At 42.1% G+C, this 1,153,433-nt stretch overlaps 6 protein-coding genes, 4 long non-coding RNA genes, 5 other non-coding genes and 2 pseudogenes across 24 annotated transcripts; 9 read left to right on the forward strand and 8 right to left on the reverse strand.

Annotated features, from left to right (window-relative positions):
- The first annotated feature begins 228 nt into the window (after positions 1 to 228).
- Positions 229 to 8,537, forward strand: SPC25 (SPC25 component of NDC80 kinetochore complex). Its single transcript, XM_072981787.2, has 7 exons — positions 229 to 769; positions 1,055 to 1,212; positions 1,973 to 2,038; positions 3,488 to 3,634; positions 5,430 to 5,525; positions 7,088 to 7,186; positions 8,341 to 8,537. Exons 2-7 carry the CDS (start codon positions 1,059 to 1,061, stop codon positions 8,463 to 8,465), a joined length of 687 nt encoding a protein of 228 aa, XP_072837888.1. The 5' UTR covers positions 229 to 769; positions 1,055 to 1,058; the 3' UTR covers positions 8,466 to 8,537.
- On the reverse strand, positions 4,831 to 4,984 carry LOC140703334 (U1 spliceosomal RNA; annotated as a pseudogene).
- Positions 8,538 to 9,923: 1,386 nt separating the features above from the next.
- NOSTRIN (nitric oxide synthase trafficking) lies at positions 9,924 to 58,926 on the reverse strand. The gene is made up of 15 exons (XM_072981778.2): positions 48,150 to 58,926; positions 39,061 to 39,144; positions 37,759 to 37,821; positions 37,473 to 37,554; positions 35,041 to 35,103; positions 33,680 to 33,778; positions 32,851 to 32,976; positions 23,078 to 23,176; positions 22,863 to 22,988; positions 15,604 to 15,712; positions 14,694 to 14,782; positions 13,626 to 13,751; positions 12,296 to 12,410; positions 11,320 to 11,445; positions 9,924 to 10,265 (listed from the first exon to the last, which is right to left on the reverse strand). Exons 3-15 carry the CDS (start codon positions 37,782 to 37,784, stop codon positions 10,117 to 10,119), a joined length of 1,335 nt encoding a protein of 444 aa, XP_072837879.2. The 5' UTR covers positions 37,785 to 37,821; positions 39,061 to 39,144; positions 48,150 to 58,926; the 3' UTR covers positions 9,924 to 10,116.
- Positions 58,927 to 60,410: 1,484 nt separating this feature from the next.
- CERS6 (ceramide synthase 6) lies at positions 60,411 to 194,214 on the reverse strand. 2 transcript variants are annotated; one of them, XM_020789435.3, is made up of 11 exons: positions 193,684 to 194,214; positions 146,443 to 146,548; positions 138,295 to 138,425; positions 116,188 to 116,245; positions 88,171 to 88,221; positions 84,191 to 84,283; positions 78,267 to 78,395; positions 74,993 to 75,099; positions 69,608 to 69,764; positions 68,768 to 68,791; positions 60,411 to 67,318 (listed from the first exon to the last, which is right to left on the reverse strand). In XM_020789435.3, exons 1-11 carry the CDS (start codon positions 193,851 to 193,853, stop codon positions 67,160 to 67,162), a joined length of 1,185 nt encoding a protein of 394 aa, XP_020645094.3. In that variant the 5' UTR covers positions 193,854 to 194,214; the 3' UTR covers positions 60,411 to 67,159. The 2 variants fall into 2 exon arrangements, with proteins under 2 accessions (XP_020645094.3, XP_020645095.3); XM_020789436.3 differs by lacking the exon at positions 68,768 to 68,791 and having other exon boundaries at positions 193,684 to 194,210.
- On the forward strand, positions 160,039 to 160,202 carry LOC140703320 (U1 spliceosomal RNA). Its single transcript, XR_012082759.2, has one exon. It is a non-coding gene; the product is annotated as a U1 spliceosomal RNA (small nuclear RNA).
- Positions 173,167 to 173,330, reverse strand: LOC140703372 (U1 spliceosomal RNA). The gene has a single exon (XR_012082793.1). It is a non-coding gene; the product is annotated as a U1 spliceosomal RNA (small nuclear RNA).
- LOC140703330 (U1 spliceosomal RNA) lies at positions 173,769 to 173,932 on the forward strand. The gene has a single exon (XR_012082769.2). It is a non-coding gene; the product is annotated as a U1 spliceosomal RNA (small nuclear RNA).
- Positions 194,215 to 208,970: 14,756 nt separating the features above from the next.
- Positions 208,971 to 493,416, forward strand: LOC144589585 (uncharacterized). The gene is made up of 2 exons (XR_013545777.1): positions 208,971 to 213,537; positions 488,296 to 493,416. It is a non-coding gene; the product is annotated as an uncharacterized LOC144589585 (long non-coding RNA).
- Positions 246,003 to 265,276, forward strand: LOC140702398 (uncharacterized). The gene is made up of 3 exons (XR_013545776.1): positions 246,003 to 246,254; positions 261,345 to 263,727; positions 264,692 to 265,276. It is a non-coding gene; the product is annotated as an uncharacterized LOC140702398 (long non-coding RNA).
- STK39 (serine/threonine kinase 39) lies at positions 270,591 to 403,292 on the forward strand. Of its 4 annotated transcripts, none has more exons than XR_012081552.2 (18): positions 270,592 to 270,934; positions 318,469 to 318,581; positions 322,614 to 322,722; positions 323,063 to 323,204; positions 324,140 to 324,195; positions 332,068 to 332,177; positions 332,272 to 332,373; positions 334,234 to 334,367; positions 338,261 to 338,309; positions 338,420 to 338,485; positions 360,456 to 360,578; positions 360,681 to 360,713; positions 361,559 to 361,621; positions 362,368 to 362,435; positions 371,735 to 371,846; positions 382,175 to 382,227; positions 390,118 to 390,186; positions 394,797 to 394,832. XR_012081552.2 is itself a non-coding variant. In XM_072981813.2 (18 exons), exons 1-18 carry the CDS (start codon positions 270,739 to 270,741, stop codon positions 401,803 to 401,805), a joined length of 1,626 nt encoding a protein of 541 aa, XP_072837914.1. In that variant the 5' UTR covers positions 270,597 to 270,738; the 3' UTR covers positions 401,806 to 403,292. The 4 variants fall into 4 exon arrangements, 2 of the variants coding, with proteins under 2 accessions (XP_072837923.1, XP_072837914.1); XM_072981813.2 differs by lacking the exon at positions 371,735 to 371,846 and adding an exon at positions 401,731 to 403,292 and having other exon boundaries at positions 270,597 to 270,934; positions 394,797 to 394,861; XR_012081553.2 differs by lacking the exons at positions 382,175 to 382,227; positions 390,118 to 390,186; positions 394,797 to 394,832 and adding an exon at positions 372,389 to 372,448 and having other exon boundaries at positions 270,700 to 270,934.
- On the forward strand, positions 331,164 to 331,311 carry LOC140703589 (U2 spliceosomal RNA; annotated as a pseudogene).
- LOC144589586 (uncharacterized) lies at positions 366,031 to 390,118 on the reverse strand. Its single transcript, XR_013545779.1, has 2 exons — positions 374,377 to 390,118; positions 366,031 to 373,196 (listed from the first exon to the last, which is right to left on the reverse strand). It is a non-coding gene; the product is annotated as an uncharacterized LOC144589586 (long non-coding RNA).
- B3GALT1 (beta-1,3-galactosyltransferase 1) lies at positions 442,858 to 883,410 on the reverse strand. Of its 6 annotated transcripts, none has more exons than XR_013545770.1 (6): positions 883,142 to 883,409; positions 679,801 to 679,965; positions 613,822 to 613,908; positions 557,535 to 557,661; positions 449,747 to 464,011; positions 442,858 to 447,832 (listed from the first exon to the last, which is right to left on the reverse strand). XR_013545770.1 is itself a non-coding variant. In XM_072981839.2 (5 exons), the coding sequence occupies exon 5, from the start codon at positions 463,808 to 463,810 to the stop codon at positions 462,806 to 462,808; it is 1,005 nt and encodes a 334-aa protein (XP_072837940.2). In that variant the 5' UTR covers positions 463,811 to 464,011; positions 557,535 to 557,661; positions 613,822 to 613,908; positions 679,801 to 679,965; positions 883,142 to 883,410; the 3' UTR covers positions 453,584 to 462,805. The 6 variants fall into 6 exon arrangements, 2 of the variants coding, with proteins under 2 accessions (XP_072837940.2, XP_078250652.1); XR_013545771.1 differs by lacking the exon at positions 442,858 to 447,832 and adding an exon at positions 517,455 to 517,609 and having other exon boundaries at positions 453,584 to 464,011; positions 883,142 to 883,410; XR_013545773.1 differs by lacking the exon at positions 442,858 to 447,832 and adding an exon at positions 523,920 to 523,978 and having other exon boundaries at positions 453,584 to 464,011; positions 883,142 to 883,410.
- Positions 523,178 to 559,323, forward strand: LOC144589587 (uncharacterized). Its single transcript, XR_013545781.1, has 2 exons — positions 523,178 to 531,464; positions 537,350 to 559,323. It is a non-coding gene; the product is annotated as an uncharacterized LOC144589587 (long non-coding RNA).
- Positions 617,582 to 617,752, reverse strand: LOC140703571 (U1 spliceosomal RNA). Its single transcript, XR_012082895.2, has one exon. It is a non-coding gene; the product is annotated as a U1 spliceosomal RNA (small nuclear RNA).
- LOC140703535 (U1 spliceosomal RNA) lies at positions 729,248 to 729,416 on the forward strand. The gene has a single exon (XR_012082879.2). It is a non-coding gene; the product is annotated as a U1 spliceosomal RNA (small nuclear RNA).
- Positions 883,411 to 928,119: 44,709 nt separating the features above from the next.
- Positions 928,120 to 1,035,236, reverse strand: XIRP2 (xin actin binding repeat containing 2). The gene is made up of 9 exons (XM_078394556.1): positions 1,035,129 to 1,035,236; positions 991,617 to 991,777; positions 976,063 to 976,188; positions 952,839 to 952,946; positions 947,923 to 947,995; positions 945,857 to 945,990; positions 939,088 to 944,795; positions 933,050 to 933,183; positions 928,120 to 931,362 (listed from the first exon to the last, which is right to left on the reverse strand). Exons 1-8 carry the CDS (start codon positions 1,035,163 to 1,035,165, stop codon positions 933,051 to 933,053), a joined length of 6,480 nt encoding a protein of 2,159 aa, XP_078250682.1. The 5' UTR covers positions 1,035,166 to 1,035,236; the 3' UTR covers positions 928,120 to 931,362; position 933,050.
- Between the last annotated feature and the right edge of the window lie 118,197 nt (positions 1,035,237 to 1,153,433).

The following is a 1,153,433-nucleotide window of genomic DNA, read 5'->3' on the forward strand; positions in this document are numbered from 1 at the left end:
GGAAGCCCTGTTTGGCCCTTCGCCCCGCCTCTCCGTTTCTCTAGCCGCGGAAAGTCGAGAGAGAGAGAAAGAGAGAGAGGATGAGACTCAAACTACAATTCCCGTCGTGCTCATCGTCCACTCCGCCGCCTTCGCCCAATAGCAAACAAAGAAGAACCCCCCCTTCGCCTTCCCCTACCCGGTCTGCGCCTCACCGACCAATCACCAGCTGCCTTTTCCACACGCCTGCGCACAGGCCCGTGGAGGAATGAAGCCGTTGATCGCGGACGTCAAAGCGCGGGCAGGTTTGAAGCGGGCAAGGCGGAGAGTTTGGTGGCCGCGACGTCACCCTTCTGCTTTATAAATAGTAATCTCCCACTTTCTTTCTTTCTTTTTTTTTGTGGGTGAAAACGGGCACTTTTCTCGACCGATCTCCCCACAACCTCCTCGGGACCGGGGCTTCTAGAAACCCGGCTGGCTAATTTCAATATGACTTTAAATATAACTTTTTGAATTTCACATTTATTATATTCAAAGAAGTGGGCGGCGGCGACTCCGACTCCCAGAAGGGAACCGTTTTCGTCTCTTTGCAGCCCAGAAAGTGAGAGAGACGGGATTCCTCGGAAGACCAACCAGTCGGGCCCCTTCCTTAGTGAAAAGCAGGAAGGAAATCAAATAAGTACCTGTACGTCGAACAGTTTATTTGGCGGATCCTTGGCGACTTACTCGGGCTTGATTCCCTGCATCTGAAGGAAGAGGCCATCACGGATAAAAGTTTGTGCCATTTAAGGTGTGTTTGGAATTCATTGCTGCCTCATTCATTTTGAAAAGCTGGTTGTTGTTTTTTTAAATCATGGGCATTCAGTGTTTTTAAAAACTCCTTTGCATTTGAAAACATGGCTGTAGGCTGGGAGGAGCCTCTGTAATAGATACCTTTTTTTTGCACTGTAAATGAGTTGGCTATGTAAGGTTTGTGAATAACTGGTAATGTTTTAGTAACCCAGCAGATATTCCTTAGCCAAGCTGCCTAATCAAGCTGGAGAGACTAAGGTGTGGCTACATTTTTTTTCCTTAGGAAAATGGCTCAGCCAAAAAACGACGATGAACTGGCGATACTCAAAAAAGAGATAAAGGAATTTTGGAGTAAGTTTAAAACCACTTGTTGCAACGAGTCTCTGGACCAGACATTGGGACTGAGAGATCTGTGGCAGGAGTCCATAAACAAGCTTTCAGGTAAAGTTGTGTATCATTGAACTATTTATTGTTGTTGTGTTGCCAGTGGGCACTTTCTGTCACGTGGTGTGATGAAACAGAAAGGGACATTTATCCAATATAACAACAGCAAGAATAATTATGTGCTGTCAAGTCAACTCCGACTTATGGCAATCCTTTTCTACACAACCTGCCTTCAGCTAAAGACAGTGTCGTTTTCAGGAAGGAATTCGGGGCAGCGGCTGGGGGAAAGCTGTGAATTTTTAAAAAACCCATTTGTTGTGGTTGTAATACTGGTGTAATCTGCACCCCCCCCCCTTCCATGCCTGCAGAAGCAGCTGGGAGGAAAGGAGGCACTCAAAAGAAGAGCCAGAATTGTTCCATTTGAACCTTGTGTGACTCCCACCTCCTCGTCTCTAAACAGTGTTTATTTTATTTTTATTTATGTATTCAATTTGTTTATTTAGTCAACCAGCCAGTGAAAAAAACTCTGCCCTGGGCGATTTAAAACAAAGTATCCCAACCACCATCCCAATCAGCAAACAATAAAATTAAACTGAAATAGAAACAACAAAAATAATAAAATACAGCCATAGGGCAACAACTGAGGTAGATCACCACTGAGGGTCAACAGAAAGACTATCTTAGCTATGTGTGAAGGAAACTCTGTGAGGTTTATGGAAGCTTCAGTAATTCTGGAAAAAAAATCAGTCTTTATATGTATATATACATCAGTGTATATTAGAATTGTGGTGGCAGATAATACTTTTTTAAATTACAGATAAATGGACCAAGAGATTGAAAGAAGGAGATGACATCATTAACAAATTCCATGAGTATACAAATGGTATAGTATGGATACCTTCTTGTTTTGTTCCTGAAACATCTTGCATTGCACTTTTACATGATGGCAGTGCATGAACGATGGAAAATATTTGAATAGTGTTGTCAAGTATGAGATGTACTAAGTATGGAATGTCTGAAGAAGCTTTTTCTCCAGCTTTCTACAGAAGTCTAAGTAACAAGTTAGATGCAGGGCATACAAACCTATCCTAAGTGGGTCTTTTTATTTTTTACTTTTTAAACAGTTCAACCGAAGATTTAATTGGACAGAAATTTGAGAGGGGGTTAATTATACACTGAGATCATTATCCTGTTTGTAATCAAAACAGTCTGGATGTACTTCTTTTTCCAAATATTTTTATTTACAAGCGCAACATTGCTTTCTCTGCCATACTTCTCCAGAGACAAATGTCGCAATAATGGGAAATATCTTAGAGAGTCCTGAAACCTGATGAAGCTTGCATGTTTCTCTACTGGGTGTACCTAATGCCTGCTTCAGTGTTTTCACTGAACGTAAAGTGAAAACTGAAATTTGAAACTCAAAACAGTATGGTACAGGTGATTTTGACACACTTTAAAGCAGGGCCTGTGGTCTTCAAGATCTTGTGAAACTATACCTTCTAGTATGCCTAACCATCATCTACACTGGGGAGAACCTCTAGGAGCCAAAGTACAGCAACATTTGGTGGGGTCATAGGTTCCCCAGCCTTGCTTTAAACAAATGCATCAGAGTGCAGTAAATGCATATCAAAGCCATGATGAACAGATGTTTTGAGCCACATCTCCCTGTCTTCCTGACCATTGCTCATATGTTATTTTCATCCAAAGACATCAACAGTTATGTTAAGTTGTAAACATATTGTCTGTTCTTTGTTTTGCACATGTACTATGTGTTGCTTGCATTTATTTTCATATCTGCATTTTCCATGGCAGAGGTTCTATATAATATCTATTTATTTACTGAAAATATTTTTACCCCACCTTTCTCCATAAAAGGACCCAAGGCGGCTTACATCATTAAGAGGCAGCTAAAAACAACGCTTATTAAAATATATTTTTAAAATGAAATATATATTATATTAAAATGTTAAATAAAAATATTATTTAAATAGATTAAAACAACAACAATACTGATTCTTCTGATTTTAAAACCCCACTTAGACGGTCAGTAAGGGGAAGCCTGCCTGAAGAGAAAGGTCTTCAGCTAAGCCTTGACAGTGTATTAAGGTGCTGAAAGCAGTTTGTGTAAGACAGAAGCAAACACAAGAAAGTAGTTCATATGAGAGACAGAAATGTTTCTGTTCATGGACTTGAAATAGTATCCATCCTATTGCTTATTGTATATTTAACCGTTTTGGCTATCTTTTGAGTGTGTCACCAGAAATAGTTTATGAATAAAATCAGTTTTGTAATAAAGTCGTGGTAAAGAACTAGTTTGCCCTGTTTAATACAGAGTGCTGTCAGAAGAGGAAATCTATTGAAGTAAAACAGGAGAAATTATCCGAAGTGCTTGCAAACATTGCAGATGGGAAGAAACAAGAGACAGACTTGATGGATAGTATTCAAGAGCTCAAGGAGGAACTTACCAGAAGAATGAAAAGTAAGTAGCAACAAAAATCTTGGTTGTAAATAATTTTAGAAACATTGCAACCCAGGGTCATTTCACTTTCAGTTTGCTACATGGCGATTGTCTCTCTGTGGCAAAATGTGTTGTGGATGGTGCCATTGAAGAAGAGGAGGGCAGCTCCAAGGCCGCCTCTTGAGCAAAGAATGAGAAAGTGGTAGCGTGGCTTGTAAATTTGACTGTTGGTTAACAGATCAGCAGAAGGAAAGTCAGAGAGTGAGGGAAGTGATCAGGCAGAAGCAGTATCTCCATCTTACCTAGATTAAATCTGTGTTTATTGTTCTCATCCTGTCTAGTATTCTTTCCAAGCACTTAATTCAGCTGTTTTGCCCATTTTACTTGGACAGAAGACTTAAGAACTGGGTATGATGTGCATATTGGTGATAACTTGGTCTACGTCCCAGGATGATCTGTTCCAGCAATTCCCCGTAGATGGAAAAAAAGGACCGGAGATTGATTTCTATGCAACCCTGTGGTATAATTGCCATGAGCCAGATCTGTTGCCTCAAATTGCACAGTAAAACAGGAGTTTCGGCAACTGCAGTGCAGTGTCCCGCAGCCCATTTAGATGGACACTATTTTTATGACATTAGAATTTACTGAGATTTCAGAGAGAACCAACATCATGTGCTGTCTGTCCCCTCTCTTGGATGAAGTCATCCCATGGAGTGAAAGACATTAAAAAGGTAGTCAGTATGAGGTAAATGAAGAAGCCAAAAAATGAATGTTTCACGGCAGGGTTATTTTAAAAATACAATGGTGCCTTGCAAGATGATTGCGTCATGGGACGATTAATTCACAAGACAATGTTTTCTATGGAGGATTTTCACAAGACGGTTTGGGTTTTTTTTAGGCCGATGCTTTGCAAGATGGTTCCCCCACCCCCCATTGGAACACATTAATTACATAAGACCTATTTTTTTATCCCAAAAAAGTGAGGGAGAAAGTGTATGCTGTTGGTTTTCCAGGAACTGCCTCCTGGAAAGCCAACAGCATACACTTTCTCCACCACTTTTTTGGGATAAAAAAGCAGGTCTTATGTAATTAATGTGTTCCAGTGGGGGAAAAAAACGTCTTGCAAAGCATCTCCAATGGGGCTATGGCTGCAAATTTAAATGATAGAGGATAGTGAAGATAGCCAGGAACCAAAGGATAAAGAGATTCTAAAAACACCAGGGAAATCACAAATGCAATCCCCTATTAGCACAAATTATGAGTTCCTCACATTTGGGGAAATCATAGGGATTAGCACACCCAAAGTGCAATGGATGAGCCTTACCTTGGAAAAACTAATTTCATGACCATGGTATTGCCCCTGCAAGGTATGAGTTGGAGTGGCCCTTGCACCTCCTACCCCCTTCTGTGCCCTGCCCCCGCCCCCAAGGCATGGTGACCCCCTGGCTGCACAGTTCCAGTCCTGCCAGAGGCCACGAGAGCTCCTACCTTATGCTAATACCTGTGCACTAGAGGATTGTGGGAGGAACACCTAGCCCCTGATGGGGGTCCCACGGGGCACCCCAAAACACTGAGGAGCTCTCGTGGCCTCTGGCAGGACTGGGGCTGTGCATCTTGCGAGGCACCACTGTAACAGTAATTCACTCTTTGCTTTGATTGTAGCATCCATGTATCCAGTAGGAAAATTTGTAATGATTTGACATACTTTCTAACTCCTTGAAAGATAAGAAAAATGGAAGAACAAACCAAAAAACGATTAACCTGCAGTTGAGGGCATGGTAGGAAATGTCACTATTTTGTCTCATTCAAACCTTAGTTAAAAGCAGAGCCACAGAGGAAATGGAGCAAAGACTGCTTAAGGCTGAAGTACTTTTTAAAGAGCGGCTTGGGCTAGAAATACGCAAAACAAGCGGTAAGACTGATGTATACATTTTTGTTGTTTCGCCGAGTGGCTAGTGCTAGGCTTCCATAGTAGCATTAATCCATTTGCTTTTTTAAAAAAGAAACTATGCCACTAGTTCCAGGTCAGATATTTGCTGAACATTGTCCTAGTCCAAAAAAGTGTGAGTTTGGATAGAAACAATTTTCTGTGCAAATCCTACTCTCGCCTCAGTACAAAAAACCATTGTCCTGTAGAACAGTGTTCCCCAACCTTTTTGACACCGCAGATTGGTTGGGGGAGGACCGGGTCTGTGTGCGGGGAGGGCAAGGCTCGCACACATGCGAGGGGCAGAGATGCTCGTGTGCACACTTTCGCGAAGGGGCGGGAGCGCTTAGGCGTGCATGTGCGCAAACTCATGCACCTGTGCAAAGGAGCTCTGCGGGGTGGTGGGAGATCTGTCTCAGCGGCCCAGGCCATGGACCGGCATCAGACCGGGGGTTGGGGACCCTTACTGTAGAAGACCCTTGCATTTAGCATCTGCTCATGCTCCGTATGTATGTTGTAGAACAGATCAATGTTAATATTCTGCGGTCCACTTGATATAAAAAAATGCTAACTTTCTCTGGTCTGAGGACCCTCCAAAGGGGCTACATACAGCATCCAAAATGCAAGAAAGGGTGACCTGTAAGCCATTTAAAGGGTGGATTTCAGCTTTTTCTGTTGGCAAAAGATAGGGCTGAAGAAGTACTGGGTGCCATTAAAGCAGCCTCTGGAGAGTGCATGCAGTCCTAGGGATGCATTTTGCCCATCCCTGTCTCGGTAGGTGGGTGCAAAACATCTCCCACCCCAGCTGATCACTGTATAGGAGTCAAGTCAAAGTTCACAGGAGCAGATTTTGCTATCACTGGCAGCATTTCCACCACTTAAACTGCACCAAAAATCATGGCTTTTCTTTGCACACTAGGTTTCAAAGATACCAACTTAAAACACCATAGGTTGACATTGCAGCGCATATCAGTTTTCTAATGTGGGAAAAACTATTATTTATTTATTTATTTATTTATTTTAAGGTTTAGCACCATCTTGGGTGGTTGGGTCCTTGCTGAAGGATGGGTGAACAGTTTCTTTCATGTACAGCCCTTAAATACATTCTGGGTTTTTAATTTTTTAATAAAAGTTTATCAAATGCAGTTTTTAGGTCTGAGATTTCATTTTTAGTTGAACAAAACGTTATTCAGGAAGAATGTAGAAGACTGACTAGCTAAGTTTTATATGGTGGGATGATAGTTTTTGATGATGTGTGTCACTGGTTATATGCAACTCTTTCCCAAGCAGCTCCCCAGACCTGTGGTTTGGGGGAGGGGGATGATGAGAATGCCAGAGAAAGAATGAGCAAAGACTGGCACCATCTCTTGGGTCTGGAGCTCCAGATACAACACTGGAAGCCTAGATGGGATGATGATTGGAGTTCTAGTGATTCCTTTGACTTGAATGAAATAGTGCTACAGCTCTGGAGTGAATTAAAGCAACCTTGAGATGGACTTTTTCTGACAAACTCGCACGTCTCAATAAATTCCCATGTTTGTATCTAGCAAAACATCTGCAGTTTATATTCAGCTGTATCGACCACAAAGATTTTGACAAGCCATTCATCCTTACCCTTTCCATAAATGAAGAGGGAGCGTATGAAGGTATGTAATGAGCTTCCGTGCCGTGTCTCATTTTAACATCGTGGTCTTTCAAGGTTTTTGGGGTGGGGGATCTGCAGTTCCTTTGTGTTTTGACTCCAGTTCCCATCATTCGTGGGAGCATGACCAGTAAAGCAGGGATGGCATAAGCAGTAAGCCAAAAACATGTGGAAGGCAGCAGATTCATTACCCCTGTTTTATAGTTGTAACTGGATTTACAGAAAATAATCACTTAAATGTATTCTCTCTCTCCACAACATAAAAAGATTTTACCTAGTAGATTGGTTGATTACAAGAAGTAAATTGCTTTCCTTTCCCCGTATCACTAGTAATTTCTGTGGCTTTTCCCCCCCACTGCCTTTTCCATTTGGTTGATTCTCTTGTATATATTTCAGTAATAACAAAACCGCAACATTCATAGCTGAGCTTTAATATTTTGACCAGGATTCTGCCTGCCAATATACAGTAGTGCCTCACATAGCGATCGCTCCATATAGCGATGAAATTGCTTTACGATGGACTTTTTGCCATCGCAAAAGCGATCGCTTTGCGATGGCCCTTGTGGGGGAAATTCGCTTTGCGATGATCACAGGGAAGCGATCATCGCAACCCCCCCCCATTTTCGGCCAGCTGATCGGCGGTTTCAAAATGGCCGCCGGGTAAACAAAATGGCTGCCCGCTGTTTTCAGGCACAGATACCTCGCTTTAGAGGCACCGAAAATGGCAGTGCTATGGAGGATCTTCGCTTAAAGGTGAGTTTTTAGCCCATAGGAACACATTAATCGCGTTTTAATGCGTTTCTAAGGGCTTTTTATTTTCACTTAGCAATGTTATCGCTTAGCAGCGATTTTTTCTGCACGGATTAACATCGCTAAGCGAGGCACCACTTTACTGAGATTTGATAATTGGTGCTAATAGAAGTAATGATTAGAGGTGTCCAGATTTGTGTTGCTGGCCCCAAGTTGTAGCTGTGTAAAGCATGTGGGAGTGTGAAGTCAAAAAATACAAATCTGGGAATGATATAAAGTAGCAGCAGTTTTACTGTTCAGGGGTGACTGCAAGAGGCTAAGAAGGAACCATACCACCTGACCAATACAAGACATTAAGATGCCCGATGTTCAAACTGGGAACTAATTTTGATCCTTCTTTCCTTCTAGTGATCTCTTGCTCTCCTCCGCTGGATTGTATAGAAGAGTTGCAGCTAAAAATGAGAGAAACTAACAATTTTTCTGCATTTATTGCAAATGTTAGGAAGGCTTTCGTTGCCTTGACTTACAAATGATGTGTTGCTGTATTTATGAACCTGTCTGTGTATATTCACTGTGTTTAGAAATAATAAATGTTAGAACTATGACTGACTTGCTCTTCCAGATAGTGGGGGAAGGGGTGTGTGGATCTTGGCCATACAATTGGTGGCTGTCATCCTAGCCTTCCGGCGAACCAGAGGAGACTCTAAAATTCTCATGTCTGACCAGGAGCTGCAGTTGCAGATCAGATGCCCCAAACCCTCTGGCAGGGCCAGTCTGAACTAGTGAAGTGCCCTTGAGTCGTCAGTTCTTTCAAAAAGCGCCCTACTCTTCTAAGAGCAACACACACAGGACTTGGTTGTGCCAAACTTTGTGAATGGGCTGTCGTAAGTGTCTGCTTCTTTTTAACAAGAAATGTACAGAATCCATTTCCAGTACATATGAAGGCCTGAACGGTCACTATAGGACTATTTAACCCAGCGCAGTAACAGCAGTTTGAAGGTCACTGAGTCATAAGAGTCATTGTAAGTCAGAAATTATCTAGCACCAGATAACAGAAATAAGGGCAATAACAGTATTGATGCCCTGATCCTTATGAACCACTGACCTTCAAACTCCTCTCTCATTAACAGCTCTGCTCAGGGCTTGCGAACTAAAGAGTAGTCCACCACGACTAGATAGGCGGGATATAAATTAAATTAATAATAATAATAATAAAGGCTGTGGCTTTTTTAATTGAGTCACTCATTTTAGCTGTTCCTCTTGTCCTACTGCCTTGAACGTCTAGCACTTATCATTTACATTTGTATTTCCTTTTTTCCAGTGAGTTCAAGGCAGTGTGTTTGTTTTCTTCCTGTCCACCTGATTCTGTGAAGCAAGATCGGCGGAATCATTAACTGATGCAAGACTACCCACTGCATCTCATGGTACAGTGGGGATTTTATTCCGGAGCGTTGAAGTCCTGGCCTGGCATGGACTACTCCACCAGCTGCCCAACACAGGATCCCCTTAAGCCAGTGATGGTGAACCTATGGCATGCGTGCCACAGCTGGCACGGAGAACCCTCTCTGTGGGCACGCAAGCCATAAGTTGCTGGATCGCTACCTCCAGCAGCCAAACCTGAGGAGGCAGCTGCAGCCGCAGTGCTAGCGCCCCGACAGGTGGTGGGCCAAGATATGGACCAGCTGGCATTGGCGGTAGCCCAGCTGAGCTATAGGTAGTGGTGGGGTTGGGCACAACTGGAGGCGGATCCGGATTGGGGTCTGGAGGCACCTCCATGCCCGGGATTCCAGCTTCCGCTGCCACTTCCGCTGCTGTTGCCCACTGCCTGCTGGGTTGGTTCCCACCCCCCAGGTTTGGGCACTTGGGCTCGCCGTTACTACCTCAAGCAAACCAAATTTAGTTCAGTAGGATCTATTGTAAGGTGGTTATGGAATAGCACCTTAAACGCCAATGCTTTTTTTTAATGACAAAGGAATTGGGTGTGATAGAGATTTTTAATTTTTATGATATAGCTTCAGATTCAGAGCTTCCTATGCATATAGGAAGTTAGTCAGATTTGGTTGGTTTGATTTTAAGACGTCATTCAGCGCAGTAGGCATTTAAAGAAATCTGAGCCTTGTCCAGGTGAGTAAAGTTCAATGGGGAAGTGGCCTTGTGATCTGTGGTTATCTTGCCCTTTTCAGTTTAAAGAGTGGTATTGTTCACAGTGAGGCTCTGGTCAGCAGCTGGAGCAATTTCTTCCACATATGTTGCTGGAAAAATGCCTTTTTTCCCCTTGAGAGATCCATACCACCATCCGTCCTCTTCCTTGTGATGGATTGCAATCGTGTCACCTAGGTGGGTAATGTGCACGAGATTACATTTACCTCCTTGATCGAGTCATCCCATCTTAATGGGGCTTTATTTTACACACACAGCTGAGTGTAAGCTGTTCAGTTCGGGGAGTGATCCTCCACAAAGGTGATTTTTCCCGTCTTTGGATTCCTGTGGCACAACTTTCTCCTTGCTTGCGTTTTTCAAATACATTTCAAATTGCACATGAGCCTTGGGATACACTTCCAGGTGCACTTGAGATGCAGCCACCTCAGAGACCTCTCCCATATCCATTGTTAATACTGTATTGCAGATAGGGAGAAAAGATGGTCTGCTACCGCAAGGGGGTCACCCAGTAGGAAATTCTGGACACAGACATTTGCCTGGTGTAAATAGCTCTTAAGGTTTACACTTGTTAGGCAGTTGGTTCGGCAAAAACTGGATTGTCTCACATAGTTCAAAGGTGCATTCTATTATTTTAAGGGAGCCAGATTCCCTAGAAAATGTTCTTGACAGTGCAGATTAAATGGCATAAATATACAGTCATGCCCCGCTGGACAATTACCACACTCTACGACAAATCTGCTTAACGTTGAAGTTTTTGCGATCACAAAACGATGGTTTAAATGGTTTTTTTTTTTCGTTTCACGATGATTGGTTCACTGCTTCGGGAACCGATTTTCACTTTACGATGATCAGCAATCAGCTGATCGTTGGGTTTCAAAATGGCCACCAGCTGAAGAAAATGGGCCCCCGCTGTGCTTTAGGACAGATTTTTCGCTTAACAGGCACCAGAAAATGGCCGCCGTATGGAGGGTCTTCGCTGGACGAGCAGGTATTCATCCCATTGGAATGCACTGAACGGTTTTCAATGCATTTCAATGAGTTGTTTATTTCGTTTGATGACGTTTTCACTATAGCGATTTCACTGGAATGAATTAACGTCATCAAGCGAGGCACCACTGTATTCTGAATTGTGGCAATAATCAGATCCCAAGTGGATTTATATTCTTTTGGTTTGTGGCCATTCTCTTTCAGGCCATGCCTGTTCAGATTTAGGCAGAGGAATGTTACCTTTATGCAAGCAGAGCTCATCCTCCCTTGATGTGCTGTAATCATACAAGGCCACGCAGGTCCCATGTACCGATTCATCACCCTCTTGGTGCAAAGATGTTGCTGCCTTTGAGCTGCTCACAGGGGCTGTCAAAGAGAACAATAGAGGGTGCTTATAGAAAGTTAGTAGCAACAGTGGCTCCGTTTCTACTACAGTATTTTTCCTTGCCATTTACCCAATGGTAGCTCTTGAATTAAATTTTTAAGAGGGACAGATTTGAAAACAGCTTGGACCTGAAGAGCCGGGTGTATTTTGCTCCAATTAGAAACCCTTTATCTTTAATTATTTAAACAATGAATGTTTGTTGGTTGTTCCAGTTTTGGTTTGGCAATCCTACTCTCTTTTTCCAATGCATGTAATATTCTTGCCTTTGTATAAGAAAAAAGCATCTGTGCCATGTAGAGTCATTTCTTTAAAAATCCAACAGACCTAACTCCACCATTGCTGATACTGTACATTTAAATGGAGATATGGAAGATAGAAATTGAGGAGGGTATTCATGTGCAAGAAAGGAAAAGGCATGGTCTTGTGCCTCTCGGTTCTTTTCCACTCCACTGGAAGAAGTGGAAAGGTTTCCAAGATGGAAAGGACAAAAGCATCCACCCCAGTGGATCAGTTGGAGCTGTTTTTGCTTAGTCTTGCATAGAATGACCAGTCTAGCAATGGTGCCGGGCACACAGAATAAGGGGCTCCCAAATTTACAGCAGAGGGAAATATTTGTGTGAGAGGATAGTTGTCAAATATACAGTAGGGTCTGGTGTATCAACATCTACCCAATCTAAACTGTGGCGTTTATTACCAACTTCACCATTGTCATTGGGTAACTTTATTGTGTTATTACCAGAACAGTAGCCGTTTTGTCACTAATGCAATTACGAGCAAGAAGAAAGCAATAACCTAAACATTTGTCCAATAATGAATGAATTACATTGTTACCTGGGAAGTTGCTTGAGTTAGCTTCTACTTCACTGGTGTTCCTTGTGCTCAAATTTTGCTTTAAATGCTTCATTTTAACAGGGCGTGTAATCACCACAGAATTGTGCACACAGTCCTATAGGTTGGGGGGGGGGGGAGAGAGGGATAAAATATTTTCATTATTTAACCTATTGGTTGCAAAGGAAATGTATTGATGTTTAGCAAGTGTGATATAAACAACAACACATTCAGTATATTTAAAATTAACTTATAAAAATAATTGTTTGCCGTTCAGTGGATTCATAAGTGCTGCCTCACAATGATGTTTTCACTCAAACATTGGTGTTCCGCTCAAAAACATTGAGCGTAAGAGCTCTGTGCTCACAAAACTCCGTAGCTGTCCCAGTGACCTCCGGCTTCTAGTTATACAAGCCAGAGATGGTCCACGGTGTTAAAAGAGGTACTGTGCAGTCTGTGGAATGGAATCAGTATTTACCCAATGTCTGCTGAGATCTGTAATGATAGGATACACATAACGAATTCTAGAGAGGAAGCAACTCAGAATTGTTTCCGATCAAGGACTATTAGGGAAAAAAGTGTTCCTCTTTGCCCAGTGTGTGCCCTTATGACTGCTCTGGTAAGCTGCAGAGAATCGGAAAATTTGGCACAGACATCTCCGATGCATGTCTTCACAATGTATTTCAAGAAATTTGCCTTTTTCTCCACATGCTATGATGCTTGATGTAGAAGGAAACCCTGCAGAAACAGAAACCTATTTTTGCCACACACTGAGCTGCATTCAGTAGGATATTAGTCTACCGTAGGTTGGCATCTACACAAACAAGAATAGTACAGTATGAAGTACCCGTCATGACTTCTAACTTTTATTTGCTGTTTTGTTGACCCATGTGCTTATCTCAAACACAACTTACAGATTTTTATACATTAAAATGAGAACAATGTCATTTGAAAAACTGCTAAACATGAGCAGGTTCACGATGAGAGTACAGTCCTGTGTTAGTCCTCCCAAAGAGTTCCTTAGTCTGCGCATAGATAGCTCTGCTGCCAAGCTAGCCTCTTAAAAGTGCCTGGTTTGGGGTAACTGAACAACTCAGAATTACTTGTGAAGGTTAAAGAAAACCTTTTCTATTTTAAACCTACTCTTCCCTAAGGGCAGCCTGTTTGTCACGAGAACATCCTGTGGATGGGTAGAAGGGTTAGGGACACACTGATTCTAGCACACTATGAGACTGAACCAAAGAGGTGTATGTGATCTCCCATATGGATTCTTAGATGTGTTGTGGGTTTTTGTGTGTGTTTTTTTATGGATGCTTATGGCTCTTACTCTTACCTTTTCTTTCCATTTTGAAATGCAGTTATTCCAAGGTTGTGCTGGTTTAGGCTTCTGTTCCATTCCTGCTAGCACACTAGCTAACTTGAAGTGGTTTGCTTGCAGAAGGGTAGCTTTCAGCGTTGCCTTGAGTAATCCAGTTTTAAAATGATCAGCAAAAACGGTATTTCACAGCACCTTGATCTCAACTGAGGCTGTACATCTGGTTGTAACAACAAAAGATTCTACGGACGCCTGGCTTGTCGCAGGCCAGCCTAGTGAGCAATTAGATGCTAACCAATAAAACCAACCATGGGCTTTCCATCAGTGGCATGTTTAAAATGAAATCTGAACCTGGCAGGGGCTGGCACTCCGGCTTGTCTTTCTCCCAACAAGTCAAAAGAATGACCCCATGAGAAACCATTATTTCTCTGCCTTGCAGGAGAGAGAAGCCAGAATGCCAATTCCTCCTCAGATGTCATGCCAAGCAAACCATGGACAGGTGTCCTGTAGTTTATTTAGCTGTTCCTGGTGCAAGTGGGAGCAGTTAGACAGCATTCGCCAGCATGAGGCTTATTATAGATAAGTCTGGGTTCTAAGATGACGTCTTATGATGATAACCAAGTCCAGATCACAGCTTTGGGCATATTCAGCCTCCCATTTTGTTAACTTTAAAAGCCTCCAGGGTGAGTGGGAGCAGTTTTGCCTCTTTCCCTCCCACCTGCTTCCCTATTTTAGCACACACACCCCAAACCTTGGAGGATGCTGGGAGCCCTCAGTTTGCCCACTCCTGCTTCGATGGGGTTTTAAATTGTCCATTCTGGTTCCCGCATTTTATACATCTGTTGCATTTTATGGTCACTTGGTCTTAAACATAAACTAGAACTGACACAAAAACTTGGCAAATTATTTTATTCTAAACCTGTCCAGTATATCTATTAGCAATTATTGGACTCCCAGACATTTCAGTTTATATGGATGTTTGCTGAAGCTAGATTTTAGGGGGAAAGAAAAGGTTAAGTCCAGGAAGATGATTTAAAAAAAAGCATAAAAAATAATGTTTAGTTAACATTAAACATTGAACTGTACCTCATCAAGCTGTGTAGTAATATCATTCTGATTCTTTGCATCAGAGAACTGTGGCGTTTCCGTGTAAGCTTTAAGCATCCGTTCCAAGCCTTTTTAAAAAATCAAAAATTATTGCTGCAGATGCATAAAAATAAATACAGTATTACAGGCTTTTGGCACACCAGAATATTTACTAATTCTTTATGCCGTTTGAAATGTCTCTGGAGATGAAATATAGTCAGTTGTGTTGCCTTTAGGAAATTGCAGGATATTTATATATATTAAAATTTAAGTGCTTCTTTTTAACTTAGTAGTCCCCTAAAACAGTGTATAATCATATTGAAATAAAATAGTTTGTATTTAAAATAACAACAGAAGTAACCAAACACAAAAGGAATTGATGAAACCAGCTACTTGAAGGGAACAAATTAGCCTGTCTTAAATGCATTAGAAGTTGCCCTTTCTTAACTTCTAAAAGGTTAAAAAGGGAAAGGGGAGACATGGCCTTTAATTCATTCCCTTTTCCTGGTTATCAAATACACAGAGGATAGAATATGATTATATTTTCAAAAATGGAATAAATCTCATTGGGTCTTATGTCTGAGCAGACATGCAGAGACTGGTGCACTGTAAGGCATAAACCCAAGAATAGGTAACATACTGGCTTCATTGTCCAGCCAGCAATTCTGCCTCTTTTCTCTAGCTCCTGTGTCAGGAGGACCACGGGAAAATTAATCATTTGGGAATCTATAACATTGGCATTTTCTGCCTGGGTGTGGGTAACGGGGATCCCGGTTTTTGCTACGGTTGCCACGATGGATGGGTCTTGGTGGTTTTCAGCATTCTCAACTGGTGTGGGGGGGGGGGCAGAACTTTTAAGAAACCTTGGCATGCAAATGTGTCAAAGCACATAGTGGGTGTGTGAGATAACCTGTTTTGTCTTGTACGGCCTTCTCCAAGTCCTTTTGCAGGCGCAATACTTTCGCATTGATGGAAGCGTGTCTCCTCTCTTTTTCAATAAGACTTGTCGCATCTTCCTCCTTTTACAACAAAAAAGCATCCAGACATGCAGTTTAGAGGAGCAAAACAAAACAAAAAAGACATTAAAGCAGAAATAAGAGCACTCACTCATGGAACAAAATGTGTATCTGGTAATATTCCCAAGTATGCTGTCAATACTGACAGCGCTGGCGCCCTCTCACAAAGCAACAATGTGTTTTTCATGTGCAATGGCTTCACGCAGTACAAAATATTTAACTTCTTAGTCTGGAAGAGATAAGTGCTGAGGGCGTGAGAAGAATGTTACCTCCAAGATACAAATATTGACTTTCTAATAGATTAAAAACAGCAAGAATCCTTCAGCTGGTGTGGAAGGGACTCCTGACATTAAAGAAGAAGGCAGTGAGAAGCAAGCATGCAGTTCATCTGTGCGTTGATTCGAAGATCCTTAGCAATGAAAAAAACTTCAAAGAAGGCCATTTTGGGGGGAAAGAGGGGTCAAAAGGGAGCCCATCTGTCTGCCAGATCTGGTGAAACAGGCATCAGTAGTTTTGCATACAATTATTGTGCCTTTGAGTTGGCATCACGAGAACAAGCTAGCCAGCGTTTCTCAGTTCCTGAGTTATAGTACTCATCAAGCTTGTTGGAGAATGATTTCTATCAACTCCAGATGGGTTGTAGCCAAAGACATCTGCTGGGGTTGACTTCTTGGAACTAACAGGTCCCCCCCCCAGGGCATATAGTTGGTAATCCCTACTATAGAGTGCCTAGAAACCAAGGAGTACAATTAACATAAAGCATGAATATTGTTATATACATGTACCTAATTTTGCACTGCACAAAACTGCCATTATTAATATGAAAGAATCTAATGCTGAGTTTTTCTCCCTTAGCAATAGAAAAACTCAGAGGCTCAGGAATTCTGTTAGCAGAAAACTATTATGCAAATACAGTAGTGTTTTCTGAAAAAGTTAACTTTTAATGAAAATACCCACAGCGATAGAGGTCAATTGGCTGGAGGTGGTCATTATTAGGAAGGTATGTTTCTTCAAATTCAGTAAGCTATTGAAGCCACATTCATTCACAAAGACAATTCTATCTAGCATAAAAGATGTAGGTGTTTAAGACTGATATTCACCCCCCACACACACACACACGCTAGTTGTGTCAAATGGGATGAAGAGCCTTTCCTGGCTCAGAGTCAAGAAGGCTCCTCAGGACATACCAGCAGTCAGCATGGCCTAAGTGCAAAGTAAGCATGATCAGAACTTTGAAAAATTGACTACACTAACTGGGGATTCTCAGAGCTTTAGTCTAAACAAGGTAAATTCCAAGTTGTGGGCGCAGCTGCTTAATTTTTTTCATGCACCATCCACACTGTTGGCTCACAGTATGCACAACTGCACACTCGTATACTCCGCCCACCCACCCCAAACTGTGAAGATGACCTGCAAATGCAGGGGCACCTTCTGTAGTCAGCAATGGAGTACTAAGCAGGGAAACACTGCTCTTTTGATTAGAAATAAGGGGCTGTTGCTTTCCAAGAGATGTTGGGTGGTGAATGAGCCAATGAAGGCTAGCATCTCGTGTTTTTTTTTTAAAGCAGTGACACTTCTGAATTTTTACTATGAAGACAGGAGCCATCTTGTGGGGAAATTGTATGCCTTTAAAATGTATATATCTATGGCAGTAGCAAATGAATATTATAAATGTATATAAATGTATATATCTGTATGCTAGTAGCAGACATCATGCCCTAGCTGCAAGACACGTACATAACTGCTAACTTCCAGTAACGGATAAATCATTGACCTGCTGTCTATTGTCTCTGGGTAATGTAGTTAAAATGTCTACCTGAGGAATGTTTACATTGGCTGTGTATTTGAAGTTAGCTGTGTCTGGTTACTATTAACTGTCTGGTTACCAGCCTGTCTGTTTACCAACCACTCTGTTTACTGATGTCTGTGTATTCAAGGAAATTAGCTGTCTCTAACTCTGGTTATTCTGGTTGTGTATTCAAGAAATTAGTTACCTCTGTATTGATTAACTTGATCAAAGGTAGGGGATACAATAAACTGAGGGGAGGCCGGATCGAAAAGGAGAACTCCCACTGAACAGGTGGCTCACGGCAGGCTGTTCTGTATTCATCCGGATCCCATCCTGAAAACTACACTCTGAGTGTCAAAGTCCTACTCAGCCGGACATGGCAATTATATAGATCACCAAAGAATGCCTCCCACCTGGACAGTAGAGAGACTAATGCTGCATATTGGGGTGGGAGGAGGCGAACCAGAAAGTTTTCCCCCATCACCTTCCAATTTGGAGAAAGCATTGTTTACACTCAAGCCACTTGTAAGGATCCAAATGATGTCCTGCACACTCTAGGTTCCATGTTCTTAGAACTACAAATCCTACTACACCTTGCATTGCTGTGAGCACATGGGACTTCATACAAGCCTGCATTCCTGTCTCTGCCTTCCAGGAGTAACAGTGTCACATCCCTGAGAAAATGTTTGTTGCAAATGCTGTAAATTGTCAAAAATGTTTGTTTTTCTTTCTGCAGGGTAAGAGTGCATGACATTTGTTTCCTCTGTTAGCCAGATCTTAGAGTATTGAATTTTAGAGAAGCAATTCTTAGTTTTATACTCAGAATTAAATGCAGTTTTAGCCTTTGAGTTTTCCCTAATATGAATCTAATTTTGTTGTAGACACTGCATGTTTATTCTTTTACATGTCACAGTTTTCCTTGAAAATTATTTTCTAATGTAATATGAAAACTTTGTCTGTTTATCCCTGAGACAGAGAAGCATATTATTCCCTACAAGTAGGCCCCACAGTAGGCAATTTTGTTCATAGTGATGCTAATACATCTGACATGCTTGCCTGTAGAAACATATTTTCAGTCCAGGGGAAATTTAAGGGCACTAGCAGACAACGTTTTTTAATTCAGTCAGTTGTACAGTTTAAGAACTTTGCCCCAGAGCAAGGCAAATGCATACACGCACCATTCTTTACTACTCATCCCTCAAGATAAGTTGCTGTTCTTTTGCTAAGCTCTATATGTATCTCTCCAATCAAGTGTCATACAAGAAATTCATGGTGTGTGTGTCTTCAGTGGGGAAGTTGTCTGTGTCACATATTTCTATGCAAAAGTTCTGTATACCTTAAAGTTTTTTGCTTTTTTCTATTAGCAGTATGTTGTGCTTATATATCTGAATAATATGTTTTCAAAATGTTCTCTTTTCCTGAAAAGTATTAGGTACTCTTGTTATGCATATCTTATTGTAATTGTAATTTTAGTTATTCAATATTGTGTTTTCTTTAATCTACACTGTAAATTTAATTCTCTTGCCAAGATTCCAGGTTTATTCCATCAAAACAATGTTTTAAAGTTGTAAAGAATGAGTTTTGCCTCTCAGTGCAACAAGGAAGCAGGTTTGGCTATTTGAATGCTTTCCTTATTCCCAGTGGCCTGGAACATGCTATTCAGCCCTCTGCTGAAGATGAGCCTGACTTCATATCATACCTGGATTCGGAATTTTCAGGAGTTTACAACAGCCATTGTCTTCAACAAAATAAATAAAAAACGGTTGGGATGTGGGGAAATTGTATGCCTTTAAAATGTATATATCTATGGCAGTAGCAAATGAATATTATAAATGTATATAAATGTATATATCTGTATGCTAGTAGCAGACATCATGCCCTAGCTGCAAGACACGTACATAACTGCTAACTTCCAGTAACGGATAAATCATTGACCTGCTGTCTATTGTCGCTGGGTAATGTAGTTAAAATGTCTACCTGAGGAATGTTTACATTGGCTGTGTATTTGAAGTTAGCTGTGTCTGTTTACTATTAACTGTCTGGTTACCAGCCTGTCTGTTTACCAACCACTCTGTTTACTGATGTCTGTGTATTCAAGGAAATTAGCTGTCTCTAACTCTGGTTATTCTGGTTGTGTATTCAAGAAATTAGTTACCTCTGTATTGATTAACTTGTTCAAAGGTAGGGGATACAATAAACTGAGGGGAGGCCGGATCGAAAAGGAGAACTCCCACTGAACAGGTGCCTCACAGCAGGCTGTTCTGTATTCATCCGGATCCCATCCTGAAAACTACACTCTGAGTGTCTCGTGTCTCCTTGCTGGTTGAGGAGAAAGATCCCTTCCCTGAGGCTTCATCTGCAAGATCCCTACTTCCTCTCATCTTGCAGATCCCGACACCATCTAAGGCAGTGGTTCTCAAATTTGGGTAATCCAGGTGTTCCTGGAGTACAACTCCCAGAAGCCTTCATCACTGATTCTGTTGGCCAGGGTGTCTGGGAGTTACAGTCCAATAACACCTAAGTAACTCAAGGTTAAGAACCACTGATCTTCTTAGACAGGGGTTTCCAACACCCATGGCCTTTGCAGGACTGGGCTGTGGAGACAGATCTCATCCCCCCCGCACACACTCCCCCCCACATGCCTGCACGGACACACGTCCCACCCACCTGCGAACGCGTCCCGCCCACACACGAGCACGGGGTGTGTGCCCTGCCCCTCCAACCGGTCCACGGTTCAGAAAAGGTTGGGGACCACTGTTCTAAGACACTGATCGTTATTCCCCAAATAGGTTCAGCACCATGGACAACTAACTCCTTTAAAGTTTGAACTGTAAACAGCAGAGTAGATTCATTGTGATATCAGCCTATACTAGAGAGGGAGAAACTGACTGAGCAGGGATTCAACTCCTAGTGGGCTTGCTTATTTATTTATTTATTTATTTATACCCCGCCTATCTGGTCAGTTGTGACCACTCTAGGCAGCTAAGAGTTCTCATTTGTGCTATAAAAATACCTCACATGCCCAAAGCAAATGCTGACAACCTCACACAATGGGAAAAAGAATCATTAATAAAAATAGCAGGTAGGATGGATAAATTATCAGCTTCCATTATTTGGCCACACAAGATATGAATGACAGCAAGACATGCAAAACGGCTGTGCCAGTTACAGATTGAGCAGAATGAATTATTACAGGGCTGAAAAGCAGTTTCTGTTCCATTGTATCTTCATAATCAGGACTTTTGACAGCAACATCTAGGAAGGTACAGAAGACACCGTCAGAAAAGCCTCTTTGCTTACACTTTGCGTTCCTGTGTGCATTCCTGACTTATGGCTTTGTTTGTTCTGTGTGGTTAAACCGGCACCACACATTGATTTGTGATCTGTCATTTGTTAAGGCAATCCAGCGGTATCGTGAAATAGTGCAAGATCTAGTATATATGTATGTGATGGATGTGCCTCCTTTCTGTTGTTTTTTGTTGTTGCTGTTATTAATACTCAAGAACCTGCATACAGTTTCATCCTAAACACAGCTGCTATGGTTTTTATTACAAGGTAGAACAAAATGAAAAGTATTCAGGCACTGTAATCATAAAAATATTAGCAATGTGCAGCTGCAGAGCTTGGAAACCTTATTTTTAGGGGAATATCACTCTCCAGATCTGTCAGCCAGCATGTTTTGTGGCAGTCTGAAAAAGTTTTCCAGAAACTAATTGTTGCCCTACTTCTCTAGCACATCTTCCAATGGCTCTGGCCTGATTTGTACAGAACGTGGGCAGTTTCCTCACCGTTTAAATACACACTGGCCCAGGGACACAGAGCGTTAGCAGGCTATCCATCTCCCCACCTTAGCCAATATTTGCGATTCCTAAATGGGCTAGCACAATAGTATATGCATGTAAATATGCATATGCAAAATATGAAGGATTTTTATCCATGGGTAATGTTCTCTTTCAATCACATCTTGAAATAAAAAGGGGGCAGAGGTGCAGAGACAGGAACAAACTTGGTCACTAGGGTCACCCAGCACAGAAAGTGGCTCAAATTCTACTAGTAGTTCCAAGTAAACAGATTCATTGAATCAGCTGAACTTTATAAAGTCTTAGTTCATCATTCAGCTCTCCATTGGATGTGTTTACTAGATTTGGCAATATTTACAGGATTCAGGCTGATATATTCCCAAGTGAACAGATACACATACAATCATGTAGGTATATCTGTGATTTTATATGCTGCCTTTCTCCCCATAGGGGACTCAAGGCAGCTGAAATGGTTAAAACAACATGATCCACAATCATGTGGTGGTGGAAATCCTGATCTGGACGTTATGCTGCATCAAGCTGAGAGGGTTTTGTTCTGATTTGTTTTTAGAAAAAAAAACACATATTTCTAATTTTCCTCCTGAGGAAGCTATTGGGGCCATGGGATGGGAGGGGTGTCTAATTACCAAAAATCACCACTGCCAGGAAGACCCCTCCCCTCCAACCACCCCCAAGTGGCTTCCCAGTAAAGACAGGGATTCCACGGGAGCCTAAAGATCTTTGAGGAAGAAATCAGAAATGTTTTATTTCTGAAAATTTGAGACAGCTGATGACACCATTAGCATTATGCAGTATAATTTCGGATTTCAGCCAGTATGATACAGTATTGAAAAAAATCCACTAAATAGTCATAGTAAAGCATTTAAAACACATTCAGAATTTCCTGCAATATAAACCATATTCAGGCATTAGTTACGGGGTTCTGTTCAACATGTGAAGTGGGGGGCACTTAGCGCTACCTCCATTACTGTTTTCTTCATGCGGAAAGTGACACATCTGAAGTTGAGAGGGTCTGGTTCATGTGGAGGGCCTCCACAGGAGCCAGAACCCTAGTTTTCTAAATGTTTCTGCTTGCCAAGAGAGCCACCACATGAAGAGTGACCTCCTCTTCAAGCATGTTGCATTTCATGGAGTTAAGCACTTTTCTTAGAACAAACCTATCCATTTTGAAGGAAATCAACCCTGAGTGCTCACTGGAAGGACAGATCCTGAAGCTGAGGCTCCAGTACTTTGGCCATCTCATGAGAAGAGAAGACTCCCTGGAAAAGACCCTGATGTTGGGAAAGTGTGAGGACAAGAGGAGAAGGGCATGACAGAGGACAAGATGGCTGGACAGTGTCATAGAAGCGACCAACATGAATTTGACCAAACTCTGGGAGGCAGTGGAAGACAGGAGGGCTTGGCGCGCTCTGGTCCATGGGGTCATGAAGAATCGGACACGACTAAACGACTAAACAACAACAACAAGAACTGGGTAGGTAATGCCTGAAAACACCATGGAGGTCTTTCTCCCACCTGCAATTTCAGAGGCATTGGCACTTACATAATAGTCAGTTAACAGGAACTCCAGTTTTGTTTCTGCAGCAAGTTCAGACATGCCTTCCATTAACATCTGTGTGTCTTTGTCAGCATCCACCTCATGCACAGCACTGCAAATCTTTGTGTGGCACTGGAATAGGGACAAATGTAATTAGACGCCCAAATAAATTCCAGTCATGTGCAATTAGAATTGGGAAAGCATAATCTCAGAATACGTACAGCCATTAGGTTTTCTCCAAAACGGGAAAGATGCAGGCTGTAACAATTTAACATACTGCACAGAAGATTGAGTCTCTCCTTTTCGAGGTCTAGAACACTCTGTTAAAAAGAGGAAAGTCGTTGGTAGATACAGAGAGAACAAGATGGAAGCATTAGATCGATCTGTTGGTTCAGCGACAGACATGGCCATGAGAGGCCATTGTGTCCGCTCCCCGAGTTATTCCAGTGAAGTCAGAATGGATCCTTCGTGTGGGCTGCTTGCTGATTATGCCACAAGCCAAAAATGCTTGAACATGTTTTGGAGGTAGAATGTGACCATTAGCACATATATTTCTGATTATTATGAGCTATGAAATAATAAAAATGGGAAAAGTCACTGCTCCCTCACATCCAAAGTCACTGCTCCCTCACATCCAATCTTACTTCTTATATAACAGAGCAGGCCTTCTATCTGGCTGCCACACCCACTGAAGTCTTGTACATTGTCACAGACTCAGCAAAGTACAGAGAAAAGAAAATGTGGACTTCCAACCGTGCCTTGCAATGGGACATTTTAATTTTACAGATGCATTTCTGTCCCTGGATGTCCACAGGAGATGGTGCTGTCCCCTTGAAGCCTGGATTTACTATAATTTTAATATATGGAGACAGATACATTATGTTGTAGTAGAGCACCCCATGCTTGCAAAGCATGCTAGTGTATATCACGCAACTTCCCCTCCAGGAAAAATACCTATGGACTTGCTTCTGTCTTGCAGAAGGTACACAGAAATAGAACCACTTCTAAGACTTTGCCTCCCACACCCCAGGAGTAAAACAATGCCCATAAATTTTAGATATTTGCAATTAATACTTTTCTTTCTATAAACGAAAAAAGAAAGGTTACTTACCTGTAACGATGGTTCTTCAAGTGGTCATTCTGTGAATTCACACAAAGGGTTAATACCAGCGCCAGCGTTGGGCCTCTCGGAACGTTTTCTAGCTGCAAGAGAAAAGTAACAATGTTTAGGACTACCCCTACTGCGCACGCCCAGCCTAACCGTCCCTCAGTTCCATTTGTCCGCCATAGGCCCTCGAGTCAGAGAGACGCCAGTGACAGACAGACAGAGGGGAGGCCGGGCGGGATTGTGTGAATTCACAGAATGACCACTTGAAGAACCATCGTTACAGGTAAGTAACCTTTCTTTCTTCATCGTGGTCTTCTGTGAATGCACACAAAGGGTGATTAGCACGCTTACTAACCGGATGGTGGGCTGTCACTGAAGAGCCGATGCTAGCACTGCCCTCCCGAATTTGGTCTCCTCTTTTGCCCTCACGTCCAATCTGTAGTGGGTTATGAAGGTAGAGGCATTAGACCACGTAGCGGACCGGCAGATGTCGGGCAGGTCGACGCCACGAAGTAAGGCAGTGGATGAGGCAACAGCCCGGGTGGAATGGGCTTTAAGTCCCTGTGGAGGATCTCTGTGGTTGAGCTCGTAGGCAAGGGCGATGGTAGACACGAGCCACCGAGAGAGCGTGGACGGCGAGGCCGGGCAACCCCTCTTTGGGCCAAAGTGGCAAAGGAAGAGTCTGTTGGCCAGGCGAAAGTCCTTGGTCCTGGACACGTAAAAAGCTAAGGACCGTCGAACATCGAGCATGTGGAGCATGCGTTCAACATCAGTCGTCGGGGACGGAAACAAAGTTGGCAGAATAAGTGGCTGATTGACGTGGAAGTCGGAGACCACCTTAGGAAGAAAAGAGACGTCCAGGTAAAGCATAACCTTGTCCTTAAAGAACTGAAGAAAAGGTTGGTCATGGCGGAGAGCTGCCAACTCGCTAGCTCGACGAGCAGAGGTGATAGCCACTAGGAATAGCGTTTTTAAAGAGAGCATTTTGAGGTCACAGGTAGCCATAGGTTCAAATGGGGGTCTGGATAGGGCATGCAGAACCAAATGGAGGGACCACTGAGGGAGTGGAGGACGAACGGGAGGTCGGAGGTTAGAGAGACCCCTCAAAAACATCCTGACGGTAGGATGGGAGAAAAAGCGGGATGAGGGAGAAGCTCTGGGCTGAAAGAAGACAACCGCAGCCAGGTACACCTTGATAGTAGAGATAGACAGGTGGAAATCAAACAGGTAACGGAGATACTGCAGAAGTGTGGAAAGAGACACAGGTGCGGAGGCGAGATCCCTCTGCTGGGTAAATTTCAGAAAGCTGTTCCATTTGTAGGCATACAAGCGAGACGTGGAGGGTTTGATGGCATTGGTCAAGACCTCCTGAATTTCTGGACGATCCTCCACGCCGTCAGATGGAGCGTGTCGAGGTCGGGGTGAAGGACTTCGCCTGCTTCCTGGGTCAGTAGGTCCGGCCACATCGGAAGGGTTACTGAGTCCACAGCCATGCTGACTAGGGTGGGAAACCACACTTGGCGAGGCCAAAAGGGTGCGATGAAGATGGCCGGAGTCATCGAGCGTCGGAGTTTGATCAGGGATCTCTGTATCAACGGGATCGGTGGAAATATGTACAAGAGACCCTGGTTCCATGGAATCATGAATGCGTCGCCGAGCGAGTGGTGACCGAGACCTGCCCGGGAGGCATAGCGGGAGCATTTTGCGTTGTGAGGGGATGCGAACACATCCAGCACTGGGGTCCCCCACTGGTTGCAAAGGTCCTGGAAGACCAGAGGGTTCAACTCCCATTCGTGAGTCTGATAGTGAAGCCTGCTCAGAGTGTCCGCAAGTGTGTTGTCCTCCGTGGCTACATGGATGGCCACCGGGTAGATATGATGACGGTAACACCATTCCCAAAGGAGGATGGAGAGATACAGGAGTGAATGAGAGCGGGTTCCTCCCTGCTTGTTGACATAGTGCATTGTGGTAGTGTTGTCCGTCACTAGCTGAACTCCGCGGCCGCGGAGGAGAGGAAGGAAGGACTTGAAGGCCTTGATAACCGCCAGCAGTTCCAGGTAATTGATGTGGAACATGGCTTCTTGAGGCGTCCAGAGGGCGTGAATGGTGCGACGCCCGCAGTGCGCCCCCCAGCCGGACGGACTGGCGTCCGTTGTAACTTGAACGGTGAGACGGAGTGGACGAAAGGGCCGGCCAATCGTGAGATGGGGTGTGTACATCCACCACTGGAGTTGTCTGGTGAGCTCCGGGGTGACACGAAGGCGTTTCCTTTGACTGTCGATCATGGGGTCGAAAAGGGTGAGAAACCAAGATTGGAGCGACCGGAGTTTGAGGCGAGCGTGCGCTAGCGCCGGCGTCGTAGAAGACATCAGGCCGAGGAGGTGCTGGGCATGGTGGGCTGTCACCCGAGCACCGGGGAGAAATTTCCCGATGGCTCGTCGAATCTTGTGTATTCTTTCCGGGGGAAGAAAGACTCGACCCTTTACAGCGTCCAAGCAGACCCCTATGTATTGAACTGTCTTGGAGGGAATGAGCCGGGACTTCTGTTTGTTGACAGTGAGACCGAGATTGGAAAGAAGATACAGAATGAATCTTGTGTCTTTCAGGGATTGCCTTCTCGAGGTGGAGACTACGAGCCAATCGTCCAGGTAAGGGTAAACGTGAAAGCCCCTGAGACGAAGGTAAGCCGCCACCGGAGCCATGACCTTGGTGAAGGTCCGGGGAGCTGTGGACAGACCGAATGGCAGGGCCTGGAATTCGTAGACCGTGTCCTGAAAGATGAACCGAAGGAACCTGCGGTGGTCGGGGTGAATAGTGACGTGAAAGTATGCGTCCTTTAGATCTATAAGGACGAACCAGTTGCTCTTTTCCAGCAAGTGCATGATGGACTCTAAGGTAAGCATCCGAAACCGTCTGGGTCGCAGGTAAGTATTGAGGAGTCTTAGATCGAGGATGGGTCTTATGCCTCCTCCGCTTTTTGAGACGGCGAAGTAGCGGGAGTAAAACCCGCATTGTACGTCGTGAGGTGGTACTGTAGAGATGGCCTCTTTTTCTAAGAGAGATGATATTTCTTCCTCTAGCGAGGAGTCGAAGGGAGAATGAGTAATGAAACCCAGCGGAGGAGATCTTATAAACTCCAGCTGGTAACCGTGCTGAATAATTTTTAGAGCCCAAGTGTCGTTTGTGATGACAGACCAGTTGTGAAGAAACGGTTGAAGGCGGGTGGTAGGTGGTGAATGGGTGAAAACGGGGGGCCGAAAGTCAAAGATACTGTTTTTGTTTTCTGCCAGGTGGCTTAAAAGGTTGGCGGCGATGGGGCGGACGAGGGCGGTATCCCTGATAGCCCTGGACAGAAGAAGAGGACTGGCCAGAGCGCTGCTGAGGAAGGTGTTTGTAAGGACGGTATTGTTGGGAAGATTGATACTGTCCATAAGATTTACGCCATTGAGGGCGTCGCTGTCTAGATTGAGTCTGAACAGAATAGGACTTAGCAGTTCTCTTAGCCTTGTGAAGGTCCTCCAAATGGGAGTCGGTCTTTTCGTTGAACAGCCCGGTAGCGTCGAAGGCGAGGCTTTCAACTTTTGACTTGACGTCCTCCATTATGTCCGCAGAACGGAGCCAAGCATGGCGCCGGATAGAGATGGCAGACATGAGGACTCTGGCAGAGATTTCTGCTGCATGTCTGATGGAAAGACGTTCATACTTGGATACCGTCTGAGCTTCCTCATATGAGTTAAGAAAAGCTTGCCTGGTGTCTTCAGGTATCATTTTCAACCCAGGCAAAAGTTTGAGCCACAATTGTTTGTGATAAGCTCCCAAAACAGTTTGATAATTTATGACTCGAAGTAGCAAGGTGACAAGGGAGTAGATTTTCCTGCCGATGAGTTCCAGCTTTTTACCCTCCTTGTCGACTGGGGTAACATGAGCTTTGGCCGAAGGCCTTGAACAGCTTGTTTCAACAATGAGTGAGTTTGGAATGGGATGCTTGAGCAGAAAATGAGTATCGGCCCCATGAATCTTGTAGAAGTGTTCTGTGCGACGAGGGACATTAGGTGTAGTCGCAGGCTGAGCCCAGAACTCCTTGATGGCCTCCATAACTACAGGCACAAAGGCTATACTGGGGGGAGCGGTACTGTCCCTTTTTATGTCTCCAAAGAACAAGTCCTCTCCCGGAGGGGAAGGGAGATTCAAGTCCAATTTAAGCGTCTTGGCAAGCCTGGACATCATCTGAGAGTAAGAAGAAAAATCCTCAGATGGAGAAGGAGCGTGAGTATCGCCAGTATCGGAAAGCACCAGATCACCCGGAGGTAAATCATGCGGTGGTAAGGGTGGGGGTTGCTCCTGATCGGAGTCAGAAGACCGCTCCGTGGACACCTCATCTGGATCAGAGGAGAAGACGTCCCTCTTCTTCTTTGGAGGGGGCTTCTCGACGTCGACCTGCGTTGTCGGGGGTCGAACGGGGACCACGGTCGGTGCCGAGGTGGGAGGGGCCGGTTGCGGTGGAGGGGCAACCGGTACCGGAAGAGGGTGGTCTTTGGCTCGAATGGCCCGGCGTCGGCGTCGAGGTCGGGTCGACTCCGAAGAAGAAGAGACATATATGTACCGGATCTTTTTGCGGTACCGGTCTCGAGAGGCGGATGTCGACGACGAAGGAGGAGACCGCGAACGGCCGCGTCGACGTCGATGGTGCTTACGACGCTTAGGGCGGTCGGAATCCGCCGAACGGGAAGAAGAGGACCGACGTCGGTGCTTGCTACGACGTCGATGAGAATGGTGCTTCTTCTTAGAGCGTTTACGCTTAGAGGATTTCGAGTCCGAGCGATCACTAGAGTCGGACTGAGTGGAAGCTCGATGCCTCTTCTTCGATCGTTTCCGTCGAGGAGACTTCGACCTCGAGCGGCCGGAGGATGGGGACCGACTCGGGGAGCCATGCTTCTCCGTGCGAGAACGTTTGCCTCGAGGAGATTTAGACCTCGAGCGCACAGGTGATCGAGGTATCTTCTCTCGAGGAGATCTCGAGTCCGAGTGTACGGACGAGATCGACACGGGAGGCGACCCCTGGCCCGCAGGAAAAGGGCTATGTGGGGCAGAAGCGAGGCCAGTAGTGACAGCGACTAACTGGCTCGGCGTCGGGGAAGACCTTCCCGAAGGCGGTATCACTTCAGTACGTCGAGCAGGAGGAGGCGCGGGTGCCTCGGCCGAGGCCCCGAAGCGCCTCGACAACTCCTCAAGAATCGGCGATGGGATGGAACCCGAGCTCGGAGAAAGTGGAATAGATGTCATTTTAAGCTGGGCGGCCGCCTTAGCTTTGGACGATTTCGACGGCTTAGCTTTCGGAGCCGGAGGCTCGGGTGAAGCAGGAGCGGCCGATTTCGACGACGCGGATTTCTTCGACATTTTGGAAACTTTGGAGACGACTGAGTGAACAGGAGCTGCTCGAGAAGTGGAAGCCATTTCCCCCTCCGAGGGCGCCGTGGAAGACAACGTTGACTCCCACAGATGAAGTTTAAGGCGCTGTTGGCGAGCCTTGAGAGCGGCCTTAGTGAAGGCTTTGCAGTGTGGGCAAGCTTTGGGATTGTGCGACTCGCCCAAACAATACAGGCAAGTATCGTGGCCGTCTTGATGGGGGATTTTGCGGTCGCACACCACACACCTGCTGAACGGCCCTGAAGGGGACATAGGGTAGTAAGGAAACCGAAACGACAAGTCCAAGGATAAGGCAGAGCAGTCCAAACACAGTCCGAGTAAGCCAGAAAATACACCGGGTCGTCAAGTTGAAGGGAAAAAGCGCTAGGGTAGTCCGTGAGCGAAGCAAGGGTCAAAGCCAAAAATCAGATAGATCGCAATAACGCAGCAATAAACGCAGCTAAGACGAGAGGCTCCAAACCGCTAGGCGGAAAAATGGAACTGAGGGACGGTTAGGCTGGGCGTGCGCAGTAGGGGTAGTCCTAAACATTGTTACTTTTCTCTTGCAGCTAGAAAACGTTCCGAGAGGCCCAACGCTGGCGCTGGTATTAACCCTTTGTGTGCATTCACAGAAGACCACGATGAAGAAACACCGGTGCTCAAAAGTGTTACACTAAGATTAACTGAATCATAAAATCAACATAGCAGACTGGGACAAAGAATGTCATCTTCTACTACTACTACTACTACTACTACTACTACTACTACTACTACTACTACTACTACTACTACTACTACTACTACTACTGAGCAAGGCATTATGCAGAGAAGCCAGAGTAACATACTCCAGTTACCCCTGGCCTCTCTGGGTGGATACTCAGATTCTTCTACTTTTATTTTATTTTTTGTTTCCTGGCTCTTGGTATGTGGGTGGAACAACAGAAGCATTTCTTCAGACATGGGCATTTTAATGCCCTGCAATACTTTGGCCTTGGAATCTGCATTTGGAATTGGTATAACTACGATAACGACAATTGAGATTGTTTATTAATGGGTAGCTTATTGGATTTATTTTCCCCACCAGCTTCCGAGCTGATTCCTCTGTTACGTTGGGTTTCTTTGAGTGCTTTTTTGTTTGAGGATTTTTTTTTCACTGAGGATACTTTGCACAAACATTATTTAGATGGTGTTTGTTGCTCAGAAAATTCCACCTTGCAGCAGTTTCTGTGCTCCACTTGGAAGCACCAAAGGCTGCAGAAGTGTCTAGCAGCTGAGATCTACATGGTAGCAATCCATTCATGACAAAGGAGTCAACAATTCCCACAGACTGAAAAAGTGAACCCAAATAGTTACAGGCAGATAGATGAAGTTACGATTCACCTTCCCCTGTTAACATCAACTGGGTCTAACTCTTTGCTGGATTCTGTCCTTCATTTCTTTTACGTAGGTGTGTTCTTTTAAACTGCAGAATGCTTGAAGGATTAGAACAAATCGTAAGCATGCAATTAAAAATACAGTAGCTCTCAGTGGAGGTGGTGATGCTGAACAGCATTTAATTAAACTTCTGCTTCAAGAAAAAAATGATTGAGTGGGAAATTTATGCCCCATTTGTTGATGCTGGTAAGAGTATTTTTTAAAAAAAAGCTCTTTTAACAAACTTTTTTTATTACTTTTTAAACCATATTTTAATGTAAATTGTGAGCAGTAATTCCAGCTGTCACTCACTGCTTGACATGGATCTGACTTTAGCTGTTGCTCCATTAAAAGGACTACAAGCTAAGTAAAATGAAGGTCTGGGAGAAAAGCCCATGTACCAGAGTTGTTTGCTGTTATTGCCTTAGTGTTTTTTTTTAACTGCAAGAAAGCTTCTTCTTCACATCCTGATCAACCTCTTTTAGTCTGATTATCGGGGAGTAGCCGTATGTGTGAATTTCTGTTGCACAAAGCCCTTGCCTTTAAAAAGCCGAAATGTGTATACCATGGTAAACATTTGTCCGAGCAAAGCTTTTGTATCTCCTTGCATATCATTCACAGAACAAGGATGGGGAAAGGAGGAGTGGATCTTAAGGACAGGATGAGCTGTTAAATCTAAAGAAGTCTTGAGAGCATCGGTGTTGTGGCAAGCCTCTGTGCAGCAGCTGTCATGCCAAATCGGTTCCCTGCACAGAAGTCACCGGAAATGTAAAAAAAATGGCATGTAAAGATAATATAATCATTTCTACTTCTGAACTCTTATAGATCAATATGAAGGAAATACTGCACATATTTCCTTTACATTTCCTTTACTCCAGTAGATTGTAGCACATGAAGCGGCAGGTTCTTGCCCATGTTTCTATGGTTAAGTAAGCTGCTTTTGAAACACTCGGAGGGGCGTCTCTTGGGGTGATGGGGAAAAAATGATAAAACTTGTGAATGTGGGGATGATTCTGGGGCAGCAAGACAATCACCTTAATTCCCCCCTCCCAAAAAAAAATCTGATGGCATATGGGGCATGGCCATATCCTTGATGTGAGGGGCACCACCAATGTGGTTAGCTGGTGCCTTTCTGTCCTAGTGCTTTAGCCTGAGAATTAGCTCTGCTTTCCACATGCCTTATCTGTGCGTGGAAGGTGGAAGGGGGGAGGGGGAGGAAAGCCAGAAGCACTCTGTCAGGCTGAATCCCCCAACATGGAAAAATCAGACGGCTTCAAAATGTCCGCTGACTGAACCTGGTTCCTCCTCTAGCCTTTCTCACAAGAGGAAGGTGAGCAAGGAATTAGACCGCCATGGAGGTCTCTGGCTCTTGTGTACCTGGCGAATGAATACCAAGGTGGAAAGAGGGGGGGGGGAAGAACAGTGTAAAAGAAAGGATTTGGGGGTGGGAGAAATGAGAGTGAAACTGGTCGTTTTTAACCTAGGTGAGTGGATGTGAGCACTGGGGTGAGTACTAATGTTGGGAATGGGTGGTGGGGGAGAGAAATCGGTGTGGAAAAGAAATGTGGATTGGGGAATAATGGAGGCAGGGAAATGGGGTGGGGTGAGACTCATGAGTTTTTAATTTGGGTTAAACTATGTACATTTGGACACATGGTGACAACTCAGCTGCCGATTCAAATGAAGTGTAGGTGCATTTAGCCCTGGGACTGCCTGCTCCAGTAGGTAGTGGCTCTAGCTTTAGATCTTTTCAGCTGAAAATGTTGGGAGCCTGTGCCTATCAATGTGCTGAGAATGTCCTCTAATACTGTGCTAGGCCTACTCTCTGTGATGTTGATACCTTAACACATTTAAGGGGTGTGCATTTTTTTCCTGGAGCAATTGTTTATGTCTTAAAACACACAGCTGCAAACCAGGGGCGGTACATTTTGAACACACCTCTGTAAATCACTGTCCTTCTTGAATTGCAAATCCAAATAAAACATGGATGAGGGAGCAGAATGTGTCTTGTTTATATTCTGGAGAAAGTATATGCCAGCAGAAGGAAAGGACCTTGAAATGACTTGCCTGGTGGCAATTTTCTAAAGTGGCTTCCCATTTCAACCTAGTTTCACAGGCGGCTACATTCTTTTTATAATACTCTTCGTCATCCTTTGCCAGTTTGGTTGCAGATTTTTCCAGGTTTCGGAGTAACTAAAATGAAAACATAAATGCAAGATCGTTTTTAAAAAAGAGAGAGAGAGAGAGAGAGAAATAATTTCATTCAGTAGAGGTACTGTCCTCGTAAGCTCTATTAGCTGGTTCGAATTACTTTTTAGTTATGCCTACATAAAATCAGGAGAGATAAGGTTGATAGTACTTTTATGGCCCAGAACCATATAACGTGCACATAAAAATAAGCAGAAAATGAAAATGGAGAAAAATCATTGTCGTAGGCTATGGAGCACTGAAACATTCTCTTCCCATAAGATACTTCACAGATTGATGCCTGTCATTCTATAAAATGAGTGTAAGGAGAGTTGGTCTGGAACAAAGCAGATTTTGTTTTAGGCTCCAAGATCCTGTGGGGCTACTCACCATTGGCATTCACCCCCCATCACATTATTCCTGGCAACCCTCAGTAGGAAAAGTCGCCACCCCACTGTGTGGTTGCTTGCCAACCCATCTCCTAAGGCTACTGACCTGGGGACATGGTTGTGGGGACATTCTTCCTCTACATGCTCCCTCTATGGTTGCAAGCAGGTCAACTGGCTGTTTAAAGCAATCCTTACTCAGAGTTGAGAAAAAGTTACTTTTTCAAACTACAGCTCCCCAAACTGTTTTTTTTAATTACCTTTCCACAGCTGTGTCCTTAGATGGTTCAGAAGCATACGTACATACATACGTCAAGATTTACCTTTCTTTTCGTCTTTGGTGATGCCAATGCTTGGGAGCTTTCTGTTTCACGGAAAAGTGCTTCGTGCTCTTTGGTGAATTCCTTTAACTTCTTTTTAGCCTACCACAAAATACAATGGCATCAACGAGGGCAGTGGGCTGGGGAGGTGCAGCGCGGCCCAAGTATTTCCAGGCTGAGCTTCTGCAATGATCGCTCACGCTGCTTATTACTCCATATCCTCATTACTGTTCGCTCCCCAAACTTATTGTGTTTTAATAAAGGATGCCAAGTGAGCTGTTCCCTGCGCTGGAAGCAGGGAATATCTCACTATCTTCGATTGCACAGTACAAGAAAATATAATTGTACAGCCCTGTTTATTGCTCTTGAATACACAAATTAACCCTTGGAGTTACAAATCCCATTAAGAGAAACAGTGGCTCTCCTAAGAGCTGCTTCAGCTAGAATTCAGCTATGTTGGAAAGTCTCTACCAGAAATACTTAAAAACAACAGCTGTTTATATTTGCTATCATGAAAGGGCTTCAGTGACTTGGTTTAGTACAACAAGGTTTGGCCAGAACAAACCCATGTGCGAAAGAGCAGTTCTGCAAGGATTTTTGTTGTTGTTTCATGACGAAGCATCATCCACAATGGATCACAGCCTTTACTATTATAACATTCATACAAAAGCTATCCTAATCCTTGAGGTAGTTAGCTCATTATAGCCCTGACTCTGCACATAGCATCTACTTGTTTTTCACTTCCCATTGTCCTCGGATCAGCTCTCCCTCATGGCCAGCTGGAGAAAGAAAGATCCAGGAGAAACAAGGGAAGCACTTCGTGGTAAACCTCACAAACAAACCAGACACCTTTGAGGCATCCAGACCTTGGTAGCGTCATCACTGACATCACACTCTGTTCTTTTGGTGTTAATCCTTTCCAACCTTTTTTGCTTGCAACCCTATGACCTTCATTAACAAAGACCTTTCTCTTTAGGCAGGCTGTCCCTGAGTGGGGTTTTAAATGGATCATTGTACCTTATTGCTTTGACTGGGTTTTGGGGTTACTTATGGGTTATTGTTTTTTTTTTGTATACTTGCCATTGCTGAAGTGAGTTGCCTTGGGTCCTTTTTAAAGGAGAAAGGCGGGGTAAAAATATTTTACATCAATCAATCAATCAATATGTGGGTTTGGGGTAAACTGGGGTGGACAGCATGGCCCTCCCGATATAAATTGGGGTTGCAGCTCCCATTATTCTGCACCACTGGTCATGCCGCCGTGAACTGAGAGGAGCTTTAGGACAAAATCAGCTGGAAGGCCACAACTCTTACCCCAGGTAGATGATGCCAACACACTTTTGCAATTAGAAAAGGTAGGGACTTGCCTTTATTTGTTGACGCCAATTGCTGAGAACCGCTTCAGCTGCCTTCTCAACTGTATTGTCTAGCTTATGGAAGAGAAACATCATGACATTTGAAAAGCACAGTTAGGTTTTTTCTTCTTCTAGCATTTGAAGTGCCTGATTAACACTACAGGGATCAAATCGCTTCCGGGCATCCAGCTTAAGTACATTTAGCCACAGTAGATCTTACTTATGTATTCGTTTACTTTTCTTTAAAACCAAGGGCAAGGGGAAAATAAAATCACATCAAAGTTAGAGGAACCCACATCATCATAAATCCCATTGCTGTAAGTTTCTATTGCAGTCCTGTTCCTGTTGACTCAAAAGAACTTCTCTTCTGGCATCCTGCAGCATCGGAGGAGTTTATGTCTGTGCTTAGAGGAGAGGTCCCTACCCCTCTGGTTGGTCACCTTGCTCGCACAAGCAACCCCAAGTCTGAACAAAGTCCTGCTGTCACATAAGCTCTAAACACAAGCAAGGACCCATATTCCTTCAAGATTCTTGCTCACTTGTAGAGCTTACAGACACGCAGCAATTTCTTCAGGGTCACCATTAGGTGCGTGAACAAAGCAATGACAGAGGGCAGGAGAGGTACAAGATTCCCTCTTGGCACACGGGTGCATCTGGAGACTATAATGCCCAAATAGGCCTGGTAACAATAACATGAATTTAATGGCACAGAACTGCAGTCTTACTTCCGAAAGGCATGCTTATATAATGCTGGAATCCACCCAAGCTGTCCCCGTGCAGAAAGCCTGCTGTTTTAATTTGCACGTGTTCTTTAGTTCACAATATATAGCTTTTAAACATCCAAGGCCTTAAACTTTTTCACGCTATTTACCCTATAACATGTTAAATTAGGTCCTTGATACTCAAATTTTCTGTACTCAAGCCCCAGAGATGCACACATCCAAATTTTTTGGGTATGCAACAGATTGAAGGGGAAACAACCGCAGTATAAAGACATTCCAAGCCAGTCACCTAACACCATGACCCCCATTTTTATGTTAGTCATAGACAGGTGCCCTACAGAAGCAGGCTACCTGGTGAAACATCATTGCATTCAGACATCTTGCAGGCACACCTGCCTTCTCAAATCTCTGCAATAAGTCCAAATATGAAACCAAAGATTGCCATCTAGCTGTCTCAAGGTAAGCACGACCCTACTATAGGAATATATACATCTCTCTAGCAGTCGAAGTATTCAATAAGCTTGGCATGTTTTTGGAATGGGTGCTTCCTTAAATGCCAAAAGCTGTCTGTGATAGTACATCATTTTTCTCACTTCTATTTAATGTATATTCTTGTCTGATTGGTCACTGAAGGCAAATAGAGGCTTAAACTGCAGCTCTGATTGCCATGGCCCATGTCTCTAAGGAAATACATTGCAGGAAGTAAACATATTAATTAGAAAAAAATCCTCTAGTTGCTGGAATCCTATTGCTTGCATATGCCAGCATACTGGTGTAAATTCAATTCTTGAAAAATCCTCCAGTTCATGAATGTGGGATACTGTGCTTCGTTATCCTCTAGGAAATGGCCTGATATTGCTGCACAATGTTGTGCCTGCTTTGAGAGCAGGAAAAGGGATACCAAGCTCTACATAGCAAAGGCTTGCCTGAATGTTAACAACACCAATGACAGCAGTCTAGATGGTCTACAGCAGGGGTCGTGGGCTTGCCGGAGCTGGACCGCAGATACGGATCTCTGCCCCCCCACACACACACATGTGGAGGGCGCTGTCGCACTCGCTGGGGGGGTGTCACTCTCGTGGGGGGGTTGTGCTCACGGGGGGGTCGTGTTGCGCTCACGGTCTACAGGATACCCTCTTCTGCTCACTAGTTTGTGAATACAAAGTACACTAAGTAAAGAAAAATCCCAGAAGCAGTCTCCTTTTTTCATCAGTTAACCACTTCTCACCCAAACATGAAGCAATTGTCATGACTGTTTTTAAAGAAGAGTGAATGGCTTATCATGCTCCTACTGCATGGCGTGCAAAGAGGAATGCAAGCAGCGACTCCTTAACTAGCAGTTGTTTCCCAGTGTAATGTATGGTGTTGCACTTATATTGCTGTATGCAAGCAATGAAATTCTGTCTATTCCCTTTAAAGTCTTAGTGTCCTTCATTCCGTGGACCATCTATGTTTGTTTAGAGTTCTAATGATGTTCTACTATATTGTGTTGGCCATGCAAAATCCCCTTTGCTTATTCTGCTCGGGTTTTTTTCAACATGTTCAGAGGTGGAAATCAGACAAGGTCAAAAGGAAGGATGTTCTTGTCAATCAGAGAAGCTTGGCTCCCAAGACAGGCATTTGTTGTATGACCTTGAGTTCTAACTAACATCATTTCATGCGCAACCACTGAGATCCAAACATTGCTTGTGGTGTGAGACAATCAACTTTGTTTGAACTCACTGTTTTTTTCCTCTTCTCATGTTCCACCAGAATGTGATTTGTTGGGTTTATTGCTTCTGTCTGAAGGTCTTTGCCAAGTTTCCTGGGTGTACAACATAAAACACACCTGCTGCATGAAACTTGGCCTTTCCAGAAATAACATGCCAGACAACCACAGAGGAAATGGCTGTAAATAGAATTCAGGCAATCCCAGAGAAAAGCACTTTGAATGAAATGTTTATTACATGGGTTTTAAACGCCTCCCAGCCCTCAGCAAATTTTGAATAATAAACTAAACTGTCCTTACTTGTGCAAATCGGATGCAGCTTTCATCTCATCTGAAACACAAATCCAGGCACTGCAAATATAACTAAAGAGAAACAAACAAACAAAAAGACATGCCTTTACATCAGCTTCTGATGTCAGTGTTAGCATGCGAAGAAACTGGCTAGTAAAACAGTTTACCAGTTCTGTGGTTAAACGTGCATGTGATGTGGGACTGCATAACTAACTGAGCACCAGAGAAGTTCTACAGTCATTGCTTTGCAAGAAAAACTGCAGGTGTTCATTGCTTGAGAGGACTGACCACGTACATTTTAGGAGCTGGGAAGCAGCCTTATATCTGATAATAATTTTGGGGAGGTGGAGGGAGCAGGAACACGGAGTGAGGCAAAGCTCAGTGCAAAGCACAGCCTGAGTTCCACACAAGCAGAAGTTGCTTATCCTGGAAGTTAATGGTGGAGAGGTGCCATTCCCATTCCATTGTCCATATATACTTGGTTATTGTACAGGAGACAACAGGGATCGCTATTGGGCACAGGACTTTCCAGTCACAATGAATGAAGAAAAGTGCAGAACAGGTGATCCCATTTGATTTCATCACCTTCTATCACTTTCTGGGAGAGAGCCTCAGAATTGCTAATAATACTATTTTGATGAATATGAGACACATCCGTTCTTATTCATTTCTCTCTCATTTGTCACCTTCATTCGCCCCATGTCCATAAGATCACCTCACACCAATATTCCAATTGTCTGCCTGCTCTGTTATTTCCCCTCCCTTTCCTTGTCTAGCCACTGCTGCTGCCGTGGACCTGACCGCCTTGCCCAGCCAACCTCCCTGCTCTTCTTCTCCCTCCTTCCTGATGCCGTCACTGTCCGCCTCATCTTGTTGCCCAACCAGCCCGTCAGCCAGCCCTGTTGCTCTTTCCCCTCCTTCTTCCCATCACCTTTATGCATGCATGTCTTTGCCCAGCCAGCCCTGTGGGATGGGGAAAACTGAATTGAAAGAACCTGGAAGAGTTCCTCTCTTTTGAGATGAACAACAAGAGTTGTGCAATAGAAGAGGATCTCCTCAATGAACCAAACTAAAAACAAAACAACATTTTCCACCTTGCATATCCCCAGTTACTATGCATGAGAACCACTTCAATCTATGCGGCTAGGTCAGAATCCGTGACAAACCCTTGGCCCAGCAAGCGAACAGAGGAAACTAGCACGTGTGCTTCTAGAGCTGCATCTATCCTATCTAGCAGCCAGGCCCTCATATATCTACACAACCCTACAGAAGCACAGGGGGACCCTGTGCATGCCATGCGATGCCACTTACTTGACCTTTGATTTGTTCAACACTTTGGCGAGCTTGTTGGCCAGTTTCTCCAGTCCTTTGCCGTATGTAATCTCCAAATTTGCCCTGTCAACAGAATAACCTGAAGTCACTAGGCATTCGTCCCCTGGTTTGGGGAAGAAAATCAAATCCTCAGGTGAAACATACCAACATATTGTTCCCCAAAAAAGAAACTAAGAGGCCCACAAAGGTGAGATTCAATATACAACAACTATGATGACACAGCATGTGTCTCACGCTACATATAGCTACCGGGGGGGGGGAGGGGGGAGGCAATCGACTGGAACTACTTCAGGAGACAAGACAAGAAAGCCTCTGAACCAGGATGTTCTCAGTTTCAGTCTCAGTGCGACCAGTAGCTGGGGAGGTGGCCATTATTCCCTGTCTCACTGGGGACAACCATCCCAGTTTAGAGCCTCCCTGGTTATTTTATGGATTACATCAGGGTGGGCAATTAATTTCTATAGGGGGGGCCACATTAAAAATCTGAACTGTGCTCGGGGGCCGAACGAACTTTACTGAAAAGTAAAATGCAACAGTGATGTTATGGCTGTTTTTATTTTAAACTTGTTAATCTTCATAAATACTAAAGAGGTTTTTTTTTGTAGTGCGTTAAAGATAAGCAACTGATCAACTTTAGACAAAAAGCTATAAATGGTTTTGATGTTCAAAACTGTCCGTGGGCTGGACAGGAGCAGCTCGTGGGCCATATGTGGCCCTTGGGCCACACTTCGCCCAGGTCTGGATTACAATGCTTGCTTCACAGTCCAGATGGATCTATAAACACCAACTACTGCTGTTATTCAGCAGGGAAAGGCAACCCAAGTTGGGAACCTGTGTCAAGGTTTGAAACCTTGTGTGTTCAAGGGAGTTACCAAAATTAAAGGGGGTGCAGGACAGTTTGTCCTAAAGAGATGGTACTTTTAAAATTTGCAGCTTGACAATGTAGTCTACATAAGTCATTGTGAAACAATTAGCCCACTTTGGCAGTGCAAGGCCAATGAATTATAAACAATCTTGGCAACTGAATGAATGTTTTGGTTATTATTTCTACACAGAGAGAGGAAACTATTGTAAATAATAGGTGAATGAATTTAAAAGGAGTATTTCATAACCTTATAGTGCCATCTTTCAGAAAATGTACCCAGCTGTTCAGTAGCTTGCAGATTGTTATCAAGTAATCAATACACTTGAAATATTCTAATGCAGATAGTAAAGATTTATACCCATTCCTGATGTAGATCCCTTAACTGTTAATTAATAGAACTACATCAAGAATTGTAGATGGACATTATAAGAGCACTCGAATCTTCTCTTTCATTTTTATTGTTGTTTTATTTTTAATATTAAACGAAATATAACACAACTATACAAGAAACCTTAAAACCTGCACATGGGACCATCTGATGATACACAACTAATTTTCCTTCTTTGCAGCCCCCCATTCCCTTTCCAAAACTGCATGGATTCTTGTGAAGGCATGCAACCCTTCCCTTTTTTAAAAACACAAACTGAATAAAAATCGCCCCATATATCAACAAAAATCTTGTTATGTAACAATCCCTTCTTAATTTTCATATTGCATGGTCATTCATCATTAATAGGTATAGGCCAATCTTCTTTATACCAGTCCTCCAACTGAAAATCACAGTTGACTTTCCAATCCCTTTCCTACCATCCATCTTGCACTCTTAATACATTTGAAATTAGTTCTTTTGTTGCCCAGCTCTATTAATCATTATTAAATATTGATAAAAGAGCTATCTGAGGGCATGTCTCTATATTCAGCTTTAATATTTCATTTATTTCCTTGAAGACAAATCTTCTGTTTTAAAGAGTGATGTTTATTTATTTTTGTGCAGATTTTGAAAGACCTTTCCCCACCCCACAAAAGCAAAGCAGATCTTTCCTTCTTGCTCCAAAGCAACATATTTTTTTCAGAATTCTTCTCCCGTTACACATACAGTATCTGCAAGGAGTTCCCTATACCTCGACAGCAATTACCTTGTTATTTCTGGAGTGGTAATCCTCCCCTCAACCCATGCTGCTTCATAATTCATGCCACTGAGCACCACTGTCTTAAAACAGGCATCGCCTCTCCCAAGCGTTCTCCTAATGCACCCTCATGAATCAGTCGTGGCTTTTTTTGCCCTCAACATTCATGTAATTTACATGAGAAAACGGGCTTGCACCTCTCGGCCACTCCTGCTAGCTTTTACAAGAAGGTAGTTTGTCAAGCAGATGATCTTCAAATGATGGGGATACAGAAAACAAAACAACAAGCAACAAGTGCTGGCTGCACAATCCAAAACAATGAGCACAAACTGCAAATAATTGGACAAAGTCTTTCCCTAGCAATACTATCTTCTAGGGAAAGGCTCAGGCATGCCAACAGATCTCTTGGCAGTAGCATTGACATCTGTAATGAGACGAGTAGTCAAAGTGTTCTCTTGGGCTTGACTTAAATTGCGCACCACGTTAGCAGGCAAACACTTTGGATGACAGGACTTTCTTCCCTCTTTCCTCCTGCTGCTGCTCTCCAGACCGCCCCTAAACAAGGCGGAACAACCTTTTGGGACTCTGGCTTTTCATTAGAAAAGCAAAGTGTGCTGCTTATATACCACCCCATAGGTCTGAAAGCACTTGCTGGGTGGTTTACAATTTAATTATACAGGCTACACGTTGCCCAAGCTAGGTAATCATTAAGCACCATCTGATGATTTGCACTTGACTATCAGCACTGCCTCCCCTGAAGTCCATTCTCTGAAATAACTTGAATACTTCATCTGTAGTGGTGACTCATTTGTGGGGGCTCTGGTAAGTTATTCAGGGGAGCAGCCACAACCCAATGAGAGAAGACAGGCTGGGCCTGCAGAAGGCCACAGGTCTAGACCTCGGCAAGTAAAGTTTTGAAGGATCAGAAAGTAGGAGATAGGTAAATTGGTGGAGACTTTTTGCCAAACAATATACCATATTTTTCTGTGTATAAGACGCCCCCATGTATAAGATGCCCCCACTTTTCTAATCCAAAATTAAGAAATCTAAGTGGGGCTTAGCAAGTGTAGGGGGAAAGGGATCAAAGCACTGCAGGATCACTTTGATCCCTGCTTTCCCCTTCACTTGTTTTTGTTCTCTCCTCAGCTTACTTCCATGTATAAGACGACCCTCAATTTTTAGTCTATACTTTTGTCAAAAATCTTTAGACCAAAAATTGAGGGTCATCTTATACACGTTTTATACACGGAAAATTATGGTAGGCAGTACTGGGATAGACAGACCAATGGTCTGACTCAGTATTAGGAAGCAATATGTTCTTGCATTAAATTAACTACCTCTTGAAAGAACCAATTCATGAAAAGTGTTGTTAGTGTCATTACTCAAGTCTTATGAAAGTAATGACAATATTCTACTTCAGGATGGCCAATAGGTGGCCTTCCTGATGTTAACTGCATCTGCCTTAGTCACCATGGCTAACGTTGACCAACAATAATAGCAGGAAAAGACAGCTGCTCGCTTGCCACATCCTCCTGCTGACAATAGGGGTCTAGAATCCTATTCATTTAAATGGGGGCATTTTAAATGATGTCTAATTTAAAGCAACAGAATAGGACTTCAATTGACTTTGTCCTGGTCATACCAATGGGCCACTGTATTCTACATTTTCTAGAATGTGGAAGCTCCTTTTGCAACTTCTGTTAGCAGGATGGAAGTGGCTGCAGGAGGGCAGCTGTTCAGGTGGCTCAATTCCTTTGGAATCCCCAAAGCATGCAGGATGAACTTAAGCTCTAAATCTCTCTCAGATCCACCATTGCCTCCCCTAGGGAAAAGCAGCAGGATAGATTCACTCCCGTGTGACCTTGAACTCACAGGGCAAATTCCTGTGGTGTAGTAGTTGTTATGGGTTTTTCAGGCTCTTTGACCATGTTCTGAAGGTTGTTCTTCCTGACATATCGCCAGTCTCTGTGGCCGGCATCTTCAGAGGACAGCACTGAAGATGCCGGCCACAGAGACTGGCAAAACGTTAGGAAGAACAACCTTCAAAACACGGCCAAAGAGCCCAAAAAACCCACAACAACCATCAGATCCCGGCCGTGAAAGCCTTCGAGAATATCTGTGGTGTAACTTTGTGTCCAGTGCAACTCGGATTGGGCACTGGAAACACTTAATATAGCTTCTTAGATTCCCTCAGGATAACTTTTGCCCTGGGGAAGCCCTTGCGGCAAGAGGCGAGCCTTTAGAAGTACAAAATTGCTCCCAGATCAGCAGCAGTGGCCCCAATTCTGAGGACAGTAGTCTGGTAATGATTTTTTTTTATTTTACTTTTCAAGTTTCCCTCCCATCCAAAGGCTCCCGAAGGCTTTCCCAGGGCAAAAGGAACCTAACATGGGGGGAAAGAAAGCTTTATTTGGTCTAAATCAGGGGTCTCAAACTCAATTTACCCGGGGGCTGCTGGAGGCAGAGGCTGGGTGAGGCTGGGCCGCACCAGATTTTCCGCCAAGCGAAGCAAGAGCCTGAGGAAGCGGCCCAGGAGTTTCCTTAGCCTAGCTGGTGTTCCAAGGAGGAGGGGCGCATGAACCCTCCTCGCTGGCCATGACCCCCTCCAGCTCCTTCTTCACTACCACCACCAGCAGCAGCAGCAAGACGAAGAAGCAGAGAAGGGAGGGAGCGCCAGCGACTGCCTAGCCGGGGGGGAGGAGGGCCCGACATAATTTTTTTTAAAAAACCCTCACAGAATCGCCTTGCCAAAGGAGAAAATCCCCCATGGGTACCCACAAAATTAAACAGAACAGGGCGCCCTCCACAGGTGCTTGCGGGCGAATGTGCACAGACAAAAACACCCACACCCACACGGATGTCCAGCAACCTTCCTCTGAGGGCCCCCCTCAAAGAAAGGCACACTCGGTGGCAGCAGCTACCCCTACCATGACAGAGGAGCAAACTTTGCGAGGCGAGCCCAGGCAGCCTCCAGATCCGAGGTGGCTGAAGCAGGATGAAGAGGAGGAGGAGGAGGAGGAGGAGGAGGAAGCACCACTAGGTGCTGAGGCGGCCAGTGGCTGGGCTGGTGCTGGAGGTGCCGAGAAAGAGAGCCAGAGAGTCGCTTCCTTAGAAGAGGCAGTGGTGGCAGCAGCTGCTATTGGTGGCTTGGAGGCGCTCTTCGAGGACGGCCCGGGAGCGAGCTCTGCTGTCAGGCATCGCTCGGCGGTAGCTCAGGCGCTTGGGGAAAAGGGCCAGCGGCGCGCCTCGCTCACCGGCTCTCCCGCAAGACAGCGCCTCTTGCACCCTCTGTCTGGAACTGCAGCTTGCCAGCTGGCAGACAGGCGGGCGGGCTGGCAGGCTGCAGTTCCGGATGGAGGGTGCAAGAGGCACTGTCTTGGGGGAGAGCTGGTGAGCGAGGCTAGGCTTTTTTTTTTTTACTCTTGACAGCAGAGGACGCGTGGGCGCTTCGGGGCGCAGGCAAGGCGGGGGCCACAAACTATCATCCGGTGGGCCACAAATGGCCCCTGGGCCACATGTTTGAGACCCCTGGTCTAAATGAAATGTTTCTGGTGCCTAATCCAACTTGAGCTGGGTGCAAACTTATGCAACAGGATTTTGTCCAGAGTGTCACTGTGACACAGGAAGGATGCATGCAGCAAGTCCACCACCACCCCACCAAGGAAGTAGATGTAGATAACCTTTGGCTATTAATATTTTATTAATTTAAAATATTCATTACCTGCCTTTCTTCTCAAGAGGGCCCAAGTGGGCTTACAATATTAAAACAAATAATATCAAAAACTATAACAAAAGCTAGTTATTCGTAGGGTTGCCAGATGTCAGGCAAAAGGAGGACATGTCCTCCTTTTTAGCCTAATGTCCTCCATCTGGCAGGCAAAGATAAAAAACTTTAAAATGTCAGGCTTTTGTATATTTTATGTAATAATTCTGAATGGGAGGGGGAGAGGTGGAAGGACCCCCTCCCCCTGTCTTTCCCCACCCCACCCACCTGCCCACCCACCGTTACCTGCCACCAGTGCTGAAGCACAGCACTCACCCTGTCCCACTGCTGCTGCGGCTGCTTGGCAATCTGCCATGCCCGCCCAGCCCATGTGGAGCCCAGAAAGGCAGCGCAAGCAGAGCGCCACCCGCCGAGCCAGGCAGGAACAAGCAGCGCCCGAGCACATCGGTGGGAAGGTGAGCACCTGGACTCTGTGTGTTCAAAGTCCCTTTCAGGGACTCCAACTTCCACACTCCCCAGCCTTGAACTTAAGACCCTTGGGGGAGGGGTTAGCTGCCTCATTCGGTTTTGCCCAGTGCCGCTTTCCCCCTGCCTGTGCCGGAGCCTTGTTTGGGCGTCCAGATTAGCAAGGTTGCCTCTGAGCCTGTGCAGAGTGAGAACAGACGTGGGATCCCACAGCCAGGCCAGGGTGGGTTTGGGTACAATTGGCTGTTTAAATAATGTTTTCTGGTATTTTGAAAAAAAGCCTCCATTGAATTTATTTTTATTTTTTAACATGACTGTTTCTTGGTTGGTTCACTAAGAGACATTTATTAATAAAATTGTATTGATTGTGGGTTTAATCCAGAGCGATTCAAATGAAACATTAAATACGTCCTCCTCTGTCCTCTTTTTTTTTTTTTCTATGTCATCCTTTTGGTACTTATGTATCTGGCAACCCTAGTTATTCAGGAAAAACCTGCCTGAAGAGAAAGGTCTTTGCCTGTGTAAGACCAGAGGTGAGAGTAAGGCTCCTCTCACGGGAGTGCCGTCCCTCCCACCTACTGACGATAAAGAGAGTCAACCCCCGCCAATTCCCCCACCCAGAAAGACAAGACCACCTGGACCTGACCCAGGGAGGATAGAGGAGGAACTGAAAGAATTAACGGCCAAAGAGACCATGACTGTTTTGGCGGGAACAGGAAGAAAAGCGCGGGTAGTAGTGGAGGCGGGACCGGCAGGCATAAAAGGGGGTGGAGGAGGGCTTCCACCAGGCTGGGAGTGGATATGGGTGGAAGGTCCCTGGACTGGAAAGGTGGAGAAGCGAAGAGTCCCAAAGGAGGAGGCTGATGCCAGGAGGAGGAGGGAGAACACCCGTAAGCCATCATACTGGGGAGAAAGGGAGACGAAGGAGTGGAGGAGAAAATTGAGGGAGGAGAAAGAGAAGGTTGAGAGGGAAAGAAGGGAGAGATTGGAATGGAGGCTCTGGGAGATGCAGCAGACAGAACGACGGGAGGACCCTGGCAGATGATCGATCCCGTCCAAGAGCTTGCCTGGGTTGACAACAGAGACGAGGACACAATCCCTTTCTGGGAAGGGGAGAATTGACCATTATTGAACCCAGGTGCATCTCAGGACTGGCCGGGACCCTGGAACGTTCAAGAGGGAAACCCGTTTAAAGTTGATGGGTGGAAACCCCTGTCAGACCCGTTGTTTGACAGGGAGAAAGGTTGGAACACATTTGCTGATAGTGGATTTTTGTTATATAATGCAAGAAATGTTACTCCAGTTTCACAACCACACATGTCTAGTGATTTATTCAGGGCAACCCAGGAGCCAAACCCTCACAGCCTGCCAGCAGAAAGATAGCAAAGATGAGGCCAGCCTGACAGGAGAGAGTTCCAGAATCTGGGAGCAGCGACAGGGAAGGCCCCGTCTTGTAAGGTAAAGGTAAAGGTTCCCCTTGACAATTTTTTTGTCCAGTAGTGTTCGACTATAGGGGGCGGTGCTCATCCCCGTTTCCAAGCCATAGAGCCAGCGTTTTGTCCGAAGACAATCTTCCGTGGTCACATGGCCAGTGCGACTTAGACACGGAACACTGTTACCTTCCCACCGAGGTGGTCCCTATTTATCTACTTGCATTTGCATGCTTTCGAACCGCTAGGTTGGCGGGAGCTGGGACAAGCGACGGGCGCTCACTCCGTCGCGTGGATTCGATCTTATGACTGCTGGTCTTCTGACCCTGCAGCACAGGCTTCTGCGGTTTATCCCACAGCGCCACCACGTCTCCAGGCCCCGTCTTGTATCCTTACCCAACTGAGGGTGGCGTGACCAAGAGAAAGACCTCCCCTGATCATATCAAAGCTTGGACAGGACCAAAGAGGGAGACGCAGTCTCTCAGGCAGCTTAGACCCAAGTTGTTTAGTGTTTATCCATCAAAACCAGCACTTTGAATGATGTCCACAAACAGACCGGCAGCCAGTAGAGCTGTTGTAACGAGACAGCTATGTGATCCCTGGAATCAGCTCCAGTTAACAAACTGAAAGCCAAATTCTGGACCTGCTGACTTTTCTGAACATTTTCCAACAGCAGCCCCATGTCAAGCACGTTACATTAATCCAAACGGGATGCAACTGAGGCATGTATCACTGTGGTCAGATCAGACTTTTCCAAGAATGGGTTCACTGGTTTTAACTATGCAAATGTACTCCCGGCCACTGCCAAGATCTGAGCATCCAGGGTCAGACAGCACACCAAGCTGCAAACCTGTGTTTTCAGGGGGAACAATACCTCATCCATCTTGAATCCTTATTCCTTGATCTATCTTTCAACTGTTATTTCAGGTTCTTTCTCTTAACCGTCTCTTCTGATTTTATCCTTATTGCAGTAACAAGGAGACCTCCAACTCTCTAGATCAGTGCTTCTCATCCTTGGGTCCCCAGATGTTCCTGGACTAAAACTCCCAGAAGCCTTCCCCACCAGCTGTGCTGGCCAGGTTTTCTGGAAATTGTAGTCCAATAACATCTGGGGACCCAAGGTTGGGAACCGCTGCTCTAAATGTCGTTAGACCACAACTCCCATCACTTCTGACCATTGGCTGTCCTAGCTGGAGCAGATGGGAAACTGGAATCCAGCATCATCTGAAGGGCCACATCCTTGTCACCTGTTAAATAAAGGGAACACCAGAAGTTCCCAAAACTTGAAAGCATTTCCAGGCTGGCCCCTTCTTTGCTGTTCTTTCCACTGGAAGGAAACCACCTTTCTCTTTAAGCAAGATAGCTGCTCTCTCCCTGTTCCTTTTCTAGGAATCCATCTCAATAGCAGAGCAGAGAACTGGGTTTACCGGTAATTCTTTGAGGCTGAGCATACATACCTCTGGTGAAGAACAGACAGAAGTTGCTTGCAGAAATCGTCTCCATTTTTGGAAAATCCTTTCAGATCCCGATATGCCCTGTCATACTGAAACACAACATACAGATGGAGACATGTTTCCAGCTTTTTAATATTTGGCAGTACTTCAAGAATGCACTAATTCTGCCTGCTATACAGTTCTGGGAAAAAACATCCTGGAACAGGAAGAGAGGGTGAGCACAGAGGGTGAGCGGCTGGAGAACGATTCTTCACAACAAGAGATGAGCACACTTTCGGCACAGAGATCCAGTCTTACTAAATGAAACTTGCAAAAGGGTGGTACACTTTTTAACAGACCAAGTGGTGAGACTGTGCTATATTTCTAAATATCTGTTTTTTTAAAAGGAAAAGAAAGACAGGGATTGATAGATGAGTGAATTATAATTTTTCCCTGGAATGAGACCAGAATCTCCACCCAAAGGAAACGATACCAGGGAGGCATTTACAAAATCAACGCTCCTTCTGCAGCACCCACACGGACACCCACACCCTTCTCTTTCATCAGTCCATGGGATTATGTTTGGAATCTAAACTTCAGATGATACAGCCCAGTGTTCCTTATTTCAGGATCCGTGGCGGTCTATCACCTTGGGAGACTGTGGAGCAAAACTACTTGTCAAACCTACCCGAAAGTATTTCCCGAGCATGCATGCATGCACAGACACACGTGCATGCACACTAAGCATACATGTGGGGCTAGGAAGGGGCTGGGAAGGTCTGAGGGAAATGATGTAGATTGTTGGCTGCTTGCCTCTTTTCAAACTAAAGGTTCTTTTCCTGCCCATCTTGTATGCTAGATTTATCTGCAATAAGAAGCCGTAAGACAGGAGGTGGAGTGGGAGGCAAACAAGAATAGTGTATTGAAGATGGAATATACATCAGTCCCTCCCCACAGTGGGGGTACACCGCAGGACGTTTGCCTCTGCCCACTCACAAGAGTCATTCCCAGGATGGCTGACTTGAACATCCAGATTTTCAGGAAGAGTGACATTCTAACACACAAGCAGACAACGCAACATGTTAAAGGAGTCTGTTCACAGCATGTTTCTGTGATCTCCTGACAACCCAGAGAGAAGAAGGATCATGTTTTGAATACTATTATGAATGGGTTCCTTTGTCACAGCAGCCAAAAAAAGAAGGCCATGATGATCTACCATATAGGAGGATCGGCCTAGCTCCACTCCTACTGTCTCTACTGCGTGTGTTTTGCAAAAGGGGTGAGGAACTGGCAACAAAAGGATTTTGTTTTCCAGTCTGTCCAGGGGAGGGGAGATCATGTTCTCTGAAGGGAAAAAGTCTTATGCATCTCTTCAGCGTAGCTTTTGGCTGAAAAAAAAAACCAAAGGTGGTGACCATTCAGCCCATTATTTTTATTTATTTTTAGTTATTTTTGCTTATACCTGTATACTGTACCGTCCCATTAATGAACAGGACTATTCTGGGTGGTTTACATAAAACACTGATGCTAAAACCACAGCCACCATCACCATGACTATTTGCAGGCTGGATTTTTGAAAATTATTATGTAGCTTTAAAAAAGCTACCTACCCTTCATAACTATTTTCATCCCACCTTTCCATGAAAACTAATTCAGGTGGCTAACTGCAAATATTAAACAACAACCATAATAGCAGCAGAAATAATACAATACAACCATCCATCGCTACATTGCTAACTACAGTGGTGCCTCGCAAGACGATTGCCTCGCGGGACGATTAATCCAGAAGACAATTACCGGTAGTTTTGGGATCGCTGTTGCGCTTTGCAAGACAATGGTTTCCTATGGACAATTTTCGCAAGACGACGATTTTCCCCATTGGAACGCATTAAATAGATTTCAATGCATTCCAATGGGGAACCGCGTTTCGCAAGATGATGTTTTCGCAAGACAGCGATTTTCACAGAACAAATTAACATCGTCTTGTGAGGCACCACTGTAGAGGTTAAGGTACAGTATAGCAGATTACTGGACAGGGTGTGAAAATTGCTCTTTTTTCAGAAAATATGGCATCAAACTGAAAGAAGCAAACTTTGGTTTGCTATCATTTCTTCCCAATTCGCTGGTGTGTGTCAAGAAAGTGTGAAATCTTCTTTTGCTAAAAACAACCCACTATATTAATACTTCATGATGGATGTTCAGATTCATGAGAGATTCCTCATATTGACAAAGCTCAACAGTACAGAAGGGCAGGTTGTTGATCTGTAACTAGTTCTTTGAGCTGTCATCAGTGAATTCGCACATACAGGCTCCTTTCACGCCTGTGCAAATGTCCCCAGAACTTTCTAGAGCCTCAGGAAAGTGTCAGGATATGCCCTCTCCACCTCTACATGCTCCCCAGCTTGAATCTAGCCCTCAGTCCCCCAAGCCTACTGCTGATTAAAAACAAACAAACCAGGAGTTACATGGGAGACTGAAGGAAGGATGGGTGGGTTGTGTGAATCTACCGATGACCACTCAAACAACCACAGTTACAGGTAAGCAACCTTCCCAATTTCTTCGCCGTCTCTGTGAATTTCACATACGGGTGACCAGCAAACTCACTTACTGGCTGGTGGGATGTCATGCCAAAACATAGGGGAGATCATGGGTGTGCTGAATGCAGCCTCCATCTTAGCCCTGATGTCCAGTGACCAAGTTGCTGCCTTGCATATGTATCCCATTTAAACTCCTCTGAGAAGCACGGTAGAGGCAGTGACTGCTCTGGTAAAACGGCTAGTAAAGTGGCAGAAAAGGCTAATCCAGACCAGGGAAAGTGTGGTATCTTGTTTCCTCCATTGGCTGTTGATGATGCTCACCATCTTTCTTTACCTCCGGTGGACCCTTTCTCCTTAAGGCTTGAGCCTAAGTCAAAGGAAAATGTGCAAGATCACTCGTGACAAAGTAGTGACTCTTCTATTTTGCACCTCTTGGACTGTGGTGACAAGTTGCCCGGTTTGCTGGGCAAAGTGTTTCAATTCAGGGGAACAGCCTGATCCTGGGACATCTCTCCTTCTGATGTGCCAAGCCCAGGCAAAGAAGATCACTGTGCTTCCTTGTCCTGCTAGTTTAGGGCCTTGGTCTGAAGCGAATGATGGTGAGGTGACAATGGAAATGCCAAGAGTTTGGGTGCAGGTGTTTTACTCTTTGGTTTCTCAGTCTTTACATTTTGAGTCTCGGAGTGAGAATCAGGCCTTTCCCCCCCCCTTCCTTTTCTGCATCCAAGGTGGTAGTTTCAACGACTTTGAAGTTGAGGGCCTATCCTCAGTATCAAGGGCTGGATTTTGTTGGCTAGGGGTGCTTTGAGTAGCTGAGTCCTTGATGGTTTTAGTGGAAGTTGTGTCAGTCTGGAGAGCCTCTATGAGAACTTTTCTTGATGGTGTTTTACAGATAAGAGGTGGCAGGAACTGAGGCCTCCTTGGCAATGGTGTCGACAGCCTGTAGAGACTATTCCCAAAGACAGAACATCAAAAGAGATAGGTGGTTCGTGGTTGCTACCATTGCGAATTTATGACAGAACTAACAATCTTGTGTCTGGTTGTGTCTATTGCCCTCACCAAAGCAATAGAGGTGCTTTCAGGGTCTGTCAATGGGGATGGTGGTATTGTTGCAGCTGACACCCCTTTTAAGAGGCCTGATGGGTCATAAAAAGGCAGTTATGGCCATTTATCAACAGACAATGATGAACGAACAACGGATAACTAACAATATAGATAAGGGATAACAATATACAGACTGCACTGTATATTATCAAAGGCTCTGAGATGTTCCTGATACATTCTCTCAGAGTGGGGAACATGCATGGCAGGGAGGGTGTGTCCTAACATCTTCCTTAGGCTCTAGAAGATTTCAAGGACATTTGTACAGGGGCAAAAGAACCTGCATCTGTGTGATTCACAGAGAACAAGAAAAAGGACAACAGTTCTCAATGCGATTTGCTCTTGCAATATACTGTATAACGGATGCCAAGGAAAGAGGAAAGGTCAACTCTGGCAAAGAACACAAGCAGTCAAAACTCTTTCTCTTGAATTCTTCCACAGATACTTCAGATGGCACTTTCTAGGCACCTCCAAACTACATATAGGGCTCAGCTATGTGGACGTTTCCCCCAAGGTGGTTTGTATCCATGTTCTTGTTCTTTCTCAGAGTGGTTCTAGAAAAGGAAACTGGAGTGTGAACCTTGAGGAAATGAGAAGACCGCACTTTCCCTTCAGGCTGCCTTTCTTATCAAAACCATCCTTTTTGAGTGGGTCAGATTACACCTAAAGGTCTATATGTATTTCCTGGTTTTACAGTATGATACCTCTAGAATGCAAATATTTCAAGGTGATGGTGCCTCAAACAAGAGACATGCAAACTAAGGCTTGTTCTCTCCCAGTTGGCCAATTATGAAACAAAGCAAGCTGATTTGCCAGATGCTGATTGAGGCAAATTCACATTAAAATAAGGCAGCAAAATCAGTGTCTCACCCATTGAGGCCTTGAGCTGTTTTCCCCTCCCCAATCACAATCCTTTGCATGTTTACTAAATAAATCCCATTGTGTTCAGTGGGACACAGTCCCAAGAAGGTTGGTTTAGAGATGGAAGCAGTGTGCCACAAGTCAAGATATGAAGCCCAAAATGCAGACATTTGAAAGTTGTCAGAGCACTATATAGTCCATAGCATTCTTTGGTAGTTTTAGATTATCTCCAGGAGTTACATTTACATGCCACATCTAAAATATGTTGGATGGGTGATTTTTGTGGGATTTGGACCTTGTTGGGGCAATTTTTTAGCTTTTAAAAAGGATGAGGGGGGTTGTCTGTGAAAAAAGCAAGCAAGCAGGCAAAAAGCGACAAAGTTTTAAAGGTAAGAGGTAACAGTAGATCAATATTTTAAAAAAGATAATGTTTGCAACTTTTCTTAGGATTGTGGCCTTTGTCCTATTGATATGCATGTTATCCATGTGCCTGTAGCTCCCTTACAAGGCAAAAAGCAGGGGATTATTTTTAAAATTTATTTATTTAACTCCATGTTTCATAAAACTAATTCTCAAGGTATAATGAAATAATTTAAATGGCTTTTTAAAAAAAGTAATAGAGATAATACCTCATCCATAGCTGAAACAAACCACCAAACTACCAGCTGAACCCTATCCTTGGGAGGAAATAAATAAATCTAAAAAGACTTAACGTGTTTTTAACCTATAAGCAAATAAAGATGTCTAGCAGAAGGACAAAAGCTTCCTTAAGTCTCAAAGCCAAAGGGATCAGCACTAAAAAACCCTCTCCCACACAGCCATTTTCCACAACTTGGATTGAGAGGGCACTTAAACAACCTTAGGGCACAAGGAGGTACATAAGGGAAGACATAAGGGAAGAGGTAGTCCATCAGAAATGGAGATCCTCAGCCATATAGACCTTTACAGGTCAAAACCGACATTTTCAGTTAGGTCCCTGCACAACCTGGAAGCCACTGAAGGTGAGAAGGGCCTACAACTCCCATCCTCCCCAGCCAACCTGGAATTCATCTGGAGAGCACTGGGGTGTGAACATCTGCTGCATGGCGTACGGAAGGGAGACAAGCTTCCTGAAATATACTGCTGCTGCCCTCTGTTAAAAAACCCCACGAAGTGTGCCTGGCAAAAGCAGCAGGCCAGCCTCGGTCAAGCACTGAGGCTCAGACGGAGAAGAGCACAAGTCACTACTTCTGGACAGGCACAAAGGAAATCAAAGAAAACAAGTCAGAAAACAGTCAAAAACCTGGCCAATCAGATGACATAACAACTCAAAACCCAGGGCTGGGGGGGGGGAAGAGTATTTTCCCCCCAGCAACTACCACCATTCTCATGCTGCCTTCCTTACAGCATACATAATTGGAGGAGAAGGGTTTTGTTCAGCAGGCCTTCAGACCACTAGATTTTTTCCCCTGGCCCTACTTAGAAAAGTTAAGCTTCTGGACTACAGCTCCCATAATTCACAGGCAACATAGTTGGGGGTCTCTGGGAATTGCAGTCCAAAGCTCCGAGCTATTTCTTGACCTCAAGGGGAGGTGTGAGAGGAGGAAGAGGAACCTGGAAGTGGCCCATGCACACTTCGAGAGGATACTCACGGCGCAGCTGGCTAAGGGGTTCTTCATTCTGAGCTCTCTCCGGCTCCTCTCTCCTCAGCATTTCCACTTTGGGGATAAAGCTGGGAGTGGCCAGGAGGCAGCAAGTTCCATAGCAATTAATTAGATGATGTCAGCAAAGCAAAACAAGAGATAATTAAGGGACTCACCCTACAACTGGTTTTATCCTACCCGTTTCCTGATACACAAATGAGATCAGTGGCACAGCAGACACCAGGAAACATTGTAGGGAAAGGACATGGTGTACAGATGTGTGCCTTTGGATTCCAGTTCCCAGAGTTGTCCAGACAACATAGTTACCTGGGGAATTCTGGAAGTTGTAGTCCAGAAGCACAAATCTGCACACGAATATCAATTTTGGGGTTTGAGTCCAGATATAACAATACTGCAATTAATTTATTGTTGTTGTTCAGTCGTTTAGTCGTGTCCAACTCTTCGTGACCCCATGGACCAGAGCACGCCAGGCCCTCCTATCTTCCACTGCCTCCCGGAGTTGGGTTAAATTCATGTTGTCACTTCGATGACACTGTCCAACCATCTTGTCCTCTGTCGTCCCTTTCTCCTCTTGCCTTCACTCTTAACAGCGTCATCTTTTAAGATTTTAAATAGTTCCACTGGGATGCCATCACCTCCACTGGCCTTGTTGTTAGACAAGCTTTCTAAGGCCCACTTGACTTCACTCTCCAGGATGTCTGGCTCAAGGTCAGCAACTACATTGTCTGGGTTGTCCGGGATATTCAAATCTTTCTGATATAATTCCTCTGTGTATTCTCGCCACCTCTTCTTGATGTCTTCTGCTTCTGTGAGGTCCCTTCCATTTTTGTCCTTTATCATGTTCATCTTTGCCCAAAATGTTCCTTTAATATCTCCTATTTTCCTAAACAGATCTCTGGTTTTTCTTTTTCTATTATTTTCCTCTATTTCTTTGCATTGTTCATTTAAGAAGGTCCTCTTGTCTCTCCTTGCTATTCTTTGGAAGTCTGCATTCATTTTTCTGTAACTTTCCCTATCTCCTTTGCATTTTGTTTCCCTTCTCTTCTCTGCTATTTGTAAGGCCTCGTTAGACAACCACTTTGCTTTCTTGCATTTCCTTTTCTTTGTTGCTGCCTCCTGTACAATGTTACAAGCCTCTATCCAAAGTTCTTCAGGCACTCTGTCCACCAAATCGAGTTCCTTAAATCTGTTCTTCACTTTCACTGTGTATTCATAAGGGATTTGGTTTAGATTATACCTCACTCGCCCAGTGGTCCTACTCTCTTCAGTTTAAGCTTGAACTTTGCTATGAGAAGCTGATGATCAGAGTCACAATCAGCTCCAGGTCTTGTTTTTGCTGACTGTATAGAGCTTCTCCATCTTTGGCTGCAGAGAGTATAGTCAATCTGATTACGGTATTGCCCATCTGGTGATTTCCATGTATAGAGTCGCCTCTTGTGTTGTTGGAAAAGAGTGTTTGTGATGACCAGCTTGTTCTCTTGACAAAACTCTATTAGCCTTTGCCCTGCTTCGTTCTGAACTCCAAGGCCAAACTTTCATGTTGTTCCCAGAGTTCCCCAGACAACATAGTTACCTGGGGAATTATGGGAGTTGTGGTCCAGAAGCACAAATCTGCACACGAATATCAATTTTTGGGTTTGAGTCCAGATATAACAATATTGCAATTACTTTATAAGCATACCAATAAACAGCCTTATGGAGCGAGTTTTATGTGGTGGTTTGAATGCTGGATCATGATGGAGCAGAAAGAAACATGTTCGTGTGGGCTGTGAGGAAAATAAAAAATTAAACATTCACTGACTTGGATTTTGGTTTAGGATGGGCAAAACTGGGATTTAATTCCAAGCCACACAATTTCCGACATGGTCCTGGGCTAGTCACGCATGTCTTTTCAGCTTGCTTACAGGGTTGTGAGGATAAAAGAGGACAGACGAAGCAACACTGTGATCAACATTTACAAAGATAGAGCGTTAAGTGTAATAAATATTTTGCTTTCTCTTTTATTTCCTGAGTAGTGCTAGGCCAGCATCTCTCTCTTCTACCTGATGATATGTAATGTCAGCATTTACTTTGCTCACGCATTCTGAGCAAAGTAACAGAACTTTGGGAGAAGGGCACAGTGTGAAGAAACAGGCCACACCTGCAAGAGTGATCCATGAGCAAATGACATGAGACGGTTCTTTTGCTTTTATCCATCTCTTACATCTAACTTGTTTTCTCCAGTTTTCACAACACCAGTGACCTCCAGATGCTTTGGAATCCAACTACTCTCACCACTAACCAAGCATCCCATGACATCCCTTCATGCTGAGTAGAGTTGATGTCCATCATCATCATCTGAAAAGTACTAGGTGAGCCCACCTACAGTGACGGATGGCAGCTTTCTGGGTCTCAACCGGAGCCTTTCCCCATCACCTGCTACCTGGGGAACATCTGGGAACACCTCCGTACAACATACTTCCACTGAGCTGATACTCTTTCTTTCCTCATACATTTATTGCGGCTCCACAATTTCTCCTTGTATTTTGCTGTCAAAATCCTGAGAGGCCTGCCAGAAAAAGAAGGAAAGGTATAATCTTTGCAATGTTTTTAAAAAGTGTTTTCCCTGTTTGTTGGATATTGAGCTACTTTTATTTTTATGATGTGAAGACCGTACCAGGGTGAGCAACATGTGGCCCTCCAGATGTTTTTGGACTACAGTTCCCCTTATCCAGCATCCAGCTATGCTGCCTAGAGATGGAGTTGCAGTCAAATAACACCAGGAATGTTGTTCATTCCTAAGCAATATATGTTGCTGTTATGTGCCGTCAGGTTGCCTCTGACTTATGGTGACCTTAGTAGAACTGCTGGATAGTTAACTGGTTTAGCCAGATGTTGGGAGTTCAATTCCCCACTGTACCTCCTAGACAGGGCCCCCACTGTTCCTAGACAGGGGCAGTTCAGCAGTTTTAGGATTAGGATTTAGTAGAGTTTTTGGGATAAATGAGATACGTTCAAGGAGTGGTTTACTGTTCCATCCCCCCACTCCACCAGTGAGTTTCCATGGCCAAGCGGGGATTTGAACTCAGGTCTCCTGAGTGCTAGAATGACACTTTATTCACTGCGCCACACTGCTTCTCCAAAACTATATACATGCAACTGAAATTCAAAGAAGATGCTAGATAAGCTTCCAGTGGATGCTAGGCAGCTGTAGAACTGCATTAGCCTGCCACAACTCCATCCTCACTCCTGTTTTGATCAGCCTTGAATGGAGGCAGCTTAAGCAACTCAAGGTGTGTCCTGCTTTTCCTCTTAGCTAGGGCTGCTGAAGAAGAGGATAAACATGGACGGGACACACCCAGGATTGCTCAAGCTGCTTTCATTTAAGGTGTATCAGAATGAAACTAGGATTGGGGGGACACTAACGGCAACTGCTGATTTTTTAAAATTTCTTTATTCAACAGCTCTTGAAAGAGGATACTGTGTAGAGTGATGCCTGGGACTCTGATTTTCCTGAATGAAACTAATCTTAGTAGCATCATAAAAAAAAGACAGTGTGCATATAAAAAATAAGCCAATTTGCACACCACCTACCTCTGAGAAAAAGAATTGCTGCCTCTCATCGTGAAATGACGGAGCAAGTGATTACAGGTGAAAAGAGCAGAGCCACTGAGCAACGAAGTGGAAGTCCTTGTGTTCCAGTAAACCCGGAAGATGTGTACAAGTGGACCAAAAAATAAATTCAGGAGGACATCTCCCCCACAAAGTCCACAGGGGCCTGAGAATAATCAAAAGCCATGGACTATTGAGGGCATGTTGGCAAAATTAAAAGCAGTTGGAGAAAGAAAACAAGGACAAACAATTGTGGCCCTGTAAAGACTGTGGGTACAATCAGACGGGAGCGATCTCCTTAAAGCCACTTTTCCGTGGGTACAGGAATTGCTCCAGCCCCAGCTCCAAAGGAAAGAATCCCTGCTGCTGGACCAAAAAAGGTCTGGATTGGGCATGGGGCAGGGAGTTTCACGATCTCCCGTTCTTTGTCTGATTGCCAGAAATTAGCTTGCATAGGACCATGCCACAAATGGCCCAAGACTATAAGCTACTGCTCCGTCTGATTGCACCCTAGCAAATCAAAATGTCTGAAGAAATGAATAATCCATGAAAGCTCACGCTGAAACAAGTTTGTCAGTCTTTCAAGTGACACAACATTTTGCCCTTTAACTGTGCCAGCATGTTGAGAGAGTCTCAAAACATCCACTCCTTTGGCATATAGGTTGGTTGCTCAAGCCAATGCTAGGAAATAGGGGAGGTGAGGGTGGTGTGGTGTGCCCAGCTCAAGCTCTTTACAGCTAATAATGATGGGGGGGGGGGGGGGAGCCGGAACTTTGTGAGCCCTTTAAGGAGCAAGGAGGCCAGCTTGGGAGAAACAAAGCTTTATTACAGGAAAGTCTATTTAGGATCAAATAGTTTAAGGTAGCATGCTAGTTAGCTAATCCTAAGCATTGGAAGTTGGAGAAGTGAAGTCCTCCTTATGATGGTGGGGACAAGACAGATCAACAAGGGGTAACATCCCAGGTGACCTAAACCAGCTGGCTGCACCACTTCTACAACCCGTAGGCGTTCTCGCTTCTTTTTGCCACTTGTTGTAGGTTGTTTCATTCCAAAGGAGGGCAACATGGGGACCTGCCTAGAACTCAGAAACAAACCTGTAACTACTTGTTTCCATTCTGCATTCGGCTGAGATCTGTGGATAGGAGTGTAGGTAGTACTACTAAGTAGATACATTTATGGAGAAATTGTGCAGATTAATTTTGAGTGGGGCTGGCAGACAGATTGGTCTGTTGCAAGAAAAACAACAAAGCATTTTGTAACACCTTAAGGATTAATATATTGTTTTGCATAAGCTTTTAAGAACCACAGTCCACTTCCATCAGAACGTACAGAGAACAGGGAGAGCCAAAATGTCATTTGGACAGATTTTTTGTTTTGTTCCATATTCATCTACCATCCATTTGCTCCAGGTTTTATGAATTTGTTTCTTAGGTGGAAATAATTCTTACCATCCAATAATATACAGTATACCTTAAGTCCTTAAAAAACCACTGCATGAATCAAATGCAGGCATTGCAGCCACAGTCAATGAAATGATAAGCACTTATAAACCAGTGGCTGGAATTTTTATTTTAACTTATCTAATTTATCTTTCAGAAGACACTTGTTTAAAAAGGAGTCTTGAGGAATACCCCAAGCCAAGGTAGTGTAGGTCTAATCTCAGTTGGAGAGCATTCCATAGGATAGGAGGTGGTAAAGGCCTTACTCCTAGTGGACTTCCAAGTGGCTCTCAGAACCACCAAGAGTAACTCTTCAGAAGACCTCAGCTGCAGAGCTGGTGGATAAAAATGAAAGGATGTTCTCACTTATCCTTGTCTCTGGTTATCTGGTTATGAGGAACTGAAAGTTGATTTTAATGATTTGTATTAAGAACTTCTGATGCTGTCCCTTGTCGCTTAAACAGCCCAGCTATGGAGGATGCTGTCTGAAGTATTGCAGGGGTAGTCAACTTCAGCTATTCCTTTTTTTTTGTTTGACCCTTAGGTACTACAGGCTCTGCATGGCCCACCAAAATGTGGAAAAATGTGGGGAAAAAAAACTCTAGAAGTGGCTGGAAGTCTGGGTTGATTGACTGATTTTGAACACTGGGGGAGATGGGACTGCCCCTGTTTAAAAAGTAAATTGCTACTTCTGGAGGCTTCAACAATGATCAATTAACTCTTTTTCCCCCCACAAGGAACCACTGCTTTTCATGGGATCAGAGAATGCAGTGGGGCCAGGGCCCACAAAACTACAGGAGCTCCATTCAGTGCCAGCATGGTGCTTTACCTGCTCTTTTAAGTATTGGAACCTAGATGGCCTATGGTTTCTAGGGCTACAGTTCTGCAGGCTTAAGAAAGCTTAGGCTCTAGGAATAACCAACCAGAAGGTAAAAGGAGCATACCAAAGCCTTTGTGGCCAAGTCAGTGAATGCTGTTGGCTTACAGGTAACAGCCTGGATCTGTGCTACAGATGGTGGTATCTTGTGGATAGAAGAACCACATGCTGACAATGAGTGGGAAGAAATCTTGGAATTCTCTCTGCTGTCATTAAACAACAAAGAAGGCAAGGAAGACACTGCTCCTAATAGTGTTTATTATGAAAAGTGTTTTCAAATCAAATTTCACAAGATCGATAGGTTCCAAATATATTAGGAAGAATTGTAATTTCTATAACAAAGGGAAGTGGGTGGGAGGGGAGAAAAGTGAAAATAGAAAGAAGCAAAATTCAAAGCTAAACACATAGCTGTATTCTGACAGTAGTTTATACCAGTATTGTTATGATAGTTTCAAGAGTTGCTCATGGCTAGATTGTCTTGAAAAACAAAGGTGAAAAATTGCACCATTTTGTCCTGACCTGCTGAAGATAACTACCATACAGAGCTAGGATGATAGTTACTAGTTTAGGCATTTAGAACTTTGCGCAGAGATGCACCAGCCCACCCAACGTCTGGTATACCAGACTGGTGTGTACCACACTTCTCATACTTTGAGATTATCATCATTACCAATGGTTCCAAGTTAAATACCCTATTAGTAAAGCACAACACTAAAATGAAGGTTGAAATAAATAATACCATCAAAATACATATATCATTTTTCCCATTAAAATATGTAGAGGCCATTTCCTAAATATACAATGTATACAAGCAGAGTCAGGCACTCCAGTTTCGTATTTTTCATTACACTCAGAACTTCTTGCAGGTTAAAATACACTGAGCAACTTTCCCAAAACCTCAAGAAAACTATTTTAAAAAGAGAAGCTAAAATAGGCAATTTTAGCCACATCCCAGCAGAATCTAAAGCAAATCTCAAAGTGCACTCAATAGCATGTCCGATTAACATACCTCTGGCTTAATATGATAAGCCTTTTTGAAGTACTGAATTTACACATTGTAAATTTAAAGCAACTCTGCTTTAAGCATTGTGGATTTAGAGTGTTGGTCTCACAGTATCATCCAGAACTGCTGTAATTTATTATTTAGTAAATAATACAAGAGAAATAATTAAATAAAAATAAATACAACATATTATCAATGTGGAAATAAAGAAATCTAATCTTATTCTTATTCACGGGAATTCCAGAAGGTCCAAACTAATTGCATACATGTATTTGAGATGAGAAATTTGAATATTAGCCCTATATTCAGAACCTTCTGCCATAAGCATATCAAAGCAAATGACAGATGGGATGATCAACCTGAACCACCAGAATACTGTGTAACCTGTGCCTTTCCATGTACAATGGAAGGCATTCATAAAATGTTGGCATATGGATACACAACAATCTGCCCATTGTTTATTGCAAAACACAGCATGCGGGCACACATGCATGGACACAAGGGTTCCCTGCTTATTGCAACATGCTCAGCTCCAACTGTAGAGTGACTTCAAAGAAAGAATGCATTTGTAGGACATTTCTTGGATGAAGAACTCCATGATAATTCTCTGGCTATACTGTCATGTTCTGCTGACATGTGAGGGCAGATAATCTTCTGTCCTCATAAACAATTCCAGGTTTCATGGCTTCTATATTTATTTATTACTTCCTTACAAATTACAGCAGATACTTCCGTGCATGGGTAAGGAAGAAACAAACTTCAACATGTGACAGCAGGAGTAATGGAAAAATATAGTATAACTACTCTTTAAAGGAGCTAAGTTGTTTTGCATACATACCTTGATCTCATTAGCAATCAGTCCTCAGTATTTCTCCCACAGACAGAACAAACACTTGGCTACTTCATAAAGGTGGTTGTGTAGCTTACAAGTGGGGCAGGGGCAGCATGCTAGCTATTGGACTTCTGCTCCCATCATCCCATTGACCATGTAGGATGAGGCTGATGGGATTTGCAGCCCAACAACATCTGGAGAGCCATCCATTGTCCATCCCTGCTATAGATTGCAAGTGTTAGGGAAGGGATGAACATGGAACTCCAGCTTCATTCCCTCCATTGTACAGAAAACCTTTAAAATGAACCAGGGTTCTACACATTATATGAGCAACAGTCATGGAATTTTTAAAATCTTCAAATCACATAATTCTTCATTTTGAGAGTTCCACCTGACAGACAGACACATAAATGTGGCTCACCTGGGAGACAGGCCCCAGGGGAAAGGCTTTGTGGCCCAACTAGGCTTAGTTCTGCCTAGATTCCCATTAAAAAAAGAAAGCTCCCCATGGCAATTTCCTTTCTGAACAGGGAGCTAAGCCTAACTGGGCCACAAAGTGTTCCAGTTTAGACCTTTCTCCCATATGATCCACATTTAAGTGTATGTATATTTCTGTATGTCAGGTGGAACTCCCAAAATGGAGAATTACGGGATTTATAGCCCCCCAAACAAAAACAAAAAAATCCCATTTGGTCAGTAAGCCTTGTTCAGTTTTTTTTTTGTTTTTTGTTTTTTTGGAAGGAGGTGATGATCATGTACAGATAGCACACACTGAGACTTATGTAAACCGGACTGTTGAAATCAATGTATACAAAAGGAATCCTTGAGATAACTGCACAACAAATGCAAGCAATGAAAGCAATCAGTTGAGCTAACTCAAAAATGCTACATCTATATTGTATTTATTTTGGCTTATTTAATCTGGCACTACAGTCTGGATTGCAAGACAGTCACACATTTCCATCCTTAACTGAATATATGTCAAAGAGACCTAATCTCCAGACACTTGTCCAGTGTACCTATTTAGTTACTTGTTTTTACAAACACACACACACACTTTCTTTTTTCTTTTCCTTTTTTTTAAGTGGGCTTCATGTCAATACCTAACAGAGTAAATGCATACAACTATGGATCTTACTTCACTATCCAGGACTGAGTAATAACATATTCAGTCTAGCTACTACCTTCCACACACTGTTATTTATTAATTTTGCTTCCTACTCTACTTATTCCAACCTGCATATCTTACTCTACATCTTACTTATATTTTATACTCTAGTGCTAAAAGGGACCAAAGCGCTTCTACTAGGAGCTAAGAGCTTATTGGCACACGAAAAAGGTTGAAAATACTAATAAGAAAAGTGGAATGTCAATTGTTTCTAGAAGGGTTTTTCATAAGTACTTACACTTTTGTGAGTATCCTGTAGCTGTTTGCAATGCACAAGAATGGGATGTGAAGTCTGAACTTCCATACACAAACAAAGGTTTGTCTTCAAACCAATCCACTGAAGCTGTATGTCTCTTTCTGTAATCCAACTAACTTAATAGTATGCTTTGAAACAGCTTCTGGTTATCAGAGGCCATGCACAGAAACCTTCATCCTGCTTAGCCACATTATTGTGCACTATATAGCATCAGCATGAACTTAACTAACACATATTTAATGTTGCAAACTGTCCGTCCCACCTTCCCTTAGAAATAATACTTTTAAACTCTGAGAAAATGACTTATCTGTTTGGAATGCCTTTCTACACAATGCTAAGAAATCTGAAAGTCCTAGCCTCCCTATTAGTATCTGCAGTCAACAGGAAACTGAATGTCAGCGATATTCATGTCCATACTTATCTCTTTTTGCTTGAACTCCACACTCTGCAGATGACTCCAGGCTGTGTACAGAGTACCAAGGAAGGAAATGCTCTATGCCCATGTTACAAAACTGGATGTAAAGCAGAGGTGGCAACAGTGGCCTTCCAGATGTTTGGAGGCTACAGATTCCCATCAACATACTTGACAGTGAGGGATTATGGGATCTATAGTTCATGAACATCATGAGAGCTACAGCTGCCCATCTCTGCTGCAGATGGCTGTTCTCTTCACTATGATTTCTGCTGGTTGATGAGGAAGATCTGATGGTGTAACCGTGTTTGGCTATCACGTTTACTACTATTCATAATACAAGATAATGCAGTGATCCTGATTGAATTAAGGACTGCCGCCATATTCACTTGAATGAGATGACAGCCCTATCTCAGATCTTCCCCACCAACACTAGATTAGGGTGATGCACAAGGCATTTTTACCACCTGCCCTCCCTAGATACACTTTTGTAGTACACATGCAGGGCTAGAGATAGCAGCCAAAGAATTATGGCTGCTGAATGACAGATGGAAACAGAAAGAGAAACTCCAGTGCCAATTAAGCTCTAGCTGATATCCACAAGGGTATTAGAACTACAGTGTACTCCTCCCCTCCAAAACTTGGTACCTCCTAAATGTCATATTTTAAGAGTTGGTACATTGATGGAAGGATTAATACTTTTACTACACTTACTGTGTAAGTGCCTTTCATGTGGATTTCCCTTAATTGCATTTCTGTAGAGGCAGGTGACACAACAGTTTTGTTATTGTTATTTAACCTTTGGCAAAGTAATAGATTTATCTAGTTGAATTTACATGGTACTGTTAGAATGTCAATACATCATGACTTAACACATCTCAGGTGCAAAAATGTTGGCACATTAAAAAAAACATAGTAAATTGAAATCTAGAGCTGTGTTGACACACTGATAAAAGTAAAATGGCCAAATCCATTGAGATTGGGGCAAAAGGTTGACTTTGATTGCTTTCAAAATTGATTGTAAAAATTATTCCTCAATAGATGAGACCTCCAGGGCATAGAAATATTTCCTTTCCTTTCCAAAATCTCTTATATCTGTAATAAACTGAGGTAAAATATTGCATGGCTGCAAGAAAGATTTGTGACTCCTAATTATTTCTAGTGAAAACATAGCTCTTAGGATTCAGAGCAAGTAGTTCCCTACTCTGTGCATACCACCAACTTTCCCTCTGTGTTCTTTGGCATATAGATTAATTATGCGCCTAAGCATCGACAAAGAGAATGCTAGTGCAAGAATCTTGGGGAGAAGTTATCTCCTCTGCTATTACTTGTTCTGCTAAGCACAAAAATATCTTCTGTGATAAGAATGTCTCTTTTTTTATGGATCCTCTGGGAAATAAGAACATTCTTACATGAAGAGATTAAAAGGAAAATGAAAAGAAAATAATAAATTCTTCTCTTGTAAGGTGTTATTCCTGCTACTCTAAGCGCTCACACAGGAACATCTACAGAGAAACTATAGTAGGTACAACTACAGCTAGCCTTATTTCTCGAGTCCTTCAAAGGTCAGGATGCTTGTTATTAATTCATAACGGGGCATAACCACCCAAAGGTTTTTCATGTTTCTGGGCTGGGTTCATTGGCACTAAATGTGGCAATTGTTGTGGGATAGGGAAAGGCTCCCCCAGATGTAAACAGTGAGAAGAGATGGTGGTGAGACTTGCAACACAACCATTTGTCCTGCGAGAGCTAGCTGTCCATTGTGTGAAGGAGTTCAGGACTAGTAGCCAGAAACACATTTCTCAGAGTTAAGTTGAAGGAACTGGGGCAAGCAAAACAGCACCTTCCACTACTACCCCAAGGCCAGAGAAACCCAGATGGGCTCTACACACAGAGAGACTACCCAAATCCAGGATCTTCTCTTATAAAAAGGGGTTGCTTAGGAGCTGCACTTGGTGGCTGTGTTCTCAGTGAAACAGGAGCCTGTCTGTAAGGAAGCCAGCCTCAGGGAACACAGCCAGGCCTAATTCTCACACACTGCACAAGAGATACAAACCTGAGTCAGCGCTCTACGATATGGAGGATGGGGAGAGCATACACAATACGAAACACTGCACACTTAAATAGTGGCACATATAAGAAGGGTTCTAGGCAGGATGTGTTAGTTTCTGTGTTCACGAATTTTTTTTTCCATGGCACCTTATTAAATCAACTGAACCCCAGCTGCAATCTGAACTGGCACAGCTTTGAAGACACAGGTATGCTCTATTTGAGATCATGAGGCCTCAGGCATTCCAGTCTCTCCCCAATGCTGTTTTTGGTCTATGTCATTTCTAGTGACTCTTTCCCCTGTCCACAACATTTACTCTTCTTCACCTCAGTTTGACTTCTCTAAATAACAGCTTTTCTCTGTGTGTGATATCAGTGCCAAGTAAACACGTGTCTTCTGAATTTTTTGTTAAAAGGGGGGGGGTATCAGCATGAAATCTACACAAAATGTTTAAATCAAAATTGAGATTAAATCTTCAAGGACCCATTGGCAAGATGAATTCAGCATACTTGGTATAAATGCAGCTTGACCATTTTATAAATGCTGAAATCTAATCTAACTTGCCACCAGTTTTGGAGTTTAAAATGATGCTGAGATCTTGTCTTACAGTAATGGTACTTTAATTGTAATGGTCAAACTGACCCACTAGGGACGAATCAATGAACCATTTAAAGGCTCAATATTTGCAGGGGGGCAGGAGCACATTGTGATTGTACTGGCAATTTCAAAAGTCAACATTCTTCAGGGGAAGAAAGCAGCAAAAGAAGATTTAGAATGAGAGATGAACTTTTATAGTTTTGCTGTGAATCTAAGCAGGCACCCACAATACTGCATACTGGTCAGAGAAGCCAAGCACAGAAAAGAGACATACCTTTAACCTGGCAGTCTCTGGCCCTGGCTGAGTCCAACAGGAAGTTCTTTTTCATCCGCAAGTCACCCCCATACAAGATATAAAATAAATAATATTCAAAGACCACAGAAGAAAATACTGCTCCCATCTGCTCATGTATATATACATACAGCATGCCTACATACATCAAATGGTGTGGCGCTGTCATTCACAAACAGGAAAGACGGCAGTGCGCTATCAGAAGCTTTAAATACTCCAAGTGTTAGTTGTTTTTGTTTTTTTCCCTCAGATGTTGAGAAAAAAAGGAATATGAAAAGGAAGAAGGGGGAAATAATCAAAACCCAGCATTCACAACTTGTTTACTTTCGGTAGCAAACAGTTCGTTTTTGTTTGTGTCAGTGTCTAATCCAGGAATTAGTGTTCCTCTGCAGTACTGCCTCCGGTGAGGTACCCGTTTGTTCCACTGGATCCACTTGTCCCATTGGTGGTGGCTGATCTATGGGAGTTCTTTGAAAGAGGAGCGGAGGGTTCTTCGTCTGAACTAGACTCAACATCACTTCGGTTATCCCTCGCCTGCAAAACGTAGAAGAAAAAGAAGGAAACACACACTGAAAGCAGTGGTATGACAGAAATGAGGGGAATTTGCTAATTCTGTAGTTTCTGTATCCCTGTACTTCCCCCCACAATACATGCAGCCTCCCATTTCTGCACTTCTCTCTCTCTCTCTCAAAATTAGGACAAGAGAAGCCCACAAAGGAAGAGCGCATGGCATCTTCAGGTGGCAAGAGGCTATAGCTCAGTGGGTAGAGCATATGTTTTCCACGCAGAGAGACCTAAATTCAATGCCCAGCATCTCTAAAATGGGCTAGGAAAGAATCCTGACTGAAGCACTGAAGAGCTGCTGGTAGTCAGAGTTGATAATATAGGGCAAGGTGGGCCAATAGTCAGACCCAGGGCAAGGCTGCTTCGTATGTCTCTACCCCACCATTTCAATTTCCTGTGTCACTGGATTTTGCAAACAAGAGTTTAGCTTCAGTACAGGAGTTGACCATTCCTAAACGTAAGCTCTTAAAGCAGCGATTCCATTATGATGACCATGTTCTGTGCTGTGCTTAGCATCCTGTCCCTATGCAGTAGTGCTGGATGGCAAAAAAGTAAAAGGCAGAAACAATTTAGGAGTGCTCCTCTGAGGAAGGGCAGAAATGCTCCTTCGAGGGAACTATCTGTACGGTGCAGGATGGAGTTCAATTCTAGCTAAGATAGAAGGAAATAGTTTTGTGTTGGGGAAGAGGCAAAAGAGAAACAGCTTTTTAAAAGAAAGGCCAAGGGACAATTTAATAAGGAAGCAAAAGATGTCCAGGGCTTTGGGGGCTGAACTCAAGTTTGAAAAAATTACCGGTGCCCATACTGTCTTGACAATTCCAGAAGATGTAGTCTAGCTATGGAGAAATTATTTTTCTGGAAAATCTGTAACTGAATGTACAGCCCAGAACTAACTGGTGCCCGTTTTATAATTTAAGCCAAGCATACATAATTAAAACATAGTGCGCATGTCACTTAAAAAGCTTTAAAAAACAAACAAACAAACAACAGCATTCTCTGCTATCATGTAAGGGAATGTTCATGTAACCACTTGACCAAAAGGGTAAAATAAATCCAATAAGACTGAATTCCAAGAATATTCTCCAGCAACATGGAAACAAACTGAAATACTTTCTTCAATTCTCTTGGGAACATATGAGCAACTCTGGAAAGTGCAAATTTACCATAGCACTTTTCCCAGTTTACATGTTTTACACAAGAGCCAAACTGGCACCAAAGTTGATGTCAACAAAATTTAAACTTGCTATATATTCCTTATGTCTGAATAACATTGGGTTCCCTGTACCTCAAAGAACTTGTATTTTTAAGGGGGAAAACCCCAGAAACTGAGATAACAAGGAAAGAAAATGAGTGAATGTGAAAAACAAAAGGTAGATAGTTTACAGAGGAGTGCAAGTGTGTTTTACCAGGGAAACTTACATGCAAAGGGTTCCACTTCCCAGCCTTCAAAGGCAGCAAAAGAAAATAATTAAGAATGTTAAGAAAGAAGATACATTTTTAAAAAGGTGAAATAAGCAGCTTCCTACCAGAACAGGAGAACATAACAGCAAACCTGAGACAGCGCTGGTCCTTCCTGATGTTCTGAGCTGGAAGATGCTGAAGGCCATGGATACCTTTTTATTCTTGGCAAGTTATGTAAATATTCAAGGCTATTTTGTACATTAAAAGTTTAAGGATATGTCAAATTGTTAATCTCAACTAAACTAGATATATTGAATTAATGGGACTTTTAGAGTTAATTTAACAAGGTCTGTTCATTTGGTGCATCTATTCCATTTGGGATTAACCACTGGAATTAGTCTTTAAGAAAGACGTATTAAATGTTTTATATATAACTTTTTTATTGCAACATGTGAAAGCAAACATATATATTTGCCATACGTAGAACTGGACTTGGCAGCAGATGAACGTCTTGACAAACACACACTCCATGGCAGATACAGATTTGCTGCAACACATGTTTCTGCTCTCCTGAGAAGCAAACTCTTCAGCTTCACTCGGATTCTAGGGGTGGCCCAAATGAAGCCCACACTGAATACCTGTACTGCAACCGTGTATGTTCAAACAAGTGTGATTGATCAAATGTAAAAATTAAATATGTGAGCTTCAAGCCAGAAAGACTTTGACATGGATTGCTGAAGTCATAGGTCTTGAAAGCACTAGGCTTTACATTACAAAAAAGATCATACAGCATGAAAGAATACACAGTGGAAAGCAAGAAGATAGAAAATGTGAAGCCAGCATCCTAGCTTTTCTTACCTTGCCTTTAGAAATGGCTCTGTAGGTGGCCTTTACTATTAGGTAAGACCACAAACAATGGAGAACTTGAAGTACCAGAAGTAAAGTGATAAAAATTGACAAAGCAGGGAAGCCACCAAGAATTTCAGGCAATTCAAACATGACTGTATTCAGTACCCTAAGGGAAAGAGAAAGGGGAGGTAGTTAATGTGGAACCAGTGAGACAGGGTTCATTTATCAACTCTGTTTCTTACCCCATGCATTCCATCCACTGTTTAGCTGTGGAAGGACTAGATGTCAGCTGGTAAATGCATGGCATCTCATCTACATTAATTCATATGATTTTTGAGATGACTCAGATAAAGTGTACTTCTACATGAGTATAAAATATATACATCTGCTTCATGGGGGGCAAATCTACACATTGTATTTCACTCATTCTCCCCCTCCCCTACATTTTTATAAAATTTTATTTGACATACGTTTTTATGGACAGTTGCCCACTACTTTTGATGCATCTGAACAAGTGGACTACTACTGACAAACACTTATGCCAAAGAAAACTTGATAGTTCCTAATGTGCCACAAGACTGTTGCAGAATTTGGCAGAAGTAACCCTCAATCATCAAAGATGAGTCTGTTATTAGAGGTAGACTCAGGCCACCCATGTCTCTATTGTTGTGATGGTAGCAGAATATGGGATTCGCTGGATTTCACAAACATGAACAACTTTCATTTGTCCTTGCCTTCTTTATCTACGGTTATTGCTGCAGCTCATTCTGGAATATCTCCTTCCCCCTCCCTCTCTTCAGAGTGAGCTTTCTTCCTCATCTCTCTTTCATTGGTTTCTCTGAGTTTCTTATCGTGCCTCATATGCTGGCATGACTCCCAAGTCCTTCCCCTTCTCCTGTTCTCAGAGAAAGAGGAGGGGGGTATCCCAGTGTGAGAATGACATGTAGAGCAACAAATTCAGGAAAACAAGGAAGAAACCAGAAGGACTTAAGGAAAAGAAAAGAAATCCAGAAACAGCATAAGGAAGAAGAGAGAGGAGGATGACTCAGAGGAAGGGGAGATTGTTAAAGGATTTGGAATGAAGGACCTGAGAAGCCCAACCAATGTTACATAAATCTCCTTTCTCTTTTTCAGACTTATAAAATGCCATTGCTCTTGATATGAGGGCAAGATAAGGGATTGTTTTATTAATTATCATTCCCAATGTGGTCTAGCGGTTAGAGTGATGGACCACGGGTCTGGAGAGCAGGGTTCAAATCCCTATGCAGCCATGGAAACTCACCGGGGGAGTGGAACTGGTAAAACCGCTCCTTCAATATCTCACTTACGCTAAAAGCCCTATTAAAGAGTAGGTAAGTCAGTTCCGACTTGATAGCACAGAACACGCAAACAGATACATTATCTCTGGCGTTATCTCAGAAGGCAGTTAGCATCCGGAAGCATTTGGCTATTTATGAAGTCCAAAAACAATGGTGGGGGCAATGGGGGGTTGTAGGTGAACACATTTACAGAGGCCTCAGTTGAGGAGGACTGGTCTACCTGTATCCCCTGAGAGATTTATGAACCTGTTTTCACGGTAAGGTTCTACTGGGAACAGAACCTCCCCATTTTACCGATGGGAACATTCAGAACGCACAAAATTTATTTTACTCAGATGATCTCTGCTGCAATGCACAAGGAACAGTTGGTCTTTGCCATAAGCAAGCTGATGTCTGAAGATGTGCCAAGCTTTCCTTGGATCATTTAACAGCCACATCAGAGTACCTCCCTTAGGCTAGCCTTCCTCTCAACTTAATTTGACAGAAGATATCCTCTCAACTGGACCCATCTTCTTTGACAGCCTCCATAAGGCCTCTCAGCTGAGTAAGTGAACATGCGTTCAATTTATTTGTCTCAACCCTTTTCAGTCACAGTGGAAAGTCATGTTTATTTAAGTCACTGTAGTCTTCAAGTCATATTTGTTTAAGTCGCCAGAGTGAATGGCTTCATTTATTTTTCTTAGAATTGCACAAGAAAAATGAAAACTCAACCATGCTTGCACCTGTTGGGGGGTGGGGAGGATTATATATATTACGGAGCTCGATGAAGAGTTCTGTATAACTTGAAAATTCATACACTTTCAATGACTTTTAACTGGTATTAATAAAGTATCATCTGCCTGCTGATTTTGGTTTTTATTTTGCTTTCATGAACCAACATGGCCACCTTTGTTCTTAACATTAACAAATGCAACCAATTGTATAAAACAAATATTTCACTGAATTCCAGATGTATTTATCAAATGCATTTGACACAGTCAAATTAAACCAAAATCAAATAACAGGTATTGATAGTCCCTGCTTCAGTACAGTTGCTGCTACAGAACTGGTTAGTCAGCTGAATGAGCTTCAGACAAGACTATCTCCAGATTATCTGCTCCCATGGACCGGATTAATCTTGCAAAAATAGTCATCTGACAAAAAGATTGTCATAGCGCATCAACACATGTTGTCCTGTAAGACACAAGAAGAGAAAATCTAGTCCTACAGCTGTTTTAGCCTGCAGGTTCCAACTTTCCCTGACCAATGGCCAATCTGGTTGAGGCTTCTGGCTACCAAGTCCAAAACATCCAGAGAATCAAAGCATCATCACCCCTGCTTGGGCAGAGATTATGTCTTCATCCTTCCACAAGAATTAATATTCACAAATCACTGTCATTTGGCCTCAACAAAACCTGTTTCATATGTGGCATTTTTCCCCTACATATGGGGTAGGAAAAAAGCTATACCCAATCAAATGTGAAGCTCATGTAACAGGACTCTGCAGCTGGAGGCTAATTAATTTCCATATTTCCATGAAATCAGCGATAAGGGTATATGATTAATCCTCACATACTGTCAATTTATATATACCCCTCACTCGTTTGTGTAGAAAAAGTGACATGGAGAAATTGACACCACTACCGAGAAGCAGCAATATGCAACAAGGCTTTCCTGCATTACATTTTGTACCTCACCACTGGCTTGAGACATGCCACTGCACTTCAGGTGATGAAGGAATATGCTCTCACTCACAATTAAAAAGTGCATACATAATCTTGTACTGAATGAGAACAAGTTGAAAGAAAGAAAGAAAAAGAGGGAGGGAGGGAGAAACACTTCTTTAAAGAATGATGAAAAATTCATGAGACAGCTGGCATTGCCTACCAGTTTGGCTGCTGAATTTTTTTAGGAGGCATTCCAAGGGTGGCTTAGATGCAGACAGACGATTAGGCATGGGCCTCAGAATCATGTTCACCCACAAGTGCTTGAGGAAAGTGAGATAACATGATTTGGGACCATACGCTCCTTAGTGTATACAATATCCTTTCTATTTCTGTATTTCTACCACTGAAGAGGGTTGACGTGGTGGCGTTGTGGGCTAAACCGCAGAAGCCTGTGCTGCAGGGTCAGAAGACCAAGCAGTCGTAAGATCGAATCCACGTGACGGAGTGAGCGCCCGTCACTTGTCCCAGCTCCCGCCAACCTAGCAGTTCGAAAGCACGCAAATGCGAATAGATTAATAGGGACCACCTCGGTGAGAAGGTAACAGCGTTCTGTGTCTAAGTTGCACTGGCCATGTGACCACGGAAGATTGTCTTCGGACAAAACACTGGCTCTATGGCTTAGAAACAGGGATGAGCACCGCCCCCTAGAGTCGAACACAACTGGACAAAATTGTCAAGGGGAACCTTCACTTTTACCTTTACCTTACCACTGAAGAGAGACTGAAGGAAAGTGGAATTCTTGCGTACAGCACTTCCATCCTTTCATGCTAGTGCACAAGAAGCCATTTCCCCCTCAAACATCCCTTTTACCATAAAATACCACTGAGCAACAGGAAATGAGACAAAAACTAAACTAAACTAAACTAAAATAAAGAAGACAGAAACTTTGTGGCACCTTAAAGAGTAACTGTTGTATTTTAATGGAGCTTTCGTGGACAAGTACAGTGGTGCCCCGCATAGCGACATTAATCCGTTCCGGATTAATCATCGCTATGTGGAAACATTGCTAAACGGAAAGGAAAATCCCATAGGAATGCATTAAACTTCATTTAATGTGTTCCTATGGGGGATAAACTCACCGTTCAGCGATGTTCCTCCATAGGGGCGGCCATTTTGGAACCGCCGATCAGCTGTGTGAAAATGGGGCCTTTGGGAGGACCAAAGCCCCCATTTTCACACAGCCGAAGAGCTTGCGGCGAAAACACCGTGAAAAAAAAAACACACACAAACACAAACCACAAACATAACCCCCCCAGTCCAAACCCACACAAAATTTTTTTTTAAAAAAGGACTTTTTTAAAAAAGCCTCCGGGCACTCTGCTGGCTCCTCGCGGCTGGGGGCGAGCGGCCAGGAGCCCGGCCTGCTCTAGCCTCCTGCCCCTCCGCTGGTTCTGCACGGCCGGGGGCGAGCAGCCAGGGCCCCGGCCTGCTCTAGCCGCCCAGAGCTCCGCTTCCTTTGGAGCTTTCAAAGGGCTTCCTCCAATGTTGGGGAAAGACCTTTGAAACCTTTGAAGGCACCATTCGCGGCGGCGAGGACCCCCAGGGAGGTCTCCCATGGTGGCGTGCAAGCCCTGGGAGACCTCCCTGGGGGTCCCCACCACCACGATGGGCGGCTTCGGAGCTCTCTGAAGCCAAAAAGGCAGTGAGAAAACGCGGGAAGTTTGAACTTCCCGCACTTTCTCCCTGCCTTTTTGGCTTCGGAAGCAAGCTGGCGGCCAGAGAGGAATCGTCTCCCTCCTTGCAAGCAACGCTAGGTCCTCCTCCCGCTGGGCTGAGCTCAGCCCAGCGGGAGGAGGACCCAGCGTTGCTTGCAAAGAAGGGAAACGATTCCTCCCCGCCTGGCTGAAGCAAGCCGGCGGCCAGAGAGGAATCGTCTCCCTCCTTGCAAGCAATGCTTGCAACCAAAGGCGCTTCAGCCGGTGCTTCAGAGCAGCCGCGGGAGAGACCTCGCCCGCGGCTGCTGCCCGCCCCGAGAATTTTTCCCCATAGGAAACATCGCAATGCGATTGCTTTTGCGATCGCAAAAAACGAATCGCTATGCGGATTCGTCGTTAAACGGGGCACTCGTTATGCGAGGCACCACTGTACATGTCTTCTAATGGAATGTAAGACAATACTAGTTCCAAACCTAGGTGTTGTGCGGTAGTTCAGTGGTATTTCTGGTCCACAATTATGCTTCTGACCCCTTTCTTCTCAGACCATCTTAAGCAGCACATCCAAGATTTTGCCAAGAGAACTGTAGCTATGTAACCGACTGGCCAAATGGTTATGAGAAAGGGCAATTTTAACACTTGTCATTTATAGGCCACAGAAGACTCTCTACCACACTCTGGCACATGTAGTTCCACAAAAAGGGCAATTTCACTCACCACAAAGGGTACAGTCCAAGCCTTGAAACGATGAAAAAAGCAGCAAACACAAAGAAGAGGAAATCAGAGAGTCTTTGAAACTTGCAGTAGTTTGCCATTTTGGCTGCCTGTAACAAGGAAGAAACCAATGTTACTGCCTCCATAAAACATGCTGAGCTTTTCCTTTGTCTTTGTGCAAACTGTTATCAGGCAATTAAGGCCTAAATACAGCCATATGCCAATAGGAATCTTTCATTGTCCTCGTCTCTACCATTATCAGTATTCAAAAATTCTACCAAGAATAAAAAGTAACATCCATCTGAATTTGTCAACTTATGGATTGTGACTATTGCAAAACACAATTTTATGGTTTGAATTATAATTATTTAAAATGTAGCTTTTTCACATTACCCCAATCATGTCAAAACCCAGAGATGCTTATCCGAAAATTACATTTAATACTTCCTGACATGTAAATACTGATTGCAGCTTGAGGCACTCAGGTATGGTGTAACTGTTTCCTTCTGCCAATTTTGGCTTACATCTGAAGTTTTTTCTTATAATTCCCAAAGAAGCCAAAACGCATAGGAAAAAAAAACATTTGCTCTTGTCACACATTTTCGTGGAAACTTCCCCCCCAACACTTATTCCTTTTATTCTATCACACCGTTGTTAACACTGTATTATATATTGTATTCTTATGTGTTCTTCACTTTCCCCTTCGTGCCTTCTTCGTACCATTCCTTCTTATGTAAAACCACAAAACTCTGAAATCCTTTGTGATTGTGTGCTTAGACTTTCAAGTTGTTGTGTACTTAAACTTTCAAAAAGCAAACAGAATTTCATTAGAAAGTAGAATGACTAAATTGAAGCTATTGCATATTGGATGTATCATAAGAAGACAAGAGTCACTGGAAGAGACAACCATGCTAGGAAAAATGAAAGGTAATAGAAAAAGTGGAAGACCAAGCAAGAGATAGATTGATTCAGTTTTTAAAAAAGCCATGCTGATTAGTTTTTAAAGCCAGAGCAGGGAAGCCAATGGCAGGATCTTTGGTGCTGTTAATGGATAGGTTTGCTGAAAGTAAGAACCAATTTAATGATACATAACAATAGCAAATATAGAAGACACTGGATAAAAGAACAGGTCCTCTTATGGAACAATGACAAGCTGAAGGAAAGGTAACAGAAAATAGGAGTAAGTTGATGGGTCTCACAATGGAGGAATGTAAGGCATGGAATCCTCCAGGGATTTTTATTCAAACAGGGGCTTCAATTGGTTCATAAACTGTACAGGATTAGAGCTAAGCAGGGAGGTGGCCATTTTTTGTGATGACACCCAGTTATTAAAGGTATTAAAATCAGAAAAGACACTGCAAAGAAGTTCACACAGATCTCTATAAAGTGGAGAATGGGTCACGAAAATGGCACATGGAGCACAGCATAAGTGGGGCAAAATCTTAACTTCACATATAGACAGACTGGGTTGAACCTAGCAGTGAACAGAGATGCTGGGGTCATGATGGGTAATGAAAAGGTTGACCCAGTATGCAGCAGCTGTGAAAAAATAAATGCCACATTTGGATTTATTAGGGAAGAGTTCAAAAATAAAACTAGCAACGTTGTACTGTTTTTGTAAAAATCTATGAGGTGATCAGTTCTGGTCACCCTATCTCAAAAAAGATATTTTAAGATCTAGAAATGACTGTTCCGTAAAACAGCAGAATACAGTGAAAATAATAGCTAAGATCCTGTTTCATAGTATACTAATTTGTACTAGGGTTGTAAGTCACACTAGAGTAGGCCCACTAAATTAGTAGGGATCTGGTGAGTCAACTCCTCTGTAAGTTCCACTGATTCAAATGGGCCTGCTCTATGCAAAAGTTACAACTAGAATAGGCTTGTTTGAATCAATAAAACCTATTGAGGAGTTCACTCACCAACTTCTCACTGATTCAATGTGCTTACTTTGGTGCAGCTTATAACAGGATTTCAGATAGTGTATTGAACAGTCACATGTTAAAAATTACCTGGAATTTTTAAAAATTAAAAATGATCAAACACCTGAAAATAGAAAAGATATGGTAAATTTTCATGGTGATGGTTTGCCATGGTTTTGACTCTGGCACTGAAAAAGCTATGGGCTGTGTGCCCACTTGTCTGATTTTTCCATAATGCTGGGAAGAAGCTGAAATGGGAATAGGCAGCTCTTAAGAACATATTGATTCAAACTTACTTCTTCAAAGGGAAAAATCATGATTTTGAACTGAGCTCAGAAATAGAGAGCGACTGATGAAGATGACACAAAACTGGATCAATATGCTCCAGTCTAGAGGTTCTGAAGAGTAGCTGGGTTGCCACCACATTCTGAACAAACGAGATCACTCTAAAGACAGTTTCACACATAGCACTGCAGTAGCCCAGCTCAAAAGTAATAAGCAAGGCCAGATTTGTCTTCTCCAAAAGAGGCTGCATCTGGTACAAAGTTGGGAAAATGCCTTCCTAATTGGTGCTTCAATATCAAATACAGTGGTGCCTCGCACAGCGAGGTTAATCCGTTCCAGATTAACCCTCGCTGTGTGAAAACATCGCTGAGCGGGGCAGAAAAGCCCATTCGGCTGCTGTACTCACCGTTCAGCGATGTTTCTCCGATGGCCGGCAGCCATTTTCGTGCCCTCCCCTCGCTTAACGAGGGCACGAAAACGCTGCGCGCGGCCATTTTGCGGCTTCCGGCGGCCATTTTGTAGCCGCGGAACAGCTGATCGGCGGGTCGCAAAGCGAAGGTCGGTAAGCGAACTGCTTACCGACCTTCGCTCTGCGATTTTTTCCCTATTGAGGCATCGGTATGCAATCACATTTGCGATCGCAAAACCGGCCTCGTAGAGCGAATTCATCGCTCTACGGTGCACTCGTTGTGCGAGGCACCACTGTAAAGTGTTGGATCAATCCAGGCTGTGTACCTAATTCTAAAAAGCCCAGCCCAGTTACTTCAACGAGGAACATGATACTAGATATGGATACTTTTGGCAGGATTCAAATAGTTACTGGTGTGAATAGGCACAGTCTTTTAGAACTGGATTAAACACAGAACTTTTATGACTTCCAGTACTCAAGATGGCTTATGATAAAGGCTTCTGGTGAATCATTTCAGTTTAGAATTCACTGGATGGTCATGCTCCACAGATAACCTGAGACCTGCAGCCCAATCCAAAGTGTTTTCCTTAAAAGCAGGTCCTTCTATGTTTATGGAAGACTCTTTTCAGCTAGGGAAAGAATTATTATATGTAAATCTCACCTCGAGCACAACATCAGCTCCATCATGAAGACATATGGTCAGGGTCCCCACTCGTATGAAATTGATTGTGTAGGAGAGAGCGATTAAAATGACTGTTGTGATGTGATGTGTAAACATGATGCCGAAATCCTGGGGAGAAAGGAGAAAGAAAAATGTTAGAACATTTCTATACAAATTGATTTGGGTTTTTCAACCTTTGAATTCAGAAGGAAAAAAAAAGATGACAATCAATACAAGGAAAGGTAAAATATGTAGCAAAATGTGTAGATTAGATTGTAATCATTCTCTTAAGAGGGACAAATAAAAGTAAAAAGGAGTCAAGGACAAGAACCAATGGGTGGAAACTCATCAGAGGGAGATCCAACCTGGAAATAAGGAGGAATTTCCTGACGGTGAGAACCATTAAGCAGTGGAACAGCTTGCCTCCCAATGTTGTGGGTGCCCCATCGCTGGAGGTTTTCAAGAAAAGATGGGACAGCCATCTGTCCAGGATAGTATGAGGTCTCCTGCCTTGGGCAGGGGGTTGGACTACAACAGAGGTCCCCAACCACCGGTCCGCGCCCTGGTGCCGGTTTATGGCCTGAGCCAGACCGGGTTGTAGAGAGAGACCTCACCCCCCACGCACTTCCCTCTGCACAGCCCATTTGCGCCTGCATGTGAACGTGCCTGCATGAGCGCTGCCTCGCCCTTTGTGCATGCACACGAGCGAGAGAGAGAGTGCTGCTTCGCACATGCGCACGAGTGCAGGGGGTGCCCCGCCTTCCCCAGCCGGTCTGTGGGGCTAAAACGGTTGGGGACCGCTGGACTAGAAGACCTCCAAGGTCCCTTCCAACTCTACGATGATTCTATGATGCTATGAAATAAGATTAACTTACACTATATTTAAGTTATTACTTCATGCATAAGTAATTCTGAAACTTAAGACTTTGAAGCATATGTGTGTCATTTCATTTTCTACAAAGATCATGGGAAGGGTAATTTCAAATGATCTTTTAATCTAGCGCAGTGGTCCCAACTTTTGGATACCTAGATGTCTGTGTCTTACGGTGCAATCTCATGTTTTTCAGATGCCATGGAGACAGTTAATTGATAGTACTCAGCAAACTGAGCATGACCTTTGCAGCAATAATAGAGCTTACAGCCAAAATGGTACTGCCTAGGTTTTGTACTTCTGAAATAATCATTCAAAAATTCTTTGGTAGGGCACGCCACTGGATATCAGGAAAATGGCTGGCTTAGGAGTTACAATGGAAAAAAAGTGCATGAGAGTCTAAGACACAAGGGAGGGTTTTCCTTCTCTGTCGCTGCTCCAAGACTCTGGAACTCCCTCCCACAGGAAGCCAGACTGGTGCCATCTTTGTTGTCTTCCCACAAGCAGGTGAAGACCTTTCTTTCAGGCAAGCTTTCCCTCAGTGAACTGGCTGCCTGAGTGTGACCTTTTTAGATGGATTATTATGCATCACTGCTTTGACTGTTTTTAGTATTGCTTGATTTTCCCATTTCTAAGAGTGGTATTTGTTTGTTCTTTTTTGATATTTCTATACTTAGTGTTTTTAGCTTTAAATATTGCCTTTTAATGACGTATGCCACTTTTGTATACTCATTTTTTGTTCTTAAATATTATCTTAAATGTGGGTCCTTTTCTAAGGAGAAAGGCAGGATAAAAATATTTTAAATTAAAGAATTAAACAAACAAACAAAATGTGCTCCCTTGTGCCCTCAATAGGAAAAAAGGAGAGTGCATTTTCCTTTGTCATATGCCACAGAGCATGGAGGGTTCAGAAACAGAAACAGGGAAAGTTACTTTTTTACATTAAACCTCCCAGGGTATTTTTGAAGCTGAAATTTATAAATAGCTCTTCCCCATCTGTTTTTGTCAACAATTGACTTAAAATGATTCTAACACTGAGGGTGAGCAGAATTAGCATAGCCTAAACAGTTTCCCCCCAGAAGACCAACTAAATGACTCCGATAATTCTATCTGCCATTGTGGTATGGTTCTCACAGCCAGTCAGGCCCCTCAGCAGGTTGTTTTTTCAGACACCTGAAAATGACACACATACACAAGCAATTGCAATAAATGCAAACAGTCTAGAAACTGCCATGACTTTTGCTGAAAACACACAAGTGTGTGAAGCATGACCATAACTTCTTCCAGCGCTCTTAATTTAAATAGGCCAGTAAATCATTTCAATGAATTACCCATTTTCTAAGACCTTCTTATCCTCAAAGTAACATCATCCTCTAAAGACACCAGCTGTCATCCTACCAAAAACTCAGTGCAAATACATAAATTTGACTGATGTTAAAAGTAATGATATTTCAGGATGACCATAAGCTTCTTAGTAGCCCAGTTCTCTTTCCTCTGTGCACTGCAATGCCATTTGGGGATATTTAAAAACAAACAAAGCAAACAATGTACACACCAATTTTGACTACGTATATGCCATAATACAAAAGGAGAGTAAACTAGCCCTCATGCCATTGTATGAGCTTTTTTTAAAAAAATCATTTACTCAGTCAAGTTATTTTCAGAGAACACTGAGCTGATAAACATGGTCTGGACTGCAGATACTGGTCATTAGTCTTCAGTCAGGCAGAGATAATCTAGGGGAATGTATACCCAACCAATAGCTGAAAGAGGCTTTTGAAAATCAGCACTCAAATTCCATTGGAAGTGTCAGGAATTTTTCTTGTCAGGAATTTGCTTTTCGGGTAAACAGCAGGGTGAGCACAATGTGGTGGACTTTCATTTTTACATGGGGAATCATTCCTATTCCAGGATGACATTATTGTTGGGCAGGAATGCACCACCTCTCAGCAAATGTACAATGCAGAGTCACACATGGAACCATCTTCATTGTCTCCTATAGACATTTTTTGTGACCCTCTGTCCGTAGCTCTTCCAGTTGTTCTCCCTACTAATGGAGACCCTAATTCTATTCAGGAGTTACGCCTGAAAGCTTGAAGAGTGATAAATGGATTGGGGGTCCAGGCACAGATCTAAGTCCAGCTTCCAACACACACACACACACACACACACACACACACACACACAGAGAGAGAGAGAGAGAGAGAGAGAGAGAGACCTGGCAGTCAGGTAGACTTTTGCATGATTAGCGCAAGGGTCTGAAGAGGAGCTTACAACTGCATTTGTTTGCATGAGCTTACAGATCCTGTGATCCTTGATAAGACAATCACTGGAACTCTGTAAGTATTTCCAATGGATCACATTTGAAGGATCCTTTAGAGACACTTGTACTCATTGTGTAAATGTCTGACTAAGTTCCTGAGATGAGGATGTAGGAAAAGGGTTTGCATGCAAATCCCATCTCTACTACCCATTTAGCTTCTTTTGTGCTTAATGTCTTAGTAGAGATACACTGGTGGGCTGATCTGGCTCTGCAACAAATAGACAATGCTTTGGAGCCACATTCTTTCATCTTATCCTTTCACGTTTTCTTACTCTGAGACAGAGTAAGAGGGAAACAAACACAAACATTCCCTCTCTACGAAGAAGAGTCGTCTTCTCTAACCAGATGGATAAAATGCAATTTATTAAGGATCTGGGCTTGTTGTTGTTCTGTGCCTTGAGTTGGAACCAACTTATGGCAACCTTAACATGTTTTCAAAGGAAGTGAGGTATTTAAGGAGTGGTTTTATCAGTTCCACTCCCCCAGTGAGTTTCCACGGCCAAGGGGGGATACAGACCCTGTTCTCCAGAGTCCTAGTCCGTCAATCTATCCACTACACCACACTAGTTATCCAGTCTGGGCCCAGTGCAATTCAAAAGCCATGGAGGCATCTTTAACACACTGTGGCCTTCTTTTGGACTTTGTTTCATGATGAAGCATCCAACAGGAACTCTTAAGCTTCTTTTGGCTTGCAGGGCTCAAGAAGGCCCATTTGTACATGAGATTTCAGGGTCTCCAATACAATAAACCACTTTACTTGCTTTGAGGTGAAACTGATACGTAGTCAGGCACAGTCTTAGCAGTGGGAGAAATTCCTCTCCCAGTGAGTTTCCTCAGGTACTGTGGCAACCAGGGCCAACCCAAATAGATGTTTGCCTCAGGTGCAGTGTAGGGGAAGCTGGTTCCCTACACCCTCACTGCCACCAGGCCTTAGCAGCAAGCAGCTCTTCAGAATCATTTGTCTGTGCCTTCACTCCAAAAAGTACTCAGCATGAACACGTAATCAGAAGGGTGGCCAGAAAAGCAGCACTGATAATTTCCCTAACCACTCTTCTCTGTATCTTCATGCTGAAGGCCCTCAGAACAAAGCATCCCCACAGACAGATAGTTAAAGGCTGGCAAGCAGCTGCTTCCTTCCTTCCTTCTTTCTTTGAGCAGTGGACGCATTGCCATCATTACTGCCGGAGCCTTCTCCTGCAGCTCCTGATCTCTGCATTCAACAGGGAGGGGAAGAACACAAGTGTAGCCAGCAGTGCTGCCACACCTTCTGGTGCAGTAGAGGGACAGCTGGATATGCGCATGCTCACAGATGTATTTAGGGGCCAGTGCCCTCTGGGGACAGTGCAGAGCCTCCTACCCCAAGCAGTGGGAGAGCCTCTGGCAAGCTCCATCCTTCCCTCTAAATCTCTGACATTCATTTTGAATTGTTCTTAAAAGAACAGATTGTTCTTAAAATCACTTGGCCTATAACTATGGTATTATGACTTCAGAAGCCTTATCTGTTTTTATAATCTATTTATTCCCTAAGTTATCCAAAGTGTATTGTTAATTCAAATTATAAGGATTGGCTTTTTGCATAGCAAGTAAACGTGAATATTTAAAACACTAATTAGAAAATGATGAAGGGAGGAGACATTGGGCTAATTACAGAAATAATTGTTTAGCAGCAGACTAATTCTTCCCAGAAGCTTCACAGACTAGTGTGGCAGAACACGCAGAAGACCCTCTTCTTCACAGAAAAGGAAACTGACTCTGTGCTGCTAATCTTGATTTCCAGGGTACCGTATCTGTCACCTGTCCTAAAATACCAGTCCGCAGGGCATAGACGTACATTTGCTTCAACTTTTTCTGTTTGCCCTCATATTTAATTGGACATATTTCTAAACAGGATTTTGGAAGAAATATATCCAGTTACAATATGAGGGCAAACAGAAAAGGTGGAACCTGATTTACTAGTTGGAAGGGAATGGAGTCGATAGTGGAACTCCAGGAAAGGCAGGTTGACTCCAGACTTACTGTACTTCCAGCAGGCAGCTGAACTTATTTTGTCCTCCTTCTGGCTTCAGAACAGCTTGTCTGTCTGTCTTTAAACATTTCTTCTGCTTCTCTTTCACCTTGTGATTTCACTGCACTTCATTTGTTCTAACAATAACTACTGTCTGCAGAATTTGGTGTCTGGTTCCCAAAAGGAGAACTGCATACACGTGAAGTGTATTTCTTTAGGAGAAATACCCTGAACCCTTCTGCCATCGCCATTAGCTAACACCCCACTGCAATAAGAAAAGGCAACGTGCCACTTACATTAGCATGCTTGGAACTCCATGGAGTAGTTCATTTTGGCAAAAATAATAATAATCCCACTGTCTGCTAGTATTTGTAGCTGGCATAGTGTTTAGGTTGCTGATCTAATACATTAATCTTTGCCACATCACAGATGAATGCTTCCTAGAAGGCATTATTCTACTATAGATGAGAATGCCAATGTAGTTATTAACTAGTGACCAACACTGTCACATGCTAGGTAGATGTTAAAGCCATTTCAGGCTAGTCCAGAAACATGATAACATCTAGTCTGCTGAGAAACAGAATAGCTATTCACAACTGTTGTGATATCACTAAGCATCTGCAGCTAGAAACACAGGGTTGCAACTGAAAGCTGAAGTGTTAACCTAGTGTGCTAACGCAGCCCTATTAAAGCAGTGCTGTTTTTAAAAAATACACATCTCTTACCTTTCTTTTGATGTCAATGAACTGAGAAAACATTACAGACCAATAGTATGACAGCTCAACAATGTAGTAGTAATGAATCTCAGGAGTCAGCGGCTGAAAGACGATAAGAGCAAAACAGATTAAAAATGAAGAAGTTAAATGCTTTCAGCAACCGCTCACATCCTTAATAGATCAGCAAAATTGTGAGCCATCTATGAAATATTTGCTACCTGACAGATTTCTAGTAAGTTCCTCTCCTTAAATTTGTAGAAACGGCAAAGGAAGAGAGCATCATTATTAATATCTGCTTCTTTCCTTTGCTGCTACTGGTAAATGCAACTTGTAGTTAACAACCCTTTCTTGCCCTGCCGTGAACCAGATAAGGTTAGCTGTTTTGTTGTTGTTGTTTAGTCGTTTAGTCGTGTCCGACTCTTCGTGACCCCATGGACCAGAGCACGCCAGGCCCTCCTGTCTTCCACTGCCTCCCGGAGTTGGGTCAAATTCATGTTGGTAGCTTCGATGACACTGTCCAACCATCTCATCCTCTGTCATCCCCTTCTCCTCCTGCCTTCGCACTTTCCTAACATCAGCGTCTTTTCCAAGGAATGTTTTCTTCTCATGAGACGGCCAAAGTATTGGAGCCTCAGCTTCAGGATCTGTCCTTCCAGTGAGCTCTTAGGCCTGACTTCCTTTAGAATGGATAGGTTTGCTTTCCTTGCAGTCCAGGGGACTCTCAAGAGTCTCCTCCAGCATCACTGTTTTAGATACCTGGAAAACAGTGTTTCTGCTTCATTGTGAAACTCAGGATCTCTCTTACATGTTGTAAGCAGGTTCGGAATTTACCTTGGGCTGTTCATCTTCTGGCAATACAAAGGACAACTCGGAATTATTATTAAATAAAGAACCTTTATTAACGTAACTAGTAGGTTCATCTTTATTCAACTCTATAGAACTATGTAGCGATAACTGTGGGGGTGAATATTCCCAGAACCACATGAGGGACTTTTCATTATGGGTGTCTTTTAATAGTAGGTTTTTGCTGCCTTCTCCTGATTGGTTGGTAACCTCAGGCACCCGCTGCGAACCGCACACAGAGTCCCACAACAAGGGTGGCAAGCCCATTTTCCCTCTATTGGCTTCTCTTTCTCCATGGTGTACCATCCGTTCCAGACCCCTGCCCTTGGGATAAACCAGGACTGTCCATTCTTCAGGGCTCAAACCTGGTATTATTGGTCTCGTTTCTCCTTGACTAACTTCTCGTTGTCTTCTTCATCAATCTTGGTTGTGGCTCTTTTCCTTGGTACAGAAAATACTTGGATACCTTTATCAAGTCTCTCTTGCGCGTTTTTGTTAAACACTGTTACTTTCTTGGTTTCTTTAGTTTCACCCTTTTCTTCAGTGGTTAGAAATACGTCGATCCTCTCCCAAACAGTTCCTAACTGCCCTCTCTCAGCCATCTCTAACTGAACTAACTGTCCTTCTTCCTCGCGGCTTCCACTGTTATGCGCCAACCCTATCTCTTCCGCGCAAACCTCTTTCTTCTCTCCAGCACGCGACTCTGCCTCTTGTTCTGCCTCTTGCTGTATCCCTTGTCCTATTTCCCATTCTGCCTCCAGTGTTTCCCTTGCTTTCTCTACTTTAGATGTTTGAGGGGACGGCTCACTCTCTGACTCTTCCTCACACATGTATAGAAATTACTCAGATTCTTTAGCTAAAGCCCACTTTATCATTATGTTTATTCTTAAACATGTAAAACTTTTTTAAAACATGAGTTTACTCACAGAAGACAGAGCCAAATATAAAAAGGTGATGACTCAATAGAAATCAGAAGGGGACCAAATATCATGCATTTTAATTTTAGATGATAGACCATTCTGTTCTAACTTGCATCTTAGGTTTTGTTATGGAGAAAGATTCCTTCCTTCCCTCCCTCCCATCATTGATACTTTTAAACTGAGCATTGCACAGTTTAAAAGTATGGGCATATATAATACTAAAACAAACAGCTATTACATATGCCCAGATGTGCATTTTGCTTATGCAGCAGGTTATATCCAAGCATCCCCTTCTTCTAATTTTCATGCTTCTTAAAAGATTTAATGCAAGAAACTGAAACTGAAACCATGTATGTCAGAAAAAGACACTTAATAGAGAATAGTTTTTGCTCTTTTCCTATCAAATGTATACCAGCTGTAATGTGTAAAACAGCGCAAGGGTGAGAGAGTCCCATAGAGAATAAAACCTGCCTCAGTTAAGGTTTCCTGCAAGTTCAATGTGAATAAAATTTTCATATTCATTCAAATAATCTGAAAGACATATGTTGCTTTCTTTCTTAGCTACTGAAATGGACATATAACATATTTCTATGTTTATTGTGAAGCACAGTGACTCTCCTCCTCCCACCCCATAGGAGAATGAAGCAAACGTGTTATGTTCAGGATATCTGAGAAATTATTTATTACTTTATCTAAGAGATGAAGTGCATTTCCCTAGTCCAGCAAGTCCTCCTCAAAAAAATTGTAATGTTTACATCTTTTACAGTATCTTTAAAATTTTATTTGTTGTGCCTTGGCCCTACAACTTCTATTAAAATATTCTGGAAGACTGGAGACTTCTTTCTCCCATCAAGCATACTCTGGGGAATTTCTGTATATTAACAGTTTATTTTCAGCCCAATACTATTAAATTTGCTTTAGCTCTCAGTAGTATGATAAGGCAAGTTGAGCTGTAACAAGTGATGTACTATATTTTCACATCGCAACAAGAAGATGATCCTGTTCGGGTTTCCAGCCATGCCCTCCTCCAAGAGGGTCCATTCCCCTCTGCCCTTTCTAGCTTATGGACATCCTCTGGCTGCAAAGCATGCTCAGTAGTCAATGAACTGTTTTAAGGGAGTGGTGGATAGTTGCCCCCTTAGGTATCTTTAAATGCTTTTGTACTTCTGCTAACCTCAGGGTTCCTCTGGACATACTAATAAAGTCTCTCTTGATTTGCAAGCACCTCCCCCAGCACATTTTGGATAAAGCCCTGTCAGCACTCATCACCTGAGTTCATGATTAGAAGGTACTGCAGATTTTCTCAAGTGGTGCCATCTTTCAGGCCATGAATGGCACTAGCTCCTGATGCTATCCCTTTTCAGAGAGACAGCCATGTTAATTTGTTTCAGTATGATTTAAAAAAAAAAAGAGGGGGAAGGAAGAACAAGAGTCTTACAGCATCTTTAAACCCAACAAATTTATTTTATCATGAACCACCATGTTTTATAATCCTCTTTTCAATGAAAATGTATGTTAAAATTAATCTGTTGGTCTTAAAGAGACCAAAAGTCTCCCCATCTCACCTCCACTTTCTTCTTTTTTGTTATGGTGTTACCAGTTCACCATTTTAGCACCAGAACAGAAAAAAACATGCAATTGTTCATTCCAAGATTGGCAAAGCAAGACTCCAGAATTCTATATAACTATAATTCTTTATAATTATAAATAATTATAAAGGTTTTCACATTTTCTTTTAGAAAAATTAATTTTTAGGTACACTTTTGATGAATTTACGGAAACACTAAGTATCAATGTGGGAAATTTGCCCTTTCTGGAAAGCCTATTCATTTGGCAGCAATGCAGGTGACATTCTCTTGAGCCAGGCTTAAAGCACAGAAGTTTGGAACTCCTGTTCCAAAAGAAGCCGTGATTTTTACAAGCCATGAAGAAGTTCTTTTAGTAGGAGACGAAACTCTAGCTCCTTTTGTCAGTTTCTGTCTGCCCCCATCAAGATCTCTTCACACCCCCTCCCCCATCTCCAGCTGTATGGAAGCAGCAGTCAGTGTCAAAGCAAAAAGTGGGCCTTTTCATCCCCCACCCCTTTCCTCCTCCTTCTCCATTACCAAGTCCCAACAGTGGGGTGGCTTGTGATGAATCTGCAGTCCTATCAAAGACTCTGGTGATCACAATCCTAGTATTTTACAGTTATTTTCATCTCAAAGAATATACATAAAACATTTTTACCTGATATGGATATCCAACCCAGCAATGGGTTGTGTTCCACAGCCAAGGACTCTTAAAAAGAAAAGAGGGAAAAGAGAGTTAAAATACGAGAATTGAATCACATTCTGTTCATCCTAAATAAAGTGAAACATGAGAAGGCCAAATAAAACTATAAAGAATCTATATGATTTTTTTACATCAATAAGATGCTCAGTATTTCAGTATAGGTCACAGATAAGGAACCTACAGCTACCAAATGAGAACAATGAGTCTGCTTATAGAAAGGAAGTACAAAGGTTGATACTTTGGTGTAAAGAAAATCATCTCACACTTAACATCAAAAAAACTAAAGAACTCATAATTGATTTTAGGAGGAAGAGAAATGTACATTTACCACTGTACATAAACGGTGAGGAAGTGGAGACAGTTGGTAGTTTTAAATTTCTGGCTACTTACATCTCAGAGGACCTCTCATGGACTATAAATGCCAACATGCTAATGAAGAAGGCACAGAAGAGGCTGTATTTCCTGAGAATGCTCGGCAAGTTAAATTTATCTCAGCATTTACTTCTGTCATACTATCGTAGCACCATTGAGAGTGTCCTAACCTATGGCATTCTGGCATGGTTTGGGAGTAGCTCTGTAGCGGACAAAAAAGCTCTACAGAGAACCATTAAAATTGTCCAGAATATCATCGGGCTCCAGCTACCAACCCTGGATGACATCTTCACATCCCGCTGTCTAAGGAAATCCCATCCTGCTTATAACTTTTTTGAACTGTTACCATCTGGCAGAAGATATAGAACAATTAAGACTCGGACCACACGTTTTCTCAATAGTTTTTATCCCAGAGCTATAATTGCAATTAATAATGAGCTTAAAGACCACCAGCAGTGAATAATTAGTTGGACTGTGTTACTTGGCCTGCGGTGTAGATGTTTGTATTTTTAGTGGGGGACTTTTAGTGGGTGGGGAGTGTTTGGGGAATTTTATGTGTGTGCATGTGTCTGGTCTCTGGGTGTCTGTGAATTTCGTTGTATGTGTATATACTTACAATGACAATAAATTATTATTATTATTATTTAAAAAATGTTTTAGACTATATCTCAAATGATCTCTTACTAGTGGTCTGGATGGGTGGATGGGCCTGAAAGAAGTTGTAAACTAAAACATCTGGAAGGACCAAGGTCCCCCATCCTTTATTAGGTCCAAATGAGAAGCTAAATACTTCCACATGAAAGAGACCACAATCCATCTAACTTGTTTCCAGCAAGGTCTCAGGAATTTAGAAACAGGATATGAAGTCAATGGTTCTTCCAGGACTTCTTGTCCTCTAGCACCTGGAAGCCTGAGCTATCCTGACACTGAACAGAGAAGTTCCATTTTTCTTTGATAACCTGTCAGCTGTTCTTTATTTTTCAAAGTCATCTAGAAGTTTCAGAAAGGTTTTGCATTCCTCACAATATTTTTTCATTTTGTTCAATAGTGAGAAGTCTTTTTTCTCTTTCTTTCTTCGTATCAGAGCACTGTAAAATTTAAAATTACAGACATATACAAAATATTGGTAAAATTAAAAACAAAATTAAAATGTTAAGATAGACTACTTTTGACTAGAAGTGGGTTTCTTCAATAGTGTTATCTTGTCTATTTGCTAAACCTTCTTTTGTACAATAAGTGTTGCACTGATTGAATTTCTCCAGTCACAGAAAACTGTGTAGGCTCCATATGGTCAGGAACTGTTTATCAGCTGCAGACATAGGTAGCAAAGATACAATAGTGTTCACACAGCTTCCTGTCATTTCTTATCCATATGATTTTTTTCCTATAATGCAGGATGAATTTTACTTTTGGGGGGTGATGAAACTGAAGGAAAACATCAAGAGATGAATAGTCATATGTATGCAGCCTTCCCAGTGGCAACATTACACCAAGTGGCAACATTACACCAAGTGGCAACATTACACCAAGAGAGGAACAATCATTAAAATGATCCTCACAAGTGTCTTGAATATTTGTACAAGACTTTTGATTATATATTTCTAAGATCTCAACACATAAGAAAAAATGAATTTCCTTACATCTGTCAGAAGATTTATCAACACAAAGACTGATATTTTCCTTTGGTTCTAATATATACATGTACCACAGATAGTGCTAACATGCCTGGCTGATATTAAAAGCAAGAAATCATAGTGTAAAATGATACTGCCTCTGCTAGGACTCAGTGGTAGCACATTTTAGGTATTTGCTGAAAAGGTTTCTTTTTATCTTTGCTCTAGCCACTACCTGTTTAGTACCCTCTCATATGATGAATGACAGGGTTACTGTTGGGTTATTTTATTACTCTGTGGTGCTCTTGTAACTCATTTTGGGAATTGTGCAAATGAGAAGTGATGCAGATGTACTTCTCAATAAATAACATATAATATTTGTGACTACAGTTGAGCACAAACCAAACTATGAACCAACCCCCCCACCAATCAAGTTTGTTTGTGCAAGCCATTCTGTCAAAACAAAATGAAGTTTTTTCTGCTTTGCTCTGCGCTTCGTTTTGCTTCTGCAAAATGGATGCCCACCTGACCCCTTCCCGCTGCCCCTATCGCCTCTCTACCTGGTCCTGCCACCGTTGCCTCTTCCTCCTCCTCCACCACCATCTTCAGAGACAGTGGTGATAGGTGCGCGTGTGCACAAAGATAGCAGACTTGGCTCCTTGTGGAAGCCATGCCTGCTATCTTTGTGCATGTGTGCACCTATCAGCTGGCAGGTTGGTGCATGTGCAGAAACAGCGGCTCCGGCTCCTGGAAGGGAAGCTCGGCCTCTGCCTCTGAAAATGGTGGCAGAAGAGGAGGCAGAAGCAGGACCAGGAAGGGAGGCAATGGGAGCAGTGGGAAGGAGGTGGAAGGGCAGCAGAGGGGGTGGAGGCATTACCTTCCCCTCCTCCCTGACCACAAACCAGAAAAACAAACCTCAAACTGGTTCACTTTTCTGGGGTTCATGGATGGTTTGTGGGCAGCCACAAACTACCCCAATTTGTTGTTTTTCCAGTTCATGCATATGACCTGGTTCAGACAGTGTGGAAAGTCAAAATTCTGCAGACATCATATTCCAGCCCGGGCAAAGAAATGGAAAAAAACCATATGGAGAGTAAAAGCCAGGTCATTCTTTGTGGCTCCCCCACAACTTCTATGGAATGGAACAAACACTTGCAATTTAGGACAGGTGAAAAGGTGATAATACCTGGCCCCATTAGCAAATGTCATTTTAAAGGAGAGTTCTGGAGGGAAGCTTTAGTTTCTACAGAGATCCTAACCATAAATAAAAATTCCATTCAACCCACTAGTAAAAATGTTAAGATAATTAGTCTATTTTTGACCAGACGCAGGCTATTAGAGATTTTATTACTAAGCCTCAGAATGTAAAGATCAAAGACTGCTTGCACATTGCATGAAGACAATATCAGTTCAAAGAGAAGGAAGAACTTGTTTTCTCTGAGTTATATATGTATACTTTGCATACGTCTTGAAAGCTATTGCAAACCTGAAGCAACTGTGAGCTATCACTGTAATAACTGGATTATCTAGCATTTCACAATTTATCTTGGAAGACATCTAAATAATTCAGCTCAATGGGGACCTACTGATCAGAGCTGCAGGCAACTATGCAATACAATTAATAAAGGCAACTAAGCTATTATGTAATGTAATTAATAAAGATGAAGTGGAAACATTCAACAAAGATAATTATTTGATTTTTCCCTCCACCCACCTTTATTACTGAAAACTGAGCTATCCTCCCAAATCTTTGGTCTCTTATCCATTCATATACTCACAAGTTGAAATACAGTACAAAACAATAGGTTTCTAGGGAAAGATTGGGCTCTATGCACATATTTTCAGTAAAATTGGTGCTATCAAGAAAAAACACGCAATTGAGTCATTGGGCTGGATCCAACTTAAATATTGTTTAGCTGAATGGTTGTTGTCACTGACACTGGGAGGAGTTGATTCTACTTCATCCTGCAGCCATCCTCTCAAAATTTGCTCAGAGAGATGGGAAAACCTTTGGAACAGATTTTTCCCTGGTACAATAAAAAACATTTACTGTAGTTTCTTTTTAAGAGTAACTAAGAACAGCTATTCTAGTTATTTTTTTTTTTGAAAACAGGAAAAGTTACTTTTAGATAATTATAACATTAATCAACTATTCCTCCCTTTGAAACTGTAACTCTACCCAATAATGTTCCCTCTAATTTTCAGCCCCGCTGGGCATGGCTCCACCCCTTGTGGCCGGGACTCGCCTCCCCCAATCAGTTGGGACCAGAACCAAAGGGGCTGGAAATGATTGCTGTGGGCGTGTGGAGGAGGAGGAACACTGCGTGGAAGGGGGTGGAGTTGCGTGTGCTTGCAGAGCTGTGCACCTTAGAGGAAACCTAGCCAATCATTATTTTTTTTCAAAAATATTCCAAAGTTTCTGCCTCTCAGCCTGGTTTCCATATATCACAATGTCCAATAACTCATTTCCTCTAAATCTGGTCTCTTCTTTTAAAGCCATTTAAGCCAGTGGTCTTTGCTGTATTTCCTAGCAGTGCAACTGATAACATTAATGCTGCATTGAATCTGACAGGTTTTCTTCTGTATGACATACTGTCAGTCAGTTTCACTGACAGGAGAAAGTACCTAGTTTCTCAGTGTCCTAGTTTCTTTAACATCACACAGATGTTTTATAATGGTACCTTACGAGTCACAAGACAGATCAGCATTTTATGAAATATATAACAGGAAGGTTTGGTTTTTTTAAAAGAAAGGATGCTAGGTGTGAGGAACGTTTATATTTTTTTAAAAGACGTTCCTACCTCACACGTCAAATTACATATTTTTCTACTTTTCTCTAGGACAACTTTGCTTAAAAACAAGGATCCCTCTAAGGTGCGCGGGTGTGTGCATGTGACTCCTCTTACTGTCGTGCAGCTTTCCTCCTCCTCTGTGCAGCCCCCTTTGGTTCTGGTCATGATGGAACCCTGCACATGTGCGAGGGGGGGGGAGAGAGTTACATGGACATGCAAGGGAGAAGTTGCATGTAAGAGATGGAGCCCTGCCTAGTGGAGCTGAAAATTAGACAGTATGTTGCTTGAAACTCATTGTACTTGGTAGGATTCAAGAGTTCTATTGAATGCATCTGATGTTATGACATTCACCGTGTGGCCCTTGCTTGTTTCACCAAACAAAGAGCTCACACTGTGTCATCCCACCAGCAGATATCAATTGTGACGTTCCCTCTTTTCCTCACTGCCACCAGTGGATTTCCTTTATCCACAATATATAAAGAACTTTAGTCAGACACTTGTCTGGTTCTGCCAACAGAACTTATTTATTGAAAGGTGTTAAATTTAATCAGAATCACAGATGTTCTTTATTCAATGTATACAATCAAATCATTAAAATATCATATATCTTGCCACATAATTAATCACCACCTGCTCTATCTATTTATCTTGACCAGCTTATCTCTATTAGTATCTGTTCTCACTCTCTCCCTGACTCTCTCTCTCTCTGCAACTTCTATATCTCTCTCTTTTTTCATCTCTTCTGCCAAACCTTCTTATAACCGCTGACTCCATCCCTCCACTCCTCTCATAGGCTCATGCAAATGAGATCCTGAATATGAGCGACAGGAGTGACGTGGGGCAATCGTCACAGATGTGTTTGAGGTACGACTATCATATTTTTTCAGTGTATAAGACACTACTTTTTCCTAAAATCATTACACTAAAAATTGAGGGGCGTTTTATACACTGAAACTGAAGTAAACCGAGGAGAGAACAAAATGGCCCATAATTTGCCTCTGTAAACAAGCTTCAATCATGAGGCTTATGGAACTGATTGCAATTGGAACACACCTCATTGGAGGTGGAGCCTGTAGGCTTAGATGCAACAGGGATTCGTAATGTCCAAGCATTCTGAGACCAGAGGCTGAATATTCAAAGCTAAGTTAAGATTTCTTAATTCTGGGGTTAGAAAAGTGTAGGGCATGTCTTATAAACAGGGGCATCTTATAAATGAAAAAAATACAGTAAGTCAAGATCAAAAACACACACACTTAAATGGAAAGAGATTCAATGTCACGTTGGTGCTACACCCAATCACTGCAGCATCCATGACCAATAACAAATAGTAAATCTTCTCTCACAATTTTCCTTAAGTCTTATCTAGACTAAAGTGGAAAAAACAAAGAAGCACAAGCTTTCCTAAATATACTCCTAGAACTGAGAAAACAATGGAGAAAAAAAGGACTGCAGAAATAATGGAAAAGATATCTACATCAGCCAGGTGCTGGTGCATTTTCATCTTTTGCTTTGCATTAATTATTTTCAGGAAGGTTAATTGAGCTTAAGCTTCTAAAAGACAACAATGAGATATGCATATGTGACTCAAACTACTGTTCTACCTAATATGCAACAGAAAGGTCAGCTTTAACAGGGGAGTAGCTGTATTTTGTAACCTCCCCCCTTCCTTTTGAAGAAAGGAAACTAAGCAATGAACATGAATTAATATAATGTATATTCTTTTTTTGGCGGTGCTATTTTTCCATAAGGTACTTGCATGAATGATAAGACAAAATATGTATGAGATATACATAAAAATCATGCATCCAAGACCCCGTCTTTGTACATTTCAAAAGAAAACAATTTGCTCAGAGACTGAAGCACCTAGGATTAAGTTTGCTTACCAACATGATTTTGTTTCCAGTTTTGTGGTGGGCATATACTACAGTGGCCAGAATCCCATCCCATTGCACAGTTGTATGAGGACAATTTCATTAGCTTTCTCAGCACCTTCCAGCAGGTTCTCTCCCAGAAGCATTCAATCTTGCACTGGCTGTGAAACCCATCATGCAACCAACTGTGAAAAGAGGTATCCACAAGAAAGAACCACACACCCCTGCACATCTATCCTTCTGTGTACAGTTTTACTCCAATAGGATTTTGGTTAATTTTGGTTCCCTAGAGGTAGAGGACCTCCTTTGAGGCTTCCTCGTTCACTTTAAAGCCAAGAGCAGCCCTGGAGCAGCATTCAGTGATATCATCTTCACCAGTACTATTTTAGTTTACGTACAATCTATAGTAATTACAATGTGGTCCACACTATAGAACTTAACACTGCAAGTTGAGGTATGATCAAACAGCTTCAAAAATGCACACTTGATTGCACTGAAAAGGGTCGCTTTAACAGGAGCAATCTCCCTTAATGTGACCCTTCCATCTACCGGGGAATCACTCCAACCCAGCCCAAAAAAGTAGAAGCCCTACAGGTGGACCAAAAAGGTTCAGCTTGGGCATGGATTGGAGTTGGGATGGAACACATTTTCCTGTGCATTCTGTGATGGCCAGGGAATAGACTGCACTAGGGAATAGACTCCACAAGCAGTTCAAATTGTGATCTATTTCTACATGATCACATACTTAATATGTTTAAATATTTCCCAGTGTCTGTTTTTGAACTTTATTTATTTATTTATTTATTTATTTCATTTCTATCCCGCCTATCTGGACAGATTCGACCACTCTAGGCGGCTTACAATCAGCAGTAGTAAATATTAAAAACATTACAACTTTATAAATTAATGCATGTAGAACACTGGTGGCAAGGAGTAAGATGAGCAACAACAAATCTCTCTTATATATTAGACTTCTACATGCAGAACTGTTTATTGTTGTTTCATCATTACCACAACACAGGCAGTCACTGATACCAGGGTGGGCAATTTCCACCAGGGTATGGCAGTCCAGCCATAGCACATATCTATCCATTGACTATGGAGGTACCCACCCATTCTCATAATGCCCACCTTCACAAAAACTTCTAAGAGTGTTTATAATTACTCTTCCTCCCACTCAGGAAAAGCCTCTTTTCTCTCTCTTATAAGGAGACAGCTATTATTTTATCCTTTAAAATGCATTTTGAAGAGCTTTCATTTTCTTTTTAAAAATAATTAATATAATTATTTTTATATGATTTTTATATTTGGTAGTTGTTTTAATATTTCTGTTCTTTAATTTGTAAGTCACCTTGAGTTCTTTTACACAGAGAAAGGTGGGGTAGAAATTTTAAAAAATGTATTTTTAAATGGCCATATTTAAAAATAAAAAGAGTGGTGTAATGCACTGGTTCTTAACCTTGGGTTACTCAGGAGTTTTGGACTGCAACTCCCAGAAGCCTTCACCACCAACTGTGCTGGCTGGGGTTTCTGGGAGTTGCAGTTCAAAAACATCCGAGTAACAAAGGTTAAGAACCTAGGGTGTAATGCACCCTAAGGCCATGAAAGCACAGGGAAATTGTACTCTGTGCCCCCCAGAGGACACAAAGACCTTAGGATACTTTTTTTTAATGGGGTCTTTTTTTGGGGGGGAGGGACAGAGGACATCTGGGTCCCAGAAGCATGTCTTGTGTCACTCTGCATTCTCTGCCAAGCTTTCCCCGGCCCCCAGCACTGCCATGTAGCCTACCCTTATTAACAAACACAATTCTTGCTGATTCAAATGAAAATTGGAAAGGAAAAACAGAGGGCTAATTTGCAGCTATCCTTACAGTAGCTAGTTTTATTTTTCCAACTTCTGGAGGAAATTATAAGACCAATATATGCAGATATAGTGGCTACATCATAAACAATATGCAAGACTGTAAAAAATGTTAATAATGTATATGGTACAGAAGTCAAGCCAGGAGTTTAACATACAGGGGCTTATGCACTTCTGTATGCAAATGAATCTGAATGAGTAAATTCTTTTTCTATACAAATGGTTTTTGAAAATTAGAATTTCTATTATAAACTGTTACACAGAGTGTTTCTTCTTTTATTCAGTACTTTTGGTCAGAAAGCCTAAATAGGCTGGCAATTCTTGCATTACTCTAATTATAAATTTAAACATGGCTTTCCAGAGTGAGATGGGGTAACTATGTTAGAGCGTTGCCAACTTTCCTCAAAGAGTCTTGTGGTACTTTAAAGACCAGTGTGGCGTCCACCCTCGTGCCCCTTTTGCTTGACCTTCAAGCTCAGAGCACACAAAGGGAAACACTCTCTTCTTTTACACTTGCTGCCACCAGGCGATCTCTAAATCACCATTTACTTCAAAAAGATTCAGGTCTACACTTCAAGTTCTTTAAAATAAAACTTTGGTTTATTGATTACAGAGATTGTTTCATAAATATCTTCAGTCTAATCACACCTCAGAATTTCCCAAACTCCACACTCTATTACTCTCTCTGATTCTTACACTTCTGCTTTCTGACTGACTGACTCAGGCTCCGCCTCTTATAGCATCTCTCTCGGCTCCACCTCTCAGCAACATGAATATTCATAAACCATTACATAATACAACAAGAACCATAGATCTAATAAATGGAGAACGCTACAACCAGCATCTACTTATGCTAAAGCATGATGAACCTTCTGTTCAAATAAACATAAAGTCATAATGACTTGAGAGGTGTCTTTGCTGTACATAAGAACTTTTGTGACTAACTGCTTTTATGTGGCATCAACTTTCATGGATTGTAGCCTACTTCAGTGCATGCACTCTGCCCTAGAATGTAAGGATGTACTTCATTCTGATAGAAAAAAACTTCAAGCCATTTTCTTCTCACACTCCTCCTCATTGCCTTAACACTTATATCAAGACATCATAGTAGCGCACACACTATCTTTCTGGAATGCATGGCTGGCATACATTTACCCTTAGTAGCTACCTTATTTTTCCATGTATAAGATGCTACTTTTTCCTAAAATCATTACACTAAAAATTGAGGGGCGTCTTATACACAGAAGTAAGCTGAGGAGAGAACAAAACTGCTCGTACCTTGCCTCTGTAAACAGGCTTCCTCCAATCATGAGGCTTAGCTTCCTACAGTCAGGAGACTTAGCTTCCTCCAATCAGGAGCCTTACGTAACTGATGTCAGCTGATGCTGTACAAACTAATTGGAACACACCTCGTTGGAGGTACAGCCGGTAGGCAATGCAGATTCATGTCAGAGCGTTCCGAGCCCAGAGGCTGAATACTCAAAGCTAAGTTTAGATTTCTAAATTATGGGTTAGAAAAGTGGGGGGAGGCGTCTTATAAATGGGAGTGTCTTATACACAGAAAAAATACGGTATCTTGATTTAGGAATATGCAAGCCATATATATTTTGGATTAAGACTGTATTTATTTATTAAGTATGCTTATATGTCACCTTATGTAACACCACGAGAAAGCAAATTTTAAAATATAAATAAATTATTCAACTACAGAAACTAACATGTCTCAAATACTTAATTATTCTGTGTCAAATAATCCTGAGTATGGGTACCGTTATTTGTGAAAATATCAGACATCTATTACTGTATAGCTCAACAATGTGCCCAGAACAAGGAACTGCCTTTTTAAATGGCAGTTATTTTCATCACAGAGCCACTGTGTAAGCTTACTGTTGAGTGATAGTAATGACTGGGCATGGAGAAATAATCACACACACACACACTGCACACCAGCTTCCCTTAGAGTAGTTGCACTTGAAAAATTAAATTGCAGAATATCAATGATAAAACAAATCTAAATTTTATTTTTATATTTTCATATATGAACCACAAATATTATCTTCATAACAGAAGTCATAAGGAAAACACAGTGCTTGGGCATAAGAGCACACTCTTCAAATATAGATACCTACTGTGAGAGAAACCAAACTCTTTTCCCTTTAGAGTTTTCGTGGCAGGGCAATTGCAGTGCAAACAGCAAGCTGCCATTTCTGGTTAAATACATTTTTCCATTGGTAATTACTGTCAATGCAATTATGAGTACAATATGAACAGATGATATTATGGATATCAATTGGTCATTACCTCCTTTTTATTCCCATGCCCATACAGTTTCAAAAAGTTTTCTTCCTTTTATTTGCATCTACAAATTTCTTCCTTTTATTTGCATCCACAGGATCACTCATCTAGTGTTTAGTGTTTAAAAAATATGTAGAACATCTGAACATCAGGAAGCTGTGTTGTGTATGGTTCCTGTTGCCCACCTCCTGACAGCAATGCTGATGATGGTGCTGGATGGAAAGTATGAGGCAGATGTGTGCTAGATATGTCTGCATCCCCTTCTGCATACATTCCAACTTAAACCATATATTAGGATCAAGAAACCATTTTGAAAACTAAACCTATATCCTGCTGCAAAGAAAAATGCCATCTTGACTTACTTTGCTTAGAAGTGCTGGAAATTTTATTTTTTAAAGGTCCAAAGATCACAGTTAATAATTAAATCTCTCTCTCTCACACACACACACACTCACTCACTCACTCACTCACTCTCTCTCTCACACACACACACTTTTAAACCCCAGCTGAATCAACAGCTGCCTTGTCACAAATGTAAATCTGACAAATTTTAGCAAGAGATAATGTGTATTCCACTTGCTCAGGAGAAACTGTTGCCATTTCCTACAGCATACAACCACAGGATGATTTTAGACATCCATATTGACAATCTTCCCATTTACAGGGTTCATATTATTTACTGTGCCATTTTCAATTACCACCCATGGCCCCAATAGTATTACACACAGGCAAATGAATCACATTTTGGATGGAGCCAATGGATATGATCTCTCAGAAAGCATGTACTGTAAATTCAAGCACAACTTACAACTGCCCAAGAGTTGCACAATGCCACTGCCTAGAAGATTAATGAAATAAGTTTATAATGGGCTCATCCTACCAACTATGATCTTTAATATAAGCAAATTCAAGACAGTTTAAGTATGAAGTACTTTCAAAATTTCTGAATGCCTTATTACAACATGTATTTAAAGATTTGAGTTGCATCACATAAAATATTTAAAAAAGGTTAATATAAAGAATGAATAGAAAAGAAGTTTCATCCAAATCTATTCATATGGCTCATGAACATAAGAGGGTTACTAAGGAACTAACTGGACTCTGATTTAGATAATTTTATCCTGTAAAAGAATAAATATTTGTTTCCGAACATTTAAATATGCCAAACATCATACTCCTCTACCATTTCTAAAACACGTTTGTAGCATTATCCTAAAATATGCTTTCTAGAGCAAACTCCTGATGCGAGTAGAATTTCTTAACTAGACTGATCAAAGCTGAAGCTTTATACAGCACAATACTAAGTATACTTATTCAGAATTAAGTCCTACTAATTCAGTGTATTTCTGTTGTATTTTTAAATACTGTACAATGGATCGAGCAGAGATGTCCAGCGCTCCGCCTTGCCCGGTAATGCTCGACTTCTTTCAGCCTGTGACGCCAGATTTGGTGGACAAAGCGCTTGATCGCTGTCGGGCCACCACCTCCTCCCTTGACCCTTGCCTGGCCTGGCTGATCAAAGCAGCCAGGCCAGTAACAACAGAATGGGCCACTGCAATAATTAATGGGTCTCTCCAGAAGGGCAAGGTTCCCCTTGCCCTCCAGGAGACACTCATTAGGCCCATTAGGAAGAAACCAAATTTGGCGGTGTATGACATTGGAAATTACAGGCCCGTCGCCAGTGTTTCCTTCCTAAGCAAAGTGGTGGAGAGGGTGGTGGCAGACCAGCTACAGGCACTTTTGGACAAAACCAATGCCCTGGACCCATTTCAGTCGGGCTTCAGGCCGTGCTATGGTATGGAAACAGCACTGGTCGCACTGTTGGATGACCTGTTGAGGGAGGCTGATAGGGGCAATAAGCCCTTGTTGGTCCTCCTTGACATCTCAGCCACCTTCAATACCGTTGACCATGGTATCCTCCTGGGGAGGCTCTCTGATCTGGGAATCGGCGGCCTGGCGCTTGCCTGGCTCCGATCCTTCTTGGAGGACTGTCCTCAGAGAGTACCGCTTGGCAAGAATGTTTTGGCCCCATGGAGCCTCAATTGTGGGGTTCCACAGGGGTTGATCATCTCTCCAATGCTGTTTAACATCTACATGAGGCCGCTGGGTGGGGACATCAGGGGGTGTGGGGCATTGTGTCATCAGTATGCTGATGACACACAGCTCTACATCTCCTTTTCACCTACTTCAGTGGATGCCGTTCCATCCCTCCAGCGCTGCCTGGAGACTGTATTGGAATGGATGCAAATGGGTTGAGGCTGAACCCGGACAAGACAGAGGTCTTGAGGGTGGGTGGTCCTTCCATCAGCGGTTTGGGTGACTCCTTTTCTTTTGGGGGGTTGACCCTCACCGCAAAGAGCGAGGTTGGCAGCTTGGGGATACATCTGGAACTGGCGCTTACCATGGAAACCCAGGTAGCGGCCATGGTCCGTTCCGCCTATTTTCACCTATGGCGGATTGCCCAGCTGCGACCATATCTTGATGGGGGGGGCCTCACTACTCTTGTCCATGCGCTTGTAATCTCGAGATTAGACCATTGTAATGCACTCTACGTGGGGCTGCCTTTGGGATTGATGGGGAAACTTCAAATGGTGCAAAATGCAGCAGCCAGGCTCCTTAGTGGGGTGTGGAAATATCAGCATATCTCCCCCACCCTGGCTACTTTGCACTGGTTGCCCATTCGTTTCTGCATCAATTTCAAAGTTTTAATGATGATGTATAAAGCCCTAAACTGTTTGGGACCTCGATACCTGGCAGATCGCCTTCTCCCACCCAGGTCTACCCGAATCACTCGACAAAGCCAGCAGGGACGGCTGAGGGGCCTTACGCTGAGAGAGGCCCTGACGGAAAGAACAAGAAACCGGGCCTTCTTGGCAGTGGCCCCTCGATTGTGGAACACTCTCCCAATGGAAATCCGCCTGGCTCCCTCGCTGGGCGTTTTTAAAAGCCATTTAAAAACTTGGCTCTTTAGACAGGCCTTCCCTCCAGTCAATTAATTGATCTTTGTTCCTCAGTTATCTCACAGTGATAATCTATATATGCATCTGTTAATAGGTTTTATTATTAGTACGTTATTTTATATTTTATTTTTTCACTCATGTAAGCCGCCCCGAGTAGACTTTGTCTAGAGGGGCGGGGTATGTCCAAATAAATTAAAGTAAAGTAAAAAAAGTGTGACTTTTCCCCAAAGGAAAGCAGAATATTGCTATCCTTCTTAATATAATGCTATCTCCATATATTTTAACAACCAATATTCCCATTTTACAGATTGGGAATGAAGACTCTTGACATGTGATTGAAGGCTATATAACCAACCTGCATAGGGATGCTTGTTTGGAGTTCGATGTCACCAGTATGCCAATGATACCCAACTCTACCTGTCCTTGCCACTTAAATCCAAGGAAGTTCTTTTGGTTCTAGATCAGTGTCTGGTGTCAGAAGTGACCGGATGAGGGTGAACAAACTGAAACTTAATCCAGACAAAACAGATGTCCCTGGTCAGTCAAAAAGCAGATCAAGGAATAAAGATGTAACCTAGGCTGGATGGGGTTACACTCCCTCTGAAAATAGGGTGCTCCTGGATTCAACTGTCCATCTGGATGCCCAAGTTTCAGCCAAGAATGCATTTGCAGCATGAAAACAAGTATGTCAGCGGCATACATTCCTAGAGAGGTCTGATCTGGACATTGTGACACATGCCTTAGAGTAGTTACATCCCAGTTGGATTACTGTTACACACTGTATGTGGGGCTGCCTACGGAAAATGTAAGAAAACTTCAGTAGGTCCAAAACGTGGCAGCCAGAATGCTGACTAGGGCTGGTTACAGGGATCATACCCACCCACCTCATAATAGCAGCCACTGGCTGCCAGTCTATTTCCAGACATAATTCAAAATGCTGGTTCCAACCTATAAAGCTCTAAACGGCTTTGGTCCAAGCGGTCTCAAGGACCATGTCTTCATTTATGAGCCTGCAAGCAGTCAAAGGCCTTTCTCTTCAGGCAAGCTTTGGCTCACTGACTGACTGTCTGAATGGGATTTTTAAATGGATTGTTTTGCCTTACTGCTTTGAATGTGTTTTAGGTGTTCCTTGGTTTACTATCTTTCAGTGTGGTGTTTGTTTGATTCTTTTTAATATTTGTATACTCATTTTTTTAATGTTTAAATATTGTCTTTTAATGATGTAAGTCTCCTTCGGTCCTTTTTTAAGGAGAAAGAGTTTATTAAAAATATTTTAGATAAATAAAAATTAATTTTTGGGTCTGTATCTCTTAGTTCCCTTGATTACTCCTGGAAGGAAAATGTATCCAACCAATAGCTATTAAGACAGACACAACAAAGATGTGGGACAGATTGATAAATCTACACTATACAGAAATATTAGGGAGGGTTGATGGAAAACAAACAGAGGAAATGATGTTCTTACCATGAACTCTGATAAAACTCAACATTTATACTGTATTAGTTTGTCTCTCAATGTTTGCAAGAAATTGAAATATTCATAATTTTTCAATGCTCAAGTCTCAGCAGCCTAGATGTTATGCTGAAACTCAAAACTAGGACAATCTATCAGCATTAATGTTCAGAAATAGGTGGTCCCAGCAACATAGCCAAATACAGCAAAATATGAAATCATAATCTGATTTGGTGAGCTGAAAAGAAATCGGTTATAGCATACATCCAACTTTCTGTTTTGCAGACAAACTCTAGTCCTTATGTAAAATCCTACCAAAGAAAGCCCAGATTATATGATGAGGTATTCTCAATGATATAAACGGAAAATTGCATAAACATTATTCAAGCTAGGAATAAATATACAAGTTTTTAAAATAATTGCTTGTTTACATAATCTACTGTATATCCTGTCCCTGGATATACCACAAGACATATATTTCTATATTTCCTTTTCACCAACTGCAGGTGATGCCGTTCTGTCCCTCCAGCACTGCCTGGGGGCCGTACAGCAGTGGATGCAGGAGAACGGACTGAGGTTGAACCCGGACAAGACGGAAGTTCTGAGGGTGGGTGGCCCTGTGGATGGTGGCTTGGGAAACTCCCTCATGTTTGGGGGGGTGGCCCTGGCCGCGAAGAGTGGGGTCCGCAGCCTGGGGGTACACCTGGACCCGATGCTCACCATGGAAACGCAGGTGGCATCAGTAGTCCGCACTGCCTTTTTCCACCTTTGGCGGATTGCCCGGCTGCGACCTTATCTAGACACGGAGGCACTCACTACCTTAGTACTTGTGCTCGTAATTTCTAGATTAGACTACTGTAACACGCTCTACGTGGGGCTTCCTTTGAAGCTGATGCGGAAACTTCAAGTGCTGCAGAGTGCGGCGGCCAGACTCCTTACTGGAGTGAGAAAATACCAGCATATCTCTCCTACTCTGGCCATGCTGCACTGGCTGCCCATCCGTTTCCGCATTGACTTCAAAGTGTTAATGCTTACATATGAAGCCCTAAACGGTTTAGGACCTCGATACTTGGCAGAACGCTTACTCCCAACTAGTTCTACCCGTGTCACCCGCGCGAGCCAAGAGGTGAGGCTGAGGAGCCTGACGCCAAGGGAGGCCCCGAAAGAAAGAACTAGAAACCGGGCCTTCTCAGCGGTGGCTCCTCGTCTCTGGAATAACCTACCTACGGAGATTCACGCTGCACCCTCGCTGGGTACTTTTAAGAACCAACTAAAAACATGGATGTATAGGCAGGCCTTCCCTTCCAGTTAATTCCTATCCTCTTTCCTTTTTCTCTCTCTTTATTTGATTTATTTTTATTTTTCCCATCTTATAGAATCATCTAATTAATTAATTGTTATAAATTTTTTAAACTTGTTATCAATTGTTGTAAGCCGCCTAGAGTGGTCGAAATGACTAGATAGGCGGGGTATAAATACAATAAATAAATAAATAAAAATAAATAAAAAGACATCACAGAATGATGTCAGGGGAATTACGCTACACCATATATCAGTATGAAATAATAAAACATAAATATATACAAATAAGTTAGTATCAAAACCCCACAAACATCACTTTTAAAGAATCCTACTGCCATCTCTTGGGCCAATTATGGCGTCAAAGATTTCTTGGAAAGCGTTTTTGTTTGGTGTCAAGAATGGGCAACAGCTGGACCACATCTAATCTCCATGGAGATTATCTGATAAATAGATTCTGGACAATTGTCAATAAAGGAGGTTCCAAAGAAAGAAAGATGGAAACCACTAAAAGGCAATAATTGCTAGATGGAAATATGCGGAGCATATATTCTGACTGCTCTGAAACAGTAACAATACAATGTGAAATTCCAGATTTTCAATGAAGTAGAACAATGAAAAATTTCCCATGATAGCTGCAGGTAGGGATGAGGGAGATATTTCTTGCCGGTCAGGTCGTTAATTTCTTTGTATCTGAAACAGGGAAAGCTTTAAATGAAAACTATGAGTGTGAGAGAGGAACTGTATGAAACAGATGTATGAAGGATCAGAGAACCAATGTGAACTAGAAACAGCCTGATTCATACCTCCCAGGGGCAATGGAACTTGCTGGTCAGGTTGTTAATTTCTTTGTATTTGGAACAGGGAAAACTTTAAATGAAAACTATGAGTGTGGGAGAGACCAAAACTGCATGATTCACCAAACTGAATGTTTAATTCTTAAAATCTGGGTTTGAATCTTTATGTATTCAACAAAGTTAGCACTGAAATTGAGTTGCCATTTCTCTCTTTTAAGTTTCTGAACTTTTATAGTTTTTATATCGGCCAGATACTGTATTAATTCTCTCCACACCGTAAATAGCATTCTCTGGAATTTGCCCAGAGCAGATGAGTAAAGAATTATTTTGACTGATTCTTAATCATTTACCAAAATATACAAACAATATATTTGAAATGGGAAGACTCTGGTGTTTAAAAATATACAAGAAAGCAAACTGGAAAGATTTCTCATGTCCCTAGCTTCATGTAATATGAAAGCCTAGCATTTCTGAGATGTATAATTCATAGAATCAAAGAATAATAGAGTTGATAGTGACCTCTAAGGCCATCAAGTCCAACCCTCCCCCGCCCCCCCAAGCTCAATGCAGGAATCCAAATCAAAGGCTATCTACCAGGTGTCTGTCTAAATTCTCTGGAATGCTTCCATCATTAGAGCACTTACCACTTCTGGAAGTAATTGGTCCCATTTGTTGTACTTTAACAGTTAGGGAGTTTTCCTTATAAGCAACTGAAATCTGGCTTCCTGTGGCTTGAGCCCATTGTTGTGTGTCCTGCATTCTGGGATGATCAAGAACACATCCTGCCCCTCCTCTGTACAGCAATCTTTCAAGTACAGTGGTGCCTCGCATAAACGGAAATTAAAAAGCCATAGAAACGCATTGAACTTTGTTCAATGAGTTCCTATGGCTTTAAAACTCACCGTTAAGCGATCTTCCTCCATAGCGCCGCCATTTTTGCGCCCTCGGTAAGCGAGGGCAGGGCGCGAAAATGCGGCGCGGACCTTCCGGCGGCCATTTTGGAACCGCCGATCAGCTGTTCTCCCCTGCTTCGTTATGCGATATTCGCTAAGCGAATCGCTTAGCGAATATCGCAAAGCGAAAAAACGCCATAGGGGCCATCGCTGAGCGAATGCTCCAGCGATGGCCCAGAGCCCCTCGTTAAGCGATTTAATCGCTCAACGGGGCACTCGTTAAGCGAGGCACCACTGTAATTGAAAAGTGCTATCCTACCTCATCTCAGTCTTCTTTTCTCAAGTCTAAACTTGCCCAGTTCTTTCAGTGTTTCATCATAGGGCTTGGTTTCCTATTGTTTATACTGTACAGTACTTCCTTTTCTTTCTTTGCATCTTTATTGTTTTTCAAAACACTATCAATATCATAGGACATAGCACATTTAGATAACTCTCCTGAACAATTCTTCAGACAACTCTCATGAATTCAGAAAGATTCCCACTGCTAGGCAAGTTTGTATTTTTCTGGAGTCAATTGTTAAGTCATGCATCCATTTAAAGCTTCAGAGAGATGTATAGGGCGTGTCAGAAATACATCAGCATCAGAAGATTCTTTTGAAGATAATTACAATAAATTAATGTTTTCCATACATGTTTCCATAAGCTAAACACAGGATTGACAAAATTTAAGAAACAAACCCCCTTTTCTAAAAGGGATTATCTTTTCAGGCCACTTATGTATTCATCTGCAAAGTTATTAAGAGCATGCTGCCAGTGGAAGCTAACTAGGTGGGAAATCGAAGGCTTTCACGGCCAGGATCTGATGGTTGTTGTAGGTTTTTCGGGCCAAACAGCCCGAAAAATCTACAACAACCATAGGTGGGACCTCTTGCTGTTGTTTTTTTCTGCACACTCATATTCTGTTCTATTTGCCACATTCTTGAATATTTATGGGCTGCTCCTTCACTTAGTATGTTTAAATATCTTTTTAAAACCCATTTCTTTTCTGAGGCTTTTGATTCCCCTTTGATTTTATTATGATATGTAATGCTTTTGCTTTTATTTCAGTTTCACAACTTTAATTATCACTTTTATTTGTAGCATTTAATATTATAAGTTTGGTACTACAGATGGGCAAAAATTGCTTGGGAATTGGATCCTCACTCTGAGCAGCAACTGAAGAAAACATGGCCATCGTATCCTTTTAAATCAATGTCTGTTAAATTCAAAGAAATAGCACACAGATGGCTTCTAACCTCACTAAAAATATCAGCAATGTATCAGCAATGTGCTGGAGAAGCTACAGGTACAGAGAAACACTTCACCACAAGTAATTAGAATGCCTCAAGCTGAAAAAAGAATACTAGGAAGATATACTTTATTTGATACAACATATTATAGGTCAAAAATGAATGGCAGACTGTGTTGGGCTGCCCCGTTGTCATCAGTGGTTTTAGATGCTAAATTTAATAATAAGCAACTTAAATAAATGTTGATGAATTTTTGAATAGAATAGTTGATTTGGATGATGAACAAATAAAATTTGTCCCATTTATGACATTTTGTTTGCATTGCAATGCATTTAATTCAAGAGATAAGTGCTATTTAATTAACTGAAAATATTACTTGTAAGTAATTCTGAATTGCCAGTAGTGGCTGAATTGACAGTAGTGGATATGTATGGCTTAGTTCTCAACAAACTTAATTCAATATTAAAGACAAAATGGATACTATTACCTAAGTATATTCATATTTAGACAACTGCAGAAAAAGAAGAATAAAACATTAGTATGTCTGAAAAAAGGTCGCACAGAAGAGCCATTTGAAACATGAGTTTGTATAACCTTTTTGAACACTGCGATTGGAGGAAACTACCAGATAACCTGTAAGAGGATGTTTCATAAAGTAGGAGCTGTTACCAAGAGATGACCACCACAAACTCTACACAAACAATTGGACTCATCCTGGATTTAGTGGCTGCTTCCATTTACTTTCTATTTGACTATGCATCATTTATCCCAGTGGGAGAAGTCCTCAGCAGTTTGAGATCATACTGGGGAAAATGAAAAAATGTAAGAAAAGAGTCCTGGGAATAGCACGGAAATAGGAGGGTGCGAGTATGGACTTTATAACAATCATTTTATAAGTCTCAACATTGTATTTAGATCCCTTTGTGGAAAGCCTCCAACTGATCAGCTGAATAAACCCTGCAGGATACAAGATGCCACTGGAAGGGCCAGGATAAAGAGCATCCATTAGCTACACAATGGTAACAAACACTCTTGCTAATTTCTCAAAATGTCCTCTTCGGGAACCATGGAAACATGCCTGAAAATTAATTGTGAAGGGAGGGGACAGATTTCCAAGAAAACTAGATTTAAAATGTATTGTTTATGAGCTGTGCCTCAAAGTACGAACACTGAAACCATTTTTGGACACTAACTGCTATAATACTTTACAGCAGTACAGAAAAAAGTACTTCACACCAGTACACAAAAAAGCTGGAGACAGTTCTACAATGAAATGCAGATGAAAGTGATGTTGTTTTCAGAGATTGTTTCCTGGCCACAGCAGTATGAGACACTGCAGGGGAGGGGGGAACTACTACACAAACCTGAAGAGGTTGCCTTTTTTAGCTCACAAGTTCTAGAAATCTATCCTATGGGCCTGAGTTAGGATATTAGTTCTCTCATGAGAGTCTTCTTAAGTCTAGGCAGTTCTTACACTGAATGCAGCATTTCCATCATTTGCCAAATTAAAGGCAAACTTTACATGTTCTCTCCTGCTTGCTTCTGGAAAGGCCTTGGCTTCCGCCTGCCCCCCCAACCCTGAAGTTGCAAGGCTGCGACCCCAAAGCATGCTTCCCCAAGAGCAGACCTCCATAAAACTTCTAAATCTTCTAAACCTAAGCAGTAAGAACCATTTAATTCAGTTGGATGGACAGCAAACACAGTTTTTGCTCTTCGAATCTGAAGTCAGAACTATTCAGATCAAGTTCATTTACTCCCGAGTTGTGTGCCGTGGATTGCAGCCTTTTATTCTCTCCCCTGATATATTTCTAGAACATCTAACTTTGACAATGACATGGTACAAGGTCATACTACTACAGCTGGTAATTCATTAAAAGAAAAGTAAATGGCTATTTCATTTAAAGATTGTTGGGTCAGACAGAAAAAAAACCCCAACCCAATGCCTTATTCATCTTGGGTACAGTCTGTCCTTTGTCACTTGATCTCAGAACATGGGAGGCTTCTTGTGTAGAGAAGGCACTAGATAGAATTCAAGGATTCCCTCCATCCATATGACACCCTGTTATTAAAGACCAGCAGAGGAGACCCTGCAGGCTCTCCCATCTTTAAGATAAGTTTTCTGATTCCTGTGGAGCTGGCATTATTCAAATGAGAACACAATACAACAGTCTCAGAAAGCACCAGGGTTTTAGCAAGCCAATTTTAAAACTCTCCCAAAGCCTAGTGGTTGAAGACCCAGATACTTATAAGAGCGTACTTGACGGTAGGAAGAAGGCCCTATTGTCCAAGATGTAGGGGACCAAGAGCAGGAAAAGACCAAAATTTGGGTTTTATTAGGGTTAATGGATAGATCGTTAAGATCACAGAAGTCCTGAAATTTAAGTAAAGTGCGACGAAGACCTGATTTAGTACGAGACATCAGCACTGTATCATCAGCATACAGGAGTACAGATAAGGGAACACCATTAAGGGCCGGAGCCGAATCGGCTAAAAATAAATTAAATAATAAAGGGGCCAAAATGCAGCCTTGGCGAACACCTTTGAAAATTGGAATTTTTTCAGTAAGAGTGTTGGAATCAGGTAAACGAACCTGACAGGAATTATGGGAATGCAGTTGGCGGAGCAAAAATAGCAGCTGTGGATCAATGCTCCAGTTGGAAAGTTTTTTCCATAGTAGATCTCTGTTGACAGAGTCAAAAGCCCCTCGGAGGTCCACAAAGGCAACAAAAAGTTTGGTTTTGTTGTGGATTGCGTATTTTTCAGCAAGAAAAGTTAGTAGAAAAATATGATCCAGAGTGGACGCTCCAGCACGAAAGCCTATCTGTTCCTTTCCAGGAAGGTCCTTGTCAGCAGCCCATGTAGAGAGTTTTTTCAAGAGATATTTGGAATATAATTTTCCGATATTGGATAATAAGCTTATTGGGCAATAATTTGAGGGTTGAGAGGGATCGTCTTTTTTATGAATAGGTATAAGTATGGATGATAACCAGGAGTTTGGAAAACAGCCAGAGTGATTTATCAAGGTAAAAAGAGTAGCTAAGGGCTCCGCCCATCAGTGAGGGTTTATGGTCAAGATCTCATTAAAATGAGATCGGGGCCAGGAGCTTTGCCTGGCTTAAGTGAAATAATTAGTTCGAGGATCTCTTCAGGGGTGACTGGGGACCACTCAGGAAGGTCTTGCGATATGTTTACTGAAGAAGAACATGAGGAGGTGATGGAGAAAAGTTTTGTAAAATAATCAATCCAGGTAACAGAGGGAATAGAATTGGATGGTTTAAAAGATGGAGAATTAGCCCGAGACACCAGAGACCAAAAAGCCTTTTGATCATGTGATAGGATTGCTTGATGAAGTTGGGACCATTTTTGCTGGGCAAACCAATGTCTTTTCTCATCGAACAAGGCACGGCTTGCCCTATACAAATGAAAATACAATTTTAAAAGTGATGGAGAGGGTTGTTGACGAATTCGTTGGAATAATGTCCTGATTTGTTTTTTTAGGGACCAGCAATCTGAGTCAAACCAAGAGTTATGGTTGTCCCTACGTGTTTGAGAAGGACAGGAAATGCTCAGAAATTGAACCAATGAATCAATTACAGAATTATATGCAGAGATAGCTGTGAGGGTAGAAGAAGTTGAATTTAAATTATCAGTAAGAGACTTGGTTTCTACTTGGTGACTCCAAAGGGAAAAAACTTGGTCTGTTAGTAAAGAGCATTTGAAAGGGTAGAGAGATCTACATGGGACTGGTAAGGGATGAGCCTGTGGGAAGGGGAGGGAAAGAGATAGGAGAATAGGAAGGTGATCGCTCTCAGTGCGGGTATCTACAAAAAAGTTCGTTATCTGGGGTAAGAGGTCTGGTAATCAATGACACTCGAACCTCTCACTGAAAAATGAGTAAATTCACCGGGAATATCACTGCCCGAGGAGCCATTGAGGATAAATACATTCAAAGTGGCACACAGGTCAGTGAAAAATGGAGTGTAGCTATTAAAGGAATGGTCCTTGGACGTCCTTGAGGTAAGAAAACAAGGAGGAGTCAGATCTTCTATGTTCCAATTCATATGGAGAGCTAAGGCAGAATTGGATGGGCCTATTCTAGAATTTAAATCTCCTAAGATCAGTACGGAAGATAGGGGTATGGTATTGGAATATTTCAACACCAAATCCTCGAGGGCCTCCCACAGAGTCTGGGGCGAAGAATCCGCGGGTGGAATATAAACATTAAACAGCAAGATTTTGAGGTCATTAGCTTGAAGCAAAAAAGCTTGGGTATACAGGGAATGAGAAGAAAGCGAAGACATAGAGAAATGGACAGAATCTTTAGCAAAACAGCAAAGTCCTGCACATGGACGACCTGCTTGGTTGAGCTTGAAAGCAGGTAAATGATAAGAAGGATAACCAGGGAGTCTCCGAGAGGTTTGGGACCAGGTTTCTTGGAGGAGTATAATGTCAAAAGCATTCAGATATTGTATAAGCTCTTTATCAAGGGCTTTCTTCGACCAACCTGAGATGTTCCAAGAGAGCGTATTTAAGGGCGGGACAGAAATTGAAGAAGAGGAACAGGGGTTAGTTAGTCAGCAAGGGGGGGGTAGATGAGATAGAACAGCTAGGTAAAGAAGAATGGGCATTGATATCAGAAGACAGAGTAGTAGAAGGGGGATTAGAGGCCGGCAGAGGTGCAGAGGAACCACAAGAAAGGGGATTGGAAGGGGAAGAGGCAGGGGGACAGGGGTCCTGGGAACAAGTCCCCCTGTTTGGAGAGACATGGGAACCTGTGAAGTCATACCTGCCCTCAAAGAAAGACCCATTTATTATTGCAGTGGCCCATTGAGTTGTTATCAGCCTGGCTGCTTTGATTAGCCAGGCCGGGCAAGGGTCAAGGGAGGAGGTGGTGGCTCGACAGCGGTCAAGCACCTTGGCCACAGAATCAGGCGTGACAGGCTGAAAGGTGTCGAAGGTTACCGGGCAAGACGGAGCGCTGGACATCTCTGCTCGACTCACCGTGTTCAAAAAAGGAGAAAGGGCCCAGCCGATGGCCTCCACTTTAGATTTAAAAAAGGCTGCAAACTGGTTAGGTGAGAAACTAGGGGGAGGCCTATCACCAGGGCCAGTTCCGGATAGGTTGCGCACTATATGGAATAACTCCGCCTGCTGGTTGGACGCTTCGCTTATCCGGTTAGCAACAAGTTCGACAAGCAGCCTTTACCTTAGACAGGTAAAGGTTAGTTGCGACCCTGACAGCTATCCAATTATAATCCGTCGGGTTCTTCCTCCACCTATGCTCTAGCCTTCTCCTATGTCACTTCAGAACTCGGAGCTCCTGGTTAAACCAGGGCGCCGGTGGGTTCTGCAACGGAGAGGGCATTTAGGCGTGATCGTGTCTATGGCCCTGGTGGCAGCCGTGGACCAGCTGTCAACCAGAGCATCGACAGGAGCACTAGCCAGGTCAGCCGTAACACCTTTCATGGCATCCTGGAATCCAACTGGATCCAGTAGCCTTCGAGGGCAGACCATATATCTCTCAAGACCAAGAAATTTTATCATTTAATCCGCAGATTACTTCCCCCCTTTCATTTTTGCTTCTCAACTCCAGTATCGTACTTCAAAATTGGTTTCTTACTCCCCTCTTGCCCGTTTTAAAATGTCATCTATGAAATTTCTGTAAGGCATTTTCTATGCAATTTACTAATTTCCTCTCAGTATAATCTGTATCTTGATTTCGGAGCAACACAGATCTATTTGACCTCTGATCATAGATTTCTGCCTCCAAATTTACCCATGTCTTCCCTTTAGCATCATTTTCCATCAGGATAAAATCCATGTGCTTTCCCACCTTGTCCCCACCACTTCTCTCCTCATTTTTAAATATTTCATTCTGCTTTTTTAAAAAAGAAGTCTCCCTCTGGCTCTCCGGAGGTCGTTGTTCAATTAGTTCAAAGTAGTCAATCATTTCATCATCCGTCTCCTCCTCAGGAACATTGCTCTCTCCCTCTCTCTCTGGCGATGATAGTTGTTCAGCTGATTCAAGAGATGCTATGTTAGTCTCCTGTCTGTATCATAGTGTCCAAGCCAAGAAGTATTGCTTTGATATCTGTCTCCAGTTCTGAAATTTGAGCCTTGAGATGGTTGATGAGATTTGATTGAAATTCCTGAAGACAGTCTATCATATAACTCTCCATTTTAAAATCCCAAAATCTCGCCCTTAAATTTTCATCCAAAAACCATAAGAGTCAGACAGTCAACGTTGCTCAGCTTTCCTCCTCACTCCTTGGCCAGAACTGATTCAGAGTCTTACGGAGAACACTCTGGTCATAAAAGTGATTATTTGATTTATAATCCTCCTTTATGGCTCAGAGTAAGGTTCCATAGATTTAAGCTGTTTGTAGTCCTTCAAAATTCTCAAACTTCTACTTTATACAAAGCCAGATGTTAGGAGAGAGGGTTAGCGTGGAAAAGACAAGTTTTACTTTCTCAATTCTCAATTCTAACCAATTATGGTGTAGTAAGAAAACCCTCCAAAGTTTGCTAAGATCCTCTGCTGCTTAAGAGATCACCTCCACAATCAAACTTTCCAAAGAGAAACAAAACATCTGGTCTGTTACTTGCCATAAAAATAGCCGTTCGACTTCTGTTCATGCAGTCAAATCATAAATATTCCTTTCTCCCCTCTCCGGACAGCTACGCACCAATTCATCATGGCGACTTCGCGAGTCAGTTGCAATTGACGAAGGGAAACTCCTCCATAAAAATAGATTGCAGTCTGGTTTCTCCGGCGTCTACAGCTCCCCTGCTGCCAGCCCCACTTTCCTGTGGAAACTTGCCCCCCCTTTCTTGGGGGGTCCGCTGACTCGGAATAAAACCCAGGGGTTCTAAGAGCCCTGAGAATTCCTCTGTTCTTGCTGCCGGTTGTTCCACCCCCTCCTCGGAGGAAGCCTTTTGAAAGCTCCAAAGGCAGGGAGGAAGGGCAGGAAATTCGAACTTCCTGCCCTTTCTCCCTGTCTTTTTGGCTTTGGAGGTTTCAAAGGGGTTCCTCCGATGTCGGAGGAAGCCTTTTGAAAGCTCCAAAGGCAGGGAGGAAGGTCAGGAAATTCAAATTTCCTGCCCTTTCTCCCTGCTTTTTGGGTTCGTAACTTGATCTGCGTTTGCAAGTAGCATCTGCTACTTGCGATGAGATCGGGTTTGTAACCCGAAACGTTTGCAACTAGGGCCGTTCGTAAGTCGAGGGCCCACTGTACATTATAGACAACCAGCATGAGAAAATTTAAGCCAAATATCTTCAGTCTACCACCTGTATCAAATTCTTGTTGCTTGTTTATCTCCCACTGTTCTGCACAGGTTCCATGGGCAACTAACAACCTAAGGGAGTAGCATTTTTAATATAAAACAGGTTTTACGTAGGCTGTCCTTACGTGGCTGCTGGAAATCTATGCGCAATACCCTGTTTCCCAAAAATAAGAGTTAACCTGAAAATAAGACCTAGTATGATTTTCAGGATGCTCGTAATATAAGCCCTACCCCAAAAATAAGCCCCAGTTAAGTGAAACCCCGTACTCCACCATTGTGCAGCAACCAGATGATGACATGAGTATATCTGAATAACTGTAGATTGTTGTACATGAAAAAAATAAAACATCCCCAGAAAATAAGCCCTAATGCATTTTTGGAGCAAAAATTAATATAAGACCCTGTCTTATTTTCGGGGAAACACGGTAGCTTTCATTTGTAAATTACATTTAGCAGGTAAGTAGGAATGCTGAATGTAGAACTGCTTATGTTCTGGCATGTTCTCAGCATAAAGACAACATCTCCTCTTTAAAATTAGATGCCATACTTTCTCATGCTGTTTATCCTACATACATGAAAAAAGTAAAGCGCTCCTGAAACATTTTATACACAATTAATACCTACCAACAGGACAAGTAATGGTGATAAGAACAAGACAGCTAGTTAGGGCTTTCCTTTGTGTCAGTGTCTAACATGCAGGAAACCATAGCTGCATGTAAAAGGACTTATTTAACGTAAGAGTGACTCATGAAAGTCCACAAAAAGCACATTGGGCTGAACAAAATGTTCCAATATCTTGCATACATAAAATAAAGAGAAAATGGAAATGCTCCCCTTTTTGGACTAAAACTCCTCAAATCCCACAGATTGCACAGACAATGCCCAGCTGGTTTTGAGGATTTACAAACTAGTGGTCCAAAAGAGCAGCATTTTGAAGCTCTCTAAAATCAAATGCAGCACATGTCTAGAAACAAATCAACTCACCAAAAATGGCAGCACCTATTTTCTGAAGCTTATAAATTTGGGGCTTCCTTTTATGTTTTTTGAAAGTTACAGCTTATTTACCACACTCACCTCTAATGCAAGAGGTATTTTATTCAGGAGGACTATCTTGTTTGAAAGGTGCAGCAGCCATGAAGATCACAGTATAACCAAAACCAAGAACAATTCAGATTCAAGAAAACTGATCTCACCTTTTTCATGAGCCGCAATCCATAAGTAAATACGTAAAGATAAAAGGTGAATCTCCATCTGCAAATAAAGTAAAACAGATCATCTGATTAAACTTGCTGAAAGCCAGTCTGAGAACTTGAGAGCCTTGGTACATGTGCCTAGGCAAGTGTGTCTGTGTGTATTTTATTTTATTTCCTGCCTTTTAACCAAAAAATCACACTCAAGAGGAAATGGAGTAACACAGAGGTGAAACAGAACAACAGTTAAAAACATAAACTACACATTATTGGAAACACAGTGTCAACAAGCTAATTACAATAAACAAACTTTAAAAACCCAGATCAAGTGAATAGCTTAAATGCCAACGGTTTTTATAAAACAACAACACTAGTTTGACCTTACACTGGCAGACAAAGAGGAAGGCTGCTGACCTTGCCTCCTTTGATGGACAGACCCAAAGTTTAGGGGCAACCACTGAGAAGGCCCTCTCCTACATCACAACCAAACATGCCTGTATGTACACTTGAATCAAGAGAAAAGACGGCCGGGATCTAATGAGTGTTGTGGGTTTTTCGAGCTCTTTGGCCGTGTTCTGAAGGTTGTTCTTCCTGACGTTTCGCCAGTCACTGTGGCTGGCATCTTCAGAGGACTGGAGTAGGAACTCTGTCCATGCTCTGTTGGTGTTTGTTGGATAGTATTTATAGCTGTGGGAACGGCTTTTTGTCTTTTTTCAGGAGATAGGGTGATTAGCATGTTTTTGTTGTGATGAGGGAGGGGGGAGAGGGAGAAGGAGAGATTATCTGTCGGTGTGGTTGATGGGTGTCTTTTTAGCTGTTTTTTTTTTTAAGCTGGTCTTTTTTGTGAAATGGTCTCTGGCCCTTGTGGCTGAGTAAGAGTTTGTTGACCTTTTGCAGGTTGTATTTTTCAGAATGGGCTGCCAGGTCAGGTTTAGTTTCAGGCATTCTTCTTTCCTGTTGAAGTTTTGTTTATGTTTATGGATTTCAGTGGCTTCCCTGTGCAGTCTAACATACAGATTGCTGGTGCCTGACAGGCAATTTTAATAGTGGCCAGCATCCTCCTGGAGATTTCTTCCACTTTAAGCATAATGTGGCAGCAAACTTGGTAATTAACAAGCTGCTGTTTGCATCCTTGCTTTCATGCCAAGCCGCACAACTGGGACATGACCAGGAATAAAACAACTTATTAATTAGCAACAATTCTCTCTTGCAGTTTATACAATTACACTCAAGCTGACATATGCAGTACTTTTGATCTATGAGTTTTTAGTTACTCATGGTTTGCATTGATGACCTGGGAGGAGCACCAAATACTCAAATTTACTCTAAATGTTCCTAAACATTTAAAAAAATCATCCATGTTACTATCTCAGTAGAGTGCAAGTCTTACAAGTGAAAATGAAGCTGAGAGTTCCCAGCGCTCTCAATTCTCTTATAACATTTAAGCCATCCTGCAAAAATATCTTCTTTTAACGGTGCTGTTTTAAATTATTAAATTTGATGCATTCAGGATCAGCTTCTTGAGGAACTGATGGGCTTCTTCTAAAAGCAGAAGTGGTTCCTAGCTGTAGGTCTCCAGATGTTCTTCAGGCAAAACTCCCAGAAGCCTTCATCACTAGCTGTGCTGGCCAGGATTTCTGGGAGTTGTAGTCCAAGAACACCTAGGGATCCACAGTTGGGAACCACTGAAACACAGTATTTCCGTGGGCAGAATAAAGTGGGATCCAACTTTTGCATTCCCCATTGCCCCGAAAAATCTACTTGGGGAAGTTGTGGGACTCCTCTGGAATAATAAGATGATGCGCCACTGGAGGCTGCAGGAGAAGAGGGTAAACTGGTGAAGAACTGCTTCGTTGCACGGGTTTTTGAAGAAGTAGATGTTAGTCTGTGCAAGCAAATCAGAGACAGTGAGAGAGAGACAGACAGACATTATGGTACTATAAAGATGAACTGCTATACTTTAATGTGAACTTTTGTGGATCAAGTCCACTTCCTCAGATACAGGAGTAACTTCTTTTGTCTCTGAAGTGCCACAATGTTTTTGTCTCTCTTTTTTGCTTGTGTTTTGTTTTGGTTTTTGTCTGATATACTTGCAAGAGGCATTACTGATACCGATTTGTTTAAGTACTATGCTCACTTTAAATAAATCCTTCTAGATTTAGACATTTAACATCTCCTGTTCATAACTTGCAGGTATGTTTAAAGCTCAGCAGAAAAGTTATGGGAATTTCTTTGTGAATGCAGTAATTTTTATTCTATGGGTTTGATGGTGTGACTTTCTGCTTACACACTTTTAAATGCTTTCAGCAAAAAAACTTTTAAGTGTTTTCTGCAAAAAATTGAGCTGTAATTTTGCTCAAAGTCTATGTTGCTGTTACTTGCTGTCACCTCCTACTTATGGTAACCATATGAATGACATATGTCCAAAATGTCCTTGTGACAAACCCAGACCTACTGGGATATGTCACACAGTTACACTAAGCTGCCACCAACCATTCCCTTTAAGAAGTCACACAGACCAGGGATGGATTTTTCAAACAATAAAAAGAATAAGGTTTATTTTAAATACACACAGGGAAAAATAAACAATCAGGTAAATAAGATAAAGTAACGTGGCTTATTCTCACTCATACAAGCATACAGTTTGGTTCACACAGAACCCTTAACTTAAAGCACAGACCCTGAACCTATCAGTTCTGGCTAACCAACAGACACCTGAACCTATCAGGTTGGTACTCTGACACACAGAAGTACCCTGTCTGACACACAGACTCCCACAACAGCTTCTTCTTCCCAGCTGCTGCTTCGTCACATCCCAGTGTCTCCCAGTGTCTCCCAGCTTCACCACACAGGCATCACATATTTATACAGTACAGCCCCTCCTCCTGATGTCCCGCCTTCCACTCCCCATAGGATGGAACTTTCCCTCCAAACCCATGACAGACAGGTAACATCAGTGCTGTATGTAACACCTCCCCTCTTTATAAGTTGTTTTGTAGGGGGAAAGCTAACGTGCTTTTCACCAAAAAAACAACCTGTATAAAATACACAACAACAGTTATACATACCATATAATACTTACTTATCCTTACACTCTAAGTTAACCATAGCAATTATGCATTTAAACATTTACCATTAACATTACATCAATTTACCTTTATTCATACAAACCAAATTCAAAAAACAGGTACATTTAACCTTTTGTCATCATTATATACACATAGTCCATGTTTCTTTCGCCGTCTTCATTCTTCAGGTCTTCTTGATAAGGCGTCAGCAACACAGTTCACTGACCCTCTGACCACCTTCACTTCAAAGTCATAGTCCTGTAGGTTTAAAGCCCACCTCATAAGTTTGCTATTGTGGGTTTTCATTGTCTTTAACCATTGCAATGGTGAATGGTCAGTACACAGAACAAAATGTCTTCCCCAGATGTAAGGCTTGGCCTTCTGGATCGCGTAGACTATGGCCAAACACTCCTTCTCCACGGTTGCCAAATGTCTCTCACCTTTTTGAAGTTTCCTACTCAGGTAGGACACTGGATGCTGGTCACCATTCTCATCCTCCTGGCACAGAACTGCTCCTACCCCGCTGTTAGACGCGTCGGTGTAGATGATGAACTCCCGGTCGAAGTCTGGAGCACGCAGGACAGGATAGTTGATTAACGCCTCCTTCAACCTCTGGAACGCCGCCTCACAGTCGCTGGTCCACGGGATGCGGTCATCAGCCTTCTTCCTCGTCAGATCGGTCAGCGGAGCCGCAATCTCGCTAAACCTCGGGATGAACTTTCTGTAGTAGCCCACCAACCCAAGAAATGATTTGACCTTTTTCTTGGTGTTGGGTCTAGGCCAATCACGAACAGCTTCTATTTTGGCCTCCAGGGGTTTTATCATTCCTCCCCCTACCATGTGACCCAAGTATTTTATTTCTGGGCTACCCAGCTGACACTTGCTGGCCTTTACTGTTAGCCCTGCTGCACTTAACCTCTGCAGCACTAACTCCAGGTGTATCAGGTGATCTTCCCAGGTATTACTGAAGATCCCTATGTCGTCAATGTAGGCCACTGTAAAGTCACTGAGCCCTGCCAAGGTCTGGTCCATCAGCCTTTGGAATGTGGCTGGTGCATTTCTGAGACCAAAGCTCAGGACTCGAAACTCATAGAGACCAAAAGGGCTGCAAAAGGCAGTCTTTTCTTGATCCCTGGGATCAATTCTTAATTGCCAATATCCCTTTACCAGGTCCAATGATGAGTTGAACCGACAACCCCCTATGGTTTCAATCAGGTTGTCTAGCCTGGGCATTGGGTAGGCATCAGGAGTGGTTACACGGTTTAATTTCCTGTAATCGACACAAAACCTAATGCTCCCATCAGGCTTGTCCACAAGGACTATCGGAGAGGACCAAGGACTAGAAGAGGGGACGATTATGTTCTCCCTCAGCATCTCGTCCAGCTCCTTCCGCACCTTGTCCCTATAGGGTCCCGTTACTCGGTATGGGGATACTGCCTGCGGGGGTGCATCCCCTGTGTGGATCCGATGCATCACTCCCTTCACTATCCCCGGCTTGTTGGAAAACACCTGTTGATATTTACTAAGCAGCATTTTTAGTTCTTGCTGCTGGTCTTGGGTGAGTGCAGGACTGATCTTTACCTCCTCTGGGTTGTATTTTACTTCCCCTCTACCCTCCCAGAAGGGTAATTCCGCTTCCTCACTCTCAGCTGCTTTTATCGCAAATAAAACCCTCTGTTCCCCTCTGTAGTAGGGTTTTAGGGCATTCACATGAACCACCCTCCTTGCTTGGTTCTCCTCCTGCTCTATTAGGTAGTTCAGGTCTGACATCTTGGAAATGACCCTATATGGTCCTGCCCATTTGAGCTGCAGTTTATTCTCTCTGCAGGGCCTAAGCCAAAGCACTTCCTCCCCTGGGTCAAAGTGCCTCTCTCTAGCTTTGTGGTCATACCATGTTTTCTGTCTGACCTTCTGAGCTTGCAGGTTTTCTGCTGCCAGCTCTAGATTTCTCCTTAGGTCATTCATCAAGGTGTCTATGTATGTCACAACGTCTTGTGGGTCATCCTGGGTGATCTGCTCCCAATTTTGTTTGATCAAATCAAGGGGCCCTTTCACCCTTCTCCCAAATAAAAGTTCAAATGGACTGAACCCGGTACTGGCTTGTGGCACTGATCGATACGCAAACAAAAGGGATTGCAGCTTCTGGTCCCAATTGTTTGGATTCTCTGCCAAGTAAGCCCTAATCATGCGCATTAGAGTCCCATTGAACTTCTCAGTTAACCCATTACTTTCAGGATGATAAGCAGTGGTTTCCTTGTGCCTAATTCCACAGATCTGCCATAAGCGTTTCATGAGCTTTGATGTGAACGATGCGCCCAAATCTGTGATTATCTCTGAGGCAAATCCCATCCTGGACATATACCCTACCAAAGCATCGGCCACTGTGTTAGTTTCAATGTTAGTCAAGGGTATAGCTTCAGGATACCTTGTGGCATGGTCCACAATTGTTAGAATGAACCTGTTCCCCCTCTTTGTGGCCTTGGGCAAAGGTCCCACAATATCCACCCCTATGCATTTGAACGGAGTGTCAATCACAGGCAAAGGGCACAACTTTGCTTTGGTCCTGTCACGGCTATTCCCCTGCCTTTGACACACATCACATTGTTTACAGAACTCCCTGATCTGCTTCCCTATGTCAGGCCAGTAGAAATTCTGTGTGATTCTCTGCTGTGTTTTGTTCACTCCTAAGTGCGCAGCAAACATGTCAGAGTGCCCCCTTTGTAAGATCATGGGGCGATACTTTTCAGGTACCACCAGCTGACTTCTGATCCCATCTCCCCCTTTTGAGATATTCCTCAGGGTTTCTCTATATAAAATCCCCTTTTTCTCCAGAAATCTCACTGGGGTTTCAGGTGTTAGCTGGGCGTCAGTCACCTGTTCAAAACACTTTTGGAGAGTGGCGTCTGCCTTTTGCTCCTGTCCAAATCTGCTGTCTGTGGTTAAGGTTTCCACCACAGCTTCTGAACTCCCCTCTGCTTCCGTCTCTGGCTCATCATTATCCCCCTGAACTGTCCCTGTGGTGGCTTGTGAGCGTGTAATCACTAGCACCCTTTTCACATGTTCAGCCAGGTCATTTCCCACGAGCACGGCTGCTGGCAGAGTCGATGAAATCGCTAGCCGCCAATCTCCCCTCCAGCCTTGAAAGTTGACAGGTACCTCTGCTACTGGCAGAGAGATTACCTGCCCCTCAATCCCTGCCACCTTCATGCTTTCATTTGGGATTATAAACTCCCTAGGAATAATATCGGGATGGCACAGGGTCACCTGGGAACAAGTGTCCCGCAGCCCCCTATACTGACGGTCAAGTATTCCTACGTCCACCCCTGCTGTCTCAAACAACTGAGAATCTGTTTTTACCAGCAAGCAGCGCTTTACCTCTATAAGAGGACCATTTTCCTCAGCCTGATCAGCAGAGGTAGCTGTTCCAGACTGAGTAGCCATGGCAACAGGCTCCCTCTGTGACACTGAGCCTTGCTCTTTCTGGACACAGAACACAGCTTTTGGCTTGGTCCCACTAGCATTCTGAGGCACCATTCCTTTTAGCTGCTTTAATTTCTCACAATCTGAGATTAGATGACCCTTTCCCTGACAGAAATAACATTTTCTGGTGTATTTTGATTCTCTCTCATCTTGTTTTGGTTTTCCCTCCAAAATCTGAGGTCTTAGTTTCATGTCTGAGGGCTTCCCTTCACCATGGGCCCCTCCCCCTTGCTGGCTTTTCCCTGGTCCCTGAGAGTACTTGCTGTAGGTTTCTTTGGGTTTACCTACAGATTTCCCCTCACCCAAGGGCTTTCTTATTTGGGAAATAAAATCTGCGATTTCTGCGGCTGCTGCCACAGATTTCGGTTTCCTTTCCCTCACCTGGAATTTCAATTCCCCATTCAGGACTGAATAGAACTGTTCCAGTGCTATCAAGTCTTTAAGCTGCTCATAGGTCTCTGTCCCTTCCTGCGATAGCCATTTCTCAAGCAGCCTCACCAATTGGGCCCCCACTTGGGTAAAAGTTTGTTCTGGTTTCTTGGTGAGGGACCTGAATCTTTGTCTCAGCTGCTCTGCATTTATCCCATGTCTGGCAAACACCAGTTTTTTAAACTCTGCAAAATCTTTCATCAGTTCCTCAGGCATCTCGGCATAAACCTCAGCCAGGCTACCACTGATTAAAGATCGCATGATGGTCATCTTCTCAGTTTCCCTCACTGAGAAGTCCACAAACGCTCTTTCCACTAAGGAAAAGAACACCTCAGGACAATCTCCCTTGTGGTACACAGGGAATTTCTTCAGGTCAGCTTTAGACAGTTGGCCTCCCTCAGAATCCCTATTATTATTACTGTTCTGGTTCATCAGTTTCAGTTTTCTTAATTCAAACGCCATTCTCTCTCTCTCCAATCTTTCCTCCCTCTCCATTCTCTCTCTCTCTCTCTCTAATTCAAATTGCCGCTGTTTCTCTCTTTCCCTTTCCTCCATTTCCCTCACCCTCAGTTCATGCTGTTGGGCTAGGAGTATTTTTCTGAGCTCTGGGTTCTGCTCTCCTGTGCTGTCACCCTGCACTGAGCCAAATTCATCCTCAGAACCTTGGTCAATCTGGGGGTCTTTCACTTCACTCATTTCGGCCATCTGGCTTCGAGTCAAGGGCATAATCCCCCCTCAGAACAGGCTGCTTTAAAAGTCAAGCCTCAAAATAAAACGACCACTTTTTTCCTTCTTGCCTCAGAACCAGTTCTCCCCAGAGATTGCTGCTGTTCTTCAGCACTAAACTTGCAACAGTATCGAGTCAGAGCCTGCCCCCCTCTGCTGGGCCTCTCAGCTGGCAGGCTAGATCACTGTTACTACGCAGTTTTGCCTCAGCTTTTTCCCGCCAAAACTAGGCTGCCTCAGAGCACCTTAATCTAAGTCTCCCCAGTTGGCACGTTCTTCTACTAGCGCACCTCCCCGTGAGGTACACCTAGAAGATTACCTACGCGCCTCAGACTGTCCCTGACTAGACCCCCCTTGCTCTGGGCACACTTGCCAAGGCTTTGCTGGACCACTGGACAACTGGACCAGTCGTATCCCACACGCTGGACACCAATCAATGTGACAAACCCAGACCTACTGGGATATGTCACACAGTTACACTAAGCTGCCACCAACCATTCCCTTTAAGAAGTCACACAGACCAGGGATGGATTTTTCAAACAATAAAAAGAATAAGGTTTATTTTAAATACACACAGGGAAAAATAAACAATCAGGTAAATAAGATAAAGTAACGTGGCTTATTCTCACTCATACAAGCATACAGTTTGGTTCACACAGAACCCTTAACTTAAAGCACAGACCCTGAACCTATCAGTTCTGGCTAACCAACAGACACCTGAACCTATCAGGTTGGTACTCTGACACACAGAAGTACCCTGTCTGACACACAGACTCCCACAACAGCTTCTTCTTCCCAGCTGCTGCTTCGTCACATCCCAGTGTCTCCCAGTGTCTCCCAGCTTCACCACACAGGCATCACATATTTATACAGTACAGCCCCTCCTCCTGATGTCCCGCCTTCCACTCCCCATAGGATGGAACTTTCCCTCCAAACCCATGACAGACAGGTAACATCAGTGCTGTATGTAACAGTCCTGTCCTCAACAGCCCTGTTCAACTCTTGCAAACCCAAAACTCTGGCTTCCTTTAGGGCAGTGGTTCCCAATCTTGGGTCTCCAGATGTTCTTGTACTACAATGTGCAGAAATCCTGGCCAGCACAGCTAGTGATGAAAGCTGGAAGTTTTAATGCATCTTGGTCTTCCTCTTTTCCTATTGCCTTCAAACCTTCCCAGCATTCTTGTCTTTTCCTGAGAATCTTGGCTTCTCATGATGTGCCCAAAGAAGGATATAGGTAGAGGTAAAGGTTCCCCTTGACATTTAGTCCAGTTGTGGCTGACTCTAGGGCGCAGCACTCATCCCTGTCTCCAAGCTGTAGAGCCAACGTTTGTCCATAGACAGTTTCCGTGGTCACGTGGCCAGCGCGACTAGACACGGAACGCTGTTATCTTCCCACCGAGGTGGTATCTGTTTATCTACTTGCATTTTTACGTGCTTTCAAACTGCTAGGTTGGCAGGACCTGGGACAAGCGACGGGAGCTCACTCCGTTGCGTGGAATCGATCTTATGACTGCTGGTCTTCTGACCTTGCAGCACAGAGGCTTCTGTGGTTCAACCCACTGCATCACCATGTTCCTTCAAAGGATATAGCCCCACTTTAATCATTTTTTCTTCCAGAGATAGTTCAGGCTTGAGTTACTCTAGTACTCACTTGGTTCATCTTTCTTGCAGTCCAGGGTATCCGCAAAGTTCTCCTCTAGCACTGTATTTCAAACAAATCAATTTTTTCCTTGTCAGCTTTCTTTATCGATGATCCTGCTTTTGATCTCCAGTAACACATTTTTACATGGTGATCTTTTCCAAATCTATCACTGCTGCCCTTCCCGAGTCCCAGGCTACTTCTCATTTCTTGGCTCCATTCTCCTTTTGGATTGATGATTGGAACCAAGGTATACAAAATCTTTCTTTAGCCATGATTTGGGTCCTCTTAATGTTCAACTACAGTCTTACTTTGGCACTTTCTTTGTTTATTTTCACTAAAAATCATTTCAAGTCACTGTTGCTTCCTGCCAGTAAGATGGTGTTATCTGCGTATCTTAAATTATTGATGTTTCTCCCATTAGTTTTCACTCCTCTTTCATCTGAATCTAGTCTGGCTTTTAGTACGATATGTTCTGCTCACAGACTGAACAGGTAAGGGGATAAAATGCACCCTTGACTGCTCTCTTTGCCATTATTCTGTTCTAATGGGAGCTTCTTGTCCTCAGGATAATCAAGTGCTAAGGCACACCCATTTCATAACAACCCATAGTTTCTCATTATCTACATAGTCAAAAATTTTGCTGTAGTCTATAAGGCATAGACTGATCTTCTTCTGAAATTCTTTGATGTGCTCCAGAAGCCAGTGGATATTTGTAATATGATCTTGAGTGTCTCTATCTTTTCAGAATTCAGTTTGAACATTAGGCCTTTTTCACTCCATGTAAAGTAAAAGGCTTGGTTGCAACACCTTCAGCACTCCTTGGCATCAACTTTCTTGGGGACTCAAATGCATATTGAATGTTTCTAGTCTGTGGAGCATTGTTTTATTTTCTATATTTGTTGGCATGTTTTTTGCTAGGATTTAAACAGATGTAGTGTCAGTGGCTTTGAATGGTTCTGTATTGAAGAAATAAATGAGTAATTTCTCTTTGTTGGATTGCAAGACAAAGGTCTCCTACCTACAGTAAATCTCAATACCTAGTTATCAAATCTCACACATTAGTCAGGAGGAACATTATAGATGTTGATTTGTTGCAGATTTTTAAAAAGTTGAAAAATCTCACGTTTGATTTGTCTTCATTTTTGTTGATGTGTCCACCAACACTGTTTCTATAAAATAATTAGGCACTGCAATACCAAAAGATCAGCCTCAGATGGGTGGCTGTTATTCAAGAAAACTTAAATGTATACAAGTCAATCTCTCTTTTTAAATTAATAAATTGTACATACAAAACAAAACTAAAAAACATACATACACTCAATGTGCTCCCCCCAACTGGGACCAATGGAAATATACTACTGTAGTTCCTTTTATGGAGCCCCAATTCCCCTTTTAGAAATACATTGACTCTTGTGAAGGTACACAACTAGAGATGGGGATATTCATATATAAATACCCCTGTACAACTTGAGTTAACGAGGGTCCGTCCCCTGGGGCCAGACTATCCACTCATGCATCTGCTGGCACCCTCACTCATCCTTCCAATCATTCACGGAGCCCCACTCTCTTCCTGCTCAGCTAGCCACTTGGCAACCGTGCAGTGAGACTTGCCGTCCCTCCCCTTGCCCTCCCCAAGCAGGAAGAGAGCGGGGCTCCGGGAGTGACTGGAAGGATGAGCGAGGCTGCCAGCGGATGCATGAGTGGACAGTGTGGCCCCAGGGGGCAGACCTTTGTTAACTCCAGCTGTGCAGGGATATTCGTATATGAATATCCCATCTCTATACACAACCCTTCCCCTTTGTTAGTACAAAAACAATGAATTCTCCCCACATAACTTTAAATATATTCTTATTTGAGAATCCTTTTCTTACTTTAATATTACATATCAATTTGTCATTAATAGCTATATTCTACACTTCTTTATACCAGTCATTTAACTGGAGAGCACACTTAAATGTCCAATTCTTTGCTATTATTAATTTAGATGCTTTTACTAAATCTGTAATCAATTCTTTTGTTGTACAATTTCACTGTTCACTCTCAAAAACGGATAGAAGTATTACTTTAGGACACATTCCTAAATTTAGTTTAAGTGTTTCACTTATCTCTTTAAAAACCAACTTCCAAAACTTCATTATATATCCACATTCCCACCACATAGTGAAGTAGGCTCCTATTTCAAGTAAATCTCAAAGGTTTCACATTGGCTTGTTCAGACACCCTAGCTGAAATATTGCCATTTGATTGCCTGACTATAAAATATCTACTAAGACTGTGATTTATTCTTATCCAGTAACAGAGATTTCCCAAAATATGGACCACCAAGATGCATGACAGTAGATACAACAATGAGGAATGGAATCAATACAGCACTGTGAGAAATGTGATTTTCCGGGCTCTACTGGAATATTATCTCTGCTTAAGTGAGACTGGGGTAAAGAAAAGCAGTCTAACAAACTGCTGAATCTTCATCCTTCCTCAAGCATTGTGACATACAAGTACACATGAACTTACAGCTGAGCACAGATACAGAGGACCACACAAAAACTTTACAGACCAAGATTTACTCTTAAGCAACCTAGAGATGAGTAACAGCTGCAGATAGCATGATAAAGAATAGTTACCTAAGGGGAGCATATAATTACTAACACCCTATTGTCGTCATGAATGCTCATTGTTTGCATTTTTTTTAAAGCAAGCCTGGAAAATCTGTAAGCAAAGACAGAAGCCTGACAGAGTATACCTTGAGCAACCATATCTTTATTACAACATCTTAACTCTCTTGGGAAAAGAAACAAAAACTCTGTTATCTCTCTGGAGATAGTTTCAACTGTCAGCACCTGACCTACCTGTAGAACAGCTCTGAAACAACCTGCTTTAAAACACCAACCTTAAGATAACTAAGAAATTAACAGGAAACGAAAAACAACAGGCATGAGCAGCAAACAAAGCCAAATATTTGTGTTTAGAACTATAGGTCTGAGTTGTATTTTAAAGCAACAATGGCTGGGTGGGAAGACTTCACACTTAATCCCAATATAGCTTCTATTTGCTCCTTCCCTAGAGAGCAACACATGGAAAAGATCTCCACAGTTTCCTTTCATTCCCCTTTGCTTTACATAAGACCCATGCGTTCCAGCACCGTTGATGATGGATCCAAGGGTGTCTATATCTTCGAGAAAATCAGGGAAAGCACCATTCTCTTCTTCCTCCCAATATTAAGGCAACACTAGTAGAACCTGAAATCTATTTGCATCTAATTACAGCCTGATCTAATTACCACATTTTCTGTGTATAAGACGATACTTTTGTCTAAAATATTTAGATTAAAAATTGAGGGTCATCTTATACACAGAGGTAAGAAGGGGGGAGGGATCAAAGCCCTTTGATTCCTGCTTTCCCCCTCCACTTTTTCCAAAGAAATTGGAGGGGGAAAGCACTTTCCTTACAAGAAAGTGGAGGGGGGAAGCAGGAATCATCAAAGCGCTTTGAGACTGAAGTCTGACTGTGAAGAGTACTCTCTAATAAAAGAACAAAATTTGTACAAAATGTGTTAAAACAATTTTTAAGGCCCTTGTCTGCTGACCACCTTAAAAAGAAAGACTGGCAATACTTACTGGAAGTTCAACACCTCAGAACAACCTATTGTGACTCAAGTTCAGCAGGGACATTTCTGTAGAAACTTTCTCTTGGCTGAGCCAAGGCATGCTGAGAATGTTGAAGGGGGATGGATTTTCTCCATCTCCCCACCAGTAATTTTTCTCAGGAACACTATAGAGAGAAGATATAACAATAGAAACATACAGGTGCTCTATGCCTACATCTTTTCAGTGCTCATGCCTGTATTTTGGTAGCAGAAGCCCTGCAGCAGATGACAGCACCACCTTATTTTCTTCTGGGGTTCAAAAGAGTCCTCCATCTTGCTAGAAATTAACAGCTTAACTTGTGTCATCATTCTGGAACCAAAACTGACTGGCAGAATGACACTACTATTACTACTAGGAAGAACCGTATGTCCAGAATAAAACAAAATAAAAAAGGTCAGTGATGGGTGAAAACTTCAATGAGCCAGCGTGGAGATAACCTTTTGGAGAACTTCCACTGTCTCACTCTGGAAAATTCTCATGCTGGCTCTTGTACCGATGTCTATGCTTTGATATAAGCCTACACAGAGAAATCTAACAAAATTTAAATTCAGCACATCCAACATTTCAACTCTTCATCTCTTTAAAAATCAAGTTATTTCTTAAGTTGGGGGGGGGGGTGCTAGTATAATCCATGGGCCACCTGCCACCCCAAGGTCCCGGTGAGCTCCTCAGACATTCTGACTTAACCTACTGCAAAGAAAAATACCAAGTTAGAAAAAAATGACATTGTCTGCCCCTGGAATCCTCCAAGAGCAGTGGTTTTGCTAATAAAATGAGGTGCAGCCCTCCTTGCAAAAATCTGTCAATATTCTAGAAACCAGGTGTGGCCATTTTACACATTTTCAGATGTCCCTTATTCAGCCTGGAAGCAGAGTACTGATCCATGGAACATCCACTTTCCCACCTCTGTTCAATTAAAACATTATTTCTACAGGGCTCAGAAGGACAACTGAACAAAATGTTTCATTTTTTTCTGAAACTTCTGAGAGTTTCTTACCCACCCCCCGTAATGCTAAGTTGTACATTTTCCTCATTAAACATTCTCTGTCAGTGTGTAAGTGATGAGGGGGGCTACTTCCTGCCCCCATAGTGTCCTATAAGGACCAAGACATTATACAATGTGCAAAAAGGTGGTCAAACTGCCAACAGACCAGTTCCTGCTACTGTCCCTTGGAGCAGCAGCAAAATATTAACAAGTCGTGTGGCAGGGGAGGAGAAAGAAGCTATGCTAGTAGGAAGCTCCACACTTCAGAAGCCACTGGAGAATTTCTCCTTCTTCTCCACCCGAAGTCTTTTGCAAACAGCATACTTAGCAGAAGAAGTCTTATATCCACTTAACAAAACCTGTGGATTGCCTCCTTTCTTGTTACCTATCTAGCTCAGGTCCTACCTACCTCTGGAAGCATGCAAGGAGGACAAACAGCATAGTATTCAGATAATTTGCTTTACCAGAATAGATAGTAGGCAAAAACCAGTCATGTCATTTCTCTCATACAGATGAGTGCAGAGACCTGGCAGGAACAAGACCGAGTGAACATTCAATCTATGAAAGAAGGTGCTAGCTATGAAGGAAAGGAATCATAATCTAGTGACTGCTTCATCTTTCTTTCCTTCTTTTTAAAAAAGGAGGGGAAATATAAACCCTACTTTAATTTTTTAAGAATGCACTAATCAAGCGAAAGCCAAGTCAATGGCAAATGTCTCTCACTAATGTGGAACAGCTATATCAGACTGCTTCTATATGGGAAGGAGTGCATGAAGTAAACAGGGCAGAGGAGCTTCTAGAAGACACAGTAAATATCCCTCATATTGCAAGATAAGATGCCCATTTCCTGAAACACACTGCTAGCTGTCTGGATTCCCAACCTTTTAATCTCTTGCACCTGAAAATAGCTGACCAAGAAATTACACCAGTCAGCTCAAGTGAAAGGACTTTACCTTACTACCTGGAGCATGTACTCCCATCTCCCCCCACCCACGAAAGGAATTAAATGACAAGAGGGGACTCCAGTCTTTAGCCTGACTTCATGAAGATTCATTGAGTTACTAACAAATATAATCTCCCTTGCATCAGTCTCCTTTCAAAGGATTATGCTTAAAGTGGAAACAGGTTTCTATGGGACCAAAAGAGTTTCATGAAAGTTCAATGAATTCTCAAAACAAGGCCACTGGAAGCAGAAGTCCATTACTGAAAAAGAGGCCAAGGATCCATTGTACAGGAAGAAAAGGTTCACACTTTCTCATCTGCTTAAACATGGGTCTATTTACCATTGAACTGCAGAGACGTGGAAAAGCAGACTTTGCCCATGTCTTAGATTACTTGGGTTAACCAAGGTGTGAGGCCCCCAAAGTGGAGGCCTTAGTGGGAGTGCCGTCGCTCTCAAAGAGAACCCTCCACACACAGACATCCCCACCTCCGTCCCCAACGCGTCGGGAAGAGAAAGGCGTGGAGACCCCAGATTGGGAGCAAGTGGTTGCCGAACCCCTTACCTTGAATAAGGGGGTGAATACACGAGACCTGGAGGCGACTATGAAAGGGTTAACCCTTTCCCCGGGACCCGGGGAATCTTTGGCGGGAAGAAGGAGGGAGGAGATTGAGGCAGCGGCGGGAGATATAAGAGGGAAGCCGGCAGAGATACCGGGGGGATGGGAGTGGATCTGGATGGAGGATCCCTGGACCCACAAATGGGAGCAGGTCCGAGTCCCCCATGAGGAGGCCGAGAAACGCCGCCAACTTGGGCTAAAGCCTCGCCCATCGTACTGGGGTGAGACCGAGGCCAAAGAGTGGAGGAGGAAACTCCGGGAGGAAAGGCAAGCTGTGGCACGAGAACTGGAACGTAAGAAACAATGGCATATAGCCGAGTTGAGGAAGCTGGGGGGTTACCCGGCCCCTGGGGAGTCGATGGAGGAGACGGGTCGTCCTGGGGTGAGTGGAGTGGGGACGAAGAGACTATTCCGTTAATCTCGCTGGAAGAAGAATTGGACCCTGGGCAGGGGACTGTGCCGTTATTAACAGGACCTTGGAACCCAGAGACAACCAACCCTTTTGTAAATAGTTTATGGACCCCGTTGAAACCGAGTAACATGTTGCAAGAATCTCTGAACCCCTTTTTAGGCGTGAACCCTGTTGGAGTTGATGTTGCAATAAATATTGAACCCTTTGATTTACCTCAACCGACTCATCCTTTATTTGGAGAACAAACAGCCCCGAAATCTGAACCCTCACACAAGGTTGGGAACCACAGTTCTAGACAGTTTCGATGAGGGAGAAGACAAAGACAAGAAAACCTGTACAAATAATCTAATCTATAATTTGGTAACTAGAGGAGACCAACCAATGAGGAGCCTGGGGTCACATAAAAAGTGTGTATGACCACTTTGACTTTCTTTAGAGAAGTGGCAGACACTAAAGATCTCTGGCTATCACACCAAATAAGGTTTTTTTTTAAGTGCTCAAGTTATTTAATTATCCAGCCTTTACTTTCTAGATTCCAAGGAAGCTGTGCCCAGGATCAAATAGAGTTTTGCTTTAGCAAAGGTTTCCTAAGGGACAGACAGTGTCTGTGCAGGTGTCTGTGATGGAAATGAGATAGGAAAGCAAAGAAGGAGGTATATTTCCTGACGCCCTTTTCTTACTGGGTTTGTTGCCTATCAGATTCAGTGTTAAGAAAAGCATGACTGTGTTCACAGACTGGCCACAGCAGCACCATCAAGACCTGGACAGACACCTTGGTGGTTTGTGGATGTGATTTTGAGGAATGGGTATTTGATCACAGTTCAGGGAAAGAAAATCTTATTTTTCGAAAACAAGGGTGGGCAATACCTTTATTATTTTTTAATTACAGAATTTTGTACACCACATATAGTTAGGCCCTTTTGTGTTTATAAAAGCTAAAGTAGTTCACAGTCAAGCAGCTCAAAGCTTCCACAAACATGTCAAATTTAAATGATTATTTGACCCTGTTTCCTACTTTTTACTGCTTAAAAAATAAAATGTCATCATTTTTTCAGAAGTCATACAATATGCTTTCGTCTGTCATCCCACAGGTCACAAAGCAAGAAGCAACAACAGAGGCCATGAATATTACAACAGCCCTGAATTAGAAGCAGTCATCAGTTGAAGAGGCAGCCTCTCCTGACAAGGCCAAAATTAGAGCAACTTAAAAGCACCTCCAATAAACTTCAGAAAACACCAGCACTTCAGTCCTCAGCTAAAGTGGCAAATATGGATGTGATGTTCTTACATGTTTTATGAAGACAATTTTTTTGCCACTGTATAACTGAAAATTCCCTGAAGTACTTCAGCACCTTTGACACTTTTCTTGGAATAAAGTTTCTAGACCTGCCCATGTACTTTAGTGACTAAGAGACAGAGCTATGGATCACAACGGCCCCTAATCTAAGTTTTTACTTCTGTGATTTTTGCAGGCAGCTGCTGGGGTTTGGCACTGAAGACACCAGCTTCTTCTGTACTTAATTCTGTGTTCTAGTACCCTTTGCATCTGGTGCCCTCCTGATCCAGGGGTGGCTCACCTGCCAGGCTCACCACATCCTCTGGAGCGAGTGAATACTCCCTGGCAGGTCTGAGATCAGCCACACTCAGCTGTACCTTGGAGAGAGCTCTGCCAGCTAGGCCCCTGATTTTCTCCTGTAGGGATAAGGCATCCTGGAGGTTGTATTTTGAGGAGGAATAGATGGGATTTCATACCTCTGCCAGACTCTTATTTAGTTTAGTTAGAATAATTCCACCTTTTATCACAAGATTTTAGGATGAGCTAATATAAAAATGGCAAAAATGTAAATAATTTAGAATACATTAAAGTGTTCAATAATTTAAAACATAAGATTTAAACAATTTAAAATCATTACAATCATAGATGTTGCAAGGAACTGCACAATCAATTGAAGCCACAATCCTTAAACCCAAAGACTCTGGTGAACAACCATATTTTAGCTCGGTACCAAAATATTATGAAGAAAATACACGAAATGGCCTTAATAAAAACTGTGTAGACATGTTGAGGCAATGTGAAGTTCAAAATTTCATTCCATCCAAAAAACATATAAGCAAGTAACTATTCTGAATATCAGTGGCTTTAATTGTTATGACTAGTATGTTACAGAATAAAAACTTACAAATGATTTTATATTCAGTTTTAGAGCTCTTACAGTAAACTTAAAAGTAACCCTTAGAAATCATGAACAATGTTGTTCTCAGATATCCAGGGAGACCTGATGAATTTTACATCAAGCTACTTCTTTACAATCAACACTCCCTTATTATATGCTCTGCAGCAAAATTTTGTGCAGCAGCAATGGCACAGTGCTCCCTTATTTCCTGAGGTCACAGGCTGACTGGTTTTAGCATGAGGGTGGTTTATTGTTGAGCATAGAGAAATGTTGTGATCCCAACCAAAGGGAGGAAATGTTTTACAAATCTTCACAAATATGTATGAAGGACTCCCTATAACCCAAAGACCCTGTCCAAACCAGTTTGCCCTAGATGATCCAATGGTTCAAAGGATAGTTATAAAAATGCTGTATTTGATTCTCCCCATATTTTACAAGCAGTACACAATTAATTATCTGTTGTACACTTTTTAAATTGCATTTTGCATATTTTAACCACATAATATGTTTTATGAACTGGTTGTACATTTTGAAACTGCATTTCGTATATTTTAGCCATAAATATGTTTTATGAGCTGATCACTCGACCGTAATAAATAAATTATTATGAACAATGTTGTCTTCCAAATGCAACACAATGATATCCTGGAACAAGGCTGGGTGATACTTTTATTAGAGCAATGCAATCTCACAAGCAGGCAAGATATTAATGCCAGGCATTAAGGCAAGGCTATCTTCTTGTTGTTTTAATATCAACCTAGATATAGCTATCCAGAAATAAGCTCTAGTGAGTTGAATGGGACAGCTTGCCTTTACCAAGATGCAAGATAAGTCGTGTATATAGGATTGCAAGCTCAATATACCACATTAACCCATGAAGAAGGAAGAGAGGAAAAAAAGAAGTGTTGAGTTAACAACCTCATTCTGTCCCTAATCTACTGTACTTGATAGAAATATTTGTTTTTCTCACAGCCTGATTAAAATCTGCCCAGCACAGATTTCATTAATCATGCAATGAGAGAATTTTACTCAGAAGAGTTACACCTTAGTGCTCGGAATAGGGATTGGCACCTTTTAGGAAGAACTATAATTTTCCAGTTGGATGGGTACCTCAAGTACTTAACTGAAGATACCTGAAGTATCTAGCTGTGGAATCAGCAATAGGAAATTCCCACTGTTCCTGCCAGGAGAAAATCTAGCTTGCGCAGCCTTAAGGCAAGCTGCTTGGTCCTAGAGCTCTGCCAGAAGAAGGGACCAGCAAACTGCCCAGAGTAGTGTGTGCACTAATGGGCTGGTATATCAATCAATCAATCAATCAATCAATCAATCAATCAATCAATCAATCAATCAAATAAACAAACAAATAAAATATTTTGTACCTAGGAAATCCTGGCAACGGTAATCATACACTGGAATCGACTTAAGGACATCCTTAGGAACACATCATGAAGCCTGGCCCAACCATTCTATTTGCATTTGTTTTCCACTTTCAGCAATGCTTAAACCTTCCCTAAGATTTTATGCATGATGGCTATGAGCAGTGCCAAAGGAAGAGTAAATGCTTCCGGCAGACAGACATATTTCCCCTTCACTATTACTGAGCCCTTGTACATACTTAAATAAGATATGTTTTTCACATTTAAGTAATGTAATGATGTAATGATCATTCATTGGCTAAAATCCTGTTGCATCAACAGCCATGGACATTTTCTAGATTTTCTTCTGGGAATTAAAAATCTTCAACTCCCTCACCAAAGGACCCCCTTTTCTGTCATGCAGAGGCTGTGGGATTGGGGGGCAGGGCAGAGATTTTAATTTTGGAAATCTTCACTACAGATAGAATCATACCACTGTAGTACATTTTGGAAATTAAATACGGCCCTCATCTAATCCTGCAGCTTTCTCATGCCAAAAAGGATCCCAAGGGAGCCTCAGGACCTGAGAGAAGGGTGGATTAGAATTTTTTAAATTTACAAAATATTGCTGATGCTGCCATCAGCTTTATGCAACCTAACTCCTGACAACAGGGTTTCAGCCACAGTATGTTTAAATGATTCTGCTTTCCAAAATATGCCTAATTAAAGCTAATGCCTTAGAAATAAAAACGACCTAGTTTAGAATTTCCCCCCACAAATCTTTCCAAAAATTTTAGAGACAAATCTTTTCCTTTAGAAGCATTTGTCCTGTTTGTGCTACTGCTTTTATGTGTGTGATGTCACCACTGATGAAACCCAAAGCAGTCCAAAGCCAAAAATATCCAGGTTCACCAGTGACAGAGGCTGATAGGCAAGCTTTCTATTAAGACTTTACCTCCAATGATATGTTCTCTAAATACCCAGCAGTTAATTTAGTTATTTAATATGCTGAGTAGGTTTTAATATTCTAAGCAGGTTTTCTTTTTAAGCACTCCTTCCATCTAGCACTAATACAAAAATTCTGTTAGCATGGACCTAATTCATCTCTTAAAAAACAAGAGGCTACAGATAACAAGGCTGAGTGCAAAAAAAAAAAATCAGGTTTTGAGATTTTTCAGTACTGTAATGTGAAAGATATCCTCTCCAATATACATTAGTAGGCCTAAATCCAATTGGTAGACCTAACTGAAGTATATCCATTGAATTAATACAACTTACATAAGTGCTGTCTTACAAAATGCCTACTGATTCAATGGGTTTACTGTAGTATAGTTTAGACCACAGAAGTGAACTGCAACATGATAGGGAGAGGGGGGCAGTAGGTAACAGCTATTTCCTAACCACGTTCCCACTCTTGCAAGGAGGGTCACTCACACCAACAGGTTCCTGTTAGCTGCTGGGGCAATGTAACTAAGCAGGCATCCAACTGGCAGTCATCCATGAGCTAATTCTGGCCATCAAGCTTCCAAAATCTATCACGTTATATAGTGATCTTCCTTGGCATACCAGGTTGTCCTCAACCTACAAAGTCCATCCTTCCAAGCACTAATCAAGGTCACCTTGTCAGCTTTGGAGCCATGCTTGTATAATGACTGCTGCCAGCTTTTGAATATAAGGAACGGGTTATGCAATAAGTATGCAATATGTACAGCCATGTTCTTTCAAGAAGGTACAGTGGACCCTTGACTTACAGACGGCTTGACTTACAGACTTTTTGAGTTACAGACTTCTCTGGCCGCAAAATTTAGGTTTGACTTGCAGACTGAGATTTGACTTACAGACCAGAAAAAAACCAAAATGGAACAAAAACGGCCTGTTACGGGATTAATTGGTTTTCAATGTACTGTAGGTCAATGGAGACTTGACCTACAGACTTTTTGACTTGAGAACCGCCTTCCAATACGGATTAAGTTCTCAAGTCAAGACCCCACCTGATGCTATTTTTCCAGCAGCATTCAAACTGACTTTTCAATCCACATTCTCTCCATTTATTTAGCAATGCTGTGTTGAGCTCCATTTGAGGAGTAAGATGGAAATATCTACCCTTGACTTTTTGACAAACAAATACAGTGGTGCCTCGCTTAACGAGCGCCCCGTTTAATGACGAATCCGTATAGCGACTTGTTTTTGCGATCGCAAAAGCGATCGCATTGCGATCTTTTTAATGGCAAAAAATCGCTTTGCAATGATCGGTAAGCTGTTTCGCTTACCGATTTTCGCATAGCGATGTTTTAAAAACAGCTGATTGGCGGTTCCAAAATGGCCGCCGGAAAAAATGGCCGCCTGCTGTGTTTTCAGACCCATTCCTCGCTTACCGGGCAGGGAAAATGGCAGCCGTATGGAGGATATTCGCTTAAAGGTGAGTTTTTGCCCATAGGAACGCATTAAATGGGTTTTAATGCATTCCTATGGCCTTTTTTATTTCGCATAGCGACGAATCTGGATAGCGACTATTTTTCCGGAACGGATTATCGTCGCTATGCGGGGCACCACTGTACTAGAAGTATCCTAAGATTCCAGGAAGAACAGAGTTAAGGGCAGAAAAAAGGAAAAGAGGAGAGAAAGTTCCTTACGAGCTTTCACAGAACTTTCTAAGAGTGCTTGGCTTTTCCTGATTACGCCTTTGTCGAAACCAACGCTGAATACTGCGTACATCCCAGTCCAGCTGCTTGGACAGCCCTTCAAGCCTCTTCTCATCTGGATGCTACAAAAAAAGTGAGTGAGAGAGAGAGAGAGAGAGAGAAAGAGAGAGATCACTAAAATTCCTTCTGTTTCCAAAGACAGGTTTAGGCAGATTAATATTACTAGCATCTACTTCCAAACAACAACAACAACAACAACAAAGTAGCACATTTTAACAACACCCAACTGAATATATTACTATATATTACTTGAATATAAATACAGCTGAAATCTATACTCAGAATCTAGATATAAAAAACTGCACCAGATGTGAACCACACGTTCAGAGTATCACCTGTTACAGCTGTACTGCTTTAGTGTTTGGGGTGATGTGAGGAATCACTATTTCAGGTGTGCATGCACAAACCCAGATTACCTTGACAATATAGATTACAAGCTTATATATGCTACTCATGAGCAAGCACCCCAAGAGTCATACATGAGGGTAGAAATAAAGCAATCAAATGTTTAATATCATTCCCGCTTCTCCAGCCCATATGTCTCATATTACCTTTGTATTCTACTGTCTATTTTTCTAAAGTTTCATTCAAATGGCATCAGTGCAGTAATTCCAGATGGCCACTGAAAAAGTTTAATTGAATGCTCAGTGAGCCAAAACAGGAGACTGTGGTGGGCTGCAATTAAATATTAAATTAGACTGTGGCCATTTGCATGGGGAATATGGCTTGCTGAACGAAAGGCTAACAGGCATACAAAAAGCTGTAGGTACACCACAGACCAATATGTGATGATAACACAGATCAATTAAGAACAGGCAGTATCATTTTCTCCTTTGTAAAAGAAACAAAATAGTTTGAGTGAATACACTCATGCGCAGACTATGCACCCTGCTAAGCTTTTTATCAGAAGCTAAACATAGCACCAAGCGGGCCTGCAATTGCTGTCTGAGTAGGAGATTCAGATAAGGGGAGCAGGAACATCTGCATTTTATACAGGAAGAAATAGGGGAAATTCCAGCATAAACCAATCACCACCATCAATAAATGTCTATAAAATTTGTATAAAAGGTGAAATACATTATTTAACTGCAATTTAATAACTCAGTGACCAAAATTCTACTATGAATTTATGCTGGCATTAAGTGTAGAAGTGTATGGGATTAAAGGAATTGTTAATTAAAATGTCAAGAGGGTCAACAGTTTCCCCATTTCTGCTCAGGACATTAGGAAGTGTCCCTCCCTCCCCTGCCATTTCTTCCTATATTCAGAAGGTAAGCATTCTCAGATGAGACCTGAGATGCTGTACAGTTGCCATCCAATGTGTAATAGGAAATAGGAGCGGCAATGGAGATGGATGAACCAGTGTGCTCATCCTCACTGTACCAGCCACCCCCAGTACCTAGAGCAGACATCTGCTTGCTGCACCTGCATAAAGCTAAAGGCAAACATCTCTTACTACTTTATACAAACTTGTAATGTTGTTCCTTTGGAAGTAAGACTTACACCAGCAAACATCAGCAGAAAAGGCCACCAAAAGCAATGCCTCCTGGAAGTTCTAATGCAAGCCTCATTGTAAGAACCCGAAACAAAATGTCAAACATGTGAAGCTGGGATACAGCCCACAATACCATAGTTTCAGATGCATAAAAGGTTCCATGCTGTTGTCACCATTATCCAGCTAGCAGTTTCTTTGTTCTTGAGAATAATTGGTACATATTGACATTTTCTAATGAGTTTTACCACTTCAAAGCGTGGAATTTAATATTTGTAGTATTTAGATTAAACTCCACTGGAGCTACATTTCTGTTTGATACTTTCCAAAACAAGTTGAGAGAATAAATTCTGGGGTTTTTTTTCCTCCAAGCACATTAATGCATTTTATTCACTTACATTTCAACAAAGAGTAGTGTTGATGAATAATATCAAGCACTTTATGGTGCTCAGAGCAGGATGGAGAAAAGGTGCGGAAAGACATTCCCCACAAATTACGTATTCCACATGAGACAGCAATGGTTACTAGAACTGTCTTATTCCCCTTTTTAAAAAACCAAATCAAAATGAGAGGAAGGTGCTAGGCATTTGTGATTTTTATTTTGATTCATATGTCCAGAGTCAAAAATCTGGCCCCTGGAACCACCAAATATGCCCACCTTTGGTCTAACGCTTAATTTGATCTAAACTGTAATTTTGTAATATTAAACTATGGTAAATGATGGTCAAAGGAAACCATGGTTTAGTGTTAACTGTGACTATGAAATTTTTTTTGGAGAAGAAGCTCAAATAACACCAGAAAGGTAATTATTAGCTCCCCCACCAAAGTACCAGGCTAATTCTATCTTGGTATCAGTAGGACAATATAGGTTGAAAGTTGTAAGTTGATAATGAGTCATCGACCTTTGGGGAAGAGATGAGCCAGAACCTGAGGTCAGAGTTTCATTTCAAAGCTATCCCATAAATTGCTCCAGCTACACATTGAAGAGGGACGTGGTGGCGCTGTGGGCTAAACCTCAGAAGCCTGTGCTGCAGGGTCAGAAGATCCGGCAGTCGTAAGATCGAATCCACGCAACGGAATGAGCACCCGTCGCTTGTCCCAGCTCCCGCCAACCTAGCGGTTCGAAAGCATGCAAATGAGAGTAGATAAATAGGGACCACCTCGGTGGGAAGGTAAACAGCGTTCCGTGTCTAAATCACACTGGCCATGTGACCACGGAAAGATTGTCTTCGGACAAACGCTGGCTCTATGGCTTGAAGAGCGGGATGAGCGCCGCCCCCTAGAGTCGGACACGACTGGACAAAAATTGTCAAGGGGAACCTTTACCTTTACCTTTACACATTGAAGAGGCATGTGCAGAGAAAAGCAGGTTTTCTCAAAGGTTTGGAGACAAACAATCTGATTGGCTAAAAGTATAAAGCAGGGTATAAAGTTTGTTTCTTTAGTGGTCCCCAACCTTTCTGACACAAGGGACCAGTATAGTAGAAGACCATTCTCCTAATGACCGCGGGGGGGGGGGGGGAATTGTTATGCAATAGGTTGTTGGATAGCTTTGAATCAAGATCATTACATGTATTGTGTCGGGACAGATGAATGAGCAGGAGGTGAGCTGCAATTGAAGCTCTGCCTCCTGTTAGATCAGCAGTGGCATCAGAACCTAAAGTGGTGCCTCCACTTACGACCATAATCCATTCCAGAAGACAGACGTCACTTGAAATGGTTGTAAGTCAAAGCACCATTTCCCATAGGAATGCAATGAAACGCAATTAATCTGTTCCGGCCGAAGGAAAAAAAAATCACACACACACCCAAAAAATCACTGCAAGACTTATTGGAAATGCAATTAATCCCTTCCGGCTGAAGGCGGGGGGGGGGGGGGGGGAGAAAAGCAATCAAGCATGCAAGACCCATTGGAAATGCACAGGAAACAAATGGAGCAGATTGGAAATACACAGAGAACAAAGGTGGCAGGTCAGAAATGCAAAGAAGACTAAGGAAAAACAAAGGAAGCATGCAAGGCCCAATGGAAATGGGAAAAAAACCAAAAAAGCAACCAAATCCCCCAGGACCCATCAGAAATGGGGGGAGGAGAAAGCCAAAAAATAAACTCCTCAAGACCCATTAGAAAGGGGGGAACCCCCACAAAAGCAACCAACCCCCCAAAACCCATTAGAAATGGGGGAAAACACTGCAAAAAGCAACAAACTCCCCCAAGACCCATCGGAAATGGGGGGGACAAAAAACAACCCCCCAAGACCCATCACACTACAGAAAAATAACTCCCCCAGCTCAAAACCAAACTGCAAGAACACCCAGAACAGTTTTTAAAAAGCAGAAAACAGCACCTTACCTTACAAGGCAGCCTGAAGCCTCCCTGCGCGCACGCACACGCACACGCACACACACACACACACACACTCAGAAGCAGAAGGAGGCAGGCCCAAGCTGACGATGACGCATACTCTCTAACTGCTGGGGCAAAAGAGCTACAAAGAAGCAGCCTTGTTGCCACCTACAGTTAGCAATTTGAATTTCCTGCCTTTTTCTGTTCATAAGTGGAAGCTCCAGTCGCAAGTACAGTGGTGCCTTGACTTACAAACATCTTGACCTACAAACTTTTTGAGTTATGAACAGTTCCGTTCACATACCGTAATTTTGCTTTGACTTGCGAACACAAAAAGACAGGGGGAAAGGGTGGGAAATTCAAATAGCTAATTGTAGGTGGCGACGAGGCTGCTTCTTTGTAGCTCTTTCGCCCCGGCAGTTAGTGTGTGTGATCCGAGGAGGCTGCCTACTAAGGTAAGGTGCTGCTTTATACTTTTAAAAAACTGTTCTGGGTACTATTGCAGCGTGGTTTTCGGCTGCGAGGGTATGTTTCTGTCCTGTGATGGGTTTTGGGAAGGTTTGTTTGTTTTTTGGTTCCCCCCCCCCATTTCTGATGGGGGGTTTGGTTGCTTTTTGGAGTGTTTGTTCCCATTTCTGATGGATGTTGAGGGTTTGTTTGCTTTTTGGGGTTCCCCCCATTTTTGATGTGTCTTGCATGCTTCCCTTGCTTTCTTGCTTCGTTCTCTTTGCATTTCTGATCTGCTCCGTTTGTTTTTGTGCTTTTGCAATTGTTCCTGCATGCTTCCCTTGCAAATCAGAAAAGTTTTTGCAAGGGTCTGTGCTGGCTTGGTTTAAAATGTGCTGTTATAAAATGTGTGGGTTTAGCATGTGTTTACTCCAAACTCTCTCCCTAACGTTTTGACTTACGAACACCATTCTGGAACGGATTAAGTTCGTAAGTCAAGTCACCACTGTAGAAGCAAAATTTTGCAGCCAGAGCTGGTCATAACTCAAAATGGTCATGAGTAGGAACGTTCGTAAGTCAAGGTACCACTGTAATAGGAGGGCAGGTTCCTACTAGATTCTAACGCCACAGGGACAGCTGATCTAGCAGCAGCAGGAGGGGAGCGGGGAGTGAAGCTCCACCTCCTGTCAGATCAGCAGTGGCATTAGAACCTAACAGGAGTGAGCATTCAAGCATTAGCTCTCTGCTCACCTCCTGCTCGACACTCATCTGTCCCAGTGGCCGAGCCCTACCAAGGCCACGGACCAGGGGTTGGGACCGCTGGTTAGAGGACCTTTTATATGGAGATGCAGCACATTATGCTGTTGCTAAGAATCAGCACACTACATGGGCTCAGATGTCTCACCCTTCAGTATTTAGTTTAGGATGAGAAAGCTTTCTTATTTCCTTGCAGATGATTCTTGTACCTATCATTCTTTTAGCTGAATTGGCTTTGTTCAAAAGTGTCTTCTCTTTTTCAATTTGGCTTATCCTTTTCTTATTCTTTAAATAAAGTTTAAAAACTCCACTTGGTGTATTTCTTGGTTGGTGAAGACAGATTCTAAATCTAGTTCCTGAGGCTGAAATTGGCTACACCAATACTCATTACCATTTTTGCAACCTGGTTTTGACCTCTCTTGCAGTGTTGATGTTTACCCAGATGGGAGAATTTGAATTTGAATGCTGAACTTGTTAATTAATCCTTGAGTGATAGGACACAAGTGCTAGTTAATTTGGGCTTCTGGGACTCAGGGGAGTTCCGCTGGGTTTACACAGGGCATTTCAAAAGGGTTTAGAGTGGCTGGATTTTGTTCACATCAAGACTTCCTAAAGGCAGCTCTATTGGTTGGTTTTCTCTAAGCACAAGAGCTAGAGAGAAAGTCCTTGAGAGTGACCTAGGCAATAATCTAGATTTTTAAACAAATGATTTCCAAAATTATTTAAATTCAAGCAACGTTTAAAAACAGTCATACAAGGGCCCACACGTTTGGCTTCCATCTGAGTGTGTGAAGAATTTGTGCTTTTGTATCTGCAGCATTTCTCCTGGGTATGCAGTAGTTCAAATTCACAGATCAAAACTTCATTTTCCTCCATCTGTTCTGTCAATATGGGAAGTATTTGAAATTTCTCTCTTACTCCTTCATGTTACAGGCAGTAAAATAGTGCTGATCAAGGTCAACTCACAATGGAATAGAAACTCAAATACCCAAACCCATTCCAACTTCCTCCAGTTTTCCACGACATTTTTTCAAGCATTTTGACTCTCCTGAGGGCTTCAGCTAGTTCAATTTTGTTTCAATGTTTTATTTTCCATTTCTCTTCTGTAGGTCTCATCTTAGACATGTTGTTGTCTATGGCAAAAGAATCAATAGCATCCATCTGTACCAGTCAAGGTGCACAGTACCAAGGCTACTCAAGTTATTTTGGCACCTGAGGCAGAAAAATCTTAACATATAGCAATAGTTTAACTATATGCACATCTCTATGCCATCTTTTAGAAAAATACAATGCCAGCTAAACAATGTAGGATTTACATGCATAACCAATGACTCTGGGCTGCTCCCTGTGCATCTCCTGAATTTGGAGGAATCTCTTCTGCCATCACACAAATGATCAGGTGAGTAACTAGGGTGAAAAAACAATCTGCTCTTCTCTTCCCTGTTGTGAGACGGAAGAGGTTTTCCCCCTCACTATGCCGAAGTGACTCCTACATTTTGGTGGACAGATAAGGTAGACTGAACAATCCCAACTGCGGTAAGTTAAGATGAGGGGAGAGAGAAAAGGTATGTATGCACATGCACCTATTGCTCTACACACACACTTCTTGCTGCCACCAAACAATGAAGATGGCCCTCAGGGCCAAAAATGGCTGTGCACCTTCAGGGCAGGTGGGAAAGGAGAATGAGATATGAATTATGTTACATTGTCAAAATAAAAACAAAATTGCTAAAAGTTCAACACAGTCATTGATTAAAACATGCCTTTGAATAAAGACATATTTATTTATTTTATTTCTTTAAACTTATACCCCACCCATTTAGGGGGCACACCACTACTCTGGGTGGCTCCCAACAAAATAAGAATATACAAACAGTATTTTTAAAACGAACATATAAAAACAAAAACCCTCATAAGGAAGAATCCCAGACTTAGAATGGTGAACTATGGGTGGGCATAAATTTAGAAAATATTTTTACGAAGGGGTGTGGCCTGTAAAGCCCTGGGTAAAAAGCCAGGTTTTAACTTTCTTTTGAAAACTCAGGAAAATGGGGGCCAATTGCACTTCCACAGAAAGAAAGTGGACTGAACACTACCAAGAAGGCCCGGTTTCTTGTGGGTGACTTCCTGGCTTCTTCTGGAAGGGCCACCCTGAACATCACAGAGTGGGCGGAGCACGTGGGACAGGAGGATGATCTAAGGGAGAGGCACTCTGAATGGTAGCAAAGTCCTAAACCATAAAGCACTTTATAAATTAAGATCAGATGTTCTCTGTGTTAATTTCCTTGGCATAATTCCATCATGCACAGGAAACAGATCATACTAATATTTGAAAGTCAAAGAAAAGTTGGCGCAGCTTCCCATTCCACGTACAAAATATGTTGAACTAACAGCTTGAATGCTCTGAACATGAGCTTCACTGATCAGCAGTACATTTGTGCACACCCTCTCTTTCTGATCTGAAAGCAAGAAGGTGCAGATGAGGAGGTTGCCATTCATTTTGCCTCCTCTGATGTTCATCCTCTCCTGTCCAGCTTAGGTGAGTATAGAGCACTAGTGTGGTGCTGGCATTTGATTGATGCACAGCCCAGCTGGGTTCCAGTGGGAACTGGAGTCCATCAGCACACTCTGTTCTGACTGTGCCACACAGGCAGGCCTGGAAGGTACTCAGCTTTTCTTTCTTTCTTTCTTTCTTTCTTTCTTTCTTTCTTTCTTTCTTTCTTTCTTTCTTTCTTTCTTTCTTTCTTTCTTTCTTTCTTTCTTTCTTTCTTTTTTGTCTATGTGTACTGGTAATAACAGCGATGATCTTTAGAAGAAGGCAGCACCCAAAGCCATCTATTTACAGGAAAGCAAGAAGTGAGTGGATCACTGAAAGCCTGGCAGTTTCTTAAAGTGCTATTGCTAAGCGGGGGATCACCCAGAGGAGACTTTGCTGAGGACTCTGTCAAAGATGATAATTATACTCCCTATTTGATTGAGAACATTTCACTTTCAATCTTCCAAAGTAATTAAATTAAAAGGATTGAGGTATATACAATACCTTTGTAATTGCAGTGAAGACCTTTTCAAGAATTGCATTAGGCTGAGCTTTTTGTGGTCCATTGGCCTGAACTTTTAGGCCTAAGGCACACGGCTTGGCAATAAACCTACAGCATTAGAAAGAGAGAAAGAAAAAAATTTAGATGCACATGATCACGTATTCAAAAGAAATTACCACAATTCATTAGTATTGCAAGGAGCAGCCTTTCATGTTACATCTGAACCAAGACCTTTTCATCCAACTTATTGAGAGAGAAAAAGATGAGAAGTTGTTAAAATGAATGATGGACTATAATTATAAAATGTTGAATAGGCTGAGGGCCCACTCCTAAGGTTTCATATTATATGGATCTTTGAATTTGTGGATTGTTAGAACTGGAAATATTAGCCTTTGCACCTGGATACATGTAACAGAAACAGAAAAACTCACTATTAGGGACAAACTGCTCAGCTTCTCTAATGAATGGAAAGGGAGCCAGACAAACAATTAAAAAAAGAAAAAGAAAAAGATCACAACCAACCAGAATTTAAACTACTTTCACAGAGAACTTCATCACAGACAGCACTTAGAAAAGACAATAAAACAAAGGTATGTAGGTCTATGGAGTGGGAAAGAGAAACCAAGAGAGTATTTTTCTCCCTAGCTTGCTGAATATAAAAACAGAAAAGAATTTCAGCCTTAGCAGAGAATGACCGTATCCACATACACAAGCAGAGATAAATAGACATGTAAACCAGATTGCATCAGGGCATTCCTGGCCTGTCGCATCGTTATCTCTGCCATCAGCAATCACTTGGCTGACTGGACAGTCTGTACATGAGAGCTCGTTCACTCTGTCTGTTTAATGTTGTGCCCTCTCAGTGGAGAGACGCAAAACAGAGATGAATTCAAACTGGACAGCAGTGACCCAATAAAATATGGTCAGTTCACATACTGAAATAGCGACATAAGGGAAAGTGACCTTCAACTTTCGCTTCATGTCTTCAGGCACAAAATTTCTCACTGAGTTGCTCCGGCAAGTTTCTGTGCTGCCTTGATGAGCTCAAGCAGATAAGAAGTTATTTTCACATCTCATAACAAAATCAAGGATTTGAGAATAGTCACTAAAGCGAGCGAGCTCTGCTAGGAAGGGGGGTGGGAACCTAACTTTTTCATGGATCAGAGTGAGGAACATGTGCTCTTGAAATGTTGCTGGACTACAAATCCCATCATTTCTCATTTAAACACAAAACCATATGTCTCCCATCCTAATGTATTTATTATTTATTCATTTGTTTATTTAAAATATTTTTATCCCACTGTTCTCTTAAAGGACTCAATGTGGCTTACATATAAAATAGTAAAAGTTAAAGACAGAAAATTATATTTTAAAAGAATTAAATAAACATTATATTTAAAATGTTAGGTAAAAGCATTACTGAAACAGATTTTAAAATAACAAAATTACAAACCATTCCATTAAAAAAAACCTCTCTCAGACAGACAGTCACTAAGGAAAAGCCTGCCTGAAGAGAAAAGTCTTGCCTGTTTGCAGAAGGACAGCAAAGATGGGGCCAATCTGGCCTCCTGAGGAAGGGAGTTCCAAAGTCTGGGAGAAGTGTTGGGATTGAGAGAAAGGCCTCCACTGATGAAAACATTTCGGCAGGCCCAAAAGAAGATGAAATCTTTTATATACTTGGACCCAAGCTTTTTAGGGTTTTATAGATTAAAGCTAGCACTTTGAATTGTTCCCTGGAAATGGATCTGTTGTAACAGATGTGATCCCTGTAACCAGCCCCAGTCAATAAACTGGCTGCTGCAGTTTGGACCCGCTAAAGTTTCCTGATACTTTCCAGAGGTAGTCCCACATAGAGTGGTTTACAGTAATCCAGCCAGGATGTAACTAAGGCATGCATTACTGTAGCCAGATCAGACCTCTCCAGGAACAGGCACAGCCGGTACACTAGTTTCAACTGTGCAAAGGCACTCCCGGCCACTGACAAAACCTGGGCATCCAGGCTCAGAGATGAATCCAGGAGCACATCAAAGCTGTGCACCTGTTGTTTACAGAGGGAGTGTAACCCCATGTAGCACAGGCAGCATCTCTATTCTTTGATCTGCATTTTCCAGAGTAACATATTACTATGAAATCAATGAGTCAAAGCTAACAAGTCAAACTGAAAATTAAAGGGGAGTCAGGCGAGGAGCTGGACCATAAAGAAGGCTGACCTCTGAAGAATTGATCCTTTTGAACTGTGGTGCTGGAGGAGGCACTTGAGAGTCCGCTGGACTGCAAGGAGAACAAACCTATCCGTTCTGAAGGAAATAAACCCTGAGTGCTCACTGGAAGGACAGATCCTGAAGCTGAGGCTCCAATACTTTAGCCATCTCATGAGAAGAGAAGACTCCTTGGAAAAGACCCTGATGTTGGGAAAGTGAGAAGGCAAGGGGGACGACAGAGGATGAGATGGTTGGACAGTGGCATTGAAGCGACCAACATGAATTTGACCAAATTGCAGGAGGCAGTGGAAGACAGGCGGGCCTGGCGTGGTCTGGTCCATGGGGTCACGAAGAGTCGGACACGACTTTACAACTAAGCAACAACAACAGGCAAGGAATCTACTGTAAACATGCATATGTAACTAAAACTTGAAGATGGGTGGGGAAAAAGAGGCCACTGTGGGTGGCTTCAAGATGATGACACACTGCATATCTAAAAGCTGGATGAGAGTCTAATTGTGTTCAAAATGTACAATACGTGGGTGACAGGAAAAAGGACAAGGTGAAAAAAATTCAACCTTACACAAAAACCAGAATTTCCAGTTAACCAGCAGACACAAACTCTTCCATGGTGCATCCACGCTTCTATTAAAACCAAGATGCAGAACATAAGACTCAGCTCCCATCAGCTCAAGGCCATATAGTTAAGGGAGAAATATGATAGGAGCTGAGGTCAACAATAACTAGCTCACATGTGCCTTAAACCTCATGTACCCTGTAACCAGTTATGTAAGTCCCCAGTGTGTTCCCCACAGGAATGCTTAAGAATAAATAGAGTATCAGGCCCAAAGTATCTCTGCAGCCCTGATTCCTGGCACAATTGCATATGGGTTTTTCCCCAAACCCAGAGGTTTGGGGAAGGAATGCTAATGCAACCTAAGAGTTACAACTGCTGCCATCCTCCTCCATGCTACAATATGCAGACACCACTCATTCCCTGCTTCAGTATGCAAATTCCACAGTGGGAACATCCAGTCATCAACTACAATTGAAGGCTACGTCTGTCAAATGACAGTCTTGACAACATCCATGTGTCAAACTCAATCAGTGAAATTATGCAACTCACTCAGGACCTATACATGATGCATACACACACTCACACTGCCTCCTTTTCCAAATTAAGGTAGAATCCAAATATTGTTGGCTCTGCTTGAAAACCCCTGAAAATAGCAGATGGAATCTATTATAATGGATTAGCAGAAACCCAAAATTGTGTAACTGGTGTTTGCAATTCTTCTGGTTGACTGGCACATGGCTGCACACACACTTATTTACATGCTCAGGCTTATGACAGAATTTTTTTTTTAAAAAAAAAAGACCACTTGTAGAACATATTTTACACATGTGATTTTTTTTCACTAGGATTTCAGTCACCAGGTAATTACCAGTACAAGGAAACCCTTTTCAGTTAGCACCGTCTGGTAGCATTAAATGTATCCTACATATAAAAATTTATATTGGATGTGCTCAATAAAGATACCTTAAATCTACCAATTTTACACATGTTAACTATAAAAAGGCCTGTGAACTATATTACAACTTCACAATCTAGTTGTTCTCAGAAGCCACAACCCATAGCTTTTGTTCTTACTCTGTCCTTGTCAGCAAATCTCTCACATACTTTAGTTCCAGAGACAACTAGGAGGAGCATTACATCCGCGTCACTATTTTTTACAAACTTCACGTCATTCAAGCTGCAGTTTGCAAGCCTGCAGCACAACACAACTTGGAGTGAATCAGGGTGGGCAAAAAGGCCAGTGTAGAGATAAAGAAAAATAAGGTTCAAGTCAAAAAGACAGGAAGTGGGAAAAGATAGCCAGGCCACTTCCATGCTCTTCTACACAAACTTATCAAACTGCTTTATATAACCACCAGTTCAAGACAATGATCATACTGCCAATATTCCTGCTTTTTGCTCTCACACTTCTCTCTAGAATCAATTCAAATAATGCCAAAACATTATTGCCCACCAATTATTAATATTCTAAGGACTACTAAAATATTAACCTTGATGGTTCTCATAAATATTTATTATGGAAGCCACACACACAAAACCTTCCTTTTATTCTACTATCAGGACATTGAAGCTGAAAAGAGTAGCTTACACTCAAGGGAATCTTTTCTCAGCTACACAGATCATTCCCATCAACACAAGACTCTTGAGCTAAAATGTAGAACCCAATGCTCAGCCCTATTGAAAATGAAATCTTTACAGAATCTTGACTATGAATTAAGTAATTTTGTGTTTTGACAAGAAGCTTGTGAGAGGAACAGGGCTCCTCACTGGCTTGTATGCCCATGCAGACATACAACTGCGTAACTGTGTTGTTGAAGGATAGTGAAGATAAGACATCTGGTAGAAGAAAGAACTTCCACCATCTGAATTCTGCTCCTCACACTTCTTTTCCATTCTCACAGCTTTTGTTCTAATAAAAGCTGAGCCATCCATGTTGTCGTCATCATCTGGGAAAAACAATGAGTTCCAATTTCATTTTTCTTTTCAGCATTTACAAGAACATGACAGTCCTCACTCAAAATTACTTACCAAGCAGAAAGCAAACACTATTCCATTTCAAGTAACAATTTGAACCACAGGCTGTGATATGCTATCTGCATTTCATGCGTGGAGGGTAGTGGTCCCCAACCTTTTTAATGCCAGGGACCAGTTTTGTTGAAGACCATTCTTCCAAGGACTGGGGGGGGGGGCTGCTGCCGCTGGCGTCCATGAACAGGGGTGTGATAACCTTTTATATCCACTGTATTTGTTTGACCTTTTTCAGTATTTATATGCTCACTTGGGTTAGCCTTTATTTTGTCCTTTAAAGTTGTACGCTGCCTTACATGCAAAAAATGCCATAACTACATGAGCGAAACAAGTTAGAAACAAGGCAACCCTACTCCCAGCTGAAATTTTAAACACCCTTCCTCACAGATATGAAAATAGCTCTGTCTACATACTTTATAGCTGGACAGGGGTCTGTTCTTTATGGTGGGGGTCTCAAGTCATCCCCACCATAAAGAACAAGGTGGGCTCTGAAATGTAGTGATGCAAAAACCTTCTGCTCATTCTTGTTTCCCTTACCAAAAGCAAAGTGCCCCTCTTTGTGAGATGCTGGGCTACAGATTTAACCCTGTCAAATTGAAGATATCTAAGCCAGTTTGCCCAGCGAAGATTTTTCTTATGCTAATGGACATAAGGGGCTGTAAAAGAGCAAAACCTTCTGTGAAGCACAGCAAAGGAATGCTACTTTTATGAATAAATTGGAGTAGAAAAGTGTCTGAATCGCAGTGCCCCAGCTTCTAATAACAGAAGCACAAGTAGGGATTCAAATCAGAGATCTAAGAGACCAGAATAAAACCCTTGCCAGACAGAATGAGAAAAAGTTCCTGAAATCAAGAAACTAAAAGTGACTATCTAAAAGTGAGTAGTACAGTGGGCAATGAACTGGGTGGCTGGAAAAAAAAGGAGGCTGGAACTGCATCAACACAATATTCTGCCAACATCTGGGGTGTGCTCCTGGATTCATCTGAGCTTGGATGCCCAAATTTTAAACTGCCTTGATTTCTTTCTTTAGGAGAAAGGCAGGGTAAAAATATTTTAAATAAATAACCCTCAAAAATATTTTAAATACTGTAAATTATCCTTACCTATATTAAATAAATAAGCCAGTATAATTAACATTCATGTTATTCTATCATTGATATTTTATTACAGAGGTTCTCACATTACTTGCAGCACAAGCTTCAATGAGAAACTTGCACATCAAAGGTGTTGTCACCACAACCCTAAACGCCCAGTGACTTTCCTACCAACTAACCACAATCTCTGTATTTTGGTCTCTCTTATTTTAATGCCATGTATAAATATTTGTCGTGCTATATCATTTTCCCTTATGTCTGAGGAAGTGGGCTTGTCTGGATGGCTCAGTGTATCCACCTGTGGATCCAGAGGTTGGGAGTTCGATTCCCCCACTGGGCCTCCTTGGCAGGGCTGGACTTGATGATCCCTAGGGCCCCTTCCGGCTCTGCTGTTCCAAGATTATTATGATTATTCTTGTCCACAAAAGCTCACATTAAAGAAATATAAGGTACCACCACGTTTTTGTCTTCTTTACTAGTCTTTTATTTTTCCCTGTAAGCATTGCATACGTAAACAAAGCACATGTTTACTGTCGATGAGAGGAAAGGCCACTGCAGGGGTACTTCAAAGAAGTGCTTTCCATGCCATGAACCCCCTCCCCCCCCCCCCACATTAAAGCTCAGTTTCTCCAGTTTGGGAGAAAGAAAGAAAGAAAGAAAGAAAGAAAGAAAGAAAGAAAGAAAGAAAGAAAGAAAGAAAGAAAGAAAGAAAGAAAGAAAGAAAGAAAGAAAGAAAGAAAGAAAGAAAGAAAGAAAGAAAGAAAGAAAGAAAGAAAGAAAGAAAGAAAAAGAAAAGAAAAGAAAAACAGGTAAAGGGCCTGAAAGACAGGCCCCCGGGCTCGCCTCTTCCGTAGGGGCACGAGAGCTGCCCGCATGCCAGCCCTAGAGGACGCAGTTTCCTGTTTATTTCTGTTTCAAGTTGCATTTTTGGAATCTTTCCATTTGATAGCAAACACAGACATAGGAAAAAAAGATGTGCATTACAGAGAGAACCCCAGCGTTTAAGAGGCATAGGACTGCGTGCAGGTGCTCCGTGCCTCTGAGCGCGTGCAGAATACAATGGGTCTAGTCCACCACAAAACTTCACTTTTCGCCTCTACACCTCGCCTCCCCCAAATGAGAGGCCATTACAGGGAACAAAGCCCTGCCCAAAAGGCCACCGCCCCCCCACACGAGGACAACCGCGCTAGGGACGAGGTCAGGGGATCCCGCCCACAGTGCTGGACTTCTGCAGGGCGATGCCCGGGGACGGGCGCCCATGTAAGTGAACAGGGCTGGTGCACGTGTGCAAGGCCGTCACACATCTTTTCTCCCCCCCGAAACCCAGCCATGCATGTGAGAGTGGGCCAGGGTGCCCGGGTCGGTGCCCCTCGGTTGCCAAAATTAACATTTGGCTGCGCTCCCCGCCTGCCTCTTCCTCCTCCTGCTACTCCCGGGCACAGCCCTGCAAGGGCCCGGGTGGTGGAGGAGCCATCCAGGGGTTGAGGACGGGCTGCAGCTCACCCATGGCAGATCCGAAGCCCAGCCCTGCCACCACCGCCAGCAGCACCAGCAGCGGTGAGTGGGAGTCATACAGGAGCTGCATCCACTGGGCCTCCATCACGTCGCTGCGCTGGGGCGGTGCTGGGGCGGCTGGAGGCTTGCTTGGCCTTGCTGGGGAAAGGGCTCAGCACCAGCCTTGCTTCCTTGCTTGGCTGTTGCTTGCTTGCTTTGCCTGCCTGGCTTGGGCTCAGTAAACACGCCGTGGGGGCAGGAGCAGCTCCGCCTCTGCCACCCACCTGCCTCCTCTGGCTCCTCCTACATTCAACGCTGAGGCACCCCGGAGCCTCCCTCTCACCCACCTCACTGCCCCACCTGGGGGAGTGCAGGAAGAAACAGAGATGCGGAGTGGACAAAACACCGGTGGAGCGTGACGCCATCAGCAGCAAGACAGGAAGGGAGTGCACATGCACTCACGGCCCGCGAAGTCCCAGCGTGGTTCAGTGTTCAAAGGCTGGGATCACGCTGGGAGGCCCTTAATGTCTAGGTCCAATGGCTATTCATCGTGCGGGGGGTGGGGCGGGAGGTCTGTCCCCGTGGCCCGGTCCAGCTCAGGCCATGGACCGGCATCGGTTGGGGACCTCTCCATGACTCTAAATCAGAGTTGGGAACTTTTGGCTTTTGTAGTTCTTCTACTCCAACTCCTATGAGGCTCGGCCAGCATGGGCACTATTTGTGGGTAATGGGAGCTGTAGTCTAACATCATGCAGGACATTTCCCATCCTAGTTAAAAATGGAAACGCAGTGGGAAATAGCTATAGTGGTCAGTAGTATTGACCACTATGTGACTTTTATAAACCCTATTTGAACACTATCACATTATTTGATTAAAATGATACAGAAAAAGAGGGTATAATGGAGAAAGATTCTTTCCCAGTGGCATTTCTACTGGTATTTTGAAATACATCCTGTTCTTTTTCAACAGTTTCATGGCAGATTTTCTCAGATCGCCTACATTATGCTCTCTAAAGGGCAGGCTTCTGTTACAAATTTGTAACTAGTGATATTCTGAACTAATCTGAATTTTTAAAAATATGACAGGCTATCCAGAATGAATTTAGATAAACTTCTGCAGATCACTGTAGGAGCTGAAGGATTCCCCACTCATAACAAAGGAAAAATTTAGTATAAAAACAAAACAAAACAAAAAACACCTCTCAAAACATGCAAATTGTAGAATAATCTTTGTTGTTCCATGAAATCCTTGGTAAAGCAAGGCATTTCAGATATAATCTCAAGAAGCTTTCCCATCAGGTCAGTCCAAGTAACAAATGCTCTTAACAGGAGTAAATTCTAGAGCAGTTCAAATTCTTGTGCCAGGATTCAGGGCTACTCTTCACCAAACCAAAACAGTGCCCAGAATTCTATTAAGTTTTTACATCTGCATAATGCAATAGGCATAGGTCTTGGCAAACTGATGCAAGTTAATAAGTCAGCATAGGCTTTTGCTGTCATACACCAAACTATGCAACTTGGCATCGAACAGCAAAAGCCTACATCAATTTCTTAACTTGCAGCTATTTGTTGCTGTAATTTATGCCAATACTGTTATGAAGGTGGACAAAACCAGTAGGATTTTGACTATCTTTCTAAAATGTTCTAAAGAGTACTGTAAATGCCTCAAAAATAATACACTTTATACTAAGCACTGAGCATAATATATTAGTAACGGGTATACACACATTTCTAAATTGTCTTAGCAAATTACTAACCAATTTACTGATTATAGCATGTACTGTCCTCCCAATTCCCCGAAGTTTACTCTGTAGCTGCGCCTGACATTCCTTGTCACTCATATTCTCACTTTCCTAAATACTAACTACTCTTTTACCACTTCTGTATCTTTGGTATCTGTTATCCTTCTTTGGACATTATACAAGCCCAATACTTTTAATTTTTCTCAATCCATAAGCCCATAAAGGGAAAAAAATCATTTCTTAGGGAATACCTTCTCTTTTCTTTCCTCACACAGAGACTATTGCTGTGCCTCATGTGGATGTCTCTCTATGGTATGCAGAGAATAGTGGGCAATCCCTGTGGTTAGAGATTCAAGTTATTTAGGATGTTATAGGTACAGGGAGTGTAGCCAAACCAACTTATTAAAGAACATCAATCCTAAATTCTGAGTACACAGCTTTAGGAGGTTACAGCTACCGTACTGCATTTGCACTTCTAGCAACTGGGCTCACCAAAAAGCAGGCTGCTTCATTCCAGACTTGCTGGAGTCTCTAGGCAGTCATCCAAGAAAGGGCTTTTTGAGGGAATGCAGTATTGACTGCTGCTGCACTGTGGAAATGGATCACAGAACCACAAAGAAAAAGCTGTAAGTACATGGTCCAATGTTGAAAACAGCCGTTGGCCAGGTGGACCTGTCTCTCCCTTCCAAATGACATCCGATCCTATCTATAGAAGAGGGAACCTGTTACACTCCTCTCCTTTTCTACTTGTCCTCCTAGTACCTTATTCTTCCACCCCAGCATCAAAAGCCAAGCACGCCCCATTATCCACAAATTTATTCCTACTGTACAAATAGCACTGATGTCTACAAGTCAGGTTCAGACACAGATATTCAAACTGGCTAGTCTAATCACCCTCCTAGACCTTCCAGTGACAAAGATTCAGGAACCCTAGAATGGCAATGGGGAAACAACTCCTTAAGCATCTTATGTACCTTGAAATCTCTAGTAGTTGCCTTTAGTTAGAATCAACTTGATGGCACATAACAATTACCATCTGACATAAAAGCACCCTGTATTGGTATGTTGACACTGTTTAGCCACTAGCCCCAGCATCTAATTTCGCCTCTCAATATTCATGTATTTTACAATTAAAAGAAAACAACACTTCTTAAAGTAACTGTTCATATATGCTATGACAGCAGAATTTAGAGCAGTACTGTAAATGTAGATGCAGTGCAAACTCAAAAATAAATATTTCATACCCAGCTGGTTACCATATGATGCAGTACCTAAGAATAAATAGCTCTTGACATCTAAGTTTTCCAAAACAATGGGAGCAGAGTGAAAACGTTAAATATGAAGTATGCCAGCAAACCCAGTACAATTACAAACATTTTATAGATCAGTATTTATTAGTTTGTATCTTGAATATTTTCTCTCTTTGCTCCTTTTCAGTGAAAAATACATCACTTTTCACAATGGTGATCTACAAGGGTAGGAACACTACCAAAACATGTGCCACTGAGGCAATTTATCATCCCTCTCCAGTCACATGGCATAATAGGGATTACTTAAATCGCTATACGTCCATAATATGATGATCTAAATATATTCAGCAAGTCTTTCCAAATGTTTTAGAAGAGAAAGGAAAATCCATCATAGTGTAACATAGTTTGAGGCAGCATTACTGTCGTCGTTTAGTCGTGTCCGACTCTTTGTGACCCCATGGACCAGAGCAAGCCAGCCCCTTCTATCTTCCACTGCCTCCTGTACTTGTGTCAAATTCATCTTGGTTGCTTCAATGACGGTGTCCAACCATCTCATCCTCAGTCGTCCCCTTCTCCTCTTGCCATCACACTTTCCTAACATCAAGGTTTTTTCCAAGGAGTCTTCTCTTCTCATGAGATGGCCAAAGTACTGGCCATTACTGTAAGTACTGCATTACTGTAGCATATACAGTGGTGCCTCGCTTAACGAGTACACCGTATAGCGATGTTTCCGTATAGCGATCCCTTTTTTGGGATCGCTATACGGAAACATACCCGATCGTCGCAATGGGGAAAACCCGCATTGCGAAGATCGGGTATTGCGGCGGCCATTTTGGAGCCGCCGAACAGCTGATCGGCGGTTCCAAAATGGCCGCCGGAAGCCCGGAAATGGCTGCCGGCAGCCGTTTTCACGCCCTGCCCTCGCTTAGCGAAGGCGCGAAAATGGCTGCCGGCACCTGGAATCCTCGCTGAACGGGTAAGTAACAAAGGTATTGGAACGCATTAAACGAAGTTTAATGCGTTCCAATACATTTCCCCTACCCGTTTAGCGACGATTTCACATAGCGAGGGTTAATCCAGAATGGATTAACCTCGCTATGCGGGGCACCACTGTACTATATCTATGGCTCAGTACAGTAAAGTTGCCTGATCAGCAACATCTCATTCCCTGAGAGTGATGATCAAAACTTGAGACCATGGCCAAACAGTAGTGGTGCCACAGAGGTGGGGCATACATCAGCGGGGAGAAAGGCCAGAATTACTTCTGAACCAGCTGACTGTGGAAACACATACCCTGTTTCCCATAAAATAAGACCTAACCTGAAAATAAGCCCTAGTATGATTTTTCAGGATGCTTGTAATATAAGTCCTACTCCAAAAATAAGCCCTAGTTAAGTGAAACCCCGCCCTCCACCATTGTGCCACAACCAGAAGATGACATGACAGTATTTGAAAAAAATGTAGATGTTTGAACAAGACAAAAATAAAACATCCCCTGAAAATAAGCCCTAATGCATTTTTGGAGCAAAAATTAATATAAGACCCTGTCTTATTTTTGGGAAAACAGAGTATAAGGGGAGTCTTGATGAATGGATTAGAATCTGGTTGAGATTTATCTGATAAAACAGTATGGCATTCCAGGGAAGGGAGAAAATTGTTTAAGCAGTTGGGCAGCCAACAATGAGTCCTGGAGCTGCTGCCATTTGTTCTAGGGCTTACATCCCCAGTGGCTTTATATAAATCACACATGGCATATGAAGAAAATGTTAAGCCCTACACTGCTTTTCCGGTTTATGGAAGGCTCACTGCCAGCCAAAAGACATCTTACCCCCCAAGCCCATAATGCTCCTGCCATTGCTTAGCATTGCTTCAACCACAGCATGACTGGTTCACTGTCTCTTCTCACTCAGCATCTTTTGCTGCTCCTGGCATTTTAGTGTGCCAATGCTGCACAATTTCAACATGCTGACACGTTCACATTGAGCCAGTGAGCCCTGGCGCCAGCTGGAAATGGGTGAAGATGTGTCTAAATTTTAAAATCATCCAAAATAAAACTTCCTCTTCTCCAGTGCTGCTTGCCCTAATATTCAGCTCCTGACCTGAAAAACAGAAGTTGCCTGAGACTTCAGCTGGTGCTCTGAGATCAATTAATGCCATAGCCCAGGTGTGCATCTGGCTAAATCATGATTACTAGTACAGTGGTGCCTCGACTTATGAAATAAATCCGTATTGGAACGGTGGCCGTAACTCGAAATTTTTGTCAGGTGAAGCACCATTTCCCATAGGAATGCATTGAAAACCAATTAATCCGTTCCGGCCGAAGAAAAAAATACCAAAAGAAAGAAAGAAAGAAAGAAAGAAAGAAAGAAAGAAAGAAAGAAAGAAAGAAAGAAAGAAAGAAAGAAAGAAAGAAAGAAAGAAAGAAAGAAAGAAAGAAAATAAACACAGCAAGTCATGACAGCCACCGCCGGAGGCCTCCCCGGTTTCCACGCCGCAGTGACAATCACCGTGGGAGGCCTCCCGGGGTTCCCTGCCACTCTGACCACCGCCGCCGAAGTTGCCCAGGCTTCCCCAGCGGCAGCGGCCACAGCGGTGGGGAACCTCAGGAGGCTTCCCAGGGCTTCCCCAGCAGCGGTGGTCAGAGTGGCGGGGAACCCTGGGAGGCCTCTGGTGGCGCCAGGTCCCCGGCGGCAGCAGTCACGGCAGCGGAGAACCCTGGGAGGCTGAACCCAGCCAGAATGGTCTCATGGCTCGCTTCCTGGCAGCGGTGGCAGCCCGGGAGGCTGAGCCTCCCTTTTCCTAACTGTTGGGGCAAACAAGTAGCCTCTTTGCCACCAACAGTTTGAATTTCCCACCCTTTCCCCTTGCCTTTTTTCCTCCATAATTTGAAGCTCCGGCCACAAGTCAAAGCAAAATTTTGCGGCCGGAGCTTTTTGTAAGTCGAAATTTTTATAAGTAGGGACGTCCGTAAGTCGAGGCCCCACTGTAGTATAACAGGTATATTAATACCTGTGCACTAGAGGATTGTGGGAGGAACACCTAGCCCCTGATGGTGGTCCTGTGGGGTGCCCCAAAACACTGAGGAGCTCTCGTGGCCTCTGGCAGGACTGGGGCTGTGCAGCCCTGTACTGAGTGGGAGGTGCAGCCAGGGGGTCACCATGCCTTGGGGGGACAGGGCACAGAAGGGGGTAGAAAGTGCAAGAGCCACTCCAACTCATACCTTGCAGGGGAAATACCATGGTCATGAAAGTGGTTTTTCCAGGGTAAGGCTCATCCATTGCACTTTGGGTGTGCTGATCCCTATGATTTTCCCAAGTGTGATGAACTCAACTGCATAATTTGTGTTAATGGGGGATTGCATTTGTGATTTCCCTGGTGTTTTTAGAATCTCTTTATTCTTTGGTTCCTGGCTATTTTCACCACCCTGTATCATTTAAATTTGCAGCCATAAAACCATTGGTGATGCTTTGCAAGATGGTTTTCCGCCCCATTGGGACACATTAATTACATAAGACCTATTTTTTTATCCCAAAAAAGTGGGGGAGAAAGTGTATGCTGTTGGCTTTTCAGGATCTGCCTCCTGGGAAGCCAACAGCATACACTCCCCCCCACACACACTTTTTTGGGATAAAAAAGTAGGTCTTATGTAATTAATGTGTTCCAATGGGGGGAAAAACCATCTTGCCGAAGCATCGGTCTTAAAAAAAAAGAAACCCGTCTTGCAAACCATAGACCAAAACATTGTCTTGTAAAAATCCTCCATAGAAAACATTGTCTTGCGAAGTGCCACAGCAATCGCAAAAAAACATCGTCTTGCAGATTAATCGTCCTGTGAGGCACCACTGTATCTGCAATGCTACCTTCCTTGATTTAATGCTTTAAGAAATCGTTCTAATCCTTCTGATTTTGAGCTGACAGAAAGGTAACAATTTTAACGGTATTTTTACTGAACCAACCAAAACCTCTGTGTTTTTGATTTTCTCCAGAGTCTTCGAAGTCCCAACAATTATTCTCCCTGTTAAACCACTGGTACAATATGGTAAAAACGCTGGCCAATTCATGGATGTATGCTGATACCTATCTTCACAATTTTTGTTCCTTTCTTGTTTGTTGTTAGTGAAGAAATTGTAGCCTGCATGTTTTGATATGTAACTGGAGGATTTCACGGTGACACGGTACTACAGACATTCAGACAAAGTCTTTCCTTCCATTTGCTTCTTATACTATCATGCTTGATGAAGAGATCCAGAGATTTTAAAGATCTGGACACATTTTTGTATATTATTAAAATATGAATTTGTCTCATGACTAAGAAGACCACTTCAGCTTTTTGTATGATTTACCCTCTGGCAAGAAGTCAAAAAAAGTAGAATTTGTACAACAGACAGTATACGTTGATTAGCTGCCTGGACCGCTTGCTAGGTTAAGACGTCTGGCTGTGGAGCTTGAGACTGAGAGTTCAGTTTCCCTACTATGCCTGCCTGTGTGGCCTTGGGAAGGCTGCACAGTCCCAGGGCGCACACACACACCCGGAAGAAAGGAATGATAAAACATTTCTGAGTATTCTCTACCTGCTAAGTCAGAACTGACACGAGAGCACATAAATATAATGATATATTTGTTGATTATAGATCAAAAAGTGGTAAGAGGAGTTTAGCTCATGGTAACTTGTAAACTAATGACCAAAGCCATTGTGATGACAGTAGAAGGGACAGCTCTGATTGAGATGGAAAGAAACTAGAACCTCTGCATTTGAGAAGCTGGGTACAATAAATCCAGCAGTTTGAGAAGACCATGTACAAGAGACACTTTGCTCACTTTTCTTTTTAAATCGCAGACACCTTCTTGACATTTTTAAAAATTTAATAACTTGTAAAATCTGGTTAAAATTTTGCATGGATGCAGCAAAGCAGATGTTAGATACAAAGGGGAAGGCATCAAAATAATGTATTAGTATATTTGTAAGTCATTACAAAAAATTGCTTTGCTAATTCTTGTTGCTGACAATGTAATGAACAAAAGGCAAGCTTTTCATTAGGCAGTGATGTAAGTATGCAATAATCTTCAAAAGACTACTGGAAAGATTGTAAACAGAAGCTACACACTAAAACTTTTTTTATTGCTCGAAAATCTACAAAATGTTACATCTGTCTTTCAAACAAACTGTTAATTACACATTCTATTTTAATTTATATTCTGTTTCAATAATAATAATTTATTGTCATTGTAAGTATATACACATACAACGAAATTCACAGACACCCAGAGACCAGACACATGCACACACATAAAATTCCCCAAACACTCCCCACCCACTAAAAGTCCCCCACTAAAAATACAAACATCTACACCGCAGGCCAAGTAACACAGTCCAACTAATTATTCACTACTGGTGGTCTTTAAGCTCATTATTAATTGCAATTATAGCTCTGGGATAAAAACTATTGAGAAAACGTGTGGTCTGAGTCTTAATTGTTGGGATTCAACTGCCTGGCAAATGTTGGTGATGATGATGGTTTTTTAAAATGCTATATTTCTTTTTAATTTAATTAGATTAATATGTTCATTTGATTTTCTGCATTGTTCTTTTTGCAGTTATTATTTAATGAGTTATTTGTTGTTCTACTATGAACCATCCATAGTGGTCTTGGTAAGCAGATAAGCAGTATACAAGCAAACAAACCAATAAATACCATCAAGTCAATTCTGACTTATGGCGACTCTTTCTGAGGTTTTCCAGGTAGACAATACATTTCGTTTAGTCGTTTAGTCGTGTCCGACTCTTCGTGACCCCATGGACCAGAGCACGCCAGGCCCTCCTATATTCTACTGCCTCCCGGAGTTGTGTCAAATTCATGTTGGTTGCATCACAGACACTGTCCAGCCATCTCATCCTCGGTCGTCCCCTTCTCCTCTTGCCATCACACTTTCCCATTATCAGGGTCTTTTCCAGGGAGTCTTCTCTTCTCATGAGATGGCCAAAGTACTGGAGCCTCAGCTTCAGGATCTGTCCTTCCAGTGAGCACTCAGGGTTGATTTCCTTTAGAATTGATAGGTTTGTTCTCCTTGCAGTCCAGGGGATTCTCAAGAGTCTCCTCCAGCACCACAATTCAAAGGCATCAATTCTTCGGCGGTCAGTTTTCTTTATGGTCCAGCTCTCACTTCCATACATCACCACAGGAAAAACCATAGCTTTGACTATTCGGACTTTTGTTGGCAAGGTGATGTCTCTGTTTTTTAAGATGCTGTCAAGATTTGTCATCGCTTTCCTCCCAAGAAGAAGGCGTCTTTTAATTTCGTGGCTGCTGTCTCCATCTGCAGTGATCATGGAGCCCAGGAAAATAAAATCTGTAACTGCCTCCATATCTTCCCCTTCTATTTGCCAGGAGGTGATGGGACCAGTGGCCATGATCTTAGTTTTTTTGATGTTGAGTTTCAGACCGTTTTTTGCACTCTCCTCTTTCACCCTCATTACAAGGTTCTTTAATTCCTCCTCACTTTCTGCCATCAGAGTGGTGTCATCTGCATATCGGAGGTTGTTGATATTTCTTCCGGCAATCTTAATTCCGGCTTGGGATTCCTCCAGTCCAGCCTTCCGCATGATGTATTCTGCATATAAGTTGAATAAGCTGGGGGACAATATACAGCCTTGTCGTACTCCTTTCCCAATTTTGAACCAATCAGTTGTTCCATGTCCAGTAGAAATAGTTTATCGTTCCTTCTGGGGGCATCCTGGAAATGTGCAGCTTGCCCCTGACTATACAGGCTCACTCTTCTCCCAAGAAGCACAGTGGGGCATTAAACCCCTAACTTCTAGCTTCATAGCCAGATACCTAAACTACTAACTCGCAATAGGACTAAGGAAACATACAGTCCAACAGAAAAGTGTTTTTTGTTGCATGAATTCAGAATCCAAACTGCTGGATAGCTCAGTGATTTAGGTCTCTGGCTACAGAGCCAGAAGTTGGGAATTTTACTCCTCCCTGTGCCTCCTTGACAGTGGCTGGACTCAATGATCCACAGTGTCCCTCCAAGCTCTGCTGTTCTAAAACCACCCACATCAGTCCACAAGAAACAGGAGACATTAACTAACAAATTTTCACAGTGATATATAATTGTGATATATAATTCACTAAATAACACCAAAAACTGTTTCTGAAACGTATCAACTAAGGTGATTTAAAAAATCATGAACAGGAGATTACCGAAGCCCAAAGACAATTTGTAATTGTAATTAAGGCAACACATCTTATAACTATAATTAAACTGTAAATGTAAAGTAGATAATTGTTTTAGAAACTGAACCATGTGTTTACCCCTCCACCAATAAAGATGTGCTTTTGCAACAAGAACTGTCTTGTTTTGCAGGGCAGGAAGAAAATTTAACAACCATAACAGAACAATTTGTAAGCCATGCATGCATACATCCCTGCAACTTCCAACACTGATTTTTACATTTACCCTGACCCATCGGTGCACATCCTACCAAAAAGTGGCGGTGATTTTTTCCAATTGGAAAAAAAAGGATTCATTTCCCACATCTGAATGTTAAAACCTCACAGATGCATAGTACCCAGCTCAGTCCACTGCACAGAACAGATTGGCAGAACTAGGTCAAACCTCTAGCCCATCTCAGTCTATTTGCGCCATCCCAGTCTTCAGTATCTTTGGGTTTTTTAAATATTAATTCCAGACATCATGCTTCTCATATTCAGGTTGCAGCATACCACTGTTACATGCAGAGGTAAACTGGAGGATAAAAGAAATACCTTCGTTACCAGCTGGCTCTTTTTGTGTTCATGAGTCCTGGAGTATGTTATCTTCGCACCTGACACTTTTGTTAACAGATCACTGATAACATCACTCAATGGAAAGGAGAACGGGGGTGGCACAAGACAAAAGAGGAATTGCTTGTTTAACTGAAGTAACAGTTTAAAAAAAAAGATAGCAGATGCCAATTAGCTAAGTATGACTTGAAAAAGAGGAAAAAACATTGGGAGCCAAATCTATAAGAGAGCCTTTTATAACACTGCATAAATGAATGCTTTTTCAGATTAGTGTTTGAGAGCTAGCTCAGAGTAAAGGATCCCATGCATACTATATGCCAGAAGTCAGAATCAATGTACTGTATAATGACCCATATAGGGATTTCAAGGTAATTGAGATATTTGAGGAATGCTTTTATCAAAACTACCACCCCCAGCGAGTTTCCATGACCCAAAGGGGATTCAAACTCAGGTCTCCTGAGTCACTCTGTCCACACCACTACCCTGGGTACTGTATATCACTGAATATTCTGTTTGTAGAAAGGGAGTGGGGAATTCCATGGGAGCCGGGCAATCAACAGCTACTCAATCATAGTTAACTATATCTCATTTTACTATCAATATGCCCCTATATATCAGTGGTTAAAGAATCTAAAACAGAGAGTGAAATTTCATTCATGTTATTCTGGTGGTTTTCTCATGGACACTGACTGGCTAGGGTGGATAAAAATCAATGACAAAAAAGAGATTTAAATCACATTATAAACCAAAATTTAAATTTAATTTTGTTAAAATTAAATCATAAAAATCCTTTTTAAAAATTTAAATCAAATCCTACCTGTGACTGGCCACTGTATAACAGCATAGAATCATAGAATAATGGAAATGGAACGGGGCCTATAAGGCCACTGAGCCCAACCTCCTGCTCAATGCAGGAATCGAAGTCAAAGAATATCTGGCAGTTGGCTGTCTAACTTGGAAATACTTAAGAATAACAAAAGCACAGTAGACAAATGTTAATGCAAAAGAAGAGATTATAGTGGTGCCTCGCTTAGCGACTGCTCCATTGAGTGATGAAATCGCTTAGCGATGGACTTTTTGCGAACGCAAAAGCAATCTCTTTGTGATTGTCCCTATGGGGAAATTCTGCTTTGCGATGATTGCAGGGAAGTGATCATCGCAAAGCCCCCATTTTCGGCCAGCTGATCGGCGGTTTCAAAATGGCCACCAGGAAAACAAAATGACCGCCCGCTGTTTTGCCTCGCTTTAGAGGCACCGAAAATGACCGCCCCTATGGAGGATTTTCGCTTAAGGTGAGTTTTTAAGCCCATAGGAATGCATTAAACGCATTTTAATGCGTTTCTATGGGCTTTTTGAAATCACTTAGCAACGTTTTTTCCGGAACAGATTAATGTCGCTAAGTGAGGCACCACTGTACAATGAATTCTGCAACTTTTGTTAAGTTTGTTGAGTGTTACCTTATCAGATTTCTTGCCATAAGAATTCTGTTAATCCATAATACAAACATTATGGATTAATCAACTGACAAAGCTATTATCATGTTTTATGTTACCCACTCCCTGTAGAATTTAATTAGCTGTTCTCTGTCGTTCGTCATTACCTTGATGTTAAAATGCACCATTAATAAAGTATATTTTTAAATCCCAAAATTCCTAAGAAAACTCAACCATCATTTTTACTCTTGAAAAGCAACTAAGAAAAGGGTGGTTTGGAATGGAAATCAATGAGATGTTTTGTGTTTAACATCTACACCACCCATGTCTGTGGAACTGCAATACAGCAATGCTAAACATCATCACCTGTTTTGCCATCTAGTTGCCCTTGCAACCAGATTGTGGGAATTTTACAAAAGAAATGAGATACTAGTTACGAAACATGTTTACAGTTTGATGTTTGCTTGCACATATTAGCAAATGTCTGTGACATTTCTCACATCTGGCACCAAAAAGCGAACAGTGTCAAGAACACCTCTGCCCTTGCGAAACTTCAAAATTTCACAAGGCAACCAATGCCAGGAACCTGCAATCATGAACATGTTCTATGAGAAATGAATTTTATCATTGCTTGTATCAACAAAATTGTTCTCCCACAGCTCTGAAATATTTTAAGCAATTCCTGTCTCCATTCACAGTGTGCCTGAAAGGACAAAACAATAACTACCTGGCTTCAAAGAAACTAGAGAAAGGGGAGTTGGTAAGAGTCAGCAGCTACTTTCCAGACGCCAACAAATTATAGTCACATGTTACTTTGGAGTCTCATATGAATTATAGACTTAACACCATCAACATTTTGCCCAACTTAGATGGCAATTACATTGATAATTCATGAAATGCCCCAGGATTGGGATGCTCTGATTTACATTATTTTCCACTGACTACATGAGGTACCAGTCCATGCAAATCAGCCTGGAGCCTCCCACTCAACATCTGCAGCTTTATTTCTTTATTTCCTCCACCACTGTGGCCTCTACTTTGTTGGAATGTAATATATTCACATCAGTTCAAGTGGTGCTATTGCTTAAGTCAATGTGGAGGGGTTTGTAGCTATTGTATCTGAAGTCATTCCATCTTCCTGTAGCATCAGTGAGAGAGGCAGGGCAGTAGGATGTCAACTGAATCCACAAACCTGGTACCTCTTCCCTTTCCATTCTATTCCTTTATTTATTTTAAAGGCTTGTTAATCTAGCACTAGGCAGCTAGGTGATCAAAAGAACAAAAAAAGAGAGCGGCGTCAGCAGACAGAGAGGAAGACATTATCAATCAATCTGCCTTATTTCCAGCTTGTTAAGGTAAGTCTGTTCTAATTGTTCCTCCTGCAAATCTGGACAGCCAGAGCGGAGAAGCACAGAGCAGAGCTATCTTAATGAGCTGCAGACTTTTGAGTGTCATGTTCCTTCCCTCTCTCTGCTGACTCCTGTTTGGTCAGCTGAAGTGAATTCACCTGGTGAGACCCAGCTTCCCATTTGTGACTTCACAGTCAAGTCATTCACATTTTTCCTATGTGTAGCTGCACCCTCAAAAGACCTGCAGGATACACTGTAATGACACAAGCAGGCAAAAAACTCGAGCAAGATGCAAACTCAGCACTGAATTATGCTAGAGAACACAAGCCACTTTCTCATTAATCAATGGGGCCAAATGTGAAGTAACATGGATTCCTGACAAGACGCAAGTCCGAGAGCTTGAAAGCAACACATTCAAAGTAGTGATAGTGCTTATAACATTCAGAGGAGAGAGGCTAGGATTGAGAGACCTGGATATCTTTAGCCCAGAGAAGATAAGATTGAGAGGCAATATGACAGCCATCCTCAAATATTTTAGAGCTGCCATGTGGAATATAGAACAAGGGTTTTTTTTGTTGTTGTTTTTTAGGGGGGGGTTGTAGCTCCGGAGGATAATGGATTCAAGTCATAACAAAAAAGATTTTGTCTAAACATTAGGAAGAACTTTTTGACAGTAAGAGACACTGAGCAGTGAAATGGACTGCATTTGAGTGTAGAAGGCTCTCCTTTACTGTTTCTTTTTTAAATAGAGTTTGATGGGATCAAAGAACTTTAGCAATGGGTTTCCTGCTTTAGCAGGAGACTGGACTCAATGACCCTTTGGGTTCCTTCCATCTACATAATTCTATGGTTTTATGAGACTGGCCAACTAGGACTCAGGAGATCTGGGTTCAAATGTCTGCTTAGCCATGAAAACTTATTGAGAGTGTTGGCAATGGTAAGCCACTCCTTCAACATCTCATACGTATGTCTGAAAAAGCCTATTATGATCACCATAAGTAGGATCCCCTTCATGGATTGCTGCCCTGTTGTGGCGAGGGGGCTTGAGTAATTCAGAGAAGCTATGGGCTATGCCATGCAGGGACACCCAAGACGGACAGGTCATAGTGGAGAGTTCTGACTAAAAGCGATCCACCTGGAGCAGGAACTGGCAAGCCACTCCAGTATCTTTGCCAAGAAAACTCCAAGGACAGAAACAAAAGGCTAAAAGATATGATGCTGGAAGATGAGCCTCTCAGATCGGAAGGCATCCAACATGCCACTGAGAAAGAGCGGAAGATAAGTACAAGTAGCTCCAGAGCTAATGAAATGGTTGGGCCAAAGCCGAAAGGACACTCAGCTGCAGACGCACCTGGAAGTGAAAGGAAAGTCCGATACTGCAGAGAAAAATACTGCATAGTAACCTGGAATGAACCTTGGTAAGCTGGAAGTGGTGAAACAGGAGATGGCAAGAATAAACATGGACATCCTGGGCGTCAGTGAACTAAAATGGACGGGAATGGGCTAAGTCAATTCAGACGATTATCGTATCTACTATTGTGGACAGGAATCCCGTAGAAGAAATGGAGTAGCTCTGGTAGTCAACAAAAGAATGGGAAAAGCTGTACTGGGATATAATCTCAAAAATTATAGAATGATTTCAAAAAGGGAGATAGGGAACGATACAGAAAATTGAATGCTGACTTCTAAAGAATAGCAAGGGTAGACAAGAGGGCCTTCTTGAATGAACAGTGCAAAGATATAGAGGAAAAGAATAGAAAGGGAAAAACCAGAGATCTGTTCAAGAAAATTGGAGATATTAAAGGAACATTTTGTGCAAAGATGGACGTGATAAAGGACAAAAATGGTAGGGACTTTACAGAAGCAGAAGACATCAAGAAGAGGTGGCAAGAAAACAGAGAGGAATTATACCAGAAAGATCTGGATGTCCTGGACAACCCAGATAGTGTGGTTGCTGACCTTGAGCCAGACATCCTGGAGAGTGAAGTCAAGTGGGCCTTAGAATAATAATAATTTATTGTCATTGTAAGTATATACACATACAACGAAATTCACAGACACCCAGAGACCAGACACATGCACACACATAAAATTCCCCAAACACTCCCCACCCACTAAAAGTCCCCCACTAAAAATACAAACATCTACACTGCCGGCCAAGTAACACAGTCCAACTAATTATTCACTACTGGTGGTCTTTAAGCTCATTATTAATTGCAATTATAGCTCTGGGATAAAAACTATTGAGAAAACGTGTGGTCTGAGTCTTAATTGTTCTATATCTTCTGCCAGATGGTAACAGTTCAAAAGCAGAGACATCACCTTGCTGACAAAGGTCCACATAGTCAAAGCTATGATTTTTCCAGTAGCAATGTATGGAAGTGAGAGCTGGACCATAAAGAAGGCTGATTGCCGAAGAATTGATCCTTTTGAATTGTGGTGCTGGAAGAGACTCTTGAGAGTCCCCTGGACTGCAAAGAGAACAAACCTATCCGTTCTGAAGGAAATCAACCCTGAGTGCTCACTGGAAGGACAGATCCTGAAGCCGAGGCTCCAATACTTTGGCCATCTCATGATAAGAGATGACTCTTTGGAAAAGACCCTGATGTTGGGAAAGTGTGAGGGCAAGAGGAGAAGGGGACGACAGAGGACAAAATGGCTGGACAGTGTCACCAAAGCTACCAACATGAATTTGACCAAACTCTAGGAGGCAGTGGAAGACAGGAGGGCCTGGCGTGCTCTGGCCCATGGAGTCATGAAGTTACGAATCACGACTTACAAATCACGGCTTAACGACTAAACAAAAAGAAGTAGGAAGCAACTAGACAGCACTAAGCAAGGGGTAAAACCATTACTTGTTTAATACTAGTTTAGTGATAAGGACATAAAGACTGGGGGACACTTATTATTGTGTTATTATTGTTTTCGAAGGGTTTAAGGAAGCAGCAGTAGTGCCTCCTTCACTCAATCTCCATAGCTTAGGCTCAGATGGAGAAAACAGTTCTGTTACAAAAACCAGTTTCTGCCACTACTTCCCCTCTTGCATGTCTCTTTTCAAGAAAAACTGCAAAGACAACTACACTGGGTTATGAAGGTGATTGCCTGTTGACCTCTGCCTGTATCCCAAGGGCTAGAGTTTTGCTTTAAACAGGCAATGCACCTGCCCTGATTTCTACTACCTTTTCCACCATCACAATAGTTCCCCTCACTCTTGACCTAATTTTTTCATATGGCTCACTCCCTCTTTCCTCTGTGCTTTCCTCCTTCACTTCATGCCCTTTCAAATGCAATCTGTAGTAAGGATAACAGAATCATAGCATAATTGAGTTGGAAGGGGCCTATAAGGCCAACCTCTTGTTTAATGCAGGAATCCAAATCAAAGCAAGGATGACATTTAAGTGTCATCAATGAAGTGTTTCTTTCTCTCTCTCCTCTCCCTCTGTCACTTACTCTTTCACACACCTAATTCTAAACAGTTGTTGTGGAACAAACAGCAAGGTAGAGTTAATATCCTCATGTCCTTTTCTTGGGCCCCCCACCAATATCTGGTTAGCAAGCTGCAAGTACAGAATGCTGGACTAGATGGACCATTTGCAGATGGGAGCTTGGATGAAATTAGGAATTATGCCCCATCAGAATAGAGTGAATCAAAATATCACAATCATACCTATAGTATGATAAAATGCACAATCCTCAGCTTCTTGCCATATAACTCATTTTCTACGCATTTTTCCAATTCTCATGGCCTATAAAAACACAGATTTCCTCTTCCCACTTTTCCTTTAGCAGTATTAAAGATTTAGCTGCTTTACTGAATATCAATCCCTCCTTGATAACTCTCCTCTAAATTTCTACCACTGCATTTTTGTTACACAAGGTTAAAAGGTTCTAGTGAGACTACATTTCCTTTAATAGAAGGAATTTCTATTAAAAGCTGATGGACAGATTTTAAAGCTCAAAGATTAATATTAGGGGGCGAAGCAAAAACAAAACAGCACCTATTCTTCCTTCTTTTTCAAGCCTTGCTAAAAACATGCATGTTACCGTATTTTTCGCTCCATAAGACGCACCTTTCCATAAGACGCACCAATTTTTTAGGAGAAGAAATCAGGAAAATATAATCTGTTTTCTTCGCTCCATAAGACGCACAGACTTTCCACTCCCCTGTTTTGTGGGGGGAAAGTGCGTCTTGTCGTGCGAAAAATACGGTATATTTCAGAAGCTCATTTTTTTAGGTTCTAGAAAACCTAACATAGCACACATTTCTAGTTTTACTCAGAAGACACATCTACTGATGTTAGTTCTTTTTAAATAATCAACCACACAATCCCTGATCTTTGGATTGCCACTAGTTTTCAAAAAGTGGGGAACCTGAAGAATTCCCTCCAGCTCTGATAACACAAAATTTATTTCTTAAATTTATGTCCTGCTTTTCCTCCAGAGGAACCCAAGATAGCATGGGCTGGATGGCTCTCGATATTCCGCCCTGACAACAACCTGTAGGACATGGGAATTAAATAAACTGGCTCCACGTGATCTAGTGAGCCTCATCCCTCAGACCTGTGGTTTTCAAAGTTTTGCTCTGATCTCCCAGGCATCCCATTCAGCTATGCATGTGACAAGAATTATGAGGTTCAAAATACAGTGGACCCTCGACTTACAGACGGCTCGACTTACAGACTTTTCGAGTTACAGACTTCACTGGCTGCAAAATTTAGATTTGACTTGCAGCTGGAGAATCGACTTACAGACCAGAAAAAACCCAAAATGGAACAAAAATAGAATAAAAACCACTGGTTATGGGATTAATCGGGTTTCAACGCATTGTAGGTCAATGGAGATTCGACCTATAGACTTTTCGACTTGCAGCCACCATTCCAATACGGATTAATTCCTTAAGTAGAGGGTCCACTGTATCACGAAAACTGTAGATTGAGAAACACTTTAATAACAATACCAATTGCCTTTCAATTTCATATTAACACCAAATACTTAGAACTCCTCCCCCTGTTCTTAAATAAGCAGAAGTGCTAAGACAATCAAGATTTCTAGCATTTTCTTCTTAATGCATGAAATCAAGCATGTGGAAAAAGATAGAGCAGTTTGCTCCCCTACAATTTACCATATTTTTCCATTTATAAGACACCCCTCCCCCCACTTTTCTAACTTTAAATTGAGAAAACTTAGCTTTGAGTATACTGCCTCTGGGCTCAGAACATCAGACATTTTGAGTCCCTGTTGAATCTGAGCCTACAGGCTTCACCTCCAACAAAGTGTGTTCCAATTACAATGGTGCCTCGCAAAGCGATTTTAATTTGTTCCGCAGAAATCGCTGTCTTGCAAAAACATCTTGCAAAACGCAATTCCCCATTGGAATGCATTGAAATCTATTTAATGTGTTCCAATGGGGGGGGGGAAATCACCGTCTTGCAAAAATTGTACATAGAAAACATCATCTTGCAAAACACAGTTTCACATAAAAATGCATTGAAACCTACCATATTAGGGGAAAGCAATCCCCTCACCTGCACTGCCTTTGGAAATGCAGTGGGTGTCAGATGGCCTTCCCCCTCTTTCTCTTGCCAGCAGCAAAGAAGGTGAAAGGAGTAAAAGCAGCCCCCTGGTTCCTGATTATGATGACACATTTTGCCCTGATCATTTACCACTGGGGAGAAAAAGAGGGAAAATGCAATATAAGACACTGCCAGGACTTGCTGCCTTTCCAAAAGATCCTGATGAGAAAAAAAGAGATGAAAAGGATACTAGAAAAACCAGGGAAATCACAAATGCAATCCCCCATTAACACAAATTATGCAGTCCACTTTCTCACATTTGGGGAAATTATAGGGATCAACACACTCAAAATACAATGGATGAGCTTCACCCTGGGAAAACCACTTTCATAACCATGGTAATTCCCCTGCAAGGTATGAGTTGGAGTGGCCCTTGCACCGCCTATCCCCTTCTGTGACCTGTCCCCCCAAGGCATGGTGACCCCCTGGCTGCACCTCCTGTTCGGTACAGGGCTGCACAGCCCCAGTCCCGCCACAGGCCAAATGAGCTCCTCAGTGTTTTGGGGTGCCCTGTGGGACCCCCATCAGGGGCTAGGTGTACCTCCCACAATCCTCTAGTGCACAGATATTAGCATATGCTAATACCTTATGCTAATACATGTGCTTTAGAGGATTGTGGGAGGAACACCTAGCCCCTGATGGGGGTCCTGCAGGGCACCTCAAAACACTGAGGAGCTCTCTTGGCCTCTGGCACGACTGGGGCTGTGCAGCCCTATACTGAGTGGGAGGTGCAGCCAGGGTCACCATGCCCTGGGGGGACAGGGCACAGAAGGGGGTAGGAGGTGCAAGGGCAACTCCCAACTCATACCTTGCAGGGGAAATACCATGGTCATGAAAGTGGTTTTTCCAGGGTAAGGCTCATCCATTGCACTTTGGGTGTGGTGATCCCTATGATTTTCCCAAATGTGATGAACTCAACTGCATAATTTGTGTTAATGTGGGATTGCATTTGTGATTTCCCTGGTGTTTTTAGAATCTCTTTATTCTTTGGTTCCTGGCTATTTTCACCACCTTGTATCATTTAAATTTGCAGCCATGGCCCCATTGGTGATGCTTTGCAAGATGGTTTCCCCCCCTTGAAACATATTAATTACATAAGACTTACTTTTTTTATCCCAAAAAAAGTAGGGGAGAAAATGTATGCTGTTGGCTTTCCAGGAGGCAGATTCTAGAAAGCCAACAGCATATACTTTCTCCCCCACTTTTTTGGGATAAAAAAGTAGGACTTATGTAGTTAATGTGTTCCAATGGGGAGAAAAAACCACCTTGCGAAGCATTGGTCTAAAAAAAAAAAATACACCTGTCTTGCAAAGCATAGACTAAAACATCGTCTTGTGAAAATTCTCCAGAGAAAACATCGTGTTGCGAAGTGCCACAGCAATCGCAAAAAACCATCATCTTGTGAATTAATCGTCCCACGAGGCAATCGTCTTGCGAGGCACCACTGTAGTTTGTTTCACTTTATATTTTTCTCCAACAATGGTGTCTCAGAATAAGAGCTGACGTCAGTTCCATAAGGCTCATGACTGGAGGAAGCGAAGTCTCCAGACTGTAGGAAGCTAAGCCTTGTGACTGAAGGAAGCCTATTTACAGAGGCAAGGCCATTTTGTTCTCTCAGTTGTCTCAGTTTACTTCCATGTAAAAGATGCCCCTCAATTTTTAGTGTAATGATTTTAGAACACGCAGGAAATAGATGTTTGTATTTAAATTAAGAGCATTATATTTACTTGGCATTTCCAGAATTGAGAATAGAGATGAGTTTTGGATAAAAAGGCCTTAATGTTAAAGTTCTTTACATACTCTATGCTGTAGTGAATGACAGTTGATTAGTGAAATTGTGATAGGTCAGCGTAATTTGCAGAGATGCTTTACAACTAGGATTTCAGGCATTAAAAAGAGTGAAAAGGTGCCTGAATGGTACCTGAGACAGCCTGAGGAATGTGTACTAGTGTAAAAATTAGTAAAAAGGTCAGTGTCTCTTTGGAGTCGAACATCGCAGTTACCACATGGAGTAAATTTCTTAATATCTAATAATAATGAAGCATCTCAAATCATGAGAAATTACCATCAATTGAAGAATTCTGCATTGCATTCCTGCATGCCAGAACAGGAGGAGATAAGGGATAATATAATATCAGGCAAATGGCTCTCAGCTTACTAAACTAAGGCATGTTCATTCATACCAAGCAATCTGTTCCACTGAAAATGTCTTACTAATCATCAACACAGCAGACTCAAGGCACATATACAAAGCAAGACCTCAATTTTCAAAACTATTCCTATTTAAATATTCTTCAGCTGGTGCATAATTGGGCATGTATCACTTGACACATCAATGTATTTCTCACAGCTGAACATAATCTGACTGTAAACCACATTCCTGTGCCATAAAAAGGGGGTTAAATGTTTAAAATAAACAAGCTCCCCTGAGACACCATTGTTTGAGAGAAATATAAAGTTAAATTATAGAAGGTCCAGAATCACCTTCTCAAATAAAAGTAACAAGCGGTAATCAACCTCTGACACAGAAGCCCCATCAAGGTGCAAGTCAGGTACTGTATTATGGCCCCCAGGCATGCAGAAAAGATAAAATAATCAATTTGTACATGCTAAAGCAGGGGTAGATAGCCTCAACAAGCGTGGTGCAAGTTCTTTGCCCCAGACCCCAATGCAGACTGCAGCAAGCCCAAAAATGGCCTTTCTCTGCCATGCTTTTTAAAACTTAAAACAGATAAGCGTCCAGGTGAGGCATTTTTTGTTTTTGTTTTGTAACACTTTTTTTGAAAACATTCCCCCACTCCCAGCCTTAACCCTAAACTTGCTTCTACAGTAGGTCCCTCTAAGCCAAGGTCTCCAGGAGTAGAAATGAGGAGGAAGTGGGTAGGAAAAAATAAATTAAAACTATATATGCAGCAGTTCTACAGTGGCTTTGGGAGTTGCCCAAATCCCCCTGCAGGCCCCATGCAATCCATGGGGCTCCTATTGCCCACACCTGTGCTGAAGCCAAATTATTATGATCAATGGTTAACTTTATGCTCTTCTGAAGTTCATCTGATTTGATTTTTTTTAGCTTGCAGTTTTGATGTGTGAACTACATACTAAAGAAGTCATATGTGGAGATGAGATAAATAATGTTTTTAATAAAAAAGCATCAGCATTGCCACCTTCATAACTCATCTTGGAGAAAGAGATCCGTTTTCTCAAAATATTACATTTTAACAGGAGTGTAGAGGATAACATGATCTCTAATGAGTATCTCTTAGACTGAACAAGTCATAAAAATGCATACACTGGATTACTAGAGGAAAGGTTAAGAAACTGCAATGTTTGAGAAACTTGGTTGAATAAATTCTTAGGGGGGGTGATCATTATTTGATGCAGGTTCACAAAACTGTTATTATTCAGCTATTCAGTGATTTCATGTTTTACAAGTCCTGAAATCAGACCCTATATTGTTTGAAATGCCACAATCTATTCTATTACCTCATCAGTCTATGCATTCTGCTCCAAATGTAGAAACACAAGCTTCTAGTTAGGTTGTGATCTCACTGATTAAAGTCCAATGGTGTAACACATGTCAGACACAGATGAGAGTGTACATGGCCAAACATTCCTTCTCAAACGAAAATACAAAAAAACAACCCACAACCATACAGTCCACAAAGAAAGCTATGAAGCATCAAAGCATGCAGACCTTGGTGATAACTAGGCCAAAGAGTGTATTTACAACAGTGCAGCAGTGTCGCAAGATTTGTGGGAATTGGTCCTATCCATACAAAAGGCTGCTGATAAATGTTTGGAAACTTCAGTTAGAATCACAGAACTATAGAGCTGGGAGGGACCCCAAGTGGCACTGACTTTGGCTATCTCCCAAAGCTTATTCCAGATATTTCCTCTGCATGAAAGACAATGGTGTTATTCTGCTGTATCAAAAACAATGTTGTTTAAGGTGGCATGAGACTCTTGTTTTTGTTCCAGAAAGTGGTAACTTGCTTGTTAACTGTCCTCATTGTAGTACGTATATTTCACGATCACACAGAAAATCTGCACTGGCTCCTACATGGTTTTAAGCCAGTAGTCCCCAACTTTGGGCCTCCAGATGTTCTTGGACTTCAACACCCAGAAATCCTGGCCAGCAGAGGTGGTGGTGGTGAAGGCTTCTGGGAGTTGTAGTCCAAGAACATCTGGAGCCCCAGGGTTGGGGACCACTGGTTTAAGCGACAAAGCTCTAAACAGCATCTAGGGCACCACACTCTCTCATATGAAACTCAGTAAATTTTAAAGAAAATATATGTAAGATGTTTTATAGATGGCATGTGACACCACTTTCTAAAAATATATGAAAATGTTTCCAACAAGTGCTGGAAATGTAAAATGCAGGAGGGTCCTTTTTATCATATCTGGCGGACATGTAGGGAAACAAGAAATTACTGGAGATCAGTACAAGGAATGTTACAAAACACTGTATCTTGTGTGATACCATTTAAACCAGAATTGTTTTAATTGAATATTATGCCTGAAGTGATATTTAATAGTACACTGCCACTAGGATACTATATGGGAAATACTGGAAGAAAGAATAAATACTGTCCCTAGAGGAATTGACAGAGAAGATACTGGAAGTGGCGGACATGGATGTACTAATAGAAGCATTGAATGAAAGTTCATCTCAAAAAAGTCTCAAAAACTGGGAACAATTTTATAATTGGACTGGAAATATGGATTGGAAAGTACTGTATAGATAATTTTTAAAAAGAGTATGAAAGTCTAAATAGGGAATCGAGAGATTATTAACTATAGAAATTCTGGTTAAATTTGTTAAACTGTTTTTGTGATTTTCCTTTTAGTATAAGAGGATATAAAAAATATTCTCTCGCTCTCTGGAATTTTACCTTTCCCCTACCCATATCCATACCCCCATAACCCCTATATCCTGACCCCAATCCTATTTCCATTGAAAATGAATAAAAATTGTTTTTTTTAAAAAAAAAAAGAAACTCACTGGCAAGTTCATGCAACACCCTTCCATGATGCCTCATCTTTTCCGTGAAGAAACTCTAACTGGAGAACTCCCTCCTTTCATACAGTCAACCTATACTTTTTAATACCTAATTTTAACAAAATTAAGTGCTTTATGCTTCCTGCTTTTGTATCTTTTTAATGTCTATGTTTTTAATTTGTTTTTAGATGTGTGTTTTAATATTGCCATGTTTAATAGCTTTTTAATGGTTTCTATATTCTGTTTTACTTCTCATTTGTGTTAACACTGATGCCCTTCACAAGGAGAAAGATGGCATAAAAATGCAATAAAAGTAAATAAATACATAAATTCTGCTTGTGCAGAGCATAGCAATCATCACTACTGACAGTCAGATCCTCCTGCACGTACTTCATTCTTCCCCAGGCCACATCAGATGCTACATGTTTCTCAAAACATGTATTTTTGAGGGTAAATATGCAACGGAAGCCCTTAGGTGTGCACAGGATACAGAGGTGACCAAAGGTTTAGAATAAAGAAAATCCAGGAAGCAAAATTTTAGAGCAACTTGTCGCCCTCCAAGCTTTACAGGACTGCAGCTCCCAACAACCACTGCCAACAGGGATAAAGGCTAACAACAGAAGCTGCCAGTCCAACCACCTTTGGAAGGCGACATGCTATCCATCCCCAAGTTAAATAGGGCTTTTCTCCCATTGTTTCTCTACTTAATAATCCTATCTCCCAAAAGGTGGGTGTCATGATCCCCACGTGGACCCTGCTTGTTTCAACAAACTAGGAGATCACACTACGTGTCTTTATTTATTTAAATTCAACAGACAGAAAACAAAAACAGAGGGGAGAAAAAGAATCAGAAAACTAAACTACTAAACTAAACCACCCCCCTTTGGAGTCTTTCAGCTGCCACCAGTTGATTACATCAACATTACCTATTATTAATGATCGAGGTCCAGGCCATATGTCATTTTAAAAGAACCAGTTAGAAATTGTTTATTGTTACAGATGTTGACAGGACAAGCAATGTTGTTAACTTTTAAACAAACATTCTCCTTTATCCACTCTCAGCCACCACTCTCCCGCCCAAACTCCCAAAACTCTTCAAACTCTCAATCTCCCAATCTTCAACTCCCTATCTCCCTAACTAAAACTCTCCCTCCTGCTGCTGAGTTTCTTCTTTCTCGTGACACCGTCCCTCCAGCACTCCCATTGGTTTATGCAGATAAGATGAATATTCATGACCTGGACGGACACCACATTCCTCCCCTCTTAGTAAGTTTGTTTTTTTGGCGGAGCAACAAGCAGCGAGGACAGGGAAAATTCCAGGGCTCTGGATTCCCCTGGCTTTACTCCGAGCCAGAGGACCCCCCCCCCCCGAGAAGGGGAGGCAAGTGTCCACAGGAGAGTGGGACTTGTTAGCAAGTGGTGGCTTTGGAACCGCCAAATCTCAGACGGCAGTCTGTTTTTTGGAAGAGTTCCCTTCCTACACGCAATCTGTCTCGTGAAGTCACCATGATGGTGAGTTAGCTGCTCGGAGAGGGGAGGTATGAGATTTATTATCTGACTGCAGAACAGAGATTAACGATCTTCTGCTAAGCTACAGCATGTAAAAGATCAAATCTGCTATTTGAAAGCTGATGAGAAGGAAGATCTCAAGCAGCATAACTTTGTTGATGCCTGTAATATTGGAGTTTTCTTTACTACGCCATAGCTCGGAAAATGAAACCAACTGTGCACTTTTTCTCTCTTAACCCTTCCTCCCAGAGAAACTGGCTTCTCATAAATCTATAAAGTCAGGACTTAAGAACTCTAAATAACTCTGCATAATTTAACCTAAGTGACTCTGTATCTGGCTATAAGGTGGTCTGTAAATCAAATAACATCCATGGGGTCCCCCCCCCGTAAGACTTTAAGTGTGGACTAGTTAATAAATCATGTGGAAAATCTGAGTAATTAACCTTCTGACTGCTACGGCCATGGAAGGAGGGGGAAAATCATCATCGCAAATCACAATGGATTATATCAAGGGACTTCTTCAAGAATGTCAATTTAACATCATTAATCATTTGAGGCGCAACTTGAGGGGATCAGAATAGACTTGAAAATGACTTTTTCTGCTCTGCATGAAAAGATCGAAAGCAAAGACAAACAACTTAACCAAATCTTTAATGAACAGCCTTTAATGTCGGAGAGGGAGACTGCCTCAAAGCAGCACAGACAAATCATCGAACAGTCACCGTCATCAGAGAGAGAGAAGAAAAAGACTTCTTTTTTTTTCAAGAGAGGCCTAAAAAAGACGAAAGGGGTGGGTGGGGAAGGGAGAATGTATATCAAGACTGTTCCGAAAAGAAAGAATGTAAAGGGGGAGAAACGGGCAAAGCTGAGGGCAGAAATTTACTACCATCAGAGATCACACACTACAGTATGGTGCTCCAAAACCAAATTACTCACTACATGGGAATGAAATTAGTCAACCGTATAGAAAATGTCTTAAACAAATATTATAGATGGCATTTCAAAACTGGGAAAAAAGGAATGAATAAAGGAGGCAAGAGGCTAATTTTGGTTTGATAACACTGCTGAATATACAAAGTAATATGACTAATATACTATAAGCAAATTCGGCCAGAGATGAAATTTAACATTAGACAAGCACATGTAACTCATGAATTTTAGAAATGATGATGAATAATAGTGGATACTTGTTTGTGAGGCACGCAAATTGAGACATTAAATATGTGTGGTTATAATAGTGACAATGTTGACAAGATTAGAGAGGCCAATCCCGGTTTGATGACACTGGAGTTGATAAATAAAAATTAGAAAGGAGGAAGTTACTTGCTGAATAAATAATAGAAATCAATTGGTTTAAGATATATAAACTAACATATAAAGCAACATGACTAATATACTACAAGCAAATTTGGCCAGACATGAAATTTAAGGTTAGACAAGCGTATGTGGCTTATGATTTCAGAAATGATGATGAATAATAATATTGGATGTCTTGTTTCTGAGGCATGTATATGGAAATATCAAATATGTGTGAACTATAAGAGTTAACATAAGATAATGTTAACAAGATTAGACATATAGTTTTCTGTTTATAAGAATGGAGATCATCGAGGAATGAACAGGCATGTGTGGATATTATGGTGGATAAGTAATTTTAAAGAGGAAATGAGGAATGTTTATGAGGAGAGTCAGATGGATGGAAATGCAGATGAGAGAATTTACAAAATTTATTATAAATTTAGGATGTTAGATACTTAATTAGATATACGAAATAGGGATGTTGAATATAACATGTATAGATGCACACAGATATATTATTTCTGTAGTCAGGATTTATATAATAGATAAGCTGGTATGGGAAATACCTCCCCGCCCATATGTTTTGTTAGTCTTGTATGTTTTGTTAGTTTTATGTGTTATTGTTTTGTAGGTATTTCTGTTGTGTTTTTTGTAGGTATGTACGTTATAAAAAATAATGAAATGTTTTTAAAAAAAGTTTGGTTTAAGAGGGGAAACTTAATGGTTTGCCCTCATAAACAAAGATATATGGAAGAATATAAACACTAACCTCTTACATTACTTTGCATGCTTTGCTTTAATGATATATTACATTACTCCTACATCAATAAAGACATATTAACTTCTTGCATTACTTACATCAATAAGGGCACATTATTTACATTAATACAAATTACATTAATTACTTTAGCATTAATAAGGATACTCACCATTATTTTAACATCACTATACACAACTCAGTTCATCAACATCCAAGCAAACTCTGCACTTTAAGCATATTCCAAAATTATTGCACAAACAGAACAGTCAGTAAAATATTACAAACTTTTATCCACCTATTAGTCATTTGGCCTTCGAGACAAGGCGTCAGCAACCACATTCTGGGTCCCTTTTATGCTGCAGATTTCAAGTCAAAGTCTTGCAGAATCAGCGCCCATCTTGCAAGTTTGCTGCTATTGGATTTCATAGTTCGTAGCCACACTAAAGGGGAATGGCCAGTGCAGAGGATGAATTTCCTTCCCCAAATGTAGGACTTGAGCTTTTGCAGCATCCATATATCTAGGCATGCCCTCTCAAATGTCTCTCACCAGGTTGAAGTCTCCTGCTGATAAAAGTCACTGGGTGTAGACTCCTGCTGCCATTTGCTTGACACAGCACAGCTCCCAGTCTCACCTTCAACGCATCTGTGCAGATGATGAACTCATGGTCGAATTCCAGTGCAACAAGTACAGGTCCTGAAGTCCATGCCCTCTTCAGACAATCAAATGCTACCTGGCACTCTGACGTCCACTGGATGTCCTCAGCTCGCCTCTTTCGGATGAAGCCCATTTTCCTTTTTTATTAGTGACTTCATTTTCTCAACTGTGGGAAGGGTATGCAGTTTCTTCCACTCCTCCAGAACAGCTATGGCTGTGTTCTTCTTTGAACTTTTTTTGAATTTGCCTTTACCCTCACCCCTAAACCCGTCCACAGGTAATTTTGTTCCAAAGCTCTTCATATGAGGTGGACCACTCTACCGGGTCAACTCCAGATTCACAGGCAAGTTTCTTTTAAGTGCCATCTCAAACACTTGGCTTATTTCAGATTTATTGAGATTTTCTGGTTCTATCCCTTTAATCTCTGGTTTCTCAGGTAGGGGCTTGTTTTGCAGGATTCTCAGTGCTTTTGCAGCTGCATGAGGCCCAGAAAGAAGAATAAATTACAGTTAGCATGGTCAGGACCTGTAGATTTGTTACTACAACACTGGAAAGTTGACGGAACTACAGTGGGGTCTCTACTTAAGAACTTAATCCGTATTGGAAGGTGGTTCTCAAGTGGAAAAGTTCTTATGTAGAATCTGCATTTCCCATAGGAATGCATTGAAAACCATTTAATCCGTATCTGCTCTTTTCCGTCCATAGAAACTAATGGGAAGCTGCTATTCTGCCTTCTACCACTAGAGGGGGATTTTTTCTTTTTTTCCCCTTAGGTCAGGGAACAGTGTTAAAAGCACTTCTGACGAAGCTAATTTTGAAACAATGTACTGAAAACCAATTAATCCGTTCTGGCTGTTTTTTTATGTAGAGATGCGTTTGTACATTGAAGCAGTAGTTCCCATAGGAACTAATGCAAAGCTGGTTAATACGTACTCTACCACTAGGGGGAGAACTTTTTTTTAACCTAAGATGACCTAAGGTTAAAAAAAAAGAGCAGGAAAGTTTTTTTTTCCTGTTCTTATCTGGATTTTTGTTCTCAAGTAGAAGCAAAATTTAGCAAATGAAGCTGTTCTTAAGTGGAATTGTTCTTAAGTAGGGACATTCTTAAGTAGAGACCCCACTGTAATATTGTTGTCACAAATCTACAGGTCCTGACCATGCTAACTGCAAGTTATTCCTCTTTATGGGCCTCAGCATCAGTACCTCGTCCTTGGGACAGAATGTTCTTTTCCGGGCCTTTTTATTATACAGTCATGCCCCACTTGATGATTACCCCGTTTAACGATGAATCCGCTTCACAATGATGTTTTTGCAATCGCAAAACGATGTTTGAATAGGGTTTTTTCGCTTAGCGATGATCGGTCCCCTGCTTTGGGAACCGATTTTTCACTAACAATGTTTTTTCAACAGCCGATCGCCGGGTTTCAAAATCCCCCCCCCCCACTGTTTTTAGGAGGCATTTTTCGCAAGACAGGCACCGGAAAATGGCTGTCCTATGGAGGCTCTTCGCTTTACAATGAGGTATTTCGCCCATTAGAAAGCATTAGCCGGTTTTTAATGCATTCTAATGGGCTTTTTAATTTTGCTTGACAAGGATTTCGCTTAACAGTGATTTCAACGGCACGGATTATCCTCGTCAAGCGAGGCACCACTGTACCAGCTTTTCTTCCTTTCTTGAACACCCTTTAAGCTTTGTCCTGCTATTTCTAAGGACTTTTGCAGACCCACGCACTGGAAAGGGGTCAAGATCACTAGCAATGGGCATAGCTTAGCCCTCCTCTTGTCATTTCCAGTACTTCATTTTTGGCTGGTATCACAGCTTTGACAATATTGTTTAACTTGCTTCCCCATCCCTAGCCAATAAAATTTCTATGCCACTCTTTGCTTGGTCTGAGAGGTGCCCATGTGTGCCCCAAATACATCCCTGTGTGCTTTTTCTATAATCTTTTCACTGTATTTAACAGGGACAATTTGCTGTTTGTGGGGTCCTTTCCCCCCATGAGGAGTCATTAAAACCTATCTATATAATAAATCTTTTTCCACACAATACCTCTCTGGGTGTTCAGGGGTCAGTGGAATGGGATTCTCATTAACTTTTCCAAAGCAGTCATTTAAGGTAATTTCTTGCTTCTGCTCTTTAATAAAGGAGGAACTATTACGATTTTTCATTAGCACTAAATCAGATGTCTCTCTGATTTCAGGATGTTAATCTAAAGTGGGTCGTTCAACAAGAGTTTCAGCACATCCCTCAGAGGCTTCAATTTGCCTCCCCTGAGAGCGGGTTACTATTAAAACACTCTGCACATGCTTGACTAGAGCTAAATCAATCAGACAAGGAGCTGGGATTTGGTCTGACACTGCTTCTTTCCATGTACCAGACCACCCATTAGCGTTCACAGACATTTTGATTGGAGATAGGACCACCAAATCAGAACCGATCCCTTTAACGAAGACCTTCTCATGTTCTATCATGTTTTCCTCATGTTTATATCAGGATGGCAAATAGTTATCTGAGAGCACAAATCTTTAAGGCTAAGATATTTTACGCCATTGATAAAAATCTGGTCTCTTGAGCCCCCTAGCAAAATAGGATCGCACTTGATTAGAAAACATTGTACCACTCTGGCTTCAGGAATTTCTGGGCTCTCTGCCAAGTACATTTCCTGAGCAACAGTGCTGCTGCCAGCTTCAGCTGATGAAGACTGAAGAAGAAATACTTTTTTAGGCTGACTAAAATCCCTATTCTTTTGAGTTTCACATTGAGCCCAAAAAGGTCCCACTTCCCCATAGCAAAAATATTTCTTATTGACTCTAGATTCAGAATAAAGGGTTTTATTAACTTTTCCTTCAGGATTATTTGATTTCAGGGGATTGTGCTCTGGGGATGAGGGTTTGGCTCTAAAATGGCTTCCATTAGCTTGCACCTCACTGAGGTAACTTTTGTTTTTACTGGACTTACTGTCATCCCACACTTTCCTACCAAATTTTACCTCAGAAAATTGAGGATCTCTGATCCCACTAACAGAATCAGCATATTCAGACACCTGCAGCACATTTTTAGGATCCTTATCTTTGACAAGGTAACATAACTCCCCTGGTAAAATTGAAAAAAATTGTTCTAGTCCAAACACATTTTTCATTTGGTCTAAGGTAGAGACATGTTCCTGTTGCAACCATTAATTGAGATACTGCATCAAGGGTGCCCCAAGTTGAGCAAAATACTCCTCAGGTTTCTTTGAAATTGATCTAAATTTCTCTCTGAAGTGCTCTGAACTAATCCCAAATCGGGAATACACCATCTTTCTATAAGCCTCAAAATCTCTAGCTTGTTCCCATTTGTGATCTTAAAATTTTCATCCTCTCATCATCTTTAACCTCAACATCCCAACAAGCTCTCTCAAATGAAATCAGGAAAGATTCAGGATAATCCCAATTCCAATATTGGGGAAATGTCTTTAAGTTGATTTCTGAGAGATTTCCCACACTGGAATTATTATTATTATTATTTTGAGCAGATAATTCCAATTTCTTCATTACTATTTGAAACTGCATTTATGCCTGGTTTCTTTCTCAAATTCCCTTTCCCTTTCAAGTTCTCTGATTTTTTCCCCTCTTTCCAATTCTAATTGGTTTTTCATAGCTTGCTCCTCTAATTGGGTTTACAAAGCTAGCTTCTTCTCCTTCAGTTTAAATTCTTGTTCTAGTTTCCACTTTTCAAAATCTTGGGAGCTTTGAATATTTTCTCCCTCTGAGGCAATCAATACAGGTCCCTCAGTTTCTTCATCCTTTTGAATTTGAGGGTTCCCATTTTCCTCAGCACTATGGGGCTCATTTTGTGCCTCTGTAACTGACTTTTTACTTCTTTTGGGTGGCATAAACAATACAATTTCTTATTAATCTGTCCTGGTTCGTTTCCCTCACAAAAGCCAAAAGTACAAGCCTTTTCTCTCTCTCAGTGGCTTTCCTTGTAACTAGGTTGCGTTTTTCCAAGCAGCTTCCCTCAGCCACTCTCAAGCTCACAACCCTTGCCACAATATTTTCCTGTCTTGGCGATTCTTGTCTCCAGACACAAGAATAACTTCTGCTTAGCTTTTATTATCACCTCAGATCTATTCTGACCTAGGCTTCCACTCTATTCGCCACTGCTCGGAGCTCCAGATTTTGAACTAGCCACTAGGTATTGTAGATCCTGATGTAAAATGGCTTCTCTTGAGTAGGTATTTTCCTTATACAGTGTTAGGATTCCCCAAATCTGGATTCAGAAGCCCCAAAACTAAGTCTTCACCAAGACCCTTAACGGGTAACCACTTCTTACCACAGATTCTAACCCCTCCTAGCTAGGAATACCTTCCAACTCAAGCCCATTCAATTTTTCACTGGATTGCTTCGTATCCCACTGCTGTGCTACCAATTTGCCACGATACCCACGTGGCCCCTGCTTGTTTCACCAAACTAAGAGCTCACACTATGTGTCTTGCAGCTGCCACCAGTTGATTACATCAACATTACCTATTATTAATGATCGAGGTCCAGGCCATATGTCATTTTAAAAGAACCAGTTAGAAATTGTTTATTTTTACTGATGTTGATAGGACAAGCAATGTTGTTAACTCTTAAACATTCTCCTTTATCCACTCTCAGCCACCACTCTCTCGCCCAAACTCCCAAAACTCTTCAGATTCTCAATCTTCAACTCCCTATCTCCCTAACTAAAACGCCCCCTCCTGCTGCTGAGTCTCTTATATCTCGTGACTCCACCCCTCCTGCACTCCCATTGGTCTATGCAGATAGCATATGATTATCCATGACTTGGGTGAACGCCACAGTGGGGAAAGAAAGACACCAAAGGTCCATTACTTTAACATATATTTGCTAATTACTTATAGTACCAAAACGAAACACCAATGTGAAAAGATCCAGAGATCATTATTGTGGGTTGTTTGTGAATTTTTTAAATTAGTAATAAATAAACTTTTGCTCTGATCCACTGCTGCTATCTAATTTACACATAAAACCCCTAAGCCTGTATTGTCTACATACTTAAAACACAACATCCAGAAAACTCATAACAGATTTCTTACCTTCACTCACTTGTTATTCAGATGCAAGACAACACAACAATGTATCAGTAACTATGCTCAGAATGGGGTAAATTTAGACTGCATGTTAACTCTTACTTGACATGCTTCTCTCAAGATACTCAAGGAATTGCAATATTGTTGGGGATTTTGGGGAATTTCTGAGCGACTGTTTAAAATGTGGCTTTTCCGGCAAGCCTTCCCAGATCTTACAACATCTTAATTACACCTAATTACAGTGAGTGGTCTCAACATTTATACTATCAATCCTGCTGTCTTGCTCTATATCAGTGGTTCTTAACCTTTGTTACTCAGGTGTTTTTGAACTGCAACTCCCAGAAACCTCAGCCCGCAAAGCTGATGGTGAAGGCTTCTGTGAGTTGCAGTTCAAAAACACCTGAGTAACAAAGGTTAAGAACCACTGCTCTATATTATATTAACTATTTTATTTAAATTGTTGGTTGTTTTATCTTTATTTTGATTTTGTATTATTATGTTAATTTTGGTATAGTATACTGTATGTTTTATTTGTATAATATGTAAACCACGCAGAGTGGCCTAGTAGCCAAATAGGCAGTATACAAACCAAACAAACAAACATTGTTTGATTCTGAAGGATTTAAGAGATACAGTACATATGTTCCTTACAGAATTTCACTTCTTCAAGATTTTGTACATTATGAGCCATGACACCAGCCTACTATAAAACAAAAGACTTCCTTATATGACATTATTTATTTAACTTATAGCACTTCTCTCTTCTTCCCGATACTGAGCATTATAAACTGGCTCTAGTGCCCTCTGCTCGACTCACCTCCAACAAAATCTCATTCTCTTCTGGAGTGGACCATTTTCAGTGGTGCAGGAGCTGCATGTGTCCATTCCTGGACCATTGTACCCATTCGCACAACTCCCATAACAAATATTGATGTGATGTAAGCCCTTTTGGGTCCTTTTGGGGAGAAAGGCAGCATAGAAATATTTTAAATAAATAAATATATTGCTATTGCTTTTTCTACTGGGAAAAAAATCACATGCTCTAACGGCAAAAAAATGCATGGGGTCAGAACACTGCCTCCCAAAGATGGCAAAACAGTACCCCGCACCATCTATGGGCAACTTTCTGAGCACAAAATTGTAGGGGAGAGAGCTGGGGGGGGCAAAAGTGCTAGGGCCAATGGGGTTGGAGACTGCATACAGAACGATGGCCATACTTTGCTACTGTTATTCAATATCACTCTGACTTCCCTTTCTTCTGCACCTAACAGCAGCACCATCCCCTCTGGAAAGCTGTCACAAGACACCAACCAGACCAGGAACACCTCTTCTCAACTGGTAAAAAATAAACTATGATACAAAACAAAGATACATGGGAGTGCACCAAAACCCCTCCAAGCCTATCTGGACAGTACAGTTCAGGATGAGTCTAAAATAAATGGACCAGATTATCTTGCCTGGTGATCTCTGTGACTGTATGTAGACCAACAGGTAATAAAGCTGCTCAGCAGCACCCTAAGGCTCTTAAGTATGGCAGTTCAATGAAGCATTTGCTCTTTATCAGTGAAGAACAAAAGAGAGCTTATAACAAGTTCAAATTAGCAAGGGAAGAGTTAGATGCCTTGCTTCATTTTATCTGGAGAATAGCAGTAAGCAATAAAAAACAAACCATTCTTTAAACAGAATAGAAAACATGGTATGTTATCTGTTGCCTTATACTCATGTGAACTTATTTTTTAATTGGCATAATAGTATTAATGATGATAATTGTGTGCCGTCAAATCAGTTCTAATTTATGGAGACCCTTTTCAGGATTTTCTAATTAAAAAATACACAGAAGTGGTTTACCACTCCCTTCTTCTAGAGGTGCCCCGGGACTATGCAGCTTGCCCAGGGCCACACAGGCTGCGTCTTCTTCCCGGAGGCACAATGGAGAATTGAACTCCTTACCTCAAGCTTCACTGGATATCTAAGTCACTAAGTTACCTACCCAACCCAGTAGTATCAGCCCTATCCTACAATAGCTGCATATTAAGTCATTCCCACATATTAAACATTGGGATTTCTGTTTGTTTTTATCCCAAATCACTGGAGGATCTATAAGGATAGAAGCTTTCCTGTGAATCCTGTTGAGAAGATATATATTACGATGATGGATTACAAGGAACATTGCAAAAGAGCAGGGCAACAGCTACAGTCCCTTAAAAGGCAACCTATGGGGCAAAGTGGAGAGGGAAACCTGAAAATTAAGGCTAATGCCAATCAAAGCTTGTCAGTGTTTAGGGCGTGCCAAAATTTCTTGCTATTTTAGATAGAAATGAGTGACAGTTGCAATCCACTGTTGCATTGAAATAAAGCACAGCTACAGGGCCACTTGTCAAAGAATCTGAAACACCGTGAGGGAGAAAAGTCTGCTCACAAGCATTTAGTGCCTTGTCTGCTCACAAGCATTTAATGCCTTGGAATGAGTTGCCACATCGTCAAGTTATGTTTTGTTTTTTAAGCCAGGCTGTATCTTTCTTTCTGTGTCTCTTTCTCAGAAAGAGCAGTCCCACAGGGCAGAAGGACATTTGATACAAGGCAGAGAATCCACCCTTTCCAAAGCCCTGTAGGCTTGCACTGAGAAGGCAGAAAGTAAGTGCTCATGGCTTTTTCTATTCCCATCTTCTGTCTGCTTTAGACTTCTCTTCTACATATGCATAGTTGGCATATCTTTTGGAGCAAATCAAGGACACAGAAAGGTAGGGGACCCTATGGATCTACAATGTCTGCTAGTATTGCCCCAATACTAGATCAGCACCAGCCATAGATTTATCGGCAACCTTACAAAAGCTTGTGAGATTAAGTCGCCTCTGCCTGTATACAGTAAGATATGGAAATTCCTATGGCACAGGAACCAGAGGAATACCCACTTACCCTTTCCAACAACTGCTAGGGCTGCAATGGGTGGGTCTTTTCCATCCTCAAAAGGTACATGTACAGTGGATATAAAAACACACTACTGTTAAAATGTCAAGTGTCTGTGATGTAAAAGAATGAGACAAAGTTAAATCATTTCAGAACTTTTTCCACCTTTAATGAGACCTATGAACTGTCCACCTCAGTTGAACAGCAAACTAAAATCTTTTAGGTCCGAGATCTCCAACCTTTTTCATCTCACGGACCAGCTGGGGAAGGCGGGGCACCTTGCGTGCGTGAATGGCAGCGCAGCGCTTGTGCAGGCACGCATGTACAAATGGCAGCATGGCACTCATGTCCGCTCATGCGCATCTGCAAACAGTGATGCGGTGCTCACACAGGGGCGCTGGAGTGCGTGCATGCACAAATCAGCTGGGCAGGAGTAAGTGCATGCGCAGGAGGTCTGTCTCTGCGGCCCAGTTCAGCTCAGGCCACGGACTGGCACCGGGCTGCGGACCTGTTTTAGGTGGAGGAAAGTAAAAATAAAAAACTGAATTAATATGGTTGCATCTGTGTGCACACCCTCTTATAACCGGGGATGTTCAGCAGTAAACAATCACATTCAAACTTATGTTAACTAGGAGTCAGTACACCCCTGCCATCAGTGCTTCTGAGAAATCCCAAATAAAGATCAGCTGTGCTAGTACAGTCAGAGGGACCTTAGTCAAGGTAGAAGGAATTATGAACAGTTCCAAATGCCAGTCAATATTGGCACAAAACCTTCAGGCTTCCACTAGAAAGCTAAAAATGAGGAGGAACTTCTTCTTTCAGCATGACAATGATCCAATGCATATATCCAAATCAACAAAGGAATGGCTTCACCAGAAGAAGATTAATGTTTCGGAATGGCCCAGCCAGAGCCCAGACCTGAATCCGATTGAATAGCTGTCAGCTGATCTGAAGAGGGCTGTGCACAGGAGACGCCCTTCCAATCTGACAGATTTGGAGCGTTTTTGCAAAGAAGAGTGGGCAAATATTGCCAAGTCAAAATGTGCCATACTGATAGACTCATACCCCAAAAGGCTGAGTGCTGTAATAAAATCAAAAGGTGCTTTGACAAAGTATTAATTTAAGGGTGTGCACACAGATGCAACCATATTATTTCAGTTTTTTTATTTTTACTTCCCTCCACCTAAAAGATTTCAGTTTGTTGTTCAGCTGAGGAGTTGTACAGTTCATAGGTCTCATTAAAGGTGGAAAAAGTTCTGAAATTATTTATCTTTGTCTCATTTTTTTACATCACAGACACTTGACATTTTAACAGGATGTGTAAACTTTTTATATCCACTGTAAATGCAAACGCATTAATAAGGCCTCTCCCATGCTCAGCCTGACAAAGGATTAGTAGATAGCAAGGAGCAGCTAAATAAGGGGTAGGGCTCCAGACCATCACCTATGCTTCTCTGTACCAGGTGAGACATTGGCATTATGGTACATCTGGCAGGTATAGGGTGCTATTTTGATGGAAACCAAAAATCAATTACAGATTCCACCTTAATAACAAAAATAATAAAGGACAAGAATGCAAGATACAGCCACCCACATTCTCAGAATAAACAAGTGATTAAGCCATGGAAAAAAACCAACACAGATATTTATGTTTTATTGTATATTTAATGTACATTTTTTGTTAACTCATAAGATATAATGTCAATATGCTGTTTGAAACTTATTCTGTGCTAGCTGCTTCTGCATGTGACTTTCAGCAATGGGATCTATAGAAGGACTTTATACCATCAAAGACAGAACCTCACCAAGCCAAGTACATCAAGCTACATAATTTGACTTCAGTGACTTAAAAAAAAAAACCTAAACCAACACTTAAAATTAAGCTCACTACAGACAACTTAAAGACTGCCTGGGAACTCTGTTTTCCATCATCCAAAGAACCTGTGTGCTCAAACTGGACTGATATAACACTGAGTATACTGATGGAGACTTACATTGTTTAAAACAGAGAACCTAAAGTTTCTAACTTTTCAGCCCTCAGAGTCTTTATAGCTACCCTGGGTGAAACCTAACAGTTCTGCATCACCTTATGAGACCCATTCCTTTGTCTAACATATTATCTGTCCATCACAGAAACAAGAAAGACTTAAGGTTAGCCTCCTGTTTTTCCTCTTCCCCATACTGTTTCATTTAATGTCTCACCTTATGATGCAAAAATGTTCCTGAAAGCTTTTGTGTTTTCAAGCATCTCTGCTCACCTTCTACACATTTTGATGATCTTATAATGGTGCCACTTCACTCTGGTCCTCAGAATTTTATGCCAATCCAACTATCACTACATTTGCTAATGGAAAAGTAACCAAAGTGACTACCCAGGAATCTCCCAACAAATATGGTTTTGTTGATTTTTATTAAGTATGACAAGTTTGAGTTAACTTAAGATACTATGTAGATCTAACATGAACATCAAACACGTTTCCAGTTAATTGTCACTTCTTGAGCCTCGTCTATATGAATTCCTGGCTCAAAACCTAACATGTGAAGCAGGAAAAAAAGACTGCCAACTCAACCAGCAGGCTTTTTCCTATAGCACCTATCTTAGTCTTTCTGCTGTTTCTTCCGCGTATCATCAATCAGACCTAGAATACGAGACCATGGATAGATGTATCTCTGGACATGTGCAGAGTGCCTAAACTGCACTACTGAACCTCTACAGCCTAACCTCTGTCAACTGTGCTATTAGACAGCAGAGCTTTTTCAGGTCTTTGGCCCTAGCCTCAGGACATTCTGGATTGAGTCCTATTATGTCCATCCCAGAAATTAAGCGATGAGGCTTTCTGAAGGAAGTTGGCAACAGAGCTGTACGTTTTTCTAAACCCGCCATCCTTTGCTGGATGGAGCCCATATGTTCCTCCCCATCCATCTGTTAGTGGCAAGCGTGACAGTCACAGTGGGTGAAATTCTGCCCAGGAATGCCATCCTGCAGGGATGTGAATGCCATTCCAAAACCGCTTGCTTGGCGAGCATCAGCTGGGGGAACAGAATGGGAAAGGTTCAAAAGCTGATGGCTTCGTGATCTAGCCAAAAAGCCTCCTCATCTGGGCACTCCTTTTAAATTCTACCTAAGCCAGCAAGGCGCACCTGAGCCAAATCCCTCCTCGCTGGTCTCTCCTTCCAGAAGTTTTCATCTGTGCAACCCAAAATCTGTGAGACTTGTGGGGGGTTGTGATGATAAAGCAGCAAGCCCTCTCCTCCCCCCACTCAGGAGCAACAGAAATGAGAGGGAGGGAGAGAGAAAGCCACCAAATCCATACCCACCGAACGAGTTGTCCAGGAAAGAGCAGCCCTTTCCACTTTTTTTTTTGGTGGTGGTGGGGGAGCAGAAAGGGGGCGGGTTGGGATGTGGGGCGAGGGGGGGAATGAGAGAGAAAGGACACTGAACCCCCCACCCAACCACCCCTGCCCCCTCCCTCCCTCCCTCCCTCCCTCCCAGCCCTCCTCGCAGGCTCACCTTTCGAAGACCATGCGGATCATGAAGATGCCGAAGGCCAAGGGGAAGGCGAGGTAGAGGTCCTCCACCTGAGGGAAAGTGGCTTCCTCCGTGTTCTTCAGATCCGCCCAGGTGACATTAGGGGGCAACCAGAACCTCTCGTTCCAGAACCAGGCGAGGATCCCTGCCATCTTGCCTTTGTCTGCCTCGGACTCCCCAACACTACTACTGCCACGGCCACCACAGCCTTCGTCTTTTTTTGGGGGGAGGGGGAAGAAAGAAAGAGAGCGAGCCCCTCCCTGCCTCAAGGCTCGCTTGCTCACTCACACACACACACACACACACTCCCTCGGACCTCCCTTCTTCCTTGCCCGCGGCGGAGAAAGATGCTCAACCGTAAGGTGGGAGGGAAGAGGGTGCGCGTGCCGCGCATGCGCGCTCGGGGCCTCCGTGGGGGCTGCCGCTCGCCGAATGTGCCTCAGCTCCTCGCGCTACGGACGACAAGGCAAGCCAGCGGGAAGACTTGAGGCCGCCCTGAAGCCCCGCCCTGAAAGGACCCGCCCGCTTGCTTGCTTTGAGCCTGGGCGGGAAAAGGCCGCCCCGTCTGTCACGCGGACGCGCCTCCCGATTGGCTGCGAGGGCTGTCAGCTGAGTGCATGGCACGTCACTCCTAACGTTCCAGCCTCGGCTTCTGGAGGCAGATTCCCCTCACAGACACGCTCTCACACCCACTCTCAGACGCCGGTTGCGAAAGCGGGGTGGTTTCGGTCTTCTGTGCTTTGCTTTCTTGGCTGCTCAGAATGTGCCTCCTTAATTATTTCAATTAGTCATACTCCCGTACAGTGTTGCACATACACACGCGCGCACACGCTGTTCCTAGGTTCAGGGCCTTCTGACGTGCCCGCAAACGTACTGTACCTGTAGAGAAATGGGGACTTTTTATGATATTTCGACTGGAATGTGTGTCCCTAGCAGTGATCAGGGTTCCCCAGTGTAGTGCGGTGGATAGAACAACCTAGATAGAGTGACGGGCTAGGACTTATGGGGCCTGGGTTCAAATTAGCACTCAGCTGTGGAAGCTCACTGGGGGTGAGGAACTGGCAAAAGTACTTAAATACAGTATTTAGGTATCTGGCTATGGGCCCAGACGTCAGATGTTCAGTTCCCCATTGCATCCCAGAAAAAGCCTGTGTGACCTTTGGCAAGCTGTGCATTCCCAGGGTGCTCACCAAAGAAGGAAATGGTATCAATATCCACGGTTTCAATTATCCACTGAAAACTATTAAAAGAAAAAAAATCTATTTTCACAAGTATTACCAGAACAGGCCGCTGGATGGAGCCAAAGACTGTGCTATGAATAATTGTTTAATATCCGACTCTTCGTGACCCCATGGACCAGAGCACGCGAGGCCCTCCTGCCTTCCACTGCCTTCCGGAGTTGGGTCAAATTCATGTTGGTAGCTTTGATGACACTGCCCATCCATCTCATCCTCTGTCGTCCCCTTCTCATCCTGCCTTCACACTTTCCCAACATCAGCATCTTTTCCAGGGAGTCTTCTCTTCTCATGAGATGGCCAAAGTAGTGGAGCCTCAGCTTCAAGATCTGTCCTTCCAGTGAACACTCAGGGTTGAGTATAATTGTTAGTTAGGACTAAATAGCAGGGTATCTGGCTCTATCTAGTGGCCAGTTCTGGAAATGAATGTGAAAATATTTTTAATGATTTTTCCATACACTGTATCTATATATCCATAGATATAGATATAGCATTCACTATTATCCACAGTTTTCAGTATCCACGGAGGGCTTGGAACCAATCCCCAGCTGATATGGGGGTCCAACTCTATTTTCTACTTAGAGAACCCTGAAAAGGGTTGCCAAGTGAGAATTAACTAGATTGCATGCACTTATTATTATGAGGAGTGATTACACCAGTTTTGTGCTGCCTCTAGAGTAGGTAAAGAAAACGTTCCAGTTTGGTCATGGTTCTTTTTTTTTCAAAAAATATTTTTCATGAAATTTACCAACATCTTAATTTTTAGTTTTAGTTCTTTATGTATGAAGTAAAAGGTGTGGGATCTAGCCACTTAAGAGCATTAATAAAGGTAAAGGTTCCCCTTGACAATTTGTCCAGTCATGTCTGACTCTAGGGGGTGGTGCTCATCTCTGTTTCCAATCCATAGAGCTAACGTTTGTCCAAAGACAATCTTCCAGGATCACGTGGCCAGCGCGACTAGACATGGAATACCGTTACCTTCCCACTGTGGTGGTCCCTATTTATCTACTCGCATTTTGCATTTTGCATGCTTTTGAACTGTTAAGTTGGTGGGAGCTGGGACAAGTGAAGGGGGCTGACTCCATCGCGTGGATTCGATCTTACAACTGCAGGTCTTCTGACCTTGCAGCACACAGAGGGTACTGTGGTTTAACCCGCAGTGCCACCATGTCCCCTTAAGAGCATTGGGAAATGTTAAAAAGAACACAGGCTCTGCCCTCATGTATATCCATTTCTCTTTTAAAAGCAACTCAAAATTTAAAATAGGCGAAAGTTAAGGAGAGAAAGAAAAGGGCAGGAAGGATTTCCCCTCCTTAAGACACACTCCCTCTTGTCTGAAGAACTGGATTTTGATGCACAAAAACTTGCACAAAAATTAATCTATTACTCTGTAAAGTGCTACAATAGTTTGCCCCCCCCCTTTTTTTTTGTTTTCACTTTTACTTACGTGTTGAGACAGACTCAATTCTGTGGAAACTGCCCTGAAAGCAATGGGAGAGGAGGAAAAAATAAACATACCCCTGGAAAATTCTTTTATCTAAAGCTGTGTATCAGGACACTGTTGGGGTGTGTGTGCTTCTGAATAAGAATTTGGAAATGCTGAGAGTACAGAATCCACCAGTCCAACACAGTAACATTGTCCAAGTTTGCTGCAGAACATTATCCCACTATCTGAAATTTATTGAAATACTTAAAATGATGGCAGGCTTCAAGTCTCATCTGGAACATCTCTGAAAATCTGTTTCAGGCACATGAGGAACCAAAACCAGCAACTTGAAACAGCCCTAACCTCAGGACCTAGGCCAGCAAGGACATGCGAAATAAAAATGAATACTTACTCCTTCTTTTTAAAGGTTATAATTAGGGCATGATTGGCAAGTATGTACTTTGATTACAGATGCTCATTTTATTATTGTTACTTTTAGCTTGCTTGTTTTGCTTGAGCATCTTTTCCCTGGTTTTTTCCCCAGCAAAAGGGTGTTCCCAGAACACTTTACAGAGATTAATGGGACAGTCCCTGCCCTCAGCTTTATTTATTAGTTATTATTAGTTACATTGTTATCCTGCTTGTCCTACTCTGATCTCAGGGTGATGCACATGGCGTCCCCCACCCCTTTTCTTTTTAAATCTTACAATGTAAAGACATGCTTTTCCTTCTCCAGCCAATTTGTTGTGATGTACTTTCTGTCAGGCAGGGATTCAGCCATCTGGTGGCCCCTATGGGAAGAGCAGTTATATTAGTTGTGTGTACATCACTGTTGAAATAATATATGTGGGTTGATAAAGGGGGCTCCCATAAAATCAATTGATTCAGGATTAAAAATACCATTACAGCCTGTTGCTATTCCTAGTGCCCTGTTGTAGTAGGGGAAAGAGGGTGCTGGGTCATACAGAGCTTTGTTTAATTCAGAGATGAAAATTGTGTAGCCCTCTAGATAGTTTTAGAAGAGGCAGCCCTGTTACTCTGTGCAAGCATATCATACAAAACCCAAAACGGAAAAATATACTACTAATAAAAAAAGAAAAAGAAAAAACTCATAGCACCTTAAAGACTGTTATATTTTAAGATAAGCTTTCGTACACAAGTCCACTTCTTCAGACACCTCATATTTCTGAAGAAATGGACATCTACGAAAGCTCACCTTAAAATCTAACAGTTAGTCTTTAAAGGTGCCACAGGGTTTTGTCTTTTTAAAAATGTTTTATTTTTATTTTCCCTTTAGATAATTTTAGAGTGCAATTCCATTCATCTACCACCACTGGGCTTTGCACGTAAGTGCTGATGGTGGCTAGAGTCCAAAAAAACCGACAGAGGGCCCCATATCCCCCACCTTTGGCTTATATCCAGGGAGATCTGTGGCTGCTGTGTGAAATGTGTATTTTTAGACTTCCTATAGTAATGGCCAAAACAGGAATGGTGGGATCTTTATCAGACGTGTGGTGCACAGACCAGAATATTGCACTGTTAGCAGTTGCTGTCTGTAAAGTGGTGAATAAAGAACCACAGGAATAAACAGGTTTTCTTTCATAATCTTCACTTATTATCTCTCTTCCGCTTTTGCTGCCACCAGACTCTTGTTGCCCCTCTATGTGTGCATTTTCACCTTCACTTGGGTCCTTATTAACACCTTCCACATAGCCAACCATAAGGCTACGTCATTCCTAGGCTTTGAATTCATTCAGCACAATTCCATTGAATATCTGGAATTTGGTTTATTCCCTATTGGTCAGAAGAGTATAATAACTACACAACAGGTACAATTTGAGAAAAGAATCGTTACAAGTCTCCCAGAATCCACCGATTCACTAACTAGCACTTCAAACTGAACAAAAATTCTAGAAGCATCTTAAATAGAAAAAGACATATTTACTTACCTTTTATGATGTTCAGTTACAAACAGAAGAACAAAAGATAAAAAGGAGGATTGGATCTCTCAACCATCTCGAAAGATCCATGTGACCACATGGTCCAAAAGAAGGAAGCAGAAGGAGGTCAAACAAGAGAACCAGGGAAAATCAGAGAGAGAATGTGGGGCTTGCCTCAAGCCTGGAGAGAGAAAAAAGACTTTGCTAATTGGTGAGTGGCAAGGCACAATTAAGTTAGGCTATGAAGCTTCCCCTTCCACCCACTAAAACCCAGTGCTAGTGCATGCAGGATTGTTACCATGCCAACAAATTCTTCACTTTCTCTAGCACCTATCTCCCCTTTTAAACACCCATATTTTTTAAAATTAAAAATTACCTGCTTCCCAATCTCTCTAGCACCAGATTGCTCCAAAAACCTAACTAAACCTCAACTCTCCTAGTTTCTCTTCGTCAATCAGAATCACTCTTAGCAGCATCCCATGATCCTCATTCACCTCTACCCATCACATACTTACCAAACCAATGCATTTAAAAATAATACACTTACCATTACTATATTCATACTATATTTAAACATAACCAGGCATCATAGAAGCAACCACTGAATTTCAAATTCACACTTGTATTTTTAACAGACTTTAACACAGTTATGTTATTCTTAAAACATACATACCCCCAAATTATTTTGTACAAAGAATATCTAATATGTCACCAATATTGCAGGGCTTCAGCCAGATCTCTGAGTTCCTCAGTGGTTAGATCTGTAGCACAGCGCACCCCAAATCGGATCAGGGCGTAGAAAAGTTTCTGATTAACCTTCCTCCCACCCTCAAAATGATAAGTCTATCAACAGCTTTACCATACAGCAGAAAACCGATAAATGGTTCCCATCAAGAACTCAACAGAAGATGTGGGGAAACAGAGTAAGTAACTGATGTGGGGGAAAGGTAATGCACAATGTCAAAGATTCAAACCATTACTAACCACTCATCTATGCCTATGTGATTGTGACATGTCTAAAAGATTTTAGCTGGTTTTTTTGAGGAAAGAGGATGGAGGATCACAAAAATATCCCCCCAAGAGCAAAGTGTGCTGCTTATACAGTATGCTGTCCCATTGTGCTTAGAGCGTTCTCTGGCTGGTTTACAATATAATTGTGCAGGCTGTACATTGCCCTACCCCCAGCAAAAAGAGAGAGAAGGCAAGAGTTAAGACAATTGTCATTGTATGCTTGGGGGCAAACAAAGTATCAATGCTGAAGAAGGTTATTGCTGAAGAACACTACAGTAGTTGCCAAAAAATGCACATGACTGCACAACTCATTCACTCTTCATGATGCAGATGTTTATGAAGAGCAAAAGCACATCCTGTGTTAAATGCATAGTATATAACTGATTTTCGTTTTTTTCCCAAGAAAGTATGCAGTTCCTGATTCAGACTGGAGCAATGGTGCACAGAAATTGTGCCAGGTTGCCTCTATATTCTCCCGTTAAGCGAGCTTAAAAAGAGATGAGATGTAGGGCTTGTCTACATGAGCTCTTTTGGAATGGAATGGTACAAGCTAGGGTTACTTGGGGTCAAGTAGAGTGCAATATGCCATTTGGTTTAATCCTCACATCCAAATAGCATATTGTTGCTCAAGTGACTTATTTGGTCTGTCTCTTTCCAGTGGGAACTTCCAATATTGTGAAGGGGTTTGATGCGAGAGCCACTTCAGGACATTGGCAAATTAAACTCTTCCTCTGCTCCACAGAAGAGCAGAAGCAGTAGAAAAAAAATTACTATATTAGGGCAGTCATGTATTTAGCTGTGAGCAGTTCCTTGACCAGCCCTTTTAAGACAAGGCAAAGAAGAATTTTTATATTTTTTAAAATAATTATGCAGTGCATTTTCACTGCCCTAATCAAGTCTAAACATGTTTTCCCACTTCCTCTGCTACTCTATTGAGGAACAGAGGAAGTGTTTAATTTACCAACATCCTGAAGAGGCTCTTTGATTAAGCAACTTTAGGATATTAGAAATTCCCACTGGAAGGAGACTTGACAAACAGAAGATTTGCTTTTGGTTCATTCCTAGTGATCACACACAATGGAAATGAACCAAACCCAAGACATCTTACTCACTCCGAAAAAAAAAAAAAGCAGAAGCCCTTGACAAGGGCTTGGAAAGGCACAAGTGGGAACACTCGGGGGGTCTTGTTCCACCAAATATGTTATATGATCACCATCTTTAGCAGTGAACCAGCCCATCCCTGCAGTGGACCAAAACAACAGGCTAAACACCCAAGTAGTCATCTTTGTACTTGACATCAATGGAGTTCTTATTTTCTGATTTCGCTCCGATGTGCACTTGGGGGACAGTTAAAGAGGTACTACTGTTTGATGCTCCCAATCTGAGCAGTGCTGCTGCTAGGTTATTTGGAATTTAAGAATGTGAGGCTCAGCTGTCCACTGAGCATGTTGTTTATTCAAACTACAACCAATTTTGCAAGGCCTGCGTGCAAGATCAGTTCATCATAAATTTATCTGCTTGCAATTATGTTATTACATCTGCTTGTTTGGACAAGCTAAACAAATTGCTAATACAAGCAACACCATCATACACAGATTTTTGCACACCAACTCACTGCACCTTTTGTGGATCAACTTGAATTGCTAGCAGCGGCCCATGCCTTCGTTACACCCTGTCTTAACTGCTGCAATGGAATCTACAGGGTTTTTCCCTTGAATTAATGTCTAGAATGCTCAGTTAGCATAATCTGTGGCAGCTGGCTTACTAACTAGTGCACAACTTCAAGCTTATAAAACCCTAATAATAGTGAAACATCTGTACAGGTTGTTTCCTGACTTACTTCAGGGCATTGGTTTTAACCTCTAAAGCCATAAATAAAGTGCAACCTGGACTACCTCTCCCATTATAAGCCTATTTTGACATTAAGATCCTCAAGAATTGCCATGTTGAGAACACCAGCAGCTGCGCAGGCTTGCTTGACAGGTACATAGAAGAAGGCTTTCTTGTAATTTGCACCCACACAGTGGAATGCACACCAAGCCAAGCTGCAATCAACTCCCAACCTCACTTCTTTTGGGAAGGGTATGAAAACACATCTTTTAAAAATGATTTCAGAAGCTATTTAATAATAACTGTTTGATGATTAAGCTAGTTTTATGGTGGTGTCAATTTTTATCTGTTCCATATATATATGTTCCATATATATCTGTTCCATAACATGCCTCTTTACTCATTGTTCCTAGCTTTAAATATCTTTTAATTATGTTAACCACCATTGTAAACTAAATGTTTCCAACTTCAAATATTGTGTGTGTATAAAATATTGTGTGTGTGTGTGTGTGTGTGTGTGTGTATATAAAATCCCACCCTTCTCCTGGAAAAGGACCCAAGGCAGCTTACAACACTGAAAGACAATATTTGAATTTGGAAACATTTAGTATACAATGGTGGTTAACATAATTAAAAGATAATATTTAAAGCTAGGAACAATGGGTAAAGAGGCATGTTACATCGTTAAAAGACAATATTAGAGCAAAGAACAATAAGTATACAAATATTTTTAATGCCACTGTGAGAAGTGGAAAATACAAAAATGGAAAACACAAGTACTGTAGTACTAAAAATCCAGTGAAAGCAATAATGCATAACAATCCATCTAAACAAACAAAATAAATCACACACAGATAGCTAGTTACTGAGGGAAGACTTGCCTGAAGAGAAGGGTCTTTGCCTGCTTGCAGAAGGACAGCAAAGATGGGGCCAGCCTGGCCTCCAGTGGGAGGGAGTTCCACAGTCTGAGAGCAGCAACAGAGAAGGCTTTTTCTTCTATTCCCACCAAGTGCACCTGTGAGGGTAGTGGGACTAGAGAAAGGCCTCCCCTGATGATCCCAATACCAAGGCAGGCTCATAAAGGGAGATGTGATTCATGAGATAGCTTGGACACAAGCTGTTTAGGGCTTTCTGGGCTAAAACCAGCACTTTGAATTGAGCCCGGAAACTGATCAGCAGCCAGTGGAGCTGCTTTAACAGAGGGGTTATGTGATCTCTCTAACCGGCTGCAGCCAGCAACCTGGTTGCTGCATTTTGAACCATAGTGAAAACAACAGGGTGGAAATATAATGAATAAGGATGATGATTAAAGTGTATCAGATGAAGCAGTTAAAATAAGGCCACTGTGAATGAAATAGCAAAATAATAAATGAAGTGTTACAAAATTAATTGAAACACATTAATATATTTCTACTTAGAATTAAGCCCCTTGTTATGTTCAGTGGGCCTTCCATGTGTTTCTTAGGATTTTTTAAATGATGCTCAGCTCCAACCATCTGAACACTTTTGTGTCAGATAATTTTTAATTGACTGAGCATTCCCGAGAGGCCTCTTCTACACAAGAGTCTCAGTCCAATTTTCCCTTATCATTTGTAGGGCAGGGCCTTAGCTAGCTTGCCTAGTCTTAGGGAGGCTTACTCTGGTCTCCTCTGCTCCAGGTTCCATGAATTTAGGTTAGAATGGTCAGGATCTGGCCCGCACCGCCCTGGCAGCTGCAGAATCGGGGCCAGCCTGACCCAGGAATGGCCTGGTGTTTGCAGGCTCAGGGCCCTGGCCTGTGTAGCAGCTGCTGGGCCACTCATGAGGCTCACCTGGAAACCTGGAGGGTAGGCCTGTTTAAGGAGCAGTTCTCCCTCCCAGAACTGCCCTCAGCAACAAAGGTTTTTGGTAATGTTGTGCTTATTGTTCCTGGTGCCTTGCTGCTCCTGAGCCCCTGTGTGCCAGTATCTACTCATGTCTCCTGCATCTCTGTGTCTGGATTCCAGTGTTCCTGCCCCTGCCTTGGTCCCTGCTTGTGTCTGATGGTCTCCTGCATCTCGGTGCCTTGTTCTGGCTCCCTGCTCCCAGTCCTGTGGCTTGGCTCCTGCATCTGCTTAGCCACAGCCCCCTGTGTAGTGAATGTCTTTGGACTCCATACCCTGCATGGCAGACTGGGTCCTTTGCCCTTATCCATGATGAGAGGCTGCCTCCGATATCTTGGACTGTGTCAAGAATGTGTGTAACACAGGTTACTTGAGTTTGTGAGTGGAGGCCGTTTGCACAGTGAGTGATTTGTGTTCATGTGGCTTCATGGATGTGTGAAGTTAGTGAACTGTGTGTGTCCAGGGAAGGACACCAAACTGCATGCTTGCCTGGAGTTAAGTTCAGCCCTGGGACTAAGAGGCTTCTCACCCCATCTTCTGCTTAGTCCTTCAGAGCGGAGCTATTAGATAGCAAAGTATTTCAGGTGTGAAGGGTTGGACTTCAAGGAGACTTGCTCAAACTTTCTTTCTTTAAAATATTTTTACCCCACCTTTCTCCTTAAAAAGACCTATGGTGGTTTACAACGATTAAAAGACAATATTTAAAAGCAACAAAACAGTAAATATACAAATATTTTACAAGGAATTAAACAAATATTATATTAAAAAGAGTAAATGATATCAATATTAGCAGCACATTTAAAAACAACAAAGCACTATGATCAATTTTTAAAAACACTCTCACGTCACCCAGTCACAAAGGAAAAGCCCGCTTGTAGACAAAGGTCTTTGCCTACTTGTGGAAAGATGGCAAAGAGGGGCCCAGCCTGGTCTCCTGTGGGAGGGAGTTCCAGAGTCAGGGAGCAGCAACAGAGAAGGCCCTCTCCTATGTCCCCACCAAGCAACCCTGTGAGGGTGGTAGAAATGAAAGGCTTCCCCTGCAGACTCCCAGGGGCATTAGGCCTTGATACTTTTGTTTACATAAGAAAGGGAGCAACAATGTTACAGTATTTAAAAGAAATTAGCAGAACTAGGCACTTCACACTGAATGCCATAGAAATGACTATATTCCGTTCCTGCATATTAGGGCTTTAATAATAGAAGAGAGCAGTTGCCTCTTTATGCTGTACTTGTGGCTTTATCGGAGGCATCTGGTTGGCTACGGATGAAAATAAGAAGCTATGCTTGGATGTAACACAACTGATTTTACAAAAAGAAAATGATGCAGGGGGCTCCAGTAATGGACTACCATTGTAAAGTTTCAGTATATTGGGGGGAAACTGGTGCATACACACAGAGAACATCGAGCATCAGAACTGAAAAGTCTTCAAGCAGCTGCAGGTGTTTCAAAGCCAAAGATAGATGAAGTATGCCAAAAATAGCATTTCGCCCTGCAAACATTTGTAAGCCCTGTATTCTTTTCCAAATTATCTCCTGCACAGGAGCCAAATTTCCAGACTTGTAGCACTAGGTATCAATACACCCAAACTAGTTTTAGTTATTATCAGTCAGTGCCCATAGTGTTAGAATGCAGCCAGCTATTTATGTGCATGGATTTCCAGGAATAAAGATGAGATTGTGATAAAAATGATTAAGTATCCAGTCTCAGACAGGACAAGATTTAAGGCAAGGTCCAGACAGGCCAGACCATCAGCCCATGTGGTCCAAGAAGAAAGAGCAATCATGCAGTCAAGGGCAAGCCAAGAAAAAGGTCAAAGAGAAGTCCATGCTCAAGTGTGAAAGATGGGGCTTAGACCACAAGTAAGTCAGGGAAGAGCTATACAAAACTAGAGTCAGACATAGTCCCAGTTCAAGCATGTAGGGAGTCTTGAAAACACTAGGGTAACCAGGTAGGGGAAAGAGGGTTCCCTTCACCTACAGAGCTTCCCATAATCTATAATGAACTGAATTGATAATAGCAGTTGACTAGTTAGTTGCTAATAACCAGAGACGGAGTCATACAGCTATAATTATAGTACTGTATTTATTTGGTAGATGTTTATGAGTGTCTTAATGATGTAATGGATCAAAATTTATATATTGAGCATGTTTTCTGCAACTAAACAATTAGTGGCAGTTCTTCACATGTACTGCCTGTAGCTAATTAAGATGCTTGGAAGTTTACATTATTCTAGCTGATAACTGCATTTCACAAGAAAAATTCATCTTGCACCTGCTTGGTATTTGCAACCGAAGGTGTGCACCACCTTCCAGGAAATGCTCTGTGATTGAGCAAGATAGAAAAGAGATGATGAAAGCTGCGAAACCAATAATACCTTTCCTGCCCTCTTTACCTCGGTACCCTTCCCTTTGTGATATTCCTGTCTTGTTTTGGTGTGTTTGTATGTTTGAGTCAGGCTGCGATGTTCTGGTTAAATATTGTATGAAAATAGATGAATTTGCTTGCTTGCTTTTTTTACTCATCACACAAAGCAAAAGTCAATCTGAATCAGTCCAACCCTTTTTGCTCCCCTTTTGGCTCTGCCGCTGGGGGGCTTCTACATTTTCAGGCTGGGACAGTCCAAACAGGCTTGTCCCTGTGTGAGTAGTTGTTTTGTTCTCCAAAAGGACAAGGGGGAGGACTGTAGGTGGGTATTCTGCTCATGTACTAAGCTGGGCATGATGTTTTGGACAGTGGGAACAAGCACCCCCATGATCTTTCTCCCTACTCACCTCAAAGTACTTATTTACTTTTTTTTAACAAATGACTGACTTCAGTGCTAGATCACCTTATCATGCCATGGATATACTCGTTTAGTGCTAAATCAACGCAGCGTGAACTGAAAAGGGAGAGATAAAAATCAATATAAAATAAAAATAACTCCTATGAACTACAGCAGATGACTGTGTTTTAGTGACGTGTGTTGGACATTATGAAGGACTTTGAAAAGTGACCTTCTCTGTTAATCTCGTGCAACATTGTAAACAAACAGCTCACCAGCTTTACAATAAAGTGTGAAAAGATAGCTGGAGGTTGGCATAGAGCAGAATCAAACAGGAGGGGCCTGTTAGCTCTGACATGGATCAAAGCACAGCAAATTAAGAGGCCAGTATGGACAGTGGCATCAAAACAACTCACAGTCTCCATGCCATCACCTAATCTGAACAGAAGCATAAAACAAGCTGCAAATTAAGGCGCAGCAAAGCTGAATTGCTCCGATTCGGTTTGCTAGCATAGTTGCAGCCTTAGTTATATAGTCTAGAAGTTAGCATAGTTGTAACTTTATGTACTGGACTGTCAAGAAGGTTGGGGCAGGGAAATGCTATTGTATTTATTTCTTTTTTAAAAATTAAAATAAAAGAGCCACATCTAGTCACAAATAATGTTTATTGTATAGGCTATGCTAAAGTGAATGACAACTGACTCAAACTACTATAACTGTTATTTTAACAAGAGAAGAATATATATGTGAGCAAGTGATGATGATGATGATGATGATGATGATGATGATGATGATGATGATTGCTTAAAGCACACCATTCACCTGGGAGGGACTGTAAATGGGTGAGACTTACATGAGGTCAAAGTCCTTATATTGCAGAGACAACGGCTCACTTTTGATTGCATTGACTTGTCCATTCAAAGGGCCTGATCCTCTGGGATCCAGAAAGTCGCTCTCAGGAAAATGACAAGGTGATTCGGTTTTGAAAGGGACAACAGATGTGTGTGAGTCACCATGCCAATGAATAGGTTTTGTTGAAGGAACGGGCCTTGTGAAAATAAAATACAATAGCCCTAATTTGTACTTCTCCTCACTTCAGAGATCATCATGACCGATTTTTTAACAGTTTGGCAGGCAGTTCCCCCACTTCACAGGCTCCTCTGGATGCCTACGCTGAACTGCATGCTCTAAATTGCCCCCATGCAGGAACCTTTGTTGTTCTGCTGCTTTGGCTGCTTTTTAGCCTTTTTCTTCCATTCTGACTTTTGTTGCATTTCCAAGAAATATGTATTTCTGTATTTGTGAATAGCAGCTTTTGGCGTAAAGAAGCCAAGGGGCACCATGTGTACTTTCCTTGCTCTCTCTCCGCCCTTGGCCTCCCCTGGCCCCTCATTGCCTGCATTTTGAATTTTAATCCCATAGTGTTTAAATTTTCAGAACATATGTACATGATGACTTCTCAATGGTGGGTCGGGTGGTGGCAGAGAATATATGATCATGCATTTGGGGAGGGCAGTGGCAGTGGGGAGGAGATGCAGAGAGCCATCGGAATGCCACCTCGGACTGGAATTTACCATTGCCACCGACCCCCTTCTTCCTTGTTTAGCTCGGAGCTGTAAACATGCCTGCGCACACATCGTACGGTCCCAGATCATCATAAAAGGGGCAATCCTGAAAGCGATTTTAATGAGAGCACAACAATCAGGAGATCGGTAGAGAAACAAGAACAAATTACAATACTAGGTCCACAGGGTAAACCTGGAAATATGGTTGTTGTGGGTTTTTCGGGCTTTTTGGCCATGTTCTGAAGGTTGTTCTTCCTAATGTTTCGCCAGTCTCTGTGGCCAGCATCTTCAGAAGACTGGAGTAGGAACTCTGTCCATGCTCTGTTAGTGTTTGTTGGATAGTATTTATAGCTGTGGGAACAGCTTTTGTCTTTTTTTCCGGAGATAGGGTGATCAACATGTTTTTGTTTTGATGAGGGGGGAAGAGGGAGAGATTATCTGTCACTGCGATTGATGGGTGTCATTAGCTGATCTTTTTTGTGCAATGATCTCTGGCCCTTGTGGCTGGGTAAGAGTTTGTTGACCTTTTGCAGGTTGTATTTTCCAGAATGGTGCACCAGGCTAGGTTTAGTTTCAGGCCTTCTTCTTTCCTGTTGAAGTTTTGTTTATGTTTATGGATTTTAATGGCTTCCCTGTGCAGTCTAACTTACAGATTGCTGGTGTTGTCCAGTACTTCAGTATTTTGAAATAGAATTTCATGCCCAGCTTGTTTAAGGGCATGTTCAGCTACTGCCGATTTTTCCATTTGTTTTAATCTGCAGTGTCTCTCATGTTCTTTGATTCTGGTGTGAATGCTGCATTTTGTGGTCTCAATATATACCTGGCCACAACTGCAAGGTATCCGGTATACTCCTGCAGTGGTGAGGGGGGTCCCTTTTGTCCTTTGCTGACCATAACATTTGTTGTATTTTTGTGGAATAGAAATAGCTGCTGCCTTTATCTCAAAATAAATGCATCACTGCACAGAACTAAGGGGAAAAAAAGCAGAAGACTCTATTTCATCTTGGAAGAGACTCCTGTAGAAAGGAGCATCCAGCATCTTCTCTGTCATAAATCTATGTATAGATGTGCAATGGTTTAATTTCAGTAGTTTCACAGTAAAACACTGATCCCCAGAGGAAGAAGGGTTTTGCTTGAAATGTCTGCCCACTGCTGGAATAAGTGAGAAATGCTATCCAGGCTGAGGAATCACTATGTATCTACGTAGCTTTGAATTACAGGAACCTTTTTTATTTTGATGTCCATCCCCTATGCAAGAGCCACATACTGGACCTTGGCCAGAATCCTGCTGAGGATTTATGCCAGCATGTCCCAAAAACGGGGAGGTGGGGTGGATAGCCTCTGCTCCAGGATATTCTTGATGCATGTCCAGCAATTTGCATGGCAGCAAATTGCTGCTAGTGAGTGAGCTGCTGCTCACATTCTTGGTGGTGTGCCAGTCATGCAACCTGATGCATGATGAGGAAGGTGAGCGGGAATCCATTAATTAGTGGCAATACATGGCTGCAATTTGCACAATTCCAGTTACTCTGTACTGGTGCAAATTCACGACTGGATTCTGGCCGCTGTTCATTCAATCATGTTTTCTGCCCACACCAAAAATGGTAAGAGGAGTTGAATTAAATGAGTTAGATGGGATGCTTATGACTGTTAGGAAATAAAAAACAAGGATTTGAAACAAGGGGCAGCTTTGCACTTGTAGGACGGTAGTGCCCATTTTTTTAAATTGATCTCCTCCTTGTCTGTGGTCCAAGGTAGCATGCCCAAAGGTGTGGTCCCCTGATCCCTCAAATAAAGACTTCACACAGGCAGTGTATAGGGAAATGGAGATTAGTAAATGGCTGCGGCTTTATTGGTTATAGCAGACAATAGCATCAGGACAGCGTAAGATACATCTGAGCTTGGGACATCCTGCCTGCCACCTGGTGCCTTCCCAGCCTGCCTGCTGGATCCCCACAGTATGGCAGTGAAGAGAGAATCTCCCAGGTGTTAAGAAGCACCCATTGATGCCTATGGGGGAAGCCCAGAGCATACCCCCTGCCAGTGTTAGGGGCATTCGTGCTAGATTTCACACCCAGAACCCTTTACGCTTCTCTGACTTGAGATGAGGCCCACCAGTCTGCATCCCCCCAAACTGAACTTGGCCTTACCTGCCCAAAGCTGTAGGTAAAGTTCTGACTATTAAGGCCACGTATGCTCCAGATCCCCTTAAGACTCTCTCTGGAGGCCACTCCACTGTGGAAATCCTGGCCTGTCCACTGCATTCAGCAATGGGGGGGGGAGGTCACTGCTAATGTGGCCACAGAGGGTGCTGGGAGCTGACCAAACACATGGAGAAGAGGGCAGGTCGGAGGGCCATGTCCTGCGCTGCCATGTTGCCAACTGCACCCCTAGAAAGTTAGAAGGGGACTTGGGCATCGCTCTGTGCTATATCCCAAACTGTTCCAGTTTATCCTCCTCCACCACCCCCCAGAAGCAACATTTAAGGAAACGGGTAGAAGCACAAACAGGTGCGTTTGGCAGGAACTGGGTGTTCAGCCTTTTTTCCCCCTGTAGAAAGGAGTGGCCTAGAAAGGGGTGAAAGCAATAGCCAAGCCATAGCATGAAAATGTGGCCACAGCAGATGGAACGCTGGGTGCAGCACTACTCCGAGCTATATTCCAGAAAGAATGTAGTAACCGAAGAAGCATTAAATAACATTGAGTGCCTGCCTGTCTTGGAAGAGCTGGACAGCGAACCAACCCTAGCAGAAATAAATGCGGCCTTGGATTCCCTCACCTCCGGCAAGGCACCTGGAAGGGACAACATCCCTGTTGAAGTGCTGAAATGCGGTAAGGAGATCATCATCACCGAAATGTATGAAATCTTTTGTCTCTGCTGGAGGGAAGGTGGAGTACCAAAGGACATGAAGGATGCAAACATTGTCACATTGTACAAGAACAAAGGTGACAGGGGTGACTGCAATAACTACCGTGGTATCTCTCTTCTTAGCGTTGTAGGGAAGCTGCTTGCCCGTGTTGTGCTGAAGAGGCTCCAGGTGCTTGCAGACAGAGTCTATCCGGAATCACAGTGCGGATTTCAAGCTAATAGATCCACCACTGACATGGTATTCTCCCTCCGACAGTTGCAGGAGAAATGCAGGGAACAACAACAGCCACTCTTAGTGGCCTTCATAGACCTTACAAAAGCATTTGACTTGGTTAGCAGGGATGGCCTTTTCAAAATACTTCCCAAGATTGGATGTCCACCTCGTCTCCTTAACATCATCAGGTCCTTCCACGATGGAATGAAAGGCACTGTAGTTTTTGACGGCTCAACATCAGATCCCTTTGACATCTGAAGCAGAGTGAAACAGGGCTGTGTCCTCGCACCAACACTTTTTGGGATCTTTTTTGCTGTCATGCTGAAGCATGCCTTTGGAACTGCAACAGAAGGTGCCTATCTCCAGACTAGATCAGATGGAAAGCTCTTTAATCTCTCTAGATTGAGAGCGAAGACCAAAGTCCAACTGAAATGCATGCGGGACTTCCTCTTTGCAGACGATGCAGCCATTGTTGCCCACTCTGCTGAAGACCTTCAACAACTCATGAATCGTTTCAGCAAGGCCTGCCAAGACTTTGGACTAACAATCAGCCTGAAGAAAACACAAGTCATGGGCCAGGGTGTGGACTCACCTCCCTCTATTACCATCTCCACACAAGAATTGGAGGTTGTTCATGACTTTGTGTACCTTGGCTCAACCATCTCTGACACCCTCTCTCTAGATGTCGAGCTGGATAAACACATTGGGAAAGCAGCTACCATGTTCTCTAGACTCACAAAGAGAGTATGGCTCAATAAGAAACTGACAACACACACCAAGATCCAGGTCTATAGAGCCTGTGTCCTGAGCACACTCCTGTACTGCAGTGAGTCCTGGACACTTTGTGCAGGAGAGGAAGCTGAACACCTTCCATATGCGTTGCCTCCGACGGATTTTTGGTATCACCTGGCAGGACAGAGTTCCAAATAGAGTAGTCCTAGACCGAGCTGGAATTTTCAGCATGCATACATTACTGAAACAGCGACGTCTACGCTGGCTTGGGCACGTTGTGAGAATGGCTGATGGTCGGATTCCAAAGGATCTCCTATATGGAGAATTAGTGCAGGGAAATCGCCCCAGAGGGAGACCACAGCTGCCATACAAGGATATCTGCAAGCAGGATCTGAAGGCCTTAGGAATAGACCTCAACAGATGGGAAACTCTGACATCTGATCGTTCAGCCTGGAGGCAGGCGGTACATCACGGCCTCTCCCAATTTGAAGAGACCCTTGTCCAGCAGGCCGAGGCAAAGAGGAAGTCACAAAGGAAGCAAAACCAGGGAGCTGGACAGGGGACAGATTGGATTTGTCTTCAGTGTGGAAGAGATTGTAACTCTCGAATTGGCCTCCTCAGCCACACTAGACGCTGTTCCAAGTCCTCCATAGAGAGCACGCTACCATAGTCTTTCGAGACTGAAGGATGCCTACACATAGCATGAAAATGTTAGGGTTTGGGTCTCTAACTCCTAGAATCCTTCAGCTAGCATGGCCAATGGCCATGGGGGTGGCTAAGAGATTCTGGGGGCTATAGTCCTACCCAGCACTGGGCTCAGTCTCATCCCCTGCCTGAGCCCTTTCCACTGCCAGCAGGTAACTCTAAAAGATCACCCCTGAGAAAAGACTATCAGGTTGACCAAAATGAATTTAAAAAGAGCACCAGAAGGATTGTTTGTTTCTTTTGTTTGGTTAAATTCCTCTAGCTGCTCAGAAGTGCAGGGGTTCACAGGGCAGAATAGCTTCCATTTCCCTAGAGCAATCCACCCCTTTTTCTCATTAACTGGCACTTACAGTCTCAATAATTCACTGAGAGACATTAGCAAGGGAAAGAAGAAGGGAATGGGAAACCACTGATGAGGACTCTGTCCTTGGAAAACCCTGGAAAGGGTTGCCCTAAGGCAGAATTGACTTGACTTATTCCCTACTGCCTGGGAGTAGGGCCAGTGGATGTTTAATCCTTGTGTTTAGTTAGTGCACCGTCAAAATACACTGGCAAACCTTTGGCAGTAGCATTTTCTGGAAGAAACTGTGTATTTGAAACAAGATCCCCAACTTTGGTTACACAAGCACAGGCACGTCAATTAAATGAGAGTGCCCTCATCCGTTCGGCTTTATCGCTGCAGTCCTACTCAGAGGTGTGAGGGAGTGAATCCGATGGGCTTTAACAACAGAGTTACTGTGACTTCTCTCCCTTGGCAAAGCATGAGCAAGGGCTGCGCCGGACAAGATTTCCATGTTTGCAATTAGCCAAGGAAAGACGGAGACAAGGAAGCCAGTGGGAGGTGGGCTTGAGGGACCTGGCAGGCATCACTGGCTCCACCCATGTGTCAGCCCGTAAAAAAAAAAAAGGTGTAGTGAAACTGGGCTGGCAATGAGGAGGGAGTGGGTGGACAGATTAAAGTGATACAAAAGGGTGTGGGGAGAGGGACTGTGCGAAGTGAAGGAAACATCAGTGTCGAGAGCTGCCAGTTACAGTGGAGGAGGGACACAGAAGTAGATTTCGAATACTGCAAGTCTCGGTCCAAGGTGTTCATATGAAACTCCAAGGTGGCAAATGGGCTAGAAAGTGTTAGAGTTTCATTTACAACCTCACATGCTGTCTGTAGAATTGTACAGTGGGGTCTTGACTTAAGAACGGCTTGAGTTAAGAACATTTTGACTTAAGAACCACTCTCATAGAAAAATATTGACTTGACTTAAGTACTTAGATTTGAGTTAAGAACTAAAAAAAAAACCATGTGGGAGGCAGGGAAAGTGCAAAATGTGAACTTTCAGTTAACTGTTGGCCAGTGAAAAGGGTGCCTGTCTGCTTCCTCACTCCTCCCAGCGTTTAGAGAGTGGATTGGGAGACAGTCTTCGGACTGCCTGGTACTGTACTGCCTGGACTGTATTTTCCCTGCCTTCCCTGAACCTTTCTTGACCTAAGAAGAAAAGAAACAAAATATCCCCCTCTAGTGGTCGAAGGCGGAATAGCAGCTTCCCATTAGTTTCTATGGACGGAAAAGAGCAGATACGGATCAAATGGTTTTCAATGCATTTCTATGGGAAATGCTGATTTGACCTGAGAACTTTTTGACTTGAGAACCGCCTTCCAATACGGATTAAGTTCTCAAGTCAAGACCCCACTGTAGTAGGCTTCTGGCCTATTCATTCCCACAACAAACCTCCAGGCTCACACGGCCACCTGGAAGACTGGCTCGCCTAGACGCAGCTGTTACATACAGCACTGATGGTACCTGTCTGTCATGGGTTTGGAGGGAAAGTTCCATCCTATGGGGAGTGGAAGGCGGGACATCAGGGGGGAGGTGCTGTACTGTATATATATTTGGAGCTTGTGTGAAGCGTGAGGAGTGGGAGTCTGTGTGTCAGACTGAGTACAACTGTGTGTCAGTTAGTACATACCTGATAGGTTCAGGGTTCTATCTGGGTAGCCAGAACTGATAGGTTCAGGGTCTGTGCTTTACTTTAAAGTGTTCTGTGTGAACCAAACTGTTGTATGTATGATTGAGACTAAGCCACGTTACAGTATCTTATTTACCTGATCTTTTTATTTACCCTGTTTGTTATTTAAATAAACCTTGTTCTTTTGTTTAGTAAAATCCATTCCTGGTCTGTGTGACTTCTTATAGGGAATGGTTGGTGGCAGCATATTTATAGTGTGGCATACTCCAGTAGGTCTGGGGTTGTCACATTGATTGGTGTCCAGCGTGTGGGATACGACTGGTCCAGTTGTCCAGTGGTCCAGCAAAGCCTTGGCAAGTGTGCCCAGAGCAAGGGGGGTCTAGTCAGGGACAATCTGAGAGCGCGTAGGTAATCTTCTAGGCTTACCTCACGGGGAGGTACGCTAGTGGAAGAACGTGCCAACTCAGATTGGGGACTAGATTAGGGAGCTCTGAGGCAACCCGTTTTGGCGGGAAAGGGCTGAGGCAAAGCTGTGTGAAGTAACAGTGATCTAGCCTGTCTGCTGAGAGGCCTAGCAGAGGGGGTGGGTTCTGCCTGGCAACAGTAGCAAGTTAGGGCTGAAGGAACAGCAGCAATCTATAGAAGGCTGTTCCTGAGGCAAAAGGAAAAAAGTCGTCGCTTTATTTTGAGGCTTGACTTTTGAAGACAGCCTGTTCTGGGGGGGGGATTATGCCCTTGACTCGAAGCCAAATGGCAGAAATGGGGGAAGTAAGAGACCCACAGGTAGACCAAGGTTCTGAGGAGGAATTTGGCTCAGTGCAGGATGAGAGCACGGGAGAACAGAACCCAGAACTCAGAAAATTGCTCCTAGCCCAACAGCATGAACTGAGGGTGAGGGAGATGGAGCAAAGGGAAAGAGAGAAACAGAGACAATTTGAAATGGAAAAGGAAGAGAAACAGGAAAGGGAAAGGGAGAGGCAAAGACAATTTGAGTTAGAGAAAATGGCGTTTGAGCTGAAGAAGCTGGAGATAATGAGTAGAAATAGTAATAACAATAATAATGAGGGGAACCCAGGGAATGGGGAAGGCGGCCTGTCTAAAACTGACCTGAAGAAATTCCCTGTGTACCACAAGGGAGATTGCCCTGAGGTGTTCTTTTCCCTCGTGGAAAGAGTGTTTGTGGACTTCTCAGTAAGGGAAACTGAGAAGATGACTATTATGCGATCTTTGATCAGTGGCAGCCTGGCAGAAGTCTATGCAGAGATGCCAGTGGAGCTGTTGAAGGATTTCGCTGAGTTTAAAAAACTGGTGTTTGCCAGACATGGGATAAATGCTGAACAGCTGAGGCAAAGATTCAGGTCACTCACAAAGAAACCAGAGCAGACCTTTACCCAAGTGGGGGCCCAACTGGTGAGGTTGCTAGAGAAATGGCTGTCTCAGGAGGGGACAGAGACCTTCCAGCAGCTCAAAGACCTGATAGCGCTGGAACAGTTTTATTCAGTCCTGCATGGGGAACTAAAGTTCCAGGTGAGGGAGAGGAAACCGAAATCAGTGGCAGAAGCGGCAGAGATCGCAGATTTTATTTACCAAATAAGAAAGCCCTTAGGTGCTGAGGGGAAATCTGTAGGTAAACCCAAAGAAACCTACAGCAAGTACTCTCAGGGACCAGGGAAAAACCAGCAAGGGGGAGGGGCCCATGTTGAAGGGAAGCCCTCAGACATGAAACCACAAAGACCTCAGATTTTGGAGGGAAAACCAAAACCAGATGAGAAAGACTCCAAGTACAGCAGAAAATGTTATTTCTGTCAAGGAAAGGGCCATCTAATCTCAGAGTGTGAGAAATTAAAGCAGCTAAAAGGAAATTTGCCTCATGATTTGAGTGGAACCAAGCCAAAAGCTGTGTTCTGTGTCCAGACAGAGCAAAGCTCCTTGCCATTGAGGGAGCCTGTTACCATGGCTACTCAATCTGGAACAGTTACATCTGCTGATCAGGCTGGGGAAAATGGTCCTCTTGTGGAGGTCAAGCGCTGCTTACTTGTGAGGACAGATTCGCAGTTGTTTGAGACCGCAGGAGTGGACGTAGGAATACTTGACCATCAGTATAGGGGGCTAAGGGATACTTGTTCCCAGGTGACCCTGTGCCATCCAGACATTATTCCTAGGGAGTATATAATCCCAAATGAGAGCCTGAAGGTGGCAGGGATTGAGGGGCAGGTGATCTCACTGCCAGTACCTGAGGTACCTGTGAGCTTTCAAGGCTGGAGGGGAGTTTGGCGGCTAGCGATTTCATCGACTCTGCCAGCAGCCGTGCTCGTGGGAAATGACCTGGCTGAACATGTGAAACGGGTGCTAGTGATTACACGCTCACAAGCTACCATGGGGACAGTTCAGGGGGGTACTGAAGAGCCCGAGGTTGAAGCAGATGAGGGTAGTTCCGAAGCTGTGGTGGAAACCTTAACCACAGACAGCAAATTTGGCCAAGAGCAAAAGGCGGACGCCACTCTCCAAAAGTGTTTTGAACAGGTGACAGACACCCAGCTAACACCTGAAACCACAGCGAGATTTCGTGAGAAAAAGGGAATTTTATATAGAGAGACCCTGATGAATATCTCAAAAGGGGGAGATGGGATCAGAAGTCAGCTGGTGGTACCTGAAAAGTATCGCCCCATGATCTTACAAAGGGGGCACTCTGACATGTTTGCTGCGCACTTAGGGGTGAACAAAACACAGCAGAGAATCACACACAATTTTTACTGGCCTGAAATAGGGAAGCAGATCAAGGAGTTCTGTAAACAATGTGATGTGTGTCAGAGGCAGGGGAATAACCGTGACAGGACCAAAGCGAAGTTGTACCCTTTGCCTGTGATTGACACCCCGTTCAAATGTATAGGAGTGGATATTGTGGGACCTTTGCCCAAGGCCACAAAGAGGGGGAACCGGTTCATTCTCACCATTGTGGACCATGCCACGAGGTACCCCGAAGCCATACCCTTGACTAACATCGAAACTAACACAGTGGCAGATGCCTTGGTGGGGTATATGTCCAGGATGGGATTTGCCTCAGAAATAATCACAGATTTGGGCACATCGGTTACATCAAAGCTCATGAAACGGTTATGGCAAATCTGTGGAATTAAACACAAGGAAACCACTGCCTATCACCACGAAAGTAATGGGTTAACGGAGAAGTTCAATGGGACTCTGATGCGCATGATTAGGGCTTACTTGGCAGAGAATCCAAACAATTGGAACCAGAAGCTGCAATCCCTTTTGTTTGCTTATCGATCAGTGCCACAAGCCAGTACCGGGTTCAGTCCGTTTGAACTTTTGTTTGGGAGAAGGGTGAAAGGTCCACTTGATTTAATCAAACAAAATTGGGAACAGATCACCCAGGATGACCCACAAGATGTTGTGACATATATAGACTCTTTAATGAATGACCTAAAGAGAAACCTAGAGCTAGCAGCAGAGAACCTGCAAGCTCAGAAGGTCAGACAGAGGGCCTGGTGTGGCCAGAAAGCCAGGGAGAGGCGCTTCGACCCAGGGGAGGAAGTGCTTTGGCCTAGGCCCTGCAAAGAGAACAAACTGCAGCTGGGTAGCCCAGAAATAAAATACTTGGGTCACATAGTAGGGGGAGGAGTGATTAAACCCCTAGAGGCCAAGATAGAAGCCATGCGTGATTGGCCCAGACCCAACACCAAGAAAAAAGTCAAATCATTTCTTGGGTTGGTGGGCTACTACAGAAAATTCATCCCGAGGTTTAGCGAGATGGCGACTCCGCTGACCGATCTGACGCGGAAGAAGACTGATGACCGCATCCCGTGGAACAGCGACTGTGAGGAGGCGTTCCGGAGGTTGAAGGAGGCGCTCATCAATTATCCAGTGCTGCGTGCTCCAGACTTCGACCGGGAGTTCATCATCTACACCGATGCGTCTAACAGCGGGGTAGGAGCAGTTCTTTGCCAGGAGGATGAAAATGGTGACCAGCATCCAGTGTCCTACCTGAGTAGGAAACTCCAGAAAGGTGAGAGACATTTGGCAACAGTGGAAAAGGAGTGCCTGGCCATAGTATACGCGATCCAGAAGGCCAAGCCTTACATCTGGGGAAGACATTTTGTTCTGTGCACTGACCACTCACCACTGCAGTGGTTAAAGACAATGAAAACCCATAATAGTAAACTTATGAGGTGGGCTTTAAACCTGCAAGATTATGACTTTGAAGTGAAGGTGGTCAGAGGGTCAATGAACTGTGTTGCTGACGCATTGTCAAGAAGACCCGAAGAGTGAAGACGGCGAAGAAACATGGACTATGTATATTTGGTGACCAAAAGTTAATTGTACCTGTTTATTGATCAGTCTTGGTTTGTATTAATAAAGGTAACTTAATGTATTGTAAATATGAATGTTTAAATGCATAAGTAATATGTTTAACCTAGAGTGTAAGTATGGGATTGTATGTTATTGTATAACTGTTTTTGTATGTTTTGATCCTGGTTGTTTTTTGGAGAAAAGCACTTTAGCTTTTCCCCTGCAAAACAACTTATAAAGAGGGGAGGTGTTACATACAGCACTGATGGTACCTGTCTGTCATGGGTTTGGAGGGAAAGTTCCATCCTATGGGGAGTGGAAGGCAGGACATCAGGGGGGAGGTGCTGTACTGTATATATATTTGGAGCTTGTGTGAAGAGTGAGGAGTGGGAGTCTGTGTGTCAGACTGAGTACAACTGTGTGTCAGTTAGTACATACCTGATAGGTTCAGGGTTCTATCTGGGTAGCCAGAACTGATAGGTTCAGGGTCTGTGCTTTACTTTAAAGTGTTCTGTGTGAACCAAACTGTTGTATGTATGATTGAGACTAAGCCACGTTACAGTATCTTATTTACCTGATCTTTTTATTTACCCTGTTTGTTATTTAAATAAACCTTGTTCTTTTGTTTAGTAAAATCCATTCCTGGTCTGTGTGACTTCTTATAGGGAATGGTTGGTGGCAGCATATTTATAGTGTGGCATACTCCAGTAGGTCTGGGGTTGTCACAGCAGCTTCCTTGGGAAAGGACCCACTAAATTCTTCTGGGAGGAAAAGAAAGGAGGGAAAGCTGCCAGTGACTGGGGAGGAGAGGAGTAGAGCACCGGTGGGGTAGGAAGGGCAAAACGCGTATTGGCCGTGAGGGAAGAATAAGGCAAGCTCCACTGGGGAGGAGCAGCATTTGGGGGGGGCCAAGGGCTGTAGACCCCAGTTCCTCCAACTCTAGTAGCAGGTATGGAGTAGAGCAACTCAGTGGACTCGAACATAGCACAGAGCTCTGTTTTAAACCCATTTTAATTGGAAGGCCCTCCCTCAAAGAGAATCCCAAGGACATCTGCATGGAAAATTCTATGTGTCAAACATTCGGGAGGTGGTAGGTGTCACATGTAAATGTGGGATGGAGGTCCCTGTCCTTCATGGCTGTTGAGTGTTGCTAAAGGTGTTCACCAGCGGAGCTTGGGGGGAGGGAGATGTTTCCCTGGCTGAGGGTTTACCTGGGATAACTTGGTCAGAGCCTGCTCAAGCACGGTGAAGCCATTTCTTCAAAGAAACCAGAGAGTTCCTTTTGATGGTTCAGTCAGGTTAATAAACCAGCAGGTGTAAATGCCTCAGCTGCTTTGAAATGCTGTGCTGGAGGAGAGCTTTGTGGATACCCTGGACTGCCAGAAAGATGAACAAGTGGGTCCTAGATTAAATCAAGTGTCTCTGGAGGCAAAAATCTTGAAACTGAGGTTGTCCTACTTTGGGCATATCAGGAGAAGGCTGGCTTAGGTTTTGTTGGGCAGGCCGCTTAATGTACAGCCATTTCCTTCAAGATCTTCTGCCCCCGTCCCATCATCTGCCACCTGAGGCAACTGTTCCAATCTGTCTGATGGTGGGACATTTCCTGGACTAAAATGTAGCAACATCAGCCCCTTATTATCATCCAATTTGATACTAGTTATTAATGAAGGTGCTCTGGGACTGTGCAGCTTGCCCAAGACTACACAGGCTATATTCCCCCGACCCCCAGGAGGCACAGTGGGGAATGGAGGTCCTGACGTCTGGCTCCACAGCCAGATACTTCGGCCATGGAGCTAGCCATACATGTCAAGATTCCATTTCAACCAATCCCATTCAGCCATGAGGCTCTGTTCTGATTAGGCCTCTGAATCTCAGCTTCCCTCGTCTCATGTTGTGTCTTGTGTCTGAGGACAATATTTTCCGCAGCCTCTTTGTCTTTTGCATGGAAATGAGCCAGCATCCCTTAGACTGAGCTGACCTTTTGTGCTGGCAAAGTGTATCTAGAATCATCATAGCGAGCAGAAGCTGAGAACACTTATTTAGTAAGCAGGTCCAACCTCCTCCAAAGCCACACTACAGTTCTGCAGTCCTGGCAAGTATGCAGAGAAGACCCACCTTGTCAGGAAATTGGAAAACTGCTGCAAAGGCCCAGCTGGGCTAGGGAGAGTAGCTGTATCATGGCATCTGAGGGGCAGAGTTGACAAGATGAAACCAGTGCGGCTGAGAATCATAACGGTGGTTCAAAAACAAAACACTGCACTGCAGAAATGTGCACAGACCGTGGTGTTTGTTTGGTGTCTTGTGAGAAGCATGTTGGTTAGAAGAGGAAGAAAGAAAGTGCAGTAAACCTCAGTCCAGCTGGTAGTCCGAAGGAGAGTCAACGGACCCATTGAATCCACAGGACCTACGTTAGTTTTGATGCACCACATTTCCATTTATTCAATGGCTTTACCATAGGTAGGACCAACAGCTGGGTTTGGGGCAATGTCTTTGCCATGTATTTTCTTTCTCTCTCTGCTGTGATCTATAGATGGTCTATGGGTGTGGCTACGCAGCAAGGAAAACAGACATTGATCATCAGGGCCAGAGGTAGAGAAAGCTGTCCTTCGCGAATATGCTGTCTAACATCTTTTGCAAGGAGCTCCAACAGCAGAAGCTGCCTTTGATCTGACAAGGACCATCCCTTCCCTTTTCCACTTCCCCCACTCTCGACAACATGACATAGTGCCCTTAGGAATCTGTACCAACTTAAATTTAAAACAACGGTTTTTAAAATAATAATTTAAAAAAACTTGGTTGAGGTGAACTGACACCCCCTTGGGCACCTCTCTGTGTCAGATCAGGCGATCACAAAGGGCAGAAAGTAGAGAAAAGCAATACCGGCTGAATCAGAAAAAAATAAGCCACCTCTGTAGTAGAACAAGAAGCTATGGAGGCAGTGACAGATTTCACTTTCTTGGGCTCCATGATCACTGCAGATGGTGACAGCAGCCACTAAATTAAAAGACACCTGCTTCTTGGGAGGAAAGCGATGACAAACCTCAACAGCATCTTAAAAAGCAGAGACATCACCTTGCCAACAAAAGTCCGAATAGTCGAAGCTATGGTTTTTCCTGTAGTGATGTACCGAAGTGAGAGCTAGACCGTAAAGAAGGCTGACCGCCAAATAACTGATGCTTTTGAATTGTGGTGCTGGAGGAGGCTCTTGAGAGTCCCCTGGACTGCAAGGAGAACAAACTTAGCCATTCTAAAGGAAATCAACCCTCAGTGCTCACTGGAAGGACAGATCCTGAAGCTGAGGCTCCAATACTTTGGCCATCTCATGAGAAGAGAAGACTCCTTGGAAAAGACTTTGATGTTGGGAAAGTGTGAAGGCAAGAGGAGAAGGGGACGACAGAGGATGAGATGGCTGGACAGTGTCATCGAAGCGACCAACGTGAATTTGACCCAACTCCAGGAGCAGTGGAAGACAGGAGGGCTGGGTGTGCTCTGGTCCATGGGGTCATGAAAAGTCAGACACGACTAAACAACAAGTGGTAGAACAAAAAGAGGTGATTCCCCACTAGGTCTCCCTGCATTTAGCTTTCCATTGTATAGTCACCATTTTGAGATTCCATTTCATCCACATCTAATCCAACACAAAATGTGGGGCTGGCCTGAGATGAATGAAGGAGGAGGGGCCAGGTGACCAGCGGCGAGCGGGGGGGGGGAGCGGGCGCAATTAGCTGCCTCCCTTCCCGCACCACACGGAGGTGGGGTGTGGGTGAGAGAGATTAAGCGCTGAAAGAGCAGAGGCATCACTGGGGTAAGGGGGGGAGGGTGATTGACAAGGCATGAGTGGGGGAGGGGGAGCCTGCAAGGGCTCTGAGGGAAACCATCATCACCACCAGTGCCGCCACCAACACCAACACGCCTCAAAGTGACTGGCGAGGAGAAGCAGTGGGCGCGGGGTGGAAGGGAAAGATGGAGGAGGAGGAGACCTCAGAGGAGTCAGTAACTGAAGGACGATTGAGGTAGTGGGGTTGAGGTGGAGAGGCAACAGATTGAAAAAAGACCATACCTTCCAAGCCAGAAGGCGGGGGGGGAGAATAACTCCGCAACAGGTGCGCAAAGGCGGCCTCCAGGTAACAACAAACAGGGCTATCAGTCATTTCAGGAGAAGGAAAGGGGAGGGAAGCAATTTTTACAGGTGAGCTGCAGGGCGAAATAGGAGGTAAATGGAAGGAGAGATGTGTCAGTTCTCTGTCAAACTTGGTCATAAGCACCCACTGTGATGTGTGTGTTTGTTTGTGCGTGAGTTTTTGGCACATGCCCACGGTGAGGGTAACAGCAGCGGTATGCCCAAACAGATACACTTATCCAGATGTCTTAATCATGTGAGAAGTAGTTGTGATGATAGGCAGTAGGGAGACCACTGTGGAAGAAACCCTCATCGGATCCCACTGCATGCATTCATGCATTCATGCATTCATGCATTCATTCATTCATTCATTCATTCATTCATTCATTCATTCATTCATTCATTCATTCATTCATTGTATGGTCATTAGGACATAGAACCTGTTGTTAATTTATTTGAATCCCACCACTCATTACAGGTATAGAAACTGACCACAGTCTGGTAGATGAAGTGTATTTTGACACAGTAGTAACGGGTCAGCATCTCCCACTATAGACAGGGACAGCAGGCTAACTTAGGATGAGCAGGGCAACCCCCACCCACCCCCAAATGTGGAGTTCTGCCCTCACTTTTCACTCTTCAGCATCCGTCACAGGAGGCAGCTGCTTCGCTCTGTGGGTGACTCTAACAGGACAGATCTGAGGGGATATCTCTTTCTCCCGCCACCTTCTTTGCTGGTGACTCGAAGCTGATTATGAAGCAGAGTTTGGGAAAGTGACTTTGTTGTAGTTCCCAAAATCCCCATCCAGCATTGGCCAGTGGCCTGCTAGCTGAGGGATGATGGGAACTGTAGTCCATAAAAACATCTTCCCCCAAGGTTAATTAGCTGCCTGTCTTGAGTAGCAAGAGAAGATTTTGGAAAATATTTGAGCTTCTGGCCGTTTAACTTTCCTCCTGAAGCCAGATGTGGGGAAGGTTCTGAGCAGAACACCAAACGGCTTCCTTTATGCCTTCTTTGCTAAAAGAATAGGGTTGGTGGCAGATCAGCGGGTGGGAATTCTCTAATGGTGCCTGGTCTCACTGAAGCTGTAAGAGCATCCTGTTTAATTAGCAACTGAAAGTAGAACAGCAAAATATTATTTAAAATTAAAAGGTCAGAGGAACCAAATCAACAAATGAGTCATTTCTTTCCCTTACCTATAACAATCCTAAAGGCTGGTGTTGTCTGTGATAGTGCAGGGGAATTTGGGACAATGTTTCTGGAACCAGACTTTTGGCTTGCCTGAATTATGGGTTTAGGAAAAGGAAGTTCTACAATATTTCTTCACCTGTTTATATGGTCTGGTTATTCAATCCACCTTCTCAACCATTCATAGCAACAAATAAGATTCAGATTAATTGAAATACCTTTTTTTTTTGGGGGGGGGGGAGATTGATTTCAACCAAAACCAGATGGAGAACTATTTTACTACAAGAATTAAAGGTTCAACATTCACACCAAGAAAGGATAGAGCACTTACACGATTAAATAAGTGAATGGTTCTCAATCTCAAAAAGTTACCTGAAGCTGAAGGTGATGCACTGCAGCTTCCTGGCATCTTTTACTTCTGTGACTAAAATAGTCCTCCAGAGTTAAATACTTAAGTGCATCTACCTCTTGGATGCACATCTTAATTTAATGAGAGGGTCGGTAGGTGAGATGGAAGTTGAGAGGAAATGTGGCCAAGGAGGCTAGAGCCTTGTTTGCCCAAATTCCTGTCAGGGTCTTCCCTGAAAAAAAGCTAGACAACACAAAATTCTACAGCAAATGGTTGATGCATGGAATGTATACAAGTGAGGGAGTCCATCATTTTTTAAATTGACTGGACGGTAATACATTTTTTTTTAGGTCAAAAAGTTACAAAGTTGTCTGGAAGCTCTGTCAAATTCTTCTTGAGGCTTGAATGGTCCATGACACAAAAATAGCAAAGAATATATGTGTATCTTTGGGGTTGCTGTAGAAAATGTACAGTATAGGAATCTGGTATTGAGCCATACTGAGCTCGTGGGGGGCGGGGGGAGAGGATACTGCTGAAGGAAAAGAGAAAATCACTCTGGAATGTGCTGGCCATACTTATTCACTTGGGCTGTCCTGCTACTATGAATGAACAAGGGCAATACAGAAGAAGGTTGAAGTTAACAGAGACTTGGAAGCAAAACATAGAACATTGCAGGCCAGGAAACCCCCAGCTGGCCAGTCACTCCTTCCTTCCTTACTACTGTATAGGCAGAGGGGTCAGGGTCACACCCTTTGGTTCTCCTACTTCTGAACTCTCAGCCTCACACAATGTTGTGAATAAATCAAGTATCCTAATTTAAAATCATGCACAGAAGCAACAGTAAAGAGGAACATTTCTCATGGGGATGGAGGTGGTATTTTTCTCCTTCGTCAGCTGAGCCGTGAAAAAAAGAAGCATGAATGAGGCAGTGTCTGAGTGAACATGCATGCGTGTGTAATACCCAATTTTGTCCCAGTTCTGCCTTATTACGCCTGTCTTTGCCCACCTCCCTTCAAGCCACAAGTTCCCACTGTGTTCTGAGATGACCCCGAACTCCTAGCTGTAGCCCTTCAACTTAGTTAATATATTTAAAAAACAAGATGGAAAGCTTTCCACCTATTTATCCATGGAATAAGCCATTAAATTCACTTTAACGGTACCTGTAGTCTATAAAGAATGTCATCTGCATGTTTGTATGTACCTAGGAGCACCGACGTGATCACCTCAGAACCTGGTGCCCACTAAATATGCCATGAAAGCAACAACATAAAAAAACCCCTCCTTATCCTAAAAGTTTAAAATAAGGGTGGAAACCAGCTTCCATGGGTGTATATCGCATCCTGTCTCCCCCAAACTGAAATTAAATGATGTGAGATAATAGAAGGAGATAGGAGGAAAATATGTAATATTTTAATAAAAACAAGGTGCTTTGCAATGTGTAAGATAAACTTGACAATTACAATATCCTGCCTGCACTTGTTCTCTAAATAAACAGACGGAAGGGGAAGTCGCCAACAGCCATGAGCTTCTGACAGTTATTAAAAACAGACCATTTTGCAGAGGCCTTCATGAATCGTGAGTGTGGATTCTCAAGTCCTGCATTTTGATACATTTCGTTCTTCACACTGTTTGTGTTTAGTAGTTGGGCATGGTTTTAATGTGTTTTAATGCTGTAAGCCACTCTGAGATTTTAAAGAATAACAAGATAAATATTGTTTAAAATAAATGTACAGGAAAAGAAAGACTGCTTCCGGTCTGTACTAATATAGAGATTAATCAAAATAAGATCAAAAGACTGAGAGGTGATGCAACCTTGGGTCCCTAGATGTTCTTGGACTATAACTCCCAGAAGCCTTCACCACTAGCTGTGTTAATAAAGAGTGTGATTAGCTCTGGCCCTGAAAACCATCCTTTTATTATTGGTGGCAGCTTCAGACTCATCCAGTAGTGTTTATATCACCTCACGTTGGCACTTCTGAAGCAGAAGAATCAGCTGACAGGTGTGCCTGAAGGCGTTCCGTGAAGTTCCTTCATTGAAGCTCTTCCTGGGTCCTCTTTCTTAAATTGATTGAAGGAAAGACAGGGTACACATTGAGCCAACAAATACATGAGAAATTCAGTCTTCTACTGAAGATATACAGTGGCTGAAGGATGTAGGATTTGGTGAAAGCCCCACTGCAGAGGTGGAATAGAAGGCGTGCCACTGACAAGAACGCTGGATTGGTAGAATATGCATGATATGTTGGTAGCATTGTGAGACAGGAGTGTCCTCAGTTGTCCTGTAATTAATCAATCCATAGCTACACCCACAGCAGTGGTGGGATTCAAATAAATTAACAACAGGTTCTATGTCCTAATGATTGATAGATAAATAAATAAATAAATAAATAAATAAATAAATAAATAAATGCCCATGACATTTTAAAAAAAAGGTACCACATAAGCAACAGTCTTATGTGGTACCTTTACCTTGAAAAAAATCATAGTAAAATGAGGACGGTTGGGTGTTTGACTGAAGCGGTCTCACCCCAAAACTTTTTCCCTCTGTGTCCTGCCCTCATGCCTTGTCAATCCCCCCCCCTCTCTGCCTCAAGGCCATGGGCTTTCCTCCAGTGACGTCAAGGACTCATCCTCCCCCCCGTTTCCCCCATTGATGCCTCTGCTCTTTCCAGGGCTTTATCTCTCTCACCCACACCCCACCTCAGACGGCTCAGTGTGGCGCAGGAAGGGAGGCAGTTAATTGCACCCGCCTCCCCCCTGCTCATTGCTGGTCACCTGGCCCCTCCTCCTTCATTCATCTCAGGCCAGCAAACGGTTCTAAGAACCAATAGTACATTTAGGAATCGGTTCTATAGAATAGGTGCGAACCTGCTGAATCCCACCTCTGACCCACAGTGTAACTTTATAATAAGCACACATCTGGTCTAAAGAGTTTTGGTATAATTGATTTCAGTAGGAAGGGAAATTAACTTAAAAATATGTGCCTGTGTCAATGGCTGCCCCTCCACTATTGCAACCGCGGAGCACTGGATGGTGTAACTCAACCTCCCAGCACAGCACACTGGCAGTATATAAACTCCACACGGATTCATGGATCCCACAGTTGATCAACCTGAGAGGAAACCACAAATCAGAAGATAGGGCGTGGAGTATGGGGCTGTTTTGCCCTCTGTCAGACCTCTGGTTGTCTACACTTAATATCACAAGGCAGAACACTGGTTGTATTCTGAATGTATGAAACATGTGGGAGACTGAGCATAATGCCAAGCCTGCTTTGGACTTTTAACATTTACCTGATCTTTTGAGAGTCAAAATGCAAACATTCAATAGCAAATCCTATTCCACCAGGTGGGGGATCTTCCCCTTCCTATTGTGTGTATTGTGCCCATGAAACAATAGTTTTGGAGACCCAAAAGAAACGGCCTGTCTGGGGACTGTTCGGGTGTGGGGTGACTGGTGGCGATGCCACTAGGGCTAATGGGGCAGGCGGAGTGAGGTTTGCTTTGTACATGTGTGTTAGAAGCATAATCCCTATTGATATGAGTACCTTCACAGCATCTCTCCAGCACAACCTGCTTGGTGGGCTGTGGCCATATTTCCAAAAACACTGTGAGTTTGTCTGTTGTAATTATGCTTTTTTTTTGTACTGAGTGTTCCCCTCCCCTTCCATGCCAAATATGTGTTGGACAAGGCAGCTACTTAGTCAGTGTAGCATCGAGCTATTCCTCGCACCTGCCTCCGAGGTGGGAGGACAGAATGGCTCTGGAACGGCCTTCCTTCCTGAAAGTTAGCATTGTTTATTAGATTGCATAAACGGACTCTACCTGAAAGAGGGACCTTCTAGAATCTGGAGTTTTAAAGAACACCAACCTCCTTGGAAGGCTTGAAGAAATGAAATATCTCCTCAGAGATGGAAATGAGTATCAGTAAATAAACTGACGTTCTATGCCCTCTGCCCCTTAGACGTTTTGCTTCATAGTCACAAAGTTTCTGAGATTCCATGGGGAATGAATAAGATATTTTCCAGAAACTTCTCTATAGCCTAACAAGATATGGTATAATAATAACAACAACAACAACAACAACAACAACAACAATAACAATAATAATAAAGTTTTATAAGAGAAACAAGAACATAATTACAAAGCATGAAAAGGAAAACCTATTTCAAATTATGAGCAGTTTGGCAGATCTTTATATATAGTAGAATATACACCCTTCTATGGACCAGAAAGTAGTTATTTCATAAAACACATAACTTAATATTATCCAGAAATGTCCTCATACGTAACCAAGATCTTCTATAATGTGTATTCAAAAATGTTTTTTTCTGAACAAAAAGACCTCTGCAACATTAATTAAAAGATTTATCTCAAGTTGTGTCCCCTTTTAATTGCTTTCTGTTGCATATGGCTGGGGTCAACAATAAATTAACCCTCTAACTATTGGTTTCCTTTCCTTTCCAGCAAAATAGTGCTAGGAGTAATATTAAAACGAAGCCAGCTATGATTAAAGCAACCCCACAAGACACAGAGGCAAAGGAACTAAAGTTAACTAGGGGACAATTGATCATGACAGAAAGCAGAAATTAGATTGAGAACACTTTTAAGTAAAGGCACCCTAATCATAAAAACCTCCACGTTGCCTGTCAACTCCTGGCAGGACCCTATTGTGACAACATTTTACTTTATCCCCTTCTCTCTGCAGTCAGTTCTGGGGCGGGGTGGGGGAGATGACCGGACAGCAGAACAAAAAAGGCTGGAACATCCCTGTCTAACACTGATGTTTCTATATTCTCTGTAAAAAGTGAGTGGGGGGAAAAATTCTCAGAGGAAAGGGCTTCTGTGGAAACAACCTGTGTTCTTACTTTACAAAATGCATACTACAAGTACCTTATCAGGAAGGAGACATTACAAATGAAGAAGTTCAACTAAGCAGCACTATCTGTAAAAAAAAAAACTGTTTTGAGAGCATTAAAGAATGGGTTTCTCTGACCTTATGACCAAGAAGCCACATTGCAATTGGGAGAGGCCCTTTCTTCCGGCAGCTGCCCCATGGCAATATTTTAAATTGCAGATGATGGCTTCTCTGTGAAATGCCTTCAGTTTCCACCCACCCAACCTGGTCACTGAATCCTCCTGAGCAAGAAATATGGAGGTCTTCTGGGTGAAGCTCAGCACTGCTGATGCAATGTGATCTCCCTAATCTCTAATGTGCTTCTGCACCCTTGTTAGTTTGCAAATCCTGTCTCAAAAAGAAATTGAGAGGTTGTGGAATCATCGAATTTTACAAGTGGAATGGATCCCAATGGTCATAAAATCCAATCCCATGCTAAAGCACCCCTGACATGTGGACATCCAACCTCTGGTTAAAACCCATTAATGGGGGAGATCATCAGTTTCTGGGGTAGTTCATTCTGCTGTCTAACTGGTCTTACTGTCAGGAAGTTCTTCCTAATTTTTAGCTGGAATCTCCTTTCTTGTAGTTTAAATCCAAACGTATATTTTGGAGCCGCAGAAAACACGTGTGCTCAGTCTTCCATGTGGCAACTAGAGATGGGCACAAATTGAGTCGTGCCGCTTTGTACAAATTGTGCCACGCGTTCCCTCCTCCCACCCCACCCTGGCTGGCTTAGCCCACTTGCCTTCTGGCACACACCACCTGGCTGCTCTTCCCCTCCTCCTCCAGCAGCCGACCACTCAGAGGAGGAGGTGAGATGGGGATTCTCCCTGCACAGCTGTTGAGTGGTTGGCCACCAGAGGAGGTGGGGAAAAGCAGCCCAAGCTCCTGCCCGGACTGGAGTGCTGCTGGAGAAAGAGGGCCCAGGCATCATGTGACAGCTGCTGTGGGTGGTGGGAGGGAACGTGCATGACTTGTGGCGCCATGCAGGGCAACTGGTACGAAGCAGCACAGCTCAATTTGCTGCCATCTCTTGTGGCAATCCTTCAGTCATCTTAAGATGGCAATCACCTTCTCCAAACTAAATATTCCCAACTCCCCCAAACGTTCCTCATAGTTGTTTTGTTTCTAGATTCTTTACCATCTTAAGACTCTGAAAACTTTCAGCTTGTCAACGTCCTTCTAAAACTGTGGTGCTCAGAACTGGATACAGGACTAGTTTGGGATTTTTCTTATGGCCATTAGAGCTCCTTTTGCTCCTTCCACATCCCTGCTTTTAAATAGAAATTGTCTGAAGGCTGCTATGAAGAGAGAGCTCCCAAGGTACAAAGATGGGTAATGGTTAAAAAGATTTTAGATGGGTGTCTTAAGCATTCAGAAAACCAGAAGCTCATGTGTGTTTAGTTCACTGATTTTCCCATGCTCTTCAAAATCCAGACATGGTGGTCCAGTACCCTTTCAGCCAGCTTCTGTATGCATTTGGAAAAGAAGAGAGGTAATTTGAACACGTAGACACTTCTTACAATGGATGCTTTCTGAAAATGGATCCATGTCAAGTGTGAAATACATCATGTGAAACATCCATTCCATCAAGGGAGTGAGAAGCAGAGCAATGCTCATACAAATATGCCATGGCCTCAAAAGGTTGGTTGATAATTTTGAAGTGGTTACACAAATGGTTGCAAGACTGACAGAGTACTAAGATGTTCAGAAGAGTTGATTGATCAAGTGGCTCTACCTCCAGGCACAATGTTCAAAGCCATAAACAATGTTAAGTCTCAGATAATGAAGAAATGCTGTAATAGTGGTTTCTCGTTAGAAAGAGCGGCTGTGTTTATGTTGCAGGTGAATGCAGCTGTTCAAGTTGTCACCATTTTGAATGCTGCAGGGCCAGCAGTTTCAACTGGCAGATGGAGCAGGGTTTCATTAAGTCATGACAACACAGCAGAGAAACACCTCTAGCCTTCTAAAAGAATTGGTTGGTTTATCAGGGGAATATGTGTGAAACCTGAGAAAGCAAATCATTCTCACATTGTAATCAATAATGTCTGGCAAAAAAGGATAGGTTGGAACTAATTACTAATGCACATCACAAAATGAGGAGACTGACTGAATTCAAAAGATTTGCCAAAAACAATATTATACAGGTTGGGGAAAGATATATCTCAAACTTCGGGATTCCCTTAGACAGCTTCAAGCAAATCCCTTCACATTCTCCTGTGCTTCTTAGTCCAGTTGACTATTCAAGGAAGTAAAGCCTTCATGATTGAGATTGTATTTACTCAGTTATAACAGTCTGGTTCCATTTTAACTGCCATGACTCCTACCTGCCAAATGCTGGGGCTTATAGTTTTTGGTGAGAGAATTCTCTGTTCAGGTGAAGGCCTAAGTAGCTTTCTAGTGGAAAATACTGTCTTTCTCCAAACTGCAAATTCAAGGATTAAGGAGACTGAAACCATGGCAGTTAAAGTGGAATCAAACTGCTTTAACTGTGTAGTGTAGATGCACCCTGGGTTGGGTTTCTTTCTCTGCCCATTTAGCTCTATCTTCATTCATTAAATCTGGGTAAATTTCTGTGAGGTGAGTGATAGAGATAGGTGCCATATTTGTCAACACGTGCACCAGTGGAACACGATGTGTATGTGAATGAAGTGCCTCTTTGTTTATGAATGAATGGCTGCAGCCACTCCTCCTACTTTGACCTCACTCACAGTTGGCACGTGGCCCCCAGTAGATCAGATCAGATCAAGTTTAATATGGTCACAGACCAATATCAAAATGTACAAGTAAATGTACAAAAGAAATAAAATGCATATATAAAAACATGTATTCATTTTATTATTTTATGTCTTTCGTTGTATGTTTTATTGTATGTACCTCTTTGGAAGCCGCCCAGAGTGGCCGACCAGACCAGATGGGCGGGATACAAATCAAATCAATCAATCAATCAATCAATCAATCAATCAATCAATCAATCAATCAATCAATCAATCAATCAATCAATCAATCAATCAATCAATCAATCAATCAAATATACTAAGTTAAAAGTATCCTAACAAAGTAATACATTATACTCCCTTTGTCTCCCTATACTTAATAACTAAAATTAAGTAATTTTTAAAACCTTCCTTTCACAGATTTTAACAGCAGCTGCAAGAAATTTCACCACATTGTACGACCAGATATCCATATTGCATCCAGACAGCAATAAAAGTATATAAAAAGCCTCAGAGCGCCCAGGGAGTGATTTTAGATGAAGTTCAATAAAATTCCTCCAAATATCAAAATACAGTAATAAGGACAGGACATGAGAACATGCATAACTGTTTCTATTGCAACCAAATTACAAGAACATTTACGTTGAGAGTATGGAATTTTCTCGTGCTTCCCTTCTTGTACTGCCAATGGTAATGCATTCAGTCGGGCAAGGGTAAAGGCTCTACGATGTTTGGGTATTAACAGTGAGTAAAGGTAGTTAGCTGTTTTAAGAGGCAGTAGCACTTTATCCAAATAAATACTATTTAATATTGCTCCCAAATCATGTTGCCTCTCCATCTCCATGATGCGTTGTTTAAGAACTTGGTTTGCATCATCATATCCCAAATACAGTATATTATATTGCCCTCCGAAAATCCATAAGATCTAAGCTTGGCTAGTTGCGCTTCCTTCCAATTTGACTGATAATTCTCCTGTAGTATTAGAGAGGTCAAACCTCTTGGGAAAAAAAAATTAATTTCAGCCAGAAGCTAAAGATGGTTAGCCAAATCTTTGTTTCAACTTTCAGGAATCCTACCTCCAGCTGTAGGGCTACATTAGGAACCCCAAGTGGTGCCTGCAGAAATGCTCTTAGAAATCTTATCTGGACCCTTTCCAATGGTGTAAAGACAAAGCAGGGTCCTAATTGCGCACCATAGAGTAATTGGTTAATTGATTTAGCCTCAAAATTTTTTAAAGCTGCTGGAATGTATCGCCCCCCCATTATAAAAAAATTCAGTGTTGCCGATGCAACACTGCTGATGCTCTGTGCTGCTTGGGCCACATATTCTGCATGTGCTCTGTGAGTGCCGTTTGCTTGGAAGACAACTCCAAGGTATCTAAAGACCTTTATTTGTTCAACCTTGTAGCCATTTATAGTTCATTTATAAAGTTTTTTTTTAGCAAACACCATGATCTTAGTTTTTTTTCATAGTTTATTTGACAAAAGCCTATCTCACAGCCATAAACACTGCACTCCCAAGCCAACTACACCAGAGCACAGGTTGCTGTCCTCTGAAGATGCCGACCACAGAGACTGGTGAAACGTCAGGAAGAACAACTTTCAGAACACGGCCAAAGAGCCCCAAAAACCCAGAACAACCATTTATTTGAAGGCTTTCTTCTTGGCTATATTGTGCTAAGGCACACAGTGCCCTCTTCAGGCCAATTGGTGTCTGCGATAATATCACCGCATCATCAGCATACAGCAGCACCGAGAGGTCTCTGCCCCCTAGCTTAGGCAGATTGAAATCTAACTGGCTAAGGGCACCACCATTGAGTTAATATAGAAGTTAAACAATAACGGGGCCAATATGCATCCCTGTTTGACTCCATTATATGTGGGTACTTTGCTAGATTGCATCTTATTTTCAGATTTGTGCTTCCATGGAGTTTTTTAAATGAGCAGTAATAAATCATGATCTATTGTAGGGGATCCTAATTTGCACCACAGTTTATCTCTAGAGATGGTGTAAAGGCAGATTTAAGGTTGCGAATAAAGGCTGCGAATAGGGCTCCTTTGGGTTTTTAAATGTATTTTCCAACCAGGAGTTGTAAGATCATCACCTGATCCAGAGTTGATTTCCCTGATCTGAACCTTGCTTGTTCATCACCCAAAATGTTTTCAGCTTCTATCCAGCTTTGTAATTTCCAGTACAGATGTCTCATGTAGAGCTTGCTGATTGCGGATAGCAAATTCACTGGGCGATAGTTTGCTGGGTTGTCCTTCTTGCCCTTCTTATAGATTGGGATGATAATGGCTGTACTCCAATCAGATGGCATATGGGCACTTTGGTCTATACTGTATATGTAAAAATATCTGCCAAAATTGGAGCCCACCAATTTATTTTTCTCTTCATTAACTCCTGGAGCTTTCCATGGTTTAAGTTGGGTGGCCAGGTCAATAACTTCAGTATTACCGGGGGCCATTCTGGCAAGTTTTTAAAAAAATATATTCCAGTTGGAAAGTAGGTATCTCCTTATTTGCATATAGTTCATGAAAGTGGGTTTCCCATCCTTTAGCTGGAATATGGCAATCAGCCTGTGTTGAGTGGTTGTTTGTTACTGATGATGTGCGTTGAGCATTGTTCTTTTTATCCTTGATTAGTTTTTTATATTGTTTTTTAAGTTGTGGTAGATTCTTCGCTCCCATTCCCCCTGAGTTATCTTTATGTAGCTTAAAGTTGGCAATAAGCATTTTATTAGCATCCCAGCATTCTTGATCAAACCATTCCTTTGATTTAAATTTACTAATATGTTCTTTATCTCTTGTGCTTTGAATGATTCAGCTAGTTCCTCTATTAGTTGTTCATAATGCTCATGATTCCACTATTTGGGCCAATTGTTAAAATATTAGTATGGATCATAGAGTAGTGGTCAGTGTTCAACAGTTCTTTAAAAAGGCCTCAATTTTTTCCAACCCTTTAATTCTAGTGATAGAAATTGTTATCTCAGGATTTAATTACAAAATGTCCTTTATACGAGTGCATTGAATCATAGCCCTCAAGCACAAATTTAAAGGAAGATGATCACTATCCAGCTTGCAATCTATCTCCATTTTATTATAGAGCTCAATAAATTGTTGCTTATTACCAAATAATCAATGGTGCTCATCCTATCTCCTGCCCAATATGTGAACTCCTGGGATATCTCCCGGGGTGTTTCCATTTAATATATGCAGGTTTAGTTGATGACCCATCTGAGCTAACTGGAGGTCTACATAATTACTAATATTATCTTCTGCACAATGCACTTTTTGTGTATGTATCAAGAGGAGATCTTTCAGAGAGACACAGATGATAAGCTGTATAGAGAGCAGTGTCATTAGCTCCCATCCTGGCATTGAAGTCACCCCCAATGACTATATAAGAGCTGGGTGAAGTTGTTCAGCACTCATCGATATAGGTTTCTAGTCCTTGCCATATCAAGTCAGTCTGGGCCTGTTGTCTTTGAGGATGTATATATACAGTGGTGCCTCAACTTATGACCATAATCCATTCCAGAAGATGGTCGTAAATCAAAATGGTTGTAAGTTGAAGCACCATTTCCCGTAGGAATGCATGGGAATGCGATTAATCCGTTCCAGGAAAAAAAACATCACGGGGGCTGCAAAAAACCCCCAAAGAACAAACAACAACAAAACACAGAAACATAACTCCCCAGCCCAAATCCACCCTTCAAAACCCACCCAGAACAGTTTTTAAAAAACAGAAAGCAGCACTTTACCTTGAAAAGCACTCGGGGGCTCCCGCAGGTCTCTGGCACCCAGGGCTATCCATGCGTGGGGGGAGAAAATGAAGAGGCATCGGCCAGAGAATCTGGGAACCAGGTGGCAGGAGAGAAAAGGAGCCTCAAAAGCTGGCTGAAGTGAACAGGGCCAGGACCGGAGACCCAGCTGGGGCGGATCCGGGCGGGTGGATGCCTACTCTGGAGCTGCCCTCCCTTCAGGGTGGTGGACTCCCGGTTACCCCTCGGCCCTTCTGGGTGATATTCCACCTTCAGGATTTCGGTTGGTGAAAGATGATCTACCATATTTTTCCGTGTATATATCTATACTTTTGTCTAAAATCTTTAGATTAAAAATTGAGAGTCATTTTATACACGGAAGTAAGCTGAGGAGAGAACAAAAACAAGTGGAGGGGAAGGCAGGGTTCAAAGCAATCCTGCAGCGGTTTGATCCCTTTCCCCCCACACTTGCTAAGCCCCACTTAGATTTCTTAATTTTGGATTAGAAAAGTGGGGGGTGTCTTATACATGGGGGTGTCTTATACATGGAAAAATATGGTATGTTTGAACTTTGTAGAATTTTGATTAAATTCCATTTACGTTCATTCTCAGACAGCATACCTTTCCGTTTTGGATATTCACAGAATATTAAGATATCGCCCATTAGTTTTAGCTTCCAGGGAGCTTTGGTCTTTGGTTGTGGTAGTTGTATTGTTCTTTGGTTGTCACGCTCAGTGCTAATATTTAAGACATCTTCCCATGAATCATTTCCTATTTTTGTATTCTCTTTACCAGAGGGGGCATTCTTCAAGTGTGTAGCTGTAGGGATCTTATGGCTTTTCCTCCTTTTATTCTTTTTATGAGGTCTGGATGCCTTTTCCTTCTTTCTAGGTTTAACCGCTACCAATTTAAATAAATTATTATAGTTCGTCTTATGACCCAATTGTTTCTATTTATTTATATTTATATTTTACTCTTTTTCATTTTTATTTCTCTATTTTTCATTCCCTTCAGGTTTAGTCTCTTCCTTTCTGTACATTGTTTAGTCATCCTGTTTTGGCCTATGTTCTTTGACTTCTTCTTTGCCTTCTTTCTAAGGACTTTTCCTTTGCTCTGAGATGCAGTTTGTGGAGTTTCAGTGCCTAAGTTAGTTTGTTCATTGTTAATTTTAGGCTGCTTGCCTAACTCAATTTGTGCTGTTAACAATTCATGGGATTCATAGAGAAATAATTTTATTACCTTCATCTCATCTTAAATGTCCCTTACCTATTGAAAAGGTGTGCTATTGTCTATCTCATCTGGCTGAATATGCCCTTGTTTCAATTCCTGTATCTAGATCATCATGAAGTCATCCAAATCCTTTCTATCCCCGCTTGCTAATATCTTGTCCCAGGCCAAATTATTCTCTGCAGCAGCCAGCTCCATTGGCAAATCACTTTCCCAGTCTCCCTGCTGTATTCCATACGTCCCACCTTTGTAATCAGTTGACCAGTCTAAATTGGGGGTGTGGGAAGATCTAAATATATCATCATTGCTATCATCATTATTATTGTCATTGTTATTAGTAATACCTCCCTCTCTAAGGGGGGAAAAGTTAGTAATTTTCTCTTGCTTCCTATTTCTTTGTCCCAATGCATTACTCTGTATTGGAGAAATTTCCAGTTTCTTATATCACTACCTAGTGAATACCATTATTCAAAAATGAATTACGGTAAATCCAAATTGAAAGCAGATGCATCATCAATAGACCCAATAAACCCTTAATCCAAATTAATGAGGATTTAAAAGTACCAAAACTTATGCTAGCAGAAAACAACCAAAAGCAATCAGAGGTAAAAGTAAGGATTGTTCTTGTTTAGTCGTTAAGTTGTGTCTGACTCTTTGTGACCCCATGAACCAGAGCACGCCAGGCCCTCCTGTCTTCCACTACCTCCTGGAGTTGTGTCAAATTCATGTTGGTACCTTTGATGACACTGTCCAACCATCACATCCTCTGTTGTGCCCTTCTCCTCTTGCCTTCACACTTTCCCAACATCAGGGTGTTTTCCAGGGAGTCTTCTCTTCTCATGCGTAAGAGAAAACGCATGTAGTGGACCCTCAGCTGCAGGATATGTCCTTCCAGTGAGCACTCAGGGATGATTTCCTTCAGAATGGATAGGTTTGTTCTCCTTGCAGTCCAGGGGACTCTCAAGAGTCTCCTCCAGCACCACAATTCAAAAGCATCAATTCTTCGGTGGTCAGCATTCTTTATGGTCCAGCTCTCACTTCCATACATCGCTACTGGAAAAACCATAGCTTTGCCTATGCGGACCTTTGTCGGCAAGGTGATGTCTCTGCTTTTTAAGATGCTGCCTAGGTTTGTCAGCGCTTCCCCCCCAAGAAGCAGGCGTCTTTTAATTTCATGGCTGCTGTCACCATCTGCAGTGATCAGGGAACCCATGAAGGTAAAATCTGTCACTGCCTCCATATCTTCCCCTTCTATTTGCCAGGAGGTGATGGGGGTCAGTGGCCATGATCTTAGTTTTTTTTTATGGTGAGCTTCAGACCATTTTTGTGCTCTCCTCTTTCACCCTCCTTAAGAGGTTCTTTAATTCCTCCTCACTTTCTGCCATCAGAATGGTATCTTCTGCCTATCTGAGGTTGTTGATATTTCTTCCAGCAATCTTACTTCCGGATTCAGATTCATCCAGTCCTGCCTTTTGCATGATATATTCTGCATATAAGTTAAATAAGCAGGGAGACAATATACAGCCTTGTCGTACTCCTTTCCCAATTTTGAACCAATCAGTGGTTTCATATCCAGTTCTAACTGTTGCTTCCTGTCCCACATATAGATTTCTCAGGAGGTAGATAAGGTGGTCAGGCATCCCCATTTCTTTAAGATCTTACCATAGTTTGCTGTGGTCCACACAGTCAAAGCCTTTTGTATAGTCAGTGAAGCAGAAGTAGATGCTTTTCTAGAACTCTCGGTCCACATACTGCTAAAGCCTACCTTGTAGGATTTTGAACATAACCTTGCTAGCATGTGACATGATTGCAATTGTACGGTAGTAGGAGCATTCTTTGGCACTGCCCTTCTTTGGGATTGGAATGTAGACTGATCTTTTCTAATCCTCTTGCCACTGCTGAGTTTTCCAAACTTGCTGGCATATTGAGTGTAGCACCTTAACAGCGTCATCTTTTAAGATTTTAAATACAGTAGTTCAGTAGTTTAGCCGCCCCGAGTAAACGTTGTCTAGAGGGGCGGGGTAAAAATCAAATAAATGAATGAATGAATGAATGAATGAATGAATGAATGAATGAATCAATCAATCAATCAATCAATCAATCAATCAATCAACTGGAATGTCATCACCTCCACTAGCCTTGTTGTTAGCCATGCTTTCTAAGGCCCACTTGACTTCATTCTCCAGGATGTCTGGCTCAAGGTCAGCAACCACACTATCTGGGTTGTCCAGGATGTCCAGATATTTCTGGTAAAATTCCTCTGCGTATTCTTGCTACCTCTGCTTGATTTCTGCTTCTGTAAGTTCTCTACCATTTTTGTCCTTTAGCATGTCCATCTTTGCACAAAATGTTCATTTAATAGCTCCAATTTTCTTGAACAGATCTCTGGTTTTTCCTTTTCTATTATTTTTCTCTATTTCTTTGCATTGTTCACTTAAGAAGGCCCTCTTGTCTCTCCTTGCTATTCTTTGGAAGTCTGCATTCAATTTTTTGTATCTTTCCCTATCTCCCTTTTTGAAATCATTCTATCATTTTTGAGATATTTCTTTGCACTGTTCATTTAAGAAGGACTTTTGTCTCTTTTTGCTATTCTTTGGAAGTCTGCATTCAATTTTCTGTAACTTTCCATATCTCCCTTGCATTTTGTTTCCCTTCTCTTCTGTGCTATTTGTAAGGCCTCGTTGGACAGCCACTTTGCTTTCTTGCATTTCGTTTTCTTTGGGATGGTTTTTGTTGCTGCCTCCTGTACAATGTTACAAGCCTCCATCCATAGTTCTTCAGGCACTCTGTCCACCAAATCTAGCTCCTTAAATCTGTTCTTCACTTCCACTGTCTATTCATAAGGGATTTGGTTTAGATTACACCTCACTCGCCCAGTGGTCTTTCCTACTCTCTTCAGTTTAAGCTTGAACTTTGCTATGAGAAGCTGATGATCAGAGCCACAGTCAGCTCCAGGTCTTGTTTTTGCTGACTGTATAGAGCTTCTCCACCTTTGGCTGCAGAGAATATAATCAATCTGATTTCAGTATTGCCCATCTGGTGATGTCCATGTGTAGAGTCGCCTCTTGTGTTGTTGGAAAAGAGTGTTTGTGATGACCAGCTTGTTTTCTTGACAAAACTCTATTAGCCTTTGCCCTGCTTCATTTTGAGCTCCAAAGCCAAACTTACCTGTTGTTCCTTTTATCTCTTGACTCCCTACTTTAGCATTCCAGTCCCCTATAATGAGAAGAACAAAACAGCTACCATGTTCTCTAGACTCACAAAGAGAGTATGACTTAATAAGAAGCTGATGGCATATACCAAGATCCTGGTCTATAGAGCCTGTGTCCTGAGCACACTCCTGTACTGCAGTGAGTCCTGGACCCTTTGTGCACGGCAGGCGAGGAAGGTAAACACGTTCCATATGCGTTTTCTCTTACGCATTTTTGGTATCGTCTGGCAGGACAAATTTCCTTTTTATTTTTTTTATTTTTAAGGCAAAAAAACCCACAAATACAACAAAATACAAATAATACAAATAATAGTGCAATATTAATAACAAATAATAGACTAAATTCTAACGTGCACCCCATATCCACGGGACCCCATTTAACAATATTTTTATTACGGACTGCCTTTCCAAAATTGTATAGAGTATTCTTCAGAGGTTTTCCCCCCATCTTTCACTAACACAAATTTCACGAATTTACCCCAAGTATCATAAAAATTGTTAGAAATTATGTCCCCTCTTCTTATATTGAGTTCAATAGTTAATTTGTTGTTTAATGCAATGTCCCGTACTTCACTATACCAATCTTCTACTTTATTATCATTTTTGTCTTTCCAAAACCTAGCTATTAATATTCTAGCACTTGTCATAAAATTGGTGATCAATTCTTTTGAGTATTAATCCAAATCTATGTTATAAAAAATTGACAATAGAGCAATTTTAGCATTAAAATCAATATCTTTACCAAATAATATAATATAATAATATAATAATATAATATAATATAATTTATTGTCATTGTAAGTATATACACAGTATATCATACAACGAAATTCACAGACACCCAGAGACCAGACACATGCACACACATAACATTCCCCAAACACTCCCCACCCACTAGAAATCCCCCACTAAAAATACAAACATCTACACCTCAGGCCAAGTAACACAGTCCAACTAATTATTCACTACTGGTGGTCTTTAAGCTCATTATTAATTGCAATTATAGCTCTAGGATAAAAACTATTTAGAAAACGTGTGGTCCGAGTCTTAATTGTTCTATATCTTCTGCCAGACGGTAACAGTTCAAAAAAGTTATAAGCAGGATGGGAAGAGTCTCTCAGGATGCTGTGTGACTTCCTCAGACAGCGGGATGTGAAGATGTCATCCAGGGTTGGTAGCTGGAGCCCGATGATATTCTGGGCAATTTTAATGGTTCTCTGTAGAGCTTTTTTGTCCGCTACAGAGCTACTCCCAAACCATGCCAGAATGCCATAAGTTAGGACACTCTCAATGGTGCTACGGTAGTAGGACAGAAGCAAATGCTGTGATAAATTTAACTTCCCGAGCATTCTCAGGAAATACAGCCTCTTCTGTGCCTTCTTTATTAGCATGTTGGCATTTATAGTCCATGAGAGGTCCTCTGAGATGTAAGTGCCCAGAAATTTAAAACTACCAACTCTCTCCACTTCCTCACCGTTTATGTACAGTGGTAAATGTACATTTCTCTTCCTCCTAAAATCAATTATGAGTTCTTTAGTTTTTTTGATGTTAAGTGTGAGATGATTTTCTTTACACCATAGTATCAATCTTTGTACTTCCTTTCTATAAGCAGACTCATTGTTCTTATTTATGAGTCCCACCACTGTTGTATCATCCGCAAATTTAATAATTGCATTGGTGTTATATAGTGGGGTGCAATCATGTGTGTACAGGGAATAGAGGAAGGGACTTAGCACGCAGCCCTGGGGAGCTCCTGTACTTAGTACCAGGGTAGAAGAATGGTGGGATCCCATCCTTACTGACTGTGGCCTATCTGTCAGAAAATCCTTTATCCACATGCAGATCTCCTGAGGTAATCCCAGGTTGATCATTTTTAAAAACAACCTATTTGGTAGAATGGTGTTAAAAGCAGAGCTATAATCCACAAACAACAGCCTCGCATAAGTTCCCTGTTGTTCTAAGTGGCTCAATGCAGTATGGAGTACGATGGACACAGCATCATCAGTAGATCTATTTCTCCTGTATGCAAATTGCCATGGATCCAAAGAAGGTGGAAGACTAGCCTTAATGTAATCCAGCACCAATCTCTCAAAACATTTCATAATAACAGATGTTAAAGCTACTGGTCTATAATCATTGGGAGATACCACAGCTGACTGCTTCGGGACTGGCACTATAATAGATGTCTTCAGGCAAGTGGGGACAGAACACTGCAACAAGGATAGATTGAAAATATCCGTAAAAACTCCAGCTAATTCTGCAGCACAGCCCCTAACAACTCGTCCCATGATTCCATCTGGTCCAGCTGCCTTTCGAATATTAATATTCTGGAAAGCGCGTCTCACATCTGAAATCTGCAGTACTAGTGGTTGTCTGTCGATGGTAGATTCTAGTGATGTATTATGGACAGTAGGTGCTGGAATAATGGTTGTTCCTGTTTCCACCTCAAAACGGCTGAAAAATTGATTTAACTGCTCAGCCAAAAAATCACTGCTGCTACACAGACTGTTTTATGTTTTATCACACATTTCCTTAAAAATCAATTTCCAAAATTTCTTAACCAGCTGGCATTCCCATCACATATGAAAATGCGTACCAATTTCCTCATCACATTTCCAACATGCTTTGGGGTATGCTGGATTTATTATATTTGGTTTTACAGGAGTCAAATACCATCTTAAACAGATTTTGAATTTTTTCCTTTATTCTTGTTGACATTAATCTTAAATCTTTCATCCTCCACATTTTTATCCAATCCTCTATTTTAATTTCTATCTTTAAATCATTTTCCCAAATAAATTTCAAGTCTTCTGTTCCCCATTCTTTTTCCTCTTGTTCCAAAATTATATTATATATTTTACTTACTATTCCCTTCAACATTGTATCTTCATGTGATGACAGAAATTGTTTATACTTGGTGAGTTCTCTACATTTGCCATTAGTTTTCAACCAATCATTTGTTCAGGTGTCCAATTGAATAAAATTATACCATGATAGTTTATTAGTTTGAAGTTTAGACATAATCAGCTCCTTCAATCTCATTTTGCTTATCCAGTCCTTCAATCTTATAACCATTTTATTCTTAAATAGTTCTACTAAAACCTTTAAATTAGTAGGAAAACTTTCTATTTCAGTCACTAATTTTAATAGTGAAGTTGAGGGACAAAACTTCTCTTTATGTTTATTCCATATACCTGTATTTAACATATTTCTTAAAAAGGGGGGTTTCATCTGATTTATTAAACAGGACAAATTTCCAAATAGAATAGTCCTAGAACAAGCTGGAATTTTTAGCATGTATACATTACTGAAACAGTGATGTCTATGTTGACTTGGGCATGTCACGAGAACAGCTGCTGGCCGGATTCCAAAAGATCTCCTGTATGAAGAATTAGTGCAGGGAAATCGCCCCAGAGGGAGACCACAGCTGCGATACAAGGATATTTGCAAGCGGGATCCGAAGGCCTTAGGAATGAACCTCAGCATATGGGAAACGTTGACATCTAAGCATTCGGCCTGGAGGCAGGCGGTGCATCATGCTCTCTCCCAATTTGAAGAGACCCTTGTCTAGCAGGCCGAGGTGAAGAAACCAGCAAAATCAGGGAGCTGGACAGGGGACAGATTGTATTTGTCTTCAGTGTGGAAGGGATTGTCACTCTTGAATTGGCCTTCTCAGCCACACTAGACGCTGTTCCAAGTCCTCCATACAGAGCATGTTACCATAATCTCTCGAGACTGAAGGATGCCTACACAATAAAGTAAAAAGCTTTTGCTGCAACTGTTGCTGTTCTCCTTGGCATTTCTCTTCTTGGGAATTGGGATATATAGTGTGTGTTACCCATCTGTGGGCCATTGTTTTGTTTTCCATATACAGTATTTTAGCATATTTTTGTCAGGATTTTGATGGATTCAGGTTCTAGGGCTTGAAATAGTTCTACAGTATTGGTATTCTATCTAATCTGGTGACTTATTTCTTCCCAGTTCTTTCAGAGGAACTTTCACTTCACTTTTTAGAACTGCAAGTTCTTTGTCATAGGATTCCTCTTCAAAGGAGTCTGTGATCTTCTTATCTCTTCTGTTTAATTCTCCAATATACTATTTCCACCTTCTCTTGATTTTTTTTTCTGGTCACATACTATGCTTCCCTGTTGTTCATTCAGCATCCCTAATCTAAATTTCGCTTTAATTTCTTGGACCTTTTGGAAGAGATCTCTTGTTTTTCCCCTTTCATTGTTCTCTAATTTTTTGCACTGATTATTGTAATCGTTCTCTTTCTCTATGTGACAATCACTGAAAAACTGCATTTAGGGCTCTGACATGATTTTGCTTTTGCTTCTCATCTGTCCTTTACAATTTTAAGCATTTCTTCCATCATCCATCTAGGTTTTTCTTTTCTTTTTACCACAGGACAAGGTAAACAGTACTACATTTTCAAAATCTAGCTAAAATAAAATCTTTTTTCAACTAACTTGGTGGGTTAGTAGAGCCTGAGGTTCACAGGGCCATAGAACAAATGCTTTCAGATTAGCAGAGGTGGTGACGTCCTATTCAGTCCCTCTAAGTCAGAGCTAAGTTAGCTATAATAGTCACTGTAGCTAGAGGGAACGTGTATTGTGTAGAGAAGAATATATGCTGTGAGATATTCAGATTGTCATGCAAAGTATTTGAGGGTGCCTTGGTCATAATTTGGCAGTTCAGATTTGTTAACTTTACAAAAAAAATCCTACTGCTGGGAGACACAGAAATTGCTAAAACTGATTTATATATATATACACACACACAACTTTACACAACTCTCTTCATGATGGAGTTCTGTGGCTCCAGGAACTGTCAGAACACCATCATGAAGACATGAGTTACCATTGTACCATTTACCCTTCTTTTTCCTCTGCTGCTAGAAGTGGAACGTCATTATGTCTGAAAGGATATCTATGATGAAATTTCCGTTCTCTGTATTTTCTGCAGTGAGAGGAGCTGAGTCCTTCGCGATTGTTATGATGAATGACTGCAGGAGCCTGACGTTTGGTGGCAACTGTCCATGGTCATGCATAAAGTAAACTGACTGGGCTGGATAAGGAAAAGAATTGAGGGGATAAAATAAAGGGCTTTAGTTTTCAGGGCAGCTAATCTGACGTCTTCCATGAATAATAACCTTGACTTGGCATGACCAGATCCTCCATCCCTATGACAAGAGAGTTGTTTGAAAGAAACCAATTGTTTCTGCCCACGAAGTCTACCCACACAAAGAACTTCAATGTGTAATTTGTTGACAGAGGAAATGGCACCTCAAACTGCCTGAGAAATGCCAGCCACACTTTAAATCAACACAGCTGCATTCCTTGATTTATGTTGTATATGTCAAACTTCTGGTGCAAGATCTGAATATAACTCATTTAATTACTCTACATTTAATTTATCTACAAGACCCATCTGGAGACAAACAAACAGCAAACGGACAGCCATGTAACAGCCTTGAAGGAACAGTTTCTGCAATTTCACACCTTTGGTATCTCCTTATAAAAACATCTAGTTGGATTTTAGGCATCTTGATTCTCCAGTCTGTCTCTCTATGTGGGGCTTCCCTTGAGGCTGATCCAGAGACTGCCACGGGTCAAGAATGTGGTGGCCAGGCTGGTAGCAGGCGTGGGCAGATTTGATTACATCTCCCCAGTCCTGGCTCACTTGCACTGGCTTCCCATTGTGTTCCAGGTCAGGTTCAAGGTATTGATGGTAATTTCTAATTAAACTGTTTTATTTTCAAAAACAAACCTATACGTACTTCCCTGGGAATCAATCCCACTTAAGTTATATGTGGCTAGACATCATCCTAGGACAGTGGCGGTGAACCTTTTTGGGCCCAAGTGCCCAAACTGGGGGAGAAAAAAAACCCAGCAGGCCACCAGCCGCGGTGGAACCGGAAGTGGCAGTGGAAGGGGGAATCCCGGGCATGGAGGTGCCTTGAGACCCCTCTACAGATTCGCCGCCTGCGCCAGCAGCTCCGGATCCTGGCCCGCCACCTGTCAAAGCGCCAGCATTGCAGCTGCAGCCACCTCTTGAGGTTTGGCTGCCGGGGGAGGGGGGAAGGAGCGATCCGGTGACTTATGGTTCATGTGCCCACAGAAAGGGCTCTGCATGCCAGCTGTGGCACACATGCCATAGGTTCGCCATCGCTGTCCTAGGATTATGCTATTAAATCAACAGATGAGTAATTTACAGCTTAATCTGTTTCACCAACACCCCATTAGTATTGAAGGCCTGGCCATCATTAAAAATGATTGTGGTCTTGCTGTCATTGTAGAAGAAGCATGAAGATACTGTGTATAAAACCTAAGATATGACTTAATGCTATTTCCAGTATGGTTTTCCCCCTACATAGATGGTACTTGTATCTATTGGGGAGGAGTCAAATTACCTGCAGATTTCAACATATGCCTGTTGTTGCATGTTTCCTTTTATTGTATTTCACTGCACATACAACTTGCAAGGCATTAAAATACAATGGAAAATGATATTTCTACATGTTTGAAACTGGCCACTAGAGGGCTCCAATTAATTTGCTGGGTCAGAATAAGCAATTAAGATGTCTGCCTAATCAAATGTTGATGCTTTTGTCTTCTTCGATGCTTTTCAGTCCAGACAAAGCAGCCCATCTCCTGACTGTATGTATTTCCTGATCTAATGTATAGTACTCTATAATATCTACTGTATATTGTTCACTGCTCAGATTTTTCTTATAAACGGGGTGAGGCATATATTATACGTATGAGTAATCTTGTTCCTCTCCCTCTCCTGAAGTGAATGTGTGTGTAGCAGCTCCAAACAGGGATGACATGTTGCATCAGAAACTGTCTCCAACATTCTTCAGCCCATACGTTTTTCTCCTTCCACCACTTTTGCTTTTGATGCATATTATGTCCTTCTTCTCACAGAAGTTGTTCTGGGCCATGTCTAATATGATTTTCAATACAGTACATAACTTCAATCCCATATTTCTTTATCCGCATTCCAAGGTGACTTAAATGTATGAAAATGATCTATACTTTCATTTCGGATCTTAACTGCATTATTTATGTATCAAATTTGTTTTTTTTTTTTTTTTATCATGCCCATTTCAGAAACACTACTTTCTAACGTTATAAGTGGAGCATTTTCTCTTGTAAAAATAAGTTTATTTTGGTATAAAAACAAATATTGCATATACAGTATTTAATTTTCCCCTCAAAATTTCCACTTCTTCCAGAGAAACCCAGTTTTAAAATTTCTGGAAAATCTACATATCTGTCTGAATAATTTCATCGATTTTATAATACAGTATTTGAGATTTGTTGATTTTGTAATATTCGAGAGTAAGAAATTAGCAGTCTTGTCCATCTGAGCAACAATGTATACTTTGTAAAAGTTTGGATTTGGATCTCCATGTATTTATAGAATCACAGAATTGGAAAGATTTCAAGAGATCCCCAAGGATCATCCAGACCACCCCTGCCAATGCAGGAGGTCAGCAGCTGAGGTATTCCTGACAGGGGGCCATCCAGTTTCTTTAAAAATCTCCAGCAATGAAAGCCCATCACCATCCAGATTAATCTATTCCACCTTCTGACAGCTCTTCCTATCAAGTAGGATTTTGAAATATTTAGTCAGAATCCCCTTTCCTTTAATGTAAATCCAGTGATTCAGTTCCTACTTTCTGGGGCAGAAGAAACAAACCAACACATCTTCTCCATCTTTCATAGGACAACCTTTCCATTATCTTAAGCTAGGACGTTCTCTTAAGATCACGTTGCTTTTTACTCTCCTCTACAGTTGTCATATCCAAGCCCACGGCCCTTATGTCAGGAAAACAAGATACGGTAACTGTTTGGGGTATCTCACTAGGGAAATTGCCATGACACTAACTCACTCAGATCTCCTGTTTTGCTGACATAAAAACTGTTCCAGGTTTTTTGGCTCTAAGCTTACAAAGAAGCCTGTGATCCTGACAGGCAAGAGGTAAAATATTGGGGGGTGGGGGGGGTGGGGAGATGTTCAAGGGAGTCTCATGTGGAATAGGCAAAACTCTATGTGACCTTGCTGACGGACAGAATACTGCCATTCTGCCTAGCCCAGCATTTGGGCTACTTGCCTTAACCCCATATTTTACAACCTCTTGCCCTGATGAAGATTTGGGGAGAATTTCTTGTGACTTTTTAGTGATCCAATAAAAGTATGACCTGAACCAGAGCTTCTAGGACTTTTCGCAGGGTGGATCACTTGGCTATATTTTTTCTTCCAGTTTCAGTTTGGTTTGGAAATGCATGCACCAGAATTCTTATTGTAAAATATGTGAGTTTTCATAAATGTGAATTACAAGGAGCAAAAAAAAAATGGACAGATCCTTAGCTCCCAGGGTGGCTAAGTCAGCTGCCACCGCTGCCCATTTTGTTGGCTTTCAGAGCCATAACTTGAAACCGGGGGTGTGTCCTTCTGCCACCACAGGGGAGGAGCCTGGAAGTGCCACAGTCAAGATACCTCAGCCAAGGACTGGGAAGGTGGGGGGTGGGGTTGCTGACTATCGGCCTCTGATCAGCTGATCGGCAGCCAGTAGGCAGAATGGTGGTGGTGGTTTGTGTTTTTTAAAATGTTGCTGAAGACAAACTCAATGCCTCATGCATGCCTCTCAGTGCCAAAGATCTGTCATTCTGCTGGGGCCAAAAATAACTCCCTCAATACCATGGGCTTCTGTACCGTGTGGTAAACTCTCTTGTGGGGACCCAATTTGAGGGTGAATAACTCAGATGTCCAATATCCAATTTTCACCAAAGTTGGTAGGTGAGGTGGGGAAAGAGATAGGAAGCTCTGTTGTAATTCTGGATTCTCTAAGTATCTGGGGGGAGCTTTCCTGGGGGTGTCCTCTTTGTGACTATGAATCTCAGGGGTCCATTATCCAATGTTCGTCAAACTTTCAGGAGCTGTAGAAAAGTGTCTAAGGAAGCTTCCCTGCAAATATGGTGTCTCTCAGTGCTTAGGGGCCAGTTTTATAGGCATTTAAAGCAAAGATGAATCGACAAATTGCTCAATCGATTTGTCAAAGAATATTCGTATTTGTTGAGTCGTTAACCTTGACGAATCACAAATCAAAGCCAATTGCCATTTTTTTATTTGTCCCCATCTCTATTCATGACTGCCAGGATCACCCTTAGGATAAAGGACATCTTAGGTGAGGAGTGGCTTCTGCATCTGTCCCCTTATATGAGTTTTGCCAGGCCACCCAGTCATTATATGGGGCCTGGGACAGGTGAGGAAATGGAGGGGTGTCTTCCTGCTACCCCTTCAAGAATCCATACAGTCATGTCAAAAGCCGGGGGTCGCATGCAAGAATTGCTGTATGCATGGAGTACATATAAGGATTCTCACCTGCTACTCCTCCTTGCCCCGGGATCAAGCAGACCACCAGGTGTGCTTCTCCTCCTCTCTTTCTTTTCATAGGGAGATAAGGAAATGGATTTGAATTGTCCTTTCCCCATGTACTGCCTCTACATTCTTAAACAGATGGCGGAATTTTTTTCTGCTTCTTGTGACACATGAGAAAATACCGTATTTTTCCGTCTATAAGACACTACTTTTACCTAAAATCATTACCCTAAAAATTGAGGAGTGTCTTTTATACAGAAGTAAGCTGAGATAGCTGAAGAGAGAACAAAACGGCACATACCTTGCCTGTGTAAACAGGCTTCCTTCAGCCACGAGGCTTAGTTTCCTACAGTCAGAGACTTCGCTTCCTCCAGTCACAAGACTTGTGGAACTGACGTCAGCTGATCCTGAACAAACCAATTGGAACACACCTCTTTGGAGGTGGAGCCTGTAGGCTCAAGATTCAACAGAGACAAAATATCCAATATTCTGAGCTAAGAGGCTGAATCCTCAAAGCTAAGTTTTCTTAATTTAGGGGTTAGAAAATTGTGTGTGTGTGTTATAAATGGAAAAATATGGTAGATCACATTTTCGACTGTTTGTGGAGTGGTCCAGTGCAATCTGTTTCCTGTCAGTCACATGATGTATGAGGAATTGTGCTGCAGTTTGACCCCAGTCAGTGCCCAAGCTGACCCTTTTTGGTTGTTGTGGGTTTTTCAGGCTCTTTGGCCGTGTTCTGAAGGTTGTTCTTCCTAACGTTTTGCCAGTCTCTGTGGCCGGCATCTTCAGAGGACAGCAGTGCTGTCCTCTGAAGATGGCGACCACAGAGACTGGCGAAACGTTAGGAAGAACAACCTTCAGAACACGGCCAAAGAGCCCGAAAAACCCACAGCAACCATTAGATCCCGGCCGTGAAAGCCTTCACGAATACATTGACCCTTTTTGCTTTAGCTGCATGGCTACTACTTTAGGGGGCTGGGTCTGAGTAATCCCCCAGCAGAAGGAAGGGTCACTTTAATGGAGATTGCGTCCTGCAAAGCAACCCTTGCTGGTGCAATCAGACATGTGCCTTTCCTGCTCTCTGATTGCGCCCTTGGTCTCACAGATCCTGTGGTTGTATCCTGATGCTTTTCTTCTCCACTGCTCACTCAAGAAGCATTCCTCCCTTAAGGTCTGGCTTCACGACACCCCTCCATCTTTTGTTGTGGACTAATCGTCACCAGAAATTTCACTCTTCAATCGCACTTGCACAAAACTAAAGTAATACTCACTTTATCTTTTTCCCTAGGGTGCTGGGGATCATTTTCTGTGACAAAAAAAAAACCTTTCCTTCTTAACCTTCCTGTTTCTTTTCTCCATTCAACAATCTCTGTAAGTGGAGCTACTTGGCCTGGGCTAATCCCAAAACTACCTGACCAATGGCATTTCTGTTCCCACCCTAGAAAACAGATTGTGACGTTCACCCTTTGTGCCCTCACAAAGGTTCCAGTCGTGTGTTCCTTTCACTGCCACCAGTGGATTACCTCAATGCACAAAATAATTGATGTTTGATCAGACACTTAATAATCACAGAGGTTCTTCAGTTGTACATACTATTCTCTTGCCATATAATTTCCACCTTCTCTATCTATTTACCTTAAACAGTCTTTAGCTCAATCTCTATCTCTTCTGACTCTGCCTCTGACTAACTCACTGACTCTCTCCTGACTGACTAACTCCTCTCAGGCTCCACCTTTTAACCTCTCTCTCAGCTCCGCCTCTCAACCACATTTGCATAGAACATGAATAATACATGACATACCTGACAAAGGGTGAGTGCTACAGACCTCTCTTCTTAAATATGTTCGTTTGGGAGGGGAAACACGTTTTTCATCCTAAACAAACATGTATAATTTCATAAAAACTACTTACCCTCTGGCACAATTTTGCAAACAATACAACATCATATATATCTATGACACAATATCTTCTCACTTTACACATTCCAATACAATTCAGTAATATACTTTACCTTTTGATGGACACTTATGACATTTAATTTTACAAATCTACAGAAATATGACATTTTCATGAAAATTTTACATAATTAAACAGTGAATCAATAGTCCATTCCAACTTATTTTAAAAGTCCTTGCATCCTTCTCCACGTCTCAGTCCATCAATATTCAATTTTTCATCACGATTCACAACCAGAACATTTATTATACATTACAAATTTTGTTTATGGCCCCCATCAGTCACCTGTTTTTCGAGGCAAAGTACCATCATCCATGCTCTGTGTCCCTCTGACTCTGTGGATTACAAAGTCCAAGTCTTGCACAATTCCAGTGTCATTGGCTTGGCACCGCCCCTCTCCAAGTCCAATGGTCGATGCATCAGTGAAAATGATGAACTCCCAGCTGTAGTCAGGTGCTCTGAGGACTGGTCTGGTTGTTAAGGCTTCCTTTAGCTGGTCAAATGACTGCTGTCACTCAGGAGTCCATCTGATGATCTCTGTCTCCTTCTTCCGTGTTCTCTTCAGTCGACTAGCAGTCATCGGGCCCTCTGATGTCCACTGGAAGTCCTCTGCTTGCCATTTCTTAGTGAAGCCTGCTTTCTTTCTGGCTCGGGGCTTCACCTTCTCAGCTGGGAAAAGGCAGTTCCCTCTCCTTGTCCCAAACATCTCTGGATGCATTCTTCCTTGAAATGTCAGGGCTTACGCCTTCGTCCTTACTCACAAATTCACCCACAGGTACTTTTTTTGCAAAGTTTTCCCTGTGTGGGGGGGGGCACTATCACAGGTCACTTTAAGTTCTCAGGCGAGTTTCCTTTAAGTGCAATCTCAAACGATTGGTTTGTTTTAGATGCACCGAGCATGTTATCTAATTCTATTTCTTCATTCATTGATAAGCTAGGTAGGGGTTTGCCTTGCAAGATTTTAAGGCAGCCTTTTCTAGCTGCAGAGCTAATAAACTCACTAGAGCTCCAGTGCTGCTGCAACAAATGCATAGGTTCCGACCCTGCCACAAGCAATTTACTCCCCTCTATAGATCTCATTTCCACTACTTGGTCCTCAGGACAGAATGATCTTTCCTGGGTCTCATTCAAGCCTTTCTCCTTTCCAGGAGTACCTCCCGAGCTTGGCTTCTAAGGACTCCTCTCCATTATTTCCAGGGACAAATATCTGTTTGTGGGGTCCTCTATGAGGTGCCTTTAAACCCTCTCTATAGGTCAGGACTGTATCAGTTAGAGACCTCTCTGGGTGTTCAGGGGTAAGTGGAATGGGAATCTCATCAGATGTTGTAATAAAATCAATTGAAGTACTATTTTCCCTCTGGTCATCAATACTGTATAGAAAGTATTATTAGGATTTTCCGATTTGACCACCACAGCCATCTCTGCTATCTCAGGGCCTTTCAAAAGAATAAGATCAGCTTCAGCATGACTATTAAGCTGGCTATCCAAGGAACTTTCTCTCTCCAGGCGTCCTTTGACTACAGTATCCATTTCTATTGTAGTGGGTTATTCTTGGCCTCCTGGTGAGTGTGTTAGTGCAAAAGCACTCTTAACATGCTCTATTAAGTCCCATCCAATGAAAAAATCAGCTGGTATTTCATCTGAAATGACCATCTGCCACTTTCCAAACCAATTCCCATAAGTTATTTGAACCTCTGCCACTTCCAACACCAGTTTCCTTCCCAATTCCTTTTAGGGTCATAGTTCTGCCTGGAATTACGTCCTGAGCTATCAGATCTGAATGTGTGATAGAAATTTGAGAACCTGTGTCTCTCAGAGCAATGTACTTCTTTCCCCCCACTACTATCTCTTCACCAGCGTTTTTAAGAAAAGTATTGTCATTTTTGATGTAAAAACAATAGACTATTGGGGCTTCAGGTATTTCCTCAAGACCAGTAGCCTTGGTTGCCATGGAGACAGAACTACCATTGTTACAGCCTCCCTCAGTGGCTTCAACTGGTTTTAAACAGTATTTTCTTGGTCTGATTATCATCCTTTCCATTTTTATTCTTATTTTTCATACAGTTTTGCTCATTTTGAGGAGATCTGTTAAACTTTTCCTCAGGGTTCATTTGGTTCTGAGAACTAGGCTGTGTTAATTTAGGTGAAGTACTACCCTGGCCTTCCTGCAATTCCCCAGTCAAAATAGAATAAAATTGTTCCAACTCAATCAATTTTTCATCTACTTTAGAGAAATGACATTATCATGTTCCATCCATTTGTCCAAATATTGAAGATGTTTAGCCCCTATCTGGGAATAAGATTCGTCAGGCTTTTTGGTCAGGGAATGAAATTTTTGCCTCAGGTGTTCTGCATTGATACCAAATCGAGAAAATACCATTTTTCTATATGCTTCAAAATCTCTAGCCTTCTCCAGAGGCATCTGAGAATACAGCTCGGCTAAATCTCTGCTTATTTGGGATCTCAAAACCATCATCCTTTTATCATCCTTAACATTAAAGTCCAAGCATGCCCTTTCAAATGATATGAGGAAAGATTCAGGGCAGTCTCCTTTTCTATATTGGTGAAATTTCTTTAAGTCGATTTTTGAGAGATATCCCTCACTAGAGTAGTTACTGTTATTCCAATTATTGTTTTGAACATCCAGTTCTAATCTTTTCATTTCCATTTGAAATTCCATTTGTTTTAACTCCATTTGTCTGTTTTCTTGCTCGCCTTTTTCTCTCTAGTAGTCTTTTTTCCTGCTCAAATGCCATTTCTCTCTTAATTCTAATTGATTTTTCATAGCTAGCTCCTCAGCTCTGGCTTTTTCTTTCTCCAATTCTAATTGATTTCTCATAGCTAGCTCCTTCAAATTAAATTCCTGTTCCAACTTCCATTTCTCAAAAATTGGGGAGCTTAGAACACCTTATCTCCCTGAGGCACCCTCATGAGTCTCCCCCTTTTCCACAGCTAGACGGTCTCCATTTCCCTCCACTTACTGAGGTAAACTTTGTGCCCCTTGAGGATCAATTACCCCCATTCTTAGCTTTCTAATTCTTTTGTTTGGCATAAGTATGTGTTTCTATTGCAGTGTTAGTCAGGCCTCTTTTTAAAACACTTTTTAATTGTTGTTTTCTTTTCCCAGTATTTTTCTGGGGTACTATGTAGCTCTCACTTGGCAGCTAAAGATGGCTACACTTTTTCTGGTACCATGCCAGCCACGACATTTCTTGGTCTGAGACAACCTTCTTGCTTCCAGACACAAAAAAATTTCTGTTTTCAAGCCTCTGCTTTTTATGTTCCTTTCACCTCAGATCTGTTCTGACCCTGGCTTCTGCTTTTTATCCACAAGCATTCCCTTAACTCTCAGAGTCTTGGATTTTAAGCTAGCCCACAGGGCCTGTTCAAATCCTAACCTCAAAAGGAATTCCCCTAGAGAGTCGTTCCCTATCTTTAGTCCCCCCTCAGATCTGGGATCAGAAGCCCTGCCACTAAGCTTTACCACTAAGGCTCTAGCAGGTAACCCACTTCTTTACCACAGACCTCTGACTAAAAGGTACCCTTGACTCAAAGAAAATTCACTTTTAACTCTGGCTTGACTGGATTCTTTCGGATCCCGCCACTGGACACCAATTGTGACATTCACCCTTTGTGGCACCTACGTTTTGTGCCCCCACAAAGGTTCCAGTCGTGTGTTCCTTTCACTGCCACCAGTGGATTACCTCAATCCACACACTAATTGACATTTGATCAGACACTTGTATGGTGAATGCAAACAAAACTTATTTATTAAAGTGAAGCCAATTTAATAATCACAGAGGTTCTTCAGTTGTACATACTCTTCTCTTGCCATATAATTTCCACCTTCTCTATCTATTTACCTTAACCAGTCTTTAGCTCAATCTCTATCTCTTCTGCCTCTGCCTCTGCCTGAATCTCTCCTGACTGACTAACTCCTCCTCTCAGGCTCCGCCTTTTAACCTCTTTCTCAGCTCCACCTCTCAACCATATTTGCATAGAACATGAATAATACATGACATACCTAACAAAGGATGAACGCTACATAGATGTTGCCTTGACCACAAAGCTTTCACAGCCCCTGGTGGCTGAGCTACAGACTGAGCAGGTAAGCAGGTCCTTCTCTCCCTCCAGACCTCCTTTGGACACATTCGACAGCCCCCAGTTGTGTCCACTGACCATGCAGAGCTAGGCTGGCTCCTCCTCATTGTCCTTCCGCTGTTTCTTTTCAAGAAGGCTTTTGGATACTTGAAAGGGTGTGTAAGAAAAGCATTTAGTGGCATTTAGTGTGTTTAGCTGGTTTTAAATGGTTTCTCAATGAGCAGCTTTCAAATATCTGTAAATATTTAATTGTATTTTAACATTGTAATTTATTGTGAATGTACTAGTATTGTGCTTAGTCATTTGTGACCCTCCTTGGGTGTTCCTCTACTGGGACAAAGGCAGAAAAAAGCAAAAATGAAGTGAAATAAGTAAGAAGCTTAAGTTTAACCAAAGCCCTAAAAAAATTCATTTAACCTATTCTTTACCAGACTAAAAACATACCAGTTCTTTAAATAGTCTCGCATGAAGCCTCATATTAACATCTATTCAACTTGACACACCACGAAAGAAAGTATTTCCTTCATCATAGCCACGGAGAAGTCCCACTATGCCATAGTCACATGATATCTTACTCTCTACACTGTCATCTTACTTTTTAATATACATTAGGCAGAATATGAAGAATCCTGGTGAACAAGGTGGCAGTCAGGGCAGAAGGCACAGGTACACTGAGGAACAGAGATGGGGGGGCACTTGCTTTGCCGGGACCTCCAGCAAATTTGCAGCATTGTCATGCTGTATGGCTTGTGCAGGATTCCAGATCATAGCCATCTAACTGGCTATTTTGTGCCATTTCTTGTGCTTTGGCAGCTCATTTCAGATAGTAACCTTAAAAACCTGAGCTACAGAGCTTGGCTTTGTACCCCTCTCTGTTCAGCTTGGTCCTCCTCTTTCCACCTCAGCTTGGTTCCCTTCCGCAAGTCAGCTTGGCATCCTGCCTTATCTTGGCATCCTGGCCAATTATACAGGTCACACACCCACAAGGTCAGTGTTCCTGCCGGCCCACAGGGAGTGGCGCTAACTGGGGATGTGTGGAGATGTCTGCCTCAACACACAAACCATCTATGTTTTTCCCTCCGCCTGCAGTGCTTGCCCTAAGAGTTCTCCCCACGTCTGGAGGCCTGGAGAAAGGGATCCACATTGCCTTTACCCCCCTTTCACACTCCTCAGCTGCCTTCTGCTTCTGGGGATATAAATCAGGAGACCTCTAAATTCTCCTGAGTGGGAGATGCCATGTCACTATTATGTTGTATTCCATTTATTCCTCAAAGCTTTTGCATGCTTGAGGCAACTAGAAACAAATTTTTTAAAAAATTTATGGATTTAACGACCCATATAAAAATAAAATACAAATATATAAAAACAGCCACTGGCTAAAAGATTATTAAAACAAAATGCTAGTCAGAACACAGAACTCCGTGTACGATGCAAGGGCGAAAGCAGATGTTCCAAAGATCTTTGACTGGATCTCATGATGATCACATGAACAAATAAACACAGCATCCTCCAGAATGAGTGCATGGTCCCGATGCCTCAGGGGAACTTTTGTTGCTGTTCTTAGCTGCTTCCTTTTGCCATCTTTTTTTCTCGATCTAAACATTCCCTTTCCCTAAACAGTTTCCCTCTCTGGGGAACATACGGGCACTAGGATGTGTTATCCAGCTTCCGGAAAGCAGTATAGAATGGGAAAAACAGCATGTAGGTTAAGGGGTTAAAGCCTCCACCTTCTTATTCCAAAATTGTAACTTCAACCCTATTCTGCTGAGAGCTATTCGAACACGAAAGGAAAGTTAATCATGGCTCTCCCATGGCTTGTCGGCTCTGCTCTTGCAATAGATTGTAGAAAGCTGAATCATCTCTTGCCATGGTTCCTTTGAGATACTGTATTTTGATTCAATAAAAACCATAAAAGGTTTGAGAATAGTGCCCATCATAATATGTTGCTGTATGCTGAAGAAAAGCCAGTGGCACTTCCAGGGCCGACACACTTGCTGTGTCTGGAAATTAGGTAAGCGGGAGCTTTATGCTTGCTCATTTCTATCCAGTATCAGAAGCGTGAGATAAAAAGATAAGATGTTGAGTATCATACACAGTGGTAAATTTGGAAGTTCAGCTACTCAATATGACTGGCCTCACTCCCAGGCCCTCACTGCAGGGAGGTCTTGAAATGCAGGAAACTGGCTTGGTCCACATCAACAAATGAGTTTTGGCTGTTTTTGTCTCCACCAGGAAGACCCTTGGGTAAGGGGAAACTGAAAGATCAAAAATATACCTGTATTAGGAAAGCAGAAATGTCATGTCATATATACGTATGGCATATATGAACTAGTTAACAAATCCATGATAAGAAACATAAAGACAGAGTCACAGATATATTGCTGTTAGTTAGTTAGGCTCTGTATGGGGGACTTGGAGCAGCGTCTAGTGTGGCTGAGGAGGCCGATTCGAGAGTGACAGTCTCTTCCACACTGAAGACAAATCCAATCTGTCCCCTGCCCAGCTCCCTGGTTTTGCTGCTTTTGTGACTTCCTCTTTGCCTCAGCCTGCTGGGCAAGGGTCTCTTCAAATTGGGAGAGGCCGTGATGCAATGCCTGCCTCCAGGCTGAACGCTCAGATGTCAGGGTTTCCCATCTGTTGAGGTCCATTCCTAAGGCCTTCAGATCTCGCTTGCAGATATCCTTGTATCGCAGCTGTGGTCTCCCTCTGGGGCGGTTTCCCTGCACTAATTCTCCATACAGGAGATCCTTTGGAATCCGACCATCAGCCATTCTCACGACGTGCCCAAGCCAACGTAGACGTCGCTGTTTCAGTAATGTGTTCATGCTGAAAATTCCAGCTCGTTCTAGGACTACTCTGTTTGGAACTTTGTCCTGCCAGGTGATGCCAAAAATCCGTCGGAGACAACGCATATGGAAGGTGTTTAGCTTCCTCTCCTGCCATGTACAAATGGTCCAGGACTCACTACAGTACAGGAGTGTGCTTAGGACACAGGCTTTATAGACCTGGATCTTCGTATGTGTCGTCAGCTTCTTATTGAGCCATACTCTCTTTGTGAGTCTAGAGAACATGGTAGCTGCTTTGCCAATGCGTTTGTCCAGCTCAACATCCAGAGATAGGGTGTCAGAGATGGTTGAGCCAAGGTACACAAAGTCATGAACAACCTCCAATTCTTGTGTGGAGATGGTAATAGAAGGAGGTGAGTCCACACCCTGGCCCATGACTTGTGTTTTCTTCAGGCTGATTGTTAGTCCAAAGTCTTGGCAGGCCTTGCTGAATCGATTTATGAGTTGTTGGAGGTCTTCAGCAGAGTGGGCAACAATGGCTGCATCATCTGCAAAGAGGAAGTCCCGCATGCATTTCAGTTGGACTTTGGTCTTCGCTCTCAATCTAGAGAGATTAAAGAGCTTTCCGTCTGATCTAGTCCGGAGATAGACACCCTCGGTTGCAGTTCCAAAGGCATGCTTCAGCATGACAGCAAAAAAGATCCCAAAAAGTGTTGGTGCAAGGACACAGCCCTGTTTCACTCTGCTTCGGATGTCAAAGGGGTCTGATGCTGAGCCATCAAAAGCTACAGTGCCTTTCATTCCCTCATGGAAGGATCTGATGATGTTAAGGAGACGGGGTGGACATCCAATCTTGGGAAGTATTTTAAAAAGGCCATCCCTGCTAACCAAGTCAAATGCTTTTGTAAGGTCTATGAAGGCCACTAAGAGTGGCTGTTGTTGTTCTCTGCATTTCTCCTGCAGCTGTCGGAGGGAGAATACCATGTCAGTGGTGGATCTATTAGCTCGGAATCCACACTGTGATTCTGGATAGACTCTGTCTGCAAGAACCTGGAGCCTCTTCAGCACAACACGGGCGAGCAGCTTCCCTACAACGCTAAGAAGAGAGATGCCACGGTAGTTATTGCAGTCACCCCTGTCGCCTTTGTTCTTGTACAATGTGACGATGTTTGCGTCCTTCATGTCCTGTGGGACTCCACCTTCCCTCCAGCAGAGACAAAAGACTTCATACAGTTCAGTGGTGATGATCTCCTTACAGCACTTCAGCACTTCAGCAGGGATGTTATCCTTTCCAGGTGCCTTGCCGGAGGCGAGGGAATCCAAGGCCGCTTTTATTTCTGCTAAGGTTGGTTCACTGTCCAGCTCTTCCAAGACAGGCAGGCACTCAATGTTATTTAATGCTTCTTCGGTTACTACATTCTCTCTGGAATATAGCTCGGAGTAGTGCTGTACCCAGCGTTCCATCTGCTGTGCTCGGTCCTGGATGGGCACACCTGTAGCAGACTTCAAGGGAGCAGATTTCTTCAGCATTGGACCTAAGGCTTGCTTGATACCGTCATACATTCCTTTGATGTACCTGTGTCCGCTGCTATCTGTATCTGGGAGCAGAGCTGGAGCCAATAATCATTGGAGCATCTCCTGGCAGCCTGTTGGACTTGGCTACGAGCAGCTCGAAGAGCTTGCAAGTTGTACTCGCTAGGACAGGTTTTGTATGCTGCTAGAGCTCTTCTCTTATCCTCGATGGCTGGCATGAGCTCCTCTGAATGGGCTTCGAACCAGTCAGCCATCTTTTTGGTCTTCTTGCCAAAGGTGGACAAGGCGGTGTTATAGACAGCGTTCTTGAAGTGTTCCCATCGTTTAGGTGCATTTACATTAGCCGGACCTGGGAGGGCTTCCTCGAGTGCTTGGGCGAATTCCTTCACTTTTCTTTGATCACGAGTCTTGCTGATGTCAATACGTGGTCTTCCTTCCTTTTTCGTGTGATATACTCTCTTTGTTCGTAGTTTTACCGTACTACACACCAGGGAGTGATCAGTATCACAATCAGCACTCTGGTAACTGCGTGTGATCGTAATACTAGGGAGGCTAGAACGTCTAGTGAGGATCAGATCAAGCTGATGCCAATGCTTGGATCTTGGATGTCTCCAGGAAACTCTGTGTTGCAGCTTCGTATTAAAGAATGTGTTGCTGACACAGAGACCATAATAACAGCAAAACTCCAGCAAGCGTTGACCATTTTCATTCATCTTTCCAATGCCAAAACGGCCTAGACAAGTGGGCCAAGAATTATGATCAGCACCAACTCTAGCGTTAAAGTCTCCAAGAATGAAAAGTGCCTCTCTTTCAGGGACTTTTTGGATAGTACCTGCCAGATCGTCATAGAATTTGTCTTTCACTTCTGGAGTGGATGACAGTGTTGGTGCATATGCACTAATGAGGGTTACTGGTCCTGCTGATGAGTGGAGCTGCAGTGACAGGATTCTTTCACTCCCCACAGTAGGTGGAACAATGCATCTCAGGAGAGTATTTCTGACTGCAAAGCCAACACCATATTGCTGTCACACCTTTTAATAACTCTAAGCTTGGCTTAGTTACAGCAAGGCCAGGAAGAGCAAAAAAGGACTGCTAGTAGGTTTTGTTGTTTAGTTGTTAAGTTGTGTCCGACTCTTCGTGACCCCATGGACCAGAGCACGCTACGCCCTCCTGTCTTCCACTGCCTCCTGGAGTTGCGTCAAATTCATGTTGGTTGCTTCAATGACACTGTCCAACCATCTCATCCTCTGTCGTCCCCTTCTCCTCTTGCCGTCACACTTTCCTAACATCAAGGTCTTTTCCAAGGAGTCTTCTCTTCTCGTGAGATGGCCAAAGTACTGGAGCCTCAGCTTCAGGATCTGTCCTTCCAGTGAGCATTCAGGGTTGATTTCCTTCAGAATGGATAGGTTTGTTCTATTAGCAGTCCAGGGGAGTCTCCTCCAGCACCACAATTCAAAAGCATCAATTCTTCGGGGATCACCCTTCTTGATGGTCCAGCTCTCACTTCCATACATCACTGCAGGGAAAACCGTAGCTTTGACTATGTGGACCTTTGTCAGCAAGGTGATGTCTCTGCTTTTTAAGATGCTATCTAGGTTTGTCATCGCTTTCCTCCCAAGAAGCGGTCATCTTTTAATTTCGTGGCTGCTGTCACCATCTGCAGTGATCAGGGAACCCAAGAAAGTAAAATCTGTCAATGCCTCCATATCTTCCCTTTCTATTCGGCAGGAGCTGATGGGACCAGTGGCCATGATCTTAGTTTTTTTTTAAAATGTTGAGCCTTTAACTGTGTGGATTGTGAGAAACTATGGGTTGTTCTGAAAGACATGGGTGTGCCTCAGCACTTGCTTGTCCTGAGGTGTCACTTTTATTGTGGACAAGAAGCCACTAGGACAGAATAAGGAGAGACAGAATGATTTCCCTTTGGCAAAGGGTTCAGACAAGGGTGAATTTTAACCTCATTCATGTTCTATCTCTATGCAGGACATATACAGAAACCAAGACTAGATCCAAATGAAGGAGAAGTGAAAACTGGCAGAAGACACATCAATAATTTAAGATAGATAGATGCCACCATCTTACTGCCAGAAAGCAGCAAAGATTCGAAATAACTTTTCATAAAAGTGAAAGAAGAAAGTGCCAAAGTAGGACTGCAGTTGAACATCAAAAAAGACCAAAATTGTGACTACAGAGGAAATACACAACTTTGATAATAATGGGGAAGATCAAATATGAGATGGACTGACTCCCTAAAGGAGGCCACAGGATTGAGTTTGCAAGAGCTGAGCAGGGCTGCTGACGAGAGGCCATTTTGGAGATGGCTCATTCAAAGAGTGGCCATAAGTCAGAAGCCACTCGACAGTACAGTATATAAGAACAACAACAATGCTGCAATTGACTACAATAAGCAATAGGATTTTGATCAATGATTATAACTTTGACAGGTATATAGTATCAGCAGTAACCCATCTCAGATTCTCACAGCTGTGCCTGCAAAGGTATATGTGACTTACTATGCTCTGTGGGACCTAAGTCCCAATCAGTTATCAAAATCAATGTAATTGACATATCATGATGCCTGACACCAACATTAGAAAACACACGATGCAACAACCTATATCTGTCTTCTCAGAAGTAAAGCCAGTTGATTTTGGGACATTTTCCACCCAAGTATGTGCAAAAAGGATTGTGGCATTATTTCTAATATGGCAAAAAGATTATTTATTGTTAACACCAGCTTAGGCAAAACATCACCAGCTCAGAGGCTAATGGGCTCTAATTTCCAATACAGTATTCCTTACCACTGGCTATGCACCCGAGGACTGATGGCAGCCGTGGTCCTGCACGTGGAAAGCCACACGATGCCCACTCCTGATGCGTTCATTAATAGCGCAATATCTGTTCAGAAGTAAATCCTACTACAGTGAGACAGCGCTTGGGAGCATGGGGTCCAATCCTATACACGTCACCAACTCTAGGCCCTTACTTGGTATAAGCCTCACTAATCTCATGCTGACTTGTTTCTGAGCAGACATGTAAAGGCGTGTACTATTATTATTCTACTCCTGAACGTTTTTTTTTTCAATTGAAATTTTGTTGTCTCTCTTAGCCCAGCATTGTATTGCCCCCCCTTTTTTTTTAAAAAAAGGCCCTTTTTGGGAGGAACATTTCCATTATAAATTTGGTCTTAAAATTTGACAGATGCAGCAAGACTGAAAGAGAATAATAACCAAAAGTAAAGTGGCATCTTCAACACTAACAGATTTATTATAGCATAAGTTTGACGCACGGCCCACTTCCTCGGATGCATCCATTGCCATTCTGGAACCAGACAGACACACAAACAAACAGTACATATAGTTAGGATGGGATACAGACAGCACATATGGTTGGGGCAGGTGTAATACAAACACTGAGTGTCTGTGTCCCACAGCCTGGTGCCTATACCCCACCCCCAACCATATGTACTACGATGTATATATAGTTAAAAGTTCCAAAATTGTACTCCATGCATCTGAGAATGTGGGCTTGGCGTCCATGAAACCTCACGCTAAAAATAACCCAGTTTGTTTTAAAGCTGAATCCGTATTATTTTTCTGTAATACATTGGTATGTAAGTTACCCCGGTGGAAGCTGTAAGACACAGGGCGGAGAGGGCCTTTGTCAGGAGGAGTGGAGCCGCCCACGCGCCCACCCTGAGTCCATGAGCTACCTCCGGGTAAGGATTTGAGCTGATGCATCCAGAAGAGCGGATGAGACAGAGCTGGGCCTGACAATGAAGAGGTGGAGCCCTTAACAGAGAAACTTTATCATAATTGTATGTGTATGATATATTTCTATGATGGCCTTTTCAATACTTCTGGGATTATTATTTTCTTTTAGCTGAGCTTTCAGATTTAACTCAAGACTGCAACTGAACTTCTCCCGTGACTGTAACTTGCCTGGGGGTGGGGGGGTGGCTTTCAAGAAATGTGTTTATTTGTGAACAACTAAAACGTTTGAGGCCTGAAAACATACTGAAGAAGAGCAGACTGTCATGATTTGCTGCCTTTCCTCCTCATAGGAATTCTGTGATTCTGATAGCTGCCTGCCATGTAAACATTCCTAGGAAGTAGCAGCTGAGGCGGCCACCTGGCAGCTACTTTCATGGCCCTATATATCTGATTTGTTTAGTGTCCCCCCCTTAAAACCATGTGCAGACAGCAGGGGCTTCAGAACAGCCTTTCCCCCTTTCTACTCCCATCCTTTGCTCCTGTTGATTTTTAATATTGTGCTTGATCACAGAATAGTGAAGTTGGGGCCTCTAGGACCATCAAGTTCAACCCCCTGCTCCAGGCAGGAATACAAATCAAAGGATATCTTCCTGGTGAGTGTCTTAAGATTTTTCTTGAATGCCTCCAGTACTGGAGCACTCACTATCTTTTGAGGTAATTGGTTCCATTGTTGAACTGCTCTAACAGTTTGGAAGTTTTTCCTAATATTCAACCGAAATCTGCCTTCCTGTAACTTGAGCCCATCACTGCGTATCCTGCACTCTGGGATGATGGAGAACAGATCCTGCCCCTCCTCTGTACGACAGCCTTTCAAGGATTTGAAAAGTGCTATCATATCTCCCCTCAGTTTTCTTTTCTCAAGGCTAAACATGCCCCATTCTTTCAGAGACAATACTCTTGAAAACCTGCACTTTTGTGTGGTTGCACACTTTTTGGTTGGCCCCTATATAACCATATCACCCCTATGTGGAGTTTGATTATACTTTTAGTGGCCGGTTCCTTACGCTCATTTAACAGTACCTTGCCTCATAATTTAAGCTTTTCACCTGCTAATGGTTGAAAAAGTCACAAATTTTTAGTTTCCTGTCAAGAAACAATGGCAATTGCACTTGATTAATTTTTAATGTGCGGTAAATGTATGTAAAATTTTAAACTCTACTATGTATTTTAAATGTGCTTTTCTGTATTGAATGCTGAGTTTAGGATTTTATGGTGCAGTTTGTATTTAATCTGTCATCATCTAATTACCCATTTTGTGAGAGTTTCAGCCTGAAACGAGAGCTATAAATCTATGACACATGAAGAACCATGGCATCAAAGAGGGAGCTATAGAAAATTTGAGTCCGTGGCATGCAATTCAAACTACGCTTGTCTTATGTCAATACATAAACGAAGCACTGAGATAGAAAATATCTTTTAAAAATATCTTCAGTCAAAGTGACTCTCTTGTTTAAGACAGTAAAGGATTGCTGTTCCAAAGAACGCCCCTTTCAATGCTGTGACACTGTTATGCCGCGTTCCCCTCACCCACTTTTCCTCTTCTGTTTATCTTCAAAGATTATACAGAGAAACTGTTTTAACATGGATTTCCTGATGCTCAGTACCTGTTATTAGAAACCAAGATTTTATCATTCGTTCCCATCTGTGACTCTCTGTACCTGCTGAGTCTCATGATTGCAAGATGATCGCCAGCATTATTTTGACATAACCTTCAAGTATGTTTCAGTAGTAAGCAAAATTAAAGCATAAAGTCTTTCAGAACTTGATTTATATTTCAATATGTGTGCCAAACTTCAGTCCCACTAAAGAAGCAGTAGGAGTTTTAAGGGGGGAAATAGTATTAAACCTTACAAAACATGCACATACTGGTTTTCAAAGATCTTCATAAAATGATGATGCTAAGAAGACTATAAGATTTCCTGGTGATGATGCACTAAGTGAGCAATTTCCTTCCACTTCTTTCTAGTATGGAAATTTAGGGCTTAGCTAGATGGCTCATTTAGAGTGGGCTGGTGTGGGCTAAATAGAGTTACTTACGATTGGATAGTGGTCTTGCATTCAAATGGCATATAACTTCTGTTTAGCCCACCTCCCTGAAGAGCAGAACAGAATACTCTCTTGTCTCCTCATGCTTCCAGGAAACTTTAAAAAATATATCTAAATCTGTGCTGCCCTAACTGGCTTCAAAAAACCCCTTTGTTACCTCCCTCTACCCCTCCATGAAGGAGCACAGGAAGGATATTTTAAATTTCCCAATATCATTAAGTGGCTAAGCTATTTAAGCCACTAATGATATGGAGAAATTGAATCCACCTGTGAAATTAAAGCAGGAAACCTTGCTTTGCTTTTATCCCAGTGACTGCACATGCTAGAAACAAGCCAAAATGAAGTCAGTGCACCTAAAACAGAGAAGCTCCTGACAGGAACCCAAAAAGGTGTGGGTAGGAACATTGGGAAATGGGCTGGTTTGCACTAGTAATTGCATTGCTCTAGGTATTATATTGTCTGAACACCAGCAAAAGGAATGAACCAGCCTGTCGCCACAGTGGACCAAATACCCATGTAGTCACTCCATTACTCTGTTTCGACTGATGGCCCTAGAATTCTCCAGCCAGTGTGGCTACTATTCTTACTGTTTGTTTGTTTGTTTATTTAATTTATACCCCGCCTATCTGGTCTACTCGACCACTCTAGGCGGCTTCCAGTATGGGATAAAACAATAAAACACAAGAACATTACATAATCATTTGATATAGTTATAATAAAATAGAGTGAGAATAAAATAAGAAGGAATAGAGAAGAAATCAGGTATTGACTGGAGGGAAGGCCTAGATGTACAACGTTTTTAATTGGGTTTTAAAGATTCCCAGCGTAGGGGCCACATGAATCTCTGAAGGGAGGTTGTTCCAGAGGTGAGGAGCCACCACCGAGAAGGCCTGGTTTCGTGTCTTTTCCTTCCGGGCCTCTCTCAGCGTCAGGCTCCTCAGCCTCTCCTCCTGACTCACACGGGTGATCCGGGTAGACCTTGGTGGGAGGAGGCGTTCCGCCAAATATCGAGGTCCTAAACTGTTTAGGGCCTTGTAAGTAAGCATTAAGACTTTGAAGTTGACACGGAAATGAATGGGCAGCCAATGCAATGCAGCCAGAGTTGGAGAAATATGTTGGTATTTTCTCACTCCAGTGAGGAGTCTCGCTGCCGCATTCTGCACCACCTGAAGTTTCCGCATCACCCTCAAAGGCAGCCCCACGTAAAGCGTGTTACAGTGGTCTAATCTTGAGATTACGAGTTTAGCTACAGGCCATGCTTGCTGGGAGATTTTGAGAGTGGAATGACAAAGAATAGTGTATCCAGTCTCTGTTTCTTTTACCCTACAGTCTCTCTGTTAGACTACATTTTGGGGGGAATGCCTGGGGCCACAGGGGAGTGTTATCCATCAATGGTGTCTGTTCCTAAGGCAAAAGTCAGGGTAGCTAGGAGAGGAGGTTAAAAAAGTCATTTGCACCTTAAACCTACACACAGACATTTGTTTTACATAACACTGATCTGCTGGGCTGATATGAAAAAGCAAATACACATGCTGATGTAAAATGAAAATATGACATTGACATCACAGGAAATTGACTGTCAAAATCCTACACATTTGGCCCCTTTATTCACAGATTATTACAGCCACAACAGTAGCTAAGCAGTTGCATTGCTATTCAGTGTCATTTCCTTCTACAAATCTTTTTTTTGTTATTGATAAAGCCCCTATCAAAATTAATAGTGCTGTATCCCATCTTTCCTAGTGTCTTAAATTTGGGGGGGGGGGGTTGTTTTATTTTTATTTTTATACAATGATTGTATTGAAATCCACAAAAGCAAACACTAAACTGCCACCATTTCTGGCAGTTGGCTAAGTTACCTGGAATCGGTAGGTATTCAGGTAACAAAAGGCTGTAACTCAGTGAACAGAGGTCAGGAACTTGATTAAATCCTTAAAAACAGTTAATACAGTGGGGTCTTGACTTGAGAACTTAATCCGTATTGGAAGGCGGTTCTCAAGTCAAAAAGTCTGTAGGTCAAGTCTCCATTGACCTACAGTGCATTGAAAACCGATTAATCCCGTAACAGGCCGTTTTTGTTCCATTTTGGTTTTTTTCTGGTCTGTAAGTCAATTCTCAGGCTGCAAGTCAAACCTAAATTTTGCGGCCAGAGAAGTCTGTAACTCAAAAAGTCTGTAAGTCAAGCCGTCTGTAAGTCAAGGGTCCACTGTACTCTGTGCTGGAGAATCAGTGCTCACTGCCAAGACCCTGAAGGAAAGCCTTGGCTCTCAGCACCCAAAGAAGGTAGAGCTTTTCTTTATGGTGCTGTATTGGAAAACTCGGGATTTGTGGGAGGCCACAGGGTTGAGGAATGTCTTGAGAAGGTGCGGTTCCGGGTACTCTGTTGTGATGGTAGCTGATAAGGATGCCGGAAACTGTGTTCACCTAATTAAGTTAAATTCTCAGGGAAGGAGGTGCCTATACTTTATGAGATTTAGAAACGGCTTTCAAGACTGGGTCTTGAAATTGCTGGCTCACTGCTTAAATGTTACTAATAAACAGACTTTCAATCTGATGCAGTGCTTGGTCTAGCCAGTGCCTTTCAGTTGTTGGGTAAAGGAGGGAAGTGCCCATGGACTTTGGAGAGGTTTGTGTGTGGTCTCTTGGTGAAGAGGAAGGCAAGGGTTATAGAGCCCTAACAGGATTCTTGGCCTGTTAGGAGAAGGGAAAGAAAGAGTGGTGGAGACCACAATATCATTTCTTTTTGAGGGTTTCCCATCCTTGATCAGACAGAGAATCGGGAACACAGCATTCACAGATGTTGCACTGCAAAATTTCTGAAGCACGGTATCAGGTTGGGGATGGTTGCCTCCGACAAACACGAACAAAAATTGCAACTATTTGCTTCTGAACAGCACCTAAAGAAACTGAGGTTCAAGTGTTCATGAAGCCCTGGCTCTCACCTGACCCCTAAGTACAGGCCAACCTGTGGTCATCTTCCAGCAGTATGAAAATTGTAGACATTTATACATGGGTTGGGGGTACTGCCATGAGTCCATTGCAGCAAAAACAGTGGCACCTTAAAAACTCTTAAAAAAATGAAGCTGGCACAAGCTGTAGCCCAAGAAAGCCCATATCGAATAAAACTCAATAAAAGATCCACAAGATTTATTTGCTGTTCTCCTTTATGAGCATCTCACATTCCCAGGGCTGGGTGCTCTTGTAAGCACTAATATGCTTCTAGTGGGTTGACCCTCCTGCTTGCCACACAGTCTGCTTCATCACAGGCCAACTTGCCATTTTGCCCGCCCCCCAGGGTAGAAGCTGCTGAGTCATATATGCAGTTATACCCACCATCTCTTGAGCACATTTAACATATCTGAGTCATCGTGATGGGTCCACTACCAGTGATAAGTGGCATTTTAAGTTCCCTCTGATCTCATTGTCTGTAAGACCTCCGTCCATAATGTCTTTGTTGTAGAGGACTGTAATAATAGTAAGAACTGCATGCTTTCACATAGATAATAGCAATCCTCCCAGGAATTTCTAAGTATATAATACTCAGAAATTGTTTACCAGTCTTTTCTGGTGGCACTCTGAGATTATGCCACTTGCCCAAGGTATCAGAGCACTTAACCCCTCCAATATACACACAGTAGATGATCTTACCTGGCACTTGTGCTAGAAGGCACAGTGGGGATTTGAACTCCCAACCTCTTCTCCAGCATACTGAGCTACACCCGCTTTATGTCTCCTGTAACTTGCTATATGCATCACTTCTTGAAGTAATGGCAGCCTAATAGGTGCCTTCAAGGTGCGTGAGAGCTACCATTGCCAGCCCCCAGTGAATTTCTATGTGTTTGGGGGGATTTGAACCCAGGCCACGAGGCCTCATCTGACACCCTGTCCACTAACCCGGCATTGATTCTTATGTGTCCTCGGTACATGTAGTATTTGTGTAGAACACTTAATGCAGCTGTTGAACAGCAATGGCTCCACACAAACGCTCATCTAACCGATGAGTCTTTCAGGGGCCAGGGGTCTCCTTGTCTTTTCTTCAGCTCTGCAAAGCACCACTTTCGCAAAGGGCACACTTGCACTGGGCCAAGAGTATGGATGTGAAAAGGAAGCAGGCAGGGGCTGGGGCTCCCTCTCTTCCCCCTGGGTTTGACAACGGCATATAGGGCAGGCGAGGGTCTTCCTCCTCCTGGGCCTTGAGGAAGGAAAGAGCTCCGCCTTGATGCTTTATTTACAGACACTTGGTCTTAAAATGACCCACAAACATGATGATGATGATCATCATCATTTTTATACCGCCCATCTGGCCAAAGGCCACTCTGGGCAGTTTGCAACATGAAAAACCAACAGGATTACAATACAACTTAATAAGAGACGGAAACAATAAAATGCAAATAAACAATATCATCAAAATATATAAATCTATTTACATAAAACATTCTTAACATTTAACATTGAAAATGTTTAAAGCGGCAGGCTGGGATCAAGTTGGCTCCCTAAGCTCAGCTGAGTCTGCAAGTATAAGGTGTTGGAATGCCTGCCTAAATAGACTGGCTTTTTGTGATTTTTTTTTTAAATTGCCATCTGAAAGGGGCCAAACGCTTTGCAGGGCGGAGTTCATTCCACAGCTGAGGAGCCAGCGTAGAGAAGGCCTGGTTTCTCATCATCTCCCTCTGGGGGCCTCTTTTGGGGTTAGCATCCTCAGCCGGCCTGTTTGGGATGTTCAAGTAGGATGGGTAGATCCAGTCAGATGTAGGCGTTCTGTCAGGTACTGAGGCCCCAAACCTTTTAGGGCTTTATAGGTCAGAACCATCATCACCTTGAAAGGGCCAAGCAACCCAGTGGAAGGCGGCCAGAACTGGGGTGATGGGTTGATAGTTACCCACCCCACGCGACCATCTGGCCCCCTGGTGTTCTGGACCTGCTGTGGTTTCCGTGACAGCCTTGGTGGGGAAAGAGAAGCGAGCAGCGGGAAGGGAAGCCTTCCCCCCCATTCCCCCTCACCGCCCTCCAGCAGGTGGCAAGAGGGCCCCAGAAGGCAGGCAGGCAGGCGCCAGTGGAGGGGGAACAGAGGAGCCCCCCTCTCTCCTGGGGGGGTCGGGAAAGGCAAGGCAAACGGGCGTCGCCGGGCCGGGCCCTTTTGGGGACCCCCTCCCGCAGGGCAGCCCCGTTCCCGCGCCTTCCTCGCCTCCCGCTCCTCTGCCGCTGGATCCCAGGCCCTCGCCCGGGAGCCCGACGGGGTCCCCAAGGGAGGAGAAGGGTCTCATCATCTCCCTCCGGGCTTTCCGAGGAGGGCCGCGGAGGCGCTCGCCGGCCGAGGGGGCCGATCCGAGACGGCAGCGGTGCTCGGCGACTTGTGCGCCAAGCGGGCGTTGCAGTTGCAGCAGCAGCAGCAGCTCCGCCTCCGCCCGCTCCCTCCCCCGCCGTGTGGCTGGCTGGCTGGCTAGCAGGCTGGCTGGGAGGGAGGGGGCGAGCCGCCGATGAGGGTGAAAGGTGCTGCCGGCAGGGAAGTTTGAAGGAGGCGGCCGCCTGCGCGCCCCGGCAGCAGCAGCAGCAACGTGATGGCGGAGCCCGGCGACTCGCCCGTTCATGTCCAGCAGCCGCAGCCGCAGCCACCCCAACCAGCACCGCCGGCTCCGGCCCCGGCTCCGGCTCCTCCGGCGGCCGCCCCGCCGACGGCGGCGGCTCCCTCGCCGGCCCCGCAAGCCATCGGCTGGCCCATCTGCCGGGACGCCTACGAGCTGCAGGAGGTGATCGGTCAGTGGCGGGCGCAGGGGCCGAGAGGGGAGGAGCGGGCGGGCGGGTTGGCGGGGCTGGCGAAGGGGGGAACACGAAGGCTTCGCGGCCGCCTCGCCCGCCGGCTCCGGGGCCTACCGGCGTTTGGCGCGGCCGGCGCCCCGGAGGCTCTCCTTGCGGCGGCTGCGCCCGGCCGCTGCAGGCAAGGGGGGCCCGCGGGGCTGGGCTCGCGCTCGTGGCCGCCTCGGCTCCCTCCTCCAGCAAGCGGCGGCGGCGGCCGCGGAGCGCCTTTCTCTTCCGATGTTGCAACGTTCCACGGGCCCGCTTCGCGCGCTCTCGCGGCGGCGGCGGCGGCGGGGGGGAGGGAAGGACACCTTGTTCTAGAACGCTCAGCATCCGCTCCCTCGCTGGCCTGCGGCGCCGGGTGCGGCGGCAGCCCCCGAAGGGGAGGGGCGGCCTCCTCCCCTCCCCCCTTTTCCTCTTGAGTTTTCTCCCGAACACAGTAGTCAAGGGACGCCTCCAAGTTCCTCTGCCACTTCTTCTCGGAGCATCCCGCCCCCCCCCTTGATAGGATCACGCCTTTCTTCGTTTTTTCCCCCCGTTGTAACGTTTCGCTTACATCTTGGAACTTATCTGCCAGAGTTCCATTACTTGGGACAATTTCCCTCACATCTCCCCTAACGAGGAGGCTGAAGGGATGACTTCCGTTTCTCCCTCACACCCCATCTTTTAATTCCCCCCCCCCGCTTCATTTTCCTCCTGCTTTATTGCTAAGCGGGCCTTTTACTCTGAGTAACGGTGCTGTTGGCCTTCATGTTTCCGGGGGGGGGGGCATCTCTCTCCCTTCCCCCTCTGCTGAGGGCTTAAGCTGGGGATGCAGGCGGAGGCTGTCAAGCAAAATCCAGAGAGGCAGAACGAAACAACACCACAGAAAAGGACCAAAAAAAAAACCCCACATCTTTTTGTCTGGTTTTGTTTTGTCTCTTTGGATTTCGCCTGATACGTTTCCACAGCCGAACGCTTGCAACTATGAATGTCACCCCCCCACCCCACCCGTAGGCTGCTTTTATGTCAAAGTGACCTGGGGTCAAAAGATGCTGGATCTTGTGCACTCTTCTTTTTTTAAAAAAAAATATCTTCTGGGGAGGTTATGTATAATGAGCTTGATTGAGGGGAGGGGGAAGGGGCGACTTGGTATTAGCGGGCTGGTAGCTGGTTGAGAGAGAACTCAGCTAAAATCCTGCCAATACAGCAGAAACTCTCAGCTAAACCCCGGGAGCCCCTGTTGCTTTTGTGCGCTGAGCGAGGCCCACGTTAGCAGCAGCCGTCACTGCTGGTGAGGGAGCACCGCCTCGGGTTCATCTTACAGCTGTTTTAATATTGATGGCTGCCAACTGCCGAGACCCTGAAGAGGATATGAAGGACGTCTTTGTAACAAAATCCTAAGCCTTTTCCTGGGCTCCGTTGGCCCAGGCATCTCCCGGGACGTAATATACATTCCATGTGGCTGTGTTTTGTAGGGGTGTGTGTGTGGGGGGGGAGGGGTACAGCTGTTCTCATTCTGAAACTAACAACTGTTAAGATTAGAAGAACCTACATCACTTGCTTGGTTTTTTTTTTTTTTTTTTTTTTTTTTTTTTTCCCTTGTGCTTCTTAGGATTTTAGTTTGCTGGTATGAGAGATTTCTGCTTCATCAGGCGTCTCACACTAAAATAGCGGAAGGAGGCATCTAAGCTGTCCTGTCTCTTATTCCAGCAGGGACTGGAGTGAATGCCTTTACTCAGTGTAGCCCGAGTTATTCAGCTGGAAAACTGATGTGGCATTAAAGGCCTTCTGTTTGGTGCTTTCTTCGTGCATATGGGTTTACCAAGCAAGAGCACTTAGGGCAATACAAGAATCTCATACATGCATACTAAGAAGTAAGCTGAGTCCCATGCGGCACCCTACCAGATACGTTAGCATAGGATGACACTTACATTACAGCCTTAACATGCTTTACTTACTAAGGAGTCAGCTCATTTGAACGTATACGTAGGATTGTGTGGAACAAGTCTAATTCTTGTCACAGGTTGAATTGGGTAGGGAAGTCAAATGACCTTCCTCTGTTTGTTAAAATATTCACAATTTTTACAATAATACACTATTTGATCACGTGATCACAAACATTTCATCACTGATTATTTTTTTGCTACTGGTTTTGTTCTGTTACAGAAAAAAACTTCAGCTGTTTGATAGAGGGTCATGGATTCACCTTTGGAGAGTAGGCACTAACATGTTGGTCTTTGAATTAAACTTAAATTCTACCTACCTACCTACCTACCTACCTACCTACCTACCTACCTACCTACCTACCTACCTACCTACCTACCTAAACTAGTGGCACTACTCCAGGCGACATACAAATGACATAATATAAACATGCTAAAGTAATAATAAAATAATAATAAAAAATGAAATGAAAAAGTAGGATCACTAATACAGTACTAAAAGCAATACAATTTTTTAAGTGCAGAATTTAATGATAATAGGCAGCAGACAACAGCAAATTCACAGGCACAAGAGAGAGAGAAAAACACCCAGTTATTGAAGACAGGATTAGTCCAGGGCAGGGCCATTAAATACCATTTAATTATATATTAAGGGCATTTTATATAACTGAACTTTTAAAATTTCTTTTTGCATTAAGAGCCTCTTTCAGTCCAGTCCTCTGTGTGTTAATGGTTTGCCTTACAAACTAAGATGGGAGCCTAGATGAGTCATCTTAAAAGTTAACCTTTCTGACATAAGATTGAAAGCTAAATACCTTCAATTTTTGAAGAATGATGAAAGAAAATTATGCAGTCTTGAACTGATGAAAATAAATCAACCATTGATCTTAGTTTGCTCAGATGTTTCTCATGAATTATATTTCCATTGACTGGTCTTATGGCACACTGGAGCTAAGAGACTTAACTTATTTAATTCATTAGTTCATAAATTTGGGATCAAACATTTGGAATTCTCAATCTGGGCTAAATTTTGAACAGTGTTTTATGAAGGGATGTTTGGGATTAATGGCATTCTTATAAAAGATCAAATATATCTCTTTATGGCTTCTACGTACTTGGATTAAGATGGATCTTAATTAAATCTGGAGGAATCTTGCTTGAATCAGCTTTAAAGATAAGTAGAAAAGCACTGACTGGAGCACAAAACATTTTATGAGGACAGATACAAGATAGCTGAGCAGTGCGTCTGGCAAATCACAGGTCCTGCTCTGAGTGGCTAACAGTGAGACGGCGTCGACCTTATGATTTGATGCTAGGTTAACAATTGTGACTTGTGACAGAAGCATATTTGACAGGTACAGATGCCAGAGCGATGGGATTTAATTTTCACGGGTCTCATCCAGATGACATTTAGTGTGCCAGTGAGGTTATTTTGTTTGGTTATTCTTGTGTAATACCATGTAATGACTTGGCATCGCCTTCGCTGCCAGTGAGGGTGGGTGGGGCAAGGGCCTCGGGCAGAGACACACAGCATTTGGACTGGCTTTTAAGCAAATACCTTGTACTTAAAACAAGAATGTGCTGTGTGCATTCACTGCACTGGTGAAGCATATTCTGGACTGTCTCTTAAAGGGTGACAGAGGGCAGCTCTCTGTGTGACAATGGCATACAAATCTTTCGCGGATTTCTCCGGGCATCTCAGTGCCTGTTGCTGCTGCATATCTAACAGGAGAAAGAAGGGAAACGAGAAAAGGAAGGGGCAGGCCGTTGGACCCACGGTCTCATCTCTCTCTCTCTCTCTGAGTACTTTTGGAAGCTGCTGAGCACAGCTAAAGAGGCTGTAGTCTTATTGCCACTCTTCAGATCAGGACCCTAGAAGTGTCTGTGAAAATGTGTCTGTGTGAGACACATTTTTGTATGCCAAGGGCTTGTCGATCTAGTTTAAGTTAGCCAGATGCAGGCAGAAAACTACCAGCATCTAGGATTCTCATGAACCTATTTTTAAGATTCTCATTTACTTCTGGAAACCACAGGGAAGGAGTAGAGCAGAAATCATGCAAGTCTTTCCTGGCTGTCCATTTCATGGATTTCTTAAACCATACTCTGGGATATTAACTGCACCGTGCAGTTTTACTTGAGAGCAGATGTTTCGCCTAGGGAGGGTCCTAAGCAGTTTTTCTTATCAGCTGGAGTAAGAATTGTAATTTGTTTAAGTTGCCTTTTTGGGATATGCAGAGTTTTCCATTCCGTGGTAACTTCCTGGCTGTAGTTCGCTCTAGTTACTTGGAAGAATTAGCGGTTTCTCTAGTGGATTCAAGGGCAGTTGTCCAGGGAGTTGTTAATACTGTATAGTCAGCAGACTGGTAGGTTGCCTATAACTTAAATGGAGGCAACGACACTTCTTTTCTAGGCTTTGGTGAAATACTCAGGAGAGACAAGGGTGACTGTTTGGTCTTTGACATGTGAACTTAATCTAAAATTGTGTTAGTTCTTGAGCAAAATGTTATCGTTAAAAAATATAACCCAAGCTACATACTCGACATCTGCCATTAATGTTCTAGTTTTGCAGGCACCATCTTTTCGGCTTTACTCAGATGTTGCTCTGGTTCATTTGAGTTCTACTCATGTGGGTAAAAGTAAGCAAATACCTAAGTTTATGCCTTGTTTATGTGGGCACTCTTTAAGTGAATGTCTAGTGAACGCTGAGCTTCTTTGCAAAATAAAACATATTATTTGTTGCCCGTATATTTTCACAGACACTTCCCTTCTGTGAAATCTTCAGCTTCATATAAGGTAGTTTGCATAAGAGTAAAGGAAAACAGTACTCCCGTAAGAGTTAAGAGGATTTTGTTCATCCACTACTGTTTATGTTGTTTGCCGGTGGGGGTGAGAGGACAAAAATATGTTTTCTGGTTCTCATCAAAGGAGAAAGAAACACGATGAAACCATAAAAGTGATCCTGATGATGAAAATATAGAAAGAAATACAAGAGCTCTCTTCTGTTTTCCACAGAGTGTTTTGCTTTGCTTTGAAATTTATAGAAATACTTCAGGAAGGGGTAGCACAGGATCTTTTTGGTAACAATAAAGCAGTTGGAAGAACTTGGGTTTCTTCTTCAAGTAAGAATGAGTAGAGAACCTTTTCTAATGAAGTTGTAGATACAAATGAAGTGGGTTATCACTGACGTGTTCTTCTGTTGCAAGATGTGGTTATCAACGCAATAATGAAATTACATAAAATAACATTGAACAAAAGCCTAGACTTTGGTTCTGTTAAACTTTTTGTCATTGTACGTTTGGAGTTAGACGGTGGTTGCTTTGCAAAGATTGATGCTGAATGTTGTAACCAGTTTCTCTTTCCTGACAGCTGCATCTTTATCCAGCTGCAGCATCCTTACTGATTGTATTGTCTGAGGAAACTGCAGACAGATGGAACTGGCCTTAAAAAGGCAACTGAGTGGACATTCATTCATAGGTTAAAGGAGAAGGGCCACTAAGTAGGGCCTGCCGTGGTTTCAAATACAGTGGTGCCTCGCAAGACGAGCGCTTCGTTTAACGATGAAATCGCATAATGAAGAAGTTTTTCCGATCGCAAAAGCGATTGCAAAACGATGTTTCCTATGGGGTTTTTTCACTTTGCGATGATCGGTTACCTGCATCGCTAACCGATTATCGCAAAACAGAGATTTTTGCACAGCTGATTGGCGGTTTCAAAATGGCCACCGGGTTAAAAAAAAAAGCTGCCCACTGTTTTCTGGGATGGATTCCTTGCTGCACGGGCAGCGAAAATGGCTGCGCTATGGAGGATCTTCGCTGGACGGTGAGTTTCAAGCCCATAGGAACGCATTAATCGGGTTTTAATGCATTTCTATGGGCTTTTAAAAATCACTTTACAATGTTTTCATTCTACAGCGATTCCGCTGGAACGAATTAACATCGTAATGCGAGGCACCACTGTATGTGCATGTAGTGACGTCCAACTGCTGAGACTAGGCAAAAAAGGGGTTGGACCAATTAATGGAAGACAATTAGAGGCTGCAGAGCATGAAGCAGCAACAGACCTGTAGACGGCCTCCTGACAGATCTGTTTTGATTTATATTCCTGCATCGAGCAGAGGGTTGGACTTCATGGCCTTAGAGACCCCTTCCAACTTCACTATTCTATGTTCCTATGATGCTAAGCCTACAGTCAGTCTCATATTTCTCAATATTTCCTTTACCACTTTCTGGAGGATACAAGTAGGAGTGTGTTCCTGTACTGAAGTTCTCTTTTTTGGGTTTACTACAGCCAGCTGATTGGCCCCAGTGGGAACTGAATCGTGTACTATAGAGGCCTTTGGAATGAAATGAATCTTAGGTTTTTAATTCTGTTATTGAAGAATAAGCAATACCCAGTATTTGTATAGCACTTTGGAGTGTGTTCAAAAAACGTGGTAGATAATTCCAGGTAAAGAGTTTGAGGAGACAGAGTTCCTACTCCAGTCCTCTGAAGATGCCGGCCACAGAGACTGGCGAAACGTCAGGAAGACCAACTTTCAGAACATGGCCAAAGAGCCCAAAAAACCCACAACAATCAGTTTGAGGAGGCTTTACCCAAAGATGAGAGCTACAATGAACCTTCTGTTGAAAAAAAAGTGTGACTCCATCATTGGAGCTAAGATTAAACAGAATATTGGGAAGTTTCTGTTGCCACAAGGAGCTCCATATCATGCTCTGGGATACAAAATGGGGCCAGCTATATGCTCTGGGATACAAAATGGGGCCAGCTATAAGGAATGTGGTGATTTTCACACCTCTTGTCCCTCAAATCTCCCTTTGTCCTGTCACTTGCCTATTGAGGTAGTGGTCTCTTTAAGTCAGCAGAGGAACAAATGTGTTTTCTTTAACAATCTTCACTCATTTCCTCTCTTGGTTTTTTGTTGCCACCAACCTTTAGCTGCTTCTATGTTTTGTACTGTATGTGGAATAATTCACTCAGACCCTTCTCACACCTTCCAGCTAGCTAGCCTTTAAGTATTGAACTCAGCACTACTCCGTTTACATAGAACAAATATATTGAATTTATTTTTATTTATTTTAATAAATGTTGTTTTATTATATTTAGTATTTTACATTATATACATTTATTATATAAATTTATCTTATAATGGTGAGAACTTAAATACATAAATACAAGAAATCGGGCCTTCTCGGCGGTGGCCCCTCGGCTGTGGAACACCCTCCCCACTGAAATTCGGCTGGCACCCTCGCTGGGCGTTTTCAAAAGCCAGCTGAAAACTTGGCTATTCAAGCAGGCCTTCCCTTCAGTCAATTAAGTCATTCTTATTTTTCTTCTTTTCTTCTTACCATCTTGGGACTCTTTGTTTTAAATTAACTGTTAAAATTGTAAATTTATGATATTATATTTTATATCGTTTTGTTTTTTAATGTAAAACTGTATATTTTAAATTGTTTTTATCTTCTAAGTTGTGAGCCGCCCAGAGTAGACTATGTCTAGATGGGCGGCATATAAATAAATAAATAAAGTCTCAGAAGTCTTTCACTAAGGTCTTCATGTTATATAATTTGAATACCATGTCGTAGACATATTATTGTAAATGAACATATTCCACACACTGTAGCCAGTATCCCTGAAAATAAGCCATAGTATGATTTTCAGGATGCTCGTAATATAAGCCCTACCCCAAAAATAAGCCCCATTTAAGTTGAACTCCGCCCTCCACCATTGTGCAGCAACCAGAAGAAGATGACATGACCGTATTTGAAGAAATGTAGATTGTTGCACATGAAAAAAAAAAAAGCATCCCTTGAAAGTAAGCCCTAATGCATGTTTTGGAGCAAACACTGTATAAGACCCTGTCTTATTTTCGGAAAAACACAGTATTTTCCCCCTCAATCTTTTCAGGGAAAAAAACAGCTTTGGAAAAAAACAGGAAAAAAACCTATCCCCCCCCCCAGTTTTTTTGTTTTTGTTTTTTCCAGGCCTTCCCATCTCTCTAATTTATTGTACATCAGTTTATTTATTATATTTATATACATTTTATTTATTTTATTTTTAAAACAGTGTCATTCACCAGTTATGTATCGGCAAAAGCACTGGTACCAGCAGTGGTCACAAGAAAAATGTCCCAAGTAATATGGGGAAGATACTGGAGATTCATGAGAACAAGCCTGCATTTTGAATAGTTGTTGGAAAACTAAGTCACAACTAGGGTAGGCCCACTGAACCGGTGGGGATTTAGTGAATCAGCTTGCCAAAGTTTGATTGATTTCATGGGCCTCACTCTAGTTAGGCAGCAATGGACAGGTTATTGACGGTCTCCTATTTTCCTCCTGCATAAGTCGAGTTCCATGTTGGTCTTTGCCAGCAGCCATCTTGCTGTGCTTTATAACCTCAATATAAACGTCTTAAAGCTTAGAGTACTTAGGGAGGGAAAAGCATTACTCCCCTCTCTCGCCATTTCTTCGTTTCTTAAATAGAAGTGTCTTTTTCATAAGATTCCAACGTATTCCGGAAAGATTTCCAAGTGAAGGTTTGAGGAGTAATTGACTTATTGATTAGGCTGTAACTTATTTGTTACAGCATTTGTGAGGTTAATAATTCCACATGATTCCCTGGGTAGTTTACCTGATTTAGCTAGATGGAGTACCGTGTGTGATGAATTAATATTGGCTTTATTCCTGTCCTGTGATTAATACCAAGTTGTAATTAGTCTAATAAGCTTATTCACATCTCAATACTCTGTGGACAGATGTGCTTCGTTAACCTTCTGATAAGATTTTAAACCCAGAGGTTTTAGGAGAAGTACATTTAATGATTATAAGGAAGCTTACCAGTCATGCGTTTGCAAGAGACGATAATATGGACTCTTGCGTGTGCTTGCTGGGTGCAGATATTGGACAGCTACTTTTTAAAAAAGAATTTGTTATGAGACTTGTTACAATGTCAGAAAAGTAACTTGTTACAGTTTGAGTTATAAAGGCAAATCAGTTTGTCTTGGAGTGATATTGCCACTCTCCAGTGTGTTTCCGTAGCGAAACAGGGATTTGAATCCAGGTCTCCTGAATCCTAGCTGAAACTAACCAGCACACCACACTGGCTTTTGGGTAGTTACAGAGCTCATTATTTTTCTGCTACTTTAAAAACAACAACAACACAGGATTTCGGGGCTTTAGAACGCCCCGAAAATGTTTTTGAAAGGTTATTAGGAAATGTTAGCTCTCTCCTCTCCCCCCTCCCTCGTTATTTTTGACAGTTGTTATGATTCCAGGCATACTTGTTGGCCATTTGTTACTTCTGAGTGTAATGCCCCATCTTTCTAGCTAAGAAGGCATGCATCTTGTGTTAGTGCTAGTTGGTGTACATGCATGCATGTGTACAGTTAGTTATGTGCTGCCTTTGTTTGGAAAGTGCTATTAAGGGTAATGGGAGAGGGAAGCGCAGTCATTCATGAACTCCTGTATCTCTCTCACTGAAATGGAGTCAGACTGCTCAAGGGTCCAGCCATTCCGCTTCTTGCATTCAGTTCACGAGCTTTCTCCCAGGGTTGTGCCCCATATTAATTAGCCAGAGGGACGTGCTTCAGATCCTCCCTGTGCTGGAACTTGCTTTGCTTCAGATGGATAGTTTGCAATTCCTGCCTCAACCTCCAACATAGATTGTAGGCCTTCCAAGCTTCTTGCCAGCGCTGGTTGGAGAAGCCTTTGCAACCAACCTTCAAAACTGCGGAACTATGGAAACCGAAGCTAGCCATCATCTGTCGGAAGAGGAGTACAGTATTAAGCAGAAAGTGTTAAAGAGAAATGCTCCTCTCAGAGTACAGGGTCTATACACACTGCCAGGTCCTCAAGCCTGCCTGGGAATTTTGTCCAAGAGTGCCTTCTGCTTCTGTCTAAGCGTATCCAAGGTAGGTTTTGCTGGTCCGTGGGAACAGAAGTGAGTTCTGTGGCTCAATGTTGCTTATTATTTTGCCTTCTGGGACTCTGCCCTGCTCCTGAAAACAAATCTTTGCCCTATGCCAGCAACAGGATAGAGTAAGGTCAGGGTGTCCTTATTTGGGGTCCATTCCTGCTCTGCTAGATAGTCTGGTTTGCTTTCCAGAACTGCTTGTGGATCTCTGCTTTGGGAACTTAACTCCCTGCGCTGTATATTTGCTGTGAGCAGTTTTAGCCTCCGGGAGGAAGAATTGTTTTCTGGGTTTAAATTATTTATTAGCCGGTTTTAAGCGGCGATGCTCCGTCTGCTCCTCCGCCTCCAGTTCCCTTTTTGTTGGCTCTGGTGTGTTACAGCAGCAGTGAGCCTCCCCCCGCAGTGAATTCTGATGCAGAAACTTGGGAGGGGGGAATACCTACACCTTTGGCTCCCCCCCCCATCCTCTTTGTGCACCCCTTTCTTTCTGCTGGAGATTGAGATCAACTCTGTAGTTAGACCAGAAGCCTTTCTGATTCTCCGGTGAGGTAAACAAAAAGGGAAAGGTAAAACGTCTCCTTTCTAGCCCGCAAGTCCCTTGCTGCTTTAATACATTTTAGAGCTGATAAGGGATGTCAGTGAAAGGAGACACAAGTTTTCTACTGGCAGTCAGCCTGGAAGGCTAATTAACAAGAGGAAGGGTTAGTTAGTATTTTTCCAGTACCTCTCAGGGGAATAGGAAAGCTACATTTAGTGCAGGTTTTTTTTTTTTGGAAATGGACCATTATTTATTTTATTTATTTATTTATTTATTTGATTTATATCCCGCTCATCTGGTAAATCTATACCACTCTGAGCGGCTAACAGAAACATATATACAATTATAATAAAATAAAATAAATATAAATAAAATAAATTAAAAATCAATTAACAGAAAATGACAAAAATCATAAATAATTGCAAATAATAAATAGATAAAGAAGAGAAAAATAAATTAAGTTAGATTAGGTGCTGGCAGGAGGGAAGGCCTTGACATAGAGCCATGTTTTTAGTTGAGTTTTGAATGTACCCAGCGTAGGGGCCGCGCGAATCTCAGGAGGGAGATTGTTCCAAAGGCGAGGAGCCACCGCCGAGAAGGCCCGGTTTCATGTCTTCTCCCTCCGGGCCTCCCTCGGCGTCAGGCTCCTCAGCCTCACCTCCTGGGTCGCGCGGGTGGTCCGGGTAGAACTTGGTGGGTGAAGGCGTTCCGCCAAGTATCGAGGTCCCAAACCGTTTAGGGCCTTATAAGTGAGCATTAATTTCCAGATTGTTGTCCCCATGAAGCTTGTCCTTCTCTTTTCTTTTAGCAAATCAACTTTACTGGATATATAAGAGAGGTATGGAAGTTGACTCTCCTAAAAAAGACGACGTAGTAAACATGAAAACGATCCCATCTCTTTTTTTTCTGATTTAGGCCTTTTAAGCCTATATGGCTAAAAAGGAAAAAAAATACTCACTTTGGATTCTGTGCACTGGCCATTAATATCTGTCCAATTTGTACCTATCATTGGAGCATTTTATCCAAATGTACCTACTGTATTTACTTGCTTATCACATCTTTTTTTATTTTCATCACTGGGACAAGACTTAACAGTTTCATCAGGATGCCTGATAACAGTGAGATAATGGCATCGAGGGGTGAAACTGTAGGATGGCACTAAATGTGTATATATAATTTCCCTTAGGGGTTCCTGCGTTAGAGCTGGCTGAATAGCTCCATCAGTTACATACCTTAGCTTGGGAATTTGATTTCCCCACTGCGTCTCCTGCGAGTACAGCCGGCCTGCGTGGCCTTGGGCGAGCTGCACAGTCCCAGGGTAACCTCAGAAGAAGGGAAGGGTCAATCACTTCTGAGTCCTCTTTAGAAAATCCTGAGAAGAATTACCATAAGTTGGTATCACCATGATGCCATATAATTATTCATTATTCCTGTGTTAGTCTTTTACAGCAGAAACAAAAAAGAACTTGGAAAAAACACAACACATTTATTATGACATAAGACAGTTTACAGAATAGGAGCCCGCTTTGTCAGATGCATGGGATTTAAATGCCCTCTGCTCTACTGTGTGTAGACTACACAAGCCTGGTTCTTGTTACGTGCTGCCAAGTCAGAACCAACTTATGTTGACCCTAATAGGGCTTACAAGGTGAGATAGCTAAGGAGTGGTTTTACCAGTTCCACGCCCCCAGTGAATTTCCATGGCTGAGCGGGGATTCGAACCCTGTTCTCCGGAGTCCTAGCCCAGCACTGTCCACTACACCACACTGGGTATCTCTTAGAATTGCAGTGCCGGAAGGGACGCTACGGACCATCCAGTTCAGTCCCTGCCAAGGAGGCACAGGAAGCCTAGCCAGCAGAGCAAGGGGTGAAAGCCTCTGGGAACGACAGTCCAAAAATCCCTGCGTCACCCAAGGTTGGGAACCAGTGTTGTAATGGATTGAATAACCTAGTGTTTGTTTTTTTCATATTTAAGGTGTATTAGAATACCTGCTTCCTGTGTCTAAACATACATAGCTAGAGTGTAGGATAACTTGCATCCTTTGAGGAAGAAAATATATCAAAGATTGTCCTTAATAGCCATTGTAAGTTCTGTAAAAGTTGTAAAATGGCGCCCACGTTTTCCCCTCAACCTAATTTTTAGGCCAGAATCTGTTTATGGGTTGAATAAGTATGATTGAGCCAAGGTTGGGAAAAAAAATAGTTTATTTAGTGCAGTGTTGCAAATGTGTGACTGTATTTGTGGAATCCAGATCAAACGTGCTCAGGCTGCCAAGCCATGGTAAAACTCTTAAAAATTTGTTACAATGTATTGGTCCATAACATCGGAATGAAATAAATAAAAATATTTGGCAGCATCAGCTGAACAACATCTGCAGAATAAAGTAGCTTGAATCTAATAAGGAAGCAGCGAAGAACGCAAATCAAAGGGGGAAAAACGCTTTAAAAGGTCAGTTAAAAATAATTTGAAACACAGCGTTAAATCCATTTGACAATCCTAACCACCGTAAACCCGCTGATTGAATGGGACTTGTTACAGCCACCCTTATGGAAGTCCCTTTGATTCAGTGGGTCCACCGTAGTGGTGATTAACAACTTGACTTAATATATAGAATTTCAAAGAAATCATTTGGACAGCATCTGCCACTGAGAAGGCCCTGGTTTCAGGGTTTACCACTCTAATGCCTCTTGCTGAAAGGTCTGTCGGTAAGTCTTTGAAGGCTGATTTTAAAATCTCGACAAGTTCAGGTAGATGCAGGCAGTCCTCCAAATAACTTGGTTCTAAGTTAGCAAACATGATTCAAGCGGCTTGTCCGTGGTGTCAGACTTTCTGCTTAAGGAGTAGAATGTCTAAGGAAGGGGACACTTTCAGAAACATGAGCAGCAGATGGATACTACGTACAGCAGGGGCGCACAATATTCAGAGGCCACACACCTATCTGAACCCTGGATGACCACTCCTGTTCTTACTCTCCCAAATGTTTTCTTGCAAAAACAGAGGATGGGGTACCGAAAAAAAGGCCATTTGTCCCTTCTAGTGGATTTATGTTTTTAAAAAATGAATTGAAGGTGATGGTAGAATGGGAGCCCCGGGGTGCTGGAGGCTGCACAAAATGTTTGAGAATTGCTCCACATCTCCTCTACAACAACAAAATCTAAGCCGGTTTCCTCCAAATTTAAAAATTTTGGGATGTTCTGGGGGAACCAGAGATGCTGGGGCTGTATTTGGAGCCTGGAGGACCATATTTTGTCTACCCTCTTGTTAAGACTCCTAAAAGTTGAATGCACATATTTACTGTAAAAAAGATGAAAGGATGTATGGCTCTGACCTTATCTACATGAGGACAAGTTGACAATGTGCTTCTCTGTATTATCATGGATGAAGTTTGCATCTGGAGTGGGTGGCACACCGTTTCAACTGTCCTCAAATACATGCGTCACCGTAAGATGGTTAGGGGCATCTACATATGGAAGGAGAACATGCCTGAAAAGAAGATGAACACATTTGCTTAGAATCTAATATATTGCCATTCATCAAAACCTGTCTTGGAGAATTTAAAATATGGGATGTATCTTTGTTTTTTAAAAACAGTGCGATAGCAGAATAGGATGGTTGGCATTTTTCTAATACTTTCCAATACGAGTTTTTTTGAGCAATAGCAGTGGGTGGATTTTTAGAATGTGGAAAGGTGGCTGAGTAGAAGGACAGAGCCTCGTGGCGCAGTGGTTAAAACGCTGTACTGCAGCTAAAACTGTGCTCATGACCTGGGGTTCGATCCCAGGTAGCGGCTCAAGGTTGACTCAGCCTTCCATCCTTCTGAGGTCGGTAAAATGAGTACCCAGCCCCCTGGGGGGGCAATGTGTAGCCTGTATAAGTAAATTGTAAACCGCCCCAAGAGTGCTTGTAGCGCTATGGGGCGGTATATAAGTCCAATAAATAAAATAAAATAATAAAAATAACGAAAATGCCATAAGTTTCACTCATGTAGCTGAGCTTGAGGAGGTCACCCCAGATTTGCTGGACAACCCTTGCCTAGGCAGATGAAGAACTCGGTGGCATTACTGCTGTGCATTGCGAGTCATTTTCAGGTCACGATACTGCTTTGTGGAACAGTTGGGTTACTGTTTGGAATCCTGCAGTGATTAACACAGTTGTTTAGTCTCTTGTTCTGGAGTAAATTAAAGAAATGAGAATCCTGGGTCTTGTGTGGATCAGCGGTTATCTTTCTTAATGCCCTTATTATCTGGTTTCATCCTTTGAGTATGCTTGCATTGAGAGGTTGAGATGAGTCCACGCATGGCTACCTTGGTTTAATAAACACATCCATGTGGGAAAAAGGAGTGAAATGATAGAAGAGAGTGATATGACTTGTTTCTCCCCACAGGAGCAGAAACAGATGTTAGCGCCTGGAAGAGGGGAGTTCTTAGTGCAAGATTAGTTTGATGCTTGATTTTGCAAACATGGAAGGACAGGCTCTGTCACCTCTTTGCAATGTTAACGTGTTTCCAGCTCTAATTACAGTCTGTCACCAATGCCTGTTTCTGGCCAGAATGTTTAAATGTTTTCAGCTAGCGTACTTCACTTGACACATTCTGGCAGTAATGCTTTGGAAAACGGCTGACAGGGGGACAAAAAGGGCCTACTCACATCTACTGATGTGACCATCTTATTTTATACCTTTCCTTTCTTTTCTCCATCATGGAGCTGAAAGTCTTACGCCCGGAGTCTTCTGGGTGGTTTCCTCTCCAGGGGTTGTCCAGATACAGAACTGGGGAGTACAGGAAGAGGGCTCCACCATATGCCCTCAGACCATGGGATGCTCTGTTTTAATTTACTCCCAGTTTCATCTCGTATTTAGAGCCATTCAGGCCGATGAAGATAAATGAAGGCTATAAGGAATGCTTATTGCCTGTTAAGGAACCGACCTGAGCTACAAGTGAGTGTTCTGGGGAGTCCGCTATAAGGAAATGAATGGAATGACACCTCATCCTTGTGGTCCCCGGCAAGCCACCTTGGGAACTTTACTCCTCCTTCTCCCAAAGTAGATTTTAATCCTTAAAATAGCCATTATGTGACAAGCATTTTTAAATTGTTATAACAGTGCTCTGAGAGGAGATATGTTTTATTTAAAGCAAGAAGCCGATAGCATAGCAAATAGAACAGAAGTCGATAGTAAAACGGCAAAAAATGAGAGAGAAGCTTATTAAACAGACTCCCGAATAAGAGATCTAGCTTGACGTTGCTCACCGTACCAGGAACCGGAGGCTTTGAGCAATCCACTCTTAGTCATTAATAGCACTCTCCCACCATCCACTTGGAGCATGAGAAGTTCCCTCTTCCCGCAACTGTGCACACTTCCTCTCACTTTGCGTTTGTGAAGTGAATCATTTTCCTATTACATGAAAGGCTTATGTAATCAATTGCTAGATAGTGAATCTGGAACTGGAGGTCAGGAGAAAGAGAACACACAAGAGGTTCAGGAGCCAGCTGATGAAAAGTGGAATATTTCCATTTCCTCTGTGTAAAACAGAAGGGGACTTCAGAAGAACAATCTGAAAAGTACTGTTTTGTGTAGTTTGTTAAATGCAGATGTTCAAGGTTATGGTTTACCTTGACAAGCATCTTCCATTTTCCACAGAGAACGCATGGTTTTCACTGATAAGAGCATTTTTTCCGTGCCAAGGAGTAATGATTTCTTTGACCTCCCGTGAAATGGTTATGACTTTATCAGTGTTGCCATCCTGCTCACCTAAGGCAGAGGAAGAGGGGTGACTCAGCAGACAAGTAACAACGCGGTGGGCTGACTTTAAAAAGGAACGCTCTGCTTCTAGCGAATGCTTCAGAGACAGAAATGTGTACTGTAGATTGTTCTTTTCATTCTTGTTTTTCTTTTAGCTGAAGTGTGAGACGGGAAGCACGGAGTCAGTTTCAATTGCACATTGTGTAGAAGTTGACCTCAGCCCCAGGGTGGTTTGGTTGGGTCAGCCTTTAATGACTTCAAAGCAGTCCCATTGCTTAAAGAAGCAAATACAGTGGTGCCTCGCTAGACAGTTACCCTGCATGACAGTTTTTTCGCTAGACATTGACTTTTTGCGATAGCTATAGCGATTCGCAAAACAGTGATTCCTATGGGGGAATTTCACTGGACAATGTTTGGTCCCTGCTTCACAAACCGATTTTCACTAGATGACGATTTTGACAGCTTTCTCTGCGCTCGCAAAACAGGTGTTTTCGGGACCTAAGCTTCGGAAAACAGCGATTTAAACAGCTGATCGGTGGTTCGCAAAGTGGCTTTCCTATGGCCGATCTTCGCTAGACAATGACGATTCTTCCCCATTGGAACACATTAAACAGGTTTCAATGCATTCCAATGGGGAAATGCTTTTTCCTAGACAATGATTTCGCTAAACAGCGATTTCAGTGGAACAGATTATCATCGTCTAGCGAGGCACCACTGTACAGAGATATACATTTCAGGTATATCTTTTTAAGACACATGCTTCCATTTACAGAACCCTTCCATTTACCAAACTGTCTTTCATTCTATAATTTAAACATTGAATATGAGGGAGCATCTATACCGTTCTCTCTCAGTCATATAACCTCAGACCATCCACTCCGTTTTTTAGCTGATGGTGAAAGCCAGCTGATTCCCAGTTTCATGAAAGCTACCATCCTTTCATATTTCCTGGGATTTGTATATATCTTCTGTGCAGTTCTTATGGACCCACCTGTAATTTTGTACATTTTTAAAGCTGTCATCATTTCCTTCATCTACATTACTATTCCTTCAATTTCTTCACGGGGCTTAAAGTATCAGTTTATAATATATTGTAAACATTGCTTTACCTCTGTTAAGGATTTCTTGCTTGGTCAAGTGGACTGATGGGGCAGGTGTTGTTGTGGGGTTTTTTTTTGGGGGGGGGGGTTACTGGCTTCTTTACACTTATTGCAAGGTTGATACCTTGCATTTACAGTTCAGGTTCCCTCCCCCCTAGCTGTACCTTTTTATCTTGTTGATGTGAATGCCAGATTTATTTCTAGTGCATGTGCTTCTTAATGAGATTATCAGACCCATTCATTCTGAGGATACAGGAGCTGCCAGAAATATATTTATCATGATGTGATTAGCCTACTTACCCGCTAACACATTCTGTCAGAGGTATCAGAAGCAGGGTGAACAGTGGTGGCTTACGAAGACCTCATGTCTTCCACTGCTCTACCATGATTCCACATCTGTCAGCTTTCAATATATGGTTTAAAAGTGGTTCCATTGTTTGCTGCTTATTCTAAGACCGCATGGGGAAAATGTGTCATGTGGTTTATAGGAAGCAGAGAGCTGGAACAAGACACTGAGATGCAAGAGCAGGGGCCAAAGCAGGAACAGACACAGGGGCTCAGGAGCAGCAAGATAATAAACAAACCACAGCAGGACCAAAAACCTTTGTTGCTGAGGCCAGTTTTGGGAGGGAGAACTGCTCCTTAAACAGGCCTACCCTCCAGGTTTCCAGGTGAGCCTCATGAGTGGCCCAGCAGCTGCTACACAGGCCAGGGCCTGGGGCTGCAAACACCGAGTAACAGCCTGACTTGGGATCAGGCAAGAGAACTGTTGAAGGAGATTGGTGCAGTCTTATTCCTCACATTAAAGTTTCTTGGCCCCCCTCCTGCATAATCCACCATATAATTCAGATTCCTGTGAACCCACCTTCTTGTTAGAGCAGCAATTTATCTGCCCAAATGGCCCTCCTGTTCGTTGCCTGGGTATTTGTGTTTCACAATTGGGTTAAGATTTTTGAAACCCGGCCTCTTGGTATATATTCTGTCTTGTTCAATTAAAATGTATTTTGCAAACAGTACCTCTTGTCACCAGAGTGAACGTAAGGCCGAGGAACCTGTTCCCGTGGAAAGGCCTAGAGAAGACAATCAAGTGATGGCAAAAGTGGGGAAGAGATTAAAAACCCCAAGTATAGATAATAAGAGCCATGCTGAGAAAATGAATACAGTATAGGAGTGATACTGACAGAAGTGGGGCAGAGGTCGAAAGTGAAAAATGCTAGCAGGAATATTTAGAAATGCATTGCGTTACGAGAAAGTTGAAATGACAATACTAGGTGAGGAATATGTGTTGGAAGCCTGATCCAGCAATGAGCAAAGTATAGTCAATGGGCCAATTCTAGCCTCACAAGGGCTCACTTGTGCCATCCAGCATCCCTGGTTAATTTTTTAAAAACTTCTTTTGTTTGCTCAGAATATTGCCTGAGGGCATGGGAAACAAACCTCACATGTTTGGGACTGTCGGGCACTCTTCCCCAATCCCAAATATATTTTATAAATGTTTTCTGGTAGCTGGAAGCTGGAAGGAGGGGGCTTTTTGGTAAAAGGAAGTGTTCCCTTAAAAAAGGAAAAACAAAATTTCAGGGACATGTGAAGCACAGCAGAAGAAGTGGCACCCCCACCCACCTCACAATTCTTTCAACATTGGATTGGCTAAATTGTCTGGGAATCAATTTCCGGATCAGAACATGTAATTGTTTTAGTGGTGATGAATTGGAGAATACTTGTAAGTGTTCCATGTATTAGATATTGGGGCAGGAAACTTGGCTTCATATCTTACATCCAATAACTTGCAGTTGGCCTGTATAGCTGCCGCTTAGACGGTGGTCATCAAGAGCTAGGAAATGCTGAACATTGCACAAGCAGTGGAAACTCTACGGTTTGGCTTCACAGGAAACTCAAAGCTTACAGTTAAAGAACTGAAATGCTGCTTTCCTCATTCTCAAAAACAGCCTTGTTGTATTTGTTTAAAAATGTACGTGCCACCAACTGATACGTGATTTCGAGGTGGTTTACAAAAACTAAAACTGTAAATATGAGAAAACCGGTCTGTAGATAAAAGCAGGATTGAACGGCAGAGTTCTGTACTTAAAATAATGAACAAGTTTTTAAACTGCTGAGTATTTTTTGTTTTTTAAATAGAAGGCCTTGCTTGTTGTCTAAATGTTAATACCAAGCATCCCTCCCCGGAGAGGGAGGGGCACAGCTGGGGGGGGGCTTCTGCTGATAATACCCTCAGTCTTGTTATAAGCTTCCCATGTGATGAAGGGGGTGTATGGAGAAGGGGGAATGGCTTGCTGACCTTAGGAAGCATGGAAGTAGGCTTGTAGGCATTGCCTGCCCTGTATCTTTCTTCTAACTGCTTTGCATCGGGGCCTCTCATTGCCATATGAGCAAGCTGCACTGTCCCCGTTGCACATCCTACTGGTTTTGGCTCCCTCACTGTTAGCAATATTGATTATGTGCCATCAAAAGAATTCTGACTTATAGTGACCCATTCTAGGGTTTTCTGGGTATACAGTATTCAGAAGTGGTTTACCATTCCCTCCTTCTGGGTGTGCTGTGGGACTGTACAGCTTGCCTAAGGCTAGGCAGGCTGGCTCTTCTCCCAACAAGCAGAGTGAAGAACCAAACTCCCAATCTCTGGCTCTACAACCAGGTACCCAACTCACAGAACTATCCAGCTGGAGCTTTTACTGCTGCCAGTGGAAAGCTGACAGAATGAGTCTGAATCCACTGGTGCAGGTAGACTAAGAGTGTTTAAATAGCCGAAAGTTACAATGGGAAAACATGGTTTGTTTTTGGCTTGTAAATTCTAGGTCCTTTAAGCCATGGCTTTAACAGTTCCCATTATCCTCATTTTTGGAGTAGAATCTTGGGGATCAGTCGTCTTGGGGGCCATAAGAAAGCTTGTACGCAACCCAGGACCACTTAGTGTACTTTAATATGCAGTCTTGTGCCAGTGAAGCATGGCCCTGACCCTGTAGACTAGATCTGGTAAGCAAAAAACATTATCCAGGCTCAGGCTGGAATCTGGATTTTCCTTTAATATCTCCTGTTTAATTGAGCAGGAATTCTGGGTTGTACAATGGGACATGAGGAGAGAACTACAATAGTACAGTAAACAGGCAGGCTATGATGAGTTTGCATCAAGCTGTAGCTGTGCTTGTTTTGTTTTGTTTTTTTAAACCCCCAAATTGATAAAACAGCCCATTTAGGATTTATTTATTATTTTGCAAGAGCAGTAACCCTTAAACAAATGGGCTTTGTGTGCTTTGGAACTGAAAGAACAGAATGTGATGGAATTTGAGCACCGAGCTCTCGTTGCCTTTTCAAACTTCAAAGCTTCCTGTCCTGGTGTGTTTGTCTGGTAGGCAGTGCCAGGGAGGACCTCTCAGCGGAGTGAAAGGTACCTTTCTCCTGAGTTGCTTGGACACATTAACGTAAGCAAATGGTGTTGGGAGATATTAAAGGATGATGACACGTCTTATTTCTGCACTATCGACATATGTTCTAAGTACAGAAGGACATAATGTGTGCTTTACACACATAACTCCTTTTGGAGGCTCGTTTTCCAGGGATCCTGTCGTCAGGGACAGGGTGGAGGATCTCCTAAACGATTTGTGCTTGTTACAATTCATAGGGGACTTCTCAAAATGGAAAAAAAGCAATTTTTTTTTTTTTTGGACAAGTGGAAGAATTGGGGAACTCTTGTTAAAAAATTATGTTTTTCCTCCCTATCGGTTATTTATTTTAAAAACTGGTTCCCCCCCCCCTAGCATCACAGGAATTAGCAGGGTGGATTTAATTTAATATGATTTAAATCACAATTTAAATTACAATTTAAATTTTAAAAATTGACCTTTTGATGATTTAAACAAATTGTTTTTTAAAAAATTTAAATCATTTTGATTTTTTTTTAAAAAATCATGGATTTTTATTCACTCTGGGAATTAGTATGGTACTTTTAACAGAAATTCTTCTGAGAATGTAAGAAATTGTCTTATGCTAATACAGGCTGGTGGTCCAACTGGCCAAGGGATATGCAACATGTCCCTCCCAGCAATATGGGGCAGCAGTTCCTGTCAGTCCTAGGCAGCATGGCCAGCACTGAGCGGTCATGGAACTTGTAGTTCAGTGGTATCTGGAGGGCTGAAAGCTCTGTTCAAGCCCAGTGTTATCTACAGCACTGGTTCTTAACCTTGGGTAACCCAGGTGTTCTTGGACTGCAGTTCTCAAAAGCCTTCACCACCAGCTATGCTGGTTGGGGCTTCTGGGATTTGAAGTCCCAGAATACCTGGATTACCCAAGGTTAAGAACCACTGATCTACAGTACCTCCAATTGGCAGATGCTGTTCAGGATTTAAACACTGGCCAGTGATACTCAGAAATTCACAATAAGATGTGATTTATGTGTACAGAGTCTACATTAAAAAGATGCATGGCTGTTTCCCTGCAACATCTGAGCAGAAGAATGGCAGCAGAGAAGGTGCACAAGGAAGGGATATTTGGTTATTTACTTGCAAGGTAAGGTTAGTATAAATGTGTGGCAAGCCGTAGCAGGAGCTGAACACCATTGATCTCTTAGATTGGTTGACCTAGAGCTCCCATCAGCCCTATCTATCTTAGCCTGTGGAAAGGGACTGTGGGAACTGTAGTCACAAATCCTCACTCTTGGCTTCTATCTACAGTGGGGTCTTGACTTAAGAACGGCTTGAGTTAAGAACATTTTGACTTAAGAACCACTCTCATAGGAAAATATTGACTTGACTTAAGTACTTAGATTAGAGTTAAGAACTGAAAAAAAAAACAGAGTGCAGAATGGTGTGATTTTTGGGGGGAGTTGGGGGAGCAACCTCCAGTATGAGACAAAGAATGGGGGTTTTTTTTAGTCAGTCTTTTTTGCAGTTTATGCCAAATACCTGCAAAGTACTACAGTGGACCCTTGACTTACAGACGGCTTGACTTACAGACTTTTTGAGTTACAGACTTCTCTGACCGCAAAATTTAGGTTTGACTTGCAGACTGAGATTTGACTTACAGACCAGAAAAAAACCAAAATGGAACAAAAACGGCCTGTTACGGGATTCATCGGTTTTCAATGCACTGTAGGTCAATGGAGACTTGACCTACAGACTTTTTGACTTGAGAACCGCCTTCCAATACGGATTAAGTTCTCAAGTCAAGACCCCACTGTAGTGAGGCAGTCTAAATAAACTAGCAATGTGCATGCATTCACATGCACACAAGGGAAACAGAAGGACTAGGCAGGTCTTTTTGAGATGCAAATAACTTGAGGCGCTTCAGAGTTTTACAAGTCCATCAAAAAAGAGCAGCGGCTACAATTTTCAACAACTTTTCTAAGTTTGCCAAAATCATGTTGCTCAATTGGTTGGCATAAAAGGAGACACATCACCTAAGGTGGTAGATTACGCTCCATTAAGAGAGTCCCTGTTTCAATTTCGGGTTGCACATGACTCACAGGTAATGGGATGATGTTGCATGTAACCTGCAATTAAAGCAGGAACTCTTTAATTAGTGGCAATCTGCTTCTGATAGTGATGTTACTCCTAGTGCACTGGCAGAACTGCATAATAAGATTTTGTCATTGTCTTTAAGAGTGAAAAAAAGTATTGCGTCCTCTCATAGGGTGAGGGAGAAAAAAGTATTTTTCCATCTCTTTGTGCAAGGATAAGGCGAGGAAGAATTAGCATCACTAGCATAGCAGTGGCAATCTTTTTCCTCCCCATACTTTGCACATTGCACAGTAATATCTGTCAGTTAAATGCCAACAGTGACGGTATAAATCATCTGTGAGAAGCAGCTGGCAAGAAAAAGCATTTGTTCTCTTGACATTGGAAGTGGTATGCTTTTTGTGGGTGAGGTGAGACCATCCATCTTCCTTCCCATTCCATTCTCCTGTGTTCTAGAAGGAGAAGAAAAGGGGGGGAAAAAAACACCCTGTGTGCTCCTTAATTTTATAGGCAAACAGTGGAAAGCAAACACTATGCAGGATGTTTGCTTAAGCAGAAACAAGGAACTGTGTACTAGAGTCTTAGGGATGGATCACTGGAAGACAAACTGTTTTAGTATGGTTATCTGTTGCTTTTATTTTAATCTGCTGAGGACATGGGGATGGGAAGGGTTGTCATCAACCATCGCTAGACCGAGGGAATAGGTGGCAGAGTAGGTGGCATTGTTGAAAGGCAATGGCTGACTGGGGCTGCAATCAATACAAATAAAAAGGAGCAATGTGCCTTATTAACATGTTATGTTGTGGTATGTGCTGTCAAGTCAGAACTGAACAGGGCTTTCAGGGTGAGATATTTAAGGAGAGGCTTTGCCAGTTTCACACCTCCAGTGAGTTTCCATGGCTGAGCAGGGATTCAAACATAGGCCTCCTGAGTCCTGCACCATCACCCTATCCCCTACATCAGAGCTCGTCAACCCTCGGTCCACAACCTGGTGCCAGTCCGTGGCCTGAGCCAGACCAGGCCATGAAGACAGACCTCCTGCCCCTCCACTCTCCACAGCTGCGTTGCACACATGTGCATGTGCCAGCGCCGTGTGAGCACTCCCCCACCCTTTCATGCATGTGCCCGAGCAAAGGGGTGGGTGTCTGGGTGGGCGTGCAGGTGCCCAGAGCATGTGCGAAGGGATGAGGGAGCACTCACACCATGCTGGCAGGTGCTCCCCCACCACTTCGCGTATGCACACAAGTGTCCACTGAAGGGGTGGGGGAGCGCTCACACCGGCGCGGGCGGGCGCTCCCCCACCGCTTTGCGCATACCCCCGAGAGCCCGGGTGCACCCATGTGCACCTGCAGGGGGACACCCCGCCTTCCACAGAGGCTCAGCTGGTCCACGGTCCCAAAAAGGTTGGGGACCTCTGCACTACATGACCCTAGGTATCCCCCTTTTTTCCATACTCTTCACAGAAAAAAATAGATAAATAATCAGCCAAATAGATAAGACAGGGTCTTTCTTGGTTCTTAAGCCGTTTAGTTGAAACTCTCCAGTGATTATGGTGGGAAAGGAGTTGAAATCTTTCCACTTAAATTTATAGGATTTTTTTGGGATGACTTGTTGTGTAAATGAAAAAGCTGCATTTACTGACAGTTTTGTAATAATCAAAAGTCATAATCAATAATTTAATAAAGGGGAAAAATCAATAAAACTCAGTGTAAAATTAAATTAAATTTAGTGGAATTTACTACCAAGCAAGCATGGTTGAGTCTGTAGCCTTAAAGTGAATTTTCACATTCATCATCATCATAGATCTTTACTCAGAAGTAAGTCCCAATATTAATTCCATAAGTGGATACAGGATTTCAGTCTTTGGATAGTTCAGCGGATTATATTAGACATATTCAATGTTTTACATATAATTTATTTTCATTGGAGTGCTTGCAATTTTAAAAAGGATATTACGACAGTAGCCTACATTGATGACATTTTAAGCAAAATAAAAATAAATTTGTTAACATATTACTTTTAGGATTCATTGTTTTCTTGTGAACATTAGTTAAAGGGTGTGTATATGGATGGCCCTTCGATAAAACTTTCAGGTCAGTTTAGAAAAAGCAAGATAGATAGTTTGCTGTCCTCTGAAGATGCTGGCCACAGAGACTGGCGAAACGTTAGGAAGAACCACTTTCAGAACACGGCCAAGAAGTCCGAAAAACCCACAACAACCACAAGATAGAATACATAAAATATGTTAACAGAAGATTTTTTTAAATACTCAGACCTTTGTGTATCTACTAATGGATCACACAATTACTGTTGTTGTTCGCTTTTTTGTTTGCTGAACAGGTAGAGACAGTGCCACAAAGTATGCATGCTCAAATTTTTGTTTCTGCTTTATGGGTTGCAGTTTGTTCTGGGGTATCTGTAGAAATATGTGATGTATACTTGTCATAATAACAGTGCAGTTAATTTAAGGAGTGCTATCAAATGTACTTTTATGCTTATTCTTGTCTTGCTGTGGGTGGTTTTTCCCCCAGTTGTGTGCAACATAGTCCATTGGCCAAGGTGGGACAGGTGACATGTTCATTTATGTTGAGTATCCAGATACAGTAGTCTTCATTGTGAACAAGACAGAAGCACTCTTTTCTTCTCTAACAAACATCTTGAAAACAATAGGGTTGGTGTAATTGTAACCCGCAGTGTAGTGCTGTCTTTGGAATTCTGTGTTAAGTTTGCTACACTCCACTGAATACGGAAATATTAGAACATCAGCTCCCTATCACAAGTAGAGATACAAAGTACTGAAATGCATTCTGATGCAATCATAAGCCGTGGCTTAGTGTTTAGTGAACAGTCTTGGCTCAGGAAGTTTCTCCTCACTTTCTCCCTCTTCAGAATTAAGAAACCAAAAATTCATGGCAAATGTCTGTGAGGTGCCTGGTTGTATGAGGTGAATCTCGACTCAGGTTGCAAAGTCAGCTGGGAGGCTTGGTCTCAAGGTACAGTGGTGCTTCGCTTGATGATGATAATCCGTTCCAGCAAAATTGCTGTAGAACGAAATCATCGTCAAGCGAAAGTAAAAAACCCATTAGAATGCATTAAAAATGGGTTAATGTGTTCTAATGAGTAAAATACCTCATCTTCCAGCGAAGATCCTCCATAGGGCCATTTTCCAGTGTCTGTTAAGCAAGGAATCTGTCCTAAACACAGCAGGGAGCCATTTTGCACAGCGTGCGTCCATTTTGAAACTCGACGATCAGCTGTTTTTAGATCGTCGTAATGCGAAGAATCGGTTCCCGAAGCAGGAAACTGATCGTCGTGAACCAAATATCGCCCTTTGAAACATCATTTTGTGATCGCAAAAGTGATCGTAAAAACCCCATCGTAAAGCAGATTCGTCATGGAGGGGGGTAATCATCAAGCAGGGCACCACTGTACTGTGATCAAGTACAGAGGAAGGAGGCGGGGGGACTTGTGGGTTGACATTTCCTCATGGTTTATTATAATTTAAGGGACATGGTGGTGCTGCGGGTTAAACTGCAGAAGCCTCTGTGCTGCAAGGTCAGAAGACCAGCAGTCGTAAGAGTGAATCCATGTGATGGAGTGAGCTCCTGTTGCTTGTCCCAGCTCCTGCCAACCTAGCAGTTCGAAAGCATGTAAATGCGAGTAGATAAATAGGCACCACCTCGGTGGGAAGGTAACAACATTCCGTGTCTAGTCACGCTGGCCATGTGACCACGGAAACTGTCTATGGACAAACGCTGGCTCTACGGCTTGGAGACGGGGATGAGCACCGCGCTGTAGAGTCTGACACGACTGGACTAAATGTCAAGGAGAACCTTTACCTTTACCTATTATAATTTAAATACAGTAATGTCTTACCATGAATAGTTCCCTACCATAATACAGTACTGTATTTAAAGAAAGGTCTGCCTTTGATACTGTGTTTTTATTGGCCTAAGCAGGCAAGAAGCCCGATACTGTACATGCTACTTGTCAAATAAATTTCACTTGCCCCCACAGTAATAAAGATATGCCATAAGGAAAATGTGGACAAGTAGGTAACGGGGAAACTGAGGAGCTGAAGGTTGAAACTGCCTGATCTGTGGAGATAGTGCACCTCGCATGTAGAGTAACACTTTCTCTGATCCCTGAGTGTCCTATATACTGTATTATAGTAAGTAGATAGTTGGCAAAGATTTAGAACTTCACATCCATATTCAGATGTATATTTTACTGGATGACCATCTTCGCCTCAGAATTGAGTTTGGGGGTGGAGGAACAAACAGCAAGGAGAAACTTGTATGTTGTCCTGAGCTCTTTGACAGGAAGATGAGATGAAACTGAAAGAAATCCATTACATGTCGTAGATCAGTAGGGTTACAACAAGAGATAGGCATGAACTGGAAAACCAGTGAACCACTGTAAAACCTGCAGAAAAACGAACTGGATTGTGGTTTGTTTTTCGGGTTCATCACTTGGGGGGGGCTATCTGCTCCTGCCGCTATGGGCGCATGCTCAAAGGCAACACTGGACTGTCAGGGAAGCCGGGCCCACTGCCTCTGAGGATGCACCTGTGATGGCAGGGGCAGTGAGAAGCGGCAAGTAAGCACGCCATCTTGCCAAAGGGGGAGAAAAAAATGGCCAAAGGGGAGAAAGTTTGGCATTTTGTTTTGCATGGGCAAAATAAAGAGCCACCAGCTAGGTTGTGAAACGAACTGCAGATCAGTTCGGTTTGTTGGTTCGTGATTCATTTCGTGCCCATCTCTAGTCACGACCTGACAGCTCTCGAATCTGAGGCTGAGGCAGGGGCTTCCAGGGAGGCCGACTAGTGGCTTCGTGTCCGAGAATCCCAGGCTCTCACCTTTAGTGGCTGCGCCACAGCAGTTCTTTGCCAGTTGCTTAAGCCGCTACTGCATAACATTGTTTGCCTCCAGTCTTTGAAGATTACAATTGTTATTCAAAGAAGGTCCCTCCTGGCCCTTTAATTTGGCAGTAGATTTTGAGTTGCAGCCGCTCTTGTCTGTGTTTGGCCGGTAACTTCTCAATATATATATATTTTTTCCACCCTCTTCATCTCTTTGGGTTGTGAGCATGTCATTCAGCATGACTTGTTCGTGCCTGGCAGTTGTTTGTGTTGCTTTGAAACATTTAGCAAAATAGTGAATTCCTAGGTCTGTGTGCGCTTGGGAGAGATGAATACTCGGTCTCCAGGCCTCATCCACAGATGTTTATAGACCTTGACAGCCCCAGAATTCATCCTGGCAGACTGGTGAAGTAGCCGTCTCTCGTAATGTTAAGGGATTTAACTTCCACTGAAGTGTCTGAGAAGCAGAATGTAAACAGTATCTTTGTGAAAACCGTGTTTTCTTCCATGGCAGGAAAATAAAATATCTGCTTGTTTGAGAATGGTTTTGGTCACAAACTAGTTATTTGCTTTGCTAACTATTCCTTCTAGTGAGGCTTGCAGACTTTTCCAGATTAAAAACAAATACATATATATATATATATGTGTGTGTATATATGGGAGTTAAAGTATTAATTTCAGTTAATTTGCTGTCCCAGACCCAGATTTTCAAGGAATGGAGTGAGGATGAGTCCAGCATACCTTAAGGTAAACACCCAGGATACCTTAAGGTAAACATGGCGTGAGAAAACCATTTTTTATTCCAGAACATTAATTTGGAGAGAGATTTTTGGACATTTTGTCCCCTTTTGCTTTTAAATAAAGATATTTGTTTTTCCCCTGAAAGCTTTCCCACCCCTGTCTAGGTTTTGTTTTGAAGTTTTAAGACCATTTTTCTTTCCCTCTTCAACGCCCATCCCCTTTAACCCATGGCAATAGATTTGATGGTGAGGGTGAGGATTTTTGAAGGGACAATGTACACTTTTTTTTCTTTTTGCAACACCTTTGAGAAACAATCATGACCTCACAAGTACCATGAACAAAATTCTTTAAAATCCTTCAAACAACACTTTTATAAAGTTACCACACTGAGATGCAGCAAAGTTTGCTTTTCAGCCTTGAATATCAGATAGTACAATCACACCATCTGCTTCTAAACATGAAGAAACACAGTATTTATTACAAAAATCCACTGAGATGAGAAAAGTGATAGGAATCTTGGTTTTAACTATTGAAAGTGGAGATGCAGGGAACTGTGGCACTCACCCCCCCCACACACACACACTTTTCAGGAGCAAAGACATGTCTTCTTTCAAAGAGGGGTTAAGAGTGAATGTGGAAAGGAAGGGAAGTTATACCAGCAATCGGAAGATTACCGTCTGGGCTCAAGAAGGTCAACAAAGATCGCAGCAGATAAAGGACACCCTAGGAAACCTCATCCTTTTATCATACACTGAGTTCCCAGTCTGCTCCAAAGTGTAATGTGTGTTGTGGGGCAGGGCTCACAATTAGCGAGCAACAAGCAACGAGAACATAATAGCATTTGAACAATTGGAACTAATGCATTGATTAACATTCCAAACCCTGGTTGGCTGGTGACAGTGTTAGTAGACCGACAGACATAATATATTTAACATGCTCAGAGGCTAACACAATGTGCACTTAGTTTATAAAGGCGCACTACAAATATACCTAAATGTATTCCTGCATATCATGTATACCCCAGAATCCTCTGTATTGCCTTTTACTAATATGTATGTAATGCCAACTTTTTGATGCATGTGCCTTGTAAGCAATGTAATACTTTACTTCTGATCATTGCAACAGAAATGTAATATTTTATTCTTGAAATGCATATCCTGAGGATTGGCCAGAGAAGGAGAAGGGGATAGTTTACACTTCAAAAGCTACAACATGCTTCACTTGTGAGATAAGCCAGACTACAAGAGGAAACAATATAAGAGTAATATGAGGCCATATCCTCAGCTATCTTCCTCCCCAAAAGAACAACAAAGGGGGCCATCTGACTCAGAGGCAGAGTCATCAAGGACATTTATGAAGACAAATACCCTAGATAGTTGACCCTAATGTACGAGGAGAAGAAAACAAAACACCACTAAATCTAGCAACTTGGGTTATTTTACATATACAAAGAAAGTAACATCAACATGGGGAAGGGAGATAAAAGTAATTCAGATGCATTCAGATGCATTCCTTGCAGACATCTTGACTCCTCAAGAGAACATCTCAATCCTAGGTCAACTGAACACGTGGGCATAACATGGACATTGTAGTCCAACCAATTAGAATAACCTCTGGAACCTCTTTGGCCAATAATCAGGAAGATCCTATGTCAAAGACCCAAAGAACCAATCAGGTCAAAACCCCTATATCCCCAACGCTGTATCCCAAAACCTATATAATGTTTATGCTTCTATTGTTCCGGGTCCATCTCTGCCTTTAAGAGGTTGGGCCCTGGCTGTGTATTTTAATAAATTGGCATAATAGACAGCCGGTCTTTGCATCTTGGTCTGTGTTCTTCGCCGGAGATAAAGAACCCATTTTCAGGGGTAACATTTCTGGTGCGTTGGCCGGGAAGGCCTTCCGGTGAAGCTGAGGCTTCCTCAAAGGAAGACGCAGACTACCTAGCCCCGGCCTTTGGCCTGCCACCCGCTCTCCACGGTGAGTACCGGGAGTAGGTGCTCTTCGTGAACTATAGGATAAGGGAGATTCCTGAAAGACGGTAATCCCAAGAGGTCTGGGGAAGTGCTTGAAGGAGACCCTTCACTACAAAGACGCCCCACTTCATTGCTGAGGCTGTGCCTGTGACGCTTTGAGGTGAACGCAAGTGTGTAGTGAACAGGACCTGAGTGTGATACGATTGGTGGGTTGTGAGTGTGCTCATCTGGGCCAAACTCATCAGGGTTTGGGAGTGCTTGTGTCCTAGACGCTCTTTAGAAGTAAGACCCGGCCGGGCGGAGTAAAACTTGCTGGGCAAGGACCAGTTATGGGCCGTTGCGCCAGTAAGGCACCAAGCGATAAGGGGACGCTCTTGGCTTGCGTGTTAAATAATTGGAGAGGGCTTGTAGTCAAAAGATCGGGGCTTAAAAAGAGATGCATTATTAAATTATGCACCAAAGTTTGGCCTTCCGTGCTTCCAGTCAACCCCCCTTGGCTGGAGGCGGGAAGTTTTTCGCCAGATGCCCTTAAGGCGTTGGCACAATGGGCTGAAGAGGAGCTCAAGAAGGGGGAGCAATCCAATGTCCGCTATGCTTCATGCTTCCTAAGCATTGCCAAAGACCCTACATTATATGATGGGGCTGCAAGAGGCGCAAGATCAAATTATGCACTCAAATTTTACCTATTGCAGCTTCTGGCAGAGGATGCAACAAAGGGGGGAAGGAAAATCATCTGAGATAGTAGGCTGTTTTGCTTCAGTATCAGCCTAGCCCGAAAAGATACAAGGGAAACTTAAAGTTAGTCCCTCTGAGACCAACAACATCCTGTATGGTTCTATGGATTATGTAGCCTCCCCCCCCCCCACCGACCTGCAAGTATAAAGTTTTAGTGGCAGGTCCTAACAAAGATAAGGAAGCAGAGAAAGACGAAGCAAGTGAGACAGAAAAACAACTTGCCAGACTCAGTAACAGGAGAGACATGGGAACTTCCCCTCCCTCCTCCTCAGCAGCCTCAGAAGGGGGGAGGGGAGCCACACCAACAGTACAGGCCGGGGGATGCAGGTTCCTTGACTTCACCTCCAGCAAAAAAAAAAAAAAAAAAAAAAAAAGACACTAGGGGAATTGCTGACTATGGAATCCCACAGAAAACATGCAGGACAATGGAAGGTGCAGTATGTGGATTGTTGGCAGAGTACGTGTTTGAGAAAGGAAGGCTTCAGAGTTGGGAAGCGCAAGTTGAAACCACAGAGGTGAGTTATCTGGAATTTTTTTCCCTTCTATTTCCCAAGTCCCCCTCCCAGATACTAAATGGGGCTGGTGTACATTCCTAGGCATAGTGGGATTCTGAAATAAATATATATTTGGATTTCAAATTTTCCTGTTTGGGCATCCTCTCTCTATGAGGCACTTAAAGGGCTAAGAGGAGACTCCATGCATGATGAAGGCTTTCCAGCTCCTGAAGCAGAGGCTACTCTCTGCCCCAGAACGGGCTGCCTGACACAGAACAGCCACTTATTTGTTCATGAGTGAGACAGCATGGCACTGGGAGTCCCCATGCAGATGATTGGCAACTGGCGAAGGCCTGTAGCTTATCTCTCAAAAGTTGGACCTAGTGACCAAGGGCTGGCGCTCATGTTTACAAGCTGTGGCAGCTGCTGTCCTTCTCATAAAGGAGGCATGCTGGTTTTCTATGGGAGTGCAGGTAACAGTCCGGTGCTGGAGCAAGAAGGGGGGCCCTCTGACTTTACTTCTGGTTAACCTGAAGCCACGACTCATTCTGAGTATGTGTTTGAACTCTGCCACCCTTCTGCCACCATTTGCCTAAAAGTAGACTCATATGGTTGAGGCACAAGCCCTTCCACCTGAGACTTTACCCGCGCCCTCACACTGGCCCAGGGCCGGGAAAATAAATTTTTACAGACTCCCACTGTGCTTTTAGGATGTTGCCTATTTTGGGGGAACTTTGGAGAAATAAGGACTTCAGGACAGTAGAAGGAGAAGAAAGAGAGCTATATTGGCGGTGATGCATGTATAGAAAAATGGAAAGAAAGGGAATTTGAAGATAGGAGAAAGTAATAGGTTAGTAGACAAGAGATAGCAAGAAGGATTGCCAGGAACGTTCAGACCCCCCTCCCTGCTTCTCCAGATGCACAAAGTGGAAGCTGGAGAGACAAGGGGGGTTGATTTCATACCAGGAACGGCCTGCTTGTTTTACCAGGATTGTTACATAGGCACTTTCTGTGGGAATTCCTTAGACACACATGTGAAAATTACTGCATTACTTGATAATCTGTGTTCTTGGACATCTGGACAATTGAAACTGTACCATCTGCATGAAAATTTGTTGAAAATACTTACTCACACACTGAAATGTTTCTGAAAAGGAACTACAGTACTTTCAAGATTGACAAAGGAGATTTCCAAGGGGGGTTGGGGAAGATTAGCTTAACTATTTGCTTGGAGTTTCTCATTTGCAGAAAAAAAAGGTTGAAGGGATCGCTGCCCCCCCCCCCCCCCAGTGGATGGAAAACAGACAGAGGTTGGAAGATCTTCGCCGTTACACCATAGAGCAAAGAAATTTAGTGCTGTAATAAAAATGATAGGATTTCTTTTCCTTGCATATGTATCATCCTGATGGGAATTGTGCTTTTGTTTTAAAGTTTAACTGCTTGTATTATTTCTAAGTTTACTCTCTGTGAAACATATGGTTTTGCAACTGCTTTTTACCAGTCCTGGCTTCCTGACTTTTCCAATTTCATCCTTTCAAAATCTGTTGTCTTTACTTGTTGCTTCTGCAATTTGTGGTTTAGAGTTTAAATTCCGCCATCTTATTGCTGTCAGAATTTAAAAAGGGGGGAGTGTTAGTAGACCGACAGACATAATATATTTAACATGCTCAGAGGCTAACACAATGTGCACTTAGTTTATAAAGGCGCACTACAAATATACCTAAATGTATTCCTGCATATCATGTATACCCCAGAATCCTCTGTATTGCCTTTTACTAATATGTATGTAATGCCAACTTTTTGATGCATGTGCCTTGTAAGCAATGTAATACTTTACTTCTGATCATTGCAACAGAAATGTAATATTTTATTCTTGAAATGCATATCCTGAGGATTGGCCAGAGAAGGAGAAGGGGATAGTTTACACTTCAAAAGCTACAACATGCTTCACTTGTGAGATAAGCCAGACTACAAGAGGAAACAATATAAGAGTAATATGAGGCCATATCCTCAGCTATCTTCCTCCCCAAAAGAACAACAAAGGGGGCCATCTGACTCAGAGGCAGAGTCATCAAGGACATTTATGAAGACAAATACCCTAGATAGTTGACCCTAATGTACGAGGAGAAGAAAACAAAACACCACTAAATCTAGCAACTTGGGTTATTTTACATATACAAAGAAAGTAACATCAACATGGGGAAGGGAGATAAAAGTAATTCAGATGCATTCAGATGCATTCCTTGCAGACATCTTGACTCCTCAAGAGAACATCTCAATCCTAGGTCAACTGAACACGTGGGCATAACATGGACATTGTAGTCCAACCAATTAGAATAACCTCTGGAACCTCTTTGGCCAATAATCAGGAAGATCCTATGTCAAAGACCCAAAGAACCAATCAGGTCAAAACCCCTATATCCCCAACGCTGTATCCCAAAACCTATATAATGTTTATGCTTCTATTGTTCCGGGTCCATCTCTGCCTTTAAGAGGTTGGGCCCTGGCTGTGTATTTTAATAAATTGGCATAATAGACAGCCGGTCTTTGCATCTTGGTCTGTGTTCTTCGCCGGAGATAAAGAACCCATTTTCAGGGGTAACAACTGGTATTGCAAACTTCCCATGCAATGACCTTGCGACTATTGTGTGTGAGAGTGACTATGTTGTTGTTGTTTCATTCTTTTTTAAAAAAAATCATGTCCAAATTTTTAAATCTGTGTCTCTGCTAGCGTTTCTAGAAAGGAAAGCTAACTGCGAGGCAGAAGATTCACGTAGCTGGCTGCTAATTCATTTCAAGCTGGCAATCCCTGATTCACTTTTTGATCTGGCTGATTCTGAATTCTAACTCCAGCCTATTAATATTAAAACAGCTTCTGGTGGGGAGAAGGTAGTCGGTCAATTCAGGTAAATGAGAAGGCAGCTTGTGTGCCTCTTTCACAGCACAGTTGTATCCTTTTACATCTCAAAGATCTGTTCTATAAATGCCCCTGGGACTGAACAGGAAGAACACTATTATCTCTGCCAATGGATCATATGTTGTCCTGTCAATACTACCTTCAGTGAGCAGGAAACGAATACAGAGAGCTTCTGCAAAAAGTTGGCTGGCATCTGCCGAAGAACAACACTGGTGAGTGGCTGGATTAAAAAATCTGTGCCATACTTCCTTGTCAAAGCATGACAGCCCCAAACATTTTTCTCACCAGTAGTTAAAGAGAATGTTTTATATCCTGTTGGTGCCACTGGAAGGTGACAGAGGTGGGCCTCAAAGTGACCTCTGACTTTCTTCGTTAGCTTTTTTTCCCTGAATGCAGTCGTTCCCATGGAATCAGGTTGAGGTGTGTGCTTTACACTCTTGTCCTTCTTTATCGTTTCAGGGAATGGGGACTTGCAAGCATGAATAAGCCACTGCAGATGTGCTGGTGTTTATATTATTTGCCATGGCTAATTGTTGAGATGCTCTCTTGCATTTTGATTGCACGGTTGGATGTGTGACCAGGCACACAACCGAGATGCACCAGGTGTGCATTTCCTATGGGAATGTATATTAGGAGGAAAAAATGTGAATTGTAAGGTCTTCTCGGCTGTTCTTTCAGGACTGGACCTTTTTTTGTATGGATTCCTTTATGGCAGTGGTTCCCAACCTTTTTTTTAAGCCATGCCCCCCTTTTATATTAGCCAAGTAACCTGTGACTCTTCCTGCCACATTTGCATAAAAAGACATTTTAATAGGGTGAACAAGCACATTAAAATAGATTTTTTTTCAGAATTTAGTTCTAACCTAATACTGTATATTAGTATTAATGTAAACAATACACAAGGGGGGGGCTCTACCAGATAAAATCTCCGAAGGAAAAAAAAGTCAATACACATTGAGTTTAATTTACTTTTTCAGGGATGGAAATTACCCTCTCTTCATGTCTTCTTCCCCCCCCCAAAAGCCCCCTCAATGAAGAGCTCCTCCACTTTGAGTCCAAATAAACACTTCTGCATGGGCCCCATCCTGTGCCGCACCCCCTCCCCTGGTTCTTCTCTCACACCTTTTTGCCCTCTGGCCTTCCTCCTCCAGGACTCAGGTGGGGCCCGGAGGCATCTCCCTGCCCAGGTCCCCGCTCCCCTCATTGTGTCGCCGTCACCGCACCCAGAAGAGCTACAGGTTCTGGGCGCTGCTGCCGCCAACTTTTCAATCCTGCTGCCATTTTTAGGCATCAACAATCCTGGCGTGCACTGCAAACTTGCCACTACAGTCAGGCCTCTTTGAGCTAGGCTAATGCTAAGGTCCAAAGAGCTGATGTCAGTACCCCCAACAGTAGATGCGGAGAAGCAGAAAGATGCAAGCGAAAGTGTGTCTTTCTTAGGGGGTAGGAGTGGTGGTTGTGAACCTCAGTTATGATTAAGGCAGATAGCTGAGTATGCTACAGTCAAGAAACATCTGCTTCCAGCTGACATTGCCGCCTTCTCCATGTATCCTTTTCTAGTTCAAACCAGATATTTATAGTAGTTAGACAAGGTGCTAGTGCTGCGGCAATGAAAGTATAAACTACATATGCCCAAACTTATGGCGGGGCTTCACTTGTCAAGGGCTTCTCTTTGTAGTTGTAATTAAATTTTGGCGTGGCTAGGAGAACAAACCTATCCATTTTGAAGGAAATCAACCCTGAGTGCTCACTGGAAGGACAGATCCTGAAGCTGAGGCTCCAGTACTTTGGCCATCTCATGAGAAGAAAAGAGTCCTTGGAAAAGACACTGATGTTGGGAAAGTGTGAAGGCAAGAAGAAAAGGGGGACGACAGAGGACGAGATGGTTGGACAGTGTCATCGAAGCTCCCAACATGAATTTGACCCAACTCTGAGAATGCAGTGGAAGACAGGAGGGCCTGGCGTGCTCTGGTCCATGGGATCACAAAGAGTTGGACATGACTTAATGACTAAACAACAACAAAAATTCATAGAAAAAAGAGATAAGGAGCCATGTTTTAGACTTCAGTTTGGTCCTAAGAAGACTATGGACTATTTAAAAAAAGAATTTTCCCATCTGTTTTCAAAGGAGACTCTCCTGGCAAGCAGATAAACCTTTGTGTTCTCGAAGGCTTTCATGGCCTGGATCTGATGGTTGTTGTAGGTTTTTCGGGCTAATGAATAGATACTGAATGTGCTTGGAGCAAGTTAGGTTTGGCTGGAATATAATCTCTAGATATTTAATCTCTTTGATCTGTTGTAATTTATATGCACCAGTTTTCCATCTTTTGTTTGATCATCATTGCTGACTTTGTAAATACCATAATTTGAATTTTTCCTTACTTATCTCCAGTAGCACTTCATTACAATAGGCAATAAATGCTTTAGTGGCACATTTTGGACCAATCCAAGTTCTCAAGAGCAGAAAGCTGCTTTTGATTCTGTGTCGCATGTGCACTTGTGGGATAGACTGAATACTATGCAGCTGCCCACAAGACTGTTAAAATTAATAATGAACCTTTATGCCGGCAAGTCCTTATGTGTTAAATTAAACAATGAGGATTCTATATCAAATTTCATACTTCTACAAAGAGGTGTCTGGCAGGGCTGCATTCTTGCACCTCATTTATTCAACCATAGGTTCCCAAACCTTTTTGCCCCGTAGACCATTTGCCAACTTACTTGTTTTCCGTAGATCCCCCTGCCCCCTGCAAAGCTTTGATACAAGTCTACACTTGCACCCCCAATTTTTTTGTCTCTGATATGGATCCCCTGCAAGTCAAAATCGACCCCTGGGGCTCCATATAGACCGCTTTGGGAACCTATCTACCTAAATGACTTTGTCTGAGGCCTACAGAACATCTCCACCCATGCTCCATGTCTGAGAAATCGCCCAGTGCCTGCCCTGCTGTATCCTGATAACCTTGTTTTAAGAGGGCAAATTCTAAAATACTACCTCTCCCTTTATGAGACTGCCAGGGCATTAAGATCATCAGGGGAGGCCTTTCTGTCAGTCCCACCACCCTCACAGGTGCGCTTGGTGGGGACACGCAAGAGGACCTTCTCTGTCGCTGCTCCCAGACCGACACTCTCTCCCACAGGAAGCTAGGTTGGCCCTGTCTTTGCTGTCCTTCCATAGGCAGGCAAAGGCATTTCTCTTCAGGCAGGCGTTTCCTTAATGATTGGTGGTCTGAGAGAGTTTTTAAATGGACTGTTGTTTTAAATGTGTTTTAATATTGATCTTAGTTACCATTTTATCATAGTACTTGTTTAATTCTTTTTTAACATTTATGTACTGACTGTTTCAACTGTTAAATACTATTTGAGTGATATAAGCGGCCTTGGGTCCTTTTGGGGAGAAAGGCAGCATAGAAATAAACACACAATCAAAAAGCAAACAAACAAACTCCAGCCATCTTGATTCAGAGAGAAACTGAAAATGGATTGCTACACCCAGAAATAATAGGTTCTATTTTAAAATTATTCGGCAGCCTTTCGTGCCAATTTTTTGTATTTCCTTCTCTCTCTAATTCAACTCCATCTTTAAAGCTGAATTCAGTGAGTGAGGGGTTGATTATAGTCCTAACCAGTCATTTAGTATCCAAGTGGGCTAAATGCAGGAAGAGGGAGAGCAAGCCGGTGAGTTTGTCATTTTGCTTACATGAAGTGAAATGTATGAAGAAGCACTTATCAATCCGTGAAAACTTATAATGTGAGACAAAATCTTGATTTCCCAGCATTCTCACTGCATTCCGGGAGCCTTCATGGATTCATGAGTGTCCTTCTTTGAACCTGTGGCTTTGCATGCGCAAAGCAATGATGGAGGGAACAGGGATAGCTTGCTGTCTTTCCTCTCATGCTTAACCCTCCCTGATACTGAATAGGACTTATAAATCCCAGCATTCTGGGTCATGATGGAAGCTTCTGGACAGGTTTGGAGGTCTCCATTTTGTTTTCAAACCTTACATACTCCCCAACATTTTATTAGTTTTCTCCTCTGTTGTCCTCTCTCCCCCTCCCCCTGGTGTCTTCAGAAAAAGAGAAATATTGAGGCACAGAAGAGAAACTGAATGGAAAGTTCAGTCTATGGGGAGATCAGTTCTATTCGTGTCTGCTTTGCGTTTCTTAACTATGGTGAGTTTGTTTCTGACAGATCCCTCGCCTACCCCATTGAGAATTTCTTCACCATCTTTCTGAGAATGTTGCTGTTATTCCCAGGAATGATAGAGCATGCTTGCTACATTTACTGTACCCTTCTGCCACCTATCAGATTTGCAAGGGAGCAGTGGGGTATTGCTGGAATCCAATATAGAGCCATTATCATCCCCCTTCTTTCAGTCTGCTTTTGCGAAAGCGCACTCGGCTGACTGCAGTAGACAGAAGGGGTCAAAATTTGCAAAGTAATTTTGACTCAGATTACCCAGATAGGTCTGACTTGCTGAATGTAAACTTCTTAAATGTTTAGGTTGGCTTTTGGCATGCAATTCGGCCTTGCACTCAGTGCCCGGTAATGTGAGTTGCTTACAGATACAGATATTTGAGATTGAATTCAGTGGAATAAAGGTTTCACTGTTCAAGTCGTGTTCACACTGGTCATCTGGAGTGACCCGCTCTCTGCAGCAAGGATACAGAACCTTTTTCAGACTGAGAGCAAAATTAAATTTCAGAGAGAAGGGACATCCTAGTAATGGTTGGTGCCAAAGGCAAAAGGAAATGACCACAGTGCTGATCCTGTACATTTTAGCTTTTTGAGCAGGAAGAAGCCTATACAAAAACTAAAACCCCCATCAAACAGTGGTGTCCTGCGGGAAAAGGGTGCACTCCAGAGGGCTGCATTGGGGCACCAGGAAGCCAAATTTGGCTCCAAGGCATGAGATTTCCAATTGTAAAGTAATCTGATAAGATGTCCCATTTATAAACTAAGTATGGGCTTGCTAATTTAGTTGACTCATAAGCAGAAATGGTATTGAAATGTTTTTTCTTTGGAACTTCCTTGTTGAGTTAGACTTCTTGACAGAGGCTTATAAATCTGTATAAATAATAGTCTGTTGTTCTCTACTGTTTTATATAATCATAGAATCATAAAACGGTCTTGTGACTTGCTGTTTCTGATGGTGTGACAGGGTGATGCTTTTGTACCTTGCAAAGTGGAATACATCCCATAGCACCTATAGTTTGGGTTCCCCCAGAGCTTTAAAAGTGGGCTTTAAAAATTAATTCATTACAATTAAACATTAGACATTTGGAAGTTAACTCACTGGTGTCAACATTAAAATTGAAAATATTCAACTTCTTAATTTTCATTATTGCTATGTTGATTAATTTCTCTATTAAAACTTGTTTTATTTGTTTCAGAGCATTGCACAATTTAAAATTATGGGCATACATGAAATATAAATCAAATTAAAAACAAATTAAAATGTTAAGATAATTAGACAATTTTTGACCACAAGTAGGCTACTTCAATAATGTCATCTCAGCCATTTGCTAGATTTTGTTTCGTACGTGTGGTAGGGTATAAATTAGATGCACGAAAGTGCTGGGTTGATTTAATTTCTCTACAGTCACAGGAAAACTGTCCTGCATTCATTTAGTCCCATTTTACTTGATTACTCTTAGATCTTCCTACTTTGCTTCGAGTGAGAGACGCTTTTCAGCATTCATCCATTTGGCAAGTTGTTTCCCGTAGGTTTAGCCTGGCCTCTTTTGGTTTACTATTTAGAGTTTGGGATGTGTGCAGAAAGTTGTAAGCTGCCTTGAGCACTACTTTCTAGTGGAAGGGCAGAGTTAGGCATCCTTCAGTCTCGAAAGACTATGGTAACGTGCTCTGTATGGAGGACTTGGAATAGCATCTAGTGTGGCTGAGAAGGCCAATTCAAGAGTGGCAATCCCTTTCTGTGTTGTTTCGACGCTATATGCGAAGCTGGAGTGTCCTCTCCAGAGCATGAAGCTTGGGTAAAATAATATGGAGGATAGGCTGTTATTCAAGCAGCAAATCCCCCCTCTCCATGTTGCTGAAGTAGTCCCATGGAAAGGCAAGAGCCAATACAACTGGTTCCAGTGACGTCGCAGTAGTTGCCAGAACAACAATGAACTGCCTCTGGGACTCCGGCTGCGGATTTTGCCTCGAGGTTAACTCCTGAAGCCTTTTCCATCAGTGGATATAGCCACAAGGCAGTAATAAATAATACCACACCAATAAATACTAGTAATTTCATAGACTCTTTATAGAGAGTCTGTGTCAGTCGTAGTCCTCCATCCCAAAAGTAAAAAAGACAACAGCAGTCTAAAAACTATGTTGTTAATAGATAGTCTAATCTTGAGAGTATGAATGGAATTTGTCTGTAATACTCGGAAACCTTAGTTAAAACAGTTGAAAATGCCCTCCCTGAACCACACTTTACTGGATAATTACTGGCCATTGTCAAATGTTTCATTTCTCAGCAAGGTTCTAGACGAGCATGTGGTGGCTTCTCAGCTCCAGTTCATGGACAAGGCAGTTGAATCCATTTCTGCCTCTCTTCAAACTTGGCTGTAGGATGGAGAGCACCAATGGATGGGACCATAATCCATCCTTTTCTGTGGCCGCTCTGGGATTGAATTTGGAAGTTAGAGCTGGGCAGTTCCTGCTCAATGGGCTGGCATTTGGCCTGTGGGGTCCCTTGGGTTTCTCTTCCATTCCCCCATCCTGTTGCACATATACACTACACTGCTGGGGGAGATAATCCTAGAGTTTAGAGGTTTGGTGTCAGCAATATGCAGAGAATACTCAACCCTATTGCACCTTTCCATTCACTTTTGGTTTCAGTTCGAAATCATTGCCTGCTGTCAGTAGTGGACTGCTTGAGGGTGAACAAACTGGAGCTTAGTTCTGACGAGATTGGTGCTGCTGATCAGCTGAAATTGTAGAAGGGATAGCCTTGTTAGTCTGTGATTATAGGTGAAAATAAAATTATTAAAAAGTTTTTTTGAAAAGACACAAATGTTTGGGTTCCTTAAAGACTAAGTTATGTCTGATGAAGTGGACTTCTCCACAAAAGCTCACATTAAAAAAAAAATTAAGTTAGTCTTTAAAATGCCACCATGTTTTTGTCTTTTTTTTACTTTTTATTTTGTTTTAATCTAGAATGATCAGTTGAGAAGCTGAATAGAGAGATTCAGCCTGTGCTGGATGGAATTACGTATAATCCTCCCTGAGGTTTGCAACTCAGGTGAATCCCTGGATTCAGTTCAGGTCTTGGCAGTGGCCAGGAGTGTGTTTGCCCAGTGAAAACTAGTGGGGCAGCTGCCGTTGTCCCTTGAGAAGTATGACCTGACTCTGGTAACACATGGCTTTAGTTGCATCCTCTTTGGGTTGCTGTAATGTGCTCTACATGGAGCTGCCACTAGAAAGTGCTTGAAAACTTGAGCTGGCCCAAGATGCTAGGCTCCTAACCAGAGCCACAAAGAGACTTCGTTGGTCCATTTTCAGACACAGTTCAAGGTGCTGGTTTTGAAATACAAATCCTTATTTGATTTGGTCCAGGCTGTTTGAAGGACTGTATCTTTCCTTATGCCAGAATCTTTTGGGGGAAACCTTTCCGGTTGTCGTGCTCAGTCACTGCTCAATGTATTTTTTTTGGTAACTGCTCCCAGTCTGCTTCTTTCCATGGGAAAGAAGCTACTGTCGGGATGCATGAAGTTGCCAGTGTATTCTTGGGTCAACAGGCGTGTGCCTGTTACGGTACAAATTAAACATCCTTGGTATGGAGGAGAGGGGTTAATAACTGTGGAGGAGCTGGCACAGTGGCCTGAAGAAGGGACAATGTAATAGATAAAATGCGGGAATACCAGTGCGCCTCTGATAGAGTAGAAACCTGTGAAGAATGCTCCTATATTATTTTACTCATACTGCGATGTAACATACAATTCTGTGCTTCTCTCTTACTTCCTCTTACCTTCCGCTCTTTCTTTCTCCTCCCACGTGTTCATTTCTCAAACTCAGTTGCCAATTCTGCCCCTTTTTACCCAATTAGCGCTCTTCTTTCCCAATTAGCACTCATCTCCTGAAATTGTGGTTGCATACGTTCCATGGCATAAGGTTGGCGATATGATCAGCTGAGATAACTTTAGGGAAATTAAACATTTCCTTTCCCCCTCCTTTGACCCACAGGGTCCTGAGTAATTAATTCCTTTCATTATCAGGAACCCATGGGAGCTGCAGGACAAAAGCAGAAAGCATTTAATTACCAAAAAATCACCACTGCTGGGCCATGACATGGATTTTTGGTCCCTGTACCACTGATATGACACAAAACTGATTTAGGTGGGACACAGGCTTTTCCTAACAATTACAGACAACACACTCTTCCATCAGTCTCCATGCTGTCCTGTGAACATCCTGCTTGCTATGAGTATCGATCTATGACCTCCTGGCATGCTTAACGTTGGAGATCAGTGTTTCCTCTTAACTCCGTGCTTCCCCTACTTCCTGATTTAATGTAAATTATAATGACAAATATTCTAACAGATGATCTATAAGCATTTAAATGTCCTTATTGGAAAAATGAGCATTTGTGTCCTAAATGGGATTTTAGTTCTCTGATAGAATGATTGGAAAACTGAGAACCACTGCTGTAAGGCACATAATTACTAATTTAGTATAACTTCTGCTGTTTCTTGTCAGGCTGCCAAGTGCAGGCCACATATATAATGGATCTTTTTTTTTCAGCCTCAGAGGTAAACTCCTAAAACAGCTTCAAAATCCAAACAGCATGTTGCACAGAAAAGTTACTTCACACAATATTTAGACGATCTTTCTCCTCAAGATTTTCTGATTCTCTATGAGGTTTTCACCTGGAAAAAAAGGATAAAATAAGACAATATAAGACAATCTGGTTCATACTTGTTTTTCTCCCCACTTCTGTGTGGTTCTTTTTCGCCATTTGTTCTTTCTTCGTTTGATGTGTTTACATAAAAATGTATATTGCATTTCCCCCTCCAAAAATGAGTAAAAGTTGGAAATGGCTCACGGTATATGAAAATGGGTATACAAAGAACATCAGCCCATTATTAAAATGTGATTATGAGGTAACAGTCAGCACTAAAAAAAAAAACAAGAGCATAGCAATCCAAAACTAGTAATTGATTTTAAATGATTTTTAAAAGAGGTAAGGTTTTCTGTTTGTAGTGGAACCTAGAAAGGAATGTACCATGAAACAGAACTAGAAAGGAATTTTCCACAGGATATTTAGGAGAATGCAGATAGAAAGCAGCGCCCTGTGTATTGGGCGCCACCATAAAGAAAGTCCTCTCACACATTACCAGTGGCACATACAAGAGGGTCACAACAACTATGTTTTTTTCTGTGAGAAGGTCCCACTTGTGTGGCCTTAGGCAGGCTGCGCAGTCCCAGGGCGCCCCCAGAATAAGAGAAAGCTGAACCACTTTTGAATACTGTCTAGAAAACCCTAGGAAGGGTTGTCAAAAGTTGGATTGGACTGGATGGCGCACAATTGTTATTTTTAATAACTTCAAGCTGCAAGATTGTGAACTTTGGTATATTTTGGATTGTAATTATTGCAGATTCTCTTTTGAGCATGGTTGTTTGCTTTTCTTTAACGGTTTTAAAATACACACATATTATGGCTTTAAAATAAACAAATATATTATGGAGAAAGTAGTGCAGCTAATTGGGTTGTCTCAAAGCCCCTGTTGATACATTGTGGTGTTGGGTTTTATGTGTATATTGATCATGTAATTGAGTGGATATGCTGAGCTAAAAGCTTTGTCTTCAAAGCATGGCAGGGTGAAAATTGCGTACAAAACATCCTACTTCTAAATAAATAAGCAAACATCAATTAAAACACAGACAATAACTTCCAGTCATGAGGTATTGTGTCAGTTCTGTTGTCAGATGGGAGGGAAGAGCACCCTATTGTTCTGGATTAGGCACGTAATTCAATTCCCATTCTAAAGCTTTTCAACAAAAGGCTTTTTATGCCCACGTTGTATTCATCCGGGACATTGTCAGTTTCGCAGAGTGGAGCCTAGTGTTTGAGAAGGCCAGCTGGGGCATCTCACAAGTATGTCTGTTTTGCTGAATTGGATTAAAAAAAAAAAAGAATTAAAGCGGAGCTTAAAGGAAACAGTAAATTTTGATGTGTGGATTCAACGGCAAGTTAGTTTACTGGTTAGATAGATATCTAGTAAGCACAAAACAACATACAAAGTTCTTTGCCCCCCCCCCACTCTATTCTTTCAACCATCCTGTGTTAAGCCTGAGAGGCGAGGGCTTGCTCAGATGGGCATTTGTCCCGCTTTTGGTTCCTCTGCATTGGTTTGCTCTTTTTTTGCAGCGACCACACAACGTAATAATTAGAGCAGACCAATTTGCCCCAGGACAAGTGGACCTGCACCTTTTTGAACCTGGGCTTTTTTGGTGCAAGTTGGTCAGCTTTATTTATTTACAAGATTTTTTTTAGCCGTGCCATTACCAGTGGTCTCTGGTTTGGTCCATTACTAGCCCATGCAGTTGCTGAGAATAGACTGATTTTGAGCCCTTCAAGCTGTCAGAGGTGCCAAGGCTCCTTCCATTGTAATTTTCTGGTGTCATAAAGTGGCTTAATAAGTGAGCTGCTTCAGGCTATCAGCAAATCCAAGCAGTTCCCCTGTTCCTCTTTGTAATAGTAGAGGAAGTGAAAGTATTATTATTATTATTATTATTATTATTATTATTATTATTATTATTATTATTATTATTATTATTATTATTATTATTATTATTATTATTATTATTATTATTATTAGTAGTAGTAGTAGTAGTAGTAGTAGTAGTAGTAGTAGTAGTAGTATTAGTAGTATTAGTAGTATTAGTAGTATTATTTTACTGTGCTAGATCATTGCTGTTGTGCTGAATCACTGTGGCTGCAGACAGTTTCTCAAGCAACCCTATTTAGACCGCATCATCCCGCACCTAACAAGCCACTATAGACAAGCCCTGAGAGCGAATGGCTAGCCAGAAATCAGCCAGTGAGTTTCGTAGTTCCACGGGGGACTAGTACCTGGTTCTCCCATGTTCTAGTGTCAGAGGTTGGAAGATCCAGGTATCCTTGGTAATTCAATTTCTCTCTATTATGCAAGGGACTATTGAGGATTGTGTGCTGTTTTAAATATTTGGATTATTGTCAGATGACAGTGAGAATGGTAAATTACAGGCAAAATACTCTCATTTGCTTATAACAGATCACCTCAGTGGATGCTTTCCTTTAGACGTTGCCATAAAGGATGATTGCTTCTAGAGCAGACTGAACCAGAGACTGGTGTTCTCTGACCATATGCTCTATGTTTTTAATTTCCTTTTGGAAAAGCATTTGGTTGCCTTTACACAGTGCTTTGGTATTTTTGTAATTAAACAGTTTTTATGTATTGTCTACAATTTCAAAGAATCAGTGTTTCATTTAGCCCTTCAGTATGTAGTAAGCGAAATAGCCCTTTCTCTAACTGTCACCTAATTTGGGTCCAAAATTGAAAATGCTTTTCCTTCAGATTCTACTTATTCATTAAGCTTTTGTCTGTGATTTGCCAAGTAGTTACGAAGATGTGTCAGTAAAAATATCGGGAAGAAAGGTGAGGATGCGCAATCAAAAAGAGGCTGAAGCTGTGTCTCTTGAAAATGACACACACACACACACCCCTGGCCGGCCTTTCTGGGGTAACCTAACCCTTTCTCTACGGAGAGTGGGAAATTAATAAAGAGATTAAAGTTTCCCAAAATAAGCTTGTTTAGTGTAAACTTTTTAACCTGTTTTATTATGGTATTCTAGGACTTGTTTTATAACAAATCTACTTCTTCTCAGTAAGTTAAAAGTAAAGGTTCTCCTTGGCAATTAAGTCCAGTTGTGTCCGACTCTAGGTGCTCATCCCCGTTTGTAAGCTGAAGAGTCGGCATTTGTCCACAGACACTTTCTCTGGTCATGTGGCAGGCACGGAAGGCTCTTACCTTCTCACCGAGGTGGTACCTATTCATCTACTCGTATTTGCATGCTTTCAAACTGCTAGGTTGGCAGGAACTGGGACAAGCAATGGGAGCTCATCCCATCACCTGGATTTGAACTGCCAACCTTTCGATCAACAGCCCAGTGGCTCAGCAATTTAACCCACAGCACCACCCGCATCCCACAGGACTTGCTTTATAACGAATCTACTTCTCAGTAGTGGGTGGCAAAAAGAGAGAGAGAGAGAGAGAGACAAAATGAGGAGCAAAGAGGTGGGAAGAATAGTCAGATCTACATTTCTAAGTAGCAGGTGGGAAAACAATCCTCATATAATGCTGGAGTCTCTTGCAGCAAGTTAATATGTCTCTTTCCCCCTCTTTTGAAATTGCCACACGCAAGTAGGAATTGTGGTAAAAATGTTCAGGAATATTCTTGTCTGATAATAAGACTTTTTTTTGTTTTGACGCATTTGCACGTGAGTCTAATGGTTTTTCAAGATGTCTAGCTTCAAGAAGTCCGCGTGTCTGCAGCAGAATTCACATTGCAAAGGTTCCAAGACGTACAGAATATGTGATTATAATATGGTGCTGTTTGAGCCTGTATGGCTGCACCGTTCGTTTTTGTGGACAAGAAGTGCACCCTAGTGCAGAAAAAGTGAGATCCAGAACTTACCCTTACCCCTAGATATTGACCCAGCATTTGACTGCCAGGTTCTCTAAACACCTTTGTTTTAGCAGTGATTCGCATCCTGTGGCTTTGCAGATGTTTAAGACCTCAGCTCCCAGCACAACCGGTGGTCACGGATTATGGGGGTTGAAGTCTAAAGTATCTGGAGAGTCAGAGATTGTGACCCACTGGCCCAGATTACATGTCATATTGCCCTTAGGAACTGTATTGCAAGGGAAAGTGGGGAGTGAAAGGCAACGTGTCTTTTGGTTTGAGATCCGTTGCTGGTCCCAATAAGGTTCTGAAAAATCCCAATGTTTCATTTCATCTGTTTCTTTGTAGAACACAAGCTTGGAAACTGCTATATTAATAGGCAAGTTCAAACCGTTCTCCTCCTTGTCTCTGCAGGTAGTGGTGCCACAGCGGTAGTTCAAGCAGCGCTATGCAAACCGAGGCAAGAACGTGTAGCAATAAAAAGAATCAACTTAGAAAAATGCCAGACAAGTATGGATGAATTGCTTGTAAGTAAACCGTGCATCTTATTCTCTCTGTTTATGTGCATGAACATATTATTTTCTGTAGTGTTTGATACAAAGCTGATTTATAAAAACTAAGGAGCATTCCTCAAAGATATATTTTTTGTGTTTTTCAGATGTTGGCTATTAGGTTGTTGTTGTTGTTTGTTTGTTTTTGTTTTTTTTTATTGCTTCTTATCCAGTTGAAAGACTCCCAAGCCCTTGATGCTTGCTGAAAAATCTTTGTGGTTAATAGTTCTTAAAAACATTACAAAGTAGGGTCTTATTTACTGTCTTTCTTTATATTCTAATTTATATTTGTAGTTTCGTCTTTCTTTTTTATCTTTTAGTTTTGCTTCCAGAGATGTGCTAACGTCTTTATTATAGCATCTTAAATTCTGCTAAAACTTAACATTGATACTGGGAAGTATGCAAAGTATAATTAAGTTCACCATGACAACATTTATTCTCTGTGGCCTCTCCTCGGGTAAACAAATGTCTGGGTGAACCCATCCTTTCCATGTTGCTTTTCTCCACTGGTTCTCAACCTTAGGGCTCAGATGATCTTAGACTCAAAATTCTAGAAGCACTAGCTTTTCTGAGATATAGTGAGTCAACTCCTCCGTAAATGTCATTGATTCAAATGGACTTACTCTAACTGCGACTTACTATGCTACAGGAACATCTGGGGCCCCAACTTCAGGAACCACTGATTTATTGCCTGCCTATACCTGCAGTAGGGGAATGGAAGATCTGAACAAGGAGAGCTTGTGTTTTTTTTTTTTTTTAAACCACATGAGAATAATGAACAGGGACCGCAGGGGAGCATGGGGACTAAGGCCAAAAAAAAAAAAAAAAAAAAAAAGGAGAATGTATGTTCACCATTAAGGAAAGGAAATGTTGGCTCCATCCTGGCTGATTTGTGGAACAGAAGCTCTTTAGTATCCCTCAGTTTTCAGTGTGCGAATTAGAGCTGGAAGCAGTTCTGAAAATACACATGAAATATTTGTTGTTGTTGTTTTAATGGGTTAAAACCAAACTGCAGACTAAAAAGATTTTCCCAGTCAAGGAAAAAAAGCCACATAGCTATATTTACCTATTGCTGTTAGGAATGCTATATTATTAACATTAATTTATTCTCTGACTCTGTTTTTAGTGAGATACGAAGGCTCCTTCTAGTTATAGTTCTGTGATTAAATGTGATTCTTCTTAAAGGCTTTGGTCAAAATCCTCTTGCATAGTTAGGCCAGCATAATGCAAATAGGGTAACTTTTGGAGACAAATTGCCTGAAGAAATCACTACAAGTGTCACCTGTTGCTTGAATGAGCTATTATCTACAGTGGTTTCTTAATTTGAGGTAGATCTCCTCCTAAACTTGTGCTATCCGCATTGCACTGGCATAACTACATGAGAGTATTTTGTTTTTTGTTTGGAAATGTTTTCTATTAGTTGTGCTCCATGTATCTGCATATCCACACAGAGTACAGTGGTGCCTCGCTAGATAGTTACCCCGCATGACAGTTTTTTCGCTAGCCATTGACTTTTTGCGATCGCTGTAGCGATTCGCAAAACAGTGATTCCTATGGGGGAATTTTGCTGGACAATGGTCCGTGCTTCACAAACCGATTTTCGCTAGATGACAATTTTGACAGCTTCCTCCGTGCTTGCAAAACAGATGTTTTCGGGACCTAAGCTCTGCAAGACGGCGATTTAGACAGCTGATTGGCAGTTCACAAAGTGGCTTTCCTATGGCCGATCTTCACTAGACAACGACAATTCTTCCCCATTGGAACGCATTAAACAGGTTTCAATGCATTCCAGTGGGGAAATGCTTTTCGCTAGACAATGATTTCGCTAAACAGCGATTTCAGTGGAATGGATTATCATCATCTAGCGAGGCACCACTGTAAATCTATCAACGGCTACTAACTGCAGTAGTACATCCAGTATAAGAGGGAGTAGAGTTACATATAGTAAATCTTGGTGGAGAAAACAAGGAGAAGGGTAAAAATCCCAGTCATGTTTTCCCGGTGGGAAACCTTTAAGGCATCTGGCTGACCACTGTGGAAATAAAATGCTGGACTAGAGAAGACATTAAATTGATCCACTAGGGCTTTTCTTATTTTCCTTCAGTGAATGTTATGGATGTGTTTTGATATGTTTGTGCAAATTTATAGATTTACTTCTTTTTTTTGGTCAATTGGAATTGAAATATTGGGAAAACTGTTTCGTTTCCTTACTCTTCTTCCCACTCAAGGAAAATAAAGCCCCCAGGGACGACTTGTTGAAGTATTCTTACTCAGTAGCACTTTTGCTGCCCTCTCTGCTGCAGATTCATGAAAACGACACAGGGGCTGTTTCAGGCACTCTTATTGACCTTGTTCATCATTCCCTGCCAGCTACAAACTCATTTCTGTTGTATGTATCAGCTAGAATCCTGTTGGTTAACCCAGTAAGTTGAACTAGAGTAGGCTCATTTAGTCAGTGGCAGTTTAGTGGGTCAACTCCTCCCATAAATGTCATTGATTCAAATGGGCTTAGTCTACTCTGCTACAGTAAGTTGCGGTTAAAGTAGGCCCATTTGAATAGATTGACCTTATGAAGGAATTGAATGGGGACGTGGTGGCGCTGTGGGTTAAACCACAAAACCTCTAGGCTGCAAGGTCGAAAGATCAGCAGTTCGAATCCACGCACCGGAGTGATCTCCCATTGCTTGTGCCAGCTGCTGCCCACCTAGCAATTCGAAAGCATGCAAAATGTGAGTAGATAAATAGGTACCACCTCGGTGGGAAGGTAAACAGCGTTCTGTGTCGAGTCTTGCTGGCCACATGACCACGGAAACTGTCTACAGACGAACGTTGGCTCTACGGCTTGGAAATGGGGATGAGCACCACACCCTAGAGTCGGAGACAACTGGAATAAATCTCAAGGGGAACCTTTACCTTTACCTTTTTATGAAGGAATTGACTCACCAAATCCTTGTGATTCAGTAGGTCTACCGTAGTGCAATTTACTATGCTAAGAATTTTGGCCACTGTGTATGTACCATGCCTCCTATAAACTTCAGTATTCTGGTACCTAAGCTCATGCGAGAGTTCCTTTCCTCATTAATCCAGGTCATCATTTAAAAAAAAAAAGCAGGACCCACCACACTGAAATGTAACTTGAAACCCTCTTTCGTTTTTAAAGGTTTTTTTAAATGGTTCAGGGATGGGAATGGGAAGAACATGTGGCTTTGTCTCATCACAGACCTCCACCAGTCTGTGCTGCATGTAGATCTGTTGAAAGCTTGCAGGACTAATTTTCAGGCTTTGCTCTTGGAGAGGAGAAGGTGCCTCTTGAAGGGAATAGGGTCAGGCTACTTGGAAATCTGCCCCTCTCGTTTCCAAATGTTATACGCTGTCTTTACCCTTAGAGGCTATTTCTTTTCTCTTGTATGGAGCAAGGAATTTTATAAATGGAAAGGAGAGCTTCATAAGAAAAGCTGTGAAACCAGGCCACTGATACAAGGAAAATCAAGTGTGTTGTCCTTTAAAATTCCGGGGCTGTATCTTTGTTCAGGCATGCATCTATAGCAGAAATAAAAGAAATAATTCAGTCAAGCAATCAATCTACCTGCCTGTCTGTCTGTCCTTTTAGGAAAAGCTTCCATTGATAAAACATGTAGAATACCTTGGTAGTTTTTGATACAGAGTGCTTAACATGAAAAAGGTTCATGTACGTATTAGTAATCATGAAGCACAAAAATGGAAATGCTTTCTATCTCTTATTACCAATGCAACAGCTTCACTTAGAGCAGTGGTTCCCAACCTTGGGTAAACCAGGTTTTCTTGGACGGCAACTCCCAGAGGCCTTCACCACTAGCTGTGCTGGCTGGAATTTTTTGGAAGTTGAGGTTCACGGACACCTGGGTTACCCAAGGTTGAGAACCACTGTCTACAGATGTTTCAATTCCATTCCATTGAACAGTTATCACAGATGTTATTGAACATTTTTTTCTTGCCAAAATACTATGTCAAATTTTGCTTTATTTATAGAAAGAAATTCAAGCCATGAGTCAATGCAGCCATCCCAACATAGTTACTTATTATACATCTTTTGTGGTCAAGGATGAGCTTTGGTTGGTTATGAAACTGCTAAGCGGAGGTAAGTCCCTGTACTGTAATTAAGATGTTGTGGCACCATATTTATACTCTTAGTTTATGACTTTTAAGTAAACCACTGGCTTTCTTTCTAGCTTTCCTTTTTTACTTTCCCCTTCAAACGTACTTTTTAAAGCTAGCATAGCACATTATGTAAACTGATTCAATACAGTCTCACTTATTATAGGTCTCTGTACTTATGTGAAGATGAAGAATTAGAAAAACCAAAGTATTTATGATTGAACCTGAACTGCGTACTGATTCTAAAAGAGATTTGCCGTTCTTCTTCTTCTGTAACCTTTGTTTTGTTTTGGTTTTGGTGTTGTTGTTTTTTTGCATTCTAGGCTCTATGCTGGATATAATAAAGTATGTTGTAAATAGAGGAGAACACAAAAGTGGTGTTCTTGAAGAATCAATAATAGCAACAATTCTTAAAGAAGTTTTGGAAGGTTTAGATTATCTTCACAGGAATGGGCAAATCCACAGGTATGAGTCTCTGTCAGATCAGTCCCTACCCTATAATTTCTTGTTCCGTTTGACTCTGGCTGGTCCTGAGATCTTGATGGTCTGGCCACTGTTGAAGCAACAGGAAGGAAAAAATGTATCGGCCTGGGATATCGACAGAGGGCTGATGGTTTCAGGTTCTGGTGCTCACTTTGGCTCCTTTCCTTCCGGTTTACTTGTCCTTTTTCTAAATGAAGGAAAATCCTGGAAGCTACTTTACCTCTCAGTTTGCTGTAGCTGGTTAGGAATAGGGGTAACGATGGAAAAGTTTCATTTTAAATGTCTTTTTCTTCATGTCTGTGGTTAACTACTCAACTCACCTAACATACAGACCTCTTCCTTGATTGAAGCATGTTTGTGCCTGTCTCCTTCAATTGTAAACACTTTCAATTTTTAATTTAATTTTAAATAAAATAAAATAACAAATAAATAAATTTTAGCCACCCTCCTTTTAAAAGTTTGTACATTGTTTTGTGCACATTTTATTCCTCCCAAACACCTGTAAACCTTGCAGTGTATCAACTTTCAAGGCAAAGTGCCTTTCTTTTCATAAGCCCGGCAGTGTAATAAGGCTGCTTTCATTGAGACTGCTAAATCCAGGGGAAGAGTTTTCCGCTCCTTGAGTATTATGAAGGACACACTGAAAGTTTTAAAGAAACTGGATGCACTGGTTTGTAGCATTGCAGAGACATGCAAGCCAGTAATTGGTCTAAAACAACAAGCATTCTGTGTACAAAATAACATTGTTGCATTTTAAAGTGGCAATTTTTCTATTAATGAGAAGACCATATAATCAATGTGTTTTGAGTAGCTCATAATTATCCTGCAGCATGTTTCTCAACAAAAATTCCATTGTGTATGATTGTATCCTCATTTAAGCTGAACTGAAATGTTTCCTGTTATGTTCATTTTTATAGGGATTTAAAAGCTGGTAATATTCTTCTGGGTGAAGATGGTTCTGTACAAATAGCAGGTAATAATAATAATGATTATCATCAGAACGTCAAAATGTGCCTGGAGAGCCTGATATGTACTAAGTGATCCAATTAACGTTTTTAAAAGGTTACATTTCTTCAGATTGCAGAACATGATTTTCACTGGATGGCAGGTTCACAAGCTGAAAAATTCAGTGTGTTTAGCAAAAACATTTCTGAGGTATGGGCCAATTCGTATTGGAAGGTAGATTGTGCTGCCAGGGGAGCTGTGGGCTGTGGATGTGAGCTGGCAACTGCACCGTTGGTGTCACATTTTGCCATGAACATTGTAGTAGTAAGTTCTCCCTACTCCTTAGTTTGGGAATAATGGTGGTTGGTGCAGGTGTATCATAATAAAATCTGCTAGAATACCCAAGGTGCCATTTAAAATGAAGTGCTTGATTTCATTATGGGTTCCATCCAAAGTCACATGAGAGCTTCCTCCCAGTAAGACCTGTTTGACAATGGAAGGGACTACCTAGAAAGGTAGTGGACTCTCCTTTGTAGGAGGTATTTAATCAAGGTTTGGGTGGCCACCTGTCAGGGATGCTTCGGCCATGAATTTTCTGGGGTTCATGACCCCTAGGATTTCTGCCAGCTCTACCCTTCTGTGATTCCATGATGTACAATGGAAACCACTCCCTCGTCCACTGTTCCAATGAAGACAACTTTTGTGGCTTGGCCGGCTGTACGTGATGGTGGGTTGTGGGCAACAACCCGAGTGCACCTAAACGTGTATGTGCAGACATGTGCAGTCCCTCCCCGACCCATTTACATCTGACACACAGGCACGATGGGATCAAGGGATGACATGGTCCTGAGTAGAGATGGGGGTCCACGCAGCTGGTCTTAACGAGGGTCTGGCCTCTGGGGACGGACCATCCACTCATGTGTCCAGTGGTGACCCCACTCCTCCTTCCAATCTTGCCCAGAGCACCTCTCTCTTCTCGCTCAGCTGGCCTCTTGGCAGCTGTTCAGGGAGACTCGCCTTCCCTCCCCCTGCCTCCGGTGGATTTATGAGTGGAGGGTCCAGCCTCAGGGACAGGATCCTCATTAAGTCCAGCTGTGTGGGGATATTTGCATTCATAAGAATATGAATACCCCTATCTCTAGTCCTGACTGTTTCTGGTGGGAGAAGCTGCCTTAGTTGGTAGCAATGTCAAGATTGCAGAGTAGAGAAAGTAGGCTCCTTCCAGATGCTGTGTCATGTTACTGTTGACAGCACTACAAATGACAGTGCCAGAACAGCCATTTTCCCCTTTCTGATTGCTGGTGGCCAATCAGCTGGGCTGTGGGTAGAACGTGGGGTGATTTTGGCAGGTAGCTTGTAATGAATGAACTTCAGCTTGCCACATCTGTGCCTTAATGAATTAAAATCAGATACATTTTTCCCTTCAGACTCTCAAGAATTATATGGGATGCTTTTCTCAGATAAACTTTGTTTTTTAATGTGTTTATCTTTTTTATATATACTTCATGGAAAATCCTATCAAATTATGCAGCATGACTATCAATCTGCTGCATAATCTCTGTATATAAAGAAGCTACACAAACATGTATGTGTGTGCACATACACACACACACAGTGTTACACTCAGGTAGAACTTTGATTGGAAATAGACAGACAGACAGACAGACAGACAGACAGACAGACAGATAGATAGATAGATAGATAGATAGATAGATAGATAGATAGATAGATAGATAGATAGATAGATAGATAGATAGATAGATAGATAGATAGATAGATAGATAGATTTGTAAAAATAATATTTTAAAAAAATATTTTGTACCCTGCCTTTCTCCCCAAAAGGACTCAAGATGGCAAAATAGGCAGAAGAGTAGATAATTTGAACAGTTTCTGAAGGTCCACATCTAGGGCAATTAAAAATCTGCTTGTCAGTATTCCGTTCCCTTGGCACTTAGCTTTTATTATGTGTGGTTCTATGGATTAGAAATTTAGAGCAGTGTTAAAGACTTGAAAAATCTTTTGGGGGTGGGCAGGGAGCAGAGGTCCTGCATCAAAGAGAAGGAAAACAAAGTTTTTCTTAGGAAGTTAAATTCATGCCCAGTTTGCATGTGTATAGATTACCTTAACAATGTAATTTTTGTGTGAGGGTACTGCTGATGATTTAACCATCTACGGTTTCTTCTTACCACATAGCTGGTTGGCTTGAAATACAGGAAACTTATCCAGGTATCAACCTGGTTTAGATGAGAGCATTTCTTATGAAGCCAAGAGGTGCACCGGATTTTTGCCTGAACCCTAACCCTTTAAGTGCTTTCTTCACAGCATGAGCAATCATGGTAGTTTCTTTTTGGAGCAAAATGGGAAATTATGGTTATCACTGTCAGAATAAGTTGGGGTGATTGACCCACAGTTTGAAACTCATTCACTTGTATCTGTAATAATCTGGCTTGTTTTTAAAACTGGTGACTTTATGTAGTTTCCTGGTTTGGATAAAAGACTGTGGTTGGTTTTCAATAAGATAGTTACATTAGCTTGATGTGGCAAACAACCAAGAGTCATAGGGCACTTTTTAAAAGGATTAGCTGATTTATTAAGGCATGGTTTTCTGTGGACCTGCGGTCCTGGTTATGAAGTGCCATCGGTAAAAATCTAAAATGTAATCGAGACATAATTGGGAAAAGAAATGACATGAAGAGGCCTGAGGTCAGGGTTGACAGGAGTGGTGATGGAATAGAAGAGCAGCCTTAGTGGTAATTATAAAAAAAATTGGAAATGATTAAAATAACAAATGGCAAGGTAATGTTGATGATAACCCAAGCTTTCTGACATTGTGAGCTAAATTATATACGTACATCAATGCTGCTCTGTGGGTAGGGGTGTACATGTGCACATGCAAGACAGTACTGTGATTAAAATCCACATTTTTAGTTTAGATCTTTGATGACAGATAGGTAAAGTGTGAAGAAACTCTGCAAGAAGTAGTTAATCCAAAAGCAGCCATTTTCTCATGACTATAATTAATATAGAAGGAAGTGTTCATAATACATTTCTGGTACTTCTTCCCCATGTGGCCACATTATTTTTGTTTATTTCTTTGAAGCATGGATGTGTAGGTTTCTGATGTAACGAAAGTGTTTGGGGAAAGTACTCTTAAATGATGACTTTCAGATTCTTGCAGTTGGTATGACTAAGAGCCATTGTTACTGAGGGATGCTGGGGCTTGTAGTCCAAAAAGTACTGGGAGATATTGGCACTGTAGTCAAAAAGTAACTTTTCCAGCCTGGATGTAACAACTTTGTTCAAAATTTTGAAATTTTTGTTCAGGTTGGGAATTTGGAGTTCAGCTTGAATATTCAATAATATCAAACTAGTACTGGTGGCTTTTTAAATTATGTCTTGTGACGCAGTTGAAGAACTCACGTTTCTGATCAGAAATGTGTGGTGTTTTGATGTTCTTATCCCGCTCACTTCCCATTAAGCCCCAGTCTCTTCAATTTGTTTGCTTTTTCCTCTTCTTACATTACCTAACTACAGTGGTGCCTCGCATAGCGACGATAATCGGTGCAGCAAAAATCGCTGCAAAGTGATTTCGTCGCTATGTGATATTGAAAAGCCCATAGGAATTCATTGAAACCCCTTCAATGTGTTCCTATGGGCTTCAGACTCACCTTTAAGTGAAAATCCTCCATACGGCAGCCATTTTCGCTGCCCGTTAAGCAAGGAATCCATCCCAGAAAACAGCAGCCGGCCATTTTTTTACCCAGCGGCCATTTTGGAACCGCCGATCAACTGTTAAAAAATCATCGCTTTGCGATGATCGGTAAGCGAAACAGGGTACTGATCATCACAAAGCGATTTTTCCCCATTTAAAACATCGCAATGCGATCGCAAAAAGTTCGTTGGTATGCGATTTCATCATTAAACGGGGCGCCCGTTAAGCGAGGCACCACTGAACCAGAACTATCATTTTAATATGTTGGGTTCTAACTGAATAATAATAATAATAATAATAATAATAATAATAATAATAATAATAATAATAATAATAATAATAATAATAATAATAATAATAATAATAATAATAATAATATGAGAACTGCAGAGCTAGAAGGGACCCTATGAATCATCAAGTCCAGCCCCTGTCAAGAAGGCACAGTGGGGGAATCAAACTCCCAGTCTTTGGCTCCACAGCCAGAGACATAAACCACTGAGCTATCCAGTTCTTGGGTTAGCATTAACAGAATGCAGTTGTTCTCAAATTGCTGCCTTTTTGTTCCCAGTCCTAGTAAGTTTGGACTGATTGAAATGATCGTGGGAGCAGGGCAGTTTCACTAGTTGCATCTAGAAAGGAGCAGAGGCTGATAAAGGTTTTCTGTGTCCAGTGAAAGAGGGTTGTAATCTTCTAACCGATGTCTCACAAAGGGTTCCTTGATACAGCAGTTCCTTATCTTTCTGGAGGTCTGCTTTTTCTTCCTTCGTCGTATTCTTGAAATTCCTTCTGCTCTCCGACGGTTTTCAGTTCTCTGTGTAGGCTTCTTGATATGAATATTGCTGGAGAAACCAAGCCAATTTATATCAAAAGAAAAGTGAGAGGCACCCATGGGCTTTGAGAGTGTGATGCATGCTGGAGCACACACTTAAAATATATAGATCAAGTATACACACATACTTCCTAGTTTAAAATGCTTTTTGCAAACAGTAAATGGAATGTGCCTTCATACATGCTCATGTACTTGGCTCACTGGGCACATTCAGGCATCACAACAGACCATGATTCCAGCACAGAGCTTATTGCCTGTTTAATGTTCTCTACACAGTGGGTGCAGATCATGGGGGTGCAAGTTACCCAATCACCTCATTTGCAGCAGGAGCTGCTAAACAAACAACAGAACTTCTGTCTAGGATTTCACTGTTCTAACCCTCCCATTCTTGGTTCTTCTCTAGCAAGCCAGAGAAACAATGGTTTCTCTGTGGTTTTCTTTCCTGGCTGGTTTGAGGAGAGACAAGCCACACATGACAACTTTGGTAGATTTGGGTGTCATGCTGAGCACATCTCAGTATAAAGGTCTGTGGTTTGCTTAGGTGCCCCGTTTTACTGCATGTATGGTTGGGCAGTGGACACACCAGTGCATGAGTTATTCTCCCCCGAAAGTAAGGTTGTCCCAGGGAACCTGGACTCGGGCTGATGTCCATCTCCTATCTCAAGGTAGATGCTGTTTTTTTTAAAAAAAAAAAATAATAATAATTCTATGCTAGTCAATTGCATGGAATCTGTATCCATTTAGATTTTCTGCATGCCACACCCTTCCCACTCCCTTGGCTTGAGTTGATGTCATGCCTTTGATTTCAAGATGAGGCCCGAAGATGTTTGGAATGCCACCAAAGAACAGTAGACATGGAGAAACGATCCTCTTTTTGATCTTTGAACTTGAAAACTCTGGGAGAGAAGTGTATTTTTGCAAGGGGTGGTGGAAACCAGCCTCCTGGCTCCAAGTATATGTAGCTTTAAAGGAATAAGACACAGAAGTGTAACTCTGTGCCATAAACCCTCTTTGAATGCAAGCAGCACAATTCAATTAATTGAAAAGTTAATTGCCTCTGGAGAGTATTTAAGAACTGCTGGTTTATGTCAGAATGAAGAGCTTGCTGCGAAGGATTGTTTCATTCTTTCCTCACCTCAAATTTAACAGGAGGATGTGTTTCAGATAAACACCTTGTGTGTCATGGCTTCTAATAAAGAGGTGTGAAACGTTGGGTCTTAACATTCCCAAAACACAACTTGAATTCCTAGTTTGCCTGTGTAATTTTTATGCAGCGGCATTTATTCCTAAAACATATTTGTACTTTTACAAATTGCTGTTGCTTTTCAACATCTGTAATGTAATGATGATGAGTTGTGCACACATCTATTATCTTTGTGCCAAGTAACCGCATCAAATATGAAGGGCACGTATGTATTCCCCAGTAATCTTTCCTTTTAAAAATCTGTAGAAGTGTGAGTCAGTTGCCTTATTTATACCTTTTCCTTGTACAGAATTGAATTACATCTGTGCCTCTTTTCAGAACACAGTAATTTTTCTATTCAGGCATTTGTGAAAGGAGCAAAACATTAAAATTAAATCATCTACAAATCAACTCACTAAAAATGCCTTTTAGACTTGGGAATGAGGTATATGTTTATGTACCTAAATTAGTAACTTGGCACTACATCCGCCACAGCTGAATGTGCAGCATTTTGTGATTGTTTTCATACGTGCAAGTACAGTAATTGCTTGGTTCGTAGCAGTCACTTGCATGTGAGCCTGTGTCTCTTAGTTTGTCTTCCATTCTTTTGACATAGGAGTAATAGCAGTTAAGATAGAAGGCAAGCTGATAGCGTTTTACCTAGAGCGGTGATTCCCAACCTTGGGTCCCCAGACGTTCTTGGACTGCAACTCCCAGAACCCCTGGCCAGCACAGCCAGTGGTGAAGTCTTCTGGGAATTTTGGTCCAAGAACATCTGGGGACCCAAGGTTGGGAACTACTGGATAGTTCCATGGTTTAGGTGTCTGACTATGGCACCAGAGGTTGGGAGTTCGATTCCCCACTGTGCCTCCTTGATCGGAGCTGAATTCAATGATCTCTAGGGTCCCTTCCAGATCTGCAGTTCTAAGGTAAAGGTAAAGGTTCCCCTTGACAATTTTTGTCCAGTCGTGTTCGACTCTAGGGAGCAATGCTCATCCCCGTTTCCAAGCCATAGAGCCAGCGTTTGTCCGAAGACAACCTTCCGTGGTCACATGGCCAGTGCGACTTAGACACAGAACGCTGTTACCTTCCCACCGAGATGGTCCCTATTTATCTACTTGCATTTGCATGCTTTTGAACCGCTAGGTTGGCGGGAGCTGGGACAAGCGACGGGCGCTCACTCCGTCGCATGGATTCGATCTTACAGCTGAAGATCTACAGACCTTACAGCACAGAGGCTCCTGCGGTTTAACCTACAGCGCCACCACGTTCCTCAGTTCTAAGATTGTTATTATTATAGAGCAATAGAAGTATCTGTTCTTATCAGTTTAATATCTGATACATCCTCTATCTGAGGACTACATATTAAATGGATTTTTGGAGCTGGGTTAGCCGTCCAGAGTGGTCGACCAGACCAGATGGGTGGGATATAAATAAATAAATAAATAAATAAATAAATAAATAAATAAATAAATAAATAAATAAATAAATAAATAAATAAATAAGGATACAAACAATCCTCTGGTGTTGTCAAGTACCTTCCCAATTGTAAGCTTTGCACCCCGCCTGCTTAGGAAAGGATTAGATAGTCCTGACCCTCCGGGGCTGCTCATATGTTCTTTGTTGTCCCTTTATCCATAGAGGCAGTTGTTCTACTTGACTTGCCACCCTTGATGTCGTAATCTTTGTCTCCCACGACCCTTTGTGACAGTTAACATTCTTTCTCTGATCTGGCAGATTCAGAAGTAACTTGAAGTAAAATAGGAAACCATTGTCCACACTGCTCCTTTTAGCTCCTACTCTGTTGAAACATTGATGTGTACCTAGCTAAAAATGACATGCTTTGAATTTTAATGAACTCTCTACGGAGCATATGGAATGGCTGGCCCAAAATGTTAATCTAAAAAAGAGCGCCTGGTTGGTGTCTGTGGCTTCTTGTATTTTAGTACATAAAAGCAAATACAGTATTGCTTAAAGGCTTGATGCATAAGCTGGAGAGGTGTCCCTATAACTTGCAGCACTTCTATAAATTGCCTGGCGTTATTTCTGCTGAAAAAATGTTAGCTTCACAGAGAAAATGTTAGCATCATTTTTTTTAAAGTCAACTTTGAAATAACACAGTTACCTTAACATGCTAATTGGATACTGAAGGGTTTTCTGGCTGTCCTTTCTGCAGATTTTGGCGTTAGTGCATTTTTAGCCACAGGAGGTGATGTTACCCGTAACAAAGTAAGAAAGACATTTGTTGGTACTCCATGTTGGATGGCACCTGAAGTCATGGAACAGGTACATGGACAATTTGAGTTCCTCATGTGATACCTTGTGTTAAAAGCATATTGGTGCATAATTAACATGAGTCTTTGATGTCTTCCTCTAACAGGTGAGAGGCTATGACTTCAAGGCTGATATTTGGAGCTTTGGAATAACAGCCATTGAATTAGCTACAGGGGCTGCACCTTACCACAAATATCCTCCAATGAAAGTAATTATCATCTGAAACAAGTTATTAAGTCTAATCGTGTGTGTGTCTGGGTCTGGGTCTGTGTATTTATAAATATAAAGCAATTTAGCTCCACTAACATTCTTTCTTGGATTCAGCGAGCAGGATTCATGACAAAATGTTGCAGGGTAGTGCTGCTCCATAACAGCTGTAGATCTGTTCTGGGTGCCAGCCAGCCTGTCCTCCAAAACACAACAGTAGATTGAATCGGGCAGTTCCTCTTCTCTCTTCACCCTACGGTCTTTGCAGTTGATGCTCAACACATTTTGCAGCTCTAGTGACCTATAAGTATGATCAGGTTGCATTGGGGCAGGTTATTGGGACAAGGGGGTGGCGGCGGAAGCCCTTAGGGATTAAAATTTGCTTTGTTCTTTTGCTTGTCTCTAAGTCACCTGACCATGCTGGCACTCTTTTTCTTCTTCTTTTCCTCTCCTGTGTCCTCATTTTAAATCCTGTTCCAGTCAATCTCTCAATCACTTTAGTTCACTATTAGAAGAAATTTTTATTGTACTCTTAGCTTGATTTACATATGAGCCAAACAAGACTTCCTAGTATGAATGTGTGAAAGGGACAGAGTTTGCAGACTCTCTTGACTTGTTTTCTTAAAGCTGGCTTATTTGGATTTGCATCTCAAAAAGGGGCTACAGAAAATAACGTGTAAGTGGCCTGTATTGAGTTCCTAATATACTTAGGAGGAAAAACATCTTGTCAAGATAACAAGTAAAACACCAGCTTTTCTGAGTAAATCCAGAATGTGAAGTTTGAGATTTTCATTTCTAGACTGTAGAGCAGTGATCCCCAACCTTGGGCCTCCAAATATTTTTGGAATACAACTCCCAGAAGCCTTCACCACCAACTTTGCTGGCCAGGAGTTCTGGGAGTTGGAGTCCAAGAACATCTGGAGGCCCAAGGTTGGGGACCACTGCTGTAGAGGACTGTTAGTTGTTATTCTTTTGAACATACTTGCCAGACCCACTGATATGCCAACCTGGTGTTTGTTGAACTCTGAAATCGGTGGGAGACTCTCAAAACATACTACAGTGGGGGCTCTACTTAAGAACTTAATCTGTATTGGAAGGTGGTTCTCAAGTGGAAAAGTTCTTATGTAGAATCTGCATTTCCCATAGGAATGCATTGAAAACCATTTAATCCGTATCTGCTCTTTTCTGTCCATAGAAACTAATGGGAAGCTGCTATTCCGCCTTCTGCCACTAGAGGGGGATATTTTTTTCTTTTTTTTTTTTCTTAGGTCAGGGAACAGTGTTAAAAGCACTTCTGACTAAGCTAATTTTGAAGCAATGGACTGAAAACCAATTAATCCGTTCTGGCTGTTTTTTTGTTATGTAGAGGTGCATTCGTACATTGAAGCATTAGTTCCCATAGGAACTAATGCAAAGCTGGTTAATACGTACTCTACCACTAGGGGGAGAATTTTTTTTAACCTAAGATGACCTAAGGTTAAAAAAAGAGCAGGAAAGGTTTTTTTTTCCTGTTCTTATCTAGGATTTCTGTTCTCAAGTAGAAGCAAAATTTAGCAAACGGAGCTGTTCTTAAGTAGAATTGTTCTTAAGTAGGGACGTTCTTAAGTAGAGACCCCACTGTAGTATGTTTTCTGTGAACAACAGCCTATCAGGAATAACCATCGAGTTCTGTGTAATGTTTGTAGATCAGCTTCTTAGGCCATTGATTTTCCTGAGGCTGTGATTGCATGGACATTTAACTCATATTCTGGACTGCTTCTGTGGTGTGGTCTAGTGTGGGTTATTTTCCAGTAATTTCACAGTGTGTTTGAACTCACCTTGGCTGAGACCATTTTTAAATCACCACTTTTTTAAAAAATAGGTATTAATGCTGACCTTGCAGAATGACCCTCCAACATTGGAAACAGGTATTGAAGATAAAGAAATGATGAAAAAGTATGGCAAGTCCTTTAGAAAACTAATTTCTCTGTGTCTTCAAAAAGATCCTTCCAAAAGGTAAGTTTCCCTGAAATAAATAGGGATGTGGTGATGAGAATTGCTGATAATAAGCAGAGTTTTCAGAGAAGAAGGGGCGCGTAGTTTAAATTGCTCTGTTAAAGAGTTTTTCCTGTTTAAATTCATATCTGACATTCTTAAATGTCTAAATACTGTGCATTGGACATAGCATTGGATTCTACTGGTTCTCATGCTTTAAAAACGGATCTAAAACTAACTCTTTCAGACTGCAGGGAACATAATGCTTAGTTCCAGAGATGACTGCACACCTTCCTTCTGTTATAGAAAGGCCAAAAAAGGGTTTGGTTTTCTGATGGACCATTGGACTATCCGATGCTGAACTTGGATGAACTCAGAAATCATCTGAGAACATCATTTGAAAATATCCAGCAGGATAGGGGATGTTAGTCTGTTTCAGTGGAGGGGGAAAGGAAAGGAAAGGAAAGAAGGGAAAGGATGTTGGCCTCTTAAAGTCCTTTCTCGCATAGTCCCCAAAGCTAGCTGCTCCCAGCCCCCACCTCCAAAATTGACTCCCTATCCCCCACCCGTTCTCACTAAATGATGGTATTTGGATCAGCAGTGGAGATACAGAATGATCTCCATTGCCCTAAATTGCGAGGAAATAACATTGGCATGTACATGTGTGCTCTCCTCCCACCAGTGGGGCTGAGATCATGGGAGATGTCATTCCCTCCCCCCCAAACCTGCTGCAGTTTTGGGCAGTATGGGGCCAGATGGCGTGTCGTGTCTGAAACTGTTAGGTTGGGGATACCAAGGCTTTTAAGTTAGAAGGGTAGAGGGTTCTCATTTCAGAATCTGAGTTGCGATGTAAGAATGTTGAGTCTTTAAAAGGAATCACCTGTTTTCTGCTTCCCCCACCTTTTGAATTTTAAAATTTCAAATGTTGTATCACATTTATGATGAAATTTGTGGAGTTTAGTAAAATGCTCATCATAAAGCAAACTGAACGAAATGCTCAAATATCTGCACTGGCCAAATTCACAAGATACAAACTATTCATGCCTATACTCTGTAGATACTAATGATAAGAAGCCGGTACAGTAACAAAATGGCTACAGATCTGATGCAGCACTAGAAACATGGTTGAATACACAAGGATTCAAAGCCAGGCTAAGTGCCAGACACTCAAAACTCTCTGCCTGGATGAATATGGCATTGGTCAGTTTTTAAAATCACATTTGTTTGTTTTTGTTTGTTTGTTTGTTTGTTTTAATGTCAAGTTTTTCAAGTTTATGAAGGTATTTGTGAACTTTGGGACGTTCTGGTTTGAAAAAGGAGCTGAATAAAACTCTCAATCTATACCTGTTTCTGTGTAGTGTATCTCTAACTTGGGGTTTCAGAGCACAAAGGTTATTTTAGCAATTCGCTGTTTACATTCCTATTTGGATGAATTGGATATCTCTGTGAAAAGAATGGCAAAAACAAAGCCATGTGCCCTTTTAAAAATATTGTATTAACTTACTTTTAACAAATAGACCAATTGTGAAGGCAAGTTAATAATATACAGGTCAGTGTAGATACAATACAACCTTGTGAATTCTTAAGGAGTCTCTTTTTTTGGTCTTTTGCCTTCACACTCTGGACCATTTGCAAACTCTAGTGAAATTTCATGACCTTTTAGTATTTTACTAATTCAGAAGCCCCCCAGGGCATAAACTTTAAGCCAAGGGTCTGCCACTTGGTAGCAGATTAAAATGGGTTTAATTACAGTGGTGCCCTGTATAGCGAGGTTAATCCGTTCCGGATTAACCTTCGCTATACGAAAACATCGCTGTGCGGGTAAGGAAAGCCTATTGGAACGCATTAAACTTAGTTTAATGCGTTCCAATAAGCGTCCAAACTTACCCCTCCAGCGATGTTTTCGCGTCCGGCGGCCATTTTGGAGCCGCCGATCAGCTGATCGGCGGCTCCAAAATGGCCGCCGGATGACCCGAAATGGCCCCTATCAGTGTTTTCGCGCCCTCCCCTTGCTTACGGAGGTCGCGAAAACGCTGCGGGGGGGCATTTCGGGCCATCCGCCGCGGATGACCCGAAATGCCCCCCGCGGCGTTTTCGCGACCTCCGTAAGCAAGGGGAGGGCGCGAAAACACTGATAGGGGCCATTTCGGGTCATCCGGCGGCCATTTTGGAGCCGCCGATCAGCTGTTCGGCGGCTCCAAAATGGCCGCCGGATGCCCCAATCGTCGCAAAGCGAGTGCGGCGATTGGGGCAGATCCGTATAGCGATCCCCAAAAAGGGATCGCTATACGGATTCTTCGTTAAACGGTGCGCTCGTTAAGCGAGGCACCACTGTATTTACCATTTCCCCTAAAATAAGACCTAACCTGAAAATAAGTCCTAGTATGATTTTTCAGGATGCTCGTAATATAAGCCCGACCCCAAAAATAAGCCATAGTTAAGTGAAACCCCGCGTTCAACCATTGTGCAGCAAGCAGAAGAAGATGACATGACGGTATTTGAATAAATGTAGATTGTTGTACATGAAAAAAATAAAACATCCCTTAATGCGTTTTTGGAGCAAAAATTAATATAAGACCTTGTCTTATTTTCGGGGAAACAGGGTATTCTAAAATGCTCCAGAGAACCCATTTTTATTAAGCTGCAAATTGAGTGCAAATGACTTAGTATTCTGTAGTGAAATAATACAGGCAAGCAATTATCTTGTAGAAACACCATAAACGGCATCTTTAAAAAAAAAAAATTAACATGACTCCTAATATATAATTTTGCTTCGCTTTATTTTGCTCTCTATTTTAAATTTACAATGAGCATGACGAGTGTTTCTCTGCTACTTTAGGTTGGTAAACTGAAAGAAGTCGTTTCCAGTCTTGTTTTAAATATCTAGCAGCCGAGAAATTTGTCGTTCCTTCCTGTGAAATGATCCCATTTTCTTTTAGATAAATGTTACTTATCAGAGTGTGGAGCTTGCTTCGTATTCGCGGTATTCTCCTCTCCTCTCCCATCCACTGCAGAATAAGAGCTAGTTCTGAAACTTAAAAATAAAAAGAAAGAAGTGTAGTTAGAAGACAACTGGGAGCTCAGGGGCTCCAATCTATAATTGCTTCATCAGGGAAGTGTTGCTTTATGTACCAAACAGTTGTCAAACAGGAATGATCAAATGCGAAGCCGGCCCTGTTGAAAACAAAGCCATCCATGTGTTCTGTGGGAAGTTATTAAATGGATCTGTCAAGAAAAGCATTTCCTGTACATCTGTTTTGCCCCCTTTGTGGGATTTTACAAAGGGTTTTAGAGAGTGAAAAGCATTATTTCTGGAGGTTTCTGTTTTGTTGCCTCTGACGCTCACGGATGCCTGTGTTTCCCAAATAACAATTTGCCTTACTTTTTAATTTTCAAAATATTGTGAGCAAAATGCACCATACAAAAATAGGCCATGGAGTAGCTCATGTTTAAAGTGTCTGTTCTTTTTCATGAGAAAGATTACATTGGATAAAAATCCAAAGGAATATTTTGACCCTTCTCTGAAAGTTATTTTGCACCCTTTAGGGGAACAGCTGGCCCACATTTTCGGTGACTTCATGGCAAGCTATTTCAGGCAGCTCTTACACCTAGCTCTCCCCTAGAAAACCAAGGAATCTGGTTTGTGGGATACTATATTTACTATTCCATATTTACTGTTTTATTTGGAAAAGGTGATGCTGAAATGAAAAATGTTTTCCCCCCATTCTAAACCACTTTCACAAAGAATACATGTAAAGTCATTGGAAAACTAATAAACTTTGGCACAGCAGCTAATGGAGCTGAAGTGACTAATGATACAGAAATATCAGAGAAGAACGAGGTCTTGAGTTTCTGTGCATTGGCAAAGATGTATTGTGTCTGTTTTGTTCTAATTTTTTAAATCTGTCTTTCAGACCTACGGCTGCAGAACTTTTAAAATGCAAGTTCTTCCAGAAGGCGAAGGTAAAATTTTTTTTCAATACAGCAGCAAAATCTGCTGTGCCTTAAAGTCAGTATGAATTTTTCTGCTTCACTGAGGGTAGTCTTACTTATTACTCCATTGGCTTTTACAGACTAGAGAATACTTGATTGAGAAGCTGCTTACAAAGACACCTGATATAGCACAAAGAGCAAAAAGGGTAAGATTCCTTACACTTCCATATCATGAACAGCAGAAGGGCAACTAAGGCTTTGTGGGCCTGGGGTGGGAGGGGCTGGAGTAGTCTTGCTATGATGATTGGCCTTTGGAGCATATTTGTACAGTAGGATATACATACTAGTTGATAGTCTGTTTAAAAGCAGCTCGATTACATCCTGATCATTTCTTTTGTGTGCCCCAAGATCGGCGCTAGAACTGTTCCTGGAAGGACATGTGTGTTGCTCTCTTGAAACTGAGTGAGACCAGGAGTAGAATTAATGTTGGAGCTGCTCACAAATCTAGGGCCCCGTTGGATATCCCCTGAAGTCATTGTCCATCCTCATCTCTTCCCCGTGTCTCCCAGGCAGATCAAGTTCAGCATTCCCAAAATGAGGTCCCTGCAGGTGTGGGGGTTGCAGCTCCTGTTAGCTTCTGGCAGCACTGCCAGTGTTCAGACATGGAGAGATGTAGTGTCATCACCTTCAGTGTCTCCTTGTTCCCTCTCCTCTGGTATACGCCGTTGGGTACTGAGGTGGGGAAACATGTTTTCCTGCAGGTATTGTTAAAAAAAAAGCAAAGTTTGCTGCTTATATACCGCCCCATAGTGTTTCAAGCAGTTTCTGGCCGGTTTGCAAGTTAGTTATGCAGGATACACATTCTCCCCCCCCCCTCAGAAGGCTGAGTCAACCTTGAGCCGCTACCTGGGATTGAACCCCAGGTCGTGAGCACAGTTTTAGCTGCAGTACAGCAGTTTAACCACTGTGCCAGGAGTGGAAGGCTGCACCTTCCATCAGACCTTGCAGGCATAGCCAGTGGTGAGGAACAATGACAACATCTGGAAAGCCACACATCTGCTATCCCTTGTGTAGGTGGTGTGGATGGAATGCAGAATGTGGCAATGCAGAATGTGGCCTTCTTGAATTGGCTTCTCCTAGTGGGCAGACTAAAATTTAAGCCCAGATCTCTGATGGTGGCTTTCCACTTTGCTGTGTTTCCTTTTCCCCCGGTCAAATAGGAATCTTGAGTTTTCAAAGAAAGCAGTGCAGAGTGGTGCATGCATGTAAATGCAAATCATTTGGCTGTCCTTTGTTTGAAAAGTTGGGATGAAAAAATCTAGCCAGCTGCTGTCTAGGGTGGAGTTTGAGACCACAGTCCCACTGGCATTTGCCACTTGCATTTGAACTCACCTTAAGCAGTAGATCTGCCATTAATGACTTTCATATCTTTGAGACATTCAACAAATTTTTTCCTGCACTATCCACAATACCTTGGTGCACAGCCTGAAGGGGTTGAAGGAACATCAAAAGCTAACTGTTTGATTTTTTTTTAGTGGTCTAATAAAGGCATTGCCCTCTCTTGCATTTGTGTAATAGATCACTGGGGCATTTAACAATAGTTAGCTGGGCCTTTATATTCCTGTGAGGAGTGCAAAGCAAACATTTCTCAACTTGGCATATTGTGTCAGAGCAACATGGATCTCACCATGAAGCAATTGATTTTTTTTTCCTATTCATAGAGCTTCAATATTAAAGGTATTTAGGATTGTACCTTTTACAGGCAACCACTAGCTTCAGATGACAGGATTCACTGAGTCTATGATTCCTTCTATGGGGCTAATCTCTTCATAGGTCTCAACACCGAAAGAGCAAACAGTTTGCTTTTCCAACGGCTGTTGGTAACCCAGTTCCATTAGAGACAGATAAAACGTGGGCTCAGAGACCGCCACTAGATGGAGATCGTGGATAGTTCATTATCTTTCCCAACAGGCCGCTGGGCGATTCCTTCTTTTTCTTTCAAATACATAGGTCTTATTTTGTTTCTTTCTTTGGAAAGCTCTGGTGTTGCTGATAAATTGTGGCATTGCTGAATGAGTTTAATATATCCCATTTAGGAATAGAAATCCTTGCTTGGTTTGTGCCTACAAGTAGGATGAGGAGCTGCTATATTCCTCTTGCCAGGAAGACTTGTGGGGGGGCGGATTTTTGCAGGCACTCTTGCTACTGTACTGCCATCAGTGAGAACCGTGTTCTGCAAAAAAAATTGGACAATTAGTGTAAAGTTATGCAATTAGCTTAAAGCTAAGACAGTTGAGTCTTTGTTTCATGGTCGTTTAAGAATGTGAAACATTCAATTGGCTGTTTGTGTCTTAACAATTAGGGCGGTCCGTCTGTGCTAGCTGTGTATGTTTGTGTTTTGGTTTTCGAGGGAGAAGGACGCTAGTTTTGCACACATGGATTGTGCACGACTCATGAGGATCTTGAGAGGAAAGGTTTGTAGGGTGGAGGCAAGGAACCTCACAGGACTTCAATGTTCCTCCCTTGAGGTGTCTTCTCAAGTTGAAGTTGCCCAGATTAATGAGAAGAAAGGATTTAGGAAGCAGTTTTTTTTTCTGCACCTAATCATGTTCTTAAAATGCTGAATGTTTTTTTTTAATGTGGGTAAATGTAGGAACTGATCCAGTTAGATACTCAGTGTTGGCAAACCCCATTTATTTCAGTGAAAGCATTATAGGATACCATTTGGTTCCCCCCGTGAAATTAACACAAAGTGGTTAGTAGGACATGAACGTGCTCAACGGTAGCTGGATCAAATCCTTTTGCTTTTGTCAAATAGGAAGATTCAGATGAAGATTCGGGTATTGGAAAGAAGTCAGGTTGAAGTGCAAGAGGAGAAGCTAACAGCTTTGAAGTCTTGGTGTGCGAAGTTTGTTGCTACCTATCAATAGCTATAACACAGACCAAGTATTGGTTGCCTGACCCCATATAATTCATATCTACAGCATGTGATGTATTTATCACATGCTATGGGACCTTTGAGAAGTCACTCATTCGTAGGGTTGCCATCTTCCAGAAGTGACACGACAGCACATAACAGCAGTCTGTCTCTGGCATGGATATATATACGTATATCAGTTTGCCTCACTTCTTGGGATTTTTACTTACTAAACTTTTCCGCTGTGCTACTCTTTCACACTCGTTCACTGTGTGAAAGAGATCTGAGCCTGCCTCCCTTCAGTCTTATGTGAGCCATGGGATGCAACATTTACACACACCACAATTTTCAGGCAGGTGAAATTGTGTCAGTAGGTTAGCAATCTGCTTCTTCTAACACTTTTTGCTAAGGGCATCCCAGTGCAGCCCAGGAGTCAATGTACATTTTCTGCATGAATCATGTTCCATTGATGTGCTTTTAGATCAGCTACTTTCTGGACTACAGCTCCCAGAACACCCCGTCCTGCTTTGTGAGTCGTCAAAAGTTGACGACTCATGAAGCACGACATTGCCCCATGAATGGACAAATAACAAATTTATTCAGTTTGTGGTGGTTACTAAAAAAACAAACACCTCCTGCCCCCACACTGTCACTGCCACCCCCTCTGCCACCTCCCACTGCTGCGCCCTTAGCCTGCCTTAAGGGAATCCATGCTGCCCTTTGCAAAGATGGTGGCTGCAGCTTCCTTACCCTAAATGAAGCCACAGCTGCCATCTTTGCAAAGGGCAGCCAGTTTCCCTTTCTACAGCCGTGGAGGCCTAAGGGAGACCTTGGCAGCGACAGTGACGATTACAGTACAGGGGTGTCGGTGGGGTGGGAGGCTAAAGTTGGGAGAGGAAGGGGGTGGGGGTAGGCTGTGGTGGTGGGTGATTGGGCCGTCAATCAGCTGATCGGCAGGCTGTTAGGCAGAATGCAAAAGCCATAGGATGGCTTTTAAAAAAACTTGCATGAGGACAAATAAAAATGGGAAAATATTCATCAATCCATTATTTGTCGGGACTTAAAATTTGACAAATACGGATCTATGAATATATGACGAATCGGCTATATTTGTCAAAAAAAAGATCCGTTTTTATATTTGTCTCCATCTCTAGTATCAACCCTCTGAACTGGTTTGTTGCTGCTATGCTTAAATTGAGTCTTCTCAATACATGGTAGAGAAATTTCACGCACTAGCAAGGTTGCACTCATTTCACATGCTAGCAAGGTTATGCTCAAAATCCTACAAGGGAGGCTTCACCAGTATGTGAACCGAGAACTCCCAGCTGGATTTGAAAGGGGCAGAGGAACTAGAGACCAAATTGCTATCATGTGCTGGATTATGGAGAAAGCCAGAGAGTTCCAGAAAAACATCTACTTCTGCTTCAATGACTACGCAAAAACCTTTGACTGTGTGGACCACAGCAAACTATGGCAAGTCCTTAAAGAAATGGAAGTGCCTGACCACCGTATCTATCTCCTGAGAAACCTATATGTGGGACAGGAAGCAAGAGTTAGAACTGGATACGGAACGACTGATTGGTTCAAAATTGGGAAAGGAGTACGACAAGGCTGTATATTGTCTCCCTGCTTATTTAACTTATATGCAGAATACATCATGTGGAAGGCTGGACTGGAGGAATCCCAAGCCGGAATTAAGACTGCCGGAAGAAATATCAACAACCTCCGATATGCAGATGATACCATTCTGATGGCAGAAAGTGAGGAGAAATTAAAGAACCTTGCAATGAGGGTGAAAGAGGAGAATGCAAAAAATGGTCTGAGGCTCAACATAAAAAAATACCAAGATCATGGCCACTGATCCCATCACTTCCTGGCAAATAGAAGGGGAAGAGATGGAGGCAGTGACAGATTTTACTTTCTTGGGCTCCATGATCACTGCAGATGGTGGCAGCAGCCACGAAATTAAAAGACGTCTGCTTCTTGGGAGGAAAGCAATGACAAACCTCGACAGCATCTTAAAAAGCAGAGACATCACCTTGCCAACAAAGGTCCGCACAGTCAAAGCTATGGATTTTCCAGCAGCGATGTATGGAAGTGAAAGCTGGACCATAAAGAAGGATGACTGCTGAAGAATTGATCCTTTTGAATTGTGGTGCTGGAGAAGGCTCTTGAGAGTCCCCTGGACTGCAAGGGAGAACAAACCTATCCATTCTGAAGGAAATCAACCCTGAGTGCTCACTGGAAGGACAGATCCTGAAGCTGAGGCTCCAATACTTTGGAGATCTCGTGAGAAGAGAAGACTCCCTGGAAAAGGCCCTGATGTTAGGAAAGTGTGAAGGCAAGAGGAGAAGGGGACGACAGAGGACGAGATGGTTGGACAGTGTCACTGAAGCTACCAACATAAATTTGACCCAACTCCGGGAGGGAGTGGAAGACAGGAAGGCCTGGTATGCTGTGGTCCATGGGGTCAGGAAGAGTTGGACACGACTAAACGACTAAACAACAAAAGAAACAGCTGTTGCAGACTAGCCTGGAGGTAATGTGAAGTATTTTAAGATGGTTTGGGTGAGCAATTAAGAGCCCTTATCTTCACAAAACAGTTGTTCCTCAACTGATATCCAGCAACCTACATGTTTGGGGTCTCATTAAGGGTTGGGGTGACTTTGTGGACTATCCTAATGAGTACCTGTGCTTCCAAATTCAGCCGTATGCTACTTGTGTTTTGAACCTCCAGCCTGTACTCTCAGAGACATCCGTGATCCTTGGCTGTGATTTCCTCTTCCCCTTTCAGTGTTCCCTCCTTTGTATACTTTGCCAGATGCCGTGTGGAATGGAATCAGCTCTGCTTGTTTTTAGAATGAATGAATGAGTGAATGAATGAATTTTATGCTTTTAACTGTAATTTATTGTATTGTACTTGTTTTTTTACTGTACTTTATGATATTTGATTTATGCCCCAATTGTATTATTATTACTGTATTTTGTATAGGAATTATTTTGTTACTTTGCTGTTTTATCTGCTCTAAACTGCCCAGAGTGGCCCTGGTTGCCAGATGGACGGTATATAAATCAAACAAACAAATAAACAAACTGTCTTAACAACTAGGGAGTACGGAAATGAGCAGTTGTTGTATGCTTATACTTGGCACAGAGAGATCTGAAGCTGCTTCCCTGGTCTGAGTCTGCACATTTGAGAAACAGGTTTGCAGAGGCCATTTTTAAATGTAACGATACCATGTGGTGGCTCTCTGAAAAGTACTTACCTCGTCTTAAGCACCCTTGTTTATCTCGTCCAGAACATCTCAGGGGGAATCCAGATTAGCTGATACAGAACTCCTCACAAAGGGCAAATTAAAAATCACAGGCCCTCTTAGTAATTGAGGTTGAAAAACAGCCAGAAGTGGAAATGAGAACGATTTCTCTTGTGCCTTTTTACATAACAGGCATCACAGTCAAAAGTGTATTTGAAAGAAGGACTCCCTGTGTAGAGCAGTCTCAATTCTAGTTTAAATCACGTCTGAATTGGGTGCTTGAAACGAGACACATAGAAATACTCAAAAAAGGCAGAACTTTGGAAAGAGGCTAGGCTTTATTGTTAGGGGTCAGTGTCCATGTTCCAGTTCTCTTCGGCCCACCTGTCAAATTAGAAGAAGCAGGGAAGTGAAGTGTGAAGAAATCCAGCTCATCTGACCTAAAAAATAGAGTCATTTTAACAGGGGTGGAGGGGACATTGTCTCCTCCAAGTACTTTGGACTTCAGCTCTCAGAAGCTTTCGACCAGAGGTTCCCAACCTGGGATCCCCAGATGTTTTGGATTACAACTCCCAGAAAGACTGGCCAGCCCAGCTAGTGGTGAAGGCTTCTGGGAGTTTTTTTAAAAAAAGGAGTCTTCCAATGGAGTGAAGTAATTTTTGAATGTTCTAGTACATTCGGCTACATCGTTTTTTCATATCAGTTCTTGTCTTTATTTGTGTCAGGACGGTTGCTTAACTTGACCTAATACGTGTTAACACAATTAAGGCCTAGATCGACAAGTATTCACTGCTATACATTGTTCTCATTTAAGATCACAAAAGCCAGTTTCCACTTGTGCTGAATTATGCATTTTCCCCCCTTTTATGTCAAATGCCTATGCTTTATCTCTGGCCTGTGTAGAGAGCAGCCATGGCTAAGTGGGTTGCTTCCCCAAAAAAATAGACAGGAGAGGGCAGCAGTGCACTTGCTTTTTATTTAAACCAATATGAATACTGAGAAAGGTAGAGAACAGAATCTTCTGGATGTAAAAGAGAAATCGTCTAATTTAAATGAAGTTGTATTTCTTAGAAAAGGTCTTTTCTCTCTATAGTCTTGCCTATTGTCGAGCCTTGCATAAGCTACAGTATAGATAAGTTAAAACCCCTGGGTGAGACTCAACGTAACACTAAGGTACAAAGGGTAAGAGCAGGCGATGCTGGTGGTCTCTGCTGGCAGGTGTGCAAGCAGGAGCACAAACTGTACCATCCTATTGCGGCCGGTTCTGCAACCATTTGTGCAGCAATTTAGACATTCCAGCGCATGTCGATGGCCTTTCTTCCTCTCACCACTGGTCTGGCGCTCCTGACTTCAAGGCTTGTGTTTCTAATCCCAGCTTTGCCGTCCGGCTTCATTTCAGCAGGAGGAAAAGTCATGGGGAACAGTAATTGCGCTTGCCACTAGAGGGAGCCGTCAGGACAGAGAATTTCAGAGCCATGCCCGAATTGGAAAAGAAGACTTTTGTTGGAAGCAGCGTTTTTCACACTGCCCGAGGCTTGTTGCAAGAAGGACACACCTTGCCTCAAGAACTGACACGTTTCTGAGACTTTGGGAGCCGTCTCAGAGCAGTAAAGAGGACCCGAATGATATACCCATTTAAAAACGTATACAGGAAAATGTGCACAAACATAGATCAGTCAAAGCGGGACATGCATGTGTTCAGCAAAATGTGTGTGTGGGGGGGGGGAACCAAAAATATATATATTGTGAGTTTTAATGCTGGTATTTAAAAAAGTCTGTCTAACCCAATAAGAAACAAGGAAGGGGAGAAATGTCATGAAATGGAGGCAATTTTTTTTTCACACCTCTAGTTTAAGTACAGTATATAAAATTGTGGGAGTTGACCATCTTTAGAAAGACTCTGGTGCTGATTCATGCACAGAGCTTGATAAACACATAATATTAGAAACCAAATAAAGTAGATAAAGAACTAAGTGCATTGTATTTTATCTGATGGAAGGAACAAAATGGGTCAACTTGCAAAATGTGTGACTCACAGTCCTGGAGAGGGCGGAGGTCACTGGTGAATGTGGAGGGCCTGTTTACGAGGCTATCCAAGCATCCTCCTTTTTTAAGACCAAACAGGGCTATTCTGAATGAAGCTTTTAGTGTTTTACCTTTTGCAACACCTGTTTCCCCCAAACACACAATATTTGTGATAGAAAAGGAGAATAAGTCTTGTTTAACCCCTTTAGATAAGAACAGATTGTTTTGCTGAAAACCCCTTATAGATTTGCTAAGGTGCTATCTGCTATAATGGATCATTCAATTACAGTATTTGGAAGAGTTTTCAGTTAGTTGGTAAAAGCTGGTTAATGGATAGAAAAGTTCAGGAATGAAAAGGCTCTCCATCATAAGAGTCTCTGCTGGGCAGGTGGAGAGAGCGAGCAATCCAGAACCCTTGAATTATGAACAGCCTCCATTTCCAGTTGACTCTTAATGTTGCAGTTATATACACAGAATAATTGAGGTTGGGGATTGGTTCAGTGACTACTGAATTGCTGTAATTATCTTCTGAAATAACAATTCATTAAGTGGTCAGGGAAGCCCATGTTAACCAAACATTCTCAGTGACTGCCTCCTGAGGTTTTGCAGATTTTTGTATAATAACAATTCTATATTGATACTTTTCACTGGTTTCTGCTGAGATGGTGGACACAGTTCTAAGAAGAGTGGGGCTCACCCCTTGTATTCTTCCCTTTGCTGTAACAGCTAGTGGGACAAATGGGGGAAGAATTAGTCAACACATTAAATACAGTTTTGTTAACATCACCAAAAGAGGCTGTAGTAAGACCTTTACTGGAAAAAAAGCTTCCATTAGGTCATACTAGTCATTTTGGGATTATAACACATCATTTTCCTGGCAAATCCTCAAGCCGGTGACTGCAGTTTAACTTCAGGTATTCCTTGATAATGTAGATTATGTGAGTTTTTATAGGTGTAGTATCCAGGCAGCATTGTAGTCAAGGGTCAGGGAACTTTTTGACCTTTTACCCCCCAAAAAATTTATATAAGCCAACATTACCCCCTTGATTTGAAAGGAAGGAAATGATACAGTATTTGATGAAGCCACCCTTTTTTCCCACCTTAATTCAAGCCTTGCCTGTTCTTTTCATAGTTTTGAGTCTCTCTCTCTCTCTCTCTCTCTCTCTCTCTCACACACACACACACACACACACACACACACACACATACATCCACCCACCCACCCTCCATTTTCTCCATACATTTAAATAAGCTTGATGAAGCCCTCGGTCTCTTGCACCTTCCTTCCCTCGTTAACCTGATCCTTTCCCTCCTGCTGCTTGCTTGCAATCATCTCCAGGGGAAGGACTCATTCACAAGCCCGGACTGATTGCCCGGGGCTATTCCACAGCTGTAACCAATCAAGCAGGCTTATCTCCAATCTCTGAAAGATTGGAGGATTTACAAGTGCCCTGCTGCAACCAAGGAAGTAACAGGGAGAGGTGGCTTACAATTTGAGGTTTGGCTGCAGGGGGGGAGGGGGTAGCACTCTGTTCATTAACCCCAGGATTTTCACTTTGACCCCATTTGGGGTAAATTACCCCTGTTCCCTGACCACTGTGGTAGATTGACCAGGGGAGTGCACTTCTTGTGTTGCTGAAGTTCTCAGTAGCTTGGATGACACAGACCATGATATCTTGCTCTATTTTATTTTATTTTATTTTGGTCAGGATGGGGCTTGAATCTCTTGCAAAGCATAGTCACTGATTATTCCTGGAGGACCAGAAAGTGGTTCTTGGGGGAACAACTGCTTGGTCTAATTGCCTCTAAGCAATGTAGTCATGCAAAGAACTGGCTTCTTCCCACCACAGTTTTAATATCTACATATAGTCTCAAAGAGAGGATACACTGGGGATTCAGGTTGTGAAATTGCCATTATGTAGACCAGCGGTCTGCAACCTTTTTCAGTCCGCGGACTGGCTGGGGAAGGCGGGGCACCCCCACACTCGTGCGCATGTGTGAACAAGCGCACACGCTCTCCTGCACGGGCACGCTCACGCTAGTGCGCATGCACAGAAGGCGGCACGGTGCTCACAGGGGCATGCTGGAACACACGCACAGGTGCAAATGGACTGTGTGGGGGTGGGGCGGGAGGTCTGTCTTGGCGGCCTGGTCTGGTTCAGGCCACGGACCGGGGTTTGGGGACCTCTGATGTAGACAATGTCCAGATTTGTATTTTCCTTCTGGCAGATTCCAGGGAGGCTTAAGCAGGTCCTGTGTCACTGCAGTATGCAGGTGACATACTAAATATAAACCAGCAAACTATGTTTAGACCAGACACCTAGAGAAGGAAATAGTTGAGTTAATGTGATGTAGTGTTCTGTGCAGGTTCAAGGGTAGTCTCGGGAGACTTGAGTTCAAAGGGTAAAAAGGAGGAACAGGAGGAACATATATGCCATCTGGGGCTTTGTTGAGGAATGGCAGCACATATAAGTAATAAATCAAGAAAAAATATTATGCATTCTGACTGTGTTGGATAGGGTTGTGCGTGTTGCAAAGACTCAGTCTGAGTTGCAGAATAGAAAAATCTAGTTTCCAGATGGCATTTGTAAGCGGTAATAGTTACCCAGTCTGGTGGAGAAGGTATGTATAGTTCTGCTATACACACCTTGGTAATCTACAGATTGAATTATTTCTGTGCCTTTTGAAGAATGGTTGGAAAGTTCAGAATGCAATAGCAGAATCCTATTTGGAGGATTAGTATTTCAGTTCCTGCAGCCTACATTCCTTCAAAATGTAATGCAGAAATGCTTACAAAATTGTACGCTAATTCTTTGGAAATACATGACAAAATCTCCCTTTCTGGACCACAGTCACTCCGTTACTTTCTTTAAAGCAAGCCTTTAAAAAACTGTTCAAGGAAAACTGTGTCTTTTCACTGTTTCTGTGACCATTCATTGCCCTCCAAACATCTCCTTTCCCAGCCAATAAGCTGCAACGATGTATCTACTTTGGAATCATGACCACCACATCCGGGGGGGGCATGCCTGCTCCATGCATGTCAAGTTTTTATCAAAGACACAATTTCTCACTTTTGAGAGGCCTTTCTTTGAGGATCAGTGTTTCAGCCCCTGCAGCCTGGATTACTTCCAGATTAAAAAAAAAGCAGGTGGGGCCAGTTACTTCCAAGTTCTGTTTCCACCTTCCTCTAACTCAGTTGTGGTAGCAAGTTGTACACTTGCACTTTCCGTTTGTAAAACAGAAGGAGTTACCTGTTTGAAATAACTGTCAAAGGTGAAGAAGACTGAGAGGAAATCTCTTCAGGTTGTGGAATTGCCCTCCTTTGGGAGGCTGGTTTGGTATCCTCCCCCTTTTTAGACACCTTTTTAACAAGTAAGTGGGCAATAAAGAGTTTTGATTTGGGGTGTCGCATATTATCGTCATTATTTCATGTATGTTTTTAATTTTTAGCTAATTGTTTTAATACTGTTCTATGTTCAATCGTTTTAAATCCAGCCATTTGTTGGGTTTTTAGTTTATCTTTTTAAAAAAACAATTTATTTAAATTATTCACTGGGTGAAAATAAATAAATAATAAATAAATGTATATTTTTAATTCATCACTTTAGTGTCTTCATGTACAAAAGGAAATGGTTCTAAATCTCAGAATTCATTTCCAGAACAGGATCACAATGGCAAAATGCAACTCATATTTTCATCCCCCCACCCCCCGTGCTTGGAATCACATACCCTCTCTCATATCATTTTATAGTTAATAATGAGCAATTTGGAGCATAATCCTCAGTAGCCAAAATGGCTGAAGGCTGGCTGAGCTGACACTAAGCTAGCTGAGTCTGTGTTGAATCCAGATCTCTCTCCACCTAGGGATGTCAGCAATTAAGACCACTCTGAGCCTGGCATAACCCACAAAATGGCTATGCATCTGGACTGAGAGGGAATGGTCTCTGGTGTAACCCTGCTCATTCCATTCACTGCCCTTTAATCAGTTTTCTGCTAGCCAATTTCAGCTAGCACAATCGGACTGCCGGCAGAGCGGCCAGCAGAAAGGGGTTGACATTTATCTTACTGTTGCAAACTGCCCTGATTTGTACCAGTGGCATTAGATAGATAGATAGATAGATAGATAGATAGATAGATAGATAGATAGATAGATAGATAGATAGATAGATAGATAGATAGATAGATAGATAGATAGATAGATAGATAGATAGATAGATAGATAGATGGATGGATGGATGGATGGATGGATGGATGGATGGATGGATGGATGGATGGATGGATGGATGGATAGACGGATAGACGGATAGACGGATAGACGGATGGATGGATGGATAGATAAATGGATGGATGGATGGATGGATAGATAAATGGATAGATAAATGGATAGATAAATGGATAGATAAATGGACGGACGGACAGGTAGGTAGGTAGGTAGGTAGGTAGATAGATAGATAGATAGATAGATAGATAGATAGATAGATAGATAGATAGATAGATAGATAGATAGATAGATAGATAGATAGATAGATAGATAAAGAGGTAAGAGGTAAGAGGTAAGAGGGATGGCTTGTAGAAAAAGGGCCTTTTCAGTAGCTGCCCCCAGACTAGGGAATGCCCTCCTGATTGAAATTCGTCTGGCGCCGACGCTGATGAAATTTCGGCACCAGGTCAAAACCTTCCTGTTCCAGAAGGCTTTTAATTGAAATAACATCAACTGTTGGTCCTGATGGCAATTTTAATTGTATTTTTAATCATTTTATCTTTTATTGTATTTTAATTGAATTTTAATTGTTGTAAGCCACCCAGAGACCTTTGGGTAGAGTGGGCGGCATATAAGGTAGGTAGGTAGGTAGGTAGGTAGGTAGGTAGGTAGGTAGGTAGGTAGGTAGGTAGGTAGGTAGGTAGGTAGGTATAGTTAGTTAGTTAGTTAGTTAGTTAGTTAGTTAGTTAGTTAGTTAGTTAGTTAGTTAGTTAGTTAGTTAGTTAGTTAGTTAGTTAGTTAGTTAGTGTTGGCACCAGGACTGCTGTGCAGGAAAAGAGGTTTCCATCCAGTTCAAGCCCACTAGAGGCAACGCATCTTTGAGTCTGGGTTGCCCTGCTTGTGATACATATTCAGTAAGAATGAAAGGACTACTGTTAAAGCATTTTCCCATATAAATTCTTCTAATTGCCTTAATTGAATGGGATGATACCCATTTTATGAACGTCCTTAATGGTAATTTAAACATATTTAATCATAAGTGAACAAATGAATGTTTGATGAGCTGCTTGTATTGCAACAATGGCTTCAGTTTGTGAATAGTCTAAATTGAACTGCAGTGGTTTAAATCTGAAAGAGCCGTGATTCATAATTCCAAACCATTTCTAAACTGTAGAATATAGTCTAACATTTGGAGAAATTTCCAGAGGAGAAGCTTTTGCAGTTGGCAGTCTGCTGCAGCAAAACCAATAAAGCATCTTGTGGCATCTTTGGGACAAACGCATTTTAATCAAAACTGAGTCTTAAAAAATAGATTTTTTAAAAAATGTTCTAGCAGGGGTGTCCAAACTTTCACCTTCCCTGGGCCACATTAGAAGATGAAAATTTGGTTTGGGCCGCACATACATTTGGTTTGGGCCGCATGGGGGGGGCAGCCCTAGCCGTCCTCCGCAGGCCCGCTCCAAGCGCGCTTACTGGCAGCTGCGATCTCAGATAGCAGAGGCTGCCAACTTCGACTCCGGTGGCTTTATGGGGCCAGGAGGGGGTCTACCTATTGACGGGGATGGCACAATGCAGTCATGCAGCTCCCCTCTCCTCCTGCTCCTTCCTTCCCTCTCCCCCCCCCCACCATTGTGACGTGCCCCAGTCGCATTCCGGCCGCAAGTGCCGGCAGCATAACTTGAAACTTTGGAATTTCTTTAAAAATAAAAAATTGCACTGGGCCGCATTATGAGCTGACCTGGGCCGCATGTGGCCCTCGGGCCGCAGGTTGCACAAGCCTGTTCTAGAGCTTCTGCTCAGAACTGAGAATTTTACTCTCTTTAATAGGAACAGGAATCTTTGTAAAAACTACTTTGTCCCGTGTAATAGGAATTCTTTTTTAGGTTAAGAATTGTGGAGAATTCTATCGGTGTTCAAGCTTCTACCACACATGAATATGGGCTCCTACCTGTTGTGATTCTGGGACAGAGACATTTGGGTTGGGTTATTGCCGTGATTTGTATGTGAGGCTGCTTTTCAAAGCCATACAGAAACTTCACCTGGGCCAAAACTAAGCTGGTAGGACAGTAAATTGGGACAGGTCCTTACAAGTGTATTCTGCCAGAGGTGTGTGATTTGCATTGGCTTCCAGTTTGTTTCTGGGTTCTGGTTCAAAATGGTGGTATTAACCTTAGAAGGCCTAAACATCTTTGGGCCTGTTACTTAAAGCAGTGGTTCTTAACCTTTGTTACTCGGATGTTTTTGAACTGCAACTCCCAGAAACCCCAGCCAGCACAGTTGGTGGCGAAGGCTTCTGGGAGTTGCAGTCCAAAACTCCTGAGTAACCCAAGGTCAAGAACCAGTGACTTAAGGGATAATGTCCTCCTAGAGGCCTTCCTCCCTCTGGGTGCTTATGCCACAAGAAGTGAGGCAGGTGGCAGATCCAGAAAGGGCCTTTGCCCTGGTGGCACCTTGATTTTGGAATGCCCTCCCCAGAGAAAGTTGCCTGATACCTCCCTCTGGGTCTTTTGAGCACAAGGGGCAGACTGACCGTCGTCTTCTCTCCAGCTCTTTAATATTTACACTTGGAAAAAAAAGTTAATGGTGGTTATTTTGACTCCCTTACACTACTGCTGGCTTTACTTTGGTTTTCATCTGTTGTAAGCTGGGGGGGGGGTGACTATCTCCTGGTTTATAGTCTATTATATTTTGTTTATTTAAGCCGTATGTTATAAAACACCTAGAGGGCTTGGGTTACTAGGGGTAACAGAAATAAGTACATTAGAAGATTCCCCTCATATTCCCTACTAGATATGGATTGTGCCCAAATAATAATATGAAGAAGCTGCCTTATATTAGTCTGCCTTATTGGCCTGCTTAACAAGGTACGCTAGATACACTTCTCATATGGAGAAGACTTTTCTATCCATTAGGTAAAAATGTGTGGTGTAATATTGTTATCACATAATTTTTTCTTCCTGAATTTCAACTTTCAAACAGGTGTTGTTTACTAAACACCCAAATCCCCCTCCTCTTTAAAAGGGTAAATTTGTATTCATTCATTCATTCACTCACTCATTTATTCATTCATTGTTTGTTTATTTTCACCTCACCTTTCTCTTTTAAAAGGACCTGAGGTGACTTTACGTATTTAACAATATTTAAAACTAAAAACAGCAAGTATGCAAATATTTAAAACAAATACCACACTAAAAATGGCAAACAAAATCAACACCAAAAACACACTGAAAGCAACAAGGAACAACACTCCATTTCAAAATCCCTCTCAGACAGCTAATCACTAAGGGAAAGCCTACCTGAAGAGAAAGGTCTTTACCTACTTGCGGAAGGATAGCAAAGAGGGGCCAGGCTGGTCTCTGGTGGGAGTTCCAAAGTCTGGGAGCAGTGACAGGGAAGGCTCTCTCCTGTGTCCCCACCAAGCACACCTGTGAGGGTGGCGGGACCGAGAGAAAGGCCACTCCAAGCAGGCTCATGAAGGGAAACATGGTCTTTGAGAGAGCTTGGGCCCCAGATGTTTAGGGCTTTCTCTTCCCACTGCCTGCATCTTCCTATGAAGACTATGGGGAGAATGTAGACGAGGAGTATGAGTTTCAGTATTTGAATGTTAAGTGATAAAGGACTTCCAGCACTTGGGAAATGAAGTGCCATCAAAGGCTGAAATCATGTTGCTTAATGTATTAAATCACAACTAGATTAGGCCTATTGAATCACTGGGGATTCAATCCCTTCCATAAGTTCCATGGATTCAAATTGACCGAGTCAGGTTGCAACTCACTTTAACGCCGTAAGCTACAACTAGAGTAGGTCCACTTGAATCCACACACCTTACGGAGGAGTTGAAATTAAAATGTCATGTAGGTCTTCTGTTGTTTCGTTGTTCCCTGGCATCTTGTGGTATTTGCTATCTTGAGTCTCTGTCACATTTAACACAGAGTCAGCTTCTAGGAAGCTACATGACCCTAAACATGATGTTTGAGATCTTGGTATGTACTCAAGTGAGTTCACCTGCAGTTGTATTTGACTGCTCCAAGTGATGGTCTTATTATTTATATTAGCAGTACTAACCCAGTGTGAGATCTTCGTGTGTGTGTGTGTGTAGCCACTCATCCAGTGCCGGCAGAAGCATGTTTTGTTGTAGGGCTAGCTTGCTTTTTGCCTCTTCGTCATTGTATTGAGTCCCTCACCCAGCCTCTAATTTGTCCTGTATTCTCTGTTCCAGCTGACATTCATATTGTCTTTTTCCACAGCTGTGGCAGTCCTGGCAGTAGCTTGTTAATTCTCTCCCTCCCTGTGCAAACAGCTTTCTGCTGCAGATTATAGTGTGCCAAACTGCTTTTGTGTTAGGTACAGTTTAAATGTCAGCTATTCATATTCATTTTTTGTCACCTGTATGTTCTTTGGATTCACATGAAGGATGCTCGGTATGATGTGTTACTTTGTCTTTTGAAGGAGTGAAGGTTTTTGCTCCGTTAAACTTAAAAATAAGTTTGCTTTCCATGTTGAAAGCAGCCTTTTGTTGTTGGGAGACAATAAGACCACATTTTAGAAGCCCTGTTTCCCTTCTCCTCTGCCAGAGGAATACTAATTGTGGTGCATGGTGTGACACTGTAGGTACGGTTTCCAAAAACAGAAGAAGACAGAAAGGATGGCAAATTTCCAGGGGTGGTTTTGCCATTTCTCAGGTCTCATACCACATCATCTGCAATAAAGCCACCATGAATTTATTGCTTTGCTCCTTCTTTGAGCTGCCAGACACCCCTTGTTGTCCTCTGCCTAGATCTATAGCAGTTATTACAGTGGTGCCTTGCATGACGAGGATAATTCATTCAGTTGAAATCGCTGTTAAGCGAAATCCTTGTCAAGCGGAACGAAAAATTCCATTGAAATGCATTGAAAACTGGTTCAGTGCGTTCCAATGGGCTAAATACTTCAACGTCCAGCCAAGATCCTCCATGGGGCGGCCATTTTCAGTGCCTGTAAAGCGAGGAATCCGTCCTAAAGCACAGCGGGAGCCATTTTGCACAACGGGCGGCCATTTTAGAGCCACTGATCAGCTGTTTTAGAATCATCGTCTAGCAAAAAATCGGTTCCTGAAGCAGGGAACCAATCATCGTCAAGCGAAATTTCCCTATCTAAACATCTATTTTATTTTATTTATTTTTATTTTTATTTATTTGATTTTTACCCCGCCCCTCTAGACCATGTCTACTCGGGGCGGCTTACAAAATAAAACAAAACAGTATAAAAATATATTAAAAAGCAGATTCGTCGTTTAACAAGGTAATCGTTAAGCGAGGCACCACTATACAGTGGCGTTCAGCTCCAGGTACAGAAAACAGTGCAAACAGTACTTGGAGTTGTGACAAGTAGGGATTCTATTTCTCACACACATATACACACAGGCTCACCTTTTAAAATTGTTTTTCCCAATTTGCAAACTTCTTTGTATTTGACATGGGGCAAAGTGAGCTTTAAATATCAAAGGTGGGATAAACTGAAATAGATTTGCCCATTTGTGTTCAGGGCTTTGAAAGCTGAATTCTTTAAATGATGGCCTTCAATTTCAGTGCATTCAACCATGTTATTGCTGACTTAAGGTTCAACCTCTTCTTTTCTTTTTTTAAGAGGCTTCACATTTTTGAAAAAAATATATATAATGGAGCCAGATACCATGTGGACCTCTCCATGTGGTGACTAGTTTTACCTGTTGAATTTGACCAGGTGCACAGGGGACAATTTCATTTCATTTTTGAAGGATTTACCAATTTCCTTTATGTCTAAAACGGAACTAACTTGACATTTAGACTTTTGAGTGAGAGGAAAATGAAACTAATTTTTTCCAATCTCTAACTTAGAGAAAAAAGGGAATATTAACAATGGCTGCAGAATTTTGATTCTATTCATTTAAAATACTCATGCTAATAGCCTTGTGACACCTTAAAGACTAAGAAGTTTTATTGGCATATGTTTTCATGAATAGCAGTCCATGATGCTAGTCTTTTAAGGTGCCACAAACCTCAAAGTTGCTTTAACTTCCCAAATTCTATTCATCTTCTTTGAGAGTGCAGTTTATTCTTTGTACAATTTTATTGCCATCTTTCTTTGTTGTGGTTCAGAATACTGCATACAATCATCCTTCTTCCTCTTTATCTTCGCAACAACTCTGTGAGGTCGGTTTGGCTAAGGGAGAGTGATTGGTTCTGGGTTAGTAGGTAAATTTTTGGCTCGGAGGATATATGAATTGGAAAGCTTCAGGATTCTTCAGTCATCTTGAAATGTTTGTTAAGAAGATACGTAATATAAAAAGAATTTGTAGTTCATAATTTTGGAAAGTGAGACGGGGGCACCAATAACTATCATTTTTTATTTCTTTTCTTAATATGGAATGTTTATCATGTAATCATACAACGTATGCTTTATTACAAGCCATGTCATGCTTTATGTTTTCCTCCCACCCCTGCTGCCAAGTTTTCTCTCAAATTCATTAATTAAAGAAAGAAGAAAAGAATGCATAGATTCTTTGCATCATCTGATTATTGTTCAATGCTCTGTATCAACTTGTGAGTTCTCAGAATTTTGGCCAGGGAGATCAATTAGGCTTAGTCATAGTCTAAAAACACCTGCCAAGATCATTGAATGATGATCACTACCAGTGTTTGCAATGGCACTGTCACCTTGAAAGCCTATTTTCAGGTATTCATGTGCCACTACCATTCTACCTGGTCCCATCCGCACACTTGGCTCCACTTACAGTTCTGCACCATGTACATTATATGTTTGTGGTTACATATTGTGGTCCACGTGTCTGAAGAAGTGGATTGCAATTCAAGTAGGTGCACACTAGCCTTACACATGTGCAAAAGGAATAGCAAAATCTGCTACTGCTTACTGATCAAATCTCAGTTGCATGTCAGGCACCACCTGATTTTGTGGCCAGCTGCATGCCCAGCACACATCTGGTATTCTGTCAATTAACCACAGTTATCTGCAGCTAATTTACATGAGTGAATTTATCATGCACATGGGTGGAACTCCAATAGGGTTTTGACCAATAAAATAAATCTTAAATGTGCCACTATCTTTTTTCATGCTTTTGTGTTTGTTGTTGCTAAAACATACCCACATGCCTGTCTCTCTGAAATTAATAAGATTTTGAAATTGGAGCGTGGTATTATTATTGTGTCTTATTATTTAATTATAATATGCAGTTACATTGCATTAGTCTACTGCACTGGTTCTCAGCCTTGACTTACTCAGGAGTTGTGGACTGCAACTCCCAGAAGCCTTCACCACCAACTGTGCTGGCTGAGGTTTCTGGGAGTTGCAGTTCAAAAACATCCGAGTAACAAAGGTTGGGAACCTAGGGTCTACTGCAGTGGTTCTTAACCTTTGTTACTCAGGTGTTTTTGAACTGCAACTCCCAGAAACCTCAGCCAGCAGAGCTGATGGTGAAGGCTTCTGGGAGCTGCAGTCCAAAAACATCTGAGTAACAAAGGTTAAGAAACAGTGGACTGGATCTCCCTGTGCATTTGCCCAATCATCAGGGTGTTATTCTGGTACCTTTCTGACTTGAATTTAATATATTTTAAATGTTAATGTCAGCTGCAGCTACTTAGAAAAGATATAAATATGTCCGGGGAGGCCAAAATGCTGTTCCATGGTCTTCTAGAATTCTTTTGTGTTGCCAGTTGTTCCTCTCTCTTTATGGCTTTTTTTCTTTACTTATAATAAAGTTGCTTGAGGCACAAATAAATGGGTGGAAGTGGGAAGTCAAACAGAGAACATGCTTGGAATTTTTACTCCCCAGATGTTTAATATCTATGTGGTCAATAGGACAGCCAGAAGTGCTTCAGGCTGAAGTGCATATGTCATGAAGGAAGAGAGAGAGGTGAAGAGATTAAGGGCTAAACTTAGAAAGATATATTATTACTAAATGCATAATTGTGTATATTATCTCATTTTTTTGAAACAATAATGAAATAGCCATAACCTAATGCAAGTATCATGCTTTAAAGACTTGGCATACCCCATGTTGTCTTACTAGTGGAATTCTTTTCCACTTCCATTTTGAAACTGAGTAGCATCTTGGATAAGGAGATGTTTTCATTCCAAACTTGGCATGAAATGAAAGGTTTAAGTCTCTTCCCTCACAGCAGTATGGATCGCATCCCTTTCAGCTGTTTTTATTTTTTTAATGTAAATGTGACAACTCATTTAATGTGTTGTCTGGTTTTTGTCCTCAATGCTGGCAGGGCAAGCAAGCACTTTAAGCACCTACCTAGAGAGGTTGGTGGCTAACTTTTCTTTTGCTTTTACCGTACAGGGAACCTACAGGTTCTGTAGGGGCCGCAAGAGATGCCCCCTTGCCCAGGGCAAGAGGACTTTCTGAACCCAAGCTAACCCACTGCCCTACAGGAACCAGTAGCTGAGTTCATTTCAGAGAACAGCATCCATCCCTCAGTGAGCTGAGAATGCAACAACCTAGGAATATCTTGTATGAATTCCGATCTATAAGGGCAACCTCTTTGTTTCCCTCATCTTCACCTTCCCAGGCTTTCTCCCCCAGACTGAGGCTGAGGCCAACATCATTTCCACTCCCTGAAAAGCTCAAACCCTGAGGCGGGGGGGGGGGGGAAGCAGTTTTAGAATATTCTTGGCTCGTTTCCTGAAACTAGGCATCATACAGCTGTTGCTACAGCTCCTTAAGTGCACACTCTTCTGTAAGAAGAGTGCATTTAGCCTTGGTTGACTTCTGGTGGCTTTGAAAGTCAGTAGGTACAGAAGCAGAATGTCTAGCTCTTTCTGTCGAAGAGGAGAGAAGTAATCCGGACAAGTGGCAACTTCAAAAGGGGCACCCTTCCTATTCCTGTACCCAAAGAATATGCAACATTATATGTTTATTTAAAAATTCACTGTTGCTGGTTCTGAAGTAGTTATCATAAGATCCTAAAATCTTGCAAACCAGCTTTGCATATATAAATCCACAAAACGAGCGCAGGAAAACCCAACCAAACCAACAACAAACACCTCATCTCTTGGCCTCATATATATAAATCGTGGCCCTGTGGCCATGCCTGTTCTGTCTTAAAGTTCCCTTAGAGGCAAATGGTGAAGGATTCACTAAATGTCTTTTGCATTTCACTCGTCTTTCCACGGTTCAGTTATCCAGTTGAGGAGCAGCTTCGAGGAAGCAAATGGAACATGGGAACACAGGTTGACTTGTGGGTCACTGTGGCATCTGGAGGGCACTGCACAGTCAGGCTCTTGGTGTAGACAGAGAGAAGGTTTCTGACATGAAATGAAGGCACTGCCAGCGTGCACTGGGCTTGTGTGATGTTTTTTTGGACGTTAGATATGTTATGCAAACCAACACCTGTTCATTTGGAGGCCATTCTTGCTTCATGCAGATGACTAAGGATGTAGTTATTTGTAAGCTTTTCAAGGTTATTTTAAACTCGAGGTAATTACTCTTCGGGTGATTAAGAAGCACACATTTGGTTCTCTTGAATTTCAAAGAGTAGAGTCCTATAAAGCCTTTCTTGCTTATCTGTAACTTATTTTTAAAAGTCAAGTGCTAGCATGGAAAGGACTATGAAAGAGATGTGAGTCAGGATAACTCTGTAAGCCTTTAATAGTCTGTAGGATAAACACTGAGGGATCGAAATGTAAATAAATACTTCTTGCTTGCAGTTTGTCTAGTCCTCAAAGCAAAAAACAAAAACAAAAGAACTTCAGAGAAATGCAGTGGGGAAATAATTCTGTTCTTATGCTTTTGTTAGGTTAGAAGAGTACCCGGTTCCAGCGGCCACCTGCACAAGACGGAAGATGGAGATTGGGAGTGGAGTGATGATGAAATGGATGAGAAAAGTGAAGAGGGCAAAGCTGCTTTTTCTCAAGAAAAGGCAAGTCTTGAAACTGTGTGGCTGCAGTACCTCACAATCTTTGAACAATCTTTGTTTTGGCACTTAATTTGCAGTTAGTAACTATGGATGCTTGTCTTCTAGTCACGAAGAGTAAAAGAAGAAGAGAATGCTGAGGTAAATCATTGTGTTTACTTCTCTTACATTTTGAGTAGGTGACTAATGTTTAATGATTTTTGTCTATAAGAACTGTATCACTTTGGAGTTAGTAACCAGCAGCAGCATTTAACAGTTTGCACCTCTAGGTTTGCTCTTCTCAACAGTACAGGAGCAGAAAATATGAGGCAGTGGTCAAATGTAGATTTTTAAACACTGTTTTGAAAAACTAGGCTGCTAGATAAAGAAAAAAACTAGACATAAGTTCATTAATCATTAAAGTTATACTCTTGTTAGTACTGCTAAGAAGGATATATTCTCTTCTTAATGCCACCTTTTCCAAAGGCTTGTCTACAAATGGCTGGATCGGTTTCAATTAGGTCCCTAGAGGTTGCAGAGAACTTTGGTATGCCATTTGGTGCGATCCTCACATCCAAATGGCATGCCGGACCTCGGGTGACCTTGTCTGCTCCCAGAATGGCATTGGAACTGGTAGTTGGGAGGCTGTGGGGAAAAATGGGAATGTGTGAGAATTGTTTTCTTCCCTGTCCCATTCACAGAAGTCCCAGCTGGATTAAAGAGCTTTCTGTGCCCAAAAGGACAGTGTTGGAAAGAACCCACTGACCTAAATCCAACCAGTGTCGGCTAGAGCAGACCCATTGAATCAATGAAATTTATTATTAGTGTCAACCTACCAGGTGTTCCTGGATTCAATGGGGTCTGCTCTTTGGACCTAACTATTGGGTTAAAACTTTTGTGGTGATTCTTCCCCATTTGGTTTTTAAATTACTCCTTGTAATTTTGCTGTGTTGCTGCATGAAAATAAATGCTTCCTGCTTTTAATATTTTTTTAATCTTTTAAACAGATTTCCATGAATTCCAGCAATATCCCTGATCAAATACAGAATCTATCTATAAAAGGTTCTCAGGTACATAGTCTCTGTTGAAATTAAGCAGATCTGGACTGATTAGATAGATTTGAGAGCCAATTTTGGTAATCACTTTGGTGTCGTGATTCTCTGATCCAAGTAGATCGAGTTATATTTGGCATTTACTAAAATAATCTCACAGTAGTTTCCTCACAGTCCCAGTTTGCAATTTACCCAGATTTAGCATGCCATCAATAAAATCAGAAAATGTGTGATGATGCATCCTTTTTCATCATCCACTGGATGTTCAGTCCTAGTATTAGCCTTGCAAAGTGAGATATATGTATTAACCTTGAGAAAAAATGGGTCCTAGAAAATTGTATTCCTGTTTCTGATAGTTACTACCAGATATTGTGATTATGCTGCTGTAAGTCAATAACAATATGTGTTACCTGATGGAGATACAAACAAGGTCCATTAGGTGTTTTCTCAATAAATCTATTGTCCTGTTGAATCAACGTTCAGCATAGTTAATATGGCCACCTTAAGATATGGATATGTGTTAAAGCAAAGACTCTTCAAAGTTTATTCAATTAGCATGGGGAATAAATTAAAACTGGCCTCCTTTATTTGTGCAACTGTTACATCTGGTCTTAGGCTGAAATTGTTGGTTACTTTACAGTCAAGTGGGAAAGCTACTTTAAAGAGATCCCACCTTGATTTATAAAATGTAATGTTCTTGAGGAATGATGTATTGCTGAAACTGTTGTAAATATGAACTGCCCTTTCTTTTAAAATAAAATTAGACTCAGCCTGCTGTTAGCGATGAATATGGTGAAGTTCCCTGTGCTGTGAATCTTGTTTTAAGACTAAGGTAAGAAGTTCCCTACCCCCCTTTTTTTTGTATGGTCAATTCTCCTTGTACTTTCACAATATTAGTAAGAAATAAGTGTTAACATAGTCATTCCCCCAATATGACCAATATGAGTGGTGTTTCCATGACTAATTGCTCTCTTTTAATTGCTTAGTAAAATAGGATTCTGGAGGGGGGGGAAGAATATACTGAATATGAATGTAGCTTCAGGCTAAAGGTACCCTTCATTAAGTATTTTCTTTTTCACCCTCTTTTTTCATTCCATTGCAGGATCACAGTGAGAGATTTTTAATGAGTTTCTTTCACACTCCAGCAGTCAACCTCTGACGGAAATAAACCACGGCTGTATTACAACTTGCCTGTTCAGAGCATTTTTACTGAGCAGGTTTGATCAGCAGCTGAGAGGAGAGAGAATGACTTATATATTTTCAAAGAAATTTCTCCCTTTCAGAAAAGATACAGATACGGTGTCAGGGTCTTTGGAAGTAGACAAAAGTTGATTTCCGTTTTAAGAAAATGAGTTTGCAGCATGTTAATTGCTTCTCCTCTAGCAAGTTTTTTAGTCCTAATTAATTTTCACAGAGCTAGTTGAATATGCTTTTCATGCAGTCATAACCTAGTTTTCTCTAACCCTAAACCAAAATAGCTTGGGAAACAGATATGACTTCAAAGTTAATCTCCCTCTTATGCTTTCTTTTTAAAGAAGGAGGTGGTAAATTTTCCTCTGTTCACATTCTGAAGTGGTGCTGTGAGAAAATTGAGGAGTAGCCCTCTTAGCAGCAGCCCCTGCTACTGACGCCACTGCCCAGCTTGTTTACATGGCCAAGGACCTCTGTCATAATTTCCCACGCAGGAAGGCCGTGCTTGAACTGTCACGACCCAGCCCTCAGCAACTACTAAAAGTTGTTTTATGAATATCCTATCTAGTCTTCAAAAGAAGAAGTTGAACCTTACTCTGTGGGGGGGAAATGCAAGAGTTTCTGAAGTGTGGGGAGTGCGTATTTCACCACAAGGAGTACATGCTTGTTTTTGTTTGGTTGGTTTTTTTTTTGGCTGTGGATACCAAAGAAGTTTGAAAAGTGGAGGCAAAGTTCATTGACATGTTTCTCATTCTGTTCTGGCCCTCCTCTTTCTAAAGAATGCTCTAGTCAGTTAGGAGACTGGGAAGCAGGGCCTCTGGCAGCCTCTTCTGGACAATTTTCTGTCTCACTTGAGTTCTCCTGCAGTCTCCATAGTCAGAGAGGAAATTTCCATTGTAGTCTACCTAACTGGATACAAACCAACATTTTTCAACAAGTGTCTGCTGTCCAGCTCTGTACATTGCTTTTTATCATAAAAGCAGCATCTCTTCAATCTTCCTCCGTTCTATCCCATGACTTTAACACAATTAGAGGATAATATGCACACCCTCTACCTTCCGTAACCCCGTCCTTTTTTCCCACTTCTTTCCTTTCTTTTTTCCTGCCCCTCCCCCATTTCAGGATAACTTTCTTTTAAATGTATGAAACCTTGCATGCAGCTTTTAAAAGTGTAGGTGATGGTACTGTGTTTGCATCTGCTTTGTGTGAGCCTGCCCGGTCACAGATCAAGCATGTGCATGCAGCAGTCAAGACCTCCATGCCATGTTGAGATGGCACAGTTCACTGAGGACTTTTCCACATGGTCAGCTGGTTCTTGGGAAGTTGCTCTCCACCCTCAAAGTGTGTTTCCTGTGAGTGCCTCTGTTTTGTGAAGGAAGTGAAGGTTCCCCTTGACATTTTTTGTCCAGCTGTGTCCGACTCTAGGGGACGGTGCTCATCCCGTTTTCAAGCCGTAGAGCCAGCGCTTGTCGGAAGACAGTTTCCGTTGTCACGTGGCCAGCGTGACTAGGGAACACCGTTTTTACCTTCCCACCGAGGTGGTACCTATTTATCTACTCGCATTTACAAGCTTTCAAACTGCTAGGTTGGCAGGAGCTGGGGCAAAGCGACGGGAGCTCACTCTGTCACGTGGATTCGATCTTACGACTGCTGGTCTTCTGACCCTGCAGCACACAAAGGCTTCTGCGGTTTAGCCCGCAGCGCCTTTACTTTTCTTGTTGCAGTTCCCCCTTTCCTTTTCCTTAAATCAGTGGCAAAGCTTTGTACATTTGCAAGTAGCAGTCTGTGTTTGCCTGTAAATTTCATCCACTACAACCTTTCTCTTGGTAAATTGTAAACCTACATCTCCTTAAGAAAAATATTGGGGAAGGTAAAGCCAGTGGGCCCTGTAGTTCATATCAGTTGATTACAAGCTGTAGCATGTGTAAGAAGTCTCTGCTTTACTTCAGCTCTGTGCTGCTTTGTTCTTGAAGGGTGGTGTCATGGTTAGAATGCTGAACTTGAATTCAGAAGACCTGGGTTCAAATCCCCATGCATTTGTGAAGCTTACTGGGTGGGCTTGGGCGAGGCTGATTTACCTCTCACAGTTGTTGTCAGGATTTATTTTATTTATTTATTTTATTTATTCTATTTATATCCCGCCTATCTGGTCAATATGAATAAGGAGGGCAGACACATGTGCTGCTTTGAAGAAAAAGCAGAACATAGATGTAAGATATATATATATACATACATATATACATATACATACATATACATACATACATACATACATACATACATACATACATACATACATACATACATACATACATACATACATACATACATACATATATATATATATATATATATATATGAGACGACCACCACTCCCAAGACCAGTTGCCAAAATCGTCTACTCTGAGCGGCTCACAACATGTACGATAAAAACATTTAAAAATATACAGAGTTTACATAAACAAAAACAAAGCAATATAAAAAAATATAAATCATAAGTTTATAAATATTAATTGGCTGAAATCCAACTGGTCACCACTAGAATTGTTGAACCATTGAACCAGTGGAGCTGACATAGATGTTGACTCACCAAATCCCCACCCATTCATTGGGCCTACTCTGGTGCAACTTACTGCTGGGTTTCAGCCACTATTAACATTCATAGTTCAATCTTCTGTCAAAAAGTGCAGGGTTTCATCTTCTCAGTGATATTGTGGGGCTGAAAAATCTTTTCAGAACTTGAGTCTCTGTCCCAGAGATCCCAGAGAAATGGTTCTCTGAGTCATTTTCCATGTTACCCTCTAATCTTGTTGTACAGCAGTTATTAGGAGAAAGCTCCATTAAACGTAGTGGGATTAGATTATGATTATGTATTGGATTGATTGACTGGTTGGTTGGTTGGTTGGTTGGTTGATTGTCTCGTATTTCATTCTGTCTTCCTAATCTTTGGCATAAAACTACTTGGGAGCAGTGCTTGGAAGAAGTTTAATGTTATTACAACTCCTTTTATGACTCTTACAAATTGTGAGCTTCTGTTAAAAGTCTGAGTACATTCTTCTTGTAGAAGGAAAAGGCAGGCAATATTTCTGGACCAGTCAGAATGTACAACAGTCGTCCAAGATAAAAGGACTTTTGTTGGCGCCGCTTCTCTTACAATTTAAAGAGAAGCGCTCTAACCAGAACAGCAACGGCATCACTTATTTTGATAATCACAGATTGGGGGTGAGTTGGTTTGCTTTTCTTTCTGTGTTTTGAGCATTGGCAGGAAATCTGCTTACCATTGGCAAAAGCTGAGAGCACAGCAAGGTATAAATTGGATTCCGTAGAGATGTCTGTGGCAAAAGCTTTGGGGTTTTTTCACCATATTTCAGGTTCTTTTGGTCGGTGCCTCTTTTGTTGCCCTGTGTTTCGTGCATTGATCTTTCAATTTAACGTAAAAGGGAGTGCCTGTTTCCAGGTCCCTTCCGTTCATTTCCTTCCATTCATGTATTCTAGCACTAGTCTCCCCCCCCCCAAAAAAAAGCCCACAAGGAATTTGACATGGCAACAATGTGCGGAAGAAATCCCCTCTTTTATCACACTGTCTGATACTGAATTGTAAGTTGCATCTAGAGTAGAACTTATTGACTTGCCAAATTCCATCTGACTCAGTGGGCCGACTCTAGTTGTGACTTACCTTATGTGTTTGTATCTCCATATGTTACTCTATACATAAATACCTTGCATGAGGTGCCATCCCTAGTCTTTTGTCTTACTTCTACCACTCCATTCAGTATTTTTAAAAAAGTTATTTACATTTTGTGCTTGTACAGACAAGGTGCAGTTCATTTGTCGTGTGCTGTGTTGAATTGATATTAACACAGATTTAAGTAGCTAAATTCTCTTCTCTCCATTTTCCACCCCAATGAACCTCTTAAACACTCACCTGCTGAGATGGTCATTAAATCCAGTTGTTGATGAGGCCTGCAGAGCTAGTTGGAATTCTTAGTCTCTCTGAAGATGAGAACTATTTTTGTCAAAGAGTATCAAGCCAACATTAGCATGTTAAACACATTGTCTTAAGAATTCTCTCCTGATGCTCCCCCCCTCTCTCTCCCTCCCTCTCCCTCTGGCTCTCACACGTGCACACACACAGACAGACACACACAGGGGATCAAAACCAGTTTGGGATGGCATTTCTTTAGTAATGAAAAGTTCATTTTAAATTATAGGATCTCTCATTTGAAGTATTGGTTTACTTTTCAACTGTTGAGAATGATAGAACTTTCTAAAGGTATTTGTTACACTCAGTATAAAACAGTTCAGTAGGTAGTATTAACAGTGTGCAACAACAGCCTTTGACCAAAATCCTGTTGCTTGGTGTGGTAAATTGCAGTAGAGTAGGTCCATTGAATCAACAGGGATTTGGTGCATCAACTCCTCTGTAAATTCCATTGATTCAAGTGGGCCTACTCTAACTGCAGCTTAATATGCTGAAATAAGTCAAGGAAGAGGGCTGATGGACTGGAACACTAGGAGGCTTGGATCATTGTTTAACCAGGATATGCCTGGTCAACCATTGAAATGCATGTTTTTTTTTCCCCACAGCAATCTAGCCTCTTTGGTAGCATGAAGTTTAGCTCAAAGCTCAGGGATAGCTGGTGGACCAGAGCAAGGAAGGCACTTCACCCCAGAATTTCAAGGGGGATATTCCCTCATCCCAGTCGTGAGCTGTCATTGCCACAGACATAAGAGATTAAATAGCAATATGTTTCGGCTTTTATGTCGAACCTGTACTGCATCTATTTACGCAGCTCCTCTCATGAAGCTCACTCAGACACAAACTTTTGGCAACTTTATCAATTTCAAGTCTTTATACGCTTTCATTTGACTTCTACAAAGACTCTCTCTTCCTCCTCTCACATTCAGGTGCATTGCATCATTTTTATCAAGGTTTCCCTGAACAGTAAAACTTAAATCAAACCATGATAACATATCTTATAGTAAAATTGACTTTGTGACACTCTCTCAGTAAATTACCATCCACAGAGACAGTGAACTCATTATAGTAGCCTTGAAATAAGATTTGAAGAACAGTAGAAGATTTATTTCATATTTTCCAGTCTCTTGTTCTTGAGAAGGAAAACCTTATTTTGAGCCTCTGAGGCTTAATATATTGGTCTGCCCCTAAAAATGTTGTGTAATGATGGAAACTTTGCTTAATTTTGATCCTCATTTCTAACATGAGGGACAAAACAAAGTGACAAAATTACAAAAGGGGTTGGTGAAGGGAGATGTAGACTTTAATGTAACAGTAGTTTATAAGAACAATACAAGGCCCTCCTTCTATCAAAGTGTTATGAGTACATAACTAGATAAAGAAAAATCTTATACAATGTATATATGAATTTAGAAGGCTGTTGGAGAGAAAGTTGGGATGGGTGAGAAAGGAAGGATAACTGGAACTGTCATATCTTTAATCAGACTGCCTGCTTCTGGGATAAATCAGTTGACAAATAACTCATTTACCAAATGCTGGACATTGGTAGAGAACTTTCTTTCCAGATACAGTGGTGCCTCACTAGACGATGATAATCCGTTCCACTGAAATCGCTGTTTAGCGAAATCATTGTCTAGCGAAAAGCATTTCCCCATTGGAATGCATTGAAACCTGTTTAATGCGTTCCAATGGGGAAGAATTGTCGTTGTCTAGCGAAGATCAGCCATAGGAAAGCCGCTTTGTGAACCGCCGATCAGCTGTTTAAATCGCTGTCTTGCGAAGCTGAGGTCCCGAAAACAACTATTTGCGAGCGTGGAGGGAGCTGTCAAAATCGTCTAGCGAAAATCGGTTTGTGAAGCAGGGACCAAACATTGTCCAGCGAAATTCCCCCATAGGAATCACTGTTTTGCAAATCGCTATAGTGATCTCAAAAAGCCAATGTCTAGTGAAAAAATTGTCATGCGGGGTAACTGTCTAGCGAGGCACCACTGTACATCATTATTCCTTTGAAAGAACTAGAAAAATTTTCAAGTTCAACAACGTGTCATTGGAGACCAAAGTGAAGATCATCAACACTTACAGTATTCCCAGTTTACTATGTACAGTTGTGGAAGTTGGATAGTGAAGATAGATGACAGGGAAAAATGATTCATTTGAAATGCAATCTTGGAGGAGAACTTTGCAGATACCCTGGATCACCATAAACACATATACAGTGGTGCCTCGCTTAACAACATTAATTTATTCCAGCAAAATCGCTGTAGAATGAAAACGTTGTAAAGCGAAAATAAAAAAACCATTGAAACGCATTGAAAACCGTTCAGTGCGTTCCAATGGGCTAAAAACTCACCATCCAGCGAAGATCCTCCATACGGCAGCCATTTTAGGTGCCTGTATAGAGAGGATTCCATCCCTAAGTACAGCAGGGAGCCATTTTAAGCACCCGGTGGCCATTTTGAAAACCCGATGATCAGCTGTTTTTGATCGTCATAAAGCGAAAATCGGTTCCCGAAGCAGGGAACCGATCACCGCTAAGCGAAATTCCCCCATTTAGACCATCATTTTGCAATCGCAAAAGCGATCGCAAAAACGTTGTCATGAAGCGGATTCATCGTAATGCGGGGTAGTCGTTAAGTGAGGCATGACTGTAAATAAGTTCTAGATCAAATCAGGCTGAAATTTTCCTTAAAAATAAAAAGCACTAAACTATTGTACAAAACTCATCAGAAAACACGGTAATGCCAAGAAAACCTGAAGGCATAAAGAGAAATGAAAGACTACGTAAATAAGACATGGATTGTCTCCCTAAGTGAAGCCACAGCCTGGAGTTTGCAAGAGCTTAACAGAACTGTTGACAACAAGGCTTTTTGGAGGTTGCTAATTCATAGGGTTGCCATAAGCCGATAGTCATTTAATGCACATAACAAAAACATCATTATTCTTATCTGCCAGTGAACGTTAGACCCAAAGCCTTACAATTTCTCATGTGTTTAATTGTCTAATTTCTGTGGCACAGAAATTGGTTACATTCCAGTTTGACTAAAATCAGAACTTTGTGGCAGTCCTGGACGACAGGAACAGGAAACACAGTTGTTGGTCTTGCATAGCACCCATTAATGTATGTGCAGAAGAGCCATCTGTTGTATGGTTAGATTGTACTGTGGATGAGCAGAGGCCAGCCCCAGTGTTTATTTATTTATTTAGATGAGAGTGGATGAAATCCAGTCCCAAAGATTGCTTGGAAAGGTATTAATCTTATGGTGAAGGATTCTCCAGTGCGCTCAGGGGAAAACAAAGTGGTCTGTAATAATCGCAGCTAAGAAGTAACTCTTTTTTGAAATGAGATAACTTTGTGATGGGTTATCACCAAAACTGTAATTCACTATTTTCAAAAATGGAATGAAAATAGATGTCTCCCTGTTAATCTTTAAATGGACCGCACAGTAGGAGGAAGAAAAAAGGGCAATGTGAGTGTTTTATTTTCTTGTGCTCCATCCTGCTGCTGCAGTGACTCAGGTTAGTTGGAGGAAACTAGTCTATTAAAAAAAAAAGATAATTTGCTTTGGAGTTTGGGACATAGAATGGAAAGGATGGCAGAACCATGGAGGTATCATGAGATACAGAAAATCAGGTTGAAATTATTTTTGTATAATATCTTTAAAAGAGGCTGATTTGCTTTGGGTTTGGGAGAGTGGAGTGGAGGGAATTAAAAGCAGGAGCTCAGAGGGGATAATGCAATGCTCATGTAAACCTCTTGCAGACATACATACATATACTCTCTTTTTTGAGCGAGGAGGCAGTGTGAGCTGGAAAGAGTGTGGCACACATTTAATGTTTTCAGCAGTATTTCTCAATGTGTAATAAACAGAATTGGTGACTTGAGGCAACCAGTTAGCATTTTCATTTTTGCCCAGTGGCTATAGCAGTAATCCAGTTGTTCTTTGCACTGAACCCTGGGAGAAAGTTGACCATTGGTCACAAATTGATTTTCCTATTGCTCTTGAAAATAAATTCCCAAAGACTATTGTACTAGCTGTGTGCACATGCGTGCAAACACGGTGCTTTCTGAGAAATTTGATCTCAAACCTTGGTCAACAATTTGCTAGAATTAGCTGCATCACTAACTCTGAATGCTTCTTGCTAACTGAATACTCTACAAGGGGCTTCTCTTGAGGCTGATACGGAGGCTTCCAGAGGTCCAGAATGTGGTGACCAGACTGATAGTTAAGGTGAGGAAATTCAGTCATATCACCCCAACTCTGGCTCACCTGCACTGTTTACTAGTTAGCTTCCGTACCAGGTTCAGAGTCTTGGTTCTAACATGTAAAGCCCTAAACGGTTTCAGACTTTGTTACTTGTCTGAACATCTTCTGTGAAGTTCAACTGCCCATCCGACCCAGGCCTCACAGACCTCACGCCTGCATGTGTTGAGACTTCACGTGGTGCAGAAAAATCAACTCAAAGCCTTCTCAACTGCGATGCCCTCCTTATGGATGTGATACCCCATGAGGTACATCAAGTGGCCTTCACACCTCGAAAAAGTTGCTCAAAGCAGAGCTTTTTAGAAAAGCTTTTGGAGAAGCTCCTCCACAATTAATTGGGATAAAGGTGGAAGAAGGAGGGATGCATATTATATTGAGTAACATTTATTTTGCCACCTGTCCTGTTATTTGAAATGAGGGATTTAGTTTGTTGTCATTAACTTTTGTATCCTTTATGTCTATATAATTTATGCTTCTTTATTGCTGTTGTATACCGCCCAGAGTAGCAATTTGCTAGATGGGCAGTATAAAAATCAAATAAATAAATTATTGGCACACCTTGGAAACACTCAAGATAGTGGCGTATTCTGATTAAGTATCTGTCATAGCAAGCCGGTTGCTGTTGAGAATGCTTAGGCAATGACTCTGCCAAATTATGGTGACTTGATTAAAATGACATTTTAACATTTTACAAATTAGTAGGGCTAAATGATCCTGAGACCGGCATTATGGAATCACAGCACTGTTGAACAAGCCAATGTAATATCTACAGGCAGTCTGCCACCTTCAATCATGGAGGACAGCCATCATTGTAAGTGGATAATTTGGAGAAATTAGAGTTTTCAGATTTGCCCCCCAAAGTCTGAATGGTTGGAAGAACTTAATGATGATGAAGAATGAGACTGGATTTGCAGCAACTGTTTTGTGTTCTAGAAAATATTCTATAAATTAAGTAAAGCATGACAGTAGGCATAAATCCATAATAAATGCATGGTTCTTGTTGATTTAATCCCCATAAGAGTTAAGGTTTAAGCATATCCTGGCAGTCTTGAGGGCATATAGCTTTGTTATGAACCCGTACTGATTTTTTTTTTATTAAGGTGAGATTTTTATGTGTTCCCTGCGTTTGAAGTAGGCCTCTTTGTAAAATTAAAGTTTGGAATGGGAATATTAAAAGGTTATTGAACTGATTCAAGCCTGCTTTAGACATGTCCAAAGAAAAGAGGGTGTTGTTTTTTTTTAAGTCTACTTTTGTTTTCAATAATTATTAAAATTGCGGTAAGATACAAATGTTTTGCGGGTTCTGTGTGTGAATTAATTTCTGTAATTGGTTTGCTTTGGTTGGATTCTGAGATCCTACGAATGGAATCCTCATCCGAAGAAGGCTCCCACTGACTGCACATTCTTGGCCCAGGGCACCCGTTGCAACATTCCATGCAGCCTGTTCTCAAACTGCTTCTCTGAGGATGGGGAGCCCTTTGGAACAGGGCAGGTGGAGCCTCCCGTGAATCAACAAGCTCTCCTACAAAGAAGAAGGGAAGTGTAGCAGGATCCGAGTATATCGTATCTTTTGTCTCAGACAATTTATTTTGCTGTTTTTTCAATATACTTGTAGCTATCTGTGTTTAAATTTAAGATGAAGCCATTATTTCTAAATTCTCTTGCAGGGGAAAAAAAGAATAGCATCCTAAATATTTAACAAGAAGGGGAGAATAACACCTGACACTTAATACTTGCTATAGTTCACCCTCATAAAAACTGTATCTTAGTGGCAAATGCCGATGGAGTAACTGCCTGCCTCCATATTTGATATTGAATGGTATGTGCCTGATTACATTATGGATCCTAAAAGTTACTCCTTACTCTGTCCAGCCAGTTGACCAATTTTGATGTGATAAACCTATCATCTATGAATTTTCTTTGTTTATACTTTGGTACAGTTAATTCATATAAATAACTATTTTTTTAAAAAAATCACATACAGCAAATATTTTTATTTGTTGTTTAGTTGTTAAGTCGTGTCCGACTCTTTGTGACCCCATGGACCAGAGCACGCCAGGCCCTCCTGTCTTCCACTGCCCCCCCGTTGGTTAAATTCATGTTGGTGGCTTCAATGACACAGTCCAAACATCCCATCTTCTGTATGTTCATTAAATGCTGCCTAAAGGGGAAAAAGTTCATAATACAATTAACACATTTAATGTGTTAATTGTGTCACATTGAGTTAATTAACACATTTAATCATATCATAACACAATTAAAAAGTGATTAATATATTATCTGATTTATCATAAACTGGTTGGGTAGATTTATCTGTGGTTGTGGTGATGCTCCCCACTAGTCAAGTTCACTGCTTTGTAATCAGTATAGATCACAAGAGACATACTGTTGTCAGAAATTACCATCCATCTGCTGTTGAGGGAGAATTCTGAAAATATATTTTTCTTCATTTAATGGCTGAAATCCTATTGCTTAGGTATTATGTTGCAAAGAGGATAGGCGCATTGAATCAATGGAACTTGTAAACGAATGGACTCACCAAATCTCCACTGATTTAATAGGCTTACTCTTAGGATTTTAAGTAAGCAACAAGATTTCACCCAATATCTGCTTTTAAAAAAACAGCTACCCTTTGGACCTCAGATTAACCAGACAGAACTTAATGAGAAGGAAATATATAAAGCTTTCCTCATATCATATCAGCAACACAGAAGAACAACACAGAGAAATTTACTTCAGGTCTGAGGTGCTATGGCTACTATTGTGGATGGGTTCAATCTCAAAAATACAAGAATCATTTCCAGTTGGGGAAGAGAGTTAATGAATAGAGACACATGGCAACTCTAAACATATCTTTGCATATAATTGGCAGATCTTGATCTTGAAGAGATGCCATCTCTTCCCCAACTGCTTATTTACTTCGAGTAAGTACTGACTTATTTTTATTATCCACATTGGGCAATAAAGACACAAACAGCAAGTGCTGTTTCCATGTAGAAACATAGAATTAGCCTGGTGGGAAAATTTATTGCATCCTGCCTAGTTTGGTGGCAGCTGGTAGCTGCTGTGTTAGCATTGCAAATACTTACTCCTCTCCTCTGGAGCGACCATCCTTACAAGCGTGAAGGGCCATTACTGTGCTCAGTTGTAAACTGCAGCTTTTAAAGATTCTCCCTTATTCCCTTTTATAAGGAATGTAAAAAGTAAGACATTAAATGTTACTCTAGGTACTTCGATTCCATGAAAAATATCAGGGTACAACGTGCTGTATCTCAGGCACAAAGAAAATATCATAGTTGGTATTTAAGTGTGGTCAAATAAGTGGCAGTCTTGCTTCCTACTGAGCATGCGTTAGTTTCTTTGTCCATCACTTGTTTGCAGTCCACCAGATTTCAAGGATATTTGACGCTCTGCTGTTTCATGGTACCACCAGTGGGTACATAAAATAAAAATAAATAAATAAATACAATAAATAAAATAAAAATACACTGCTGTAAATGCCAGTTGAATAAGTCTGGGCTTCATTTATGCAGTTTTCAGTTTTGACAGGAAATGTACACTTATCTTTCTCCAGCCATGCAGACTGCTCTACAGTATCTTTGCCCAGAGGCATGTTGCTCTAAATTCAACGATTCTGATTCCTGAACACTCATGTTTGGCATTACACCCATGAATCATACACATTTTTACTCAATTCTGCATTGGACTGTAGGCATTGGCACATAAAGTCTTTATAGGCGCGGATTATATACTATCTGCATCATACATACGGGGAACATTTAGGCATCATAGCAACCTAGAATTTGGAAAAAAGTGGTAAGGTCTCTAAAGGATAAAGAATATTGGATTGTCATGGATATGGCAATATGTTGGGGCATTTGTTTCCTCCACGAGCAGGACCGGCTGAACAAATTTTGAAGAGAACTAAGATTTGTTTACAGTGATGGCCAAATCCAGTAAGGTCTGACTCTCTGGCTTCTCTCTCTACTGCACCAAAGAAATAAGCCATGAGTCATTTATTGGGAGGAAAACAAGGCAGGATGACAAGTCTTGCCAGGGATGAACATCAAACCAAACTACAGGTAGAAGTTCTGTGGTTCATTTAACTGCTCCTGAATGTTGTGGGAACAACTGGCCAGTCTGCACAGCAAGATTTCAGCCAACTATATACAGAGTACAAATATTGTGTAGCATGTAGTAGGAGTTGTTTGTGAGGCTCATAAAAACTTGGTTTACTCTCAAGAAGAACTATATTTTAAGGATTGGAGGCAAAATCTTGGCCAGTGTGCGTATGCTGCTCTATGCAGGGTAGCGTTCATATCACTTTCATATGGGAGGGTCCTTATAGACCCATTTAGATGCAGGGATGGATGAATACAGCCAAGATACAAAAATAATTAAACTGAAATGAGAAATTCTCAGGGGTTTAATAGCTAATTTTCATGTTAGGACACCATAATTTTCTATCACTTATTTGCTGAATTAATTAATTTTTTTAAAAAACTCCTTTTTTGTAATTTTTTATTGGAAGATAGATTACAAGGTGCTTTTGTTTCTATGATAAAGAGGGCTTTCATTGTTAATATTGTATTTTTATTGTATTTTAATTGTTGTAAGCCGCCCAGAGACCTTTGGGTAGAGTGGGCGGCATAGAAGTTAAATAAATAAATAAATACCCTGGCAGCTGAGAAAGTCTAGTAATTGTCCTATATGTTGCTTGCATGATGGTTCTGTAAACTGCCCAGAATATGCATTAGCACTATCGGTCGATATATAATTTGAAACAATAATATTTACACTCTGCCCAAATGATTTTCCTAATAGAATCACACTGTTCTATCATATTTTAAGTCCCTACAGGTTGTACAAAATTTGGAATAGACTTCACTTTGAGACGCAACCAGTAAGCTTTGTAGAGCCACTGTTCTGTGAAATGCAAGAATTTATGTACCACTCCTGCATTCACAATGGATTTTTAAAACCTGAGAATTAGACTTGTATGTGGAAGGCTAAGAGATAAAAGACTGAAGTGTTGCTCTAGAAGTCTTCAAAAATTAGTTGTATTACTTTTTTTTTGTTGCAGCACAGGTAGCAAAGACACCAGTGGCACTTAAAGACTGTGAAGGTGGTTGTCGTTGTTGTTACTGTTTGGTTAGGTTTCCTAGATCTCAGGTTTTTCTCTCAGAGCCCTCAGGTATCTCTGACGAAGTGAGCTGCAGTCAACAAAAAGTGAGGCTCAATTAATGCTTCCTAGTCTCTGTGCTGCCACAAGAACCTTTGCAAGTAGCGGAATCAGTCTGGGCACCAGCTGCCTATCCAACGTTGTTGGACTACAACTCCCATCGTTCTTCTCCATTGGCTATGATAGCTAGGGCTGAGATGAACTGAAGCCCAGTATCATCTGGAAGGCCATACACCCTACACTCCTGAGCTAAATGGCAGTATGTAAGTTTGGGTGGACTGAGGACTCAGAGGAGGCGCGACAAGGGAGTACACACCTGTGAGGGTGTAGCCGAACCACTGAACTGCAGTTCATGCCCATCTCTGAAGACTTTTTCCTCCCCTTGAAGAATGTATTATGTAAATGGCTTCTTGAATCAAATAGATTTGAAACAGGGTAAGTCTGTTGGTGGCTACTAGCCAACATGGCTCTGAGTTGTATCAACAAGATCAGAGAGGCGGCATGGTTGCCAGTATCAGTTGCTGGCAGATACAAGTGGGAGGGTGCTGTTGTCCTCGTGTCCCTGCTTGTGGACTTCCTGCAAGCCTTCGGCTGGCTGCTGGATACTGGAGCAAATGAGCCTTCAGTCTCGTGCTGTGGAGCTCTTCTTACGCACTCAATGATTAAACTATTTTAAAGTGATCAAGCTGGAAAATGCCATGCCTTAGAGAGGTTGTTTCAATCATTTATTTTCTGTGATGCAGTAAATATTGATCTGTATGGTGTGTCAAGTCCTCCTGCACTGAATATCATTGTCACTGTCTTGTAAATCAGATGGCTGTTGCTTAATTGAATTCTGTAATTGGAAATATGCCTCGTGATAAGGTTATTCCATCCTGACTTCTGTAACCTTCTCCATTGTGTGGAGAAGGCACTATATTAATTTATCGCATTGATTTTAAAGTGATGTACATTCCTTTTCTTCATTCCTTCCTTTTAAGCAGAAGACCTGTTTTGTAGGATGAAGTTTATAAGATATGCATAAGGACAGCACTCAAAATGCCCAAGAGAAAATTCTAAAGTAGCTGCAAACAGATTTTGAGAATAATTGCTGATTTAATTGCACTTTTCTGAGAATTCCTCAATCACTTTTAATTGAAAGTGAGTGGAAAAGATATTCTCTTAATGAGGTGGCGAGAATGAAAAATCTAAAGATAAGTGGAAAGATTTTAAAATGCAAATTTTACTTTCCATTTAGAAAGATTATTTAAGAAGCTCCTTTTGCTTATATAGTTGACACATACAGTAAACATAATAATTATATGTCAGTGGTAGTTGGAAGTGCAACAGATAGTTGTCCATCACAATAAGCCTTTCCCAAGTTTCCTTATGTGTTTGGGGATGATAGGCAAATAGCAAAAGCATGGTATCTGGGAATGATGAGTGTTGTAGTTCTGCACGTATGAATATATTAAATTAGGGAAGACAGATTGCACATATTCCTTTTTGGTGATTTACAGTTGTGTAAATTAAATTATATAACTCACCATGGCAAATTCCTGCTATCTAGTGAGACACTATTCACATTGCAAAGTGCACACCCGACTGCACATCAGGTGATGCAACCAGTGTTTCATTAGTTAGCATGATTTAATTTATGCATGTATAAATCAACAGCAGGATTCTGATTGACTAACTGAGGGCTCCTTTAATCAGTTGATTGGCTTAAATTCTTTTAAACATATATATATATATATGCATAATACAACTGTGTAAGCATTAGAGAGCAAATTCTTTCCTAGGTCTTCCATGCTTTGGAGAGTGATGTACATCCCCTCTTCTAAGATTATATATGCTGAGATTATATATACATATGATATATGCATCATTTTTAACATAACATATATATGTTTAAAATGATGCATATATCATATGTATATATAATCTCTCTCTCTCTCTCTCTCTCTCTCTCTCTCTGTGTGTGTGTGTGTGTGTGTGTGTGTGTGTGTGTGTGTGTGTGTGTGTGTGTTTGTTGTAATGTAGTGCCATGCCCAACATTCCCTCTAATTTTCCAGTGCTGGGCAAAGCCTCCACCTCATGCTCACAGGTTTCCAGCAACATAGTGATGGGCAATACTCTATCGGCTACATGCCCCCAATGCAATAGTGCACGGCTTAGAGGGAAAATTGGCCCTGCCTCTTCCCTCAAGACCTTTCAGGCTTGGTCATTAGTAGTTCAAGGAGTTGAGGGTGTGTGTGAATTGATGACTATGCCCATAAATTGTCAGCTAGCCAAAATGTGGGTGGAGCAGAGGAATGCTTTTGGTTGAGTCAATACTTACTGAATTATTGGTGAGGGGAAGAGGATGAAGGTTCTGCCTTTTGACTTTATTAAAATATTCATAGCTTTTCAGTCCAAAAGTCCTCAGTTTGCATTTAGAAATTTATGCCTCTCTGATCCTTCTTAATCCAGATGTTTTGGGCTTTCATTGCCAGAAGCCCCAGCCAGTATACAACAAGACTGTAATCAACAGTCTGGGATTCTAAGCATTGAAATCTAAACAGCTGGAGAGCAAAATGCTGATGGGCACCAGATAAAGATGTTAGTTAAGCTTGTTTATTTTTGTTTACTGGGGCTCAGCTAACAGTAGCTTCTTTATATATTTTGGTGGAGCACTGGTTTTTAGACTTTGGCCTTCCAAATAGTTTCTCAGACTCTTTGATCATTGTCCATGCTGGTTTGGTACTCTAGGGGTAAGCCCAAAACATCTGGAGGATCAAAGGTGGGGAGCCACTGCTTTAAAGGACTTGGTCTTAAAGTGAGAATAGAAGGATCATCTGAGCTTCTACCACAACTGGCCTGATCTAATCCGTCATAGTGACAGTTTTCCTTTTCTCCAAGAGCAGATGTTTATATGGTGTATTTAGCTGCCTTCTTCCCCTCACCTTCTTACCTGGCTGCTAAGGTGAGAGGAAGCATTATCCCATTTTGCCCGGAAAAAGGTAGTAGGAGCAGTAGCTTCACCTGCTACCCCTTCTCCTGGCCTCATTCTTGCAGAGACATGATCTGAAGTCACTTGTTGTCCTTGAAGAGGAGCAAGAAACAATTGAAAGTTGCTATTCTCCGTCTTTCAGTATGAAAGAAACTCCCAGTTTGAGTTGGGTGTTTCTGTGCTGGGATGTAAATACATTCTGTTTATTGCCTTAAACTGCTAAAGAAAGCAAATGAACTTTACCAGTGCATGCTTAATAATGGGAAATTTTTGCTTGATGGTTTTGTTGTGCTACATACTGTGTTTTCCCGAAAATAAGACAGGGTCTTATATTACTTTTTGCTCCAAAAACCACATTGGGGCTTATTTTTCAGGAGATGTTTTATTTTTTTTTCATGTACAGCAATCTACATTTATTCAAATACAGTCATGTCATGTTCTTGCTGTTGCTGCACAATGGTGGAGGGCAGGGTTTCACTTAACTGGGGCTTATTTTGGGGGCAGGGCTTATATTACGAGCATCCCGAAAAAAAATTATACTAGGACTTAATTTTAGGTTAGGTCTTACTTTCAAGGAAACAGGGTAATATCCATTTGATCAAAATAAGGAATGTAACAGAAAAATCAATTCACCTTTTGAATTGCCCCTGCTATACTTAGCAGCTGGATACATCTTTTGTTCTGTTCATTTTTATAGCAGTGGTATCTGTTGCCTTGTCAATCCTTTTCTTATTATTTTTTGGTCTAGCGTGAACCTGTTCTTGAGGCTGTGTGACATTTTCTTAATATGTGTTTAGCAAATGATAATAGTTCTCAGTCATGGCTGATTGTGCCTAGATGTTGGATTTAGTTTTCCCACAGCAAGCCTTCATGGCCTGGTACACTGAAATATGAGTCTGCTTACATTTTCCATGCTGAGGAATAAAAGAATAATGGACCTCAAAACACATTTCAGTGCTATTAGCTTTTCAAGCAGATTGAGCTATTTGCTAAGGGAAAAAAATAGGTAGGGCAATTATGGTTGTATGTTTCCAAAAACATGAGAAGGTGCCCTCACACTATTTCTCCCTCTCTCTCCCAGCCCCATCTCCCACCCTGTCCTGGAGCAAAGATTTATGATGTATGGAAAACTCATTAAACTGATACTGGACTAGGCAAAAACGATAAAAACATATTACAAATTTGAACAGAGAGGGGTTATCAGTGAAGCTGTCCACCTGCGATTATATCACAGGAGGGATTGTCAGTATGATTCTGTCCTTTTTATACAATGCACCTTTTTTCATGGGTTGATCTTGTATCAGCAAGAGCCTTTCCTCTATAAAGCCCTCAACGGCTTGATCCTGAGCTATCTCAAGGACCGTGTCACCTGTTATAAGCCTGCTCTGTTGTTAAGACCATCTAGAGAGGCCTTCCTCTCAGTTCCACCACTTTCAAAGGTGTGTTTGGTGGACATTCACGAGAGGGCCTTCTCTGTTGCTGCTCCCAGACTCTGGAACTCTCTCCCACAAGAGGCCAGACTGGCCCCATCTTTGCTGTCTTTCTGCCAGCAGGCAAAGAACTTTGTCTTCAGGCAAGCTTTCTTTCAATGACTAGAGTGGGTTTTTTTAAGCCTTACTGCTTTGAATATTTTTTTGATGCTGCTTTTGGTTTCCTTTTCTTAGAGTGGTATTTGTTTGATCCTTTTTAAATATTTATATACTTCCCATTTTTAGCTTTAAATATGGTCTTTTAATGATGTAAATCACCTTGTGTCCTTTTTTAAGGAGAAAGGTGGGGTAAAACATACTTTAAATAAATAAATAAACCACAAGGATGGAACTAGGACTTGAGGAGAGGGAAAGAGGGATCATGTGTTTGTTTCTCTGTGCACCATACACCTTCCATGTTAGAGTGAGGAGAGGTGGAGAGGCATGCTCTCTTCACAAAGGAATGCATCCTCAAGAGCACGATTTTATCTCTTCCTGTGAGATGTGAAGGGCCCCCATGAGAGAGGATGCTGTTGAGAACAACTCAAACCCAGTGTCACTCTGTTGTTGCTGTATTTTTCCTGGCAAACTGCTTTCTTCCCCCACCCCACCCCCCCATAAGTAAGGCTTTTTCCCTGATTTCTGGGACTGTTGTATGAAGTGACTTGAAAGTTCTGAAGCTTTCATAAGAATAAACTTGAATATGGTCCCCTGATGTGACATTTATCTTTCGCGAGCCATTTATCCTTCTTCATTGCACTGATGATATTTGGGGGGCGGGGAAGGAAAGAAAAACTCAAAGCCACGCTTGAAAGAATGGATGAAGTATTCTGGATCCTGTCCCTCAGGATAGCTGGCCTCTGTTAGTTCAGTGGCAGAGTTTGGGGGGACAGGGCAAAGTGTCACCCTCCGGATGTTGTGAGGATACAACTCTCATCCTTCTTCACCACTCAGAACACTGGCCACGGCTGCAGGGCCACCCTTTGGCCAACCCTGTTTTGAAATCAGTACACAACCAAAAGTGCCAGCCTGAGGAAGAAGATTAGACTGTGAGAAGGAAACTCAATCCAGGCAAAGACGATTTGTAGAAGATTAGAAAGGCTTCTGGCTGTAATCTTAGCCAGCAACTCATTGTCAGGAGAGAATAATTTGAGAATATAAGAATAGCTCAGAATATGTGGTTTGTATGGATGCTTTTCATGGTACAAAATGAAACTTTTCTCTCTGTTTCTTTTAATTAGATTCGCTTTCCCTCATAAATAAATGTAAACATTCTAGATTTATTTTTAAGGCATCATATGGTTAAACTTTTCTTCCACAGGGTTTTTCCCTTGCATTGACCCCTCATGCACTTGTAATGCACTTGGGAATAGACAAGGGATAAAACTATAAAATAGAGCCTGTGTGTTAAGAGCATCTTATTTATGAAGCTTGAATACATTTAGAGTGCACAAGGCACACTTCGTTACATTTTGATATGTTTACCGTGGCTCTTTTTACCTCCCTTCTTCCTCCAGGAATTCCAGAAAAGAACTTAATGACATACGGTTTGAATTTACTCCAGGCAGAGGTAAGACTGTTAATTGAAATTATGCTTTTTATGGCTCCGAATGGTATTTTAGAAAAGGATTTCTGTTTTATCGTTTTAATATAACTTAGCACTATGAAATTGCTTGTACCAACCGAATGTTTTATATTACACTACTTATCTGAAACAAGACTTGTGCCAAGCATGTAAATTTTAAGTGGCATAGTGGTGCAATATTTAATTCAATGAGAAGGATTCTATATAGGTGGGAAGCACTCTGCTACTCTCCCTTTTTCTTAACCTAATGAAATGTAGACCAAAGCAGTCCTGAAAGCTATCCTGAGAGCTGCATAACATTTGAGTTCTTACAGCATGTCAGTAAGTGGCAGCTACATATAAATTACAACTTCGGGCAAAATATAAAATATATGGAAGCCTCGGTAGTGATGATTTTAGGAAGAGGCCTCTAGTTCCTCACCCTAGTGCTTTCTGGCAGAATCCGTGGTGTTTTAGCACTTCTACTACTCACAAGTCACAGCTGGGGACACTTTACACAGTCCTTTATCATTGGCAATGCAGGCAGGGGATATTGAGAGTTGAAGACCAAAACATCTGGTGTACCAAAGGTTCACCACCCCAGCCTTAGACCGTGTGGTAAAATCATTACCTTGGGGAGACCGAGCTACTTTTGTCTGTTTGTTTGTTTTACCCCACCTTTCTCCTCATAAAAAGCTTCCCAAGGTGGTTTGCAGGATTAAAAACACACTCTTAAAAGCTAAAAGCAGTAAATTGTTCAAATGCTCAAAAAGAATTAATAACATTATATTAAAAATGTTTACTGAAAGCAGATTTAGACACAACAAAATTTAGACCTCTCCTAGACAGCCAGTCGCTAAGGAAAAGCCGGCCTGAACAGGAAGATTTTCACCTGCTTGCAGAAGGACAGCAGAGATGGGGCCAGCCTGGTCTCCCGTGGGAGGGAAAGTTCCACAGTCTGAGAGCAGCCACAGAGAAGGTCTTCTCTTGTGTCCCCACCAAGCGCACCTGTGAGGCTGGCAGGACTGAGAGAAAGGCCTCCCCTGATGATCTTAATGCCCGAGTAGGCTCATAGAGGGAGAGGCAGTCTTTGAGATAGCTCGGACCCCAGCCATTCAGTGTTTTATAGGTTTAAACAACCACTTTGCATTCTGTCCAGAAATGGATTTATGCATTTTATTGTGTTTGTTTCTAGCAGTGGTATGGCTAGGTAATTTTAGACTTCAGATTTACCCTTATAATTATAATTATTTATTTATTTATTTATTTATTTATTTATTTATTTATTTATTTACTTACTTACTTATTTATTTATTTATTTATTTATTTATTTATTTATTTATTTATTTATTTATTTATTTATTTATTTATTTATTTATTTATTTATTTAATATCCCGCTTGTCTGGTCGGTTAAGACCACTCTAGGCAGCTAACAACATAAAATAAGACAATAAATATATATATAAACATTTTTTACATGATAGAAACATTAAACAAGAAGGGAGCTAATGGTAGGAAAGAGAGAGAAGAGGACATCAGGAATTGTCTAGCGGGAAGGCCCGTGCAGGTTGCCTGTGGCTCTGTAGACTTTCTCTTCTCACAAGAAGCACAGGGGAGAACTAAACTCCCAACCTCTCGCTCCACAGCCAGATATTATAATATGACAACCCTCTTATTTTAGTTATAAAGCAGATGACTGATATTCTATGCTGCCTGATATGTTAGAGCTGAGGGTGGAGGACATGTTGCCTACAATTCTTGCATGCATCCCCTGCCCTTTTGTTTTGTTTTGTTTTTGTTTTTTTGGCTCTTCCCCCAACCCTACCCCATGGTTTTTGCTTCATGAGGAGAATTGCTGCTCCTGGAAGCCTATAGAAGGGGCAGAGCCCCTCTAAAGGTAAGTGCAGGGCCTGACAGTACAGGAGATGAACTTGCTTTTCTGTTGTTGTTTTCCAAACTCAAGAAAAAAAAAGTTCCAGTTGCTTCTAGTACCAGGGTGGGGTAGAGGGGCCATCTTCAGTTGGGATTCAGCCTATGGTGTATTGGTGGGGTGGCTGAAATTTCCCATCCTTAGGTTAGAACTGGGATGGGCAACAGCGAACCATGAGCCATGGCCTCAGATGTAGCCTAGCAGCATTCTGGGGACCTCTTGCGCTGTCCACAAAATCTTAGAATAGAAAATAGAAAAATGAAAAATTGAAATGTTTTTAAAAACAAAACCCAGAAGGTCTCACTGTGCCCCTAGGGCCTATGGGGGAGGGGGACAGTGTTGCCATTTTGTTAACAGAACACCTATCACAGAACATGGGGCTCAGCATGAGCCAGCACTTGATCCATGTAACATTCCTCATCCACCATTTCGTGAGTCGAGGTGACCATAATTATATCATTGCATTGCAAAAGCAGTTTGCCCTCATAATGGACAATCACAGTGCAATCTGTGCCTTCATTGTTGGTCATAAGAATCAGTTTTAAGTAACTATTTCTTTTTATCTAGTTATTTCCAAACTCTGAAGAAATGTGATTGTTCTGTGAACCTCATAGTTGTCTTTTAGGGCCAAACAGCAGTTGCTGCAGACACACTTGGGTTGCTGTGTAAACTCTGGAACATCTTGGCCTAAGTCAGGTTGTTACTTCCTGCAGGAAGAAAACTGACTAGATTAAAGTTACACGACTGATGACTTAACAGATTTCTACTGATTCAGTGATGCTGTGCTGGTTGGGCCTAATGATTGATCTAGGCCTCTGAGTTTGTAAAATGAACTATCAGTTTGCTACATGAAGTGTAGAGCTAGCCTGAAGAGTGTACATTTCCAGAAGCCATAAATCATGAAAGATGCCTCTCATATAGTATAAATGTAAAGATCTTACAATTAAGTCTTTAACCATTGCTTTCCAACTGAAAACTGCATGCATCGGGGAGAACCATGTACAGTGGTGCCCCGCTTAACGATTACCCCGCTCCATGACGCATCCGCTTAACAATTAGGTTTTTGCAGTCGCTTTTGTGATTGCAAAATGATGTTTAGATAGCAAAAAAACGCTTTACGATGATCAGTTCCCTGCTTCAGGAACCAATTTTTCGCTTTTTGACGATCAAAATAGCTGATTGTCGGGTTTCCAAAATGGCCGCCTGCTGTTCAAAATGGCTCCCCACTGTGTTAGGGACGGATTCTTCACTCTACAGGGAGCAGAAAATGGCTGCCCTATGGAGGATCTTTGTTTTATGATGAGGTATTTCGCCCATTAGAATACATTAACCGGTTTCTAATCCATTCGAATGGGCTTTTTACTTTAGCTTGACGACGATTTCTCTCTACAGTGATTTCGCTGGAACGGATTAACTTCGTAAACCAGGGCACCACTGTGTTCAGTTGGGCTTTCTTTTAAACAAAGTGACTTTATAAGGGTGATAAAAAGAGAGAGAAGACAGCAACGTATATGCATGGCCGTTAGAACTTCTGGGGTGACAATTGTCGAAGATCTAGCTGTGTATGCTGTTCTCCTCTGCATAGATATATAGCTGCCAGTATTACGATTATGACTGCATTAAGTCTTGCCATATTAGTGTTACTCTCAGATTAGATGGTTAAGATATCTCCGCTTTTGAAAGATAACATAGGGGAGCAAAACCACTTAGAATTCAGAATTGTACACTAATCAGTGCCTGTAGGCAGAATCATGTCCTCTCTTTCCAGATGATGTTTATTTGCTTGTGTGCAGCCCTTCTGTTGCAAACATGATAAAACATTTTATGAAGACCCAGCAGAAGCAGTGCTGTGGTCATAAATGTTGCAGTGTTCATCACGACAGTCCTCGTATGCTCAAGAACAGACCGCAAATGCAGCCAGTTGTGTTGATTCATATTTGTCTGGATGCATTATGTCAGGTGGACAAACTGCAGCCTTCTAGAAGTTGGACTGTAACTTACAGCATTCCTCATCTTTGTCTTTCCTGGCTAGTGCTGATAAGAAGATACAACCCCACAAAATCTGTACTGGATTTTGCCCACCTTGGTGTATATGATGCGTACACACTTACATGCATGTATGCAGAAACACACAGCTATAACACAAAGGGTTAATACATAGTAAAATACAGTTTATTAAGATCAGCTGACATTCATAGAATACTGAGCTGGCAGAGGTAAGTGGTAGATGCTGTCCTTCCTGATCGAAAGTCTGAACCCATGGGTCCTGGCTCCCCATAAGAATGAATCCAGGAGTATGTTTCCCAAGTAGTTCATAAGCTTAGCTGTGCATGTTCCTTATGAATCAAAGCCTCTGAAAGCGAGAGAATGGGAAGTACCTTATTGCAGGTATCTTGTTTCTTCTTCGTGTTCTCTGTGAACGCACACGAATGGGTTAATCTGCACCTGCGCAGGATCTCTCGAAACTTTCTAGAGCTTAAAGACATGTGATTAGTGGGACGTTCCCCTGTGGGAGTACATGCCTGAAGTCCCCTCAGTTCCTTTTATCCACCGCTTAGGTCAGGCCTGTCTCAACAACTAGAACAACAACTTTTAGATTGCAATCAATATTCTCTCTTTGTGCCTTTTTAGGCTTCTTCATTCTATTCGTGGACATTTCCCCATGAGTCCTCTTCGATTTTAATTTTTCTCCCCGTTCTTTTTACTCTCCCCTTCTCTTCCCTCCATTCCTGTTCTTTTTTATCCCCCCCCCAGCCCATTTAAGCGGTGCATATTGTGCGCAAATAAGATCCTGTTTTCAGACGGCCATGACCGCTGCCTCTTTTGTTTGGGGGAGCAGCACCAAACCCAATCCTGCCCGGAGTGTAAAAGACTCACCAAACCTGCCCTCAAGCTCCGTCTCCAAAGTCTCCGCTCATTCCTGTGGGAGGAATCCCTTAAACCACCCACCGCTTCCATTCTACCTTGACTCCTGTCCCTAGACAGGAATTGGCCCATGTTGAGCCTGACCACACCATCTCCCAAGCCAAAGGAGCAGCCTAAATCTTCCTCAAGGTTGACATCTTCACACTGGTTTCTATTCCCGATACTTCACAGTTCCAAAGCAAGACAGAGGCCTCTGTCCCATCCTCAATCTCAGACATCTCAACGCATACATCCACCCCAAATGCTTCAGGACGGTCACTCTCGATACCATCATCCCTCTCCTCTCCCAGGGAGACTGGTTTGTGGTAATAGACCTTCAAGATGCATATTTTCACATTTCCATCCATCCACATCACCATAGGTACCTCCGCTTCTGCTTCAAGGGCACTGCATGCCAGTTCTGTTCTTTTTTCTTTGGCCTCTCCACTGCTCCATGGACCTTCATGAAATGTCTCGCACCAGTTGCAGCACATCTCTGCCTACACGGCATAACTGTTTTTCCTTATATAGACAATTGGCTAATTGTCTCAAACTCTTATCGGGGCACTCAAAGAGACAGTCATTTCACTCTTTCCACACTAGCAAACCTCGGGCTCAAGGTCAACTTCACCAAGTGTCAACTAGAACCCTCTCAAACCATGGTTTATATCAGGGCTCACCTTGACTTATCTATGACCACAGCCTCTCTTCCCCACAAGAGGATAGTCAAATTGAAATCTGCAATAAAGCCCTTTTGTCCCCTTGCATCAGTCTCAGCACATCAGGCTCAACATTTACTCAGCCTCATGGCCTCAACTACATTAGTTATCCATCATGACAGGCTCAAAATGAGATCTCTCCAAGCCTGGTACCTTTCTCTATTTGACCCCATGATCGACACACACCCCCTTCCAAACTGTTGACAATTTTCTCCAGAATTAGCTCACCAACTTACCCGGTGGACCTTTCTCCCACATCTCACAATTGGCAATCCATTTGCTCCACTCCAGGTCACGATCCAAGTCACCACCGATGCCAGCCCCACCGTATAGGACACTCGCTTTCTGTTTCTGGTTGCCATCACATCTGCCAGATGGGCTAGCGAGTTAGCAGCTCTCAGAGCTTACGCACCATATCTCCAGTTTTATCCTGACAAGGTTACCCTATATCCAGACGTCTCTTTCCTACCTAAGGTTGTGTCAGAATTCCACCTCAACCAACCTCATGTCCTCCCTTCCCTCTTTCTATCTCCAACATCAGATCTAGAGCACGTGCTCCATACTCTAGATGTCAGACGCTCCCTCACCTTCTAGGTTTCCAGGACAAAGTCTTTCAGAAAGTCTCCAGCTTTGGCAGAAACTCTATCTAGCTGGATAGTTCAAGCAATCACCTTGTCCTATGAACTAGCGGGAAAACCGCCACCAGAAACTGTTATCGCCCGCTCCACCAGGGCTGTCTCTACCTCTACCGCCTTTCTTTGCAGTATTGATATCTCTAACATCTGTCAAGCGGCTACCTAGTCTACACCCTCAACATTTGTGACTCACTATCGGCTGGACGTCAGAGCCAATGAAGCTAGCTTCGGCAGAGCTGTTCTTACCTCCTTTTTAACATGACGTCCCACCAACCGGTAAGTGAGCTTGCTAGTCACCCGTTCGTGTGCATTCACAGAGACCACGAAGAAGAAAGAGGGGTACTTACCTGTAACCATGGTTCTTCGAGTGGTCCTCTGTGAATCCACACGTCCCGCCCGTCCTCCCCTCTGTCCATCACATTGTCATCTCCATCTATTTTCTGACAGCAGTGGACCTTTTGAGAACTGAGGGGACTTCAGGCGGATGGAGCATGCGCTCCACAGGGGAACATCCCACTAATCATCTCTTTAAGCTCCACAAATTTCCGAGAGGTCCTGCGCAGGCACAGATTAACCCATTCGTGTGGATTCACAGAGGACCACTCAAAGAACCATGGTTACAGGTAAGTAACCTCTCTTTCTTTAATGGATCCCCTTGTGCTTGATGATGAATACAAGATTCTAGACGTTTTACAAAAAAGTATATACAGTTCTAAAACGATATACTGTATAACACAAAGCATCACCCCAAAGTAAATTGCAGAGATAGTCAGTTGGTTTAATATTAGTATTTAGAAAGTGACTATCCCATGAAATACCTGGGAAGCAGAGAAAGGTCTTCTAGTGCTCAGAAATGTTAAGGTCAGGGAGGCCTCCTGGACAGAGGATTCCAGAATTGGCTAGGGAGGCACAACTGAGAAGATCCTGTCCCTTATCATCCTCTGAGTCTTTCTTGGAGTAAGTCCTTCTTCTAAGGCCTCAGATGATGAAATCAGGATTTGGGCAGATTCCAGTAAGTATTGGAGTCTAAAGACCTATTAGCACCTGGCTCCAGCCAGTGCAGGTGGCTCCTGAGAGGTGCTACATGATTACATCACCTGGTCTGCATGAGTAGTTTGTCTGGTGCATTCTGCACTTTGGCTGTATTTTCTGAACCGTCTTCAAAAGACAGCTCCAGATCTAACATGTAACATTAACTTGGAGGTTGCTAGGGCATAGGCCACGAAAGAGATGTCATTCCTGTCCAGCTGGGGACCCAAAGCTAGTAGAACCCACTCCACACCTGCGGAGTCTGTGCCTCCATAAAAGTAATGGATCTAGAAGAATCCCTAAGCCAGGAACCTTTTCTTCTAAGGAAATGCAACTCCATCTGCAGTATGTTGAATACAACTCATTCTGTATTCATTTCAACAAGGACAGCTAATGACATAGCAGAGGAGAACTTGCAGTAGCTAAAGGGAAGGTATGTGAAAAACAAGATGATTAACCCTCTGGGATACGACAAGGTAGAAAAATTAGAATTCTCAGTGATGGTGTAGGTGGTGTTCCTAACAAGAATAGCTTTGGATTCAACACTTTTTTAGTAATAGGTGTTTATAGATTAAATATATATATTTTTAAGCAAACTGCCCTGGCTTTCTGACTTTTGTTTTTTTTCTTTCCAATTTTTATCATGACTAATGCATATTCATTTCACATTTTGCACAGACACAGCAGATGGTGTATCTCAAGAGCTGTTCTCTGCAGGCCTGGTTGATGGCCACGATGTAGTTATAGGTAAATTATGTTTCATTTTGAAATTACCCTGTCGCTACAACTCAATATGGTAAACAGATAAAGGCCTATTCACAACTTTCCTGTCCTTGGCTTCTTGTAAAGAAAGATTATTGTATTTAAGAAATTCCTTGCTTCAGTGTATTCAGAAGAGAATAGCACATTCTCTGATATGAACTATATTTTAAACACAGCACCATGTTTTAATACAAATGTCCTCCTTTATTTTAGCTTCAGTGCTTATCTTTTTCTCCCGATGTGTTTCATGCTCCTTAGTCATATTCAATTTTATTTTTAAATTCCTTTGTATCTGAAGGATTGAGACCTGCGTACCTGTAGTTTGTGCTTCTGTTCTTTTCTGTGATGCATCACTAATTTTGGAGAAATCTGTTTGTAGCTGGGTCTTGTAAAAGGCTCCAACATACCTTTTTCGCTCCATAAGACGCACCTTTCCATAAGACGCACCAATTTTTAGGCGAAGAAAACAGGAAAATATAATCTGTTTTCTTCGCTCCATAAGACGCAGACTTTCCACCCCCGTTTTGTGGGAAAAAAGTGTGTCTTATGGTGCGAAAAATACGGTATATTTTGGGCCCCACCATTCTTACCTACATCACTAAGCTTTTATATAAAAATTGTTTCCTTAATATTTGTCATTAATCTTCAGTCTCAGTCGTTTCTCCACTGATGTCAGGAGGACATCTTGTGAATGAGACAGAGCACAGTTACCTCTGGTGTAAAGGAAGACCCTATCTGTAGAAGTCCTTAAGGGGAAAATGTTCACAGCTCATTCCAACTTTATCCTGCCTCAGAACAGGGAACTCAGAATTCTGCTTTGATAATGCCAATCTGAAAGGGAGTTAAGCAGAATTCCCCAGCTTCAATTTAATCCATGGGGCAGAACACGAGATGTGTATGAGCTTCAGTTCACTCACAGACCCTAAGGCCCAAGTAGCATTGCTTATACAGCATCTTACTAAGGAAAAATCTCCCTCTCTCTTTTTTTAAGCCTCTTTAATGAGATCACACGTACATACATCTTATTCCATTTTAGAAACTAGATGAAAAATATGGACATCTAATGCTCAACCAGATGTTACCCTGACTTTTTGCTTCCATTTACTAACCCATTCTCCAAAAGGCAATTTCATTTGTCAAATGACTTTTTAAAAAAGTTACGTTATTATATTTATATCCTGTCTTTCCTCCAGTGAAGCTAGGATGGTGTACTTGACTTTCCTCCTTCTCACTTTATCCTCACAACAACTGTGGGCTGAGTGGGATTTGAACTCAGGTATTATTGGTCCAAGCCTAATAGTTTTTCAGTTATACTACATCGGCTTTTATTTACACTTGCCCTTTGAAAACCTGTGGGCACACTAAGGCTGCTGCTGAGAGTCTGCTGATACGAGTGAAGAGGGGCCATGGAAACAACTCTGAACAAGATGGTGTGATTTTGAATGACATGCATGCCCAGAAACAAATTTGCAAACTGCTGGTGTCTTGAGTTGAAATTCTTTTTGTCATCAGAATCCATCCCTTTCTGTACCGCATTCCAATTCACCTTGTGTTGTAGACCAAGACCGCATATAGGAGCACTATATGTGTTTGATATGACATGGCTTGAATCAGACATGGCTTGAATTATGTGGGCCCTTATGAGAAGAAGGGGCAAAACGATGTGTGTTTCCCTTTAATTGCACCTGAGTAAATGAGCCTTCACTTTAAAAAATGAAAGAACATCTCAAAAAACAACTTCAGAATCTTTTCTGTGTAACGAAGTATTTTTTAGGAAGAATTTTCAGATGAGTCGCTTATCTTCTGTTGTTAACTGCCCGGCATTCTGTCATTGTGAGAGAAGGCATGGTTTCTTTCTATAATCTATAAAGCTAAATCAGGAGAAAACAGGAAAGTACCGCTTATGTTGACCTTAGGGAATTTCCTGTGGAAAATAATTGCAAATGTCACTGGAGAATATTCTCGAATGCCCTGTGTTGCCTTTTGCAATTTATATAATAAACATAAATAATTTGGTGTTGTCCAGTTGAATCTGACTTATGGCAAGCCTTTCCAGAGTTTTCTAAGTAAGAGAGTCCTCAGAGGTAGTTTACCATTCCCTTCTTCCGGGGGACAGGAAAAGAGCCAGTCTGTGTGGCCTGGAACAACCTGGGACTATGCAGCTGGTTCAAGGCCACATGGACTGGCTCTTCTCCTGTGAGGTAGAGGGGAGAATCGAATACTTCAACTCACTGAGCTATCCAGACAGTTATAATTTAGGCAGAAGGCCTTATTTTCTGGATTGTTGTGGATTAGAGTAACAGGACTTATGTCTTGGTAAGCAATAATTGTTAAAATGTTGTGCAACAAAGATTTCTGATGAGACTTCAGTAAAGAGGAATTGTTGTCAATCTTTGTAGAATTTTCTCTCAAAAAAAAAATCATGAAAGGTTCACAAAAATGGCATATTATAACCCCTGTTCCGTGGTGCAGAAAGGCCGTCTGCAGTACTTCGGCTGGGTTGGCCAGATGCCTTAGAGTGCACCTCCTTAAGGATATAAAAATAACACTGTTCCCATGGTATCTTATTTTCTGACAGAGTTTGCTTTTATATGTAAACATTGCTTGCTTCTGTTTATACTAAAAGAAAGATCAAAGTGTCTGCATACAGTCTCTCCCTAATTTGCAGTGCATTTGTACTTAACGCACAAGAGAATATAGTAAAGCTTCTGAGGACTTGCCATTTTGGCTTTCATCATTTTCTTCACCTATTTATTCCCACATCGTGCCTTCCTCCATCTCTCTAGCTCATTCATCTAGCTGATGGTTGGACTTTTTGTGAAACTTTCAATCCCATTTCAAAATATATTCTGACTCATAAGTTATATGAAAGCATCATATATGTGAAAAAGAAGGATCTCAAAACACCTGGCCGAAGAATCTGAAGCCATTTCCACTTACGTTAGAGATGATAAGTGCATGTTAACACTTAACAGATGAGAAGCAGTTCAGTCCAGCGTGTTGAGAAGTTTGGCTCTTTCCACCACTGGCAAAGTAGGAGGGAGAGAGAAGTCAAATTCACACGAGAGAAGGGCCAGCTGATTCTTGTTATCTGTTGACTGTCTCTAGTTCTCATTTTTCCCAGTGATTAAACTTCCCTTAGAAGCAGGAGGTTAGATTAGGACAGTAGTTCCAACTTTGGGTCCGCAGATGTTCTTGGAACAAAAAGCCTTCACCACTAGCTGTGCCGGCCAGGATTCCTGAGACTTTTTAGTCCAAAAACATCCGGGGACCCAAGGTTGGGAGCCACTGGTTTAGGGAATGAGAGCAGAGAGGGTTTCATGACATCACCCACTGGCTGAGTGAGGATTTGAACCAGGGTGTCCTGAGGAGGAGGAGGAGTCTATGGTCTGTACCAGTTCCTTTAGTGTATAATAAACGTCAGCTAATGGTTTTCTGTTTGATTGTTTGTTGGTAATAACCAGGGGACAAGCATTGCTGATGACACGGAAAGTAAACAGAAGACTCTTAGGGTCACTGAAGAGCAATGTTGTTTTGAGGTGGCACATGTCTGTCATTTGACCAGAAATACCCTGGTCATAAGGTCTGCAATATGCCTCTACAGTATCATTTGCAAATATTTATCATGCAACCTCATAACTGTTATAATAAGTACAGTGGACCCTCTACTTACGGAATTAATCCGTATTGGAACGGTGGCTGCAGGTCGAAAAGTCTGTAGGACGAGTCTTCATTGACCTACAATGCATTGAAAACCGATTAATCCCGTAACCAGCCATTTTGGTTCCATTTTTGTTCCATTTTGGGTTTTTTCTGGTCTGTAGGTCGAGTCTCTGGCTGCAAGTCGAACCTAAATTTTGCAGCCAGAGAAGTCTGCAACTCGAAAAGTCTGTAAGTCGAGCCATCTGTAAGTCGAGGGTCCACTGTATTTGTAAATGTTATTCGGTATTTGTTGTTGGGCTGCAACCCATCAGCTGGGTATGGCAGCTTGTCCCTAGTCACCCTCACCCATTTCTGTTGCCCCAGGCATGTTGCTGGCAAGGCATCAGACCTGACTGGTGTGCTGCATTCCGTTAGGTGGTTCACAAGTTGTGTTGATCTTACACAATCAAGAAACGTTGCTTCCAGAGTTAGCACTGAATAGAAATGAGCTGTGATCTTTAGAAGTCTCACTCTGTAGAACATGCAAGATTCAAACTTATTTGATGGAAACAAATCCCACTTTGAAGGCTGGCATTCTAAAAATAATTCTTCGCACTGCTTACAAAGAAAACTGGGACAAGTAGCCTATATTTGACTTATGTGTCTACAGAAGAAGGACTTCTGCATTGTGTGCTAATTACTAGTTCTATCCTAATTGCTATAAATTTCATGTTTTTCATCTGTGATGTTACATTGGAATTCAGCACAGTTGCTTCGCGTATCTTGATTCCACTTCAGTTTGATTTATGTAATTTGAGGTGCCAACACTTCTTCCAAAAGTGTCATAAAAATTGTATCATTCTAGTCCTCAATTTTTAAAGTCCTCAATTATTAATGGCATATGATGTCTCTTTTTGTGTTCTCTGTTTTTTTAATTCTTTGTTTTCCCCCAGTTGCTGCTAATTTACAAAAAATAGTAGAAGACCCCAAGGCCTTGAAAACATTAACCTTTAAGCTGGTAAGTAAAGAAATGTTGGCAATAAAATGATGTAAGTAAACAGAAAACATTTATGATCTTTGGACCCAGGGTAAATTCTTGTACACTACTAGTCATGGGTGTGCACCAGACATTGACCTTAGTATTTAAACACCCTACACAAACGGGAAATGGAAAGCAGAAAAGGAGTTTTAATAACCTTTTTAAAATTCACTAAATGGAAAGAATCATCTGCCTCTCACCCAAATATTGTTACTTCAAGACATAGCAAGCTTATAAAAGCCAGTTCATATATTAGAGACGGTTCAGCAGTTTGTGCCAGTTTGATCCACAACTGATTTGCAGTTCGGGGTACCCCTCTGGTGAGCACCAACTCAGAGGCAGTGCCTAGAGGGGCAGGTTCGCCAGAGCACAGCTGCCAGAGAGGGCGGAGTGTTGTAGATCGACTGTAGATCGACTGTACAGCCATTGACCGAACCGGCATGAACTTCCAAAGCTCCGCAGTAGTGAATCAATGTGACTGTGCAGCAGAGCAAGTAACATTCTACATGGCAATTCTAAATATGGGGACAGCCCGAACAAACATTAAAACTTCGTAACTGGACTTTGGATCAGCACCAAATTTGTCATATGTGTAGCAGACAATGTATCCATGTTCTGTGCCAAATTTGGGGAAGTTTGAACAAAGGATTCCTGAGTCCCTCTTCCACTCTCTCACACACACCGGCACTGAAACAAGTCATCTTAAAAACTTCCAGATTTTAAACAGTTCAAATAAATTGAAAAGATCAGTCTTGCTTATCTTGAAAAAGCATGGTTGTTCCACCCACTTTTTTTTTAAGATTCAAGCAGCAGGGGCTAATATATTGATAACCCCCCTCCAAAAAAAATGCCATTCAAAAGTGAGAAATTGAGTCTTTGTTATAAACTGAGCATGCATGGAACAGGCTTGCCAGTAGAAGTGTTCCAAAGTAGATGCAGTATTGCCTTCATAGGCTGGGAAAGGAGATTTTTAGATGACAAGGAAAGGTCACAGTTAAAGTTTTCTTCAAAGAGTCAAAAAATAGGCTTGCTTTAAAGACAATAAAGGAATGACAATCCTCCAGAAAAGAGGGCATTTTGCCATGTATCTCCAGGCAATTAGCATACAATTTTGCAAGGCATATTCAAAGTATTTCTGCATTACAAAAGCACAGAACTATTGTGTTTATCTCAGGCCTGAATGCTTCCACTTGCTTTCACTAAAGATCTTCTCAGGATTTCTGAGCCCAGGCTCCTGACACATCCTCAAAGGGGCAATCAGCTCCTGGTCTACTGCAATCTAAACCTTTGATCCTATCAGTCAGGACCCAATTAGCTGGCTCTCCTTCCTGGCCAAACAAGCATTGGTGCTGGCAAAGAGATGCTGTGTCTGGTTGTAAAAATATTTATATAAATATAAATATTTTTACAACCAGACACAGCATCTCTTTATATATAAAAAGAACAGAGAACTAATCTTCAGAAGCTCACTCATGTAAGCTATGAAATTACTGGGTTTTTTTTTTTTTGTTTGTTTGTTTTATGTTTTTTTGCTTTTGAGCCAGGGTTGATCTTACTCAATATTAACAGAGCTCTTATACTATATCTTATCGTATTTTCAACCATTCCATCTGTCTTGTCACTATACAATTGTATGGTAATTAAGAAAGAAACTCCAAAGATGGTATGTACCACCAAATCACTTCTGATGTGTGATGACTATATGAGTTAATGACCTCCAAAATGTCCTATGATTAACAGTTCCACTCAAATCTTGTGAACAGTATCTCATATTAGCTTGTTCTCTCTTCCTACTGCCTCATCCCCACCAATATTGTCTTTTCCAGTAAGTTCTGCTCAGATCTTGCAAACTAAGAGCTGTGCCTTGCTTTATTGAGACAATCGGTCTCATGCTAGGTCTTTTTCTCTTCCTATTGTGATCAGTCAGTTTTGTTTTCTCATGTGCAGGATAGCCTCAGTTTGCTTATTTTTGCTCTAGTGAGAATTTAGGATGGACTTGATTGAGCACCCACTTTTCTGGCTGGCTGTGGTATCTGTAAGGCTCTCCTCCATCACCACATTTCAAATGAGTTGATCTTTATCTCTGTCTTTCTTCATTGCCCGTCTTTTACACAATATGGGTGATTTTGACTGTGGTTTCCAGTGACAGGATTTTGCTAACTGGCAGTTCTCCCTTTTTTATCATTTCAAAAGGTGAGGGGACATATCTTTTGGAAAACATGCACACAACATGTTTGTACACCTTTTGGTCCGATGTAGCTTTTCCTCTTCAGGTTGCCTAACCCAAGGAAAGTGAAAATTGGAACGTAGCTTTCTAGTCTGCATTCTGTGGAGCAGGCATAGCAACATTAATTTACCCGAGAAGTTAAAGGGTGTATATGTTTCTCCATTGTATGTGTTGCACTTACTCAAACCTTTGTTTCATTATATCATTAAGTCCAAAAGCAGCCCTTCAAAATATTTGGCACAGAGGGACTACAGCCACATCCTAGCTGTTCTTGCTTCTGTCTTTTCCTAGCAAAGGGTAGCCTGAGTGTTGACAATACCAATGACAACAGTAAAATGATCTACAGGATACCCTGTTGTGCTCACTACCATTTACACTTCTTGAAAATGAGCCCTGAGAATTCCTTTGTGCTTGGGTGAAAAAGTGTGCTGCTTATGTACAGTGGTGCCTCACATAACGAGCGTACCATTTAACGATGAATTCACATAGCGACGCGTTTTTTGCGATCGCGTTGCGATGATCTAAATGGCCGAAAATCACATTGTGATGATCGGTAAGCGTTTCGCTTACCGATCTTCACACTGCAATTTTTAAAAAACAGCTGATCAGTGGCTCCAAAATGGCCACCGGGTGCACAAAATGGCCACCCGCAGCATTTTCGCGCGCTGCCCTCGCTTACCGAGGCGGCGAAAATGGCGGTGCTATGGAGGATCTTCGCTCAACTGTGAGTTTTCCCCCCATCGTTTCGTTTAGTCGTTTAGTCGTGTCCGACTCTTCATGACCCCATGGACCAGAGCACGCCAGGCCCTCCTATCTTCTACTGCCTCCCGGAGTTGTGTCAAATTCATGTTGGTTGCTTCGCAGACACTGTCCAGCCATCTCATCCTCGGTCGTCCCCTTCTCCTCTTGCCATCACACTTTCCCAACATCAGGGTCTTTTCCAGGGAGTCTTTTCTTCTCATTAGATGGCCAAAGTACTGGAGCCTCAGCTTCAGGATCTGTCCTTCCAGTGAGCACTCAGGGTTGATTTCCTTTAGAATGGATAGGTTTGTTCTCCTTGCAGTCCAGGGGACTCTCAAGAGTCTCCTCCAGCACCACAATTCAAAGGCATCAATTCTTCGGCGGTCAGCTTTCTTTATGGTCCAGCTCTCACTTCCATACATCACTACAGGAAAAACCATAGCTTTGACTATTCGGACTTTTGTTGCCAAGGTGATGTGTCTGCTTTTTAAGATGCTGTCAAGATTTGTCATCGCTTTCCTCCCAAGAAGCAGGCGTCTTTTAATTTCGTGGCTGCTGTCTCCATCTGCAGTGATCATGGAGCCCAGGAAAATAAAATCTGTCACTGCCTCCATATCTTCCCCTTCTATTTTCCAGGAGGTGATGGGACCAGTGGCCATGATCTTAGTTTTATTGATGTTGAGTTTCAGACCGTTTTTTGCACTCTCCTCTTTCACCCTCATTACAAGGTTCTTTAATTCCTCCTCACTTTCTGCCATCAGAGTGGTGTCATCTGCATATCGGAGGTTGTTGATATTTCTTCCGACAATCTTAATTCCGGCTTGGGATTCCTCCAGTCCAGCCTTCCCCCCATAGGAACGCATTAAACGGAGTTCAGTGTGTTCCTATGGGGTTTTTCTTTCCGTTTAGCGATGATTCCGGATAGCAACGTTAATCCTGAAACGGATTAACATCGCTATGCGGGGCACCACTGTACTTGCTTAAAACACTCCCTGGGTGTCTGGAAGTTGAGTCATGGGAACTGGACTTCTTTCTTATTAGGTTGAAATATTTTGCTACTCACTTCTTCAGTCTATTTAAAATTCTATGAAAATTTAGACCAGTCACAGGATGCTCTCACATCCCCACCCCCACTTTTTAAGCATAAGATCCCATGAGAAAAATATGTGGGTGAAGATGCCTCCATTTCCCCAGGTTTAAATTTTATAAGAACCCATTTGAGAAATGTTGAGCAGAAAGTGATTTTTCTATCCGAAGCATATATGTTTTGCCACAATTGTACTGTAATTTTAAATGGACCTGAGATCTCTTTAAGAAAATATAGGGGTTGTCCAAGATTTATGTCTCAGTCTGTATCCTGGGAAGAAACAGTTGTAAGAAAGGTTCAAAGGAAAAACTATCTTAACAAAACCTATCACATTGCAATCATAGCTAGCGATAGCCAGGGCACGTTTCTGCGGTAGGCGAGAGTCAAGAAACTGTGAGTGTAATTGGCGTGTCAGAGAAATAACTCACCTGGGATTGTGTGCGGTCCACTCAAAATAAGCACGGGGCTAAGTTATTGGAGCAGTTGGCTTCACAATTACATAACATCATTTGAGCAGTGGATCATTTCCTGGTGAAAGGAGGTGGGTTATGGTGGAGATTGCAGTCAATAAAACTCAGCAGATTGTTTGCCTTGTATTGCTTACTTTATGCATACTTCAGACCACTCGTCTTCTGCACTGCATATCCAAGGATATCCCACCCACCCCTGCTTGCTCTTAGGATCAGTGGTGTACTGTAGACATTGAGTATAAAATGGAGTGCAGGTACAAAAATAATTTTTTTTGCATTATTATTAATTTTGCATCTGACTCTGAAGACAAGGAGTGAGCGGGCAGAGGTAAATTGTTGATCAAGGGCTAGATGGAAAAGAAAAGCATGTCTTGGTCATTCATAATTCTTTTCAACAATACTTGGTGGGGGGAATATATGCTCCACTTACGAAAAAATGTTTGGGAGAAATGTCTTCAGATAGGAAGGTACTTATTGTTTTCCTGTGCATCATCGTTGAGTCACTGGGGAATGACCAAATAGCGGTAGAATATACTGTGTATCGAATATTAAGCCCCTCTTAGGATGTCCATTAGAAGGCTTTTTACAGAAAAAAGAAGACCACGCTGCAATTTTAGACAGAAAATGTTTTAAAGGACATCTCTGCTGCTATGTTCATCAACATAATAGCAAAATATTTAGCTTATTTAATACAGTGTATTGATGCAGTTTCTTAAAATATTTTTTTAATAGAAACAGCTTCTTATCTTTTAACTATGAAAAGTGACAAAACCATGCTTATGGAATTGTTTGTGTCCATTGCAAAAGTGCTCAATTTACATTCTTTACAAAAAGTTCCCTTTTGGTTTTTAAGGTGTTGGAACAACCAAGGCTTTTTTTTTCTCCACATGCCTTACCTGGAGGTGGAATGTGTGTGTGTGTGTGTCCAGCTTTTGCTTTAATTGACAATATTGATTCCGAGGTCTGTCCGCTTGATAAAATAAATGTGAAATACAGTCATTGAATGTCAGCTAAATTGGCACAGTAATATTCACTAAGAGATTGGCTAAGGCAGGGTAGAGGCAGCTTGAGGATGTCAGGACACAATATTTCAAAAATTTTTTTTTAAAGATATTGTAATTACTTTAATCAGCCCCTTAGAAAACACCAGGTTAACACTGACCCTCCCCAAAAGGTAGCCTTGCTTCTCCTCTCATACCCATATAAATTGCGTATTTTTATGTTCTTGGAATGGAACACTCTCCTCCCTTTCATATATATATATTCACGACAAGGTTATTTAATGGATTGCCTTCTTTATACACTGACCTGGTCCCTATTCTTTGTAAGTGGAACCACATCCTGTACTGTGACTTGGTGAAGTTCAGTTTGTTTGTTTGATTTGATTTGATTTGATTTGTACCCTGCCCATCTGCTCTATAAGACCACTCTAGGCGGCTTCCAATATAACATAAAACAGTAAAATAACACAAAATATTACATAAAACATACAATAACAAATACAATACAAATACAGAAGAAGAAATAAATAAAGGAAAAATAAAAAGAAAATCAAATATTAGCTGGAGGGAAGGCCTGAATATTACAGTCATATTTTAAATTGACTTCTAAAGTCAAGTTGATGGCAGTGCAGACAAGGGCTTTCTCCACCAGGTGAAACAGTCTCCACGCTGAGATCCTTCATGTCCTGCTGTGATCAGATGAGCATCCAGTGCCAGGGTGCTTCCACCATTGGTTGAAGTCTTACTTGTTTGCCTTGGCATTTTCTTGATCACTAGTTGGGTCAGTTTATCCCTAGGGATCCCTAGTGAAATATTTTCTTGCTCTATCCCTGTTTTATGGTTTTGTTACTTGATTTTATTGCACTTTGTGGGCTTTTAAAAGCAATATTGTCACAACCACTTTGTTATTTTGGGAACGAAAGGGGTGTGTGTAGAGATGTTTATTATAATGCAATTTTATTTTCTCTCCATGCAAGCGAAATTACTTGTGCATACAAAATAAACAGATGCCATCCTTTGGCAGTGAACAGATTAGCATCCTCGGTTTATTTAAATCCCCTGTCACGCTTCTGCCACATGGGTGTGAGAAGTGACATAGGACTGATAAGAGGTGGGAGACCACAAGCAGAACCTTCTAGCTGCAGGCCCAAGGCGGTCTGACAGAACATTAACTTGAAGTAGTTTTGCACTGGTTGGAAAGTGACATGGATATTTAATTTCTTAGTTTTATCGGGGATTATTGTCCATGAGAATGACTCTTCTCCTCATACTGCTTTTGCATTTATAATGTTCCTTTCCCTCAACCTCTACTTTTTTTTCAGGCGTCCGGCTGCGACGGTACCGAGATCCCTGATGAGGTAAAACTGATTGGGTTTGCTCAATTAAGTGTCAGCTGATGCCAGTCACATGACACACACCCCCCAGCAAAACCAGTGAGATTGCAAAGAGGCCAGCTTTACATTGCAAAGGAAAAAATCTCAAGCGCCACACACTGAGTTCTGCTTCATTCTATAGCAAATCACCAAGTCGGAACAAGCAAAAGCCCACAGCTGCACTACTCCTGCTAACATTCCAAAAAGCTACTAAATGTGTCTCTAGTGATCAGTTCGGATTTCGCTGACGTGAAAAACAGATGGATCGGAAGTGCACTCAGGTGGCTGTATCCACTGGTTGCAAAAGGAATTTTTCTACCGGAGCGATTTCTTCTTTAATTTAAAACAAAATCCAGTAATAACTTTTTAGTGGGTAACACTGGCCCTTGGCTGTTGTATGTAGAAATGGAACATAATTAAACGCTAGGGTTGATTAGCCAAACTTGAATTCCTGTTTTAAAACAAACTGTGAATTTTATTCCCCCTCCCCTCTCCATATTTATGCATTGTACATCCGAGCTGTAAGGAATCGATTCCCTCTCCCTCTCCTTGGTTCTTGATTTACATGCTACTTGCAGTTTAAAATGTTTGTTTAAAACAAGTTTCAGCTTTATCTTTGGAATGTTTGTCTATTTTTTGAACTGGTGTAGGCATTTAGTTTTGGTTGTTTTGGTTATGTCCTTTTTTAAAAAAAAATCCATAATTGGATTGTCAAGGGCATAGGAGGTGCCTTGCAGATATTAATGTTCTAAGACTGTGCCTGAAGCTGTGTGAATCCCAAACTTGTCTCATTTCTGGACCTACCACGTCTGGATGTCTGAGTAAGGAAGAAGATTTACTGTAGCAGAGACTTGACACAAATAAATGTGGCCTAGAGTTCTGATTTTGGGGGGCAGGAAGAGTGTCTACAAGCTGAAACTCTTTATAAACAGTTGCCATTAAGCTAAGATGCCTTTTCTTTGCCCATTTTTGATTTGGCTTATCTTTAAGAGATAGGAGTTGTTTTATAATTGGGAGTGGGGGGGACGACTTGAAGAGAATCTGAGCTTTACTTGAACATTTGCAGAACATCCAAGTAGAGTGCAAATAGGAAAGGGCTTTGTGCAATGATTTAAAAGGTAAAAGAAACAGAAATCTGTTACATTTAAAAAAATACTTCTGACTTGAAGTAGTCATACGCTTAACCTGTGGCATAGATATTTTGGAGCTAGTAAATGTTAGAAGGATTCTCTTATCTGGAGTGTATTTTCGGAGAGGTGGGTTTCTTGGATGTTACCTTGTTAAACCACTTCCTTGCTAAACTTAGATTAAATGGCAGCTCTCTAACATATGGGGAAATGGCAAATGTGTTATTTAAGAGTTATTTATAATGCCTTGTCATAAATGTTTGAGGTGTTTTAGAGCCATTTGCATACAACTCAGTGTAATTTCATTCCATTCTATTGTTTACACAATGATTACTCAAAGACTGACTGCAGAGGTAAAAGGAAAATAAAAGTGTATTGCACAAATGGGCTGTTGACTTTCTTTTAATGGTGAATCTACATTCTGTAAGTTGGAATTGCTCCCGCCTTTATTATCCTCTCTCTCTCTCTCTCTCTCTCTCTCTCTCCCTCTCTCTCTCTCTCTCTCTCTCTCTCTCTCTCTCTCTCTCTCACACACACACACACACACACACACACAGAGAGAGAGAGAGAGAGAGAGAGAGAGAGAGAGAGACACCTCTGTAGAGACCTAAATTCCAACTCTGCCCTTTGAGTAGAAAACAGAGGGTGTGGTGGAGAATTAAGGTTTTCTTCCCTGTCAGCTACATGGAAGGTGTGGAGGATACCATTAGTGTCTTTGAATTAATGATAATTTTTAGCTTCATGCCACAGTTCTTTCTTGATATACAGCTGGCATATTTGTTAGGTAAAAAATATAGTAACCATGCTGCTATTGCCCAGGTTGTCCTATGTTTGCCCCTACCCCCACTCCCATTTTTAAAGAGTAGAAAGGGATTTTTTTGTAACTATATTGGGTTGGAAATTTGATATATCAAATAAATCAATACACCATGTCATGGAAGTCATGTCATCAGCTTTGCCAACATGCTGACGTAGGCAAAGGAAGAATTTGTGCCTCTCCCCCTGAAAAACTTATTTCGCAGCTGTAATCTAAGAGAATTGTCTGCCGTTCTATCCTGGCCATTGCAATATACGAAGGCTGGGGTATAAAACCCCATCAAAGTGCTGGAGTTTTGGTAGGTCTTCTACTGTAGAAGGGAGGGACTGATAATCTGTGTGGTGACCTGCCTCAGAGGACCATATCCAGCAGGTCTCAGGTGGGCTTGCCAGCACATGAGGGTGCCTGCATGTTTCTTTTCACTATATTCTGCCATGCTGCATCTGTGTCAACCATCTATATGATTTAGTTCTTCCCAAAAAAAAAAAAAACCTACACACACACATCCTCCAAATATGGGCTATTGTGCTTCTGTACCCATGATTCAAAAAGCCAGGAAATGGCCCGATATTTCTGCACAATATGGTGCCTGTGTTGCCAGCAGGAAAAAGCACGCCAAGCTTTGCATAGCAAAGGGCAGCCTGAAGGTTGACAACACCCATGGCAGCAGTCAAGATGGTCTACAGGCTACCCTTTTCCACTCACTACCATTCATACTTGTTGAAAAACAGCACTGACAATTGCTTTGTGTTTGAGTGAAAAAAGGGAGTCAGTTTCTGGAACTTTCCCTTGCGTGGTGTCACTTTCTGAATGTTGTGTTATGCTATGTCATGACACCATGACATGTCAGAAACGGTGGGTTATGTAATGACATGCCAAGATGTTATGACTTACAATATCATGACATAGCTTAACAATTGTCAGTGCTGTTTTTCAACAAGTATGAATGGTAGTTTTAGGAATAGTTCTTAAGCACATTCTTAAAATTACATAAAGCTTCAGTATTTTACTTTAACCTCTTCTATCCTAATTAGTACAGGTCACACTCTGACTAATCACTCCTTAAACGCTCTCTCTGCCTCAAACCCCAAAAACACTTTCTCCAAACTCTGTCTCTGTCTGAACTCTCTAGACTCTGACTCACCCCCTCCCTTCTAGTGTCTCTGGCTCTGCCTCCCAACCGCTCTCATTGGTACATGCAAATAATCTTCTACCTGAGCCAAAGTAGGGTGTTCGCTACATACCTCCCCCCTTAATAAGTTTGTGTTATGAGGGGAAACCTAGCAGTTTGCCCTCATAAACAAACAGCTAAGTGCATGCATATATAACAACTTACCAATACTTATACAGTGGTGCCTCGCATAGCGAGGTTAATCCGTTCCGAATTAACCCTCGCTATGTGAAAACATCGCAGTACGGAACGGGGAAGCCCATTGAAACGCATTAAACATCGTTTAATGCGTTCCAAATGGGCAAAGACTCACCGATCAGCGATGTTTCCAGGGTCCGGCAGCCATTTTCACCCCCTCGGTAAGTGAGGGCAGGGCGCGAAAACGCTGCGCGTGGCCATTTTGGGGCTTCCGGCAGCCATTTTGGAGCCGCCGAACAGCTGATCCGTGGGCATCGCTTTGCGAAGATCGGTAAGCGAAACGCTTACCGATCTTTGCAATGTGAGTTTTGCCCATAGGGGCCATCGGTATGCGATCGCATTTGTGATCGCAAATACCTCATCACTATGCGATTTCATCATTCTACGGTGCGCTCGTTAAGCGAGGCACCACTGTACATACAGTACTTGCCATATGGGCTTCTATCAAGTAATACATTTACTATTTAAATTTACCATGTACAGTCCTGGAAACCATACACTCATAAACATTTTCCTCTAGATTAAATCAAACAGAAAAAAAAACCCATAAACATTTACATTTTCACTTAATCATGGGGTCTTCTGGACAAAGCATCCGCAACCACATTTAAAGATCCTTTGATGTTTTTAATTTCAAAGTGATAATCTTGGAGAATCAAGGACCATCTGGTCAGTTTGCTACTGTTCGCTTGCAAGTTCTCAACCATTTCAAAGGTGAGTGGTCCATGCACAGGGTAAACTTTCTTCTCCATCTATATGGCTTGCATTTCTTCCAGGTCCATACGATAGACAGGTATGCCCTCTTGGTGGCAGAGCAATGTCTCTCGCGAGGTTGAAGTCTTCTGCTGGTAAAAGTCACTGGGCGTAGACTCTCCCTGTCATCCCCTTGGCCCAGTCCAGCTCCACATCCGAGGCTCAATGCACCCACACAGCTGAGGAGGAATTCCCGATTTGGGTTCGGTGCAACAAAGACTGGTTTTGAAGTCCATGCTCTCTTCCAACGATCGACAGTCACCTGGCACACTCGCCGTCCATTGGATTTCCTCTGCTCACCTTTTCCAGGTGAAGCCTGCTTTCCTTCTGGCCCATGGCTTCATTTTCTCAGCTTGGGAAAGGGTAGGAAGCTCCTTCTCCTCCAGAACATCTATGGCTGCATCTTTCTTTGTGACCTTATTGCTCTTGCTTTCACTCCCACCCATAAACTCGCCCACAGGAACTTTAGTTGCACTAAGTGAGGAAACACTATCACAGGTCACCTTAAGATTCACCGACAAATTTCTTTTAGGTGAAATCTCAAACACGTGGCTTATTTCAGAGGTGTTGAGACTTCCATCATCGGGCAAGGATTTGCCTAGTAGGATTGTAAGTGCTTCTGCAGCTGCTTGTTGAACCCTCTTTAAGCTTAATAGAGCAGCTTTAGGTAAAGAGGTAAACTTCCACAAATCAGCCACACAGACAACTGCTCCACGCCCAACAAGTAGCTCAGACACCCCACAGAGTCCATAGGAACAGGCATCGTGCAAAGGAACAAGGCTTCCCCCCATCCTCCGCATGACCATCAGCCCCATGCTGCTAAAGACACTTAACCACAGACACACTACTGCACCCTGCAGCAAAGTGAAGCAGTGTTAGGAATTCTTTTGTTTTTTCATTAGCATGGGCTTCTCTTTTTTTAGAATCAGCTCACAAGCTTTCTTTTGGGATATGGAGATTCAGCAGCACAATTCAAAGCAGTCTCATGAGTTTGGAGAGATTTGAAGTTCACCGTCTCGAGAGAAAGGTGTTTTTCCACAGGAGCAACATCCGGTTCCTTAGCAGCCAGCCTGTAGTACTGAGTGACCTTTAAATTTATATGCCCATCACTCTTTTAACTGAGGTGTTGGAGCCCAATCAATTGTACTTTTATCGTGGTGATGCAACAGTATAGGGTCAGTACCATAACCTGGCAAGAGAGAATATGCCTCCTCTCTATTCTTAGCATCAGCTTCATTCAAAGGAGTGAATGGCCACAGATCCATGACATTTAGCCATGCATCCTGCTTTACTAGAAGCTTTGTTACCATTTTTCTTAGGGGCACTGCCTCAGGGCATCCAGTGACACAATCTACAAGAGGACGCTGATAAGTATTGAGCCTTTCCCAGAAGAAATTGAGCTAGGAAGCTATAAATTGCAGGGTGTATTGGCCAATTTGTATTCAATGATGCAAAATTCAACTACCTATGATTTTAACTGATCTTTCATTTTCAGCTCCAAAGTGAACATGGCAGCACTTCCAGAAAAGTTCAGTGTGGAAGAGCACAGAACCACAATCAAGTTCCTGTTTCTCCAAGGGAAAGGTGCAAAGCAGATCCATGATGAAATGTGACAAACTATGGGTGACCGTGGCCCTTCATATGCAACAGTTAAATGTTGGGTTGTCAATTTTAAAACTGGCCATTTTGATGTTGATAGTGAGAAACCCAGTGGAAGGCCTGTTTCTGTCTCTGTGTCTGCAAATGTGAAAGCCATCCATGCCGTGATCATGGAGGACCGCCGAATATCAGCCAAAAATATTGCTATCTATCAGAGAATATCGCGTGAGAGAGTTGGTGCCATTATCCACAAGGACTTGGAAATGAAAAAGCTGGCACCAAAGTGGATCCCAAAACTTTTGACAACTGAACAAAAGAGGAAACATGTGGGGTCATCGATGGCTATTTTGGAACAGTTTGTGAAAAATGAGTCAGATTTCCTGGGCAAACGGGTAACTGGTGATGAGACATGGATCTACTGTTATGATCCTGAGAAAAAGGAACAGTCTAAGGAATGGAGGCACAGATTTCCCAGATTATTTCACATATACATGAAAAATTTGAAAGAGGCTGTCCAGAATTTTGTGGTTTGGCTCCATTAATGTGCTGACGACACTCAACTCCATCTGGATTTTAATATCTTCCAGGAGGCCCTTTTTTCCAGTTTCTCAGGACTCAGTGTGTGGTCACCCAGCATCCACCTGCCAATTTCAGTCCACTGTTTGGACTACTGTTGGGACTGGTTGGTTCGTTCCTTTTTCTGGGTGTCACATGACATAATTGCTGAAGAAAACTAACCTGCTCTAGAGTTTTCTTAACCTGCACCTTTCAGGGCCCCTGTCAAGGGCTCCTACATTTTTTGGTGTGGGTGGTATTGCTCCATTTTCGTTTTCCAGCATGTGCAGTCTCTGGAAAGAAACCAAAGTGAACCTTCACCTAACAAGGCTGTGGATTTGGCTGCAGGCAGGCTCTCCACCAGACCTTTATGAAAAGTCAAAGAAAAAGGGGGGGAAATCCCCCTCGGTGCTCTCTCCTACTTCTGGACCTCATCTGAACTCCGACCATTCTTATTTAGCCTGTATCAATCTGCTCCAAAAGAGCCCATGTATATAAGCCCAGTGATCATCCTACACAGAGCTGGATCTTGAATATTAGATTAGTTTAAAGGTCCCGTTGAACTCTCATTTTGTCTGAGTGGTGTTTGCTTAATAGCTTCAGTTGCTCTCCCACCATGGATGCCTATTCTGGAGAGCAGGCATAAGTTGGAATTGGGGCAACTGAGGAGCTGCTGAAACAGGAGCTAGTTACACCATCAGATAACATTCTACAATCAAATTGCCAAATAATACATCAACAACAACAACAGCTTCATTGTATTTTGGAACTAGAGTGAAAATCCCTCCACCCCACCCCCAGAATATGTGAAACCCAAAGAGTTTTGTTGTTGTTGCTCATCAGGTATACAATTAAGGCAGGGGGAGGGCCCTCAGGTGTGATTGGTCTGCACTTCCCCTCATGCCTCACCATTGGCTTTGCTGGCTAGGACTGGAGGGGTTTTCAGTCCCAACACCTTCTGGGGAGCTACAGTTCCCAGGACCTGAGTTAGAAGGAGGAACTCTTCCCAGCCATGGGGAGAAACTCAGAAGAAACTGCCTACTTCCAAACATGTGTTTTTAGAATAGCCACCTTCGCTACACTGGTGGCAGGTGTGCATATTATGAAAGCCCAAAGGTTCACACAATTTCATTCCCTCCTCAGAACACACCTTGAGGTGTTTGTGCCCACGCATATGCTCCAGGAAGCATAAACAGTGTCAGAGAAGGGGAACAAATACCCTCTCAATCAATGACCCAAACATCCCCTTCCCTCACCCTGCAGCTGCTTGAAATTCAGGATTAGGTGACATTTAGGTAATGACGATCCTGGAATAATGTGAGAAAAGAGACATGGATGTTCTGCAGAGTTTGGGTCCAGGTCTTTTGCAAGGTGTGGTGACTGCTTTTTCTCAATATCTTGTTACAATGCAGCAACGTTCATATATTAGTACTTGGCTTCTGATTCACTCCTTTTCCCATGCATTCGCATAGCCCCTGTTATCTTAATAATTGCACACCGTCACTCAAATCAACCTTTCCAAGGGTTTTCTAGGCATAGAGTATTCAGAAGTGGCCTCCCATGCCCTTCTTCTGGCGACTGTGCACTGCGTTGAATCTTCTGCTACCTTGTGGGAGAGTTTCACCATTTTTCTCTTTCTGCCCAATGTTCTTTTAATCCAAACCTCTGTTTATGCAGTTACCTCATAGGAATAATAGTATTAGTTAACGAAACTTCTCATACAGTCACTGTTGACAATAATAGAGGCTGTGCTAATACCTGGGGAGAGCGAAAGTATATCAAGTGAAAAGTCAACACCATCTTGGAAATTAAACTGCAACAGCTAATGCTCACTCGTGCATTAATGATCAATGTCAAGGCATGAGAGCTTTCAAAGGTTTTTTTTTATGAATACACAGAATAAAGTATTGGTCTTGTTAAAGCTGTTCACTTTCATACTAAATAGAGAGAAAATAACTAAAGTCGTATAAATATAAAGGCACAGGAGTTTATACAAGAGGTCTGAAATGGAGACAGCTCAACATGTAAGTAGCGCAGAAGTGTAATCATGCAGAAATGCGGTAAATAAAAAGTTGGTACCTTTCCTGTGAGAATTTTATCTCACTCTTGGTGCATCTGCTAAATTTTAATCATATTATGGCAAAGTTGTCCCTAGTTTCACTAATAAGATGGTGGTCCTCAAACAGTGGGGCATTGCATCTTATGCTGAGCAGTGGTGCAAGAAAGAAAAAGAAAGAAAAAAAGAAAGAAAGAAAGAAAGAAAGAAAGAAAAAGAAAGAAAGAAAGAAAGAAAGAAAGAAAGAAAGAAAGAAAGAAAGAAAGAAAGAAAGAAAGAAAGAAAGAAAGAAAGAAAGAAAGAAAGAAAGAAAGAAAGAAAGAAATGAAGCAGGAACAGATAGCCAAGTGGTTCGGGGCGAATTCTTTCTGGGGTCCCCTGCTCTGAGACAGGAGGATGAGAGTCTGATAAGGGTAGGTAATACAAGCCATGCAGGAATAATGTTAGGAAGCCTGTAAGCTGAAGTGGAGGGCATTCCAAATGCCAAATTTACATACTTCCCCTGTGAAGTGCGCCAGAGGTGAATGACAATCAAACCTGAAACATGGACAGCAGCTCAGCTGGATAATTGGAAGCGTGCTTCTCCTCTTCAGCGGGGGCTAATGAGCCTGTTGTGCAAATTAGTATAAAAAATTGGACCCTGCTGTTTTTCATAAGCATTTAATCAATCAAGGACCGGAAGAAGGTCAGAAAAGGGCTGCCCAACCCTTGCACTGCTGTGAATGTGTCAGCCTTTCCTTGGCCATGGCCTTTCTTGCCAGGATCCCCAACACTTTTGAGGGGGGGGGTGTTATAATTTCAGAGTCTGGAAGCTTCTGCTGAAAATGCATGACGCGGTGGAAAAGCCGGTGTGGGACTGGTGGTTTTGTGCCTTTTCAGAATCCGATATCTGTTGCCACAGAAAATGACCTTCTCACAGGGGGCCAGGCTCTGTAATAAAGTTGATGTGGTCAGATACCTCCCTTTGGAACAGGGAAGAAATAAATAAATAAACAATTTCATTGTTCTTACCCAACTCCCAAACTTTTCCTTGGTCCCCTAAACACTTAATAATAGTATTCACCATATTATATATGGATTCGGCTCTTCCTCCCTTGGCACACAGGCCTCTCTGGACTTTAGGGAAGTCCAGTTAATCTTCCCAGGGAGGTGTCTCACAAAAAAAGAGAGATTAACTGGCCCTTACTTATGCAACCAACTGTCTCAAGCAAGAAGCAGGGCTTCAAATCCACCTTACATTTGAACTGCTACATTACACTGCTCCTCAAAGGTAATATATTTTCCACACCCACTTAATTGTGAGGGTTGAGGTCAGGTCATGTGGCAAAAGATGCTGGATGACGAAGATGCAGGCCCTTATTGGTCCATATATGTGTTTCGGTGGAAGCGTTCAGCATCTTGACAGTATGGGTTGCCCTCAAAACAAGAGAGAACTGTTTTTTTCCCTTCTGCTTCCCACCGTCTACATCTACTGATCATTCTGTAGATTCCTCTATCCCATGCTTTCTACCTTTTCTCTCTCTCTTTTAGCTAAAGGGCCTTCTCGGTGGTGGCTCCTCGCCTCTGGAACAAACTCCCTCCAGAGATTCGCGTGGCCCCTACGCTGGGTACCTTGAAAAGCCAATTAAAAACATGGATGTTTATTCAGGCCTTCCCTCCAGTCAATACTTGATTTTCTCTTCTCATTTCTCCTTTATTTATTTTTACTTTATTTTCTTAGTTTATCACATTTTCATTTGTAGATTTATGTAACTATGTGTTTTTATTAATTGTTTGTATTATATTGGAAGCCGCTCAGAGTGGTTGCATAGACCAGATGGGCGGGATACAAATCAAATAAATCAAATTAAAAAAAATAAAGGTTGGGATCTGTTTTCCCACTGCTATTACAGATTATATTTTTGTTTGTTTGCTTGCTTGACTTTTATATTGTCCATCTGGCTGCCAAGGTCACTCTGGGTGGTTTGCACATTAAGCGGACGTATCATAGAACAACCATTTGAAACAATAAACATAATAATTATAAAACCAAAATGAAATGCAAACACACCAACAAACATTTAACTGAAAGTAATTAAAATGGTATGAAGGCAAGGCGGCAGGACTGATAGAATATCTGTCTAGATGGGCAAGGTATAAATCTAATAAAATAAATAATAAACACATAAATATAAATGTTAAGACCACCACTATATTAGGATGTTATTAGGTCTGGAAAGGCCTGTCAAAAATTGTTTTTTTTTTTTTTAAAAAAGCAATCACTTAAAAGTTCCCAGTGAAGGCGCCAGGCGGATTTCAGCCAGGAGCTTGTTCCAGAGTTGGAGAGCGACCACCAAGAGGGTCCAGTTTCTAGTCCTCTCTTTCCAGGCCTCTCTCGGGTCAGGAGTTATAAGCTTCCCCATCACAGAGCTGATAACTGATAGGGCAAAGTCAGCAGGGCACTTCAGGCCTTTCAGAGAGTGGTCAAGGTCCACACGTGTGCCATGGCGTTCCTGTCTGTGTCTCAAGCCACACACCCCAGGAGTTGTTCCTGGATTCTACTATACACTCCAGCCCACAGATAAACGTAGATACTTGTGTGCAAATTGTTGGCTTTTAAAAGAAGATTGTGCAACATGGGGGGGATTAATTTTATATTAGAATCACTTCTACATTTAGAAGCTAGAACTGTACTGATTATTCTTCAGTTTTGATTTAGGTGTGGAAGCTTGATATTTCATGGAGCAGAAACTTTTCCTAACAGTAGACTGTGTCCTGTGGAGCTGAGCAGGAAGTCCTGCCCATGAGCAGCAGTGCAGGATCACACAGCTTTTGCCACTGTTGCTGTGGCACAAGTCGGGAGCAGGTTTTCTTCATGGAGGAGATGGCTGGCAACTCTTTTGCCCGCTGTGCGATCCAACATTATGACGCTGGTGGAACTTTCTGCTTAGTGGAAACTCAAGAGGATACTAACCAGCGTTTCCTCACTCGGACCCTCCTAATTACTTTTTAAATTTGTAATTTGTTTAATAGTATATTTGATCCCACCTAGCCAGTGATTTCCACCTTGTGGGCGGGATGCAGATGACGTTTCTGAACTGGGTCTCCATTTTCTGTCAGCTAGGAGTCAACAGACAGCCTTTTGGTCCATGAAACTCACTAAATGTTCATGCACCCTAAGTTTTCTGCTAATGGACTGCAGGATTTGCCTGTGTAAGCAGGAAAAAAATTGCCTTTTTCAATGTGAGAAAATGTGTTTTGTTTTTACTTGTCTCTCATTTACATGATGGCTCAACTGATTAGATATCCACATTTAATAGCTGAGCATTGCAACACCCTGTAATTCGTTTTGCCACTGTGAATAAACTCAACCTTGCGGGCTACATAAAAACGGTAGTTTTATGGCCGCTTTTATGATTACTGGCTTGCTGCTAGTCAAACGGATGCATGTTGCCAAGGCAATCAGATCTGCTGAATGAAAGGAAGTTAACAGAGATTTCTGACAATTATGGGAGATCAGGGCAATGCTGGATCATCATGCAGATGAGACGTTAGAAGAGGTTCACTCAGAAAACAGGATGCCCATAAGCACACGTCTGCTGAACTGCAAAGATGTTTGTTTGTCATCTTCTTCCACGTAAGCTGCATGTGGAGCAGCCCATGCCTTTGAAAACAGCATCATTCTCTTATTTTAGTACAGGACACAGAAGGCCATTACGTCCAGTTATGTGACAATCTGGAGTTATGAGGCAATCCTGTTCTCCTATAATATTTTATTCTCATTCCTCCCCTCCGTCTGTTTTTCTGTCTGCTTTATTTTCCAAAGTAAGATTTTTTTCATATTTTGTTCACAGTTGTTGAGGTGCATAAGCTCCAAAGATACATCGACGGTTGGGATTATTCAGATGTGTACTAAACAATCTAGCTTTCGAGGTCCTCTGGATCTCCAGACTTACTGTACATCCTGCACTTAATAGATAGAAGTGTCCTCCTTTCTGAATGACAGGATCGTGTGCATGATCAAGCTACCAGTGCTCAAGGTAGAATTGTTCAGCCATTTTGGTTGGACGTGTTGGAATCGTTGCATTCTCACATGTTGCCTTTAAACGTTCCCTCTGTGCCTCAGGATTTATTAACAACCCATACCTCTCTACTCAAGTCTTCTTTTCCAGTCAGGAATCAGAAGTTTCTATCAGTTAGGTATGTAGTCAGTCTGAAGACAGTTACAGCAATGTATTTGGTCAGTGAGGAAGTTGTGAGTGAGTCATGAAGCTAATCAATCAGTTCAGTGCTGTTTATGCAGCCAGTCATTGTTTTTTTCCTCCTATGAAATGCTGTTTGTTTTGATCTATGAAGAACAGTGAGTAAATGGAACATTTCTATTCTTCTTTCCTCTTACCAGTGTCTCTGAATGAATTATTGAGACAGTAAGTGCCAGTTGAGGAACACTAAGCAGTAAGGGGTGATCTCCTGAGGGAAGATTTGAAGCTAATTCTGCTCTGTAGGTCGCTGGATTTTTATTTTCTTTTAAGCCAATAATTTCCACATTCTGCCAATAGGCTCAGTGACTAGAAATCAGTGCTGTATTCTTTCAATTTGAATACGGTCCTCACTTACTGCATCCACAGCTATGTGATTCCAGAAGCATTTGGCCATTCACAGCTGTCCACAAGAAAAACATGAGGTTCTTTCATTCAGATTCTTTGGGTTTCTTCCTTACTCCTCTGTTGCTACCAAGTAATACCCATCATGTCAGAGCTAACCTGAAAGTAAAGATAAGTAAGAGAAGGAATCCAGCTTTGGATAACAACAGGCTTTGCTTTGCGTCTGAAATATTAAAAGATAATCTGGAGGTAATGAAGTGGGTTAAGTCATGATTTATAGGCAAGCTCTTGTTATTTTAAAGATTAACATGGACAAACTATAAATCATGATTCTCACTTGCAAAATACTGTGTGGGAGTTGAGACAAATTAATGAGGAGAAACTGAAGTGTCTGTGCGCTCATGTTACTGAAAAACAAGAGGGAGGGAGAGAAAGAAAAAGAGAGAAAATAAGAGACAGAGAGAGTTTGTGCTGGATATAACAATTTCAATACTTTACCGAAAAATTGGTTCCTAGACAGTACTATGACATGATTGGTTATTCTATGATAGCAAAGATCAAGAACCAGTCTAATAATCAGAGGCAATTTATTTTATTTATTATTTATTTTATTTATTTTATTTATATCCCGCCTATCTAGCCAGCTAAGACCACTCTAGGCGGCTTACAACATAAAAATACACAATAAAAGTATATATAAGACAATTTTTACAGAGTAAAACATACCAAGAAGATAGAGCAAGCAATAAAGGAAGGGAAAAAGGGGAGATCAGGGATTGACTGGAGGGAAGGCCTGCCGGAACATCCATGTTTTTAGCTGATTTTTAAAGATACCCAACGAGGGAGCCGCACGAATCTCAGGAGGAAGGTTGTTCCAGAGGCGAGGAGCCACCGCCGAGAAGGCCCGGTTTCTTGTCTTTTTCTTCCGGGCCTCCCTCGGCGTTAGGCTCCTCAGCCTCACCTCCTGGCTCGCACGAGTGACACGGGTAGATCTTGGTGGGAGTAGGCGTTCCGCCAAATATCGAGGCCCTAAACCGTTTAGGGCTTTATATGTAAGCATCAACACTTTGAAGTCGATGCGGAAGCGGATGGGCAGCCAATGCAATGCGGCCAGAGTGGGTGAGATATGTTGGTATTTTCTCACTCCTCTAAGAAGTCTGGCCGCTGCATTCTGCACCACCTGAAGTTTCCACAACAGCCTCAAAGGCAGCCCCACGTAGAACGCATTACAGTGGTCTAATCAATTCATTCCCCCCCTCCAACATCTATCTGTCTGTCTGCCTGTCTATCTAGTAGTTTATTGACAGAATAACTCCACTTGTAAAAATATATATACCACTAGGTTTGCCAGGTCAGCAGCTTCCCAGCACTGGAGATTTCAGGTCCAAAACCCGAGACAGGCTGTGGGCGTTGTGGGATCATAAGCACGAACCTTTTGTAGTAACTGCAGAATGGCATGCGCCTCTCTGTGTGTTTTGTACGTGAGAGACAGACAAATGGACAATGCGGATTCTCCACATTACCCCACCGAAAGAAATACATGCACAACATGTGCACAACCTTCACACTCAGTCAATGAGCCCTGGCCCAAAGTTGGGAATGAGGTGTGGCCAAGCAATACAGCAGCCACACACCATAAAAAGCAAACTTTCCCCTCTTCTTAGCTGCTCACCCTGAGATATGCCTCCCTGGCTAGAGATCTGAGAAAGCATAACAATTTCTTGAGATTTTAGCTGTTACCTGAAGACATGTCGAGTGTACTTCGCCATAGCAGTGGTATGGAAGTTTCTGTCCTGGCTCATCTGCTCTTGCTAGGTACTCTGCTTGTCAGTTCCTCCTGACTCCTTCTGACTGAAATGATCAGGCCTATTCTAGCAACCCTTTGCTCTTGCTAGGCTCTATGCTTCTGTTTGTTGCTGAAACAAAGCTACTTTGAAAATGGAATTTATTATTCTAAAATGATGGGGAGAAAAGGATGAAAGTGGGGGTTCATCTACGCTTACTTTTGTGGACGAGCAGATTTAACAGTGCCACTATTATAAAAATACAATTGGAGCTCCATATCAGTGTGATTGGTATCGGCTGATTCACTTATCCACAGTCTAAAAATACTAAAAGAAAATTCCTAGAAATATGTATCACTAAAGATGAAGTTAACAGAACTGGCCTGTAGAGAAAGCCAAAGACCATGTTATGTAATGATCTAAACTCTGCCAGCACAGTTGAAAGCCAGTTTAAGAGACTGCTTCAGAAGGCTGTTTCAGTGAAGCAAGGACACATGTTGGACAGTCCAGATGTTGGGGTGTCAGGTTTGGCTGCCATAACCAACAATGAGGCTTGGTGGGAATACTAGTTCGTTCTCCCATCCCTGATGTAAGTCATCACCTGAGCAGAAGTAGGGAAGGCTGTCCAAAATGGCCTTTTCAGGTCAGGTTCTGCTTCTCTTCTCATCCCAGTCTGATGCTTTGGTCTATATTTCAGAAGGATCAAGCACTTTCATTAAGTGCAGTTTTAAATACAGCATAGAGCAAAAGTCTAGAAACCTCCACAATTTTGCAACGGTGCATTCACGGTGGCTGAGAATTAAATTCTTCATAAGTTAAAGTTACACAGGGGAGAGCCAGCTTTAACGTTGTATTCTTGATATTGTTCTACTCCAAGTAAAATGTACAAGAGGCATCAGTTTAATCTCTGATGGGCTACGGTAAGGGGCAAAGAGGGTTAATATAAAACAGTCTTGTGACAGAACAAAGGAATGATTTATGGTATTTTTGTGTGACTGAGTATTTTAGGCACACCTTCATTTATGCTTCCTTGCTTCCTTTCAATTTCTCATTAATATCACTCAAGTTATTTTCCTGCCTCAGGTAGTTACCTTTAATTCACGTAGGCTTTTACAAAATGTGCCCATCCTTTTAGATGGCTGTGAAAAAAGGGCATTGCATTGCAACTGGTCAATTCCATAATTCAGAGGTAGACCAACATCTACTTCTTTCCCCGTCTTCATTTTAGAACCCTGAGAACCATCAACCACAGCCAGAACGAAGGGCGGAATAAAGGATCCACTGAGCACAATCTAAATCTAGGAGCTTGTTTTCAGGACCAAAGATCCGCTGAAGTTCACAGTCCTTTCTTACAAAAGTCCACTCTTGATTCTAACGTGCTTGCTTCATCCCAGCAGCTTAATATAGACTGGGGGGGGGGGGGGGCTTTATGTTTTTCCTGTTGTTAAACAAGTCAAGCTGAAAAGCTGTAAATTTACTGCAAAGGAGCCAGGACAGCAACCATTTAAGATTTCAAACCACTTTTTGCTCTTCGTTGGCATATGTATAGGCATTTAATGTCCTGGAAGGGAACATTAAAGGACATGTTGAAGTTGTTGAAGAGTGGCTGATACTTTTTTTAAAAAAAGTTGACTTAGGGAAATGTGATGGTTTTATTTCTGTAAATTTCTGAGAAGCGTTTATCAAAATTCACAATTTATTTCATCCATGGGCTAGCTTTCAAGTCTTCCAGGATTTGTCCTTCTCAGGAACAGTTGGGGAGGGACAGGAACAGAAAAGTCCAAAAACCCATCCTTGTCAGAATGGTCAATTTCAGGGTCTCTAAAGTAAAACCTTCCAAAATGTAAGTTTGTAGGGCTAGCTTGATTTCACTTGACCTTGTATGACCTCACAAGGAGGTAGGCTGAAGGATCTCTTTTCATCTCCACAGGCAAAGGGCTGCCAGATACTCTTTTGCTTTCCACTGGCTTTGATACACTCTGAAGGAAGGTAGCAGAGAAGATACAATGGGTTCAGATTCTAGGCTTCCATTGTAGATCCACAAACTGAATTATATGCAGTGACCTTCAAGGATAGGCTCAATGCAGGCAGTGCAAAAGGCATTTTGTTCAGATATGCTGGAGGAACAAGTCGCAAATGATATTTCTGTGCCAGATGTTAATATTTTAAGGGTGGATCATGACCTTGATGAGGCTATTACCATGGACAGGATGGAATGAATGGCTACAGTGTCTTTTCCAGCAGAAATGCTCTGCCATTTCCACCCTGTCCATTTAGTTTAATAGCTCCCTGCTCCCTGGTCCCATATAGGATTTCATAAGCCATCAAACAGCAGAAAGTAGATTAAGATCTGCTTGATCTACAGGCAAGTGGCAGACCATCGCAGGTTTCCAGCTCACAGCTGTTTAACAACAGCAACATTAAAATATCTTTCTCTACCCAAGATTGGCTGACGAAGGGAAGAACATCTTGGAAGGAACAGGATTAGACATTTGTATGAAAAGAAAGGATGTTTCATTCAGTGCCAATACTGAAAACAAAATGCTGGACTCCAAACACACGTTGCCTTTAATTCTACTTGTGTGCCTTTTGCATCTGGCCCAGTTATCTGAATCTCAGTAAAAACTCAGTTCGGGTAAAAAAAACAAGGTTAACCGGTTGAAACGACACACTTCTAGTTACTGGTGATCTGACAGATACAGTAATATCCAAAACAAACTGTGTTGTGGCAGACTTCTGCGTTGTACTGAAGGGAACCAACAACCAAATGTGTTCTTGTTCGTGGGTAGCTGTGGGGGAGGGGCAAGCAAAGATCCTTCCCTCCTCCCTGGAACCTTAAATATGTGGACTATTATAATGTATGCAGACTGATGCACTGTGTTGTGTTGGGTACACCATGTGCACACATTATATTAGCACCTCACCATGCAGTTTTGTCCACCCATCCATTGGCAAAATCCCCTCCAGACGCTATTGTTGTTAATTATATATTAACCAACAAGGTGCAGCTGGAGTTAAAGTAATGAGCCTTGCGGAGCAGTGGTTAAACTGCAGTACTGCAGCCAAAACTCTTCTCACAACCTGGGTTCAGTTCCAGTCAGCCAGCTCAAAGTTCACTCAGCCTGCCATTCTTCCGAACTCAGTAAATTGAGTACTCAACTTGCTGGGGTGAAGGGCAATGTGTAGCCTGTATAATTAAATTGTAAACCACCCAGAGGGTGCTTTCAATGTTATGAGGCGATATATAAGCAGGACACTTTTCAAATATATGCAAATAATTGAAGGAGAATATCCTCTCAGTATCAACCAGCAATGTTGCTGAGTGGAAACAGAGACCGATGCTTCCACAAAGATTTCCACCATTAAGTTAAAGCTCTGGAGTGAATACTTTGTGATATTGTTGTCTTGTGGGCACGGCCTGTCATAGCCATGTCCCAACAGATGGAGACCGGCCATCTGGCCAGAGTTCTGGAGAAAACATACACAGCCAATTCCTCAAAGGTGTCCCTGCCCAGTGACATTTGTAAGCAATGGAAAAGAAAAGGTCACTGGAGGAAGAACTGCAGATGGGAGACGCCTGTGGGAAATGAGAAGTTCCTGATAATGGTAAAGCCAGCGGCACTAGAAATAAGAAACACACCGGCGGTCACGTTTCTACTATGATGTGAATGGAAATGTCGATTGCTGGGAAACCCTCCACATGATGAGTCTCAATGTTCTCAATAAGGTGCACACACACCCAATTAACACCTTGTCTTTGAAGGTAAAGCTGGAGTTAAAGTGGTGACCATTAATAACCAGTCACTGCCAGTGAGAACATAGTACCTCTGAATCTCAACAAATATTTTAGCCCCTGTTATTCTTGGGGTGAATCCCATTCCAGGACACTTCGGGTATGTCTAGAGTGACAATAAAACCCACCTGGATAATTTCAGATTCTCCTAGAAGTGTGGTTCCCATCCTTGCGTCCCCAGATGTTCTTGAATTAAACCCTCCCCCAAAAGCCTGCACCACTAGCTGTGCTGGGCAGGACTTCTGGCGATTGTAGTTCAAAACAAACACATCTGGCTACCCAAGGTTGGGAACCACTATCCTAGAAGATCAAAATTGCTTCAGTTCAGGCTGCAAGGAAGGCCTCTGCCACGCTACGCACAGTGATGGGGAAGAGATGTGATTTGTAGTGAACAGCTGGGAAGCCTGCACCCTTAGCCCATGAGTGACTCTCAAATTAATTTCAAAAGCTTTCTGCCAGCTGTCTCAGGAGATAGCTGTGCCTCTCCAGGTCTTCAAGTGAGGAAAGAAATCTCAGACTGAGTGGTCTTGGAGGAGAAGAAAGATTGGTTGTTGTGGAGGGAGGCAAGCACTGGGTGCATTGCTCTATCTAGCTGAGGACACCCACACACACACAGAGAGAGTTTTCTCCCTGGCTCTAAGCATCTATATTACATTGTCTATATTACATCCAAAAAAACCAACATAGATGTCGCTATTTCAGTAATGTATACATGCTAAAAATTCCAGCTCAATCTAGGACTACTCTATTTGGGACTTTTTCCTGCTAGGTGATACCAAAAATGCGTCGGAGGCAACGCATATGGAAGGTATTCAGCTTCCTCTCCTGCCATCCACAAAGGGTCCAGGACTCACTGCAGTACAGGAGTGTGCTCAGGACACAGGCTCTATAGAGAGCTGCCTATCAAGACACTTTTGATGAGCATGTGCCTTTCCAGATTTACCACTATTATCAGCTCTGCTTACTTAGTACAGAAGTGCCAGCATACAAAGACTAAGGTGTTTTACAGCATCTGCTTCTGAAACACCATCAGAAGTTGGTCTGTTCAGATACATCCACAGAAGTCTGCATCTTGTTCATTATTTTGGACATCCATCCAAGTAAACATGGATAGGAGGATGTAAAAGTTACAGATGCCCTTGGCTATACAGGAATCTTGAAAATAGATACATCCTGGCCCAGAAGACATCTGCCGGGAAGAGTGTGAGGAATGTGGGCTGTTTATTGGGTACTAACAGATGCATCATAAGAGACACAGTGTGCTGATGCTTTGATCTAATTGAGAAGAAATTATCTGTTAATTCTGCTACCAACTTGCTTCTTTCCTGGGAGTCACAAAGTTGTCATGCTGTCCTCCTTGCAGAGAAGCCGTACTCGCATGCCTTCATGGTCAGGATGCAGCTGGCCACTTGAACTCTGAAAAGCCACTTGACTAGATCGTGGACAGATTTTTCTCCCCTCTTCGCCTGGCATTTCAAAAGAGCTTAAACAATTAATGCATTCATGTCCCATCTGACAAGAAAGCAGCAGCGACATGGTGGGGGGTAGTAGAGGTGGGGCCCTAGGAGGAGAAATCCCACAGCCTTTCCAGAAGCTCCAGCTTGGAACCAGCATTTGCTAGTAAGGAAAAGACACTGTTTCAAATTCAGGGATGACACAATCATGGAAAGATAAAGGAACTCGTGCTGTGACAGATACACCGATGAAGCCAGTTCAGTTGCTTTTTGACTCATCAACTTGCAGCGAAGCAAGGAAGAGAAAGTATTGGCATCTCAGCTGCTTCAGGAAAAGTGCTGCCGATTCCAGATAATGAATGTAAAGATGTGTGTTCTTCATCCTGCTGGTGATACTAATAATAATAACCATCGAGTCAATTCTGATGTATGGTGACCCTTTCAGGGTTTCCAGGTACAGAGTGTGATGAGATGGGTTTTTGAGTTAAAATCTTTTAAGGCATATGGGTTTTGTAATTAAGAAATAAGCCAGAGAGGTTCCATTTTGTTTCTTTGTATATAGTATCTGTGCTATGCTGACAAATTGTTTTCTAGGCGAGCAGAGAGAATGTTATTCTGAAGGCCTGAGAAGGACTCTGTGTGATTAGATAGATGGGAATTGTTGTGACTCTTTGATAAACCACCGTAACCCAAATAACATCTGCTGTGTATGAGAAAGAATTCATGTGATGTAACAGGACTGTTTGCCTAGTAACGAACTCTGATTGGATGACATCGTGGGAAGGTGCATTAGGCCCTTGCCAGTTACTCTTGAAAAAGGAACTTTTTACCTATGGACATTGTCTTTCCAAGACCGACCTTTCAGTGATTCGTGACCTACACTTCAGCCATTTGGGACTTACCCTGATGTCTTTAGAGAGAGTTTGGTGGCCTACCTACATGGACTGGTTTCTATGCTTTGCTGGATTACTTTTGGACTTATGGGATTTTACCTAAGGACTGTGCATGGACTATTTTCTATGGACTGTTCTGTGGAATATTCTTTATGGACTTCTTTTCTTGGAATACTCCATATGGACTATGCTCTTGTAATTTTGTAAGGACTATGGTATATTTACTGGATTTTTCTTTTCTAAGGACTATGGGACATATAATGGATTTTTACTTTTGTTTAGGGGTTTTTATTCTATAGGATCACTGAGGACTATAGCCTTTTCATAACCTACTTGGATTATTTTATTTTACTAATGATTTCCTGGACTGGAACTGTTTGTATTCTTTTTAATGGCTTTTTGGGTTTTTGAATACTTTTCTATTTTTTATGTTTTCTTTGCCTCACTACATCTGTGTAACTAAACAGCACAATGCTAGTTTATTTGTTTTGGTTTAATTTGGCTTAGTAACATGCTTTTTCTGTAATAAAATAAAGATTATAAAACTCATTTGGTTTCCTGAACAGTACACTTGCCATAGGGTCATCTGAGAGTGCTGCCTCGGCCTAGCTTACTTAGAGTCCTGTCAGTGGTGCAAGTTAAGTCTAAGGACTACAAAGCCCACTTGATCTTTTCACAATAATATCTGAGAGTACCAGGGTGTTCTTATGGGGGCAGACCTGTGGGAAGGAGTGTTGTAGCATGGCTGGCTGAATTGGACTCTTTCAGCCCATTTTAGCATGTGCAAACTCCTGATTGCTCTCTGTCCAAGCTTACACGCGTGTTTTCGAACCCGTGTTCGTCACATGGTGGCAGCTGCGCGATGGACCACGTGCTGGGTTTTGTAGTACCTCAGGATGACCAATTTTTGTTCTATCTAACAGCTTGAGTGACTCTGATCCACAAGCTAAGTTTTGATTGCAGTGGGACACTGAGGCTTCAAGGAGCTAGGTGCTTCCCTGGGTGTAAACAGTAATTTCCTAGGAAACACTGTTTGCCAGCAGTTAGATCTAAAGGCTGTGGTGAGAGGTGTTAAATCTTCAGGCTGTGGTAATGTGTGTTAGAATCTGGGGTGCTCTTTTAAGAAAGAGATTCCCGGTGGGACAAGCAAACTGTTAGGAAACAATTGGATTTAATCAGAAGGCATGTGCAGGTTGTTACAACGTTGTAGTGAAGAAATTCCAAGATGCATGTCCTTTATTTTTAGAGTGCTTGCACTCTGTAATAGCAGCAGGTCATTTCACAATCTTAGGATTGCATAAATGACTCTGATTACATTGTTTTGGAACTTGCATCCAGGTTTTTTTTTTGTTTTGGCCTAAGCGTACTCCTATAATCTTAGGATTTGCCGGAGCACCTGGCTGTGTTCCAGACTAGCTCTGGGTCTCCCCAATATGATTTTAGGATCTGTCAGGAGTACCTAGTTGCATCTGGCTTGGCCTAGAGTCATGCCCTATGATCTTGGAGGTATCTATCTGCACCCAGTTCAGTCATTGATCATCTCTGTAACTTTAGAGTTCACAGAGTGATCACAGTTTTTCTTTTCTCTTCCTTTTGGATTTTTCAGTATTTTGGTTCGGCAGCTGTCTGTCTTCTCACAGATCTTAGGGTCACAGAAGGGACAGCAGTTGGTCAGAAGTGCAGAAGAGATTTTTAATTTCATTTTGGTTTGGCAGCTGTTTGTTCTCTCACCTATCTTAGGATAGCAGAAGGGACAGCAGTTGGTCAGAAGTGCAGAGGAGATTTTTAAATTTTCATTTCTATTATTAGAAGTTTTGGTTGCTGACCTAGCCAAGGCTAGATTGCAAGCAGAAATGGAGGAGAAAAACTAGTCAGATACCGTGGATATACTCTTGAAAGTGGCTTCGGGATTTTTCGAGCAAGCCAAGCAGAAAATTAGGGAAAGAGATTTCCTGATACGTGAGCTTTATCAGGAAAACATCCTTTTAAAACGTTTTCTTAGCACAGAACCTGGCTTGATGCAAAGGTTTTTCCAAGTTCAGCAGGGTTCCTTTGGGAATTACTGCAATGAGACGCTCCAAACAATTGGGAGCAACCCTGAGATGCAAGATGTTTGTGTGGAAAGAGTTAACGAGGCCCAGTGGAATGCTAAGGAGCATTCCAGAGAAGACAGCGATTTATCGCCCGTCCAAACAAAGGATTTACAGGCCCTGGAGCCGCGCGCAGAGAGAGGAATGCAGGAGAAAGTTCGCCGGGGAATAGCATCGGCCGACCCAAGGGAAAACTGCAGTGCTCCATAGAACTGCAGTGCATTGGAAGTCAACTCAGAACCATCTTCAGCTCCTTTTCAGAGCACAGGACAGGTGAGAAGTTCTGAAATAATTCGGGATGAGACTATGGGTTTGCCAGGACTTGTGTCAGCAGATCTTGATGCATGTCAGATCTCAAACAACCCCCCTTCTCTTAGCCCAGAGAGAACAGTGGAATCAGATACTGTGAAGTTGGAGGGCATTCCTTGGTCTTCCTGGCAGCTTTGCAGGGAGGCAATGCTCCATAAGGGGGAACTAATTAGGACCGGACAGAACATATCAAAGCAGACCGAAGGAGATAAAGTACCTTTACCAGAGACGTTGAGTAATGTTACAGGAGTAGTTATTTGTACAGAGACTTTGCAGCATGGACTTTCACATTGTTTCAATAGTACATTGTTTCAATAGTGTTCAGGCAGTAAGAAAGTAAGAACAAGGCATACGTATACCACCCAAAACACAGGAGAGTAACGTAACAGAGGACTGTGTTGGTGACTATTTTATGGGTTATTGTTGTATGATTTTAATTTTATATACCTTCCTTTTACAGCTATGCTGTCAACAAAGGGCAATAACGTTTGTTTTATTTTAAAAATGAAGGGATTGTGCTCCATATCCTTGCCTAGCATTGCTGGAATATTTGCCATTAAGCCATTCAGCTTCCACAACCTGGACATCATCTCTAAATGTTTGCCCCTTAATGCCTGTATGTTGCTTGGAATTAAAAAGATCTGAGTCGGGATCACAATTCCTTGTGGAAGTATCACTCTTGCACTTTCTAAGACTTAACTGCAAGACAAAATCCACCTTGCCTTTGGAAAAAAACCCCACACCCACACACATAATGCTTGTGGTGCATCTCAGGGAGATAAAAGAAGCCTCAAACCATGAAATAAAAGAAACCTCACTTCAAGAATGCAAGCAGCTAAAAGTGTATACATTAGAAAAATATTCATGGACGCAACTTAGTCGCTGAGAAAAATGCATACTGAAGTGCACATATTAGGAAAGCACACAGGATATACATATCAATTGCCACGTAGGAAGGAAAAAATAGAAACAAAAAACCCGTCAAGGTCCTACAGTGTTGAATGAGCAAAAGACAGGTGAAGGGTGGGAGTGGGATTTGGCAAAATGTCATGTGAGAAGGACTTGGGGCAAGCTCCAGTAGTGTTGAAGGCCAACAGAATAGAGATTTCCTTCTTCTTTTCCTCTCACCGAAGCCCTCTGTGGTGCCAAAAAACCTGATCCCATTCTGGATCAGTTTTTTTGGGAAGAATGCATGGGATAGTGGGCAGGATGTTGATTTGATGAAATCAGAGGGATCTGATGGAAGCACACCACTGGATTCTCGTAGAAGAATTTTCACACCCTATATTGTAAACACGTTCAGTGTAATGTAGTGGACAGAGTGATGGGCTGAGTCTCAATCCCTGCTCAGCCATGGAAACTCACTGGCGGAGTGGAATGGGTAAAACCACTCCTTAAATATTTCACCTACTTTGAAAGCCCCACAAGTTAGTTCTGACTTGACAGCATACAGCATCACTATTTTAAACAAGTATTGATTCGAAAAGCTACAAATCATGCCAAAAAAAATTGTAAATGAGAAAGCTTGTTCCTCGGACAATTGGCACACCTTTGCTATGTCACTAAATAGAGAGAATACTGTATAACATATTTATTATTTCACATACCAGTTGAATTGCCACAACATTTTTATCACCACAAACTACTCAATTAGGTGGTATGAAAATGCAATAAACAAGTCAATTAAATTTGATTTTCTGAATTTTGGCAACCCTTCCATCCGACTCTCTGGGGCATACTCATTTGCTAATCTTGTACATATCAGTGACACTTTGTGAGCATCTCGGCAATAATGTCTCACTTCTATTTCCTCCTTGCTTTGAATTATCCACCATTGATATTCATTCGGTGATGCTTAACTTTGTTTATTTGAGAAAGCTGAGACTTGTCTAACTTTAATCTGTCAGCTTCTTATCCCTTTTTTTTCCTGCTACCTTCCACTCCATAATGACCAATTTAATTTTCTCATTAGTGCCTTTGTATTTTATTAGAATTCCCCAACATTTCATTTACTGGCTCCTGTGGCGAAACCAGCAATCAGCATAGGTCCTCTTTGAAAATTAAAACGACCCACACCCTTGTAGGAATCTTGATTGAAGCCCCATGAGAGTTCCAACACTGCTGTGTGACTACACACTGCCTTCTCCCCTTTGTTTCCATTCCCACTGCCTAGATTCCACTGCTTACTACCATGAAAGCACTTTTCTTCTTCACTTGGACATATCTGATATGTCATCTTCGATACCAGTTGAGGGTTGGTAAGACCACCTATGGCAGAGGATGCTACAATGTGGCCTTGGACCACATGTTCACACCCCAGGGCCCCCAGTACAGCACCCCCCCATGCCCCACCTCCCAACAGAGCCCCATCTTGCCCTATATTTGGCTCCTCCTCTTTTAGCTGTTGTTTTGAAACTATGAACCACACATTATGGGCTTCCCTCAAGGAAAGCTTGGACAGCTATTTGTCCATGGGCAGGCCATAGACAATGGGCATCTCTCTCTAGGAGAAGAACGCTCCACTACCTCCCGAGTCCCTGCTGATGTCAATAATATAGCATATAGTCTTCTGCACCCTTGACTGGGCATGAGAGCCACTGAACACAGTGGAACTTAATCAATTAGGAGAAGTCAAGAACATTTACCTTTGTCTTTGGATCAGTTACAATATGTAGTAGCACTGCTACCAGGCTGGGCAAAATCCACCCACTGTTCCTAAATGCCGTGTGAAAATGCAGCCCAATTACACCAAGTTTCAGAAGCCCAGAGTTAATTTGCATTTGTATCCCTATACTCCAGGAACTACAGGTCCAGTAATTCTTTCCCTGCTGGATAAACATCAATCCTGTGAAGGAGATAAAGCCGGATACCAGAGATGACACTGGATGTTAGTGTAGCCTATTCCAATATGAGGAACTACATTTAGAACCAAGCTTCACCAGTCACCAACCAAGAAACAGGTTGATTTTAAACTTCAGTTAAAGAATAAGAAAATGACAAGCCAAATTAAAAAAAAAAGAAAATGACTTTTAAAAGAAAAGGAGAAAAACGAAGAAGTAAAGTGTGCTGTTTATATTCCACCCCATAGTTCTTAGAGCACTCTCTGAGTGGTTTACATTTTAATTATGCAGGTTACACATTGCCCACCTCTCCCCAGCAAGCACAGTACTCAATCTACTGATCTCAGAAGGATAGAAGGCTGAGTGAACCTTGAGCCAGCCATCTGGAATTCAACCCAGGCCATGAGCAGGGTTTTGGCTGCAGTACTGTAGTTTAACCACTGCATCACAAGGCTTCATTAAACCATTAAGCCGAGTCATATAAAAAGACAATCGGTACAAGAATCATCCAGAGGGGGGGGGGGGGGAAAGGAATGCTATCTTATCCTAAGGTGAAAATAATAAAGCTACCTTATCCTACGCTAAAACACGAACTTAAAGAGGTTGCTTAGGTAGTGCAGAGTGCCATTCTTACCAATAGTGTAATATACTGAATTTCTAGATAAAGAGCGCCTAAAAATAAGGAATTTCACTAACTTTATGCCCTGATCTCCAGACTCCTGGATACCTCCCTTCAGCCAATCAAATTAAGACTTTCTCTGAACCTTTCAGAAAACATGCTTCTTTCCACCTACGCCTGCCTCATCAGAGTGGAGTCAGGGCAATTTACGACTTAGCTTGGAAATTAAACTCCGACCTTGAGTTCCGGCTCATCTCTTCCCAGAAGTTCAGATGGCTCCACTATCTATCACTGTACAGCTTTGTAACCTAAACTCTCCCAGCAACTCTATAGCATCAAGATGAAATTAGCCTGGTACTTTGGCTAAGGCACTATTAATTGCCCTTTTGGAGTTAATTGGACTTTTTCCCTCCAAATTTCTTCATGGTAGGTATACAGAGAATAGGATCCATTGAACTCATGAATGAACAGCCATGTAACAGTGTGCAGAAACATATGCTGGAGAAATAGTTATCTCTAGTCTATCCTTTGTCCAGATGTTGCAGTTCAGACACACCACACACTGAATCTAGTTGCAAACACACACCATAAAATGGTGGGGTGTGAGCATAGGAAGGGAGGATAGAGTGTCACCACCAGTCTATCCCAAAAGTACACTTTCCAAGTTGTGGGTATGCTTGCATGCCCCTGTGTATTTAATGTGGCTCCAATCAGAACATGACTTGGAAACAATCTTCTCTAATGCAAACAAATATTCATTGGCATAAAGTCAGCTTTGTGCTATGGTGCCAGGGTTGCATGTGTAGCCTCCTTGGCTGAAAAAGTGGGAGGAGGGGCAAACATGGAAGTCTACTTCTCCATGGCCAGTGGGTGAACTCAGTGGATTTCAAAAAGGAAGAGGCCCTTGAGATCATATTGCAAATATCCTCTGGCTAGTTGAGCACACCAACAAGTTTCAGAAGAAAATCAGTCTATGCTTTATAGACTGCAGCAAAGCCTTTGACTGTGTAGATCATGAGAAACTATGGGTTGTTCTGAACGAAATGGGTGTGCCCCAGCACTTGACTGTCCTGATTCGCAACCTGTATTGTGGACAGGAAGCTACTGTTAGGCAGAATACAGAGAGACAGAATGGTTTCCTATAGGTAAACGGATTGGTCAAGTGTGCATTTTATCTTATCTGTATGAAGAGCATATAAAGAAATTCTGATGAAGGAGTGAAAATTGGTGGGAAAACCATCAATAATTTAAGTTATGCAAATAACACCATCTTACTGGCAGAAAGCAGCAATGACTTGAGGCAACTTCTGATGAAAGTGAAAGAAGAACGTGCCAAAGCAGGATTGCAGTTGAACATTAAGAAAACCCAAATCATGATTACAGAATAATTAAACAGCTTTAATGCTGACAATAAAGAAATTGAAATGGAAATTTTGTATACCTTGGTTCAATCAATCTAAATGGAGACTGCAGCCAAGAAATCAGAAGACAGAGATTTGGAAGGGCAGCAATGAAGGAATTAAAAAAGATTGTCAAGTGTGAGCATGTGTCACTGGAGACCAAGACCAAGGTCATCCACAATCTTGTACTTCTGATCACCATGTATGGGTGTAACAGCTGGAGGGTAAAGAAAGCTGACAGGAAAAAATGATTTGTTTGAAATGTGATGCCGAAGGATAATGTTGCAGATACCCTGAACTGCCAAAAAGAAGAACAAACGAGTCCAAGATCAAATCAAGCCTGGGGCAAAAAAATGTTGAAACCGAGGCTGTCCTACTTTGGGCACAAAATGAGAAAGGAAGATTCTCTAGAAAAGACAATAATGCTGGGAAAGGTGGAAAGATGGAAGGCAGCAGGAAAAGAGGAAGACCAAATATAAGATGGATTAACTCTATAAAGGAACTACAGAGCTGAGCAGGGCTGTTGAGGAGAGGACATCTTGCTGATGGCTCATTCACAGTATCGCCATATGTTGGGGGAGACTTGACAGCATATAAGAACTTTTCCATATGTTGCAAATGTGTTTCATGGATATTTCTTTTCCCTATTTACATGCTAGTCAGCACAATGTATGATGATGAGCCCATTGTTGCTAGGTTTGCCCTGATTTGTCACAGAGTTTTCCTTCTGCTGGATTTGAACAGGTTCTTTCACACTGATGTTCACACAGCATTGTTCACACAAAAAGATGTTACAACAGCTCCACTAGCTGTTCCTGGGCAGAATTCATATTGCTGAGTTTATCCTATAAAGCCCTAGACGGCTTGGGTCCAGGCTATCTCAAAGACTGTATCCGCCTTTATGAACTTATCCAGCAGTTAAGGTCATCAGGAGAGGCCTTTCTCTCAGTCCCACCACCCTCACAGGCATGTTTGGTGGGGACACAGGAGAGGGCCTTCTCTGTTGCTGCTCCCAGACTCTGGAACTCCCCTCCCACAGGAGGCCAGACTGGGCCCCTCTTTGCTGTCCTTTCGCAAGCAGGCAAAGACCTTACTTTTCAGGCAGGCATTTCTAATTGGCTGCCTGAGGGATTGCTTAAATATGGGGCTGTTGTCTGCTTATTTTTTAACGTGTTTTTAAACAACTTGAATTGTTTTTGCCTTTTAATTTTAATTGAAATCTGTTTAGTTCTTTTTAAGTATTATAAAATCTTATTGTTTTTAGCTTTTAGTCGTTTTTTTTAATTGTATGCTGCCTTGGGTCCACTTGAAAATAAAATAAAATAAAATAAAATAAAATAAAATAAAATAAAATAAAATAAAATATAAATAAATAAATAAATAAATAAATAAATAAATAAATAAATAAATAAATAAATAAAGCAAGCAAGCAAGCAAGCAAGCAAGCAAGCAAGCAAGCAAGCAACCAACCAACCAAGCAACCAAGCAAGCAAGAAAGACCCGGCTGGAACATTCTCACTGAATCAACTGCTGAATGATGAGTGACCCAACCCATGGGTCTCTTGATGCTTGGGATTATCATTTGGATCTCGGCCTTGAAAACGCATTAAAAGCATATACGTTTTAAGAAGTGGAAGTAGAGTAGCACAGCATTCCTTATTTCTTCAACTGCCAAGAGCCAGAATGAAGAGAAAGATCTTTGCCTTCTGGTGGAGGAACAAACACTTCCCTCATGTTCCTGGCCCCTGGAAGTCCACTCTGGAATATGACTATCAATTTGCAGCACAGTATATCTACTCAATTGCATATGTTTGTCTTAAACTATGAATTTCCTATGTTTCCTGTCAATCAACATGGGCAATTAGCTCATGAAATGGTGAGCTGTTAACCCTGCAGATCATTTGAACTATTTGGATTTTCTGGACTTCAGTTGTGTAGGCATCCTTCAGTCTCGAGAGACTATGGTAACATGCTCTGAATAGAGGTCTTGGAACAGTGTCTAGTGTGGCTGAGGAGGCCAATTCAAGAGTGACAATCCCTTCCACACTGAAAATGAACAGCATCTGTCCCCTGTCCAGCTCCCTTTTTTTGCTAGTTTTGGGACTGCCTCTTTGCCTCGGCCTGCTGGACAAGGGTCTCTTCAAATTGGGAGAGGCCATGATGCACCGCCTGCCTCCAGGCTGAACGCTCAGATGTCAACATTTCCCATCTGTTGAGGTCCATTCCTAAGGCCTTCAGATCCTGCTTGCAGATGTCCTTGTATCGCAGCTGTGGTCTCCCTCTGGGGCACTTTCCCTGCACTAATTCTCCATACAGACTAGAGGACAAAACATCTAGCAAGCCAAAAGCTCCTCACTCTGATTGAACCCAATAACAGTGCTTCTTATTCTTATTGTTTCTACAGAGCATGAATGTCCAGATAGAACAAGCACACATTTTATAGATTTAAAAAAATATGCTTTTAAAATAATTTGTGAATGGATGACTAAGGAACTTTTTTTAAAACTTTAAACTCTATGCTATGCTGAAAAGCTGTTCACAGATTGACCTATTCCATTGGTGTGTGCAAGTTCAACACAATATATTTCTGTGTGAATGTGTGATGGAGTGATTTTGAAAAGCACCTAGATACAAATCTTCAGTTCAATGCCTATCTCTCCTTGATTACCCAGATGAGTGTCCTAGAAGTACTGCAGTGTGAATATGACTGATTGCAAAGAATATGCTGAATACCACTTGTCTACACATAACCCTGAATTTCGAAGTCATGTGAAACAGTGGTAGAACTTTTCTTACTGCTAGTCCTTCTAGGCATAAATTGATCTCTTCCTTCTCATTTATAGCTTCGTTGTAACAATGTGTGGGTGTTTAAATATTTTCTTATTAACACATGCACACATGGTTTCTCTCAATAATGCTGGATGGCTCAGGCTTGGATGTGCAACAGGGTGGAGAAACCTGGGCAACAAGCCCAACATGTTGCTGGGTTATGTTTGCCATGATACCCAGTTGTTGGCCAACCTGGCTGGTTTAATTGGTAGCTGGAGCCCACCAAAATCTAAAGGACTATAGGTTCCCATCTCTGCACAGATTTCAACATTTAACACAAAACTCTGAGTAAATGGCATAGAGAATTATGGGATATGGCAATTAATGATAAACTGACATATCATATGAAAATAAGAAGAGGCCTATCAAAAATTATGATTTTAAGAAAATATGGAGTGTATTCTTGGAATGTGTATTTCGGAGAGGGAAAGGGTATGCACCAAGGGAAGAAACAGTGAAGTTTTGGAGAGAAAATGGACTGAATGAAATTTAAAATATTATTAACGCTAGCCCTGAGGGTGATGGTGGCACTGGTGTACTATGTAATTGTGTTTTATTGTGGTGTTAGGTTTATGTTGTTTAGGTTGGATGTTTGTTTAGTAAAATAAAATAAAAAACTCTGAGTAAATTTGTAATGTGTTGTATCAGCAAAGGTTTTTCTTTTGTGTGTGTGTGTGTGATACACTTACACCATCAGTTGTCCACCAAGATAAAATGTAACCTCACAGTGGCTCTCCCCCCTCGCAGGGAGCAGGGACCTATTTCTATGGTCCGCCCTCGAAGACTACTGGATCCGGTTGGATTCCAGGATGCCATGAGAGGGTTCACGGCTGACCTGGCTAGCGCTCCTGTCGACATCCTGGTTGACAGCTGGTCCACCGCTGCCACCAGGGCCATAGACACGATCGCGCCTAAACGCCCTCTCCGGCGCAGAACTCGCCCGGCGCCCTGGTTTAACCAGGAGCTTCGAGCGATGAAGCGAATAAGGAGAAGGCTAGAGCATAGATGGAGGAAGAACCCGATGGATCATAACTGGGTAGCTGACCAAGGTAAAGGCTGCATGTAGATCATTCTTCGCTAACCGGATAAGCGAAGCGTCCAACCAACAGGCGGAGTTATTCCGTATAGTGCGCGACCTATCCGGAACTGGCTCAGGTGATAGGCCTCCCCCTAGTTTTTCACCTGACCGGTTTGCAGCCTTTTTAAAATCTAAAGTGGAGGCCATCCGCCGGGAGCTCTCTCTTTTTAAACACAGTGGGTCGAGCTGAGATGTCCAGCGCTCTGTCTTGCCCGGTGACTTTCGATTCTTTTCAGCCTGTAACGCCTGTCTCTGTGGCCAGGGTGCTTGATCGCTGTCAAGCCACCACCTCCTCCCTTGACCCTTGCCCGGTCTGGCTAATCAAAGCAGCCAGGCCGATAACAGCTGAATGGGCCACAGTAATAATAAATGAGTCTTTCCTTGAGGGTAGATTTCCAACTGCCCTCAAGGAGACACTCATTAGGCCCATAAGAAAGAAACCTAGTTTGGTGGTGGATGAAATTGGCAATTATAGGCCCGTCGCCAATGTTTCTTTCATGAGCAAAGTGGTTGAGAGGGTGGTGGCTGATCAGCTCCAAGCTCACCTGGATGAAACAGACGCCCTGGATCCATTTCAGTCGGACTTCAGGCTGCGCCATGGTACAGAGACGGCATTGGTTGCCCTGTACGATGACCTGTTGAGGGAGGCCGACAGGGGCAAAGTGTCTCTGCTGGTCCTCCTCGACATCACAGCGGCCTTTGATACCGTCTACCACGGTATCCTCCTGGGGAGGCTCTCCAAGTTGGGAATTGGAGGTTTGGCACTTGCCTGGCTCTGTTCCTTCTTGGGGGACCGTTCCCAGAGAGTACAGCTTGGGGAGAGCGTCTCGGCCCCGTGGAGTCTCAATTGTGGGGTCCCACAGGGGTCGATCATCTCCCCAATGCTGTTTAACATCTATATGAGGCCACTGGGTGGGGTCATCAGGGGGTGTGGGGCTTCGTGTCATCAATATGCCGATGACACCCAGCTCTACATCTCCTTTTCACCAACTGCAGGTGATGCTGTCCTGTCCCTCCAGCGCTGCCTGGGGGGCGTACTACAATGGATGCAGGAGAACGGGCTGAGGTTGAACCCGGATAAGACGGAAGTTCTGAGGGTGGGTCCCCCCGCGGTAGGTGGCTTGGGTGACTCCCTCACATTCGGGGGGATCACCTTGGCAGTGAAGAGTGGGGTTCGTAGTCTGGGCATACACTTGGACTCGATGCTCACCATGGAATCGCAGGTGGCGTCGGTGGTCCGCACTGCCTTTTTCCACCTTTGGCGGATTGCCCGGCTGCGACCCTATCTTGACACGGGGGCGCTCACTACCTTGGTGCATGCGCTTGTAATCTCAAGATTAGACCACTGTAACACGCTCTATGTGGGGCTGCCTTTGAGGCTGATGCGGAAGCTTCAGGTGGTGCAGAATGCGGCGGCCAGACTCCTTACCGGAGTGAGAAAACACCATCACATTTCTCCAACACTGGCCGTATTACATTGGTTGCCCATCTGGTTCCGCGTCAACTTCAAAGTTTTAATGCTCACTTATAAGGCCCTAAACGGTTTAGGACCTTGATACTTGATGGAACGCCTACTTCCACCAAGGTCTACCCGGATCACCCGTGCGAGTCAGGAGGTGAGGCTGAGGAGCCTGACGCTGAGACAGGCCCGGAAGGAGAAGACACGAAACCAGGCCTTCTCGACAGTGGCTCCTCGCCTCTGGAACAATCTCCCTCCTGACATTCGCATGGCCCCTACGCTGGGCATCTTTAAAAACCAATTAAAAACATGGTTGTTCACTCAGGCCTTCCCTCCAGCCAATTCTTGACTTTCTTTCCTTATTTTCTCTATTTTTATTTATTGTAGCTGTTGTTCGTACTATTTATGTATTTGTTGTGTTATATTGTTTTATTTTATATTGTAAGCCGCCTAGAGTGGTCTATTCGTCCAGATAGGCGGGATATAAATCAAATAAATAAATAAATAAATAAGAATGTTATGAATCATTTCATTCAGCCCAGTGATAATCTTATGCATGTATCAGGCCCAAATCACATGCAAAACGTCCATGGGATAATACACTAGTGGTCATCTCCTTTTGTGTGAAGGTACACCTGGCCAACCCACTCTACAATAAACTCTTTGCTGCGCAAGAGACCCATCCGAGATGCATTTTGTTTCTTTATTCTGAACTTCTGCATCTTTATTTGTACTGATTTTTGCTGATCCATGACACTAACGCACATTTCTCATTACTGGGAGACTTTCCTTACTTCTTCACTCTAAAGCACTGTATGGGCATGTCACACGAAGCTGAATTAACTGCAACATCTGTAAGAAGTTATCTTCTCTCTGAGACTAACCTGATCTCCAGAACTGACCAACATTCTGCTATGTCATCAGTGTGTTGATCTAAGTTTTTTTTCCATAGCTCTGAAACTCTTTCGGTTTGTGAAGAATGGTTATTCTAGAATGAGTACCATTCCTTGGTGTGGGGTGTGTGTGTCAATATAAGCACTTCACCTAATGACTGGCACTTCCCTGTTTGCTACTAGAGATGGGGGTATTCGTTTACAAATGCCCCCTGGGGTCGGACCGTCCAATCAACTGTCTGCTGCTGCTGCCGTCTCCGCACTTCCTTCCAATCACTCTGGAGCTTGCGGTCAACTAGCCATTCATCAGCCTGGTAGGGAGACTCATCTTCCCTCTTCCTGCCAGGAGTGGATAGTCAATCAGGAGCTCCGGAGCGATTGGAAGGGAGAGCGAAGCCAATGGTGGCGGTGGATGGGTGGGTGGATAGTCTGGCCCCAGGGGGCTGGACCTTCGTTACGTCCACCTCTGCGGGGAGGTGGATTGTTTGCTACCAATCCAGAGATGGGTGGAACTGTCAGCAGCGTCAACCCATATGGTGAGTAGGAGCTGTCCTGTGGCCTTTTACGATCAACCATCAATGGAACGATGTAGACTTGTGCAGATATGGCAAAATTCAACTTGCCCTAAGAACAAATTATGAATGTTGGTGTCATGTTGGGCTCCTGCACCACCAGGTATCACTTGTTTAGGAAAAAACAAAGCCAAAACACTATATAAGTTTTACAAGTCAAGCACCTCTAAATGATTTGGAGTTTATGGAATAAATTTAATGTCTTAAATAAGATTTTATCAGACAATGGCTAAAATCCTGCTGCTTAATATAGTGATTTGTGCTAAAGTAGATCCATTGACTCACTGGGGATTTGGTAAGTCAACTAACTGCTCCTTAGATTCCATTGTAATCCTGTTGCTTAGTGTAATAATTAAACCAGGCCCACTGAATCAATGGAAATTATAGCAGCAATGTTTCATCAATGATTCAGTGGGCCTACCCTAATGCAACTTACAATGCTAAGCAACAGGATTTCAAACAGTGATCACTTTTTCCATTTTCTTTTCCGCTTTTAAGATAGAGAAAACTACATCTCCGCACCCACTTGCTTTGGGCTGCTCTTTTAGTTTTAGTTTTCAAATAAATTAACGTTTGGTGTATCATCTGCAAAAATTCTCTAAGTAGAATCTCTGAACCATTATGTAATTTATTGAATTTAATTAACACAAGCCAATATTTTACATAAGTAATTAAATGAACTGAAAATGTTGCATGACTTTCCCATCTGTTGGAAGCAACAGTTAAATTGCAGTACAAAATTAAAGCACATACTGTATCTATCCAGTGGGTAACTATATACCATTTTTGCCTATGTGTCTATTTACATATAAACTACACAGTTTAAATGACTTGCAGTATATATTCCTTAGCTTGGGACATTAATTTTATATGCAACAGTAGAAATGCTGAATCCAAGGGACAAGAAGAAATCAACAGTTAATAGTTAGAAATAAACTGAACTAGCCAAGGGAGTTGTTTGGGGGGGGGGGGAAGGAGGTGATGGAAGGGCTCCTCAGTTTAAACTTTATTTAAATTTCAACTATGCATTGTTAGAAGTAAGTTGAATGGAAAGCCCTGTTGACCATGCTCTCTTGGTCTTGGCCTGTCACAGCCCTCAGAAAACTGTGGGAGGGACAAAAAGGGTGGAGGAACCACTAGAGAACCTATATGCTGGCTAATATTGTGTTCAGGAGATACATGTAATAATACATATGTGGTGACTCCAATTAGCCATAGTAGAAATACATGGACGGTAAACTTACACCATAAAATTTATATTTGAAAAAGAAAGTGAAAAATTGGGTGGTAGAGAAGGATGCGGTGGGGTAGCATGCTTAGATTCATTAAAGCAGAATTTTTATTTTGAGGAAGGAATTTTGATAGGTGTCTCCTGTCACATCACAAGGTGGTGCAGTCATTCAAAAAATAAAACTTGCCAAGAGACGCTTCTTGTTTGTGGCACCACGCGGAGAATGTGATGGAAAAACTCCATCCTTAGCGTTAGCCTACCCTGTTGCACTGTGACCGAGGCGGCGCTTGCTTTCTCCACATCTGGAGCCAGCTCCAGAAAAGCGATGGCAGGTTTCCCTCCTGCTGAGTGACTGATGACTCACTGTATTTTCGGCAAGGCATGCAGAGTGGAGAGCTATGACTGCAACTCTTAAATAAGATCCAAATCATCAGCAGCCAGTTGGAGGAGAGCAACGCTGAGAGAGAATTGAGGCTGAGACAGATGATAGATAGAGGACCACAGCTGGATTTCATGTGGCTCCAGGAGAAAAAGAAAGAAAGAAAGAAAGAAAGAAAGAAAGAAAGAAAGAAAGAAAGAAAGAAAGAAAGAAAGAAAGAAAGAAAGAAAGAAAGAAAGAAAGAAAGAAAGAAAGAATCCACCAAGGAACCGGAGGGCTTTTTGAAGGCATGTCAGACAGCCTAGGAGATAATAGCCAGCCCTCTGAATTGACCTCCACAAAACAAACTGTGATGTGACCTCAGGTCAGGACTAACCTGCATTTCTGAAGCACACTGACAAACTGGGAGCAATTCAAAGAGCCAAAGCTGAGCTAATAACACATTTCTAGTACTTTGGCCTTTATTTCTGCACGACAGGTCTGATGGTGGTAATATTACCTTGGCACGTAACTATGGTTTCCACTACAGCTAATTGAAGAAAATGTTTTTAGGCTTTGGGTCTTTTTTTTTTTTATCCTTCACAATTTTATTGTGGACAGAGTCCTAGTTTTTACTGAGGCGACCAACTTGTCTGATACTAAGCAAGATGCAGTGGACAGGCAGTCCTACAGAGGACGGGCAGGATCTGCTCTTGATCATCCAAGAGTGCAGGACACGAAATAATGGGAAGCCAAGTTTAGGCTGAATGTCAGGAAAAACTTTCAAACTGTTAAAGCAGTACAACAATGGAACAAATTACCTTGAGAGGTGGTGAGCACCCCAACACTGGAGACATTCAGGAGAAAATTGGACCATCTGTCAAATCTACTTCAGTGTGGATTCCTGCATTGAGCAGGGAGTTTGGACTCAATAATCTTATGAGTCCCTTTCAACTCAATGATTTTATTATTATGCTTCTATAATTCTATGACAGTTACAGACTAGGACTCAGGAGACTTGGGTTCAAATAACTTCTTACAGTAGCTATGGAACTTCACTGAGGGAAGGCGGCACTGATAAAATCACACCTTAAATATACCACTTACATTGAAAGCCCTAGTAGAGTCAGTCTAAGTCAGTTCAGAGAGTCTTATGCCTGAACTTTATAGATCTCTAGGGAAATATCAGAAGTCTATATGTTCAGCACAACTGGCATTTATCCCATTTAGGGTTAGTTTCTGAATGAAATCAGACAATCATTTCCAAACATATCAAAATTCATCTGGGGGTCAAGGTATAAGTCTTTTCATTGTTGAATGATTCCAGACAACATCAGCATATCTAATTCTGCAAGCTTTACTTATCTACATATGCACAACAGTACTTCAAAGTTGCTGAGAACATCCAAAAGTCTTGCAGCAATGAAAAAATGTAGACAAAAATGCTTAAATATATGTATATATATATATATTCAATCCAAAATACAGGAGCATAAAAGGTACAGTAAAGAGACAAAATCCATCTTGCCAAGAGCTTTTGGACTTTGAAGTTCTTCACATTGGTACATGCCTGACGAAGGGGTCCGGATCCATGAATGCTAGCAGATTATATGATGATTTTTTTGTAGTGGTGTACTTGTATTTTTTATTTGTATTTTGTAATTACCACAAGTCCCCCTTTTATTTCAACTTAATTATTTCAGCACTGTGTACATTTTAACTTTCACATCTTGACAACTGGACAGCACTTAACAATCATGGCTAACCTGTACCACTTCAAAAGGCAGATAGGGCCTATGTGTCTGAAAACTTCTTGAAGGGTTGGATGTTTCTTGAACTTTTGAAGGGTTCTCATGTTGTCTTCCTCCTGACAAGTCAGTTTTATGTGGGTAACTCCAGACAAAGAGTATCTCCTCATGCTAGCAACAAGAAGGTGCTGGGGAACTATTCTGTCTCTTCCCCCAGGATGGATTTCTTGTAGTTAGATGAAGGAAGCAGTAAAAAAGGAAGTGTTATGAATGGACAACAGGGCGCGTGAATCCCTTGCAAAATTCAGTGAATGAGGCATGGTAACCGCTTCATAAAAACCTTATGTTGAACTCCTCTGTATGCTGGAATTCTTTCCCTCTTTTTCCTTTAGTGATAGAACACTCCAGCTGCTCAGTTAAGGGACCTAGTGTCCAACTTTACATAGGACAGCATTCCTATGTGGGGTGGCAACATTCATCCTTTCAGGGCCCAAAGGTACCCCACAGGAACTCTGAGGGGTCACACCACCCCATAGCCTCCAGGATTATGATGATGATGATGATGATGATGATGATGATGATGATGATGATGATGATGATGATGATGGCAGAATTTTTCAGAAAGTCTTCTTGTATCCCCTAGCAGCAGGTCCCAGGACATGTTTGGAACTTTTCCCCCAGAACCATTTGGGCCTTCCACAATTTGTTGACCACTACAGATCACAAGAGGCTTTTTCACTTAACCACCTCCCTCAAATCTGTAATTAAAAAGATTTGGGAATAGAGGGTGCTGCGTCGGCAGCACACCCATCAGTGCTGGAGCCCGACCAGCCCGTCCCTGCCTTTCCAGGCAGCCATTCACTCCTTGGCTACACAGGAAGACTCTCCCTTCCACCTCCCTGCCAGAGTGGTCAGCTGCCTGGAGAGGTGGAGCCAGGCTGGTTGGTCTCCAGCATTGATGGGTGTGCCGCTGATGCAGAAGGACTCTGGCTGCCCGTGAAGCCTGGTAGGTGGAGAGGGTGGCTGGGGGTGGGGAGAGTAAGGAGAAACACCTGGGCAGTGGTGCATCATGCTTCATACGAAGCACAAAGTCCCCCATCTCTAGTTATGGGCATGAATGTGGCTCTCAAAGGTCAGGAGAGCTTGCCTGCCCTACTCCATTTGGAAGGCTGCCCAGTCCAAATCTGGTTAAAGATTTATCCCACTCCCAAAGGGAAGGCAGGGATCATTGAAGTTGTCTGTCAATAATTAGCATCTAGGCAGCAGACCAAGCAAGATTGCCGGATCATAAGCATTCTCTGTTCTGCCATGATTATTTCTGAATTTGAGAAGGATCCCTGCCCTCTTCTTATCAGTGTTCTCTCTATTCCTCCCTCCCTAGCAATGTGTGTGTACCTGTGAATCTCCATCAGACATGTTCTTCCTTTTTGTGAGGGCCCAGCCTTAGACCTCCAGCTATGGCTAAGCAGTCACACCTGTATTGCTGGAAGCAAAATGTGAAAAGTAGTGATGCTTGAGAGGGTCCCTTTGGAAAAGTCTAATTTTAAGTTAGATGCCTGTAAAGATTCTGCCCCCCCGCCCCCTGCCCCCTATTTCCCTTGCATTCGGTGTCTTCCTGTTTTTAATTTGTCAGAAACACAGGTCAAAGTGGAGTTATAGCAGACTGAGAAGTTAAAATATAACAATAACGCAGAACATAAGGCATAAAAAGCCATTTAAGATATTAAGAAAGGTTGTGGGGATATCTTTAAAAGTGGGGGCTTAAATAGGAAAGGACCGCAGGATGCTTCAAAATCACATTTCATCTAAGTGAGGGCTCTTGTAAGATTAAAAAAATGCTGAGTGAGCATTCCAAAATTGGAGGCATCTGGGAAAAAGTTAGACAGCCACCTGTCAGATATACCTGAACTTAGATTCCTGAACTGAGCAGGGGATTAGAATTGAATGGTCTCATAGGCCTCTTCCAAGGCCATTCTTCTACGACTCTCTCTTTAGTTTTTAACTAAAAACGGGGAGGGATTTTCATATGACGGTGTTGTAGGGAGAAGAAAAGCGACCCCTGCCATCCGTGAAGGCAGCTGATACTTACTGCCAGGTTTTGTATCTTCCATCCGTAGTACCAAAGCAGGTGTAAAGGATATAAACTCATATCGTTTTGGAAATTGCATAAGACGGCCTTGATAATTACTGAATTAAAGCTTCAGAGGAAATCTTTAGTTGTTGCTCCCAAAAAAGGGACGTGGTGGCGCTGCGGGCTAAACCGCAGAAGCCTGTGCTGCAGGGTCAGAAGACCAAGCAGTCGTAAGATCAAATCCACGCAACGGAGTGAGCTCCCGTTGCTTTGTCCCAGCTCCCGCCAACCTAGCGGTTCGAAAGCATGCAAATGCAAGTAGATAAATAGGGACCACCTCGGTGGGAAGGTAACAGCATTCCGTGTCTAAGTTGCACTGGCCATGTGACCACGGAAAGATTGTCTTCGGACAAACGCTGGCTCTATGGCTTGGAAACGGGGATGAGCACCGCCCCCTAGAGTCGAACACGACTGGACAAAAATTGTCAAGGGGAACCTTTACCTTTACCTTTACCCAGAAAACTAGTTAAGGAAAGCTTGAGCGTTTAATACTTATAAAACAGCATGATCTTTCCAAAGCTAGCCTGTTACAGAAATTATTAATTTTTTAATGAAACTTTTTTTCCCTGAGGTGTATGTGTGTGTTTTCTCTCCTGCACATCTGCTACAGGAGGCAGCTGTGCGGCAGACTCGATGGTTGGGTGCATTTAAATCCAGGAAATTGTCTCTCCCAGCCTCCTAGTTTTCTTTAAACCCCATTTCACACAGAGCTAGTTTCAAAGAAAAAAGAAAAAAAAAAAAGAAAAAAAATCAGAAGGTAAGCAGATATGATTCAGGACAAACCTTTCCTTGGCATACAGCTTCTCCCCCCCACCTCCCCAGCGCACACTTTAAACATCTGCATTTCGGTACTTTAAAAATTGCACTGGCTTCCCACACAGCACCATGAATACGTTCGGAGATCTATGACAATTAACTAAATGAGAAAATAGAGTGCTTGTAATTAAGATAATCAAGCTCTGAGAAACCCACCCTGCTAATACTAATAGCCATGCAGCTTTAAGCTGTACATTAATTAAACCCCAGATAACTGTTGCTGCCACTCTCAGGCAATTTGGGGGAGGGGACCTGGAGTGATCTGTGGCACGAAGACAAAAATGCTTCGAAAGCACATCAGATTGTCACTGGCTTCATTTGGAATAGTTATTTATCCCTTTTAATAGGGAGTCACAGGAAGAGTTCGAACCTGCTTAGATCTTAAGCTTCTGATATTAAGCAGTGAACCATTAGGCCCTGATTCACCCAACAGTGTCCTGATATAGCATCTGAATTTCCCATTTGCAATGTTAGTTTTGAAACCTATATTTAGTTCTTCAATCAACCTCTGGTTGATATGGGACCATCAACCAGAATTGATGTGGGACCATGATTCAAAAAGCCAGGAAATACAAGCCCGATATTACTGCACAATATTGTGCCCGTGTAGCTAGCAGGAAGAAAGATGCCAAGATACATAGCAAAGGGCAGCCTGAATGTGGACAACACCAGTGGCAACTGTCAAGATGGTCTCCAGGATACCTTCTTTAGCTGACACCAATTCACAAATCAACACCATGGAAGTGAAAATCTCAGAAGATGGCTCCTTTTCTCACTTCTCACCCAAACACAAAGCAACATACAGGGATGTTTTTCAACAAGTATAATTTTTTTTAAAAAAAAATCTCAAAATATTTTTACACCAGAAATAGAAACTCTTTTTATGTCTGTTTGGCCAGGAAAGAGTTAAACAGTTCTTCTCACGAGAGTCATTTAATTTGGTCCTGACTGGCAGGGTCAAATTTTCAGACCTCCCTTCCTGGCTCTAAATGTTTATGTTTAGAATTTTTGTGCTGATTACCAGTTTATAAGAAAGAAAGCCAGAAACTCAGTGGATTTTCCCTTCTCAAATGGCCTTTTCCCAAAGCCAGTATTACCCCCATGATGCCTGGTTTCCTTCCAAATTAAGAAAAGGGCTGGGACAAACAATGCTCTTTCAAGATGAACAAATTTGCTCTTTTCGATGGATTTCATCTGTTTTAAATCTGCAGACAGAAAAGATTGCCATTGGCTGCACATGTCCATGTGTAAAATAGCTTTAATTTTAAAAAAAATCATAACTCAAAAACTGTTTGCCCAAACATCCACAAATTTGGCTCAGAGTAAGTGCAGATTGTCTGTACACCTATGCCAAATTTGGTGCTGATCCAAGATCCAGTTTTAAAGTTATAATTTTTTTGTTTGGGGTGCCCCCATTTGCTGATTTGCTCTGTTGCACAATCACGTTCTAAGCGGGTTCAGGGTTTACCTTTGGCTGTTCCTCTTCTGGCAACACAAAAGACTCAGAATTATTAATAAAGGAACTTTTATTAACGCAACTTGCATTTTCATCCTTATTTAACTCTATTGAACTGTGTGAAGATAACTGTGGGGGTGAACATTCCCAAAACCACGAGAGCCTTTTCACTATTATTATCTCTTAATGGTAGGTTTTTGCTGCTTTCTCTTGCTCGGTGGGTAATCTCAGGTGCCCGCTGCGTACTGCACACAGAGTCCCGCAACAGGGATGGCGGGCCCATTCTCCTTCTATTGGTTTCTCCCTCTCCATGGCTGGATCTGGATGGTGTACCATCCATTCCGTACCCTTGCCCTTGGGGTAAACCAGGACAGTCCATTCTTCCGGGCTCAAACCTGGTATTATCGGCTTTACTCTTTCTTTGGTAAATCTCTCAGTATGTTCTTCATCGATGTCGGTAGCAATTCTCTTCCTGGGTACTGAAAACACTTGGACTCCTTTATCTCCTTTCTTTATTACATTCTCTTTGAATACTATTACTCTTTCGGTCTCTTTAGCTTCAGCTCTCTCTTACGTGGTTAGAAAGACGTTGATTCTCTCTCTCGCCTCCTCTAACCCCTGCTTCTCCTTTCTCTCATCCGTTTCTAACGGCACTAACTGTCCTTCTTCCTCATGGCTCTCTCTCTCTCTCTCTCTCTCTCTCGCCAACCCTATCTCCTCCGCATGAACCTCTTCCCTTTCTCTGTCACGCGCTTCTGTCTCTCGTTTTGACTCTTGCTGTTTCCCTTGTCTTTTTCCTAATTTCCCATTCTGTCATCGTTATTTCCCTTGCTGGCTCTAAGCTAGAGGTATGAGGGGATGGCTCACTCTCATACTCTTCCTCACACACGTCCATTGCTTCAATGGCAGGGCGTGAGGCCTGCTGCTACCATTGGACCGGATGAGGTGGCTGCCCCCACCCTAGTAGGCAGGTGTGGTAATTCTATCATCCAAGAGCAGGAAGCCTGTATAACAAGTGTAAGGCTATGAATTAGAGGTTATCAGTGGGATGACCCCTTTTGAGTGGAATAAACTCTAGTTTATAATTCCAAGAAATCCCTTCAGGATGAAATAGGACAAAATCGAGACTTTCGTGCAGAAGCTTCTCTGTGTTCAAGACTGCTGGTGGGCACTATGGAGGCACAACCTTCTGATCAGACCATCCGTCACAGACAAAAGAGGACAAAGAGAACATCCCTGAAGAAACAAAAGTGATAGAAAGGCAACAAGGAGCCACTCAAATAATACAGGAGAGGCCAAGAATCCCAGCCACATCTGACAAACATCCACACCAAGCTCTCACTCATGCCACTAGCTAAATACAACACTGTTGCATTTGTTCAAAAGACCTATTCCCCCCCTATTGGGGTGCTCGGAAAACAAAATGGTTACCTATTATTTATTTTGTTAGTATTGCATTTAAAAAAAAAACAGCTAGAGGTAAGAAGAGGCACTCGTGGGATTTCCTGCTTACTTATGTGCTAAAAAAAAGTGGACGGCCTTGGGAGGTGTACACTTTGACATGGGTGAGTGTGGGGTCTGTTACATGTGCCACTCTGCCTCAGAGAGCAAAATATCTTGGCCCAGACCTGGTCAAGAGAAGACACCTTGGTTGAGTTGGAAAAGAATGGCATTTTATGGAGGATTTTTTAGCAGGGGAACAGCAAATCCAGGTCTTCTTCCTCATATACCACTACAATACATGTTGCATTCCCATTTCTAATGGCCTATTTCATGGACTAGAGCACTGATGGTGAACCTTTTCGAGCCTGACTGCCCAAACTGCAACACAAAGTCAACTTATTACTGCAAAAAAGCCCCGAATACTGAGGTTTTACTTTAGGGGGGGGAAAAAAAAAACACCAACTGCTCCTGCACTGCAAGTGTTAAATGCTTGATTCCTCCCCCCCACCCCCATGGACAGTATAAACAAATAAATACTTACAATTTAACAATCAGAAGGATTGGTGATAGGGGATACATTTATAGGCCACTATTATAAAAATATTTTTTTAAATGATGCAAAATGCAAGCTTTTGTGGGTGAGGGACTGTTGACATCATCTTCAGGACTCAGCCAATCCTGAGGGTGCTGCTGCTGCCGCCTTGGGAACCCAACCCCCTTTCCCCTGGGTCTTTGTGACTTCACAGGGGCTCCACCTCTTTGCTGGCAGATAAAAGGGGCTGGCTGGGCACGGCAGGGGATCAAAGGAGAGGCCAGTGGCCAGAGGGCAGTCCGGCAGAGAGAGTGGCAGTGGCTGCAGGGGACCCAGCTCTTCTGACCAAGGCAAGTTCTCTCCCGAAAGCAGAGGGACTTGCTAAGTGGGCTTGTGAGTTAACAGCTCAAGGCTGATGGATATCCGTGGCTTGAAGCTGGCTGATGTCAGCGATGGACCCGGGGGAAGTCGGTGGACGTTGGCAGACAGAAGCTGGTGGAATCTTCCTGCGGAAGCTGGCTGAGGCCGCAAGGCGGAGGCTGACAGAGGTTGGCGGATGAAGCCGGTGGTGGACGTTAGCCTCCTGAAACCAGCTGGGGGAAGCTTGGATGGATGTCAGTGGATGAAAGCCCAGGCGTGTGTGTGAATTGCTGGTGGAGTGAAGGTGTGTGTGTGTGCTGGGGGGGTGGCTGGTATGTGTGTGTGTGTGAATTGACTGGCTGGCGTTCTGTGTGGATGTCGCCGGGGTGTCTGTGTGACCCAAGCATTCGGGAGCTGGCAGAGGCTGGCTTCAGAAGCGGAGTGGAAGAGATGGACGGGTGGATATTCCCGGTGGAAGCAAATGGATCTTGGCTGGCAGAACTTCAGGATGAAGTTGCCAGAACATTGGTCGGCGGATACGCCTGGGTTGAAGCCGGTTGACGGCCATGCACGCTCCTCCCTTAGTTCTTTTTCTCTCTCTCTTGCAGGGCCCAAAGCATCCTCTTCCCCAGTGGGATGCGAGAGACCAGAAGGCAGGCATCCTGCTGGAGCGAACTAGGCTGTTGTCAGACGTCCCTTGGCCTATGGGTTGCCTATTAAGAGGGATAAATAAACTTGGGAAAATTAATTTTTTAAAAAGAAAGTTTTCTTTCTTTCTTTCTTTCTTTCTTTCTTTCTTTCTTTCTTTCTTTCTTTCTTTCTTTCTTTCTTTCTTTCTTTCTTTCTTTCTTGCGCCACCTTTGCCCCAAAGAAAGGAGTCAAGGTAGCTCACAATCAATTAAAACAATAAAATAAACAGAAATAAAAACACAAAGGCACTATTAAAAACAACACATAACTGTCTTAAAAACATGCCGTTTGAAAACACTTTAAAATGTACAGACCTCAGGCCAGTAGGAAAAAAACGTGTGCACTGCATTCCAGAATAGCACTTCCTTGTCCAAGTTCGTTAAAAGGCTGTCTTAAAAAGAAGAACTTTACCTGCTGGCAGAAGGACAAGAGGGAGTTTTTGTTTTTTGTTTGGTTGGTCGGTTTTTTGCAATCTAGCCTCCCAGGGCAGAACATTCCACAGGCTGGGAGCTGCCACTGAAAAGGCCCCTCTGTTACATTCTCACAGAACCAGTCCATGAGACTGATGGGACTGAGCGAAAGGCCTTCCCCAAATACCTTAAAAGTTGGAGAGGCTTATATGGGGCGATAGGTTCCTACACGGTATTGACGGAGTTACCACACTTTTAAAAAAATAGCTGTTGTTCACTTGTCATCTTTCTTGCAGATCCAGGACCCAAGATGGCTTGCAATGTATTGTTAAAAAAACAAGTGCCACTGAAAACACAGAAGGTGCTATGTGTTGGCCGGAATCCTACTGCAGAAGCTTGTTGCATGCTATCTATGAAACCAGGCACATGGCCAGTCGTGTGAAGGACAGTGCATTAGAGCAGGAAACTGCTAGTGCAACAGCCCTCACTGATTTTTTTTCCCCAGCAGGATTTTGGCCATTAACACATATTTCATTCCTTTATAATATTAAAACAAAGTTATGTTAAAAACCTTTGGAAACATTTCCAGTAAAACAGTAATAATAACTTACATCATTATATTATTTATTATCATTCATTATATATTATGCAAATATAAAGAATTAAAATTACTTTTCCATTTTAGAGAACATGTATTTATTTAAAACCTTTCCCCCCACCTTTCTCTTCAAAAGGACCCAAAATAGTTTTTTAGAAATACAAATGCTTCAATCACCTGGCCTGTGATAAAAAAAAACAAACAAACATGGCCTCCTTCCATCTGCCTGATGGTCACCTCAGCATCCCCGATGGCACAGACGACCACAGCTCAAGGCATGGCAGAAGCCTGACTGTCCGCTCTTACTTCTTCAGCATTTAGTGAAACAAACGGACTGAGGGCAGCCATTGTTACGTTACATCCCGTATGTCGTGGAATTAAACATATTTTATTGGAAATAAGCCATTAACTGAAGGCTTTGTAATTAATTTTATGAAACAGTTCGTTACATATTTGTAACCAGTTACTTCAAAACTCTGGCCTTGAAAGTGTGTGGGGTGCTCATTCCGTGCTTGAAAAGTTGCAGTGAAGGGAAAGGAGACGTGCAGTTCCACCAGGTAGCTGCTTCCATTTGGAAGCTGCTTTTTCTGTCAAGATATTTCATCTGCCTTCACACAGAGTCTACTCTCCTGTCACTCATTAGGTCTGGCTCCGCCCTCTAGAGCACAGCCTTCACCCTTCCCTTTGGCATCCCCGAGGCTCCAATACTTTGGCCATCTCATGAGAAGAGAAGACTCCCTGGAAAAGACTCTGATGTTAGGAAAGTGTGAAGGCAGGAAGAGAAGGGGCTGCATTCAGCTCATGAGCCTCCCTTTGACTACCCACTTCCCCCCCCCCACGTTATTGATAGTCTGTATTAGAGATGGACACGAACCAGTTTGGTGGTTCAGCCCAGTTCGTCACTGCAGCCACACAGGTGTTCCATGGGCACTGCACATTCCTCCTGCCTCCTCTCCCTGCTTGCCCATTCCCTGGTGAAGCACCCTTCTGTCTCCGCCTCCTCAGTGTGACTGCTCACTCACCGATCGCAGTGAATGCCTCCCTCCTCTGCCTCCTTTGTTAGCCACCCACCCAAAGGTAGTACTGTGGGGAGGGAAGCGCACTGCACCTGGGGAAAGGGTGAGTGTGCACAGGAGGCGGGAGAGGGGAGTTCATGGCACCAGCAGAACACCTGTGTGGGTACTGCCTCAAAATGTGCCAAAGGGCGGTTTGTGTCTAATCCAAATTACCATTAAAGCCATGGGAACCCTGTCCTCCTTTGGAAAGAGTAATGTATTCCTCCGTTGCCTCTGAACATGCCAACACACAAAACCTTCCTACCTGCAATAATGTCTCCGTCCATAGGCCATGCTGCTAAAAGGATGCTGGGAGATGTAGTCCAAGAAACGTAACTTGTCCAAGCTCTCTCCATTTCCAAAGAGCAACTTTACACTCCCCTCTCTTGTGAAATAAAGGACTATCCTTGCCAGGGGAAGTGTGCAGGTGAAGCAGAACTTGGACTCTGAATGTAACACCAGTGTGCACTGGGTGATGTTTTTGTGAGTGTTGTGCAGCCACTGCATCACAGAGCATTTCTAGATCCTGACTAGCTATTTAGTCTTTCTTGCCTCCACATTTTCTTACCATAGAAGAGTTAGAAATGGAAGAAATGACAGGGAAACGTGGGCGTGTGATGAATGGGAGAAGGCAAGGTCTAGACTCCTAATGAAATTCTTTGAATGAGGCAGGGCAAGCACTCTAGACAATTGAAACCCCCGCCTGGAAACCTTGCAGCCAAAGAAATCCACAGGCACCTCAAAGGGACAAATCTGCCCAAATAATTCTACAGGTACAAGAAATTAGAAGTGCAAAAATAAACACAATAATAAACAGGAGAGATCTCTGGATGAGGTAAGCTGCAAATGGTCATAAATGCCTGCAAATTGCTTATTACTGATGTTGCAAACCAGCAGCCTGCTGGGGCCAGGAAGAGGTAAACAGACCCTTAAGATTAATTTAAATACTGCAAAAATTGCTTTCTCCGTTGTTAAAAGAAGCCTCCCAGCTGCGAGTTTATTATTGGAGAACCAAGATGAAAAAAAGTGGGGGTGGGTGAAGGGGGGGGGAGTTAGATATTTGTTTCTTTTCTCAAAGACGCAGAAAAGAAACAGCCCAAAGACGCTGACCAAAGAAAAGAATCTGTACAGGTTGTTTCTGAGGCCCAGATTTACACAGGAGGGTGTGTGTGTCCCTGGGAGGCTCAGGAAGTAGAGTTTTGCTGAACGGGGTCAGAAGAGGGGTCAACAAGACATAGAACGCACAGCTGCTCAGGACAGGAAGGTCGGGACTGTAGGACGGCTGTCAAACAGACACGGAATGCAAAGACTAGGCAGCAGACAGAAATGCAGTTGCTCCATGGTGGGCTCTCTTACAAGGTGCAATGGGGACTCAATGTTGCTGCGCTGTTTCCCTGCCTGAAGAATGTGTTGATGTGCTAATCCTTTACCAAGCTGCTGTGAAGCTGCTGTCTCATATGTTTTGCCCCTGAGCAGGGTTCTCTTCAGGCATTCGAGCCCGAAAGTGGGTGCGGCTCTAGCCATTATGGGGAATGTAGGGATTGCAAGCGAGTTCAGCTGCCAGATGCCAGTCCGACCTTTGCATGCTCGCTTGCAAAGATGTAAAGAAGCATTTGTAAGCATATGCAGTTGAAAGTACACACGACTTGTGCCTGGGACCCTGTGGCATGAAGGCTTGCAGAGCCCTCAATCATGCTTAGATGCCTACATGTTTTTTTGGCTGTAACAGTGGGATGCCTCTTAGAAGTACCAAAATGCTGTCTTGGATTCCTGAAAAGATAACTGATAGATGATGAGTGGGGGGGGGGGATCGTGTTCTAGGGCAAAATGAATGCAAGACAATAAAAGATTTATAAGCAATGTCAAAGGATAGGTCCTTTGTGGGTTTTTTTTTTTTGTCCAAATTGCCCGCAATTTGCCCGTATCTGGCAATTACTATCTGGTGAACTGCTCTTGTTCACTGCAAGCGATTCCTTGGGGATCTGAAGAAACTTGTGCACACTTTTGATATGTGGCAGTTAGATATGGGCATGAACCCAACTACAAACCAGAAAAAAAAACCCCGACAAATTGGGCTGGTTCATAGTCCGGTTTGTGGATCTCGTTTTGCTGAATCAAAATGAAGCACTGAACTTTTTTTTTGCCTTTGGCGCTTCTTTTCAAGAAGCCTACCCGCTCCCTTCCCACTGCCCCATTGCCTCCCTACCTAGCCCTAACGCTCCTCCTCCTTTGCTGCCACCATCATCAGACTGCAGGCCAACTTCCTTTCCACGAGCCTAGCCTGCGCATGCAGCAGATGCCCGGCTGATAGGTAGGTGCATGCGCAGAGACTGTGGACTGGCACCGCAAAATGAAGTTGGCTTGCTGTCTCTGCGCATGTGCCCACCTATCAGCTGAGGAGCGGGGCACATGCGCAGAAGCAGTAGGATGGCTTCCCAGAGCTGGTCAGTTGTCTCTGCTCATACGCCCACCTACCAGCTGGGTAGCAGGTGCGTGCACAGAGGCAGTGGGCCTAGCTTCTGGAAGGGAAGCTGGTCCCCTATCTGACTGTGGTGGTGTCAGGGCCAGGCTAAGGAGGCCACCAGGGCAATTGGAAGGAGGTTTGTGGACAGTCCCCTTTGGCATGACCCCCCCCCAAAAAAACAAATGACAAACCAATTCATTTTTCAGGTGTTCATGACGGTTTGTGGTTAGTCATCATGAACCACTGTTTTTCTGGTTCATGACCCTCTCCAGTGGCAGTATGTCTGAGGATGTGACATTGTATTTTACTGTACAGGAAGAATGTCATTCTTTGGTCTGCTTTTCTTGATATAATGGATACTGGCCAGAAGGAAGCTAGCAATCTAAGGCCTGAGGCAGATAAAACAGTCAACAAAGCACATAATTAAAGGTAAAACTCCCTGAAGAGATAAAAATTAGTTGATTGCCCCGGGATGAGCTTGTTCCATGTGACACTTTGTAAATTAGCTTTTGTTTTCAGATTGGTCATCAGGAGGTAAACATGGGCCTCATTTGCAAACCTGGTTGTGCAGACTGGAGGAAAATCTTTCTAACAGGTGGGCAGATATGTTTCCCTCAATGTATGACTTGACCCCATGTGTAGAAGGAATTCTTAGCAACAAAACGATGCTGCCAGAATGAAATATTTGCTGTGGCTGTAAACAATTATGTTGGGGAAAGGATTATTTCATAAACAACCTCATGTATATTACTTCATGCATGAAATAAACACACTGATTTGAAGACAAGGATTTCACCAGTTGAAACATCCTAGAAGGGAGCGTCTCCGAATTGCTGACATGCATTAAGGAAATGTATCTCCTATAAGGAACTTGCTTCCTAATGTTTTGACCTTGTTTCTTTCTGCCCTGGTGATTCTTGAAAACATCTAGTATCATCTTTAAATGAAGCAAGATCCTGATCTCAGTATTTCTTGAGTATCTCTCTATTCCAAAGTATCGAGTCTGGGGGAGCAGTGCTTAAACTGCAGTACTACAGTCAAGACTCTGCTCACGATCTGAGTTCGATCCCAATGTCAACGTCTCTCAGCACACTAGAATGTCTGTGTGGATATACTGATCAGGCATATCTCTTTAATTAAAAGAATTGCTACACTAATATAGGAATCCAGTTTAAAGCAAATGCAAAGTGTGCTGCTTCTGTATGACCGCATAGCACTTTAAAGCACTTTCTGGGTAGTTTAAAAATTTATTATGCAGGCTACACATTACCCCCTCTCCTAGCAAACTGAGTACTCAATTTACTGACCTCAGAAGGATGGAAGGCTGAGTGAACCTTGAGCCAGCTACGTGGGATTGGCAGTTTTGGCTGCAGTACTGCAGTTTAACCACTGCACCACACGACCCCTGTTGATATATGAATCCAGGAAGAACTGAATCGAACACATGCTCCTTACAAATGGAGTTATCACGTAGTCATGATACAGCATTGGGTGTGATCTGCTTACAACAGGAGTAGCAATAATCCAATAGTATGGATTTGATAATACAGTATAGGAAATCATCAATGGGAGAAAGTTTACACAACATGAGGAAATATGATGAACGCATTGTAGAAATAATGACCAAATACAACAGGGTTGTCTATCCCTTAATTTATTTTCCCAGTTTTTAAAAACAATTTGCAAACAACGCTCTGTCTTCATCCAATGTGGCTATAGCTTACGCTCGTGCTGTCTGAAACTAGTTTACATTTCAGTAAGGAGTGACAAAAAGTAAACTGTACAGGACACTGTCAGGTTTTAAATCTTTTCTTTTAAAACATTTACATATATATATGTGTGTAGATATAAAAACTTAATTAGCAGCTTGGCCGGCACCCCCCACAACCCCTTAGATAATATTTTTCAACTAGAAGAAAGCACTTTTAGACAATTACGCTAGGTAAAACAATATATACAATTGACAAATAAATACATAAATACAGCCATTCGTATATAATGTTACACCTAAACTTCAGATAGTGTCAACAAGTTTTCTTAGCCAAATTACCATTTTATTTTTATTTTTTCGTAAATTGGCATTTTCGATAGATACACTTAGGTTGAATCCCAACAAGGGACCAATTTATCCACTGAATCTTAATGACTCTGGAATTCTCCAAAGTTGCCCACCAGGAATACTTTTAATGAAATAGTTTTTCAGAAGTTAAGACTTCTGCAAGCTTATTGGCAATATGTGCTTTGTCCATTTACGTTTCAATAAAATAAAACAGAACTTTTAAATTCAGATTATGGTTAAAAAGAGTGAATCTTTCCAGCAATTTCCTCTTGCGATGAACAAATCAAAACCTTTTAAATAACGTATGCACTTGTTTTACCTCTAAGAAAACTGAAAACAAATATTGTACTGGCTACTCATTCTTTACAATCTTCCCTTCAGCAAATACCTTCAAGGAAAGGAACTTTTATACAAGTTTAATGTCCAGTTCCCTTGGCAAATTCCATTTGTCCCATCTGCTCAAAATAATGAAAAAAATGTATAGGAAATCATTTAAAACGTTTTCTACATTCAAAAATCAGAGTGCTCATGCTTAAGGCTCTTGAAACACTGACAGACAGAAAGTTTGCTGGAGCTCCATGCATAACCGAATGTTACATCGCAAGCTGACTCTACAGATATATGTGGTGAGATAAACAAGTTGTTGACTTAAAAATATATACAACATTTCTCATGATGAATATTTACAAAGGTATCAGAGAGAGAGAGAGAGAGAGAGAGAGAGAATATGCCAAGGTTTAATGCAATGCTGGAGGAAATACGAAAGAGAAACAAAATGTGAGTTTAAGCCAATGTTATTTATTCATGGCTAAAAATGCTTTTCTCCTTAAGGCTAAAGGCCAAGTTGCCATGCATTGTTTTATGGCTGCTCCACGGTTGCCAGATGGGTTGCTTTCACTTAGATCCTCTCATACTGTTTTCTCGACAACAGTGATTAAGCCTCTAAATTTTGTGAAGCATGGTTCAAAGCTACATGGAATCTACATCTCTTGTCTAGATTCCAGGAACGCCTTGTTTTGAAGGAAATACAGTAGAGGTGCAGACATGGTACAAAAACCAGCCAGCTTCTCTTCGAATGGGATGCTCTGCATTGCAAAATAGCGTTGCATCTGCCATTAGCAGGAGTAGTCCTGTTAAAGGCTGCAGCCAAAAGCTTAATGAATGTACCGATCTCCCTCCATGAGGTGAATCCATATGGCAACTCTCCGTATGAGGCCACAATCATCTCCCGCGATGAAGGTTTAGCTAGCATGGTGTTGCTGTACCCTATGGGGTTAACGTAAGATTTAGATACCTCATATTTTCACTCTCACAGACCACAGGATTGAAAGCATTCTGTTAACTACCAGTGGGTATCTACCAAGCCGTGCTTGTAAGAGGAAACTAATGAGGAATGTCATAAATCGTTAAAAATTTTTTGCACATCTTGTTAATGCTATTTTATCCATGCAGAAAAAGATATGAAATGTATGATCTCTCATAGCCACCACTCAATGGGTGGGAGTTCCCCCCCCCTGCCACTTTAAGTAGGTTGATAGTCAAGGGACACTGTTTGTTAAGACAAGGGGATTTGTGCAACAAATGGAGTAAAGAAGGACTCTTTTCCAGCCTGTGATTATAGAAGTACTCAGGGAAGAAGTGGTATATTGAGGCTTGGGCTGAGTTTGGTTTCTTTCCTTAGGCATTCTGGGATATCAGTCCAAGCAAGAACCTTTTGTACCAAAGCACCCCTGTCCTTACTTATTAGAGGTCCTGATTTTGGCTAAGCCATACAGCCAGTACTGTATGTAACTGAATGCTAAGCACTTTGATCAGTTCCTGAAACAAATACTGTACTGAAGAGAGGTTTCAGTTGTCACAAGTGATTTGAACCATATATTAGTAGCATAATCCTATCATATTTACTCAGAAGGAAGCTGTGAAGCTTACTTTCAGCATATACACTCTTAGGATGTATACAATTACAACTGAAACAGATTTTCTAAGATCAATTAACTGTTCTAAAAATCATGGTGATGGACTCCAGACAGTGCCTTCTTCAGAAAAATAAAATGGCTGTTGGGATAAAATGTTTGCTTGCTTCTGCCTGCAGAAAAGCAGATATTCATCGGTCAGTGGCTCAAGTGAAAGATCTCTTTGCTATCACAGAGCTGGTTCATGCACACACACACACACACATATACAGTATGATCACGGTATCCATGGGAGATTGGTTCCAAGCCCCCTACAGATATCATAAACAATGGATATGCAAACCCTATACAGTAGTGTACTGTATATAGCATAGTCTCTGGTTCCCTCTAGTGGCCAGTTCTTGTAATACACCTTGGCAATGCATATTTCAGGGTTTATTAATTTAATATTTTCAGACAGCAGACAACTGTCTGAAACCATAGGTACTGATCCCACAGATACGGTGGCCATACTGTATATTGTTCAGTGTCTCAAGTGATACGAAAACCATCTTAGAGGTATCTGAACTATGATGGGATTAATTGGATATTCATGACAGATGCAAAGATATTAATAAATTGCCACTCCTTACAGCCTTGTCTAGTTTCATTATTTGAATATGGGCTTCATTTGTGATTAATGTTGGCTTGAAAATGGAGAGATACCTATCAGAATAAGCCATTTTTATTGGTCTGCTAAGGATCAGTAAACATCAACACATCCCTCTGTAAATACCCCATCTGGCTTTCAGCAGTAGTTTCCCTTTTCTTTTCAGGCTGTGTCAAAAGAACATAGGGTAAATCATTTAGGATACCAGCCAGATCCTAGCAAGTTCTGTGATTGACTCCAATTCATTTTAATCACAAGTCTTTATGCACACTATTGATATTGTTTATTAGGTATCTTAAGTTCTATAGTTACCGGAGTGGCTGAAAGTTTCAGTCACATGCGAAGCTGTCATGATGATATGTATGTTGAATTATATATGTAACGTGTATACTACTGCATGATACTATAAGAAAACATCAAATGTGAAAATACTCAAATGCTCATTAAAACAGGTATTATTCATTGATCTACTAAAATCTGCATTTTCTACACCCTTTACCAGTAAGTAAATCTTAAGTAAATGAAGACTACGAAAAACATTTGAATTAAATAATTTGTTTCGTCACTTGGCCTCTTTTTAATGTACTCTTTCACATCTTTAAAATTCAGTGTAATGCTCCTAGTTTAGAGATGGGTGCAAATTAAAAAACAAATTACCAGATTTGTTCCAAAGTCATTGTCAATTCATAGTTGTAGAAATCTATGTCTCTGACAAATTGCAAATGAATAAATTTTTAGTGATTTTTAATTCATTGATTTGTTTGGCTATACAGTAAAATAGCCCCAAAGGCACATAGAGATATCAACATTGCAGGAATCCTTCTTCTGAATTGCCTCTACAATCCTTCCAAATTTGGGGAAGATTGGTTTTCAGATGTCCGAGTTATGCAGAACATCTGCCTCTCCCAGTTCCCCCTAAGTACCTAGAGATACCAAAATTACAGAGAAGCTGCCCATGACTCTTCTCTACAATCTCTCCAAGTTTGTGAAGACTGTGCTTCTCCTATCCAGTTGTTAAAAGGCACTTCCTGGGGGGGGGGGAGCCCACTTTATGGGTGTATAATTTAGATGTCTGAATCTTCACCAAACTTGGAGAGACTGTAGAAGAGTCAGGGGAAGCTTCCTTGCAAATTTGGTGACACTGGGTGCCTGGCAGGAATTTTCCTGGAGGGGATGTCCTTGTGGGTGTATAACTCTGAAGTCCAAAACCCAATATTCACCAAACTTGGAGAGTTTGTAGATGAGAGTCAGGGAAGCTTCCCTGCAAATTTGGTTTCTCCAGGTGCTTGATGAGTGTTTGATGGCATTTTAAAGTAAAAAAATGAATTGATGGATCGATTCATCATTCGTCAGAAAAAAAATTATACATTTGTGATTTGTGATTCATTGACCTTGACGAATCACAAATCAAGACAAATCACAATTTTTCCGATTCTTGTCCATCACATTTAATATAAATTGTGTGTGATGCATTTACAAGCAGTGCATTTATTTTTTGTGAACATTCTTTTTGCATACATTTTTGTTTGACATGTTGGATGTATCCCCTAGGAACCACCTGGAGGTATGCTACTGAATCTACCTGCATGACATTGTTCAGGCTGCTTATCACCAGCTACGAATTAGAGGGAGATGAAATTTCTGTCTCCGTTTGGCTGTTGTGTGGGAAGGCTTATCAACAGTTTCAATATTTTCATGCAGTCTCTTGACAGAACTGCTGTCCTTCATGAAATAATCTAAACTTCCAAGAAAGAAGGAAAAGAAGGTCTGATATCTGAATGTTCTGTCCAGGACATATTTGTTCATTTCAAGTTATGTGTGTCTTGTAATAGTAATGGGCAGGATCCACTATGGTGCAAGTGGACCTCTGCTTGCAAAACGGGATTTCCTCCTCCTAGCATCCTTTTTGCAGCCCCACCAAAATCTTCTCCAGAAGGCCGTCTCCACCTCATCTTCTGGAGAAAATTTCGGGGGCACATGAGGAGCGACAGAAAGAATTTTCCTGATGCCAGCTATTTCCTTTGGCACAAAATAAGTTTGCTTAGGAATAGACTTGAGGATCAAATGATACATGTTGCTGAGCTGCATATGGATAGCTCAGTGGTTTAGGTCTCTGGCTGCGGAGCCGGAGGCTGAGAGTTCGATTCCCCCACTGTGACGCCTTGAGAAGGGCTGGACTCAATGACCCACGGGGTCCCTTCTAGTTCTGTAGTTTAAAGGCTATTATTTTTATTTTTAAAAATTGCAGAGCAAGGGCCAATGGAATGAAAAGTGTGGGGCATGTGAACCTTTTCCTTATAATAGGGAGTCTTTTCTCTCGAGAAACCACTGGGAGATCTGCTGTTTACAGAAAAGCAGTGAAATGAAGGGGGATGAGATCAAAACCAGAAGTGCTCTGCCATCATTTCCAGTTTTGTTCAGTGTTGAAGTATCTGGGAGCCCCTGGACATCATTTTATCATGAAACAGCTGCACTCAGAGGAATCTTGAAATAGAAAACTACATTTAAAAAAACACCCCAAACTGAGATAAGTGGGAGATCTGCATGTCCTGTCCTCCATGACCTGGGTAAGGTGCAAGGGGGGGGCAAGGGCCATGATTTGCCCACCCATGTCCTCTCCTTTCCTCTCGCTTCAGAAGATTCCTCCCACCTGCTGCTCCCCCTTTAGTACAGTGGACCCTCTACTTACGGAATCAATCTGTATTGGAACGGTGGCTGCAGGTCGAAAAGTCTGTAGGTCGAGTCTCCATTGACCTACAATGCATTGAAAATCGATTAACCCCGTAACCAGCCGTTTTTGTTCCGTCTTTGTTCCATTTTAGTTTTTTTCTGGTCTGTAGGTCGATTCTCAGTCTGCAAGTGGAACCTAAATTTTGTGGCCAGAGAATTTTGTCACTCAAAAAGTCTGTAAGTCGAGCCATCTGTAAATCGAGGGTCCACTGTATAGGGTCTCAGGTGTATGTTTGTGTGTGTGCGGCAGAGAGAGAGAGAGAGAGAGAGAGAGAGAGAGAGAGAGAGAGAGAGAGAGAGTCTTCTTCACCAGTGTGCAGGCGTGTGTGTATTTTGAAGAGAAAAAATTCCTGTGAACAAAAGTCAAGTGTCGTTTCCCTGAAATCTCCTCAATATTTTTCCCATTGAGGCTTTTGCTTCATAAATGAAAGGAAGAAAATGTGATACGTATGTAGTGGGCTTTGCAACTCCCCTTCTACCCTCTTTCAGCAAACATCCTGATGGATGCCACAGGGCATCGAACGTCCACACAATTGATAATGGGAAGCTGACAAAACTGCCCTTCCATTTCTCTAGGCCCAAGCTTTGGGTTTGTATTTTTTCAAAAAGAATGCCATACAGTAGTCGGTTGGTTTTTAAACCTCAGATAGCAGTTGTTGTTGCTGAATACATTTGCCCCCTGAGACTGACCACAGATCCAGACCAGGAGCAGATCAGAATGGCAACAAAAGGGACGCCAGAGTGGGTCGCCCCCTTTAGTCAGGCCCAGGGTGAGGGGAGGCCTCTGTCTCTCCCTTTCCCTCATCATTCCTAAAATGGGGAGGCGTTACACTTTCCCAAATCTGAAGAGAAGTTAACCTGTTCAAGCAAAATAAGTCAAACCGTTACTAGGTCGCCCTTTACGAGGGGAGGAGGGAGGGAGCCCGTAAAGTTGCTTTAGACTCACACTTCTCAGCCTTTTAAAATCCATACCCTTCTTGCAACAAATCTAAAAACCTCATGCCACTCTTTAAACCTGCCTTTCCTCATCATTTTATTTGCAACTTGAAACGTTGTGATTGAAAACAGCTCAAAATATTTATAGTGATAGAATATGGGTGCGGGTCCATGGGTTGGCAGCAGGACGCAATCAGCTGTGTAATGAGAAAGCTATAGATAATTTCCCCCCTCCTTTCTCCAAATAAACAATGAATATGTTTTATTAAAAAAACACAAAATGAGAACTGTACATGCCTCCCCTGAGATCCCAGTTTGCCACTGGTTCAGAACCGCCGCTTTAGAAGGCAGTGAACTTAAGAAAAAGAAACCAGATGAACTCCAAGTAGACTTCTACAAGTAGAGTTCCCCCATTTCTCTTTGCAGCCTTCCAGATCCGGTCCAGAAGCATCCTACCCCACAAGCACAATTTGAAGGTGTGCTGGAGGCTGCTGGAAGAGTGAGCATCGGCCCCACCGTCTGTAACTATCAGCGGGAGGCATTAACTGTGGAGCACTCTGCACGCTTTGTTACACGTTGTGTTACTCCAAAATGATGTCAGTTTTGCCTTAAAATAATTTGGCAGTTGCTCATTTTATTGACCTTCCTGGTGTTTGTGTGTTTAATTATTACTAAGTTGTCATTGTGTCTGTCAAACTGTGACAGAGACTGCTTTCAAACCTTATGACTGCAGTGCTGCTGAAAATGGCTCATGGGGAAGTTGTAAAGAAATGGAATTAATTTGCAACTCTCCCTGCTTTTTGGTTGGGTATCCAAGTAGCTCATGGGCATTTTAATTGTAAAAGTAAAACTAATTGTGCTTATATCTACAAGCTCCAGTTCTATAATTCCAATGGGCAGTCTTTTTTTAAAAAAAAGATGACTGAAAATATCCTTGGGGTCTTTAAAAACCAAAATGCTTCAATAAACTATTGTGTTTTTAACACTGTAGTAGCCAAAGCATCGACTCAGAATTTCCTTATCTTCCGACTCCAGTAATTACAGATGCTGTTCATTTAGCCTGTTTGTGTATGTAGTAACGTTTCATGTTTCTTCATAATCTTGAGGGAGTCCTGCTGATTTTTAATACTGTATATGAATATACGAGTATAACAAAAAAAAAGGCAAATAAACTGCTCATTACAAACTGTTTTTTCCCCACTTTCTAAAAGGAACCCAATACCTCTTATTATCTTTAACGCGAGATTCGCTCTTGGCAGTATTATTTATTTATTTATTTATTTATTTTAAAGACATGATTGCAGTGTTGTCATTTAATATAGACTATATAGGGCTTTATTTTGCTTTTCGTGTAAAGAAGTGAACAAAGAATTGAAGTGGTCCAATTAAAAAAGAAAAGAAAAAGAAAATCAGGCATAGGGTGACCAGATGCAAAAGAGGACAAGGTTCCTATATCTTTTAGATTTGTGGGCAAGAGGACATTTCAGCAGGTACAGCTTGCAATAGAAGCAACACTGCTGAAATCCGCACTTCCAAGCAACTATTAAAAGCACAGGAACCCTAACCCTCTCCTCTTTCACCCTAATTTTGCCTACCTAATAATTTGTCACTACATTTGGGGTTTTTTATATATATATTTCAATGCAATTTTACACACATCTAAATGGAAGGAGGTCCAGTTGTGTTCAGCAGGATTTATTCCCAGATTAAGTGGCTAGAGGATTACAACAACCTAAGAGGAGCCATATTGCATTAAAGGCAAAAAATGATCGTGCTCCCATACATTCAGAAGGATATTGTTGTTTTTAGACTCTTAGGTGCAGCACCCTGCATTACATTACGTGTTCCTTTCCACCTCTCAAATTCGGGAGGAGAGGCTGGTGCTGACAGGAAGCCTGGAGAGTGGGGTGTGTACATGGATGTTTATACGCTGTCCTTTTAGGGTCCTGCCATAATACCCAAAACAATCATCTTCTATTTGTCCGAGCAGTAAACTCCACACCTGATGCTTGGTGATCACTGAGATGCTAGCATCTGTTTTGGAAAACAATATCAGAGTAAAACTGTTTTATCTTAGAAACATTCACATTCATTTCAGGGAGCAGGAGGGGTCCTGGAAAATGTTGTGACTCTCAAGATCTGAAAGAGCTTAAGGAGATGTCAGATTGCCCACCCTGGTCTTACAGGGCACTCCATATTCCATAAACATAATGGGGATGGATTATATTAGTGCTGAATGATAATAGTGGTTATGTGTCTTCTTACATGTACAGCTGTGTGGTTGAACGACATAGATGTCACACTAGTGGATTTTGTTCTTGTCGTTTTCACGTTTCGGGATTGGCATAAATGAGACCATTATGAACACAGTCTACAGACTGTAAACCAGAAAGTCAAAGCTGTAAAGACCAAGCAGAAAAAACATACTGAAGATGTTCTGCTCCTGGAAATTATTTTCCCATTGTTAAATCATATGATGAGCTCTTTACTCTCTCTACTGAGATGAAAACCAAAACCAAACCCAAAAACCAAATAAAAAACCCTGAAATATTTACATCTATTAAAAAAAATTCCTAACATCTCAGATGCTTCTTGCTTGACATGTCGTTCCAAATCCTGTGCATTTCCTCAGGCGATATCTGATGCACTGTGATAACACGCCGGTATCTGCACAGGCTGTACGCCATCTTCCAGTGATTAAAGCCACTGTTTTGGAAAGGATGGATGCCAAGTTTCCTCAAACAGAGTCCCACATACACATCTTCAAGGTGAAGAAGTCTAGTATGGAGGGAGGTTTTGTAAATCATTTCAGCGACGTCGGCTGAAAAAATGTAGCCAGTGCCCGAGCAAAATGGCGGGTAGTTGCTGTCAGGATACAAATCCCTGGGCATGTACCATTTGCTACGGACATCCCTGATTGGCCCTCCATTGATGACATAGCCAGTGAAGTACCTCCGCCTTGGCTTGGTGCTGGGTTTGAGCAACTTGTAAATAAGGTTGTCCATATTTACAAAAATGTCACTGTCTGTTTTCATGACGTACTTGGCTTTCGAGCAAAAGGTGGCTACCCATCTCATTCCCATTAACGTTTTCAGGGTCAGGTTATGATAGGAATCAATGAAGTCCTCCACAATGATGTCATGGAAAATCTGACTCTCCTGTTCAACCATCTGGTTCAACACAGGGTCTGTGTTTTTCCCCAGAAGAAAAAGAGTGGAAATCTTAATGCCTTTGAAGTTGTTCTCATCTCCCCAAGTCTCTCGAATGGCTTGTCTGGCGTCAAATTCTTTGTGCGTCGTGCTGATGAGAATGACTAGAAAAGGGGGATTCTTCTCACATTTCTCCGGCTCATTTATGAGGAAATCAAATGAATGAGGATTGATTGGTCGTGTCCTTATATTGCCAAAGGAGACATTTTTTCTTGCCATGGATATGCTGTCGTACGTTTTATGGACTGTGTAGGATGAAGTGGGGCGTGTTATGCTTAAATACCAAAGAGCACTGGCCCAACACACAACTGTCAGGACATACAAACATGAGACTTTTGAAGCCATTGTTCCAGGTGCTCTTCTATTCATCAGAATGAATAAACCGCCTTCTTACCATTAGCATCTCTTGGTCCCACAACAGCACCATGATATTTCTTCAGACCTTAAAGTTCGACAAAGAAAACCTCTTCCGGACTCGTTCATTGAGCTCAGAGAAAAAGTTTTAAGCCTGAAGTGCATTCTTTCACCTGTGTGTCAGGAACCTCCATGTCCTGGGGCGATGTGTTATTTCTGAAAAACATTAGTGGAAAAGGATGTATATGAACGTTAGGTAAGTCTTAATAGCAAACTTTGTTGGATATGCAAAATTATGGTAATTAAAACATGCTATTGTTTTGTGCAGCATCAACTTTCTGGAAGTTTCATATTAACAGGCTTTTACTTGGACGTTAGGGAAATGAATAAATAAACCACCACAAACCTAACAAGAAAGGCAGTGTATTTTAACAAACACAATACTGACTTGCAATCACATCAGTGGCAATCCAAACCAAGGTGGACAGGCTGGGCCACTTCTGATATATGATTGTTGTCAAGAGGCCCAAAACGCCCAGCAACAAATTGACAACTATCTGTTCAAACTGGTTTTGGCAAAAACAAAACAAAAAACCCACCAGCTAGTTGTTCCAGCACTGATCTGAGCCCAAGGAAAACATACTTTCCCACAAGATGATACAACATAAAAGAAAAACGCTCTTAAAATCCAACAGATTAAGGATATTTATTTAAAATACTTACATTTTCAAATAACAAGGCAATAAGCTAAAATAAAAAGCAACAAAACATATGACTACAACAGAGTGATACAATAGTTTTGGAACTGATTACACCCCTTTAAAGAAACATATTTGAACAGTCCAAGGAAACTCTTATATATCTACATATAAAAGATGAGATCCAGCATGATGTAGGGCAGTGGTTCCCAACCTTGGGTGACCCAGGTGCTATTGGACTGCAATTCCCAGAAGCTTTCATGACCAACTGTGCTGGTCAGGGTTTCTGGGAATTGTAGTCCAAGAATACCTGGGTTACCTAAGGTTGGAAATCACTGGTACAGTGGATAGAGTAAACGGCCCAGGACTTAGCAGACCTCAAATCACCTTTTGGCCATGGAGAAACAGTGAAGGTGGCACAGGTAAAACTAACCCTTCAATAACCCACATGCCTTATAACATGATTAGGATCACCCTAGGTCAGATGTGACTTAATGACCCATGGCCACAACAGTGAACTGCGGTATCCTTAAATTTGAAGCCTGCAATAATATGATTACATTATTTAATTATTATTCCATCATGTATTACTAAACTATAGCCTTGCTAGTTTATGATATCAGAGATCAGAATATGAACCAATTTGTTTTGAAGAGGAATTCTGTGTCAGTGAACTTCTATTCACTTTCATACACAGGGATAAAACAAACAAACAACTTGATCCTGTTTGAATTGTAGCACATTTTCTGACCTCAGGAATTCCACAGAATTGTGGGGGTACAGAAATGCTCCCTGTCTAAAGGAATATATTGGTGTAAGTGGCATCAAGTTGCTGCACCTAAATAACCAGAAACCCTCCCGCCCCCAAAAAAGACAAAACACACGGTTCTTGTATTATTAGGTCTTTCTTAATCCCAGCGAATTCCAAGGTTCCCTCAATGGAAGAAGCTGCAATTTCCTCCAGAGTACATCACTTCTGTTTTGTCACAATTTTGTTTGGTTAAAAAAAAGCATGAAACATTTTTGTCCCGATAAATAACATTTACTAGGACAATCTCTCTCTCTCTCTCTCTCTCTCTCTCTCCCGGTGGCATAAAAACAATGGATTGGCCTTGGCTTTTTTTCTGCTTTGGCATCTGTAAAGCACATTTGAATGCTCAACCCAGTCCACAGGTAAAATGACAGGGTATGATGTGTTACTTTTTCCATGGACAAGAACACAAAGAACAAAAAGACACAAACTATGAGATACCTCTTTGTGCCATGTCCGCACCTCATGTTACGGATTTTGAAAGCTCTTGTGCCGTCAGAGCCTCAGGGTGCAGTCCTGGTCCCCAGGGGGTCCATTGGTCTTTGGAGTTGGCCTGGCATCCGGGCTGAGGGGGCTCCAGGCAAAGGGTTCCCAGGTGGGCTCCAGCTGTCCGTGGAGGCCTTGTTTCACAGAAACAGGCAGCAGTGCCAGTGTGCTGAGCAGCACCTGGGCAGCCATTTTAATTGCCCACAACTGCTGCTGTCAATGTCACTCTGAGGCAGTGAGGGAAATTTAAGTGGAGCCCTGATAGAGATGCCCAGATACACACCGTGTAGTATATCCAGGCTGGAATTCTTAAGACCAGACCGGACCGTTGTCCAGTGATGACCAGGCACTAGTGTCAACTCTGTTTCAGAGAGAGGCCAGAACTTGGAAAACACTATTTATTGGCCTGTACCTTCCAAGATTCCCTCACACACTATGGTCACTGGCTGCAAGACTCTGGGAGACATAATCTCCCAAGAAGGAACTTTTTCACACTCTGCAGGTGGATGCATGTAGCAAATAAATCTGGGTCACTTTCAAATGTGGACAACTCCTGGTACAGGAAGAGCAAGAACCAACCATTGTTCATTAAAGGTGTCAATGAACATACCTGCATATGCAATTTTCATTAATTAAGGGGGAAGGGGAGTGGGCATCAATAATATATAAATATGGACTTCTGTTATTTTAATAAACTACATTCCCAGGTTAATTATGTCATCACCCACTTCCTTCCTTCCTTCCTTCCTTCCTTCCTTCCTTCCTTCCTTCCTTCCTTCCTTCCTTCCTTCCTTCCTTCCTTCCTTCCTTCCTTCCTTCCTTCCTTCCTTCACCCATGTTCTTGTTAGAGATACAAGGATCTTGTATTATTGAAGGCAATGGGGCATTCCCACTAAAGAGTTATTTCATGTGTACAAAGATACCCATCTAATCCTGTACCTGCAAAATGGTTGAAATGGCAAGGTGAAATATACAATCTGCTATCCCACAGTAATTGAAGGCAATAGGAATGGATGTGACCTAACGGGCTTTCCGTTTTGTTTAACTTTGTTATCTTTTGTTTTCTATTTTATTGTAAATTTTTGTGTCATAAGTTGATTTGTTGGCTATGATTATGACAGAAAAGGAAAGAGGGTATAAATATACTTGTAATTATTTAAAACAATGTTGTTATGTTCCATCAAGTCCCTTCCAACTTATGGCAACCCTATGAACAAGCCATCTCCCAAATGTCCTTCTCCTCAACAGCCCTGCTCAGCTCCTGCAGACTCATGCCCGTGGTTTCCTTTAGGGAGTCAGCCCATCTCATATTTGGTCTTCCTCTTTTCCTGCTACATTCCACCTTTTCCAGCATTATCTTTTTCAGAAAATCCTGGAAGTAGGACAGCCTCGGGTTCAACATTTTTGGCTCCAGATATGGGCCAGGCTTGATTTGATCTAGGATTTGTTCATCTTTCTGGCAGTCTAGGATATCCTCAAAGCTCTCCTCCAGCACCATATGTCAAATGAATCGCTTTCCCCCCCCCCCCCTTGGCTTTCTTTATTATCCAACTTTCATACCCATACACGGTGATTGGAAATACAAGAGTGTGGATTATCTTGATCTTGGTCTCCAATGACACATCCTTATATTTAATGATCTTTTCTAGTTCCTTCCTTGCTGCCCTTCCTAGTCTACCTATTAAATAATATCATCCGCTCTATTTAATTTTTAAAAGGAATCAAGATCATTAAGATTTCCCATATAAATTTATTTAGCACTTCAAGTGCTTTAAAGTTCTGGTCTGGAATATATCTAACGTTTAAAGAAAATTTTGATTTTAGATTTCCATTTATAATGGAGCTACAATCCGATTCACTGGTGTGTTGCTATAATTGCTTTTCATCTGACATTTCAGTGTATACTTTGGGCCTGTTACTTTCATGCATGCAGACTAAATCAGTGGAATGGTGATCATTTTGTACACTCAGTTTCTTTCTACGTTGTTTAAGAAAAGATGTTGACACTTTATTCTGACAGAGATGAGAGTTCTCTGTTTTGAAACACAGGGGATTAAGAAATGACTTTGGGCACTGGAAAATGTTTTATATTTCTCTTCCTAGTTAAACAAAAGTAACTCTTGTAATGGATGGAAGGGACATTTTTCAACTCCATTTATGCTAGAACATAAGACGGTTCTTTATAGCTGATGCATCTCTGATTTAACGCAAGGCACTTTGCTTTAAAGAGCTGTTAGAGGCCTTCCAGGAAATGTTCAAATGCACTCAGAGCAGAAATAAATCTGCTTATATATGATGTTTTAAATTCCTCCTTTGTTCTTTACTAATAAAGCCTGGCACATGAAAATATGCCCCTTGTTACTTAAAAAAATAGTTTGGAAATTGCTGAGCCGTGCAGAGAACTTCACAAAATCCTGGTTTAAAATAATTTTGCCATCAGATTCTCTTTACCTCCTCCTCCACCTTTGGTTCAATATATATCTACATTAACAGTGTTTATTTTTAAATTAAAAATTTGATTAACCCACTCCAGGCGAAGTTGCCAAATGTGTCCCGAGAAAACCAACAGAACAAGTAATTTTTTTCACTTCCTTTGTTTAGCTGGCTTGGTTGTCATGATGGGTCAGGAGAACCCAGCTGAAGTTAGGAAGTTTTATGTGCCTTTCATTTCAGCTGGAAAATTAATAGCTTTCTCACCATGATCTCTGATATTTAAAACGCTTCAATGTGGCTGGAGTAGGCCCACACACCCTTCTTTCCTTTTTATTATTGCTAGATTTCAAGTGAAGACTGGAGTGAAAGATGCCAAGTGAAGCTAATGGGATGTAAGTGTATGGGAGGTTGGCTTCAAACGGGTTATCATCAGCCCTGAGGACACTCCCTGATGCTGGAGGAGAGAGATGTATGGGCTGCATGGGCTGCTCTGCATGCCCCCGAACTAGCCTGCAGCCCTCAAGGATAACGGAGGATGCTGTCCTGTTCCCCTGTCAAAGTCACATTTATCTGCTGGTTGGGTGGGTGTCCAATGGATCCCGAAGCCAAATGGCCTGGGACAGCCCTCACCTTTGGAGCACTGCAGCATTACATGTCAGTTCCCCATTTATTTGCTCCTCCACTCCCCATACTATTTAAGACCATTCCTGGCACAAACTATGCTTCTAGCAAGAATCTCATTCTTGGCCTTTCTAAATACAGGTAGCGAAGCCAGGATCCACCCTGTTGTACATACAGGGTGTCACCACCATGCTGCTGAATATCCTTTCCAGGGATGCAGTCCTCCATGGAGCTGCCCTAATGTACACATGGGAGGTCTGGAAAAGTTCAGAGGAGGGAAACATTATAAAGGAAGGACGGAATAGTTGACATGCACATGTGCGCTGTGGACTGAAACCCCTTCCATTCTTCAATTGGGTTCTGCCAGAAGCCACTGGCTACCTTTAAGGTGGGTTAGGATGGAGTCTCCATGTCCCCCTTTTGAAACTCCTAATCTGAATTCATGATGAACTTTGTAGCATGTCTTCCTTGCAAGTAAGTCTGCCAAGTGCAATGGCACTTGCTTTCAAGTAAGCACACAGAGGGTTACAACCCTGAGTGGTGTGGGTGTCCGTCACACACATAGACAGAGGCAGAGTTCCCACTAACTGAGACCAATTGTCTTCTCGAAATTGTGTTCGCGAAAGCTTTCACGGCCGGGATCTAATGGTTGTTGTGGGTTTTTCGGGCTTTCTGGCCATGTTCTGAAGGTTGTTCTTCCTAATGTTTTGCCAGTCTCTGTGGCCGGCATCTTCAGAGGACAGCACTTCAGAGGAGTGAACAACCTTCAGAACACGGCCAAAGAGCCCAAAAAACCCACAACAACCAAATTTAAGTATTCATTAAATATAAGTGCCATAGTAGAGTGCCTTTTCTGTACAGAGATGCTCACTTTTCCCTGTTGGTGTTTTTCTCACTTTTTTGGACATGAGTGAATGCTTGTTGTTGTTTAGTCGTTAAGTTGTGTCTGACTCTTTGTGACCCCATGGACCAAAGCATGCCAGGCCCTCCTGTCTTTGAGTGAATGCCACCTTTTCTTAATTTATGCACCTTTCATCAGATACAGCCAGCCAGCCAGCCAGCCAGCCAGCCAGCCAGCCAGCCAGCCAGCCAGCCAGCCAGCCAGCCTTCCTTCCTTCCTTCCTTCCTTCCTTCCTTCCTTCCTTCCTTCCTTCCTTCCTTCCTTCCTTCCTTCCTTCCTTCCTTCCTTCCTTCTATATGCTAGCCTTCATCATAAGTATTCCAGATACAAATGCCTACTTACAGAACGAAAAAGCCAATGGTCTGTGAAACACTTTATCCAAACAATAAAATAAAATAAGCCCAACCTAATCAGGAACAGGAGATTATTGCAGGCACCGTTTTGGAGCTGTGAGCCGTTGTGACTTTGACACTAAATTCAATTGCATGAGAAGCAGGTCTGCCTTTTATTAAAGTTTACATTTGGCACTAACACAGATGAGGAAAGGGAGAGCAGGCAAAACAAAAGCAAAAAAAAGTTGTCTTTTGCAGCATCACCTAGCTTTGTGCTGCTGTCTACACTGACTGGAGTGGCTCTCCAGGACTGCAAGAAGGGAGTTTTCCCTACCTTAACTGGAGATGCAGATGCTCAAATCCTCAATCTTCTGAATGCAAATTTCTACCACTGAGTTGTAACCCTTCCCCTACACACAGCTTAGCATTCTCAAAGTGGAGCATACGAATCTTTGACTTCTCTCTCTTGCTGCCTTCCAAAAATCATTTTCAGAACTTTCCCAACTCTGTGTTGTGTGAGAGGTCATTCATGAGTACATCACTCATTTCGTTAGAGCAGGAATATGTAAATTACATCCCAATGGGGCCATAAGCTCATGCCAAGAGCACATTTCATCTTTAGTTACAGTAGCTGCTGTGCTCTTGTGCTATTCTTCTCTGCAAGCTCTGTCAGCCATCTTCCTTTCTTCTGTGCCTTTGTCACATCAGTTTCCATATTCTGCATCTAATGGAAATTTCAGAGCAGCAACAGGGAGGGACTCCCTTGTGAAATCCCAGTGCCTTCCCTTTCAATTGAGAACCTCTTTCAGTACCATTTCACCAGGTCTTTATTCTGCCCACCATCACTCTACAGACAAATATTTGACACCCAAGTTGTTTGAATCATCATAACTGACAGTTTTTTAAACCAAAAAGGATGTAAATATAGCACATTTTAATTAAAAAGTCAAATTATATCTGACAAAACAGTCATGACTGTGAAACATTGGCCAAATTCTGTTGATGTTTACATAAGGTTTACATAATTTGCCATGGCTAATTGTGACTAACTGATGAGGTGCCAAGGTTCTTCCCACAATTCCTCCTGCTGATTTCAATCCCTGGAGACAACAAGTATTCTGCATAGGAAGGAAGGATGCCGTGTTGCTCTAGTGCAGACCATTGGCCCATCTTCCTTAGTTCTGTCTGAACTAAGTGCCAGGACTTTGAGCAGGGGGATCTTGCCCCTTTCCTCCCCAGAGATGCCAGGGCAACACTACGGACCTTTTGCAAGTAAAGCAGATTAGCTGCCACTTAAACAAATGATCCTCTCAATGCACTTGGCTACTACAGAAGTGCCCTACTCCTTCTTGGAATATCTGACACTACAGATGGGACTCAAGAATCTCAAAGCACAGGGCGGCGGTGGGGGGAAGGGAAGAGAGAGGAGGAGGAACAGAGAGAGAGAGAAAAAATAATTCTCCCGTGTATATTTTTAAAAAGAGATGATGGCAGAACTTTTCCATTTGTAGTCCTAAGCAGATCCTTCAAGCTCTTAGCATGCATAGCAGTTCAGCTTAACATATCTGAACGTTCAGTTTTATGTTCCTGGATTTAATGGCTATACTGACAGCAGTTGTAAATTTTGTTAATCAGCCAGCTGTGCATTTAAGGAGATGCATATTTTTTGCCTAGAGCATGTAATTTTTAATGAACATACCATATTTTCTGTACAGAGAGGGGCCTAGTAACCAACTTCTACAATGAATTAGAACCATGGTTTATTTAAAAAACAATGACCCACCACTACATGTTCTAGAATGGATTGTAGGATTTTTATAGTCATGGCTATGGATACAGAAAAGGAAATGCCTAATGAAAAATACAGTACATGTGCAGCAACCCCCACCCTAAAGGATAGCCAAGTGTGTGACTTTACATTGGATAGTTCTCTATTTGAAGGGTGGTCAGAGAACAGGTCTGTACCTGAAGGTGTTCTCTTTTTGACGGGCTGGTTTAAAGATAAAAACGATCTAAGGAGGGAGCCCAGAGGTCTTGAAGTTGGCCATCATGTTACACCCTTTACAGTAAGCAGAACCAGTAGGCACGCAGTTCACTGCGGTGAACTGAATTTGCATTTAAATCATAATATTATTTCTAGATTTTCACTGATAGTTATAAATTAGGTCATAGACATATGAAAACATGATGTTCTTCTTCCTCCTTTTGTAGCAATGCATATGTGGCCACTCTACACTCTGACAACTTGAGTTTTAAAGACATGCACTCCCACCCATAAGGAGAAAGAACGCACAAAAAAGGGTGCTCTGTATGTATTGTTCCAAATGGAAGAACCCAAACCAGGTGTTGGTATTTTATCAGCCATGCGGTTGGACACTGGTCAATTCAGATGGTCATCTGTGCAGGAAGGGATGACCCAGCTCAGCCATCTTCATCCTATTCCCTCAGCCTTTCAAAAGAGATGGCATGTTCGCTTCCTGCTATACAACTGAATGTAATGAAACAGGTTTTTGGATGGCTGGAATGGAAGTGGCTGAGGCCTTGATCTACATTCAGCCAACCTCGTTACTGAACTGACTTTGTGCCATGTAATTTTTAATGAACATACAGTACCATATTACCTGTACAGAGAGGGGCCTAATAACCAACATCTACAATGAATTAGAACCGTAGTTTATTTAGAAAACAAACAAACCCACCACATGTTCTAGAATGGATTGTAGGATTTTTACAATCATGGCTATGGCTACAGGAAAGGGAAATGAAAGGTTTGTGCTTTCAGAAAAAGGAATGGGAATAAGTCAGGAAGGTGTTGTGATTTCTTTTCCTAATCCTTACTAGTACAGGCCCCTCTAGAGGTTGGTGTCCCCCAAATTGTGCTGTCCTAGAGCAAAGATTCAGTTGCCCCCACTCTAGTTACTGCTCTCCTTGTCTTGTGCTCATTTTAATATTCTGCTAGGACAGTCAGAGATTTTTTTTAAATTTTCAGAACTTTAAATATTGACGAGATTGTTGGCTGTTGTGTTTTTAATAACCATTTTTCAAATGACAGTTTCTGACGGCCATGTTGTTTTCATTTCTGTTTTGTTGCTGAAACCTTGAACCACTGTGAGAACATCTATCCTGAAGCATCGGACAGAAATCCAAAGAAAGAAAGAAAGAAAGAAAGAAAGAAAGAAAGAAAGAAAGAAAGAAAGAAAGAAAGAAAGAAAGAAAGAAAGAAAGAAAGAAAGAAAGAAAGAAAGAAAGAAAGAAAGAAAGAAAGAGACGTCCAGGTTGCCTCAGATGTAATACATTTTCAGGGGCGTGAGCAGTGTGTTCCATAAACTACAGGGTAAACCTTCACCCCACCCCAGCTCTGACCCCGGGCCCTGAGGGAGTTGTTTTGAATATTCAAAGCAAATGTTGAGCCAAGAGATGAGAAATGAATTGATGTACACGTTGGGGAACAGAGAGCTATATAAAGTTGGGGAGTCTCCCACTGTGCATCTTTACTGGCCTTAGAATGTCAGATTTTCCTCTGCAGAGTTGTGTTTCTCTCTTCGCAGTTATAATGCATGCCTTTGATTCAGGAACAAATGAGAAAAAGTGTTTTCTTGTTCGGTCTACAACACTACATGATCCCTTGTTTTACGGAATTTGTGTCTCTTTGCGAGATACATCGTTCGGTCACATTTTCTCTGGGCAGTTTCCTCTGTACGACAATGCCTGATATTATTTGATAGATAATTGGACATTCAGAGGCCTTCCGGTGTATACCTTTGCTTGCTTCTATAACTCTGTTTGGACAGGGAAAGCAATAACTAAATGTCAAGACTTTAAGCAATCTAAATATTTTGCTTCCTATAGTACACTGGCACAGTTGGTTTGAGGTGTTTTAATCTATTTGGAGTAATCCCCCCCCCTTGTTTGTAGGCAGCTCATGACTGAACAAGGTGGAGGATCGCTTCCCACCACGCTGCTTATAAACCACCCATGTCTATGTTACAGGGAGTTGCTAAAATTTAACCAGTTGCCTTTCTATTTAAATTCTTATATATCTCTATAGCCCACCGGTATTATTGTGCCATTTCTGCTTTAGAAATCAGTTGTCTTATTTCACCCCCAAAGAAAAAGGTGTTCAGGCCCTCGTACCCATTCTTAGCGGTGAAACTTTAACAGGCTGTGAAATGACTGATTAATCGCAGATTTCTAAAAGAAGAACCACCTAAACTGAGTTAATCAGCGCTGTCTCCTGTTGGTGGTGTTCAGTGCTGATGACCTTTATTATAAGCAATCTTAATACGTTTTGCTTCTGAGATGGTGCTTTGAAGATGATGATATTGAAAACCGTACATGATTTTTCTTTTGTCCCTATGTCTAGAGGGCCAATTAACTTCATTCAATATCTCCCATGACCACCTGGATTGAGATCATATTATGCCTAGTGATTTCTATGATCAATTATTTTCAAAGCTGAGAAATTAATGAGGTAAAAATGTTAAACTTGATGGCTCTTCCATTCACTATCATGGCATTCATCATCCAGATTGCAGCTGAAGTTCTCCTGGCACAGCATCAGTGCGCATGGCTGCCATGGTTTCTTGATAACCACTGGTCATATTTAGCAACCACCTCAATTGTAAAACACATTCCCTTCTGGGTGCCAAACTTCTTAACCTGTCCTACTCAGGGATTATTTAGAAAATTGTCCATTTCATGGCCCCAATCCTATTTTAACTTTTGATTCATGGCTACCTCAATTAGCAGTTGTAACATTAAGTTTGTTGAAAAACAAAATACAGAAAGATCTTGAGAGGCTTGAGCACTCAGCTGAAAACAACAGAATGAAATTTAACAGGGCTGCACTAGGGAAAAAGAAACCAAATGCACAGTTACAAGATGGGGGGGGGTGCTTGGCCCAGTAATTCTACATGTACAAAAGATCTTGGAATTGTTGTAGACCAGAAGCTGAATATGAATCAACGGTGTGACGAGGCTGGGGAAAAGGCAAGTGTTATTTTAGGTTTCATTAACAGAAGTATAATCTCCAAATCCCATGAAGTACTAGTTCCCCTCTACTCCGCACTAATTAGATCTCATACTGAGTCCTTTGTCCATTTCTGGACACCACAGTTTAAGAAGGATGCAAACAAACCGGAACAGGTTCAGAGGAGAGCAACAAGGATGATCAGAGGGCTGGAAAACAGGCCCTATGAAGAAAGGTTGAAATAATTGGGCACGTTCAGCCTTGGGAAAAGAAGACTGAGGGGAGATATGATAGCACCAATACTGGAGACATTCAAGAGAGAGCTAGACAACCATCTGCGAAATCTTCTTTGATTCGTATTCCTGCACTGAGCAGAGGGTTGGACTCGATGGCCTTAGAGGCCCCTTCCAGTTCCACTATTCTATGAGTCTATGAGTTGAAGAACACTAGATATGGACACTGGTCTTTTAGACAGGTGTTAAGAAAATCCTCCGCCATTACGCACTTAACTATTTCTTGTTCAGGTAGGGCTGGGATATAATTGGACAAGACTAGGATTTAACAGTAGTACTGGCAGTAGCTCAGTAGATTGGAGCATTTGCCTGCAGTGCCAGGGCTGGCAGTTTGAATACCCTCTGTGCTCCCCAAAAGACCAGTCAGCTACAATCACTCAGCACCTTGCAAGCAGCACCATCTAAGGGTACCACCAGAAGGAGGGACTGGTAAACCACTTCTGAGTATGGGATAGATACAAAAAGCCCATGAGTGTCACCAAAAATCAGAACTGACTCAACAGGATGTTGTTCATTAGGGTTTAACTTTTCTGTCTACCATCTAAAGCGGGGAAGCAAGCAAGAAATTCAAGGCAGAAAGTGAAGGGCTGAAAGAATTGTGCATGTTTAGCCTTGAGGGGGAAAAGGCTGAGGGGTGATATGATAGCACTTTTCAAATATCTGAAAGGCTCTCATACAGATGAGGGGCAAGATCTGTTCTCGATCATCCTAGACTGCAGGATACACAACAATGGGCTCAAGTTAAAGGAAGCCAGATTTCAGCTGAGTATCAGCAAAAACGGCCTGTTATATTAGTATGACAGTGGAACCAGTTACCTCGGGAGTTGGTGAGAACTCCAACACTGGAGGAATTCAAGAAAAACTTAAGGTAATCACCTGGTAGATGAGATGTGCTTTGACTGTATTCCTGTGTTGAGCAGGGGGTTGGATTTGATGGCTTTGTAGGCCCCTTCCAATTTCACTTTTCAATGATCCTATGATTTTCATAGAGCAAAGGAGGTTGTTGCTTTTAGGACGTGGACACCACTGTGTGTGGCATTTGCCACTTCTTTCTCACACCAAGTACTTCCAGAAAGAGAAGCACTCCAGGGGTTTTGTAATTTAAAACATTCAGTGTTCCCCCAACGGCATGTGCAAGGTTGGGGGAGTTGTGTTGTATTTCCCTATGAACATCCGATGCAATATGGACTTAGGTATCTATTTACAGATGCACAAATTAACCAGGCAAACATAGCAACAACACATATGTTACCGAGCAGAAGAATAACTTTTCCCCAGGTATAAATTTGAGCACATTTGGGGTTTAGAAATTGCAGTTCTGTCAAAACTTATGAGGAAACAACCGCATACAACAAATTCATGACAGTTGCTCATTTGTTGCTTCACAAGTTTCCTTTTAAGTAACAATCCTGGAACAGAATGAATCATTTTGCAAGTTTGTGGTTTGCAGGGTGCCCTTTCTGACTTTTACCGCAGTTGTTACAGAGCACACAAGCCGTGATCTCTTGTGCCTCCCGAGGCTGCTGTCTGAAACATCCTGGAAAAAAAAGAGTATTGTGAACTTTTGCTCTATTTCTTATTCTATTCTCTGTGCCATTAAAAACACATGCACACACCTGTAGTAGTTTTTTGCAAGGACCACAAAATTCCTAGGGGACAATAATCTCTGGTCAAATGTACAAATTCAGATTTTGAACTTTTTGCCTCTTCATTGTTTGGCTTGTTGCAGTGTGTTTCTCACTGTAAAAAATGCCCCCCTCCCTGAAACTTATGCCATGCACTCTGTCCCTCCCTGACTTATTTCATCTGCAAAGAATCGAAGCCCCAGCACCCTCCCAGACTCTCATTAGGTGGCTGGCACATTAATGCTTGTACTTCTCTCTCCCGTAGCCCGTCAAGCTAGATATGGAAATGTGACCAGCGCTGTTCCCATCTCACAGTCTAATTGGATGCTGTAGAGGCTTCTACCTGTTATGTTTGGGTCCCTAGACAAATGAGGTTGGTACAGTGAGATGCAAATCGCTACCATAAAAGCTTGATGCACTAACTACCTGGTACAGCGGTGCTTTTGAGTCACAGTTGCTCGTGTGAAGCATCCCTTGATCATAGCCCGATCCCATCAGGCACCCTCTCAGGTATACAGGCTGTCTTTGCACGTGTACCTGATTTTGGGGTGGGGGATGAACCTATGTTCAGACACTCTTTATCAAATCAGGCACCATCAACGTGCAGGTCTCATGCTGACCAGCTACCTTCTCATCCCTCTTTCACCTTCAACTCTGCAAGGATCTCATGCAAATTAGAGTGTTCACAGTAGTGGTGTGGAACACAAGTTGAAATAGTAAACAAATAGTACACAAATGGATTTTCCTCCCTTTTGGACACCAGCCCATTATACTGCAAATTGAAATATGCTGATGACCGATTGTGTTGTTTCACACACAAGTATCTCTTTGAATGATGGCGATCATCACCCTCAGCAGCATGTGTGTACAAAGTTTTAAATTATTTACTCACACCTTTAAAAAGGAGCAATGTAAGCTGCCCAGCAAGATATCAACAAAAACATAACTGCTCTGCAATTAAGGACTGCTGTCAGACAGCTCTGAGTACTCTCCGTCAAAAGACACTGGGCAGGAATTTTGTCTTTCTCCCTTTCATGGGCTTTCTATACTAAGAATGAAAAATAAATCATAGGAAACATAGGAAAAAACAGTGGCGAAAGCTAAAAAGAAACCAGCATGGAATCCACCACCTCATTTTCTCCTGGAAAAAAATGTTGGGGATGAGTGTGCAGGTTTCCACTTGAAAAATCCTAAGAATGTTGAAGAAATGAAGAAAGATTGATTAGTACAATTTTCCTGCCCAGAAAATGGATCCAAAGTAGAGATGGGGATGACTCACCATTTTGGCGAGTCCCGCTTCATGAGTCATCAAAAGTTGATGACTCACAAAGCACGAAGTTGCCCTGATGAAGTGACGAATGACGAAGTTATTAATTAATTCGTTGGGGGGGTTATTTAAAAAAATACTACCTGCAGCCCCCCTTCACACCCAGCACCATTGACACCCCCTTCCTATTAAAAAAACAAAAACAAAACACCATTCTGCCTACCAGCCGCCAATCAGCTGATCGCGGGCAGAAACGTAGCCGCCACCCCACAGCCACCCAACAGCCTACCTCCCCATCCCCTTCCTTTCCCTACCTTAGCCCTCCCCACTGATACCCCCTTACCTTAATCACCACTGCTGAGGTTTCCTTCTGGCCTCCCAGCCACGGCATGTAAAAAGGGAGATTGGCTACCCTTTGCAAAGATGGCGGCTGCAGCTTCCCTACCCTAAATGACATGGTTCCTTATTTTAAAAAAACAAATACGAAGGATGAATAAAAACAGGTAAATATTCATCCCTTCATCTTCATGGGAGTCTCTGGAACCCACGAATATGAAGGGATGAATATTTAACGAATTGGCTATTTTTGTCAAAAAACCCGATCCGTTTTTATGTTTGTCCCCATCTCTAATCCAAACATCTCAAGACACAGGTGAGCTTTCAGATGAGATTTTTAGCATGTTATCCCTTGGCCTTTCATTTCTAGACTTTTAGAAGGAGTTCAGTGAGTGGCATTTTGTACTTATAACCTTCTTGTGTTTTTCCACTGCTTTTCCCCATCTTTCTTTTTCCTGCTTAGTACAGAAAACTAGCCAAAGACATGTCTGTCCATGAATTCTGTACAGTGGCTTCCACCATGGCTCCATTAGAGGCTAACAACAATCTGTATTTGACATTGATCCCTGGACACGAGAAGGAACCCCTTCTTGAGGGGTTTCTCTATAACATTACTAAAACCCCTTTGGTTCCTCAGCTGTCTTTCTAAGCAGTGCTACCGAAATTCCCTTTGAGGGTTGGTTTGGGTAAAATTGGGTGGCAGTGCTATCCATGCTGCTTAAGTCTAATCTTTTTATACTGATCCATGTTTCATTGACCAAAAAGGAGAGAAAGGGGTTTAGCAAGACAATGCAAAGTATTCGCGAAGGCTTTCACGGCCGGGATCTAATGGTTGTTCTGGGTTTTTCGGGCTCTTTGGCCGTGTTCAGAACACGGCCAAAGAGCCCGAAAAACCCAGAACAACAATGCAAAGTACTTAAAAAATTTAAAAAGCTCCTGCCACATTTGTCTGTCTGATTGATATTCATTTCTTCACTCAGCTTTTATACTGCTCTCTTAGACTGTGAGGTCTTATTTAATGGCTTTTACTGCAATTGTATAGTTTCTCACAATGTGCCCTGGCAACCTGTCATTTTAACTTTGTAAGTTGCCCTAGGAAGACACAGGCTGGTGTACATTAAACAAATTGTTGCAGGGTTTTGTGGCATCAGTTCATGGACATCACACAGACCTTTTTTAAACTGTAAGACGGGCTAAATTGGGCAAGGATATTTTCTACTGATTTTGTGTTTGTTGACAATATGCTTAGAGGCTCAATAACACTTTTCATTTTATATTTTCTTATTATAAGAACTCTGATGTTCTTTCATGTATTTTAAAAGCTTTCAGAGTTTTTCTTTACTTTTAAAGGAAACATTATAAAGAGGCATTCTCTTTCATATGTTTTAAAAATGTGTCTTTTAAATAAATGGCTTGCTTTTTGATTCCAATATGACTGAAGTTCTTGTCTGGACTTTTTACAGCGAAAGCTTACACTTGATGTGTATTTTCTACCATAAGTATTTGCCTAAAGCTTAAATACAGTTTTTATATATTTTTAAGTTATGTGCCTTCAGTTTTACATAACAGTAAGACTTTTGGATTTTACGTATTTGTGCCTGCAGCTTTTCTTACAACTGTAAGATGTTTCGATGTTACAACCCTGAAGTAATTTTATGTTATGGGACCTAGATGCTATATAGAAATGAAACTTGTAGAAATAAACAGGTTTTGGAGTTGCCTGGACTTACAGCAACACAGAAAATACTTATATCTTGATACTCAGATGAATTTTGAAAGGTTGGTTGATTCATTCTAGGATTACCCCTTTACTGATATAATGTCAAAGACCTTTCTTTTCAAGCAAGATTTTCTTAAGTTACTGGTTGGTAAGGAAGGGGTTTTAATGGGGGACGTGCTTTTTACTCTTTTAAAATGTGCTTCTAAATTGATTCAAATAGTGTTTATTCAGTAGTTCAAGTTTGTTTTATTCAATGGTGGAAATCCAGTAGTAATTCACAACTATCGTAGGACCACTGAATCAGTGGAGTTTTGAAGAGTCAACTCGTCTGATTCAATGAGTCTACTCTAGTGACAACTTAATACTGGATTTCAGCCAATATATATTTGATATCTAACATTACATATATGTAAATATATAAAAATATAAGTGTATAATTTATATTTGATGGCAGAAAGATACATGGCAGAAAGATACATCTGTGGAAATACGATGTAGTCACCAGTAGGGGTGAGGGGAGGCTTTCTGTGAGGAAAGACCTGCTTCTCCTGTCCTTCCTGCATCTGCCATGGCTTCCATTCAAAGAAAGGGATTATTCACAAGTCAGAAAAGAAGCAGAAGAGAAGGGCTCTTTCATTTGGTAATGGTCCAAAGACTCCCTCTGCTGGTGGAAAGTATTTCCAGGTAGAGAGGCCTGTGGTATTTTTTTAAATTATTTTTTTGGCCTCAGGTGCAAAAACAATTTGAGCAGCTTAGCATTCCATGCATCTACGGCTGACAGGTAGAACATAAGGCACCCATATGTCCTATTTTCCAAAGGATAGTCTTCTAGGACAGTGGTTCTTAACCTTTTTGAAAGAAACGCCCCCTTGAGCCATTGAGGAAGTTATCATCGCCCCCCCTCCCCACGGTGATGATATCTTATTTATTTATTTATTTATTTATTTATTTATTTATTTATTTATTTATTTATTTATTTATTTATTTATTTATTTATGACACTTAAATCCAATGACCCCTGAAAACAAAATTCAATTCCAAGAGAATGAAATGCCCCAAAAAAGTAACATTTAATAATTTAGTTGCAAGTGAATTTTAAGACGCAAAAAGAAATATAAAAAGGGCATAAAAACAAACTGCAATGCAGGAACTAAAAATTTCAAGACAAAAACTCTGAAACTAAATTAAGATTGGAGGAAAATATATATTCATGCACACTGTAAAAAGGCTGCAGCCATCTTCACAGGTTTGGCTTGCTCCAGCGCCCCCCTACCGCCCCCCTTCTGCTCCAGTGCCCCCATGCTTCCCCTTTTCATTCTACTGCCCCCCTTAAAAATGAAATCGCCACCTGGGGGGCATTATCGCCCATGTTAAGAACCACTGTTCTAGGAAGTACAGAAAAAACAGGAATCATAGGATCCAGACTGTTAGTCCATCTAGCCCAGGGGTCTCAAACATGCGGCCCGGGGGCCATTTGCGACCCCCCCAGATGATAGTTTGTGGCCCCTGCCTTGCCTGCCCCCCAAAGCACCCACACATCCTCTGCTGTCAAGAGTAAAAAAAAGCCTTGCCTCGCTCGCCGGCTCTCTCCCAAGACAGCGCCTCTTGCACCCTCCATCCAGAACTGCAGCCTGCCAGCTGGCCCACCTATCTGCTGGCTAAGGAAACTCCTGGGTGGCTTCCTTGGGCTCTTGCTCCGCTTGGCGGAAAATCTGATGCGGCCCAGCCTCACCCAGACTCTGCCTCCAGCGGCCCCCAGGTAAATTGAGTTTAAAACCCCTGATCTAGCCCAATGTTCTCAACAGTGACAGGCAGTAGCTGTCCAGAGCTTCAGGCAAGATTCTTCCCCAGTTCAATTTGGAGAAAGTCAGGGTTGAACCCAGGAGCTTCAACAGTGCTCTGCCACTGAGCCATGTCCCTTTACCTATCTGAGGGTCTCTTCTATTCAAAGGGCTACCAAGTCTGAATCTGATTTAAAGATAGTGGCTTAAATCCAGTTGTTCAACTCAACTAGTCCCACTGAGTCAATGGGAACTTGGTCAGTCAACATTTAAGTAAGTTCATTTGATTTAGCTGGTCTACTCTAGTTGAGACTAACATTTGTGTTTGTACATGCATGTATGTGTTATGACACTATTGTTTGCTACCTCAGTTTTTTTTTAATGGGAAGTGTAGGGTATAAATGTTTTAACCAACCAATAAATCAATACTAAAATCCTGTTGAAGTAAAGTTAAGCTGTGTAACCCAGATGACATTATGATTCAGAGTTTAAAATTTGTAATTTAATTTAATTATGTCATAACTTTCTATTTCCTCCTCCTCACGTTCCAAGGCTCCTTAGGTATTCCTGTTGACCTTGGGAAGCTTTTGGGAACCTCAGAAAGCAGAGATAAAGGGTTTTTATATTGGAAAATCACCACTGCACTCTTGCTATCGGACTGGGAAAAGCTGCCACTCCCAACCCAAGACTCCCAAAGGCTTGCCAAGGGCAAAGACAATTCCTATGGAGCCTCAGAACCTGAAGGACGAGGATAGGAAGTTTTACATTAAAATAAATTAGAGATTTCTATCCATGGATAATAGTGTCATCTGCCTCACATGGTGTAAACTAGACATGGCGATGAATAAAAACTGAATTGGGTTATTATTTAAAAATTGCACATTCATTAAATATTCATCCCTTCATACTCATGAGTTCCAGAGTATGAATATGAAGGGATGAATATTTGTACATTTTTATCTGTCCCCCATAGGGAGAGAGGGAAGCCCTTCCCTTTCTGCCTATGGGCTTGCTGATCAGCTGATAGGTGGGGCGATAGGCAGGCAGCCAGCCCCACTGCCCAGTGCTGCCATCATCCATTGCCACCCGCTACCAACACCATCCATTGCCGCCCACTGCGGTGACCTCCGCAGCCATGGCCTGCCCTAAGGGACACTGGCTGCCCTTTGCAAAAAAAAAAAAAAAAAAAAAAAAAAAAATGGCAGCTGCGGCTTCTTTTAGGGCAGGGAAGCCACAGCCACCATCTTTGCAAAGGGCAACCCAGATTCCCTTAAGGCAAGGCCAAAGCAGCGGAGGCGATTGCAGCGAATGGTGGCGGATGGTGATTGCGGAAGCTGCAGTGGCACAGGCCGCCATGGACGGTGGTGGCGGTGGCACAGACTGCAGCAGCCGAGGTAGGGAGGTGACAGGGGTAGTGGGAAGGGAGCAGGGGGGCAGACTGTGGGGGTGGGGTGAACTGCTTTTTTTAGACAGCCGGAGATTGTCCAAAACCTCCCCCGGACAAACTGATGAATCGATTCGTGGTTCATCAGTTCCTGGTGGAGGAGATTCATGCTTTGTGGTTCATCAACTTCCCCGTCTCTAGTGTAAGCTTATGCCAACAGGATTTCAGCCAGTGTATAACTTATTCATTGGAATGCTGTTTGCCCATTTAGTCCCACAGTGTCTGCTCTGGCAATAGATCTCCAGGCAGAAGACCTACAGAAAAAAAGAGGCAGTAACTGTACATATTCAAAGCTTTTGGCTTGGTAGTTTTTAAAAATTGAAATGTATATAGGGGATTGTTTTAGCTTATGATTTGTGAACAGGTTTCCTTGTCGCCCATGCTCAGTAGGAATCTGTGTTGCTTCTCAACAACGTCAGCTAAAGAGAAGCTGGTCTGTTTTCTGGGGATAGAATGAGGGCCCTCAGAAGAGGGATGATAAGCCTAGTTCAGTGGTACACTTGGCTAGATTGTGGTACTAATAATGACAAGGACATGGATTCTCTCCCTGTGCAAATGTACAGTTTCCTTTCTGCTGATTGAACTCAGTTTTATTAGCATTTACAAGAAATGCATATACAAAAGCGAGGATCAAATTGCAGAGGATGATTTTAAGAACACCTAGAACAAATGTACAATTAACTAAATGAGCTGTTAAAACAGGAAAGTTCATTAGATTGTACGCAGAATGTCTATTTATTACTACCAGGACCTCTATTTCCCTAGTAATTTCCACAGCCAGCTCTGCCCTAATAGCTTTCTCCTTTCTACTGTGGAGATGATTGTGGCCGCCGTCTGAAACACTCTTCCTTGGCTGCCAACTGAGCAATTCAGCTATGATTTCCCTGCTGTTTAATTCTTGCTTCTCAGACACATACAGAGAGAAACAGAGGTAGAAACAGGAAGATACAGATAAAAATAAGAAAACAATTTCTGGTCCACTAAGGAAGGAAAACATTTGACAACAGAGGAATTAAAAACAGCAGAGGAAATTTGGGACTTTTTCATCTAATGTATACTCCTTATGTGTGATGTTGGTTTGGTTTTAAAAAATACAGAATGTAACTGACAGAGTTTGTGCACAGCAGTTTCAAGTGTTATGACAAAAAAAATACCACAGGCAGAGTAAAAATTAGTTTAGCATTAGTGGAGAAAACTCTTAATTCTTTACATTCTTTAGTGTTTAGCTTAACCATTAAGTTGTGTTGGATATCAATGCATTTTATAGTTTATTCTTTCAAACTGGCTTTTATAAGCAGTTTTAAATTGACCTTCCCAATTTGACGCTATCTAGATGATCTTGGACTACAAATCCCACAATCCAGTTGTTGGCTGGGGATGGTAGAATTTGCAGTCCGGCCATGCGCTGGGTGGAAGAATGCTGCCCCAAAGCATGGCTCTGAGAACCCACCCAACGGGTTCTCTTTTCCCTCCCTCCTCCTCCCCGCAACACGCTTGTGCGAACGTAGAATCAAGGCGGTTATTGAAACGCAGAAATCAGAGACCCAGAGAACTGGAAACATTCCTGCCATTAGCACATTAGCTCTGCTTTCAAACCCCAAGTGGTACCTTCTTCAGATCCCAAAGCCTTCTTTTTCTGACTGAAGCTTGTAGGTCTCCTCTGATGACTCCTCACGCTCCCCTCTCAAGCATCTTTGTAAAAGTCAGCTGCAGTGCCTTCTCCCTCTCTCTCAAGCTGTCCCCTCTTACTGATACCTCGAAACCTATTCTATCGCTCTGTCTCTGACCTACTGATGTGGCCGTGGCAGTTTCATACTGCAGCCATGGCATTTCAAACAAACAACCCTTCCACCCTCTGCCACGGATATGTTGCTGCCACGCTCAACTGTCCTTCTCTTTCTCCTGGCTGTGGCTCAGACTCTTTCTGTGCTTTCATTGCTGGTTACAACGCCAATTATAGCAGAAAATCGAGTTGTTGCAAAACCTTGTCCGGCTCCTTTGGCAGCACAGTAAAGCAAGCCTGGAAGTCAATCTAAGTAATACAGAGAACAACAGCAGTAATACCTAGGAGTTGGAATCCACTTAACAAACATCATTAGGATATGTCAGGCGAAGCGTATGAGAAAAATCCCTACCTGATGACATGAGGTTTGCCACACTTTGGAGAGAGGAGGAACAGAATATGAGAGTTGTATTATTTTACTTATCATAGAACGCTTGGACTTAAGTATTGCTTCAGATATATGCACTCTGGAGTTTGGGCAAGTGGTGTGATCCTCCCTCTCTCTTTGCCAATATGTTTAACCTGCTACTCTTACAAATACAAAGGATATAATGAATACGTGCAGGTCTTTTCATCTTCAAAAACTGTCATCCCCTTGAAGAATTTTTTCTTCCTGCGCAAGAACAGAAACAGCAGTTTCCTCTTCATCTGCAATATCAGGATGGGCTTTGGGCCAAACAATGTCTTTTGCACAAAACACAGATCCTTTTTGTGGTGAGGTGTATGTGTGTAAAATACCCCATTAGTGCAAAAACCTCAAAACAAAGGAAAAAAAACACCTAAACCAAAAACATCAGTTCTGCGAACTGTTTTTTACAAGTCCCACAACACGCACATACACAATACACAAAAACTCTGGTGACCTTACACAATGGGAGAAAACGTGGGAAACATTTTGTTCTCACTTGTGAGAACAAAATCAGCAAAAGTTTCCTCCTGTAGCTACTAGGTGTACACCAAATAAATGTGTTGCTATAATTGTCCACTGCTTTCTCTGTGCTGTCAAAAGACCATTTCCATCTTTCTGAATGTTCTTGTAAACAAATTTATTTTCCCCATTTGTGAATTTAGTAGCTATGTTCTTTTCAGAAATGCTACCATCTGCCACTTTACTAAACATCCAGGGAGGAAGAAAGAGAAGAAAAACAGGTCAGTTAAGGTCATAGAAAGAATAATAAAGGAGTTTATTTTCCTTTCTGTGATCAGTGCAGGGAGCAAGTCCAGTTGACGGGATGACCAGTCTTCTTATACAAGGTGCTAATTCTCATCTTTTTTAAAAAAATGTACACGTTTTGGAAGTAGTTTTTAAGTCAACCACACCTGTTGCCTTTGATGTCAGTGGGTGGTGAATCCACTTGTGTTTTAGTCCAAACTTTATAGCAGGTACCAGAGGTTCTGAATTCATGGTAAACCCACTATGTTAACTGAGACCATGTAGCAGAGTAGAAAGAAACCCCCCACTTTGTGTGTGTGTTTCTCTCTCTCTCTCTCTCTCTCTCTCTCTCTGTGTGTGTGTGTGTGTGTGTGTATTCAAGAAGGAACCTACTGTACTTATAGCAATCCTAATAGGGCTTTCAAGGTAAGACATTTAAGGAACGGTTTCATCAACTCCACTCGCCCATTGAGTTTCCATGGCCAACTGGGGATTCAAACCCTGTTCTCTAGTATCCTAGTCTATCACTCTATCCACTACACCACACTGGGAATCCTCAAGAGACTCTAGGCAAGGTTAAAACTGGTAACCGAGATGGAAGAAATCCAAGAGGCAATCCCTCAGAAGGACTAGAACATACAGAGGGAGAGATTCACAAGTTTTTCAGAAGGAAGTATTTCAGCCTGGAGGAAAAAAAAACCCTACAAAGTTATCACGCACAGCGGTGGGTAGAAAAGCCATATTCCATTTGGGAGTAAGCTAAAGGCCACGAGGAGCTGATTTCTGAAACACTCTGAATGTCAGAATGAAGCCTTAGAAAATGTGCTGTCATATATTGTGTGATCCCCACTACCATCTCACGTACTTGGAGTAACAGGTTTCTGATTCAGAGAATCTGCCACCTCTCAAAGAAATGAGAATGGCTGTATATCTAAGAGCTTGACCATCATTCTTAAAACAGCATCCTCTAACTCATCCTCCCCACGAGCTCATATATGGCAACATAATGCCTTTGACACTGGAGAACATATGCTGTAATTAGTAGCCATTAATGGATCCAGCACCATGAATTTATCTAATCCCATTTTAATCCCATCTAAATTAGGGCTCTTCACTATATCTTGTGGTACAGTGGTGCCCCACTAGATGATTACCTCGCAAAATGGTTAGTTCACTAGATGATGAGGTTTTGCGATTGCTATAGTGCTTCGCAAAACGGTGTTTCTTATGGGCGATTTTCGCTGGATGATGTTTCGGACCGTGCTTCGCAATATGTTTTTTTTTGGGGGGGGGGGAACCGATTTTTGCAAGATGACGATTTTGACAGCTGACTCCGCGACTCGCAAAACGATTTCTCTATGGGCAATTTTCGCAAAACGACAACGATTTTTCCCCATTGGAAAACATTAAACGGATTTCAGTGCATTCCAATGGGGAACCGCATTTCACAAGACGATATTTTCACAAGACAGCGATTTTCGCTGAATGAATTAACATCGTCTTGTGGGGCACCACTGTATTCCATAGTTTAACTGTGCGCTGTGTGAATGAGAGCTCCCTTCTATGGTTCTATATCTTCTGCTATTCTGCTTCTGTGGGTGATCTCAGGTTCTAGTATGACAAGGGAGGAAAAGTGACCCCCCTCTCCATTTTCTCTACACCATGAATATAATTTTGTGTAAACAGAGATAGACACCCTTCTACCTCTCTTTACACAAGAGTTGCTGCAGCTCCTTGACCTTTTTTTTGCAGGCTCCTTTCCTTCTCCTGTCTAAAGCAAGAGGATGGTGAGACATGAGATTATGAAATAACATTGAGATGTGAGATGCTCTATGCATACAAAACAGGTATCTTGGTAACCAAATCCTATGACAGGGCAGGCAAAGTACAACCCTGGGCCCACATCTCTCCTGCTGCTCCCCCCCCACACTGCTTGTGTAGTCTCAGCCCCTTTTTAGAGCAAAAAAAGAAGTTAATTGCCACTACCAGAACCCCCCTAGGAGTGGTGATTCATTTTTAAAATATGAAGTTGCCCCTTTTTACTGTCCCCAAATGTCACATTTTTCAAAACAGGACAAAGATTTCCTTCCTTCCTTCCTTCCTTCCTTCCTTCCTTCCTTCCTTCCTTCCTTCCTTCCTTCCTTCCTTCCTTCCTTCCTTCCTTCCTTCCTTCCTTCCTTCCTTCCTTCCTTCCTTCCTTCCTTCCTTCCTTCCTTCCTTTTCCTTGCTTCCTTCCTTCCTTCCTTCTTATTTTTGACAGGCTCAATGACCTTGGAGGACTCCAGGGTCATTAAGAAGGAAGGAAGGAAGGAATGAAGGAAGGAAAAAAGCAAGCAAGCAAGCAAGCAAGCAAGCAAGCAAGCAAGCAAGCAAGCAAGCAAGCAAGCAAGCAAGCAAGCAAGCAAGCAAGCAAGCAAGCAAGCAAGTGTCTGTTCTGGTTCTGTAAGGTGCCATCCCTTGCTTCATGCAGTTTTTTTTCAGGAAAACAGCAAGAGCACCATGAAGTCATATTAGGCAGTCCTCCCTTGAAGCCAAAGAGCCACCCACAGCCTCTGGCAGGTTATTTTCCATATTTCTTCTTCTCCTGAAGTGCCATGCCCTTCATAAAATACTAATGAGAAGCTAAGCTTGTTCTTCTCCAAGATCTAAGGTGGTTAACCATTTCTTTTTTTTCCCTGGCCAAGAAAGGAAACACGGAGGACAAAGGAATGCAATAGTCAAAGAACAGCAATAAGTCTTCATGGCGAAGAAAACAAAGTCTGTGATTGACAATACAATCCAGCTGACAGAATGTCAGATGAGAACTTGGCAAGGACCTTCCAGTTTTATATGAGCAGCCTGAGGCATGGGGTAGTTTCTGCTTTATTTGCCTGTAAAACGGAAATAATGACCTCCTCAGGAAGATTGTTGTGAGTACACAGCAGAGCTATAATTACAAATGCATAAATCCCAGAGAAGGTGAAGACTAGACTTTTCTTCTGGGAGAGACTTCCAATCTCAGCAAAGTCAATCCCATAAAACTATACATGAGAGAACTATATTGACTGAGAGCTGGGAAGCACGGCCATCATTCTTAAATGCAAAAGACAGTCAGTCAATCAACCAACCAAGCAAACCATTAAACACTCAAGTGAAAAGTAGTATTTCTTTGAAAAAGTACACAGAAAAAAAAAGAAACCCAAGTCAAATTAATAGTGTAGTCCTGGTATTGAAAACAAACTTGGAAGCCACTTTGAGATTTCGGATAGAGCAGCAAACATCTTTACATGAATCAACTCAATAAGCCATATTGCCCCTCAATGGACAGATGATTCTTTCCATCTTGGTTTTTTTCTTCTTCTAAAGCATCCTCTGAAAGTAAGTTGTGCCTAATGTACAGCAATATGAAATTCCCTCAAAGAACCTGAAAGCATATTCAAACCAGCAAAGAAGAAGAATGATCTGAATGGTAATGGCTGGCAAGTGTAATAACTGTGGGGTTCACTCCCGTGGAGGTCACACCAAAGAAGAACTTGAGATAGTTCCTGTTTGCCGAAAATATGAATCTAGGAACAGCTGAAGCTCCTCTGCCGGTCACTGCCAAGGTCTTCCCCTTTGTCCTGTGGATGATCTGGAAACTCCCTGGCCTATGCTCCTGGAAGGAAGAGTCTCTAAATTACAGCAGTCACTGCACTAAAGTAGAAGCTGTGCTATGGCAAAATGGGCATGGAAATCAGCTTAAAAAACACCCTTTCTTTCTTTCTTTCTTTCTTTCTTTCTTTCTTTCTTTCTTTCTTTCTTTTTCTTTCTCTGTTCCTTTCTTCCTTCCTTCCTCTATCCAGCATCAGCTCGCTCCTTCCTTCCTTCCTTCCTTCCTTCCTTCCTTCCTTCCTTCCTTCCTTCCTTCCTTCCTTCCTTCCTTCCTTCCTTCCTTCCTTCCTTCCTTCCTTCCTTCCATAAACTTGCATACTGCCCAGTTAGTGCAGGGCACTACCTTGGGCAGTTTACATAAAAAGAAATGCACACAAACCAATGGTCGATGTGACTAGCAGGGCAGAGGGCACATACAACTAGACCTTCTTCCTGACTGATCACAACAGATGGTTTCACACAAGGTGCTGTACAGCAAGAGGAATCTGCCACCAAATCAAACCTCAGCTAATTTTATGAAGAAGCATAGAGACCCCAAAGAATAATGGTCGAACTCTGAACTCCTATGAACAAGGCATTTCGTATTACCTTCAAAGCAATTGCGAGTCATCTTCTCATGTAAGCTCCCTTATACTGCCAAGTTTCATATTGATTGCCCAAGGCCTCCCTCCCAAGCATTACAAATCATAGAAGTTACTCCTCCGTGCTGTAATTCCTGGCCATCCTGGCAGACAGTAATTTCTCCACCTCAGCATTAACATGGGGCTCCATCAGTGAAGATAGGAACAACTTCTCCTGGATGTTTTTAATTTTTTCTTCTCATCCTGCTCCCAGCTTGGCCTCCTTCCTCCAAGAATCTTGGGTGAACTCTCCTGCAGGGCCTTTTTAAGGGTGGAAGAGCAAAAGGCCACCATTGTCTTTGTCCCAACATAGGAAGGATGTCTCATACAAAGAAGGAGCCACATCAGACTAGAACTTGAGTAGGGTTGCCAGATGTCAGGCAAAAGGAGGGCATGTCCTCCTTTTTAGCCTAATGTCCTCCGTCAGGCAGCCAAAGATAAAATGTCAGGCTTTTGTATATTTTATGTTATAATTTTGGATGAGAGGGGGAGAGGTGGAAGGACCCCTTCCCCCTGGCTTTCCCCTCTCCCACCTGCCCGCCCACCCCTGGTATTTTGAAAAAAAGCCTCCATAGAATTTATTTTTAATTTTTAACATGGCTGTTTCTTGGTCAGTTCACTAAGAGACATTTATTGGCAGCTGTTGTAATAAAATTGTATTGATTGTGGGTTTAATCTGGAATGATTCAAATGAAATATTCAATATGTCCTCCTTTGTCCTCCTTTTTGCCTTTCTATGTCCTCCTTTTGGTATCAATGTATCTAGCAACCCTAAACTTGAGCAGCTTTCTTGAGGCCTCTGTTTCCACTTGAGAAAACACTGCGGCCCAAGTATCAGACGAGGTGGAGAGTGGGGACAGCCAGAGCTAAAGATCCTTTACTGACCATCTTCCTTCATCTGTAGCACCTCCACCAATGCTCAGGAAAGGACTTTTTTTTCTTTAGCTGAAGGTTCTGCAATCTTCTAGTCAGCATAGCTAATGACATAGACTTTAAGTCCCAGACTCCCCCAGACAGAATGACTTATTAAAGAATAATAATAATGCACCATTAAGTCAATTGTGAGTTATAGTGATCTTTCTCAAAGTTTTCCAGGTTGAGAGTACTCAGAAGGGGTTTACCCTCCCCTTCTTCTGAGGGTGTCCCAGGACTCTGCAGTTTGCCCAAGGCCGCACAGGCTGGCTCTACTCATAGGAGGCCCATAGGGGAATCAAACTCCCAGCCTCTGGTTCTGCAGCCAGATTCCTAAACTACTGAGCTATCCATCCAATAGGATGAACTATATACAGTATTATGTACAATAATGTAATGTGAGATATAGAGCAATGCAGCAGGTGCAGGAAGACAAGCAGGAAAACAGGTTCTGCCCACCCTCCCCAACATGAATCACTGCCACTTTATAACTCCCTGCTAATTTCACACCCTGCTAATCCTTCCCCAGTGTGTTCAGAACTGGCTTTGGGACAGAACCAGTCACTGCCAGATTTCGTAGAAGAGCATCCTTTTCAATCTTAACCCACTACCACACGCCTTTCCTAATCTTTCTGGTGCCTTAAGAGGCTAATTGAATTCTGCCTTAGGAACCTTTCCTGCATTCACCCTCATGGGCACCAAAGTGTAAACAAAGTAAAAAAACTAGTGGCACTTACTTTAATGTAAAACAATTTGCTTCTAGGCTTTTTAATTTTTAATCATCCACTCAAAATTGTGGGAGTTGGAATGGCTCCCCACCTTTATCTAACTAATAATTTCAAATTGTTCAGGAGAAAGAGTATCGTCCAAATAAGCCTTTATTAAAAAATAAGTCCCATTCCGCAATAGTGCTGTCAAGACTGTTGTCATCATATGTCCTTCACATAAAATGCAATCTTCTGAGAGAAATATTGGACAGAAACCTACTGTTTAGTTATGCCAGCGTTGGCATAAGGCTAGGTGTACAAGTTAACACCTTGTTATCTAGCATAAGTTCTTTCTGCCATTCATACCCATTGCCCTCATGCAGGCATAAGTAACCAACAGGATTCAGGCTCTCGTTTTTATAACCTCATCTTCAGATAGATTGGACAGAAGACAAGAAAAGGGAAGAAAGTCCCCTTTCCAATTATTCCGGATGTCGTTGGTTGGTATGTCTAAATATTTCCTTTAACTTCAGTAAAAAAAATTTCTATTCTGACATCAAATATAGTATTTCACTCTCTCTCTGTTTGTGGAAAACATTATATAACTGTTTACTTTTCCTCCCAGATGAGGCAAAATGATACAGTACTTATAAAAGCATTGAGAAGGCATCAGCTGGGATGGGGTCTCACATGGCTTCTCAATGTCTAAAAAAAGATGTTGTTCTGCAGCCTCTGTTCAACATCCAGAAGGCTACAAGTTGCCCACCCAGGTCCCATTCGCAAAGGGAAGGAACTAAGGGTGGTGCCTATAGACTCTCCAAAGTACACATACTTGAGACAGCTTTGGGCAATTAGGAACAGCTAAATAGATTCACATACGAAAAGGTTACCGGCATGCCACAGTGGAGTTGAGAAAAAAATCCATTCAATTCGTAGGAACAATGGCTTAATCAGGAGCAACTGTCTTCTCCTTAAAAGGTGCATGTCAATACATGGCAAGTGCCTTGTGTAGAAATAATTGCACAAATTAAATGGTACTTAAGGAGGAAAGATGATGCAATTCCGTCCCTGCCCCCAACCCTCACAGGCCTGAACCCCATCTCTACAATGACTAGAGGCAGAAAGGTAACACCAGATATGCAAAATGTAATGCATCCATTTCGTATCGTGACAGGTTTGAAACTAGATCAGTTCAGGCTCCCCAAAACAAGACAAAACAGGAATAGAGGTAAGATTCAATCCTGATTGCTGTCTGCGAAGCAACCAACACGAATTTGACCCAATTCCGGGAAGCAGTGGAAGATAGGAGGGCCTGGTGTGCTCTGGTCCATGGGGTCACAAAGAGTCCGACACGACTAAACGACTAAACGAACGAATGAACCTCTCTTCAAAATGGCACTTCTTAAACCATCTTTGTGTTTACTAATGGTGACAAGGACGACGATTAGGACAATGATGACAGGCACATTCCTGCGCAGGAGGCAGAACAGCAAACATACTGGTGTGATACGTTGGACCATGGCAGGCTATCTAGATGGCAGCATGCCTCAAGCAGAAAGCTGGAGCCGCATGTCGACACAGGCAGATGGCTCCTGATGACAAAAGCAGTGAGGCAAGCCACAGACTCGGGCACAGAGAGGCCAACATGTGCTATATCTATAGTTAGCCTTCCTAAGTATAAAATATTCATTTTTACGGTTAAGAGCCACCTGGTAACTCTTTCAAGATCAGTCAGATAATTCAGTGGAGTGAATTCACTCAATGGCCTTATAGACGCATTCCAACTGAAAGATACCATGAAGCTATGAATGCCTGGGGGGGGGGGAATGGCCACCAAGCCACAGCCGCATACACAGAGCACCTTCCCTTCCCCACGGAGGAAGTGCACTCTCCTTCATCCCTACATACTGGAGGGAAGGTGCCGTGTGCGCGGGCAAGGAAATGGAAGGGAAGCTTTGCCATGCCACTGAAACGCAGGCTCCTCCTTCCTTGTATACTTAGAATAAAAACTGCAGGCTTTACTGTGTAAGCTTTAACAGAGCCAGCATATTTCCTATAAAGATTTAAGGCCCGTGCATCTCACTTTTTAGACATTACGCCCTGACCCCAAACATCATGATTATCAGTAACCCAAACCCAGAGTGGCCTTGTAGCCAGATGGCTGGTACATAAAATAAAATAAAATAAACCCACCCACCCAAAGGAGCCAAACATTCTGTCCTTGCCACCCACGTCTCTGCTAGTTTTCTCCTTGCGTTCCTTCCAGCGGGTAATTACAAAATTGGTTCCTTTTTCTCAACTCTTCCTGATGCATTTTCTTGATCACGAAGTGCTGTCCTTCCTCTTCCGTTTCCCCAACATTACAGCTTGTGATAAACTATACCACATCCAGGGCAAGGCTCCGTGCTTCAGTACCAAGATTGAGACTGGAAATATATGAATGAAAGACTTCTGGGCATGTGCAGAAGACACGTCCCTGATTGCAGAACAATGGCCACACTCCTGGTTGCCCAGGAACCAGGAATAGATTACTTCCCAAAATATTCTTAATTTAAGATTAATTTAAGATTGGTGGTTCTTCTTCCTCCACAACTCCTCTCTACGTACGCACTTTTCTCATCTTCTCCTTCCCCACTCCTTTGGTCCAGCATCCCAATCCACAATATTTAACAACTTACCATCACAGAAGAGGCACATGTCCTTTGGGCCTGTTTGACAGGAACCTCTTCTGAGTACTTTCAAAGAGAGGGCTGTGGCCAATTGAACTAAACTTTGCCCTTCCCTACGCCCTCCTGCTGTCTGCCACCCACTCTGTCAAACATCTGCTGCACTTCCAGCTTGGGGGGCGCCCTCCCCAATCCCAAGTACGTGGGGGAAAGAGGAGCGAATGAATCAACAAGAAAAGATCAAATTACCTTTTAGTCCTGAGGTTTCTGGGAGGGAAGTTCAGATATTTGGAGTTAAATGCAATCAATGGGGGTAAAGTGCCATCAATTAATATAATTTATATTAGAATTCCACTTTCTTGGCTTCCCTCTGTGGGAAGGTATAAGTATGCAATCAACAATTCAGGTATTTTTTGTGGAAGGAATGTCATAATAATCGGTTATGGAGCTTGAGCTACAATTTTACTGGTTTATCCTTCTCTCTGGCCTGCTTCTCGACACCCCTCTACCGAGACAAGAAAGAGAGAGAGGGAGAAACCCAACTTGCTCCTTTAAAACAGAGATGGCTGGAGGCTGAGATTCTTCCCCTTAGGAGACCCAAGTTTTGAAAGCTATCTATATCCTAGCAAAAATGAAGCCTGCTATTTTTAAAACGAGACAGAGTTAATATTTCTTCCGCAACTATATAGTTGTTTATTTATATCTGGTGTTAGCCTTTGAATGTGACGGAAGGAGACTTCCTGAAAGCCACAGAATCGCCATCAAGCAGTGAAGGGCTGCCAACGGCTTTCCGGTCTCTGCTATTTACGTCTAGGTGGGATCTTGTCTGGGTATCACATTTAGAATCCCTCGGCATCTCTAGTGCAATATGCTAACAGCCTGTACGCCTTGGGTTTTGATATCCCAGGGCCATCATGGTACATACAGTGGGGTCTCTACTTAAGAACGTCTCTACTTAAGAACAATCCAACTTAAGAACAGCTCCATTTGCTAAATTTTGCTTCTACTTGAGAACAGAAATCCAAGATAAGAACAGGGGAAAAAAACCCTTTCCTGCTCTTTTTTTAACCTTAGGTCATCTTAGGTTAAAAAAAAATTCTCCCCCTAGTGGTAGAGTACCTATGGGAACTAATGCTTCAATGTACGAACGCACCTCTACATAACAAAAAAACCGCCAGAACGGATTAATTGGTTTTCAGTCCATTCCTATGGGAAATTTTGCTTCAACTTAAGAACGTTTCAACTTAAGAACACCATTCCAAAATGGATTAAGTTCTTAAGTAGAGGTTCCACTGTAGTTTCTATGGACGGAAAAGAGCAGATACAGATTAAATGGTTTTCAATGCATTCCTATGGGAAATGCAGATTCAACATAAGAACTTTTCAACTTGAGAACCACCTTCCAATACGGATTAAGTTCTTAAGTAGAGACCCCACTGTACTGTGTTTCCCTGAAAATAGGACAGGGTCTTATATTAATTTTTGCTCCAAAAACACATTAGGGCTTATTTTCAGGGGATGTTAATTTGTTTTCCATGTACAACAGTCTACATTTATTCAAATACAGTCCTGTCATCTTCTTCTGGTTCCGGCAAAAGGGTAGAGGGCAGGGTTTCACTTCACTGGGACTTATTTTGAGGGTAGGGCTTCTATTACTGGCATCCTGAAAAAAAAATCCCACTAGGGCTTATTTTCAGGTTAGGTCTTATTTTCAGGAAAACAGTATTAGTGTAGATGGGGACACATTTCCAGATATTTTTTTTTTTTAAAAAAAAATAAAGCTAAGGGTAGTTCTGTGAGACCAATGGGACAGTAAACATTTTCTCCTGTGCCATCAAACAAAGGCTATTAAATGGTTGAGTGTTTCTGAAATAGTTCAAGGCACCTCAGAAAGATTGTATCCAGAGTGGGCGAACTGTGTCTTTTGCTGGACTACAGCTTCCATAAGAAAGCACAAAATACTACCTAGAATTGCAAAATAGCCTTCAACACAATCTGAAGTTTAAGCGTACAGTTGATATTTTGATGGCAATTAAATGCAGGTATGACAAAGAAAATAACAGGCAGACTTATTAACATTTCTCTTTGTTTCTGTATCTCCTTACCACATGTTTTGCTACTTCCCCTGTCTCATTTTTGAAGCAATTGTTTTAGAACAACATTTTCTTGCTTGTTTTGCTGGCAATAAAAAAAGAAAGAAAGAAAGAATAAAGTGATTTCATAGTCTAGTGCTTTCACAAGTAATAGTTTTTAATCACTTACCTTTCATCTTTCCTAGGCATTGTCAACATCTGATTATTTGTTGTTACATGCTGTCTAGTCGCCTCCAACTTATGGTGAGCCTATGAATGGGAGAAGCTGGCTGGATAGCTCAGTGGTTTTACGTGCCTGGCTGTGGAGCCAGAGGTTCAGAGTTCCCCAACTGTGCGCCTCCTGGAAGTAGAGATAGTGTGCATTTGGCCTTGGGCCATGGTCCCTGGGTACCCCAAGAAGAAGGGAATGGGAACCCCCTTCCAAGTATTCCCTACCTGAAAAATTCTGGAAAGGGTTGCTATATGTCAGAATTGACTTGACGGCACATGATTATTATTATAAATAGATTTCCAAAATGTCCTGTCCTCAACAGCTCAGTTCAGCTCTTGCAAATTCAAGCCTGGGGCTTCCATCTTATCTCACATTTGGTTTTGCTCTTTTCATGCTGCCTTTAGCCTTTCCCAGCACGATTGTCTTTTCCGGGGCATCCTGCTTTCTCATGATATGCCCAAAGTACGGCAGCCTCAGTTTTGCCCTTTTTGCCTCCAGAGATTGTTCAGCTTGATTTGCTCTAAGACCCACTTGTTTGTCTTTCTAGCAGCCCAGGGTATGTGGAAAGCTCTCCTCAAGCAAAACATTTTGAACAAATCAATTTTCTTCCTAAATCAGTTGTTATTACTGTCCAGCTTTCACACGTGTACATAGTGACTGAAAATACCTTAGTGTGGATTATCTAGGTGACATGCCCTTACACTAGATGATTTTTTCTAAATCCTTATTGCTGCCTTTTCTAGTGTCAGTCTTCTTGACTGCAGTCTCCATTTGAATTTCAATTTCTTCATCATCAACAATAAAGTTGTGTAGTAGTTCTTCTGTAGTCATGCTTTGTCTCTTCATGTTCAACTACAATCCTGCTTTGGCACTTTCTTCTTTAATTTTTATCAGAAATCATTTCAAGTTATTGGTGCTTTCTACTAGCAAGATGGTGTTATTTGCATATCTTAAATTGCTGATGTTTCTTCTACCAATTTTCACTCCTCCATTTGAATCTAGTCTGGCTTTCTGTATGATATATTCTGCATACAGATTGAAGTTGAAAACTGTCCGTGGGCCGGACAGGAGCAGCTTGTAGTCTGTACGTGGCCCTTGGGCCGCACTTTGCCCAGGTCTGACATAAAGTAAACGTCTTTATTGCAACAGCTTGAGCAGCACTTTGCTTGCATGGGAAATTAATGCAATGCTCTTATATTTATTGCATTCCTTGGCATCTCCATTCTTGGGGGACTGGAATGCATATTGAATGTTTCCAGTCCATGAACCACTGTTTTGTTTTCCATATTTGTTGGCATTTTCTTTTTTTAGAATTTTTAACAGATTCAATCTCTGTGGCTTGAAATAGTTCTAACAGTACCCTACCTACCCCTCATGGTTTATTTTTCCCCAGTGCTTTCAGAGGAGCTTTCACTTCACTTTCTAGAATTGCAAGTTCTTCCTTTTATGATTCCTCAGTAAAGGCATTTGTCATCTTTTTATCTCTTTTGTGTAGGTCTTTCCACCTTCCCCCCCCCCCTTTCTGGTCAGATAGTGTGCTTCTCTGTTGGTCATTCAGCATTCTTTATGTAGACTTAAATTTCTTTTTATTTGTTTGATCATTTGGAAGAGAATTATGGTTATGTTGATAGTTTTTTTTAGAAGACTGATTGTTACTACTTGGCCAGACCTTACATTATAGTCCCTAAGTGTCTGTGCTACATCTTGTCTCAGCCACTCAGTTTCTTCTTAGTTTATCTTTTCCAGAGTAGAATACTTTGTAGTTATCTGACTGAAAATATCCCATTTCCGTCCATGTTAGTTTACTGACACTAAGCACTTCCATGGTTATATGTTCCATTTCTTGCTTTACAGTTTCCAGTTACAGTTTACCTTGATTAATACTTCTCACATTTCATACTCCACTTGAATGTGCTGTGAAGCATCAGACTTGCTTTTCACCTCTGTGCATGCCACCCGCTAGGTGTTCTTTCAGCTTCAATCTAGTTGTGTCATTAGAGACTGCACTATTCATACCTGTCTTTTGCTCTTCCTCAGTAGCTGACTGAGTGCTCTCCAATCTGGAAGTCTTATCTTCTAGCCCTATCTCTTGTTTCATTTTGGACTGTCTCACCCTAGGGTTTTCATGCTAAGGAAAGATCAGTAGTGGTTTATCACTGCCACCTACTACACAGTACTAATGGAAGTTAGCTTGAGTGTCACTGCCGTTGTCTTCTCTGCCATTGTCACCTTCAGCTACCACTGCTGCCTTGTAGCTGTCACCCCCATCACCACTGGACCTGACCATTCTCTTTTGTGGCCTTTCTGCCCTGGGTCCAGGCTCGCCATGGAGTCTGGCCTTCTGACAGCATTGCTCTCAGCTTAACGGTCACACTTAAACCCCCTCACTGCGTTAAGGTGTGCATCCAAGAAGGGGACATTTCATTATACTAGACTATAAAACAGAACAGAGGAAGTTCTGTCTCAATTAGTGTGGGGAAGAAGCTGTAATAAACTGCGGTTTTCAGCCTTGCTGAGAAATTGAGTAGACCTTGAGTTATAAATGGAAAGAGCTTAATCTTCTATCAAGAGCATTCCTTCTGACATTGCTTGAAAGTGTCTTCCCTGTAGTGTCTCTCAGTTCCACTCACTCTTCTTTATTCCAGTCAGTTAGTTATAGCCTCATAATTTCTAACTACTATAAAAGTCATACAGTGAAGGACTTGTTCGATGAACATAATGCGTGGTACATAAACTAGAAATTTGAGAAAGCAGGCTTTTAAATGTGTGAATGGACATGGCGTATTACAAAACCCGGCATAAGCTCAAAAGAAGAAAGAATGTGAGTATAAAGATTTAAAGGAGGAGAGCAGAGTAAGAAAGCAGAAGTGCAACTGAGAGGAGACTATAAGAAAATGAAGTCAGTATTACTTATTATGGCATAAATTCAACATGATGCTAGTGGCGTGGAAAGTTTCTGTACCCCAATTGCACTGGATCACACCATTGCACAAGAACTATTTGCACAATCCAAAGCACAACTGTTTGGACAAGCTGGTGTGCACGAGGTTATGCAACCTCCTGCATAACTGTACAATCGCTTGTATGCAAATTGCTGTACCAGTGCTTATGCAATGCTATACTACTGCGGGTGCAAAACTGCACTGGGATACCATCTTTGCATGGATGCTGAGAATGTGCAACTGCTTGCTCAGCAGGGCCAGCACTTACCATATTTTTCTGTGTATAAGACTATACTTTCATCTAAAATCTTTAGACCAAAAATTGAGGGTTGTCTTATACAAGGAAGTAAGCTGAGAAGAGAACAAAAACAAGTGAAGGGGAAAGCAGGGATCAAAGTGATCCTGCAGTGCTTTGATCCCTTTCCCCCTACACTTCCTAAGCACCACTTAGATTTCTTAATTTTGGATTAGAAAAGTGGGGGGTGTCTTATAAATGAGGGCGTCTTATACACGGAAAAATACGGTAAGCAGTGCAGTACTGGTTACTGGTCTAAGCACACTGCATCTCCAGTGGACATCCTGAATATTCACAATCCTATCTTAACAAGGTTCTTAATATGGAACCAAAGCTCATGTCCAGGATCAATCAGCAAGACCTATTTTTGTGCAAAAACTAACTTTTTTGGGTCATTTTCAAGACATTAGGCAGTACCAGTGCTTGAGGTATGAAGGGGAAAAAAGAGGTTGTTTGATGGCTCCAAGGTCCCCTGAGCTCAGGGATAGTAGCCAGCAAGGGGGAGAATCCTATTCCAGAACCTCTGGGCCATGGTATCCACTTGCACAATCTTTTGTGTTTTTGATAGGAAAGTTTTAAGTAGTAGCACTCTGGAGACTAAAATGTACTTAGTACAAATTGTTCCTCTATGCCATCTTCATGTTCTAACTCTGAGCTGACATCACCCTTTTGCCCCATTTAATACCTCCCCAATGTAGCTATATACATCAGCCTGTGTCCTATGCAGAGCTTTGAGTCCAACTCTCATGCAATTAGATGAAGTCCCAAGGACCCAATATATAAAAAAGGAGCTCACTAATTAGTGGCAATCTGCCACCACTGGTGACATCATTCTTGCTGTGCCAGCGGAGCTCCGCAACAGGATACTGGGTGTATCTTCCATCCAGTCTAACCCTTTGTCGGCTTCCCCATCCTCATTGAATTGATACCCAAGTAAACCTTGTGAGTGTGAAACTATGTGAATAAATCAGTATAAAAAAACCCACTTCTTAGCCAGCTCTGGGAAATGAAGTGGTTTTAATCTTGTCTGTACATGGTCTTCAAATTAGAGTTCTAATGGGAATTAACACCTCATTAATTCCTTACAAGGATGAGCCTTGGCACTGAAAATAGATTCTAGTCCTGGTGAGAAGTCCTGACAGAAATTAAGCCTTAGAGGCTCGCAAAGAAAGAAAATAAAAATTGAGGCAGGCTTGGCAAAGAACTGGAAAGGAGACGTTTTGAGGAGAATGTAAAAAAATAGGCAGAAAATAATGGTAAATGAAGAGAACAGCAATTGTAGAAAAAGAAGGTAAACATAGAAATTAAAAAGAACTGCAAAGTAAACTATACAGCTTTTTGCTTTTTTTGCTGGAACATTATAACTACACAGATAACAATTGAACTCACATATCTGATCCAGTTATCCAGAAAGGAGAGTTTAGAAAAGGGAACCCAACTGTATCTTGTCCTCTCAAATGCCCATGAAGAATTAAGGGTGTTGAAGAATTTAATCTGGTTTGCGTTTTAAATTGAACTGACCCCATTCATACCTCTAGAGACACAAGGAAGAATACCACTGCAGGGGGGGTCTCCAGAGTTTGTGAAACAGTTCTCAGCTCAAAATGTACTTCAGAAGGCACAAAAACAAAGCAAAGCAGAAAGAAAACAAAGCCAAACCCCCAAGTCTTGTTGCCTTTGTTAAAATTAACATATTTATTTCACTGTAGTCTTTTGTGGGTCACAATCGACTCCCTCAAATCTTAAGGCCATTCCATAACGTCTTCACCATGACCTAAAGTAAGGCAAATGGCTGAAGCATATATCATGAAAGATCAGAAAACGGATGATTTGTGTTTGTAGTCATTTTATCGCTAGGTCTGAAGACAGATTCTTGTGGGATTTTCTACCTCACGTACCAAAATAAGGTGGCTGGCTTTAGGCTCACTGCAGCTGGAATGAGGGGTGAGCAAGGGAGATCCCTTATTCTATTCTGCATTGAGCAGCAAAACATCCAGGGCCAGCCCTGCGCAATATAAATGGAAATTTTACTGCCGTTCAAGAAAGAGACGTTAACAAAGAATTCAGTAGCAGACGTACAGTATTATTGAAACACATGAAGTAAAGATGGCCATGAAACAGATAGATTGTAGATCAAATTCACCTGTAAATATAATGTATGTATGTATGTATGTACGTACGTACGTACGTACATACGTTTGTTCGTTCGTTCGTTCGTTTATGGAACACCATCTGGGTAATTTACAACCCATCCGAGGCCCATAATTACAAATCACACCAAACAATAACCACAATATAAATCAATATTGTACAAAACCTGCTACTAGCTAAACTAAGACCTGTGCCTGAGCAAAATTAAACAAATCTAACAAACGTTACATTTAAACTTAACAAATATTGTAATTGTGCGATCAAAAGCTGTATGTATATTGTATGCCTTGTTCCACTGCCATGTTGCAGAACTTATTTCCCCCTGGTGGGGAGCTTCCCAAGGGCACTTTTCACCTTGGCAGGGTCTAGCATGGCAGCATTCAAGCAGATGAGGCAGAAAAGGTACCTCAGGGAAGGGGCATCGACCCACTTAGCAACTTTAGGCCACCACCCCGGTTCCAAGCAGCACAACTCATCTTCGTGTGAGCGAAAAACATCCAACGCGTCATTCTACAAAGTCAAGCATTCAGTGCAAAATGCGATGCACCCCACTGGACACACTCGAGAACAAAACCCAACACATCTGCTGATCTAGGCTTTACCCACGGAAGTCAGGTTGCAGCCTCCCATGAAATGTCCGAATGCCTGGCACAGGCACAGCTACGACCAGCTGCAAAGGCTGCTTGTCTCGCATGTCCCCCGCCTGGTAGCCATAGCCTTGTGCTTTATGAGCCATATGTGTTTGATTACTTACAGTGAGTTCCATATTGGAATAACTAAAAGTTGATCCACTGCCTGCAGTTAATGCAGATGGCAACAGAGCAAGGCATCTGCTGGTAGGGGGTCAGTTCAGGAGAGACTTGCATATCCGGCTGTTATCTCTCTGTGCTCCACAAGTAGCTCCAGTTTTAGATTACGCTTCTGATGTTTAAATGTATAAATGCTTCCAATTCTCCCCCCCCCCAATCTGATTGCATGTCATCTGCCATCTCAGATTCTCCTGTGATGGATGGGATACAGCTCCTGTTCTCAAGGGCATGCAAGGAAAACAATCAGCAATTATGGGGATCTTTAGCTTCCTTTTTGTCTGTATGCGTAAGGCTCACCTTGGAGTGAATCCCACCGGATTCAATGACACTTCTGTATAGATATGCAGAAGACTGTGCTGCAAAATCACATAAAATCGATCCAGTTCTTTGTTTTCTACTGTTCCTCCTCCACATGTACACAACTGCCCTGCATGGGGTAGGAACTTTATACAAAGCTATTTAAAAAACTCCCTTTTATAAAACTCTTCAAAAGGATTTTATTGAAACATTATTTTTAAAAGCTGCCTTTTATAAAACCATTTAGGTGTGCTGTGTGCATTCTATGTAGAGGTATCTGTCAGTGGGTTTCTCTCCTCTTAATGGACTAAATCCTGTTGTTAATCCCAGCTACAGGAGAGCCACTGAATCAATAGGACTTTGGTAAGTCAATGTACATTTGTATTATGTAAATTTTAAGGAAACCTTTGGGCAGGCTTTATCCAGTAAATTGGGGTAGAACAGAATAGGAAGAAGGAGACGAATGTTGTTGTTTTGATGTTTGTCTTGTTTGTTTCTTTATAAGGATATTTTAGTGCCTATATAATGGATTTTATAATTATACTTTCTGTATATTTTTGATGTACATCACCCAGAGCAGCGATTTTACTAGATGGGCAGTAAAAAAAATTGAATGAATGAATGAATGAATGAATGAATGAATGAATGAATGAATGAATGAATGAATGAATGAATGAATGAATGAATGAACGAACAACAGGGGTTTGATCCAAATACCTTGTGATAGTTTCTAAAATTTTATGCATAACTCTGTAATAGAAAGAAGGAAAGAAAGAAAGAAAGAAAGAAAGAAAGAAAGAAAGAAAGAAAGAAAGAAAGAAAGAAAGAAAGAAAGAAAGAAAGAAAGAAAGAAATGTGGCAAATATTGGAAAATAAGATCTTCTCAAAATGTCATCTATGTATATTAATATGGTATTTAGCCAGAGGAAAATCAACTGTTCAACATGAAGCTAATTCCAGGGTGAGTGAAAGCAATAGTGATCTCATGACAGCACCATCTGCTAAGCTCTCACACTGAAATGTTTAAGAACAATAAAAATATTAGTTACTTTGATAGTATGCTATTAATAGGTTATCAGTCAGCAACCTTTCACAGGAGATGCTCAAAGCACACATATCTTCTTGTACTTGACCATTTTTTAGGATTAAACACTCCTCTACTCAGTTCACAAGCTACTCCTACTTGAAGATGTTCGTACGACATACATGGTGCTCCAGCTTAACAACCCTGGCATTTTCGTCTTGCAAACCAACAGGATATCAGAGGCTGTCCAGATGTCTTGGATTACAACTTCCACAATTCCTTACCACTGACCCTGCTGTGGAAGAAGCTGGTTGGGAAATCCAGGCCAAAAGCCGGCTAAATATTTCCCTCCTCTGCCATGTAGGTCTACTCTAAAATATACCTCCTTGAGCTTTTGCTTCCAGCTGTAGTGTGTACAGAATTACCTTTTTCTCCTCTTATTTTCTCCTCTGTCTGAAAAAAGCTTAGGAGTCACTTTCCTTTGTCTGCTTCTCTGTGGCAGGTATCCTTTTCTAACCTCAGGCACATATAATCAGAATGCGCCATACTGGGCTGCCATTTTCTTGCACTCCACACAGGAATCGGAGCTTCATTTTGCCTGAAAAAGTTAGCTAGTAAGAATTTAGCCAACTAAGTAAAAGGACATTTGAACTGCACACCAAACACCTCTTGAAACGGACAGGAGTGTCTTCACATTCTCTGTACACAGCTTGGGATCTCCTGAAATCACTTCTGTTCAGCCTTCCTCTAAGGTAACTGTAAGCGGTTATAGGAAGTAGTTAGAAAGACGGCTGAAAATGGGCCTGTGAAGATTGTTCCCCTAAAAGAATCACTGTGTGTAAAGCCCACTACTCCATCTATCCTGTTTAAGCAGGATAAAAATATATTATTTAGATAAAATCACATAAGATCAAAGACGTTGGTCAAGATATGACACCATCAATGCACCCTCTGGCTCTTTTACGACATTAAAGTTAAAAAGAAGTTCTGAGTTAGCCAGCAGCAGAGGGATATAAGAGCTTTTATATCACAGCAGCCACATGATATAGGATGAGACTAGGACACATATAAAAATCATTATGCCACCCCAACTCTCCTAGAAAGTAAGTTAAACAAGAAATCTCTAACCAGGATCGGTGTACTCAAAGACCTTACGAGTGGTCAGGAGACTGCGGTAAGTTGTTGCAGTTGCGCAGTATTTGGCCACTTTACTAGTAATGTAAGAAACCTTATTGGAGAGCAGCAAAAGAATACAAAATTTGTCGGATCTCCCCAGAAACTTTTGAAAAACAGGGGAGAGAAGATCCCAATAGAAATGACAGTATAAGAGGACATGCCCTACTGTTTCTACTCCACCACCATCGCAAGGACATAAACGATCAGAATAGGGTATGCTTTTAAAACTCCCTTCCAGGAGACTGGAAGGCAACATATTAAATCTGGCTAAAGTAAAAGCTCTTCTAGATTTTGTTGGTGTTATACTGGTCATATAGGTGGGAAGTATAAAGGCGTTGTTTGCCACAACACTGGATTTGTCCAGTGAACCTATATGTTCTTGAAGTTCTCTGTCCCAAATCCTTTGCTTGACGGATGATTTGGTATTAGCATAACCCATCTTTATAAGGGTATTTGGGGAAAGATAATTAGTCAGGTGACACTTCCAATTGGAAGGTGTCGGAAAGAGTCTATGATGCCAAACCTTGTGGGAAGAAGATCAGCTTTAGCCAGTGATAGAACATATAGACCTTGGCATACACTCTCTGATGGAGACTAAACCTGCTTCTAGGTATAGAGCTGCATTAGGGGCACAAGGAGGCACTGCCAGTACAGAAATTCGGACTGGACAAACTCAAGGGGGTGCAGATTGGAATATGCAATAATTGGGAACCATAGCGCATTTGTGCGATTACTTTAGCCTTAAACATTTGCATCACTGATGGAACATATTGCCCCTCTTTATTGTAAAAAAAAATCTAATCAATGCAGTAGCACTTTTCTGTGCATTCATTGCTGCGTGCTTTATGTGGGAGAGCCAGGGTCCAGAGGAATGAAAGACTGTACCTAAATATTTATAACTTGACACCTGCTCTATGGGATTCCTGTTGATGGATCATTTGTGCTTGATTCTCCTTCTGCTAACAACCAATACCTTAGTTTTCAAATACTGTAGTTAATAGTTAGCTGCTCTTTGTTACAATAAGAAGAGAGCCCTTAAAAGTTGTCTTCAGCCAACACAAGTTAAAGACAACAATACCATATTGTTGGCATATAAAAGAATAGAGAGAGAATGGGTAGACAATCTCGGAAGGTGAAAATTAGGATTTGTTAGATTAGATTTTCAACTATACTATTGATGTAAAAATTGAACAACGTAGGAGCTAAAATGCAGCCCTGTTTCCCGCCATTGAATGATTGCCTAGGACTCATAGGCAAGTATTTTCATACAAATGCCTCATTAACAAAAGGAGTCACCTTTCAATATTAGTGGCCTGAAATTTGACCCACAATTTGTCTCTCAGTATGCGGTCGAATGCAGACTTGAAATCAATGAAAGCTGAAAACAGGGAGCCACCTTTGAGTGAGGAATATTTATGGGCTAAGGAGTCCATATTGATTTTTCTTCTATGTGCTGTTTGAAAACTGCCCTTACAGGAAAACTCTACCCTTTTAGGAATCGTGGAAAATTTAACTCCCCTGGAACTATACAGGATTACCATTCACAAGTAAAAACAGCTTTACAGTTTTCACATCTGTTTAACACTTTTCTGTGAGAATTTTACAGTATATGAAATTGTAATTCATACGGTTGAGATTTCACTTGACACATTTTGAGGCAACTTTGTGAGACAAAAATTTATATCCAGCCAAAGTATTCCAACCTTATTCATTCCCTCTCTTTTCTTTCCCAAAGTGCTACCAAACATGTGTGTTTAATCAATGGATTAAAAATTCATCTTCACCTATCTTCAATCCTGAGGATTTTTCTGTTAGTATTGTGTTTCCAGTCTAATTATAATGATTACACTAACGAGGAACTTGTGTTACTGCTGCTCAGGTTTTTGCTTTTGAGTGAATAAATGAATTTGATCCGAAGACGTCTGCATGAAGAAATTGCAGTAAGAGCGATGTTACCTTCAAACTGGCATGTTTTATTAATAGTAATACGAAACAGGCCTCACACACATATGGTAATAATGAACCGGCATTACTCCTCTAACTAGAATATGACTATAATAGACAGCTGTACAAAGCTAGGCCAAAGTCGTTTGTTCCTTTAGACAGAAAAGCTAATGGTGCTGTTTTCTCACAAGTCAAGGCGCATAATTTACAATGCCAGGCAAGTTATTTTTGGCACCTAATTCTAGAAGTCCCACAAGAGCTTTCCCAGATCACACCCTCCCCCCCCCCCCCCGCAAAAAGGCACAATTAACAGAGCACTTTTTGGCCATCATGGCACACTAAATCAAGCTTTCTCTTTAGTAGTGCAGTGTAGAGAGGGGGGAACGAAGTGCCAAAATGGCGCTTCATCTTGGTCCCTCAAACTTAACAGCCTATGAACCACGAATTGCCCCCCCCCAGTGACTTGACAAACAATGAATCAATTCATAATTTGTCAGGTCTTTTTTTTTTTTGGCTTTCCCTCCTCTTGCTATGCCCCGTGGTTTCTGTTTCTTCGTACACATTTCTCCAAAGACAATGGATATGCCTTCATGCTTTCACTTTAACATATGAAAGGACAGTAAAGGGACAAGTTATGTCAATGCAGCTCTTTTAGCTGTTCTCTTGGCTGATTAATTTTGTCTTTACACATTCTTATGTTGGGGTGGAGGCTTGCTTCTCTTTACATGTTGCTGGACCTCATTATCAACCATTTCCTGTAAGGCAAGTATGCAAGAGGTTGGGCCAGAGATGCCAAGTCAACGTTGAGATTAAACTAGGATTTCAATTTGGATCTCCCTGTTCCAAGGTCAACACTAACCACTGCTCTCTAGACTGGTTCTCTAAGTTCAGATGTTACTATGAAAATGATGCCAAGGATAAAAACAATGCAGCAATTTATATGTTTAACTGGCATCAAATAGGAAAAAAAGCAGAGTAATTTGTGCCATATGTATTTGTGCATAATATGCAAATTAGGCCAGCCAGATTTGGAGAATGGAAATTGCCAACTTTCTCTTTAGGTGCATCTTTGAACATAAAGCAACAAAATGAAGTCACAAAAAGCTTGCCCATGCAAGTAATTCTGCACTGAAAGGCTAAACTTGGATATATGGCATGTTTTGAAGGGTGCTGTGTATTTTGGGCCCTCCGTTCCTAGCAGAGACGTAGCAGAAGCCAGCTTGCTCTTCCCCTCCCTCTTGCACTTTGCCTTTCTGTCTTATAAAATAGATGGTCCAGTTTGCCTCCTTTGGCCTGAATAATATCCTTGCTACAGGGGACAGGGTCAGGGAGACAACAGCTGCAAATCTGAGCTAATGTATGTTTATTCTTTGGGAGATATTTTTCCTCTAAAATGTTGAAAAACATTCCCCCTGTTGCATGGGCTTGTGATGTATGACTATGAGTATTTTTAATCAGGCTAGATCTATTCTTTTCTATTCTCTCTCCTGACCAGAAGGCAATGAATTCTAACATTCCTGGATGTATTTTCTCTCCTTCTTACAATGTGCCTGAAAAATAAAATCCTGCATTAAGTCCTCCCAACCTTCCACTTTTACATTTACTTTTCTACAAGATTGTTCTTTCATAAATGGTTTTCTTTTCCTCCGTTTCTTTCTTGGGTCCTCAGCAAGTCAAGAATGAGAAGTCTGCTGCCCAGGCACTAGATGGCTAGTCTAAATTTAAATCAGTATATGACCCTTGGCAGCTGCTGTGTGCATTAGTTCTTGTTGACACAGTTCTTCGAGTGACCTGGGCCTTTATAAAGGCTTTCCTCAGCCTGTCATTTGTTTGTAATTTTATGCCGTGTTGATTTTATTGTCTAAACATCATTTGTGAGCCACTCTCAGTAACGGACTTAAAAAAACCCCTTAATATACCTGTTAGTGACGTGACAGAAAACATCTAGGTGCCTGTGTTTTTCTTTTGTCAAGGCACTACTTCCTGCTTTCACCCTTAGAAAAATTAAAGCAACAAAATTATTACGCAACAGCCCCATTCAGCATTCCAAAAGGCAACTTAAAAAACAAGGATGCCTCAAACAAGGAAATATATTACAAATTGGAGCTCAGATCAGCATCACATTTGGCACAGATGTAGTAGACAGTCTGATCTTGTTTTGTGCCAGTTCTGGGAGTGTTTGGGCAAATGGTTTTTGATTTTTTTAAAAAAATAAATCTGTTTTTCCCCTTGCATGTTTACCCCCATGCAGACATCGGCAAACTTTTCTGTCTGCAGACATAAAACAGATCAAATAGACTAAAAGACCAAACTTATTTACTGTATTTTGAAAGAGAATGGTCAGTCTCAGTCCCCCTTTTTTATTTGGAAGGAATGCAGGCATCATGGGTGGTGGTGGTTTAATACTGATTTCCAAAAAGCCATTTGAAAGGGGAACACTTCTGAGTTTCTAGCTTTCTTTCTTATAAAAGTTTTACCATCATGGATCTTCTAAACATGTTTGAGAGCAGGAAAGGAGATTTTAACTTTTGACCGTGCCAGTCAGGACCACATTAAATGATTCTCAGGAGGAGAACTTTTTAACTCCTTCCTTGCCAAACAGACATTTCTATTTCTGGTGTATAAATATTTTAAAATATATTTTAAAAATGGAGAATAAATATTCAGAAGCTGTGAAATTACTGTTTTTGCTTTGTGGCTGGGCATAGTCTGACAGAGCTTCAGTACCTATTCCACCCATCTTGTCACTATACCATTATATACCTCTTTTGCTCACTACTATTCACGGCTGTAGAAAAATGGCCCTTATAGTTATGTGTTTCAGCAAGAAGTAGTTAACAGATGAAAACAAGGAGTCACTTTCTGGGATTTTCCCTTGCTTGGTATCACCTTGTGAATGTTAGTAAGCAGAAGAGGATATCCTGTAGACCAGACCTGGGCAAAGTGCGGCCCGAGGGTCACATTCAGCCCACGAGCCACTCCTGTCCAGCCCGTGGACAGTTTTGAACATCAAAACCATTTATAGCTTTTTGTCTAAAGTTGATCAGTTGCTTATCTTTAACGTGGCGCAAAAAACCTCTTTAATATTTGTGAAGATTAACAAGTTTAAAATAAAAACCAATCATAACATCACTGTTTCATTTTATTTTAGCAAAGTTGGTTTGGCCCCCAAACACAGTTCAGATTTTTCATGTGGCCCCCCTATAGAAATTAATTGCCCACCCCTGCTGTAGACCATCTTGACTGTTGCCATTGGTTTTGTCAGCATTCATGCTGCCCTTTACGATGTAAAGAGTTGCATCTTTTTTTCTTCCTTGCAACATGGCAACTATATCAAATTGTGGGTACATAAGCACAATATCCCATATTCATAAACCAGAGATTTTTTTGAAGAACTGATATTCATTAGCAATAAATTGGCCTAGAGTGGGCCACGGGTCCAGATAGGCGGGATATAAATCAAATAAATAAATAAATAATAAATAAATAAATATGACAAATTTAGATTGTCTAGATTTAATCCATATTGGCTTCAAATCTGTTTGAATGCAAGATTTAACGATAGATGCATAGGTAATAAAAAGGCTTTTTCAAATAGTTTTAAAAGAAGGTTTTAACAAGATTTGACCTGAACTATTCATACCTTCTGCAGTTTTTGGCTGTATTAGTAGAGCAGATGTCAGTTACAGAAAATGAGGTCCAAGAAAAGTGGATCATTTTAATTGGCAATAATATTTTGACATTTTGGGAGAAGAGGTATCAAAAATGATCATGTGTAAGTAGAGGGGAGCCTTTTGGGTACTGAGTTTTGTGGCACTGCAGTGAAGCCTCTGCTCACGATCTCAGTCCAATTTTGAGCTCAAGGTTCACTCCGCCTTCCATTCTTCTGACCTTGATAAACTGAGTACTGTACCTAGCTCACAGTGGGGTGGGTGTTAATATGTACCCTGCATAATTAAATTGTAAACTACCCAGAGAGAGCTTTAAGCACTATGGGGTGGTACATAAGCAGCACACTTTGCCTTACAGAAATGGGATACTCGAAAGATCCAATTTTTTGTGGTTTTTGGTTTTAGATTTACAGTCTACCTTCCCTGAAAGGGGCTGAGTGCAGAGCTGCCTCTTCTCTTCGCTTGTGATGCAAGTCAGGCAAGGAGAAAAAGTGAAAGCAAAGAGGTTACCTAGTGAATTGCATGGGCAAGCGGTGATTTTATCCAGGCCTCTTTGGTCGTACCCCAACTGCTACATCTCACTGGTATTATACTGGTCTGAAAGACTTGCCGTTGGCACTCAAGATGTCAGCTTTTTGTTGACAAGAGGTTGGCAGACAGATTCAGACTGAACAAAGATTCAAAGGCGTTTGTCCAGCCTGAGTCTCTACCTGAAATGATCAAACAATTTTTTTTAAAAAATGCTGATGCCCACATTGAAGAGTCAGTAATGATTTTCAGTGGTGATGGAGCCATTAGTTCGAATATATACACAGGACTTGATTCTTGAAATGTTTCTCACTATCACACAATTCATTGCTTTCTTCTATTCAACTGCAATGATGAATGATTCTGAATCAAAATGTGCTACCTTAGAGGTTTTGAGAACTCGAGCAAAGAAATTCTCCTATCACACATTTATTCCAGCATCTCTTTTACTCAAGAATTTCGATTTATTCTGAACCCAAGGGGTTATGTTTTATTGCTGCTGAAAAAAATCAGGAGGAGCTATACTTCTTTGTAAAGGTCATCTGGCTTCTAATTGGACAGCATTCACTTAAAGACAGAAGCGACTGTCCTGTCTTAACTTCCAAGTCGCCTTCCAATGCCCTTCCTGCATGTAATGGCATCCCCTACTGCCAATCACTGTGTGTGTCAGTTAAATGATATGCATCTTGAAATCCTTCTGAAGCAGATCCTGCTTTGTTAGTCATTCTGCTTCAGTGAAATGTTAAAGAAGGCATGGACGTGTCAGCAGCAAGCTCAAGTGCTTTAGAAACTAGGCCATTATAGTAAACAGAAGTTGTGCTTCTCAAGGCAAATAACTTATTTGTCATAGCCGTCTTGCATGCAAATTATTTTTCTGATATATAATTTCTGATTATAATCTGATATATTTATAGAATGCTACAGGAAAGGAAAGCGGAAGGCGGAATGAAAGGCGAGGATCTAACATGAGATGGATTGACTCAATACAAGAAGCCATGATGCTTAGCTTTCAAGTCCTGAGCAAGGGCTGTTAATCATAGAGGTCATTAAATCATAGCCATAAGTTTAACATGACCTGATGGCACTGATCAGCAGAAAACCCCCATGGCACAGTGGTTAAACTGCAGTCTTGCAGTCAAGACTCTGCTTACAGCCTGAGTTCGATCCTTGGGATTTAGGTAATCAGTTCAAGGTTGACTCAGCCTTGGTAAAATGAGTACCCAGCTTGCTTGGGGGGGGCAAGTTGTTTGCATAAATCACTCCCATCTGTCCAGCTGCACTTGCCCCACCAGTTGCCTGAACCAGTACTGATCACAAGTCTGTTAGGAACGTGCAGTTAAAAACTGGAAGCAGTTTCAGCAGTGTTCAACAGATGATCACATGGGCTGAGTGCATGCACTGCAAGAGGATGCTCAAGTGTGGGCAGGACCTGGGCCACTTGTCCAACTGTGGCATGCTCAGCTAACTGAAGACTCAGCACAGGGCACGGCTGCTGGCAAATTAAGTAGGCGCTGTGGGGGGAGAGAGCATGGCTTCTTTATTGTGAAAAGTAAGAGCTGGAGATGGGGATATTTGTATTTGTAAACAAATACAAACATACCCATCCCAGCTGGACCTAATGAGGGTCTGGTCCCCAGACTGAACTGTCCACTCACGTGTCCCAGCACCACTCTTCCCACCAATGCCACCAGGAGCCACCCTGACTTCCTGCTCGGCTGGCCACTCAGCAGCCATATTGGGAGACGCAGCAGGATGCGTGAGTGGGTAGCTCAGTGCCCGGGGGCTGGACCCTCATTAGGTCCATCTGGGACAGAGATATTCATATTTGTTGACAAATACGAATATCCCCATCTCTAGTAAGAATCATCTGAGGGCAGAGGTCGAGCCACCAGGCCAGGGAAACAGGGAAGTAGATGGGGAAATAGCAAATTAAAATTCCAAATTCCAACTCTGGATTCTGAATCAAAATGCTGATATCAATGCACAACACTACATGAAACCAGTGAGTCATATGGATGATACTTTATGAAGAACGGAAATCGGTCATTTGGGTGGTTGTTGGTAACCTGTTTCCTGGAAAACCTGCAGCAACAGATTCCACACATTTATCTCCCAAATGACACTTTATCCCAGGAAGAAAGTTCCTATGACTTCTGAAACTCAATGGAGTGTTTATGTACAGTAATGCAGATAATCCCAGCTGCAATAAAGAAAGGCCTGCTTCACACAGAGAGAACAGCTGAGCCTCCATAGAAGACAGAAACTGAAGGTAACTATATTCTAGTCCAACACAACATGGCTGCGTGGTTCCTGGAGTGGAGCCTTGACGCCCTCAAGCACAATCCTTTCATTACTCTCTGCTGCAAATGTAGCTTTGCAAAGTCCTTGTTTTTTCATTTAAGAGAATTTTTAAAAAAACTGTGGAGGTTGTGGACCCCTTTAGGTCATAATACAAATTCCTTCGACATCTCAGTGATGATCCCATTACCTCACTTTAAACTCCTCCTTCTTCATGGTTTTCCAGGGCTTCTTCTCCCTCTTCCAGCTCTATCCTGGTGAGGAGTGGGGAAGTTCAACGCTATGGCACTTTCTAGACTTAATGCTAATGCAGGAGTCAACAAACAGCGTCCCGTCATAACCTCCCAAATGCGGGTTTTGTGTGCTGTGACCTCAAGGCAACTCCAGTCCTTAGTCTTCCCGTCACAGCCCTCGTCCTTTATTTCCTGCTGGCTGCTGAGTTCCCACCTTGCACAGCACCTGTGACAAGCTGGTCTTCAGAGTCTTCCATATTTGTGGACATGGCATATTCAGAGGCTGGTTGAGTTTTGGATCCTCATTCCAGAGCTCCCCCTGCCTAGTGTTCAGGCCTCCTTTTCACTGTGGGAACTCTGGCATCAGAAAGGGGAAGAACAGGCATGGATCTTTCCACAGCTTAAGAAGAAGGGAGTCAGATGGTTCTGTCCCCACCCCACCCCTCAGGGGAGGAGATCTGGTCTTTCCCAAGGACTATGGGATCAAAGCCTGAGTGATACTGGTCAGAGGCCTCCCCCTCTTGCTAGGAAAGAGAGAATCAGTGCAGCCAGGCAATAACTACGGACTAGATGCCTTCCAGTCTGATCTCCTCTTACCTCCTTCTGTCTTCTTGGGGTTCAGGAACTGGGCAGTCTTATCATAAACAGAATAAAACAGAGCAGAGCAGAGGAGAACAAAGCAGAGCAAAGCAAAGCGTGCTGCTTATATACCACCCCATAGCGTTTAAAGCAGTGGTCCCCAACCTAGGGCCTCCAGATGTTCTTGGACTTCAATTCCCAGAAATCCTAGCCAGCAGAGGTGGTGGTGAAGGCTTCTGGGAGTTGTAGTCCAAGAACATCTGGAGGCCCAAGGTTGGGGACCACTGGTTTAAAGCATTCTCAGGGTAGTTTACAATTTAATTATGCATGTTACGCATTGCAACTTCCCCTCCTCCACGCTGGGCACTTAATTTATCCCTCGCTTGCCTACCACATTGTACCTCACCATGCCATTTCAGTGAGGATGCTAGTCCTGGCAGTTTTGGTATCTCCCAGTGTGATTTGAGTGAAAGAGAAGCAATTGAAGCCAGAATGCCTATTCCATCTGGAAGGATCCATATAGTGCTCTTTCATTACAACGAAACTCCAGGATACAACTCTAACTGCTGCTCAACTGTCATATGCTCCTTAAAACCTCTGAATGCCTGTCAAGTGTTTTGGATAAATCCCCAAGTGAACATATAAAGCAACTGCAAATTGTTAACCAAAACAATGTGGAAGTGACACACATACAAATGCACAAACAGAAGCATGTGCACACACACACACACAGTTAAGCAGAGCTTAGGGGAGGAAGCACAACGGCTCCAGTGCTCTTGTGCTTGAATAATAATGGCATGCAAAATACCAGAAATAAATTCACAATTAAAGCCTGTTTCTCGTCTGAAATATAGCAGCTAGTGGCTAGAAGAACAATTTTTCGCCTTCGCTTTGTGAAACAAAATAAGGATGTTCAGCATGTGCATTATAAATATTCTAAATAAAGCTGTTCTTAAAATGTTGCGTTAAATTGGGTTTGTTTGAACAGAGTGTACATTCATTATGTTCACTGCAAGACTTCAGTTTACTTTGTGGTAATAAAGCTGAGAAAGAATTGAACTGGGCTGGCATTAAATGTTGGAGAACTAAGCCCAAATTCCAGAATAAGATTGGGATTTCGAAAAGTAACTGTTGATGGTGGAGGAGAGTGGGAAGCAGACAGAAAGCTCTCACCACACAAATTTTCTATGGTTCAAAAAATATTCCACCCTGCAGCATGTCTTTCTAAATCAAACTGTAGCTGCTGCTGCAATTTATAAATACTGAGGCCTGGCTCAAGGCATTTTGCTGTCTGAGGCTAAGGATATTCTATGGACAGGAACACAACGAGATTTACAGTTGATGCTCACGTCAATGCTGGCAGCAGAACAGTGTCTTCCGCTATGCTTGAAGTTAGGAGACTACTTTAGGGAATACAGGGCAGGTTGAGTCGAACACAGTTCTGTCCTTCAACAGAAGAGAATGGGTGAAGACTCAAAGGGCTTGGTTGGGCATTTGCCACGACTACCCCACAGCATCTGTCATGTGAAGTGGTTGCCTCACTCTGCAAAACATGAGGGACAGTTCCATAAATGGACCTCTCTAACTGTGGGCTGTCCCATTCACTTCAATGGTGGAGATAGGAATACACAAGGGATATACATAGATTACGTCAGGTAGTTATCAGAGGCAACTGAGTGGTCTGTTGGGCCAAATAGGCGGGGTATAAATCTAACTAACTAACTAACTAACTAACTAACTAACTAACTAACTAACTAACTAACTAACTAACTAACTAACTAACTAACTAACTAACTAACTAACTGGATTAAGAGATGGCCTTGTTCTGTTCACTGTAAAGGAGGGTGTTCACTAACATCAGAGGCAAATGTCCCATATATAAAATATACAGTTAAATGATCCATCCAGAGTAGCTGGCATGACGATGCAGAGTTATCAGCTTCACCAAACTGAATTTGGAAGCCTTGGTTAAGCACTCTGTGTGTTTAACCAGTGGGATTTCTATAGTCACATTAAATAACTGGATGAGGTTGGGCAGCAGGCATGAGACTTCAAATAAAAATTTCCACAACAGCTCTCACAATTCTCTGGAACACTCCCCCCCCCCCCCCCCCCGTAAAATAGAATTCTTTTAGTTTTTGCCAAAACCCTTCCCGGAAACAAAACCCAAGTCTGCAAAGGAGTTATACTATACCCTTGAATGGTTTGGGACCTCATTACCTGATAGAGCATCTGTCCCTAAGATCGTCTACCAGGGCCACCGGGTCTCTAGAGGCTTCACAGTTGTGTGTGGTCCACCCCTAGAGAGGCATGGGAAACCACCATCACGAACCAGGCTTTCTTGGTGGTGGCTGCAACACTATGAAACATGTTACCTGTTGATATAAGAGAGACCCCCTATGACTTTCAGGAAATGGGTGAAGGCTGAGCTTTTCAAAAAAGGCCTTTAGCAATGTCCTCCCCCTTTGATGCTCTCCTGGATCCATGTGTTTCAATATACTGTTGCCTCAAGAATTTTTTTCCATTGATTTTCATTATTTATGTGCTTATGTTTGGTGGGTAAGTAGTTATTTTTCATTTTTTTAAATTGCTGTTGGCCACCCAGAATAGTGCTCTGTTACTAGATGAGTGGGTCAGAAATGTAATTAATAAAATGTAATTAATAATATACACATGTGGGTCTTGGCCAGCTTCTCTCAGCAGCAATGGCCAATTATGCATGGACAAGAAAGACATGGATGGAGCGTTCTAAGCTCCATCAGAACTACGAGACATTAAGGGACTTGTAATTTTTTGAGAGACATCCTCTATAGCCCCTGATGAATAGAGAGACTACTAGTCCCCTAATGTCTTGTAGTTGCCATGGAGCTTAGAAAGTGAATTCTGGTAGGTGTAGTGAAAAATATCTGGAAGTCCCATGTCGAGTTGAGCAAGCAATCCCTCCATAAAGTGTCAGTGCAGCTCACATAAGCTACCTATTCTGTACCAAAAGCCATAACAGACACCCAGCTCAATCAAACCAAAGATCAATTTAGTCATGTATGCCATTTCCTGAGTAGCCAGTGGAATACCTATGGCAAGCCCACAAACAGGATGTGAGCATAGCAGTACACTCCCAATCATCTTCCAGCATCTGGCCTTTAGTTGCTTTTGATCATGATCAGCATATAGCTGTCACAACTAATAGCCTTTTCCTGTATTAATTTGTCTAATCCACCACTTTAGGTCACTTAAATCTCTGGTCATTACCACATCTGGTGGTAACACATTCCGTAGCTGAATTGTGGGAAGAAATGGTTTCTTTTGTCTGTCCTTAATTTTCACTGAATGGGCCTGGATTTTAGTATTAGGAGTGAAAGGTAAAAAACACACACTCTTTCTCCTTCTTCTACACCATGCATGACTTACAGATCTCTACCATCATAATCTCTGCCACTCCCCACAAACACTATTTGTCCTTTTTCAAAACTTGAAGGCCTCAACTTCTGGTAAGGGAGAATTGCTCCAGACATTTTGGGGCACAATTTCCAATTCAACAAATACCTACAATCTCAGCGTTTGTGATCCAGCAGTGATTTTTTTTTTTAACTGTTAAAGGCTCCCTGCCCCATTCGGAGGCTCCCAAAGGCACTCCGAAGCAAAAGGGATCCCAAGGGAGCCTCAGAACCTGAGAGGGGAGCACAGGAAGCTTTCAATTCATTAAAATTAAGTATTTCTGGCACCAGATCTGGTTTACACTGGCATAGCTTTATCTCACAGGCTTTTGACCAATGTTGTGTGTTCATTTATTGGAAAACCCCTTCTCCACAGCTGTATCACAGTGTGTGTGTGTGTGTGTGTGTGTGTGTGTGTGTGTGTGTGTGTGTGTGTGTGTGTGTGTGTGTGTGTGTGTGTGTGTGTGTGTGTGTGTGTGTGTGTGTGTGTGTGTGTGTGTGTGTGTGTGTGTGTGTGTGTGTAGGACCAAACTAGCTGTCATGTTAATGTGTGTATGCTTTTAAAATGGAAAGTGCCACAGCAAAGGAAGCGCAGACACCACCACAGGCAGTAAAGAAGGTGAACTCTTTTTTCCATAACTGTCGGCTGACCAAAATCATACTGAGAGAGAGATAATATCTGCACCAAATGGCACCTTTTGTCCTGAGGCTCATAACAGGGGAGGGGGGGGGGGACTTATACCAGCATTTGAGTCCAGGGCTGCAGGGGCAGGAAGGGTAGACCCCTTTCCTAGACACCATAGTCCAGATATTTCTAGCTATCCTGTAGCAGATATTTTAAATGTGTGCATTAATTGCTTGCATACAAATCAGTTGTGTGTAGAAGTGAGCCACAAATATTCACCAATTGCGTTATCTCACAGAAGGACCTCCTGTTTATTGAATATGCTGGACTTTGAAATCTGATGTGGAGCAAAGAACCCCAAAGATTTGTTCACACTGGATTTGTCGTGTCTTAGTAAAAAAAAAAAGAATGAGCAAATGAATTAGTCTGCTGTATGTGTCACAAGAAAATAAACCAGTACTGTATTTACAAAGACACATCACTGGTGATCTAACAGATCCAGAATGTGCAGGAGTACTGGACCAGCAAACGGTCATCAGAAATGATGCTTTATACTGTGCAGAACTGATGCTTTATACCTTATTGTGAAGGTGGGACTAGGAAGCCAGTGCATATGAAGGAAATCTGTGCTATCTCCTCTGTCTAAAGCCTGCAGCTTATTTGTGATTATTTCGAAATGTCTATTGTTTAAGAAAACAAACACATGGAACTTTATCAGTCTTATCAATACATTACAAAAAAAGAAGGAACAGCCCTATATTATTTATGCAATACTATTCAACTGTTCATGAACAAAGCTGTAACATTTTGAAGATGATTAGAGTTCCTGAAAATATCTTTGTACCTTACAATGTAATATTTTATGTTTGCTTTATCTCTACAGTATTTTCTTCATGGCACATTGGAGGCTACAATTTACATGCCGTCTGCTTTTTGGTCCTGTTGAGTAGAAAATATAGGAGCAGATCTCCTCCAGCCTCCGGGCAAACCAGCTTTCAAAGCATTCACCAATAAGAGATATGTCATGTTGATGTTATTAGACTCCAATTCCCATCAGTCCCTGGCCATCATGGATTATGGGGGGTGTAGTCCAACAACACATTGCAAGAACACATTAATGCTGGGGAACTGAATCTGTAACACATTGCACACAGTGTGGATACTCCCAATGTGAGAAATCACAACCTAAATAAATTGATATTATTATTATTTGTCCCAAAGCCACTAGATCATTACTTCATCAACATATATCTTACTAATAATGCCTATTGCCTGACTCAGGGCTGTAGTAATGTTTTAATGGATGAGCCTGTCAGTGGTATAATGAGAGCAATGAGAACAAACAAGGAAACTAAAATAAGGACTGCCAGGACTAATGCACACATCCACCGGTAGGTATCCTTCTGTTTTCACTTTTATCTTTATGAACTACCCTGTTTCCCCGAAAATAAGACAGGGTCTTATATTAAATTTTGCTCCAAAAATGCGGTAGGGCTCATTTTCAGGGAATGTTTTAATTTTTTTTTCATGTACAACAATCTACATTTATTCAAATAGAGTCATGTCATCTTCTTCTGGTTGCGGCACAATGGTGGAGGGCGGAGTTTCACTTAACTAGGGCTTATTTTTGTGATAGGGCTTATATTATGAGCATCCTGAAAAATCATACTAGGGCTTATTTTCAGGTTAGGTCTTATTTTCGGGGAAACAGGGTACTTGTACACATATCAGCTTATGCGTACAAATATTAAAGTGCAGACAAATTGTGTGTTTTGGAGCACAGTGCATGCACAAACGGGTCTTTTGTGAAAATAATTTGTTGGGTTTTCCTGTGACTTTTTAATAATGTTGCAGAGTGATACTGCAGAGACTGTGACAACTGCCCTATGACGGTACATGGATCGGTCTGACATGGACTGAACATAAACAGATCCACCCCTTCCTAGACCAGGGTACTCTCAAAGCCACTGAGAAGTGGTCTTATTTTACACTTCTTAAGTTAAAAATCACATCCAGCTATGAAAGCAGTATGGCTTCTAATCACCTTTTCCCTTTCTCTAAAAGTGATTTATTGTATAGTCTTCCATTATGAATGTTACCTTTTGCCTAACTCTTCACCCTCTAGTTGCTTTGATCAATATGTACAGGGGTCTTAAAAATCATTATTCAAGACCCTAAACCCAACAACCTCATGCATGCTCCCAAAGCTACACTCAACCAGATCAGGGGTTTTACAGGGAAATGTAGACCACAGTGACAGCAGACACACCAAGCATGAATCTAAAAGGATGGAATAATTTAAAATACAAACAACCGTAGTGGAAATCTGGTACTGTTCCTTGTTCACTTCCTATTCTTAAATAGCGATTCCCCCCCTTTTGTTTTTCTTTGCCAAATGCTTAGTTCATTAATGGTGTGTAACTGCACCTGTAATACATCGCACAAAGCATGAATAGTACCAATGTGCAAAATGACTCCATAAATAATGAAAATTGACATTATTATAATGTGCCCAAAAGCCGCTAAATCAGGACTTCATCAACATATATCATACTAATAATGCCTGGAGCGAAGGAAATAACTCACAATGAATAATATATTTGATGAATTTACCCTCGCTGTTTCTCTGCTGCTGTAATACTAGTAATTAGGCTACGATTTCCTCACATCATTCAAATTTATTTGACTTCTTTGTTACAGATTGATGGCAGTTAGTGGCAAACAAAGCCCACCAAGCTTGCCTCCTGCTCTTTTCACTTAATTGCAAAGTTACTGTATCCTTCTCCCTGACCAAAGGGATTGCTGCGATCATCTATCAATGCTCAGGATGGCTCTACCTACCTCTTCTGGCTTCATAGGCAGTGCCAGCTCTCCGACCATTCGTTTTAAAGGAAAGGTTGCTAACTTGGGGACCACATGACAAGATCATTCTGCATTTGAATGTAATGAAAGAGATAATGATTAACCTCATACATCCAGTTAGATGACAGTCTTCCTGTGGCCAACCCAAATGTCTTGGCATCAAGATATTTTGAATTCAGGCCTCTTTTTGCAGGACCCACTGCAGAAATGAATGCTGTACAAAGGCACTGTGTATTGAATCAGATTATCAGTTTCCTTAGCCCAGTATCATCTGTTCTATTGGGTGGCGAGTTTACACAACTTCAAATGGAGGACATTATTACCACCTGCTACCACCACCTTTTGGATGGAAGTGGCAGGGATTGAATGGGTTAAGTTTTACATGCAAAGAACTAATTCAGTCACTGAGCGATGATATCTCCTGTCTTTACTTTACTTTACTTTATTTAGATTTATACCCTGCCCCTCTAGACAAAGTCTGATCGGGGAGGCTTACAAAAGATGATAAAATAAAATACAGTGGTGCCTCGCTTAACGAGCGCACCGTATAACGATGAATTCGCATAGCGATCCGTTTTTTTTGGATCACCAATGCAAAGGCATACCGACGGTTCCAATGGGCAAAACTCGCATTGCGAAGATCGGTAAGCGTTTCGCTTACCGATCTTCGCATTGCGATGTCGGGGAATCAGCTGTTTGGCGGTTCCAAAATGGCCGCCGGATGACCCAAAATGGCCGCGCGCAGCGTTTTCGCGCCCTGCCCTCGCTTACCGAGGACGTGAAAATGGCTGCCGCTATGGGGAAACATCGCAGAACAGTGAGTTTTGTGCCCATTTGGAACGCATTAAACGAAGTTTAATGCGTTCCAATGGGTTTCCCCATTCCGTATAGCGATGTTTCCCCATAGCAAAGGTTAATCCGGAACGGATTAACCTCGCTATGTGGGGCACCACTGTAATACATTACTAAAACGTAATAATATAACCAACTAATTTATAAATATATATATTATCAAGATGGGGGAATAGAGAAATGAAACAATTAATTGACTGGAGGGAAGGCCTGCTTAAAGAGCCAAGTTTTTAAATGTCTACATACAAAACCATCTTAGGCCAAGTCAGAACATTGACCCATCTATCTCAGAACCATCTACACAGGCACTGCCTCCCCAGGGTTTCAGATGAGTCTTTCATAGATCTACTGTGGATCTAAATGCAGAGCATGTGTTGTGAATGGCCCTTTTACCTACCCATCCTCTGGAGTGAATTTGAGCTCATGCCTCTCATATCCCAACCACCTGCAGCAAGCTAGTCAGAGTTTCATAGTCTGTATCACTGAGATACTGCTCTTAGATAATGACAAAAGAGATCACTTGGTGAATTACATTCCTGAATGATATAGGCAATTCAGAGATGACCTGGGCCTGAACTCCAGGTGAATGAGATGCAACAGAAAAATTTCTGAAGGGACGTGTTGGCGCTGTGGGCTAAACCACAGAATCCTGTGCTGCAGGGTTAGAAGACCAGCAGTCGTAAGATCGAATCCACGTGACGGAGTGAGCGCCCGTCGCTTGTCCCAGCTCCTGCCAACCTAGCGGTTCGAAAGCATGCAAATGGGAAGGTAACAGTGTTCCGTGTCTAAGTCGCACTGGCCATGTGACCACGGAAGATTGTCTTCGGACAAAACGCTGGCTCTATGGCTTGGAAACAGGGATGAGCACCGCCCCCTAGAGTCGAACATGACTGGACAAAAATTGTCCTTTACCTTAATTTATGGAGCCATTCTTAGTCACAGAATGAAGTTCCTGGCCAATCTCTACACATCTGAAAAAAGGATGCATGGAGATAATAATTTTCCCAAGTCATAATTTTCTGCAGGGCAGATAAAACAACATGGCGGAGGGTGGGGTCGGTTTTAATCCTATAATCCTTTTACAACTACAGAGCTGGAAGGGACCCTCTGGATCATCGAGTCCAGCCCCTGTGAAGGAGGCACAGTGAGGAATCAAATTCACAACCTCTGGCTCCACAGCCAGATGCCTTAATCCACTGCACAGCAGTTCTACATTGCAGCAGAAAGAGTATTTGTCCAAAATATTTATTTTTCAAAGGGAAATGGTTTGGGTACACTTTTAATCCCACACGTTATTTTTCTCAACAGTGGCTTCTGTTTTTAGCAGTTTTCACCTTTTGGGTGCCCCTTTTGTACTAGTTTTTCCATCACAGATTTCTGTTTTCATGTAAGCTTGCAACACACTGCGCTCACTGACAAGTTACAAAAGCAGTCTTGATCATCACGATCAAGCCTTCTGAATACTCACAACTGTTCCAGAGACTGTAACAGTTGTGGAAACTCTCAGTGCCTTCTGTAGCCAAAATGGCAGCTGTCAAGAATATGTCCTCGCTATCCAGTTAGAACTCCGTCAGCATGAAAACAGAGACACGTCAGTCTGCATGGCTTTATTAAAACCATTCTTTCCATTGTTGAGAGTCAGAATTCATAAAAAAAAAACACCCCAAGAATTCCTTCGGGTACACTTAGAAGAAAATAAGAGGACAGTATTTCAGAAAATCAATCAGAGAGAAGCGAGTTCTTGCACCATTAACAAAGCCTTATTGTGCAGAATGGGAAACAATGGTCATGATATGTAGACCTTAGAAACTCTAATAGTGTGTACCGATGTCATAAGAGAGGATATGATGATTTAATAAGTCTATGCAGCTGCTTACAGTTATAAATATACGAAGTGTGTGAGAATAAAGGGAGACCAATCTTATATCACATGAATATGGAGGAATATTAGGAATCAGTGGCCAAGGTTACAGCACCACTGAATGTGTTATATGGGAACTCTGTAGTGAAGTGCAGTTCCGTGTTCAATTCCAGGTGCCTCTAGTCTGGCAAAGGGACCCTGGTTTGTAGGGCAGGGAAAAAGCCCAAACCAAGGCTCCAGATGACCAGTAGATAACTCTGTTCTACCAGAGCTATATTCCCCCCCCCATCCCCATTATTAGCCCATTTGTAGTTCCCATGTGGAACTTTTTGAAGAGGCGGATTGCTCTTGGAATTGTGAGTGTGTGTGTGTGTGTGTGTGTGTCTGTGTCTGTGTCTGTGTCTGTGTCTGTGTGTACTGTTGGCTATAATAGTAGTACATTTTTAAAAAAAAATTAGGTACCGACATCTTGGTGGTGGGGGCAGTGAGGGCAGCCAAACTCTGTTCAGCAGCCACTGAATGGCAGCCACATTCGCCCCACAATCATGGATATCCTGGAATAACATCTTGGCCTTCTGGAAGGGAAGGATGCTTATAGAGGGTGAGTGGTAACAGTAACTTTTGCAAATCGTAAATTCACCCCCCTCTTCTGAGCACTTTGGAAAAATTTCACTGTCTCACAAAAGGAGGAACTGCCTTCGCAAAGCCGAGGTGAAAGTCCATCTTGTCGTGAAGTGCTGGTCTCCAGGCTATATCTGACTCAACATGAGGCATCTTTCAGTTTTCAGCAGGTGGCATATGGACTATACATTGGACTCCGGGTGCCGCCATTTCATCTAAACAACATTCCCAGAGGAATGCTGGGAGCAGTAGCTGTAGCTACAGGACATGCTAGAGGATGGGGTTCAGTTTTCTGGGCCCTTGCATTTGGGATGGGGTGAAACTTGCAGGCTTTTGCTTTTGGAAAGAAACCAAGGTGGGTGGGGATGGGTAGGTGAGTGGACCTCTCTTTCCTCCTTGCAGCAAGACTTCACTATGCAAGAGTTCTGGGTTTTTTTTTCCTGCCAAGAAATCTCACAGGAAATGGTGAGATTTCTTGAACGTTTTGTGATCAATTTGAATAAAAAAAAAGGAACAACCTGCACACAGGACTGTTATAAAGCCCTATGAAGAATGACGTATTTCCGATGCCTGGCTCATTGAGTAAGCAGTAGTAAGTCACGCAGGGCTGTTATAATGCCTGCCTACCTTATGCCCTGAACCCCTCGCCCATCTTGAAAGCATTGTTAAGGTTCCCATAAGTGACCTGGCAGCATGTGACTACAACAAGAAGGAACGGTTAGGAGACCATGCAACTTAATGCAGGATAGGCAACCTGGCGCCTTACGTATCCGTTGGACTACATTGCCTACGACTGTTCACCATCATCTTTGTTGTCTGAGATTAGATAACCAAAAGACGCCTGCAGGATCAAACCAAAGGCCTATTTAACCCAGCATTCTATTCATAGCATGTTTGCCCCCTGCCAATCAATAAAACGGGGGACGTAATGTTTTTGGCATTGGTGCTGGTGGAATACATATCCATTTTGAGTGGCAGGTCCTGCTTGTTCCATCCACCAGGTACTTCTAGTCCGAACCATGGGGAGGTCCCCAGGGTGCCTTCCACAGGCCAGAAGCAGTAGCCTAGGGAGACATAGAAAAAAAGGAAAAAGGACACAGGCACTGGTGGAAATGAAGTGATGGGTGGCAGCCTCCACTTTGTACGACAGTCTCATAAGTTGTCCGCCTCTCTGCACTGCCTGCTGTGGTTGACTTCTGTATTCTTGAGGCTACTTGGGGCTATTAGGAAGAAAACAAATGCTGCTGCTTGCTGCTCAATGAAGCCTAACATTAAAGGCTGGTGTCTGTGGTGTGTGAATCCAATTAGCAATATGATCTATGTTCCTGGCATGAAACTACCACTGTTTATATCTCAGAGATGGCACAGCGTGCCCCTAATTCACAGAAGCCCATCTTTCATTTAGCACAGTCCATTACAACGCAGACGGGAGCCGTCCCACAAATATTGTCGCCGTTTGCGATTCCGAAATGGCCAGCACAGCTGAGGTGAGCAATCCCTTTGCTATGCCGCTTGCTTATTTGTTGTGCTGACTATCCTTAGAACAATGTTATTATATGCACCGTTGACTTATTTATTCTAAGCGACGAAGTGTTTCACCATGTATGGGATGGATATGGTTTACAAGATTTTACGACAGGATGAGATGACCAGACATATCATTATCTGAAGCTAAGGAGCCCTACTAAGTGCCCGTATCTTTTTGCTGAATGATCCTGGTAATCTGTATTAATCCAAGACTGTCAACATCACTTCTTTGTGCATTTGTTCTGAAGCGAGGGTCCCCCTGCTCCTCCATTTTCTTTTTCACGTCTGTTGTTTTCACACATTTCCCCCAAGACATCTGTTGTTTGGCACAGCAAATTACAGTGGAAGGGAAAGAGACAGGAGGAAAAGAAAGAAGGAAAATGTGGAGGAGATTGGACTTTGGTCAGGGGACTGCCATGGGCTGACTATCGTGCTGTGGATGCCAAGCCTATTTTGGAGGTCTGTCTGCATCCTCACCAGCTGTAGGTACAGGTTTTCCAACTGCTAGGCTGGAATGAAAAGGCTTACGATTAGCAGGCAGTTCTGTGCTATCCAGAGTACGCTCACTCGGAGCGACAGACTTTATCCGGAACTGCTTCGCTGGGAGAGCCAGGTTCAGAGTGAAAACTACAAAGACTCAGGGGACTTCTAAGTGAAGAGCTTTGGCATTGTCTAACGATTTAGGCAGAGCTTTATTTCACACTTCATTTAGCTTGATGATTGGGACTGGAAATGAAGAGTGTGTGTGTGGGGGGAAGGTACCAATCTCTTTTAAATGACTCACTGTGTGCAGTTTTATTGTCACCTCCTCTTCTGGGGGGCCAATGAAAATTCCCAGTCATCTCTGGACATTTTTCCACACCATCTTCAAAATCCATTATAGCTAGCTGCTGGTCTTGCAATTTTCCGGTTAGTATCCAAAGACAATAAATTCACTAGGTGACGCTTGCTTCTTTTTCATGTCTCGATGTGTCTGTAACAAACCACCACAAAGCAAAACAGCTCTCTGGTACCAGCGTCATGGAACAGCCTGAGCAAACAACTTGTTCCAGTGAAGGCTCCACTTTCAGCAGATAGATCCTTCAAGGGCTTGAAGGCACCAATGTTGTCTTTCTGTGTCCTTGGGCAGGCATGGTAGAATGAGAAGGGTTTAAGACCCAGGCAAATGGTCAAAGGTGGCTATGATCTTACCAAAGCTGTAATTTCAGCAATGTTGGGTTAAGAAAGCATAAATGGGGTTGCGTTGTTGGGTCTTTAGAGAAAGCAATGGCTCCTAATTGGAGTTCTTGTGTTCTTATATTCTAATTGTGAGAATCCTTGAGAAATATTGTATATTTTTAGCTTTGTTAGTTGAGGCTTCCGGTGCTATGGTCCAAATACATTTACAAGGCCAAGGTTGAGTGACCTCGTATACATATAATTTTAAAAGAAGGGTCTATGTTTCTTTCTCTTTGGGGGAGAGGAATTGTAAATTCATTTGTGCCTCTCTGGAGAAGACATACCCAAACCAACATTTTTCATGACAAAACTCCTGTCCATGTTAATTTTCAATTTTTTTTTAATGTTAGATTTTAAGAGCTTGCTTCTGGGTTGGGCCAAAAGTAACACATTTAACATTAACATGTCAGTTGTAATGCATCATGCTCAAGCTCTGAAAAAAATATTTTAAATGGTGCATTGCAAAGAACAAGAATTACGTTTATGTGAAACAGTTTCATTGTCAGGACTGATGAAAATGGCCTCCTGCCACATTTTTGGCAAAAGTAGGATTCAGCTTAGACCAGTGGTTCTTAACCTTTGTTACTCGGATGCTTTTGAACTGCAACTCCCAGAAACCCCAGTCAGGACAGCTGATGGTGAAGGCTTCTGGGAGTTGCAGTCCAAAACTCCTGAGTAACCCAAGGTTAAGAACCAGTGGCTTAGACAATATCAGTAGGTTTGGTCAAGTTGTAGGATTTGAAGGGGGGGAGCAGAGGAAGGAATGCCAGCAGTATCTCCTTTGTCCCACCCCATCCTTAAGACCACATCAAGGAAGATGTTCACCTTGCCTTTTTGAACACAGAAGAGCACCCACAATACTGAAAGTTCTAGCTGAGCAGCACCTAAAATCAGAGAAAGTTGGGCAGGACCTCATCTTGGCCAACAAATTGCTGGTGCAGGCTTTCTGACTAAGATGGAGTCCAAGGTCTCTGCAGAGTATATGCTATGGCAATGTAGCACCTCCAAGATTTCATTCTCCATAAATCCAGCTAACAGATCTTCCAGGGACTGGCTCCTCCTCTTCTTTATCATGTTTTGCTAAAAGGTGAATTAGCTTCGTATGTCAATTTAGAGATTTAAAAGTAAGCAGATTCTTACTTCATCATCACAGGGAATTCTTCCTAATCAGCACCAGTGGAGAGCGTGTCATGAGGTAGCTTAGCAACAAGGGGACTCTTATTTTTCATCCCTGGCAAAAATGGCCATGCCAGCTGTGACTAAAACATGATACTCCACTGGATATATAAGGCATTTGTCCTGGGTACAGGTCTTGCACTCACAAAATTGACCTATATTATTGTAGAACACAGATAAACACTACATTTGGAATCTGACATGGGATCTATCATCACAGTGTTAATTCTGGAGGCTTTTTGTTGTTGTTGTTGTTGTTTAGTTGTTAAGTCGTGTCCGACTCTTCGTGACCAAGAAGGGCCACAGTCCAAACGTTCTACACACCAAGAAGTCAGCAGCTGAGAAGATACACAACTGGTAAGGTCTGCAGAAAGAAGAAAAACTGTCTTCGGCAAAACTTCTACTGCCAAACTGAGGTATGTATAGCTGAGTTTCTGGAGTCCAGCCATCTGTAAACATTTGGCCACATTGGAAAGAAATTTAGCTACAGAATTTGGCTCAATGGGTGATAGAGCTTTCCTTCAAGTAGACCTTTTAGTCTCAAGGAGACCTCCCAACGAATCTTTTCCAGCAGCCAAGCACTGTCTGTTGGGACTTCTAGATAGTCTTCTGCTTTTATCTTTCTTACAGGGTGAGTGGTGGCCCCTCTCTCTGACACTGAGCTGCTTTCTTTGGTGGGCTTTGCCTTTCAGCCCCCCAATGGTCCACGGTCTACAAAATCCAGCAATTCCTTCCTCATTTTGGTCCAGGGAATTCTGGATCATCCTGCCTGCATAAGGACTCATCCATAACGGTGATGTATAAAACTCTTTGTTACTTTTGAGTGAAATGATTTGCATTTTTGAGTTTCTGTGTTGAGGGTTTTTTGAAGGCTACACTGTTACAGTAAAGCTATACAGTGGGGTCTTGACTTGAGAACTTAATCCGTATTGGAAGGCGGTTCTCAAGTCAAAAAGTCGGTAGGTCAAGTCTCCATTGACCTACAGTGCATTGAAAACCAATTAATCCCGTAACAGGCCGTTTTTGTTCCATTTTGTTTTTTTTCTGGTCTGTAAGTCAATTCTCAGGCTGCAAGTCAAACCTAAATTTTGCGGCCAGAGAAGTCTGCAACTCAAAAAGTCTGTAAGTCAAGCCGTCTGTAAGTCAAGGGTCCACTGTATAAATTCTGGATGCATTATCTATAGTACGTACTGGAGTCTCAGATTTTATGCCTTTAGCCTATAGCCTCTTTTAAAATTCATACAACTACATATCAATGTATATTTTAAATATGTTAACTGTGAAACTTTCTAACATTTTATCTGTGAGGCCAAGGAATAAGCTATATATTCCTTCCAACATACAACGCTAAAAGAAATAATATGGCATTCACTAAAGATTAAGTCAAATGTGTTGTGTAGTGGTAAGGTTTAGGCTATGCTAGCAATTTTAATGCAGTTTCTCCATGGATTGTGGACTGGGATGCAAACAACATTTTCTAAATTCTTCCCTTTGACTGATTTGTTGTTAGGTGCCTTCAAGTCAGAACTGACTTGTAGCAATCCTAACATGGCCTTCAAGGTGAAATATTTAAGGAGTGGTTTTATCAGTCTCTCTCTCTCTCTCTCTCTCTCTCTCTCACACACACACACACACACACACACACACACACACACACACACACACACACGTTAGTTTCCATCCCTAAGCAGGGATTCATATCCATGCCTCCCAAGTTCCAGTCCATCATTCAATCCACTATACCAGCCATTCTTAATTGTTCTTTTTGGCCATGGCCATAAACACAATATGAAAGGAATGTAGGATGAATCAGGATTGTATAAGGTTCACACAGTGAACCTTTGAAAAGGTGGTGTGTGAAGATTTGTTTCCATTCTGTGGTCCCCTTCAAATGTTCCAGGGACTCCCAGGGCATCCATATGGCTCCTGATGAGAATGGCTGCCCTACCCCACACTGAGTGTTTGTGATTGATTTACAGCATCTCAACTTACCGAGGCATCTTCCTAAGTTATTTTCAAGCCCTGCAAAATATGTCACTACAGGGGACAGTAAGGTAAGAAGCACAATTTTCTCTTGTCAAGGTCTCCATAATTTGCAGCATGAACCTCTCTTTGCACAAAACTAGCATCCTTTCTCTTTGAGAAGCAAAACGTGTGCATGCACACACACAAGCACACACAAGAGAGAGAGTGCACAGAAGGACAGGTTGATTGTTTAAAGAGACAGAAACAACCCCTCAGATACTTGTAATCTTTAAAACGACGGGTTGGTTACTTGTAACGGTGTTTCTTCAAAGTCATCTGCAAACTCACATGAATAGGCTATTCTGTGTACTGTATATGCAAAACAACTCAAAATCTTCTAGAGCTGAGCCAGAGTATTTTGGCTGGGATTTTGTTCTCTCATTAGTGTGTGGTCCACCTTCTCCACCTTGATCTCAGTGTTAGCCCACTGTAAAGATGGTGACATCTGAGAGGCAAGCTGTGTGGATTGTATGAGTTCACAGATGACCAACCACTCAAAGAAATACAGTTACCACTTCTTCGTGGTCTCTGTGAGCACACACCAATTGGCCACTCAAGAGTTTTTTCTCCCCTGTGATGTGTCTCTCCTAGACAAAGTAGGCACTTGGAATGCCCATTGGATACAGGGAGTTTAGCAGAGCAGGAGACACACCTCTTAAAGGGTTGTGATATCATGCACTATTAAGGGGGTGGTAGCATTGGAAGATAATAAAAGTTATTTGGGAATGTGCAACAAAAGGGTATGACCACCACTGTATACTCATTGTTTTCAACTTTAAATACTGGCTTTCATTGTCATAAGCCGCCTTGCATCCTCTTCAAGGAAAAAGGAAGGGTATACAGTAATTAAATAAACAGGTAGATTGATCGATCAATAGATCGAATGATAGATAGAGCTATGACTCAGCGGCTTAGGTATCTATCTGCAGAACCAGAGTTTGGGAGTTTGATTCCCACTGTGTCTGCTGTGAGCAGGGCCAGCGTGGGTGGCTTTAGGTAAGCTGTACAGTCCCAGAGTGTCCCCAGAATAAAGCAATGGGAAACCACTTTTGAGTACTCCTTACCAAGAAAACCATGGAAATAGTCATCGTAAGTCAGAGTTGAATTATTTTTATCTACAAATATTTACAAGTGACAAATGTCTTTGCAGGAGCTCAGTGAGATGAGGAGAGAGGTCCTGAGATGCCTACAGTGAACAACGGACAAAAAGAAACTCAGAATAATGAGGGGGAGGGAGTAGATCACACTCTAACAAGGGGGTGGGCCCCTACCAAAAGAATCCAGTTTAGCTCTAGGAGGTTCCAAGTTGTGCTGAGCATGCTCAGATTAGGCCATTGATGTGTTTTTACAGAGGCCATAAAGAAGAGGCCCCTGCAACAAAGTAAGCAGCTGCTGTAATTTGTGAAATCTGCACTATTTCTCCTCAATATGTTTGTGTCACTTGGGCAGTTTTGCTTAAACCTATGCAAAAAATAAAAATCTTTCCCATTCTCATTGAGAGTCACCCCAAATACCTTTGCGCGTGTTGGGATAAACAGCAGAATATTTGTGTGATTTCTTGTTCTTCTTTGAGAGGTCCAGACAAGCCATTCCATGAAGGTGATCATCTAGTCAGCTGCCTAGAGTGGTCCTATGTGATTCAGATAGGCGGGATATAAATTAATTAATTAATTAATTAATTAATTAAATCAATCAATCAATCAATCAATCAATCAATCAATCAATCAATAAATGGAAACTGATGCCAATGTAGGAAAAGAGTGAGTTGTGACAGCAAAGTGAGCCAGAAGACATAGGAGAAAACAACTTGCTTCTCCTCTGAGGAAGGGTGGTGAAAGAAAGAAAGAAAGAAAGAAAGAAAGAAAGAAAGAAAGAAAGAAAGAAAGAAAGAAGGGACATGAGAAGAAATAGTGTTCTATTTCTGTGTGGTTTCAACCTGCATTTTTGTCACCAGAGGCCTATTTAAATACGTGGTAGCTTGGGGTGTGTTGAAGTAGCCTTGAGTGAGCGTTTTAGTCCAGCGGGATCTCATACTGCCAAAGGCAATGTCTAGACCAGTGGTGTCCAACCTTGGCCCTCCAGATGTTCTTAGACTACAGCTCCCAGAAGCCTTCACCACCACCTCTGCTGGCCAGGATTTCTGGGAGTTGAAGTCTAAGAACATCTGGAGGGCCAAGGTTGGACACCACTGGTCTAGACTGATGAACACACTCTTATAACCGGCCTGCTCATGGACTGTGTTCGCTCCACTCCTATTTCCCCTCCACCTCCTTTTGTTTGTTCTCTATCCTGGGAACCATAGTCTTTTTATCCAGCACTGTCAAGCACTTGTCTTTTTACAGAGCATGGTAAGCGCAGGTTACACAAGAAGAGGATAAATGTACTAATATGACTTGAGTTTTCAAATGGCGTGACTTCCCAAATGGCATTCCTCAGACAAGGCTCTCCGTTTTCGCTCCTCCAGTTCTTGTGGTGCCTTCTGACATAGATTAGACATTCTGTGCATTAGTTTTTGTGGTAAGCATTCTTACATGGGAAAAATTATATGTGTGATAAATCTTTGAATATAAATATGTTTCTCAGCAGACGGGCAGATGGGCACTAGCTTCTGGTGCTCTAATTATCCCCAGTGAAATAATAACAGTTATAGATATGAGTGACAGGGCTGCAGCATATGTTGGTGATTTTTTAACTATACATTTCTGACTTATAAAAATGAAGATGCCAAACAACTCCGTAAGTTCAGTTTAATTTGACAGCCGTGATGTCTGTGAGACATTCATTGAGGTCCCTTGTCACTGAGTTAATTCCATTACCCCTTGAAAAGCCATACAAAGGCAGATCCTGATAATCAAACATCAAGAGGTCAAATCCCAACTATCTTTATCCAATGATAAGCCAGACAGTATATTAGTATTTCATTCACATAACAAAGGCCCCCTTCCGTCTCAAGAAAGGAGTATTGTTATTTTCTCTTCTTTGATGTTCAAATCCTGCACTGTCCAGTGACAAACATATAAAGGGAAGAAAATGGTATGTCATATCAAGAGATGACTTGTCATATTTATGAAAGCTAACTGTGCAAGTGAATTCATGATTCCATTTTTCAGTAAAATGCTTGTTAGTGTTTCCACTAACAACTCCCAGAGCAACCCTATGCTAGCTACTCATTTTAAAATATGCCCCACTGAGCTCACTGGGACTCAGTCCCACTAAAATATAGTTGCGCACAAATGCCTGAATATCAATAAATGACAGCTATGTTTTTGGAGGCTACCCTGTACTATTGAAACAAAATTACTGAGTGGCAGATATGGCTGAAGCCAAATGTCTCCATATGTCACGCTCCCATTCATTCACTCAAGACTGGGCAAATCTCCAGGATTTGACTGTGTGTGTATTCACAAAATCCAGCACCAGAATTAAAGGAGCATTTACTATTAGCAGTGGCAAATCTTTCCTTTCCTTTTTCATTGCCATATGGGGGGGGGGTGGTGGGACCAAAACACTTCTTTTGATGGTCTGATGTTGATGTTGGGTACCATAAAGATTATTCTGATTTATGGTGGCCCTAGAAGGGTTTTCAATGTATGTGAGATGCTCACAGAGAAGTTAATCATGGCCAACTCCCAGTGATTTTCCATGGCCAGATTTGAACTCAGGCCTTCTAAGTCTTACTCTAGTACTCTGCCCATTACGCAACACAGGCTCTATCATTTTACTTTAGTTTGTCACTACAAATGTGTAGTCCTCACAATGGAACACTGGTTAAGAACATGTATGTTTAATAAAACACATGCCTAACTGTGTCCTATGAAAATACCTTTTAATTGCAATCAGAAAGGCATAAAGTCCACTTCAGGGATGGGTTGGGTCACTCCTTTTTCTGGCAATCACATAACGAAATAGCTGGAGTGAACTGAATTGTCCCCAGTACATACCTACCTGAATCTTTCTAAGCCCCCATCACAGGCTTCTATTTTTATGGTGTGATTAGGATCGCTCTGACTTGGTCCACTTCCAATGAGTGTGGTCACTGTGAGTTCCACACATACTCACCCTAGGAGTATGCACGGCCAAATAGGAATTTTAACCCTAAGCTCTAGCCCATCACTCTATCCACTACACACCACACTGGCTCTCTGAATATAATTATTCCTCACAAAATAAACAACACTGCAATAAGGATACTAATTTTCTATCCAAAACATTTGGGACTCAAGGAAATCAAACACTTATTCCAATATCCCATATAATTCCACAATAGGGTTAAGTTATTCTTAATATGCACTTGAAATGTGATTTAGTGGGTGAGATGGCTTCAGAAGCCTGGGGCAAAGTCATCATTGTTTTTAACTGTTTTGAACTACTCTCAGTGGAATAATACAATTCAACCCTGAACTAGCCTGCTTGTCTGGTTTACTGATGTGTTGCATTAATACATATAAAAGACAATAGCAGTGGAATAACTGGTAAATACCACGTAGGCTCCCAGAAACTGTTGGCCTTTTGATGCAATGTAGAATTGTTCTTAATGTTACAGATGACGGGCTTAGACACAAATCCTTCTGTCACTTTTTATTCTCAATTCTTAATACATATCTCCCTATTGGTTAAGCATTTAAAGCAGGAGACACCAACGTTGGCCTCCGCACAACAGAGTTGACTGTAGCAGGCCCAGGAATGCTAAAACATTTAAGGGGAAAATCAAAACCAGGAATAACCAATCATCCGCTGCTGGTTTTGGCAGGAGGGTTTTGGCTCACCAGGCTCGCCCCCGCCCCTTGATAGGAACCTTTGCTCTTGGTCTCCAAGAGTGAAGGGAAACTTCTTTGGGTCCATGAGAGTTGGTGGGAGCTTCTGGGAGGGGGCGCAGAAACAGCATTAGAACCACATGTGCGCCACAACTGGCACTCTCCCCATCCCTGATTAAAAGAGTGGCCCCTGGTGCTATAAAAGGTGCTCTATGAGTTGAATTCTTGCTTCTAAGGAGAAGGCTAAGCGTGCTTCTTTCCTCCTTGGATGTGCTTCAATGAAATGTATCAGCTCTAACAAAGTGGGAATATTATTTTCCAATAAATGATATTCAAGGAATGTAATCATTGAGCCATCATGAAACTGCTTAACTAGAACTAATCCAGTTTTTTTATAAAGTTTTTTCCCCCCAATAAAATTTATCTCAAACATCCTGTAACCTCTTGAGATAAAACCAGACTGGACAGTTCTACTGAGCAGCAACGATGTTAGAAATTTAGTACATCTTAATTTCAGAACAGATATTTATTTAACCAGCAAAACATATTGAAGCTTGACTTAATTACATTCTTCTTGTTGTAAGATGGCAAGAAAAATAGGAAATAAAAGAAAATATAGTGTTGTAGAACTTGTCCTTCTCTGTTCAGAGAAAATGTTAAGCCATATTAAATACTTAACTTGTTCAGAGGGATAAAAATACAATGCAGACTTTTTTCCTTCAGAAGCTGGAAAAATTTGGAACTAGAGATAGACATATATAAAAGCTGCTTTCCTTCTTCCCACAGAAGTATATTACACCCTACATAATAAAGAGCACTGTTTATAATGATGGCATAATTACAACATTAAAGAGCTGAGCTCTTGAGAATGGCTTTGTTAAGAGAGTTTAAGCGACTACATTACCCATTTTGAGGAAGGCTTTAATTAAGAAATAGAAACCATGATTGGAGTAATAAAGAAAACAGCATTGCCCTCGTCATTGCCATCCTTCTACAAATTCTTAATTGCAGTGTATTTTTTTCCATTGGGGTAATTTGAAAAAAAAAAAAAGGCAGACTCCAGTAAACTTCCTTTTAGCCTATTTACTGGGGCTGAGGTCCAGCCGTATCAGAAGAACTGAGGCAGGTTAAACCCAAACTCTTTTCTCATTCTGTCCTAGGGATCATAGAATGGAGACAGCACAAACTTTTTCATGCATTAGGTCACACATACAAACCCTATTCAGGCTTCGGAATTCTGGTGAGTACTCGTGTACAGGAAAGTACTCTTGCCCCTTTTCCTCTGTCATCACTTTTGTCATCTTCCTGCACTTGGAGGGAAATAAGTCTGAAGAGGAAAAGCCCCCCCCTCCCATGGGGGATCTTCTGTGAGAACAAGTATCCTCTCATGCAGAGGGTACCATGGATGGAGGACCTCTCCCTCTTCAGGTTCATCATCACCGAGTGTAGAAAGGTGGTTGCACCAGGCATGGAGGAGGAAGGCTTGGACACTCCCTTCCTGCAGATGAATCCTCAACATGGTTTGTAACACCGTGTTACATGGTTTAATCCACCATAAGGCTGGATTAAAAAAGCAGGACGGGAAATCTTGTTTGCCCCTTCCATCCCCAGTCCTAGTTCGTGGGCAGGCTTCATGGGTAGGTTTTCTGAACCAATGTGTTCCATTTTGTAACAGTCCTTTAATGCACGTGTTTGTCCTTAACCTTTGAACTGAAAACTGCATGGTGACTGCATATCGAGAGAAGTTCCCAGTACTTGTGCATTTCAGTCCTCATATTCTGCCCCCAAATGCAGATTCCGTTGGTTGCTCAGAAATGCAGACCAGACGCACCTCTTACACTCCAGTGTGACTGAAACTGCAGTCCTTTACTGGTGACTTCAATACTGAGCCCCACAGAATTCAATGGGATCTCCTTCCATGGGGACAAAGTTCTTTTGGTTTGTTTTTGAATAAGAAGAGGCCAAATTTTACAAATTCTTCAGAACTATGATAGAGGACGAGTGAGGGTACAAAAATTACACATTCTCTCATCCAAAGAGAAGCTTTGAATATTTGTGTGTTAAAAACCCAACTTTGAATCCTTGTGAATTCAACCATGTTTGTACTGCTGAATTAGGTTTGCCACCTCTTCCCTCCTCCTCCTACAAGGAGGCACAGTGGGGGAATCCTCAACCTCTGTCTAAACCACTGAGCGAGCTATCCAGCAGTTCTCAGCAAATAGTGAGTTTTGAAGTCCCGCCATGTGGGAGAAGCTGAACTGGACAGATCCTCCAACTAGGTAAGTGAAAATAGGCCTCACAGTTTAAGAAACAGAAGGTATGTCTGAGCTATGCTGATAGAAAAGGACCATATTAATAGTCTGGGATTTATTTATGGGTGTTAAATTAATTTGAACGGTTGAAGTCACTAGGGGCGGTTAGCAGGCTGAAACCCCACTCAATGGTGTTCCTTTCATCTGTCCCATAAAAAAACTAAATAATTCTCATTAGTTCACATGGGGGAAAAATCCCATAATAGGTAAGGTAATAAAGATGGTGTTGAATCATCACCATCATTATCGTCATCATCAACAACAAATAATAGCAGAAAGATGATAATAAGAAGGGGAACCAGTAGCAACAAGAGTAGTAAAATGGAAATCCTCCCCCAAACCCCATTGTGATGATGGGAACTTTGTTGGGATTCTTTTAATAAAATGTCCCTGTGACGTTTACCACATGGCACCTGCTTGTTTCACAAAAAAAAGAGAGCTCACGCTATGTCATCACACCAGCTGACCCCAATTGTGACATTCAATCCTTTGAGACACCTAGGTGTTGTGTCTTCACAAAGGGTTCAGTTTTCTCTTTTCCTCACTGTCACCAGTGGATTTCCTTTATCCACAATATAAAAGACTTTAGTCAAACCCTTGTCTAGTAACTGCCAACAGAACTTATTTATTGAAGTGTATCAAATTTAATCATAATCACAGATGTTCTTCAGATATTCATTGTACACAATCAAATCATTAAAATACCATATAAAGTGGTGCCTCGCTTAACGGGCGCTCTGTTTTGTGACAAAACCACATAGCGACGAAGATTTTGCAATCGCAAAAGCGATCGCATTGCGATGTTTTAAATGGGTTTATTTCGCTTTGCGATGATCGGTTCCCTGTTTCGCTTACCGATCATCGCAAAGTGATGATTTTTTAACAGCTGATCGGTGGTTCCAAAATGGCTGCCGGGTAAAAAAAATGGCCGCCCGCTGTGTTTAGGGATGGATTCCTTGCTTAAGAGGCAGTGAAAATGGCCGCCGTATGGAGGATCTTCGCTTTAAGGTCAGTTTTTTGCCCATAGGAACGCATTAAACAGGTTTTAATGCGTTTCTATGGGCTTTTTAAAATCGCATAGCGATGAAATCGCTTAGCAGCGATTTTTGCTGCATGGATTAACGTCGCTATGCGAGGCACCACTGTATCTTGCCACATAACCAATCACCACCTGCTCAATCTATTTATCTTGACCAGCTTATCTCTATTAGTATCTGTTCCTTCTCTCTCTTCTCTCACAATCTCACTATCGGACTCTCTATCTGCAAATTCTATCTCTCTCCTATCTTATCCTGCCAAACATTTTTATATCCGCTGACTCCGCCCCTCCAATCCTCTCACAGGCTCATGCAAATGAAATCCTGACTATGAGTGACAGGAGTGACATGGGGCAATCATCACAGTCCCTTCTTCCCAGCAAAGGGGATCTGAAGTGTAACTGGATTTCTATACACGCACCCTGTTTTCCATTCACAAAGATGGAGAATATCCCCACTGTCTTGAATATTCCTTTGGGCCCTCTTTGCACCCAAGGGTTATGGACAGACCTCAAGGAAGCAGCCTAGAAGTTTTTCATATCATGCTCAATGGCACTCTGTTCAAATTTGTTTGCCTTTGTCAGACTGCCATAAATCATTGCTGCCCTTACTCAGAGGGCTATAGAAGTGGGCATTCCTTTCTCATCCAAGCATCAAATAATACATTTGGGGCGAACAATTCTTAGGCAGTATATTTACCTGAGGCATATCAGCTAAAGATTTGACACATGAGTTTAGCTGGTTAAACAACAGATCTGTTTCTGAGCCTGAGCCAATCTTGGTACCCCTTTCTTTGTTTTTGTTCTTATCCACAAGGCTGGTGTTGAGGGAAGCATTGCTGAGCACCACTGGCAGCTGGTGACGCCCATTATGGTCACTGGGGGTTTAGTTGCAGCTGCCAATGGTGGGCAAAGTCAGGGATGACAGAGTTAGAGACAAAAGGGAATATTCTTCTCACAAACACACACATGGCCATTCACACACAGAGAGATGCAGGCAGGCATTCACTCAGATATCTCTCTTACTCCTGTCACATTCTTTTACTCCCCAACCCTATCACAAAAGTTGAAATCTTCCTATTTGCTACTGTTTCCCTTTATGCCTGGTCTCAAAGCTGTGCGCCTATTATATCAAGTTCTTATTCACTCTCTCTCGTTTTTCTCCCTCCTCCTTCAAGGCATGCACTCCGAAAGGAAGCAAGACTGCCTGAAGAGAACAGCTTTCACGGTCCCTTGCTGGGCTCGACACTTAGATCCTGCTCCAGTCATCCCCCTGCTGCTTCCTTGCCCTGGATCCTGCCCCTCCTCACCTCTTGCTTATTAAAGAATGTGCCCCAATATCGACAATAGAATACAGACAAGGGACAGCGAAGGAAAAACACGAACAAGTGAGGAAGCATTATTGGAAAAGCCTGTGTAACATTTTTAATGCAGCTCAGAAAGAAACCACTGAAAGAAAACGGTGATCTAAGGCAACAACATTAACACCTATGTGTTTTCCCAGGAGTATCTTCCACCAAATTGTGGGACTTGCTTTCAAGGGGTTGGATGGTTCTACTGGCATTAGAGACGGTGTGCCTTTCAGTGCCAATGACTGGGGTCTATAGGTGGGAGGAAGCTCTACTGCTCCTGTCCTGCTTGCCGGCTTCTCATAGGCACCAGGATAGCTATTCTGGGCAAAACATGATGGTTGACGACGCAGGCTGCTGGTTTGACTCAGCACATCTTTTCTTATGTTTTTAAGGAGGAAGAATGTGAGATTCTGGAGCTAAGGTGAGAAATCTTTGAGGACTGAACTGTTCTTCTTAAGTAACTGATTTGCCTACTTCTGCTTCGTGGTAGTAAACACAAACACACACCTGGCCAAACTCAAGTGTCCCTGTCCTTCCTTTAAATATGTCAGAGCTTGATAAGCTCACGCCCTCCAGGTGAGAAAACATAGCATAGGGAAGGCTGCTTCATTGGAAACAGCCGTATGTACTTGTACAAACCAGCTGCAGCTATATATGCAGTATATTCACGTATAACGCAGACCAAGGCTTGTAACTTCCCGGTTATTTTTGTGCCCTCACCTCTCAGATAACCAAAATATGACAAATAGCAGGGAAATGGTTTCCTAAAATTTTTTCCCGTCAATTTTGGATAGTAGTTTGATACAGTACCTCTCTAAGCAATTGCCTTTGTCTTGTCATGCATCTGAATCTGCTTCTTCTCACTCAAATGAGGAATGAGTCACCATTTTTCATGCAAAATGCCCATCATAACATTCAAAGAATGATTTTTTCCGCACCCCGTTTGTGGTGAAATTGTTCAGGCACTTAAATAGAAATTGCAGCCTGGTGCTATAGCAGAAAATTTTACTCTGTGGTTTACAGAAAGGAAATCGAACCAAGATCACGTTAAAATGAACACTCAGCAAAATGTTATGGTTAAAGCAGATGCTATCCTTTTGTCATTTCCCCCTCCCTTTTCAAACAACTGCGTCTCATATTGTACAGTTATGGGGGAAAATATATAAGCCCTCGAAAAAATAAAATAAAATAAAATAAATATGTTGCCCCAACCTCTTTAATGCTGAAGTAGTGATGTATAAAGGATTTGCCTCGCACAGCAGAATGGCTCGGCTCCTGGGAGATGCTTGCTCTTGATTTTGAGGGCTTCTCTCCTTCCCCTTCCGCCACCACTCACCCCGTTCAGCAGCACCCTCTATTTAGCAATGTCAGGAGGCTGGAGGGGTTGCCATGGGGACCAAGTGAGAGTTAAGTTCCATCCTGCCAGCCCACAGGTATACCTCAAAATCTGGATCCAAACTACAGGCCTCAAATCATAAAATGAACTTTATAGAGAGTGCAAAGGGTTTTAGATGTTTTTATGGCAAATGCATTAATTATGGAAAGCGTTTTAGAAGAAAGGATGGAAACATACATTTTATCTTCTGCTTGAGCAGGATAACTTTACATTGTGACGGTAGTGAATTGCCAGTAAACTGGATCGGCACCAAATCACACAGTGATGGGCTTTTAACAACAACAGCTCTGGTATTTTAAAATATATTTTTATTGATAGGGGCCACAGGCAACCACACATGCAGGAACTGAATCAAAGTGGAGTGATGCTATCTGTGCTTAAAAAAAATCCACCCAGTGCCTCCTGCCAGCAACTTAAGAAAATGTGTGGGATAGATATGGAGAAGAGTCAGGCTACTCTCCTATTATCAAAAAGTCAGGCAATAGCTGGAAAAAGGAACAAACCAACCTGCTTCCAAAGTGGAGCAAACTGTAGACCAAAGATCTGACCAATCATACCTAAGAGTATGAAAAACCCCTGGGATTGTAGGCTTCAAATCTCTACCCAGCAGTCGAGTCCTCAAAGGATCTTGGAGCGAAGCTACGGCCTGGCAGAGCCAAGGAGTGGATTGTTCAGCAATTGTTGGGTCTATCACAATCTGGATTTAGGTGTGCCATCAGTAGAAGATGGGAACTAAATGTGCATGCAGTTAGGTGGTTCCAGAATAATGCTGTTTCCCATTCACAGTGAAGCAAGCCACAAAATACACTGTAGTTGTTTTAAGAAGCGGTAGCCATATTTGTCTGTGCTAGTCTACCAGGGACGTGGTGGTGCTGCGGGCTAAACCGCAGAAGCCTGCGTTGCAGGGTCAGAAGACCAAGCAGTTGTAAGATCGAATCCATGCGACGGAGTGCGCGCCCGTCGCTTGTCCCAGCTCCCGCCAACCTAGCGGTTCGAAAGCATGCAAATGCAAGTAGATCAATAGGGACCACCTCGGTGGGAAGGTAACAGCGTTCTGTGTCTAAGTTGCACTGGCCATGTGACCACGGAAGATTGTCTTCGGACAAAACGCTGGCTCTATGGCTTGGAAACGGGGATGAGCACTGCCCCCTAGAGTCGAACACGACTGGACAAAAATTGTCAAGGGGAACCTTTACCTAGTGTACCAGGAAAAATCGAAAGAATCATAAACAATAAAGAAGACAAAAACGCTGTGGCACCTAAAGGATTAACTATTTTAATGTGAACTTTTGTGGAGAAGTCCACTTCCGAGAGAGAGAGAGAGACACACACACAAACACACACAAAGAGTTCTGTGCCATCAAGTTAGAACTGACTGATAACAACCTTAAAAGGGCTTTCAAGGATAGTGAGATATTTAAGGAGAAGCTTTACCAGTTCTATACCCCTCAATGAGTAGGGATTTGAACCTTATTCTCCAGAGTCCTAATTCATCACTTTACTACACCACACTGGGAATTCTTATGCTATATATACGGTTTCTATATCCACACGTTTCAGCATCTGCAGGGCTTGGAACCCATCTGCCATGGATACTGCGATCCTACTGTACCAGCAAGGCAAGGGGTTGCACTCCAATCCTGTGATTCTGGGTTTATTGAAATACTGGTGAATCAAAGCAGATTCTATAGTATTGCTTTTGAGGGAAATAAGGCATGCCAAAAAGTACAAAATCTTGTTCCCCAATACTTCCCATTATGTTCTCTGCAGACGAATTCCCTTCCATGACAAAATTTCAGCCCTCCATAATGTTTGCAAATACTGACAGTTATTTTATTTGAATTCCAGATTTAAACAGCCAGCTAGGTGACTCCAGCAGAGGAAGCATTTCGGGAGAAATGCTGATGCAGTGCTACCATTCCTTGGCAATCTATTAGTATGCGGCGTGCATATGTTTGCTGGATGACACCTTGACAGGAGATAGAAAGATGCTCTCTTTTCCCCTTCAAAATAATAACAGAGATGAAATAAGCAAAGCTGGCAGGACCTGAACAATTGCATATTTCTACCTCAATTGATTAAATCAACCCTGGAATTACTATCTTTTTAGATGTGTCTAGACGCTGCAATCTCAGGAAAAGACATAACTTCTTAAAGAATATGTTTAGAAATGGGGAAAAGCAAGTTATCTGTGATTGGCATTTTTGAAGATTAAAAAAAACCTTTTGGAAATCAGCTATAAACACAAAGCTTTTGCAATGATATACATGCTCATGCTCTTGTCATTTATTTATAAGATTAGTACGTCAAACGTGTTTATTTATGAAGATAGTATATAATCTTATATATTTAACATGTGGTCCTTCTAGCTCTGAATGGAAAAGGCAAAGTGGAGAGTCAGCCTGTGAGCAAAGGGCAAGCTGGTTCCCTAACCTTAGGTGTGATGTAGAGAAGCAAACTAGACTGACAGTTGAATTTCACTTGAAATTTCACTTGAAGACTGGCAAAGGGGCAACATCCTCCAATAGAAATAGACAGGACCTTCTACTGTCCTTGAAGGAAGCAGGCTATTTTAGAGGAATGTGGGAGAGGCCACATGACGCATATTGCAGGAAAAGGCCAAGGGACTCAGGACAAAAGGTTGAAGGACTCTGCTGAAGTCCTTTAGCATCTGTCACCTGATGTAGTTGCCTCCCTCTGTCAAAGGGTAGAACTGACTCTAGCGGGGTCCCTCCACTAGAATGCTTTTTTGCCTTGCCAACCCAGCCAGCCCAGTATAGGGCATAGCATGGCCACACATAATCATCACATTTAGAAGCTTCATCAGAAACTTCCAAGTCTTGTCCTCCACTTTTAAATGCATCCTTTCCATGACTGCAGCATGCAACTTACATGCTTGGTTGCGAAAGAGGAAGCAGGCAGTAAGATTTGTCCCACTGAGGTTAGCTAGGGTGAAGGCTGGATTTCCAATATACAGTACCTGTCCAAACCCGCAGTCTATTTTATAAAATGAACATTTTCTTCAAAATCGGAGGATCTTACAAAAATGGAAAGCCAATCCAAAGAAAATCTAGCCCTTTTAAAGTTGCCTTTTTCATTTCACCATGTTCTTCAATCTACCACTCTCATTTTGAGCTGCATCCTGGCATATAGCAAATCTCCCAGTAGATCCAGATTATACTTCTACCTCCCCCCCTTTGGTTTTTTAAAAAACACAGTTTGCGACTCTCTCCCAACAGATTCTGGGAAATGGATGCTTGGAAGCATCCTTTCAGCAACCTTCAAATTATTAGTTCCTCTGCATTGTTTGTCACACAGACACACACTGCTTTACAACTGTTGCTGTGGAATATGCTCCCTATGACATCATAAGAACACACTCTCCTGAGCTGACATGGGTTTCACGTTTTAGGATGCTGCTACCTGGCCAAGTTTACTCAGCAACATGATTGGTTGTGCACAATAGCCTGTGAAGAGGTCAACCCATTGCCTCTTCAAAGGTTGGCATGAATCCACTAGTGACTAGTTTCTTTACTCTCCTTTTGACACCCTTCTTATCAAAAAGCAACATACAGCTAAGTGGAAGAAGGGGGGGAAAGGGTATTATTTATGTATCTCTCCCCTAGGGTTCCCACCCAGCTTGCTTACAATGCTAAGCTGAGAGCTCCTTACATTCTGGAAGCCTGAATTTGTTGTTCTTTTGTCTGCAGACAATTGAAAGCTGTATTTTAATTTATGTTTATACCATCGTTTGCTTCCAGAATGAAAACGAGGCATTATCCACCAGAAAGGCTCATGACCAACCATCAGGCAAGAATGGAGAGTGCACCAGATAAAGCTCCCAGCTTATAAACCCTGTGGGAAGAAATTACAGAAGCAGATTTTAAAAATAAAAGTCCTTTTTTTGTTCTGCACAATCAGCCGCTCTTTTCAAAGAAAAAGATCAGTTCCCACAAAAGCCAAGAATGTATGCCTCCAGGATCTTATCAGTTCAACCACCATTACAGCCTTAATTTAGCAAAATCCTTCCAACTTCTAAACCCCTCATTCAAAAGGCCCCCAATGGGTAAACTAAACAATAATAGAATCTTAACACGATTTCTTCTTTCCGTTCTCAAAATATAGTTTTGAGTTCTATTTCTGGACACACGCTCCCTACGAAGGCAAGGTGTTTTGATGTTGAAAGATACCTAAGAATTTGTGACAATTCTGCCTTCCCATTTTGATTGCTTTGTTCAACTCCCTACCATGTTATTCAGATTCAGAGTGTATCTACACCAGCCATTCTCAACTCTTTTCTTTAGCCACTGCCATAAACACAATAGGAAAGAAATAAACTCCAAATCAGGACTTGTGTACAAGTCACATTATGAACCTTAGAAGGTGGTGTGTGAAGAATTGTTTCTAGTCTGTGTGACTACCTTCAAATGTTCCAGATCTCCCCCAAACACGCCAGGGGGCCATATTTCCCCCCTTCCACTGAGAATGGCTCAATTCTACACTATACATTTATAACAGTTTCATATAACTTTTACCACTGAGGTTGTAATCTAAGGAACGCTAGGACTTCTATTTTGATCTAGTGCTCAGAATTTTCTGTGGTATATCAAAGGAGTTCTGCAAAGCTCTCTAGTAGAGAACTGTAAGATCTCACTCAACTACAAACCCTAGCATTTCTTAGGATGGAAATATGAATGGTATCAATCGGCCATGTCTGTATAATGTAGATACATACCTAGAAAGTCATTGTGTTCCCTTTGACAATAGCTGAGAGGCCACAGAAGGCTCTGGCTTTTCCTTTCTGCTGGTGGTAGTTCCCCTGATGTAACAATGGAAAACTTTGACAATGTCACTCCTTTGCAGTCACAACTGGTGCATTCTGCGGTCATATTTGGGTAGGCCATAGATCCTCCTGAAAGACTCCCAACACTACAGATCCTGTTCCCTTCCCATAAAGTTCAGTTGGTTCTTATCATCACTGGTGCAGGAGCTACTTCCTGTTGCTATCTTCCCATGCAGTTCTGATAATGCCAGGAATACAATTGTGTTCGTTTCGTTTAGTCGTTTAGTCGTGTCCGACTCTTCGTGACCCCATGGACAATTGTGTTAGGTCGTATGTATTTACCATCTTATTTTTTTCCTAGGCATTAGGATGACTACTACAGAGGGTGGGTTTCCAAACATAATTATTACAGTGTTTAAACTAGGATTGATTGTTAGGTTTTTCTGATTTGGAGTCCTAAATCTACTAAGTCAGAGGCATGTTTTTGGAATTAGAGCTAGGCAAGGGCAAGCACAGAAATAATGGGTGTTTGTGTGTGTATGTGCGCACGCGTGAGTGTGTGTGTGTGAATGTGAAGTCTATTAATGATACCTATGGATTGGTGAGGTTTTGCCTATGGACATTCAAAGAAATACCAGGAGTCAAGAATCTGATTCTCCATTTTGCTTCATAGGATAAAAGCCAGTTTGTCTGGCCTTTGGCAACCTACGTAGTCCTAGAAAAAGGTAATGGTAAAACACCTGTGAATTTTCTACACCTAGTAAACCCTGGGAAGCATCACCAAAAATCAGAACGCTCTTGATGGCAAATAATTATTCATAATTATGCCTTGTATAGAGCACTATACTGTTTAAACAAATGTTTCTTAAATACACATTTGTGATACCAGTTTTTAATCTCACACCTACGAAACTGCATTTTTACAAGGTATTGCTCATATCATAATTCCAATTATAGCCCTTGTTCTAAGTATACTGTATGCAAAGGCTAATGGAAGAAATCAAAGAGTGCAAGAGTTTTAGAAGGATTTCTCTCTGTTCTTATAGGGGTAAGAACATGTTCTGAATATGGTAAACAAAGCTGCTGTGATATTGATAATAAATTAGAAGAGAACATCAATGGGAATCCATGAGCAAATATGTATCAAGCTGAACGATTTAAACTCAGGCCTTTGGTTGAAAATCCATACAGGAGAGATGAAAATGATTATGTGTGAATCTGTATCTATCTATCTATGGATACTATTGTTCCAGGAACTTTAGTTATGTTATTTTACTGGTTTCGGTGTGCGGAGTTTTGTGTGCGTGCGTATGTGTTATTATGCATTATTTATAAACCACTGTGGAAAGTTTAAATAAAAGATGGTACTGAAATGATCATAAACAAAATAATAATCTTAAAATTGTAAAGCCAGAAGAGTCCTAAGGTTCATTGAGTTCAGCTCCTAGCAAGAAGGTGCAGTGGGAAATCGAACTCCCAACCTCTGGCTCTGGAGAGAGGGACCTAAACCACAGAACTATAATGGGCAACGTCTGTTGACTGGTATAAGTAAATATGTGGCACTTATCCAATGCTTGGTTCTAATACAGTTGTGCCCCACTTAACGATTACCCCGCATTATGACGAATCTGCTTCATGATGATGTTTTTGCGATCGCAATTAAATGTTTTTTTTCCCCTTTGCGAAGATCGGTTCCCGAAACAGGGAACCGATTCTTCGCATTACGACGATCAAAACAGCTGATCGTTGGGTTTTCAAAATGGCCACCGGGTGCTCAAAATGGCTCCCCGCTGTGCTTAGGGACGGATTCCTCGCTATACAGGCACCGAAAATGGCCACTGTATGGAGGATCTTCGCTGGACGGTGAGTTTTTAGCCCATTGGAACACATTAATCGGGTTTTAATGTGTTTCAATGGCCTTTTTATTTTCGCTTTATGATGTTTTCGCTCTATAGCGATTTCGCTGGAACTAATTAACGTTGTTAAGTGAGGCACCACTGTATACATAAACCACATCATACCAGGTAAATGCCAGATAACACTACCAGCTGCTACCTACAAAGAAATGGATGTAACATAATGGCCAAAACCCTCTTGCATGACTTATGCTGGCAAGTTACCAAAGCGGATTTGGGCCAACATGTAGCTGCTATGAACCACTGGAAAAGGCAACTGATTTTTATTAGGACAATGAGCCAAAGGACAATAGATCTTCTAGTGTGAAGGGACGATCACGATCCAGGCTCCATTAACATCTGTCTGCCATAATCACCGATTTATTTTTTAATCCCGTAGCATGTTATTCTGTTCTAAATTTGACAGACTGTCCAGTCATTGACGTGGTATTTATTTGGTTTGCTTGCGGCAGCACTTCTCAAAGAAGACATCTGATTAGGTACGGAAGTCCAAATTCAAAGCAAGCGAGCGGACCGCACAGGCAAGGCGAGCCGCTGATCAGGACGAATGAATATGTTAAGCATTCCAAAGGGAGCCCCAGTACAAAGCCCTAGCGCGGCCCCTGAGAGAACGAAATCAACAGAGAACATCATTTTTATTGAAGAGTCTGCAAGCTCTCTTTGTTTCCAGTGGGTATCATCCAGTTCTTTGCAAGTCTGCAGAGTCAGTCATGCGGCGTTATCCGCTGATCTGTGTTCGTCCTTCTAGCATGGCATCTGTAGCTTCACTCAGTTTGTCCAGAGATATGTTTGATCATAGCTTCAGGTTTTTGCAAGCTGTTTTCTTTGAAAAAGGACCACAAACCGATGCTATCCTTCCCACTCTCTTTTGTTTTCTTCTACTGATTTATTTTTTCCCTATGTCCAGAGGGGCATCTGCTGACCGGCCAGGACTGTTTCTGTCATTTCCCTTCCTTGTTTGCTCAGCAGAAGCAACCCAGCAATGGGACGATGCTGTCAGGGGAGTGAATGTCATTCATTATGGATGGTACTTGGCAATTAGTTATGGGTGGGCCAAAGAAAAAACGAAGAGGCCAGAGTATTGCTGCCAGCAACACTTTGTGTGTTGTGTTACCTTGTGTACTGAGTACCTGGAGACAGAGTAAGAATGATTTCAAAGAAAACTCAGAAGACCCTGAAGATTTCCATCTCACGTACCTCTTAGATACAACCTAATCTCCCATGCATATATGCAGAAAGCTACTTTTTACCCAGTCCATCTATCTCAATAATGCCAAGTCTGACAGGTTCTCTCTCTCTCTCTCTCTCTCTCTCTCTCTCACACACACACACACACACACACACAAACAGAGAGAGAGAGAGAGAGAGAGAGAGAGAGAGAGAGAGAGAGAGAGAGAGAGAAAGGCATGTTCATGTCATAGAAATTGTAGTTTCTGGATTGCAAAGAATTGAAGGATATCCTTTGAAATGAGGGATGTTCTTTACCTCTGGATGGAATAAATAAAATAATACATAAATTATCTTTTCAGTAATTTGCTTTGGCGTTCTAAACCTGGCCCAAAATTCACATCCTAGTTTTATGGAAACATTAAGCTCCCAGCCAGAAAGACCCCCACAACCTTAGCCTTCTAACAATTTTTGGGGTGGAAAGAAGATGGAAGAACGTCAACAAAGCTTTCCAGGATTGGTAGGTTACTGCTTCCCATGTTCTCCCTTTGCTTTTAATTGCAAAGGCCCAGCCCCGGGGAGGGGGCAAACTGAAGCTCTGACAAAATATTCAACACCTGGAACTGATAATACCACGATTTGACTCTTGACTATATCTTGGCTGCCTTTGTCTCACGGTGAGACCTGATGCTTCCCACATGGAGGTGAGACCTTCTTTTCAAGTTTGCCTTCATGTGATAAATACCAGTGTCCAACACATGAGGGCGCACTCACACAAAACGTTTTGCACATGAAATAGATACAGTATTGTAACATCACTTCATAATAGCTCTATCATATTAGGAATTAATTTCATTGAAATTAAGATGTTCATCTTGATAAAAACTCCTTTGACATGTATGGTGCTGGGGGGGGGGAATGAGATGCCTGCAGCATCCATGATCAGAGGTATTAAGCCCACCAACTCATTGTCGTGTCGCTTAGAACTGTAAAGGAAAACAATACAAAACAATACATTCTAAATGTTTTGTTAGCAAAGCAGTGAGGATGCTAAAAGCAATGTGGCCTCATTCTACTGTCACAGCTGATTCAGCGTCAGGTTATCTGTTACCCATACTGACACTCCTGGGAGGTGATCTACGTAAATGCCCGGATAGCCCCAAATGATGACTTTCTGTCTTCCAAATACATCTTGATTCTTAATACAACATCTGAGAACATTGACCACTGTCAAAGGGAGATGCTATTTATAGATCAACAGGCAATTTTTGCTGGGGCCTGCCTGTAGAAATTCTCCTGTATATTGGGTCTATATGTATTAAATGGCTCAACTGAAGGTGACATTCCAAGTCAATGATCATTTATGTCAGGATCCAAAGTTAGCACAATTGATTATATTTTAGTATGTAGAGACCTCCTGCACTTGGTTGAGGATTTTCAGGTGCTTCCATATTTGGAAGGATATCATTTTCCTCTCTTCCTATGCCAAAGCCTGGACTTATCCATCTGGAGTCCAGGTATTATATCCCAATTGTACCACTTGAAAGAGGTGGTTGCCGGACAAGATGGAGCCCTAGCCTGGCACTTAGCCTAAGGGGGTTTCTAACTCAGGAGGACATGGACAAACCTATATATTACACAGGAAGTGAGGTAGCAAATTTAGACACCATAGCCATTTATGGAAACCTCATACAAAAACTAAATCCAATTCTGGTTCGCATTCACAGTGAACATTCTCAGAAACTGTACAACCAGTCTAAACCATGGTTTGATCATAGCTGTACATCAGCCAAAAACTGGCCTTTTCAGCAATACCAAAGATTGAGAAGGTCAGGCCAGAAGTGATGCCCTCTCAAAACTTTTGATTAAAAAAGAAAAAAGAAAAAAAAAGAATATAAACTGCTGATACAAGGCACTAAGAAAGATCATACCAGAAAACTCTGAGGACGGTTAATTGAAGCAGCTGAATATAAAAACCCATCCCTCTTTTGAGGTTTAATCTCAGGTAGATCCTTTGGTCAAAAATCCCCTCCATCCTCATGAATACCAGCAGACAAACTGGTCTCCTTTTTTGCAAAACCGTAACAATTATAGAATTGGCCTGCTGAAACCCCAGGAGAGATTCAATCATATATAGAACAACTAAAAAATGCCAAAGCCCCTGGACACCAGATGGCATTCCACCAGAATTCTTAAACGGAAATAAGGAGAGGTGAGCAGCTTTTCTGGCCCCACTTTTTATGCATATTGATACCACAGGCTATATACCAAAATCCTGGGAAACAGCCATTGTAGTCCCATTTTATAAGAAGGGCAAGAGGGAGGACTCGTCCAACTACAGGCCAATTAGTCTGCTAAACATCATAAGCAAAGCCTATGCAAGGCACCTTCTGGATACATTTTTTGGGTTTGGATTGAGAACGTCATAGTTGGCAGAACAAGCAGGTTGTAGGCCAGGGAGGTCTACAATAGATAAACACCAAGTTATTCAACATCTCATTGAAAAATATTCCTCTAGGGGTACAACTTCCCTTTATGCAGCATGCGTTGATTTTAAATCAGCATTTGACTCCATATCTAGAATGCGACTCTGGGACAAACTGACAAAGTCCTCTATAGACAGAAGACCTCGGTGTCTTATAAGGGCCTTATATGAAGAAACATTCCTAAGAGTTAGATGCAGTAGACAAGGACATCTTACAGAACCCATCCAAACTTATAGAGGAGTCAGGCAAGGCTGTCTACTAGCCCCAGCATTGTTTATTTTTTATATACATAACTTACCTAGCCGGCTCAATAACTCCGAACTCCACCCTCCCAGACTTGCTAATAGACCTATATCAACACTTCTCTACGCCGATGACACCATGATCCTCTCTAGAAATCCTGTTGGCCTAACGAGGGCTTTGCAGAAACTCTCCTTATATTGTGAAACTGAGTTTCTAACAATAATCTATCAGAAAACCAAGGGCGCAAACCAAAGACAAGGGTTTGGTCAATTAAGAGGTCACCATATTGAGCAAATACTTAGGGGTAATTCTACAAGCCACAAGCTCAAGGGTTCAACATAGTAAGTATGCGGCTGATCAAGGAGAAAGGGCCGCAATTAGTACAGCAAAGTTTCACCACTCTCAGGGTGGATTCTTTGTTCCTGCAGCTCTTAAACTCTATAAGGCGAAGACGCTTGCACAACTGTTATATGATTCGTTTTGGGGGCCACCTAGTTCACATTTTGTACCCCAAGAAAGGTTACAATCTAAATTCTTAAGAACCAACCTTCAGGTCCCCAGATATGTCTCAAATGCAAGGATACGATTGGAGACAGGTCTCCTAAGAGTCGAGGCCTGGGTTTATATCCTGTCTTATATATACATGGCTAAAGGGACATAACAACCCCCAAGGCCTTCTGCCCTTGATTTTCTATTTTCAAGGATGGATATAGAATACCAAGCTGACTTCGCTAGTGTACAGAATCTGCTGTTAAGGGCCTACATTAAGAACCCCATGGAACCGGCAGACTATCTATCACTCTTGGAAGTGAGAGGATTTAGAAGAGCTTTCATGCTACCAAGATGCTCTGCCCTTCCGTCTGCCATCCTCGAAGGGAAATATAGGAATGTGCCTTATGCAGAAAGGCTTTGCTCCTGTTTGCTAGGGATGGTAGAAACTATGCAACACGTGTTTTTTACCTGTCCTCACTAAGAGATTGCATGTAATCAGATTATTTCTCCACTGATTAAAAAAACCTAAAGCCATACAGAAGAAAGTAGACTCCAGTTTCTTCTCTCTGATATAGACCCTAAAATCACCTACCACGTTGCATGTTTCTGAATGGTGATATTTAGATTCCAGAAATCAAAGGAATCTAAGATGTGTAGGTTTTAGATGTGTAGATTTTAAATGGTTTTACATTGTGGCTTTTAAATGGATTTAAACTGTAGGTTTTTAAATGCATTTTATACTAGTGTAAGTGATAAGTTTGCTGTCCTCTACACTGAAGAGGTTGAAATTGTAATTGTTTTGCGGGGGACTTGGAACAATTTTTCTAAGCCAGGTTTCGAGTCCTTAAGGGTTGAGTCTACTTGCTGAGCCCCACCCCACCCCACCCCACTGGCCTAGCTGCTGCCACCACTGCTGCTATTTCAAAGGCAGCAGGCCTGGCTTCCCTATCAGGAGCCAGGCAACTGCCTCCACTCATGCATGTGCAAGCCAGCTGACAGGCTGGTGCATGCGCAGAGACAGCAGGATGACTTCCTGGAGCTGGCCTCTCCCTATGTGCATGCGCCAGCCTGTCAGCTAACCGGCGCATGAATGGGCAGAGGCAGTGGCCAGGTACTGAAAGGAACGCCAGGCCTGCTACCTCTGAAGATGGTGGTGGAGGTGGGCAGGGAGGCCTACTGTCTCTGTGCATGTGCCAGCCTATCAGCTGGGCGGTGCATGCTCAGTCCAAGTTTTTGGTCTGAATCTAGAGTCCCAAGCCTTGGGAGGCAGCCAAATGAGACTCCAACTCAAGGCTTGGGACACAGATCCAAAGACTCAAACTCAGTCTCAGGACTCGGGCCTCAAGATCTGTCAACATCCCTGGGTTTTAGAATAGCACAGATTGTATCATTTCCCCCCCCCCCCCATGCTACCACAAATGCTCTGGAAGCAAAGTTTTCTGTACTTTCGTATACGAACAATTGTCCAATTCACACATGAGGCTTTGTGAATCGCTGTGTGGAAAATTCAAGATAATAACGCTATTCACCTGTCGCTGAAATCAATGTTAAAACTCCCATTCGCTTCCAAACAACTAAATTTCACATTACATCTTGGCATGGGGAAGTGTGATTAACACAGTCTATTCATCATGGGCTTTCATTTTTAAGTGCTTCATGCTTTTGTTACAAAAATGGATAAATGGTTTGTGCATATAGAAATGTACACATTACGATTTTCAAAATCATTATCTTTACTTCCAGAGGTACTCCACATCACTCACGCTGGTCTCCTGATGGAACTTTTACTACATGCAATGCTATTAAAGGGGGTGGAGGCTGGTCCCATTTTCATCCTGGGAAAGTGCTTTGATTTCCTAGGTAAAACCGTACTTGTGTACTTGTAATTCATCTTACAACATAAAAGCTTTTCCATGTGTTAAAAAGACATTTCCCTTCCTCCACTACTTTCAGCTGCCAAGAATCACAGAAGACAAAGCATTAACTCAAGTGTCTGATATTGTGTCTAAGGCTGGAGCTCGACATTTGTGATAAACTAGAGAAAACGTATTTGCTGCAAACCGGCACCAGACGGCACATAACAAACATCCCAAAATGCAGTGTTTTGTTTTGTTTTTGTTTTAATCGGGGTGGGTGGGGCACCCTGTCACAGAGGGCATGTCGGGGGCTTCATGTCACACTCTGCTTCTGTGCCCCCTTTACCTTTTTTAAAAGGTGTTTGTGTGCCTCTTCAGATGTGCAATTTTAAGTACAAGTTAAAGCAAAGCAAAGCGTGCTGCTTATATACCGCCCCATAGCGCTTCAAGCACTCTCTGGGAGGTTTACAAGTTCTTTATGCAGGCTACACATTGCCCCCCCCCCCCCCAGCAAGCTGGGTACTCATTTTACCGACCTCGGAAGGATAGAAGGCTGAGTCAACCTTGAGCCGGCTACCTGGGATTGAACCCCAGGTCGTGGGCACAGTTTTGGCTGCAGTACAGCAGTTTAACCACTGCACCACAAAAGGAAAAGGAATCACACATCCACATGTGTAAACAGAGGCACAAAGGGGGAAAATCCCAGATAAATCATAGAATCATGGAGTTGGAAGGGGCCTCTAAGGCCATCAAATCCAACCCCCTGCTCAGTGCAGGAATACAAATCAAAGCTGATCAGACATGCGTGGTCCAAATAACAGTGGCTGAGGTAGAAGCAAGGGGGTGGCGTGTGGGGGAAGGTAGGAGAGGGGCAGGCCGACAATTGGCCGAGAAAAAGGGGGCAGTCCTAGACCACCCAGTACTATAGTGTATCTTGAAAAACTGCAACAGACAAGAAAAGAATCGGATTGAGTGCGATTTTAAACTGCAGTAGCACTTATTTTATTTCTTTATTTATTATTGGATTTATATCCCGCCCTTCTAGACAAGAGTCACTTGACATTGTGTGATACACCAGGAGTTGCTGAGGATTCAGTCCAGTTTAAGTGGAAATGACAATTTGAAAAAGGAATCTCTGTGTGCTAAATTAATAAATGGCATGATGTTTCAGAAAATACCTTGTTAATAATGATGAGTAATTTAAAACATGGTGTTCTTTGCTTTAGCATGCTGTAAAATACCTCACTGTAGAGAGGACTCATAACTGTATCTTTGTGGTTGTGGTCACCCAGAGCCCTTCAGCACAAGACTAAGGAGGATATTGTTGAGTTGCCGTGACTCAAGAATGACAGACATACCAGTTTCAAGGACGTTTCTAAATGAAACTTTAATCTGAAGAGAATTAACACACACTTTAAATAACTATGTGTAAATGAAATGCCACACTCTCAGATTTCACTGATTAAGTAAGCTCTCTTAATAAGGTGCTTTCTGACGGGGAATATGCTGCCAATTAAAAATTGCTACATATTAATCGAAAGGCATCACATTTCTGTTACTGAAATATACACAACTAGAAGTAGTCAAAAGGCTTCTGCTTAACCACTTTGTTCAAGTTAAATGTTTTCAAGTCCCATAGATTTTATAGGGAGAATTAACCATGCACTTAACAGTTCTCTCAGTGAAATCAATCAATAGGACTTGCAATGACTGCACTTTGGCTGGACTGAGCCCTATTAATTTGCTTCTCACCTTTTTTTCAAAGTCCTTCTCTTCAACCTGTATGCACTGATTGAAAGACATCTGGGTGCAGAGAGAGACATGCTTTTCCCTATGAGCTACATGCATCCACACAACAGAATTCCTGACAACATCACAACAGTACGGTGAAAAAGTCCAAAAAAGAGAGAGAAAAAGCACAAACAAAAAAAGTTATTTATCTTTGGAAGACCCAAGAGCTATCAGGCACTACCAAAACGCAGAACTGGATTGCTTTCCATAGTTAAAAGAAAACCTTGCCACAAAATCGACTTAATGCAGGTGGCTGACATGGACATCCTGCATCTCTCGACATACATAGAGATCAGTCTCATGGAGAATAGGGGATTCCGAGAATAGATTTCTTGCCATGTAACATGATCCTTCTGCAAGGTTACTCTGAAGTATATTTCACTGAATTCCATGGGACTTATTGCCAGGTAAGCTTACGGATGACTGTGGCATTAGGGTGCAAAATTTAAGACATGCTTGCCCACACATGAAAAAAAAAATACAAATTTGTATACAGACAGTTGGGCAGTACTTACCATATAAATAGCATCAAGCAGAGGCTGTTCCAAGAGCCCCTCTATGGAGTCAACGGCTGATTGAATGATGACCTCTGTGATGCTTCCTCTACCCTCACTTTCTTTGTTTTTGTCAGAAGTGCATCATCTGAAATTAAGGATAATTTGTTATTCACAAAACCTATTCTGACTCTCTTTTTTTTGGGGGGGGGGAACCTCCCCTCCCATCCACAGCTCATAAACGATGATAAAACCATCAGGTTCGATGTGCAGTCACAGAACATTAGAGCAGTGTTTATTCTGACGCCAGGGCAGAGGCAGATGACTTACATGAGGAGTTTAGATTCCATTTCATGAAGCAAGGCTCCGGCAGACGGAGTTAAAGAAACAGATGGGGAGGAAGAGAAGGACAGATGGGGCAAATGGAAAAAAAAAAAACAAAGAAGGTCTGAGGTGGAAAACTGTTTTCATTATCTGTGTTTTGCTACTGTGTTACAAGCAGTGTTCAATTTATTGAATCTGAAGAAAACGTTCAAATTAACAAACTCCGGATGACAGGACATTCCATTTTAGGAGATATTCCTTGGCAATGCAACATAAACATAGCAAATTGAAGTGCCAAATATGAAAAACAAAACAATGGCTCACAGACTAGCAACATTCAATATACACATTCCAATCGCCACAAAAGATGATGCCAAGGAGTGCAGTAACTATAGGACTATTGCTCTAATTTTTCATGCAACATGATGCTCAAAGTGTTGCAATAAGGGTGAGAAATGCCTGCTGTTCAAGCTGGATTTCAAAAAAAGTAGAGGCACTCAAGATCATATTGTATATATCCACTGGCTGCTGGAGCACACCAAAGAATTTCAGATCAATTTATGCTTTCTAGAATACAGCAAAGATACAGTCCAAAGACATCCAGATGGCCACAGTTGTCCAAGCTGTCCATCTCAGCTAAAGGCGTGGCTCATGTGACAATGTAATAGCATATGACCAGTCTCTACCTCGTGGAAGGGGATTTGGCAGCCTTCGAGAAACACATCATGAGGGAATGGCAGAGGCCACAGGGCTTCCCCTTCAGAGACGTGTAAACACATGGCTGCTGGCACTCTTATTGAGGCAAGGTATTTCTACCTCTGTCCCTAAATTCACTGAATTCTCCATCAGCTAAGCATTTTTCAAAAGCAATACTGTCTTTTCTTGATCAGGAGGGAAAAATAATTTTTACTCAAATTTTGATGCTATGAGCTCTGGAACAAATAAAGTAGGAATTTATCTCTGGCTGTTTCTGAAATATAATGACAGTTTCATTTCCTTTCTCACGGCTGATAGAATTTTATGTTCCAGCAGAAGTTGTCTTTCACCTGGTTACTATGATTCTGACCAAAATGTGGCAAATATTAAGATGCAGGTTAGATGGTACCCCTCCATACAGAAACTGGCTAGATTTGAAGCCGCATCTTGTTTTGACAATGGTGACAGGACAGGACTGCACATCAGGGAAGCAGGCTAGTTTATGACGCATAGGCAGAGCGCAGATCGATCTGCCCTCCAATGTTTTGCCACTGCTCTGCATTTCCACCCAGAAACCCCCAGCTCCTGCCAACGGAGGCAGCTTCCCCAATTGGCCTAATGATAGGACTGGACCAGCAGGATAACCTGATTACATGTTTTGGTGGAACTCCTGCAGAACAAATCTACCTGTGTAGGGATGTGAAGACTATGGTATTACCTGCATTTCGGAAGGAGGCAATAACACAGTTATTTTTATTGCCCTTTATTGGTCATATTCAGTTATGTTCTCCTTCAAAGAATAGGACAGCAATATTGCGCGGCGTTTTCTGAAAACCTGGGAGGCAGCTGCATGTCATGAAATTGGCCACTAAAATGACTCTTAAAGGAAAGTCGAAGTTTTTTAAAAGTACATAGGCCTGGGAGCAAGGTACTGGATGGAATGATCCTGATGAATGATTTATAATAAATGTGTTTTGCACAGCACCACAAGAGATTGCCAACTGATGTGTCTAATTGATTTCAATTTAAACGGGGGAAAAAAACAACACTTATCTTTGCTGAGCTGGAGGAGATAGACTAATTGATCCTATTAGTAAGTGATAAACATGCAAGGTTCCTCAACTGGAAGTTATTGAGAAGTCATTGAGGAACTTTTCTTACCTTCAGGAGAGATTAAAACAAGTTTTATCTGGATTGCAATAAAGTTTACAAATATAGAAGAGATATGGGCTATTGAAGCAGGATTATCTATGAAGGGGATAATCACAAACACCTGGACGCTAGTTGCTCGCAATCAGAACTCCAAAGAGGTGACATACCCAGCAGGTGATGAATATTGCTGGCCCTGACCTTGGCTGTGCTTGCCACATTTTGTTTTTTCCCCTGTGTTTACAAACTTCTTCATAGGAGGAGGATTCTGCCTATGCCTGCCTGATAACAATTAGTAATTCACTGGACATCATCATCCACAGAACTTGCTTCAGTCCCTTATGGGTCATTTTGCAAAACCATAGTCCTGTAGCCTCTGCGTAAGATGAAACTGTTGATTTACATGATCCTCCTCCCTGCATCAGACAGCCAGCGTAGCTGTCGGACTGAAATATAAAACCAAGCATTTAAGAAACTAAATAATAGGTTAGCCGGATTAAGGGTTAAATGCAGAAATTGGCGCAAACCTCATTTCAGAGGTCTGGTCCAATTTGTCACTGCACTCGCAAAGGTGGTGCGAGCCTGCACAAAGGCGGCATTGCAGAAATCGCTGCCCTGCCTCCTTGTCTGAGTGGGTGGCTGACAGAGAAGGCAGAAGAGGGAAGAGGCACTGCAAAAGACGAGTGGGTAGTCGCACTAGGGAGGCAGGGAAGAAAGCGCACGTTGCCCAAGGAATGGGCAAGCATGCAAAGGAGGGGAAGGGCACAATGCCCACACAACACCTAGAAGAAGAGGATTTTAAATATTGGCAGGGATTAATTAATGGATTTTGTAATCAAGGCAAAAAATCTAGAATAAATAAAAGATATTGGTATAAGGCTCAAAAAAAAGGAGGTTTAGGTATGCCCAATGTTAAAAATTATTATATAGCAAATCAATTAAGAGTTATTGGAGATATTATATTCAATAAAGAAAAATTAATTTGGTGGGAGATGGAATCTTCAGAAATAAATGGAAATGCTGAAGGATACTTGTTTAATATACTAAAGAGAAGTTCAATAAATCAGATTAAAAACCCCTTTTTAAGAAACCTGTTAAATATTTGGAATAAATATAAAGAGAAGTTTTGTCCCTTAACTTCACCATTAAAACTAGTGACTGAGACAGAAAACTTTCCTACAAATTTAAAGGATTTAGTAGAACTATTTAAGAATAAAAGGGTTGCAAGATTGAAGGACTGGATGGGTAACATGAGATCGAAGGAGTTAATTATGTCTAAACTGCAATCTAATAAACTATCATGGTATAATCTTATTCAGTTAGACACCTGGACAAAGGATTGGTTGAAAACTAATGGTAAATGTAGAGAACTTACTAAGTACGAACAATTTCTGTCATCACATGAAGATATGCAAGATACAATTTTGAAAGGAATAGTAAGTAAAATATATAATATAATTTTGGAACAAGAGGAAAAAGAATGGGGAATAGAAGGTTTAAAATTAATTTGGGAAAATGATTTAAAAACAGAAATTAAAATAGAGGTTTGGACAAAAATGTGGAGGATGAGAGTGTTAAGATTAATGTCAACAAGAATAAAGGAAAAATTTTAAAAAATCTGTCTAAGGTGGTATTTGACTCCTGTAAAATTGAATATAATAAATCCAACATACCCCAAAGCATGTTGGAAATGTGATGAGGAAATTGGTACGTATTTTCATATGTGGTGGGAATGTAAAGTGGTTAAGAAATTTTGGGAATTGATTTTTAAGGAAATGTGTGATATATTTGGTAAAGATATTGATTTTAATGCCAAAATTGCTTTATTGTCAATTTTTGATAATACAGATCTGGACCATCACTCGAAAGAATTAATCACTAATTTTATGACAGGTGCTAGAATATTAATAGCTAGATTTTGGAAAGACAAGAATGATATTAAAATTGAAGACTGGTATTGTGAAGTATGGGACATTACATTAAATGATAAATTGACTATGGAACTTAAAATAAAAAGAGGGGAAATAAGTTGTAACAATTTCTATGATATTTGGGGTAAATTTGTGGAATTTGTGTTAGTGAAAGGAAGGGGGAAAGCCTCTAAAGAATACTCAATACAATTTTGGAGAGGTAATCTGTAAGAAAAAAAAATTATTATAGTAAATAGAGTCCCATGGGTATGGGGTGCACATTAGAATTTAGTTTATAATAAGCACTATTACAGTGGTGCCTCGCACAACGGTCGCTCCGTAGAGCGACGAATCCGCGCAACGATGCCGTTTTTGCGATCGCAAATGCGATCGCAAAACAGCACCTACATAGGGGAAAATTCACAGAGCGAAGGTCGGTAAGCGATTCGCTTACCGACCTTCGCTTTGCGACCTGCCGATCAGCTGTTCCGCGGCTTCAATATGGCCGCCGGAACAGCCGAAAGGGGCCGGGGTGCAGCGTTTTCGCGCCCTTGGTAAGCAAGGGGAGCACGCGAAAACGCTGCGGAAGCCCCGAAATGGCTGCGCGCAACCATTTTGGGGCTTCCGGCAGCGTTTTCGCGCGCTCCCCTTGCTTACCAAGGGCACGAAAACGCTGCGCCCCGCCATTTCGGCTGTTCCGGCGGCCATTTTGGACCCGCCGGACAGCTGATCACAGCGTTTTCGCGCCCTCGTTCAGCGAGGGGAGGGCGCGAAAATGGCTGCCGGCTATACCGGAACATCGCACAACGGTGAGTATTCGGCCAAATTGGAACGCATTAAACCATGTTTAATGCGTTCCAATGGCTTTTTACTTTCCGTAGTGCGATGTTTCACACAGCGAGGGTTAATCCGGAACGGATTAACCTCGCTGTGCGAGGCACCACTGTACTTGTATTTTTTTTGTATTTTTGTTGTTATGTATGTGTTCTTTTGTGTATTTTTTTGTATAAAATAAAAAATTAAAAAAAATGCCCACACAACACCTGTCTGAGTACGGCGACAAACTGAGCCGGACCTCAAAATGATTTTCATGCCCATCTCTAGTTAATTGAAATATTAAACTGAATGTGAAGAATTAAATATAGAGTTTCCACCCATGTGTTTTTCACATTCATTGATCATCTCATTTAGTGTATGTTCAGGAAGCTTGTCGATTCTAATGATTGTAGACTCTAATCCACTCCTAGAGGATCTTTGGCTTGAAAATGTGAGATATCACTTCTGTGTCCGCAATTCACAGTAGACATTCCTCCATAATGGGTTGCTGCAGTTGCAACTTACTAACTAAGCAGCAGGATTTCAGCCAACCCAAGGAAGACTGAGCAAAAACACTACGGATGGCTGCGCATCTGTCTTTTTGCACATGTTAGCATTAGTAAATTAGGATCTCAGCAACTCAATCCTATGAGTATTCAAATGATGGTTCTGGACTATGTTGTTTTCTAATGGAGTGCTGGATGATATTTTACTGATAGATCTCAAGACTCTGTCAGTGCAACCTGTAGCTTTCCATATTTTGGAATCTATACAGGGCTGGTCAACTGGACCTCTTGATCGCAGAATTGATGGCTATTGTCTGGGCACTTGAATGGGTCAAGGATGCATCTCCTGATGTTTTAATTTTGCCAGACTCCCTTTCAAGTCTTTTAGCCATTCAAACTGGAGGGACAATTTGTACTAGCAGAGTGATTGGAGAAATTTGTTCATTGAACATACAACTCCATTTTATGGGATCTGGATTTCTTTTTGCTGGATATCAGCTCTTGTTGAGATAGAGGGAAATGGCCTGGCTGATTCAAGTGTGAAAGATACCTTGCAGGACTCTACCATTGATATTTCTCTGCCCCATCTCAAAATGAAATTAAATGCTGGTTGCAGAAGAAAATAGAATGTGAGCAGAAGAAGCCCACTCTGCAGGATCTCCATATCTATCATCAGGAGTGCTGTGCATGCCAGGTTTGCTTCTTGGGAGTAATGTCTACAGTGCAGCCCATAGCAATCTTTTCTGCACTGGGCAAATTGATTCTATTTTACCTGGCATGTGCGGAATGCAGGAGATTGTATCTTGTGGCATTGTCTAAAGTACAGTGAGGAATGAGCACCTTTCTGTAGTCTTCTCAGGAGCAAAGATATCACAGTTGGCAATTTGGAAAGTATATTACAGGGCCCTAATTTGTGGAATTCAGTCTAAGGAGACTTATGATCTCTTTTTCCTGTCCAATAATTTTAAAAGTCATTTTTTAAGGGTGCCTCCTTCTTTATTCTTGTTTTTCCTTTCTCTTTTCCTCTCCAGATCTTTTTTTTCCAACAACAGGTTGTCTGTAGATGGCAGTAATGTCATTAATTGCCAGAAGTAGAAGAAGTTGTGGAAAACTGTGGAAGTGTGTTGGGCTGGGGCAAGTGGAATCTTCACAGTAACCAAGGTGGAAGATTGAAGGAATTAGGAGAAACCTTATCGTTGTAAGTAACTTAGGGTCCATCTTGACAAACACATGAGGAAATGTCTTGCTTCACTTAATTGCTACATTGGGCACTGATAAAATACTTGCATGTTTTGTTATTAAAGTAAGGTACTAAGGAAGGAGTTGTGTTGATAGAATTTTTAGAATGAACTGTGTTTCTTTCAAAATAAAGTTTTAAAATGTTCTCACTCTAAGATACGGACTCTCTCTCTGTGAAAACTTTGGTTCAGTATCAGCATCAGCATTTTCTCACCTATTAGGCCATCTTGCTGAAGATGTCTCTGTGGAGTTTTTGCAAGATGGTGCCTGCTTCATTTTCTCATCATACTAACTCTCACATACAAGCAGTGCTACTTTCTGTTTATGTCACAGATGTTCCCAACATTCAGCATAGTATTATATCAAACATTTTCCTTATTGGCCACCAGAGAATAAAGGACTAATAAAGGATCAAATTCTGTGACTTTCTAAAGATCTGAAGTGGTCTTCTGTTTTCCTTGAACCTACTGAAGAATTACATCTTCGGTCCTCATTGCCCTCTGGCAGATGATGTGGGCAGGAAATTATTATTTTATTATTATTTATTTAATTTATACCTTGCCCCTCTAGACCGAAGTCTACTCTGGGTGGTTAACAACAGTACAAATAACAGCAATATAAAATGGCACAACAATAATAATACAAGAGATGGCAATGGATAAATTAGGTATTGACAGGAAGGAAGGCCTGCCTAAAGAGCCAGGTCTTGAGTTTGCTTTTAAAAACACTCAGTGAGGGGGGCAGACGAATTTCCAATGGGAGATTGTTCCAAAGGTGAGGGGCTACTGCCAAGAAGGCCCAATTTCTTGTTCTTTCTCTCTGGGCCTCCCTCGGCATTAGGCCCCACAGCCACTCATCCTGGCTAAAGCAAATAATTCGGGTAGATCTAGGTGGGAGAAGGCGTTCCGTTAGATATTGAGGTTCTAAACCGTTTAAGGCTTTATATGTCATCATTAACACTTTGAAATCAATGCAGAAATGAATGGGCAGCCAATGCAGGGCAGGCAGAGTGGGACAGATATGATGATGCTTTCTCACCCCAGTGAGAAGTCTGGCCACCGCGTTCTGCACCATCTGAAGCTTCCGTACCAATCTCAAAGGTAGCCCTATGTAGGGGGCATTACAGTAGTCTAATATTGAGACTACAAGCGCATGGCCCAGAGTGGGGAGTGCCCCAACATCAAGTTAGGAACGCAGCTGGACAATCCGCCAAAGATGATAGTAAGCAGTGCAGACCACTGACACTACCCAGCAGCCTCATGTAGATATTAAACAGCATTGGGGAGATAATTGAGCCCTGCAGAACCCCACAACTGAGATTCCACGGAGCCGATACACTCTCCCCAAGCTGTACTCTCTGAGGACGGTCCTCCAAGAAGGATCAGAGCCAGGCAAGCGGCAGGCCACCGATTCCCAACTCAGAAAGCCTCCCCAGAAGGATACCGTGGTCGACAGTATCAATGGCGGCTGAGATATCGAGGAGGACCAACAAAGACATTTGCCCCTGTCTGCCTCCCGCAGCAGGTCATCAAACAGAGCAACCAATGCCATTTCCATACCATGGTGTGACCTGAAGCCCAAATGAAATGGATCGAGGGCATTGGTTTCATCCAAAAGGGCCTGGAGCTGGTCAGCCACCACACTCTTTACCATTTTGCTAAGGAAAGAAACATGATGGCCTCCACTTTAGATTTTAAAAATGCTGCAAATTGGTCAGGTGAAATACTAGTCGGAGGCCTATCACTGAGACCAATTACGGATAGATTGTGGACTACCGTATTTGCCGGTGTATAAGGCGACTGGGTGTATAAGACGGCCCCCCAACATTCCTACTCAGAATGTAGAGTTTGTTATATACTTGCTGTATAAGACTACCCCCTCTTCCGCATGCATGATTCTGCTGAGGCGGCAACATGGGAAGAGTTCCTTTTTGCCCCTTTTAGTTCCTTTTCAGAGAGAGCCAGGGTTTGCTAGAAGAAGGAACAGCAGAGAGGCGGCAGCCATTTTGGAGAGGCACCAGCCATTTTGAGAGGCAACAGCCATGTGGTTGCATCTCAAAATGGCTGCCGCCTCTCTGCTGTTCCGACAGTCAGCTGTTCGGTGCTAGAGTCAGGCTGTTCCCATGTTAGGAGCGGGGCTCTACTGGGTCTTACTACCAGGTAAGTGACTTCGCTGGGAGAGAGGGTTTGCTAGACATGCACCCAGCGTACAAGACCACCACCCCCCACTTGGAGGCAGGGCCAAAAAGTCATCTTGTACGCCGGCAAATACAGTATATAGAAAAGTTGTGCCTGCTGATTTGAGGCTTCACTTATCTGGACAGCAAAATAAGCTCGACTGGCAGCTCTCACCCTGGTAAGGTAAAGGTTAGTCATGATCCTAACAGTTTTCCGATTATAGTCATCGGGTTTTGTCTCCAGTTGCACTCTAGCTTTCTACTATTCTGCTTCATAGCTCTCAGCTGCTGGTTAAACCAGGGTGCTGAACGAGCTCTGCAACGGAGAGGGTGTTTAGGAGCAATCGTGTCAACATCCCTGTTAGTGCGGCAAGCCAGCCATCAACCTGAGCCTCGATAGGAGCACGAGTCAGATCAGCTGGAATGCCCCTCATGGAATCCTGGAATCCTATAGGATCCAGTAACCTTTGAGGGCGGACCATTAAAATAGGTCCTTGTGATGGACAGGTCAATAACAACCCCTGGAACCCTGATTTAACAACCAATGGGTGAACAGAAGAGGTGGAACTAAGAAAATATAAGAAGAATGGAAGACAGTTAAAGATCAGTTAGGGATGAGTTAGGATATGAGTTAGAGTTAAGGACTTCAGTTAGGGATATCAGTTAGAAAGAAGCAATTTAGACAGTTAAGACCAGCCTTGTGTTAAAGAAGAATAGAGAGATAGAGAACAAGATAAGAAATGAATAAATACCTTGATTAAAATGATTCTACCTAAGCAAATATAAATGTTACCAAAGCACAATTTATTGAATGAATAAAATAAGACCATCCATGATTTACTTTATATGATTTACTTATAAACACTTAAATGAACATTGTTTTATTGAATAATACTGATTTAAGAGTCATATGTGATACAGTGAGGAATAAATCCTCTGGTGGCAGCGAAAAGGGTTGAAAAATAAATGTCATACCCAAAAGTGAACCTGGGTTGTGTGGAGGAACAAACAGAGGAACTAGGGGTGTGTGACAGTCCTTGCTCCCTGCAGGGAGGTAGAGCCACTGAGAGGTTGCAGTTTATTAGGCGGTGATCCAACCATGACAAGGGGACAGACACAAGGTCAGTCACCATCAGACCACACTCGCTCCGCTCAGGGGAAAACACCAGGTCTAATGTGTGACTGTCCATGTGGGTGGGTCCGTTGACATGTTGGGATACGTCCAAGGAAGCCATGGTTTCCAAGAACTCAAGAGCCGGACCGGAAACCTCCACCTCCGCATGGGTGCTGAAATCACCCAAGACCAAAAGCCGCGGAGATTCCAACAATGCCGTGGAGATGGTCTGCCAACTCTGGTAAGGGAGCGCAGTAACCCAGAAAGATCCCAATATCATCCTTGGATCCAATCAACACATGTAGGGCCTCAAGACCTGGCATCGCCATCGCGCAGTGCCTAACAACCTCTAGAGTGTTTTTATAGATAATGGCTACTTCCCTCCCAGCCCCTCCAGTCTACCCTGGTGTTGGACTGCATAACCTGGAGGGCAGGCAAGAGTCAAGGGAACACTCCCTTCCCTGCCCATCCAAGTTTTGGTTATACATGTCAGGTCTGCATCCTCCTCCAGCATAAGGTCTTGGATAATATGGGATTTGTTGGATACAGACCTGGCGCTCAACAGTATCAAATTTAGAGTGGAGGGATGGTTGATCTGACTACCTCGAGTCTGACAGTTACCAGCTCTTCAGGTCTTCATCTCTGTAAAGCACTTTTTCAATCCGTATCGGCTAATAGTATGCTATTCTGAGCAGCAAGTTGGCACTGCAGTCTGTTTTGCTGCTGAGTGTTTTCCATTGTTTTATTGTATTTTATTGTTTAATGTTTTAACATACTACTCACTGTGTGCTTTTTTAAATTTAAGGTAGATACACTAGAACCAATTAAACTGTAATTCGCTACACATCCATGTTGTAATCATACAGCTACTGTATTTCAATATTGGCTAGATTGGCTTATTTTGCCCTTGTAATAGCTTTCTAAATAGTGGTGGTGGGAGATCAAATTTAATGGTATGCTTCTGGACGCAAATGAATTGGATGACTACCAGAGTGGTAGAATATACCAGATGGGCGGGATATAAATCAAATAAATAAATAAAATAAAATAAATTATGTCTTTCTTTCAATTTTAGCCAACAGTCCTACTGAAGCCCTGATCTCCACCTGGAATATAGATCTGGAAATTTCGTTTCCTGGGATATGATGGAGTTCCACAGCTGTTTCCCATTTGCTAGCCTCAGGAAGGGTGTGGGAAATCTTGTATAAGCTTCCAGAGATGGTTGAACAAGCTGAAGCACAATTACACTTCAGGCTAGGAAATCAACTGATCTGTACAGAAATTTATAACTAGTTTTGCATTCCTTCGACAGAACACATCCACTGGGAAGGGGCAGAGATATTCTAGCAGTATCTGGAACATTCAGTGCTATCTATGGAGGTGTAGGTGACATTGGTGGCTACCTAGATTGGAACAACAGCTCTGTTCCTGTGCAGAGAACATCAGCCTTGTTTCAGTTCTGCATGCCCGCCCCGGTTACACCAAGACTGGGCAATTGTACCTGGTGCTGCACACAGGACTACCTTTAAAGATGGGCTAGAAATCTCAGCTAGTATGGATTGTAGCCATCTACATGATTGTCTGAACCAGAGATTGCAACATATTCTATCTAAAATGTGGCATATATACCAATTATTGATTCCCATTATGGTGGTGGATAGAGTGACAAATTAGGAGTCTGGAGAACAGGGTTAAAATCCGTGCTCAGTCATGGGAAATGACCGGGGGGGGGGGGAGTGGAACTGGTAAAACCACTCCTTAAATATCTCACTTACCTTGAAAGCCCTATTAGGGTTGCTATAAGTCACACACACACACACACAACAATTGCATTGGCTGCTTGTTACTTTTCAAGTTCTATTAAAAGACCTGCACAGGATGGCCCCATGTCATCTGATGGACAGCCTGTACCCCCCGTGAGCCTCTCTGGACTTCAGTATTGGTCTCAGGAATCAAGAAAGCTTGTATGCAGTCCACTGTAAATATCTATTAAACTGGCAGCACAAACCACAAAGTCTATCCTGTGTCTGTTTCCATATTTGTGGAACCGCCTCCCTAGAGGACATACATCTGGCCCCGCATCTGTTAGTCTTTTTGTTTCGGTCTCCTTTTAATTAAAGAGCTGGGCTGGGTATTTAATTGTTTTAATCTGTTTCATCTGTGCTTGGCTGTACAATGTTTTCAGTGTTTTGTTTTATAGTTTAGCAACTGTAATTAAATTGTTCATGTTGTATTTTATGTTTCTAATTGTTTAAGCGAGCCACCTTGGGAGGGCTTTGCTCTGAAAGGTAGCCTATAAATATTGGAAACAGATAAAGAAGGAGTGTTTGCTTCCTTTGCCCCAATGCATTTTCCCAAATCAGGATTTCACACTTCTCTTGTAGCCATCTCAAGAGTGCCAATAAAAACCTTCCCCTCCCAAGGCACATCCCCACATAATATTGCAGATGTAGGCTGGCAAGTTCAGAAAGGGGTAGCCGTGATATGTGAGGGAGGGAAATATACTTAGCCACTTTTTAAAAAATGATGTGTGAATTACTTTCAAAAACCGAATGAATGAATGGATGGATGGATGGATGAATGAGGGTTTTTGTTTCGAAGCTTCATGGAATGACAAGGTGTTACTGCTGGATAAAGGAACAAGTATAAGAAAGGATGCGTTGTTATGGAGGGTGTTCTGATGCCAGAAACACTGTCCATGTGGTGCTTACAATACTCTTACTCACCCCCAACCCAGCCCAATAGGGGCACTAAAAATTATTCAGCGGAAGGGGAAAGAACTGCTTTCCCTCAGCGATAAAACACGGTAGCTTGAATGCTAAGAAAACATTTTCCCACAGTGAGCAACCTGAGAAAAATAACTTTGGATCGTTCGCAAGAAACAACTGTGCATTTATTGTACAATAAAACAATATTTTGAAAGGTTCCCAAAGCCGAACTGAGTGCTGAGCTGCTATATTGTCTGGCAACCCCTTCGCTGGCCCTGCCACCCACTTCTGACTTACGTAGAGGGGAAAGTGTGTTTTGCTTGATGCTCATTGGACCAGTTCCTATACAGCCATGAGGCTTGTGTGGTTAGAAAGGGCAGAAAACGGCCTGGGCTCTGCTACAGGGTATCTGTGTTGTCATGGCTGAAGAATCACGAGTCAAGAAAAGCTTCACTGGATCAAAGGTCTCCCAGTAATGGATGGACCCCTTCCAATTGCTGGAGGCTTTTACTGGATCTAATTCACAAGTGGAAAATTTATCAACTGGACATTTTAAAGCTATCCTTCTACCTGGTGTTCCAGGTTTTCTGCTTGCGAGGCTAGAATCTGTTATACTGTATGTGGAAAACACTAGAACCATCAAATAGTAGGTCTAAACCGAGAACTCTCAAATGATGTCAAATAACAACAGAGGCAGGATAGAATAGTTTTTGTGTTGATTTGGGTAGACCAGTGGTTCCCAATTTTTTTTTTTGACTCATGGATCTCCTGACATACTGGCCACTAGCCACAGCTGCCCCAATTGGATAGTAGTACAGTGGATTCAAAAGTACTACTAATTATCATGGCCACCAAGAAGGTTACCCTGCTAGCCTCCAATTCCAAAAGCTGTTGTTGTGTCATCACTCTCCACCACCTTTGCCATTGCTCCCTCTGTCTCCAATTAACAGATGCACCCCAATGATGCTCTCCCTTCCCCCCCCCAAAAGGATGGTGACTGCACATGAAGGGCCTCATCAACCTCAAGTATCTTCAAAACATCCTCAGCAACACTGATTGTGGTAGCGATTCAGCAACCCTTCCACCGCCCCCACTGCTGAGAAAACGGCCTTTCCCTCATTCCCTTCTGTGGTTCCTATACCTGGGGAGTGGACAACGCTCTTCTCCCCCCCCCAAAAAATATTCAAACCCCATTAAAAGACTGCTCACCCAGTCTCAGCCTGTCGCCCGATTCTCCTGACCCTGAAGATCGGGTCTTATCTGGAGCACGTCTGGCACCCCTTCCTGCTTCCCCCTCCAAAAGGAGCTGGTGTTGGGGTGGCTCTTTCCTCACAGGCTCCTCCAAAGGGCAAAGGGTAGAGAGGAGGAGAGAAACTATCACGGTGCCCTCTGGTTTCACCTGGCAAAGCAGCAAGCGTCTCTCCATGGCTGGTGAGTAAGCAGTGCTGGTGGCGGTGGCCCCTGTAGTCATTGCTGGTGTCTCTATGGTGCCTGCAGGGGCTGGGCTGCAGCTAGAAAAGGAAGCCTGGAGGAGGTCAAGCTGGCGGGTGGGGGCAGCTAACGGAGAGGGAAAGGATGAGATGGTGGCACCCGTCAGTCAGGGGCTAGCTTCCTCAAAGGCATTTGTGGAATGGCCAGCCATTGATGCTGTCCCTGTGTGATACTTTGGGTTGAATGGGGGAGAAAGGAGGGGGGGAAGACTGGTCTAAGGATTCTTTGGTGCCCTTTGGCTAGGCTTCACGATAGGCAGCATGGCACCATGGTGCCCACTTTGGGAACCACTGGGGTAGACCCCGTTTCAAAGACCGCAGTCTCCCATGTGCACCCGCCCAGCCTCTGTGATCTTAAGAAAAGAGCCTTCTCTTTTTTTGGCAGTATTTTGGGGATATTTGGTAGAAAGACAAACAAGAGCTTTTTCAGGGGCTATTCCTCGACTGTGGAATACCCTTCCATGAGAGACTAGGCTGATGTCTTCTCTGCTGCCCTTCCTCCAGCAGGCAAAACCCCTTTTCTCCTGCTGGCTTTTGGCCGTTAATCTGAACTGCTCTTTCTTCTATTGTTTTTCCATGTGCTTTTAATCTGCTTTCTGCTCTAATTGTATTTTCTTTATTTGATTTTAGCTACCCTGAATGCTATTCTCTTGGGGGAAAAGAGTGTGATGAAGCCAGTAAACAAAACATGACTTGTTCCCCCCCCCCCCCAATGGAAATAGATCCTCAAATAAGAGATTCTCGTTCAACTTTACAAGGGAAGTATTTAGCATCAGATGCCCATGTTTCTTGCAAACCAAAATCCCAAGACAAAAGAATAGGGAAGATCTGCATTGGAAGTTTTCTTTCCTGGGTGTCATGACCACAGCTCATGACAATTCCTTGCTGGGACTACATCTCCCAGAACCCCCCAGCCAGCATAGGCACTGGGTATGCTGGGGGATGCTGGTCAATGAAGTCCAAACAAGGAATGTCCCCAAGCTTTGAGCACAACCTTTAAAAAAGTTGAGCCTTTTATGACTAGTCTTTAAGCCTGTACTGCTAAATCAGTTCTAGAAGTGGGCTGAGGTAGCAGAGCCAATAGTAAAGCAATTTATTGGATATTTTGGCTGAGGATTGTATTATTTCTCAGGAATAACAACATCTAATCTCTTCCACCAGGAATTCCCCTGGAACACTTTATCTCTGCAAAGTTCTTCTTAGCTCCTTTACCCTTCCTGTCAGCATTTTCCATTTCTGCACCTGGAGTAGAAAGATATGAAATAGCACCTATATCTAATAGGAGAACAAAGGATACTCCCTTTGGAGGTGGCTGCATTTTTTTAAAAAAGGAAGATATATATTTTATATATAAAACAAACTCTGCTTCTGCTTTTCCCCAGCACTTTCCCTTGTTGAAAATCCTGAAACTAATGGAGTCTTCTCAAACACAGATGAAGCCTTCTCAGGTATTTGTAACTTCTTGATAGAATGGATTAGTTGTGCACTTCCATTATTATTTTATAAATCTAAATCCAGGGCAATGCCAAATAAAACCTTAAACAGCTGTCACAGGTGATGACCTCTAATAAGATTACCTTAAAGGATAAACCTTGACAGTACTTGCTGTTGTTGATGTTTTGTGCCAAACCAAATCTCTTTTCTGAAAGGTCCTCCGTCGCTGGCTGGGTGGTGCTGTGCCATTCTGAGACCTCAGCCATATAGCGACAAATGGTTCTGAAATAAAATTTCCAGGCAAACAGGGCTTCGATTTAATTTACCAGATTGCAATCTGGTAGACCCAATGCCAGTAGCCGTTTCCTCCACTATCATGTGGCATCTTAAAATCGAATAGCTGTATAATGCGATATGAACTTCTAGGACACAGGTTCCCAACCTGTGGGTCAGGACCCCGAAGGGTGTCACAAAGTTTTTTTTTTGGGGGGGGGTCACCATTTTTATTTTTAGTTGCAATTATTTTTATATTTGTTACATTAATTTGATGATGTACACTATGCTATTGTATTTTCATCCTCTTGGTCCACAGGTAGACAGAACTGGAATTGCCGGCAACCTAGAATTCTTAGTTAGCTATTTCTGTACCCCATTGGGTATATTTTCCTTTTATGCTTGTGCATCACTGCTACCCCTTCTGAAAGAGCCACTCTTGCTTGTTTCTCTCTGCTCCTCTGCATCCACTCTTGGAGGACTGATATCTGCCCTTCAAACCAGCGCATGATTTTAGTTCAAAGAGGTATGGACGAGACAAGAGCATCGTGCATGCCAGGAACACTGATACCCAAAATGGCAGCAGGATTGAAAAGTTGTTGCCCCCAAAACAGTGGCGGCTTTCGTTCCACCTGAGTCTCCTGCTCTTCTGGGTGCAGTGAGGGAAGCACAGTGAAGGGAGAGGAGACCTGGGCAGGGAGATGCCTCCAGGCCCCACCTGAGTCATGGAGGAGGAAGGCAAGAGGGAAAAAAGGTGAGGGAGAAGAACCAGGGAGGGGGTGAGGTACAGGATGGGGCCCATGCGGGAAGTCTTTATTTGGATTCAAAGTGGAGGAGCTCTTCATTGAGGGGGCTTTTGGGGGGGGGGAGAAGACATGAAGAGAGGGTAATTTCCATACTTAAGAAAGTATATAGAACTCAAAATGTATTGACATCAAATTTTATCTGGGAGAGGCAGGTATACAGCCCTCCCATATTTAGGCATTATTCAGTTAATATTAATATACAGTGGTGCCCTGCTGGACAATTACCTCGCAAAATGGTTAATTCGCTAGACAATGAGTTTTTGCGATTGCTATAGCGCTTTGCAAAATGGTGTTTCCTATGGGTGATTTTTGCTGGACGATGTTTCGGACCGTGCTTCGCAAGACAGTTTTTTTCCCCGGGACTGATTTTCGCAAGATGATTTTGACAGCTGAGTTCGCGGCTCACAAAACGGGTGTTTTCGGAACCGTTTTTCGCAAGACAGTGATTTTTACAGCTGATCCGTGCTTTGAAAACGGTTTCTCTATGGGCGATTTTTGCAAAACGACGACGATTTTTCCCCATTGGAACGCATTAAATGGATTTCAATGCATTCCAATGGGGAACTGGATTTCGCAAGACGATGTTTTCACAAGACAGCGATTTTTGCTGAACGAATTAACATCGTCTTGTGGGGCACCACTGTATTAGGTAGAATTATATTCTGAAAAATCTATTTTAATGCATTTTCTTTACCCTGTTAAAATTTATGCAAATGTGGCAGGGGGTTGCAGGTTACTTGGGGGGGGTCACAACACGACAAAGGTTGTGAAGCATTGTTCTAGGGACTACAATTTGTTCGCTGTGAGTAAATAAGGCATTTGACCCAAGCATTTTCCGATTAACTGGACTGCTCAGTTTGAGAGCTGTGTTTAGAGTCCTTGGTTTTGGACATTTTCATAGTTGCTTATTAACCTATTATTCAATGGCTGAAACTCAGTAGTAAGTTGCAACCATATCAATGGAATGTACAGAGGAGTTAACTCACCAAATTCCCACTGATTCCATGGGTCTTCTCTAGTTGCAACTTACTACTGGATTTCAGCCAATATTTTGAATGATATTATTTGCTTTTTAATAGGTTTTAACATTTGTAATTTTCCTAAAACTTGAGAGCTTAGATATTGAAAGTACTGTAAAAATTGATTAAGTAGATGAAACAAAAATGATCACAATACTACGGTGACAATCACTGGTGCTACTTGCCTCTGGTATAAGGGGGATTCTTCTCCAGTGCCTCACAAATGGAAACAAAAAATCCAGACCATTTCGGACCAGGCTGAAAGTGTATCACTATGTGGCATACAATGAATACAGAATTCAGTTAAATGAGTACCAGATCCCAGTCAATGTGGGTAGTGGATGGTGGTAATGAAGAAAGATAGCATGATGAACACAGTAAGCAGACATGTAAGAAAGGACAACTCTTCTCTATAGTGAGCCCATGTTTCGTAGCATCAAAGCTGCAAAGGAATTTCAAGTTCACAAATTCTGCTTCTAAGAACTATCTGGCAATGGGCTGCGTCAACCAAAAAACACCAAACGTGGGGACAGGTCAAAATCAGTGCCAGCGGTTTGGAGTACTTTTTCTGTTAACTGCAGCATTATACAAAACACCCAACCAACCAGCCTGCACTTTTTGCACAAATCACCTTGCAATTTTTGCAAGATCTTGTATTTTGTGTAAAACGAATCTTATATTTTGCGCAACACACCAAGGATAGTTTTTTTTGGGGGGGGGCATGATATACATTTTTTAAAGCAAAAACAAAAAAACCCAAACTTTTGTGAATTTTGACAAAATGCACCAAATAGGAAAACTGCACAAAAAAATCAAAGAAATATTGCGGACTGGGAATTTTTTAAATCTGTGAGCTTGAAAAAAGGAAAGGTTTGCCTGCCTCTGCCAGAGTAATGTTTTTCTATGGATGGTACAGGAAACAGAGGTGATCATCACCGTAGCAGGGGGGAAGAAAAGAAAGGTAAGAAGGCAAAGTAGTCCAGCACTTCTTTCAGTGTGAGCATTCATAAGCCAAAACATACTTCTTCAGACACTGTGCCCATGGAAGATGTTTCTCGGATGGGTGTCACCAGCTAAGGGCAAATGTCTACAATGTGGAACACATGCTGCAAAACTTTGCAAAACCCTGGCACAGATTTTGAGTGAAAAAGACAATGTTAGATGTTGAGGTGTTCACTAGGAATCCCGGTTTGATCTCTTAGAGCAAAAACAGACATTACAGATAATCTTTCATTAGAAGAGGAAATCCCTTAATTATTTAAAGCATCTCAGCGAACAGCATGTGCTTTTCCCATTACGTATAATATGCAACATAGGTTTCTTTCTTCTGTCTTTAAGTCCTGAAGATAAATCACAGATTTCCTTTATAGTCTGGTTTCTCAACCATGCAAGTCTGCTTGAATCAAGTCCCTACAACATCAACATGCTTTCCCTATCTAACCACGGGCTATTCATCAACTGCGGGGGTGGGACTTCTTTCCTCTCCCTTTTTTCCTCTCTTGCTTAATTGTGTATTGACTGATTAACTTTAAATGAGCCAAACTATAAGAACTCTCTAGTGCATCCACGATTTTGCTTTTAAATGCAACCAGTATTGACAATAAAAACCCATCAGAGGTTTTCCAGTTGTTCACAATGACATTTCTATGGATTTTGGAAGAGTTTGTGTTTTGTTTTGTTTTTTAAGTTTTTAATTGTCAAGTCACGTGAAGGAAATAACAGGTAGAAACAAAAAAAAAAACATGGCAGCTGAGAGGATAAAAGCCTTTAAATAATGAATGCTGTTGGCAGCAACAATATTGGCGACAGTATCTCGGAAACACAGCAATGGAACGACAGATCCTGTGATGGGATTTGGATCAGAGAGATGGGATATGACTTTGTCCACCTCATAATAACCATTCATGTCATCATAATTCCCAATAAAATCTCTCTCTCTCTCTCTCTCTCTGTCTGTCTGTCTCTGTCTCTCTCTCTCTGCTGTTCATCTCTTAAGTGGAGATCTTTTTTGCAATTGGCTGCAGGACAGAGACAAAAACACAGAAATTGGATCCTAGAAAACATATATGGGTGCTGGCTCTAGCTACAAGACAGGCAGCACCGTTACAGGACCTAAGAGTGGCACCCAGAACATCAGAGGATCCTTCAACTGCTCATCTCTACAATGGGAAACGTGCCATCTTCCATCAGCCATGCCCTTCTACAGTCTACAAAGGGCAAAAGAATAAATGGATGCAAATTGGACACCAGAAATTGCAGTGTTTAAAAAAGAAACAGCAGCAGGGGGACATTTCAGCCTCCCAGAGTGCTCTGCTGCTGAGCATGAAGTGCCTGTTCCTAAACAAAGCAGCTTCAGTGGGAGACCACGGTATAAAGCTGCCGAATTACAATTTATTAAGAAATCCGTTTATATTATCTGTGCTTGAATTTGGATTATGAGTTTTTTTTTAAAAAAAACTCACATGAGTTCATTAGTGCAGCAGTGGTGAGATGCTTGTGTTGCTACCAGCATTGCTTTATAAATTGCTAATATTAATTACATTGTCCTCATCTATATTTTCTAGATCCCTTTCTCTCTGTTTATAATCCCCTCTCCCCAGAATTATTAGCCACAGAAATATGTATGTGGTTAACATTTCTGTAGCTGATGAAATAGACTTCAGTTAGGATCAGTCCAATACAGGCTGCTGCTGCTGCTGCCTGAGGCAAAGATGGTTCACCACCCATTTGACAGCCAGCTGGACTAACAAACCTTATTTTCACTGCTGGTGATGGAACAGTCTCTTCCACAGAGGAATAAATATAAGGCCCAAAGGAGCCTTAGGTGAGATCTTTTGACCGCTCATCTTCTCTTAATTCCCCGTCCAGGACTTGCTAGAGCACCAGGCCAAAGGAGAGCCAGGCAGTCCGTGAAGGCAGAATAAGATGGAAGGGTCCTATAATCTCTCCTACAGAACTGGAGGCGTGAAAAAGTGCTCCTGCAGATTTAATGTAATGCCATGGAATTTTGTGGCCCTGAAACACTCTCAAGGACACTTTGCTGAATTGCTTCTATCTGAGCCAGGATAGCTAAACCCAGGAGGTATTTGAGTAGGTAGCTACGGTTATGCAACCTAGCTGGCAGGTCAGTTTTGCGTGGCTGTCAAAGACTGAAGGACGCACAGGTTTGTGGGAGGGACAGACATTTTCATCCTGGCTTATTAACGTCAGCAGGACAGAAGTGGGGGGGACCTGCAACCCTACAGACTGCATAGTAGTCCGGTTCCCATCATCCCAACTAGTCAGGTGCGAGATCAGGGGTGAAATGGGAATCAGAGTCCAGCTGGCAGGCCACATTCCTGTAGCAGGGAACGAAAAGGGACTAGTTTGAGCTCCCTGTTATTGAATCTAAACTAGGATCACCTGCTCCATTCCTTGGATTGTTAAAGTGTGTTGAGGTACAAAGGGTTTGGAGTGGAAACAGTGGGTGGCAAAGAGCAAAGACTTTTAAAAGGAGGAAAAGATTCTGTTTTAGATTAAAAACACACACCCTTGGGGCAGGGGAAGGAGGAGGACAAAACCCCATGGCTTGGTACAAAAGCCCAATTATTTACATTCATGTTTAGAAGTAATTCAGATCAGTTCGGAAAGGCTGAGGGGAAAGCGGATTTAAAAAGAGATTATGAAGAGTGGGGAGAAATGAATGAAACGAAGAGTGTAAAAAAAAAAACACCATACTGCTTGACATAATAACATGGAGTGTGGTGAGGAACTGGAAGGACAAATAGATAAAGATAAAATGGAGTGTAGAGAGGGGATAGCGTAAAGAAAGGATTAAAAAGGCAAAATGAAGAATTAAAGCAAGAGAGGTTTGGGGAAGATAGGAAGGCAACAAGATCGTGGAGACATCACCAAACAGACTAGCAGTGCAAACCAGTACATTTCTACACAAAAGTAAGCCCCACTGAGCCCAATGGGATTTACTCCCAGGGAAATGTATAAAGTACAACAGTCTAAATACTGAAGATATGGAAGCCAAGAGCAGATGGAACAAGAGGGAAAAAGAAGCTGAAGGGAGAAAGTAAATAAGTTTCTAGAGCCATTTTTCTTCTGTGAACAAGATTTTCTCTGTCAAAAGTGTGATAAACACAGTTACTTTCACAGAAAAGGATGAAAGTTGCTAGAGATAAATGTGGATTTCATCTCATACAAGGGATGTCAGATAGTTGTAGGCAAAAAAAGCGACAGACACCTCAAAGTGTTGATATGCTGGGATAGTAATTGTTTATCTATGCTGGATTAACCACCCAATTCATTTTCCTAGATTAACTAACTAGGTTAGTTAATACTGCAAATTTTGAATGAAGATTGACTTGATCAACCAATCTTGAGTTCAATCAAGAAGCAGGCCAAGAAATTCCTGGCTTGTGTGGCTGATAATTTTCTCATAGAAAAAGTGGAGAAAGAAACTATAGGGCTAGCTATCCTTGACTTGAATCTAACCAACAGAGATGACTTGGTGGAGGAAGTGGCAGTAAGGGGAACTCTGGGCAAGAGTGACCATGTTTTACTAGAATTCTTGATTTCAAAGAAACCAAAGCAGAGTGTAGCCATACATATATGCTGGATTTTTAAAAGGCAAATTTTAATAAACTCAGGACAATAATAAGTAAAGTCCCATGGCAAGAGATCTCAACAAGAAAAGGAGTCCAGGGAAGGCAGGAATTTCTAAAATGGGAAATTCTAAATGCACAACTACAAACAATTCCAACAAGAAAAAACAGTGGGGAGACAGCAATAAAGGCTAGTGTGGCTTCACAAAAAACTCAAGAGAAGATTTGAAAGCAAAAAAGGACACATATGGGAAGTGGAAAGAAGGGCAGAACACAAAGATAAATAGCAAAGAATTGTAGGGATGACATTAGGAAGGCAAAAGCTAAGAATGAGCTCAGGTTAGATGGAGACATTAAAAGCAACAAAAAAAGCATTCTTCACGTATGTGCATAACAAAAGACAAAGAAAAGAAACAGTGGTTCAGCTATTCAATGGAGATGGGAAAATGATAACTGAAGACAAAGAAAAGGCAGAAGTGGTCAATTCCTATTTTAGCTCAGTATTTTTGCAACTGACAGACAAATGTGAAGTGGAAGTGGAGGGGACAGGATTGCAGCTGGAGATTGATAAACAAATAGTCAAGGAATACCTTATTACCATGAACGAATTCAAATCTACAGGGCCAGATGAAATGCATCCAAGAGTACTGTTGGGTTGGAAGGGACCTTGGAGGTCTTCTAGTCCAACACCCTGCCCAAGACAGGAGATCTCATACCATCCCGGACCTCATACCATCCTGGACAGATGGCTGTCCCATCTTTTATTGAAAACCTCCAGCGATGGGGCACCCACAACATTGGGAGGCAAGCTGTTCCACTACTTAATGGTTCTCACCATCAGGCAATTCCTCATTATTTCCAGTTTGGATCTCCCTCTGATGAGTTTCCACCCATTGGTTCTTGTCCTACCCTCAGGCGCAACAGAGAATAAATTGATGCCCTCTTCCCTGTGGCAACCTGTCAGATATTGGGAGACTGCTATCATGTCTCCCCTCAGTCTTCTCTTCGTTAAGCTAAACACACCTAGTTCTTTTAGTTCAGGCTTATCCAACCTGGGGCCCGAGGGCCGCATGCGGCCCAGGTCAGCTCATAATGCAGCCCAGTGCAATTTTTTATTTTTAAAGAAATTCCAAAGTTTCAAGTTACACTGCCGGCGCTTGCGGCCGGGGCACGTCACAACGGGGGGGGGAGAGGGAAGGAAGGAAGGAGCAGGAGGGGAGGGGAGGGGAGAGGGGGCCTGCGTGACTGCATTGCGCCGTCCCCGTCAATAGGTGGACCCGCTCCCGGCCCCATAAAGCCGCCGGAGTCGAAGCTGGTAGCCTCTGCTGTCTGAGATCGCAGCTGCCGGTAAGTGCGCTTGGATCAGGGCTGTGGAGGACGGCTAGGGCTGCCCCCCCCATGCGGCCCAAACCAAATTTATGTGTGGCCCAAACCAAAATTTCATCTTATAATGTGGCCCAGGGAAGGTGAAAGGTTGGACACCCCTGTTTAGTTGTTCTTCATAGGGCTTAGCCTCCAGTCCCCTTAGTAACTAGAAGCCAACACGGATTTGTCCAGAAGACTAATCTGATCTCATTTTTTGATTGAGTAACTTCACAGACAGGGGGAATGCTGTAGACATAGTATATATTGACTTCAGCAAAGCTTTTGACAAAATGCTCCATGATATTATGAGTATCAAGCTAACTAGGTGCGGGCTGGATAGATCAAGTGTCAGGTGAATACACAATTGGCTACAGAACTGTACTCAGAAGGTGATGATTAATGGCTTTTTCTCAAACTGGAAGAGGTAATGTGGGTTACCCCAGGGCTCAGACCCGGACCCAGGGCTCTTCAACATTTTATCAATGACCTGGGTCAGGGGATATAGGGAATGCTAACCAATTTTGCAGGTGACATAACATTGGGTAGAATAGCTAATATCCTGGAAGATAGAAACAAAATTCAAAATGATCTAGATAGGCTTGAGGACTGGGCTGAAAACAATAGAATGAACTTCAACAGGGATTAAGTGCAAAGTGCTGCACCTTGCAAAAAGAAACCAAACACATAGTTACAAGGTGGGGGATATCTGGCTCAGCAATACGACACATTTTCAGTAATGCAAAAAAAAAAAACAACAACAACAACATTGGCGTTTTTGTAAGCATTTTGACTATATCATACATTCTATGCCCCCGATGTATGTTTTTTTTTTTGTAGGGAATGTGTCATTCTTTTTCTCTCTCTCTTTTGGGTCTAATTTCCAGAATTCTCCATGAATTCCCTAGGCATCTACATTCCATTCACCTGAAACAGGGCCTATCCTTGAGGCTGCATGGCTGTCTGGGCCCTTGTTTTCTGTTATAAAAAAGGAAGCTGACAAGGTACTTCCTGGGACTAGTAGTTTCACTGCCCTTTATTAGGGTCTATAGATGGTGCCTCCTAGAGAACTACAACCCCCAGGAAGTATTGTGGCAGCATCCTTGTTTTGTACATTTTAGCAAGAAGGAAGGGCCAAGACAATCACACAGCCTCAAAGGTCCTGGTCCACGTGAGTTAAATATAGGTGTTTATGGGTGTGGGCCTGTTGGCTGCAACCCCTAGAAATCTCCCTGGGAGATTTTAGGAATTGGGGTACCTCAACAGCCAAACCCCAAACAAATGGTTAATTCTTATGTTTTGTACACAATTCCCGCTCAATGTACACATTCCTGAATTGGTCCAATTTACATATTAATTTGGCAAGTACAGATTACATTGGTGTGCATTAAAATTTGGTTCTGATTTGTTTCCTCCTTTTGCATTCCTGTTGCCTATGATTATAAGCATGTCTTGTTTTGGTGTATGATCAATTTCCTCCTGGATGCTCACATAAAAGCTTTCAATTTCATTTTCTTCAGCATTCATAATTGGAACATAGATGTGAATGACAGTTATGTTGATAGGTTTTCCACTGAATCCGATTGATTTTATTCAGTCAAATTTTACATTACAGTCCCTAACTGCCTCTACTACATCTTGCCTCAATATTAAAGCCATTTTGTTTCTTCTTAGTTTGTCATTTCCCGAGTACAACACTTTGTAGTTATCTCACTGAAAATATCCCAGTCCAGTCCACTTTAGTTTGTGGACCCCAAGACTGCAACATTTATACAGTATGTTCCATTTCTTGCTTTATGGTTTCCAGTTTACCATGATTTGTACTTCTCACATTTGATGTTCCAATTGTATGGGTTGTGCAGCATCGGACTTTCCTTTACTTCAGTGCACATCACCCAGTAGACAACCTTTTGACCTTAATGTTGTTGTGTCATTAATGACAGAGCTATTCATATTTATCCCCAGTAGCTGATTGGGTGCTTTCAGACCTGAGAGACTCATCTTCCAGCATTATCTCTTCCTTCATTTTGGGCTGTCTCATCATAGATAAGGAAAGTTCAGCAGTTTACCATTTCCACTTTCTGTGTAGTACTAACAAACATTATCTGGAGTGTCATCACCATTGCCTCTCCTGCCAGTGTCACCTTCAGCTACTGCTACTGCCCAGTAGATGTCTTGAAGACCGTGGATATATCTTAGTTTGGTGTTTCAGCTGTGACCATTCTGCCTTGGATTCAGGTTCATAACGGAGTCTGGCCTCCTGATGACATTGTTCTCACCCTCACTGACACACTCAAGCCCCTTCCCTATGGCAAAACGTGCATCCAAGAAAGGGGCCTTCCGCTTCAGCCACCTCTAAACAGAAGGTTTAAGGACTCATCTTTAGCACAAGGGGTTGTGTTAGGCTTAGGTTTTATTGATTATGCTTCCTTTCCAGCAACCTGGGTCATTGTCATAGCTTTATCAAGGTAGTAACACCACCCCGTCTGCTTTCTAATGATGCATGTCTTTGTCCCTGTTAACTTTTTATATCTTTTACTACTGCAGGGTCCGGCACCGAGTATATGTTAAATAAGAGCTTACTGCCATATTTTACAGCCTCATTAAAACTTTCTTAAATGCCTGGTCTGCAATTTCACCTCTTTTTTAATGTCTTCCCATTCTCCAGCTATTGCCTGCCTCAACTGTATTTGGAGGTGGGATCATCCCATAAAAGGCTCATTTCAGCTCCAATTACAGTTGTTTGGTATTTGTTTCACCATTTGTACACATGGTCTGTATTGCACTTGCTGCTCTGAGTGGCAGCCAACTCTGATTCATAAGTAAAATGTATTTTCTCGCTTGGCTCTCTGAACAAAAACGGGGTTAAGGACAAGAAAGGATGTGTAGAAATAACACTGTGATTCTTGAATGGCTCCTTTTGTTTCTTGACCATTACTGAAAAACATCTCTTTACCAGAAACACTCTCAGATGGCCGCTTTATACCCATTCTTAATTACCAAATAAGTTCAGGTCCAAGAGCCATTTTGTAGCAATCTGATGTGGCACCGAGGGCTCCTTGGAAGTCCAAACTAATTTACTGATACAATAACAACACTTAGTCCAATATTGAGTTTTTAATTAATAAATCATTATAATTCCACAGCTGCTGCGAATGAGAATAAACTGCAGTGTATGATAAAAAAGAAAGTACTTAAATCTTCATTAAAAGGAAATCCGGAGACCTAATTAAAATGCATTTGGGGATTTTTGCATGAGTCAGAGTTCACTGGATATTCAATATATCTCACAAATTTGAGAAGGAAACTCAGTAGGATACTAAAGAGCACAGCCACAGATATTTTTTTTCCACACACACACAGAAAAAGAAAATATTTTACAAATAGAATCCAGGAATTGCTTACATAACTGACACTTCCTATCACATTGAAAAAGACGGGATGCAACGTTTTTATCAGTAATGAACTGAGAAGGTTCATTAACTTCAAAGTATTGCTACACCGAGTTAGACACTCTGCCAATGGAATCCATATTTCCAGTACAATGCATAGATCTTTTACTTGACTTCAAGCCCCTACACTCATTGTACAGAAAACCAAAGTAAACAAGTAATGGAGCCACAATTAACTTTACTGAAGACTAATTAGGTTGATATCTACACTGAACATATTTCCTTTTGACAAAAGGCATTTCCATACAGTAGCATAATGAAAGAGAGAGAGAGAGAGAGAGGAAGAGAGAGAGACAGAGACAGAGACAGAGACAGAGAGAAAGAGAACTTTCTAGTTAAATGGTAATCATAGAAGAATGCACAGTGTCTTTACTGTACATTCTGCCAGATGGTATGGTAAGAATCGAGCGTACTTTATTGTCAGTAACTTCACAGGCTAAAGCACCACTGCAGTTAATAGCCAATTCATTAAACTGCTGTGGCCAATTAATGATGGCCGAATGAAGGTCTCCTGGTACTTCCTCCCCACACACAGTTATAAACTCATATTTGGATTCATAAGGGAGCCAAAACATTAAAAATAAAATCAAGTCCTGACCCAAATTTAAGCAACTCCTCCCACAAAAAACATCAGCCACTTGATGCAAGCAAATATTCTAGGACTTTGAGATCAGTTTTACCAACTGTTGTAACTAATGACCATAAAGAATGGGGCATGATCTAGGATGGGGTCTCCAAACTATGCTTTGCTGTTTTATCTGGCACATTCCCTACAGCCCATGCGCAAGCACAGGGGCAGGTGTGCGTGTGTGTGGGCATGGGGAGGTGCTTGTGTGCAGGTGGGCATCCGTGCGGGGGTTATATGTGTGCATGCGTGCAGCCACGTGTATGCATGCACACACAAACGTTCCTTCAGTCCTCTAAAATGTGGAAAATATATGATGTGGCCCTCACGCTCAAAAGTTTGGAGACCCCTGGTCTAGGATATTAGAACTATGGCTCCAAGGTCAAAATTAATAAAGGGAGACATCTGCAGAAACACACAAAATTGTGGATTTAGTCTGAAATGTAAAATGGTGATGTATCCTTTTTTTATTACAAAAATACAGCTGGTACTTTCCATCCCATAGAAAAGACCCTCCTTGCCTAAGGAATAAGCGCATGTGGTACATCAGCAAAACCGTTACCCCTCCATGTCATTGTCTGGCAGTATGTGAGAGAATTCCCCTCCCCACATCATAGATGACTCATAGCAGGCACAGCATGGGCCACTACTGTCCAGAATATACGAGAAGAAATTTCTGGAACATTCCCATCCACAAGTCAGAAAGTTCATTTCCAGAAGGATTTACTGTGCTGCGCATTAGAAGTCCAAGATGTAATAAATCACTGTTGCTTTTGCAGAAAAATTTGCATTCCTCATTAAAAAAATTAACACTCACTTTCTCTCCATTTTTCTATCTCTCGCAACCAACGCTTTCTGTGCAGAAGAGAATCGCATGTTAGATGAACAGTACATCCAAAGTCAAATTCACCACCCAGTCGCGATCCTCTACCCAAAGTAAGTCTCACTAATCTCAGAGGCCAAAATTTCCACCAGGTTGACAGGACAGTGCGAGATAAGGGGAAATCACAGGTGCAAACTCCACCCTGTTCTCTTAAGTACGATTTTGGCCAATGGAACTTGCTCCTGAATAGAAATCTATATGACTGTGCTGTGTTTTCAAACACATTGTAAAAAATAAAAGGAAAAAGGGGGAAATAAATGGATGGAATCTATTGAGGTCTATTATTTTCCCGCAGACAAAATGCAAATCTGCTTACAGCTCACTGGAGGTTTTCAGAATAGAGGTCTAAAAAAGTAACTTTTCCAAGCTCTAAATATATATCAAATATAACAAGGGGCAACATGTTATGCAGAAAATTCTTTATTCAACAGGCAGAAGTTGGCCAGGTTAACACATTAGACATATTCATGGAGGATATATAAGGCTCTTGGTAGTTCCTAATCATCATACCCATGCCACTTCTTTGAAGAAATGAAACATGCTTCTCCATGTTTGTTGCCGGGGAGGAGTGCAGGATCAGGAGGGTGCTCTTGTGCTCATGTAGTGCTTGTGAGCTCCTCACATGCCTCTGGCAGGCCACTGGGGATTAGACAGGCCTTTAGCCTAATCCAAACTGGCTCATGTTCTCATTCTCTGCACACTTATTCAGAAATCAGATGTCTAACAATTCTTAAAGATGCCATTTTAAACATACTTGTCTGCATTTTAGCTCCACGGAACACAGTGAGGCTTATTTCTGATAGGGCTGTGCATTATTACTGTATTGTTACTTAACATGTCACAAATCACAAAAAATCTCTTCTCTTCCCTGTCCCCCTTAATTCTGGTGCGGCACAGAAACTATCCATAGATACTAAGAACACTCTGCTACCTAAATATAAATTGTCTGCAGTTATATATATATGCAATCTGACAAATAATGTAAATTACTCACAGAGGTGCATATATTAAGCACTGTGGCACATACCTAATCTGAAATTTGCATCTGATATGAATTAGATAGGAAGTATCTATTGACTTTCATGAAACCATTTGGTATTCCAAGGCATCGGTAACATATCCCCCAACTCTCCTTCAGATTTTTCACCAAAGCATCAAAATCATTATGTGTATATTTGCATACTCTCCGAGCAGCCCGTTTGCTCCAGTGGAATAAGCTCCACATCCAGCTGTGTTATCTTCCGAACAAGTCACATCATCAATACACTTCAACCTGAGAATTCAGCCTCCATCAGCAAATAATATAAAACATGATGTTACTGGAGATAAAGTCAAGAGTCAGGTCGAATGATAATTCACTATTTGACTATTTCTTATGATAGGGTATCCCAAGGATGAGTGAGCACTTGAAGAGAAGATACAGTACTCTTACAATATCCTCCAATAAATAACATGGACCTGGGGAGGGGACATGGCCCACAGTTATCTTCTCTTGACTCCTGTCATGATGTGCATGCAAGGTTGGGGAAGAGGGGCCAAGAGGTAGCTGGACCAGTGCTGTACCAGTTCTCTGTAGCTGAAAAATGGGCATGTGTGTTCACTAATATAAGCTTCTCCCTCAGTTAGTTGTAGAAGGCACAACAAACACAGTCCTATGTAAGGAAGGCCCCTCTAATTTACCACCCTGCTATGACTCACGGTGTGCTGCACAGCTTAGGAGGAGCCTCTTTCACCTGCCTTTCACTTCCACTCTTCTCCTGACCTGTGTAGCTTCAGTTTTCCTGTTGCTTCCCTAACACTTTTAGGATGAGATCCAGGACACTGCAGTGAGTAACCCTGTTCTGGGCCAATGGAGCAGCAACTGGCACCAAAGGAAACTTTATAGAATGCTAAATGGCTACCTAATGAGAGAGAGAGAGAGAGAGAGAGAGAGTTTGATAGTGGTGGACAGAAGGGTTAAACTTCCCTTTCTATGTGCTACAACCCAGCCCTTAAAGTCATCCTCAAGTGGCAATTGAGCTTTTGAAAAAAGCTTCCATCTATGTCAGGGGTGGCTAAAGTTCAGTATCCCAAAATTTAAACTATGTTCAAAAGGTAAATCAAGTCCCCCAACAGCCTCTAGAGGGCATCAGAAGATCCAGCCTGATGCTCTAGCCACCTGCAATAAGAATGCAATTGGTAATACCCGATAAGGTTGGAATGGAATAAGAAAAACAAAGAACTCAATCATACATAATGATTGTAATAATAATGATCCATCAACTCAGTCATATACAATAATTATAATAATCATGTGCCACCAAGTCAATAAAAGGTGACCCTTTTCAGGGTATTTGAGGTTGATAATACTTAGAAGTGGTTTATCATTTCCTTCTTCTGGGGGGGGGGGTATCCTGGGACCGTGCAGCTTGCCCAAGACCACATAGGCTGGCTCTACACCCAGGGAGACACAGTGGGAATAGAACTCCCAACCATGCCTAAGGCACTCAGCTATCCAGCCAGCTTAACCATACACAAACCCATACAAAATCAAGCACAGAGTAGCAGAGGGAGAACAGTTGGGTAAGATCACATGATGAAAGAGGCTGAGCAACTCACCGGGAAAATGTTTTCATGCTTTTTACATAGACTAGAGAGGAAGTTTACCTCTCCTTGTCCACTCTGGGAAGCCCACTGCCCAAGGACCTAATTGGCTGGTCCAGGGGAAGCAATCCTAAACCTCAGGATGAACCACTAAAGCAGTCATAACACATTGCAAAGGAAAACACAACCTTCTCTCTGCTTTTTGTTTTCCTCCGCAGGAAGGAAAACAAATTCTTTCCTGTGGGCGTAAACTGGACACTGGACAAGGTGGAAACTTTTGTTCACTGAATACAAACATCTTTGGCTACCCTTGAGCACGGAATTAAGCAAACTTAAACATCAGATTCTTAGAGATCAGATTCTTCGTTGCCCTGCAGCCTACATACTGCTGGATAAATAAGTAATAGGCAATACTGCAATCCAATCCAATTTAATGTGCTTCAAAGTCCCATAGATTTCAAGGGTAAAATTCAAACACATGCTTAAATCAATGGAAACTTAAAATGGTTGGTTGGGTCACATTCTAAGTAAATGAAGTAAAACAAAACAGCAAGTTTCATTAAAAATTAAGCACACCTACCTTTCATTGATCCAAATGGAGGAGATTAACATTGATTTTACTCTGTTAAATGTCAACCAGTAAAATAAAATTAAAAAGAAGAGTAAAATTAAAATATTGTAGCATATAACTGGAAACAGTAACAAAAATAAAACAAACTACTATATCAGTACCAACTGTGTAGCTTTTCAATAGACATGAGGATCCAGTACACATTTATTTTTATTAGCTAAAGTCTTTTCATGTGTGTTGCTATATTTCAGCCTGCCTCATACTGAAGTATGCCAGTAGTTCAAATAATAAAATGTATTAAATAAATAGGTGACAGTGATGATGATGATAATGATGATGATACTGTTGATGACAACAAACAATGAAGCATAGAGAGGGGAACAATGCTTCTGTTTCTTGATTACCTCACTGCAGACCTTCTGGTTTCAGCTGCTGTCTGACTCACCGCAGACATTTTTCTTAGGAACTTCATAGAAAGCTCTCAGGCTTTTTCACTGGCCATGTATTTTAAAGGCCTCATGCATTTCAAAGCAATGATGCAACAAAGCTTTTCAAGAGATGTAATTGAACTGTCCTGCTCACCGACTTTCTGATTACAAAGGAATAAACTAGCCAATGAACACCTAAATTAAAAGACAATTTCTGGACCAGCAGACCTGAAAAGAAAAACTACTGTAAGTAAAGGGCAGCCCAGCCTTACCTTCTGTTCTGTTCAACTCTAATGAACCCAAATGTCATCCCATCTGGTGTGCCTGCTTCAGATATGGCAAATAAACCATGTCCACTTATTAAATCTATTGCATTTTCCTGAAATGTTCATATTAAGGCTTCATATTCATTATCTTAATCATTCTTAAAACAACACCATGAAAAATCCCTAGATTTGGATGGAGGGGGTGTAGTTGCTGTGAAATGTTATCCAAGTCCACACAGGGATTTGGTAAACTGAGCTGAAACAGAATCATACCATCTTAGCAGCTTCACTAAGTAGAGAAAACATAGTTCTTTGCATATGTAAGAGACATCGACATGAAGGGTAACTATGTTAGTTTCCAGCAGAAAAAAACAAAAAAGACTCTTGCAGCAGCTTAAAGACTGAGAAATTTGTTATAGCATAAGTACAGTCCACAGAAGCTGATGCTGTTATAAATTTACTTATTTTTTTAAATGCTGCAATATTCTTTATTTGCAAAGGCTAGTTTTCCCCAAGCTGCCCTTCCAAATGTGTTTGAATACAATCCTCACAATCCTCATCCATATGTGGCCACAGAGGTGTCCAACACATCTGGAAAAAGAAGACTAGGACATACGTCTCCTAGAAGACTAGGAGAGACACAGAGAGAATAAGAAGGGAAGAGAGAGTGAGAGCACATGACTACCAACATCAATAGAAAGCCTACCTTTCCTTGAGCCCCTTGAAATATAGCTGAAAGGTTCTCCCTGTAAGTGAGACACCAAATTTTGTGAGACAATATTTCTGCCGAGTCCTTAATACATGTTCTGGGGTTTTTGACACAGGGCGGAAGCCTCTGCATTAGCATCTGTGATGGAACATCATCTTAAATAGGTGTGTGCTTGCTCCTAAACTCTCATAATATAATTGACATTCTTTGGAGATAAACACGCAGTCTCACTCCATAAAGTCAACTTGTTATGATGTATTTTAAAATAAGGCAACTAACAAGACACTTATCCTCAGGGCACTGATATAATGTAATGTAAAATATTGGCAATATAATTTTATTCTTCCTATAAATATTTAAGAGGTGATGGAATTTATGAATATATAAATTGTTATCGGTTGAAGAGAAATCCAGCCCGGGAGTTAAAAGTAGAAGAGAAAAGGCCAAGAACGGCTTTTCTTAAAAGAATAATTTTAAAAATCTGTACAATGCTCGTGTGATTATAATTAATCTTTAAAACAATCACATCAGAGTTGTGGACCAGGATTTCATCCAACAGTTAGTTTACATAAACAAGAATAATACCAGAGGGAGGCATAAACCTTACCTATGATTAGAATGCCTAATACCATGCAGATAAATCTCCCACAGGGCTGATTAAAAACACTTTTTTGGCAATAAAGTAACAACTTTAGAGAAAGTACAAAAAAAATTGATTGTTTGTAGCTCACTTTTCAGAAGATCAGACCGGTTTGATTATTCCAGCTTAGTCTCTTGCATTATGTCCTTTGCCTCTTTCCTTATTAACTTTAGAATGCTTCTAAGTGAAGCAGAGGAACATGAGTCCTGTTTGGACCCGAACTGCCAGGGTGGGCCAGAGGTTCATGCCTGGTTCCTACTTTCCTGCCATCACCTGGCTCTATCAGTCAGAGCCTGTCCTATCATTAGGCAGACTACGGCAAATGCTTTCAGTATAAGATGGCAGAACTTGGCGAGTGGTAGGGAGATATTGAAGCTGTGATGTGGGCTACCTTCATCTGACAGGCTAAGCGGCTATGCCCACTGGCGATAGCAAAACCTCCTAAAATTCAATTGCTAATCTCATCAGTTTCTGTAGAAGAAAGGGCGCCACCTGACGCTTTGCCTCTGTCAGCAAAATGCCCTGGTTGACAATGGCACTGGCATAGTGAGAAGTACAGCGCTTCGAGGCTATCCCTCTGGTTATTGTGATTACAGTGAAATTCAGCCCTATCTTCAGGCACTAGATGAAAAAGATGCAGCACTTGACTCACGTATCAGTGTGAGCGGTGGCCACTGTGAACCTGGATGGAGAATAAGCTTCATACTGTAGATGTGTAGCTCACACCATTCATGTTCCTTCCAGGCATGTAGCCACAGAGGAGTCTGTGGTTCTTCCCTCTAGAAGTCTCCCTGGAAAATCAGGATTCCAGATTGCATGGAGAGAGCCTCTGGAGACACAAACAAACACGTGTTCCTCTAGAAAGAGCCAGAACATGTTACAAAGACTTGCTGCTGCTGCTGCTGCTGTTGTTGTTTAGTCATTTAATTGTGTCCGACTCTTCATGACCCCATGGACCAGAGAACGCCAGGCCCTCCTGTCTTCCACTGCCTCCTGAAGTTGGGTCAAATTCATGTTGGTAGCTTTGATGACACTGTCCAACCATCCCAAAATGTGAGGTAAAATGCCTCAGGATTTCCAGAAACAAGAGTCAGCAAAATGTTTTATATTTTCTTTTAAAGCCAACTGTTTCAGAACTCCTCTCTGCTCATTTTTTTAAAAACAAATATACTTAACAGAAAACATGTTTCATTTTACAGTATTTTTATTGGATGTATACTGGATGTTGGCCTTCCCCATTAACAGACACCAGAGCTTGAAAAAGTTACTTTTTCAGTTGACAACTTCAGATACGATGGTAATTCTTCCAGGCTAATGTGATTTTTAAAGAATTGAAAGAAAACTCTGAAAATAAGCTTGTCTTTCAGCATAAGTGCAGAGACTTGAATTCTTGCATAGCCAGGACATGAGAACTGAAACAGAGTGGACACACTCTCTTCTATCAGTATTACAGATTTTTTTAAAATTTTTAAGTACATAGGAACAGAGGCCATCAATGGCTGAGACGCTGATTGCATATTGAGAAACAGTGAACACTTAGGAGGAAAAGACTCCTTAGCCTAACCTAAGCTTGCCTCTACCTATGTTTTGTGCATATTTTATTTTAAAATTGGTCACCTGGGGAAACAGCATAGCTTTACTTCTAGTTCTGATGACTTTAGTACTGTTCTAGATTTGTCTAACCAGTAGGATATCATTGTAGGTGGAAGAAATCTGCATTTGCCTTATCACATGACTTCACACTACGTTACAGACTGTAGCTGGGATGTGTGTGTCAACATTTCTCTCCCTTTCACTATCACTGGCACAGCCCATGGACACTATTCCTTCTTCATTTTGTTGCTTATGATGCTGACACTGGGCAGGCACTTTTGGGGAAGGCATGTTTCTGGCAGGAGATTTATATCCTTGGGATGCCCCCTCCGGGATGATAAAGCATTTCATCTGTGCAATAGGCCATGTTTCCTCATACACTGGCAGATCTGATCAATCTCTGCCCATGTACATTTTGGGTATCGGTTTTCAGAAACTATGCTAGGTGCAAAAAACCCAAAATGCGAGTTGCTCATAATTCTGCACGCGCTGGCTCCCAATGAACGAATTGGATGTCGGGACATTGGTGCACAACCGCAGGGCTTTCAGATCAAGGTCTCAAGGGGCTTTCTAGGTAGATTTCTGGGAATGAGCTGTGCTGAACTCAGTGAGGCTTACATATAAATAATAAACACAGGTAAGATTCCATGGTGAAGAATGGCATAAAAGGGTACATGCTGCAAGAGACAGCTGGAAGTTTCCGAATCGTTTGAAAGCATGACTGGGACATAAGGACATAAGATGAGCCCTGCTGGATCAGGCCAAGGGCCCATCTCGTCCAGCTTCCTGTCTCTCATGGTGGCCCCACCAGACGCCTCTGGGAACACACGAGACAACTAGATAGCTGTCTCCTGATACCCCTCCCCTGCACCTGGCATTTGGAGGTACCTTACTTTTAAGTCTGGAGATCATACATGCCCATCATGGCTTGTAACCTGCAATGGACTTTCACCCCAGGAATCTGTCCAATCCCTTTTAAAGGCATCTAGGCCAGATGCCATCACCACATCCTGTGGCAAGGAGTTCCACAGACAACAACAAGCTGGGTAAAGAAATATTTTCTTTTCTCAGTTTCCACTCTCCCAACACTCAGTTGGAGTGGATGTCCCCTGGTTCTAGTTTCCTATAACCTATTGCCTGAGAGGGAAAAGAGCTTCCTTCTATTCACGTTTTCCATCTCCTGCATCATTTTTTATGTCTCAGTCATGTCCCCCCTCAGGCGCCTTTTCTCTTGACAAAAGAGCCCCAAACGCTGTACCTTTCCTCATCAGGGAGGTGCCGTAGTCCAGTCATCATTCTCGTCGCTCTCTTCTACACCTTTTCCAGTTCCACAATGTCTTTTTTGAGGTGCAGCGACCAGAACTGTATGCAATACTCCAGGTGTGGTCTTACCAGTGCTCTGACCAGTAGTCATGCTGATGGGGCAATTCTAAAAGTTGTAGTCCACATAAATATCTTTTCCAGACGGTGTGATGGCTATCATAGATATGACATGACAGCAAAACCATCACCTGATAAATGTCTCGCTTCTATGCAGTTCTTACTGGTGCTATGTGCATTTATGCCCTGCCTTTCAACAGTTTTCTAGGGCAGCTTATAAATAACTAGAATACTGATAATAAAATAAAATAAAAACAGCCAGTAAAATTAAAAACAAATGAAAAGCTGTAGAGAAAAAAATACAAACAATGTAAAAATCTAGAGGAATTCAACAGAAACAGGAAGAGATACCATTTTTATGCCAAAGTAGCTGCCAGGGAGGGCTGCAGTTCTGTAGATCATACATGATACATACAGAATGTCCCACATTCAATTTCTGGTTTCTCCTGTTAGAGATGAGCCCAATGGGTCCCCAGATGTTCTTGGACTAAAATTCCCAGAAGCCTTCACCACTTATTGTGCTGGATGGGATTTCTGGGAGTTGTAGTCCAAGAACATCTGGCGACCCAAGGTTGGGAACCAATGGACTAGCCTAAATTGATAGCACTTTTGTATGAGAGCATTCAGCAAATGAGGTGCCACCACCAAATAAGCCCTTTCCCCCATAGCCGTTTCCCTATTACACCTCAGCAGATGGTGAAGATATCAAAGATCTAATCTGATGGGCAGGCAACAAGCAGAGAGAAGATGAATTCTCTGTTTTCAGATAGGTTTAGTTATACCTGTGTAAGCTTCCCTTCCGACGTTTCTTCTCAAGAACAATAAAGTGTGGGAATCCCTTTCAGTGATACAGTTGTGAGCTAGTTAAATTTTAGCCATCTCATACTGTTCTCCATTCTGACAAGCCAGCTTGTTAGCTGACGGAGGGTGTATTTTGCTGGCTATCAACTCTGGAGAGCTGATAGTTCTGAAAAGCTGATTAGTGCTACCTGTATTTCCGAGTTCTTTATAGTGTTGTCAGTGCTAATTGGCTCGTCAGTGCCAACAGCAGACTAATTATTTCTTTTATCTAAGCCTCAATTAGCCAACAAGTTGTTGTGCCCTTAAAAATGTTGGATGCTGCAAAGTGGCTATATATAGGGTAACATTTTGCATAATATTATGAAAAAATAGATCGTGTCCACAGTAAACACTACACAGTAAACACACTCTTTGCGTCCATATTTTGATGTATAAAATATTGCAGCTTTCCTGGGTGAAGAGATTACCTTATTTCCTGAAAGCAGTTTGTTTACCTCCTCTTGTTATTTTTTAATTAATCATAATTTATACTGTACTTTTCCCCCCCTTGGGTGTATGTGGCCAAACACAGCAAATACGGGACCTATTTGCACAATATTTGCAGCCTGACTGCTGAATGACTCTCAACATCATTTTATGTTAGCAAGAGCTGGTTTGTCTGGTGTCAGAAAGGAACTGGATGAGGGTGAGTAAACTGAAACTTAACCCAGACAAGACAGAGATGCTCCTAGTCATCTGAAAAACAGATCAAGGAATAGGGATGCAGCCTGTGCTGGACATTGTTACACTCCTGCTGAAAATACAGGTATGTTGCTTGGGGGTGCACCTGGATTTGTCTCTGAACCTGGATGTCCAGATTTCAGCGGTGGCCAGGGGTGCCTTGGTGCAATTAAAATGAGTGAACCAGCTGTGCCCATTCCTGAGCGGTCTGATGAGGCCACAATGACATATGCCTTGGTTATATCCTGGCTGGATTACTGTAATGCGCTCTATGTGGGGCTGCCTCTGGAAGGTGTCAGGAAATTTCTGCTAGTTCAAAACACAGCAGCCAGATTGCTAACTGGGGCTCTTCACAGAGATCACATAAACCGCCCTGTTACATCAGCTCCACGGGCTGCCAACCTGTTCCCAGGCAGAATTCAAGGTGCTGGTTTTAAGCTATAAAGCTCTATACATCTTTGGTCCAAGCTGTCTCAAGGACTGCATCTCCCTTTATGAACCTGCTTCAGCATTAAGATAACCAGGAGAGGCCACCTTCACAAGTACATTTGGAGGATACACGCGAGAGGGCCTTCCCTGTTGCTGCTCCCAGACTTTCTCTTCAGGCAAGCTTTCCCTGAGTGACTGGCTACCTGAATGGATTGTTGTACCTTACTGCTTTAATTGTGTTTTGGTATTGCTTTTGTTGCTGTTTTTATAGGGACGCGGTGGCGCTGCGGGTTAAACCACAGAAGCCTCTGTGCTGCAAGGTCGGAAGACCAGCAGTCGTAAGATCGAATCCACGCGATGGAATGAGCTCCCGTCGCTTGTCCCAGCTCCTGCCAACCTAGCAGTTTGAAAGCTTGTAAATGTGAGTAGATAAATAGGGACCACCTCGGTGGGAAGATAATGGTGTTCCGTGTCTAGTCGCGCTGGCCACATGACCACGGAAACTGTCTACAGACAAACGCTGGCTCTATGGCTTGGAAACGGGGACGAGCACTGTGCCCTGGAGTCAGACATGACTGGACTAAATGTAAAGGGGAACCTTTACCTATTGCTTTTGTTTGCTGTTTTTAGTATAGGATTTAATTTATTTTAAGTGCTGGCTCTTCTCCAGGGAGGAATAGTGGGGTTGCAAACTTTCAAGTTCTGGCTACACAATCAGCTACCCCACCTGTTGAGCTATCCAGTTGGCTATGACAGTTTATTGAAGGCAGCTAAATATAGTACTGCACCATCAACTTCTAGGAAGAAGGATGCGAAAAGACAGACACATTTTAAAAATCCAGAGCAATCTATCAATTTCTTGCAAACAAAAATGCACTCAGAATTCTACTGCCCTACAGACAATGTTGAAATGAATGGGATAAACTTCATACTATGTTGTGTATAACAACATTCTGAATATTGGTCTCCTCTAAGTGGGGTGGTATATAAATGTTGGGAATGAATGAATGAATGAATGAATGAATGAATGAATGAATGAATGAATAAATAAATAAATAAATAAATAAATAAATAGTATTCCATTTTAAGAACCTTATTAATTTCTGTTAGGGTATTTTAAGTTTTGATTAGAATATGGTTGTTGTAGATTTTTTGGGCTGTTTGGACATGTTCTGGAGGTTTTTCTTCCTAATGTTTTGCCAGTCTCTGTGGCTGGCAACTTCAGAGGACAGGAGTTGGAACTCTGTCTGTGTTCTGAAATTCTACCTCCTGTCCTCTGAAGATGCCGACCACAGAGACTGGCAAAATGTTAGGAAGAAAAACCTCCAGAACATGTCCAAACAGCCCCCCCAAAAATTACAGCAACCATTGGATACTGGCTGTGAAAGCCTTTGAGAATACTTTGATTAGAATAGTTACTGTTTTTTTTTCATATTCTCATATCATTGTATTAGGTTTTGGATAGTTTGTTTTAATTATTACTCATTAGATTTACAATTATATACTCATTTATATCTGCTTCCATATTCCTGTTACACAAAAGGAAAAAAAAAGGAGAGACTTTTTGAACATTCAATTTTGTCTGTTTTGCATGGACCTAATAAATCTAAAGCTTATTCAGAAAAAGGGAAGATAATACAAGATGCAGAATAGTCCTCTGGGTCACACTAATTTATCTCCTTTTGAAATTCAGTAGGCCCCCTTTATCCATGGGATCAGTATTCACTGATTCACTTATCCATGGTCTGAAAATATAAAAAATATTAAAAGAAAAAATCCAGAAAAAAATATTTTCACATGTGTTACTAAAACCAGCCACTAGAGAAAGTCAGAGATTGTGCTATAATACTTGTTAGTGAAGAATACATGGAATGGTATCTGGTGTCCTCTACTGTCCAGTCCTGGTAAAAGATGTGAAAACAATTTTTTTCTGTTTTTCCCCCTTTTGCAATGCTATATACCTAGCATTTGCTAGTATCTACTGTTTTCAATATCCACAGAAAGGCTTGGAACCAATCCCCAGCAGATATGGGGGTCCTACTGTATATGCCAGCTGTGAGGACACAAGGTTCTGATTTTTCCCTGAAGGTCTATAAAGTTCTACAGGACTCTTCACGGAGGTTCAGGTGTTAGTTTATCTCACCTGACACCAATCTGAGCAGAAATTCAGAATATGGGAATTTTGGAAACATCCCTGTTATGAAAATGTTTTCAGAATGTTTAATTAGAGTTTATTTAGATTTCCTTAAAATTTGACAGATGATTTTTCTGTAAATTTGCTTCTGCCTTTCTTTTCCACAACTTTTTAGATGCGTAAAGCTCTCTTCCTGGGAAATGTTTTGATGCTTGTCTCATCCTATCTCTCCTCGATACTTTCAGATTTTTTTTTGAATGTTCTGCCTGAGCAGAAACCTTTGAATTCACCTCACATTGTTCCTGTACATGAAATTCAATGGTGGCTTTCAAAAGTGTTGAAAGCAGAAGGGTGCACCAAGTAAACGTAACCATATTGTCTGCCTGAGTGAAGGCCCCTTTTTATTGGGGATATCACTGCTCGACAAACAGAAATTATTCTTGCAGAACATTTGCAAAAGCCTTTTATTCAGTTAAACCGAAAGTTAGAAGGATTTCTCCTGGAATTCGTTTGAAGATACATTTTGTTTTCTGAGGGGCATCTTTTACCAGGAAGACCATTCAGGTTGTTGAACTATCTGCCTGGCAGAGAAGTGAAACAGGTGGAAGAGCACTGCTACTGTTCAGTGCACACCTGGGAGTTAGATCCATTGAACTCAATAGGACTTATGTCTACGATATCATGTTGAGAGATTGCTTTAATTGTACTGTATCATGTTTGGAAACTGACCCTTGCAGATTACCAATACGAAAACAATAACAACAAAGAAGTCTTCTTCAAGAAATGAATTTGTGTGCCTACAGTTGCTCTTCAAAGCAACATTACTAACAGCATCAAAACATGGCCCCTTGAATCTTGCGCTCTGTAGCTTGGGATTCTTTGTCTGAATATTTCTGATACTTCAACTCTTAAAAGGCCTGAGCCCCTGGATGAAGAAACGTCATTTCAAATATTTTGCAGTGCATGAAATTCAATTTCTTATATCTCATTTATTCTCGTTACCACATTTGATATAGTATGGATAAGGGCTTCATAACTCCATGACTGCAACATGACTTGCATGTCTAACTGAGTCGCTGCAAATCAAACACCACAAGTACAATTATTATATCATGTCAAACATAAGAGGGGGTAATTCAAATGTTCAGCTACCATACTTATCTCTTGCTTTTATATCCTGCCTTGCTTCTAGATGTTGAGTATGGTACACCTGTTTAGGTTCACAATAACCATGTGAGGAAGATTAAGCGTATTTTCCACAATCTTCCAGCCAACGTGGCCACTAGCTTTCCTGGCTGGGGAATTCTAGTTTAGTTCCCAGTATCTACGTAGTCATGGCTGTAGGTGTCTGCAGGAATCTGCCTCACCATCTCAGCATGAAAGGATGAGTCGCCCCCTCATTTTCCACAGACTGCTGGTATCAAAAAAGAGAGTTCCTTTTTCCAGTCTTGGCTACCTCCATTTTACCACCCACCATCATTCTTCGCAAGAGATGAAATAGCCTCCATGAATTCATCACCTGTGAGCAAAATGGTGGAATCAGAGAGGGTGTTTCATGCCCTGTAACAGAAAACACATGTTCATATTCAAAAGAAAAGAAAGATAGACAGCTGGTGTCTATTTGCATAAGGGAGGTCACGTACATCTTGGTGACAAACTGCCACTTGTTTAGTGAGATGCTGGTTATGCTCCCAGATGTGTGGAAGGAGGATAGTAGCTAGGCCAGAGGCACCGCATGACCAGAGCAGGAGGAGATGCCCCACCCCAAAATATAAGTCGCTCCCAGTGAGCAGACCACGTCTCCACAAATTCCAGGAGACTATGTGCTCCCTGGGCTGGAAGGCAGGCGCCATTCTGAAGATGTTATATCTGGACTAAATTCAGTTTTATTCCCTAAGTGGAATTTGGAACCCAAACTAGATTTATCCCTGACTCTCCACAGCTTAGAGCTCAAGTCAGATTTAAACACTGATATCTGTTTGCAGGGCAGGATTTGAGAAAAGTCACAATGAGTCAGTGTAGACAATCTCGGAATAGGTAGACTGATGGCCCTTGAAGAGATGGGAGTTGGGCTGCAACATACAGAATATCATGGTCAGCGTCCACCACGTCTCAGGTCACGTAGCACATGACACTTTCCATCTCTGGCCATCAGGAAGCATAAGGTAGTTTCCTATGGGTACCCAAATGAATTTCACGCAGATGGGAGACAAGAAGTGACAGTCACCTAGCAACACATACCAATGAGCTAGCTGCTCATTGCTTCCAAAACTGGAACTTGCATCTAATATAGCCTTATGACTTCTACAATATTTTGAAAGTCAATTCAGATGCGAATTTCTATTCTGATGAACAGGAGCTGACAAGCCATTTGTCAATTAACGCACCATGTTTGTTGAAAAAGCAATAACTGTTTTATGACTTTATGAATTCTTGTTCTCCACCACCCCTTCTATGTGTGACGTCTTATTAAAAAAATATTTATACAGGCATTATTCTGCACCTGAAATGTTTTATTTTCAAAAAACTAGACCAAAAGGAGGGAAAGGAATTAGCATTTAAATAGCATTGTGTCATACAATATAGCAAAATAACTTTTGTGAGCTGCTTAACTCTTGTTAAAATACATTAGAAAATGGAAATATAGTGATGTTACAGGATAAAAACTAGGTTTTCAGCCTTTAATTTACTACTGTCTTTGTAACCAGAGGGAAACGGACCTGCTTAGCTTGTGGTAAGGCTACAAATGCTACTTAAACATTACAAAAATCAAAGTAGGGGGAGAAGGTTCAGAGTGGGGGAGATCTATGATATCTGGAAAGGTTTGTATGGCCTGGAACACAGGTCCTGTGTCGGCTGTGGGATTCTGAGAGTTGCATTCCAAAGAAAATAATTTTCCTAACCATTGAATTAGGGCTGTCTTCTTTGAAGAACAGTGTTGTGGAGAATGGTGTGAGCTTGTTTTGGGCATTCCCAAGGGAAAGATTAAGCTATTCTATTTCAAGAAAAGTCATTTTGACTAAAAATTAGGAAGAATTTTCTGACAGTCAATTTGAAAATTGAATGGGCAAGTTCAGAGGTTGGCAGACTCTCCTTTCTTGCAGGCTTTTGAAAAATGCTTGAGGTCCATCTATCAGAGATGCTTTAGCTCTGGATTTCCTTTGGCAGGGACTTGGGCTCAGTAACAGTTAGGGTCTCTTCCAGCCTCACAGTTCTATAATGAATTGGTATGAAAGGCAGGAACATGGTCTACAGAAGACAATTTCATTCTTGTGCTGCTCAGTGCCTGGCGGCACAAAGAAGGCCATATTTCCTGAGTTGCGAGATTTTAACCATGTCCAACCATGCTCCTCCTCACAGATGTTCAACCTGTTTGGCATGTTCCCCTCACCTTAAGCATTGCAGTGAGTGTCGACTGGGATCTGGTCTGGCCTTCCCATTGGAAGTTTAATTTGGAAAGAGCTTTGGCCTAGAATAGGAGGGTGGGTATATTCTGGCCTACTTGAATGTGCCATTTAAGCCCAAGGAGAGGTTGGAATGGGTGGCAATACTTTCCACAGGCAGACTAGGAAAAGATTTAGGGGCTTCCTGTTGCATCCACAACAGCGGGTCTGGAAGCTAAAGCTTGTGGATCCTCTTTTTGGTGACTATGGAAGCTCTCTGCCATCATACAAACAGGCTTTTGGGAAAAATTACATTTTAGACTACCACTCACAGAAGCTTTAGCCAACAGAGAATTTGAGGAGGTATTGTCCCAAATGTAACATCATCTTGATTTTGGTTGGAGGAGTGATTGCTGCTGCTAGTGCAGTGTTGCCTCAGCTGTTGAACACAGAAGGATCAAGTGAGCCAGAAGCGGGCAGGCAAAAGCTTGTATTTTACTTGCTGTAGAAACTAGTTTCAATGCCCTGGGAAACAGGTTAGGTGGGTACAGATGACCAGGCAGCATCTGTACCCAACATCTGCCAGGCAGCAGCAGGCTTGGAGACGAAGACTCAAGTTTTAATAGACCACACATTCCCTTGAATTAATCAGAAAATAAGAGGCCAGCTGTTCAAATGTTGGATCAGTTAAGACTCCAGAGAAAGCTATACTTTTCTGTACTGGGATGGGGTATTCTTATATTATCAATGACCAAAGTATTTTCTGTCCGTGCTTGACTGACACTTCCGAACAACATGGGGAAATTATGCAGACCAAAGGACCTCACTCAGACATTGGCTGCATTGCTTGGATTCTATGGAAGAAAAGGGAGGGCAGGAGTCCCAAGATTAATATGGGGGAGATAAAGTAGAATAGCAGACAGTGCTGTGAGAAAACAAGAGTCCTCACAAGCAAGAAACCTATTGCCTTGGTTGGACATTACCCATGCATATACTGAATGTAGCTGGAGGTGTGAAATTGTGGTTGCAGGCTCTGCTCCACAAACTATCCATGATGCATTTACTATCTGACAAGACCCCAGTGCACACAACTGTATGTGTGGAAGGCTCTTCCTTGCATGTCCGGGAATCCTGAGAAGGTAGAAGTGCAGTTCATTTCATACAGTACACAAAAACATAAACTGGAAAGCTCCCCTGGCCTGTAGGACACACTCTCATACACATAGCCCCCCCATGTGCATTCATTGTATGCATATTGGATGATGTGTGAGTTGGATGTAGGTGTGGTTGGCAGAATAAATGTTTCACAATAAGGAGAGAAAATGGGAATGGCCAGGGAGAAGAGTCTGAGAGAAGAAATGAAACTGGGGGAAACTGGTTTGAGAGAAGAGATCTTAAAGAGAGAGGGTCCCTTCCAACTCCATTATTCTTTGATTCTATGATTATTATACTGAGTATAGCCAATGGCCCTATTGATAGGGAGATTTGGAGAGCTGTGCTCCAAAAAAGGAACTTTCCCTTCTCTAGGATAGTAAAGTTAGTGAAGGATTGTGACAATTGAAACCTATATGTGTGTAGTCAGAAGTAAGTCCCATGGAGGTCTAGGAGATTTAGAATATGTGTAGAGTATGTTAAGATGTTTCTTAACAGGATGTATTCCATGTGATGAGTCTTCATCAGAATGCATCTTCTCCAGAGGATACCGGAGGTAATGTCTAGCCAGATGAAGAGTGGTACCTGAAGCTTCTCTGGATCTGAAATGTGGTATGCAAATGTTTTCTACCACTCTCCAACAAGCATGCGTTTATTGATTATTTATTTGTCTTATATACAGGCTCCCTTTCTCCTGAAAAGAGAACCCCAGTACGAGTAAGAGGCAGTTTAGTACAAGTAGGAGAGACAGTGGAGAAAAACTCAAGACATATTGAGAAGCACGTATACAAAACTGAGCAAATGAGCATGTGCATTTGAAGATGAGAATTTATTCTCATAACTTGTTACTGCAACAGAAGGTATCTAAGCACCCCAGGAGAATTTTGTTTATCTCTAACCTAGAAAAATATCTCTCCTGTTCTTACTGCAGAACAGTGCTGGTTTTCTTCAAATACAGGTCAGGCTCTTTCTACAGCATGTCACTGAGCACGCAGGTGGTCAATAAAGAGCACTAGTGGCAGTATTGATATGGATCAAAACACCATCCACCAGAAAAGTGTACTATTGAAAGCTTCGCCTTTTTGCTCTCTAAGAAACATGAGAGTAATGTTAGTGGTCCTCTTCACACTTGGCTGAGGCTTCAAAGAAAGGCTACATTAATTATTTTATCCTTGGCTTCAATGGCCCATAGTGTAGTTTTAATCCAAGCATATGATTGGTTTTATGGCATTAAAAATACCAGCTTGTTATGCATCTGTTTCCTTTTTGTGTGTGAGTATTCTTAGGACCCAGGTGCCCTTTACCTGTAGATCATCAAGACAAGAGATTCTTTATGGGAAGTTGCATACAGGATGGGACTCAGCTGTTTACTCAACCGACAGATCAATGGACGGACCGACCGACCAACCGACCTACCATTTCAACTTATACACTGCACCACGGTGCAAAGCTGGGTGCTTCATCTACAGGCTTGAAAATTCTTTTTTAAGGATTAATTTCTTACAAGGGCCCAGAGGTTGATCACACTTAAACAGTTAAAAATGACTCTTCCCTAGGCCTGTAAATCCGTATCTCATCCTCAAAACTGACAGTGAGGAGTTGTGCAATCATTCTCCTCGCCCTGTAAGAGGGCAAGGGATTTTCTGGCACTCTTGACACGAGATGAGAACAATTGGTGTGCAAGATGAGGAAAAGTGTGCAAACCAAAGATTTAATGTGTATAACACTTTAATGCAAATAGTACTACCTGTGTAAAATGGGAGTGGTTGCTGCTCTCTTGCATGGATTCTGAAGGAGCAGAAACCATCCATGCGAAGGGGTTCTCTTTGTCTCTTTTAATGATCAGCCACTGTTTGTGTTTGCTATCTGTGTCCTTAATAAATGCTTTCATACTCAAAGGAAAAGAATACTGGTTCAAGCAGACGGTTTGTGGAAGTTATGGAGACAACAACAACAACAACAACAACAACAACAACCATCATCATCATCATCATCATCATCACTCATTGTCTTGTTTTTTCTTAGCGGTGAAGAATACTGACAATTTCTCCAGATATCTTGTCATATCAAGACAATCTACATCAAGAAGAATGAAGAATTTGGCAAGTGTTCCTGTATCTCTACCCTTCTCTTTTTAAGTTCTCACAATTAATTCTCAAAAGTAACAGTTATTTCAGTTACTTAAAAAATCTGAATGCCATAAGCTGTGGTACAAACTCCTTCTGTCAATCTCTTTGTCATCTCAGCAGTCACAACAGAGCCATCAGCACAAGGTGAAGCACAAGGCCACACCTGAAGCAGTGATATTACTCCTTCACTATTTAGTGAGGTCACTGTGACAACTCCAGACCTACTGGGATATGCCACACTTTACTAAGCTGCCACCAACCATTCCCTATAAGAAGTCACACAGACCAGGGATGGATTTTTAACAAATAAAAGAACAAGGTTTATTTAAACAACACACAGGGAAAATAAAATGATCAAGGGAATAAGATACAGTAACGTGGCTTAGTCTCAATCATACATACACACAGTTTGGTTCACACAGAATGCATTTAACTAAAGCACAGACCCTGAACCTATCAGTTCTGGCTAACCCTACAGACACCTGAACCTATCAGGTTGGTACTGACTGACACACAGTAGTACCCTGTCTCACACACAGACTCCCACTCAAGCTTCTTCTCTCAGCTCTTCTCCAGCTTCTCCTTCAGCTCTCCACACAGACTCCACATATATATACAGTACAGCCCCTCCTCCTGATGTCCCGCCTTCCACTCCCCATAGGATGGAACTTTCCCTCCAACCCATGACAGACAGGTAACATCAGTGCTGTATGTAACAGTCACCTCCCCAAAACTGTAGAAATAGCTAAACATTACACTCAGAAAGCAGAAAGGGACAGAATTCCAAACAAGAGACTGGGTCTCAGGATGTAAAAAAGACGAGATCAACTACATTCTGGTTTAAAAAGCTCGATGTATTTCAGCGAATGGCCTTCTTCAGGAACTTAATATCAAAAATAGAAATAAATTAGTCTATCAACAGCAAGCAAGTAAACCACTTCCCAATACTCTATAACATGAAAATCCTGGGAGGGCCAGTACAAGCTGGAATGGGCTAGACGAGGGCATATCATCATGATCAATATCACCGTTGCCACCCCCATCATTGTTCACTTGCTGTTTGTAACTAGTTACTACAAATGTCTGTACTTACAATATTAGAATATGCTATCAGCACTGCCCCACCTAAAGACACACATCACAGCACTCTAACAACAAGGGTAGGCAACGAACCCAAGCCAGGACAAGCTGTTGTGTGGGAGAGACAGGGCGGTAACAACAACTACCATAAATATCACTAGTCAAGACTTAGAAGGATCAGGATGTGCATTGTTTCCTGGGGGATTTATGGAAACAACAGGACTAGGATGTAGATTCAGTCTGCTGGAAAAGGGGTTATATAGTTAACGAACACTTTGACCTCCATGATGAATTAGCCATTCCTAAGCCAAGGCTGACGCCTGGACAAGTCAATCCTCTCACAGACTGCACAGATGCTAAATTGGCTCTGAGGGGTCTTACCAGCCAGAGAATTTTTCAAACTCTTGTTTCCAAGGTAGTATTAAAATCAAAGTCTTCTCCCTATATGTTTTCTTCAGCCAGTACAAATGCACTGGTAATGGAATTCATTAAGGGCAACCTGAGGGAACATTCACAGATGGCGGAAGAAGTGGCAGGTGGGAGGGCGTCTGGGCAGCTGCGCAACAGCGGGATGATCAACGGCAGCAGTAGAATAAGTGCTTGAATGCCTCAGGGCAAGAAGTGCGGGACAGGGAGACAGGTAACTGAAAAAAGCTATTTGTTGGTAAGCAGCTTGCAAGATTTAATTTGGTACGATTTCAGCCACTAAGCCTTCTCCCAAATGGCAGCTTGTCAAAAAATGAAACTTCCGACCTCCTTTTATATCGAACCATTTGTACTTAAACCAAGAGCTCTTCATGTACAGCAGCAGAAGAATCAGCTCTGACAGAAATGGTCAAATGTGAAACTAATTGTTTCATTCAGACTCACACACTCAGGCTTGTAGCACGTCTCAGATGTAGAAGATACATGTTTTTATTTGTTTTTATTTTTTTTCTGCCTGTTCTCCCGCACCCTGCTTCCAATTTTGTGGCACAGGCTCTCGGACATTTCCAAATTACAGTGTGTAGAAAACAAAAGCAGCATGAGAAGAACGAGGTGACTATTGGAAAGAAATATTTCTAGCCAGCACTCTTAATAACAGCCAAAGCTTTCAAAGGAAGAAAAATGGTCCTTTAACAACAGAGTGAAATAAGAAAGTACCTTGAGAGTTACATTTATGTATTTATATAAGAGCCAGTCTCTTGGATCAATCACATTCTACCACAGCCAAGAACACAAGACGCTCTCCTCAGCGGGTCTCATTGAGCTGCAGAAAACGGAAATAATTTAAGACAGAACTAAGGAACGTCAAAATAGGCTGCCAGGGTCATCTGCTGGAGTTACCAAGGAGTTAACCTCCTTCAAATGTATCTCTGGCTTGCATCTGTTTATTTTCTCCCCTCTGTGAGCATCTTCATTCATTTTGCAGTACAGCCCACTATGCCAGATGGGGATGGAACACAGAGGCACAGAGACAAAAGAAGTAGATGAAGGAGGGGAATCCCTCCCACTGTGGAGGACTCCTCTTTTCACCTGGCTACAATGCTTTCTGCCACCTCAGTTCAATGTATTGGCTTTCCATTACTATCAAGTGAAAGTGGAATAAGGAGTTATGTGGAGAGTACGAAGGACAGTGAAGAGGATTATTATGAGGGAACCAATCAGGCTTGGGTTTTCCTCTATTGAATGTAAAGAAGCAGCATGGCTCCATTACATTCAACGATCAACAATGGAACCAACCATTTTTGTTTCCCACTCAGACTTTAACCTCCTGATCCCTCTTTCTAGCTACAGGTTTGTAACATTCGTGTAAGAATGCATAAACATTCCTTCAGACAGGGTATGGTATCAGTATCAGTATCTGGAGACAACTCTTTCCTTACCTTATCCTCAGATGGAAGGACATACACAAAATTATTCTCATTGCTCCACAAGAAGATGAAGGAGTTCTGGCCCTTTTAACAAGGGAGGACGATTCGTTTTGCGTAAATTAAGCAGAAATTGCCAAATAACACAAATTGCACAAAATGACAATAGCTGCCGCTTTGTTGCTTGGACTTTTAAAGGCTAGAAGCATCAGGGTGGATGTCTGTCGCTTTCTGGAACCAGTTCTTCTGTGTTTGACCTATGTCTGTGCTTTGATTCCAAAAGGAATATATATATATTCTTTTTGAATATATATTCCTCTTGGAATGTATATTATGGCCTAAATATTCCATATACAGTATATATATATTTCAAAAGGATATATTCCAAAAAGAAATATATATTTATATATATTTATATATTCCAAAAGAAATATCTATTCCAAAATGCTGGAACAGATCCTCTCTTCCACCATTATATATATATTGTGCTTTGATTCCAAAAGGAATATATATATTTTTCTCAGGTCTTTGTTACCTTTCTAAATTTTTTTCAGGTCTTTGTTACCTGTCTGAAGAACAAGTACTTTCTGTTGCAGTTTGAACAGCAGCAGGAGATCCTCTGAGTGATCTGCTTTTGAAAATCTGCTGTTTCTCCCCTCTTCATCACAAATGAGACAGGGTGGGTACATGAAAACTCTTAAGATCCGACCTGCTTTTGCTATTTTACTTCTACCCTCCCCTTTCCCCAGCCCTTTTCCAGCTCCCAGAGGGTTTTGTGTACCGCGCCCCGATAAAAAGGTGATTGACCCCTGAAAGCTCATATACAAATTTGCTCCTCTTTTTAAAATTGATTCGGGCCTAATAAATTTATTATTAGGTGGTGCCTGGATAGTTCAGTGGAGAGACTGGGAGTTCGATCCCCCACTGTGCCTCTTGGGTGGAAAGTCAGTCTGTGTGGCCATGAGCAAGCGGCATAGTCCCAAGGCTCCTCAGAAGAAGGGGAAGTTAAGGGGAGGTTGCCATATGTCGGGACAGACTTGATGACACAAAATTATTACTATTTATGAATTTAACTGCTAGATAGCTCAGAGGCTGTTGGGAGTTCAATTCCCCATTTGTGCCTCCTTGACTGGGTCTAGACTCGATGATCCATAGGATCCCTTCCAGCTCTGCAGTTCAAAGGTTATTACTATTACTGTGCTATTATCATGTCTGATACAGAATGAAATCCAGCAGCATAATTTAACAGTACATGAAGCTGATGATGTGGAAACTAAATTTCTGACTCCCTCCCTCCAACATTTGGAGGCTCCTGTGGGCTATCCAGAAGTTGCTTCAGGCCATGGGATGGCGGGTTGGGAGCCTTTAATTCCTTAAAAAATTGCCACTGCTGGATGAAAAAGTAGGTCTTATGTAATTAATGTATTTCAATGGAGGGAAAACTGTCTTGCGAAACAGGGTTTTAAAAAAAACCCATCTTGCGAGGCAAGGACCCAAACATCGTCTAGCGAGGCACCACTGTACTTGACAGCCCACAATAGATATCAAACCTATGGCATGTCCTCCATAAGGCGTGTTTTCTTCCTAAATTTGAGTGGGCCTTCACTTTTAGCAAATACCCTTCAATGCTTATTTACCTGCTCTCTGTAAGATTGTGTCAGTCCAGCTTATTAGTTCAGTGATGCTGTCTCCACATACTAACGATAGATTTTTCAGCTCCATTTTTGTAAAGCCATATCATTTATTACTGGTTTTACAAAGTGAACCAAATATATCTGCATTATAAAAGAGGAATTTACAAATGGAAGGACAAGAACAACATAATTTATTCAGGATATAGATTCAAGCTGTTTCTCGAACAGTGGGGGACCATTAATACTAGCAAATGCATAGAAGAAGACACAGCAAATGCTTTCTGATATTTTTCATGATTAATAGCACATTTAATATTGAATTTCTGAACATGCCAAGAACATGAGGTAAACATGCCATTTCCTTAATGGCAACTGGAAAACAGATGGACATTATATCTTTAAAAGATAATAGCAAACTGCTTAGTGAACTTTAAGCCAAAATTTATTTGCCGAATGAACAATAAATATGGATAGTTATTTAATTATATACAGTTCATTAAAAAAGAAAAAGTGGGAACATGTGCTATATATAATTTACAAAGCTATTCATCTGCAAGGTCCACTGTTGAGTATGTTACTTAAAGATTTAAATACCTATTTTTTCTTCCTTTAAATCAATGACTTCTTATTTCTGATTCACACGAACACTGTATAATCTCCTTCCAACACAACGTTGGAAGGAGATTCCAACAAACTGCAGGCATCCTGTATCTTATGCAGGTTTATGCAGAAATTAAGAACATATCAATCAATGCATTCACATAATAAGGGAACTCTTGAAACTGTGTGGAATTTTTGCTATCATTTGACACAACTTTTAAATTGCCATTCACATGGTGTCTGGGGAAACAAATGAATTCAATGAACAAAACCCTACACAGTTTAATCCTCAGTTAAATCATCTCTCTTTTGATCATGCTCTAAAACCCTGGGAAACTGCAGTTTTTAAAAACTCACATTTCTATAAACAAGGCTTTACAAAAAATATTTCTACCTCAAAATGGGCAGGAATCCCCTAAGCTGTTCTCTCCTAAACTACCTAATAATTTTAGATAGTCTGTTGAGTCATTTTCACAACCATAGAATTTATTCCTCCACTATCTTTTCTTATGTTAACGGCTGAATATGTTTTACCCAACTCAGGCATCCCACAGATTTGTCGTACAATTCTTTTATGACAAAAACAAAGACTGAAAACAATGCAAAACCATGTCTTATTGTTGAGTGATGCAGAACGATCACATCATAGACATTGTCCCAGTTGTGAGAATGTGGTTCACAGCTGGCGTGGGAAACTTCTGTGGGTTCAGGGCCATGTTTAAGGTTGGCCAACTGCCTGAGCTCTGCGTATCCAAAAGGGATGGAGCTGAGTACATTTTTTAAATTATAATTATATATTTACATTTTGTTATAACAAAATCCCATAATTTCTCCCCAAACTCACTGAATTAGAACTGGAATCCAGTTCATTATAGAATGAATTTAATTTATGATGGAATAATATTAAATAAACTTTAGTAACTATCCATTTTAACTCTGCTTACCTTGAGGAAAGCAATAGCAATTGCAACTACTGACAGTCTGTGGGTCTCTGGTTTCAGGGTTTTATATTCTAACAATTAGATCACTTTAACTAACAATTAAGGCTTAAGCAACTTAAAATAACAATGAAGAGACTGAAGCAAGAGAGACTGGTGGGGAAACCAGGGGAACAGGCTAAGAATTAGGTATCTGTTCAAATCAACACTGGCAAAAATGGTTTCTAATACTGAGAACTATGGAAGTCAAGACCAAGATCATCCACATTCTTGTATTTCTGATTACCATGTATGGGTGTGAGAGCTGGAAGGGGAAAATAGAGTAAAGAAAGCTAAAGGGGGGGAAATCAATTAATATGGTGCTGGAGAAGAGCTTTGTGGATACCCTGGATTGCCAGAAAGACTAACAAGTGGGTCCTAGATCAAACCAAGCCTGAACTATCCCAAGAGACAAAAAGGATGAAACTGATGCTATCCTTCTTTGGGCACATCATAAGAAGGCAGGATCCTCTAGAAAAGTCAACAATGCTGGGAAAGGCGGAAGGCAGCAGGAAAAGAGGAAGTCCAAATATGAGATGGATTAACTCTTTAAAGGAAATACAAGTTTGAGTTTGCAAGAGCTGAGCAAGGCTGTTGAGAATAGAACACTTTGGAGACTGCTCATTTGCCATAAGTCAAATACAACTTGGTGTCATATAACAGCTGTAATGCTGAGTCTAATTCAACAGTTTGACACTACATTTCCTTGGAAAAACATGGTATTTCAGAAAAACACACAATTTGGGGGGAAGTAGGGCAGGCACTAGGAAACAGTAGGAGGCCACACACATACACACACACACCCCTTAGTGGGTTGCATGTAGCCCATGGGCTGTACTTTGACTGCTCTTGTTTGGAGACTAAACATCGCATTGAAACAGTCAAGCCCCAAACACTCTTGACAAAAACAATTTGCATGTATGTGTTCATTCATTCATTCATTCCATTCCATTTCTGCACTGACTGCAATATTTTAAATGTATGAATGAAAATTGTATTTAAATACACAACTTTGATATTTTTCTCTCAGTAACCCCGTTTCTACATTTATATTTTCTCTGAAGTATATACTTTCATGTGCATCTTTGCATACTTCATGAACAAAATGGCAAAATTTGAAATGTTGTGAAACTGGAGGTACAGCAGTGCTCTTGTCCACGTGTGGGTTGAGGAAGCATGAATCAAGTCAGCTGACTTAAGAAATACAGACTAAACATTAATTGTCATGTATCTGTAGTGAACAGGTTTATGAAGTTAGGTGGAAAGTATGTTTTCATCTGTTGCCCTTCAAAAATCAACTGGAAAATCAAGTCAAATGGAAGAGTACTGTACAGTGGTACCTCGCTTAGCGACATTAATCCGTTCCAGGAAAAACGTCGCTAAGGGATTTCGTCACTAAATGGATTTTAAAAGTCCATGGAAACGCATTAAAACCTGTTTAATGCGCCCTTATGGGCTAAAAACTGACTTTAAAGTGAAGATCCTCCATACGGCGTCCATTTTTGCTGCCTCTAAAGTGAGGAATCGGCACGAAAACACAGCAGGTGGCCATTTTGTTTACCTGGCAGCCATTTTGGAACTGCCGATCAGCTGTTAAAAATCATAGCTTTGCGATGATCGGTAAGCGAAACAGCGAACCGATCATCGCAAAGCAAAAAAAAAACCCCATAGGAAACATCGCAAAGCGATTGCTTTTGCGATTGCAAAAAATGTGTCGCTGTGCAGTTTCGTCGCTAAACGGAGTGCCCGTTAAGTGAGGCACCACTGTATTTGGAAGAATATGAAGAGGCAGGGAGACGACATGAGCAAAGTGTTATGGTTGGAGCTATTTCGCCCAGACATCAACAACCCCATGTGAACTTAAGATATGACGCACACTGATGAACACTTCTTAGTATGTCCTTTCTTCAAATGGGTTGACTTGAGCTATTTCTTTCCCAGAGTGGCTGTTTTCCATTTGAGTAGAAATATAGTGCATAAATCTGTTTGCTGTGCAGCATATCTCAGCTTCGAAGTCCCCATAGATCTGTGCTGCTTATTTAACAGGTACACATGCTAGTTGCATGTGAATGCGGGTGGACAGAAACAAGGATCTCTGCTTCATCTTAGTACCTTCTCTTTAGTGAAGCAAGGCTTTCATTTACTGAAGGACAAATCTGGATGAAATCCAGTTGCTTGAAAGTAGGGTCTATCAGTGGGTATTTTTTTAAATTTCATTGTCTCTTTCGAAGTTGTTAGAGAATCAAAAGCTGGGAGCGCCTTTATGTTATTTCCAGATGTCATTATTGTCATGAAGACTGATGATCTGCATTTATCAGAGAACATCTGTTCTTTTTGTTTTAAAATGTCTATTTTTTTAAGGCACATTGTGTGATGTCGTCGCTATACCTTTCAACTGCCACATGACACGAGATGAGGGCAGGGCATGAATACAAAGGAACGATGAGAAGTATCTAATTGGATGCCCTCTGCCAGCAGAAGGCACCCTACAATGGAACGAGAAAGGGGGAATTTTTGATAATTCTTTTGTACCTTCCTTTTTATGGTTCCCTTTGCTGCCCACCACAAATCAGGGAGGCCTATAAGAAGACAGCCTGCATAGTTGAGATAAACAATTTAGTGAGATTTCCTCAGATCCTTAACGTAACAATAATTCAAAGTATTGGTTTACTTGCCTTGTTTTCTCATTAAATTCTTCATGCCATAGATGCTGCCATCTCAATTTGGGTTGAAAATGCAGGATGGTCTTGCTCAAGGTTTGCCTAAAACAGCAGGAAGCCTTGGTCATTATGTGAACAGGAGGGTCATATCTACATTCGGTTACTGTGGGTTCCTTCATTTTACTGCATGTTCTTCTCTTTGGAATATTTATTGCTAATATAACAAATTCCCAGTCATCATGAAATTTTTCAGTTATAATGTCGCATCTCAAAGAAATGTAATGTATTTTCATAAATCTGTGCCTAAACACAAAGTTCAAAAGATATTGTCAAAGAAATAAGGAAAAAAAAAAGATGCTAGGGCTTTGGAAAACTGTTTAATGCCCTGCTTTACAAAATGAAAATTTAGTTTCTCTGCAACAATAGCTCAATCAAATCTTCAATGGTTTGTAAGAACAGTTTTTTGGTATGTATAGCTGAATAGTTCAGAGTTAAAGAGAACACAAACCCACTGTAGAGATAAAATATTCCACAAAACTCATAGAAGTTTGCAAAGCTCTTTTAAAATACATACATCACAGAACAGACAAGGGTGTAGTTCTATTGAAAAGGGGATGTAAGAATGCTTTTCAAGGAACTGTTCTCACTTTATGCAGCAAAGTGGGAAATCAAGGTCTTCAAATGAACTATTCTTTATTAGTTCTCTAAATTTCTCAGAGGATACATTGCTAAAGATGCATTATGCTGCCTGCAATTTCTTTCTATTTGATGCATTCATCCATACACATGGAAGGAAATAATACCATGATTATATATCTATGTCTGTGTTCAAATAGCTGTGCATATGTAAAGGTGAAAAGTTCTTTGAAAGATGCAGAACTAGATGCCAAAGGTCTTTACTGTTATAACCTTCTGATGTCCTTGAACCAAATAATATATAATGACAAAACAACAACAGATTTGGCACATCCTGGGTGCATTCAGGTCAAATATCTTCATGCAAAATCCAACACAGTATTCACACCCACAGAGTTTTTCTTGTTTAATCACATTTTAAAATAAATTTGCTTTCTTATAGCCACATCAGCAAACCACCTGGAAACCAGGTTGAGTTATGATTAGAAGATTTACATTTGAATCTTAGCCCTTCACTGGCTTCCTAGCCAAGCTCAAATTCATTAACCAGGTTCTACAAGCGATTTACAGTGCTTTCTCAGGTTGGCAGAATAGAACCATATCTCAATGGGTAACTGCATTCATGTATACTCTACAGGTGGGAAACATTACTTTTTCAGACTACAATTCCCAAAGTTCCCCAGGAAGGGTGTCTACTGGTAGATCTTCCTTTTGGGCAGCGGTGGCAGTGGGGATAATCTAAGAATACAAATGGTCTTAGTCCTCCACATTATGAGGAAGATCTGTCCCATGCAAGATTCCTATGTAGCAGTCTGTTCAGATCAGAAACCCCTGTAGTCCATGTGTTCAAATTAAATGCACATTGAAGTCTTCGAATCTGGCATGTCCTTCTGAAGAAGGGTCATGACGCTTCTGTGAAATGCCTTCCAACCCTCACTAGTTGGGGCGGAATTTGGGGCTGCTGGAGAGAGGGAGGTTTGTTTCTGTCTTATTTACGCATCCTAAACCATCTCTTCACAAAGAATACAGCAGAAGGAGGGTAAAACCAGAAATGTAGATGTCTTTGTGGTAGAATCCAGACAGGAAGACCCACATCTTAACTGTGCATCTTGTGGCCAGTTCCTTCAGTCTAGCTTCTCAACTCCTCCGCCTCCCCCCCTCGGGTTCTGAAAAATGTTTGCTCTGACAGAACACCTGCCTTGAGGAACACCACAATGACATTTACCCCAAGGGGGGGAAAAAAGAAATTTGTGGGCTGTACTCCTTTGCAACCACTCCTGGTAAGCCTAGTCATTGATTTTACACATAATAATGCCAGCCAGTCGTGAGGTGAAGAGAAAAAACTAGATCATGAAAATAGTATTCCATCCCTAAGGATATACATTGAAAACAACATCTCCAGTATGAATTCTGCCCGGTTTTTGTCACATTTATTGCACATTGCCTGAAGTTGCTTTGGATCTAATGAAGCCTATATGCCCGAGGAAAGGCTTTAAATAAGATTATGATGAAGACCAAAGCATTCATCAGCTCTTAGATAAAGATTCCCCTTGACATTCAGTCCAGTTGTGTTTGACTCTAGGGCGTGGCGCTCATCCCCATTTCCAAGCCATAGAGCCAGCGTTTTGTCCATAGACAGTTCACGTGGTCACGTGGCCAGTGCAACGAGACATGGAATGCCATTACTTTCTCACCATGGTGGCACCTATTTATCTATTTGCATTTGCATGCTTTCAAACCGCTAGGTTTTTCTGCCCCATCCAGGTAGCATAACCATTCTTGCTATAACACATCAGCTCTTAGTACAGTGGTAATCAAAATTATTCAACCCCCATTGCAAATCAGTTTTTTTTTTGTCAGAATTGACAAACTTTCAGCTGTTTGCAATGAACAAATCAAACAAAAGTAACTGAAATAACTCAACACAATGAATTTTTAGTTTCCCCAAATTCAACTGAAAATGCAACTTTTATTGAATTCTGCATGTTGCAACTGCCTTCTTCCAATCCCACCACAGATTTTCAATGGAGTTCAAGTCAGGTGACTGTGATGACCATAGGAGAATCTTCCAAGACTTCTTCTGCAACCAAGCCTTGGTGGAATTTGAGGAATGCTTGGGATCATTGTCCTGCTGGAAGGTGCAATGACACTCCAGCTTCCTCACAGACAGCATGACTTTTTCTCCTAGGATATCCTGATACTTCAATTAATCCATCTTGCCTTCCACACACTGCAGGTTTCAAGGGCTAGAGGATACAATGCAACCCCAGAGCATCACTGAGCCGCCACCATGCTAAACTGTAGGCAGAGTTTTCTTTACATAGTATGCTTCATTCTACTTCCTCAAGACATACCGCTGATCCCTCAGGCCAAAAATTGCAGTTTTGTTTCACCACTCCACAGAACAGAATCCCAAAACTTTTGTGGCTTATTTATATGATTTTGAGCATACTGGAGCCAACTTTCCTTGTGTTCTTGGGACAATAGTAGTATAGTCTTGGAGCTCTGGCATGGAAACCTTCTGCATTTAGTATATACTGTATGTGCCTTACTGTGCAAACTGAAACCTCAGTACAGTGGTGCCTCGCTAGACCTTGCCTCGCAAAATGAGGAATTCGCTAGACAATGACTTTTTTTGAACAATGTTTATTTATTTAATTAATTTATATGGCATCCACACTACCCAAAGGTCTCTGTGCTTCACAAAAACGATTGCTCCTATGGCCAATTTTCGCTGGACGATCTTTTGGGGCGATGTTTGGGTCCTTGCCCCCCAAGACAGGTTTTTTTTTGGACCCAGGTTTTTTTTTTGACCCAGTTTCTCAATACAGTTCCCCCCCCCCCCATTGGAACACATTAATTACATAAGACCTGCTTTTTTATCCCCAAAAAGTGTGTGTGGGGGGGGAAGTGTATGTTGCTGGCTTTCCAGGGTCTGCCTCCTAGAAAAATAGCAGCATACACTTTCTCCCCCACTTTTTGGGGATAAAAAAGTAGGTCTTACATAATTATAGTAATACGTTTCAATGGGGGGGGGGGAAAGCATCTTGCAAAGCATTGCCAATGAGGCTATGGTTGCAAATTTAAAATGGTAGAGAATGGTGAAAATAGCCAGAAACCAATGAGATTATATAAAAAAAGAGAAAAATCACAAACATAATGTCCACATTAATACAAATTATGTAGTGTAGTTGAGTTCCCCACATTTGGGGAAATCATAGGATCAACAGCATACCCAAAGTGCAATGGATGACTCTCCCCCTGGGAAAACCATTTTTATGGCATGGCATTTCCCCTAAAAGGTATGAGCTGGAATGGCCCTTGCATCTCCTACTCCCTTCTGTCCCCTAACCCCCCAAGTCATGGTGACCCCCTGGCTGCACCTCCCACTCAGTACAGGGCTGCACAGCCCCAGTCCTGCCAGAGGCCAAGAGAGCTCCTCAGTGTTTTGGGGTGCCCTGTGGGACCCCCATCGGTGGCTAAGTGTTCCTCCCACAATCCTCTAGTGCACGTGTATTAGCATATGGTATTAGCATTTACAGTTGTGTTCAAAATTATTCAACCCCCAATGCTGTAAAGGGGTTTAGGGACTATAGTGTACATTTGGAATTGTATTCAGAATGAAATCCTATAAGGACGTTTTAAAGAACCAAATGCAACTAAAATAACATCAATTGTTTATGTAATACAGTAGTAAATGTTTCTTTTGTGGTTTCTTCATTGCCACAATTATTCAACCCCTTAAAGACTACCACTCTGAAGAAGAGAGGTTCATTCAGGTGTTTTCGATCAGGTATTGAAAACACCTGTGGATGTCACCGAGCACCAATCAAGCATAATAAGCACCAATTAGGCAGCTTTAAAATGACTGTGATACTCAGCTCCTTCTAGACATTTACTGGTGTGGTTACAAACATGGTGAAGTCAAGAGAATGGTCCAGGAAGACAAGAGAAGAGGTGATTTGTCTTCACAGGAAGGGCAATGGCTATAAGAAGATTGCAAAGAAGTTAAACATACCAAGAGACACCATAGGAAGCATCATTCGCAAATTCAAGGCAAAGGGCACTGTTGAAATGCTACCTGGTCGTGGAAGAAAGAAGCTGCTGACTTCGACTGCTGTGCGCTACCTAAAGCGTGGAGTGGTGAAAAGTCCCCGTGTGACTGCTGAGGAACTGAAAAAAGATTTGTCAGATGTGGGTATAGAAGTTTCAGCTCAGACAATAAGGCGCACACTGCGTAATGAAGGTCTCCATGCCAGAACCCCCAGACGCACCCCCTTGCTGTCTCCCAAGAATAAGAAGAGTCGACTGCAGTATGCCAAAGGTCATGTGGGCAAACCACAAAAGTTGTGGGATAGTGTTCTGTGGACTGATGAAACAAAATTAGAACTGTTTGGGCCCATGGATCAACGCTATGTTTGGAGGAGGAAGAACAAGGCATATGACGAAAAGAACACCTTGCCTACTGTGAAGCATGGCGGAGGGTCAATAATGCTTTGGGGCTGTTTTGCTTCTGCCGGTACAGGGAAGCTTCAGTGTGTACAAGGTACCATGAATTCTCTTCAGTACCAGGAGATATTGGATGAAAATGTGATGCAGTCCGTCACACACCTGAGGCTTGGGAGACGTTGGACCTTTCAACAGGACAATGATCCCAAGCATACCTCCAAGTCCACTAGAGCATGGTTGCAGAGGAAAGGCTGGAACATTTTGGAGTGGCCATCGCAGTCACCAGACTTAAATCCGATTGAGAACCTCTGGTGGGACTTAAAGAAAGCAGTTGCAGTGCGCAAGCCTAAGAATTTGACTGAACTGGAGGCTTTTGCCCATGAAGAATGGGCGAAGATACCCGTAGATCGCTGCAAGACACTTGTGTCAAGCTATGCTTCACGTTTAAAAGCTGTTACAACTGTAAAAGGATGTTGTACTAAGTACTAAGATTGAATGTCACTTGGGGGTTGAATAAAAACTAATAATGATGTGAGCACAGAAAAGACATTTGTGGTTATTTCATTATAAACTTAAGGTTATATTTCTCTGACCTACAAGTGCCTCTTTCATGTAAATGTAAGCAAGATGACTGAATGATCAAAATCAATGTCAAAATGGCCAAAACATTCAATTTCAGTGGGGGTTGAATAATTTTGAACACAACTGTAGTGGATTTCAGTGCATTCCAATGGGGAACTAGGTTTCACAAGACAACGTTTTCACAAGACAGCGATTTTCACAAGACAGCGATTTCCATGGAACGAATTAAAATGGTCTTGCAAGGCACCTCTGTACCGTTTGCCATCAAATTTTGTAGGAGGGCCTTTAAAGTCACTTGAGGGTTTTTCTCAACCTGCCTTCTTAGGAATCGTATTACAGCCGTTCCTTTGTCTGCCCCGTCCAGGTATTGTTGCTATAACTTCAAACTTGTGAACTCTGCTTCCAAAGGTGTCTCTAGGAACATTCAGTGCCACATTCAGTGCCTTGGCCATCTTTTTGTATCCTGTTCCTTGCTTGTGAAGGGCGATGATCTCTTCTTTTAACTTTTTGGATCATTCTTTTGCCTCAGCCATATTTCTAACGTGCAGTCAAACGTGACCCTAGCCAGTTCAGGTATTTCATATGTTCCACCTTAAGCACACCTGGTACAACTAATGAAGCCCTTGATTAGTTGCATCAGGTATGTTAGAGAACACCTGTTTTGCATATTTGTGCTGTTGTGAGGGTTTCTATTCAGGGCATTAAATAATTTTGAGACTACAGAATTCATTAAAAGTTGCTTTTTGAGTTGAATTTGGGGAAACCACAGGAAGCATTTGTTATGTTGAGCTACTTCAATTGCTTTTGTTTGATTTGTTCATTGCAAACAGCTGAAACTCTGCCAATTTTGACAATAAACGTGATTTGCAATGGGGGTTGAATAACTTTGTTTACAACCATATACCTTTGTTAGGAATGCTAGAGGTGAAAAAGCTGAGTAAAACTGGCTGACAGACAATCTATATGTTACCTTCGATGCGTATCATACAGCTCTTTCTGCTTCTACTTAAAGGTAAGGAAAAGAAACCCAATCTGGATCAAGACTTGATCAGGATAGGGGGAGGGGTAAAAAGAGTTCCTAGACACTGTCTCTGAATGCAGGCCTGACAGATCTTCCCTCTCCCTAGTGTGATTTTCATAGGAGGGAAAAGCCTCCATATGCTTCAATAGGGACTTTTCCCCTGGGCAAATTGTACTCATATTTGCCTTCTCTTCCCCCCCCCCCCCCCAAGTCACACACACATGTAAGCAAGTCTACCCAGCTTGCCACCTTCTTCCTGTGGCTTAGTGTGACTGCTATGCTACATTGGAAATGAGATTCATAAGTAAACATGAATGCAAGTTCAATAAATAAACTACACCACCCACAATTCCTCAGCCAGAACAGTCACTGGATGGAAGATTCTGGGAGCTGTAGTCCAAGAAAGCATATCTGCCAATCTCTGTTTCATTAAGTATCAATTGCTCATATACATTAACTGAGGTGTATTTCTAATTTTAGGACAAATACCTGAATAAACAGTTATAAGCTATACCAAAAAAATACATATAGAATTAGTTTGTTCTCACTGTCTGAAAACTCTTCCCAGAAATGTAAGAATCACAGCAAGCTCAATATCAATTAGAGATGGGGGGGGGTATTTGTACTCGTATATGAATATCCCGCCACAGGTGGTGTTAACAAGGGTCCAGCCCCATGGGGCCAGACAGTTCACTCACTGACCCACCGCGGACATGGATGGCACAATTCTATGAATGGCTCCACAGCATGCGATCTGCTCACCACCCTTTGACCTTGACCTCCCGCCTCCTGCCAGGAGTGGCGAGTGGATCGCGCACTGCAGAACCATTAGTAGAATCGCACTGTCTGCGTCTGTGGTGGATCGGTGAGTGGACCATCCAGCTCCATGGGACTGGACCCTCGTTAATGCCACCTGTGTGGGGATATCTGTATTTGTATGCAAATATGAATACACCCATCTCTAATAGCAATATAAATCCAAAAGCACAATCTTTTCATAATTTATCCATTTTGTTTCTTTTTCATTGTCAGAGATATTTTCCATCAGGGGAGCACCTAGCTAAGCTCTTAGCTAACACCCAGAAGCCTGTTGGGGGAAAGGGAATAGGCTTGAATTAAATTCTTTTAAAAGCCTCACAAACATGGGATATTGTGCTTCTGTATATTTGATTCAGAATGCCAGGAACTAGCTCAATATGGCTGCACAATATTGCTCCCATGTTGCTAGCAGGAAAAAGGATGCCAAGCTTTACATAGCAAAGGGCAGCCTGAAGGCCAACAACACCAACGGCAGCAGTCAAGATGGTTTGCAGGCTACCTTATTGTGCTTGTTACCATTCATGAAGAGTTACCAAGCAGGAGGAAAATCCAAGAACCTGACCCCTTTTTCCATCAATTAACTACTTCTTACTCAAATGCAAAGCAATTTTCGGGATGGTGTTTCAACAAGTTCTTAGCCGGTATCCTTGAGGCAGTCACTAGGAACACTGAGGATAGTTTCACTCATTAGCTGATCATACAGAAAGGCTTGTACTCACCAACAGTAGGTCAAGGCACCGGCTCTACCCTTTCCCTAATAGCTCAACTTCTACAGGGGTAGGGCCTTACTTTTTTTAAAAAACCAAAGTTTGGATTCTGGGCCAAATGATGATCCAAAGAGACTCTGCTTCACCTCAGGGCTATAATTAGGGCACAGAACTGGGACTTGGTCCCAGGGTACCAAATTTAGAGGGTGCATCTAGTCTACTGCCACGGGAAAAGAAACGGTAAACCAAGCCTTCAGGGGACTTGTTGATCTCCTGCCTGGATTCAGGGCTGGAATATTTGCCTCACATGACAATAACCCTTCCTGTGGCTGTGGGACTCAAACCATCCATTATGATGGTCACTACAACAAAAGAAACACGGTTTCCTTCCCCTTCCCAAGTTCTTTGATTCCACACTAAACTTGGGGGTTTTTCTTTATTTTTTTCCCTATGTTTTCAATACTTTCCACCAAATGACACTTGGGGGGGGGGCTCTGGGAGAGGGACGCAGATGACCAGGCCTCCTTGAGGCAACATTGGGCAGGTCTACCTGAGGCTTGAAAGACCCAGTGTCTGGCCTGGATATGGAGGAGGCAGTGACATTAAGACAGACACCTGGGCTACCATAATTAATATATGCCATGCTAATATTTGTGTATGTGTGCCTGCACGTGCATAGGTGCGTATATTGTTTTTGTAGTGCTGACAGTACTGCTGCTGTTTCTCTGCGGAGGAGGGGGAGATGCAGGCAAGGTGTCCAGTGCTGTCATCCCTTCTATTTTTTTCACATCATGAATTGCAAAGTTGATTTGGGGTGCATTTTGCACTCTTGGCCCTGGGTATCAAAACTGCAAGTGACAATGTGGAGGGCACTTCTAAAATCTAGAAATGAGGAACTTGGCAATATGGGCCGTCACCCTATTATGGGTTGGCAAAGGCCAAAGGAGTCTGGTAGTTCATATAGACCTGGCCCACTGACCTGGGTCAGAAATTCAACCGAGCTATTTTAACTTTCTGGGATGGGAAGCTCTTCTCTCTTTTTTTGAGTCAATTTATGCAGGTCTTTGCAAGTGGAGTTTTGCCCTGCATTTGTAGTATTTCAGTCTGATTGCCTCCCTGGAGTAGAAAAAGCAAGAAAACCCTGTGGGTCCTGCCGGATCATCCCAACCTGTGCAATTGGGGAAAAATAACCAAGGTGTGTGGAATGTTATTAGCCTCCATGACCTTACTTTGATTACGAATCTCCCATCCCACGGACACACAAAAAAAGAGAGAAAGAAAAGAAAATAGGTAGGGAAAAAAAGAGGGAAGGAATACTTCTAAGAAATTTTTCTCCTACTATTTTAAATAATTTAATTCAAGTTTAAATCAGAGTCCCCTAGGGCCCTCAAGATCCTGAACTACCAATTTTCCACAAAGCACGTCTTCTCTGGCTACAGCGTCTGCCTACGCAGGAGGGCATCGGGGGAGTGGTTCTTTGAAGCCACTGCGCCTTGGACTGCCGCTGTTCCTACGCCACATAGGAAAAGGCGGCAACTTTTGGAAGGGTAGAGGCGGCAGCACTGTTCTCTAGTGACAGGCAACGTCTACTAAAAACCAGCTCAAAAGAAAAGGACGAACACCTCTCAAATGGCTGAGAGGAGCACGGTTCAAATGATTTCAGGCTGAAAATGCTGGTCCAAGAGGCATGAAAGGGAGGGGCTTTTTATTGTTTTTTGGTGGCGGCTTGCTCCCTAGAATCCGGTTCCATTTAGGTGCCTTTCAGGTTATTTTATCCAGACAATGTTGTTCTGCCCTTTTCAGTTTGTTAAACTTGTAGGCAAAATCTGCTTATTGTACAGGATTATAAAAAGAAAAGAGATTACCAAATCGCTGCAGTAAATCAGATTAGGAACTCACACTTAATTGTAATCTGAAGTTCAGTCTGCTTTGTATCGATTATAAATATTATATGCTTTATTATTGTATTTTAGTCTTGCATATCTAACATGGCTGACCTACGGTGGTGGTGGTAATAATGACAACGACAACAACAACAATAACAACAACAACAACAATAATATAAGAAATGTCTGTATCATTGACATTCCAGAGGATGCCAGAGTTGAAAATAAAGAATTTGAAAAACTCAAAGTATAGAGACCTGGCAACCAAAACATCTCACTCTGGAAGAAACACACAGTATTATAAGCTGTTGCAGATCTTAGAAATCACACGATCAGAGCTACAAAAAAAATTAGGAACAGCATATATACTGTGCCAATATTTAACACATACTTAGATTTTGGGTTAAAACTTGAATCTGTTATATAAAACCAGCCAAAGTTTTTATAATTTTGATTGACTGTCCCTGACTGTTAATTCTACAGTATTGACAACCCATGTTGTTTCTCTTGTTACTAACAACAACAAAAACAACAACATACAACCAGCGAGCACCTGCCTGCCTTGTAGGAACCTGCTACATCTCTTCCCTCCCAATTCCATCTTTGTGTTGTTGGCAAGTTGTCTCTGTTGAAGGTCTGTCTGTCATATACCTGTTAAATGCACATCACTTCGATGATTACAGAGCAATTTAAAAAATTGGGGTTTGACATGTTGGGGGAAAAAAAGGGTGGTATCGTTTGGTGGAAAGTACTGACAATACAGAAGAAAAGAAAGAAAAGTCCCAAGTTGAACGTGGACTCAGACAACTTGGGAAGGGGGAAAAGAAACAGTGTTTCTTTCCTTGTAAGGATCTTTAGAATGGTTGGTTTGAGTCCCATTGCCACATGAATGGTTAGTTACATGAGACAAATATTTCTGTCCTGAATGGATGCTCTTTAGGTCCTATTCTGGGGATTGTGTCTGAATTCATGTGCTGCATATTATAGGGTAGGGGCAGGAATGTGGGAATGCATGTAAATCCTGCTTCCCTAGCTCTCTTCCCCACCCAGAAGTATCTCCAGCTTTTTCATCCTAGTAGCAGAGGTTGCAAGTGAATTCAGCTGCGCATGCTCAGAGTCTTTACATGATCAGGAATTCTCATAAGACAGAGCTCCTGATCACAAGAGTGCCACACATTCAAATGAACGCACTTTGCAGTAAACACTCAAAGATCTGAGCAATTTCTTGGTTGGGTGGACCCCAGGGGCCTCTACACGGCTTCAGGCCTAACCACCTCTGAATAAGTTTTCAATCATATCAATCAAAGTTTTACTTTTCCCAAAATGTGTTCAGTTCAGATACTTCTCGTTACAAGATGTGACGGCCACTGGATCTAGTACCATGAAATTCTTTATGCTTTCTGGAGGCAACCAGGATCTGCTTATGGCCCGATCTCAGGAGAGGACTGAAAGGACTCATAAAACAAAATAAAACGTTTTACAGAGCTCTCTTGGGCTCCGGCCTTTGTTTCCTCAGATAAGAACCTGTGGTTGGTGTTCTTAACCACGGTTCCTCCAAAGAAGCTCAGTCCCCTCAGGATGCAATTAATGGCTCTGTTTCATACTGTTTCATACTCTTCCATACTTCACATAATTTTATTCTCTTCTGGTAGGGCAAATAAGTTAAACTACTCTATATAAAAACTAGTTTTTCTAAGGCCAACTGGTTATTTTAAAAATATTGATGAATTGGCACCAGAAATGGTTTTTGATCATTGTGCAAGTAATCATACTTATAAAAAATGAACGTAAAGGACATGGTGGTGAGTGAATAAATGAACCTGTTAAAGGAACACTTGGGTCAGAACCATGGCAGGGCAGCTAACACAGCTCGAAAGGTTAATTCACCCATTCATTTTACATCAGTGGTATTCTGTGCCCTTTCACAGGCAATTATGGGATTTTCTGTTGCAGCTGGAAAAAAAAACCCTACCCCCCCCCCCCCATGAGCTGGACTTGAACTTTGGCATGAAAAAGACCAAACCATTTATGTGCTGCTATTTCCCAGCTAACAAAAAAGGTTCTGCAATTGAAGAAATTTGCTTCATGGGACCAAAGGAAAACTAGCATCATGATTCATAGTTGGGATTTACTCTCTGCTTAGTCTCATGTCTCTTTTCTTACAGAATTCAGTTTGGCCCCAGGAGACACTAAATCCTTTGACCTGATGGAAAATCATTACCTGGCTGATCCATTGGGATTGCTCATTCCTTAAGAACAAAGACTCAGGCAGATTTATTATAATTACAGGTCATTTCCAGTAATATTCCTGCAGGACTTAATGCTGGCCATTCTCATCTTTCTCTTGAATATCATTGTAAAGAAATGACAGGCATGGGGGGGATTATCATTAAATTGCAAAGAGGTAGGGGAACAGTAAAAGAGACTAAAGACAATTTTAATAACTTGACACTTTTTAAAAAAGAAATTAGCACTTTGTTACATGTGCCTATCCTGTCCCCCACAAATGCAAATCCAGATTTGGGCCATAGCCCAGATAATTCCTGGTGTCCTGACACAGGAGATTTATTGTGGCAGAAGTGCTGATGGATGTTGGCTGGGATCCAAAGTAATATGGCATTGCTTCTATTCACACCGTGGGGCTTTTCTTTTACCTTTTTGGCAACTGTCCTCCATCCTCCTTAAACACCAAAAGCTCCAAGACAATATTTTCTGGAGGGTGGTAGTGGTGGTGGTGGAGGAGGAGAAGATTTGCAGTAGGGGATGGTGAAATGGGAAGGGAATTGAGGGTGACAAACAACGTCTGTCTGCATTCAGGGAAATGGCTACATCCCCCATACAGGATGTGTGTTGGATTCAAGCCATCTACTCTACATTGGAAGGTAACATGTTTTAACTGTATGAAAGAAAGCATCTGCTGTGCTTACCTGCAGAAAAGGCCAATGGGACTTAAGAAATGGAAGAAGAGGAGGGAGATGAATGACATACACTGAGATCACTAGTTTTCTGAAACTTTGCTTCATTCTGAAGGATATCCAGAGGATATTTCTTTATCATTAATCAACCCCCTCCCTCCACACATCTTCCCCTCACCACCTCTGTTTTTTTAACAGTAGGGATTCTAACTATGAAGTTCACCGACAACTGCCATCTGTGGTTCTCCTTATGCCTTTCTACTCATGTAGAAAACTTGGAAATATGGATTAAAATGCTACTGCAGGTAGCCTGTGAAAAGGCAAAACAATTCTGGTCACCTAGGTTGTCATGGATTTGCATTTGTGGGGGACATTTGGGAAATGTCACAAGAAATTGTCCAGCAAAAACTAAACTTTAAACCTGAAATGTTTCTATAGAATATAATGCCAGAGATTGTTGATAAAAAATAAAATATAGTCTACTGTGTATACAGCAGCCAGGTTACTCTGCGCCCCAAAAAATGGAAGAATGGAGAAATATAGTACCAATGATGGAGGAGCTACTAAAGAAACTATTGGACATTGCAGAACTAGACATGCTTTCAGAGGCATTACGGAACCAACCGAGACATTTTGTAAAGGAAAGTTGGAAGCTGATGTATAATTGGGCCCAGAAAGAGACCGGAAATTAGGGGAAGAAAAGATTGTGGCGAACCAGTACTTACAAGAACCCATTGATGTTAATCTGTGCTAGCATAACAGGCAAAAATGAAAGAAATTTTTCTAAAAAATCATTTGGATTAGATATAGATTAGAACAGGTTGGGGGGATATGTCTGCATTTTTAAAAAATGATCAGCATGTTCATGTGTGTGCATGCTTCTCAAAGTGAAAGGATACCACTTTTGAGTGGCGATCGTTTGTGCAAATTACTGAGCCATTGATGACAAAAATTAGTGTTATCTCTCACACACACCTGGAGGTGAGGAATCTCAAAGGACTTGACAATTTCTTGTTAAGATTTCTTGTCCAGCCATGACAACCTAAGTTAATAAGAATGAAAACTTTAGCAAGTATTCTTTTCATGGCTAGTCAAAAATGCTAATGGGATTCTGAGAAATATAGCAAAAAATGAGACTGGAGGATTTTCAAATCCTATCAGAACTGGATGTATGAACATATATGGTCCAGCTGTTAGAGAACTGAACCAAGGTCACACATGTAATCTCAAAATCAGATATGTGACCACAATAGACTGATTGTGTAATGTTGGAGAAGTTGCTTTGTCTCATCCTTTTATCTGTAAAAGTAGAAGGACAATGAACTGCATCACGAAGGTTTTCATGAGACCAAACACAATCAGGATGGTGTAGCACTTTCCAAATGACTATAGCTTAACAATGGCCAAGATTCTCCTGGCTCAGATCTGATCAGCTGAAACATAACAAGCCAATCCTAATTTGGCCTGGCCTACCCCATATCCTCTTGAGCTATGCGCTTCCAATGAGCAGTTGGAGAGAAGTGTTACTAGCCACAATATACAGATGTATTTCTTTGGGCTTGCTGTCGCCTCTAGGGAAACAGATGTGCAGGAATATAAAAATCCATGCAGAGGCAACATTGGTATGAATTTAACATTGGTATGAGTTTACAAATTGTACAGCAATGACCAGCAAGGTGGTCATCTAGATAGGTGTGTCAGGTAATCAAAGGAAAGGGGGGGGATCCTGTCTATTTTGAGTTTCAAGAGGCTGCAGCAAAAGCTGAGTATGTTGCAATCAGTGCACTAGAGACAGGTTTCCAGTCAACAGTTCTATGCTTGCAGGTTGACTGAGACAGCTCCTGCCTCTAGTGCTGCCTCCCAGGCAAGAATGCCATCCTCCCTGTGATCGCCATCTACAGTATATAGGGCACTCATGAGCTTTTAGCAAAGCATCTCACTGACACCTTAAGCAACCACTTCATCTTAAAACTTTTATTTAAACTTTCTGGGAAATATCATCTTGGTATCTGATATTGGAGTCAATCAAATAATCAATCAATCAGTTTGTCTGACTATCTATCATCTGATATCAGACAAAAACAAAAGAAATACAGTAACAAACAAACAGACACAAAAACATTGTGGCACCTGAAAGACCAACTGCTATGTTTTAATGTGAGTTTTCTGGATCATGTCCATTTCCTTTGACCTCAGGAAGTGGACCTGATCTACAAACGCTCACATTAAACCATAAGAGTAAGCCTGTGAGGTGTCCTAAGGTTTTTTCCTCTTGGTTTTGTTTGTTTTTAATCCCATAAACTTGCATAGATTAAATTGTCTATTTCTTCAAAAAAAAAGTACTAGTATTGGAAGGCATTTTAGGTCTTGGCTATGCCCTTTATTGCTGTGTTTTAAATTATGTTCTTAAAATATATTTTTTCCTTTGTTATATTGTAGTCAAGATTGTATTTTTAATCTCAACGCCGTTATCAATTAGCTGCCCTGAGCACCTTTTGGTAAATAGGCAGGGGAAGGAAAAAAATAGGGGTAATTGATCAATGTCCTCAATTTCAGCAAAGCCTACTCTGTCCTCTGTGAAGGATATAAATATAGCAGCCTGTTGCTTTCAGTGTCTTAACCACTACTGAATGTCATATCATCAATATTCTGAAGCTGCTTGTTTTAGTTCCTACATATTAATCTGATAGAGAGATATTTTAAAGCATAATTTTGTCACAAAAAGGGGTATGTGCTTTAATAGTTCATTTACCTCTCCACAAGTGTACGACTCTACATCATGCAATGGACTGAGACTCATTGGATTTAAGATATATCATCCCAGAATACGAGAGTCACTTAAGTTATTTATTATGTTTTGCCTTGAGAGTGCCCCAATACGTGTTTGCATAAAGTATATGTAATGGCCGTAGAAAGCTAAATACGCATCCTAGAGACGAGATGCCATTTGAAAAAGCCACATTTCATAAGTGGGATTTCAACAGAAAAATGGATACATGTCTTGTAGTTGTACCAAAGTTATAGGGCTGGGAGATTAATATAATACATCATTGCATCTTTTTATCTCAAATATATTATCTGAAGAGTACATTATACAGCCAACATTGACTTTTAATGCCTAGAGAACTTTGGCAGAATATATATATGGGTTATAATTGTGCATGCTCATCTCTTTGTTGAACGAGAAAGGCTCAACTTTCAGCTCCAGTGCTTCACCCCTCTGCTTCACGGAGAATTACACGGCAAGCGCCTTCTGAGATCTTCTGCTTATGTGATTTTGTGAAGTAGAAGGTCATATCTTTGCATGTAGAATGAAGTAAAAAGGTCTTGAAGGGAAAAAGTCTTATTCTCCCTCAGCCCTTGACATCTGAGACTGAGAAAGACCAGTAGCTCTGGGACCTTAGCTTGGGTTTTCTAGTCAACAGTTGCCTTCTCTGACAGATGTCCTGAGAAAATTATAGCGGAATGTTCTGTGATAACCACAAAGGCTGCTGGGAATCCTATGATGTAATTAGAATACTGCTAGGTTTTGGGGAGTGGGATTCCTCAGCATTCAAAAATCACCACCAGCAGTACTGCTGCAATTCAGTGGCAAAACAGGATTTCAGCTCTGAATTAGAAAGATTCTCTTCTTTCCAAAGGCTTTCTCCTACTACAGATTATAACCCTTATTAAGGCATCTCATCCGCAGTAATGGGATTATAAGTAATTTCATCATTTAGGAAACTGACAAATCAAGTAAGGAACAGAGAATCTCTTACTTTTACTGTCAGATTTAAACATTAGCCATACATAGATCTTTCTTGCTAAAAAGCAGAAGAGAAAAAGTAAAATACAATATTCAGTATTATCATGTAATATTAAACATAATAGAGCTGTGGCTAAGTATAGCATTTTATGAGCATGTGTGTGTATATATACAGTATGAGAGAGAGAGAGAGAGAGAGAGATTATAATTCAGTTTTTCTTGGCATTTCTTAATTTCAAAGTCTTAACTTCTCATCAGATACGCATAATATAGTAGCAAAGTATTAATAGACCATTCATTTGTTTAGGGGAAATATTACAGGCTTTTGTAAGAACTGGAAGGGATTTACTGTTGTTAGAAATAGTACCGCTCACAATTATTTTTTGGGATCTGTAGATGGAGACAGCAGCCACGAAATTAAAAGACGCCTGCTTCTTGGGAGGAAAGCAATGACAAATCTTGACAGCATCTTAAAAAGCAGAGACATCACCTTGCCAACAAAAGTCAGAATAGTCAAAGCTATGGTTTTTCCTGTTGTGATGTATGGAAGTGAGAGCTGGACCATAAAGAAGGCTAACCGCCTAAGAATGGATGCTTTTGAATTGTGGTGCTGGAGGAGGCTCTTGAGAGTCCCCTGGACTGCAAGGAGAACAAACCTATCAATTCTAAAGGAAATCAACCCTGAGTTCTCACTGGAAGGACAGATCATGAAGCTGAGGCTCCAGTACTTTGGCCATCTCATGAGAAGAAAAGACTCCTTGGAAAAAAACCTTGATGTTAGGAAAGTGTGACGGCAAGAGAAGGGGACGACCGAGGATGAGATGGCTGGACAGTGTCTGCGAAGCAACCAACATGAATTTGACACAACTCCGGGAGGCAGTGGAAGATAGGAGGGCCTGGCGTGCTCTGGTCCATGGGGTCACGAAGAGTCGGACATGACTAAACGATGATGTATATAACAATTGTATTACAATGCAATCCTAATTCAAAGAACTACTAGCTTGAGCAACAGGGCTTCACATCTGCTACAGAAACCCCAGTCATACCCACTGAAGGCCCTGCTCATACAGACCTACTATCTGGTAGCAGCCCCCTTCTCAGGTTTGGCTCGCTCCATCACCCCTATATTGCCCCCTTCTGTTCCTTTGCCCCTGCGTTGCCCCTTTTTGTTCCATCTCCCCTCTGGAAAATGAAATCGCCCCCTGGGGGGTGATATCACCCAGATTAAGAACCACTGGTCTAGAACACACACAGGTATTATTAGTACCCTGTTCACTCAAAAATAAGTCCTAACCGGAAAATGAGCCATAGTATGATTTTTCAGGATGCTCATAATACAGTATAAGCTTTGCCCACAAAATAAGTTCCAGTTAAGTGAAACCCCGCATTCAACCACTGTGCAGCAACCAGAAGAAGATGACATGACTGTATTTGAATAAATGTAGATTGTTGTGCATGAAAAAAATTAAAACATCACCTGAAAATAAGCCCTAATGCATTTTTTGTAGCAAAAATTAATATAAGATCCTGTCTTATTTTCGGGGAAACACGGTAGTTCTCGTCTTAATGCCACATAGGTGTGGCAACTGTGTGGGTTTGTGGCCATTAATAGTGGTGTGACATCGCTCTTCCATGAGATCTTCCATTCCATGGAGTACAAGAGCGGCATGGAATGCAAGCAGGAAAATCTAAAGACATTTGGGGGGCCTGAGTGAATCTCTCTTTCACCCTCCAGATTAAAAATATAACCAAACCACCAACAACCTGTGGTCCTTTCGTGGTATCTGGAGATATGGCCCTCAAGACAAGCTGCAGTAGTTGCATTGCCCGGTTTCAGGGTGTTGTCAAAATATTATCTAAGGTGCCACAAGAATTTTATCTTTAGCTTTTGCTTTGCTTCTACCTTTTAGAACAGACTAACACAGCTGCCTTTCAAAGAAAAATCTACATAGAGTCTGCTAGTGGTTCCTAGCAGATGGTGGGTGGGATGCAGTGGGGTGGGCAAATCTCAGGAGGAGAAAGTCCAGTTCTCATGTGACTATGCAGTGCTTTTAAAGCAGGGGAGAGCAATGTATGCCCCATAGACTGCATGTCACTCTAAGGCCTTTTTTCCACCCCCACTTCCACCCCAGCGCCTCCAAGTGTCTCCTAATGCTTCCCAGAGATGTTTCGGGTGTGTGTCATGGTTTGCCATCAAACTTCAGTGGCAAACATCTACATCAGTAAGGCTAACTGCGAAGCTTTTTTTAGTTGTTGTTCCTTTGAGGAAGAAACATATAATTACTACCCTCTTCTCATGTTTTCCCTGAGCATTTCTCATCCTTAAACCTTGATTGACTATTGTAGAAAATTAAGCCCTTTGTTGTTTAAGAGTTTAATTGTCAATTGTAGTTTGAGAAGCTGAGGTCTGGGGGACTGTTAACCACCAAAGAACCGTAAAGTTGTGATTCTCTCCTATTAGTGCTGCTTTATTAATGTCTGGTTAAATGGTTTAATACATTAGTTCATTTTACAGATAAAGACTTTAGGGAGATAATGCTATTTAATGAATTATTATTTAATGAATTCACCTGAAAAAATACATTTGTTTTCCATAGAATGATTAATATTTTATGAAATAAATTTTTTTTAGAACTCCTTGGTGAATCTTCAAGTGAGGGTGAGCCAGAACCCCTTGATCCAGGCAGAGAGGAAGAATGGCTGGGTTCTGCCCACCTTGGTTACTCTATTATTTAGCTAGCTGGGTTTTGTCTAGATTGTATCCAAATTCTTATTTTCCCAGTTCTACAACCAGCTAGTACAGAAGAACTTTAACCAATCCTAAGTTTTGCTTGCTCCACTTCTGTGACATCACAACGGCCTGCCTTTGTGACACCTCACGGGCCCGCCCCTGGTTTTAGATTTTGGCTCTGAACCTCAGGGAACAGGTTGCTGTTACCCTGGCAACCAGACGCAGCAGCCATGCCACGTGGCTGCTGTTCAGATCAGCCCATCTAAATCATTTTTTCACTTGCTATATTTCTGGCGCCCTAAAGCCTTTGGCTTGCCAGCATTCATGTGGGCTTGCGTAAAACTCACTGGCAAGGATTCTATTGAAGAAACTGCACACGTGAGGGGAGCTGGGCACAGCCTCCCCATCCACTGAGCAGCAGGGTGCAGGACTCTGTGTGTGACTGCTTTCTTGACTGGAGGATGTGGGGCAGCACGATGGGCAGAGAGCCACCCAGATAGGATTGCTAGTGCAGTTGCCCATGTATGCTGCGCAATCCCGACAAGATTCTGGCCAAGGGCAGGGATACAGTGTCAAGCACTCCAGAAATGCAGTGACACTTCTCAGCTCAAGGTCTGGGAGCACCTTTAAAAAGACATCATGTGTATAAATGTGTTTTTTTTTTTAAATGGTTACCTTTCTCAGTAAGCAGATACACCAAATGACTTAAGCAAGCTTGCTTCACACCTTGTGATTAATTTCTATTTTATAAGTGTGCTTAAGTAGGGATATTTTCGGCTCCCTTTTCCTTTGCCAAACAACGCATTCCCTATAATACTGAGAATTAACATTGGGATCACGTTTGTTTTGGTTCCAGAGGCCTCGCTCTTCTGTTTTTATGTCGATGTTTTATGCATACGACTGGAGCAAAGCAATGATGCTGCAAGAGGTTAGAGATCAAGAATATCTCACCTCCTCGTTTTGTTTACTCTGAGCCTAGCTCCAATCCCACGGTGTTCTCTAACGCGATTTCTTTGCATGTAGGCGTTTGCACAGTGATGCCGAAGAGGAAGATTTGTAATTATGATGCCACAGCCAAGATTGGCAGGGGGCTCGTAGTGCGTATCGTAGTTAAAAGGACTTGTTAAGAATCTGCTCAAGAAGTTACCTTGCAGCATCTAAGCATTCAAGCTACCAGAATGCATTTGAAATACTGTATATATTTTATACATAAGCTGTCTGAGGTTGTATCATGAGCTGAAAGCCAGAGAGTGCCTAACAATCATGTCACTGATAGTTCAAGGCTTCTTTCTGATAAGAGGTAATCCCAGTTTATATAAAAGGGAGCAGTGCTGTTATTCAGTGAACCAATGTTGCACTTTTGTGCCCGGAATAATAAAAGGGCTTCTACAAAAGCCTAGGCAGTCAGCGGGAAGAAAAACCTGCTTTACAAAGTAAGCAAGGTATCTGCCTATGTCCACCACACGATTACTCAACTTTGGACAATGCGAGTCCAAGGTTCAATGCCACAATACCTCCAGACTGAGGTGTTTGTCCAGTGATACAAGTCCTTTGATACAGGCAAGCCAACAACACCTGACGTTGCTGTTTTCCTGGGAATGTGCTTCCATGAACCCACTTTTGAGGCTGGGTTCGCGGACATCAAAGTGCTATGGTTTCCTTGGGAAGGATCATAAGCAGGGCTATTCTTACCACGAGGGTAGCATGAGGCCTAATCTCAAGTACCAAATATTGGGTGTCCTAAAACTGCAGAAACATAGTAGCTATGAAATGTGTGGTTACAGCCTTTTGATTGCTAAGAAGGAGGAGAGAGCTATTTAGTGGAACTTTCTGTGATGAAATATCTGTGGATTTTGACACGATGCAACTTGATTTGAATAAAGTGAGGCCGCCATTTCTGTTACACCTCAGGCAGCTGCATGCCATGTGCTAGCCCCGATCATAAAGATCTGAAGTTGAGAGAGAACGCTTCAGTGTCTCTGTGAAGGTTTGTGTGTCACCCTCTTTTTCTCCACACACACCCCCAATAACCCATTCAGGCTTTGCTTCTTGCTTCAGACTGTCAACATTGACTAACTACAGGTCCACCAGGATCATCAACACCAGCTTAAACATCAACTTCTCCTCCTCCTCCAATGGGTAAATGAAAGGGTTCCAAGAACCTCCCACCCCCAACACTTATCCTCCCCTCCTATTTTTTGGACCTTGGGGTTTCCTTCCTCTTCTCTAATGCAACAATGGCACTGGCTCCTTCGCCCACCATTACACTTCCTGCGGCCTCGGTATCTCTTCTGGGGATTCTGTCTGTAGCGGGGAGAGGGGTTCCATATTCCCCTACTTCTTTCTCTGCTCAGCGAGTTAGCTCCCATTCTTTCTTCCATCACTTTTCAAGGGAGAAGTCTCCTCCTTAATGAATACAGTATAAACATGTGAAGTAATGGGAAGTACACTATACTCATGTGGTATGTATTCCCGCTGTATTCAGCAGGCCTTAGGCAGTAAGTTGAGAACTGCAGACTTTGTGGTTTAGAATTGCAGTTTCCTATGGAATTCAGAGTTTGGGAAAGCTTTTTTTTTTTCAAACTACAATTCCCAGAATTCTCCAATTGGCATGGCTAACAGCCATGCAGGCTGGGGGATTTTGGAAGCAGTTGTCCAAGCAGTTGTCCAAAGTGAATCTCTGCTTGGATCATCACCCACAGAATATCTGTAATTCCACAGCCTTCATTTCGAGGCTGAAAAAACAAGACAGCCAAGTTTTACTTTCTCTTCTGGACACCACTTTTGCTAGCTAAGTAAGTGTACACAAATGGTATATGTGCCTGTTGACATTTAGGAAGGTTTAAATTCTACCACTTCTTAGATTGGCCCCTAATACACATTAGAAAGTTCTGCTGTTAATGATTATATATGAAGACATTTTTATCAGCTGTCTTCAAGTAATGTTGCAAGCAAAGGCAATCCATCAGCGCTCCACTTGAGCTTTCTTTTACATTAACCAATCTGTTAAGCAGCCATTTCCATGCAGAACAGTGTGACGTTTATTATTTGAGGTGTGCAAATTACTTCAGAATCTCCAAATCTGTAGCATTCATGATAGCAGAAGCAGCAATAAGTGGGAAATGGCAAGGCAAATATTGTTATGTAAATTCCAGCATTGTATCACTGTGGGAGCACTACCCAGCAGCTACTCTTGCATCACGTGTCATAAATTTTATACTCTTCTGAAAGGGAAGCTAGCAAACAAAATACTGTATAGCTTCTTGCACTCGGCAAACATACTAAGGTTAGAACTGTGTGTGTCTAGAGGACGGTAAAGGTTCTGGAAACCAGGTTCTCTAGAGCAGAGGTCCCCAACCCCTGGTCCGCGGCCTGAGCCAGACCGGGCCGTGGAAACGGACTTCCCCCTCCCCGCATTCACTCCCCCACTGCACAGCCCCTTTGTGCATGCACACATGTGCCTGTGCAAGTGCTCCCCTACCCTTACACACATGTGCATGAGTGCCCGTGTGAGAGAGCGCCCGCTCCGTGCATGCACATGAGCATGGGGGGTGCACTGCCTTCCCCAGCAGTCCGCTGAGCTAGAAAGGTTGGGGACCACTACTCTAGAGAACAGTTGAAAGAGTGGAGTATGAACACCTAAGTCTATGCCGCTCTATCCTGCATTTAGCCAAATAAGGAATAGTGTCCTCAGTTCTGAGCATCACAGAATAGAGCATAGTTTTAGAAGTAGCCCTGTTAGTCTGTGCAAGCATATCAGGGCAAAATCCAAAGAAACAAAACAAGACAAGACAAAAACATGTGACACCTTAAAGACTAATTATTATATTTTAATGTGTGCTTCTGTGGACAAGTCCACTTTGTCAGACAGATGGGAAAAAAATGAAATGCTGGATGAAATACCAATTACACAAGTAAAACATACTCAATATTTGTTGGCTCCAAGAGTCTTGGGTATTGAGTTACATCTCACAGGCAGTGATGTATGACCTGTCTTTGGGGTCAGCTTGTAAACATAGCACTAATGAGGCGGCATATAAATCAATTAAATTGAATAATAAATACAGTTCAAGAAGGGCAAATCAGCATTTCATAACATTCATAGATTGTCATTAGGCCTCACATGATTGGGTGTAAGCAGTCAACCATGAAGAATAAGAACTTACGAAAACTTTCCTCCAACCTGAGTTGACTTTTCTTTGACTAAATCTGATTGGCTACACAGGGCTAGACATCCTGCTCACAATGTGATCTCTGACTGGCTGAGATTACTGAAGAAAGCCAAAAGTAGGAGAAATGGTGATGAAGCAAACAGCTTAAGAAAGCCTTAGGACTGACCATGACTTTGGAAACTGAAAACAGTTGCGGGCTGTTGAAGGGACTTGTTGCCATGCTATGCTCCCCCTTCCCATTTCCGTTTTAATTTATCCCAGTTTGGTATTAGAAGGAGATCCAGCAGCAGAAGCACCACCAGTAACTTTTCTAAGTGATTAAACACTTATTTTCATTTCTTCAGCCATGTGAATAATAGCTCATTTTTATAGAACTTGAGACGATACGCTGAATTATAACACATTTGAACTGCATGGACAGCATATATTTAGTCAAAGATGCAACTCTGTGGAGGATTTATGCTTGCTTCTGGATGTAAATAGCTATGAAGTGTATAACAGCACTTTTAGTGACCATGTTTTCTACAAGAAGATTCTGCTTAATAATTTTAGGAAGAATTATATCCTTCCTTCACAGTTGCCTTTGTGTATTTGAAATAATAGTTTAACGTTATTGTCTTAGATTTTATTTGGAGAAACACATAAAGTAAGTCACAGACTATAGGTTTTGTTTTCTTACCCAGGAGGAAGGATGTTTCAATGGATACACAATTTAATATTTAATACTGTTCTTTCTTTGCTTTCTTGATAAAGGCACAACCTTTGTGTGTGGAAATGAACAGGACAAACGAAGATGCAAATTCATACCACCTTGCCTTACGGCAAACAGAAATTTAATTCTCAAGTGGCCCTTTCTGGAAAAAAAGGCTTCCAAGAATGTGCCTCAATGGAGTAGGGTAGTATAACTTTATGTCAAATTGTGCCTCCTAGGGATGTGCCACTGGTGAGAAGATTTTGTTAAGACATTAATCAGGTGCTTCTAAAAATGCTTTTTCTTGGACCAATTTGGATCCAGCCTATTTCATTCAGGTCTCAAACCCTCATCAAGATGCAGAAACCTGAAGATTCATACCTCCCATCAACATTAATTAGAAATCCAAAAACACTTTACCTTGAGTTCTCTCTCTCTCTCTCTCTCTCTCTCTCTCTCATTTACCTTGTGTTCTCTTTGTTAACAAATGGAACAGGATTTGCAGACATGGCATGTCCTTCAGAGTGGATTACACCTGCCAAGCGACAGGCAACTAAGTGCAAGGTCTTTTGGGCTTTCTGTGTTTACATTTTTAAATCTCGAGGGGAAATTAGATGAAACTTGCTGGGATAGGTGCATTTTCCCTTCTCTCCTCTGAATGCTCCTCACGGTAGTTTGTATGAAAATGGAACACACCATAGGGATGTCCCCAAGCAAGGAAGCTAGAGAAGTTTCAGAAGGAGAGGACCAGAAACTAGGAAATCAGGATCCTTGAAAATCAGTGTGATGTCCTTTTTTTTTAACCTTCAGTAGGGAAGTAAGTAAGTTTTATTATGTGATCATAGACCCAATTATACAAGGTATATACTGTACATAGAATAAAATCTTACTACAGCGTTTTGTGAATTCCCATAACTGAAAATAAAAACTTAGCCACTAACTGTGTTATTATTTGGTTCTCTCCGGACAGCAGAAACTTCAGAGAGTGAAGTGTGAAGGGTGCTGCACCAAAGTCATGGCTACCTTATGGCCCCATATTTGCCCCAACTCAAAGCACAGCTGTTGGAGAGCTTTTTGTAAAACATACCTTAGAATTTGAAGGCAAACTCTTAAGACTCCTTATTGAGTCTATCAGTTCCATATTAGGGTGCCCTCTTTTCTTTTTTTCCCTGTCCCATCTGCCCTGGGTGTTTTTACAGAAACCAAACTTTCTGGATTGGGTACCAGCTTCAGTTCTATCAGCTTCAACTGGAAGCCTATTTTGCCTTGGAGAGTACCCAGTCTGGTCCACCGAGCCCAATTTGGATCAGTCTTGTAATCTAAACCCAGTAGGCATCACTAATGCCCGACTGCTTCATTTAAGTTTCAAGAAGGAGCACAATTATTCTGTTTCCTTATGCACATTCTATTCCGTTTCTCGGTGAACTGCTTAGCCATTTGGCTGGTTTATGATCAGATAGATCACCACAACTAGGGATCCCACCTCTCCTCAAGGCTAAATGTATTTAGAACCTGGCTTTCAACAGACAGTGACAGAAACCAGTGAATGGTCCAAAATACCAATGGAGTTATTCATCTAGCCCAGTGGTTCTTAACCTTTGTTACTCGGATGTTTTTGAACTGCAACTCCCAGAAACCCCAGCCAGCACAGCTGGTGGTGAAGGCTTCTGTGAGTTGCAGTCCAAAACTCCTGAGTAACCCAAGGTTAAGAACCAGTGATCTAGCCCACACAAGAAAGGGGCATGCGTCACATATCACATTTGATGAGCCATCTGCATTACTTATTTGAAGAGACAGATGTTCTGAAAGGGCTGGTAAATATTCTGAAATGCCTTTCTATTTTTCATGCCTAACACGATATGGTGTTTATTAAGGTATCTTGATCACCCTACCAGGAACACAGTTTTTCTTTGTTGGAAATGAGTATCATCGAAGCCAGTGATACCTGCTTTCAAGCAGTACACTTAGTTTGGCCTCTAAGTCTGATGTATAATTTGCAACAAAAACTTCCAACAACATAATCTTTGGCAAACTCCATAGTCTTTGTTTAAAAAGTGTGAAGGCCTGCAAAGATTTCTGCTTTCATTTGACACTAAAGATAACAACACTGTGAGAGAGACCAAGACAGCTTTGGACCAAGACAGCACCCTGCCAACATTCAGGCTGCAGATTTTGCTCAAGAATTTCTGTTTTGTGTGTGAATTTGCCCACAATGTATTATCACTGGAATCTGGATGATGTCTTGATTTTATTTTTCTCTGCTATCAAAGTGTGGAAGTGAACATTATTGCAAACCTTGGAAACAACTAGTTATGAATTATTATATGCTGTGATTTACAACAAGCCCTACTCAGGTCTTATACACGACAAGCTATGGCTTCTTTTATCTCTTGTTAGGCCTTCCATGTTTCTTCCTACCTTTTGCTTTTCTTAGCACTGTAGTCTTTTCCAATGAGTCTTGTCTTTCCATGATATGCCCGAAGTATGATAGCTTCAGTTTAGACATTTTAGTTTCTAGTGAAAGTTCAGAGTCGATTTAATGCAGAATCTGTTCATTTGAGTTTCTGGTGGTCTTCTCCATCAGCAAAATGTTTGAAATTGATCATTCCACCCCCACCTGCTTTGTTCACTGTCTAGCTTTCATATCAGTGCACAGTAATTGGGAATGCTGTAGAACAGATTATTGTGGCCTTGGTTTCCAGCAACACATCCTTCTACTTAAGGGTTTTCCCCCAATAGTTTCTTGTTGCTGGTCCTTTAAGCCAGTGGTCCCCAACCTTGGGTCTCCAGATGGTCTTGGACTTCAACTCCCAGAAATCCTGGCCAGCAGTGGTGGTGGTGGAGGCTTCTGGGAGTTGTAGTTCAAGAACATCTGGAGGCCCAAGGTTGCTCTAAGCCTAATATTTCCATTACTGTGTAGACATATATTTTTCTTTCATCTGTACTTGTTACAGGTGTGCAAGAGCAGCCTTACTATTAGGTCATGGCGTCCCGAAGCACAGTCCAAGGGGAGGTGACCAATCAAAATGAAGATAACAGACTTGTGCAGCAGTAGGTAAGAAAAAATAACAGTGAGACTTAAAACATTTTGGAGTAGAACTAACCAATGTAGGTATTATCTTGATAGGAAAATAATCCTAATCCTAATGTGACTTCAAATGGATTCCAATTCATGGTGACCTCTTCCAGAGTTTTCTGGATACAGAGCACACAAGAGTGGTTCACCATTCCCTTCTTCTGCAATACATATTGGTAATATGCAGCTTGCCCAAGGCTGCAAAGGCTGTCTCTCCCCCCCGCCGCGCCCCCCGAGAAGCACAGTGGTGAATCAAACTCTTGACCTCTGGTGCTGCAGCCAATTTTTCTAAACTCATGGAAATATCCAGGAAAAGGAAAATGGGTATAAATATTAAAATTAAAAAATAATAATCCCACACCACCCTAAATATTAAGGGGAAATGTCATGTGTGTCAAATTTTTGTTCTTCCCTCATCCGAGGAATTTTGAGTGTCTAGAAGAGTTTTGTGTGTACACACACACACACACACACACACACACACACACACACACACACACACACACACACACACACACACACACACACACACACACACACACACACACACACACACACACACACACACACACACACACACACACACACACACACACACACACACACACACACACACAGTGGGGCAGGGCTTTGGAAATCAAAGTCCTTGCATGGCAGAATGGGACAAACACATTACCGCTAGTGTATTCCATTTTTCAGTAAGCAATGTAAGATATATTCACTGTTGAAAAAACTCAGCCCAAAGACCTGTAAGATTTGAAAATGACCAAATTGAACCATTAGTAGCTCAAGCATTACTCACTGATGAGGAAAGCCCACCTAGGCATGCAAAGGGCAATGACAGAAAGGGACTCATTTCTACTAATATTGAAATTTTTGCCACTTTGAAAAGCCATCTCCTATTTGGATCACTAGTTTATTCCTCATTTTTACCGATATGTTGTGATTTATTCATTTGCCGAGCACCATGTGGGCAATTCCTTTCCCTCCTCCTTTGTCTAAATGACTAGGTAACTGCAACATTTACAGTTTCATTACATTTTACTTAATTTACAGAGGGGAAAAGGCACAGCAGCATGTCAAAATGCCTTTTCTTTTTAAAAAAATAACTTTTAAGAGAAAATTCCTCAGAGGGACATGGTTACATAAATTGTCAGCTCTCAAGGTAGCCATGGGTGAAATGCCCTTTCTTATTAAATGTCACTAGATTTAATGTCGTAGCATAATTGGGATGGAAGGATAATTGAACTTAGCTCAACATGCCTTCCCCTACCACCGCATTATTAATCGGCAGGAGTACTGAAATATGGTACAGAAAGGCCCAGGTCTCGCACAAATGGTTGGCAGCTGCTGGGGGGAAAATTGCAGCATTTCACTCTTGAGCGTAGACATGAAAAATTTGCGGGGAAATTTGATTTGCAAGTGGAACGTCAAAAAGGAGGAGGGGAATGCAACCAAATTAGGCATTTATTCACAAAGCATATGATTTCCAAGAAATAAGATGCCCATATTTGTTTGATAATGCAATGTCAAGGCAGCCACTGCACAATAAGCTTGAGAAAAGATTTCAAAGTTTCTCTCTTTTTTTCCGCTTTTTAAAGCTTCTCATTCTATCTCAGCCTTCATGTATAAAAACATGAGACTCAAAGCTGGAGGTGGGAGCATGGAATCCCACCCTGAACTGTATAGAACTAAATGACATAACATATCACTCAGAGTACCGTTTGCAATTAAATCCATCCATTCATCTTCCTCTCAGGAATCTCACTGCCAGCTCATGCTGAAGAGGTGGAGTGCTCTCCATGAAAAATTCATTAGGTAAGATCTAAACATATTTCATAAAGCCTCGTTTGAAATTTGGAATTGGAAAAACAGGGGCTTGAGAACACTTTTGCATGAGCTAGGATTTTGTTGCGGTGTAACTGATTGATTAATTCCACACCGTCCTTCATTCTCATTGCTTTACACAACTCTGTTTTCCCCATGGTTTCACAAGATAGCTTTGATGCGTGATACACCTTATGACAAACATCATCCCTTTTTGGCCTTACAGAGCAAATTCAGAGATGCATTTCAGCTCCTTTGCTCTTGTGGGTATTGAGAAATAACCTTGTGTATCCCAAAATACCACGCCATGTCTCAAAGGTTAAGTGAAGATCATGGATAACAATGCAGCCTTTTACACAAAAGTATGTCTCATAATGCTCAATGAGGATCACAGGACTGTTGCTTGACATTCATTTCCCTAGGAGGTAGTCCTCATTGCATTTAGTTGGATGCACTTTACATGAGCAAACACATAGAGCTGGTAGCTATCAAGGAACGGTTTGCCCCTTACAAAGGTATATGGGCTACCACTGAAGGGGAGGGGAGATCACCCTATTAATCACGGAGACTATACTTTGAAAAAGTGGACCAAAGTCCACAAAAGCTTATGCCAAATAAAAAGTGCTAGACCTCAAGGTGGCACAAAATTTCTTGTTTTTATCTCAGCACCTGTTTGGAAATTTCCTTGAGGTTTTTGAAGAATTAGATGGGAACACTTCCACACAAAATCAGCTAACCCTCTCCTAATCAAACCTGTGAACAGAGCAGTGGATCAGTTCTTTACTGGCTCCTACATGCTACTATAACATTCATTCATTCATTCATTCATTCATTCATTCATTCATTCATATATGTATTTATTTAAATTTCTGTCCTGCCCAACTAGTAGTAGAGCCACTATTCCAGGTGGCTAACAGAGCAACACCAAAATAACATTGTAACAAGAACAAAAACAGCAGCAGCAGCAGCAGCAACAAAGCAGAAAATGCAGAAAATTCAAAAAAAGTCCAAAAACATTAAGCATAATAAAATGACCAAAAAAAAAAGGTGACTGGCAGAGAGAAATACAGAGAAGGACAATGGAAGTCATTCAGAACTCATTCAGAAATTAAAAAAATAAATTAATCAGAGAGCGAGAGCGAGAGAGAGAGAGAGAGAGAGAAAGTGCTTCAGGTACTTAAATACCCCAAAATAAGACAGGGTCTTATATTAATTTTTGCACCAAAAACGCATTAGGGCTTATTTTCAGGGGATGTCTTATTTTTTTCATATACAACAATCTACATTTATTCAAACATAGTCACGTCATCTTCTATTGGTTGCTGCCCAATGGTGGAGGGCGGGGTTTCACTTAACTGGGGCTTATTTTTGTGATAGGGCTTATATTACGAGCATCCTGAAAAATCATACCAAGGCTTATTTTCAGGTAAGGTCTTATTTTTGGGGAAACATGGCATGTATGTATGTATCTCCCATGTTAACAAGATTGGTTTTGTCCCTCCCCACTCACAATTTTGGTTTTTTTTAATGAAGTACAGCAAGACTTTAATGAACTCAGTCTTCAAACGCACCCCCGCATTAGTTCAGTCGGATGGGACGCCCCAACAGAACGTGCTGAGATGGCGCAGCGCTGCAACTACTAAAGCAGAAAACATTCATGACGCCTTTTTCTGTTCATTCATTCACCCCCTAGCTTTACAAGTTGCATGGCTATCAGCACTGGCTTGTGTTTGGAAGGAATGCTACTTGTTACTTCTTTTTTTTAAAAAAGGAATGGTGTAGGACCTCATCACTTTACCAATATTGATTTTCTAGGGATGGTTACGAGGAACATTTACTTATTCCCTCAGAATGCCATTCTGAGGAGGCATGTAAGGCTCCTTTTTAAATTTTTTAAGAAATGATTACAGCTCATTTAAATGAACCCTTCTAAGCGACTTCTGTGCAAGAATGTATGGAGTCATGGCAACAAATACTTTTTGGTAAAATCATGGTGAGACTAATCTATTCACTTCTGAAGTAGTATTTAAACGTACCAGTTCAAGCTGTTTGGAGGGTACCAGATTGTGGAACGATTCCTTGAAGCCTGCTACTATTTTTGCATTTATATTTAAAGACAACCCCCAAAATGAGGTATTAACGATTGTAGTGCCCAAGACAGAAAACTGAAGTATGAAGTTAGAAAGTAATAGTTTCTTTTTTGGATAAAGAGAGTGCGGTGAGGTTCCATTTCACAAGTACGCAGAAACAAGGGCACTTTCCTGCAGGAACAAGGTTACTGGTATGTGTGGTTTCAGTTATCGGTGCTTGCCACTGCTACAACCCACCCCACAGTATGCACTGCGTGCACCACAGTGCACATATGCAACCACCTCCTCTTCTCACTCTCTCTCTCTCACACCCCTACAGACAGTAGCAAACAGGGTTGCAAGCATCCTGAGTCTGGCTTGAAACCTATTCACCACAAATACAGAGGTCCTATTGTACTGAATAACAGTCTCTAGTTCATTTTAAAGATTACTTTCTAAAGACATTTTAAAGTACTGTATTTCACAAGTATTTTGTTGGAGTTGTTTTCAACAGGACTTTATCGCATTTACAATTTCACACCCACTCTTACCAACTTGGACTAATGTCTACTCTGCCTTGCGGGAGGGAGAGGCGTGGAGTGTTATGTCTCAAGCTCCAAAATGTCTTGGCCTGACCCTAAGAGTATAGCAATTAAAATGGTGTAAAATGAATACAAGTTTTTAGTGCGGTAAGAAATTTTGCATTTAGTCTATGGCTATGTCTCCATACTCTAACAGAAATGTATTTGTGCAGAACACAATCTAGTTCTTTACTTTAGTTCCAGGAAAGAATTTCCCTCATATCAAAACTTGCTTGTGACTCAAGAGATTTGGCTTCAGATTTGAATTTTCCTTCAGATCAAGACTTGGTGTCTCCAGGGGCTGTTTTTAACCATGGTAAATGGCACAGCTTATTTGCTTGAGCCATCTGGCTTTGTATAACTGAACAAATTCATTTTCCTTTAGGCAGTTCTGGCGCATCGCTTTCTGACCTCTACCTGATCCTTTCCTTCTGGCTCATTATAAGCCAAGAGACTGCAGGCTGCCATATTTTTCATTACATGGAACACGTTCCCGGGAAATATTTTGGAGTTTGGAGAGAGACACGTTTGGCATTATGGAGACAAATTTGCCATTTTGCGTTGGATAAGGGAAATCCCCACGTGGAAAACTGATTAACGTTCTTCTCAGTTTAAGACATAAAAAGTGAGGGAAAAGATCAAGGCTCATATCTGTATTATATTCCATTTGTGGCAATGAAGGTTCTGATACAGATTGGCTTAGCCAAGAGTTTGCCTGGGGATAAAGGCTTTACAGAGGAAGCGCTGGCTGATATGAGGCTGGGAAGCTATGGGATCAGCTGCCAAGAGGCAAGGAAACTGAAGAACAGGCAGTATCTGAAAAACAGAATATGCATGCACTGTCTGCTCAAAAACCTCCTTATATTGAATCAGACCATTGGTCCATTTAGTTCCAGTACTGACAACTCTGACTGACAGACGCTCACCAGAATTTGACGCAGGGTTCTTTTCTAGCGTTACCTTCAGATCCCTGCTATAAACTGGTTGCCACCTGTCCAGGTGCTAACCAGGCCTAACTCTTCCAAATCAGATGAGGAAAGTAGATGAATAAAAAAGTTGGAAACCAAGGACAAAATATCGGTTTGTCTTGGTTGCCCCCCAGTGGCTTGAAAAACCATGAATCAGTTTGTTGGTTTGTTGGGTCATTTTTTTAAAAGACAGCCCTTGGGGCTATCTTTTTAAAAAAAGAAGCTCTGGCCTTCACAGCCTTCCCATGTCCTGGGGCATAGGAAGAGGAGGAAAGGGATCAAAGCGATCCCCCAACCCTGCTGCTTTTGGAAAGGCAACGGGGCTGATGGATTGCTTCAATCCCGCTTTGATTCAATCCCTCCTCTTCCTATGCCGTGAAGGCATAGGAAGAGGAGGAAAGGTGAACCAAGCCATCCCCCAGCCCCCCAGTGTGGGATTCTCTTTGGGCAGGCTTTAGCAAGCTGCTGAAGGGAAAATCCCTTTCTGATTATGCCCCCAAGGGACAGCTGATCTGCAGGGGCATAAGCAGAGAGGGGATGAAGGGGCAAATATAGAAGGGTTATATTTGTTGCTTTGTATTCGTCGGGGTCTCTGGACCCCCAAGAATACGAAGCAACGAATATCTGATGAATCAGGGATATTTGTTGAATATATCAATTCATTTTTAATTCATCCTCATGTCTAAGAATATCACGCAGGTCCATGCTGTATAAAGGAACATATTCTTCCCTGTGAGATTGCCTGGGCTGTGAGGAATCCAGGGGAAGCTCTTGTCTGAGTCTCACCTCCCTCAGAAATGCACTTGGAGAGCTTTTACAGTAGCTCTTACGTTTCTGCAGGCAAACAAAGACCTTCATTCAGGTAGACGTTTGGCCAATGACCTCACAGGCTGTGCGAGGGACTTTTTTAAAATGGGAGAATGCTGTGTTTACTTTTACCTTTTGTTTAAATTGCATTCATTGTCTGTTGGGTTTGTACTTGTTTTATATTTTAATGGTATTCTTTTCATTCAGTTTTATTGTCTGCTCCCTAGAGTCCTGTTGTTGAAACAAAGATGGGACATAGTTCGAATAAGCATAGAAACAGATAAAATCATGTGCTTAACCTCATTAAAATCTGATCAGTGGAGTTCAGTATGATTCTCTTTGGAAACTAGTCAGGAACCTCACTTAGGGAACAAGTAGGAGCAAAGCCTTTTGTGTGAGCTTAAAGGAAAAAAAACCAAACAAACCCCAGTCAGCTTGTATGGGAGCCATTTTCTACCCACTGTCAAATTCTAACAATATGTAAAGGTTCCCCTTGACATTTTAGTCAATCGTGTTCGACTTTAGGGGCGGTGCTCATCCCGTTTCCAAGCCGTGGAGCCAGCGTTTGTCTGAAGACAGTTTCCGTTGTCACGTGGCCAGCACAACTTAGATTCGGAACGCTGTTTACCTTCCCATCGAGATGGTACCTATTTATCTACTCGCATTTACATGCTTTCAAACTGCTAGGTTGGCGAGGAGCTGGGACAAAGTGATGGGAGCTCACTCCGTCGCGTGGATTCGATCTTACGACTGCTGGTCTTCTGACCCTGCAGCACACAAAGGCTTCTGCGGTTTAGCCTGCAGCGCCACCACGTCCCTGACCTCCTCCTTAAATTTTATTGGTCAAATACATAAGCCTAGTGTCAACAAAGGATGCTCCTTTACGGCCAAATTGAAGGTAAGTTGCATTGTAAAAAAAAAAAAGAAAAAGAAAAAGGGAGGTTGAACAGCCTCCAATTTCCACTGATCCTATACTTGAGCTTCATGTTTCACACCCTGCACTGTGTTGCATCTCCCTGCAAACTTCATTAGTAAACTGGGCTTATAAAGTTACTTTGAAAGTCCATTCCTCCTAGAACATCTCAGCCAGCATGGCCAGAGAGCTGCAGTCCAACATTTTCCAAGCTTTGGGAATAGATGTTATGGGGAGAGGTGCAACAGGACACAGTGTGGATGGAGGAATCAGTCCCATTCTTCTTGCAGTTCTCTGGTTCTCCGTAGGAGCAGGTCAGCCTGCCCAATGCTATATTCCCGGTTTCTCCTTTACCTATTTTTCTTTGTCATCATGAGGACTGTGAGTTAATCCAGTGTTTTAAGAAGAAAAGGGTGGGGAGCGTCTTCTGACCCCCACAGCCTGATATTATAGCACATGAATGAAGCCTGTCAATACACCCTCTCACCACACCTTTCTGCTGGTTCTGTGAAGTATAGCAATGTATATTTCACTTGGAAGCTGCAAAGTGAAAATATCTGGGTGCATCTAAAATGCAAGGAGGGCTCATGACTCCTAAAGAATAGCTGAAGGAAATGCACCAAAGAAACACTTTTACTTAGAGAGTCATGCCATGATCCTGCCAGATACACATACTGAGTTGGTGAATAAGAGCCACAGGAGTAAAACAGTACAGTGGTGCCCCGCATAGCGAGGTTAATCTGGAACAGATTAACCCTCGCTATGGGAAACATCGCTCAACGAAACGAAAAAACCCATTGAAATGCATTAAACTTGGTTTAATCCGTTCCAATGGGCCCTGAAACTCACCGTTGAGCGATGCTTCCTTATGGCCGGCAGCCATTTTTGCGCCGTCCCCTCGCTTAGCGAGGGCGCGAAAACGCTGCGCGCGGCCATTTCGGGGCTTCCGGCGGCCATTTTGGAGCCGCCGAACAGCTGATCCGCGGGTCGCAAAGCGAAGGTCAGTAAGCGAAACGCTTACTGACCTTCGCTATGCAATTTTCGGCCATAGAGGCCATCGCTTTGCGATTGCAAAAATGTCCTCGCTATGCGGATTTGTCGTTCTACGGTGCGCTCGCTAAGCGAGGCACCACTGTATATGGCAGAGTTTGGAAACGTCAGTGTTCTTTTGGCAGCATCGCGGCATGGCCGTGCTGGCCGGCAGATTCTGGGAGTTAGAGTCCAAAGACCCAGCATTTCCACACTCCAAGATAATTCTCTTGCAAGTGCTGGATGTTTCACAAACAACAATAACAGCAGCAGCAACCAAGTTGCAAAGATAGTTTTTCAGCAGTTAGCCGAATCTCATGGATTACTCACATCTTTTTCTTCAAATTATGAATTACAGCCACCTCTAATTTTAGAAAATGAAACTGTGGTACGGTACTGCGACAAACCACTTACCATGGATAAAACAGTTGATCTGAATAAGCTAGATATGGTACTTCTGAATAAGCAACAAAAGAAAATATACCTCATAGAGGTTGGAGTTCCACCAACAAGCAGCCTCAAAAGCATGGACAGTACAAAAACGGCAAAATACCAAACATTACAACAAGGAGTTAAATGAATATGGAAGCAAGATCAGATCCTCTTCCTCCCCATACTTAGCAACCGGAGTCACCAAAATCTTTGACTACCAATTTAAAGTAACTGCCAGTAGATCCTAATTTGCTTCATGACATTCAAAAAACAGTGGTTTTGCAAACATGTCCTTTCATCTGTAAATGTTTACAGACTTGAATCCTACATCTTATGCTTGACTCTTTTGTTTGCCTCCAAGCACCAGCAATGCTGAGAGATAGATAGATAAATAAATGAATACAATCATAATGATAATCATCATCATAATACGAGTGCCATGATTTGATCAAACACCTGCTTGTCTTTCTAGTGGCCCATGATATCCACAAAGATTTCCTTCAACACCATATTTCAATGTTTTTTTTCTTATAAGCTTTCTTCACTGTCTGTGTTTCACACCTGCACACAGTAATTAAGAATGCCTCAGCATGGATGTGTTTGATCCTGACTAGAGATGGGGACCAATAAAAAATGGCGATTTGTTTTGATCCATTATTCATCAAGGTTAATAGATCAATGAATACGAATATACGAATATTCTTCGATGGATCAATCCGTTGATTCGTCTGCACTTTAAATGACTATAACACTGGCTCCCAACCACCTATTTATTTATTTATTTATTTATTTATTTATTTATTTATTTATTTATTTATTTATTTATTTATTTATTTATTTATTTATTTATTTATTTATTTATTGGGTTTCTACCCTGCCCCTCTAGACAATGTCTACTCAGGGCGGCTTACAAATAAAACACAGCAATATATACATATGTAAAATCATTTAAAAATTTCAGTTATTTACAATTATAACTACAATTTGAGTAATTGATTACCTACCAAACAGTGCCAAGATGGCCTACCATAAGGAGAAAGAAAAAGAAAAACGGGATAGAAATCACTTAATTGACTGGAGGGAAGGCCTGTTTAAATAGCCAAGTTTTTAGCTGGCTTTTGAAAACATCAAGCAAGGGTGGCAGCTGAATTTCGGTTGGAAGAGTGTTCCACCGCTGAGGGGCCACCGCTGAGAAGGCCCGGTTCCTTGTTTTTAACTTCCAGGCCTCCCTCGGCGTCAGGCCCCTCAGCATCCCTGCTGGCTATGACAGGTGATTCGGGTAGATCTGGGTGGGAGAAGGCGATCTGCCAAATATTGAGGTCCCAAACCGTTTAGGGCTTTATAAGTAATCATAAACACTTTAAAGTCAATGCGGAAACAGATGGGCAACCAGTGCAAGGCAGCCAGAGTGGGGGAGAAATGCTGATATTTTCTCACCGCACTTAAAAGCCTGGCTGCCACATTCTGGACCTCTTGAAGTTTCCACGTCAGCCTCAAAGGTAGCCCCACGTAGAGTGCATTACAATGGTCTAATCTCGAGATTACAAGCACGTGGACTAGAGTAGTGAGGGGCCCCCCATCAAGATATGGTCGCAGCTGGGCAATCTCCCATAGATGGAAATAGGCGGAACAGACCACGGACGCCACCTGGGTTTCCATGGTAAGCGCCGGGTCCAGATGTATCCCCAAGCTGCGGACCTCACTCTTTGCGGCAAGGATCGTCCCCCCCAAAAGAGAGGGAGTCACCTATGCCACTAATGGAAGGGCCACCCACCCTCAAGACCTCCGTCTTGTCTGGGTTCAGCCTCAACCCATTCGACTGCATCCGTTCCAGTACAGTCTCCAGGCAGCGCTGGAGGGACGGAACAGCATCTACTGAGGTATGTGAAAAGGAGATGTAGAGCTGGGTGTCATCCGCATACTGATGACACGATGCCCCACATCCCCTGATGACCCCACCCACCAGCCTCATGAAGATATTAAACAGCATTGGGGAGATAATCAACCCCTGTGGAACCCCACAATTGAGACTCCACGGGGCCGAGACACTCTCCCCAAGCTGTACTCTCTGGGGGCAGTCCTCCAAGAAGGAACGGAGCCAGGCAAGCGCCAGGCCACCAATTCCCAACTCGGAGAGCCGCCCCAGGAGGATACCGTGGTCGACGGTATCAAAGGCAGCTGAGATATCGAGGAGGACCAATAAGGACATATTGCTCCCATCGGCCTCCCTCAACAGGTCATCCAACAGTGCGACCAGTGCCGTCTCTGTACCATAGCATGGTCTGAAGCCCAACTGGAATGGGTCCAGAGCGTTGGTTTCATCCAGAAGCGCCTGAAGCTGGTTTGCCACCACCCTCTCAAGCACCTTGCTGAGGAAGGTGGTTGAGAGGAACCTAGAGACACCAAATTTGCAGGGAAGCTTTCACAGAAACTTTCCTACAACTCCAACAATGGTGAACATTGGATCGTGGACTCCTGAGTTATATAGTCACAAAGAGGACACCCCCAGGAAATCTCCCCCCAGGTACTTAGAGAATCCAGAATCACAACGGAGCTCCCTATGTCTTTCTCCAACATGCCTGCCAACTTTGGTGAAGATTGGATATCAGACATCCGGGTTATTCACCCACAAATTGAGTCCCCACAGGAGAGTTTACCACATGGCACAGAAGCCCATTCTGCCTACTGGCCACCGATCAAACTAATGAGAAGTCAATAGGCAGATGCCTCCCCCCACACCCCCTTCTTTTCCCTACCTTAGCCCACACCCCAGTCGCACCGACACTTCCTTATCTTAATAGCTGCTCCATCAGACCTCTGCACTTTAATGTAGGCTAAGGGAATCCAGGCTGCCCTTTGCATAGATGGCAGCTGCAGCTTCCCTACCCTAAATAAAGCTGCTGCAACCATCTTTGCAAAGGGCAGCCAGTCTCCATTTTTACATGCTGTGGGTGCGAGACCAGAAGACCTCAGCAGCAGCAATTAAGGTAAGAGGGTGTTGGTGGGGGATGGGGTGGCGTGGAGCCTAAGGTAGGGAAAGGAAGGGGATGGAGGGGTAGGCTCTGGTATTGGGTGGCTGTGTGGGTGGGTGGCTGCCTTTCTGCCGTCGATCAGCTGATTGGTGGCCAGAAGGCAGAATGGGTTTTTTTAAATATGAAGGACAAATTAAAAACGGGCAAATATTCATCCCTTCGTATTCGTGGGGGTCTCTAGAACCCACAAATACGGATCCATGAATATTTAATGAATCGGCTATATTCGTCGGAAAAAACGATCTGTTTTTATATTTGTCCCCATCTCTAATCCTGACCTCCAGTGACACCTTTTAAGGACATTTTCTAGCTTTCTCCCAGCTGCCCTTCAAGAGTGTCTCATGTTTTTTTTTTTTTTTTTTTTTTTTTGCTAAGTTCTTGGCTGCAGTCTCGATTTGGACTGATTATGAAACATGATACAGAAAATCTTGAACTCTTTCTATTTCTTAAAGTGATGTACGCCTTCTGAAGTCATGATTTTGTCTTCTTTATGTTGAAATATAATCCTGTTTTTCTCATTTTACCTACTTCATTATTTGTTTCAAGTCGTTGCTGCTTTATGCCAGTAATATAATGTTACCTGCAATTTTAAATCATTAATGTTTCCTTCACCAATCTTCATATCTCCTTCATCTGAACCTAAACAAACGTTTTGTATGATACATTCTGCACAAAGATCGAATTGACAGGAAAATAAAATGCACCCTTGTCTGACATCTTTACCATTGGGAAATCATTTTTTTCCTCCAAATTCTGTTTTCACATGAGCTTCTTGCCCAGAGCTTTGGTTACACATCAGGACAATCAGATGTACCACACCCATTTCTTTTAGAACATTTTTTTTCATGTTCCAAACAGTGAAAGGCCTTCCTGTACATCTATAAAGCACAGGCTTTACAGTCTGCAACTGTTAGGCTGATGCGGAGGTGCGATGGTAGAACTCTGAATTAGAAAAATTCTGAAGGGGTTGAAATCACAGCATGAAGGTTTCACTGTTAGATGTCGCCTGCCATTGGTGAAATATTAGCTCTCCCAGATATGTTAACTTTCTGTGCAGAAATGTTTTCTATATGAAGGGTTAAAAAAATACATCTCACCAGTACTGTAATTAGAAGTACTGCAGCCGGAATATCTCTGCTATCTTATTCTATCCCTATGGTCTGTGTGACTTTTAAAATGTCTCTGCTATAAAGATGATGGGGCAAAACAAGTCTGGTCTAATTACCAGATCACAAAAAATTACCACAGTTGTTTCTGTGCTTGTGTGGCTGCGTTGTGTGCACCACTGGTAATATTTGAAATGCAGAAACAAGCCTTTCCCCAAAGGACCACCCTCTACAGTTTTCATGTTTTGTTTGTTTTACAAGCCAAAACAGGGTCCAGATTATTATTATTTTTCGCAGTGCCATGGTTCGTTCTCCTCTCAATGGATTAATTGCCAGCATGTCAGAAATGTTTGTTCATAGTACCATGCGAGAAGAGCACAAAATGGAACCTACATGGACATTTTCAGCTCGGTGACATTTTATAAAAAGCAGATCTGGACATCAATTGCCTGCTCAAAGAGACACCGACCCCTGATGAAACTGTAAATGGGAGTATGTTCCACACTAACCCAGGTCAATGCCTTGTTTCTCCTTTTATGAGACACTGATGCTGCTGGAGCTGTCTATGTATGCTTTTAACAAAACATAACCTATATTCTCCCAGGCTAAGAAACAGTAATGTAATGTTACACAGCAAGATAGTGAACTACAAGTGTATCAAATAATTAAGAGAAAGTATGTTACGATGAGAGAGAGGGCATTGTGAAGAGTGGGACCATTATCTCCTGTTTGTAAAGCTCCAGCAAGCCTTCCCAGTTTCTACACAAAAGTAACAGAGAGGACTGGGTAGGTGCGGGAAGGCAAAATTTCCAGTATTATGGACTGGCTACAGATAGCCGGGATGGTATTTACTTTATAGACAGATCAACATATACACAGCTTTGTGTGTCTGTTTGTGTGATAGGACTTTATTACTTGTCCCTTCAGACTTCACCAAAACCTCTCTAGGAAGTTTCCTAGCGCCCAACAAAAGAGTTTTGAGGGGTAAAGGAGGTGCAAAGGGCTCGCCCCCTACCTGGTTCTATTGACAGACATGTTTCTACCCGTGGAATCACTGTGAAGGGAAAGACCAAAAGCTCCGGGTCTTTCTGGTAGAGCCGACTCTCTTAAAAACCTCCAAGTTGACCCAGACTAGTCCTCCTTCCACCCCTGGTCTTAAGAGGGATCAAGGGATGGATACACGTGAACTAGAAGAAGAGGACAGACAGGGAAAAGGGGTTTCCTGTGCTATGGATACCAGTGATCTAGAAGAAGCACTCAAGGGGTTAAAACTACCCAGCCCATTTAAGGAAGATTTGGTGGGAAGAAAGGGGGTGGATCTGGCGGAGGAGGAAGGAGGGCTGGCGGAGATAAAAGGGGAGAGGGATGTGATCCCGGGAGGTTGGGAGATGGTATGGATGGAGGATCCATGGACCGGACGTTGGGAGCAGCTGCGAGTGCCCAAGGAAGAGGCCGAGAACCGTCATAAGAGGGGACTACCTCAAAAACCCTCTTATTGGGGAGAAACAGAGGCCAGGGCTTGCCGTAAAAAACTCCGTGAGGCAAAGGAGGCAAGGGAGAGGGGAACGAGGCTCGCCAAGCATGGCATATAGAGCAGCTGAGGAAGATGGGGTGCTACCTGGTCCCTGGGGTGCCTCGCCGCGAGAAGGAGACCCATCCTGGGGATGGACGGGAGACGAAGAAACCCTTCCATTATTGAATTCCCTGATGTAGAGGTGAAGGGGTTGGACCGAGTCCTTGTTGGACCTTGGAATGTTGTTCCAGTTAATACGTTGGATGGAAGTGTATGGATGCCCTTGCATGAACCGGTATTGCCGCAAGAGACTAAAGACAGTTACATTTGAAGTTCCTTTTATTGAGTTAAAAAAAAATTATTGTTGGACAAAGCTGTCTCGACTCCTTCATGGAAAGAATGGGAAGCCCCAATAGCTGAACCCTCACAATCACCCTATTGCATCCCGGCCTATCCGTGGCTTTCAGGGTGCCACATGGTCATGGACAACTTTGTTTAGAAACTTGAGACTATAGTTATCTATATATAACAGTGAGGGGAAATCCTGTACCTTTGCCTAAAGACTATGAAACCTAGGAAATTGACATGAATACTTGCTGAACCCTAGGAGGTGTACTTTGAAGTTACATGCTTTAATTTTAATAACATTTAATTGGTTAGCTGTGAAGAGTAGAAAGTAGGCATTAAAAGGTTTCTAACACAAAATTGGGTATTCCTGTTGGCCCATTATGACGTTCTTTTTAATTCTTACCATGAAATGTGTTGACTTGTGTCTATGGTATAGACAGAACTGTATGTTAGAAAAGCATGTTATAACTTGGGGGAGGATTTCTATGACATATCACATTTTCTCTGCAACCTAGATTTGAACCCATTAGCAAGCTCAAAGCTGTTTATGAGTAATCTGGCCTTTCTCACCAGATTACTCATAAACATGTTCAAACCACCCATAAGCTCAAAAATACAGTAGATTGCAGGAAAAAACTATAAATGTGACATAAATCCTCTCTCTAGTTATCAGTCTATGTCATAATTCTGTTATATGCACCTGTATAGGTTTACCTTGTATCCATAGATATAAGGCCAGGGCACAGTGATCTATAGCCTCTTATATAGATTCCCAGTCATTTGCCTGAAGGGGCATAAAGGAGGTTTGCTGAAAGAGAGGTGATTGGACAGCTTCTGAGAAGGATGTTTGGGTGGCCTCTGAGTGGCATTTTATTTCACTCTGTTTATTGGTTCGCCTGAGGAAAAAGCCTCACATGGCCAGTATCTGGAAAACAATTAAGAGATAGGATTGATTTTTCTCTCCCTCCCTCCCTCTTGCAAGTGGTATCCAGCCGACTTCAGGAACCTGGGGAAGGAGAATTGTGTGCGTGCTAGTTTTCCTCCTTTTGATTAGTTTACATACTGTACTGATGTTGTTTCCTGACAATTTTTTTCCTGCTGTACTATTAACGCCTGAGTTTTCTATTCCTGCTGGCATGAACAGATGAGTCTGAGAGCAATTACCACTCCATGAGAGCCGATATTCATTGGTGAGTTATTGGCCATATCTGACAGTGCTGTAATTACCTTTGTATAGAAGGATAATAAGGTAGTATGCTCATTGTCAGCCTGTCTGCTTTCTTAAACATGTTAGAAAAATATCTGATGCCTGGATCATGTGGAAGGAAGGCTGTCAGGAGAGAAAGAAGACGTGGGAGAAGAAACCACTTCTGTCACGTAGAAGCAAAGAAGGCTCTTTAAAAGTTCTTTTCCTATCCCCCTAGAAGAAACAGAAATTTGGATGTTCCTAGCAAGGAACCACCTGCAAGCTGGCAGAAACCCACAAGGCAGTTCTGCTGCAGTATTTTGAATCATCCTGAAACCCCAATTAGAAGGCTGAGCAATACAGGGAAACCGTCACTTTCTGCCTTGAAATCTATTTAGCCATCTTTAATCTCAACTGAGGCTCTGGGTGGGATGTCACTGAGTCTGTGTCCAGATGGTCAGCCTCCTGCTCATTTGGCACAATGATGAACTACCAGAAGTTGGAAGACTTCCCCTAAGATGTTGCTTGACGCAAACCTGTTTATATTTCCACTGTATTTCAATGCTGAGCTCCAGATGTCAAACAGGTGGAAGGGGAAGAAAAAGACATCTAAATGCAATTACCACAACATGAGAAAGCAATGGAGCTACATAAGGAAACAAGGAAAGTTAGGGACCTCTGGCTTCTTAGAAACCTTAATTGTAGTTTGATGTGGAATACTAATGCCCTGCCAGAATGTTTAATGCATCATTTTTCCTACCTCAAGGCTAAGAAACTCATTAGGTTTCTGAATACAGATGTTCACAATATATTTGGCTGCTACCTAAGGAAGTGGGGAATCTTTACCTGTGAAAAACCCATGGGAATGTATATAAATTATATATATATGCTCCTGTACCAATGCCTATACTTATTATATATCTAGATAAGATCCTCTACTATAGATTCCAGTCTCATGGGTAAGTTAAAACAGAGACCGTCCTCTTTGATTTCTCAGTATGGCCCTATGGTACAGGCGGTAAGTGGAAACTCTTCGGCTGATGGCTACGAAATTCAATGGCTATTGGATTGGATTGGACATAATACTGTTGAAGGAACAATCAAGGGAAAATGTATCAGAATTCATATTTGGCAGCACAATCCAATATATGTCTTGGATTTAGTGGGACTTTCCCCAGTGTTCTATTGTTTGGCTTTTCTATTCTCTCTCTCTCTCTCTCTTGCTTCTTTGCTTTTTATTTGCCTGTCTGTCTCTTTCACCCTCCCCTTCCACAAAAAGACCCTGAATTATAAAAAGAAAACTACTGTACATTAAATAAAACTTTACAATTGCAAAAGAGGAAATTGTTAATGGTATAAATAATAAGTTATCCTGGTGCAATGCCGTTCACTAGGTGTCCTATTTAAAACTTCCCCTTTGCCAAAGTTACCACTCTAATGGAGGGACAGGCACAGGGGAAGCATCGTAGTAACAGGCTATCGCAGTAGCTGTACCAAGAAGAAGAAGTAAAATTAAAATTCTATGCTCCAAATGCTAAGCTTTCACTGATGATCAGAAACCTATATCATTCACAGATAAGGTTTCTACCACCAGCAGCCCTCCTCATTGATAGTTTTCCTCTCAAGTTATGTTTGGGAAGGGGCTGGGAGGCCGTGACAATGGAGAACTGCAAACTCAGATGACTAGAGTAGAGCTCCTTTGAGCTCAGCCTTTCTGAGGGCATGGCTAGATAGTCAAGTTACGCTGGATTATATTGTGCTAAATAGGGTCGCTTCTAAGTGCGGTATGCCATTTAGAGCAATCTTTGCATTCATACACAAGCACTGGGTGGTTTCAGGACCTCAAAACGATCCTCTTTAGCCCTCTCTCCCCACTATGCCTTGAAACTTTCTGCTTCCTTCTAAAGCAACATCTTTAGTCCTGGCCTCAAAAAATGTTCCGCCTTTTCTATTACAGCTTTCATACTCACTATCAGGCAGGGTAGTCTTAGCGTTTTTTTCCATGTCTTGAAATTCTTTCAGAAACTTAGAACATATTTCACAAGTGACTCAAGCGTGTTGGTTGCACTGCCCAAGTGCAGCTTCCTTCACTGCAAACAGACACTTCTTTCATTAAACTGATTTAAAATCCTGCTCCATATGATGCACATGAAGATATTTTCCAATTTCTTCATTATTTTTAAGACATAAGACATAAGACATAAGAAATTTATTTGTCATTGGGCTCACAAGTGGGTGCAACGAAATGAGGTGCTCTTCCCCAAGGTAAAACTGGACAACACTACAAAAAAAAGTTAAAATATACACAACTTTCACCATCCAAATATAGATACCCCGTTTTCTCTCAGCAATTAAAATCCACCAAAAACCTATGGCCCCACATTTAAACTCAATACTGCACTTGGGTAAAAACTGTTCTTGAATCTGCTTGTCCTTGCTTTCAATACCCTGAATCTCCTTCCTGATGGTAATAGTTTAAAGAGCTGATATCCCGGATGAGAGGAGTCTTTCAGTATGTTAGATATCTTCCTCTTACATCTGTTCTTATACAATTCTTCCAAAGAGGGTAGTGAACAGCCAATGATGTTTTGGGCCGTCTTAATCACCCTTTGAATTGCCTTTTTCTCTGCCACTGTGCAGCTCGTGAACCATACACAGAGACAGTAGGATAATATGCTCTCAATCGAACTCCGATAGAAGGTGATTAACAAACTCTCAGTCAATTGTTGCTTTCTAAGAATCCTTAGAAAATACAACCGTTGTTGTGCCTTCCTGATTAACGCAGCGGTGTTTGCACTCCAAGTCAGGTCATTTGTTATGATAGTCCCAAGAAACTTACATTCAACCACCTGTTCCACACAAACTCCATCTATATACAGTGGCTGAATGTCTGCTCTTTTTTTCCTATAGTCCACTATGAATTCCTTGGTTTTTTGGATGTTAAATAAAAGATTGCGTTTTTTGCACCAGCGGGATAGCTGTAATACCTCGTCCCGATACGCAGACTCATCATCCCCAGAGATAAGTCCTACTAGTGTAGTATCGTCTGCAAATTTGATAATCCTATTACTGGGATGGTTATTGGTGCAATCCGATGAATAAATGGAGAACAGTAGTGGACTAAGGACACAGCCTTGTGGAGTGCCAGTGCTGAGTATCTTGTCAGTAGAGATGTATTTAAGAAAGCAATATCACTTGATTCTGTGTGTCATAATTTTCATCTGGATCATTTCCCATATTTTGGAGAAATTCAGTAATGTTGCAGTAGTTCAGTTCCAAAGCTTCGACATCATTAGCATGGCTAGACCAGCAAGCGTCTCCTAGCTGCTTCATTCTTTTTCATTTGGTTCCAAAGACCAATGATGGGTTGAAGAAGAGGAAAAAAAATAAAATGGTATCTGAACCATAGGGGGAAAAACTGCAGCACATGGAGAGACACGAATAGCTCATTGTCCAACCAGATTCAAAGAATGAGTAGTACATGGTACGTATTCCACCAGTGGACAGATATTTTGAATACATGTCTGCACTCCTTTATATAATTTCCAGAGACATATGACTAGCATTGTCATATGTCTGTCCATGACAGTTTCTAGTATCTATATTGTGGATTTGAAGCATCTTGCAAATCAATTAATGACTGTCCTATATGCAAACATAACATATTGCAGAATTGTTTCCACTGGTTCAACACTGCATGCATCAACATAATGCAATGTAAAGGTTAACTGGTTCAAGTGATTCCCATAAGGAGTGGAATCTACATGTATTGATATTGTATCTAGACTCTGTAGTATACATATGCAAGAAAGCACTGTCACTTTAGTATATAGAAAGCATTATATAAGAGTTACTGTGGTTTAGTTCTTAGATATATTACTTCACACAGTGCTTGACAAATATTTGTAGACTTTGGGAGTTACACAGACTCATTTCGGAGCCAGCTTGGTTGATTTTAGGAGCCAAAGAAATAGACCTCCCACAGAGTTCTACGTATGTAAAACAGTCAAAAATATTAGGAGCCAGCAGCAGAGATTTTATGAGCCCTGGCTCCCTGGATCTGCCAAGCTCTGAATTAGAATGTGTAAAAGATACAAGAAAGAGGATTTCAATACTAAACACAAAACATCCTCCTTACAATAATGCAGTCAGTCTTGTCCACAATGTGATTATCACACAATGGACTCAATTCAGTGGCATGACTTACCACATCACTGTTCTTTGGCTTAAATTTTTCTATAATATTCAGTGAGATAAATTAACTCATGCTATTGAATGGAGTCCATTGAGTGCAAAATTTCAGCGCAAGAGGCAAAAAAGAGTGTGTGCGGAGAACAACACCCACAGTTCTGTCTCAAAGAATGAATTCATATTGGCTGGTAAGATATTCTCCTCTGATAGAAGGTGAATTTTACAAACACAATTTTAATGCATAGACTTGGTACAGTATATCATGCCAATGAGCAGTAAATACATAAACGTTGTGTATCATACACATGAGCAGTGAAAGCATGAACCTTGTACATCCGTACCCTCCGTGCCTCCAAACAGCCTGCTTGGGCCATTTTAGCCCCCTGACAACCTCTCTCCGACATCTTTGTCCCCAAAACATCCTCTTGATGCCGTGCCTGCCACTGTCAGCTTCGCTGGGCTGGGGTCCTCAATGACATGAATGGTGGAGAAAAGGCAGCGTGTGCCGCTGGTGCTCAAATGGCGTGAGGTCACACATCAGAAAACCTGAGCTACTTCTGTGAGTTTTCTGAGGTCTGGTGAATCATGTTTTCCCCATCCATGACCCAGAGTCAGATACCTTGATTTGATTTGGATCCCCGTATTGAGCAGGGGGTTGGATTGGATGGCCTTATAGGTCTCTTGCAATGCCATTAGTCTATGTTTTTATGAAATACCAGTTGAAACTCTTTTGAAGCAGGATAGGGGAAAAAAGGTTGAAAATATGGAGTGAAATTGTGGCATGGCTACTTGTGACAAAGTGACCCTTGTTTCCACACCACTGTTTGACTGTGGGTGAAATGAAAGCATTTATCACAGCTAGATTCTTGGACCTCCCCATCTTATAGAACGCAATCTAATGCTGCAGAGTGTCTGCCCATCACCCTCGCAACTCCCAGCATACGGTCATTTCTTTGATTGGTACCGAGGCATTATGTGGTATAAAATAAGTCCCTCAGAGATTCCAGGGAGGTAGGAAACTAATGAACAAGCACTTTCCTGGACTTCTTAACAGATCTCCTTTCTCGGGAGCACTAGCTGAGGATGACAGAAGAGAAGTACAGACCACTGCTTCTGTTCCTCAAGAGAAAAGCAGTAAAGTCCCTAATGATAAGAGAATTACTTTTTCTTAACTTTTTCAGGAAGCAGCTGTCACATTTCTGAGGGCAGGAGTTTCAATGGGAGCATACTAAAAAAAAAAAAAATAAATAAATCAGGATGCACATGGTAACGACAGAGTGAGTTCCCTGTCTGTCTTCCTCCAAAGCTTCCCACCCACCCCATTTGTAGTTGTTACTTTTACATAAAAGTATACTTTTGCCCACTTGCTGTCATAATATATCAGGGGTGTAGTCTATTCAAAATTTGCCAACATGTACTCGTAGAGACAAATTTCTCTTTTGAAACATTTTTGCAGGGAACCTCAGATCAGTGGAGTTAAAAACAACGACGAAAACAGTGTGTGGACTCCATAGGAATAGCTTTACCATAGAAAACTATTAAGGGAAATGCTATTTATTTTATTTTTTTAGATTCATACCTGGCCTTTCTGCTCCCCAACATGGGACTCAAAGAAGCATTAAAAATGCAGGTGTAGAAACAGAATGGACAAATGTGTTTTTCTGAAAGCAGTTCAAATCAGGTCTGTAGAACATTTGGCCTCCAGATGCTATTGAGGATTCATTTCCCATCATCTCTCACCTCTGGCTATGCCGGCTAGAGCTGATGACAACTGACAGTCTCCACCTCCTGCCTGTACAATATGGTGCGCAGATACGATGCAGCCACAAAGATGATGGTGATTTACATTCCTACCCCGCCTTCCCACTACAAACTTGTGTCAAGGTGTCTCACAGTCTTTGATCTGTGGAACTGACACTTCTAACACACTGGACCCTGCCTACCTGCAGACATGCTCTGAAGCACCAGGAGACCCCCTGGAGTAACTCTGTTGTGGTGTAGAAGGAGGAGATGAAGATAATTCCCACAGGACAAAGTCTGCTCAAACTCCACAGTGAGTGTAGTCCAATCTGTCTGAGCTTTTCGAACAGCAGCATCTGTATTCATCTTGACAAATGGTGAATAGCCATTGTTTTAAAAGCTGACTGACTAGTAAGGGAAATCTATTCCAATTGAACTGATACAGATCCCTTTTTTAAAAAAATCCTCTCTGCACCTTAAGAAACAACTGTCACTCAACGATGCACTGAAGCTTTGTTGCCTCTGCATCACCTAGCATGGAATTATTGCTGACTCCTTAAGTCCTCTCACATTCCCGCACCCCCCCAAGGGTTCCTGGCAGACAATGAGAACAGAAAGAGCAAACGGAGGCAACATTTGAAGTTCCCAAGTAATGGCAGGGCATCCCAACAATTCTCCAGGTGTTGCAACAAATGCTTATTTAGTACTTAGTGCGAAGGAACCACGTCGCCCCATTTAACAAATTTTGTTTGATCCAAGATATGAGTTAAGTTCATACGCAATTAACTGATTAAATTGACCTGTCAGTTGGCCAGCCCATTATCGGTATCACAAAAGGTTCCGTTACCAAACAACAGCACATAATGATTTCCAACTTTTTTGGGGGGGGGGCACTGCATTTTTAGCACTCTAGTAGCCTTGGAATGCCTACACTATTTAGAATGCTTTGTTAGGCTGCTGGAGAAAAATCTTAGACCTCAGCATTCATAGAAACATTTAACTGCCAAACCCCAGATTACAGCCCTGGAGTACAACTCCCAACACTTGTCAATCAGTATCACTCTTAATCGTAGTCCACAGAGAGGGGAAATCCTAGAGGAAGATGTGTATTCTGAAATGGAGACATTCTCTTGGAGTCCTAAATTTATTCTTTAATGCACACAAACTGACACACCGGCTGAAATCCTGTTGTCTAGCATGGTAAATCACTCTAGAGTAGGCCCACTACAGATCTGATGAGTCAACTCCTCCATAATAAGTTCAGCTGATTCAATGGGGCCCTACTCTCTTTTTATTTATTTATTACGCTTCTAGACCTCCCATCTGGCCAAATGGTCACTCTTGGCAGTGTAGAATAATAAAACAATAAACCAAGCATAAGACACCACACACAGGATAAGAGGATGTAGTGTTCTCCATTTATTAGATATATGGTTCTTGTTGTATTATGTAATGGTTTATGAATATTCATATTGCTGTGAGGCGGAGCCGAGAGAGATGCTATAAGAGGCGGAGTCAGAGAGCAGATTAAGTGAGATTGAGTTAGGTAGAGAAATCTAAGAGTCAGGCAGGAGAGAAGAGCCAGACAGAGTAACAGAGTGTGTAGTTTGAGAAATCTAGATGTGATTAGCTACTGAAGATATTTATGAATCTCTGTAATCAATAAACCAAAGTTTTATTTAAAAGAATTTGAAGTGTGGACCTGAATCTTTCTGAAGTAAATGGTGATTTAGAGATCGCCTGGTGGCAGCAAGTGTAAAAGAAGAGAGTGTTTGCCTTCGTGTGCTCTGAGGCTTGAAGGTCAAGCAAAAGGGGCACAAGGATGGACGCCACAGAGGAGCATAACATACAATATGCTACAAAGACTAAAGTTAAAATAAAACTCTAGTTGCGACTGACTACCCTAAGCAACAGGATCTCAGCCATTGTGTTGCAGCAGCATGTGCTATATACTATGCTCAGATTGTGCTAGCATGCCGCTATGCATCTTTGGCCCTCCCAGAGAAGTTCCTGAAGAAGTTTACTCCTGCACTAAATATATTATTAGTGTTATAGGAGAACTATTCCCTCCAGCAAAAGTGGAGGCGGGTGGGATAGGACTGAATGCAAAGGAGGCTGTGTAGTGGTGGTTGTGTAGTTTGTAGGTGTGCAGATCAGAGACAGAATGTGCAGGGATGCAGAACTGCTGGGAGCCAGATGTCCTCTCCCAGGTGTAGTGCCTGAGGAGTTTGATTTTGGAGAGTTCCTTCGTGCCTTTTGGTCTAATGACCACCAGATTTAATACTTCCCCAAATGCCTTTAAAACTACACTGTTCGGCTGAGCTTGGAAAAGCTGCTTTCTTGGATCACATCTCCCAGCAATGCCTACTAGGCAATCCTGTCTGGCAACTGAGGCAGAAGTTCTCCCTTTTCTTGCAGACTCTGGAACTCCCTCCCACAGGAGACCAGGCTGGTCCCATCTTTGCTGTCCTTTCACAAGCGAGACCTTCCCAGGCAGGCTTTTCCTTAAGGCCTGCCTGCCTGAAAGAGGTTTTAAAATGAGATTGTTTGTAATTTTGTTGCTTTTAGACCTGTTTTAGTAATGCTTTTACCTAACATTTTAAACATAATGTTTATTTAATTCTTTAAAATTATCTAAATGGTGCTTTTAGTCTTTAATATTATATGTTTTTAATGGTGTAAGGCACCTGGGGTCCTTTTTACAAATATTAAATAAAAATGAATACATTTGGCATGGAGGCCTCACTCCCGCCCCACTAAAGGTGCTTTGGGCTGGATCCAAAATTGCACTCAGCTGAGCTTGACTATCACAGGAGAGAAGGGCCAGTATGGAGATCTTTGACAATTCCACTTCAATCTGCAACCCTCATGTCTCCATAAAAGAGAGCCAAAGGACACCACAATACAAAGCCGGGGGATTTGCATGGAGCTCCAGGGGAAGGGGGAAATTGGCAAAAGACACTGCTGGACTCCTTCCTCCCAGTAGAAGACTGCATTGGGTTCTTATTTCCCTCTACCAAGGCTTCAGTTTGTTAATGGAAAGCCTTAGTCCCACCCTGAAAATAATAAACAGAAAAAGTAACTGGTTATTGTGGGTTTTCCGGGCTGTTTGGCCGTGTTCTTAAGGTTTTTATTCCTAATGCTTTGCCAGTTTCTGTGGCCGGCATCTTCAGAGGACAGGAGTCAGAATACTGTCTGTGCTCTGGTGCAGTTTGTTGGATAGTTGAGTATTTATAGCTGTGGAATCAGCTCTTGTCCTTTTCAGGAGATTGGGTGATTATGGTGATCAGTGTGTTTTTTGTTGTGGGTGTATTGTTGTGAAGTTGACGGCATATACCAAGATCCAGGTCTATAGAGCCTGTGTCCTGAGTATACTCCTGTACTGCAGTGACTCCTGGACCCTTGGCACATGACAAGAGAGGAAGCTGAACATGTTCCACATGTGTTGTCTCTGACACATTTTTGGTATCACCTGGCAGGAAAAAGTTCCAAACAGAGCAGTCCTAGAATGAGTTGGAATTTTCAGCATGTATACCTTACTGAAACAGTAACATCTACGTTGGCTTGGGCATGTCGTGAGAATGGCTGATGGTCAAATTCCAAAAGATTTCTTGTGTGGAGAATTAGTGCATGGAAATCGCCCCAGAGGGAGACCACAGCTGCGATACAAGGACATCTGCGGGATCTGAAGGCCTTAGGAATGGACCTTAACAGATGGGAAACCTTGATATCTGAGCATTCAGCCTGGAGGCAGGCAGCGCATCATGGCCTCTCCCATTTTGAAGAGGCACTTGTCCAGCAGGCCAAGAGGCAGTCCCGAAGCATCAAAATCAGGGAGCTGGACGGGGGCAGATTTATTTGTCTTCAGTGTGGAAGGGATTGTCATTCTCGAACTGGCCTTCTCAGCCACACTAGACGCTGTTCCAAGTCTTCCAAGACTGAAGGATGCTTAATCTAATCTAAATTGTTGTGACAAGGGGGAGAGATTATTTGTCACTGTGATTGATGGGTGCCATTAGCTGTTCTTTTGTGTGCAGTGATCACTGGTCCTTGTGGTGGGGTAGGGTTCGTTGACCTTTTGCAGGCTGTATTTTTAGTGCTGGGAGCCAGGCTTTGTTGAGATTTAGACTTTCTTCCTTTTTGTTGAAGCTATGCTGGTGTTTGTGGATTTCAATGGCTTCCCTGTGCAGTCTAACATAATGATTACTGGTGTTGTCCAGTACTTCTGTCTTTTAAAACAGAATTCCATGTCCAGCTTGTTTCAGGGCATGTTCAGCTACTGCTGATTTTTTCCAGTTGTTTTAGTCTGCAGTGTCTCTCATGTTCTTTGATTCTGGTGTGAATGCTGCCTTTTGTGGTTCCATTATATACCTAGCTACAACTGCAAGGTATCCAGTATACTCCTGCAATGGTGATGGGGTCCCTTTTGTCCTTTGCTGACTGTAATGTTTGTTGTATTTTTGTGGTGGGCCTGAATACTGTTTGTAAGTTATGTTTTTTCAAAAGTTTCCCCATGCGGTCCATGACCCCTTTGATGTATGGCAGAAACACTTTATTTGTGGGTGGCCATTTTTCCTCTTCAGTTTGGGGGTTTTTGTTTGTTTGTTTGTTTGTTTGATGGCTCTTCTGATTTCATTCTTGGAATAGCCATTTGCCTTTAGGGCAACCATTCAGATGGTTGAGTTTGGTGCTGAGAAGTTGAGCTTTACAGTTTGGATTTGCACGGTCCACCAGTGTTTAGATTATGCCTCTTTTTTGTCGTGGTTTGTGGTTGGAGTTTTTGTGTAGATACAACACAACAAGACACCCACGACAAAAAAATATGCTGATCACCATAATCACCCAATCTCCTGAAAAGGACAGAAACTGATCCCACAGCTATAAATACTCAACTGTCCAACAAACTGCACGAGAGCACAGACAGAGTTCTGATTCCTGTCCTCTGAAGATGCCAGCCACAGAGACTGGTGAAACGTTAGGAATAAAAACCTTAAGAACACGGCCAAACAGCCCGGAAAACCCACAACAACCATCGGATCCTGGCTGTGAAAGTAACCTCTTTCTATCCTTCTGAAACTCGAAGCAGAAACAGTAAATGACTGGGAAACATCCACTAAAATAAACCTTTGGTGAATGGCAGCATGGCACCATTTAATCCAGGGTAATAAAGCAAAAGGCAATGAGGTTACACCATTGAAATTCCAAAGTGCATTCCTGTGTGGGGATACCTTTTCATAGCTTAAAATGAAAATTTAAAGTAAGTGTGCTCTGGTGTGCATCTAGAAGATATTAAATAGAGCACCGTTTCATACTGTACTTTTAGAGAACTTAGAAAAAAGTTTCATGATTTCAAAACCATTTTCATTTTCTTATTAAGCAATCTAATTGAGGCAGTTGCACTGTTCTGTGCACCCAGGAGTCACTTTAAAAGCAACAATTGCATACAGTCTATATTTTTATAAAAGGGATGCCTGCATTAATGATATTTCTGCAGAGAAACATGTATGTGTGATTAGTGTGATTACAATGCAACAGTAACCCATCACCACTATTCTAAAACTGTAAACTATTATCCAGTACACTATAAAACTCAAAACCTAATTGAAAATGCTATTTTAGCATAATTCCCACAAGTCATTGTTCTTTAATATTGTGAAATGAATGAGGTTTTTGTGGAGTTATTAATTGATACTGACAAGCAATAACCACTGGAATGAAACTCCAATTATGAGCAGCAATTAATCACTTTTACTGTCATCTGTGGTGTCAAAGAAAATTCAATAAAGTTCTAAACACTAAAAAAGAAATTTATAACCCTTGTGGTTGAATGTGATTCAAGCAAATCAGATGGCTTTTTATTGGAGGAACCGTGTCACTTAAAACACTTATTTTTGCACAAATAATAGGACAGTAACTTTGTTTTTATTCCCTGAGATTAAATTTTCATTTCATTCAGATATGTCATAATAAGGGCTTGTTCTGAAACAGCTGGTATCATTATGGGGTAATTAATGAAAGAATGGCTTTATGGCAGATAAATCATATTTAAAAAATAAATCCACATCCTCAACAATTGCTAAGGTTTTTTTCTCACATATTTCCATTGTAATTGTAAGTATAAGATTCGACCAAAACTCTGGATTTACTTTTAGGTCTATGGTGGTTAGGATTTCTAACATGACCAGGATCTTTCGTTCTCTAGAAGGTGCTCCATGGGGTAAATTGAAATATCCTTTAGAATAGCAGAGTAATTTCTCACCCGAAAACAAAATGAATACAGTGGTGCCCCGCATGGTGACTATAATCTGTCCCATTGAAATAGCTGTTTAGTGAAATCTTTGTCGTGCGAAATCTGTTTCCCCATTGGAATGCATTGAAACCCGTTTAATGCTTTCCAATGGGGAAAATACCTCGTCGTCCAGCAAAGATCACTTATAGGGAAGCCATTTTGTGAGCGCCGATCAGCTGTAAAAATGGCTGTCCTGCGAAGCATGGGTCTGGAAAACACAGGGCAGCCATTTTGTGAAGCTGACGATCAACTGTAGAAATCATAGTCTTGCGAACAAACGGTTCGCGAAGCACGGACCAAATTGTCATTAAGTGAAAATCGCCCATTGGAATGACTGTTTTGCGAATCGCTATAGCGATCGCAAAAAGTCATTGTTATGCAGATTCGTCGTTTAGCGGGGTCGTTGCCTTGCGAGGTACCACTGTAAATGCCTTTCAGTTCACCCTACTGATATGACATTCCCATTTGCTGCAAGATTGCTCCTTCCTGCCTCTGCTCTTGCTGTTCTACTCCACTGTCCCCAAACTCCTACAAAGACTAGATTTTGATAAAAAAGGAACCAGAGGGTGCAATCAGACAGTGAGAAAGGTGAACATCTGATTGAAAGGTTTGCTTTGCTCTGTCTCAAAGCAACCCATCAGTTGGGGAATCGCTCCAGTTTGAAACACCCCCATCCAAATGAATAGCCCTATTGCTGGACCAAAAACATATGTGGTCATGGGCATGGATGGACCAGGTGTGGGTTGGAGCACTCATCCCTATATATTGTGTGGTCACCAAAAATAGCTTGTGCCAGCCCATGTCAGAAGCAGTCCAAAATACAAGCTGTACGCCTGTATGATCACATCCAAACTCTACCAGCTACTCCTTGTCCTCCCTCCAAAGACTATAGGGACACAAGACAGAAAGTGACCTTTAACAGTAAGAAGAGATATAAATAAGTCAGGCTTGCGAACCCCGCACTGTTTAGAATTCCATTACCAAGATGTCATAATCATCTCTAAACCTCTGGGTTATGCAAGTGCTTCCAATATTAGATAACTAATACAGCATTATGATTTTCTCCTCAACCGCCAGTCACCACATGCTTGAACCTTTGGCTTGGATTCAAGCCCTCTTACAGTGGCCTCTTACAGTAATTTCAATCTTAATGAAAGACCTTTAAGGGGAAAATAGCACAACCCATTACACAACTAATACATAATCAGTAATGGCAACGGTTTTGCTAGTGATTAAATTAAGCAGGCCTCCTGTGTGCCTTTAGCTGCCATCAGGGATGGGGACAAACAAGCACAGAAAGGGATCTTTTGCCTGAGAGTTCAAAGTTCTTACGGTTATTTTCCATGAAAGCACTGGAAATTTAGGGGTTGTTAAACCTGAATCGACCAACTAAGCCAATTACAAGTGATAGCAAACAGACGCTATTCAGAGAAGGGGCTTATTTCAAACAACATTCAATATCCTCAGCAACACAGACTTATTTGCGCTAGTGGCTAAATAAAAACAAATCATTTTTTTAAATTCAATTTTCATTGTTCCAACACCAACTTTGAATACTTATTCTATTTTTTAAAAAAACACGCAAACACCTGCAGCATTTCTTCTTTTAGCAGAGCGGTTTTGTTACAAGGGGAGGTAATATTTCCCCAGAGTTGGAAATTGAACAGCCTCATCCATCAAACACCATTTTCCTCCCATTCATTTGGAATTAAGGAGAAGTTAATGCAGACAAACATGAAATAAAATAAAATTTGAGGACTTTAAAACAACTACAGCAAGTTATTTTAAAGTCCTCAAATTTATTTTATTTTTCCTTTACTAACTGGCATATGAATTATTTTTACTGGGAAGATTCTGAGGTGTTTGTTTCTAAAAGGGAACTCAAAATACATAAAGTCTCAAGGGTCTTTAATTAAGGTTTTCATGTTATATAATTTGAATACCATGTCATAGACGTATTATGTCTTATGTCTTATGTCTTATTATTTATCATTGTAAAACAACATATTCCACAATCCATTTTTAAAAAAATAATGCCAAGTTAAAAAAACAGCTTTGGAAAAAAAAACAGAAAAAACTGTTTTTCCCCCCAATTGTTCCCATTTTTTTTCCTCCCAGGCCTTCCCATCTCTAGTTCTTACTGAGAATAAATTGATCTGTTCCTGGTGATTATGAACGCACAGAAACAAACAGGATGGTGATCTTATGTCATGATAAAATTTGCGAGTACAGTACTGTAAATTGTTGCTATTTAATGTTCCAAGTTCTGAACTTGAGAATATACAAAGACTTCCCAACTTTTACCACAGGAGGACATGGTACAGAAATGTGCCTTATTCTTAAAAACATTCTAGGGGCAGCTTCTCAACATCAATATAAGATAGTACATCTGGCATTCAAAGCCTTTTGCGCGGGAGCACTGCTGAAGTAAAACAACTATAGAAGGACTTAGTGCTTGCAGGATCAGTCCAAAAGAAACAAACAAACAAACAAACAAAAAACCCTGCATCGTTGACTCCTGCAGGGATTAGAACTGTGAGGTTTGGATTCCTGATGTTATAGTTATTCTCACGGTATACCTGTTGTTCACATACAAAGAAACAAAAATGAATATACTGAACATATTTCTGCATCATTAGGCATCTGTTATTGTTTTTCCTATGTTGGCTTGAGAAGATGAGCTGTTGCGATGTGCAGGCTGTCTCAGGATGTGTATGCCTGCCCACTTCCGCGAGCCATTTATGCCTGCGCCAAGGCATAAACGCCGTCTTGCCTAAAAAAGCTTACACTCTAGTCTGTCTTTAAAGCACTACAAGATGTTTTGCTGGTGTTGTCACAAAAGATGGATGTGGCTGCTCTTCCAGAAGCAGCATCAGTGGAAGAAAAATCCATGGGTATTGGTGTTAGATTGTACCTGGAGAAGATAATATTTCGAAGTAGATCAGTATTATTATTAGTAGTAGTATTGTTGTGGTGGGAAGACCTGCACTGTGGACCTGCACAGGGGGCACCGCTTGCAGGCTAGGGCACTTCAATTCCTACTGGAACACAAGGAATGTGTTGGCTCGTTTCCTCATAATTGTCAGCTAGGGAAACACAGCTTGGATACAAGCATTCTGTCCGATGGGTTGAGCTCCAACGTTCTGTGTACGGCACAGCAGTACACCCAAGTTTCGAAAGCATGCAACTGAGCTCCAGGGGGAGGTGAAGGAGACTGTACTTTCTGCTGGAGCCAACCAGTTGATAATTTTGCTGTAGGAAAAGGATGAGGGCATAAAAACCTGACTGAAGAGTTCACTCTCTCAGCATGAAACAGCACAGAAGCCATGAAATGGAATAAAATCAAATTGTTCCAGCACTTTCTTTCCAAATACTCTTCATCCTCCAACCTATCTCAAGTTGATTGAATGACAGATCAAACTCTGAGGCTATGTTTGCAAATCTCAACTTATGCAAGATATCTTATGACTGCAAAGCCTATGGTGCCTTAAGACTACAATTGCAACGCTCAGCCATGCACGCATGCATAAATGAAAAGCACAGGAGCAAAAGCATACACGGAGGTAATTTGTTGGGAGACTTTTCATATGTCATTAGATTTTGCATTTCCACCAGGGAGGAAAAAGTGGAGTATAATCCTTGAAAATAAGCAAAGGTAAATGAGGCATTCTTTTAGTAGTAGTTCCACAAATGGAACAAGAAAACATTTAAATGTGTAGCATTTGTACATGAAAATCCTTCATCACAGATTAAAATAGTATGGTCAATTTTATTACAGAGTTTGGAATGCACGATGTCAAAAAAGGGTATATTTTATTTTTCTCCTTCTTCTGAGGGAAGACCTGGTAACAATCATGAAATGAGAGGTTGTTAGCCTTTTTTTAAAACTGTTGGCATTTGGAGTGTTACCTTATAATTTTTACATAACCTTTCCCAGTCTGATGCCCTCCAGATCTTACTGAATTACAACTCTTGCCACCCAAATCATCCTCAGTGGTCATGCAGATGAATACTTGCTAGGGTTCCCATTTGTGTGGAATTTTCCCTTCTCATGGGAGGCCGTGATGAGAAAGTCTTGATTTCTCAGCAGGGGGTGGCCCACTTTCCCCTCGTCAGCTCTGCTCGTCTATGCAAGACAGCCAAGTTTTGATGTTCAAAGTACCCAGCTTCCTCTGCAAATCTGGTTAAAAAAATTCCTTGGGGATGTCAAATCTCGGGGGTATAAACCCTTGCTTCTCTCCTCTGAGCAAGAGCAGGAAGAATTTTCTCCTTGCCCTGCCAAAAGGGAGATACTTCCTGCTGATGTCAAATCAACACTTTAAAGGAAACTGTATGAATCACTGTGTGGATTTTAAAAAAATCAGAAGCCTCAGCTGGGTTGTTTCCCTGCATTCAAACCATCAGTCTTCTGGGCTTGCTAAGCATGTGTGCTTTGCATCTAAAAATAAAAGACTACTTAGATTTGTGCAGATACTGATAGAATAGTTTTGCACAGAGATTGCATATTCTCTGAAGACTGGTGTCCCGTACACTTTGCATACATTGGTTAAAACTCCTTGCCTTGACTTTTCAGGATCATCAGAGAGGTTGTTCGCATTATTATTATTTTTAAAAAAGATCAGCTGGTATTTCTCTGCTTGTTGCATGTGTGCTTGTTTTTGCTTTTTAGAGAGAAAGGAGAATTATAGACTAATACAAATAAATTCTGTGCAAGTTGTAAAAATCTTGACAAAGAAGCACTCCTTGTCTCTCCTTGTGAAGGCAAGGAAGTTAGTTGGTATCCTTCACATCCCTAATAAACATATCTTGTGCTAACTAGCCAGCATCAGAGGAAAGAACAAAACCCAAAATTAAGAAAATACACACTCATGGACCTGCAATAAATCACAAGGGACAGGTAGAATAACAAAATAACTGTTTCAAATCACAGAGACTGAATCTGTCAAAAACCTAACAAGAACAGGCCATCAACACAGCGGCCCACAGACTGGAATATACATTCAATATACATTCCAATCCCCAAGAAAGGTGATGTCAAGGAGTGCGGTAACTATAGGACTGTTGCTCTAATTTTCCATGAGAGCAAAGTAATGCTCAAGGCGTTGCAAGAAAGGCTTTCATTTTATATGGAGTGATAAATGCCTGATGTTCAAGCTGGATTCTGAAAAGGAAGAGGCATTTGAGATCATATTGCAAATATCCGCTAGCTACTGGAGAGCACTAACGAATTTCAGAAGGTCAATCAATGCTTTGTAGACTACAGCAAAGCCTTTGGCTGTGTAAATAATGAGATACTATGGGTTGCTCTGAAAGAAATCAGTGTGCCTAAGCACTTGATTGTCATAACACGTCCCCTGTATGGTGGACAAGAAGCTACTGTTAGGACAGAAAACTGAGAGACAGAATGGTTTCCTATAGGCAAATGTGTCAGACAAGGATGTATTTTACCCCTTACCTGTTCAATTTGTATGCAGAACATATCATATGGAAAGCCAGACTAGATTCTGATGAAGAATGAGTCAAAACTGGTGGAAGCAGCATAAATAATTTAAGATATGCAGATGATACTATCTTACTGACAGAAAGCAGAAATAAGTTGAAATGATTTTTAATGAAAGTGAAAGAAGAAAGGGCTGTAGTTGAACATGAAGAAGACAAAAATCATGACTGCAGAAGGATTACACAACTTCTTCAAATATGAGGATGTGTCACTGGAGACCAAGATCAGCCACCCTCTTATATTTCTGATCACCATGTATACATGTGAAAGCTGGAGAGAAAAGAGAACTGACAGGAAAAAATTGAAATGTTTGAAATGTGGTGCTTGAAAAGAGCTTTGTGGATACCATGGACAGCCAGAAAGAAGAACAAGTAATTCCTACAGCAAATCAGGCCTAAACTATCTCTGGAGACGAAACCGAGACTGTCCTACTTTGCGTACATCATGAGAGGGTAAGATTTGCTGGAAAAGACAATAATGCTAAGAAATGTGGAAGGCAGCAGGAAAAGTGGAGGACCAAATATGAGATGGTTTGAATCCCTAAAGGAAGCCACAGGTTTGAGTTTAGAACAGCTAAGGAGGTCTGTTGAGGACAGGACATTTCAGAGATTGCTCATTCATAGCACCATCATAAGTCAGAGGTGACTTAATGGCATGTAACGACAAGAACAACTTGCTTGCTTGTTCATGGTGTCCACATTGAGCAAGCACAACCATTTCAATTCATGCATAATCATATCTTGCACATGAAATGGGCTGCACGACATGTTGTGTAACATAATGAGGAAAATGTGTGTAACCTCCTTGACAGGTACTGTATATTTTAGAGACTCTTGCACTGAATTATCTCATGATGAAAAGAAATGGAGGGTGGCATTTCCCCCCCCCCCCTCATCTGCCTGTTAGGTGCAAGAGACAACAAGATACACATTCTTTCTGTGGTTGATGGTGTTCAGCATGTCTGGAGATTATTGTGCTGGGAAAGAACTGCTTACATCTTTACATTTTGTGTTTGGTAAATGTTTCAAAAAACAAAACTCTGGCACATTCTGGATGCATCTAGGTTTGACAAGGCAAGCTATGCCTCTGTATTTTTAGGACAGTATTATGCCATCTTTAAGTATTGGTACTGAGTTAAAAAATGATTTACTGCCGAAGTAGAAGACAGCAAAGACAACAAAGGCAGAAGCGAGTAAATATTAGTAAAACATCATAACATGAAGTTGCAAGGGACACATCTTTTTTTCTTAAAGACAGGGCTGAATCCAATTTTTAGTCTCTTCTAGAGCAGATACATTGAGCCACTGGGAACCTGGGAAGTCAACACTTACGTCCCCTTGATTCAACAGGGTCTACTCTATTTAAGAAGAGCCAGTGTCATGTAGTGACAGTGGGACTGGGACTAGTAAAACCTGGGTTAAAATCCCTGCTTGGCCATGCAAACTCACTGGGGTGTGTGTGTAGTGGCACCGGTAAAACCATCCTCTAATTATCACATGTAGTTTTAGAATCCTGGTACCAGAGTCACTACAAGTTAGAATTCAGTTATCAGGTTGTTGAAATACGTATCCCAGGGAAATGTGAACAAAGCTTCAAAAATGAAATACACTCTGGGATTTTTAGCCGGACCTTATTCTTTATGCAACTATTTCAATCAAATGCCATGCACATATTTTAATTAGATTTACGATTTTATCATGGTAGATTAACCCGATACTTTGCTAACAAAAAAGAAGGGGAAGGAAGGAAACTTTTTATAATTCTTCTTCCTGGCTAAATCCTTCTCACTTGTCCCAATTTTGAAATAATTTAACAATCTTCTTCTTTAATCCCTTTCAGCAAATGAATTTTTGCTAATGTTAATTCCACCCAGTCTCGCAATGTATTTGCTACAGTTCTGCATATAGAGAATCTCTTTGGGAGATTATTGGATTAACATTTTTCTGGAGATTACCCCAGAAAATCTGATGCACAGTTGCGCTGCAATTGTGGAAAAGCTTGGGATTTTGCGGCTTTGATTACTTTTGATTTGTCTGAGGGGCTTTTAAATAAAATACTGGGAGCTATCTCCCTGTTCAGATGTTTCTAATGGGATTACATTGTCTGTTCAGCTCTGTGTCTTGAAAATAGCACACCAAGTGCTCTGCCATATTTAGCTCCGCCCTCACTTCTATATCTCAGTTGCCCATCTCATTAGTATTATCAAAGACAGTGCAAACTTCTGATGATCGTTATATTCACCCTGAAATGCTTATTTTTTCATCTTTAGTATATTCCTGGAGGAAATAAGAAATAATACCGTGCCATATGGCAAAGGGGATCAGCTGCAACTTTGTAAAATACTGCCTCTCTCAAAACAAAAATATCTGGCCCTTTTTTTTACCCTAAAAGCATGCCTTTAAGGCCTTTTTCCTAAAATCTGAATTCAAAGGGAGAACGGATCTTCTCTGAAACCAACAGATTGCAAGTAAGCAACATTGTCCTCCTCACATAGCCCATTCTCTTTGCTTCTCCAGCTGCCCAACTTCAGCTACCTAAAGATTCTGAGTTCTCCAAGGTTGCTGTTCTGCACAAACTTACTATCAGAGATATTGGCTGAAATCCAGTAGTAAGCCATTACTAGAATCAATGAAACTTATGGTGGAGTTGATTTCCCAAATCACCGCTGATTCAGTGGGCCTACTTTAGTTCCAGCTTACTACCAGATTCCAGCTATTCCTTTAAAAGGCAGACCCATGCTTACAATGATGTCATACAGTGGGGTCTTGACTTGAGAACTTAATCTGTATTGGAAGGTGGTTCTCAAGTCAAAAAGTTCTCAGGTCAAATCTGCATTTCCCATAGGAATGCATTGAAAACCATTTGATCCGTATCTGCTCTTTTCCGTCCATAGAAACTAATGGGAAGCTGCTATTCCGCCTTCGACCACTACAGGGGGATATTTTGTTTCTCTTTTTCTTAGGTCAAGAAAGGTTCAGGGAAGGCAGGGAAAATACAGTCCAAGCAGTACAGTACCAGGCAATCCGAAGACTGTCTCCCAATCCACTCTCTAAACGCTGGGAGGAGTGAGGAAGCAGACAGGCACCCTTTTCACTGGCCAACAGTTAACTGAAAGTTCAAATTTTGCACTTTCCCTGCCTCCCACGTGGGTTTTTTTCAGTTCTTAACTCAAATCTAAGTATGTAAGTCAAGTCAATATTTTCCTATGAGAGCAGTTCTTAAGTCAAAATGTTCTTAACTCAAGCCGTTCTTAAGTCAAGACCCCACTGTATACTATAGTACACAGTATGTCATGGTATCACACCAAGAGATCCCAGTTTTAGCTCCCACTGAACCATGAAGCTCACTCACTAAGTGCTGCTGTTCTCTCCTCATACTTTCTCACCTCACAGAGTTGTTAGAAGTTGAAGTGGATGGAGAAAGGAAAGCCGTGGACACCACCACCCTAAACTCACCGGAGGAGTATTAACGTAGCAAGCCAACTAATGACCGCCTCTTTCCCTCTTCCTTGGATTTCCTCAAACCTGAATAAGCCTAGATACACTTAATGCACAACCACTTCTTTGTATTTATTATTATCTCTTGTGAATCACAGTCTTCAGCCCCTTGAAGTGAAGTCACGGCAGCCGCAGGAGAAAATAAACTTTAAAAATAATAAGGCTGTGTAAGAACACAGGGGAAGCCAGCCCAGGGTATCTTCAGCTAGAGATAATGATGTGAGATTTTGGGGGGACCTGCTTAAGAGCGAGCAGTTGACTTCTTTGCAATGCTCTGCCTCTTTGTACTATAGTCAAGGGACCCAATTTCAGAAGGGTGTTTTTTTTGCCTATACTGTTTTTTTTCATAGACAGCCAGCAAAAGGGAGAAAGCAACTGACAAAAAAAAGCAAATAATGACAGGTGTGAAATGCTCCTTCATCTTCCTTTTGGCTTACTTTGTGACAGAAGTAGTCCCTCAGAGAATCCAAAAGCTTAATTAGCGGTTATAACCAACTGTCGGGGATGCCTTACTCTTCTCTGCTGCAGTATGGAAGCCACTGTTTCCTTTCTACTCCAATCCCGCCCTTCTTCTTGGTTGGCCCTGTTCTTTTGACCTACATCCAACTGCTGATCCCACCTAGAGCAGAACTGCTCAATGGCAAGCCAACCCTTATGTCAATCCCATTGATTCAATGGGTTTACTTTAACTGGGATTAGTGACTGGCTCTTGCTCCTATGATTTTGTGGATAACCACCAGCCTTTGGTTGAAGACCAGGAGAGAGCAGTATGGCCAGCATCTCATATCTTACAGCTCAAGCTCTCGAGCAATTATTAGAAAGGAGATACACTTCTCCACGTTTTAGCCAAGCTGGGGGCCAAGTCAAAAGGTAATAGGATAGTCAGAAAACATACGATAAGGTTATTTTCCCAAACGTGATGGCTTTCCATTTAAAGCACATGTTTGTTCAGTATAATTTTTAAAAAAATCCTTATCAGACAAGAATACATGTTAGAATTTTCATGGCTTGAAGACAGACAAGTATAGACAGAAGTTCTATTTGGTGTTCTACATGTGACTGAAATTGTTTGGAGGAGGAGAGCAGAGTCATGCCTGCTATTCCCATTTCAGTGCCCCTGCTGGCCGCACCCTGCTTCCAAGAACTGGGGGGGGGGATATTTAGAAAGGGGAGGCTGCTCTGTGCGGACATGTTCAAGATTTCATCCCTTGTCCAAGCAGGGCTCCCAATCGTGGGGGAAGCTGTCCTGGTTCAATTGTGTAGCCTCCACAATTAAATTGTAAACTGCCCAGAGAGTGCTTTAAGTGCTCTGTAAGCGGCACACTCTGCTTTATAGGCATCCTGTCCCCATAAATGGGGGCACGGTTGTTGGGGGGCATGGTAGGGGGATACACAGAAGGAAGCATCTAAATAGACAGACAGGCTTGTGATATGTTAACTGGCTGAAGATGGGTAGGGTTTTTGTCCCATAAAGGAATCGTGAACAATTTCTGGACACATCACATTCTCAGAAATAATTCTATAATCACTTACATGACTTTTCAAGATGTTCTGTTTCTGCTGCTTCTTGTCTAAAAACATGACATCTTGCAATGGCATTGCCACATCCATATCGTCAATAATTCTTTATTTTCTGCTGTGCTTTGCTGTGTTTATCCCACTCAGTATTAAAGATGATCTGGATACATATTGCTGACACTGTGTATTTAAACAGAGAGAGAGAGAGAGAGAGAGAGAAAGAGAGATTTACATTTTCTATTGGATTAGCTGTCATTGACATATTTTTAAAAATACAACCAGAAAGAGAATCTCAGCTTAAATGGCAAATTCCGGAAATGGAGTCCCCAAAAGTCCTGAAGTCCCACCCCTAGGATTTAACTCAGTCCATATTTCAAAATGAATAAATCGGGTAGGTATGTCCCAAGTGTATTTGCCGGTCGGAATACAATACAGCGTAATGCTTTGTACTTCGTGTATCTCTGAATTTTGTGAAGCAGTTCATACTCAAATGTAAAGAAGTGCTCTGTTGGATGACCCTATTTTAGGAACGGCAGAAAGACAGATGGAACAGACTTATAAGTAAAATGATGTAGATTTAACAAAGGCCAAAATAGGCTGAACTGACCATCCCTAGTTGGAGGGAGCCTTCGGCCCTCAGATGTTTTGAGCGTCAGCTACCAGGAACAAGTGCCTGTTCACATGCCCAATGGTGAGGCTTCATATGGGTTGGAAAATAGCTAGAGGACCAATCCTGCCTTAACATCCCTGCCATTTATATTGCCAGTGAACCACTGCTACTCTCTCCCTTGGAGGTGACGCTGCCACCCATATAACGTTGGAATGAGGTTGGGTCAGAGAAGGTTTTTCCACAATTGCTGAGGGCACTGGCTGCAGGATGTCTGAGGGAACTGCAGTATTTTCCCTCCAGTCTCCGGACAGGGAGACAAACCTTCAGATGGTTGGTGATAGAGGAGGAAAAACCTTGCTTTTATGGGGTGTGTTGGCCTTTTCTTTCTTTTTGAAGTGGGTGCCCATTTCCACCTGTTCCCAGCTGTTGCCCGACTGATCTCACCGGCCCAGTGCTTGTATATGTGTGTTGTGCTTCAACACGCACAGTTGCCAAAAAAGCCAGGAAGTTCTCTCTCTCAATCTCTCCCCCTTCCAGACACACACCTTATTTTACAACTGTTACAGTACATAAGGAGCCACTCCTTGTGCTATCTCAAAAGTCCTGCCTGGGTGACATGGCACGCCAAGTGGCTGCCCCGTCTCCTAGTTCTTGGGGTTTGGAAAGATATCTCATGCAGTGGCATGCTGCTGGCCCAGGCAACCCTCATCTTCTCCCTAGAATGGATACAGAATAATGGCTGCATCCGACACGAAGGTCAGCGGAGGGTTTCCAAAAGCATGTACAGCCTTCCTTGCAGCACACTAGGGTGCCCCCCCGGCACGTGGTTTGGGAAGCATCGCTGCTGCCCACTGAGCAGAATGCAAGAGCAAGCATGCCACTCTGACCCATGAGGTATAGAAGATATCCCAGATGGATATGTGGTAGGCGTGGGTTTGTCTAATTACTTTCCATTATTTGCGCTGCACTGGGAGCGCCCTCCAGGGCGCACACCACCACAGAGGCGAAGCACAGAAATGTATAACACCCAAACCTAGCTTTCCCAACCAGCCAGCAGCTGCTTTCTCTGACACGGCGTCTTGCACGGCGCCGCGATTAATCATGCCTTAATGCAATTGGCGTGTGTGTGTTCTGCTCCGCATTTCCTTAGAGCTTGCCATATTCCATTAAAGTGCCCAGGTCTCTACAGCAAAAATGCGAAATGAAAGCAGCTCATAATTTAGCCTGGAAAAAGCATGTATTACACACCAAAAACAGCCCACGTTATCTGTGATTAGTTTTCCGAAGCCATCTGTCATCTCCCCAACGGAAGGCAACAGAGGGGCAGGGAGGAGCGAAAGAGTATACAGTACATGCTTGCGACAGGGGAGCCCACCTGCCTGTTCTCTTGTTTTACTTAGCTTTGAGGAACACGGGCTGGGAAGGGATAATGATTCAAAGGGAACTTCTCATTTTTGAGAACGAGGTGCTGACCAGCAGGCTGTGAACAACTCAAGAGCATGAAGGTACTGTATTTTTCTGTGTATAAAATGACACTTCTTCCTAAAACAGTTAGAGGAAAAATGGAGGGTCGTTTTATACACGGAAGGCAGCAGCAGGAGGTGGAGATGGAGGCAAAGAAGCAGCCGTGCTGGGCCACCTCTCGCTGCTGCCCATTGACTGCTCCTCCGCCTCCGGCAAGGGTAAAAATTAGGGGGTCGTATACACAGAAAAATACGGTATATAATCTTAGAACTACGGAGCAAGAAAGGACCCTATACTCGAGCTGATGCTGTATAGCAGTGATGGTGAACCTATGGCACGCATGCCACAGCTGGCTCGCAGAGCCCTCTTTGTGGGCACACGAGCCATAAGTCGCTGGATCATTACCCCCGGCAGCCAAGCCTGAGGAGGCAGCTGCAGCCGCAGTGCTAGCGCCCTGACAGGCGGCGGGCCAGGATCTGGAGCAGCTGCTGCTGGTGGGCTGACTGAGCTATAGGTAGTGGTGGGGTTGGGCATGACTGGAGGTGGATCCAGAGTGGAGTCTGGAGGCACTTTTGTGCCTGGGATTCCCCCTTCCACGGACACTTCCGCTTCCACCGCCCCCCACTTCTGCTTCTGCCGCTGCTGCCACCCACCGCTCGCTGGGTTGTTATTATTTTCAGTTTGGGCACTTGGGCTCTAAAAGGTTCTCCATCACTGCTCTATAGGGTCCCTTCGAGCTCTGCGGTTCTAAGATTATACGGTTCCTACCAAACAGGTAGGCAGATGTTGCAACAGTTAAGAATGAATGGGGGCAGGAACCCAGAATATTTGGGGAGGCCCAAGTATCTAGGAAGGTGCCTTTCTGATATCCGTTTTGGAAAGAGCAAATAACTTTCCTCTAATGACAACATGCATTTTGAAATTAGGCACAGCAGGGAGGAAGATCTTGCAGAGATGTTGCATATTCATGGCCTGAAAAGATGTAGGTTCATTCCTCCCATCCCTCCGCCCTCCACACCAAAGCTCATTTCTTCAGCGCTGGAAAGCAAGTGAAAGGACAACTATTTGCACGTGCGCTGCAAGCATTCCATATCCGTGTCCAACAAGGCATGAAAACCGATGTGCTCCATGACCATTGTCCCAAGAACCTCAGGTCCCAACTACAGCAAGCACAGTTTGCAAAAGCCAGTCTAGACAGAACCCTTGGCAGAATCAGCAACGTGAAAGAAAAGGGCAGCAGAGACCAGAGAGGAGTATGAAGAGCCACTTGTGAGGAGTGACCTCTGCGTCACATGGCCTGACAGCTTAATCCTGTGGATACTTTCTCAGAAGCCCGTCCCAATGTTCAGTGGGGTTCACTTGCAGGAGGAGTGTACAGGTTTGCAGCCCTGATTTCAATGGGGCTTTTGTTGAAGTAGATATGTACGTAGCAAGATCTTTATATACAGTTCAGTGCTGCTGTATTTGAGCTAAGGGATGAAAAGGAATTCATTTGGATTTTTTTTTGTGGGGGGGGGGACTCCATGTTCCAGAATTCTCCTAAAAATCCACAGGCAAAATTCTGAGGGCTCCAGGCCACAGACCCACAACTACAGACACCTTCAGATGCCTATATTTTGCTCACTAGGAGTAGGACAGTAGTAGGAAGTCTTCCTACTACTCAGGACCAGTCTCGGAGTCTCCGTGTCTTCCTTCGGCTTACTTCCTGTTTTTAATGTACAAAAACGAATCTTCTCAGGCACTTTCTGGGCACTGTGGTTCTTCGGAAGATGCCCTCTATCAAGCCTGAAAGGCAGCCAGACTGAAAGCACCATGACAGCCTCCATTTTTGTACTTTAGCAGTAGGAAGTAGGCTCAAGACAGGAAGGGAGTGCCCAGGACAGGCCATGCTCTTCTAGGTGAGTAAAATACAGATGTCTGTAGATGTGGCCTGTAAGCTAGAACTCCCAGAATTCTAGTCCAAAAAAATCCAAACAGCACAATCCTAGGAATTACTACTCCCCCCCCCGTTTCATTTGCTGTTATAGTGTTTTATTCTGCTGTTCCCTATTTTAAAGTTAGCTTGATTTTTCAGTTGTCTCTTGGCTACTGTTTAATTCTGTTTTATGTGGCTGCTAATTTTGCTAGTGCTTTACCTTATACAGCCACCCAGTGAACTATTTTCATAGGGTAGCCTAAAAACCGACTGAATATATGAGTACATTAGTATTAGGTGTAACCACGTTTATACTTGGTCACATTTAATTCTAACAGTGGATCCACTGAAATCAGTAGGTCTCAAGTAAGTCCTTTTGATTTCAATAAAGCTCTAGGTATAATCAAGTTTGGCACCAACCTGATGTTTCGATACTACACAGTACATTTGTGGGGGTTTGCTGTATTTAGTGTTATGAGCATATTTGTTCTGCTCCTTTCAGATGCTTTATTTGTTAATGCCAGTATTTGATTGCACTTTAAAATTATTATATAGATTTCTATAATCTGAACTGCTGGATAGCTCGGTGGTTTAGGCATCTGGCTGTGGATCCAGAGGTTGGGAGTTTGATTCCCCCACTGTGCCTCCTTGACAAGGCTGGACTCGATGATCCAAAGGATACCTTCCAGCTCTACAGTTCTAAGATTATTGTTATTATTTGTATAAATTGCTTGTTTATTGGGATTTTTTAAAAAATACAGCAATTCAAAATATAATAAATAGACATCTTACGCTTAGGGTTGAGCCATCCTCGTGTAAAGACTTCTCGGTGGCCCATAATAAGGCACACTCACTTCATTCCCTGCAAACTTCATGCAGTACTGAGGTGCCATCATCCTTCACCATCAAGATATGCGGCCTGGCTATTAGGTGCATATGCATATCCGTTTCAAAAAGAGCAGATTGAAAAAGGATGGCAGCAGCATGCTGATGATCAGTGACAGAGGACAAAAGATGAGAGAATCTGGCCACCCAAGCTTTCATCTCTGAGATAGGAAATGTCACTAAAGAGCATTAACATCAACCACTAGGCTGTGTACCAGATATAGACAATAATACAGACTGTTGGGAAGTTAGGTCTTTTCTGACACATTCTGTATTACACGAAAGGCCCTCGCCATGTAAAAACCAGAAACGAAGCTCTCTCCTTTATGAGGGGGAAGTTAGTGACAGAGAAATCTTGAGTGCAAAACTATCCACAACAGTGGTGCCTCGTAAGATGAACACCTTGCCAGACAAAAAACCTGCAAGACGAATGGTTTTTGCGATCGTGTTGGTGACTCGCAAGACGGCTTCTTCTATGGCCGTGCTTCACATGATGATTTTCCCCCGCAAGACTGATGCCTCACAAGATGAAAATAATTCATTCGTCTTGTGAGGTTTCCCATAGGAATGCATTGAAATGCATTCCTATGGGAAACCGCTTTTCGCAAGACGAAAATTTCCCAAGACAGTGCCACTCACGGAACAAATTACTTTCATCTTGCAAGGCACCACTGTATCTCAAAGCTGGGTTACTCCCCAGCCACCTCCACAGGAGTGGATATGAGGCTGCCCAAGAAGATATCATTAAAAGAATATATGGCATTGATATCCAGACTACCATGGTGTCTGTGGCCTGCTGTATATCCAATGGGATATACAAAGGCTTTTCTTTGCCTTTTGGAAAGCTGCCCCCTTATTTATCCCTTATTAGCTCACGTGAGCTGAGACAACTGCTAACCAGATACAAACTGAACTTGCTACAGCTGAAAGAGATTCAGGAACGTTACATGGACCAACATGGTACAGAAAGACATTGCTCAGCAGGATGTTCTAAAATGGAGGACTTGGTACATTTTCTGACAGAATGTCCTCTGTACACAGATCAGAGGAACCAATATCTAAAGCCCTTAACAGCTGGGATCAAGAACATCTCCCCTCTAATGCACAGTCCTATTCCTGCTAGCTGGCACAAACTACTGTATATCCTACCTATAGGACTGAAAAATTTGTTAAACAAGACGTGGAAAGACAGAACTTACTGCCTGCTTCACAAGTTCTTCAAGTTACTTTCACATCTTCATTCTTTTTTTTTTTTTTTTGAGAATGCTATTACATTTTATTACTATTACAGTATTTTAGCATTTTATGCCTTTTGTGCTTGTTTGCATGTACTTGCATGTGATGCCAAATACTATTTTATAATTGGTTTAATCTCCGTTCTTGTCTAAAAACACATGTGGTCAAAACAATATCCACCAACACACTTTTGTCAGTGGGGGAAAATACATACGCCACACAACCTGTGTAAGTAAGGAGGCACATTAGTTAAAATGTGCAAAGATTGTGTGTGGATTTTAATTTGAGAAGAAAGAAAGGAGGCATTTGCAATCCAATATGAAATAGGGACAGGAAGAAAACACAACTGGGAGAAACTAAGACTGAGAAATTTTCACATCCTTGATTTACATGCTACCCCTTCCTTTCTTGCTTTAGCCATTATTCTGTAAGGGCAGAAGCTTGTCAAATTAAGTTATACTAAATCTAGAGCCTTCTCATCATCCATCATGGCAGTAATATCTTCAAACGACTCCTGTGTGTTAGTAAAGCATGACCTTCCCTGCTGGAATCTATGCTAGTGGCTCTTAATCAAACTCTTCATTTCCAGGACTTCACCAATTGCTTCTCTTAAAGAAAAGGGGGAAAATCTTTACCACTGCTTTGAGAGTACTGCCTCAGCTGATTTTTTTTATCTTTTTTTGGAAGATTAGCTGATATTTGTGTTTGGCTTTTCAAAAAGCCTCTCTTCAGCCGTTTTCAAAAAGGTTGGCCATTTTTATTTCCCTTTTTGGAAATCTGCAGTCACCGCAGCTACAAAGCTAATCTACCTTTCCACAGATGCCACCTTGGGTCATAGTTTTGGGAGAAAGATAGGATACAAGATAGTAATAAATCTGGCCCTTTGAAATCAGATAGAGCACTAAGACTAGAATCCTATGCACACTTTCTTAAGAATAAGCTTTACCGAACTCAGTGCAGTTTCCTTTTGATTAGGGATGGAGCAGACAAGGTAATATAGTGCCAAATTTTGAAGTACAGGTACTCACTGTGGCAGTCCCTATAAGTATATGTCCCAGTAAAATCCAAAAATGCAGACAGCACTCCATATCAAAAAACTATGCATACAATTCCACAGGGAGCAGACCTTCTGTAGATCTAATGGGTCTCAATTGCCAATTCAAGGTGAAGTTACAACACTTCACATTACAGCAGGATTAGCTATTAACAATATAATTTTTTGCCGGGAAAATCCATTCTCCCCTCCACCTTGCTCCAGCTACTCTTAGGGTTGCAGATAAGCTTAGAGGAAACAGGGACATCTGAGTGGGGTGACAGATGATGCCACTGACCCAAACGCTCAAAAAGCTCCAGTGTTTTGACCCTGTGAGACCTGGCTTACTACAGCACCTTTTGGGATACATCCTGGTCATATGCCTGGTCATATGCCTCACTACACAATTGAGATGTCCCCCACCACTTCATCCACTAGCCACAGCAAGTTCCACAAAACAACATACATGAATATGAATAGTACTCTGGGCATTTTTAAAAAGGTGTTCTGTCTAAGGACTCTGCTGCGTATGCTGTCCAATCTGGATTTTATTATCTTCTAGAAGTGATGTGCTTGGGATTCTTTATCAATGTGCACACTCTGGATGCAACTAGAAGAACAAATTATCCTGGCCTAGATCAGGCTACACAGGGTTGCTTTCAGATGAAGTGTGCTGTCTGAGGCAACCTTTGCATCCACAGACAAGAATCGACCATATTGAATCAACCTCAAGCGATTTGGCCCTTCTTTCTTTCTCTTTTGAAGAGAAAGAAAAACAATCCCCTTCCTTGTCCCCTGCTATCTCCTCCTCTTTACTTTGCTTAAATTGCTTCAAGATCATTGGAAACTGAAAGCTTCATTCCTCATCCCGTGGAAGGGGGAGAGAGAGGAAGCTTTCAATTTTTTTCCCCTAATGCATCTGCATTGGCTTAGGGCTTTAAAAATAAAAACAACTTCACTTCCTCTTTCTCCCAATTCACGGCGGGCGGAAGGGAGTGAGAGGAAGCTGTTAATTTCATCATCAAGTGACTGAAGGAAATGGGCAGCTTAAACCATCTGCTTTGGTTTGATGCCAGCAATCACACATGCTGGAACCAAACTAAAACAAGAGCGATTCTACATCCCACCCATCCCCCAAGTAGCCCTTAAAACGGACCCCAAAAGGTATGAATGGGCATTGATCAGAAGTGGGCTGGTTTGCACTGGTACATACATTGTGTGGTTGCTGGTGAAAAGGGCGAACCAGCCCATCCCCAGAGCAGACCTAACCATGAGACAAACCTCCATCAGATCACATACTCAGAAAGATTTTATTGCCTTGCCTCTCCACCCACAGGTACTCCTGAGGATGTAGAATGGGTTATAGTACCATGTTTTCCCAAAAATAAGACCTAACCTGAAAATAAGCCCTAGTATGATTTTTCAGGATGCTCGTAATATAAGCCCTACCCCAAAAATAAGCCCTAGAGAAGTGAAACCCTGCCCTCCACCATTGGGCAGCAACCAGAAGATGACATGACTGTGTTTGAATAAATGCAGATTGTTGTACATGGAAAAATAATCCCCTGAAAATAAGCCCTATGGTGTTTTTTGAACAAAAATTAATATAAGACCCTGTCTTATTTTCGGGGAAACACGGTATATGAACAATGCAGACAGTTTGTTCATCCTGAGTGAATAGGAGGGACTGGGTCAAATTTAGAGATATGGAAAAACTTTGTTCAGCCTGAATTTTCTTACAAATGTAACTAATTTCCACCTCCTCATAAGTGAACTGACAGATGCACTCTGATAATCTCCAGTTGAAGATATAAACATAAGAGGAAAATGTGTACATCAGTGCATATACAGTGGTGCCTCGCTTAACGAGTGCACGTTTAACGAAAAATCCGTATAGCGATCCCTTTTTGGGGATCGCTATACGGATCAGCCCCAATCGCCGCACTCGCTTTGCGACGATTGGGGCTCCGGTGGCCATTTTGGAGCCGCCGAACAGCTGATCGGCGGCTCCAAAATGGCCACCGGACGCGAAAACATCGCTGGAGGGGTAAGTTTGCACACTTATTGGAACGCATTAAACTAAGTTTAATGCGTTCCAATAGGTTTTACTTACCCGCACAGCGATGTTTTCGTATAGCGAAGGTTAATCCGGAACAGATTAACCTCGCTATACGGGGCACCACTGTATTCCTGAAAATTACTAAATGCATTCATTGTAGGAAGGGGAGAGTACTCCTTGAAAACATTAAAAAGGTGTACTGTATATAAATTAGGACAGATATATATATATATAAAATGAGAACATTAATTAGTACATTGGAAAATATACATGAAATTTACTTTATGTTCATTCCACCTTTTCCCAAGAATATGAACTCAAACATCATACTAAAATACAGTAAACTATATATAGTACTAGAAACAATAGATCAAAAGCAATTTAAGAACACACTATTTAGAATAATACTTTTAATCATGGTGATGATGAATTTTAAAAGTTAAAGCTATAATATTATAACAAAACAACTTGTGATAGATTGGCTTTGCAAATATGAACAATCATGACCACAAAGTTGAATTTATTCAGCTCTATATGAATATTTCCAATTATTCTATTTAAATTACATTTTCCTTTACTTTTGCATATTCCTTTTCCGCATTCCCATGACTCATTTTTATTTCATTTGCCATTTTCTACCATGTCAGCTTATTTCTTGTGCTCTATTCTTTGAACCAATATTTATCATAATTTGAAAGGGAAAGATATTGTGATTATGGAACAAACAAGTTTGCATAAACCAGTAAGTGGATCAGATAAACTCTTCGTTCTTCTACATTACATAGTTCAGAAGCCACTTTTGGTAAACTGAACATTCAAGCCCGCAGTGAACTGTGGTAAATTTCTCCATTGGAGTAACAGGACTTTTTATCTATTCTGCTGAGACAGAAGTTCTGTGTAACTCTTAACGTGGGCACAATCAATGCGAAATGGAGCCAAGGGACCTGGATTGACTGGGCCTGGACACTGTGTATACAACTTCTTGTCTACAAATTAGGACTGGCAAATCAGCAGCAACCGTTTCCCTGAGATTTCAAAGCCCAAACCAGAGGCCTGGCATGTGCCCTTGAGAGGTCATAGATTGCCTATCAAAGTACTATGCGTGGCGCACCCTTCATCAATAATTGCAAAATGGTGTGTCTGTGTGTGCAGAGACAATATTGAATGTAGAGGCCCATGAAGTAGGTCTGCCTCACACAGTCTGTTGGTAAAGATCAGCAGGCTGTCTTCTGTGACACGGGCAGTGAGAAGCAAAGGAGAAGGAACGGCCCTTTTCAAACCAAAGGTAGGACAAGGGAAACCTGCAGTCTCCCTTGGAAGTCTCTGTGAGATCTGTAGTCTGACATGAAGGGCCCTCAACGTGGCTAAGTCTGCAACATCCTATGGAGTCTACAGGGCTAAACCTGGGACTCCAACAATAAAACCCAAAACGTGACTCTCAGGGCTGAGGCCTGTAACCTAGGAGCCCTACAAGCGTTATGGGCATGAATTCTGTATTGATGCAGGATCTGTGCCAGGCAGGAGGAAAGTACAAGTATCCGTGCCCATTCGGCTCTTATAACTGGAGCACAGGGTGTCTTTTGTTTTTTTAAGCCGGGGGGGGGGGGAATAAACAAAATATTTTCCATGTGGGCCCCAGGCCATCCTATCCATCAGGCAGCATGAAGTCACTGCTTGAGGCAGCAGGTTTGAGGTATCGCAAAAGGGAAGCACGTTGTGTTATGCTATGCTAATGAATATTGTCACGCTCTTCCTATCAAAGAAACAAACATATGGGATTTTCTGCTCTAAAATTAAATCAATTTTCCCAGAGGGCTGTTCTCCTTGTTGACCTGGGGAAAATTTCCTCCTTAACCTCAGGTGGCAACATTTTTGGGTCAGCCTTAGTAGCTGCTCACTTCTTTGAGTAGTTCTGCCTCTTTGCCATTCGCTGGAGAGCTGAACAAAGCAGTGGCAGAGCGCTAAGGGTTGGTTCCGGGTGGGAATTGTTCTGGGGTTGCCAAGTTACGTGGTAGAGCAGGTTATGCCCAGATTGTGGACATGCCACCCGATATCTGTTAGTCCATCAGTTGGCCTGGATTCTAAACTTTTTTTAAAGTAAAACGTAAGTCACTAGCCCTTACAAAGCTGGAAATATAAAAGCAAACATGGTCACTGTTCAGGTCAATTACTTTCCAAGAAGAAACAAAAATTTCCATGTGATTAGCCCATGTGTGAAGTCATCCACCATTTGAGAGGAAGTCCTTTTATAGAAATCAAAGACGTATGGGTAAATTTTGTTGAGATTTTGATCTGAAAATGTATTAAACGGTATTAAATAAAATGTTGTATAGTGAAAGTAAAATGGTTGGTTTAAACTGAGTCATGTCCTAAGTAGTTTCAGGTGTGTACCAGGGTTGTAGACTTGATGTTGTACAGCTGGAGAAAGTGATGCAATGCATTTTCGGATTGGTCCCTAGATGTATAAGGACATGTGTAAATGAGACATGGTATCTGCTGTAAGTGAGATCACTTATTTCTATGCTATGTACTGTACCATGTCATGTTATGCTGCCAGTTGAATGTCTATGGTCTGTATAATTTGTAAATAGACTAAGTTTAATTTTACTCTCAGTATTATAGTGTCTTTGCAACCTGATATCTCCTAACTCTGCTTACGTCCAGAAAACATTAACACATTCTCAACCAGTTTTGCAGTTGAGGAAATGTGTTCCAGCAACCCATAGCAAAGAATGCTAATTGGAGGATTGTAATCCACAAAAGGAATTTAGGGTGGCAATTTTCGGCAATTAAAGGCTCCCCCCCCAAAAAAAAATCTGGATGTTCCCATAGGCCTCCCCCAGGGCAAACAAGAACCTAAGGAAACATTGAAACCTAAAATAGGGGGATAATAAGCATTTAATATTTTAAAATAATTTTAGCGACCTGAGCTAATGATGTTACTGGCTTCTGCTGCACAAAATTATGCACACAGATTTTGACCAATAACTTTTGGGGTTCTACAGTTTTATGAGTATGTGATTCTGTGCCGTTCCAGTAACATCCATGTTATTTTCTGTATTTAGGTTTTGCTAGCTTAGCTGGTAGTTTAGATAGGTGCTGCCTTAATGAAAAAACGAGTTTGAAAATGTTTTGTGAAGGGGAGGAGTATACAATATTTAAAACTTATTGAATTTGAGGCTATGGTGAATTTGAAATTTTTGAAAAGAAGCTACAAACAATAATAAGAATGTGATAAAAGTCCTTTTTTTAAAAAGAATGTACAAATACAGAAACCAAAATATAGTGGCACATTAAAGACTAACTGTGATATATAGGAGTTGTAGTCCAAAAAAATAACTTCACTGCACACATTTCCTGAAGTATAAGACCCGTTTAATTTACTAGGATACATATGAGGAAGCAGTTCAAAGAGCCATAACCGACGTTTCAAGTCAATTCAAACAGAACTAAAAGTAGTCATGTTTGTTTGTCCAAGCATAGCCAAACAAAAGCAGGACAACCCGCCCCCCCCCAAAAAAAAACTAAAAATGTACTAACTGCCACCTTAAAAACTACCCATTGTATTTCATGTGAGCTTGCAGACAATTCATCATCTGCTGTGGACAGACAAAGTCTGGAGGGATATTTAATTTGGCTCAACTCCAAACATGAAACAATATTTTTATACCTTTTTCTGTATAAACATATTCCTGAGGTTCCACAGTAAAGTTTAAGCACAATGAAAAGCCTGCAGAAATGTGACATAAAGAGTTAACTGTCAAAAAGTGATATGTGTGCACTTAAAAATGCAGTCCTTTGCATTTTATTATTCATAAATCTCTAGGCCCACCTTGTTCAGTTTTAATCCCTCACAGAAACTCTTTAGAAAAGCAGAAATTTGGGGGGAAAAGACAGCATCAGCCAAAGGGAAGTCAGTCTTGGCTCTAGAGAATATATGTGACATCCACATCTTTTCCTTTCACAAAGAAGGGATGGTGGTGTTGGTGGAATATTAACATTTTCCAAATTACAGGTGTGAAAATTAAGTCAGCTGGAGGCACATGTCTAAAATATGCATTATATGCCTGAAAACTGTTCAAACAGCCAACCTAGGGAATGCACAACAACAACAAAGAGTAATGAGGTAATTAATGAACTAGAAAATCACCAGTAGTGGGCTTGTATTGCAGGGTGCCGTGAATATAAAGTAATGGCAGGTCCTAAGCTGTTGTTAATTGTGGCCATATATGACTCACCAAATGACAAGCTTTCAACACAGCTACTGCATTTGCCGTACGAAGTGCCTAAATGTGTTATGCCTGAATTATAAAACCAGCAAATGCACTTCAAATCAAAATATTAACATTCTGTGGCAAAAAAAGGGGGTTCAAATTCCTCTGAAACATCAGCAGATACAGGGAGCAGACAAAAAGAAAGTGATATTGCTTGTTTTCAATATTCCAGAAATACTTTTTTTATATATATATAAAAAAGTTGCAAACATTTATACCAAAACTTATCTCCCATGAAGTGAGCGCCTGAGACGGAAACCAGGGAATTCCAGTTCTTATGAAGTGAAAGCCATTTGTGGTGATGGAGTTATGAAAACTATGATGAGTAGAGGATGTCAGCTATGGATGCTGGATGCAGACAATGACAAAGTTACAACTGTCCTCGACTAAGGAAGACAATGCCCACAGCAGTCTCTCAAGCGCTCGAATAGCAAATTTCATAGACTTCCTACCATGGAAAAGTACTTCCTACTCCCTGAAGTACTGAGGAGCCCCCAGTAGTTTTGCTGCCTGAAATTGCACAGCCTGAAATTGTACCCCTTTCTCCAAATGGACATTGCACAGTTCCTACAGCCAACCACGTTATTTTGCCAAATATGGCAGAAAGTCCTATGAGAATGAGATACCCCTGTTCGTCTCCTTAGAAGTAAATGTGCAATCATAATAAATTAATAACTGACAATTTGTTGCCTTTTTGTGGATAATGAGATCTAGTGCCTGAGGCAGCTGCCTCCTCCTTTCTAATACGTATTAAGGTTGGTCTTGGCAGAGAAAAAGAGATTTGATCAAAAATTATTTCTCTGAGTCACAAGCTTCCGGTACCTTTATCGCCACAGCCTCAGAAGCACATTTTGCCTTTTAAAAAGAAAACCACTGAAGAAAGTACAGAGTACTTCATTACAGATGTTCTGAAATTCCCTATCATGCCATTTATCTTGACCCCCTGTACTCCAGCAAGAAGAAAACAAAATGGAGGGTGCAGCTGGTTCCTGTTAAAACTGTGTAACATCTGCACATTGGACATGAGGCTAATCATGAATTTGTGTTTACTGCTGGAGAAAATGACATTTCCAATATGGGAAGGGTAGGAAAGAGCTTCCGGTAAGTAATACGGTGAAGATAAAGAGACCAGTTTTGAAGTTACCACTTGGGCATTGAACCCTTGTGAGACACCAAATAAAATAAAATGTAAAAAGGCAACCACATACAGGAAAAAAGATCCTGGAAATGAAACAACATTTCCCAGTTAAAGTCAGCTAAAAATATTTCTTCTAAATAAAAGCCCTCCTCATGACTTGGTGCCACACAATGTCTTGTAATTAGAACTTTTAGAGTAGAAATATGTAGGGGAGTATAGCGAGCTGAATACTAAACCCTGGTCTTCCTTTTGAGCCAAAATGTGGTCTTCGGAGGTCAGTTCAAAAATATTCCATTCTTCCCGCTGGCTTCAATTTCCTAGATCAATTTAATTTAATATGGGCTATTATTCCCTGCACAACCCCTGCTCCGTCTTCCAAGCTCCTTGCTAAGAATCATTAAAACGGGGTTTTGCCTTCACCAGATCACCAAGGAGATGAGCAATAGAAAAATGAGAAAAACTAAACAAAAGCAGCCAATTAAGTCACTGCCTCAGTTTCACATTTCTTCCTCTTAACACTATTTTATACAGCCAGGGACAAAATCTATAAATTTGCATTTAGTTCAGTGGAGCCCCTTGTGATTGCTTGACAGACTGAAAAAATCACCTTTTTTTTTTCTTATTTCAGAGAATGGGTCCCCATTTAGCAACACTAAAACTAAATTCTAAACTAAGAACTGTAGCAAATAGCAAGCCTGCTCGGTGCCCGTCTTTTATGTGGACAGTCTGAACCATGGCCGTTTAGCATCATCTGGGGGAAACAAAAGCTTACTTATGTATTTAGTGAGCACTGTAAGCATGCACTGTAGCAAAACTGTAATGCTTGGATCCTGATTGCAAAACTTTGCATAGTTTATGTCTGTTTTCCTGTTTTTATAATTAAATGCCAAGGGACTTTAGGTAATGAGCAATTCATGGAAAATAAACTTTAGCTTATTAATCAGACATGTTTCATGGATTACTCAGTTAAATCTTCTTAAATCTGTAAATGAACAAAAAGGCAGATGAGATGATACTTGTAGATGCCTCAGCTGGCACTACTTCAGAAGATGCACTTCTCCTGGGTGGGAGAAAGAAGAATGCCTGTTCCCTCAACAACCGCATCTCTATGGCCATTCATTCCCACCACCAGGGTGGCAGATCGATTACTAAGGGTACAGTGCAGATGGCTGCATGGATTCAAGCATAGTAGTACTGCTCCACAGCCTCTGAAGAAACTATGAGAAATAAAAGACCTCGAATGATTATCCAAACAGGCAATCATTTCACAAAGACACAGCAGGATGTATCTACAGTTGTGTTCAAAATTATTCAACCCCCAATGCTGTAAAGGGATTTAGGGACTATAGTGTACATTTGGAATTGTATTCAGAATGAAATCCTACAAGGACGTTTTAAAGAACCAAATGCAACTAAAATAACATCAATTGTTTATGTAATACAGTAGTAAATGTTTCTTTTGTGGTTTCTTCATTGCCACAATTATTCAACCCCTTAAAGACTACCACTCTGAAGAAGAGAGGTTCATTCAGGTGTTTTCGATCAGGTATTGAAAACACCTGTGGATGTCACCGAGCACCAATCAAGCATAATAAGCACCAATTAGCCAGCTTTAAAATGACTGTGATACTCAGCTCCTTCTAGACATTTACTGGTGTGGTTACAAACGTGGTGAAGTCAAGAGAATGGTCCAGGAAGACAAGAGAAGAGGTGATTTGTCTTCACAGGAAGGGCAATGGCTATAAGAAGATTGCAAAGAAGTTAAACATACCAAGAGACACCATAGGAAGCATCATTCGCAAATTCAAGGCAAAGGGCACTGTTGAAATGCTACCTGGTCGTGGAAGCAAGAAGATGCTGACTTCGACTGCTGTGCGCTACCTAAAGCGTAGAGTGGTGAAAAGTCCCCGTGTGACTGCTGAGGAACTGAAAAAAGATTTGTCAGATGTGGGTATAGAAGTTTCAGCTCAGACAATAAGGCGCACACTGCGTAATGAAGGTCTCCATGCCAGAACCCCCAGGCGCACCCCCTTGCTGTCTCCCAAGAATAAGAAGAGTCGACTGCAGTATTCCCAAAGACATGTGGGCAAACCACAAAAGTTGTGGGATAGTGTTCTGTGGACTGATGAAACAAAATTAGAACTGTTTGGGCCCATGGATCAACGCTATGTTTGGAGGAGGAAGAACAAGGCATATGACGAAAAGAACACCTTGCCTACTGTGAAGCATGGCGGAGGGTCAATAATGCTTTGGGGCTGTTTTGCTTCTGCAGGTACAGGGAAGCTTCAGCGTGTACAAGGTACCATGAATTCTCTTCAGTACCAGGAGATATTGGATGAAAATGTGATGCAGTCCGTCACACACCTGAGGCTTGGGAGACGTTGGACCTTTCAACAGGACAATGATCCCAAGCATACCTCCAAGTCCACTAGAGCATGGTTGCAGAGGAAAGGCTGGAACATTTTGGAGTGGCCATCGCAGTCACCAGACTTAAATCCGATTGAGAACCTCTGGTGGGACTTAAAGAAAGCAGTTGCAGTGCGCAAGCCTAAGAATTTGACTGAACTGGAGGCTTTTGCCCATGAAGAATGGGCGAAGATACCCGTAGATCGCTGCAAGACACTTGTGTCAAGCTATGCTTCACGTTTAAAAGCTGTTATAACTGTAAAAGGATGTTGTACTAAGTACTAAGATTGAATGTCACTTGGGGGTTGAATAAAAACTAATAATGATGTGAGCACAGAAAAGACATTTGTGGTTATTTCATTATAAACTTAAGGTTATATTTCTCTGACCTACAGGTGCCTCTTTCATGTAAATGTAAGCAAGATGACTGAATGATCAAAATCAATGTCAAAATGGCCAAAACATTCAATTTCAGTGGGGGTTGAATAATTTTGAACACAACTGTATATGTGGCCATTTGCAGGATATTTTGTGAGAAAAGGGGGAGGGCTTTACATCAAGTACAGTGGACCCTCTACTTACGGAATTAATCTGTATTGTAACAGTGGCTGCAGGTCGAAAAGTCTGTAGGTCGAGTCTCCATTGACCTACAATGCATTGAAAACCGATTAATCCCGTAACCGGTCGTTTTTGTTCCATTTTTGTTCCATTTTTGTTCCATTTTGTTTTTTTTTCTGGTCTGTAAGTCAATTCTCCGGCTGCAAGTCGAACCTAAATTTTGCGGCCAGAGAAGTCTGTAACTTGAAAAGTCTGTAAATCAAGCCGTCTGTAAGTCGAGGGTCCACTGTAGTAATTCAATCATTTGGCTATCTGGGCTAACTCATCCTTGCCTTAGTTACGTTGACAGCTAGTTGCTCTCCAAGGTTGCCGGCAGTGTTTATTCATTCCCAGATTCTAAGTCTCTAGCAACTTGAATACTGGCTACATGGCATAGGTTCAGGCATGAATGCGCTCCCACATCCTGTTCTCTAGGAATGAGAAAAGAAACAGCTCTGGCTAAAACCAGCTTCTTGCCCCAGAGTTACTGCTGTTTCTCAGCAAATTCTTGGCTTCACGCTCTTCTGCTCAACTTCGATGAACAGTTTAAGGTCAAGACACAACTTAAGGAGGTTCAACCACTACTTGTGCTGGCCAGAGCAAACGAAAATATGCAAAAACGATGATTAAAAAAAAGAAAGAAAGAAAAGCTGGATTTGCACAGGGTCTACTTCCAGTTTGATTTGGGGGGGGGGGTTGGGGGGGGGCTACATCCATGTTTATTGTAAAACTAGAGCTCTGGGAGGTTTCCAGAAGCAGAAAATTCTGCCCCCCCTCCAGATTCTTCTTTCCAGCAAAGGCATCCAGAGGCTGCAACACTTGAAGGGCCACCCTTTGCCCTCCTCTGATCTTGATCTATTTCCACTCCTGACATAAGAATGACAGTTCAGTGTGGGGGAGAAGAATAGTATACTGTTCTTTATTTTCTTGGGGCTTTCTTCCTGTGTTTACTTTTTAAAATATGCCACTTCAAAGATTAAACAACATCAGCACAATAAAAGTTACGTCTAATAATCACAGAAGCCTTACTGCAAGAGAAAAAACTAATCAATTGAAATCCAGGCACAATTTTAGAAGATTGTCTGTCAGTTCAGGGTAATCTCCACATTTTACGGGCTGGTTAGTCTCATATGTTTCCCTTATTTGAGGACCATTCCTCGTTTCTAACTGTATGAAGTCCTTCAAAGACGGCCAGATGATGAGAGTTCTTGCCTCCAAGTACTGTCATCTTGATTCACAAAGGCAATTAAAAGGTACTAAGAAACCATGTTTCCATTTGTTCTCCTGTGTTTTGTTGTTGTTGTTGTTTGTTTTTTGGTTCAATTCTTCAGAGAGCAGAATGCCCCCAAACCCTTCTGAACCCTTCTTTTAGATACTGTATAAGAATTGGCTTCCTCTTCTCATTTCCTATTTCTTGTCTTATAGCTTATAGCATGAGATCCTGATGTAAGCTATCTGAATTACTTCCTGTAAATATATTCAACAAGACCAAAACCGAGCTGTAACTTTCAGGGTGGCTCATTAATTTAACTGATGTCTGAATCAGGGTTCTCAATCACCATCCATGAATACAAGACAACACAGAAATGTTCTTTATTTTTTTTAAGTAAGAACAAGTTGATGTTATCAGATAGTAGGAACACAAGCAGCATCAAATCAAATCACATTTTCTGGAAACAGTCCTAGGTCCATGACTGATTGATCGCATTTTAGGACCATCTTTCTCCCGGTGAAGGGATTCAAAGTGGGAGTACACTGCTTTCTTGTTTACACACCAGTGCATAGAACTGGCCAACAGGAATACTGTAATGTCCATTTGTTTTATTTATTTCTTACTTGTACTTTACTTCTCTACATGCTGACAGGGTAAAAACACAATGCTCACTACTCCATCTTTGTGTCAAGTAAGGGAAGCAACAGGCAGCAGAGCTTGGAAATGTTAACTTTATACAGTGGTGCCCCGCTTGACGATGATAATTCGTTCCAGGAAAATCATTGTTAAGCGATATCGTCGTCAAGCAAAAAAACCCCATTGGAATCCATTGAAAACTGGTCAATGCATTCCAACGGGGGAAATACCTCATCATCCAGCGAAGATTGCCCATAGAGAACCGCTGATCAGCTGTTCAAAATCGCTGTAATGCGAAGCTTCCCTCTGGAAAGCAGCCATTTTGAGAAGGGAGGGAAGCCATTTTGCGGAGGGAAGCCATTTTGCGGAGCCGGAAAAATCATCATATAGCGAACAAACGGTTTGCAAAGCAGGCTCCTAATCAATGTGAAGCAGAAAAAAACCCATTAGAACCATCGTTTTGCAATTGCAATAGCGATCACAAAAATGTCATCGTAAAGCGATTTCCACATCATGCGGCATAAGCGTCTAGCGGGGCAGCACTGTATTCTGTAATTCCCTCGCTAGTATGGCTAGTGCTATGCTAAGTAGTAGACTGTTGAGAGTTGCAGTCCAGACAGGTAACTTTTCCAACGTGTTATAGCTAGAAGCAGAGCCCTTACAGCAGTGGCTCCTATGAATGGAGCCTTCTTAGTAAATGAAGGAATATGAAAAACAATGTCTCTGGTAGGTTTTGAAGGGAGCATGAAACAATCAAGCTTTTGGAATTCTTTTTGTTGTTGTTAAAAGCATTTTCCATTTTGTTTTTTAGATTTATTTCTTATGATTAGCTATTTAGAAACTTTGAAACAAATATCTCAAGTGTATGTGTAAAATATGCTTCAGTGAATTCAGTAACTTCTATTATGGGAGCCCAATTACAAAGGAAATGCAGGGAAAGTTCTAAAGTTGGCTTCTTTCGAAGACAAATCCTGATTAAACAGAAAAGGGAAAATTATGTTCTCCTAATCTCTTTTGTGAAATTCAAATCATGTTTATACCTTAGGGAAAAGACCAGAGGCTAACATACCATGCATGAGCTTGCAGACGATTAACCTACTTTATGCTGTTTTCCCTACACTGCATTCTGTTAATTATTAATTTCTACCACAGTTTCTTTAACAATTAAGCAAAAACAGTATTAGTCTCCTGCTATATTTAGAACAAATAGTATGAAGCAAAGGCTTACTGATTATTCACAGTCCCCACAAGATATTTTGGATGTCAAATACTGTGTTCCGTTAGTTAGTAAAATGCTGGACTCTTGTCCTGACAACTTTGAGAGATGAGTCACATTTTACTTGCCATAAAGTCTTCTGTTAGTACTTGTGTCAAAGAAGCAGGCATAGATATGAGCAGAAAATAACCTAACGTTCCCAGTGAAATCCATGGAGAGGCAAGCTTTCCCCTGTACTAGGGCTGACCACAGAAAATGGCTCCTCTCATTAGCTGCCAGAGCAAAATAAGATTTTTCGATGTAGCTGTGGTTAATCAGGGCTTGGCTTCAGACACTTACTGCTGGTTAAACGAGCCAGATATATTAAGGGGCTTAAATAGTGGCTTTCAGAATTCCCACAAGGTATATTTATATCTACTTTGGAGGCAAGGGAGTGCCCTTTTATTCCATTTGTGAACTTTGAAAAGTACATTTGTGGCTAATGAGAAAGACTCCTGTGTGGACAGAATTGCCAAAGAAGCAGCATCTCGTTGCCAGAGGTTGAAGCCAAACCTGGGACAAGGGGGTGGGCCTTCGTGATGTCATTGGAGACCTTACAGGCATTGAGCTCTTCTGATGACATGGGTTGGGAGCTTGTGATTTCACTGAGACCGCACAGGCGAGAGTCAGAAAGGGGTCAGAACAACTTCTGAATGAGCTGATATTGGAAATGGACACAAGGGCAATCCAAGTAAGGGAATCTGGGTAAAACCTGGCTGATCAAGTAACACTGCAACCCAGAGCCAAGCCTCCTTGCCCAATGGCAGTCCAGCAGTTGGCAAAATATGCCTGGGCAGCAACTAGAAGATGGGAGAGATGGGCAGCCGGGCCCGGTATAGTACAGGTTCCCCTGTTTGCATCTATCGAAATGCGACACTGTTCTTTTTTTGTTTGACACATGCTGTGTTAAGTGGCGCTGTTTTTTCTTCTGGAAAATGTACACAGCTTGATCCTAGCAGGCAGTCTTTTCTAGACAGAGTGTGAATTTCAGTGTAGGTGTGTGCTTGTTTGTGTGGGAGCAGTCAATATTTTAATGTGTTGGCGAGAGAGCTAAGGTTCATCCATCACCTAGTTCTGACACCAAAATCTATTAATGATTGCATTAATCTTTCCTAGACAATCAGAAATAGTTTTATGGACAAAGTGTTACCCATTTTCATGCCAATTTTCTGGTATGGAAATAGAAATAAGATAGGAATACATTTATGGGTGACAATTAAAAAGTCACACAGAAGGAGAACATCTTCCTTCTAAATCATTTTAATTCTCCATCATGAGAGATATGAGTTATAATTCATTTCTGAATTATGCATTTTTCCTGTCTGTAAAGAAAAGGTGACTACAATACTACATATTCAAGTACTAGCAAACATATTAATTTTGCTCTTGCACAGTAGTACACTGACATTGTAACACCCTGGCTGAGGAAAGACAATTCAATTTGTCATGAAAATAAAAAGAGGTCAAAATGATTTTGATGGGGGTGAAATAGTACTTCAACCATGGAAAAGTAGAAGGAAGAGTTGAATCTGTTGCTATGTATTTTCCAGAACCAAAAGAAGGTCCTTTGATCCAGCACATGCCACCACTAATAGAAGAGAATGGATGCAATTTTCTCCACTATCTCCCCAAATCTCTTCTAGAAGGTTAGATGAACCCCAAGGCAGCATGGAAGGTGGCACAGAGGAAAAGGGGGAAAACGAGAAAAAAAACCCCTCCCCTTCCATAGGCAGAAGCGCCTTGTGATTTACAACTATGCTGTGAGTGTTGCACAGTGCAGTATCATCAGAACTGGCCCCTAGAGGGAACCAGAGAAGATTCCCCTATACTGTATTTTTCCGTGTACTGTATAAAACAACACTTTTCCCTTAAATAATTAGACAAAAAATTGAGGGTCTTTTTATAAACGGAAGGCAGCCACTTCCCCTGCCTTTTGCAAAGCCACAGGGCTTCGCAAAAAGGAAGGAAAAGCTCCCTTCAGGTAAAGCAGGTGTGAAAGGGCTTCAGGATCAAAGGGGTGCGATCGTGCAGCCCTTTCATGGCTGCGTCACCCACTTCCTAAGCCCCGCGGGGATCTAATGTTCTAATTTGGGGGTTAGAAAAGGGGGGGTTGTCTTATACTTTGGGTCATCTTATGCAGTGGTTCTTAACCTTTGTTACTCGGATGCTTTTGAACTGCAACTCCCAGAAACCCCAGTCAGGACAGCTGGTGGGGAAGGCTTCTGGGAGTTGCAGTTCAAAACTCCTGAGTAACCCAAGGTTAAGAACCACTGATCTTATGAACAGAAAAATATGGTATTTTTCTGGCCTGCTGGTAAGACAGTATCACACAACTCAATGAACTACTGGTGCGGCTAGAACATCAACAATGATAGCGGCAACCTGGTTGCTGAAAATAAGGAATAACATGCTTTGAGTGTTCCTTCAGTAAATAAAGACAGTTATACATGGACATCTCTTCGTATCTGTGTATAAAGGTTCATCTGAAGAGATGAGCTGCTATCTGTGAAAGGTAAAAATAAAATGTATGAGCTTTTAAGTTGCTACATCTTATGTTTTTTTTTCCCAACAGATTCTCACGGCTAATTTCCCTTCCCACCCCGGAAACTATACAACTGTGTAGCACAAAAATGAAAAGTGCACAAATACATTGTGCAGCAATAATGCACTACTGACAGATTCTTTGATAAGGGGGAAGGTGTTTTTTTTTTTTAAACCAGTGGCTCTTACCATTTGGTTACTCAGGTGTTTTTGAACTGCAACTCCCAGAAACCCCAGCCAGCACGGCTGGTGGTGAAGCCTTCTGGGAGTTGCAGTCCAAAAACACCTGAATAACCCAAGGTTAAGAACCACTGTTTTAAACTACCAGAATTCATTTTGAGTAACAGCAACAAGAAGTCATTTACAAAAGTTTGTGATTCCCTTTTTAACAGACTGTAAAATGACCGCAGTCTGTTCCTTGTGCAGCCAAGCTTTAAATGAATAATTGACAAAAGAGAGGGAGAGAAAAAAAGACAGGAGCTGTTAAAGGAGCTAACGGGCCATAAACTCTTTGTTGGAGGACTATGGATTGCTTAATACGGTACATGATGAGCTTGGAAACATGCCACATTTCTAGCATAGCTGAAATAAAGTATATAATCATATCCTTGTTACTAAACGATGCCCTGTATAAGCAAGGCTGATGGCAGAGATGCATCTGTCATGCTATGAGAAAGAAAGCAGTCCAAATCTTTACAACTGCTATTGAGTAATGGTATTTATACAAGGCCATCAGATATCTCCTCACAGATACAGTTCATATTTCCATGGAGATTGTGGAAAATTTCCCTTAATGCGGTGAAATTCTGATAAGGGCTATAGGAGCTTTTCTGTACAAAGAGGGACATTTTTAGCAAAGAGTCAGTAGCTCTTCCACTTTTCTGGTTTCCTAAAAAATAAACATTCAGCTCTAGTAATTCCATCATGGCTATTTTTTTTAAATCATAACACCCTTTCTTCTCCCTTTCCCACAACCCATGACAGGATGGCACTCACCCCTGGTTGAAGTCAGGATGGCCCCACTGAAGAGGGGAAGATGGAATTTTAATAGTTGCGTGGAAGGAGGAATTTCAGCACAGGCAGCTTATTCTACAAGCTACATTTGCTGAAATTCCCTTTTCTACACAACTAATGACCCAGTCCTCTTATGTGGCCACCCCAACTGAGCTCCATGATACATATTTTTATATATATCCTGTTTTTCCACTAAAATAGTGCTCAGGATAGCTAAAAATATCAAAAAAGCAAAATAAAGCGCTACAATTAAAATACTGTATATCTATTCAGAAAACATTAAAAGCAAACCACTTAAAAAGAAATTTGCCATTCAAATCCCGTTCCACAACATATGTTAAGAGCCGAAAGCTAGCCTGAGTAGAAATGTTCTTGTCTACCAATGGCCTCCCTTGGTGGACAGGTGTAGAGTCTGGGAGTGGGTACCAACAAGGCCCTTTCTCACATTCCTGTCAGGAGTGCTTTGATGATGGCAGACCAGAGAAAAATAGCCCTCCTGAGCCTCTTACTTCAGTCAGAATACTAAACAGGTGCGCCTAGTTCTTGAACAAGCAAAATATTTTTCAACTGTTTACACTGTGTTTTCGTTTTTTTCAATATGCATTTCAGAGGAAATTTTGCTTTATGCATGGAAATCTGAGGACTGAAACCCACACATAAGGCTTGTAGGAGGCTTACCTTAACATCCTTCTGCATAGCTATTTAGCTCCTTTACCCATACCAGTAGAAGGTGTGAGTTTGTTTCTAAAACCAGCTTAACACTTCCATCGCTCACTGTCATGCTTAACTGATTGATGCCTCTCTTCCATATTCTTGGAACTTTATTCACCGTAAACCAGTGGCCAACGCAGATGTCCAAATCCTTTGTTCAACTTGGTAACTTGTGAAAGGAATTTTCACATTTTTCCTGCACAGGTTATTCTAATTTTAAACAACCAACGCAACAAGAGCATGAAGGGCCCATTTCAGTAAAGAATGAGGTCGACCATTTTCCGGAGTTGCAGAACAAATGTGCATGTTGTTGCATTAGCATCTGCCATGATAAACATGAGAGAACTCTCAGTGTTCACCTTCTTCCACTTCCAGGTGTAAGAAGATCAGTAAGAATCTTTTCCAAACACCCCGCATACTGCATTTCGTGACACTCACGTTCCAATGGCCATAATTTCCTCGCTAAGGGATGAGCTCACTTTATTCCTCATCTTTAGGCACTAGCAGATATAAACTCGCACCATTCATGTCAGCTGGAAGATAATTTTTCTTCAGCTACACAACTGTGTGGACTGTCTTGAAGCAGCCTTTAAGGATTTAAAAGTGTAAACCACAGGAGGAGATCTCTTTGCATAAAAGAGCTGACACAATGCCTCCCTCCTGTTTTACTCTGCCACTCTATTTTATATGACTCCAAGGGAGGAAGGGAAAAAAATCCTTGAGCATGTAACTCAGCAGTGCATTGCGATCTGAATAGATTTAAAGCTTGTGTGCCTTCCCAAATATAATAATATATTCCCATAGTGAATTATTCTTTATTTCTCCCGAGCAAAGGACAAATTACATATGATACATAATGCATCTAAGTAGCCCTGCAAGGAATTTTATTGGCAACAAAGGAACTGTGTTGTATTTGTGAGAAATGCTAGAAGGTTCTGGTTCAGAAAGTTGCTGTATGTTGGACCCAAAGAATGAGACATGCATTGCTAAGGTGGTATCACTTTTCACATATGGATGATAGGCAACTGAACTCCTCATTTCTTTATTCCAGGCATCCACATGTGACAAAGAATTCCCGCTAGAGCCTGTAACTTTCCACTCATCTCTGAACTCCCTCATAGCCAATGAGTGAGTTGCCGTGTTGTCAGAGAATGGCTGTGGGCAGGATCTCAACCAGTTAGGGCAGAAGCAGGCAATTGTATCACAATTAAGTCTCACTGAACTCACTAAGGCATAATTACTTCCTGATAGGTAAATATAGAACTGCAGCTTAGATTAAATTGGGTTCTAGTGAAATCCAAGTGCTAAGTATGTGATACTTTTAAAGCTCCACCAATTTAAATTGGGGATTTAGTTCAGGCAAGTTTCTCTGAATTCTATCCAGTTAAATTAGCATGTGAGCACTGCCATCCCCCAACAACGTGTGTGGCGCCAGCATGCACAACGTCCTCCAGCCCAGCCTCTGTGAATTCCAGTCCATGAGACTGGCCCAAACTGGATTTTACTGAATATGGGGAACAGGGTAGAGAAAAGAACATACACACACACAGAGAGAAAGCAACCTCCTTCCAACCTCTCCATCTTTCAGAGGGCTGAGTTCCCAAGCACTAGCCCCCAAAGCAGTTCAGTCAACTCTAGTCCCCAAGTTATCGCCACTGGGACTGGTGTGTTCCCAGCCGAGCCTGGTGTAGTTGGTCCCAGCTAGGCAATGCCATGCCCTCTACCACCATCTTGCCCCTCTTTTATTCCCTGCAACTGCTCACTTGGGCCTGACCTGCCTTTTTGCTCAGGTGGATCTCCTCTACCATCTTCTTTCACACAGTGTTATAAATGAGGCAAGCTGTAGATCAATGACAAAGAAGGCATGTCATGATGACAGGGTTAGGTTTGCCATTAGGCTCGGTGAAGTAGAGCCTTACACAGATTATTTTAGGTGTCAACAGGGGCAGCAAATGTATGAACGCTTTGCACACTGCACTAAAGGCAAAGGAATATAAAGGTTTTCAGATGCACACTACACCTTTTTCTGTGTTGAGTCCAAGAAGCACAGATTGGATTTTTCTTTTTTTTTTAACCAGCATACATACCGAGTTGAAACAGCGAGATCTGCTTTGCTTTTTATTAGAACCCCAAGGTCTACTCACGAGAGACAAGTGCGAGGCAGTAAATCAGAGATTTAAAAAAAACCAATAAGGTGCTGGGGAGCCTGAGCTTCACCTACAAATTTATTTCCAGTATCAGAAGTGGAGCTTGCAAACAAGCCTGTTCCCGCAAAATCCACTCATTTCCTCCCAAGGTTTCACAATTTCAGCACACTAATTTAAGAGGAAAAAAACTGCTTCTGCTCCCACTGCTGATAACCCCCACAGAAGTCAGAAGCCCTTGCTGATTTAGAGTGAATTACCCAAATATTCTAACCCAACTCCTGCCTATATATTGGTTATAATTAGTGTAACAAGCAAATTGCTTTCTTTTCCTCTCTGGTTATACCTTTTATATGTTGATCCTTCATTGTTCTTTGTATATCCTGCCCTTTTTACCTAAATGAGGCCCAGTATCAATGTATGGTAAATTCTATGCCGTTTATCCTCCTCCAAGCTGCTTTAACTTCAGCCTTGCCTGTTGCCTCTGGTTTATAAAAGTGCTCTATTCTCATTTTGGCTCAGCAGACCTGATTAGGCCCTGGATATAATTCTTATTAATTTTGGAGGCCCTCCTCTATAGGGAGCTAGTATTTTGAGAGGGAAAGGGTGGTATTCAGGCTGCAACAGGAATACTAAGGCTCCTGTCTTGATTTTACATAATCAGTCGAACCTTTGCTTACAAGTGTCTAATACATTTTTATTCCACATCTTTGTACAGGTGTCACACAATAACCCTTTTAGCATATGAATGGGCGATCAGAGGGGAGGCAATCATGTTGACAGGAGTGCTCAGGCACAGATGAGAATAACCCAAAAATAACCTCCTTAAATGATGCTGCCGGTATGTTGCTTACTTCCATTAATTTTGCATTTTATAGCCTTTCATAGCTATCCAATAACAGGATATCGTTCATAGTTATCCAGTAGCAATATTTTATAGAAACAACTATATTTATTTATAACGTGTCTCAGAGACAAAGTTCTATACAATAATTAAGTTAAAAAGAACAAATTCTGCCCAGAGGCTTATAACATGAAAAAGAGAGAGATTAAAAACACGCACGCACACACAAGGAAAGGATCAGGGACCATAAAAGGGTGATAAGAAGAATCAAGGAGTAAAGGTTAAAAGCACAACGAAGGAGAGATAAATTTCCTGACACTGTTTAAAATCAGGCAAGCGGGAAGAGCTGCCGATGTCAGAGACAATGAGATCCACAGAACAGAAGAGACAGGACTGAGACATGGAAGAGACAGCCCAGAGCATTCTTAGCAGAATGGAGATGATGAGAGGACAAAGCGGAAAAACTGCAAATGAGAAAAGGTCAAAAAGTGAAGCCCTAGAAAGGCAAAATCGGAAAATTTCCAGAATCTCTTAATCAGCCCCTAGGGCTTGATACCACTGACAATAAGAACTGCCATTGAATTGGGTTCTGCTTTTAAAAACTTGTTTAAAATAAGGTGTCTCCATGACGTAAAAGGAATCATGGATTATGTTTCCAGGCAAGTGTATTTTCTGGTTGGAAAGCGACATAAATCACTCTTCTGCCACTAGGTCATTTATTTTAGCAGGCACATGAAAACCAATTTATTTCAGTCATTTCTGCAGATCTAAACCCCTCTGCTGCAGCAAATTGTGCCTACGGGTAACCTCTGAGTGAGCAACTAGGCCCCTTAAATTAACTGAGGGCAGTTCCTATCAAGCCAGTTTTCTGCCTACAGAGAGTGGAGGGAGAGCCTTTGTTCTCCCCTGAATGTGTAACTACCACCTTGTGATTCCCAACTGTTTCCGTGAACAGGAATTTGCTCGGTTCTGACTTTTTTGCTCCCTTCCCACCTCCCAATTCTGTACCATCAAAATCGGAAGAAGAAACCTGGAGGGCTTGGAAGCTCACCATGTTTTTAACGTTTTAGTGGTTACCCAGAATGGCTGCCAATTGTAGGCTGCTTCCAATCTGCACCAAGGCACTGCATATATACCTTTTCTGCAGTGCCATAGTTTGCTATGAACGGTCCACAAATCTGTGTGGTAAATCCCTGGGACTGCTGCTGTATGGAGCAGGTCTCCCAAAGTTATTATCTTTGGTAGTCTCTCTGTGTGTGGCAGTCAGCCAGTTTTTGTAGAACTGTCCTACGATTCTTGATTTTAAGGAACCTAGAATCACACATCTGAAGAAGTATGGTTTCCAAATCCCACGAGGTGCTAGTCCCCTTCTATTCAGCACTGGTTAGGCCTCACCTTGAGTACTGTGTCCAGTTCTGGACACAACACCTCAAGAAGGATGCTAACAAATTGAAACAAGTTCAGAGGATGATCAGGGGGCTAAAAACCAAGTCTTATGAGGAAAGGCTGAAAGAATTGGGCATGTTTAGCCTTGGGAAAAGAAGTCTGAGGGGAAATATGATAGCACTTTTCAAATATTTGAAAGATTGTCCTACAGAGGAGGGGCAAGATCTGTTCTCGATCATCCCAGAATGCAGGACACGCAACAATGGGCTCAAGTTAAAGAGGAAGCCAGATTTCGGTTGAATATCAGCAAAAACGTCCTAACAGTTAGAGCAGTATGACAGTGGAACCAGTTACCTCGGGGGTTGGTGAGTGCTCCAACACTGGAGGCATGCAAGAAAAACTTAAGGTAATCACCTGGCAGATATGCTTTGATTGTATTCCTGCATAGAGCAGGGGATTGGACTTGAAGGCCTTGTAGGCCCCTTCTAACTTCACTTTTCTATGATTCTATGGTTCTAAGTAGCTAAGGTCCATTAAGGTTTATGCCAATTAAAACTTGCTGCTCCTTACTCTTTGTTAGCTAATCCTTTTGATTTAAAAGAACATGGCACATGAAACAGAGATGTGCTCCCTGCCCCATGTATTAAAAAACATATTCTGAGCTTGTTCTTATTTTTTTCCCCTGCAATCCTGCAGTAATATGAGAGGTTACTTGTTCCCTTCTTGCCACTGCGCTTCACAGTGTTACCTGAAATTGCAAAATAAATTTGGTGAGTCGTCAATGCACAGAACGTTTCTGAACTCACAGTGTGGGAGCCCTTTATTACTAATATTTCCCCTGGTTATTTCCAAGAACTTATATGAACTAGCACATTGCTTACAGCATTGCAAAAGCATATTTTTATGTGATCTTTATCCCACAAACTGTTTCAACAGAACCCAATAAGTTTAGCAAAGAGTCTTGTGGCAGCTTAAGGACCAGAACATTTATTATAGGCCTCCCACTTTCTGAACTACAGCCTGTTTCATTGAATGCAGCGACAGTCACATAATGGACAATAGCCATTCCCTCCTCCCAAAAAAACATGTGGTGGGGGGAGCTGTTAATCATCCAGGCACTGAGTGAGTCAATCAACACATAAGCCTCATGTATAGCATATTATAGTAATTCAGGTAGGACATTCCCAGAACATGGGCCACAACGATAGCTTTTGTATTATGATCACCAGATTGCTCCTGTCCGAGTGCAGCTGGCAAATCAGCGGAAGAAAGTAAAATGTATTCTGTGGCCATGGATGCCTTGAAGAGGATCTTAGGATCACTGTGCCCTTGTGCTACTCTATTCTTTCCGAGTGAAACACTAATTCACTAGTTGCTAGTCTAGGCAGAATCACCTGCAACAGAAGATCAGCCTTCCCATCCCTGGATAGGAATGCCTGTTTGTAACCTCCATCTTTGTTCTGATCTTGAAGAACTGACATCCCTCCATTATCCTTCACCTCTCCCCACCTTTGTTTCGATGTCTTATGCTTTCAGTTTGCAAGCTCAATGGCAGACCCTTTAGCTAACACTGCATTTCTTAAAATCATCAGGTTAAGTGGAGGGACATAGGCAGAATGTGTTTCTTTCTCCACTGAGCAACTTCACCAAGTCATCGCATGCCTAAGATTCAGAGTTTCTAATCGGATGGAATGGTTTGCCCAGCCCTGTCCTGTCCTGAATATTTCGAAGGAATGAGGGACTCCACCCCAGCAGTTACAGAAAGGCTGACCCACAGCAAGCCACCTGGATGTCCTTGTTCCCAATGGACCCAAGAAGCTAAGAGTTCTTTCTAGACAAGGAGCATGGGACCTGGAGTAGTGAAAACACAGGAGTGTTCATATGAATCATTTTTAGCAACACTGAACAGGCAATGAAGGACAAAAGCAGCAACTAGTAGATCAACATAGAATCCCAGTTCTCTCAATTCTCAAAAGACTTCATGTACAGGAATCCATTAAATATTAAGCCTCTTGTATTATGTTCTATAATCTCTTGGTTTTATTTATAACCCTACTGCTGTGGGGTTATATTTTATTCTGCTGTAAGCTATACAGAATTGTGTACTGCGCTAATGGAATTTGTTTGTTTGTTTAGTCGTTTAGTCGTGTCCGACTCTTCGTGACCCCATGGACCAGAGCACGCCAGGCCCTCCTGTCTTCTACTGCCTCCCGGAGTTGTGTCAGGTTCATGTTGGTTGCTTCGCAGACACTGTCCAGCCATCTCATCCTCGGTCGTCCCCTTCTCCTCTTGCCATCACACCTTCCTAACATCAAGGTTTTTTCCAAGGACTCTTTTCTTCTCATGAGATGGCCAAAGTACTGGAGCCTCAGCTTCAGGATCTGTCCTTCAAGTGAGCACTCAGGGTTGATTTCCTTTAGAACTGATAGGTTTGTTCTCCTTGCAGTCCAGGGGATTCTCAAGAGCCTCCTCCAGCACCACAATTCAAAGGCATCAATTCTTCGGCGGTCTGCTTTCTTTATGGTCCAGCTCTCACTTCCATACATCACGACAGGAAAAACCATAGCTTTGACTATTCGGACTTTTGTTGGCAAGGTGATGTCTCTGCTTTTCAAGATGCTGTCAAGATTTGTCATCGCTTTCCTCCCAAGAAGAAGGCGCCTTTTAATTTCAGGGGTGCTGTCTCCATCTGCAGTGATCATGGAGCCCAGGAAGATAAAATTTGACACTGCCTCCATATCTTCCCCTTCTATTTCCCAGGAGGTGATGGGACCAGTGGCCATGATCTTAGTTTTTTTGATGTTGAGTTTCAGACCGTTTTTTGCACTCTCCTCTTTCACTCTCATTACAAGGTTCTTTAATTCCTCCTCACTTTCTGCCATCAGAGTGGTATCATCTGCATATCGGAGGTTGTTGATATTTCTTCCGGCAATCTTAATTCCGGCTTGGGTTTCTTCCAGTCCAGCCTTCCGCATGATGTATTCTGCATATAAGTTAAATAAGCTGGGGGACAATATACAGCCTTGCCGTACTCCTTTCCCAATTTTGAACCACTCAGTTGTTCCATGACCAGTTCTAACTGTTGCTTCCTGTCCCACATATAGGTTTCTCAGGAGACAGATAAAGTGGTCAGGCACTCCCATTTCTTTAAGAACTTGCCATAGTTTGCTGTGGTCCACACAGTCAAAGGCTTTCGCATAGTCAATGAAGCAGAAGTAGATATTTTTCTGGAACTCTCTGGCTTTCTCCATGATCCAGCGCAAGTTAGCAATTTGGTCTCGAGTTCCTCTGCCTCTTTGGAATCCAGCTTGTACTTCTGGGAGTTCTCGGTCCACATACTGCTGAAGCCTACCTTGTAGGATTTTGAGCATAACCTTGCTAGCGTGCGAAATGAGTGCAATTGTACGGTAGTTGGAGCATTCTTTGGCACTGCCTTTCTTTGGGATTGGGATGTAGACTGATCTTTTCCAATCCTCTGGCCACTGTTGAGTTTTCCAAACTTGCTGGCATATTGAATGTAGCACCTTAACAGCATCATCTTTCAAGATTTTAAATAGTTCAACTGGAATGCCATCACCTACACTGGCCTTGTTGTTAGCCAGGCTTTCTAAGGCCCACTTGACTTCGCTCTCCAGGATGTCTGGCTCAAGGTCAGCAACTACATTGTCTGGGTTGTCCGGGATATCCAAATCTTTCTGATATAATTCCTCTGTGTATTCTTGCCACCTCGTCTTGACGTCTTCTGCTTCTGTTAGGTCCCTCCCATTTTTGTCTTTTATCATGTTCATCTTTGCGCAAAATGTTCCTCTAATATGTCCAATTTTCCTGAACAGATCTCTGGTCTTTCCTTTTCTGTTATCTGCCTCTATTTCTTTGCATTGTTCATTTAAGAAGGCCCTCTTGTCTCTCCTTGCTATTCTTTGGAAGTCTGCATTCAAGTTTCTGTAACTTTCCCTATCTCCCTTGCATTTTGCTTCCCTTCTCCTCTCTGCTATTTCTAAGGCCTCGTTGGACAGCCACTTTGCTTTCTTGCATTTCCTTTTCTTTGGGATGGTTTTCGTTGCTGCCTCCTGGACAATGTTACGAGCCTCTATCCAAAGTTCTTCAGGCACTCTGTCCACCAAATCTAGTTCCTTAAATCTGTTCTTTACTTCCACTGTGTATTCATAAGGGATTTGGTTTAGATTATACCTGAGTGGCCCAGTGGTTTTTCCTAATCTCTTCAGTCTAAGCTTGAATTTTGCTATGAGAAGCTGATGATCAGAACCGCAGTCAGCTCCAGGTCTTGTTTTTGCTGACTGTATAGAGCTTCTCCATCTTTGGCTGCAGAGAATATAATCAATCTGATTTCGATATTGCCCATCTGGTGATTTCCATGTATAGAGTCGCCTCTTGTGTTGTTGGAAAAGAGTGTTTGTGATGACCAGCTTATTCTCTTGACAAAACTCTATTAGCCTTTGTCCTGCTTCGTTCTGAACTCCAAGGCCAAACTTTCCTGTTGTTCCTTTTATCTCTTGGCTCCCTACCTTAGCATTCCAGTCCCCTAGAATGAGAAGAACATCTTTCTTTGGTGTCAGTTCTAGAAGGTGTTGTAAATCTTCATAGAATTGTTCAATTTCAGTCTCCTCAGCAATGCTGGTTGGTGCATAAACTTGGATTATTGTGATGTTGAATGGTCTGCCTTGGATTCGTATTGACATCATTCTATCATTTTTGAGATTGTATCCCATTACAGCTTTTCCCACTCTTTTGTTGACTATGAGGGCTACTCCATTCCTTCTATGGGATTCTTGCCCACAATAGTAGATATGATAATCATCTGAGCTGAATTCGCCCATTCCTGTCCATTTTAGTTCACTGATGCCCAGGATGTCGATGTTTATTCTTGCCATCTCCTGTTTGACCACTTCCAGCTTCCCAACGTTCATAGATCTTACATTCCAGGTTCCTATGCAGTATTCTTCTTTGCAGCATTGGATTTTCCTTTCACTTCCAGGCACGTCCACAGCTGAGCGTCCTTTCGGCTTTGGCCCAACCACTTCATTAGCTCTGGAGCTACTTGTACTTGTCCTCCACTCTTCCTCAGTAGCATGTTGGACGCCTTCCGACCTGAGGGGCCCATCTTCCAGCGTCATATCTTTTAGCCTTTTGTTTCTGATCATGGGGCGTTCTTGGCAAAGATACTGGAGTGGCTTGCCATTTCCTACTCCAGGTGGATTGCGTTTAGTCGGAACTCTCCACTATGTCCTGTCCGTCTTGGGTGTCCCTGCACGGCATAGCCCATAGCTTCTCTGAGTTACTCAAGCCCCTTCGCCACGACAAGGCAGCAATCCATGAAGGAGGCGCTAATGGAATAATATATGAATAAAACCAACTAACCCTTTCTAAAACTTTATTGGTGAGCCATTTCTGTCTCCTTAATTGGCCTGATAACAATGTAATACTGCTTGGTTTCTTCACATTGAAGTAAAGCAGAGGTGGACCATCTTCATCAGTTGGGAACTACATATGCTCATCCTTGGACCTTGGAGGGTTGTGGTCTTCATTCCCCAATTTTCTTACAAAAATGGTGTGTGGGGTTTTTTTTTAATTCAAAGTGGCAAAATTTTAAAACAATTGAAAATCTGAAGGCAGGAGACAGAGATGCTCAGAGCCCTTCAAAACATGCCAGTAGTGTCGCCCACATTCCTTAGAGGTCATTGGGGAAAGAAAGGTAGGCAGGCATCCCAGTGGGTGACCCAAAATAACCCATTAGGTTGGTGGGGGGGGTGAAGGCAGAAATTCCCTATTTTGAGGGACAGATGAAATGGAAGGATGCTACAGACTGAAGGTGGTTCCAAACTATCCACAGACTGGCCTAGAAAGCACTGGAATGCATATGGGATTCTTGTAAAGGGTTTTCTGGCCTCTGGGAGTGCCCCTTGGATGTCTGGTGGATATGTAACATTGCAGATTCACATGCTGTCAGACAAGAGGGAACGGAGTTTGGGGTGTAGGACCCAGCCTTGGTGGATGGATATGAGGTTCAGCAAGAGAGGAAGAGTCTGGTGTTTGCAAGCCAATTGGAGGGAGGGGACAAAATATGATTGCCTGCAGCACCATGGCATCACCAGGATGCAGGTCGTATTGTCACGGCGAATCTTGCCTATGATTCAAGAAATGGAGGAGATGCATAAAGAAGAAGTCCGCTTGTGGAAAAAAGTTTGACCAAGGGAGCAGAGGGGTCTTGGGGTTTCGAAACAGTAGACTCTGTGGTAGGTGTTCCTGATTGTGGCAAAGAAATCTACTTGCAGCTTCTCCCATTTGTTGAGAAGGCAGTATACCATGAGAGAGTTCATGCACCACTCATGCATATCTGCTGACTTCCTGCTAAGGAGGTCTACTTGGGTATTTCCCATTCCTGGAATGCATATGGTTCAAGAAGATGTTTGGAACCCAACTGTTGGTACATTCTGTTTTGAAGAGCAGTGATCCAGTTTGGTCATGAACACAGTTCTGTTCCTACCATCTCCTCCACACATTTAGACTACATAGAGATGAGGAACAGGAGCATGTCACCTGGTGATGTTTCTACTGGTGGGCACCCTCCCAGCCCCAGCATTGTCATGTTTGGTGTACTGTCTGAAAAGTGCCTACAGCTGTATTTTCTTCCCTGATGCTTACCAAACATATGGATGTTGAAAGTGGAGCCATCAAAGTGTGATGCTGTGTTGCCTATGCAGCCAAGTGGCATTGTTATGCTGTACAGTCTTTGATAATACAGTGGTGCCTCACTAGACGATGATAATCCGTTCCACTGAAATTGTGTTTGAGTCTAAGCTTCAGCTTTTTTTAAAAAAAATTTCAGAAGCATGTCCAAGAACCTTGGGCATCATGCATTTCAAAAGCATCTCAGGGAATATAGTACATTTTTTTAAAAAAAACACCCAAGATTATCTTTAAAAGTTTATAGGAAGAGATACAGCTTGTCTGCCGGGCTGTTCCATGAAAAGAAACGAAGACATTTCCAGCCCCCGACCCTGCAAAGGGTGAGAGGGGAGCAAAGAAAAGTATACAAGCGCTGTCAAGGGAATGATCGGGAGTTGGGTAGACAAGCCTTCTGTTGCCGCAGGAGTACTGTTTGCTTTTTAAAATACATGGTCACTCTTCTAAAAGAATAGGATACCTTAAAAGGAGAAAAAAAAAATGACTTGCACAAGCTGTACATTTGTAACACTCCAGTGTGTTCTGACAACATTTTACTTTGAACCTGACCCAGATGCTTTGCTTTCGTCTTCCCCAAGGGCCAGAAGCAAACAGCAGGCAGCTCAGGCTGCCCTGGAATGACTAAGATCCTGTGAAAGAAGACATCGCTTTAAAAGGGGAGGGGGGAACCCGCCAAGTTGTGAAGAAGAAAATAAAAATGTTTGGCAGTTGGGGGGGGGAATTGAAAATAGGAAAATGAAAACTGCTCATAGGCTGCAGTAAGACTGGAGGTACTCAAAGCTTTTAAGGAAGGATATATTGAAATATGAAGTGGGATTTTATGATGCAAATTAAGTACAGTACAAGGGAATTGTCTCATAATGCTTTAAATGATCTGCATAAAGATACTCATAAACTTTTTTTTTCTTTGTGGCCTCTTTGAACACACAGCTATGGGCTTTTTCTGTACATGTGGAGAACATCTCAGAAATTTCCAAAGCTGATCTGAAGCATTTCCAGTATACAACCCACTCCCTCTGCTTCTCTGAGATGGTTTTTTTTTTTGTTTGCTTGCTTTTTTGGTCTTCCATTCTTTGCAAACGTCTTGGAACCTCTTTCCTCTCTTTGTCTCCAACGCTACATAAGGCTAGCGATGTCATTAGTCACAGTGATTTGTTGGAAATTAAACATTTATGACCCCACTCCACACCCCAAAAAGACCCACAGCTCTTTTAGGAACCCTTTCAGCATAGGTAAGCCATTGGGGGCTGAAGGACAGAAGGGCACCCTTAATTTCTGAAAATCATGGCTGGCAGTAGAATCATACTGGAGGTAGTGATTTTTGGAAAATAAAGACACCCCCCCCAGTTCCACAGTGCCCCCCGTGGCTTCCCCACAATGAAAGAGATCCAAAGAATGATTTGGGATTTTGAGTGGGGGATATAATTATAAGATACAGTCTCAACTCTAGTCTGACTTCAAGTACAGTTGCAAATAGTTTTTTTTAAGTTTCTAGTCCCTGTAGGATTGATAATTGTTTTAGCTGCAGCATGTTAGTACTGTACTCCTGTTGAGAACTGCACCTGTGTTCAGTTTTAGGATTTTATTTTCAAATATCTGCATGCTGGAGTTTTATAAAGTGTCTCAAAGTAAATACAGAAATATTATCTCACCCACCTCAGGAGATGAGAAAAAAATCATGAGTAATGAAAACAGAAGGACTTTCATTGATGAGTGAGTTTGCATTAAAAGATGACATGCTGAAGCTTTTGTCCTGGTTTGAGACCAACCAACCAACCAATCAGCCAGCCAGCCACCAACCAACCAACTTCCATTGTGTTTCAAAATGGCAGCTTGGTTCCTCAGACCTAGCAACATTCCTTTTAAAATGAGGGACAAACTGCCCCATACACATGACATTAGGTTAATTTGATGAAACAAAAGACTGTTATAGTGTGACAAGCACAATTTCTAAGCATCTGTAAAAGAGTAGCATGATTTTGGGAGGTATGCTGGAGGGGAAATATGGATGCACTCCCTGATCAATGCAAATGCCCAAGGGGTGGGCATGATTTCTATAGAACACTCTATCCCAGATATCAGAAGGAATCCTATACCCTTGTAGGCAGCAAAGGCACTGAATTACTGGCACAGCATTTTTCTTCTTAAGCACAGACACATACTGTGTGTGAGAGAGAGAAAGAGAAAGAGAAAGAGAGAGAGAGATCTTGTCATTAAAGATGACTTCTTTGAACTCATTCATTTCACTTTAATTCAATCTTCAGGGTTGTTTTTGTCCCACTTCCCTGCAAGTACTGGAAAGCATTAGCCTGTGTACAAACATTGTGCTGGTCCCAGAAGATCATGTGTGCAGCTGTTGGCTCTGCTCTTTTTGTTTTTGAACTATCTTACTTAACACAGCCTGAGAGCTGTATCACGCAGGTCATTCGAAATCATGTTGTCTTCTGCTTTCTTGCCTTTTTTCCACTTGGGAAATGCTGTAGCACTCAGGCAACAGAATTGCTAATAGAATGCTTGTTCCTGAACATGGAACCTGGCTTTTTGTGCTACTAAAATGTACATCATACTTCTATCACTCCAGAACAGTGGCTCCCAACCTTAGGTAACCCAGATGTTCTTGGCCTGCAATTCCCAGAAGCCTTCACCACCAGCTGTGCTGGCCAGGGTTTCTGGGAGTTGTGGTCCAACTACGCCTGGGTTACCCAATGTTGGGAACTACTGCTGTAGAACATCAGCTCATTACCTACTTCATCCCTGTCCTACTTCTGTCACAAGATCGCCCAGGGTCCTCTACGCAGCTTTACCGTGGCACAATCCAAAAGGGAGTGGAAGCCACTCAAATAGAGCTGGTGCTGGCAATAACATCAGCCCGCTGCCAACCTGATACAAAGCTCCATCAGAGACTCAGAGCTGCTGATTATTCAGTCTATGGAGGAATTTTCTGTTCACTCTAATTAAACTGGATAATGCAATTCAGGTGCTGTTTCTGGATCATTGCTTTTCTTACTTTAATGGAAATCAATGAAAAAGAAGGAGGATTTTTTAAGAGGAAGTGGAGGCACATTCTTAGCCACAGAAAGACAAAGCATGAACATTGTCCAAGTAGACTGGAATGTGTGGCTAAATCCTTTTGACATAGGGGACTGTTTAATACCACCACCAAACACTGTACTGTACAATATTTTTATGTCGTATGTGAGCGAGAGCTCTGCTGGGAATGCTGGCAATTTTTTTTAAGCTGCTCCCAGAGAGACTGTGTTATGTATTTACTGCACAGTAATATGGTGCTGGGGGGAAAAACTGTTTGCACACACTTTTAGTTAGTACTCTCATGGAGGGTATCCTCATGAAATGCAAGGGATCATGGCATCCCCTTGATGCAGCTAAAGTGGAGAAAAGAAGTGGCATTAAGTGCCTAGTATTTCGAATCAGCAGTCTTCACTGTTGTTTGCAGGGGTACCTGTTCATTAACAGTCGAATGAGGCTGCAATCCCATAAATATTTATCTGGGAGTAAGCCCGTGAAATAAAGTGGAATTTGCCTCTCTAAGTACATAGTCAAAATATTGCACTGTAAAACATATAGGACAGTGAGGAGATGCCTCCCATGGGTAGCGATAAGTACAGAGAATGTTTTCACTGTCCGATCTGAGCCTTTCCCAACCTGGCACCTTCTAGATGTTTTGGACTGCAACTCCCATTACCCCTAGCTAGCATGGCTAATGGTACTCCTGTCTGAAAGGCCTGCAATATAATTTTTCCATGCAAGGAGCAAAATCAGTAAAGGGGGAGGAGGAAACAACGGGAACCAATGAGTAAGTTAAACCCTTAGGCTTGAAATACACTGATTGGACCCATTTATGAGCTTTCCAGAACAGATTTAGATGGAAGGCCACAGCCAAGGGCCTTTCTTCTAAGGATAATGTTGCCCCTTCCGTCCAGGTAGTCTAACTTTTCAACCATAATATTTCCATCTCGACTGCGTTTCATTTTATTTACTTTCATCTCTGAACACTTCTTTGAGGAATCTCCACTATGAAGCAAATGTAAAGAAAAAATACAGCTTGGTTATCATCAGGAATCCGATTGTCTCACAACAGAGAAACACTAAATTCTATGGAGATGAGAAACAAACATGCCTAAGCTGACCAGGAAGTTCACATGTGGGTGAGGGAGCAGCAGCCTCCCATTCTCACCACCACACTTTGAAACCTATATTCTCAACAGGATTGAAAGTGTTTCAGAATGATATTTCTTATTAAAAACCCATCCATGTGATTTGCAAGAGAACCCTGGACCATGGTATCAACCACCTCCACCAAGATGTCCAGGAGAACCAGCAGGAGAGATTCCCTCTCGCTTGCTGTGAGATCCAGCTTCTAAAATGTTACATAAAGGACATGACTCCATTTAAGGCTGCCTCATCCTTACCCTCCCCCATCCACCCCATCCAAGCCAATGCAATCTGCATAATATGCAAATTCAAGGAGCTAATTACACAATTTGGGTGTGCTAAATTAGCTTGCCTAATCTGCATAATTCCCAGCCATCTTTCTCTCTGCTTGTACCACATGCCGAACACAGTGGGGAAGGTAGCAACAGGAGGTTTTAATCGTCTCTACAGCCCCTGGGGGAAAAGGGCTACTTGCACAAGGTTTCTCTCAAAAGCGGTAACAGTAGTTTCTGGAAGAAAACATGAATTGCTGCACTTCTGTTTTCTTCCCACCCTCACCCCGATCTCATGGGACAACGCCTGACGCTATGCCATGCACTCCTGTAGATGAAGCTCTGTGCCTCAATTTCATTTCCTGCAAAATGTTCTTCATCGTTCCTTTGTCAAACTTCTCCTCATCCCCACACCTAATATTCGCTGACTGAGGAGGGGCTTCATTTAAACTTTAAATTCTAAAGAGAGGTCACATTTAAGAATAAAGGATCTGTCCAGGGAAAGGCGAGGGTGACCAAAACATCTGACTGAAGGGGCAGTGGGCATCATGATGTCCGTATTTCTCACAACAAGCTAAAACTTGTTTACTCAAAAAGGCCCCTCATGCCCTCTCGCGGGTGAGGGGCAGCTGTGCCGTGTTCTTGCCATCCCCCAAGTTATTTTAGGCCCAGGAAGGTTTAAAAAAAAAAACTAGAAACGAACAGACACTATTTGCTGTAAGGATGGAAGCCCGCTCCTGAGTATAAATCACTTAGGGAAGGTATTTTTAAAAAAGATTTAAAAAGAATTAGGAATGTGGGGTGTTGGATAGCTCACTTAGGCTCCTTGGCAGGTGGGAGGTAGCCTGTCAGCTGCACTTTCCCCAACCTCATGTGAGGTGGTCAGGCTGGCATAGAAGTGTACGTTAGTGTGGCTTCCTTACAAACATCAGCTCAAGAAGGATACTGAATTACTTGAATCTGAATTTCCTCCTTGCCTAAGTCTTTCCTTTGGCATCGTCAGTCACAACTAGAGTAGGCCCATTTGAAGCCATGTAACTTGCAAAGAAGTTGACTCACCAGATTCCCACTGAGTCAATGGGATGACTCCTATGCAACTTACTATGTTAAGTATCAGGATTTCAGCCACAATGTCATTGGCTAGCTTTCCGGTTAGTTGAAATCACCCCAAAAAATGAGGCACTCTTATTTAATTTGATGGACTCAGTGTTCTGCCTGTTTATGCTCATAAGCCAAGTACCGTGCTTTGGAAGACAACTAATTCCCAGATCTTTTTCATTACGGTCAATACTAATAAATTATACGCTCCAAAGGACCCACTCCACATCTTCCAGCACAGACGGTGAAGTATTTTACAGGAAGGCTTAATAGGTTATGCCACCTGACATTTTATGTTGTCAATCACTGCACCTTGTTACATTTATAAAGCCGCCTTCAGCTTGAAGGATTTCAAAGTGTTTTGTAAATTAAAACTGAGATCCAGTGGTCAGAGATGCTAGTCATGCCAGTTGCACATTTTTCATAAGAACCGACCATGCTCTTCTCCATGTCAAAGCCAGCGATGTAGAGAAGGCAGGCAGGCAGGCATGCTGCAGTCCTTCTTTGCCAACAGCAGCTCTTGTCCTTCTCTGCTGCTCCACCACCCCCCGCGCCCACCCACCCCCAGACACTCTATCTGTTTCAACCATATGGCTCAAAGTCAGCGGCCATCATGTTATCAGACCCATTTCACACTTTGCTGCACCCAGTGAATTTGCTGCACTTGCAATACTGCATCCCAGGAGAAAAGGGTTAAGCATGAAAGGTCAACGCATACAAGAGGTTTTCTGTGGAGAGGGCTCAAAGCTTTTCACACAGAAAGTCCCTGGCTCAATTCCTGGCAGTACCCCCATTAAAAGGAGCTTGGGTAGCAGGGCTGAAAAAGACCCAGATCCTGCTTCTACTGGAAGAGTTTACTCCACACTGTCTCCTTCACGCTGCGAAAGACAGTACGTTACAGTGGATGGTTCGACTAGAATTCTAAAGATCCAGATTCAAACCCCAACTCATGAGCCATGAAACTTGGTTGAAGAGCTCGGGCCAGTCATTCTAGTTCAACCTGACTTACTTCACAAGTTGTTGTGAGGATAAACGTGGGAGGAGGAGAGCCATGGGTATCTCCTTGAAATCACTGAAGTATGAAAATACAAGTAATTAACAAATAAAATAGATATACGTATTATGTTGGGCTGAGCTGCTCCTAGATCTCCAGATGTTAAGACAATAAATCCCCAAATCTCTGGCCATTAGCCATGTAGCCTGAGAGTTTTCAGAGCTGAAACCCAACAACCTTTGTGTAGGCATCCTTCAGTCTCGAAAGACTATGGTAGCGTGCTCTGTATGGAGGACTTGGAACAGCGTCTAGTGTGGCTGAGGAGGCCAATTCGAGAGTTACAATCTCTTCCACACTGAAGACAAATCCAATCTGTCCCGTCCAGCTCCCTGGTTTTGCTTCGTGACTTCCTCTTTGCCTCGGCCTGCTGGACAAGGGTCTCTTCAAATTGGGAGGGGCCGTGATGTACTGCCTGCCTCCAGGCTGAACGATCAGATGTCAAAGTTTCCCATCTGTTGAGGTCTATTCCTAAGGCCTTCAGATCCCGCTTGCAGATATCCTTGTATCGCAGCTGTGGTCTCCCTCTGGGGCGATTTCCCTGCACTAATTCTCCATATAGGAGATCCTTTGGAATCCGACCATCAGCCATTCTCACAACGTGCCCAAGCCAGCGTAGACGTCGCTGTTTCAGTAAGGTATGCATGCTGAAAATTCTAGCTCGTTCTAGGACTACTCTATTTGGAACTCTGTCCTGCCAGGTGATACCAAAAATCCGTCGGAGGCAACGCATATGGAAGGTGTTCAGCTTCCTCTCCTGCTGGGCACAAAGTGTCCAGGATTCACTGCAGTACAGTAGTGTGCTCAGGACACAGGCTCTATAGACCTGGATCTTGGTATGTGTTGTCAGTTTCTTATTGAGCCATACTCTCTTTGTGAGTCTAGAGAACATGGTAGCTGCTTTCCCAATGCGTTTATTCAGCTCGACATCTAGAGGGAGGGTGTCAGAGATGGTTGAGCCAAGGTATACAAAGTCATGAACAACCTCCAATTCTTGTGTGGAGATGGTAATAGAGGGAGGTGAGTCCACACCCTGCCCCATGACTTGTGTTTTCTTCAGGCTGATTGTTAGTCCAAAGTCTTGGCAGGCCTTGCTGAAACGATTCATGAGTTGTTGGAGGTCTTCAGCAGAGTGGGCAACAACGGCTGCATCGTCTGCAAAGAGGAAGTCCTGCATGCATTTCAGTTGGACTTTGGTCTTCGCTCTCAATCTAGAGAGATTAAAGAGCTTTCCATCTGATCTAGTCCAGAGATAGACACCTTCTGTTGCAGTTCCAAAGGCATGCTTCAGCATGACAGCAAAAACCTTTGAGGATTTAATGAAAGATATTTTTAAGCTGTCTGTTGTTATCACCTACCGAATCAGAATATGAAAAGACTTACTTCCCTACTTCTTCCCACTTAATGTTGGCTGCTTCTTTCTCATTCAAAGAGCCTTCTTAGTTTTGACATCTGGAGGCCCACAGGGTCTACATTCCTGTTTTAGAAGCACAAGAAGCAGCTTTCTGAGCCAAGGTCACTTTCCCTCCTTGTGCCAGTCTTTGAGACTCTAGAAAATATGGACTCCATTGCCCCTGGCTATGTCTGTCTCCTTTGAAAGAGAAGCTCTTCTTGTTCCAGTGACTCAGAAGAGAGACAAAAAACTCTTAGGCTCTATGAACGTGGTGGAAAATCTCTGGCTTTGGAACCAGGGGTTGGGAGTTCGATACCCCCACTGAGGCCTCCTTGACATGGGCTGGACTGGATGATCCATAAGATCCCTTCCAGCTTTGCAGTTCTAAGATGATGATGATGATGAACATGAGTTTGCTCATTTGTCTGTGTTTCAGTGTTTATAAAATCTGCAAAACAAGAATATTCTTTTCTGCCAGTTCAGTTCATACAGTATATCCTCACAAAACCTGGCTTCATCCTGATGACAATAAAAAAGTTCAACAATGGAGGACGGGGGAGTTCTCGCTCTCTGATGATGATGGGAATTGTCTGGCATGGAGAATTAGACGGAGCAGATGTTCCAAGAATAGATGTTCCCTCCGACTGTCTTCTCTGCCTGCTGGATGCTGCTGACTGCAGATCACCTGAAACAAGAAGCCTTTTTCTATTGCCTTCTCAAAATCAAGAAGCACAGGGATAATTTTTTCAGTTGGCAGTGAAACTGCTTATTTGTATTGGTTCCAATAGTTTGTAGGGCTGATTCGCTCTAGAAATTAATTTCTAAAGACAACTACCACAGACTCTGTGAACTCTTTTTTTAAAACTGTGCTTGACACTCTGGTATGGAAAAGAAGTCAGCTAACAAGTTGCCACTGCTGGGTTATTTGGAGGCCACTTAACAGGCCACTGATTAGAGTCGGCAGTACCTAAGAAAATGGGGTTCTCGCACTGACCCCGTTCTCCTCACACTCAGAAAATAACATCTAGATCAGTCGTTTCTGTGCCCTTCAACAGGTATCATGGAGGACCTGGTGCTTACCTGCTGTAAATGCTCTTGATGTTGGCCATTATTGAGCAAAAGTATCTGAGATATTTATTAACTGGATTGACGTGCTTGGGACACAAAGAAAGGTTGCCTGAAAAATGTTTGAAACAGAGTGGAATCTAATCTGAAAGTACTAAGCTTGGTAAGGAAAAATGGCTGATTTCACTCACTTCTGGAATGTGCATTAAATATGACTAGGAAGAAAGGCATTCTGGGAGCTGAGGTCCCAAAAAAAAAAAAAAATCTTTTGCAAGCTATGTCTATTCTGAGTTTGGCTGAGTATTTTAGTATGAGCAGGAAGATGTTTGTGCCAAAGGCAAATGAAGGATAATGGGAAATCATAAAATTCCTTTCAACAAAGTTTAGAATATTTCTTAAGTTCTCATGTTCAGTACCTATAAAAATCTCTGATTCTGACAAATTAAAACAGAGGAAATTATATTCACTGTAAAAGACAATGTATATTAATATTAATTTGTTTCTCAGAGCTGAACTTTCTTTTGGGCTTTCTCGTGTGACTAGGCCAGTTCCTACAGTTTTCTGTAGATGTCACATTTTTATATAAAACTGAGTTGGAATGTACTTTAATTTTCTGTAATTTTAATCAACTTTAAAAGGTTTTTGCATTTTGCTGACATAACACCATGACTGCACTATATTTTAAAATGAGTACAGCTGTAGCTGTCTAGCCATGATCTGAATTTTACCCTTCTTAGATGAACGATTCAAAAGACTGCCAGCAGGAAAGGTGTAGAGCCCTGCTTTGTTTATCACTTCCTCTAATACTGACTCCACCTGATGAGGGCCAACAGGATCGCAGCCAAAATGGCTTCAGTGAGGAACAAGAACGAAGCGTCAGTATGTTCAAGAGAGTGCCACAGATTGCAGAAATATATATATACACACAAGAAATCTTTAGGAAGAACAATCTAGGATACTTGGCAAAGAGCCCAAAGAAGGGAAATCATGCCCAGTGGCTACAGAATCTTAAGTATTTGGTAGTGGTGGGAAAAGAATGAGACAAAATAGAGTAGCTAGGAATCACACAGTAATACCTGGCAGGCTTCACTGGATGGGAGCGATTCATACTACAACATTTTGTTGCAGTTTCCACTTGAGGCCTCATAATGGAAAGCAGAGCTGGAGATGAATAATGAAAGAAAGACTGACTCCAAAGATCAGGTCTACATCTTAGGAGAGAAACGGATTTATTTGTAATGGTAGTGCAGGACAGGTGTGAATTCTTATGAATTCTGCTTAAAGGTTCCCCCCATAAATGCTCTGGGACTGCATCTCCCTTGCTCTGAGCTCAGAAGATAATATAAAAGCTGTGGCTGATGTTGGGGGACCAGCCTCAGGAAGCCATTTGCCAGGAAGCAGCATGCTCTGACTCCTACTTGCAAGTACCCCTTGCTTTGTTGTCTCACTAATTGGTAGCCTGGAGCCTTGCATTTAGCAAGATAACCATTTGGTTCTGGGAAAGAGGGGAGTTTTGCACCTCCCAAGGTATACTGTGAGATGACACGCACCTCCCTGCAGCAAGTCACACATTTGCCACACAGGCTGTTTTCGGAGCAATCAAGTGTGGGGGGAAATGTGCATACATTTTAAAAGGTGGAACCCCATGTATAACTGAAATAACATACACAAACAGGCGTCACCGAAAGGAAGAGGCGTAAATTATGTAAAATGTGCAAATGAATGCATCCATTGTGACAAACAAGTTAAAATGCACAGAAATACAAAGTGTTCCAGTCTAGTAAGAAACAAGGACAGGGTGAAACAGGAAGGCCAGGATTCGAAGAAACATCATGAAACTGATTTTTACATTCCTGCTCTTGACAGCACTAATAATCTGTTAGGCAAAGAAGCTGTCAGAAGAAGATTACTGACAGCTGGGAGGGACAAAGCTGTCAGTTTAACTTTTTTAAAAAAAATCCCATCTTCTCATTTTGCTTTTGAAGAAATTTGTGCGTTTTGGTAAATCCTCATTTTTAAACACCTGAAGAAAATACTCACCTGGCTGCATTAGTTGTGGCTGAATAATCACCACTGGTCCCAATACGGAGAAGATTGTGTTGCGGTTGCCACACGAAAGGAAAGAGGTGGGGAAGCAGCAGCACTAATTCAGTACCACAAACAAGGGTGAATACACTGGGATTCAAGGACAGGCTTTAAAACTGAAGCACTCAAAGCCCTCTGCCTGAATTTAAAAAATCTATCAATACTCTTTTCTTCTGTTTTTTAAAAAGAAAACCAAAATCTTTTTTATTTTCCTTGAAAATACAGTCCAATAGAATCTGATTCAAAAGATTTCCACTACATAATTTTTTTAAAAAATACATTCTAGCATGTCTATATGCCACGTTCATGTACCAAGCATTAATACAGATATACTGCAAAACCCTCAGGTCATAGTAAAACTATCCAAATTTAGCAACCCCGCTCATTTTTTTTTTTTTTGAAAATCTCAAGTTACTTCCATTCCATTTATAATGCAATTGGAAATTCAGATAAGTTCTTGAAAAAATATATTTGGTTTTAAAGAACCAGATGAACTATTAACCCACCCTTAGCTTGGAAAAGGGGCTGACTGACCCATAGCACAAAAAATGACATAGCAGAGCCCTATACAACCTGAGAATATGCCATGGGGTCTCCCTCCCTCCCTTTCTCCTCCTCTAACTTCCAAAGCTGCTTATTCCCCAGTAAACTTTTGGAATAACCCTTTAACCCAGGGATCAGGGAACTTTTTTACGTTCCCCCCCTAAAAAAAAAAATTATATACGCCAACATTACCCCCTTGATTTGAAAGGAAATCATACATTATTTGAATTCAAAATCTTATTGAATCTATTCAAAATGACTTTGAAAGCTTCAACTTGGTACTTGAAAACTTCAGATTTTGGAGAAATGATGTTGCTTCATCTTGGATATGAGAGCATCAATATTGGGGCTCTGCTCATCCTCATTACCCCCAGGATTTTCATTTTTACCCCATTTGGGGTAATTTACCCCTGTTCCCTGACCACTGCTCTAACCCATATACTGTACAGTACTCTAGTAGAAGGGGTGGAGTAGACCCATGAAGCACTCAAGCCATTTTTTCCAAGATCTGTGAAGACACCCCTCCCAACAGATAAGGTAAAGCACCATAAAATTACCAAAGCCACAAAGAACCCACAATAAAAACCCCTATGGAGTAGAGAAGCACTTTTGCAAGCTCCCACTGAAAAAATTGCAGCATGGCAGCTTCTCTGCACACCAGCAGCGATTGCCTGTTGCTGGGGCTCTCTCTCTCTCTCTCTCTCTCTCTTTTTGCCATAACCCTCTGGCAAGATTACATGCATAACATCTTCCAGTTTCAAGACACCGCAAAATGGCAGTTCATTGTCCTAATTGCCCATTGAATAACTTAACCGGTTGTAGTACACTCCAGCCCTTCTTTGATCCTCACCTTCTCAACAGGAGACAATCCTACCATTTCAAGTCACTCTTGATAGGCCCTGTCTAGGAAACAAGAGCATCTTGCAGTGGCAATTCTCTGATGTGTTTTGTCGCCCTTCCCAGCCACTTCAGAAATGAAATATAACTTTCCCCCTATTTTTAATATGCAAATTAATTCCCTCAACCCCTCTGGGATTGCCCATGTCAGCTCTGGTATAACTAAACAAATCTATTGATCAGTTTTTCAGTCAGTCAATAAAAAAACTGACCTACCTCTAGTGCACAGATATTAGCATATGCTAATACCTTATGCTAATTGTGGGAGGAACCTAACATTAGCTAGGTATTCCTCCCACAATCCTCTAGTGCACAATCCTCATATGCTAATACCTTATGCTAATACCTGTGCACCTCCCACTCAGTACAGGGCTGCACGGCCCCTGTCCCGCCAGAGGCCAAGAGAGCTCCTTGGTGTTTTGGGGTGTCCTGCGGGACCCCCATCAGGGGCTAGGTGCTCCTCCCACAATCCTCTAGTGTATAGCTATTAGCATAAGGTATTAGCATATGCTAATACCGGTGCACTAGAGGATTGTGGGAGGAACACCTAGCTAATGCTAGGTTCCTCCCACAATTAGCATAAGATATTAGCATATCTGTGCACTAGCATAAGGTATTATGTGCACTAGAGGATTGTGGGAGGAACACCTAGCCCCTGATGGGGGTCCTGCAGGACACCCCAAAACACCAAGGAGCTCTCTTGGCCTCTGGCAGGACTGGGACTGTGCAGCCCTGTACTGAGTGGGAAGTGCAGCCAGGGGGTCACCATGACTTGGGGGGTCAGGGGACAGAAAGGGGTATGAGGTACAAGGGCTATTCTAACTTGCACCTTGCAGGGAAAATACAATGTTGCAAAAATGGCTTTTCTAAGGGGAGGCTCATCCATTGCACTTTGGGTGTGTTGCTGATCCCTGTGATTTCCCTAAATGTGGGGAACTCAGCTGCATAATTTATGTTAATGAAGGGATTACATTTGTGATTTTCCTGTTTTTGTTTTTTTATAATCTTTTTATCCTTTGGTTTTTGGCTATTTTCACCACTCTCTATCATTTAAATTTACAACCATAGCCCCATTGGCAATGCTTTGCAAGATGGTTCCCCCCCCCTTGGAACACATTAATTACATAAGGCCTACTTTTCTATCCCAAAAAAGTGGGGGAGAAAGTATATGCTGGTGTTTTTCCAGGAGGCAGATCCTGAAAAGCCAGCAACCATACACTTTCGTCCCAGCAGCATATCCTTTTTTGGGATAAAAAAGTATGTCTTATGTAATTAGAGGCACCACTGTAAGTTCTCTATGGTGAAAAAACAGCAACAACAGAACCTTGAGCTTTCTTCCCCTGGAAAGCTGGCACATCAAGGATTCCGGCCCTATGCCAGAATCTCCCTCTCAGAAGTACTAACTTTCTACATGGAGGCAGTTTATTGGGGGCAGAGGCAAAACATTAAAAACATGTCCCTCTTCACACACAGATCTCCCCTCTGCAAGTGGTACCGCCCAGGGAGAATGTGAGGCGCTGATCCCAGCAAACACATAGCTTGTTTCTAAATTCAGTGTGCATCCTCTAAGTCGAGATCACTAGAAGCTTCCGACAATCATGCCAAACACATAGTTAAGGGAATACTGGGATGGGAGAGTCCCTCTGCTGCATGCGCAATACCCAAGCAGCTGTATTTGGGAAGGGTTACTGTTTGGAAACCCTGCACAGCCTGTAGCTTCAGCCCTGCCACAGCGGGTTCACTTGGAAGAAGGGCTGCAAACAGTGTCCTGTTAGGCAGCCCTGTACTTCTCTCACCCTTATTCCCTCGTCCCAATCCTGAGGCACATTTGTCACTTGAGTGAGTGCGGGCAGTCCCACCACATCCACCTGCATTAAAACAAGAGATACAACTGCAAGTGTTAACCTTGGACAGGTCTATAAAAGGCAGGAAATGATTTCCAGGAAGGTGCGTAACCAGTAAGTGACTGCTCTGAGTCTTTGGACATTTCTGAAAGGCAGACGAATCTGTAAGAGTTTCAGCTCCAGAAAAGGCATACCGTATAATAAGTTAGCACAGTGTAACTTCAAACATTTATCTCTTCACAAATCTTCACTCGGATGCTCCAGGGAGCCTCCAGGTCACTGGAAAGCTGCACTTACAAGCCGCCCTCAGAGAGGCATTGCTCTAGTTTAATAAATTTCTTTAATGGATTCTCATATATACCCTGTTTCCCCGAAAATAAGACCTAACCTGAAAATAAGCCCTTGTATGATTTTTCACGGTGCTCGTAATATAAGCCCTACCCCAAAAATAAGCCCCAGTTAAATTATTATCTTATTCTCAAGGAAACAAGGTATATATAAATGTATATGCATATGCACTGCAATGTATATAAATGTATATGTATATACATTTATATACATATACATCCAAAAATGTATTAGGGCTTATTTTCAGGGAATGATTTATTTATTTTTTCATGTACAACAATCTACATGTATTCAAATAAAATCATGTCGTCTTCTGGTTGCTGCACAAGGGTGGGGGGCGGGGTTTCACTTCACTGGGGCTTGTTTTGGGGGTAGGGCTTATATTACGAACATCCTGAAAAGTCATAATAGAGCTTATTTTCAGGTTAGGTCTTATTTTCGGGGAAACAAGGTATGTATGTATGTATGTATGTATGTATGTATGTATGTATGTATGTATGTATGTATGTATGTATGTATGTATGTATGTATGTATGTATGTATGTATGTATGTATGTATGTATGTATGTATGTATGTATGTATGTATGTATGTATGTTAACAAGATTGGTTTTGTCCCTCCCCCACTCACACTTTTGTTTCTTTAATGAAGTACAGCAAGACTTTAATGAACTCAGTCGTCAAACGCACCCCCCCATTAGTTCAGTCGGATGGGGACGCCCCAACAGAATGTGCTGAGATGGCGCAGCGCTGCAACTACTAAAGCAGAAAACATTCATTCATTCACCCCCTAGCTTTACAAGTTGCATGGCTATCAGCGCTGGCTTGTGTTTGGAAGGAATGCTACTTCTTACTTCTTTTTTAAAAAAGGAATGGTGTAGGACCTCATCACTTTGCCAATATTGATTTTCTAGGGATGGTTATGAGGAACATTTCCTTATTCCCTCAGAATGCCATTCTGAGGAGGCTTGTAATGTCCCTTTTTAATTTTTAAAGAAATGGTTACAACTCATTTAAATGAACCGTTCTAAGCGACTTCTGTGCAAGTGCGTATGGAGTCATGGCAACAAATATAGTGGTGCTTCGCTTTACGATTGCCCCGCATTACGACGAATCCACTTTACGACCATCTTTTTGCGATCGCAATTGCGATCGCAAAATGATGGTTGAATAGGGGGTTTTCGCTTTGCGATGATTGGTTCCCTGCTTCGGGAACCAATTTTTCGTAAAACAACTATTTTCGGACAGCTGATTGGTGGTTTCGAAATGGCCGTCAGGTAAATAAAATGGCTCCCCGCTGTTTTCTGGGAGGGATTCCTCGCTGCACAGGCACCAAAAATGGCCGCCCTATGGAGGATCTTCACTGGACGGTGAGTTTTCAGCCCACTGGAACACATTGAAGGGGGTTCAATGTGTTTCAATGGCCTTTTTATTTTCGCATTACGATGTTTTCGTTCTACAGCGATTTTGCTGGAACGAATTAACGTCATAATGCAAGGCACCACTGTACCTTTTGGTAAAGTCATGGTAAGACTAATCTATTCACTTCTGAAGTAGTATTTAAAAGTACCAGTTAAAGCTGTTTGGAGGGTACCAGATTGTGGAAGGATTCTTTGAAGCCTGCTACTATTTTTGCACTTATATTTAAAGACAACCCTCAAAATTATGTATTACGATTGTAGTGCTGAGGACAGAAAATTGAAGTATGAAGTTAGAAATAATAGTTTCTTTCTTTTCTTTTCTTTCTTTCTTTCTTTCTTTCTTTCTTTCTTTCTTTTTTTTTTGGTTAAAGAGAGTGTGGTGAGCTTCCATTTCACAAGTACACAGAAACAAGGGAATATTTCTGCAGGAACAAGGTTACTGGTATGTATGGTTTCAGTTGTCTTGTTTGCCACTGCTACATCCCACCCACAGTACGCGCTGCATGCACCACAGTGCACATATGCAACTACATCCTCTTCTCACTCTCTCTCTCATCCCGCTACAGCCAGTAGCAAACGGGGCTGCAAGCATCCGGAGTGTGGCTTGGAGCCCATTAACCACAAATACAGAGGTCCTATTGTACCGTATAACAGTCTGTAGTTAATTTCAAAGCCTACTTTCTAAAGATATTTTAAAGTATTTCAGAAGTATTTTTTTGGAGCTGTTTTCAACAGGACTTTATTGCATTTACAGTTTCACACCTACGTCCTCCCAAGGGACAGGAGAGCAATGTAATACAGTAATATACTTTTTAAACATAGTGATGAGCAAAATCAACAGCTTTCTTTTCCAACAGTGTAACTTGTAGTTTGTAAACTTTAAAAAGAAATAAATTACTTTTAAAAAATAACTCTCGAAGCACTGCTTAGCAGTATGAGCTACAATGGCCATACCCCATACTGGCCTTAACTTTCAGCAGAAAGTAAGGGAAAGACATCTGCCTGATACTTTTGAGCCCGATGTGACTATTCGTACTGCTCCATTTAGATCCCCCTTTTTTTTGTATTTTACCAGAACTCAAGCATATTTGCACAGGAGTTAAACAATACAAGAATCTCAGTCCAATCCTGTGTACTGTCGTATCGAGATGTCTTTTTACAGAGTTCTAACAATTCGCACACAAACTTCAATAATATAAGATTTGGAAAGATACAGAAGCGCAGACCTCAATATCAACAACAAATTGCACATCCCCTTGCCTTGAAATAAAATCTGAAAAATCTTCAAGTTGAACTGGAATTCCAGAAGACTGAAACACAGGGCTCAAGTAGCAATAAAAGAGTGGGAAAATCCAACATTTAGAAGGTTTTCATGCCTACTCAGAAGGAAGTCACACTGAATAAAGGTTTGCTCCCAAGTAAATGAGTAGAAATTTGAAGCCTAAGAGACTACTAGCAGCAGAAGGATGTGGTACAAACCTGCCCATATTAAAAACGTGTTATGCAAATTATTACTGATTATTAAAGTATCTATATATCTACATGTAAATCTATGCTGGCTAGATCCATCAGTGGTTTAGCCATGGAGCGAGGTTGGGAATTTGATTCCCCTCCTGTGCCTCCTGCAAGTAGAGACAGCCTGGGTGGCCTTGGGCAAGCTGCACTGTCCCAGGATTTCCCCAGAAGAAGGGAATGGGAAACCACTTCTGAGTACTCTCTGAGTATCTATCTGGAAAACTATGAAATGAGTTGCCAACTTGCCATTAGTCAGCATTGACTTGATGGCACATGATTATCTATCTATCTATCTATCTATCTATCTATCTATCTATCTATCTATCTATCTATCTATCTATCTATCTATCTATCTATCTATCTATCTATCTATCTATCTATCTATCTATCTATCTATCTATCTATCTATCTATCTATCTATCTGTGACATTATGATTTATACACCAACCCAACATGGCAGATTTAAAAAAAATTTTTTCAGATACACCAGTGCTCAGGGTCCTTGCCTGTGAAATGAAATCAACACAGCTTTGGGCTCTTACAGCTCTCTATGACCTGCCACTATTCTTAGGCATTAAAGAAAAAAAGCATCCCAATTCTCCCCAAAGCTACTCCTGTGCCCTGCTATAGAGAAGGTTCATTACCAGCCTGATCTCCCTTCAGGCGAATCTGACAAAAGGTGGACTGCTGTATTTCGGTAACAGAAAGGAGCAAACGCACATGGTACCTCCTCAATGCTTCTCTGTACAATGCAGGATCCCATTGCTTGAGCCTTTAAAAAAAAAAGCTTCTAATTTATATCTCAAAAGTGCCCATCTTTGCAAGAACCATTCCTAATGCTTTCAGACTCTCAGGCAGGTGTATCAATTTAAACTCTCTCCCGCAGGGTCAAATGTGCCAATTACGTCAACAAAGAGAAGCAACTGCACTCCCTTGTCTTTCAAGCCCTGTTCCAGAGGAGCCCTCAGTGCCCTGTAGATGAGTTGAGCGCAGCACTTTCTCCCTAGTAATAAATTAAAGCCAACAGGACTTCTTTGAGTATCCAAAATCCGCCATCTTTCTGCCCAAGAAAGCAATCATTTTTCCGCAAAATAATTCACAGAATGACTCACAGACGGAGATTTTGTAGAGCAGGGTTCTTTGTATTCCATAACCCCACCCAGAAAGCTGAAATACAGATGATCAGATGAAATGTATTAACGTGAAGATTGAATGATGGCTACAAAATGTATCCCAAAATTATATTGTAAGGAAGAAGGGCCATGAAAAATGAGCACGGCTTGATGGGTAATGTTGGTCGAGCTGCCCGTGACATTACGATGGGGAGAGAGAGTATGCAGTGACCATGCCCTTTGTTGAGTGGCTGAATGTTCTGTGCTATCTCTGGGATAGTTTTAAGGCCACTACATAAAATCACATGCAAGTGATGTAGATAAGTGTTGATAGAGGAGGGAGGATCTTCTTGGACACAATGCCCCAATTGTGGGATGCCCTCCCCTTGGAAGCTCCATTGACACAAATATTATTTATTTTATTTATTTAAAATATTTTTGCCCTGCTTTCTCCGTAAAAGGTGGCATACATCAGGGGCCCCCAATGTACTGATCCGCAGCCTGAGGCCGCCCTCTCTTGCGTGTCCCCACCAAGTGCACCTGTCAGGGTGATGGGACTGAGAGAAAGGCCTCCTCTGATGATTTTAACACCCAAGCAGGCTCATAAAGAGAGATGAGGTCCTTGAGATAGCTTGGACCCAAGCCATTTATAGGTTAGAACCAACATTAGCATCATTTTGGGGACAAGCCAAAACACAATTATTAGAGCCTTTGGGGGGTGGGCTTTCATGGCCAGTGCAGGTTTTAATGGAATGGTTTTATTGTTTTGTTTGGATGTTTTGTATTTAAAACTGTTTCATTCTAAATTGTTTTAAATATTATAAATTTAAAAATTGCTTTATACGGCTCTGTAATTTGCCTTGAGAGCCTATGAATACAGCAGGCTATAAATGTTTAGAATAATAAATAAATAAATAAATAAATAAATAAATAAATAAATAAATAAATAAATAAATAAATAAATAAATAAATAAATAAATAAATAAATAAGATGCCTATTAGCCTCAATGAAAAATTCTATTTATTTATTTAAAATAATTTTACCCCTCCTTTCTCCTTTAAAAGGACCCAAGGCGGCTTACATCACTGAAAGAAAAAGTGTTAAAAAGATCCAGTAAGAGTGTTTATATGCAAACATTAACTTGAGCAACATAAATAGGAAGCATAACCGAAGTGATTCTGATGAATTGGCTATTTAGTGGCTGGGAGCAGTGAAATTCATATGTGTCCATTAGGATTATCTACATTACATTAGAATATATTACAACAGAAACTGCATCATTTTACAGTTTGGGTTACCTATATTCTGACGTTTGGCTTGTGTAAATCTATCAATATGAGTTATTAATTCTTCGTTATGACCTACTGCTTTTGACCTTATTTTAAATGTGGTGTAAAATTGACATGTATTCAAAACAGTTCAGTTAACATATGTGCTTAGCAATGTCAGTTTAGCTGAGATAAACAAAGTAGATGACACTTATTTTATACAAAAGAGAAGAGATCTTTCTATTGTCTCTCAGCAATGGTATTTTCTGGCCTTATTGCTCAAGAGAGTGCAGCAGAGTCACACCGTTCCTAGGCAGGCCAGGATCAATTTCATCTCGTTTTCACACACTGCACCAACAGCTCACTAAATCGGAAGCACCCTGGCAAAGGAAGAGGATAATGAATTGGGCCACCCAGATAATTAGGAAGGCAAAAGACCACAAATGAAGTCTTGTGGCAGGGATCTCTATGAAGCCAAAGGACATACTTTCATATCCGCTCCCAAGCCAGCTGATTTGGCTGTCTAGGCTCTATTTCTCCCTCCAAGCTCTTGTTCTTTCTTAACTTGCTGTACTCAGAGCAATCAGTGCCCTTTTGTTCACTACTTATTTTTAACTACAAAATACTTCTCACTCACCCTCTCCATTATCCTCTCTCTCTCTCTTTATAATCTGGAGAGGCAAATGCTGCTCTTTTTTCCCCGTTTGACATTCATATTCATGCAACTCTGCCTGAAGAATAAATTACATCTATCAACAATTACTTGTTCACCTTCCCCGGGACTGCATTTTACACTTCAGTCTCATTAGCAAGGGAGCCGGTGCTGGCGCCTGTTATGTGTAAAGTCATTCCAGTGCTGAGAACAATTCTCCTTTCCAGTCAGCAATACAGCCATCCCTCTGTGTTATGAAACGTGACAGGCCACATCAGGGCCCTTATCCACGGCTTCCCAATATCTTTGCACGGTCTGAAATTCTTACTGCCATTCCAGGTACCTCATATATGTGGTGCAATGCCATTCTAATAATGAGACAGTACAAAACATACATACGACAACAACTCCTACAACCGCTCATCTGACTGCACTTTACCAATGCAGACCCGAGACATTTCTTTCTCAACGTAAGGAACAACATTCGCTCTCCGTCGCAGCCGATCTCAGCTTGGAGGAACTTAATGAACCAACGGATGCAGGTCTTGGCAAAGCACTTCTTTCCATTAAAGAACTCCTGCACCTAAACTTTCCCCCATTAAAGGTGGAAAAGGGTCATTTAATTGATCATAGATCTGGATCAGTGAACCCCTATATTGCATTGCTTTATGGAGCAGGTGTGGTTCTGAGTTTCATTTCTAAACCACACAGAATAATGTGCTCGTTAAAGGGATCGTATAAAAATCAAAAATCAAACTGAATCCAATCAATCAGTCAAAAGAGCTAGGTTCTAAAGAGTTACTTTTCCAGGGATGTCCTATTTGGCTGTATGAATTCCATTTAGGCTGAGTTCTAATGTTTGAAGGCGAAAAGATAATTTAGTGCACATCAATGAGAAAGTGATTGGGTAAGGTCCCCTTCCCTTGCTTTGGCTGGCTTTCACTAAAGAACAAACCTCAGTGGCTGAAGTTGATAGGAATTTTACCACTGCATGATATTACATGAGGACTGTACTCAGTATCACTTGAATTAAACATGTGACAAAGAGGTGACATAATCAGATGCTCTGGAGATGTTCAGTGCAACTAAAAGAGAAAAACAGAGAATCACAATAGAAAACAGGCCAGAGTAAAATCAAGAAACAGAAGCATTTTAAGTAAATGGTACTGAGAAAACACATCATTGTAAGTGTCTATATATCAGCTTCTGTATCATTGCATTCCTGGAGAATATTTTCTAAAAATATTATCTGTGTGGACCTGGAACCTAGGCCACAGATAACAGTTCAGAATTGAATGTGACTTTTAATCCGATGTTCCTCCTTTGACCCCCTTCACGGATTGCTGCCTTGCTTCCTTCTTCATGTCAGAACAGAGTCCCCAGAGCTGGTTAAAAACAATAATAACATACCCATCTGCAGAAATTTTCCACATGACAGGTGCTGCAGGGAAAAGCTGCTGACAATTTTGTCATTTGCAAATGCCACACCCAGGACAGGAGGAGGAAAGTCCAAACTGTCCTCTGAGGTTCAGAGCCGGGTTGTCCTGATTTTTTCACCGGCCACCTTTCTCTGTCAGTCTGCCCGACTTTCCAAACAGACACTGTGGTGAACAGGTGGGAAGAGGACACGTGATAGGATAAAACCAATTGTTTCCTGCAGCTACAGCAAACAGACCCTGGGATTTAAAATTGGAGGTGTTGATTTAACAAGCCCTACTCATTCAAATGGGTCTACTTTGTTTGAGACTGGATTTAGGTGGATGCTCCATCCTGAGCATACTTATTTTTTTTTTTCAGGACGAGGCATACAAAATAAAGTGATCATGTGTTCTCCTTTACAAGGGCAACCTTCTTGTAGCTGAAGGCATCCTCCATTTGAAGGACCATGCAGTCCAGTTCGAAGATGCAGGGAACAGAAGAACCATGTGCCTGGTGCCAATGTTCCCGAACAAAGATAAGCACTAGGGCAGTAAATTAAGTTGACACAGAAAATGCCTGGTCATAAAAGTGAGGTTATTCTGTTTCTATTTCACTGTAAGCTTTTGTGGAATATTGTTCACTTCTTCAGATACATGAGTTAAAACACAAAGACCACATGGTAAAACATTGTGTTTCTGCGAGAATACATTGTGTTTCTTGTTGAAATTTTTGCACAGACTAACACGGCTACAACTCTGAAAACTACCATTCTTGTCCTTTATCACTACTGATTATGCTGGCTAGGGACTATGGGATGTTTACCATCACTGCCCAAGAAGATAACCCTAAATCACAGAATCAAAGCCACCACCCTTATAGGAACAGACTTATCGGAGGCAATCATGATGCACACATGGCTGATAAAACAGTGCAATCCTGAGCATGACCGCTCAATAGGAATACTCCAGAGCATTTGTAAATATAGATAGAACTGTGGCAGCACCCTGCCATTCAACTCACTGACTTGGAAGAAACCTTCACTGGTGAGAACAGGACTTGCTTGTAAGGAAGCAGGCAGAGGAACGGGGCAGTAAATTAAGTTAACACAAATTATAGCACGCTAGAGGCAGACTGTTAGCAAAACCTATATGCAAATAGAATGGTGGGTGAATTTGCTGTTTCCATGCAAAGGCTCGACAGGTTTAAAACAAACAAACAAAAAATTCTTAGTTATTTCATGGTTGCCCTTAAGGCCTCCAGGGAAATATGAAACAATGAAAATAATAGCTTTTATGTATTAAAAAGGGCAGATTAATTTACAGTATTTTCGTGTTTCTTACGTTCTAAACTACGTATTGCCATCATTTACTCAGCACAGTCCCCCCTTCATTGTGAATGAGCAGGATGTGAGACAGACTATGAAGGTGGTTAACTCCAGAAAAGCAGCTGGACCCGACTTAATTCCTGGTCGAGTGGTTAAAGGCTGTGCTGATCAGCTAGCCGGGATATGGACTGTAATTTTTAATCGATCCCTGGCACTATGTGCAGTTCCTGTCTGTCTCAAGGCTTCCATCATCGTTCCACTGCCTAAAAAGTTGCCTACAAACAGTCCGAGTGACTATAGGCTGGTGGCACTAACTTCAATCTTAATGAAGTGCTTTGAGCAGTTAGTTCGGAAATATATTATCTCCTGCCTTCCTGATTCCTTTGATGGGCTTCAGTTTGCTTATAAAGAAAATAGATCAACTGAGGATGCGATTAATACTGTGCTTTATATGGCTTTATCCCACTTGGAAAAAAAAGGGAATTATGTAAGAATGCTGTTTGCGGACTTTAGCTCTGCTTTTAATACCATTATACCCCACAGATTAATAGTCAAACTGAAAGATTCTATCTGTCTGTGGATTTTGGATTTTTTAACAAATCGTCCACAAAGGGTTAAATTGAATGATTACATCTCTACTGACAAGATACTCAGCACTGGCACTCCACAAGGTTGTGTCCTTAGTCCACTACTGTTCTCCATTTATTCATCGGATTGCACCAATAACCATCCCAGTAATAGAATTATCAAATTTGCAGACGACACTACACTAGTAGGACTTATTTCTGGGGATGATGAGTCTGCGTATCGGGATGAGGTATTACAGCTATCCCGCTGGTTCAAAAAAAAACAATCTTCTATTTAACATCCAAAAAACCAAGGAATTTATACTGGACTATAGGAAAAAAAGAGCAGACATTCAGCCACTGTATATAGATGGAGTTTGTGTGGAACAGGTGGTTGAATGTAAGTTTCTTGGGACCATCATAACAAATGACCTGACTTGGAGTGCAAACACCGCTGCGTTAATCAGGAAGGCGCAACAACGGTTGTATTTCCTAAGGACTCTTAGAAAGCAGCAATTGACTGAGAGTTTGTTAACTACCTTCTATCGGAGTTCGATTGAGAGCATATTATCCTACTGTCTCTGTGTATGGTTCACGAGCTGCACAGTGGCAGAGAAAAAGGCAATTCAAAGGGTGATTAAGACGGCCCAAAACATCATTGGCTGTTCACTCCCCTCTTTGGAAGAATTGTATAAGAACAGATGTAAGAGGAAGATATCTAACATACTGAAAGACTCCTCTCATCCGGGGCATCAGCTCTTTAAATTATTACCATCGGGAAGGAGATTTAGGGTATTGAAAGCAAGGACAAGCAGATTCAAGAACAGCTTTTACCCAAGTGCAGTATTGAGTTTAAATGCGGGGTCATAAGTGTGACAAACCCAGACCTACTGGGATCTGTCACACAGTTACACTAAGCTGCCACCAACCATTCCCTATAAGAAGTCACACAGACCAGGGATGGATTTTCAAACAATAAAAAGAATAAGGTTTATTTAAATACACACAGGGTAAAATAAACAATCAGGTGAATAACATAAAGTAACGTGGCTTATTCTCACTCATACAAGCATACAGTTTGGTTCACCCAGAACCCTTAACTTAAAGCACAGACCCTGAACCTATCAGTTCTGGCTAACCAACGGACACCTGAACCTATCAGGTTGGTACTCTGACACACAGTAGTACCCTGTCTGACACACAGACTTCCACAACAGCTTCTTCTTCCCAGCTGCTGCTTCGTCACAACCCAGTGTCTCTCAGTGTCTCATAAACTCTCCACACACGCTTCACATATTTATACAGTACAGCCCCTCCTCCTGATGTCCCGCCTTCCACTCCCCATAGGATGGAACTTTCCCTCCAAACCCATGACAGACAGGTAACATCAGTGCTGTTATGTAACACCTCCCCTCTTTATAAGTTGTTTTGTAGGGGGAAAGCTAACGTGCTTTTCACCAAAAAACAACCTTGATAAAACACACAACAACAGTTATACATACCATATAATACTTACTTATCCTTACACTCTAAGTTAACCATAGCAATTATGCATTTAAACATTTACCATTAACATTACATCAATTTACCTTTATTCATACAAACCAAATTCAAAACAGGTACATTTTACTTTTTGTCATCATTATATACACATAGTCCATGTTCTTTCGCCGTCTTCATTCTTCAGGTCTTCTTGATAAGGCGTCAGCAACACAGTTCACTGACCCTCTGACCACTTTCACTTCAAAGTCATAGTCCTGTAGGTTCAAAGCCCACCTCATAAGTTTGCTATTGTGGGTTTTCATTGTCTTTAACCATTGCAATGGTGAATGGTCAGTACACAGAATAAAATGTCTTCCCCAGATGTAAGGCTTGGCCTTCTGGATCGCGTAGACTATGGCCAAACACTCCTTCTCCACGGTTGCCAAATGTCTCTCACCTTTTTGAAGTTTCCTACTCAGGTAGGACACTGGATGCTGGTCACCATTCTCATCCTCCTGGCACAGAACTGCTCCTACCCCGCTGTTAGACGCATCGGTGTAGATGATGAACTCCCGGTCGAAGTCTGGAGCACGCAGCACAGGATAGTTGATTAACGCCTCCTTCAACCTCTGGAACGCCGCCTCACAGTCGCTGGTCCACGGGATGCGGTCATCAGCCTTCTTCCTCGTCAGATCGGTCAGCGGAGCCGCAATCTCGCTAAACCTCGGGATGAACTTTCTGTAGTAGCCCACCAACCCAAGAAATGATTTGACCTTTTTCTTGGTGTTGGGTCTAGGCCAATCACGAACAGCTTCTATTTTGGCCTCCAGGGGTTTTATCATTCCTCCCCCTACCATGTGACCCAAGTATTTTATTTCTGGGCTACCCAGCTGACACTTGCTGGCCTTTACTGTTAGCCCTGCTGCACTTAACCTCTGCAGCACTAACTCCAGGTGTATCAGGTGATCTTCCCAAGTATTACTGAAGATCCCTATGTCGTCAATGTAGGCCACTGTAAAGTCACTGAGCCCTGCCAAGGTCTGGTCCATCAGCCTTTGGAATGTGGCTGGTGCATTTCTGAGACCAAAGCTCAGGACTCGAAACTCATAGAGACCAAAAGGGCTGCAAAAGGCAGTCTTTTCTTGATCCCTGGGATCAATTCTTAATTGCCAATATCCCTTTACCAGGTCCAATGATGAGATGAACCGACAACCCCCTATGGTTTCAATCAGGTTGTCTAGCCTGGGCATTGGGTAGGCATCAGGAGTGGTTACACGGTTTAATTTCCTGTAATCAACACAAAACCTAATGCTCCCATCAGGCTTGTCCACAAGGACTATCGGAGAGGACCAAGGACTAGAAGAGGGGACGATTATGTTCTCCCTCAGCATTTCGTCCAGCTCCTTCCGCACCTTGTCCCTATAGGGTCCCGTTACTCGGTATGGGGATACTGCCTGCGGGGGTGCATCCCCTGTGTGGATCCGATGCATCACTCCCTTCACTATCCCCGGCTTGTTGGAAAACACCTGTTGATATTTACTAAGCAGCATTTTTAGTTCTTGCTGCTGGTCTTGGGTGAGTGCAGGACTGATCTTTACCTCCTCTGGGTTGTATTTTACTTTCCCTCTACCCTCCCAGAAGGGTAATTCAGCTTCCTCACTCTCAGCTGCTTTTATCGCGAATAAAACCCTCTGTTCCCCTCTGTAGTAGGGTTTTAGGGCATTCACATGAACCACCCTCCTTGCTTGGTTCTCCTCCTGCTCTATTAGGTAGTTCAGGTCTGACATCTTGGAAATGACCCTATATGGTCCTGCCCATTTGAGCTGCAGTTTATTCTCCCTGCAGGGCCTCAGCCAAAGCACTTCCTCCCCTGGGTCAAAGTGCCTCTCTCTAGCTTTGTGGTCATACCATGTTTTCTGTCTGACCTTCTGAGCTTGCAGGTTTTCTGCTGCCAGCTCTAGATTTCGCTTTAGGTCATTCATCAAGGTGTCTATGTATGTCACAACGTCTTGTGGGTCATCCTGGGTGATCTGCTCCCAATCTTGCTTGATCAAATCAAGGGGCCCTTTCACCCCTAAGTGTGCAGCAGACATGTCAGAGTGACCCCTTTGTAAGATCATGGGGCGATACTTTTCAGGTACCACCAGCTGACTTCTGATCCCATCTCCCCCTTTTGAGATATTCCTCAGGGCCTCTCTATATAAAATCCCCTTTTTCTCCAGAAATCTCACTGGGGTTTCAGGTGTTAGCTGGGCGTCAGTCACCTGTTCAAAACACTTTTGGAGAGTGGCGTCTGCCTTTTGCTCCTGTCCAAATCTGCTGTCTGTGGTTAAGGTTTCCACCACAGCTTCTGAACTCCCCTCTGCTTCCGTCTCTGGCTCATCATTACCCCCCTGAACTGTCCCTGTGGTGGCTTGTGAGCGTGTAATCACTAGCACCCGTTTCACATGTTCAGCCAGGTCATTTCCCACGAGCACGGCTGCTGGCAGAGTCGATGAAATCGCTAGCCTCCAAACTCCCCTCCAGCCTTGAAAGTCGACAGGTACCTCTGCTACTGGCAGAGAGATTACCTGCCCCTCAATCCCTGCCACCTTCATGCTCTCATTTGGGATTATAAACTCCCTAGGAATAATATCTGGATGGCACAGGGTTACCTGGGAACAAGTGTCCCGCAGCCCCCTATACTGACGGTCAAGGATTCCCACGTCCACCCCTGCTGTCTCAAACAACTGAGAATCTGTTTTCACCAGCAAGCAGCGCTTTACCTCCACAAGAGGACCATTTTCCTCAGCCTGATCAGCAGCGGTAGCTGTTCCAGCCTGAGTAGCCATGGCAACAGGCTCCCTCAGTGACACTGAGCCTTGCTCTTTCTGGACACAGAACACAGCTTTTGGCTTGGTCCCACTAGAATTCTGAGGCACCATTCCTTTTAGCTGCTTTAATTTCTCACAATCTGAGATTAGATGACCCTTTCCCTGACAGAAATAACATTTTCTGGTGTATTTTGATTCTCTCTCATCTTGTTTTGGTTTTCCCTCCAAAATCTGAGGTCTTAGTTTCATGTCTGAGGGCTTCCCTTCACCATGGGCCCCTCCCCCTTGCTGGCTTTTCCCTGGTCCCTGAGAGTACTTGCTGTAGGTTTCTTTGGGTTTACCTACAGATTTCCCCTCACCCAAGGGCTTTCTTATTTGGGAAATAAAATCTGCGATCTCTGCGGCTGCTGCCACAGATTTCGGTTTCCTTTCCCTCACCTGGAATTTCAATTCCCCTTGCAGGACTGAATAGAACTGTTCCAGTGCTATCAAGTCTTTAAGCTGCTCATAGGTCTCTGTTCCTTCCTGCGATAGCCATTTCTCAAGCAGCCTCACCAATTGGGCCCCCACTTGGGTAAAAGTCTGTTCTGGTTTTTTTGTGAGGGACCTGAATCTTTGTCTCAGCTGCTCTGCATTTATCCCATGTCTGGCAAACACCAGTTTTTTAAACTCTGCAAAATCTTTCATCAGTTCCTCAGGCATCTCGGCATAAACCTCAGCCAGGCTACCACTGATTAAAGACCGCATGATGGTCATCTTCTCAGTTTCCCTCACTGAGAAGTCCACAAACGCTCTTTCCACTAAGGAAAAGAACACCTCAGGACAATCTCCCTTGTGGTACACAGGGAATTTCTTCAGGTCAGCTTTAGACAGTTGGCCTCCCTCAGAATCCCTATTATTATTATTGTTCTGGTTCATCAGTTCCAGTTTTCTTAATTCAAACGCCATTCTCTCTCTTTCAAATTGCCGCTGTCTCTCTCTTTCCCTTTCTTCTCTTTCCCTTTCCTCCATTTCAAATTGCCTCATCCTCAGTTCATGCTGTTGGGCTATGAGCAATTTTCTAAGTTCTGGGTTCTGCTCTCCTGTGCTGTCACCCTGCACTGAGCCAAAGTCATCCTCAGAACCTTGGTCAATCTGGGGGTCTTTCACTTCACTCATGTCTGCTACTTGGCTTCGAGTCAAGGGCATAATCCCCCCTCAGAACAGGCTGCTTTAAAAAGTCAAGCCTCAAAATAAAATGACCACTTTTTTCCTTTTTGCCTCAGAACCAGCTTTCCCTAGAGATTGCTGCTGTTCTTCAGCACTAAACTTGCAACAGTATCGAGTCAGAGCCTACCCCCCTCTGCTGGGCCTCTCAGCTGGCAAGCTAGCTCGCTGTTACTACGCAGTTTTGCCTCAGCTTTTTCCCGCCAAAACTAGGCTGCCTCAGAGCACCTTAATCTAAGTCTCCCCAGTTGGCACGTTCTTCTACTAGCGCACCTCCCCGTGAGGTACACCTAGAAGATTACCTACGCGCCTTAGACTGTCCCTGACTAGACCCCCCTTGCTCTGGGCACACTTGCCAAGGCTTTGCTGGACCGCTGGACAACTGGACCAGTCGTATCCCACACGCTGGACACCAATCAATGTGACAAACCCAGACCTACTGGGATCTGTCACACAGTTACACTAAGCTGCCACTGTATATAGATGGAGTTTGTGTGGAACAGGTGGTTGAATGTAAGTTTCTTGGGACCATCATAACAAATGACCTGACTTGGAGTGCAAACACCGCTGCGTTAATCAGGAAGGCGCAACAACGGTTGTATTTCCTAAGGACTCTTAGAAAGCAGCAATTGACTGAGAGTTTGTTAACTACCTTCTATCGGAGTTCGATTGAGAGCATATTATCCTACTGTCTCTGTGTATGGTTCACGAGCTGCACAGTGGCAGAGAAAAAGGCAATTCAAAGGGTGATTAAGACGGCCCAAAACATCATTGGCTGTTCACTCCCCTCTTTGGAAGAATTGTATAAGAACAGATGTAAGAGGAAGATATCTAACATACTGAAAGACTCCTCTCATCCGGGGCATCAGCTCTTTAAATTATTACCATCGGGAAGGAGATTTAGGGTATTGAAAGCAAGGACAAGCAGATTCAAGAACAGCTTTTACCCAAGTGCAGTATTGAGTTTAAATGCGGGGTCATAAGTTTTTGGTGGAATTTTAATTGCTGGGAGAAACGGGGTATTTATATTTGTATGGTGAGTGTTGTGTATATTTTTAACTTTTTTTTGTAGTGGTGTTGTCCAGTTTTACCTTGGGGAAGAGCACCTCATTTCGTTGCACCCACTTGTGAGTGCAATGACAAATAAATTTCTTATGTCTTATGTCTTATAAGCCAAAGTTCTCTGACACATTCACCAAATAAAACTTTACTAGAAAATGCAAAACATAATACAGCATAAATACCTTAGTAAAATCCAAACTAAATGCAATTCTTTCTAAAAGTCTGGTAAGTAGAATGGGGGAGGGGGATGAGCACGGATTTCTATACTGTTTGGAGCCTGTCACAACCATTAACCATCTTTCTGCTGTTTTTCTTAGTGACAGGCCTTTTAAATTACCCATTCCCTTCAATATGATTCAGCTTGCTTCCATATTTATGAGTTTTCTTATCCAAAACCTCTAACTCCCACGAATGCAGTTCCACACATTCAAAAAAATTTATTGTTATGTGCCATCAAGATGCTTTCAAAGAGAGATGGGGGTATTTGTATATGAATACCCCCCACAGGTGAACATAATGAGGGTCCAAGCCCCTGGGGGTGGACCGTCCACTCACCATCTGCTCCGCGCTCCCTTCCTATCGCTCTGAAGCCCGTGATTGATTAGCCACTCCTGGCAGGAGGCAGGACGATGAGCCTCTCTGCCAGGTCGCAGAGTGGCTCACCAACTGCGAGCTCCAGAGCAATAGGAAGGGAGCCCAGAGCCCGCGGCGGCAGCAGACAGTGAGTGGACGGTCTGGCCCCAGGGGGCTGGACCCTCGTTATGTTCAGCTGTCGGGGGGCATAACAAGCCCCATCTCTAATTTCAACTTATGGGAATCTTCTGAATTAATGACTTCCAGAAGGTCTTATAGCTAACAGTTTGCTGGGTAAAAACAAGTTACTGAGTCCATCTAACTTATGTTATGTCTTCATCTTTTCCTTCTGTTTTTTCCTGACATTATTTTTTTCCAGTGAATCTTTTCTCTTTATGATACATCCAAAATACAATAGCCTCAGTTGATTCATTTTGCCTTCTCATGAAAGTTCAGTTTGATTTGAGTTAGAACCCATCCATTTGTCTTTTTGCCACTCCATGGTATCTGACAGCAACCCTCCATGGTTGAATAAATGTTTTTTTTTTCTGTTTGCTTTCTTCATAGTAAAACTCCCATCTGTACATTGTAAATGAGAATAACCTAACATGGATTATCTTTGTCTTGAACCCTGGTGACATATCTTTATATTTCATCTAGTGTGTCATTTCCACCCCCCCCCAATATGTCTGATGAAGTGGACTTGTCCACAAATTAAAATATAATAGTCTTTAAGTTTCCACATGTTTTTGTCTTGTTTTGTTGGATTTGGCCTGATATACTTCCACAAACTAACATGGCTACTTCTTCTAAAATTTATATTTAAGGATCTCTTCCAAGTTTCTTCATGTCCGCCCTTCCAAAGTTCAGTCTTCTACTGATTTACAGGCTGCCACCTCCATTTTGACTGATGATTGAACAAAGGTATAGAAATATTGAATTTTCTTTTTCTTTCTTTCTTTCTTTCTTTCTTTCTTTCTTTCCATGAGGAGCCTCATGGCACAGTGGTTAAACCGTAGAATCGTAGTCAAAACTCTGCTCATAGTCAGCATTCAATACCAACAAATCGGACAACCAGCACAAGGTTTTTGAGGTACTAGATATTCAGAAGTGCTTTACCACTGCCTTTTATTCAGTACTAACAAAAGTTAGGTTGAGTACCCCTATCTGAAGAAGTGTTTCCCAGACATGGGACCCCAGATGTTCTTGGACTATGACTTCCAGAAATCCTGGCCAGCACTGCTAGTGGTGAAGGATTCTGGGAGTTTTACTCCAAGAACACCTGGGGACCTAAGGTTGGAAACCACTGGTCTAAAGAGAGATCCGCTGCCAACGTCACATTTGACTACCCAGTTGCTAGTCAGTAGTTGCCTTTCAAGAATTTATCCATCTCCATTCCCACTGGAACTATCCATTTTCTTTTGCTGATGCAGCCCTTAATTCCTGAGGAGAACGGATGCATCTTAGTCTGGTATCTCAACTTGCACCATTCTGCCTTGAATGACTCTTCTAGAAGTCTAGATTCAAAATGGAATCTAGGCTTGTGGTGGCATGTCTCTCTTGCTCCCCTGACGTCCCCAAACCTCCTGTCCATGTTAAGGGTGCATCCAAGACCGAAAGATTATGCATGGTGGTGGAATCAAGATCACATATAAACTGCAATAAAATGTAAGTTGATTAAGACTCTCTTATTAGTGCTGGAGCAGAAGAAAACTGAGTCTGTAGATATAATACAGTTTCCAATTGTTGTGTCTCTCTCACAGAATTGGTTTGTTATGCTCTTAATTCACATAATCCACAGAATATTGAAGAGACTAATTCCAATTCATATATGACAATCTGTTCTCACGTGGCATTCATTTCAGCACATACTAAGAGCTACTATTCACTGGAGTAAATCTACCACAATGGTGTTAACTAAATCTTACTCATTTGGGCTGAAGATCAAGTAGAACCAGGCTGCGTTATCTCAAAAACCTGGATGCCAAGAGAAAGAAGTAAACTAGTACTTTAAAAGGTACATTGACAAATGGTTCTAATAAACCTGCTGCAGTGGCCACTGCAGTCGAATGTGTAATGAACTCAATTATACTTTGTTACACATGCTCTTCTGGTGGCATTATTTTCCATATCACGGTCTAGTAAGTTATAATAGAGATTAAATGATAGCAATCAATTATAGAATTACTCTTGCATTTTTCCCCTGGATGTTAAGTTTTTCTGCCTGCTTATATTGTATAGTCTCTTTTCTTTTGACCATACATTTCTTTGCCATTGCTGTCAAAGTCTCCCTCTCCCTCCCTCCACTGTGCGGCATAGGTCTGGAAGGATCATATTCACAATAAGACATGGGCACCTGCTTTTTGCTGACATTTTATTTCAGGAAATCGAATCTTGCTGGTCTTAACTCTGGTTCTTTACTGAGGCTGCTGGAAGGCTGCTGCCTGTTTTTAGAGTCACACTGCAGTTTGCTTCTAGTGGATAAATACCTCCTAATTACTTCTTCACTAAAAGCTTCTCTCTTTGCTATAATTCATTATGTACAACAGCCTTCCTTCCTTCCTCGTTGCTTTTTTTTCTGCATTTAAGTGTATGCAAGGCGATTCACAACAAAAACACCACAATCCATGAAATGAGGTAGATATAATTAATAACGGAGTGGTGTTTTCAGCAATTCCAAAAGGAGTACAGGAAGGAAGCCAGGGTCTCTGTACCAAGTCAATAAAATATTACTCTTAGTCTTGCAAATTACTTACATTATTGCATGTTTTCAGTGTTTCTGTCATCCAGAAATCCCATTTTTCATATTTATATACTGCCTGTCATTATAATGGAACTTAGTGAGTAATTGTGTGGGTGTATGTGTAACGTGGTAGTGTGTCCATTGAGGGCTATCAGCAGCCAATTAGAATGTCTGGGGTGGAGCAGAGAACCAAGCGAGGAGTGGTGTTTTGCTTCAACTGTTCTTATGGGTGGGACTACTGTGTACTGCTGACCTCCTGATGCCCTCCATCTTGTTATGCTGCCTACTTTCCCGACTCTGTGTTTCCATCTTGGATCCTTCCTTCTTCTTTTTTTTAAAGCCTCTCTTTTTATTTATTTTTGGGGGGTTCTTTTGATTATTTTTGCTGCTACCTGTCTGCATCATATGGTGGTGGGGGGGGGGAAGAGAAATCTCCTCATATTTAAATATAGGTTTATTTTGCCAGTGACAGGGCTTTTATTGTATTTATTGTAACGTGCTCTTTGATTGTAATTACCACGTGTTTTGAGCCACCTGGGAGGGTGTTTACACTAATGGGACAGCATCCAAGTTGAAATGATAAAGTAATAAGTGAGAGGGGGAGGGAGAGAGAGGAGGGGAGGGAGAGAAAGGGAGAGCAAAAGCTTTCTGTAAGGGCACTGTGCAGGTGCTGCATCTTACAGACCAGTGTAAAAGCTCTGCTGGAGAGAGCAAGACATCCAGTAGTACACATTGAAGGCAGTGCTCACTTTCACCACAAGAGTGTCCTCTTATGCAGTGCTGCATTTTTTCACTAGGGATGTGGAAATCTATCCATTTCATCTTTTTATTGCTTCACCCCACTAGCACTTACTATTGGAGCACGAGACCTTCCTGTATGGAAATTCATGCACATGTTCATTTATTTTTCCTAACATACACATTTTATTTACTAACTGTAATAAATACACACTCCCATTAACTAAAGCAAGTTTGTGTGTATTCTTCTCATACATGCATTTTGTGTCTTGTGTATTGTTACTTGCACATTATTTGGAGAAGAAGATAAAAGGGGGGGGATCTAGTGTCTATTCTACTGTCCCAATAATGGAGGGAAATGGAAGATACAGTGGTGCCTCAACTTATGAACATCCCGACTTATGACCAATTTGAGTTACGTCCAGCTCCTGCCGCTAAATTTTGCTTTGACTTGCAGCCGGAGGTTCCAGTTACGAACAGAAGGCAGGGAAAAAGGCAGGGAATTCAAACTGCTAACAGTTGGTGGCGAAGAGGCTGCTTCTTTGTAGCTCTTTCGCCCCAACGGTTAGAGAGTCTGCGTTTGGAGGAGGCTTCAGATTGCCTGGTTTAAAAACTGCCTGTTTTAGGTGGGTTTTCCAGTGTGGTTTTGGGCTGGGGGGTTATGTTTGTGTGCTGTGATGGATCTTTCAGGGTTTGTTTGCTTTTTTTGCTCCCCCCCCCCACATTTCCAATGGGTCTTGCAGGGTTTGTTTGCTTTTTGGTTTCTTTTCTCTCTCATTTCTGATGGGTCTTGCAGGTTTTGTTTGCTTTTGGGGGGCTGCATTTCCGATGGGTCTTGCAGGGTTTGTTTGCTTTTTGGTTTCTTTTCTCTCTCATTTCTGTTGGGTCTTGCAGGTTTTGTTTGCTTTTTGGGTTCCCCCCCCCCATTTCCGATGGCTCTTGCAGGGTTTGTTAGCTTTTGGGGGGTTGCATTTCCGATGGGTCTTGCAGGGTTTATTCGCTTTTTTGGTGTTTTTTCCCCTCATTTCTGATGGGTCTTGCAGGGTTTGTTTGCTTTTTGGTTTGTTGTTGTTGTTGTTTTGGTTTTTTGCTTTTCCGTTGGGTCTTGCGGGATTTGTTTGCTTTTTGGGTTTTTTTTCCTTCGGCTGGAAAAGATTAATTGCATTTCTGATGGATCTTGCAGTGGGGTTTTGGTTTTCTTTTGTGATTTTTTTTCCGGCCGGAACGGATTGATCATGTTTCAGTGCATTCCTATGGAAAATGGTGCTTCAACCTACGACCATTTCGAATTACGACCATCTTCTGGAACGGATTAAGTTCGTTAGTCAAGGCACCACTGTTTGTTTTGTTTAATACATGTGTCTTTCTCAGCCCTACTTTTCCCTAAGAGTACATAAGTTGTTTTTTACTATTATTATCAATATTTGAACACACCATTATAAAATTGCATTCTCTGGATGGCCTACAATAAGCAAGCTTACATTTCAATACAAATGGAATGTAAAATGATTCCATCCTTCCGAGGTCAGTACAATGAGTACCCAGCTTGCTGGGGGGAGCAATGTGTAGCCTGTATAATGAAATTGTAAACCGCCCGGAGAGTGCTTGTATATAAGTCCAAAATATATATAAACATGAGGCAACAAAACTGAGAACCGTACCAGCTTTTAGAATCAAGAAGGCCAGGCTATTTTAAAAGGTGGAGAGAACAGAAAGGTCTTCCCCTGGTACTGAACGGCCACAAGCATGGTGGCACATGAAGTTCTCTTGTAAGGCTATTTTGAGAACTGGAGTGTTGCTCATTCAGAGTTATCTCTCTGGTGGTCATTTTGCTGGAGGGTACTCAAAGTAGGGTTTCAGAAGAAGACTGTAGAGTTCAGAGAAGCAGGTATGGAAGAAAATAACCTTCCCAGTAACTTGGTGCCATCCTCTTCCTCCACAAAGTTAATCCGCATATGTGGCTACATAGCATTATCCTGTCATTTGCATATACCACAGATGCATACAGCATCCTGGTTTTGTTTTTTGATCAGAGTATGACAGAGTAGATTGACATCTCTCTTTTTCTTTTCATCAGTGATGCCCAAGGATCTGAAATACGCTCTCTGAAATTGGATATGTGCAGGTTTCCAAGAGCGATCAACTCTCTGCATATGTCAGCTGTTTTTACAATGATGTGTAGCCCCTTCCTACAATGTCCTCTTCAAAGGATGAGCAGCCTATATAGGGAGATGTCAGCCCTCAAAATATACACAGCAGATTTCAGTTTGGACTGAAACTCTCAGGTAAGAGACACCCCCTGTAATTCAACAGAAGCTCCTGTTTTCTTGTTGTATTTTATGGATATGAAAAATGTGTCCGAAACCCTGATGATTTATTATTTATTCATTTTGTAAATAGAAGCAAGGCTGGCAGAAAAAGCTTTCTAGTTGTATCAGCTTGCTGTTCAAATAATAGGAGTACATGTGTTCAGTGGAATATAATGGATGCTTTCCAATATGTTAGCTGGTTTCCAGCACAGAGACAAAGGATGTAAGTGATGCTTTCTAACAAGAGGGAGATACAGCACGCTAGTGTGAAAACATCTAAACAAGATGGGATGGTTTACCCATGCACAAAAAGCAAATTTGGCTGAGATCGATTCCAAGAGAATGATTTCTATTTTTTTACTGTATAGCCTTCCTATCACCCCATTGCTCGAGATGGATTACCAACTCTACGACCTAGCAGAGAGGCTTGTCATCCCACCTTCTGCCAGGACTGGCTAATCCACTGCGAGCAATATCAGTCCCACCACCTTCGAAGGTACATCTGACAGAGATACAGGAGAAGGCCTTCTCTCTTGCTGCCCCCAGACTTTGGAACTCCCTCCCACAGGAGGCCAAGCAGGCCCGATCCTTGCCGTACTTCCACAACCAGGTGAAGACCTTTCTTTCAGGCAGGCTTTCCTTAGTGACTGCCTGCCTAGGAGACAATGAATGGGATGGTTTATATTTGGTTGCTTCCAAATTAAAGATGGGGTATTTGAATACCAATATCCCTGCACAGTTGGAGTTAATGAGGGTCCACCCCCTGGGACTGGACCGTCCACTCACGGATCCAGCAGTGGCCTCACTCATCCTTCCAATCACTCCTGGAGCCCAGCTGCCATCCTGCTCAGCTGGCCACTCGACAACCATGCAGGGAGACTCGTCCTCCCTCCCCTTGTTAGCCGAGAGGGAAGAGAGCAGGGCTCCGGGAAAGCCTGGAAGGATGAGTGAGCCTGCTGCTGCTGGACGTGTGAGTGGACGTTCTGGCCCCAGGGGGCGGACCCTTATTAACTCCAGCTGTGCGGGGATATTCGTATTCATATACAAATACGAATACCCCTATCTGTATTCCAGACCTAGTTTTGGTATTGCTTTTACCTAACATTTTATATAATTCTTAATTATTCTTTAACATTTGAATAATTTACTATTTTTTGGTTTTAGTACTGTGTTTTTTTATGATGTAAACCAGTGTTCCCCAACCTTTTTCGGACCACGGACCGGTTGAGGGGTACGGACTCCATGCGCGGACTGGTTCAGGGGTGGGGGCACCCCCATGCTCATGGGTGGGCGTGTCACCACCGCAGGTGGGTGTGTCGAGCTTGTGCACATGAGTGGCACACCCCTCACACTTGTGCATGACACGCCCACCTCTTCGGCGAGCCGGGGGGGAGCAGGTTCGCAAGGGAGTGTGGGCGGGCTGTCAGGGCTGCATGGAGTCCTCCTCACCTTGCCCCATCGTCCTGCGCTCCTGGCCGAAAGAGCCCGGGAAATTCAAAAGACCTCCCCACCAGGCTCCTGCCTCCTGCCATGGGGTCTCCCCATGCTGCTGGCTTTCCAACCAGGCTGGAAAGCCAGCAGCACAGAGGGACCCCACAGCTGGAGACAGTGCCCTGTGGGGAGGCCACTTGGATTTCTCAGGCTCCTGTCTTCAGCCGCTGGTTCCCTCCGTGCTGCTAGCTTTCCAGTCAGGCTCCGGGAGGCCACACTGCCGTTTGTGCAGGTGCACAAGCGCGCGCAGGTGCAAACAACCTTTGCGGAGGTGAGTATGTGTGTGGAGGGGGGCGGGAGATCTGTTTTGGTGGCCCAGTTGGACTTAAGCCACCGACTGGCAATGGGCCACGGACCGGGGGTTGATGACCTCTGATGTAAGCTATCTTGAGTCCTATTTTAGGAGAAAAGCTGGGTAAAAAATTTAAGTAAATAAGTAAACAAATAAATAAATAAATAATAGAAGCGTACAATAAATGAATTAATACCAAAAAGGCGTAGCTGTTATAGCCACCATTGGAACTGAGGAGACTGACACAGGCATATTCTCACATGCCAGCTTAGTTCGAACAAATAATATATTCACTGTCATTTCTAAAAAATCTTCTGAAAATATTCTAGATCTTCTGAAACAGAAGTGTTAACTCATGTGCCAAAAGAATGACATATGATTGATCACAACAGGTTGCACCTGTCTTTTAAAACAAGTGCTAGCAATTGAATATGTAACAGGAAGAAAAAGAAAGAAATTGTATTTGGGCAGTTCTTGCAAATGGCAGGATTATGAAAAAGAACAGGGACGTTTTCTAGGAAAAACTAGGTTCTTTCTGAAGAAAAATATAGGCTGAAATCCTTATCCTATGTAAGTTATACTATGTAAGGTTGATGATGTCACCACCCAGGACAGTATTTCTGAAAGGACAGATTGCTTACAGGTCTTCAATTCTTTGATTGGTCATCTGTGAATTCACACATTTGGGTTTGTCCTGTATCTGCACAGAGACCCTTGGAACATTCTAGGAGCTGAAAAAATGTGTTAGTTTATACTTCCTCTGCTGTGTATACTCCCCACCCTGCTGCTAATCCTTAATTCCCCAAGTCTACCGCCAATAAAATATGCACTTGTGTGGTCACAGATGACCACTCAAAGAAGTACAGTTTTTGATAAACAACCTGTCCTTCTTCGTGGTCTCTGTGAATCAAATATACAGTTGATTAGCAAGCTCACTTACTGGCTGGTGGGAAGTCATGCCAAAACAGAAGAAATAACTGCTCTGCCAAAATACATAAATGTCTTGATTTGTTCTGACATCCAACCTGTAATGTTTGATAGATATCAGGGGCTGGGTTTATGTTGCTGCCTTACAAATGTTTCTTAGCTGAACAACTTTAGAGAAAGCTGTAGAAGCAGCAACTGCTCTAGCTGAATCCCCCTTCAAAAGTTTTTGGCACCAGTTTATGTGCAATTTAGTAAGCCAATGTTATCGTTTTCACAATCTATTTGGATAAACACTGGGTCCTGATATGTTCACCCTTTCTAGTTCCATGTTCCATTTCTAGCAATGAACAGTCCAGAGGGCTTCTGGAACTGTTTGGTTCTGGATGTGTAAAAGCCCAGAGCCTTGCAAATGTCTAATATATGTACTGTTTTTTTTCCTCCTAAATCTGAAATTGGACATAGGAAGGATGTAGGCAATACTAGACGTTGGTTGAGGTCAAAATCTGAAACCACCTTAGGAAGGAATGGCAGGCCAGAGAACATTGTCGCCTTGTATTTATAGAATTGCAGAAAAGGTGAATTACATCCCATCGCACACAGTTTGCTAGCTCTTTGTGCTGGCATGACTGTGACTAAAAATGCTGTCTTTTAGGATAGACATTAAGGACAGATTTTGCCATAGGCTCAAACAGTGGTTTCATGAGTTGATTAGGCACTAAAGCAAGAGACCAAGAGCTGGCTGGATAGCTCAGTGATATAGGAATCTGCCTGCGGAGCTAGAGGTTTGGAGTTGGATTCCCTACTGTTCCTCCGTGTGGTCTTGGGCAAGCTGCACAGTCCCAGAGTGTCCCCAAGAAGAAGAGAGCGGTGAACCACTTTTGAGTAACGTCTCCTTAGAAAACCCTGAAAAGGGTTGCCATAAGTAAGAATTGTCTTGATGGCACTTGATTGTTATTAAGAGACCACTGTGGCAAAAGGGGGTTGAACATCTGGGTAGATGTTCCTCAAGCCCTTTTTAAGAAGTTATGAGTCAGAAGTGAGAGATATCAGATGCTTTAGGTTGATGTGCACAACAGTTGGCAAGTACGTTCTTCATGAAGAGTGGGCTACGCAACTTTGCTTCAGGTGTAGCCAAAAAATGGCAAAACTGTGCAGCATTGGGGGTGGGGGTGGAGGCAAATTAGGCTTCTGTACTGACCTAGTACAGTGCACAAACTTCATCCATGTCTATTTGTAGTTCCGTCTGGTGGATGGCTTCCTAGCCTCTAGCATTTTGATTATGGTGAATTCTCCATGCTGTTAGTTTCAGTGGGGCCAGATCTAGGTGACAAACTCTCCTTTTGTGTTATCAAGTCTGGTATCATTGTCAATTGGTAAATGTTCACAATCCGTTGTTTTAATCTTGCAATCTGTGGCAGCCACCACAGGGTGATTAGGATCACGTTGGACTTTTCACTACCTGGTGAAGCAGCAATGGGACTGGAGGAAAGAGGTGGGTTAACCTTTTGGACCAAGGAGCCATGAAGGCATCCCAAAATGAGTTATTTCCCCGGCTTGTCTGTGAGCAATACTTCTTGCACTTCCTGTACATTTTAAAAAATGTATTTCTTTATTTGAATTTTATACTGCTCAACTGACCAAGGGTCATGCTGTTGGATGTGTTTGCAAACATATCCACTTTCAGTTTGCCCCAGCAACTGCAGATTTCTTTGAATATGTCTGGGGACAGTTCCCGTTTGTGAACCTGTGTCTCTTGTCTGATAATGAGCTACTTGATTGTCTTCTCCTGCCACATGAATTGACATAGGAAAAAAATGTGTCATTCCATGCACCACTCCCAAAATTGGACTGTCACGTATAGGAGGGACATGGAGTGGGTTCCACCCTGTTTATGTAGTACATGGCAGTTGTTTTGTCTGTGGTAACTTGTATTGCATTGCCCAAAATCATTATTTCGAATGCTGGGAAGGTCTTTATTACAGTTAACATTTCTAGTTTGTTTACGTGTACTGTAGATCTCTTTCTTGTTCAGACCACAGAGCATGAATTTGATGGTTGGGACAATAGTATGCTCCCCCCCCCAGCTTATTAGGTTTGCAACTATTGTAATTTGGATTCTGAGTTGGAGCTGCTTGAAAGGCCTTTGCATTGTAAGATTGGAGATGTTCGTCCATCAAACTATCTGGTCTGATAGGTCTTTGGTGACAGTTAACCTTTTTAAATTGATCTCGATTCGAATGTCAAGGGAAGACAGTTACCAGGCATGAAGAGACCTCATTTTCAGATGAGCATGAGGGAATCACAGCGGTTGAGGCCATGAAGCCAAGCAGTTTTTGAGCCATGTAAGCTGTAATGGATACATTGGCTGCAAATTTCTTCATTAAGGTCATAAACTTGCCTGTCTTGTTTTGAGGTTAGTATGCTCTTGTAGACTTTGAATTTAATAGAGCACCAATGTAACACATCATTCTCTTTAAACTTAAATGCAAATTTTCTAGGTTTATTCGAAGATCAAGATTTAACAGAAGATGGAAGATGCAGGAGACATCCCTTTCTGCCTTGTCTTTTGGATCTGTCACAATCAACCAGTCATTTATGTTTTGGAATGAAGTTATACCATGGATTCTGAGATATGCAGCAAATGGAGCCATACATTTTGGGAAGACTCTTGGTGCAATAAATAAATCAAAAGAGAGCACTTTGAATTTGTAGATCTCTTTCCCAAATTAAAGTGGAGGAAGCATCAATAGTCTGGACAGATGGTGACATGGATATAAGCATCCTTGAGGTTTATCACAGAAAACCAGACTTCATTTTTGAGAAGCAGAAAAATAACTTCCAATGTCTCCTTTTTAAATGTCTTTGTTTCTATATAAGAGTTCACATCTTTCAAGTCCAAGACAGGTGTCAGGCCACCATCTTTCTTTAGTACTGGGAAGTAACAGGAACAAAATCTCTCCATCAGGAACTCAATTGGGACTCTTTGAATAGCATCATTCTGGAGCAAAGTAGGTATTTCTACCTTCAAGATTTGAGATGGCGTTGTACGCTAAGTTTATTGTTAATGGTCCTTAGATCAATCAGACAGTGAAAAAAAAAACATAGACATTTACAGTTTTCCAAAATTCCAAATACCTTGTAAAAACATTAAACGACCATTTAAAATCTTGTATCTAGCTACCATAACATTTCAAAATTTCAGGTACTTCGTAAAAAGACATATTTCGCATTTAAAACACAATTTAAAATCTAGTATCTAGTTACCTTAGAATTTCTGAGACCTGAATATCACCATACAAAATCTGGCTATTTGATAAGTGATCTTGGAGTCTATATCAAGAAACAAAAGTCTATTTTTTTCTTTGATCAGCGGGGCTATGATCTCCTTACAAGCCACCTTGAAATCATTCAATTCTTTATTTACAGTCCTTAGACCTAGATCAGAGAAAACTAGGCTGAGTTATAAATTCTGTGGCATAGCCCGACTGGACTATGGAAAGAACCCTAGCATTGCTGGTGACGATGCACCAGGCGTTGTAGTGTGGAGCTAGAAGCTGGGAAGTGTTTGGTCACTTTGCCCTGCCTTTTGGACGCAGCAGTGAATTTCTACTTTGACTTCTGTAGTAATGGTCTGTAATATTGAGATGAGGTGGTGAAAGAGGGTTTATACCTCTCTGTGGAGTACCTGTTGGAGGGGAGATGATACAGACATTGGTAGGATGATACTGTAACTGGATACCCATTTATTTTGTTGTACAGTAGGACCCCCATATCCACTGGGGATTGATTCCAAGACCTCCTGTGGATACTGAAAACCATGGATAATTTATACATAGCATGATAAAAGGGAGAAAAACAACTTTTACCTGCATTACAAGAACTGGCCATCAGAGGGTGCCAGAGATCACACCATATATATTTCACTAACAAGTATTCATAGCACTGTCTCTGGTGCCCTCTATTGGCCAATAGTTTTTTTCTTGATTTTTTTTAAAAAAAATATTCTTAGACAATGGATAGGTGAAACCGCAGATACTGATCCCACGGATATGGGAGCCCTACTGTATTTCTTTTCTTGTCTAGATTGTCCATATCTTGTTTGGTTGTTTATATACTGCCTCATTATTCTGAGTAGTTTACAAGCAGCTCAAACAAATGACACGGGAGGGGGGAGAACCCTAAAAACAACATAGATACGAAAGCATAGTCTAGAAAATTAACAACTAATGGTGCAAACAAATTTTCAGAGCGAGGCAGGACTGGAGGCGAGGCACTCTACCAGGGTCTACATGACAGGTCTCCCTGAAAAGTAATGTTTTCAACTGCCTCCTAAATGAATACAAGGAGGGGGCCAGGCGAAGCTCCTCTGGGAGTTGATTCCATAATCACTGCTGAGCAATGCCACTGCTGAGAAGGCCCTGCCTCTAGTAGATTACTTTCAGGCTTCTCTCAGGGTGGCTACATGGAGGAGCCTGGCCTAAGATGGTGGGTTGGGCAAATGACATTGGGAAAAGACACTCCGAAAGGTCCCAAAACATGAAGGGCTTTATATATGGGTGTCAGAACCTTGAACCTGATCTGGAATACAAAAGATTACCAGTGGAGGCTGACCAGCATTGGGGTGATGTGATCAAATTTGCTAGACCTGCATTCTAGACCTGCTGTAGTCTCCAGATTAGCCTCAAGGGAAGCCTCACATAGAGAGCATTGCAGTAGTTGATCCGGGAGATGACCAAGGCCTGCACCAATGTCCTGAGGGAGCCCTCGTCTAGGTAACGACAGAATTGCGCAATAACCCTAAACTGATTAAAGGTTGATCTGGACAGGGCTGTGATCTGGGTTCACAGGTTCTGGAAAAACTGTATGTCAGGAAAAATTAAATATGGAGTTTGATTGGGAAATACAGAACATGTAAAATGCAGGAAGTCAGCATTCAAAGTGCATTATGCTGCCCAAATATGGTATTAAGGAAATTACTCCAAGGGGGCCATTTTCCTGCCTATAAGCTATCTCTGAAGGTAGCTGATTTGACCCACAGCTGTCTAGACAAGCTGACATTGCTTACCCATGAGAAAGCCAAAGTTAGGCATCATAAAAAGTTTGATTAAAAAACACAAGAGTGGCCCCTTCTAACTTCACTTTTCTATTATTCTATGATCAGCTGTTAACTATACGACGACTAGTACCACCGTATAATTAATTTGACTTATGGGATCAGCAACAAAGTGCTGCAGTATGGAGTACTTCAGTTTATATTCCAGCCAACCTTTCCTGGCCTCCTCCCATTTACTCCACTCATCTCTCCTTTCCCCTAGTTTTCTAAGTCCTGCCCACAACCTTCAGTCCCTATGTTCAGTCTTCATTGGGACTGCTTCCGAGGCGTTCTCCATCTTGGACATGTGTATTGACCATGCTATTTTGACTCTATAAGAACACACATTTGAAGAAGCTGAAGCTAGAAAACAGCTCCTCTGGGAGAATACAGGATGACTTATTGCACCCGGAAAATCAATCACAATGACCAACAAGAGAATGCAGATGCTTAAGATGTTCACTTAATGTTATGTTTTCCTCTGATGAGAAACATTTACGTTAGATTTAACCATCCTGCATTGATGCCACGTTTTAAAAGCTTTTTGTATTTTGAATAATAGATCTGGAAAGCAGGAAATGTTAGCCAGCATAGCTTGCCACAGAGGCACCTGTTGGAAAACCCCTGAAACAATAACAGACATGCTAGTCTTATCTTTTGCAACTGGTTCCCTTCCTTGAAAAGCACAGGAGGCTGGTATGGTGACCTGACAATACAGGTAGCTGTCACAATCACTCTATGGGATCGCCAGAATGCAGATCTTCTTTCTTTGCTCTGGTTGAAAGTTACCCTGAAAACTTTTTCGTTTAGTGTTAATGCTGTGCCAGTACACGTTGGGTCAGGAAAATGATTGCAATGTTGAAGACTACCTATTCCCCATTATGGGGGAAAACTGCCTCTGAAAGATGACTTCTTTGGTCACATTTCTTACATTCTTCATCAGTAACAAACCTCAACCATAGGTTTTTCCATTTTTTTTTAATTAAAGCAAATTCTGGGCTAGCTTAAATGAGTTTTGAAATTAATTAGAAAATCCACCCTCTTTATCACCTCCTGTCAGAACTATTTGCAGAAATAAGGTAATAACCACGGTTATCTTTTTATGAAAATTCACAAGCGTGACATAAGGATTCCATTTGTCTAATTAACACCTTGAAATAAAAAAAGATATTTGCACATGATTTATGAAAAAAAATCCAAAGTGTTTCCGATTTATTATTGGTGTGCATGGAGCTTCTTCTAATTAAGTTCAATGAGAAAAACCTTCACACTTTCCAGAAAGGGAATATCCTTGAGAATACCAAATGTCAATGAGGTGCCTAGTTTTATTTTTGGTTTTCCCTCTCCTGAAAATTAAATTAGGAAGACATTCACTGTTTTCATCAATGCAAGACGAATTCTTTTCTTTCCTACCACCCACTAGTTCAAGCACTAGGCCAGGCAGTTTACAGGTTAAAATCTAAGACACCCCCCCAAGACCCCACAAAACAACATGCATTCAAATGATATGTTGCTACGCAACTATAAAATCTAAAATTCATACAAAAAAAGAAGAAGAAAGGAGAGGGGGGAATTACAGCATACTGGAGTCAGTTGTTGAATAATCCCATTTCTGTCAATTTCCTGAACATAAGGAGAGACGTAACATAGTATATCTCAGTTGGTAACTTGTTCCAGAGATTGGGGGCCACCACTGGAGAGACCAAACTCCGTGTTTGCTTATCTCAGTGTGGCTACTTTTATCCAGATGGATGATTACCCCTACTCATGCTGGACATACACATGCTGGTGGGGCGGAGGCTTTGGCCACATGTATTTAGTGGCACAGCTCCTGATGCCCTCACAGTAGCACAGATATCTTCTGAGAGGAAGCCTTCATGTCTACCATTATAGGCATGAAGGCACTTGTGTTATCTGGAACCTTGCTGTATGGGCAGATAATGGAGGAGGAGCTAGCTGGCACTTACAACAACTGGTTAGGATTAGACAGACTCACTTCCTCCATCACACATTTTCCCAAAAACCGTGAGCTGGACTTCTGACGGAAGATATTTTTATTGCGGGTTGAATAATTTACTACCTCAGCTCTGGTAACTCCTTCAAAGACATCGGCAGGAAATCTTCAAAATACTGCAGCCTCGTTGCAGACGGCAAAGACAGTGTAATCTGGTGTTGAGCCAACTGGCATGAAGGGGAAGGGCAAAGATGAGGAATCAAAGATTCCTGTTACATATTTCTGACAGCAACAACAAAAAGCAGGGAATACCCACTTTAGGCCCAGCAAAAGAGAACTAAAAGAAAGGTGGGTGTGACACACTCCCAATTGTACCTGTTTAATAAGCACAGCAGTCACTTTTCCACTGAAATCCAGCTTTTTGACCGAAGATTTGCTTTTCTAATGCACACCGAAGGCTGAGATTTCTGACCACTATAGCATTTCGCATGTGCATGGCCGGTTGAAAGGAAATAGGCCTATTCCAGAAGAGTTAGTCTTTGACACAGACAACAATAAAAACCAGATCTTTTGTTAGTCTTGGGGGAAGGGAGATTTTGTAGCACATTTCTGTGTTCAAATACGAAATAATTGTCGACTGGCTGGCATGTTAAAAATGGTGCTTCAAAGCTGCTGCGAGACATTCAAGACTCCTTTGCACATACACAGGAAATCTTAGGATCCCAACAATCATTCTCTTATGCTTTGTCTCTTCTAAAGCTCAAACTACCTGTGACAGTGGCAAATATTTTATTTGTAACTGGGATGGCTCCAGCCAGCCAGAAGATATCACTTTATGAGCAAATTATATCTCCCAGTCAGAGGAGTGACAACCCCACTCTTAGAGCGTATTCTTCTTGCAGTTCATCCCTCTTGCCATGCTGAATGATTCTAGTCTGGCAAAGCTGACATCTGGTATCAGAGCTCAGGGCGAGGAGAGCAGTTCGGGCAGCAGCTTGTTGTCGGCCATGCCTACATTTTGTGAAAATGCATAATGTTTGTGGATGAAATGTGACAGCAATGAAGAGTCCCAGTTCAGCATAAAAATGTGGCAGATCTTTGGAAGCACACAAGATTTCACTATTTTTACAGCCACCAGACCTCTGGAAGCAGGATACAGATTTCCTGGAAGAGTAATGCTTGTCTGTAATTTCTCTTTTGACACTAATTTCATCAGTAGGTAGGATGGAAAGATTACAAGCTATCTTCCTTGTCCTCATCAATTTCATTTGTCTGGACACACCAAGAAACATGGGTGAGGGGGGGAAAAACACATTGTGACTCTTCGTCTCCAGCGGAGTGCAAGACAAGTACCCCTTTCCCTTCAACAAGGCTGGGGTTAGGAGTACCGGACCCCAAAGTAGCTCAAGTCCCTCCCTCCTGCAATGTAACTACAAAGTATAAATGGTTGATTAACACCCACCCACACCCCTTCCCCAATCTGCATCGCTTCTGGGCATGTCGCAGCACCCTCCCTGGAGAGAGGACCAGCCGTGCTGCTCCCATCAGACCAGGGGCCACCGCACGGTCAGCAACAGGGGCCTCAGGTGAGACCCAAGACATAACTTTCTCAGACCACTTCCTGGAGATGAATAGCAGCATAGTATCCACTAAATATTGATTGACTGATTGATTGATTTTTATAAAAATAGATATTGATTGACTGATCCGAGGGGGGGGGGGGAAACAATGTATAACAAAACCTTGCTGCTCGGATGCATGCAATTCAAGGGAGAAGTGCAATTCATCTTTCCCTTAAAAGTCTATAATTTGCATAACATGGCTTTAGTATCCTAAAGCACATACAAGCAGGCAAAGAAGGAGTAGCTGATCCCCTAAAGGAGATTCCCCCGAACTCTTATCTGGCACTTCATATTCTTAAGAAAGGCAGCAGCAATTTGTGCAATTCAAAGATTTGCGCAGTTTGGCACAAAAATAAATAATTCTGCACAAACATTTGCGACTTTTGTGCAAAAGATTATTCTCCGCAACTGGGTGACTCTGCCAAGAGAGTCTGGATATTCTGTGCCATCCTTGCTGGCAAGAAGAATTCCTCATCCTTCTGTGAAGAGATGAGGCAAATGAGGATTTATCTCACTACATATATATATACACACACACACATGGTGCTGCTCTTAAACACAATTCACAGGTGATTATGTACATAAATATCAACACAAGGTATACCTGCTAGTTTTATAAAAAGTTTTTCAACAATTATTAGTGAAAATCCAGTGTCCTATAAAATTTCAAACCAACTTTTATTTAAAGATTTGCACTACTCTGAAATCCAACGCGACTCAGTGTACAGATTTATGTGTTATTTTATGACATTTTTACAGGAATACAAGTTTTGACCATCTTCCTTAAACAATCCAGCAATGACTTTAAGCACATTTTCTCAGCCTTGTTTCACCGTATTTGTTTCTTTTCCTATCTCATGATGTATACGGATAATGCTGAGTATCTCATTTCAGTCAGGGTCAGAATCCACTCAGCCTGTATGATATGAATAAGTTCAATATTTTGCAAGCAAAGTATTGCTTCTCTTGGGTATTCCAATCTGATGCATCTTCTCTCCAAAATCATTCGTACTCAGTAATGCAAAGCACTATATGAGACATCTAGAAGAGGCAGATATGCAGCTCCTCCTCTAATTATTGCGGCAAATGAAGCTGTGCAGAAACCGTTAAAACATATTTTTTTTTTGCTTCTGTCAATAGTGGTCCCACATCTTATTTGGTGTTTGAGCAAGGAATGCTTCCATTCTTTTGCAATCTGGAAACTTTCAGCATTCATTTAAAAAGAAGGCATGGCACCATCCAAAGATAATCACATTAAAGTTTCATGGATTTCAGTGGGAGGCGTATGTTTCGCATTCCCACTAAAATCAAAGAGACTTAAGGATCGTGGCCGTACATTTCAAATAAATTTTTAAAAATTCACTCAATTGTTCCAGATTTTTGTTCGTAAGTAAGGGGTCCTGGAGCAAAACAATTAGGAATTCTTAAGTCCTTAAATTTTCTGCTGTTTCCCCACTGTCTTGATCAACAGCAATAATCCCAGAGATCTGGGAGAATTGGCTGTATAAGATCCATGAAGACAGACTTTCTTTCTGGCTCTGGAGCCTAGCATCACTGCCAAGCACTGAAGAGTTAAAACTGATATCTCTTTTTGAAACAGAGTGGATGCTGAACTAAAAATGTATGTTACAAATCTTCTAGAATTAAAAATGTGTGTTATAAATCACTGTCCTTCAGATGCTGCTATCAGAGTTTTAAGCAATCATCTATACATGCATACCTCAGAGTAAGCCTCTTTGAAAATGCAAGGACTTCTAAGTAAACGTGAAAGATTCCAGTGTTGATGCAATTGTGGAATATTGCATCTGCTCCTATTCAAGATTTTAACTTTTGATTTTAATATTTTGCTGCTGCCTTATTTTTGTATTTTAATTCTGTAATGCCTGCAAACTGCTTCAAAATGTTTCTTGGTCAAGTAGGATATAGATATATGGAATTAGTAAGTGGTACATAACTGCAAGAACATGACCAGTATATTCCACTGCCAAATGTTCTAAGAATCCAATCATTCTCTCTCATCTAATATCCACATATTTTATTCTTTCTCATTAGCAGAGTCTCTGAATCAATGTTTTGAGACAGTAAGTGCCCATTGAGGTAAACTAATAAATAAAGTGTAGTCTACTAAAGGTAAAGGTAAAGGTTCCCCTTGACAATTTTTGTCCAGTCGTGTTCGACTCTAGGGGGCGGTGCTCATCCCCATTTCCAAGCCATAGAGCCAGCGTTTGTCCGAAGACAATCTTCCGTGGTCACATGGCCAGTGCAACTTAGACACGGTCTACTAAGGGAGACTTAAATATAATCTGCTCTGTGCATTCCTGATGGAATCATTTTATCTGCTGCATAATTATAGGGTGGTGATAGTTTATTTTAATTAAGACCACATTCAATTTCCTCACACATTCTGATCCCCACTAGACTCATGTTGACCCTGGTGGTGGAATATAGAGCAGGGCTTCAGATCATGATCACAACCAATAAGCAGAGTAATATGAGAAGAAGTAGTAATTCGAATGTCCTAATCCCAGACCATTTAAATCCTTTTTGTGGATGTGTGTTTTCTCTTGACTCCTCAGAAAGCCATCATAAAACGGTAGTTTCTTCCTAAGTCTTCCCACTCCAGGTTCATGCTCATCCTCCTTGTTTCTTCCCTCTCTTGAACCCAAGGCTTAAGGTACAAAAACATTCCAGACATATTCTTGTAAGGAAGGTTATAGGTTGTCACTATGTTTTTTAAACCGTACTATTCTGTTCTCAAAGTACACAGCACATAGAAAAATATACAAAGATACCTTAAAAGTACAAGGAGAAAGGGTAAAATACAGACTACTGTAGCACTTTAAGGGCTAACAAATTTATTTCGGAGTGAGCTCTTCCGGATTAGAATTCAATTCATCAAACAAAGAAGTACAAATACTGTATATGTTCTCTATATTTATTCCATAGTAGCAACACTGATGTCGAGGTGAGGAAGCAAATAGGAAAGTGGCAAAAATTTGTTAACACAGGAATGGGGCTGTGAAGGGTGATAAGTGTGTGTGTGTGTGTGTGTGTGTGTGTGTGTGTGTGTGTGTGTGTGTGTAGTGGGGGGCACTAAATGATTATTAGTGATATTCTATCATGGCCTATATTGGGACTGTCTTGGGGCACACCGTTCCTGCGTCCCAAACCAAAGAAAGGCCCGTGGTCCTTGCACAATAAAGGAGGAGGGAGTACCTTTATTAGATCACTAAATAAAAATAAAAAAATCCATCAACCAGTGAGCTTTCATGGGTCAAGTCCACTTCCTCAGGCCAAGCATCAACATCTTGTGGGCAGTGCAGAAAAATTATAAACAAGAGTTCCAAAAATGTATGGCAGGTTGGTTGTGCCAGGCTTGCTTCTTAGAGGTCAGTTAAAAAAACCTACAAAAACAGGGTGCAAGGGTGCGGTTTTCAACTAGCTGTTGGTTAGATTAAAAAAAAGCATTCCTTTGAATCTGCAAGTTCCTATTTGGCTGGGAAACTCTCACTTATCATGTTTCTGCACCATCCAGAAGATACTGAAGCTTGGCCCAAGGATGCGGTTTTGAACCATGCAAACTTACTGACTGGTTTGTTTGTTTTTTTCTTTTAATGATTTAATAAAAGTATTGCCTGATCCTGCATTCGTACACACCAAGAAAGAGCCATTGTACATATCTGATCAAATGATAACAACAAAGGTTTCCTAGCTTCTTCTTTTTTTTCCAAATTTGTTTGTTGTTTTTCCTACAACTCCTTTTTATAATGATCAGGGCTGTTTTTCAATAACATTTGGCAGAAATAGTTGGAAAGGTTGACAATGCTAAGTATCTGCATTGTTAGCTGTATAAATTACTCAAGTTGGTTTATTAGCTCGAAGAAGAACACACCGCTGTGGCTCATGAGATTTGTTAAAAGAATATCAATGGAAAACAAAAGTATCACCTCTTCCTTCACAAAAAACACCCCAAACAATTTATTAAACACAGGCACAATTATTGTGTGAAATTCCCTAAGCTGCCTAAAGAAGTTGTCTTTAAGACAAAGTCAAATGTGGTAAATAGCTACTTGCCTGTTTATTTGCAGAAAGTAAAAAATATCTTTAGGTGACCAAACATTCCTAAATGGAAAGCTCGCTTTGGTATTTTTGTTATTTCTCTCTTGCATGTCAAAAATCTTTGTCATCACCTATTACTTGTACATTTTAACTGGAAACTCCAAAGATTCATTTTGGGATCTTCTGCATGCAAAAGCAAAGACCTCTAAGCTATGGTCTTTTCCTATATTGTAAGGAAGAGACCATAGCTTAGAGGTCTTTGCTTTTGCATCCAGAAGATCCCAGAATGAATCTACAAGTTAAAATGTACAAGTAATAGGTGATGACAAATCTCTTTGACAAGCTAGAGAAATGTTGCCCATCAGACTAGACAATACTGTATGTTTGGACATGGGACAACAATCTGAAGGCATCTCCCTATGCTCGAAAACACAGTGCATAACATTTGACTCTGCAGGATTCTCCCTGTTATCCTGACAGAGGCAATGGTATGACATCACTGATCATTATCACAGTCAGTTATAATCTGACTATGGTAGTATTTTAGCTATCCATGGAGTGGCTGGAATAGTGCAGTACAGTCGTGCTTCACTTTACAATTGCCCCGCATTAGGACGAAACTGCATTACGATGATCTTTTTGCAATCGCAAAACGATGGTCCAAATGGGTTTTTTTCACTTTGCGATGATCGATTCCCTGCTTCGGGAACAGATTCTTCGCAAAATGACGATTTTAAAACAGCTGATCGGCAGTTTCAAAATGGCCGCCAGGTAAACAAAATGGCTCCCCACTGTTTTCTGGGACGGATTCCTCGCAAGACAGGCAGCGAAAACGGCTGCCCTATGGAGGATCTTCGCTGGACGGTGAGTTTTGACCCCACTGGAACACACTGAAGGGGTTTCAATGCGTTTCAATGGGGCTTTTTTTCGCTTTACGATGTTTTCGCTTAACGGCGATTTTGCTGGAATGGATTATCGCCGTTAAGCGAGGCACCACTGTATGTTCTGCCATAAATTACCCAGCTGTCTTTCAGCTACACAAAGTAATCCAGGAAGAAAAGATTAGCTCCTTCCTTCCTAATTCTCACATTCCTGAAGCAAGCAATCCCCCTATGTGAACCTTTGACTGCTGATAAAAAGGTGGGTGCTGTCATTCAAGACTATTCTCAACCAAAAAGAATAGAATCTAGGACAGTGGCCATTTTGACTTGTCTTTTTTCATCCACCTTTCAGCATCAAGGAATGATAACAAGAAACTGGGAGATTAATGTAGCTGCTCTCCTAAATTACACACTGGTCTGAATTCTATTGGTGTTCATAACTTGCTGTCTAACTGTGGCTAATTGACAACGTGCCAGGTAGCATCTCAGTTCAGTTGCACAATCAGGCAGATGCAACCAAGATGCACCCTGGCACCTTGTCAATTAGCTACAATTGTCAGCAACAAGTAATGTGAAACCTCAAATGAATGTCAATAGAATTCTAGTCAGTGTAAATTTCAGGCAGACTAGTGTTGCTGCTATCTACCTTCCCACCGTGGTGGCACCTATTTATCTAATTGCATTTACATGCTTTCGAACTGCTAGGCTGGCGAGGAGCTGGGACAAAGCGACGGGAGCTCGCTAGTCACGTGGATTCAATCTTACGACTGCTGGTCTTCTGACCCTGCAGCACACAAAGGCTTCTGCGGTTTAGCCCGCAGCGACACCATATCCCAGCGTTCCGTGTCTAGCCGCGCTGGCCACGTGACAACGGAAACTGTCTTTGGACAAACGCTAGCTCTATGGCTTGGAAATGGGGATGAGCACCATGCCCTAGAGTCGAACACGACTGACTAAAAATGTCAAGGGGTCCCTTTACCTAGTGTTGCTGCATTTCGATTTTATTATATATATACACACAAACTTCTTTTTCATATTTACTTTGATAAACTTTTAAAACTTGTTTTTGAAGCTGTATTGGTTTCCTGTTCACACCATCAAAGGTTGCTCTGTTCTTTTTTCCCCTCCCAAAATCAGCCAAATTCAATCACACTTTAAAGTGTGTGGAACCCACAGATGTTGAGGGAGGCATAATAACTCTAAGCATAGAAACTAGAGATATGTACTTCGTATTCATATCCAGGGATACAAATGTAAACCATGCCAGCCCAGGTGTCTCAGCGGTCCAAATTCCCAGCCCACAGAACCAGTCTGGTCCATGTACCGGGCTCCGTGTGCCACATGTGTCTGGCAACACTAGTGTCATGCCAATTGCAGCAGTAGTCCCACAGGCACTTACTTGCCTCTCCCCGCAGCTGACCGCTCAGTGGCTGAGAGGGAAGATTCGTCTTCCTGCCTCCTCGCTGGAGTGGTTGGCTGCAGGGAGAGGTAGGGAAGCGCCAGGAAGACTACTGCTGCGGTTGGAGCTATGCTGATGTTGACAGATATGCACACAGCATGGAGCCCAGTAAGTGGACTGGGCTGGTTCCAGGGGGTCAGGAATGGACCACCGGGACACTGGTGCTGGTGTGCTTCATACCTGCACATCTCTAATAGAAATGCAACTGCCTGGTGAAAGGGAGGCTACTGTACCCAGGTAGATGCCTCATGTGGGCCAGAACCCCAACTTGCCTGAGTTTTGACACCTGTGGAGAGGCCAACAGGCAATAGCAGCCGCCCCTTCTTTGGAAAGTTGTTTCTGTAAATAAAGTGATGATGGAGGGGGGAGGAGCAACATGCCTCTCTCAACGTGTTTGGGATCCATATGGGTTAAAGCCACTGTTCAATAGGACTACTGCCTAGATCAGTGGTTCTCAGCCTTGGGTCCCCAGATTTTTTTTGGACTAGAACTCCCTGAAATCTTGGCCAGCACAGCTAGTGGGAAAGGTGTCTGGTAGTTGTGATTCAAGAACATCTGGGGACCCACAGTTGGGAACCAGTGGCCTAAACTGCTTGAAGTTATGCCTGTCAGGTGAGTCTCAGAGGGAGAAGGAGGAGTCCAGACTAAGCTCCGGACAGCAGAGCACTGGGCTTGGCCATCTGTCTAACGACTCCTAAGTAACACAGCTTGAGGAAACCTGCTCAGCTCAAAGGGTGGGGTGGGGGTGGGGGTTAAACCAGAGGCAGATGGTGTCAAAGGAGAAAAACTCACAATTGTGCACACCTGCAAGTTTGAAGAAATAACCAGTGCTTTTACATTTAAGTGAGGCTTGCTGAGTTGGAGCGAAAATATTCACATTTGTTTTTGGCTCTTGTCCTCAGTCTAAATGACCATCACTCTGTCCTCTTCTGTCAAGTCCAACCCCCCTGCCCAATGCAGGAACACAATCAAAACATATCTGCCAGGTGATTAGCTAAGTTTTTCTTGAATGCCTCCAGTGTTGGAGCACTCACCAACTCCTGAGGTAACGGGTTCCACTGTCATACTGCTCTAACAGGCCGTTTTTCCTGATATTCAATCGAAATCCGGCTTCCTGTAACCTGAGCCCATTGTTGCATGTCCTGCACTCTGGGATGATCGAAAACACATCTTGGCCCAACCTCTGTAGGACAGCCTTTCAAATATTTGAAAAGTGCTATGATATGTTATCACATATAATATTTTCTTACAAGGAATTTCAGGGTTCTGTCTGAATAAGATCTTGCAAACCCATTTCAAAATGTCACTTTAGGTCAAACTCAGCACTAAATATAAACGGTGTCATTTTGAAACCAGCGTGTGACCGCATGAACCTGCTGACCCATAAGAGCTCCCTTGTGTGTGTTAGAGTCGTGGTCCGTGGACATCCAGCTGCTGGAACAGTTCTTACAAACATTCATTCTCTTTCTAGCGCCACTGGGCCTTTTACTGATACCAAGTTAAATTAAAAGGTTCAAAAAGATTAATTTCTCTCTCACTAGAGTCCATAATGAATTTCACATCTGAGTTAGTACAATTTATAAACATTAAAGAAAGGTCAAAGCCCACAAGTGTTCCTAACAGTACTAAAAACCTCATCTATGCAGTGATTCCTTCTTTTTATGACCTTGTTTTTATTATGCTGTCATTACGAGTATTATATCTTTTTTTTTTTGCTTTATCGCCTCTCAATTCGCAAATTTTGGCAACTATGAACAAATGTCAACTAAAAATGTGTGTGTGCACTCACGTTTTGAAATATGCACTGTATTATTTTCCATTTTTAAAAGAACTATTTAAGCTCCTATAATTTACAGAGTAGTCACAGGGTAACGTTATAGGGTGATGTTATAATTATTTCAGCATTTGGAGATGCCTTCAGACATCTTAGAACCACAATTTAAACAGAAAATGATTCTCTGTCTTCATCACTATTACAATACTTTTGTCGATGAACAAGGATGCAAACAGAGTAAACAAATTTAGCTGCTGGGCTAAATTAAACTGTTAGTCCTCCTACAGTGAATGAATAGGACTTGGGTAGGTCAATATTTCTGTAACTCAATTTAGTTTACTAAATTAATGTGATGTACATTAAAAAAAACATTTCTAGAATTGTACAGTTAGCGGCACATACAGTATGTAGGAACAGATACTATAAGTTACAGTTGCAATCAAATTTCATAGAAAGCAGTATTTCAAAATAAATTTGGAGGTTTCTTCTCATCTGGAACTTTGAAAAAGAATTATAGGGAAACTAAATTTGCATTTATAAGTACCAAAACATTCTTACAGAAGTTCAGTGCATGCCGACCCAGAGAGAACTTCTTGTGATGTTTTACATTTTTGGGAATGACATCAGGATTGAGAAAGGGTTGCTGGGAAGCTTCTTTGCATATTTTATGATGTCATAAAACATGTGGCTGCTAAGATTGAGACAAACTGAAGAGAAAACACAATACAGTAGTGGATGGTAGAATGGGGGTGATCGCATTTAATCTGTTTGCTGTATGTTTATCTCCTGATTCATCCAAGATGCTCCAGGATATAATAGTCTCCCTTCCTCCCATATTTTATTTTATTTTCACAAATCAGTGAGACAGGTTAATAGAGTTGTTCTCAAGCTCACGTTCCCAGTTGCTGCTCGACTTCCAGTCTTCTCCAGGCATGTGCCATGCTGGCTCAGGTTGGTGGGGATTGTTTTCCAGTAATGTATAGGGATCCCACTTTGGGAAAGGGTGGGTTGAGATGCGAGCTAAGGACTGCCCTATCTGGCTCACACTCAGTGAAGTTCATAGTTACAAGAAAACTTGAACCCAGGACTGCAAGTAACTGCATGTCCCTGCCTGCTGTTCCCTCTTATTTACTCCAGCCATTAAATCCAGCCACATTCTTCTTATCAATAAATCCAGTTTATTGGCCCTTTGACCACAAGGCAAACGCTCATATAAAAAGTACAGGAAAAATCGGGTTGCCATGTGACATGAAAAGGCCTGATTTCAGAGAAGCATTCTTCCACATCTTATCCAGACATATAGATGTTTGCTTTTACTTAAAGTTCTTTAAATTACTTCCAAACTTTGGAAGTTACTTAGGCCAATAAGGATGGGGCTTCCGGGCTTTTAGGACTCCCACACCAAGAATTTGCCCAGAACTCTCAAGGAGTGGGATCCCCAAAATAAGGAAGGTTCAGAGCAGCCCTTCCTAAGTTCATGCTCCTCCCAAGCTACTTCTGCTTTGAAAAGCAAGGGAACGGTCTTGAGTCCCATGGCTAGCTGAGACGCACAAAGGTTCATGGGAGGATTAGACTCGACACCCATTAGGCTATATAGAGGATTTCTCCAATGGAACTCTCCTCACACCCATCTGTGCAAGTTCCAAATGGCCTTGGGATGCTCACAGCACATGAGGGCAGTTTTCTTGCTTTTCAAAGTTAAAATGGCCTGGGATGTGCAGGGAGGCAGGACGGGCTGTTCTCCTTGTATTTGAGCACTCATCCCCAGAGTTCCCTCATGGGGGCGTGTTCTGAGTAAATTTTGGGAGAGAGAGTCCCCCTCCTTAGAGGCAAAGCAAATGTAAACATTTTCACACAACAGAGGTTCATACAGATACAGGGGGGTGGTGTTTCACATTCTTTGAGCATCTGTTCTGAAAACCACCAAGACCACCTGCATTAAAATTTTGTCACCCTGAGGAACTGAGGGCACTAGTGCAAGTATCTCAGCTATTCTCAATTAACTGCAAAATGATTTCAATGAATAACAAATAAAATTGGGACAATTATAAGTTATTCATAGATTAACTGCAAGCAAAGTGATTAGAGGTGCCAAATTATTCACCGCAAATTACTAGCCCAGCTCTTGTTAATCATCTACAAATAGCAATTCTGGCTCTGCCATTTGTAGTCTCCTACAAGGGAAATTAAAGTCCAGTGAATGGGCAAGAGGGAAATCTAGCACATTTAAATAGCCTCTTCGGAAAATTAGGATATTATAAAACATACAATAGCATAACATATTTAAGTGCTGTGCCAAAGAAACTATTCCAAAGGTGTAATGTTCCTAGCCATGTTGCCTACTAATTAGTTAGTGTTACTCTTTGACGCTTGGCTGTCATTACAAAATATCCTCATATAATGATTTCCTTTGGTGTTGAATAACACGGGCATACTTTTAATTACTCTGATAGTAAAACGTGCCACATGAATTCCACTTAGTGTCTATGTTGTGACTAGCTGCTACTAAAACATACACATACATAACAGTTATAATCATAATGTATAATGAATTATGACTCATTATTTGTTAGTTTCATTTATATTCCTCCTATGAGCTCAACGTGACATATACGAGGGTCTCTTCTTCTCCCCTCACAAGAAGAACCCTATGAGGTAAGTTGGCCAGAGAGAGATTGACTCTTACTCTCCAAGTAAATTTCATGGTTCAGAGGCATCTCCTAGGTCTAAGCACAATACTCTAAGTACAACATCACACTGTTTACCAGACAAAGCAATGAGCAGTAAACATAAATGGTGTCTATGGGATATCTGTCCCCAAATTTAACAGTACAATGGTGTTTAATTAATTTTTTTTGGCAGTCACATATAGGGATGAATGGGGGTTAGAAGGTTCACTCAGAAATTATATACTTTTACAATTTTATTTGTTACATTCATATTCTTGTTCTAATCCATTGAACTCAAGGCATTCTTCCATTCCAGTTTTATTTTCACAGTAACAATCTATGAGGTATGTAAGGTTAAGAAAGATTGACTAGCCCAAGGTCATCCCGTGAATTTAATGGCTCAGTGGAGACTAGAATCTGCATCTCCCTAAGCCCTACTATGGTAGGGAAGGATAGTATAAAAACTAAGGGATACTGCATGTGTGAAGTCTCCACTCTGCCGTGGAAACTCACTGAGGGGTGTGTGTGTGGAGGCAATGGTGAACCACTTTTTGAACATCTCACATCTCTGAAAATCCTCTTAGGGATATAACAACTCAGAAATGATGTGATGACAAACAAGAACAACAAGGAAGGCATATTACTATAGATACTGTATTACAAATGTCCATTATTTTCCACACCGAGTGTGCTTCTTTGTCTGTGTACTTGGTTTTGTACAAAAACATCTCAAACACATTGCAAGGCTCTGAATGTTTTATCACTTTGTCAAAAGATGTAATAGCTAGATGTGCCAGCACCAAGCCTGAGATGCGCAGCGTTAATTCAGGTCTGCATGTCGCTGTTTTTGAAAGGGAATCGTGGGTTGCATTTAAGCCAGTTGCAGACAACAATACACTTTATCTGGGACACCTTTATTGTTTAGCGTGGTCCTTTTGGGGGGGGGGATGAGGCAGCATTCAGTCTCAAACATACAGTCTCCTATTTGCAGTACGAAATTACTTATAGAGCTACTGTACAGTACTGCACAATCCTGAATGCACTAATTTTGTCTTATTTCAAATGCTAAGCAAGTCATGAGCTTGCTTAACAGATAGGAAACATGTGATCTAGAACCTCAACGACAGTCAGGTTTCGATAACACTGGGCTAGATGGACCAAGGATTTTAGCCCATATAGGTCAGCTGTCTAGGTTCCTAAATTATAAAAAAATCATGTGCTGTCAACTCAGTTCTGAATTATGGAGACACTTTTTAGAGTTTTCCAGGTAGAGAATACTCAGAATTGTATTGGGACTGTGCAGCTTGCTCAAAGCCATGCAGGCTCACTCTATTCACAGGAGGAACAGTGAGGTATTGAACTCCCTCAAATGTCTAGCTCTGCAGCCAGATGCCTAAACCACACAGCTCCCCAGCCAGCTCCTACACTATAGGGTCCCTAAACTGTAGCTCACTATTTTTCTTTTCCTAAAAAACACCAAAATAAAAACAAGCGGCTAAAAAAAAAATTTAATCTGTTCATTCTCACCGTGTCAGACCTCATGATTACAAGACATTCACTAACTTACCATGGCTATAGTAATTAAATACATAATGCTCCTTGGAAACTGATTATCACAGGAGGAAACCAAGAGAAGCACTCGTAAAACCCTCCACCTAAGTGGACAAGCAAAATTTGCATAAATGATGAGTTACAGGCAACTGAAACCCACAAAAAAGGCAACACCTAAGCTGAAGCACTTGGAGTGCAGGAATGGAGTTTTTAAAAAAGGATTTCTGTGGTTGATGGAATAGATGTGGTAGAGGAACAGAAGTAGTAAGGAAGTCCTGATTCTCCAGGTTATGAAAAACCCATTCTCCAAGCTTTCATAGCAAAACAGTTGTAAAAAGCCTCCAGAGCTTTTGGGAACATGTAGTTTGACCCAAAGAAAGAATAAAAGTAATGTCAGTAGGTCCTGTCAGACAAGTATAAACTGACAGAACGGTTGAACTGAAGTGACTGTCTGAGGGAAAGGAAGGTTATAAAAGCCTGTCAGACTAGACCTCTTATTGGCAAGCATGCCTCCTCTCTCTACAAAACAGCAGGTTATTTACTTGTAACTGCAGTTCTTTGAATGGTCATCAGTGAATTCACACGCGTGATCATCTCTGTGATTGCACAGACAATCTCAAGAACATTCTAGAGCTCTGACGTCTCCTCTCAACTAATATATCACTCTATGCTCATTCTGAACACTCCCAAGATGGTGCCGAGTCAGCGGTTAGAGGGAACTGAGGAGTGAGCGTTGGGTGGAGCAGTGTATTAGCTAAAGGGAAGGGTTTTAAGATCTAGAATGTTCCCCGGATCATCTGCACAAGCACAGAGGTACTCGTATGTGCGAATTACAGACTCCATGAAGAAAAACTGATCATTCCACAGTGAAAGCAAACAAGAAGACCTTCGATGTGATGAGGCGAACACTCCATGACTTCCACGGTTATTTCCTTTAAGTTTCACTACGCCCTTCGAAGAATATTTAGAACTTCAGTCAGCTATGAAACAGATATCTGCACTAGCAAATACACAGATCTCTTCACTGTGTGCTATTACTGAAATATTATTTGTTAGGATTAAGGACCATGGACTGGGTGACATCTGAGCTGCTTTCACGGAGGGCAGAACTAAAACAAGGGATATGGCAAACCTCTGATGCAAAATCTGGAGCTCTTTCCAACTTATGGTGTGAGAGGATTTCATTATCAAAAGATCCACAGAATGACTGATACAGCAAAGACTTACTCTGAATGCACATACCTGACAGGCAGAACTAATAGTAGAATATTGGTTTGTCACAATGTAGTGCAGCCACTTTACTTGCAAGGATGGCTGAAGTTATGGCTACTAAAACCACAGCTTTATTTTCTTATCCTCCCACTTTGTCTAGAAATCATACTTTCAAGAGATAGTGAGAGGATAACAAAATAGAGGTTGCACATAAATCCCAGTTACTTGCTGTGTCCTAGTCTAAAAGAAAACATAGTAAAATCAGGAGTCAGTGACTTACCTAAGTGACTCCGTCATGGATATGTCTGATTCCCACCCTAGGCTTTAGGGATTTTATCTGTGGGAAGGAGAGGTTCACCACATGGTGTGATCTTGTAAGAACAACAACATGTGGCATTTCGGAGCATGTGGTTCAGTTTTTAGAATGAGATTTTGCTGCAGTAGACCAAAAATGTCTAGCACCCCATCAAGATGTGTAGCTAATTAACGTTGCTCAGGCATCTGAGGCAGAAAATATTCTCTCCTTCTTGGGAAGTGCAGCGAAAAACAGAAACACATTTTTTTTAAAAAAATTAACACTTTGCTGCCCTTTGATGTCATCCAAAATAAGCAACTGCTTTGTGCTTTCCAATGGTATGACGGTAACTGGAAGAAGGAAAAAGGTGTTCAACATTTCACCAATGTTCTCAACTCTTGGAAAATTCAACTTAAAGGAGGTACAGGCTGAAGCCATTCTAAAAGCTCCCTTCCCACTTTTTTTTTAAATATTGCTGTTTGCTCATCTGAGTCTCTCTGAAGAATGTGAGAACCTTGAGCACATCTGAGCATCCCCTGAGCAGGAATGGCACCCTGTTGGCTGATCTTCCCATTCCAGAAGCACCACTGGATTGCTTCTGACACAAAGGAATAAAAAGAGTATGTTCCCTTTGTACCACCTGCCGTAGTACTTGAAGTACATGAGAAACATCTGGATCCACAACAGAGTCTGTTGTTCAGATCTTCTTGAAAAAAGGATTAAAGAATCCCACCAAGATATAGCAAAGTCCAAAAGGGTAAATACACGATGACTGTAGGGCAGGGGGAATGAGGAAGATAAGGGGCAATAGATTCAGGAATTTGTTTTCATTCTGATTGTTAATTGTGCTTTTATGATAATTCCTGCTCTGAAAAAGTTGCACCCTCTCTTAGTCAGTACAGTCCCATGGGGGAGGGGGGGAAACCAACAGAAGATAAAATAAGAATTAATGCAATTCAGAAAACATTTCACAGCCTTTGAAAGAACTAAGTGAAAGAAGAGCTTTTATCAGCTCAGGGATATAATTGGCTGGCTTGTAAAAACAACGATAGGACAGCCTGAAATGCAATTGATCCACAATAACTAACGATTATGACTGGTCTTTCTTGGGGATGCTGTTGAGTAAATCTGTAACTCAGAACTTTCCAAAATCAGTGAGGATACTACTACTAAGCTTGTTCAATAAGCTTTAGCCATGTGTTCCTTGTAAATGTAAAACACTCCACTGCATTATTACATCTCTCATCTAATTTAGCCTGGAGTGAGACCCTCTGGTTCATATAAGCTCAGTTCTCTAAGGGGCCTTACCCATACCCTTCAATACTTCAGGGATGAAAACAGGGTCACCTGCAAATTTTCACAGGAAAGATCAATGCCGATATTGTTGTTTTGTGTTGACAGAAGCTTTGCTCCAGCTTTTGCGTTCACTGACTCGTCCGTAGCGTGACTTGAATGGACTGAAAAACTACTGGGGTTAGGGGCAAAAAACCCTGGAAGTCTTAACAATGTGAAATGATAGATAACACATTGCTATTCACATGCATATAGTGACATACAGGTTAAGACTAGATGAACCAACTTTGCAAAGTTACACTCAGAAAATTTCCAAAAGGCATCCTTGAGATTTTCTGTGAAAAAGAGGGGGAAGGAATGCAAATAAGGGAGACTATATCTCAGCTCCCTAAAGCACCTTCAGAGAGCACACAGTCAAGAGCCTTTGGGTTGGTTCTTCAAGCACTGTCAGTCTTATAAAGAAGCTTCACTCATCCACACAGCTTGAGTTTAGATTTAAAGGACAACTTCAGGAGAAAGCAAAGTTTTGGGATGCAGGACAGTGGCGGTCGGTTGCAGTCCTCACTAGATTCTAGGTAAGTCTTCCTATTGTCAATGAAAGGGAGATGAAAATAGCAAATAGTCCCACAAGGCACACTGTTAAACCCAGTAAGAATAATGATAACTGCAGCATCCATTTTTCACAGTCCACACACTATACTTCTGTTCACCAAAGTGTAATTATTACATGTAACACCCAGAGAAGATACTACAGCCATTAGATCCTCTGTGTTAAGCTTCAAAGCCGTTTGGGGAATTACCTTATACTTCAAGAGCTTTAACTACTGGAAGTATTGCCTGCAAGCTCATGCACAACATGCTTATATCGCTAAGTTACACCAGAGCTGCATCTTCATGAATTTCCCAGGATAACATGACATGGTACATAGTGATGACTAAGGGGAGCAGATCCTCTCCCCCAGTTTGCAAGGTGTGTAAGTTTGAAGCTCTTCTCTCCATGACTGCAAGTGACAGGTATCTAGGGTATGCTGCATCCCATTGTTGAGCGGGAAGAGTAACACCAAATCCAGAAGTGCCCCTTAATGTAAATTCGTTTGTACTGTGAAAATTCAGACATTTAATAAAAGTTGTTTGTGGGAGAGTAGAGCTCTTTCTTATGAAAATGCCATTCATGATGAGACTTGGCTTATTCTTCATCATCACATAGTTCACACCATAGGCTGTATTTTTGTTTCATTTGGACTTTTTTTCTTGTGCCCAAGATCTCCCATGGCTAAGATAGCATATTCTTCTGGTTTCACTAAAAAACGGTATGATTTTATGATTTGTATTAACTGTACCGAGAACAGTATGTTTAAAATGTTCTGGGTTTTTTTCTCTCTTCCAGTGTTCAATTCTAACATTCATTTACACAAGTAAGATTTTAGCTTGCTTTGGTTTAAGTCAAACAGCTTATTCTCACCAGCTAAATTAGGCTGTAGAAAACCATGTTCCTTCTTCGGATGAAAGCTATGCACTGCTGTGGTCATTCACAGCCAGACTCCACATTATGCACAAAAATGTAGCGAAAAGGCATGCACCTCTTTTCATTTCACAACCGGATGGATGTAGCAAGCATTATATTTCCCTGTGGATCACGACAGGATCTCATTTCCAGCCGCAGGAGTCTAATTTGCACCATCAGGCATCTATCTGTGCAATAGTGGAATCCACCATAAGTGGTGGGGTAATCTCCCCTTCTCACTATAGCCCCCCCAAGCACCCCAAAATCATACTATGGGAAACTGTCCATAGCTGATTTTGGGGGCAGGTGTACACATCCTGCCAGTGCTCTGTTTGGCAGACAGCAATATATCCAACTCTGCACATCAGGAGCCACCCCTGCCCTCTCTCCTTCTTGGCACCCTCCTTCCTTTCAGCATGTGTGGCCTGTTGCTTTTAAAAATGCCACATCCCTTTATCTACCTGGACTTGCCCTCAACTTAATGGGTTGTGTTTTTTTTTTAACATGGTTTTATTGGATCATAACCTCATACCAACAAAAGAATAATAATGATGTCAAAAACTTCTGTGACCTCATACATTTTCTTTCTCACTGTCGTTTGTAGCAGGGTGCAGATTTGCATTTTTGGACTGTAACTCCCGGAATTCTATCCAAGGAATTCTTGGAGACTTCTGGAAGAAGGGGTCCAATTCGGAGAGGTACTGCCTGGGGAAGTTTGGGGAGTCCAGTCCAAAAACACAGATGGGAACACCTCTAGTGATCACTCACACGAAACAAATGGAAAAATGTTTCACATGCATTAACTCAGTAATCATCATAGCAAAGCTGTCAGACAAATCTCTCTTCTTGCCCTCACGTTTACAGAAAGGCTCTGACTAAGAGATGTGGGCTTGAACTAGGCCACTGATTAAGTTTGTAGTGGAGGTGGAATCTGAACCTCAGATTTTCTGGTCTGGGGCCAAGAAACTTCTGACCCTCCATTTGTGGCTGAAATTCTATTTATCTTCCAAAGCACTCCAGTGGTGACTCATGATAGGAGTCCGTAACTGGAGGGGCAAAGGCTTCTCAGTCCTGAACTGCTTCATGGTTTGTCCCTTAGGCAATATATTACTTCCTAAAAACTAAGCAAGTCATAGTCAGGAATACCCTTCAAGGTCAATGGAGATCATATGGACAGAATCCCATTTGCTCATACCATACATAGTAGAGATGGGCACCAAATTCATTCAAAAATTGCTAATTCATATTCATACGAATCAATGCCCCAATGAATGTGAATCAATGAATTTTTAGCAATTTTTGATGTGTCGATTTGTTTTGCTATAAAACACCCTCCCCAAGGACATAGAGATACAAGAATTGCAGAGACCCTTCCTCTGGCTCTCCTCTACAATCTTTCCAAGTTTAGTGAAGGCAGTTTTTCAGATGTCCAAGTCATAAACCCACAAAGAGGGCCCCGAGGAAAGTACCCCCCCAGCCACCTTGAGACATCAAAATCACAGAGAAGCTTCCCATGACTCTCCTCTACAATCCCTCCAAGTTTGGTGAAGACTGGTTTCCCCAAGCCAGCCGCTAAATTTGGTGTCTGATTTTAGTGTCTCTAGGTGCCTGGGGTGAACTTTCCTGGGGGGAGGCCTCCTTGTGGGTGTATAACTCAGATGCCCCAAACCCAATCTTCATCAATCTTGGAGGGCTTGTAGAAGACAGCCAAGGGAAGCTTCCCTGCAAATCTGGTGTCTTTAGGTGCTGGGGGAGGCATTCTATAGGGTTTTAAAGTAAAAAATGAATTGACAAATGAATTCATCAATTTGTCAGGAAAAAATGTAAATTCATAATTTGTGATTCATCAACCATGATGAATCATGAAACAAAACAAATCAAATTTGTTTCTGATTCTTGTCCATGTCTAATACATAGATGATCTTGATGGGGCTGAAGGTCCCTCAAGCCTTCAGCCCCATCGCGAAGGGAAGGGCTGTGGCAAGGTTAATTTACATGTCATTTAAAAAAATCTAAAATGTCTGTTTGTGTGTGCGTGTGTGTGTGTGTGTGTGTGTTTGTGTGTGTGTGTGTGTGTGTGTGTGTGTGTGTGTGTGTGTGTGTGTGTGAGATGTGCTATCAAATCACATCCAACATATAGCCATTGTAACAGGGTTTTCAAGGTAACAGAGATATTTAAGAAGTCTTACCAGTTCTATACCTGTCCAGTGAATTTCCATGGCTAGGTGGGGATTTGAACCCGTCTCCTGACTTCAAATATGTACTTTTATTAACTATAGCACACTGGATATCTTTAAACAAAATCATCAGTATGCTGATTTTCTGTTGTGTGTGGAGTCCTCTACAGGAGAGGAGAGTCTACACGATTAGAATCCTGACATGAGCAAAAGATGCGTATCAACTTTCATGCCAGAAAGAAAGCCTCTCTCCACCACTTCCCCAGTAAACTCCTGTGTCCACAGAGTTGCCTTTCCTGGGATAGGCAGTGTTAAGATATTACTTTGCTCTGCCATTTCTTCAGCATATGAGTTTTACACTTGGGTGCTCATAAATCATCCAGAGAGACCATTCTATACCAGATAAGTTATAAAGAAAATTATATTTGCCGTAACAGAGGAGTAGTGAATATCTGCTGGACTTCAAAGAAAATGCCAACCAGCCACCAAGTCACAGAAGGCCATTAAAGCTCAGAAATTGTCCCAAGAGAGAAAGATCTGTTTGAGCCAGGTTCTTAACTCCACAACCTGAAGGCTTTCTAAATTATCAAGCAAGCAATTATGTAAGCAATGCCATATAATAGACCTAGGGCTATACCAAATATTAGAGGTTCTTCCCCCCCCCCTCTATTGACCTAAATAATAGGGATATTTCTAACTAACTTTTTAGGTCATGAAAGAACAGGCAGAAAAGCTAAGCACCCACAGTATCAAGCTCCATACTTCCGCAAGGTTTCAGTGGTAAGCAACATTCCCGCTTATTTTCTGCCTTGTTGTGCGGGAGCCTTGCTCTGTTCATGCAGGGGTGGGTAGGGCTTCATTAGAAATGGCAGTAAACAAACCCACCCATGCACAGCCCTGATGGAGCTGTGGGCAAGTGCATGTGCACACAGCTTAGAGGGAACATTGGTCATCTCCAGTAAGCTCCTAAAAGCAGTGGTTGATTTCTTTAAAGCAGATTTTCCAGCTTCTGAAATGCCCCCACACCCATCCAAGCACAAGTCTTCAGGATGAGTGGTTGTGCACAGTAACAAAAACCCTTCCTGCAACCATTTAGAATACCATGCTCTTCCGTAACTTGTAATGGGGAACTTTACCATATGGTTACGAGGCCACTGTGCTTGTATACTCTTTTATCTTACTAAAGAGTTTCTTTCTGTGCCCACTCATATCTCCTTCTGTTCAGGAATATACACTCTATCTGCCACCAGGAATGATCTGAAATGACTTTGAATGAAAGTGAAAGAAGAAAGCACTAAAGCAGAACTGCAGTTGAACTGTAGTAATATCATTACTACAGAAGAACTACACAACTTTAACGCTGACAATGAAGAAATCGAAATGGTGAAAGATTTTATATACCTTGGCTCAATCATCATTCCAAACAGAGACTGCAACCAAGAAATCAGAAGCCTGGGACTTGGAAGGGCAGCAATGAAGGAATTAGAAAAGATCTTCAAGTGTAAGGAAGTGTCACTGGAGACCAAAGACTAAGAGCATCCACACTCTTATATTTCTGATCACCCTGTACAGGTGTGAAAGCTGGACAGTGAAGAGGACCAACAAGGAAAAAAATTGATTCCTCTGAAATGTGCTGCAGAAGAGCTTAGTTGACTGTGATAAATATGATCAAGTAGTCCTAAAGCAAATCAAGCCTGAACTATATCTGGAGGTGAAACTGAAAATGTCCTACTTCGGACATATCATGGGATGGCAGAATTTTCTGGAAAGGACAATAATTCTGGGGAAGGTTGAAGGTAGCAAGACCAAATAAGAAATGGATTGACTGCATAAAGAAAGCCACAGACGTGAGCTTACAATTGCTGAGCAGGGCTGTTGAGGACATGGCATTTTGAAGATCACTGATTTGTAGGGTTGCCATTCAACAGCATGTAACAACAACTGCTACCAGGATGCCACTAACAACAGCCCTATTTCATAAAGTTTAGGAGTACTGACATGGTTGACTGGATAATAGTTATGATGTTTCAACTGGACTTTGTCCATTAGCTATAGGCAAAGGCCTAAATCCAACTGGTAGTCCCCCCTAGAGTAGACCCATAGAATACATTTTAAGTAAAAGCTTAGTTAAATCTCACTGATTCAATAGGTCTGCTCTAGCTGGGACTACCCAATTGGATTTAAGCCACTGTATATAAACCTCTTATTTCCACCCTTTTATCTAGTTGTCTGTCATATTTATCTAACTTTGGATCATCAATATTTTGAAATTGTGTTGTGTTTGGTTGTTGTGGGTTTTTCGGGCTCTTTGGCCGTGTTCTGAAGGTTGTTCTTCCTAACGTTTCGCCAGTCTCTGTGGCCGGCATCTTCAGAGGACAGCACTCTGTGCTCTGGTGTAGTTTGCCTGGTGTAGTTTGCTCTGTGCTCTGGTGTAGTTTGCTCCCAAGCCATGAAAGCCTTCACAAATACATTGTGTTGTGTTTCTTCCTAAGATATGGAGAACACTAATTAGATTTCATAGACAACAGATCTTCTCCACCGTGTATGTGTGTGTATGGGAAAAATATCACACAGAACTAACATAGTTAGCAAACATATAAAATTAAAATTCTGTGTGCTCCCCCTGAGCATCAGTTTGTCAAATGATGACATTTAACAAATTGTAATTCAAGGTTTAGTCATATTTTCCCCACACCACCAAGTACATGGGAAATATTTTCCAGCAGATACTTTTTTTTTAAAAAAGTCCTCAATATGCTTACACAGAGCAATTAAAATGTTTATGCTTGCTATAGTTTATTATATTAAACTTTTTATTGCCGGCTCTATAGTAAACCAAGAGAACAACCTTTGACCTGGAGTCCATGCGCACAAACTTAGTTTCTCTATAATTAAATCATTATCTAAAATAGATCAAACGTTTCCTTTGTACCATACTTGTTTTATCAGCAAGGTGAACTGATAGCACTTAAGCGATTTTAGTTGCTTGCTATTAAAAAAAGATATCATTAAATGGGAACAATTATGTATCTAGCTGAGGTATGAGCTAATACTTCCACAGTTGTGACCTAATTAAATGGTACTTCATGGCAAGAGTCCTGAAAAAGAAACTATTTGTACATTCACAGTTCATGTTACAAATCTCAGGAGTTCTCATTAACAGAAAATTATAGTAGCGCAATCATCAGCGGCTTTGTCATTTGCAGCTAAAATAGTCTCTGGGAAGCTGTGAAGTATTTCAAGGTCTCTGCACTTCTATCTAAGCTACAAAGGCTACTCATGTAAACGAGCTGAGCATTCATTTGCTCAGCAAAGTAGCTCTGGATTCATACGGTCTGATTCTGGATGTTTATTCTGAAAACTGTTTCACTGAGTTTTGGGGGGCCTTACTTCCCGCCAGGATCCACACCGACTTGCCACATTCCAGTGACAACAACTGAAACTAATGGTGGCTCCTGATTGCAATACTTTGGAAGAGACCAGTGCACAAAGCCAGATATATGAGTAGCTAAAGCAAGGGTAGAAAATCAATTAACACAAGGCAAGTGAGGTCAGGAACAGCTAGATTTTTACATAGTCCCAACGTCCTGCTAATTTGAGATACACAGAGGAATCTCAGATTTCCTATCTCTACTTTACTGACTGATGGGTTACATTATATCATTGGGATATAATATTGGGAGAATACAACACATACATTCAAATTATGACAAATGTTATACTTCCTCCAAGGTTGGATGAGCAGTCAGTGCTACTCAAATACTCCTCCCTCCCTTTTAAGCTATGAATATGAGCCATCTGAAACTGCACACAATTGGGATTCTACATACAACTAACTAGAAGGAACTTGTTAATGGTAACTAGGACAAGTTACTAGCTAGGGCCAATTACTGTAGTTCCTTTCCTCAGTGAGTACTCTTTGTAATGATGGTAACTTGGGGAGGTACAACTTCATTCCCTTTATGGTACAACTGTAACTTTTTAACTACATTCATAGTTTATAGGTATGGCCTCAGTAAATGACAGATGGTTCAAGTGCTGACTTGCATTCCTGCTTCATGATGTCATAAGTGCTGGGGTAATGCCAGGATGTGCAGGAGATCAATGGTTTGTAACATTCAGATGTGCACAACAGCTGGTTTGTAACATTCAGATGTGACTTTTTTTAAGGTAACCAAAACGTAATCTAATTCCTTTCAACTAGTAGGAAAGCACAAAGACTTTTATAAAACTGTAAAAAAAGCAGTACAGTGGGGTCTTGACTTAAGAACGGCTTGAGTTAAGAACATTTTGACTTAAGAACCACTCTCATAGGAAAATATTGACTTGACTTACATACTTAGATTTGAGTTAAGAACTGAAAAAAACCCATGTGGGAGGCAGGGAAAGTGCAAAATGTGAACTTTCAGTTAACTGTTGGCCAGTGAAAAGGGTGCCTGTCTGTTTCCTCACTCCTCCCAGCGTTTAGAGAGTGGATTGGGAGACAGTCTTCAGACTGCCTGGACTGTATTTTCCCTGCCTTCCCTGAACCTTTCTTGACCTAAGAAAAAAAGAAACAAAATATTCCCCCTCTAGTGGTCAAAGGTGGAATAGCAGCTTCCCATTAGTTTCTATGGACGGAAAAGAGCAGATACGGATCAAATGGTTTTCAATGCATTCCTATGGGAAATGCAGATTTGACCTGAGAACTTTTTGACTTGAGAACCGCCTTCCAATACGGATTAAGTTCTCAAGTCAAGACCCCATTGTAACTACTTTGGGCCTTGGTACTGCAAATCTATCTATCTATCTATCTATCTATCTCTCTCTCTCTCTCTCTCTCTCTCTCTCTCTCTCTCTCTCTCTCTCTCTCTCTCTGTCTGTCTGTCTGTCTGTCTGTCTGTCTGTCTGTCTATTTATTTATTTATTACCACCTTTCACCTAAAAAAGGACCCAGGGCATCTTACATAATTTTTAAAAAGACAATATGTGAAAGCTAAAAACAATAAGTCATTAACATATCTAAAAATAATTAAGCAAACATTATATTTAAAAAGTTAGATAAAAGCAGTACTAAAACAGATTGAAAGACACCCCCCCCAAAAAAAAATACAAGCCCTCTCATTTTAAAACATGCTTAGACAGCCATTCACTAAGGGAAAGCTGTCTTGAAGAGAACAGTTTTACTTTAATTACATTTTAAAGCAACTCTGCTGAGACTGGTCTGATCCTTAAGAATCTGGAGATCTGTCAAGACTGAGCAGCAAGCAGCCGGATGTTGAGCAAAAGCCAAAAGGTCAGAAGCAGTCCAGAAGCAGATCTGAAGGAAATGAGCCAGAGACCACACCAATGGCTAGAGTGGGCCAGAAACCAGAAAGATTTCAGCTGCTGGGGCAAAATGCCACCCCAACCTGGTAGTGGCTTTATCCTTTACTATTGAGGGGAGGTAGGAATCCAAGTGAAAGGAAAGTCTGATGCTGCAAAGAAAAATATTGCATAACAACCTGGAATGTAAAATCTATGAACCTTGGTCAACTGGATGTGGTCAAACAGGAGATGGCAAGAATAAACATTCCCAGAGCGGTCGACCAGACCAGATGGGCGGGATATAAATCAAATAAATCAAATAAATCAAATAAATCAAACAAACAAACAAACAAACAAACATCTCGGGCAAAAGTGAACTAAAATGGACGGGAATGGGCAAATTTAACTCAGACGATTATCATATCTACTATTGTGGGCAAAAATCCCGTAGAAGAAATGGAGTAGCCCTCATAGTCAACAAAAGAGTGGAAAAAGCTGTACTGGGATATAATTAAAAATGATAGAGTGATTTCAATACGAATCCAAGGCAGACCTTTCAAAATCACAATAATCCAAGTTTATGCACCAACCACCAATGCTGAAGAGGCTGAAATTGACCAATTCTATAAAGACCTACAACACCTTCTAGAACTGACACCAACGAAAGATGTTCTTCTCATTATAGGGGATTGGAATGCTAAAGTAGGGAGTCAAGAGATAAAAGGAACAACAGGGAAGTTTGGCCTTGGAGTTCAAAATGATGCATGGCAAAGGCTAATAGAGTTTTGTCAAGAGAACAAGCTGGTCATCACAAACACTCTTTTCCAACAACACTCTTTTCCAACTACACATGGACATCACCAGATGGGCAATACCGAAATCAGATTGATTATGTTCTCTACAGCCAAAGATAGAGAAGCTCTATACAGACAGCAAAAATATAAGACCTGGGGTTAATTGTGGCTCTGATCGTCAGCTTCTCATAGCAAAATTCAGATATAATCTAAACCAAATCCCTTATGAATACACAGTGGAAGTGAAGAACAGATTTAAGGAACTCAATTTGGTGGACAGAGTGCCTGAAGAACTATAGACGGAGGCTCGTAACATTGTACAGGAGGCAGCAACAAAAACCATCCCAAAGAAAAGGTAATGCAACAAAGCAAAGTGGCTGTCCAACGAGGCCTTACAAATAGCAGAGAAGAGAAGGGAAACAAAATGCAAGGGAGATAGGAAAAGTTACAGAAAATGGAATACAGACTGCCAAAGAATAGCAAGGAGTGATAAGAGAGCCTTCTTAAATGAACAGTGCAAAGATGTAGAGGAAAATAATAGAGAGGGAAAAATCAGATATCTGTTCAAGAAAATTGGAGATGTTAAAGGAACATTTTGCGCAAAGATGGACATGATAAAGGACAAAATGGTAGGGACCTAACAGAAGCAGAAGACATCAAGAAGAGGTGGCAAGAATACACAGACGAATTATACCAGAAAGATCTGGATGTCCCGGACAACCCAGATAGTGTGGTTGCTGACCTTGAGCCAGGTATCCTGCAGAGTGAAGTCAAGTGGGTCTTGGAAAGCATGGCTAATAACAAGGCCAGTGGAGGTGATGACATTCCAGTTGAACTATTTAAAATCTTAAAAGATGACGCTGTTAAGGTGCTACACTCAATATGCCAGTAAGTTTGGAAAACTCAGCAGTGGCCAGAGGAGTGGAAAAGATCAGTCTACATCCCAATCCCAAAGAAGCGCAGTGCCAAAGAATGCTCCAACTACCGCACAATTGCACTCATTTCACACGCTAGCAAGGTTATGCTCAAAATCCTCCAAGGTAGGCTTCAGCAGTATGTGGACCAAGAACTCCCAGAAGTACAAGCTGGATTTCGAAGGGGCAGAGGAACTAAAGACCAAACTGCTAACACGCACTGGATTATGGAGAAAGCCAGAGAGTTCCAGAAAAACATCTACTTCTGCTTCCTTGACTACGCAAAAGCCTTTGACTGTGTGGACCACAGCAAACTATGGCAAATCCTTAAAGAAATGGGGGTGCCTGACCACCTTATCTATCTTCTGAGAAATGTGGGATAGGAAGCACCAGTTAGAACTGGATATGGAACAACTGATTGGGAAAGGGGTACAACAAGGCTGTAGATTGTCCCCCTGCTTATTTAACTTATATGCAGAATACATCATGCGAAAGGCCGGACTGGATGAAACCCAAACCAGAATTAAGATTGCCAGAAGAAATATCAACAACCTCTGATATGCAGATGATACCAATATGATGGCAGAAAATGAGGAGGAATTAAAGAGCCTCTTAATAAGGGTGAAAGAGGAGAGTGCAAAAAATGGTCTGAAGCACAACATCAAAAACTAAGATCATGGCCACTGGTCCCATCACCTCCTGGCAAACAGAAGGGGAAGATGTGGAGGCAGTGACAGATTTTACCTTCTTGAGCTCCATGACCACTGTGGATGGTGACAGCAGCCACGAAATTAAAAGTCGCCTGCTTCTTGGGAGGAAAGTGATGACAAACCTAGACAGCATCTTAAAAAGCGTAGACATCACCTTGCCGACAAAGGTCTGCATAGTCAAAGCTATGGTTTTTCCAGTAGCGATGTATGGAAGTGAGGGCTGGACCACAAAGAGGGCTGACCGCCAAAGAATTGATGCTTTTGAATTGTGGTGCTGGAGGAGACTCTTGAGAGTCCCCTGCACTGCAAAGAGAACAAACCTATCCATTTTGAAGGAAATCAACCCTGAGTGCTCACTGGAAGGACAGATCCTGAAGCTGAGGCTCCAGTACTTTGGCCATGAGAAAAGAAGACTCCCTGGAAAAGACCCTGATGTTGGGAAAGTGTAAAGGCAGAGGAGAAGGGGACAACAGATGATGTGATGGCTGGACAGTGTCATCGAAGCAACCAACATGACTTTGTCCAAACTCCGGGAGGCAGTGGAAGACAGGAGGGCCTGGCGTGCTCTGGTCCATGGGGTCACGAAGAGTCGGACATGACTTAACAACAAAACAACAAACAACAAGCAATCCATCAGGATAGGTGGAGTTATTCCCGTGTCTGAAGAACTCTGCCTTTTTCGCCCAAGTAGAGGCCATGGTCTGTATCTGTTCACTACCTGCAGCAACTCTGCCCTGAGCTATGTATGCGACTCTTCTAAAATAGCATCTTTGCTATTTTTCTTGTACTCAGCGATGAGGTGAGAATGAGAAGGATGGATTTTGATATGTTAGAAAGATATTTTAAAACCAGTCACCGCTAGTTATATATGGAAATATGGAAGGACAGGTATGTAGTATCTCATGGAGCTTCTCAACTTCGACCATGAGTTAATAAGCAAAAAGGCCACAGAATGTTGACTGTAAGTTCAAGCTAATCAGAGTGTACATCTCATTTTAGAATTACGTGGAAAACATGTTGGATGACCTGGCCCACCTATACTATTTTCTGCTTTGAAGCAGATGAAGGAAACAAGATTCCTTACAACTGGATTATTCTCACACCAAGTCTGGATTTTCTGGCTGGATTAAAAAAAAAAAACTGATGAATTGGTGTGAAGTGTTTGGGATGGGTCCCAGGATTTTTTTTGGAACAGCCTTGCTGCCATCTGCTACCTGTACCCACCAGAGTATTCAATTCTGACTCAAAGAGGCAACACGGTCATTAGTTATGGCTTTTCTTTGTGATGCCACAGGTGCATCTGGGACTGAGCATCATTGATGGTAGCTACAGGAGATTAATGACACTATTTCATGTTCTTTCTGATGGTCACTGGCCCTCACTTCTGATCTCTTCTCAGGTCCAGAAAGCTGGCATTAGAGTAGCAACAAGAGAGATGAAAGATGGGGCTGAAGTACTAACTCAGCCACAGGACTCACTAAACTACTTTCCACAGAAAGGGATCTTCTAAGTGCAAAGCATATGTTTCATGACTGAGGTGCGGCTTTTTAAAAACACATCTTATACGGCATTCCATACAGTAAATAAAATGGAATGTAACCAAGAAAGATTCTCCAAAACCATAGCGTGGCTAGGTTGCAACTTTCATTTTAGTACATTAATTTTCTTTTTTTCCTGTTTCTAACATTTTTTTCTTCTGTTGTGCCATAAAAAAATTAGTAAGTGCAGGCAGAAGTATTGTTGTATCCGCGAAGGCTTTCACAGCCGGGATCTAATGGTTGTTGTGTTTTTTTCCAGGCTCTTTTGCCGTGTTCTGAAAGTTGTTCTTCCTAACGTTTCACCAGTCTCTGTGGCCGGCATCTTCAGAGGACAGAACAAGTATTGTTCTTTGACAGTACAGAAATCATTTGCAGAAAACATGTGTATTTTCGACTCAGTCCTGATATTAACAGGAAAACTAATACTTGAAGCTAGGAATTATGCAGAATGAGATTTCCCCCTGAAAATTCACATTTGTCCTTTGTGTTGCACCATCACATGGATTCAATATATGTGATTTCAATTCTCTGACTTACCGTTATTTGAGCAGTCAAACTGGCACACAAAAGGACGTTTCTGGTAAGCTTAGGGGAACCCAAAGTTAGCAAACACTCCCCTGCCCCCAAATGGCGATGGACACTAAGATGGAGGGACCCAAGGAAGTCTGAGCATGCTCAGTGGACAAGTAACACTGTCAGACAATAGGGCTGGTATAGTCCCACCAGAGCAATAATGTGGGGCCTCCCTCTTATGTAAGTATTTACCTGAAGCAGAGGCACACGCTCCCATGAAGAATACTAGAGGAATGCTTGGGCATTCAGGTGCTACTATTCAGGTGCTACAGGCTGAAACTGGGTAGGGCTTGAAGCGTGGTAGGGACAGGGTTGTGCACATGAGCCCTGCCACACACATCCCTCTATAAGTTACTGTATGCAATAAGGAGGTCATGAGGAATTTGCCTTTTACACTGCTTGCACAAGTGTCCTATTCAGGCATTTGCAGTCAAGGTCTGCAGCCGCACTTGCAACCAAATTGTTCTGAACATGCTTACGTTTTCCCGTTCCCCAGTCATGGAAATGCTGTAAGCGTGTTCAGCAGAATTGGAAGCAGGAGGGTGGTTGGTTCGTTTCCAGTCCTAATAAACTTAACTGCGGAATTTCTATAACAAATCAGCTGCCTTGGGTCCTTTTAAGGAGAAAGGCGGGATAAAAATATTTTAAATGCATCAATAATAAATAAATAACTCATAATACATATTTTATACTCCTCTCCTCAGAGCTGTTTACCTGGCGTCCTATTGTTTCACTTTTTAGAGTACATACTTCCTTTGCACCACATACACACGGAGACACAAAGGGATAGTTTTCGTCTCCGTTTAAATCCTGCTTACTCCCCCAGCCTGCTCCTTTTTACATTCCTCTCATATTTAGAGCTGCGCAGGGAGACAGGTTCCATTTCTCCAGTGCCACATTCCGTGTGGATTTATTCAACATTTGTTTTATTTATTCAAGTTTTGCTCTTTTGGAAAATGTCACCGACGATGCAGCTGGTAAAATTATTTAAAATTCATCTTCTTAATGTTGCACATTAACACTGAATACCTAGACAGCACAAAAATACAGAGCGCCCTGCTTCCCTATTCAAAAAAAAAAGTTGAAAACCTGTTGTCCAAAGACCATGGTGTGATTTACTATATTAAGGAGGTTTTCAAAAGACTGGAGAAACAAGTATTACAATCACTTCAAAAAATAGAAGATTCTGCCAGGCTACTGTTCAATGTTGAGAACAGTTTGATATTAGAAGAAGGAAAGTACTGAAATTAAGAAAAACCTCTCAAGAGGCCTTTTTGCCAGGAGGTAAAAATATTTTTAATCTTTTTCCTTCTTTATACAGTCTGAGGGTGAAATCTGTGCTGTAGTCCACAAAAGGGTAGCCAAAGGGGCAATTGGCCAAGTGCTGCCATCATGCACGTTTCAATGAAATAAAGAGGATTTATAAATTTAAAAAGTGATTGGTTGTCTGCTCCTTCACTCTGATGCCTTTCCGATTCCAGAAGTGGGACACATTTTATTTCAGTGAAATGAGGTCTGTTGCCTTAGGGTGTGTATACATATTGTGCTGTTCTCCTTTGGCACAGTAGGTTTGCAAAGAGGCTTCCACTGATTTATTTAATCAAGCTGGAGTTTACAACCATTTACAGTTCAAAAAAATCAATAAATGAACAGCATAAGGAACCATGATTAAAAACAGCATTTAAAAATGCATGTGGATATATCCGAGAAGAATTTAGTTGGGTGGCAAGGAGCTCTGCGATGTCATTTGATTATACCTTGCCTATTGGTTACTGCAGGGGAAAGAGGAAGACATGCTTTACTGTTTGGGTAGGCTTTTATGGTCTGGATTCTTTTTCTTTTTCTTTGTTCTCTCACTCAGCTCCCGGTGGGATCAAAGGGGTCCTTAGCCTGCTGTTTGGTCTGCTGCAGGGATGAACTTGTTTGCTCCTTTTGACAGTAATCACACAACATAGTCACTGGAGGAAGTCAAACCATCCCCAGAGCATTCCTACCCATATCTTTCTGGGTCTTTGTCAGGGGCTTGTACTTTTTTGGAGTGGGTAAGATCATCCCATTTTGGTTCATTTCCAGTACACGTGATTGCTGGAAATGAACCAAAGCAAGCCTTGTGTCTGTCAAATTGCCTGCCACTGTCAATTTGCCATATTGTGAACTGGCTTAAGAAGAGAAGGGCAGAGGAAGTATTTTTTTAAAAAAAAAATTAGACTGTATGAAAGCAGGGCAGATGTATTTATTATTTATTTATTACTTTTATATACCGCCCCATTAGTAGCGAAGCACTATCCTGGGAGATTTAGAAATTATATATATATATATATAATTTCTAAATCTCCCAGGATAGTGCTTCCATATATATATGGAACTGGAGTTGTCGACTTTATATATATAAAGTGTAAAACCAGAAAACTGCCTCCAAGAAGCCAGAGGAGACAGAAGAGGGCAACAAGGAGCATTGTCCTTGTTTTCTTTGGCTTGATTTAAAGGTCTGATCAAGAACCTGCCTTCAGCTAAACCCACTGCTGAATACCATTCGGCAATGGATTCAGTTGTTGGCATATTCCTGACTCAATCTTGAAGACGTGTCACCAAAAAAAAGAAAAAGAAAAAGAAAAAAAAAGAAAAAGAAAAGAAAAAAGAAAACCTCTTGTTGCCTCCTCCTGCAGAACAGAGAAAGTGTTTAATTTGCCAATACTGAGAAGTGGCTCTCTTCTTAAGCCACTTCATGACATGAGAAATTCCCAGTGAAAGGAGTCAGACGAAGTAGGTTCTCTTGAGGTCCAGTATGCCATTTGGACATGAAGATTGCACCAAATGGCATATCAGATCTTTTCCTGACTTCAAGCAGTCCTATTTAGCCCTCACCAGCACACTCCGAAAGACGTTGTGTAGGCAAGTCCTTAGTTTAAGTTTACTAAACCTTACTAAAATATTATATTATTAAGTTGGGAGGGGATATTGGTGCAAACAGACATCATTTACGATTTTTTAATTTCAAATACAGTTATTTCTGAATTTAACTACACATCCACTCTACTCTAAGGAAAGGGTTAACCAACAGAAATGTATGTAATTTTAAAAGGACTATTGGAAATGACGAGAGTTAAATGGCTGTTGGCCCTTGTCCTAGAATCCAGTTCAGAAATGACTATCCTCACCTCCTTGTGCTTCATTTAAATTACAGATTTCCAAAGACTTCCTATACAGACAAAGAGCAATCAGAGGTGATCAATACTATTAAGTATGTGTACATATCCTCCTCCAGTACCTTCACTCCCAACTACACTACTGTAGATCTGGGTCTATGTGTGTTTTGTCAAAACCTGAGCTTCTTAAGATGTACTCCACCATCTCAAATATAGGCCACCTCTAAATATTCATTACTATTCCCTCTGCCAAATAGATTTAAGAACACTCTTCAATAAGAATGTTTTCTTTCTTTCTAGCAAAGCAACCAACCCCCCAAATGAACATTTGGATTAGTCCAGTCGGAAGTGTTTTTAAATTATACTACTCCAATGACAAGGCATTGTAACCAATTATTCCACTGCAAGGGAGCTTTTGTGTGTGTGTGAATTGTCTCCCACAACTTTTATTTTTACTCCAAACCAGATGCCCAATCTACTATGACTTCATTTTCAGTGAATTCCGCTGCTTAATAGTGTGTTGCTTTACCCTTGCTGTTTGTTGAAATTCTTGCACCACAAGGGGAAAGTGTTATGCTGGCTCGGAAAGCTGATTTTTTTCCCCTCTTGCTTGCTAATGTCTGGATACAAAATAAAACCCAACTTACCGCACCACAGAAGGCCAAAGTGCATACCGCTGGAGACAAATCCTGTCCCATGGAGTAGCACTTCATAGTGGGACATAATCAGTGTGGCATGATGGTTAGTTGTGACACATATAAGCCCAGCTTCCACACAGGATTGCACACTCCTCTCCACTCTTCAGAGCAGCTGCCGGAACTGGAGTTGTCGACCCAATCCTAAACCATTTTCAATCTTAATTGTGGTTTGTGAAAACAAGCCAACTATATAATCCATGGCTTGAGGTTGGCCTCTTTCAAACAAGCCACAACTAAAATTAACCACAGTTGAGTCCAGATAACATGACAAGCCACGGTTAATTAAATACAGAAGAAAAGCTTCCAAATTTGTGATCACAACCATATCAGAGGAGGAGAAATAGAAGAGAGTGCATTAAAACACAGCTTATGCCTCTCATGTTAACCTATGATTTATCCTGAGTTCTGAACATAGCCAGTTTCTATTACTCTGCCTCACAAGTGACTGGTTAGTTGCTTGGAAAGTCAGTTACAAGGCATGACTTTCCACTTTGGTTTCAAGAACCTGTAGCCATTAACTATCATTGTAGTCACATTTTTAAAAGTAACTTCTTACTTCTCAGCTGCCACTTTAAAATGCACCTGAAGATGACAAGCCACTGACCTGTGGCAGAAAGGACACTTTCCTCTCATGCACTTAAAAACAGCATGAGAAAAGCAGCATGAAGCACAGGACAAAGCAGCAGCAATTCAACCTTGCAATATTCCTTCTCCATTGAAATCACATCCCTATATGGTTAACTCTTCTAACTAGAATAGCAACTAAAAAGTTACAATGTTATCTCTCATTAAATTATGATTCTAAAAAGAGTTATGTCTTCCTTACCAGAAAAAAAAAGGAATTAATTACAAGTAATTAGTATTTTAACCTAGTTGCTGCTAATCTTCGGTTTGCGAAGATTATATCCTGTGAAATAAGTGTTTCTACATTGATATAATGTTTGATTGATATAATACTATTTGGACGTCGAATATAATAGAGGTGCCACAACATAGATGTAATAGGACAGATAAAGTGTATAAAATTTAATAATGCAATCAAACAAGAATTAATCAAATATTTGTCTTCATAAATCAACTTGCTACTAAATACATAAACCAAGAAAAGCTTCCATTCTTGTATTGCTCACCTGTTTCACTGGAGCCCAGCAGTCACTTGGAGGCAAACACAAGATGTAATTTAATTTGAGATGCTGCTGTCATTAAATAATGCTATACAGTAACCAAACAAAATCCTTTATAAACATAAAATCATTCTGCAGATTGGATAAGTGTCTCAGCAACATTGGGAACATTCCCTTCTAAACATAGCAAATGAAGGTAACAATGCAGACAGGTGTTCCTTTCTTTAAAGCGTCAGTATTTTGATAAGGCAGTATTTCATCTCAAAAAGATGCAATTAAAGAAGGCTCACATTGTAAAACGTTAACAAAAACTAAAGCACGGCACTGCTTAGAATAATATGAATAGCATAGATGTTAAAATAAGAAGGCTATATAACTTATTTAAACGGATTGTCAGTGGTCCTTGATAAAAATGAAATATATGATTTCTTTTTCTGCAGTTTGCCTTCTGTACTTCTGTATATTAAAATTTTATTTTTTTAAAAAAAAAAGGAGACTCAAGCACAACTGATTGTTGCTCGTTTTGAAAATTTCAAGGTGATAAACTTGGGCATATGGGTGACTAATTTATCAGAATAAATCACTTGATCTAGTGAGATGGGTTATCTCACTTATTAGACAAGCACAGAATCATACGCTTACTTACACTAATCTCCTTTTGGGAAGGCTTGGGCATACACAAGGGCAGGGCAGATGAGAATAAGTCAGGACTATAGAAAGAAGAAACCTTACTATCCAAACTGTTTAAAATTAGGGAGGTTCCAGCCGGAGTCGCTCTGCTAATGTCAGGTGAATAATCAGCTAGCGGGATAAATGGGCTCCTATGCTCAGGTAACTTTAGCAATACAGCTGCCAAGAAAGCACAGGGGCCAGCAGGTTTCAAGGAAATATTCCCCCCCTCCTTGTGTTGCAACCCAAGTCATTCATGGAGCACTGAGAGAGCTCTCACTAAAGCTTCTGCAAAGTGAGATGAAAGGAAGAACAAAATAAAAGTCTGAATCCAAAATACAGAACCTCATCAACTGTTGGCTGCCTGCACCCACAACGCTGGGTTTTAGGAGGCACAAAGCTATGGTCTCACAACAACATCTGCCTTAGAAGACACGTCTACCAAATCAGTCCACAAAAGTTGCTGGCCCACAACTTTATTTTTCACCACCCCACTGGGAACTGGCAGAAAAGGGATGCCCGCTTGTCTTATAGGAACTTTCCAGAATTCTGCTATGGGCAAAGATGGGAGGGGAGAGTGAGTTGCCACTTTGCCCTCTTTCGCCAGCCCACTTGCTCCCCTGCTTGTAATTCCTCCTCGCCATGGCCATCCTCAGCTTGGAAGACGTGCCCCTAAATGAAATCTGTTTCCCTTCTCCATTACAGTTTGTATAGGAGTGGAGGTAATCTGTTACGTTAACTCATTATTCTGTGTTCAGAAGTAACTCCTTGTGCTGGCCATTACTAACACACTGCTGACAGGAATAACACATTAATCCAGACTTTTCTAAAAAAAAAAATACTTAAAAATAACAAGTATCTGAAAATCTTCCCCAAATTAGGAACAAACAAATGTTTTGGGGAAAGCAGCTAAAATTTATACACAAGGTCTTCTAAAAATATATGCCACAGGCCCCACTTTATTTATTTTATTTATTAGATTTATTTAATTTTATTTATTTTATAAATGTATTTATTTATTTTATAACATTTGCTGTGTTACCTGATCAGAACTCAACCCATCATTTTGCAAAGTGAGACAGCCAGACACAACAAGCATTGGATCTGGAGGTTTCAAGAAAGGGGGGAATCATCATTTAATTTATTGTGATTGTGATTTCACACAAAAAGAGGATGAGGCCCCCATAAATCCTTTTGTTGGTGTCCCAGGGTCTAAAAAAATAACAGGATCAGCCTTGAGCCTGATGCATCTTGGTGTGAGGAAGGGGGTGCCCTTTACTGCTTTGCCTCAGAGAGCCAGATGCCTTAGACCAGCCTTCCCTCCGGCAGTGAGGCAAAACAGGCAGGAGGCCTACGTTCTCCTGGATCTTGCCCCACAGCCACATCTGTTCAAAATAGACACGTAGACAAATGACAAATGCTGTCCAGAAATCCACTTTGGACCGCCTGTTTCGATAAATCAAGACGCAAAATTTTGTACCATCCAAATGTCAGAAAAGAAAAGTGAACCTGCCAGCAGAGATGCTTTTCCATTTCTTAACCACCATCCTAGTCCGTGACAGAACTGATTGGCTTTTTGACAGATTCTTCTATCAGCAGAGGGGGGGAAAATGATCCCTCTTCAAATGACTATCTTTACGCCATATTTGTTCTGGTCAGATGTGCTCAATATTGTAAATGTTTTGTGCTTTGGAAAGAGAGAAGTACATTCATCTACATCCAAATTCACAGTATGTGGTGTTTATCTTTGGGGAAATCTATTTTTTTCCCCTGCACATAGAATTTGGGGGTAGGAGAGGGAGAATCATCTCCATTTGTCACAATGCAAGCGTGACACATAGGATTTGCTCCTCCACCACAGCATTACTGCAAAACCAAAACAGACCTGAAATGCACTTATTCCACTCGGTCATGTTATAAATGGTCAGTCCCTGTCTATACTGAAATTTTAATCAGGCTAATAATGTACACCGTTCTTCATCATTAAGACTGCATTGAAGGTTAGAGTAATTTTTATGTGTTATGGAAGAACCGAAGTGCAGAAAAAGAAAAAGCCCAGGGGAAACGGTTTTACTGTATGCATGAGAAACATTCAGGTTTATACTGGAAGTCATTTTTACAGCCTCTTCTGGAGTAGAAATGAGAGCTGCCCAGAAAAAAATATTTGAAAAAAAATCTAGAATGAGAGTGTAGCTACAAGTGGACAACAGAACACCCACTCCGAAAGAAGAGACAGAAGCAAAGAGAAGAGTCCAAGGTGCAACAACATAACAATAGTCTGAACACAAAGCCTTTCCTCTCATGGGTGTGTGTGTGTGTGTGGATCCGGGGAGCTCAATAATGAAAGTTGTGTACTTGTATATCACTTGGGGTTCCCCAGGTACACAACAATCACTTTCCTGAGTCTCATTTGTCATTCCAGATCCACTGGCACAGGGCCAACTGTATTCATTGCTACAGGGAATTATGGCTCTTTCTCAGCACTTCTGAATATAGAAAAGATGTCTGGATGTGGGGAGGAAAATTAATTCAGTAAATCCTTGTGCCCTACTATTTCTGACCATTGTCATAAAAACTCAGTTAATACAATGACTGAGCTGCAAGTATTAAGTTAGGTAAAAAATTCAAAATATACAAAGATACTGTAAGGGCCTGATCTTGTCCTCTCTTGCATGGTGGCAGTAGAATGAAAGACTATGTATTGCAGCTGTAGGAAAAGAGAACTCTTGATCCTGCCATTAGGCAGAATTAGACAGCAGCCTCGGGCATCAAGTTTTGAATATCATGAAAGGACGGTAAAGTGTTAGGTCAAACTATATGTTACAGAGATTCCACCACTAGAAGAGAGAACTCCTTAAGTGCTGAAAGTGTCTGATTATCACAGCTCCTGTAGTTTGCAAATGAGGTTGCTTTTTTAGAGATTGGTCATTGGGAAATAAACACAGCCTTCATTTGCAAGAGTAATTATTCAGTTATGAAGGTCTGACTGAACTGTGTCTCTTGAACACTAACAGATTTCAGCTTCTAATGTAGTCTGACCTTTAGTGGCCTATTATTACACTTTTGTTGATGGGAAGGGGGGGGGAGAAATCAGCCAATCCCTGACTTTCCCTTTCTTACCTTTTCTAGTGTTTGTCCCATTTGTCTAAAGTTCTCCCCTTATTTTAAAATTGTTTTTATTTATATTGTCATATTATTGTTGTAAGCCGCCTAGAGTGGTCTTAATCGACTAGATAGGCGGGATATAAATAAAATAAATAGAAAAATAGAAAAAATTTAATGCCTCATGTGCCAAAATAACACGGTTGGCTTTGGGAGCACAGCATCATGCTGTCCTTCACTTTGGACAGTAAAACAACTGGGACTAACTCAGCTAGTCACCCTAACTGGGTGCTGGTCTCTAAAATCCATGAGTGTTCTTGCTTTATGCACCAGGCAAAGAGCGACCCCTTTCAGAGAGGGAGAGAAAAGGACATCTTTCTAAGGGCACAAGAGAGGTTCCATTTTAATATTGCTGTTAAATGCAGACAAAGACTTGAACAATGTCGCCCCACTTAAGGATGCTCCTGTAGCTGTTGCTGCAACATAAATACAGTAATTCATTCCCTGACAGGGGTTTATCACTGCTATGGTTGGGGAATATACTAGATCAAGAGGTACTCATTAGCATAAAGATGTTGTGACAGAGAATGATGCCCCACGTAGAAGAAACCAAAGGACTGCTTGCCACATTCCTTAACTAGAGGAAGGCGGATTTTTCTTGTAAGTCAAAGATGGAAAACTTTAATCTATCTAGCTGTTTAGATCTTTGCCACCCACCAGCCCCATCCAACACAGCCAATGGTAATGGCCTGTACCTATCCTGGTCTGCCTATTCCAACTACGTACTCTGAAAAGTTTTACTCTGAAAGACGGCCTAAAATGAATGAATGAATGAATGAATGAATGAATGAATGAATGAATGAATGAATGAATGAATGAATGAATGAATGAATAACCATTTGGGAGCTTACTTCCTTGCTTTTCATTTCCTTCAGCTCCAGATTACTTCTCAGTGAATTCAAAGAAGCAACTAAAGCTTGAAACTAGTTGAGGGGCTCTTATTTGAGCACAATCATGACAAACAGATGCTCTGGACTATATTCTGAAGCACAAGATATCAGAGCTTTCAGGATTTATCCAACCATGCAGATGCTCCAAATATTCACACGAATTCGTATTTTAGTTGGGTTTTCACCATGCCCGTAAAAGAGAGTTTTCTGTGGCAACATTAATATGCAAAACATGTTGCCCTGGATGTAATAAAATTATAATGAAAGCTACCCTAGGAATATTTTTCTGAATGCTGTGACACATACATTTTTAAACAATAGAAGGCGCTTACAACTTTTGAACATTAGATTTGGGCCACATTAAGTGCATACGCACATGCACACGCACACACACACAGAAAACCTGCATTTTAAAATAAGACTCTTTCTCAACAACTTTTTATTCTAAACCCACCAATTCCTTTGGGGTGGAAAGGCAAAGTATAGCTTGAATTAAAGCAAATACATGGCTCCCTCTTTAAAAATATTATAGCGCCATCATTGCAATGAAGACTTAAGCTGTGGTTGCACATGGGGTGGGGGAATGGGGGAATGGGGGGTCTTCTGCAGTGACTCTTGCCAGCTTTGCTTCAAAGCTATCCAGCCCAATAAAACATTTGGGGACAACCTACAAAATGCCATCAGGAAATCTGCAAATTTGCAGACATCGAAATCAGAACTTTACAAACTTATGGATGTTGTACACCCAATAAATTAGGCTGGAACTTTATAGTTCTGAAGGATGAACAACAACAAAAGATGGATTTTGGAAGACATTTCTTTCTTAGATGTAAATTCTTTTATTTTATTCTGTATGGATCACATAGCTCCTCTTTATTTCAATGGAATTACAAGGACACCAAGAAAGAGTCCCTCCCAACCACTGTACCAACAAGATGCATGGATTCTCAACATCTGTAGAGCAAGATTGCAATCCCTAGGTGATATTATTTTTACTTTAATCTGACCCCAATTGGCTAAACCTTAGTGAGCTTACTAAACCATCAGCCTAATTCCCAAACTCAGGTTTTCTCTATCACCCCTCACTCCCTGGCCAAGCAGAAACATGTCCGTTTCAAAGAAAGGCCAAATGGGGAGGGGTGTGTTTGTGTTTGCACATGGCCTGTGCTTTTTTCTTTGAAGAACGGGAGTGTGACATACAACCCACTGCTGCCTCAGCTGTAACCTTAAAACAGCAACCACTGCTTCCTGTACAGGCCCATTGGGGGAGAAAGAAGCCTCTGCTTTCTCAGAAGGAATGGCTGAGACTATTTTTTACAAGAAAGAAAGAAAGAAAGAAAGAAAGAAAGAAAGAAAGAAAGAAAGAAAGAAAGAAAGAAAGAAAGAAAGAAAGAAAGAAAGAAAGAAAGAAAGAAAGAAAGAAAGAAAGAAAGAAAGAAAGAAAGAAAGAAAGAAAGAAAGAAAGAAAGAAAGAAAGAAAGAAAGAAAGAAAGAAAGAAAGAAAGAAAGAAAGAAAGAAAGAAAGAAAGAAAGAAAGACCCACTTGTGCCCTCCCCAGTTTTGAAATGGTGGCAGTGGAGATGAGAAATGGCAGTGGGGAAAGTAGAAAGATGAGCAACAGGACCTTGACAGCGCTGCCATGTTGGGCAATGACCACAATGGTCTTTTAATGCCATTTTATGGTGGGGGAGGTGTCACAGTTTACTTGGTTATTTTAAAAGGGAGTTGTGACTCAAAAAAGGTTGGGATCCACTGTTCTATATAATGCACAGAAAATCAAGTCTTGTTGGTGCTTGGAAAAGTCGCTTTATTGAACTACATCTCCCAGAACACACCAGCCAGCATCGCCTGCATAAGACACAATGAAACTTACTTCTGAATAAACAGGTACAGATATGAGAAGACTGAAAGCCTCTCATTAGACTTTCTTCCCTAGCCTCCTTCCCCCCCTTTTTTTCACAAAAGGTGATCAAGCATTTAAAAAAGAAAAGATTTTGACATGGCACAAGATGTGAGCTTCTACTGAAAGGATATGCCACCAGGGGCACCTAAAAGAACCCTCCGGATTGTATCCAATCATATATTTATGTAGGTTTCTATATAAACCATTGTAAGATGTGACCACAGCAAGAGATGTTAAATTATATTTTATTACCAAAGCTCTGGGGAATTACCATACTTAAAAAGGACAGAGTGATAAAAATGAATGATGTTAGGTGTGCTGGCACCTACTGCTTTCATTCTTGTTTGAGAAAGTACCAAGGCAATGCATCCAGAAAGATTTATTAGTCCGGCTAGTAAATTTCAAAAGAAATAAAAGGTGGAATTACATTCTTTTCTTTTTTCAAAAGTGCACAGACTTAGTGGGATTCTAGTGCCGTTACAGGAAATCAAAATCAATCCACAGCACTTTTAAACACAAGTGAAACTATAATATAGTGTTGACAGGGGGAGGTGGAACCCAGTAAATTTATTTTCTATGCCAATGAGAATTTTGTAAGGAAGAAAACCTTGTAAGGAAGAAAACCTCCTTTCATTTGTTTGATGGATATGTTCTATCAATGCTTCCTGGGGTGGTGGCTGCCGTTGACTACTGTAGGTCTTCCAATATGTCCTCCAAACTCAACATTCTTCAGGTGTCCCTCCTCCATGTCCCCCACTCCAAGCCTCCTTGTTGAAGTCAAGACATAAAAAGTCTATAGCACATTCCTTAGCCTTCACTTTCCATGTTTTGGACTATAACCTTGTCATAACTATCAGAACACCCACATCTCATTAATTCTCCCTACCTATTGCAGTCCACACCATACCCTATCCCGCTCTGTTCTCAAAACTTAGGGCCATTTTTCTTTACAGGGGAGAAGGCAACATAGACAGGAAAGATCTGTGAAAACCGTTTGCCCCATTCCATCGTGGCAAGACCACCGATGGAGACAACCTAGTAAACACACAAATCTCTGGGGTCAAAGGTGGGTTGCCTTGGGACGGCAGAAACAACAAATTGTCCTCTGGCACCTTAAATACTAAATGCAGGAGCAGTGGTGTAGTCATGGCATCGCACAGGGCTCCAAAGGGCCAGCACTTTGTTTACAGCCACAACCTTTCCGAGTCACTCCCTATGAGTTTTGTAGGATCTCTCCCTCCATTCTGTCCCCATCAAAGGTAGCCACCATCCCATGGCTCTTTAGACTGGACCCTCCTTCAAAATCACCGCCCCATTGCGCCTCATAGGGATTTCCCCCTATTCGTGCCCCTTCACCTCAGAAAACTTTCCTTTCGGGATGGGGAAGGAGTTTTGTCCTACCTCCTCTCTCATGTGCCGGCCGGCCTGCCTAGGATGTTTAAGATGGCTGGATGCTGCTTGGTTTTCTGCACCCCAGTCTTTCTCAGTGTCCATGCACAAGGCATCAACTAAAACCCAGAGAAAGAACCATCCTGCAACTCACTCATCAGGCTACTTGGAAAACTTTGTTTCTCTATTTAAATTCCCCCAAATTTCTCTCTCTCTCTCTCTCTCTCTCTCTCTCTCTCTCTCTCTCTTTCTCTCTGTGTGTACAGACAGATGTGCATTTTGCAGTGTCCAGCTGGTGAGTCCAGGAGAAGGAGGATGGGGCAATACAGAAGCCTGGGGGTGAGTGGGAAACCCAGGACAGCTGCTGGTGGCGTATTTTATGAGCTATGCAAGAAGGAAGGGGGTGGTGGTCTTTGGATGGCAGCTTCTCCCTTCCCTCTCCATAGACTCCTGCCCCCTTCACACAGCTGCAACTAAGTCATAATGCAGAGTGTGTGAACGTGGAGGGAACCACACTACCTGCAATCACATGACTGACCTGGAGGTTTTGCACCTTGAATGCCACGTTGTAAGGTGCACAAACTGCCCATGGCTGCCAGATGGTTGGTATATCAATCAATCAATCAATCAATCAATCAATCAATCAATCAATCAATCAATCAATCAAACAAACAAACAAACAAACAAACAAACAAATGGTTTTTATTCTTTGGGAGAACAAGGAAAAAGTAGATACAAGTTGCCACCCAACACATTTGGAGAGTCCTAGTCCGGGGGGGGGGGCGAAGACTGGTGTATTGTACATTTAATGGTAACAGTAGTTGTTTTAGAAACAGAAAAGCAAAAGAGCAGACCTATCAGGATCAATAGACTCAATTAAATTTATTAAGTTAGTATGCTAGAACAAGGATGATAAGGGCTATTAACACTTACAGCTTGAAGATTCTCAGCTCCGAAAGGCAATTCCCCCAAACTCTTCAAATACTTCACTAAGAGTTTGTTTTCTCATCTGAACACTGTTCCGTTGGCACGCACTCTGCTCCCTTTAGTGCTGCTTTATGAAGCCTTTCCAAAGCGGAATTGTTAGTAAGTAGGCTGTGTCGAAATGTCAGAAAAGCAGCTCCTGATAGAGAGCCAATTGCCACCACTTATTTGCAAGGAAACAACGCGCACAAGGTCTATTGTGGATTGCATTATTTGGAACTTCAATTTACTCTGCAGCTAATTCACTAGGTCAATAGCCAAGAACTCAGCTTTCCCACTGAAGGAGAAGGAAGAAACTATACTACAAGACAGGCTCAAGAAAACATGGTGAACTTATTCTTACTGACACTGTGTTGGAGAATGGAGTGGCAATAACTGTAAAAATTCTTAAGTTAGACAACCAACATCACAAATTGCATATGGACTGATATGGAATGATAGCTTTCTTTCTTAGCTTTCTTTCTTCGTTTCTCTCTGTTCCCCTTTAGAAATTAATTAGGCTCCTGAGCGTATCACAGCGAGGAGTCAGGCTCTGCACTTCTCCAAGCCCTGAACGCCAATGCTCAGCCTTTTTCTTGAATAAGATTCAGGAGAAAGCATGTTCACATGCACATGCGCACACACCCTACACTGGCAAACACAGTATTGCAAGTAACTAGTTAAAAGTAACCAGCTAATTATAATTCCTTTCCTTAACAACTAAAGGATAACTACAATACTCTGTGATTGTAACTCAACAACGGATAACTTCAATCTTCTGGCAATGTAACTGTAGCATTTTATCTTCATTAGTTGCTTTTATGACGACAGGGAGTTCTAAGCCAAAAAACCAACTTTTCCAAAACCGGCTTGGGATGACTGGGACGCCAACAAAGGCCTTCCACTTGGGTCCTCCACCTTTACAGTTGCAGTCTAAAATATTACAGCAACAAGACTTTGGAGGTTTGGGTTGTTTTGTTTTGCTGTTCAAAGGTTAATGAAGTGAAGCTGTAGCCTCTCCGGAACATTACTTTAACGGCACAGGAGCAAGCCTCTGCTTACCCACAGTAGCTAAATGGCAGCCAAGGATGAGAAAAGCAACACCAGCAGGTGTGAATGCTATGGCGTGGAAGCCCTGCCGGAAGGTTGAAGGAGTGCTAGGATGCTTATTACTGATAAAGGTCAGTGGAAACATTCCTCTTTCTCCCTCTGACCTTGTCAACTGCCTGCCAAGCAGCAATCCAAGCAAGAAAGAAGCATGCAGAGCATCAGGCTGTCAATTCCATCAGCAGCAGCATTATATATACCTGTCCACCTAAAATGCTACTAATAATGTGAGTATCCCTGCTTCTAACTGGAAGAACAACAACAACAACAACAACAACAACAACAACAACAACAACAACAACAACAACAACAACAACAACAACAACAACAACAACAACAAAATAGCTACGTTGCTCTCCTTGCACCACCCAGGTGGTGTTTGGAAAGACAGAAGTGAGCCTGAGAACAACCAGACCAATTTCAGTTCGATACATTGTGCTCTATCAAACTGATAGTGAGCATTTCCTGTCCAAGCACTCCTTTCTCTTCGTCCTCTTTAAACTCTTAATACAGTGGTGCCTTGCTTGACGATGTTAATCCGTTCCAGCAAAATCGCTGTAGAGCGAAATCATCGTCAAGTGAAATAAAAAAGCCAATTAAAATGCATTGAAAACCGTTCAATGCGTTCCAATGGGCGAAATACCTTCTTGTCCAGCGAAGATCCTCGATAGGGTGGCCATTTTCTGCTCCCTGTAGAGCGAAGAATCCGTCCCTAACACAGCGGGGAACCATTTTGCACAGTGGGCGGCCATTTTGGAACCCCGACGATCAGCTGTTTTGATCATCATAAAGCAAAAAATCGGTTCTCGAAGCAGGGAACCGATCATCGTAAAGCAGTTTTTTCCTATCTAAACATCGTTTTGCTATCGCAAAAGCGATCGCAAAAAACTAATCGTTAAGCAGATTTGTCGTGGAGCGGGGTAATCGTTAAGCGGGGCACCACTGTGCAGATGAGGAGTGCAAACAAGGACAGAGCCACAGTTTGCAACCCTGGTCTGCTGTTTTCTGGTTTGGATATAAGAGGAACCTTTGGCTCAGCAAAAACCCAGGCCTATTGTATCAAAGTTTCTGAGAGAATAAAGGACGAAAGGAGAGGAAAAAATGCATAGGCACAATACACCAGGCATTTTATTGGCCTGAGATTGTTCTGTATGAACTCAAGCAGGAGATGGAAAGTGGAAGAGTATTTCCTAGTTGTACTTCTCCTGTGTAAGAAGGCTACTTTGAATGTGCCAAGGTTTTGTTAGCTGGCTGGAGAGCTCAGCAATACATGGATATTGTTTTTGGCAATACATGGATATTTTTTCCAATAAATACTGTGCTGTCATTCATTCCCAGGAAGTGGCCTGAGAAAAATGGGTCTCAGATTTACTAAAGCCACTGTGGTTGACAATGTGGCAGCTCCCAGTCATATGGTGGTAGCCCAGCCCAGCTGATCCCCTGTCCTGGCATGGTTGCTCCATGATGCGGCTGGGGATGGTACCGGGATACACCAGGGGGCCGATGCAGGCCAGGTGAGGTCTGTCTATCTGTCTGTGTTTATTAATCAACCATTTATTCTTTGTAGTTACATGGGGGCGGGGTAAGTGCTATATACAAATGTTGAACTACACAGAGGTCTGGTGCCCCTAACCCCAGCACTGCTGAACAGGGAAGTGTATTCTCCTGGAAAACCCTGGAAAGGGTCACTATAAGTCAGAATTGATATGACCGCACACAATTATTATTGCTAAGGTTTTTGTTTGCTGTTTGATCTTAGGAAAAGAGAGGCTGCCTTCAACAAAGGTGCAGAAGGAATAATGTCAGGATAGTTTCCAAAAGAGCAATCGTATTAGCCTGTGGTACCTTAGAGATGACCTTAAAAGTAGGAGCTTCACCCGCAAAAGCCGGTTTCGTCTAATATGCCAGACCTTTAGGTGTGTGTTCTCCACTGCTTTTGCCATTTCAGGAACTTGCGCTATCACAGGAGTTTCATGTTTAATTTTCCTTGATTTTCTGTTTACTAAATGATATGTAAATTGCACTAAATTCTATCAAAGAGAGACAGCTGCCGTAGCGTAACTTGTTATCAGAGGCAGTGCAATTAAGAAAGTTAGAGAATGCAAGCTATCATTTACTGAGTTGTAGTTTAATCAAATGGCACCCACATAACAACTCTTCAAAGAAATCTTTATGTAAGAAAAGTTGGAATGTAAGCAGCAAAAAAGAAAAAGAAAAGAAAAAGAAAAAGAAAAGAGAGCATCTTGGTAGACTAACAACCAGATCAAATAAATTGATTGTGAGACAGTGCTGCATGGAAATTTGTTGTAAGTGTTTTCAGGAAAGCACACATCAATGTCTGGCCTCTTGCTATTCCACACTGCTCATTCTGTGCTTCTTTGCTGCATGGGAGACAAAAATCTCACACTAGAGCTTTCCCTGTGCAACGGGGGCTGTAGGACATAGAGTCTGGCAACTCTTCTCATTTTGTGAGGGGCTCCTTGGCAGAATATCTTGATCCCTTTCTCCGCATGCCTCACTAGGCCTCCCGGATGCTGTTGGTCTGCAAAATTTCTGCAAAATGGCACTCCAAGCATTGTTCGGGACTGGTTACTTTGAAATAACAGTAAGCCAACTCTGAGTACTCTGTACCTTAAAAAACCAGGAAAAGGTCACTCTAAGTCACACTCAACTTGATGATGCATTACTACTACTACTACTACCACTACCACCACCACCACCACTACCACTACCACTACTACTACTACAGCCATCTACAACAGTATGAACTTAACTGGCTATTAAGATTTGCCTCAGAGATTTGCCATTTATAGGCTATAAAATCTGGTTGAACAAGGCACTTATAATGCTGGTCCCAAGCGTGAATACCTTGCACAGTTCCAATTTTGCAATGAGCTTTTAAAAACCATTTCCATCAGTGTATTTTTATTCCATTTAGGTCTGTTGGCCTCTGCTCTTTCCCAGAGATCTATAGAGGTTTCATATCCATTTTTCAGGTGTGTCGTTTTAATTTATTCTCTCTTTTTAACAGACTTAGGTTTCTAAAATGACTTTTATGCTGCTTTCTGCTTACAGCCTATAGTTCTGTTCTTATTTATATCTTTATTTCTCTGTTTATAAATATTTTATGTCTTCTAAGGATGACATGCTAAAAGCAGCCTATAACAGACTGCCAAAATAAATTCTGCGGCTAAATAATGCAACATCGGCAAAAATGGCTCTTCTTACTGCCCTTTTAGTTGCTTGAAACACCTCAGACTATGTTACAGGTAGAGGGGGCTTGGCACCGAAAGTTTGGGCTGTGTGGTACTCAAAGCCAAGTCTTGAGTCTTCCCAAGCTGTGGGATCCTGGCGGGTGCCCTAGAACAGTGGTCCCCAACCTTGGGCCTCCAGATGTTCTTGGACTACAACTCCCAGAAGCCTTCACCACAACCTCTGCTGACCAGGATTCCTGGGAGTTGAAGTCCAAGAACATCTGGAGGCCCAAGGTTGGGGACCACTGCCCTAGAACGTTGGGTTCTTTTGCTGGTCCTTAACATCAAGTAGGCATGGATGTGCATGTGTGGGTTTCACTGTCAGCATGGTGTGGAAACATACTCATTTTTTAATTTTCCTTTTACTGAGCAGATATCCATGAAGTAAATAGTTTCAGAAACAAAATACAGTACAATGTTAATAAGATGCGCAAGTTTATGAAATAAACTGTACCTAACCAAAAGGCCAATTCTTCTACTTTCTCATTAGTCAAACACTGCTAGCTCAGCATATTTGAGACATTTCAATTTATTAAGAAGTAAATGAGCCCATTTCATCTAGGAGATCTGAAGTGTATTTACAACTCATTTTCTCTATGTATTATTTTCCTCTTGGGAAAGCTTCTTGGCTCAACTTACTTAAAGAACTGGATAGATATTGGTATCTCTTCGTAAGAGTGATACTGCATCTTCCTCTTTGATCTACTTTCCATCTGATTCTGTTTACAATAACATGAGCTATTTATACAAAGATGTATTTGATAGGAATCTGAATATTTCAAGAATTCAGCTCGCACATACTCACCCATCACATTTTTTCCATTTGAATAATTGGGAAGTAATTTTACTTGTTTCTGAATCAAATTTATGAGTGAAAGGATACTGCTTCTGTACTACTTTGCTAGAATCCTGTACGGATAGCATAGATTTGTAAAAATGTCACTGACTGGGTAACCCAAGATGAGCTAATACAGTGACGCCTCAACTTACATACATCCCTACTTCGACATACAACCAGCTCCGGCTGCAAAATTTTGCTTTGACTTGTGACTGGAGCTTCGATTTGCGACCAGGAAAGGCAGGGGGAAAAGGCGGGAAATTCGAAGGTGCTGAAGAGGCTCTGCTGCTTTGTAGCTCTTTTGCCCCAACGATTAGGGAAAGGGATGCAGCGGCGGCCCAATGCGGGGAAGCTGAGCCTGGCCAGGATGATCCGGCTGCTCACCTCACCATGGGCTTCTACAGCAGGGCTGGCCATGGCGGAGGGTGAGGCCAGGGTGAGCAGCCGAAGCATCCTGGCCAGGTTCAGCCTCCCAGTGCTTGGCCACTGCCGCCGCCATACGAGCCCGCTGGGGAGTGAGTGTGATCAGAGGAGGCTTTGGATTGGTAAGGTAAGCTTGCAGTGTTTCGTATTTTTTAAAAAAATCGCATTCCCATGCATTTCAATGGGAAATGGTGCTTCAACTTACAACCATTTCAACTTACATCCATCTTCTGGAACGGATTATGGTTGTAAATCGGGGCACCACTCTATCTCCTTTGGAAAAACAGACAAAGAAGCTATTGTAAAATGGAGTAAAAGGGACATGTGGGGTGATAAGTTGTTTAAAAAAATTCTTGAAATTAGCAGAAGGATTAACAATTCTACCATCAACCAATGTCCAAGTTCTACTCTAGCTCACTTTGGAAGGAAATCTTACAACCTGGATGTGTACCATTAACAGCCAAGACACAAGTAAGAGTGACTTCCAAACACAATTGCAAAATTTTGTGCTGCTTTCAATTCTAAGCTTGCCAGGTAGCCAAGTTCAAATGAAAAGCCTATACCTGTCTATTCATGTGATCTGGGACTGCATGTACCTCCCACTCATTGGCACCTTCGGAATTCCCCCAAAGCATCCTCTGTCCCTTCTGTTGCACGAAGCAAGTGGGGTGGCCCTTCTTTGTCTTGAAAACAATATTTCCCTTTAAAACAAGGCACATATTCTGGGCACATCTTGTTAATAAGAAGATTTATGCTGTCATAGACCTCCTAAAAGCATTCATCTACATATATAAAAAAGTGCGCACACACCTTGTTTCAATGGCAAACGTCTTGTCTTAGCGTAAAATAATGCTGTCCCACTGCTTTTTGTGGTGAGAGGAGGGGATCCTTGGTGTGTCTGTAGGAAGCAGGAGGGAAGGGCGACGTAGCCAAAGTCACCACTAGTGTCTGAAATAAGCTTATCCCACATATAAGTACCATACATTTCAACATACAATTTAGCCATGTACTACATTAAAACCATGTAGCACAAAGACAATAAATAATAAGCATATGTAGTATCGAAACACCAGCAAGTCTGAGATGATCATCTTTTTGCAGACACTACACTCGGCATTCAACTCCACAACTTATATAAAATATTTATATCCCGCCTTCTATCCAAAGATCTCAGAGCAAGCTACAGGCAATAAAACAAGATTAAACAACCTAAAAGCACTCCAAACAATATACACAGAGTGTACTAAAACAGAAATCCAACCCTCAGTCAAGAACGATCAAGGATTTGATGAAGAGCGAAGCTTTAACTTGGCACCAAAATGAGGCCAACATCGGTGCCACCCTGACCTCTAAGGGAACGGCATCCTACAGCTAAGTGCCACCATTGCAAATACCTTTTCTCATGTCTCCACAACATGTGCTGTTCCTTAGGCTATTGCATGTAGGTATGGGAAAAAAATATTTTAAAAACTTATATGGTGCCCCCCTCCTATGTTTTTTCTACTGACAAAATATGAATGTACACCAAATTTCAGGTCATTTGGTAATGTTTTGATCCCGCCCAACACGATTAACTGATTTAGTTCATAAATCATCATTTTCCTACACTAAAGAGCATGCCAAAAATATTTGTAATATAAGACAGTTTATTATATAGAGAAGACAAACTACTTATGTAGTAACTAACAAGTTTGGTAATAGTATACTCACAATCATATCAAATCACTTTACTGGATTTAAGGTTTTGTGAAGGAGAATGTTAATTTCTTAAATGTCTTTTTTTGAAAGTTGGGAATTCGTTTGCGGTGATATTCGACCACATGCAATAAAAACTGTTTTTGTGTTTCATCGTTGGTAACACTAGTTGAGAAGTCTTGGATTAGTTTCACAGCCCGTTACGCCAGATCATTCACCACTTTGACATGCTGCACTTATGTCTCAGCTTCTTGGTAATTGAGATAATTATGCCATTCACTAACAGGTTTTCCTAGCCAATTCCATGCTGTGAAAGAAGAACCAGGATTTTTTTTTTAATTTTAATTTTTTTAATTTTTCATTTCTAAAGAAAAGACAACCCATCATATTACAAATAATAAATACAAAGCTTAACATAGTAAACTGTCATCTTACACTGTTATATAATTTAACTGTTAACCAATTGCTATTCCCAATTCTCCAAATCACATTTACACCATTCCCCATCACGTCTTAAAGAAATATCGACCAGCAATCTAAATGCTCCAAATTGTTTTCCAAATCACGTGTCTCAAAAAAATTTTTATTGACATATTTTATTGGCAAGAACCAGGACTTAGGCCCAATAAGGGATGATAGTTTTGTACCGTGGCTCAGAATAGGAAAAGTTGGACGGCCCCTTTAAAACGCTTTTGGTCCAGGAATTCGGAGCAATGTTTGAGCAATCTGCTGCCATTCTGAAGAGGAAAGTCTTTTTGAAAATAGAGAGAACACAGCACATTCTTTGGTTAAATACCAGAAGTGCCTTTCCATGGCTTTTATGGCTGCATTTGCAACTTGTGGATCATGCTTACAATACTTGTTCAAGTCATGCCATAGCTTGAGATCATTATACACGGCATTGGCCCCAATGGATGAAGAGAGCCAGTTTTCAACGTAGAATAGTGCATTAAATTTGCATAGTGCTTCCAGGTTATTGACCATGGCTTTGTCATATCCTGCTTGAGCACTGAAAGCCAACATCTTTGCAGGATACAAAATGGATGGCATCCATCAAGCCTGATGCGCTGCTCCTAGTTTCAGCCAGTGTATTTGTCTTTCAGGTGTCTCACCAAGAAGTATTAACATCAATTCAGCACACCCAATAGTCAGCGTGAGGTAGCAAGTTCTTTCTATTTGGAGTAGAAAGTATTCTTTTCAGTGATTGTATAGAATTTTCCTTAGTGAGTTTCAATGACCTGTCTTTGATTTCTAGGGTCTTAAGATCAGCTTCTGTGTTAATAGTTGACCAAATAGAGTCCCTGAATTGAATGAAATTGGTGTTTTCAGGACCTGATGTTGCACCAAACAATTATTTGTGAACTGAACTCAGGAATCTTTCAAATATGTGATGCCAGCATAAACAACTTCTTGTCAAAGTGGTTTTCCAGCCAAACACAAGCTCCAATTTTCCATCCTGAGTTTGAAGCTGTAGTGTCAAAAAGAAGGGATCTCACATTATCTGAAATCTCCCACTTGTTTGCAAGGACAAACATAGTTCTTGCTTGTTCTTCTCCTGTTATGTTTGTAATTGCTGGGATACCAAGAACTTTGCCTTCTTCAAAGTCTGGCATACCAGACTTCTGGCATACCAGAATCCCTAGTCTTTCTTTGTTTTCTTTTTTGAAGTCTGGAACAAGTTTACCATCCCAATGTAGTGTTGAGTGCTTTGGTGCTGTGAATGTAGCCTTAACTACTTGTGCTGATGATTTCCTAACTTCTTTACCTGATGTCCATGTGCTTTTAATTGAAAGAGTTCCTTTGTCCAATGGAATTCCGCCTTCTGTAAGAATTGCTCCCATGAATGCTTTTTGTTAACGAGCTGATAGATTAAGCCTGTCTCCCATGGTTGATGTCCTTTTGTTTGTAAATGGATTTCTGGGTGGTGTTAAAGCAATTGATGGGCTTTTTCTATGAAGTGTTGTATTTGTACCTATTGCAGGAAGGAAATAGAAACTCTGGACCTTCAATTGAATCAGGTTGAGCATCCAAGCCACCCGAATCACTTGAATCAAGATAACCAACTAAACCAAATTTATCAAGTTCTAGAGTACTACTTGTGTTTATCTTGGTTGAAGCTTCTTTTTGGCGATGCTTCTCCCTCTCAGCACGTTCAATTTCTTTTTCATTATGAGATAATGTCCTCATAACTCTTGCAAAATGTCTTATCAAGACTACCTAACTCCATTTTTTGACATGATCTTTGATCTTCTAAGAATTGCACATCTTCCAGAATCATTTCTATAGTCCTACATCTGTCATGTTCTATAACAGCAATGGCATTGTCATGTGCTATGTCAAAGAGTAGAAGAGATTTGAGAAAGCTTTCACTCTCAGCTGGGAAGTTCTTCCTTGTTTTATGTTTCCAACGGTCTTCGTATCGCACAATTAATTTGTTGAGTTTTGCTTTGGAATGTCCTGCTCTGATAGGTGTCACAAGAATGCCAGATTGCTCCCAAAACTGTTCTGCCTTCAGGATAACAAATTTTATAACATCATCCCTTTTATCTTTCTACATGGGCCCACGATGGAGAAAAACAAAGTAGTGAAGCACATCCACATTGGTGGGCAGTTGAGATCCTTTTTTTGAGGGTCAAATCTTGCAGTATATTAACTATGAGCCACGCTTCAGACACATCTCTATCATCCTTTCTAAATACTGTGCGGTTCGGTGTGGATGAAATTGGAGGAACTACTTCCTGAGGTGGTTCTTTCCCCATATTTTCACTCATTGCTATCTTGGGTACAAACGTATAAAAGAGAAAGCAAAAAGTTTACAACTTGCTACCATGTTGTCAATGTCTGTTTTGAACAGAAAACTATTTTTGAGGTGAGTGGGGGTCAAAACATGGCCTACAGACCTCAACATTTGCAGGCGATTATGTTTCAGTAATGGTAACGATATGGCAGGGGTGCACAAGGAACATTTGAAAAAATAAATTTTTTTGCGTGGCCTACTGTTCCTAAAAACCAGGGATGAAGAAAGTTCCTTTTTTTGGATTCCTCTGTCCAGTTTCTTATAACTGTGAAAGTTGCAAGCTAATCTACAGTATTAGGAAACTGACTAAGGAAACTGTTCCTACATATACCCTGCAGAGGCAGCTACAATACATTATGTAGACATGCTTAACTCAAATCCAGCTCTGGTAAGATCACAAAGGGCATCCATCTAATGGGAAAGCAGGGGTGAGAATCTTGCATTCTCTTGATTTTGCAGAGAAGCCAAGAAAGGGAGAGAAAAAATTTCTTCCCACAGTAATTTTTCTTCTTCTTCCAAGACCTCTCTGCACATAAGGTTTTTTTTTTCCTCTTGAAAAATTTCACGGAATTTCTCAGAGGTTTCACGGCCATTTTATCTAGTAACGCCAGACTGCAAGGATTATTATAATTCCTGTACAAATTGGCATCTTTCCTGTGTGGGACTCACTAGGAAAGGCAAGAAGAAAAGACTGAGTTTTTTTTGTGGGTCCACTTAAGCCTTCCTCTGCTCCTGTGGTTTGGAAGGTGCTGCAAGCGGAATGACATGCTGCTCCAGCAGGTAAGGAGGGTCAATGACCTGGTTTTCTGCTGAGGTGACTGGATAAACTCGCAAATCTAACAAATTTTAACAAATCTAAGGTACTTTTGCATTTATTTAAAACAAGCACAGTGAATCCCATTCCGCGGCCTCATCATGGCATGGAGGTGACCTAGGGCTCTGAAGAGCCATGCCAGCAGAAGGACATGCTTGGGTAGGTTCTATGACACTGGCAAAGCTGGGAGCACCACCCTGGAGACAGTGTGCTTATCTGCTGCATCTTGGGATCAGCCTAGCTAGGTACAGAGGCACCAGGAAATCTGGCCGCCTGCTGTTGAACTGACCACAACGATTATGGACATGCTGAGACCTGTACCCATGGAAGATCCACCTTCACCAACCCAATCAAGGTACTTCTTAAAGCATGCCATTTTACATACTAAGCTATTCATAGTGTTTTTAACACCCTCAACAGCTGTTAAGTAAGTTTAGAACTGCTAACAAGATTATGGATTGCACATATTTCCATGTAATTCCTGTTAAATACATGGGAAATAAATATGTGAAATGGAGCATCTTTTTCTTTTTTTCTCTCTCTCTTGGTTTCAAAGTTTCTGGAAAGTCTGCATTTCTTGAAACAGGCCAGATACAAGCAATCTTCTCTGGAGGATGAGGCAGGATTCAGAAGTAACATAAGTCACTTCACCCAGAATACATATTAAACGGGCAATTAATCTCACAGCCTGTAATGCATGTCAGCAGAAGTAAAGAGTGATGTTGTTTATGGGTTACAATGTTGTTCCATTGACTTTCTGAGGAGCTGAACACTTCAGTTGGCACTGTGATCTGTGGAAGTCTCTTTGGGGTTGAAAGCTTCACGGAATTTCATTGATAAAGATCAGAAGGAAGAGGGAGCATGTCAAGTGATTAAATGTCCTTTAGATTCACAGCAGCCTCATATCATAACTTCAAAGGATCAAACTGAACACTCTGCAAAATGAAAGATATCTCTTCCTAGAACAGGCCGAGCAAGTCTGGACACCCAGCAATGCAACGAGGCCATATTCAAATCACCTCTCGAAGAGAGTAAAAATCACATGTTCAACAGCCATGCTTATCCCATTTTCCATGCAAAGACTAGGCTGGATTTAAACGGTTCCTACACTTCGGGGCAGAGCTTGGAAGAAGCTACTTCCTGGCTTCCAACTGCCAGGGGCCCACAGGTGGTGAAGTCCTAAACAAAACCTAATTCCAAACCATATGCAGTACATTTCACCCATGTGAGAGAGGAGGGAAAAAACAGAACAAAACTGTCAGCAGTGTCTCCCCCCCACCCAGCCTTCTGCCTGATTGAAGGCCTCTGGTCTCCATCCTTATATCACTTGGACATTGACTGAAGTGCCCTTCAAATATTGGACTACCTTTCTGGGCAGAATACCGACTCTTGTGTAGGATACTGTATGTCACTCTTACATCAGTGGTTTCCAACCTTGGGTCACCAGATGTTCTTGGACTACATCTTGCAGAAATCCTGGCCAGCACAACTGGTGGTGAAGGCTTCTGGGAGTTTTAGTTCAAGAACATCTGGGGACCCAAGATTGGGAGCCACAGTTCTAGGAGAATCTGAGATTATCCAGGTGGGTTTTATTGTCACTCTAGACATGCCTGAAGTGTCTTGGAATTGGACTCACCCCAAAAACAACAGGGACTAAAATATTTATTGAGATTCAGAGGTCCTATGTTCTTACTGGCAATGGCTGGTTATTAATGGTCACCACTTTAACTCAAGGACAATATGCTCATTTTGTGAACCACGGCTTCAGATCCAACCAGGTGCCAGGAAAGTGATCTTTAATGAGTTGAACAAACCTCAAAAGGAACATTTGCAAGCCCTTAGCCAAGTGCTGGTCCTGTTTTAAATGCAGGGAAACTGCCAAAACAAAACCCAATCATAATTGTTCAAAGTTTGTCTGGGAATCCATTAAACCTCTACAGACAGTGAAAGTATAGAGCTTCTTCTTCCACTGAAATCTATAACGGAGGTGTTCCCTCTCCCCTTGTAGTAAAATGTTTTCTAAGGACAGAAACAAATGGCACCCTTCCAAAATATTTACAAGAAAAAAGATAGAACAGTACAAAAGGGGCAAGCCAGACACCCATGGGTCAACATGAGCAAATATATATTATTGGAACAGGTATTGATTCTTATGCAAGGGTGTGAGGAGTAGTTAAGAAATGTGATTGCACCTCAAAGAGCCTATGGTATTATCTAAGCCTTTTATAGCTGCAAAAAAAAAAAAAAAGAGTGTTGTGTTGGGAAGAGAACTGTAAGTCTTTCTACTTTATGGGAAAGCTGTAAACCTCAAGTACTGCCGAGTCAAATAGAAAAAAAAGATGGCTCAAATCATTTTCTGACCTGTCATGGAGGCTACAAAAATAGCTCAACATAATCACATTGCATCCTAAGGTCCAACCCACCATTGCCTGGAGTGCATCTTTGCCAACGATGTACACTTTGGCAGCTGGTGCCCACTGGGGCAGAGTGGCCAAAGGAGAGTAAAGCCAAAGGCAATGTTCGCTGAAGAGAATTGATTCTTATTTTGTTCCCTCCACCTCCCTTGCATTGACATTGCTGCAGAACTCATTAGCATTTAACATCTTGGTAAACTAAAAAAAATCATTCTTCCTCCTCCTCTTCTTCTTTGTTCAAGCCAACTTCCACAAATTGTGACCTCTATCAGCCATAGTTACAGAATGAGAAATGGTAGGCTGAAGCACAGGGTTTTGTAAAAGGCATGTGTTGAGGATGGATAAGTTTATACCCCATACCAAATGCAAAACAGAGAGGGACATGTCTGATAAAAGAAACTGGACAAACTCCTCTCCCTTAACTCAAATCTGATGCACATTAGTGCAAAACAGAAACAGATATACCATATTTTTCCGTGCATAAGACACTACTTTTCCCTAAAATCATTACACTAAAAATTGAGGTGCATCTTATACACGGAAGTAAGCTGAGAAGAGAACACAATGGCCTGTACCTTACCTCTGTAAACAGGCTTCCTTCAGTCACGAGTCTTATGGAGCTGACATCAGCTGATGCTGAAGAAACCAATTAGAACATACCTCGTTGGAGGTGGAGCCTGTAGGCAATGCTCAGATTCAACAGGGACTCCTAATGTCGGGGCATTCTGAGCCCAGAGGCTGAATCCTCAAAGCTAAGTTTTCTTAATTTTGGGGTTAGAAAAGTGGGGGGGACATCTTATAAACGGGGGCGTGTTACAAATGGAAAATTATGGTAGCATTCTGGGTTACCAGTGCAAGTCAAGGGAGGGGCGAGTGATCCGAATTTACAAATCAACTGAGATGTGGGACAAAGACTGAACTGGATGGAAGCACAGATGGCTCTGGACCGAATCAAGACATATTCCAAAGCCTCCAAATAGCCTGGGAACTAACAAGCCATTGCTGAAACTACACGTTAGAATACTTAAAGAGGTTCGTGCAAAATTATTTCACTGCATCTGTTGGAGTGTCCAATCGTCATGAGGTTCACTAGACTTAAATGAAAGGAGTAGAGGTGTGTATTTTTGTAGGGGTTTTTTTGGACTGCAACTCCCAGATTCTCCTAGAATTCCCCAGAGTAGAATTTTGAGTTTCAGCCAATCCATTAGGTGTTAAAAGTGACCACAAGAATACAAACACACAGCCCAAGTTGAATATTATATAAATAGACGTCCTTCAAGTTCCATGTGTTCAAACAGGATGCCAGAGGAAAAGCTGCCTGCAAAACATTCTCACTAATTCTTTTTAAGTCCCAAAGTGGCCGGGCTTTCCTGTTTCTCAGACTTTTCATTTGGAAAAAAAAATCACCCAAGGCAGAAAAAAATATAGGGGTCGGATGTAGCCACTGGGTAAACTAGTTCTATTAATCATCCCTCCTAGTATTCTTTGAAATAAATACAACGCTAAAAAATGTTTTTTTTTAAAAAAAAATACCTAATTCCAGTCTAATTTAATACCATGCTGAACAATGCTGATTTCAGTCGAGAGCAAAACACATCTATTTTGCTGCCAAGCTGACTGCCTGATGAGATCCAGCTCTTCTATGAATAGCATCTGTCAATTTGTCTTTTTCCTGCCAAACTGAGACACTTTAGAGCTTGCTGGATAGTTCAGTGAGTGAGTTATTTGGCTGCGGAGCCAGAGGTTGGGAGTTTGATTCCCCCACTGTGCCTCCTGCGAATAGAGCCAGCCTGGGTGGCCTTGGGCAAGCTGCACCCATTCCAGGGCGCTCGTAGAAGGCGGCAGTTGACTACCTCTGAGCATTCTCTATATGGAAAACTCTGAAAAGGATCACTATAAGTCAGAACTTTGACAGCACATGATGATGATGATGATGATGATGATGATGATGATGATGATGATGATGATGATGATGATGATGATGATGATGAAGAAGAAGAAGAAGAAGAAGAAGAAGAAGAAGAAGAAGAAGAAGAAGAAGAAGATCCTTTGGAATCCATTCCCATATTACAGGCAGGCCAGGAGTTCTTCAGTCGGCCTCCCAAATATAGACAGTAATACATAAATGTAAAGCAAATATTGGATATATCTTTTTCTGCATGGAGGGAGCACAACTTTTTCAGCCTCAGTTGCCACATTTTTTATTGAATGGGGATGTCTCTCTTCCTCTCCTGCACACAGTGGGTCCAATCCTGTTCACATAATTTTTTTTATGCCTGTCTAAAGTTGTATGCTTCTCTTCTATTGCACTGGTGAAGGATCCACTGTAAAACTGTATCGAAATGACAGTAATTCTGACAAACCATCTCTGGGTGCTTGTGTGTCTCTTGACATTTCTGCTACCATGAGTGCAGACACAGGGCCACTATCATGGACCTCTCAAAAGTCCTCACCCCGTGGAGGGGGGGAAAGCACCTGGAACACAAAATTGTGCCCCACCAAAGCCTTTGTGGGCTGCAACTCATGTTTGGAGATGACTTTAAAAAAAGGGGGGGGGCAGACATGGTCTTGAAAGGCGTTAGGTGTCCCTTCAAGCTTTAAGGGAGAGGAAAAATGGTGCTTGGACCTTCAGAAGTTGGCTGCTCCTGCTTGCCACAGGTGAACAAGATCTGAAACCCAATCTAGTGCAGATGAGAATTTAAGCACTTTCTCTTTAAACTTCTGAGTAGATGCAGCAGGGTCACAAAATTCTCTTTGCGTGGAAAGGGTCAAGATGGAAAAAAGCAATTAAACACCGATAGCTCCTAAAATCCCAAAGCCAGCACAGACCCTGTGCCCCTCAAATTCTAGGTGTCGTACTTCAAAAACCATAACAGTTTCTCTTCCTTTTGCATGCGCTCATCAGCAACTTAACAATGATGCACTCTGTGTACTCTGGGGAATATCTAGAACCACGAGGTTCTCTGCTACACAGCAGGAGCCTCGTCACACAGGATGTATAAGAGCCACAAACAAATTAAGAAGCTGCAATCTGCATGACACACATAATAGCATGGTCAGAAAATCAAGAGAACCTCAAGCTTAAAGCAGCAGAGAGCATTTTGGCCTGGCTCATCTGCAGTGAGTTTTTCCTACTGCTGATCCCCTAGTTCTGTGTGTGTGTGTGTTTAGTCGTTAGTCGTGTCCGACTCTTCGTGACCCCATGGACCACAGCACGCCAGGCCCTCCTGTCTTCTACTGCCTCCCGGAGTTGTGTCAGGTTCATGTTGGTTGCTTTGCAGACACTGTCCAGCCATCTCATCCTCGGTCGTCCCCTTCTCCTCTTGCCATCACACCTTCCTAACATCAAGGTTTTTTCCAAGGACTCTTTTCTTCTCATGAGATGGCCAAAGTACTGGAGCCTCAGCTTCAGGATCTGTCCTTCAAGTGAGCATTCAGGGTTGATTTCCTTTAGAACTGAAATCCAGGGGATTCTCAAGAGCCTCCTCCAGCACCACAATTCAAAGGCATCAATTCTTCGGCGGTCTGCTTTCTTTATGGTCCAGCTCTCACTTCCATACATCACGACAGGAAAAACCATAGCTTTGACTATTCGGACTTTTGTTGGCAAGGTGATGTCTCTGCTTTTCAAGATGCTGTCAAGATTTGTCATCGCTTTTCTCCCAAGAAGAAGGCGCCTTTTAATTTCGTGGCTGCTGTCTCCATCTGCAGTGATCATGGAGCCCAGGAAGATAAAATTTGACACGGCCTCCATATCTTCCCCTTCTATTTCCCAGGAGGTGATGGGACCAGTGGCCATGATCTTAGTTTTTTTGATGTTGAGTTTCAGACCGTTTTTTGCACTCTCCTCTTTCACTCTCATTACAAGGTTCTTTAATTCCTCCTCACTTTCTGCCATCAGAGTGGTATCATCTGCATATCGGAGGTTGTTGATATTTCTTCCGGCAATCTTAATTCCGGCTTGGGTTTCTTCCAGTCCAGCCTTCCGCATGATGTATTCTGCATATAAGTTAAACAAGCTGGGGGACAATATACAGCCTTGCCGTACTCCTTTCCCAATTTTGAACCACTCAGTTGTTCCATGACCAGTTCTAACTGTTGCTTCCTGTCCCACATATAGGTTTCTCAGGAGACAGATAAAGTGGTCAGGCACTCCCATTTCTTTAAGAACTTGCCATAGTTTGCTGTGGTCCACACAGTCAAAGGCTTTCGCATAGTCAATGAAGCAGAAGTAGATATTTTTCTGGAACTCTCTGGCTTTCTCCATAATCCAGCGCAAGTTAGCAATTTGGTCTCGAGTTCCTCTGCCTCTTCGGAATCCAGCTTGTACTTCTGGGAGTTCTCGGTCCACATACTGCTGAAGCCTACCTTGGAGGATTTTGAGCATAACCTTGCTAGCGTGCGAAATGAGTGCAATTGTACGGTAGTTGGAGCATTCTTTGGCACTGCCTTTCTTTGGGATTGGGATGTAGACTGATCTTTTCCAATCCTCTGGCCACTGTTGAGTTTTCCAAACTTGCTGGCATATTGAATGTAGCACCTTAACAGCATCTTCTTTCAAGATTTTAAATAGTTCAACTGGAATGCCATCACCTCCACTGGCCTTGTTGTTAGCCAGGCTTTCTAAGGCCCACTTAGAAAGTTCTACTTGTTCCCCTAGTTCTACTTGTGGAAAAACATTTCGTAAAAGGACATTGCTTGGAAAAGAGAGAAAGAATCTATAACAGAGTCAAGAGCCCTACAATCCTAAGGCTGATCTCTTCCTCCTCCCTCAGAATGCTTTTGAGAAATCTTGAGAAAATTGTTTTAATGATGAGGAAAATGTGGAGGCGTCTGCTCATCCTTATTTATGTTTCCCCATGCCAGTGCTCTTATGCACAGCTATTTTCAGAGGCATCCGTGGCAATAACCATACTGAGACAACAGCAGATACATAATTAAGTAGTAATTACAGCCTGTTGGTTCCCCAGGTGCTGTTTCCTGGTGCCAAAGAACAGAAGCGAAGGTCTCAATTGGAAAGCAGCCATTCCCCCTTTCTTCTTCCCTATCTCATCCTACAACCCATGGCTAAGTTAGGGGGAAACGGACAGTCCAAAATCAATCCTTTTCTCAAGTGGTGTCTTTCGAGGAATCCTACCGGTAGATCCTTGCTCGGATCATTTCATCCCTAGATAGCTACTCACTCCATAATTTGCATGGCAATGGAAATGTTCACTCATAAGAACTTATATCATTTAATTCCTCTTCTCTCTCTCTCTCTCCCTCTCTCTCTCATGCACACATAGAATCTGAATAATCCAAAAGGATTAAAATGCTAAGAACCCCTTCAATCCAGCCACACACATGCACAACAGCCATTACATAGGGGAGCCCAACGGTGCTTTTCAGCGCTTCAGAAGAAACTGGACTAAATCTACCCTTCCAAATCCCTCTCCTTTCACAAAAACAATTCTTTCTCTAGCTAGAGATATCACAGATAGAAAGCTGTTCCCATGCACATGTGGTGAGGTAGTCAATATTTCATTCAGTGCCACAAAGGAAATCTAAGTTACATTATATCAGAGTAACTTCTCCTAGACATACAGTTTTCCCAACTTTGGGTCCCCAGATGTTCTTAGACAACAACTACCAGAAATCCTGGCTAGCCCAGCCAGTGGTGAAGGTTTCTGAGATCTTCAGTTCAAGAACATCTGCAGTGACAAGCTTGGGACCCACTGCTTGCAAGAGTACGAGCTACACAGCACACCTTGCAAGCCACAAGAGAAAATTTGCTGTTTTTAGACATTAAAATCTCTTACCGATGTCCAGCTCTCACTTCCATACATCACTACTGGAAAAACTATTACCTTTGTCGGCAAGGTGATGTCTCTGCTTTTTAAGATCCTGCCTAGGTTTGTCAACGCTTTCCTCCCAAGAAGCAGGCCTCTTTTAATTTCGTGACTGCTGTCACCATCTGCAGTGATCATGGAGCCCAAGAAAGTAAAATCTGCCACTACCTCCACATTTTCCCCTTCTATCTGTCAGGAGGTGATGGGACCAGTGGCCATGATCTTAGTTTTTTTTTGATGTTGAGCTTCAGACCATTTTTTTGCACTCTCCTCTTTCACCCTCATTAAGAGATTCTTTAATCCTTCCTCACTTTCTGCCATCAGACTGGTATCATCTGCATATCTGAGGTTGTTGATAGTTCTTCTGGCAATTTTAATTCTAACTTGGGATTCATCCAGTCTAGCCTTTCGCATGATATATTCTGCATACAAGTTAAATAAGCAGGGAGACAATCTACAGCCTTGTCGTACTCCTTTCCGAATTTTGAACCAATCAGTTCTTCCATATCCAGTTCTAACTGTTGCTTCCTGTCCCACATATAGATTTCTCAGGAGATAGATAAGTTAGTCAGATACTCCCATTTCTTTAAGAACTTGCCACAGTTTGTTGTGGTCCACACAGGCAAAGGATTTTGCATACTTAAGGAAGCAGAAGTAGATGTTTTTCTGGAACTCTCTGGATTTCTCTATAATCCAGCGTGTGTTAGCAATTTGGTCTACAGTTCCCCTCCCCCTTCAAAATCCAGCTTGTACTTCTGAGAGTTCTTGGTCCACATACTGCTGAATCCTACCTTGTAGGATTTTGAGCATAACCTTGCTAGCATGTGAAATGAGTGCAAATGTACAGTAGTTGGAGCATTCTTTGACACTGCCCTTCTTTGGGATTGGGATGTAGACTGATCTTTTCCAATCCTCTGGCCACTGCTGAGTTTTCCAAACTTGCTGGCATATTGAGTGTAGTACCTTAACAGTGTCATCTTTTAAGATTATAAATACAGTACCTCAACTGGAATACCATCACCTCCACTAGCCTTGTTGTTAGCCATGCTTTCTAAGGCCCACTTGACTTCACTCTCCAGGATGTCTGGCTCAAGGTCAGCAACCACACTGTCTGGGTTGTCTGGGCCATCCAGATCTTTCTGGTTTACAGTAATTCCTCTGTGTATTATGCCACCTCTTCTTGGTGTCTTCTGCTTCTGTGAGGTCCCTACCATTTTTGTCCTTCATCCTTTGCATCTTTGCACAAAAATATGTCATTTATTGTGTCATTTTATGTCATATTACGCTATATTATGTCATGTCAATGTGACAACCCCAGACCTACTGGGATATGCCACAGTTTCACTAAGCTGCCACCAACCATTCCCTGTAAGGAGTCACACAGACCAGGAATGGATTTTTAAACAAACAAAGGAATAAGGTTTATTTAAACAACACACAGGGAAAATAAAATGATCAGGTGAATAAGATACAGTAACGTGGCTTAGTCTCAATCATACATACACCAGTTTGGTTCACTCAGAACACTTTTAAATAAAGCACAGACCCTGAACCTATCAGTTCTGGCTAACCCTACAGACACCTGAACCTATCAGGTAGGTACTGACTGACACACCGTAGTACCCTGTCTGACACACAGACTCCCACACCAGCTTCTTCTCTCAGCTCTTCAACTCCTTCTAAGCTTCTCCACACAAGCTCCACATATATATACAGTACAGCCCCTCCTCCTGATGTCCCGCCTTCCACTCCCCATAGGATGGAACTTTCCCTCCAAACCCATGACAGACAGGTAACATCAGTGCTGTATGTAACAGTCATGTCATGTTATGTTTTGCCACATTATGCTATGCTATGTTGTGTTGTGTTTCCATCAAAAGTATTCAAGGTACTTTAGGTGGTCTTCTCTTTGAAAAAAAAAACTTGCTCTTGTTAACCTGTCCACTTTGGTTCCACTGTCCTCATATCCCAGCCTGTGTTCCATTCCCGCTGAATGAATTACTCCAATTCCTGTTTTGCCTTCTCATTACAACACTCTCACTTTTCTGAAGTCCACCTCCAGGATTCTTTTTCTTACTTTTTCTGTTATCCTTCTAAAATCCACAATGTCCACAGTTGCTATTTTGAGGCCTTCCCTTTTTTCAACTTTCAGTTCTTCTGCTTACCCGACTGTGTTTTATAACTTCCCTTCATGTCAGCAGTCTTTTGTATTCTAATGGTCTTCCCTACTGAATTAATTAATTCATTTTTTACCCCATCCATCTAGTGGCTGGGCCACTCAGAATATCAGCAAACGCAGACTAAAATTCAATAGTAACAACAAATAAAACATTAGACAAAAAACCCACCCAATATAACTATATAGTAAATTTTATACTATGATACAAGATGGCAGCAAGCTAAACAACCAACCTATGAAATAATGGGTCATAAAGAATGAGACACATCAAATATATAAATAAACAGGGGTGACAGTATGAAAAGCCTGAGTGAAGAGCCAGGATGGAACCTGAAGCACTTGCACAGGGAGGGAGTTCCATAACATGGTAGCCAGCACTGAGAAAGGCCCGGTTCCTGGATTTCCAGGCCTTCCGGGGGGGGGGGGCATCCATAGCACAAGCGTCAGGGCACTTCACCCAATCAGCCACACATCCTTTGTTGTGCACATTAATTGAATGTGAAGGATGTGGATGTGATCATGCCAGTGTTCACTGCACCCCTTATTTCAGCTGCCCCCTTCAGAATTTCCTATTCCTTGAGGTCATTATCTCCTGGGGCCTTCTTCCACCCGGCTTTTTTTTTTTTTTAGTTCTCAGCCCTTCACCACATCTCTCAATGTTATTCTTTGGGTTTCTGTGAGTCCAGCCAGAATAATCTCCTTTTTCACATCTACTGCCCACATTGTTTGAGACCTATGAACAGCCACTGATATCATGGCAACACAACCAAACACTGCCAATATCTTTAATATAATACAATATAGATGATCATGTGCTTGTCTTTGTAGGCATGCTTTTTACTACTACTTTACTGTAATTATTGTTTTATTGGAATCTTACTGAGTTTGAATTTTTCCATGTTCTTTTTAAAAACCTCTTTATGATGAATTATGGTCCAGCTACTTCTATCCCCCTCCCCACCTGATAAGCACATTCTATTTTTTATCCTTATTTACTGCATCTCCAGATTGCGAGAAAACAGAGATTGTAAGAGGGTAGTTATTCTACTTGCAAAGCACTCTGATAGAAAATCTCAAATTTTAAAATGAAAAGAGCAGCAGATAAGGAAAGGCACTAATTTTAAAGTCAAATGAGGTGGAACTGCACAGAGCACCACAACCCTAGAACAGAGCTTTTTGTTACTGGTATGAAATGTCCTTGATATGAGTGGGCTAAGAACAAAGCCAGGATGACAGTTTGTGAAATATGTGTTTTTCCTGAGTGCAGTCATACTCTTTTTCTGCATCGTAGGGGGGAAAAAACCCCACTTCTGTTACAGTAAGAATGTCTAGAGCATAGTAACTCTAACCATATTGTAACCTCCCTTCTTAAAAAAAATCCATTATTTGAGAATGCTCACTTTGGTATACACTGAATGTGAACATGAGTTGTAAACAATGCCCAGGTTAATCAGCTTTGAACTTCTGTTATATTCTTTCTGGAGAAACAACACACTAGAAAAAGCAGGTATGCATTCTACCACCTTTTTGTAATAAAAAAAATAAACAAAAAGAATGTCAGCTTATTCTGTAAGGGGTAAAATCTCAATTTGTATGTCCTAGTCCACTGGTTCTTAACCTTGGGTTACTCAGGAGTTTTGGACTGCAACTCCCAGAAGCCTTCATCACCAGCTGAACTGACTGGGGTTTCTGGGAGTTGCAGTTCAAAAGCATCCGAGTAACAAAGGTTAAGAACCACTTTGTCCTTTTCGGGTTGTCAAGTTGAGAACACAAGAACCATCTTTAAGAGTCTCTTTTGGTGGATTAACAGTCACAGTGAAATTGCTTCCCACCTCAACCCCAAACAAAAGGTTATCTCTTACAAAGATGCCTTATTGTCACATGGCTATTCACTGTTACCTATGTTAGCTGTGTGAAAATGTTTTAACCAGACCAGTGGATAGTTTATGGGCTGGGAAACAAAAAATTTTTTCTTAGAATGCCCAGCTTGGCACTAAAGGGGGTATTGGCAGCACTCTTAGCTAAACCAAATTACAGGAGGAAAGAAAATATCTAGCATTAACCCACCACATATGAAAAAAGTACACCTGTTCATCAAATGACAGAAAAGTTGTTATCCATGTTTGACATGGTAAATTGACAAACGTGCCAGACTGAATACTGATCTGATCAACATTGCCAGAGGTACTGTACCAAAATTCCAAATTTTTCTCCAATTTCTAAACAGGTATACTATACATTTCTGTTAGCATTTAGTGAAATTTTCATGTAGTTTGGTAAGTCTTGCTGGTAAATTGATTCCTCTGCATTTCAAACTTTGTTTTTCATGTCCTATAAATCCTAAGAACAACTGCTAACCAAGTTGTGTTGGACATGCCTGGTTTTATTTTGACGAAAGAGTGTTACCAGCTACATGTTCTGAGTGCCACTGGAAATCAAGAAATTCTGTTTTTTATTTTTCTTAGCACTGGCTGATATTTTCAGGTTTAGTAGCCTATTATGAATTTTATACATTGAATAGATAGTTGCAGCAGAGTGTCTGGTATTCATTTTCACATTTTGATTTTTGGAAGGATTTTTCTAAATCTTGGCCAAGAACAAGTATCATGATGCTGCAGGGCAAAAGACCAAGGGCACATAGAGAGTAAGCCATAAGGAAACATCTTCTCTGATTACAGGGTTTTAGCTTCCAATTTCCTGTCCTTGTGAAGCTTGATCCAATATGAAACAGCCTTAACTCTGGCCTTAAACTGGCAAGATTTCTTCTTTTTTTCCCCCTTTTCAAACACTGAATGTAAGCAAGGCTTATAAGACATAAGACATAAGAAATTTATTTGTCATTGCGCTCACAAGTGGGTGCAACGAAATGAGGTGCTCTTCCCCAAGGTAAAACTGGACAACACTACAAAAAAAAAGTTAAAATATACACAACTTTCACCATCCAAATATAGATACCCCGTTTTCTCTCAGCAATTAAAAAGTCCACCAAAAACTTATGGCCCCGCATTTAAACTCAATACTGCACTTGGGTAAAAACTGTTCTTGAATCTGCTCGTCCTTGCTTTCAATACCCTGAATCTCCTTCCTGATGGTAATAGTTTAAAGAGCTGATATCCCGGATGAGAGGAGTCTTTCAGTATGTTAGATATCTTCCTCTTACATCTGTTCTTATACAATTCTTCCAAAGAGGGGAGTGAACAGCCAATGATGTTTTGGGCCGTCTTGATCACCCCTTGAATTGCCTTTTTCTCTGCCACTGTGCAGCTCGTGAACCATACACAGAGACAGTAGGATAATATGCTCTCAATCGAACTCCGATAGAAGGTGATTCTATTTATTTATTTATTTATTTATTTCTAGTTATTTATGGTATAAACAATGGCTCAGGGACCCAGATTTTAAACTTTTGCTTCCATCTTTGTTCCGTGAGAAATAGCTGTGATTTTGCAAAAGCATATCGCAACAGATTGAAACTGAATCCAGACAAGACAGAGATCATGTTTGGATGTGAGCCTGCCCGGTTAAAAGATATGCCATTTATTTATTTATTAAATAAATATTATAAATATTGCTACCATGCATGTGAGATGATGACAGCAAAGTCTCTTTCTAGTCAGCTAGCTTACCACTGTGGGTGCGTTCTACAGATGATGACTATCTTCTAAAATGTGGATAAGTCTTGGCTAAGGCTAGGTCCAGCCAAATCTGACTGAAATAAGCCTGCAGAACATGATGAGGGAAACATAAGCTTAGAGCTCTGAGTCTAGTATCCCAATTTCAATGAGCAACCCCCATATCACTTATTTTAATGGGGTGAGGGTAATGAAATATGGGGCTGCCCTAGAAAAGTAACATAACACATCTATGGACTTGTATAACTGGGATCTGAAAATTATTACTGGGATAACAAGCAACATGTTGACACTTAAAAGTGGTCCACCAACAAAGAAGGAACATTGTACTTTGTCTTTAGCACACACATCCCCTAGAGAATGCTTGAATTGCTGTGGGGCGGTATATAAGCAGCACACTTTGCTTTTGTGTGTCTGTGGGCATCGAAATATTTTGAAAGAGAACACAAAGATACAACTTTGAAGCAACAGTGACACATCACTGGCTTTGGGTTACTTTTTAAAAGCAATTTGTTCCTGTTCTACATGCTGTCAAGTTGGTTATGACTGACTTACAGCAATCCTATCAATTAAGGACCTCTTGTCATTAACAACCATGGCTCACAGACTAAAGGCTCCAGTTTTCTTCACTGAGTCAGTCCATCACATTAGGCCTTTCACCTTTTTCTACTGCCTTCCACTTTTCTTAGCATTATTTCCTTCTCCAGGCCTCTCATGACACGTCCAAACTACAAAACCCTCATTTTAGTCTTTCTAGTTTCTAGTGGGAGTTCAATAATGATTTGATTTAGTACCCATGTATTTGTAGATGATTTTGGAACACCACATTTTAAATGTGTGAAAAGGAATCTACTGTGGTTACTCATTACTATGATGAAGCAGTAACCTCTTCTGTTAATTGCTGTGTTACTTGTTGTACTGTTACTTTTTCATTGCTTTCCATTATTTGGAGTTGACAACTCAGGTTTCATAAAACAGTGATATAACTTGAAAAGTTTCTGTCAAAATATCTTTAAATGTTCAGAGAGAACAACTTTTAAAAATAACTAGATAACCACGCTTACCACACATTCCTACTCAGTATATTACTTTCAAAATGTACTCTTACTACACGTTAATTATGAAATGAAAAAGAAAAAAAGGAACTAGTTATATTCTGGACAGAAAATGTCCTTACTCAGACCACAGATAATTTTTGCAGTTTGGAGGCAAAAGGGAGCTCAGGAGTTGTTATTCAAGAATTAAATAGATCATATTAGCAGGCAAGTTCTTAGAAATGTGAAGCAACATCCGAAATGCCTAGTTTTACCTCAGTGTTCCACAAATCTTTGTTGGAAACATTTAATTAACAATATTTATGAAAGTATTAATTAATTATTAAGCACTAAGTCTAAGGAAGTATTAATTAATGAAATTAATTGAATATGCCAGCTTTCTTCCTATACAGAGACCCAAAGCAGCTCCACTATTTGGTTCAAGTAAATACAAACCAATAATTTAGAATGCTATTTTAATCAACCTATTTCTTGTATTTTATCTGACCCATCTTGTTGGAAAGAAAAAACAGCAGACTAAAACAAAGATGCCCATAGTTTCCTCCAGTATTCTTGACTTTATTTTTCCTTCACTTCTAATGACTCCTTCCATTCCCTACTGACATCAAAAACACTTCAACAGAGAGAGAGAAATAGCAGTGGTTTGCCAACAGACTAATCTAGTGTGAAATAGAAAAGGAATTTTGACAGATTACAAAATATTTTTCTTACTTGAATGTATGATGCTGTTCTGTCTCCAGACTCAAAATGATTTTCAACAAGCTAAGGTGCTCAGATGATGACTGTGTAGGTCATGAGAAGTTATGGGTTGTTCTGAAAGAAATGGGTGTGACCCAGCACTTGATTGTCCTTATGAGTAATCTGTATTGTGGACAAAAAGCTACAGTTAGGACAGAATATGGAGAAACAAAATGGTTTCCTTTTGGCAAAGGTGTCAGACAAGAATGTATTTTATCCCCATATATGTTCAATCTGTACACAGAATGTGTCCTACCAGACTGGGTGCAGATGGAGGAGTGAAAATTAGCAGAAGAAAAATTAATAATTTAAAATATGCAGATTACACCATCTTATTGTGCAATGAATTGCACATGACTTTAGTGAAACTTAAAGACAAGTGCCAAAACAGGACTGCAGCTGAACATTAAGACAAAAATCAGGACTATGGAAGAACTACACAACTTTAACACTGACAATGAAGAAACTGAAATAGAATTTTTGTATATATTGATTCAATCATTAATCCAGATGGAAACTGCAACCAAGAAATCAGAAGAAGATTGAGACTAGTAAGGGCAGCAATGAAGGAACTAGGGAAAATAATCAAGTGAAAGGATGTGTCACTGGAGACCAAGACCAAGATCATCCACACTCTTGTCTGTCTAGTCATCATGTATGGGTGTGAAAGCTGGACAGTAAAGAAAGATGACAGGAGAAAATGTGATTTGTCTGAAATGTGGTGCTGGAGGAGAGCTTTGTAGACAAACAGAATGCCAGAAAGACAAACAAGTGGATCCTAGATCAAATCAAACCTGAACTATCTCTGGAGGCCAAAATGATGAAAGTGAGGCAGTCCTACTTTGGGCACATTAGGAGAAGACAAAACTCTTGAGATGAGACAATAATGCTGGGAATGGTTGAAAGCAGTAGGAAAAGATGAAGACCAAATATGGGATGGATTTGGCCCCTAAAGGGAACTGCAAGCCTGAGTTTGGGCTGTTGAGGACAGGACATTTTGGAGAGCACTCATTCATAAGGTCACCATAAGTTGGAGATGACTTGGCAGCACATAACGAGGTGCAGCCGCATCCTATGTTTTATAAACCATGTCCTCCTACTAGGCTGAGGCTGCTGGGCCACTGATACCACGAGCCCTCACGACTGACCATGCTGGCTAGGACTTGAATGGAGCAGCAGTCCAACATTCCCCACCCTTGGTCTACTGTTAGGTTCTAAACGTGCATCGGCCATTATGTCTGGGAGTGATTTCAGTAAGATTTGTATTCCTGTATTGAGCAGGGGATTGGACTCAATGGCCTCCAACTTCATGATTCTTTGATTCTACAATAAGGTCGTTCAAGCAATGAGCTCATGTTCAGTTTTCTGGTCAAGAATTGCAGTCAGTAGAAACACGGGCTCCAGAAGGAGAGAGGCAATTCCATCTTCAATTATGCCAAAAAAAAAAAGAACTGCTCTTGTAGCTGAGGCAAGGCTGCCAGATATTCTATAAAATGTTCTCCCTTTTTTTTAATTTGTGTGTACACCCGATTGCAATACATTCCTTTCAAGAATATATATCATCATTTATTACTTGTATTAACCTACTGAACAAACAGACAGACAGACAATTTTCATAATCTTCTAAATACCTGGAATAATAATAAATAATGGAGTGACATCAAATCAGTTCTGAGGGTTTTCCAGGTAGAGTGTACTCAGAAGTGCTTTACCATTTCCTTCTGACGACGGCAGCTCGCTCAAAGCCACACAGGCTGGCTTTTCTGGAAGGCACAAAGGGGAACTTCCAACCGGATACTTAACAGACTGAACTATCCTCCAAATTTTCCTAATTCCTTGAAAACAGAGTTAAATTTCCAGGGTGACTCAGGTGTTGTCTTGTTTTGAACTGACTCTGAGGAGCTGATGGGACACATTGTCCTGTACTGCACTGAATGCAATGAAGAGAAATCCAACAGACATTCTGCCTCATCACTACATCTCCACCCCACGGCCTATATTTGGCACAAAAATACATTATTATTTTTATACTCCTATAGAGCTAGTATAAATAAACTGCTTTGTTACTGCTCTTGACAAGATCTGCCTTCTCTCACACCGAGCTGCTTTGGCACTTCAGAAAGAATATGCAATTAACTGTTCTTAAAGATTTCATTTCAAGCTGCACCCGAAGCTAGCTTTCAAAAGTTTCTGAGACTTCCCCCCCCAAACAAAAAATGTTTCAAGACTACTACTATGGAACCACTCTCATTAGTGCTTCCATCCTCCAGCCCATAATTCTACCCCACAGCTACCAAAAAACATAACGCCTCAAAGAGCAGTAAAAATTCTCAATGGCAAATTGTGAGGCGCTAACAACATGAAAAAGAAGAATACAGCTGGCAAGGGAAATAAAAGAGAGGAAGAGTCGGCAACAGAGAGAGCACAGCGACACAGAGAAAGCCACAGCACATCCTATGGCTGTGACACAGGGGACTGTTCCCTGTGGAGCAATTTTTAAAGCACTCGGGGGTGTTCAAATTACTCACAATCTCCTTACATTATTTTACTACCTTTTAATCATTTAAAAATAATGTGTGCCTGGCAGCCAGCTGAGCTTCCCACTCTGGCATAGATCCGTTGTCTCCAGATGTGTTGCGTCTCTTCACCCATATTAGCTTTTAGTTTGAGCTATAAGATGACGCTTTTGAAGGAAATGCTTAGCCTTAACTTGTCTCAGAGAAATTATCACCACAGTGTCCCCTACTAACAGCTACCACAACTCCCTAATAACTGGAGGGAAACTGCTTCTTCTAGAAAGAGACAGCTTGTTTCTTTTGATATTACTTATCCACTAAATACCACACAAAGGAAAAATGTGTAGATTTTTTAAACATGCAGAACTAATCTCTCTCACACACACGCACACACACAAGACCAATGGAGAAATAGATCCACCAAATGAAAAGCAGCAGTCCATTCCAACCACGAGGCTCCAGTGTGGTTGGATTTAGGACTAGCTGCACACAATGCAGTAACCACGAAAATATGTTTTAAAGGAGTGACAGGCAGCAACTGAATCCATGCAGTACATTCACCTGCTCATGCATGTTCTTCAAGCCACCACAACATTGTCTTCGAAGATGTGCAATCCAGGGGCAATGAATCCACACGCTCCGCCACAAAACAATGTGAATAAACTGCTAGGAACAAGAAAAGAGGATGACTTTTATAGGCAGCTAGTTTTCTTCCTTCATTACAGGTTCATTCCTTTTCGAATAAAGTTAAATTGATGTCAACAAAAAGCTTAGCATCGCCAACTCTTGTTTAAAATGCTGCTCTCCAGTGAACCAAACTTGCATATGTTAAGTGCAGAATCAGTGAACAAGGAAATTCAATTTCTGGGAGTGCTCTGAGGATTGCCACTAATGTGGAAAACCTTTTACTTATAGCCCCAAAGTGAAACAGTTCATATTTAATACCTTGCATTAAGAGCAGCAGAGTCAGATGAATGAAAGATAGTGGCAACATCTCAAAAATGATAGAATGATTTCAATACGAATCCAAGGCAGACCTTTCAACAGCACAGTAATCCAAGTTTATGCACCAACCACTGATGCTGAAGAGGCTGAAATTGACCGATTCTATGAAGATTTACAACAGCTTCTAGAACTGACACCAAAGAAAGATGTTCTTCTCATTATAGGGGACTGGAATGCTAAAGTAGGGAGTCAAGAGATAAAAGGAACAACAAGTAAGTTAGGTCTTGGAGTTCAAAACGAAGCAGGGCAAAAGCTAATAGAGTTTTGTCAAGAGAACAAGAGCCACAAACACTCTTTTCCAACAACACAAGAGGCAACTCTACACATGGACATCACCAGATGTGCAATACCGAAACCAGATTGATTATATTCTCTGCAGCCAAAGATGGACAAGCTCTATACAGTCAGCAAAAAATAAGACCTGGAGCCGATTGTGATTCTGATCATCAGCTTCTTAGAGCAAAAATCAAGCTTAAACTGAAGAAAGTAGGAAAAACCACTGGGCTAGTCAAGTATAATCTAAACCAAATCCCTTATGAATACACTGGAAGTAAAGAGCAGATTTAAGGAGCTAGATTTGGTGGACAGAGTGCCTGAACAACTCTAGATGGAGGTTCGTAACATTGTACAGGAGGCAGCAACAAAAACCATCCCAAAGAAAAGGAGATGCAAGAAAGCAAAGTGGCTGTCCAATGAGGCCTTACAAATAGCAGAGAAGTGAAACAAAATGCAAGGGAGATAGGGAAAGTTACAGAAAATTGAATGCAGACTACCAAAGAATAGCAAGGAGAGACAAGAGGGTCTTCTTAAATGAACAGTGCAAAGAAATAGAGAAAAAGAATAGAAAGGGGAAAACCAGAGATTTGTTCAAGAAAATTTGAGATATTAAAAGAACATTTTGTGCAAAGATGGGCATGATAAAGGACAAAAATGGTAGGGACCTAACAGAAGCAGAAGACATCAAGAAGAGGTGGCAAGAATACACAGAGGAATTATACCATAAAGATCTGGATGTCCTGGACAACCCAGATAGTGTGATTGCTGACCTTGAGCCAGACATCCTGGAGAGCGAAGTCAAGTGGGTCTTAGAAAGCATGGTTAACAAAAAGCCATGTGGAAATGATGGCATTCCAGTTGAACTATTTAAAATCTTAAAAGTTAATGCTGTTAAAGTAGTGTACCCAATATGCCAACAAGTTTAGAAAACTCAGTTGTGGCAAGATGATTGGAAAAGATCAGTCTACATCCCAATCCCAAAGAAGGGCAGTGCCAAAGAATGCTCCAACTACAGTACAATTGCACTCATTTCACACACTAGCAAGGTTATGCTCAAAATCTTAAGAGTCGGATATGACTTAATGACTAAACAATAAAAACCAGCAACATTTCCTCCAGGTAAGAGAGAAGCAAGAGCTGACTTAAATGAGGCACTTTCCTTTTATCAGGACTAGAGATGGGGACGAAATGGCATTTTGTCTTGCTTTGTAAACCACGAATTGCTGCCCCAGTGACCCAATGAACAATGATTCAATTTGTCATTCGTTAGGTCTTTTTTCTTTTGCTTTCCCTCAAGAGGAGCGAAAGTAGGGATCCAAGCGATCTTGAGACGCTTGGATCTCTGCTTTCCCCCTCCACTTGCTAAGCCCATCGGGGCTTAGCAATAAGGGGGAAAGCAGGGATCAAAGCAATCCCGCAGTGACTGGGGAATTCCTTTCCTCCTCTTTTATGCCACACAGGCATAGATAGAGGAGGAAAGAGGAACCAAGCCATCCCCAAGCCACCACCAGACAGGCTTTATCAAGCTACCGAAAGGGAAAATCCCTCTCTGCTTATACCCCTGAGGAACAGCTGATCAACGGGGACATAGGGAACGAAGGGATGAATATAGAAGAGTTATATTCATTGCATCATATTCGTTGGGGTATTTGGACCTCAAGAATACAAAGCAATGAATATCTGACGAATCAGGGTGTAGTGTTCACCCTTATTATGTTAAGTAGCCATGCATATTTATGTTGCAGGCTAATGTTGCTGAGAGGTGGACCCGAGAGATATGTAAAAAGAGGCGGAGTCAGACAGTCAGTCAGTGAGTCAGAGTGGAGAGATAGAGTGTTGTATTTGGGAGATCTGAGTTATAATTAGAGTGAAGAGTTAATAAGAACTGTTATATCAAATAGAAAGTTGAGACTGATGGTAAATAAACCTGTAAAAGTTACCTATGATTAGTAAGCAAACATCTGTAATCAATAAACCAGTTTTATTTAAAAGGCAGTGAAGTTTGGACCTGCATCTTCATCCTTCCATAATTAATGTTGATTCAGTGATCAACTGGTGGCAGCGGGGCAAAAGGAGTATTAGTTTGCCTTCATGTGCTCTGTGTTTGGAGAGTCAGGCAGGGGCCACAAGGAGCGAACGCCACACAGGGATATTTAACAAATATCCAACCTGGACTGTTCAAAACAACTCCCTATGCACACACATACTTATGTTCAACACAAAGAGGGGAAAGTGGGAGCAAGCCTTCCTTCAGCCCTTGAACTCAATTCGCTTCTCATCCTCACCCTATGCACCGAGAGGAACATTGAGAGGTGGCCTACATTTTTCCTCACAAAACAACAATATTTGAGGATGGGAATAAGAAGTGCACATTACAGGCATTTCAGAAACTCTATGTCTCTGAAAAAGTAGACTGTAATCCATGAAAGCTCACCCTGAATCATATTTGTCTTTAAGATGGCATGACTCTTTGTTTTTGTTCTGGATGCTGAAGCTGGCTAGACAGCTTGGTGGTTTAGGTCTCCAGCTGCAAAGCCAGAGGTTCAAGGGAGTTTGATTCCCCACTGTGGTTCCTGGGAGAAGAGCCAGCCTGTGTGGCCTCAGCCAAGCTGAACAGTCCCAAGATGTGCACAGAAGAAGGGGACGGGAAATCAATTCTTAGTACTGTCTACCTAGAAAATCCAGAAAGGGCTGCCGTAAGTCAGAATTGACTTGAGAATACACAATGATATGATATATGATATTACTGAAAGAGACTAACATGGCTACTTCACCGAAAACTGCTTCAATGAGCAGGACTGTGGCCTGCACATGTGCAGAATTAGGAAATTCTTATTCCTTTCACCACCTTAAGGTTTTTGCAGATTTTTCACAAATAAAGTGCAAAATTAGAAACACAACATTTTTTTCTCATAAAAAACAGCATACTTGGAATAAAAATTACATCTCATTTCTATTCCATTATGCCATTTGGTTGAAATTGGCCAATTTTTGAATGGCTTTATTTTTGAATGGCTTTATTTTCGAATGGCTGAAGTACACATTGCATGCTAAAATATATACCAAAGCCCTGTTCAGGTGACTCCCCTCAAATGTTCTATCCTCCATGAACAGAAAGAGCGGCCAGCACCTAATGCTGTATGGTCTGAGTAGCTGCTCTGCTTCATCCAGATATAGAGTGCAAACACTTGAAGATGGATAATCCTGGTGTGCATAAAACGTAAATGTGAAGGCACCCTCCCAGCAGATGTTCTGCCGTGCAAGTTGGAATGGGGCATGGCTGGTCAGAATGTGCAACACCAAGGAGTGGATAGCGGGTGTGATTCTACTTCAGATGTGGGTGACTGTGAAGAACGTGTGAATCTAAATCTGTGAATGAGTGAAGACTTGTGGCTGAAGTGCCTTTCACCAACTAATATGCCAGCAATGAATCATATTGGACAGAGAAAGTCTGACAAGTCTAACTCCTTGTGCTGGTAGCATCTGTCGCCCTATTCAGATGTTCCAAGAAAAGGTTATTCCAGAACCATGAGCAGGGGAAAGGTGTGTGGAGAGCTAAATCTGAAGAGGAGAAACATTTCTGTGAAGACTTTCCACAAAATCAGAAAACCTGAAAAATCAAGGTTCCCTATCACATGGGTTGTCCCACAAACAGAGAATACTGTCTTCTTAAGCTCCCTGTATATCCAATGGGAGGGGGCAGGACCAGGCTGCTCCCTCTGCTTATGGGTTCTGATTAATCCTTTTATTGAATACACGAATACGGATTATGGGTTGAACATGGAGCTCTTGCCTTTCAGATGTCAGTAGTCCAAAACGTTACTTTCAAGCTTTTCACTGGGTCAGACCATATGGAATGTATCTTGACAGTGCTTGACATCTTTTAGAAGACACAACTGTAAGCCCAACTGTCAATTATCTGATTTTAGGCGGGGTGCCAGGCACATAAATCACAGAGTCAAGTGCAAAAAAAGTCTAATTGAATATTGATTTTACAAAGCTGGAGTTGTATTCATGAATACTGGAGCTTTTTTAAAAAAATTACAATCAACTGTGGCTAGTTAGAAGTAACTATGCTTTTCATTTCATATTGGGGGAAAATACTTCATAAATAAGCATTAATATTGGCAGGATTTTTTTCCATGTGGCCACTGTACCCCAATCAAGACTGCCTTCAGGGCCGTAAGACCTAGTGTGAGCCAAAATGCTTTCCCTTTATACAGTATATGGAAAACCATTATTTTTGCTATTTCACCCTTCAACTGCAGAATCCTGCACTGCATCCCACATGATTCAGAGATAGAGATGGGCATGAACGTTGGCTCGTGATCCCTCCCCTGGCCTCCCCTGCTAATGACCAACTCACCAGTTGGAGAGCTCTCCTCCCTCCTCTTTGGTTGTCTGGCCAGTCCCGAGCAGGAGCATGAGTTTGCCTGTCCCGCCTCCTTGTCTGAGTGGGCGATCAGCCACAGAAGCGGGGCAAGGAAGCCTGTGCTCCTTCTGGAGATTGGTCGAACAGCCAAAGAGGAGGAGAGGAGCATGCGTGGGCTAATGAGTGGGGGGAATTCAACTGGGGAGGCGGACCGAGGAAATACCATACAAAGCAGCACAAGGCTCTGAATCAAGGTTCATGCCCATCTCTATTCAGGGGAAGGGCTTCCAAAGGGGGAACATCCAGGAAGGGCCAAATTTCAGAAACTTCAGCGGTACATTGATGGCTTATTAGAACACTGCCAAAGTATCTTACAAGGAGATAATAAAGAAACATTTTGTATTATTTCTAAAATAGCAACAAGTGCTAAATCAAATTCATAGCCAGAGACAAAACGTCTGTCCCCTCCTTCAAGTATTCCCAGACACACTCCCCTTCCCCAGCCATTGGCTAAGCTGCTCGTATGCCTCCTTCCCAATTTAAAAGCTGAGGATGGTTATTACTATTTTTTATAGTTAGCAGATACTTACTGGATAGTAACCACCATTTATGGCTGCCTGCCAGCATTCATATTCTTTGGATAAATATTAATGGCTATTATTGAGAACAGTACTTTTGTTTTTTTTAATTGCTGATTTTAAGTGAACATATGGAAATAAAAACTCTTCCAGGCTGGAACAACAGGTTAGGTAAAGGTAAAGGTTTCCCTTGACATTTAGTCCAGTTGAGTCTGGCTCTAGGGCATGGTGCTCATCCCCGTCTCCAAGCTGTAGAGCCAGTGTTTGTCCGTAGACAGTTTCTGTGGTCACGCGGCCAGCATGACTAGACACGGAACACTGTTACCTTCCCACCATGGTGGTACCTATTTATCTACCCACATTAACATGCTTTCAAACTGCTAGGTTGGCAGGAGCTGGGACAAGCGACAGGAGCTCACTCCATCACGTGGATTCAATCTTATGACTGCTTGATCTTCTGACCTTGCAGCACAGAGGCTTCTGCAGTTTAACCCGCAGCGCCACCACATCCACCCCACCTGGAACGACAGGTTACCCAGCTGTAATTGTAGTTCTTCGAGTGGACCTCTGTGATTCACACCATGGGTGATCTGTGCCTGCGCGGAGCCTCATTGGAAAGTTCTACAGCTTCTGCGGTAGCAAAAAACACATTAGAATAAGGCCCCTCCCCCCTCATATAAGTACCTTGGTGCCAAGGCTCCCCTTTCAGTTGTGTCAACCGCCACTAAATTAAGCAGAACAGCGTGACAGTAGGGAGGATGGGCGGGATGTGTGAATCACAGAGGTCCACTCGAAGAACTACAATTACAGATGGATAACCTGTTCTTCTTCGTGGCCTCTGTGAATCACACCCTAGGTGATTAAAAAGCTGTCTTAAATGGAGGCAGGGTGTCACGTCAAGGTAGAGGCCAGAACAGCATGTCCAATGGTCACATCAGACTTCTGCCAGAGATCAGGTCTATAATGTTGGATGAAAGTGGATGGCTGTGCCCAGATGGCAGAGGTACAGACGTCAGGAAGAGGTATGCCAAAATAACGTTTTCCAAAATATCATCAGTTTCAGCATTAAAGAGTCCTGCCCCATCGAATGGAAGGTCTTCAATACGTGTGTGGGCATCCTCAGCCAGGCTGTTGTCCTTAGCCAAGAGAAACGTTGTAAGGCTACTGAAGTGGCCATTGACTTTGCTGTGGCGTCTACTGTGTGCCTAGCAGAAAGCATCTGTTGTTTGGCAATGGCAAGACCTTCTTGTTGAAAGGTATGGGCGAGTACCTTTTTTATCTTCTGGTAAAGATTTGACAAAGGTTGACATATTATCCCAAAGGAAACATTGGTATGCACCCATGGCTCCCTGGTAGTTAGTGACACGCATGGTGAACGCTACTGATGAACAAAGCCATCTTCCCATTGAGTCAATCCTTCTACTGTCTTTATTTGGTGGTGTGAGGGACAGGGCAGTAACCACTCCTGTCCATCACAATAGAACCCTGATATATCAACCAATGGGTGAACAGAAGAGGTGGGACTAAGGAAATATAAGAAGAATGGAAGACAGTTAAAGATCAGTTAGAGTTTGAGTTAGGGATGAGTTAGGGATATGAGTTAGAGTTAGGGACTTGAGTTAGAGAGAAGCAGCTTAGGCAGTTAGGACCAGCCTAGTGTTAGAGAAGAATAGAGAGACAGAGAACAAGATATGAAATGAATAAATATCTTGATTAACATGATTCTACCTAAGCAAATATAAATGTTACCAAAGCACAATTTATTGAATGAATAAAATAAGACCATCCATGATTTACTTTACATGATTTACTTATAAACACTTAAATAAACATTGTTTTATTGAATAACACTGATTTAAGAGTCATATTTGATAGAGTGAGGAATAACTCCCCTGGTGGCAGCGAAAAGGGTTGAAAAGTGAATGTCATATCCAAAAGTGACCCTGGGTGGTGTGGAACAGGGGAACTAGGGGTGTGTGACAGGTGGTATGAGGGTTTGTCGATGTCAAGATCTGGATCATGAGGCTTCATCAGAAATAGAGTTTGGAACTGGTTGTTTTTGAAGAAATAGAGCTCCAGGATCATGGACTCTGTAGAGGTTATCAATTAGTTTAGACATGGTATGGGAAGAGTCAGGTTTTGTCCAGGATTGTTCAGTGGTGCTGAGTAGAGGCGGAAGCATTGAGATGTGTACTGGAGTAGTTGTATCTTTAGAGACTAGGTCGTATAGATGATCGGCCAGTTCTGTCGAAGGACGATGAATTTGGAGACTGAGAGACTTAGCCATACAGATCATAAGCTGGGTGTAAGTTTGGAAGTCTTCAGCCAGTGATGGTGGCTTGGCATCGACAAAGTTGGATTCCGGTGAGGTAAGTAATACTGATGGCATCTGAGGTCTGGGTCTGTCATCAGAATAATCGGGATCGCGTCAGGAGTCGACGGATTGTCGATCAACTTCGTTGATAGGTTGTGTGTCATAGTATTGACGTTTGTGATTCAATGTCGATGGAGCCAGCATGTCCATGGGCATTTGTTAGTGTCAAGGATTTTGGATACCGAGAGATGCCATCCGAGTGTCCATGGACATTGTTTGATGTGGTTGCATGTCGGTGTCGAACTTGGGGTCATAGTGATGTCGACTTTGATGACTTGGTTCTATCAGGCGACGGAAATTGCCCATCGATATAGGGACAGAACGGGTGTCCATGGACCAGGATGGATATCAAGGATCATCGATATCAGAGTCTGTGTTTCGGTGACATCGAAATGGAGGTTGTTGACGAGCTTCTTCCTCAGGATACTATCTTACCTCCCATACATTCTACAAAAATATCACTTCAAATAAATAAAATATTAGTTTTTTATTGTTCATTTTTATAGTCACTAATTTCATTCTTTCTTCATTTGTCCGATCTGCTGTATAGGGTATGCTTTCTGTATGTAGACATCTTCCCACTTAACGCTAATGAGAACCAAACTAAAAGCAACAGAGGCCTAAAGATCACTCTGTAATTATTTTTCAAAGGAAAATATTTCATCATCAATTGATGATACACACTGTCCTCCCTTCTTTGAAAAGTCTATACCTATATAGGAGAGCAAATCATGACAATCTAAATCTTATCCTTACTGATGTCTCTTCTCTTGATATTTTTTAAAATAAAAATACATAAACATTAATATTGACTGGACTTCAAATTTATGCTTACTCAAATGTATACAAGCTACTTTATATTCGATTTCTGTAACGGCTGAAATCCTGTTGCTTTGTTCCACATGCAGAAGTCAAATAGCGTAACTTTCAGTCATACCTAGTTGGCAGTTAGAAAGTCCCTGCAAGGCTTCTTGGATGTACATAAAAGCAAGCAGGCATGTACACTCCCAAGAATCCTTTCTAACTGCCAGCTTAGAATGACTTGATGTTACACTGTTTGCCTTCTGCATGTGTAACACAGCAACAGGATTTCAGCCACCATCTTTCAGATCAAAACCACAACTTTCTTCAGACTGCACCCTAAATCTCACCTAACCACTCAACACCTAAGGTAGAAAGTAAAATATAGCTATAATATAAATTCAGTGTTCCATCAAAAGACTGTATTTGAAAGACTGGGTGTGCTTATTTCAATCTGATTGGGCTTTAAGATTCATCGCAGAGGTTTCTCTCGTCAGTCAGGATCAATCAGACTTGGCAGAAAACAGTGTTTCCAGTGATAGCCCCCATCGCTATGATGCCTCTTCCCTTCCGACACAGATTTAGCTACATCAGAACCAGCTTTCACGCTGGCTTTAAAATGCATGCATTTAAAGATGCTTCTGGTTGAGATGCTGGGCTGAATTTTTGTGTCATAATGGTTTATACTACTGTTGTTTTTAAAACTGCTTTCACTTATGTTGCTTAAATTAGTTTTCATAAGAGTGTGTTGTTGTGCTGAGTAATGCTTTAAATGGCTTATTTTACTAGGCGGCAATAACGCAGCTTTTGGGTGTGTAAACCGCAATGGGAGAGGTTTTTACTCATAAGGGATACCTTAAAGTAAATAAGCAAGAAGAGACCACACTCATAATTGTATGTGTGCATACTTTCCCTGTATATTCTAACGGAAGTGTACAGGTTGAAAAGAAGCCCTGCTCAACTGCGGCTCATCCTAGTAATCCACACCTACTCATTTTGTCTGCACTTTAATATCTGAAAAGAGCTATTACAATTCTTGCTCCCACGAATCAGTTGTCTCAAGTGTGTCCATGTACCTTCGCAAACAATGAATGAGCAAAGTATCAACAACAGCTCTTAGAAGTGCTTCTCTACGTTTTGAGGGCACAGAAGCATGATTTTTTTTACAAGAGGGTACTTGGGGACAGGTGGAAAAAAACGTGTCCTATCCACTGTAGCATGAGCTGACTTTTCTCTGTTTTTCTGTAGGATCCTACCAAAGTCCAAGAAATGTCTGTGGGCTGAATGAAATTATTGTAGCATCCTTTCAAATTCTGCAAGTGTTACACCTGATGGAAAGTTCTCCACCTCCTGGATCACCTGAATTTCAGTTTAGGGTAAACTTTAGTGGTTTCAGGTTTTTTTGTGCCCTGTAGGGTTTTCATCTGACAGTGTTTGAAGTACTGTGAAAAGTGTGTGTTTGTATGGGTGTGCGCGCACACATATATGCCAACAGACAAGATAGTCATAGGTTTCCCTTCAGCATGTTTTAGACTGGCTCTTAGCGAGTTTCCAGACTAACTTCCAATACATTTTTAAAAAACACTGATAAAAGCACAGTACAGACCATCTGCAAAGCATGGACTAAAGAACAAGGAACAGTCCATAATTTCAGGATCTAACTAAGATTCTGCAAAAGTTTATGTCCTCTGAGAAATTTCACCCCACTTTTTAAAGTACAAGACATTTGTCACAAGGGCTTCCTGAAGAAGGGGAATTCCACAACCGGCATGCCATCTTCAAGGAGATAGAAACCAGCAACAAATAATGAACCATTCTAATGGTGTACATTAACATGCACATTAGTACCTACATTTCTGACAATATAGGGCAGAGAGAAATCTAAAGGTGACAACCCAAAATATTTCTACAATTAGTTATTAGGTCTGCAGCATTTAAAATCCTCTCGACAATAAATCTATCCCTCTGTGCTTCGAGTAGGAGTACAAACTTTTGGTTATTCTGTTCTAGTGAGAATGAAAAATAAGAGCATTTCTTTCACCTACACAAGATGAGAGTTTTTTTGTGATTTTTAAAATTTTAAATATCACAGTGCTTGACCATTTTTAAATGGGGTGACTCAGTGTGTGACGATACCCTCTGTTTTTTTTTTAAAAAAAATCAAGGATGAGAGAATTAGTATTTGCTACACCTTTAATTTATCAGTAAAAGCCTTGATATGTTTGAGCACAATTAATAACTGTTCAGCAGGGTTTCCTCCGAAGTAAGTAGATGACAGGATTTCTCACTAAACTGTCCCTCAACCAAGGTTACCCTTTAAAAAAAGGAAAAGAAAAGAAAAAAGTTTGACTCTTGAGTACAGTATTTGCACAAGTTGAAGATAGCAGGCATCATTTTAATATAGCCATTTCTCGGAGAAGTGCACGTCTCTCCTGTGATGTCTCCAAGCACCATCCAGAGCCCTGCACTTTTTCTTGTTGCCGCTTAATACAGTCATTTTGATCACACTCAAAAACATTCAGATTTAAGCAATTAAAATCCGCCCAGTTAATTTACAGAGATTTCTTTAACCGGCTGGCAGTCGTAATCCCTCTGTGTAGGTGCCCAGCAGGTACACGGACTGGCATTGTCTTTCCTACCAGCTGTGGTGGCCGTGTTCCTTAAATTACCCAGATAAGAGGAGCGTGCCCAGGAGCAACAGGGCTGTTTTCACTCTAACATTCTTCGAGATCTAATCTTACTTAAATAGGCCAAAAAAACAAAACAAATTGAAACATGTTCATTCTCCTTGAACACCGGAGATCTGGCATCCTGTGGGAAAGGGAATGACGAGTTCTTCCATGACTTAAGGTAGAAAGTAAAACATAATTATAAATTTCGACTGAATAACAACAGCCAAGAAATCGAACACGTTACCCAGGAAAACTAAGAAATCTCTTTATCACTAGAGGTTTTGAGGAAGCAAGAGAGATGTCTCTGCTGGATACCTTGAGTTCAGAATTTCCTGCTCTGAGCTCAGACTGGATGATGCTTACTGATGTCTTGAGTTTCAGCAATTCCACCCGGTTTCAGTTTGAAATTCTAGCAGCAAATACAGTCAGAAGAAATTTCAAGCAGAGTGAGATAAACACTTGTGAAATGGTATTGAAAACTTGTTTAAGGAAACAACAACAAAGCAGAAGCTTTTGACACCTTTAAGGAGAAAAGATTTCTTTCAACACAAGCTTTTATGGTTTCCAGCCTACTTCTTTGGCCATGCTACATACCATTTTCATCCTCATCTTTGACCTGAAGAGCTGGAAGGGCCCCTATGGATCACTGAGTCCAGCTTCTGAAGTCTTACAGACTCATTGCTAGGGAACTGGACCATAACATAGAAAAACTCACAACAATGTAAATATGTTAGTCTTAGGCTAGAGTCAGTCCAACAAAATGTTTCCAGGTTACTCCTTATGAATTTCAACCCTTCTTTAGGGTTCAGACGATGCAAGGTTATTATCGATTCTTATATTCCCTCTCCATGCTATCTTCGCATCAAATCCAACTGATGCGGGGGGGGGGGGGACTACTATATTTGTTCCGCATTTCATCGTGCAGTACAACTGACATCTCATTGAGTGCGTACTACTAAATCATTAATTTACTCTACATCTGGTGTTTGGCCCCACCTGGTGTCATTCGACTCCCTTAATTTTTAAAAAATTAATCTTCAGACGAGGATGTCGGCACGTAGTGGTATGCTTCTGTCAAATATGGCTTGAAGGACTAAAATACAGTTTTCTTAGCCTGGTACTCACAGCATGCTTCTTCCAGATAATAATAAAAATACAATGCACTTTTGAGGTATTCTCACAGCACAGGCGATTTACCAACACACTCATGGACCCATGCAATTTTTTTTAACATGGAAGGGAGGGTGGAGAAATGCACAGAAAAGGGGATTTGTCCTGCTTGAGATGAATGTACGGCACCTAATTTACCTTTAAAAAGACAGAATGGTTAAAAACGTATAAACCATTATCACAGGATATATGCCACATGACCACAATGCACAACTATACAGAAAGCAGAAGGGGTGGGGCATTTCTCTAGTGTGACCATGGCCATGAAAGGTGGAATCCCTCCCCCCAACCCGTTTTTGCTATGTCTGTTAGAACAGACTAATATGGGTACCTTTCTGAACAATAAAAACACATGATAATATCGATCCAGAAATGAAGGCCAGAAATTTCTAGCACTAAGATTTTGCTTTTTGTTGTTGGTTTAAAGTGACAAATAGCAAAATATTCAGCAGAAGTTGCTTCCATGAATTCAGCATTGCATCTTATTATAGCAGTTATAATTACAGCATCTTCTTCCTTTCTACAGGGGACTATTCATCATATTGCTATATGTTCTGATGCAGGATTCATTTCTCTGTCATAAGCAGAAAATCATTAACAGAATTTTTTTAGCATGTAGTTTTGTTTATTCTAAAAACCTACTATGTAAAAATATTTCAAGTACGAGCATAACAGGCACCAACATTCTGGTTGAAAGGCTTCTTTACAGAGTGAATTTAAATCATTTAAATTATGATTTAATTTTTTTAAAATCAATTGTTTAATGCTTTTAAAAAATTTAAAGTGATTTCATCATTGCTTTTTATCCATCTTGCTCCTTTCAGAAATCTACCTGCTGTCAGGTTCCTTCCAGGTTCCACTAATTAGTTAATTACCCTAATTAACTTGAGATGGTTGGACAGTGTCATCAAAGCAACCAAGATGAATTTGACACAACTACGGGAGGCAGTGGAAGATAGGAGAGCCTGGCGTGCTCTGATCCATGGAGTCACGAAGAGTCGGACACGACTAAATGACTAGACGATGATCCTAATTAACTAATTAAGTGGGTTGGATTCAGTACAAGCCTCCTGTGGGTGGAAGGGCTTCTTGCATTAGTAAGATGTATCTGTGAAGATTCTCAGTCATCCAGGTGACGTTATCTGGAAGTTGAGTCATGGCAACTGGACCTCTTTCTTATTAGGAAAGAAGAAGAAAGAAGTCCACTTGCCATGACTTAACTTCCAGATTAGCCAAATGCTTTTAATCTTGTGGAACTTTCCCCCTTGGGAGGAGACACTCTTCACTGACTCCCAGTCTTCCTTTGCCCAACAGGCGAGAGCCCTCAATAGCATTTGGAGTTTGGGGAGCCTTTTGAACAATGCAGGAGTTAGGATGGATGCAATGCCATACATACTCTGCAGCTGTCAGGCCTATACTAATGACCTGTGGATGCTGAGAATCTTGCCTGTGGGCCCGTCTAGGCCACACCCTCCTTCAGGTCCCACCCCCTACAGCTGTGGTTCTCAACTTTATGTCCCCAGATGATCTTGGACTAAAAACACCCAGAATCCTTCACCACTAGTTGTGCTGGCCAGGATTTCTGGGAATTATAGTTCAAGAACATCTGGGGGGCATGTTAGAACCACTGTCCTACAGGATCCTGGCAGGGGAAGAGAAATCCAAGCTGTGACCTCCAAACGATGGGAATTCTCCTACAATTTGTCATCACTAGTGTAAAATTGCATAATTGTTTCTTTAGTGCTACACTGGTACAGTGTATGTCAGTATAACCTGACAGTGTTCGGTTTAAAGCAAAAAATACCAGAACTAATATGTTTCAGGTAGCGGTGGGGAGTCTGAAATTTCTCCAAGCAAAAAAAAAAAATAGGAACCAGTCACATAATTTTTTCAGTATTAACAATTACATTTCATCATCCAAATTAATCATTTAATAATTTGCAGGGTATTAAGATATCATCTTTCTTTTTCTTTTTTTTCTTTTTCCAGATAGTACAGAATTGCCGCACATGTAGATACTTACAACACAGCTTATTATAGTAATAACTGTGTGATGTCAAGTCAACTCTGAACTACAGCAAACCTTTCCAGGGTTTTCTAGGTAGTGAGTACTCAGAAGTGGTTTACCATTCCCTTCTTCTGGGGGCATCCTGAGACTGTGCTTCTTGCCCAAGGCTTACATAGGCTGGCTCTGCTCTTGGGAGACACAGTGAGGAATCAAACTCCCAACCACTGGGTCACATATATAAGTAGGACAGAAACTTAAAACACTGTAGCCAGTGTCCCTTGCTTTTTAACAGGAATAGAAAGGAAAAACTAAAGTTGCCTTAGTTCAGTGATGAGGTACCAGTTGCAAACACTGATTGCACAACCAGCATACAACCAACAGTTCATCAGTTAGCTGTGGCTGTTTCCACAATTTGACTGCATGCAGTAAAACAACAACTGGACACTGGCATTTGATCTGAGATACATTTACCTGGAACTAACTCCTGTCAGTTTCAGCCAACCATATTCCACATCAGTAGATTTGCCAGTAAGTTTAAATCGCAGAAGCCTCTGCACTGCAAGGTCGGAAGACCAGCAGTCATAAGATCGAATCCACATGACGGAGTGAGCTCCCATCACTTGTCCCAGCTCCTGCCAACCTAGCAGTTTGAAAGCATGTAAAAATGCAAGTAGATAAATAGGGACTACCTCGGTGGGAAGGTAATAGCATTCCGTGTCTCATCGTGCTTGCCACATGACCACGGAAATTATCTTTAGACAAACACTGGCTCTACGGCTTGTAAAGGGGAAGAGCACCATGCCGTAGAGTCAGACATGACTGAACTAAATGTCAGGAGGAATCTTTACCTTCACTCCATCACCGGCAAAGGCCATTTTGTATGTATATTCTTGCATAATCCTCATGGCAGCGAGTCTTTAAATACATGTGACTATAAGCAAATGAAGTGTTGAAAGTTTGAGGCCTTGAAATGGAGCACTGAGCTGCAAGACCAAAGTGTTCAGTATGAAGTGTTCAGTGTGAGTCTCTCCCAAAGAAGTGTACAATACAAGACTATAGGCTTGCAGGGCCACATTTATCTGTTTAGTGTTCTGTGACTGTAGCAAACAAAGCAAAACCAACATTTTGTGGAACCTTTAAGATTAATGAATGTGTTTTAATATGTACTTTTGTAGATGCCAATCCACTTCTTGAGACTTGTATTTTGTAATATTTTGCATGAAATATTTAAATGCACTGACACAAATCTGTTAGTCTTAACCCTTTTTATTTTTGTTACATACTGTAGAGTAAAACAGTCCCATTTGGAAAGAAGGCTGCCGGTTTGAAAATGGGCAGGACTGGAAAGGAAGAGTTTATGTCTCTGAAGAGGTAAGTCATGAAACAGAAGTAGGATCTGAAAGGTAGAATTCATACAACAGCAACCAAGAATCCCAAATGATCAATGGGCAGAGCCATTTAGGCAGATTATTAAAGAGAGGGGTCAATCAGACAAGCATACAGCTTGCCATTTGATTGGTTGGTCAGTTGATTTTGGTGCGGGTTGGTTCATCCTATTTTCCAGCAACCATATGTCTTTTAAGTTAGAGCAATCCATCCCACCCATTTTGCAAGATGTTCCTTTCTGTCACAGAGCTAGGGCTACAGTTTGTTTGGTGTGATTGGAGTGCCCCTGATTAGCCTCTTCTGCAGTGTTTTTGATTCTTTAATATGCTTTTAAATAAGAGTTGTGGGTGGTGTTATCTTCCATGATAACCCTGTGAGATATGCAGTAGAAAGGACAACACAGGAACTCTCTCCTCCATTTTCCTCTTCTCACAATTTTAAAAAAATATTCCCCTAAGTGATGTGGTGCCATTTTAGATATAAGGGAGTATCCATTCCAGGTTGATGTATTACTGTAGTGCTATGCCACTTACTAAATTAATCAGAAAATTGGAAGCTGTCAAAGTGCATGGAATGACAGCCACAGCAAAAGGCCAGGGGAGGGGGAGGAGTGTTAATAACCAAAGCGGGGAGAAATGGGAGCTATCTGAAGTGCTGTCTGGATCCTTTGCACAGGAGAAGAAAAATCTCCTATATGAAGGGAAAGATCGCTCAAGTGTGAGATAACATAGATCGGACTGAAGGTAAGAGCCTTTCAGACACAAACCAGATTGCTGCAAATTCCCCCCATCTAATCGCCCCCTGAGTGGCTTTGGTGCATGTTGCAGTATTTTTTCCGCTGCTACAATAGCAGAGGACAACAGCAACTAATGCTGCTGCTAGCACAGCTAGATGTGTTCCTTTTCCTCTTGTGCCTTCTTTTTCCAGTCTGAACTAAGTGGAAACCAAAAACAAACAAAAGACAAAAGCCCTCAAGCTGAACAGTTTTTGTTTTGTTTTGTTTTGTTTTGTTTTTGATGGCACAGTGGCTGAATTTAGAAAAAGAAAAATCCAGCTATTAAAATGCTTCTCAAGTCTGTTAGTATCTCTTTTCTGGCTTAAAGGTTGTGCGTCTTAACAGCTTCAGAGAGTCTGAAACTAAAGGGAAGCCCTCAAAAGTGAGAGCTTATGCCTTTCCTGTTATTAATCTGGCCACTGGAATGTTTAAGATGGGAACTTCCATTCAGAACCCTTCACACAAGATTGATGGCTGTGCCCGGGCTGCCAGAATTAAGTGAACAAGGTTCAGTGAAATGCTATTTTAACCTGCTTGCTGATATCACAGTCCCGGACATGGGGCTCCCTTATGTTCAAAGAAAAGGCCAATCCCATTTGGAAAGGAAAAACAAGCACAGGTGGAGGGGTGGCTTTTGAAAAACAACAGCAGCAGCACTGAAACTTTTTCATACCAGTGTGGAAGAGACTAGACAAACTGGACCTGCATATCTTAGAACAGGAGACAGTTTCATGCACACACATGCTCATAACTCCATAACATCAACATCGAGTGATGACTGTTGAGTGTGAGGACTTCTGTATGTCTTGGTTTTCTAACATCTTCCACTCTATCTCCTTCAGTGATGCAAGTTCACATATTTCCCTATTCCAGATACAGAACCACATGGGGAAAAATACCATGTGCTTTTTCCAGTACACATGCTTTCACACACTAGCCATTTCTGTGACATTGGTGGTGTTATCAGGAAGGTGACCCTTGGCCTTGACAAACATGCACCCCTCTGTACGCACACCCTTCCTGGCCACAGGGCTATAGGGGAGAGCAACACCACTTTTAAGGTTGGCTTTTTTATCAAATAAGCCCAACAAACCTTGATCCAATGACACTCTAAACGGAGCCTGCTGCATCGCAAAACGAGTAACACTAACTGGACATAATGGGTGTTTCAGTCATCTGTAAATGATGCTGCCCCATGGACAAAGTACGGATTTGAGAAAATAGTTCCTCATCTAATAACTGCAATTGCCACTCGATACCCCGATGATTATCCCTGTGTCAAGCTAGCAACCACAGATGGAGTCTTTTATCCCATACACAAAGTCCCCATCTAAATGATAATACTTTCTTGTGCTAGTTCTTGTATCAGTCAGGAGGAAGATCAGCTTTGAAATGACCGCAGAATTGTACAAATAATTTCTTTGGTTTGGAGCACTTCCATCTGGTGGAAATAGCCTCCAGCTACCACAAGGAATGACAATCTTGCTGTAATAGGACACATAATGCAGGAATTGCTGACATTCAGCCTGCAAAATAGAATGGATAAAACTCAGGGACTTTAAAAATGAAATGAATTTTAAAAGATTTAATTCAGCTTTTTCAAATTTTTAAAATTCACATATGATGTTGATGTTGTTGTTGTCGTCATCTGTCAGTATTTTGTGCAGAAAACACAAGTTTAACAGGAAATCCATGTGCAATCCTCTCAACTCAGGTGGTTTCTCCTTTGCATGTCTAGTCTCACACTGGTTCTGAGACTGGTCACAAAGCCAGTCTGCAATTGTTTGTGTGATGATGAGCCCTACTGAAGAGAAGGGAATGCTTACACGGTGGATGTTCTATAGCAGTGGTCCCCAACCTTGGGCCTCCAGATGTTCTTGGACCTCAACTCCCAGAAATCCTAGTCAGCAGAGATGGTGGTGAAGGCTTCTGGGAGTTGTAGCCCAAGAACATCTGGAGGCCCAAGGTTGGGGACCACTGTTCTATAGGATGCTGGACTTTTTTTAAAAAATCCTCTGTGATGACAGTCTCAACTTTAAAATGCACTATAGTGCTAAGATTTCATTACTGAATAAATACTCATTCTATATTACGAGATAAAGTATTCATACAATCTTCCTTCTAAAGTTTTGCAAATAAGGCCCAACAATTCTTGGACTGGAGCCTCAACTTTATGGTGTTGCATAAATTTCTGTGTTTTACTAATCTTAGTAACTTCAGCCTAAATCACTCAAGTTAATGCGATTAACTCAAGTGCTCTGTCTAGTATTGAATCTAGAAAGCACGATCAAAATGTTTACAATTCTCAAACTGGATTTGTTCTCAAGGGATACAAACCTGTCAACAGCAACGTATGGATATAAGAAACAACAAGCCTCATCAGCCCTTCCCCCCCCCCCCAAATCCAAACTTACGTTATTTTGTTTTTGTGGGATTTCCCCTTCTCTGTCTCAATACAACAGAATGTTGGAGATTCTTGGAAATCTAGTTAAAACATCCAGAATCGCTTTCAATAGTTTCCTTGAGTGACGCTGATTTCTTTAGAATGGCAACCTTGCTATTTTCCCTCTGGGATTTTGTGCAGACAGCGTCAAGCCCGACCCTCCCCCCCCTCTCGGAAAGCATGCACTGTCATAAACTCAAAGTATCAATGAACAAAGGATTACTGGATGTAGAGACAATCTAGGTACATAAATTGTTGAAAATGGGTATTAAGGGATTATGGCAAGCAAGAGTCCAATGGGGGTGGATGGGATAACTTGATTAAATCAAATGTTTCTGCATAGTGACTTAATAGTGTAAATAAAAGTTATTTAAATCAAATCCAACCTGCTGCAAAAACAAATGCCTAGGCAGAACTAACAGAAGGCATTCTAGGCTCTCGGTTTCCCAGCCATGGCAGCAGCAGGACCGAAAACAGTGGGCTTTCTGCCTATGCCAGAGCATCCTCCAGGGTCCAGTTGCAGCTGGTGCTTTGCCTGCAGCCCCCAATGGTAGTTGCCATCACCCGGGGCTTCTTGACAGCAACCCTGCACGAGCCACCTACCTCCTCCTGTCTCTTCCCAATGCAGTCACATTCCCTGACAAATGTTCTGGGTCTGGACGACAGCAGTTGGGGCCGTGCAGTGAAGTGGAAGGGAGCCAGCGCTGGGAGCAAAGCCCTCAAAGTACTCTCTCTCTCTTTTTTAATAGAACGTTCAGAAACAATCCCACCACTGGTCATACTGGCGGGGAATTCCTGGAACGTATATATATATATATTAAAGGTAGCATTTCCAGGCCATGTCTGGGACGGCCCACGGACAGTGCAGACAGCCTAGGGCCCTCCCGTTGATTCCCCACAACACTGCACAGGAACAAAGAACTCTTTACACCTAAAGGGAAAGAACCTGGAGCATATTATCAACAATCTGATACATTTTCCTCTCTTTTCACAATTTCATTTTATATGTAAGCATGTGTTACTAAATGCTGTTTCAGAAGAATCAGGGAAATGGCCAATTAATAGTAACCAAGACATACTGATACACTGGGTTGTGTATCAAGCAGAGGCTGTCTGACTACCCGACTGTTCCTTGTGTGCCTGTTTGCAGGAGTAGCCTCATTTCCACCCCCAAGCCATGCACACCATTGTTTGCTACACCTTCCGCCCCCACCAACCACAATGGGCAAGAGTCACTAATGGTAAATCTACACTACTACCACTACTTTTTTTCCCCCCAGTCTTTCCATATGCCTATTTTGGGCACAAGTGTACTTTTAATAGAATGTATCTAACTGTGTCAAATGTTAAACAGCCTTTCCTCTCTCTCATGATACAGAGAACAATCTCTTGGGGGAAAAGAAGTTACCTAATTCGTTCAAGCGCAGGCAGCATGTTATACAGACTGCGTATCACCCCCCACAAGTTGAAAACGCAATCTTGAATTCCTGTTATTTCCTACTCTTTGACATTCTCTGCTGTTTAGAATTTTCATCATTCATTTCAATAAAGTTTCTATGGCAACAAGCCCATTAGGAGGTACAACAGCAGATGTCAGATAATAATACAATGATTTCCATCTCTTTCCTATCCTGGACAAATGTGGGGGCAGAATGTATTCCACGTATGAGGTACATAGCAGTAGCTTAACAACTACTGTACTGAAGGCAGGTACGGGTGAATAACATACTGGTGTCTCTGCTCAGTTGACTATCAATGAACTTATATTGTCATACGTAACAAATGGGCATTGGCTTCTCCCCTCCTTTTTTCTCTGTAACTGCTAAAACCCTGCCAAAAAGCAGCATGGAGAAAAAGACCTTATTTTCATAAGAAATAAAGGAAACTAGGTTCCCATAAATAAATCACTGTGCACTACTGTTCAGTTCTGCCTGGATGGACCGGTCCGTCTTTCTAACAATGTTGTTTTCTAGACCAGTGGTTCTTAACGTGGGCAATAATGCCCCCCAGGGGGCGATTTCATTTTTCAGGGGGGCGGTAGAACGAAAAGGGGCGGCGTGGGGGCGCTGGAGCAGAAGGGGAGCGGTAGGGGGGCGCTGGAACAAGCCAAACCTGTGAAGATGGCTGCAGCCTTTTTACACTGTGCATGAATATATATTTTCCTCCAATTTTAATTTAGTTTCAGACTTTTTGTCTTGAAATTTTTAGTTCCTGCATTTGTTTTTATGCCCTTTTTATATTTCTTTTTGCGTCTTAAAATTCACTTGCAACTAAATCATTAAATGTTACTTTTTGGGGGGCATTTCATTTTCTTGGAATTTAATTGTGTTTTCAGGGGTCATTGGATTTAAGTGTCTTAAATAAATAAATAAATAAATAAATAAATAAATAAATAAATAAATAAATAAATAAATAAGATATCATCACCGTGGGGAGGGGCACGATGATAACTTCCTCAATGGCTCAAAGGGGCGTTTCTTTCAAAAAGGTTAAGAACCACTGTTCTAGATTTCTTATTTAGCCCTTCTTGATCATTCTGTCTATGTTTTACTGTTTACTGTGGTGTACAAGATAAACCTGGACTTTGGAGAGTTGAGTTCACACTTCCAAAGTCCTGTGATTCTCAAAGCATGGCTTTGGCTAGCCATGATCTCTTTACTTCATTTTCTTTTAGGGTTGTTGTGAGGAAGAAAAAGGATAATGTCCACACTCACCACCCTGAACAACTTAGTGGGATACAAATGCTATATTGCTATATAGCACAATACACACACAAGTGTGTGTGTGTGTGTGTGTGTATGTATATGTATATATGTACATGTATATATGTATGTATATGTGTGTGTGTGTGTATATATATGTATATGTATATATATGTTTATGTATATATATACACACAACATACAAACAAGTGTATATATATACACACACAATATACAGTATACAGTGGACCCTCTACTTATGGACTTAATCCGTATTGGAGCGGTGGCTGCAAGTCGAAAAGTCTGTAAGTCGAATCTCCATTGACGTACAATGCATTGAAAACCAATTAATCCCATAACTGGCAGTTTCTATTCTATTTTTGTTCCATTTTTTTTTTCTGGTCTGTAAGTCGATTCTCCGGCTGCAAGTCGAATCTAAATTTTGCAGCCAGAGAAGTCTGTAACTCGAAAAGTCTGTAAGTCGAGCCATCTGTAAGTCGAGGGTCCACTGGTATGTGTGTATATATACTGTATATTGTGTGTGTGTATGTACACATATACATAAGTGTGTGTGTGTGTTGTGTATACTATATGCATACACACCAGTATTTTAGTAGGCTCAATAGTGTTTAGGGTTATGGTTGGACTAGAAAGGAAAACTTAGCCATCTCTTCCTTGCCATGGGTCTAAGGAAAGTCCCTTTCCTCTGAAGCTGCAACTTCTACTGGGAAGAAACCCCCCACTGGAGCCAACAAAGATTTTCCTTAAGATGGCAGCAAATAATTTTTCTTGGGCATTGTGCAACTGATAAAGACATAACAAAACAAGATAGAATGACTGAACAGCACTTTCAAATTATGTACCAAGGTCTTTCCGGACTTAGTACAACCTCCTCCCATCAAGTTGCATCCCCCTCATCCAGTCTGAGAAGACCCTTCCAGCAGTGCTTCCATTTTATCTGGACCGATCTCCAGTTTTTTAGCTTTCATTTTGTCCATTAAAAGGGCTAGGAAATGGTCCCAGCATCTCCATGGCCTCACCTGTGATTCCAAAGGGAAGGAAAAAGAGAGGTGCACGCTGGTCAGAATGCACTCCCAATTCCCAGATGACCTTGCTCAGCAGTATCATGTAGATTCTGAACAGCAAGAGGGAATTCTTGCAGGACCTGGAAGTGAGGACACCAAGGAGATGTGGAGGTATCTCCCTCCAAAAATAACCACCTGGCTGAGAGCGGAACCAAACCAAAGCAGTTCCGATCCATGTTCAGTTCAGACAGAAATTCCAGAAGCATATGACAGGTGCTTCTACCAAAAGGTGATGAACACTCAAAGAGAATCATGCACTTCCCATCTCTCTCTCTCTCTCTTGACATAGGTAATTCTGCACAGTGACCATGACTTTCACAGTGATATAAGCAGGTCCAAGTCCTAGCAGAAATAGACTGAAAAAATCAGTTTCATCCAGAGTCTGGATCTGGTCTGCCACCAGGATTAAATGTCACTTTATACTTAATTGCACCACTGATTGTTATCTCCATGCAAATACATCGCTGGTGCCACTGACTTAGATTGCACTCAACAAAATAGGCTACACCAGTTTAAATTCTGTCATTCCATAACATAACTAAGCAGTGTTTGGAGTATGAAACAATTGTCAAAATTTTCAGGACATAAGATGCTTTACTCTGCTGCAGAAAAATAAAAGGCGTCCCATGGCACTTTAGAGAACGATACGTTTCATTTGTCTGAAACTTTTGAAGACTGCTTCGTCAGATACATCTTATAAATATCAGAGACCACTGGTAATGACACAGCTAAAAATCTTGTAAATAAAATATGAATATTGTCATCATTGTTGTTCTAATAATGGTCAAGAGGTCCTGCTTCACATTTGGGGGGAGGAAATACAGTATCTTTACATCAAGCCCATCAAAATGTTTTCCAGCTGAAGGCTGCTTCCTGATGCATCCCCGATCAATCTCTCTAAATATACCTTTCACTGTAAACACACTTGATCCTCTGTGATTAAGGAAAAAGGAGTGATAGGGTGGGGGGGGAGCTTTCTTTAATGCTTTTCAAGGACAGGGATATTCTAATTACAGGCCAAGTGACAGGTATTTAAAGGAAAAGTAGTTTCAGTGAAAGTAATCAGTATAATATAGCTTGTGGATGACTTACTCACTCTTACCTTGCAGAAAACAGAGTATTATTCTTCCCGAAAAAAGAAATGTTGCAGATTTCCCCAAAATTAAGAACAGTAAATATGACTGATTGCATACATCTCTGCATAAAGATACCCTGATTATTTCTTAGAATTGCTGCTTAGGCTGCAATGTTTCATCAGTCAATCAGTGAGTTAAAAAGCAGACTTCTCCAAACTTAGCACATCCCAGAGGAGTTAAGAGTAAACTCATCCATCCCCTTGCCAAGATGGGCAGGAATCCACTTATGGAGGATTATGGGAATGAGAGTCAAACACAGCTGAGATGCCTACAGTTGTGGAAGACTAGGTTCTACGATGCTGACCGGCCATGCAGTCTTATGCATGTTGACTGATAAACTCCTGTCACTTCAACTGGTCTCTCTCCCTAGTATGTTTGCCTTTAGCCAACAAACTTACATTTTGCTAAGGGAGGAACACTGTTCTTGTTATCTTTGGGATGAGGTCCGGTATAAAACTTAAATAACGCGAGAAGAGGTAAAGTACCTTAAGAACGAAAAGGAAAACATAATGATTTCTAAGTACTGTAGAGAAGCAGTAATGACTCCAAGAACAAATTCTCTGAAAATGTATGAATCCAACTTTATTTGAATTATACTTCAAACAAATGCATTTTGTGACCAAATATGATTTATGAACAGATAGGTATTTTGTTCTGCTGCATTTATATATTTATGATAAACATTTATATAATGATGAGGCATTTAAATATTTATGAAGTTATTAAAAGTTGCTACACCAAGGAAGGCCAAAAAGGTGAGCACAAGGAATTGTGCTTTTTTCAATTGTGGCACCTAGTCTCTGGAATAAAATGCTGACTGAGACACAACATGCTCCTTCCCTTCTTTTGTGCAGAAAGATGGTAAGGGTGGAATTATTTAAAGATGCCTTTAATAACCGAATCTCTGGGATGCTGTCAACAAAAAACTTTTTAAAATTAATTCTAGATTTTTATGGAGTTATTAATTTTTATGGTTATAATCATTATCTGTTGTGTTGCTACATTGTCTTTGAATATATTTTTGTTATTGTGGGGTATTGTATGTTTTAATTTTGTGTAAACCACCTGGTGTAGTGCTTGGTATATGGGTTGGTAAATAAATAAACTAGCTAATTAATTAACTAATCCCAGCATTTGAAAAGCAACAGTGCTAAATCAATGCACAAAAATATTTGTATCGTGGCAATAGCCACTAACAATGTGTGAAGAGTTTTGTCTGTTTCTTTGTAATTATTATAATACTTACTGAATCAACAGATGGCAAAATAACAAGGCACTCAACCTTATTATTCACTTCCTTTGGGTTGAGTGCATTTTTCTGTTGTTTTATGCACAAACCCCAAAATATCACATCTCCAACTTTTTGGTAAAAGTCAAATCAGTGCATTTCAAAGCACATTAATAAGCACATCATTTAATGTGCATTACTATCATTCAGTTTTCCTAGATGAAATGTCATTTATAATCCTCTCACCTGATGCAAAAGGGAACCCATATTCACCTGAAAATGTGTTATGTGTGTACATGATTTTTTTTTTTTTTTTGGCCTTTACTTTGCCTGTCAACTCTGGATCCTCCCAGCTGTATTCAATCAAGATGAGTCCCAAATTTTTTAATTCAATGCCAACTTCAATGCGAAAATCTCTCTTAAAAACCCCCTCCAAATTTAGTTCCCAAATTTTACATTCCAGCTACTGCTGGGAGACTTACAGCCACTAGATATTTGATCACTGAGGCACAGAAAGGCTAGTTCAGTATAATTCCAGCAACAAAATTAAACTCTAACTAAAGCAATGTTTTACTGATTGTGTCACTTCGCCAATTTCTTTTTCTCAGCCATTTCAGGGTGTGCTTGTTTTTTTTTTTTTTTTCAGAAAGAGAGAGAGAGAGAGAGAGAGAGCACACCTCATCTTCTGTGCTAAAAACACATGCATTTAATACTTTAGCTGGTAATTCCTCAATCCAAGAATTACAGTTCATTTCGATGGGAAGATCTTTGCTAAAAATCTCACTCTAGTAAACTGGCAGTGCCAGGAAAAAAAATCTAAAGTAGCAACTACATTATAATATATCCCTCTTTTTTGTTTTCCTGTTGGGGCAGTTACATTTCATCTATTTTCCAGGGACTATGTGATAGAATCATAGAATACTGAAGTCAGAAAGGGCCTATAAGGCCACTGAGTCCAGCCTCTGCTCAATGCTGGAATCCAAATTAAATTATATTTGACAGATGGTTGTCCAATTTTATCTTGAAAACCTACAGGTGTTGGAGTACTCGCCACCTCTCAAGGCAATTAATTCCATTGCCATATTACTCTAACAGTTAGGAAGTTTTTCCTGATATTCATCTGAAATCTGGTTTCCTGTAACTTGAGCTCATTGTTGCGTCTCCTGCACTCTGGGATGACTGAGAACAGATCCTGTCCCTCCTCTGTATGAAAGCCTTTCAAATACTTGAAAAGTGCTATTATATCTCTCCTCAGTCTTCTCTTCTCAAGGCTAAAGATGCCCAGTTCTTTCAGCCACAGGGCACTTTGTCAAAAGCTTTGCTGAAGTCAAGGTATACTATGTCTACAGCACTCCCTCTGTCTATCAGGGAAATTACTTAATAAAAAATGAGTTCAATGTTGGCTTCTAGTTATTAGTGCATTGTCTTCTAGGTGACTGCTTTATAATCTCTTCCAGAATTTGCCCTGGGATTGATATCAGGCTAACTGGTCTGTAGTTTCCAGTTTCCTCCCTTTTGCCCTTTTTGAAGATAGGGATAACATTTGCCCTCTTCCAATCATCTGGCACCTCGCCCATTTCCTATGATTTCAAGAAAATAATGGACAGTGGTTCTGAGAATTCTTTAGCCATTCCCTTCAATATTCAGTCCATCCAGCCCTAGATATTTGAACTCATCCAAGGTATTAAGATATTTATTCCTTGACTATCAATATCCAGCTGCAGTCCTGTCCCGACCCTCACTTGCACTTCACATTTGTCTGGAGGGTCATAATCTGGGAAAAGCCTGAGCTAAAATAGGAATTGAGTACTTCTGCTTTTTCTTTGTCTTCTGTTATCATTTTTCCATCTCCATTGAGTAGCTGAGCCACTGTTTCTTTTCTTCGTCTTGCTGTGCACATATCTGAAAATGCTTTTTGTTGCTTTTATTACCTCTAACTAACCTCCGCTCATTCTCAGCTTTTGACTTCCTAATGCCATCCTTGCAAAAAAAAATTTGCTACTTGTCTATACTCTTCCTTTGAAGCCTGTCCTTCTTTCTACTTCCTATTATATGTCATCTTTTTTTGTTTTCAGGTATTCCCAGTGCTTTTTGTAAAGCCACGCTGGCCTTTTTTGCTGTCTGTCACCTTTTTTTCTTGTTGGAATTGTTTCTAGTTGTGCATTTAGAACTTCCTTCTTTAGAAACTCCCACCCTTCTTCGACTCTTTTTCTTGTTAGGATCTCCTGCCAAGGGACCTTACTTATCATTGTCCTGAGTTTATTAAAATAGGGTTTTAAAAAATCCAGCATATATGTGTAGCTACACTCTGCTTTGGTTTCTTTTGAAATCAAGAAATCTAGTAGAACATGGTCACTCTTGCCCAGAGTTCCCCTTACTGTCACTTCCTCCACCAAGTCATCTCTATTGGTTAGAATCAAGTCAAGGATAGCTAGCCCTCTAGTTTCCGTCTCCACTTTTTTCTAGGAGAAAATTATCAGCCACACATGCCAGGAATTTCTTGGAAGGGCCATGTGATATAAAGCTAATCGTGCACTACCTCATCCTTTGTTCACATGCCTATTCGGTCCCCATGGGATGACCCATAGCTTCTCCTTTTTTGAAACAATTAAGATCATTATGTTTCATTTTGGTTTCCAGCATGTGGTTGTCAATACCACTCCAAACAGCAGTGGAGTGGGTGTGTGGGTGTGTGAAGGGGTGTCCTATACTAAATTGATAGTGATGTCTTGAACAGTGACATGGCAGTATAAGGCTGCTAGTTTGTTTGGAAGGGAGATGCAAGCCTTACATGCAAGCCTTTGAAGAGACTCTTTCTTTCCCATTACTGCCACCCCATTTTCTTTTCCAATCTTTCAATGCGTTTTACACATGCCTTTTCATAACTTAATGGATGGCTAGCCAGCCAGCCAGCAGACATGAACACATTCACTTGTCTTCAGTGCCTGCCTGGGTGAGGAAGTGATTCTATGTTCACAGATGCTATCTCACTCACCCCCCCCAAACCATAGCGAGCTCCTGGCCATGCCCCCCCCCAAAACATTCTGAGCAGCTGGAGCCAAAAAGTTAGCCAAACCCCATGCCCTTTTCCTAAGGGGGAAAAAATCCATTCAAATCAAGGTGTACCACCACCACAATGACAGAAGCAACACGAAAGGGGAAGGACATGGAAACAAAGGGGAAATTAATAAGACAGCTCAAAGAAAAACTTGACTGGTGTACAGTGGGAACACCACCTCTTTGTGTGATGTCTCTGCTCCCAACTCTAGTCAGGTGTTCTTTTTTTTAAATTATTTTTGTTTAATTCAGCACTATGTCACTACCTCCCAAAAAAAACTTCTATACAAAATCAGTTATAGGGCAGTTACCAAACTGTGGGTGCACAACCGTGCATGTGCATGCACACACACACACACACACACACACACACACACAAAGAAAGACACTGTTTATTTCATAAAGATGTGATTATAATCCTTTCCTTAACGAGTCCCTCATTCTGAAATGGACTCTTCTTGGGTTTTTCTAAAATCCAATTAAACACTATTTCACTTCCATTTAAAACAAATTGTAGTAGCACAGAACAAGCGAGGCAGAGAATAGTGTTAGAGACAGTGACAAGGGTGGGCAAATAATGATCCCAGTAAGAACTGGAACGATCTGAGATAGTGTTGGTTCTTGTCCCAGGATAAACACCTCTCTCTCTCTCTCTCTCTCTCTCTCTCTCTCTCTCTCTCTCTCTCTCTCTCTCTCTCTCTGTGTGTGTGTGTGTGTGTGTGTGTGTGTGTAAAGATTGATTCAAATGTCACAGGCGACAGATTACATCAAGACAAGTGACTCTTTTGAAGCTGATCCAACCAGTGACAGCTGTCCTGTCTACTCACACTCTAAAACACTCAAACTTTTTAATTGGTGTCTCAATAACACCATTAAAATTGCAGCCTAAGTTCTTGTATTGAATGACTAGTATTGGTCAGTATTTATTCCTAACATTAAGTTCTAAAAATGCAGTTCACTCCCTCACTTCTTAAGGAGTAAATGGCACTGAAGATAGTGGCATTGAATTCTGAGTAAAAATGTACACGTTTTGCTGTATAGCCCTTTGCCTATTGTTACATATTCTCATAGGCGCACTCCCAGATTTAGAAACTGAGGGTCTGGCCACATAGCCAAAAACCTGGGATGTGACCTGTGTTAAAAAACCGGGCTGAGTTCCATGACCACACAATGAATTCAAAAATGCTTATTTATTTTCCTCTGAGCCAGATTATTTTCTTAAGAAATAAATTAAAATAAATGGCCAACAGAGGGACATATATATTATCATACAGTCTTCTTAACCCACTTAAGCTCATGTGACTGTTACAGCCAGTTTTAAAAGAGAGCATTTCAATTAGGAATGCAGGAAACCACTCACAACCATGTGAATTGTGTTGGCTAAAATCAAAACACTACCTATTGTGGCTTTTTTCTTTTCTTTTTGAGAAATGTAGACAGGCTCTGAGATTCTTTTAGTCTTTCTCTTCTCCTTGACTCCATCCAAAAGTGTGCTGCCAGTCTAAGGCAGACATCCATTTGTCATGTCTTTCTGACTGACTATCCATGTTTCCTTCTGTCACAATGAACTAATCAGTTGATTGTAAAATGAATTTGTAGAGCTCAGTTTGCTTACAAACAAATCTATAAGAAACACCAATGGAAAACCTAACATGAAATCTCAATTAAAGTCAGAGGATGCTCCAGTCTATAAGACTATATTTGGATAAGGTGGTTAACACAGAGGTACATAAATGGCAGAACTGTTTGCTCTTCTCAGATTTGTCTACACTGCATTTCTTAGCGCTGCATCTTGCCTTCCAGACTAGCAGCGTTCAGATCTGCACTTGTGGGAAAACCCTGTCCATGTCTATTCATTTCCTGAATGACCCTCCAGTATTGACTACAGCACACTCATAATGTGCATTAGAAAGTATTCAACAAAGGCCAACAATTAATCTTTACAAGGGAAGATCAACATTGGTAAATGAACTGTATTTGAACAGCTGGACCACCATTAGTAATTCTAAAAGAATATCAGAACTGGGCTTCCACAAATTGTGAAAGAAATTAAGCCCAAAAGTTGAGGACCTATACCCATTAATAGCATTTGCAATGTCCTTGAAACTTGCTATAGAAATGGTAGTGAAATTTACCTAATTCCTCTGGCTACTATCAGTGGAATAGGAAGGGAAATTTGTGCAACCCTATATCCTATCCACAGGGGAAGTGAAGAACAGATTTAAGGAACTAGATTTGGTGGACAGAGTGCCTGAAGAATTATGGATGGAGGCTCGTAACATTGTACAGGAGGCAGCAACAAAAACCATCCCAAAGAAAAGGAAATGCAAGAAAGCAAAGTGGCTGTCCAACGAGGCCTTACAAACAGCAGAGAAGAGAAGGGAAACAAAATGCAAGGGAGATAGGGAAACTTACGGAATACTGTACTGAACGTGGACTTCCAAAGAATAGCAAGGAGAGACAAGAGAGCCTTCTTAAATGAACAGTGCAAAGAAATAGAGGAAAATAACAGAAAGGGAAAAACCAGAGATAATTGGAGATAATAAAGGGACATTTTGTGCAAGCATGGACATGATAAAGGACAAAAATGCTAGGGACCTCACAGAAGCAGAAAAAATCAAGAAGAGGTGGCAAGAATACACAGAGGAATTACTGCATACCAGAAAGATCTGGATGTCCCAGACAACCCAGACAGTGTGGTTGCTGACCTTGAACCAGACATCCTGGAGAGTGAAGTGGGCCTTAGAAAGCATGGCTAACAAGGCCATTGGAGGTGATGGCATTCCAGCTGAACTATTAAAAATCTTAAAAGACAACGCTGTTAAGGTGCTACACTCAATATGCCAAAAAGTTTGGAAAACTCAGCAGTGGCCGGAGGATTGGAAAGGATCAGTCTACATCCCAATCCCAAAGAAAGGCAGTGCCAAAGAATGCTCCAACTGTTACATACAGCACTGATGTTACCTGTCTGTCATGGGTTTGGAGGGAAAGTTCCATCCTATGGGGAGTGGAAGGCGGGACATCAGGAGGAGGGGCTGTACTGTATATATATGTGGAGCGTGTGTGGAGAAGTTTAGAAGCTGGAGGAGAAGTAGAAGGAGAAGCTGGGAAGAAGAAGCTGGTGTGGGAGTCTGTGTGTCAGACAGGGTACTACTGTGTGTCAGTCAGTACCTACCTGATAGGTTCAGGTGTCTTTATGGGTAGCCAGAACTGATAGGTTCAGGGTCTGTGCTTTATTTAAAGGTGTTCTGTGTGAACCAAACTGGTGTATGTATGATTGAGACTAAGCCACGTTACTGTATCTTATTCACTTGATCATTTTATTTTCCCTGTGTGTTATTTAAATAAACCTTATTCCTTTGTTTGTTTAAAAATCCATTCCTGGTCTGTGTGACTCCTTACAGAGAATGGTTGGTGGCAGCTTAGTTATAGTGTGGCACACTCCAGTAGGTCTGGGGTTGTCACATTGATTGGTGTCCAGCGTGTGGGATACGACTGGTCCAGTTGTCCAGTGGTCCAGCAAAGCCTTGGCAAGTGTGCCCAGAGCAAGGGGGGGTCTAGTCAGGGACAATCTGAGAGCGCGTAGGTAATCTTCTAGGCTTACCTGACGGGGAGGTAGGCTAGTGGAAGAACGTGTAACCTCAGATTGGTGGGACTAGATTAGGGAGCTCTGAGGCAACCTGTTTTGGCGGGAAAAAGCTGAGGCAAAGCTGAGTGAAGTAGCAGTGTTCTAGCCTGTCTGCTGAGAGGCCTAGCAGAGGGGGGTGGACTCTGGCTGGCAACAGTTGCAAGTTAGTGCTGAAAGAACAGCAGCAATCTATAGAAGGCTGGTTCTGAGGCAAAAGAGAAAAAAAAAGTGGTCGCTTTATTTTGAGGCTTGACTTTTGAAGGCAGCCTGTTCTGGGGGGGGATTATGCCCTTGACTCGAAGCCAAATGGCAGAAATGGGTGAAGTGAAAGACCCACAGGTAGACCAAGGTTCTGAGGATGAATTTGGCTCAGTGCAGGATGACAGCACAGAAGAACAGAACCCAGAACTCAAAAAAATGGTCCTAGCCCAACAGCATGAACTGAGGGTGAGGGAAATGGAGCAAAGGGAAAGGGAGAGGCAGAGACAATTTGAAATGGAATTGGAGAGAGAGAAAATGGCGTTTGAGTTAAGAAAATTGGAACTGATGAACCAGAACAATAATAACAATAGAGATTCTGAGGTGGGCCAATTGTCTAAAACTGACCTGAAGAAATTCCCTGTATACCACAAGGGAGATTGCCCTGAGGTGTTCTTTTCCCTCGTGGAAAGAGCGTTTGTGGACTTCTCAGTAAGGGAAACTGAGAAGATGACCATTATGCGATCTTTAATCAGTGGCAGCCTGGCAGAAGTCTATGCAGAGATGCCAGAGGAACTGCTAAAAGATTTCGCAGAGTTTAAAAAACTGGTGTTTGCCAGACATGGGATAAATGCGGAACAGCTGAGGCAGAGATTCAGGTCACTCACCAAGAAACCAGAGCAGACTTTTACCCAAGTGGGGGCCCAACTGGTGAGGCTGCTAGAGAAATGGCTATCTCAGGAGGGGACAGAGACCTACCAGCAGCTCAAAGACCTGATAGCGCTGGAACAGTTTTATTCAGTCCTGCATGGGGAACTGAAGTTCCAGGTGAGGGAAAGGAAACCTAGATCTGTGGCAGAAGCTGCCGAGATCGCAGATTTTATTTCCCAAATAAGAAAGCCCTTAGGTGAGGGGAAATCTGTAGGTAAACCCAAAGAAACCTACAGCAAGTACTCTCAGGGACCAGGGAGAAACCAGCAAGGGGGAGGGACCCATGGTGAAGGGAAGCCCTCAGACATGAAACCAAGACCTCAGATTTTGGAGGGAAAACCAAAACAAGATGAGAAAGACTCCAAGTACAGCAGAAAATGTTATTTCTGTCAAGGAAAGGGCCATCTAATCTCAGAGTGTGAGAAATTAAAGCAGCTAAAAGGAAATGTGCCTCATGATGTGAGTGGAACCAAGCCAAAAGCTGTGTTCTGTGTCCAGAAAGAGCAAAGCTCCTTGTCACTGAGGGAGCCTGTTGCCATGGCTACTCAATCTGGAACAGTTACATCTGCTGATCAGGCTGAGGAAAATGGTCCTCTTGTGGAGGTCAAGCGCTGCTTGTTAGTGAGAACAGATTCACAGTTGTTTGAAACCGCAGGGGTGGACGTAGGAATACTTCACCATCAGTATAGGGGGTTAAGGGATACTTGTTCCCAGGTGACCCTGTGCCATCCAGATATTATTCCTAGGGAGTATATAATCCCAAATGAGAGCATAAAGGTGGCAGGGATTGAGGGACAGGTGATCTCGCTGCCAGTAGCTGAGGTACCTGTGAACTTTCAAGGCTGGAGGGGAGTGTGGCGGCTAGCGATTTCATCGACTCTGCCAGCAGCCGTGCTCGTGGGAAATGACCTGGCTGAACATGTGAAGCGGGTGCTAGTGATTACACGCTCACAAGCTACCACGGGGACAGTTCAGGGGGGTACTGGAGAGCCCGAGGCTGAAGCAGATGAGGGTAGTTCCGAAGCTGTGGTAGAAACCTTAACCACAGACAGCAAATTTGGCCAAGAGCAAAAGGCAGACGCAACTCTCCGAAAGTGTTTTGAAAAGGTGACAGACACCCAGTTAACACCTGAAACCCCAGCGAGATTTCGCGAGAAAAAGGGAATTTTATATAGAGAGACCCTGAGGAATATCTCAAAAGGGGGAGATGGGATCAGAAGTCAGCTAGTGGTACCTGAAAAGTATCGCCCCATGATTTTACAAAGGGGGCACTCTGACATGTTTGCTGCGCACTTAGGGGTGAACAAAACACAGCAGAGAATCACACAGAATTTTTACTGGCCTGAAATAGGGAAGCAGATCAAGGAGTTCTGTAAACAATGTGATGTGTGTCAGAGGCAGGGGAATAACCGTGACAGGACCAAAGCGAAGTTGTGCCCTTTGCCTGTGATTGACACCCCGTTCAAATGTATAGGAGTGGATATTGTGGGACCTTTGCCCAAGGCCACAAAGAGGGGGAACCGGTTCATCCTCACCATTGTGGACCATGCCACGAGGTACCCCGAAGCCATTCCCTTGACTAACATTGAAACTAACACAGTGGCAGATGCCTTGGTGGGGTATATGTCCAGGATGGGATTTGCCTCAGAAATAATCACAGATTTGGGCGTATCGTTTACATCAAAGCTCATGAAACGGTTATGGCAAATCTGTGGAATTAAACACAAGGAAACCACTGCCTATCACCCCGAAAGTAATGGGTTAACGGAGAAGTTCAATGGGACTCTGATGCGCATGATTAGGGCTTACTTGGCAGAGAATCCAAACAATTGGGACCAGAAGCTGCAATCCCTTTTGTTTGCTTATCGATCAGTGCCACAAGCCAGTACCGGGTTCAATCCGTTTGAACTTTTGTTTGGGAGAAAAGTGAAAGGTCCACTTGATTTAATCAAACAAAATTGGGAGCAGATCACCCAGGATGACCCACAAGACGTTGTGACATATATAGACTCTTTAATGAATGACCTAAAGAGAAACCTAGAGCTAGCAGCAGAAAACCTGCCAGCTCAGAAGGTCAGAAAGAAAACCTGGTATGACCAGAAAGCCAGGGAGAGGCACTTTGACCCAGGGGAGGAAGTGCTTTGGCCTAGGCCCTGCAAAGAGAACAAACTGCAGCTGGGTAGCCCAGAAATAAAATACTTGGGTCACATAGTAGGGGGAGGAGTGATCAAACCCCTAGAGGCCAAGATGGAGGCCGTTCGTGATTGGCCCAGACCTAACACCAAGAAAAAAGTCAGATCATTTCTTGGGTTGGTGGGCTACTACAGAAAGTTCATCCCGAGGTTTAGCGAGATAGCGACTCCGCTGACCGATCTGACGCGGAAGAAGACTGATGACCGCATCCCGTGGACCAGCGACTGTGAGGAGGCGTTCCAGAGGTTGAAGGAGGCGCTCGTCCATTATCCAGTGCTGCGTGCTCCTGACTTCGACCGGGAGTTCATCATCTACACCGATGCGTCTAACAGCGGGGTAGGAGCAGTTCTTTGCCAGGAGGATGAAAATGGTGACCAGCATCCAGTGTCCTACCTGAGTAGGAAACTCCAGAAAGGTGAGAGACATTTGGCAACCGTGGAAAAGGAGTGTCTGGCAATAGTCTACGCGATCCAGAAGGCCAAGCCTTACATCTGGGGAAGACATTTTATTCTGTGCACTGACCATTCACCACTGCAATGGTTAAAGACAATGAAAACCCACAATAGTAAACTTATGAGGTGGGCTTTAAACCTGCAAGACTATGACTTTGAAGTGAAGGTGGTCAGAGGGTCAGTGAACTGTGTTGCTGACGCCTTGTCAAGAAGACCCGAAGAATGAAGATGGCGAAAGAAACATGGACTATGTATATATTTTGGTGACCAAAGGTTAAATGTACTTGTTTATTAAACATGCTTGGTTTGTATGAATAAAGGTAACTTGATGTATTGTAAATGGTAAAGGTTTAAATGTCTAATTGATATGGTTATCCTAGAGTAAGTATGGTATTGTATGTTAATGTATAACTGTTTTTGTATGTTTTGGATCCAGGTTGTTTTTTGGTGAAAAGCACTTTAGCTTTCCCCCTACAAAACAACTTATAAAGAGGGGAGGTGTTACATACAGCACTGATGTTACCTGTCTGTCATGGGTTTGGAGGGAAAGTTCCATCCTATGGGGAGTGGAAGGCGGGACATCAGGAGGAGGGGCTGTACTGTATATATATGTGGAGCGTGTGTGGAGAAGTTTAGAAGCTGGAGGAGAAGTAGAAGGAGAAGCTGGGAAGAAGAAGCTGGTGTGGGAGTCTGTGTGTCAGACAGGGTACTACTGTGTGTCAGTCAGTACCTACCTGATAGGTTCAGGTGTCTTTATGGGTAGCCAGAACTGATAGGTTCAGGGTCTGTGCTTTATTTAAAGGTGTTCTGTGTGAACCAAACTGGTGTATGTATGATTGAGACTAAGCCACGTTACTGTATCTTATTCACTTGATCATTTTATTTTCCCTGTGTGTTATTTAAATAAACCTTATTCCTTTGTTTGTTTAAAAATCCATTCCTGGTCTGTGTGACTCCTTACAGGGAATGGTTGGTGGCAGCTTAGTGAAACTGTGGCATATCCCAGTAGGTCTGGGGTTGTCACACCAACTACCGTACAATTGCACGGCAAGTCCTTAAAGAAATGGGAGTGCCTGACCACCTTATCTATCTCCTGCGAAATCTATATGTGGGACAGGAAGCAACAACTAGAACTGGATATGGAACAACTGATTGGTTCAAAATTGGGAAAGCAGTACGACAAGGCTGTAGATTGTCCCCCCGCTAATTTAACTTATATGCATAATACATCATGTCAAAGGCTGGACTGGATGAATCCCAAACCGGAATTAAGATTGCCGGAAGAAATATCAACAATCTCAAATATGCAGATGATACTACTCTGATGGCAGAAAGTGAGGAGGAATTAAAGAACCTCTTAACGAGGGTGAAAGAGGAGAACACAAAAAATGGTCTGAAGTTCAACATCAAAAAAACTAAGATCATGGCCATTGGTCCCATCACCTCCTGGCAAATAAAAGGGGAAGATATGGAGGCAGTGACAGATTTTGCTTTCTTGGGCTCCATGATCACTGCAGATGGTAACAGCAGCCACGAAATTAAAAGACACCTGCTTCTTGGGAGGAAAGCGATGATAAACCTCGACAGCATCTTAAAAAGCAGAGACATCACCTTGCCGACAAAGGTCCGCATAGTCAAAGCTATGGTTTTTCCAGTAGTGATGTATGGAAGTGAGAGCTGGACCATAAAGAAGGCTGACCTCCCAAGAATTGATGCTTTTGAATTGTGGTGCTGGAGGAGGCTCTTGAGAGTCTCCTGGACTGCAAAGAGAACAAACCTACCCATATTGAAGGAAATCAACCCTGAGTGCTCACTGGAAGGACAGATCCTGAAGCTGAGCCTCCAGTACTTCAGTCATCTGAAGACTCCCTGGAAAAGACCTTGATGTTGGGAAAGAGTGAAGGCAAGTGGAGAAGGGGACGGCAAAGGATGAGATGGTTGGACAGTGTCATCAAAGCTACCAACATGAATTTGATCCAACTCTGGGAGGCAGTGGAAGACAGGAGGGCCTGGCGTGCTCTGGTACATGGGGTCACAAAGAGTTGGACAGGACTTAACGACTAAGCAACAACAATATCCTCAACACTTGCTTCTTCTGCCCCCTAGTGGTCATGAGGGCAAAAGAAGAAAAGAAAGGAAGAAGCTGGAAAGGACCTCCATTCACTCAGTGCTGGGTTCCATTCTCGGGTGTACTGAATCTAAATCTAACCTGATGCTCATGGTTGCATTGCAACTTTTAGCCACTTCTCCTGGGCAGCTGCAAATGTGCTGTAGACCAGACTCAACAACGGCCATATGGACCCCTGGGGGGCCCTGGCACATTTGAATGGGCCACTGACAGGAAACAAATCTTCACACACACCACCATATAAGGTTTGTTAGGTGACTTATACAGTCCTGATTTGTCCCGTATCTGTTTCACATCGTGTTTATGATCATGCCCCCCCCCAAAAAGGGTTGAGAATGGCTGCTCTAGAGGATTGTCCAAAGTTTCGTTTGTTGCGCTCTGAGATCGAAATGGGTAAGGGCGATTGCACTCATGCCCTGTTTATGGTGGATAATGGATATAGCCTGTAGAGCTTTATAAACCATTAGCAACATTTCCAGCTTAGTTCAGTCAGCCAAAGTATGATTGCTTCAACAAGATTAGGATGATATGTATTGTTTTTTAAAACAAACTAAAGAAAATGTAGTTCTGTAGTGGCACCAGCCTCTTGAACCTTCATGTCCCTCGTCTTAGAAGCATTAATAAAAGTGGAAGGCATTACTGAGTGAAAACTCCTCTCCAATATTCCATACATGGCTCAGATGCCAGTCTAATAGTCCGGCCTGTTGCAGAACACAACATTCTAGGCTTTGTTTTCTCCTGCTCCGTGCATGGAAGTCATTTTACTGCTGCAGTTCCCATCACTGCTATTTTACTGCTGTGATATAATTTTTATTTGGGCAATTAAACCAGGCAGCAGGTTGGCATGTGTTAAAATCACTGTCTGTTCCATTCCAGAATTTTTCACTCTCAAGAAAAAACATTCAGTGTATATGGTGCACACAACACAGAAAACCTGGAGATTTCTTTTTTTAAAAAGCATGAGTATCTTGCCAATTATTCAGTCAATTTGATTTGGGTATATTTTTAAAACAAGAAATGTTCTTCTTCTACAGGGCACAATACTACCTGAATGCACCTTTTAAAGTTGCTTATTCTAAGACAGAGGGTAAACAATGTAATCTCAGTTCTGAGTTTCATTTGTAAACCACCCAGAGTACCATGTTCACTAAAGGGATGGTATAAAAATCAAATAAACAAATAAAAATACAGGAGCCTCGTGGGGCAGTGGTTAAAATACTAGGCTGCAGTCAAAACTGCTCACAACCTGGGGTTCAATCCCAGGTAGCCAGCTCAAGGTTGACTCAGCCTTCCATCCTTCCGGGGTTGGCAGAATGATCACCCAACTTGCGTGCCGGGAGGGGGGGGATGTGTGGCCTGCATAATTAACTTGTAAGAGAGCACTTTAGCATTATGGGGCGGTATATCAGCAGCACGCTTTCCATAGCTGGCTTGTGGGATAAAGGAGTTCTTTTTGGTTGTTGTGGGTTTTTCGGGCTCTTTGGCCGTGTTCTGAAGGTTGCTCAGGTTGCTGTCCTCTGAAGATGCCGGCCACAGAGACTGGCGCAACGTCAGGAAGAACAACCTTCAGAACACGGCCAAAGAGCCCGAAAAACCCACAACAACTATTAGATCCCGGCCATGAAAGCCTTCGCGAATATATGGAGTTCTTTTTATTTAAAAGAAAAAAGTATGTTTCTGATTGTTTTATAATGGCAGAATTGATGGTTTTGGATATTTTCCAGAAATTTCAATAAAAAAAAAAGATGATAATCATACCATACCTTTGATCTTTAAAAGAATACTATAACTTTGATCTTAAAATGAAACACAAGGTTTCAAGCTACTACTATCCTATATTCAATTCCCTGGAAGTAAGCCCTGTTAAGTCAAAAGGGCTTTTCCAAACAAACATGTATGTACTGAATGGGGCACAACAAGACTTTTTCAATAACGGCTCCCTGTTTGTTTCACTCCTTCTGGTGAAAGACCGGCAGGATTAATTTTACTGTTTTAGAAAGACAGTAAATAAAAAATGACTTAAACAATAAGCTTTTGACTGATGAACTACTTTTAAGTTGCTTGACTGTATGGATCTATTGAGATTTTAATTCTGATTCTCAATTCTTTCCTTTGTTGCTCATCAGCTATTCTGACATTGGAATAAACACACACACACAAAAATGAAAAATTAAACTAAATATGAGTGGTGTTATCTTGTACATATATTTAAATGAATAATAGTAATGAAATAAGTGGGTCTTCCCATGTGAGTAAACAGTAATCCAATCAAAAGATTCAAGACCTAATATACCCTGCAAGAAAAATCAGTATGTTGATTTCAGCCTACTCTTTTGACATAATAACATTTGTCTATGTCACAAAACCATTAGAAAATATGACACTGGCTGTTCCCAACAGTGCAGATCAGGAAAAAGTAGAACAAATTAAGACTAGGGACAGAAAAGACTGCACACAACTCCCCAGTACAGCTAGCTGCTGCCACTAAAAAAACTAAAATGGATTTTATTAACTGTATATTAGTTTAGCAATTTCCTGGAGCAGTATGATAAAAATACATAAATCTGGATGATAAAATACTATTTCTTGCAAGCAAATATATTTTCTAAAGCGTACACAGTAAGACAGAATAATTCTAATGTATTTGTAGTGATGAAAGATTTAAGGACTAAAACTACTTTTCAACGTTTGCAAACCAGCTTTTACTGTATAACATCATTAGAAAAAAGCACAGAGACACAACATTAACAACAATCTAATTTGTTACTGGCTGCTACTTTCACCATATCTGAAGGATCAAGATATACAGTATTTTCAAAACCTAGCTGTGTCAATAAGATTGTAGCCCTAGACACATTTTTTTAACTGGAAGTACCGGTAACCATCACAGGCCTCAGTGGGGATTACCGTATTTTTCGCACCATAAGACGCACTTTTCCCCCACAAAACATGGGGGTGGAAAGTCTGTGCGTCTTATGGAGCGAAGAAAACAGATTATATTTTCCTGTTTTCTTCTCTTAAAAAATTGGTGCGTCTTATGGAAAGGTGCGTCTTATGGAGCGAAAAATACGGTAATTCTTCAAAGACATGCATAAGATTGCACTGCAAATCATTTTTCAACTATGATGAAACAAGAAATGAAGCATCCAGTTTGTCTCTCAATGGTAATTAACCTATGGCCCTCTAACTGTTTTCTATTCCATAGAATCCTGGAATAATGGAGTTCAAAGAGCCATCGAGTCCAATCCCCTGCTCAATGCAGGAATCTAAGTTATCTCTCAGGGATAGCTGTCTAGCTTTCTCTTGAATGCCTCTGGTATTGGAGCGCTCACCGTCTTCCTGCTTCCATTGTCATAATGCTCAAACAGGACATTTTTCCTGATGTTCAGTCAAAATCTGCTTCATTTATATATCTTGATCCAAAATCTGCTTCATTTGAGCCCATTATTATGTGTCCTTCACTCTGCAATAATGGAGATGGACAAAGATGTCCTGTCCCTCCTCTTTATCACCTTTAAAGTATTTGTATAGTGTTATCATATCTCCCCTCAGTCTTCCCCCCATATTTATTTTATTTATTTATTTGATTTTTACCCTGCCCCTCTAGACCATATCCAATTATTTCAGTCTTTCCTCATACAACTTGGTTTCCACTCCCCTGATCACCCTTGTTGCTCTCCTCTGAACCTGTTCTAGTGTTTCTCTGTACTTCTTAAAGTATGGTGTCCAGTACAGTGGACCCTTGACTTACGGAATTAATCCGTATTGGAAGGCGCTTCTCAAGTCAAAAAGTCTGTAGGTCAAGTCTCCATTGACCTACAGTGCACTGAAAACAGATTAATCCCGTAACAGGCCGTTTTTGTTCCATTTTGGGTTTTTTCTGGTCTGTAAGTCAAATCTCAGTCTGCAAGTCAAACCTAAATTTTGCGGCCAGAGAAGTCTGTAACTCAAAAAGTCTGTAAGTCAAGGGTCCACTGTACTCAAAAGGAGGCGGAACCAGTGTCTAATAAAAGGGAACTAGTACTGCATGTGATTTGGAGACTACACTTCTGTTAATGCAGCCTAAAATAGCATTTGGCTGTTTTGTAGTCACCTCACACTGTTTGCTCATATTCCGTCTGTGATCCAACAATTCCAAGATCCTTCTCAGATGTAATATGGCTAAAGTATCTTGTAACTTTGTGTTTGGTTTCTTTTTCCTTGGTTTAGAACTCTGCACTTATCCCTGTTAAATTTAATTCATATTTTTTTTCAGCCCAATGCATGGGCCTATCAAGATCTCTTTGAAATGTTGCTTCTGCCTTCCAGGATATTCACTATTTTGCCCAATCATGAGTTACCCACAAATCTGATAAGCATTCCCTGCACCTCCTTATCCAAGTCATTAATAAAAACATTGAAGAGCACCAGGATCAGAACTGAGCCCTGTGGTATATAGATTGCTATCTCCTGTCAGTTTGAGAAATAACCATTGATCAACACTTTCAGAGTATGGTTCTGTAACCAACTATGTATGCACCTGATAACTGTTCCATCTAGCCCAGACTTAATTAGCTTACTAATCAGAATGTTATGGGGCATTTTGTCAAAAGCTTTGCTAAAGTCAAGAGTCGTTACGTCCACTGTATAACCAAAACGATCCTCTATGTATGGGTGGGAATGGCCATAGTGGGTAGGGTTGGTGAGAGTTAAAGGACATATCATTCAGAAGGCTATAATATCCCCATCTAGCTAGTCCTATACAGTGGCTCAGTTGGGACTGTGCCTTGGGGGCCCTGGATTCCACATTGTGGGTTCATGTACACCTTTGTCCTCATGCTCTGTCTCTGGGTCGCTACTGCCAGTTTTCCATTGTAGCATCTGATTCTGAACCAGGAAGACTATATTTGGCTCTGTTATCACCCAAACAATGACCTCAATGCATGGTTTGAAAACCATTATTAGGAACCACCTCCTTAAGCTGTCATCCTGGCAGGATAGGCTGGAGGAGGTAGGTTTAGAAAATAATGATAGTCAGGTTTGGAAGCCACATATCCAGGAAAAAGCAGAAGGCAATCCATTTGCAAAGAGAAGAAAACCACATAAAGTTGGTAGTATGTTTCAAGTCCTTCAAACAATGAAGGATTTTTGAGAAACATGAAAATTATTTTGGATGCCCCCTTAGCTTTCATCAAGGAATAAAATGTTCAGAACCCTACCCCAAGTCCCACTTTTATATCAATAAGGCCGAGGTATCTGCAGATCACAACTCATTATTTAATAAACCATTAGAAAAGCGTGTAGATTAGCCTTTACATCAGATGGAAGATCACAGATATGTTCATCTTCTTCCAGTGTGCTTGCTGTCTGGCTCAGTCTTGCTGATAATTACATCAGCGGCAGAATGCTTCAGCAAATTTAGAAGCATTACACTCCATCACAAATATATAAATCCACCCCATCACTACGAAGTTCAACTATTGCTTTATTAGAGAGTTAATGTTTTAAATTGTAAAATCATTCATTTGTACAAAATTATGACAACCCTACATGCTGCCGTAATGAACAAACAAACAAACAAAAAATCTAGTGCTCAGAACTGATTCAGCTAATTTACTAAAGCTGAAGCTGAAATCCACGTGTGTGTTTACTGAGGAGCAAGTGCCCACCGAGCTCAGCAGTGCTTACTCCCTGGTAATTGTGTACTGCACTGCAGCCAGCAAAGTAGCATAGTCAATGCTAAACAGACATTTTATTTGATTTTATTGCTTTTAGTTATCAAAAACATTGTACAACTACTTTAAAATATCTCCATGAATGCAGACTTCAGCTGGCCCACATTAAGGTTTCCAGGAACCATTCTGGAAGTGTTTAGGATTAAACACAGTGTCCATTCAGCTCAAGGGCAGTATCTTCTGAGTAAACATTACTGTCACCTATTCAAAGATGAGATTTTGTAGTAAATGTTCTGTAACCATGACCTCGGTAATCTTGCTAGGACTTACACAGCTTTCCAAGATGCATTTCTGAGCCACTACTGGCTTGCATCGGATATACTCATTGTTCTTCTTCCTAACTGCTTTGAGACTCCTCATTTGTCCCTTAAATAATCAGAAGTTTAAAAGACAATGTGCAAATATGTGCACATTTTACCAGGCAACAAGTCTCACCGATTAGGAGTGTTTACTTCTGAGTAAATCCCTTCATGGATTGCTGCCTTGTTGTGGCGAAGGGGCTTGAGTAACTCAGAGAAGCTATGGGCTATGCCGTGCAGGGACACCCAAGATGGACAGGTCATAGTGGAGAGTTCCGACTAAATGCAATCCACCTGGAGTAGGAAATGGCAGTGCCACTCTAGTATCTTTGCCAAAAACGCCCCATGATCAGAAACAAAAGGCTAATAGGAGGGCCTGGCGTGCTCTGGTCCATGGGGTCACGAAGAGTCGGACACGACTAAATGACTAAACGACGATGAAATCCACTTAAGGCTGGAGTACAATCCCCAGGCACGATGGAACTCTCTATGATGCACCTAAGGGATTTACAAACACACTGTGCCACAAGGTTTCATGGTCTAGAGAGAGACAACACCATGAAGCTTCCTAAGCTACCTGCAATCCTATGCCTACTTATCTGAGAACCACCACCACCACCACCCCGACGAAAGTGGGACTGACTGCGACATAAACATGCACAAGAATGGCAGCTGTTTACTTAAGTTTCATCCCATGAAACATTGCACCACACCACAAGACATCTCTTGAAGTGCCACAGTGTCCTTTTGTATTTTCGGTACATGGCTATCCCTTCAGAATCGGTCTCGTGTACACTGCTGTTGCTAAATCAAGAAAAACGTTACTGACTAGTGAAAAAATACCAGCGGCAATCCCAAAGTTATGCCATTCCAAACAACCAGCGATTCCCACCAGTAAGTTTTAAAACAAACATGTCCTTTAATATGATTTCCCCACAGAGTAACAACAACAACATTTTAGCCCCTTGTGGAGATGACAACCAAAACAGAAGGTTAAAACGATTTGCTTAATAGGCAATCTGTTCTTTTTCCTTAAAAACAAAACAAAAAAAAAACCCAAAGAATTTCCTTGAATCTTGGAAAGCAATGTGACAGCTGCCCTGACACCAAAATACTTTGGAAGTCAAGGAAGAAGGCAAATAACCCGACATCCCATTGTGGCGATCCCACAGTTCACAAATTGAAAGTCACTGGACTTCTATACACACCCCCACACAATTATTCCTTACAGACGTGAAAAGAAAGCCCTGCTCTCCCTCAGCCCCCCCCCACCACCACCTACTTCTCTCAGCAGCAGCCCCCCCCCACACACACACACACTTTGGAGCGCCAAAAAAGAAAAGAAAAAAAAACACCAGGTGAAGGAACCCCCAGGTGGAGACCCCCAATCCAAGGCTGTTCTGCGGGGAGAAAGGCAGCAAGTGGGGCTGGGCGGGCGAACAGCCAAGAAAGGAGCGGGGCTGTGGGTCGCCCAGCCGCCTCCCCGCCGAAGCAACGACTGACCCCGCTCCTCGGTTGTGTTCCCCTTCCCTCAAACCCTGTCGCGGCAAAGGGGGGTGTACAGGGTGTGTGTGTGTGGAAACAAGAGCAAAACTCGGAGGGAGCGCCTGCTGAACTTGCGGCTGAGGTTGGCTGAGGAGAGAAACACGCGCCGGGAGGGGAGAAGAGATCCTAGGAAGGAACCCCTCCGAAGGCTTCCTCACCTGGGGCCACGGGGTCCTCTGTAGTGTCTCCTCAACTTCGCTATCCCACCTCTAAAAATAAACTACACACACACACACACGCACAAAAACTACCCGCCTTTCCTCTCTCCAGCCACACACGCCCAGGGCACTGCCCATCGGAGCCGTCTCCTGCCTTCTTTCCCTTTTCATGCAAATCCTTTTTTTAATTAGGCCGAGAAAGTTCAATCGGCTGGGCTTTCCGGGAGGTTTTGTTTTGTGTGTTCTTTTTTCGTTTTAATCTTAACGAGGATCGCTCGGCTTGCGGCTCCACGCGGAGCGCCTCCCTCTCGCCGGGATCCTCTCCTGAAGGGCATCCGCGCCCCAGCGATGCTGAAGCCGGCGAGCCTGCCCTACAAAGTACTCCCGCGCCCCCCCCCCGAGGGCTCCAGCCCGGCTCTGCCCTCTCCGCCGACCGCAGCCGGAGGAGTCCCGTGCCTTCTCCCGCGCCTCCGCCCCCCGAAGGGCTCCAGCCCGGCTCTGCCCTCACCGCCACCCCAGCCGGAGGAGTCCCGTGCCTTCTCCCGCGCCTCCGCCCCCCCTTCTCTCTTTCTCTCTCTCCTCAACAACGCCCCCCTTTCTCCTTTTCTCCTTCTCCGCCGCGCGCCTTCCTTTCCCGACCCCGGCGGCGCCTCATCCCTTGCCCCGCGCCGGTTCCGAATCCACCGCCAGCTCGTCCGACCCCGGGATCCACGCTGCGTGGAGAGCGTGTGTGTGTGTGCGCGCGCGCGCTTGTGTGTGCGTGTGTATGTATGTGTGTATGTCTACCTATCACATACACGCGCGCGCGCGCAGCCCCTCTCCTTCCTGCATACGCGAACGAACACACACACACACCCCTCCTTTCATACATACAGTCCCTATCGAGGAGAAGGGCAAGCTGCGCGAAGGCAGCCCAGCCTTACCGGTGCGGCGGCGTGGGAGCGGGGAGGACGGGACTTGGCAGATCTTCGGCCGCCTGGCAGCGCAGAGGCTTCTTCCGCGGAGCTCCCCAGCCCTGCTTTTCTCGCTGCCTCCGCCGCGGCCGCGGCTACCCGCGGCTCCATCCAGCCGGCATCACTTCTCCATCCGCCAGCCAGCCAGCCAGCCAGCAGCCCAGCCAGCTCCCCGCAGCTGCACCCGCCGCCGCCGCCGCCGCACTTCCCCCCGCCCGCCCAGCCAGCAATAGACCTTGGCCCCCGCCGACTGACAAGTGCCAGCAGCCAATCGGAGCCTCCTTCGGCTCCCAGGGAGAGGGAAGACGCGGGCCAATCAAGAAGGAGAGGGGGGGCTCGGGGTCCCCTCCTCCTCCTTCTCCTCCTCCTCCTCCTCGTCGTCTCCCCTTGTTTCAGCGGCTTGGTTTCCGGGCGAGTGGGATGCTAGCGAGCTGCTGCTGCTGCTGCTCCGCCAGGCGAGGCGGCTGTGGCGGCTGCCCTGGCAGCTCATCGAGGAGCGCTTGCTGCAGGCATTGCTTAAGATGGAGCGGGAGGAGATGGGTCCCCGTCCACCTTAACAGCGACCCCCCCACAAGGTCTCCCCGCCTCGATAGCGCCGGGATTGGAGTTGCCCCGGAAGGGAGGGGGGGAAAGATAAGGATGAGCGGATGGATGGATCAGAGACCGGGCAATAAGCGGGTCTCGGTCTCACCCGCTTCACCACCACCGTCCTGGCTGCTGAACCCCTCTGTGTTTAATGGAAACCCAACACCTGTCCTACCAGTTAGACAGGGCGCCTCTGATCCCCTGCCGGGTCTCCAGTCCCACGCGGCTGCCCTTTGCCAGCGGCTGCTTCCCTTCGCTCCGTCCTTGCCTTGCCCTGAAATTGCGTGCCACGGTGTGCTCTGGCAGGTAGGCTTTTAACTGGGAAGGAATAACTGGCCTGTGGCGAGAATGCCAGATGCCAGCAGGCACGTGGCAAAAAACTGGAGAGGATCGTCTCCGACGGTGTGGCTACTAAGGCGCGCAGCCGGGCAGAGTTGCTGCACCTGGAAAGTTTTAGGAGAGGCAGCCCTGTGATTCTGTGCAAGCATCTCAGGCTTGCCACGTGTTTTTTGTCTTTTTTGTGTTCTTTGGTTTGGTTTCTTTGGATTTTACCTGATATGCATCTGGAAAGTCTACTTTCGAAAGTTCATGCCATAATTTGCTTGGCTGTCTCTAGGGCTTGTAATGATCAGGGTAAGTAAAAAGCCTGTGATTGAAAGGAAGGCGTAACACACTTACAATATTCGTTTAATGCCTTTATTAAGCCGAACTAAAGGACCCAAAATCTGTGCAAGGTTTTGAGATCTTCAGAGCTCTTTGGCAAGGACATGGATGCAAAAGAACAGCTGGGAAAGGAATCAAGAGTTGCAGAGCAACATATTAGCATTTGTGTTGATAGTGTGCACTGGTAGGACAGGGTGTGCTCGCTTATGAACCTTAAAATAATACAAGGATTTCAGGGGGATATTCACGGCCTTCCTGCCCCCCACCCTGGCCCCGCCGTACACCCATGGAGGGAATGCTGTCCATGTTTTCAGCCTTGAATTGGGAGAAGAGATCCACAAACATTCCAATTAGTACTTAGATAGGATGGTTTGAGGGTTAGGTTACTTGGAGTAACTCCTAGAAATGGTGGAGCAAGAAAGACAAAAATTGATCCTCCATTTTTGAAAAACTAAAACACAGCTATAAGCATTTAGGTTTAGGAAAGGTATTTTACACTTTAATTTTTTTTAAGTGTACAAAGGTGGGAAAGAATGGAATGGTGGCATGATCATATTAAAAGGGGCATGAAGTGGCAGTAAGGGAAAATGATAATGTCCTAGTTGAGTTCTTGATTTCAAAGGAAGCAAAAGCTGGGTGTAGCTTCACATGTATGGTGGGTTTTAGGAAAGCTAATTTGAATAAATTCAGGACGATGATAAGTAAGGTCCCATGTCTGGAGATCCTAATAAGAAAAGGAGTCCAAAACGGGTAGGAGTTTCTTTAAAAGGAAATTCTAAAGGTATAATTACAAACAATTCCAACAAGGGGGAAAGGGGTGGAAAACAGAAAGAGAGATCAATGTGGTTTCACAAAAAGGTGAGAGAAGACCTGAAAACAATACAGGACACTTATAGGAAGTGGAAGGAAGGCCAGGCTAGAAAGGAAGAGTAAAGAAAAGTAGCAAAGAATTGCAGGGATGGTGTTAGGAAAGCCAAAGCTGAGAATGAGCTAAGGCTAGCAAGCAATGCTAAAAGCAACAAAAATGCATTCTTCAGGTATGTGCAAAGAAAAAGATAAAAATAGTGGATCAGCTACTTAGTGGTAAAATGATAACAGACAACAAAGAAAAGGCAGAAATACTCAATTCCTACACTCCCTCAGCTTTCTTAGAAAAGAGAGGCTATGATCCTCCTGGAAGATGTGAAACACAAGTGGAAGAGGCAAGAGTGCACCTTGAGATTGATAGACAAATACTCAAGGAATAATACCTTATTACTCTGAGTAAATTAAAATCTTCAGAGCCTAATGAGCGGCTTCCAAGAGGACTAACGAAACTAGTTGAGAATATACTATTATGAATTGAGGAGAGCTATGAGGAAACGGTTAACACAGATTCAGTAGAAGAAGATTAAAATTAGCCATGTAATAGTTTTCCCCAATTATGATACTATGAAGGGATGGAGGGCAATGTGTTTGCCACAATCAGTTGCCTGGTATCTCTTGAGCTGTTTGGAGTTTGCTGTAGCTCAGTGGGTTGGAGCAATTAATTATGTAGCCAGAGGCAAGAGTTCAGTTTCCCACTGTGACTTCTAGAAGAGCTAGCCTGTGTAACTTTGGGCAAGCTGCACAATCCCTAAGTGCTCCCAGAAGAAGGGAGTGGTAAACCATTTCTGAGTATTCTATACCTAGAAAACCCTGAGAAGTGTTACCATAAGTTAGAATTGACATAACAACATATAATTATTATTTAGAACTGTGCCCACGACCTAGGGTTCAATCCCAGGTAGCCAGCTCAAGGTTGACTCAATCCTTCCGAGGTCGGTAAAATGAGTACCCAGATCACTGGGAGGGCATGTGTGCAATGTGTAGCCTGTATAATGAACTTGTAAATCATCCAGAGAGTGCTTGAAGCGCTATGGGGCGGTATATAAGCAGCATGTTTTGCTCTTTGCTTTTTTTCTGGCTTCTGTATTTTCAAGGAGAAGCTTCCAAACATCAGGGTGATGCACCTGAAAGCACAGCATCCAGTTGCATACATACTTCTTCTCCACTAAGCTCGTCATCCATAAACTGATCTGATGTCCACTTATCTGGGGTTCAGCACAATCGAACTCAGTCGGCCCTACTTCTAAATAAATGTGCGATTATTGCTGAACTTGTTACAGTTTATGCCCAGATATAGGAGAGTAGCCTACACAGCTGTGCACAAGTGGCTTTTAAAATTTTTCATCCTGTTGGTGCAGAAATATATTGAGAGACCATTTCACCATATTTTGCCAGGAGAAGAAGAAATTCTCCAGCTGTTTCTCAGGAGTGGGGCTCACTGCTGCAGGCACTGTAGCACAGCATACAGTAGCTGTCATTATCATAGGCTTTTTGCCTTTTTTGCATGGTCATAGGAATTGACCACAACATCAGTCCAATTGGCAGCATGACCACCACTTTCTCTACCTGTTGCAATTTGAAGGTAAATTGGTGGGACTAGCAGAGAGGCACACACAAATACACCACATAAAATTAACATCCAGTTTTGCTGCCATAAGCACTGCTGCATTAGTGTTCTACTGACTACATTTTAAGCCTCATCCCAGAGGAAGCACTTTTGAGTACTGCTGGAGTCATATGTGTTGCAGAAGTCACACAGAACTAGGTGTCCCAAGTAGGCATTTTACAACATTCTCATTTAAAGTGACGATGGTGATGTCTTAGCCAAAGGTAATTTGCCCCCAAACATTAGACCATCGCTATTACTCCACTAACTACACAAAGGAACTTTTTGTCACCGTACTGTAGAGACGGTCAACATTGGTCCATTGGGGGCTCATTTTCTTCCCCAAAGACTCACTCTAGGAGTCACACAGATAAGGAAAAACACCAACATGGAAAATAATAATAATAAAAACAAGAGTTGTTGCAAGTTTTACTTCCAGTTTCGAAAAACTAGCATTTTTGTTGTCAAATTATATAGGGAGGCTCAGTGACTTGACCTAGTAAAGAGATGAGTCACCACTTCCAGGAATATAATTCACCTTTTTTGTTGTTGTTGTTGTTGTCAGAAAAATATGAAGGTTGGAAGAAAGCGGAGGGGGGGGGACTTTTCCTACCCCAGTGTTATGTGTTGGAACAAAAATAAAATATTCCATGCTGTTTTGTGGTCAACTGTGGTGCAGAAAAGCTGGTGTGAGTGCTGCACAGCTCCTCCCAGTGCCAAAATAGAGAGAAAATGGGAGACAATCGTAACCTGAAAGTCTGCCACCTGCATAAACAACTTATTGTTTACCTAGCTAGATGACGTGTCTTGTTCAGGAAGGCAAAAATATACTTTGTAGTGGCTTTTACTTAGGGAGGCAAAGAAAAAAGTCAAAATTTGCTGGAGAATAAATTCCATGGCTGTCCAATGACCATTAAGTGTGTGTTTGTACAGATTTCCAGACTGTGCTGCAGTGTTTGAGTGGAATGAGAGGGGATGGGAAATATGAAGCCACATTGCAGTTGCTTCATAGTGGGAGAAGTGGTGGAGAAGGGAGTCTTCACTGGTAAAGGGAGGTGCAGGGGAAAGTATACCTGACCACAGCTGTTTCTGCAGCCTGGAAGTGTGATCAGATGAAAAGACAGCAATTCTGAGGAAGAGCCGGGATGGCTTCTTCAGAAGGCCTCTTGGAGGGATCATTGCAAAACTAGTAAGACCGACAGAACCAAAACCATTTCCATCTTAGTTTTCAAGCCTATGCTATTGGTTGGTGTCAACTAGAGAAAAGCTGCATTGCCTTACGGCCCACTGGCCAAGGTCACTCTAACCACAAACCAAATTGAATTTGCCCTAGCTGCCTCCTCAGGGAGGTGAGCAAAGCGGTCACTGTTCCTGAAGATTCTGAGGGTTTGCATTGCCTGACTGCTGTTATCTGTTATTAAGGGTTCAGGTATATAAGAAGACCAGTTCAGAGCTTAAATGGGCCTTGTGTCTTTGGATGTTAGCCTGTCCTTATAACGGTTAAAATGGTACTCTTTGCAAATTCAGAAGTCTGCTCACCGCTGCTCACTTGAAGTCCCTATGTTGTAAGTATTTTACGTGATCTTTAGCTGGATGGATAGCTCAGTGATTTAGTTATATGTCTGCGGAGCCAGAAGTTGGGGGTTCAATTCCCCACTGTGCTTCCTGTGAGGACAGCCAGCCTGGGTGGCCTTGGGTAAGCTGCACAGTCCCAGGGCGACCCTGGAAAAAGAGAATGGTAAAACACTTCTGAGTACTCTCTACTTAGGCAACCTTGAAACGGGTCACCGTAAGTCAGAGTTGACTCAATGGCACACAAAAGGAAAGAAAAAGGTAGTCTTTATTAATTTTCCCTTCCTGGTTGTTCCCAAACTGTTTTAGGACTATATCTGTAATTTGTCTTCGTTTTTGTTTTTAAAAAAGTCAATTTTGTTCTTTTGTCCATGCTCCCCCTGCACTCAGTTCTTGAAATAATTATTTTTTTAAAAAAACTCTTCTCTACACTTCATGTGTTGGTGGGAACATGGGTTGGACAGTTAGACCTAAGTAACAGTCTTGACTCTTGGATTTGAGGTACTAAAATCTTCTGTCTCTCATAGCTAGTTCCTGGATCTCAGAGACTTGAGGTCCTGGGACTGTGGACTCTCGTAGTGCTCTGTGAGTAAGCCAGGGAGATCACACGTATAGGGCAATAGGTACAAAACTCAGTGGTTTCCGGCAGTTTGGTGGAAAGTACTATTTGAAAACTCTCAGGAGTAATCATTTCACAGCTGAGAATGAAGACACTGTGCTACTTGTTGAAAACCTCTCAGACTCTCAAAATAGTGTCCTCTCAAAGCATCCCTCAAGTACAAGTAATAGATGAGAAGCAGACTTTAAAAAAAAGCCCTAGGTCCTCATAGAACGGATGGGTTCCATCGTTGTAACTGCCCCAGGACCTGAAGTCTTATACATGGTAGGGCAGCATAGGAACCTTTAGCCAATCCTGTTCAGAAAGGTCCAGAAAGGATGAAGTGGAGATCCTGCTATCATGAGAAGCTGGAGTGGAAGAATCTGGTGCCAATCTCCACAGTTAACTGAAAGGCATCGCAAGATATCCCTTTGGGAATGTTCTGGGCCAAAATTCTTCCTCACAGAAAGCCCCATAGTCTCTGAAACAAATAAACAGCCACTGTTTGGTTACAGAGCTCCACATATTAGGCCAAGGAAAGTCAAAACGAAGACAAAAACATGGTGGCATCTTAAAGATGAACTGCTATATTTTAATGTGAGCTTTTGTAGACAAGTTGATTTCCTCTGACATAAAAGTGGGACTACATGGCAAATATTTATACAGTTATTCATGGACCCAAAACAAAGAGACTTTTTGTTTCCTGGCCATGACTCCTTGATAATGTGACATTTCACGCCTGGGAATGACCTTTAAGACTCCTGTTGGTATTCAGTTTCCTTCCCAAGAAGCCTTGTTCTATAAACAATGGCAATGATTGGTGGCTACATTAACCCCAGACTATAGATAACAAACAGGAACATGAGAATGAGGATCTTTAATCACCAATAGAGCTTGTAAAGTGGCATTGTTTAGTAAGAAGAGAAATATAGCTGGGAATTAAAGCAGATACAACACAATTATTGCAATGTTTTTTATTTGATAATGGCTTAAGAAACCTTGGCTTATATTGAGTCCCTTGAGATGGGTTTTAAACATGTGCATGTATTTTATCATAGCTACCTCTCTCAAGATTCTTGTCCAGAGCTCCACTTGGTTACTATGTGGGTGACAACTCAAGTTAAACTATATTTCCACACTGGACAATATATGATGAGAGACAAATTTTTCACAGCTTAGAACCTGCAAAAATTCAGCTGACTGCAAATACAACATTCAGGAAAAAAGGTATGCCCCCCCCTTTTGCATTAGGAGAGTGTATGAGCAAACCCACAGACAGTGGACTGCATGTGTTTAGTTATGGGATGCCTGATACAAAAATGGTCCTTGACTGAGAGATGTTCCTCTTGACATATACTATTTTGTCACTAGGGCAAGAAATTATCCCACAAGATAATTGTCACTAAGTCTTTTTGCAAATAATTAACTCCATATGCTTTCCAACACATGTTTGTATTGGTTTCATAATTCTGAGAGGAGAGGGGGGGGCAAAATAAGCTTTTTATTGGTTTGAAATGCAAATAAGAGTAGTAGTATTTTGAAGACACAGAATTTGTAGGGAATTTTGGTGTTTATTTAAGTTACTCAGGTCAAATGTTCTCCTTGATATGAACATATATTTTATGGTTTTAGGTGTTTGGGTATTATAGAATGCTCTCAATGATGGAATTACTCACAAATGCTTCTGTGAGGCATTTTCACAGACTGCAACACACCAAACTTACCGGGGGGGGGCGGTGTCAGAAAATATCCTGGAGTTCACTTGTGAGGTGTTTTCTTTTTAAATCTGCCTATATTGGGGGGGGGGGAGGGCTTCATGGATTGCTGCCTTGTCGTGGCGAAGGGGCTTGAATAACTCAAAGAAGCTATGGGCTATGCCGTGCAGGGCCACCCAAGACGGACACGTCATAGTGGAGGGTTCCGACTAAACACAATCCACCTGGAGTAGGAACTGGTAAGCCACTGCAGTATCTTTGCCAAGAACGCCCCATGATCAGAAACAAAAGGTTAAAAGATATGACGCAGGAAGATGGGCCCCTCAGGTCGAAAGGCGTCCAACATGCTACTGAGGAAGAGCGGAGGACATGTACAAGTAGCTCCAGAGCTAATGAAGTGGTAGGGCCAAAGCTGAAAGGATGCTAAGCTGTGGACGTGCCTGGAAGTGAAAGGAAAGTCCAATGCTGCAAAGAAAAATACTGCATAGGAACCTGGAATGTAAGATCTATGAACCTTGGTAAACTGGATTTGGTCAAACAGGAGATGGCAAGAATAAACATCAACATCCTGGGCATCAGTGAACTAAAATGGACAGGAATGGGCGAATTCAACTCAGATGATTATCATATCTACTATTGTGGGCAAGAATCCAGTAGAAGGAATGGAGTAGCCCTTGTAGTCAACAAAAGAGTGGGAAAAGCTGTAATGGGATATAATCTCAAAAATGATAGAATGATGTCAATACGAATCCAAGGCAGACATTTCCTCATCACAATAATCCAAGTTTATGCACCAACCACTATTGCTGAGGAGACTGAAATTGACCAATTTTATGAAGATTTACAACACCTTCTAGAACTGACACCAAAGGAAGATGTTCTTCTCATTCTAGGGGACTAGAATGCTAAAGTAGGGAGTCAAGAGCTAAAAGGAACAACAGGGAAGTTTGGCTTTGGAGTTCAAAATGAAGCAGGGCAAAGGCTAATAGAGTTTTGGCAAGAGAACAAGCTGGTCATAACAAACACTCTTTTCTAACAACACAAGAGGTGACTCTATACATGGAAATCACCAGATGGGCAATATCGAAATCAGATTGATTATATTCTCTGCAGCCAAAGATGGAGAAGCTCTATACAGTCAGCAAAAACAAGACCTGGAGCTGATTGTGGCTCTGATCATCAGCTTCTCATAGCAAAATTCAAGCTTAAACTGAAGAGAGTAGGAAAAACCACTGGGCCACTCAGGTATAATCTAAACCAAATCCCTTATGAATACACAGTGGAAGTGAAGAACAGATTTAAGGAACTAGATTTGGTGGACAGAGTGCCTGAAGAACTTTGGATAGAGGCTCATAACTTTGTCCAGGAGGCAGCAACAAAAACCATCCAAAAGAAAAGGAAATGCAAGAAAGCAAAGTGGCTGTCCAACGAGGCCTTAGAAATAGCAGAGAGGAGAAGGGAAACAAAATGCAAGGGAGATAGGTACAGAAAATTGAATGCAGACTTCCAAAGAATAGCAAGAAGAAACAAGAGGGTCTTCTTAAATGAACAATGTAAAGAAATAGAGGAAAATAATAGAAAAGTAGAAACCAGAGATCTGTTCAGGAAAATTGGAGCTATTAGAGGAACATTTTGTGCAAAGATGGACATGATAAAGGACAAAAATGGGAGGGAGCTAACAGAAGTAGAAGACATCAAGAAGAGGTGGCAAGAATACACAGAGGAGTTATACCAGAAAGATTTGGATATCCCGGACAACCCAGATAATGTGGTTGCTGAACTTGAGCCACACATCCTGGAGAGTGAAGTCAAGTGAACCTTAGAAAGCTTGGCTAACAACAAGGCCAGTGGAGGTGATGGTATTCCAGTTGAACTATTTAAAATCTTAAAAGATTATGCTGTTAAGGTGCTACATTCAATATGCCAGCAAGTTTGGAAAACTCAACAGTGGCCAGAGGACTGGAAAAGATCAGTCTACATCCCAATATCAAAGAAGGGCAGTGGCAAAGAATGTTCCAACTATCGTACAGTTGCACTCATTTCACATGCTAGCAAGGTTATGCTCAAAATCCTCCAAGGTAGGCTTCAGCAGTATGTGGACCGAGAACTCCCAGAAGTACAAGCTGGATTTCGAAGGGGCAGAGGAACTAGAGACCAAATTGCTAACATGCGCTGGATTATGGAGAAAGCCAGAGAGTTCCAGAAAAATATCTACTTCTGCTTCATTGACTATGCAAAAGCCTTTGACTGTGTGGACCACAGCAAACTATGGCAAGTCTTTAAAGAAATGGGAGTGCCTCACCGCCTTATCTATCTCCTGAGAAACCTATATGTGAGACAGGAAGCAACAGTTAGAACTGGATATGGAACAATTGATTGGTTCAAAATTGGGAAAGGAGTACGACAAGGCTGTATATTGTCCTCCGGCTTATTTAACTTATATGCAGAATACATCATGCGGAAGGCTGGACTGGAGGAATCCCAAGCCGGAATTAAGATTGCCAGAAGAAATATCAACAACCTCCGACATGCAGATGATACCACTCTGATGGCAGAAAGTGAGGACGTATTAAAGAACCTTGTAATGAGGGTGAAAGAGGAGAGTGCAAAAAACGGTCTGAAACTCAACATAAAAAAAAAAACCTAAGATCATGGCCACTGGTCCCATCATCTCCTGGCAAATAGAAGGGGAAGATATGTAGGCAGTGATAGATTTTACTATCTTGGGCTCCATGATCACTAAAGATGGAGACTGCAGCCACGAAATTAAAAGACACCTGCTTCTTGGGAGGAAAGCGATGACAAACCTTGACAGCATCTTAAAAAGCAGAGACATCACCTTGTCAACAAAAGTCCGAATAGTGAAAGCTCTGTTTTTTCCAGTAGCGATGTATGGAAGTGAGAGCTAGACCATAAAGAAAGCTGACCACCGAAGAATTGATGCCTTTGAATTGTGGTGCTGGAGGAGGCTCTTGAGAGTCCCCTGGACTGCAAGGAGAACAAACCTATCCATTCTAAAGGAAATCAACCTGGAGTGCTCACTGGAAGGACAGATCCTGAAGCTGAGGCTCCAGTACTTTGGCCATCTCATGAGAAGAGAAGACTCCCTGGAAAAGACCCTGATGCTGGTAAAGTGTGAAGGCAGGAGGAGAAGGGGATGACAGAGGATGAGATTGTTGGACAGTGTCATCAAAGCTACCAACATGAATTTGACCCAAATACGGGAGGCAGTGGAAGACAGGAGGGCCTGGCATGCTCTGGACCATGGGGTCACGAAGAGTCGGACATGACTAAACAACGACAATTATATGGGGGGGGAATATAATTGTTATAAGCTGCAAACCTTGAAAAATCAACATAATTTTCTCTCCCCTCTCCCTGCTTTGCTGCTTTGACTAACATCCAGCCGGGCAGAGTTCCAGACAGCTGGCTTGTTCCTTTGTTATCTTTTTTCTAATAAAGGTACTGCCATATTCTAGCTTTCCCTTTTAGATACCCCCCCCAAAAATAATGGAGTAATATGGTCCCATACATTGTTGCTGCTTTATAGATGGAGAAAGTCATTTATTTGTGTTAAATTTTGCAAAGCACTATGACCTCTTCTTGCAATGTTAATCTCTTTCCTCAGGAGGAGGACAGTTCAAGGAGGAAGCGCTGAGCATACCTCATTCAAGGGATGCTGAGCTGAGCTTCCTGACAGAAGGTATCTGGCAGCACCGATCCAAAGGCATTGTGTGGCTGTTCTGGCTTTCCTGCTTTAATGGCTTGTTCGTGCCAAGAAAAGGATGGAGAAAAGGGTGGTGGGGAAATGCAGGAGGGCTTCAAATGGAAGGTGACGTTGCCTGGACCCTGTGTAGAATCTGGCGAATGAGGCAGGATAATTTCACCTTAAAAACCTTTCCTGGAAGCCCTCTCAGTCTCTCTCTCTCTCTCTCTCTGGAACCTGCTAGAAGTAATTGCGCTGTTAAGTCATCATTCTGAGGTATTCCCTCCTGTGGAAATCATCTGTTTGGATGGTACCAAGTCTCCCATAAATGCAGAAACCAAAATGATAATATTTTCTCTGCACTGTTGTGGTGTGTGGAATGAGGAATTTTTATTAGGATGGGAGTGCTGTGTTCCCTTAGTTTCAAAAAAAAAAGGGGGGGATCTCATTAGTAGTTATGTATATCAGTACCTCTTTTCCGTATATTTATTTTATCTTATTTATTTACATTTTAACTCTATCTTTCACCTAAGAAGGGACCTAAAGGCAGCTTGCATTGTTAAAACACAATATTAAACCTTAAAAGGGGAATTGTTCAAATATTGAATGAATTAATGACATTATATTTAAAACCTTAGGTAATACATTACTAAAACAGATTTAGAAGCAACAAAATGCAAATCATCTCATTTTAAAACTTCTCCTAGACATTCAGTCACTAAGGGAACTGAAGTCACTTCAGGAGCGGAATCCCATTATCCTTTACCTGCTCCTTGTGTGGCTCTAAAGGCTGGAGGGATCCAGGCTCTTTTTTCAACAGAACAGGTAATCTGCCGGCTCGGGGTGGGTGGGAAGGGACCTATTTCCTGGATTCTGGGATCTTCCAGTGGAGATTTCTTGGAGAAGGGAGAGATTTTCATCCTCCCATTTACCTCTCAATCCCAGCAGGCTGTACGGGAGATTTAAGGTTCCCTTCTCTTCCCCTATGGTTAGAGAGAGAGAAGGTTCTGTAGCCCTATCCAGCTATTAAAATTTGTCTGAGACATGTCTCTTTATACAGGGAAAGCAAAAAAGGAAAAGAGCTCAGAGGAAGAAGGAGGGAGGAAGGCAACATACAAGTAGCAATCTGTATGATTTAGAAAAGACAAATGGGTGAAAATACCTGGGCTAACACTCTGCCTATTACTCCCCTGCAACAACTCAGGAGATACATGCATTTGTGCTCACTTTTCAACACATTTCACAAGGACTGAAGATGTTGCTGATGATGACTATAGTTTCCTCTTGCTCCATGTTGCTAGTTTGATTGTTGAATGTCTAGATTTTTCAAGAGGTAGCATGAAGAAATGTTTGTGGAGCTTCTAGGTTCTTGGCATGGAAATGGCCATGCAAGGTTCTGGGGAAAGTGCCTAGAAACTAACGGAAAGTAAGTACCATGAATATTTGAGAAATCGAAAGAGACATCTGTTCTGACAGAGCTTTTAATTCACATCATCTTTTTTGTTTTTAAAGACAACCACATTTTAACCTGATCTGGTGATATTTAAAAGAAATAAATCATAGCATTTGAGTTGCATAGGATATCCAGTGTGATGTAGTGGATAAACGGACTGTGACACAAGAGGCCTGGGTTCAAATCTCTGTTCAGCCATGGATACTCACTGGAAGTGTAGAGTTGGTAAAAATCACTCCTTAGATCTCTCGCATATACTTTGAAAGCCCTGTTAGGGTCAGCGTAAGTTGTTTCCAACTTGAAGGCACATAATGACATTCAAATTGCTTATACTTGCAGTACAGTGGGGTCTCGATTTACGAACTTAATCCGTATTGGAAGGCAGTTCTCAGGTCGAAAAGTTCTTAAGTCGAATCTGCATTTCCCATAGGAATGCATTGAAAACCATTTAATCCGTATCTGCTCTTTTCGTCCATAGAACTAATGGGAAGCTGCTATTCCGCCTTCTGCCACTAGAGGGGGATAATTTTTTTCTTTTTTCCTTTTAACCTAAGATGACTTAGCTTTTTAAAAAAGGGAAAAAAAAGAGTTCGTAACTCGAATCTAAGTTCGTAAGTCGAGTCCATATATTCCTATGAGAGCGGTTCGTAAGTCGAAACGTTCGTATGTCGAGCCGTTCGTAAGTCGAGACTCCACTGTATTTAAGGAAACTCATACATTTACCTGTAATGAAGCCAAGTTCTTCACTACGTTTTGGAGGCTTCACACCCACAGTTTTTTATTTCAGAGCATGTTAATAGTTTCCACTAATATTAGTATATTTTATGTGTACGTATTTACAGTCATAACAAGACTTACAAGGGACCTTCACCAGAATTTGTATTTTCCACAGAGAAGATGACATAAATTATAAAACTGTATCATTCTACAAGTCAGCCTGGTTACTGCTCTGTAGTCACAACATTCTCTGTAATTTTTATCACAGCAGTGGTAAATGTAAAGGAATGAGTGGCCACTATCATTCGGCTATAAAGCAATTTTGGCCATTGTCCGGTCATTCTCTCCAGGGCCAACTCTCCTGTATACAACATGGTATAAGTAAAGGGATTGACTGAAGTTTTCATTTGACGTGATATAGTCATCGATAAGTTCAGTAATATATAGGAGGCACCCACAGACATTCATATGTAGAGTGGGGGCTGTCTTTCTGCATAGCACTAACTGATCCGTAGAAGGCTGTTTCTGTTAATGGGTGAAAAAAAATCGAGAGGGACTCAAATGTACCAGAGTATGCACACTGCATAAAGGACCATTAAGTCTATTCTGCTCAGACTGAAAAGATTTTTATTAGTTTTAATGATGTTCCAGGCGCACACAAGAATATGCATATGTAAAATTGCCATCTCCCTTGCAACAAATGGTGACGCTTGAAAAAGAAAGTTCTGTGCCCTTCTCTAGGCAAAGCTGGACTGGGACATAAAATTCTGTCCTTTTTACAAGGTGATACTAGGCTAATTTTCAAAATGTCACGGTTTTGATTAGTCATGGGGATGAATATAAAAACAAATCAGGATATTCTTTAAATATCCCTGATTTGTCAGATATTCGTTGCTTCATATTCTTGGGGTTCAGAGACCCCCAATGAATATGAAGCAATGAATATAACCCTTTTATATTTGTCCCTTCATTCCCTATCTGCTTATGCCCCTGCGGATCAGCTGTTCCTCGGGGTCATAAGCAGAGAAGGGTTTTCCATTCAGGCGGCTTGCTAAAGCCTGCTCAAAGGGAATCCCACCACCACCACCACCCCGGGGCTAGGGGATGGCTTTGCTCCCCTTTCCTCCTCTTCCTATGCCTGCATGGCCTAAGAGGAGGGAAGGGATCCCCCAGCCACTGCAGGATTCCTTTGATCCCTACTTTCCCTCCTCTTGTTATGCCTCGGGGCATAGCAAGAGGAGGGAAAGCAAAAAACAAAACAAACAACACCCCCTCCCCAATGAATGACAAATTGATTCATTGTTCCTTGGATCACTGGGGGGGGGGGACAATTCATGGTTTAAACTTGACGACCCACAAAGCAAGAGGAAGCGTCCCCATCTCTAGTTTTGATACATGGATTTTGAAATAGTAGCTAATTATCAACAATTTAGTGACACAAACCTTCCATTATAATTCCAAAGCCATCCTAAGATACCGTTCAGGAGAGGTTGTAGCCAATCTTTAGTTGTTACTGGCTTTTGGATATAAATACCTTAAGTTAGCAGTAATACATTTTCCGTTTTGCATGTTGGGTTTTTAAATTCTTCAAGCCATGAAAATAGGTAAAGTAATTTATTTATGTTTTGATGTTTCTGAATATCTAAGGAAATCAATTTTATTATTACCTGAAAACGTAAACAAAAACCTTCAGCCATTCCCCTTGGACGGTATTGGCAAGCTCTCAGAAATAGCCTTTAGGACTCAACATTCTGGTGCAGTTTTTTCTCATAATATAATAGATGTGCTACACATAGTGGCTATTTTCTGTCCAGAAAAGTCTGCCCTCAGCCTACTCAGAATCAGTAATCTGTCTAACCCAATTCATCAAAAGTGTTGGGAGATAACTAAACAGTATTGGGTTGTAATGCAAAAAACATCTATCATCTCTTAGCAGCTGTATTCTTACAATTTGTCCCTGGAAAGCCCTGTGAGATAGAAGCAGCAATTTAAAAAAATTGGGCATGGGATCCCTCTGATGTTTGTACACTGTCTATGCCGATAGTTTGGTTTTGTATACGGTGTAGCTGCAGTGAATGCTCTACCTGCCACCACAGAACCTGGGAAAAATTGAGGATGAGTGCCCTGTGGCAGAGATGGGGGACTTGCTTGCTTGTTTGCTTTCATGTCTGTGGCAAACAAGACTTGCCTTCAGAGTGATGAGTCTATGCATCCATAGCTCCCCAGAGGTGCCTTTGGAACCCTAGTAGAATAGAGGAGTTTACCAAACCTTTCACTGTCCAGGCAGAGGGGCAAAAAAGTCATGAAGTGTGAAAGATTGAAAAAGTACAATTCTCATCTGGGATCATTTCAGCTGAATGGGGAAACTTGGGGGGGGGGGTGAAGGATGAAGCTGGTAAACATTCAGCTCTCAAGCTTAAGGCGCATTCAGCCTGTGGAATTGTTAGACAATTGCAATGAGAAGTATTGCCTGGGAAGGAGTTGTGGCGATTGTCAATGAATTCGATAGCAGCCAATTGTTCCCTCTCTACCTCAGAACCTTTTTCCTGCCTTTTTCCAGTCAGGGTTCAATTACAGTATGTCAGTTAGCAGTTACTTAGGGTTCAGTTAAGAGTACACAAATGCAAAAGGTCCAACCTTTCATTGGTCTACTCAAAAAATTAAACAGATAGTAAGCTTTTGTGGATGAAATCCACTTTCTAAGCTCACCCCCTCCATGCATGGTACAGAAAAATTGTCCAGAAATTGATATTATCTGGGAGAGATATGTAACATTAGTCCATGAGGGGGGTGTAATTAAAGCCCAAGGAAATGGATTTTATCCACAAAGGCTTGCTATTTGTTTAATATTTTAGTGATCCAATAAGAGGTATCATCTACTCTTACACTTGTGTAATCTGCCCTTTCCTTTTTCGTTCTGTTAGAGAGGGTTATGGAGTCAGAAGTGAATAGTTAAGAGTGAAGTGTTATGTCAGGAATGCAACCAGTTAATCAGTAATGAACTAAATTAAGTAGTTAACCTCAGTAATGCAACAAGTTAGCATTTCCACAAAATATGATGTTTGTCTTTATATAAGAACTGGAAATACACTGAAACATAACTGTGTTCTCAAGGCCGTTCATGGCCGGGATCCAAGGGTTGTTGTAGGATTTTCAGGCTGTTTCGCCATGTTCTGGAGGTTTTTCTTCATAACGTTTCACTAGTCTCTGTGGCCGGCATCTTGAGAGGACAGGGGTTAGAGCTCTGTCTATGTTCTGGTGTAGTATGTGGGACTGTTGGGAATTTGTAGCTGTGGGATCATGTTTTTGTTCTTTTCAGGAGATTGGATGATTCCTGTGATCAAGGTATTTTTTTGTCATGGGTGTTTTGTTGTAATAAGGGGGAAGATGATCTGTCACTGTGATTGATGGGTGTCATTAGCTAGTCTTTTGTGTACAGTGATTACCAGTCCTTGTGGCTCGGTAGAGTTCATTGACCTTTTTGCAGGGTGTATTTTTCAGTGCTGGGAGCCAGGCTTTGTTGATTTTTAGACTTCTTTTTTTTGTTGAAGCTGTGCTGGTGTTTGTGGATTTCAGTGGCTTCCCTGTGTAGTCTAACATAATGATTGCTGGGAGCCAAAACATAGACAGAATTCCAGCTCCTGTCCTCTGAAGATGCTGGCCACAGAGACTGGTGAAACATTAGGAAGAAAAACCTCCAGAAGATGGCCAAACAGCCCAAAAACCCCACAACAACCATGAAACATTATTCTGTAGTTCCATCTGCTCCAAAGGTTTGTGCCGGAACCATTGTTATCTGTTGCATAATCAGAAGGAAAGTTTATTATTATTAAGGCCATTCTCAGTTTTCTTGCCACCAAACTCTGCCAAAACATCCCCAACAGGGATGCCAATGGAGCCAAAGAGGAAAATAAACAGAAAAAGCCCAAAATTTACAATAACACAATCAATATGTGGATGACTAGAGATGAGCACAAACCAATGGCGATTCAGCAGTCCTGCTCCCTCTGGTGGGTCCCCACTCAGGGGACCCCCCCTTTCTTTCCCTGCCTCCTCCAGGTGCTGTCTCTGTCTCACCAGAGCGTATGGGGTGTCAGACTACAGGAGACCTGTTTGGCTATCAGCCGTACCAACAAGAACCACCAAACTGGTGGTTTGTGCCCATCTCTATGGATGACTTTATCTAACAGTGGTCTAGCTTTGTCATCTACCTGAGCAAGAATACAGTAATCACACCACCAGCCACACAGGACTCATTCTGGACGGATGTATCCTGGTGAGCCATTTCACTTATTTACCATGGTGTAACCCCAAACTCTTAAGCGAAATTGCATTGTTGCTTGTAATTGTTTACTTATGTTATGGTCCCAATGAAATTTATCATGACTGTTCTGCGTTACACTTAGATTACATTTTAGCTTAGATTACATTTTAATTTAATGAAAGTCCTCCTGCCTTTGCCCTTTCGGGGAACTCTTTGAAGGAGGTCAGAGGGAGTGTGACTAGTCCAGGGTCCCCATGTGGGCCTCCATGGCTGAGTGGAGATTTGAACCCAGGTTTCCTGTGCCCAGGTCCAGATCTCTAACCACTACACCACTCTGGCTGTCCTTTTATTGTAGTGTTCGTGATTAATGTTAAATAAAATGCAGTCAGTCATAGTACGTATATGTTTTTAAAAGAGAGCAGCAACCCTGCTCACAGCCCCCAAAGGTGGAGATATGGCCAGGAAAACTGAGCTTAGAGAATGTAACTCCCCTGGCATTGATCTCACTCTTCCCCTTTCCCAGCCTTAAGGATAAGGGCGTGACTCATTACATCGCCCCCTTCCACCTCTTCTCACATGTATTTCTCCTCACCTTTGATATTCCCTCACACCTCTCATAACTGCATCAGGTTGCTCAAAATCCAGACCAGGGAGGGGAAAGGCTGAATGGGAATGTGGGTGGCTGACGCAATGTCCAGTTCCCTGTAGTGTCTTGATGTGTCGGAGTCTTCATGCATGTGCGGTGAGGCAGATGGAAGGAAGAAACGATGTTCTTTGGATGAGTAATCCAGACAGCAGCATGTGCTATGCCTAGGCATTTTGCCATTTTTATCCTGGGAAGGATTGTGTTCTAAATCAGCAAAATGTCTACATTCACTTCTGCTCAGCCACAGTCAGCATAATGCTTCTCACACAGATAAACTCTTATGTTCATAATGCCATTCATTGATTGCCTCCAGATGGGGCAATTTCACACAGCATTCGCTTACATGAAATGAATCTTGAGTCATTTACGGATTTATGCAAGCATTACGTGTTATTGCTTATACGTTATTGGCCAACAAACCAACAGTGTTAGTAGGCCCACTATGAGGAGATGGTCTTCAATACTCTACGTTAGTGGTCCCCAACCTTGGGCCTCCAGATGTTCTTGGACTTCAACTCCCAGAAATACTGGCCAGCAGAAGTGGTGGTGAAGGCTTCTGGGAATTGTAGTCCAAGAACATCTGGAGGCCCAAGGTTGGGGACCACTGCTCTACACCACTTGCAGCACAAGCACATTACAATCAATAGGGTTACAGTTCTTTATGAACCTATCTGAGAGCAAATCCCAGGACTTGTTGGGACTTTCTTCTGAGTAGACATATATAGGATCGTAGAAAAGCTGCTGAAAGATGAAGGGAGATCAATTGGATTTAATTTCCACCAGTTGCATTTGGGCTTTGATTGTCAAGTAGTAAGGACAAGTACGTCCTTAGTGCCAAAGGCAGAACGGCAGGGCAAGCTTGTGCTGCTTAATTTATCCTAGGAAATTTGGTATGAATGTGAATGCCGAGGCAACTGAATTGCTGCGGATTAAATTCTGCTCTGCGATCTGTGATTCACCTCCCTTACTGAACTGTTGGAGAAGGTGCAGAAGGCAACTCTTCCCTTCACCCTCTGATTAGGTAGCTTGCTGTTTTTATTTGTGTTGCTTCCCTCCTGTTTTTGATGATTTATTGAGCTTGTTTTATTCTATTTGCTGTTGTACATTGCCTTAAGCACTGCAAAATAGAGCAATGAATGGTTTTAATGAAAGATAAAGAAATACTAGAGGAGGACAGTATGAACTGAGACCATGATGTAAATCAGTAGCTATCTCAATTATTTTTTTTCCTTGTGGTTACAACAATTATAGAGGTTGTTTTGTATGCACCACACGTCTATGTAACCAGTCTGTGACTGTGCACAGAAGTTCACTAATGTGAATTAGTCCTTTACTTTACAAATACTGCTGATCTGTCCTGAGCCTTTGTATGACAGGAATAAGGCTGCACTTAGGTTTTTGGGCTTTTAACAGTCAGCTAGAGTTGTCCCCAACACTTTATCAAAAGTGAAAAGTTAACACATTTTTCCTCACAAGGTGAAACATCTGGGGAATGTTATGGGGAAAGAGAATAGCTCTAATTAGACTTTTTTTTTGATACCTCAGGAAGGTTCTGCAGATTCCTGCCTTGTTTCCAGATTTTCTATAAAGCTCAGTTTCCAGATTTTCTATAAAGCTCTTGTGTGCGATATCATTTTGAGGAAAGTTAAGCCAAAAAAGTGTCAGTAAGGTTATCAAAATCTCTCAGAGGAGCTCTGCCTACCACCAGCTGCAGATTTTTGAGAGCCATCAGCCCACAGGTGCCCTTAAAATAAGAAAAATGCCCCCCCCCCGTAGCATATGGACCTCTGGTGTGTGTATCAACAGGAGAGCTGAATGTATATGTGGCAATGCTAGTGCTGCTTCTTTTCTACGTGGTTCCGCCATTTGCCAGACCAGAATGGGAGGCCAGATATGTGAGAAGCCACTATGCGGTAGCAGCTGACTGCTAGACTGCTTACCTTTCCTCTGAGAAAGTATGAGATAGGGTGGTTAGCGGAATGACCTCCAGCCACAGTCACATTCATTTGCCCTCTGCCATAGTGAAAAAGGTGAAGGAGTGAGTGGTGAGTGGCTGAAGCCTGAGGCAGTGAAGAAGGAAGACCAACATAAGGAGCTCTACTTTGTGGCGATTCCGGCCATTGGGAGGCTGTATTTTAAAGTCATGTAGGTTGTATATATATATTGTATTGTGGATGGATATGGTGTGGTGATTGCTGGATGAGCCGCTGAATTGGTGACTGGCTAGCGTGACTGAGTGTGGGAAGAGTGTGGTCTGGTGAGAGTTTTGGTAGTTGAGTTTAGACTGCCTGAAGAGGGAGAGCAGAAAAGAAGTGGAAGTTAGACTGCCTAGAAAAAGCAGAAAAAGAGAGTTGAGTTTTTCCTGTCCAGGCAGCAGAAAGAATATTTGAGATATGGCTCTCTAGAGGGAGATGTCATAAAGTTAGAGCAGAATGTTGAAGGAAGTTAGTAGTCTGTGTTACAGTTTATTAAGAAATATTTTGCTGTTCTTCTAACCCTTATTGCTGATATCCAGGAACCTACCATTCCCTTCATACCTATTACCTCTGGTCCCAAAATAAACATCCTGTTTGATTGTTTGAATCAATCTCTTTGTATGATTTATTGTATATAGAACTTAGAGTAGGGTACCCAGACTGCTAAGAAGGAACTATACACCCATGACATGTGAAGCTATGTTTTACCTCCAGAAATTTAGATATTAAGAAGGTGTGAAAAGATACATGAATGGTGCCTGTGACAGCCCAAGAAATGTCTGGCCCAGCTAGTGTAAAAAGTAGCAGAAAGGTCAGTGTCTCCATGGACAAGACTGCTGCATACTTCGTAGTAGAGTGAGCCCAGCAATGCCAACCACTGAGTCTAAGAAGGCAATTACACTGGCATTAAGAACCACTGTTTCCTAAATAAAAACAGTTTTAAAAATCCTGGCTATATGACGCAAATGGAAGGGCAAGGTTTGTTTTTTTTTTGCCCAAGAATTGTGTTATTTGGATCCAAAATTCAGTGTTTTTCTCTGCTGGCAGAGGGTCATTTATTTTACCATGGATTTAAAATCAGTTTATTTGTAATAATTTTGGCATGTGAATGTCTCTGTTGATATAAACTGCCTTGAGTACCCTCATGGCTGGAGTGGAGGAGGTGACTGGTGAGACCAGAGGGATAAAGGGGTAAAAAAAGAAGCCTTCGTTTCCCCCACTACAGTCTCCTTCTCTATCAGGTGTGGTGGCAGTGAAGCTGGGTTGCTGCGGCTCCGCAGGCACCACACTGCGCAGCTGGGCGGTGCTTCCTCACTGCCTGCAAGATGCACTTGGCCCCCATGAAGGAGAACAAAAAGAAGAGGCTATTTATGCTGGCTCTCTGCATCTCTCCCTGTATCAGACCTATATTCTTGCTCTCATGTTCATTGGTCAGGTAGATCACTAATCACCATTCCTTGCGTTGATTCAAGGAACTTCTCTTTGAACTAACAGGGAGAAACAAAGAGAAGCAGGATGCTGCATCTGGAGAACGGCACCATTCCTCTCCACAAGCTTCTGGGCAGCGAAGCTGGCCATTGTGTCCTGGAGCATGGTGAAGACAGGTTACCACAGCAGCTTGGCTGCATCACCCATCAGCTGGGCAGCTGGAAAGGCTAGCAGCAATTTAAAATCATGTGACTGTCACATGATTATAAATCGAATTAAATGCCGCTGGGGAATATTTTGAGGTATATTATTACTGTAGGCAGGCTCTAAGCTAGGCCACAGAAGGCTGCAGAGTGTAAGCATGTGACTCTTGCAGTTTATTGTTCTTGGCAAGAAACGGAGGACATAAAAGCTATCTTTAACCCCCTGTGTAGGATTTTCTTCCAAGAAATCTAATGGGAAATATTGTAGGATTTCTTGGAAGTTTCATGGTCATGTTTTTTTCTGGAAGAAATAACAAGCTGCACTGGTTGTAATTAGAGTTCCTATACAGAATGGCATCTTTCCCGCTCAGGATTCGCTGGAAAAGATATTAATCTGTGCAGAGTTTGGCAGTTTCTTGCACAAAGCAACAGGCAAAAAACAAACAGCCCCAAAATAGAAAAATGTGTGTGTGGTCTTATTTTCACAGGAAACTGGGAAATTTATTGATTGTTAGCCGCCTAGAGTGGTCCTTGCTTGACCAGATAGGCGGGATATTAAATAAATAAATAAATAAATAAATAAATAAATAAATAAATAAATAAATAAATAAATAAATAAATAAATAAATAAATAAATTTCACTTTTGTGAGTAGGAAGTCTCAGCAGGGAGTCTCAGCACGGCAAAACTCTGAAAATCACTGAGAGTGAGATTGATTGATTGATTTTTAGTAGTCATCACATCCCTAATAGAGTATTATTGATAGAACTTTAACCTTGGAAGGCAATCAGCTGTTGCACTGTCTTTTCAAAACGATGCATAGATCACAAAATCACAGACACAGAACAGCCTGAAAGTCCTGCAACCTACAGATGTGAGTTGAAGCCTCCAGTTCTGGACCATCTCCGGGCCCCTGGCAAGCCAACCTTACACAACCTGTGTTTCACTGAAGAACAAAGGAAGAAAGCTGACTTGGGCAAAACAAAATTTTTTAAAGCATCCAAAGCCAGCAGGCAAAAAAGCCAAGTGAAAAATGGCAGAAGAAAGCAAAATGCAAGCATGATCTGTGCTTGGAGGAAATTTGATATCAAATATGGAGATCTTTAAGAACCTCAGCATGGAAAGCTTTTAGGTTGGGACTACAACAGCCATGTTCAGAATAGATTTACTGAAATCAGTGTGGGGCTTCAGGTAGGCTGTGACTGCATAGTTAAATAGTGCAGGATTTACTGTGGGTTGAAAATGGATGAATTCATTTTTTGTTACTGATCACAGTTCAAATCAGTCCAGACCTTTTGGCTGCTGCCACAGAGTTTTGTCCTCTGTGGCTGGGTCCTCCACCTCTTTCAAGCTGGAAATATTTGAACAGGCTTTTTGTCATGTGATCGTTTCACCCTCCAAAAGAACAGGGGAGGGGTGTGACAGGGTATTATGCTAACATACTAAGCTGGCTGTGATGTTTTGGATGGTGGGAACCTCCACCCCCACAGACTTTCTCCTTAGTCGTCCCTCAGTATTTTTTAAAAAACTGTTCATGAAAATCTCTGCCTCATCCTCTCCACACTCCAGAGTGTCATCACATACCATTTGGGAACCAGTGGCCTAGCACATATCTGGCTCTCAATAAACGAGACAGATTAATAGCTATCATTTGAGGAGCTGGATGTGGTACTGATCGCACATGTGGAATCCACAGTCTGTAGGCTGGAAGGCCTTCTTCAGTCTTCTGAATCAATCCGTGCTGTTTATGGCAATGGTTATACTAGCCTTGGGGTTTTTGCTATCTATCTCTAGAGCTGATTTCCCCCCCCCATGTACCACAGAGATTATCCTCAAGGAAATGTGGCTAGGTGTGTATTTTCCTTGGATATGCATTTTTGACCATAATACACATTTTATCCTGCATTTTCACAAAAAGCATGCTTCCACGTGCTGAAATGGCTGAGAACCATATCATAATGTGCTCATGTGCCTGCTAAGTGGGTGCCCACTATTTAGTCCTGAGTGGGAACAAGCCCTGCCCTTCTCTTCTGTAGCATGGACAACATGAACTGAGGTGGCACAAGGGCATCCATCCAACAGGTAGCCAACTGTGCTGCAATGGGGCAAATAAAAGCTAGGGGTCAGTCTGCAGTGTTTGCTGGTCCTTAGGGTCAGGCTTATTGGGTCAGACCTTGATGGCAACATCTCTGGTTTGCTCCTAAAGGAGCTGTTAGAGTCCTACATATGGTTTTGGCCAGTTCGTTATTGCTTTCTTGTCCACCCATCCATTACTGGTTCTCGTTATTCCTTTGGCCAGGAAGGAATTTTACTCTGCCTTGTAACTGTGCTTAATCCATTTGAGGGAGCTTTGGTTTCCACATAGCAACAGGTTGGTAGATTGATCACACATCATGCTAGTGGATAACATTGTGTTTCCTCTCCTGTGCATTGTATTCCTCTTCTGTATAAGCAGCTACAATCTTTGGGGTTGGATATGTGGAGTGCTGGGCCAAAACTCTCCAGCCCAGCTCAAGTGCTGGTTTGTTCTGAGTGACAGCCAGGTGGTGCCTCGCAAGACAACTGCCTCGCAGGACAAAAAACTTGCAAGACGAATGGTTTTGGCAATGGAGTTGATGACTCGCAAGACGAATGTTCCTATGGCCGTGCTTCGCAAGATGAATGTTTTCCATTTTTTGTTTTTGCCTCATGTTTGCTGATTTTAAAATGTTTTTCTATGGTGTTTAAAAAGTTAGTTTTTTTGATTGAAATTTTTGAAATCATCTGCACAATATGTGTGGCTTTAAAGAGCACTTAATAAACCCTTTGTAAACCAAATTTGACTTTTTTCTGACTTTTTTTGCCCATAGGAAGACATTAATTAGATTTCAATGCATTCCTATGGGAAAATGTGTTTTGCAAGATGAATTTTTCGCAAGACAGCATTAACCGCGGAACAAATTAAATTCATCTTGCGAGGCACCACTGTATTAGGTTCTGCACAAAGATCATGCTGAGGTTCTGAGGACCTGACATTCCCAAGGAACACCTAACAGGGAGACTGAAGTGTGAAAAATTGATCAGTGGTTATCTTGCTTCACGATTGCATTACAACAGAACTTGTCAAGCTGCCTTCAGGAAAGGGTTGTGGTCCTTCTACAGTCAAGACAGAATTCTATACAATGACAACTAGTAAGGACATCCTCACATCCCTCATTACTCAGTAAATGCTGTGGGCACAATCAAAGAAGTGTGAAATCAGTTTTGATAACTGGTTATTGTGACCTATTTAATTCTATTGTTTTTAAACTATATTACAAGCTGCCCCCATTTTGAGAGGAAGGTGGCATATCGAATAGGTAAGTGAGTCATGAATTAAGCAAGCAGATGAATCTCTGAAATGAAGTTTTTTTTCCTAGGAATTCACCAGGACTGAATCCTCGAAGCCTACTGTCAAATTTGTATGTGTTTCCCTGGTTTCTAGCCATTAGCTACTTCAGCAAAAAGTCAAAGATATATTTCATTAACTCTACCTTATGATCAACCCCTCAGTTCTAGCCGAGGTTTCTGTACCCTTCTTCAGAGACATTCACCAAGACTGTATTCATCAAGCTTCCTGATGTGCTTGCATGGCATTTTCCCACACTTCTGTTTATTAGCCACTTCAGTAAAAAGTCACAGACGTGTTTGACAAATTGTCCCCTTTTCCCATTCCCACAATTTTAGCTGAGGTTTCACCAAATAATTTTTTCGCTGATTTTGTTCTGTGGGTAGCTAAGATGTTGCTTTTCTGCTGCTGGAATCTGTCACTTCCACTTCTCCCTCCCCACATAATAACAGGCCATCTGTTTCACAGAATATTTATGCTAGCAGAAGAGAAAATTATGTTTCTCTTTACCTTAAAAATTAATCTAGGTCTGGACTGGATTAACCAAGGGAAAGAACATTCAGCTCTCAGCTTGCGTAAATCTGTGATTTCCCTTAATCATGATTAATATTTCCCTTTTATTTATAATTTTGCACGTAAATTCTCCTTATGGGCTTTCACTGGATAATCTGACATTTTCTGTTAATAATAATAATGCTGAGAAGATAACCTTGTCCCCTCCCCAGAGCAGTGATGATGTCACATGGCTTTTCAGGAATCAGCCAGCAAATGGCCGTCTGATCAAAATCAGGTTCCTTTAATTAAAGGTCAAAATTATGATGCATGAGGAACACAAATCAGGATCCAAAATGCACCGTGTGCACCTAGAAAGGGCTCCCGGGGAAAGAGGGTCACAGAGTTTCCTTCTAGCTGAAGGCCATTATGTCCCATTAGATCTTCTTCCTGGAATAACCTGAAATTGTGATTCCTCCCCCCTGCCCTGCCGCCATATGCATGCTCTGTGTGGCAAGCATACTAGTTTCAGATTTCCAGTTCCCTCAGTAATACCCCAAGACCATAAAGACTGCAACAAGAACAATAGCAACATAACAACAACAACAACAACAACAACAACAACAACAACAACAACAACAACAACACTGCACTGACAATTATGAAATTCATCTTAGCATCAAAGTATACCCCTGGGACAGGTTAATTAGTCACATAGTTGCATCATTTATATATGAATGACAGAGCTTGGCTCTCTAAGAACAAAAGAACACATGGAGAAGGGATGAAAACGTCCCCCTGCCCCACCTTACGTTGCTGCACTCCATCATTTCCAAGCACTCTCCCTCAGCCCAAGCATGGGACCATTCCCGAAACTGAGAGAGGAGGCCAGAAAGTTGCTTGCCACAACAGAGTGTGACAAACAAGCTGGGGAAGGGGGGTCACTCCTTCCCCACCTTCCCTGTTTGTTTGTTTGTTTGTTTGTTTGTTTGTTTATATGCCCCCCACACTACCCAAAGGTCTCTGGGCGGATGGAAACACCTTAATTGTATATGAAAGGGGCACGTACCTGTTCAGTATAGATGGCATTGCCCCATCTGATTTACTGTAAATATCCAACTATACAAATGGGGCAATGCCATCTACACTGAACAGATACATGCCCCATTTGTATAGATTTACAGTAAATCAGATGATTACCATCAGTGAGACATGGGCTTCTGTACACACTTACTTGAGGGTCATCCTAACTAAATGCAATGGCAGTTACTTCCTTGTAAACAACAAACCTAGAATCAGGTTGTTAATTGCAGCAACTGTTTGGTGGATTGTGTTCCTGATTCATTGATTTCTTGATTCATTCATTGGTTCATTTATTCAATTTTTATACCACTCTTCTGACCAGTAGTCACTCTGGTTGGTTCACAGTGTTTTGCAACCAACAATTTGGAATGTTTTGCAACCAACGTTTGGATACTTTTGTGATTCTTAAAGGTAAAGGTAAAGTTTCCCCTTGACATTTTCAGTCCAGCCGTGTCCGACTTTAGGGGGTGGCGCTCATCCCATTTTTTTAAGCCGTAGAGCCAGCGCCTGTCTGAAGACAGTTTTCCGTTGTCACGTGGCCAGCGTGGTGGTACCTATTTATCTACTCACATTTACATGCTTTCGAACTGCTAGGTTGGCGAGGAGCTGGGACAAAGGGACAGGAGCTCACTCCGTTGTGTGGATTTGATCTTACGACTGCTGGTCTTCTGACCTTGCAGCACAGAGGCTTCTGCGGTTTAGCCCACAGCGCCACCACGTACATATCCCATGAAGTTTCTTATCCCATACCAACTGATGTGAACAGTCATGTCTGTGCCCTGGTATAACCCAAGCTCTTGTGACAGATTCAACAGAACACTGAAGGAGAAGGGTGAGAAGGATTGTGCCTGCCTTTAGCTATGGTCAACCCCTGTGTACAAGCTTGGGTGTGCGAGCACCTAAGGACATACAAATGGTATACATACAGGCTTTTCCTGCAGAGTTGCAGATCCATGGGGCTAGGGTCATAGAAAGACAAAGAGTGCTTTGTAGGAATATGAGATCTTTCACATCTTCATCCACATGCAGTGCAGAATGCCACAGGGTCAGCATCTGTGACCCTGCTCCCCTCTGTATGCTCATTCAGTCAACTACATGAGAGTGGCTAAAAAAGACCAATGTTATTATTGTATTGCCAAATATTGACATCCAGCATTGATATCCTTGTTACACTGAAGTCCCTGAAGCAGTTTCTGTTGTGATGACAAACAGCATTGGTGCTTTAGGCAGCCATCAATTGCAATCACAATAGTAAGTTGTTATGTGCCACACTCTGCTACATATCAGTATAAACTTAGCCCAGGTTGACTTTTTGTGTAGGGGACTATGAATGAAATCATGTCATGCAGTTACACAAATGGTAAAATTTGTATGTGTGAATTGCCCCAGTTAAGAAATTTCTATAGGTATTATCCATCACATGCTGAGTCACACAACTCAGTATACAATAGATAATGTCTGCAGAGATTTCTTGACTTACAGCAATTCACATCCAAAAGATACACCATTTCTGTAACTGCACCATAGGATTCCAGCATTTATACAGTTTTTTCTCAGTCAGTCTTAGTATATCTGATACTAAGGGCTGCAATGGGTGGATATAATTTTCTTCTATGAACGTCATCTCCCTGGACATGAATATAATTTGTGATGGATAATGATATGATATTCTACCTTTCCTCAAAAGAACACAAGACAACACATACTGTTTCCACCGTCTTTATCTTTACTGCAACCCTGACAAGGAGAATCAGCTAAAAATGACTGGACCAAGATCACCCAATGACATCCAGGACTAAATGGGGATTTCAGTCCCTGCAGTTCTACCTCGACACTCAAATACTTGCACTGCCCTGGTCTAGGGGATGAGAAATGTACCAGCGTTGTGCCAGTCATCCTAATAAATGTATCATGGGAAACAGTTTTGTAGCCAGTCAGACTCTTCACCTGCCAAATCTAGCAGTTTCTCCCTTTTGACTGGGCAGACTTTCATTATCTGGTCCCTGATACTGACAACACCTATCTTAGCTCTCTTACAACTACCTGATATGATATAACTGGAAAAAAGGAAAGAAGGTAGAGTCTTAATGGGAGGGGGGGTCTATGCCTGGCTTTAGTTATATCCACAACATTTTGAAATACTAAAGCTCAAAAGTTTAAAACCTATTGCATGAACAGGCAAGGCAAGGATCTCACTGGTAGCGGATAAAGAGCTGGCGGAACATGGGAACCCCTTGAGTTCAAAGTTAAGAATGAGGCAAGAGCAGAGAGTACTTGCCTGTATTTAACAAGGCTTTCAGGCTGCTTCTCCAGTAAAGTGCCTATTTACACACTGGATTAATAAATCAAACAGAAATTAGTAAGAGGATTAAGACAGCAGTTAGGGGGTGATATCTCAGTACCTGATTGGATGGCTCAGTGGGTTGCAGCATCTATGCAGTTGGATTCCCTCTTGTGTCCTCATAGGAGAAGAGCTAGCCGGTGTGACCTTGGACAAAATGGTAAACCACTTCTGAGTTCTTTACACCTAGAAAAACTCTGAGAAGGTTGCCATAAAGGTGAATTGGCTTGATAACACATATTGACTCTTTAGCTGGTTTGGGAGAAAACCTTTGTTTTCTCCAGCACTCAGATTTGTAATCTCAAGTTGTTTCTCTTGAATTTAAGAAGAAATCTGTGAAATGTTCCATGTTCCTGGGGAAAACAAACTTGATGAAATTCTCAGCTGTCTCACTGGACAAATTCAACTCCACATGTACGGCTGAATAATCTGTTGGAGTTTTGTTTGCAAACTTGCATGCTGTCTGTGGTTTGTGCGATTGGCAGGGACTTTTCTGGGCCGAGATGATTCTCTTTTTATCCAGCACTAACCAGTGGTTAATTCCAGCTCTTAAAAATCAGAGAGACCTGCATCTCTGCTCAGTATTGTTTCTCCCTCTGTTGGTGGCAGTTTTTTGTTTGCTGTTGATCTATTCAGTTGGTTCCTAAGTATGAGTGCAGTAAAGGAAGCAACATACACAAGTCTGTAATTTCCAGCAACTGTAAATAAAGAAGCATTTTTATTCTTTCCCCTACAAATGTCTCTGAGTGAGTTATTGAGATCTTAAGTGCCATTTAATGGGGGGGGGACTCTGGGAATTTGTAGCTATTCTTCTATACTTTTACTGTGTAGCAAAAAGTAATTTTACCAAAAATTTAAAATTCTGCAACATAATCAAATGGTTCATGGAAGACAGAACTCAACCCAAAATGTTGAGGTGAGCTCTTCATCGACAAAGCATGCCTATGGATTGAAAACACAGAAAGTCAGACCTAGAATTTTAAGCACTAAATACCATACCCAAAGTCCTTAGTTTGAATGGGCAAATCTGTCAGTTTTACTTTTTTCCATATTTGAAGCTTTTAAACGTCAAGGTGTTTTTGTCATATTTGTGAAGGAATTTGAAAATGTTGGGAAGTTCAGATTAAAAAAAATCATGCATTCCTACTCACTGACAAAAAGATGAGTGACAGTGAGAAGTACTAGAGGACTGAATAGTACTAAAGCTGAGGTTTTGTCAGAAGCTCTATGAGTCTGGTGTCGTGAGGGAATACTATTAGGCAATTGGTAATAAATATGTATTTCATTCTTGACAAAAGGCAAATAGGGACACGAGACGGGTAAACATAGAAGAGTGTAAAGAAGACGTTGGTCAGCGAGGAAACAAGGGTAGTGTCAACCAAGGAATGGAGCCAGAAGCCACAACTAAGAAACATACCAGCAACAGGAGAATTTGAGTAGATTTTGTTCAGGCAAAATTTCAGTCCAAATAGGAAGACACTTCTAACCCTTCCTGGACAGAAAGTCTCAATAGCCAGCCTGGGCGGGAGGAACATGTCCAGAATCTAAGAAGAGTCCACAACTCTGATCCCTCAGCCCCCCAAGCTGTAGCTTCGCAGTATCCTGACCCGTCAAGGGAGAGAGCCAGGTAACTTAACAGGAGAGAGCAAAGTTCATGGATGGGGAAACGTCGACCTTCCAAATGTTGTCAACCAAAGTTGCCACTAGCCTCTCCTCTTTTAAAATCCAATTTATAGTTTTTAAATAATGTTTTAGAACATATGCATAATATAATTTCAAATGTTAGCTGGTATTTTTATTTATTTATTTGGAGATTATAGAAGTTTGGATATGGCCTTGGGTCCCCCCCCCCCCCAGGGGAGGAAGGCAGTGTAAAAATTAAAGAAACTAAGAAATGAATATTGGTCAGGCTGGATGGTGGCTGCTGGGAGTCATCGCCCAAAACATCTGGAGGATCAATAATTCTCCGCCCCTACCACAGGACCAGAAAGGGTTGTGGTGGCCCTGTCACCATGGCCCTTGAGCGTATGCAGGGGCAGTAAATAAAATAGGCAGGTGGTCCTGTTATATCACTCCTAATACCTGAATTTCCACCTTCCCCTCTTAAGTCTTGATTCTATCATCAAATATTACAGGAAAATCTATTTTAGAAACCCGTCTCATTGGTTTTGGGAAAAGCTCCTGCGGTTCATTATGTGATGCCGCGAAGCTCGGCTTGTAAAATCAGACGGTGCTCCAGCTGTGCAGAGCTAAGTGGGGCAGAAGCAGGAATAAATGCTCAGAAATAGTGGTTTGCTGCCTAAATATGCCACTTCTTTGAAGTGCTAAGAATCTTCCAGGGATAGTACTCCATAATGAACTTCTTGGAATGTTAAACACCTTCGTTTCTCATGGCAGCAAGCGGGCCGTTCTGTTATTGTTCTGCCACCTCACAGCTCCCCGCAGGCCCAGCGCGGTTTGCTTAAGTCAGCTCCCTAAATTTTCAGTAGGGCAGATTTATTCCGATGAGGCATTTGTGGCCATTTTTATTCACTGGGCAATTAGCTCGCTGATGGTTTTTCATCCCAGCGCCCATGTGTGGTTCCTTTGTCAGAGATGTGCAAAGCGCCTGTGTTTCCTTACAGTGAATCTTTCATTGCCGTATTTATGAATGGCATCCTCTTCGCCAGCTCAACCATATGTTGCCTTTGAAAATGCTTCCGAGGCGCAACCATGCACAGATTGCAAGGTGACTGGCTTCTGAAGAGAGGAGAATGCCTAAAGGCTCTCGGCTTCGCTTCCTCGGCCCACAAGCTGAGCTCATGTGGCGTCTGTTTTATATAGGCTGACAGCAGATAACCACCAGGAGCCTTCCAAATCGCTCCTCATTTCCTCTTCTCTGAATACCTAAATGCCCTTGCCCAATAGGGATGGAAATATTTTTTCCCCCTCACCGACTGTACTCGGAAGGCACAATTTGGATCTCCTTTTTTTTGAAAAATGGGCACATTACTGACAAGTGGCAGCAAAGCACAGCAAGGAAAAGGGACGTGCAAAACAGAGCAGCAGGATTCAAAACACACCGGACCTTTAAAAGAGTGCGCAGGTATGAAGGTCTTCACCTTCTCATGCGGCTTCACCCTGGGCTGCCTGTGGCTCACAAAAGCAAGACAGGAGTATGGCATTTCCTGCAGGATCCTGCTTCCTTAATGTACCCCATCACAGCTGCTTTAACCTATGGCAGCGATAAAGCTCCATAGCTCTCCGTAAAGCGTAGGAAAGTTGCCTTTTTGGACTACAGCTCCCAAATCCCCAATGCTGGCTGGGAGCTTTTCCAAGCTTTAATGTCCTGCCCCATTGCAGCGACAAGGCGTTCTTGACTGCAGCAGCTGGTCCACGTAGGAACCACACGGGATTCTCTGTAAATGAAGCAGGCCAAAAGAGGAAGAGCTGGCAGCATCCTCAAGCCTCATGTTGGACATGCAACACTCAACAAGGGGTAGAACGGATCCTGCCCACTAGCTCCATGGGGTAAATTTTAAAAACAAAATTGCTCTTACCAGGAAACAAACCTCTGCATCTCTCTATTTGGATGCTCTTTTGGATAGAAAGGCAGGTTGCGATTACGCTGGCTCTTCTGCAGTGGGCTGGTGTGGTCTAAATAGATCGCTTGAAGTTGACGGAAGGAGTGATATGCCATTTGGTGACATCCCCGCATCCAAATGGCATATGGACGTCGAGCAACCCTATTTAGTACTGCTCCTTCTGCTGTCAGTTTCCAGTATCATGAAGACACTGAATAAACGAGCAACTTCAGGATATGGGCACGTTGAACACTTCCTCTGCTGCTCTGAGAAGAAGCAGGGGATGTGAAATTATTATTTTCCTCTGCTAGATCATTGCTGATGTGCTAAATCGCTTAAGATTAAATTTGCCTTTACTGCCTTTAGCCACGGTTTCAACTGGCTGTTCACACAAGGCAAGGAAAATATTTAGGTGTTTATTGGGTGGGATCTGATCAAGATGGGGCTTTGATACCATATGAAAGGGTGACAGAAGTTAGATTTTTTCCCCCTGTTGGGTCTTGGATGGGTTTGTTCACCCATATTTCTGGGATTCAGATTTCAGATACAGTTCCAGATATTGTATCCCATTGAGACCTTTCATGACCCTATTCATAGTCTTCCTCTCCCTCTCCTCCTCCTCCTCCTCAGGTTCTTGAACAGTATCCATGATCCTTATCTAACAAGGCTATATAGTTTTAGTTATCCTGGAGAGCAGAAAGAGAGAGAGAGAGCACAATTTAGATATTGTGTATCTGGGTCATTTTATGATGCTAATATATGTAAGACTGGTGTTTTTTGTTACTATATATAAAGAAGGTAAATGGTTGGCAGAAAATACGAACTGTAACATAGGCTTGCAATGTTCACACATTAGTCTTGATTGACCTATGGTTCCAATAAAAAGGTTACCTCATGGTGACATATATAATTATTATCTTTATTCTATGATGGTCAGTAAATACTTTGTTGGATTGGCGAGAGCATCAAAAAAGCAACAATAACAAAAAGCAAACCTCACACATTACAATTCAAGTTGTTCTGAGCTGACCTAGGTGCCAACAAAATTAATGAGGCTGTAATAGGCCTTTACATGTACATGTTTCATAATGCCTAGCCCTTTAAAGGAGATGCTTCTCTGCAGAATGTCTGTAGCATGTTATACAACTCATGCTATGGTCGGTCACCTTTTTCTGTCACTTAGGGCTGGTGAAAATGTGACCTTCCAGATGTTTTGGACTACAATTCCTATAATACTTTACCATGGGCCATATTGACTGGGTATGTGGAAGTTGTTTCAGAAACATCTTGGAGGGACTGATATCCCTTTGGTCCCTTAGTCCTCACATAAACTCCCTGAGGGAATTTGCATGACGCTTCTGAGGTACGAGCTGATGGATCGAACACTCATAGAATCGTAGAATCATGAAGGGGTCTAATAAGGCCATTGAGTCCAATAAACCAATATGAAACTGAGGTGTGGGGGAAGGACATGACAAGTTGCGTGAATGCTCACCCTTCTCATCTGCAAATCCATTCCCAAAATAATTTGATCCTTGACTGCTTTAGAAGCAGCAGCAGGACAATACTAGCAGCTAATATACAAAGTCCTAATATTACCTTAGTGATATGTCCATTGGCACCGTCCAGTTTGATGGATTTTTCAACAAATGACATCATTACACTTTCTAGGGAAAGTGTGATGATTTACCCTTGAAATGACCACTAGTAAAAAGTAGACATTTTCTATTTTGTGGGCTATTTTGTTTCTTTATTGGAGGCTATGTCTTCTGTAGCAGAAAGTCATTCTGGGTTAAATATGGACCTGACAAAGCCCAAAATGAAACTGTCCCAGGATGGCATTTTTACAAAAGAGTTTTAGATTTTTATCTCTCTTCCAACAGATTGACTTTTCCACTTAAGAGAGACAGTGCCTTATGAGTCAGAGCAAATGTTGAAAGGTTTAATGTGGCTTTTAGTCACAGTTCTGTAGCAAGGGCACAAAGCGGCACTTTCCCTTTTGCTCCGTCTCAGTAGGGTTTATCGGATCATAGGCTGCTTTGGAATTCTGAGGTAAATGTTTTTTTACTTTATACATATATAAAGTTTCAGCTGAAACGCCAGTTTTTCAAATCTTCAATGCAGTCTTTGCACACCGATTTGGTGATATTTTTAAAGATGTGCTGCGGGTCAAGTTGCAACAGATTGTTTTGCTTCCAGCAGAATTCGGGAAGAACTCCATAATAGAGATGGTCACGAGGAGTTTCAAACAAAGATAGAAGATGTTCAGTAAAATGAGAGAAATGTCCTAAAATGTTGCTCTGTGTTCCTGGGGTTGACAAGAATTCATTAAAGAAAAATTAAAAGCAACAAAACATAACAAAACCACTAGAGGAGATGTATTAGACCAATGGCTGGTTGAATCCACCATCTTTGTTTTCAGTAGTGACCGGATAGATGCTTCCACAGAGTCCATAAATAGTTTGCTTAGCAGGATAGCTCAGTGGCTTAGGTCTCTGGCTGCAGAGCCAGTGGCTGGGAGTTCAATTCCCCACTGTGCTTCCTGGAAAGGGGGTGGACTCAATGATCCATAGGGCCCCTTCCAGCTCTGCAGTTCAAAGGTTAAAGGTTATAGGAATGCCATAGTCATTCCTCTTGGTGGGTGGCTTGGAGATTAGGACAGGGTGGCGCCTCATCCCAGAATTTCATGGGGAGTGATAGTCATGAACAATCATGACTCATGTCAGGTAATGTTACTCAGTGGCCTATAACCTCCAAGCATGGACATTTCATGTAGCCATCATGACTAACAAGCATTAATAAACATACCTGTCATGAATTTGTGACAGAGCATTGATCTTCCCTTCCCCTTTAGAGTCTTTTCAGCCAGTTGCTCTGGCCACATCTCAGTGAGTGGAAATTTTTCTTCCAACAATTTTACTGATTGTTCCGGGCTAATTTGTTTCTATTCAGGTCATTTCTCTGAATTTTATGGATAGTAGATGAGGCAATGGGAGTAGATGAGAATGTCATTTGGCCACCAAACCTGTGCCAAGTCTCATCTCTGTCCTCATGCAGAGCGCAACCCACGGCCTGCAGATGGAAATACGTTGTTTTTTGTTTTACATCCACAACGTGCTGATTCCTTCCGAGTGCTTCAACTTGGCTTACCTTTCACAGCTCTTGAGATTTCATTTTAGCATATTCTTGCTATTTCAGCAAACACAATAGCATATTTCCCTCGTTTTACCGGGAGCTTTACAAGGGAGTGTTGCTAAAGTCTTTTTCTAGTTGCCTGATCTTAAATACACTTTCAAGGTCGTAGTGGTGCGACTGCCTCTTCCCTGATCTCTCCGACTCCTCCAACTTTTTATGCTAACAGCCGCACTGCACTTGCTGGTTTTGTTTTACTTTAGCATCCTCTTTCCTTTCCGTCAGCTTTTTTCACTAAAATTGATGGGGATTTAGGCAAGTGATCCATGTGCCTCATTTCTGGTATGGATGAGCTGCCTCATTTTTATCTTCTTCAGAGAGAAGATTTAGAGTATTGCTTAAAGTTTTAGACTATTGTGCGATGAAAAAAAATATATGGAAAAGCTTCTCAGCGAGCACTTTGAGCTTGTAATCATGTCGGCTGCAGAGTTTCGGCTTGCAGACCGGCCTTTCTTGCCAAGCAGTTAGAGGCAGGGCATAATGGTGCCACATTCATTTCATCTGAGATGGGTTGAAGACCCCTCTGTGACAAACCCAGACCTACTGGGATATGTCACACAGTTACACTAAGCTGCCACCAACCATTCCCTGTAAGAAGTCACACAGACCAGGGATGGATTTTTAAACAATAAAAAGAATAAGGTTTATTTTAAATACACACACAGGAAAATAAAACAATCAGGTGAATAACATAAAGTAACGTGGCTTATTCTCACTCATACAAGCATACAGTTTGGTTCACACAGAACCCTTAACTTAAAGCACAGACCCTGAACCTATCAGTTCTGGCTAACCAACAGACACCTGAACCTATCAGGTTGGTACTCTGACACACAGAAGTACCCTGTCTGACACACAGACTCCCACAACAGCTTCTTCTTCCCAGCTGCTGCTTCGTCACATCCCAGTGTCTCTCAGCATCTCTCTACTTCACCACACACGCATCACATATATATACAGTACAGCCCCTCCTCCTGATGTCCCGCCTTCCACTCCCCATAGGATGGAACTTTCCCTCCAAACCCATGACAGACAGGTAACACCAGTGCTGTATGTAACACCTCCCCTCTTTATAAGTTGTTTTGTAGGGGGAAAGCTAACGTGCTTTTCACCAAAAAACAACCTGAATAAAACACACAACAACAGTTATACATACCATATTATACTTACTCATACTTACATTCTAAGTTAAACATTTACCATTTAGGCATTTAAACATTTACCATATACATTACATCCATTTACCTTTATTCATACAAACCAAATTCAAAACCAGGTACATTTAACTTTTTGTCCTCATTATATACACATAGTCCATGTTCTTTCGCCGTCTTCATTCTTCAGGTCTTCTTGATAAGGCGTCAGCAACACAGTTCACTGACCCTCTGACCACCTTCACTTCAAAGTCATAGTCCTGTAGGTTTAAAGCCCACCTCATAAGTTTGCTATTGTGGGTTTTCATTGTCTTTAACCATTGCAATGGTGAATGGTCAGTACACAGAATAAAATGTCTTCCCCAGATGTAAGGCTTGGCCTTCTGGATCGCGTAGACTATGGCCAAACACTCCTTCTCCACGGTTGCCAAATGTCTCTCACCTTTTTGAAGTTTCCTACTCAGGTAGGACACCGGATGCTGGTCACCATTCTCATCCTCCTGGCACAGAACTGCTCCTACCCCGCTGTTAGACGCATCGGTGTAGATGATGAACTCCCGGTCGAAGTCTGGAGCACGCAGGACTGGATAGTTGATTAACGCCTCCTTCAACCTCTGGAACGCCGCCTCACAGTCGCTGGTCCACGGGATGCGGTCATCAGCCTTCTTCCTCGTCAGATCGGTCAGCGGAGCCGCAATCTCGCTAAACCTCGGGATGAACTTTCTGTAGTAGCCCACCAACCCAAGAAATGATTTGACCTTTTTCTTGGTGTTGGGTCTAGGCCAATCACGAACAGCTTCTATTTTGGCCTCCAGGGGTTTTATCATTCCTCCCCCTACCATGTGACCCAAGTATTTTATTTCTGGGCTACCCAGCTGACACTTGCTGGCCTTTACTGTTAGCCCTGCTGCACTTAACCTCTGCAGCACTAACTCCAGGTGTATCAGGTGATCTTCCCAGGTATTACTGAAGATCCCTATGTCGTCAATGTAGGCCACTGTAAAGTCACTGAGCCCTGCCAAGGTCTGGTCCATCAGCCTTTGGAATGTGGCTGGTGCATTTCTGAGACCAAAGCTCAGGACTCGAAACTCATAGAGACCAAAAGGGCTGCAAAAGGCAGTCTTTTCTTGATCTCTGGGATCAATTCTTAATTGCCAATATCCCTTTACCAGGTCCAATGATGAGATGAACCGACAACCCCCTATGGTTTCAATCAGGTTGTCTAGCCTGGGCATTGGGTAGGCATCAGGAGTGGTTACACGGTTTAATTTCCTGTAATCAACACAAAACCTAATGCTCCCATCAGGCTTGTCCACAAGGACTATCGGAGAGGACCAAGGACTAGAAGAGGGGACGATTATGTTCTCCCTCAGCATCTCGTCCAGCTCCTTCCGCACCTTGTCCCTATAGGGTCCCGTTACTCGGTATGGGGATACTGCCTGCGGGGGTGCATCCCCTGTGTGGATCCGATGCATCACTCCCTTCACTATCCCCGGCTTGTTGGAAAACACCTGTTGATATTTACTAAGCAGCATTTTTAGTTCTTGCTGCTGGTCTTGGGTGAGTGCAGGACTGATCTTTACCTCCTCTGGGTTGTATTTTACTTCCCCTCTACCCTCCCAGAAGGGTAATTCCGCTTCCTCACTCTCAGCTGCTTTTATCGCGAATAACACCCTCTGTTCCCCTCTGTAGTAGGGTTTTAGGGCATTCACATGAACCACCCTCCTTGCTTGGTTCTCCTCCTGCTCTATTAGGTAGTTCAGGTCTGACATCTTGGAGATGACCCTATATGGTCCTGCCCATTTGAGCTGCAGTTTGTTCTCTCTGCAGGGCCTAAGCCAAAGCACTTCCTCCCCTGGGTCAAAGTGCCTCTCTCTAGCTTTGTGGTCATACCATGTTTTCTGTCTGACCTTCTGAGCTTGCAGGTTTTCTGCTGCCAGCTCTAGATTTCTCTTTAGGTCATTCATCAAGGTGTCTATGTATGTCACAACGTCTTGTGGGTCATCCTGGGTGATCTGCTCCCAATTTTGTTTGATCCCTAAGTGTGCAGCAAACATGTCAGAGTGACCCCTTTGTAAGATCATGGGGCGATACTTTTCAGGTACCACCAGCTGACTTCTGATCCCATCTCCCCCTTTTGAGATATTCCTCAGGGTTTCTCTATATAAAATCCCCTTTTTCTCCAGAAATCTCACTGGGGTTTCAGGTGTTAGCTGGGCGTCAGTCACCTGTTCAAAACACTTTTGGAGAGTGGCGTCTGCCTTTTGCTCCTGTCCAAATCTGCTGTCTGTGGTTAAGGTTTCCACCACAGCTTCTGAACTCCCCTCTGCTTCCGTCTCTGGCTCATCATTACCCCCCTGAACTGTCCCTGTGGTGGCTTGTGAGCGTGTAATCACTAGCACCCGTTTCACATGTTCAGCCAGGTCATTTCCCACGAGCACGGCTGCTGGCAGAGTCGATGAAATCGCTAGCCGCCAAGCTCCCCTCCAGCCTTGAAAGTGGACAGGTACCTCTGCTACTGGCAGAGAGATTACCTGCCCCTCAATCCCTGCCACCTTCATGCTCTCATTTGGGATTATAAACTCCCTAGGAATAATATCTGGATGGCACAGGGTTACCTGGGAACAAGTGTCCCGCAGCCCCCTATACTGACGGTCAAGTATTCCTACGTCCACCCCTGCTGTCTCAAACAACTGAGAATCTGTTTTTATCAGCAAGCAGCGCTTTACCCCCACAAGAGGACCATTTTCCTCAGCCTGATCAGTAGAGGTAGCTGTTCCAGACTGAGTAGCCATGGCAACAGGCTCCCTCTGTGACACTGAGCCTTGCTCTTTCTGGACACAGAACACAGCTTTTGGCTTGGTCCCACTAGAATTCTGAGGCACCATTCCTTTTAGCTGCTTTAATTTCTGACACTCTGAGATTAGATGACCCTTTCCCTGACAGAAATAACATTTTCTGGTGTATTTTGATTCTCTCTCATCTTGTTTTGGTTTTCCCTCCAAAATCTGAGGTCTTAGTTTCATGTCTGAGGGCTTCCCTTCACCATGGGCCCCTCCCCCTTGCTGGCTTTTCCCTGGTCCCTGAGAGTACTTGCTGTAGGTTTCTTTAGGTTTACCTACAGATTTCCCCTCACCCAAGGGCTTTCTTATTTGGGAAATAAAATCTGCGATCTCTGCGGCTGCTGCCACAGATTTCGGTTTCCTTTCCCTCACCTGGAATTTCAATTCCCCCTGCAGGACTGAATAGAACTGTTCCAGTGCTATCAAGTCTTTAAGCTGCTCATAGGTCTCTGTCCCTTCCTGCGATAGCCATTTCTCAAGCAGCCTCACCAATTGGGCCCCCACTTGGGTAAAAGTCTGTTCTGGTTTCTTGGTGAGGGACCTGAATCTTTGTCTCAGCTGCTCTGCATTTATCCCATGTCTGGCAAACACCAGTTTTTTAAACTCTGCAAAATCTTTCATCAGTTCCTCAGGCATCTCGGCATAAACCTCAGCCAGGCTACCACTGATTAAAGATCGCATGATGGTCATCTTCTCAGTTTCCCTCACTGAGAAGTCCACAAACGCTCTTTCCACTAAGGAAAAGAACACCTCAGGACAATCTCCCTTGTGGTACACAGGGAATTTCTTCAGGTCAGCTTTAGACAGTTGGCCTCCCTCAGAATCCCTATTATTATTATTGTTCTGATTCATCAGTTCCAATTTTTTTAATTCAAACGCCATTTTCTCTCTCTCCAATGCCAATTCAAATTGTCTTTGCCTTTCCCTTTCCCTTTCCTCCACTTCAAATTGCCTCATCCTCAGTTCATGCTGTTGGGCTATGAGCAATTTTCTGAGTTCTGGGTTCTGCTCTCCTGTGCTGTCACCCTGCACTGAGCCAAATTCATCCTCAGAACCTTGGTCAATCTGGGGGTCTTTCACTTCACTCATTTCGGCCATCTGGCTTCGAGTCAAGGGCATAATCCCCCCTCAGAACAGGCTACTTTAAAAAGTCAAGCCTCAAAATAAAACGACCACTTTTTTCCTTCTTGCCTCAGAACCAGCTCTCCCTAGAGATTGCTGCTGTTCTTCAGCACTAAACTTGCAACAGTATCGAGTCAGAGCCTACCCCCCTCTGCTGGGCCTCTCAGCTGGCAAGCTAGATCACTGTTACTACGCAGTTTTGCCTCAGCTTTTCCCGCCAAAACTAGGCTGCCTCAGAGCACCTTAATCTAAGTCTCCCCAGTTGGCACGTTCTTCTACTAGCGCACCTCCCCGTGAGGTACACCTAGAAGATTACCTACGCGCCTCAGACTGTCCCTGACTAGACCCCCCTTGCTCTGGGCACACCTGCCAAGGCTTTGCTGGACCACTGGACAACTGGACCAGTCGTATCCCACACGCTGGACACCAATCAATGTGACAAACCCAGACCTACTGGGATCTGCCACACGTTTACTAAGCTGCCACCAACCATTCCCTGTAAGAAGTCACACAGACCAGGGATGGATTTTTAAACAATAAAAAGAATAAGGTTTATTTTAAATACACACACAGGAAAATAAAACAATCAGGTGAATAACATAAAGTAACGTGGCTTATTCTCACTCATACAAGCATACAGTTTGGTTCACACAGAACCCTTAACTTAAAGCACAGACCCTGAACCTATCAGTTCTGGCTAACCAACAGACACCTGAACCTATCAGGTTGGTACTCTGACACACAGAAGTACCCTGTCTGACACACAGACTCCCACAACAGCTTCTTCTTCCCAGCTGCTGCTTCGTCACATCCCAGTGTCTCTCAGCATCTCTCTACTTCACCACACACGCATCACATATATATACAGTACAGCCCCTCCTCCTGATGTCCCGCCTTCCACTCCCCATAGGATGGAACTTTCCCTCCAAACCCATGACAGACAGGTAACACCAGTGCTGTATGTAACACCCTCCTCTTTGTTTTCAGTTCTGCCCGCCACCCAAAATACATAAACGAGTGGCATCCAAAAGGCTATCCTGTTGGAAAAGTCAGGAGAGATACCATTTTAAAACAATTTACCTTCCCTCACAGAACTGGTTCAAGGCAGTCCTAGACAGTCGAGGGAGGAGAAGGTCTGTCTGTTTAGAGCAAATGGTTATGATGGTATATTGAATCTAATTTATTCCTTTAGAAATCATTGAATATCCTAAGTTCTCTCGCCACTGAACAAATTAATAATAATATCAATAAAGCTTCAATTAAATAGGAATAAGGTAAGTTTCATCTAAAGACTGCTAATGCAATCAATCCTAGTGAAATAACACACCATTTATCTAGTGGTTAAAATTAGGACAGAATCGTAAATCCAATTATTGGGAAGCAAGTCCCTGACTTCAGTAGGAATTCCTTTTGTCTAAACAGAAACAGACTCCTATCTAGAGAATGAATTGTTGTCCTTCATGCAAGTGGGATAGGGTTGGGGGACTGCCTTAAAAGATACATTGCTCTGCTCACATCTTGGACCTTTAAGGGGCACCATGGATGGATTTCGCTGACCAGAATCCTATCTATCTATCTATCTATCTATCTATCTATCTATCTATCTATCTATCTATCTATCTATCTATCTATCTATCTATCTATCTATCTATCTATCTATCTATCTATCTATCTATCTATCTATCTATCTATCTATCTATCTATCTATCTATCTATCTATCTATCTATCTATCTATCTATCTATCTATCTATTTAAATTTTTAGAATCCTATTGTGCAGTTTTTCTCTGCAGAAGATAAACACAATCTGTCACAGCACTTGTTGCCAGCACCTAATTAGTCCCTGTTTAGATTTTCAAGTGCCAGGGTGGGCTCAAAAATCTAAGCAGGGACTTTTTAACAGCCAAAGTTATGCCCTTTGTGAGTTATGCCCTTTGCCTTCTACAGGCATAAACTGCACGATAGGATTCTGGCCATTGTGCTCATGAGAAATGAAATAATGGAATAGAATACTTCCTGGGTCAATTCAGCTTGCAGGTCTGAGAAATATGCCGTGCAGAATTTTGTGAATGATTTTACTTATTATTCTAACCAAGGATTTTAAGAAGACCTGTCAGTCACAATGCTGTCATGGAGCTTTTCTGCTCTTAGCGGTATAAGAGAAGCTAGGATTTGCAAGGTCAAAGTGCTGAGGCTTTTTTATGAACAGGTAGTATGTCATTATCTGCCATTTATGCCTCAGGTGTTCCTACTCCTTTGGAGTTTGGTTGGGATCCTCAGAGATTTTTGTTGTTGTTTAGTCATTAAGTCGTGCCCAACTCTTCGTGACCCCATGGACCAGAGCACGCCAGGCCCTCCTGTCTTCCACTCCCTCCCAGAGTTGGGTCAAATTTATGTTGGTAGCTTCAATGACACTGTCCAACCATCTCATCCTCTGTCGTCCCCTTCTCCTCTTGCCTTCACACTTTCCTAACATCAGGGCCTTTTCCAGGGAGTCTTCTCTTCTCATGAGATGGCCAAAGTATTGGAGCCTCAGCTTCAGGATCTGTCCTTCCAGTGAGCACTCAGGGTTGATTTCCTTCAGAATGGATAGGTTTGTTCTCCTTGCAGTCCAGGGGACTCTCAAGAGCCTCCTCCAGCACCACAATTCAAAAGCATCAATTCTTCATCGCTTTCCTCCAAAGAAACAGGCATCTTTTAATTTCATGGCTGCTGTCACCATCTGCAGTGATCATGGAGCCCAGGAAAGTAAAATCTGTCACTGCCTCCATATCCTCCCCTTCTATTTGCCAGGAGGTGATGGGGCCAGTGGCCATGATCTTAGTTTTTTTTTTTAATGTTGAGCTTTAGACCATTTTTTGCGCTCGCCTCTTTCCCCCTCATTAAGAGGTTCTTTATTTCCTCCTCACTATCTGCCATCAGAGTGGTATCATCTGCATACCTGAGGTTGTTGATATTTCACTTTCTGTGCAGAAGCAACTCCAGCTCCCACATGCTCATGGAATAATTTCTCTCTTAACAGAGAACTCATTCAGCTTAGAACCTCATTTTGCCTCTGATTACAGCACTTACACTTCAAGCCCTTGGGCAAAAGCTCAAGTTCCCCTTTATTTTCCTCATATGATGGGCAAACAGCCCGTTGCAACGGCAACTTCATAGGCTATGCCCGTCACCTTTCTCAAGCTCTCATCTCAACTGAAGCATCGTTGCTGCGTCAGACCGAAGGTCTTTAGACAGGGTGGAGATAAATACAGGACTGCTGACAAGTAGGGATTACTCTCCACTCTATGTGGGACCATAGAGAAATATGCCTAGCTCTATGGAATGCAAGTGCTTGAGATCCATTCTGAGCCACAGGGTATATAGACTATAGTCCGCAGCACAAAACTGTGTGCCGTAAGAAATACTCCTAGCCTCCCTTTTCAAAGGGAAGTGGAATGTGATGGTTATTTCTGAGATCAGGACTGAACACACAGTTGAGGGGGAGGCTGGGACTATCTTTGGCGATCACTAGGGGCTTTTATTTTCCTTTTCTTTCTTTTCCCAATCTTGTTACATACCTGGAGTTGGAACAAATGTCTTGCGATTATGGAGAGCAACCTACCGTCCCCAGCTGAGAAAGTTACAAGTCCACATTTGAAGGCAGACATAATTTTCAACGTTAGGCTTCAATGTGCCCTCATAGTGATTAAAAAATTTTTTACTGTGAGGCAATTATCTTATACGAAAACAGTTATAATAATTTTAACTTAGCAAAAAAAGAGCATTGGCCCTTAAAAACATCAGAAACTGGATTTTGTAAAGTGCTTCTTTTATTATTAGGCATTGTCCACTATCCAGTGAAGTATGTTCATGCAAGCATAACTCACAACAGTCTAAGAAAACCACTGCTAGTCCATACATAAAGTTCGGCATCAAAAATACTAAATGTGACTACGTACATCCAGATTCTGCTTTCCAGTAACACTGGCATTTATGTATTTTTAGTAAATTGACATTAGTTTCCCAGCTCATTTTATCACTATTATTCCTTATATTCCCATTTCAGGCCTTTCTCCCTTAAAGTTTTATGTCTCTTGAACACACTCCTGCCAAACTTAACATCCTATTGATTTCAATAGGAGAAGTTCAGCTTTATTCTCTCTTGTTGAATGGGACTTTCAGGCAGCAATCCTATATTCAGCTACCTGGGAGTAAGTGCCATTGAATGCAATGGACTTGCTTTCTGAATAACATGTATAGGATTAATTGCCACTCTGCAGTCCCAAGCACAGTTACTTCAAGTTACACTTCATTTAATTCGGCAGTATATACTGATAAGGGAACATCTATCTGATTCTGTATACTACATAACGTTGGCTGGATTGTGCTCCTTATTTCTATTTTTCAGGCAAAAGAATGTGTGCACTGGATCCAAAAAGTTGTACAGTGCACCATGCTTCAGAAAAAGTAAAAATGGGACACATAATGTGTAAATGCTCGAGAAACTGGTCATGGTGCATTTTGATAAAATATTTCAACCAAGTATTCCTATACCAAAATTTCATTTTTAAAAAAGATGAAGAAAGTATGCTACTTCTATAAGCTCAGAGAGCTAATGCATGTACTATATTGTGAAACAACAGCACATTTACATACAGTAAAACAGTAGGTGAAAAAATAACTTTAGAAATATTTGCCTTCTTCTTAGAGCACACCAGGTGCGTAATTTCCAAGTTCTTTACAACAGATAAACATATCATTGAAATAGTGCACTGATAAGTGAATAATATTTTAGCTTGTTTCTTAAGGGGTAGATTCACCCATAAATGTTCATCACTTGACAAAGTGATGATTTGCATGTGAGAATGAACCCATCACAGATTTAACACCAACAACAGAACTTTTGTATGCCCTGTGTCATTTCAGACAAGTTACATTTCAGTTCACACCTTCAGCTCTGAATTATCCAGTACTTAGTAGATAGGAAATGTCTGTTCATGTACGAAATAGCCCTTAAATATAAAGAAAAGTGCACGTTATTTGTGTTCTGAATAAATTAAACCACTCTCTATTCCCAGATAGACAGAAATTCCAATACACTTTGAATGAATTAAGTGTGGATCATTGGTATTCAATAATACAAAGTAAAGTTTTCTAATGAAATTGCAGGTCATTAAGTTCTTATAAAAGTTCTCATAGGTAATTGGATTAAAAAGGTACATTCCACAAATCATACAGTGTTTCCCCGAAAATAAGACAGGGTCTTATATTAATTTTTGCTCAGAAAAATGCATTAGGGCTTATTTTCAGGGAATGTTTTATTTTATAGTCATGTCATCTTCTGTTTACTGCACAATGCTGCACAATGGTAGAGGGCGGGATTTCACTTAACTGGGGCTTATTTTTGGGGTAGGACTTATTTTCAGGGAAGCAGGGTAGATACACAAACATTTAACTACATCCTTCCAAAAACAAGCCCCCAAACTTAGCTTGGTCAGTGGAACTACATGTATCTATTTTCATCACATTGTCTGTTGTTTTTAAACTGTTCTCCTACAGTTGGCTGTTCCATGCTTACCTCTTCTTCTTGAGAGGCCAGAACAGCTCTACAATTTGAACTGAACAAAGATGAGCCTGTATGTGCATCTTCATGCAACATTTCTATTATTCCTTCTTCTGGATGGATACTAGGATCGTAATCTCTACAATCTTTTGAATGTGGACTGAAAAGCTTTGTTTTCGAGGTTACAGAGTCAAATAGATTACGGTCACCATTTGAAGGTATTAAAAAAGTTTCCAGACTCTCGGATGAAGTCACATTGAATGTTTTGACATATTCTGTCCCTCCCCTTGTGCCTAGTAATTTACTGTCAAAAGGAAATGTATAAGTGACTTCTTTTAAAATGGCAACTTTGCTGGTGCCTGGTTTTTGACCATTGCCATCTTTATTATGATGCTGAATGAGGCTATCTGGGGTAATTGTGTCTTTGTTCTCTTTAACACCTACAAGGTTTAAGAATTCTGTGGGACTGCCAGTTCTAGAGCCAGCTACACTAAGTACTTGTGAATTTACAAGGCATCTTTCTAGCCTTTCAGATACGTGCTCATAGGCAGTGATCTTTGTGTGGCTCAGTTCTGCTAAAGGATAGTGCACGTTGCCAATAGATGCTTCCTGCTTATAAGCATTCTGATAAAGAACAGCAGTTTCACAGTAATTGTTGTTATTGTTGCTGTTATTGTTGTAAGCACTCTCTTTATTATTCTGCAGTACAGGTTCATCATCTGGGTTAGTAACTGGTATGACTTCCCCAGCATCCTCTTTGCCTGTTTTCCCATCTTTCTCCTTTCCAGCCTGCTGCTCACATACAGTATCACATTCATGTATACTCTTCATACATTCTTTTTCCTTTTGAGATTCTGCACCACCATTCATTCCCCCCTGGACAGTTTGGTTTTCTTCATTCTTTCCCGCCTTTGCTGCACTCATGTTCATAGGCTCTTCCCCCTTAGAAGCCAGAAGGGGCAAGGAATGGCCATTGGATTCTAAGTTGATTGTTTCATCTTTCTTTTTCTCGTCAGTCTCTGGAAGATTTTTGCCATCATTTGCTAGCTGATGCCGGTTTCTGTCACACGTGGCAGGATTTGTACAGGTCCTGGTGATCTCCTTTTCAGTATTCTCTGGGGGCCATTTTGGTTTATTCATTTTAAGTTCCTCTTCTACAGAGAACGACTTTTTGAGTGCTTCTGTAGAAGGAGGCCATGTAATATTTAATTTGCTTCTTTCTGTATTCTGTTTTAAACTGTCACTTGAATGTACTTTCTCAATGGTGGGATGAAAAGTTTGATTGGTAATTGATTTATCCACCTTGGATATGGGTGGGCTGACTTCTTTCGCAAGTGCAGAACCAATTAAACCCTTTTGATCTTTGGAAATCCACAGTTCTTTGTGTTGCCTGTGTCCGAAACCTTCATCATAATTTCCTTTGGATTTGAAAAGTTGATTAAAATGCGGTTTACAATATATTTTGCCATGAAGTGAAGCATAATTTCCCAAGCTGTCAAATCAAACAGAAATTGTTTTATGGCATTTATAAATCTATCAAACATGCTCCAAGAATATAAATTATTGTTTGACATTTTAATTACCCATAAATCACAATGTCTATAAATGCAACCTTCACTGATATCACTTTAAGGGAAAAAAACATTTTATTTAGTGTATGCTATTGATCAGATTAAATCATTTTGTTTCAGGTTAGTCATATTTAGAGCAGATCTTCTGCAGAAAGAAGAAGGAACTGAAGAGATTTCCCTTGAGATATTTACTTTAAAACATTTGTGATTTGTCCACTCACTTTTTACAGAATATCTGCAAGAAGTCACATTACTGTTCTCTACTGTCTTCCCCATAGCCATGTCAAAATACCATAGAAAATCCAGCTTTTGGAAGAAAGAATGGAATATTTTACAACAACAACTCCCTCATGTTTTTAAAGAGACCTTGCTTTGATGTCTGCAGTGATTTATCAGGCTAACTTTCACACATCTGCTCCAGGACACCTTCATTCTCACTTTCTCCATTGGTATAATTTTAATCAGTATTTTTAAAATGTATTTTTCAACTTGTACTAAAATTTTCTTTTTACATGTTTGGGTGTGTTCAAACTATAGCACTTAAAAGTATATTTTAATGCAGATTAAAACAGTAACTTAGAAATCAAACTACCTTTCCAGTCTGCATGCTTTTACGAATGGGCAGTCACGGCAATAATGATGGGTGGAAATGATGACTATTGCCAATCTTTTAATTAGTGGTAAATCACTTCATCAATGTTCTTAAAGCAATCATGCAATAACAGTTAAATTTAAAAGTGCTTTGGTGCAAATTATTTATTGCAAGAGTTGTATACTCAAAATTTTATTTCCCAAACAACATGGATGGTCACACACACTGATGTGGAAGAGAAAATGATGGGATGTACCAGCTCCAAAAAGCAACACATCCCCCCCCCCCTTATAGTAATGTAGCTTGCAGTCGAAAGTAATGTTGGGGTCGAAAGGGTGGCTGCTTTGGAAGCCACACTAAAGCTCCTCTGTCTATTTCATTCCCCCAGTTGAGATGGGTGTTCTGTTCCTTCCACTTACGCTTAATGGCACAGGTGAAATTTCCTTCCCAGTTCAACTGCAGGCATTTCTCTTAAATTTTTGTAAAGAAAGGCATGTGGAGCACCCACATATTCCTCTGCAAACATAGCTAACGGCAAATAGGATTAATGGGACAAATCAACGCTTATTTTTCTCCCCTTTTGAGCCATGCCATCTTGGTAATGTTTTCTTCTAATTAATTGTTTCAATTGTAACTTTTATGATTTTATACATTTTATATTGTTCTGTTTTATTTATGTAAGTCCCCATCTAGGGAACGACAACGGTGTAAAACATGGAGAATCAATGCACTTTTCCTACCTTGGATGGAGATGACCAGGCAGAAGGGGCTCAAGGACGCCCCCCTATCCTCATTTACTAGGGAAGGTACCCCTACTGAATCTGATGGAGCTTATGTCTGATTATGTGGATGGCACGGTCACTGCATTGCCAAGCACTCAGTTCAGCGGCAAAAGTTCTGGGCCCCCCAGATCTATTATCTTTTTGCTCCAGTACTTTGAGTATTACTCATACAAAAATAGATGCTGGCTATGACAGCCTTTGCATGGCAAGCTTTAATTGTTCACTTCCTCTTACCTTAATTTACTGCCACAGTGGTGACACCGAAAACATGATTTATGAAAGGTCTGCTTGTCGGCAACCAGGCACTCCATTGGATAAACTCTCTTTTGACAAAGTAGGCACGTTTCCTTTCCCTGAACTTGCAGTTTCTAGAAATAAACCAGACAGGGTGTCAGTGCTCTGTGTTGTTATTCATTCCCCCCCTTTCAAAATATGCACAGAATGTTTCATCTTCAGAAGAAAAGCTGAAACACTTGGCCCTCAAATGATTAACACTTGAGCCTCCAGTTTAAAGAAATCAACAAAGACCACGTTAAAATGAAACCTGTGCTTCCTTCTCGGAAGAGTTGATTTCTGTCATTATTCTGAAGACACCACACACATGCTTCAATACATTGGTAGGGTGATGGGAAAGCTGAAGCTTGAATGATGCATGCCTCATGTCATTACATTGTCACTATCATATATGACGCAAATGCTTACACAGCCGGTGCTCCTGGACCCCAGTCTAACTTTGGAAGCCCAGGTGGACTCGGTGGCCAGAGGCGCCTTCCTTCAGCTGTGGAAATTATACCAGCTACGGCCCTACCTGGGCAAGCGGAGTCTCATGACAGTTACACACGCACTGGTAACATCTCGTATAGATTATTGCAATGCGCTCTATGTGGGGCTGCCTTTGAAGATGGTCCGGCGACTGCAACTGGTCCAGAATCGAGCTGCGCGGCTGGTGAGTGGTGGAGCCACTAGAGATCACATCAAGCCGATTCTGTTCAATTTACATTGGTTACCAGTTGCTGCCCGGGCCCAATTCAAAGTGCTTGTTTTGACATATAAAGCCCTAAACAGCTTAGACCCTGGATACCTGAAGGACTGCCTCCTTCCATATGAACCTACCCGGCAGTTAAGATCTAGCCAGGGGGCCCTTTTGAAAGAGCAGTCCCTCAAGGAGGTAAGAGGGATGGCTTGTAGACAAAGGGCCTTTTCGGCAGCTGCCTCCGGACTATGGAATGCCCTCCCGACTGAGATTCGTCTGGCGCCGACACTGATGACATTTCGGCGCCAGGTCAAAACCTTCCTGTTCCAGAAGGCTTTTAATTGAAATAACATCAACTGTGGGTCCTGATGGCAATTTTATATATATTTTAGTTGCATTTTAATTGTTCTGAATTTTTATTGTATTTTAAATGTTGTAGCCGCCCAGAGACCTTTGGGTAGTGTGGGTGGCATATAAATTAAATAAATAAATAAATAAATAAATAAATAAATAAATAAATAAATAAATAAATAAATAAATAAATATTTATTTATTTATTTATTTATTTATTTATTTATTTATTTATTTATTTATTTATATATATATATAAATAAGGAGGGGGCACCCCCATATATAACAACTTTGCATATGCATATATCCTGATGTCCCCCCCTCCCCATGTATGTCCCATAGATCTTTGGTTTGGCCCAGCATGACTTTCTTATGTTCTTAAATATTTGTATTTATCCAATAATAGTATCTTCATTTCTGAGGAGAAATATAACTGAGCATATCTTCTCCTGGAAAGTTGTTATTGTTTTTGTTGCTGTTATATAATTACAGTACTTACACTATAATTAGCACTTCAAATTTATGCAACGTTTTATGTAGTCATCTTTTTTTCCTGCCTGGTATTCCGAATCCCACTTAAACATAGTGAGATTGCCTTCTGACGTTCTTAAGATAGGGCTACATATCTCTTTTGAAAACCCTACAATTTACACTGTCATTCACAAAATGAAGTGAAGCAGCCTTAATGTGTTCTCTGGCTGAAATTCAATAGGAATCACAACTACATTATACCCACTGAATAGTGAGGATTTGGTAAGTCAACTCCTTTGTAAGTTCCATTGACGGGCCAACTGGATTTCAGCCTCTGTATGTCTGCTCTACTCTGGACTAGCCATTTTGAAATGAATGGGAGCTAGGCAAAATCACACAAGAAATTTTACACCATGCAAATCCAAAGGCCTTCATTCAATTTCTTTCTTCCCACATCATCCCATGTTATTTGTTTCGGCGAGGTGTTACTTGTGTAACTTTATCACCTGGGAAAATATTTTCATTAGTGAATTCAAGTGATGTATACTTACCTTTGCCAAACTGAACCTGAAAATGTCAGTATTGGTTAGTCATGATTAGCCCACAAATCAAGACACATGCCATTGGAAAAGGGAGAAAGAATAAAGATTTCTGAGAGAGAGAGAGAGACAGAGAGAGAGAAATAAAGGGGAGAAAACACACTGAGATTAATGTTAGTTCTGCCACTCCACCCTGCCAGTGACTCTTGTTAATTGCTCAAAATGTTTTATTGCCATGACGCCATACTCTTATAGGCACTAAAAACTTCCTTCACACCTTGCATGCTCATTTACCACTTATAAACTCTGCTTCCTCGTGGAAGCTGCGCCTGACTTCTGCTTCGGCAGCTTCCGACACCGTGTAGCCGAGGCTTTTAAATACTTGCTCACTTTCTTGCCAGGTCTTCTGAAAATTCCTCAGCAGCTCTTCGGGTGAATCAGCAGCAGAAATATCCAAAATGTGCCCGGAGATGACGTCTTCGTATGTTGGAGGTGCACGCTTGAAGCCAAATCCTCCTGACGGCGTCCCATCTGTGCTTTGTAGCATGGAGGTGGCCATCCGTGATTCGACAACCGTGTTCTCAAAGGAGTCCATGCTGGAGGAGCCCGCCATGGGTTCAAATGAGTGCTCTTTGATGGCACACTGTTTTGGTTTGGAGGGTTTATTTTCCCTGGGTTCCCTTTGCCACTTTTCTAAGGGCTCTGGAAAGCTGTCTTTTAGCTTTTCACTCTCTAGAACACCTTGAGTGAATCCTTCCTTTCGAAACCTCTGTCGTCCGTGCTTTATTTTACCACTGGCTACACCATTTTCGATATATCTTTTCTGGGATATCACCTCAGGCTTGGGTTTGTCATGAAATGTTCCTAATGTGATATCTATTTGCTCCTCACTCTCAGTGCTCAGTCTCTCAGGTACTTGTGGTGCTTTCCTTATGTGAACTGTTTGCTCTGAGGCTTCAAACCTGTGCATAAGCCCTTTAGGATCGGATTTAGGAACCTCAAACTTCTGAGTAATGGAAACAGAGTCCAGATTTTGTCCGTGCGGCTCTACGCTTTCTGGAATATTTCCTCTGTTTCTGGAGAAATATGTCTTGTTCGCTTCCGAGTCTTCATGAGTCTCTTTCTTGACTGTGACAGCATTCACCTGTGGTTCAGCCACAGGTGGCATTTTTGAAGATAAAACATCAGCTTGCCTCATGTCGATCTTGATTTGTCGCCGGAGTGTTGCAGGAGACTTAACTATCTCTGACCTTTTCTCCACAATAGGAATTGGGGTTACGGATCTATTTTGTGTTGCTGCCCCTTGAGACAGTTTGACGGTGGCATCTTTCAGCTTGGCAAGTTGCTCAGAACGGCTCCTGGGAGAGGAAGGAGAGGGAGAAGGCGTGGAGGGCTGTATCTTAGAGGTTGGTGTCGCAGATCTGGGCGGGGGCGATGGTGGCACTGGGGTGCTTTCCCTTTGGACAGGAGATAAGAGTTCCCTGAGAGGGGATTCAATACGTCTCGATTCAATTGTAATGTAAGTCGGTGAAGGCGCTCGTGTTCTAAGGGAGGGTGAAGAGGTTGTGGCTTCTGAACATCTCTGTGCTCTGACCTGCTGCCTTGTTTCTTGACGTGTCACGGTTTCTTTGACCATCTCTTTTGCCTTCTGCGACTCTTTCTGGCTACATCCGGTGCTGACTTTAGCTATTTTCTGCGATGACCCTGTCACACTGGGGGTGTCTTTCCTCGATTTCAGAGGCTTTGTGCTCGTCATGGCTGCCTGGATTGCATCTTCACATGTTTGCAGCATTTGGGTAGCTTGGGCTTTGATAACCAACAACTCCTCTTTCATCTTTTCCACATTGTTCTCTTGTGCAACACAAGTTAGGCTTTGTTTCCTCTCTTTTTCTACCAGCCATTCTGGAACAACGTTGAAGAACGCCTGAAATGTTTTGATTCCATTTTTATTTGGCTCAGTCTCAAACTCTTTCACCTTGGCTAAAACCTGCTGCACTTCTTCACGTTTTCTCAGGAACTCTAATATATCCACAGAGCTTTTCTGTTTACTCTGCTGAGGCAATCCTTTTGGTGTACCAGGTGGTACAGTTTTTTCCTGTGTAAGCTCCTGTTTTGGATTCATGGTCTTACCAAGGCCTTCCTTTTGTTGAAGGAGCTTTTCCTTGGCACTTTCCCTTCCTTTTAGACTACTGTATTCCTGAGACAGGTTCTTATTCTGGAGGTTTGTTTCCAAAATCAAAGTTTTCTCTTCTTGTGAAGTCAAAGCCTGTGAGTCTTGGTGGATACCAATAATCTTTTGCCTGACCATTTTTTCTGATTTTTTGCTAACCTCCTCTTGGTTCTCTGGAATTATTACTTGTTCTTCTTTAGAGCAGGCAGTAATCTGACTCTGCTTTCCTTTCATTCCCACAAACACTCGTCCTTGCTCTTGCCCTTGACGGGATGCATTGCCACCAACTTCCTGCCTGCCTCCTGTGTGCTTTAAGGGTAATTTTTTCATGTGCAGTTTCTCATCAACGTTCATATGACTACATGGCTCTGGGGTGCTTTGCTTTTTCCTAACAGAATTGCTTATATTCTCTTTATGTTTTTCTTGAATTTGTTGCTTCACAATATTCTGAACCTCTTGCGTTTTGTGTATCATAGAACCCTTTTGGGTTTCGTGCAAGCTCCGATCTGAAGTAGGAAGCTTGATGGTTTTGACTTTGAAAGCAGGGGACACACTTTTGTTTTTTGACACATAGGATTGCTCCTCGGCACATTGTTGCTCTCTCTTATGCATACTGTCTTCTTTGTGGCTCTGTACCTTCTGAGGGGACAGACAGCGTTTTATAAGGTTCTGTGAATCATGCGTGGCTTTTTTTCTAATCAGCTCCTCTGCTGAAGTTTGTGAAACTTTTTGGGACTGCTCAGCTACTGCTTCTTTTGTCGTAGTCTGTGGTCCATCTGCTAGCAATCCCACAGCACGTGGTTTCATCTGACATTCCAGCTCCGATGGCACATCTGGAGCTGGAGAGAGCGATGGACCTTGTGGAGGGGGTTGGCGCTGTTTCTCGGGTTGTAGAACTGTCTGACAATTTTCTGTCTCTGTCTGAACTGAACTTCCCCAGGTTTCACTGTTTCTTCTCATAATCAAAACATCTCTGGCTTCCTTTTGCTCCATCTCCTCTTTTTGCTGCCTGTATTTTTCTTCTGCAATCATTAAAGGGGTTTTAAATCTCCTTACGTAGGGCTTAGACTTCGTCTGTGTTGCCTCTGCTGGAAGGGAAGGCGATCTAACAAGTGGAAATGCAGCTGCTGTTTTTGTTACCGAAGACGCCTTTGACTTGGTCCCTTCTGTAACTGCTGAAGGCCTTTTAACCTCTTCGATTTTTGTGCAGACTTTTCCCTCTTTATTTTCATGGCTAATAGTTTCTGTCATCACAGTGTTTTCTGTCTTTTTTTCCATGGTTTTTGTGGTATCCCTTTGTGGGCGTAGCTGAATAATATTTGGTTGAATTTTTGTAGACATTTTAGTCCTGCTTGCTTCTAACTCCTTTCCAGGTTCCATCTTAAGGTGTTTCTTTCCATGTGGACCTCTGCTGGGCTTAATGTCGGAAGAAGGCTGAACGGGTGGCTCCAGTGTTCTTTCTAGATGTTTGAGGAATTGTTCTTTCTTCTGCCTTGGCTGAGGAAGAGGTGGTGGGTGCAAAGCACACGACCACTCGTTTTCAGGTTGGTTTTCCACTGAGGGCAGTGGAGGAGGAAAGCGCTCATAGTCAGCCTTAGCCTCTTCTATGTCTGGTGGAGGGGAAGGGAAGCGTTCAGTGTCTGGTGGCATAAATAAATGTGTTAGAGAAGGAGGAGGTGGTGGCAGTGGGAGGTCAAACTCAGATGAAGTGACTGAAAGGGGTGGCGAAGGAGGAGGTGGCGGTGGGGGTGGAGAACTGGTTTCTGACCTGTCTGGGGCTCTGGGGTCCTTTTTTGCATTCAGGGGATTTTTCATCAGAACCTTGAAGTCTGACTCAGCAGCTTCCACCTTAGCCTTTCCTCTGAACCTCAGCATGGATTTCTCCTTTTCCTGGATAACATTATATTTTTGCTTCTTTTCAGCTTCTTTCAAGTGGCTCTGCGTTTCCTGTGCGACTCTGATTTTTTGATTGGTTTTTAAATTTTGTTCTGATGCCATGGAAACCTCAGCCTGGCTTGCCTTAACATTATTTTTCTTCTCTTTGCAAACCTCCTCTGTATGCTGAGATTGTTTTCTCTCTCGCTGCAATTCATGTGTCTGGAAATGTCCAGCTGTTTTGGAGATCATGCCGGCTGACATGTTGACTGGTTGCTCTGCACCCCTGCGACCGGAGTTGTGATCACACATTGACAGCGTTGATTTTTCTTTTATCTTCTCCTGCTGGTTCCTGTCAAAATATTCGTCCTTTTTACATTCATGAAGTACATTCTGTTTCCTTCCACTAATTTGCTTTGTGGACTGTAGAACACTGGATGAACTGTCCTTCCTCAGCATTCTGCTTACCTCTGATTTCTCACTCCTTTCATCCTTCTGAACATTGCTAGAGAAATAAGATTGATCAGTATGACTCTTTGCTCTTCCTTTTGTTACATCCTGCACTCTGTCTTTATTGATAGACTTATCTGCTTTTTCAGTGACTTTGTACTGGGTGTTGGATAAGCCCTTTGTAGTTTTTTGAGCCGCCTCCTGTACCTTGCTGTGCTGGTTCTGATCCAAATGGGTTGCCCTGGTGTTTTCTGTAAAGATAGTATTCTTTCTAGGTTTCCTTCTTTCACGGTGTTCCTGATCAGGTTTTATATTATTTTGTAGACACTCAAGTCTGGCTAGTTGTTGAGGTGGCTCCAGGAGGACCTCGCTGGTTCTTTCCATATTACTATGTGCAGCTGCTTCGTGTTGCCTTGTTTCCCCTTCTGTGGAGACATCTGCAGATCTTCTTATGGTCCTCGGGATCTCTTCTCTGGCCATTTCTTCTTCATTTACTTCCACAAAAGACTGCTGAGCTGCTTGTAAAGACCATAGTGTGGACTGAAGGTCACTTCGAACAACCCCTTCTCTCAAGACTTCATTTTTTGTAAGTCTTGCTTTCTCCAGCGATTCAATAGCTTGTTTAATATCACCGGGGATGACATCAGGTTTTTCTGTTGCTTTCAGCCGATAAGCTGATTCTTTGAGAGACTGTAGGATTGCAATAATGTCCGCTTTTATAATTTCTTCCTTTGCTGTAACAGTTGTTTGATTTATGGCCTGACTGAGGGAATTTAAAGCTGCCTTCAAATCACCTTTTACAATTTCTTCTTTGCATACATGACAAGATGTATTCTGCGGCTCAGTCATAAAGATTTTAACGGCATTACACACATCTCCAGGGATGATGTCAGTTTCATTAACAGTTCGTTGAATCTGGGACTTCTTTTTCTTAAGCAAAAGCTTTGTTCCTTCAACATCGCCACCGATTATTTCCTCCTCCTCCTCTTCTTGATTCCTTCTTGCCAAAGTTTCATCTGTCCCTGTCTGAAGTAGTTTCAGATAATCCAGAGCCCCAGCTTCTATGCATGTTGTAAAAAACTGAACATTTCCCCTTTCGGAATTATCTAACTTGGGTCTTTCTGAGACTTCATTATTCATTGCAGAAGAGAGAAGGCTGTGAATAGTACGCTTCACATCACCACCAATAATTTCATCTTGCTTGCTTTCATTGCTATTGTTTTTGTGAAACAGAGAATAGACTGTCATATTAATATCGCCCCTCTCGTTTTCCTGAATTAAAATTCCACGTTTTACAGAGCTGTCCTTAGTAAGCAGTTTTTTAATGGCTTGCTGTATATCACCTCTCACTATCTCTTCCTTTTCAGTGGGAACATCTGTTGATCTATTTAGCAACTGCTGTTTGGTCAAATTTACATTGCCCTTTTCATCTTCATTTACTTTACTCTCCCTTTCAACAGTGCTTGGTTTGGAAAGCAAGTTCATCATGATGCTGGCTAGATCTCCTTTAATTATCTCTTCTCTTTGTATTTCAGGAGCTTCCTGATTCATCAGCTTATATATTGCCATCCTGACATCTCCAATTTCATTTGCTTCCAAGATAATTCCGGGAGATTCTACAACTTTGTGGGAAAATAGCTCCTTTAAAGTTTCTTTCACACTTTTTCCTATGATTTCTTCCTTTTCAACCTTACATTCATTGAATTCATGGAAAGGCGTTGTTTCAAAGAGCCACGTGGTGGTCTTTACGTCTGCCTGTGGGATTTCTTCTTGATCTATTTTTGCGTCAGCTTCATCGGTTTCCTTAATGGAGTCTAAGGGCTGGTTTTCAAAAAGCCACACTGCATGCTGAACATCACCTTGTTGCACATCTTCCTTTGTGACTGTCTTCACATCTTTATACTCTGATTCTTCTCCTCTAATCTCATCTATGGTGTGTGTTTCAAACAACCAGGTAGACGTCTTAACATTGCCTTTCTGTATTTCACTGACACTCACTGTCCGCACATACATGCCTTGTTGGGTTCCTTCAGACTCAAATAATTTCTTGTTGGCTTTCACATCCCCACCTTGAATGCTGTCCACTGTGGGAACAATAAATTTTTCTTCATCAGAAATAGTGTCTAGCGGTTGTGTTTCAAACCGGTATCTGACCGAACTAACATCTCCTTTCTGAATATCTTCCTGAGTGACCGATTTTATGACATACACATTATCTGATTTGTTTATTGATCCCAATGGCTTTGTTTCAAACAGCCACCGAGTCCCACATACATCTCCTTGAATCACTTCTTCTTTCTTAACTGTGGTCACCTCGTGGTAATGCCCTTCTCGGTCCTGAATTGCATAAAGCGGTTGGGTCTCAAAGAGCATTCTGTAGCTGCTCACATCTCCCTTTGTTATTTCTTCTTCATTAATGGTTTTTTTGGTGCTTACGTCAACAGAAGATTCATCTTTAATCTGGTCCAGAGAAAATGTCTCAAAGATGAAGCAGCCTTTTCTCACATTTCCACCCTGTATGCCAGTAACAGTTTTCACAGAGGTCTTGTCCTCTTGGTGTTCGGTTATTTCATCTAGAAACCGGTTCTCAAAAAGCCAACAGCACTGCAAAACATCCCCTTTCTGTATATCTTCTTTTGCTATGGTTTTCATTTTGTGCAAAATTTCCTCCGAGCTGGAATTTATTGAGTCTAACGATTGGTTCTCAAATTTATACTTCATGGTAGAGACGTCACCAGGCTGGATATCAATCTCCACAACTCTCTTGAATTCTTTGTTTTCCCCTTGTATGTTTTCTAGCTTTTCGGTTTCAAAGAGGAAGCATGCTGTGCAGACATCACTGCCCTGAATGTCTTCCTCCTTCACAGTGTGCAGCTTTGCGGCTGTGTCTGCATCTTCCCCTATGGCATCGAGAGGCTGAGTTTCAAAAAGCCAGGTACAAGTTTTGACATCTCCTCTCTGTATCTCCTCATTATCTGTCACTGCCTTCTCTTTGTCATAAAGCGACTCCATGGGCTGCGTTTCAAAGAGCCACCTGCACATTTTCACATCCCCTTTGACAACCTCTGTTGTTTCAGACTGTTCTCTGCTTTCTTCATCTTCTGTGTGAGCAAAATATTTAATGGAGTCAAGAGGCTGAGTTTCAAACAGCCACTTAGCTGTTTTCACATCACCGGACTGTACTTCTTGTGAAGATATCCCCTTGATAATTTCAATTTTTTCAATACTCTCATCAAACTGATCAATGGGCTTGGTTTCAAAGAGCCACCTACAATTCCTGACATCTCCTGTTACAATCTCCTCTTGTCGAATGGTTTTGACTTCGTGATATTTCCCAAAGCGATCCTGGATGGCATACAACGGAGTTGTTTCAAAAAGGGCTTTGTTTAATTTTACTGATCCTTGCGTCACACCTTCAATGTGGATTTTATGAGAGCCGTCATATTTGCTGAAATGACATGTTTCAAATGCATGTCTGCAACTCCGCACATCTCCCTTGTCAATTTCTTCCAGTTTCACTGTTCTTATCGATTCTTTTCTTTCCTCTCTAATCTGTTCGAGAGGCTTAGTTTCAAACACCCATTTCTGGTGCCTCACATCCCCTTTTTCTTCCTCAGTGGCAATTGTTTTTTGAAGCTTCCCTACATCTGGACTGTCTTTTAGCATATCCATAGGCAAAGTTTCAAATAAATGTTTAGTGGTGCTTACATCCCCTCCTATTATTTCCTCTGTAGGCAAGGGGTCTGTATCTTCAGTTTCCTTCAAGGCATCCAGAGGTTGGGTTTCAAACAGCCAACACTTTCTGCACACATCAGTGCCTATAATGGTTTCCTTTTCCACAACAGATTCTTCTGAGTCCTCTTTAATAGCATCCAAAGGCTGCGTCTCAAACAACCATTTTGCTCTGCCCACTTCACCTTTGATGTTTTCTTCCATGGAGATTCCACGGACAACTTTGATTTCCGAGGAGTCTTTGTTGATTGTATCTAGAGGTTGCGTCTCAAACATCCAGCGTACTGTCCTAACATCTCCTTTCTCAAGATCTTCCCTGTGGACAGTTTTAATCTCTAGCATTTGGCCCATATTGTTCCTAATGACATACATTGGTAGAGTCTCAAAATGCCTTATGCTTCTTTTCACATCCCCTTTAATCTCTTTTAGTTCAGACCTGAGCTGCAGCAATGTAGCTTCGTCCACTGAATAAAGTTGCCCAAGGCTATCCAAATGCTGCATTTCAAACATGTATCTCACTGTTTTGACATCCCCACCAGTGATTTCCTCACTGGAGATTTCCTCAGATTCTTGGTCTTTCTCGTGGTGAATTTTGTTCATTGAGTCCAATGGCTGAGTCTCAAACATCCAAGCAGCTGTGCGGACATCTCCCCGAGCCAGTTCGGGAATTTTGTCTGCACTTTCTGCGCTATCTGAAGAATGTGCACCCAGTGCATCGATGGGTTGAGTTTCAAACATCCAGGTAGTATATTTAACATCTCCCCCTGCAATTATTTCTTGATCTGCAATGCTCTTAACATTATCTGGGTCTGGGGATTCATCTTTGATTGAATCCAAGGGCTGATTCTCAAAGATCCACCTCATTGACTGGACCTCACCCTTTAGGATTTCATCCCATTCCAAATATTCCCTTTCTGGGCTCAAGCACTTCTGAGGGCTGCTTTCTGTGTTTTCAAAGACATACCGAACCTGGCGCACATCTCCTCCTACTGAGCTAGCTATTTCGGTGCTGCTACTAGAAACTATCTCTGAAACATCATTGAAGTAATCTTTTTCCAAATTCTTTCTCAATTCTGGATGAATATGCTTGTACAAACGCTTCAATTCATACAGATTTCTTTGCTTAGAGTACAAATCTTTAGGAACTGGTTGCTTGGGTGGAGAGGGAGAGGGTTCAGGGGACTGGGAAAATTTTGTCATTTCAGATGGCACTTGTAGTAAATCTGGAGATGGTGGAGGAGGGAATTCCTCAGTACTCTCATAGTTAGAAGAAGAGAAGGAGGCAGCAGCTGAGGTAGCAGAGACATGCTCTGTTTTCCTTGCCGTATGCCTTTCCTGCCGTCTACTTGTAGAAGCTGCTTCAGCAGAAGAGGAGACGGCTCTAGCAGGCCAGGCCATTTCTTGACACTCATTTCCAATCTTGAAGGGACAAAATGAGTTTTGTTTTTAAAATAAAGAAACAATGCCATCATTTTGTATTCATTCAATAGATCCCAGTCAGTCCTGCAAAAGGCTAAGTAACAGGAGTTTAAAGAAAATCAAATTCTTCATCTACCCCCAGCTCATCCAGTTTTTCATCTAACTCAATTAAATTGCAAGAGGGCAATTCAGCATACTCTCTGAAGTATATCTGTAACTGACATAATTCTTCTATGGCACTGACTTCTGCAACTAGCTAATTTATATCTACAGCATTTAATTTATCTAAAGTCTAATATATCTATTCTGTATTCAGATATCATCTTGATATCTGCATTTATGCCATATTGACAGATGGCACAATCATAGGTTTATGATTTGTATTAGAATTGAAACAGACAGGAGACAGTGATGGAGAAAGAATATAACCATCTTTTACATATATAAAAGAAAAATATCAGTGCAACAGCTGTAAATGGGTGTTCATCAAGGAATGTACTGTACTAAAGAATGTTAAAAATAGTCAAGATCATTTCTGTTGAATATAGTTTAATCTACCAACTGCATGTAATTGTTCAATACTATGACCGAAATCCTATTGCTTAGTGTAGTAAGCCATACCTAGAGTAGGACCACTGAATCATTTGGGATTTGGTCACTCAACTCCTTTGTAAATTCCAGTGATTCAATGGGTCAACTTTAGTTGTGACTTATTCTGCTTCCAGTGATTCAGTGGGTCTACATATTTTAGTTGTGACTTGTTCAGGCAGGTGACACCCTGTTTGCTAAACCACAAAGGACACTTTACTAGCCTCTGTGACTTACCCTGCCATCACTAAATTGGTCCCAAGGAATGGAAGCTGGGATCACAACTTGCCAAGTACCCCCATCATTTACAGAAAATTGCATTGCAAATATCGCCTAGGTGAACGGAATGAAATGCGTGACTACTCTCAGTTTTACAGCTATTGTAACTCAAAAAGGAATTTTAGCTTTATAATAAAAAACAACAACATAACGATGTTGTTCACATAGAGCTTTCCCTTTTCCAAGCCACTGACCTTGATCGGCTTTACAGGCATTCCACTCTCACGGCCAGAATGAAAGATCTTTCCCTGGGCTGTTTTTTCAAAATGCTGCTTTAAAGACTGGGCAGAAATCTTTGGTGTCTCATCATTCAGACTTGCATTGACCACTGTGAGATGAGAAGGAAACGGAAAGTGTTATTCCAAGAAGATAATTAATTAAAATATGTTTGCTTTAGTCATTGGTTCAGGGCTGGCCGCCTTGGATGCACCCTGTTGTCATCTGAAAAATGTGGCTGGGATTTTCTTTTTCTTTCTTTCTTTCTTTCTTTCTTTCTTTCTTTCTTTCTTTCTTTCTTTCTTTCTTTCTTTCTTTCTTTCTTTCTTTCTTTCTTCCTTCCTTCCTTCCTTCCTTCCTTCCTTCCTTCCTTCCTTCCTTCCTTCCTTCCTTCCTTCCTTCCTTCCTTCCTTCCTTCCTTCCTTCCTTCCTTCCTTCCTTCCTTCCTTCCTTCCTTCATTCATTCATTCATTCATTCATTCATTCATTCCCATATCATATGGACGACTCCATTCATAAGGGCAACTTTTCTGAGGGTCACTGTTCCTGTGCAGTCTTGTTCCCTGAATGAGCTTTGCTACAGGCTAGTAGGAGAGACCTTGGGAATCCTAATTTTTTAAGAGTACAAATCCATGCTGGGGAAATTTTAGGCATTGGGATCCAGTCTTGGCCTAGCAATACCCAGTTTCTTGAAAGTAACTTTCCAAGCACCAGGTTTGTCACATGCTGGAAGTGGCCGTTTAATAAGCGATGGATCATACAGCATGAAAATCTAGTTGTTCAACCAGTAGGAGTCCTCCGTTCCCCCACCTCATCACTCTTTGACAGGTAATGAGGCACTGGTTGAAAGCATGTTCTGAACCTTTTGGAAAGTCTTTGCGTACAGATGCAAGAGACCACTGCAATATGAAGAGATCCTGAAATGGATTATTCCAGTATTAAAACAGGTGTGTTGGGTTTCAGATATTTAGATCAACTTATGGCGGCTTTATTGGTTGCAGGATGCTGCCATAGAACAGTGTGTGGGATTCAATAGGCCAGTGCACCAAGTCTATCCTTGTAACTTTTGTGACTTCTCTGTCACATTATTTGTACCATCATTTGTGTTTATTCTGTTAATGTCAGAGAACCTTTTATGATACTGGTAATTAATAAATATTAATACTGGGTCATTTTTAAAGAGAAAGGAGGGATAAAAATATTTTAAATAAATAACAATACTGCTCTTACCAGCTACATAGAACTTAGTATTAAAACGGAGGCATAAAAAAGCAGAGCTCATTCGCAAAGTGATACAGGAACACCTTTTTTCCACATGGCAAAAGGTTTCCATTCCTTGGGCTGCACAGGTCAGCCGTGTGAGCCATTATTAAATTCTGCCTAGTTGTTCAATCCAAGGGTAATTATAACCTTTGATATTCATTACACACATGAGCCGGGTTCCAGTGAAGGAAAAATGCTTAAGACATAGTTTAACAGGGATGGAATATATTTCAGCATGTATCCAGCAACATTCTGCCCTTTGCTGTTTACATTACTGGAACTTAACACAGATGTCTAACAGGAGAAGGCACGCATAGGCTGTTTTCTGAGAGTGGATGTAAACATTTCTATTTGCTTCCTAATTGCCAGAGAACTACACCCCCCAAATCCAGAGAAGCACAAACTTCCATTTTTGCATGCATCAAAAGTGAAAAATCAGGAAAGAGTGAATTAAATGACAAACTGAATGTCTTTCTCCCTACTCTGGATTTAAGCAGGCAGTCAGCTCTCCAACTGAAATCAGTGGAAATACCTAACTTGGGATGAATATGCTTTAATCCAGTGGTTCTTAACCTTGGCTTACTCTGGTGTTTTTGGACTGCAACTCCCAGAAGCCTTCACCATCAGCTGGGGTGGGGTTTAAAGTTCTGGGGTTTCTGGGAGTTGCAGTTCAAAAATACCTGAGTGCCCCAAGGTTAAGAACCACTGCAAATCCACATGTAAACAGCAGGGAACCACCCACCCCCTCCTGTCAGCTATTTGTTATCTCTTACTGTCTTACTTTTTTCATCAGCATTTTGTGTGACACTAGACGTTTTCTTAGCCTTAACAGACACTTGCTCATGATGAGAAACCTGTGCATGGAAAAAGAAAAAGAAAGGAATCTTAATTTCACTAAAAGTCAAACGTTCAGTTTATTTGATTTCTGAAGTTCTGGGAACAAAAAATGAACAAATGTTTTATGAAGGGAATAATCCAATTCCTACCCTATTAACCAGAACATCTATAGTTCAAATTTTACCTCTGGCTGAAATTCACAGGATCGGTCCATTCAAAAGTGTGACGTTTACCTAGGAGCAAGCCTCCACTGAACTAAAGAGAACTTATTTCTGAGCAGACATATATGGCACTTGTAGGCAATTTACCAGGAGGTAGGGGGTGTTTTTGCCCTCCCCTGGATCTCACAGGGCTAAACATACCCTCTAGCACCCCCTGATAAAAATGCACAATGAACCCCCCCCCCCCGAATGGTTTGGGGGCATGCTTTGCCACACACAATCAATTTTGACCTCTAGGCCTTAAAATACTTTTTTTTAACAAGCAAGAAGTGACTTGATGGTCACTTCTAGGGTTTATTTTTTTTTTTAAAGAAGGACTTGTAATGCCTACAGGTGCCCCCCTGACTAGTACTCAATTGGGTCCATGGGGCAAACTGCTACCCTCAGATCCATCTGGAAGGCACAGTTTACATTTTGAGGCAAAATTTCTTAGGGTGTTTAGGGGTTCAGAGAAGTCTGAAGGAGCTTGGAGTGCTGGCACATGGTTCCCAGACTGCACGTTGCCCACCTTTGGAACATGGGGTTGACAGAAGTTGCCAGAGTTACTTTTTGGACTATAATTCCCAGCTGCTCCCAGCAAGCTCTCTAGAGGATTCTGGGAGCTGTAGTTCTATCCCTCCAAAAGTGCAGCTTTCCTAAACTCTGTGGCAGGGCCGGACTGGGACCAAAAATCGGCCCTGGCATTTAGAGCACACAGGCCCGCCGGCTGTGGGGACACAGGTCCACCTGTTGTGGCCTCCATTCACGATACTGTGGCGCGCTGAAAGGGCGTTGCTGGTATAGTGGTATTGGTACACGCTTACGAGTTCTCCCTATCCCATTGCCCTGGTTGTATAAATAACAAGGAGCATCAGGAAATCTAAACCTATAAAATCATTACGTTTAACAAAAAGTGTAATTAAAATTTAATGTTTAAATTTGTCAATGCTAGTGCTCTCTAAACAAAAAACACCAACAGTAAAATGTGAGATCTTATAGCTATTTTAATGTATTGAAACATTAGATCATTAAACATAACTGCAACAAAACGTTCAATGTGAACAAGCCATAAGTAGCAGCTCCTCCTACATCAACACTTCCACCAGGAACAAAAGGCTCGGCTCAAGAACTTTCCACCTCGTTTATGATTTGAACATTTTAAATTTGAACCCTACTAATACTGGAAAGACTTAGGAATGATACGTTATCAAGGAATAAGAAGACTTTGCAGGGCTTCACTACTCTCTGCAACTCTGTTGATGATGGCATCCACATCAAGACTCATGAGGATTTCTTTTTCTGTAGCCATTAACATGAATGAATCCAAATGGTCCTGGGATACAGTATTCCTCAGTCGATTCTTGATGAACCTCAAGGTGGAGAAGCTTCTCTCACAAGCAACTTGAGTAAATGATAGAGTCAGTAGGAATTTGTAGGCTAGACCTATCACATTATAGGCATCTGTTAATAAATTGTAGCGCCGTAGAATTTGATAGCAACAAATGGCACAGTTCTTACATGTTGCACATGGCTTATTTAACAGCTCCATTTCATCAAATTGTTGACTTAGATCTTCCATGGGCACCCTTGACACCCTTACAGTGTATTCTTCTAGCGCTGATGTCTTCAATTTGTCCCAATGCAAAGCTAGACTAGTTAATTCACACCACAAATTTTCAGCTGTGGCATTCTCATTAAATTTGATCAAGAATTTACTTAAATCTTCCATTGCAGATATATGAAGCCCTTGTTCTCTTATGTTTGAAAAGTTCCTAGGGTCTAGGCATGCTGTGCTTAAAAGTGGGCTTGGGGGGGGGTCTTCGCTTTGCATCCTTTTTGTTTAAAAAAGCGGTTGCATGGTTTTAAGTGATTTTCTGCAGAATGCTAGTGTTTGGTGTGGCCTGAATATTTAAGATTTCGGTGTGTTCTGGTGTTTCTTGTTACCGATCTTAATGGAAAAAGAATTCAGAGGCTCCACCGCCTCAAGTTTGCGTTTCCACGACCGTCCTGTGAACCTTGACTGGCAGGGGTTAGCCTTAAAAAGTCAATACTACTGTATATAGTAGGGCTTACTCCTTAAGCGTGCATGTATGGGATCGGAGCCTAAATAAAGAATCCACGTGGCTGGACCTTTCCACAGCGCCCACCACAGGCAGTAGTTACCTAGGAGTAAATCCTATTGCATACAGTGGCGGTTCCGGTGATTAAAAGTACGATGCTTTTGGCAGAGATTTCTCCCGGGGTTGGAAGGATCTGTTTGCTAGTTTGCTAAGAATGTATTTTTATTTTATTTTTTTGCACGAATTTTGCCTTGGCGATTGCACACCCTCCTTAAAAACCTGTTGCCTCTCCAGCCCCGCGCATGCAGTTTCTTTATTTCCTGCACTGCAATGCCGCTTCTGGTTCACGCCCCCCCCTCTTCTGGGAACGAGGAGACGATGAGTTACTTTGCAGAAACTAAGGAACTGCAGGGTGTCTGGGAGTGAATTTGTTTCCCCCACCCCACCCACTACCTTGGCTTTGCAACAGGAGGGAGCCCCAATTGGGCTCCCCTGCAGCCTGTTGCATGCAAGGGTCTGAGGTCCCCGCCGCCCTCCGATTTCCGCCCCCCCCGCGGACGGCCGCCCTTCCCGCGGATCCCGGCCCGGGGCCAGCGCCGATGTAAACATTCCACAAAAGGGCTCCCCAGAGAAGGGGCGGGGCCTCTGGGCCACCGCGCGGGGCGGGGCCTGGAAAGGGTAGGCGGTAGGTGGGGCTTTTCCCTCTCCTCCCCTCTTGGGGAGACGGGCAAGTCCTTGGGCCAAAGGCGAGCCGGTTCCTCGAGCCTGCCGGCCAATAAGCGCGCCGCAAGGGCGGGGTGCCGCTTCTCATACGGACATTTTGGCTCCCTCACAACCCTCCTTTTTAGCATCCCTTTCCTGGGCGCTGGCACCCAATCGTGGCATCGGCGGCCAGCCAGCGCCGGCCGCTGATTGGCGCCCGAGTTGGAGCGGCGTCGGCGGCTCCCAATCGCGGCGCGGGAGGTCTCCGCGGGGCAGCGGAGGGGTGGGATTTCCCAGGGAACAGAGAAGCGGGCAGCGCTCGGCGGCGGCGGCGGCCGTCCTGAGGCGGTTGGCTCTGTAGTCCTTGGGCTTCCCTTTTCCCCTCTTCCCTCCCTCCCTCCCTCCCTGCCCCCCAGTCCTCTCCACCTGCATCATAGAGGGATGTATGCCTGAGGCAGGAACCAGCCCGTTCTGACCATCAGCCCTTCTGGCATTTGCCAGAAGTGCCAGATGGCCAGTCCGGCCCTGCTCTGTGGCACGCATGGACTTAGTTTCCCAGTCCTATCACTTAGAACTCCTTACCCTCACACCCTAATAATGTGTTCATGGGGAACACAGCTGGTCAGTGGCCAGCCTGAGGGTGCAGTCTCCAACAACTAACTCTACAGAGTTCTCTAGTGGTGTTAGGGCCCCATTACAGGTTGAGGACTCTACTAAGAAGCCATATTTCACTGTGGCCCTGCAGTGCAGTCAACTGATAACACAGCACACCAAAGCAGGGCTGATGCTGGAAAACCCTGGAAAGGTTTGCCACAAGTCAGAATCAACTTGACAGCCCATAATTATTATTACAGAAAATAGATCTCAGGCTGCAATGAAAGCCATTCTCTTTAAATTCTCAGAGTGGTATAAATATACCAGATGGGCGGGATATAAATCAAATAAATAAATAAATAAAAATAAATAAAATAAATTGCCCTCTGTGGTGCCTTCTCCTAGCCCAAATCCAACACTTAAACACCTGCAAAAGGGTCGTATTTCATAGCACCTAAAGAGGTTACATTTCAAAATGTTCAGTCCTCCTCCGTAACCTAAATTTTGCAAGCTAAGTCCTGAGTTGGAACAGGGACTCCTGTCTGTATTGTTTTCATACTCTCTTTCTCTTTCCTTCTCTCGCTTTTTCTCAGATGTCAAAGATCACAATATCATTTTGGAGTTCTCGATTGAGTACTATAGGCAGCTCTCACTTCTGCTCATGAAAAGACAAACAACGGAGAGGGCTGTTGAAACCTCAGAGTATTTGCTTCGTTGATCTCTTTCCATCTTTATGGGAGAAGAAAGGATGGTGTAAGCAAGAGAGCCAGTGAGAGTGGAAAGGAGAAAGAGCATGCATCTAGGAGAAGAGAAGAAAAAGGGGGCCCAGAGGAAGGAGGGGCAACGGGAAGGAGTAGAAGGGAGTGGACGGCTTCATGGTCATTATATAGAACCAACACTTTAATGGTTCTACTAAAAAAAGGTTTCTACTGACTCTTGCTTAGCAAAATCTCTCTCTCTCTCTCTCTCTCTCTCTCTCTCTCTCAGACACACACACACACACACACACACACACACACACACACACACACACACACAGAGAGAGAGAGAGAGAGAGAGAGAGAGAGAGAGAGAGAGAGAGAGAGAGAGAACTTTAAATGTGAAGTTGATAACTGCTTTTTATACACTTGGAACAATGCTCCGTCACTCTGTGTACGTTTACGTACAAGTACATCTGCTGGAGTTGGAGTTAACACCCTAACCTGTCACCAAACCAGAGGGCTGCCATGAGGCAAGAACGACACAGGAAAGAAAGAAAAGAAAGAAAAGAGCAGAGTGTGATAATTATAAAGGCATACAGGTACCTGTTCTGACTGAAAGGCTTCCAACTGAGTTGCTTTTGAAGTCATTTCATTTACTCTGGTCTCTGTGCTACTGCTTGACACCTTGGCTTGACTTCGACTTGTCACCTTCTAAAGATGGATTAAAAAACCTTGTTACATAAGTCGTTTGACGATAAACCTTTTTTTAAAAGTACCATCTTATTCCCCTCCCCGTACAGTATATGATTTTTCATTATATATGACCAAATTGCTAGTGTGGGACAGGTAAAACCTCTCCTTAAATATGTCACTTACCTTGAAAGCCCTGTCGCTGTAAGTCAGATCCCAATTCACAGCACATAACTATCTGCTCATTATTCACAGGAAGATCATCATGTATAACTTACAGTAATTGGCAAAATAAGAGAAAACTTTCATAGATTTTGTTGTAACATTTTAGTTTTCATCTGATGTACATCCAGAAGATTCCCTTTACCATTCTTTGCAGCATCAGTTATGAAGTAAAAGAAAGAATAAAAAGAAGTAGTGGCTGAAATCCAGCAGCATAATTTACAAGGCAGAAAGCTAGTGGTGAAATTAGCCATAGAGTATCTTTAGAAACTATTGTGAACTACCCAGAAAGTGGCAACCCTAATGGGTGGGTATAGAAATTGAAATAAATAAATCAGTTAATTAATTAATTAAAAAATTTTCCCCATCCATCCCCAAACGGCTCCTTTGGTATCCCTTTCATTGAAGAGAAGCCACTGGGGGCTGGGGCATCCAAGGAGGAAGTCTTCAATTTCTGAAAATTACTAATAGCAGGATGATTTTACTGGCACTGGCAGTTTTCAGAAATGAAAGACTTCTCCCTGTCCCACTGTCCCCAACAGCATTCAGATTATGAAGAGGATCCCACTTCTGGACTTCTTGTGGGTGGGGAAATGGGAAATGTTTTTTTTTAAAAAAAAAACCCTGCTGCAGCTGATGACATCATCCACTGGGTCAGTGATGGTGCTGTATTTCAAGCGGTATGTATTAAAGAAGAAGATGAAGGCATCAATGTGGGTTTTAAGGGAAGTATGATTCATTTAATCACCGAACTTCGATCTGCTGTTTCATGCATGACCAGACTATAAAGGAGAAACACAAGCTTCCCAAATTAAGAGAGAAGGGCTTCGTACACAGAATACTTAGACTTTCGGGTGTGGATTGTATGGAGTGCTTTAGCCTAGAGGTTGCAATAAGAGGGGTATGCCCGGGCAGGCCCATTTCTAGTGGTTTCACTAAAATGTGTAAACATTTGGTTCAGAATGTGAATGACAGAAGCTTGTAAACATAAATATAAGGTGAGTCAGATTTACAGTAGGTGTGTTCAGTTAGCCAACTGTACCTCTCCAAATGTTCTCAGACTCAGCTCCCACCAGCACAAGATAACGTAGTCTATGCTGAAGGATGATGAGAGTTGCAGTCCAACACCATCAGGAGGAGCAGAACTGCAACAGACCAAAGACTTCCATACTCTCTCACCTTCCTGGGAAATGCTACACAGAGGCTGAAATCTTGTTGAACAGTTACATCAAACCTAAAACTTTAAGCAGCGAATTGCCTTAAGAAATCTACATAGGCGTAATCTGTTGCACACTGTGTTGCACAACAGACAGTGCCTGTGGAGATTTCTTAACTTATAGCAATTCACCGCTAAAAATTGCAGCTTTTGCATAACTGTGCAACAGGATTTTGGCCAGAGAGTGAGGGGCTGCTGCTGAATATGTTTGTCACCATTTCTTTCAGAAGCAATCCAATGGGACTTCTGGAGTGACGGGATTAGTACAAGGTTGAAAGCAGACCTTGGATCCAACCTACGGATTTCAGTGGGATTGATAAACTGATATGGTAATTTTCTTGCTTTGTAGAAATGATCAGGGATCATACCTAACAGGAGGAGAAGGATCCATCTAAAATTCGTATTACGAGCATGCGTAGCATGATAACATCAAGTGGCTTGGGTGACAGATTGGAAAACTAAATGACTGTAGAACCTAGAGCACAACAAAAGCATTCAGTTACCAGTCACCTACTGTCGAAACCAGGACCATGGATCAAAGACTGCAGTTCATGCTGAGAAACACAACTGAGCCCATAAGTGGTGGATTGTGTAGCTCATACCTTGCAAACCTTTTGTAGGAACAACGGGACGAAGGAACAAAGAATATATTCCTTTGTTCAGTATAAAGTACCCATAGATATTTATATTTACATTTGATCTAAAATGAACACAGTAGGCTGTGAATAACAGAACAAAAGGCCTTTTGTGTTCTCCATTTATGGCTTGCAATGGCAACAACGTAAGTTGAAGCAAAAAATCAAGTAGGTTGCCAGTAAAATCCATCCTGTTCAGATTAGCTAGGGAACAGCAGGAGGAAGAGTGAGAGAAATTATTTAGACAGACCTTTTCTTCATACCTGTAATTGTGGCAAGGCTCTTGTAAAGAGATTTTCACATAAAAATAGTGAGCGGTAAAAGCAAATGCAGAAAAATCAATGCATGTCCCACAGGTAAGAATGGATGTTAAGAAGTGTTCAGGATTTATTTTTTACATTCACAATCCTCTGGAGCAGATCGCAGCTGAAAGGAAGCAGAAGCCAAGAAGTCTGCCACCTCTCACTTGTTCCTAGATCAGCCTTAAGATTCCATTAAAGGTAACCGTTTTCTAATTACTGTTCCATTATTTGTACCACTTGCTCTGCAACAGCAGCTAAGAATGGTTAGTAAGCAGGCCAGTGTTTGTGCTATATTTGTGGCAGAATCTTTACCACAACAGAAATGGGAGTATTATGCTGTCAGTAGTTGGGCGGTATCACAGGACACTCCTTTTGCACTTGGCATCTTCCTCAACAACCGGCACCACAAAATTCAAAGGCTGGGGCCCAGAAAACTGAATCAAATTCTTTGTGTTTCATTTACAACTGGTGTAACCATAAATTGCAATCTCTGTGCAGGGTGTGAATTCTGATGCTTTGGACAATGTCAGAAATACAACCCCCCCCTATTTTTAGACTCCCTCCCCAAGTGGCTTTTTAGATGAAAGGAACAAAACACTGGTAGCAAACAATTGTACACAGAAATCTGTGTAAGAGAGGAGGAGCACAACCTACGGAAGAGCCACTGTGATTAGAAACTGTGTTTTACCAGTTACCTCTGAGGCCTACTCACTTCCACACAGAGCTGGGAGAAGTTATTTTTTAGGGCTACAACACCTCCCCACCCCAAAGCCCTCTAGTCAGCCCCAGGTTCTACATGGAGTGAGTGTCCATTTCATTAGGCCCCATTACATCAATTACCACTTTGTAAAAAGTGTGAGATTCATAGATGTTGGATTTAAACCACCTCTTTTAATTCTGCTGTTCATTGGATAAGCTAAATCAGATGTCTGCAACCTTGTGACCTCTCAATGGGATGGAGGACAATTTGGTCACTGGCTGTGTCACATGGGGATGATGGAAATTGTGATCTAACCGATCTGGATGGTACCACGTTGGGGAAAGCTGCGTTAAATACCTATGTCTCATGAAAAAGGAATAGGTGTGCAAGAAGTGTATCAATAGCAGTACTTTTTGTATAAGATAACGAAAATTAGACGTTGCAGTAATCACCACCCAGAACCTTCCCCCATTCTTTCATTGCGTAATTTATATACTGCATCTGTCACTCAGTCTGTGTCTGTTCACCTATCCCTCATTTTATTTTGCCTCTGTACACCACTGGTAACAAGCTGTCAGTCCCTTTTAAGCAAACCTCTAAACAGAACAGATGAGCACTACACAACAGTGACCAATATTGGTAATCTCATTCTTCCCAGAGATGTGTAGCCGGAGGCCTCTGGAGAGAGTAATGATCATTTTCTTCCACTGTGGCTCAGGTGCATTTCCTTGGCTTTACTAGCCATCATCCATTTTCACAGGCTTTCGATACTTTTTTATGATGAGGTATACTTCATATCGGTTGATGCTCTGTGTTATGGCCAGGTGTCCTCCAGTCTATAAGAATTCCACTTTAATCTCCTTCCTAGAAGAAGGCCGGGCACTCTTCGTCTGAGCCTGTTTGTATCTGGCTGCTAGGTTTATACAGCATTGACTGATTGGCCTCCTTAAGCTTCAGAATCAATTTAGTCCCTGTGTCTGAGATGATTCCAAGGCATGATCAGCAGGGCTATTAAAAAGAAGACACAAGCTCAAACGTTATGGCTGCCAGATCAGCCACAGCCTGTTCTCTGGGATTCAAATGCCAGAGATGAGGGGCAGGCCCTTATGATGTCACAGAGGTGGGGCAGGCAAAAGTTTGGAGAGGGGGCTGGAACTGTTTCTGGGATACCTGCTTGTGGAAAAGGGCACAAAGGAAATATAAGTAAAAAAAAGCCCAGAATCTGACTACATTTCTTCTTACCAGGTAATACTGGCGATCCACAGCTGGAGGAAAAAGTTGCTTTTTGAAACTTTGGCAGACAAAAAAGTATTCTTGTATGAGTTGGGAAACAGTAGCAATCTTCAAAATCATTTCACACTTAAAAGTCAAACTTTGTGCCCTTTGCCGTCTGACCTGGAGAAACATAACTGTTCCTTGAAAGTTCAGCCAGGTAGGCCTCGACCCTGAGCAAGTATTGTCCCACGTGTTGTGTTAGGAAGCATCTTGCTGCCTAGCAGAGCTATAATGAGCACTTCTGGCACTCGGGTGAGTGGCATTGTCTCCTCACCCCCCTCTGCTCTGACACAGAGGTGTGAGCCCCCACCAAGCAAAAAGGAGGAGGAGGAGAAGAATGTGGTGCTACTCCAAAGAAAAAGAAAGCTGATGCCTTTATTTTCAACAAAGAAAAGTGAAAAATATGCCCCAATATCTTGCAAGTGGTTTTCCTTACACCCGCCCAACAGACTCACCTCTAGATTTTGGGGCCCTCTCTCTTGGCCTACCCTACATACAGCCACAGGAGACCTGCAGATACCAGAGGCAAAGAACGCCGATGGGATTTCACAGACGCAGGACCCCATGTGCATCTGTGGATGCTTATTTGTTAAGAGTGCAACTTTTTACATACCAATTTGGAGCATTTCCACACTGCAAGTGCTAAATGGAACACTGCAGTGGCATAAACATGCATGGACCCGGACTGCACAGATTCTGAAAGCTAAATTACACCCTGTAATTTAGATCTAGGTATATAAAGGACCCTCATTTACTTTTTTACTAAACTGGAAACATATGCAGGACCAACTAAACTGAGAATGCTACTTATATAGTTAATATCTGACTTTTCTGTTTATTCTCTCCTTATGTATTTTCTATTGTTGTATTCTGTTTATTACAATATGATTTATGTAATTGTTTATGTTTTTTGTATTATTTCACTGTTTTTACTATATTGGAAGCCGCCTAGAGTGGTCTTTTAGACCAGATGAGCGGGGTATAAATCAAATAAATAAATCAAATAAGTAAATAAATAAATATATGTTTTATCCAGTGTTCCATCAATTCTACAACCCATTTACAGGACCCTAACAGGGTCTTCAACTGATGTGAGGCATTTAAGTCTTGGTTTTACGAGTGCTACTCCCCAGTGTGTTTCCATAACTGAGTGGGAACTCATACCCAGATCTCCTGATTCCTAGTCTGTTACTCTGTCTATGATGCCATACTCGGGACCCTCTCCTGTTACCACCCATTTCCCTCCTTGAATCCAACCTTCCATCTGTGCCAGTGGAATATATTTCTTTTTAAAAGACCTTCTGGTAAACACAATTTGGGGAGGAGACAGCCATGAAGAGAAGGTCTGAGCTTCCCTTACTCACACATATGGGCCATAATCTAGATTAGTATTGAATGTGCTTACAATTGACTGAGAAAGAAAGAGAGGTTCAGCTGCATGTTGAATCCAGCCTCTATTCTGAGCGTCACTGGCTTGCCTGCTGATGTTTTGTGCCACAATGTTTCATGCCCAATGCTATCATCATCTTCTACTACTTCATTTGCATTTTTTCTTGAGATTGGATGTGAACAGCTCACAGTATTCAAGTGTGTTAATTCCTAAAGTGCAGGAGATGCATTTTTCAGGCAGATGATTTTAGATCACAGTACTATATATGTTTTACTCTGGTTTTCAGAATACTGGCTGCTCACATTTTGACATTTTGCTTTAAAATAGTTCAAAACTATAATTTTGTTCAGGGGCCTTTTGTAGAGAAAGTGGGATTGTCTCTGCCAGTGATCTTGGAAGTGCCTTATAGGATTTTGCCCCCTTCTGTTTCTCACTGATAGCTGAGACTCGGCCATGGGCTGCTCGGGAGGTGCCCAGAGCATCAATCACTTAGGCCAGTAAGCTGGACCTACCATTAGGCAGGGGGCATTGTCCACCTCAACGAACAGGATGCAGGGAACAACACATGGCACTGCTTCTCCATAGAGTCCCACCAACCCGTTTCCGTGCCTTCACATGTTGCCAGTGCAGCCCCCCCCCCTCCCAGCTTCTTTGCTTGTTCTGGACCCTGCTCAGCTTTCGGTGACTGGAATCCTGTTTAATGCTGGCATAAGGTTGGTGCAACTTGCCACAGCTAATAATGTCTAAATAACGAACTGATGGGTACCTCTTTGCTTGCTAATTATGTGCATGACTAAGCCTGCAACCAAGAATCTGAGATTTACCAGGATTTGTGTCTAAACAGAGTTTGAGGAGTAGAGAGATAGGCAGCTCTTCGGGTACTTAAAAACAGTCCCCTCTTGTGTGGGTACTTTGCTGGTCAGCCCCAGCATACAGCATGGCAGGTGAGGGTTCTCAGTGACAGCTGGAGCTCTCCTCACTAGCTCTGGCTTCCAGGCATTTTTAGTATCATGCAACCTGACATCAGATATTTTCACTCCTGTTTTATGTGGGTTTTTTTTTGCTTGTTCTTTTTTTAATTATCCTTTCTTTTTTGTAGGATTCATGAAGTACTATAGTACAGAACCTCCACTTTAAATTCAGGCACTGAGGTCCTTTTGAAGGTGGGTACGAGGTAGACAAGCTATTTGGAAGGGACATGTGGGGACAAAATAAATGAAACAATTTTGGATGGGGGGAGGAAGTGCAGGAACTCAGGGAGAATACATCTTTATAACTGTGCATATTGAGACCAGAGAAACTTTGATAGTCATGGTGGGTCTCCCAGTGTCAGAGCTTGATGAGGAACTGAAAGGGATACAAAATGCTGTGCCTGGAATAGTCCTCAGCTATTCCAGTAGCACCGTCCTTACTTTTTCCTCATTCACTTTGTTTACTAGGCACTTGGTGTGTGGGCAGGTTTTCCTCTAGCACCTGTTTGCCGTTTTCAAATGTCCTTCAATGTGCTCTATCAAGCAAATGCTCTTCCTGCTTTTGTTGACTGTCCCCTTGCCCTCGACTTTGAACTCCAGCTTCTTCTTCATGCCTCAAGATGGAAGGGCTGCTGACACTACCAGTCAAAAAGCTTTATGTAGCGGTTCCTGGTTTCACTTTGTACAAGATTTGGGGGTGGGGTTTGTTTGTTTATTTGGGTGCTAAGAAATAAGACAGAAAGTGTGAGAAAATGTGGGACAGGTACAAATGGAAGGTGATGATCTCTGAACTGCTCATAAAATTGTGTTTTTGGGGGACCAGCAACTTCATAGAAAAGCATCCCTTGAAAACAGGCAATGTGTTTCCAGCCCTGTGACTAATGAAGCTGAATTATGAAAACTGCCCTAAGTAGTATCTCACTACATGGGGTGGTCTAGAAGCTCAATCAATCAATCAATCAATCAATCAATCAATCAATCAATCAATCAATCAATCAATCAATCAATCAATCAATCAATCAATCAATCAATCAATCAATCAATCAATGCGTTTTTTTGGAAATACTTTTGTTCTCACAAAACACTGTTACACCTGCCATCAATCATGTTTCTCTCCTTGCTCTCATTTAAACAAATTATCACAGCTTATTTAAATAAATCTTAGAACTGCAGAGCTGGAAGGGACCCTATAGATCATTGATGCAGAACCTATGGCACGTGTGCCACAGATGGCACACAGAGCCCTCTCTGTGGGCAGACAAGCTATACGTCACCATAGAGAATTACTTACCTGTCCTCTGATCCCAGATTTTGGCACTCCCCTCTGCTGGTGCAGGCGTCCAGCAGAGGGATACAATGGCAACCATGACCAGTTTAACCCAATGGGGGACTGGAGGACCAGGAAGTATTTCTTTATTAACACCGCCCACAGGGAAAAAAAAAAACACAAGCATTTAACTCTTGCAGTGCATGAGCAGTTGTTTTTTCTAAACTAAAACCTCAGCACTTGGGTTTTAATTGCAGTGTTGGCACTTCGAAATAAATAAGTTGATTTTGTGTTGCCCTTTCGGCACTCGGGCTCCAAAAGGTTCACCATCACTACTATAGATCACTGAGTCCAGCCCGTCAAGGAGCCCCAAATGGAGGAATTGAATTCCCAGCCTCTGGCTCAGCAGCCAGAGACCTAAACCACTGAGCTATTGGGCACTTAAATTAATCACATGCAATCTTTTATTGGCTTCTAATGTGTTCTTTGGATATGAAATTCAATCTGATTTAATTCATGTCCGAAAACCAGACCAAACCAAATTATGCTGGATTCCTCTACGCCGATTATCTATCTTTTTTTTTTCTGCTTTCATTTCCCCAGGCAATTTTTTACAACATTTCAATTTTCCTTAACCTAGTATTATTTTGACTCTTATCAATCTGATTTCCATGCTTTCTGTTGAACAAAAAAAACTTTCTTTTCCTTAAATAATTTATCTGAGTGTCCCTATTCTGTTCATTTCTTCCTTACCTATCCTCTGCTTCTAATAATCATTATCTTCTTCTCATCTTTTGTCTTGCATGATCCTAGTGGTTCCTAAGGTTTTGTTTCAAGCCTCTCTCTCTCTCTCTCTCTCTCTCTCTCTCTCTCTCTCTCTCTCTCTCTCTCTCTCTCTCTCTCTCTCTCTCTCTCTCTCTCTATCTATCTATCTATCTATCTATCTATCTATCTAAGTTTGTAAATATCTATCTATCTATCTATCTATCTATCTATCTATCTATCTATCTATCTATATCTATATCTATATCTATATCTATATCTATCTATCTATCTATCTATCTATCTATCTATCTATCTATCTATATCTATATATCTATATCTATATCTATATCTATCTATCTATCTATCTATCTATCTATCTATCTATCTATCTATCTATCTATCTATCTATCTATCTATCTATCTATCTATCTATATATATATATATATATATATATATATATATATATATATATATATATATATATATATATATATATATATATATAAATTTACCTAACTCCTTTAGTTTATCTCAGTCAGTCTGATGACCTTCAGCTGTTCTTTTCTGTATTGGATATATTCATCTTTTGTTGATCTTTTGTCTTCCTGCTTCTTCCTGCTCACTTTTTGAAGCTAAACCACACTTATTTTTCCTCAGACTTCTTTCTCTATTCTTTTCTGTTTCTTTGATTATGGCTGATGCTATTATTTTCCATTCTATTCAAGCTAGAGATCTTGATGTTGTTTATTTTCTTTTTGCTTTCTATTTATTCACAGATTTTTATCTTCAGCTGTCATTTTCCTGTTATTTCTAGTCGTCAAAGATGGCTAAAACCCATTTGTTTCTTTCAGCTAATCCTGCCAGTGCAGGTCATTCTCCTGTTTTGTCATAGGCTGACGATTCCAATACAATTTTAGCTGGTCTCTCCAACTCCTAGGGCAAGGTCAGCATTTTTACACATATCAGCTGTCAATTTTAGTCTCTTTGCAAATAATAAGTCAACCAGAATCCTATTGGTGTTTCTGCAACTTGCTGCAGCTAATTGTAGTTAACTGAGGAGGTGCTGGGACACATTTCAGTAGGTTGTCTGTGCCCCTCAAGATGTGCCTCTGCAGCTTGTCAATTAGCCATGGCAAATCATGCAAACATAAGATGAACACTAGTAGGATTCCAACCAAGAAATAACATTCGAGCAGTTCTTTTAGTTTACTTAGTTAAGTGCACAGAAATAAGTAGGATGACTTTGCTGACCTAAATTAATTGTTTTAATTGTTTTCATTATCACATGGGCTCTATCATGTGATGATGAAAAAGGGTGACTTGCTCCAAGATACCCAGCTGGCTTTCTAGATCTTGGATACAACACCCACCATGCCACAGCAGTTGCATAGTAGACATGATTCACATGCAAAACAAGCCTCCATCATGCACAACTGGTCACTGTATTCCTGGCAAGAAATCTTTATTCAAACAAAAATAACCAGTTCCAGGTAATTTAAGAATGATAGCCATTTTAGTCTACCCTGAAGTCTACCCTAAAAGAGAGAGTGCAGTCAAAGTAATGGAGCCTAAGCACTGTTATATTAAAGAAGAGGGATATGAATTTTCACTTGTCTCATCCTCATATGTGAGGAAGAGGAACTGCAACATTCTTCTCATTGGTGAGAATAGATTTAACTATTGTTAAGAGTTCTCACATGACCAAATTATCAATTTTTGCACCACAAATAGACACTTTCCCACACACTTACCGATTTTAGTGCCTAAATATGCACCTTAAACAACTGTGTGGGTTGCTTGATTTATCTAAAACTAGGGTGGCTGCTGCTTTTTAAACATTTGAAGCACCAGATGGGTTGTTTGCATCTGCTAAACAACCAACCTTCTGTGCTTGCTCAAAGGGAAAGGATACTAAAGACATCTTGAACAAAGAGGGGAAAGTGCTTTCTGTCTCATTCCTGGGTGGAGGTGATAAAACTCTCGGTCAACATGTCTCAGTACATTTAGACAACTGAAATATATGAGAACAAGAATGTAGTATATTTTCCATTCCTATTCAAGAGTTACTTCTTAGTTAGCTTGTGTCTTTTGAATGTAATGATGCTTAAGCTAGTTTAATTGCGTCAATTGCCATAATAAATAAACATACCCATATTGGCTTCTATCCACTTGGCGTCATGCCTGTTGGTGGTCATACCTGCACTACTGACACACCATCTTAGTAATTCACACATGTCACCAAAAACTAATTGATCAAAATTCTCATCTTGTCTTATACACACTGTTTTTTCTGTTATGGAGAGAATGATGTTATCCTTGTTTGCCATGTAATACCCACTGACTGGAGTCAGTAGGAGTCTGTCCAAAAAAGAAGAGGCAGAATGCTGAATTTACCACCACAAACAAGATTCAAAGCCAGAATTTATAACATTAATGTTTTCAAAGCCTTCTGTGCAGCTAACTCAATCGATCAGTTTTCCTCTCCCCACATTTGATTTTTAAAATAATTTTCACTTGTTTTCCATTGAACTTATGAAGAAATGGGAAGAATTTGGATATTTCTTATCCAAAAGCAAAGCAAGACAAATTCCCATTCTTCTCAAGTGGACATCAGCGATTTTGCAAATTGTTCTATTTGATGACAAATAGAACAATTATTCAATCAAAATCTGCCATATGGAAGGAAAATCCAAGGTCTAATCAGATAAACATTGATTAGGAGGTGCTGTTATAGCATAAGAATAACTCATCATTACTCTTCCTTATTATTTGTCATTATTCTTAATGTAGGTCTGGCTTGTCCTAAGACTATTGCTTAAAAGTCATTTTGCTTGAACTTCTACTGCAGTTATTGGTACCATGGAATATGGTAGATCTGAAGGCTAGACGAAGACAAAACTTCACTCTGGACTTCCTTATTACTTTCAGCAATCCAAATCCTAGTTTGATCTGAGGGAACACGATGGATCTGATATTTGTATTTGCTTGAGATGTTTAAAACAGTTTTCCAGAGAAGGGGGGGGGGAGAGAGCAGAGGAATATCACACTGATTAAATATGATTCAATTGTATTCTGAGGAAGCATGGTAGGATACAGATTCCTTTTTAAGAACTGTTGGAAGCCACTGGACAAAAAGTTTCCACTTTGTCTGGTGGTGGAATGCATCACTCAATTCAATGAGACTTTTGCTAGAAGCTACTTCCTCTGCCTGCTTCATATACCTGCTTTGGGGAAACAGCTACCACATGGATTTCCATCCACACTTATTTTTTGCCTTAGGACTACTTTCACTGTATCAGTGCACAAGGGATAAGTACCAGTTGAGACTTCCCCCAGCAGGAGTGTGCAACATGACTGTCAAATAACATTAAATCATTCTGTGAGTACTTTATATATAAGGCTCCACCAGATAAAAATAGTACATTCAAGGAAAGCAGACCAAATATAGATGAATTATATAAGCCACCTATATAGAATAGGCATTTTAATGAGGTGACGTATACCCTCCCCCATTTTGTAGGCCCATCTTATGGCACAGGAAGAGGCGTTAAAATGTTCGAAGAGGCGTGTCTGTAGAAGAGGGCTGCATCCATGGCAACGACCATCTTTGTTCCTCACAAGTTGTCTGAAATAATGCCACACTGTTGTATCACATTTACTACTTGGATACCTTTTCCTTTTGGATATTTTAAAGAGATTTGCTCACATTGACTATTTTCAGTATTATAAAATGTTCACTTGAGTTTCATTTTGCTTCACAGAGACTGGGGGTAGGAGTTCTTGTACGTTTGCTCCCCATTCCTCTCAGCACAGAAAACAAACAAACAAAAACCAAGGCCTATGTAAATGCAAGTGCAATATATGTACTGTATACTTTTAGAAGGATAAAAACCAAACATTTCAATAAAGAGTGCAGTCCAATGAGCACCACCTGGTCAAACTGAGACACCTAGCAAACCTCTATGAATTAAGTCCATCATACTGAAATCAGCAGAAATTAAAAGTACTTTACTTTGCCTAGATAGGGCCCAGTGCTTTCCTGTAACAAAATTATTTGCCACTGCAAAGACAGGGTAATTTTAGACACACTAAAGAATGAGTAGGTATACTTGGTAAACAAATATTTTTCAGTACATTAACAAGTAAGCAAATGAAGATCACCTTATAAGGTATTTGGTGGGAAAATCATCATTCATGGAGCCCTTCAGGAGCAGAAGTATTTTGCTTTTAGCAATTAAAAAATTGATTGATTGATTGATTGATTGATTGATTGATTGATTGATTGATTGATTGATTGATTGATTGATTGATTGATTGATTGATTGATTGATTGATTGATTGATTGACTGACTGACTGACTGACTGACTGATTGATTGATTGCTACATTGTCAGGCATCATATTTGTCTTATGGAGAGGAAATCTACCAATCTCTCAAAGACATGTACCCATCTTTCTAACAAAATGTTCTATAACAAGACGTTCCTGATAGAACAGCATCATTTCTAAAAGTCTTAAGGTGAACAATTCATTACAGTTCATATATCATCTTGCTTATGATGGGAAGCAATATGATACTTTCTTTGGATAGAGTTTGCTATTACTTTTCCCAGATTCTGCAACATCTTGAACAAATGTAGATAATGGTCCATAAATCCTTTGTGTATATTGCAGAGGAGAGTTGTGAAAATTGGTTCAAAATCTGGAATAACAAATGAAAGCGTGCATAGATCTACATTATTTTTCCTCATGCTGGTAACTGCATCCCAGTATCTCTTTCTGTCCTGTTCTCAAGAGTCTAGGTTGCAGAAGTTACTCTGAACCTAGTACCACGACTGTAGTCCTGACTGAGTGTTCAGTTCCACTGAGGAAAATGCCCCTTTGTACCAGGTTCTCCTTTTTAAAAAGATTTACATTTTAGCGTTCAGGGGTGGAGCACTGTTACACGGGTATGAGTTTTCCTGCTCCCCTACCAGGGGTCCATTCATTTTGGGGCAGGTGGAATTAATCAATTGGAGTCAATCGATATGTGAACGCTGTTGAGATTTTCATCTGAAAATATATTAAATTTAAATTTTGTATAATAAAAAAGTAAAATGGCTGATTTTACCTGAGTCATGAACTAAGTGGATTAAGGGGGTACCAAGGTTGAAGACTTGATGTTGTACAGCTGGAGAAAATGAGGTAATCATATGTAAGTGAAAAATGAAGTAATGTATTTTGTGATTGGTGCCAAGAATGTATGAAAGGACATGCGTAAAGGGGACCCATTATCTGTGGTAAGTCCAATCACTTATTTCTATGCTACATATTATATCATGTTATGTCATGCTACCAGTTGAATGTCTATGCTCTCTGTATATGTGTAAATAGACTATGCTAAATTTTACTCTCTCTGTGTCATAGTGTTATAGCAACCTGATATCTCCTGCTTATGTCCAGAAAACATTAACAAATTCTCAACAGGATTATGGGTGCAGCACACTTCTGCTGCGCTTCCCACCCACTTTTTAAAAATTCCTTCCACCAGATAGTAGGAATTTAAAAAGCCACAAAAATACAGAATTTGCCAAAATAGCTGGCACCTGCCTGCTTGCCCCTTTGCCCACTTGGTTACTTCTTGCCCTCTGGCTGCCCATCACCTGCCTGCCTGCCCCTTTGCCCTCCCAGTTGCCCCCATGCTCATTCACTGCCTCTCTGTCCCCCCTTGCTTGCTTGCTCACCCTCAAACTCCACCAGACCTCACCCTGAGGCACCCATCCCCATGCTCTCCCATGCTCACTTCTTGCCCCTTTTCCTCTTGTCCACCCCTTTTCTTCCCATTCTCCCCACTGTCCACTGCTTCAGTCACCCCCCCACTGGCTTATCCACCTGCCCACCCCTCAGGCATCTGGCCCCATGCCCTCTGACCTTCACCCCTTTCCATCTCATCTTCCTTCCCCTCCCTGTCTGTTCTCTCTGCTGCCCCCACCTGATAGGAGATGGAAACAGTGGCGGCAGCAGTGGTGAGCCTGGAGACAACATGGCGGTGGCGGCAGGGTGAGGATGCACTCACTTGCCCCCGAAATTTTGAATTCAGGCTGAAGTCCACATGACCTTAGCCCAAATCAAACCCCCTGACCCCTCTGTTGGCTTATTTTGGTCGTGGAAATGGGCAATTAGCTTACTTTGTTATATGAGTGCTAACACTAAACAGTTAATGCCTCTGTTTCCTAAAGCAATCTCTTGTACCATGATAGTAAAGCAGAGTTAAACAATTCAGCACTGCTTCACCAACAGTAGGATGCTGCAATTATACAGCAGGGATAAAATCACCTCTCTCACACACACACACAACCATTGCCCACAGCAGCTAAAGGAAAATATATGAAAAGAATGTGATGTGTTCTATTCTAGCAAACCTTCATATTCTTTCAATTGTAAACTAATTAAACAAAAATTCCTTTATGTCCATACAAACAGAACATAGCTTGTTTCTTAAGGCAAATGTTTTGCATATTTAATTGCATCTTCATGGACACAGAAAATCAGACAGACTTTCAATGATAATTTACAGAGATGTAAAGCTATTATTGCCTCCTTACTTTTAGCTGTTCCAGACCTAGAATGCTGAGTGACTTGGGAGAGGGGACCAAACCTGTCAGAGAACTAGCCTGTGTCCCATCCATGCACAACAATATTTATCACAGGAGAAGAGAATATGTGGTTTTACACTTCTTCCAACTGCTACTCCTGTCAGTCCTAGCCAACACAGCCAACAGAGTGAGAAATGCTGCAAGTTGTATATTTCAACAAAATCTGGAGCACCACACACGCTCCACTGTGGATTTACTGAATGATATTTGAAGTACAGTCAGTAAAAGTTTAATGTAACTTTAGACGTTAAACTTCCTCAGACTTAAAAAAAAAGGAGTTCATCTACCCTGTTTCCCCGAAAATAAGACAGGGTTTTATATTAATTTTTTATCCAAAAATGTATTAGGGCTTATTTTCAAGGGATCTTTAATTTTTTTTCATGTACAACAATCTGTTGTTGTTTAGTTGTTAAGTCGTGTCCGACTCTTCGTGACCCCATGGAGCAGAGCACGCCAGGCCCTCCTGTCTTCCACTGCCTCCCAGAGTTGGGTTAAATTCATGTTGGTCACTTCGATGATACTGTCCAACCATCTCATCCTCTGTCGTCCCCTTCTCCTCCTGCCTTCACACTTTCCCAACATCAGCGTCTTTTCCAGGGAGTCTTCTCTTCTCTTCTACATTTATTCAAAGACAGTCATGTCATCTGGTTGCTGCACAATGGTGGAGGGCAGGGTTTCACTTAACTGGGGCTTATTTTGGGGTAAAAAAAGGTAAAGGTAAAGGTTCCCCTTGACAATTGTTGTCCAGTCGTGTTTGACTCTAGGGGGCGGTGCTCATCCCTGTTTCCAAGCCATAGAGCCAGCGTTTTGTCCGAAGACAATCTTCCGTGGTCACATGGCCAGTGCGACTTAGACATGGAACACTGTTACCTTCCCACCGAGGTGGTCCCTATTGATCTACAGTACTTGCATTTGAATGCTTTTGAACCGCTAGGTTGTCGGGAGCTGGGACAAGCGACGGGAGCTTACTCCATCGCGTGGATTCGATCTTACAACTGCTGGCTTTCTGACTCTGCAGCACACGCATTATGAGCATCCTGAAAAATCATACTAGCGCTTATTTTCTGGTTAGGTCTTATTTTGGGGGAAACAGGGTAATTAGTAATACAACCTGCGAATTATATCATTCTTAACTTACTTTCCACCTACTGTTTGCTTTTATTTGGTAAAATACATGATGAAGCAGATATCAGCTTGCCTCCAACAGGTTTGCAAAAAGCAAACAGACCTTTAGGCATTTGTTCTCTCATCTCCATGAGCTGACGCTATACAGATAAATTCTATTATCAGTATTATGTACTACAGGGCTAAAGAAAAAAACTCCCACAACATTATCATAGTCTTTGGAGTTGAGAAGGAATTCCAAGCATAGGAGTTGTTCACAGAGAAAATAGAGATTATCTTTTCAGAACTCATAAAGCTAGGCTGAGCAGAAAAGGGGATTTTGGATAAAACACACTGCCTGATGCTATTTTATCTGACCGTAAGACACAGTTTGTTCAATGGAACTATTGTCTAGGGAGGTGTGTCTCGACCGTGTTAGAATCAGAGCTGAGAAATAAGAACAGGTTACAAACACTCCTCATTTCACAATCTACCTGTTTAATGACGCTCAGATTTACGACCCTTTATGACCCTTATAAATCCGTGCTTGTGTCTTCACCACACCCCTTCTCAATGGCATGTGATTTATTATTCCTTTATACACGATTTGATGAGCTAGTCGTAAGAATGGAACTGAGTCATTAAGTGAGGAGTGCCTGTATTTACCTGTAACTCTGATTCTTTGAGTAGTCATCTGTGAATTCACACATATGGGTGTTTCTGCACATGTGAAACCTCCTCAGAATATTCTAGAGCTCACAGAAAAAAACATCATTAGGGAAGGCACTTCCCCAATGTGCATGTACCTATGTCTAACAGTTAGCCCTCAGTTCCCCATGCCTTCCACTGCCCATAAGTGAACAGTAGTGTAGCAGACTGAGGGGAGGATGGGTGGGTTGTGTGAATTCACAGATGACCACTTGACGAACCACTGTTACAGGTAAGTAATCTGCTATTCGTTGGGGTCTCTGTGAATCACACATGTGGTGACTGGCAAGCTCAGTTTGTGGAAGTGGTAATATGCTCAATCAACTTTGAACTCTGAGAGCTAACAAACAACCTGTTGAAAAAGTGTTTGGTTCAGGATATGTAAAAGACAAGGGCTATACTGATATCTAATGTATGAAGAAACCATCGCAGGTGATGGAAAGAAAGTTGAAAAAACAAGAGACTGCCTGAGTTGAAAGGATTGACTCCACCTTAAGTAGGAAGGACATGTCAGGGAAAATTGCACCTTATCCTTGTGAAACAGTAAGAAAGGTGGATCATGCCAGAAAGTGCACAACTCACTTGCTCTATGTGCCAAAGTGACAGCCCACAAGAATGTTGTTTGTAGGCAAGATATCGCTGGTGTGATATAGGCATTGGCTCAATGGGTAAGTTCATCAGTTGATTAAGTGCTAGAGAAAGCAACTTTGCAGTGATGGTGGTCTCATGTCTGGAACACCAACACTGAACATCGATAAATGAGACATGTACAATAAATTAAAAATCACAAGAGATGGCAGAAACAAGAAACTGTTGGCCTAAGGGAGGATGTCCCTGAGTGCCTCTTGAAAGAAGACAGTCTTCAATATGATCTTAAATGATGGTAGAGAGGAGACTGAGGGGAAAACTTTTAGTTCTGAAAAAGGTGAAAGGAACTAATTACTTGGGGGGGGGCTTTTAATGACAACCATTATGATTTATTTTTGAAATATAACTTTCCAAGCTCCAGCTTCAATCCTTCTTTTAGACACCCTTGTGGCAAACTGGACGACAACATTTATCTGCTGCCTCTTGTGATCTGTAGTGGATCACTGTAGGGCTCTTGACTGCCCTCTACTACAACAACTATCTCTTTGGAAGTTTTCTTGCCACCACTCATAGTCTTCTTTAATTACATCTATTATTATGTCTTCTCAAATTCATTATATCATTCTTTGTTAAAGGCCCATTTGCTTCCTGTCACTTTTTCAGCAAGTGGTTATTAGACATGAAATACCCAGGATTCTTTGGGGGGGAAAAAGATTCATTCTTAGCAAAAACATGGCTCATTCTAAGGCAAAATGTGGCCAAAAGCTATTTTTCTTAGCAAAATGGAAAATAAAGAAGACAAACTGTGACTAGATTAGCAAATTTGCTGTGAAGTAGAACGAATGAATTTGAACTTTTAAAAACTGATCACAAGACACAAAGGCCAGTGTGAATCAGCCCAGCCCTCTGCTGTTGAGGGCTTTTGCTTGTTAAAGCTGGAGTGATTTGAATGATGCTTTCCCCATGCAATCAGTTGTTTCATTCTCCAAAAGGACAGGGGAGGGGCATAACCGGGGGGGGGGCAGTATTCTGGTGACATACTAAAGTGGTTGTGATGTTTTGGACAGCGAGAACATCCACAATCCCATGACCTTGGTTCTTCGTTGCCCCAAAGTGTGTGTGTGTGTGTGTGTGTTTAGTTCTAGATCACTTCATCACTACGTTGATACATTAGTTTAGTGCAGCGGTTAGGGAATGGGGTAAAAATGAAAATCCTGGGGGTAATGAGGACGGTCACAGCAGGCATTTTACCCCCAGGCATTTTATTTCCAACGATGCTGTGTATAGGCGGGTGTTCTGTTGCGGGAAGAACGAGCCCTGGCGAAGAACTGCACAGGGCACCCGCCTGCCCTCCTCGCCTCCAAAGTGTGTGTGGGGGGAGGGCGGCGTATCAGGCCAGCTGGACTCTTTGCCCGGCAGAACCCTGGCTGGGGCTTTCCTTCCTGCCCGTGAGCACCTGCCTGGTGCGTGGGTGAAGATGCCCCCTTCCCATCCCACCTCACTTGAGCTCATGGCCAGTGGACCTGCTGGCCCTGCAGTGCCCACCTCCCCTAGCCAAGGACGCACTTTCCCAGTGGTGTGGCGGCTCCACACTGGCTGCCCGGGTGGTGGCTGCAGGTCCCGGGTGAGTGCAGAGGCGGGGGGAGGTTGGCAGCGGACAGTGAGAGCCAAGGGGTGTGTGTTAATGTCGACGTATATAAATTTTTTGGGGGGTAAAAGGTAAAAAAGTTCCCTGACTCCTGGTTTACTGCTAGACCACTTTTGTACGGACAAAAAACCAGATGGATAGAAAATAATATAAAATAGAAAAAAACTCCAAAGAGCTACAGCAGAATATTATCTTTCTGTGGGATGTGTCTATGTGCTTATATGTTGTGGAGAACTTTGGAAAAAATGTCCATTTCCCCTAGTGCCATGTAACACTTTAAACAGCCCACCAGCTTTATAATGACCCATAAAAGGAGAGCTGGGGATTCCCAGCAGGCAGGATCAAAGGAAAGAGGGCTGTGGGCTGTGATGCAGATCAAACCACATGGAATAGAGGGGCCAGTGTGGGCACTAGCCCCAAAACAATTTCCAGTCTCTGTTTGGTCACCTTATCCAGACAGAAGCAGCTGTGAATCAAGCTGCAATAAAGGCAAATATCTTCAATTTAGCTTGCCAGTAGACTCGCACCCTCAGTTAAACTAAGCAATTTCTCTGTCCCAAGTCATCAACTCCAAATGACCACCATTCGCTAGGATGGTTCTTTCCTGGTTCTCCTTGCTGAGCCCTGGCAATCCCTGGCGGTTGCCCACCCAGCTGCAAACCAAGCCCAGGCCTGCTTAGCTTATGAAAACTGTCAAGACTGAGTGTGCTCCAGGTTGTATGGTAGCACTGGCATGAGCAGATATCCTTTGGATGGAATTCTTACAGCAGAATCTAATAAATATTTACTCTGAGTAAGCCCAAGGGATTTCAGAAGGACTCGCCTGTGCATAAGATGGATATAGGAGTACAGGATAGTTATTCCTATAATTTGAATGCTAACCATTTCATGTTTTCCATGTTTAGAAGTTTCCTTTTAGCATCTGCATCCTGTGAGTTTTGACTTTATAGGCTTAGTCATACTTAGGGAGCAACTACACAGCGAGATAAATGCTGTAAAGTCACACTGGGGAATTAAGGTTCCCTGCATTTGTTCATGTTAACTGGCCAGATAGGGAAAGGAAAAAAATGGGCTAAATAGCCTTGTTTGCAACTCTTCTGGAGCCCTGCAGGAGATGCAGCTACAGAAGAACTACGGTACTTAATAAGCTGTAAACAAGGCAGAATGGTAATTACTTCCTCTTATTCTCTCTCGCTTTCTGGTGTCTAGGTGCCTTAAAACAATGTCCACACCTGGTTGGTGTTTCTAAAGAAATGGTATTGTTTGTAAAGATGACAATTTTACAGAGAGAGGGAGGGAGAGAATAAAGGGTGAAAATTGCCATTTTCTTGCTTCCCTCCAGCTTTCATGACATCATGCCAACCACAGGCTTTCCCCTCCTTTGGGACTCCATACAATTGTCATTTGCTTTCGGTTGTGTGTTTGTGCTTGTTTACATTGGCTTTTACATCATGTGGTCAACAAAAAAAAATGCAAATCAGTCCTTCCCAATACTGTTGCATTTTTGGCATTTGTTGCCAACGTGGTCACACTCTTAGTCTCTAAGTACTCAACCAATATTCTATAGTCTTTTTTTCTCCTAACCTTTTCCATGACTGCCTTCCACTGTTCATTGTCCAGCCATCAGCTGTGTCAACATCAATGTACATTGCCTTCCAGGATTTAAGAAGAGGGCTCCATCATGGAGGATAAGGTAATTTCTTTTGTCAGTCAAATGCTCCATTCTGAGTTACCTCTCAAATAATATCAGTTTGCAATCTAAAGCAATTATGTAACCCATACATAACTTTTCACACTATCCTGGAGGGTCTCCTGATCTTTCCCGACATATTTTCAGGAGGCACCGGGAGTTGCTGCAGTAGGTGTAAAGCACTTCCTCCGTAAATTCCTCATATGGATATTATTAGTTGTAAATCCAATAAATAAGCAAAGTTCTGTTCATGAGACATCTGGTTCAAACCCACAGTTTTGAAGTAAACACTTTGCAGAAAAAATGCAGGACACAGGATGGGAGGAAGTGCCCACCGTCCCACTCTTATGGTGGAGGCAAGAACTCTGAAGGGGCTGGACGGTCCTCAGTTGGAAATGAGAGGATTTGTTTTATACCCCTAAGCCTTAATAATACCTGGCTATATTCGGTATGTGGCTTATTATGAATGAATCTAAGGCCATGCTATGTTTCTTACCCCCTCCCCTATTTGAAACCTGCCACACATGTAACACAAACCACACTGCAACACCCATCTCTGTAGGGAGGAGGTGAACTATTTTCCTACCCCATTGTATTAAAAGGTTTGAACCGTTCAGTTGCCAAGTGTGAAAATCCATGATAGCATCGACATGAACCTCCAGCGTTAGACTGAAAAACATTTTCTGCTACCGTTTTTAATTATTTATATATTCCTCTTCACAACCAGATTTGAGGGGGAGGAAATCTGCCTTTGGATATCAAGCTCTCTTTTTTATGTAAATAAAACCTGCTCATGTTTGACACCCAAAGGCAGCTATTTGTTTCACAGTAGAGTTTCACAGCTGAATGGCATAATTAACGGTGACCTTGTGCACAGGTGACCTTGATTTAAGTACCCCAAGACTTTACAGCTTGATTTATCAGGGCTGCAGAGTTTCAGACCAAGATCATTTGCTTGTTTCGTAGACGAGCAACAAGCGTTAGAGTAAATGTGGCTCTTTATCAAGCTGTTGTGTATGAGTGTTGTTGTTTTTTCTTAAAAAATAACAGCACATAGATAGGCCAACAGGTTTCATTATACCACCCCTTCCGTATTTCAGAAATCATTAACTTGGCTGCAACAGTTTTTTTTAATGATATATGATAATGAAGTAATAAAATCCATAAACCTCTTATCTAAACCAACATTTGGAAGCTGCATTTATACAGCTCTGTGTAGCATCTGGGTTCTTCTGTGCCATTTTTGATCTGTTTAGAGAAGCTGATTAAATTTGAACACAAAGAAAAACAGGAAACTCTTTTCCAAAGAGAACAGCTTGGCATAGCTTCAAGAAAAATATATGCAAACCACTTGCAGATAGTTTGTAATGAATTACAACCTCGAAGATGTCGCTTAAATTTTCATATATTTTGGACTATGGATCATATGCATGTCTGCACTGCTGTTCTGCATTGAGAGCTTTGGCTGATGTTCGGCTGGCTGGCGCTGTGGTTGACCTTTGGATATGACCGGCTTCCCACAAAGGAACATTTCCATATTTTTAATGCAGATCCAGGAAAATGGCTTATCAGAGAAGCACCTTGCATTTATTCAGAGAAGGGGACACTCTTTTAACAACTTCAATAACATCTTCTTTCAAAGATGCAGGTGCTGCAGTTCTCAAATTATGTTTGTGCCCAATGATGCAACATGATTTACAAGAAGGCTCTTGTGTCTTTATAAAGCCACATAAAAATAATCTGCTAGGTGAAACTGGGCAGCACACCTGACATGGCACTGTTGTATATGACAGCCATCTAGAATGTCAGTATCACTTTCTCTGCAATTGCTAGTAGCAACAATAATTAGTATTACCATTACCATTATCACCACCACCATCACCATCACCATCACCATCACCACCACCACCACCACTACTACTAATAGTAATATTAATATTAATATTAATATTAATAGTAATAGTAATAGTAATAGTAATAGTAATGGTGGCGGTAGTCTAACGGCTCCTTCTTAAAATTACCTGAACAGATTTGTGCTGACACTGGTATTGAGAATTCTGCGATGAGCTTGTTTCTGCTTTCTCAAATTGGTTCTTCACACTTGCCAAGCCTCCAGGTATCGTGCAAGCCTCTGATTCCTCAAGAGCCTGGTGGGAAAAAGAAAACAAGCCTGTCTACTCAATATACAGTAATTAACACACTCACAATGTCGTCGTCCTCATTCATTTTAACAGTCACATTGTTCTGGAAGTCTGCATTTCTGTTAGTCTTTTCTTACAATTATAAATATCTGTTTGTGTGATCCGTACTGGTCAAAGATTTTTAAAAAATGACTTGGGTTTGCTAGTAGCCTGTGTAGGTCTACTCAGAACTAAGTGCTCTGAGTTCTGGCACTGTTGCATCCAGGTAGGTGGATATGGGGCTGGAGCCTTAGGTCACATCCCTAACTGGCCAGGGTGATTGAGAGCCAGCTGAACCCTCACTAGGGCAGGTGAAGGAGTGATGAATTCAAACTAAAGTTGGGGGTATTTGTATACAAATACGACTATCCCCGTGCAGCTGGACTTATGAAGGATCTGGCCCCTGGGGCTGGACCATCCACTAACATATCTGGCAGTGGTGGTGGCCCCACTCGTCCTTCCAGTTGAACCCAGAACGCCGCTCTCTTCCCACTCAGCTGGTCACTCGGCAGCTGTGCAGGGAGACGTGTTCTCCCTCCCCTTGCCTGGAGTGGCTAGCCGAGCAGGAAGACAGCGGGGCTCTGGATGCGACTGGAAGGATAAGTGGGGCCACTGCCAGACACATGAGTGGATGGTTCAGCCCTGGAGTCCAGACCGTCATTAAATCCAGCTGCCCAGAGATATTTGTATTCATATACAAATACCCCCATCTCTAATCAAAACCTATCCCAGTTGAAGGATTTTGAACATTACTCAGGACGACTCTCACCTAAGACAATGTGGAACAGTGGATACAGTGGCAGACTATGACATGGGTGATCTGTGTATCAGTTCCCACTTAGCTATGGCTATGCAGTGGTAAACCATCCTTTCAACATCTCACATACCTTGAAAGCCCTATTGGGGATGCCAGAAGCAGCTTGATGACACATAATAACTCTGACCATGACCTAAATCTGTGCTGGCAGAGTAGTTGTGTGTCCCTGAGATGAAAGAGGTTTGGATCTGTCATGAGTGGGCCTCTTTCTCAGCTTATGTTTCCCCTACATTTTAAGCTATTCTGATAAGAGGGGGGGGGGGTCTGCCAGCACAAGGACAATCATGCCAGAAGAAGAGGCCTCTTGCCTGTTCCAAAACCCAGAAAAGCTTGTGCAAATTTGAATTAGAACAGAACTGTTACTTAATTAAAACTTCGTTTCTGTCTCTTACAAATTTCACTTCTTCACTTTGTAGCTTTAAAAAAATCATTTCCCAGGGGAGTGCAAAAATGTTTAAAATATTAAAGGTGTTATGAAGAAAAGATGTAAAATATTCACTGTGCGCTGCCCTTTGTTCTGTTTTTTTTTAAAAAAACTTTGTCTTGGTTTATAAGTAAAGTGCATTTGGGTGCCTGACAGGTCAACACTATTCATAATGTTCCAAGAGCAGCACATTCACAAACATTTCTTAATAAGTCATGCCAATGTTATGCAGCAAACCCATTACGAGAGTGTCAGCAAAATACTTAAAATATGAATAGGCTACACATCGTGGAGATTCATACCCAGGAGCTTATTACCTCATTGATTTAGAAGATTAAAGGTACACAAAGAATAAGCAGCCTTCAGAATCTCCTAATCCAGCGCTTCTTGGGTACCCATTAGCTCCTTTATACTATTCGGTGTTCTGAAGCAAGGAAGAGACTCTGTTGTCACAGTGCTGTGAATTAATCTCTCTCTCTCTCTCTCTCTTTTAGAACCATCACAGGAAATCTCAGAGGCTTCTTCCATAATGGCTAAGGATTAGTGGAAGAATGGAGACCGCAATTTGTGCTTGGGAAGAAGTTTATAGGGACACCGATGCTGAAGCTCAGGGACAAATTGGAAACTGGGATTCTGGTGAGACCATAAAAACCTCAGTCTGGATCTTAGCTGTCCGTAACACACCCGAAAGCTCCTTTACTCCTGACGAAAAGAACAATACCTAATCATTGCTCCTTAGGATCTTCCCATTACCTATTAATCTTACTTTATGTCAACTTGAATGGGGAGCTGTTGCTTTTAACAGCTTGTCAGCTGGTGCTGAAAACCTCTGGCCTTCCCAGAGTCCCAAAAGGCCACCTGTTGCCCAGCAGGGGCGTGAATCTTACAACTTCTCGCTCTCAGATTGAAATCAAAGGGGGTGAGGAAAATCCTTAGGTGTTTTTTTGTTTGTTTGTTTGTGTTTTGTCTGTGGGAGGATTTTTCCTTCCAGAGAAATCTCAAGAGACGGCTTGTGGGCTTTCTCAGGTGTGTTTTATGGGCATTTTTTTTTAAGAAAGAAAGAAAAAGCCAAACTGAGCAGGTTTGCTGCCATACCTGCAGAGAATGGCATATTTTCCGCACAAGATTGTTTGGAAATGGCATTAGGCTGCTCAACGTTTGCCCTCTTCCTGATCTGTTCAAATGGATGACAAATGAAAGAAAAACTGTGCGGGGGGAGAAGAGGGTGACACAAGGGTTTGTTTTGGTGGGAAGTTACAGCATCCCGTGCAGAGGAAGACTGGGAGTCTAGGTATCTTCAGATTTGGAAAATTATCGAGAAGAAGAAATTTCACAAGTACTCATCACATTCTTCTTCAACACCTGTGTTGTACAGAGGGGGGAATGATCCACAGCTCCTGGTGATGAGGAGGACAGAGGATGACTCTGTAGGGTAATAGTTGGGCTCACTGTTCAACAAATTAAGTTTCTGTCCTGCTTCCAGTGGAACACAGTCATGTGAAATCTTTTACCGGCTGCTGATTTGTCTCAATAGAACCATTGCTGCTACTGTGAAAAGCCAAGCCCTCTCTTGCCAAGCAGCACAAGGAGGAAGAGATGGGCGTTGAGAACAAACAGGCAGAGGCTGTATAGTCTAAGAACTGAATTCTGTCTCGGTTACTTCTTTGTAAGCAAGTTCTGGGCTTTCCTTCTGCCAGGGGATGTGAACCACCCTGGCAGAAGGTAAAGGTAAAGGTTCCCCTTGACAATTTTTGTCTAGTTGTATTCGACTCTACGGGGCGGTGCTCATCCCCGTTTCCAAGCCATAGAGCCAGCGTTTTGTCCGAAGACAATCTTCCGTGGTCACGTGGCCAGTGCGACTTAGACACGGAACGCTGTTTACCTTCCCTCCAAGGTGGTACCTATTTATCTACTTGCATTTTTACATGCTTTTGAACTGCTAGGTTGGCGGGAGCTGGGACAAGCGACGGGAGCTCACTCCGTCATGTGGATTCGATCTTACAGCTGAAGATCTACAGACCTTACAGCACAGAGGCTTCTGTGGTTTAACCCGCAGTGCCACCACATCCCCCCTCCCCGGCAGAAGAGCTCTGGACAATTCAAAAGAAAACATGTATCAATCCCTCTTCATATACCTAGCATATGCTTCCATAATAGCAATACTTTCTTTTGGAAATTGATGTGGGTTCCACACCATCTCTTTGAGCAAGATGCAAAGAGTGGAGGTGAATTTGGCTTTCCTGATCTCAGTTTATGTCACCAGGCTTATTTCCTAACTTATACTAATTACTGGAACCGTATCTCACGGATTAATTATCCATGTTGGGCCCCCTTGGAGACTTTCCTGTCTGGTACCCTCTCCAAGTGGATGAATTGTGGGTTAACACATGTTAAAACAAACTCTATTCTTGTGCAGCAAAGAGAACTGTGGAACATATTGTCACAACAGTTTTGATTCAACCCATTTTCACACACTAAATTAACACTATGGGGCAATCCAGACTTAAGAATTGGGAAGAAGCCTTTTTATGGAGGATTTGGGCAGATGACAGAGCACTTCTCATTTAGACCAATTAATTGGACATAATGATGATGAATTTTTGCCATTTTGTAGTTCGGCAGTTAGATATGACTTGCCAACATCAGCTGAATGGTAGTATTTACAGCTGAAGCATTTGCTGGTGTCTAAATATGGGCCAGCAGCACTTAATGTCTCAGAGTCTCCTGTGCACTCGGAAATGCTTATTGAACCAGTTCAGGAGAAGAAATCCAGATTATTAATCTATAAATATCTGTTACCAGTTAATAAATGTGATGCACAAGGTTTTAGGGATGAATGGAACAAGGAAATGAGTCACTCTGTCTTGCTCAACCTAACGGAAGGCTGTGTTAGCCAGTACACTTGTTGTATCTATGGATCTCAGTGGCCTGAAATTGTGGAAACCTGCTGCCAGTCATAGCAGATGACAGAAATAGACAGTGGTCTTATTTGATAGAAGGCAACTTCCCATTTTTCACATTTCACATTGGTTACATGTGTTGACCCTACCAGTCACTGTATCAACAACCAAATGCAATGCGGAAATCTGTGAATACAGTGTAAACATGGAAAAGAAGAAACACTGCTCAGTTGGCTGTCCAAGTAACATGCAGAAGATATGCATGCCTCTCTCTCTCTCTCTCCCTCTCCCTCCCTCTCTCTCTCTGTGTAATCAATCTCTTCCACAATGAACAGTGGGGTTGGCACTGCCCTCTTCACTGGGATTTATAGATCTCATATCTCTTTGCATGTTATTATGGAGATGCTGCAAGAGAAAAAGAAGAGGAAGAACGCTGATTTTATTGACCTCCTTATTCTGGTGCTTGCTTGTAAGTGTCATTGATTCAGCATAGTGAGTCTAGTTGTGATTCACTCTGCTGAACTGACTTCTGTTCTTCCATGGTCTGTTGCAGCATGGCATGTCGGGCTTTGACTCCACCCAAACATAAATGGAAACCAACAACATTGTGGTGAAAGGGGTCAGTATGCAATGACCTATATTAGATTATCCCACAAGCTACTTAGTGGACTACTCTGTTCTTTCTCCTACCACACACCATGGTTGATAGTACTTGGTTTGAAATTTTCTCTGGCAAAAAGTTTCATCTGTTGCAAGCAAGCATGAGTAAAATGAGCTGAAAACCCCCTTCTGATTAAGGATGAAGAAACTTCATTTCCTAATTGCATGTAGACCCTCTGGACACATTTTCACCATTTTTTTTGCAGTGATAGACTGCCTTCATGTTGTGTTGCTACTGCAGCTGTATAAGTCTGCACGTCACCCTTACAAGCACTTTTCCTGGGCGCTGCACTGTTTCCACCCTCCACACCTTGGGCACAATATTCACAAGAATCCCATCCGTCTAACCTGAGCTGTTCAAATCTGACTACCGCCTTGCAATCAAATCACTCAAATAAGTACTGTACTCTGGAAGTATTGCTCAGATTGGAAACCACCAGGGGACTTTAAGGTGTTGTGTGCACTACATGCAGCCTTAGCTATCTCCTGGCCTCTTTTATCATGGCATTTCACACCAGTGTGTGAAACAGTCAAAGCCACCAGGATCTGAAATTTTTCTGAAAGCACTATAGCAACTACCAAGTCACTGGGAGATGTAATTTTCTTGACATGTGCAAGTCATTTTGGATAGCGAGAACATATATCTGTGGAAGAGCAACAAGGCATGTCCTAACACAATAGCGCCTCAAAAGACATGAAATTATGTTTGGAGATCTATGTTTTGGCAGAGCAAATGTGAACAGCAAGTTATATTAGCAAGGGGCCATTTCATGCATGCCTAGCACAAACCAGTGAATTTCCAGTGATTTGTAGTGGGCGATTCTATTCTGACATTCTTTAAGCTCTCTGATGAATGTTACTTATATAAAAGGCCACTGGCAAATATCCAGTGCCTTTTTAAACATCCTGTTCGAGGAAAACTAGCACTGATTTCAGTATTATGTCTGGCTAAGTCTGGAATCTTTAAATGGCACAGAAGGTTCAATAGTCAGTTAATTTATAACGCAGAGGTGACTAGAATTTTTAATACAGTTCTTCCATTTGAGAGAGGTTACAGATTTCCATTCAATTCTCTGTTTTAGTTGTCAAAGATCACTCTTTAACACCAAAGCAAACTAACAGAATCTTCTCCTCACAGGATGTTCCACATAAAGATGAAAAACTAACACTGACTAAACATGAAATGGTGATCAACTCATCAGCACTATTGCAATAGCTATCAATGTGGTGGCTCATCATATGGTACCAAACGTGATAATTGGTGAAATCTGAAGCCTATCAACTCTGAGTAGATTCCGCATCCCCCATTTTGGAATTTATTTTAAACAAGGAACCTGGCTTGAAAATCTGGACATGCACTTTTATGTTTCTTGTGCACCACCCCAACTTTGTAGTGTCAAGCCTGAAAAAGACCCATGTGGAGTGGAAAGCTAGCAACCCCTTTTTTTTGTCTATTTCAGTGGCCTTATAAAGGTATCTCCCACCCTTGTCTTGGGATGTGGTAGGTGCATGTGTGTGTATGTGCATGCATGCGCATGCATGTGTGCATGGGCAGACTATAGAAATTTACTGAAATAAATGATTCCCACTCCCATTCCAGTGGGCTCTCCTTACGTGCAGAGGAGACAGTGTTGTGCAAGTGAATGGCCTCTTGTGCTCATGAGACAAACTCCATTGCCCGCCCTCACCACTTACAGTATTTGGGATTGCAGTACATAGCAGTGGGAGCCACAGAGAGCTCAGCATGCTACAGCCTAGGCCACATTTGCTATGAACACCCACTAATTTGATTGCTAATGTGTCAAGGTAGAGTCTGAGAAGTGCCCATAACCATCTCCCTAGAACAAGAACAATGAGCAGATCATGCAATGTTTTGAAAAGTCTCTACATTCAGCAACATTTTCCCCAAGAGGCATTCACTCTCTACAGGGAGATGACCCCAACTCCCACGGCCCTACCCCACTTGGAACTCTTGCAGACCTCTGTGTTTTCAGTACAAAGGTCAGCATAGGTTTTGTTAAGTGCATTGAACTGAATGTGTTTTCTGATTGGCAGCCCTTCCTTGCGAGGAGAGCCAGGCACCAAAACACTGCAAGTGCATGAAACTGAATGATGAAACTGATGAAACAGCTTCTGTTTACAAAATTGGGAGAAAGCCATCACTTCCTCTTTGCATCCCCCCATGCACCCTAAAACTCTGCTCTGATATGCTAGGCAACATTCTAGGGTTGGTTTTCAAGGAGCACCAAGAGTTTTAGAGAGGAAGGAATGGGGAAGAAAGTTTCACTATTGGTTTTAGGTCTCACACATTGCCTGGAGGCCAACAGACCACTAGGGGGTCCAGTGCCATTGGGACATCCTTCTGGTCTTCCTCCTTCTGCAGCCATCTGTGTTGCTTTAGAGCAGTGGTCCCCAACCTTGGGCCTCCAAATGTTCTTGGAATTCAGCTCCCAGAAATCTTAATCAGCAGAGGTGGTGGTGGAAGATTCTGGGAGTTGTAGTCCAAGAACATCTGGACGCCAAAGGTTGGAGACCACTGCTTTAGAGGATATCCCAGCCCTTTAGTTCGGGATTTAAGGGTTGCTGCAGTGAGAAGTTGCTGATTATGATGGAGATAGTAGGATCCCATGGAAGTACAACAGTGGACCGTGGCCTTCTTATCAAGAAAGGGTAAGTTTTTTTTTAAAAAAAGAACTCCATATCCTGAAACTCACCAGGACCAAAGGAGCTTCTAAAATAAAAACTGTGAACTTAGGTTGCTGTCCTTCCAAATAAAATGTGACTAAAGTTGACCTCTGCAAATGTATCAACTAAAGTCCCTTGCTTTGAGTCCCCAGACATTCTTGGACTACAACTCCCAGAAATCCTGGCCAGCACAGCTAATGGTGAAGGCTTCTGGCAGTTGCAATCCAAGAACATTTGGGTTACTCAATGTTGGGAACCAATGAACTAAAACTTGAGTCAGTCCTGGCGACAAACCTCACGCAATTCTAATTAAATGCAAGTAACAGTGCTATTACTTCAAAAATCTTCTTCAATAATCTGCAAAGGAGAGGGGAACATTTGCTGTTGAGTTTTAGCTCCTCTTTTCAAAGTCAGGCACAAGGACATAGAAATATGTGCCTTTTAGGGCTTCATGCCTTTGTTGTCAGACATATGGATAGCTGTTCCTTAACTGTACTGGGAAAGTTTAAGTACACTGACACTTCACACACTGATGTAGTAAAAGACCGAGATGCACATCATTTATTTATTTTATAAATTCAGTGGAGAAAGTGCTTTATATGGATTATATTTTTGCATGAGTACTCAATGGCACTTAATAGTAGCTTTTCTTTCTGTAACAATGTCAGTGGATTTTAAAGCCTGGGTTAAAATATCTGTACATCCATGGGAGAAAAGAAAAATAGCCATGGAGATGATACTTGGAGAGCAATCCCTGATCATATCATGCATGAAGAGGCAGACTATGTAGGTGTTTAGCTTGATTTCTGGTCCCCTGCAAGATCGGGTTGCTTCAGTCTTAAAGATGGCAATCAGGGGTTTACTTTTGTTGGGAGTGAACCAGTCTAACCCCAGAGCAGTCTTATCCATACTTTTCTGAGCTCATGTCAGGGGCATCTACATTTTTGGTTCAGGTAAGATGGCTCTGGTTCGGATTGGTTCTGGCATGTGTGATCTCTGGAACCAGTCGAAAGGTTTGAATTTGCCAACGGCATGATAATAAGCAAGCCAGTTTAGGATACAGTGGTGCCTCGCTTAACAAGCACACCGTATAATGACGAATCCGCATAGCGATCCCTTTTTCGGGATCGCTAATGCGGAGGCATACCGATCGTTCCAATGGGCAAAACTCGCATAGCGACGATCGGTAAGCGTTTCGCTTAACGATCTTCACTTTGCGATGCCCGCGGATCAGCTGTTCGGTGGTTCTAAAATGGCCGCCGGACGCCTGAAATGGCCCCGCGCAGCATTTTCGCGACCTCCCCTCGCTTACCGAGGGCGTGAAAATGGCTGCCGCTATGGAGGAAACTTCGCTGAACGGTAAGTTTAGGGCCCATTGGAACGCATTAAACAACATTGAGTTTTTATGTTTCCGTTTAGTGATGTTTTCACATAGCGAGGGTTAATCCGGAACGGATTAACCTCGCTATGCGAGGCACTCTCTCTGCTCCTTGGCAGATGGCATGGGAAATTATTTCTTTTTTTTCTTTATATGGACTATTACTGATGTGCTGCATCAGTTGTAAAAACAATTTAAAATATTTTCTTTGCCTCATCTTAAAGGGCCAGTCAAGACCCACAGTCAAATTCACAGCAGTGGCTGCAGCTGGAGGCAGTTTCTTGACTGGCACTTTAAGAGAGAGCAAGGAAAACTTACTTACTTACTTATTTATTTGTTAATTTATTAATTAATTATAACTGATGCATCACATCAGTGATAGTCCATTGTACAGTAAAAAAAAATCTTTTCCTCTGCCCCTCTGCTGAAGAGCAGAGAAGTGATTAATTTGGCAGTATCCTAAAGTGGCTCACTTATTAAGCCACATCATGATACTGGCAGGAGCAATTTCTATGAGAATGGGTGGCCTTAATTAAATTGCTCTGATCAAGCCTGACCATTCCAAAGTGGCTCGCATTAGCTTGCCACCTGCTCCCAATATTGCCACACTCAGTGTTAGGCTGCTTACAGCCATCGGATGACATGTTCTACTGACTTTCTTTGCTTTTTTCAAGTAAATACATGGGCACTGAAATCATAAGGAGCAGAACCAGAAGGAAGAATAGGCGTCACGTTTTCTCTACAACCCAGTTTTTCCTTTGGAATATATTTTTGCAAGCTGCTTTCCTTCCCGTGGGAAAAACATATGAGGAACGGTACCTTTTCACCTTAGGGGAGAAAAGCAACTGGAATGTGGCACTTTTGAGTGGGAAAATGGCCAGAGGGAAATGATTAAGTAGTCCCTTTCTGCCCTTCACACAAAATTGCTGGCTCACCTGGCTGTTTTCTGTCAGAAAAGTTGAAAATCTTTAGAGAAATTACGTAAAACTCCATGCTATGACTAGTTTGGCTCTACCACTGAGCAGATTTACAGTGTGTGTGCTGACACTCATTTGAACGCAGGCCACATAAGGTGGGTAGAGAACTATCTGGAGAAAACCTGCCTACTATCAACACCTGGTTTATCATATAGGAAACAAGGACATAACAAGATTGGGTCCTAGGCCTATTTAGTCCTGCATTCTGTTCACAGGCGATGGCAAATCAGTGGCCTACAAGCAGAACATGAGTGCAACAGTATCATCAACACTCCGCTCTTGGACCCCAACAACTAGGATACAGAGGCATGTTACTTCTGGTGCAAAAAGAAAGCGATCCAACATGTTTGGCAGCCCTGATTAATTAATCAATCCTCTATTAATTAATTCCCTATTAATTCATCCCAATAACATTTAGGCATCATTACAACTGCTGGCAAATTCATATGTGAATCTCCATGAAGGCATTTCCGTTCTTTGGAACCGTGCACCCAATAGCAGGCATCAAGCCTTCTGCTGCTTCTGTACTTTGCCGGACTGGGACGTTCATCTTTATTATAAATGGCTAATTATTCTAATAAAGTTAGAAACATCCTGTTGCATTTCTTATAGCAGTTACTCATTAACTAGCAAAGGGAGAAATCATTGTATCATTGTCATCATCGATGCTGCTGCTGAGGTGGCAGTGGTGGCAAAAAAGCTGTAGCAATACAGCTATCCGAACTCATGTGTTTTCTTATCACTTTGATGATTTTTCATGCTTATTATGATAAATCAGGGTTTATCATTATAACAATGTTTATAATAGATTTTGTGCCTGCAATAGCAGGGAGGAAAGAAAATGACGATCAGAGGATTAAAGCAAACCTCTTCATGGAATTATTTATTGATTCATTCATTTATTTCGAGATACAGTATAGACCACCCTATAGTGCTTAGAGCAGTCGCTGGGTAGCTTGCCGTATAATTATACAAAGAACACTTTGCCCCCCCCCCAAGCAACCTGGGTTACTCATTTTGCCAACCTTGAGCTAGCAACCTGAACCATCGGAACTGAACTCAGATCATGAGAAGAGGCTCAACTGCAGTATATGATATAATAGTTATTATATTAAATATAATATTATTAATTTAATATTATTTCATTTAATATTTAATATTAAATTCCAGAAGGAACATTATTATTAGTTGTAAAGCCTATGCAGTTTTAAAGATTAGACTGTATTATTTGGTACCAGTTGTACAATAGTATTAACACTGCTAGATAATTGCTTTGATTTAGCCATGCTTTTCTACTTCTCTAAGTTATGTTATAGATTTTCTACTGATTTTTATTTAGGTAACAAAACAACCATTATTTTGACTGATAAATACCATCCACCTTTAATTTTGCTGTTATAACTGCAAAATTATCCCTTAATTGTTTCTGGAATGTAAAAGTCTTCCCTTCTCTTGTCTTCCAAAAATTTAGAAAATGCAGAAGTTTCCCTTTCACTGTTTGTTTCCCATTGTAATTTATTTGTTGGAGGAGGAATCACAAAAGTGGTTTTTCCATAAATATGTTGTATTTTGTATTAAACACAACATTTTATGTGAAACCACAGTATTTTGTGCAACATGCTACATTTTTTTGCTAACACAGAATAAACAACAACAAAAAACACCTGATCTTTTTACTGTCATACAAGAACAACAAAAATATGTGGCAGTGATTGATAATTGTTTTTATAGGATATCTTGGCATGTTGTGCTTATTTAGTGGAGAAGCAAAATATTTAGGAAAGTTTCTTATATCCTTAGTGCAAAGAGTGATTGCCTATAACAAGGTTCCCTGGGTGTGGAAACGTCTGCATTTCCTCCTCCATGGACTGTGGAAGGAGACGGAGCCATCCAGTATTAGAGATGGGAAAGCAAACAAAAACAAAAACCAAAACACTTCAAAGTCTCCACCATGAGATAATGAGATCATTTCTGGCAGATCTCACACAAAATTGTGCGAATTTGCAAGGCTGATTTTTTTTTTGCACATTTCTGTAAATATGCACAATGTAGAACTATGATAATCGCTCCCTTGTTGCAAAGAGAGGAGAAATATGGAATGGCTTGTTTATATTTTTCTTTTCCTGCTCAATTTGTATGTGGTTCGCGTCACAAAGAGGAAATGCACGAGAGATATTTTGCATACATTGTGCATACCACAACAGGAGGGCCATGCCCTTGTTCTCTTCGTCTTGTGCTGGAGGCAAGATCTCTCACAGAATACTGTGCAATCATTGACAGACTGCCTCACCACGCCGATAGAGTGTGTCTCAGTCCTTAATGAGACTCTGGAAACATTTCTCAACATCCCTAATTTTAACTGTAGATTCTATTGGCGCAGAGCTAACTTTCATGCCACTGGAATGAATGGCAGACACTGATTTACAGGGATTTTAGTGCTCTGTTCTGTGCTCCATGTAAATGTTGGACTGCTTTGTGAAGGTTACAGCTTAAGACAGGGGTTTCTTCCACACACTTTTAACTGTCTTAAATTTGGATGACTCCCTTTAAGCTTTGACACAAATAATTCTGAGAAACCTACTATTCCCATTTGACTTTTGTTTTCTTTAGCATCTGCTGGTCATTTGACAGTAAGACGATGCCAAACATACGTGTCTTCAGCATGAATTCCCATGGATCAATACATAAAGATTTATTTCTGAGCAGATGTGCCTGCTAACAAAATGGAATCCAGTGGTTCCAAGAAGAGAACAGGCACTCAAATGGGCACACAGTAACGACATCCTTGACCCATCTTATTATCTTTGTGGAAAGCAATTTATTTTTCTGTGAAATCTAAGAATTAGCTACATCTTCAGAGCAAGCCCCATGAGTTTAGCTCCTAATCATATCTGTTATCCCTCAGCAGACCCCATAATAAACCTTCTTTAGAACTTGCAGTTCAGTACACAAGTGTTTGGCTTCTTTCAGATGGTCATCACCAAGTCCCCTACCTTTAGAAAAGTTGCAACCATTGTGCTTTAAAGTATTTGACAAGTCTTAATATTTCTCTCCTGTTCTATCAAAGACACTATCACCACAATGCTATACAGCCACTGACTTTCCCACCCACCAACCATGATCTCTGTATTTTACAGTATATACACATTGTGATGCCATGTATAAATATTTGCCATGTTGAATCTCTTTCTCTTATGTCTGATGACATGGACTTGTCCACAAAAGCTCACATTAAAAAATACAATATATTTCTATGTTCCTTTTTTACCTATAATCCCTATTCTTTGTTGTCCTTATAAATGATAAACTATAGCTGCTTAGAAATTATCTCAGTTCTGGGATAATTACACCAACTAACCAAACAGAATAATGTAGGTGGAGGGTCAAGGCTCTGGTAATTCTTCACATTTTGGTTGTGTGGAAGGCCTGTCATGGATCACCCAAAGTGAATTGTGCCTCCTCACCCTTTTTTTTAAAAAGTATTTATTTAAGGACAGGGTAGGGACTACAAAAAGTAAGGGGGAAGAGGGAAGAGGGAAAAAGGGTTAGGGGGATAGGAGAACACAGATTATACCATCATCCAGTCAATTCATATTGCAATAACAAATCAACTTTTTGCTTTTTCACAGTTTGACTACCCTCCTGCTTTCATCTTATCATTTAATTTTAGTTTAATTCTATGTTACTCCAACACTATCTGGTAACTGCAGCCATTTATACAATACATCCCATTGTTCAGTTTCCTTTTGAACTGAACAATCTTTAAGCCCATCTGACAGAATATTCATTTTTGTCACTTCCCATATTTTCACAATAAGATTCTCTTGTTTCCGTATCTCTGCTTTCTTGAGATTTTTCACATAATGCTTTTTAATTTTGGAAGCTGCATAGGTCACTGGATAACTGTCTATCCCATCTATGTTACCTGGTGTCGTCCCCAATAAAGACGGTTCTAAAGTTTGTGCAGCTTCATTTCAGTTTTGTTTGGCATCTAACGTTCCCTCTTTCGTCACTTTCATCAGATCTTCTATTTTACTGAGACCTTCATTCACTTGCTGAAACCCTGTTATTAATGTCTTTTGCATAGTAATCTGCCATTCCTTTTCTATTTCTTGTACCACTGTTCCAGAACTTTGGGATTGAACAGACCAAGTCTCCATTTGTTGTCTTAAATTTTTGGAGGCCATCTCAGGCTTTCCAATGAATGGGGTTTGTATAGATAATACTATGCCCTTAACCACAATGATCGCCCCTTATATGTCCTTCAACAGTTTCCACAATTTTATCAACAATCCAAACCCCTAATCATAAACCTCCCCTTAGATCTCCCTCCAATCTTTATCCAAATATTATAATATAAAAATCAACTTTTAACCCAGCAAATTCAAAATCAAATAGAACCGTGGCACAATTATTTCTTCTTCTCCCAAGTTTAGCAAGCTTCTATTATCAGTCTCACACGCAGTCCGGCAAACAAAACAACAAACACAGAGTCTCAAACTGTCCAGTAGTTGTCCTTGAAGCCCGTCTTATGATCTTTCTATTAGCCCCTTGATGCTCCTCAGTCCAGTCGACCATGTCAGCTCCTTCTTTCTTCTCCAGAAAACAACCAGATTCTGTTATTAACAGATCACAGAGTCCAGGAAAAGGCAAAGAGAAACATGTACCAGCCAAGCTGCATTCACAAAACTCATGTCTCTTAAATCCTGTCCGGTGGTATTACCATCTGGGATTCTTTTCCAGAAACATAAGATTTATTTTTCCGTCTCACTCTCTCGGCTTTGAAACCAGCCTGTTGTATTAAGAGTTCACGGGGAGGAGAGTTAGTTTCGCTTTTGAAGCAGACTGATAAGATAGGTTTGCCGCTGCTTTTCTTCTTTCAGCCAAATATTTTCATTCTTATTTTCAGCTTAATGGGGCTGTTTCATAAATCAAAGGCTTCAGCTTACTTAGTTGTTATATATTTTAAGCTTATATTGGTTGTTCTCCTCTCCCTCGATAAAGGGTTACTCACGGCTCCGTGCCAAATATGGCTCCTGCTCCGATCCGTGCTGGGTGATTTCTTCAGAGGGAAGAAGTCTGGGTTTGCCTCCCATTCTTCTCCTTCTGCTGCTCAGCATCTGCTTCAGAGAGACTTCTCCTAGACTCTCCTTCGATCTCCATTTCGAAAAGGGGATCCCAGACCGGACAGTTCCAGTTTTTCCAGAGAGAGCTCTTCTCTGGAGCTACTTGCAGCACCACAACAAAACCCCGCCTTCCCCTCCTCACCCCTTTGAGCACAGGATTAATAAATGGAAGGCCAGTGGCAAAATGAATATATTACTGTACTCAGTAACTGATCCTTGAGTAGATACCAATAATCTGTACAGCAGAAACCTTAAACTAGTGTCCTTTAGATGTTCTGGACTACAGTTCCCATAATCCTGCATCACTAATCATGCTGGCTGGGGGCAAATGCCTCAAAGTCCAAAACACTGGCTTCCAGATGGCTGCTGTAAGCCAAGAATATCACTATACTAGAAAGTCAAATGAATGAAGAATGTGGATCACTTACATTAGCAGAGGAGTTGCTGATCTCTACTTTGGACACAGCTGCCTGATACAAAGCCATCCTTTCCTTCAGAGAGATAACCTCCTGGAATTCCAGGGGCACCTTATCACTCTGGTCTGTCACTCCTGAAAGTCCAGTTGCAGATTTCTGATGACCAGTGGAAGCTAAAAACAAGAACAACAGTGTATATGATTATTTTGCCAGAAGTAAAGCAGTTCATCCTTTATACTACAGGCAGGCAAGATGGATTTTTCTAATTTTCCCCCACTAGTGAAGTTACAAATCATATTGTGTAAATGCAATATGTAGTACATATAAAACGATTCCTTCTTTCAAATTATTTACCTGCGATTACTTGTCTTTGGGTTTTGACTACTCTCTTCTCATTTTACTGTTAGTTTTTACACTATGTTTTCTGTGGTTATTTAATATACTATAAGCTGCTATAAGCATAATTTTTAAAAGGAATGGTAGGTAATAAATATGCTTTTCCCCTATGGAAACAAGTTCTTTATGTATAGTCTCCAAATCCCGTGAGGTACTAGTTTCCCTCTATTTAAAACTGGTTAGGCCTCATCTTGAGTATTGTGTCCAGTAGTTTAAGAAGGATGCCAACAAACGGGAACAAGTTCAGAGGAAAGCAACAAGGACAATCTGAAAACTGGAAACCAAGCCCTAAGAGGAAAGACTGAAATAACTGGGCATGTTTAGTCTTGAGAAAAGAAGAACAAGGGGAGATGTGATAGTACTTTTCAAATGTACTTAAAAGCCTGCCATACAGAAGAGGGGCAGGATCTGTTCTTGATCATCCCAGAGTGCAGGACACATAATCATTGAGTCAAGTTACAGGAAGCCAGATTTAGGCTAAATATTAAGAAAAACTTCTTAACTCTTAGAGCAGTACAACAATGGAACCAATTACTTCGGGAAGTGGGGAGTGCTCCAACACTGGAGGCATTCAAGAGAAAATTGGACATCCATCCATCAGGTCTACTTTGATTTGGATTTCTACATTGATCAGGAGGTTGGACTCGATGGCCTTGTAGGCCCCTTCCAATCCACTTATTCTATGATTTTATGAGTCTGTCTCAGGGAGGTTCACTACAAGAATTTCACAGCTCTTAGATGGATAAGGAAAAATAGAAAAGTAACAATAGAAATTTGTTCAGATCCTATATTTTAGGGAGACCAAATCATGTTATAATGGGACAGGGACTATTCAAAGCCTTACAAATAACTAAATGTTTTCCAAAAGGTGACTAATTCTTAAAAGGAACAGAAAAGAGCACAGTGAGTTGTTTGTGTACCAATACACACAAGACGGATTGGCCTACTCTCCTTTTTAGAAGTTCAACAAGACCTTATTTCTCTTCCCCAATCTTCCCTTTCCTTTTTTTCAATAAATCCTCAACATTTTGTGGCTTCAGATCATTGAAAATCCTCCTTTGACTGTAATTTAGAGAAAATATTTCCCCCTCTTTTAAAAAGGTATTTATTTTCCACATTATGTCCCCGTTCATGTCCTCTAGCCCTACTTGTCTCTCCCTTTCACCATCCATCTTCTTTCCTTGTGAGGGGTTAGTGGGTCACCCTTAAGAGTTTATTTCCTCACTTTCTCCATGTCCTCCATTCTCGCTCATCTCTCACCACCCCCCTTTCACTCTGTTTTCTTTCTTCAGGTGGCAGTTGGGTTACTCCTAAAAGTTTATTATCTCTATAGACTTTTACCCTTCTAAAGATTGTAGGTCCTTCTCCCCCTGCCCCCCCACCCCAAAATGCTTCATGACATGTTATACTTATGTTTTGTCAAGTCAACTCTAACTCATGGTGACACTTTTCAGAGTATTCTAGGTACATAGAGTGTACTCAGAAGTGGTTTCCCAGTCCCTTCTTTTGAGACTCTGCAACTTGCACGAAGCCATGCAGCCTGGCTCTACTCATAGGAGGCAGCCAAATACCTAAACCACATAGCTGTCCAGCCAGCATGCTTCACTTACAGGGAACCCCACATATTAGTAGTGCAGACAAGCAATATCTTTTCAAACTGAGTACTGTACAATAAATATAAATTATGAAGCAATGAAAGTTATTCTTTCATCTGTCCTTCCATCCATCCAGTTCAAGATGACTTGAAAAACATCTAATATGCTGTAATCTGTACTTCACTCATTTATACTATTATTTTGTCTGCACTACTGTGATAAAAGCTTCACAATAATTAATTATTTTGACTTCAGTTGACATATTGCCAAATGAGGTCCCTGTGCGGAAATGGAATACTATAAAGTCCCCAGGTTGTTATTTTAATTCTGTAAAATGGCTTGTAAAAATGCAAAATGTACATTATTTCCTCTATTAACCTTACAACCAGGTCAGCCATTTTCTTTGCAACCACCAATTAATACAATTATTCCTGTCTAATATGTTGGCTTTCTTGTCATAATATACTTTCTGTTTGCTGCTTCATGAACCTTAAATGTTTTTATTAAGCTTTCAGCTGGACTACGAGATAACCTTGCTCCAGCAGAGCACAGGGAAGATCAGCACTGGTGCATTTGACAAAAATATATTCTTCAGTTATGCATGCTCAATAATGTGTTGTTCGCAATGTCCAAAAGCTGAACCTCTAAAACATGCAAGATCTAAGGGGGAAATAGAAGTAAACTCATCTATTTAGAATGCACCCTGCCTTTCCCCCAATGCAATTCCTAGTCATGTTTGAAGCTTGTTGATGAAAAGGGCATCATGATTTGTGCCCGATGCTAATTCCCTTTTAAGTCAGTGCATTTTGACTGTTTGTTATTTCTACTTTGATCACAGTAGGGAATGTGATGCTCAGAAATTGTCAGTTTCTCTCAATGCTGAAGACATTCATGAGTTTCCTAGGAGCCTCGCAATAATTTTCAACCTCACTTAACCTTAACATTTTGGAGTCATAAACTGAAGGATTCATTTCTTAAAGTGTGATTTTTTAAAAAAATCCTTGCATAGCTGGAGACGTTGTTCCAAGCAACATACTCACCATTTTAAATAGTCTCTCTTTTGAGTGTACAATTTTGAGCAATAGTTTCATGAAGCTGTACAACCCGAAACAAACCAGGGAGCAGTGAAAAGGAGGATATGGTTAACATATACTGCATATACTGGAAAGCCACATTGGTCTAAGAAGCCATCCAGATGTTGTACTCATAGTTGTGAACCTTCCTCTAGAGAAAAATGCCTGCCTTCTTGCCAACTGAGGTCTGCAAACTGCAGTGGGCATTGGTGTACATGCAATTTCTTACTGGCTAGACTAAAAAGTGAAAGCAAAGTGTGCTGCTTACGTACTGTGGTTTACGATTTAATTATGAAGACTACACATTGCCCCCCAACAAGCTGGGTACTCATTTTACCAACCTCAGAAGGATGGGAGGCTGAGTGAACCTCAAGCCGGCTACTTGGAATTGAACCCGGGTCATGAGCAGCGTTTTGGCTGCAATACTGCAGTTTAACGACTGTGCCATCAGCCTCTCTATACATACATTTCTTGTGAATCAGCAGTGACTGGATGTTTAATATTAATCCATAATATACAATTCTTCTGGGTGGATTTTTTTAAAAAATCAGAATGGTTTCTATCGCAAGATATACTTGTCCTAGTCTCCATTTTCTCATCTTTATTAGGTAGAAGGCTTACAGGCCAGCATTAATAATAATGTTGAAATTAAGATACTGTATCTATTACTGAATCGTGGTTTGACATGAGTTCTTTGTGTAAGGCATCAGGGTGTGAGCAATCTTATCAGCACCTAAGCTCACTGAAGTGCTAAAGATGGGAGGAGAGCAACGAAGCAATGTGAACAGTGGTTGCATTTGTCCCTAAGTGATGTTCTTGGACTACAACTCTCAGAAATCCTTTACAGCCCAGCACATCTGGGGACCCATGCTTGGGAGCCACTGGTCTACAGCCTACTTCTTGAGAGGCATGGCACAGCTTCAGTAAACAGACACAAATGTTTGCCTACTGAGGTTATACCCATGCATCTGCAAATGGACTTTGTGGTTTATAGTCCATGAAAGCTTACTCCAAGTAAAACTTGCTAGTCTTTATGCTGACACAAGACTCCTTTGTTGTTTTTTATCCCACAGCCTAATACAGTTACTCTTTTGGAAATTAATAAAGATGGACGATGTCTGAAGCAACCTTCCCAGAATTTTATTGAACTTCATGCTCTCTAGCCAGGCCAGTCTACAATTCACATTAGGTTCCATTGGGGTCCCTTGTGACACGAGAAGAATCCAAATAAATATACTGTAAAATCAGGCACACAGTTTATTTCCTTCAAACTACTTCTAATATCTCCCATGAGAAATGCGTTGGGCCTTCCAAATTTGCCTCAGCATTGCCCTTTAGCCAAAGGTTTGCAGAACTAGGTGACAGAAGTAAATCAAAATCATTCTGAGTAGTTAATGAAGTATCTGAAAATGGTTCTGTGCCTGGCGGTTAAATACACTCACTTCTGCATCTCAACAACAGTCACATGCAGCACAATTAATTCTTACAGCTTTTCTTTTACATTGCCATGCGTGTTGACATCTCAGTGTTTTACAAACTGATGTGGCATCTGTGTTTATGTGCGCGTGTGTCTCGAAAGATTCTTTAGAGAGAAAAACTGGCACAGGACACTGCTAATAGATACTAACTGGAAACCAAACAATTGTCTCTGCCGTTCAAATGCAAATTCACAACCCCCACCATATGTCCTGCTTCTTGTCTGGGACATGACAGCCACCTTCAAACATTAGATGGACAAAGAGGCAAAACATCTGACAAAGTCTATTGACACTGTTCTCAATGTTGTGCCAGCTCTGCTCCATCGTGCAATCCACGAGTGAGAATGGCTGTCTGAGGTGAAGTCTTTGCACCGTGGAGGCTCCTTTGCATTGTGGTGCCGGGATAACCAGGGAGGGCATTTTAGAGGCAAAGGAGAGAAAGAGAGAGGAAAAAAAAAAAAAAGAGAGAGAGAGATGAGGTTCTTGACAGCAGCCAGTTCCCATGGAGTGGGATTTTGAGGTGAGAAAAAGCCCTGGCGTGCTTGAAGCCCAGTGAGGAGGGCTGCTTTTTCTTTGCTTCAACACAACTGTGCTTCCTGCTTCCTTGATTGAGTCTCTGTTGCCTTGTGTCTGTGTCTTTGGAGTAGCAGGAACTGACGACAGGTGTTCCTCTGTGCCGCTCCACTAAAAGAGTTAGCAGTGAACCAGAAGGAGTTTAGCTGTTCAAGGCCCAAAGAAGGAGGCATTGCGGTGGCCCTGGCAGAGGGTACCCACCCAGTGCCTATCACTTTTAGGGGCTGACGTAGCAGAGAGGAAAGTCAGAACAGTAAAAGTGCACTCATGCCACCGCCATCTCCTTCTCATGTCCTTGCTGGCTGACAGGATTCAGAAGTAGGGCTGCCACTGCACGGCTCAGCCCTCAGCAGCATCAACCGCAGCAGGAGAAGAGGAAGCTGCTGGCTGAGCCGTGACGTCCGCTCGTGTGGAGGCGAATGTTGTGCTTTTGGGGGCAGAATTGAAGGGTTCCCATGTGCCATTCCTTTCTACCTCACCTCAGTGTCTTCCTAGTGACCCAGAAGGGTATACAGATCTGGGCTCAAAGCCTTTCCTAGCTGAGGTGTCCATGCTAACGTGGATTGGGACAGGCAGAGCTCTGTCAGGTCAGGAATAAGGCTAAAGGCATGGACCTTTGCAAATGCAAACAGCACTGCAAGTCACAACTGTCAAAATGCCCCATCAGAGTTCTGACTAAGGATGGGAACTTCCTGGTGCTGGGCAGGGCAAATGCCCTGGCCCCAAGTCAGCAGGGGGGCAGTGCCTGCATGGCTGATATGTGGCAGCAACTACAAGTTTCCCATTCCTGCCACCATAACGTGGTGATAGCTCTTCACAGAGCTTCAGAGGGCCAGAGTGCTCTCATCCCACATTTCTGTAGTGTAGGTCTGCCAAGAAGAAACAGGCCCTCGTTTTGTTTCCCTCCTGACCAGGACTTTTTCTCAATCACCAGCCATCCTTCCATATGTGGTTTTAACCCTACTAAATATAGAATTTCCCATCCTCTTTCCAGAATATGTCCTGGCCAACTGCTTTGTTCTGCAAGAAATCGAATGTTGCAAGCATCACACAAAGTCAATTTCTGGAGGATTGATCGGCAAGTAGAATACAAGATTATTGTATTATATTATATTACCTTTCTTCACATTGTTTCTAATCTAGACATAATGAGCATAATTAAAGTTCTAGATCCTTTGGGAAGAATAGCACTAAAACCCATATATGAGCATTGTTAATTAACAGAGAATAGTCAGTTGGATTGCAGAACAAGTGCTATCTTGTCTGTTTCTGTTACTTTCACTTGATAATATTCAAGAAGCACATGACAGCTGAAGAGAGACGACCTTTTAAAAAGGTGCTAAAAATAGGTTTGAGGAGAGACATTTGTCTTCATGGAAAACACACTTTTCACTGCTATTTTCCCACTGTCACGTCTATTCAAACAATACCAATAATAATTATAAGTTATAATTGACAAGGTTTCACTTTGGTTCTTGAAATAGGTTCCAGAGATTTTGGCTTCTTTTAAGGACGAGGCAACAGAGAGCAATTAGAACTCATTCTAGACAATAGTTCTGGCGAGAGTTGAAGGTGATTTGAGGTGAATATAGTTCCCCATGGTTTATAGTACTCTCATTCCTTTTGTCATACTGTCATCCATGGTCAAACTCATTGTTTAGATGAAGAAGCTCTAGACTAATCTGTGAATAGAGATGAATACAGTATATCTCTATGCAGTTGTTTTTTTTTTAAAACAGTCTACCTGAAACAGTGCTGTGAAGAGCAGTGAATTGTCACTTTTTTGACTCATTTCATGGAGACACTGCATTAAATGGTTAAAGGAAAGTTTCGATTATACATTTTTGATATATCTGAACGCATGAAAGAGACATAATTATCACTGAATCTCAACTGATGTCCAGTGGGCTTTAAACAAAACCAGTTCTGAATTGGTGCTGACATAATTGAATTAACTACTTGGAGGGCTGAAATTGAGCTACTACTTGGAGGGCTGAAATACAAGTTTAAATAAAAAATTTGAAAGTGTATGTCAAAACCTGAAGGATATTTCTTCCTCTCCCTCTCATCACAGTGTTAGAGGCTAGAATAAAGGTCTTTAAAATAAAAAGATCTGGAAGATCTTAAGAATCTTGACAGAGTAATCTTGATTATCTCTGTTATCTTGATTTCTTGTACTTGAACTTTCTGGGCCTGTCTGTACTGGCATATAGATATGGTATATGGATCACTGATGACATAGTTTGACTTTGAAATAAAAGAACTTCGGAAACAAGCGAAAGAAACCAGAGAGGGAGGGAAGGAGAAAATGGAATGCCACTGACAAGAGTGAGAGAGAAGTGACATTAAAAAATATATTATAATAATTGCACTTCCCCCGACCCTCTACAGACAATCAGGGAAAACACTTAAGTGCCAGCTGATCAGGCTACAAGGAATCATTTGCTGTTTGGACAGGAGGAACACACCAAATGGCACTCCTCCCCCTAACCTGAACAGACCCCTTGCAGCCTGATCCACCCCACACTCAAAATGGCCAGTATGGACAGGTCGTTTCTGAGTCTCAAACAAAAAGACAGTTTCTATATAGTTTTTCTTGATAAGGGGTAATTGCTTCCTACTGATATTTTTACAGATTTCTTTTGGTGTAGCCTATAACTGAATGAATAATGAGGTTGTCATCATCCAAGTGGAAGAACTGATGGACATATCAATTGTTTACCTTACCATCACCATCATTTAATTCAAACAGTTTAAAGCCACCCTCCATCTGTACAAATACCCAAAGGAGACAACAAATAATAAAATGGATTTAAATCAATAAAATCTCTAACAAAGACTCCTGTAACTCCCGAAAGACTTTTAACTGGCAGAAGCTTTTATGGGATGCCAACATTCCTCTTTTCAAGATGCCGACAGTGTTATCCAAGTAGTCAGATATTGACATGCATCCTTGGGTGGGAGGAGGATGAAGAGGTGCAGAAACGCAAAAGGTAGCATCAGTCATGATTATCTTTACGGTCGTCCTTTGTCAATCATTGGAATGTGCTGATGAAGAGATTCACACCTGTGGACGTCCACTGTAGCATCTTCTGTTAGCTGTACGGAACAGCAGTGCATATAGAAAGGTCTGGGTGTTGCATAAAAGGAATCAATCACTGCTCTCCCTCCTTCTCAGAGTGCAGCAGCACGACTCAGAGACACACCAGCAGATGGCATCTCTCCTATAGTTAGCCAAGGAATGTGCTGTTCCAGCAGCCCATAAAACATTTCAAGCACTGCAGCAGCAGCTTCCTTTTGGCACAGCAATCCCGATTATTAATAAACAGAGGCTATCTGTATACCTTTCACCAGCTGACAGGAGGGAACCCACTGCTCCCTCTGTCTGTTTGTCTGCCAGCCAGCCAGCTTGCCTAGCTATCTATCTTACCTTTGTCTTCCATTGGCTAGCATTGAGGTTACAGAGGGACAAGGCAGACCTCATCCTTACCATTTGCATCAGCCCTTTTCAGTGTTGTTGTTTTCAAGGCTACAATTTGGAAAGACGGATTGAGGTAAAATTGGGGGAGACTCATGAGCAGGGGCTCGGTATTTTGTGAAAGACATTCCTACCATCGCTGTCGCAATCTGAGTACTGGGCCACAACGTAGGTCACAATGTTCTCTTTAAAATGCCTACTCGTATAAAGTACAAGTTGTTACGTGCCGGCTGTGGGTCTAAAGGAGGGAGAAAAACGCAAACAAGGTATAGCAAAAATCTGTTCAAACTCTTACTTCCTTGAATTTCCTCTACAGTCTAAGATACAGTGGACCCTTGACTTACAGATGGCTTGACTTACAGACTTTTTGAGTTACAGACTTCTCTGGCCGCAAAATTTAGGTTTGACTTGCAGACTGAGATTTGACTTACAGACCAGAAAAAAACCAAAATGGAACAAAAACGGCCTGTTACGGGATTAATCTGTTTTCAATGCACTGTAGGTCAATGGAGACTTGACTTACAGACTTTTTGACTTGAGAACCGCCTTCCAATATGGATTAAGTTCTCAAGTCAAGACCCCACTGTATGCTCCTTGTTCCATTCAGGAAATGTGTACACAGCCTTCTCCAGCATTCTGAAAACAGTAGAATTCATCTGCAAATACAGAGCAATTTTCTCATGGCACTCTACTTATTCCACCTCCTGCAATAAGGGAACACATATAATTGACAGAATGCCCTGAAAGGTTGCTAAGGAATATCTTCACTCTTGTTGTAGATGGAGAGCGAGAAAATAAGTTGTGATCATCCTCTAGTTTATTCATAATCTCTCTGTTGAGAAATCAACAGCTCATCTCTCTCAGGTTTATTGTCATAAAAATTCTACCAATCATGTCTGGCCAAGATTCATGGCAGGGAAACTTTTATTCAGTTAACACGTAAACAGGATGTTCTTTTCAGAAATGGGAAATAGTTGGCCTTCAGTCTTATATTTACTCAAATTTTCCATAAGCTCCCCCCAAAACCTTGCTATTAATTCCTCTATGGACACATCATGCCAACATTTGAGCATTCTTCTTGGCATACAAGCAACTGAAAGTTGTCAAGATGAACTTCACTTCTTCAAGAATGCAGCCCCTTCTGAACCTCAACTTTCATTGTCCATAGGGTAGGATCTCACCTGCTAATGGAAAGTTATATGATCCAGTAAAGACTGGAACAGTGAGGGTGATTTCTGGTGACCTCCTTGCAGCTCCTGCCATTATCTCCAGCATTACTTGAGAAACTTCCCATACCTGCTGGAGCCTATGGAAGGGTGAACTGGATATAATGGATATATATGACTGGATACATGCAAAATTGATGCTGAACCAGTTCATCCATCCCTAGTTAGGAACTGATTAACTAGCTAGGAATGGGCCTAAGGTGGTTTAGATATATGGCTCTGGAGCCAGAGGTTGGGAGTTCAATTCCTGACTGTATCTTCTGTGAGCAGAGCCAGCCTGGGTGGCCTTGGGCAAGCTGCACAGTCCTAGGGCGCCTTCAGAAGAAGAGAATGGTAAACCACCTCTACTTTCTACCTAGAATAACCTGAAAACAATTTCCCTAAGTTGGAACTGACTTGACAACACATGATTATTAGTAGGAACGAGTGGGAAGGTTCCCAGAACAATATTTTTATTTATTTATTTATTTATTGCATTTATATGCCGCCCATCTAGACATAGTCTACTATGCGCAAAGACTGATTTCCTATGTTGTGGACATGTGATTTAATCACTCATTTTTGTTCTGAACATAGATATGTGTTAGTGTGATGCTTCTGACATCGTATAGTTCAAATTTAAAGAACTCCTGTTGAGATATACACCACAAAACAGTCATTTCCCTATTACCCAACAAGCTTTTTTTTTTTTTTTTGCAATAAGTAGTAGTACTTGCTAAAAAGATGGTTTTATCATGCTTGAAGTGCACCATTCTTTCCATGAATCAAGATGTGGCATGTAATTATCTCACCTTCATTTCTGAATAAAATAATGGCTTATAAAAAGGAAAATAAACCTGACATTTGTTTTTACCTAACATTAAGTGAACTACTTATTTAAAAATGCTTGGATACTTTTATTGGTGGCTTATATATATCTTTGTGTATGTGTGTGTATGTGTGGCGCATATAGTATTATAAATTACTACGGATAAAAACTTTACTCTCTTATGTTTTATTAAGGAATTCTCATAGAATATTCTAAGAAAAGTAAGTAAAATGGTGGAAGAACGCTTTCTGAATTGTACTTCATGATGTAAGAGTAACTAAAAACACAAAATCCAACTTATAAAGGCATTCAAAGAATGCTATGATTACTCTTTAATATGCAAATTGTAGTTATGTTTTTAGGCAGATCATTTGCATACCTCGTAACCACAGATCTATTAAATAATGTCACTGTGCTGTTCTCAGCTTACGTCCTCAGCTTAATGAGCGGTATTTATTATTATAAATGGAACCATTCAAAAGTGGATGTGCTGAGCACAAAATGAGGATTGGAACTGTTTCCCTCCCACCTAGCTCAGTCTTTCATCCGCATAATAACCACATTTGAACTACCCAGCCATAACTTCCAGAAAGATATGATGTCATAAGCAATACAGTCCGATCCCTAACGAGAGACTGGCTGGTGCAACAGAGGTACTCTCCTGTCTCAATAATTTCCTCTCTTAAGTGCGGCCATCATATCTTCCTTTTCTTTCCTCCTTCATAAATTAAGCCTGGAGAAGTAACAGAATCTGACACAAGAACTACTGGGAAAGGGTTTATAGAGGTGGATGCACTCAAATTGCACATCAAATAGGACATGCTGAAATATTCAACCTCATGGGTAATTCATCCTATAAGTCATGTGAGCCTGGAAGAGGGCAGTTTAATGCAGAGTGAGGGAGGGAGGAAGAGAATCTAGAGGTCAGTTGTATTTTTCTTGCCACCAAATGTCACAGCTCCTTTTCCTTTTCTTTCTTTTTTTGGACAGCCCTGACGTTCTGACTTTGAAATTATCTCCTGGTGTCACAACATTTTCATAGTGTTGGAAGGGGGGGGGAACAGTTTCCAGTTGACATTCTGTTAAAGGACACACAAAGGCTTCATGTTTGGCTTCTAAGACAAAAAACAGTTTGGAGAGGGGAGCACATTGTCAGGACATCATTTGTCTTTAGGCAGAGGTGACCATTCATCTTCAAACTAAAAGAGCAAAGGTGCAATTTGTCCCATTACCATGTTTGGATGATGAGAAAAATGCCACTTCCTGAATGCTGAATTTCCACCTATGTACAGGTAGGTGATCCACATTGCGTTGGCTGTAGGATACCTTTGGAAGTCTTCTTACCAAGGATGCCCCAAATCCAGAATTTCCCTCTTGCATGCTGAACACTAACCTGCAGAGGGTGGAACTGCGATGTGCAAGATATGTGCATGGACCGCCTATCCTACATACAACCCTCCCAATCCAGTAGCAGCTTCTGAGCTGTGCAGGAGAGCACTGGTTCCCAACATTTTAGAAAGACTTCCTTATGGTCCTACCAAAATCAAGCTCAGCAAGCAGCTACTTCAAGGGCTGTCTTATGGGTGGCTCGATGGCACGGACCATGTTCAAGGAAAGTAATCCCTTTGCTTGGGTGAGCAAAGCAAAACAAAGCTGGGTCCTGCAAGGACCCATTTTATGGCCTTGAGGAAATTTAGTTGAAAGGGATAGCAGGCACCCACTGAGAGTCATCTCCTATCCCACCCTGAGTCCACTGGACAGGGGAGAGAGGAGATACATGATGAAAGTGTAAAAGTTCCATATTCCTGTAAGGAGGAGCAAGGCACTATGAGCATATTCATGCATGATAGGGAGAGGATGTGTATGTGAGAAAGGTTATGTGTATGCACACAGAGCTTGGAAAAGTTATTTTTTCCTAACAGTTCACAGAATTTCTCTCTCTCTCTCTCTCTCTCTCTCTCTCTCTCTCTCACACACACACACACACACACACACACACACACACAGAGAGAGAGAGAGAGAGAGAGAGAGAGAGAGAGAGAGAGAGAGAGAGAGAGAGAGAGAGAGAGAGATGGAGAAGGAATGGCTGGATGCATGAGAGAGTAAGAAATGCTCTATGTGCATTCTTGTGTGAGGGGCCATTGGTTCTGGCCATGCCCACCACAGCGAACATTTAGCTATCGACCTACAACCATAGCTGTCAGAGGCAAAAGAATGTGGCTCACCATTGACTTAAGGGGACTGAATTCTGGATTCATTCTGGAATACGATCGCTCTCTCCTCCTCAGTTTAGGGTTCATTTCAGACAAAAGGCTGCACTGCCAACATTCAGCCCGAGGGGCCCAGACAACCTTCACCCTTCTCTCAGTCACAGCCCCTAACAGTCATGGCCAGAGCAACTGCTTCTTGCCGTCAACACAAGCATTTCCATGGCAATGCAACAAGAGTTTGCAAAGACAAGGTTTCTTAGGCTGCTTTTTCATTCTGAACAGGCTGCCCTTGACAAGCATGTTTAGTGGAAGATAAAGATTAAGAAGGAGTTGATTGGTTTTTGACCTCACAAAAATTACCTTTCTTGAGTTCAGGGAAATCTATATTCTCTCTCTTTGAGATGGTAGATAAACCCAACGTAGCAGGGGCGGAGGGAAGAGAGAGGTTTCCCACTTGCCCTTGTTTTCCTTTATTACTACAAAGCTGGGTTTTTCTTTTAATTATAATCTAAGCTCTTGTGAGCCCATGAGCCAATTTAAAATTTGCATTCATTTCATTTAAAGAAATATACAGATGAGGAAATGCAAGTGGATTATTCTCCCTGAAAGAGGTAAAGCTGACCTGCATTGAGAACAACACAAAATCAATCAATCAATCAATCAATCAATCAATCAATCAATCAATCAATCAATCAATCAATCAATCAATCAATCAATCAATCAATCAATCGTCAAGATCTTATATGCAATACTGCTCTCCTGTAACTAGATTCTTCAACTTGTCCATAAGGTAAAGGTAAAGGTTCCCCTTGACATTTTCAGTTCAGTTGTGGGGGCGGTGTTAATCCCGTTTTTCAAGCCGTAGAGCCAGCGCTTGTCTGAAGACAGTTTTCCGTTGTCATGTGGCCAGGGTGACTAGGGAATGCTGTTTTTACCTTCCCACCAAGGTGGTACCTATTTATCTACTTGCATTTGCATGCTTTCAAACTGCTAGGTTGGCGAGGAGCTGGGACAAAGCGATGGGAGCTCACTCCATCGCGTGGATTCGATCTTACGACTGCTGATCTTCTGACCCTGCAGCACAGGCTTCTGCGGTTTAGCCCGCAGCGTCCCTACATCCCCACATCTTGTCCATAGTAAACAGGTTTTATTTAGAAATGTCCAGTGGATCTCATTTCTCCTGACAATTAACCGTGGGCAAGCACCACTACTGAAAATAATAACCATTCACATGTGTTCATGCTTGTATCATATATGGCATGGCTTCTGCTTCCTCCTTATAAAACAAGGGCAAACATTCATCAAGAATATCACTTAAGCGATTATCATTGCAGCACTTTAAAGGCATGAAAGAATGGGAATTAAACTCCCATGGCAGATTAAAAATAGAAGGCAGCTTTGAACCTGCAAACCCCCTATAATGTAATCAAGCTCACTGCCAAATATCTCCAAATGGCACCACATGAGCGAGTGAAAATTAAAACTAGAAAACTGTTTGGATGGAAAGCAAAACAAGTACCTTTTGGGATTCAGGCCAGTTCTGTTCCCTGCCAAATAAAAAAATAAAAAATGGGATGTTTCCATTATTGCTTGTGCAGAGAAAGGGAGAATGTGTGTCTAAAAACGATTTTAATCCACCCAGTACAAGAATCTTTTTTTCCCCACAAGGTCCAGGTCACACCGGAGACCTTGTATTTGATTGTGTGGCTGTGAGATTAGAATATTTCCTCTCACATGTAGCTGACACAACCTGACTTCAGAATTCCAGAAGAAGCAAGGTCTAGCAGTTGCTAACAATGGATGCTCTAATAACCACATGGTCATTGTGAGGGCCTCCCACACACCCCTCCATAGTGACACAACAAGTACTTGCAGAAACATGCTCTTTCTTAGTGCAATGGAACTCCTTAAAAGGCCAACAGGGCCAAACAACAAAACATAAGAACTTTAGGGCACCAGGGAGTTAACTTCACTCCCAAAGTATTTCAGGGAAGAGAAACCTCTTACAAGTCCTTTACTGGGGGGAGTGGAGTCCTGCCTCCTCTACCAACTCCAGGACCTCTTTCAGGTATGCCAGACATGGAGTGCTACAACAGGGATCTTGTATACATGCAATTGGATGTCCCTGAAGGCATGGAACATAGGTTTCTTCCCGTTATGCCTCTATAGTCTCAGGTGGTGGAAGCTACTCTCTAGGTGTGGTGATCTTCTCAAAAGGCACACCTGAACTTCACTCAGACCTGGCTAGGCTCTGGTGTAGCAAGGCACGGAAGAAGGAGGCACAGGTTGAGTGCTGTCCAACCGGCTGTGACTAGGAGGTCTGTGCTGTAGGGCTGTTTGCCTCTGCTGGTTCCTCAGCCACAGCAGGCCTGCCTCTGGTTCTCAAGTCTCTGGGCCCCTTGGTGACTGGCCTTGTCTCAGCCAACTTGGGTGGTCTCCTTGGCTGGTCCCAGAAACTCCTCCCAGTGTCCAGTATTGGAATCTTGGCAGCAGATAGTCTCCCAGCTGTCCATCAAGTACTCCGGCAGGGGAAGAACCTCTTGGGCCTTGAATGCCTCCCAGTCCATATCATCAGCCCAACAGTCCTTCTTTCATGCCTCACTCTCCTCCTTAAATCCCATTTTGGCCATCACTACACCTGTGGCCTCAAGGGTGTTGTCTGTATCTCTGAGGCCAACACCTGAGTCCACAAGTGATCTGCAGGCTTGGAATCTCACTCTGACTCTTGAGGAGGTGGAGAGCCCACCCTCACAGGCAGGGAGATCACAGTCATGCTCACACCCATCACTCAACTACATGTTTGCAATGCATGCATTTGCATACTTAGTCATACCTACAGAGCTGCAAAAAGCACTGTTCAGTCAATATACAGCCTTCACTCAAGTAGAGGGAGCTAGGGGCACATGCTCCAAACCCATCAATCCTGATCTTCTCCCTTTGCCAGGGAAGCTCCAGAAAGTGCCAACCAGTTTGGCTGATGGCCACCTCTCATCAAAGTGGTAAGTGGGACGTTGAAGAAACTGTAGTCCAAAGAAGCAATTCCTCCAAGCTCTTAGGAAAGCAGAGAAATTTCAATTTGACTTAAACTTAGCAGTGCCAATCTCCATTTCAATGCTAGGATGAGAGATGAACAGAAGTATAGAAAGTAGGAGTTACAAATAGCACAAGGTCTCTTCACTGAGAAACCATAAAAAGGAATTCATGGGTCAAAGGGGGTGATGTAGAGCTCTATATACCTGGGCTTCCATTCACTGAAACCCAGACTGTATATGACTCTTTAGATTCCCTAAAGATCTATATATGCAAGGCTCCTGACTCAGATGTCTATGTTCAATACATAAATTATGGAGGTAGGTAGCTGTGTTTAATTTGGGGACACCAACGGTGTCATGGCCCTGATGCCTATTTTGAACACCCAGACTTCCTAAATACAATGAACACATGAAGGGAATTGACTACAACGGGAAGGTTGACACTAAGCAGGGATTAATGCCTGATAACCGAGTTATAGGTACTTAGGTAAGATCTACATGAAGGAAGGGAGCTGAAAAACTCATCTAAAGATCACCGAGAAAGTGAGATCCACATTCACAAATGAGTTTTCAGAATCCAGTCTCCTAGCTTTGATATTGGAAACAAACACAACATTTATTCCCATCAATCCCTTCATGTGAAAGAGAACGGGGTGTGTGATTGGCACCCATCCGGATCAAAATTTAGTTTCTCTGATATCTCTGAATGGAGTGGGGAGAGGGATAGAAAGGTAACATTCCCTCAGATTAGAGCCCAGACACCTTTTTTTCAGCGACCACTTTCCTATTTAAAACTATGATTCCTATGAGGTTCCTCATATCTAAATACTCAAGTGGCAATTTTTGGGAACTCCAGTCAGCCTGGTGCCACCTGATCTATGACTGGCACGGTAATCTCCCAAAATAAACCTTTTCAGGATCTAGTTTATAGCTGGTCCTACAGTAAACCAAGAATCAAATGTTATCCTTTTTTATTTTGTAGGGTGACACAGAATAAATTTTGGGCAGACAAAATGATTGCTGAAAGTGATCTGGGACATTTCCAATGAGGTGAGATATTCCCTTTAAGCCGTTCAAAAGGTATTCAGTGAAAAATGATATACATCCAGCAACGGGGGCTTAGTGAGAGATGGGCTCATATAACATGGCTGATGAAGAGATTATAGCGCATACTAGAGGTAAAACATAAACCACTTCTTTTATTTTCAGCTTTCATTATTCATAAGATCAGATTCCTTTCCCCATGAACACACTTATTTTTAAAACTTATTGAAATCAAAACAAATAATGATCAACAGGGCTGATAGACTTTATCTGAATGAATGAAGAAGGTACTAAAATAAATTCTGCCCCGTGATAATACTTGATGTCATATCAGTATGAATGAAGAGGGAACTGAAGAGAAGTTAGCCTTGTGATAATACCTAGTGTTTCTATCCAACATTCAATCGAAATGTTCCTAAATTATCCTCAGTAACTTACATAGCAGGCTGTCACAAGCATAGCTGATATAATCCGTGAAACAAACATCCTAGGGCTTCATAAAATGAAGTAACTCTACCTCTTTCAGAGAGGCTGCCTGTATTATCTAGCGATGGACCCCCCCAAAAGCAAACAACAACAACAACAAAACACAAGCAAACAAAGCCGTTCAGAACATTTGGAGTATGTGGGATTTTAGGCCCCTGAACTGAGGGACAATTTCAAGGGTAGAGCCTAACATTTTCATCCTTGGTTATCAGGCTGTCTTAAAATGATGTGACTTGTAGTCTATTGCAGTGGTCCCCAACCTTGGGCCTCCAGATGTTCTTGAACTACCACTCCCAGAAGCCTTTACCACCACGTCTGCTGGCCAGGATTTCTGGGAACTGAAGTCCAAGAACATCTGGAGGCCCAAGGTTGGAGACCACTGGTCTATTGCATCTGGAGGGCTTCAGGTTGTGAAAGGCTAAATCTAGCTGTCATATACTAAATCCTCAGGATACCAAGAAGCTGCTCTTGATACTGATTTCCTGATATGTTGATGGGTTTTCTCCAAATGTGTAGGTTTCCCTTTTCATTTCAGTCGAGGGAATCAAGTTCCTTTTTTTCTTTATGGTTGTGGAGTAGTTCCCTGATTAAAATAATGGTAGACATGTAGATGCTGTATCCAACACTCATAGACTTGTGTGAGGATATAGGAATGTATGGGTTGTAATGATCATCTTCCTCACAGCTGGTGAAAAAATTCTTTTGCACTCCCTTATTTAGCTTTTCCATTAAGTTTTTAAGTGAATAAAATCTGCTTTAAGACTTGGCTCTTTCTTTTGATCCGTTCAAAATATTTAGGATCTAATTTTAGTGTGTGTGTGATAAATGCAAAACAGCTTGTAATTAGTCACAAATAATAGTTACTTGCAGCTAGTTACTTTTGGGGGGCAATGCTTAATATAATCAGTAGTTACAAATTAACTTAGTTGTCTATGAACAGCTAAGTTATCTAGCTACTTTTAGAAATTACTTTAAATCTTATAAGAACATTTGTATGTTTTATGACATTTTCTTATTAGTCCTAAATAGCAATTATTTTTAGTTTTTGTTGTCTGTATTTGTATAAGTATTTCTGAGATGGCAGCTGGTTGGATAGCTCAGTGGTTTTGCTATCTGGCTGCGTAGCCAAAGGCTGGGAGTTAAGATTCCCCACTGTACATCCTGGAAGAAGAGCCAGCATATGTAGCCATGGGCAAGCTATAAGTGCCCCAAGATAAAGGGTAAATGACTTCTGAGTACAGTGGTGGCTCGCTTAACGATTGCCCTGCATTACAACGAATACACTTTACGACAATCTTTTTGCGAGTGCAATTGTGAACGCAAAACGATGGTCTAAATGGGGGAATTTCGCTTTGCGATGATCGGTTCCCTGCTTCGGGAACCAATTCTTCGCAAAACGACGGTTTTTGAACAGCTGATCGGCGGTTTCAAAATGGCCACCGGGTGATTAAAATGGCTCCCCGCTGTGTTTAGGGACGGATTCCTCGATATACAGGCAGCGAAAATGGCCGCCATATGGAGGATCTTCGCTGGACAGTGAGTTTTTACCCCACTGGAACGCATTGAATGGGTTTCATTGCGTTTCAATGGGGTTTTTATTTTCGCTTTACAATGTTTTCACCTAACAGCGATTTTCCTGGAATGGATTATCGTCATTAAGTGAGGCACCACTGTAGTTGCTACCTAGAAAAATCCTGGAAAGGATCACCATATGTCAGAACTCACTTGAAGATACATTATTATTATTATTATTATTATTATTATTATTATTATTATTGTTGTTGTTGTTGTTGTTGTTGTTGTTGTTGTTAATGTTAATGTTAATGTTAATATTAAAACTGAACAATAGAGGGAAGCATAAAGTATTTTTCTGTTTGACGAGGGGTGTGTGTGTGTGTGTGTGTGTGTGTGTGCGCACGCGCGTGTGTGCGTGCATGCATGCTTGGAATCTTGGTTAGAAAATGCAGTATACTAATAATGTGCAATGCAGTAAAAATATCTGTACAGCCAGAACAACATTACTATCAATAGCAACCGGGCTGTGTTGAAGTAATGAGTAGTGTGAGTTCCTTTTAAAATGTAGCATTATGTGCACAAAACCTCACACATTTTTGATTATTAGTTAATCTAACAAAAATCCTGTTGCATAGTTATTCTGATGGAAGGGAAATGGTATAATGTAGTGGCAAATTGTTGCTAATTAGTTCCTGCTTGGATTCCTCTTTGTGAGGTAGTCAGATGACTTGGCACTTGACTAGGAATCCAAGCAGTTACTTCTTAACAAGCAACAATTTGCTGCTGCCAGTTATACCACTTCACTTCTGCTGGTGTAAATATGCAACAGGATTTTGGCTATTAAGTGCTTAATGGGTCTCTGAGAAGAAGAAAAGAAAGCAGCATAATTTGGGATTGCTTTGACTATCAGATATCAAGGGATGGCAAGCTTTACTGGATGAGAATGAAAGTTTTAGATGGGCCCACAACCCAAAATAACTTGCTCCCCGAGCAACTTAAAACTGTGTTTCAGTGCTGTTAAATAACCGGACATTGACACTGGCTGGTACTTCAATGAGGCTTATAACTTTACAAATAAATCTTCGAGGTATATAGTATGGCTGGTCAAAAATGGTGTTTGATGGTTGTGGGCAAGGTTGAGATGGTGGTGGTGGGGAAAGAGAGATTCCTACAAGATGATGTAAGGAAATATCATCTGGTAGGAATCTCTCTTTTCCCACCACCACGATCTCAACCTTGCCCACAATCAACAAACACCATTTTTGACCAGCCATACTATATACCTCGAAGATTTATTTGTAAAGTTATAAGCAGACAAGGTCCATAAAAATGGGAACCTAAGCAAAAAATATGGGAGAGAATCAGAGGACTACCTTTCTTACCAAAGTTTTAAGGGGTGACACTTAGTTCTTATCTTAACCATGCAAATTTGAGAAGTTCCATTTCAGTGCAAAAAAGTAGTGCAAAAGATCAAATAAGTAGTCGTTTATATTCACATCTTGAACTCAGTTTGTAAGAAAGACAGAGATTAAGGTTAAGTACAAATAGACTAAGATCTCATTCGCACAACATTTCCAGCTGGAACATCAGTTCGTGCCCTTTCTATGTTGATTGTGCGGGTGGTGTGCAGGATAATACCAAGCAGGCATGCAGTTCCAGAATGAAGAAAAATAGATCATTCCACTGGGAAATGATGCTAAGTGTTGGGTTCATCAAGGGACAGTACAGATTTAATTAAACTTCCTTCCCTTTAAATATTTATATACTGTCAGTACTGATCAAAATTCCAGGAAAGTCTACAAAACTTATCGGAGTTACAATTTAAATGTAGTACACAAATTCCACAACAAAATCAGAACAAGCCTCAGCCAGCTTTTTATGAAAAGTCAGTACAGTATTAAGATCAGCAAATGCTTGACTCCATAGGTAAGATTTTTAAGAGTCACTGAAACTACTATCAAGATTCATGCCTCTCATACTTCACTTTAAAGTCCAAGCCGAATACCCTTATGAGAGAAGCAAATGGAAGGGAAAGCAATTCAGTGCCTATCAAAGATCACAATAATTTCACCCAGGATCTATAGTTCTTTACTGCAGTGTTAAGACTGCCGGTTTATATTACTGATAGCTGAGCTTACTTCTTTATTTCCAGGATGTCTATTTTTATAAAGATTGCAACGTGGTAATGGTCTTTAAATACACACTGCAGTAAAGGGGTAAGTTGCATTGCATGTTGCTCCCATTTATCCTGTGAATCTGTTAGCCAGAGTGGCACAATTAGGGGCAGTGATCTCACTGAAGGGACCATAAATGTGAAACTTAATACCGTATGAATGAGATACATAATTAGGAAGCAAAGAGTGTCTACCTAATCCAGCAGACTCTCTTGTAGTATCACCATCCAAAGTTTTCCAAGATGAATCATAGCAAAACTATCGAAGTGTGCTGCTGATTATTCTGGTGACAGTTTAATCCTGAGCAAATACTGCTGGCTGTGCATCATCTGAAAAGTTACAGTGCTCAGCTTTCCAATGAAACTCAAGGTATAAACTTATCTTCTCCAAACTTCAATGTTGTGTTCTAAGACTTGTTCAAGGCCTTCTGTGTTTTACGTACACTCTGGCCACAAACTGCGCAGAAAGAAAAGAGCAGCAAAAGCAAACTGCCAACAGACAGGCCTGCATGTACAGGTGTGTGTGTGTGTGTGCGTGTGTGCGTGTGTGTGTGTGTGTGTGTGTGTGTGTGTGTCTGTGCGTGCGTGTGTGCTTTTTTCACCCAAACCCATGAATACGCATATGAATACACAGACAGGGTTTATTTGAAGGGCCCTGTTCAGAGAACATATTCTTCATGCACTGGCCTTGAATCACTAACATCACAGTGATATTAAAACATCTACAGTTTTTTCTGTCCTCCTATCATATCCTGAAAGATTTTGGGTTATATTTCTATAGAATCATAAGTGCTACCTCTAACTAACGTCCTGTTTCTTTATAGGTGAAAGCACCCAATATTAAATTAAGCTGCAACTTGTGCTGGCATGAAACATATAGCACTGTTAATTGGTCATTCAGGAATTTAAAAGTCTGTCTGTCTGTCTGTCTGTCTGTCTGTCTGTCTGTCTGTCTGTCTGTCTGTCTATCTATCTATCTATCTATCTATCTATCTATCTATCTATCTATCTATCTATCTATCTATTCACTCCAGTGGGCTTGTTCAGTATAACATTATAGTTTGCATTTCAGACCAACATTTACTTCCAAAAATTCCAGGGTTGGGATTGCACTCATAATTGACCTTTCCACACAGTTTGAGGCAAAAGGCTGGATTTTTTTGGACACCCAACTTCATCCACTTAAGACCAGTAATTGTAACTGGATTGTAACATACACACAACTGATGTACATGAACACTGGAAGCCCACACAAGCTAACAAAAACAGACAGTACCCTCCCAGAAGCCATATGTGGCCGTGACAGTTGTGCAAAGAGATACTCAAGCTACGTCAGACATCCTTCCAAATTTTAGAGCGGCAATTGTTTTCTTAAGCAAAATTGAAGTGATTATTCCCCCCCCCCACAAGCTGTGGGTATTTTATATCCACAGATCATACAGTGTGCATTCCAAATTACTGTCATGAGGAAGACATGATTTCTTTTTTTGCTGCTTAACCAGCTCACTCGCACAAATACCCAATCAAATTCACTTACTTTTCCTAGCACGCAGATCTGGCCAGCACACCTTACAGCACTGCAGCCCCCTTTGTGACGGAAATGTCTTTATAGTCCTCTCCACGCAGACTTTTCCCCCCCTTTGGTCTTCCTTGTAAGACAAAACTTCCCAGTCCCCTGAATGTACAGTCTAGTGGAGACCAGCTCCACTGAAACAGGCACCTCTCTCTTCTCTCAAGCAAGGCGATCAAGACAGCTGATTTTATTTTAGCCCCGCAGGCACAACATGGCACTTGGCACCTATTTTTAGGGACTGAGGCCTGCCGTGCCTGAGTCAACTACTTGTTCTAGAAACCTGTTAGGAAAGGCCATCTTATAGCGTTCTTTTGTCATATCTCTATGCTTGTCATAACCACTTGTTCAGTCAATCAAACTTTCACTTACCTAAGCCTCTATTCATTCCTTCATCTAACTCTTTTTAAAAAAATCAACAAAAAACAGGGCCTCAAGACAATCTGCCCATGCTTTAACTTTTCTGTCTGTTTCATTAGATATGTAGAACTGGCCATATTGATTAGGTAAATGTTTTGTTGTTCTTTTAAAAATAAGAAGCCTATTTTGGTCAAGTGGCCTAGTGTGTGTGTCTAAGAAGAACTGAGGCTGGCAAACCAAATTGGGGCTGTATGGGACACAAGCAAGTATAATTTTTGATGCTGAAGTTGCTTAAAAGTACAGTATCATGATCATTCCTGGCCACAGAGAGGAAGCAATACATTTGAGGGCATGCGAAGGACTTTGGAGAGGAGACGAGGGGGATTCTCCACAGCTTCGCTTAGGGCTAGGTTGCCCTAAGGTCTTAAGGCCCTGGCTGAGGGCTCAGGGAATGTCTTTGCTTCCTGGAGTCTCCAGGCAGAGAGACAAACATCAAGCTGAGCAATGCTGGAGCAGGAGAAGGAAACCATTTGATTGATTGTCTGAGGTTGCTCAACATCTGGATGCCCAGTTGGTGCTCGGGTCTTTTTTGCTGCCTACCCAGCCACCCCAAAATGGACATTTCCCCCTCGTTCTGTGTTGCCGTATTACCTTAGCTTACCCAGATTCTGGGCCCATTTCCACAGTTAGCTAGTCCAGAAGGCGTTCCAGCCCTCTTGCTTGCCTGTCTGCCTTTGTGACAGACATCACAAAGTTTTCATTCCCTGGAACGTTAGAAGGATCCATCCTTGGTCTCAAGTTTGGGCCCTGAAATTTCAAGAAATGGGACGCTGTTGGCTTGGCAACCTTAAAGAGCCTTCCTGGAAACATGTAAGGCTGACAGCAGACTTGTTTCCTAAATTCTGCCTCAGATGAAACATAAAATGACAGCAGAATCATCAGTTTCCATATCTGAGGAATTATGATTTCTAGTCTATTGTGAAAACAACAGATCCAACATGATTCTTTTCATATTCTTAATCACTGCACGTGAAATACCCTGTTTCCCCTAAAATAAGACCTAACCTGGAAATAAGCCCTAGTATGATTTTTCAGGTTGCTCGTAATATAAGCCCTACCCCCAAAATAAGCCCCAGTTAAGTGAAATCCCACCCTCCACCCTTGTGCAGCAAGCAGAATAAGATGGCAGGACTGCATTTGAATAAATGTAGATGGTTGTACATGAAAAAAAAAACCCTCTCCTGAAGATAAGCCCTAATGCATTTTTGAGTAAAAATTAATATAAGACCCTGTCTTATTTACCAGGAAACACAGTATATATTATTATATATTTTGCTGTGGCCTCCACCCAGGAAGGCCTGTTTACATCACCACCATCCCTTTTTATGTATGTGGAAAAAATACCACAGCATCACTGGAGAAACTCTGTTATGAAGAACATGGTCTTAAAGGGCAGGAATGGTAGCTAAAATTCACTAAGATATCTGATGGAGCTGGTATCAAATGTATTAAACATACATATTGTTTCTAAGCTTTTCCTGTGCTAGATTCTTCCTTAAACAATTAAATCAGTTAAAGCCTGTAATTAAAGGCAATGATCCCCATTGATTGATCACATGATGCTTCGTGGCAGCACGTCCACACATTTATGGAGGGGGGGGGAGCAATTGCAATTATCACATGAATAACAGATTCTGTGCCCTAGGTCTCAGAAAAACAGTCTTGCTCTTCTACCTTTTATTCAAGAGTTTGTATGTGGCTTGCTGTACCACAGTGAAAATAAAAGGATCCAAAAGGTAAATGGAAAATAAATATGTCAGTTGGAGAATTTAAACCTACTGAGATAAAATAATCGGGAAAGTACACCTCTATCTCTTCCGCAAATGAAATGTCAGGTAGAAAATCTTTTTTAAAAAATAAAATAAAATCTTATCTTATTTACAAACATGACAGGGAGCCAGCAGTGCACACTGACACCAGCTCTCTAAATGTTTGTCAGACTTAAAGAAACACATGCGGTTGAGTAATGCTAAAATAAATTCACTGTATGAGGTGGATAGAACCCGTGTCCTCTGCCATGCACACATAGTGGTATAAATGAGCAATCGCTCTCAGGTGACATTATTATAAAACCAATCTAAGTGCAAGGTGAACTCCGTATATAACTATTCACATTTTTCAGATCATGCTTATTCAACAAAAGCTACCAGTACTTGTTGCTGCGTTTTATAATTTACACTTTATATATTCTTAACAAATGCAATGTCATGGTCGATGGAAGCTATGCTGCTACATAACTCAGGACAGTTTGGTTTTTCCCTCCTCGAATTCTAGCCTTCGCTTCCTCTCAAAGAGTACAGCTAACAATATCCCTTGCTTTTTGTTAGATGAGAATGTTCCATTTCTTTTTTAGCTTCATTTCCCATACTCAAATACTGTACATTATCTTCCTCAGCCATGATTCCGGTGACTGTTGGACAAGATTATAGCAGCAACAGTTACTTGATGGCATTGAAATTGTTCCAACTTCAAAGCAGTCTTCATATACTGGGCATGGTGATGCCAGTCCCATCAACACCAGAATATCATGATCCTGCATCCAAGGCAATAGCAGGATCACAAGCACAAGCACTGCAGTAACAAAACAAATGTGCCGGCAGCATCTACACAACTATTCCCAAAGCATTCCAGAAGACTTGACTGCCACTCATCAATCACATGGCCAATGCTACTGTTTTATTTAGTCAGCTATTTAAAATGTTTATAGCCTTTCTTCCCAAGAGGACTCAAAGTGGCTTAAAATATTAAAGAAAAAAAAACACTAAAAACTAATAACCAATAAATTATTGCATTAAAAATTAAACAGACATCAGATTAAAAACTAGTGGATAAAAAACAGTTTAAAACCATTCTTTAAAAAAAATATTTAAAATGAAAATGCCCAAAACACAACTGCCCCATTTTTACATATATCCTTTCTTAGGGAGCTGGTTACCCAGAAAAAGCCTGCCTGAGGAGAAAGGTCTTTGCGTTTGTGAAAGGACAGCAAAGATGGGGCCGTTCTGGGCCCCTATGGGAGGGAGTTCGACAGTTTGGAAGCAGTGACACCAAGCACATCTGTGAGGGTGGGCAGACCAAGAGAAAAAGCTCCCATAAGATTTTAAAGTCTGGGCAGGATCATAAAGGGAGATGTGATTTTTTCAGACAGTTGAACAGTGGGTCTTGATTAGCATATTGAGCAATCATTTGTCTGTGAAGAGGGAAGAAATGCATAAACTCCAGGGGCCACACCTGGCGTTTTATTGCTTTCAGCCATTTCCTCTTTCTCTACAGTCAAAAATGATTGTTCCAATTGCTTACCGAGATTCCCATTTGAGTGCTAAAAACTCTGTGGACTAAACTTCTCAGCCGAAATTTGCAGAATTCTGAGTGGTGGACTTCTTGGCAATTTCTGGAGGTTGCAATGCCTTTGAGGTGGGCTGACCAACCCAACAGATCAAATAAGTTTGCTCTGGCAGTATTGGGGTTAAAACTGTAGGACAAGATGAGAATGACATGGAGAAAGAAATTGACAATAGACTCACCAACGAAGCCTAGAGTTCTCTGGAGCAGTCCAGCTGCTGATACGCTGGAGCTTAGAGTGGGTCACCAAAATCTACATAACCCTGTGTAGCTGCTTGGGCAACCATTTCACTCTTAGGCCAGGTGGTGGGACGATGCTTTTAGGCTAGCAATTGTATTCTGGATTTTTCCTTATGTTATTATGTACAGTATATTAATCAGCATGCACTTTGCACTGTGTGTGTGGGAAGATGTAGCTAGATCAATGTGTTCTTTCTTGCACAGGTTTTTACTGGATAGGAAATAATACCATAGGGGACTATTTGCTCCCCCTTCCTTCCTTTTCTATTTCAATCTTGCTCATTTTATCCTTGTTGGAGCACCCCAAAGAAATGCCAGTTTTATCTGACTTTCAGCAGAAGTTAAAAAAAATTAGAACCATGTATTTCTCAGTTCAAAGCAGCCTTTCTGTCCATGCTATACTTATGTGTAGTTTGTCTCATGGTAGAGAGCCTGCCCTGACAGAATTAGTAAGAAAAAACATCTCTCTACAAAGCCTTCTACAAAAACAGCACCAGGAATCACATGGGGAGTTACTAACTTGGAAAAGTACATTCTGAAGAATTTCTGTGACCAGGAAAGGAGAGGCAGGAAGCTTATGGTGTAGGGAAGCTTAAATTGGAATGCCAGCTGAATTGATCAGGATGGCATTTAAACAAAAGGAACCATCTGAGCACGCTTTGTTCAGAAGTTGTTGGGAGAACAATAAACATGAAATTTCATTTTTATTCAGTGATATTTCAGAACAGAAACACACTTGGACACCATGCTTTTAACCTTCAACACACATACATAATGGATTTTGGTATAGCAGTCTGACAGCTCTCTCTGTAATTTTAGGGAAAGGCCGTGTTTTCAGTTAAAAAACTTTAATAGAAGTATCTTTAGATTAAATAGAAAACAGTCAATGGAAAGATTCTAAGGATGATGACAACAGAAGTACTAAATACAAAACAACCAAACTTCAACCTCCCAAGTGAGGGTGTTTTAGCAGAGAATGTTAAATGCCTGTTTCCCTCCAGGTGGCATTTCCCATGATAGTAATGGGAACATAAGCCTGTATCGGCTTAATTCTTTCTTAAACTTTTAAATATTTTATACTTACTGTTTTAGCTTTTAAATATTGTCTTTTTTAATGATGTGGCCTGCCTTGAATTCTTTTCAAGGAGAAAGGTGAGATAAAAATATTTTAAATAAATAATAAAATAAATCAGCCGAACGGGGTAAATCAGGGGTTGGCAACTCAGTGTGCTCTAGATGTTTTGGACTATAACGCCTATGAGCTTTAGGCCTTTGGCCATTATTAAAGGCTTAAGGACTGATGGAAGTATGAGTTGTAGTCCAAAAACATCTGGCAGATGCCCAGTCCCTGATTCTCATGTGTCAGTGGTTTAAATGTGGCTTTCTAGCTTTCTGTCCTGTAAGAAGAAATGTGATGGATCAGACTGTAGCCCAGCTTTTCCATTAGTTTTCCATTTAGTGACCTGCTTTTCATTGGTGACACCAGCCAGGTAATTCTAAAGAATGAAATCAGCAGACAAAGAACAACCAGCAATACTTACCTGTCACCTGCCCCAGGCAAATAGTAGCTAAAAACTCTTTATTAGTTCCTCCTGGAGGTTCATTTAGCCCTCATAGTTAACAAGCTTTTTGAGCCCTGTTTTTAAACATCACCAATCTCCTTTGAAAGCAGGAAACGGGCAATGCATGGCCTTATAGATTTAGTCAGTGAACTAAAATGGACAGGAATGGGCAAATTCAATTCAGACGATTATCATATCTACTATTGTGGGCAAGAATCCTGTAGAATAAATGGAGTAGCTCTCATAGTCAATAAAAGAGTGGGAAAAGCTGTACTGGGATACAATCTCAAAAATGATAGAATGATTTCAATACGAATCCAAGGCAGACCTTTCAACATCACAGCAATCCAAGTTTATTTATTAATTATTTTATTTTATTTTATTTTATTTATTCTATTTGTACCCCACCTATCTGGTCAGTATGCACCAACCACTGATGCGGAAGAGGCTGAAATTGACCAATTCTATGAAGACTTACAGCACCTTCTAGAACTGACACCAAAGAAAGATGTTCTTGTCATTATAGGGGACTGGAATGCTAAAAGAGGGAGACGAGATAAAAGGAACAACAAGAAAGTTTGGGCTTGGAGTTTAAAACGAAGCAGGGCAAAGGCTAATAGAGTTTTCTCAAGAGAACAAGCTGGTCATCACAAACATTCTTTTCCAACAACACAAGAGGCGACTACACATGGACATCACCAGATGGGCAACAGTGAAATCAGATTGATTATGTTCTCTGCAGCCAAAGATGGAGAAGCTCTATACAGTCAGCAAAAACAAGATCTGGAGTTGATTGTGCTGTGATCATCAGCTTCTTATAGTAAAACTCAAGCTTAAACTGAAGAAAGTAGGAAAGACCACTGGGCTAGTCAGGTATAATAAATCCCTTATGAATACACACTGGAAGTGAACAACAAATCTAAAGAACTAGATTTGGTGGACAGAGTGCCTGAAGAACTATGGATGGAGGCTCATAACATTGTACAGGAGGCAGCAACAAAAACCATCCCAAAGAAAAGGAAATGCAAGAAAGCAAAGTGGCTGTCCAATGAGGCCTTCTAAATAGCAGAGGAGAGACGGGAAACAAAATGCAAGGGAGATAGGGAAAGTTACAGAAAATGGAATGCAGACTTCCAAAGAATAGCAAGGAGAGACAAGAGGGTCTTCTTAAATGAACAGTGCAAAGAAATAGAGGAAAATATTAGAAAGGGAAAAACCAGAGATCTGTTCAAGAAAACTGGAGATATTAAAGGAACCTTTTATGCAAAGATGGACATGATAAAGGACAAAAATGGTAGGGACCTCACAGAACCAGAAGACCTCAAGAAAAGGTGGCAAGAATACACAGAAGAATTATACCAGAAAGATTTGGATGCCCCGGACAACCAAGATAGTGTGGCTGTTGACCTTGAGCCAGACATACTGGACAGTGAAGTCAAGTGGGCCTTAGAATGCATGGCTAACAAGGCCAGTGGAGGTGATGGCATTCCAGTTGAACTATTTAAAATCTTAAAAGATGATGCTGTTAAGGTGCTACACTCAATATGCCAACAAGTTTGGAAAACTCAGCAGTGGCCAGAGGATTGGAAAAGATCAGTCTGCATCCCAGTCCCAAAGAAGGGCAGTGCCGAAGAATGCTCCAACTACCATACAATTGCACTCATTTCACACACTAGCAAGGTTATGCTCAAAATCCTACAAGGTAGGCTTCAGTAGTATGTGGACTGAGAACTCCCAGAAGTACAAGCTGGATTTTGAAGGGGCAGAAGAACTAGAGACCAAATTGCTAATATGTGCTGGATTATGGAGAAAGCCAGAGAGTTCCAGAAAAACATCTACTTCTGCTTCATTGACTAAGGAAAAGCCTTTGACTGTGTGGACCACAGCAAACTATGGCAAGTCCTTAAAGAAATGGGAGTGCCTGACTAATCTATCTCCTGAGAAATCTCTATGCAGAATACATCAGGCAAAAGGCTGGACTGGAGGAATTCCAAGACGGAATTAACATTGCCGGAAGAAATATCAACAACGTCAGATATGCAGATGATACCACTCTGATGGCAGAAAGTGAGGAGGAATTAAAGAACCTCTTAATGAGGTGAAAGAGGTGAGCACAAAAATTGGTCTGAAGCTCAACATGAAAAAAACTGAGATCATAGCCACTAGTCCCATCACCTCCTGGCAAATAGAAGGGGAAGATATGGAGGTAGTGACAGATTTTACTTTCTTGGGCTCCATGATCACTGCAGATGGTGACAGCAGCCACGAAATTAAAAGATGCCTGCTTCTTGGGGGGAAAGTGATGACAAACCCAGACAGCATCTTAAAAAGCAGAGATAACACATTGCCGACAAAGGTCTGCATAGTCAAAGCTATGGTTTTTTCCAGTAGCGATGTATGGAAGTGAGAGCTGGGCCATAAGAAGGCTGACCACTGAAGAATTGATGCTTTTGAATTGTGGTGCTGGAGGAGACTCTTGAGAGTCCCCTGGACTGCAAAGAGAACAAACCTATCCATTTTGAAGGAAATCAACCCTGAGTGCTCACTGGAAGGATAGTTTCTGAAGCTGAGGCTCCAGTACTTTGGCCATCTCATGAGAAGAGAAGACTCCCTGGAAAAGGCCCTGATGTTGGGAAAGTATGAAGACAAGAGGAGAAGGGGATGACAGAGGACGAGATGGTTGTACAGTGTCACTGAAGCTGCCAACATGAATTTGACCCTTCTCTGGGAGGCAGTGGAAGGCAGGAGGGCCTGGCGTGCTCTTGTCCATGGGGTCACGGAGAGTCAGACACGACTTAATGACTAAACAACAACAATAACAGATTTGCTGCACTGCACTTTCCATCCATCCTAGCCATCAAAGCTGATGGTGATGTTTGATGAGAGTCACAATCTTACGACCTGGGAAAGGGGCAGTACAAATTATAAATCCTAATTTTAAAGGCTAAGCAAGTGGTAATCGCCAAATCCTGTTTAGGGAATTCTAGGGATTAAGAGTGCACTTTGCAAAAGAAGTATACTTTTTCTCTCTTCCCATCTTTTTGAATCTATTGATAATCCATTTCACTGGGACATCCCCAAATTCTGGAGTTACATGGGAGAATAGATGGAAGGGAACCCCATACACTTTCTCCAAAGCCTGCATACTTTATTACTGTATCTTCTTTTATGACTTCCTTTAAACATCCTAATTGTCACAAACACTTTAGGCTTTCTTTTTACTGAATGTATTTAAGCCTCCTGATTACTTGGGTTTTCTTTTCTCAGTCTTTGACTCTGGAACATCTGCCATCAGCAACATGGACAAGAGCCTGTAAACAGGAGGCAAGGCACTCTAAATGTCACACAGAAAAAGTGTCCTTGCAGTTCACCTTGTCGTACTCCTATTAGAGCCCCATTCAGCAACTCCAAACAGATAAAATAACAGACTTATCTGCAAGTCCTAATGCAGGAAGCACACAATTAAAACCCTGAAAGAGGACAATGTAGGTGCTGAGAGTGCTTCTTGTATGGCAGTTAAAAGCACATGGCATGCAACGAGGAGTCTATCAGTTCATCCATATTCAGACATGTTTACTGGTCCAAATCCTGTTGCTCTAATTTCTGCTGCATAAGGCTTATGATGTCATCAGCCACGGCAACGTTTCAAAAACAAAACCTTTCCAATTTCTCTCCCAAAGGTCCTGAGCATGGCACAGGAGGTGTGTGTGTGTGGAGTCTTTAATTACCAAACACTGCCACTGCTACGATGGTGTTTGTGGCAGAAGTGAATTTTCATGATTAAAGACTCCCCCCTCCTGTCCCACAGTCCCTAATGGCTTTTTAATGATACAAAGGATCCCACAGGAGTCTCAAGATCTTCCATGGAGACATCAGAAAATTAGCTGAAGACGTCATCAGCCTTAAGCAGCATACCTTACACAACAGGATTTTAGCCACTGGGTAGCATTCCAGAAATCATATTTCTACTTCAACACTTTTACCCTTATGCAACAGTAGCACTAAGATGCCTGACAGGTTACAAAGATAATGTGTATGCCAGATATCTGACATATGTTTCATTTTTGCAACAAAAGGATTAGCTATCTAACAGATTTTCTGTTTTTCTAAATGATGTGATACAATTCTCAACAGTTTAAATGTGCCAAGATATTCATTTACTCAGTGATATCCTCGGCTGGCATTCCAGACATCATGGGACATTTTGAGTCTTCCTCTCCACGGAGAGTTTACTATCAGAGAGGGGAACCCCTTCCTAGACAGAAACATCCATGCCTTGTGTCACTATTGTTGGTAGAAACAAACAAACAAACAAACAAACAAACAAACAAACAAACAAAAAACAGACAGGGGTGTTGCCCTTGTTTGTCAATCAGAAGAAAAGATTAGATTTACAGGGTACAAGTTCTTCCCATTCCCTTGGCATGGCCCAAACCATCAGCAAATCTAAGCCAGGTTTCAAGCTCTCATAGTTTAATTACCTCCAGCTGGAAATAATGGAAGCAAACTCAGAAAAGGGGAGGAAAACTAGTGGGAAAGGGGAGGGAAATCCACAGATGAAACACTATTCCTTCCTCCATTCTGGCCTGTTGTTATGAACCCGAGAGAGTTTTGGATGTGACACAATTTTCAGCTTTTGCTTTCTGCTTCCCCGACACCAAACTTTCTTGCAACGCTAAACAAAACCCTAACTCCATGTCTAAATGATCTTGCAACCCCCAATACTTCTGAAAAGCCTGATCTTGCACTTTGAGAGAGCCTTTTCTTCTCCTACATGAAGCAGGACTTCAGAGAAAATCGTTCTATGGGAATCCTAACCCTAACCAGGACACTAACCCTAAACTTAACCATAAACTCTGATGAACCCCCAACGCCAGCCTTAACCTCAACTCCATTCATTCTTGTAACTGCAACGCTCATGAACTGGGATTTTACCCAATGCCCCAAATTGCCCTCCAAACTGTTGTTGGGGTGTCTATGCACAGCCCCAACTCTGAACCTAGGAATTTGTTTTGAGCATGAGGACTGAAACCTTCTTAAGTCCATCAGAATAATTTCATGCAATGTTATTAATTCATTTCATATTTGAATAATGCACTGTTTTTAGCTTGAATGTGTTTTAATGATGCAAGCCACCTTGGGTCTTTTCTTAGGAGAAAGGTGGGGTAAGAATATTTTAAATAAATAAAATAAATCAACAATTTAGGGCAAGAGGACATTGATCTTGTTGCTGCCATTGTTGAACAACTAAGAGCCAAAAGTCCTTTCTAATCTAATCTACAGCAATTCTAAAAATCTCCCAGAACTCTATCAGTAAATTCAGATCTGCCTATTTTTTTAATCCCTCAAAGGGACACTGTGGCCCACACTTGGAAAACTCACTTTTAGGAAACTGAGTAATGGAGTGGAAAGGAAGGTTTGTCTAAAGTGAGAATTACATTTTTGAGAAATATTACTTTTGATTATAAACTGATGCAACTGACAAATTTTACTTAGCTGTAGTTATCATCCTCTGTGCCATATATCTATATCGATATCCATATCTATATCTATAGACTAATACAGGGATTCATTTTTGCTGGAGAAGACTATTTCGAAAGCAAAAAGTTCATCCTCATGATAGTAGGGTCACATAATAAATTCTCTGAGGAACACAGATGAGTAATACAGGTGTCAAAGAATCCCTAACTGCATGATTTAAGTGTCCAGTTTGGTGTGTCATGGAATGAAAAATGGATTGTTATCAGGTTGCATTTCATCCTTTATGCTACATCATATGAAATCATTTGGCTACAAATGTGCCTTATTACCCCTTAGCCGTTGACAGCCTAACTGTTATAAATAGGAGCAAGCTGTTGAGAATCCTGATTTATGAGTCTCCCTCTTGGAAAACATGACAAAATCTCTTTTTAAGAGCACATTTGTGAGAAAAGTATATTTCCCCTAGATGGAAGTTCCAACAAATTGGTTCATACAGCTCTGGAGCCCAGTGTGCTGGTTAATGCGCAGGCGAAGACCCATTCAAGGGCCTCTCCGACAGGATCCCACTTATTCCTTATTCACGTCACCTTGCTTCTTAAAGATTTACTGTGGCTCATGCCAACAGATAGTACTTCCCTCAAGACTGATAGATCAAGGTTGATCAGGAGATTTCACCAGTGTGCATAAACAGAGCAAATCAAATTGACAGTTGGTTCATTTTGTGCTGCCGTCATTCTTATTTACAGGACTAAACTTTTCAAAGCAGAAGGTGCTGAAATTCAGGCCTGCTGAGAAGACCCACGTGGCCCAATCAGATGAGGTATGCCAGAGCAGGCTGCCTTCCTCATCTGTTTGTAAGTGGCTGTTTTCAGTTGTCTCTTCTCCCTCTCAGGAAATGACACTTTGTACTTGGGCAGGAATGCTCTTTCATGCAAGCAGAAAAGGAACATGTCTGAAAGATGCAACTTCAGACTGAAAGTCAAGGTAAGCCAAGGTAAACTTCGTGTGAAATGCAACCCCTGTGTGCTTCCCATTAATAATGACAAATAGCTGAATAGCCTTCCACTGTCACCTCATTTAGCTTTTTCACAGAGGGATAGAGTACACCTGCCCCTTCTTCTTCTTCTTCTTCTTCTTCTTCTTCTTCTTCTTCTTCTTCTTCTTCTTCTTCTTCTTCTTTTTCTTCTTCTTCTTCTTCTTCTTCTTCTTCTTCCTCCTCCTCCTCCTCCTCTTCCTCTTCTTCTTCTTCTTCTCCTCCTCCTCCTCCTCCTCTTCTTCTTCTACATTTGTCTTCCTTCAGTAAGGAGAGGAATCTTGTTTTTTTTTAATTTTTATTTTATTGGACTTCTACCCCACCCATCTAGACCAAAGGTCTACTCTGGGCAGCATTACAAATTTAAAAACAGTGAAAAACCAATAAATATATACTATAAATCCAAGATGGCAAAATGTGAATTTAAGATACAGCAGGAGGGAAAACCTACCCAAACAACTTTTCTTCTTAATACACCCAGAGAGGGAGCCAGGCGGATCTCCACGGGCAGGTTGTTCCAGAGGCGAGGGGCCACTGCCGAGAAGGCCCGGTTCCTTGTCTTTTCCTTCTGGACCTCCCTTGGCGTTAGGCCCCTCAGCCGCCCAGCCTGGCTGGAACGAGTGACTCTCGCAGAATTGGGTGGTAGGAGGCACTCTGCCAGATATCGTCCTAAACCATCTAGGGCTTTATATATCACCATTAAGACTTTGAAATCAATGCAGAAGCTAATGGGCAGCCAATGCAAGGTGGCCAGCGCGAGGGAAATATGTTGGTACCTTTTCACCCCTGTAAGAAGTCTGGTCGCCGTATTCTGCACCATCTGGAGTTTCTGCGTCAGTCTCAAAGGAAGCCCCATGTAGAGCGCATTACAGTAGTCTGATCTCGAGACTACTATCTTGTGGAGGGCCAGCTAGGTAAGCATATTAAGTATCTTACGCTTACGTGCCTTTCAGCTTCTAGGTCTCAGGGTGCCACCTGAAGTCTCAGGGAATCACTGCTTTTCCACGTCTCTAGGCAGGGAGACCAGTTTCAGGGGCAAGCAAACTGTAGGAGGAAATAGTTTGATCTCTGTGCTTGATTTTTATATGTCAGCCGACTGTCATGCCAGGATTTTAAAGCCTGCTGATGCCAAAAACCTTGGTACCACCCAGCTGATGCCACATAGACTCACTCTCTCATACACACACACAGGCTCAGTGTGAAGATGTATGCGCAGAGGTATGTTGCTTCAGGAGGAAAAATGGCCCCAAGTTCATACACCTATTGTCTTCCTCCCCATGCTCTCCTTTCAATTCTGGCTTTTAAGTGTGCTTGTCATGCCATTTGCAGCAAAGAAAAAGCTAAGCCTAATGTATACCCACAACCCCTTGCAACAGCCATGCAAACACTGGGGGGAAACAACTCTTCCCTCCTTATCTGACATCCTCTGTGACATCTTAAAGGGCTACTGCTGTTACACTACAAGTCCCTACGTCCTACTCTCAGGTTTGAACTTCAAAATCTCCAGGAATGGGGTGCTGCAGACCTAGCACCTCTAATGTTGCTATACCATCTTTAATTTGCAGAAAGGCTGGTTATAGTCTATGAGCAGATACTCTCACCCACCAGATGAAATAGGTTATAGTAAAGGTGGGCAAGGGAATTTGCCATGGTTTGGTAAAAGCAATGCCACTGCAACTCCTACATCCTAGGCACGATAGTTGGGCTCTTGCATTCACATGAGGAGCAGGGAGTGATTTCAGCCAACTCCTCCTTCCATTAACACCCCTCCACAGCAGAGAGATGTGACCTGGAGTGGAGATGTCCTGCAGATATATGGAACAAAGGAGTATGACAAGGCTGTGTATTGTCCCCTGGCTTATTTAACTTATATGCAGAATACATCATGCGGAAGGCTGGACTGGAGGAATCCCAAGCCGGAATTACGATTGCCGGAAGAAATATCAACAACTTCCGATATGCAGATGATACCACTCTGATGGCAGAAAGTGAGGAGGAATTAAAGAACCTCGTAATGAGGGTGAAAGAGGAGAGTGCAAAAAACGGTCTGAAGCTCAACATAAAAAAAAAACTAAGATCATGGCCACTGGCCCCATCACCTCCTGGGAAATAGAAGGGGAAGATATGGAGGCAATCACAGATTTTACTTTCTTGGGCTCTATGATCACTGCAGATGGAGACAGCAGCCACGAAATTAAAAGAGGCCTGCTTCTTGGAAGGAAAGCGATGACAAACCTAGACAGCATCTTAGACAGTTTCAATATATTATGGCTAATGGCCAGAGATTGTGGAAGTCATCATCCAACAACACCCAAAGGGCACCCAGTGGCTGATCTTGCTCCACCCTATCACCATAGCCCCTGCCATAGCACAATCACCCCCAGCCACCGGAAACAGACGATTGGAGAAAGGGAGTGGGTTGCAGAGAAAACAGGGGAGGAGAGGGCACCCGCTTTAATGCCGGGTTCTCTTTTGCTATTGACAACAAACAAATGATGGTCTCCTGCTGTCTATACATAACGGGATGAAAATGATCAGTGTGACATGGATTTCACTTGTAATATTTCCAGATAGGTAGCACCTGTTAGATGGAGGTTATTTGTATTTATTTATTTATTTTATTTATTTATTTAATTTATATGCCGCCCACTCTACCCAAAGGTCTCTGGGCGGCTCACAACAACCAAAATTCAGTGCAGTAAAACAAAATGATTAAAATACAGTTAAAATACAATTAAAATACAATTAAAAATACAATTAAAATTGCCATCATTAAGACCCACAGTTAATGTTATTTCAATTAAAAGCCTTCTGGAACAGGAAGGTTTTGACCTGGCGCCGAAATATCATCAGTGTCGGCGCCAGGCGAATTTCAGTTGGGAGGGCGTTCCATAGTCTGGGGGCAGCTGCCGAGAAGGCCCTTTGTCTACAAGCCATCCCTCTTACCTCCTTGAGGGATGGCTCTTTCAAAAGGGCCCCCTGGCTAGATCTTAACAGCCTGGTAGGCTCATATGGAAGGAGGCGGTCCTTCAAGTATCCAGGGCCCAAGCCGTTTAGGGCTTTATATGTCAAAACAAGCACTTTGAATTGGGCCCGGACAGCAACTGGTAACCAGTGTAAATTATACAGAATCGGCTTGATGTGCTCTCTGGCGGCCCCACCACTCACCAGCCGCGCAGCTCGATTCTGGACCAGTTGCAGTCGCCGGACCGTCTTCAAAGGCAGCCCCACGTAGAGCGCATTGCAATAATCAATACGAGATGTTACCAGTGCATGTGTAACTGTCATGAGACTCCGCTCGTCCAGGTAGGGCCGTAGCTGGTATAATTTCCGCAGCTGGAGGAAGGCGCCCCTGGCCACCGAGTCCACCTGGGCTTCCAGTGTTAGACTGGGGTCCAGGAGCACCCCCAAGCTGCGGACCCTGTCCCTTAGGGGGAGTGTAACCCCATTCAGGACAGGGAAGTGGCCCTCCAACCTGTCCGGCGAAGCACCCACTAACAGCACTTCCGTCTTGTCTGGATTGAGTTTCAATTTATTAACCCTCATCCAGTCCATTATCAGGTCCAGACACGAGTTCAGCACAGAAACCGCCTCACCTGGATTGGTGGAAAACGAGAGGTAGAGCTGAGTATCGTCAGCATATTGCTGACTCCTCAACCCAAACCTCCTGATGACCTCTCCCAGCGGTTTCATGTAGATGTTAAACAGCATGGGGGACAGTATCGAGCCCTGAGGAACCCCATGACATAAATGCCATGGGGCAGAGCAACTGTCCCCCAGCACAACCCTCTGGATACGGTCAGCTAGGAAGGAGCGGAACCACCGTAAAACAGTGCCCCCAACTCCTAACCCAGCCAGCCTATCCAGAAGGACACCATGGTCGATGGTGTCGAAAGCCGCTGAGAGGTCCAGGAGTATCAACAGGGTCACACTCCCCCTGTCTCTCTCCCGGCAAAGGTCATCATACAGGGCGACCAAGGCTGTCTCTGTACCAAAACCCGGCCTGAAACCCGATTGAAATGGATCCAGAAAATCCTTATACTTATATCTCTGGGGATACGAATATGAATAGCTGCACTACAGGTGCAAGGCCCATTCCCTCTTCCCAGAAACCGCCGGGCCACTCACCAGTTGCCACACAATGCTGGGGTCCATCGTTGTCATGCCAATCCAGGAAGGAGCCTGGCCAGCATTTCCCCACCTTGCCACGTAGCCAACCACTCATCAGCAGAGCAGGGAGGCTCCCTGTCCTGCCTCCTTGCCAGAGTGGTCAGTTGTGTGAGGAAGCAGGGAAGCGCCAGCCAGGCTCCTTCCTGGATTCCTACGACATTGACGATAAAGGACCCCACACGGTGTGGCGACCGGTTCGGGGGTGGGGGAGGAAATGGGCCTCTGTGGCACCTGGGGTGCCACTATTTGGATTCGTATCCCCAGGCATACAAACATGAATAACCCATGTGTACTCATTTCTGTTTCTACCCCATCATCCCATAAAATATTGAAGGCCAGTATAAAACCAACTGTTCTCTGTTTTAAAATATATTCACAACACAGGGAGGGAGAAGAAAGTGAATCATGCTCAGTTCCCAGTGAAATTAAAAGGATTAACTTGTCCCATTGATTTGAATGGGACTTGATGAAAAGCATGACTCACAATCTCTAGTCCAGGGCCAATATGTTAAGTATTCTGCGTTATTATATACATAAAGATGCCTGAGCTTCAGTGACAGATCCAGACAAGCATCGATATCCCTGCTGCTTGTTTACTGAAAGCATTCCTCCCCACATGCTGGCTTTCTGTATTAGCCACAGAACGGCCTGGTTTTCAAAGTATGGATAAATCTGTAATGTCTCTTAAAGCGCAAAGCTGCTCATTGCCTGCTTCTTCCTGCTTGAATCCCTGCTCAATTGCCTTCCTGCCTCCAGGCCATCTGTCTGGGCCGGCGGCTGTGTGAAGGAGTATGACGCAGGCTGCTCAGCCTGCCCTATGTGATAAGAAGGCCCTCGTCATCTCTTCCACACACACCACAGTTAAATAGTCGCCTCAAGTGAGTAATCAAGGCTGCTTGAAGGTCATGAGCTGCTTGGCAGTTTGCCGGGGAGGGCTTGCTTGGCCCATTCAGAATGCGATTCATAGGAATGGTTTGCTCTGACGAGGAAGCCCCTCCTTTAAAACAACTGCCATGCATCACCACAGCCATTCTGGTTAAGTCGAGAAGCCACGCTTGCATGGTATGTTGCAGGCAGACATGTGAGGCATACCAGTCAGCCTGAGCCATGACACGCTCAAGGGACCTTGCCCTGGTTCATTGTGAAGTCTGTATTATTTTGGGTGAAAAGGGGAGCAGAATCCTCAGACGTGAATTTAACTTTGGTCCTTTAAAAAAAATGTTTCCAAAAGGTAATGGTGTCTCCATATGTTAACACTGGTAAAGCCACACGGTGCCTCCAATGAGAGAAAGTCCCACGCTATTTTTAAAGGAGAAGAGTCGCTTCCCACACCCCTTTCTGTCCAATCAGATGCATGAAAAACACAAAGGGATTTCCTCCATGCAGATGCTCACATTGTGGAGAATCTGGAAATGGGCAAAGGGAGAGCGATTAAGAGGGGAATCGCCGGATGACATATGGTGAAGAAGAGGGGCACCCTCGGATTATTTGTGGTGGACTGGGACCAAAACAGACCCCCCCCCCATTTTTATCACAATGACCACATTACATCGATAGAGGTATGGAAATTAATATGCACACTACTAACCCACTGACTTCAATGGGAATCACCTTTTTATTTAAGAGAACTCTATATATAGTGACACAATAGTATGACATCGCTATCTACAGGATCAATATCTGCCAATTCACTTATCCGCTGGCTGAAAATACTAAATACCACCCCCGCCCCCCGAAATACCTATTTATACGTATTTCCAGGGTGTATGTACCAGAACTGGCCAGAGACCATTCAATGTATAGCGTTCGATACTTCTGTGTTTTTCAGCTTCCATGCAGGGCTTGCAACTGATCTCCCACAGATACCAGAGTCCTGCTGTGTATATAATTTAGATCTATAATTTATTTGCTGCCTTTCTCCTGAGAAGAGAGACCCACTGAAGTCAATTAGATTTCAGCCTAATTTCATGCAGCATCGCACCCTTATGCATCAAATTATTTAACACATTAAGAGCCCCTATTTATTTACATTTGGGTTTCTTATATATTTATATCTGGGTAGGAGAGATTGAATTTGCCCCTGTCCTTTTCAAAAATGCCTCTGAACAAAGGAGATAACCATTTCTGTAGCACAGAATGGGGAACATGCAGTGCATGCCCTTCATACAGCCTCGAGGGGGGCAGGTGTGGCCCCTCAGTGCCCCTAGAGGTCCACAGCCCCCCAGATTTCATTATTTGAAAAGGAAATTGCTCAGAAAATACCTCCACGTTCTCTAGGTGTGGTGGGGCCTATTCTATGAAGTTTTCTGGGCTACCAAGCTCTCCTGCTGCCTCTCCGATTATTATTTTTTTAAAAAAAAAATTAGCCACCAGAGGGCACATAGGGCCATCTGATCTTTCTTTCTTTCTTTCTTTCTTTCTTTCTTTCTTTCTTTCTTTCTTTCTTTCTTTCTTTCTTTCTTTATTTATTTATTTATTTATTTATTTATTTATTTATTTATTTATTTAAAATATTATAAACCCATCTTTCTCCTTAAAAATGGGCCAAGGTGGTTTGCATCACTGAAAAACATGATTTAAAACTTTAAAAAAAGCACAATGAGCATACAAAGGTGGGTTATGTAATTAAAACACAAAATTTAAAGCTAAAAAGAATGAGTGCAAAAAGGCAGCTTATTGTTGTGCATAGAGGTTGCTGTCCCCTTGTGTCCTCTAGGTAATGTGGAGCCAATTTATCTCTGCTTCATAGAGATCACTGGGATGTTGAAGCCATCCAAAGTTATTGGTCGGTCTGTTTGAATTTCCCTCCCTGAGGAGCTGCACCCTTGAAGAACGCATATATCTGTGAAAGAGACATTGTGGTGCCACCTCACAGAAGTAGATAAAGAATGTCTTGCAGCTCATCCTATTTCACAGGGTTGGAAGTAAAGGAAGATTGATTTGCTATTCCCAGCTTTTATTCAAAGAATTCAAGACTACAGATGTGATTCTGCCCCCTTTTTTCTTACCCTCAGAGCAAACTGTGAGGTAATTTAAGCTGACAGATGGTGACAAGCCTTCTTCTTTATTCGTCTCAGGGTGTTTCACAATTTAAAATTATGGACATGTATGAAATATAGATAAAGTTCAAATAAATTTAAAATGATTAGTCTATTTTTGACCTAAAGTGTTGTGCTGGTGACAAGACAAAGTCACCCAGCAAGGTTGATGGTTGAATGAGGATTTGAACCTTCCACACCAGCATTCTTTATGTGAATTAAATACGGGGCTGTATCCATGTCAGGTATTTAAATCTCTCTGTTTGGTTATCTGTTTTTTTTTAAAAAACAGCTGCTTTGAAAATGACATTTAGTTTGGATCTTTAAAAAAATTATATCAATTTTAGTGAAGCTATCCAGCTAGCTTCACTTATAGATAATTATAATATAATAATTATAATATATGCAATATCTATACTTAGTGAAGCTGACTGGATAGCTCAGTGGTTTAAGTATCTGGCTGTGGAGTCAAAGGTTGGGAGTTCGATTCCTCACTGAGCCTCCTGTGGTTAGAACCAGCCTGTATGGTGTTGGGCAAGCTGCAGAGTCCCAAGATGCCCCCAAAGGAAGGCAATGGCAAACCACTTCAGAAAAGGATCACCGTAAGTCAGAAATTACTTGAGTGCAGATAATTAGGCTGACTAGATAGCTCAGTGGTTTAAGCAGAAGTTGGGAGTTCAATTCCCCATTGGAGCCAGCTTTGTGTGGCCTTGGACAAGCTGCACCATCCCATGGCAATCTCTCTACCTGGAAAACCCTGAAAAGGGTCAACACAAGTCAGAATTGAAACAAGGAGAAGGTTTTTGTAAAGTAATTTTTGACCAATACATTGCTGGCTTCAAAAAAAGTTTATATGAAAATTCATCTTTTAAGTACAGAAAAACTAAACAGTATCTGTACTTCAAACGCCATGGTTATATTTTGTTCTTTTGCAATTGAAATGTATGCTAAACGCTGCAATTCTATGTGCCTTTTGAAAATATTAATAAATCAAAAGTATATCCAACAATAGTTTTCCTAAATTATGACACCATTTTGTTTCACTGTGCGCTAAAATTATTAAATATGTTTTAAGGTAATCATCTGAAAAAAATAAAAGACAGAAAGCTACTTTCCTTCCCCAAATTGAGAAGCGTGACACATTCTTCTATTGAATGCAGCTTCACAATTTTCTTGAGATATTTTGATTACGTAGGAGGAATATTATTTCCAAAAAGGCCTTGCACTGTTTTTTGGTGAAGAAATTAACATACTGTTCTGTTTGAAGCTGGGGAAATGGAGGAGTAGAAGAATCAAAGTTGTTTTTCTTGCTTCCCCTTTTTTTACCGTAAAAAAACTACCACCACAACCGCAAAACAAAACACCACCAATTTCTCCCGACCTTACTCTCCTGAAATCGGCCTTTCAAAGTTACCAGAATGTCAAACGGCAACTAACGTTGTTTTCTTTAGAAGCCTATCTATGTATTATCATCATCACTTTATCAGTTGGAGGAAAAATCCCTCACTTGATGTTTTACTGTCTTCCTGGTTTGGCATATGGTAGGAAAGCAAGAAATCAGATCAAAAGTGTTATGCTAACCTTCAGTGCTGTTGTTCGAAGCTTTCTCTGATGACATCTTTTCAAAGACCGTTTTGCCACCTTTTGCTTCTGGGCCTTTCACGGGAATGATGGAATGACTCCCAGGCTGATTTTTAAATGCCGGTGCTCGCAAACTTCTTTCCATTTCTGCTTCCTGTGAGAAGACATTAAGGGGATGTGTATTAAAAGCTATCAGTAGGAAACACATGTGCTTGTTGGAGGGAGGAGGATATGAAGAGGTGAGAGAGGCAGCAATGGGGTTCCATTACATGATTGATGTTTTCCAATTTGCTTCAGGGTAAATCTCTGTAACATTGCAGAGGGTTACAAATGTACATTTGCAGCCAGTTTGCATTTCAACACCGAGAATTGCTGGGTGGCTGCCGCAGTTCTCATTTGGCATTTCTTCAAGCGTCCCACCCTGTCTTTCCAGCAGGGCACCATGAACGCAAACAGAGGTCACAAGAAAAAGGATTGCAATGTGTGCGTATGTGTGTTACAGCTGCTTTAACATCACATGTAGGCACTAGTGTAACAGAGGAATAACTTATGGATGCCTCACATCAAAATTTCATAAAGAAGAAATGGGCAAGAAACTTCCACCCAAGCCACTAAAGCAGTGGTTCCCAACCTTGAGTCCACAGATGTTCTTGAACAAAAGCTTTAAGAAGCCTTCACCAGTAGCTCTGCCGCCCAGGATTTCTTGAAGTTGTAGTCTAAGAACATCTAGGGACCCAATGGTTGGGAACTAGAAATGGGCATGAAACTGGGTACAGAGGTTTGTGCCAGATCATCAGGCCAGCACCACAGATGCTGTGTATTCCCTTCCCCCCCCCAGCTGGATCACCTCTCACCAGCTGGGGCACAATGCTCATTCCTTCCTCTGCCTCCTCCAGCAGCAGCCCACTCAAAGGAAGTACTGCAGGAATCTCTGCCCCACCTCCTCTTCTGAGTGGATGGCTGCCAGAGGAAGCAGAGGAAGGAAGCACGTGCTCCTGCTGGGACTGGGTGAACACTCAAAGAGGAGGAGAAGGAAAGGGAGCACCAGCTTGTGAGTGGGGGATCCAGCTGGGATTGGGGGAAGGGAATACACAGCACCTGTGTTGCTGGTCCAACAATCTGGCACAAACCTCTGAACCAAGATTTATGCTCATCGCTATTGGGAACCACTGCACTAAAGGATAGGTTGGCCTTTATGGTTTAACTGACTGCAGAACTTTGGGTTTTCCAAATACATTCTGCTAATTATCACACCCATTACACATTCCTTCCACTCACTTCAACAACAGTCATCACAAACAGAACAGCACCACAAAGACCCACTGCTAAACAGCCCTACTTTTAAAAAATTAGTGTTGGTGGATTCAAAACCCTGCTAAATCCTTCCCTTGACAGGACAGTTAGAAGTCAACAGGAAAACTTACTGGCTTTTTTGGAAATAAATACCTAAAACAAATCCTTGACATTAAGCAGGAATGTTGTAGTAATTGTAATTGCCAAAAATAAAAAATAAAATAAAAAAAGATGAGATGCTGGGGGGAAAAGACAGCTAAGTGCAAATACTTCCCATGGATTCAAACTATGGTTCTTCTGTGTTGTGCAAAGAACAGATATCTTGAAAATAACTATCCCACCACTTTCATACCTTCTGCTGTTGTACATATAAAATTAAAGCATCATGAACATAAAATGTAATAGGGCATAGCTTCTGAAGCACATTTATTGTGGCAACTTTTCTAATAGTGTGTTCACAAGGCAGAGTCGTTAACCAGCAGTGTATTTCTTCTCTGCGCAGGTTGTATGAGAGTGATCATAACTGTTTATTTATTTATTTTCCAAAGGCTTCTGCTCACTTTACATTCTCTTCAGTTCTTGCAGGTTATAGGTCTCCAGTAAGTGCTGAATAATAAATAACGCAATAAAACAAGCATCTGTCTGTGGCGTGGCACCTGAAATCAAGATATCTTGTGAAGCCAGACTTGTGTTTGCAGTAAAGAAGACAGGTTTACATACATTGGCTAGAGAAACAAGGAGAGCGTAGAAGAAGGGATTAGGTATGACCCATGTGACAGAGATACATAAATACATGGAGCGGTGGAACATATACATGTCTATATGGTGCCTATATGGTGAGATACTTTTTATTTGGCAATACCAGCCACTTGTTTCCCTGCACGAGGAAAATAGGTCTGCAAATTTATAGGAGCATCCAAAGAAACTAGAGGAGTGTTTGCTATCAGCAGCGCTCTCCTCGATCAAGCAAACTTGGTGGTCTGATGGAGTGGAGGACTCTGCATACCCCTAAGTCCTTTGGTTTAACTTTAACCAAGTTGAAGACCTTTGTCAGGAATCCACAGGCATGAACATCAATGCTTCTTCATGGATGGTGAGGGTGGCGGCTCCCCATCCATCTGTCACTCTGATTTGGCTCCCTTCACTGAAATGATGAAAGAAAGTTGGGCTGGAAGATGGGAAGGCTTGCAGGCTGAAGAAAGCATCTGTGTACATATATTCACTTCTCCCACCCCACTCGCGCCTTAAGCACTGCAGGCTCCTCCAGTGCCATTCTGCAGAAAAATGTCTAAATTTGTAACATGTATACTTTCTGAGAGAGATACAGGCCTGCATGCCTCCATGCACAAACATATGTAAATATATGCAAAATAGGTAGTAATACAGCCTGGCCCAGTTATGTAGCCTTTCCCTGCAACTGGCACAAAGAGTGAACACATTCACTGGGTGGGAAATGCCCATAGAATTGGCTCAGCTTATACACCAGGGTTAGACACACATGCCCTCGGTAGCACTTCTCGAACATTTGTTATCTGACATCAGTCACTTCATCAACGATCCTGAGTCTAATGGTTGTTGTGGGTTTTTCGGGCTCTTTGGCCGTGGAGACCTTGACACTCAGGCCACTTTTCCAAAGAAGGACAGTTACAGATTCACTGGCATTCTGGTATTGTATTTATTATTTATGGTACAATATCTGTAATATATAAGCAAGGCAAGGCAGAGTGGGAAAATCCACAGGAACTGCACCAGGTTCTGGCGATTCTGTGGTGATGTGCCATCTGTTCTGGATACAGAAACAATTTTTAATAACAAGTTATGAAATACTTATCACTCTGATGTACTCCTGGAACGAAGAGCAGGAAGCCTGCTAGAGTAATGGGTGGAACAATTATTCTCTTGTGTGATGCCTGGTCTTTCTTCCACTCCTTTAGGTGCTACTCTCTGGAGCCACAGTGTCTGGGAAACAGTTCATAGGTGGAAAGAATTAAGGTGCAATGTGCGGACAGGCCCTTTCCAAGAAACAATGACTTCTTGGCCAAGGGACTGTCTTGACAACGACCATGTTTTTCCACTGTTGTTGACTGTCTACATGTTTAATACTGTTCTTGCCTGTGCAAAGTAGTGCAGACAGTGGCTTACCCTGCATCCTTCCACCAACATGCCAGTAACTTTCCAATTTCCTGTAGGTCTCACTTTGCTCTCTTACAAACTTCCATTTCTTGTGCACAAAAACATAGCAAAGAAGTCATGATTGCTTCCGGCTCCAGTTCTAGCAAAAAAAGCTCCAGTATAGTCAAGGGGTAGCAGTTTTACACCTGTAAAACTGTAACATTTTGGTCCAACTGCAAATCCATCTACAATGCACATTTGGAATATGTTACTCAAGAGTCTCCAGAGTTTTACATACGAAGCATTAACCTAGTATGAAGCTGATAATAAGCTCATATCATCTATTGCCTCAAACTATTCATTGTAATGTTGTCTTGCTTGGCGGTCATGTTCTCATCTGCACAAGGTCTGCAGACCTTTGCTCTCTCTCTCTCTCTCTCTTTCTCTCTTTCTCTCTGCCTTCAGCTGCTTAACATTCTTGCACGGGGAAAAGAGATATGATGTATATACATCACACCTTCTGGTTATAGCCCATCAGGCTACCACGTGCACAGACCTAACCTGGATGTTCCTGCAGGTGGAGGAAATCATCATCATTATCTTAGAACTGCAGAGCTGGAAGGGACCCTAAGGATCATCGTCCACCTCCTGTCAAGGAGGCACAGTGGGGGAATCAAACTCCCAACCTCTGGCTCTGCAGCCAGAGACTTACACCACTGAGCTATTGAGTAACTCAGTGAAAAGGTTACAAGGTTCTACTGAATCCTATAGATTTCCTCCACGCAAGAGCAACTAGGACTGCACAAAGATGAATTGTGTCCATGGTTTTATACATATGCTGAAATGTTAAACAGACACATGGAACCTGTAATCCTTTTGGTCCTTTGTTTTCCATTTTCCTCCTAACCCTACCCCCAGCACACAAATTCATTTTGATGGGTTCAAAGGGGTGGAATCTTGATGCTTCCAAAATACTTCAATCCAGTATATTCTCATGGCAGATACAGTAACTGAAACATGCGAATAATGACTTCTGGATTGCAGCCCAAGATGATTTGGCAGGTGTTGAAGCAACTATCTGAAAATCAAAAAGGCTCTATGCTTGAAAATGCCACCCAGCTAACAAACGGAAAAGAGTTCCAGATGTGTTGATCTGCTGCTGTAGATCCTCAGCCAAGTTGAGAATTCCAGTTCCGTACCTGCAAAACTCTCAGCCAAGTTGAGAGTTCACTGATAACCTATTGAATGCAATTACAAGTGTGCCTGTCTCCTCCATAGAATCCTGAAATGCATATAAGTCAGTGACATATAAAGCACACTGTTATTTGTGCAGTAATAATAGACCATGCTAAGCAAAATGATGGGAACTGAAGTCGATCCACAATATTTCTTTCCAAAAAAAATTCTTTTTGAAAGTGTTCAGACTTTATCAAAGCTTGCCAAGTATCTGTCAGATACAGTTTATCTATCTATATAGTACTTTGTTGATGATTTCTCATTGGGATAAACACAATTACACTGAAAGGGGTTCGCCTCCAGCACCCATAGCAGGGCCATTTGGATCCGCCCCACAAGCCGGGGGGGGGGGCTGGGAAAGTGTGAGTCTTCCAGGCCACTAGCCTTCAGGGATATACTATCTCAGGAGGAGGAACAGCCACCGCCTGATGTGGGACAGCTGCAAGAGGGTGTCATGGTGGAAATCAGAGGAAATGAGTTGCAAGTTTCAGGGTCATCATTAAACATATCAGATGAAGGGGAAGAGACATGAGAGGAGGCAGTCAAGCACTGGGACCCCATCCTCTGTGCCTGCTCCGTGGTGCAAACAGGGATAGAGGACCTGGGAGGCCATTTCCTCCTGCCCAGCCTGTTTGTCTGTGGGAGAGGTCAGAGACCCGAGGCTCTGGTCAAGCAGCCTCCAGCTGGCCCAGCATCTCCCCAGACTTAGTGTCCTTGCTGCCTCATGGGAGCTGTGGAGACAACTACCATCCAGCTCTGGCCATGGAGATGCAAGCAGCAACAGGCATGGCCAAGGAGGAGGATCACTGCAGAACCTGGTCCCCGTCCCTCACCTTTACCAGCCCACCCGAAAAAGACAGCAACCTGGATCAAGACTTAAACACTCCCATCTGCTTCTCCAGACCGGGATTTCTGGGGACCCTAGTGAAGTCAATAAGGGCCTCAATTGACTTCTGACACTAACAGACACAGACACAGACACAGACACACACACACACAGACACACTGATTGCACCATGTGTCTGTGTTAGTGTCAGAAACTCAACCTCCTGAGAAGGTGGGAGGATAAGACAGTAAGGAGTGAAAGTGCAAAGGAGTAAAATATGCTTACAACTGATACAAATCTGAAACCAGTCATAAATATGTTTGAAACTTTCTGCCTGATGTTATGGAACAGAATGATCTATTTTGCCTTAAGCACCTCAAAAGACACAGAGTTTAGAAGCATTATTTTGCAAAAACGTACAATTCTAGAATTCCATTCCTTGGTTCTATCCTCAGAAAAGTGCCCATACCACCATATCACATATGTCCATTGTGGTGGTAGTGGTGGTGGTTTCCCCACAACCACCTTTCCAGCTCAGTGCATCCCATGCTGTTATTCAACTATTTAAAAACAACAACACCCTACCACTTTAAGACCAGAATTTGTAGGCATCCTTCAGTCTCAAGAGACTATGGTATCGTGCTCTGTATGGAGGTCTTGGAACAGTGTCTTGTGTGGCTGAGAAGGCCAATTCGAGAGTGACAATCCCTTCCACACTGGAGACAAATCCAATCTGTCCCCTGTCCAGCTCTCTGGTTTTGCTTGTTTCGGGACTGCCTCTTTGCCTCGGTCTGCTGTACAAGTGTCTCTTCAAATTGGGAGAGGCCATGATGCACCGCCTGCCTCCAGGCTGAACGCTCACACGTCAAGGTTTCCCATCTGTTGAGGTCCATTCCTAAGGCCTTCAGATCCCGCTTGCAGATGTCCTTGTAACGCAGCTGTGGTCTCCCTCGGGGGCGGCTTCCCTGCACTAATTCTCCATACAGGAGATCTTTTGGAATCCGACCATCAGCCATTCTCACGACGTGCCCAAGCCAACGTAGACGGCGCTGTTTCAATATTGTATACATGCTGAAAATTCCAGCTCGTTCTAGGACTACTCTATTTGGAACTTTGTCCTGCCAGGTGATACCAAAAATGCGTCGGAGACAACGCATATGGAAGGTGTTCAGCTTCCTCTCCTGCCGTGCACAAAGGGTCCAGGACTCGCTGCAGTATAGGAGTGTGCTCAGGACACAGGCTCTATAGACCTGGATTTTGGTGTATGCCGTCAACTTCTTGTTAAGCCATACTCTCTTTGTGAGTCTAGAGAACATGGTAGCTGCTTTCCCAATGCGTTTATCCAGCTCGACATCTAGGGAGAGAGTGTCAGAGATTGTTGAGCCAAGGTATACAAATTCATGAACAACCTCCAGTTCTTGCATGGAGATAGTAATAGAGGGAGGTGAGTCCACGCCCTGGCACATGACTTGTGTTTTCTTCAGGCTGATAGTTAGTCCAAAGTCTTGGCAGGCCTTGCTAAAATGATTTATGAGTTGTTGGAGGTCTTCAGCAGAGTGGGCAACAATGGCTGCATCATCAGCAAAGAGGAAGTCCCGCATACATTTCATTTGGACTTTGGTCTTCGCTCTCAATCTAGTGAGATTAAAAAGCTTTCCATCTGATCTAGTCCGGAGATAGACACCTTCTGTTGCAGTTCCAAAGGCCTGCTTCAGCATGACAGCAAAGAAGATCCCAAACAGGGTTGGCGCAAGGACACAGCCTTGTTTTACTCCGCTTCGGATGTCAAAGGGATCTGATGTTGAGCCATCAAAAACTACAGTGCCCTTCATTTCCTCATGAAAGGACCTGATGATATTAAGGAGTTGAGGTGGACATCCAATCTTGGGAAGTATTTTAAAAAGTCCGTCCCTACTAACCAAGTCAAAGGCCTTTGTGAGATCTATGAAGGCCACAAAGAGTGGCTGTTGTTGTTCCCTGCATTTCTCCTGCAGCTGTCGGAGGGAGAATACCATGTCAGTGGTGGATCTGTTAGCTCGAAAACCACACTGTGATTCTGGATACACTCTGTCTGCAAGCACCTGAAGTCTCTTCAGCACAACACGGGCCAGCAGCTTCCCTACAACGCTGAGAAAAGAGATACCACGGTAGTTATTGCAGTCGCCCCTGTCGCCTTTGTTCTTATACAATGTGACGATGTTTGCGTCCTTCATGTCCTGTGGTACTCCACCTTCTCTCCAGCAAAGAGAAAAGAGTTCATACAGCTCAGTGGTGATGATCTCTTTACAACACTTCAAAACTTCAACGGGGATGTTGTCCTTTCCAGGTGCCTTGCCAGAGGCAAGGGAATCCAAGGCTGCTTTTATTTCTGCTAAAGTTGGTTCACTGTCCAGCTCTTCCAAGAGAGGCAGGCACTCAATGTTATTTAGTGCCTCTTCCATTACTACATTCTCTTTAGAATATAGCTCAGAGTAGTGCTGTACCCAACGTTCCATCTGCTGTACTCGATCCTGGATGATCACGCCTGTAGTAGACTTCAAGGGAGCAGATTTCTTCTGTATTGGACCTAAAGCCTGCTTGATACCATCATACATTCCCTTGATGTTACCTGTGTCCGCTGCTATCTGTATCTGAGAGCAGAGCTGAAGCCAATAATCATTGGAACATCTCCTGGCAGTCTGTTGGACTTGGCTACGAGCAGCTCGAAGAGCCTGCAAGTTGTACTCACTAGGACAGGCTTTGTATGCTGCTAGAGCTCTCCTCTTATCCTCGATGGCTGGAATCAGCTCCTCTGAATGGGCTTCGAACCAGTCAGCCGTCTTTTTGGTCTTCTTGCCAAATGTGGACAAGGCAGTGTTATAAACAGCGTTCTTGAAGTGTTCCCATCGTTCAGGTGCATTCGCATCAGCCGGGCCTGGAAGGGTTTCCTGAAGCGCTTGGGCAAATTCCTCCACTTTTCTTTGATTGCGAATCTTGTTGATATCTATACGTGGTTTTCCTTCCTTTTTAGTGTGATACAATCTCTTTGTTTGCAGTTTTATTCTGCTACACACCAGGGAATGATCAGTGTCACAATCAGCACTCTGGTAACTGCGTGTGATCGTAATACTAGATAAGCTAGAACGTCTAGTGAGGATCAAATCAAGCTGATGCCAATGCTTCGATCTTGGATGTCTCCAGGAAACTTTGTGTTGAGGCTTTGTATTAAAGAATGTGTTGGTGACACAAAGACCATAATAACAGCAAAACTCCAGCAAACGTTGGCCATTTTCATTCATCTTCCCAATGCCAAAACGGCCTAGACAGGTGGGCCAAGAGTTGTGATCAGCACCAACTCTAGCATTAAAGTCTCCGAGAATGAACAGCGGCTCTCTCTCAGGGACGTTTTTGATAGTAGCTGCCAAATTGTCATAGAATTTGTCTTTGACTTCTGTTGTGGATGACAGTGTTGGTGCATATGCACTGATGAGGGTGACCAGTCCCACTGATGAGTGGAGCTGCAGAGACAGGATTCTTTCACTCCCCACAGTAGGTGGAACAATGGATCTCAGCAGAGTATTTCTGACCGCAAAGCCAACACCATATTCCCTGGTCTCGTTCAATGGTTTTCCCTGCCAGAAGAATGAGAAGTTTTTTTCTTTGACAGATCCCATGTCTGGCAATCTCGTCTCTTGCAGGGCAACAATGTCCATCCGCAGTCTACTCAGTTCAATGTCGATAACAGCTGTCTTGCGCACGTCGTCTATTTCCTGCAGGTTGTCAGAAAAGCCAGGGGTCATTGTCCGAACATTCCAGGTTCCCAACTTTAGGGCAGATGTTTTCTTTTGATTGTTGCGTGATTTTGATTGACCAGAATTAAGGTTATTGCAGTTTTGACCCCTAAGGTTCCAGCATATCCTTTTCATGTTTCTTCCATTGTTCATTAGTCATCCTCCTGTCAGGTAGAGTGATTTAGGCCATAAAGAAACATCACACAGGCCTCAGCTGCCAGACGACTCTTCCTTTGTTGTCAGAAGGCTGAAATAGAACTGGTGACATTTGTGATCATATCCACATTTACAGGTCCACAACCCTCCCACCCCCATTTGCCTGAAAAGCAGAAGGATAGTGCCCTCCTTAAAGGGCACTATGCTTGGAAATGTCACCCAGCTAACAAACAGAAAAAAAGTTCCAGATGTGTTGATTTCCAGCAATACTCAACACAAAAAGAAGCAAGATTCTACCTTGAGACTAAAGAACGGAGTCTGCCCAGCATAACCTTACTAACAGATTTACCCATAATGCTGAAACCTTTATAACCTTTGAACCACTGCTCAAAACTTTACCAGACCAAAGAAAGGCACAACAAGCCTGAATAAAGTGGATAAAACTACTTCTTAATGTGCTGTAAGTCTGTCAAGCATTGATAAGTCTGAAATATGACACATTTGTACAGCTCATCAAGTGGATCATGGATGCTGTTTCAGGTTATTAACTCAACAAATGCCATTTTTATATACAACAGAATTTTGAGGCTTCTAAATGGCAGAAACAGTTTTCCACTTACTTTAGCAAACTCAAATTATGCTTTACAGATTGCATCTCATTAGAAGTTGGAATCACATTAGTGGACCAAAACTGTGATTCTTGCAGGTCTTCAAGTACATCACAACTCAAGTATGGATTGTATCCATCCTGCTCTAACCTTTCCAGATGTCCCTGGAGCCAGCATGTAGACAAAGCTGGTAGACAACATACAGTCTTCTATGGCTCCACTGCATTTCTGTAGCTGAAATTGGGGGAATATGTTCAAAGTGTACAGACTTTTTTCTGGCTTGCGCAAGTAAAAATGAAGAATAGAATGAGGACTCCTAAGATATGGAGGCAGACTTTTTCAGGAGAGGCAAAAGGCAGACATAGAAGAATGGTAATGTCAAAGATTTCCTTGAGAATATTTTTCACTTCCCTGAGTTCACTGTTCCAGTGGGCGCTGAATAACCCCAATGGCTAAACCTTTAACGTTTTGCCTGGGCAAACACATTTTACATGGATTTTCTCTTGAGATGAAGTGTTGCCCTGGAAAAGGATGTCTGTTTGCTCAAGATTTATGTGGTTTTTTTTCTTGAGGTTTAGGTAAGTAAGAGGTGTGACAAACCCAGACCTACCGGGATATGTCACACAGTTACACTAAGCTGCCACCAACCATTCCCTTTAAGAAGTCACACAGACCAGGGATGGATTTTTAAACAATAAAAAGAATAAGGTTTATTTTAAATACACACAGGGAAAAATAAACAATCAGGTGAATAACATAAAGTAACGTGGCTTATTCTCACTCATACAAGCATACAGTTTGGTTCACCCAGAACCTTAACTTAAAGCACAGACCCTGAACCTATCAGTTCTGGCTAACCAACAGACACCTGAACCTATCAGGTTGGTACTCTGACACACAGTAGTACCCTGTCTGACACACAGACTCCCACACCAACTCCTTCTTCCCAGCTGCTGCTTCGTCTGCTTAGCTTCTCCACACACGCATCACATATTTATACAGTACAGCCCCTCCTCCTGATGTCCCGCCTTCCACTCCCCATAGGATGGAACTTTCCCTCCAAACCCATGACAGACAGGTAACATCAGTGCTGTATGTAACACCTCCCCTCTTTATAAGTTGTTTTGTAGGGGGAAAGCTAACGTGCTTTTCACCAAAAAACAACCTGTATAAAATACACAAAAACAGTTATACATACCATATTATACTTACTCATACTTACACTCCAAGTTAACCATAGCAAATATGCATTTAAACATTTTACCATATACAGTACATCAATTTACCTTTATTAATACAAACCAAATTCAAAACCAGGTACATTTTACTTTTTATCAGCATTATATACACATAGTCCATGTTCTTTCGCCGTCTTCATTCTTCAGGTCTTCTTGATAAGGCGTCAGCAACACAGTTCACTGACCCTCTGACCACCTTCACTTCAAAGTCATAGTCCTGTAGGTTTAAAGCCCACCTCATAAGTTTGCTATTGTGGGTTTTCATTGTCTTTAACCATTGCAATGGTGAATGGTCAGTACACAGAATAAAATGTCTTCCCCAGATGTAAGGCTTGGCCTTCTGGATCGCGTAGACTATGGCCAAACACTCCTTCTCCACGGTTGCCAAATGTCTCTCACCTTTTTGAAGTTTCCTACTCAGGTAGGACACTGGATGCTGGTCACCATTCTCATCCTCCTGGCACAGAACTGCTCCTACCCCGCTGTTAGACGCATCGGTGTAGATGATGAACTCCCGGTCGAAGTCTGGAGCCCGCAGGACTGGATAGTTGATTAACGCCTCCTTCAACCTCTGGAACGCCGCCTCACAGTCGCTGGTCCACGGGATGCGGTCATCAGCCTTCTTCCTCGTCAGATCGGTCAGCGGAGCCGCAATCTCGCTAAACCTCGGGATGAACTTTCTGTAGTAGCCCACCAACCCAAGAAATGATTTGACTTTTTTCTTGGTGTTGGGTCTAGGCCAATCACGAACAGCTTCTATTTTGGCCTCTAGGGGTTTTATCATTCCACCCCCTACCATGTGACCCAAGTATTTTATTTCTGGGCTACCCAGCTGACACTTGCTGGCCTTTACTGTTAGCCCTGCTGCACTTAACCTCTGCAGCACTAACTCCAGGTGTATCAGGTGATCTTCCCAGGTATTACTGAAGATCCCTATGTCGTCAATGTAGGCCACTGTAAAGTCACTGAGCCCTGCCAAGGTCTGGTCCATCAGCCTTTGGAATGTGGCTGGTGCATTTCTGAGACCAAAGCTCAGGACTCGAAACTCATAGAGACCAAAAGGGCTGCAAAAGGCAGTCTTTTCTTGATCCCTGGGATCAATTCTTAATTGCCAATATCCCTTTACCAGGTCCAATGATGAGATGAACCGACAACCCCCTATGGTTTCAATCAGGTTGTCTAGCCTGGGCATTGGGTAGGCATCAGGAGTGGTTACACGGTTTAACTTCCTGTAATCAACACAAAACCTAATGCTCCCATCAGGCTTGTCCACCAGGACTATCGGAGAGGACCAAGGACTAGAAGAGGGGACGATTATGTTCTCCCTCAGCATCTCGTCCAGCTCCTTCCGCACCTTGTCCCTATAGGGTCCCGTTACTCGGTATGGGGATACTGCCTGCGGGGGTGCATCCCCTGTGTGGATCCGATGCATCACTCCCTTCACTATCCCCTGCTTGTTGGAAAACACCTGCTGATATTTATTAAGCAGCATTTTTAGTTCTTGCTGCTGGTCTTGGGTGAGTGCAGGACTGATCTTTACCTCCTCTGGGTTGTATTTTACTTCCCCTCTACCCTCCCAGAAGGGTAATTCCGCTTCCTCACTCTCAGCTGCTTTTATCGCGAATAAAACCCTCTGCTCCCCTCTGTAGTAGGGTTTTAGGGCATTCACATGAACCACCCTCCTTGCCTGGTTCTCCTCCTGCTCTATTAGGTAGTTCAGGTCTGACATCTTGGAAACGACCCTATATGGTCCTGCCCATTTGAGCTGCAGCTTATTCTCTCTGCAGGGCCTAAGCCAAAGCACTTCCTCCCCTGGGTCAAAGTGCCTCTCTCTAGCTTTGTGGTCATACCATGTTTTCTGTCTGACCTTCTGAGCTTGCAGGTTTTCTGCTGCCAGCTCTAGATTTCTCCTTAGGTCATTCATCAAGGTGTCTATGTATGTCACAACGTCTTGTGGGACATCCTGGGTGATCTGCTCCCAATTTTGTTTGATCAAATCAAGGGGCCCTTTCACCCCTAAGTGTGCAGCAAACATGTCAGATTGCCCCCTTTGTAAGTTCATGGGGCGATACTTTTCAGGTACCACCAGCTGACTTCTGATCCCATCTCCCCCTTTTGAGATATTCCTCAGGGTCTCTCTATATAAAATCCCCTTTTTCTCCAGAAATCTCACTGGGGTTTCAGGTGTTAGCTGGGCGTCAGTCACCTGTTCAAAACACTTTTGGAGATTGGCGTCTGCCTTTTGCTCCTGTCCAAATCTGCTGTCTGTGGTTAAGGTTTCCACCACAGCTTCTGAACTCCCCTCTGCTTCCGTCTCTGGCTCATCATTACCCCCCTGAACTGTCCCTGTGGTGGCTTGTGAGCGTGTAATCACTAGCACCCTTTTCACATGTTCAGCCAGGTCATTTCCCACGAGTACGGCTGCTGGCAGAGTCGATAAAATCGCTAGCCGCCAATCTCCCCTCCAGCCTTGAAAGCTGACAGGTACCTCTGCTACTGGCAGAGAGATTACCTGCCCCTCAATCCCTGCCACCTTTATGCTCTCATTTGGGATTATAAACTCCCTAGGGATGATATCTGGATGGCACAGGGTTACCTGGGAACAAGTGTCCCGCAGCCCCCTATACTGACGGTCAAGTATTCCTACGTCCACCCCGGCTGTCTCAAACAACTGAGAATCTGTTTTTATCAGCAAGCAGCGCTTTACCTCCACAAGAGGACCATTTTCCTCAGCCTGATCAGCAGAGGTAGCTGTTCCAGACTGAGTAGCCATGGCAACAGGCTCCCTCTGTGACACTGAGCCTTGCTCTTTCTGGACACAGAACACAGCTTTTGGCTTGGTTCCACTAGACTCCTGAGGCACCATTCCTTTTAGCTGCTTCAATTTCTCACACTCTGAGATTAGATGACCCTTTCCCTGACAGAAATAACATTTTCTGGTGTATTTTGATTCTCTCTCATCTTGTTTTGGTTTTCCCTCCAAAATCTGAGGTCTTAGTTTCATGTCTGAGGGCTTCCCTTCACCATGGGCCCCTCCCCCTTGCTGGCTTTTCCCTGGTCCCTGAGAGTACTTGCTGTAGGTTTCTTTGGGTTTACCTACAGATTTCCCCTCACCCAAGGGCTTTCTTATTTGGGAAATAAAATCTGCGACCTCCGCGGCTTCTGCCACAGATTTCGGTTTCCTTTCCCTCACCTGGAATTTCAATTCCCCATGCAGGACTGAATAGAACTGTTCCAGGGCTATCAAATCTTTAAGCTGCTCATAGGTCTCTGTTCCCTCCTGAGATAGCCATTTCTCAAGCAGCCTCACCAATTGGGCCCCCACTTGGGTAAAAGTCTGTTCTGGCTTCTTGGTTAGGGACCTGAATCTTTGTCTCAGCTGCTCTGCATTTATCCCATGTCTGGCAAACACCAGTTTTTTAAACTCTGCAAAATCTTTCATCAGTTCCTCAGGCATCTCGGCATAAACCTCAGCCAGGCTACCACTGATTAAAGACCGCATGATGGTCATCTTCTCAGTTTCCCTCACTGAGAAGTCCACAAACGCTCTTTCCACTAAGGAAAAGAACACCTCAGGACAATCTCCCTTGTGGTACACAGGGAATTTCTTCAGGTCAGCCTTAGACAATTGGCCTCCCTCAGAATCCCTATTGTTATTATTGTTCTGGTTCATCATTTCCAGTTTTCTTAATTCAAACGCCATTCTTTCTTTTTCCAGAGCAATTTTCTCTCTCTCCATTCTTTCTTCCCTCTCCATTCTCTCTCTCTCTCTCTCTAATTCAAATTGCCGCTGTTTCTCTCTTTCCTCCCTTCTTTCTCTCTCTAATCTTTCTTCTCTTTCCCTTTCCTCCATCTCAAATTGCCTCATCCTCAGTTCATGCTGTTGGGCTATGAGCAATTTTCTAAGTTCTGGGTTCTGCTCTCCTGTGCTGTCTCCTTGCACTGAGCCAAATTCATCCTCAGAACCTTGGTCAATCTGGGGGTCTTTCACATCACTCATTTCGGCCATCTGGCTTCGAGTCAAGGGCATAATCCCCCCCTCAGAACAGGCTGCTTTAAAAAGTCAAGCCTCAAAATAAAACGACCACTTTTTTCCTTCTGCCTCAGAACCAGCTTTCCCTAGAGATTGCTGCTGTTCTTCAGCACTAACCTTGCAACAGTATCGAGTCAGAGCCTACCCCCCTCTGCTGGGCCTCTCAGCTGGCAAGCTAGCTCGCTGTTGCTACGCAGTTTTGCCTCAGCGTTTTCCCGCCAAAATCAGGCTGCCTCAGAGCACCTTAATCTAAGTCTCCCCAGTTGGCACGTTCTTCTACTAGCGCACCTCCCCGTGAGGTACACCTAGAAGATTACCTACGCGCCTCAGACTGTCCCTGACTAGACCCCCCTTGCTCTGGGCACACTTGCCAAGGCTTTGCTGGACCACTGGACAACTGGACCAGTCGTATCCCACACGCTGGACACCAATCAATGTGACAAACCCAGACCTACCGGGATATGTCACACAGTTACACTAAGCTGCCACCAACCATTCCCTTTAAGAAGTCACACAGACCAGGGATGGATTTTTAAACAATAAAAAGAATAAGGTTTATTTTAAATACACACAGGGAAAAATAAACAATCAGGTGAATAACATAAAGTAACGTGGCTTATTCTCACTCATACAAGCATACAGTTTGGTTCACCCAGAACCTTAACTTAAAGCACAGACCCTGAACCTATCAGTTCTGGCTAACCAACAGACACCTGAACCTATCAGGTTGGTACTCTGACACACAGTAGTACCCTGTCTGACACACAGACTCCCACACCAACTCCTTCTTCCCAGCTGCTGCTTCGTCTGCTTAGCTTCTCCACACACGCATCACATATTTATACAGTACAGCCCCTCCTCCTGATGTCCCGCCTTCCACTCCCCATAGGATGGAACTTTCCCTCCAAACCCATGACAGACAGGTAACATCAGTGCTGTATGTAACATGGTAACATCAGTGCTGTATGTAACATGGTAATGTCAAAGATTTCCTTGAGAATATTTTTCACTTCCCTGAGTTCACTGTTCCAGTGGGCGCTGAATAACCCCAATGGCTAAACCTTTAACGTTTTGCCTGGGCAAACACATTTTACATGGATTTTCTCTTGAGATGAAGTGTTGCCCTGGAAAAGGATGTCTGTTTGCTCAAGATTTATGTGGTTTTTTTTCTTGAGGTTTAGGTAAGTAAGAGGTACTTCATGCATTCTTAAAATGACAGAAGTATATTTGAAATGCCTCAGTGCAGCATGTTTCTGAATAGCTAGAATCCTATCATAATATAATGAAAGAGAAGATGACAAACTATATTTTCTAAATGGAGTTGGAACAAATTTGGCAAACTGTTCTCTTGAACGTTGATGCTTTCAGTGTGGATTTCTCAGGCTCCTTCTTTCAAGAGCTGCTCCAGCCACACATTGTCCTTGACCCTCCACTTCTGAGGAACGCCACCAAAACCAGGGAACTGGACAAGGGACAGATTGTATTTGTCTTCAGTGTGGAAGGGATTGTCACTCTCGAATTGGCCTTCTCAGCCACACTAGACGCTGTTCCAAGTCCTCCATGCAGAGCACGTTATCATAGTCTCTCAAGACTGAAAGATGCCTACTAGTACAAGGATGGGCAAAGTGTGGCCTATGGGCCACACGGGGCCTCCAAGGTCATTGCTCCTGGACGTTAAAGAAAAACTTCAGGGAAAGGTTATTTTCCTGTTCCAGGAGGCATCCAAGATTAATGGGTTAAATTAGACTGCCCCAATTCACAGAATCTCAACTGCCCCAATTCACAGAATCAAAGTCAGACATGGATATTTTGGTACCTCTGGCATTTTTTAAAACCCACCTCCCCCGCTTCTGACATTTCTAGGCCTGGCTTCCCAAAGGTACTGGGGACAAAATGAGGCCCCAAGGAACCCAAAGGTACCCACTCCTGCATGGATATGGCGCAAGGGCTGTACACATAAATCAAACACCAGGCCAGGCACAGGTACCCATGGAAGGGTTCTGTTTGTAATTTTTAGGCAACCCCCAGTTTTTACAGGCTGATGAATGGCGGTGGTGGTTGTTAACTGACAAAGAAAAACAGCGTACTGTATCCGTGTGCCGTGCTACTGGGATTGCAAATGAAGGCTACGACCAGAGGAGATTGTGGCTTATAAAACACAAAGTAACAAACAAACAAAGTTAGCAGATTCTTAACAGAATGGTGCAGCACCATGATCCTAGTCCAGATCGGAGGCCTAGTTAAAGAGAGATGTTCTGAACTCCAGATGGGTTTGAAAAGCTGATTTCATGGCTTTGTGATAATGGCTCTCAGTTTTCGTGGACAGCAGAACTGCCCGGATGTTGGGCTCAGGGTGGTGTATCACCCGATAGCCAGGCCATTACTACTATATACAAACCCCCAAACATTACTTTCCAAAGGTCCCCCATAAATGAAATGATTTGGTAGTTCAATTCTGCTTTAAGGGGGCCTTTCTATTGTTGAGGGATGTGGGGGTGCTGCGGGCTAAACCGCAGAAGCCTCTGTGCTGCAAGGTCAGAAGACCTGCTGTCGTAAGATCAAATCCACGCGACGGAGTGAGCTCCCATCGCTTGTCCCAGCTCCTTCCCAACCTAGCAGTTCGAAAGCATGCAAAATGTGAGTAGATAAATAGGTACCACCATGGTGGGAAGGTAACAGCATTCTGTGTCTAGTCACGCTGGCCACGTGACCACGGAAACTGTCTTCGGACAAATGCTGGCTCTACGGCTTGGAGACAGAAATAAGCACCGCCCCCTAGAGTCAGACACAACTGGACAAATTGTCAAGGGGAACCTTTACCTTTACCTTTACCTTCTATTGCACATCCTGCAAACACACCTTGAATCCCCTGTGTTAAGAGAATACACATATTTCTTAATAAATGGTTGGAAACAGAGAAGATGACAGGTGTTCAGAACTTTGAGCTAGTTGCTGTCAGTTTTCATGGGCAGCAGAAGTGCCTACTTTCATGTTGTCTTTCCTCCAAAAGAGTTCAAGATGGTATAACACAGCCCTTGCTGCCCTTTATCCCCACAACAACCATGAGGGCAAGGTGAGGCTGAGAGAGAAAGAGTGGATCAAGGTCATCTAAAAAGCTTCATAGGTGACTGGGGATTAAAACAAGAATCTCCTACATCAGAGTCCAAGATACTAACCACTACACTACACTGGCTCAAAGAGATGTGTGGGGTGGAATTTACTTGGAGGAAAGGGTTTATTTACTTCTCCACTCCCCAAATCCTATTCTACGTGGAGGGGGGCAGTGTCAGTAGCTAGACTTACAATGTTTTATTTTTTTAAAGGAAGGATCTAATTATGGATTGTTTGCTCCTTTGGGTAGTTTGATCCTGAGGGATTTCATCCTTAAAGTTGTAAGCAAAACAAAATAAAAGTCCTTAGGTCTGCTATTGCAAGAAGCAGCTGAGTCGTGAAATGTAAAACACCACCAAAGATATTCTTCATTTTGATTTATCCATAAACCACCCTACAGTAATTTTGAGGGCTTCTGAACTGACCCTCGGAGATTAATGTTACTCATATTCTTTATATATTACCATGGAAGCACTCGCTGTTATGCAGTGCATTTTTAAAAATTGTTTCTCTCTCAAAAGACATCAATGTGACAAACCCAGACCTACTGGGATATGTCACACAGTTACACTAAGCTGCCACCAACCATTCCCTTTAAGAAGTCACACAGACCAGGGATGGATTTTTAAACAATAAAAAGAATAAGGTTTATTTTAAATACACACAGGGAAAAATAAACAATCAGGTGAATAAAATAAAGTAACGTGGCTTATTCTCACTCATACAAGCATACAGTTTGGTTCACCCAGAACCCTTAACTTGAAGCACAGACCCTGAACCTATCAGTTCTGGCTAACCAACAGACACCTGAACCTATCAGGTTGGTACTCTGACACACAGTAGTACCCTGTCTGACACACAGACTCCCACAACAGCTTCTTCTTCCCAGCTGCTGCTTCGTCACAACCCAGTGTCTCCCAGCATCTCTTAAACTCTCCACACACGCTTCACATATTTATACAGTACAGCCCCTCCTCCTGATGTCCCGCCTTCCACTCCCCATAGGATGGAACTTTCCCTCCAAACCCATGACAGACAGGTAACATCAGTGCTGTATGTAACACCTCCCCTCTTTATAAGTTGTTTTGTAGGGGGAAAGCTAACGTGCTTTTCACCAAAAAACAACCTGTATAAAATACACAACAACAGTTATACATACCATATTATACTTACTTATACTTACATTCTAAGTTAAACATTTACCATATACATTACATCAATTTACCTTTATTCATACAAACCAAATTCTAAACCAGGTACATTTTACTTTTTGTCATCATTATATACACATAGTCCATGTTCTTTCGCCGTCTTCATTCTTCAGGTCTTCTTGATAAGGCGTCAGCAACACAGTTCACTGACCCTCTGACCACCTTCACTTCAAAGTCATAGTCCTGTAGGTTTAAAGCCCACCTCATAAGTTTGCTATTGTGGGTTTTCATTGTCTTTGACCATTGCAATGGTGAATGGTCAGTACACAGAATAAAATGTCTTCCCCAGATGTAAGGCTTGGCCTTCTGGATCGCGTAGACTATGGCCAAACACTCCTTCTCCACGGTTGCCAAATGTCTCTCACCTTTTTGAAGTTTCCTACTCAGGTAGGACACTGGATGCTGGTCACCATTCTCATCCTCCTGGCACAGAACTGCTCCTACGCCGCTGTTAGACGCATCGGTGTAGATGATGAACTCCCGGTCGAAGTCTGGAGCACGCAGGACAGGATAGTTGATTAACGCCTCCTTCAACCTCTGGAACGCCGCCTCACAGTTGCTGGTCCACGGGATGCGGTCATCAGCCGTCTTCCTCGTCAGATCGGTCAGCGGAGCCGCAATCTCGCTAAACCTCGGGATGAACTTTCTGTAGTAGCCCACCAACCCAAGAAATGATTTGACTTTTTTCTTGGTGTTGGGTCTAGGCCAATCACGAACTGCTTCTATTTTGGCCTCCAGGGGTTTTATCACTCCTCCCCCTACCATGTGACCCAAGTATTTTATTTCTGGGCTACCCAGCTGACACTTGCTGGCCTTTACTGTTAGCCCTGCTGCACTTAACCTCTGCAGCACTAACTCCAGGTGTATCAGGTGATCTTCCCAGGTATTACTGAAGATCCCTATGTCGTCAATGTAGGCCACTGTAAAGTCACTGAGCCCTGCCAAGGTCTGGTCCATCAGCCTTTGGAATGTGGCTGGTGCATTTCTGAGACCAAAGCTCAGGACTCGAAACTCATAGAGACCAAAAGGGCTGCAAAAGGCAGTCTTTTCTTGATCCCTGGGATCAATTCTTAATTGCCAATATCCCTTTACCAGGTCCAATGATGAGATGAACCGACAACCCCCTATGGTTTCAATCAGGTTGTCTAGCCTGGGCATTGGGTAGGCATCAGGAGTGGTTACACGGTTTAATTTCCTGTAATCAACACAAAACCTAATGCTCCCATCAGGCTTGTCCACAAGGACTATCGGAGAGGACCAAGGACTAGAAGAGGGGACAATTATGTTCTCCCTCAGCATCTCGTCCAGCTCCTTCCGCACCTTGTCCCTATAGGGTCCCGTTACTCGGTATGGGGATTCTGCCTGCGGGGGTGCATCCCCTGTGTGGATCCGATGCATCACTCCCTTCACTATCCCCGGCTTGTTGGAAAACCCCTGTTGATATTTACTAAGCAGCATTTTTAGTTCTTGCTGCTGGTCTTGGGTGAGTGCAGGACTGATCTTTACCTCCTCTGGGTTGTATTTTACTTCCCCTCTACCCTCCCAGAAGGGTAATTCAGCTTCCTCACTCTCAGCTGCTTTTATCGCGAATAAAACCCTCTGTTCCCCTCTGTAGTAGGGTTTTAGGGCATTCACATGAACCACCTTCCTTGCTTGGTTCTCCTCCTGCTCTATTAGGTAGTTCAGGTCTGACATCTTGGAAATGACCCTATATGGTCCTGCCCATTTGAGCTGCAGTTTATTCTCTCTGCAGGGCCTAAGCCAAAGCACTTCCTCCCCTGGGTCAAAGTGCCTCTCTCTAGCTTTGTGGTCATACCATGTTTTCTGTCTGACCTTCTGAGCTTGCAGGTTTTCTGCTGCCAGCTCTAGATTTCTCCTTAGGTCATTCATCAAGGTGTCTATGTATGTTACAACGTCTTGTGGGTCATCCTGGGTGATCTGCTCCCAATTTTGTTTGATCAAATCAAGGGGCCCTTTCACCCCTAAGTGTGCAGCAACCATGTCAGAGTGACCCCTTTGTAAGATCATGGGGCGATACTTTTCAGGTACCACCAGCTTACTTCTGATCCCATCTCCCCCTTTTGAGATATTCCTCAGGGTTTCTCTATATAAAATCCCCTTTTTCTCCAGAAATCTCACTGGGGTTTCAGGTGTTAGCTGGGCGTCAGACACCTGTTCAAAACACTTTTGGAGAGTGGCGTCTGCCTTTTGCTCCTGTCCAAATCTGCTGTCTGTGGTTAAGGTTTCCACCACAGCTTCTGAACTCCCCTCTGCTTCCGTCTCTGGCTCATCATTACCCCCCTGAACTGTCCCTGTGGTGGCTTGTGAGCGTGTAATCACTAGCACCCGTTTCACATGTTCAGCCAGGTCATTTCCCACGAGCACGGCTGCTGGCAGAGTCGATGAAATCGCTAGCCGCCAATCTCCCCTCCAGCCTTGAAAGTTGACAGGTACCTCTGCTACTGGCAGAGAGATTACCTGCCCCTCAATCCCTGCCACCTTCATGCTCTCATTTGGGATTATAAACTCCCTAGGAATAATATCTGGATGGCACAGGGTTACCTGGGAACAAGTGTCCCGCAGCCCCCTATACTGACGGTCAAGTATTCCTACGTCCACCCCGGCTGTCTCAAACAACTGAGAATCTGTTTTCACCAGCAAGCAGCGCTTTACCTCCACAAGAGGACCATTTTCCTCAGCCTGATCAGCAGAGGTAGCTGTTCCAGACTGAGTAGTCATGGCAACAGGCTCCCTCTGTGACAATGAGCTTTGCTCCTTCTGGACACAGAACACAGCTTTTGGCTTGGTTCCACTAGCATTCTGAGGCACCATTCCTTTTAGCTGCTTTAATTTCTCACACTCTGAGATTAGATGGCCCTTTCCCTGACAGAAATAACATTTTCTGGTGTATTTTGATTCTCTCTCATCTTGTTTTGGTTTTCCCTCCAAAATCTGAGGTCTTGGTTTCATGTCTGAGGGCTTCCCTTCACCATGGGCCCCTCCCCCTTGCTGGCTTTTCCCTGGTCCCTGAGAGTACTTGCTGTAGGTTTCTTTGGGTTTACCCACAGATTTCCCCTCACCCAAGGGCTTTCTTATTTGGGAAATAAAATCTGCGATCTCTGCGGCTGCTGCCACAGATTTCGGTTTCCTTTCCCTCACCTGGAATTTCAATTCCCCATGCAGGACTGAATAGAACTGTTCCAGTGCTATCAAGTCTTTAAGCTGCTCATAGGTCTCTGTTCCTTCCTGCGATAGCCATTTCTCAAGCAGCCTCACCAATTGGGCCCCCACTTGGGTAAAAGTCTGTTCTGGTTTCTTGGTGAGGGACCTGAATCTTTGTCTTAGCTGCTCTGCATTTATCCCATGTCTGGCAAACACCAGTTTTTTAAACTCTGCAAAATCTTTCATCAGTTCCTCAGGCATCTCGGCATAAACCTCAGCCAGGCTACCACTGATTAAAGACCGCATGATGGTCATCTTCTCAGTTTCCCTCACTGAGAAGTCCACAAACGCTCTTTCCACTAAGGAAAAGAACACCTCAGGACAATCTCCCTTGTGGTACACAGGGAATTTCTTCAGGTCAGCTTTAGACAGTTGGCCTCCCTCAGAATCCCTATTATTATTATTGTTCTGATTCATCAGTTCCAATTTTTTTAATTCAAACGCCATTTTCTCTCTCTGCAATGTCAATTCAAATTGTCTCTGTTTCTCTCTTTCCCTTTCCTCCATTTCAATTTGCCTTTCCCTTTCCCTTTCCTCCACTTCAAATTGCCTCATCCTCAGTTCATGCTGTTGGGCTATGAGCAATTTTCTGAGTTCTGGGTTCTGCTCTCCTGTGCTGTCACCTTGCACTGAGCCAAATTCATCCTCAGAACCTTGGTCAATCTGGGGGTCTTTCACTTCACTCATGTCTGCTATCTGGCTTCGAGTCAAGGGCATAATCCCCCCTCAGAACAGGCTGCTTTAAAAAGTCAAGCCTCAAAATAAAACGACCACTTTTTTCCTTCTTGCCTCAGAACCAGCTTTCCCTAGGCTGCTGTTCTTCAGCACTAACTTGCAACAGTATCGAGTCAGAGCCTACCCCCCTCTGCTGGGCCTCTCAGCTGGCAAGCTAGCTCACTGTTACTACGCAGTTTTGCCTCAGCTTTTTCCCGCCAAAACTAGGCTACCTCAGAGCACCTTAATCTAAGTCTCCCCAGTTGGCACGTTCTTCTACTAGCGCACCTCCCCGTGAGGTACACCTAGAAGATTACCTACGCGCCTCAGACTGTCCCTGACTAGACCCCCCTTGCTCTGGGCACACTTGCCAAGGCTTTGCTGGACCGCTGGACAACTGGACCAGTCGTATCCCACACGCTGGACACCAATCAATGTGACAAACCCAGACCTACTGGGATATGTCACACAGTTACACTAAGCTGCCACCAACCATTCCCTTTAAGAAGTCACACAGACCAGGGATGGATTTTTAAACAATAAAAAGAATAAGGTTTATTTTAAATACACACAGGGAAAAATAAACAATCAGGTGAATAAAATAAAGTAACGTGGCTTATTCTCACTCATACAAGCATACAGTTTGGTTCACCCAGAACCCTTAACTTGAAGCACAGACCCTGAACCTATCAGTTCTGGCTAACCAACAGACACCTGAACCTATCAGGTTGGTACTCTGACACACAGTAGTACCCTGTCTGACACACAGACTCCCACAACAGCTTCTTCTTCCCAGCTGCTGCTTCGTCACAACCCAGTGTCTCCCAGCATCTCTTAAACTCTCCACACACGCTTCACATATTTATACAGTACAGCCCCTCCTCCTGATGTCCCGCCTTCCACTCCCCATAGGATGGAACTTTCCCTCCAAACCCATGACAGACAGGTAACATCAGTGCTGTATGTAACAATCACCTCTTGAGATACCAAAGGAAATGGACATGCACACATTTCTAAAGAGCCCAGAATGCTTTAACATACAACAAGGTCATTCTTTAAGAAAAGAAACTATATAAAATCTGCATAATGAGCCATGAAATTATTAATAATAACATTCAGTAAAAGAGAGATGTGATGGGTTTTCCCCCCTGATATTTCCCCCCTCATATTAGAATACATTTTCTTTGTGAGAACGTTAGTGAAAGCAGGAAAAAAACCAACATACAGTAAAATAAATTAATGGGTTCCCAGAGCAATGTGGATGACATCATAGAGAACTGGAAAAAAGATTAGAGTATTTCTTCTCTAATGAAAATAGTTCAAAATTCAGATTGATCAACCTAGAGGTGTTCAAACCAATAAGCACTTTGGCATTTGAAGCAGATGAAATTAAGACCAGGAATGAAGAAAGTCAATAAGATGCTTTAGATTTTGACAACTTCCCAGGACGACATTCACATATCAAAATTCACTGCTGTTAAATATTTAACTTCCCTTCAATATATAATCCTTTAGTTCAGTATTTTCTTACTGCTGTTACATTAATAAACTAGAAACAGAATACAAGGACTCAGGACTCTTGATGACTATTTGTGAATTAAGGATTTTCAGAAATTATCATGCAGTGTTTCAGATGCATGTTTCTAATGTACAGATTAAACTAAAGAGAGTCTCACATTCGGAACCTGCAGAAATGAAAAGCAAAGGGTGTTTTAAACAAGATTCAACTCCAGAATGTACCACTGACTGATATACGTCAGAACAGCTTCAGCAGGCAAATATGCCATAGCATTATGAAGCTAGAAATTATTGGCTGAAGTCCTGTTGCTTAGTGTAGTAAACTGCAGTAGAGGAAGCCCACTGAATCAATACAGATCTGGTGTGTTATGTTGCACATAAGTTCCATTGATTCAAATGGGCCTACTCTCACTGGCTTACTTTAGTGCAGTAAGTCACAACTAGAGTAGGCCCATTTGAATCAGTGGATCAGTCCCCATTGAGTTAAGAAGCCTACTCTAGTGTACATTACCATGCTAAGCAACAGGACTTCGCTGTATCAAATTGGGGGGGCTACAAATAAGAAACACCAGAGAAAGGGAACCTCCATCTCTGGGATCTGATCTGGCCCGCAAAGGCTCTGCATCACTCTAGCACGGCATGTTCTATTCTTATCTAGTGCAATTTATTACACTTTGACCGGAGATTAGAATAAATGATAAACAGCTATTTAATCCTGAAGGTTTTTGCAATGAAATGAATTCTGATTTGCACTGAAGGGTGTTTTCACATAGACCAAAAGCTCTGGTTTTCTAGAATGGCAAAGCTTTCCATGGAATGGGATCTCATTCTACTGACAGGCAATGTTTTGCACGGAACTGAAGCTGAATGGCCAAGACTTTCTGTTGGCTATCTAGGAGCTCAGGTTTGTTAGGTTTTGCATGCCATAGCGCTGTTGCATGGTGGCAAACCGGAATGATTCACACGGCCCCACTCATTTCACTGTTTGTTCTGCCTCGTTTCCTTAACCCCACCCATGGCCACAAGGCAGCCCCTGGGACTCTTCCCAAATTGGAACTCAGCCCATGGGCTAGAAAGCATTTTGTGACCTTGCTATCCACTTATCTGGGAGTAAGTCCCAGTGAGCTCAATTAGGTTTGCCTCTGAGTAGAAATGGATGGAACTGCGCTGTAAAGGTCTTTCTAAATATCTGGTTTCTGGATTTGGTTTATGTTTGTTTGGAGGTAAGCTCCAGTGGTAGCCCAACTATTCAGTAATACTGTAGTTGCTTCATAATAAAACTAAAGCTGCGGTCAAATTTAGGGTTTCCAGTAAACACAGCAGGATCTCCCAGTAGATACAAACTGGATTGCATCGGACAGAATCAAAATTCTATGAGTACTGGGCAGGAGGGTTGTGAAAGGCATTAGAATGTGTATTATTGTTATTACTACTACTATTAGTTAGTTACCTAGTTAGTTAATTATTTTTACCCCGCTTTTCTCCTTAAAAGGACCCAAGCTGGTTTATCTTATTAAAAAGACAATATTAAAGCTAACAACAGTGAGTATGTAAACACTAAAAATGGTCAAAGAAATACTATACAAAACAACAACAACAACAACACACACACGTAAGCAACAGCAAAACACATTCAAAGCAGTAAAGTACAACAATCCATTAAAAAATTCCACTCAGGCAGCCAGTCACTCAGGGAAAGCTTGCCTGAAGAGAAAAGTCCTTGCCTGCTTGCAGAAGGACAGCAAAGATGGGGCCAGCCTGGCTTCCTGTGGGAGGGAGTTCCAAAGTTTGGGAGCAGCCACAGAGAAGGCCCTCTCCCTTGAACCCACCAAACCTGATGATCTTAAACACTCAAGCAGACTCATAAAGGGAGACGCGGTCCTTGAGATACCTTGGGACCATGCCATTTAGGGCTTTATAGGTTAGAGCCAACACCTTGAATTCAGCCCAGAAACAGATTGTCAACCAGTGGAGCTGTTGTAACAGGGGGATTATGTGATTCCCTGTTCCAACCAGCAATCTGGTTGCTGCATTTGGGACCCACCAAAGTTTCCAGACAATTTCCATCAGCAGCCTCACGTAGAGCGAATTATAGTAATGGGATATAACTGCATGGTATGTGTCACCGTGGCCAGATCAGATCTCACCAGGAATGAGTGCAGCTTTCACAGTAATAGTTTTAACTGTGCAAAGGCACTCCTGGCCACTGCTGAAACCTGGGCATCCAGGCTCAGAGGTGAATCCAGGAACACTCCCCAGCTGCATCCTTGTGTTGTCAGAAGGAGTGCAACCCCATCCAGCACAGGCTGCATCCTATTCCCTCACTTGCCTTTCTACTGACCAGGAGCACCTCTGCCTTGTCTGGATTAAGTTTCAGTTTATTCATCCTAATTCGGTCCATTGTTGATGTCAAACACTGATCTAGAACTAAAATAGCCTCCTTGGATTTAGATGGAAAGGAGAGACAGAGTCGGGCACCATCCACGTACTCGTGACTCCAAACCCCCAAACTCTGGACAACTGCTCCCTGAGGTGTTAAATAGCAGAAGGGACAAAACAGCACCCTGAGGGACTCCACAAGCCAATGGCCAGGGTGTTGAACAAGAGACCCCCAGCACCACCCTCTGGGTTCCCCCGTCCAGGAAGGGTCAGAGCCCCTGCAAAACAGTGCTTCCCAGTCCCATGATGAGATGACCTAGAAGGATGCCATGGTCAATGGTATCAAAAGCCACTGAGAGGTCCAGCAGAACCAACCACACTCTCCCTGTCCAGTTCCCTGTGTAGGTCATCCACCAAGGCAACCCAAAGCAGCCTCTTTCCCATAATTAGGCCTGCAGCCAGACTGAAATAGATCTTGATAATCCATCTCATCCAGGAGCCCCTGAATCTGACAAGCCACAACCCTGCTCTAGCATCTTGCTCACAAATGGGATATTAGAGACTGGGTGGCAATTACTGAGCATCATGGGATCCAAGGAGGCCTTTTCAACAGTGGTCTTCCTACAGCCTCCTTTAAGCATGCTGGGATCCTACCCTGTTGCAAGGAGGCATTCGGCACACCTCCCACCCGCTTGACCAGTCCCTTTCTGGCAGCTTTTATAGGCCAGGAAGGGCAAGGGTCTAGCAGGCATGTGGTAGCCTTCACCTCTTCAGAGGTCCTGTCCACATCCTTGCGCTGCAGAAACTGAATCTCATCCATTAACACTGAGCAAGCAGGGGCCATATAGGCACTGGACTTGAATCAACTTAGCATCCAAGTCAGAGCGGATCCAAGACATTTTGCTGGCAAAGTGTTGTGCAAATTTTTCACAGTGAGCTGCAGTGTGGTCTGCCTTCTCTTCCTTCGGGCCATGTAATACTATTACTACTACTATTATCACTTCTGAGATACACAGTAAAAGGCTTCAACTTTTATATTCTAGCTCATTCAAATTGCCTCCTTCAAATGTAGTGAGACAGATTACAAATAGTCTAGTCCCCCAATCGTCCATTCTGCCAAGTATGTTCTTCTGTACTGATGCGAGGACCTTAGGCTTTCTGGTTGACTTGTGCTGAGAAAGAATGTTGGACTTTGTGGCCAACATTCAATTGAAGCCCTTGTGAAACAAGAGCCAGTAGGGCAGCATTACCAAACTTGGTTAAAGCCTGCCTGTAATGCAGCTTTGGAGCTCAAGGCTCTTTTTTGGGGATAGTGAGCCATAGACTAAAGAAAGTGGATGCTGACGGAGTTTTGCTGTACCCAAAGAGTCACTGCTTATGCATGATGATAAGGGACTAGACTATAAAGACCTTGGTAACCAGCAGGGTTGTTAGGTCAGCAGCATCCTTTCCGTGACCTTTCAGGGGCAAAGCCTAAGACTAGGGAGAGACTGTTGTAATGCCAAATGATGGGGCTTTTCTGATGTTACAGAGGTGGGCTTTAGTGATCTCAAGGAGTCAGGGCAAGCAAAAGATTGGAGAGGGACCAGAAATGCTTATCGGCCAGCTGGTTGTGGACAGGGGACCAAGAGGAAACCAGGTAAATGGGTCTAGGGTTCAGGTTTAACCCAGCAAGCCAGGCAATATGGTAACTCAGTGTTGGGGGAAACATGTTACATTTTGGCATGTGGTCAAGTGACACAGTGCGGCTAGTAGCAGTCGCATTTGCCAGCGTTCCTACGAATGCTTGCACCCCATTGTGCTTTACCTACAGCACACAAAAACATGGGAATTTCCTCCAGGCTCTGCCATGGTGCCACCAGGACTATTGGAACAAAAAGGCCCCTTCCATTCTCTGCCTTGCTCCCAGTGACACAAGGAGCTTGAGCGTATGCACCCGCCGACCACCTGAGCAACCTCTCCTCTCACTCCTTCTTTTCAGAGGTGTTGAACCCTTGTGCCAGCTGGGGGCTGACGTAGATGAGTGCCCAAGCTATAAAGGACTCTCACACATGAATAAGACCTTTCCCTGCTTCTAGGGCCATTCACCTTGAGATTTCTCTCGTCTTCCCTCTTCTAGGAGAACTTGAGTCCAGCAATCCTTCGAGACACTAGCAATGCGAATGAGCCATGGTTGGCCTCCTCACATCTGCGGATGGATGCCTTTAATTTGATGCCAGTGGGAGAAGTGTTTTCCCCAAATGTCCTTGGCTGCACCATGGATGGGTGAGTGGGGCACAGCTAGGGAGCAAAGGGATTAAAATATGCTGAAGTCCGAACCCATGTGGCAGAACAGTGGCAACGTCCTGGAAGAAAGGGCTGTGTGTTCCAGGCAGTCTCTTCTGTGCCCACTCAAGTAAACCTATTGCCGTCCACTGAGGTGGAGAATGCTACCCCATCGCTAAAACGGAAGTAAAATCCAACTGCCAGCCTGGTGAGCTTCAGCCCATGTAATGTGGGCTGTGGGATATGACATCTTGTTCTATGACTCCCCCATTAAAATGTCTTGGCCCAGTGCTGGGATGCCTGACATAAGCAGCACATAGCCCCCCCTGAGTCATCTCCCTTGTTTGGCCCATGAATCAACCATGATGCCTGACTATGCCAATAAGAAAACTGCAAAAGCAAACAAAACAACAACAAGCAGTTCCCACATTCTCTGAAAATGTTAAGTACACACACCATCCTGCGTTATAGGCCCAAAGTCACCATGCCGAAATAATGTTGTGCTGCTTCCAAGACAGTGTCTCCCTCCCTCTCAGATCATTGCAGCAGTGAAGAGAGAATTCAGCCTTCTGTCTGTCATTACGGGGAGAGTTATATTGCTTCCTTCAGGCAACTCGACTAACTAGCATGTCATTAGTCAAGGGTCATGGTATGTCGGTATGTGCCATAAATCACTTCTGATTTGTGGCAACCCTAATGGGGTTTTCAGGATATGAGAGATGTTTATCCCTGTTCCCTGCTCCCAGTGAATTTCCATGGCTGACTGGGGAAACCCAGCCCTCCTAAATTGGGTGAGTCCTAGACCAACACCCTATCCACTATGCTACACTGGTTTTCAGGAAAGCCCCTGGCTCCCAGCCTTATCTTTGTTGCACTTATATTCTATTTTCTAGGAGGGGAGGGTGTTCTACGAGAGTTGGGGGTCTTCTCTTTGTCTCCCCTTGTGTGTCCTTCCTGTCTGTCTACTTTACTAAGATGTGTTAAGCAGAGAGGGGGAAAATAAGTAAATAACCCCCAATTGCCATTACAGATACTACAATAATACCCAGAAATTTCAGATTGCAGAGCAGGCACCTACTAAGAACAGCAATTCCATGCCTTCTATTTTAAACAACAACAAAAAAACCCCACCTCAATTAATCTAACATTACTTTTCTAGCTGTCAGGAAGCAAGGAAGGAGAAAGCTTGTCTGATGGCATTCTGTGCTGTGCCTCTTTTGTTCTCAAATACATATATTTGAAACTGGTTGGATTGATGAATTGTTCTTTTGTTCAGCAAACATATCAGCCCTCAGAAGCAAAAGCCACATGGTAGCTTCTTTGGTATGAGAAATAACTCACATAGTAGCAAAAAAATATGGACAAACTTTAACCATAATAAGTTTTCTACTTCTTACAGAGAGAGTTCCCAAACAGGAAGGATCCATAAAAATTATATATACCAGTCCTAAGGCCATGCAGACTCTATGCCAGGAAATGTTTTACTCACCGAATGTCCCCCTTCTCACACAGCTGTTCAAAGGCAGAATAATATTACTTAACATTTATACAGCACTCTAACGTGCTTAAAGTGATTCATGTGCATTCTCAAATTGCAATTCTTACACCAGATCCTGCAGATGGAGACACTGAGGATCAAACTGAACATTCAGGTGAATACGCCTTGCCTAAAACTCACCCAATTTTCCTCTCCCCCCCCACCCAGTTTCCTCACAGATACTGTACCAGGCTCAGCAATCAAACTTGCAAATTATGCCCATGTTTTCTTTCCAGTGACCAATCAAAAAGCATTCATGAATGCAAGATCTGGAGGTGTGGAAAAGCATGTGATATAACAAACAGATGCCTTTCACTTTTCATTGAAATTCAACTTCTAAGCGAGAGCTATGTGCATTGTCTAGTTTAATCCTGAGGCCAAAGATAGATTGCCCAAAGTCCCCTAATAATTTCCCAAGCTGGAAATGTCCTGATTTGGACTTTTCTCTCAGGTTGCAATTCTTTAAAAACATACATGGGAAATAAGCCTTACTGAGCACTGTGGGAGTTGTTTCTCACCAGAAATGCAGATAATTCCTTTATTAGCTACTATGCTACATTAACTCTTGATTATCTCATACTAAAGAAGAGGGGTTGGAGATAAACTTTAGCTTATGCACATTTTGGGTTATAGTTCCTGCACAATTCCTTATCACTGGCCATGCCGGCTGCGGTATCTGGGAAATGGAGTCAAAAATATCTGGAAGGTCAACAGATCTTTAAAAATTATTATTTAAATTCAATTAAAACATCAACATACAAAAAACAAAAACAGAGCAAGAAAGAAGAAAAGAACAGAAAAAAGAGGAAAAACCCAAAGATTAAAAGAAGAAGAAGAAATCCTTCTGCTAAACTAATCCCTCCCCCCTTTAGAGTCGGAGACTCCAGCCTCGTTAACCCTCCGCTCTCCCCAGTTTGGTTTCCAGTGTGTACTAAATAAACATAGATATGTAGTGAAATTTGCCTTACACTCCTGTCTTCCTCTGGGCCCAAGAATATATTAGTTCCCAGCTTTGTTTTACATAGTCTCTTGGTTGTTCCCGTAGTGCTTCTGATAGTGTGTCCAGTTCTGCTGTATCCCATAGCTTCTTTAACAACTCTTCCATCGTTGGGGTCTCCTCGCTTTTCCATTTTTGGGCCCAGAGTAGTCTAGCTCTGTGAGTATATACATTAAACAGTGCTTCATTTTATTATCATTAATTCCTGGCATGACATTCAATAATGCAGTTTCAGGTTTTATATCTAATTTCTGCTGGGTAATTTCTTTCACTATTTCCCATACCTGTGCCCAGTAATTTTTGACTTTTTCGCATGTCCACCACATATGATAATAAGTTCCTGCATTTTTTTTACACTTCCAACATATATTGCTGTTACCCTGTGAGATTTTTGCTAGTCTTACAGGTGTATAGTGCCATCTATAAAACATTTCCAGGATATTTTCTCTTTTGCTGGTTTGATCATCTTATAACTTTCTTTCCACATCTTAGTCCAATCATCAAGACCTATGTTGTATCCAAAAATTTTGCTCATTTTACCTTCATCTCTTTCACCCTCTCATCCTCTAAATCATATTCTAATAAATATGTATACATTTTAAAATTATTTTTTCATCAGTATATATCCACAGTCTGTCCACCTGTACTTTGCCCTCAAAGAAACCCACAGTCCTATCTTTTTTGTATCTTGATTCTAATTTTACCATTGACCACCAATCAACAGCTACACCCAGTTTTTCCTGGAAGGTCAACAGTTCTCATTGTGGAAGTAAAAAAAGAGCTCATATTAGAAAAAATATATGGTATGGTTCTGAAGCATAAGAAAGGAAGTGAGGGCAACTACTTTCATTTAGTCATGTCTGACTCTTTGTGAACCTATGGACCAGAGCACGCCAGGCCCTCCTATCTTCCACTGCCTCCCAGAGTTGTGTCAAATTCATTTTGGTTGCTTCGATGACACTGTCCAACCATCTCATCCTCTGTTGTCCCCTTCTCCTCTTGCCGTCACACTTTCCTAACATCAAGGTCGTTTCCAAGGACTCTTCTCTTCTCATGAGATGGCCAAAGTACTGGAGCCTCAGCTTCAGGATCTGTCCTTCCAGTGAGCACTCAGGCTTGATTTCCTTTAGAATTGATAGGTTTGTTCTCCTTGCAGTCCAGGGAAGTCTCCAGAGCCTCCTCCAGCACCACAATTCAAAAGCATCAATTCTTCGGCAGTCCAGCTCTCATTTCCATACATCACTACAGGGAAAACCATAGCTTTGACTATGCAGACTTTTGTTGGCAAGGTGATGTCTCTGCTTTTTAAGATGCTGTCAAGGTTTGTCATCGCTTTCCTCCCAAGAAGCAGGCCTCTTTCAATTTCGGGGCTGCTGTCTCCATCTGCAGTGATCATGGAGCCCAAGAAAGTAAAATCTGTCACTGCCTCCATATCTTCCCCTTCTATTTGCCAGGAGGTGATGGGACCAGTGGCCATGATCTTAGTTTTTTTTTGATGTTGAGCTTCAGACCATTTTTTGCACTCTCCTCTTTCACCCTCATTACAAGATTCCTTAATTCCTCCTCACTTTCTGCCATCAGAGTGGTATCATCTGCATATCGGAGGTTGTTGATACTTCTTCCGGCAATCTTGATTCCGTTTCGGGATTCCTCCAGTCCAGCCTTTCGCATGATGTATTCTGCATACAAGTTGAATAAGCAGGGAGACAATATACAGCCTTGTCATACTCCTTTCCCAATTTTGAACCAATCAATTGTTCCATATCCAGTTCTAACTGTTGCTTCCTGTCCCACATATAGGTTTCTCAGGAGACAGATAAAGTGGTGAGGCACTCCCATTTCTTTAAGGACTTGCCATAGTTTGCTGTGGTCAACACAGTCAAAGGCTTTTGTATAGTCAATGAAGCAGAAGTAGATGTTTTTCTGGAACTCTCTGGCTTTCTCTATAATCCAGCACATGTTAGCAGTTTGGTCTCTAGTTCCTCTGCCCCTTTGAAATCCAGCTTGTACTTCTGGGAGTTCTCGGTCCACATACTGCTGAAGCCTACCTTGGGGGATTTTGAGCATAACCTTGCTAGCGTGTGAAATGAGTGCAATTGTACGGTAGTTGGAGCATTCTTTGGCACTGCCCTTCTTTGGGACTGGGATGTAGACTGATCTTTTCCAATCCTCTGGCCACTGCTGAGTTTTCCAAACTTGCTGGCATATTGAATGTAGCACCTTAACAGCATCATCTTTTAAGATTTTAAATAGTTCAACTGGAATGCCATCACCTCCACTGGCCTTGTTGTTAGCCAGGCTTTCTAAGGCACACTTGACTTCACTCTCCAGGATGTCTGGCTCAGCAACCACATTCTCTGGGTTGTCCAGGATATCCAAATCTTCTTGTATAATTCCTCTGTGTATTCTTGCCCCCTCTTCTTGATGTCTTCTACTTCTGTTAGGTCCCTCCCATTTTTGTCCTTTATCATGTCCATCTTTGCACAAAATGTTCCTCGAATATCTCCAGTTTTCCTGAACATATCTCTGGTTTTTCCTTTTCTATTATTTCCCTCTATTTCTTTACATTGTTCATTTAAGAAGGCCCTCTTGTCTCTCCTTGCTATTCTTTGGAAGTCTGCATTCAATTTTCTGTAGCCTCCCGATCTCCCTTGCATTTTCTTTCCCTTCTCTTCTCCGCTATTTCTAAGGCCTCGTTGGACAGTCACTTTGCTTTCTTGCATTTCTTTTTCTTTGGGATGGTTTTTGATGCTGCCTCCTGTACAATGTTATGAGCCTCTATCCAAAGTTCTTCAGGCATTCTGTCCACCAACTCGAGTTCCTTAAATCTGTTCTTCACTTCCACTGTATATTCATAAGGGATTTGGTTTAGATTATACCTGACTAGCCCAGTAGTTTTTCGTACTCTCTTCAGTTTAAGCTTGAATTTTGCTATGAGAAGCTGATGATCAGAGCCACAGTCAGCTCCAGGTCTTGGTTTTGCTGACTGTATTGAGCTTCTCCATCTTTGGCTGCAGAGAATATAATCAATCTGATTTCAGTATTGTCCATCTGGTGATTTCCATGTGTAGAGTCACCTCTTGTGTTGTTGGAAAAGAGTGTTTGTGATGACCAGCTTGACAAAACTCTATTAGCCTTTGCCCTGCTTCGTTTTGAACTCCAAGGCCAAACTTCCCTGTTGTTCCTTTTATCTCTTGAATCCCTACTTTAGCATCCCAATCCCCTAGAATGAGAAGAACATCTTTCTTTGTTGTCAGTTCTAGCAGGTGTTGTAAATCTTCATAAAATTGGTCAGTTTCATCATCTTCAGCATTGGTGGTTGGTGCATAAACTTAGATTACTGTGATGTTGAAAGGTCTGCCTTGGATTCGTATTGACATAATTCTTTCATTTTTGAGATTATATCCCATTACAGGTTTTCCCACTCTTTTGTTGACTATGAGGGCTACTCCATTACTTCTACAGGATTCTTGCCCACATTAGTAGATATGATATTCATCTGAATTCGCCCATTCCTGTCCATTTTAGTTCACTGACGCCCAGGATGTCGATGTTTATTGTTGCCATCTCCTGTTTGACCACATCCAACTTCCCAAGGTTCATAGATCTTACATTCCAGGTTCCTATGCAGTATTTTTCTTTGCAGCATTGGACTTTCCTTTCAATTCCAGGCGCGTCCACAGCTGAGCGTCCTTTCGGCTTTGGCCCAACCACTTCATTAGCTGTGGAGCTACTTGTACTTGTCCTCCGCTCTTCCTCAGTAGCATGTTGGACACCTTTTGACCTGAGGGGCCCATCTTCCAGCGTCATATCTTTTAGCCTTTTGTTTCTGATCATGGGGTGTTCTTGGCAAAGATACTGGAGTGGCATTGACAATTCCTGCTCCAGGTGGATCGCGTTTAGTCGGAACTCCTCACTATGTCCTGTCCGTCTTGGGTATCCCTGCACGGCATAGCCCATAGCTTCTCTGAGTTACTCAAGCCACTTCGCCACGACAAGGCAGCAATCCATGAATATATGGTATGAAAAATATATGGTATGGCTCTGAAGCATAAGAAAGGAAATGAGGGGAACTACTTCATCTCATTAAAGAAGAGCAATAATTCAAGCACCTGGATGCCTCAGAACCATAAAATATTTGTACAATTATTTGGCTGGATTTTAAAATAGCACGTGCACCCTCATGCCCCTCTTGAAACTCGCAAAGTCATGTGTTTATTTCTCTTAACATATTTGAAAAGCTTGGTATCCTCTTGCTTCTCTTATTCTGGTTCCCTTGTGATCTTTCTGCAAGATGTTCCACCTAGACCTTTTGTCGTTTGTGGAATAGTTCCCTCCTTTTGCAGTTTTTGGATTTAGGGACTCTAATGATAACTCTTTACTCTTTGAAAGCAACTTTCTGAGCTCTGACTATAGTTCCTCAATGGCCTTGCCAGGGTCTCCACAGCTTGCTAGGAAAGAGAGGGATAGGCCATGACAGAAAGAACAAGAGGGAGAGAAGAAAGAAGAGGGGTAAGAAGTATGAGTTCTAAGTGAAGTCAGATAAATGGCAATCTCTCCCCCACCAACCATTTCAAGAAAAAAAAATTCTCAGCTGAAAAAGTCAGAATGTTGCACCCTGCTTTTGTCACTGTGTGGGTGGGATGGGGGGTGGTGGAATATTTTCAGGAATCTTGGAAATGGATTTCAGCTCAATGCGCACTCCAGAGAATGAGAGTCAGCCACGTTATACTCTTACAGATGGCTTCATTCCACTCTGATGTTCTGGGAGAGAAAAATACAATTCCTCCTCCACAGAGATGGGGCTTTTACTTTCCAGGACCAGAGTTCTCACTGACCACATTGGCTGATGTACTTTTTTGAAGCTGTACTTTTTTGTTTTAAAGTGAACTTTTTCCATCTGTGCTCTGCCTTTCCAGACACAGCCATTTCTGAAGACTGCATCTAATGGACTAAGTGTAGCTTTTCTACGTACTGCAGTATCAAAGACTCTTATTAGCAGGCTGTCCTGCCTTGGAAAGTACCAATTTCTGGATCCTTTTGAGTTGGCACTTAACAGCACAAGATGCTAATGACATCTACTCACCTTTCTGCTCTTATCAATCACTCACATCTTCCTTCTGAGGTTTAGTGACATGCTCCGGAAAACCAGGCTGAGCCTCTTTAGCCTTCCTTGTGTGTAATATAAGAATATGAGAAAAGCCTGCTGGATCAGAGTGAAGGCCTCCATAGTCTATCATTCTGTTCGCACAATGGCCAGCCTGTTGCCTGTAGGAGAGCCCAGAATGAGACCTTCCTGCTGTCATTTGGGGCCCAGCTCTATGCTCTGACAGGCCCTGGGTCTTACACCTGCCAGTGTAGGAAAGTAAAGAACAGAGGCAAGGGAAGGATTAACTCTCCTAAACTTTACTGCAGAGGTCTGGGAATGGTTTAGCATTATTAAACAGCAAGGGAAAGGTAGGCTTCAATCGATTGCTATGATATTTGCCATTTCAAATGCCAAAGCTTAACGCTGTCATTAGAAACTGTTGGAGGTGACGAGGTACAACTCGGCTTATATTGAAGATGCAGGTCTCTGCATGGGAGGGTAAGAAGAGTAGAAAGCGCGTCTGGGCTGCCCATTATCTGCTCTGATCTATGCTCATCTTCTTTTCAGCCTGCTGATGTTACTTCCTTCCTTCTCACATTTGCTTCCTGGCTCTCTCTGGGAAAAGACAGGAGTGACGTATCGCTTTTGTTCCGGAGACAGGAGGGGGGCAGTGGCAGCCATGGTGCCTTGCATTTCCATCTCAGCTACATCTAGGATTCCTGTTGTCTTTCTTGTCTCAAGGTATTTCTCTAATTCATGCTAGCTCTCTTAAGGTATGGCTATATACTAGCAGCAGGGAGCGAGCTAGTGTGGGTCGCTTGGGAATGGCTGGGCTTTATTAGAACAACCTAATCAAGCCTGACCATGCACACGGAATTGGCCACTGCCAGTGGCATAATAAGCAAAGCCACTTCATGATATTGGGGAATTAATCACTTCCCCTGCTCAGCAGAAGGCAGGGGCAGTGAAAAAATATAGCTGATGTGCTGCATCAGTTATAAAAGAAAAATTTTAAAATTTCTTTGCCCTCTCTTAAAGGGCTGGTTGTGAAACTGTCTGCAGACAAAGCCATCGCTGTGGATTTGACTGTGAGCAGTTTTTTTACTGTCCCTTTCAGGTGAGGCAAAGAAAATATTTTATTTTATAACTGAGGTAGCACAACAGCCATAGTCTACATGCACTAATATATATATTACTACCTCTGTCCTCTGCAGAGCAAGGAAAATGATCAATTAGCTAATAACCTGAAGTGGCTTGCTTATTAAGTCACTTCATGATGTTGGCAAATCGAAAGAGGAAGCCTGGAACTGATGCAAACTGGAGTGATCCTTTCTGCACTGGAAGCCCCTTGACAGGGGCTGGAAAGGTCTAGGTAGGACCACTCTGAGGGCCTGCTGGTGTGCTCTGGCAAAGACATTGTCTGATTGCCTTCTTTAAGAGTGCACCAGCCTGACCTTGCAGTGCTCCCAACAGTGGGCTAAACAGCCCATATAAGTCAGCCTCTTATTTTCCTCCCATAAGAAGTCTGTGTGTGATTTCTTTCCAAAGAGGAAAGTGTGTTATGCTACCCATTCTGATGTTCTGCAAACAAAAACAAGTTCTTCCTGTGCTACATGAGGCCAAAGGAAAGCTGGGGGATACATTCATTCATTTCAACACTTAATGGCAAACCTCCTTCATTTCCAGTTTCTGAACAGGTAAGCCAGTGCAGATGCACTCATTCTTTGATAATCATGGCGCGCTAAATTTTATGATGCACTTCTTAAATCAAGAATGCAAAGGAAGGGGGGGGCAACGAAATGCATACATTAATGAACAGTTACTAAACAACAGCTGGAGGATCACACTTCGCTTACCCTTGACCTGCATCCAATATTAGTTCTACTAACTGGTTAGATCAGTGCTTCCCAACCTTGGGTCCCCAGATGTTCTTGGACTGCAAGTCCCAGAAGCCTCCACCACTAGCTGTGCTGGCAAGAGCTTCAGGGAGTTGCAGTCCAAGAATGTCTGGAGACCCAAGGTTGGGAACCCTTGGGTTAGATGGATGCATTGAAATGAATGGGATTACAGTCAGTTGTCAGCAACATGTCCAATTCATTTCAACAGGTTTGCTTTAGGAAGGACTAATGTTCGATTTAGACTTGTGTTTCTTCATGGCAAGGGATTTTGCAGGTAAACTGTATTCAAAATGACCAGATGCATGAATATTTGAAGTAGTTATTTCTAAAGTGAGCTGGTTCTGTTCTTGTCACACAGAGACCTTATTATACTCTTCAGATAAGATTTATTATTGTTGTTGTTGTTAAATTCTGGCCTAAACAGAGACGGTTATTTATGTTCTGTGCCATACAGGTGCACTTCTGAGTTCTCACAGGAAGAAAAACAATAAAATATTTTTTAAAAACTTTTCATAGTAAAGGTAAAGGTTCCCCTTGACAAATGTCCAGTCATGTCCGATTCTAGGGGGCCGTGCTCATCCCCGTTTCCAAGCCATAGAACCAGCGTTTGTCTGTAGACAGTTTCCATGGTCACATGGCCAGCGTGACTAGACACAGAACGCTGTTACCTTCCCACCATGGTGGTACCTATTTATCTACTCGCATTTTTACACGCTTTCAAACTGCTAGGTTGGCAGGAGCTGGGAGAAGCGACAGGAGCTCACTCCATCGCGTGGATTCGATCTTACGACTGCTGGTCTTCCGACCTTGCAGCACAGAGGCTTCTGCGGTTTAACCCACAACACCACCACATCCCCTTTTCCATAGTATCGATGCTTAATTTTAGTGTATCTCCTTTAAGTCCATATCACGTTCTTTCTGCATGCAGAATATTATGAAATAAGGTTCAAAGGTCAATCTTTTTTTAAAAAAAAGAATAATCAGAACATCATATCATACAAGTTCACAAGTTCCGCCCAGGTAGTGTTGTGAGTAGGTACAGCTTAGGGAGTAGAGGCTGAGCTTATGGACAGCAGCCATGCATCTGACTTCCAAATGTTTGTTCTACCATTTGTGAATGCTAGATGGCCATGAGTTTGGGTTAGGGTTTGGACATAGGCTCTATATATTTGATCTTGGATCTGGAAAAAAGCTGGGCCCCCAGCTTAAGAGAAAAATCCTGTTCAAATCCTGTACAATATCCTGTTCAATATTTTCATCCATGGAATAGAAGCTATCATAGCGATCGGATCGATTCATGCATCTAGTCGTATGAGGAGAGCACTTTGTCAGATCACCAAAGCAGCATCTGCACTTAAACCTTTTGCATATATAAAAATATTGACCAGGATACTGGCCTTCATATACACACATTGTTCATTCAGGTAGGAGGTTGAACACAGAGGTTCTGATCTTTTCAAAAGCAGTTTAAAGAAATCTCCATATATTTGAAGATTTTTGGAGGGTGCTTTTGGCTCATAACATTCTTTTATTTTGCTCTTGATTTTATATAGTATATAAATTTGTTTTCTCTTTGCTACTAGTTTTATTATATATTCTATAACTGGAGGATATGTATATGTGGGATTTTTAAAAAATGTTCTATGAACTTGGCTTACTGGATAGTATGTACAATGAAAATATGAAATAAATATATTAATATTATTACCTCACCCAAGAGTCCTTTGAGCCAACAGGCTGTGTTATCTGATAGAACTTTAAATATTATATTATATAGGTGCTTTCCATTGTCTCCCCCCGCCCATGTAGGTGTTTTATACCTCTATCCCCACTTCATTAAGTTAACCTTTTCCTAAGTTCCATTACTGACAGGGCTAGTCATGAATTGTTGTAATTTTTTTTTATTAGTAATGAAGAGGCAACTATGCCCAATAGTTGATATCCATGGAAATCAAATATTCTGAGAAGGTTTCTTTTTTTATTAGTGGCTGATTTGACCCATTTATTAAAAAAAATTTGAAAAAAATTATATTTTATTAAAGCAAGGTTCTGTTATATCCGTTTTCCTGAGGTAGGTGAAACACCCTTTCTCTGTACAGTGTTGGTGTGAAGTTGAAGGTTTAACTGTGTTGTAATTATACTGCTTGTGAAGGACTGATACTGGGATTTGAATGGGATGGGCCCATAGTGTTCAGGAAACAGTTATTTTGCAACTGGCCCCCTCCTCCACACTTTCCATACATGAAAATAGTTTTATTAATAATAATAATCTTAGAACTGCAGAGCTGGAAGGGACCCTGTAATCATCAACTCCAACCTCTGTCAAGGAAGCACAGTGGGGAATTGAACTCCTAGATGCCAAAACCCCTGAGCTGTCCACCAGTTACCTAAATATATGACCCCTGTGGTCCTTGATAGGCATTCTGAGAGCCAAAGCATATACCACCTTTACAATATCCTAAGAGTAATGAAGAGATCTACCCTGTCAGTAAAGGAACTTAAGAAAAGGATGGCTTGGTAAAAATGGACATTGAAAGAGGGGTAAGAGAACTCTTTGGCATTTGAAGGAATGACTGCCAACTCATGAACCTTCCCTGAGAGACCGTGGAAAAGTCTGCAGCTGGAGCTTCTCCAGGTTTAGAGTACTAACTTCTGAGAAGGTAAAAAGGGGCATTCCAGGGAGAGGCCATGAGAGGCTGTGGATCCACAGGATCCCAAACCACTCACAACAGGAGGGGGGGAAATCACACCTAACCTGGGAGTGGTGTCCTTATTTCCCTGTGACAGAAAGGGAGAAGGGAAATGGTGCCTCCTTCACAGATCTAGCACTGAGCAGAGGGTTGGATTAGATGACCCTGTCCCATGTCCATCTTTCAGGTCTGTGATTACAGTACATGGCTCTACAGAGAAGCCATCCTTGAGCTGAGCACTTCCAGAGGTTTTGGCCTACAGAGCCCATCATCCCTACTCATTTGGCCATGCTAGGTGGAGCTGAAAGTTGTTGTAGTTGTCTAAATGGGCGGGATAAAAATCTAATAGATAGATAGATGCAGTGGTGCCTCGCATAACGGGTGCCCCGTTTAATGATGAATCCGCATAGCGATGATGTTTTTGCGATTGCTTTTGTAATCGCATAACGATGTTTTCTATGGGGGAAATCGCTTTGCGATGATCGGTAAGCTGTTTCGCTTGCCGATTTTCACATAATGTTGTTTTTCCCCCACCTGATCAGCAGTTCAAAAATGGCTGCTGGGTAAAACAGGGATGGATTCCTCGCTTACCGGGCGCCCAAAATGGCCGCCGTATGGAGGATTTTCGCTTAAAAGGTAGGTTTTAAGCCCATAGGAACACATTGAAGGGGTTTCAATGTATTCCTATGGGCTTTTAAAATCCGCATAGCGATGAATCCGTATAGTGACGATTTTTGTTGCACAGGGCACCACTGTAGATGATAGATAGATAGATAGATAGATAGATAGATAGATAGATAGATAGATAGATAGATAGATAGATAGATAGATAGATAGATAGATAGATAGATAGATAGATAGATAGATAGATAGATAGATAGATAGATAGATAGATAGATAGATAGTTAGTTAGTTAGTTAGTTAGTTAGTTAGTCAAAAACTGGACAGACCTTCCAAAACTCAGGAGAGACCCAGGTAGGGAAAGAGTGATTTAGATCTCTTCAAGAATGACTTTTAAGGGCAAATTTTACCTTGGCAGAATGTCAGTGGGGGGAAAAATACAGTATGAAAACTGTAATCTGTCTTTTAAATTGAGATCTTTAATCTGCTTTGTTGAACTTTCTCCAGAGATTTTATTTAGTCATAGAACTACTTTTAAGGATACTTAGTACCTTCGAGCAGAAGAACCTGCATTCTCAGTTAATGAGAGAGCACTGGGCATTTTTTTTTCATTTTGAATGCTTGTTTGCTGGGGAAAGCTGTAAAAAAACAGAAGTCTGAAGGATAAGGAGTATGGAGAGTATTTTTTTTTCTTTCAGAACAGATTTCATCTTAAGCTCTATAAAGTTCTGTGCCAATGAAAAGCTGTCTTCTTTAAATAGAGGCAGTTGCTTAATCTAAGCAAGATTCATTAGAAAGTCCCTCTTAAGCAGATGCACTGAGCTCATTGCTGGAGAGATATTGCGCTATTTTAAAGGCTTGGTGTTCAAGCTGCAGATATTCTCCCCTGCCTCACATCAGGGGAAGAATGGTTTTTTTGAAAAGTTTTTTTATTATTATTATCTTCCGATATAAGTCAAGCCATTCAGTGTCTTACGAGCCATTTTAAAAATGAAGTATCCAAATGCCATATGTCAAGAAATATGTAGTCATTATATACAGAATATGTCAGAGATAAAGCCTCCCTATTTCACAAGCCTCCTCAGTCGTTACACTTCATTTAGATAGTGGGTTTTCTGCTTGTTATCTAACTCTGTGCAGATCTAGAGGTCACTAAGCCAGAACACGCCAGTCTTAAAATAGAGGGAAATGCTTTATCAAATTACTTTTATCTTTTCCCTATGTAGAGATGAGGAGGAGCAAGGGAGAAAGAAGGAACAGACTGTTGACTCTTGTAAGCAGCACAGCTCAAGGGGTGCCACAATATAACACAGGTTGAATGGGTTGCAGGCAGCAGTAAGCATGCTCAGATCCTGCTCATTTCAGTGGGAATGGTGCGTAGTGGCAATTTTGGGGGTGAGGGTACTTGCAGTAAATCTGCTTGCAGCCTAGCTGGGTTTTGTGATTGTAAAAGCAACTGCATGAGCAATTTTTGCTCCCTCCCTAACTAGCTGTCACAAGCCAGACTCTGTGACTGGTCACACAATCAGTTGCACAATCAAGAGAGAACCATAGACCTCAGAATTTACCTGAATGATGTAAACCACTTAATGAACGAACGAACGAACGAACGAACGAACGAATGAATGCCTCCCACATCTTTTGTGAGTGCTTATATGCGATTGTGTAAGTCAACCAGATTCTGGCCTTTGTCATTACAGAAGGAGCCACACATGGATTTCTGCATTCCAGCTGCTCTCCTTACTAACCTGGTGCACTGCCCACGTTGCCTGAGAAAACTTGGGGAAACTGCAAATGCAGCTCGTAATGTAGCAAACGGGTCTGTTATTAAGCCTGACAACTTTAACAGCAAACTGATGCACAGAAATTAAGCAGTCAAACCTTTCCCTGGGATGGGGATACAGGGTGATGACAGTGCTGTCTACTTAGCTTCTATAGACTAGGGCTTTCTTAAAGGCACTGGAGCAGGGCTAATGAAACCAGATTGCCCTTCTGCCAGCAGTGATTGAGAAGCAGAGTATGGGGTAGCAACGTACACATCTCACAAAAACCAGGATGTGTATTTCTAGTTATGGAGGCGTATTTATAAATAATTGCTATAATTTAAATGGACAATGAATTCATCAAAGCATCGCAAGGGACATTGTGAGCAGCTAACCACTGGACCTGCTCAGTCTGCTGTCCTTTGACTGCTGCTGACTGCTGATGGGTGAATGCCAGGCCTCTGTTTGTTCTTCTCAAAGCTTGGAAAAGTTACTGTTGGACTAAAATGTGCAGGATTCGCTGCCGACATGGCCACTCAGAGTTGGAGCTAAAAAAAAAAGTGCAATGTTTCCAAGCTCAGGCTCTTCTTGATTATGGTTTAATATCTTCAAAAATATTGAAAAATCAGTCAGATTTTTCAAGCAGGGACTGTCTTTGCATAGAAAATTGCCCCGGGGGGGGGGGGGAAGAGAAGGAGATACAGGCAACCTGAAGAACAGAAGCGTCAACTCTGGCCCTTCATGAATATGAAGGAACAGCAGCCAAGTGGTGGCCATCATGAAGAAGCAGACTGGATGAACGAGCTTGGCCTAACTTTGAGAGTGTTGCTGAGATAGGCGTCCTTCGTGGGCTGACGAGCTCAAACCCAAACCCCCAGAGTGTAGGCGACACCCAGGCTGCCACTTAGGACAGGGTTTGGAGAGCAGGGCTCAGGACACGCAAACCCAAAGGCTGGCTGGGAAGAGCGGGTGGGGATTTGGATTGGTGCCAGTGGAGTTTTAGCCTCCTTTTTCATAGCAGGCGGTGGCGGGCGTGGTGGGGATTGTGAATTTACAGGAAACACATGTTGGCAGTCAAGTTAGATGGTGTAAACGTGCTTAGGACTGCATTGTTAGAAGGGCCGTTTTCTGACATACACAAACGCACGCGCTTGGAGGGAGAGGGAGTAAGGCAGGGAAGGGATTTTTGCTAAGATAAAGCTTTTTTTTTTTTTTTGGGGTGATCAGATCTTTCGTTTAAAGACTAGAAAGCGAGAGAATGGACTTTCGTTTCCCGTCCATTAGTCAGACGGACGTTGCCACCTCCCGTTCTAATTCACAGCAGCAGACTGCTGAGTTAGGAAATGTGTTAAGAGTGATATGAGGTTCATGTGGGCGAACTGAAAATGCCTTCCTTTCTACATGCACAGCGATGTAGCGTAAAACAAGGCTGGAATGTAAATGGACATCACTGTTTGCTTGTAATAAAAAGAAGGGGGAAAGGGGTAACCCCCCCCTTGCTTGCTTGCTGGGGGGGGGGGAAAGGGGGCATGATAAGAGCTTGTTCCCGATGTGGTTCACGTTCGTTAATTAAAATATGACGGAAAATTCATCCTGCCAAAGTTTAGCTCACACTGAGCTCACAATCCTATCTAGCATCTGCTGGAATGCTAAAGGCATTATTAAGATTGACGGCAGGCTCCACAAATTGTCTATTACAGGGGAGTGCTGCTAATAACACCTGCTGCATTAAAAAGGGAAAATGTCGAGAGAGATCCTTCAGCATTACTTTCAGCCAGTCCTCTGCAATGCACCATTTCACTGGGCTCCAGCGCTTCAAAAAAGTATGAGGGGAGGGGCTGTTTTTAAAGGGTTTTTACCCCCATTCTCTAGAAAGTTTTCATTATTTTTTCAGCCTCAGGCTCCTAGGGACCTTATTGCCCTTTCTGTACTGGGACATGAGGTTATGGGTCAATTGATCATTTGAGGACACTGGACAGCAGCTGCACGCTGGAAGCAGTGATATGAGAGGCCTCTGAAAATTATTTGTTGAACTAGCCTGTAGTCACATGAAATAAAATAAATGATAATAGACAGATAATAGATAGCTAGACAGTGGCCAAAATCCTCTTGCACAGCTACGCAAAAGGTGTAAATTTGGGAGACAAATTGCCTCAAGCTGAGATACCTCCATCAGTGTTATCTGTTGCATGATTCAGTATGCAGTATGTCTATAACAGTACGCTGGTGTCTATGCAGATTTTTAATTCGTGGCAACTCACTTCCAAATGTTTCGCTGTTTGTCTTACGCTAGATAAGTAGGCAAGAGCATTTGGACATTAAATCAACAGCTAGGCAAGAATAACTACCCACAGGTTATTGGAAAGGCCCTCAACTACCCATATGTCATATTTCCGAATCTACTCAGTCACTTTATATTTTATGGCAGCACCAACATAGGTTTGTTCTGGAGAAGAAAAGGGGTCTTTTGAGTTTTGCCTCAGCTTCCCAGAACCTAACATTTTAAGCGCCACTTTAGAGCCCAGAAGTGTTCTTTAGGTCCCATTTCCAAGCATATATTGGAAATGTGTGGGAAGAAACCATAAACTCCCATGTCTGAATAGTGAAATTCCAGCCTGGGAAGAAAGTCAGGGTCACCTCATGAAAACAGGCATTTGAGTGCTATCTAATGGGACGTAGTCCAGAATTATTGCACAGGAATTAACATTGGTTTGTCTGTCTGACTTAAATCCAACTACTAGTCCCAACTAGAGTGTACCTATGGAATCAATGGGATTTTCTTAAGTGTTGCTCACCATTCATCCATGGATTCTGTGCATTCATTTTAGATGGAATTAATAATTATGGTCTTTGCCTGTTTGATTTAGGCACACACAAAAAAATCCCCATTTTGTTTTCCAAGATTCTTTGCCATCTCATCATATGAGGACCCGTATGCAGCTAGAATTGTGCCCATATATGCTACCATAAAAGGTAAAGGTAAAAGTTCCCCTTGACATTTAGTCCAGTCGTGTCTGACTCTAGGGGGCAGTGCTCATCCCCGTCTCCAAGCCGTAGAGCTAGTGTTTGTCTGAAGACAGTTTCAGTGGTCACATGCCCAGCGTAACTAGACACAGAACACCGTTACCTTCCCACCGTGGTGGTACCTATTTATCTACTAGCATTTTTACATGCTTTCGAACTGCTAGGTTGGCAGGAGCTGGGACAAGTAACACTCCATCGTGTGGATTTGATCTTACCACTGATGGTCTTCTGACCCTGCAGCACACAGAGGGTTCTGCGGTTTAACCCACAGTGCCACCACATCCCAACATGCTACCATATTGTTGCCCAAATATTGTACAGTAGTTTGTTTTCACTTGTACTCCCCACCAGCCTTCACATTAACCACAATGACAGACATGGAAACTAACCCTCTCCCATACACATATATGCTTGGTAACAAATACAGTTTTTAATTAATGTGGAGAATAACTGCTAGTTAAAATTATGGCAAAAATCCACTTGTTTTGCATAAGCCAAATCATAACTTTCAGTCCGTCCCTCCCCCAGTAAACAAAGTGTCACTGCTGGGATTCCCCGGGGCATGCACACATGTTGACTTTATGCATGTGCACACACCCAAGTGAACTGCAGCAAGAACACTTTGCTTACTGGGGAGGAACGGACTGAAAGTTACAATTGGGCTTACACCAACAATCTGGAGCAAGTTCAGAGGACGGCAGCAAGGTTGATCAGGGGACTGGAAACCAAGTCCTATGAGGGAAAACTGAAAGAACTGGGCATGTTTAGCCTTGAGAAAAGAAGACGGGGAGATATGGTAGCATTTTTCAAATACTTGAAAGGTTGTCATACAGAGGGAGGGGCAGGATCTGTTCTTGATCATCCCAGAGTGAAGGACAGGTAATAATGGACTCAAGTTACAGGAAGCCAGATTTAGGCTGAATAGCAGAAAAAACCTCTTAACTGTTAGATAGGACCAATTGCCTGAGGAAGTGGTAACTGCTCCAACGCTAAAGGCATTTGAGAGAAAATGAACAGCCATCTGTCAGATCGGCTTTGATTTGGATTCCTGAATTGAGCAGGATGGCCTTAGAGGCCCCTTCTAGTGCCGTTGTTCTATGACTGTAATCAATAGGATTTGGGCCATAGTAAAAGTGACCAAAATACAGAGCACATTGGCGTCAATTCTATAGCCAATTTATACTCACATAAGGGAAATCCTGTGAGTCTTAATGACAAATTTCTGTTCATTTGTGAGGTGCTAGTTGTGCCTAGGAACACAACGAGCATCTCAAACAATGCACAACAATTTTCTTGCTGCCACTGCTGGTACCTTTTCTCTTGTGCAGTGAGTTATAGTGTATAGTGCATAGGCAGCATCCCAATTATTTTTACAATTATCATTTACTAATAGAATAATAATTGTAAAAATAATTGGGATGCTGCCTATACACTTTACAACTATGGTGACTATAAAACTCAATTTGTGGTGTTACTATCATACAAAGTCATGACTGTGTCAAATATGACCTTTAGAAGTATGGGCTAGAGCAGTGGTGTCGAACTGTGGCCCTCCAGATGTTCTTGGCCTTCAACTCCCAGAAATCCTGGCCAGCAGAGGTGGTGGTGAAGGCTTCTGGGAGTTGAAGTCCAAGAACATCTGGAGGGCCACAGTTTGACACCACTGGGCTAGAGAACTGGTTCTCAAACTTAAGTCCCCAGATGTTCTTGGACTGCAACTCCCAGAAATCCTGACCAGCACAGCCTTCTGGTGAAGGCTTCTGGGAATTGCAGTCTAGGAACATCTGGGGACCCCAGTTTGAGAACCATTGGCCTAGAGAATATTTCTGTGTACCAGATTCTGGCAACCATGGCACAATTGAAATTGCTGATTGCATCCCCAAATTTGGTAGGTTCAGAATTGCAATCAACATCTCACTTTTGAAATGGAGGCTGGACCAGGGGATGATGTGAAGTTCTTTTGATTGCAGGACTCTGTAAAATCTTGGTGCATGTTAGGCATCGAAGCATTAATGCTGGCTCCTAAAAATTTGGAATATTTTTCTCAGCAATGCTGAAAGTCATTAGGACACAAGGTTGAACACCTGCCTTAAATGAAATCTATTAAACTTTGCCCTAATTGATGTCAACAAAATTTTTGCCATTGATTGAACAAAGACCTGCATTTTACCCACTGACAGGATGGAAATTGGCTGTTGATTTTTATTGCATAATTATACATCAGCACCACCAATTATCAGCTAACCCTCAGATTATTTTACTGTATAATTTTACAAGTTAAAAATTGCATTTCTTGTATGTACAATTTGTATCAGCTCCTACATTAAGCAGTAAGGAAGTACACATAGCACAGCCATGGAGAAAAACTGGAGTGATTTAGCAATTCATACTGGTTTTAGAAAACCTGCAGTCCAGCTTTTCTTACAGCCGGGATTTAACTTGCACAAAGACTAAGTGACAAACTCAGATTGATAGAAAGATATATTTTCTTTATTAATTTTTTGGAATGGAAATTGATTAGGCAGGCTCTGACTTTTTCTTGTTTTGTCGTTAAGTCATGTCTGACTCTTCGTGGCCCCCATGGACCAGAGCACGCCAGGCCCTCCTGTCTTCCACTGCTTCCCGGAGTTTGGTTAAAGTCATGTTGGTCGCTTTGATGACACTGTCCAGCCATCTCGTCCTCTGTTGTCCCCTTCTCCTCAGCTTACCAAGGTTCATAGATCTTAAATTCCAGGTTCCTATGCAGCATTTTTCATTGCAGCATCGGACTTTCCTTTCACTTCCACGCAGGTCCACAGCTGAGCATCGTTTCGGCTTTGGCCCAACCACTTTGTTAGCTCTGGAACAACTCAAGCCGCTTTGCCACGACAAGGCAGCAATCCGTGAAGGTCTGACTTTTCCTAATAGTAAAGCCGCTTTTTCTTCCTTTCCTTTGCCTTTTGATCATCAACGGTACATGTAAGCAATGAGGTGAGCCAGAGTTCAGAGTTGCAGGGATGCTGCAAGCTCATGCCCCCAGCTGTTATTCTCTTTGGGACACAGCGGCTCCCCCAGTGGAAGGTGCTGCAGTATCGTAGCTTCTGGCAGGTTGTGTGATCTTGTAGGGAGAAAGGTGCACAACAGAGGGAGGGACAGCCCCGGCTGCTGCTTCTGAGCTCATCCAACCATTCCTCTCTGTTGGGGGACAAAGCTTTGTACACCACATATCCTGTCACAGCCCCCTAAACTGGCTTGTTTTGCTGTTCTTAGATATGCAGCTGTTTGCTCTCACCAAGTGGGGCCTGTGGGTTAAGTGGCGCCTCATCCTGCAGAAGTGGGAAGAGCCTCCCCGCCATGCATAGTTGGTGGGTTGCTGGTGCAACAGGCGGTCCAGTCAGCCTCTGTGTGTGGAGTGGGGAGAGGAGAGCCATATTTTCATATACTTTACTGTGGGACTGCTCCTGATCACCCCCACTTGCGAGAGTAGGCTCTCCACCTCCCTGAGAGTCAGGGCAAGATTCTCAACATGCGTTCACCTGTGGACTCCCATGCGTTGGAGAGGTGGACAATGGTCTCAAGGCCACAGGTGTAGCCATGGTCAAGATGGGACTGAACGAGGAGAATGAGGCAAGAGAGGAGGACTCTTGGGCTGACGCTGTGGACTAGGAGGCATTTGAGGCCCCAAAGCAGTGCTGGAGTGTTTGGTGGCTAGCAGGGAGACCGTCTGACGCTGAGGTACCAATACCAGACGCTGGGAGGAGTTTCCAGTAGCACCCGAGGAGGCTGCCCAAGTTTGTTGAGGCAAAAGCTGAGGCCAAGGGGCCTAGAGACTTGAGAACCAGTGGCGGGCACACCATTGGCAGAGGAAGTCACAGGAGCAAACAGCCCCGCAACAGAGTCCTCCTGGCCAGCCTAGCCGCAGCCAGTTGGGTGCCGCTCCTCCTGTACCTCCTCTTTCTGCACCTTGCTACACTGGGGAGCCTGGCCAGGTCTGGGCACTGTTTGGCTGTGCCTCTCAAATAGGGATTAGTCCACTCCAATCAGTGAAAGCCTGCATACAGGCAGCACAAAATATATCATGTTAATTCTGAAGTGGTCGCCTGCTCCTTTATATAGTCAACGTGGAATGAGCAACAAAAATATACGAAGGTTTAAAATCTTTAGCCTGTTTGTTAAATTAAAAGAGGAAGCAACTGGAGCTGCAGGAGTTAAATATTCCGCTCATTTCCCGACCACAGAGAGAATTTTGTTCAGTGCAGCCTATTGTAGCCAAGACTCATGCACTTGAACTTTCCAGGCGGTGTTTCAGGTTTGTCAGAAATGCTGTGTCAGGTACTGTGTGCAGCCGTAAAGCACGAACCCTGAGATCTGTTTGCAAAACCATAGCTTTAGCAGCCTGAATGGGGAAAAAATTCTGAAAAACAAAGAATATACCCCAAAATATCCAGTACAAAGCCCTAAAACAACATAAACCATAAATTACTGCATGTAATTACTGCACCCAAGAGCCGATGAATATTTAGTATGGAATTGATATTTCATTCAACATTTCATTCTGTTTCCATATGGTTGACGAAGTGGACATATCCATGACAGCTCACATTGAAGTATAATTGTTTGTTTGTTTGTTTGTTTGTTGTTTGTTTGTTTGTTTATTTATTTATTTGTTTATTTGATTTTTACCCTGCCCCCGCCCCCCCCGACAATGTCTATTCGGGGCGGCTTACATGGATAAAAACAGAATATAACATATATATAATCTTTAAGATGCCACAGCTTTAAAAAGAGAATAAGGAGGAGAGTGTGTCACATGAAATTCCCTAATCCTATCTCTTACTTAATTTGGTAAAAGAGAGCAGGCCGGGTAGGTGGGACTCGTCAGCCCTGGAAGGCAGCCCATCTAGGAGAAGGAAAACTCCAAATTTAAACCTCCACTGCCTTGTGGCTATATCCACTTATGGAAAGGGCTTCAGGAGATAACCTCGAGGCAAAATCCGGAGCCGGAGTCCCGGAGGCATTTTCTTTCATTCTGCCAACTCCTGTGACGCTGCTGGAACCTGTTGTATTGGCTCTTGCCTTTCCACTGGACCATTTCAGCGATGTGGAGAGGGGGGATTTGCTGCTTGGGTAACAGCCTATCCTCCATACTATTTTACCCAGGCTTCGTGCTCTGGAGAGGACACTCCAGCTTCGCATACAGCGTCGAAACAACACGGGAAGTAGCAGTTACCGGTTATAAGTCTCTGCTCAATTGGCGTAGAGCAGGACGCCAGGGGCTACTTCCGACGGTGGGAGAGGTCATTGCACCTCACTAGGTAGATACCGCCCGCCTTAAGCTGGGCAGCCCCCAGCCAGTAAGGTGCTACCTCGCCACGGTCTGTTAACCTCACGGGGTGCGTGGGGTTTAGGGTGAAACCCGACAAGCAGATCGACAACCGTGCACCATGCAACAATCATAAGAAAACTTCTGCCCTAAAGCTGGGCACCTGGAATGTACGGACAATGACCCCTGGCTTTCCTGACTACGGCTTTCCTAACGACCTGCAAGAAATAGACGATGTGCGCAAGACAGCTGTCATTGACATGGAGCTGAGTAGACTGCAGATGGACATTGTTGCCCTGCAAGAGACAAGACTGCCAGACTCGGGATCTGTCAAAGAAAAAAACTTCTCATTCTTCTGGCAGGGAAAACCATCGAATGAGACCAGGGAATATGGTGTTGGCTTTGCAGTCAGAAACACTCTCCTGAGATGCATTGTTCCACCCACTGTGGGGAGTGAAAGAATCCTGTCTCTGCAGCTCCACTCATCAGCAGGACCAGTAACCCTCATTAGTGCATATGCACCAACACTGTCATCCACTACAGAAGTGAAAGACAAATTCTACGACGATCTGGCAGCTACTATCAAAAAAGTCCCTGAAAGAGAGTCACTGTTCATTCTTGGAGACTTTAATGCTAGAGTTGGTGCTGATCACAATTCTTGGCCCACTTGTCTAGGCCGTTTTGGCATTGGAAAGATGAACGAAAATGGCCAACGCTTACTGGAGTTTTGCTGTTACTATGGTCTCTGTGTCAGCAACACATTCTTTAATACGAAAATGCAACACAGAGTTTCCTGGAGACATCCAAGATCCAAGCATTGGCATCAGCTCGATTTGATCCTCACTAGACGTTCTAGCCTTCCTAGTGTTACGATCACACGCAGCTACCAGAGTGCTGATTGCGATACTGATCACTCCCTGGTGTGTAGTAGAGTAAAACTGCGAACAAAGAAATTGTATCACATGAAAAAGGAAGGAAGACCACGTATTGACATCAACAAGACTCGCGATCAAAGAAAACTGAAGGAATTTGCCCAAGCACTCGAGGAAACCCTTCCAGGTCCAGCTAATGTAAATGCACCTGAACGATGGGAACACTTCAAGAACACTGTCTACAACACCGCCTTGTCCACCTTCGGCAAGAAGACCAGAAAGATGGCTGACTGGTTCGAAGCCCATTCGGAGGAGTTAATGCCAGCCATTGAGGATAAGAGAAGAGCTCTAGCAGCATACAAAGCCTATCCTAGCGAGTACAACCTGCAAGCTCTTCGAGCCGCTCGTAGCCAAGTCCAACAGGCTGCCAGGAGATGCTCCAATGACTATTGGCTTCAGCTTTGCTCTCAGATACAGATAGCAGCGGACACAGGTAACATCAAAGGAATGTATGATGGTATCAAGCAGGCCTTAGGTCCATTACAGAAGAAATCTGCTCCCTTGAAGTCTACTACAGGTGTGATCATCCAGGACCAAGCACAGCAGATGGAACGCTGGGTGCAGCACTACTCCGAGCTATATTCCAGAAAGAATGCAGTAACCGAAGAAGCATTAAATAACATTGAGTGCCTGCCTGTCTTGGAAGAGCTGGACAGCGAACCAACCCTAGCAGAAATAAATGCGGCCTTGGATTCCCTCACCTCTGGCAAGGCACCTGGAAGGGACAACATCCCTGTTGAAGTGCTGAAATGCGGTAAGGAGATTATCATCACCGAACTGTATGAAATCTTTTGTCTCTGCTGGAGGGAAGGTGGAGTACCACAGGACATGAAGGATGCAAACATTGTCACGTTGTACAAGAACAAAGGTGACAGGGGTGACTGCAATAACTACCGTGGTATCTCTCTTCTTAGCGTTGTAGGGAAGCTGCTTGCCCGTGTTGTGCTGAAGAGGCTCCAGGTGCTTGCAGACAGAGTCTATCCGGAATCACAGTGTGGATTTCGAGCAAATAGATCCACCACTGACATGGTATTCTCCCTCCGACAGTTGCAGGAGAAATGCAGGGAACAACAACAGCCACTCTTAGTGGCCTTCATAGACCTTACAAAAGCATTTGGCTTGGTTAGCAGGGATGGCCTTTTCAAAATACTTCCCAAGATTGGATGTCCACCTCGTCTCCTTAACATCATCAGGTCCTTCCACGATGGAATGAAAGGCACTGTAGTTTTTGACGGCTCAACATCAGATCCCTTTGACATCCGAAGCGGAGTGAAACAGGGCTGTGTCCTCGCACCAACACTTTTTGGGATCTTTTTTGCTGTCATGCTGAAGCACGCCTTTGGAACTGCAACAGAAGGTGTCTATCTCCGGACTAGATCAGATGGAAAGCTCTTTAATCTCTCTAGATTGAGAGCGAAGACCAAAGTCCAACTGAAATGCATGCGGGACTTCCTCTTTGCAGACGATGCAGCCATTGTTGCCCACTCTGCTGAAGACCTCCAACAACTCATGAATCGTTTCAGCAAGGCCTGCCAAGACTTTGGACTAACAATCAGCCTGAAGAAAACACAAGTCATGGGCCAGGGTGTGGACTCACCTCCCTCTATTACCATCTCCACACAAGAATTGGAGGTTGTTCATGACTTTGTGTACCTTGGCTCAACCATCTCTGACACCCTCTCTCTAGATGTCGAGCTGGATAAACGCATTGGAAAAGCAGCCACCATGTTCTCTAGACTCACAAAGAGAGTATGGCTCAATAAGAAACTGACAACACATACCAAGATCCAGGTCTATAGAGCCTGTGTCCTGAGCACACTCCTGTACTGCAGCGAGTCCTGGACCCTTTGTGCCCGGCAGGAGAGGAAGCTGAACACCTTCCATATGCGTTGCCTACGACGGATTTTTGGTATCACCTGGCAGGACAGAGTTCCAAATAGAGTAGTCCTAGAACGAGCGGGAATTTTCAGCATGCATACATTACTGAAACAGCGACGTCTACGCTGGCTTGGGCACGTTGTGAGAATGGCTGATGGTCGGATTCCAAAGGATCTCCTATATGGAGAATTAGTGCAGGGAAATCGCCCCAGAGGGAGACCACAGCTGCGATACAAGGATATCTGCAAGCGGGATCTGAAGGCCTTAGGAATAGACCTCAACAGATGGGAAACTCTGACATCTGATCGTTCAGCCTGGAGGCAGGCAGTACATCATGGCCTCTCCCAATTTGAAGAGACCCTTGTCCAGCAGGCCGAGGCAAAGAGGAAGTCACAAAGGAAGCAAAACCAGGGAGCTGGACAGGGGACAGATTGGATTTGTCTCCAGTGTGGAAGGGATTGTCACTCTCGAATTGGCCTCCTCAGCCACACTAGACGCTGTTCCAAGTCCTCCATACAGAGCACGCTACCATAGTCTTTCGAGACTGAAGGATGCCTACCTGAAGATGCCACATGTTTTCATATTTTTGTTTTGTTTTGTTTCTTTGGATTTTGTCAGAAATATCTGGGTCCCCCCTGTTCAAACCCTTAAAGAATGCTGTTGCTCCTGTTGGCCCACTAATATGCCTGATATTTCAACTCAATGAGATGTGATTCCATTTTTATCTGTATAAATTTTAATGCTCACAAGTTGATAAATGTTTGTACTGCCAAGGTTAAAGCATCATTTTTCCAAATATATTGCCTAATTTCACCATACAAATGTTTTTTTTTTTAAGCCATGCAGTAATTTACTGCAGCCTTCTACACGGCTGTTCTTAGCTAGATAAATATAAAAGCCCCAGTACTGAATATTACAGTTGGGTGATAACCAGGGTGTTGTAGCCAAGGCTTCCCACCACTACCACAATGCATTTACAGATCAAGTTAGCAAAGTGGCCTCACACCTTTGTGCCACCTGAAGCAAAATAACCAATATTGCCTCCCATCCCTGTGTGTTATGGAGGCTAGTACACACAACCAGCTAAGTTATTCTAGTACAGGGGGGGATCTGTCAAACACGCCTCACCCTATCTAGCAGTAAACATTCAATAATGAAAACCAGGATGACTAGGGATGTAAATCCTGACTTGCTTAATCAACAAGAAACTCTCCTTCCACCACACACACATTTTTTTTCCTCATCACAAGAGGACAGGTGTTTGGGGGTCAAGGTCTTGGAGATTTATTGTGCACTTGAAAGATTGATGTTTGTGCTTGTCTGGAAAACAAGCACTGTCGAAAAATGCAATAAGAGTTCTCTTCCTGCCTTAACTCATGAACATAATTGTTGGTGTCTTTCCGATCAATCAGCTTGCCTTTTCGCCTGTGCTCAGGGGAAAGGTACTTGTTTTACACTGCTGCGTTTTGTGAAAAACATTTTGGAAATAAGTTCTCTGTGTCTCATTCTTAGACTGGAGGAAAGAACCCTCATGGGGATTGGAGCATTCTCTAATTCTATGAAAGGCTGTTTCATGCCAGGACGGCCTGTCTTGTTGTGAAAAACAGAAACTGATGAGATTTCTACACTGTCCCCGGTGCATTCCTGATCTACTTTAGGAGGTGGGGGCCTCACTCTGTGTCGTGGTGGAGCTGACACGGTGTCCAGTGGATTTCTCTCTGTGATAATTAGTGAGAGAGTGCTGCCATTTGGACTTAACCACCGAAGGCACTACCTCATTGGAAATGTCCTTATTTGCACGTTCCAGGCCACACCACTCTCCATTTTGTCCTTGGTTGTGATAAGAATAAAAACACAGGCAGCTCATGACTCTTGTCGTGGGGTGGGGAGGTTGTCCCACCTTGATCTTTTCCTATGACATAGCTCCTTCTGTGTCCTGTCCGTGAGCAGCTCATGCGGACCCTTTCCTTTTGAAGACATCTGGGATACTTTGGAAGGAAGAAGATATCCTCCGACAATAACATCACAACTTAATCCAGTTCTGTTTTAAACACAAGAGTGGTTTATTGCTTCTCCAGCTGTTTCACAGAGGCTGACTTTTCTGCAGTCCTAGAGCACTAAAATTAAACGACCTTCCTGGTTTCTGACATCATCTTAACTGCTATACAATATAATACCATTATTGTTACTGAGATCCTTGTCTTCTTTTGTCTAAATAATTAGCTCCCTTGTTTCATTTGCTCATTCTAATACATTTGTAAAATGCTCCCTCTGACTGTTCTGGGCACCTTGCGTCAAGGCTAAATAGGACACTCTTTTAATCTTTGTCGAGGAATAAAATCTCTGTTCTCCACTGAGATGGAAAGAAACAAGGTCTGTGGCAGAAAGAGGATTAATAACAGAAAGCATGGAGGGCCCATCTTGCAACAGCCATCCAACGTTCCTTCCTTCCCAGAGCTGGCCCTGCCATTAGACAGAGTGGGGCAACTGTCTCAGCAGGCTGGGCACAGAGCAGGACCAAGGAGTTAGAGCAGTGGTCCCCAACCTTGGGCCTCCAGATGTTCTTAGACTTCAACTCCCAGAAATCCTGGCCAGCAGAGGTGGTGGTGAAGGCTTCTGGGGGTTGTAGTCCAAGAACATCTGTATGCCCAAGGTTGGGGGCCACTGTGTTAGAGGACAGAATGGATATGAGGGCCCTACTGTAATCCTAACAGATTGAGGCCGGGACCAGCATCCTCTTTGGAATCATGGAGTTTAGTACACTCCATGATCTCCAGATGCAAGCCTGCAATTGCCCCACTGAGCCCAGGGGGCTTTATATGTGTACAGAGAAGTCGCAAATATCTCCTTGTTGAAGTGTAACTCCTTGTGTGATTAACTGTTGCATGAGAAGAACAGATGAAGAAGGTGGGAGTTTAGGGTTCCTGGATGATCTGTTGCAATCTCTGTGTTCCTGGTGCCTGCCTCACCTGTTTCCCTACAACAAGAGTAGGGCAGTATAGAAGATGAGTATTCAGCATGCACACACTTCCACACATGGGAAACAACATTAACCACTGTGGGAAAAGCATCTTTATTTGGCAACAAGCACGCTCTCAAGCATTTTATGAGTACAGCAAGGGGAACCGTGCCACCATGGATGACACTGTTGCTCTTTTGCCTGCTTTATTTCATGATTTACTTCTATGGTTATTAATAGAGATAAGCAGTTTCAAAATGTAGCTATAAAGATTTCTATGTGCATCTTAAAAACTGGTATCTACCGTGATTCCCCGAAAATAAGACAGGGTCTTAATTTTTGCTCCAAAAAACACATTAGGGCTTATCTTCAGGGGATTTTTTTTTCATGTACATAGTCATGTCATCTTCTGGTTGCTGCACAAGGGTGGAGGGCGGGGTTTCACTTCACTGGGGCTTATTTTTGTGGTAGGGCTTATATTATGAGCATCCTGAAAAATCATACTAGGGCTTATTTTCCAGTTAGGTCTTATTTTCAGGGAAACAGGGTATAAATCCTATTGGTTTGCTGAGTAAACATCCCCAAATATAAAGGTGGAGAAAGCCTCTTCCTGCACCATTTCTGCATATGAGGCCAGAATGCAAAATTCAATTTATTGAATTTATTGAATGTTTCTCTGGAAGTTTATTCTATTTTCTGCTTTCATGCTTTCTTTGTGAGAGTATTTTATGCTGGCAGTCCCCAAGCCCTTCATTACATGTCCTGGCTGAAAGCAAGACAAGAAAGTTAGCTGTTAATAGAACATATGCCCACAGATAGCGTTCAAAGGCAGTGGCAGAATTATTTATGGTTTTGTTCTTGTCTGAAAAAAGGATCGTTTTGTTTAATGCAAATAGTTGCTTGCTTGTAGTTCACCAATGGCGTGTTGCACACTGGGTGAGGATATGGGTAATAGCTGTGTGGGGCAGGAGGATAAGAAGCATTGCGAGGGGGAATGTAATACAACCAATTCATGTGCTCATCTCGGCAAGGATCATCATTCCATGGAAGACATAGGGATCCTTCCAAACCCTCATACCATAGTGACCACCTACCTGTTTTCGTTTCCAATCCTAATGCATAAGAAGCTGTTTACAAAGCATGAGGACAACGTTTTGTCTGAGTTGTAAGGTTTGGGGTGGCCAACTCCCATGACATACAGCATTTCAGGAGTGCAACTTGTGAGATACTCAAAGTGAGGTCTCCTGACATTTCAAAGTGGGACTTTGTCATAGCCTAGACAAGGCCTTGCCCAACGTGAGGTGGCCTTAGAGGACAGGAACAAGCACTGTGACCCATTTCTCCATCTTTTGTGAGGCACTTGCTAATTCTCAAGTAGAGTAGAGGAATTTCACAGAGCTTTAACATTCCTCTTAGGGGGTGGGGTCTCATTGGGTTGAGATGGTCTAAATTAATGAGAAGGAGGACCTATAGTGTATTTTCTCCCCTCTCACATGAGTGGGAGAAACAATAAAAGACCAGAGAACATGAAGAATGTAATTAGAGGTATAGGGTGCAGGGACGACTACCACCTGAAGACTTTGAATAAAAATTAAGCTTACATACAGCTTCTGTTAGCTGAAGAGTTAAGCTTAATCTGATCAATTTAGGGAATGACTAGATGGGCATTTGTTCCACTGTATGTGCTGTGTTTCTCACTGTTACTTTAGATATTTATTCCACTGACTAAGATTAGCGTTCATCACAAGTAGATTTGATCTTTTGGCATGAGTGTACAGTATGTTTTGTTCAACAGGCAGGACTTTGTCTTCTTTATCTTTTCCTGCTCTTCCTCCTTCTTTGTAGCACATTATTCACTCACATTATTTTGCCTTGTTTTCAGCTTGTGTGGTAGCCTTGGAAAATGGGGATGAGCACCGCCCCCTAGAGTCGGACACAACTGGACTAAATGTCAAGGGGAACCTTTACCTTTTTACCTTAGATTGTTGTACATGGGAAAAAAAACATCCCATGAAAATAAGCCCTAATGCGTTTTTGGAGCAAAATTTAATAAAAGACCCTGTCTTATTTTCGGGGAAACATGGTAGTATTTTAAAAATGTCTCACTCTTGGAGTTTTTATATACTTAGTGTACTGAGATTTCTCCTTACACCTGTCAGATTCCATGGCTTCCTACCAAAAACAAAACAAAACAAAACAAAAAAACAGGCTTTCTTGTGGCTTTCTTGTTTATCTTATTTGTTTTTGTTGCCTGTTGTTTTGTAAAAGAACTGCTAAATTTGGTGCTCTTACCAGGGATCCTTGCACAGAAAACAGGGATTATCCCTCCCTTGGTTTCTCACTGAGATCAGAAGACTGCAGGATTCACAGATCCACACCCCCATTTGATGCCATCCACAACTTTTGTTTTTGATAATTAATTAAAAAAAACATAAACCAATGAAGCAAATAAAACTACATTGTTGAACCGAGCTGGACAAGAACTACGTTAAACAAGGTTTAGAGTATAACCAGTCCTGTGCTCACTGAAGAAACCAACTCTCAGGCATTTAAACTGGCCTTTGGAAAAATAAAAGTGGTTAATTGGAGGCCCAGGCTGCTTGTTGCCTGAACTCACATATTGAATAACAGGAGACCAAATAACTGTGAATTTATCATTTCGATTTACACCTCTTCATGCCATTAATTTATTGGTCAAATTGTCCCTATGGACTAACTGCCACCTGTTTTTGAGTGAGGAGGTGATATCACGATAGCTTAACAATTTCCACTTACCAGCAATTCCTAATCTTCCCACTGTGAGCAAATCTGTAATGTAGTCGTCCTACATTACATGTAATCAGATCTTTATGTAGTAGTCCTATAACAGCAATAATAAAGCCCACATGTACTTTTTGGTGCATAGTATCAGATACAATTTTAATTACCTCATTGCCAAAACTGCCTGCTTTGGGACACTGCAACCACATATGTAATATTGTTCCTTCCCCTGCAAAACGCCTCCAGCAGTTTGGTGAAAGTCTCCATACAAACTTGGCTAATTTCACGGGACATAAGTGCCATTTATGCACTATTGTGGGCATTTTCTCTTTTAAAGGACACCAATCTACTTCTGAAAGTTGAGGAGGACCAAAAGCAGTCTCAATCTGAAGTTGGAAGCTCCATTTGTAAATCAGATTCCCAGGCCAGTATGGCACCGATGGAGGAATTATAAGTTGCCTCAATTAGCTATATACCCATTACACTAATCCTTTGAGTTAAATGAAGATTCTTAAACAGGGGCATAGAGTCCCAAGAGTCTACTCTAAATGTTAAGAAAAATAAAGGGTTTGGGCCCTGTGAAACCAAGAAGAGACATCCACAAATTTGTTGAGTATCCTCTTTGTTCCTTCATCCAAATCCCTGCTCTTTAACAATAGTTAACAATGTGCTTAAAGGAGATGGGGAGAGTACAGGAAAGTATGGCTGGTTGGTTGATTTTCACACCTCTCTTTTGACAAGCCTTAGCTCTTACTCTGTGATATTACTTCTCGTGACAGACTTGTGAGTAGCACCAACAGTAGCATACAGTCTTAAGGTCAGATGGAAAACCAACCTAAAAGTTCGAGTTCAGTTTCATCTTCTTCATAAAAATCATTGGATAGCGTTAGACAAACTACTGTTTTTCCTTTCAGCTTTCTTTACTATCCAGCTTTCACACGTATACACAGTGATCAAGCACACAAGAATGTGGATGATCTTGGTCTCCACTGATATATCCTTACACTTTCCAGTTCCTTCATGGTTGTCTTTCCAAATCTCAGTTCTTGAATTCACTCCCCATGTGGATTGATGATATACAAAACTATTTCAGTTCCTCAATTGTTAATTCAGTTGTGCAGCTTTTCTGTAGTCATGATTCTTGTCTTCTTCATGTTCAACTGCAGTCTCGCTTTGGCACTTTCTTCCACTTTCACTAAAAGTCGTTTCAAGTCATTGCTGCTTTCCGCCAGTAAGATGGTGTCACCTGCATGTCTTAAATTATTGATGATTCTTCCACCAATATTAACTCACCCAGTCCAAATTTCTGTATGCTATTTTCTGTGTACAGATTGAACAGATAAGGGGAAAATGCACCCTTGTCTTTTGCCATTCTGTCTCTCCATATTCTGTCCTGACAGTAGCTTGTTCACAGTACAGGTTATTCATCAGGCCATTAAGTACTGAGGCACACGCATTTCTTTCAGAACAAATCATTTGTCTCATAGATCTACAAAATCAACCATTTTTGCTATAGTCTATAAAACATAGATTGATCTTCTTTTGGAATTATTCAGTGTTCTGTAGTACCCAGCAGATATTTGCAATACGGCCTTGAGTGCCTCTTCCTTTTTTAAAATCCAGCTTGAACATCAGACATTTCTTGCTTTGTTGCAATACCTTGAGTATCACTTCGCTTGCATGGGAAATTAAAGATACACTCCTATAGTTACTGAACTCCTTGGCATCTCCTTGGACTGGAATGTACAGTATATTGAACATTGCTAGTCTATGGACCATTGTTTTGTTTTCTACATTTGTTGGCATGTTCTTGTTAGGATTTTGACGGATTCAGTTTCTGTGGCTTGAAGTAGTTCTGTTAGTATTCCATTAAATTAGTATGCCATCAACTCCTGGAGATTTATTTCTTCCTAGTGCATTTAAAGCAACTTTCCCATCACTTTCTACAAAAATACTTTTAATATGTTATAGATAAGAAATTTGATTATTATTAGAGAAATCTTGACATCAGTGGTAACATTTTTTCTTTTTCCTTGCTCCATAATCAATGCCAAATCTACCACTAGCATGCTGGTGACTGCCAAAGAGAAAAGATTGCATTCCAAGGAACCATGCATAATATGGGAGCTTAATCCAAAGCTTTTTCATTAACACCCCCCCCCCCCAGAACTGGCCTGTTGCTTTCACTGAGATGGACTGGAGGGCTAGATCTATAAATAACCCTAATTCTTGCATATACTGGTATGATCACAAGAACATTTGTTGCATGGGTATCTTTAGTTGTAGTAACAAAGAATATTATGGTAGAAGTTATGGGTTTTTTGGGCTTGAAATTGAGCTTCACAAACCTGACCTCCTATTGGGACATAAGGTCTACAGAAAACCCACCCAAACAGACCGGTACCTACACAAAAACTCCAACCACCACCCATGAAAAAAGAAGCATAATCAAAACACTGGTAGACTGTGCGAATCCGAACTGTGAAACTCAATTTCTCAGCACCGAACCCAACCACCTGAATCGGGCCCGACAGGCAAATGGCTATTCCAAGAATGAAATCACAAAAGTCATCAAACCAACACCAAGCTGAAGAGGAAAAATAGCTACACACAAATAAAGTATTTCTGCCATACATCAAAGGGGTCATGGACTGCATGGAGAAACTCTTGAAAAAACACAGACTACAAATAGTATTCATGCCCACCACAAAAATGCAGCAAATGTTACAGTCAGCAAAGGACAAAAGGGAGCCCCTCACCACTGCAGGAGTATAATGGATACCTTGCAGTTGTGGCCAGGTATATATTGAAACTACAAAATGCAGAGTCCACACCAGAATCAAAGAACATGAGAGACACTGCAGACTAAAACAACCGGAAAAATCAGCAGTAGCTGAACATGCCCTAAAACAAGCTGGACATGAAATTCTATTTCAAAAGACAGAAGTACTGGACAACACCAGCAATCACTATGCTAAGACTACACAGGGAATCCATTGAAATCCACAAACACCAGCAGAGTTTCAACATAAAAAAAGAAAGTCTAAAACTCAACAAAGCCTGTCTCCCAGCACTGAAAAACACAACCTGCAAAAGATCAACAAACTCTACCCAGCCACAAGGACCGGTGATCACGGCACATAAAAGACTAGCTAACTACACCGATCAATCACAGTGACAGATCATTCCCCCCCCCCTTATTACAACAATACCCCCATAACTGGGTAGTGTGGGTGGCATATAAATTGAATAAATAAATAAATAAATAAATAAATAAATAAATAAATAAATAAACAAACAACAACAACAACAACAACAACAACAACAACACCCTGATCACCATAATTACCCAATCTCCTGAAAAGGACAAAAAGCTGATCCCACAGCTATAAATACTCAACTATCCCACACACTACACCAGAACACAGACAGAGGTCTAACTCCTGTCCTCTGAAGATGCCGGCCACAGAGACTGGTGAAACGTTAGGAAGAAAAACCTTCAAAATATGGCCAAAGAGCCTGAAAAACCTACAACAACCATAGGATCCTGGCTGTGAAAACCTTCAAGAATACACAATATTCAGGTACATTAAAATATATATAGTGGAGTAAGCTTTTCTGGGCTGCAGCCCACTATCCTCAGACATATTATATTTTTTTCTAATTTCTTCCTTGGAGGGTTTTTTTTTAAAAGCTTTATTCTCATAGTCATAGCCCAAAGAATCTTTGTGTTATAGCCATCTCCACTTCAAAATGGTGCCAGGTCATCACCACAATATCCTTTACAGCAGCTGGGGACATTTAAGAAAGAATGTTACAATGTAATGATGGCACCATGCTTCAATTTGTGATTCTCTTTCATTTTATTTGTTCCCCTCATATGGGAAGATGTCCTCAGGTTACTTTTTTAATACAATACCTAACCGTTCAGGAAAGGTTCAGAAGGTAAACAATGCATTTGGGAAGCCAAAAAATATGTTTTGATGAGCATGAGCAACAGTAGATGTGTAGGCGTGAGAGAGAATATAACAGCAAATCAGTTGCCTCAGATGTGGAAAAACAGCTACTATAAATAAGAGAAAATTAAGGACTGTTTGGAAGCTGAAGGTGATTTTGCTGAAATGTTGACATACAAATGAACTGAGGTTCTTGGGTAGGGGCAGTTAAGACTATATGCTAAATTCAACTGCATTGTCAAAATATGGCATATTATTTTGATATGCAGGTAGTAGGTATCTGTCTCATTACCAGTTATTTTTCTCCATTCTTCACTGGCATTCTTCTTATGTCTCATCTGGCATCCATACCGGGCTGTGATACCTTTCCTTTCCTTTCCTTTCTTTCTTGTGAGATTACACAAGATTTTGTACCGTGGGGGAGGGCAGTGGGGGGAGTTGAGAAAAAAGTCACATTTTTTTCACAATAGCCGTGTGTGTGTGTCTTTAGAAACATTTGTATTTTGCACAGAGTGCTCTGTATATTTCACAAAGCAGATGTTGATTCATGCAAAGTATAAGGCAGTTGTGCAAAATACAGTACAAACATTGGAGCAAAATTCATGTTTTTGAGCAAAAGAACTGTTTTTTTGTTGGTTGGTTGGTTGGTTTGTTTTTGCATAATGATGCTGCTGCTGGCAAACTAAAATAAAGTAAAATGCGAAATGGCTGGTAATTTTAGTCTACTACTGGAGCAGAAAAAAAATCTACCAACAGTTGGCAAATTCCTCAATGAGTCAAGATAACATATTTTTCCGTGTATAAAACGACACTTTTCCCGAAAACCATTAGAGGAAAAACTGAGGGTCATTTTATACACGGAAGGAGGCAGAGGCGAAGGAGCCAGTGCTGGAGCTCATCTCTAGCTCATGTCGCCGCCTTTTCTGCTGCCCGAAGGGAGCCCGTTAGTGGCGCTGGAGGAGGTGATGTGGCGGTGGCAGCAGTCAATGGGCAGCAGTGAGAGGCAGAAGCAGAGGCAGCCGTGCTCAGCTACCTTTCACAGCTGCCCATTGACTACTGCCACCTCCTCCAGCGCCACTCGAGGGCTCCTTTCGGGCAGGGGACAAAGCGGTGATGTGAGCCGGAGGAGGTGATTGGGTGGCTGTGGCAGCAGCAGCAGGAGGTGGAGGTGCAGTCATGCTGGGATACCGCTCGCAGCTGCCCATTGAATGTTCCTCCGCCTCCGGCAAGGGTCAAAATTGGGAGTTGACTTATACATTGGGGAGGGGGTTGCATACACAGAAAAAATTGGTAATTTTGTTTGTCAAAGAAAATAAAGTTTATTACAGCCTAATTGTCTATTTGTTTTTTCCAATGATACACATTCTTATGCATCTGTTCTCACTGAGTGACACAGGGTTTATATGCAATTTTAATCTTTTATGCATTTGGAGTGATCCACATTTTTGAAACATACTCATATTTGGGACATGTTTATTTGCACTACAAGCTTCATCCATTGGACGTCTCCGAAAGTCCAAAATGGGTCTTTCTCTATGAAAATAATGAATTTCTTTTCTGGTGAATTTTTTTTCCTGTTCTTGTCCATGGGTAGTAACTTTGAGAACCCTTCCACTACAAGGCCTATGAAATCCTTTTTTCACCATTATTAGTAATTTTGGTATTATTAAAAATGAATGTAATGATAGACACTCGCTAACATTAGGAGAGAAAAGTTGCTGGTTGTTTTAACTATTCTAATGAAGGCATAACCTTTCACATTAAACCTCTGTCCTTCCATTTACTCTCTCTGGCAACAGTTCAGAAATGTTCTACAGAGGGCTGTGCTTAATGAACATACGCAGGGATTATTTAAATGATGGGTTTTAATTAGCTCTTTGAACGGGTTCTTAAAAGAGCAAGCATAAAAATCACTTTTTCAGTTGGGATGCAACATATTTTAAGAAGAACATATAGCTGCTGCTCCTAGAACCTAGCCATTAGTTAAAAATAAATCACCACATTGCTACAAGTTCAAACCATCCAAGCAGTTAGATTTATGAATTGCTTTCAAGATGGGCAGCTTGACCTTTGTGATCTGGAACACTTTTGCTTGACCCTGAAGTGGATATTCGGCTTGGCCAGCAGGAGCTGAGATTTTTGATGTTCAGACCAATAAAAGTCCATCCGCAACACTCATTTTTCTCCAGTGGAGACAAACTGCAAGTCCCTGCGAAACCCAGGAGCACTGTAATGTTGTAACTCTCTGTTTTATTGTCATCTTAATTAGCCGTATAAGTGCTATTTCCCTTTTCACCTGCTTATGGCTAGAAAATTCCTTTTATAGACAGAGTGACCAGTTAGTTACAGGCCCACAGGATCCAAACAGCTTATAAACTGAAAGGAAGATGCACTTTAAAATAACAACCACAATACATCTATTATGTGGACTACATGGATCAATTAAAAAAATACAGTGAGACCATCTAGTTGGTCACATTTGGGTCAAGTATGGTCCATGGCCAGCATGTATTCAGCTTGTATCCCCCCCCCCAAGGTTACCTCCAAATCCTTGAAACGCCTCCAAATTTTTACCACCATGAAAAGGACAAACGAGCCCCCCAGGACTGCCTCTGAATTCCAGTGTTATTGTAGATTTGAAAACTGCCTGCCATTTAGCTGTTAAAGTTGAGGCGCCTGTCTGACACCTCTTACGTTAACACCACAAACACAGAATACATTCACATTCCACGAAAGCTCTCTGCCTGGTTAAACAAATATGCAACTTCTGCTTTTCCTATATTCAATTAAAAAAACAAAACCTCAAGATCTTTTCAGAATGTTTGAACATTCCTCTCGGGATAAAGGAACCAAATAAAAATCTCACTCATCTCATAAAGAGGGGCGATGGTCCATTGCATAAAGTTTGTGTCCCACTTTGGAAAAGAATTGAAACAGTGATGGAAGTAAGGCTATTGGTGTGCGTAAGACTGGAAAGATGGTATGAGACTGTATAATTTATTAGGTTATAGATTTTGCATATAAATTATATTGTTTTTCTCTTGTTGTCCTTAAGGATTGTCAACAAAAAATAATTTTTTAAAAAGCCCTAAAGCAGACTGGTAAGCAATATGGCTGGGTGCAAAAGCGAGCATCTTCTCCAGCTCAACTGTCAGAGAAGCCCCATAATATACATGCACAGAAGTGCAGCTGTTACTGTACAGCAGAGCAAATTAACATTCTACAAGGCAATCCTAAAAATAGGGACAGTAAAAAAAAATATAACTTTGAAAAGGGACATTGGATCAGCGCTTAATTTGGCACAGAGGTATCAGACCATCTGCTCTTGCTCTGTGTCAAATGCGAGGAAGTTTGGGCAAATGGTTTTGAGTTATGATTTTTTAAAAAAAGTGTTTCTCCCCTTTCCATCCAGAAACAAGTGACGCTAAACATCCCGAGAATCAAGATAGCTCCTTCAGACTGAAAAGATCAGTCTTGTTTATCTTGAATTAGAATGGTTGGTCCCACCTGTTTGTTTGTTTGTTTGTTGTTGTTTGGAAAGAATCCAGGCTGCAGGGTTTGAAATATTCATCCTCAAAAAAGGGTTCTCAAAAGGGGGAAATAACTTTGTTATGCAATTAAGCATGTGTGGAACAGGCTTACCAGCAAGAATGTTGCAAAGTAGATACATTGTTGCAGCTTCATGGGCCAGGAAGAGAGATGTTTGAAGGGTAATGAATGGCAGCACACTCAAAAGACAGGCTTTCCTTTGAAGAGTTAAAAAATCCCAGGCTCACTTTAAATAAAATAATGGAGTGATGGTCATCCAGAAAAGGTCATTTTACCATGTATCTCCAGGAAATTAGCATACAATTTTCAAAGTATTTCTGCATTACAAAAGCACAGAGCAGTTGTGTTTGTCCCAACTCTGGGTGCTTTCAATAGACATTCTCTCAGGATTTCTGAGACTAGGCTCCTGACACAAGTCTTTAAAGAAGAAATCAGCTCCACCTCTGGGGCAATCTGAATTTTTGACTGTGTCAAACAGTTAACTTTAAGAAGGAGAACTTTTTAACTCCCTCCTGGCTAAGAAGACCTTGGTACTGGCAAAAGGATTCTGTGTCTGGTTGTAAAAGTACTTAAAAATATGTTAAAACAAAAATAGAGAACAAATATTCAGAAGCTAATTCATTTAAGCTGATAACCTAATAAAATGTAACCTCTTAATGGCCCTCCCACCTTGCAGGGAGCAAGGGCCTATTTTAATGGTCCACCCTCGAAGGCTACTGGATCCACTAGGATTCCAGGATACCATGAGAGGAATCTGGTTGGCGTTCCTGTTGAGGCTCTGTTGGATGGCTGTACTATGGCCGCCACTAGGGCTGTTGACATGATCGCTCCTAAATGCCTCTCCAATGCAGAGCTCATCCAACGCCCTGCTTTAACCAGGAGCTACGAGCAATGAAGCAAACTAGGAGAAGGCTAGAGAGCAAGTGGAGAAAGAAACGGACGGAGTATAAAAGAGAAGCTGTTAGGACCGCAACTAACCTTTATCTGGCCAAGATAAGGGCTGCTAGTCGAACTCACCTCGCTGACTGGATAAGCGAAGCGTCGAAACAGCAGGTGGAAATTTTCCGTATAGTTCGCGGCCTAACCAGAATTGGTCAGGGTGAAGGGCCTCCCCCTAGTATCTCCCCTAACCAATATGCAGCATTTTTAAAATCCAAAGTGGAGGCCATCTGCCGGGAGCTTTCTCCTTATTTGGTTACAGTGGATCGAGCAGAGATGTCCAGTGCTCCACCTTGCCCGGTGAATTTTGACCATTTTCAGCCTGTGACGCCTGACATTGTGGACAAGGCGCTAGTTCACTGTCAGGCCACCACCTCCTCCCTTGACCCTTGCCCGGCCTGGCTAATCAATGCAGCCAGGCCTATAACAACTGAATGGGCTACATCAATAATGGGTCTCTTCAGGAGGGCAGATTTCCCCCTGCCCTCAAGGAGACACTCATTAGGTCCATTCGAAAGAAACTTAACTTGGCGGCGGACAATATTGGCAATTATTAGGCCTGTCGCCAATGTTTCTTTCATGAGTAAAGTGGTTGAGAGGGTGGTGGCCGATCAGCTTCAGGCACACTTGAATGAAACAAATGCCCTGGATCCGTTCCAGTCGGACTTCAGGCCATGCCATGATACAGAAATGGCATTGGTCGCCCTGTTAGATGATCTCTTGAGGGAGGCTGACAGGGGAAAACTTCTCTATTGGTCCTTCTCGATTTCTCAGCCGCCTTTGATACTGTCGACCACGGTATCCTCCTGAGGAGGGTCTCCGAGTTGGGAATCAGTGGTCAGGCGTTGGCCTGGCTCCAGTCCTTCCTGGGGGGCCTTCCTCAGAGAGTTCAGCTTGGGGAGCATGAGTCGGCCCCGTGGAGCCTCAATTGTGGGGTTCTGCAGGGTTCGACCATCTCCCCAATGTTGTTTAATATCTATATGAGGCCACTGGGTGAGGTTATTAGGGGGTGTGGAGCATCGTGCCATCTACATCTCCTTTTCTCCAACTGCAGTGGATGCTGTTCTGTCCCTTCAGTGCTGCTTGGAGGCTGTACTGCAATGGATGCAGGAAAATGGGCTGAGGCTGAATTCGGACAAGATGGAGGTCCTGTGGGTGGGTGGCTCCACCATCAGCGGTCTGGGGAACTCTTTGGGGGGGATGACTTACTGTGAAGAGTGAGGTACAAAGCTTGGGGATCCATCTGGAACCGGCGCTCACCACGGAGACTCAGGTGGTGTCAGTGGTCCGCTCCGCCTATTTTCATCTTTGGCAGATAGCCCAGCTGTGTGCCTATCTTGATGTTGGGGCACTCACCACTTTGGTACATGCGCTGGTAATCTCGAGATTAGACTACTGTAATGCGCTCTTCATGGGGCTACCTTTGAGGTTGATGCAGAAGCTTCAAGTGGTGCAGAATGTGGCGGCCAGACTCCTTAGTGGTGTGAGAAAACATCATCATATCTCTCCCACGCTGGCCGCTTTGCATTGGCTGCCCATTCAGTTCCACGTTGATTTCAAAGTTTTAATGCTTATGATACCTGGCGGAGTGCCTACTCCCACCAAAATCTACCCGTATCACTCGATCTAGCCAGGAGGTGATGCTGAGGAGCCTAGCGCCAAGGGAGGCCCGGAAGGAAAAAACAAGAAACCGGGCCTTCTCGGCAGCGGCTCCTCACCTTTGGAATAATCTCCCTCCGGAGATCCGCATGGCCCTTTCGCTGGCCATCTTTAAAAGCCAGTTGAAAACCTGGGTGTTTAAGCAGGCCTTCCCTCCAACCACTACTTGATTTACTCTTTTTACCTTTTCCATCTTGAATCAGTTTGATTATGATGTCTTATATCATTGTTATATTTTAAATTGTTTTATTTTTTATGTTGTACGCCACCCAGAGTATTCTATTGACTAGATGGGCGGGATATAAATTCAATAAATAAATAAACAAATAAAGTCAGGCTGCCCTTTGCTTCGTAAAGCTTGGCATCCTTTCTCCTGCTGACAATGTGGACAAGATATTGTGTATCAATACTGGGTCATTTCCTGGCATTTTGAATCATGGCTATAGAAAGACAATATTCCGCATTCGTAAACCAGAGAAGTGAATTTATTAGATGGCCTTGGGCAATTCACTTTTCTTTCTTGCTCCTCCTCTGTCTGTAACACTGGGGTAACCATAGTAGTCCGACACAGAGCTCGGTTGTAAGGATTACAGACAGCAGATGTGTGTAATATCTGAATGCCATGTGTTGATATTGCGCTTGTCATCATCACTATATTTTGTCTACATTTTCAAGGCCTTAAATAATACATGGTTTTTTAAAAAAAAATTGTAGCACTTATGTTGTCAGCAGGCATATTGCTTTCAATGGATAAGGAAGTGGTACTGAGCAAGGCGATATTAGCATTGATGCAGATCCTGATTACTGATGCTGCAGTTTTCCTTGAACAAAACTGAACCACGGCACCAGCCCCTCCCCAACTATTAAACCTAATCTCCAAATGGGATTTCCAAAAAGACATAGCTTTCAGGGGGAGGGGGAAGCCTCCAATGAGGATGAGTTAATTAAATGTGAGCATACTGCGCTTGGCAGTGTCTTGGAGAATCACGCCAAATCTATAGCAATGTGCATTTGGTTTTAAGAGAAAGATCAAACATATGCTGACATTTCATTTTCCAGTTCTAATGATGTGATTTCCCAGGCTTAATTTGAGCTGGGGCTGAGCCCTGGAACTGGACGGTGCCAGAGTTTAGTCATGGAAAAAGTGAAGCCGTAGTAAAGAGGGAAGAGGGCCTGCCCTACCACTAGGCAAAGTGGAACAGTCTCCTCAGGTGGCAGGTTCAAGGGGAGCAGGAGTTAAAACAGTATCATTCTCCCAGCTGTTTCTCTTGAACCCTTTGATTTTTCAACTTGGAGCATTCCTGGAGAAAAATGTCTTGGATTATGTGCTTAGGCATCTTGCAACCAAAAGCAGGAAGTGTCCTTCCTCAAATTTGGTGGAGAGGTACTTCCCCACTTCCTGCTCCATGAGTTGCCCTCAGGTGTTTTGCATCCTTTGTAGAGGAACTGTTTTCTCTCCTCCTCCCACTTCATAAATGATGATTCCCAGGTGCAATGACCCCCTTGTAAACTCTGAACCTCACATTTCGAGTAAACAATCATGGGGAATTTTTCTGCCTCTTATAGACAACATTTAATGCTATATGAGCCATATTTAACTGAGCTGGTGTGTCCCTGCTGTTTCTTATTCCTCCTGTTCTCCTACTATTTCCCCAGTAAGATTTTCTTTTTAAACACTATAGAAATCTCTAACACAACTTGCCTCTCCTCTCAATTTATTTGCCAAACTGTGCACCTCTTTCTCCCCGTTCAGACACAGTAACAGGATAAAAGAGTGATTTACATGAAAGGAAAAAGCAATAGGCTTCACAGTCAGACATTTTGTCTGCAGAAATACTTGAATTTCTTCTGGAAAAGCGAAGTGGAGCAGAGTGCTATCATTCTATCAGAAAAAGAGTTGCCGTTGTCTGCTATTAGAGGTTGAGCTTCTTATACCCTGCAGCTGTTCACACTTCTGATTGTTGCAGCAGGCATGATGTCACATAAAGCCTCTTCATGTATTACACATGTGGAAAGGCCTTCATGAGTAGGGTTGCCATATTCCAGGTCTCCAAATCTAGATTGTCTCATTTACCATCATGCTACCTGAAAACGACACCGTACAGCATGTCTCAGCAAGGATCATTACTGCCCTGTTGGATGGGAACTTCTGGGAATGGTAGTCCTCGCCCCCCCCCCAAAAAAAACTGTACCTCTCTTCTGGGCAACACCTAAAGGAACTCTCAGCCAGAAGCCTGGGGGAAATAAATGGTAAGATAAGGTTTTGGGGTCATAGAAACATAGACTTGTAGACCTGTAGATTTGAGTTGTAGACCTGGAAAGAACTACAAGAGTCACTGAGTAGAAGAACTCCTTAGCAAAGCAAGAAATGCAGTAAGAGTCATCACAACAGAGCTCCAAAAATTTCCTCTTTTTTTGGATGATAGCTCCCACAATCCCGGGCAGCCATCATTGCTGTGCATGATCTATGTGCACAGAAACAGTGCAGGAATCCCTGCAAACAGATTTCTGCAAATAGGTTTCAACAGTTTGCAAATGAGAACAAGTTCTCAGAATTGCAACATTCAGCTGGTTCTCCAAAATGCAAGCCCGTGGAAGCTGTCGATGGCTCCACTCATTGGCCAATCACATGGAAAATTTTGCTTTATTGCAAACAGTAGGTCAAAGCACTGAGTGCATACTTTGCTTGCTATCCATACAAAGGCTAAAGTTCCGTCTTCAATTTTTTTTAAGGTGCCATCAGACACCGGATGGCACCTTTAAATTGGGGGAACCCCCTTGCTAAATATGTAATATCCATGAGTTCATGGGAATGTGCTGTTAGCCCAAGTCATATAGTCAAGTACCTTCTCCAGGCCTTCACTGCCCTTTTCACTAGCCAAAATGAATCATCTGTGCAGGGAACCAGGTTGTGGGTGCTCTGAGAGAGCAGCAGAATGTTAGCTAAATATTGCTATCCATTACTGCATTTTCTGCCAGTAATGAACATTCAGCACTAGTAGATCCCCCCCGCCTCCCAAAATAAAATAAATCTGTAACTGTCTCATCCAACTGGGCACCAACCATTGGTTATTCAGTCTGTACTGGTTAATGATTTGGCTGAACAGAAATTTGGCGGTTCCCAACCCCGCCTCCTCCAGTGGGCACCCACTCAGAGGCAACACCCTGGCTTCCCTGCATCCCCTCCTCTGGGTGCTGCACAAACTGCTGAACCGGTGGTTAATGGCCATCTCCAATCTCATTCTCACAGGAAATAATGAGAAATTGTATGCTTCCCCCCCCCATTTGCTAGATAACTTACTAATGACAACTCGACATGGGAGCTTCGTATTCATATTCCACGGGATACAAATATGAAGTCGGCACCACAGGTGCAATGGTGGTCCATTCTGCTTGGCTGCTGAGCTGGACTACTCCTGTGATTGGCATGATGTCTCCACCATTGGACATGCACATTGCGAGGAGCCTGGTGAGTGGACTGGGCTGCTTCTGAAGGGTGGGAATGGACCACCATGGCACCTGTGGTGCTGAGTGTCATATTCGTATCCCCTGGGATACGGATATGAAGCTCCCATGTCTATGACTACTTATTATTATAATATGTTGTTTCATTTCATTTTGTTAGCTGCCCAGAGTAGTGGCTCTATCACTAGTTGGGTGGGATAAAAATGTAAACACACACACACACACACACACAATTTTTTTTATGTAAATAGAGTAAAAGGCAATGGTTTCTCCGTTGATGGAATTTTAATTTTTTTAGTTGGTTAGGTTCTTTGCAACCTTTTAAACCACCAACCAGTCCTTCTGTAATTGCTCCATGGGTCTCTGTATGCACGTTGCTTTTTAAAGGGAAAGGATGTGACTTTTATATAGACAATTTGCAGAAATTGCAGAACCATTGACAGTAAAAAAAAATTAAAGTGTTCCTGGTCTTGCTCTTGTACTGGATGCAGAAATTTTCTTAGAGCTTAAAAATTCCACATCCAGCGGTTTTGTGTTGATGCAGCCTTAATGGATGAGAATGAGGATTTCAGTGATTATTCTTTCTATCCTTACTCCTCACCCACCCCCTAAATTATTTCTTCTGAAATGAAAAAAGTATGGGTTAACCAGACAGAAGGACTGTGAAGCTCCATTCACTTTTCTTGAAAATTAGCTGCTGGACTCAGAAGTCCGCAATTCAAAGTTTATGGGCTAAATCCCATTTTTAGGCCCAATCACAACAGATTCAGTGAATTAATGAAGCTTATTAAACCAATGCTTGTGTAAGCTCCATTGATTCATTCAGTCTACTCTAGTTGGGACTCCAGTTGAATTTATCCTTTCATCTTTTCAACCTGGCTCTGAGGTTATAGTTAAAAAAAAACTGAAGTCTGAAATCTGCCCACCTACAATGTAGCCTTTATTATTAAACAATTCTTTGTAATTACATTCCCACTAATTAAAACTTTTATCACTTTAGTTCCCTATCATGCTTCCAATTTCCTCGCCATCAATATATTTAACTAAGAACTGTCAAAACTCAGTATGTACTCCATTTTCATTTGGCCTTATTTAAAAGGGTATTGATTCTTCCCTTTCTTGTACTCTGTACAATTAAATACATTAATGGGAAAGTTACATATTATAATGTGACGAAAATTAGGTCTTACATCAGTGGCAAAGTATGCTTTTGATACCATGAAGATTCATCAAACTGCAGAACGAGACTGGTTTCACAAATGCACTATAAGTCTAAAGTGTTGTGGTCAGAACATTTGCGGCTTATTAATGGCTTTTTGTTTATCGTTAGTCACTGTTCAGTAAAACACTGTTAACTTTGTACACCAGTTTCTGCTTAATTAATTTAATCAATCAACCATCATTTCACAATGGCTGAAATGTTCAAATATGTACCAGTGTTCTGTGGGAGTCTCGCACCATTACTTTGGGATGGGGTTGCCCCTCCCCCAAGTTCAGGCCAGGGAGCCATCACTGTAAACATGTGACTTATTATCCCACCTTTTAGTAAATAAAACAGAGAGCCTCCATTTCCAAACTTTAATACATAGGAAAGAACCCAAGAAAAACAACAGCTAAGTGACTTACACATCCCTCCACCGTCCTTTTGAAGATACGATCCTTCCATATACTGAGTCAGAGCATTGGTCCATCTAGCTGTGGATGATTGTCTCCTGGCAGCCACTCTCAAAGGTGTCATGCCAAGAGCTTTCCAAATTCTGTCATTCAAGTTTCTTTAACTTACGCCCTATACCACAGAGCTTGGTTTCCCTTTGGAATGACTCTTCATATGGGATTTATTTATGTCAGTTATTTTTTAGTTATAGTAATGGCCTGCCTATGAGCTCAAAGCACACTCTATCGCTCTCTTTCTCCCCCTGAGGTCCTCGTAAGAAGCCTGGGAGTTAGGTGAGGCTGAGACAGAGTGAGTAGCCCAAATTCATTCTCCCACACAAAGATCCACACCCTTTACGCTGGTTAGGTCTATTAGTGGTTACTAGTCATGACAACTATGTGGCCCTTTCAGACTGGGAAGCAATGTGCCTCAGAAGAGCACTGGTTGCTGGGGAGCGGCAGCAGGAGAAGGCTGTTGTGTTCACACCTGCTGGTGCACAACCCAAGGTTTGTAGTTGGCTAATTGTGTGGAAACAGGAAGCAAGGCTAGGCTTTTGCTATGATCCAGCACCTCTCCCTCCCTCTCTCTGTGTGTTTCATTCTGTTAAACACAGGCTATAGCACCTGGTGTTAAAACTGGCAGTTTTGCTGCTTTGATTCAGTTCAGCCAGTTATTTACGTTCATATTTCAATAAAAAAGGAAAACTCACTATCTCAACATTATGAGATCCCTGGTTAATTTGTGGACTCACTCCACATTCCCTGGGCTAGTGTCTATGCCAGTCACCATCGGTCCCTTGTGGCAAATGTATGGCACGATGTATTTTAATGCTCTTTGGCTGAGTTGTAGATTGAATGAATAGGGTGAGGCAAGGCAGTATCTGGGTGAGTGGCCATCTGCCTGTCTCTCTGTGTGCATGTGAGAATGCATGATTCCTTGCCTTCCACCACCACCACCTTGCCCTTCTCTCTGTGTACTTTTGCCCTGGTTCTTCCCACCATTGACTCTTGCCGGTAAGCTCATCAAACACAAAGGGACACCATCCTGTACTGATATACACCTTTTTCTTTCCCCATTTCGGAAGACAACCCTGCTTCAGGATTCAGCAGCGATCCCAGGATTGCTGGAGAACAACCCCAACAGCCTGCCTACCTATCTATCTATCTATCTATCTATCTATCTATCTATCTATCTATCTATCTATCTATCTATCTATCTATCTATCTATCTATCTATCTATCTATCTATCTATCTATCTATCTATCTATCTATCTATCTATCTATCTATCTGTCTGTCTGTCTGTCTGTCCGTCCGTCCGTCCGTCCGTCCGTCCGTCCGTCCGTCCGTCCGTCCGTCCGTCCGTCCGCATCCATCCATCCATCCATCCATCCATCCATCCATCCATCCATCCATCCATCCATCCATCCACCCACCCACTCACTCACTCACTCACTCACTCACTCACTCACTCACTCACTCACTCACTCACTCATTTATTTATTCATTTATTTATTTAACTTATATGCCGCCCACACTACCCAAACGTCTCTGGGCGGCTTACTTAGTGTGTACCTAAGCATTCAAGAACTGGCAGGCAGAGTAAAATAACGCTTCTTACTTTCTCATTGTTCTCTGCCTGCAAAAGAAGCAAAAGGTTGCAGCTGCCACCCAGACGAAGCTTGCTAAGAATGAAATATCTGAACAAAAGCCATACCTTAGGCTTCCCTTATATCTTTAAACAGGCACTTCAAAACATCACAGGAAGCACTGCCTTTACTGAATGCAGCTCACAGCAGGAACCTCTGCGGAGGAAGGTGCACTTAAGTTCAAAGATTTCACTGGGCTTAAGTGTGCTAGTTGGACTGTTTGTATTTTAGAATGGCTTGTTGTTATGATACTGGAGACCATGAGACCTGCTGTGAGAGTAAATAAGTGTTATGTCTTTTTTTGATGCTTTTTATAAATCGTTCAGTTCCCAGGCCCTACTAGCGTGTATACATTAAAAATCAAACTCATGTTGCTGCCTTCTACTGTTGCTTCTCTTGTGTCTGGTTTTAGATGCGGCACCAGCCACCTCTTTGTGAAGCACCTTTGTGCTGTCATGGTCTTCTTCCTCTTCTTCCTCTTCCTCTTAATATGGTGATAAAGAATATGATACACAACTAGATATTCTGAGTACAGCCATCTATCCAGAGGTGGCAAAGAAGTACACTTGATCGCAACAAACATGTGTTTCGCCTCCCAGATTTCCTTTCTTTCCTTTTTTCCTCTTCCTTTTCTTGTCCATTCTTTTCTTTTGAAAATTATCTTTTAATTTCTGACATGGAGGGTGAGGAGAGCCCAAAGAATGGCAGCTTGTCTTGAGAGCAGGAGACAATCAAGAACAGAAGAAAAATTCTGAAAAATTCAGTGAATAACGCAATGTCGGTGCGCAGCAGAAGTCGTATCTAAAAGAGTCTCAAAAGCCTATTCAGGCAAGGCTTCCCCTGACCGAGGGTGGGTTTTTCATAACGGCAGTTGCCCTAATTGTATGGTTGAGTGGGGACTAGAACCTGTATCTTCACAGCTCCTCTTGAACCATGCCAAATGGACACCGCTGGAATCTCCCCCTTTAAATCCCATGCGGAGGGGTGGATTTTAGTGATAACCCAGACTGTACAAGAACATGACCCTTGAAGAGTTAAACAGTGGAGCTTTGTCTTATGGTCTAGAGATGGAGTCCACCCCAGAGCCTTGCTCTGCTTTGCAGCTTCAGATTCAAATTAGATTCATTTATATTGTCTAACCAGTTGGTTGTCTGTAATAATAAGATTTGTTTATTTAGCCCTTATTAGGATGAATAGAACAGGATTGAGTACTGTACTTATTACTAAAGGGTGACTAAGTTTTAGAGACATAAATTTAAGTATGAGGTTAGGGTTACCTTATTTTTTACTGTTATAGTGCTCCCACAATAATAATTATCATAGCAGATTTTTCTTTTTCTTGAGCACTTTAATGCAAAGCATTGAAACAACCAGAGAGGAATATAACAGTTCTGTGTATACTCGTGGTGTGTCTACATTAGCAGCAGAGAGTGAGCTAGTGTGAGTAATTTTGGAATGGTTGAGCTTGATTAAAGTGATCTAATCAAGCCCAAAAGGTTCACACAGAAATCACTCCAGCAGCCCATCTTTTAAAGGGCCAGTTGAGAAACTGCCTGCAGGCTAAGCCACTGCCATGGATTCGACTGACGTTTTAAGATGAGGAGAAAATATATTTGTAATTTTTTGAATAATTGAGGCAGCACATCAGCAACTGTCCATTCCACAGTCTTAAAAAATCACTTCCCCTACCCCTCTACTGAGGGACTAGAGGAAGTGATTAATTTGTCAGTATCCTGAAGTGGCTTGATTATTATACTATTTCACAGTATTGGCAAATTCAAACCAGAAAGCTTGATTTGGATTGATTCCAATCCAAATCAGAGTGATCATGCCTGCACCCAAGAAGTAGAAGCTCTTGACAGGGTATTATAAAGGTACAGTTAGGACCGCTCTGGGCATAGGCTGGTTCACTCCAACAAAGACATTGTCTGATCGCCATCTTTAAGAGTGAACCAGCCTGTTCCTGCTGCAGACAAAACACCCACGTAGTCAGCCTCAGTTAGCTAGCTGGCCAACAACTGTAGTCTATAACTCAGACCTAATTTCAGATTTAGCCAATGTGTAAGGCTCATCAATAGTGCTTTCAGTGTTTCTGTGCAGAAAAGCATACCCAGCCCCCACTGAAAAAAATAAACTGTCTTCCAGAGTTGCTACCCAATTACTTCATTGTTGTTGTTTAGTAGTTTAGTTGTGTCCGACTCTTTATGACCCCATGGACCGGATCATACCAGGCCCTCCTGTCTTCCACTGCCTCACAGATTTGGGTCAAATTCATGTTGGTAGTTTTGATGACACTGTCCAACCATCTCATCCCCTGTTGTCCCCTTCTCCTCTTGCCTTCACACTTTCCCAACATACATACATAGAATCACAGAATAGTGAAGTTGGAAGGGGCCTACAAGGCCATCAAGTCCAACCTTTTGTTCAACGCAGGAATACAATAAAAGCATATCTGCCAGGTGATTATCTAAATTTTTCTTGAATGCCTCCAGTGTTAGAGTACTCACCAATTCCCGAAGTAACCGGTTCCACTGTTGTACTGCTCTAACAGTTAGGAAGTTTTTCCTGATATTCAACTGAAATCTGGCTTCCTTTAACTTGAGCCCATTGTTGCGTGTCTTGCATTCTGGGATGATCGAGAACAGATCTTGCCCTTCTTCTATATGACAGCCTTTCAAATATTTGAAAAGTGTCATTATATCACCCCTCAGCCTTCTTTTCTCAAGGCTAAACATGTCCAATTCTTTCAGCCTTTCCTTCTAAGGCTTGGTTTCCAGCCCCCTGATCATCCTTGTTGCCTTCCTCTGAACCTGTTCCAATTTGTTAGCATCCTTCTTGAAGTATGGTGCAAGAACTGGACACAATATTCAAGGTGAGGCCTAACCAGTGCTGAATAGAGGGGGACTAGCACCTCGTAGGATTTGGAAACTATACTTCTATTAATGCAGCCTAAAATGGCATTAGCCTTTTTTTGTAGCCGCGTCACACTGTCAGCTCATATTTAGCTTGTGTGCTACGACAATTCCAAGATCCTTCTCGCATGTAGTTTTGCTGAGCCAGACATCCCCCATCTTGTAACTGTGCAATTGATTTCTTTTTCTGAGGTGCAGTATTTGCACTTGCCTCTGTTGAATTCATTCTGTTGCTTTCACCCCAGTGCTCCATCCTATCAAGGTCATTTTGAATTTTGTTTCTGTCTTCTAGGGTATTAGCTATTCCACCCAATTTTGTATCATCTGCAAATTTGACAAGCATTCCCTGCACTCCCTCATCCAAGTCATTAATGAAAACATTGAAGAGCACTGGGCCCAGGACTGAGCCTTGTGACCTCCTCCCAGTTAGAGAAGGACCCATTAATCATCACCCTCTGAGTAGGATTCTGTAGCCAACTGTGTATCCACCTGACACTTGATCTATCCAGCCCACACCTAGTTAGCTTGCTAATCAGGATATCATATTTGAAGATAGGGACAACATTAGCCCTTCTCCAATCCTCCGGCACCTCCCCCGTTTCCCATGATTTCAATAAAATAATGGATAGCAGTTCTGAGAGTTCTTCAGCCAGTTCCTTCAGTACTCTCGGATGCAGTTCATCCAGCCCTGGAGATTTGAACTCTTTCAGGGTGGTAGGGTATTCCTTGACTATTTGTTTATCTATGTCCAGCTGCAATCCTGCGCCCCCACCCCACCCCACTTGGACTTCCAATTTGTTTGGACGTTCATAGTCTTGTCTTATGGGAAAAGACGGAACTAAAATAGGAATTGAGCACCTCTGCCTTTTCTTTGTCCTCTATTATCATTTCTCCATCTCCACTGCGGAACTGTGCCACTATGCCTTTTCTTTGTCTTTTGCTAGTCACATACCTGAAGAATGCTTTTTTATTGCTCTTAGTGTCCCTAGCTAACCTCAGCTCATTCTGAGCTTTTGACCTCCTAATGCGATTCCTGCATTTCCATGCTACTTGTACTTATCCTTGGTGGCCTGGCCTACACACACACACACACACACACACACACACACACACACACACACATATGAAGGACCAGAAAATAGAATAGTCCATCGGTGAATGTGGATTGTAGCTATAGACGAAGTCAAACTTTTGCGTTTAGTATACCTGGGAATGTATTTTTAAAAGAGTGAGACAACTGAAACTATTGAATTTCATTCATACTTGAAGAACAAGGGGAGCGGTGAATTCCAATAAGAATGGTTCTAGACACATGAATAGCTAAGAGTATTTTCCGTCAGCACGTGCAGTTTTCTGTTCTGCTTGTTGAAATTTGCAGCCCAAAATGTCAAAAAGGAGTTCTCTTTACTTTAAGAGGCTTCAAGGACTGGAGGAATACTTGAAAAATCAACAGGATTTCTCAAACATACTACCTCTATGGTCCGAATATCAGCAATGCCTATTTGGAAAGAAGGAAAGAAAGAAAGAAACCCTCTCAGCTGCAACTTTTGTGCACACTTTATTAAATGCTACAGTTCTTTGAGGCAGTAAAGAATAAGTAAAATCAATTTCTAATGTTATTCAGTTGCTAGCAATCAATGAACTAGCTATAGTACCATGAAGAGAAAGCAAAGCAAAGCATACTTCAAATTTATATCAAAATATTCTCAGGAAAGATGAAACACTAGCCAAAAAATAAAAATGAAAAAGTTCCAGAAAATGCAAGCTCTTAGTCTCGTCTCTGCAGATGATGAATGAAACTGTAGGCAACATGGCACAAACCACCAGCGTTTCTAAGAAAAGCAGAACCACCAAATTGTTGTTTCTAATAATTTACTCAGAAATACGCACATTTGTGAATACGTATCAGTGTTTTGTTTTAGCAGGCAGAAGTGCATGAAACTTACAGAAGCTGAAGTTAATATTGTTTGTGTTTTGACCTTCAGAATGTAGTTCTGTTACACACACACACACACCACACACACACACACACACACACACACACACACACACACACACACACACACACACACACACACACACACACACACACACACACACACACACACACACACACAGAGAGAGAGAGAGAGAGAGAGAGAGAACAGAGAGAAACAAGTAACCTACAGTTTCACCAGGCAGAATTTCCTGATTCTGCCAAAGAAAATATTAAGCAACTGTTGAACAGCTTTGAGCAGTTCTGATTATAGACAACTGTGACAGCAAAAGATTTAAATACTTCCAAGGCACAGAAAACACCCATAACATATTGATATTTGGGAGCCTCATTAAGGTCAGTCCCCCTGCGGAGCTCAACAGGAAACATTTTTCTAAGATCACTGAGAATATCAGCTGCAGCTTACACAATTGCTTTTATTCAGATGCAGGCCAACGTGGGGAAAACGATTTGTTGCCGGACAGCACATAGGCTGCAGCTTCTTACAAAGCTGGCTTGGATGCTTCTCAAATACAGCTTCATCCTGATATGCTGTCAGCTATTACACAAGAAAGGGAAATCAAAGTTTCAGGTCTTCTCTTGGAAGTGGGGAAGGAGGAAAATATCTGGGACGTCTACAGCCAGAACTGAAAAACCTTAACAAGCTGTCTGTTACTATCCTTGTTTCATACTGTACATCAGAAGAAATGAAAAGCTAGCTTGTATTTGTGATTTTTTTTTTAGTGGTCTAATAAAGATATAACTTGTCGTTCAATTGTGTACAAGGACCACACGTGTTTTTTTTTCTTTTCCTTTTCCCCCAAATATCAGAAAAGTTATTTTAGTGTCTTCATAAATAAAGATGTTTCTACAGAAGAAACCAGATTTAATCCCATGCCTCTTCTTTATGGACAAAAACAGATCTCTCAGGAGATGAATCTTTAATATTATGATTAATAAATTCACCCAGAGAGCGTCAAGCAGAAGGAATACACCCAGCACAAAAAGTGTTCTAACAATGCACAACCTGAATTAGGGATGAGAGTGTTTGAATAGATTTTTATTTTCAGAATTTTCAAAGCCTCACAATGCCAGGATGCACTGATGAGGGAGACCTACCACCACGTCCAACAACAGCACAATGTCCTGGCTTCGCATAGGAACAAGGTCCCTAGCCTCATTTTCCCAGCTGCCCCCTGTTTTATGCCTGTTCTTTTGTGCCAGAAATTTCCAAATGCTGCACACCTCGGTGCCCTTTCCAAGACAAAACGTAATACATTTAACAGTAACCTTTGAAAGTAAGTAGATACTACTCATTACTTCTAAACTATTTACTCATTGCATTGTAAAAGTACATTTGGGATTACTTGCTACATTACTCATTATCAGAAAAAGTAACTGGTTACTTCTCAGCTCTGATCGCAAAGAACTATTGCAAAGATTACCACCATTAAGTATTGTATGACATTTGTACAGTAAAATACATAGAAATCATCCGTGCTAATTTTAGCTGCAGCAGTAGGTTCTGGATCTCTCTCTCTCACACACACGCATCTGCTTACAATTTCATTCTTACATTTGCAGTCTGATTGGTAATGGGCCACCAAAACAAAAGGTAAAAGGACAGAAATTTATGAGTTTTTCATTTCTTTTTCGAAACATTTGCTTAATTTGTTTGTTTAGATTTTCATTTAGTGTGACCTGAAAGACAGTAGGCCTAAATATGCTTCATGTCATTGGGGAATAGGTTGTTCTTCTGAGAGAGGGTGATTGACTTTTCCAAAGGTTGTTATGTTCCTTGTGTAACAAAATCCTGATCAAGTTGAGGAAGTGTGGGACTGAAAACAGATGACAGATCTGAGGTCATCATACTCAGTATCATAGAAAGAGTATTCCGTCATATAGAGGGTGAGGTATAAGTAGGTGCTGCAATAGTGTTATTGGCCATTCTCTCAGAGAACACCTCAGAATAGTTGCTCCACAGACACGGCAATAATAAAATATGTTTTCCTATCTATCTATCTATCTATCTATCTATCTATCTATCTATCTATCTATCTATCTATCTATCTATCTATCTATCTATCTATCTATCTATCTATCTATCTATCTATCTATCTATCTATCCATCCATCCATCCATCCATCCATCCATCCATCCATCCATCCATCCATCCATCCATCCATCCATCCATCCATCCATCCACCCACCCATCCATCCATCCATCCATCCATCCATCCATCCATCCATCCATCCATCCATCCATCCAGTTTCACATTCTCAGCAAAGGGTAAAAGAGAAACCCTTAAAATCAAGCTAACTTCTTTGACTGTTCTGCTGACTATCTAGTCAGCTGTGATTAAGATTAAAACAAACAAACAAACAAACAAACAACAAAACTAGGGGAATGAACTTGAGTACACAGGAGATGCCTAGCTGGCTACTAGAGACAGTTGGATAAACCTTGGAAAGGTTCCTCGCCTCTTTCTTACCTCAGCCACTGACGTTATGAGCTAGATCAGACCTGGGCAAAGTGCAGCCTGAGGGCCACATACTGCTCATGAGCCGCTCCTGTCTGGCCCGCCGGACATCAAAACCATTTATAGCTTTTTGTCTAAAGTTGATCAGTTGCTTATCTTTAACATACCGCAAAAAAAAACCTCTTTAGTATTTGTGAAGATTAACAAGTTTAAAATAAAAACAATCATAACATCACTGTTTCATTTTATTTTTAAGTAAACTTGGTTCGGCCCCCGAACACAGTTCAGATTTTTCATGTGGCCCCCCCTATAGAAACTGATTACCCACCCCTGAGCTAGATGCTTAATTGTATTGTGTATTTTGGGTCTTAACTGTTCTCGGATTGGAGAAAAACTCTTTGGGACGTAATGGCTGCGAGGCGGTCATGCTGTGAAGAGTGTGTGTGTGTGTGGGGGGGGGGAATAAATTGGTAATGAACCTCCACACAGATAGTTTTTCTTTGCTTGTTTTTAACCTCTGATTATTTTGTCAATTTGCTGGCTTTTTCTGTTTGCTTGTTTTAATAAATGAATAGACTACCTTGCATTTTGCATCTCTCTTTCTGATTTTCTACTTGGGTCACGGGCTATAGCTGGTAAAAAGTCCACAAGAAAGCATAGTAAGACAAGTCCAAAGATATCTTTGAATACTACTCAGAAACAAGGTAGAACCTGCCAGTTTTCATGTTAGGGTCTGATCTACAGTAACTATTAATGAGCCATCATGGTCATACAAAGCTGATGCTCATGGGTCAACCTTTGACAATGTTGACAAGTCTACTCAATTTTGGCAGGCATTAAACTCTTTTATAGATGAATGGCTCATTTGGCTAGGACAAGAGTATCCAGTTAACAGATTCCTCACATTTCCCCTCCTCTCTTCCCCACTTTTTGCTTTCCTTGTAAAGTTTGAATATTCAATATACAGGTTGAAAGGTAGCAGAGGCTATTATGAACAGACGCCTTTTGTTGCAAAATATTTAGATAAACGTGAGGACAATTATCTCACTAATAAATAGTTTTTATTCTGTCAAGGTGTCATAATAAACCAGAATTGGAGAAGGAGTTGAGCAATATTATTATGCTGCCAGCGAGTGTGTACTTTAGAAGCTTTTAGCATGACAGGATGACAAAAACTCTTGAAGGCCATGGTCAAAACCCAGTAATGGCACATTCATATGAGTGAATCTAATGCACACCAAAACATGACAGACTGTAGGGTCAAATGGCAATGTTGTTGTTCTGATTTCTCTGTCGGTTCCTCTGATTCATGCCATAAGCTAGAATGGTTGCTGGCCTGTCAGAACAAAAGTGGCAGGAAGACCTTGAACTCTAGGACCCCGTCCATGCTCTTCGTCTGCAGAATCAAACTCCTGATATTTCTGCACTATCTGTGTTGAAGCCACCTTACTTTTGCAGCTACATTATCCCTGAGGGTCTTTCATATATTGTGAAGTAATTACATAGGCTAAGCACGTCCCATTAGTATCCACAAGGAGAGCAATCTTGGCTTGCCCAGAGCAGATGTGTTGTTTGGTGAACCTGTGACTTATGCATCGAATGTGTGTTGAAACAGCTCTGTGAATTGGAGTAGCGGTCAGGAATTCAATGCCCCACTGTGCTTCCTCAGAGAAGAGCCAGCCCGTGTAGCTTTGGGCAAGATGCACGGTCCTACACAGTCACTAGAAAAAAGGCAGCAGTAAACCACTTTTGAGTACTTTAGACCTTAGGAAATTCCTGAAAGACCTTTTGTATTTGCATAATATGCCCACACACACACACCCCTGAACAGCTACAGGTTTCCTGTGGGTTATAATTCCCTGCTTGTAAATGTTAGGCTGTCTTAGAACCATTAGAGCACAAAGCCTCTCAGGTTTGAGTGAAGAATAGCGACTCCTCCATTAAAAAAAGAGAAATAATGCCCATGCAAAAAATTGCCACAGACTATTTCAAAATCATTGACAAGTCATAATGGGTTCTTTAAAATGCTGAATAACCTTCAACAAGTTTTAAGCCACTCTTTATTGGCACCTGTTACTTCATGCACTGTATTAAGCATTTAATACCAGTGAAAGGATTTCAATTGCATAGATTTTTTTTTCATTTTACTGCGCACACAAAGCGAAAGCCTTTGCAGCAGTTTTCCCCACCATAAGCAACTAGTATAGGAATGACCAAGGGACACTATAGATTAAGGAATTCTGCCTTCATTACTAGCATTGTAGCATTCGGCTCTGTGGCTTAGTCCTTGAAGGACTGCTCATTGGAAAAGGCTACTGTATTTCAGAGCCTTTCCTTAAGTGTTGCCATAGGCTGATGGGAGGCTATTGTGTGGGAAAGGCTAATTGCCAGAGGAAAAGAATTTTACATGAAGGGAGTGAGACAGTTTGTTCAGACAAACCTGACCCCTTAAATTGTGGAATGAGGTGGGCACTCCATAAAGATAGGTTTGGAACTTCATGTTGAGTGTAGACAGAGGAAAATGCAGAACTTGGAAAGTTGCGTTTTAAAAGGAGCCTATTTCAATGGTAATTTCAAGATCCCAAGCTGCAATTAAAAAAATGTCAGGGAGCTAGCAGTATTAACTCTGGTATGAAAAATATGGGACAGAGACTCCTTGGGACTTGTGGACTTGTATTCTTACATATTTTATTCCGCATAAAGTTTGGTTGATTGCAGACTGTTTTATTTGAGGCATCTTATGCCAAACGGAATCTGTCAGTCTTTAATGCTCCACAAATCTGTTGCAGTTATTTTTAAAGTAATGATTTACTTTCCAGTTTTTTCAAAAGTAACTGGAACAGTTGTTACGGTTACTTTAAAAATTTTGAATGCTATAGGCCACCAGCCTGTGATTTTAGAAAAACCGCACACTTCTCCAATCTAATCTCATGATCACTTGCCACACAGCATAAAGCAGAGGCATGGAAGACACCACAAGCTAGCACCAGAATCATGTGATAATTCTCCTGCACCATTTACTGCGGTCAAACTCCTGTAATTAAAAATGTACAATTAGAGCACAGAAAGAGTGATGTTTTCCCTAGTTAAGTCATAACTGTAATGTAATATCATTACAGTCCTTTTTGGTGACAGAAACTTATTGTAACTAACTAATAATCTGTAAACATCTGCTTCTGAATTCTGTGGGGCTGTGACCCTACTGTATTAATTGAGGGGAATAAAATTACCAGTGGAATAAAAGAAGAGGGAGGAAAAGCCCATTTTAGGTAAGCTGTTGGGGTTGGTAACTAAAGAGGAAGAAGGTGACATGGGTGGGAAGGGAGAGAAGCAGTAGTGCAGACGGATTCCATTGGCAAGCTGGGTTTACTTTGAAGGGAGGAAGTCCCACTAGTGGTAGTGGGGCTTCTTCCCAAGTGATTGTTCTTGGGTTTTCCCCCTCTATACTTGCCAACAAGCCTCAACACCTTGCCAACCATGTCTGTTACAGATGGGCAGATCCTTACCTGGGTGTACGTTGATGACTGGGCAGTGCTTGGCCTGGGTAAAGTGTCTCAGGCAAGTACAAACAACATTGGACCAGGCAGGCAAAAGCAAAGCAAAAAGCAAAGTGTGCTGTTTATATACCACCCCATAGCACTTCAAGCACTCTCTGGGTGGTTTACAATTTCATTATACAGGCTACACATTGCCCCCCCCTCCGCGAGCTGGGTACTCATTTTACTGACCTCGGAAGGATGGAAGACTGAGTCAACCTTGAGCCGGCTACCTGGGATTGAACCCCAGGTCGTGAGCACAGTTTTGGGTACAGCAGAGCAGTTTAACCACTGCGCCACGAGGCAGGGGTACAATGTTTGATGCTGAGCTTTTCTAACAGAGAGTCCTTTTCTACTGCTGAGCCTTTGACAACTGGAAAGGAAATGAGTGCAGGAAGATGTCAACTCTGTCCTTCGCCTGGGGCATATGCTCAAAAGCTTTTGGGAAATGGGAAATGCCAGAAAAATGCCATCACTGGGTTGCCCGGAGGCATTTTTCTCATGTAAAATGAAGAAGGAAACAAGATACAAATGACATGTGCAAATATAAGGGCGTATGTGCTGAAGAACCCCTTCTTGCTGCCCTGGTAAGCTGGACCTCTAGAACTGGAGAAAATTCCTATAGATCACATACGTTTTGCATAGGTGTGTGGTAGGTGGTGGTGGTGGTTACAAAAGCTCATAATTCCATCAGTAAAATTAGCATGTACGGTACATGAATAGAGCTGTGTGCATTGCAATTAATTCATTCTTCTAATGAAATCAGTTTCCAGTGTCTTTTGTCCACAGAGATTCATTCATTTATTTTTCTCATTTATAGTAAGGTAAAGGTAAAGGTTCCCCTTGACATTTAGTCCAGTTGTGTCCAACTCTAGGGCATAGTGCTCATCCCCGTTTCCAAGCCGTAGAGCTAGCATTTGTCTGTAGATAGTTTTCAGTGGTCATGTGGCCAGCACGACTAGACAAGGAATGCTGTTACCTTCCCACCGTGGTGGTACCTATTTTTCTACTCGCATTTATATGCTTTCAAATTGCTGGGTTGATTCCCTAACAGACTGTAGGTTTGCTTTAAGGAAGATCGCTCCGGGCAAAACAACTCTTTCCCAGTGTAATCAGAACCTTTCTCGTAATCAGATCGTCGCACCCTATGCCTCCCAAGTTTTCCCCAGTAGAAAAAACTGCAGTCACTCACGGGAATTCTGCAGAAATTAAAACAGAGTGTAGACAACTGTAACCTTAGAAGCTAGTCATTATTAGCAAGGCAGTCTCTTTGGTAGCTGCATAGAGCAACATAATTTGTGTAAAAATGGCTGAGTTTGACTTGGATCCAAAGAATCACAAATAGAAAAACATGTGTTGGTGCCCTTTTGTGAGCTCCTGCACATGCATAAGCAGATGACCTCATAAGGTAGTGCCACCATATAGCAAGGGTTGTACTACGGCATATTTGTGTTTTTTTAAAAAGTATACTGATGTCTTCTTGCCTTTTTCCAATGAGCTCAAGGCAGCTTTATTCTCACAGCAATGCTATGAAGGAGGTTAGACCAAGGAGAACTTGTGACTGGTGAGGTGATTCCCCATCCCAGTCCTCAAGCCACCATGGGTCAAGTGGGGACACAGTGAACGGTCCCAAAGTCACCCACTGAGTTTCAAGACTCAGTAGAGAACCTACATTGGGGGGCCCAAGCCCCAGTCAAACACTTTGTCCACTAAAGCACCATATAATGACACATTCAATGTATGGCTACTCCTCTGCTGATGCCTTCCTGTGATGAATATACTGTATGTGTGTAGCTAGAAGTAGATATACAAACTGCTCTATCCACCAACGTGCAGAAACCTAGTTCGTCACAGAGGATTTCCAAAACAGATTCTGCACCCAATTTAGGCACAAGGCTCTCTTTCAGTTGCTCCCCATCTTTACACACCGAAGACTTTAAGCACCATGACTAAACTTGCAGCCTAGTCTGAAGGCTCAGCATCTTGGACAGAAGCTTGGCAAAGAGTTCATTTCGCCTACTTATTATTGAACATTTCTCCTATAGACCTACATTAAAAGGTTGATGCAGAGACTGCACTTAGCATTCAAACTAGAAAATGAAAGATCAAGAACTAATGAACTCCTTTAGAGTTTCCACCTTCTGAAAACCCCCCTGGCAATAAAGGATGGGGCGGGGGGAGGAGGGAGCAGTAAATTGCACTGATTATGTTACATCAGCAAAACTGCTTCTGGAAAGGTATTCTGTGAAGCACAGCTAGCAAGTTACTCTAACAAAACTACTCCCTAGAGGTATTTTTTGTTATACACGGGCACAGTCCCGCTGGACACTGCTGTGGTGCATCTCCCATCCGTTTGATGAATAGAGACTGCACAGTGGCAGAGCCTGATAGATTGCACCTTCTTCTGTCAAAGAAAAAGCCTCCGGGGGGGGGGGCATCATCAGCCCCAGTATGTTGCTGACTTCTTAAGTCCTATTTTTCAATTATCGCAAATATTCAGGGAGAAGAAAAACAACTGCAATATAGATACATCGGGTTTTTTGAACAGGATTGCCTGCTGGCAAATGTTCAACTATTTTACTTTTGGGATCACAACCAATACTTTTTGGATGAGGTGGGTGGGAATTATCCTTATTCCGTCCCAGAAAACCTAGTGTGAGTATATTCTTCTCTTGATGACTCTCGTTCTATCCGTTGGTGTTGGATTTGTAACGAGGCCACTAAGAGCGAACGAAGCCAGTTGAGAGTCAGGGCAGGGTTTCCTGGAGCACTCGATATAAGTGATCCTAGTAATAGGAATTACATGCTGTCAAGTCAATTCTGACTTCTGGTGGTCTTCCCTGGGTTTTCTAGATATATAGATATAATACAGTGATGAAAAGTGGTTTACTAGTCCCTCCTTCTGGTGGTGTGATAGGGCTGTGCAGGTTGTTCAAGGCTACACAGGTGATGGCACTCAGCCCTGTTAGCCCAGCAGGTGCAGTAGTGATTCAAGTGCCTGACTCTGGCTCCTCAGCCAGATACTTCACTGAGCTTATATGTGATCCTAGCCAGTTAGAAATCAGACAGTTTAAAGGGCAATGTCACACCACTACATAGGCCATAAGTTCTTAATCTGTGATCCATGGGGGGAGGGGGCTGCAATGTCCTCACAGGGATCTGCGTAAGTTTGAAGAAATATTATGATATTTTGCAGTTAAAATAGAAAGAAAGAAAGAAAGAAAGAACGAAAGAACGAAAGAACGAAAGAACGAAAGAATGAAAGAACGAAAGAAAAGGAAACATAGAACAAAATCTTAATTTCCCTTGCTTGTTTGTGCAAAACTTGGCTTTTCTAACCTACCGAGTAGACATGGTCTAGAGGGGCGGGGTAAAAATAAAACAAACAAACAAACAAACAAACAAACAAATAAATAAATAAATACCACCTCCATTAAAAACAAACAGAAATGAAAAATGGTTATGAAAATAACTATTTGATAGCAAATAACTGTTTGATATTTTTGCCGGTGGTGAGAACATGCAAGCGAATGGTGCTGAGTGGCTGGGAGACAGCATGTGGCATTTCTTGCTACTGTGCAGTCAGTCAGAAGCCACAGGAAGAGAGAGTTGGAGTCAGTCAGTGTCAGTGTGAATGAGTGTTTGCACGGATTTTGTGTTTCTTTGATTTCTGCTAATAAAACGATTTGATTATTGTTGGGTAAAGTGACTTGTCAATATTTTCACAGTGAATTTTGTAACAATACATTTTGGCTGAGCCTCAGAATGGATTGCTAGCTGAATTTGAAATGTAAATGAACTGATGTTGTTGATGAGGGTGCACCCTGTTCAAAGCAAAATGAAACTTCTTCCAGTCATCTTTAAAAGTGTTGCTGTTACAGCAAGGAATATCTGTCAGTGAGGCCCTTGATGGGGAACTTTAAATAAATATTTGATGGACTTTAGGGTTTTAAATCTTGAGTTAAGTCTTAAAAATATATTTAAAAGGGGTCTATGGTAAAGAAAAGATTAAGAACCGCTGACATAGGCAATCAGATCTAATTATGCAGTGATGTTTCGGAAGGCAAGCAATGTCAATTCAACATGAGTGTTATACTTCCTGGAGGGCTGAACATGTTTGGTGCAATGTGAAAGAATCAGTGGAGTTGGTTCTTTTGATGTTGCTGAAAATATTCACAGAAATGACAAGTACTTCTGGCTTAGTCCTAGTCTCAAGACCAGGTAAAAAAACTAAAGACACAATATTGAGATGCGGGGAAAAAAATACACCGATGCGTCTAACAGCGGGGTAGGAGCAGTTCTGTGCCAGGAGGATGAGAATGGTGACCAGCATCCAGTGTCCTACCTGAGTAGGAAACTTCAAAAAGGTGAGAGACATTTGGCAACCGTGGAGAAGGAGTGTTTGGCCATAGTCTACGCGATCCAGAAGGCCAAGCCTTACATCTGGGGAAGACATTTTATTCTGTGTACTGACCATTCACCATTGCAATGGTTAAAGACGATGAAAACCCACAATAGCAAACTTATGAGGTGGGCTTTGAACTTACAGGACTATGACTTTGAAGTGAAGGTGGTCAGAGGGTCAGTGAACTGTGTTGCTGACGCCTTATCAAGAAGACCTGAAGACTGAAGACGGCGAAAGAACATGGACTATATGTATATAATGCAGATAAAAAGTAAAATGTACCTGGTTTTGAATTTGGTTGGTATTAATAAAGGTAAATTGATGTACTGTATATGGTAAAATGTTTAAATGCATATTTGCTATGGTTAACTTGGAGTGTAAGTATATGTAAGTATTATTTGGTATGTATAACTGTTTTTGTGTATTTTATACAGGTTGTTTTTTGGTGAAAAGCACTTTTAGCTTTCCCCCTACAAAACAACTTTTAAAGAGGGGAGGTGTTACATAACAGCACTGATGTTACCTGTCTGTCATGGGTTTGGAGGGAAAGTTCCATCCTATGGGGAGTGGAAGGCGGGACATCAGGAGGAGGGGCTGTACTGTATAAATATGTGATGCCTGTGTGGTGAAGAGTAGATGCTGAGACAGACTGTGAGACACTGGGTTGGGACGAAGCAGCAGCTGGGGAAGAAGAAGCTGTTGTGGGAGTCTGGGTGTCTGACAGGGTACTACTGTGTGTCAGAGTACCAACCTGATAAGTTCAGGTGTCTGTGGGTTAGCCAGAACTGATGGGTTCAGGGTCTGTGCTTTAAGTTAAAGGTTCTAGGTGAACCAAACTGTATGCTTGTGTGTGTGAGAATAAGCCACGTTACTTTATTTTATTCACCTGATTGTTTTATTTACCCTGTTTGTATTTAAAATAAACCTTATTCTTTTGTTGTTTAAAAATCCATCCCTGGTCTGTGTGACTTATTATAGGGAATGGTTGGTGGCAGCTTAGTAACTGTGTGGTAAAATACAACCCAGAGGAGGTAAAGATCAGTCCTGCACTCACCCAAGACCAGCAGCAAGAATTAAAAATGCTGCTTAATAAATATCAACAGGTATTTTCCAACAAGCCGGGGATAGTGAAGGGAGTGATGCATCGGATCCACACAGGGGATGCACCCCCGCAGGCAGTATCCCCATACCGAGTAACGGGACCCTATAGGGACAAGGTGCGGAAGGAGCTGGACGAGATGCTGAGGGAGAACATAATCGTCCCCTCTTCTAGTCCTTGGTCCTCTCCGATAGTCCTTGTGGACAAGCCTGATGGGAGCATTAGGTTTTGTGTTGACTACAGGAAATTAAACCGTGTAACCACTCCTGATGCCTACCCAATGCCCAGGCTAGACAACCTGATTGAAACCATAGGGGGTTGTCGGTTCATCTCATCATTGGACCTGGTAAAGGGATATTGGCAATTAAGAATTGATCCCAGGGATCAAGAAAAAACTGCCTTTTGCAGCCCTTTTGGTCTCTATGAGTTTCGAGTCCTGAGCTTTGGTCTCAGAAATGCACCAGCCACATTCCAAAGGCTGATGGACCAGACCTTGGCAGGGCTCAGTGACTTTACAGTGGCCTACATTGATGACATAGGGATCTTCAGTAATACCTGGGAAGATCACCTGATACACCTGGAGTTAGTGCTGCAGAGGTTAAGTGCAGCAGGGCTAACAGTAAAGGCCAGCAAGTGTCAGCTGGGTAGCCCAGAAATAAAATACTTAGGTCACATGGTAGGGGGAGGAATGATAAAACCCCTGGAGGCCAAAATAGAAGCTGTTCGAGATTGGCCTAGACCCACCACCAAGAGAAAAGTCAAATCATTTCTTGGGTTGGTGGGCTACTACAGAAAGTTCATCCCGAGGTTTAGCGAGATTGCGACTCCGCTGACCGATCTGACGAGGAAGAAGGCTGATGACCGCATCCCGTGGACCAGCGACTGTGAGGCGGCGTTCCAGAGGTTGAAGGAGGCGTTAATCAACTATCCTGTCCTGCGTGCTCCAGACTTCGACCGGGAGTTCATCATCTACACCGATGCGTCTAACAGCGGGGTAGGAGCAGTTCTGTGCCAAGAGGATGAGAATGGTGACCAGCATCCAGTGTCCTACCTGAGTAGGAAACTTCAAAAAGGTGAGAGACATTTGGCAACCGTGGAGAAGGAGTGTTTGGCCATAGTCTACGCGATCCAGAAGGCCAAGCCTTACATCTGGGGAAGACATTTTATTCTGTGTACTGACCATTCACCATTGCAATGGTTAAAGACGATGAAAACCCACAATAGCAAACTTATGAGGTGGGCTTTGAACTTACAGGACTATGACTTTGAAGTGAAGGTGGTCAGAGGGTCAGTGAACTGTGTTGCTGACGCCTTATCAAGAAGACCTGAAGACTGAAGACGGCGAAAGAACATGGACTATATGTATATAATGAAAACAAAAAGTTAAAATGTACCTGGTTTTGAATTTGGTTGGTATTAATAAAGGGAAATTGATGTACTGTATATGGTAAAATGTTTAAATGCATATTTGCTATGGTTAACTTGGAGTGTAAGTATATGTAAGTATTATATGGTATGTATAAATGTTGTTGTGTATTTTATGCAGGTTGTTTTTTTGGTGAAAAGCACTTTTAGCTTTCCCCCTACAAAACAACTTTTAAAGAGGGGAGGTGTTACATAACAGCACTGATGTTACCTGTCTGTCATGGGTTTGGAGGGAAAGTTCCATCCTATGGGGAGTGGAAGGCGGGACATCAGGAGGAGGGGCTGTACTGTATATATATGTGATGCGTGTGTGGAGAAGTAGGGAGACGCTGGGATGTGACGAAGCAGCAGCTGGGAAGAAGAAGCTGTTGTGGGAGTCTGTGTGTCAGACAGGGTACTACTGTGTGTCAGAGTACCAACCTGATAGGTTCAGGTGTCTGTTGGTTAGCCAGAACTGATAGGTTCAGGGTCTGTGCTTTAAGTAAGGGTTCTGGGTGAACCACACTGTATGCTTGTATGAGTGAGAATAAGCCACGTTACTTTATCCTATTCACCTGATTGTTTATTTTTCCCTGTGTGTATTTAAATAAACCTTATTCTTTTGTTGTTTAAAAATCCATCCCTGGTCTGTGTGACTTATTATAGGGAATGGTTGGTGGCAGCTTAGTAACTGTGTGATAGATCCCAGTAGGTCTGGGTTTGTCACAGAGATGCGGGGAAAAAAATAAATAGCTTCAATAACTATAGGTTCAAGGTGAGTATCCTGTTGTCTAAATGTGGAGAGGACACCAGCCTCTCTGTCACATGACCAACAACTGCATGACTGATCTTATACAACTTCCCTCCATTCTGCATTTAGACAACAGAATATCAACACAACATGTGGAAGAATTTATGTGGTCTGAACTGCCTTGTTACCAAGGAGCTTTTTGTATTTTGCAGAGCGCACCTGTTTTAAACTGCCTCCCATTCTTGCAAATGTCTGATGTACTGCCATATTTTCCAACAATTTATCTAATTTCATACGCTAAATGACTTATATTGGCTAAAACCGATCAGTGCATTGTTAGGTATAATCTATCATAAGGCACCCAGTAACTTTCAGAGAGGATAGACACTGATGTAGATTGAATGTTTGTGGGGCATTTAAAATTCCCTTAAAACAAAACAGAAATTAATGTCAGAGGATGCTTATTGAAGAGTGGATGTAAGCCAATGGTTCTAGTTAGTAATACACATATATTGACAACCCAGTTCCCTAAACATGCTGGCCGTGGTCCAATATAAAGAGGGAATACAGGCCCCAGTCATCTCGGCTGTCGGTGCCCTTAACCTGGAACTATTATATAGAAGTGAGCCTCATTGATTTTGAAAACAACAGCCTGCCATGGCATCTTGAAGATTAATGAATGGATCCTCATATTTGTAAGCTCGCTCGCTCGCTCACTCACTCACTCACTCAATCAATCAATCAATCTCCATCTAGTCACAAGAAACACTGCATAACATTGTTAATTCAGACTATATACTAGCTGGCAGTTTTTAAGGAGGTAGAAGATGGAAGGAAAAAAGCACTAATTTTATAGTGATGGGGCTGAAAATGGGGGTGTATATATACATATATATATATACGTATATATATACGTATATATATATATATATATATATATATATATATATATATATATATATATATATATATATATATATATATATATATATATATATATATATATATATATATATATATATATATATATATATATATATATACATATGTATATATATATGTATATATATATATATGTATATATATATATATATATATGTATATATATGTATATATATGTATATATATATATATATATATATATGTATATATATATACGTATATATATATATATATATACGTATATATATATATATATATATATATATATATATATATATACACGTATATATATATACGTGTATATATATATATATATATATATATATATATATATATATATATATATATATATATATATATATATATATATATATTTATATATATATATATATATATATATATATATATATATATATATATATATATATATATATATATATATATATATCTATATATATATAGTTCTAATTAATCTTAGAACTGTGGAGCTGAACAGGACCCTATGATCCAGCCCCTTTCAAGGAGGCACAGTGGGAAACTGAACTCTCAGATTCCCCCAAACCATTGAGCACTTTAGTCTTTCCTTACTCACCAGTCACTTAACCTTCCTCATCTACCATATTCCCACTCCAAGCCCAGTTCTGCAATACATTTTGTAAGCCGCTGAGTGCTGTCAAATGAGTTCTAACTTTCTACAGTTTTCTAGGTAGAGAGTGCTCAGAAGTGGTTTGCCATTCCCTTCTTCTGGGAGCATTCTGGGGGCCCAAGGGCACATAGGCTGACTCTTCTGGGAAGCACAGTGGGGAATTGAACTCCCAGCCTCTGGCTCCACAGTCAGACACTTAACTCACTCAGCCATGGCCCCTCCCTTAATCCTCTCCCTTAATAACTTTAGCTTATAATACTTTGTACCTTGAAATATATTGATTTTTGTAAAAGCAGAAAAGAATATTGGCAATATTATGTCTGGGAAGTTTATTTCTAACACAATGGCCTTACAATTAATCAGCACAATTTAAAATTTATGGGCTCCATCCAGCTAAAGTGAAGCACATTTAAAGTTGCATTGATTTCATTGGGATGTGCTTAAATGCCTTTCCTTGAAATCATTAGGAATTTTAAACTGCCAAACTCTGAGTGCCTCTTTGTGTATGTTTTTACATTGCAGCATTGAGAAAGTTTCTGCAAAAGAAAAAGAAAGTAAAATGTTTAAAGTTCAAAATAGTTAAGTGAATACAGTAGTTAGGTGATGTAACCATCAATTCATCTCTAGTAAATAATGAACCTAATCCAACCAAAGTTAGGCAGTTTGTTACCCAGGCTTGGGGAAGTTACTTTTTTGAATTACACCTCCCAGAATCCTGCCAGCATAACCATCGGCCAAGCTCTTTTCATGACCAAGTCCCACCATGAACAACACCAAGCAAGCTGTGACTCACTTGTTCTGTTGATCACAGTGGAATAAGCACTAAAATCCTGCACACGTTTCCTTGTAAATAAGTCCCACCATGTTCAAAAGGTCAAACTAGGGATTAAGTTTTGGTTGGTTGGTTGGTTGGTTGGTTGGTTGGTTGGTTGGTTGGTTGGTTGGTTGGTTGGTTGGTTGGTTGGTTGGTTGGTTGGTTGGTTGGTTGGTTGGTTGGTCATTCATGGCATTTGCTCATCACCTTCCTGCTCACCAAGGTTTCAAAAGTAATTTACAACTTTACATTATTGTTCGTTGTTGCCATGTGTCATGAAGTCACCTCCGACTTATGGCAACCCTATGAATTAATGACTTCCTAATGGTCCTGTCATCAAGAGCTCAGCTTAGCTCTTGCAAACTTAAGGCTGTAGCTTCCTTTATTCCTTATTTGGTGTTCCTGTTTTCCTGTTAAATTTTCCCAGCTATTGTATTTCCCAGTTAGTCTTGTCTTCTCATGAGGTGCCCAAAGTAGAATAGCTTCAGTTTAGTCATTTGTGTTTCTAGGAAGAATTTAGACTTGTTTTGATCCTGTTCCCACTTATTTGTCTTCCTTTCTGGTGAACCATGTTACAGTATCTGTAAAACTCTTCTCCAACCCTACATTTCAATTTTTTTCCCTACCAGCTTTTTTCACAGCTTAAAACCTGTCCATAGTAATTGGGAAGACCATAGTGCATTCTCCAGTGACATATCCTTACACTTGAAGAATTTTTATAGTTCCTTTACTGAGTCATCTCCTGATTTCACAGCTGCAGTCTCCCTTTGGATTCATGATGAAACTGAGATAGAGAAAATCTTTAATAAATTCAATTTCATAATTTTTGATGTTAAAGTTGTGTAATTCTTCTGTAGATATGATTTTTGTCTTCTTCTTAGTATTCAACTCTAATCTTGCCACAGTGCACAGTGAAAATTTCCAAATTTCTTTCATTTTAGGTTCTTTTGTGCATGTCTCTTCCACGTCTAATGCTTTTTTGTGTACTGGACCATTCATTTAACATGGAAGGGAAAGGTTGTTTCAAATTCTTTTCTTTCAGTTTCCCCATTCCTTTTTTTCTGGCACTCCAGATGTCCCAACGAATCCTCCAAAAATGCTGTGTGTTCCCCACTAAAAAGTATTCATGGCATGGTCTCTGGCTCCCTTTAATGGTCTGTTCTGGTAATGCATGTGAAAATAGTTTTTCTGGATTTTTTTCTTTTAATATTTTTAATATTTTCAGACCGTGGATAAGTGAAACCGCAGATATTGATCCTGTGGATATGGGGGTCCTACTGTACATTCTAGCTGTGTGACTGAAACTGCCCTATTCCAGCCTATTTAATTGATTACAACTATTACAAAAATCTGAAACATATTAGAACTATTGAGAGTACCGTATTTGCTGCCGTACAAGATGACTTTTTGGCCCTGAAAAACGTGCCTCCAAGTGGGGGGGGGTCGTCTTATATGCCAGGTGCACTTCCAGCAAACCCTCCCTCTGTCCCAGCGAAGTTACTTACCTGGTAGTAAGACTGAGTAGACCAAGCTCCTCCTTGGTAGCCTGGGAACAGCCTGACTCTAGCGCTGAGCAGCTGACTGTCGGGAACCAGCAGAGAGGCGGCAGCCATTTTGAGATGCGACCACATGGCTGCTGCCTCTTAAAATGGCTGCCACCTCTCCAAAATGGCTGCCGCCTCTCTGCTGGTTCCCGACAGTCAGCTGTTCAGCGCCGATGCTGTCCTTCTTTCAGCAAACCCTCACTCTCTCCCAGCAATAGGAACCAAAAGTGGCAAAACAAACTCTCCCCATGATACAGCCAAAGCAGAATCACGCATGTGGAAGAGGGGGTAGTATTATATGGCAAGTATATAACAAACTCTACATTTTGAGTGGAAATGTTGGGGGGTCGTCTTATACGCCCAGTCGCCTTATACGCTGGCAAATAAGGTACATTGCATTTAAAAAATAAAAAACTGATTAAAATCATTCAGTATACAAATTGAAACTATTCTCCAAAAGTCAGTACTAAAACTACTCCCAGAGATCAAAAGTGCATCAGAACAATATCATTTTAGTTGCTCATTAAAGATCAACAGAGGTGGAGACAGCCAAAAATCTTTCGGAGGGAAGTACCACAAGTGAGCCACTGCAAGTGAAAAACTCCTGTCCTATATACCCACCAGCCTAGCATCTCAGATGAGATTGCAGCTGCTGCCAAAAGTTCTAAAGGCTATGCAAATATTTTTCAGTTAAGAACCAGGCTATCAATTTGGGGCATACACTCGTACAGGTGTTTGATTATTTTTTAAGCTAAAATAAATATATACCCACCAGCCTAGCATCTCAAGGTGGTGGGGTACATAGGGGCCTTTCTTGTTGATTTCAGGCTAAGTGCAGGAGAAGGCATTATGGCCCCAAACTGTTTAGGGCTTTATAGCAAGGATGCTGACCCCTATCTTTGATCAGGCCAACCTGCCCTGCCTTCTTCCAGAGACCCATTTTCTTTTTGACATTGCCTTTTCATTTCCAGATATCTACCATATTTTTTTCATTTATAACACACACCCATTTATAAGAACCCACCTTTCTAACCCCAAAATTAAAAAAACGTAGCTTTGAGTATTCAGTCTCTAGGCTCAGAACGCTCAGACATTCGGAGTCCCTGTTGAATCTGAGCACTGCCTACAGCTCCACCTCCAACGAGGTGTGTTCCAATTGGTTTGTTCAGGATCAGCTGACATCAGTTCCATAAGGCTCGTGGTTGGAGGCAGCTAAGCCTCGTGACTGAAGGAAGCCTGTTTACAGAGGCAAGGTACGGGCCGTTTTGTTCTCTCCTGAGCTATCTCAGCTTACTTCCCCGTAAAAGATGTCCTTCAATTTTTAGTGTAATGATTTTAGGAAAAAGTAGTGTCTCATATACGGAAAAATATGGTAGTTTAAACATTCTGACAAATGGGGAGAGATGCAAATAGCTATGACCTTAGGGGGACCACACTGTGTGACATGCACTCAATACCCATACAACTAATGGCTAGAGTGTCCAGGAGAGGTCTTGGGTTTCATTGCAGGGAATATAAAAGACAAAAGCAAAGAATACTTCCCTTGCCACTTAAGACTGATAAAAGTATGCCGTATAACCTGAAAAATTCCTGTCACCATGCCTTTAAAATGCCATAAAATGCCCTCAAAATTACTTTTTAAAGTAGCTAATTGTTTAGGCATTACTTCTACCTAAAAAGTAAACTCATTGATAGTAACTGCATTACACATCACTTTAAAAGAATCTTGGAAAAGTTTCTTTTTGTTATAAAATGTCCCAGAATCCTCCAGCTAGTGTGTTACAAAAATCCATCCTCTTGTACTAGAAAAATAAAATTGCACATTTTCCAATTATGCATGTCATTTTCCAAATGTGACCTTTTTTGCACATTTTCTGAATGCAAGTGCAAGCCATCAAATGTGTGTATATGTGCACACATGCACATGTGTAATATATGCTTAAAAAGTATAGTTCAGGTAAATTTGTATTTAAAATCTTCAATTGAGAAAAAAAAATTCCCCACATTGTTAGTGGGAAGAAATTAGCTGGAACGCTTCACACTGCAAGTGCCTTAGGGATCAACTCACCACTTTTTCTTTTCCTGTCAGAAGCCTCATTTTCCCTTTGATTAAGGAAAGGAAAGTCAGTTTTGCTCTCAAATCCCCTTTTTTGTGAGGAGGCTTCTGAAAGCGACACTTGTCACCCTATAGTCTTACCATTCCTTGCTCAGTAGACCAGTTACCAGAGACAGACTCGATGGCAACATGTTTATGAAAGGATAATGAAGACAGAGTAATTATACAGAAAGGCTAGTCTACCCCAGAGTGAGGCTCTGATGTGGCCCTCCTTGCAATATGAGCAAACGGCTCCTCTTATAAACGAAGTTTTCGCCTTTCTTACAATAATCATCCTCTTAGAACTGCAGAGTTGGAAAGGACCCTGTATAGATCATTGAGTCCAATCCCTGATAAGGAAGCACAGTTGGAAATTAAACTCCCAGACTCTGGCAGCCTCTGGCAGCCTCTCTGGCTCTGTAGCCAGATCCCTAAACCACTAAGCCACCCCTGCAGTTCAACTTGAATGCCGAAAATATGGCAATAACTTGGGTGGAGCAACTGGGACTTTGCCCCTGGGTACAGAAATTTAGTGAGCACCAAAATCCAGAGGTGAGTTTACTGATGAATGTTATGAAAATAATTGGCAGTGCCTCACGGTCCTATTCACTTTCCTTTCCCTTTTTTCCAGGGTTTGGGGGTAGCACCATATCCTTCCCCTCCTTTTTCTCAAAAGGACTCTTACGCATGGACGGGGGGTGGAATAGGGTGGGAGATGGTGCCAGTTGCCCTGGGAGCCAAAATTATTAGCTGCAGCTCTGGGAGAAAAAAACATGTCTGTTGTCAAGAGAAGCTTGATTTGCCCCCTGCCTGCCTCGTTATGTTGCTGAAAGCCAATGCACAAACTGACAGCAGCTTTCTCAATTGAAAGCACGTCGATACAGTCTTACATCTTTGTCTGCTGGCTGACATTACATTCCAAATTATGGTATATCAATGTGACATGCTTAAATGAGATGAGATTGCAGCTGCTGCCAAAGGTTCTAAAGGCTATGCAAATATTTTCAGTTAAGAACCCGGCTATCAATTTAGGGCATATATGCGTACAGGTGTTTGATTTTTTTAAAAAGCTAAAATAAATTGTTGTTACACTGGATCTCTTACAAGTCAGACTTTGTAACATTTACTTGAGAGGGATGGAGAAAGATCATTGTCGGTATAGAAAACAATGCTATCAATCCATCCGCAATTGATTTTATCAGGAGACGCCAGTTAGGGGACGCTGGAAATACTGCCCGAATACCTCAGCCGGCATTGGTATGTGGTATTTCCTCCGGATTCTTTTTTCTATGACAGAGGATGCAAGTTATAGCAGTATATTCAAACCTGAGTTCAGTTTAAATGAGTGAAATATGGCACTATAATGTAAACGTTCCTGTGTGGGGCAGAAGAAGAGGCCTATCTTGTGAAGAATGGGAAGGACGGTTCAGCCTTTCTGTGAAAGGTGAGGTTTATAAGGAAAGACATTTTTGAAGTCCTGAACTTGAACTGGCAACCAGCAATGAGTTCTGGGTAACCACTCTTATCTTCTTGAATGGGATTGTTCCACAACAGATCACCACAATTTTCTAGGGGGCGAATTATATATATTTATATTTATAGACCAGGTTTGGGTCATCCTGTACGAACCTTCTTAGCTTTTAAGATCTTCTGGATAGGCCATTCTCTCAGCTCCACCACCTTCCCAAGCTCATTTGGTGAGGACATGAGAGAGGGCCTTCTCAGTGGCTGCTCCCAGGCTTTGGAATGCCCTGCCCCCAAGAAGCCAGGTTGGCCCCCTCCCTCTTGTCCTTCCGTCATCAGGCAAAGACCTTCCTCTTCAGGCAGGCCTTTAAGCAGTAACGTTATCTCAGGAATGGTGGTTTTTAACTTACAAGCTTTCAAATGTTTCTGAATTATTCTTATACAGTACTTGATTTTTTAAATCTTAATCTATGTTTAATTGCTTTTTAAATGTGATATTTATATAATTTTTTTAAAATGTCTTATTTTATCTGTTGTGATCCACCTTAGGTACCCTATGAGGAGTAAGATGACATATGAATGAATGGGCAAACTCATTATTAGAATTAAAATACAACACCGTAACGGAGAAGGCTGTAACCAGGTAATCAGAGGGCATCTAATCTTCATTCTTAGTGTTATTTTTCTCTACGCCTCACTTGGACCAGACAGACCTTCAAATAGAGGACACTTCCCAACAGAGTCTCCAGTAAAGTAGAGCATATGGCTTTAAAATGAATAGAATTCAGAGAGCACTCCACCAGTCTTCTTCCTAGATTCTGGTTAATAATATTTGAACTGCAGAGCTGGGAGAGACCCTATGGATCAATGAGTCCAGCCCTTGTCAAGGAGGCCCAGTGGGGAATTGAACACCCAACCTCTGGCTTTCCAGCCAGAAACCTCAACCACTGAGGTATCCAGCATCCCTAATCACCCTTGATTTCAGATGACAGATACTAGACTAGAATATTCTGTAAATTTCATATGCATATTAATAATGCCATATGTTTTATTTGCTAATTTGTTTATTATATTCTTCTTTTTATCTCATTTCCTGTCATAAGTGCAGTTTACAATCCTGACAAATGAGTGGCAAATATATAAAGTAAACAATGACTGTAAACATCCACTGTAATCATGATTACTTGTCAATGAGTTATCTTGGAGTTTGTACTAGAAAATGGAAGGTTTTACTTTACATCCAGAGGTATTTGTCTTGAAGTGCTGAATTTTAGGATCTTCACACTTTTATTTTTCACCTGAGCATTTTTCTTCTGCCTGAATTTTTTCTCGCTCTATCAGTAACTGTCCAGGTGGGAATTAATAGAACTCGTAGAACACAGCAGAGAATAAAAATGCACTGAAAATAGGTCTCGTTCCTTCTTTCCATAAAGCAGCCGGGGAAGAGCTAAGCAGCACGGGAACTATGGTGGAATGCAGAGCAGCTGCTGCGTTCGCTACTGAGTCCCCATGCTGATTGTATCTGAGCTTATTATTGCAAAGCGCAAGGGGACCTTGTGACTATCAAAGGAGCTGCTTAAAAGAGAATTCTCTTCTTGTCCATAAATAAAATTGCCAAGTTAACAGTGTAACATGCTGTAGTTTCCACAGTTTCTTATGAAAGTTTTCTTAACAGGGTACCGCAGGGAGTCCACACTGCCATCCCAAGGAGCCTGTGCAGATTTTTTATGAGTAATGACATAGAGCACGCTATTATTTCAGTATATTGTGTCCAATTGCTCAGTTGCTTTAGGTGACCACCTTCCATTCATTTGATTGGCTCAGATCAGACAGAAGGCTTAAGAAGACCATGTTGTCCAGCGACTATATGCACAGGGCATTCCTTCATATAGGCAATGCTCCAGCAAATCATGTTTCAGCAGTTCTTCTCCAGTGATCTCAGAATATGAATATCAAAATCCAAGCACAAGTTCTACTAACACTAGGCGAGATAGGGTGGCAATCAAATCCTATTGTCCCAACCTAGTGCAAAAAGAACTTTTCTCTAAAAGATAGCATTCCTATAGAGTTAAATAAGCGTTCCAGAGAAATAAGCACCTGCCAGAGTCACATACAGACTTCGCGAATCACATACATTACCTTAGGCCAGTGAGTCCCAGCCTTGGGTCCATCCCCAAATGTTCTTGGACTACAACTCCCAAAATCCTGGATAGCACAGCTAGTGGTGAAGGCTTCTGGGAGTTTTAATCCAAGAACATCTGGGGACTCAATGTTGGGAACAACTGCTTTAACAATTGAAGTGTTACATGATGCCACCATAATGGCTACAGTAAGTGGAATGACTGTGCTCTTGTGCAAGACAAAAATGGGTAGAATAAGGAGTCATGGTAGCAGAGGGATCAATGACTTCCTCAAGGTCTTCCCCAACACTGATGTAACATACATGACATATTCAACACCAAGAAGAAAATCCCACTTCCTTCCTACCACAATGAAGAAGTATACAGCCAGTCGTAGTTGAGGAACCTTGAGCTATCTAAAGGTTCTAATTAGAGACCTGACCTCCCCTGTAAGAAGGCAGGGCCATGTTGTTCTAGACAGAAGATCTCTGAGAATGGGAACTCGTAAAAAGGGCACTTTTGTGTCTTGCTGGTATGCGTGACTGGCAGCAGTGGGGTCTCTGCAGGTGCTGTGGGATTGGCTTTGTGTATTTCTACCTTCACATTTCAAATTCCCACTCTTCCCTCCCCACCACCATTTTTGAATTGGTTGGTAGAGATCCTGATTGCAATATAGTAAGGTTGCTGGCATAACTACAGCATTCCCACTGCCTGGGCAGACATTTCCCTAATGGGAGGGTGTGTGTACCCACTGACTCCAATTCCATTTGTCTATGTCCAGTGTAGCTTACCTTCCTTCCTCCAGCTGCAGATGATTCAAATAGATTCCTCAGATCTTCCAAGGGAATATCAAAGCGCTCTATCCGGCGACGTGTGCCTGGAAGTTCTTCCTTGAATACCTCAAAAGAGGAGGTGTTTTTCATAGGGGCTTTGTCCATGATATTGGCTGATCTATTTTACAGAAGTAGTCTTTCTCCCCAAAACAGCTCCAGATGCTCACTTCCTGACTTCCACTTGCTGATAGAGAGGTTCTGATCTCTTCCACTCTAGAAGGCTTTCAGTAGCAGCTGCTTTAGCTGGGAAGTCAACATTCGTGGTTCTCCCATCTGGATTTTGTGAGCACCATCGACTGCCTGTAATGGAGCTGCAGAGCACCTGGAGATGAGCTCTCAGTTTATCTAGGCCCATTAAATTATATGTTCTGCCAGCATCAGTCTGACCTGGAAAAGGATGAAGTATGTAGCTGTAACACATGGGTTAAAAAAAAAAAACAATCCAGCTCAGATCATGCATCTGTAGAAGTCCAGTGAGATTGCTAAATCTCATCTGCCTCCACCAAGGTCTGTTTGAGGCCAACAAAGGTAAAATGTAAAATACTAACATTGCATGCCACCTTTCTCCTGGAGGGCCCAAGGTGGCTTATAGTATTTAAAAGAAACGAAGTTGAAAGTCAAACAAATAAATTATTATGGCAGGCTAGAAGGCCACTTGGGTGACTTACAGGAAGAGGCGGGTCAGAGGACTTTCCCTGAGACTACAGCAGGCTAGAGAGGGCCACAATGAAAGGTCCTCGGATGCACTGCATGCTAGAGTGCTTCTCCTGTTTCAGAGGACCTGTTAGTGCCAACCCGTCAGCTGGCCGGCACATGTGTGCGTGGAAGTGGCTTGGCTCCTGGAAGTGAAGCCAGGCCTGCTTCCTTTGAAGATGATGGCAGTAGGGAAGTAGGCTGACAGTGGCGGTGGGAGCAGGCTCCCAGGGACTCAGTGAGACTTCGACAAATGGGTCTGAGTCACACAAGTTGAGTTGTGAGTCCCCCTCCAGAGATCCCTGAATCGAGTTACCAGTGCGATTTGAGTCGTACTCAAGAGCAAGCGACCCACAAGTCTCCATCCCTGCCAACATCTACCCCAGTACAGAAAACCATCTTTGAAACCGTGTTACAGGTATTGCGATTGTTTCCAAAGAAGTAGCTGTGTTGATTGGTCTCGCCTTGTTGGCAAAATTAAAGGGGGAAGCCATGAAAAAGAGAGCGAGCCAGCAAATGGCTGAATGTAGCAGGGTAAAGACTAACCAGTTTGTTTATGGGTGGGTTTTCAGGCACCAAAATCCACTTCCTCAGATCCATGCTCTGCCCCGGCCCAGGTAAGATGTTAAGACCAAGGCTACTGTTTCCAGGCTTTGAGATGTACACATCGGGTTTTAGTACTGGGCCCTGGGCAATCCGCACTAGACACCACCAACTCTGTCACAGGGTGAACTAAGCACTTGTTTGCTTAAGTTTGCTGTTAGAGGGAATGAGGATAAACAACGTCACGTCCTGAAGCATTAATGCTTGAATCCAGTGCAGTCAGAAGGAATGTCTCATCTGCCATAATTTATTTGATGGTGAAGCATTTATATAAATAGCAGTGGGAGGGGGATTTGAGGCAACCAGGGCTAGTTTATTTAAACACACGCAGTGTAAATGCTCCTCTCAATTAGCTGTGTGTAAATACCTCTCACTGCGTGGATCAAGGGAATAGGCAGGGCAAACTGAATTCAGCAAACATGGACTAATTTTGCCTTGATCACAGTTTTGCAAATGTCTTCCCCTCCACTCAGCTGATCCTGCCTTGCCTCTATGACAGTTGAATCTAGCACATTTAGTCCATATTAAAAATGAGTGTGTTCACGAGAAATAAGCATGCGGGGAAGTGTTCTTGCTGTTGCAGAACTACCACAAATATCCTGAACTCACTTTCCCATATCCAAGGATGTTATATACAGATTTTGTTCTTCTTTTAAGCATGTCAAAACCATTTGTCTTCTTCTAAAAGGTTTTTTTTAAAAAATGTGTTTGTGTGTGCAATTAGGCGATGATTTCGGAAGGTGTAATTTTTGCTGTATGAAGCTCCTTCCGCCTCTCTACAGCTACCTCACTGGGGCTATACGGGATCAGATTAAATACACAGAGATGGGGGAAAAGACAATCTCTTCAGGTTGACAGTTTATATGCTTGCCCTCCTCTGGAAAGTACACTTGTGATTCCCTGGAGAAGAGGTGTCATTTACTGAACTGATCCAGTGTGTTAGATAAAAATGGGAGGACGTCCTGGTCTCTTTACTCAAAGGCCAGGAGGAAAACCTACACAGCTTCCCTCCCCTCCTTCTAAAGCAGTAAAAATAGATAGCTTTGAACGCTACTTCCTCGGCCACCCCCAAATGCTGGATTTCTATAATTAATGGAGAGGCAGGGATGGTTCAGGAATCACCAAAGGGGGCCATGAAGTGTTGCTGGTACAGGAGAGACCAGCTAATTGGCTTGTGAGTTAAGTATGTCGTTTGACTCCTTTATATTCCTGAAGTTTTTGACAGTTGTGCTCCTGCCTATCAGGAATGAAGCAGCAATAAGTCTATAATAATGAGAAACTTCACTCCAGGTGGGGGTTAACTAAGGATTGCCAGATACGCTTTGTGCATTCTGTGCGTGGAGACTATTATGGCAGGTGACTGTTCTGTCCTTTCAGGTGTGGAACAGCAGCCAGCCGGCAAAATAAAAGCACTCAGCCCTGCGCTCTGAGGAGTTAAAAGGAAAATAAGAAATTGTGGAGTTTTTCCCTCTACCCACCTAGTCAAATATTGAATAGCAGCCACTTTCAAAACTTCCTGAAAGGGAGTATCTCACTATCTATGAGGGAGTCTCACTAGCTCCAATGAAACTACACTAGTTACAGGTAGACATTGAACTCTCCAGTAACTGTATGCAGTTTATTTATCTTCCCAAAAAAGTTTCTAAGCTTGGCATTTACATACGGATCCTATGGAAATTGTCACACCATCTGGAGTAAGAGGGAGTGGTACAGAATTTCAGCATAGTGTCTTCCAGCTCATTCACTCAGAGGAGGGACCAGTTCTTAAAGGAGATCCTGGTTATGTTATTGTTTTACATGACCCTATAAAATGGGGGGTAAATAGGGGGACCTGTCAGGGGGATGCTGGCAAGTTCTTCCCCACCCCACCCAGGCCCATTGCTTAGCATATCATCCTGTTTAGAGTTTCCCTGCATGTGGTGTGGCAAGAATCTCTAAAGGCGACTGGGTAGGTGAGGGAACTCGCTCCGGAGATGCCATTCTGGAGCAGAATAATCCCCATTCTCACGCTTATTCCCTAATTGGACAGGTGAAACAGGAGCCTTTGTTCTTAATAGGAGTGGCTTGTGTAATTCGATCCAAATCCTGATTCACTTTAAATGGCTAAAGTCAGTGAAGTAAATTCAGGGCTAATCCTTTTGGAGGAGGGTTCATGTGGCCCACCAAGTGCATTGTAAGAATGTGTGAGGAGTGTTTTTGCACATTCTCTTCCCTTGACACATGCAGTGGGAAATCTGTCCTCATCATCCGGGTGTTTATTTCATGTGTGAAGGGACTCTTATGTACACATTAATGTATATCTACCTCTTCTGTATGACAGAAGGCACTGACCCAATAAATTGACAAGGGTGTGAAAATTGTTACATTTTTTAAAAAAGAAAGAGGGGGGAATACAAATATAGAATCTAAACCTCTCATGTATGCCTGCCCATTATCCCCAGACTATGGACCTGGAAAAGTGCCCTTATAAAAGTCCATGACCAGATTTATGCAAAAATTCTTGTTACTGGTCTCATCTAAGAACACTTCCCAAGAAGCCTTCTGAGGAATGCCATCGTGGTTGGTTTTCTCCTATAGGCTTTCTCTGTTTTTGCTCCCAGATTGTGGAATATACCCCCTACAATTATAATTTACTTATTTTTTTTTATTTATTTCAAATATTTTTAAACCCCCCTTTCTCCTTCAAAGGACCCAAGGTGGCTAACATCATTAAAGAGACAATATTTAAAAATTAAAAACAGTAAGGAGCTTGGTGGTGCAGTGATTAAACTGCAGTACTGCAGCCCAAGCTCTGTTCGTGACCTGGGTTCAGTCCCAGGTAGATGTCTTCCAGTTCACTCAGCCTTCCATCCTTCTGAGGTTGGTAAAGTGAGTATTCAGCTTGTGTGTGTGTGTGTGTGTGGGGGAGACAAAGTGTAGCCTGCATACTTAAATTGTAAACCGCCCAGAGAGTGCTTTGAGTGCTATATATAAGCAGCATATTTTTCTTTTTAAACAAAGTATATAAAAATTAAAAAAGAATTAAACAAGTAATATATTAAAAACCATAAATAAAATTAATAGTAAAAACACATTTAGAAACAAAAGAGCACAACAATCCATTAAAAAAATACACACACACACAGGCAGCAGTCACTGAGGGAAAGCTTGCCTGAAGAGAGAGGTCTTTGCCTGCATGTGGAAGGACAGCAAAGGTGGGGCCAGCCTGGCCTCCTGTGGGAGGGTAATCAGTTTATACTCTTGCTCTTTTTTGTTGTTCTTGTTTCAACTTATATACTGCCCCATACTGCAAGAGCACTGTCGGTGGTTTACAACAGAATTATGCAAACAAGAACTTGCCCTCCCCCCAGTGAGCTGCTTACTCATTTTACTGATCACAGAAGAATGGAAGACTGAGCCAACCTTGAGCCGGCCATATGAACCCATGATCAGAGGCTTGACTGCAGTATTGCAGTTTCACCACTGTGCCTTGGGCTACTTTTAGGGGAAAAATGTGAAGACACATCTTTTCGATCTTGCTTTTCAAACTATTTTTATGATGATGGTGTTTTTTATAGTTTTCCTGCTGAAGTTGTTTTTAGTTGTTAGCTACTTTGAACACTGCTTTTAAAGGGAGACATACTTAATAGTAATAGTAATAGTAACAAAAACAGTAACGATAATCATAAACATTCAATACTAGGTTAATGAATTGATAAAAAAGCGTGCTGCTTATATACCGCCCCATAGCGCTTCAAGCATTCTCTGGGCGGTTTACAAGTTAGTTATGCAGGATACACATTGCCCCCCCCCACCCCAGCGAGCTGGGTACTCATTTTACCGACCTCGGAAGGACAGAAGGCTGAGTGAACCTTGAGCCGGCTACCTGGGATTGAACCCTGGGTTGTGAGCACAGTTTTGGCTGCAGTACAGCAGTTTAACCACTGCGCCACGAGGCTCTTAACAACTGTGCCTCTCTTAATAACTGTGCTTCCCATGGAAAATACTGAGAATTTCTCCTCAAACCCTTTCCCCAGGAAACCTCCTACAAACTCATTGTTGTAGAAAACCTACTTTAATATATAGATGTATGATAGCTCCCTTTCAGCTCTGCAGTTCTAAGATTATGATTCTAGTCCATTTAGTAGGGCATTACAGCTCAAAATGACATCTCAGTGGAATTTTAGTGTCCTATGAAATTCTACATTTCCAGCTGAGAACAAAGCAAGGGGAGACTGTTATTTAGGGTATCCGTGATTTGTGTGTACAAAACTGGTGTTCCCTCCTTTTGGAAAGCAAAATACACATGCAGCAGGCACAATGTTGCTGTTTCTCATCCTTGTGGGCCCCAGCCCAGTGAGCCATTAAGACTAGAGATGGGCACGAATTAAAGAACGAATTGCAGAATTCATCAAAAATTGCTAATTCATCCATTCAAAGTCATCAGAAGTTACGCCCCTGATGAATACAAATTGATGAATGCTCACCGATATGGGCTTGAAAACAGCCCTCCAGGCACCTAGGGACACCAACATTGCAGAGAAGCTTCTCCCAATTCTCCTCCACAAGCCCTCCATGTCTGGTAAAGATTGGTTTTGACATCTGAGTTATACATCCACAAATTGGGTCCCACCAGGAAAATGGCCTTTAGCAGCTGGCTTGGAGAAAAGTTCCAGCACTGCTGAAAGACAGCAGCTAAAGGGCTCTTTCCCAGGGAGACTCAATTTGTGGGTGTATAACTCAGACATCTGAAACCCAGTCTTCACCAAACCTGGAGGGATTGAGGAGGAGGGTCAATAGAAACTTCTCTTTGATTTTGGTGTCTCAAGTTGCCTGGGGGGGTGTTTTTTGGGAACATAGGGTCTTAAAATCAAGATGAAATGATTCATCAGTTCATCAGAAAAATTCACAAATTTGTGGTTCGTGATTTGTCAGTCTTGATGAATTACCTTCCCCCCCTTCAGTTCATGCCTATCTCTAATAGGGACACCTGAAGTCCACTAGCAACTTAATAACTAAATAAGCACACCAAAAGCAGCCTTACAAATGAGCTATTTTGAGTGGAGCTACAATGGGAGGGGGCCGTTTTATCTCACTACCTCTTTGTTGTTTCATCTCAGCATTTGCTCCTGCTGGATTATTTTAAAAAAATTTTGTGGGATTAGGGATGATTTTGGATTGGTGATTTTAGCAGAAGAAACAACCAGAAAGGTAACGGTAACCAGCTGCTCCATGACTCCTTACTTGAAAATCTCTGTCTGTTAAGACAGGTTTTTCTTTCACCTATCTGTGTGTGTGAACTGTAATTTGTCCCAGTTGACGAAACAAAGAATTGAAAACACTGCACAGCTTGCTCAGCTCTTTTCATGTTAAGCTGCCCTATCCCAATGTCCTTCTTGCTCACTGCAGCCGAAATGAAGTGAGAGGCCTCTGTATCTTTCTCATGCTCTTGTCTTCTGCTCTAAAGATATGTGTTTTTTCTAGAACATTGAACCCAGTGTGTGCGCCAGAGAGCGATGTATACATACCTTTGCTTGAGGAAAAAGTAATTTGGTTCCCTGTCACCCCACATTTGTGGAAAGTGAACAAGGAGCTCTCAATAAATTCATCCTGAACAGTCAATGTAGTCAACGCCTTAACAGGCCTATCAGAGAGGACGTTCCACTGAACTTAGAGCGGCTTCCAGTAGAGCGACTTCCAAATAACTATGTTTAGGGTTGTACCACAATTAGACACAAGAGCTTCATATTTTTCTCCCGGGGGGGGGGGACAAATACGAAGCCTGCCAGCACAGGTGTCCTGGTGGTCCTTCCCTGCCCCCCCCCAGAACCAGCCTAGTCCACTTACTGGGCTCCTCAGCACGTGCGCGCTCAGCAGTGACGACATCGTGCCAATCAACAATGGCATCCTTGCTGGTGCTTCCCTGCCTCTCCCTGCCCTCTTTTGGAGATACTTGACCCAAGGTCAGTACTGTATTTGTTTATTTTCAGATCTTGGGTGTGTGTGTTTGTGAAGTGGAGGGAATAAAAGCCATGTTCCAGGAAAAGAGAAATGCAAATAGGTATGACTTTGGGTGGGGATACAGAATTATTTCTGGCAGTTCCTTGCCCACACCTGGTGCACAGAACACAAGACAAAGAGAGTTAGGAAGGAGCTGAAATCAACATTGGCAGTGACACCACTACACCAAGAACAGAGAAGGAGCACAAAGCCCATGTTACTTCATACTGTGGCTGGAAGAAATGTGCAGAGTGCTTGCTAAGGCTCACTGACCTCAGTCAAAGATCTTCCCAAATGACTCAGTGACTGGAATGTACAGAAGAGGTTTTGCATTTTGCTATGGGGTTAAGCTGCCAGTCTCCTCTTTACATCTTTATTATAAAGTATTGATACTTTCTAGTACCCTTACCTCATTTTCACTGTCTTGTGTTTTTTTTTTAAAAAAAAATCAATATTTAAAGCTCCATGAATACCAGATTTAACAGAAGGAATCTGTGGGGTGCCACACCCTGCGTGTGTGTGGGGGGGGCAGAGATCAAAGTCTGCAGATGGGGTTTGTTTGGGAAAAGAAAAGGTCTGCACAGCCTTTGCAATTTCAGTCCTTTCCCCATGGCTTTTCCTCGAGACCTAGGGCTGAAAATGGAGAACAGTGCCACCCTCAAAAGACAGATATAGAAGAAGCACTGGTGAATTTTCAACACAACCCTTGATATTCAATGTCCCTATGCATGCACTACATGTACAGTGGGTGGAATTCAGTAGAGTAAGCCCATTGAATGAGTGGAATTAGAGTAAGCCCATTGAATGAGTGGAAATTAAAGAACAGTTGACTCACCAAATCCCCGTTGATTCATTGGGCCTACTTCTAATTGCAACTAACTCACTATTGGATTTCAGCCAGAGTTTCATGAGCTGTGAATGAGAATCATCATGTCATTGAGTAATAACATAGGCTTCTGCTTTGAAACATTAAGCAGGTAAATGACAGGCCTGTAATGATTGGTGGGAGGCTGTCGTGTGGGTTGAAGGGGAAAGGTGGGCCCAATGCACAGGACTTCTCTAATCCCATGTCATGGGCTGGTGAACGTGTTTCAGTCCTCCCATCTCCATTGGACTTATCTAGGTTTAATATCAAACAATTTTCGAACTGTTTTCCTGCCAACAAACAGTAAAGAGTATTTACACACAAATTATACATGGTTCGCTGGTTTAATTATAAAGCAAGTATAAATCTGACATCCAACCATAGTTATCCATCAGGAGGACAAATTCTTTGTGACGCTAAGCCTTTACATGGGCAGTATATTTGACCAAAACACTTGAACTGATTTTCAGCAACTGTGCTACTAGTTAGACGTAAAGCTCTGCCAGTAAAATGCTTGATCCTCTTTTTAAAACAATATATGCAGCCATGAAACTGCTTTTAACAAAGATCACATAAATCTTAACATTTACTATGCCTATAATCCTCTGACACACACAACCCTTTTCCAGCTGTTTAATTCAGCGCACATCAATAAGGATTTACCCTCGATTACATAATGAAGACTTGACATTTGGGCGTGATGTTTGCTTTTCTTCTTTCCTAAAGTTTATGGGAGCTTAACATCTGGAATAAAAAAAATACAGGCTAAAATAAGGCCAAGAAGACCTACACGTTGGCACTAAATCTAAATCATGATTTTGGACTTTCCTGCCATAAATTTTGTTACCTTTTATCCTGTTTACTTTTAATTAAGTGGACATAAAAATAAATCCTAATTTCTTTCATGTATATTGACATTGGCCATTTTCAAATTCAGCCTGTCAGTTAACCAAACAAAGCAGCTTCTGTTTTTGCTTCTCTCCTTCTTTCAAGGGAAAGACAAAGTGTAATGTTATGCAGATTTATCACAAAATAAACCACAATGGATTTGCTGTGGAGGAAGAGACAAGAGTGCCTTTAGATGCAACGCCTCATGAGGATGGTTTACAACACAAAATGTTACAACACTGGCTGAAATCTTATTGTGGAGTTGCATGGCTTTTCAAAGCAAATGGCTGTTAAGAAGTCTCTGTAGATGTGTGTTGTGTACCTTATGCAATTCAATGCACAACTGATAATGTATACGGAGATATTTTGAATTGCTTTGCAGCAATTCACATCTAAAAGTTATGCCATTGGTGTAACTGTGCAGCCAATAAAATGTTGAATACATTTAACTAAAGCAGAGGCTTAAAACACCTTTAAAACAGCAATATTAAAATCTGCCCTTTAAAAAATAACAGTGGGTATTCCTTTATTTGAACACAGATTAAAGCATTCAATGCTTTAAGACCCAATTAAAAGTACTGTAGTCAGGAGTGGAGCCACTTACAAATTGCTTAATATGTATGGTATAAGAAAGGAGCCAACAAAGAAAATGTCCTGTCTCTTGTGCTTATTGATCATATTGACGTACTAGTGGACATGTGAGCCCGGAATATATACCATGCAAAGATTTGCATCACATGAAAGCCAACAAATCTTTTCAAGATACATAGTTACAATTACAGAATATGTTTTTCCATAATTACCTGTGGAATATTTACATATTGGACATTTACCCTCCCAACTGTTTTCCTGTGGTCTAATCTTCTGGTCTCAGTTCAAAAATATTGGGTTAACATTTATAATGATGAGATGTTCTTTAATCCAGACAAAACTGCTCAACTACATTTTGGAGCTGAGAAGTCTCATAGCAATCAGATCTTTCTCTATTGCCTGTTTTGCCTGTTGAGTCATTTCCCACAAATTCTCATCCTTACTGTGGAGTAGGTTTGATCCCAAGAAGCTACCCATGAAACAAATCGTGCCTTCTAAGCATTTTCCCACAAGACTGAAGTCAGTGAGCCAATGTTGTTTATCTATACTTTGCATGTATAGAATGTTTCACAGCCTCGATGCTATGATGCTTCATTGACTTGATGCTAACTTTCTACGCCAGGCCAGCATCTTCCCATTTTCTTGAGACTGGTCCTGCCACAGAGTTGGAGTAAAAACTAGACTTTCCCTTCTGCTGCTGAGTTTAAGGGCTAGTTAAAACCTAGGTTGGCTCTCATTCTGACCCTGAAACTCTTTTCCAATTGAGATGCTTTTTCAAAAAAAAAAATAAAGTTTTTCTAGCAATGCCATGTGGATCTGGACATGCAAGGCAAGGCCACCTTTGAAACATTATGAGTTACATGACTCTGCTTTCCTAGTGTGTTAGTCTGTCTCTGTTCTGTGCATACCCAAATATTATTTCTGGAATTGGACGCTCCACGTGACCCAGGTTTTAGGGCAGTATCTCATTGCTTCAGCGCAATCCATATTCTTTGCAGGAAATGCAATGCCCTTCCAAGCTCAATGAAAGGCTCCTTCTCAAGTCCTTTCCCTTCCATAAATCTCACCTGCTTGCCTTTCGCACTGGTATGGGTTTTCAAACAGCAAACTGGATGGGGCAATTGATCTCCTTCTCCAGTTACATGTCTAGTAATGCAAAGAAGGAATCTCTTGGTTATGGTGGCTGTTCGACCCCCACTGATGAGGTCTTCTGATTCTCATCCACAATGTCAAGGCATATTTCAGCTATTTATTCGTCTGATCTTTTTGGGTCTGATTGGCTTGAAAGGCTAAAAACCAGTGATTAATTAGAGCTTCAAACGCTTATAGAAACCGGTACTTCTCAAATCCACCCCCGCCATCTTTTCCATGACTCACGTCAAACAAGGTCAAGAAGTAGGGATGGGGTGGGGTGGGGGGAAGAAAACTTTTTTTAAAAAAAAATCAAATTAATGTTGATGTACCAAAGGATTAAATGACTGAAATCCTGTTTTGAGAAAATAGATTCATTTAGATTGGCATTTTTATATGGCACACTTCAGTTTGATGCAAATGTAAGTGCCTGAATAATATACAGTACCTCTTAAGAAGCAACATCAAAAATGTGGCAAACAAGCAACACTTATTAACTCCCACTGTACGAAAGCAGGTGCGGT

The sequence above is a fragment of the Pogona vitticeps genome, chromosome 1, assembly GCF_051106095.1.
Source record: "Pogona vitticeps strain Pit_001003342236 chromosome 1, PviZW2.1, whole genome shotgun sequence".
NCBI lineage: Eukaryota > Metazoa > Chordata > Lepidosauria > Squamata > Agamidae > Pogona > Pogona vitticeps.

Bases quoted from the DNA above. Each gene is read 5' to 3' on its own strand.
- SPC25 (XM_072981787.2), top strand. From the start codon at position 1,059: ATGGCTCAGCCAAAAAACGACGATGAACTGGCGATACTCAAAAAAGAG. The intron at 3,635-5,429 runs GTAAGTAGCAAC...TTCAAACCTTAG, and splicing joins ACTTACCAGAAGAATGAAAA to TTAAAAGCAGAGCCACAGAG. The intron at 7,187-8,340 runs GTATGTAATGAG...CTTTCCTTCTAG, and splicing joins TGAAGAGGGAGCGTATGAAG to TGATCTCTTGCTCTCCTCCG.
- NOSTRIN (XM_072981778.2), bottom strand. From the start codon at position 37,784: ATGAAAGCTGCATCCGATTTGCACAA. The intron at 35,104-37,472 runs GTGAGTTCAAAC...CTCTTCCATAAG, and splicing joins ATGAGAAGAGGAAAAAAACA to CTAGACAATACAGTTGAGAA. The intron at 13,752-14,693 runs GTACAGTTCAAT...GGATTACTCAAG, and splicing joins TTACTACACAGCTTGATGAG to GCAACGCTGAAAGCTACCCT.
- CERS6 (XM_020789435.3), bottom strand. From the start codon at position 193,853: ATGGCAGGGATCCTCGCCTGGTTCTGGAACGAGAGGTTCTGGTTGCCC. The intron at 78,396-84,190 runs GTAAGAGATGTG...CTTTCTCCCCAG, and splicing joins TCATTGACATCAAAAGAAAG to GATTTCGGCATCATGTTTAC. The intron at 69,765-74,992 runs GTGAGTGAAATT...TCTTTCCCTTAG, and splicing joins CTTGGACTGTACCCTTTGTG to GGTACTGAATACAGTCATGT.
- STK39 (XM_072981813.2), top strand. From the start codon at position 270,739: ATGGCGGAGCCCGGCGACTCGCCCGTTCATGTCCAGCAGCCGCAGCCG. The intron at 338,486-360,455 runs GTAAGATTCCTT...TGCTTTTGTTAG, and splicing joins TAGCACAAAGAGCAAAAAGG to GTTAGAAGAGTACCCGGTTC. The intron at 390,187-394,796 runs GTAAATTATGTT...GTTTTCCCCCAG, and splicing joins TGGCCACGATGTAGTTATAG to TTGCTGCTAATTTACAAAAA.
- B3GALT1 (XM_072981839.2), bottom strand. From the start codon at position 463,810: ATGAATAGAAGAGCACCTGGAACAATGGCTTCAAAAGTCTCATGTTTG.
- XIRP2 (XM_078394556.1), bottom strand. From the start codon at position 1,035,165: ATGTCATCAGAGAAAGCTTCGAACAACAGCACTGAAG. The intron at 976,189-991,616 runs GTAAGTGATCCA...TTTTCCCACCAG, and splicing joins TCAGCAACTCCTCTGCTAAT to GCTCTTGAGGAATCAGAGGC. The intron at 947,996-952,838 runs GTACCTGTATGC...TTCCATGCACAG, and splicing joins AAGCCTTTCAGTCAGAACAG to GTTTCTCATCATGAGCAAGT.